The following is a 1,118,975-nucleotide window of genomic DNA, read 5'->3' as shown; positions in this document are numbered from 1 at the left end:
CCTGATGAATGCAAGCTAAGTACCCAGCCCAGTGTCTGGAGAAGAAAAGTGACTCAAAATTTGCAGCTATTAATATCATTCTTGGATAATTCTTTGTCGTATAGGGCCATCCTGTGCATTGTAAGATGTTTGGCAGCATCCCTGGCCTCTATGCACTAGATGTCAGTAGCAACCCCCTTCCCCAAGTTGTGACAACCAAGAATGCAAGAATGTCTCCAGACTCTGCCACGTGTCCTCCTGGATGAGAACCGCCGCCCGCGAGCGACTCTAAGTTCCACAGGCGGGAATGGTGTGTTTATTTGCAGAGTAAACGGCATGTTTCCTGGGGTGGAAGAGGAATGCAGCAGACAGCTACCCGCCCCAGAGGTACCTGATGAGGTGTCCGGGTGCAGGGGCGTGGCCTCGGGCCACAGTCACTGCAGGCCGCGGCCTTTGTAACTCATAGGGGTTTGGCCGCAGGCCCTTAGAGAAAGGAATGAGAGGGCTTGTGAGGCACCGGTGGCCTTGAGCAATGCTTTGACATTACTTGGGTCTCAGGTGCTCCACCTGAAAAACGGGCCAGGATCTCCTGTTGCATCCCTGAACTAAGCGAGGTGTAGTGCCAGGGTGGGGCGGCGGCCGCAGACCCGGATGGCCCCACAGGGCAGCCAGGTGTGCCCTCTCCAACAGGCCCGCTGGCAGCTGGTGGGCTGGAAATATCAACAGGAGGTGGCAGGAACCTCTCCTGGGGAGGTGCTCCATGAAGAGAATAGGCTGTTGCCCTGTGAATGAGGGAGAGGCAGTGGGCAGGGGGGTGGAGGTGAGGAAGGTATTTTCCTCAAGAATCTTGACCAAGTTGCTCTCAAATTGTGAATCAACTTTATTACTTCATAAGAAACAAATATATAATCATCATCATTATGATAACAATGACAGTCTTTTTATTTGAGATGCTTTACATTTTACAAACAGCTTCCACCATCTGATCCTCAAATCAATCCTACTCTCTGTTTAGGGATGTGGCAAGAGGCTCAGAGACGGGACCAATCTGCCCGAGGCCACACGGCAGGCCAACGGCAGAGGGTGTTTGGAAGCTAAATTCTGCTTCCTCCCTCCCCTCGGCCCCCTTCCCCCCTCCTAGATTTTAAATTCGGAGGTGCCCCTTTCCCCTCTGCTAGAGGAAGAAAGGCTGTTTCAGGACTGATGGTTTCCAGACTGATTCCTCCCCAAGCCAACCAACAGCCTCCTTTGCCCCAGAAGCCAGGTGGGGACAAGCAGTCAGACGCCCCCCCCGCCACCCGCCCCAAACGCCCCCCGGCCACCCGCTGCTTCCTGGCAGAGAACTCAGTCTGCACGGGCCTGGTCACAGGGAACTGGGCCAGACACCCATACTCTTGGGAGGGGTCTTGGGTCTGCTGAAACTTTCCAGGAAGGACGGCTGTGGCCCAGCCAGGCCCTGAGAGTGGAGGCACAGCCGGAGGCACAGGTGCTGGCCTGCCTCTGCACCGCCAGAGCGGTCCTGCCTCTCTGAACCTCTCCTCGCTGAACCTCCCGTTCCTCAACCTCAGAGGGCGGTGGTGGACAGCGCCGGACAAGGGAAGGCGTCTCAGAGCACTGCTGGCCATGCAGAGAAGCACAAGTCATTCCTTCCACAGTCAGCAAACACCCGCCTGCAATGGCTGTCCCCTTACAGAGCGTGGGGTTAAATACTGGCCCGGTTCAGTTCCTAGAGAGCTGTAGTTGTCCACCCATGGGGCAACGTGCAGCAGGATGTCCCCAAGTCTGGCCTATCCAAGGTTCCAACCCCTCACCTTTCTGGGGTTAGGGCGCCTGGGGGTGTTTATGGGAACTCTGGGGGGTAGTAACTGCTGGGGACCACTTCAGGGAGACCAGCTGCCCCCTCAGGGCTGGAGATAGCCTTTGCCCTGCCTCTCCTCTTCCCCACAGAGTAATGGATCGTGGGGCCTTTAGTGTCCCTCCCTGTCCCTGGACTTTGGCCAGGGCCACCTGAGTTCGCCCCATGGCACTCCCTACCTCCAACTCTCTGGAAGGAGGGCAGGGCAGCGTGGACCCTGCCCCTGCCAGCAGTGCCCCAGGCTCTTCCCCAGGAAGAGCTCCACACAGCTGGGCGATGGGGCCTGGTCCACCCAGTCCTGGGGCCCTGATGGTCGAGGGACTCTTCCCAGGGCAAAGAGGGCAGTTTATCTGGCATAACCCATGCTGCCTCTGTCGTCAAGCTGCAATAAAAGGGACCACCTATCAAGGCCGACCAGGGACCAGGCAAGGCGCACAGGTCCTCACGGCTGTTTAGAAACTGAACTCTCACGAGAGTCCTGCATGGTTCCCTCTCTTTCATTTCATTTCAACTTAATTTTATAGTTTTGAATAGGTAATACACTTACACGGTCCAACAGTGGAAAGGAAACAACGTGAAGAGGTTTCGTTTCTGTCTGTGCCCCATCCACGCCTGACTTCCAAGGCAGCCCTTTCTATTAGCTTCTTGTTTTCCCCCCAGTCTTCCTTTTGTAGATTCAGACAAGCACGAATCCATGTTTTCCTCTCCCTCCCCTCCTCCCTAAAGGCAGCACATCACACAACCAGTGCTGCTCTTTGCTCACACATTTACAACATACCCCGGAAGTCTTCATGTCCAAGTACGGGGATCTTCTGCATCCCTGTCTTTACAGCTGCGTGGTACTCCATCGTGTGATGTCCCCCAGTTTGGTTAGCCTGTCCCTTAACGATGACAACTTGGTGGTTTTCCACCTTTTGCTCTTACAGCTGATGCCACAGTGACGAGCCTCGTATACTCTGAGAACAAGTAGGGTCCAAGGTAAGTGTGGAAGAGGCTGCTCCACGCCCCTCCTGCATCCCCACCAGCAGCATGAGAGGGCCCGTTCCCACATCCCCATCAGAGGATGTGGTCTGATTTTTGGATTCTGAGAGATGAGAAATGGAATCGCAATGTCATTTTAACGTGCTTTTCTCTTATTATGAGCATCTTTTCCTCTGTCACTTAGATTTCTTTTTTTGGGAATGATCTATTCATATCTTTCACTCCTTTTTCGTCTTTTCCTTCCATATTTCTAGGAGCCCTTTGTAAATTAGGGAGATGGTCCTTCGTGACGTGGGTTGCAACTGCTTATGGTGATTTTTGCCTTAAGTCTTTTTCTGGATTTTTAATCATGATTAGAAAAACCTTTTCCCATTCCAAAGTTTTAAAGGAAGTCACCCATATTTTCTGCAAATATTTTAATGTTTTTTTAAATTTATTTTTTTTTATTGTGGTGAAACATACAAGACATGGAACTTACCATTTTAACCAATTTAAGTGTACAGCTCAGTGGCATTAAGTAAATTCACATTGCTGTGCAGCCGTCACTGCCATCCATCTCCAGAACTTTCTCATCATCTAATGGTTTCTTTCACAAAATGTTAAATCTTTGATCCATTTGAAACATATAATGCTGGTGTACAGTGTGGACAGACTGTGGACCCAACTTTATTTTTTTCTAAACGGTTATCACGTTGTCCCAGCACCATTTATTAAAAAGCCCATCTTCATTCTATTTTATTAAGCCCATTTTAAAGTTGAGGAAACTAAGACTAGAGGGGTGAAATGAAGAGAACCCCCCACAAGGTCACACCATAAGTGTGACCCGCGTCTCTCACTTCTGCCTAATTCCAACCTCTCAATGCCCTTCTTTCAAGAAGTTAAGGAGAGTAATTAGACAGTGCTCTCTGTAACCCAATATTAACGTGAAAAGACTGCAATCAAGTTTGGGAAATGAGGACACTCACGGGAAACTCAATTATCCCCGACCACGGTGGCGGAGTCCTGCAGAGAGGGGCCACAAAGTGGGCGGCTGCAGCTCTGCACCCAAGGCCAGAGAGTGTTGGCTAGGAAAAAGGGGAAACACCTTTGAAATCCCGGGGGGAAATCACTCTGAAAACATCCTGGAGAGATGGGACAGCTTGCAACTGCCGCTGCTGATCTGTGTATTGGCGGCTGTTCCTGTCGAGGCCATCAGCAAACACCAGCACGCCTGGTTGTCCCACAAGGCAAGTGCGCCCGACAGAGGCAGGTCGCTTGGAAGGAAGCCCACGTTCTCCGCAGAGAGAAGCCACAGCCGCTTGCTAAACACAGAGCCATGCTGTGCTGCTAACTGCCAAAGGAAGACCCACAAGCTTCTTGGCACTTTTTCCTGTTTGTTTCCCAGGATACACCCAAAGGCGCCTGAGACCCGCAAACACCCCTCAGCAGATGCAGTGTGCGCCCGTGGGAGGCCTGCCGTCACTCCCAGAGCCTTGGCGGATTTCCCTCGCTCCTTATTCAGAACTGAGACGTGCAGCCCCATTGAGGCAGCTCATTATTTCCCAGAGAGGGATGCAGACACGGTCAAGGGGCTCAGCCTCCCGTCCAAGTGCTGGCAGAAGGGGAGTGAGGTGCTGGGCCCAGCTGCAGGCCCGGCGGTGTGACTTTGGACGGGTCACCTCTCCAGCTTCGTCCTCCACCTGCGCAGGAGGAGGCTGCTCCCCTGCCGAGGCGCCGGGCCCTGAACTGAGACCAGGGCGTCGTATCCCCGTTCTGGGCCCCGTTTGCTGGGCCTGTTTCCACAGGGCGACCATCAGCTGGGGTTTCCGTTGGGCACTGTTCCTCAGGGTCCTGGGGCGCTGAGGCTGTGGGTCAATGCCATTTATCACCATCTTACACTGTTTGCTGTCCTACAGAAATCATTCTCTTTACTCTTTCTTGATCAAAAATGGGAACTCAAAAGACAGATGGGGGTGTCCGTCAGGAGGGGACGCCAGGTGCCCTTTCCTCGTGTGTGGGGCTGGCCTGCCCCGCAGACGGTGGTGTGTCTTGGACGCGTGCAGCCAGGTGGTCTCCTCTTGTGATTAAACCACGCCACTCTGAGACTTGGATATAATGTCCGGAGCACTGTCCCCAGAAAGCAACCTCCAGCCCCACTCACCCTGCGGAGGCCGCTCCCCACTGCGAAGACCCCTCCCCGCGAAGACCCCTCCCCGGGAGCCCTTCCCCAACGCGGGCTTCGGCTGCGACCACCGCTGGGGACGGCGGGGTCTCCCGAAGGCTCCGGTGAGGCTGAGGGGATACGCAAGGGCCTGCCTGGGAATTTGGGGTGCAGACAAGAGCGCGCCCCGCCCCGAGCCCCGAGAGGGCGCGCTCCAGGGGGAAATGGGGGTGCTCCTGGATCGGTGCGATGAACGAGGATGACTGCCGCCACTTGCGAGTCTCAGTGTGCGCCGAGGCTGCCACCACGCGGGCGGGCTACACCTGGGAGCACAGGTACAACCTTACAGCCCTGCCCAGGTGGGCACGGGGACTGCTTCCCCGCCGCCGGAGGGGCAGACGGGAGGCGCTCGGTGCGCCTGCGCCGGCGGGGGCCGGGCCTGTGAGGGAGGGGCGGTGAGCGGTGGGCGGGGCCTCTGGTGGGCGGGGCGAAAGCTCACGGGGGTGGTGGGGCCCCGCGTGGGCGGGGCGGTGGCGGCACGCGGTGGGCGGGGCGGCGTGACGTGCGCCGACGCCGATCCCGGAAGCGGTGTCAGATGCTGGGAGCCGGCGGGCGGGCTGGCGGCGGACGGCGGGGGGACTTGTTGTTCTTCGCGAAGTCCGAACCCGAGCGCGCGGCGGAGGCGGCGGCCCAGGGGGAGCGCGAGTGAGCGCGAGGAGAGCGCGTGCCCGCGAGGAGCCGCCGCGCGCCCGCGCCCCCGTGCGACGTCAGGTGAGAAGCGGCCGGCGGGGTGGGGCCGGGGGCGCGGTGGGGGCCTGGGGTGCGCGGCCCGCCGGCCGCTGAGTCATGGCTCCTCGGACCCGCGCGGAGTTGGGTTGGACCCCGAGACTGCGGGACACTTGCCGTCAGGTGTCTGCCTCGAGCGGCTGCGGGCTGGGGGTCTTGTCCCGCCCTTAGACGGGTCGCCTTCTTCTGGGAACGGGAGCGCCCCTGACTCCCGACCCCCGCTCAGGGCCCGAGCCTGGAGGCGGTGGACTCTCCAGGGCAAGGCAGGTGGGGAGCCCGGCGCCCGCCCCCCCCCCCACCTGCTCAGCCTTTACCCCGGGGATCCGCTCGAAGCGGGAAGGCGGGGGCGAAAATAAATGCCACGTGCAGGAGAGCGCGGGGAGCGCGTGGTCGCGCTAGGCCAACTCGGCCTCGGTCACCTGGACGCTTCCGCTGGCCCGGCGTGCGGTCCTGCCCGGCCCTGCGGCCACTTTCCACCCGTGACTGCGCGCGACATGGGCCACACCGCTCGGAGGTGGGCAGGGGAAGCAGCAGGGGACTCCCTGCCCGAGGTCACATTCTGAGCAGCTGATCTGCCCGGGGGTTCCCGGAGGGAGCCCTGATGTGGAGGCTTTGGGTGGGATGAGGTGCAGGGCAAACGTGTCGCTTCCCCCGTGGCCCGCGTCTCGTTTTTCTCATCTATGAATGGGGCATCTCCATGTCTTCTAATTTTAAATGCGGGTTCTTCTGTGATTCTGCTGAGTTCAGGAAACAGATAATGTCTCGGGCTGCCTCTTCCACGCACCTTCCCCGGAGCCTCGGAGGGGACGGGAGTATTTGGATCTGGACCCAGGTTTGTCCTAGGAAAAGCAGACCGCTTTGCCCTCTGTCTCCCACAGTAGTTGTGGGGTCTTCTCACCAACGCAGAACACATGCTGGAGCAGTCCGTGTTGGAGTTTGCTGAAGTCCAGCGCTCTCTGTCTTGTGTTAATGATTACGCTCTTGTTGACTTTTCACACAGCTCTTGTAGCTCAGGCAGAAGTGGGATGTCCCACCCAACAATTCCTTCAGCAGTTGACCAACACTCAGCCACCTCCTCTTGCCAGGTGTCTGACCTTGGGAAGCTCCCGAGATGTACACCCATGCCTAACACAGAATCACTGGGTGCCCACGAGTGTGCCTTGGGTGCCCACCTGCCCTCCCTTGACCCCTTTATTGGTGAGGTTTTGCTGTCACAGCGATCACTGAGCAGGTATCTTGAGAAAGTGTAGCTGTGTGTCCTGTGTGGCACCTCTGGAGCCCAGTCTCCAAGCCTGATGTCTGTAGGGGGGGATGGTGCTTTTTAAAAAAATGTTAGTCTAAGCAGGTGGGAGGGGTCTGGGAAGTTGGTGGGCTGTGCAGGTGGGTGGGGCGCACCTGCAACCTGTTGCATTGTGGGTAGCTGACAGGCTTCCTGAGCACTTCCCTCCCTCCGCGACCCAGGAGGAATGTTGAAGTTTGAGGGGGGGGGGGTCTGCTTTCAAAACTTAAAACTGGATCTCTCCTTATTCCAAAATAAAATGTTTATTAACTCAAAAACACAAAGCAAGGCTTCTCCCTGGAGCGCATTTGCTTTTTGTGCTTGAACCGAGCTGGACTTTAAGGGACTGGGTCCAAGTTCAGCGTCGCTTACTTTCAAGGTGGTTGCTAAAAATGGGAGTTGAGTTGAGGCTACTGGGGGAGTCGCTCTTCCTGAGTGTGGGGCTTGCTGCGTTCCAGTCCTTTCTCTGGCACCCAGGCTGCCGCTGAGCGAGGTCGTGTTCCGGACTGTTCTTTGTCCACCGTGCTTGCTTTCACTCCGGCGAGTTTGTTTATAATCACAGGCGACCTAGAAGAAGTACTGCCTGAGTCTAAAGGTTTCTGGCGTGGACTTTCTGGATTCAGGGTCCAGTCCACACGGGAAATGGCTGGGAGCGTTCTCTGTGTAGCTGCTCCTCAGAGCAGTAAACAGTGACTCACCCTCCTCTCGGCCCCCCCCCCCCCGCCCGCCGGTCTCTGCAATGGGAGATGCATTGCTCCGCTATTTACTTTTGCTTTTTATAAGTCACAGGCTTGTCATGTTTCCTCTTTCTTACAGTTTCAGGAAATTGAAAGTGTCATCTTAAAATCGTAGAATTTTAGAGCAGGTAGAAGTGAACCTGAGTTGCCACATGGTCCACACACACGCAGACCCCATTTTAAATGAGGAAACCAAGCCCCAAGGGTTCCTTGCCTGGCCTGCCACGGCAGAGCCCCATGTCCAGGGGCCAGTGCCGTGCCCTGCCTGCTGTCTGGGTGTCCTGGGCAAGGCGGAGGCAGAAGGTGTTGGGGTAGAAGCCATCCCCCGGCCCCCCTCCCTTCAGTGCAGTGCTGACACATCTGCTTATGCGGCCCCTTTCACCTGCCAGGAATTGAGAGGAGCGGGTGTAGGTGAGAGCATCCCCTCCTCTCCATCCAGTGAGGGAGGCAGGCCTCAGACAGAAAGACCAGGACCAGGTCTTGGGCTCAGCCCTTGATATGTTCTCAGGAGAGGGTGCCCGCCCGCCACAGGGAGGGCAGGAGGGGGGCTTTCTGATGAAGCGAGGGTTGGGCAGGGGATGACAGAAGAGTGGGAGCCCAGCACAGATTGGGGGGGTGGCTGTAAGAAGCCAGAGGTAGAGGCCTGGAGTGGCGACAGGCGACCAAGGGAATGGGGAGATTGGGAGGGACTCTGAGCCGGTGGGTCCCTCTGCCTGCCTGGGGGGTTGCATGTGAGGGACTGAGATGGGAGTCCTGATGAGAAGCCAGGGGCCTGAGCAGGGCGGTGCTGCAGGGCCAGAGCATCTGCAGGGAGACTCGGGCCGAGGTCAGCAGGCTGGGCTCAGCGAGTGGACGTGGAGGGAGAGGTGAGGCCTGTGTGAATGCGGTGGGGGGTCATCACCTAGCTAGAGACACAGGTGGGCAGGTGTGGCCAGAGGCCTGTGTCTCTGGGGCCTGTCGGATGGGCAGGTTGTCGGGTTTTCCGGGGAGCGTCCTGGCTGCACGTGGAGGGTGAGGCTGGTTGGAGCCCTGGGCAGCATGAGCCGCTAGGGAGAGAACAGGGCCCTGAAGGGGAGCCTGGAGGCAGAAGGACCACCCAGAGGGGTGCACAGGGAGCAGGGGCCTGGCCTGTAGCTGGGGGGGTGGGAGCCAGGGGCTGGCAGCACACGGCGGGGGGGTGTGGCGTTCAGCCTGCTGTCAGCCCAGCAGCTGCCTGAGTCACCTCTGGATGTAGCCAGGATGACACAGCTTCCTCGAACCGCAAATACAAGGTGACCAGGCGTCCTCCAAGTCGGGCAGACAGTCATGTCTTGCCTGAGGGTGGCCAGCCAGGGCCAGCCTGCAGGCTGGGTGTGGGCCGGGCCAGTGGGGTGCCCAGTGAGGCACTGTGGGCCACACCCCACGTTGAGGGGAGCTGGGGTGGGGACATCAGCGGAAGTCCTTTGTCCGGAGGCAGGCAGGGTGGTGGAGAGCTCTCCTGGTTCCGGGGTCTGTCTTCAATTGGCGAGGCAACAGCTCATTGTGGGACGACGACTCAGCACGTGCTTGTCAGGTGCCTGCTGTGTCTGCCCCCTATGTGGTGGGCAGCTGGAGGGGCGCTCAGCTTTGGGTCACCTGTGAAAGGCTCCCAGCCCCCCAGAGAAGAGGCAGCCCCATCAAGGTGCTTCTGGCTTTGGGGTTTGCATCTGTCAGGGTGAGGCGGTTGCTGCTCTTCGGCCTGGAGTGGGAACCTGCTCCTCTAGGACAGAATCCCTCCTACCCCTGCCTGTTCCCAACTCTGGCATCCTTGGGGACCTGGGAGAACGGGAATGGAAGGGGTGCCCCATCCTTATCAGTTGCTGGAAGGCTGAGTGGGGCAGGCCCAGGAGTGGCAGCCGCCCTCACCCACACCCAACGGGAACAGGTGCCAGAGATTCAGCTTCCTGCCCGCATGCAGCTCACAGTCAAGACAAGCGGGCTAGTCGAGATAGTTGTTTAAGTCAGAATTGGAGCCCTTTGAAACACACAAACCTCCTTTTCTCTGAGATAATCTCAACCTAGGGCCCCTGGGGTGGGGCCATTGCTCCCATCAGCCACCTGGCTTTATTGATGGAGAAACCCCCCTCCCCCAGGCCCTGATCCTGGGCCCAGCCCAGCGAGGGCAGGAGCATGCAGGGGGACAACTAGGGCTGTGAGTCTCCCAGACCAGCTAAGGCCAAGCAGTGGCCAAGCAGTAGATGTTTGCTGGGAGGTGGAAAGTAAAAAGTGACCCAGAAGGGATCCGAGATCCTGGCCTCGGGCGCACCTGCCTTCTGGAAGGGCAGTCCCAGACTGTAGAAGCTGGGCTACCTGCCCTGCCCTCCAGGATGCTCAGGGATGCAATGCCAGCTCCCCTGGGCGGAGTCGCCCTGCCCTGTTCTTTATGGGGCCCGGAAGGGGAGGGGTGCCCCTAGCTCCCTAATTTATTCCAAACTATGCAGTCACCGGAGCTGACTCCATCTAGGCTGCTCGGGTGTTTCCTTTTCTTTCAGAGGAAATGATCTTTCCTGTTAAGCTTGTTTAGACGTACATCAGAATGAAGTTTCTGGGTTGAAAACCAACCTCTTCAGTTAGAAAACCAGTCGCCTAAGGTGTTCCATGTTCTAAGTGCTGACTGCGCACGCTTGACCAGCAGCTCCTCCGGGCTGAGGGAGACAAGCATGGTTACTCTCAGATGGGGGAGCGGGCACACGCAGCGGACGTGCAGACCCGCCGTTCCGGATGCTGGGCTGGCACGGGCCGCCGAACTTCTCAGGTGACTTCAGTAGAATTCAGAAAGCCCCGGGGAGCGCGGGCTCGCTGTGCCTGGTGTTGCTAAGTCTTGTCAGCCTGAGGACGTGGGACAGCTCGCCGGGAGCATCCTCGTGTGAAGCTATTGGAGAAGCGTTTTTGGTGGTGACAGTTGCTGATGCAATAATGCTGGCGTTAGACCCTTGATAGCAGGGGAAGCTGGCTTCTCCGGGGCCTTCCTGCAGCCGACGGGTGCCCGCCTGGCCTGACCGCTCCAGGCTGCAGTCTAACCCCAGCTGGGTTCCGGCCCGTCTCAGAAAACAGTTCTTCCTGTGTGCGCTCTGGTGGCCGTTGAGGTTGCCTGAGGTTCCACGGTTTACAAATACCCATTTTAGGACAGTTGTTTTAAAATCACTTGGTTTACCCACTCTTTTTTCACACATCCAAAACTGTCCTCTGAACCTCATTCCAAAAGCAAGTTCATTTTTCTAATGGTTGAAGTGACTTTAGGTCAATACTACGTGTTTTGTGGGTAGAGATAAGTGACAGTGCTGTTCCGGTCCCGGACCTGAGTTCACAAAGAAGGGCTCTCTGCCCCCGGTGCCAGGCCCACTTGGACCCCATCACTGATGGGTCTCCGATGAGTCTCTTGCGAGGCGGGCAGCCAGTGCCTCTTCCAGCAGTTGGTGGAGACTTCCCAGCAGAGCGGGTCCCTGAAGGGGCAGAAGCCAGATCTGGTCTGCCCAAGGCGGTGGGGGTCGTGGTTATAAGCACAGAGCTGTGTGATGGTGTCCTGCCTGGGCTTTCCCTGCCTTTCCCGGTCTCTGGTTCCTCAGGGGGCCCCTGGTGAAGACCCCAAAGCCTGGGCATTGAGAGCGGAGCCCCAAGTCAGGGACTCTGTCCTGGCATCACCCACTCGGCCCAGCTGAGAACCTTTGGGAGCTGGACAGGACCGTGGGCACCCTTGGTTCCGATCCCCTCATTTTTCAGAAGAGGAGCTTAAGACCCACAGCAATTACTGTGGGTAATTGCTCCCCAACTTTGCCTCAAGACGATGGCAGCCATCACCTCTGCATCTGCGTGCATTCGCTCCTCTAGTCCTCACATCACTCTCGTTGGACAGAAGGTCTGAGAACTAGAGACGATTCCTTGAGGTCAGGCCCCACCATGGTGACCTCTCATAGAGAGAGATATCTTTCTTGCTCAGACCCCAGGTGGGACCCCAGGGCTGCTCTTCTCCCATCTCTGCTAAGGCTCTTTGCCCATGGTCCTGGGCCCCCAGAAGTCTAGGGGGGCCAGCAAGATGGGCTCAGAGCCTGTGGACATGGGGCTGTTCTGGGCAACCTTGACCTTGCTGATGTGGGCGATAGACCCTCATGTGCAGGGGAGGGGGCCAAGCCTACAGAGTGCTGAGGCCCAGGCCTGTGTGCATCCTGGTTATCTTAGTGTGCTACCATGCGATTCATGGCAGGCAGGTCCCCAGAGGAGGTGTCCCTGCTCTGAACACAGCCCAGGACCCGGTTGAGCTGGCACGTCACTATGCGGGAGGCACAGCAGCCCCTGTCGGGTCTGGTTGGGGGTCTGAGCAGGCCCCTCCTTCGCTGGGGCCTTCCCTTTCCCATCGGGACTGGACGGGCAGGCAGGCGGGCGCAGCGGGTCCTTGCAGGGTGGGAGGGGCCTGGGGCTGTGGGAATGTGAGCTCCCAGCTCTGTAAACAGCTGGTGACTCACCGCACAGCTATGCCCTGGCGGCTCCAGGCCCTGTGCGCTGACGTGCTTGGGAGTGCGAGCTGGAACTGTCCCGCCGCCCCGCCTCACCCGACGTGGAAAAGTTTCTCATGGTTCTCCCAGCCGCCTGGCTCCTGCCGGCCCTCCTGGTGGCTTCTCCAGCCTGACTTTGACCCCAGCACCTGGAGGGAGGGGCGGCCCTGTGGGGTGCTCGTTTGGTCCCCCGCCAGATGCCAGGGGGTCAAGCCACTGTCAGGAAGCAGCTCTTACACTGAGATTGCCCCTCATTGCTGCGTGTCTGTCTCGGGCACTCGTGTGTAACCTTCTGAGGGGTGCAGAGGAGCCCAGGGCCCCTGGAGGCCACACCAGCTTGGCCCCACTGCCATCTTGCTCTCCATCATCCATCGTTAGTGTTTGAGAGAGCAGCCACGATGTGAGGGGCAGTCGGGGGTCTGCAGGCCTAGGTGCTGAGACCTCTGTCATGTTGGCAGCCTCTGGTAGTGAGGGGCAGGGCCAGCGGGGGGAGTTCCAGGCGGTGCTAAGGCGAGGGTCCCCCCGGGCTTCGGGCGGGGTGGAGACCACCCACCTGAGTCTCACTCACTCCCCAGATGAAGGCTTTGGTGCAGCTCTGTCTCTGGGGCCAGTTTCTCTGACGTTCTCTCTGCTCAGTTCACCTCATGTGGCATTTGGAACGTGGGGAGTGGCCCCCAATCCCAGAAGCTGGTGACAGTGTACTGGCAAGTCTGGTGCCAGTTCCCCTCCTGCCGCTCGGGCCACTGGGCATGAAGGGTTTGTTTACTGTCCCACAACCTGTGATGTCTGCACCGCCAGCCCGAAGCCATTGTTGCTGTGGGCTTCTCTGTTTCCATGACGACCATCAGGGGTTGGCTACTTCCCAGGGTCGCCATGGCAACTATCAGAGGGGAATCATGCTTGGGATGCTTTGGCTGGCTTTTTCATGAATGATTAGAATGTGTGACACAATGCAGACGCGAAAATGAGAAGGGCGGGCGTGGGGGGGCTGGCGGGCTGTGGGGACAACTCCCGCCAGACAGTCGATGAGCTCGTGAGGCGGCGGCTCCCACCTCTGTGGCGGCTCCCACCTCTGTGGTCCGGGCTGGCTGGCGTAGGGAGCCCCTGCCCACCCTCTGGGCCTCAGGGCATGGCTGTGGGGCAGCCTAGGTGGCGGCGGTGATGTCACAGCTGCAGTGCCCTTTGCGGAGGTGGGTTTGCCGGGAGGGCGGGGCCGGGCCAGGGTGGGCGCGGGACTCTACCCGTCCCTCGTTGGAGTGAGCTCGGCAAGGGCAGGGGCTCCCCAAAGGGGCCCTTCTTCTCGGGATGCAGCCTGGCTCGGGTGACGGGCCCTTGCCAGGGCAGGGTGCTGTCCCGGGGCCGGCGCACTCCTCAGGTGCTGGGCACAGCTGTTCTTGGGTGGGGGCTTGGCCGCTGCGCGCTTTGGCCTTAAATGTGGCCTCCTGTGCCTCACAGGTGCAGACGTCTGAGCTCAGAGGGAGAGTCAGAACAGGAAGCAACAGCTGCTCACACCCGGCGTCACCCCAAGGCGCTGGCGCTTGCAGCACAGGCCCGGCGGGCAGCGTGGGACAGCCGTGTGGCTGCCGGGCACTGGGACAAGGTGGGTCCGGGCCGCTCCCTGGGCTGATGCTGAAGTGGGGGGTACGGCCAAGCAGAGGCCCGGTCCTGGCCAGGGTGCCCCCATGGGCATCCCCTCTTGATGGGCTGAGCCCCTCCTTGCTTTTGGGGTGCTGACTGGATGGCACAGAGAGGCGAGCTGAGCCTCCTTGGAGCATCTCTGCAGTGGGACATCCCTGCTTTGGGTCACTTGTCACAATAGCACAGCCCGTCCCCAATGTGGCTGGGACCTAACCACGTGTATTTCTGTGTTCTGTGATCTTCCAGTGACGATTTCCAAGCAGTTCTGTCTGGGTGCCTGTTCCAGGTTATGACGACTAACCCCAAACCAAACAAGGCGTTAAAGGTAAGGGGGCCAACCTCATCTCTGCTCCTGCAGCCTCTCTGTCCCAGAACCACCCTGAGCGTGAAGGAGGAAGCCCTGTCACCTGGAAGCGAGTGGGAGCTGTTAGCTGAAGGAAGTGTCCCAGAGAAGTGGTGACAGAATCGGGGGTTGTGGCCTCAGGAGACGCTGGCTCTGACGTCCAGGGAGATGACTCCAGGGTGGAGGTGGGGGGGATGGATGCCCGCTGGCCGGTATGTGCTTAGCACCCTGGCACCCAGGCATGGGGAGTGTGGCTTCTGGTCCTGCAGAGCCACGGGCTGGGCGCATGTGAACGGTGGTGCTCCAGCTCCCGGGCCTGGCTCTGACTGTCTGCCTCCCAGGGCGCCTTGGGCTTCTGAGGCCAGTGTGTGCCCTCGGGCCGTCTCCTGTCTCCCAGAGCTGGGTATGGCCAGAGAGGGGACTCGGTGCGTTTATGGGCTGTGCGTCTCTAAGCCTCCCCTGAGGTCCTGCAGGTCAGTGTAGCCCGGCCCTGCCAGGCCCTGGCTGGGCCCCACCAGGTCCAAGGGGTGCGGAAGGATAGGCTGCTATGCCTCCCCGTCACTCCCCTGCCTGCGTCAGTCCTGCACCGGGCGCTAGAGATCCGCAGAGGGCAGCACACAGGCAGGCTGTGGCCTCGCAGAGTTTGGGCTGCTAATAGTAGCTGGGTGATGGTGGGTGGAGCCAATGGCCCCCATCAGGGAACTTCCTGCATTACATCATGTGCACAATGTCCATTGACCCCACAGTGACCGTCCCCATTCCCTGGTGGAGGAGTGAAGGCCAGCCTGGGATGCAGAGGGGGCACTGCCAGGAGCCAGGCTTGTCCACGGCAGTGTTCCGAGTGGTCTCCTGGGGTCCCTGCAGCCAGTCCTCCCCGCCCGCCGCCCCCCTTGCACTCCTGGTACTAACCCCGTGCTGTGGCCCCACAGGTCAAGAAGGAGGCGGGCGAGAACGCCCCGGTGCTCAGCGATGATGAGCTGGTATCCATGTCGGTGCGGGAGCTGAACCAGCACCTGCGGGGCCTCACCAAGGAGGAAGTGGTCCGTCTGAAGCAGCGCCGGCGCACGCTCAAGAACCGCGGCTACGCCGCCAGCTGCCGCATCAAGCGGGTGACGCAGAAGGAGGAGCTGGAGCGGCAGCGCGTGGAGCTGCAGCAGGAGGTGGAGAAGCTGGCGCGTGAGAACAGCAGCATGAAGCTGGAGCTGGACGCCCTGCGTTCCAAGTACGAGGCTCTGCAGACCTTCGCCCGCACCGTGGCCCGCGGGCCCATTGCACCCACCAAGGTCGCCACCACCAGTGTCATCACCATCGTCAAGTCTGCTGAGATCTCCAACTCCGTACCCTTCTCGGCTGCCTCCTAGTGCCCGGCCGAGGGTTGGGCGAGGGGGCCAGTGGGGGGGAGGGGAGGGATGTCCCTTGTGCTCGTCACAGGGTCCCATGGGGAACACACCCCTGATCCCCTGAGTCAAAGTGCAGACTCCACGGGGCTCCCAGTGGGGCGAGGTCATGGGGGCCTGATGAAGAGTTAGGGGCTTGTGAACCCGTGTGCCACACGCCTGCCCACACATGCACGCACACACATGCACACACATGCACCCGGCCTTCCTCTGGGCCCTGCCAGCTCTCTCCAGACTGTCTGTTTTCAGGGGCCTGTGTCTTTTGGGGGAGTTGGGACGTAGGCAAGGAAGGTCCTCAGAAAGTTCCCGGCCCTGTGGCTCAGATGGCAGGGGCTCCGTCTTCCATTCCTCCCGCCAGCAGCCTGTCAATACATCTGTCCCCCTGCCGTGGCCCCCCAGCTGGCGCAGGAACCCTCTCACCACCCTGACTGAGTCCTGGGGTCGACATGCACCGTGACCCTGCTTTAGCCTTAGCCCGAGACCTGTACCCTATGAGGCGGATGGAGGGTGGGCCGCTTGAGTGGGTGTGTGGGTGCACATGTGCAAAGGGGCCTGCCTGCTGTCACACCAGAGCACCTGCAGCACCGGGGGCCTTGGAGGAGCAGCTCGTTGCGGGTGGTCACGGGGGGCCTGTGGGTACAGGTGGCAGAGAGTCACACGAGTGTTGTGAGTTTTCGCTCTGTGTTGGGGTGACCGGAGGGAGGTCCCCAGTGAGGAACCGCCGGGCTGGGGGAGCCAGCCCACCCTGCTCCTGCCCCACAGAGCCAGGGAAGGTGGCGCCCCAGCGTGGGAAGGGGGCGATGGGTCCTGGGGGCTGGGAGGTGGAAGGGGAGCAGGTTCTTCGTGGAACAGGGGGAGTTGGGAAGGCCTCAGGAGCGGCCGTGGAGCTGGATGGGGCCTGGCTGCTGGTGGTTCCCACTGCTGGAGGAGTTGGGAGAGCAGGGAGACAGGTGGGTCAGAAGACGAGGGGGTCGTGATGGTGGTGGGCGGCAGGGGTGGGGGGAAGGTGGCAGGCACTGGGCCAGGAAGTCCACGTGGACCAGCCCCCTGGAAGCACCTGGATGGTGTGTCGGCACAGAGAAGACGAGGGGGCTCTGCGACATTGGTGCTTAATTGTTGCCTGGAACCTTCACCTGCCCTTTCTGGGGCTTGGAGCCACTGATGACCTCAGTGACCTTTCCTGTGCTTCCGTTCCCTGAGAGCTACCACAGGGGCTCCCCACGTGGGCCGGGCACGGACTGCCCCTCCTGGAAGATGCGGGGGCCACGGCCCTGAGCCCCGAGTCCTATCGCAGGCCGGAAGCCACTGGGCTCCAGCTCCTGGTTTCCTCTTGGCCTGCCCCCCACCACCCAGGGAGACCCCCAGCAAGCAGGTGTCAGCCGTGCCAGGATCAGGGGAGGACAGACGGCCCCAGGGGCTGTGTCCAGCTTCTGTCTCCTGCAAGGAGTGGACAGAAAGCGTCTGGGGCTCTCCAGCAGCATTGCCACACGGCCTTGTCCCTGTCCTGCGAGGAGGCACAGGGTCTGGGGCGCTGGATCCTTACACAGCCCAGTGTGTAACAAAAAGCCCCAGTGTGTAACAAAAAGCTGTTGATCCCATAGCCATGGTAGGTAATCCACATTGGATGTCAATAAGGACCATGGGGAAATATTTAAAAGAGAGAGAAAAGTATATATATATATATATATATATATAAAATTATATACACATTTTATCGTACAGACCTTTCGTAACTTCCTGTTTGATACTGTCAGTCTCTGAGAGCAGAGCAGCATTGAGGGTGGGTGGAGTGGGAGCCCGTCGCCCTGCCTGGCTTCTCAGGCAGCCAGCTCGCAGCCCCCGCTCCCCTTGGTCTTCCCTCGTGCCCTTCCAAGCAGGGTCCCGTGGACGAGCTGGGCACCTGGGCCATGCCCCCACCCACCCCGGCCAAGTGTCCTGTTCTGCGGCGGCCCCAGGTTCGCAGAGCGCCCCATCCCATGGGGTGCAGGTGAGCGAGCGGGCAAGCGCTGGCCGGGGCCGTCAGGCTCCAGGTTGGAGGAGCTGTCACCGAGGCCGCACCTCCCCCTCCTGGGACCAGGGACCGGGGAAGGAAGACTGGCTTGCTCCTTTCTGCTTTTCCTTTTGGATCATTGAGGTTTCATTGTCACAATTTTAATATATGAGTTTTTTATTTAAGACAAAAGGCAAGGACGTCTTTGTCGTGTGGGTTTGTTTTCCTGTCCCCTGTGCTTCAGACTCGCGCGTCCCCGACGCCGGCAGGGCTTGGCCTCCCGGGGGACCAGGCCGCCACCTCGTCATTTCGCACCGATTTTCCTCGCCTTTGCCTGCTCAGCAGTTTCATTTCAATATTTATTTTTATGCTGCTTTTATCATGATATAAATTATTGAGAAGAGACCCTGTGTCGTGGCCTGCGCCTTCCCTGTCCCCTCACGGCCACCACCTAATTTATTGCTGTACATCTCTGCTGTGATGCTTTTGTACCTTTGCAATAAAGAGTTCTGGTTTCAGATCTGTCTCGCTGCGTAGTTGGTGCTTTGGGCCGTGCCCCCAGTCCAGGGGCCATCCTGTTTGCTGGGTGTGCTGGGCTGCTAGAGGCCCCCAAATCCTGCCTCCCCTGCAACTGAGAGTGGGGTCAGCCTCGAGCGCCACTTGTGGGTGGGTCTCCCAGGCTTCAGAGTCCTGTCAGGACAGCCCCAGGGTGGGGACGGGGTCGGGTAGATGGAGGCAGCCAGGCTCACTTTCTGGACGGTGGGCAGAGTTCCCAGGATCCCATCTGTCCTGACCAGGAGCCCCCAGTCCGGGGACATGGCTGCTCCTTTCCAGCTGGGAGTGGCCCCTTCCCCTGGGCGGTGTGCCCCGGGTCACTGGGCCAGGACTCTTACCTTGTTTTGTCGGCCTGGGGCCCTGAAATGAGCTTGCAGGAGGCTAAGAAAGAGAGGGGTCTGCCTGGGGCAGAAAAGCCAGAGCCAAGGGCAGGCCCTGTCCTCTCGGATGCTGACCCCTCCTCGCCGGGCCTTCCGTGGTGGGCAACCCTTGCCCTACCAGTCCCCCAGGGCAGAGGGGTCAGAACGTGGCCTCAGCCTCTGAAGGAGGGCCAAGCTTCCAGTGAGATCTTCTCAGGGCTTCTGAAACCTGCCGTCCCTCCTGCCTGTCCTGTGCCTGAGCTGACCAGGACAGCGTCTCATCGTAACCGGAGAGATGGGCTTCGGTGCCCTAACTCTGAGAGACCTGGGCCAGTTCCTTGCCCGCTCCAAGTCTCATGTTCCCTTCTGTGAAATCGGGGTGTGGATGAATGTGCTCAGCACAGTGGGGTCACTAGCCCCGCGCTGGTCAATGGCAACTGTAGATGTTTTCCCCCAGCTGAGCCAGACCCTGCAGCCAACTCTGGGGGGACCCCCGGTACCCCCCTGCTCCTCCTCGGGGAGCCCCGGGGCTGCAGTGCCGTGACCAGAATTGGCAGCCAGCCTGTGGGTGTGAGTGGGGGAGGCACGGACCCTGGCCCAGCGCTGGGCTCCAGGAAAGTTGTTAAAGGACACCCTGCCCCCCAGGCTGCCCACCTGCTCTCTGGGCTGCCACCCTCTGGTCTGGATTGCTGGGGTCATGTCACAGATGAGGACACTAAGGCCATGTTGGATAACCTGGCCGGAGCACTGGGACCTGCTTGCCTCGGCCACTCCTGGCCGCACACAGTGGAGCCCGGGGCTGGGGAACCCGCTTTTTCATCAGAGATGGTGAGATGTCCCTCCTTCCCCTCCTCCTCGTGAGCGCCCACACTTCCCCTTGGTGGGGCGAGGCCAGGGCAGCGCTGTTGACTTGCCCCGTGGCTCTGCTCCACCCGCAGGCAGCAGGCCCACGGGCACCGTGTTTTGTCCTCATGATTTACTTCATCATGTTAGAAGGAAAAGCTCTGTCCACAGGTCGAGATGTCTGGGGCGGGGGCGGGTGGAGAGCTCCACCTCTTCCCCGCTCTGTGACCTCGGGCAAGCGGCTCAACCTCTCTGGGCCTCAGCCACCTTCCCCGGGGCTGTCGTGAGGATTAAGTGTGTGTGAGATTCCCGGTCCAGTCCTTGGCACGCAGCAAGTGCTCGGTCAAGGCCGACTTCCTCCCCCTCCCAAAGCACCAGGCCCAACAAGGCTGTCCCCAGTGCACAGGCCTGGCCCCAGGGCCCCCTGCAGCCAGGAGCCCAGCCGTGTCCGAGTCTCCGGGAGGGAGTCCTGGACCACTTTCCCTCTGTGCACACAGCTTTGGGCAACTCAGGCCCCCAAGGGGTGGCCCTCTCTGAAAGAGGGCCTGCGGGCAGCACCACCTCCCCGCGCTCACCGCGGAGCTGGGCGTCTTGCGTCTGTCCTGCAGCCTCCAGGAAACCTCCCTCCTGGGTCGCCTGCTCTCTGGGGAGCGCCGTGCCCTGTCCCAAACCTGCTGACTGAGTTGTGTGGGGGCCCGGCCGTGGGAGCCCTGTGGGGCCTGAGCTGGGCCGCCTGGGGGTCAGCCAGCTGCAGGAGGGATGATAAGGCAGGTAGGGGACGTTCAGGCCGGGCAGCAGCGGGAGGGAGACTTGGCATATCTTATCAGGCAGCCCAGCTGGGCCTGGGAGAGCCGGCTGGCCTTGAATCCCGTGTCCCCAGGCCCCGGGGGTAGGGGTGACACCTGGCCTTGACACCGTAGGCCAGTTCTCGCTCTGCTGAGTCCCTCTGAGACCCTCGGCGCCTTTCCCTTTTTCTCTCGTGACGTGGGAGCAGGTAGCCAGGAGGTATGGGCGGGGGGTGGTTGCTGGGTGGTGCCCCCGAGCCTTCCTGCGTACTGCGCTGGCCTGGTCAGCCCGCCCTGGCTCCCCGTGCCTGCGGGCTCTCGGACACCCAGGCCCCTGCCCGCCTCTCCTCCCCCAGCCAGGTCCTCTAGGAGGCTCCCTCTCCTCAGCTGCTTCTGTTTCCTTCCCGTGTTTCTAAACCTGTTTGGGGGCCCTTTGCAGCTTCCGGGGGGGTAGGGCCTGTGTCCCAGGCTCAGCTGTCCCAGCTCTCCGGGCACCGGCCTAGCAGATGGAGGGAGGGAGAGGATGCAGGGCGAGGTGGGGGGGATGGCAAGCTCCAGGTATGAGCCTCATGACGCCCTGCCCTCTCTGGCCTTTGCCTATGTGGCCTCATCTACCTGCCATGGGCGGAGCTAGCAGGAGGCCCAGTTTATGGAGGAAACTGAGGCTCCGAGGGGGAGGTGAGTGCCCCGGGTCTCATGGTGGCGCAGGGCAGGGCACTCCGTCTCGAGTGTGAGCCCTTTGCCCCACCCTGCTCTGAGCAGTGACCATGGCTGGCAGCCCCAGGGTGGACTGGGATGACCCGCCCCCCCGTGACTCCCAGACTTAGCCAATGGGCCTCCTTTGACCACCTCACTCGGTCCATTCGTCAGGGCACTGACCCTGCAAGAACAGAAGCCACTAGAGTCACTAGAAAACGCAGTGTTTATGTATAAATAAGCACAATTCACCAGGAAGCCCGCAGGCTCTGCTGGTGGCCAGGGCAAAGGTTCTGTGCAGGAAGCCCGGGCACCTTCCACACCCACATTGGGCATACCCTCCCGGGGGGGGCTGCTTTCCAGGGCTCCCCATGGCTGGGGGTGTGTGGAGCCGTGGTGGCCCTTCTCCTTCGGGCCCAATGGGCCACAGCAAGGCCCAGCTGAGTCACCCACCCCCACCAGCCCATGTGGACCCCACCCACTGGTGGTGCCCAGAGCTCCAGTCCTCTCGGGTCCAGGCTGCCCAACTCTGTCCTGGCTGTCGTTCCCTGCAGCTGCCCAGCCTGGGATCTGTCCATCCGGGGAGGCCATGCTGGCTCCCTGCCCCCTGGTGGCCACCTGAGCTGATGGCCAGGGGAGCCCAGCAGGTCGTCAGGGGGCCCACCGGCCAGAGGGAGGATGGGAGGTGGGCTCCATGGGCCTGGCAGGAGGGCTCCCAAGAGAGGCTTGACCTTTGGTAAGAGGGTTGGGGAGTGACGGGCCCTGTCCTCTCCCAGAGGCCTGAGCTGCCTGTCCCCAGCCAGGCAGCTGGTGACCCTGAGGCCCTCCCTCCTACAGCTCCTCCTCAGGGATCAGCATCCTCTTCTCCACATTGCGGCTCTTCCTGCCTCCACTAGAGCCACCTGCCATGCCGGGGTGGGTGCCAGGCGAGGGGTGACCGCCCTGGCCGTGCCCCGGGGCCTCGTGTGTGGCCTGCTGCGTATAGTGCTGGTAGGCGGGGGAGAAGTTGTGGATTGCATCCTGCACGATGTCCTGGGGGCTCATGGTCTCCTTGAGGCCGCTGGAGATGCTCTGCATGGGTGCTGTGGGGGCTGGGGGCAGGCAGCACGTGGGCAGGGGCAGGGGCCTCCCTGGACCTGTCATCTCCCCCTCGTACCCCCAGCCCCGGGGACATGGCCCTGCTCCCCGCCGGTCTCGGGGCTGCCCAGGGCTGGGCTTCTGCATCTTCAGGTCCTGGCCTCTACCAGCAAAGGGTGACTCCCAGGACCCCCGAATCTTAGCCCCAGCTCCTCCACCCTGGGCTGTCCCAGCCCAGACCCCCTGCCAGGGGGCACAGGAGGGGAATGCCTTGGCTAGTTTCCACCTTCTCTCTGGCCTGGGGTGAACCCTTCACACCCATGGCCATGCCAGGCTGGCTGGAGCAGCCACAGACCGTCCCTGCCCAAACGGGCCGTTCACTAGTGATGCCAGCCCCAGGCCCCTCCGTCAGGCTGGGCCAGGCACCTGGGTGTGGTGGCCGGGACACCCCAGGCTCGGGTGGCACCAAACCCCATCACCACAGAGTCCTTGGGGCCCAAATGTCTGGTCCTGGTATCTCCCCTGGACTAGATGCAGACGAGGCACCTGTCTGGGGCTCGGGGCCTCCAGTGGGGATGTCTCCCTCTCCATTGAGGTGACATTCCCCAGGCCCGTGTGCAGGACAGGGACAGAGACATGGTGCTGAGGAGGCCCAGAGGAGGCAGAGCTGGCCATGCCCCAGCACAGACCCATGGCTGCGATGCCCCTGGTGCAGCCCCTCCTCACCCCTCGGCTGGCAGGGCCCGGCATACCTGGAGAGTTCTCTTTCTTCTCTGCGTACACCTGGCAGGTGAAGGCATAGCGCAGGGTGATGGAGGCAAAGAGCATCTCGATGCAGATGATGAAGTTCTGGTAGCCAGCGGCCAGCGTGCCGGCCCCCACTTTGCTCCCATCGATGACCTGGACCTCAGGGATGACCCCACACCTCTCCAGGATGGCCAGCAGCATCCCTGGGGGATGGTGACCGCCACTCAGGCACCCAGCCTGGACAGGAGGCTGGACTGGAGCTGACCCCAGCCAAGAGTCCCTCCGAGGCTGGCCTCGTAGGCTTGACGGGGGTCTGCAGGGGAGGACAAGGTTCAGGCCCCCACAGAGACTCTTCCGGCTGGCCCTGGGACAACCCGTCCACATGGTCCCGTTCCGTGGAGGGGGAGGCTGAGGTTCAGAGCGGTCGGGCACCTCCAGAGCTGGGGTCTTGGTACAGAAGTTCCCTGAGCGCCCGCCCTGACCTCTCCACCCCCAGACCTGGGACACACCCTTCGCTGTCTGGTGACCATCCTCCTCTGCAAAGTGGGGGCTGGGAGTGCCCACAGCCAGGTCCAGGGCCTGGTGGGGACAGGGCTCCATGGTCCATCTGTGTGTCCACTCCACCCACAACGGGCCGGACCTACTGGGTGGAGGACTCACCATTTCCAACCACCCCCCGCCCCTGCACCCAGGAGCTTTATGGCTTCCAGCTGAGAGGGCTGCGTTACTGACCCATGCTACAGCTGGGGAAACTGAGGCGGGGCCTGAGGGTGCCCGAGAAACTGGGAGTGGGGTTTGAACCACGCTCTTTGGGCTCCAGCCCCTGCCTCACAGCCCCACCTACCCTGCCAGAAAGACAGGAAGATGACAGCCTTGATGGTGAAGAACTTGAGGACAGGCTCAAAGGGCTGCAGGAGCTCCCTGGTGGCGAAGTAGAAAAGGAACAGGGCGTAGAGGGCCAGGCTGACGGAGACATTGTAGATGAGGGTGACATAGAGGTAGCCGCTGCGGATACTGGGGCAAGAGCAGGTGCGAGGGGTCAGGGCGCTCCCCGTGCCCCCTAGTGCCCTCCCCACCCATATCAGCTGTGCCATTGGCCTGTCTCCCCCACCCCACCCAGAGCCTGGGCACCAGCAGCGACCCAGACCTGGACTCTCCTTCCAGGGCAGGCAGATGGCACCTGAGGGGAGTGGCCAAAGAGCTGGGGAGGACGCCGGCAGAGGGGCCTTGCAGAGAGTCCCAACGCAGCGGTAAGGATGTGGCTCCCATGCCCGCTCCCCCTGCCCCAATCTGCCTGGGCACAGCCTGCAGGAATCGGCCTCTAGGCTGTGGACACACAGGTGGGCGTGCGCCTGTGCATGAGTGTGTGTGTGTATGTGCGTGTGACCGTGTGTGTGCACATGTGAGTGTTGTATGTGCATGAGCATGTGAGTGTGTGGGAGTGTCCGTGCGTGTGTGAGCATGTGTGCACATGCGTGTCCGCACACAGGTGAGCATGTGTGTGCATGTGCGTGTGGTGTGCGCATGTGGCCCTAGCTCCTTCTGGATCGTGCCACCTCCCCTCTGCCTCAATGGCATGTGCCTGGGCGGAGCTGGGCTCCCTCCGTGAGCATCCTTAAATCCACCCCTTGTTCTCCTCCTGGGGGGGAGCCGCTGAGGGGGGCTGGGAATCCTCAGGGCACACACGGATGAGGGCTGCTCCTCTGGATCCACTTGCCACAGCCTGGCCCTGGCAGTTTCCAGGGAGGAGGGGAGGCATGTCCCCATGCCAGGATGACTTGGGCTGCGCTGAGCCCCACCTCCCAGCCCCCTGTCTGCCTCCCCCGCCCCAACGGCGTCCCCCCCGCCTTACTTGAAGTCCCCATCATGGTATTTGCCAAACGCCTGCAGGATGATGGTGACCAAGGCCATGACAGGCTTCACGACGCAGAACTGCAGCGTGGCCTGGGAGGCGGGAGGAGGGTGAGGGGGGGTCTCCACCTCCAGGGGCCCAGGAATGGATGAATGGGGCAGCTGGCGGGAGCTGGCCCCCCAGCACACTGGGCAGTGAGGGCTGGTTGGTGGGTGGCTGGAAGGGCCAGGGCAGGGTTGGGCGAGCCCCCCACTCACCTGCTTGCAGAAGCGCAGGAACCCGATGGAGTAGGACCTGCCGCGCAGGCAGCAGGTGCCGTAGAAGCAGCTGGACCTGGGGGGCGGCAGTCCCTGAGGGGGGCTCGGGAGGAGCGTGCCCAGACCGGTAGCTGCCCTGGGCGGGGAGGGCCCCGCTGGGCTCTGGGGTGAAAGCTTACCGGATGGGCTTTCCCCGGATCTCAGCCATGATGGCACTCTCGCCCCCCAAGTACTGGAAACAGAGGCTCAGGAAGCTGTAAATGACAAAGGCTGCAAGCCGGGGTGGGGGGCAGCTGTGAGCCTGGGCGGTCCGAGGGCACCCCCGGCCTGCACAAAGGCTCCCCGACACCCCCCGTTTGACCCACACAGAACACATGGTGCCCATTTCCTGGAGTCACACAGCAGGACCCTCCCCTCTCAGGGACTCCCAGCCCCAGCTCTGGGACCACATGCATCCTCAGTGTCCCTGGTGGTGGTGAGGCCTGCAGCAGTCACTGCAGCTGTGATGCCCCCCACCTCGTCCAGGGACCCCTGTTTCCCAGCTGCAGTGCTCCCCTCCGTCAACTTGTGGGCCTGGCTCACCCTCAACATCAATAATCCTGGATATCAGGCGGCCCTCCCTACAGGGCCTCGCTAAGCTGGACTCAGGCCTGGTGTATGGGTGCCTGGGGCAGGCAGTGGGAGTGCCCCCGGGAGTCCCCTTACTCGGCTCCCCTGCGCTGCCCAGCCTCAGGACCTCCGGACCCTCTCACCCTCTAGGGACCTCCTGGAGCCTGGGGCCGGGGCGCTCACCCTCGTAGCAGTCCCGCACAGAGTCGAAGTAGATGTAGTGCTGGTGGGCCCCCAGGAGGAGGAGGCTGAGCCAGGAGTCAAAGGCGTAGACGGGCACAATGAAGAGCAGGCGGATGATGTAGCGCTGCTCGTTGGGGACGGTGTAGGAGCGCAGGTGCAGGTAGATCTGGACGAGTGGAGCAAGGGCATGCTGTGGGGATGGGCTGCCCACCACCCTGCTGGGTGGGCCAGCCCTCGAGCAGGAGGGACAGTGTGAACAGGAACTTTCCGCAGTGGAACACTCATTCACTCCTGTGCTCATTCATTCATTCATTCATTCAAGGAGAATCTCCAGAGGGGCATCCTTGGCCCCGGAGTGGGTACGGATGTTCCGGAAAGCAGTCTTGCATTTCGACTGGGGGTGTTCAAAAGGTCGATTCCCTCTGACCCCTTCTAGGGATTGGTCCCGGGGGTTGGATCTATCCAGAAATAAAGACAGAGGTTGCGTATGAGGGTGTCCTCCTGTGAGACATGGTGGGGACCTGGGCATGGTGGTGGGCTGGGCTGATCACACTGGTGCCACCATGTGGAGGGGTACCGAACAGCCAGTAAAAATGACACCCCTGAGCGGGGAAATGCTCTGATAGAGTGAGACAGGTAAACATCAGGAGGACAGACCAAGTCGGCCCCCAAGTATGTTGAAAATCATGGTGAAAACGAAAGGAAAGACATCACCCTTTAATCCCTGGATGACAGGAAAATATGAGTGATTATCAGTCGTCTGTAAACCTTTCTAGATTTTCCACGTTTTCTACCAGGACATGAAAAACAGTGACAGGGTCTTTAGGAGGAAGAGGCGCCGGGGAGCCAGGCGCACAGGTGGCTGGCTGTGGTCCCACAGCACCTCTGGAAGGCTGGAGGTGGAGAGAGGGTGGGCGAAGGGCAGGCTGAGCAGAGGCCCGCGTGCACCCAGCTTCTAGGGCAAAGCACGGGGAGTGGCGGGGGCAGGCTGGCGTCAGGCACAGGCTCCTTATCAGCTGGTGTAGTGGGAAGGGCAGGGCATGACCAGCCATCAGGAGACCTGAATTCCGCTCCCGGTGCTGGCTCTGCCTGGCTGGGCAGACTTGGCAAGCCGCTGTCCTCTCTGGCCTTTGTTTCCTGTCCTTAAAGCAAGGAGTCCTTTCTGTCCTGTTGGGCTCTGAATGGGCAGAGAGTCTGGGACGACGCTGGGCCCAGGAGCTGTAGCCCCTGGGTCTCTGTCAGCCCTGTGCAGGCTGTGGGGCCCCAGGAAGCACAGACACAGGCGCAGCCCGTCCCCAGAATTACAGAAGGTCAGGGCTAGACAGAGGGGGAACCCAGAGCCCAGACTGTGGCTGGGACAGGGACAGCCCCCACCCAGGACTCTGGGCACCAGCTCCCCTTGCTGTTCCTTGTCCTATAAATCACAGCTTATACCAGACCTAAGACTATTCCACCACCAGGGTGTAGGGCATGGCTTCAGGCAAATGAAAACCACCACCCACCTGTCCAGTCTACCTGTCCAGATGCCTGAGGGCAGCTTGGTAAGACTCAGCGCAAATACTGCCTCCTCCAGGCAGTCCTCCCTTATGGCCCCCACAGGAAGGGACCACCTCCACCTGCGGCTCTCAGCTACACCATACTCTACCTGGCCCCCCTTACACACTTGTTCACCTTCTATTCTAGTTATTCAAGGCACATGGCAGGCGGCTTTCACTGAGAGGGGCATCTACTCTTACCTCCTGCCTCAGAGGCCTCTGGCCGCCCGCCCCACTGCCTGCCAGTCTCCTGAAAGGCCCCTCCTGAATAGGCCAGTGCCAGCTGGATCACCCTGAAGGGCAGCTCTGCTCTCAGCTCCTCCCACGAACAGCCTTCCCTGGCTCCCCAGCACCCCCCAGGCTGAAGGCCAAACCTCCGCACTGATGTCCAAGGCCCCTCTTATATGTCCCTGGCCTGCACACGAGCTCCCGCCCCCACCCTTGCTCTCGCTTCTCCGGGGCAGGCGTGTCCTCCCCGCGCCTCTGGAGTATCTGAGAATTCTCAGGACCTCAGCTGTGCTTGGGCACCACCCCCTGCCGCCTGCTCCCTGACTCTTCCCCGCTGCTGGGCCTGCCCTCCTCCCTCTGGGGGGCTGCCCTGTCTCCCCATGTGACTGTTCCGGGCTTGGGCATGTTGCCTCCTTCACGAGGAGGCTGATGGGGGCGGCCCCTCCTGGAGCCCTGTCCCCTCCAGCTGAGCTCTGACCCAGCTCTCGGCTCTCAACTCCCTACAGAGCAAAGTCCTAGCCCTCACCAGGCTTCCTGGGGATGCCACGCCTCCGGAGGGAGAAGGACCTTTTCCCTCCTGGCTACATGAGCCTGGGAAAGACCCCCGGCCTCTCTCAGCCTCAGTGTTCTCATCTATGAAATGGGACATCGCTGACTTCTGTGAACAGGGTGAGAGGCTGATAGAATACTCCAGGGGAAGGGACTGGCGCCCAGCTGGCACTCTGCACTCTGCCCTGTGCCTGGAAGAGACCTCCCGTCTTCAGGTCTGGCTCCCACATGCCATGTTCTGGGGACAGCCCCCTCCCCTACCCCATCGCCCTGTCCTGATGCCGCCTCTGAGAGCCCCTGGGCACTGTTCCTCCATCCAGCCAGGCCCCTGATATCTGCCCTGAGGCCATCGCTTGAGGTTCCTCCATCCCAGCAGGGCCAGCCAGGGCATCCCACAGAGAGCAGGGCCCGAGGGAGGTGCAGAGGGGACAGCTTACCTGGTGGCAGGTAAGGACCAGGGCGGTCCACACGAAGATACCCGAGATGCCGCGGGCCAGTGCGGTGGTAAGGAAGAGCCGGGAGGTGTCCTGGGAGCCATTCGCCACGTGGTCCACCTGCGGCCCCATGGGCACGGTGGGCATGGCCGCCAGGGGGCTGGGCTGCAGCCAGGTTGCCCACACCAGGGGGGCGCCGGCTGTTCCCAGGAGCCCTGAGGCATTAGTCATCTGCAGAGGCGAAGGGAGGACAGACAAGGAGGAGTGAGGGCAAAGGTGCTCCCGGCGGCTGGAGGCAGCCCTAGTGCCAGCCAGGGGGAGGAGGGAGCGGGGCAGGGAGGCGGCTGGGCTGAGCGGGCGTGGGAGGGGCTCCTCCTCCAGGCTGGGGACATGCCCAGGGCTGCCCTGGGCATCGGTCACCATCCCCTCCATGACCACCCAGCCCACTTTCCCTGATTCAGGGCAGCCCAGGGCGCCCTCCGTGTGCAAGGACCCAGCTCCAAGGCCCCGGCCTGGGGCTCCCTCCTGCCCCAGGGCTCAGCCACCCGGGCACAGACATCAGTCACCTGACCGACCTGGGGCGGTCCCCACCTCTGGCGCCCTGGGCTGGCGGGGAACCCGCTTTTTAGAGGCCAAAGATATCCGAGGAAGTGCGGGAGCCCCTTTGCCCTGACTGCTTGGGGTGGCGTCCAGGGACCTGGCCAGACTGGCCCTGCCAGCCGCAGCAGATGGCATGGGGTGCAGCCCCCACCCACTGGCTCCCAGGACCTGCCCAGCTTTGCCACAGGGCCCTCAGCCACCCCGAGCCCACTTGCTAGCCCTGAGTGCCTGTTCTTCAGCCGCTGGCCAACCTGCTGGGGCACCGTCCCCTCCCTCCTCCCACGCTCAAGGCCCCATCCCAGCCTCCCCTACTCTCTCCAGCCTTGGTCACAGGCCCAGCGCCTACCTCTCAGGCAGGAAGCTCCTGGCCTAGCTCTGGGAGGCCCGGCCTCCAGGAAAGCCTTGCTGGTCATTCCTGTGGCCACGTGGCCCCACTGGCGGCCCCAGTGGGGGTGGGGCAAGGCCGCTATCTGGAGACTGTACCAGGCCCGGGGAGGGGTGGCCACCGCCTCACCTCTGGGGTGGCCCACCTGAGCTCCCGGCGGCAGGGAGGGGCTGAGGAGCAGGGGAGGAGCGGAGGGCTGTCGCCTCCCGCTGTGGACACTCTATCCCTCTCAGGCTGTTTGCTCAGCGGCAGCTGGCTCCCAGGAACCTGCTGGCCGCCAGGTGCCCTCGCCTGCCTGCGCCAGACGGCCAGGCAGCTGCCACCCGGGCCTGAGATAGGTGGGAGGGGTCTGCAGTGGGCCAGGGTGTGCTGGGACTGCATAGTGGGTACGGGTTTCCATTTGGGGTGATGAAAGTTCTGGAAGGAGATGGAGGTGGCGGTTGTACAACAGCGTGGGTGTATTAAATGCCACTGAGTTGTTTACTTAAAAATGAGTAAATTTATTATGAGAATTTCACCTCAATTAAAAGAGCCCAGTCCCCAAGAGGTACATTGGAAACATTTCTGGGTTTTTTTTGGTGGGGAGGGAGTAACAGACGGGTCACTGGGCCCTGCTTGGGGCCCTCCCTGACCGGTGGTCAGTGCTGTGCCAGAGGCCCCTGTACAAAGAGGCTTGGACCCTCTGTCTCCTAGAGGTGGCGGCAGGGTGGGGGCCTCAGCCCATCTCTTGGCCCCGCTCTGGGTACAAACGGGTTCTGTGCTGTGACAGGCCCACACGTTCCCGTCCTTCCTGCCACCCAGCCCTCCCTGCAGTCTTGTGCAATAGGGGTCAAGGCCCCTTTGGAGGTGGGAATGGGAGGCTCAGAGAGGCTCATCCACCTGTCCAGGGTCCCCCAGGGGTACAGGAGGGTCCGGGGTGAGGCCGTCAATCCCCGCTCCCCCACCCCTCTGGCAGCACTGACCCCCCCAGGGAACCCCCAGCCCTGAGGCTGTGCCCTGACTCTCAGACCCAGCCCTGAGGCCCTGCCTGAGCCTGCCCGCGAGTCTCCCATACCCAGCATGGGCCTCCTCTGAGCTCTGCCTCGGACCTTCTGACTCTTCTGCCAGCTGACTGCTTGTCCTGCCATCTCGGATGTCACCTCCTCTCTCCACCACTTCTTTAAATTCCACCTGGAATTCCCCATCCGCCTGGTGGCTTTGCGTGTGCCGCCTGCCCGCCCTCCACAGCAGCTTCCGGGACCTGCTGCCCCGCCCAGCCTATGCCCCGTGCACGGGAGCGAGCATCCTCTGTGGGCTCCCACTGGGCCCCCGCAGGGGCAGCGGTTGTGGTCTACACCTTCTCCAGCCAAAGTCAGTTCCTGCATGCCTAAGGTGCTCACCCCTGAGCCCCACCTGTCCACGGTGCCAGCGCCTGGCCGGCTGGCACCCCGGGACCTCCAGAAGCATCAGCTCAGTGTGCACAGGGCGCACTCTCTGGTCATGGATATCGTTACCATTTACACACAACTGTGAAGATGGCACCATGACTGCCCACAGGGATGACGGCTTGGGGACCTTGAAGGGCGAAGACTCAGATATCAGGACATGGACAGGGCCAGCAGGGTCCCAGGGGACTCACTCGTGCTTCAGGCGGGGAAACCGAGGCCTAGGTCCTTCCCAGGCTGATGCTGCGGATGACTGGGCGTACAGCAGCATGTGGTTAGATGACAGAAGGACTTCCCCAGCTGGTGGCACCAGCGCCAGGCCACTGGGAGGGCTCTGAGGGGCCCTGGACCCTGGACACAGACAGACGGACTTTGGAAGCTCTGCCCTTTCTTCAAAGGCAGACACACAGTGGGACAAGGCCTTTCTGATGAGGCCGGTCGCCAGGTGGGGAGGCCTGGTGGTCTCCCCGTCCCATGGCTCTGCCAGCGGCAAGTGGGGGCGAGGGGTCTCTGGTATCAGACTGAGCTGGTTCCCGGCCCTAGGGTCCCTGAGCTTCCATTCAAGGCCACCGCCTGCTCTGATGATGGAGGCCAGGCCACGCCACTGCTGGGGTCCTCTACAGCTGTCCTAGCCTGGCATGCTCTTGTTCAGCCCCTGCCTCCAAGAAGGCCTCCAGAGAGCCCTGGCGCTGACGCCTACTGACTCGAGGACCCCTCACACACTCTGGGGAAGGGCCCTGCCCTTCCAGCCAGTCCCGGGCCTGGCTCGCATTTTATCACCCTGGGACTCTGCAAACGGGGGGAGGCTTCCCATCGTCTCTACCCGCATCTTTCCCTGGCTTCCTGACCGGGTCCCTCCAGAGGCAGCCTCGGCCCTCAGCCTTGCCCTCCCCATGCTCTCAGCCACCTTGGCGGGCCCCTCACCTCTCTGGAGTCAAGATGAGTTTGGGGTTCTCCAGTCTCCTCCTTGGGGTACAGCATGCAGGTCCCTGCAATCCCTGGGGGGTCTGGACACCCCCCTGTGCCTTGCCCTGAGCTCAGGGGAAGGCCCCCAGCCAGGTGGCCCTCCCAGGGCCCATATCCCAGAGCAGGACCACACGCCAAGCATGGCCCGTGAGCAAGCAGGAGGCCTGTGGGTGGGGGTGGCGTCGCTCCGCCAGGCGAGGAAAGGAGCCGGGCTGTGCCAGGTAGGCATTGCCGGGAGAGGCTGAGCACCATTTGGCTGTCCGTGGGCCTCTCTGGCCAAATGAGACCCCAGCCCCGGTGGCCGGTGGCACAGCCCACGCCCACTCAGGAGAGGTGGTTGGACTGGTTGGGCCTGATTTCCCTGCCTAGGGGCTGGATGCTGACCAAGCCCAGCGCAGGACAGACCTGCGACCCAGATCCGGGCAGCTGGGGCGTCTGACCACTGTTTACTGTGACCAGGTGACTGGACTCCCGCCAGCTCCCTGCCGGGCTGTGGGGTGGCTGAGAAGCCACGCCCGTCCCCAACCTCAATGCCCTCAGGCCAGCGCCTGCCTTTCACCCTGTGACCTGATGCCCGTGGCTCCTTGGCCTTGCTATTGGCACCAAACCTCTGGCCTGCCCAGCCTCCTTCTCAGCCGGCCTGCCATCAGGGCACGTCTCTGAGGGCTCCTGGCTGCTCTCCCACAGCGACAGGCTCTCCCGTCCCTGCTTCCCTGCCCCCAGCCCCTTCCAGCTGCTGAGAGCTGCCCGTTCTGGGCCGGCAGAGATGGGGTGGGGACAGGGCGGCAGGGGCATGCTGACTCGCCGCTCCCCCAGGCTGGCCCCACCAGGTCCTGTGGCTCTGCCTGGGGCCCTCCCCTGCTGGCGCCCAGAGAGTGGCAGGGAGGACTTGCCACTGGGCTTTCCTCCCAGCCCACACAATGGCCACTGACTCAACTAATACCCACCACGGCCTGGGGCCTGGGGGTGACTGGACAGGGGCTCAACATTGGCCAAGGGGCCTGGTGCTCAGGCCTCTAAGTTACACACGTGGGAGAGGGAAGCAAGAGGGGCGGGGCAGCGGCTGGGCCACGGGGGCCTCCCCGTCCCCCCAGCACCAACCTGTAGGCCTGGATGACAAGTCCCAGCCTGGCCACCCACCGTCCTGGGGACCCCAAAGCCATTCCTTCCCTCCCTCTGGGCCCAAGAGGTGAGTGGGGGACTGAGGGTCCTTCCAGCCCTGGTTCTGGGGTCCCTCACGTGGTGGGCGAGCAGGGCAGCATTGCCTCCTGGTGGCCAAGACGCCCGCTCCTCACCTGGCACCTCACAGGGCACTGGGACCCAGAGCCAGGGGTGAGCAGGCCCTGGGTCAGACATGTGGGTTGGGACCTAGCCTGGCCACTCACTGTGTCTGTGACCTTGGGCAAACGCTGGGCCTCTCTGAGCCTCAGTTTCTACCAGCAACTGGAACCCCCATGTGCAGCTCCAGTCAGAGTGGGGACTCAGGAGGCACTGGCCTCTCTGTCACCTGCTCCTCTTAAAGGTGGCTGCAGGCTGCTGCAGCTCGAGAGAGCTCGGGCCTGGCTGTCTCAGTCGGCCCAGTGTCCCGCTGGCCAGGTGTGCCGCAGGTGGACTTCTCTCAACTTCCAAGCTGCAGGGCTGACCAGCGCTGCCAGCACTGTTGGCCCAGTGGGACCCCAGTGTGAGGTTCAGGACTTCACTCCCTCCTGGACGCTTCCGTCCTTTCTGTCCTGCCCATGCCTGGCCCGTGTCCCTCCTCCAGACCTGTTGCCTCAGTCCCCAGAGAGAATCTGCGTGTGCCGGGAGCCTGTCCATACCTGCCCGTTGCCCCAGAGTGAGCTGCCAGCCCTGGCTGTGTACCTGGGGGGGGACCCTTCCATGTGGAGCTGGGGCAAGGGCACTGACCTGGGCCTGGCCTGGTCAGGCTGGCCTGAGACCCTTTTTGGTTACTAGCTGGCATCTTGGGGCCTGGAAGGAGGCACAGCCTCTGGGGCAGAGAGGAGGTGGGGGTACAGGGGCTGTGACCCTCAGAATTCCAAAGTGGGCTTTTTTCTCCAGGACCCTCCAGCCCATGGGGGTGCATGGGGCCCCAGTTTGGACACCACACCCCTCTCGTGGGTGTGTACACAAACACTCACACAGGTACACACACACATGCACGCACACAGCTCACCTCCCTGCTGGCTCCCTCAGCCGTGTGGCCAGGCCCCTTGGCCAGGTCTGTTGAGGCCTTCAGGCCTGAGAGGGTGGTGGGGGCGTCTGCCTACAGTGGAGTCTCCAGCTTTGGTTGTCCCTCCTCACAGCGGGCTGGTCAGTCCCAGAGACTATTGCTCCTGGGAAGCCCTGGCCTCTCCCCAGACTCAGAAAACTACTCCCTCCCGCCCAGCCCACCCGCCCTGCTAGGCCGGCCCTACCTGCCTGGTGCAGCCCAGGCCACACCCTCCGCCATGCCCTGCCCAGACTCTGGGACCAGCTGTCCCTCCCATCCACCATCCAGCGGGCTGCAGAGTCTCCCTCATCTGGGCGTGGATCTTGTCTGGACCACTGACCAGGTGTGGCTTTGGGTCTCTCATCTCTTTGGCCATCTGTGTGGGCGGGGGGCCTGACGTCCACTTCATAAGGTGCAGTGAGGCTTACATGGGGTGACACAGAGTCTGCCACACCCAGATGCAGTTATCCTTCCCTCCTCTGCTCATCCTTCTTCATTTTCCCGTCTTTGGTCCCCTCATCCCTCGACTGGCATCAGGGAGCTGGAGGGAATCCCAGGAGTCCTGTCCCACTCATTAACCGGGCGACCACGTGTGGCAGACCTTCCCTGGGCGAAGAACCACAGTCCTCGGGATGCGGGGCAGGGATGAGCTCTGGCCACAAAGGAGGCTGCGGGGTGTGGACACCCTGCACGGTCCTGAGCCTCAGTCTTCCCATCTGTGAAGTGGGCTCAACGATCCTTATGCTCCTGACTGGGGTGAGCGTTGACGGCTGAGCACAGAGCGTGTGTGTCCTGTGTGCTGGCCCTGGGCCTGCGACATCCCGCTTGAGGCCTGTGTTTCTGGGTTTCTTTTGCTTGGAGATTTCCCCCGCTTTCAATCTCTCTCTTTCCACCTCCTGCCTCTCCTTCCTTCCAGCTGCCATGTTTCTCCCAAGGCCTCCCCATCCTACCTTCTGTCCAGCCAGGAACACTCGGCCTCGTCCCTTCTCAAGGCCCAGGCATGGGTGGTGGGCAGCCTGGTTCTAGCGATCCTGCCAGAGAGCAGTGCTCAGCCCTCCAGGTCTCCCTTTCTTCACTGCGGGATGGGGCGCACGGCTCCGTGCAGCCCACCTTACACGGGAGATGGAGCCCATGCAACAAGACTGTCGGCCATTGTCCTCACACACACAGGGCATCCAGCCACTCCCGCCTCTGCCCTGGGCTTTATGGGGACCCATTGGAGAGATGGTCCTCGTAAGAATGTCCCCAAACTTAGGCTTATTTCTGAAAACTTCTCCCACCTTCCCAGGGCTCCATGCCTTCCATCGCCTCACAGTCTTTCTGGAATTTACGAGCCCTCCTTTCCCACCTGAGCCGTCCTCATCCCCACACAAGACATGGTTTGTCCTCTGTTCTCTGGCTGTGATGCCAGACAATAAACCCAAGATGACAGAGCACCTCTCTGCAGCCACCCTCCACAGCACTCTGGTTTCTCTGATTTTATTCTCATCAATTGGGCCATCATTCTAGTCACTTCCCCGAGTGCCCCTCTCCTGATTTCCAATTTCACTCCAAAGCGCTGAACAGAACAGCCGACGCCAGCTTCTTCAGCTGGTCCCCATGTGCCGCTGTCTGATTCCACGGGTTCTTTGTCATAATTGGTTCAGGTGGGTCCAGGGCTCGGTGGAACCCCCAGATAAGCTGCTCAGGATGGTAACCAAGAGCAGCCGCCCTCCCTGGCTTCTCTTGACCTCCAAGGGCACCCACTCGCCCTTGGCTCTGAGCTGGAGCTGCGTGCCCACGTCCACTTAGGAAACGGAGGGAGAGGGAGGGAGGGAGGGGAGCCGGGGGGCCTCAGCTTGCAGCTCAGTGGAAAACCATGTTGAATGAATCACACCACGTGGGGCCAAGGACATGGCCTTGAAAGGGTGAATCTCATCTACCAGTGCGTGCCGCAGGGGCTGGCAAATCAGCCCATTGTTCATTATCTACATTCGGCCGTAAATTGCTGGAAGTTGTAATTACAGTCTGATCGCTGGGTAAGCGCCATATGCAGCCTTTCCATCTAAAGGAATAACAATTTCCACAGCACAGACAGCCCTGCCTGCGGAAACCACAGCTTTATAGGTCTCTTTATTGGAACATGTATCTCTCTTCCTGAATTATGGCAGCTGGGAGCAGAGCACCGCGGAAAGCAAAGGGCCCGGAGCTCTTCCACACGAGTCCTGGGTCTTGATTTATAAGGCAGAGCAGAACAGCAAGGCACTGGCTTCAGTGACGGAAGCATTTAGTCTCAGTCTGTATTTTTTAAGAGCTACCAGACAGCTTCGGGCAGCTGTAAATAAATATGACTTGGAGAGGGCGCTAGGGACCCTGATTTCAATTATATGTCAGTTACACCACCACCTTTGGGGTGGGCAGCCAAGGGACAGCACAAGTCACACGGGGCACAACTGCGTTTACATCCGGGGCCACCTCTGATCACCAGGGCATTGCTGAGCGACTCACCTTGTCTTTCTGAGCCTTAATTTTCTCCACTGCCTACCTGCCTCTTAAAGGCGGTGATGAGAACTCAATCAGATGGTATGGGCGCCACCAGTGCCTGGCTCATAGGAGGCCCCACAAAGAACCCGGGAATGAGTGTCACTGAGGGGCCCGGGGACGGGTGAGCAGCATGGACTCTGGGGACCTCCGCTAGGGTTCAAATCCCAGCTCTGCCACTCAGGGGCAGCTGTGACTCTCCATGCCTCATTTCCTCGTCTGTAACAGGGAGATGACGAGAGCCTCGACCTCACCCAGGTGTTGTGAAGATTAAACACGTTACCACACGTGAGAAAATGCTGACCGCAGAGCCGTCGTGGCCATGGGCAGCGTGAGCTGGTCCTATTGTTACGCATTTAGGACCCAATCAGAACACCACGAGCTGCACAGCTGGATTTAGGCTCAGACTGAAGCTCCATCCATGCCCCAGGTCCCCACTTGTTACATGAGAGAAGCCTCGGTTCCATGGACAAAACATCTCATGTTTAGATGACAAGGGTGAATAATTACAGGCTGACACTGAGCTAAGAGATGTCTGCATAATGCTGCTCTGAGGTATTAATCTGACGAGGCCACGCCCAGGCTCCAGGACGGGGGCTGAGTGCTCCAGCAGCTGGCTCCCCAACCCCCAGTTCCCTTTATCCCACAGTGACTTGACCCCCACACCTGTCACGACACACAGTCACCTTCAGGGTCCTCACTTGTGTGTGGACAGTCCTTTCCCTTCTTCCTTGGTCAGCTCCTTTGTGCCCTTGAAACGTGTGTTGGTCCAGGTCCTCCAAGAGGCAGACGCCACGTGGGGTTCGCCACGTAGGATCTGATCAGGGGAAATGCCGGTGTGGGAACAAGCGGAGAGGGAGCTAGAAGGTCGTGGGAGCCAGGAGGCTGCGGTTCAAGTCCACCCGAGGGGCAGAAAGAGGATGGTGAGCGGGAGCTGTGCTGTCCGGGAACGTGGGGCAAAGCTGTTGGGAGGTCTTTGAGCCAAAGCTGGCCACAAAGGAAGCCTGTGTCTCCCGGAGAGGGCCCTGCCTCAGTTTCCCCTGGTGTCCCCAAAGCACGCAGGTCATAGTAGGGGGCAGCCCAGGGACAGCCTGCGAGGCGCCTCTCCTGCTCCAGCGTCAGCATCTCCTCCAGGAAGCCTGGCGGATCCCCACCTGTGACTCCTGGCCTCCTCATGCTGAGGTTACCCAGTCACCCCGAAGCCAGTCTGTCCCTGCGGGTTTACCCAGCTGTGCCCTGGATGAGACTATGAGGTCTGCAAGGACAGGGGCCTGCAGGGCTGATGGTGGCCCTGCAGGGACACAGCACCGGGCACACCCAGATGCTCAGTTTGCTGAGGGAAGAGCCCTTGAACAGTTTTCCTGTCCCATCTTCAGCAAACTCACGCTCCACGTTATTTTTAAATTGGACCGGTGGTTGGACCAGTCTCTCCCATCACCTGTTCTGGAGGGTGAGAACAGGAACTTGCAGGATTTCAGAAGCTGTTGGTTCTGAGAAACCAGATAGATACCCCTTCTGATCTCAGGAACACACAGATGCCACTACGGTGTTTCCTCACATGAACTTAAGAAGTGATCCTAAATGCCCGGGGAGGGCGTCCGGGGGCTCCCTCCATTTCAGGGATCCCAGCTGGCTTTGCTTCTGGGTCTCGTCTCCTAACTCAGCTCTCCATTGCCCCATTTTCTCACGAGACTGAGTCCAATGGCACAAAGATTTAACCTGCTGGTTTCTGGTACCACCAGTGACCACATCCCTGCAGCTGGAGGGAGCACGAGAGAGAGCCCAGGTGGGTCCCATGCTGCTCTCTGCTGGAGGCCGGGGCAGTCACGGGCCGACTTTCGTGGCATAAACGCCATCCTGAAGCTAGTGCCTCACCCCGTGCTTCTGCAACCCATGGGAATACTCCCTGAGATTATTTCCAACGGACAAACTGACCCGATTTGAAAGCCTTTCGCCGGCTTCTTGCTGAGCTCAGCATCGAGTCCCAAGGCCTCAGTGCAGCACAGCAGGCCCTCTGCCAGCTCTCTGCCACCTCGGGCTCCACATTCAGCCAGCCCGACATCCTGCCGTCTGACTTCAGCAGCGCCCTGCCCTCGCCGTGCTTCTCCCACCACTCAGCAGTCCCTCCCTACAGAGCCTTCCCGGGCAGTCAGTGGCTGCCTAGTCTGCCCTGGCCGGCCCTCCCCTGGCTGCCCCCATGCCCGTGGGGTGACATGCATCTGCTCCCCAGCTTTTGAAGATGTGGCTCCTGAGGCTGGGTCTCTGCTCCCTGGTTACTAGCACAGTAACCAGCACACAGCAGGACAGTAAGAAATGTCTCTGGAATGGAAGCTGACAGCCCTCCAGCTCCCCAAGCTCACTCAGAGGAATCACAGGAAGAGGAGCAAAATGAAGAGGGTGCTCACAACCAGCTGCCCGGACCCGTCTCATCCACGTGGACCACAGACTACACTTTTGCCAAAAAAGTTTTCCTCCTACCTAAGGCACGCTAACTGCACTTACACTGTGTGACTGAAATTTCTCAGCACTGTTAAGAAGAATGATGAAGTATTTGGGATATGAATTTCTTTTTAATAAAAAAAAAATTTCCTCTAACAATTGATACTTCACATCGAGGGCATGACTCAGGCCCAGTAACTCATTCTTTCAATTCCCAAATGTATGCCACTATTTGGACCCTGGTGAGAACCATTCATAACTCCCCCAAGACACATTCCACGTCCTCCATCCATTGATGATCTTAGCGACCAAGCAAAGAGTCACCTGAGACATGCATACTTCTTCTTCCTTCTGACTAAATGAAGAAAGAGTCTTCACATCATTGAGGAGGTGTCTTGAGTTTCCACTTGGCCCTGCTGCACAGCAGGTGTGGCCGATAACTCCAGGGTCACCACACCTGGCACATCTGGATCACCTCCTTCAAGGCCTTCAGCCCCTCCATGCTTCTGTCCTTCACGGCCACGGCCAGGAGAACTGCTCTGTTTCCAGCTTCTTGAGACACAAATGTCACCAGGTTCTTTGCAAAGACATGGATGAGAGGCTGGAGAAGAAAACCATTTTAACTGCAAGAAATCTGTTTTTCCCTTAATGCCTTCATTAACCATCCTCTAGGAACCCAGACTGGCTTCCCACACCACCATTAAATCCCCGCCCGATGAGCTCAATGCAACAGTGATTCCGAGTTCAGTGAGACTCAGAACACTCCATCGTAAACACACTGCTAAGGAGGCATCATTACATTCGTGTCCTCGGTGCCTCCTGACTTCTCCGTCTCTTCTGGCACTCTCTTATCTGGAAGGACTAATAAAAGACAAGTCTGCAGAGGAGAATCTGTCAAATCTCACAGGCAATCTTTCCAGAATGGAGCACGGACAGCCGCTCATTACCATACATATCATAGCAGGGTCAAACTGAGAGGGAGGCTCACATTACAAAATCAATATCTCTGCTTGTCTGCTAGATAAGATGCTGATGGGCTGGGAAAGGCATCCACCAACGGCAGACGGATGCCCTCAGACCCACGAAGGCCTCGGAAAAAGCTGTCACCATGCGGACGGGGCTTGCCTATCAGACACTCCATGTCCCTATTATAGACAAATTATAGCCACAGAAGCAGTTTCTCCTTCACTGTGGGGATCCCTTCCCAACCACTTTACCTCATCCTGCCCCAGGAGGACTTTAGTGGTGAGCACCGGCTTGCTGAAGTCATTGGCCACATTGCTGGGTTCCAGGGAGACCAGGGTACCCATCTTCCCGAACTGGGTCACCACCACGAGGATGTGACTGCTGAAGGCTGTGCAGACCACCTGGGTGGGGACTCCACACACCACTTCAGTCCTCTGTTTCGATACCACCAACGGTTTGCCTTCCATGGCTGGGCCTCTTCAAAGGCACCTTTAGTTTATGTGAAAAAGAAAAAAAAGGACTAAGTCAATCCAACCACGTCAGATCTGCCTTGGGGCTCCAAGATAAGTGCCACTAGTCTTTAAGACAGAAACACAAGGAGGCCCGTTCAGAGTGAGCGTCTGTCTGCCCATCAGGCTCCACCCAGGGCTTGGTGGATTCGCTGATCGGACACACGTGTGTGCATGGACAGCCCGGTCGGAGATGCAGACTGTGCAAACACGCTTGTCTCTGCAGGCAGGGGGGAATCTCTCTCCCCGAGAGCGGCATTTCCCGCGCGGGGCCTGCCGTCTGCCTTTCTGTACGACCCCACTGCATCCCGCGGCACCATTCGGGCCCGGGACCCTCAGTGGCGCCTGGGGAGGGAGGCAGGCGCCGCAGGCGCACCACCCGGCCGAGAGCAGGGGGTCCCGCCCCACAGCACCGCCCTCCGCTCCGCCCCCGGAGGCTTCTTTCCGTGTTTGGAGAAACCACCGGTCTCGCGGGAGAGGCAGAGCCACCCACAAGGCGGGAGCAGGGGACGGCAGGGCCAAGAAGGGTCCCCCGGAACGCCCACCCTCCCTCAGACCCTCTGCCAGCCCGCCAAAATGCCCACACTCACCGCGCCGCGCCCGGAAGTGACGCAGCGTGGGCCACTCGGGACCCCCAGCGCGCCGCAGCCCCGCCCCCGACAGGCCCCGCCCCACCTTCTCAGCGCCAGGCCCGCCCCCTCGCCGTGCTGCCCCTGCCGGAAGTGCAGTCTGCGTGATTTCCGGTCCCCAGACCGGGGCCTCAGGTTCCGGAGCAGTGGGGTTCCGTTCTCCCACGAAGGGCCTGGCCGGGCACCTTGGGTCCCGGGGTCCGCTGCTTGGGGACAGAGGCTGCAGCCCCAGGCCCTCAGCAAAGGGACCTCTGGCTTCTCCAGGAGGCGGTTCATGGAGACCCCTCACCTCTGTGGTGGGGGAAACCTCAGAAATGGGGCTCTGGCCCCTTGGCTGTGGGCTCCAGGACCCCCTCCTAGACAGGGAGCTGTCAGGGGTAACCCAGGGCCGGGCAGGAGTTCGAACCGGACACAGACTGCATTCAGGGCTATTGACGTTGGGGACGAGAGGCTCAGTGCAGAGCCGGGCTCAGTGCCAGTACTGCATGGCCGGTGGGGTTTACCGCCCAGGAGCAGATGGGGTCCGGGGCGAGTGACGACCGAGAGGGGCCCCCGGGGGTGGGAGATTCCAGCTAAACCAGGCCAGGGGGAGTCTTGCTGAAGGCAGGCCGGGTGCCCAGAACACCGGGGGTTGGTGGACGGTGAGGAATCCAGTGGGAAACAGGGCGATCAGATGTGGAGGGTGGGGTTGCTCGCTAAAACTGAAAAATGCAGAGACCACACAGGAGTCTGAAAGTCAGAGCCTCACTGAGAAGGAGTTCAGGGAGCCTGGGTAGAGTTTTCTAGGAGAGAATCTTCGCAGAGCCCTCTCTGCTGTGAAGTAACAGCCCTTTCAACCCCTCTAGAAGCCCATCTGGGATATCCTCCCGTGTCACTGGCACTTACTGTGTGCCAGGCATTGTTCCCAGTGCTTTATTTATGGTAACTTATTGAATCTTAACAACCCCATTGAGTAGAAACGTTATCATCCCCTTTTTTATAGACAGGATGTTCAGGGTTGGAGAACTTGCCCAAAGTCACAAAGCTGGTAGGGCTGGTTCTGGACTCCAAACCCTTACCCTTAATTACTGGTCTGGTGGCACACGTGCCCAGGTAAAGGGGAAGAGGAGGGACCAGTGCCGCCCCTTCAGCGGGATGATTTCTGGTTCCTCCCCGAGAACCCTGAGAGACCCCCACTGCTTATCCTCCCTTTCTCCCAGCTGGAAGTTTTATTGGCAGGTGGGGGAATCTTGTGCTGATACTGCAGTAATTTGAGCCTTCAGACTCTTCCTCGGGGGATTAATAGCCCTTCAAAACCCCACCCCCAGAAGCCTTTCTGTCCAGTTTGCTGACAGCCCTGTCCAGGTGCAGTTCTCCCTAGCCTAGTCTGTCCACACCACTTCACCCCTTAGGCAGCCCTAATGTCTTTACTCCTTTCCCATGACTTAGTGATTCTCTCTACAATCTAAGTCAGGTCAAATGAAGCATGCTCCATCCAAAATGATTTCTGGTGGCCTAAAATAAAAGGCATGTATAAAAAAACATTATCAAGATAGACGTAAAAATCAAGAGGAAACTTGTTTTTGAGCTTTCTTGCAGCCAGTTCACAGAGGGAAAGATTATGAGATTCCTGGTTCCAATACTCAAGAAGGAGGAGGCATATCAATTTCTCAGGAGAGTCTGAGTTTTGGTTGCTTCTAAATTTAAACACACATCCACCCACACACACCCCAAAGCAAATTGCCAGTGTACTGCTTTGCCATTTGAAACCTTCAAAAAGTTCTTTCACTTTTAGGCACCTGTTCATGTATTCTCTCTCTGTAGGCAAATAGACACCAGAAATCTGGCCCCCTCCTCCAAAAAAAAAAAAAAAAAACTCTGAAATAAACTTATCACTTTTGTAAAAGAGATGTTGAAGAACAAAGTGGATGATGTTTTGATGACACTGTTAAGCAAATATGGAAACGCTTGTCATTTGGCTATTTTTTGGTCTAGGTCTTTGAGTATGAAGGAAACGAGAGATGGGAAGTTTGTCCTAGGATGGGTGGTGGCATTCTGCAGAGGGGGCTTCCTGTGGCCTAAATGGACGTGTGGGCAGAACTGACACACTTAGAATAATGGAGGAGGAGCCCGTTGTCTGCTGTTGACTGCTCTCCAGTGCAGAGCAGTCATTGGACCGGAAGGAAAGATTTCTGTAGTGAATTCACTTAAAATGGGAATCAAATAGTCTCAAGAGTAGGCAAAACAGTTTGAGGATTTATCTTGAAAAGTCAAAAAAAAAGGGAAAATATCTTGAATGTGTCTTATAGTCAAGGAATTTTAGGTTATTAATGCAATTATACATTAATTTGTAGAACCAACAAAGAATTAATCGAGTGTTGATTTGGCAGGGTCATAATTCTTCCAGCAAATTGTATGATAGCTCAACACATTATCCTTCACATGGTGTGTGATTTTCCCAGCTCCGTTAGAAAGAGGATTGGTTTTGCTAAAATGTATGAGGGCACCATCAATTTTCCCAAGAGCCTCTCTTAATCCTTTGATATTCAAATCGCTTCCTGTTGAAGTACGTCCTGTCATTGGCGCTGTCAGATTCCTCCTCCTCAGCGCCTTGCCTGTCTGCGGCTGCCAGGCCCTCCCACGCTGGCCCGTGGCTTTGGGCTTGATCTGAACATGTCTCAGTGTTGCATTTATGGGCTTTCTGAAATCTTGCATCTTTCATAAGATTTACAATTTGGGTTTGCAGTTGATTTGCACTATGCTTCCGCAGCTTCACAACATGATTTCCAGGCGTTTCAACGTCGGGTGTGTGTGAGAGATTCTGGAGCCACGCCGGGAAGGGTATTTGAGTGGAGCCCGATTATGTAAACGGTCAATTCAGTAGCGAAACTCTGTGTTATGACATCTCTAGTTTCCTCTGCACGCCCACAGGCACTCAGGTAACCGGACTTCAACCATCAGGACCTCCTGGGTGTGACAGTCCTGGGGTGGATGAGTCCTTGGGCTTCAAAATCAACCTCTTTGGCCCCTTACTAACTTCGTGCTTTGCGGCAACCTGCCCTGTCGGCCTCAGTTTCTCAGCTTAAAAATGGAGGGAACGATTGTGCCTGCCTCTCGGTATTGAGTGAGGTGATCCCTGCGCAGTGAGTCGCTGGAACTTGATGAATTTAGCTACTCAATTTATCATTGACCCACTGTTCTCTCATCTTTGCATAAATAAAATCCTGCTGCTGTATACCGGATGAGGAGCAGCCTGAGTGCAAATCACCACTGGGACGCGGGGGGACTCACGTTCAAGGGTTCAAGGCGCTGTCTGTTGCCCTTGACCCTCGCGGCCTGAACGCCCGGGCCTCACAGGACGCTCTCTCCAGGCTGCCAAGAGGGTGACCGCCAGGCTCTCCGGGGGCCCCAGGGTCTGCCCGAGTAACGGTCTTGCAGACACAGCATTCTCCCTAAGGTCTTGTGTGACGTGGTGATAGGTGGCACCATTTCATTTATATGAATGATAATCACTCTCACGTCTCAGCTGGTTTGTGGAGAGGAGCTGGGTAGTAATGGGGATTACACTTGTGATGCAGGCCTGAGACATGGGCATTAGATCTGGATATTTTATTGTATTTACAGTACAGGTATTTTGGAATGAGTGGGGGAAGAGGTATCCGTTAGGATTCTTTCAAACGTAGGTGACAGACACCCGTGTGAAACCATCTAATGCCCCTAAAGGGGAACAGATGGGCTCATACAACTGGAAAACTCGAGACCCAAACAATTTCTCTCTCCGTCTCTTCTCTCTGCAATTGTGCTGGCTTCGTTCTCAGACGGGCTGTCCTGTGTTGTGGTAAAATCACCAGCCTCCGCACCCCAGTAGCTTTTCTTTCCCAGTATTCTCAGTAAAAGTTCCAGGATTGAATCTCCTTAGACCAACCTGGCTCATATGCCCTCCCTGAACCAATCACTATTTAAAAAATAAGTCAATGTAAAAGCCACTTTCCGTGCATTTGGGAGATAAAAAGTAATGTATGCCGAAGGAGAAATCATAAATGGAAATTACAAAATATTTAGAACGCTCCCCTCTCCCCTCCCCCCAGCCCTTGGAAACCACTCACTTACTTTCTGTTTCCGTGGATTCGCCTGTTCTGGACATTTCCTGTAAATGGACTCATACACTCTGTGGCTTTTGTGTCTGGCTCCTTTCTCTGGGCATGGTGTTCCCGAGGTTCATCTACATATCAGTGCTTCATTCTTTTTGGAGAAACCAATTCTTGCCTGCTGAGTAATTGGGAGGATTAAATGACATCACATTTGCCAAAGGGCCTTGTTTAGGGCCTGACACACAGAGGATATTTAATCAAGTTTCCTTCCTGTCATGAGTCACTGGAATCCGCTGGCGATGCCACATTCCTAGGCCCTCATGTGACCAATGGCTCCAGGCTCTCTGCACTCCAGGCTTTTCAAGGAGCAGGAAGGCCAGGAATGGCAGTGCGAAGTGATCTCTCTGGTCCCCTAAGTCTCCTCGATGGGTGTAGTGACCATCCAAGCCGGCTCCGATGGACTTTACAGTCATGAGGTCATAATGCCACAGTCCCCTCTCTGGAGAAAGGCTGTGACTGCAGAAGCTGGATCGTGCTATATTAGGACATACATTTATAAACAGGCACAAAAGGCTGCAGAGGCAGCAAGGCTAGGCGCAGCCACCGTGGCCCACTTCACGCTGTCTATAGATCTTTCTCTACTTGGCGACCCTGCGGCTAAGGACTGAGAGAGACTCTGTGCTCTGTGGAACCCGGTTTTGCCCCCAGCCTCACCATTGCCTTTTCTTTGCCCCAGCTGGGTTTGCCTGAACCTGCTGGCATGGCTATGTGCCTGTAAAGTTGCTTGTGTGGCACAGTGTCACCACACACAATGGTGGCAAAGACCCTTGAATAAATTTTTGTTGTTAGTGCCGTTGACTAGATTCCAACTCCCAGTGACCCTGTGGAGAGCAGAGCAGAACCTTGCCTGGTCTCTTTGGGCCATCCTCTCACCTTCTCGCGCTATGTCAGAGAATGCTCTGCTGCTATTCGTCGTAGAGTTTTCACGGCCAATTTTTGGGGAAGTGGGTGGCCGGGTCCTTCTTCCTAGTCTGTCTAGTCTGGAAGCTCCGCTGGAACCTGTCTACCATGGGTGACCCTGCTGGTATTAGAAATCCTGGTGGCATAGCTTTCAGCATCACAGCCACACGCAGCCGCCACAGTATGACAACCGCCAGACGAGTGATATGGTTCCCTGACCGGGAAATGAACCTGGGCCGCAGCAGTGAGAGCACCGAATCTTAACCACCGGACCACCAGGGCTGGCTCTTGAATAAATAGCATCACAGAAATAAAAGCAATTCCAGTTAGGGTGCTCCAAAAGACGGAAATTACCTTCAGCAACACCCAGTTATCTAGGAAAAGAAAATGAACAATTAATTTTTTCTAAACTAGGATTATCCAAGTTGAGGAAGGGGGCAGGATATAAGAAACATATTTGCTGCTGAGGATTTTGAAGAAAAAAAGATTAAAGGCAACTAATTGAAAATTACATATATTTTATTACAGAAACAAAACCCCGGGTCTATGTGAAATTCAAATTTTTCCCAAGGGAAATTAATGAATATCATTAAAACCGAGTCCAGTTCATAAGGATCCAGGGAGAGGTTCATCCAGAAAGGGAATAAATCCTCTTCCAGGGAGTGTTTAAAGGTCATTTCTGAGATGCCTGCAGCACAGGGTCAGAAGTCAAAATATCATTTTCCTGTAGAGGCCGGTGGTGTTCCCTGTTGGGTATAGTCAGCTTAGCCAGAGCTGGCGAGGGCTGTATGCCCAGGGGTGCCCTGAGCTTTGGAGTTTTATGTCAATAGGAGTATTTTTATTTAACATCACACAGTAAACAGAGAGAAAATCCTCTTTTTGGACCCAATTCCATCATGGCACAGAACTGAGTTTAGTACGTCACTTTGTTTTCTGATGAATTTTGTCAAGCTCAAACATGACAACCTTTCTGTTCCTAAAGTGAGGCTCTCTGCCCTCATTAGAACTATGAAAACTGCCTTGCACTCACATCTTGCACTATTTGTTTAGTTCTTTAATAAATGAAACCTTAATCCATGTACAATTTCTGAAAGCCTTTCTTTCAATATTTTGAAAAGTTATTTCCCCTGGCAAAGAGGCCACCTCATTGCCCCCTGTCGAGCTGAACGACAAAGCTGACCAGTCTGCACAGGGACTCGTGGCTGCTCGTACTGTTTTCTGTCACAAGGAGAGGACAGAAAACCACGTGTTGCATGTCACGATGCCTCGACCAACGTTTGTTGAATTGATGGAATTCCAGTTGGCGTGCCAAACAATGGGTGGGCGTGGTGGGGGGTGGGGCTGCGAGGGGGTTGGCCCTGGGGCTTTGGCACTAATCGCTGATGACCCTGGACAATTGCTTCCTCTCTCTGGGCCTCTGTCTCCTCATCTGTAAAATGGGCAAATTGGCCAGGTGGACTTCAGGTGCCTCTGATCCACTCCTCTGAGCTCCTGCCCTGTGATGGGGACAGGGCCACAGAGGAAGAGGTAGCTGGTGTTCCTGCCTCAGAGGAGCTGGAGATGGACCTGGAGTTGACTTTGTCCAGGCAGGGAAGGAGTGGACAGGGCTGGGAGGGCAGGAGATGGGCTCACCCTTCTGAAGGCCCGTTCTGTGTCTGTGGGCTGGGCCAGAGGTCAGTACCATGAGGATGTTCTAAGAAGGCAGACTGGGCGCAGCACGAGGACTTTATGACCACTAGAACTTTCCAGTAATGCCAAGGCCTTCCATGGGATTGAATGAGCACCCTCCCTTTGGTGGAGTCGAGACCAGTGGTCATCTGGGGCAAGGACTTGTAAGAGAAGGTTGGACTCAGAGTTTTGAAGGCTTTTCCAAATTCAAATGTCTGTAGTTCTGTAAGTCAATTTATCAGCAGACCTGATAAGCACAAGGAGATACTAAATCTTACTAGAATGTTCAAAACAAAACACAAAACTAAACTAAACAAGAGCTGGCAAAGCCAAGTGCTGGCAAGAATGCGGCAGAACTGGGACTTTCTTGTATTGTTGGTGGAAATGGAGAATGTATCAGCTCCCTGGGGGTACAGCTTAGCCGTTTTTTAGAAAGATAAACATCCACCTGCCACACGACTTGGCAATCCGTTCCAGGTATTTACCCAGGAGAAATGAAGATTTGTGTTCACAAAACACCTGTGCATGAATGTTTAGAGTGGCTTTCTTTATAGCGGCCCCAACACTGGATACAAGCCAAGTGTCTTCCACATGAGAATGGTTAAGCAAACCTGGTCTGTCCACGCACTGGAACACTACTCAGCCGATAAAAAGGAATGGACTGCTGATGCATGCAACAGTGTGGATGGACCTCACAACCTGTCTGCTAAGTGAAGAGGGCCAACATAAAAGGCTGCATATACTATACAATTCCATTCTGGAAAAGGCAAGATCATAGGATCAGAAAACAGAGCGGTGGTCACAGAGTTGGAGGTGAGGGGCAAGTGTGACTGCAGATGGGTGCCACAAACGAAGTTTTTGGGACAATGGAACTTCTGTGTGTTCACTGTGGTGGTGATTACATGACTGTATGCACTTGCCTACACTCGGAGCACTTACGTCATCAGTGAATTTTAGGGTATGTAACTAAAAAGAGTGAATAAATAATTCAAGCAAACAACAACAGATAGAAGTGATGGAAAAATCCCACTTCCAACCCAAAGCAGGCTCTCACTTTAAATTAAGGCCCATCACCCCCATTAGGATGGCTACTATATACATATGTATAGAAAAGAACAAAGGTCAGTCGAGACGTGGAGAAATTGGAAGCCTCATGTGCTGTTGGTGGGGATGTAAAATGGTGCAGCCACTATAGAAAACAGTATGGTGGTTCCTCAAAAAATTAAAAATAGAATGACCATATGACCCAGCATTTCCACTTCTGGGTATATACCCAAAAGAATTGAAAATAGAGTCTTGAACAGATATTTGCACACCCATGTTCACTGCAGCATTATGCACAATAGCCAACAGCTGGAAGCAAACTCAGCGTCCATTGATGAATGGGTCAATAAAATGTGGCCCCTCCATACAATGGAATATTATTCAGCCTTGAAAAGGAAAGAGATTCTGACACCTGCTACAGTATGGATGGACCTTGAGGACATTATGCTCAGTGAAATGTCAGACACAAAAGGACAAATACTGTATGATCCCACTTTTTTGACGCCCCTGGAGTTGTCAAATTCATAGGGACAGAAAGTAGAACGGTGGGTGCCAGGGGCTGGGGGAGGGCGATGGGGGATTGTTGTTTAACAGGGACAGTTTCTTTGGGAAGATGAAGACGTTCTGGAGATGATGGTGGTGATGGCTGCACAACAATGTGAATGTGCTTAATGCCCCTGAACTGTACACTTTAAAATGTTTAAGATCGTAAATTTTATGTGTTATGTTACCACAATTAAAAGTTAAAAAAAAGAAAATAGTTGATTTAAGAGGATCCAATTGGCCAAATGTGGGACAATTTGAGCATCAAAATAAACAATGACAGCGACAAATGGAAAAAGAAATTAAGGGCCGTCCTGGGCCCTCGCTCACCCCAAACCCAGCTGCATGGCCATCCCCTTCACACGGCCACAGATTCTCAGCCTTCTGCCTGGGCCCATAAGCTCTGAACACGCAGGGGCTCCTCAAACCTGTTTTTTATTTTCTGCCACCAAGAAAATGCACGCGTGCCCCCTCTCTTTTCTGTGGGGGCCTTCGGGAAAGGGTGAGCAGGGACAAGACACTTATTCGAGGAACTGGAAGGAACATAGCAAAGAAAGTCCTCTGTTCATTCGCTTCACAAGCCTTTGTTGAGCGCTGACCATGTGGCAGGCCCTGCATTGGTGCTGACGGTTCCCAGGTCCCTGTGCTGTGGCCCGCAGTGGGAGGCAGATACGGAACAAGGAATTACAGGTGTGCACAACCCGGGGGAGCAGCGTGGGGCTCTGGGCTCCAGTACCAGTGCTCCACGCACCTGGGTGTTGCCAAGCCATCCTTAGGAAGCTGCATCTTAGCCGGGTCCCGAGGGATGTCTGCTAGGGAGCCTGGCAGGTGAATGTTGGAAAAGATGTGCAAACATCTGGCACTAAGGAGGTTCTGGATTCACCTTTTTGAATCTGGGCCCAGGTGGATTGAGAATTCTTTTCTTTTTTCTTTAAAATTTATTGTTATTGTTGTTGTTGTTAGAATAGTTAATACATTCGCACCCTACAATATCCCAGAACACAAAGGGGTATACAGTGGGAAGTCAGCCTCTGTCTACAGCCGATGCCGCCAGTGTCCCGCCCGGACACCATCACCCTCACACCTCCGTGCACACAGGCCTGAATTCCACTGCCTGTGTCTGCATTGCGTTGCTGAGGGCTGTCTCTGAAAGTATTGAAATCATGCACCTGTGCATCCATTCATCCATGCATCCACCCATCCATCCATTCTTCCATCCATCCGCCCATCCATCCATTCATCCATCCATCCACCCATCCATCCATTGATCCATCCATCCATCCTTCCATCTACCCTTCCGTCCATCTATCCATGTATCCATCCATCTTTTCATTCTCCTATCCATATATCTATCTATGTATCCATCCACCCATTCACTCATCCATTGATCCATCCTTCCATCCATATCTCCATCCATCGTCCATTGATCCATTGATCCATCCATCTGTCTATCCATGTATCCATTCATCCATTCATCCATCTACCCATCCATCCATCCATCCTTCCATCCATTCAGGAGTGAAACATTTGCTTGATCATTCACTCAATGAGCATTTTCTGCTAGCAGCTGGTTTGAGGGGCCCTCCGCTGGTTTGAGGGGCCCTCCAGATGCCCACCGCCTCACTGCAGAGATGACAGATGATAAGCAAATAAGTGAAAGTCAAGGCAGAGTCAGGTAAAAACAGAAATAATGCACCCCCAACAAATGGAATGGGCAACAATTTCAAAGCCGCTGGAAAGGAAGGAGAAAATCTTCCCCTAAGAAAACAGCGGTGAAAAAGGATGAGATGGACCCATAAGTAAAAAGCTCCTAGAAACACAGGATCTACTGCCTGGAGAAAAGGCCAGTCGTGACACTGTGTCACAGAGATCATTTTGGGGTAGTGGGGGGTGTGGAATCTGGTAGGACTTCCAGCTTCCGTTTTTACACATTTATGTACTATTTGTATTTTATAGCTAGCATCCTTTGTTTTTATAATCAGAAAAGAAATAAAAAGGGAAAAGAAGGAAACATATTATGGTCGTTCTAGCCAGGGAATCTTGAAACCCCCAGCCCCCGAGGTGAATCCAGGCAGGGGTATTTGAGGTGGGTCTTGGCAGGGAAATGGCCAGGAGGAGGGCTACACGATGAGCTGCAGGTGGCCCCCAGCCTCAGGGTGGGGAGGGCCTGTGTTATCAGCGAACACCCCTCGGGGGCAGCAGAGGCCACAGAATGCTGTCTGCCTTACTGAGCAGGGACAGGGCTGGGCCCAGCGTGGGCGGAGGAATCCAAGTGTCCTGTTGTCCTCTCTCCCGCTGGGGAAACCTTCCCTCAGACCCTTTCCATCCCCACTGCATCCTCAGGCAGGGCTGTCTCTCGGCCCCACTGGGAGATTCTGCCTCTTTCCTGGAGGCCAGGAGCCAGTTCTTCTCTTCTGTTCTGTCTCTCTGTTTCTCTCTCCCCCTTATCTCTCTGTGTCTTTCTCTGTCTCTGTCCCCCCCTGACCCCCGTCTCTGCCTCTCTCTGTCTCTGTCTCTCTCTCCTTCCCACACCCTGTCTCTCTCTTATCTGAGTGTCTCCCTCTCTCCTCCAAACAGTCATCTAATGACAAAGCTCTTTGTCCTTCACAGGTTCCGACATCTGTAATTTACGTCACAGGCACCTGCTGAGCCCATCCTGAGGGCCAGACCCTGTGCTGTGCACTGCAGGGGTAGCAAGAAGACGCAGGCCCAGCTGCAATCCTCTGAGGAGACTGTCGGGTACACACAGGTAGCAGGATTATAAATCAGACCAATGCATGAGCATTCAGGATCAGGACGGGGAAATACAAGCTGGACTACACGGTCAAGGCCATAATGAAAACACAAAATGGGTCCCCCCTAGTCACTATTATGGAGCCTCAGGTTTAGCTTTGACCTTCCTGGTAGCCACAGAGAAAAGGGAAAGAAGATGAGGTATCCAGGTACCTCCCTCACTGTCCATGGTCAGAAAAGCAAAGCTTTCCAGAGTGGGGAGGGATAACGGTTCCCTCCCAAGGCTTTCTGGAGGGACGTGGAGGTGTCAGGGTGGTGCCCACGCGCTCTCTGGCATGTGGGGCAGCAGGCTTTCACTGCTCCTCACCTGGGATATAGCCCCAACATTGTGCTCAGACAGGACTGTAGGACCGGGGCGGGGGCCGAGAGCAAGGACCCAGCCTCGCCTGGGGCTAAGGCCTGAGGAACTTTGAGGACCCTGAGTTGTTCTCTGAGGAAATAGCAGGCCTCTTAGCCAAGCTTGGTTTTCATTTTTACAACTTAAAGAAATGGAGGCATAATTTGCATACAGTAAAATGCACGTGGTGTACTGAGAGTCTTGACAGACAGCTATGGTCATATAACCATGACCACAACCATGATACAGGACAGCGCCACCATCCCCAGAGTCCTTCCTGTCCCCTCTTTGTACTCAGCCCCTCACCCACCCTGGCCCCTGTGACCCCAATCTGCTCTCTGTCCATATAGTGTTGCCTTTTCCAGAAGGTCATCTGAATGGAACCACACGGTATATACTGGCGGGGCTTTTGAGGAGGGTGAGTGGTGTGTGTGTGTGTGTGTGCATGTGTGTGCATGTACGCATGTGTGTCTGCATGCGTGTAGGGGTGTGCATGTATGACTGTGTGCATGTAGGCAGTGGGGTCAGAGGGCTTGACAACCTGTGGCCGTGCTGCTCTCCTGCTCCCGCCTCCGGTCCCTCTGTGTCTGCGGGGGGACACCGTCCGCCCACCATCCCGCTGTCTGGCTTGCCACCACCATCAGGGATGAGCTCCCTTGGGACTTAGCGCTGTCTCTTGTCCCCCATCAGCTGACACTTTAAGGCCCCCCTTGTTTTCAGGTGGTTCCTAGTGGCCTAGCCCCTCATGAAGGGCAAAGGTGGCCCCACTCTACTCCTGGGATGCTGCTGGGCACTTTTCTAAAGACACATGCGGTGACACCAGGAGACTTGGTGGTGGCGCTGCTGGGTGTGGAGGGTAGGTAGGGAGAGCAGTGTCTGCCCCCAGCACCTCCTGTCTCCCTGGAAATCCAGAAACAGTCTGGCAACAGCCTCTGGCATCTTCTCTCCTACCCACAAAGGAGTGTCCCCTGCTCCCCCCTGTGGCCTCACCCGCTTTCCCTCCCTGCCGTGCGTCTGGTTTCCCTCTCAGCCCCCCAGGGGCTGCGGCCCCGAAAGGCTGCACTCTGGGCTCAGAGTGGCCTGAGAGCAGAGGAAGGAGCAGGGGGGATCTGGCTTAAACTTGTTAAACCCGATGAACACTCCTGCTGAATGATCCCCGTCTGCACCGGGCCTTTTAATCTCGTTCGGGCCTCGGGATAATTTGTTTAGCTGTGCTGATCAGTTAAAGGTTAATTCAATTGGACTTGGGTTATTTATTTGTGCCCGGATTTGCTAAGTGTCGTTAGAGGTACATGAGGTCTTCATTATGGCGGCGAGATGGCTTCATTAGGGTGACAGCCACTCCCGCCGTGCCCTCCTCCTCTGCCCTTCTCCGAGGGTGGAGGTTGGCAGCCTTGGGGCACCGGGGGGTGGTGGTGGGCAGAGCTTTACCGCCCCAGCTCCTCTGTGCAGCCCGACTCGGGGCTTGGGCTCTGCGCCCAGGGTCCGGAGACCTGAGTTCTATTCCCAGCTCTGACGTTGGCCGCCTGTGGTTCTGCTCGTCAAATAACCAATCCCAAATGAGTTTGGGTGACCTGCTTTCCTGCACTCGTCCCCTCGGGAGGGCCCTAAAGGCATCTACCTCCCCGAAGTACAGTTTCCTCATCCACAAACTGGGGACAAGGATCTTCCCCTAGACACATAGGCTGGGTGAGCTCCCGTGGATGCCAAGGTCACGGGGAGGGCATGCCGGGTCAGTGGGCCAGTGGGGCTCTCTGCCCGGAGCTGGGATTTCTCTCCCAGCAGCTGCAAATGATGGCTGGCACTGTGCGGCCCGCCCGGGATGAGCAGGACCTGGCAGCTGGCTGCTTTCTTGCCCTGGGATCTGACGCCCCAGCTGGTTCCTTTTCCCAGCACTATGTCCTTGCACCAGGGCTGCGCCTGGGGAGGGGGAGGGCAGGTGGCAGCCCCAGGCCGGATGACGTGTGACGGGTCATCCTCAGGCTGCTCTCCCGTCCCTGCCCATCCCAGCCAGCAAGCTCTCTGCACGTGGGCGGGTGTGCTGCGGAAGGATAGGAGAGCTCTGGGGTGGAGCTGCGGGGCCCAGGCCGGAGGCTGTAGCCACCGAGGTCAAGGGCGATGAGCGTGGGGTGGCAGGTACCCCCAAGGAGTACCCTGGGGCCCCCCCGAGATTGCCAAGAGGGCTGGGAGTGCTGAGAAGAGGGACAGAAGAAAGGCTCGTAATTATTCACCGTCTCTGAGGCAGCAGCCCAGAGCAGGGCAGGGTGGGGAGAGGCTCTAGGGGCAAAGGTCCGCACCCACATTCCTCCACCCCAGGGAGCACCCCAGAACCTGTGGGCTTGTCCTTCCATCCCTTCCGGGAGAGAAACCAGATCCGGAGTGGAGGACTCCCCCTGGGCTGTATTTCTTAAGTGAATGCCCCATGTTCTAAGAGCTCAGGGGGTCTCAGCAGTTTAGACCCACCCCTCAGCTGAAGGGTGGAGGACTCTGAGGCCCATAGAGGTGAAGTGATGCCTCCAAGGTCACACAGTATATCAGAGACAGAGCAAGGACCAGTATCAAGAGCCACAGGAGGAAGACACTGATGTGGATCTAGGAGCCACGCCCTCCATCAACAGAATCAACTTGTCAACACCTTGAAACAGCCCTATGGTGGTGGTTACAATTACCCCTTTTCAGGGGTGAGGACACGGAGGCTCAGAGAGGTTACATGACTTGTCCAAGCCCACACAGCTGTTCTGCTGTAGAACTGACTACGGAACCTGACTTCTTACCTACTGACCCATCTGCTCGTACCCCTACCCTGTACTCCCCATGAAGACAGGCACCAGGGGTGTTCTCGAGAAGACTCGGGGATTCCCCAGAAGCAGACCCTGAGAGAAGGATCTGAGGGATGCTGTCTCTGGGAGGTGATCTCCAGGAACTCCGGTGGGCAGTGGGGAGTGAGGCAGGGGAGGGGAGACAGCCGTCCGGGGCATGTCTTCCTGTATGTCACCATGTGCATGGCTGGCCATGGCTTCCTCCTGCTGGAGGACTCTGGGAGACATGGTGGAGCCTGCCTCAGAGCCATCCCTGCCCCAGCGTTGGGGGTCTTTATACACTCTGTCAGGCATTTGTGAATGTCAATGTTCCTGGATCGTCTCCTCCCATCCTCATGGTGTCGCATGGTCCTCATTTCACACATGGAGAAACTGAGGCTCAAAGAGTCTTGGTCGGGTCAGAGCCCAAAGTGCCTCTGCCAGGAAGCCTTTCCCAGTTTTCTCCGGCTGGGTCAGGGCCCCGCACTGGGCTCCTGTGCTATCCTGAGCTTCCACCATCACTGCCCCGATGGCATTCGTGATGATTGCCTCTGACCTGTCCCACTAGGCAGAGCCCCTCAGGGCAGGGCATGTTTCTGACTTCCCAGAATGTCCCCAGCCCCCAGCATGCTCTGGGTACAGGGAGAGGTCAGTCACGTCCTGGGTCAGTGTCTTGACGGTCTGTCTTACCATGTGTCCAGTTATCCATGCTGCCTAACAGACCATCCCAACAACTTTTTTATCATAGCTTGTGATTTCCTGGGTCAAGAATCTGGGCTGGGCTCAGCTGGGCGGTTCTGCTCCGCATGGCGCTGACAAGAGGCCAGTTGGTGGCACTCAACTGGAGGAGGATGGGCTGCTCTGGAGGGTCCGAGATGGCTTCACTCACATGCCTGGCACCTTGGCAGGGATGGTTGGAGGGCTAGGCTCAGCCAGGACTGTCCAGTCATCAAATTCACATTGTTGTGCAACCATCCCCACCATCCATCTCCAGAACTTGTTCATCTTCCCAAACTGAAACTCTGTCCCCATTAAATACTAACTCCCCCTCTCCCTCCCCCAGCCCCTGGCAGCCACCATCTACCTTCTATCTCTATGAATTTGACGACGCTAGGTCCCCATTTAAGTGGAATCATAGAGCATTTGTCCTTTTGTGTCTGACTTATGTCACTCAGCATAATGTCCTCAAAGTTCATCCATGCTGCAGCAGGTGTCAGAATCTCCTTCCTTTTTAGGGCTGAGTGATATTCCATTGTATGGAGGGACCACATTGTGTGTATCCAATCACCCGCTGACGGACACTTGGGTTGCTTCCACCTTTTGGCTCTTGTGAGTAATGCGGCTGTGACTGGGAGTGAACAAGTGTCTGTTTGAGTCCCCACACCCTCTTGATAAGCAGTTACTGAGCCCACAGATTCAAGGGAAGGAGGCGTAGACTCCATATCACTGGGAAGAGGGTCAAGAATTTGTAGCCATCATGAATCTACCACACCATGCTGCGCAGAGAGAGAGGTTGCTTGGAAACTTTGGGCCATGTAGCAAATCAGGAGGCAGCAGCAGAGATGGGCAGATGGTGGAGGAAAGGGGAGATGAGGGGCCCCGCGTCTGGGGATGCAGGAGAAATCAGGCTGGGTCCAGGAGTATGGATCAGAGGCAGGCGGCCAGCAGAAGTGGCCCCGAGAAGTGAAAGCCCGGGGTAGAAGCATCTGGATAGGGCTGGGCCTGTTGTCCTCAGGCCTGGAGGAGCAGGGGTGTGGCTTCAGGGGCAACTTTGTCAGGGCGAATTTGAGAGGCAGCCATGGAGGCTGAGGGCCAGGGTGTGAGTCTGGCCTTGCCACCCAGGAGCTATGAGACCTAAACTCTCAAATGTCCTCCCCCTTAAGATGGGATGACAACAGCGTGTCCTCGCAGGGCGCCAAGGGAATTCAGTGGGAAAATCTGCATAAACCTCTTTTCTGGCTCACCATTGCCTGGGAGGTTGTGGGTGATGGGACAGAAGCCCACTGTAGACTTGCTTTCTACGTGAGGCAGCGTGAGGCTGTGCCCACGTGCATCAGTTAGAAGGGCTGGGGAGGGGCTTCCCAGAAGACCAAGCAGAGAAGGATCTGGGGGGATCCCGGGCTGGGGGTTTGGTGGGTGTGAATCACAGCCATCCGGGAGGCCGGCCACCTCCGGAGCCCGCAGTCAGGAGCTCTGGGTTCCGCAGACGGTTATTGGCTGGCAGGGTGGTTCCCGCCGGTGTAGCCAGGGCCCACAGCTCAGGGGCAGTGCCCGGTGGTCGTCCTGGGGCCCACCCTCCTGAGACTGGTGGCTGGCGCTGGGCCCGTGCTCCTCCAGGGGACCCAGCCTCCCGAGGGCCAGCAGCTTCCTCCCAGGGCCAGCTCAGGGCAGCCTTCCAGGGGGCACGCTCAGAAGCCGCAGAGTTTCTTGAGGTCCAACTTGGGAAGGCTGTAACCTCACTGCATTCCACCAGTCAAAACGTGTCCTGGGCTGGCCCAGACCAAGGGAGCGGAAATAGACTCCATCTCTCAGTGGGGAAGAAGCACTGTGGCCATCTTTGAAGGCAATTTGCCCCCAGGCCAGTGTGTGACAGCGCTGGGCTCGAGGCCACTTGATGGTTGAGGCAGAGGTGGGTGGGGGCAGCAGGAGCCGCTGGCTGACTCTGCAGAAGGTGGGCAGGGACAGAAATCCAGATGACAGGCCTGAGAAAACGGGCTCCCAGAGCTGGAGCGACTTACCGGCGTTCCACAGGGAGCCCTGGGAGCATTCAGTAGGAGCTCAATGTATACTTATTGTGTGAGTTATAAACAGTGAGCGAACCAGCCAGGCTGGACGGCAGGCAGGTCCTGAATCCTGGCTCAGTGCTCACCCCCGTAGCCCGCTGGCTATTGTTCCAGGGCCAGCCGGCTGGCAGTGGGTGTCCTTTTGCAGCCCCTGCGAGGCTGGGAGGCCTTCGGGGGGCACCCTCCTGGTGTGTCTCTCCCACCCTTCCCCCTCCTTTCCCTGCAGGCCCTCCCTCCTCTCACCGCCTCCCCTCCCAGCCTGCCTCTGCCTTGCACGTCAGCCAAGATCCGATTCCCCCAAGACTGCCTCATCAGAGATTCCTTCTTTCTCATCACCATAATTTCTCATTTGTAGGTTAAGCTGCACCTGGGTTCTCAGAAATCTGCTCACTGTCTTGCAACTTGCTAAACTTCTCAAATGTCTCGTCCGTTCCACACCTCCCCCCCCCCACCGCCTTAGCGCTGGAGGAGGAAGCTAGTGGGAGTGGAGAGAGGGCGGCCGGGGAAGGGGCTGCCCAAGAACACCCTCCCTGACTGCGTCAGGGCCGCAGGATGGCGGCTCCCCAGTGGAATCCGTAGGACTGTTTACCTGGAAACGGTGGAGCTCAGGCCACGTTCCCAGCTGGAAAGGAGGCAGTGTGATCTGCTATCTGTCTGTCTGTCTGTCCACCCTTCCCAGGCACTGTGGACTAGAAAGATTCGTCAGACTCAGAGCCTTTGCTCCAGGAAGAAGGCGGCAACCACATTTCCCAGCATCTTCCATGTGCCAGGTGCTCTCTACGCACTGCGATGACGTTATCTCTGAACTCTGAAGATTCGCACCCCCCTGTAGTCCCCATTTGTCCGCAGAAAACCAAGCCTTGGGAGCATCATGACTGGCCCCAGGTCACAGGGACAGTGACGAGTGGAGATGGGTTAGAACCCAGGCCTGTGGATTGCAGTTTGGTTTGGAAGAGAAGACATGAGAAAGGACACTGTGGCACAGCGTGGACTGTGCCGTGGGGCTGGTCCCCTTGTCGGGGCACAGCACAGACAGAGGCAGGAGGTAGGGAAGCTCGGAGAAGACTGAGTCGCTCGACAGCTGTGTGGGGGGAGCAGAGGTGCGAGGCGGGCGCTGGGTCTCAGGCCTCAGCACAGCCCGTCTGGACCAGGTCATGCCTCTGGGCTCTGGCTCTGCTGGCCTGGTAGAGACCATACAGAGAGGTTATCAGGAGGGTGGCAGAATCTCTTTGCCAGAACAACTGCTGCAGAGGCAAAGGAAGGAGCCCTCGGAAGCCCGGGAGCGAAGCCGGAGCCCAGCCCAGACGGGGTACTCTGGGACCTTGGGAAGCTGTCACCAGGCAGGGCTGGTAGGAAGCCCCGCAGGAGAGAAGGCCTGATGGGCTGCAGACCCCAGAGCACTTTGCTGGTATCCCCAGGTTCCCTGCCTCTCTGAGATGGTCCCAAGGCCCATCCACCCAATGAGAGGGCCAGAGCCCCAGGCCAAGGACGCTATTCCTCCCTCCCTCCATCCTCCCTCTTCCCTCCTCCTCCCCTTTCTCCCTTTCTCCCTTCCTGCCTTCTTTCTTTCCTTCCACCCTCCCATCCATCAGGACAGCCACAGCTGCAGTGGGCACTGGGGCTACAGCGGTGAAGAAGATCACAAAGGTCCTCGCCTTCGCGGAGCTCACCATTCGGAAGGAGAGAGAGAGAACCAACAAGGTACCCACACGTCCGTATTCGTGTACGCAGGGAATGCTGAGCCTTGTGAGAGAGAATAACAGGGGGCTGATTTGGATTGGGGGGCCGAGAAGTTTCTGATGAAGAGACGTTTGGGCTGGGAGCTGACATGGGAGTGAAGCAGGCCACGGGGATGGAGGAGACGCTGAATCAGCTTGTGCCGAGATCGATGATGTGGGGCAGGGCTGGAGCAGGGGGGATGAGCTGGGGGGGGGCAATGGAGAGCAGGCTATTCACTGAGCCGCTATTTAATAAGCACCCCCGGATTCCAACGCTCCAATACTCTGGTGTCCTGGGCCGGCAGGTGGAGCAGGAAGGTGGAGGGGTCCTCACTGCATTGTCCCCCACCTGGCCCCCCACCAGCCACTGCCCCTCCCCCCAGCTCCTCCTCCAGGATGAGGAACAGCCTGACTCCCGGAAGGCAGATCAAGGCGGGGCAGGAGGATGCGAAGATAGAGACCAGCCTCTCTCTCCCCAGATGGTTTTGTCACCCTGAGCAACTTCAGCTCTTCTCTCAACAGGAAGCAGCTCCCTGGTGCCCCAGGCCCACCCTGAGGGCCCAGGCTTTACCTGAGTGTTTTTAGCCCATTATACAGATTATCATTTCATTAGCGAAGTCACACAGAGGGGACCCTGGGACTTTAATCTGTAAAAGGCCTTGCAAACACTGATCGCTAAAAGTTAATTAAGCATTTTAATCTCCAAAGGCCTCTAGGCTGCAATATTCCCTCCCCGTGTTGGCAGAGAGAAAAACAGCCCTGTGTGACGGATGTTCCTGGAGATGTGGGCCTGCTCCAAGCCTCAGATGGTATCTCTTGCACTTTGCTCACAGGGACCATTCACACTGCAGAGTGACAGAAATCAGACATTTGGGGGGAAGGAGCGATGGCCCGAGATGATTGGGGTCCAGTGTGTTCCAGGCTCGCCGCTCTGTCCCCCAGGCCCAGACGGCAGCGAGGAGCTGGGAGCCAAACGCATTTATCAGCTTCCTGGGGACTTAAAACCCAATGGTCTCTCTACCCCGTCACTAAGAGAGGGGCTGCTGAGAAAGGCAGGGGTGCACGCCAGCAGAACATGTGGCCCCAGATGTGGATGCTGCTCTTTACCGTGAAGCCCACAGATTATCCTCTCCAAGGGCCTGCTGCTTAGTTCATTTAATCCACGCTTGCTTATTGAACACGTGCTCTGTGGGGCGCTGTGTGGGCTCTGGGGTTACCTAGGGGAACAAGAGAGATGATGCGCCTGCCTTCACAGGGTTTGTCTTCTAGAGGGGCAGAAGGACAGGAGACGCCAATCGAGAAGTAAGCCCATTTCAGATGGGGATCTGTGCCAGGAAGGGGCAACACGGAGGCAGGCAATGGCATCGGGGGTGGTCTGAGGAGGAGGTGACATTTCAGTTGAGACCTGAGTGCCAAGTAGAAGTCAACCAGGCTGAGTTTGGGAAAAGCCTTCCAGGCAGAGGGAACAGCATGTGCAAAGGCTCTGAGGTGGGAAAGAATGCAGCAGTGTATTAGTTTCCTGTGGCTGCTGTAACAAATTACGACAAACTGAGGAGGCTTAAAACAACAGGTATTTACTCTCTCCCAGTTCTGGAGGCCAGAAGTCTGAGTTCAAGGTGTCGGTGGGGTCAGTTCCTTCTGGAGGCTCAGAGGGAGAGTCTGTTCCAGGCCTTTCTCCCAGCTTCTGGTGGCTGCCAGCAATCCTGGGCGTTCCTGGGCTTGTGGCTGCATCTCTCCAATCTCTGCCTCCATCTTCAAGCGGCCGTCTCCCCTCTGTCTTTCTGTGTCTCTGTGTCCTCTTCTTTTCCTCGGAGGACACCTGTCATTGGATTTAGGGCCCACTGAATCCAGGATGATCTCATCTCCCTAGCTTTCACTTAACTACATCTGCAAAGACCCCTTTTCCAGATCAGGTCCCCTCTGCAGGTTCTGGGGGTTAGGACTCAGACCTATCTTTTTTGGGGGCCACCTACAGGCAGTGTTGGCATGTCGTGAGTGAGGAGGTGCGTGGCACATGATGAATGAGTACAGGGTGGCAGGGGCCGGATGGCGTGAGGCTGTGGGCCCAGGGAAGGGGGTCACTTCCTTCTGCGTGCACCTGGCAGCTGCTGCAGGGGTTTGCAAGGGACTGACCCCATCTGATCTCTTTGGAAAAACTGACTCGGCTGTAGCGTGGGGAGCAGACTATAGGGGGAGCAGCAGCAGCAGGGTGACAGGGACGAGGCTGGGGGCCCAGGGCAGCAGTCGCGACAGCTCAGACTGGGGAGAAGAGGCTGGAGGCTGGCCTCCGATTGGAGATAGAGCAAGAAGGATTTGCCAAACGAGCGGACGTGGCCCTGGGAGAGAGGATTGTATTTGTTCTTAAGTCTTCCTGGGGACTGAGGAAGGGCCAGGGCCTCTCCCCATTTTATTGATGGGAAAACGGAGGAAGCAGAACTCCTGTGGCTTCAGAAACAGAGCAGTGCTGAAGAGAACCCAGCATCGAGACCAGCCCCAGCTGGCAGGGGCAGGAACAAGATGAGGCCTGCAGAAGCTTCAGGAGAAGGAGCAAGGGCCGTCCTGAGGTCCATGGCTGGACGGGATGTCACACTGCTTCAAAAATACATTCATACACAAAGTAAAACCATCCGCTGACCTTGAGGGCTGTGTCACTTTGATTCTGCCATATCCCCGTGGGGTGAGGAGGCAGAGGCTGGCGCAGGGACACTCACCGTATGACTCTGGTGGGTGCCTGCTTCCCCTGGGCCTCCCTTTCTCATCAATTACATGGTCTCCAGGACTCCTTCCCACCCTCACACCCCATGGTTCCAAGTCTGAAAGAAGCTTCCGGCACTCTGCTGCCTTGCCAGGTTTGCTCTCTCATGTAAACTATGCTTCAGCTAAAAGGTTGAACTAATAATGAAGATTCATTCTGTTCTCCGGGTTTCTGTGCCCAGTGGGAGCGTTGATGTCAGAGATGCAGCCTCCGGAAAGCAGGGTGGCAAGGCCACAGGCCTTCCTTGGGGCTGGCTAGGGCAGGCTCAGTGGGCATCAGACGCAAAGAGAAGATGTGTTGGGGGAGGCAGGGGCCTCCTGGCTGGGGCCACGCACATGGTGCATCGACGTGTGTGTCCACGGGTGTGTGCGGCCTCCACAACCCCAGGTTCAGAAAGCCAGTGTTGTCCAGACCTCTAGGGCCTGGCAGGTGCTTGGGGATGGGCATACACTGACCGCACACCTGGAACACAGGGGTACCTTCAGGAGGACTCCTCAGTAACCTACGAGGAGAAGTAGCGGGTGCCCGGTCTGTGGGATGATTGCAAGAACGCTTATGAAGCACTTTTTTTTGTGTGCACCACAGGGGTTGAGGGGCTGATGGGAGGGTCAGGGAATATTCCACCAGGCTTCAAGTTGGTCCAACATCTGCGCTGGTGGCAAGACCGGAGTGGACTCCTGGTGAGCAGAAGTCCAAGGCTGAGAGTCTCCCATGGGAGACCACCCTGGCAGTGACCAGCGCTGTCTGTGTGCAGGTTTGTGGGTGCATGTGGGGGGTGCTTCTGGGGAGCAGTGATCAGAAAGGGAGGCTCTGGTGTGACGCTGGAAAGGCCATGGAAAACTAGACCCCATCAACAGGCCGTTTGGGGAGCCGGGAGTCAGAGCCACGGTGATGTGCCGCGGCGCTGAGTCTGGGGTGAGGGATGCCTGGCCTTCAATCCCGGCATGGCCTCCAAGGAGCTGTGCAATCTTGGGCAAGTCATTCACCATTTCTGAACAGCAGTTTCCTTGTTGGCAAGCGCCCTACTCTGCGGGTGCTCTAAGAGTTAGAAATTGTGTGTGTGAAACACCAGCCCAGGGCCCGCCTGGCCCAAGCAGGTGCACAGCCCATCAGGATAGCTAATGTCTAATCATTGATATGTGGTTATTTTCATGTGTACTGTGGGCTGGGTCCCCTCCTGGGGCTGGGGAACACAAGGGTGGGTAAGGTCATCTTCAAGGAGCTTACCACCTAGCTAGAGGGGCAGACACTCTGACAAGCAGCTCCAATCTAGTGTACTCAGTGCTGTGATGGGGAAAGAGGGGCTGTGATTGCTCAGAGTAGCGGTAGGTGTTCTTAAGGGAAAGCTCCATGAAGAGCTCTCCCAGCTTAGACCTAATAATTGAGTAGATCTTTTGCAGGTAAAGGTGTACAGAGAGCTCTGGAAGGAGGAGACAGCATATGCATAGGCCTAGAGGTGGGAGAGACCGTAGGCTTAGACCATGAGTTGATGATGATGACAATGATGGTGATGATGGTGATGTTGATGATGATGGTGATGATGATGGTGATGGTGATGATGGTGATGGTGATGGAGATATTGACAGTGATGTTGATGATGACAATGGTGATGATGATGATGATGGTGATGGGGATAATGATGGCAGTGATGAAAATAGTGATGGAGATGGTGATGAGGATAATGAAGGTGATGATGATGGTGATAGTAATAATGTCAACAACAATAATGATGGTGATGAAGATGATAGTGATGGAGATAATGATGATGGTGATGGTGATGATGATGATAATGGTGATGGTGATAATGATGACAAGTGATGACAGTGATGATAATAGTGATGGAGATGGTGATGGGGATAATATTGGTGATGACGATGGTGATGGTGATGTTGATGTTGATGGTGATGGTGATGATGATCACGATGATGGTGGTGATGATGATGATGATGATGATGGTGATGGTGATAATGATGATGATGATGATGATGGTGATGGTGATGGTGATGATCATGGTGATGATGATGATGATGATGTTGATGGTGATGGTGATGATGATGACGATGACGATGATGATGATGATGGTGATGTGATGATGATGGTGATGATGATGATGATGATGGTGATGGTGATGGTGATGATGGTGATGATGATGATGATGATGATGGTGACGGCGATGGTGATGTCAGTGGTAATGAAAATGATGATGGTGATGGTAAAGATGATAATGATGGTGACGATGATGATCGTGATGATAATAGTGATGGTGATGATGATGATGATAATGGTTATAGCAGTGATGATGATGGAGAAGCTGCTGCTGCTGACAATGAGTGTGGTGGAGACAATGGTGATTTAGCAACAGCAGCTTCCTCCACCTTGGTCCAGGTCAGCTGAGTGAACTAGAACGAGAGTGCTGGCTAGTCAGGGACTTGGATGACTTCTCCTAGGTCTGAGTTTTGCTCTCTGGATCCCTCTGCCTTTCCCCCGGTTCCATGCAGACTACATACCTGGGTTACTCCTGTCTGTCTTCAGCAGGGCTTTGGTCTGTGCTATGTCCCATCCTAGGGACAAGGACCATCCAGGCTTCGATGCCCCTCGGCTGTATCCCAAGTCTGATGGGTTCCTTCACTGATGGCTACTCCAAGTCTGGTCAGTTGAGGGAGGTGAGTTTCCATCTTGGAGGAATTCGCCACCTCTCCCCGGTCCCCTCCCCTGTACAGCCCCTGCAATGAGGTGACAGTTGGCAGCTGCTGGACCACTGTCTCCAAGGCTCGCTGCAACAATGGGGCAGAGCTGACCCCATTGACCGTACCCTAAACTCATCTTCCTGGACCAGCTATGTTTTCCTAACTTCTCCTTTAAGAGCAAGTGAGTGGGATTTGAAATTAAGATCAACTTGGAAGAGCTAGAAATCCTGCAGGTACCCCATGCAGCTGTGGCATGGTTTCTACTGGAAACGAACCGGTCTTTGAGCCTCTGCTTCTAAGTGGCCCCCTAGCCCACATGGGCACTGGCTGGGGATGCCACACTCCACTTTCAGCTGTGACACAGTGCCACTGATGTTCCAGCCATGCTGAGCATCAGCTCATTCCCATTCACGTGTAATGGCATAATATTCTGACACTATCGAAATAATTACATTTTCATGTTCACTTGACTAGGAAACAATCATATTTCGTGTTCCCTTGATATCTCCCATCTCCAGAGCTGAGTCCTGAGCCTGGTGGCCCCAGGGTGGGAAGGAGGGAGGGTCTCATCAGAACAGAGAGGTGAGTGGTCTGCCTGGGGCTGCAGAGCCAGCTCATAGCAAGGGAAAAAGATGGGACAACCAGAGTCTGTGAGAGAGAAAAAGATTTTCTCAATTCCTTTAGCTCCCATTTAACATTTCAGGGGCCAGACCCAGCCAATTATGTCCTAGAGTCTTGCTGAATGTGTGGGGCTGAGAGAATTCTGGATGTGATGCAGCAAAGGGGAGTTCTGTCCTGGTGATGGGGGAAAGGCAGAGAGGTGAGGAAGAGGGACCTCTCCCCCTTTCAAAGCTGGGGTCCAGGGGACTTCAGAAGCATCCATCTGGGTGCGGGGACCTGTGAGAACATGGGAAGGTCAGGGGCCTCTCCCTGGTGCAGCATGGGGAGACTGGAGGCCCCTCTTCCAACACGACATGAGATGAGGGGCCTGTGGGAAGAAGCCAGGAAGATGGGCCAGAGGGTCCTAGCCCCGCGTGACCTGTGGGGGTGTTCAGTGCATCCAGAAGTCCTGCGACCCCTGCACAGAGGACAGAAGTTCCCCAAGAGGCTGGCAGATCAGCAGAAACGAGCTCTCAGGGATGAAGAGGCCACAGCCTGGGAGGACGTTGTGACCGGGGCAAATGGCCTTGAGAGAGGACGATGTGGAGCCATCCTCGTGAATGTGGCAGCAGGATGGACGCCTGGCCCTCCCCGCTGATGTCCCCCGTGGAACTTGATATGCTCATGAGCTTGGCAAGCGTCTCCTAGCTTTTAATTTGTGGGAGAAGCGACCTTTTATATTTCAGATCACATGAAGTTAATTTGCACTCCAAGTTCAAGAGAGCTCCTGAGAAGGTACAAATGTGATTTCTTAACAGCTGTTACTGTAGGACTCAACATGACAGAAATGATGAGAAGCAAGGATTCATTTTTAGACAGAAAGAAATGCACGCTCTCTCTCTAGAGCCTGCCCAGGACGGCAGCAATCAGAAGGCAAGAACCCGAGGGAGCGTGAGGGCCAACCGCTCACCTTGTACGATGTCCCTGACCCGTAGCTGTCCTGGTTCTGTTTGAATACCGCCAATGACGGAGAGCTCACTACCTCAGGAGCAGCCAAATCTAATGCTGGTCAGGTCTGGCTGTGAGAGGGTCTCTCCAGTGTTGGGTAAAATCTACTTTTGTTGGTTATGTTCAGCCCTCTGAGATGCACAAAATCATCCCTCTTCCTCCTCTCATGCCAGCCTTTCCAAGATTTGAAGGCAGCTAGCTCATCTTCCTCTTCTGCTGACCACCTCCGATTCCTTAACCATGATGTCCAGGTCCTACCATCCTGTCCCTGGAGATGTCCTGGTCTGCCAATGTCCCTACAGCGAGGCACATGGGATCAAACACAACGTTCCTTTTTCCAACTGACCAGCCAAGAATCCTATCACTTTCCATCTTCTGGACACCACACCTCTAGCAAGACAGCCAAAGACCACATCCATCGTGAGCCTCCGAGGTACTGCTGGCCCACATGGTCGGTATCCACAGAGAAGCCCCTAGGTGCCAGGTCCTGTGTCAGTCACTGTTGGGGGGCAGGGCGGGAGAGGCAGTCTGCAGGAGGGTGAATCGAGTCCAGTGATGGAGATGACGCTAATGGCGGCTGTGGGTTTTAGGTGGAACCTACCAGCCCATGGTGGTCCAGCTGTACTGTTTTCCCTGGGGTCCCGCCCCATGCCCACCCGGGGCCCTGATGATTGGGCCAGGGCTGGTCATCTGACTCAAGCTAGACCAATCAGATCAGGAGCTGGGGATAGCGGGTCAGTCCCTGCAGGTGGCTGTGGGGCAGTTTTATCCCCACTGGCTCTGGGAAATCTGAAGCCTGTTTGCAGAGGAAGAGGAGACATGCAGAGGGGGGTGGCTGTGGGGAGAGAAGAGTAAAGTGTGAAGCAAACGCAGAGAGAAGTGGGGGTGGGCACACACTCAGAGCCTGCTTGCATCCCTGTCCTCCCAGCCACATAGACCCAGAAGGTCCCATGGGGGTGGGAGGGGGTGCTGGGGGTCCGGCCCTGAGGCCTGGCTCTGCATCCGACTTCAGCCCACCCAGCGCCAGGATTCTCCAACGTCCCTGGGACCCACCTCCACCTTGTGGGCAGATCCCAGCCAATCCAGAGGCCCAGTCTCCCAGGGTCCCACCCTCCTCACTGCTCAGGGTGAGGCAAGTCAGGGGCCAATGAGGGGCCACAGCCCACTGCCTGGGGCTCCTCCTGCCTGTGTGGTTTTGCGCCTTTAGTAATTTGTTTCCAGCCACTCTTTGGGGATGTTTATTGGCTACTGGCTCAGTATCTGCCCAGGTGTGGGGCCAGCCAGGTGGGGCCAGGTGAGGCCTTGAATCAGGGGATGACTGACCAGGCCGAGACAGTGTGATTAAGCACTTGGCCAAGACTGGGTAAGACAGGTGGGCTCCATCCTGCCTGTGCCCTTCATTAACACGCGCAAGTGGCCTGCCCTCTCTGAGCCTCTGTTCCCTCCTCTGTAGGATGGGGACAATAACATCCCCCACTTCACAGACCTGCTGCGACTGTTCCAGGAGCCAGCGTAGGTCGAGCGCCTGGCACAGAACTAGTCCCATGGAAGGCACAGGCCACCACATGAGTGTGCCTTTCAAGATAGCACTCTCACATGGCTGGCAAGGTGATGCTGGTTGAGGGCTGGGAGCTCAGGTGAACCAGAGGCCTCGGTTCCTCTCCACCTGGGCCTCTCCATGGCCCCAGGGCTCCCTCGCAGCCTGGCCGCTGGGCTCCAAGGACAAATGTCTCACCTTTTATGACCCTAGCCTTGGAAGTTGGATAGCATCTGTTATGGGCTGAATTGTGTCCCCTCCAAATTCCTATGTTGAAGCCCTAATCCCTAGTAACCCCGAATGTGACTGTATTTGGAGTCAGGGTCTTTAAAGAGATGGTTAAGGCAAAATGAGGTCATTGGGGTGGATTCTAATCCAACAGGGCTGGTGTCCTTATAAGGAGAGGAGATTAAGACACAGAGGGAAGGCCACGTGAGGACACGGGGCGAAGGCAGCCGTCTGCAAACCAAGGAGGGAGACCTCAGAAGGAACCAACCCTGCCGATACCTTCATCTTCTGGCCTCCAGGACTCTGAGACAATGAGCGCCTGTTGTTTAAGCGGCCCTGCCTGTGGTATTTGTTATGGTGGCCCGATCTGACCGATAGAGCATCTCTTCAACCGTACTCTGTCCATCAAGGTGATCACAAAGGCTGTCCAGGTTGAAGGAGGGGACACAGAAGACTCCACCTCTTGAAGGGGAAGTTTCTGGAAGAGTGGGATCTGGGCAGGTAGTGCAGAAGGAGTGGGTGCAGGGCAGGCGGGCTGTGAGAAGACCAGCATGGCTGACACGGGGAGACGTGAGGCCAGAGTGGGTTTTGGAGCTGGCCGGCCAGGCCACATTCATGGCAGCCTGCTGTGGAGATTATTCACAGGCCTGACCTGGGCCTGGTAGTCTGCAACACTTGAGGGCAGATCACAATTCTAAGGCTTCTAAATGCCCAAGATGCAGCGGGGCGGGGGGTTAGGGGGTGGTGTGGTGGGGAGGACACACACGACTGAAAAGAGCTTCTCACCTTCCGGAGACAGCAGCCAGCCCCGAGGGCCTGGCTGCAGTGGATTCCACCAGCCGCTCCTTGAAAGCCCCCGAGACAGCAGGAACGGGACCCCCCAGGCCACCAGCTCTCCTGGCTCTGCCGTCTCCTGCCCGGCACTCCGATGCCCCCATGAAGCCCCTATAGGCTCCAGCTTGTTGACTGCCTCTGGATTTGTGGGCCGCAGGGGCAGGAGGCCCACGTCTCAGCGGCTTTTATTCCTCCCATTACTTTGTTTAACAGGCTGTTAGTGACAGCGCCTCAGACAGCGGGGAGCGACAGGGCACTTGGTGGGAGATGTTGTTACAGAGAGGTTGGAGGAGAACAGCTCCGTGGCGGAGGCAGGAGCTCTGAGGTTCCATTTCCCAGAGCAAAGCCGAGGCCCTGGTGTGGGTGAAGGAATAGTGTCGGGAAGGCCACGGGAGCCAGCGGCCACTCCTCTGGGTCTCCTCCAGGACCACCAGGCACAGGTGGTCTTGGGGGCCCGCCCAAGCTAGAGCCCCGCTTCATGACCATTGAAAGAGGACTTCTCCCTTCTTTTCTCTGTTCCCTCTTCTCCCAGGTCCCTCAGACCGTGTCATTCGCTCACTCACTCATTTATTCACTCATTCACATACTCATTCATTCACATGCTCATTCATTCACTCAGTCATTCAGTCATTCATTCCCTCACTCATTCATCCATCACATATTCATTCATCCCTCACTCATTCAGTCATTCATTCGTTCACTCATTCATTCATTCGCATACTCATTCATTCACTCACTCATTCAGTCATCCATTCACGAAATGTCCCTTCACTGCAGAGAACATAAAAATGAATGAGAAAAAAAATCCCAGTCTCCTAGGACCAACAGACGTGGACTGTACCCTAAAGAACTGCTCTTTCGTTTCCTCTCATTTATCTTCAAAATAGATTCCTTTTAAAACAGTCTGGCAGCTCAAATGGTTAAGCACAGAATTGCCATAAGACCCAGCAATTCCACTCCTCGGTGGACACCCAGGAGAAATGGAAACCTATGTTCACACAAAAATATGTTCATGAACATTCACAGCAGCATATTCACAAGAGCCTAAAGGTGGAAGCAACCCAAGCATCCATCAGCAGATGAATGGGTAATAAAACGTGGTCTATTCATACAATGGAATATTATCCAGCAAAAAAAAAGGAATAAAGTTTTGATCTATGCTTCAGCATGGATGAATCCTAAAAATATGATGCTCAATGAAAGAAGTTGTCACAAAAGACCACATCTTGTAGGATGCCATTTACATGAAGTGTCCAGAAGATGCAGATGCACGGAGACAGAGAGCAGATTGGTGGTTATCAGGGCTGGGAGGGAGGGGCAATGAGGGGTGACAGCTCAGGAGTGCGGGGGTTCTTTTTGGGGTGATGAAAGTGTTCTAAAATTGATGGTTGGTGGCAGACACACAACTCCATGAATCAACTGAAAGCCAGTGAACTGTGCACTCGGAGTGGGGGACATGGATGGTGTGAGTTACATCTCAATAAAGCTATTAACAAACAACAGTGCCTACCTTCACAGGGTTGTTAAGGACATTAGTTATTTCCTGTAAAATATTTAAAATAGCACCTGGCACATGCTGACGCTCAATTAATGTTAGCTACTAAAAAATGATGGATTCCTTTCAAGCACGTGAACCCCACCTCCCCCCGGGAGGGCCTGGACAGGCAGGGCCTCCCCGGACAGCTCCTTGCCTCCCCCTGTCCACTGCCGCTCACCCCTTTTCTTTCTTTTAACATCTGGGTTTCAGACACAGACACCTCTGTCTGTGGTTTTAGCAGTCTCCGTTGAGGGCCCTGCAGTGGCCTCTTCTTCCTCTCCCTCCTCCCTCTCCCAACCCTCTCCCCCTGCCCGTCCCCACTGCCCCACGGGGCCCAGCACTCTCTGGTTACGCTGCCTTTTTGGGGATTGCCCCTTCTTGTCCTCCCTCCACTCACTTGTCTCGGACTCCCAGCTCCCCTGCTGCCCCCTGCCCTTCCAATCCGAGTGAGGCCAGCGGACAGTTACACACACACACACACACACACAGACTCACGCACGCACACACACACAGTCCTTCCCCCATGCTTTGCTCGCTCCTGCAAGAGGTAATGTGGACGGGGCCACCCTGGAGGCTGGGGCCGGCTCCCGGGACCCCGTCTGCGGGCTGCCTCCATGAAGCATGTGGATTCGTGACCCAGAGGACAGGCTGGCAAATCCACGGTCGAACATTTGCGGATACCATTAAACTGACAGAATGGGTAATAATTTAGACGATATTAAAACTATCCAACTTTGTCTGAGTAAATTAGAAGAATAAAATGAGATTTATTAAGGGCAAAGCCGGAGCAATCCAACAAAAGAGAACGAAATGGAAAAGGCAGAAATTTGGAACACGGCAACATGGAGGAGGCCCAGGAGGCGGGCTCTGAAGAGAAACGACATTCTAATCGTCGTAAGGAGCCCCCCAGGTCTCCCAGGGAGCCTGGGGCACGGTGCGGGGTTTAGCTGAGTCATCCTGCCCGGCTCTGGGATGGGTTCTTGGCCTCCTTCGGCAGTTGGTGGAACTGGCCATTGGCCGGGGGCTGGGCAGGGGCCGGTCACAGGGCTCCAGGTCTCAAGAGAGACCAGAGACCCAGCCAGGGAAGTAGGTGCCTGGCAGCATGTGCACCAGCAGCATCTTCACGTTTACTGAGCACCAACTACGAGGCCGGCACAGGGCTGGAGCACTTCACAGTACACCGTGGAGCACTCACTGTATGCTGGGCGCCTTCGAGGCGTCAGTGCCGCCAACAATTCTGTAAGTCAGGCACATTCACTCCTCGGCTGTGTGAGTAGCCAGGCTCAGAGAAGGTCAGCAACTTGCCCACGGTCACACAGCCAGGAAGGGGCAGAACCAGGGCTTAGACCCAGAGCTGCTGAATTCTGGAGCCAATAATTCTTCCAACTGTTCCACAACTGTGTTGGGAGCCGTTCTGCCCGGGAGCGGGGGATGCAGAGGTGAGCACAGCTCCTGCCCCGGGGTGGTGCGGCCCAAAGGGAGAGAAGGATCAACCAACAGGTTGTTATGCTCCAGCCTGATGACTCTTCTGATGGGCAAACCCAGGGACCACGGGGCTGCATGGCAGATTCCTGTGACCTATCCTGTGCTGGATAGTCAAGCACGGCCAGGCGTCAGCCAGCCACGGGCGTGTGACGTGGTGGAAATATTCCAAGCCGATGAAACAGCAAGTTCAAATGCCAGGTGGCCTCGGAGACTTGCAAGTCATTCCTTCCCAGCTGTGCCTCTGAGCCATGAAAGGGACGGTGGAGAGAAACGTGGCTGGAGAGGTGGGGACAGCTATGGCCTGGAAGCCTTGCCAGGGAGGTTGGATTGTATCTTGTGGACACTGGAAGCCTTGCGGGGGGCGGGGCAGGAGGATCAGATCTGTGCTGTGGAGGGAGCTCAGTGGCCACATGGTTCAGGGACTGGATGGAAGGGGTTCATTCTTGAGGAGGGAGGTGAGTCGGGAGGCTGTTGTAGAAGTGATGAGAGCCAATAAGATCAAGTGAAAAAGGGCATCTAGGGCTTATCGCTTACCTGGGAAATCCAGGGCTTGAGGAGTGGCTGGATCCAAGGGCACAACTGAAGTCATTCTCTCTCTCTCCCCCTCTCTGAGCCCCTGTCTTCCTGAGGATGTTTCCTCCATGTAGTGGGGGACAATGGCCACCAGAAGTTCCCACTTCACATCCTCCCAGCATCGTGACCCGAAAGGGAAGAGAAATCTTGGAAGAGGTCGGGTCCTGAGCCATCCCTGACCTGGTCACTGTGGCCAGGAGAAGGGGCTCTTCAATTGGTCCACTTGTCACTTGTGCGAGAAGCGCTGAGCACCACCACTGCCAGCCCCCACGGGCCTGGGGAGGGCTGGAGGCCCACGGGCGCCCGGCTGCCCAGCCCACTGTGGTCGAGGGAGCAGGCGGGAGAGGCTGGGCCAGCATGGGGCAGTGGGGAGAGAGTGCAGTGAACAGCTTCCAGGGACGTTCAGAAGGTCAGATGGGCAGGATCTGATAGGATGGGCGGAGGTAGGAGGAGGATGGGATCTAGAAATGATTTCTAGGGTTCTGGTTTGAGCAACTGATTAGACGGTGGTGTCATTCACTGAAGTAGGGAGATCAAGTAAGAGGAGAAGGTTTTCAGGGAAAGGTGGTGAGTTCCGTTTCAGGCACATTGAGTCTGAGGTGCCTGCAGGACGTCTGGGGGGCTGGTATCCACAGAGAGGCCCAGGGCAGGGAGCCATTTGGGGATCAGAGTTGGCTGTCAGAGATGAGGTCGTGGGCTCCTGGTGGGAGGGGGCGAGGGAGAGGGTAAGAGGGCCTCGGAGCGGGTCCTGAGGAGCACAGCATCTGCTGGCTGGGTCCGTGGGTGTGGAGAGAGGGGAGGAAAGGGGCAGGAGAAGTGGAGTGCAGTGGGGGTGCTGATGTCACAGAGCCAAGGCAAGATAGAGTTTCCAGATGGAGAAGGCAGTCAACCAGGTGTCTCAGATGCCAGAGCAGTGTCCATGCCTGGGCTGGGGATCCTGTGCCCGCTCGTCCCCCTGTCTCAGGATGTCCTTGGAGGAGCTGGTAGCAGAGGATAATGGGCCCCAGGGGAGAAGAGAGAGGTCTGGACTAAGATGGGCATTCCGCCCAGCAGAACCAGTTAGGTTCAGGGCAGGGTGCCAGGCAGGCTCAGGGGGACCCCAGGCTGGAGTCCACTGGATGGTGCTAGTTGCCTCCCGTGGGCTCCCAGCATGCCTTGCAGCACTTTTCTGGAGGGCCTGGTCCCAACACACACACAGAGCCCTGGGCTTCCTCATGGATCCCTCGTGCTGGGCTGTCACCGGGCTTCAGCTGCCCCAGTTGGTCACCCAGAGCTTGCTGTGCCTGCGTGGTCAGCCTGGACACCCCAAAGGAGGTGAACGGCAGGGCCCAGACCCTCACACACTGCTTTGTCTTTCTGTGGGCCTGGCCACACAGTGAGTGTTGCATGGGGGAAAGGCTGAGCCAGCAATCTTATCCCCATTTTGCATATGAGGAAAGTGAGGCTCAGCACAGGGTCTGGAGTGTGAGAAGAACTGACTTGGGGGAGCCGCTGCATCTCGGATGAAGGCAGGTGCCAACGCTCTGGTTGGCCTTTCCCCTCATGCTTAATGAGACCCCCACAGAACGGCTGAGGCTGGCCCAGCGAGGCAAACGCTGGTAATGAGGGAGGGGAGAGAGCCCTCAGCATCCAAGAACTTGGCTAGCCTCCCAGATTGGGGGATCTACGTGGGGACAGGCTGGGACCCCCAGGAGCCAGATGGAAAGTGCTGCCATGGGCCCAGCTGAGGGACAGAAGTCTGGGGAGGTGAGGTGGAGCAGGGTGTGCTGGGATGACAGCTCTGAGATGGGGGGTGGGGAGGAGCGGCCCCCCTCATGGCAGAGTGCTGCCTGAGGAGCACTAATGATGGCCCTGTGTCAGGGCTGGCCCCACGGCTCCTGCCACACAGGCATCTCCGGCGGCACCACTCCAATTAAAGATGAGTTGAGCATATCGTTAGTTTCCGAATCGTCAGGAATCCAATTAGCAGCGTCTTAGATCCACTCAAGCAGTTCCGACAACTGTCCACACTGGAGAAGTTGGGGCAGGGGCCGGGGGCGGTTGCTATACGTTGACAAGCTGGACTGGGGCTTCGCCAGGCAGTCACTGGGTTAAATGGGCACAGCCAGGGAGGATTTGTGGCACGGCCAGCCGTGCTGAGGCCTCAATGGAGGGGTAGGCCCTGCAAGGCAGGAAGAACCCCTCGAGGTGGACCTCACCCAACCCTACAGCAGACTGGAATCCCCTCGGGGTCATCGCAACCAAGGGACCATTCAGCTTAGGCCTCTTTTATGACAAAGAAGGCGCCACTCCTCCCACCGAAACTTGTGTGGATCTGGGTTCTGTGTTGACCAGGGTTCATTATTTGCAAATAACAGAGACCTGGCTCAAATTTGCTGAGGCCAGAAAGGAATTTACCAGAAGGCAGGATTCTGGGGTTTTGCACATAAAAGGATGGGTCGGATGCCACCACGACGGCTCTCCATCTCTCGTCCCTGCTGCTCTCAGCACATTCCTCTTCTCCAGAGCAGCCTCTTCCACCTGGGAGGGGGTGGGCACTGGGTGACTGGGGGGCACGGCCCTAGAGCCTTACGTCCCACACCATCTGCCCCCAGACAGGATCTGCTTGGCTTCCTCTAGCTCTCATGGGGAAAAATCCCAGGGAAGGACTATGCTTGGTCAGGTGCTCACCCTGAGCTAACTGATGGTGGCCTGTTGTTACGGGCTGAGTTGGAGGTGGAGCCTATTGGACTTGCTCCTGGATTGGGGGAAGGTTAGAAAGAGGGAGTAGTCAAAGGTTTTGGCCTGAGCCGCTGGGAGGTTGATGCCATTGCTGAGATGGAGAGGACGTCGAGTTCTGTTTGGGACACGCTTGGTTTGAGCTGATCTAAGGAAGGGACAGTTGAATCTGAGGCTCTGGGGCGAGGTTGCGGCTGGACTTGAGGAAGGAGTGGGGGTGTTACCCTCACTGAGGAGCGTGCGTGTTTGAGCCTGGGAGACCTGGCTGGTGGTGGAGAGAATAGAGGGCCCAGTTTGAACCCGAGCTCAGTTCTTCCTCATCTGAGTGTGGCCTCGTGTGAGCCCTGTATCCTCACGGAGCGTCAGTTCTCTCCTCTGTGAAATGGGAACACATCTCCCACTCTGCAGAGTGGTGGTGACAAACACATCCAGACTTCCCTGGCCACTGGTGGGGCCCCCGTCTTCGCTGGCTAGCTCCACCTGCCCGTGGGTGGCTTCTGTGGGGCAGGTACCAGAGACCCCTCCCCATTGCAAACTCCAATGCCCTGAATGCTGGGCATGTGGGTGCCCCACCAGCTCCCTCTCTCTCCTCCTGCCAACTGCCTGCCGTTCCCTCCTCCCCTGCTCAGACAAGCCCAGGGTGGGCTGTGTCTCCAGGGCCTGCACTGACATCCAGCCTGCCCAGTCACTCTCCTCGGCCCACCGCTCTCCTTTGACTCACTTTGAGTGACAAGTTTCCCCTTGAGCATCCCTCACGGCCTGTGACCTGGGACTTCTCTCCCCGGGTCTGACCCTCCCCAGACCTCAGTGGGGCCTCGGGGTTGCCACTGATCTGCAGCCTCCACAGGTCAGGAGGGTCTCGATAAGGTAGGGGTGCTGCTCCCCCCCCAACAGGGGTCTCCAAGGACAAGTGAAGAAGACAGACACCAAGTGGGATTTAAAGCAGGTCTGATGGAGGCACGTGTGTCCTGCAGAGGCAGGGGGCACGGCTCATCCCATGAGAGCCCCTCTCCTCACTAGGCCTTGCCCAGGCAGGGCCGAGGGTGTCAGCGCTGCAGAGGGGGCAGTGGCGGGGATGAGAGGAAGGGGAGGAGGCCCTGCTGTGGGCAGAAACACTCAGGGGCTTTGGAGCAGAGGTTGGCCTAGAGTTGACTGAGGAGTGGAGGGCCAAACCGCTCTTGGAACAATTAGGAACATTCTCCAGCAGGCTGAGAAGTCCAGACATTGACACCCCAATAAACACCTGTGTTCCCACCACCCAGACAGCAAATGCTAACATTCTGATATACTCCCTTCCAATCTCTTTTTGACGTAACTCAGTCCCACCATGTTTTTATATACTTACAACACGTGCTTATATCCAAACCACCCACGGAAGTAATTTTCCACTTTGTATAAATGGTATCTTGCTGTCTTTGACATTCAGCAACCTGATTATTCGCTCAATACTAACCTTCCGAGATTTATCCGTGTGGGTGCGGTTCATTGATTGTCTGTTACGTTGACCATGGATCGGTGTTCCTATGTACACAGAGTCAGTCATTCACGTCCCTTGAAATGAACGTGGACGCTCTTCCCGCTTCACTCTCACAGACGAGGCTGCAGCGGGCTGGCTCCTCACGTGTTCCAAGACGCGTGTGCGAGGGCTCCTGTGCATGGCCAGGAGTAGAATAGCTGGGTCCTGGAGGTGGCGCACACAACTGTAGGAGAAGCTACCCAACCGTTTTCCAAAACGATTGCGCTAATTTGCACCCTGGCGGGTGGGAGAGTTCCAGGGGCTCCAGACCCTCACCAACACTCCGCTCCGTCAGCCTCTGATCTTGGCCACCTGGTGCTTCTGAAATGGCATCTCATTGAGGTCTTCATTTGCACTTCCCCGATGGTGACCGCGGTGGAGCCTGCCACCAGGCGTCCTTTTCTGGAACGTAGTGTTCCATCCATTTTCAGCTCCCCGGTTGCGCTGTTCATCTTTTTTTATTGATTCGGAGGAGTCCTCCATATATCCTGGGTATTAATCCTGGACTGGTTGTGTGTGTTGCAAATATCTTCTCGTGGCTGTGGCTATCTTATTGCCGTGTTTATGTTGTGCTTTGTCATACAGACTGTTCCCATTTTGCTCTAGTTGGATTTATCAACTTTCCCGGCATGATTTGTGCTTTTTATGTGCGTTTAAGGAATCTTTCCTTGCCCAGAGATGGTAAAAAGTTGGCTTTACCCGTGCAGGTCTCTACCCCTCCGGGATGAATTTGTAACGGGCTGAGGCAGGAATCTCATGGGGTGTTTTCTATCCCCTTAGTCGGTTCCCAGACCCACTGATCGCAGATCCATCCTTCCCTCGGATTAGCACAGCAGCCCCCATCTGGATCTTGGTCTGCGCAACGCCTCCTTGTGATACGTGGGGTGACTTGAGTTCTGGAAGCCCTAGGGGAGGAGCCTGGGAAACGTGGAAGCTGCGAGAGGTGAGGAGGGCCTGAGGGAGCAGGGAGGCCACACAGCGTGCAGGTGGCTGGGACATGGGGAAGAGGTGGCGGGTGGGAGGCTTCTGCGGGGAGGGTGTGTGGGAATACCAAACGGTTACATGGAGAAAGGAGACTTAGAAGGGATGGGCAACACTCGGGTTCCATTGTCTGTTCTGTGATAGAAGCTTGCTGGGCCCCCAAAACCTTCTGGTGTGCCCACTGTGCACGCAGAGGCCTCGTGTGAGGGTCGGGCCTGGGGGTGGGTGGAGCACAGGCCCCTGAGTCGGGACGCCCAGCACCCTGCCAGCTCAGCCTGCCCTGTCCATGTGACCTGAGGCTGGCACTGACCCCGGCCTCCTGCAGGCTCCCCACCTATGGAGTGAGATGCGTGTGAGGTGGGGGTGGAAGGCTCGGTGCTCTGGGTGTTGGCCCCAGCCTCACCGTCCACCTGCTGGTGAGGGTCACCCAGCCCCAGGGCTGAGGCCTACCGAGGTGCTGGGCTTGTTCAAGGCCATAAGGTGAGTTAGAAGAGTAAAGGCCGGACCCAGGACTCCGGGCACCCGGGGCTGCTCCTGTGCCCCCTGTAGGGCAGCCATCCAATCTGCCCAGCAATGCTGCCTCCCTCATCCCCTGTGGTCCCCACTCCTCACTCAGCCACCAGCTCCGGGTCCTCACACCAAGGGGCATGGGGCTGCTGGCCCAACTCGGATGAGGAAATCAGGGGGTTGCCCCAGCAGGCTAGGAAGCCAGGACACCTGGGCCCTGGGATGGGGGTGTTAGCTTCCTGGGGCCACCATAACAAAGCCCCACAGATGGGGCGGCCTCAACAACAGAGGTTTGTTTTCTCACAGTCCTGGAGACTGGATGTCAGATATCCAGGTGTCGGCAGGGCTGGGTTCCCCTGAGGCCTCGCCCCTTGGCATGCAGACGGCCACCTTCTCCCTGTGTCCTCACATGTCTTCCCTCTGTGCGTGTCTGTGTCCTCATTTCCTCTTCAGTCCTGATGGAGTAGGGCCACCCTAGTGACCTCTTTTTTTTTTTTTTTTTGTGAGGAAGACTAGCCCTGAGCTAACATCCAATGCCAATCTTCCCCTTTTTTCTGGAGGAAGACTGGCCCTGGGCTGACATCCGTGCCCATCCTCCTCTACTTTATATGGGACGCCACCACAGCATGGCTTAGCAAGCGGTGTGTTGGTGCGCGCCTGGGCTAGAGCCCTCTTTTTGCCTAATTCCCTCTTTAAAGGCCCGTCTCCAAATACGGTCACAAGCTGAGGTGCTGGGGGGTTCAGGACTGCAACATGTGAACTGGGGGGGCACAGTTCCGCCCATATTGGGGGGGCAGGGAGGAGCAATGTGAGGGGTGTTGGAGTGTGGGAGTGGTAGGTTCATGAGCAGAGGGGACCTGGCCCTCATGACCTGCACTGAGCCTTGTGGAGGTGCACTGGTGTGCAGGGGGTGACACACAGGACATGGGATGTGCTGTGCGGGGTGTTGGGGGGTGTCGGCGGGGTGGTAGGTCCAGTCCTCTGGGGTCTTGACAGCACCTGGGGGTCCCTCCTGCGGGCAGGGTGGAAGTGGGCGTGCTGTCCTCAGGCTTCACAGTGGAGCAGAAGGAGCAGAGAGAGCCCTGGGGACAGGTGACCTCAGGGACGAGCTGCCTTGGGGAACTTTGAGGACTGGAGACCACACCCAAGGGCTGTGGGTGCAATGCCCCTGTGGCAGGCAGCATCGAGAACCAGCCCGCCAACACGCACAGGCCGCCCTTTGTAAGGAGAAGGGAGGGGAGCCCAGACTGACTGGGGCCGCGTCCCCACCACCGGCAGAAGGTGCCCAAGGCTGGCCTTCAGTTGAGTCACAGGGAGCTGTAAATCGTTCTTTCTCTGTAGACCTCGGCTGGGGCCCGGAGGTGGCCCTGCACAGCCTCTGTATCTGACTGCTTCTCTCAGGGTCCACGCATTCCCCCAGAGCTGGAGTTAGGGACCAAAAAGATCAGTCCCCTCCAAGCCAGGAAAAGAAAGGCCTACGACACAGTAGGTCGGAGTCCCCTCGAGAAGGGACCCCAGGCGGGCGGCAGGGCTGGGGTCCAGCCATGTGGTGCCCAGGAAGGGGAGGGGTCCCTGATGGGGGGCCCATGTGCCCCCCTGCTCTCTCCTGGGCCTGTAATTGGATCTGGAGCCTGAGAGCTTTGGCCTGGGGGAGGTGGCGGGACGGCAGGGGGCATAATGGGATCTCCGGGGCTCAGGGCTCCTGGGTTAAGCCTCAGGTGGGGAGAGGGGGCGACAGCCCCTCCGCAGAGGTCCACAGAGGCACAGCAGGCCCCCGTGTGGCCTGCGCCGCGGTCCTCACAGGCCCGCCCTTGGCTCCCGGCCTCCTCCAGCTCCCTGTGCGCCCGGGGGCCCCTCCCGTGGTCAGCGGAGATTGGGTGTGAGAAGCCAGACAGTCCGCCTTCTAAGGCCGCTGAGCCCCTGGGTATTAGGCAGCTCCTCCTCACCTCGAGGGGATTTGACGCAGGCGTCTGGGTGGGGGAGATGGGGGACAAGGGGCCGCTTTGCCCCGGGGCATGGGCGGGGCCGAGCCAGTCAGGGGGCCGGCTGCAGGCTCATGCACCCTTTCATCAGAGGTCCCAAATGGTGGCCCAGACATGGGCTTTGTTTGAAAAGCACAATATTTTTTAAAAAATTAGAATCAGCAGCCAAGATTTCAAATGGAGAGATTTTACATTAAAATCTTATTTCTAGCGTTTTTTAAGGAAACAAAAGGCCGGGTGACACTGGCCTCCAATTCGGGTTCTGCTCAGACCCTCCAGGTCCCAGCTCACTCAGAGGACAAGCCCTTCAAAGTCCCCACACTATCTGGCCCCTGCTCCCCTGTCTCCCACTCGCTGGCCCTCCCCACACACACACCATCATCTCCCATCCTCTGATCTGGTCTTCCCTCATCTCCCCACCCCCTGCCCTCTCCCACCCCTCACCTCATCTCCTGCCTCCCTCCCCTTTGCTTACTGGGCTTCAGCCACACCGACCTCCTTGATTCCTCCAACTTCCAGGCCTTCTGCTGCCCTGGGGCCTTTGTACTTGCCTCTCCTTCTACTCCCCCCATTTTCCCACACCCTGCTTCATTCAGGTCTTTACTTTCACATCACCATGGCTGTGAGGCCGTCCCTGAACACCTGGTTTGAAACTGCAGCCCCCTGCTTTCCATCTCCCTCCTCCCTGCTCTGCCTTCCTTCCCACCACTGATCACCATAAGTGACTCTATCGTGTGTACTACAGAACACAAGGTGAGGCTGACACGGGCTGAGACTGCTGCTGTCGACTTCTCTGGAGCCGGGACCCTGGCTTCCTCACATGTGGGGGCCAGGCGAGCATCTGGAGGGGGCCCCTGATACAGAAAGTACATGGGATCAATTCCCTTCATGCTGGGGAGACACAGGCCCCCCCACCCAGATCCAAGAGGAGGGAACATGACACCCTTCTCAGAGGGAGGAGCACAGTCCTGAAGACCACGTGGGACCAGAGATATTGCTGGGGCCATTTTTAGAAAGTACAGTCTGCCTTAGAATCCGTGATGCTCGGAGTCCATGGCATGTGGACGGCTGGCCACCTGCTGGGGCCCAGATGGACATGAGCCCACCTGACCTGCCAGGTGTCTGAGCTGAGCTGCCCACCTTTACAGAGCCTGCATCCCTCTGTCACTTCTCAGGGGATCTCTGTATGCTAGGTCCTGGGATACAGACCTGACCTTGACCGTGACCTTGACCTCAAGAGGCTTTTTAAAAGATATAATTTGCATACTGTAGACTTCACCTTCTCAGTGTTCAGTTCAGTGAGCTTGACAAACGCCGTTGCATCACACAGACCATTTCAACACACCAAAAAGGTCCCGCACGCTGCCCCCTTGTAGCCAGCCCCACCTCCCCAACCCCCAGCCCCTGCAACCATGGATCTGTTTTCTGTACTAATAGTTTTGTCTTTTCTAGAACGTCATATAAATGGCATCATATAGCATGTAGCCTTTTGAGCTAGTATTTCCCTATTCTGGATATTTCATATAAACAGAGTCATAGACTATGTGGTCCTTTCGTATCTCACTTTTTTCCCACACAGCATAATGTTTCCAAGGGTCATCCACGTTGTAGCAGGTGTCAGTGCTTCATTCCTTTTTATGGCTGAATAGTACTGCATTGTATGGATATATCACATTTTGTTTATCTGTTCATCCATCGATGGACAGTTGGGTTATTTCCACCTTTTGACTAGTGTGAATAGTGCTGCTATGAATGTTTGTGTACAAGTTTTTGTTTGAACAACTATTTTCAATTCTTTTGGGTCTATACCTAGGAATGGAATAGCTGGGCCTACAGTAATTCTGCGTTGAACATTTTGGAACTGCCAAACTGTTTTCCACAGCAGCTGCACTGTTTTGTATCCGACCAGCTTGTATGAGGGTTCCAATTCTCTCCATCCTTAACAACATCTGTTCTTTTCCTTTCCTTTTTTTATTATGGCCAAACTGGTGGGTGTGAAGTGGTGTCTCATTCTGGTTTTGATTTGCATTTCCCTGATGACTAATGATGTTGACCATCGTTTCATTTCTCATTGGCCATTTGTGTATCTTCTTTGGAGCAATCAATGTCTACTCAGATCCTTTGCTCTTTTTAAAAATTGCGTTGTTTGCCTTTTTGTTCTTGAGTGGTAAGAGTTCTTTGTACATTCTGGATACTAGACTCTTACCAGATTTATGTTTTACAAATATTTTCTCTCCCCTTCTGTGGGTTGTCTTCTCATGTTCTTGGTGGTGTTCTTTGACTCACAAAAGTTTTAAATTTTGATGAAGTCCAATTCATCTATTTTTCTTTTGTTGCTTGTGTTTTGGTGTCATATCTAAGAAACCATTGCTAAATCCAAGGCCATAAAGACTGGTATCTATGTTTTCTTCTAAGAGTTTTACAGTTTTAGCTGTTATATTCAGGTTTTTTATTTATTTTGAGTGAATTCTTGTATATGGTTTCAGGCAGGGGTCCAACCTCATTCTTTTGCATGTGGAAGTGCCATTGTCCCAGCTCCATTTGTTGAAGAGACTATTTATCCGCCATTGAGTGGTCCTGGCCCACCTGTCAGAGACCAAGTGACCACAGATGTATGGGTTTTTCTGGACTGTCACTGATCATTACGTCTACCCTGATATTAGCATCATGCTGTTTGGTTATTGTAGCTGTAGTAAGTTTTCAAATGGGAAATTGAGAGTTGAATCCTCCACATTTGCTCTACTTCCTCAAGATTATCTTGACCATTTGGGGCCCCCTTTGCAATTCCATATGAATTTTAGGTTAGCTTGCCCATTTCTGCAAAAAAACGCAGTGGGAATTTTGATAGGAACTGCATTGAATCTATAGATCAATGTGGAGAGTATTGTCATCTTAACATTGTTAAGTCTTCCAATCCATGAACACGGGATGTATTTCCATTTATTTAGGTTTTCTTTAGTTTCTTTCAGTAATTTTTTATAGATTTCCGTGTACCACTTTGTACTACTTTGGTTAAATTTATTCCTTTTTTGCTTGTGTGTGAGGAAGATGAGCCCTGAGCTAACATCCATGCTAATCCTCCTCTTTTTGCTGAGGAAGACCGGCTCTGAGCTAACATCTATTGCCAATCCTCCTCCTTTTTTCTCCCCAAAGCCCCAGTAGATAGTTGTATGTCATAGTTGCACATCCTTCTAGTTGCTGTATGTGGGACGCGGCCTCAGCATGGCCGGAGAAGCCGTGCGTCGGTGCGCACCCGGGATCGAACCCGGGCTGCCAGTAGCGGAGCGCACGCACTTAACCACTAAGCCACGGGGCCAGCCCCTAAATTTATTCTTAAATACTTTTCTCTTTTTGATGCTGTTGTAAGAGGAATTGGTTTCTTCATTTCCTTTTCAGATTGTTCATTGTTAGTCTGTAGAAATACAACTGATTTTTGTGTGTTGGTCTTGTATCCTACAACTTTGCTGCATTTGTTTATTAGCTCTAACATCTTTTTTGTGTGTATGGATTCTTTAGGGTTTTCTATATATGAGATCATATCATCTGTGAATAGAGAGAGTTTTACTTAGCATTATTTTTTTTGAGGTTCATCCATGATGTGTGTACCGATAGTTTATTCCTTTTTATTGCTGAGTAGTATTCCACTGAATAGATATGTCACAATTTGTTTATCCATTCATCTGTTAATGGACACTTGGGCTGTCTCCAGTTTAGGCTACTGCAAATAAAACTGCTATGAAGATTATTATACGAGTTTTTGTATGGACATATGCTTTTATTTCTCTTGGGTAAATACCTGGGAGTGGAATGGCTGGGTCATGTGGCAGGTATATATTTAACTTCCAACTTTTAAGAAACTGCCAAACTATTTTCCAAAGTAGTTGTAAGTTTTGTATTTTCATCAGCCGTGTAGAAGAGTTCCAGTTCCTCTAAATCATCACCAACACTTGATATGGTCAGCCTTTTCAATTATAGCCATTCTAATAGGTGCTTAGATGTATCTCATTGTGGTTGTCATTTATATTTCCCTGATGACTATTAACCTTGAAGGTGCTCCTTTGCCATTTGTATATCTTCTTTAGTGAAGTATCTGTTCATATCTTTTGCCCATTTTTTAATTGAGTTGCTTGTTTTCTTATTGTTGAATTTTGAGAATTTAAATATATTCTGTATATAAATCATTTATCGGATACATGGTTTGCAAATATTTTTTCCCAGTCTGTGAGTTGTCCTTTTACTCTCTTTACAGTGACTTTTAAAGAGCAGAAAGTTTTTAATTTTGATGATGTCGATTTATTTAGTTTTTATTTTATTGATTGTGCTTTTGACGTTATAACTAAACAATGCTTATCTAAGTGAGGGTCACAAAAATTCTCTCCTATGTTTTCTGCTGGAAGTTTTATAATTCTAAGTTTTACATTTAGATGTATGATCCATTTTGAATAAAATGTTGTGTGTAGTGCAAGGTATGGATCAAAGCTCATTCTTCTTGTGTACAGGTATCCAAATGCCCCAGCACAATTTGATGAAAAGACTATCTTTTCTCCTTTAAATTGCCTTTTCATCTTTGTCAACAATCAGATGTCCGTATATGTGTGTATCTATTTCTGGACTCTCTGTTCTGCCCCATTGATCTATTTGTCTATATTTATACCAATACCACCCTGTCTTGATTACTTTAGTTTTATAATCTGTCTTGAAATCCGATTGTGTTAGTGCTTCAACTTTGTTCTTTTCGATCGTTTTGGCTCTTCCGGGTCCTTTGCATGTGAATTTTACAAATGGCCTGTCAATTTCTAAAAACAAAACAAAACAGAACCTGGCACAGGCCTGCGCTGATCTACGATAGTTGGCAGTTGTTGTGGTTTGTATTCTTCTCTCTCCTGCAGGCTGACCTTTCTAGGAGCTTCTCCTGCTTTTCCCTGACGTGGTCCCTCTGCTGCTGTGTCCACTCTCTGAACCTACTACCCCACATTCGCCTTTCCCCCATACAGAGACACCAGGCCCCTTGCATTACCCACTGAATGTCTTGGGGCCAGGGCTCATCACTTTTTCTCTGCAGCCCACAAAGAGGGTCGGGTGCGTGGAAGAGTTTGCCCTAAGGCTCTGGTCATGTTTCCAGATAAGTCCTTTATATTGTGGACTAAAATCAGGATGCTAGTGGGATGTCTAATGCTGCAGGTTCCTACTCATCCATCCATCCATTTACACATCCATCCATCCACTCCTCCATCCATCCAGCCTTCACCCATTCATCTATCCATCCATCCATCCTTCAGCTATTCACTCATCCATCGACCCTTCTCCTATCCATCCTTCACCGATTCATCTGTCCATCATCCATCCACCTTCCATCCTCCATCCATCCATTCACCTTTCACCTATTCACTCATCCATCCTCCCATCCATCCACCCCCTCATGCTTCACCCACGTCCTTCCATTTTCTACCCATCTTCCCATCCACTCACCCATCCCTTCCTGATCACCAACCGTGCTGGACACCGAGGTACAGAAATGCCTTCCAGGACCTAAGTTTCCCTGTCCATAAATGAAAGAGTTGAATGAACTGACTTCCTAGGGCCCTTCACACTCTGGTTTTCTTTGATTTCTGTGCTAGGACAACTGATACCTGAGGCTGACAGGGTTATACCAGTTCCCTAAGAAGGACAAGGAGCTGGGCCAAGTCAGAGAGAGAGTCTCATGCCCACTGACTCTGGGGCAGACACAGATTACCATTTGCCCCTATTTGAGCCAAGATCCCAGGAACTGAGGTCCCCATCACAGGAGAGCCAGAGATGGCCCCTGTTGGCTACAGGCAGCATTAACTGGGCACCTAGAGGGAGTCCCTAGCTGTCCATGTCCAGTGGGAGCCTCCCGCTGACCTCTGTAGCCACAGCACCCTGAGGAAGCAGTGACTGAGCACAGGGGACTGAGAGACAAGTGGTGGGGGCCGCTCAGGCCCCAGGGCAGGGCCGGGGCCTCAGGAAGCCTCAGGCTTATCTTACACCAGGGCGGGGCCCAGGTCCTTGGTGTCTGAAGCCTCTGAGCTGACATCATCATTGGACCTGGAGCCCTGCTCTGGCTGCTGCTGCCATGCTCTGCATGTCCCCACCTCGTCTGTGCACAGCAATGGCTGTTTGCTGTTGCCCGCTGTGCTCCCGGCCAGGCTGTGTGCACAGTGTGCTGGACGGGCGGGGCTGACATCCCAGGGGGTGGTGTTCAAGGTGGAGGGAAGGCGGGGGCGGGGGAGGTGGAAGCAGCCCACTCCCTTCCCATCTGCCCAGCTCCACCGCCATCAGGATTCCTGGGGCTTGCCCTGACCTCCCAAGTAGCTTGGGTCCAGTTGTGACACCATCCAGTGTGGAGTTAATAACAGAGGTTTTTATCTTTTCCGCAGTTTTCTTGTTGCTCTGTGGCCTCTGCTCATTGAATCGGGGCCCCGGCTGCCTCGGGGGGGAGGCAGACACAGCTAAGAACAAAGAAATCAATTGACTTTCTGGATGAATTTTTAAAAACTCGCAGCAGAGGCAATATTCTGAAAGTGCAGAGGATTTCTTTTGCAAGAGCAAGGCTTTTTGAGAAAGAGAGGGTTTTGGGTGAGAACATAGATTTTATTGGCATAAGCCATTGAGTGAGGGAAGGTGGGTGAGGGCCTTTTTCCTGCCCAAAAGGGGGCAATAATTGGACTGAAGGGAGGCAGAGAAGGCGCTTCCTGGCCCCTCATGTGGCCCCTGCCTGGGCGAAGCCGCGTGGAGGTGGCTGATGGGAAATCCGGGCACGTTTAGGGGCCATCAGTGCAGGAGGCCTGGGCTTGCTCCGCATCCTGCATCTTGCATCCGCATGATGCCTGACGCCATCACGGTGGCCCCCAGGGGAGGAGCCTCCAACCACGGGTCCTGCAAAGATATTTTATTGTTATTATTATTATTTTTTTGGTTCACAAAGCAAATGGTTTGTGTACTAGTTGTCTATTGCTGCATAATAAGTCGCCCCAAGCTTTAGTGAAGTAACACGTATCTCACGTAACTCCTGGGTGAGGAATTTGGTCGTGGCTTAGCTGGAGGGCTCTGGCTCAGGGTCTCTCCAGTCAGGAGTCAGCTGGGGCTGCATCATCTGAAGGCTCAACTGAGGCCGGAGGATCCCTTCCAGGGTGGCTCCTGAGTGAGTCCCGGCTGGTGGCCGGGGCCTCAGTTCCCCATGTGTGGGCCTCCACAGAGTGTCCTCGTGACGTGGTGACTGGCTTCCCAGAGCAAGTGACCCATGAGAGCAAGGAGGAAGCGCAGTGTTCTTGTGGTCTAGCCTCGGAAGCTGCACTCTGCCTTTTCCACAATATCCCATTGCTGCACGTTCAACGTGGGACGAGACTACACAGGGCGTAAATACAGGGATGGGGGCCGTTGTAGGCCATCTTGGAGGTTGGCTGCACAGTTAGTGAAGTGCTTTCTAGATTTCAAAGCAGTTTGGAGGTTTTAAAGAACTCTACCGTCTACAGCAGACTTTTGCACGCATTGGCTCATCGACCGTGAGATGTTCCCATTTTACCTGTGAAGGGACTGAAGTGGGGGCTTTGTGAGCCGTGTGGCCACTGTTATGCCCTGAGCTGGGCCTCCAGGGTTTGTGGGGCCCAGGAAGGTCTCCTGGAGGGGAGGTCCAACCCCAGCCCTAAGAGTAAGGCCAGAGCCAAGAATGATAGGGGTCAACTCTCAGCCAGCGAGGAGCAGAGCAGGCAAAGGTCCTGAAAACGCAGCAGAAGTCCGTTATGGTGGGCCTGGGACGCCTGGCTGGGATGTTCGCCAGCAGAGACTGCGTCTCTGTGTGTCCCCTCCTCTGAGTCCCCAGCACCCAGCACAGGGCTCAGGCCCCAGAGGGTCTGTGCAATCCGGGGCCATCCCAGGTTGCAGAGTAGAAGGCAGGGGCAGGGCTGTGGCCACTGACCTCTCATGCTGCCGTGTAGTCAGCTCCTGTAGGGGAGGCCTGGAGGCGGGGAGGCCTGATGGAGGCTGAGGCCCTGAGGGCCAGGCTGGGGGAGGCCTGAGATGCCCCCTGGCATGGAGGTAGTGCTGGTGCTGGGCCTAGCTCCGTCACAGCCCCCCTGTGTGATTTGAGGGGAGGCCTTCCCCTCTGGGGCCATCCATAAACCAAAGGATCTGACCAGCCTGGAGGACCCATGCCCTGGTCTGACCTTGGGGCTGAGGCAGGGGCCTGTTGAGGTTCTATGAGGGGCCTGGTGGCAGCATGGAGCCTGTGATGAGTGCCACCACCCAGGCCCCCGGCTGGCTCCAAGATGAGCCAGGACCTGTAGTTTCTGGGCCAGTCTCCACTCCTAAGGCCTCCTCCTGCTGCTCTGTGGACTCTGCCAGTTTCCCCTTCCCAGCCTTCCTGGGACCACCTCTTCAAACTGCCCCTGTGGGGCCTGGTGCCCTCCTGCGTAGACGCTGCCCCCCAGGGTGCCTCCCATAGCCAGCTGTGCAGCCATGGGCACATTCCATCTCTGAACCTCAGAGCCTCCCAGGGGCTGGACCCCTAGCTGCAAGACGGGCTCCACCACCCAGCAGCAGGTGTGCATCCCAGGGCCAGGGGTGTGGCCTCCCAGCCCCTCAGTACAATAGGGGCTAGAACACTTATGTGAAAACGACACTGCCGGGACAGAGCTGAGCTGGGAGCCTGGGGCACCTCCATAAAGGCGGTCCCTCCCCCAGGACTCATCCAGGAAGGGCAGGATGCTTTAGCCCTCGGAGTTTCATTTTGAAGGGCAAGCATTTTAAATTTTGATCAAGTCCACTTTATCGAATTTTCTTATACAATCTGTGCTTTCCGTGTCCCATTTAAGAAATGTTTGCCAAACCCAAGGTCACCAAGATTTCCTCCTATGAAAAGGCGGGCCACAGCTGGGAGAAAATATTCACACAACATATTTGACAAAGGACTTGTATTCAGACTGTATAAAGATCTTTATAACTCAATGATAAGAAGACTAGCAACCCAGTTTTAAAAATAGGCCAAGTATTTAAACAGATATTTCTCTAAAGAAGATATGGCCAATAAGCACGTGAAAAGATGCGCAACATCATTAATCCTTAGGAAAATGCAAAGTAAAACCACAGTGAGACACCACCTCACACCTATTAGGATGGCTGAAATGAAAAAGACTGACCACAGCAAGTGTTGGCAAGGATGTGGAGCAACCAGCACCCTCCTGTGCTGACGGCCGACAGAGGGACGTGAAGTGGTACAGCCCCTTCAGGGAAGTTGGGTAGTTTCTGAAAGAGTTAAACATACACCTGCCATAAGACCTAGCCTCTCCACCGAAGAGAGAGGAAGGCCTCTGTCCATACACAGACTGGTGCACGAATAGGAGCTCTGTTTGTACATGGGCTAAAACACGAGGACCCTCCATCTGGATTGCCAGGGGGATTAATTTCATTGCTGGTGGCACATGGGAAGCACTGAATCACTGATGCCATATAATTACGTCTTGCTGTGTTGCTTTCATCTCACCCAACTTCTTCAGTGTGCACGTGGGGAAACTGAGGTCAGGAGAGGGGCAGGGTGTTGACCAGGATCAGCGTCCAAGCTGGACCCAGCTGCAGGCCTCTTACTGCCCACCTCTGGCCCAGCTTGTGGACGCCAAGGTCCCTTTTCTTCCTCTGTCTTGATGGAGCTGACACCCTGCTGCTGAACTTCTATCTGGGAGGACGGGGGTGCCTTCAAGATGCCCCCATGGCTGGATTGGGGCAGCAGAAACTGGATAGACTGGGAGCAGACACCCCTCCCTGGACGCCTGGCTGATAAGCTCGCCACTGAAATAACGTAACTAGGAGCACCCAGCCCAGAGCCCTGGCTGGTCTGGGCGAAACTAATCCGAGAAGAGTCATCTGAGGCTGAGACCTGCTCTTCGCCCTTCCGGGCAGCTTGACAGCGGCAAAGAGGGAGGAAGGGAGCATCCGCTCTGAAAACTGGAGCCCCGAGTTCCCGGCTGAGGACAGGAACACCCTCCGGCTGTGACACAGGAGGCGGAGGCTGTCCTGGTCCCGCTTCAGCCCCAAACCGCTCAGGCCTGGGGACAGGGGGTGGGCAGAGCTGGGCAGCTGGGGTAGAGCTTGGACCTCTGTGAGCCAAGCGCTGCCTTGTTCCCCATTGTCCTGATGATTCTGTCTATTGCTACATAGCAAAGCATGCCAAACTCAGTGGCTCAAAACAGCACTCCCTTATTCTGCTCACACATCAGCAACTTGGGCTGGCCGGCCGGCACAGGCCTGGAGGCTGTCACTGCTCCATGAGGCACTGGACGGGGCAGCCTGATGGTGGGGCTTGAGTGACCGTGTTCAAGATGACACACTCAAGTGGGGGCTGGTGGTGGGCCTCTCCTGTGGCCTGGGCTTCCTCAGAACAGGGTGTCTGGGTTCCCAGCGCGGGATCCCCAGGAGAGAGCCAGGTGGCAATCGTATCTCTGTTTGTGACCTGCCCTCAGAAGTCACAGAGCATCCCTTGGCCGTGCTACATCATGGGAAACGGAGTAACACGCAGCAGCAACCAAGCGACTGCTCTCGAGCAGAGTCGCTGAACGTCGCTGTGAGCTGGCTTTGCCAGGGTGCCCTCACCCCTGCCCGGGGGCATTCCCGAACATCAGGATCTACTGGGGTCCTGCCATACCCGGGAGATTGCGAGGAGGCTCAGCATGGGAAACGGCCTTGCCCACAGCATGCAGCTGCTACCCGCGCACTGGGGCCTCGGACGCGTCACTTTTCACCTGCCGTCCAGCACAGCTTTCCCTGTCGTCGCAAGCCGTGAAGGCTTGCCCAAAGAACAGTCCTGGCCTGGGCCTTAAACCCCAAGCACGGGTCTCCTTGACCATCTAGGGGGATGCACAGCCTGGGCAAAGGCCCGGTGGTGGGCCTGCATGTGTAGGCTGTGGAGGGGACAGGAGTGGCTCCTGGTCCTGGGCCCCTGGGTGGAGCAGGGAGGGGCTGGGCAGGGCCTGGTGGATCTGATGGCCAAGAGCCCGCCTCAGCCTCCACACAGAGGGTCAGCCCCGGGACTGAAGCCTGGATGGGGAGCCGCCTCCCGTGTGGCCTCGGACCCCTCGGGGCTCCTCCTTCCTCTTTTCTTACCTACAGCAAGGGCGTGCCATCGACCTTGCCCCGGGGGAGAAAGAAGACGACAGCAACACCCCCCCAAGCTGCCAGGTGAGCCCCAAGAGGCACATAGTGGTGGAGAGGCCAGCTTTCTTCCTGGGGGTTGAGAGGGGTCCCCGTGTCCCTCGTCTGAGCCCCTAGCCTCAGACCAGCTCTGCTCCCCAAAGTCTCCAAGTTAACAAGTTCAGGGCTGATGATTAACTAGATTCACAAAGTTGATGAAAAAAATCGAGATATAAATAAATATTCCTGGAGATTTTCCACCCCCTGCAGGCATGAACTTTGAATAATTGGAGAGAATTATGCTGAGGACTAATCAGAACTTTTTTTTTCTTTTGCTAATTACCTCTGGGTTTCATCAGTGTCAGAGTCTAATCAACTCCAGACATCTTAATCGACCCTCGGGACATGCGAGGGCTCTGGTGTCATACCAGGGGAGGACGGGAGCTGAGGGGAGCACCAGTCCTGGGTCCAGAGCTGCCCTGGTCTGGGGTGGGGGCTGGCGCTGGGCAGGGCTCAGGGAGCTGGCTTGCAGGCCGTGGCAGCCTCTGAGCAAGACGAATGAAGCCCTTCCAGGACCACAGGCCAGCCTCCCTCCCCTCCTGTCCTCATCCTCGCCTTGTCTGGAGTTTATCCGGTTAGATGGATGGGGCCCAGGTAGCGGCTGACTTCCCTGAGGCAGGTGGGTGGCCGTGGCAGGGCCTGGGGGACCATTCAGGATTCTCGGCCAGGGATTCTCGCATCTCCAGGTAGAAGGAGGCTTTGCTCCCCTTCCTGAAGGAAATCATTTGCATCTGATGAAAAATTCCTCTATGGAGAGCACGGATCCAGTGCCAGGGAGGAGAGGCCGGGCCTCGGAGCTGCTGATGGCTGGATCACAGTTTTCTCCTGGCATCCTGAACGCAGGGGACTCGCTGGAGCTGTGACCGCCGAGGGGCTGTCTCTCAGCCCCTCGGAGCCGGGCGCCCACCCCCTCGGCCTCTCTCACAGGCTTCGAGCTGGGCTGTGTCCCCGGGGGCTGGCTTTGATCCCCTCCCTCCTTCCCTTTGGTTTCGCAGCCCAGGGAAGCCAATTTCAGAGGAAAAACTCTGTAGGGAAATCCGCCTTGACATCCTCTGTTCAAGAAACCAAACCCCACTCTGAGCCCCTCAGCCACTCAGGCACCCCCTTTCCTGCCCCCTTCCTCGCAAAGCTCCTGGGAGATACTGGTGAGCCGGGTCTGGTCCCAACTCCCCTGGAGGCCCACGTTGCAGCCTCTGTTCAGGATGAATGGGCCCTCCCAGGTTCTTTGCAGCCAGCATCCTGCAGACCCCTTGGAGCCATGAGCAAGCCCCCGCCCTGATGGGGGATGGGAATAGCCTCAGGGGGTCGAAGAAGATGATGTGCCTCATGAACCCCCAAGCTCCCCAAGGACCCTGGATTTGGGGTCCCAAGACCTGGCTGGGGGAGTTGAGGTGCTACCCCGCACTCCCCTGTCTGGGGTCTGCATACACCCAGGATGGCTGAAGTGGGTGTCTGGGACACATCTCTCCAGGCAGTCACAACTGCCCCCAGCAGGCAGGTCCCAGCTGTGATTGGCCGACAGTACCATCTTGTGCTCAAGACCCCCTGAGAGGCTGGTTCTCCCCCCATTTCCCTGTGGGAGCCCGAGGCTGTGGCTCTAGTGAAGCCTTGAGCCAGGCCTCCTATACCCTCTGCTCCACGGCGGTTGGCACCGGGACCCCAGACCCTTTCTCCTGCAGCAGATCGAGGGGCCCAGGATGGGGCCGTGCCTGCGTTCCCGGAGCATCAGAGCAGCCGCTGCTGCCTCCCTCCTGTGCGGAAAGCACCCGTCTCCCCTGCTCTGATCAAAGTGAGGGCGGGCCAGTCGGGGTTTGCTTCCAAACTCTCCTACAAGGGGGTTGAGATCTCCTTTAATTACAGAGCAGGGGGAGGCAGGAGGCCCAGGGGCTTTGCAGGGAAAGTGCCCCCCACAGGTCCAGCCCTTGCAGGTGGGGGTGGGGGGCAGGGGGTGTGGGGAGGGTGCACTGAGGAGGCCTCCAGGGAGGCAGGGACCCCGGGGAAGTGGGGTTAGGAGCTCCACGGTGGGAAGACAGAAGTGCATGAAGGGGTCCTGGGGGAGCAGGGGCCCTGGGTGGGGGAGGGCCAGGGAGGTGGTATCTCGGGAGGTGGGTGGTCCCAGGGAGGCAGAGGGCGGAGTCTTGACAAGGCAAAGGTCTAGGGAAGTGGGGTCCTGGGAGAAGGGAGTCTTGGGGAGGTACGGGATGGGGGTCCCTGGGCACGTGAGGCTTTTTGGGGGTTAGGGATGAAAGTCCTTGGGGGGTGAGGGCCCTATGTAAGTGTGGGGTCCCAAGCAGGCAAGGGGAAGGAGCCCCGGAAGATGGGGTCCTGGGGAAGCCGGGATACCAGGGGTCTCTCTCTTTGTCTTTCGGTCTCTCTCCTGCTTTTCCATCTCTCTCGCTGTCCCCCCTTCCTGTCTTCCTGTCTCTCTCCACCTGTTTCCCATGGGATCTCAGAGGCGCTGCTGAGCGGGGTGGCCCAGGGCCCCTGTGGGTACAGATGGGGACTGCAGGGAGCTGGCCAGGGCTTCAGTGGCCACGTCAGGTCATTCAGGCCGGGTTGCCCCAGCTGGCTGCCCCTCTAGGTGCTGGCCGGCCAGATGCCACCTGCAGTCCCCCATCGGGGAGGGAGGTGAGGTTCCAGCCATGGCCTCGCACCTCCAGAGAGGGTGTGGATAGGCCCAGATGCCCCTGAGTCCCGGCTACCTCGGTCTTTTCTGCCACCCCTGCAACCTCAGCCAGAATTTGGAAGTCCTTTATTTCTGCTTCCCGGCCAGACAGGGCAGGCCAGCACTGATCTGAGAGGTGGAAGGGACCTCAAGATCCTTGAGTTCTTTTCTTCTGCTTCATACAGTCAGGGGTCAGCACTCCATGTGACACAGGAGGGTACCTCAGTTAGAGTCCCCCCTGGTGACGTGGCACTGGAAGCTCCACGGCCAGCCATGGACGTCCTGGGGGCCCCCCTCTGTGCCTGGCACTCCACGCACGCTGACCCTTCAACTTTCAGCAGGAGCTGTGAGGTGAGGGGACTTCCCTGGGGTCATGTGGCTGGCGAATGGCAGACTCGGGATCCAACCTAGCCTGGATCCCCAGCCCCCACCCCGGAGGAGTGGGGGTGCTGCTTCACGCGGGCGCAAGGAGGAAACAGGAGGCAGCAAGGCCTCCCTCCTCCTCTCCAGGGGAGGCCGGATCCAGGGAGTCCGTGCGCTGCTTCTCCACCACCATCCCTGCCCCAGAGACACCTATGTTCCTTCCTCACAACGACACTGCCCGCTGTGTGCCTTTGGGCGTGGGCCTTCCCCTCTCTGGGCCTCAGTTTCCCTTCTCTCACCCCGATTGGATTCCATGTGCCCTGAGGGCCCTGCTGGCACAGACACCGTATAACTCCAGCTGGGCAGCAGCCTCCGGCCAGGGCCACCAGAGGCAGCCCCGCCCTCACGGGTACCCAGGCCCCGGCCGGCGGGCACCTGGCCTCCTTGGCCGCAGCAGGAGCATCCATCATCGCTCCTGATAGATTATCTGTCCCTCCTCCTGCACTGCTCTTGCAGAATAATGTTTATCGCTTCACACGACAGTGACACGCCTCCCTCCTTCTCCTCCTCCTCCTTCCCCTCCTCCTCGGTTTTTCCCTCCCAGGCTGCGGGCTCCCAGCAGATATCAGGAGATTTTCTTGGGCTACTTTTGTGATCTTAATTTTCCCTTCCCCATCTCTTCACCTCCCCTTATTACATTTTGGGCTCTTTTTGGGCTTCTGGAATGAGCATACATTTTCCTGGTGATATTTTTTAATAAAAACCATCATTTATGATTATTTTTCTTCCCCACTGTCAGCCTTCTCATTTGATTTCTTATCAAGGCTGTTCCCCGCCCGCTTTGTCACCCACACAGACGGGGCCTCTCAGGTTTGCTCCAGAGCCGCAGGCCTCCCTCTGGCCTCGGGACCCTCCTGTCTGTGCCCTGCCCCGTTTCAGCTCAGTCTTGCTTCCCTCTCTTCACCATGGCCCCTGGTCTCCCGGGCTTTCCATTTTCTCCTTCAGGTGAGGGCCACCTGCACACCTTCCTCAGCTCCGTGTCCTTGAAGGGACTGAGGTCACAGAGGAGTGGGACTGCTCTGCAGGCACAGGGCTGAGGAAGGCTGAGCACACACTCAGCCTGTGGAGTCTGCCGGGCTCCCAACAGGCCCTCAGCATCATCAGGGCGGTGGTTTTCCCACCCCACAAAGGTCCCTGCCTAACTTGCAGAGGTCACCCAATAAAACAGAAGCTGGCCCACCATGCCCTGCCAGCAAGAAGGGGGGGGGAGCCCTTCACCTCTGAGACTCAGCTCCCCCATGTTTAAACAGAGACAAACTTAGGGTTGTGGATCATTCATTCGTTCAACAAATATTAACTGAGGGCCTATGTGCTGGTAAGAGCCACACGTCTGTCCTAGGGTAGGAACCAGCTCCGAGGTCTCCTTCCTGCATATCAGAGCCCACACCCACACTTGCACAGTCAGAGAATGGAGCCCCCAGCTGCCCATGGTTTTACTGTGTGACCTTGGGCAAGTTACTGACCCTCTCTGAGCCTTCCTTGCTTTCCTTCTCTGGCCTCCCTCCGCGCTTGGCTGGACATTATCCCTTCCCAATCAGCCCCCAGGGGATCCTGTCAAGCAGCTGCAGCTTCTCGCTGCTAGCTCCCTCGTGGCTGCTTGCCAGTTACCTTGAGAAGCCAGACCCGTCTCGAGGCACCTGGGTCCTGACTGCTCTTCTCCAGCCTGCCACGCCCAGGCGTCTGTGACCAGCTGGGCTCTGGAGCGCACATCCACGGCAGGGAGAGGCCACATGGTCCTCCCACTCTTGACCTGGCCCCTGCTCCTTGGGGATCTTTGGAGAGGCGACTCTGCTGGGTCTGCTGGTGGACGAGCTCCAAGGCCCAGGGCCACTGTCCCGGGTCCTGGCCCAAGGTTGGCAGAGGAGTGAGTGATGGGGTCTCCCTCAAAGCCCAGCTTCTCCCTTATGAGAGGTAGGAGAGATTTCATGAATATTCATATTCTCTCATGAATATTCACGGTGACAATGATGCACTCCTCTCCATCCCCTTGCCCTTGGGCACCTCCAGAGCTCATCAAACTCCAGCACCCTCTTCTGTCCAGTGAGCCCTGCCTGCCCTCGGCATTCACAGCCATCACCCAGCTGCCCCCCACCCCCGGCACCCAGAAAGGGGTGGGGACCTGAATGGACCTGCTCCAGGGAGACCCCTGGAGGTGGAAAGATCCCCACCGCGGTGCTCAGGAGGGCCAGGCTCCCATCTCGGCTCTGACCCACTCCCTATGTAAGGGCTAGCTCTTCCCTGGGCCTCAGTTTCCCTTCCGACCTCCCCGGGCCCTTCTGGCCCCAAGAGGGTTCATCCAGGCTGACGGCCCAGGAACAAACACGTCCTCTCTGATCCCGATTTCTGAGCACTCCATGGTGCTGGGACAAAGCTGGGAGGCTTGGGTTTCCTGAGGGTGTGCCAGGCTAGACTTCGGTTACCCAGGACAGGTAACCAGAGAGGCCTGGGGTCAGGTGTCGCTGCTGCCCTCTGTGCCCACGGCCAGGGACTGCTCAGCTGGCCGTCCCTTGGGACAGGCAAGAGAGGGGGGCCGAGGGCATTCACCGGGATGGGAGCGGGGGCTGCACGTGCGGCAGAGGGAGGATTCTGATCTGGGAAGCTGGGGGGTGGGGGAAAGGGGGCTGGAAGACCTTCTCCTTCAGGGTCAGGCTGAGCCGGGACCTTTGCTCTCTGGGGCTGGACTGCCCGGAGGGAATCAGACTCTACTGCTGACACTACATGACCTTGGGCAGGTCTCTCAGCTCTATCTGTGTCCCTCTCCGTGCATGCCTTCCCCCGGCTGTATTCAAGGCTGAGAGCCCCACTCTGAAGATATTTGGCCTTTTGTCCAGAGGGGGCCCAGCTCTGGGAGCTGTGACACAACCGCAGAGCCCAAACCTTTGAGATTTCAGGAGGCCAGACTCTGTCGCTGCTTGACCCCAGGCCCTTGCCATGCTCCCACACTGCTCAGGAGCAAGCAGGGTGTCTGCTGGTTCCTCCTCTGCCCATGCTGACCCCTGATACCCCGTCTCCTCTTGGCTTATCTGACTCTCACTGGGCTGCAAGCCATAGGTATTCAGGTCCCCACCCCTTTCTGGGTGCCCAGCTCTGTCTCCTACCCATGGACCCTCCTTCAGGGTAAGAGGTAGCCCTTGGCCTGCACGCCTTGTCCAGGGGGCTCCGGCAGGAGGAGAGGGGTTGGCTGGAATCATCAAGGAGAATAAGCCCTGCCCAGCACCTTCCAGAGAGTTCCAAGACACTAGGCCCCCCTGGCATGCGCCCCCCCATCTCTGCTGTCCAGCTGAGTGCCCACTGTGTGCTGGGAGCTTTGCCTGGTTCTCTGGCTCCAGGGGCTCATGACCAGGGCCCCTGTGCACTGCCCGAGTCCTCGCCTGTGAACTAATCGAAGGCTATGGGGGTCCTGATCCCTGGGGGTCTTGATCCCTGTGCGTCCAAACGCACACTCTGACGGCGGTCCTGGGGACTCTGCCCTGACCTCAGTGCAGTGTGGAAGTGGAGGTTCTGAGCTGTTTAGTGCTAGCCCAAGGTCACACAGGGGGCAAGTGGAGCCAGGCCCCACTCATCCACAGTCTGTGCTTCGTGCCACCTTCCCGGGTGGAGGACAGATGGAGGTCCCTCGTCTGTGGGTCTCGCTTAGGCTGACCCTGTGTGAGCTCCGTAGCTGAGACCCAGCCTGCTCTGTGCTGTTTGCCTAAATTTGCTCAACCCCATCTTCCCGTGGGACCCACGCAGCCACCGCCAACATCTGTGGGGACACGGTAGAGGAATGCCTAATGAAGGCTCGGCGTGGCCCCACCACTGAGTGCAGGCTGGGACAGATGGTCTATCATTACCCATTTTTATTAATTACTGGCTCCGCGTGCCGCCACTGGCTCCAAAGCCCCAGGCTTGTTGGACGTGCTGCAGCCCCAGCTATTCTGGAAGGAAGAAACGGCCCTTCATTTAGCTCAACGTGCATTGCCTCCCAGCTTCCTTTGAGGCCACGGACGTTTCTGGCTCAGCAAGGTCCCTGGGGTACCGGGCCAGGGGAGGAGATGCGACTGTGCAGCTGCCACCTGCCCGAGGAGACCGGGAGAGGGGGTGGTACAGGAACAGGCACAGGGGGCCCCTTGGTACCCAGGTCTGGGGCATGGGTAGGCAGCAAGACGCTGGACCCCCAGGGACCCAGCTCAGGGCTGAGGCCGCCTGCAAGCCCCTCCTGATGGCTCTCTCTGCTGGGCATGACCGGCCTCTAGGAACAAGTGTGTCCTCCTCCTCCAGCCCCCAGACTCAGGCCCTTGGCCTTGGAAGGGCCTTGGGGCCCACAGACCCCCTGAGGCTGCAGCCAGCTTGTGTCCCTGGGCATATGTCTGGGTCGAGGTCCACAACCCTCTCACATTTGAGGATGGGCAGGGACCCAGCCTGATCCAGCCTCCCTGGGGCTCTATGGTCCCGCAGACCCGGGTCCCAGGTCCAGCACTGCCTCCGACTTGCAGGGACGCTGGGTAAGTCCCTTCCCATCCCCGGGCTTCACACGTCCACCTGCAAAAGGGGGTACAGCAACACCTCCTCACTGAGTGCCCGGTGGCCTCCATAAGCGGCTGCCCAGGGCCTGCCTGTGGTGGACGGTCTCAGAACATCGATGCTGCTGCTCCTGGTTCGGCTTTTGGCAAGTCCCTCACTGCCTGTGGCCTCCGTGAGGGGTAACTGCGTCCTGCTGGGCTCCCAACAAGAAGGGACTAGAAAGTGCATGTGGGGACAGGGACTTACAAGTCCTGGGGGGCACTGATGTTGGGGGAGCCCCCAGGCCGGGCTGGGCCCTGCAAAAGCCTGTGTCTCCCCCCTGGCCAGGACACGAGTTCCCTCTGGCTCCGGTGTGCAGCCTGTTAGCCCAGGAGATAATGGGACGTGAAGCACAAGATTTCTAGTCAATAAAAAGGCGCCTCGGAGACTTTTTATATCTTGCTTCTGTCACACCAGGTAGGCGTTTTATCTGCTGCCCACTTGACAGTCTGTCATAAAGCTGGGTCCCTGCCCTGCTGGAGTCCATCACAGCCTGTCCCGGGCTGCTTCCCGCGGAGCCCTCGGAGCGGAGACACCGAGAGATCAGCTCCAGGAGTGGCGCTGCTCGCTGCGTGACCAGGAGAGTGGGAGGGGACCTTTGCAGAGACCCAGGGGAGGTGATGAGGTTGGGGCTGGGGCCACGTGGGAGGGGGGCGGGCAGGGACGTGGAGGTGGACTCACTACAGGCTGCCCTGAGACAGGCCGAAGGCAAGGAGGGGCTGGCTGAGGGGCCACCTTGTCTGGGGTGGGAGGAGGTGTTCAGCCCTTCCCGAGACAGAGCCTGGTATGACATAGTGGGGTGCAAAAGCCAGCAGCCACCTGGGTTGGGCGGTAGTGAGCTCCCTGACATTGGAGGAAATCAAGCACACCCTGATGCCCCACTGGGTGAGGAGGCTTGAGTGGGAGAAGCAAAGGGCCAGCATCACAAGTGTAGGGGTATTTTTACCAAAAGTAATTGGGGGCGTACAATGTTCTGGAAAGAAGTAGCAGAGGAGATGATCTTTGGGGTCCCGGATTGACCCCTCCCAATAGCCGTCCTGCTTCCCACGTTAATTGGTGCTTTAATGGAGGCCCATGGGCTGGACAGCACTGCAGGCCAGGCTGTAGGCTTGGGTCCACCAGCAGCCCCACAGGAAATGATTTCTCCAGAACAGGATCCTGGTGGGGTTTGATGTTTATAGCTGTAAATTCCAGTCCCAGAGCCAGAACCCTGCTTGCAGAGGCATTGAACGCCAACCCAGAGGCTGCTCTCAGGGCCACGTGTCCTGCGCCAGGGCGGAGCCGGGTGGCTGTGAGGGAGACTGCCGCCTGGACTTGCGTTTACAGCCTCTGACCCGCGGGATCAGGCCAGATGGAGGGAGCTCAGCCAGGGAGAAGGGAGGCGCTGGCCTCCTTCCCGGAGGAAACCCTGTCGGTCGCTCCCTGCAGCAGAGTGCCGCCTGGCCCGGATTTCCTCCTTCTGCCTGGTTTTCCATCAGGACAGGGGCTCTGAGTAAGTGGCCTTCCCGTGGGGCAGGGGAGGGGCGGTCTGGGAAAGAGCAGCTGATGCGGAGCAGGAGGTGGGACAGTCCCGTCAGCATGGATGCTGCAAGGGTGGTGGTGGTGGGAGGGGTTGGTCCCCTCTCTGCAAAAGCCTCCTGCTCCCTGGACCCTGCCTGCCCACCCCAATCCTGGGCTCCCAGGCTCCTCCTGCCCAGGTGACTTCAAAGTCCTCTGCCAGGCACTGGCATGAGCAAAGGCCTGGAGGTGAGAACAGGCACACGCCTTCAGGAGCCTGGTCTACAGGGGCAGGGGCAGGGGCAGGGGCAAGGCTGTGGTCTGCTCTGATCAGGAGGCCCTGGACAACCGCCCTGCCTCAGGGGATAGAAGGAAGGCTGAAGGGGGTGCCCCAAGGTCAGGGCAAGACTTTGCCCTGTAACTTAGCTCTCAGCGCTTTTGCCCAAGTCAAATGCTACCTCCTGCAGAAAGCCAGCCTGGTTGCCTGGGACAGAGTTAATCTCCTCCTTGGCATTTGCAGCACCGGGTTGCCTCAGGGAATATTAGTGCCCCGGCTGTGCGATCCTGGGCAAAGGGCTTGACATCTCTGAGTCTCCCTTATAAAATGGGACTAACAAGGTTGAATTTCAGGGCTGCTGAAGCAACCTGCATAGGATTGTTGTGGTTAAATTGTGTCCCTAAGAAAGACAAACTGGAGTCCTAACCCCCACTATCTCAGAATACGACCTCATTTGGAAATAGGGTCTTTGCAGATCATTAAGTGAAGATGAGGTCATTAGGGTCATAACCCAATATGACCGTGTCCTTATAAAAAGGGGAAATTTGGACACAGAGACAGACATGCACAGAGGGAAGACGAGATAAAGACACACAGGGAGAAGGTGGCCACGTGACTGGAGTGGCGCATCTACAAGCAGGGAACGCCAAGGATTGATGGCAGAGACCAGGAGCTAGAAGAGACAGGAAGAGTCCTCCCTGGAGCTGTCAGAGAGAGCGGGGCCTGCGACACCTTGATTTCAGACTTCCGGCCTCCAGAGTTGGGAGACAATGCATCTCTGTTGTTAGCCCCCCAGTTTGTGGCACTTTGTTACCGCAGCCCAGGGACACTGCTATAGGGACAGGTGTGGGTTTGTTGGGGACACACTCCGAGGGCCATGAGCTCCTGCAGGGTCACGCCAGCATGCCTGGCCTGCGTCGGCCCCTCCGTGGATCCCGTGTGCCTGGAATGCAGAGAAGTGTGGCTCCTCGCCCCGTAGCCCGGGCACTACATGTAGGCGCTAACGGATGACGGTGGGATGAGCAGGCGCACGTGGACGGGGTGCTCACACCCACACGGAGCACATATGCACCTGCACACACATGCTTGCACTCAGGCCCAGATGAGCACCACAGCAGAGACGGGGTGCCAGCTCTCACCCAGACCCGCCCTCCTGCCCACTGGCCTCCTACAGCGGCGGACACCTGTGGCCCAGCGCTCAGCTGCAGTGAGCCACCCTGGGAGAAGGCTGGGGCATCGGGGGTCCCTCCCTGAGCAGAGCAGCAGCACCACTGGCTGAGGGCGTACCTTTGTGGAAGGGCATGCCTGAGGCTCAGTTCCAAAGCACCTACTGTGAGCACCCACTACGTGCAAAGGTGACAGTGGTGATCAGACCAGTCCAGACCCTGAGGGGCTCACGTGAGAAGTCGGAGAAAGGACATGCTGCGGCCTCTTTCAACGTGATGGCAGGAGGGGTGCGCACGGGCTCAAGGTCACGTCCATGTGTGGCCTCTGACAGCCGCCTCCATCTTGGAGCCTCTGGAAGGACCGGGGGACCCCCACAGGGCCACAAGGCAGAAAGCATTCTACCATTCGCTCGCCACCCCGATATCCTTGATCTTTCCCTCTAAGAAGGAAATCCTGGTGGTTGAAATTATTTTTAAGAAATAAAATACCTCTTGGTCTACTTAAAAGCTTGCAAAATGTCATTTTTATTTTCTAGTTAAGGCCGGTTTTATTCCTTCACTTAACAGGGTGAACATATGGGGGCCACGTGAAGGGCGCCTGGAGCTCCCTAGCCTTTAACACGCAGGAGAGCAACCCGGCCTTCAAAACCTGAGGGCGGCGAGCCCCTTTGGGACGTTGAGGAGGCTGCTTTCCCAGCCCTGCCCTGCCCACCCCACCTCTGCAGCCCTGGGAGAGGCGGCCCCTCGGCTCCCAGAACATGGAGACGCAACGGGGCCAACATAGGTGTGAGACCCCATCCGTCCATCTGTCCCTTCTGCCTTCAATCCAGTCTGCAAACATTGGTTGGTCATTGACAGTGCCCCTGTGCCGGGCCCCAGGGGTCTGTCAGGGACACAGACCTGATGGCTCAGCGTCTCTGGGGGCAGGGTGCCCACGGAGGAAGGCCCGCGCTCAGCCATTCTCTCCTGTGGGCCTCAATGTGCCACAACACCCTCACCCACTGTCTTCTATATTCCTGATAGTAAATGTGGACAATTCAGAAAAACAAAATAAGAGAGAGTGAGAGAATAAAAAGCAGCTATCATGCTGCCAGGTCTTTCTTCTATGCACATATACATTTTTCTTTACAAAACTGCGATTATACTTACTGTGTGATTTATAATCCATTGATTTCTCCACCTAACATTACATCATGTGACTTACCCCAGACACAAGACGCCAACAAAGGCACACATTTCTGCAACCTCCGGCTTCCAAGGACGCGACATCACCCCAGTTTCCTCTCATCATCACACAGCTAAAAAGAGCCCCAGGGAGCAGGTGGGGAAGCCGGTGCAAACAGAGGTACAGCCACGTTCGTGGGGTCACACGGGGAGCAAGTGCAGAGGCCAGAGCTGAAGCCACGGGGGAGCAACATGAGTGTCCAAAGGCTTCTCTTTGCCTTCCTCAGACTGAGAAATGATACAGCGGGTGGTGCAGAGTGAGTGCTCCATGTGCCCACCCTCAGGAGGACATGAGCAGGCTGTGGGGCCCCCATACGACAAAGTACCCTCAGCAAAACAGAGCGACAGATGGACACATGCAGCAATATGCAGGAAGCTCAGAAACACCTCACTGAGTGTAAGAAAGCAGCCGCGGAGAGGGAATACTCCATGATCCCGTGTTCATGAACTCTAGAACAGACTATACCTACCTGTGGGGGAAAAAGTTGGAACCAGGGGTGCCTCCGGGGGCAGGGGGTGTGGGAACTTTTTGGGGTGGATGCTGTGTATCTCGATGGGGGTTTGGGCAGCAGGGAAGTATACAGTAGTCAGAGCATTCGACGGTCCCCCGAGGTGTGTACATTTTGTTATGTATAAACTTCACCCAAAAGAATTTGAAAATCCTTAACAATATTGAACTCTAGTTTCATGCTTTGCCCGCTGCCTGTTTAGGGGGGAAGCACACTGTCTGCATCTCACCTGGAAAGTGACTGACTGATGGAGAGAGAGAGGGATGGAGGGAGAGGTCGCAAAGCGAGTGCCCCCAGATGTCAACTGTGGAGTCCAGGTGGTAGGTATTTGGGGGTTACCTCTTTGTTATTTCAACTTTTCTGTATGTCTGAAAAATTTCCAAATTAAATGTGAAAAACAATTAAAAAGAGTCTGAGCTCTGTGGACAGACTGCTGGACGGTGGCAGCAGTTCACTGGCCGCGTGACTTTGGGCTGGTTTCTCAGCATCCTGGTGCCTCAGTGTCCTCACTGTAAAGTGGGGATGGTGATGGTACCGACCCTCGTGACATGGAAGAATGAATGCACATCAGGTCCCAGCACACAGCAGGTGCTCGAGAAGCGTGCACTTTGTTGGCAGTACCCCTCAACCTGTGAGTTCGCGGGGCTGCCACGTGTGCTGTGGCTGCTCGGGGAGCTGAGGGACAGGCTGGGGTTTGCCTTGGTTCCAAGAGCAAGAGACCCTGATCAGCCAAAACGATCTTGAAAAAGAAGAACAAAGTCAGAAGACTTGTACATCCTGCTGTCAAAACTTCCTGTAGTAATCAAGATGGGGTGTCCGGCAGAAGGATAGTACATCAGTGGGATGGAACTGAGGGTACAGAAGTAAAGCCTGTGTTTATGGTTACTTTGTTTTCTACAAGGCTTTCAAGACAGTCAATGGAGAAAGAACAGTCTTCTCAACAAATGGTGCTGGGACAACGGGACATCCACATGCAAAATGAAATTGGACCCCTACCTCACACCATATACAAAATTAACTCAATGGATCAAAGACCTAAATGTAAGAGCTCAGACTGTGAAACTCTTAGAAGAAAACACAGGAGTAAATCTTCACCTTAGGCAAAGGCTTCTTAGATGTGACACCAAAAGCACAAGCAATACAAGAAAAAAATTGGACTTCATCAAAATTAAAAACTTTTGTGCTACAAACAATTCCAACAAGAAAGTGAAAAAACAATCCATAGAAAGAGAGAAAATATTTGCAAATTATATATCTAATTAGGGACTTGTGTCTAGAATATATAAAGAACACTTACAACTCAATAATAAAAAGATAAAAACCCCAATTTAAAAGCGGGAAAAAGATGTGAATAGACATTTTTCCTAAGAAGACATACAATTAGCCAAGAAGCACATGAAAAGATGCTCAACATCATTAGCCACCAGAGAAACACAAATCAAAACCACAATGAAATACCACTTCCCACCCACCAGGAGGGCTATCATCAAAAAGACAGAGAATAACAAGTGTTGGTGAGGAGACAGAGACATTGAAACTCTCATGCGCTGCTGGTAGGAATGTGAAATGTTGCAGTGACTTTGGCAAACAGTTTAGGAGTTCTTCAAAATGTTAAATACAGTTACCATATGACCCAACAGTTTCACTCCTCAGTACATACCTGAGAGAAATGAAAACACGCATTCACATAAAATCTTTATGTGAATGTTCATAGCAGCATGATTCCTAACATCCCCACAGTGGAAACAACTCAAGTGTCCAACAACTGATGAATGGATAATAAAATGTGGTATCCCCACACAATGGAATATTATCAGGCAATTAAAAGGAATGAAGGGGCCAGCCCGGTGGTGTAGCAGTTAAGTTCGAGCGCTCCGCTTCGGTGGCCCGGTGTTTGCTGGTTTGGATCCTGGGCGCGGACCTACGCACCACTCATCATGCCATGCTGAGGTGGCGTCCCACATAGAGCAACTAGAAGGATGTACAACTGTGACATACGATTATCTACTGGGGAGAAAAAAAGGAAAAAAGGAAGAAGATTGGCAATAGATGTTAGCTCAGTACCAATCATCCTCAAAAAAAAAAATTAATTAATTAATTAATTAAAAAAAACAACACAACCCTACGATATTCCTTAAAAAAAAAAAGGAATGAAATAGTGACACATGCTACAACATAGATGAATCTCAAAAACGTTACGCTGAGTGAAGTAAGCCCGTCACAAAAGACCACCTAGTGTATGATCCCATGGGTACGAAATATTTGGAATAGTCAAATCCATAGAGACAGAAAGTAGATTAGTGGTTGTCTGGGCTAGGGGGTGGCGGTGGGGGAGGGGAAGTGACTGCTAATGGGTACAGGGGTTTCCTTTTGGGGTGAAAAAATGTTCTAAAATTAGACTGTGGTGATGGTTGCACAGCTCCTCGAATATACTAAAAACCATCGAACTGTACACTTTAAAAGGGTGAATTGTATGGTATGTAAATTATACCTCAAGAAAGCTTTTTTTTAAAAAAAGATAGCCTTGAGTTCAAGTCCTACCCTGCCCCTCTGGGGCCTCCTTGGTCAAGTTCCTGTCACCCCACGCAGTTCAGTCTTTTTTTTTTTTTTTTTTTTTGGTGAGGAAGATCAGCCCTGAGCTAACATCCATGCTAATCCTTCTCTTTTTGCTGAGGAAGACCGGCTCTGAGCTAAATCTATTGCCAATCCTCCTCCTTCCCCCACCCCCAAAGCCCCAGTAGACAGTTGTATGTCATAGCTGCACATCCTTCTAGTTGCTGTATGTGGGCCACGGCCTCAGCATGGCCGGAGAAGCGGTGCGTGGATGCGCGCCCGGGATCCGAACCCCGGGCCACCAGTAGCGGAGCGTGCACACTTAACCCCTAAGCCATGGGGCCGCCCCGAAGTTCAGTCTTATCACCTGTAAAATGGGGCTGGAAAGATTGGCCTCCCGGTTATCACAGGGACCAGCTGAGAGGACAGATATGAAACAATTTTTCACTTTAACTTTTGTATTTAAATTTATTACAAAAGGAAACATAAACACATTGTACACAATCAAATGGGCGACATGGGGACACACTAAAGAGTAGGTCTCATTTTCTGGGGTGATGAGAATGTCAGTAACTTGATTGGGGTGGTGATGACACAGATGTATACATGTGTCAAACGCATAGAACTGTAGGCTTAAGAACGGTGAATTTCACTGCCAATAAATAATATGTTAAAAATATTTTTAATAAATCGCTCCCCTCCCCTCTCTCCCTGCCTCTCAGCAGTCCATTTCCTACCAGAGGCACTGTTTCTTCTAGTCCTGGGTCTCCTCCCACAGTTCCGTCTGTGCACACACAAGCAAATAACATGTTATTTTGTTATACCTTTTTGCACACAAATGTTTAAAAACACACACTGTTCTACCCCGTTTTTTTGCCCTAAAGGACATATCTCAGAGATGGACTCCAATCAGCCTGTGTTTACACGGCTGCATGCGGATCTGTGCAGATGAGCCAGGATGCATCTGAGTGCTCCATCATCCACGGGCACTGGGGATGGCTCCAATCTGCTGCTATTACAGAGTGCTTGGTGAATAACCTTGCACGCGGTAATACATCATTTTTCACATTTGGGAGTAGTATCTGGAGGACAGATTCCTAGAAGGAAGTGCTGGACCAAAGGGTATATGTATTTGGAATTTTGACATTGTTTCAGTGTTTCCAAGAGTGTCTGCATCCCCACACTATTGCACCCGGGTGTGCCATTAAACTTTTTACTCTTCGCCCATCTGATGAATGAAAAGTCATCTCTCAGGGTAGTTTTAATTTGCAATTTTGTTGTTAAGTGTGAGACCAGGCACTTTTTGTATGTTTAAGCATCCTTTTTAATTTCCTTTTCTGTTCATAACCTCTGCCCACATTTTTCCCCACTTGGGTGTTTTTCTTATTGATTTGTAAGAGCTCTTTACATATGGGGACATTGGCTCTTTGCTTGGAATGTAAGTTGGACATACTGTTTCTTTTATGTATTCTTTTATTTATGGCTTTTGAGTTTTATGGGTGTTTGTTGTTGTTACTGTGAAGTTCCGTGCACAGGAAGAGACTGTCATCATTTTACTCTGGGTACCATTTCTCAAGATGGGTGAGGGGAGGGCTCTTCTCCACATTAATCCCAGCCACTCGTGTCCCTCCCTCCTTTCCAGGCACACCCTCAGATGACTGACCTGCTTGGGTCAGTTACTCACAACCCATGCTTAGAGGAGAGAGGAGCCGACCTCAGTGGTGCAGAGACACATGCGGAGTCCTCATTTGCTCTGAAAGCGTGCTCAGTCACCCCTCTGTGCTGGTTCAGTGTGCAGCACCAGGACTCAGAGGTGAGTCAGACTGTCCTGCTCCCCTGAGCTCACGGTCTGGTGGAAGACAGATGTGACGAATACCCGGCCAGGGAATCCCGGGGCCTCTGAGGGCACAGGCACCGATGGGGGCCAGTAACAGCCCGGGAAGGTGGCAGCCCCATAGCCCCAGGCCTTGGGGGCCCTCACTGCCCAGCTTGCCTCTCCCCAAAGAGCGCTGGGGTGGGTCCTGACATGGTAGTTGGTTTGTTCAAATAAAAACAAGAATGTTGCTGCCCCAGTTCCTGGTCTCCCTGTGGAAAGGGACATGTTAACAGTACTCACTGCTAGGGTGGCCGTGAGGACTAACCGAACTGATGCAAGCAGCAGGTACATGCTCCACACACGGAGGTGAATTTTACAATTCCATATGGGTGTACACGTGTGTGAGGGTTAGGTGTGGACTTGGGGTGTATTTGATTTGGGGGTATATGGACCAGGATGCCATTACAACTGGCTACACCAGCTACAATTTAAGCTCGGCTTCTGCCAGGGTGGGGGAATCGGGGGTGGTCCTGTCCTTTGTCCAGATAACTGCACGTGGGGGGATGGGCCCCCCGGGGTGAGATCAGGGCTGTGTGTAGACTTGCCGAGTGTGGGCGTAATGTGTGTGTCTACAACAGAGGCTGCCTGGGGGTTTTCAGGAGGAGATGAGTGTCTGAGAGAGAGAGAGAGAGAGAGAGAGAGAGGGAGAGAGAGAGGGAGAGAGAGAGGGAGAGAGAGAGGGAGAGAGAGAGGGAGATCTTGCCTCACAACAGACACAGGGAAGGAAGGAGGGAGGGCTCCGGCTTTATTTAGCCCAGAGAAGGATGCGCCTCCCTTCACCTTCTCCCTCCAGGTCTGCCCTGGGGTCTCTCATTCCCCACCTTTTAGGGTCAGCAGCGCTGCTCTGCTCTCTCAGAGAAAACAAGAGTATATTTCAACATCTCAAGGAGCTGGAGAGGGAGTTAGGGTGTGAAAGGCAGGAGAGCCCCCTCCGCAGGAGAGCCCTCCCTGGAACCAGGTCAGGGACTCTGAAGGAGAGAGGAAGTGGGAAAACGGGGCTGCATGCCGGCCTAGGCTAAGGAAGGCAACGCACCTCCATCAGGGACCTAGGCAAGAGAGACCCCGGGCCAGCCTCTGCCCCCGCCTTCCCAGGAGGTCTGAGCGCCCCTGCGCCCGGACTCAAGAACCGGACAGCCCGAAGACAGTGGCTTCGTCCTTGACTATCATCCGTCATCCTCCGGGTCCAGGAGTCCAGGGGAAAGTGGTGGCCTATCCTCCCCAACCCCGGGCCCCTTTGGGGTCTCGGTTCCCCGCTCTCCTGCAGGGACGTCGAGCCTGGTGGAGGCACGGGGTGGGGTGGGAGGTGCGCGGAGGGCAGGCGGCGACACCGCAGGCTGGATGGAGTTTATGGGCTGCGGAGAGGCCGCTGGACCGGATCCCGAACCCGAGCCCCGCACGCCCATCTTCGGCCGGGCCAGCCTTTGGCCCCGCTGCTCGCGGCCTCACGCGCCACTCCACGCCTGTCCCGGGGCCTCCTCCAGGACGGGCACCCCCAAGGCACCATCCTCACCCCCCAGCAGCCCCCTTCCCTTTGCCACTCGAGCTCCCGGGAGCGCCGGCCGGCCCCACCGTCTCCGCCTCCCTTGACCTGCGGGACAGGAGAGCGGGGCGGGGGCGGCGTCCGGAGGGTCGCGCCCGGCAGCCGCCGGGTCCCCGCCAGCAGCTTCGACCCCGCGGCTCGGAAGCTGCGCGCAGGCGGTGCCGGGCGGGGGCGCTCTTGAGCCTGGTTTGGAATTTTCACCCTACGCTCAGGCGCAGGGCGGGCAGGGGCGGTGGGCGGTGGGAGCCGCCCCAGGAGGCCGCGTGGCCGCTCGGCGCCGGCTCGGGGCGACAAGGGGGCAGCGGGTTCAGAACCCAGTTTAGAGCCCGACTGAGCGATTTCGGACCCACGGGAATCCGAGAGGCGAACGAGGGGGAGGGGGCCGGCAGGAGGGAAATCCGATAAACGGAACCTTCCGAGAATCGGAAGGAACCTGGCTGCTCCCACGCCCCCTCCCTACCCCTAGCCTAAGTGGGGGCGAGCAATGGGAGGGTAGTGGGGGTGGGTCAGCGATCTGGGGGAGGGCAAGTCTGTGAGGCCCGACCACCCTCTCGCCCCCACTCCCGCACACGCCCGGCCCTCCGCAGACCCTGGAACGCGCGCCCCTGCGGGCTGTGCCTTTGCACTGGCGGACGCGCGCCCACGCAGGGTCTGACTTCGGGTCAACTTTCACCGGGTTCCCGGGGGCGTGTGCACATCTCCGGCCCAGGGGCCCACACCCATCGCCACCAAGTGTGCCTGCTCCTAGACCTTCGGGGGCTGTTGCTCCACACGGTGGCCTGGGCGGGGGCAGGGGCGCGCGGGGCGGGCCGGAGGAGGGGGCGAGGCGGCCTCAGGCTCACCACGCCGGCCCCACGCCTGCTCCACCTTCCCCTCCCGCGTCACCCTCCGGACAGCCCCAGCCCACCGACCTGCGGGAGTGACCCCGCCGCCCGCCCCTCCGGTCGCCCCCGCCCGCGTCCCCCGCCCCTCCTCCAGCCCTCCCCGCTCGGCTCCTGCATGAAACCTTCGATCACGCTCAGAAAGAATGTGCTACAACCTCGGCGCTGCCGCGGCCGCCACCAACGCTCCCGCGCCCGCGCCGGAGCCGGAGCCGGAGCCGGAGCCGGAGCCGGAGCAGCCCGGCCCCTCGGCGTCGCCGGCGCCGCCGCTCTCCCGCCTGCCCGGCCGGCCCCGGGCTCGGAGCGCGCGGTCCCCGCCGCCGCCCCGCGCTCGCCCCGCGCTTGACGCAGTGAGCGCCGCAGCCCGGCTCCCGCCGGCTCCGCTCCGCTCCCCGTCGCAGGCTGAGCCCAGCCCCGCGGGCTCCGGGAGGGGCGGGCAGGGCGCGAGGGGGAGGAGATCTGTCTGGAGCCAGCGAGCCGGAGGAGGAAGAGGAGGAGGAAGGAGGGGAAGCTGCCGCCGCCGCCGCCGCGCTCCGGGGACCTGGGCGCGCGCGCTCCGCTCGCCCGAGACCGTGCCTCCAGCCCCGGGTCCGCACCCGGCCCAGGTAGGAAGGGGCTTGTGGGGGAGGGGGCTGCGAAGGCTGGGATCCCCTTTGCGGCAGCTGCCGGGCCAGCGGGTCCCCGCCCCTGGGGGAGGCGGGGAAGATGCTCTCCCCGGAGGCGGTGGGGGCGGGCGCGGGGTCCCCAGCGGCTCCCTAAGCCCCGGCCGCCCGGCCCCTGCGTCCTGCCCGGAGCGTCCGCGCCGGGGCCGAGTTGCCCCGCCGGTGGGGCTTTGGTTGCGGGGCTTTGCGTCCGCGGTTCCTGGGCGTCCCCCGGATTCCGAGGCGGGAGCACCCGAAGTTAGCGGTCGCCGAGCCCCGGCCGGACAAACTTCCCTCTCCGACGCCGCGGCCCGAAGGGCCAGGACTCCGGACCCCTCGGGCTAGGAGACGCCGCGGGGACCCCGAAACTTTCCTGAGTGCTATGAGAGGGAAGGGCGGGCTGGGCAGGGAGCGAGGGGGTGGTCTTGCCTGCGAGTGCACGGTGGTAGCCGCGGCGCCCCAAGTTGTCCCGGAGACTGCCCCCCCCAATCTGGAACCCCATCCTGTAGTCGAGGGCGGACAGGCAGTGGACTCTGGGTGCCCAGCCTTCCCACAGCCGGCGTGGGGGAGCAGGCTCCACGCCACTGGAGCCTTTGGAGGGGGTGTTATAGGACCCCCCCCAACCCCCCTAGTCTGGTCGCCTGGCTCTGCCTGCCACTGCCGAGCTCCCAGGAAGGACCTGGCTCGCGGTTATTAATAGGCGCCTGTGACCCGAAGCTCTCCCGGCCCGGGAAGCCAAGAAGCTGGGCTTGGCTACGGGCTGGGGCTGGACCCCAGGTCCAGAGCTGGCCCCCTCCCCAGCTCTGGTGGTCTCCATCCTGTCGCTCTTCCCTCCACGCCCCCTGCTGTCCTCCCACTCTTTCCTCCCCGGTCTTGAGGTGTCGCCCCCCCAACTTTTTCTCTCCCGAAACTGCACGGTGTGGCTTGTGGCCGCCCCATCAGTCAGGCGCCCGGGCCAGACTGGCGCGATCTGAGCCCAGTTCCCAACCGAGTCCTTCTCTGCTGAATGAGTGTGGGGTCCCTGGGGCCAGACTGCTAGGGATGAGCGGGAATTCCTCCCATCAGCGTTTCTTCCTCCCAATCGACACCGATGCACGACACATTCACCCGCCTCTGCGGGCTGGTTGCCACCCCATCCGAGGGGCAGTGGGGAGTGCGGTGGTCGCCGCGGACAGCCTGGGGGGCTGTAGAGAGTAGAGCGGACCTGCGAAGCTCCTGAGAGGATTTTAGGATGTACCTACAGCTGCATGTGCAGGGAGGAGGCAATGTCTTGGGGGCTCTCCTTCCAGCGTTGCCTCCACACGCCCCGAATGCCCAGGAGGATTCCGTTCCCTTCCCCACCCCACCCCAAGCTTGAGTGAATTTGAGGATTTAGGGACCAGGGAATAGGGGGTACTTTTTCCCACCTGCCGGTCTGCAGAGCCCAGCCCCCAAGCAGCTTGGGGGTCTTTGTCCCCAGGGCTGGCCGCCGGCCCCGCCCCCTCCTTTAACTCTGGGACCCCAACGCTCTCCAGCGCTGCATGCCGCTCTCCATTGGTCTCAGAGCCTTGATAAGTGAGCTGTCGCATCTTTTCCCCTGCTCTGGGTCTGGGGGTGGGGTAGGGGGCGTGGAGCACAGTATTGGGTCCCTGACAGATGTCCTCGTGGCGGTGGCGCCGGCGTCTCTGTAACAGCATTAATGACTTACACGCAGGCCGCCAACCGGCTTGGCCACGGGGGAGGGGCGACTCGGCCGAGACTCAGGGGACGAGGTCGCAGCCTGGGCGCAGCCTCCGCCCGGGTTGGGGGGCGCAGCGGCGAGGACCCCAACGCCCAGCCCCGCCACCAATCCTCTGCGCCCCCAACTGTGCGCTTGGCTCTCTGCGCCGGCTCGCGGGTCCTTTGGTTATGGGGCCCCTCCCGCAGGGACCTCTATCTCGCCCCTCCAGTTGACCTCTGAGCCCCTGAAGCCCTGACTCTGAGCGGCCACATACTTGCCTGGGTGAGGGAAGGTCGGGCAGTGTGGGTCAAGGGCGCTCGGAGGCCTCTGGCCTTGGCTTGCACGTGGCAGAAATGGGCTCATAGCCTTTGCACCAGGGGAGTAGCTGGGAGGTGGTGATGTAACTCTGGGTAGGCACCTTGCACAGTCCTGGCACCCAGATCCTTCCACAGCCTGGAGCTGCTTGGCCTGTGTCGGGCTGGGGAACCAGCCGGAAAGGGAAGTCATCCCCTCTGGCAGGGGTTTGTCTGGGAAAGGCTGCACTGGGGCCTCGGCTCCCTTCCCTCCTGACGTTCCCTGCACAGGGCTGGTGAGGCCAGAAGCTGGAAGGTTGCTTCTCCCTTCTCGGACCTTCCAAGAGTGACCAGGGTGGCCTCTAGGGGAGGACCAGTTTCTCTCCAGTCACAGCCAGCTGGGGAGGCCTCTTAGCAGAGAGGAAAGGGGAGCCCACACACCACTCACACCATTCGGTGTGCCCAGGCCAGGCACATCTGAGGTCGCAGTGTCCATCTGGTGATAAACAAGGGCCTGCCCTTGGCCTGTGGCCTGCTGGGACAAGGGTTCCTAGGGGCTGCCCAAGGAGATGGATGTCCCCCCAAGGAGATGGATGTCCCAACTGCCTGCTTCCCTGTGTCTCACCCCTGACCCTGGAGCTGTGATGTGTTTCCGGGCCACACTGCCCCCCAGTACTTGTGTGTAGCCAGGGGAACACACTGGCTTTTGTCCTAGTACCCCCTCATGGCTCTGCACCCATCCTCAAAGGAGCCCCACCCGGCAGGCAAGAGCGGACCATGAAGCATGAAATTCCTAAATTCCGGGCTGGCAGGGGGTGGGCAGCTCAGAGCCCACGTCCCCCTTCCTGGCCAACGTTCTGTGCCCAGGTGGTGCTGGGGGTGGGGGGCTTGCCCCTCCGTATAGGACTCGCTTGTGCTGTGGGCGTTCATTCCCATTCCCTTCCCGGTCCCCACACACTATAGGATTTATCTTGATTTGCTGCCTTTGAATTGAGTCAACTCTTTTGTATGCTCGGTGAATTGCCCAGCTGCTGGCGGGGAGCGGAGAGCGTGCCGGGGGTACTGAGGCCGGGAATCATAGGCGGGCGGGGGACAGGAAGCGGGGAGGGGGCGCGGGCGCCGGCAGGGACGGGCCGGGCTGCGCGGGGACACGAGCGGGCCCTAGGCGCCACCCGGCCAGGCCGCCCACTGGGCTAGCCGAGGGCACTGCGGGAGCCTGCCCGGCTAGAGCGGGGAGACCGAAGGGGTCAGGAGGCTCCGTCCTGGTGGTGGAGGCTGCCCCTCGGGCTCTGCTTCCGACGGGCTGTGCGGCGTGGGGCAAGCCCCTGCGCCTCTCTTGACTCAGTTTCCTCGCCCGTAACCTGCGGCAAAGGGGGCTTCCGCACACGCAGGTGGGGAGGGTCAAAGTAAGCGGGAAGAGTGCGCGAGAGACCCCCAGGGTCCTCCCAGAGGTTGGGGTGAGTGAGGGAAGGAAGGGGAGCCGGGAGTGCGGGGTGGGGGGGGCCGGCCCTACCTGTCCCCCCGCACCCCCCCCTACCCCGCGTTTTCTGCCCCTGGGTCCCTGCCTTCTCCCATGTGGGCCAGACCGACGGCCGACCCGGGTCCGGAGAACGCCGGGGCTTTGCCTAATATGGTGGGGGTCGCGGTGGCTCATCCTGCCAGCGGCTGTGGCGCGCTCCCCCACCCTGAGTGCCGCCCCCGCCCCCATTTGGATGTGGGTGGCAGGGCAGGGGAGGGACGGCGAGGAAACCCTTCTGTGCTTTCTAGTACCTCCCCCTCCCTCTGCCCCTGCCCTCCCTCTCCCCTCCCCCTGCGCTCGGCGGCCGCGGAGGGAAGGAGCGAGGCGGCGCGGAGGCCGGGCGCGCAGAGGGGGTTCGGGAGGGAGGGGGGACAGGGGAGGGCGAGCACTCGGCGCCGGACTCGAGCGGGAGGAAGAGGGGGTGGGAGGGAGCGAGCGGGGGGAGGGGGAGGGGGAGGCGCGCGAGCACGGGCCCCCCCTGCCCGCGAGGCGAGGGGCGGGGCGGCGCGCGGATCGATGGGCGAAGCTGGGGAGGAATTTCAATCCCCGGAGCGAAGTTAGAGCTGGGAGGACGGCGGCGGCAGGCGCAGCCCCGGAACGGCGGCGGGCGGCAGGTAAGCGTGGCGCCCGCGGAACCCGAGTCCGAGCGCGGCCAGGGCCGAGGCTGGGGGCGCGGGACTCGGCCACTCCCGGGACGGCGCGGCCGGACCCCGCACCTCGTGTCCCCCGCGCGCTCGCCGTGCGCCCCCCGCCCCTGGTGCGCCCCGGGCCCGGCGCGCCCTCCGAGCGCAGCGGGCAAAGTTGCAGGAACTTGGCGGCGGAGGAGCGGGCGCCCGGCTCAGCCCAGCAAAGCGGGGGTCCCGGGTCGGGGTCCCGCTGCCGCCCCCGGGTCGCTGCTGCACCTGGCACCACTGCTCCCTCGCTGGGACCCGCGGCTTCCCCAGCACCTCTTTCCGCTCGTCGGCCCCCTTCACCGTCCGCACCCCGCCCTACGCACCCCGAACCCAGTCCAGAGCTGCTGCCGCCTGCGGTCGACCCTCCGCGGCCCCTGCCCTTCCCTGAAACCTCGGCCCTGGTCCCTGACTCCATCCGTGCTCGCATCACCGTCCCAGCCCTGTCTGCCCGTCCTCCTGACGTTGCGCGCTTCCCCACCCGGCACCGGGGACGGTCCAGCCACACTCGGGGGAGGGGCCGCATTCCGCGGTCGCGGCCAGGGACCCGAACCCTTGTCTTGGGTGTGAGGGCCTTTGCTCTGAACTTGGTGGATGTTTTCCACCCCTCCCCCCACCTTGGACCCGTTCTCATCGTCATCTCTTGGGGGGGGGGGAGGTGCTGAGCCTGCTTGCCCCGACCTGCCTCTAAGGCAAGGGTCCCCCTTCCATCCTTTAAAATCCGCAGGTCACTTGCTTGCTGGTCAGGGTGGGGCCCCCTGTAGGTGTTTCCCCTCAAACACAGACTGACAACCTCTGGCATCAAAATCGGACTTTTCTAGGTCTTAGCTGTGTGACCTTGGGGCAGGTGACCTCTCAGAGCCTCACTTTCCACATCTGTAAAATGGGAGTATGATGATAATGTGTATTTCATGGAAGGGACGGGGCAGTGAAGCTCAGCATCTGGAGGGTCCCTGGAGGCCTCTCCTTCAGGCTCGGGGGCCATGCCAGGTGTGCACATCCCAGCAGAGCCTCAGGTGTGAGCCTCTTCTCTCCCACATGTGCATTGTGCATCCCTTGCTGGGGTGCAGTGGTGTCTGCCTCTCACCCTCTATACTGGTCGGGGGGGGCTGTGCAGAAAGCATCCCCAGGATCCAAGATCCTGGGAGCCTTGGGGACAGGAGCTTTCTGGGGGTGCAGAGAGAGAAGGGAGATATGAAGGGCAAACCTCCCCACTCGATCTCTCTCAGGGGCATCTCCAAAGAGGCCCCAGTCTCTGCCCAGCCATGAGAGGGGATGAGCAGATGGCTTTACGTTGCTTCAGAGCCGCACATACTCCCGTCTTTCCCACCTCGCCAGCCCCCAGCCTCTGCCCTGGGCCCTTGGACTTTCACCTTTTAATTGAACAAGCAGTGATGGGACAGACTCAGACACCCCATTCCAGGTTTGTGTCCCACTTCATCAGACAAGGAGATGCACCTGGAGACAGAGGGACAAACTCCAGGCAGCCAGTGCATCAGAGGGGACACCCTCCTTCACTCTGGGTTCAGGAGGTCAGAGCTGGCCGGGACCCCAGCACTTCGGCCCTGCCTTTTCTAGGCACGTGGTGAGGGAGTGCTGAACACCCCCTGGGGGACAGAAGACCTCTGGGTCAGAGAGGTGGGAGCCATGCCCTCCCCCCAGAGGCTGGACCCTCTCCCTCCGGCCACTGTGCAGCCCCTCGGCCGTGGCAGCAGGTCTGCCGTCTGTGCGTGGTTCAGGATGATACAGCAGGCCTGAGAGCAGGCAGGTCCTGCCTCTAGGAAAAGCCAGCATGGGCACCTTATCTTGAGGCATGGCAAACCTGGGGAGCGGGGGCAAGGGGTGTGGTGGGTACCTGCGCCTGCGGCTGCAGGAGGCAAGGAAGGACCACGTCCCTTCCCCATTGCCCCCATACAAAAGCTCTGGAAAGCTCAGCAGTTCTTCCAAGTGCCTTTGGAAGTGGGTGCCCCACATCTGGGCTGAGGAGAGGCTGCTGCCCCCCCACCTCGCTACCCACCCCCCCGAAGAAATAGGTGGATAGCGCCCCCAGGAGAGCCTGGGGCCAGAGCTCGCATCCTGTGGCCCCTCTCTTAGACCCTGGGATTTGAATCTTTGAACCCGAAATGTCTCCTTGTCAGCGTCACCGGCCCCAAGAGAGAAAAATTAGTGGGACCAAAATTATGACAGTGACTTGAATGATGGAGTAAAATGGGGGCGTCTGCCAGGGTCCTCCATCTGTGTGTGTCTCTAACACACACACATGCACACAAGCACACACACACCAGCTCTAGATTTCAGTGGGATTTGCTAAACACTCAGGAAACCCCCCTCTTCAGATCCCCTGGGTCAGAGCCCCCACCCCACGTGGCCGTCCCTACCCCGTTAGGAGCCCAGTTCCCTTTAGCAGAGGACCCTGTTTCTGAGGATGCTGTAGCAGCAGGAGAAATTTACGAGCAGAGGTTGGTAGACTTGGGTGTTCATATATCTCTGAGGAAACAAACAGGCAGACCCTGTGGGCGCCCGGGTAGGTGGCGTAAAATACATCTGGAGGGAGGGCGCAGGATGAAAAATGCCGGTGAGTGACAGGCGGCAGATAGATCTCCAGGGCCGAGTGGCAGGGCCGTAAATTTCCGGGCGTGAACCTGGAGCAGGTGGTGCGTTGCCGCGGACACTGGATACATTTGTCATCTCTCCAGCCCCCCCACGCCCCTCACGTGGCCCTTCCTGTTTGGTCTTCTGTCATGGATTCTGGTTTCTTCCAACAGAAGCTTGGGTGTCTGCTGGCCCTGGCCGGGTCTCTGTTGGGGTGGCTGATGGTGGGGCTCAGGCAGGGGACTGGAGCCCTGATGTGGAAGGGACTTTGGTGTGATCCATCCCAGCGCCCACTGCACAGATGGGGAGACTGAGGTCCAGAGTGGGGCAGGGTATCATCCCGGGTTGCACAGTGAGTAGGGGCAGAGAGGAGGTGGAAGGGCCCTGTGCCCCTGCTGTGCTGGTTTGAGTCTGGTCATTTGAGCAGGGTAGGCGCAGCCTCGGCTGCTGGGGACTCTTGCTTCCCGTGCCCCCCCCCGTGCCCCCTGTGCCAGTCGGCAGCCCTGGAGGTGAGCAAGAAGTGGGGTGGCAGCTGTGGGCACTCAGCTCCTCTCTCTGGGCCTGCCTGTCCATCACCCTCCACCTGCCCTGCCCGAGTGTGGCCAGCCAGGACCTGGCTTTGCCAAGCTCTCCTGGGGACCAGAGTGGGTGGAGAGACCACTCTGGGACCCAACAGCCATCTGGGGGCAGGAACCGAGACTCCTGGCCATGTGAGCTTGAAGAATTCCTGAAGGTTTATTCAGCAAACGTATGCCTGGAGCCTGGGGACAAGACCGTTACGAGGCCCTGGCATTGGTGGAGCTTGTGTCCAGGGTGGGGAGACAGACGATAAACATGCACACACAAAAACATGTACCCAGTCCTTTCCAGTGGAGGTCAGCCCATCTGGCCTCATCTTCCAGAAGGGTCCAGCATCGTCCTAGGTCACATGACAAGAGAGTCTTGGAGCCCCGGCTGGAATCCTCCTGGGAGCCAGGACCAGGCTGGCCTCGGGCTTGGAGAGAAAGCTAGAACAGGGGCTGAGGGCAGCAGGGGCCCCAGCAGAGCTTGACGGCCTTCTTAGGAGTTGATGGTCAAGAACAGGCCGCCCCTCGGCTCCCTGCTCTGGGCCCTGGGGGATGAGGAGGAGCAGTGGGGAAACTGAGTCCTGGAGGCTGGCCCAGGGTTTGAGCACTGGGCCACGCCTGCACCCAGGTCTCTCAGTGGCAGCGCTGCCCCCGGCCACCCCTCCAGCGGGGACTCCGGTGGGAGACTCCGTTAGGGACGCCTCCCTTCCTGCCCAACAATGAACCTTAGTTGCTCAGGATTTATGGCCAGTCTCGCCCTCAGGGTTCCCTCCCCTGTGAGCTGGCCCCAAGCTCCTCCTTGGGGATTCCCTCTGTCCCAAGCATGGGGGCTTCCAGGGGAGGGGTCTGGCTGGCCCTAAAGGGGTGGGCAGCATTTGGATGACCCGGGAGGAAGGGGTGGGCATTCAGACTAGGAGCAGCAAGAACAAAAGTATGAGGCCTTTTGAGGAGCAGTGAGCGGGGCTGGGGAGAGGGGCCCTGGAAGAGAGCTGCGGCGGGCAGGGCGTGGACCTCGCCTGGTGGCCTGCGTTTTCTGTTTGAGGCACCTCCCTCTGCTGGCTCCTAGGATGGACTCCCACAGCTGTAGGGCTTGGACTTCCCCTCTTTGGTGCCTCAGCACCCAAAAACAAGGCTAGGTTTAGGGAGAGACCACACGCTGGGCATCTGTGGGAAGGGATGAGGACCAGGGGGCGTAGCCTGGGGGAGCATCCAGCAGCCCAGCGTCCCCTCCCGGCTGTCCGTGTGGGTCCACTGTCCTTGTCAGAGCCTCCGATTCAGTCCCTTCATTTAGCAGGTGGGGAGACAGAAGCCCAGATAGGACGATGGCAGCAAGCCAGTGCCAGAGCTGGCAGGAGTGTCCGGGCTCAGCCCTGCTCCCACGCTCCGTTCCCTGCACCACACCTCCCACCCCACCTTGGAAAGAGCAGGGGGTCTTTTCAGGGTTCCCCCTGCCTTACAGATGGGGCCATGGAGGTCCTGCCCACAGCTCTCCAGCCTGGAAGCAAGGGGGCTCTCTGAGGGCCACGCTCCACCCCGGCCCCTCCAGGCCCACTTTAGATGCCCCCAAGCACATGTCTCTGCTGTCTGCCCCTCCAAGGGCTGCTTCTCTAAAGGGCTGATGGAATAATGAGTGTTTACGAAGTCCTGGCCGTGTTCAGAGCCGTCACCAGTGCTGGGGACGTGGATGGCAGGATAGAAGGCCGAGGCTGCCCCTGTGCAGTGTGCCAGGAGCCTGGCCCTGCCACCCCCTGTCCACGCCACCCCCACTGTGGGAAGGGGTTAGGTCCAGTGGAGTCTTGCCTCCTGCAGGGTGGGAACCCTGGGAGATGACTGACAGCCCGGAGGCTCCCGTGTGTTTACCGACAGATCCCGGTTTTATTTTCAACAGGATCAAACTCTGACACCTCTTAGTCATTAGCTCCCTTTAGTTTAATAAACACAGACACACAAACACAGGCAGCCACGCGCCACCCCATGCGCGGGGACGAGGACGGCTCGGGCCGGCTTTGGGGGCCGAGCACCGTGTCTGGCAAGGGAGTTCGTGGACCCTCCCCGTACACAGTAGGCACTGTGGAGAGAAGGCCATGCAGAGGGCGCAGTGAGCAAGCACCACTGCACCAGGCACTGTATCGATCCTGTGTTGTCAGAGCCTCGAGGAGTGGCTGGGAAGGGCATCAGCCACCAGCACCCTGGACACGCTCGCAGCGCGGACACCACCTCTGCTCCTCCCCAAGGCCTCTCCACTGTCCCAGCCCTCCACAGCTGCCCTGGAAGCCGGAGGGGCTGGGGAACTCAGGATGTGCTCCCTGACCTGTACCAGGGCCTTTGCCATCCCCCCGGAGGGGTCTCCCCTACGTCTCATAGCCCTACAGAAGCTTCTGGAAGGGCCAGCTGCAGGTCAGTGGTGGCCCAAGGTCTGCTCTGCCTCTAGCTGGCCATGTGAGCTGGGGGCTGGCCACCTTTCCACCCTGTGCCTCTGTGCTTTCATCTGTCCACTGGGAGCAGAGCCCAGAGGCTGGGGCGCTGTGGTCCCAGGTCAGGAGGCCCAGGTTGTGGGACGGGTCCCTTGCCCTTGCTGAGTCTGGTCTCCCCTCTGTGAGGGGAGGGCTGGTGTAGATGGTCAGCCGTGGTGAGTCTGATTGTTGATACCAGTTCTGTAAAAGACAAAGTGACCGCTGATGCTAGTGGAGTCCCTGGGGCTTTTGGCTTTGTCCCGTAGGGCCCTCACTCAGCCCCCGAACCTCGGCTTCCTCGGGCAGCACGGGCTCAGCCCTTGTGTCCCTCTGTACCCTGCTGTGCAAAGAGGCAGAGAAAGAGGATGCTGGGGAGAGGAACAGCAAGTGCAAAGGCCCTGAGGTAGCCACAAGCTTGGCGTGTTGGAGGAAGGGCAAGGCCTGCGTGGCCGACCACCAGGGGCAGAAGGTCAGTGGGAGAGGTTGCAGTGCCCAGTTCTTGGGAAGAGTTGGGGCTCGCTCTCTTTGCCTTGGGAAGCTTTTGGGGAGTTTGAGCAGCTAAGGGATGAGATTGGCTTATACGGTTACAAGATCCCTCTGGCTGGAGGGGAGGAAAGGATTTCTAGGGGCACGAGTGGGAAGGACCGCTTGGTGAGGGGTCTCTGCTGATCCCTGAGAGAGACGGGCGCAGCCTGGCCAGGCTGACGACGCCGGTGTTGGAGAGACAGAGAGGCATACAGCATCTGTTTTGACGTTGCTTAAAAGATGGGAGCTGCGTTCCTGTAGAGAAAGATATTCTGTAAAGCAAAACCCATTTTCTCATTTATATCCTGTACGAAATGAGGGATGCGTTCATGTAGTTAGATTGTTAAAGCAAATCCTGTGTTCCCTGTGACATTCGTTAACATTTCAGAGATGTCTTTCTGGAGGAGAGGAAACCCCCCCAAAACAGATGGGGTTGAAACCCCGGTGTTGATCTAGCAGGGAGCCCTGGGGGTGAACGTGGGGCTCAGGGCCACATCCTCAGGCAGCCTGCCCGAGCGCTTCGTTTTGGAGACGCACTTGTCTGATCTTAGTTGGCAGGTGACTGTGTGTGTAGGAGCGTGCACTGTGTGTGCATGTGTGCGCGCGTGCATATGTTCACACATGTGTGTGCATGCGTACACCCTCCCGGGGGCACTGCCCCCTTCCACCCTTCGGATACCAGAGCAGGCAGTGGATGCAGGTCCCACGAGTTATGTTGCCCCATGAAGGGCATATTCCGGCCTCTGATTCCTCAGCCTGAGGGTTTAGGTTCTGTAAAATGAATTTGTTGTCTGAGGTATTTTTTGCAATTCGGTAGGGTGGGAGGAGGTTCTAAAATGAAGGGTGCATGGAGAGCTCCCAGGGGCTCCTGCTGGCCCCCCCCGGTGGTCCCCACTTGGGCTGCCTGTGCCCTTGGGTCTGGAGCTGGCTGGCACTCGTGTCTGGAGGAGGCCAGGGCAGGGACGAGACTCAGGCCTCAGAGACCGTTGCCGTCTGACAGATATCCAGGCTTGTTTTGGTCTCCTCATTACGGTGTCCCCACAGAGCAAGAACATGCTAGCTCTGAAGGCTGTGATGCGCCAGAGATGGCTGTGTAGAAAAACAACTCACCAGCAATCCAGTATTGCCACCTGGCCTTAATCCACCCGAGTCAGGGGCTGAAACAGGACGTCCCAGCCCAGGCAGCTGCACACGAAACGCCAAGACGTGTGACCATCACACCCTCACTCTGATGGGCAAAAATGCATACACCAACACACGTGACCACAAGGGCTTGTGCACACACAGCCCCACTCCGGGATGCACACGAGACCTCTGACGTGCACACGTGTGCACGCACTCTGCACGCTCTAGTCTTTCAGGTGTGTGTTCAGACATGCCGATCGGCATTCACTTGGGCAAAGGTGTGCCCACCTGCTCTAAGGTGACATGTGATTGGCACGTGCCCCAGAGTGTTCTTGTAGACGTGCCCTCATACATGACCGTATAATCTGGCATGCACACGTGTGTAGTTGAACGCGGTGCCTGTGTTCTGACATGTCCACTCAGTGGCCTCTGCACAGCTGCTCCAGCAGACACCCGTGTCCGGGTGTGTCCCCGTGTGCACTGACACGCAGGGCAGCCGGGAGGCTATTTCCTTCTGGCAGATTGAAAGGAGGGCCCCGGGGGGTGGTGTGTGCGGGTAAGACACCCCCTCCCAGAGCCCCACCTCAGCTTGCCTGCCGGCTGGGGTGGGGGACTTGCTCCATCGTGGGTTCACCTTTGCTGTGCCGGGGCTGCACAGAGCCTGTGGCCACGGGTCAAGGGTCACGCTGTGCCCCCGTGGGGCCCTTAGGAAGCATGGGTAAGGCAGAAGGGAGGGGCAGCTGACTGTCTGGGGAGTGGGGGGAGCAGACCCCTTCCCGGCTGTGCAGGGGTCTCTGGGGTGGGCAGGTGGAAGGTGTGCAGGCAGAGGGCCTGGCCCTTCTGGAGGGGATGCACGGTCCATGGAGGGAGCCATGAGTCTAGATGGTGGAACCGCTGTGGCCCCGGCCAGGACTGGAGCCAGAAGTCAAGGGCCACGTCACAGAGGGCCCGAGTGCCCCGCTGAGGGGCCCCAGGTGTCCTCTGGCGTTGACCTCTGCAGAAGGTAGTGGACTGTGAGGAAGCCTGGATCCTTGGTGGTGTCCGTGCCTCCCCAGAGGTGGTGGGATCAAAATTCAGGTCCTTTGAGGCTGGAACCACTCCGCCCCACCGGCAGCTCCTCTGCCCGTTTTACAGATGGGAGAGCTGAGCCTCAGTGGGGGAGAGGATGGAGCCGGCTTTGGCCCCTTGATTGTGGCCTGCCCCGAGCCAGGGGTCGGGAGGGAGGAGCCCACCTGGCTTGGGTGCAGGGGGAGGGCTCGTGGGGTCCAGGCTGCCCAGCGGGGTTGGCCTCCAACCGCCTGCTCCCTCTCCACTCCTGCCTGGGGTTCCATGTGCACAGGACCACCCGGCCACCCTGGGTGACAAGCCCAGGTCCTGCTGAAAGTGCTGCCCGACCCGCCCACCCCGCAGCCTGGGCCTCCACCTCCCACGCCCTCTCCGTCAGCAAATCCCGCTCCACTCTGTATCCCACGTCCCATGCCCCTCCCTGGCTCTTTCGTTAATAACAGTCATTGAGGCCTGGACCTTCAGAGCAGACGTGTCCAGTGGCTGAAGCAGGCTTGGTCATGTTGCCCATTTTACAGGTTAGGACACTGAGGACCCCTGTGATGCTGTGTGACTGACAGGTCCCCATGGGAACCGCTGGGGGTGGGAGGGGCTTCTGTTTGCTGTGGACCCCCGGGGGAGCCTAGGCTGGGTCCACAAGGGCGGGGGCACTGCTGTCCCTGGGACCCCGTCCGCAGGCTGTCCGAGAGACGGCGCTCTGTCCTCCCTCAGCACCCTCACACCTGACCCTGTCCCCACGCCCAGGTGCAGGACCTGCGGCCCACTGGTCCTCATCCTGCCGCTTTACCGCAGGTGGAGCCAGGCAGGGGACTCGCGGGGCGCCTCCGCCAGGTCTGTGGCTTTGCTTCTGCTCATCGTGCATTGGGCAGGGCGGCCCCTGGCATTGGCAAGGTGTGCCCTCCCCCTCCCTCCCCGCCTCCCTCCCTTTCCCCTTCGGGGAGGGATCTGGGCAGGGAGTGGGAGCCCTGGGTGGGTGAAGAGCAGGGTGTCCCCCTTCCCCATGTGCCTCTGACCCGGAAACAACTGTTCACCTCAGGCCGGTGGTGTGACATTCCCAGACCAGCAGCCTCCCCACTGGCCTCCCTGCTCCGGTGCCCCAGCAGCCCCCGTGCTGTTAGACACCGTCCCTAAGATACTGACCCTCGGCTGCCTGCCTCCTCGGCTCAGTCACCTCCCTTTATTCCCCGGGGGAGGACCCATCTTAAGGCCTCCGCACCTGCCCCAGCCCCCACGTGGCGGGGCCTCAGCCCCTCCCTGTTGGGCGGCCTCTGGGCTGGTGCTTGTGCCGTGCCCTCAACCAGCATCCTGCACAGTCCCCTGCGATGCCGGCTCAGCCCCGGAACCCTGGGCACACGAGGGCACCCCTGTCTTTTCCCGCTTGTCTCTGCGAGTGCCCCTATGAGCAGGCGAGGGGGTGGGGGACACAGCAAGCAGGAGCGAGGGAGTGAGCCAGTGTGGAGTTAGGTTCTGGGGAAGGTACTGAGGCCATAGCAGGGTGTCCTTCTGTTTTTGAGTGAAATCCTGAGTGTGACAGGATGGCAGAGGCCGAGGGCCTCAGGGCTGCTAGGTTATCCTGAAGGCAGCTCTCGCCGTTGGAACAAGACTCTGGCCGTCCAGGGAGGCGGCGTCAAGCGGAGACCCCGGCGGGTTGTGTGGAATGTGCTGGCATGCTTATCCTTTCTCCGTTAACAGCTTTATGGAGGTACAGTTTACCTACCGTGACATGGTAAGCATGCGTACCCATCGCACATTTACACACCCATTGTGAAGTGCTGTTCATTGGTTTTCGTACATTTATAGAGTTTTGCAACCATGGCTACGAGCCAGTTTTAGAACACTCCTGTCGCCCCAGAAGGTTCCCTCACCTCGTTCCTTCACCATTGGCATTCAGTCCCACCCCACCCTGACGCTGATCTCAGTAGAGTTACATTTTCTGGACATTTCACATCAATGGGATCACACAACTCGGGGTCTTTTGTGTCTGGCTTCTTTCACTTAGCGTGGTGTTTTTAAAGTTCCTTCACCTTATAGTGTGTGTCACTCCTTATTTATTTTTATTGCTGTATAGTACTCCATTTTCCGCTCTACCAAGTTTTGTTTATCCATATACCAGTTATGGGCATTTGGGTGGTGTCCAGTTTGGGGCTGTTCTGAATACTGCTGTGAACACTGGTGTGGAGTCTGCGTGGGGACGTATGTTTTCATGTCTCTTGGGGAGAGTCCGTGGAGTGGAATTGCTGGGTCATATGGAGAGTGTGTGTTTAAATTTTTTACAAAGTGCCAGACAGTTTTCCAAAGAGGCTTCAAGGTTACATCCCACCAGCGATATGTGAGGGTTCCGGTTCCCCCACATTCCCACAGCACTTGGTAATGTTGGTCTTTTTTATTGTAGATAGTCAAGTGGGTGTGCGTGGTTTCTCACTGTGGTTTTAATTCGCATTTTCCTAACCAATGAGGTGGAACATTTCTTCATGTGTTCATTAGGCATTCATATTTCTTCTTTGATAAAAATGTCTATTCAAATCTTTTGCCCATTTTAATGAGTTTGTCTTATTTTGAGTTTCAAAATTATTCCAAGTTATTGTGAGTTCTTTATACATTTTGGATATGAGTCTTTTATCAGAAATATGATTTGCAAAGATCTTATCCCAGTCTATAGCTTGTCTTTCATTTTCTTTTTTTTTTTTTTTTTTTGTGAGGAAGATCAGCCCTGAGCTAACATTCATGCTAATCCTCCTCTTTTCACTGAGGAAGACCGGCTCTGAGCTAACATCTATTGCCAATCCTCCTCCTTTTTTTCCCCAAAGCCCCAGTAGATAGTTGTATGTCATAGTTGCACAGCCTTCTAGTTGCTGTATGTGGGACGCAGCCTCAGCGTGGCCGGAGAAGTGGTGCATCGGTGCACGCCCGGGATCCGAACCCGGGCCGCCAGTAGCGGAGTGCATGCACTTAACCGCTAAGCCAGGGGGCTGGCCCCTCATTTTCTTAATAGTGTCTTTTAGAGCACAAAAGTTTTTATTTATAATATAGTCCAGTTTATCCATTTTTTTCTTTTATGGGCTATATTTTTGGTGTTTAAGAATTCTTTGCCTAATCCAAGGTAATGAAGATTTTCCTTTGTGTTTTCTTCTAGAAGTTTTATAGTTTTGGCTCTTGCATTTTGGTCTATCATCCATTTTAAGTTTTATAAAAAGGTGTGTAAGGGTCTGAGTTCATTTTTTGATATACTGATACCTAATTGTCCCAGCACCATTTTTTGAAAAAAGACTATCTTGGGACCATAAATGTAAGGATTTATTTCTGGACTCTCAGTTCTCTCTCTCTCTTTTTTTTTTTTTTGCTGAGGAAGGTTTGCCCTGAACTAACATCTGTTGCCAATCTTCCTCTTTTTGCTTGAGGAAGTTTGTCCCTGAGCTAACATCTGTGCCAGTCTTCTTCTATTTTGTATGTGGGTCGCCACCACAGCATGGCCCCTGATGAGTGGTGTAGGTCCACGCCCAGGAACCAAATCCGGGCTGCTGAGGCAGAGCACGCCAAACTTAACCACTAGGCCATGGGGCCGGCCTCCTCTGAACTCTCAATTCTGTTCCACTGATGTGTGTGTCTTTTCTTATGCCAGGACCACACTGTCTTGATTACTCTAACTTTGTGGTAGATCTTGAAAGTAGGTAATGTAAGTGCCTCCACATTTGTTTTTCTTCCTGAAATTGTTTTGGCTATTCCAGCTCTTTTGCATTTCTATGTAAATTTTAGGATCAGCTTGTCAATTTCTTTAAAAAAATGCCTGCTGGAATTTTGATGGGCTTGTGTTTAATTTGTAGATCAATTTGGGAATATTAAGCCTTCCAATCCATGAACATGGAATGTCTCTGCATGAATTTTAATCTTTATTTTCTTTTAGCAGTTTTTCTGTTGTTTTCAGTGTATAAGTCCTGCTAATTAAATTTCTTTTGTTATGTTTATTCCTAAGTATTTTGTGATGCTATCGTGAATGGAATTATTTTCCTAATTTCATTTTCAGGTTGTTTGTGGCTAGAACGTAGAAATAAAATTGAGTTTTGAATATTGGTCTTTTATCCTATGATCTTGCCAAATTTAATTGTTAGCTGGTTCCAGTTGGACTTTCATGGATTCCTTGGGACTTTCTACATGCAAGATCTTGTCGTCTGCAAATAGGAGAGTTCTACAGTTTCCTTTTCAAACTGGATGCCTTTTATTTCTTTTTCTTGCCTTATCTCATTGACTAGCACCTCCAGAATAATACTGAGTGGGAGAGGTGCTTTGTTCCTGGTCTTAGGAAACACTTTCAGTCTTTCACCGTTAAGTATGATGTTAGCTGTGGGTTTCATAGATGGTCTCTGTCAAATTGAGAAGTTCCCTTGTATTCTTGGTTTGTTGCGTGTTTTTATCATGAATAGGTGTTGGATTTGGTCAAATGCTTTTTCTGCATCTATTGAGATGATCATTTGGCTTTTATTGTTTTACCTATTAGTATGCTAAATGACTTGAGTTATTTTCAGATGCTATCCTAGCCTTGTATTCTTGAGATAAATGACACCTGTATAATCCTTTTTCTATGTTGCTGGATTTGGTTTGCTAATATTTTGCAGAGGATTTTTGCACCTATGTTCATGAGGTGTATTGGTTTGTTATCTTCTTATGTCTTCGTCTGGTTTTAGTATCGGGGAAAATACTGGTCTCATAGAATGAGTGGGAAGTTTTTCTCTTCTCTTTTTCTGAAAGAATTTGTGAAGGTTCAGTAATTATTTCTTTAAATATTTGACAGAATTTACCACTAAAACCATCTGAGCCTGGGCTTTTCTTTGGGGGGATATTTTAAATTAATCATTCATCTAAAAAAATGGTTATAAGTCTATCCAGATTTTCTGTTTCTTCTTCAATCAGTTTTGGTAATTTTTGTCTTTCTAGGAATTTGTCCACTTCATCTAAATTGTCTAATTTGTTGGCGTAAAGTTGTTTGTAATATTCCTTTAACTCCCTTTAATTTCCATGGGATTGGTAGTGATGTTTCTTCTTTAATAACTGATATTGGTAATTTGAATCTTCTCTATTTTTTTTCCTTGGTCAGGCTAGCTAAAGTTTTGTCAATTTTGTTGATACTTTCAAATAACTGAATTTTGGTTTCGTTGATTTTCTCTTTTTTTTTTTTTTTTTCTGTCTGATCTTATTGTTCCCTTTATTCTGCTTGCTTTGGGTTTAGTTTGCTCTTTTTTTGCTAGTTTCTTAAGGTGGAAACTTAGGTTATTGAGATTTTTTTTCTTTTCTGTTGTGCATTGAAAGCTATAAATTTCAATATAAGCCCTGCTTTAGCTGCCTCTCGTAAATTTCAGTATGTTTTGGTTTTATTTTCATTTAATTAAAGACATTTTGTAATATCCTTTGTGATTTCTTTGACTCATGGGTTGTTTCAAACTCTGTTGTTTACTTTCTAAATATTTGGGGATTTCTCCAGATTTATTTCTCTTGTTGACTTCTAGTTCATTTCCTTTGTGGTTTGAGATATACTTTCTATGATTTCATTTATTTTAAATTTACTGAGGTTTGTCTTATAGCCTAGCATGTGTCTCTCCTGGAGAAGGGAAGGTCCCTTGTGCGTTTGCAAGAATGTGTATTCTGCTGGGTGGAATGTTCTATAAATGTTGGGTCACATTGGTGAAAGTGTTGTTCAAGTCTTCTGTATCTTTGCTAATTTTTTGTCTAGTTGTTCTATCAGTTATTGAGAGTCAAGTATTGATATCTCCACCTAGTCTTGTCAAATTGTCTATTTCTCCTTTCAATTCTGTCAGTTTTTGCTTAATGTATTTTGGGGCCCTGTTGTTATAGGAATATTCATTTATAATTGTCATATCTTGTGGAGGCATTGCCTTGCTTATCATTATGAAATGTCCTTCTTTGCCTTTGGTAAATTTCTTTTCTTAAAGTCTATTTTGTCTGATGTTAACTTACCCACTCCAGCTCTGTTATGATTGCTGTTTGCATGTGTTTTGCCATCCTTTTACTTTCAACATGGTTGTACATTTGACCTTGAAGTGTATCACTTTTAGACGATATATATTTGGATCTTGTTCTTGTAACTCAGTGTGACAATCTCTGCCTTTTGGTTGAAATGTTTAGTCCATTCACATTTAATGTAATTTTTGATTTGATATGGTTGCCATTTTCTTAGTTGTTTTGTACATCTCATCTTTTTTACCCTCTGTTTCTCCTTTGCTGTTAGGTAAATACTTTTAATGTACCATTTTAATCCTCTGTTGTTTTAAACTGTATTTCTTTGAGTTGTTTTCTTAGTGGTTGCTCTGGGGATTCCAGTGTGCATCTTAACTCATTACAAGTGATTTCAGATTAATAGTAACTTAATTATGGTAAAATATGGAAACTTTACTCCAATATAGTCCCATTTTATTTTTTCTCCTTTGTGCTATTATTGTCATAAATATTACATCAATAATGCTAAAAACCCAACAATGTGGTGTTATAATTATTGCTTTATATAATCTTATATTTTCAAAAGAAGCTAAGGAAAGCAAAGAGAAAATAATACATTTATAGAGTCTTTTATATCCATCCACACATTTACCATTTCTGGTGTTCTTTGTTCTTTCTATGGATTTGAATTACCCTCAGACAGGATTTCCTTCTAGCCTGAAGGACTTCCTTTAGTATTTCTTCTAAAACAGGTCTGCCAGCACCAAATTCTTTCAGTCTTTGTCTGTCTATGACTGCCCTTAGTTTGCCTTCCTTTTTGAAGGATAGTTTTTTGGGGTATGGAATTCTTGGTTGACATTTCTGTCAGCGCTTTGACTATGCCATTCCACTGCCGTCTCGCTTCCATGGTTTCTGATGAGAAATCAGCCGTTGATCATGTGTCGTTTACTCTACATGTGATGAATCACTTCTCTTGCTGTTTTCTCTTTCTTTCAACAGTTTGACTATGATGTGTCTAGGTGTGGATTTTTTGTTTTCATCCTACTTGGGGGTTTGTTGATCTTGCATCTGTTAGATTAATATTTTTCATCAAATTTGGAAAGTTTTCAACTATTATTTCCTCAAGTATTTTTCCTGCCTCTTTCTCTCTCCCTTTTCTCCTGGGACTTCCATCACATGTATGTTGGTCCCTCGGTGTTGTCCCACAGATGTCTGAGGTGTGGTTCATTTTTCTTCTCTATTTTTTCTCTCTGTTCTTCAGATTGGATAATTTCTTTTGATCTATCTTCAGGTTCACTAGTTCTTTCTTCTTCCATCTTAAATCTACTGTTGAGCTCCTCTTATGAATCTTTCACTTCAGTTATTTTACTTCTGAATTCCAAAATTTCCATTTTCGAAAATAATTTCTGTCTCTTTATTGAGGTTCTCTATTTTTGAGTCATTGCATCACACTTTCTTATAGTTCTTTAAGCATGATTGTCTTTTATTCTTTTTAACAGATGTATCATCGCTGCTTTGAAGTCTTTGTCTGCTATATGCAACATCTGGTGATATCCAGTGACAGTTTTTATCAACTACTTTTTATTCTAAGTATGAGTTACCCTTTCCTGTTTCTTTGCATGTCTTGTAATTTTGTATTGAAAATGGACATTTTAGATTATATATTGTAGCAGCTCTGTATTCTGATTTTTTTCCCTCTGAGACTTGTTACCGTTGCTGTTTTTTTCCTTTGTTTATTGAATAACTTGCCTGGACTTTGAAATCCATTTTCCCCTGATGTGTGACCATTAATGTCTCTGCTCTGTCCCCCCAACCACATTTCTTTAAAATTCTTTCTTTTATTTTAAGTTCTGGCTTCCTAGGAATTATCTCTGTGTTTGCTTAACTTAGTGGTCAGTCAATGATTGGTCAGAGGTTGTGTGCGAACACCTCCAGCTAGTCAGGCTTCCACTCTCTGCTGATGGATCTGTGTGTGGTTTAGGAGCACATTCAAAGACCAGGCAGTTTTCAAATCTGCCCTGGCTTTTACTTTCTGCCAGACCCTATTGTGTCTCCTCTGTGTATGTCCGCACATTCACAGTAGGCCAGGGATTTGTGAATTTCTTGGGCCCTCTCTGCTCTCCCCGTGCATGCATGCTACTCATCAGCTGGGTGTATGTGGAAAGCTTATTGAGCACTGCTGTGACTGTCACATTTCATGTCTCTCTCTGTCAAATTTCTGGCGAGTCCACTGGTGTATTGCTGCCCCAGCTAGGATCACAGTCTCAGCCTGTTAGAACTGCTGGCTTTCCCCATTCACTTGCCACTGAGATTGCTCCTTATTACTGACATCACTGCTGCTGAGTGTGAGTTTTGTACCTTCGGCTCTAAATCAAATCAGCCTCTGGCAGTGAAGCTTTTATTTTCACGGCCTGCCCTGTGCTGTCCTGTTAGGATGATGCACCAACTGAGCTGGGAGTTGGGGGATGGGAGCAGTTCCAGGTAAAAACACCATAGATTTTCTCTGTCTTATTCAAAGTTCAGTAGTTTTCCATGAATAAATGCCTTTGGTTCATTTCTAGGATGCCGAAATGGTTATTTTTTATAATTTTGACTAGCTTTATAGTTGTTTTAGAGCGAGGATTTGGCGACTTTCTCACTGCACCGTGCTGGAAGTCCCACCTCTGCGGTATTATCTTCTAAAAACAAAACTTTTAAAAACTTAACATATGCAGGGCCATGAATTATCACAAAGTGAAATTTATCTAAGAACCATTTAGGTTAAGAAGTAAGACATTAATGGCATCTCAGAAGTCCCTCATGTCCCCTCAGGATCGCGATCGCTCTTTCCTCCTCAAAGGGAAACGCTTCCTGATTTTTAACCCCACAGATTAGTTCTCCTGTTTTTATGCTTTATATGAATGGAACCACACAATATGTGTTCTTCTGAGGTTGCCTTCTTTGCTCAACACAATATATGTGAGATGCATAAATGTTGGTGTTGCAGTTATAGTTTGTTTATGGTGAGTGTTATATAGTATCGCATTTATCTTTTCTACTGTGGATGGACGTGTGGATTGTTTCCAGTCTTCAGCACTGTGGATAGTACTGCTGTGAGCATTCTTGTACTGCCTTCGGTGGGCATCTGTACTCCTTTATGTTGGACAGGTACCTAGCACTGGGGTTACAGGTTGTGCTTATGCTCAATTTTAGTAGATATTGCGAGTTTTCAAAAGTGGCTGAACCAGTTTACACTCCCATGAGCATGCCCCACCTGGCAGCACCAATTCAGTGCTGGTTGTTTCACATCCTTGCCAACACTTAATATTGTCAGTCCTATTAATTTTAGCCCTACTGGTGAGCACCTTTTCATAAGTTTATTGGCTGTTTGGATAATCTCTTTTGTGAAGTATCTGTTCAAAGCTTTTACCCATTTTTCTGTTGACGTATCTCCTTTTATCTTATACATTTGTGGGAATTCTTTATATATCTATAAACTCTTCCATTCTTGATTATGTAGGTTGCAAATATCTTCTCCCATTCTACGTCTTGACTTTTCACTCTTCCAATCACGTCTTTTAATGAGAAGACGTTCTTCATTTTAATGTAGTCCAAGTTATCCTTCATGGTTAGTGCTTTTGGTTAGCTTATAACAAAACCTTTTTTCACCTCAAGTTCTTGAAGATGCTCTTCTGTGTCATCTTCTAGAAGCTTTATTGTCTTACATTTGACATTTAGACTTTTGGTCCACCAGGAATTAATTTTTAATCTATGATGTGAAGTAGGGATCAAGTTCCAGTCCTGTATATTAATCCAGTTGATCGTACACTTTTTATTAAAAATATCATCCATTTTTAATAACCTTAATTAATGTATTTAAAATTAAGTTTTTTATTTTGAGATCATTGTAGAGTCCCATGCAGTTGGGAGAAATAATTCAAACAGATCTCATGTACCCTTTATTCACTTCCCCCCCGGTGGTACCATCTTGCACAACTATAGTATGGGATACTGACAGTCCAGATACAGAATGTTTGCTTCAGCACAAAGATCCCTCTGTTGCGCTTTTATAGCCACACTCAGCTCCCTCCCCCCAACCCCATCTCTACCCTGGTAACCACTAATCTGTTCTCCATTTCTATGATTTTGTCTTTTTAAATATGCTAGGTAAATGGAATCATATAGTATGTAACTTTTGGGGATTGGGTTTGTTTTCACTCAGCATAATTCCCTGGAGAGTCATTGAAGTTGTTGTGTTTGTCAATAGTTCATTTTTTTAAACTGAGTAGTAACATTATTTTTTAACCTAGCCTCTCCACATGGCACACTGTATATAGAGTGTATGCATGTATGTGTGCACACACATATGTGTGTGTCCTTGAAAGTGTGAGTGTGTAAGTACAGTTTCAGGGCTCTGTGGGACCTTAGTCACGATTCCAGTCATATAATGTGTCTGGGGGCTGAGAGTACAAATGGACAAGTGAGGGGACCAAAGGGTGGAGGGACACCTGGGGGAGAACACAGATTCCCAGCTCAGTCCCCACAGCCGTGGGTTGCTAAGGTACCACCTGTATTTCTGGGTGTTTGGTATAATTTGGGGATTACAGATGGACCCTTTTGCCCTGGGGTCTTCAGAGGGCTCATCTGGGCAGGCATGGTCCCACCTTAGCTGATGGCTGGAACTGGTGCAGCACAGACCCTGGAGAAGCTATGGAATTGTTGGCAAGGGCAAAATGTATCTTGTACCTTTATTTTTAATCATTTTGTTGAAGCCCTAACCACAGTGTTCATTTACAGTCCTCTGAGCCAGCCAGTTTCCCTGGTGTGGCCCATCTTGAAGCCTCTGCAGTCATGTGCCTGTTACAGGTGGAGAGTATGAGGTTCTTGACCAGGTTCACATACTCCTGAAGCAGAGTGCCTGGTGGAGGGGGGTGCTTCTCTGCTCCCTTAGCTTTTGGTTGTCTCTGAAAGACCTAGAGTAGGGGATAGGAGCTCTTCCCTGAGCAGGCAGGGATCAGAGCCAATGCCAGTGACAGAATGGGTACTTCTTGAGCTCTGTGAGTACTTGGCATCCTGAAAAGGGCACTGGGTCAGGATTTGGGGACCTGGCCACTAGCCCTGGCCCAGGACTGGCACATCGCTTGCTTGATATATTCTTCATAAATAAATGGACAGGTAGATGGGTGAGGTGGTGGAGATGGATGGATGGCTAAGATGGGTGGATAAGATGGATGGACAGATGATAGAAGGGTAGATGGATAATGGATGAATAAATAAATGGGTGGCTGAAAGACGGATGGATGGATGATGGATGGATGATGGATGGATGGATGGGTAAAATGGATGGGGATGGATGGATGGATAAATGGATGGAGGATGGATGGATGGATAAAATGGATGGATGATGGATGGATGGATGGATAAAATGGATGGAGGATGAATGGATGGATAAATGGATCGCTGAAAGGTGGATGAATGAATGATGCTAGATGAGATGATGGGTGAATGGATGATGATGGATGATGGATAGATGGATGGATGGATAAATGGATGGCTGAAAGGTGGATAAATGAATGATGATAGATGATGGATGACTGGATGATGGATAGATATACCTACAGGGACTAGAAAAGGACAATGTCAGTATGGACAGGGGCTTGGAAGAAATGGAAGTGTAGAAGGCCCCAGCTCAAGAGACTAATGTCACCAAGTGGCAGATGGAGACATTTGAGGCACAGAGAAGTGGCTTGCTCAAGTTCACAGAGCCAGGTAGTGGCAGAATTGAGGCTTGAACCTAGCTCTGCCTGAGAGCAAATTCAGGCTTCCTTCCACACATCGCCCCTGGAGAGGTGAGATAGGTCACCTCCCATGGAAGCTGTCAGTAGTCCTGGCAGACAGAAGGTCACTTCGAACCCTCCAAGCCCAGTGCAGTGGATTGAGGGGTCAGGGGTCTGGGGTTTCCATCCATGGCTGCCACTAACTGCTCGGCAGTCTTGGGTGAGTTACTCCTGGCAGCAAACGTTTATTGAGCACCTACTGTGTGCCTGGCCCTGTGCAAGACCCCGAGAGAACCGGGTTGGATAAGACCCCATGGTCCCTGACTTTGGGGGCTCGCAGCCCCCCCTTGGTTTTCTCATCTGTGAAGGGGAGCAGGAGGTTAGGATCGACACATCTGAAGGCTGCGTTGGGTTGGGGTTTGCAGCTCCCCTGCCTGTTCCCGCTGCCCCGGTCTTGTCCACCCCACTCTGAGCCCCACAGGTTGGCCGCTGAGGTGGGTTTTCCGTTGGTATCCGGTGGAGCTGTGAGAGCTGAGGGCGTCGTGGAAATCCGCGTGGACGACGCGTCTGTGAGTGGCTGTCTGGGCCCCACACCCAGGGTGTTACCAGGCTGCATCGAAAGGCTGGGCCAGGGAGCCCGGGAAATGTTTAACTTTGAAAAATGGACCTTCACAGCCCATTAGGCCTCAGCGGCGCAGCGCGGCGCCTCAGGCGGCTGGGAAGAGGGAGACGGCACGGCACGGCATGAAATCGCTGAAGTATTTACAGGCCAATTCTGCATTCCTGACCAGCGACGTCTGCCTGCCGAGCACAGCAGCACCGGCCCCGGGCTGGGCTGTCACGGGTGCACAGCACTCAGGACGGCCGGGGTGGCTGGCGGAGGTGGTGCCGGCACCAGGGACTCCTGTTGTCCCCCTCTGTGTGCGGCACCCCAATCCCAGGTCAGACCCTCCTGGCGTCTGCCATTTCCTCACTCTGTGACCTTGGACAAGCCACTTCTGCCCCTGGGCCTCAGTTCCTCCACCTGCGCTGTGACTGTGTGCCAGTGGAATACAGAATGGGAGTGGCAGCTGCCATGAGGGCCGGGTGAGGGGCCCTGCAGCCTCTTGAGGGTGTAGAAGCCTTTCTCATGGGGCGAGGCAGAGGGGCTGCCAGCACCCACCTCCCCACGTGCTGCAGCCACACCCCAACCCCCAAGGCTGGTCACTGGGGCCCGGGCAGCTCCGTCCAGCCTGCCTGGCTAAGACTGGGCAATGGAGGACCCCAATAGCCCCGTTAGTGGCTGCAGGGACAGGCCAGGCTGCCGTGTGTGCCCGGCTGAGGCCCCTTCCCTCTGGCCTCATGTCCACTCAGCGTCTGTCCTCCAGTGGTGCTTCTGTCTCCCCGGCTGGGCCTGGAGGACAGAGAGTGAGGAGGGAGCTGATGTGGGGGAGCAGGGGTAGGAGGTGGGTCTGAGTGGAGCTGGGGAAGAGGCAGCCAAGAAAAATCGGAGCTAATCAGCAGAGGCGGCCGCTGCCATGATGCTCTAACGTGGAAAATTGCATTACATTAGCTCCCTGCTCCTCACTGTATGTATTAGATGCAGAGTCACAAACAGGAAGCCCACGGGGCCAGTGACCTGCTCGCCTGGGCTGCAGCTGCCTCTGGCTGAGTGGAGGGTGGAGGGACAGGCCTGGGCCGGGCCAGGAAGTTTTCTGGATTCTTGGGGCCCTTGCGAGGACCCCTCCCCTCAACCCTCACCAGCTCCGCAACTTTCCCAGGGCTCGGTGACCTTGGGCAAGTTACCTCTTTCTTTAATTGGAAACTGGGGAAGCCTCCTTAATTCCTCCCTCACAGAGTTGTGAGATTAAAGAAGAGAAAGTGAAAGGAGGCATCGGCTTCCTTCCGACTCACGCTGGAGGGGACAGTGGTCATGGCCCTCGGGAGGCGTGGCCGAGCCACACCTGCCCCTGGATGGGTGTGTGCTTGTACATGCCTGCGTGCTCACTGGTGTGCAGGGCCCACTTCCCCGTGTGAGAGCACATAGCTGTGTGTGGATCAGCAACTGCGTGTGCATGCGTGCACACGTGTGGACTTGGACGCCGTGCATGGCAGGGGCACGCCTGCAGACCTCAGCCGTGCCATGGCCCCACGTGAACACAGACAGACAGGTGTGCCTACACTCGCCCCTTCGGCTTGTCCCCATGGCAACCTCAGGTGCAGAGCAGGTGTCTGAGAGACTTGAATTGGTGCTGACAGGTGGGGCACACGTGATGGACTCCCTGAGGTGGCCGGGCCACTCAGGGCCCCTGGGCAGAGGCTCCAGGAGGATGTCCAAGTACTTCCCTCTCCCCAGTAAATGCTGCCAGTCCCCTGCAAGCAGGATTAGGTGGGAAGTGTTCTGGAAGTCCTCATCTGGCTGTGGTTCATGCAGGGTGAGCAGCGCACCCCTTGTGTGCCAGGGTATTTGTCACGCGAGGCCCCTGTGGGCCTGGCCGTATGCCCTCCATTTGGAGCTGAACAGCCACCAGGGGTGACAGGCACGGCCGGGAGCCCGCAGTTTGTGGTCTTGATCCCACTTTCTGGAGAGGGAAACTGAGGCTTAAGTCAGCTTCAGCCGTAGGGTCCCCTTGGCCAGCCCAGGCAGATATGGGCCCTGCCCACCTCTATCTAGAAGAAGTAGACTCGGCCCACACCCCCCTCCAGCTCCCAGCCTCGGGATGCCCTCGCCTTAAACCCGAGTTCTGCTGCTCTGCCAAGTGGCTTCCCTGCTGCCTTCGCCATTTGGCTAATTCTCCAAGACCTTTGCTGCAAGACCAGGCAGGCCCAGTCCGATCCTCCCCATCCGCCCGCCCGTGAAGTCATCAGCTCAGTTGGCAGGGTTCCCATGGCAACAGTGCTGACATCACGCGGCCTGGGAGGATGGAGGACGGGGTGGGTGAGCCCTAGAAGGGGATTCCTGGCTTCTCGGTCGCCCACAGGCATGAGCTGCGACACTGCAGAGGGGTCTTCGGTGCTCTCCAGCTGCCCTGAGACAGGAAATCGCTTCTTTGAGGAGGTGGTCCTGGCACCCAGACACCCACCTACCCAGGTGCAGAAACCTTGCAGGAAGAACATGAGACGTGAGGCTCAGACACTAAGATGTCACGGTCACCATGCCTGGCCGGCTCAACTGCTCTTTGCCAAACTGAGACTGGCTTTGAGAGCCGCTGGCCACACACCTCACCAGGAGCCCATCTGGGTCCCTGAGACCACTGGCAGCTGGCCTGCGGCGGTGGGGGCGCTGGAACCTACACGCGAGTGTCTTGGCCTCTTTGGAACTAGCCTAAGATTAATTCTAGAAAAAGGCAAATCCTTTCTGTCAAATGAAGGTGGGGACTCTGAGAGACTCTTGTCTTCTGTGGCTGCCAGCAAGCCAGGGGTGGGCTGCTGCCCAGTGCGTGACCACCAGGTGCTTGGGGCCTCCTGCCCAATGAGCACAAATGCAGCCTTCCTGCTCCGCACAGGAGAGTCAGGACCCCTCACTGTTCACGAGAGTTTAGCATCACGAAATGTTACAGATGCACCTTGCTGTCAAGGCCGGCAGAGCCCTGTATGTGCACTTGATGTGCGAGGGGGTGGGGGATTGGCCTCCTGACTTTGGAATCCCCCACCCCCTCCCAGCCGAGCCAGGGCTGAGACGATTCTGCTCCTGCTCCTGAAATCGCTCAGACGCTCCTGCTGACTCGGGTGCTGGGAACCTTCGCTCCCTCTCTGCCTGAGAACCAGCTCTGGCAGCCCTGGTCCAGAGTGACGAGGACCCCACTGGCCTCCTCCCAGCGCCAGCCCAATCCTCTCCCCTTAGCCACACCCTCAGATCAGGTGCCTAAGTGGAGGGCAGGAGCAAGCCCACTGACACAGGCCTGGGCCGAATCCTGCCGGAGGCAGAGTGGACGCAGCCCCCTGCCTGAGGCCCCCACTCTTAAAACCTGGCTGGTTTTGGCTTAACTGAGTCCCATTCATTCATTCACAAACATTTGCTCTGCAAATCTTGTTGAATCTACCCTGTGCCAGGCTCTGGGGTTGCAAGACAAAGTCTGTGCCCTTGTGAAGCGTGCATTTATTAAACACCTACTGTGTGCTAAGCCCTGTGCTGGTGTAGACACCAGGGCCCAGCAGCGGAGACAGACATGGTTCCTGTCCATAATCAGTTAACAGTCAGTGAGGGTGACGAGAGCAAGCAAAAAAGTGGGGAAAATGCGAGTGACAGGGTTCTGCAGAAATGGCCCGGGGCCATCTGCTGGTGGCCACAGGGTGGCTCCTTTAGGTGGGGCAGGCTGGAGTGGCTTCTCGGAGGAGGTGGCACTGGGCTGCCTTGTCCAGGCCGTGGTCCACGGCCTAGTCCTCTACCACTTGCTTTGAGACCTTGGAGAAGCCATTGCCATCTCTGATCTGGGCTTCCTGGCAGAGGGGGAGCACCCTGAGAGGCTGTGTCAGAGAGTTTGCTGTAAGCAAGGGCGAGTGGACAGGATGGCGTTCCCCCTGGGGAACAGAAAGGAGCCCTCACTCTCTGGGCGGGAGAGAAGCCGAGTGAGGTTCCAGAGGGGGCAGGGGAGGGTCTCATGTCCACGTTTCTACACGGGGACACAGGTGGGCCTGAGACCTTGGTCCGGCTCTGGCAGGACAATCCTAGGCTGGCTGCCCGTTCTGCTGCCACCTCCCCCATTGTGGGTATCTGGGCTGTTGGGGGAGTGTGTACAGGAAGGAGGCCAATCCCCGGCCTCTCTGAACCTCTGCTGTCCCCTCTGTAAGGCGGAGCTGAGCACCTGGGGGTCCACCCGCCTGCTCCGAGGAGGGCTTGGGGGTGGGCGAGTGTTTGAGGTCTGGGTTCCTGTGCTTGCCGCCCTCCCACCGGCCTTGGGGCCTCTGACGCTGTTTCGTCATCCGTCAAAAGGGCTTTCAGTGGGAGGAAGATAGTGGCACATTTGTGAAAATCCGTACCTGTCAGGTTTGCGCTATTTCCTCTATGATTTCAGGCCCTTTTCAAGGCTGTTCTCCAGCTCCCGCCCGGCCCCATGCTCCTGGGAACGTCTCTTTTTTTTTCCTCTTTTATCAACGTTGCCTACTCGTGAACGTGGTAAGGCACTTATCATCATTCAGCAAGCTCACCTGAACAGACATTTACTGGGCTGGGAGCAGGGACGCCAAGAGGAACGCATGGGCCTCCCCGCCAGGCGCCAGGGTCCCGTGGGGAGGCAGCCCGCCGAGTGGGGACTGCTGAGCAGGGTGATAAGGATTGTGGCAGGTCACTCTCTGCTCCTCAGTTTCCCCACCTGTAGAATGGTCCGAGGCTTCACCCCCCAGGGTCGCGGTGAAGAGATGTGAGAAACAAGGCCTGGAATGTGGTCATTGCTCGGTGAACGCTCGTCGCTGTCATCGTCATCATCGCTAGCCTAGCGGTCAGCTGGTCAGCTCGGGTGTGGGAAGAGAGAAGAGACGGGTCCAGGCCCTGCTGGAGGAGGGGCTGGGGTCTAGGTTCTGCAAGAGCTGGCCTGGACCGCCTTGACAGAGGAACAGGAGTCGCTGGATGACGGCAGGAAGGTGCGAGGGGTACAGATGACTTTCTGTCACATTCCTAACCAGTCTTTCCCAGGGAGGCCCTTCTGGATATTTCGCATCTGTTTAGCATCACGCCTTTTTTTCTGTTGCGCCTACAATGGAGCATCTCACCAAATTTCTAGCCAGTTAGAGTCTGAGGGAACCTCAGCCTTCATTTCAGGCAAACAAGCAAATTTCAAGCCTCATTTTCATATTTCTAATAAGCACTTATCAAATTTGCGGCTCTTACGTACAACTCGTCAGGCTAATGCCTTCTGAATACTCCTGCCGCCCTGTGCCGCAGTTCTCTTCCCCGCACCCTCCGAGCTCTCTCTGACTCTGCTCAGCAGATTGACACGTCAGCTTCCTGTCAGGTGAGCGATGACTGGGCTGCAGCCGCGAGAAGGTGGGCTGAGGGTCCGAGCCTCTGTTGGCATCGGCGGGGAGTTCTCCCACAACACCGAGAGCATCGGCCGTCCTGGATCGAAAAACACTAATTAGCACAAGCACTTTGTTTTTTGGCCTGGCATCTAAATATATGTATTAGCATACTCTTTCTCTTTTAATTTCGAAAGCTATATATATGTTCCTTCACTAAACAAAATTAGGAAAGTGCTGGAAGGTGGAGAAATAATCTGTATGGTTCCACCATCCAAAGGTGAGCATGTCAGCACTTTAGAGAATTTCCTTTGGTCTTTCCTTCTTTTGAGAGTTGGTTATAGAGTTATTATCAATCACCCTAAAAAAAAGCACATAAAAAATGGAAATGTGACTTACATACAGAAAAGTTCACAAACCCCCAGTTACTGCTCAGGGAATTTTTCACAAGGTTTAATCAGCACCTAAGTCAAGAGATGGAACGAACCGTCCTCCGGAAGACTCCTCCCGGCCTTCGTGGGTCGTGGCCCTCCCGAGGTAACACAGTCTTGGCTTCCAGCAGCATATTGCTGTCTGTTTTTGCATGTTGTGTACCTGGAGTCACACGTTATGTACTCTCTGTGTCTGGCTTCTTTTGCTGGGTGTTTCACTTGTGAGATTCACTCAGCTTTGTTGTTGAATGGGGTGGTTCCTCCATCTTCAGCGCTGTATAGTATTCCGGGATATGGAGATACCCCCATCTATTGATCCCTTCTCCCACTGATGGACATTTAGGTTGTTTCCAGTTTGGGCTGCTCTGAAGAGTGTGGCTAAGAACAGCCTTGAACAGGTGTTTTGTGGATATATGTTTGTATCTCTATCCATTTGGGAATGGACTTGTTGGGTCTGATCATTCACTGATCTTGAGCAATTTCCAAGTTGCAAAATATTCATCAACATTATTAAAATGATGGTGCAATATTCAGTAAGGGGGTGCCATAATTTAGTTATTCTCCTGGTATTGAACACTTAGGTTGTTTCCAGTTTTTTTCTGTGGTGTTGGAAATCTTGGGCCATACATTTTTTTTTTTTCTCTCTTTGGGATTATTTTCTTGGTTCTTAAGACTCTTGGCTCAAGGGCGTGGGCATTCCAACCACACCCTTGTGATTTTTAAAAATTGTGAGATGTAATGTCCAGTATGTAGAAAAGAGTGCAGAAAACATATGGACAATGGAAAGAATAATTGTTGTGTGGACATCTGTGTCACCACGATCACGGTTGACACAGAACATCACCAGCCCCAGGGAGCCCTCCTGATTGCGCCTCCCTGATCACAGCCCTCTCTTTCCATTTCTGAACACAGCAACCAGCATCCCCAACAATATATTCTGGGTCGGCCTGTTTTCGAGCTTACATAAATGTACTCATTGCACACATAGTCTTTTCTGCCCTCATTCTTTGGGTCAACATTATTAGGGGGAGGTTTATCTATTCGTCGTGGGTGGTGGTGCTAGTTCATTTTCATTGCTGTAGAGTATTCCATTCTCGGACTGGGTCAGGGTTGTTTCCAGTTTGGGGCTGTGGTGAACCTTCTTGCATCTCTTCTGTTGTGTGTGTGCAAGAGTGTGAGGTTTATACCCGAGAGAGGGATCGCTGTGCTTGGTATCTGCAACTTCCCACCACCCTGCTTTCCAGTGTGGTGTAAAACATGTGCGCCAGAGCAGAGGATGAGAGTCCTGCTGTTTCACATCTTACCCAACACGAGAAGTCACTGGACTTTTGAAGCTTTTCTGTCTTTGTGAGTAATGAAGTTGAGCATCTTTTATGGTTTGGTTTTTGGCCATTTGGACGTCCTCGTCTGTGAACTGCCTTTTCAAGACTTCACCCCATTTTATTATTGAGGTGTCTGCAGTTTCCTCATTAATTGTAGGAGTTGTCCATAGATTCTGAATATTTTTATAGTGTATTTTTAAGAGCAGAAATTCTTCATTTTCATGTAGTAAAGTTTATCAATATATTCTTGTATGAGTGGGTGGATAGAAATGCTTCCCTGCCCCCAAGTCATCAATATATTTTTCTATGTTGTCTTCTAAGATGTATAGTTATTCTTTTCCCATTTATGTCTATAATCAACCTGGAATTGGTTTGTTGTGTGGTGTTAGGTAGGGGTTCAACTTCATTTTTCTCCCATGTAGGTGTCTAACTTATCAACAAGTCTCTTGTTTCCCCGTTGGTTTACTATGCCTCCTTTGTCATGTCAAGGCTGATTCCTAGGTCAGGTTCTGAATTTTCTATTTTGATCCGTGTGTTCATTTGTCTGATCTTGTTCCAAACCATACTGTCTCAATTACTGTAGCTATATAATAAATTATGATTATCTTACAGAGTAAAACCCCCACTCAACCTTGTCAACCTTGTTCTTCTTCATACTTAGGGCCATTCTTGGCCCTTTGCTCTTCCGTGTAAAGTTTAGAATCAGCTTGTCAAGTTCCACAAAAAGAAGGATCTGGGATTTTGATTCTGATGGCATTGGATCTATAGTCACTGTTGACTTTTTAGTAGATGTTCATTCTCTGCTCACTGCAGATGTTTAGAAATCCACTCCACATCTGCATATGGATTCTAAATGCAGCACTCTAACTAAGCTCTCTTATCCATTACTGTCTTTATACATTCTTTGGGATTTTTTATGGACATGGTTATAACACCTTTGAATAACTAGAGTTTTGTTTGTTCTTCTCTTTATTTTAATTTCTTTTTCTTGCCTTATTGCAATGGCTGAGACCACTAGTACAGTGTTGAGTAGCAGTGGTGGGAGCAGGCATCCTTGGGTTGTTCTTCATCTCAAAGGAAAAGTTTTAGTTTCACCATTAAGCATGTTGTCTGCTCTAAGCTATGCACATCTTAAGAGCTTTTGATCTGTGTTGCCAAATGACTTTCCAAAGGAGTTGGGTCAATTTCACCATAACCTTGCCAGCACTGAGTATTATCTTTAGGGGATTTGGTGGTTGTTTTTAGATCATTGTTTATTTGATGAGCCTAAATGGTGTCTCACTGTGTTTTTTAAAAATTTGCATTTCCCTGATTATGCAGGAGATTGAACATTGTCCCATATATTTGTTAACCACCTGTATTTTCTCCTGAGTCTATTCCTTTACCCACTTGTTTATACATTGTTGGTGTTTCCCTGATCAATTTGAATTAGTTCTTTACATAATGAAGAGAATTATCATTTCTCTGTCACAGTTGCCACAAATATTTTTCTCTGTATGTTGTGTATCTTTTAGTTTTTATGTTCCTTTCCTTATTTTTGTGTGGTCAAATCCGCCTCTCTCTTCTTTTACAATTTATTCTGTTCCTCCAAAGCTTGGAAAGCCTGTCTCCCTCCTGAGGACTGATAAGTATTGAATTCTGTTTTCATCTCGCTTCTTTTTTTTATGGCTTAATATTTCATATTTAACTGTTTACTCCATCTGGAATTGGTGGAGCTGTGGGGTGTGAAGCGAGGAGTTAATTGCTGCTCACAGTTTACCAGGGGACAGGGCCTCATTTGCACTCCCGAGTCTCAGGGCTCTGGCTTCCCTGCGTCTGGGTGGAGTGGGCAGAGATTAAAGGGAGGAGGAGTTGTATGCAGCCAGCGCCGCGATGGCGGAGCTGTAATTACCATCGGGACAGTCCTGTCGCTGCCTCTGCCTGACTTGAAGTCAAAAGCAAAGAGCTGTTAGCCCAGCTCAGCAGGGTCCTGGGTGTTCTCCGGCAAGTCTCTTGATGTGTTTGGGACTCAGCCTCCTCCCCTGCAGAAGAGGGAACTAAGGACACCTGTCCTGGGAAGCACTATCGCTGGGAGTGCTTGCATCAGGGCGTGTCCTGCAAGGAGCAAGGGGTCCTCGTTGTCTGTGTGACCTTGGGCAAGTGGCGTCCCTTCTCTGAGCCTCAGTGTGTCCATCTGGAAACCGGGGATAATAACACCATAGTTCCCACCTCGTGGGGCTCTGGGGCAGTGCTTCTGGTATTTGGTGAGTCCTCCTATGATGCACTGTTGTGGTCTTTGCTGTTATGACCCTTCTTCAGGAGAAGGGGGTGGCTCTGTGGGGAGGGGTTCCTGTGTGGTCTCTAGGTAGGGCCATGGCCTAGCTGTGATGGGGGGGTGGGGAGGGGAGAGCAGTGGGATGGCGTGTGGGGTCTTGCCATCCGACTGGCAGGGCTGTGTGCCGAGCCACAGCTGGGTTTCAGCTCTCCCACCCCCACCATGTCGAGGCCTCACCCTGCAGACCAGTCCCCTCCTGGCCCGTCTGAGCTGCCACACCTGTCAGCCTCATCTGTCCCATGGCCACCTGCAGGCCTGTTGGGGGCCTGGCTTCCTAGGCTCTGCCACAGTAATTCCTGAAGCGCTGCCAGGGGCCCCCTCCCCTCCATCCTCACCCCTGGGCGTCTACTCTTCTTTGAGACAGGCGCAGGAATGGTGGGACCCGAGCAGGGCAAGGCCGGCAGAGCCTGTGGGACGAGGGGTGGGGGGGAGGCCGACTCTATACCATGTGTACCACAGAGGCAGTAAGAAGCCATCTGGCCCCTCCGTGTGGGTCAGCGCACACTCACGTGTGTCACCCGGGCCTGGGACAAGTGCGGGACCTGCCCCCCTGCGCCTGACCCCCTAGGGGCGAGAAGGGGCCCAGCCTGGAGCAGAGTTGGAGGAAGAAGGTGGGGGTGGGAGGAATGGAGACCTGCCCAAGGTCACCCAGGGGCAGAAGGGGGCTCAGAAGCCCACGTGGGGCCCCCCTCCCAGGATGCCCCAGGAAGGCTCCACCCATGGCAGCACTTGGGGAGGGCCCGGCTTGGGATTCTGAGCATGACCTGGGCCTGGGGCAGGTCAGCTCGGCAGCCCCTTCCGGCAGTCCTAACCCCCTTGCCCCACGATTCTCCTCTGAGTTGAAGGTTCCTCTCCATTATGCCACCTCCGTGGGGTCAGTGCAAGGACCAGGCACCCGTCCCCCAGCCCCTAGTAGGTGCCTGACAAATGCTGCCAAAAGGAATGCAGGGAACTTGAGTCAGAGCATCCCGATTGCTGAGGGCCTACTGTGTGTCAGGCAGTGGTCTGTGCCCACAGGGAGGCCAGCTCAGGGCCTGGCAGAGTCCTTGGCCCCAGAGAGGGCCACCCTGGCTGTCCCATCAGTGTGGTGAGGAGGTGACATTGGATCTGGGCAGTGAGTGATGAGAGGAGCCAGCTGTGGCTAGATCTGGGAGGGAGCCTTCTGGGCAGGGGGCACTGGTGTGTGCAAAAGTCCTGAGGTCCCCACATGCGGCAGAGGGGGAGGGACGTGTTGGAGGAATAGACAGGCTGTGGAGTGGTGGGAGGAGCTGCATGAGGAGCCCAGCGTGAGGTTGGCAGGTCATTGGGGGGGCACACCTGCAGAGCCTCAGAGTGGCCAGTAGTGCCCGCACTTCACAGATGGGGGTCCTGGCTCCTTACACGCGAGGCCGTGCCCAGGTAGTGGGGGAGGTCACCCAGACAGAGGGCCGGAGTCTTCCAGCTCCTTGGGGTCCCCCACTGCCCCTGGCCTCGATGGGGGTGGGATGGAGACTCAGGACCACAGGAGGGAGGGGTGGGTGCAGCTGCGGGGAGGCCGGGCTGCTGGCATCAGCAGGAGCCCCTCCCCCCACCTCGGGAACAATCATTGCACAAAATATGCAAATGGTATAATTACTGTTATTTGTTTTGCTGATATAAGTGTTTGAAATGCAAATGTCAAGTTTGGGCGCTTTCGTTTGCGCCCCCCCCCCCCCCCGCCCGGACGTTTGGAGTTTGCAGGAGGAGGAGGATTTGAGGCACCCCCCCCACCTCCTCCACCTGTGGACGCCACGGGGGCGAGTCTGGGCGTTACTCCCCCCAAACCTGCTGCCTCCGCGGGAGGGGCCCCCGACTGTGCACGCCATGCACCTCAGAAGGGAGGCCTCACATCTCCCCCGACCTCCGCTCTGTGACCTGGGCCAGTTACTTGTCCTCTCGGAGCCTCAGTTTACCTATCTGTGTAATGGGACCCTCTGGGGCTGTTGTGTGTCCGGGCCCCAGTGCTCTCTGGCCCCTGCAATTCAATTGATGGGCTTGGGCCTCAGTTTCCTACCTGCAGAATTCCTGCACAGGTGTGTTCCTATCTGTAAAATGGGGACTTAGAGTCCCTGGATGGTCTTTGGGGGCCCTGGCATACCCCCAAATATTGTAGACCGGCTGTGTGTGTGCATTTTCCATAGTGGGTCCTCACCTTTGACCCTGCCAGCCCAGGGGTTCTCTGAGGCTTTCAGGGCTCCCAGCCTGTGGGTTCAGACGAGCCTGGGCTGTGACCCAGTGAGAGGTGGTCACCATCCTGCCCATTCTATGGAGGGGAAACTGAGGCACGGCATTCCATGGCTGGTCGAGGTCACACCGGCGAGCGTGTTGCTCAGATGCCGTTTCCTACCTGGGCCTCCCCATGCCCCGTGGGCAGAGCAGGTCGGCTCCCTTCTCTCAAGCCAGCTCCTGCCAGTCCCCCTGCAAGCTGCTCCGGAACCTCCACAAATCCGCTGGCACAGCGCAGTCCTCAGGGCCGGGGGCTTCATTCAGATCCCCAGCTTTAATCTGTTATCGACGCGGCTGTTGAGACCCATGGATTTCCAGCAGCAGTGCAAGTGCCATCCTCAAGCTGTGTGATCAACTTGAGTCCTCGAAGGAACACAGCCCCAGAGAGGCCTTGTGCCAGGCCTGCGGGCGGTGGGAGCTGGTGGCTCGCACCAGGGGTGCTCCTGAGCGCCGTGCTGGGCTGCGCCGACTGGGGAAAGAAAAGGTGTTGTCCAGAGGCAGGTGGGTTGAAGTGGGCCCCAGGGTTGCGCACGGCCTGGCAGCCCTCTCTGTGGTCAGCCCCTCCAGGGCCGTGCGCTGGCGGCTGCAGGCCAGAACGCCGGCTGCTGGCGTGAAGCTCAGGGTGCTCCCGCCCGGCTCTCTGAGTGGGCCTGTGTGGAGGACGGTGAGTGTGTGTGCATAGATGTGTGTGCACGTGGCTGTGCACATGTGGAGGTGTGTGCAGGACATATGTGTACACGTGTGCACGCGTGTGTGATCTGCGGGTCTGTAAGTGATGCTCATGGGGAGTGAAAAGCTTGGGCAGGCGCCCAGCACACAGGTGTGGGAACACAGAACCCACACGCAGACCGGCAGGGAGACAGAGCTCCCAGGGTTGGCCTGGCTTCTGCTCACGTGCATGGTGGCACGGGGCTTGCTGTGCTGCCTTTGGACAGCTTTGCTACAAAGTCTGAGAGGAGCTAGAATCCCGTATCCTGGCCCTGCCCACCGCCGGCCGCAACTCTAGGTGTGCCACGAGGCTCCTGAGCTGTGTTGCCTCGTCTGTGATGGAGACTCGTTGAAGTGGGGCTGGGTATACAGTGGATGCTCAGTAAGCACGCATTCCTGCTTCTCCTGGGTATACAGTGGGCACTCAATAAGCATGCGTTCCTGCTTCTCAGAACTCTGGAGGTTTTCTCAGCGAGGCATCTGTCCTTGGAGCGCTGGGTGCCGGGCAGCTGGCGAGGCCGTGCTCGGGTTGTCAGGGTTCCCAGGACCCGGAGGAGGAGAGCAGGCATCGGCTGGACAGACCTCCAGTGCCCTGGAGGTAGGAAGGGATGTGGCATCCTGGTCCCCAGGCTGCATCCTCAGCCTGGCAGCCTCCTCCAGGGCCAGGCTGGGGGAGCTTCTGAGCTCCCCACATTCTCTCTCTTTTTATTCCAATTACCTTTTCCAAGACAGGTTTGGCTTCATTAGCATATTCAAATACCATCCATTATTATTCCAATTAGCTGTTGAGTAATTAACTCTAATTGACGAGCCCTCCCCCCACTTCCCCACATATTTTTTGGTTATTTACATCCGCTGCTAACCAGCAATTTTAGGTAATTCCATGCCTCTCACTCATCTATTTGCACACATGCACGTACTTCCTCGCACGACAGCTTCCTTCTTGCCTTTCAATTCCCACTCCCAGCCCAGAGCCTGGGGCGGCTTCTGCGGGAGATGGGAGATGGGGGCGTGCAGGCAGACAGAGCTGGGGACCCATCCCCACTCTGCCCAGGCCCCCCTGAGGGGGCCAAGGTGCACCAGAGCCCCTCCTACCCCCCGTCACCACCATCCTTGCTCCCAGAATCCTCTTTGTCCCAAAGATGCCGCCTAATCTGGGCTCCCCCACTCCCCACCCAATGGTGCCACCATCGAGTTGGTGGAATCCGTACCTTCAGTCTTGACTGCAGAGCGCGGTGGCATCGTAGCTCCAGGCTTCGTCCAGACCTGCCTCCGTACTGCATCTCAGCTATGTGTCCTGGGAAGAGGATGCCCCCTCAGCCTCAGTTTCCCTGTCTGCAAAATGGGGATCAAGTGAATAAAGAGTGAGGGGGAAAGTCCTTAGCACAGACACGATGCTCAGTGTGTTGGGGTTGATGCTGTGATGAATGAGTGAGTGAATGGCCCAACCTTGTGGGCAGATCAGGAGATCGGGGTTGTAAACTGACTTGCTGAGTCATGCGCTCGTTGTATGAGCCATGGAGCCGGGCCTCGGGCCTCAGGCTTCTGTGTCCTGACTTGGTTCCCTCCTGAGTTGTTGGCCGGCCTGGTATACAGTCCGGTGCCCCCCGCTCCCACGCAGGGGTGCTCCTGGGGTGGTGGAGGGGGCTGCAGGGAGAGGGCTGTTCTGGGAGGGAGTCTTTGCTTAGCTGGCCCTGCCTCAGTTGTTCTATCTGCCTCCATCAAGGGAATGGAGGTGGGGGGGATTTGGACACATGGGGCCTTGGGCGCACCTGCCCGTCCCAGAGCTTCTGGGGCCACCACCCCCACCCCAACACCCAGGCCCCAGCAGAGTGGAGCCAGCTGGTATTGGCAGCAGGGACCCCAGGCCTGGCAGATCTGGACTCAGCAGTTCTGTAGGTGTCTTCCCTCTGCGTCAGCTCCTCTCCCTGCCCTCTGCCCTCACTGTGCCTCCTTGGCGTTGGGCAGTCCCAGCCTCTCTGTGTGTTTACGGGGTCCAGCTTTCATGCACTCGGTGCACACAGCACCCGTATCCCCGTGGCTCAGGCTGACGGGATGTTCTGAAAGCTGAGATGGTGGCAGGCTGCACTGCCTCGTTCCCCCCTCACCTCCTTCCCTCTCTGCCTCCATGCAGTGGGAGCTGCCTTGGTGACCATTTGTCCTGCGCTTCATCTGGACCCGTACTCTTCCTCTGTGTCCTGAAGTGAGGAGAAGATGTCCATGACCCCCCTCGAGGAAGAATCCACTAGCCTGTACCCCTCAGCCATGCCGGGTCATCAGCGGGCCCTAACCCAAAGGTAAGGGATGCGCTTGCTCATTGGATTCTCTCGGAAGGTGGGGGCAGACAAGGCCAGTTCACCCTGACCTGTGAGACAGGTGTGTGGGGGTCATGGGACAGGCTTTGAAGGAGACCGTGTCAGATCCGGCTGTACTGCAGAAACAGTTGTCTCTTGGGGCTTGACTCCTGTAGAGGTGCTTGCCCATCTGACGGAGAGACTGGGCAGAGGATGAAGGGGCTGCCTCAAGATTTGACGAGAGGAGCTTATGGGATTGGGGGCTCAGGGCCAGTCCATATCATCCCCTGCTGAGTCAGGGTGGCCTAGTGGGTTAGAAGTGGTTTCATCTTCTACCACTTTACAGGAATAGATGCAGGACCATGTGTCTGAGTGTCAAACCACCATGTGTACAACATGACATCTGTTAATATTGACTTACATGGTATATTTGAAAAACAGGTTCTTATATGGAAAAAATTATCCACAATACCGAATTGAATACCTAGATGAGTAAGGAGGGGTTGCAGGCTACCACCTCGATGGCACGCCCCATGTTCCAGTGACCCCGGCTGTGCTGTCTGCTGGGAGGTGGAAGGTAGCTGGACATGTTCTTTTCCTTCACCACTTTCAGAAATGGCAGATACGCCCTATTTAGTCAGCTGTAGCGTGGATTTCTCCAGGCCGTAGGTACTCTGCGCAGTTCTGGGATTCTGACGGCAGTTTTCCACCTTGGTTGGAACACAGGGGCCGTTACCTGGGAGTCTCCTTGTCTGGTAGAGCTGGGTTGTAATCTCTCACTTGACCAGCAGGAGGTGCTGTTGAAAATGGAACAGTACATGAAAGAGTGGATGCTAGGCTTCCCATTTTTGCAGTAGGTTGCTTGGCTGCTGTATTCAGGTGCTAAAGGACCCTGTAGACTGAGTTTATGTATGGTGATTGTGGTAGTTACGCTGCCTGTTGTAACGGACCGTGAGAAGGAGGCGTTTGGGAATTCGCAGGGCTCTCTCCTGCATCACATGGGGGCACAGAGACTTTTTCCAGAACCTCCAGAGGCATGCCCTTTGGAGGTGGTCAGAGGGCTCCGCAGACTTCTCCACAGCTTTAGAGTGAGACTTCTAGGAGATGACCATGGCGGGGAGGATGGAGAGGAGCCCGCCACGAGAAGACGAGGCGGCAAGGTTCTGGGCAGAGGGATGAGCGGGAGCAGAAGCCCTGGGGGGGGCAGGCTTAGCATGTGTGAGGACAGGAGCCCAGGCCAGTGTAGCTGGGACCGGTGGGCAGGGGCAGGGGGAGGTGAGTCGGACAGCTGAGCAGGGGCCAGGTCACAGGGCGAGTTAAGCTGCTTGGTCACTGCTCCCCCGGTTGTTCTTCAGACGTCCATTGAGCGCCTGCCGTTCGCCAGATCCTGGCCGTGGCGGTGCTGGAGACCCCGTCCCTCCAGGAGCTCTGAGTCTAGAAAGAGGGAGGGTGTGAGGACGTACCGTTCATTCTGCGCCATGGTTCCCTCCCTTCAGCTTACCTCGTCAAGGAAGTCTGGGGGCTGGGTTCTGACCTCATCACTACCACCCATTCCCCGTGACAATGACCAGCACCTGCCCATCTGTAGGCCTCAGTTTCCCTCTCTGAAACATGAGGGTGTCCCCAAGGGCCTTCCTGATGGATGTTTCCTGAAGCTGGGAGTTGTTGAGAAAACAGGGCAGTCTGGGGTAGGGGTCAACTCTGACCATACCAGTAGCCAAAGACCCCTGTGGGTGCCCAGACTGTGAACCACACAGTGGTGGGGCATGACACCCTGATAGACAGGACACCTCAGAGACCCAGGGCTGCAGTGGAGCATGGACAATTAGGGCCAGGCTGGATGTACTCGGCACTGCTGACCTCCGGCCATTGGCACGGCCACAAGGGTGCATGACAGCCCAGGCAAGCCAGAGCTGGGCTTGGCTGGGACTCCTGCAACAGCCCTGTGCTTTCCCACCTCGATGCCTTTGCTCGTGGTGGTGCCGTTGCCCAGGACACCCTCTGTCCCACGTCCGTCTGTCTCTGGAATGACTTTGGTGTGGGACAGACCCCATTCTGCTGATTTTTGGACAGAGAACGCTGGGCAAGTCATTTACCACCTGACATCCTGTAAAATGGAGATAATAGCCTCTCCCATAGGCGACCATTCAGTGGGATGTATGAATTGCCTGCATACAGTAGGTGCAAGAAACAGTGGTGGGTATTGCCCCCTCCTAAGTATGAAACAGGTGCCTGGCAGAGTTGCTGGGACGTCACCTTAGATAAACGTCAGTTCTTTTCTACCTTCCAGAGGTTCCCTCCCAGCCCACGTCGGGCTCGGGCTCAGCTGCGCTAGTCTGCGATGGCCACAGCCTGGCGGGACCCCCACCCCCGGGCCTCGGCCCCGAGCCCTCACTAGGCCCGTACGTCTCCATCTTCTCCCTCACTCGCCCCGGGCCGCGTGTTCCGCTGCGTCAGCCTCCTGAGCCTGGCAGGTGGCAGACACTGGATGAGTGTTTGTTGGATGAATAGAGGGGATGTTTCCCAGCCCAGCCTACCTAAGAAGGCAGGTGGCAAAGCAGATGGCCCGCGGCTCCTGCGGGGTCTGGCGGAGGAGCGTGTACTTCGCACGAGGTCTCCTTCAGGAACTTGGGGGTGGGGCGCGTTGCTTCCAAGATCCTTTCCGGATAGAACGTTTTGTCATCCAGCGAGTCGAACTTTCTCCGTTCTGTTCCTGCCTCCCTCCTCCTCCGGTTCCTGGTCCTAAGGCCTTGTCCCTAGAAGTTGCTTTTATGGAAGCAATGACTAAGAGTCCAGAAGGAACCGTGTGTGTGTTCTGATGACCTCAGGTGACCTGCTGGACACGGCCCAGCCCTGGGTGTGCACTGTGTTCAGCACTGGGGACAGAGCCACCAGAGCCACCCTGGGCCTGTGGGCGCAGTGGGAGGGAGGCGTGTTGGCGAGAGAGGGATCCGGCCGTCAGCAGAGCCGGTGCCCAGCCCCCTCTGTAAGACCCCTCCCCTCCTCAGGCTTCAGTTTTCTTCTCTGGGAAATGGGGGTGATGCTTTCCCCAGTAGAGGTGGCATGACATACCGGTGACTTGGCCAAGGCCACCCTGCAGATGGAAACCACCCACCCTCCCCTCCCTCGCCCCTGGCCCTCTGCCAGCGCTCTGCACCCCGGCTCCCCGCCCCCGCCTCTCCGAGGAGCAGGGTTATTTGTCTGCCGGATGGTGACAGGCGCAGTGGCTGGAGTTCGAGCTGCTGTCCAGAGATCAGCTGGCGGCTGCAGAGCAAACAGCCCGAGCTAATTAGCAAAAGGTCACGTCAGCTCCTGGAGCCCCCGCGTTTGAAGTCGGGCCCCACACAGGCAGGCGGGAAGGAACCCAGGACTTTGAGTTAGTGGCGTGGTTACCAGGACAGCTTCCAACCGCTGCCGACGGCACATCGGCTGCTTGCCAGCCCACGACTCGGAGGCTTCACTTTCTGGAGATTTCTGTAGCCAGGGGTCCAGCCATCCCCCCGCTGCCCCAGGCTGGACAGAGATAGAGACTCAGCCCCCGGCGTGCATGGGAGGGCTGGTCCTCACCGTCGCTGGCCTCCCTCCCCATGCCCAGGGCCAGGCTGTTCCGAGCAGCAGAGGTGCAGGGCTGGGCAGTAGCCGCCCACGTGCCCCCACGTTCCCTCTGACCGTTTTTCTCTAAGTAAATTTACTTAAAAAAAACTTAAATACATTTATTTAAAATGGAAGTTTTATAGCGCTACTACAAATGGAAAACAAGCCTCCTTTGCCATAAATAGAATTCATAATCATAAAAATAAATTCGGTGGAAACAAAACAATGTTATTAAATTCTACTTGGATGCTGTAGCCCAGGGGAGGCTCGGGGCCCAAGGCCTGCTACCACTTTATTAAAAAGGAGAACAGTGAGTGTACAGAGGTGTTCAAGACTTACCGGCCCCGACTGGAGACTTTCTTTTTGATGTAATCAGAAGCACTGAAAAGAATTAAATTGAGAGTAACTTTCTAATAAAATTATTCAGCATTGTTTTATGCTGTGTTGGCTAGAGATTGAATTTGGCTGCACAAGGCAGAAACCTGACCATGACGTGGTTGAACTGCACATGGGGATTCATTTTCCTTATGTAAAAAAGGGGGCAGTGGGAGTGGTGCATAGTCCAAGGAAGTTGTCAGCAATCCAGGTTCCATATAGCTTCCTCCTATACCATCATTAGCATTTGTCCTCATGGCCTCAAGATGGCTGCTGCACCTCCAGCCATTGTACCTGCATCTCAGGAAGGAAAAGGGAGTTGGGTTTGAAGGGAAAGGAGTTTAAGTCTGTTCCTGGTTATGGGGAAGATAACAGCAAGCACCTGAGCCTGTTCTTGTGCCCACTGTGGTCTGCTACTGCCTCATGATTGGTTCTCACTAAAGAGTTTCTGTATTTGCCACATATTTACTCATTTCCGGGCAGTAGACCCCCGCCCTTGTGGAGGTCATGAGGTCAGATGCTGGCATTTGTGAGATGAGTCACGGCTGGATCCCATGGTATCCTCCAGGGGCTTCCTTCCCCCTTCTACCCCCACCTGGCTCCTCTGTCCACAGTGGCCAGCTCAAGGGTGGCCCCTGTCTCACCCCCTGTTTCCTCTCCCTGCAGACCCAGGCTGCCCTCGCCCCGTGGGTGTCCGGGTTCAAGTGCCTGGTCAGCCTATACGAGCTGCCCACCTCTGGGCTGCCCTGAACGGGGGAGCTGCCCTGCCCCCCCGACAGGCCTTGGGGGCCCTGGGCCCCGTCCTCCCCCTTCGGCCTCCCGCAAAGCCCCCCCTTGGCTTTTCTGTCCCTCCAGCTGGGGGCAGGCCAGGCTCCCGGGGCCCCGTTTCTGCTCCTAAATCTTCCTTTGTCTTTCTTGTTCTCCTGGACTGTGCATCCCCGGGGGCCTGGACTCAGTAGTGGGAGGAGGGGCGGGGCCTCGGGAGGCCCCCTCCTCTGGCCTATCTCTGGCTGGGCAGCCCCGGGGACCCCTCCTCCCTCAGGCCAGCGCTCCTGGCCCACTGCACCCACCTCTGCCACAGGCTTTGCCCTTCAGCCACGCTCCTCACCTCCTCCCTTCGTAGACCTTACCCCTGCCTCTGACCTCTGGCCTCTGACCCTTCTCCTTGGCATCAGTGCAGGGGACCCACTAGAGACCCCAGGTTTAAATATGGGTTCCGTTGCTGACCAGCTGTGCAGTCAGGGGCAAGTCACTTAACCTCTCTGTGTTCTTTGTACCATTGGGGTGACGGCAGCTACTTGTGGGGCTCTTTGATTAAGTGAATGAGAGGGACCAAGGGGGTACCTCGCCTGTACCTTCTCCCCTCTCCCACCTCCTGCTTCATGGATGTCCACATTCTACACACGCGAGCATAAGCATCTCCGTGTGTGCATGTCCACATGACCCCGCGGGGCCCCTGTGCGTGTTGTCGCCCTGCACCCCCGCCCCCCGCCCTCTGCACGCTCAGCCCCAGTGACTCACAGCCAAGGCCACAGCCTCGCTCCCCAGCCCCATTGATGAACTGTGAATGCAGCAGCCGAAGCGTTTAGGGGGTGTGCGGGGGGCGGGGCCGGGTGGACGGCAGCCGTGGGGGAGTGAGAGGAAGAGCAGGATTGGGAGCAGGCCGGGGAAGGCGGCAGGCACGGGGCACGGGAGCCAGCAGGGAAGCCGGCAGGCAGAGCTGTTGTTTCCTTAGTAATGATTTGATGCGGAGGGACGGAGGGACGTGGCCCAGAGCCCCAGAGACCTCTGCCAACACGTGCAGGAGGGAGGAAAGAGGGAGGCAGGGAGGATGCACTTACTGAGCACCTACTGTGTGCGGGCCCTTCCCGTGCCTGAGCCCGTTGAATACAGTGACCGTGAGTGACCATGCGCCTGCCCCCAGGAAATGGAGGAGGAGGGAGGTTGAGCGTCTTGCCCGAAGCCCGCGCCCGGGGGATCCGACTTGCCGATCGTGCAGGCTTGCGCTCTCTGAATGGAGATTGAAGGTACTTGGAGCCACCTCTCTGCCTGTCCCGGCCCAGGCTGCTGGGGGCTGGCCCTCGCCCTGGACACGTGCATGTCCTCGGCCTGCCTGCTCGCAGCTTGGCCCTGAAAAGCTGTGTGCACATCTGCAGGCGCAGTTCCAAGCTCACCAGCAGATGCTCTGAGACTCTGGGAGGGGCGGGTGGAGGCAGGGCGGTGCGCCAGGTCTGTGAGCACAGCTGCGGTCCCACCGTGTGCTCCTGACAGGGGGAGCTGGAGAACCAGCCCCAGACCCCAGGCCTGGCTGGACATATGGCTCCTGTGGCCCTGACCCTTCCAGATGGGAACTGTGAGTGCACGAGAGGAGGAGCCAGGTCAGCACAAGGCTTGTGCACAGGAGAGGAAGCGGCTGGGGCTGCAGCCGTGTGGGAGGGTGGAAAGAGGAAAGGTGGGCTGGCAGGGACGAGCTTGCTGGAGATGGGGTGTTCCTGCCTCTCCTCCATTCCCCATTCTCCAGAGCATCTCCAGATCTTGCTGATCTCCCTCCCTAGTAATCTAGAGATGAGAAGCCCCTCATCTCTATTAGTTATGGCAAGCTGTTGAAACAAAGTCCTCCAAAAATATGGTAATTTAAATGATAGAAGTTTATTTCTTGTTCAAAAAACAGCCCAGAGGTCAGTGGCTCAGGGCTGGTTAGGGCAGCTCTGTCACCATCACCTGTGGCTTCTGTGTCTGGGACCAAAGTGGCTGCTGCAGCTCCCACCATCATATCTGCATCCGAACTGGGCAAGGAACGTGCATGCCCATTTCTTTTGAGGGAGTGATCAGCAGCAGTGCACTTCAACTCCACTCACATCCCATGGGCTAGCACGTGGCCATAGGCCATGCCTAGCTGCAAGGGAGGCTGGGAATGGTAATCTTTATGTGGATCCAGCTCAAACTTTGGAGTTTAAGTAGTAAAAGAAGAAGAGGAGACTAGAAACTGGTGGCCAACAAGAGATCTTGGCCACACATTCTTCTTGGACGTCCTGTGGCCTCAGGACCTTCTGGGAAGAAGAGGGTGCCAGGGACATCCTCAGCCTGGCTGGCTAGTGCAGGCCAATGGGGCTGGGGGCCACTGGCCCCCTCCCAGGGCCTCACCGTGGTCTGGGCAGAAGCCTGCTGTGCTAAAGGTTATGCAGCAACAGGAAATCATTAGCACAGTTTGAAGGGCCCCTAGAGAGAAGGTGACTGCATAATGAAGTGTCCAAACCAGAGCACTTGGCGAGGAGGAAGAAGGTGGTGTTAGTAATTACCCTAAACACAGGGAGAACCATGGTGTGTGGTCGTCATCTCCATCGCCTAGAGATCATCCTGTCCGTGTCCTGGTTGGGGACACTTGAGGCCCTGGGCCTCATTAAAGTTAACGACACAGCCGCTCCTGTGACAGCAGGGTCTCGGCTGTGTCCTTGTGTCCTCGTTTCTGTTCCTGAGCATTTCAGCCTCTCTGAGCCTGGGTCTCAGCGGTTCTGAGGGTGGGATGGCCCACAACCTGGGAGGGGAACATTTTCCAAGAGCGGCTGGGGCCAGCCTGGAGCTGTCCAGGGTCCTGCCCACCTGCGCAGAGTCAGGGTGCTGACTGCTGCCCCCTCCCCACCTCTTCACACCCCAGGACCACCCTGCCCACCAACAGGGCCAGGTCTGGGTCAGGCAGCCCCGACCGCCTCCAGGGCCCAGCCTGGGCACAACCATCCATATGCCCATCTCTCAGAGATGGCTCCCGTCCCCAAGCCCCGTCAGCCCCTGCTCTGTCCACCCTCGGCTTGTGGTGTGGACACCTGGTCTCTCTGCACACGCCTAGCTTGTCCCCCACCCACACACACACACAGTCCATCCCTCTCTAGTGTATCCTGAGCCCTTGCAGCCCGGGGCTGTGCGTGTTACAGCTGGTTCTAGCCCAGGGGATACCCGTCTGATACACACTGAGAAGACCTCTGGAACTCATCATGATCCCAAACCACCTATAAAATAGTGACCACAATAATTACAGCTCCCCTGTTATTTCAGAGGGTTCCCATACACACAGGATTCAATGCCGTGGATCATGCCTTCTGTCTTGAAACACCCTCTTCTCTGCTCTCGGCATCTGAGTTCCTCCTACCTCTGGATACTCTTCCTTCTCAGGTGCCTCCTTAAATGTTGGTCCTCCTAGAGTCCCTGCCCCCACTTTCTTCCAGCCTCCATGTTAGCCACGTCTTCGTGCAGGCAGGCCTGGTCTCTCTACCTCCTGCCCGGCCCTCTCTGCCCAGCACAGGCCTTGGGGCATCCCCCCTTGTCCTGTGTCGTGGGCACCCCAAATTCAGCATGGTTCTGACTGCACTGACCGTCATATCCCCGCCCTCGTGTTCTCCGGACCTGCCTCTCTGCTGTTCCCGACCTCGGTTGAGGGTGGAACCAGCCCACCAGTTGCTCCATCAGTGTTTACTCCTTTCTCTCCCTATCATCTGATAAATCACCAAGTCACATTGATCTGACCTCCCAGGTACCTCCTGTCTCTCTTTTTTGAATCTTTTATTGGAGTATAACACACAGACAGAAAAGTGCACATATCATAAATGTCTCTAGCTCAGTTAAGTTTCACACACTGGACACACCTGTGTCCCCAGTACCCAGACCTAGACACAGCATCGCCAGCCCTCTCCCCATGTCCCCTTCCAGTCACTCCCCACGAGGGACCACTAGCCACCTTCTGACCACACTGTTGTGCCCATTCTGGAACGTTGTGTAAATGGTTCTCTCAACACTGTATGCGACACTTGTGCGCATTGTTGCGTCCTCACGGTCTGCTCATCTCAGTCGCTGGATTACAGTATCCCATCGCGTGGCTGTACCGTGCTGTGTTATCTTGCTGGTGGGCATTTGGGTGATGTCCAGTTTGGGGCTATTATGGATAGTGCTGCTACGAACATTCTAGTCTTCCTGTGCACGTTTGTGCACATTTCCATTGGATATGGTCTGTGTCCCTTGGCTCCGTCCGTATCTTTCCCTTTCCCTTCACCACCCGGTCCAGAACACCGTCATCTCCCCTTCAGGGACTGCGGGAGCTCCCTCTCTTCTCTCACACCCGCTGTTGTCCCACAGCGGTCCATTCTCCAACAACGGCCGGGGGGATCATCCTTCCTCCTCTAAACCTTCAGTGGCTCCCCACTGCCCTTGAGATAAGAGCCTGTGTCCTCAGCAGGGCCTCTGGGGTGAGAGCAGAGCTCAGACCCAGCAGGTCTGCCCCTGCAGCTCCTTTCACCCCATCCACCCTCCACCCTCCAGGTTCCAGCTCTCCTGGCCGCCGTAGTCCCTCACGTGCCCTGTCCCCACCCTCCCTTCCCTCTCACCAACTGCCTTTGTTTGCATGGCTAAGTTCTCTCTTTCTTTAAGTCTCTGCAGAAATGTGGCCTCTCTGGGGAACTTCAGACTAGACTGTAAAGTCCCCGGCTCACCCTCCCTCCACCAGCTCTCCTCAGCTGCTCTTTTGTAATCGTATCCCACCGGTGTAGTGGAGTTCTGTCTTTCCCACCAGACTGGAAGTTCCAAGGGGGTGGGATCACGTCAGCCTTGCTCTCCTCGGCATCCGGGTTAGTTCAGCCTCTGGCACATGGTGGGGCTCAGTGGCCATTTGTTTATTTGACGTGGGTATTAGGGGTGGGAGGGAGGTACGGTCCCCGTTTTGCGAGTGAGAAATCAGGAGCTCCAGGAGTGACGTGCCCGGAGTCATCAGCAGGCCCACAGAAGGAGGATCAGAGTTCAGATGGGGCTACGGACACCGAGTCCGGGAGGAAGCTGCCCTTCCCACAGCCATCGGCAGAGCTGTGGAGTCTTCTTGAAAACCAAAGACACGACAGGGCCCGGAGGCCTCTTCTGAAGTGGTGGGGTGACAAGCATGTGATCTGGCAAGGAGCAGACCCCTGGGGAGGCAGGTGGCTCCTGCACCCTCATCTCCGCAGGTGCCAGCCACCCCACACGCCCGCCCTGGGCCCCTCTTTCTCAGCCCAGCCGACAGCATCCGGCACGGTTTTCCTCGTGAGCCCAGGCTGCCTGGAGCTGTCCCAGGCAGACCCTCTCCTTTTCAAACCTGAGCCCACTTCCGTTTCCTAGCCATGAGGAAGCCCACGTCCTCGCACCCAGGCCCAGCCTGGACAGAGCCTAGGACCCTCCCCGTCATCTCTGTTGGGAAGAGGAAGGTGGGACCCACCGGCGGGGGCCAAAGTCTCCAACGTGGGCTACAGGCTTCCTCTTCCCACCTGATTTCCCCAGAGGCCGTCCAGCTCACCTCCACTCCCCCGCTCTGTGCCTGCTGGGAGGCCGTCCAGCCTCCAGAAAGGGGCAGCAGGCCATACCCCAACCAGCTTCAGCCTCTGAGGCTGTGTGCAGGGACCACGCACTCAGGTCTGGGGCCTGAAGGAACGGGAAGCCGGCTTCCCCACCCAGTGGGGCAGGGCAGGTGGTAGACCAGATGGCCCTCTGCCCCGGCATTGGGTGTCAGGAATGTGGTGGTCGTGGCTGCCGTCCTGAGATCTGTAAAGGCTTTTCCTGCTCCAGGGCCTTGAGGAGACTGCTCCTCCCTTCCTGGGGCTGGATCCCCTCCTCCCCTGAGCCTCACTCCCATCTTTGTCCTTGGTTCTCTCTTCCACAGAGTCTGCTGTTATGATTACTTTTTATTATATAACGTAGGACATCATTTCGTTATTATTGAAAGTCACAACTGCTCGTTGCTGACAGCCTGCTCAGACTGATGGTCCCAAGGGCGGCCCCACTGCCGTCCTGCCCTGGGCCAGGGCCCAGCCAAGCCCCTTACCAAGGCGCTCCCTGCTCACACGGCCCCTCAGCTTCCTCGTCTACAAAATGAGAACCAGCCTATGATTATCCACTTCGCTGTCTTGCTGTGTGTTTAATAACATTTCAATAAACGCATGTCGGCGCTAGTAAAATCAAACATTTTACAACAGTTAGCTGGCGTTATTATAACTAATTCTGTCAGCCCCGCAGGGTAGCTGCTGGCTCTCCGGTGAGGAAGCAGCGACACAGGGAGATTTAGCGACTTGCCCAGGGCCCTCAGCTGGCAAGTGGCAGCCCTGTCTGCAGAGCCCGAGCCCTCGACCCCTCTGCTCCAGCGCCCTGTCCGGTAGTGGAGTGAGAGGGGCAGAAGGGAACTGGCCACAGGGCCAGTCACTCGCTCAACCTCCTCCAGGGCTACAGCACGGGCCAACGTCCTCAGGGCTACAGGGGAGCCCCCTGGAGAGGGGTCAGGAGAGCTTGCTGTGTGCCACAGGGAAAATTCCTTTCGCTCTCTGGGCCTAGGAGTGCAAGCCCTTAGAGGGCAGAGGCCAAAGTTGAGAGATTCTCTTCTGATTCCTGGGGCACACCGATGCCATAGGCACCTGCCGGATAGTCACCTCTGCTTGTCCCTGCGTCATCCTGGCACGGCACCTGGCACATAGTAGGCACTTTAAACTTGCTGTCGACTGGATGGAGAGAGGCTGGAGCATCAGAGCCATCGGCCTGTGAGGTGAGGGTTCAGCCTCTCTCGGGGACGATTTGTAGGGCACCAAGTTCAATCCGTCAGACGTTCCTTTGGTGTCTGGTGGGAGCCTGGGTCTGGCTGGAGAGGCTTGGGGTCAGAGGGGCACTCTGAGGGCGGACTACCCCCAGACGCGGTCGGTCACCATCAGGGACCAGGAGCTGTGAGGCCTGCGACTCAGGGAAAGGAAGCGAGAAGCTCAGGTTCAAGTGTCCCCTCCATCCTAGACTCCCCTGTGACCCCAAGACCGTCCCTTCCCTCATCTGGTCCTTGGTGTGTCCATCTGTGCGGTGGGGGCCTCTGTGTCACTTGCTGTCCACGGCCCTTGGCCCACAGCTGCGGGGTCGGGTTCCGGGGCTGGTGCATTTCGTCCCTTCCTCAGTGGCTGGCAAACCGACAGCCTCTTGCCCGCAGCCCTGGGATCGCCTGAGCTGGTCAGGGGCCCGAGTAGCCTGGGCCTGGTCCTCGGGGCCAGAGAAGACAAAGCATGGACTAGAACCGTGCCCCAGCGAGGGGAGCGGGCACTTTAAACACCCACGGATGCCGGCTCCCACCCCCTCCCCGAGACCTCTTGAATCGGGACTAGAATTGGGTCCTGGGAGCCTGTGTTCTTTAAAAGCACACAAGCGGTTCTGACCTGACCGTCTTCCCAGTTTGGGAAGCACAGCTTTAGTCCACCCCCTCCAGTGAGCGCCCCCTCTGACATCCTGCCTCTCCTTGCCCACCTCTGGCGACGGGCAGCTCAGTCTTACACGGCAGCCCATTCCTTTTCAAAACATTTTAACATTTGTTATAAAATATTTAAGACATCTCAAAGATTTAAGAAATCTCTAATAAATATTTCACTAATTATAAAATATTGAATACAGCCAAAGGTATGAAGAGTAATATCACGAATACCTGAATGCTCCCCACTCCACCCAGGACGTGGGGAAGCCTGGGAGGGTGAGAAGGCCCGAGTTCAAATCCCCTACCCCGCCAGCCTCCTGTGTGCCCCCTCAGAGCCTGTCCCCCCCACCTCTCTTTCTAAGTTTTTAATTGTGGCAGACAGAATACACGTTGCATGAAATTTACCATCTTCCCCGTTTTAAGGGTGCACTTTGCACTGTCGTGCAGCCGTCACCACCGTCCATCTCCAGGCCTTCTCCCTCTCCCTCCCCCTCCATCCCCCTCCCTCCGGGTAAGCCCTTTGCTAGATGTCGTGGTGATGATTTTCACTCTCTCTGTACGGACCCCTGGGTGATACACTGGTGGGCGTGTTTTCAAGCTTTAGATCTGTGGCAGGCATGGCGGGTCCTCTGGACAGCTGGCTCTGTCATCCCCATGGCACCTTTGTGAGTGGCATCATGCCGAGCACGTGGCTGGGTGGCTCACTCTTTTTCTCTGCTGTATAGTGCTCTGCTCTGCACACCCCCCAGGATGCTTTAATCTATTCTCTGGGTGGACATCCCAGGTCCAGTTGTGCACGTCCTTGGACAGCTGTCACGGCCTCTCCAGGGACACACCCAACACTGGAATTTTGGCTCACGGGCTACGTGCCTCTTCACCTTTATGCTATGTTGCTCTGTTGTTTTCCACTGAGGCTGTCTGGTTTACGCTCTCATCAGCAGGCTCTGAGAATCCTCCGGGAGGATGAAAGGGGTCACACGCAGTGTCCGGGCCTGGGCCCCCCTGCCTTATGCACGCTCTGCAGGCACGGATGTGCCCGAGGCCCCTTCCCTTGGCCAGACATTCTCGTTTCCTCCTGCCTGCCCTCAGACGACCTGGCTTTATGTCGGCTCTCCATCAGGGTCACTCACTCACCTTCAAACACGCCCATGTCCACCTGTTGGCCACATGACGTGTGGTCATGCCCAGGGGCTCTGGGGCCACAGTGCCTGCGTTTGAATCCTGCCTCACCACTAGAATGCTGTGGAAACTCAGGCAACTTAAATAACATCTCTGTGCCTCTTCTGTAAAATGGGTAATAATAGTTCTGACCTCACAGGTTTAGTATAACTATATAATACATTAATAGATGTAAAGGTCTTAGGAGACTGACTGGTGCATAGTAGGTGCTATATGAGTATGAGCTTTATTGTCTCCCTTGAGATCTGGAACCAAACCCTCTGGATGTGGGCTGAGCGGTGCTGGACAGAGCTGGATCATCACCTCCTCTATTCTACCTAATGTATCTCTATTAAGTCAGCCTAAATTGCCCTCTCAGGCGCCACATTTACCTGTTGAACCAGCTCTTGCCTCTTTCTTTTCCCTGTGGGTGATGTGGAGCCACACTTCTCCGCTGACCCCTTCCTGGAGTGGTTTTTGTCATAATTCATCCAGCTGGAGGCAATGCTTGGATCCTTGTCCTGACCTCCAGCATCTGTCCCCTTGTTGCAGGCTCTCAGAGTTTCTCCACGCTGCTGCTCACAATGAGAACCGAATAACGACAGAGCCCACAGACCCCCCCAGACTGCATGTGGGTGCCCCTGGCCCTTTGAGCTATACGTTGTGTCTCCCTCCACTCCCACCGTCACTCTCTTGCCCGGGCGCTGCCCCGTCTTGCACATGCATGATAACTGGACAGAGCTGGATCATCACCTCCCCTGTTCTGATATATCTCTAGTAAGTCTCCTTTGCTGGAGGCTCAGGCCCCACGAATGTCAGTCAGACCCTCCTCCAGGAGCCCTCCAGGATTGGGGGGGCGAGCGCCCCTGGCACCCCAACACCAGCAGGCAGCAGGGGCCGGGCCTGCATTCAGGGTGAGAATGAGCCCAGGGAACCGGCTGGTGACCCGCGGCAGCCTGGGGTCATGACCCTGCGTCCCAGAGGGAGGCTGCCGTGCCTGCAGTTCCCCCTGCAGCCAGCCTGGGGTCCCAGCACTGACAGGGGGCCTGGCCGAGAGGAGACGAGACGAGAGCTGGGAGGGCAGCAAAGGGTAGCAGCTCCCCCTGCACGCAGCAGGCGCGGCGGGTGAGCGGGGCGCAGTCTGAGACGACAGACAGACAGACAGACGGAGACCCAGGGAGCCGTGGGCGGGTGGCGCGGGGGAGTTGGTGTGAACCACAACACAAGCTCCCTCCCTGTTTCGTTCACTCGGGTGCTGATGACAGAGCGCGTCCTGAAAGAGAGCGCGTCCTCGCACCCCACTTGGGTGCTTTCCAGCCTCGTCAATTACACCCGAAATTGAATGTCCTCCAGCTGCTCCGCTGTCGGACGCCGGCCCGCTGGGAAGCAATAATTAGACACTCGTGTGTGCGATGTGTGTGTGTGTGAGCGTGTGCGTGTCCAGTGCTGAGCGGGGAGGGACAGGTGGTAGACCCACGGCCGAGGGGTCAGCGTCTGGGGACACTCAGTCGCATACACGTGGAGTCACACACACGGTCACACACACACTACCCCCAGTGGGTCTCAGGCCCCCTTCAACCCTGTGCGCGCCCCCCCCACCCTGAAGCTGTCCCACCCACAGCCCTGCGATGGGGACCCAGGGGCACCAGTGGTCTCTGGGCGCCCAGCCCCCTGCCCATGTTGCTCCCCCCCAGTTTTTACTCACTTTGGCCCTTTGAAGCCTGCAGGAGCAGCTCTATTTATAGCAGCCAGCATATGGACCACGCTGAATTTTTCCTGCTCAGACACGTGTTGGAAGGAACAGCACAGCACAGCCAAGTGCAGCCTCAGGCCCCTCCTCAAAAGGCAGGAGCTCTCCCCCCACACACAGTGGTCTCCAGCACCCTGGATCTCGGGCATTGGGGCGGGGGCTGCTGCAGAGGGCGCCCTGGCATGCAAGGGGATCTTCTAGCCCAGGCAGGGTCCCCTGAGCCCCCTCTTCTCCCTCCCCCTCCTGAATACAGTCCACTGGGTGGATGGGGGAGGACGTCGAGGGGAGCAGACTGTCCCACACCAAGGAGAGGGGCAGCCCCGTCACGGCTCAGGTAGGGCGTGAGCCCTGCCACACCCATGAGCAGCAGTGGGCCCTCAGGGCCTGCTGGATGCCTGCTTCTCAGGGGGAGGGCCCTCTGACCCACGAGATTCATTCTGCACATTCTTACAATACATCTCGTGACCCTCTGTGGGTGACACACGTTTGTTGAGCCAGGAACTGTGGTTGGTTCTTTCCATGAGTCATTGTTCTTAGTCCTCCCGGGGGCATTTTATGGAGGAGGAGACTAAAGCTCAGAGTGCGTGAGCCACTTGCCCGAGGGCACACAGCAGCAAGTGATAGAATCCGGGTGCAAGGTCAGGTTAGGGTTGTGCGATTCCATAGTTCATGTTCCCTTCTGAGACTCTGTAACCCATGGAGACAGCGATCTTGTCCTCTGCTCGTAAGACAGACACGCAGTGAATACTGAGTGAGCACATGAATGAGTGAAAGCATGAATGAACAGATGGCTATGGGAAGAGGGCTGGGGCCACAGCTTTCAGGGCTGAGATGGAAGGGGTGAGTCTCCAGGGCTGCCAGCCAGTATCTTCCCATCTGCTGAGTGGCCAAAGCCTGCAGCCGCCTTGATCTTCCTCCCCGGGGTACCTGGACTTGGAAACAAGGCCTTTTATTCTGGTGGGGGTGTCTCCTGAGGCTCAGACTTGCCAAGGGCCAAGTAACTGGGGCTGAATCCTCCCTTTGCTCTTCTCCATGAGAGGAGCAGGGAGGGGAACTGACAGGCTCGGGACCTCCAGCAGTGGCCAGGGGACCTCCTCAGCCATCTCGGGCTGCCCCAGGCTGACGGGGTCTTCCGTTCATTTCCTCGTTCAGCTCCTGACTCTGGGCCCTTCCCAGATGCCTGGAGGCTCCGACCATGTCCACAGTATTTATTCTCAACCCTGCCGATGGGCCTTCTCTCTGCCTTGTTTGCAGGGGAAGGAGATGAGAGGGGCTAAAACCCAGGGTCCAGGCTGAGTCTCTCCACCCTTGACTGTCAGGAGAAAGCACCCCCCTGTGTGGGCCATGGACCTGGCTCACCCCAGACCCCCAGGCCAGCCCTCCCAGTGACCTTCACTTTCTACCTGCCCAGCCCCACGTTGGGGAGACAGGCTCTCCTTGGAGCACCAAGCAGGGCCGAGAACCGGAGACCCCTGATCCCCCACCTCTGGTCGGCTCGGTGGCCTCTGCCCCCTGGCCACCACCCTAGCCTCCTCCTGTCCCCCTCCCAGAGCATCTCAGTAACAAGCAGGAGAGCAGCCTCTTCCAGATCAACCTCGTTCTGGGTCTTTCAGCTGTAATTAATGTTTGCTGAGTTATTAGATTGATTTTTTATAGACTCAGCGACCAGGAGGATTTACACAGCTGCCAGGGTGAGCAGAGGGGCACTCGGGCCTTCTCGATCTGAGTCCAGCTCTCGTCCCCCCAGGAAAAATGCCTACCAACTCTCGGGCCCCCCCAGGCCTGGTCACACCTCCCGGACTTTGCTCAAACCCTCCCCCCAAATCCTTGCAACCCCAGAACTCCAACAGCCTGTGTTGAGCACGTGTGCTGGTGACACGTCACGTTTTCTCACATAGACCTGCAGTGTCCGTGGTGAGGTGTTCCCACTTTATAGAAGAGGGGAAATGCAGACTGAGAGGGTAAATGACTGGCCAGCAGAAGCCGAGATCAAGGATCCGTCGTTTGCACCTGCCAAGTCCCCGTCCTATGAAGGGAAAGGGCGCATGCTCCCTGGGGTTCCCGACCAGCCCAGCATGTTCAGACACCATCACATTTCACTCTCATGACGGCCCCGGGAGTGTGTATCAACGGCCCCAGGTGTCAGAGGGTAAACTGAGTCTCAGGGAAGTTAAGACAGCTCCACAAAGCCGCCCTCCTGGTGAGCAGCAGGGCCCAGAGACGCGTGCAGTTCACAGCCAGCTCTTCAGGGCTGCCGCCCTCTGACGCTGGTGCTGACTGGCTTTCCCTGAGCCCCACAACCATAGACACTGCTCTTCTGAATCCCCAGTCTCATTGCCAGCAGCGCTCATGGGTCCTGCCCCCGGGTTCTTAGGGGGCAGGAGCTGGGCTCCCCCAGCAGATGGGAAGTGAGGCTCAGAGAGGGTGCAGGGCTCCCCCATCCTGCTCCCTCTCGTTTGACGCTTTCGTCGTGTTGGTCATCTGCAGCTGCGTGACAGACTGCCCCAAACCTCAGGGCTTAAAGCAGCCGATATCTTGCTCCTGGGCCTGTGGAGCAGGCATCCGGGAAGGGCTCAGCCAGGCGGTTCGCCTCCATTCCATGTGGCTCCTCCACTCCCAAGCCGGGCGCTCTTTCTAGTGACACCTCATCCTCCGGATCCTCCACATACCTCGAGCTTCTCCAGCAGGCCTTGTCAGGGAAGTTGCTTTCCTTACGTGGCAGCTGCTTCCAAGAGGCAGGAAGTGGAACCACCAGACGGTCATGCTTCACTCCTGCCGGTGCTGTTGGCCCCAGCGGTCTCAGGGCTGGCGGTTTCAGGGGCGCAGAGACAGGCCCACCTCCTGGTCGGGGGGCAGGGCAGGTCCCGTCGCACACAGACAGTGGAGGGTGCAGTTGCAGCCATCTTTCCAGAATACCATCAGCTGTAAGAGCTGCTGCCTCAAGTTTCCTTACTTCCTGTGTGAACTATGTTTTTCTCCTCAGACATTCTGAGAGCGCCTGTGCCTTTTCTCGTTTTGTTTCTCTGTGCCCCCCCAAGGCCTAATGTGACGTCCATCTGTCCACATGTGGACGACCTGGAACATAGATCAGAAGGTCCTAGGAGGGTGGTGAGTCCTAACCTCACCGAGGGAGTGGGGTGTCCCTCTAAGACCCCAGCAGCCACACCCTGGGGCCAGCCCCTCCTGTGTCGCCCCATTCTCCTGGAGGCCAACACGGAATTCACCAAATAAGACGCCTTCCGAGTCGTCGTGAGCTTTCCCGTGGAGATTTCCCTGTTCTTTACCCTACACTGAGCCAGCCCTGAATCATGAAAATCAGGAATGCACAGAAGACAGATCAGAGGTGACGTTTCACTTGATAAAATGACAGTTCATTCTTTACAAAGTGGTGCACAGTATTCGCCTACACGGCCTTCCGGAGCACATCCGCTATGGAGGGGCCCCAAGCTCGTAAACCAGGAGGCTCCATCAAAAGCATTCCCTGCCTGAGCTGTAGCCACTGTCTGGAGGAAGTCACCTCCTGTGGAGGTGAGAACAACTCCAAACCCCAGACTGCAGAGACGACGTGAGAAACGAATGCCCCCCCACATCTGGCCCAGGAGTAGTGGATCAAAAATCCTCAATAAGACACACGCAGATCCAATTCCACAGAATATTCGAGAGATAATCTGCCATGATTATGTAGGATTTATCCAAAGAATTCAAAGATGGCTTAATATTAAAGAAATCTATTAATATAATACATGGTATCAGCAGGTCAGGCATAATGCCATGTTAATCAGTGACGAAAGGCATATAATAAAATCCAATGCCAGTTTCTGATTTTAAAGTAACTGCTAAAAATAGGACTAAAATTAAAGAATCTATGTCTCAGCTCACCAGCCAGTGGCATTCTAAATGATGAGATTTTTAATGATTCCGATTCAAAAACTTTTATTAAAAAACCCAACAGTGCCCTTTATCGTTGTCCAGGAATTCTGGACATAGCAATAAGACATGAAACAGAATTAAATGGGATGTCTACAGGAAAGAATTGTAATTATTTGCAGACAATATGATTTGAGACCTTAGAAACCCAAGAGAACCAACTGAAAAATTAATTTAATATGAGAACTCAGTGAGGTCCTGGGCCGGATATAAAACAAACATATACAGCACAAATCAATAACTTTCATCTGTACCAGCAACAACTCTTTGGAAATACACGGTTCTCTCACAATGGCAGCAACGAGAACCCCATGGGATTCCCAGGAATAAATTTACAAGAAAAATTTAGGATCGTTGTAAAGAACTCTATAAAGTTTTCCTGAGAGAGAGAAAAGAAAACAAGAATAGTGAGATATGGGCCATGTTGGATATTACAAACCTGAAGGTTCTTCCGAAATTAATTTGCGATTCAGTGCAATTTTGTCTGCGCCTTGGCAGCGTGTTTTGAAGAGCTGGATAAAATCATTCTGAAAGTTCGCCTGGAAGAAAATGCAAACAGTGAAGAAGACTGGAAAATGAGGAAAGACAGAGGGTGTCTTTCCTACTAGATCTGGAAGCTTATTATGGAGTTAGGGTGATTTAAATGGTGCTGATTTAGTGTTGGAAGGGAGGGAAGGGTTATCAATGGAACAGAATAGTCCCCACACCGCGGCCTCCCTAGGAGGTGACCATACAATTGATCACCCAAACTGGGATACTCTGTGAGCGAAACGGGACCTATTAATAGATACACTGGGATGGCAGGCATAAATGGAGACCACGCCAGGAAAACCATGATGCGTGGTTGCCTCCCTTTATAGGCGATCGGGGATTTAATATTTTTACAAATTCAGTCAGCGTACATTTCCTACTCTGCTTCTGGAAAGGACAGATGAGACCCAGCCCTGCTTGCCAAGAGCTTTCAGTCTCGACTTGGACTCTAGAGGGAGAGAGACAGGGAGTCAGATCTTTGCAGTGTGGCGTCATAGTGGGACGAGCACGGGCAGCTTTGGGATTACAGAGGGGAGACTGCAGCCCCATCAGTAGTATGAATGGAGAACACTTCTCCGTGTACAGGGGAGTGGTTGGGGTGGTGGGAGGGGTTAGCGTTCCAGGTGGAGGAAACAGCATCTTAGAGAAAATGCAAGAAATGCAGGTTGATCATCGCCTTATAGAGCAAGGTGAGGGATGGTGAGGGACAGGCAGGGACCATTACCCAGGCCTGATTGGACTCTCCCAAGGGCACTGGGGAGCCACTGGGGTTGGAGCACTCTCCGTGTGCAGGGAGAGGAGGGGGACAGGCTTGACCAGCTGTGCCCTGTGGAAGGCACGCTCCAGCTGGAGTGGGGGAGGGAGCCTCACAAATCAACTGGAAGGAATAGATTATTCAATATACGGTGTCAGGACAATTTGTTGCCTCTTGGGCGGGGGGGGGGTGGGGAATCTATTTTGATCCTTCTTTACACCAGTGAAATACTTTCCAGGTTGATGGTCAGACTGTAAGGATGCTCACGGTTAGAGGCGGGTGTCTGGTCTCAGAATGGCCCAGAGTTGCCCAAGCTACACAGCAGTGGGAGCCATGCGGGGTAGAGGAGGGACTGTGTTGATTTGATGACGTGAATTAACCACAAGAGCCTGTGGGCCCAGACCTGGCCATGGTGCTGGCCTCCCCTCCAGGAGCCTCCTTCCCGAGAGGCGAGCTTGAGGCCACAGCGGGGCAGGTGCTGGACGGTGCTGCAGGAAGGGCCTGTGATGAGGTCCAGGGGTACTGTGCTTTTGTTCTCAAGGCTGAGACGGACCCTTGAGGCTCCTTTGCTTCTGGAACCCCAGTGCCCCGGGGGCAGCAGCCCCCCGACAGGTGTCCGGGGGATTACTTGGTGCGTGAGGGGGCCGGTGATGGAGGGCAGCCTCCTGAAGGGATGGGGCCTCTTGGCATCTGATGGTACGGGCCGTGGTAGCGGTAATAACCAATACCCCGAATGTCTCGAGGCACTAGAGGACCCTGGCGGTCGGAAGATAATTGTGGGGCGGAGCTTTGTCAGAATCCCGGTGTCGTGACGGCACTCTGGTAACACGCGGAGAGAGCCCCGTTTGCGACGTGGAAACGCCCCAGCTGTGAGGGGACTGTGCTGGGCTGTTCTCTGCGTTGTCTTTGCGCCATCCCCCCTTCGCCAGAGCGGCACCGTTTTCCCCACCTGGCGTAGCAGCCACCAAGGCCCACCCAGAGCACCGTCAGCCAGGCATCGCGGACGTGTCCTGACTGCGTCCCAGCCCATTGGCATCGCTGATAACTTCTCAGATTGGACTTCGCTTGGTATTTTATTTCCCTTATTAATTTAGCATTTGAGGACTAATTGCTAATTTATAATCTCTGCTCAAAAACCATGCCCAAAATCTTTAGCACAATTAATAGCGGCCAGGAAATATGCTCTGATTAAATGATCACGGCAATGGTGATGTGAGGTGGGACCTGTGTGCGCAGAGGCCTGACCGGGTGAGCAGGGTGGGCGACGGTCACCGTGTCTGTGGGAGGACCCCGGGGTGGCGGAGTACAGAGAGTGGAGTAGCATCCCCAAAGGGCCTTTCCAACTTCCTAGGACGAGGTCCTGCCCTCCCACTAGTCTAGGGTCAGAGCTTAGAACAGGGACAGAATCCCTGGGCTCGGGGGTGATCAGGAAGGTCTTCCCAGAGTTCGGGGCTCTCGGAGGTCAGGGTTCTACTAGGAAGAGCAGAGCCGGCAAGTCTCCACCTTCAGTCTCAAACCGGCCATCCCTCAAAACAACTGGAGAGATTCAGGTCAGACTAAAGATAGAACTTCCTGGCTGCCAGGGTTACAAGGGTGTGATGGGGAACAGTGCCAGGCGTCCTCTGGACACCTAGACCCTTGTCTGGCGTCAGTGACACGCTTCTCGACGGTAGGGGGTAGACTGCTTTCCTGGAGAGGGTCACACGTCCTTCCTCATCCCGGGAGACAGGCAGCCACCCACATCCCTGCATCCCTGCCAGCGCCTGAGCAGGAAACCATTGCAAAGTGATTTCTCCCTCCAACGATGCCATATGTCATGTTTTTTAATTTAAAAGGATGCCCAGTGGAAGCATAACAGACCTTTAAATGTTTGGGTCCCTAATTAACTCCGGAGCAGCCTGGGGCTGCGGGCTGGAGGGGGGAGGGATGGAGTGAGCCCGGCGTCATCCCGGGAGGCAGGACTCCAGCCCCAGGCCCTGCCCAGAGCTCTTCCCGCTGCAACTCCTGGACCCAGCAGCCCAGCCCCCGTTCCGGGGCCAGCACTCTGTGCTGCACAGCTCTGGGCTCCAGCTCCAGGGGCCCTCAGGAAACTTGGGGCTGAGGCTGGAAGGTGCATTTTTAACACCATCAGCATGGTGGATGCTGATGCTGTGTGCCACTGACCTCACTCTGGGAAAATCTTGACTTTCTGCCTCTGCAAAACCGTTTTCCTTTCTGAGTCTCTGTTTCCCCATCCATCTAACTGGGGGGACACTGACACCTGCCTCCCTGGACATTAGAGAAGGGGCTCAGTGTACAGTAGGCACTCAATACGTGCAGGGTCCTGGAGGAAATAAGAGGTCACCTCCATTTGCACACTTCCTGCTCCTCACAGACTCTGGATAGGAGGGTGAAGCCCGTGAGGCTCAGAGGGGTCGCGTGGGCCACCCAAAGTCACCTGGCAGGTGCTTCAGGCACTCGCCACCCTTCCCAGGCCATCGTTCGACCTTCCCTAGTGCCCTCTGCATCCCTGTGGGGTGGGGGGCGCGATGCAGGCGATGGTCACACTGCCTTACGCCTCCCGGAGGACAAGGCCAGGGCCAGCTGAGGTCGGGGCTTGCCAGACCCTACCCTGTGGCCAAGTCCCGTGGATCCAGCCCTGCTGAGTCAGCACTGCTGGACCGCCTGCTGCGGGAGCCCCGCCAGCCTCCGTGGATAAACGGGGAGGGAGAAGAAGGGGGGAGGGCAGGTTCTAGGTGGGCGACGAGCCGGGGACAGCCCTCACTGGGCCCCCCTTATGTGGGCACCAGAGTGGTGGCTCACCGAAGTAAAACTCACAAGGTGGGTCCAGCTGGCCTGCTTGGTCTGCCCACACTGCCTGGAATTGTGCGTCCCCTCCTCCGTCTACCTGGGGCCAAGGAGCAGCTGGAGAAGGACGAGAGTGTTTATAGAGCAGCCATGTACCAGGCAGCGTGCTGGAGGCCTCGAATAATCTGGTCATGTCTTCCTCACCGTAACCCTGGGAAGGAGCGATGATCACCATTGACAGAGGAGGAAATGGGCTCAGAGAGCTTAAGTGACTTGCCCGAGGTCACACAGCCAGAGCACGGCAGAGCCGACATTCACGTCCTCGCCTAGGAATCTGAAGCCCAAGGTGGTCCCGTGCCCCCTTCAGGCGAGCAGGTCCGCCCCACACCTGCCCTGGCTGGTCCAGGTCATATAGCAGCCCTTACGTGCCCATCGCAGCCCCGCGGGCTCTGCGGCAGAGCCAGGCCGCAGAGGCAGGCAAAGATTAGCAGTAAACATGATCTATCGGCACAACATTGGAAGGGTAAAAAGTTATCGATCTATAACTTTCCACTTGTCCCCCCACCTCCCCGTGTGCCTGGCCCTCCGCCCAAGTTTCCCTCTGGAGGCGGAGAGTCCGCACCATCAGCAAAATCCTCAAACCAGCCTGGCCCGGCCCCAGACTGCCCTGGCCTCTGGTCTGGGCTCCAAATCGAGGAGAGGAACAGTGTTTGTAGACGGATCGCTCCCGTCCCAGCCCAGCGGCGGCGATTATGCAAATCCGGTCATAAGAAGTTTAAAAGCCTGGAACCACCATATTTCTTTATTTCATTAGCGGCGACACAGGCAGCAGAGTTGACGTGACAGAACGAACTCAGTGCCAGCTTCACGCTGGCATCGTCCCTGGGCGACGGAGGTGCTCTCTGCAGTGGGCAACGCGTGTGAGTGTGTGTGTGTGGTCAGGAGACGTCACGGGGGGCTCCGGCCAGGGAGACACTAGGCTCTGGACATCTCACAATCGAAAGGGCCCTTGGAGGCATCTGGCTCAGCTCTTTGATGCTACAGGTGGGGAAACTGAGGCCTGGAGGCGGGTTGGGGAAGCCCTCGGGCTCGGGCTCACATCCCTGGCCCCTCGCCCTCTCCGCTGTGGCTGGTTCTCTCCACGCCCCAGTGTTAAGAGGAAGGAGAGGATCCCCCATGGGGGAGGGTTCCCACAGTGCCTGGAAGGTAAGGGCGAGGAAAAGGGTGGATCAAAGACCAGGCTTCTCTCCCGGCACGCAGGGCCCTGCGCCCCACCTCCCGCCACGGCATTGCCCATCACTGCCTGCTTCCTGGACACCCCACACGCCCTGGAGCGGCGCCCTTCTCTGAATGCATGTGCTTCCTGCCTCCACACTTCTGCACACACCCTCTCTGCCTGGGATACCCATCACCCCTCTTCTTTGCCTAACAAACTCCTGTTCATCTGCTAGGACCCATCAAATGGAGGCCCAGTGATCGCCCACCCCTCCCTGTAGGGCTGGGCAGGGCCTGACGCCCCAAGGCAGCCAGGGTGTCCACGTGCCCACCCCCTCCCCCGGCACCAAGCAGCAGCTCCATGACCACTGGGCATGTCCCTTCGCTCGTGGGGCCTCTGGCTTCTCCCCGGGCCACAGAGGGCATGGTGGCTGTCCATGTCCCACGTCCCTCTCACCTTGTAGAACTGTGGTGAGACTTAGTGATGGGATGGCTCTGAGAGTGTCTTGTTTGTCACACTGTCACGGTCCTGAGGGCCAGGAACATAGCCCCCTTTCCTGGGGCCCTCCCATCTCTCTTCTTCCCTCCCAGGTCCCAGTGCCCTCCTTCAAGTGACCCATAGACACAAAGGCACTGTCAGACCCACACAGACACATGTGCATATGCACGTGTAGACACATGCAGGGCAAACACGTGTGTGCCCACAGACACATGGATGGACACGCACACACAAAGGCTGGCCTCGGGTATGTGCAAACGAACCCCAACCACTTGGGGCACCACCTGGGTCTGGGGGCTCCATCTATGCTGGGCACCCTCGGCCCCACCAGCTGCAGCCAGAGGGGCCCCCGAGCTGTCCCCACGGCCCACGCCCGCTGACTGAAGGCAGAAGGGAGCTGAGCAGGGACTGGCCCCAAATTCAACCTGCCTGTTGGGGAAATGACCCCATTTTAAAGACGAGCAAACCGAGGCCACACAGCTGGTTCCTGTCAGAGCCAGAAATCAAGTCCAGGTTCCCCTGTGATGTGGCCAGGCTGGGCCCCGGGCCTTGGTTTCTCCCTCTAAGAATTGGGGTCATCGTCATGTGTCCCTCGGGGCTGTCGTGAGGAATTGGTGAGAGGGCGCGGGCAGAGATGTTGGCACCAGCCTGGTGTCCAGCAAGCCCTGGACGGCGTGGCCTTTCCCGGCCCAGCTCCCCGGGCTCTCCATCGTCTGGGTGAGGAGGCGCGTGGGGTATTGTGCAGAGTGAGGACGTGAACAGATGTGTGTTTCCAGTCCCATCGATGTGTTAGGATTTACAGACCCGAGGAGGCTCAGGCGGGGTGTGCCCAACCTGAGCTGTGCCAGTGGCCACGTGGGCATTTTGTGTCCCCTCAGAGAGCAGTGACAGTTCCCACCGGCTTGACAGCATGTGGAAAGAAGCTAATGTTTGTGACAAACCCCCAGCCCTCGGGGAGGAGGCGTTTTTACTCCCACTTTACAGCTGAGAACACTGAGAGCGGACGCGTCCCAGCCGGCGCCCAGCATGGTGTGACTCTGAGCCAGGGTCCCGCGCTCCCTGAACTGCTCCCGTGTGCTGGGTGCCAGTGAGCGGGACACGAGGCCCCTGCTCTGGAGTGTACACCCCAGTGGGGGGAGGATCTTCATTCCAAGAGTGAATAAAGAAGTAACTGGGGCCGGCCTGGTGGCGCGAGGGGTTAAATGCGCACGCTCCGCTGCGGCAGCCCGGGGTTCACCTGTTCGGATCCCCTTGACGCACCGCTTGTCAAGCCATGCTGTGACGGCGTCCCGTATAAAGTGGAGGAAGATGGGCACGGATGTTAGCCCAGGGCCAATCTTCCTCAGCAAAAAGAGGAGGATTGGCAGATGTTAGCACAGGGCTGATCTTCCTCACACACACACACAAAAAAAGTAACTAAGCGAGAAACACCTCAGGGAGATAGTGTGAGGCAGACACGTCAGATGGGGTGATGGGCCGAGGGTGCTGCTTCAGAGCTGGAGCAGGGACGGCTGTGGGGGAGGCTGTGACTCTAGGACTTGAATGAGAGGAAGGGGCATGAGAAGGAAGAGCTTTCCAGAAGAGGGAGCAGGGCCCTGCAGCGGGAGGAGGAGAGTGGTGTGTGCGGGAAGGTGAGCGGGGAGGTGGAGGCCTGACCATGTGGGGCTGTGGGACCCGGTGTGGACCTTCATGTGGGAGGATGGATGTCCTCAAGGGCTCTTGGCAAGGTGGCAGGATCCCATGATGGCGCTCCAGGCCCCTCTGGCTGCGAGACAGAGAATGGATTATGGGGGACCAGGACATGAGGTGGAGCCACCAGAGGACATGGTGGTGGCTCGGACCAGGGCGGCATGGTGGGAGTGGCGGGAGGTGGTGATTCCGGATATATTTGGAGATGGAGTCGACCCCGTTGCTTCTGGACCTGGTTTTGGGGGTGAGGAGAGAGAGGAATTGAGGATGACACGTCGATTTTTGGTTTGAAGGACGTGGTGGGGGGTGAGGCATGAAGAGCTCCCCGTGGGGAGTATGGACTTTGAGAGGGGAGCAGCGACGTCTCTGAGTCTAGGATCTGGGGGCTGTCAAGGTTGGCGAGATGGACTGGGGGCCCAGTGCATGGAGAGAGCATTGATGCCACGGGAGGGGTGGGACCACCTTGGGGAGGTGAGGAGAAGCAGTGTGGCCCGAGGACGGAGCCTGGCCAGGCGGACGGTTAGAGGTCAGGGTGAGGAAGAGGGTCCAGCAGAGGGGACGGCAGCCAGTGGAGGAGACCGGGATGGGAGAGGGTGGCGGCTCAGAGACCCGGAGCAGAAAGCACTTCAGGGAGGAGCAGCGGTTACGTGGGCCAAATGCTGCCGAGAGGCGGAGAGAGATAAAAATAGGAGTGTGCCCTTTGGAGCTGGCAAGACAGAGGTCACTGGTGACCTTGATGGCTTAGAGGGCATGGGGGATGGACGCTGCACTGGAGGGGCTGAGAAGAGAAGATAAAGTGAGGCGGTGGAGATAGAAACCGCTGGCAACCTCTTCAAGAAAATCTGCCACGAAGGGGAAGGGAGACAGGGCAGTGGCTCGAGGGTATTCAGTTCAAGTTGGTTTTTTTATGGAAGGTTCTAGAACTGTGCTGTCCAGTACAACAGCCACTAGCCACATTTCTAGCGCTTAGTAGCCACATGTGACCAGTGGCTGCCCTGTTGGACTGCGCAAGTATAGACGATCTGCACCATCGCAGAAAGTTCCATGGGTGCCGTGTGGGGGGAGGCGGTCCCGGGCTAATGATGCAGGAGAGGGGAGGAAACCGGCTAATGATGCAGGAGCGGGGAGGGGTCTGAGGGCTGCAGAGGGGACACAGGGGGTACATTTGAAGGTGGCCACTGCCTCTGAGTGTCTCTGAAGCATGGGGGCCGGGGGACCAGTGGGGGCAGGTGCAGGCAGGATGAGGGGACCATGACTGCCCCATGCCTCCCAGGGCCCTGCGGCCTCTACCTGTGGCAGGATCTGAGTTTGGGGTGGGGGAACTGGTGTGATGCAGGTCTGCACCCCGCCGGCCCCACACATGCGCTCTGTAGGTGTCCTGGGAACAGTTGTTTAGAGTGACTTACCGCTCACAAGGGACCAGGTGTGTGTGTGTGTGTGTGTGTGTGTGTGTGAACAAAGGAGGGAGCGAGGGTGGGGGGCTCGTGGTGGAGTGAGTGAGTGAATACATGAGCCCTGAGAGGAAAGGGCTGGCTTGGGGACGGTCGTGATCTGTTCAGAACCTTTCTAGGTGGTTCAGCCAGTTCCCTGGACAGCTATTTCCTGAGGCCCTACCTCTGTCGGGCGTCACAGGGCTCCCAGACCCCCGGGGCGGCGACCTGTCCCCCACCCGGTGACTCTGACGCAACATGCAGTGGCTCTGAGGGGGCCTTGAGGAGCTCAGCCTCTGCAACTGAGGGGCCTCCTGGAGTGATGAGGTGCCCACTGGACCTGCTGCCCAGCCCCCACCCCCGACAGGAGGACAGGCTCACTCCCTGTGTGACCTTGGACAAGGCCTTCTCTTCTCCGGGCCTCAGTTTCTCCTCTGTAAAGTGAGGTGTGGAACTCTGGGGTCCCTCCAAGGCTGAGGTCATGGGGGCTATCGAAGGGGCAGAGGCAACTCTTCCTGGGCCTGGGGGACAGCCACCAGGGTCACACCCACTCTCCTAGCTGATCCCTCCACCTGAGGCCAGGCTGGATGGGGAGGACTTCTCGTCCCCAGCAGCCTGGCTCCCACTCAGCCCAGGCTCTGAGGGCAGGTGTGAAGCACAAAGGTGAGAACGGGGCACCAGGTCTGCCCAGAGGGAGCCCAGGGTGGGGACACGCCCAGTCCTCAGGGCCAAGACCCAGCCCTGCCTCCCTCATCACGCAGGCCAGCGTGATGGAGGAGGCTCCAGAGTGTGGGGGGTGCACGGGGGAGGCGAAACTGGTCCCCGGACCCGCTTGCCACTCACAAGGTGCCGAGTCAGAAGCACAGATTCCTAGACTGTCACATTGGGGGTAGGGGTGCCCATGGTGGCAGTGGGAAGAGCAGGGAGCAGAAGAGGCTGGGGCAGGGCCCGGCTGGATCTCAGAGGGGCCGGCACCCCCGTGCACGCTTGGATGGGGCCACTTTCACGGGCACACATGCACACGCACACGCTCATCAGATGGTCCTGATGCACGTCCCAGTAAATGTGTGTCGAAATATATTCACCCCTTACAAACCCGGCCTGTGCCTTCATGCATGCAGACCTGTGTGTACACACAGGCACAGAGCCCAGCACACGTGTGTAAGCACATGTGTATGCATGCAGCTCTCCAGCCCCCAGAGCCCCCGTGGTGCTGAGGGGCCCTGGGAGAGGCAGGGAGAGGCTGGGCTGCCCTGGGCCCGGCCCTCCTCCTCCAGCGCCGCCTGTGATGAGGGCTCTTTAGGGCCTGTAATCCTCCTTAACTTGACTTTGGGTTATTTTGAGCAAGAGATTAAAGGTGATTACGATCAGCATTGCCGAGGCGCCACACTGGCTCGAGGGCCTGCTGCTCCGCACACCCCCGTCCCGAGGCTGGAGCCAGACTCCATCAGCCCCAGGCTGGTCACCACCCCTGCTCCCACCTCCCACTGCCAGCCTCTGTCTAGGATGCTCTTGCACGTCAGGGAGCGGGGCCTGTCGGCTGCCCGTGAGCCTGCCCAGCCAGGGGCTCTCAGCCTCTCAGGAGCCCCAGGCGACATAAATCACAGCATCGGCACAGGTCGTCTGGGCATCTGATAGATGGGGCAGGCGCCCGGTGGGGAGGGAGGGAGGTCCCCACAGGTGCTGTGAGGTGGTGGAGATGATGGTGATGTTGGAGACGAGCTCCCCCTGGGATTGTAGGTTTTATATCACCAGCCAGTCCATGCAAGGATCCCAGCTTCTCTCTAGCAGGCTCCCTCCTTCGGGGAGGGAGACTCAGGCATAGCCCACCTGCACCCAGAGCCATTTCCGATCCCGCCCAGAGAGGCCCAGTGCACAAAGTCGCAAAGCAACTCCAGGCTAAGCCCTGGGTGGGTTCCCCATGGCCCACTAGGATGTCACCCAAGCCCCCACCCCTACCCTTTCTGATCTCTCCCCCTCTTTAAATCAGAAATAGACTTCCCCAGGAGCCAGATCAAAACTATTCTTTATGAAGTTTCCAAAAGGAGAAAGAAATCTATTTCACATCATTATGTTTTTTTCTCCTAATTTAACCGCCTCAGTGCAGACTAGTTGCAAACGTCAATATCAGTGAAATACATTCAGCTGGCCGCCCGCCAGGCCACAGAGCGGTTACAGAGGCCGCTGTAAATCCACATCTTAACAAGAAAACGCACGCGCATTCGTCTGTCCTGCGGGAGAAATACGAGGGGCAGAGGTGTGAGGCCCGCGGGCCAGCGGTCCTCCTGTCAGGCAGGGCGGGGGTCTGCGAGGGAGTGGAAACCCCATGCAGCATCCAGCCACGTCTCCCCACACGCACCCCGGCCCCTGCCTGGAGTGCTCTCCCCGTGGTCCAACAGTCACGTCCTGGGCATCCGTGCCAGCACTGGGGGTTGGAGACGGGAGGGACAGGCCTGTCCCGGAGAAGCTCAGGGTCTGGTGGGGATGGAGGGGCACAGAGCAAGATGCTCTGGCGCCGGCACATCACGTCTGAGGGCCCAGAGTGGTCGGGTCCTCATCTGGGCCTGAGGAGGCCATGGGGAGCCTGAAAGCCACTCCCTCCTTCCAGGCCTTGCTGCCAGGATCCACCAACGTGGGATGGTGACAGCCCCAGGTCCCCCGAGCCAGGTGGAAAGCTGCAGAGGCCATCCAGCTGGCTCCTGGGGGAAACTGAGGACCAGAGGGGCATGATGCTCCTGGGCCAGACCACAGGAGAGCTCAGACCCAGAATGTTGCTGTCCTGGGTGCCTGGACAGTGCCTCCCTGGAGGGGAGCCCAGGAACTCTGGAAGATTCTCTGCTGGCCAGGGGAGGACCCTTCAGCCAGGGGCTCAGAGCACCCCCTGCAGGTGGCTGCGAGTGCCTGGCCGGGCCCTGCTGGGAGCAGCAGGCATCACCGAGTCTTCAGGTGGTAAAGCAGAGCATCTGTCACATGAATGTCCCAGGCTAGAGCCAGCCAGAGCAGCCCTGACACTCGTCAGCCGTGAGACTTTAGGTCACGTTTCTGGGCCTCAGTTTCCTCATCTGACAAATGGGGACTCTGATGAAATGGCACCGGGCCAGGCACATGGTTCTTGATTCTCTGTGGTCACCACGTGGCCAAGCAGGTGGTGTCATTTCCACTTTGCAGAGGAGGAAACTGAGGCAGGGCTGGAGCCAGGGCTCACCCTTCCCTCCCACCCCCAGGACACACAGACGATCCTGGTGAGTACGTAGTGTGCACTTCCTGTCACCCTGCCTTACCCTGCGTCATTGCAGGCCTCCCGGAATGTGGCTCAGCTGAGCTGGATGCAGGTCCCCGCTTGACCACTCGACTGGTGGGACGCCCAGCCCCTCCTGACCTGCTCTCTCCTCTTTTGTTTTGCAGCAAGACCAGCTGAGCTGGAGGCGCAGGGTGGAGCTGTCCGGACACCCAGGTCAATGGGGAAGGAGGCCACAGCCATGGCGGGATGCGGGTGGACGACGAGAGGTGGCTGGCAGTGAGGGAGGCACATCCCTCCCAGCACTTGTGCCGTGCGACCATGCAGTCTGGGACAGGACGCCCCTGAGAGTACAGGCACCCTCCCCTCCCGCCCCTCTGTCCCTTCGGGGGCTACAGCCCAGCCCCCCACCCAGTCCCCCCGGGCAGGCTGAGCGGGGTCTCCCGCGAGGGCGTTCCCGATGGCCGGGTGCCGGTGGGGCACGCTGTGGATGTGCGTGGCGGCCGCCACCCTGCTGCATGCCGGGGGGCTGGCCCGCGGCGACTGCTGGCTGATCGAGGGCGACAAGGGCTTCGTGTGGCTGGCCATCTGCAGCCAGAACCAGCCGCCGTACGAGGCCATCCCGCAGCAGATCAACAACACCATCGTGGACCTGCGGCTCAACGAGAACCGCATCCGCAGCGTGCAGTACGCCTCGCTGAGCCGCTTTGGCAACCTCACATACCTCAACCTCACCAAGAACGAGATCGGCTACATCGAGGACGGTGCCTTCTCGGGCCAGTTCAACCTGCAGGTGCTGCAGCTCGGCTACAACAGGCTGCGCAACCTGACGGAGGGCGTGCTGCGCGGCCTGAGCAAGCTGGAGTACCTGTACCTGCAGGCCAACCTCATCGAGGTGGTCACGCCCAGCGCCTTCTGGGAGTGCCCCAACATCGTCAATATCGACCTGTCCATGAACCGCATCCAGCGGCTGCACAGCTCCACCTTCGCCGGCCTGGCCAAGCTCTCCGTGTGCGAGCTCTACAGCAACCCCTTCTACTGCTCCTGCGAGCTCCTGGGCTTCCTGCGCTGGCTGGCGGCCTTCACCAACGCCACGCAGACCTACGACCGCATGCAGTGCGAGTCACCGCCACTCTACTCTGGCTACTTCCTCCTGGGCCAGGGCCGCCACGGCCAGCGCAGCATCCTCAGCAAGCTGCAGTCCGTGTGCACCGACGGCTCCTACGCGGCTGAGCCCCACCCAGTGCCAGGACGTTTGCCGCCCGGCCGCTCGCCGCCCGGCCGCTCGCCGCCGCCGCCACTGCCCCCAGAGCCCAGCGAGGCCCCCTGCGCCGACGACGAGTGCTTCTCTGGCGACGGCACCACGCCGCTGGTGGCCCTGCCCACGCTGGCCACCCAGGCCGAGGCCCGGCCGCTCATTAAGGTCAAGCATCTGACGCAGAACTCGGCCACCATCACGGTCCAGCTACCTAGCCCATTCAACCGCATGTACACACTGGAGCATTTCAACAACAGTAAGTCGTCCACCGTCTCCAGGCTGACCAAGGCCCAGGAGGAGATCCGCCTGACCAACCTCTACACGCTCACCAACTACACCTACTGCGTGGTCTCCACTAGCTCGGGGCTGCACCACAACCACACCTGCCTCACCATCTGCCTGCCCAAGCCACCCAGCCCACCGGGCCCCGTGCCCAGCCCCTCCACGGCCACCCACTACATCATGACCATCCTCGGCTGTCTCTTCGGCATGGTGCTGGTGCTCGGCGCCGTCTACTACTGCCTGCGCAAGCGGAGGCGCCAGGAGGAGAAGCACAAGAAGGCGGCCTCGGCCGCCGCAGCCAGCAGCCTCAAGAAGACCATCATCGAACTCAAGTATGGGCCCGAGATGGAAGCGCCTGGCCTGGCCCCGCTGTCCCAGGGCCCGCTGCTGGGCCCCGAGGCCGTGACCCGCATCCCCTACCTGCCGGCGGCCGCCAGCGAGGTGGAGCAGTACAAGCTGGTGGAGAGCGGCGAGACGCCCAAGGCCGGCAAGGGCAACTACATGGAGGTGCGCACCGGGGAGCCGGCGGAGCACAGGGACTGCGAGCTGGGCCGGCCGGGCCCCGACAGCCAGAGCTCGGTGGCCGAGATCTCCACCATCGCCAAGGAGGTGGACAAGGTCAACCAGATCATCAACAACTGCATCGACGCGCTCAAGTCCGAGTCCACCTCCTTCCAGGGTGGCAAGTCCGGAGCCGTGTCCACGGCCGAGCCACAGCTTGTGCTGCTATCCGAGCCGCTGGCCGGCAAGCATGGCTTCCTGTCACCAGTGTACAAGGACACCTTCAGCCACGGCCTGCAGCGGCACCACAGCGTGGAGGCGGCCGCCGGGCCGCCGCGCGCCAGCACCCCGTCCGGCGGCTCCGTGCGCAGCCCGCGGGCCTTCCGCGCCGAGGCCACCGGCGCACACAAGGCAGCGGCCACCGAAGCCAAGTACATCGAGAAGAGCTCACCCTCGGCTGACGCCATCCTCACTGTGACGCCCGCGGCCGCAGTGCTGCGGGCCGAGGCCGAGAAGGGCCGCCAGTACGGCGAGCACCGGCACTCGTACCCCGGCTCCCACCCCGCCGAGCCGCCCGCACCCCCCCGCGCCCCCACCCCATGACAGCCTGGGCAGCCGCAAGGCGTCCATCCTGGAGCCGCTGACCCGGCCGCGACCCCGAGACCTGGCCTACTCGCAGCTGTCCCCGCAGTACCACAACCTGAGCTACTCCTCCAGCCCCGAGTACACCTGCCGGGCCTCCCAGAGCATCTGGGAGCGCTTCAGACTGAGCCGCCGGCGCCACAAGGACGACGAGGAGTTCATGGCGGCCGGCCACGCCCTGCGCAAAAAGGTCCAGTTCGCCAAAGACGAGGATCTGCACGACATCCTGGACTACTGGAAGGGCGTGTCGGCCCAGCACAAGTCCTGAGCCCGCCATGCGCCCACTGCTGCGCCCAGCCCCGCCCCGCCCGAAACTCGTGATGCCCACTGGACCAAAAAGGACACAAGACTCTGCAGCTATTTGTAACCCAGAGACTCTCACACGAACCCAACACACACGCACACACACGCACACGCACACCCGTGTGACAGTAGCCGCTGAAGCCCGGGCCCTGCAGAGAAGGTGGAGACCGGGTGCTGATGGTGCCCACAGAATTGAACTGCGGCCGGGCGCGTGTTCCTGCCCCGAGCTGGTCTCCTGGAGTAAGCGACCTGTACACACACACACACACACACACACACACACACACAAGGGACTTCGGAAAACTGTGTCTTAGGGATGGGGGGTGGGTATGGGGAATTTTTTTTCATTGTCTTTCCTCTTGATTCTTCTCTGCCTTCTTTCTTTTTCTCTCTCTTTCTCTATTTTCTTCCTTTTTTTAAAAAAAATAATAAAAGTAAAGTTATCTTAACAAGACATAAAACACGAGACATGGGGGCATGGCCGGCACGGCCTCTCGACTCCTCACGTGATCTCCTCCGTCCGTGGTTTGCTGTGGACTCTGTTCAGTGTGTCTCTTCGTTGCCACCTCCGGAGGCCACCAAGGAAGGCAGAGCAAATGCAGGCGGCCAGGTGGCCTCCTGGAGCCCTGCGGGAGGGGAGGGCTGTGCCTGTGGACGGTTCACGGGTGGCTGGAAGGGGCACGGGCTGGGTGTGTGTGCTCCAACCCAGTCCCCACTGTACACTGTCGTCGTTCTATTGTACAGAAAAATATTTCTATATTTGCAATGTTTGCTGTAAAATGAGAAAGAAAACAAAGACTATGTCTACTAAAAAAAAATTCTGCAAAGGAAAAAACCCAAATACTTGTTTGTGCTGGGTTTTTACTGTGGGGTTTAGGGAAAGAGTTGGGGTTTCTTTTATGTCCGGTGTAGGGGTGGTTTTATTGATCTGGACCTTGGGTGGGGCTGGGGTTACGGGTGGGCCACCACTGAGCTCTCTTCCTGAGAGAGCGAGAGTGACCCCGAGTGACCACGGGTGAGGGGCACGCGAGAGCCGGTGGGAGAAGTGAGCAGCCGACACACGGCTGGAGAAGGTCCAGCAGCTTTGAGAATGAGAGGAGGTGTGGACTGGACAGGAAGGAGCTGAGGAGGCAGGTGCGGGGCCCTGGGCGTGTGTGGGTGTGCGAGAGGGTGTGGGTGTATGGAGGTAGTTCTCGTGCTGTGTGTATCTGACTGTGTGTGTGAGCAGGAGTTCGTGCACAGAGCCCGGAAGCTGAGTGGGTGTGCGTGGCCTGTGGGCGGCCAGAGGTGACGGGTGAGTGTGGATGGCGTGGGTTTGCGTGTCTGTGGGGATGAGAGGTTGGAGGTGTGTCGGGTGGGCACCCTGCAATGGCTGGAACCCCACCTACAGGGAAAGGGCCCTGAGCCCCTGATACTGCAGGCCCCGGGGAGGCTGGAGCCCTGAGCCAGCCTCTCAGACCCGCAGCCCCCTCCACAGGTGTCTTGCCATCCCCCGCCCGCCTTGGTGTGGCCCCAAATTCGGAGACAATGGTTTGAGTGCACGTGTGAACAGCACCCAATGGTTCAAAATCTCCAGAGAAGACCGGCTCCCAACACTCTGCCCAGAGGAGTTCCCTCTCCGTGGCTAGCTCCAGTGCTTCTTGCTGCCAAGGCCATAGGTTCCCTCTCGTCCCGCCCTCAGGGGCCAGAGCAAGGCTTTGAGGGGGAGAGGCCATTTCTGGGCCCTCACGTCTACCTGCCAGCAGAGTGGAGGCCTTGTGCCCACCCCCAGCCCTGGGTCCCACAGAACCACCTTCTCCCAGGGGGAGGGGGAGACCAGGGCCCTGCAGGGAAGGGGTGTCCCACCCTGGCTTCTCCTTCCCACTGACGGCCCTGGGGCTGCTCTCCTGCCGGGTGCCAAGTCTTCTAACCACTGCTCTCTACCTGGCTGGGGTGAGCTGTCTCCTCTTCCTAAGGCCCCCACCCCCACCCCTCCATCCAGGGCAAACCCATTCCTAGTCTCAGTTTCCAATAAAGACCCAGTGAGGCATGAGTGGGGGCTGGAACTGGATCAGTTGCCCCCCAGAGGCAAGGGGGAGCCCTGGGAGATGCTGGAGCAGGGAGCAGAGGGTGGAAGCAGGTTCTCAGGGTCTGGTGGGTCACCAGGAAAGGACTTGGGCCTCCAGCCTGACTCAGCAGGGGGCTGGGGAGGGAGGAATGGGTGGGGCGTGGGGGGTGAGGGCTGGGAGCAGCCCTAAGATCAGCAGCCTCTGCTTGCACATCGCTGGTGACAGGACGCTCACCCCTTTCTTCAGTAGCTGTTTCAAGTTTGGGGATCATTTCCGAGGCTGAGTGGAAACCAGTGGTTTCTCAGAGGGCCCAGCTCTGACTCTGCAGCCCCAGCGGCCACGCAGCGCTGCGGACCGGGCCAGTCTGCCCTCCTCCAGGCTGGCCCGCCCAGTCCTGGCCTCTGTGCTCAGGTGATCCCACTAAGGTCCTACATAGGAGGCCTCCACGTGGGCTGCACGATCTGGGTGGGCTCTGACTGGCTCCCTTGACTGAGCCCCTCCAAAGTCATTTCCGAGGACACCACACGCCCTGCCCCGCCCTTCTTGACCTGCCAGACCCCAGGTTCCCCCAGCTCTGGGCAGCCCCTCACCTTCTGCCATGGGGTCCAAGGGAGATAGCACAAGGGGAGCCTTACACATGAGTGGGCCAAAGATGACGAGGCCACACCCAGGACGGCAGGGGCAAGGAGAGGAGGCAGGACCCAGGGCTGGTGGGAGGAGGCCCAGAGAGGGGCCTGCCTCACCCAAGGTCACACAGGAATGTGGTGAGTCCTGGCCATGGGACAGAAGCGGGGTCAGGCCAGCCAGCCTGCTGCTCCCTGTCACTGAGGAGATAAAATTGGCTATTTATAGGGAATCGGAGGACGACGGGCACAGAATAGAGCTGCCTGCACCGGGTAGGCAGGGCAACAGGCCAGACGGGCCAGGTGTGTGAGAGGGACATGTCACCACTGAGAGCACTGCCACCAAGCAGAGGTCGCAGGGGGCAGGCAAGAAGAGGGGGAGGGTGTGGGGCTTGAGAGCAAGAATGCCCGTTCCAGAAGCTCAGCCCACCCCAGACACCTGGGTCAGACAGAGGCCGCCCCGAGTGCCCAATGCCTGGCCAGTCCTGGGGACGCAGACCCGTATGTCTCCATGCCCTTCCTCGAAGGAGGTCATAGTGGAGCTGACAAGAGTGGCCACACAGAGGAAGAAGTACACACTTATTAAGCACCTACTATGTGCAGGGCTCTGTGCCAAACACTGTTGGAACCCAGAGAGGGATCCACTCCCCCCCTACCCTCGAGTACCCAGGCCAGCAGGGCATCGACGCAGAGGGAGGGGACCTGGCTCAGGATGGGTCACAGGAGGCTGGAGGAGAGGGATCTCCTGCCTGAGAAGAGCCTAGAAGGCCTCCCGGAAGGGGTGGCGTTTGGTCTGGATACGGGAAACCACGGTGAGGAAGGAGGATGGAGGCTACAAAGTTGGGAGAGGTTGGAGGCCTTGTGGGCTCAGAACTGAGTTCAGAGCACAGCATGGAGGAGATCTGGGAGGGTGAGCCCTACCCTGTGGCTGGGATCGGGGCCCAGCTTCCTGGGTGGGGGTAGGGGCAGCCCCGGAAGGCGGCTCATGTTGGTTTGTGAGATGTGGGGTCTGGAAGCCAAAAGCATGGGCTCAAACCCAGACTCTGCCACTTGCGACTGTGTGACCACAGCAAGTCACTGACCTCTCTGCGTCTCAGTGGAGTTGCTGACACCTGCCCCGTCCTCTGCACTGGGTCACCAAGAGGATCAGGTGTTGTGTTGGGCGGAGGCTGCATGATCCATAGTGGTGTATCAGTTACCCACTGGCCTGATGACACCACATAACAGCCACGGTACACGTTATGGCTCACATGCCAGCCCACCCACGTATCTGGGGGTGGCAGGTGGGGACAGGGGGCACTGGGAGGCCCAAGCTTTGCTTCACATGTCTCTCGTGCTCCAGCAAGCCAGGCCACAGCGATGGCTGGGGAGCAAGCCCCCGTGGTCACATCTGCTAATGTTCCATTGGCCAGAGAGTCATGTGGCTGAGCTCAACGACTGGGCATGGGAGGTTCACCCCATCCACAGTGGCATGTGGCAACAGGCATGGACACAGGAAGGGGAGGTGTTAGGGCCACCTGAGAGCAGAGGCCAAATGCATGGCTGAGCCCTGCGTGTCCTCCCTCACCAGGGTGGACCACGGAGAACAGAGGGCAGAAAATCCAAGACGGATGTTCCTGATGTTTCATTCATTCAGCATACAATTACAGAGCACCTACTGTGTACCAGACGTCCTGGAGACATCAGCGAAAACTGTCCCCCTCCCTTGAGAGTGGATCAGTCACAGTCCCAACAGGAAAGAGGTGACACCCAAAATAGAGTAATTCAAGGGCGGTTGCCTCCAAAGGACCATTTCCTGAGAGAGGGTGTAGGGGACCCACAGGGATAGCAGCACCAAGCTGGCAGCAGACCTTGGACCCCTGGGATGAGAGGAGAAGCTCGAGGGAGGGGTAACTGTGCAGAGAGCCTACCAGGGCCTGGAATGGGGCCTCCAGTGGAGGACCGCGATCCAGAGGCAACCCCACTCTCCTCCCTTCCTCCCTCCCTTCCCCCGCGGGGCTCCCCCTTGGCTTAATGGCCAGAAAACCAGGAGGCAGGGAGCCCAGTGATGGAGTCCATGCATGAGAGACCATGGAGAGAGCCGAGGCAAGAAGAGTGCCGCAAAGACAGTGGGGGGGTGGGTGGCGAACGGGAGAGGCGTGGGGGCCGTTTGGAAGAGGCAGCCACTGAGCCAGCCGTCCAGTGCGCACTGGTGAGGTGCTAGGGGAGCAGGAGGAGGAGGCCATCGCTTCCCATGCAGAGCAAGGAGACTTCTCCAGAGGTCATTGCTCAAGACCTTGAAGGACAAACAGGAGTGGGCACGGTAGAGACGGGGGGTGGGAGGAGAGAAAGGACTTCCACCTGGAGGGAAGGGCAGGAACCAAGGCACCCACCCCACCCCACCCCCAGCCCAAGGGACAGGTAGGTGCAGCTGGAGGCCAGAAGTGGGGCAGTGGTGGGGCCAGGGGCTGCAGGACCAGGCAGGTGGGTGAGCCACGCTTGGATGGCCTGCCTCGCAAGCGTAAAGAAATTAGAGCAGGGCTGTGGGCAGTAGGGGGCCATCAATGGCATTTTATAGAATAATAACTTGTATTGATTTTTTTCCTATCTCAGAAGTAATCTTTTTATTACATAAACTTTAGAAAACAGTTAGATACAAAGAAGAAAATAGAAATCAATTCATCTCACCACCAAGATAATCGTGGTTAACATTCTGGTTTCTGTCCCTCCAGTCTTTTCTCTCTATAAATGCAGCAGGCTTGGAATTTACATGCTTCCGCAGACGTGCACAGAAGCATCTCTTTCTGTGACAGCACATCTTACTCTGGAGTCTCTGTTCCCTTGGTGGGGTGTGGGGTGTGGTGCATAGAGATGGGACAGTGTGTTTGTAGGATCCAGGAGGGACGATAACATGAAGATGCATGGGAGAGAGAGAGAGAGAACGTCTGGAACATGTTTGAGTAAGAAGAGATGGGAGTTATTGCTTAATGGAATGGCTGGTCTTGGCCAGTACCACGGACAGTTCCCCCACCTCCTGGGAGAGAGGACTGTTCATGGGAATTGAGGCAGGTGTAGGGGTGCAGGTGGGCCTTGAGGGACTTCTCCTTTGGTCACGGCAACCGTCTCAGCACCTTTTCTCACTCCAGTGCATTGCTTTTGGGTTCTACTTTCGGGGAGCTATTTTTTTTAATTTTTAAATTTGAAATAATTACAGAGTCACAGGAAGTTGTAAAAATAGTACAGAGTCGCCCAGCTTCCCTCAGTGGTAAATCTTATATACCTGTAGTTCAGAATCAAAACCAGCAAGTTGTCTTGTCCATTGCAATTATATAATTATCTAGTTACAATTATGTAAACCAGACTACAGATATTATTCAGTTTTCACCAGATTTCACATGCACTCGTGTGTGTGTATGTAGGTCTTTGCACACTTATCCCATGTACAGAGATCTGTGTAACCACCACCACAATCAAGACACAGAACTGCTCCATTCACAAAGACCTCCTTCGTGCTCCTCTATAGTCACCCCCCCCCCCCAGCTCCATCCCTTCCCCCTGGTACCACTAATCGGTCCTCCATCTCATTTTGAGAATGTTACATAAATGGAACCAGACACTACGTAATCTTTTGATATTGGTTTTTTATTACTAAGCATAAGGCCCTTGAGACCCATCCAAGTTGTCGTGTGCACCAGTAGTTTTTTCCTTTTTATTGTTGAGTGGTATTCTGGTGTACAGATGATATAGAGTTTGACCATTCACCTATGGAAGGACATCTGTATTGTTTCCAGTTTGGGACTTTTACAAATAAAGCTTCTGTGAAAATCCATGCACAGGTTTTTGTGTGAACTTCAGTTTTCATTTCTCTAGGATGAACGCTCAGGAGTGCAATTGCTGGGCTGTGTGATAAGTGCGTGGTTAGAATTGTAAGGAACTGCTCTACTGTTTCCCAGAGTGGCTGGACCCTCTTACATTCCCACCAGCAGTGGATGTGAGATATAATTTCTCCACACCCTCACCAATATTTGGTGGTTTTGCTATTTTTTTTGCTGCAGTTGTTCTAATGGTGTGTCATGACATCTGCCTGTGGTTTTAGTTTATATTTCCCTCATGTCTAATGTTGTTGAACATCTTCTCAGATGCTTATTTGCCATTAGTATCTCTTCTTTGATAAGATATTTCCTCATCTTTTACCCATTTTCTGAATGCTTTGTTTGTTTTTAACTGCTGAGTTTTGAAATATCTTTACATTTTCTAGATACAAGGTCTTTGTAGGATGGGTGGTTTGCAAACATTTTCTCCCAGTCTGTAGCTGGTCTTTTTCTCCTCTTAACAGAGTCTTTCACAAAGCAAAAGTTTTAAGTTTTGTTGAAGTCTAGTTTATTAATTTTTTATTATAGATTATGCTTTTTGTGTCCTACGTAAGAACTCTTTGCCTGGCCCTAGGTCCTGGAGAGGTTCTGCTATGTTTTCTTTTAGAAGACTTATAGTTTTACTTTTACATTTAAACCCATAGCCTATTTTGAATGAGTTTTTGTATAAGATGTGAAGTTTTTGGTTTTGTTTTTTTGCTGATGGATGGCCAATTGCTCTCATACTATTTGTTGAAAAGACTGTCATGCCTGCATTGAACGGCTTTTGCCCCTTGGTAAACATTCAGCTAGGTGTGCTTGTGTGGGTCTCTTTCCGGGTTCTCTGCTCTATCCTGTCAAGCTACATGTTTATCCCTCCACCGGCACCACACTGTCTTAATTACTGCAGCTACATAGTAAATCTAAACATTGAGTATAGTGACTCCTCCCACTTTATTCTCCTTTTTCAAAATTGTTTTAGCTATTCTAGTTCCTTTGCCTTTCCATATAAATTTTGGAATAAGCTTGTCTATAACTACAAAACATCTTATTGGGATTTTAATAGGAATTGTGATAAACTGATAGATAAACTCAGGGAGAATTGATGTCTTTACTACGTTGAGTCTTCCAATCCATGAACATGGTATGTCTCTACAATTATTTGAATATTCTATAATTTTTTTATCAGCATTTTGTAATTTTTAGCATAATTTTCAGATTTATACCTAAGTATTTTTTTTTTGAAATTATAAATGGTGCTATGTTTGAAATTTCGGTTTCCACAAGTTTGTTGCTAGTATATAGAAATGTGATTGATTTTTGTGTGTTGATCTTGTTCACTGCAACCTTGCTGAACTTACTGTTAGTAATGTCTCTTTTTGAACCTGATAATTTTCTTTTCTCTGAAGTTTACATTATCTGGTATTAATATATCCATGCTTGTCTTCTAGAAATTAATGGTTGCATAGTATGTCTTTTATCATTGTTTTACTTTCAACCTATATATACAGTTATATTTGAAGTGAGTTTCCTGTAGGCAGCACATAGTTGGGTAGTGTGGTTTTTCTTTAATCCACTCTGGCAATCTCTGTCTTTTAATTGATGTATTTAGGCCATTTACATTTAAAGTAATTATTTATTAGTATTCAACTTAAGGCTGACATTTTATTATATGTCTTTTGTTTGTTCCCTCTGTTTCTTGTTCCTGTTTCCTGTTTCTTGCCTTCCTGTGGGCTACTTGAACATTTTTAATAGTTTCATTTTGATTGATCTATAGTCTTTTTGAGTATATCTCACTGTATAGTTTTTTAGTGGTAGTTAGCTCTAGATATTACAATATGCATATGTAACTTATCACAGTCTACTGGTACCAACATTTTATCACTTCGAGGGAAGTGTAGAAAACTTACTTCCATTAGGCCCTTTACCTTCTCCCCTCTTTTAAAATATAATTGTCTTAAGTATTTCCTCTACATACATTGAGCACTATATCTGATGATGGTTATAATTTTTGCATCAACTATCAAATATAATTTTAAAAACTCATTGGGTGAAGGACAGTCTATTATATTTACCTCCACTTTTACCCATTATATTATTCTTTCTTCCTTCCTGAAGTTGCAAGCCTTCTTGTGTTATAAATTTCTTTCTGTTTTGGAGCACTTCCTTCAGCAGTTATTTAAAGGTAAGTCTGCTGGTGATAAATTCTCTTAGTTTTCCTTCATCTGAGCATGTCTTTATTTCCTCTTAACTCTTGAAGGATTTTTTTGCTGGACATAGAATTCAGGGTTGACACTTATTTTCTTTAAGCATTTGAAAAATGCTACCTTCTGGCCTCCATGATTTCAGATGAGAAATCTGATGATATTCAAAGAGTTGTTCTTCTGTAGGTAACGCATCATTTCTCTCTAACTGTTTTCAAGATTTTTTCTTTGTGTTTAGTTTTCAGAAGTTTAATTATGATATATCTTGACGTGGATTTTTTGTTTTCTGTTTGGAGATTGCTTAGCTTCTTGAACCTGCATGTTTAGGCCTTTCACCAAATTTGGGACATTTTTAGCAATTCAAAATAGTTTTGGGGGCCGGCCCCGTGGCCTAGTGGTTAAGTTTGGCATGATCCGCTTTGGTGGCCCAGGTTTGGTTCCTGGGCATGGACCTACATCATTCATCGGTGGCCATGCTGTGGCAGCGACCCACATACAAAATAGAGGAAGATTGGCACAGATGTTAGCTCAGGGCAAATCTTCCTCAGCAAAAAAAATATTATATATTTTTTCAAGCCACTAAAAATAAAGTAGGCTGCTTGGATAAACACAAAGGTTTGAGAGACAATCAAGAGGTAGGGCACAGTTGAATGATAAGGTTCATCTCCTACACAAAGTCACTCCTTCAAGACTGGGAGAGGCGGCTGTTTTATCTAATGCATAGAAACCAACACAGAGTCAAAGAAAATGAAGAAACAGAGGAATATGTTCTGAAGGAAAGAAAAACCTCAGAAAAAGACTTTCATGAAACAGAGATAAGTGATTTACCTGATAAAGAGTTCAAAATAATGGTCATAAAGATGCTCACTGAACTCAGGAGAAGAATGGATGAACAAAGTGAGAACTTCAACAAAGAGATAGAAAGTACTAAATAGAAGACACAGCTGAAGACTATAATAACTGAACTGGAAAATATACTAGAGGGGTTCAACAGCAGACTAGATGAAGCAGAAGAAAGGATCATTGAAACTGAAGACACGACACTGGAACTCAGTCAGAGCAGAAAAGGAAAAAAGAATGAAAAAGAGTGAAGATAGCTTGGGGGACTTATGGGACATCAAGCAGAACAACATTTGCATTTCAGGGGTCCCAGAAGGAGAAGAGAGAGAGAAAGGGGCAGAAAACTTATTTGGAGAAATAATGGCCGAAAACTTCCCTAACTTGGGGAAGGAAACAGACATTCAGATCCAGGAAGCCCAGAGAGTTCCAAACAAGATGAACCCAAAGAGACCCACACCAAAACACATTATAATTAAAGAGTCAAAAGTTAAAGACAGGGAGAGACTCTTAAGAACAGCAAGAGAAAAACAACTTGTTATGTACAAGGGAACCCCCATAAGACTATCATCAGATTTTTCAGCAGAAACATTATAGGCCAGAAAGGAGTAGCACAATATGTTCAAAATGCTGAAAGAAAAACCTTGCAACCAAGAATACTCTACCTGGCAAACTTGTCATTCGAAATTGAAGGAGAAATAAAGAGTTTTCCAGATAAGCAAAAGCTAAAGGAGTTCATCACCACTAGACCATCCTTACAAGAAATGCTAAAGGGAATTCTTTAAGCTGAAACAAAAGGGTACTAATTGGTAACAGGAAAACATATGAAAGCATAAATCTCAGTGGTAAAGGTAAATATATAATAAAATTCAGAATAATCTAATGTTGCAAAGGCAGTGGGTTGATTGCTTAAAGATAGTACAAAGGTTAAAAGACAAAAGTAGTAAAAATAACTATAACTACAATAATTTGTTCAGGGATACACAAGATAAAAATATGTAAATTGTAACATCAAAAACAAAACTTGGAGGTGAATAAAAATATAGAGCTTTAGAATGCATTCAGACTTAAGTTGTTATCAACTTAAAATAGACTGTTATAACCCCAAGATTTTTAATGTAAGCCTCATTGTACCCACAAAGCAAAAACCTAGTAAATATACAAAAGATAAAGAGACAGGAATCTAAGCATACCACTACAGAAAATCATCAAATCACAAAGAGGGCAAGAGAAGAAGAAAGGAATAAAGGAACTACCGAACAGCCAGAAAATAATTAACAAAATGGCAATAAGTACATATCTATCAATAATCACTTTAAATGTAAATGGACTAAATTCTCCAATAAAAAGACATAGAGTGGCTGAATGGATTTTAAAAAAAATCTATATGCTGCCTACAAAAGACTCACTTCAGATGTAAGGACACACACAAACTGAAAGTGAAGAGAAGGAAAATGATATTCCAAATAAATGGAAACCAAAAGAAAGCTGGGGTAGCTATACTTATATCAGACAAAATAGACTTTAAGACAAAGACTGTAATAAGAGACAAAGAAGGTCATTACATAATGATAAAGGGGTCAATCTAACAAGAAGACATAATTTTTGTAAATATTTGTGCACCCAACATAGGAGGATCTAAATATATATATAAAAAAATAGTAACAGATCTGCAGGAAGAAATAGACAGCCATACAATAATAGTAGGGAATTTTCATACCTCACTTTCATCAACGAATAGATCATCCAGACAGATAATCAATAAGAAAATGTTGGCCCTAAATGGCACATCAGACCAGATGGACTTAGCAAACATATACAGAACATTCCATCCAAAAGCAACAGAATACATTCTTTTCAAGTGCACATAGAACATTCTCCAGGATAGATCATATTTTAGGCCATAAAACATGTCTTAATAAACTTAAGATGATTTAAATCATAGCAAGCATCTTTTCTGACCACAGTGGTATGAAACCAGAAATCAATTATGAGAATAATACTGGAAAATTCACAAATATGTGGAAATTAAACAACATGCTACTGAACAAGCAGTGGGTCAAAGAAGAGATGCAAATAGAAATAAAAAAAAATACTTTGAGACAAATGAAAATGAAATTATAACATACCAAATCTTATGGGCTGCAGCAAAAGCAGTTCTAAGAAGGAAGTTCATAGCAATAAATGCCTACATCAAGAAATAAGAAAAATCTCAAATAAACAACCTAACTTTACACCTCGAGGAACTAGAAAAAGTAGAATAAATGAAGTTCAAAGTCAGTATAAGAAAGGAAATCACAAAGATCAGAGTGGAAATAAATGAAATAGACACTAAAAAGATAATAAAAAAGATAAATGAAACTAAGAGCTGATTTTTTTAAAAGATGAACAAAATTGACAAGCTTTTAGCTAGACCCACCAAGAAAAAAAGAGAGGACTCAAATAAAATCAGAATTGAAAGAGGAAGTGTTACTACTGATCCCATAGAAATACAAAGGATCATAAGAGACTACTATGAACAATTATATGCCAATGAATTGGACAACCTAGAAAAAATGGATAAATTCCTAGAAACATACAACTTATCAAAACTTGAATCATGAAGAACTGAAAAATCTGAATAGACCAATTATCAGTAAGGAGATTGAATTAGTAATCAAAAATCTCCCAACAAACAAAAGTCCAGACAGCTTCACTGGTGAATTCTACCAAACATTTAAAGAAGAATTAATACCAATCCTTCTTAAACTCTTCCAAAAAATAGAAGAGGAGAGAACACTTCTAAACCCATTTTACAAGGCCAGCATTACTCTGATACCAAACCAGACAAGGACACCATAAGAAAAGAAAATTACAGGCCGGTATCCCTGATGAACATAGATACAAAAATCCTCAACAAAATATTAGCAAAACTGAATTCAACAATACGTTAAAAGGATCATACACCATGATCAAGTGGGATTTATTCCAGAGATGCAAGGATGGTTCAACATCTCAAAATCAATGTGATATACCACATAAACAAAATGAAGGATAAAAACCAGGTGATTATCTCAGTAGATGAGGAAAAAGCATTTGACAAAATTGAACATCCATTTATGATAAAAACTTGCAATAAAGTGGGTATAGAGGGAACAGACCTCAACATAATAAAGGCCATATATGACAAACCCACAGCTAACATCATACTCAATGGTGAAAATCTGAAAACTTTTCCTCTAAAATCAGAAACAAGGCAAGAATTCCCGCTCTCACCACTTGCATTTAACATAGTACTGGAAGTCCTAGCCAGGGCAATTAAAGAAGAAAAAGAAATAAAAGGTATTCAAATTGGAAAGAAAAAAGTAAAACTGTCACTATTTGCAGATGACTTGATATTATATATAGAGAACCCTAAAAACACCACCAAAAAAAACCATTAGAACTAATCAACGAATTCAGTAAAGTTGCGGGATACAAAATCAATATACAAAAATGTCTTGCATTTCTATACACTAATAATGAACTATCAGAGAAATTAAGAAAACAATCTCACTTGAAATTGCGTCAAAAAGAATAAAATACCTAGGAATATATTTTTTTTTTTTTCTTAGGAGATCAGCCCTGTGCTAACATCCGCCAATCCTCCTCTTTTTTTTTTTTTTTTTTTGCTGAGGAAGACGGCCCTGGGCTAACATCTGTGCCCATCTTCCTCCACTTTATATGGGACGCCGCCACAGCATGGCTTGCCAAGCAGTGCGTCGGTGCGCGCCCGGGATCCGAACCAGCGAACCCCGGGCCGCCGCAGCGGAGCGCGCGCACTTAACTGCCTGTGCCACCGGGCCGGCCCCCTAGGAATACATTTAAACAAGGAAATGAAAGACTTGTACACTGAAAACTATAAGACATTGATGAAAGAAATTGAAGACACAAATACAGTCATATGTTACTTAACAACGGGGATACGTTCTGAGAAATGTATTGTTAGGTGATTTCATCATTGTGTGAACATCATAGAGTGTATTTACACAAAGCTAGATGGTACAGCCTACTACACACCTAGGCTATTTGGTACTAATCTTATGGGACCACCATCGTATATGTGGTCCATCATTGATTGAAACGTTGTTATGTGGTGCATGACCATAAATGGAAAGATATTTCATGCTTATGGATTGGAAGAATTAATATTATTAAAATGTCCATACTACCCAAAGCAATCTACAGATTCAATGCAATCTCTATGAAAATTCCAATGACATTTTCCACAGAAAGAGAACAAATAATACTAAAATGTGTATGGAACCACAGAAGACCCACACAGCCAAAGCAATCTCGAGAAACGGGAACAAAGCTGCAGAATAGAAAGCCCAGAAATACACCCGTGTGTATATGGTCAGTGAACTTAACGACAAAGGAGCCAAGAATATACAGTGGGGAAAGGACAGTATCTTCAACAAATAGTGTTGGCAAAACTGGAAAGCCACATACAAAAGAATGAAACTGGACCACTGTCTTACTCCATACACAAAAAACAACTCACAACGGATCAAAGACTTGACTATAAGGCCTGAAAGCATAACACTTCTAGAAGAAAACATAGGTGGTAAGCTCCTTGACATCGGTCTTGGTATGATTTTTTGAATCTGACACCAAAAGCAAAAGCAACAAAAGCAAAAACAAACAAGTGGGACTACATCAAACTAAAAGGCTTCTGCACAGCAAAGGAAACCACCAACAAAATGAAAAGGCAAACTACCAAATGGAGAAAATATTTGCAAATCATATATCTGATAATGAGTTAATATCCAAAAAATATGAAGAACTCATACAATTCAATAACAAGAAAACAAACAATTTGATTTAAAAGTGGGCAGAGGATCTGAGTAGACATTTTTCAAAGGAGACATACAGATAGCCAACAGGTACATGGAGTGTTCAACATCTCTAATCATCAGGAAAATATAAATCAAAACCATAATGAGATATTACCTCACACCTGTTAGAATGGCTATTATCAAAGAGACAAGAGACAACAAGTGTTGGCAAGGATGTGGAGCAAAGGGAACACTTGTGCACTGTTGGTGGGAATGTAAATTGGTGCAGCCACTATGGAAAACAGTATGGAGGTTCCTCAAAAAAATTAAAATTAGAACTACCATATGATCTAGCAACTCCAAAGACTCTATTTATCCAAAGAAAATGAAAACACTTGTAAAGACATATGCACCCCCACGTTCATTGCAGCATTATTTACAATAACTAAGACATGGAAGCAACCTAAGTGTCCATCAATGGATGAATGGATAAAGAAAATGTGGTATATATACACAATGAAATATTATTCAGTCATAAAAAAAGGAGGAAATCTTGCCATTTGCAACAACATGGATGGACCTTGAGGGCATTATGCTAAGTGAAATAAGTCAGACAGAGACAGACAAATACTATATGATCTCACTTATATGTGGAATAACAAAAACTGAATTCATAGATACAGAGAACAGATTGGTGGTTGCCAGAGGTGGGAGGTGGGGGGGTGGGTTAAATGGATGAAGGGGGTCAAAAGGCACAAACTTCCAGTTATAAGATACATGAGTCACAGGGGTGTAATGTACAGCATGGTGACTATAGTTAATAACACTGTGTTGCATATTCAAGAGTTGCTAAGAGAGTAGATCTTAAAAGTTCTCTATCCCACTACTGGGTATTTATCCAAAGAACTTGAAATCAACAATCCAAAGAGATTTATGCATCCCTATGGTTATTGCAGCGTTATTCACAATAGCCAAGATGTGGAAGCAACCCAAGTGCCCTGCTATGGATGAATGGGTAAAGAAGATGTGGTGTATATATACAATGGAATACTAGTCAGCCATAAAAAAAGACAAAATCATCCCATTTGCAACAACATGGATGGACCTTGAGGGAATGATGTTAAGTGAAATAAGCCAGACAAAGACAAATACTGCATGATTTCACTCATATGTGGAAGGTAAACAAACACATGGATAAAGAGAACAGATTAGTGATTACCAGAGGAGAAGGGGGTGGGGGGTGGGCAAAAGGGGTAAAGGGGCACGTATGTATGGTGACAGATAAAAATTAGACTACTGGTGGTGAGCACGATGCGGTCTATATGGAAACTCATATATAATAATGAACACCGAAAATTACACAATGTTATAAACCTTTATGATTTCAATAAAATAATTGAAAAAAAAAGTTCTCATCACAAGAAAAGAAATTTTTGTAACTATGTGTGGTGATGGACGCTAACTAGACTTATTGTGGTGATCATTTCGCAATGTATACAAATATCAAATCATTATGTTGTACACCCAAAATTAATATAATGTTATATGTCAATTATATCTCATTAAAAAAAAGAAATAGATTTTTTTCAGCCCCACACTCTTTCTTCTCTTTTTCTGGGACTCAGCTGACACAAATGTGAGATCTTTTGTTATTGTTCCACAGATTCCTAAGGGTCTGTTCATTTATTCCTAGTCTATTTTCTCTCAGTTGTTCAGATTGGGTAATTTCTATAATATGTCTTCAAGTTTACTGATTCTTTCTTCTGTTGTGTCCGATCTACTATTAAGCTTGCCCAGTGAATTTTTAATTTCGGTTTTTGTATTTTTCAATTCTACAATTTCCATTGTATACTTTTTTATATCTTCTATTTCTTAGCTGAGATTTTCTTTTTCATTTGTTTCTAGGCTATTCATAATTGTTTGTTGAAGCATTCTTTATGATTGCTACTCTGAACTGTCACTTAATTCCGCCATCTGGGTCATCTCGGTGTTGGGTCTGTTCTCATCCAAGTTGTGATTATTCTGCTTCTTGGGACGATGAATGGTTTTTTATTGTGTGCATCATTTTTGTCCTTTGAAAGTTTTTTTTTTTTTTTTTGGCATACAAACAGCAGTGATACTCAGAATCCTTATTGACTGGAATAGCATGGAATTGGCCAATCAAAAAAATTACAGCCCACTCAGCATAGATGTTGAGTGTAAACAGCCAGGCTGTCCATAACACTTCATAGAGCCTAACTAGCTGCGTTGAAAACAATATCTTTCTGAACTCTCTGAAAATATTAATTATATATATATATGTGTGTGTGTGTGAGGAAGATCAGCCCTGAGCTAACATCTGCCAATCCTCCTCTTTTTGCTGAGGAAGATTGGCCCTGAGCTAACATCCGTGTCCATCCTCCTCTACTTTATGCGGGTCGCCGCCACAGCATGGCTTGACAAGCGGTGCGTGGGTGCGCGCCTGGGATCCTAGACGCGCCCGGGATCCGAGCCAGCAAACCCCAGGCCGCCGCAGCAGAGTGTGCGCACTTAACCGCTACTCCATCAGGCCGGCCCTATAATTTTGATTTTAAATGAGTCCTTTTACCCATTTGTCTTAGTGTTTGCCACTAGAAACATTCCTTGGATAGCTGGTGGGTCTTGGCTCTCCATTTATACTTAAGAATGATGTCTTAACAAGCTCATTGGAATCTTTTGTGCCTCAGCAGCGTTTGCCAACTGGTGGGCCTTGTAGGATGATGTGGCGGGGCATTTTGTCGGGAGACACCAACGGTCAGTGCATAAGTCTTTTGTCTTGGGCCACTTTCTCCAAAACTTACTCCTCTAATCTCCTGAGTGCCCACACCTGGGAGATGAGTGAAAGAAGGGGAGCAGGAGTCTGTGCTTCTTAGGGGAACTTTCACTTAACCTGTTTGTCACATACTCTCTCTGTTTGCACCCTTTACCTGCAGCTGAGCCAGGTGTCCCTAAGTCCGAAGTCTTTGTGGTTCATCCTCTCCTGGGACTAAATTTCTGAACAAGAAAGACAGTCACCCAGTGGCTTTGCTTCTTAAAGTAATATAATGAATGAATCCTCTGATCTTTAGCCCGGAGATTTGCCCTGTGTGTAATGAATTATCTTCTCCCCCACACATCTAGAATGGTACTATCCATGAACCATCCTTGAGAGACTTGAGGAAACAGTCACTCAAACAATTTCCTGTAGGACTTAATTCTTTCCAGAACTTCCATTGAGAAAGGCTGCCATAGAGTTTGCCCTGTCTTGGGGCAAGGGAGTGAGGCTTTTGTACCCCTGCATCCGTCAGTCATGAGCCACAAGCGGCCCCAGGGGCACAATTTCCAAGCACCTCCATGAGAGGTGGTGCAGATCCCCCCGGGGCCATCCTCCAGAGGAGGCTGCAGGTGAGGGCATTAGCAGTAGCGCTGGCAGCAGCTGGAGGACGGGCACAACAGGTGGGTACAACAGAGCCCGAGCATCTGGGTGGGCACCAACAGTGTCTGGTACAGTTTACCCCTTGCACCATTCACGTGCATCACCCTCTCACATTTGATTTCTTCTATCTCATCACAGCTTCTCCTGGATTGGAGTGAGTCATAACTGCTGGGAACACTTACAAGAGGAGGGTGATTGGGGTGAACTTTGGCCCCTTTGTGCAGTAGGTTCCTAGCCCCTAACTGATGCTCATCATCTCCCTCCTCTGCCACCTGTTCTGGCTTCCCCTCGGCCCCCTCCTGCACTGATGCTCGTCCAGATGTCTCACCTGATGTGTGATCAGAGCCCCCGCACTGAGAGGTCTGAGTCCCTGTTTACAATACTTTACCGGGTCAATGTTGCCTACTTTTCTCATTTACGTTAAAACTGGACATGGCCATAGTAAGAGATGCCGCAGAAGCCACCTGAGTGTAAGTCACATTCCTCCCTGCACCACTACGTAGCAGGAGCCTTACTTCCTCCCGCTGGTCGCGTCCACCCCTCTTGCCAGTGTGGTGACCGCTTCCTCTGCCTGCTCCTTTCTTGCTAAAAGGAGTCCGAAGTGAACAGGCAGCGGCCATAGCTTTAAGTTTAGCGGGACTCTTGTCGTGCCCCCGGTGGAAGCATCTTGCCTCTGGAACCAGATCTCTGGACCCACAGAGCTGAAAGTTGTGGGGGTGGGAAGCAAACGCTCCCCCAATGGGTCACTAGCTGTGACGTGGAGCAGGACCACCCCTACTTGCTCCACCTGGGTTCTCGGAGACACGTCTTCTACTTATTGGAAAACAGCACCATAGAAGGGCCACTGTGTGAAGGTAGGTACCACACGCTGAGGAGGGCTCCCAGCCTCACGGGGTGTCATCTCCAACCAGGCCCCTCAGATGTGTCTTTACAAGCTCTTCCATTGCTCCTTCAGGCTGGCAGTTTGGGGATGGTGTGATATGTGGTAGGACCAGCGGATAGCGTGGTCATGTGCTCACCAGCATGTCTTATTTGCCATCAAGTAGATCCTTTGATGCGAAGTGATGTTAAGTGGGCTCCTGTGTCAGAGACTCAGACGCTCCATGAGCCCCTGATTTGGTACTGGCTGAATAGCTGCTGGAAGAAAGGCGCACCCATGCCTGGAATATGGATGGATCCCAGTTGGGATGCGTCCAGGGTGGAAGGGTCCAACGCAATCCACTTGCCCTCCGCTGGTTGGTCAGTCTCCTTGAGAGATGGGACCATATCGGTGGTCTGGGTATTAGCAGTGACAAAAGCTAGCTAAGCTTTGGGGACAGGGAAGCCCTTGCACTGGGCCCAGGCATGGCCTCCACCCTGCCACCCTGGCTATTCTGAATACAGACCCATCGTCCCAGCATGGGAATGGCCGAGGAGAGAGGCTAGCCGATACCTCCTGGCTGAGGTCTCTTCCTCCTTGGTTGTCTGTGCCTCCTCTGCAGCGGCTGCTCTGTGGTGCGTGTTAACATGTGATATGAAGACCCTCACACTCTGTGCCACACCCACAGCTCCGTCCTGCCTCTTCCGCAGATTTCCTTGTCCCTCATCTTCCAATCTCGTTCCTTCTACCTCGCCAACTAACCAGCCAAGCCATGCGCCACCGCCCAGGAGTCCACAGATGTCCTTACCTCAGGTCCCTTACAGATATCCTTACCTCAGGTCCCTTCTCTGCACACAAAGTGGATGACAAAGGGCACTGCCTGATGCACTGCCCACTGGGGGACTTCCCACACTCCTGCCCCCCAACCAGCTCTAACCTGGGCTCTGGTGCAGCAATAGTTCATTTTCAGCTTACAAAACGTAACAGAATCGACCCATCCAGAACCAAGCTCAGGCTTCCTCTTTCTCCATGAGCTAGTCTTTGAGGAGCCCCCATGAGCCCAGAAGCGTGAACGGATGGAGAGGCATCAGTAGAACGATAGTGGTGACATGCGGTCTGAGCCTCCTTTCTGTGGATCTTTCCTTTTCCCTGTGGACCCGCTCAAACCCAACCCTAGACAGACTGCTGAGGGGCCAGTGTGATCTCACGACTTGGGTTGCTCGTCACCCGGCTCGTGGTGGGAGTTTTGGGAGCATAATCCCTCGAGGTCCCATGGTTAGAAGCCCAGTCTCCACCAGGCAAAGTGGCATGCCAGGCGCTGCTTCTTTGGATTCGTGTGTGGTTCCCTGCTGCACGCAGCGTGCCCTTGCTCCAGAACCCGGCTCCTGCTCTGTCTGCAGCTCCGCACTGGGGCTGGGCTGGCTGACGTTCTCCAGAGCACGTTCATCTACCACAGATGCCGTTAGCACATGGGGTCTGCCAGGTCCTATGATATGGCCCAAGTGACGGGACTTCTTGCACCGCAGCCTGGAGCTCTCAGTCCTCACATCAAGCCCCACTGAAAACCAGCAGCCTTGCGTGTCAACTCCTCGCTGTGTCGGATCAGCGTTCCCAAGTGCAGAGCGCGCTGCCTCTACAGGCAGTGAAACCAGCCAAGCCGTGTGCTGCTTCCTTCGTGGTGGAAGGTACGAGGTGCAATAACTTGTCTTTATCTTGGAGGGAACATCCTAGCATGTCCAGTCCACTGGACCTCTAAAACCTTCACTGTGATGTGGCAGCCCCCTGAATCTTTGCGGGGCTCATCTCCACCTTCCGGAACACGTGTATTCCACCACGGCATTCAGAATACTTGCCACTTCTTGCTTCTCAGGTCCAATTAATGTGACGTCATCAAGGTGATTTCTGTAGAATGTCCAGGTCACGCAAGTTTCTTCCCACTATATCGTGGCCGAGAGCAGGAGATATCATTATCCAGGGGCAAAACCATGAGCGTCTACTGTCGTCATCCCAGGCAAATGTGAGCTGCTTCTGACGCACCCTCCTGCGGGGCATTTAAAAGAACGTATTGACCAAACCAAGAGCTGCGTGCTGTGAACCCGAGGCTGTGCTCCTCTGTCCTGGTGAAGGTAGCAAATACATCAGAGCAGCTACAACTGGGGTTTCTGCTTGATTAATTTGTGGTGGCCATTGTCACCTGTCGCAGTCCATCTGGTGTTGCAGAGGCTAGATTAGTGAAGTAAATGGAACCATCATGAGAACGCTGCCCCTGATCCTTCAAGTTTGTAGGGGTAGCATGAACTTCTTCCACCCCAGCCTGAGATGGGATACCCTTTTTGACTTAGCATCTTGGCAGAGGGATCCAGTTTCAGGGAGTTCCACTTGGCCTCTCTTCCTCTAACAACTCTTATTCCACAGGTCGAGGAACCCACTGTGTGTCCTTCCAGCTGCTGTGTATGTTTATTCCAACTACACTTTCAGAAACCTTGGAAGTGGGGCTGACCTGGTGGTGCAAACGGTTAAGTGCACGTGCTCTGCCGCGGAGGCCCGGAGTTCACCGGTTCGGATCCTGGGCGCGCACCGATGCACCGCTTAGCAAGCCATGCTGTGGCGGCGTCCCATATAAAGTGGAGGAAGATGGGCATGGATGTTAGCCCAGGGCCAGTCTTCCTCAGCACAAAAAAAAAAGAGGAGTATTGGCAGATGTTAGCTCAGGGCTGATCTCCTCACAAAAAAAAAAAAAAGAAACCTTGGAAGTGACCCACTGGATCCATTAGGAGACAAACCTGGGGTTCAGCATGATGGGCTGAACTGTGTCTCCTCCCCAAATTCACATGTTGCAGTCGTAACCCCCAGGACCTCAGCATGTGACCGTATTTGGAGATGGGGTCCTTTTTTTTTTTGTTAACTTGTTGGAGCAGATTTGTTTATTTATTTTTATTGAGGTTATATGGCTTACAACATTGTGTAAATTTCAGGTGTACATTATTATATTTCAGTTTCTGTATAGACTACATCGTGTTTACCACCAATCATCTAGTTTTTATCCGTCACCAGAAATATGTGCCCCTTTATCCCTTTCACCCTCCTCCCACCCCCTCCTCCACTGGTAGCCAGTAATCTGTTTGGAAATGGGGGGTTTAAGGAAGGAATTAAGATAAAATGAAGTCACTAGGATGGGCCCTAATCCAATAGGACTGGTGTCCTATGACAGGAGGAGATGAGGACACAGACACACACAGAGGGAAGACATGTGAGGACACAGGGAGAAGACGGCCTCTGCAAGCCCAGGAGAGAGGCCTCGGGAGACGCCAGCCCTGCCGACTCCTTGATCTTGGACTTCCAGCCTCCAGAACTGTGAGGAAACGGACTTTTATTGTCTGTCACCCAGTCTGTGTGTTTGTCATGGCAGCCCCAGCAGACTAACACAGCCAGGACTGCACTTACTCCCGCCCCGTCTGCCCCTACTCTAACAGAGCCCACGGGTTCCCTGGGTTCCTCGGTGATGGATGTCAGCTTGGACTCTGCATCCAAAAGCTCTCGAAAGATCTGTATATTCTCCAGTGGACTATCCCCTGGGTAAAGGGCCTTAGGCACCTTTGGGGAAGGACTGAGGAAGTGACACCGCATGGCTTGCTCTGGTCCTGTGGGGTCCTGTTGTCACACTTGATGGGTTCTGGGTCTGGGAACGGTTCAGGTCTGGAACCTGGGCAAGTGACCCTTCCTTTCTATCAGGACAGCTGACACCAGCTTTTTGCTTATCCTCTTTCACCTATTTCCATTATCGACATGAAGCGAGACACTTGTTGGCTGCCCACCTCTCTTGCCCGTAGGAGCAGCGTGCCCGTCAGCCACAGAGTCCGTGGCTAGGCTCCCTGGCTGCCATTCTGACTCTGCTGCTCATTAGCGTAATTGCCTCCACGTTGCCGTGGGTAGTTGAGAGCTGCCGCGCGGCCTCTGCCTTTCCCGGATCCCATCATCTCAATGGATACCCGCGAGCCTGCTTCCATCACATCACCTCCTACCAAAAGCCCAGGCCGGCAAAGGACAGCTACTCCTGAGCTTCTCCCCATGGTGGCCCCGCTCCATCCATGCCTGTGGCCTTGCTTCATGGCGCATCTTCCAGGCTTCCTAAGGAGCGCAGACAGCTGGCGCATCTCCAGATCTTATATAATATATCCATTCTGGCATGCCCCCTTCTAGAAGACTTTTAATCCCTTCCCCCCACTCTGTCATATCACTTCTGGCATTTACTTACGTGGACCATTAGTTCTTCCAAGCTTCCAGGAGCCATACCTGCTCATGAGGCCAGCGCTCGAGGTCCTTGCCTGGGCATTGAATCCTGTGACACATGAGAATGTCCCCATATTGCAACAATCTCCTTTATATAGATTTATATTCCGTTCCCCCTTAGTCTAGCATCCTCGAGATCCTCTCCCAGGCAGACTCTCCAAGTTCCTGCAAGGATATATCAGCTGGATCCTGTGGCTCCTCCGGCGTGCGGTCCATCTCTTGACTTAGGAGACGCAGCGCTTCCCCAGACAGGTCACGTGATGACTTGACCCTAGTTACTGGTCGGGAGGCGAGGCAGGGGCAGGCCTGGGGGGACTGCATCGTTCTGCAAGGCACCTGCTTCATCTGGAACTTCTGTGTGGTCTTCAAGCAGGGGAGCTGTGATCCTCCAACATGGAGGGGTCACTTCCACAGGCCCAGAGGGTCCCAGGAAATCTGAAGGCTCAACGTTCTCAAGGGCATCTGCCCAGACACCTCCGCTCAGGCCTCAGGGTCTCAATCCCTCCTTGTCAAAGCTCTGACTTCCATACCGGAGACCCGATAAGGCTGCAAAGAGAAGTTCCTCTGTGCTTGCACAGAAGTCCCTTGCCCGCTCCTCACCACTACTGGCCCTCTGGTCTGCCATCCTCTGTCCACAACCCTTATAATCCTATGTCCTCTGTGCTTCTCCGACATAAAAGACACTGCCCAGGCCAGGCATCTCTCCCCTTGTATCCCACCCACTCCACTGCAGATGGAAGCCTTAGAGCTGCACTTCTGAAGATTCTGGAGACCACCAACACTCCACTTGCTACCAGGAGGGGGGTCTCTTTGTCATTGGCCCAGTGGGTGACATCACCTTAGCGCCTCATCCTTAGAGTCTGCAGGGCCACCTCTAGTCCCAACGGTTTTAGGTCGGCTTCTCCAGAAGCACAGCCCGAAACAGGAATGCTTGGCCAGTAATGAAGGGTCCTCCCAGGAGAAACCTGAGGGCGGGAGGAGAGGAGGAGAAGGGAAGAGTGGAGGAAGTTAAATGAGGGCGTGCTTTCACATGAAGTGCAGCCTCAGCCAGATTCCACGGAAGCTGAAGGCTAAGTTGTTAAGTTGTATCGTCGGATCTGTCCTGCCTTGTGACGAGGGAGGAATCTGTCAGGAATTGGCCACAAGCCGCTCCAGGGGGGTGGGGAGTGCAACTCCCAGCAACCTCAACCGCCCAGGGCGATCCTCGGAGAAACCGCAGATGTGAGGTTCAGCATCATTACCTGCACAGCTGCGGAACAACACACCTGGAGATCTGGGTGGGGCACCTACAGCCACCTGCCCCATCCGTCAAAAAGCTGCACCAATTTACACAACCATGTGTGTATGTTCATGTTGACTTAAAGAAGTTTTGAATGTTTATTTAGCAAAATACATCAATCTTTCTTCTCTGTAGATTCTATCATTTTTACAAGAATATTCACAATAGCCCAAAGTGGAAACGACTCAAATATCCATCGTCAGATGAAGGGACAAATTGTGAAATTACCATAGAACTAAATACTGCTCAGCAACGAAGAGGAACAGTGAGAGGCACCAGAACAACGTGAGCGAAGCTCGTAACCCCCAGGCCGCACGAAAGAAGCTGCCACAAAGAGCACACGCCACATGATTCCCGTGGATTCTATTTCTAACGTGCTGAGAATACCAGCCCACTCCCAATATAAAACAGTAAGATATTTTCTTTTGGTTTTTAATATATCTTCTTATCTTAAATATTTAATACTCTGGAATTTATTTTTGTCTGTCATATGAAGAAGGGATTTTAGAAAATTTCTTCCAAATGGTTGACCAGATGTTCAACACCATCATTGAACGATCCATCACGCATCCACTGACTCGGATGCCACCCCCACCAGCGCTAAACCCTCATCCATGCTGGCGTCTGCTCCTGGAGCCTGAGTTCTCCCTCGTTGATCTCTCTGTCTGCTCCCCTCTGGATTCCCGCTGTTTTAGTTGGTTTAGTTAGTGATGCGTTGTGATATCTGGTAGGGTAAGCCCCTTCCATTATTCTTTCACATTTTCAAATGTTTCTTGGCTGTTCTCACACATACATTCTTCTAGATGAACGTTAGAATCACTATGTCATATTCCAGAAGTCATGCTGGGCTTTTGTATGGAATTGCTTTAAATTTATAGACTAACTTGGAGGAAAATTACATCTTTACAATATTAGGTCTTCGGGTGCAGCAACATCATAACTCTCTCCTTTTATTCAAAGTCTTTTTTTATACACCCTGGTGTAGAAGACATTTCTGTGTGTGTGTGATCTGCCCAGCAACCATTCCCCACGCCCTCTCCTTCTGCTCTGAGAGCCCCTCCTTCCTGAGAGAGAGAGATGCCCAGGGGTACTATCCTCACCATGGGGTGGGGGGTATGTCAACTAATCAGAGCTCATCAAAAACCTCCATCCTCCGCCAGAGTGATTGGTTCATGGCTCAAGCAAGACCTGTTGGTCCCTCCATGAGATCTGATATACGGATGCTGGGAAAGCGAGGGTCTCCTTTTCCCTGGAATTACCAGCTGCAAGGATGAGTTGGGTCTGGGGAGAGTCTGCCCGGGTGAGAAATGCAACAACAAAATAACTGACACTTACTGAGCAGTTTCTCTGTGCCAGGCACTGTTCTCTGAGTTTTACAAGAACTGAGCCAGTAACTGACCCTCACCATAACCCTATGTGATAGACAGGGGTGAGAGTCAAGGCATCTAATAACAGGTAGGACCCCAGCGCTGACCAATCAAAGGGACGTCCAGGCTGGTGAGTACCAGCTACATTTCAGCTCTGAAGGCAGAATCATCATCACCCCATTTTGTAGATGAGTAAATGGAAACACAGAGAAGCTTAGGAACTTGCCCAAGATCACACAGCTGGTCAGTGGTGAAGCCTGGAAAGTAGCCTGAGAGTGGGCTGTTACAAAGGGCTGACCTTAACCTTGGGCTGGCCTGAAGGGTGGCAGCGTATGCCGTGGTGATGAGCCCCCATGCCCAGCTGGAAAGACAGAGATCCTCATTCTGTGGGAGCAAGTTGTGTAAATTTCCCTTGTTGCTATTGGGACGCAGCATTTGCCGACAGAGCCTGGCCTTCTGGGTGGGACTGTCCACTGCGTTTGGAGGAAGGGGGTGTCTGCTCTCCTCTACCGCGCTGCAGTCTGCTCCACCCACCTTTCTGGCTTCTGCTGACCGCTCCAGCGCAGAGACCAAGATGCGAATAGGCTGAGGGCAGGGGGAAGGCAGAGGGGCCAAGGCTCATGGCTGAGAACAGAAAATTCAAGACCCATGACCTAGATCGCTCCTCTCCCAGGCGCACGGCCTCAGCAGAAATTGCATGCAATTGCAGCTGCCCAGGAGAAACTGGGTCCTTAGGTGACACCACCCAAGTGTCCTAGAGCAGACATGGTCGCATTGTTACCAGACAGGGGCTTTCTGAGGTTGAATTGAGTGACAAGGGGACAGGTGACGTTTGCCTTCTAATCTCCTCTCCTGTTACTTTTCTATGTGAACCTCTCCTTGTGTTTCAGGGCTCATGACCAAGGCTGGGCCTGCTGGAACATTCCATCCCTCTGGCCAGGGGGTGCCCAGCATATATGATACCCAAAAGAATCATTTCTATCACCTCTCTCCTCTATAATCCTGAAAAGAAATGAATAATAAAAATGACAAGAAAAGAAATGCAGCTGTGAACTTTTTGGGGGAGTTGAACTTCATATATATAAGCACACCTATAAAAGACAATAATTGATTTCTGTGAAACCAAAATATCTTGAAAAGGTACAATTTAGCCAACTCCTTTATTTTCTTGACTCATTCTTCAATTTTAAAACAAAAATTAGAATTAAAGAATACATTTCAATTTTTAAAAACTAGTCATATTCAGTAAAATATTTCATTTATGAAATAAAATTTGCACTTACCAAACCAAAAGACTATGCACTGCAATTCACGCTCTGTGACACTTTTAAACACAAATAAAATCTCTCAGTGGTTGCACAGGACGAAGGTTTGAAGTCACTGAAGCTGTTTCTTTTCTTTTACAGTCACTGTATGGTGGTAGAATAATCTCCAAAGACGTCCACGACCTAGTCCCGGGGACCTACGTTCCTTCACGTGGCAAAGGGGACTTTGCAGCCGTGAAGTGGGGAGATGATTCTGGATTATCCAAGTGGGCCTAGTGCGATCACAGAGACCCTTTCCCGGCTGTGATCAGAGAAAGAGCTGGGACAATGGAAGATAGTCAGACACAGACAGAGGACCAACCCACTGTCACTGGCTTTGAAGTTGGAGGAAGGAGCCACCAGCCAAGGAAGGTAGGTGGCCTCTAGAAGCTGGAAAGGCCAGGAAATGGATTTTCTCCTGGAGCCTCCAGAAGAAACCAGCCTTGCCAACTCCTGGATTTCAGCCCAGTAAGACCCAGTTCAGATTTCTGACCTAACCTGTACCAAATATATGCGATTTTAAGCCACTAAGTTTGTAGAAATTTGTTACAGCCGCCAAAGAAAACTAATACATGGTGCCGCCATCGCTTATGGTGAGTCTACTGTCGAAACAGGGAGAATATAACACCACAAGTCAGAGGCACTAAGTGCTAGTCCAGATGACTCCGGACCTTTATGAATTTGCTCTCAACTACACGTGTGTGGCCACCCTGGGCTGTGTTGGGGCCAAGGGTGTAACCAGGAGTTCGTTCTCCAAATTGACTTCAGGAAGAAGACAATACCTATTATACCGTAAGTGATGAAAACGTGCTCATTGGGAGCTCACATCCTGGATGAGTTTGCTTGGCGCCATAACAAAGGACCACCCACTGGGGGGTTAACAACAGACATATACTCCCTCCCAGTTCTGGAGGCAGAAGTCTGAGATTCAGGTGTCGCAGGGCTGGTTCCTTTCCGGGACTCAGGGAGAGTCTGCTCCACACCTCTCTCAGCTTTTGGTGGTCTGCCGTCAATCCTCGGCACTCCTGGGCTTGTAGACACATCGCTCTGATCTCTGCCTCTGTCTTCACGTGGCCTCCTCCCTGTGAGTCTGTGTCCACGTGACCCCCCCTTATAAGGACACCAGCCATACCAGATTAGGGACCCCCCCCAAGGACCTCATCTTAACTTGATTATGTCTGCAAAGACCCTATTTCTAAATCAGGTCATGTTCACAGGCCCTGGGAGTCAGGACTTCGACATCTTTTGGGGGGACACAATTCAACCCATAACATATATATGTTATTAAAATTCAACAGTGATGGCAGCATTGCTTAGAACTTAGACCAGCGAGAAGACTTTTTCTGGGGAGGAGTGTGTGTCAGTGGTGCTGTTGAGAGTGGCCAGCGCACGGTGATAAGAAAACCAGATGGACCTTAATCAGCTTGTTATTGATTTTAAATCCTCCACGGCTCACACCTCCTCCCCACCCCGCCGCTGCACCTGGCGGGCCCCCGCTTCCTGCCACAGTGATAGAAACAGGGATGAGCCACTGTCCCTAGAAGGACCACCTGGCTTTCCTGAGAGGCTCTGGGAGAGTGGGGGTCTGTCCGCCCCGGGGGCCATGGCTCCAACCTTCTCCTGCTGCTCCGTGGAGAGCGCTGGCCAGCAAACGATGTCACACGGAGGCGAGAGCAGCAGAGCCATGCGACCTGCGTCCTCCCCGGACCTCGGCGTGTGCAATCTGGTTCGTCTGCTCTTGCGTCTGCTGCCTGGGATTGGCATTCTGTTAATTCCAACAAGAGCAGCAGAGAAGTGCTCATGAATATTTCCTCTCAAGTTGTATCATTTTCCCCAAGCCCTTATGCATTTCTAATTTCGTGTTGTCATTATTTTGAATGGGCTCTTATTCCAAACGCTATTCTAATGGTTATTGCTGATACACAGAAACGTGATTCATTCTGGAATACATTTGTTCTTTTTTAAATGGATGTTTTAGTTTACATACAGTAAAATTCCGTTTTCTGGCATACAATTCTAAGAATTTGGCAAATCCAGAGAGTCGTGTAACCACTCCCCAAATCAAGATACGGTTCCAGCGCCTGGCAAATACCTCTCTGGAGTGGCCCCTTGTAGCAAACCTTCCTGGGCCCTCCACTCTGGCTCCCGGGCTTCTCCATCCCAAGTCTGCCTCTTCCAGCTGACCTCACAGGATCCTTCCACGTCATGGGATCATGCCGTGTGCAGCCGTCAGTCTGCCTGCTTCCATCAGCATGATGCACTGGAGGTCAACCCGTGGTGTTGGGTGCGGCCTTTTTATGGCCGAGTGGGTTCCATTGCACGATGTTCCACGGCTCGTTCATCCGTTCACCAGCTGAAGGACATCGGGTTGCTTTCTGTAGGGGCGATTAAGAATAAAGCCACTACAAACTTTCAGGCACAGATTTTTGTGTGAACAGAATTTTTCCTTTTTCTAGAGTGGATATCTGTGATGGATTGCTAGTTTACAAGGTCGCTGTATGTTTAAGAAACTGTGAAACTGTTTTCCAATGTGGCGGTGCCATTTTGCCTTCCCTCTGGGAACGCAGGAGCCTTCCGTTGGCTCCAATCCTCACCGGGACTTGGTCGGCCAGCTTCATTGTAGCCATTTTAGTAAACGCGTCGTGTTATCTCAGCATCATTTTAATTTGCATGTCCCTAACGGCTGATGTTTTTATTTTTCATATGCTCATTTGCTAGCCGCAGGCCCTCTTCGGAAACACGTACATTGAGACATTTAACCCATTGTAAAATCTGGTTTATTGTTTTCTTATAGTTGAGTTTTGAAGGTTCTTCGTATAGTCTGGATGTAAGTCCTTTGTTAGATACGTGATTTGCAAATGTTGTCTCCTGTGTGTGAGATATCCGTCCATTCTCTTCATAGTTGCTTTCACAGAGCAAAAGTTTTTAATTTTGATTTAGTCCAATTCACCAACATTTTCCTGTGTGGACTGTGGTTTTTGTGCCATAGCAAAGAACTCTGCCTAGTTCTGAGGTCATGAAGATTTTTCTCATTTTCTCCTAAAAGTTTCATGCTTTTAGGTTTGACGTTTGGGTCTATGATCCATTTTGATATAACTTTTGTATAGGATGGGAGAATAGATCAAAGCTGTGTAAACTTACATTTTTCACCAAATTTGGGGAGTTTGGGCCATGATTTCTTCAAACATTATTTAATGCACCAATTTCTCCCCTCCTTTTGGGACCCCGGGCACAGGGACGTTAGACCTTTGGGCATCGCCCCGGAGGTTCTCGGGACTCTGTTCGTTTCCCCACTCTTTCCTTTCTTCTGTCCTCAGAGGGGACCAAAGCGATTGCTCCATCTGCCAGGTGCCTGACTCCTCCCTTTCAGCTCCTGTTGAGCCCATCCCACGGACTTTTTATTTCAGGTGTCACATTTTTTCAATTAGGAAATTTCCATTTGGTTGTATTTTCTAGTTTCTCTTCCTCCACAGAGAAATCCCATCCTTCCATTCGTTTCAAGACTGTTCATCGTAACTACACGAGGGGTGGTTGGGACAGCTGCTTTAGAACCTTCATCCCATCGTCACCGCATCCGGCTTACCTTGGATTGGCGTCTGTTGATGGTCTTTTCCTGCATGTTGTTCAGATATTCCTCTTCCTTTGAGAGTCGAGTAGTTTTGGGTTGTGTCCTGGACATTCTGAATACTGTGTTGTGAGACTCAGGCTCCTGTTGACCCAGCCAACACGGGAGAGGCTCTGGAGAATGTTGCTTTGTTGTTGTTGTCGTTGTCGTTGCTTTAGCGCGCAGTCAACCCGGTTAGGTCCAGACCATGGGTTCTGGCTTCCTTCTGTAGGCGGTGGTTCCCGTATCAGCTCAGTTTCAGAGCCTCTCCTGTGTTGGCTGGGTCCATTGGCACAGGTGCCACTGAAGGATTGGTTTGGGATTTGCGAGCTGGTCCAGTTCCTGAAGCCTCTGATGTGCTTCTGCAGGAATGTGCTTGAGTGCTCGGGCATGAGGGCCTGTGCTGGTCACACAGAACTAGGCAGTGCCCTCCCCAGCTCTCTCCTTGGGGATTCCTTCACCCCGCCAGCTCCCAGGGGCCCCCTTTCCTGGTCTTCTGGCTACATACATATCTCCCCTGTGGCTTCCCTGTCAGTGCTGCCACGTAGGACGGAAAGGTGGCCCACTCTCGGGTCAAAACTGGGCCTCAAAGGAGGAAAAAAACTGCAAGACTCACCCTTGTTTCAGGTTGTTACTCAAGTTTTGACTTCAGTTCCCAATTGGCCCGCCCTTCACAATCCTCAGATTGCTTTTTATATTCTGTCTGGAATTTTCCATTGTAATCAGGGGGTGAGACAGACTATAGTTGGTTTACTCCATCTCGGCTGGCACCAGAATTCAGGATACACATTTTGTTTTTGGTGAGGAAGATTGGCCTTGAGCTAACATCTGCACCCATCCTCCTCCATTTTGTATATGGCATGCTGCCACAGCATGGCTTGATGAGTGGTGTGTAGGTCCACACCTGGGATCTGAACCCACAAACCCCAGGCTGCTGAAGTGGAGTGTGAGAACTTAAGCACTATGCACTAGGCCGGCCCCAGGATACACATTTTTTAATTGGCCGCCTATTGGGCTCTTATGAGTTCCAATATCTTTTTTCTTTTTCAATTAAAACTGTTTGATACATACACAACAACATATGAAAATATATGTAAATCATGACGTTTAATAACAGAGCAAACCCTCAGGAACCTATGCTGCTCCCGTGTCCATTCTCTGATGCTGTCCCATGGCCACCAGAGGGGACTACTAATCTTTATTGTCATTACAACCCTCCTTCCTTAGAGTTGTGTTATATGTGTGTATCCAGCATTTATTTTAAAATTATTTTTAGACACAAAAATGGTGTCACAATGCAAGTACTTTTTTGCAACTTGCTTTTTTATCCAAAATTATCTGAAGATTCATCTACTGATGTGTGCGGCCTCAGTTCATTTACCTTCACTTTTGTGTCACAGGCCACCGTATGAATACACATCAATATAATTATTTGTTCATCTGTTAATGGAAATCGAGGCATTGCTAGTGCTTTGCTCTTGTGAACAGTGATGCCGTGGCCCTTCCTGTCCCCGTTTCCTGGAGCACATATGAGACTTTCTCTCAGGTTGGTACCTATGAGAGGAATTGCTGGGCCAAAGGCTATCACGGCGTCCACATGGCTAAATGATTGAAGTTAATCTTCAGAACAGCCAAACCGATTTATACTCCTGTTGGTGCACGAGTTTCTGCTGACCCACATCCTCGTGAACACTTGGTAGTGTCAAGCTTTCATTTTTGTCAACTAGTGTGTACAAAACAGTCCCCCGAGGAATTTCCGTTTTCCTGACTGCTAACGAGATGGAGCATCATTGGCCATCCGTGTTTTCTTTTCTGTGGAAGCCTATTCATGCTTTTTGCCCACTTCTCCATTGGGTTGCCAATTCTTTCGTCTGGATTTTAGAAATTCTTCACTCTAGTTGCTAATCCCTCGTTGGTCATGTTGTTGCAAATGTCTTCTCTGTGTGTGTGACCTCTCTTTTCACCTTCTCTCTCTTGTCTCTGGACGGCAGGCATTTCCACTGTTATTACGGTTGGACGCATGAATTCACTTCTTCATGGTGCTGCCTTTAGTGTTTTTTGTGTGTTGATTTCTGTTTAGGGTGTGAGGAAAGGATGGAATACTGTTCCCACCCTCACCCTATAGGGATAACCAGTAGTCCCAGCGCCGTTCACTGAACAGGCCATTCCCCCCACCGATTCTTAGAACCACCTCTGTCACATATCAGGTCCACACAGGCGTGAGTCTGTTGCTCAGCTCACTGTCCATCCTGTTCCTGTGGTTTGGAATGACACCTAACCCCACACAGGTGATGACAATTGATTTACAACATGTTCTATTAACTGGGAAGCTAAGTGCCCCCACCCAATTCTTCTCCAAGGCTGTTTTAGCCATTCTTTTTTTTTTTTTTTAATTTTATTTATTTTTTCCCCCAAAGCCCCAGTAGATAGCTGTATGTCACAGCTGCACATCCTTCTAGTTGCTGTATGTGGGACACGGCCTCAGCATGGCTGGAGAAGCAGTGTGTCGGTGCGCGCCCGGGATCCGAACCCGGGCCGCCAGCAGCGGAGTGCACACACTTAACCGCTAAGCCACAGGGCAGGTCCAGGAAATTTTCTTATGCTCCCCTTTTCTAGGCATTTTTATCATGGATGGATGTTTCTTTTTCTTTCAAATGCTATTCCTTTGCTTATGAGATGGCCAAAGATTTTTCTGCTTTATTCATAATGCAGAAATGCAGAAATACATCTTCTAATGTTAAAGCACCTTTTCAATCCAGGATAAACCAGATTTGGTGATAATGTGGTATATATTTTTTAATGCTACTAAATGGTTTGCTAAAATTTTTTTTTAGGATTTTGCATGTCTGTTTATCAGAGATTGCCATGAATTTCCCTTTTTCTTATCGCCCATGCCTATTTGGGCAGAGAGATTTCCTAATCCTCATAGAACACTCTTTTGGTCTCTTTTCTGGAGACTTGGAATAAGATTGGAATCACTTGTACCTTGAAAGCTTTGCTAGAACTTGTTCAGGAAACAGGCTGAGCCTGGTTTTTACATTATGGGAAGATTTCAAAATACTGATTAGATTTTTGTTGTTATTATAGTACAGTTCAGGTTGTAGCTTTTGAATCTGTCTTGGTAATAATTTGTATTTTCCTGGGAAGTTGTCTATTTCATCTATAGTTTCAAATTTATTGGCAAAAAGATGTTCATAATATTCCCTTATTAACTTTTAAATGTCTACCGTTGTCTGCAGTAATGTCCCTATTTCAGTGCTAATAGTTCTATTCGTGTTTCTATCTTTTTTTAAATTGATTTGTCTTGCTAGAGGTTTGTCAGCTACACTAGTCTTTTCAAAAAACCAACTTTATTTGTCATTCCTTCCCCTTGTGTATTTTTTAGTTCATTAATTTCCAGTTTTATCTGTATTATTTTTCCTCCATTTTCTTTGGATTTATTTTGTTGTTGTTCTTCTAACATTTTAGGTTAGACACTTAACTCATTAATTTTTCCTTTTCTCATATATGCATTTAAGATTATAAATCACTCTCTAAGTACCGCATAGTACTACAGTCATTATCATTTTTTGGTGTTTTCATTATTGTTTAGTCTTGAGTATTTTTAAATTTGCATTATGAGACTTTTTACCCATGAGTAATTAGAAGTATGTTTTTGAATTTCCAGATTAAGATTTTTAGGTTTTAGGGTTTCTTTCATTGTTGTTGATTTCTAAGCTACTTGTGCTGTGATCAGAGAATGTTCTTTCTATGCTGCCAATTCTTCTGTCCACTGAGATCTGATTTATGGCAAACATGCAGTCAATTTTATAATGTTCTCTGTGCACTTGAAAGCATATTCTCCAATTAATGCATGCAGAGTGCTATAAATATCTCAGATCAAGTTTGTGACTTTTGTTGTTCAAATCTTCTAAATCCTCGCTGATTTTTATCTGCTTGTTCTGTCTTTACCAAGAGGTGTGGGGAAATCCCCAGTGTGCTGGTGGATCTGTCAGTCGTTTTCTGTAGTTCTGTAACTCATTTTCTTTACAAAATTTAAAGTTGGGGCTGGCCCTGTGGCATAGGGTTGAGTTCGTGCACTCCGCTTAGGCAGCCCAGGGTTTGCAGGTTCGGATCCCAGGCAGTGACCGACGCACTGCTCATCAAGCCATGCTGTGGCGGTGTCCCATATACAAAATGGAGGAAGATGGGCACAGATGCTAGCTCAGGGACAATCTTCCTCAAGCAAAAAGAGGAAGATTGGCAACAGATGTTAGCTCAGGGCCAGTCTTCCTCACCAAAAAAAAAAAAATTAAAGTTAAGCTAATGCAAGTTCAGAGTTATTTTATACTTGTACTAAACTGAACCGTTATCATGAAGTAGTGACTCTTTTTATCCCCAATATTCTTCCTGCACGTTGATTAGAATCTTCACCTCCTTCCTTTCAACGCGTCTTTGTACTAAAGACTTAGGTGTGTCTCTTAAACAGTATGTAACTAGACTGTGTGTGTGCAAGTGTGTATCTAGTCCAGCAATGTCTAATTGGAAGATTACCTTTATTGTGAATATTTTGATTAATCTTTTCCATTTTATTTCGCATCATGCTTTCTCTCTGTACACTTTTCTGTAGTTTTTCTCCTTTCTTTGCCTTCTTTAAGAGAGTTTATTCATTCTCATTCCTCTTTTTTAAAAAACTCTACTGGTTTGCCCATTAAATATGTATTCTTTCAGCGGTTATTCTTGAAAACGCACACCTAGTTTAACAAAATATAAAATGAATCAGTATTTTTCCCCTTCTCCAGAAACTATTTGGGGATATTGGAAGGCATTAACTTGAATTCTGCCCCACCAACTCTCACGCTGTTGTTGCCTAAGGTGTCAGGTCTTTCTGTTTTTTTCAACCCTACAAAGTAGACATGACCATTAAAGTTTGTCTAGACATATCTGTACTTCTGTGCATTTAGCTGTACCTGCACTTGTTTCCAGAGGTGTCTACAGGTGGACTATTGTCTTTCCTCATCATTCCTTCCGAATCTCAGACCTCTTTCTGGCACCATGTTTCTCTCCCATTTTGAAGGATGGTTTTGTTGCATCTACAATTATACCACTTTTCTGTAAGTTATTTTCTCTCCATCCTTGGAAGCTGGTTTCCTTTCGCTTTGCTGCATGTTTTCCTCACTTTCTCTTCGGAGTCAGACTTGGGCCACTCGCTGGACCGTGGAGGTGGTCGGTCTCTTCTCTTGGGCCTCTTTTAAGATCTCTGTCTGGGAGGCCCGCAGTCTCGCCGTGATCAGTCTGAGAGTGGATTTCTATGTCTCCTGCTTTGGGTTCGTCTGGGCTTCTGTATTCTGAGAACTGGTGTCTCCAGTCAGTTCTGGGAAATCCCCAGCCCTTGTCCCTTCCCACGGCGCCTCACTCCCGTCCTCCCAGGACTTCTCTCTGCAGCACTGACCACACGTGTGTCGGACCCTCTCACTCGATCGTCCACGTCTCATGACCTGTCTTTTTACCTCTTCTCTCTCTGCTACGTCCTTGGAACTCTTTGGGTCAACGTCCAGTCCCCCAATTCTTTCTTCAGTGGCCCTTCTGTGGCACTGAGTTCCGTGGATCCCTTCAGGTCTATTTTCTAGTCCACTCATGTTCTAATTCTGTGTTCAATGGTGTTTATCTGCTGCTTAATCTTTCCAACAATTTAACATTTTTCTCATGATCATCTTTGTTCTATTTTCCTTCTTTCCTAGTCAGCTGTTATGTTCTCTTACTTAAGTTTTCCTTCCCTGTTTTGTGTCTGTAAACACATTGACCATGTTTGTGTGTCTCTTGCTTTGCAAAGTCCGACATCCACAGTCTTTAGGGGCCAAGTCTTGTTTGTTATTTGGGTTTTTTTTTTTTTTTTGCATGTTGCTTTGCTTTCTTGAATGTTGTTATTTTAAAACCCATGGCATTATATATTTATGTCTTTGATATAAACGTATAAATAACTGTTTGACCTTGACCGTGGAGATTCCCTGAAGCCTGGGTTGAAGTGTGTACCTTCAGAGAAAATTAGTGTCTGCTCCGGGCAGATACCTGAGCACCCGGTCCACTTCGGATTATAGTCCTTACTTGCCATTTTGGGGATCGTGCAACGAGTGTAAAATTCAGGTTCCAAACCCACACCAGGGCTGGCCAGTGCCCCAGATCCCCAGAGGACTGAAAGAAAGAAACTTTCCCCAGGACTAGGGTTGAGACGGTGTCCTCGCTGGCTAAAGATCAGGATGTTTCTACCTCATTCTGTCATGACAGACGTGTCCTTTCTGAGTCCTGGCGTCAGGCTGGGGTCTGATCACTGTGGCCTGTGTGCCCGGCCCAGTCCCTCTGGGTGCGGGAGCTGAGTCAGAGCCACACGTAGCCCTGGGGTATGTGCAGTGTCAGCCTCTCCCCCTACGTCTGGGACTCACGCTCCTACTTCATTCACAGACTCCCAGAATTTCCCTACTTACTTGCAGTTTCGTCCTGGCTACTTAACTTACTTTGCAGGAAGCAATCTCGGGGTCTTTGGTCCAGCTTCTCAATTTTAGCTCACATCAGAATCTCCTGGAATGCTTGTTAAACGAGATTGTTGGGCCCCCTCACCATAGTTTCTGATTCAGACCATCTGGAGTGGGGCCTGAGAATTTGCATTTCTAACGAGTTCTAGGGTGATGCTGCTGCCGCTGGTGTGGGGACCACACGTGGAGGGCCTTCACCTTTCAATGTTCTGAAGACCTGAAGGACACAGCGCTCCTGTTGGGGGAAGAATCACCACACCAGGAGTTTTCAATTAAGCTAATGTACCTGCCCAAAAAGACACTATCACGGTGATTTGCAAACTTCACGCATCAGAATCATCTGGATGGCTGATTGAAACATGTATTATACTTGCCATCAATGTGTTAATATTGGTTTCAAAGAATCAGCTTCAGAGTTTATACATTTCACTGATAATCTGTTTTTTAATAAAAATTCTGTTTTTCATTTATTCCTTCTTCCTGTTTTCTTTTTAGGTGTGTTTTAATGTCTTTTTAAGTTCTTGGCTTTTATTATTTCTTGTTAAATAATGAAAACATTTAATCCTATACGCTTTCCTTTTTGCAGTCTTAGCTGAATCCTGTATGTTTAAGTATCTAACCTTCTCACCATCATTATAGTTTAAGTGCAGTTTTTAATTTCCTCTTTGAGTCAAGACTTATTTAGGAGAATATTTTTAAAGACTAATTTAATTATAAGAATGCTTATTAATTACAAGTTATATTGCAGTGCCACTTGAGAATATAGTCTATATCATAAATATTGATGTTTTTGCATTGTGTTTCAATATATTGTCAATCGCTCTAAATGTTACAGAGGACTGAGTCAGATGGTATGTTGTCTGCTTGAATGAAAAATAATTAGAATATATTTGTCTCTCAAGTAAGTCCTATTAATTACAGGGTTCAGATTTTCTCTATCTTTTCTTATTTTTTACCTCCTGAGGGAGTCCTGTGATTCCCCAGCTTACTGCCCTGAGCGAGTTTCCAGACCATGATGCAGGCAGGGGCAGCGGAGGCTGAGCCCGGTGGGCGGTCAGAGGGGGACAGGCACACACAGAAGGTCACCAGGCTGCCGCACGGAAGCCTCCACAGCTCCCAGATCCAGCAGAGCCTGCACGGGCGCCTGACTCTGTTCACCTGACTCCCCAGCATCTGTGGCTCTCCCGAATTTCCTGAAGCCGGCCCAATACAGACCCCACGTGCTCTAGGCCTCCTGCCCCCAGCCCCTGCACTTGCTGCCCGGTTTGAGCCGCCTGTACCGCAGGGCTCTCCTGCTCTCCCGGTGGCCGTGGACCAGCTCTTGCCCGGGACACCCAGCCGACTTCTGACACAGTGGAGAACCACAGCTTCTTCAGTGAGGCCCTCTCGAGTTCTCTTTCCTGCCCTAGCTTGATAACTCTTTACATTCTTTATATTGTCTCCCTGCTTAAATTACTGTGTGGTTTCTGTCTGACTGGATCCAGATCAAAACTTGAAAAATCAGAGCAAATTAACCCTAAAGCAGGCAGTGGGAAGGAAAATATAAAAAAGAGCAGAAATGAGTGAAGTTGTAAAGAGAAAAACAACAGAAAAATGAAACCAAAACCTGGTTCTTTGAAAAGGTCAATAAAATTAATAAATCTTTGGAGGAGAGAGAAGAGGAAGCAGGAGGAGGAGGAGAAGGAGGAGGGGGAGACGTGGCGGGGGGGGGGGAGGGGGAGAAACAATGAATTACAGGGTCATAAATGGAAACAAGAACACCATTCCAGTCTACAGACCACATTACACGTTACAGTCCCTGCAGACCTCGAAGGGAACATCACAACCAACGCTGTACTCATAAATCCCAGAACTGAGAAGACCATATTCTTTGAAAGATATGGACCACCAAAAAGCTCAAGTCAAGAAAAAAGTAGAGAAACTGGATAGTCCTATGTCTATTAAAGAAATGAAATTCGTACCTAAAAACATTGCAAAAATAAAACTCCAAGCCTAGACGACTTCCCTGGCAAATCCTACCAACTATTTAAGGAAGAGAGAACACCAAGTCTGCACACGTTCTCAGACGTTGAAGGGGAGTCGTCACTTCATCCTCAGTCTGTGAGGCCGTCATTACTCTGACACCAAAACCAGACCAAGACATTACGAGAAAAGAACATCTCAGAACGTGCCTCATTAACATAGACCCAACAATCCTCTAAAAAAACCAGCAAACTGAATCCAGCGATGTCTAAAAAGGATAGTCTATCATGACCAAGTGGGGTTACTCCCAGGAATGAAAGGTTGGTTCAGCATGTTAGGAATCAATGTAATTCACCATATCAACAGAGCAAAGTAGAAAAACCATGTGATTACCTCGATAGATGCAGAAAAAGCATACGCTGCAACACCACAGCTATTCATAATCAAAATGCCCTGAAAATTATGAACGGAACAGGACTTGAAGTCAAACAAGGGTATCAAAGTAACTCACAGAGAACATCACATCAATGGGGAGACGTTGCACACTTGCCTCTTGTCGGTCAACAAAACGAGAAGACCCACAACCACCACTTCTACATAACATGGTGCAGGAGGTGCCAGCTGACGCCATCAGGCAGGCAGAAGAAAAGTGAAAAAATTGGATTTGAGGAGGTAAATTATCTTTATTCACAGACGTGACTGTCAGCGTGGTAAATCCAAAAGAATCTACAAACTATTAGAATTAATAATGAATTTTGCAAAATTCACTAGAGACCTTATTTCAAGCCTTTATATAAAGCCACAGTAATTAAGAGAGTGTGGAATTAGTGATCAATGGAACAGAATGTAGAGCCTAGAAATAGACCACCACATATATAGCCCCTGGTTTACAACACAGACACAACTATACGTCAGATGAGAAGGGTAAATTTTTCCGTCAATGGTTCTGGAGTAATTGGATGTTCATGAGGAGAAGAAATGAACCTGGACCTCGCACCATACATAAGATTAATTTGCGATGGAGCCTATGTCTAAACATGAAAAGTAAACTACAAAGCTTCTGGAATAAAATATGGGAGAATACCCTCATGATCTTGGGCTAGACAAAGATGTCTTAAATAATATGCAAAAAGTGCTAACCATTAGAAAGTGATAAACTGGGCTTAACTGAAGTTAGAAACTTTTGTCATCAAGGGACATGATTAAGAAAATAAATAGGTGAGGCCACAATCGGGGAGAAGTTATTTGTAACACACATGTCTGACAAAGAAGTCATATCCAGAGTATCTAAAGAATTCCTACAAATCAATAAGAAAAAGGAAAACAACCCAATTTAAAAATAGGCAAAAACACAACTTCTGATGTCTGCCCTACATAGAAGGAGCTTGGAGTCGTCGCTCTGTCCTGACAACCAGTAAAAAGCTGAACAAACTGGAAACCAATGACTCAGATTCATTAGAGAAATGGGGTCAGAGGATAAACGCTGAGTCAGAGGGCCAGGCGGGTCCTGGGCATCACAGCTCACCAGAGCCGCATCCACCAGCAGACAGCTCCCTGGATGGCGCCACCGCAGGAAAACCCGAACCGTAACCCAGGACAGGCCGGCGGCTCGCGTGGACAAGGCTGAGCCCAAAACTCCAGGCCCAGTCGGAGGGGGCCCCACGGTTTGTGAGTTTTGTCTCCACCAGTTCTCCCAGGTTCTCCCAGTGAAGATCAGAGAAACGTCCTCTCCTGCTTCCTGGAGGGCGAGGGCAAGGGACTGTTTGCAAATACGCCAGAGCGCTCTGCTCTTTTTAAAGAGGCCACCCCAGGAGAAACTAGTTAAATTAACCAGAGCCTAACCTGCCCGACTGATCCAGGGAGAAACAGCAAAAGATTTAAGGAAGCCCTGAACAGAAAAGGACAGCCAAATGGCCAACTCACATCGGAAGAGGCGTCACCTCGTTACTCACCAGGAACCACAGTTAAAACAGCAGTAAGACAGCGCTCGCCTCACCGGGATGGGGAAATGGACTAGCAGAAAACCCCCAGTGTCAGCTGGGATGCAGTAACTGGAATTCGCCTGTCCCTGGGACTGGCGTTAGCTCAGCTGCCCGGGACAGTGCTTGGCAGCATCTAAGGAAGCCCAATGCGTGCTCCACCCCCGTGTGTGTGCCCCACAGACGTGCACACGTGTATTCTCCAGCAGGCATGAACATGAGTGTCCACAGGGTTCTATTCTTGAAGCCGAACTGGAAACTGCCCAAATGTCCATCAACAACAGAAGGATAAACCACGACATGCTCATACTGGGGAATTCTGCACAATTATGACGATGGATGAGAAGATCTCCCCGAAACTTAAATGTCCTCTCCATCACAGCAACGACAAAACGGTAACCCTGTGAGGTGAAGGATGTGCTAACTACCCTACTGTGGCAATCATTTCACAGTATGTATGTGCATGCAATCATCCCATTGTACCCCAAGCTTACACAGTGTCATGTGTCAATTCTATCTGAATAAAGCTGGGAGAACCAGAAGAGCCATTGCCTCCTGGAGGAAGAGGTGAGGATTGACTCCGAAGGGGAAGGAGGGAACTTTCTGGAGCGATGGCAGTGTCCTGTACGTGGTTGGGGGTTTGGGTGACACAAGTGTATGCATTTGTCACTTCAGATTTTTTTACATTTCACTTGTAAATTTTACTTCACAAGGAAGAAACTGTAAACATCTAGTGAACTCTAGTTAATCTTACAGATGCTGAAGGATCTGGCGAGAAGGGTGTGGATGTCAGTAATTTACTCTGAAATGCATTGAGAAAGAAGATGGATTGATGGAGTGATAGACGGATAGATGGGCGAGAAACCAAACATAGTAAAATATTAATGGTAGAATCGAGGTGATGGGTAAGTGTGTTCACTGTAAAATTCTTTCATCTTTGCTAAATGTTCTCCGTAATAAAAAGCTGGGAAAAAGTAGCTACTCCCAGCAACCAATCACAAACTTAATGTTGGTCGGAAGAAGTCAGACCCAGAAGAACGCACACCGTCTGATTTCGTTCATATAAAGTTCAAAAATGGGTAAACCTCCAAGGGTGAGAGGTCACCTTCAGTGGGTGTCGTGCCTGGAAGAGGGCACGTGACAGTTTCTGACGTTCTGATGATGTTTTGAGTTGGGTGCTGAAAACTGGAGAGTCTATTGAGCTGAGACTTATGATGTGTGCGTCTTTGTTCATATCTGTTATGTCTCAATAAAAATTTACATATAAAAACTCTTAGGAAAACAAGGATAGACTGGAACTTCCCTACGCTGAAGAAAGGCTCCACCGATAATCTCCCTACAATCTATGGTAGTGAGACACGAGGAGGATTCTCTTTAACAAAACAACAGAAACATCATTGCAAGAACATAGAAGCCCCCCACCCTGTCCCCTTACGGCCACTGTCCTTGCCGAGCGTGTAGTTCTGTAATTAAGATGGTTTGGCCTCGACACTGGGGTAGACTTAGTGACCATGGAAAGGAACAAAAGCCCGGAGCAGACCTCCTTGCTCATGGAAACCTGATTTATGACCGGGCAGGCGGTGGAGACCACGCGGGAGAGAGTTGACTACTTAACAAATGCTGCCCAGACAATTAGTTATTCGTGTGGAAAAAATGAAATTGGATTTCTGTCTCACCCCATAAATAAAAATCCCTCGTGGAAGACAGTGTGGGAGACTATGGTGACGACCTCGCTGGGCTGGGAAGGTTTGCTTAAACAAGACATAGAATGTGCCAAGCTTTAAAGAAAAGTTTGATAAATTTAACGACATTAACATTGAGAACTTTGTTTATCAAAAAAAAAAAATGAGGAAAAAAAAGCAAGTCACAAAGTGGGAGGAGATATTTCCACATGTGAACCAGCAGAGTGGTCTCAGAGCGTATAAAGAACTGCAAAAAATCAAGAAGAAAATGACCCACAACCCAGAGGAAAACGGACAATAGACAGAAACAAGCATCTCACAAAAGAGGGGACACGATGGCGAATAAACACGAAACGATGCGCGACTTGCTTGGCCTTCAAGGAAACACATGTGAAGACCCATGAGTCACCAGCCACGCTGGGACAGTCTGACAGCGCTGTGTGGCTGGCGACGGGTGCGCTGCTGGTGGAAATGCAAACAGGTCTGGGCACTTTGCAAAATAATTAGGCTTCATCTTGTAAAGCTGAACGTTTGCAGATGCGATGACCCAGCAATTCTGCTCCTCATTAAATCCTAAAGAAATGTTTGTTTATGGGCCCAGGGAGACATGTAGCAGGATGTTCACAGCACATCACTTTTAGTAGCAAACACTGGAGCGGGTCCAAATGTTCATCTGATGGGTGAATGGGTGAATACATATCTGGGATATTCATACAATGGAATTTTACACAGAGGTGAAAACGAATGAATGATGAAAATGCGCAGACCATACAGACGAACCTTAGAAATACCACGTTGAGTGGGAAAGAGTATGTTGCATAGACTGCATATAGTAAGCTCGAAGGCAAGCAAAACCCAACCACAGGTTGTTTAGCATTATAAGTGTGTGACAGCTAGGAACCGAGTGAAAGGATGAATAAGCCCACAGCTCAGGGTAGTGGTTAGCTCTGGGTTGGACCAGGAGCAGGGACAGAGTCAGAAAGGCTCCGGCTCAACGTAATGGCATTGGGAAGGGAGGTGGGGGGTCCAGGTGTTCACTGCCTCATCACGCCCCAGAATGCACACTAGATGACACCTTCTCTAGCATGTGTCATATACTACAAGACCAAATTAATTAAACAGAAATGGAACATTTCGTATACTCAAGCGTCGTGGTACTACTCACGCCTGATACACACATTTTCTCTTTCAAGAGTAATGATTCATGTTTCATTCCACTTCACAGACAGGCTTACAAAAATATTTAGACTCAGTCCTTGGAAGACGTGCTGGCCCCACCGTCCCCAGACGAGTTGTCTCGGGCAAACCAGTGTCCCCTGTGTCTCGGGATCTTTAATCTCCAAGGGGCTTGGCTGGTGGGGAGGAATCTCGCTGCTCTTGTGCCTTGTCTGATAATCAATTCGCTAGTCTTCCGAATCTATTAAGCATATTTCCCTAAATATTTAAACACTCGCACAATTAATGAATCCCAACTAAGAAAAATAAACCAACAAAATTTCCCAGATATTTAGATATTGATTATAAACTTTAATCAAATGCTTTTAAATGTTTAATTAAAATCACAAGCTAAATATATCAGATTCGCTTAAATTGCTCCAAATGCCTTTATAACTAAGTAAAACCCACATGTTTGTGCCCCCCCTTCCTATGTTGAAGCCCCAACCACCAATGTGGCTCCCTTTGGAGGTGGGGTCTTTAGGAGGCGATTAAGGTTAAATAGGGTCACAAGGGTGGGGCCCTGATCCAATAGGGCTGTGGCCCCACGAGAGGAAGAGACACCAGCACTCTCTCTCTCTCAGCCACGTGGTGACACAGCGAGCCACAAAGCCCTCACCAGAAATCAACCCTGCCAGCACCTTGATCTTGGCCTTCCAGCCTCCAGACTGTGAGAAATCAATGTCTGTGGACTAAGCCGCCCTGCTTGCGGTATTTTGTTAGAATAGCCTGAGCCAAGACACCACATAAATTATCACAAAGACTTAAAGGTGGGGGAACTTGGGGATGGGGTGGGGGAGATGTGGTGGTGGGTACCCGATCGTATGCTTTTGTCAAAATGTGCAGAACTGTGCTAAAAGGGGTGAATTGTCCTGTCTATAAAGTGTACCTCAGCAGGAAAGTAAAACCTTACAATTTGCCTGTAAAAACAGTCCCCGGACCTGCATGTGGTTCTCCATCATCTCTTATTCTCCTATCATCCTGAGTTCCTCTCCATGGGGGCTGCCATCTTCCAGAAACAGAAGAGAAAGCGTGCGCCCTCCAGTCCGCCTCGTCTGTGAGATCTGGGTTCCTCGCAGGCCCCCACCTGCCCTGCGGCAACAGCGCCCTCCTCCAGGGAAGCCTCGCCAGGGACGCGTTGACCTACGATCAGTCTGCATGACCTGGACGGTGAGCCCCCGGGATCGGTCACGGTCACCCAATGACTAGCAGGCCCTCATCATTGGCAGGGCATTGACAAGTACCATCCCCTGGGGGTGAGACGGTCTGCAGGATGACGCTCCTCTTTGGGACCGTGGCTCCTCCATCCTCGGGCACACGCAGCAGTGTCCACTCTCTCCCCTTGGTCACTGTGGGTGAAGCCCACTGCCCACCTGTGGGCTGCCTTCCTCGCTGCTTCTTAGCTGTGATCACTGCTGTGTCCAGTCCTTCCTGTTCTGGCCGGTTCCTACTTTTTTCTGGTATCCCCCATCCCTTTGCAGTGCCCGGGGCCCCTTCCCGACTTGCACAGGCAGGACAGCCCGCCCTCCTCCCTGGAACAGAAACAGCTACAGAAGCGCCATGGCACCCACTGGGTTCGTGCGTCACCGAGTCCTAAGATCAATAAAGCAACAAACATAACCCGTTCTATTCCCCCTTCCCTGCATGCCAACTATGATTAGCTATACTTATGCTAACCTCTTCCTCCTCAGGATCCTCGCGGGTCTGTGGGTTTTCCCAGACTGGAGTTGTTCCAAGTCACTTCATTTATCTGTCATCTGTGTGTGCTTGGTGCGAACATGGTTACAGCTGCGGCCAGGAGCCCTGTTAAGTTGGCCCGTCAGTCCCGTTGGAAGGTTCCCCGACACCCCTGAAAACATCCCGGCCCCTGCAGACTCTGCAGATCTGCTTCCCCGGGACGGCGAGGAGCCAGGTGTGCTGCACGGCTCCAGCTCCGGGGGAGATTCAGGCTAGGGGAGGTCCGAGCAACGTGCGGCTCCCGGGCCCCAGACAGCGGCGCCTGAGACCCCAGCTTGATTCCGACATGGCTAACCCACGATGTTTTGCACCAAAACAAAAACTTACAGAACACCTTCTTAACATTCATTCTCTAAACTGCGGATTCTGTCTTCTCCCTGTCCGTAATTCCTCTCTACCATCTTGACCACCCATGTAAGGCCGCTTTGTTGACATTTCCGAGCCTCAGTTTCTCCTCTGCAACATGGGAGCACCCTGGGAGTGTAAGCTGGGGAAAGGCTATCTGGCTGAGTGTGCCCGGGGCCCTCTAACCATCCCTGCCATTTGACCCAGGATTGCCCAGGAGGTGCACATAAGGGATGCTCAAGGCAGCATTACAGGTGATTGCTAAGAAATCACCAGAAAGGGAGAGAAAACTATGATTTTCTCACAAAAAAGGTCAAATAAATGGAACACCCAGTGAGCCCCCTGCCCCCTTTGGAGCCGCACAGCTGAAGACATACCGCCACAGAAGGGGCTGGACGGGGGGGGGGCCTCAGAGGAGCAGAAACACCACAAACCAGCATGTGCCCATGCTGGAGGAAGCGAAACATCCGAGAGCTGCAGGCCCGGGGTAAGGAGGTCATTGCACACACATGCGCACACACAAGCACGGGCACAACATACACCCACAAAAGGCAATGCACACGTGTGTGCACACGTCACAGAAGTAACACACGGACATGCATGTGTGCACACATGTGAAACACACAACACGTGTGTACACATACACACACACATGGGGAGAAGTTCCAGAAGACAAGATGTCCAAAGTGTACAGTAAGCATCTCTGGGTGATGGAGTAATAAGCAATTTCCATCTTCTTCTTGAGACTTTCCTACATTTTCCAAATGTTTTACAACGACTGAGTGTGAACGTTACGGGAAACAGAAATCCCCAGATATGTTTGTTTTTCAGGTAGAAAACACCTTCTCTACCTCCTGGCAGGGTTGCCGCAGGAGAGAACCGATGGCCCTGAGCCCTGGGGCCGGTCCCTACGCCACCCTCTGCCGCTCTCCTGTCTTGGGGACCTGTGGGCTATCGGGATCGCGTGGCTCCCTCTGGCTGCCAGGAAGGGGTGCAGGAGCTGGAGGGCTCTGCCACTGCCCTGGGCGGTGTTTAGCCCCTCTGGCCCTCGGGCCGGCTCCGAAGAGGTTAAGACGCTCCACCGATGCAAATTAGATTTAATTAATCCTTTTCATCAGTTGCAAATATACCTTCTGAACCCTATTAAAAACATGAATATGCAAATGAAGACCTTTTTAATTCTCATTTTCAAGGACGTGGTGTTGGGGTTTATGATTAGTGAATTCCGTTAACAGCCTGTAAACCTGGCGCAAAATTTAATTTACATTTTAAGTTTAAAAAAAAGAAAGAAAAGGCATGAAGGCTGTTGGTAATTGAGCTAATTATAGTGTGACACTGAAGAGGCCACACAGGGAGCCCAGGCCAGGTGGAGGCACAGGGACCTGGGCTGCTGGCCGTGCCTGGGGCCATCCACAAAGCCCCTCCTGGCAGGTCCTGCTGTCTGTCCATTTTCCGGATGTGGAGACTGAGGCTCAAGAAGCTGGGAGATGCCCGAGAGCATCTTGCACGTGGGGGCAGAGCCAGCATTGAACCGGGCCGCCTGGCGTCCAGCTGATGTGTGCGGCTGCCTGGGAGGAGGGGGCACGCTGGAGGGAGCGGACGATGGGCTTGGAGCATTGGGCTTGGCTCTCTGGGCCTCTGTCCATGGGGGACGTCGCTCACACTTCCTGGCTCTGCCACCATGTCCACGAACTCCCGGGTACCCCGCTGGGACAGCCACTTCTCTTATTAGTCAAATAGGCAGACAATTCAAGGGCGCCTTTAACAGGCACAGCGGATTGGCAGGCAAATGCTTGGGCACTGGAGTGGCGAGGCGCCGCTGGGTGCTCGGAACCCGCATGGACAGGCCTGCCCTTTGTGGAGCTGACGTGCTGGCTCTGGCCTGTCCCACGCGGTGGCCACCGGCCACACGAGGCTTTGACACATGGCTGGTCCGAACTGAGAAGGGCAGCAAGTGTAAAATAAGACACTGGATTTCCAAGACCCAGGGCCGAAAAAGACGGTAAAATGAATGTCTCATTAATTATTTAATTGAGTACACGCTGAAATAAAATTTTGGATATATTGGGTTAAATAAAATATATTTATGAAAATTACTTTCACCCGTTTCTTGCTTTTTCGATGTGGCTGCTATAAAGTTTCAAAATACACGTGGTTCACATGTAATTTCTATAGGACAGCACTGTTCTATGGGTCCTTGAGAAGACACTAAACTGATGAAAACATATGCATATTATACATACTGTATGTAATATATGTATATTATAAATAAAATATGCATAAAGAAAATGTCAGGTGTTAAGTGCCATAAGGATGAATCAGGCAGGCTCAGGAGGTAGGGGCGGGACCCACGTGTGTGCGGAGGTGGTGGCTTCCTGGGACCGTGGTAACAAAGCATCATGGATGGGGCGGCTCAGACAACAGACATTATTCTCAGAGTCCTGGAGGCTGAAGTCCAGATCCAGGTGTTGGCAGGGCTGGTTTCCCCTGAGGCCTCTTCCCTTAGTGTGTAGACGGCCGCCTTCTCCCCATGTCCTCACATGTCTTCTCTGTGCGTGTCTGTGTCCTCATCTCCTCTTCTTAGAGGACACCAGTCCTGATGGAGTAGGGCCACCCTAGTGACCTCATTTGACCGTAATCACCTCTTTGAAGACCCATCTTCACATACGGTCACATGCTGAGGTGTGGGGTTAGGGTTGCAACATGTGAATTGGGGGGGACACATGATTTAGCCTGTAACAGAGGACAGGACAGGTGAGACTCAGGGCAAGGATGTTTCCCCCTGGGGAACAGCGAGGTGGGACCAGGCTGGCATGTTCAAGGCATGTTAATAGTTCTCAAAACTATTAACTGGGTAGGAAAAAAAACCCCAAACCTACTGCTCATTCCTGAAAAGGTACAGTTAGAAAATCTGGAACGTGAGTGGGGTGGGGACCAGAACCAGCAGAATAATGTTTACAAGCAAGACTGATTTAATTTGAATCTGGAACGTAGTTTTTTGTTTGTTTTGGCTTTCATTTGTTTTTTAAAGTAACGACCAAAATGGTTGAGAACGGTGGAATTTCTGAGAGATGCTGCCGATTTTACTTTAAAATGAGAATCTGGTGTTTCTGTAGGTTATTGTTTTCAATAAAATTTGAGTGTTTTGGAAATAACAACAAAAAACCCAATGAAATACATCAGTAGATGCTCTCATGGAAAATTTCCAAGACAATTGTGAAGTGAGAAACAAGCAGCAGAACAATCCACAGTTATTTTAAAAACCACACACAAACCCAATGAAACCAGACAATGTATTCGTGTGTGTGCCTGTGGTAGGTGTGTGAATCCACGGCAGATGGAAGAGGCTGGCGTGGGGGCCGGGGGGGCTCTTTCTTTCTACTCTACATTTCTATTTTTGGGGAGTATTTCTTTTCACATTGAAAATGCATTAAAAGTGTGCAGTTAAAGAAAAGAATGAAAAGGAATGTAAGCCACAATAAGGCAGGCAGCTGGTTGGGCCAGATGGAACCTGCACTAGGGCCCTGCTCCCACTGTTGGCCCTCTGCCTGTGTGACTTTGGGCAAGGCCCTGCCCCTCTCTGGGCCTGAAGCAGGAATTTAAGCAGTTTGCTAAAGCCACCTATCTTCACTGTGCATGCATGCATGTACACACACGTGACACAGTCATTCAAATACACAGCACACATGATACAGTACACGTGTGCAGATAGCCATGTATGTGCCAATGCAAACACGCATATATGCACACAGTGTATACATGCTTGCACACACCTATATGTACAGTCATATGTGTACACACACAGTCTCCCATTTACACAGTCCCACATGCACATATGCGCACACACACATGCACACTCCCCCATGCACACAAGTCCAACTTGTACACACATGCAGTCCCCGTGTACAACCTGCAGTCATACATGTATACCCATGTACACATGTTCAAAAGCCATACATGTACATCACCCATGTACACACGTGCAGTCATACATATACACACATGCACAGCCCTCTGCACACATGTGTACAAGTCATACATGTATACACATGTGCAGCCACACATGCATGCACACGCACCACCCTATGTACACATGTGCAGCCATACATGCACAGTCCTCTGCACACACATGTACAAGTCATACATGCACAGCCCTCTGCACACACATGTACAGGCCATACATGTACACACATGTGCAGCCCCATGTACACACATGCAGTCATATGTGTACACACAGGCACAGTTCCCCATCTACACAGTCCCACAGGCATACATGCACACTCCCCCATGCACACAAGTCATACTTGTACACACATGCAGTCCCCATGTACACACCTGCAGTCATACATGTACACCACATGCACAAGTCATACATGTACACACATGTGCAGCCCCATGTACACAGATGCAGCCATACATGTACACACTTGCACAGTCCTCTGCACACACGTGTACAAGTTGTACATGTACACACCAGTGAAGCCTCCACGTACACATATGCAGTCATACATGCACACACATGCACCGTCCCTCATGTACACATGCACACAGTCCCACATGTACACTTGTGCACAGTCCTCTGCACACACGTGTACACAGCCATGCATGTACACACAGGCGAAGCCTCCACATACACGTATGCAGTCATAAATGTGCACACATGCACCGTCCCCCATATACACGTGCACACAGCCATTCATGCACACATGTGCACTTGTGCACGCTCTCCTGCCTACATGGCCCTGGATTCAACACCCCTGGACCTCTGAATCACCCCTCCAAAGCAGCCCTGGGACAGAGGCCCAGGCCCTCACTCGGCTCTGGCGTCCTAGTGACATTTAACCAGGAGGGAAGTGGGCCAACTCTGACCCAGAAGCCGGGGTGGCAAAGGGCCGCTGATTTTGGTCAGGAGGGCTGGGTTTGGGTCCGGGCCTGACACAGACCTGCATGTGGCCTGAGGCAAGTCTCTGCCCTTCCCGGACCTTGGCCTCCAACCCTGACAAGATCCAACCTGCAGGGTCAATATGGGCTGGGGATGAGCTGCATTGGTGGGAAGGAGCTTTGCGAACGGGGCTGCTTCAGTCAGGGGAGGGCTTCGCAGCCTTGAACAGGGCATACGAACCCCTAGGGCAGTGTCAGACGCAGGTTCTGCTTCACTCGTCCGGGTGGGACCTGAGAACCTGCATTCCCACCCAGTTCCCGGGTGAGGCTGCTGCTGCTGTCCACAGTCCCCATGCTGAGTGGAGAGGAGCTGGAGAAAACCCAGTCGTTTATTCGTTTCCAGAACACGAGCTGGGCGGAAGCAGAAGGGAAAGAGACACTAGTAAGTACTGTGAGTTTCTTGTGCTGGCCGCCCCACTGCCAGCTCGGGTGGGAGGCGGGGGTCCCGTGGAGGCCCCAGCTGGCGGCGCCATCCTCCCCGGGCGCCTCGGGGAAGCTGGAAGGAGCCCTGTGGCACACCAAATCCTGTTACATCCCGGCAATTACAGTGCATCGCGCGGCACTAATCCCCTGCAATTAGTCATTAGCAGCTTAAGAGCCACTTAGCGTCGGGCGCCCACTAATGAGCTGGCAGAAGAGGGGATCTGCCGGAAGCAGAACTTTCTGTGGTCTGGGTGCCGGGAGCTGGTGGGACCACGGCCCGCGAGCTCATTCAGTCCGGGCAGGTGGCAGGAAGAGGAATGGACACACTCCAGCAGTAGGTGAGGGACTCAGCCCAGAGAATGTTCTCTGCGCCCCCATCCTGGTCAGTCACGTCTGTCCGGAGGGCGGGCTGGCTGATGCTGCCCCTGCCTGCCTCTCTTCAGGAAGGAAAATCCTGGAATCGGAGCACAGCCACTGTCAAGCTGGGGTGGTCAGGGCCTGGGGTGGGCTTTCCAGCTGGAAGGGGCCCGTGGAGGGAGGAAGGTGGGTGAGACCCAGGTCTCGCGCTCACATGAGGCTGTGCTGGGAGAGGGGACCCCCACCCTCCTAGCGCAGTGTGGGTGGGGCGGGGCAGGCAAGTGGCCCAGGCTCAGCCAGTCCAAGATGTAGGCAGACTGTGACCCTTGGGAAGGTGACACAGAGCTTTGGGAACAGTTTAGGAATCATTTGAAGGGTGGTGTTGGTGGGGCCCTGTGGCTGTGGGACCCCATGGCATGTGTTGGGCAGTGGGGCAGGTGGTGGCCAGGGGCCCCCTGGCCACAGGGCTATGCGGCCACCAGTGGGAATCAGGGCCGGGGCATGATGGAGTGTGGCTTCCCAGCTCTCTGAGTCCCAATGCCTCAGCCCCAACCCAAACCTTCCAGAACATTCATTTGCTGCCTGGGTTGGCCGGAGTTTAGTTCTGACCTTGCAACCAAGAGCACCACTTTTGGGGGTGTCCCGCCTGGCCCCTGCACTCCCTTGTGGGCCCAGTGGTGACCATTCTCTCTGCTGCCCACTGGGCAGAGGTCAAGAGCTCCTGTCCTGGCCCACGTTCCAGGACACTGTGGCCTTCCAGCCTGCATGACCCTCTTCCTGCCTCCTGAGGTCCCTCCTGCTCCCAGGGCCCAGCTGGACCCCACTACCTCAGCCGTCTCAGCGAGAACTGGCCTGCTTCCCCCTGCCCCAAGGGATGACTGTCCACATAAGCTCTGTCTGGGAACCACCACCTAGTAAGCACCACGTGCTCGCAGGGAGGGTGTGATGTACACACACGCACACACACAGGGGCCTCACGGTGCATTTTTATGGGCTAATGATTTTGTGTCAAGTTCTGACCTGAGTGTTCCATTACTTTAGCAGCATCTGGTCTCAGCCTATTTCACACACCAGAGGCATGCCGGGCCTAGGCTGGGGCCACATAGACACACCTCCACCCACACCTGGGCCTGCCCCTGCCTGGCCTCCACGGGGCACGGGAGGAGGGCAGAGCAGGAGAGGAAGGCCTGGTCGTCCGACGCCTCGCTCCCCGCCTGGGGCCCCAGAACGCTGGAGGGGCCTTTCCTCCCACGAAGGCGGCAGACAACTGCCATTGCGGGTTTGGGGCTCATGAGAGGAGGGGGCGCAGGACCAGGGGCAGATATGAGGTCTGCAGGCCTCAAAACCCCAAACCCCTATGCACTCTACCTTGAGAGTGGCAGACGGCACAGAAGGAGAGACCAGGGACTCTGTGCTGGACCCTGGCGCCTGGGACAGAGCCCTGTGCACAGGAGCGGATGGACCACAGTCTGAGTGGAGGCTGAATGAATGAAGCCTCTTTGACGCCTGCCTGAAATCCCCTGACCAGGGGGTCTCCATTCCAAATGCCGGGACCCCCGGAGCTCCCTCCTGGTTCCCCCAGAGGAGCTGTTACGCGTGGCTCCGCCAGCCTCCAGCAGAGTTATGGAATGAGTGTCGAGCTGTCCCATCGGCAACAATGATGACACAGAAAGCAGGTGAGGGGCGCCTCAGTCCTCCGCGAGTGGTGTTCAGGGCCTGAGCCCATGGCGTGGGGAGCCCGGAGCTCGTGGAGGGCTGCAAAGAGTGCAGACAGCCCCAGGCTGGACCAGTCCCAGTCTGATTAGCTTGTGGCCCTGGGAAGCCACTTCGCCACCCAAGCTTGAGGGTTCTCGTCTGTGAAGCGGGAGTGACAAAGTCCCTCAGGGCCGTACCAGTGATCGAAGGAGCCAGGGGCTCTGGAGTTCTGGCAGGAGGCCTCGTGGCCGGGCAGCTGACCTTGCTGGTGACCCCTGGGCTGGCGGGGCCGCGTCTCCATCTGAGACACGTTTGCGGTCCGAGCTCCGGAGCTGAGCGGCCCTGACCTGAACGCACAGTCGAGTCTCCTTCAGTTCTGCTGGGGTGGGGAGTGGAGGGCACAGCCCTGCCTCCCCAGGGTCAGCACCTGGAGGTGATGGACAGACGGCACGCTGGCCGCACTCTCCCAGAACTTTGGGCTCTAGGAAGCAGGTGCACCCATTCCCGGCGCCCCTGCTCCCCCCTCCCCTGCAGCGGCCTCAGGGTGACTGTGCAGCAGAGCCGGCTGGCTCAGGTGGGGCCCTGTGGCTGCTCCCACTCCTCCGCTGGGCTCAGACAGCGGGCTCACTGTGCACAACATACTGACTATGGCGCCCGTGGTGAGGCTGCAGGTCATGGGCCAGCGCGGTGATGGAGACATATGGGGTGGCTGACGTCAGCACTCGTTTTTCCCATGACTGGTGATGGGCCTGGAGTGCCAAGCCGTGCATGTGAATGGGCAGTGCTCCGGCTCCACCGCTAGGCCATCCATCTCTGTCCCCACTGTGCGAGGGGCGGGACCACCACCCAGGTCCCCTCGAGTCCCCAAGCTTCCGTCGGCTGGAACCTCCCTCGGGCCCAGAGCTATGAGCATAGAGGCCAAAGTCCCTTGGGGCCTGCAGGCTGCACCCTCGGTGTGGGCCCCTTCTCATGAAGGCAGCCCCCCATCCCTGTGCCACCTGAACCTTGACCCGCAGGAACCTCAGGTGGGGAGTGGGGAGAGGGCTGACCCGAGACTTGGCCGTGAACCCATTAGCCCTGGGCACCTTGGTGGGAGGTGTGAGCTCCTGGGACCCCGAGGTCCAAACCCTGCGTTATAGTTGGGAGGACGGTGGTCCTGAGATCACCAAATGAAGGAGAGGATGTGAGTGTGGAACCAGCGCCTCACCTGTGGGGGCTCGGGATTTGAGGAGACCCCTACCCCCGTGAGGGGCCCAGGCTGCCCCTGTTGCCAGCACCTATGAGAAGGGCTTGAAGCCGCCTCCCGGCCAGCTCCCGAGGCCACAGAGTGCGAGGGCCATTGGTCCATTTGGCAGGCAGGGAACCTGAGGCCAGGGGGCCACTGTGTCCCATCTGAGCACTAGCTGTGCGTGGGCTCTGTGCATAGACGCGCAGAGAACGCCTCAACCCTCCAGATGAGCGGGCTGCTCCCTTGGTGGCTGTTCCTGGGCTGCCCACCCCACTGTCCCCCAGACCTCTCCTGGGCTTGGACTGCACGGGGGCCATCCCCTGGTGTCCAGACTGAGTGTCAGCAGAGGGAGCCTGTCAGCTCGGGGGCTCAGACACACACACACAAGCTGGGCAGGGGTGGCTGAGGAGAAAACTTTATTTCATAAGGAGCCAGGGACCTTGGCTGGTGGCCACAGGTCCACCCACCAGGCTCCATGCACGGCCGAGTTTGAGCGGTGTGTGGGCGGGGGGGACACCGTGGTGGTGGGGGGATAGGAAGTGGGGCCACAGAGCACTGCCCCCAGGCTGTCTGCAAGAGCAGCCTCACGCTGCTTTCCAGGACGGAGGTGAGGAGGAGGGTGGGGGCCCTTTCCTGCAGAGCAGGTGTGAACTCAGGGATCCAGGGGGGTGGGGTGGGGCATCCCGGAGCAGCTTAACCCCTGCAGGCCAGCGGTGTGCCCACAGGGGTCCTGTACACGGGATGCCGACCAGTGGGGGGTGACCGGGTCGGGGCTCAGAGGGTCCCATCATGTCATGATGCTGCCCTGTCTGGGCAGAGGGTGGGACATAGGCTGAGGAGGCTGGGCTGGGCGGGGGGCGGGCACGGGTGGGATGGCACAGCTGGCCTGGGTGGGGCTGGGACCTGCTGGAGGCCGAGGGCATGGGCACCGGCGGGCCCACGGCTGCCGGCTAGGCCACGGTCTGGCGGCTGAAGAGGTCGAGGGTGAGGGCGCTGAGGAAGGCCGGGATGCTGTCCTGGCGCAGCAGGTGCAGCTCGATGAGCTCCTGCACCGTGCGCGAGAACTCCGTCTCCAGCAGCTGCATCTTGGCGCCCGAGGGTCCTGTGGCCTGCAGGGTGGGAGGGAGACACAGAGGACACGGTTAGCGCGGCAGTGGGTCTCTGGGGGTCTCCCCCTCCCTCCCCACCGGCCCCTCGAGCAACAGGACAGGGAGGAGCCGAGAGGCCCAGACGACCAGGAGGGCTGGCTGCGGGGGGCCAGTGCAGCCTGGCTCAGGCGGGTGGGAGGCCACGGCCCTGCTGTCCCAGGCTTCCCTCCACTTGTCAGAGCTGGGGCCAGACAGGGACCGGCCGGTTCCCAACCCCCCCGCCGAGAGAGGCCGGCCCGTCTGCCCAAGTCCCGGCACTTCCCAGCAGGCGATGCTATCTCTTGGGCCTCCCGGGAGTGGCCAATCAGGTCCCAGTAGGCGGGGGTCTCATGCACATTTCTGGAATCCAGAAGCCAGGAGGTGGGGTGTGGACCCCAGCTCACCAGCTCTCAGGGCCAGCCTGTCCAGCCCTCCCCACTCTCCGACCCCAGCAGTTATGAGGAAGATGGACTAAGGAGTGCTCGTGCCAGGCGCCGTCCTGAGCACGCACAGGGTTAACTCGGGTGCTCCGCGATGGTGCGGGGCTGCGAGGGCTGATGCTGCCCCATTTTACAGAGAAACAGTAGAGGGGCCAGTGTCACACAGCGAGGGGCTGCTTCGTGCCCAGGCGGGTGCCGGGTCAGGGCCTCGCCCACCTCTGCACCCGCTGCCCTGTTCTGTGCAGACCCAGCAAGGGCAGGGTCTCTGTCATCAGGGCGGGCGCAGGGCTGCCCGTGGAGGCAGCCGACCCAGGGTGAAATCCTGTGTCTTCCTGGCCACGCGGCCTCGGCTGCAGAATGAAGGGGGATTCCCATATGGCAGCCCCGCTGGGAAGTTAACTCCACTAGGCGGGGCTTGCTGTAAACGCCCTCTAGGCCGCAGTTTTCCCATTTGTGCAGCGAGGGAGCCGCGGTCCTGCACGAGGGAGCCGCGGTCCACAGCTCTGCCGGCCCACAGGTGCTGGGGACCCGCGTGAGGGGCTGAGGGCAGGAAGGGCAGCAGCAAGCAGCTGTGGGGGCCGGGAGCGGGGCGGGCAGCCCTGGAGAACCTGAGGGGGAGCTGCGTTCTCCGCCCCAGGAATCCTGGAGCCCAGGCTCTTTCCTTCCGTTGCTTCTTTATGTAAATGTCACTTGTACTTGGGAAGAGCCACAGAGGAACAGACCTGTCCCTCGGGACTGAGGAGACAAGCCTCCGAATACTGTGTGCCCAGGGCAGGCCCCCAAACTAGCTGGTCGGACCCTCGTGTGCAATGGGGAGACTGAGGCCCAGAGAGCTTGAGGCTGGCCCAGGTGACATGACAGGTCTGACAGAGCTGAGCCCAGCACAGGGGCTCCTGAGGGGGTGCAGGGCAGCCGGGGTTCGAGGCTGGGGGGCAAAGGCCGGAAGGTGCCCGAACACCTGGGCAGGGGGCTCTCAGTGCTCCCTCCCTCCCTCTTACAGACCCTCCTGCGGCCCCTGGAGACTCCCAGGGGCAAGAGAGGCTGCCTGACCCCAGACAGCGCCCTGCCCGCCCTGAGGTGGGCCTGGCCTGCCCGCAAGCCCAGGCCAGGTGAGTGAGACACCTGGGGCCACCCTGGCCCAGGCTGCAGCCTGCCTGCTGGCCTGAACGAGCGCCACCTGTGAAGGCCAGCCCATGGCAGCCGGGGATGGGAAAGTGTTCAGGGTGAGCTGGGGCCCCTGCCTGGGAAGATGGAGCCGTAGGCCAGACAGAAGCCTGTGGCCTCTGCTGCCCGGTTCAGCGAGGCAGGGCCCTGGCAGGGGCAGCTTAAGAGGTGTCGGGAGCTGTGTGGGGTGGTAGACGCTGAGGGCCAGCCCCCGCCAACGGAATGAGCACCCTCCCGCTCTGCACATCTGACCCGGTCAGCTCGGGGTGGGCTGGGACACTCCCTGCCCTGAGGACCATGGCTGTCCTCGAAACTAGAGAGTCCCCAGGCTGGAGGGGACATGCCCGCAGGGGACAACCCAGTGACACACGCACACTCCTGATGGTGGGGAGACCCCCCCTTCCCAGACAGCTCTCACCAGGAAGGGCTTCTCCTCACTGATCCCCAAACCTGCCCACTCCCCGCTCCCTGGTTCTCCCTCAGTGGGATTCTCCTAAGGGCCACCAGAAGCTGAGAAGCACCGCCTGCGGCCCGTCCATGGGGCTGGGACATGTCCTGTGTGCCCGTCAGTGCAGCCCCAGGTCAGGCTGGAGGTGGACACGCTTCTCCCGGCCCACAGAAGCCTGACAAAACACTCCCTCTCAAACCACGCATCTGATGAAGGACTCATATCCAGAATATACCTGCACCTCTCACTACTCAAAATAAAAAGACAAATGACCCAATTAAAAAGTGGAGAAACACCCTGAACAGACATTTCTCCAAAGAAGATACACAAAGGGCCAACAAGCACATGAAGCAACGCTCAACACCATGAGTCTTCAGGGAAATGCAAATCGAAACTGCAGGGAGACACCACCTCACACCACGAGGACGGCCACAGTCAAGGACAGACGAGGTGAGTGGGGGTGAGGGTGTGGAGCCCATTGGTGGGCATGAAAATGGTGTAGGTGCTGTGGAAAACAAAAGTTACACATATGACCCAGCAATTCCACTCCCATGTGCACGTCCGAGAGAAATGAAGACCTCTGTCCACACAAAAACTTGTGCGTGAACATTCATAGCAAGGGTATTCATGACAGCCACAAAGTGGGAGCAATCATCAACAGATAAACAGATAGACAACATGTGTCCAGCCACCAGTGGAATATTACTCAGCCCTGAAAAGGAGTGAGGTTCTGCTACATGCTACCCCATGGATGAACCTTGAACACATGTGCTAAGCCAGACACAGAGGGCCATGTTTGTAGGATTCTACTTATATGAAGTGTCCAGAACAGACAAATCCAAGGAGATAGAAAGTAGATTAGTGGTTGCCAGGGGCTGGAGGTTAGCTAGGGTGGGGCTGAGGGAGGGAGAAATGAGTGACTGCTAGTGGGTACAGGCTTTCTTGTGGAGTGATGGAAATGTTCTAACATTAGATTGTGGTGATGGCTGCACAAATATGAATATATGTAAAAAAAACAAAAGCTCCCTTCTGCCAGCAGCCCATTGGGTGCTCCCCACTTCCCAGGAGCCGCAGGGGGTGGCCTGGCAGTCACCAGGCAGTTTGCTCTGCTGGTGTGCACGGCTCACCCCTGCACCTGGGCAGGCCTCAGGCCCAGCCCAGCCTGAGACAGGGAGAGCCCACACCTGCTGGCAGGCGTCAGCTCCACCTGACGGCCCAGAGGGAACCCGGGAGGCCCCACGTGGTCCAGGCCGGGATGTGCCCGTCGGGGGCTCCCTCTCAGACTCCAGGGAAGGAGTCAGCGCATGTCAGCAGGAGCCCGTTCCAGCTTTGCATCCTGCCCTCTGCCACACGACCCCACGACCCCTGAGCGGCCTTCAGACTCCCGCTCACTCCGCGGGCTGCCGCCTGTCTTGTTTGCTGCATGTCCCTGCCTCTGCTGTCTCGCTCGCCCCGGCCGCTCTCTGGGCAGCGGGCCGTGTTCCCTGCCCATTAATACATGCAGCCTTGTCATAGTTCAACAAGAACCATTTCTAAACAAAAGAAAGAGAAACCACTCTGACCTTTTACCAAGAAAATCCTTTCATTTCTGCCTTCTGCTCTTGATTCTGAATTTTTTTCCCCTAAATGTCAGAGGCGCTGATTCTCCTGCAGCTGTCGCGGGAGAGGGGGGATGGCGGGGCACAGCCCAGGCTGGGGGCTCTCCTGGTTCAGTGGGTGGGGGGACCGCTGGGCCCTTCACACGGCACTGCCCCGGCCGGGCCTCCCGTCCCCCGGAGGTGCTCAGCCGCCTCTGACTCAGGACAGCCGTTGTCTGGGCACCTCCCGGACCCGTCCTAACCCTTCTTCCCCCTGCTCTCGATGAACAGCCAACACCAAGCCTGGTTTGGATCCCCCGGTCCGCCCATCCAGCATTCATAAGGCGCCTACTCTGTGCCTGGCCCTGGGCAGTGGCGGGAGAATGAGGCCACAGAGATACCCGCCGTGCCTGTGGCAGGAGCACAGGGGGCGTGTGGGAAGGAACGGTAACCAGAGCCACTTTCTCATCTCAACCCAAATCAAGGCCAATCCAGTGTCCGTGCTCTGCCAGCCCCCGTGGACCAGCGGCGCCCCCTGCAGGCCGCCAGCCCCTCCCCCAACTTGGTGCTGTGGGCCCAGGAGCCTCCTGGTGGCCGCGCTGTCCGGTTCCACTGGAAGGGTCTGGCCTCCTCAGCCGCAGCCAGAGCAGTGGGGTTATCGGGAGGTGCCACTGCATTACACCAGCTGATCAATCTGCTCCGGGCTCTCGTGTTCAAACACCACCCGGTCCCCAGGTACCTTGTAAATCACTCTAATTAGGGGCTGTTCACTTAAAATTAGAGTGCAATTTTTTAAAAAGCAAATTGCCCAGTAAGACACGTTGGCTGTGGCTAGAAATATTTATGGGCGGCTGCACTGTCTGTCTGCGTCCTCTGCCCCTGGTGTTCAGCAGTGACAGGCTGCCATGTGGCTGCAGGCGCCCCGTGGGGAGTGAGACACTCGGCCGTAATGAAGACCTCTGCTGCCCGGTGGCCGGCTGTCACGGTGCTGCAGCGGCCCAGACCTGGCCTGGCCTCGCCTCGGGGCCTCCTCCACCGGACAGCAGAGCGGGCCAGCCCAGAAGGTTTCCCAGCCAGACCTGGGATGCTGGGGCCCGGCTGCCATGGTGCATGTCCGCGGAGCAGCAGTGATGCTGGGGCATCGCAGGCAGGGGCAAGGCCCCCATTTCAGGGTCAGCTGGCCGGGGGCTCCGGCCCTAGCTCTGCCGCTGTGGGTCACTCTACAATGAAATGCACGACACAGTCCCTCTGTGGTGCTTGCACGATGCCTGGCTCCATGGGGGGTTTATTAAATGCGGTCTCACCCGCCACCCCTCAGGCTTCTTGGTGTCCCAACCAGCAGGACGGCACTTGGTGATGCTCCCGGAGCAAGAGCCCTGAGAAGGAAACTGCTCGGGGCCAAGGAAGGCCCCACAGAGCAGAGACAGGCCAGCCCTCTCCCCCAGGGGGTCTGCGTCCCCCACTGCAGGGGTGGTGAGGCTCGTGGGCAAGGGGCAGAGTGTGAGGGACTCCTGTCCAGTCAAGATCACCTTTTGCTGAGGGCACTGAAGAAGATTCCATAAATGAAGAAACACACGAAGGAGGAATCTAGAGACTAAACCCACTGCGAGGTGTGGAACCTGAATCCTGGTCCAAACACAATTCAGATAATACAACGAGATTATTCCACAGTCAGGGAACGTCAGAGCTGCTCTTCTCAGACATCGGAGCTCTGTGAACACTGCTCCTCTGTGACGTGGCACTGTAGTGTGTTAATGAAACGTCCCCACTGCTTCCTGAGGAAGTGGCTACACCAAGGCTGGAGGAGGGAGAACAAGATGAGCCTGGAGCATCTTGGGGTGCCTGAGAGGAGAACAGAAAGTGGGGGCATGTCAGAAGGACACGGGAGCCAGACCTCAGGGAGAGAGACAGCAGGGAGATCCTGAAACATGGGGAAATTAAATAGCACTCTTCTAAATAATCCACGGGCCAAAGAGGACGACGTCCCGAAGGAAAGGAAACTGTGCAGAACTGAACGAAGGCTAAACTCGTCAAGGCTGTGGGCAGACCTGGGCAGTGAGGGACACTGCAGGGCTCGAAGCTCACGTCAGAAAAGAGGGGAGACCCCACGACAGCTGGCCAAACTCCACCTCGAGAAACTAGAGAAAGAAGGGCAAAATAAACCCAGACCATGCAGAAGGAAGGAATAACAAGGAGCAGAGCCGGAATGAACAAAGTTGAAAACAGGACAAGAGAGAGTTATTGAAACTAAAGGCTGGTCCTTTGAAAAACAGCGATAATGTTGGCAAACCTCTAGCAAACTGACAGAGGAAAGAGAAAAGTTCCCAATATCAGAATGAAACAGATCCTGAAGCTATTAAAAAATAAGAAGAAAATACCACAAAAAACCCTGTATGCCCATAAACTTGACAGCTTATAGGAACTGGGTAATTCCTTGAAAAACACAAAGTACCAAAACTCAGCCAAGATGAAACAGAAAACCTGAATAGTCCTATAACCATAAAGACAATGAATCTGAAACTAAAAAGCTCCTCAAAGAGAAATCTCCAGTCCCAGGTGGTTTCACTGGAGAATTTTATCAAACATTTAAGCAAAAATTAACACCAATTTTACACAATCCCCTCCAGAAAACAAAAGAGAGGGAATACTTCCTGCTCAGTATTAATCTGCTTCCAAAATCGACAGACAGCAAACACACAGAAAGAGTAAAAGAAAAATCCAGACCACATCTCTCGTAAACTTAGATGCAAAATTCCTCAACAAATATTAACAAATGTAATCTGGCAACACATAAAAAGACGATTACACCATGACCAAGTGGAACCTATTTTTATGTAAGGCTGGTTCGATATTTGAGATTCAATCAACGTACCCACCGTCTCAATGGGGTAAAGAAGAAAAGTCACATGATCCCATCGACAGAAAAAGCATTTGACAAAATGTGACATCCATTCATGATGAAAACTCTCAGCCAACCAGGAACAGAGACGCAGCCACTGCGTCCAACAGACAGTGCGGTTCCAATGCTGGGGGGCACAGACACAGACCAACAGAAGGAACAGAGAACCATGAGAGAGAAACACACAAAAGGGTAAAAGCAATTCAGTGGAGGAGGGGTGGCCTCTTCCACAGACTGTGGTGTAGCACTTGGACATCCCCAGTTAAAAAAAAAAAGAATTCTGACTTAAACCTCACACCTCATACAAAATTTAACTCAAAACGTACCATGGACTTAAATGTAAAACACGAAACTATAAAACTTAAAAAAAAAAACACACAGAGGAAAAATATCAAGATCAAGGACCAGGCAAAGAATTCTTAGACTTGACACCAAAAGCACAATCCATACAATAAAACAAGCAAACACACTGGAGCTCATCACAGTTAACAGCGTCTGTGCTGTGACAGCCTGTGCGGAGGACGGAGGACAAGCCACAGACTGGGAGACCTTTGCAAGTCACGTGTCTTACAAGGGCGGGCACTGATGCGTCTGCTCTCCCTTCCAGAGCGTCAGGTCCACAGGTTGGTCCTGTCCAGGCGTCTCCCCACCTGGAAGGGCCGGTGCAGAGGAGGCCCAGCGAGCACTCGCCACGTCGATGGTGCTGCGCCAGCACCTCTCCTCCCAGCGCTGGCCGTGGCTGCCATGTCCCATTTATGTCTGTGCTTCAGTGATGACTGTCTATCCCCTACTTGCTCCACGAGCGCAGGCCTGCTCTGTCTTGTCTCTGCTCTGTTCCCAGGATAGACCTGACCTGGGGCTGAAGTCAGGATGGGTGGCCAGCCAACGGCCAGCACGGCCCACAGGGGTCACCTTGCCCACATGCTCTCAGACGCCCTGAGGCCAGCTCTCAGCTCAGCACTGGCTTCCCTGAGAGAAGCTTGTTCTGTTTCCAGATAGGAAGCTGGGAGCTGCAAGGCCCGGGGGAGGCAGGCTGATTGGTGGCTGTTTTCACAGTGGCATGAAAATTCCATGTTCAGATCTGGGGGCAACACATACTTAATTGCACACGGCTTGAGGCGGCCCTGCTTTCTGCGCAGCCCAACCACTCCTGTCCTGGCCTTCTCCAAGGCCTGCTCCCTGAGCCTCAGGCTGCGTTAGGAGGGAGGGGCTGGGAGGATGGGAGCCCTGGGGAAGGTCACGTGGTTCCCACCTCAGGGTGGGAGGGGGACATCAGGGCTGGTTCAGGCAGAGCCACGTCCTGCAGCTGGGACTCAGCCCGGCCTGCCTGGCCGCCTGGCCCGAGACACTTTGGGGCTGGGGGTGGCTCTGTGGGGGGCGGTGGGGCAGTCGCGACCGGCAAGTGTGCACTGAGGGCTACTGAAGTGCCAGGCCCCCATGACTGCTCAGTGCCGCTGTCTGCAGCCACCTTCTGGCCGCCACTCATGCCCACCACAGGCCTTCGGGGGGAAACATGCCATCCCCACACTCAAACGTAGTACCTACCCGACTGCTCTGCTCTGACCCCTCCACCTGGGCAGCCCCCACCCCAGTGCTGGCCTGGTGGCACAGCTGTCCAACATCCGGGCTCTGAGGTCAGTCAGAGCTAGTTTCTGACCTTGGCTTCATACTTAGAAGCTGTGTGTCCCTGGGCACACTGACAAACCTCTCTGGTCCTGCCTGTAAACTGGCATGGCTGAGAAGACTAACGACATCAGGGGCGTAAAAGCACCTGGCTCGAGGGCAATGTGCACAGCGGTGGCCAGCTTCAGCCCAGTCTAAAGGGGACGGGGGCTGTCCCTCGGCCCTGACCCCGTCAGACAGCCTCCACTGGGAAGGGAGCTGCCCCAGCCTTAGGCCCATCCCGCTGCATGGGGGACAGGTCTTCCACCAAACCCTGGGCCTCCCAGAAGCCCTCCCACCCCAGCTGTGGAGAGGACATGGGCCTCCTCCCCCCAAGGACCGGCTTGCCCCTGCTGAGGGCAGCCCCGTCGCGTGCGATCCGGGTGTATGCAGACACCTGCTCTCAGAGCTGCACGAAGGAGGTTCTGTTTTGATGAGGCTGCGAGAGAATCAAAGCACTCCCATCTTCAAAGGAGAATCTGGGTTTCTCAGCAGAGAATGTGACACATTCCGTGCCCTTCCATGCGCTCACAGGCTGACTGGGGAGAGTGGCTCAGCCCATCAGTCATGAGCTCGCCTTCGACTTCCATGCTGGAGAAAGCCCCGCGAGTCTGCACTGTGGAGATGCACACTCATACACACACACACACTCACATACAATACATCCTTGTGCAGAGAGAAGAAAAGGCCGCTAAAAAATACATCGAAATGGTAACAGCCGTCAGCTCAGAGAACTAAGACTAAAGATGGTTCATTATGGTTTTCTGCATTTTCCAGATTTTTTACTAAGACTGCACGTTATATTTGCAATCAGAAAAAATTATATCTAAATTATATCCACAAGAGCTGAAGAGCTTTGAGAACAGGCGAATAAGACATGTGCACACGTCGGGGCCTTACCCGCTGGTCGGGGCCTGGGGCCTGTGCAAGGCCCGGCTGTGGTGCGGACACCTTGTATCCGGGACTGGCACTTATGGGACATCCTGCCATGGTGCCCTGCTGCTACCTGTCAGCCTCCAGGGCTGGTGTGAGCTCGGCCCTACAGGGGCACCTGGCTAGCTTCCTCCCAGAACCACCCCACCTGTGGGCAAGCACCTTAGGGGGTGCATTGAGGCCAGCAGCTTGCTGCCCACCTGCCCCCAGGTGTTCTGGGCTGCAGGTGACACACTGGGTGTGGCAGTGGGTGATGCTGCAGATGCTGGTGTAAGTCACAGTGCTACCTGGGCCACCCATGCCCTGCAGGGAGAGAGACGCACAAACTGCCCATCTGGCTCTTCAAGAACCTCGGCCTGTGGACTCCTCCTTCAGGCTGGCCACTAGGATGTGCTTTCACAGCCCATACCCGGCTGCGCCTCTCCCTCACCTCGGCTCCAGTGGCTCCTACCGCCTTGATGACCCTGTCCCAGCCCCACGCAGGCCACCCCCACCCTCTGCTGAGCCTGCCAGTTCTTCCCGGCCACGTGCAAGCTTGGTCTCCCTCCTTCTCCATGGCCAATGCCTCCTCACTCCCCCGAGGCCCTTCCTGACGCCACCCCCAGCTCTGACGCATCGCTCCGCCCAGGATGACTGGCATCCCTCAGGGCGAGTGGGTGACACGGGGTGAGGCCATTCTTCTCTGGGTCCCTGGTGCTCGGTGCAGGTGGACCCCAAGGAGGCCTGCAGCACGAGTGAACACAGAAGGACACAGTGACAAGTGGGTCAGGACAAGTCGGACAGAACGCTGAGAACGTTGTCCCGACATGAAGTTCCAAAGAACGGAAGCATGTCCAGCACGGGGAAAATAGCTCACCCAATTATCCAGCTTAATTGTACCGAGAAAAACGTCTAAATACTGCATGTTCTAATTATACCACAGTTATTGGAATTCACCGTCCCTGGCGAGGGGTGACCTTTTCCAAGAGTGATTTGTGGGGAGGGCAAGGCCAGGCACCCCAACAGTTGCAGATCAATCTCAAACCCACAATTATTATTATTATTCTATTTATATGGCTTTCCATCTTTCCTACGGGTGCTCCATTTTAGATCCACACACAGCTGCGCCCACAGCCTCACGAGGGAGGGAGAGGAGGGCGCACGTGGGGTGGCGAGGACCTGAGTGGTCATTTCCAGTGAGCCTCGCCCATCACAGGGGGGCACCTGAGGCTACAGTTCAGTGGCGCAGGGCCAGGCCCAGTCTACTTTCTCCATTCCTGGCCCAGGCCTCCTTCCAGGTCCTCCGCAGCCAGAGAGGGCCCATGGAAGGGAGCGGAGGCCACCAGGAGTCCTGGGGCGGGCGTGGGGGGCAGGGAGAAACGCAAGTGGGGCAGGCAGGAGAGCCCAGTTGGAGCTGCCACAGAGCAGGCCGCCTCATCCCCATTCTCTCCAGGGGGGCAGAGGGCCAAGTGCAAAGAGCCCCAGAAAGGACTCTGAAGGCCCAGCTTGTCCCTGGACGTCGTACCAGCATTCTGGGAAAGCCTGGGCCAGCCCTGCCACTCAGCATCAGCTGTCTCATCCAGCAAATGGAGCCCATTTCCCCTTCCAGCCCTCAAAGGCAGTGACGAGGACAGTAAGAGAAACGTTAGGAAGCCTCTCTCTCCTCATCCCTCCATCCAGACATGTTGCACCACCTTGGAGTGATTTTCTCAGGAGCTCACGGGGGAACAGAATTGTCTGAAGAGCGATGTAGCCGGGGGAACGGCAGCGGCTGAGAGCCAGAAGACCTGCACTCCACCCCTGGCTGCCCTCCTGTTCACTGTGTGACTGTGGGCACATCGCTTCACCTCTCTGAGCTGGAATTTCCTGTAAATGGAGACACTGCATCCGTGCTCCCACCTCAGATGACAACACACGTCGAAATGCTTGGCAGGTTTCCCGCCAAGATGGAGGAACAGCGACAAGTTTACCCACCCATCCATAACAGTCAGAGAAACGAGACACAAAAACATGAAACAGCGGTTTCAAGTTCCGGGACAGGAGGGAACGAAGGGTGGTGGTCCCTGAGAGACGGGAAACCAGCTCTGTGATGGTCCTGCTACCCCCTTGAGAGATTTTCTGGGCACAGTGAGGGAGGGGCCCAGGCAGAGCCGGCGGACTCTCCGGGTTGAGGAGACAGAGCTGAGAGCTGGGGGACCATAGCGGTAAGGGGTGCAGGACAGAGTGCCCGAGAGGAGAGCCTCACACAGAGAGAGGACTGAGCAGAGGGTCCCTGAGGACTTGGCAGAGCATGGACAGCACACGAGTGTAAGAAACTATGAGACCAGGAAAACGCCCGTGAGGATTAGAGCAACACCACCACAGGGCGTGAGCCCACAGAGCTGGAATAGTGCCGCCCCCACCAGCCGCACCAGAAAACCTCCTTGTCACAGGCGCAGGGTACAGGGCCAAGAAGGCTTCCCCTCAGCGACAGCAAAATTAGCCCTCGGCTATGTGCCACTCTGGTCCTGCTCACCAGTCTTCAAGCAAGACCCGAAAGGATCACATTGCTCCCGTGATTCACTGCACCCTGAACCAAGCATTAAGAACAGTCACAGGAAAACAAAAACACCCAGCCCCCAACTGGGAGAAATGCACAGTGTCTGGCACCCATCAGAGATGAGAGGCACGCAAAACCCAGGAAGGTACAATTCACAGCGAAGAAGAAATCAATCAACTGAAACTGATCACAACCGATACTGATGTCAGAATCAGCAGATGACATTACATTAGCTATTATGACTTTATTCCACATGTTCAAAAAGCTGGGGACATAAAAGGTATAAAAAAGAGTCAAATTGAACTTCTAAAGATGAAAACTACAACATATGAGATGAAAAGTGTCCTGAGAGGGATTAATGGCAAATTAGATGTTGTGGAAAAAACATCAGTGAACTTGAAAACAGCACTAGAAACCATCCACGATGAAAAGAAAAAAGTATAAAAGAAGAAAGAAACATGCATGAGTGATGAGAAATGTGCATCAAAGGATGTACTATCCATGCCACTGGGCTCCTGAAGGGAAGGCCCAAGACGTGTGAGGCAGGCAGCTTCTGAAGCGGCTCCCAAGGATCCCTCCTGCCTGCTATTTGCACCCCAGATAAACCCCTACAGAATGTGGCTTATATAAATAAATATGGCAGAGGGATGGCACGTCACTCCTGAGGTGGCGCTACAAGACTGTGACTTCTGTCTTGCTCTCTCTCCGGTTCCTAGAGCTCTGATGAAGCATGCTGTCACATAGTGAGCTGTCCACACAACAAGGAAGTGAAGGCAGCCTCTGGCCACCAGCCCATAAGGAAATGAATGCTGTCTACAACCATGCAAGTGAGTCTGGAGCTGATCCTTCCCCAGTGAAGACCTGAGATGACTGCAGCTCCAGCCGACAGCTTGACTGCAGCCTGAGGGCCATGCTGAAGGGAGGAACCAGCTAAGTGCTCTCAGATTCCTGACGTTCAGAAATGTGAGCCACCATGTTTGGGGATAATTTGTTATTCAGTGATAGATGACAATACAGGAGGACGGAAAACAAGTACTTGAATAAATAATGGCCCAAAACTTTTGAAACATGATGAAAATTAAACTGACAGATTCAAGAAGTTCAGTGGACCTCAAACACACACACAAAATGAAGAAAACAACACTAAGGTACATCATAATCAAACTATTCAAAACCAATGATAAAAAAATCTTAAAAGCAGTCAGAGAAAAACAGACACATGACCTCAGAGATAAAGAAGACAGCAGATTTCTCACTGGAAACAATGAAAGCCAGGTGACAACTGAATAGCATCTACAAAGTACTGAAGACAATAAAAAACCAAAACCAGTCAACCAAGTCAATTCTATACCCAGTGAAGATATCTTTCAAAAAATGAAGACTTCTTCAGACATGCAAGAGCTGAAAGAATTCACTGCCAGCTGACTGGTACTACAAGAAATGTTGAAGGAAGCCCTTCAGACAGAAGGAAAATGAAGATGGAAACATCAGCCTACACAAAAAGAAGGAAGAACACCTCACTCCTTCAATGAATGAGGAAGTGGTAGCTGCATGTATAGATATATGAAAAATTTATTATTTAAATATCTGTGAAAGATAACTGACTAGTTAAACAAAAATAATAACAATGTGTTATGGGGTTTATAATATGTGTATACATAAAATGTATTTCAAGGAGAGGCCTGAGGCAGGAAGGAGAGACCTGGGAGGAGCGTAAGGTGTACGTAGAGAGTGTAAGAACTGTGAGGTTCTTATACTGTACGTGAAGTGTATTATATCACTGGAAGTGACGAGATGTACACTACAAATCCTAAAGCAACCTGTAAAATAACAACATAAAGAGTTACAGTTAATAAGTCAAGAAAGGAGATATATGAACTTGTACAACATACGCAATTAATCCAAAAGAAGGCAGAAAAAGAGGAACAAAGGAGAGGACAAATAGAAAACAAATAACGAGATAATAGGCTCAAACCTAATCACAGCAGTAATCAACTTAAATGTAAATGGTCTAAAGACGCCAGGAAAAAGGCAGAGATTGTCACACTGGATACAAACAAAAGGCTCAATTACATGCTGCTTGTCAGAAACACTTAAAATCTGAAGACACAAGTAGCTTAAAAGTCAAAAGATATACCACACTAACAGAAGCCAAAAGCCGGAGTGGCTACGTTAATAGTGGACGACGTAGACTTTAGAGCAAAGAATATTATCAGGAATAAAGGTCATTTCAAAACAATAAAGAGATTAATTTATAAATGAAATAAAAACCAATACAAATGCAAGAAGGAATAGATAAATCCATAATTATAGTCAGAGACTTCAATACCCCTCTCTCTACAATTCACAGAACAGGAAGACAGAAAATGGGCAAGGATACACAAGATTTGATAATACTGTCAAAAAAACTTCACCTAATTGACATTTATAGCACACTCCAGCAGAACACACATTATTTTCAAGTACATTTCTCTAGTTAGTCAGCATTCTGGACCTTAAAATAAATTTAAAAGGATTCACGTCATACAAAATATGTCCTCTGACCACAACGAAATTAACTTAGGAACTAATAACAGAAAGATATCTGGAAAATTTCAAAATATTTGGACACTAAATAACACACTTCTAAATAACCAATGGGTCAAAAAAGGAATCAAAAGAGAAATTAGTAAGTAATTTTAATTGAATAAAGATAAAAACAAAGTACCAGAATTTGTGGAATGCCACTAAAGTAGAACTTACTGGAAAATCTATAGCACTAAATGTCTACATTAGAAAAAAAGAAAGGTCTCAAATCAATGACTTTGCCTTCCATCTTAAGAAACTAAAAGAAAAAAGGCAAATTAGACCCAGAGTAAGCAGAAGAAAGAAAATAAAGATCAAAGCAGAAACAGAAAACAGAAAAGCAATAGAAAAAATAAGTAAAACCAAGAGAAGTTTCTTTCAGAAGATTAATAAAATTGATAAACCTCTGGTCAGACTGATCAGGAATAAAAGAGAGAAGATACAAATTGCTAGTATCAGGAATGAAGGAAGTAATAGAGCATTACAAGTTCTATATACAATAGTTTATAGACAATTCTTTCAAAGACACAAACTACCAAAGCTCACCACAAAAGAAAGAGTTAACCTGAATAGTGCTGTATCTATTAAAGAAATTGAATTTGTAGTGAAAACTTTCTCACAAAGAAATCTCCAAGGCTAGATGGCTTTCCTGGTGAATTGTATCAAGCATTTAAGAAAGAAATACTATCAACTCAACATAAACTCTTCAAGAAAATTGAAGAGGAGGAACACTTTCAAACTCATCCTATGAGACCAGCATTACTATGGTACCCAAATCAGATAATAATATTACTAGGAAAAATCAAAACCAAAGACTACAGACCAAAAAGCTTCAGGAATATAGATGTAAAAATTGTAAACAAAATGGTAAGCAACGTATGTTCAATAACATATAAAAAGGATAATACATCATGATCAAGTTGGGTAGGAGGGTCTAACCCAGGAATGCAAGGCTGGTTCAACAGTAGAACATCAATCAAAGTAATTCAATATGTTAACAAAGAGGAGAAATCAGATGATCATCTCAATAGATACAGAAAAGATCTGACCAAACCCAACACACACTCCCCAAAAATATCCTTAGCAAACTAGGATTAGCAGAGCATTTCCTCAGCCTGATAAAGCATATCTATAAATAGCCCACAGCTCACACCATATTCAGTGGTTTAAGATGGAACACTCCCCCCTCAGATCAGAAACAAGACAAGGATCTTCACTCTCACTACTTCTATTCAATGTCGTTCTGAGGTCTACCTAGGAAAATAAGGCAAGAAAAAGAAAGAAAAGCCTCACATTTGGATAGGTAGAAGTACAATGGTCTTTCCTCACAGACATCACTGTCCACGTAGAAAATCCAATAGAATGTATTAAAAAGCTACTAGAATTAATACACGAGGTTAGCAAGACTGTAAAGTAAAAGATCAATACACAAAAATGAACTGTTTTATATACTAGCAACAAAGAGAAATTAAAAGTAAAAAACAATACCTTTTATAACAGCATCAGACTATGAAATACTTAGGGATAAACCTGACAAAAGATGTGAAACACCTGTGTACCAGAAACCAGAAGCCAGTGCCAAGAGAAATCGTTGATGGGTTGGAGGACTCACGATTGTTAAGATGGCAATTCTCCCCCAAACGATGTATAGGTTCAATGTAATCCTAGCAGGCTTCTAAGGTAGAAGTTGACAAGGTGAGTCTAAAATGAATATGGAAATGCAAAGAACCTAGAATACCCCAAACAACTTTGAAGAAGAACGAAACTGAGGCTAACACTATCTGATCTGAAGACAGTATTGGAGAGAGTGTGGTCCTGGTGAACAGATGGCCTGGCCCACCCCTCCAACCCCAGCCTCTCTACTGGGACCCCTGCTCTCCTTGCTTGGCTGCTCACCCTCCTGGCCTGCCCCACACACTCATGCCCTGAACATCTGCACACATGGTCCTGCTGCTGGAAATGCTCTCCCCTCTTCCAGCTGGAAAGACTTGTGCTTCCCCTGTGAGCCCAGCTCCACACCACCTCCTCGGGGCCTCCCCGCTCCTCTGCACTCCGGTGACACTTGGGAGACACGTCTGATGGTTTTCATATCGGGTTGTACACATATCTGTTTCTATCAGCAGCATCATCATAAATCTACACCACAACAAGCCCACAGCTCAGGGTCTTCTTTTATTGACTGAGCAACCTGAGAGGGAGAGGGAGGAATTCTCTCCCTGCTTGGACCCAAGCTGCCTCCCTCCTCCACTGGTACTGGAGGCCAACTCTACGTCCTGCACTAGACAGGGGTACAAAGACAGCTGAGACCCAGGCCTGACTGTAAGGAGCGGGCAGTCCAGAGGGCACAGAGGCCAGACAAGGGAGGGCTAACGGGCCAAGAGAGCCAGGTGGTCCTGGCGTGTTTCAGAATGGTCCAGACTGTCCACATTAACATCTCTGGCCTGTGCTGCAGCCTCTTCCCTGGCCAGTGGCTGTGGGGGGCAGCTCTGACTGGTGGGGTCGGACGCTGTAGGGCCACTCCCGCAGGGGTCGCACTTCACAGGTGGCAGGCGGGACATGACCGGTGGTCTGGGTGCCCATCTGCTGCTGAAGCTGCTGGAGTGCTCCTGCCTGTCAGGCGCATTATGCTGGCTCTGAGTTAAAAATAACCCCATGACTGACTTGGACTTCCAGAAAGTTCCATCTCTGCAGTCACTCTGATGTGAAGAGCGGCCAGACGTGCTCTGCTCTGGGCTTCGCCACTCACCTAGGTGAGCAGGCCCCAACTGGCTGAGACTGCCGCTGCTTCTGTGCAAAGTGGACAGTAGTTATTCAGAGCCCAGGTGCCGTGGGAAGAGACCGTTGTTTGTCCCGAGTTCCGACACATCCAGGAGACGCCCACTCGAGCGCACGGTGGCGCAGCGCAGCTCAGCCTCTGTGTCCTGGTTAGAAGATGAAAGCTGTCTCCATCTCGCACAGCGAGAGTCCATTCTTCTCCTGAGCTTCCAGGCCAAGGGCTCTGATGGCAGCTTGATTTCTGTCTAGTTCTCAGTCCAACCAACAGGCCGAGGTTGAAAGAAGCAAATAAGGTGGCTCGGCCTTGCACCAGCCTCACAGCCCCTTGGCCCCCAAGAGAGGCTCTTCCGAGGAAAGGAGCAGGGTCCAGAGAGGGGGAGGGTGCTGGGAGCCCTCAGTTCAGAGGGACTTGAGCACCTGAGGCCAGTGTCCATCAGTCAGTGCAGCCTAGAGGCCCCTGGGCCCCCAGGACGAGGGAACACGTCTGCGTGCGAGGCTCCAGGGCACCACCCTCTCCGTGGGAAGATGCCCCCCTGGTCTGGCAATGTGACAGCCCCTGTGTGAGTTCACCTGGCCTGACTTGGGGGTCTCCATCCCTGCTGCAAACCACAGGTGTGCCCAGCTGAGACTGTGGGGAGCCGGGTGCAACGGCGTCCCCATGGCCCTCAGCCCTGGTGTTTCTGCCACCATCTTTGTGCCGACTACCCCACTCACTGCTTTGGCATCGGTATCATCTGCAAATTGCCTTGTTTTTCATCTTTGGCAGGGCTGGAAATCTGATCATGAAAGGGAATTTTCTTTTTTCTTTTTTAATTAGTACTTGGTAATATCACCAAGCTGTGAGTTTATGGCTTTGTAGATCTTGTGTTTTTGACACTAATTACTCACAAAGGCTTTTTAAACTGCATTTCAACTCTGCAACTGCCATGCCGGTAATTAAGCAAGAGAGGAAGCCGCAACAGATTTCACATTTGCACACGGCCCTTCCCACCTGGGCTCCAGGCGTCCGTGTGGCCGCAGTCCTGGTGGCCCCCACGGAGACCCAGCCATTCCCGGGGCTCCGTCCGGCCCGGGAGGCCTGAGGTGGGTTCATGCAGGATTCTAGCCCTCAGCCATCCTGGCTGGCGGCGTGGGGTCTGCTCTCCACCCAGGAGCTAAATTATAGGCCCCTGACAGCAGTAAAGGAGCCAGAACTAGACATTTCACCCAAGACTCCTGAGACTCCGCACTCGAGGTGCGTGTTCCAACAGCTGACTGTCTCCTGGAGCCCCCAAGAGGGCCAGGCCCCCGCACAGGACAGACCTGCCCGCTCTGAGGTCCTCCCTCACCCACGGGGCCCTGCAGCCAGGTGCTCACTCAGACATTTCCCGAGCATCTACTGCATGCAGCCGCAGCGCTCTGTCTCTCCCCTCCCTCCTCCTCTTCTTCTACTCCCCGTCCCCCCCACACTCCCTGCCAAGAGGACATGGAGTCAGGTCGCTGCAGGCCCGAGCAGGGTGTCCAAGTGTTAAAGGCCACGTCCACCTTCGCCCTCCCCGTGGCTGAGTGTGAAAGCCAACTTGGGGGGAGAGTGACTGTGTCTGAACCCTAAGCCGGGGGCTGGGCTCCAGCACGGCTTACTAGTGGGTCTGCAAGATAAAATGGTACCTGGGCTTCCCAGTCACTGTGCTTCCGGAGTGTTTGCAGAGTCCCCAGGAACCTCCTAGAACGGAGAGTGGCTGGAAGAGCAGGATCTGGTCACTCTCCAGCAGGATTGTACCAAATACCACCACGGACCCTCTGCAGTCAGGGTCTGGCCACCTGCCAGCTCCCACACCCCTCTAAAGCTTCACTCTGAACCCAGCAGGATAGTGCCTCGTGGTCTCTTCTCTGTCTTCCTGGGAGAACCTAGAGGCTCTTTGACAGGCGATAAACCATCCGGACAGAGTTGCACCTTTCCTCTTGTTTTTAAGACCCAGGCCAAGCCCTCCCTGCAGAGCAGGCCAAACCTGGAACAGCCTGGCCTCCAGCGCCACCGAAGGCTCTGGTTCAATGACTGGGCGACATCGGCCTGCCCACCCAACTGTGCTGAGGCTTCCTTAAACACAACTGGTTAGGCAAGGTTTAATGCTCCTTATTGCAATTCTATTTTAAGATGCAATTAAAACATCTCGTTGCCGAAGTACACAGCTCCTATTGGGGTTTTTTTCCTAATATGAGGGAGTCAGAAACAAAGATGGAGGCAGGACCTGGGCTCCAGACTCGTTTCTGAAGTGGCAGGTTTTGTCAGGACTGGTCTTCCGGGAGAGAAGGCCGGGGAGATCCGTTATAGGAAGACGCAACCCCATGGGCGAACCATGGGGGTTGCTGAGCCCTCTCCCACCAGCAGCAGGGCAGGGCCACGAAGCCGACTTCAGGACGTGAAAACCTCCTCCAGTCTCCACATTTCTGCCCATTTCAGGCACCACCATGCTGCCGCCACGGCGCGAGGGACACTTGGGAAGTTTCGTTTTTTGTAAGGGGACCAAGCACACCCACCAATGAGAGAGAGGCGCTGGACAGCGGTGAGCAGAACCTGCTTCTGGAATATTCAGGCAAGTCAGTGCAATCTCACTATGACTGAAAAGGCAATTTAAAAAAAAGCCGCCGATTTCGGAAGCATCTCAGCCAGTGTGGCTGAGCCTCGCCCACGCTGGCTCCACTCAAGTTCACAACCTGTTGTGTAACTGTGTGCATCGCCAGCCGGCCGGGTCACCCAAAAACCCAGGGAAACAGTGAGTGCACACACTTCTGTACAGGCCTTCCTCGACTGCAGGCTGACCTTGGGACAGGACAGGCTCATGCCCGAGCCTGGTGCTCCATCAGTGCTTGGGCTGGACTCTGGGAGGGAGTCTAGCAGGAGACCACGTGGGCCCCCATCAGGCAGATCCGGAGAAGAGAAGAGCTTTCATGAGGCCCTTCTGGAGGGCAGTTGGCCCAGAGGACAGGAGAGCGGAGCCTGTGGGGGGTGGGGGCGGCAGGGGCGGGCAGGGAGCTGTAGCTTGGGGTGGGGTGGGGAAAGTGCCCCCCAAAGCTGCCGCACGTGGGACCTTCTTGCTATGTTGGGGACTCTGGTCTGGCTGGGCGTCAACATCTCCCTTAACATTTACCTTCTGGAGGCAGAGGGGGGTCTGGGTAACACAGAAGCCCAGGGCCCCACCCCTCCTTCTCCAGGGCTGCCCCACAGGATGATCAGGTGTGGCTCAGCATGCACTGGGCACTTCACAAAGAGGGTCCACTGGTCTGACTCCGTCTTCCTTTTGGGGCTTCTCAGGAGACAAGCACTTGGAGATTAGGAACGCGGGATCTGGGCTCAGATAGAGTCTGCCTCTCTGCCCTGCAGCCCCTCCTCTGAACAGGGGAAAGACTACCGCCCCGCAGGCAGCTCTCAGGATGCACGGCCAGTGAGCTGTGCATTGGCAGAGAGCCACAGTCACTGTCACCTGCATCAAGCCTGTGCAGCAGGACAACAGGAGAGGGGGGGAACCACAGTGACACCCAGGGCTTGTCGTGCTCACACTGGGCACAGGGCATGGGGGAGGGACACAGGCAGCTACTGCCGTTAAGGGCACTGCCCAGGCTGGGCTTCAGGGACTGACCACAAGGAAAGACTACAGCGCGGTGGGGGTGGGGGAGCTCCTCCCCAGCGACCCCTCATGGTGGACTGCTGGCCGGATACCCACCACCTGGGCACAGCGTGCTGGGCTCGGGGTTGGGAGGCCCCACTATTTATTCCCAGCCCGTCGGTAGCTTTTCTGACGCCGAGGCCGGGACTCGCGCTCCAAAGTGCGACTTGATCCCACACAGGCCGTGCACAGAATACTAATTCAGGAGAGGCGGACGGCTGTGACCTTGGCCAATTAGACAGCCCTTGCCAACTCCCTTAGTTGTCCTGACGCTGGGAAGTCAACAACCAAAAAACGGCCCGGAACCCAGCTGAGCCCGTTTAACTCTCTGGTTCACGTCGACCAGGAGATGAGAGGCTGGGCCTTACCTCTGCCTCTCTGTCCCCAAGTTCCTGCGTGTTCCTCAGCTGGGAAACGAACCGGGAGGTTTCCCAGCCTCCAGCTCCGAGGAGAGGCTTCCGCTGCCTCGGGAAGAGGTGTGCAAGGCCAGGCTGGGCCACTGTCCCCAGATCTCTCCGAGGGCTGGGAGGAGCCCTAAGTTGGCGCCAGGATGGTGGCCATGAGCACAGAGATGTGCAAACACATTCAGCTCACCACACAAGTGACAGGCAGACAGGGAGCCTTTCACTGGGGCTGCACTCCGGGGACCTGTTCTAAGGCATCACCGTCCAGACTGTTGGAGGAGCCTAGACAGGGCCTGTGCCACTGGAGCCAGGGACAGGCAGGAGGGGGCGCCGGGCTCCATGTCCTCTGCAGACTGCACGGCGCCAGGCATTCTAGAGCATTCCCAACGCCAGGCATGTCCCCGCTGCCCTTTCCCACAGGGGCTCCATCTTCTCGCCGGCAGCACAAGCCCCCAGCCACGGCAGCCCTGGAAGTCACTGGGTGGCAGCCCCAAGCCTCGTGTGGCTGCCCCTCCCTCTAGCTCCGCAAAGACTGGCAACATTCTGGGCAAGTCGGAGCACAGCCAGGGTGGGGGTGTGGTTTGCCCTCACAGGACAGCATCTCACTGCCAGGGTGGATGATGCAAAAGCCACCTAGGGAGCACCCACGCCCAAGGGTGCCCTTCAAACAAGTCATTTGTACCCAAAGTGAACTTGAACCGAAGGGGCTGCTCAGAACCGAGGGGCGACCTGGAACCAACACACAATGAGGATGCAGGACCAGGAGGTGACTGCCTGGATCTGAGGGGTCATCTGAACCAGGGCTCTCCCCTCAGACAATGACCCAGCTCCCCCAGCCACACCTCTGGCCCTCAGGAAGGAGACACTGTGTGCACTGGCATCATTGAACAGACCTGAGCGAACCCGCCCCTCACTCTGCGAGTGGGCGTCCGAGTCGACCAGCGCACAGGTGCATGGTGCTGCCCTGCCCCCAAACTCCCGCCCTCAGACAATAGGGAGGAAGTGCCTCATTCTCTGCAAAAAATACTCCAACTGATGCAATTTGCGTGTGCAAAATGTGTGAAGTGCATTTTCCATTTCATCAGTGCCTCAACCTGTATGAAGCTGCTATTCACTTTCAGACCCGTTTCACGAGGCCTGAATTATATTATGGGATTTTCTTCATCTTGCAATAGGAGATTTCATGTCCTGCTGATAGCTCTGCATTTTCATTGACCACATTCATTTAAAGAAGAAATTTCACAACATCTGCAGCTGATTTGCTCCTTGGTCCCAAGAATGGAATACAAATCATCTCCTCACACCCGGCAGGTATCTTTCTGTGATTTAATTTCAGAAATGATTTTTTAAAGGACTCCAATGTCCCTATCTGTCCTGGGAAAGGGAAATTACTCTTCCTTCTGGGGGTGTGTGAAGACCACATATCTTCCCCAACTTGCCTGTCCTTTTCCACTGAGTAAGCACCGGTTCTCTTTCAGGACACATCCCACATGCTGGAGCTGCAGGAGCCGCTGTATTTACGGAGCAGCAAACCAGGCAGTGGCTGGCAGTACTGGCAGAGGCTGGGGACAGGACAGAGGGAGCTCAGCGGTTCAGGACAATCCTGCAGAGCTGGTAGTTTAGGAAGATTCAGGGAGCCTGGCACCTCTACCAACAAAGGGCAGGAGACCTTTAATTGTCATCTGTCCTGCACGACTCAACATGCAGGAGGGGCTGCTCTGTGCCTGGGAGAGGAAAAGTTCCACAGGCTCTCTCACGTCCCACCAGGGACCGTTGAGCACTCAGCTCCCTCCCAGCAGCTGCCATCACCCTGTCTCCCCCAGAGCAGGACATCTCCCAGGGAGCAGGATGTCTCCCCCAGAGCAGGATGTCTTCCCAAGAGCAGGTGTCTCCCCCAGAGCAGGACGTCTCCCTGAGAGCAGGATGTCTCCCCAAGAGCAAGTGTCTCTCCCAGAGCAGGGCATCTCCCTGAGAGTAGGATGGCACAGCTTTACAGGCACGCCCAGGCTGCAGAACCTGGGAAAGTCGCCCGCCCTTCAGAACCGCGGTTTCTCCTTCTGAAAATGACAGAGAGTGGGGCCACATTTGATCCCCTCTGTGTGCCTGGTGCCCAGAACAGGACACGGCCTTGCTAAACGTTCGAACGGATGAATCAGCGAGCTCTTCCAGCGCCCGTGCTGGGCGCTGGGCCGTGATCCAGCCGCTGCACCTGTTTCCCCGCCCCTCTCTGCCCTCTGCCAGCAGCCAGGCTCTGGGTCCTGCGTGACGCCGGCCCAGGCCAGGGGCAGCCTGGGGTCTCCGTGACTTGTGCTCTCTCTCTCCCTCAGGTAGCTGTTTGTCTTCCAACTGCCAGGGCCCATCAGCTTCATCAGACACTGACTGGCTCTTTCTAAACACATACTCAGTCGGTCTGAGCTCCTGACAACACTGGATCTTTAGTCCCCTGTGGGGGCTACTCTTGGGAGCAGCTGCTCATTATGAGCAGGGGAGGAGTTCTGGGAGATGCTGGCAGGGGTGGGATGGGCCTGGGGTCAGGATCCCTGCAGGAAAGGGACCCTAATAGCAACGCAGCCAAGGATGGAGGCCGTGTGCTAGATGCTCCAGGAACAACCTGTGTCACCCCCTCAACCACGTTAGCAGATGGACATTACCATCGCGCTGTCCCTCCCTCAACATTCCTCATGCCTGCAGTAGCCAGGCCAGTGTCAGGGCTCAGGGTACTGAACAACCAGACGGGACCAGCAGGTGGTCGGGGCCTGGCCAATCAGCCCTGCCCGCCCAGCGACAGGACCCCACCTGACTTGGGCCAGCCAACATGTTTCGGGCTGATGCTAACAGCCAACCGGGGCCTTGGACTGGAGGCTCATGGCCGACTGTCACTCCACATATCTTGTTTGATCCAGAGTGCTGTTTACAAATGTGAGCCAATGTTTTAAAATCAGGAAATTTAACATGAAAATTGGGAGTTTCCAGCTACTATGAAGCCTGGAAACCTGGGTCCACATGCCCCATGGCCACAGTGTGGGCTAAGCAGGATCCCCGCCCCAGCCCCCACACTGCCGGCTGCTCCCCGAAGGCTGAGGCCAGTTAAGGGTCATGGCTGGGCCTTCGTCGTGGCTTCTCTCACAGGACAGAAAGGTCTCCCTGTGCTCAGGCTACAGTGGTGGGAGATGAGAGGAGAGAAAGCTGCATGAAGTGTCGCGTGTCCACTGCACTCCCCAAAGCAGGCTGTGCACCCCAGGAACGGGGGAAAGAACGAGGCCTGGGTCCCGGGGAGGAGGAAGAGTTCACTTAATTCTGGGTCGAGGACAAGCCCGGGGCCTTGGTGGTAACCGTGCAGCCCACAGCACCCCAGGGATGCCATGTCCCCATGGCGGGAGCCTGGGCCACCTGCAGGACACCGGCCTAGGCCTCAGTGGGGCAGCCAACTGCTCACATTTATTTTGTGATATTAAATAATACTCTTTATGGACAATTTGTTACTCCAGAAAAACATGAGGACAAAAGCAATGCTCATCTGTCATCCAATCACTCGGAATCCTAGCAGCACAGCTAAAGCAGAGACAACACTCATTTCCTCGGTCCTCCTTGTAAGTGTGTGTGCTCGTGTGTGTGCAGTGGAGACACAAAGACACACTCACATGTACAGACACACTCACATTCTCACATGTACAGACACACATTCTCACACGTACACATTCTCTCACACATTCACATACATACACACATTCTCACATGTACACACACATTCTCTCACACATTCACATACACACTCACATTCTCACACGTACACACACACACACTCACACGTATCACATAGTGGAGCGACTCTGTGATGCTACGTCTGGCCCCCAGAGGCACTCAGTGTGTGTGTAAGTCACCCACAGATATCGTGTTACTGGCTGCAGGACCGTGCACATGGGATAAGCCACGTTGACTCATTAGTTCTCCCAAGGTATGTCATGTGTCTTTTCCTGCTCCTTATCCTGATGACATCTCAGTTGTGCAGAATCGCCCAGAGACCCCTAAAGGAGGCCAGGTGTCTCCTCTGGCCATGTTCTGCTGTACAAAGTGTGTCCAGGCCAGACTGTCACTTGTGTGGGGTGGCCAAGGAAGGCCTGGGGGGCTCAGGGCTGTTGGATGGGGTGGATGGGACCTCACCCTTCCCCACCCCTCCTTGCCCCTTTCTGCTTCACCAACAGAGCTGGGATGGTCACCGGGGGAGGGGCTGGAAGGCCTTGCTGAGTTTTCCCCACAGCAGAGAAGTGGGAAACTGCAGCTTCTCAGGGCGACTCCAGAAGACCCCCGAACTGGGCCTAATGGCACGCGTGGCACAAACGTGGGGTGAACCGATAAGTCAATGGGGTGTTCCCTGCCTCCGCTTGGGCAGAGCCTTGAGATGTCCTGAGGTGGCGGGGCCTGGGCAGTGTGAGCAGCAGAGGACGACACTGAGCTGGCCACCAAGGCCGCGCTCCCTGGACTCGGGTAAGAGAGGGTGTTTGCTCTAAGAGCGCACACGGGGAGTGACTGCCCTCACGATGAATGAGCTGCCAGACAGGTGGCCCCCTGCCCTCCAGAAGAAACAGCCACGCTCTGGTTAGGAAACACTGGTTAATATTCCAGCAGAGCATGTCACCTTATGGGGGTCTAATTTCCTGAAGGGCCTGGCAAGGCATTCCCTCTCAGGACTCCCACTCACCCTCATCTGAGCAACGGCCAGTCCCAAATCCCCCAGACAGGTCTCCCATCCAGGAGCGTGGGGGTGGCTGACAACCACTCAGACGAGGAGTAGAAGCTCCCCACTGGGGGGTCTGGACCCGTTCCTCAAGATTTCCAGGCTGCTGCCCTTGCTGCCAGGTGTTGGGGGGTGCAGCCAGCACAGTGGTGAGCCTGGACCTCAGGCCACACAGAGGAGGCTTTTCTTAGAGCCCACGCCCCATCTGAAAGGTGGAGGGGCATGGCCCTCACCCTGAGTTACGCGAGTACAGACCATCCTGAGGTGGATGCTCGCAGCAGGGCCACAGCGCTGTCCACCTCTGCCAGGGCTGAGAGGCCTGACTGGCACAGATGCCCCTCATCACAGGGAGACTCTCATTTAAAGATGACAAACAAAGGTGATGTCATGTGCGCTGGGTCTTCTGTCCAAAGACATTTTGGTCCTTGTCAACATTGGTCACCCTGCTCTAGAACATCTATGGACAGTGACTTTCTCCCTCCTCCCCACTTCCACCTTCCCAGGACCAGGACAGAACCCTGGTGACTCCAGGGTGACCCTTGCCTGTGTCCCTGAATAAGACGCTCCTTGGCCAGCAGGGTCAGCAGAGGGCACAGAGGACGACCTTCTACGAGGTGCCTAACGCACCTACAGGGGCACCCTGTGGGGGTGCACCCCAACTTCACCACCCACTGGTGGGGAGAGCATGGGCTGGGAGCCCTGGTTTCTCGGGTGCCTACCTCGTAAATGTGAGATGCCCTAAGTGCCAACTGTGCCATCACCACTGCCACAGCCAAACCTAACAACAAGCACGAGAGGGGAGTACGTTTGGAGTGCTCCAGAATAAGACAGCTCATCTGAAAACTTGGAGGAAATGGATGATTTCCTGGCAAATCACAAATTACCAACCCAACTGGACCAGTGAACAGAGCAGAGGCAGAAGGTGGGCAGAGATGTGCACTGAAAAAGGCACCAGGATGACATCCTTAAAGTGCAGATATTTCCAGTGTCATTAAACCTATTCTACATCCCAGAAAACACTGGAAAGAACCCGGCTGATTTCATGAAGACTGAGTGCCTCTGGGTACTTGGGAACAGAAAGGCGAGGGAGATCACGCTGATGCAGCTGGCCGCCTGGCACGGAGCTGGGGGCCAGCGGGCAGTGCAGAAGCAGCACGGGAGCCTTAAGGTGTTGGTGCAGAGGACCAGTGCCACCAGACTCGCTCTGGAAATCCCCCCGGCAGCCATGTGAAAGGTGACCTCAAGAGGCCAGACTCTGCCCACTTGTCCGTCTGTCTGTCCTCTCACTCACTCCCCAGACCAGCTCTCATCTTCAGCGAGTGGGGTGGGGTTGGTCCGGGCTGGGTGTTGAGAGAAGCTCAGAGACTCAGGAGTGTGCAGTTCAAATGCTAGTGAGGCAGGAGGAGGCCTGGCTGCTGGCCCAGGGAGGGACGCCCTTCCACGCGTGGCCTGAGCGTTGGACGTGACAGGCGCTACAGCGAGGCACTCTGATGTCCACACTGACCCTGGCAGGGTACCTTTCCAGCTATTTTCTCAAGGATGGTGACATACCTGCTCTTGTGGCGAGAAGGTGCCCTGGGGCTAGCACTGGGTGTGGGCGTCACCTCATCCACTGGACTGGGAGGGCCCAATCCGGGGTGACTCTGAGCACGCAGGCCACCTAAGAACTGTGAGGGGCTGGGCAGGAGGGTCCTGGAGCCGCAGCCCCGGGCACCCACCTCCCGAACCCTGCATGGGGGCTGAGAGCCACGTCCTCGGTTCCCTGGGCAGACGTGGGGCAGCATGCAGGGCCCCCCAGCCCGGCCCAGAGAGCTGACATCTGAGAGCAGTCCGGGCGACATTATGTGATTTAAAAGTTAATTAAACAGAGTGGTATAAAGTACAATACCCCAGGTGTTTATTTCCAAAGAGCGTCTGGAAGGAAAAGGGGGAAAATCTAATAAAAAGCTTGTGAGCTGTGGCATCAGGAAGTAATCACGTCACTAAATCACCCATGTCTGCAGCAGCCTCCTAATGACGTGGCTGCCCGGTGGGCCCCTTGGGGCTGACTCCCCTCGCGGCCCAGGCTGTGCCAGCCCAGGCTCCCAGGGACATGTGGAAGACACAGGAGCCAAACGGGGGCTCAGGACTGCACGTGCCTGGCCTGCCCGGGAAGTAGGGTCCTCCAGAGGCAGGCAGACCCCTCAGAGTCCATTCCAATGAGTGCACTCACTCATTCATTCATTCACCTACTCACCCACCCCATATACTGAGTACTAAGTACTCGCCAGACCACAGTGTGAGGCAGAGGAGAACAAAGCACACAGCAAGGGCCCCACCTTAGTGTTGTGTGGCCAGATGAGTCAACAATGCACAAGGAGACCCAGCCCCTGGAAGCAGCATTTGGGCTGAGACTACAAGGATGTGTAGGGTCAGAGGGGCAAATGGATGGGGGGATTCCAGGCACATGGGGACCCCAAGGCAGAAGGGACCTCAGATGTCGTCTTGTCCAGATTGCCACCTTCTGCTCACGGTAAGTGACCCTGCTTCAGCACTGCGCTGATGGAGAGCTCACCACCTCACAGGGCCACCTTCATGTCAAGAAAGCTCCAACAAGAACATTCTTTTGCTCACTGGGCTGAAACCTGCCTCTCTGGCCATCCTATCTGCTCACGGACAGTATAGCAACAACAGGGAGACTGGACCTCTGGGAAGGTGGGCCTGGGGCTAAGCATGGGTGCTCTCGGGGGCGGTGGGCAGTTGTGGGCAGCCCTGGGATTCTGGGGAAGGAAGGTGGGGACCCAGTGGCAAGATGCACAACAGTGGCCCATATTTGTTCAACAAATGTTCACCGAGGCCTCCTGTCTGGGCGCTGGGGTGGGTGCCCCCAGGATCTGGTGGGGACAGCCCAACAGGTGCTCCTGCACTTCCAGGAGCCCAGTCCTTCACGGCCTGCAAGGCCACCCTCCTGGCCAAGCAGGGCAGGAAGCCCATCTTCCTCCCCTGGGCACAGGTGGGGTCCCCTCCCTCCTCCGTAGTCGCTGGACACCCCACCATCCAGGCCAGCCTCCAGAGGCAGCCAGGGCTTCCTGGCTGTGAGTAGGGAGCCGAGGGACCCTGAACAGACCCTCCAGGCTGGCCTTCCTCCTACGGTGTCTGAGCAGGAGGAGGAGCACACACCCAGAGCATCCAGTGTGGCCTCTAAGAAGCTCTGCCAGGAGCTGGGCCAATGTCCCTGTCTCCATAATTTATCAGGGCAATGCATGCTTTTCCTCTGTGGCTTTCCTCACCTCGACTCTCGTGTATTGTGTTGAGGCGCCATCCACGATTAATAGCACTCACTGTCAAGTGTAATTACCAGCTCCATCCCAGAACACCAAGCGCCTTCAACCATTCCATCCACTGGCTAGCTGAAGCCCACATCACTCACCAGTGGGCCGCCCTGCAGCACCTCTGTGCCTACCCTGGCCTCCAGGTCCTCTGGGCCCTGACATCTCTGAGCTTCTCTGAAGGAGAAGGTAGGGTGGCACCTACCATGGCCCCTCCATATTGGGTTCTGGACCCAATGGACCAGGAGGTGACTGGCCACGGCAGGCTGAGGCATGTGGGCCTGTTCCAGGGCCACCATGCATCCCAGCCACGTGGCTGCCATGCCCTGACGCCCAGAGAAAGCCCAGGGGCCTCCCTGTGTGCTGTGGAGGAGCTGTGCCTGGCCCAATGGCCTAATCAAGGTTTAGCAAGGCACGGAGACAAAAGCTGGGTCCAGGGAGCTCCTGTGGCCGCCTTCAAAATCAACTTCCAGAAGGACAGTGGAAGGTCAAGGGGTGTGGGTAAGGTGGGAAGGGGCCGTGTCAGAAGTGGGTGTGAGAAACAGAGAGCAAGGACATCTCAGTCCTAGCTGAGGGTGCGCCTGGTTTCACTTCCTGGAACCCAGGCCATTGAGAAGGCGAGTGCAGGTGCCCGCGGCGGGTCTCTGCCCTGTGACCTCTGCTACACCCCTCAAGTCTTCTGCCGGGGACTGTGGCAGAAGCATTAAATGTGACCTGATGTCCTCTTAGCGCCATGGAGGTGCACGGCCCGACTAACTGTGGGGGCCGTGTCTGGGATCTCCCAGTTACTGGAGCTGCCAGAAGAACCTGTCAGTCCCCATGAATGGAGGCATACGGTGGCGGTGCGGGGGGGCGGTGGAGGGTGTCTCAGAGTGACGGGGGGAGGACAGCACCTTCCTGCAGGGCCCCAGCCGGTGCTATCTGTCGGGGTGATTTGTTAACTAATTCGTTACCCCTTGGGCAGATAATTCATCATCTCGCCTGCTTGGCCTGTTTCACTGCCTGCTGTCTGCATTCCCGTGAGAACAGAGACGAGAGCGACTAATAAAGGAAGGCTCAGGAGGCAGCTCTTGGTCTCTCCTGCTGAGGCCCCTAAACTCTTCTCAGCAAATGCCGAAGGGATAGAACCACGGGCCTACGGTGCTCCAGACAAACTCTAACTCCTCCCGATGGCACGTGCAATCAAGCCCATGGGCAGACCCTATATCCCCCAGGTTTGGACGTATAACGCCATCCTGACACGCCCCAATGTTAGGCAGTTCCAGATCACGACGGCTGGAGGGGGCTTCTCACAGGCCCCTGCACCCTGAGAGGGGCCGACCCCGCCTCTGCTCCAGCCCAGCTCCCAGGAGACAGCATCCACCAGGACGGAAATCACCAAGGAGCACCCCCAACAAACCGCGCCAGCCAGCCCACCCTCAGAGAAGGCCCACCATACCTGCCGTGGCCAGGGGACACCAGGGTCAACCAGGGAGGGGCCGAGGGTGAGACGCACCCTCTCCCGGTGCCTACAGGATGCCTTCACGGAGCGCGGCCCTCACAGGCTTGGCTGGACAAGCTGAGGGCCACTTGCCCCCCGTGGGCAGGAGGAGGCTGTGCCCCCCGACGTCATGCAGGCAGGCGGTTGGTCTCACTCCTCTCCCGTCACATCCCCGGGGTGGTGAGTGGATGGCTGAAAGTCCTCCTTCTGTCACTCAAATGTTATGACCCGTCTCCCGGGCCTCTCTGTCACACCCTCCAGTCACCCCCATCTCCCCAGCACACACGTCTCCAACGCAGGCCTGCTGAGCGCGAGCAGGGAACCTACTCTGCAGACGGGGAGGGGTCTGGATTCCAAAGCACCTGGACTCCAGGGCCTCCCTTCTCTCCCACAACGGTCCCAGCAGCCCTGGTTTCTGCAGCATCCGCTGTGCTAGGAACTGGGCCTGCTCCTCCCCAGTCACTTACTCCACAACAGCTGTCTCCACTCCCGGACAAGGTGACGGGGAGGGGGTCGGGGAAGTCAACTTACCAGTTACTCAGCTGAGCGCTCCAGCCCCTCCTGATACCCCCTTGATGGGGCAGCCTGGGATGGGCAGGCACTACACCCTGAGGGCCCTGCTGACGCCCCTAGAGGTGGCCGAGCCGCTCTTGTCCCTCCCCGTCCGCTGACCAGTGAGCACACCTGTCACTCCTCTCTTGCTCTCCCCTGACCAGTGGGTGCAGCTCTGGACTGCACAAACATGGGTTCTGGACCAGGCTGCCCAGGCACACACATATGCTGATCGTCTAAAGTGGAAAGCAAGCCATGCCTCTGGTTGCCACCCTGAGTCCCCGCCTCACTGTGGGCTGGGCAGACGTACAGCGGGGCCTGGACCTACAGTTGGAGCTCCTGACCCAGGACCCCACCAGGGAAAGAAAGAGGAGAGGCAAGGCCAATTGGCCAGGAGGAAGATGGGGAAGGGAGTGCTGGAGAGAGGATGCACTGCGGGGCTGACGACCAGGCCGTGCCTGGGGCCGGGTGAGAGATGTCTTGTCTCTGGTCACTGGAGGCCCCGTCGAGATGCCAGCTCAGCACCCCTCTAGGGGCTCTCAGACTTCCCACCAGCCCCATCTCCCACCCAGTCAGTCAGGAAACGCACGTGGTACCCGGGACCTCTGGGCCTAGGGTCAGACGAGGGCTCTGGGGCCAGGCTCCATTCCGACCACGCGGACGTGCAGAGGCTCCCTCCTGCTCTGCACCTGCCACGGCGGGACGTGTCACGGGCCTGCGCCCGTGGAGCGCACTGGAGCTGCCTGCCCCGCGGAGCCCAACTCTCCTCCCTGCATACATTAATTACGACAGAGTAAACAACAGTGTTCTGAAAAATGCATGTTTCTATGTGATTGCTTTTTTTAATTGGTTAGTTTAACATTTGAAATTTGATTTAATTTCAACTTGATTTTCCTCGCCACAGGGTCAGGCTGAGAGCCGGGGAAATCATTACCGGAGTGCCCATCATCAACGGCGGGGATCCTGGAGCATCTGCCTTCCCTGGGTGCCCCGGGCGATGTGCTGGCCCCCAAGTGGCACTGTGGCCTCGTTTTCACTGAGCGGGAGTGGGGCGGGGATCTGTCCCCAAATCTCTCCCCTCCAGATCCCAGACTCCTGGGGCAGTGCGAGGCCAGACCTGCACGCCCCTCCCCGCCTGCTCTGGAGCTGACCAGGGACGCTGACCTCTAGGGGACCTCAGCTTGGCCACTCGCTGGCTTCGAGCAACTCTGGGCACGTGGGAGCACTGATGTCCTCAGTTTCTGAGAACTTGTCACAGGCCGGGGAGGTGAGATTCGGTGAGATGCTCTCGTGGTGGGAAGGGCCTGCTAGCCCAGATGTTGCCTCCGTGAGGAGACTCACGAGACAAGGGCGGCTGCTGGCAGTCTGAGCAGGGATGAAAGGCTAGCAGTGGCACCGGCCTGCTGCTGAGGGTGACGCATGCCCTGAGGCAGGCAGGCCTGGCTCCAAACCCTCCAGAGTAAGTGACCCCCCACTGAGCCTCTGTCCCCTCAGATGCAGAACACGGACAGCATCCACTGCAGAGCCCACTGTGGAGATAGAATGAGATGCACTCAAAGAGCCTTGTGCTCTGCTGGCCAGGCCCGCGTGCTCCACGACAGGTCCATTCACAGCGTGCCGATGCCCCGTTTCCCCCCAGGCAATAAGAAGGCCCACCCGCCTTCCCCACAGCCCTCACTGGCCCCCACACACAGGCCAAAGTCACGGTGGGCCGATACGATGGGGAAGCCGAGATCAAGTGTGAGGAGGGGTCAGCTGCACTGCTTGCAGGCTCCGGGTGGGAGGAGGTCAGAGGAAGGACTCGGCACCAAGTCTACTTTCAGCAGCTGTGGGCTAGAGCCTCAGCTTTGCTGCTGACCCCAAGGCTCTCCGTGCCTCAGTTTCCCCCTTAAAACATAAGCAGAAGCACCACAGCCGGCCAGCTAACATGCGGAGACAACAGGGCAGAAAGGGCCGCTCCTGAGTCCACTGCACCTGCACAGTGCCAGGGCCTGGGGGTAGGACGAGAACACACAGGGGTCAGGTTTAGGGATGACACAGCCAACGTTCCTGGCAGTCCCAGCTCAGTGCTGGACCAGGAGCCTGGGGACCAGCTCAGTCGGACAGCTAAGTGGCCGCACCCCACCGTGTATGCCTCGGTCTCCTCAGCTGTAAAATGGGATGGCAACACTGACCAGGGACACTCCAGCTCTGCTCTTCTCAGAAAACAGGTTGTGGGACGCAATGACAATAGGGGGCGGGGTCTCCAGGAAGGAGCTGGCCATGAACAGGGCCTTTCACAGGGAGGAGAGTCCAGGAGGCGACCCTGGTACGAGGGATTGGGCCCCAGGGGAGAGCTGACGTGGGGGCAGCAACCCTACTCTGACACCATCCAGCAGCTTCTCCTTGGTGTTCCTGCCCCGGACCCCTGTTTTGAAACATGGGACACTCTACACAAGCTATCTTACGTGATAATCCATTTGTTTCCCTATTTTGCTACGAACTGATTTAGTCAGTCAAGATCCTGATGTGTCTGCAATGACCAGGTAGCTATTCCAGCTCAAAACAACGTGCTGGACACTGTCAGCGGTCAACAGCAGCCTCACAGAGAGGCTACAGGACTTTGGAGGGACATTTGAATCCTGAAAATTGCCTGTAGACCACGGCTGACCCCATGTGGGACCACTGGTTTGGGAAGCATCAGAAACCAATGTTAGGAAGGAGGGTCAGAATGAGGCCATGGCAGGTGATGCAGACACCAGCAGGGGTGTGTGTGCGGTGCACCGTGGGGGAGGGCGCAGACACCATTGCCTACATACGCAGCTGAGCCGGGGTGGGGCTCTAGACGGAAACAGTGATCCCTGACCCAGCAGTGAGTCAGCAGATGAGGCAGCAGGAGGTGAGAGCAGGTTCCACATAGCCTTCGTCATGTGCAGAGCCAACTCCTGCCCAGGACTGTACTGGGCACTGGGGGCAGGTGTGAGAAAGAAAACTGCAGGGATGAATAAGGGGTCCCGCTCCAGAGGAGACTGCGCCCAGACAATCCCTCTGGGAACTGTGTCCTTGTCCTCTCTCTCTGTGGGTCTGTGCACAGGCTCAGGCCAGGGGCCTCACCTTGGACAGAGCACATGTTGTCTGTGCTCTGGGCACGGCCTACACTCTACCCACACTGTTCTCTAAAAGCATTCTATACTTTCCTGTCTCATGTCTGCGCGTGCTGGGTCCTCTGCCTATGTGACCTGCCTCTCACCAAGATTCTTCTCATCCTTCAAGATCCACCTTAAAATCTGCTCCTCTGTGACAATCTCCAGAGCCTTCAGATAGAATTAATCACTTGCTCATTCATTCTTTCATCCACCCACCTATCTATCCACCCACCCACCCCTATAGGTTCCACCCATCCGTCCGTCTGTCCATCTACCTACCCACCCACCCACCCATCCATTCGTCCATCCATCCACCCACCCACCCATCCAATCACCCACCTATCTATCCATCCACCCATCTATCCATTCATCCACCCACCCATCCATCCATCCATCCACCCACCCACCCATCCATCTATCCATCCACCCACCCACCTATCCATCCAACTGTCCACACACCTATCCACCCATCCATCCGTCCATCCAATATTTATCAAGTACATCTTATGTGTCAGGCGCTGTTCCAGGTGCTCAGGATACAAATGGAAATGAATTAGACAAAGTTATTGCTCTCACATAGCTTATGTATTCTAGTGGGATAGACAAAAAACAAGTAAGCATGTAACACAATGTTAAGAAAATGAAGCAGAGGAGGGCCTAGACAGAGATAGTGGTTGCTCTTCCAGACAGGACAGTACTGAAAGGCCTGTCCACAGCGGACATTATAGCAGAGCACTGAATGTGGGGAGGGAATAAGCCATGTGGCTCGCAGGGGGACCCAGGAAGGAGGAGAGGCAGACGCAAGAGTCCTGAGGCAGCGCATACTTGGTGAGCCTGGGGGAGCCCAGCGGCCAGTGGGCCTTGACTGGAGCACGAGCGGAACGTGTGCGAGGAGCTGAGGCTGGAGAGGGATGGAGATATGGTAGCCTCTACCATGTCTCCCGTATCCTCCCACAGGTTTGAGACGCCCTGTTGGGCCTTGCCTCTGAGACTGAGCGCTAAGGGCAGGATCGGCCTGGACACACTTTGGCCTCCCTGCTGATCAGCACAGTGGCCAGCACACGGCATGGTGGACTTCCTCAGGGAGCCCTGCCCAGCAGTGGCCATGCCGCAGGTCGGCCGAGAGGGAGGCTGACTCTGACCCAGAGGCCACGTCGGACTCTGGAGAAGCTGAGCTGGGGCCTCAGGCTACTCAGAGTGACAGGACAGATGGATGAGGGGCTGAGGGGCGTAAAATGTCACCCACGTGAGACTGATTCCTGGGAATGGCTCCAGACGTACTTGACCACATGTGGAGAGGTGGACATGGAACAAGTGGCTCAGGCTGCCCGACGGCCAGCAGTCACATCACGCCTGCAGCCTGGGGGACAGAGCCCTCTGTACATTTTCCCGAGGCTGAAGGGAGAGCTAGGGCTGGGCACGGGCCTCGGGGCAGCCCCTGGAGCCGCCCTCCACCACGGCCCCCATTCTGGGGCCCCAGCACACACGCCTTCTGACCACAGCTTGTGGGGCAGGACACATGACAGTAAAAAGGGGACACTCTCCTTCTGCAGAGCTCCAGCGGGCCCAGACCACCGGCCGGGGTCAGTCAGAGCATGTTGCTTCTGCAGCGGGGCAGCTGGTACCCAGTCATCCCCCTGGCAGTCCTCCTGGACCCCAGCTCTCCACAGAGGATCTGCTAGGGGCCGGCAGGGACAGACAGGAGCTTTTCCAAGGACCGTCAGAGGGTCCTGGAACACAGGATTCTGCACAGCCTACTCCTGTCCCTCTTATCAGAGATGGCCTCTCGGGACAGAGATCAGAGCCCCAGCCCCCATCCTGGCCCCCCGTGCCCTGTGCCAGTCTCAGGACACCTCGCCCACTCCACCCCTACGCTGCCTTCAACCTCCTCGGGAAAAATTGCTTTAATATTATTTACAACAGCGACGCATCGGAGGTGGGGCCAGACAGGAAGAGGAGTCTCTTTACGACTCAGGGAGGAATTGAGAACCTGAGAGCAATGTTCAGTGTTAACATCATCTCCTCGGTGAGGAATCTGGTCCTCTTGGTAACCGGAGGCTGTTCACACAAGCTCCCTGAAGAACACCTTCCACAAACTTTGATGTGAACTAATTAAGTTTGCACAGTTAATCAGGACTGGCTGCCTCGGAGACCTGGCATCCACAGACACGCAGACAGGCGTGTGAGACATGAAGCAATTCATCCCTCATCTCCCGTCAGCCCTCCTGCCCTGTGCCCGTCCTGGGCCTGCTGTCTCAGGCCCTCTGGCTTCTGCTCAGATGCAGAGGCTCAGGCCCTGGCACAAGCAGGTAGTCCTGCACCTGGGGTCTTGGTGGCTCCATGAGCTGGATGATGGCTTTTAATGACCCACTAAGGTCTCGGGACCTGTGATCTAGCCAAGCAGCATGATGGCACCATTCCAACCAGTGGTCCACACGGGCTACGAGAGGTGCCTGTGTGCTGATGGGCCCTCTCCAGGCCAACAGTGCTGAGACAGGTACCCCTGTGACGGGGAATGGGGACCATCTTGGGCCTGGGGAACAAGCCAGGGACTTCTGAGCCAAGCTCTGGGTGAGGCCAGGGTGTGCTCAGGCCAGGGACGAGGGCTGCCCTCAGACGCGGACCCTAGCTGGGCAGGGAGCCAGACACCGGGGTGTGAACACCAACATCCCAGCCCGGTGCAGTGGGTCCCCGGGCTCTCCCCCTCCAGGACATGGCCGGCCAGAGTGGGTCTCCTTCCAGGGCCCACACTCGGAATCCTAAAGCTTTTCCAAGCACCCACTGCTGGTCAAGCCCTGGACCATGCTCTACGACAAACAGAAAGCAGAATCAGAGATGTGAAAGCAGGCTACACCCTCCAGAAGCTTCCAACCCGGAAGACAGTGGCCTGCACTAGAGGAGAGTTGTGCAAGGAAAGAGGAGGCAGTCGTGCAGGGGATCAGAGGGAGGGCTGCACCAGGAAGGTCCAAGAAGACTCAGGTGGTCCAAGGCCGCTGGCTGGCCCAACCCAGAGCAGTCTAGCTGGGCCCGAGTGACGGGGCCGTGAAGGGCGAAGGGCAGCAGAAGGCAGGCTGGCAGAACGGATGGGTCCATTCCATGGGCTAATGGGCCCCTGAGGGACTGTGGTGAGGGGGTGCCATGACCAGGCCTGGGCGAGGAAGCCAGGGCCAGGAGACGCAAGGCAGGAGGCACTGACCTGCTGGGAGACCATGGGGTTGGGATCAGGGGTCAGGTGAGAGGCAAGAGGCATCTGGCTGGGGGGAGAAGGAGGCTCTAGGTGTGGAGCTCCCACCCATCCTGGTTCTGGACACTCAATCTATGCCAGGAATGCCATCCAGTTCTCACAACAGCCCTCATGTAGGTGTCACCTCCAGCTACCAGAGGAGGAGACGAGGCTGTGAGAGGCAGGTGTGCTGGTCAGTGGTGAGCCAGGGCTCACTGCGGGCCTGACGGCCTCCGTGGTCAACATAGCAGCACTCGGTTGCCCAGGGCGTGGGAGGACAGGGGTGCTAAGATGACCACAGTGGTGGAAGCTCGAGGCCTGGGAGCCTTTGCCAAGCCAGAGCGGAAGGAGGAAGAGGAAGCAGGTGGAAGCCCGCAGGGTCGTCAAGAGCCTCCCCTGGCTGGGTGGTGTCGCTGGGCCATGTATGGGGCACACAAATGCAGCTGGTGCCCTGTGGGAGGTCCCAGAGGCCCTTAGGGACCACTGGGAGGGTGGGCAGGGAGACAGGCTGCCAGGGCAGCTGACGCTGCAGCCGGGGAAAGGCAGTCACCCGGGAGGTGCAAAAGGGAGAGGGGCCTGCGCCTGAGGCCTGGGGGAGGCAAGGGGCAGGGGGCCACGGATGAAGCAGCACCACCTCCTCCAGGCAGTTTGGGTGTCCCGGACAGCCCAGGAGCTGGGGAGTCCTCGGAACCTCAGCAGGACCTGGGCATGCAGCCTCCACTCTATGACTCCCCGGCAGCCAGCTCACCTCCCACAGAGGCCTGATTGTGTTTCTACCTGCCGCTCTGGGCCAGTTCTCATTCCGAGCACCAAGGCAGCGCACAGAGGGGCCAGCGAGGCCACTGTTCCTGCCCCAGGAAACAAGGTTTCTGGGCGTCTGGTAAGGGGAAGTGAAGTCCGGCCGTGGGGAGAGGCCCCCGTCAATGGGATGAGGGTTTGAGCACAGGGCAGCTATGACCTCTGGACGGGAACCAGAGCTGAGTGAGTTCCAGTAACTTATGAAAGATAGATGAGGACGCACGTAAGAAGGCTCTGCCCAGAGGAGAATCCCATAATTAAAACACTGTCTGCTGTGTCTTCCCCCTCTCGCAAAGAAGAGCGACACTTGCTCTAAGAAATCTTCTGGGTCCCCATCCCTCATGCAAATGAGGCCTGTTCTGCAGGCTCTGCTCTCAGGAGACAGGCTGACGTTTCTCTTTTGATTTTTTCAGTCAGGGTCACTGCCGTGTCTGGGGCCTGCAGTGACCCGCCCTGCAGCCAAACCCAAGGTGTGTGCTGGACCCCACGGTGACCCGAGGGGGTGGAGGGAGGCAGAACTGGGATTAAAGCCCCATCTCTTGCCGGCCTGAAGTAGCCAGAACCTTCCAGATCGGTGTTGAATCATCTGTCAGGTTCCCTCTCCAACTCCTCGCTCGCTACTCTGAAGGCAGCCTGGGCTCCCCTGGCCTCTGACCACGTGCCATACTCTCCCACATTTGTCCTTCAACAGCCAATGCTGAAGGTGGTTCTTCAGCAGGACCTCCCCATGCCACCCCCGTGTCCCTCATTGACAACCTGTACGTATGAAGTGCTCAGGACCCCTCTCCAGGCTTGGCTGGGGGCTCCCTGAGGACCCCTGAGGATCCCACTGTCAGCACAGCCTCCTCCTTGAGGCAGGGCAGTGCTTCCCAGCACTGAAGCCTGTGCCTGCAGAAATGCCCCACAGACACGCTGAGTGCTATGCACGCAGAGCCACGGCTCACCAACGCTTTACACGGGATCTGAGTGAAGACGGAAGGCGGGGCTTGTTGTGCAGAGTTCTCACAACCTATGTGACGTGGGACCTGCCAGCACCCTTGATCCCCGTACGTGCAGACGTGGCATTAATGTGGTCAGCTTGCTCCAGGATGTCCTAGTCTGCCCAGCAGGGACCACTGCACCCGAGAAGCCTAGCACTGTGACCCTGCACTGCTGACATGCTCCTCGGTGATGTCGGTGCTGCTAGTCCGTGGGCCACACATGGATAGCAGGCCCCAGACTGAAATGTCCCTAAAATGGACTGATGTCAACAGCACTAACAGCTGTCTCATGCAGTTGCTGTGAGGGTCTCATGGGTAAAAGAACATCAAATTGGTCTGTGGGTGACTGCTAAAACTGAATGTTCATATGCCCCCAAAATTCATATGCTGAAGCCTAACCCTCCAAGGTGGTGGTGTTAGGAGGTCGGGCCTTTGGGAGGTGATGAGGCCATGAGGGATTAGTGCCCGTACAAAAGGAACCCCAGGGAGGTCCCTCACCCCTTCCATCATGTGAGGACACAGTGAGAAGTCTGTGACCCGGAAGAGGGCCTCACCAGAACCCAACCATGCTGGCACCCTGATCTCGGGCTCCCAGCCTCCAGAACTGTGAGAAAGAAATGTCCGCCTAAGCCGACCAGTCTGTGGTCTTCTGTTGTAACAGCTTAATCTCTCTCCCTCCTCTCCAGCCTTCCTCATCACAGGGACCTAAAAAAACCCCTGGAAACTGTGACAAGACTAAGTGTAATCACGCTCTAACCTAGGCTGTGCCATTAATCTCCCCGCCACCGAGGGGTAATTCAATTAGAGAGAGTCTGTAATGAGTTACAATCATCAATTAGCACCAGCACAGCTACTAGGGGAGCAGGCGGCCAGGAACCAGCACAGCCCACGTGGCTAATCCAAGTGCCAGCCCCATGGCTTGCCAGGCCCCTGTGCTGAGCCCAGGCACACTGGGGCTGGCGAGATCTGTGAACCGCAGGAGCTGATGCTGCGCAGGCCCAGACTGGGCTCCACCAGGTTGCCCCTGACGAGGTGGGGAAGTTCAGGGGGAGTGGCTGACAAGGGAGCTGGAGGAGCCAGCCTAGGAACGGCCATGCTGGCCCGGCTGAGTGACCAACAGGTGGCTGGCTTGAGGGCTGGAGGCCAATAACCAAAGAGGTCGCCCTCCTCCTGCCTCCTCCCTGCCTGCAGGCAGGACTGTCCCCACCAACCTGGCAGTGCCTGGGCACCCTCCGAGCCCACACTTGGTTGGTGCAGTGTCGGAGGCCCAGCCGCTGCCCCTGAGAACAGGCCTGACCTTCAGCCGACAGTCAGAGTGAGGGAGGTTGACCGCGCACCACAGCGTCAGCAGAACAGAGGCGCTCCCCTGTCCCCGTGTACCGGCAGGTAATTCGGCCATTAACGTCAAACAGCAATAAGGCCTGAGCAGGCAGGGCCGTGTCCAGCTCACTCAGGACTGTGTCACTGACACCTGGCTACATGGCAATGCATGAACACACACTACACTGAATTCCACAGGGCAGTCTTCCTCCGCAACCTGGGACCCTGGAGTTCTGGCCATCAGAGCCATAGCCTCACCCGGACACGTGCTCCTAGATCCCACCTGGGGCAGACCAGGCACTGCCCAGTGCCCTGGCTAAGGGTTTTGGTGTGGATGGTGGGCAGCACCTGCTGCCCTGAGTGTCCCTTCACTGAGGCCCTAGAGCTACAAGTGGTTGAACGTGGAACGTCCAGCTGCATGGCCATGTCTCCAGGGTGTAAGGTGCTGTGGCTGTCCCTCCTCGCTGCCGTGAATGGGCAGGCTGGTGGGAAGGCCAGCTGCTCCTAGGGTCCTGGTGGCCCCTGCTTCCGTGTAGGCTGTTTTTCTTCTTTCCAGCCTGAAAGAGACCAATCGGGTTCCACGTCCCACCATGCCCTGAGCCTGGCCGTGGGCCTGCCTGAATCCAGCCGTGCACACATGGTCTCCCACCTTGAGGGGCTTCGATTCCTCATGTCCCCGTAAGTCCAACATCAATGCTGCCTTGCTCCTCGGAGATCCAGGGCACCTCATGTGGGATCATACGGAGGCTGGAATTTGGAGAAAGGCTGATGTGGACTTAGAAAATAACTCACTGTTTACCTGCCTCCCTGCCCAGTGGACTGGCAGCTCCTGAGAGGGGCTACATCCTGCCTGCTTCTGAATTCCTAGCACCTGGCGTAAAGGCTGGGAGCTTGTGGACATGTGGAAACTCGCCTGGGTGGAGGAAGCACGCTGGGGAGGGAGCAGACGGGACAGGTGACTCTCACCTGGAAAGGTGTCAGGTGCTGGAGAAGTGCGGTAAGCCAGCAGGGGACACCTGCAGAAGGGAAGAGCATCTGGAGGGCCTTGAGGGACAGAACCCTTGATAGGCAGCAGTGGAGAGGGCACAGGGCTCCTCTGGAGAACAGCCTGGAGCCTGTGCCTGGCATGTGTGTCGCTCAGGCGCCTGTGCTCCCTGGGGACCTGGTGCTGTGAGCGGCTTTGAGGAGGGAGGTCTGTGGAGTGGCCAGCGTGGGCTGTGGGAGGCAGATCTGTCAGTGGGACAGAATGACCTGGCTGGCGGTCCCCATGGAGTGGAGAGCCCCAGGCCTGGACCCATGAGAGTACTGGGGTGATGGGAGCATGCGAGCAGAACAGGGGAGTCAGGGAGCCAGCCAGGACCAGGCAGGCAAGGACAGAGAAGGAAGCTGGGGGACAGGCTGCCAGAGCAAGATGTCAGCCCAAAGCCAGATCCAGCCTGGAGACAGCTCGTGGGAGGAACCTGGAGGGCCAGGTGGGAGAACAGCCTGGAGGGGACACAGCCTGGGCTTCCCCACACCTGGGGTGAAGGCGACAGAGAAAAAAGAGGGAGCAGGAGCACAGCATCTCTGAGACCGAGGGTTGGCAAAGGCTGCCGGCGAGGCATGGAGAGGGGAGACTCCTTGTCCCCCAGGCCTGCCTGATAGCACAGAGGCTCCTCCCCACACCCAGTTGGTGCCGAGCCCCCTGTGCCCCGTGTCTGGGGGCTCACGACAGTGAAATGGGTGCCACCCACCAGAGCCCGCGGCCCCATGACAGGCTCTATCATGGGGAAGTTCAGGCACCCTGCAGGGAGCTGGCCTGACCACCTGGGAAAGAGGACTGTGGCCGCTGCCCCCCGCCCGCCAGGCTCACTCTGGTCTTTTGGGAAAACCTGGCGGCTTCCATCCCCACGCTGATCCCCCTACTCAGTGTCTATGAAAACCTTTGTAAGGACGCACCGAGTCCAGGAAGCCAGGAGAACAGACCAGCCAGACCCAGTGACAGGCACTGTGTCTCTAGTCAGGACAGGCCATGTCTGGTGAGGTGTTAAAAGGAGAGCTTACAGGAAATGCCATGGAAACAGCTCATCTTGTATCTTCAAACGTTTAAAGACCATTCCCTGAGAGGCTAGTAAGGAAATCTGGTTACCACGGCTGGCGGGCAAAGGCTTATGATGGGATTTCTGGTGCTAAAGAGCAGGCGGGAGGGGCATAAGGCTCGGGGGATGGGGTGGGGCCCCAGCAGTGCAGACAGCAGCACCTCCGGGAGTCCCACGCAGCTCAGGGCAGGGGCAGGGCCAGGGCCAAGATCCAGCCTCCCTGGCCTCTCCCCTGCATGCTGTGATGCCCTTCTCCCAGAGTGGGACAGCGGGCTAGTGAAGACCACTGAGAAGTCAGAGGGAAATATGCTGTCCAGAGGAAGGGACCCAGAGAACATGGCCAGGCACTTGATGGGGTCTTCAGAGAGACTCAGGAGGCATCTGCAGCTGGTATGCGTACCAGGTCACCTCTCCAAAGTGCGGGTAAACCTCAGATGGAGGATGGGCATCAGGGTCTGGAGCAGAGCCGGCTGGCACTTCCTTGTGTGTGACCCGGGGCCAGTCACCCTCCCACTGGGATGCTCCTCCCTTTCCTCCCCTGTAAAATCAGGATGACAACCCTGGCTATAGCCCACTTTGGGCCGCTGAGTGGATCAAATGAGAAAACAGGTGAGAAACTGCCAAGAATAAGAGAAATAGTATCTGTTCACTACACATTAGAGGAACGAACCATAACGGGCATGACAGTGGACGTGTCTTTAGCACGGGCCACTCCTGGAGGGCTTCCAGAGTGTTGACTTTCCTGAGCCTAGAAACTCCACATGCCTTGACCACTGCCCCTGCATGTGGCTAACATACAACTCAGTCCCCACCGTGAAGGCTGCCCCTGGGAAACCACTGGTGTAGCCCGTCCCAGAGGTAAGTCAGTGGGTTCCAGAGGCTTCACAGGCAGCACAGAATCTGCAGACCCAGCCTCACACCAGACGGAAGATGGATGCCAGCAGTTATCAGCCCTGTTCGACAGCTCGGGCTGACCACCGGCGGGCCAGGGAGGACGGTCTCGCTGTGATAGAGCAAGTGCAGGACGGGTACTGTTACAGTTCCTCCAGCAGCACCGGCATAACCAGCCCTGCGGGCAGAGCACCAGGGAGGTGGCTCCCACTGTGGACACAGACTCGCGCTGGGCCAGTACCAGGGTGCATCCTCCTTCCCCTCATCATCTCTGAGCAGAGTGATGGCTTGTTTTCAGCCTCTCCTCAAAGTGGGGGCAGACCGCCTTCCGGAGCTCTTTCTTCCTCCTGAGGAAGCCCACAGGAGAGCAATGGCCGGGAGCAAGAAGCCACGAACCTCAGGCGGTGCGTGGGTGTGTGGCCCTGGGCAAGCCAGCAGGCCGTGTGGGCAGTGGGCTGGAAAGAGGAGTACCCACGGTGGGGACCCAGCGGCCCAGGGGACCAGATGCCGCTTTTGGTAAATGAGAGAGGTGGCTGGCGGGAGGTGGCTGTTCTCCCACCGCTCACAGACAACTCTCCTGTCTTTCTGATGTGGAGAGAATGCAGGGGCGGCCACGCTTCTGAGGTCATGATGAGGAGGCAGTATTTTGTCTCTGACACACGCCCCCTGAGCAGGGCTCCCCCTCCCCTGAAGGCACGGCGTTCCACTGACAGTGCCCTGGGTGGTGACACGGGTACGACATGCTCACAGAGGTACCAAAGTGGCAGGAATCATGGCAGCAGGCCTGCTGGGGATGGAAGTGCCTGTGGGCTCATACTTTCATTGCGGCTGTGGCACTGGGGACATGCTCCCTTTCCAGGGACTCCCAGTGACATGGTGGACGTGCCATGCTAAGGCAAGCTGGGGACTTCCCATCGTCCCCCAGAGCTTCCCCGCCGCCTTCCTGTTTGCTGACTCGCCAGTTCTAGGGCCTGTCTGTCCCTCTACCTTCACCCTCTCCCCTCACAACAGGCTCAGGTAAAGCTTGCTTGTGCTCATCGCTGGGGTCCAACCCAGGCGAGGGCCTACCTTTCTCCCCTGAATCTCCAGTGCCCTGCACAGGTCCAGGCGGACACACGGCATCAACGCTGCTTCTTGAATGAACAAGAAACAACACAAGGAACAAACCAGCTCTGAGCCTTCTAGCCCCCAGATCTGGCCCGGTGCCAAGGATTATTCATCACACTGTGATGAAGTTGCTAAAACGTCAAAGCTGACAGCCAGTTCCACCAACTAGGGGTGGGGGTCACATCCAAGGAAAGAGCCAACATCTGTCACAGACAGAAAAATGGTCACATCCTCTGACTCAGCAATCCCCCTTTGGGATTCTGTCCCCAGTGAGAAGTCAGGAAAGGCAGGCCCCACCATGGAGATGACATGGCTCTGTCACATCAGGGAGGCCGAGACAGCACAGGGACAAGGACCCAGGAGAAGCACCTTGGCCTCGGCAGGTCTGGCTCCAATCCTGGTCAGCTGCCTTCTGCCTGGAGCCTCAGTTTCCCCCTTTATGAGAGAGGGGTGATAGTCCCATCCACACACAGTTTGAGGACTAAACGAGATGCCATGTCAGGGAGCGGAGGTCACCAGCCCCACACCTGGCCAGGGGTGCCCCCTCAACTCTCACAGGCTGGGAATTTGGCTCCTGTCCTGGAGCCTCAATGTGGAGAGAGCACCATCAATGCAACAGAGCGTGAGCAGGGGAGCCCAGGGGAGGGGTGAAGCGGGGGCCCTAGGGCTGCGTCCTGCCACATGGGAAAAGCTTGTCAGACAGAGAAGGGAAGGAGCGGGAGCAAGGGAGCGGGCACATGGTGAGGGATAGAGTGACGTGGCGTGATGAGGGGTGGCGTGGCGAGGCATGACGAGGCGTGATAACAGGGAGCATTTGCAGGGAACGAGGTGGGGTGATGTGGCTAGTGGGGGTGCACAGGGAACTGGCCAAGGGCTGGGTGGTGTGCTAAGGCGTTCAGACAAAGCCCCCTGGGTCATCTTCAAGGACAAGGAGGCAGCTGGCTCTGGGGCTGGGGGGCTGGTGGGCTGTTCTGGTTTGAGGGAGTCACTAAAGACCAGTGACAGGCTATGCCAGGCCCGGCGAAGGCCAAGCTGACCTCTGCTACCTCCCTCACCGTATCCCTGCCCCGCCTCGCCCGGGGAATCTACTGCTTCACTCTCCTCCAGAGCCATGGTTCTTCACTTTCTCAGGCTCAGAGCTCTCTCGAGGTCTAAAAAGAATGAAAGCCAGGAGCTTTATCCCCCGGGAGACACCTTTGTGTAACCTCCAGAGGTGGCCCTGAAGCCCCTCAGGGAGCCCATAGGGGCATACGTGGGTCAGGGGACTGGGCGCAGCACCTGTGCCAGGATCGATGCTCAGGATTCCTGGTCCCCGAACCACTCCTGGGAGCTGAGAGAACCAAGCTGAGCCCCCTAGGTGAGAGCTGGGGGGCTAGAAGGCACGTGGAACGGGGTTTAGGACAGGTCACTTCTCTGAACACCCCATGTGTGCGGCTGTGCCTGGCCAGGCACGAGAGGGGGCTGGAGGCTGTGAAGGAGGCATGGGGCCAGACTGGGAAGGGCTCTCGTGTCCAGTCCTGCCATCCAGCAGGTAGAGAGGAGAGGCTGGGGTCACACCCCTTGGCCTTCCGGGCTTGTTTGTCTGGATCCGGAACCTCTCCACTCGGAGGGAGAATGGTGCCCAGGAAAGGAAGACATGACCGATCAGCAGACAGCGGCCAGGCCCGGAGATAATGTAGCACAGCATGACTGCACAAGGGTGAGTGAGGCCCAGTGCCCCCGCGAGGCACTCTCAGCTAGGGGGGCCACACAAGCAGACGATGGCGACCACAGTGGAGGGGGATTAACTTGCCTGGGAGGGGCACGGAGGTATCGTGGGAGTGGACCTCACAGCTGGGCACTGGAGGGAGTGCAGAAGCTCCCCATGCCAAATGGTGGAACCAGAGCATGGCGGGGAGTGCTGGAAGACCCTACCACATGGCCAGGGGTCTCTGGGGTGGGCAGAGCCCTGGCAGGGAGGGAGGAGGCAGAAGGGCCAGCCCTTTGATCCTGATAATCCAACAGCATCCACACAGTGTGGGGGCTGAGCACGGTTTCCTCAAAAAAATAAAAGGGGTATTGAGTTGCTCTCACAAATCAGCATCACCCAGGGATGGCGAGCTCTTCCTCGACTGCCCAGTGGGCTCAGGAATTGACATGGGAAGGGACACCATTTTGTAACACACCACCTGCCACCTGTTCAATTGGCAGAGACAGGCCTGGGCGGGGTGAAGGGGCAGGCCGGGGGCAGTAGGGGTTGGAGCCCTCTGACCCCTCTGTAGCCAGAGAGAACAACCAAACCCTGCCGCGGAGCTCCAGGACACCGGCAACGGCACCCGGTGGGGCAGCAATGGGCCGGGCCTGGGAGCTCTGGCAGGGCACTGCGAGCCGGGGCGGCCCGAGGAGGACCTGGTCTCCTTCTCCTCTGCAGGGTCAGCTAGGCAAGCACAACTGGTGCAAGCTCCCCAAGTGTCCACTGACCCAGGCCTCTGCCCGGGAAGGTCCTTTCCTTCTGCCCCAGTCAGATATCAGACGAGCAGCTCCCTGGCCACCCCTGGGGCAGGGGCTTTCTTCCACCCTGCCCTTCCTGCCTGCCGCCCTGGCTCTGCAGCGTGTATGCCTGCCTGTCTCTGCACTGGGGGCACCCACAGAGGCCAGCTGAGCGCTTCATCAGTAACTGGGCTGAAGCTGCCGGTTCATGGGAAACAGGAGCTGAGAGACCAAGAAGAGAACACCCCTCTGCCTGGATGACAGTCTGCCCTTCCTCTGGGCTGAAAACACCACAGAGACCAGCTCAGTTTGGGCGAGACTGTGGGCAAGTCTGAGCCAGGCAGCCTTTGTGCATCCTCCCTGGCTGCTCACTGATCCCATTTAGAACGTCCCGGTAGATGGGCAGAGAAGAAAAGAATGCCCGGGCCCAGGGCAGGCACTTCCTCAGGCTGGAAGGTGGGGAGGGAAGTGAGAGAAGGTTTGTAAGTGTAAAAGAAGAGATTATTCTAGGAAACCCCCAGCAGGTATAATGTGATCCCGTGTATGTGGAATCCCATGTGCTCCGTGTAACACGTAGTTCATATACATATACAGACTTGTATGAATATCTGATACGTATCAAGTGAAACACACAAGGTGTTTGTATAACGGCTTTTATGGACTGGACTGTGCTCCCCAGAATTCATATGCTGAGGCCCTAATGCCCAACATAACTGTACGTGGAGACGGGGTCTTTAAGGAGGAGAGTAAGGTAAAATGAGGTCGTAAGGGTGGGCCTACCCCTACAGCACTGGTGTTCTTATGAGAAGAGGAAGAGACACCAGTGAGCTCTCTCTGCCCCTGCCCCTGGCGTGAGTGCCGAGGAAAGGCCATGCGGACACAGTGAGGAGGCGACTGGCTGGAGCCAGGCGGAGAGCCCTCATCTGCACCAGCCCTGATGGCACCCTGGTCTTGGAGTCACACAGCTTCAGACTGTGAGAAAACACAGTCTGCGGTGTCCTCTATGGCAGCCCAAGCTGACCAAAACAGCAGTGTCCACAGCATGGTCTTATTTTGGTAAAAACCCATCAAGCAGCCACACAACCCCTGTAACGTATTGCACACACTTGTGCTCACACACGTGCGAGGGAAGGGTATGGGGCAGGCACAGCAGCGGAAGAGTGTCGGGGGGCCAGAGGGCAATCGCGTGGCCTTTAGGCTAACTTGGATGTTGAGGTTTTCCTGAGGACGGTCACTGTGAACCAGCATAACAGCTCCCTCTCCAGAGGCGAAGAGCCCACCTCGGTCAGCTGCCGGCCAGGGCCCGAGTCCTCCATGGGACCCCGCGCGCTGGCCCGACAGCTCGCACTGTGACCCCTTCTCCTTCGCTTTGGTGGTCGTACAGCCTTCCCTCCCCACCACCTTTACCCATCCACACAGCCGTGTGTGACAACGGGCTCCAGGTAGGGCTGAGGGTCACTGAGCTTGCAGAGAGAAACACTCAAATGCTCAAGTGCTCACAGATAAAATGACATGAGGCCTGTGGTCTGCTTCAGAACCATAAGGAGGGAAGGGGCTTTAGGTGGGATTCTTGATACTGTTTTCTATACTTTCATGTATGCTTGAAATTTTCCATTGTAAAAAGTAAAAACAACAGTAATTGGAAACAAACCTAGAAACCAAAGGCCACTACTCATCCTGCCCAGTCAGTCAGTCATGCTGGGTTATCTGGGAAGCTGGCCTGTCCCTGCTCCCAGAAGGAGAGGTCCTGGGCCCAGAGCCCCACCCAGACTGCCTCTGTGCCTGGCCCTCAAGATCACGGCCACACATGGAAGAATCCCAATAGCACTTGTGGAGTTAAGGAAGCAACACGTCAGGTAAGGGCCGTTCCCACAAAGACCCCCTCCCACATCCTCCTCCCCTGGGGCCACAGTGGATTGTGGGTCTTAACCACACTGAGGGCCACAGCACTTCTGGGAAGGTGAGATCCCTCTGACCTGGATCTCTGCACACGACAGACCACATTTCCTATACGGTCTCAGAACTACTGGAGCCCCCACAGCCCACCTGAGTGCCCAGGTGCTGAGTGCTCCTCCTCACATGTAAATCCAGGACTTCTGCTGGGAAGCTGGGACCAGATATCCCTTGAGTTGTCAACAACCAGAAAAATGGACAAAACATACAGGATAACTGTTTATAGACATTGGACAAGCGCTGCAGTGACCCCTGAGGAGACAAATGAGGTGAACCCACAAGTGCCCATGTTTTGCCCACTGGCACTTCCCAGGCTGTGGTGCAGGGAGGCGCATCTCACATGCGTAGCCATCTTGCCAAGTTGAGGATAGAGGTCTGGACTTAGGGTTGAGGTGGCTGGACTCTGAAAGGCAGGGTTCTGCAGAGGATGGAGCTAAGCAGGGAAAGAGGTCCATGATCTGGACAAAGGTCCCATTGAATAGCATGCTCCACGTCCACAGGGTGTAACTCCATGAGGCTGAACACAGACCTGGGGGCCTGCCAGAGAACAACCCCGAAGCTCCCACGGACTGGGCGACACTGAGCTCTGCCAGCCAGGGAGGAGTCTTCAGTGAGCACCCGGGGCATTTACTAGGGACCCCAGCAGGGTTATGTCTTAGTACAGACTTTAACTAGCCCAGAATAAAAGCAAATCTAGACAAGCCTGGACAAAGCTTAAAAACAAGCCTTGAAAAGATTCAGCCGGCCCACGTAACTTAACTGCCTGCCAGAAAAAGTCCAACACCTTTAAAGAAAGACACTCAACGGCACCATATTCATGATGTCTATCACAGTAAAAGACTACTAAACACGTAAAAAGGGAAAATGTGACCTAGAACCACAAGAAAGATCAGTCAATAGAAACAGGTCCAGAAATGATGGAATTAGCAGACAAGGATATTAAAACAGCAATCATAAATATACTCAAGGATTTAAAAGAAAACCTGAACACAATGAGAAGTATGATAGCTTCCAAGACAGCCCTCAATGAATTGTGCCTCGTGGCAGTCACACCCTTGTGTAGTTTCCTCCCACACTGTACCACAGTTGGTTTGTGTGACAAAGAGGAGATGGCAGGAGTAGCAGTAGTCACTTCCAAAATGAGGTCATAAGAGACACTGGCGCTCCCCCTTGGGCTGGCTCTATCTCTGGTTCTCTCAACATTCACTCTGGGGAAGCCAGCTGCCATGTTATGAGGATGCTCAAGAAGCCCTATGGAGAGGCCCACGTGGTGAGGAAGTGAAGCTTTCTGCCAAGGCCACGTGAGTGAGTTTGGAGCAGATCCTGTGGACATCATCAAACCTTCAGAAGACTACAACTCAGGCCAACAGCCTAACTGCTTCCTCAGGAGAGACCCTGAGCCAGAACCACCCTGATAAACTGCTCCCAGATTCCTGACTTTCAGAAACTGTGTGAGGTAACAAATGTTTGTTGTTTTAAGATGCTAAGTTTTGGAGTAATTTGTTACATAGCAACAGATAACTAAAATGAAGGGAAAGAATAAGATATTAAAAAAAGGACCAAATGGATCTTTTAAACATGAAAAATACAATATCTGAAATGAAAAATCCATTGGATGAGATTAATAGCAGATTAGACACTCCAGAAGAAAAGGTCAGTGAATTAAAGACATGGAAACAGAAGCTCTCTAAAGTGAAGCACAGAAAGGAAGATTCACACGCACACAAACAGAGCATCAGTGATTGACAGGGTAACACCAAATGATCTTAAATATGAGTAACTGGAGTCCCAGGAAACATTAAACAATATTTAAAGAAATGATAGGCCAAATTTTCCATATTTGATTTTAAACCCACAAATCCAAGAAGCTCGATGAACCACAGGAGGAGAAACACAAAGAAAATCTTTAAATCAGCCGGAGTGAAAACGACTTTGTGTGCAAAGGACAAAGGCAAGACTGCTTGCCCTGCAGCCTCCTCCAAATCCTCGCTGCTCGTGAACTCCGACCACAGCCGAGGCCTGGGCTTTGCAGAGTGTCGGGGCCCTTGTCCTCAGCAGTCACGCTCCAGCTCCACCAGGGGCAGGCCTCCTGCTCTGCCCCTCTGTCACCAGGACCTTTCTGCCATTGGGACCCCAGCCTGACCTGTGCACTGGCGCCTCGCTGGGCTCCGGAGCTGAGGGACAGGGGGTGCGGCTCTGTGGGGAAGGAAAGGGCAGACAATGGCAAAGGGGAAGGCTGTTTTTCGGAGGGCTGCTGAGAGTTGAGAACTGGTGCAGAGGGTGAGGGGAAGCCACGTCCACCTCCAGGCCAAGTCCTCCCTCGGGACACAGAAACCAGCGTCTGCTGAAGGTGTCCCATGTGTCCCTCAGCGTTTCTAACTATGGGACCTCGGGCCCAGTTTGCTGATCTGTAAGATGGGGTAACAGTAACTGCCCCCCCGCATGACTGTGTGGTTTGATTAGGATTATTAATCATAAAGTGATTTAGTTTACTCTAAGCTCCCACAGACCTAAAGCGTTAGTATTTCTACTGGATGAGCCAAGCTTTGTTCCCTGAAGTCTCACTGGTTTAAACAGATTCAGAACAACTCAAACACGAGCTTGAGAATGGTCATACCCTTGAACTAATAATGTAATTGGATTAAACTAATAACCAATCCACTAGGAATTTAGTCTAAAGATATAATCAGGGATGCAGAGAAAGGTTTGTGCGAATGGATGATCATCACGATGCTATTTTACAATAGTAAATAAATAAATAAATAAATAAAATAGAGGAACAAGTTAAATGTCCGACCACAAGGACATATATTAAATAAATTATGGCATAACCAGAAAACAGCACATTATGTAACCATTTTACATCACCACTGTGGGGAATACGTAATTGACTGTAAAATGCTCATGACTTAGCGTCAAATGAACGAAGCAGGAAACGGAAGGATATGCTGTGGCCCCGACATTACCAGGAGGTACACCCAGGAGCACGGAAACCCCCAGGAGAACGTTGGCCGAGAACACCCTGGTGGTGGCGGTGCCAGTGTCGTCTCCAGGTGAGGGGACTATGAGTGACCTAAATTTCATTCTATGCACTTTACTATACTTGGATAGATTTTCTGCAATTGTTTTTATAATCAGGAAGTCACAAACACTAGTAAGTCTGTGTTTGGTTGACAGTGAAGTGTTGGTGGCAGCGAGGAAGGTGGTTTGAGCCAGGCTTGCTCAGAGTCCTTGGGCGTCTGGCACCAGAGCCTCTGCCTGCCTGTACCTGGCGCTCAGGACACACTCCCTACGTGTGCCCTCCTCCCAACTCCCACTGGAAAGGCCTGGAAGAGGATGTGAGCTGCAACTGCAGGCCAGGGCAAGGCGGCGGCCCAGGGCAGGCAGGGCTCCCCTTGCTGTGAGCATGAACCGTATATCCCACTCACCACTCTTCCTCCCCAGATCCACTTCCACCCAGCTCTTCCAAATGTCCACTTGAGCCCTCGACTCTTCCTTAAAAACTCGTTAATGAGGCCCCACTGCTCTCAGGATCAAGAGCCAACACTCTGCTCTGGCCTTCAAGGCCCTGCGTGCCCCAGACCCTGCCCCGTCACCAGCCTTCCCTTAGACCATGCTCCTCCGCACCCCTGCGGTTCAGCCCCACAGCCTTGTTTCAGTTCTGAGGATGCCCAGGCCTCCTTCAACACAGGACCTTTGCATAAGCTGCTGGAATTGAAACCAGCCCTTTCCACTGCTCTGTGTGCCTCACACTGTCGCAGGCCCATTCTTGGGAAGAAGCTGTCATCGAGTCCAGCCCTGCTTTCACTCTTCATCACTGCCAGGAGTCCTCTGCCTCTCCTTGGATACCTCCAGAGACTGGGAACACAGCTCTCACTGCAGGCCAGGCCAGGCAGTTCTTTACTCCTCTTTGTGAATCTTCATCCCGAGGTCAGTAAGCCTTTCCTTCTCCCGAGCTAAGGGCTGTGTCCTGGGATCCCCATTGCTGTCCATGTCCTCAGGTCCCCCAAACAGGCCAACCCTTCCTCGGAAGGGACCAGCAAACACCAGGAAGCAGCAGATCTGCCTGGGGATTCCTCTAGGTAAACACGAGCCCTGGTCTCTTTCACCCCTGTCCCAGGGGCAGGCGAGTCTGGGCAGAGGGGGACCAGGGGCCACAACACATTCTATGTGGCTACTAGAACATTCTGAGTCATTCCAATTCCAGTCCCTGCTCAGTCTGGTCAGCATGCGTTCAGAACAACTCCATTTGAAATTCAGGAGACCCAAAAAAGGCCAATTCAAATTAAAGTGTCTATCTAGATCTCACTGGTACAGCAGGAAATTGGAATGCTCCACAAGTCGGCTTCTTCCTATAGGAGCCTGTGCATGGTCCCGACTGCCTGTTGGGAGGAAGCCAAGGAGAAACAGCGCGCAGTGTGCCCTCCCCAGGCCTCCCAGGTGGAACCCTGTCAGCTTTCCACTTCCCAGCAGGGCTGCCCATGGATGCACGGGCTCGCTCACCATCCTCCCTCAGCCAGGCTCGAGCCTGAGACCACACAGCCCTCAAGAGTGGCCAACGAACGTACAGAGCAGGGATGAGGCTGGGCTGGGAGGGACGAGAGCTGGCTCCCGCTGAGCTCTGCCTGGCTCGCTGTGTGGCCTGGCACCCCTTCCCACCTCTGGGCATCCCATCCAGGCCCATCCGAGGTGGACATGCAGTCTGCTCTCTAAGGCTCGCTGCCTGCCCTGGCAGCCTGATTCAGATCCTCAGTCAGAGTGGAGGAGGGAGAGATAGCTGGTGGTCTCGTCCACTTATTAGTCTATGTGGGGAACCTCAAGACCACATCACAAATGACCATGCTTAATGGGCACTTCTTCCAGAAGGAGCAGCATTCCTGCATGCCCAGAGATCTGAGTCTGGAGGAGCTGTCCCAGTTGACAGAAGCCCCCTTTTCCCGGGAACCACTCAGCTCCTCACTGGCTGGTGGCCTGGAGGCCAAACCCCTCGCTTCGTACCCCAACCTCAGCACCACACAAGGGGACGGCTCGTGGCCCCGGGCCCCTGGCTCAGCAGGGATCTCTAGGTACAAGAAAGAAAGGTCACACAGCCTCGTTGGTTTACAGATGAGAAGGCTGACAAGGGCCAGGCTCATGCACAAAAGTCCCAGTGCCCTTAGGGCCTGTATTTCCTCTGCTTTAACAAAAGAAAGCAAAGCAAAACTCCCTTTTCTCTCTTAGTCAGCTCAAAAGCAGATCTTCACTCCAAGTATGGATTCTAGGAACTGACTCGAAGGCCTGACCCTCTGCGTGAAGTCACTGTCCTCCTGGGACCTCTGCCTCCTCATCCACAGAACAAGGCACTGGTGAAAGAGCTGAAGTCTGAGCACGGCGGTGTCACGATCGTTCCATGAAAGTCTGGATGGAACCACGGTGGGCAGGAAGGCAGAAAGGCCCGTAGCTTGACTGGACTTGTAGGTTCTGACACTCAGGGCTCAGGCAGGGTGCCTCCTGGATACTGGGGCTAGCAGGACCACACCCACTGAAGCGACGCCTGGCCAGACGGGCGGCCTGCCTTGCACCCGTACCACACTACGCCCAGCCAACCATCTACCTGCAGCAAATGGTTTGCTCCTCACAACCCCCATCGGGGGACACCAGGGCTGGGGAATAGGTGGCTGGGTCAAGGAGAGGCAGTGCTGGGATTTAAACCCAGGGTTGGCCTGATCCCACCGGCTGGTCTCCGCCCTGGGGCGGGGCCAGTGGGCCAGAGGGGGAGAGCCAAGGGACACAGCATTCCTCAACCCCCCGGATCTGCCTGCGGCTGCTGGGCACAGAAGGAGCGTCCACTTGCCTGCCTGTCCATCTGGCAGAGAAGACCTTAGGAGCCACTGTGTTCTTAACCCAAACCCTGTGCCTCAGTGCCCAAGAGGGGCAAGGGTGGGCCAGCAACCCAGCCAGCACCCCAGTGCACGGGGAGGCCCGGAAGTTGCCCTGTTGGACGTTCCCTGGGTCCACACTTGCATCTTACCTGCCTGCTTCTTGGCCCAACCACGGCAAAACTTTATTTCAATTCCAATGTCACCAGATTGAAAAGCACATCAGACAGTGGCCTGGTCCAGACCAGTAGTGAGGCTGGTCAGCAGATGAGGACGGAGCTACGAGCCTGCTCAGCCTCAGCGCAGGGTGGTCCAGGCTTCAGCCTGGCCAAAGGCCCCAACATGTGGATACAGCTTTCCAGAGGCCATGTGCCAAGGAATTGGCCCTGGGACCATCCGCTCCACACAGCTCCACGAGGGGCTGCCTCCTGCCTGCCCCCTGCCCAGACCAGCTGGTTGGCCCTACTCAGCCACCAAGAGGTCAGGCGGAGGCCACAGCGTCCCTTCTCAGGTCCTTTGCTCTCAGTTTTCCCCCTAGGAGCCTCTGTCCCGACTCTGCTGTGCAGAAAGAGGAAGAAAGCTTAATGCGGGCCTTGAAGTTCAAACCCACAGCCATGAACACCAGGCGGAGGCCAGGTGCGCTCAGACGAAGAAAAGCTCCGGGACATCCCAGCCACTGTCAGCGTCCCAGAGGCTGCGAGGGGCCGCGGGGCTTGGGGGGCCGGTCCCAGGTTAACATCTGACAAGAGGAAGAGCAGGCTTGTTTCAGGACACCTGTCCATGAGCGAGTAGTGAGGGGCCGCTGTACAGGGTGGGGCTGGGCCTTCTGAGCCCCTAATTCCTTGTCCTCCAGCCAGAGCTGTTGCCATGGCAACGCCAAGGCCCACTCCTGGCTGAGTGGCTCCGGCTCCAGCCTGTGCCACAAGATGAGGCCGCCGGACACCTGAGCCGGGCCATGCAGGCTCCTCTCCCCACAGCTCGGCTTCTCTCCTGTCTTGGCCTTGTCCACGTCCTTCCTCTTGCTCCAGCCCCATCCCTGGGGGTGGCTCCAATGAGACAGCTCTCTCCCTGGTGGCTCCCTCCCTGCATCCCCAGGGGAGGCACAGGGGGACAGAGGACGCCGCAGGAGGGCCCTCCCTGCCTCTGCTGCCCCACCCACAGCAACTCACCCTCCATGAAGCCAGCCCCGTGGTGGGCTGCCCTCTTGGCCCTCACTTGCCCTGCCCCGGCGGGCCGCAGGAGTCTGGGGCCTGTGTCCGTTAGACAGGAGTGCCTGAGGGCAGGGGTTTATCCCAGGTAGCTGGTGCCAGCGCAAGGGCCTACGATGGGGGGCAGTGAGCGAGGATGGTGGAGCAGTCTGCTCTGTGCGTGACCAGCACCGAGGAGGGGCAGGCTGGTAAGTCTGCTTATTTATGAGGCTGCTTTAAAAGGAGAGAGTGAGGAGGCTGGAAGGTCACGTCTACACCCACAGGCAGCAAAGCGGAACACTTCCTCAGGGAGCAATATGTCCTGCGCAGATCTCAGCCTGTGTCAACATGCCCCAGCTGGCCGCCAGGTCCCCTCGGCAAGGGCCACGCCACGTGAGGGGAGCATGGGACAGGCAGAAAAGTGGAGAGGCTCGGGGGGGTGGGGGGAGGAGAATGGCTGCATGAGGTGGGGGGTGCTCGCTGGTGCCCACACGCCAAGTCCCTTCCAGGGCAGGCAGGCAGGCAGGCAGCGGGGCCACGGGCAAGCTGGGCACACACGGGGGCCTCAGCCTGAGCCTCTCCCCTGAAAACCGGACGACTGAGCTGGACCCTGCTCTGCTCATCCCCAGGGCCCAACAAGCAGAGATCTGCTGGAAGAGGCAATGGAGGGAGCAGGTCTGTGGGGGTGAGGGGAGGCCGACTGGACCCCAGGCCCTCCTGGCTGCAGGCCAGCATCTCCCTGGGCCGTGTGGGGTGTGGACTGCAGACTTTCCCAGGGGAGCAAAGATTCCAGAGGTGGTGCCAGGAAATATTTATCTCACACAGTTCTGCCCAGTACGTCTGCTGGGGGAGGAAGCTCTGGGTGTGAAAGGAATTGGGGCTGTTGTGATCTCAGGGGCTATGCCTGGCTCCTCTGCGTGGCGGGAGGACAGCACAAGAATCCTCTCAGCTGCTTTTCTAGCATCTGCACTTTGCACACCGTGGGCCTTCACAGCCTCAGAAACATCCAATCAGGCTACTCTTCTTGGGGAAGAGGAGACCCTCTCGGGCTCCAGAGCACCCCACTCCACTGTCTCTCCCTGCTCTCCCAAATTTTGATTTCTCAGGAGCAGGAGCCCATGGGAAGCCCTAGGAGATGCACTGATCAGGTATGACTAGACAGAGGCAGATAGGAGTGTGTGCAAGTGTACACGTGTGTGAACATGAACATGTGTGAGCGTGGGCGTGTGCACATGTGAGCATGAACGTGGGCATGTGTATGCGTGTCTATGTGGGAGTGTGGGTGTGTGTGAGCGTGGGTGTATTGAGCGTTGGTGTGTGTGTGCATGTCTATGTGTCAGCATGGGCATGTGTGTGCATGTCTGTGTGAGCGTGGGCATGTGTGTGCGTGTCTGTGTGTGAACGTGGGCATGTGTGTGCGTGTCTGTGTGTGAGCATAGGTGTGTCTGTGTGAGCGAGAGTGTGTATGAGATCTTCGCAGGGCCAAGCATCACATACCACACCATCCACAGGGCCAGGTAACTTTACACACACCGTCCAAGTGCCCCATCCCGATGACCTAGGAGCCCACACAGCCATCCCCACAGTGCACACGGGGAGATGAGGCTCACAGAGGTGAAGCCACATGAAGATCCCGAGGCTGAGTGGAGGCAGGGTGACAGTCACACCTCAGTGGCTCTGGCCCAAGTCCAGCATCTTCCCATAACCTGACAGGGGCTGTCCTTGCAACAATGCTCCAAAAGTCACCTCCATCTAGCAGACGCTCACACGTCACCAGTTCTGGGCTCACGTGAGACACCAAGGGGGCCATGGACAGGCTGTGGGCCACTGAACCCTAGAGGTGTGAGCCCTAGAGGAGCAGACACACCACCCAGGACAACCCACAGCAAACGTGAGCTCAAGGCAACAACGGACAGGCTCTGTGGCCTCACACTCACCCTGCCCCTGGACCTCCATCTCCCCTACTCCTGGGACCCTCGTGAGCCTGCTGCCTGGGCCGGGCCCAGGCCAGGCCCCAAACGAGCAGCTCCCTGCCCAGGTGCTCGGTGGCCTGGCCCTCAGGAGGACTCTCGCCCCCGCGGAGATGGGGAGGCTGCCTTGGAGCCGGGCTGTGAGAGTCGCCTGATCTGGACACATGAAATGGAAGAAAGGACTGTCGGGGTGAGGGAGCCATGTGGGCTAGGGCTGCAGACTACGGCCCACGGGTTGAATCCAGCTCGCAGCCTGTTTCTGCACGGCCTATGGGCTAAGAATGAGTTCACATATTTAAATGGCCGGGAAAAGTTTTTAAAGCTATTTATAGCAGCTTTATTCATAATCACTAAAAACATGGAAGCAACCAAGATGCCCTTCAATAGGTGAGCAGATAAACTGTGGTCCATCCAGACGATGGAATATGATTCAGCACTAAAAAGAAATGAGCTATCGAGCCATGAAAAGACATGGAGGAACCTTAAATGCACACCACTAAGTGAAAGAAGCCAATCTGAAAAGGCTACACACTGTCTGATTCCAACTACATGACATCCTGGAAAAGACAAAACTGTGGAGACAGTAAAAGATCAGGCGTTTCCAGGGGTAGGGGGAAGGAGGGAGGGATGAACAGGTGGAGTACAGGATTTGTAGGGCAGTGGAACTGTTGTGTAGGATATGACAGTATGCTCTGTCAAACCAACAGAACTGGGCAACACAGCGTGAACCATGGCTTTCACAGTTAATAACAACATAAAAGTACTGGTCCGTCACTTCTAACAAAGGCACCACACCCTGGAGGGCTAGGGACCTGGCCGTACTCCCTCTACCTCCTCTCCACGCACACGTGTGGCCTGCTCATAGATGTGAGCCCGGTGGGCGGTACAGGCATGAGGGGACAGTGCCCCTCCTCCTCCACCCCACAGCCCCTCCTGGCTCTGCTCCTGGGCCGCACAGTGTCCCGGAGAGCAAGCAGCCTCAGCTTCTCCGGGGTTCACGTCTGTGACACTGGGGTGACAGTGCCTGCAGAAAAGTACTTGGACATTCTGGGGGGACCTCCCGACACAGTATCACGTCTGTTGATTATAAGTTTGGGCACTGGGCTGAACAAGGTCCCATCTCTGAGCACTAGAGTCAGCAGGGGGCCGGGCAGGGGCCTGAGACGACCCTTGGGAAGCTCCCCGGCAGCGCTCTGGAAGCAGGTCAGCACCAACGTACCCCCAACCCCAAGGGCAGAGCCCCCGAGGGAGGGACGCCTCACACAAGCCAGACCTCTCGCGCAGGCACTGACTCCACACAACCAATCCTGTGGGTCCAAGCGTCCTGCCCACATCCCCAAGGAGGGACACGAAGGCAGAGGGGCAGCATCCTGCCGAGACCTGCAGACACTGTGCCCCAGAGCCCTCACTGCAGCTGGAGAGGAGAAATCTAGAACCTTCTGAGGACGCTGAGGAGGCAGAAGCAAGCCCAGCCACACCGTGTGTGCTCACAGGGTGAGATTTCCACACACACACACCTTTCCTCTCACCCACACAACCACCCGCAAGTGGACATCATCACATTCCCACTGTGCACATCTAGAAACTCAGGCTCGGCAGTCAAGCCACGCAGAGTGGCCACACTGGACTCGAGCGCCGTCTGTCTGACCCCAGGATCCGTATCCGTCGTCTTGCTCGTCAGCCCCTGTCTGATCCTGCAAGGCCTGTGGGTGATGCTGGGCCCTGAGGAGGGCCCGGGCAGGGAGGGCACCGACAAAGCTGACGGTGTTCACTGGGCACCACGAGTTCATGCTTGGGTTCTGAGTTCCACTGCTGGGTGGCCTGGCATCATGATTCCATTGCCCACTTTTTTTTTTTTTTTTTTGGTGAAGAAGACTGGCCCTTAGCTAATATCTATTGCCAATCTTCCTCTTTTTTGCTGAGGAAGATTAGCCCCGAGCTCACATCTGTGCCTATCTTCCTCTATTTTGTATATGGGACGCCGTCACACATGGCTCGATGAGCAGTGCATAGGCCCACACCCGGGATCCGAACCTGCGAACCCCAGGCTGCAGAAGCAGAGTGCGCGAACTTAGCTGCTAACGCAACCAGGCTGGCCCCCCACGGCCCACTCTTATCATCAGTTTTCTTTCTCATGCAATAAGGAGGTTTCCTTCCCAACCTCCTTAAGAGGAGGAGAAGAAAATTCTTGTGCACTACAGCGAAACCAGGGCTGTGAAAACATCCTGCCCACACACGGAGCTTCTGGAAACTCCCATCCACCTGCACAGCTCAGCAGGCGCCCCTCACAGCAAGCGCATGGCAGGACAAACCTTTCCAACAGAACTTGGAAAGCTTTGGACCTGCTTCTCCTCTCGGAGGAGCAGGCCAGGAAGGAGGCCAGGACCCCACTGGGACGCCGGAGCTGAGAGTTCCTGCCTTTTCTGAGAATGGCGGCCGGCAGGCAGCTCTCCCACCCACGGCAGCAAAGGCCAGCCCGGCCAGGCGCCACGTCTTCCCCTCAAGCAGAGCTCGTGGAGCTGAGCCCAAACCCTCAATTATCCTGGCGCACATCTGCAGAGCCCGCTCAACTGCAACAGCGCTCAGCTTTTTCCAACTCTGCCTTCAGCCCCCTTCCACCTAAAACATCATCTTTGGGAAAATAAAATAAACTAAAGTGGCCAGAAGGCTGCTGTTTGCTGTGATCCTTCCCCAGCCCAGTTCAGCTGCGACCACACAAATCTGTGCACCAGCCCCTAAGCAGCAGGGCCATGACGCAGCATGGGGGGCGGTGGGTCCCCCAGTCCTCCCATCCCCCTGGTCCTCTCGGGCTCATCTCTGCTCCTGTAGTATCTCCCGCTTAGGAGCGCCAGCTCATGTCCAGATCCTTCCTTGTGGCCCTAACGAAGGCTCGGCTCTCTGGGGACGCCCTTCTGAATGTAGAAGACCAGAGTGAGAAGGACCCAGAGAGCATCTAGACCAAACTCCTCATTACGGGTGGGGAAACTGAGTCCCACAGAGTGCAGTGACCTGGCCAAGGGGCACAGCTGGGTCAGGAGCTGGCGCAGGGATGAGATGACTCCAAGGCACCTCACTTCCCGCCTGGCACTCTGGACAGCGCCAGGGGCAGAGGCTGCCTCTCCCTGCGTGCCCAGAAGGCAGTGACTACCTGTAGGTAGAGGTGTGACTCTGGCCGTGGGCCACCTCTATCCCCATGGTCAGTGTGCCGTCTGTCCTCTATTTTCTCTTTCGCTTTCTTCCTGTCAGTCCGTCTGTCCCACAAATCCTCAGCGAGCACTCTGCATGTGCCCGGCCTTGAGCAGGCGGACAGGCAGCAGTAGGGATGGTATGGTCCTCTATCACCGAGCTCAGTGTTCTTGGGGAATAGTGAGCAGGCAGACATGACAGCGGATCTGCCGTCAGGATCAGTTCCGGTCCCCTGGTTAGAGATTTCCTGCCAGAGGCCTGACAGCTCCTCCGTCGTCCTCTCGGAAGTATTCCCAGGGGCCCTCTCCGGGGCCCCCAAGCGTCTGACAGCACTCAACACGGAGCAGCTTGGAGCTTAGCATTCCAGGATTTGGGGAGGCTGAGAAGAGGAGCTGCTCGCAGAGGGGGCCTGGCTCTGAGGAGGCCTCCGACTAAGTTAACAAACACACGCACACCATCCACCAAGTCTGCAGAGACCCTGATGCTTCAGGCCAGCAGGGCCTTGTGGCAGCCATTTCCAGTAGCCCGGCTACAGAAGGCAGGGGAGGCATAGAGGAGAAAGGCGACAGGAAGGGGCAGCCAGGAGCCCCAGCGGTGGGCCAGCGCCGGCCTCCTCCTCCAGTGCCCAGCTCTGGACAGCTGCCCCGCACTCCCTGAGGTGGGGGCAGAGCTGCTGACTCCCCGCAGGACCAGGAACATTCGGGAGGACTCGAGAGCTGGGCTGGGTAGCGGATGAGGTAGGCACGGCGGGGCTCTGACGGCAGGTCAGGGAGAGGAGGGGAGGGTGTCTGTGGGCTGGAGGCTGAACCAGCTGAAGGGACGGACCTTTGCCGGGCCCCTCCTGTTATGGCGACATATGACCCTCACCAGGCCCCTCCCGTCACAGCCACACACGGACCCTCACTGGGCCCCTCCAGTTAGAGCAACACATGGACCCTCATCAGGCCCCTCCCGTCACAGTCATACATGGACCCTCACTGGGCCCCTCCCATTATGGCGACACATGACCTAAACAGGCTGAGTTCTGCCTGAGGTGCCCGTCTGACTGGAGTTACCTTCTCAGGCCCCCTCCCAGTTGGGCCACACGTGAGCTCTGGGCAGACCCCATGGATGCCCCCAGGCCTGGCCCTGCAGGCGCCCACGTGTGCTGGGTGAACGGCAAGTGATGAGCAAGTGAAGGAGCAGAGTGGGACCGGCACCGAGGCCTTCTCTCGTCCAGACAGGATCGCCCACACTCACCATCCATGTCAGGCGAGCTGGCAAAGCAGGCAGTATGGGACAGCCCCTGTGGAGGGGGGGCTACCAGCTGGGCAAGGCTGTGGTAGGCTTTACCTGCAGACCTGGAAGGCCTCTCAGAGGGACCCCCACCAAAGGGGCCAGTGCTGGGCCTGGTGTGGAGGTGGCCGGGGCTGGGTCCTCACAGGAACGCTCACTCCTGGGGCTGGCATGGGCGCACAGCCCCCACTCCAATAGGAGGACGCAGTCTGTGGGGGAAGGGTCTACCCGAGGTCCCAGAGAGTGTCAATGCTAGCTTCAAATGCAGGTCAGCTGGTTCCAAACCCTCTGCTCTCCTCCCTTTACAGCAAGTCACTCCAGTCCTTTCCAAAGAGCCAGGATAACAAGGCAAACCCCCACCCGCCCACCCACTCACACCCGCAGCATCCGACACCAAGGGGGTGACGAGCCTGAAGACAGCAAGGAAGTGGACTTTGTCCTCAGAAAAGCCAGGATCTCGGGGGAGCGGCTATGAGCAAGAAGCCCTGAGGGGCGTGAGGGCCGGGCCAGGAGATGGGAGAGATGGAGTGAGGACACTGGCGCACACAGCACTCGGAGGATGCCAGTCCAAGCACTGTCCTGCTGGTCAGCCAGGTGTTCTGGAAGGTTCCTAACTGTCAGGGGGCCTGTGAGAGGCCCGAGGAGAGAAGGCAGCACCAGGTGGGAGGTCTGGACAGAGGCAGGCCCATGCGTGCACCCATCACACGCACGTGTAAACTTATGTGCATGCACACACGCACTAACGCACACATACACTCACTCACATACACGTGCATGCATGCACACTCTTAGGCCCTTGGAGTTGAGAGGAAGCCAAGGAGGGCCACTCTGCCTGGTTCCCAGGATGGCCCCCAAGCCTGTGGGGGCAGAGCCAGGCTTCCTTCTCATCCTTCTCCTGCCCTTGACACCCTGGGGGTGGGGGCGGCATCTGATTCCCTGAGGCCTTGGAGGATCAACTTTTGCTGAAGGAAGGAGGCTGTGACTCAGTGGTCTCGGTTCTTCCACTTGTCCAGCAGCCACTCCAGCTGACCCACCTGTGGCTGGAGCAGGTCCTGCACCAGGGGCTGCCACGGCATCTGGGGGATTCCTGGGGGGCAGAGCACAGGTGGGGGCACCCGGGCCTCCATGTCATGGACCGGCCCGGCCCTGTGCTACGTCCCCCCTGCTCTTGGGAGAGGCCGGCACGCTGGGCAGGGACACAGGACTCACCTGGCCCAATTACAGGGAACCAGCCCGAGATTTCCGGGGAGAAATGAATACAAACAGCTCCTGCTTCCTGGCCTCCTCCCACCGCCCCTGCTGCTCCCAGGGCTGGCCGATGCTTCAGCTGGCGGGCGGCTGGCGCTAAGCCTGGGGTGGAGGAGGAGGGGACAGAGACCACGAGCTGCTGGCCCCACGAGAGGGCAGAGACACAGGACAGAGGAAGCAGGAGGCACTGTCTGCCCTTGCGCCAGCCACCCCAACTCAGTTCTTTCCAGGACTCAGCAAAGTCTCTCCCCTTAAAGGCTCTGTCCACTCAACCAGCATTGGCAAGCACCTTGTGTGCCAAGCCCTGGTCAGGGACCAAGGATAGGGGCCAGGTGGCCCGTCAGATCCTGGCTCCTGTGCAGTCTACTGTCTAGCGTGGAAGTCAGACCAAAAAGGGGAGGCAACAATAATGCATGCTGGAATCTGAGGGTCAGAGTCCTGACTTGGCAAAACTCATCGCCTGTTCATACCCACACAAGCATTCGAGTTTCCCCCAGGCAAGGGCAGGCGGGGCCCTCTGGGGACCCAGATGCAGGTGGTTCCTGCCCCCAGGAACAACTCATCTAACAGAACGAAAGCCACATGCATAACTATCAGGCAAATGGAAACTGACACGTGTCCTGAGGGGTGTCAGTGGAAGGTGGTCCCATCCCTGGGGAAGATGGGAAGCCTTCCTGGAGGAGGCACCTGTGAGCAGATCCGGGCCTCCATGCTGGGGTGGGACAATCTGACCAGGTGGACAATCTGGGGCAGGGCCCGACTGCAGGGTGTGTAGGGTGATGGACCCACACCAGAGAGGGCAGAGACAGGGGTCCTGGGGACAAATGTGGGCACAGAGGAACAGCTTCTGTCTGCTGAGGGTTCACTTCTCAGAAATAAAATCCTGACAGACCCTGAAACCCAGGGTGGAACCGCAGTGACTGCTGCTGCCCGCCCCCACCCCCGACCCGTTAGGCGCTGTGGTGGGTGTACGGCATGAGCTCATTTACTCCCAACATCTGACTTACAGACGAGGAGACCGAGGCTCAGAGCGGCCTCCAGCTGGGGAACTGCAGTGTGTGCCACTGACCCTCATACTCCAGCTCAAAGTCCAGCACCTTCCCTTGGCGTCAGTGTGGCTCCCAGTCCTGGGATAATGGGACACCCAGCCCACCGAATGGCTACCTCTGCCAGTTCCAGACAGGGATTCTCCGTGTCGGCTCTGAACACCCGTGAGCTCTCCACACTCAGCAAAGGCCCTCCATCGCTTCACTGAATCCTCTCGATAACCCCGTGAGGCCTGAGGAATGAGAACACGGCCGGGGAGCTGAGCACTGCCCCGTGTCACACATCGAGAACACGGTGGCTGTGAGGACACCTTGGCTCCTGAGGCTGCGCTGCGTGACTCCACTTCTCCCGAGTAGGGAGGCCCAGCCAGAACGAGCGGAGGACAGGGGTACCTGTGGGTATCCACGCCTTGCTGGACATCAGCAGACGGCTGAGCCATCACCCCTCCTCTGTTGTCCTTTGAGGGGGCTGCCTCACACCTGCGGCTGCTCACATCCATTCCTCATGGCCTCGGAGCCAGACCTGCAGCTGGAAGGCAAGGGGCTGCCAGGACCCCAAGATGGGCACTTGGAGGAGAAGCCGGGGGAGTGGGCTAAAGGTCAAACAGGAAGGGTCTGGGGAGATGCATCAGGTCGCCAGGACTGCAGGGCACGCTGGACCCTGCAGGGACCTCAGCTCCCGAGACGAGCTCTGGGTGGGAAGGTGTCAGTGTTACTGCACCAACACTGGGAATCCGGCCTGGAGTGAGCCGAGGGTGCTGATATGCTCCCAGAGCCTGAAGGCCTGGACTGAGCAAAACCAGGCCCAGGGGCGTGGGGTCCAGAGAGCCTGGAGGCCTAACGGTGCCTTCTGCCGTCGCCACTCTGCAGTGGCTCTTGAGAGAGAGATGGGTCAGCTCCCCTGGGGCGTGTGGCTTGTGGCCTCTGCCATGCCTGCTCCCCATCCTGGACCCCCTCCCTACCCTCCTGGCCTCAGGAGCCTGGGTGCGGGGCACAGAGGGCTCAAAGGTGGAGGGGAGCAGGTGCTGGATGGCCCCCCAGGAGCTGGAGCCGGCCCTACATCATCCGTTCTCAAGGACATCTTGCTATGGCCAGATCTGAGGGCAGATGAGGAGCCAGGAGGCCATAGCGTGGTCAGGGCCGGAGGAAGCGGGACTAAGATGCTGGGTCTTCCAGGAGAGCTGCTCAGCGCTCCTGTGTGATGGGGAAGACTGAGTGTCCAGCTAATCTGAGACCCCACAGGCAGAAACGGATGTGGGCTACCTGTCCATCCCTCTGTCTCCACATGGGACTGGACAGAGGGTGTAGGCCATGGATAAAGATGGACGGTAATAAGCTACTCACAGACAATGTTTCTAGGACCCACGCAACAGGATATGCAGTGTAAACCCAGCATCCCGATTTTGGAAATACAAATTAACAGATTAAATTAAGTAAATGTATAAACTTATGCAAAGACGCCTGCATGTATGAAACACTGAGAGGAAATGCATCAGAGGTGGCTGTGGCTGTCTTTTGGAGGTGGGATTATAAATAAACTGTGTTCTTCTTTTGGATTTTCAACAATCTATAAATACTAAATACTTTGGAATGTTTTCCCAAGGTTTCGTTGGGGGTAGCTTGTATAAGATTAATCACTTCAGCTAATGAATATGTGAGAATCCACTGAAAACTATGGCTCCTATTTATAAATGTTGATACAATGAGCGATAAGTTAAATAGTGACTCTTCATAACAATTGTTTTGCTCTCTTGTTAGTCCCGTTGAGTCAGTTCTGACTCCCAGTGGCCCCGTGGACAGGACAGCAGAGCGGAACCCCACCCAGTCTTTCTGCACCATCCTCTCACCTTCCGGTACTATGTCAGACAACGCTCCACTGCTATTCATAGGGTTTTCACGGCCAATTTTCTCGGAAGTGGGTAGCCAGGTCCTTCTTCCTAGTCTGTCTGAGTCCGGAAGCTCTACTGAAACCTGTCCACCATGGGTGACCCTGCTGGTACCTGAAATCCCGGTGGCATAGCTTTCAGCATCACAGCCACACGCAGCCACCATAGTATGACAACTGACAGACGGAGTGTGGTTTCCTGACCGGAAACAAACCTGGGCCCTGGCAGTGAGAGTGCCGGATCTTAACCACTAGACCACCAGGCCTGGCCATAAAAATTGTACATCTCTGTTTATTTACTTATCTTTAAAAAAAAAAAACCATGGGATTTCTGCAACGTATTACACACCTATCAGTGATCCTGAATTATTCAAAAGTATGTACAATTACGCAAAAGTGAAGAAGTACATTTCTGTGAGTTTACTTACTTAGAGACTCTGAGTATCTGAATATTCTACTTATTTGAAGGTTGAAGAGTTTCAAGAAGTGTAAAAATGGACAAACAAGACCTAAAGAGTCTGAGAAATCCAGCAGAAATGCTATGACACGTCAGAGGAGAGCAGACACCAGGCTGAGATGCAGCTCTGAAAGCAAGATGGAGAGAGACCACCAAGAAGGAAGAAGACAGGTGGGAGGAGGAGCCGCCACGGAGGCGCCGCCAGGAGCCAGACGAAAACCTTCGAGGTGCAGACTTCCTATAACGCCTAGCCCTGGAAAACTCGGGTTGGATCCCACAGGACCACCTCCTACCTCGTGAGCCCCCACTCCTCCCCCAGTCACGAGAAGCCTGCTTCCCTGTGACCCCTGTGCACCCTCCCTGTGACCTGGCAGCAGGCGCTCTGGTCACAGGCCACTCCCAGTGTCCTCAGAGCCTGGCCTCGGCCAGCACCTCAGCTGGGAGGCAGTAGGGTGGTCACAGGTTTATCATGAAATTTATGATGAAATGAGAGAGGCAATATTTCCTTTACACTCAATTCTGCTCAAAGAGTATAAGTCACACTGGTTACAGTTTTTATATAAAAAAGAAAAAGAAAAGTTTGTTCTTTGTTTCTAAATGGCCAGGAAAGGCTGATGGCCCATTCCACATCGTGGCGGTCCTGGGTGGTAACAGCCACTGCCCGCTGCACCCTTCCTGGAGCAGCCATGTGCCACACTGGGACCACGGCACCATCTTCAGGAGGGGCAGCTCAGGCCGGCGGGGCAGTGACAGGACAGCCCTCTCCACCCTACTTCCAGCTCATGCTGCCAGCCTCCCCCGGCCCTGGTGGGTGACGCAGTAAAACCCTAGCTCTGCTACTGGGACCACTTGCCCCTCACCCCACGGTGCTTCATTCCCCATGACCGACCCAGCCCAGAAACCTAGAAGGCAGCCCAAGCCTCGATGCACACAATTCCACAGGCCCAGTGCTGCCCTGACTCAGGGACCCTGCTCGTGGGGCCCCCAGCCCAGCCCAGCACTGTGCACTGGCAACACTTCCCAGAGCAAGTCAGGGCAAACATAGGCGGAGAGTTCCTGCCCTCCCACCTGCCTGTGGCTCGGGCCCTGGCCTCTCTGGCAAACTTGAAAAGCACGCGCTGGACAGAAACCCAGTGGCTTCTCTTTTCTTGTTCTGTGTGCTGTGTCTCACATTGACCTCTGGCTATGGTCCAGCTGCTCACTTTGGCAGCATCAAAGCCACCTCCCTGTCCCAACACTAACCTTCACCCCTTTACATCAGTCCCCAGTGGGTGCTGCTGATGCTGGTCACCCTCCACCTCGCTGCCCCTGCCCCTCCTAGGGATGGGCTGATGCAGCTGCAGGTGGAGGCCGACGTGGAGAGGAGGCTAGAGTGGGGCTGGGTAGCGGGTGGGCTGGCACTGTCTGTGGAGGTCCAGGACTGTGGGGTGAAGCTGGGGGTGGCTGAGGGGTGGCAGGCCCCCCTCTGCCCGGCTGACCATGCCTTCCCAAGCCCTGGCTGCTCCGGCTGTACGTGATACCTGTCAAGGCCGACGGCCCCGTCACCCACGCCGAGGTGCGTGCTGGTGGGCCTACCTTGAAGATGAGGCAGTCAGCCTTGTGCTCCGCGTACATGGAGGTCAGCCGGTACTGGCTCTCTGTGGTGATGTCTATCTGGTAGCCTGTGAGCGCATAGCAGACCTTCCGGAACTCCTGGATCTTAGTCTGGAAGACCTCCTTCAGCCGCTGGTTCTTCAGCTCTGCACTTTCCACTTGCTTCTTCAGCTCTGAGGGAGGAAAGGACGGACAGGTGAGCTCACCAGCCAGCTGGACACAAGGGGCAGTGCTGGGGCCACAAACCCAGAGGAAGGACAGGGACCCAGAGGAGCAGCAGCATGCCAGGGGCAGAGGTCACTGACTGAGGGACAAGGTTGAGGTAGGGCCCCAACGTGAGCTACTCCTGCCCTGGGAGGGACGGGCTGCACGCCACACCAGCGAGCCCTGACGCGTGCACTCAGTCACCGGATGACACGAACAAGCTGATCAACAGCCTGGCCTTCTGGTAGTAATAATGATCAAGTTATTTTAGCAAAAACAGTAACTCGCAAGACAACAGTGCCTCTGAAAGCCAGCTACCTTCTGGGCTCTGAGCTCCAGACTCAACACCTGGCCTGGTTCCTTTCAAAAGGATTGGCTCTCGGCTGGCACAATGACAACGGGGAGCACCGAAGACTGTCCCGAGTCAGGACACGATGGGCTGGCGATAACGGGGTGTGGACTTGCCCCCTTACCGGCCGACTTCAGGCAGGAATGCTCTGGAGGAGGGGGCACTGACTGGGAACCCTGATCCTGGACTGAGGTCCTGGGTCTGCACACACCACCCGGGTGATTTGACAAACAATGCCCAGTCTGCAGGCAAGTCACTGCCGGGACCAGATGCCCACTCTGAGAAGCAGCGAGGGAACAGGAACAGCGAGAGCAGAGGTTCTTTGGAGATGGCAGATCACGGTGCCCTGGGGGTTCCCCTGCCGGCCACCCGGAGACGAGACCACAGGTGAGGACAGGCTCCTGTGTGGTGGGTCTGAGCGGATCCCCCTGGGCCCACCATCCACCCACCCTGTGCTGCTCTAACTGGACTGTTCAGGGCAGAGGCCCCCTGAGCCCACCTGCCACTCCCGCCACGGTTTATAGCCACACGGGGAGAAACCAGCTGTGCAGAGTCAGCAGGAGGATACACAGCAATTACCACAAATCCTTCACTCAAGGTGCCTTCCAAGTAATTAAACCTCGATTTATCCCCCCATTAATTATCGAGGCTGGCTTTACTTAAGTGTATACGCAGTCGTCTCTGAAGTCAGCTGCTTCCTAGTGGTCCTGTCTGGAGCTGACGGCAGGGAGCCCCTCCAGGGCCTGGGGTTGCCCCCGGGCAGGACGGGAGACCAGCTGGCCAAGGGGGTTGTGGGGAAACCCCAGGTCTCGGAGGTGGTCAGCCTGGGTTTGAGTCTGGCCCTCTCTGCAGGCTGTGTGAGTCCCAGGACTGCCCCACTGTGCCAGGGACAACAGTCCCTCCTCCTCAGGCTGAATCACAGAACCCGTGGTGTGTCCTGTGCTGGTGTGGGCGCCCGTGTCCAGGCCTGGTAACCACCAGCTCCCCAACGGAGCTGAGAGCGGGCAAGGTCAAGTCAGCCAGTTTAAGATGAGAGGATGCAGTCAGGGTCACTTCCTGGAGGAGGTCGGGGGGACAGAGGAGCCTGCGGTTCAGGGACAGAAAGCCATTGAAAACCTCCCTACCCTCCTCTGCTCCTCCTGACCCTTGGCCTCGAGCCTGTCACCACACCCTCTGGCTCTTGGAGCTCGTTGGTCTCAGAGCCACCTTCAGAAGTTGTCGCAAGGATCAAGTTAGATCCTTCAGGAGGCTGGCAGCTGAGCACTGGAAAGGTTCAGGTGATGCCTACGACGGGGGGGGAGCTCAGCTACGCACCAGGCATGGACACCGCCACCAATGCGCCATGAGGTGGCCGTGGACTCTCCCCATTTTACAAACGAGGACACAAGGCCCCAAGAGATCAACCACTTGGCCACAGGTCAATGGCAGAGGTACAGCTGTCCAACCCCAGGGCCAAACTCCTGATAACCCCACCGTCTCTCACATGCTCTGGAACACACCAGGTTCTGAACAGATACCCCAGGGCTTGTCTACACCACCTGCAGCTCTGCGGGGGACTCAGCTTGGCCTAGTACTGGCCACGTTCTGTTTCCGAATGGGGCGTCCTGATACCAGGGCACTGCTCCTTCCGGCCTCTCCACAGCGCACAGAGGGGCCGCACTTGGCACCCATCCACTTGAACGTCCGTCCACCTGGCCGTGTGCCCTGCCCTCACCTGCCCTCTACCCATCACCCGGCTCCACAGCCCTGGCACACATTGTTATTCTAGAGCCAACAGCCTCTCCGCCGGGGACGCAGGCACGGAGTCCTTGATTAATTGAGTAATCAGACTGTGAAATCAAAGGGGTAATTGGCAGCTCTGACCCAAAGCTCTTCCCTGTTCCTCAGCCGGCCCACCCAGGACGGATCCGTCAGCAGGACAAAAATCTCCTCCAGAAGGAAAATTCACTGACCACGCTTCCGCAGTGATGCTTCACCCCTGCCAGAGACGCACTGCCTTTAATAGATCTCAGGTGTCCGATGGGAAAAATTAAATTTTGGTGATAAATGCAGCCTGACCTTGGAGAAGGAAGCAGCCCCTTCGCCTCAGATCTCAGCATGCTCCCTGTTACGCAGTTCACTGGCTCCGATGAGTGGCCGGAACTCAGGTCAATGAGCAGGGGTACGGGGCGGGGGAGGGGGCCTTCCCTCTCGGGTGAAACGTGCCAGCCCACCAGGAGTGGCAGGGTGTGGCCACGCTCACTTTGGGCACCTGCTACTCTGCGCCAGCTACCAGGACCTCCAGGAAAGGCACCTTGCCACCTTCCCCAGCAAGCCCTCACAACACTACGAGGCAGGTCTCCCAGTGCCCTTTGACTGGCAAGAATATGGGGGCTGGGAGAGGCGGTGACTTCCTCAAGGTCACAGCCTGTGGGGTAGAAAGGGGACCTGACCCGTCTGCCTGGTCCAGGTGGGACAGGAGGGATGCAGCTTTCAGGTAAAGCCCACCTGGGTAAAGTGTGCTCTGGGAGGGAAACCCTGAACTGTCACCTTGATTTAGGGCATGGCAGAGTCAGTGTTTTGACCTCCCCTTTATTCTTGTAGTTCAATTGCTTACATAAACGTGAATGAATAATTCACATGATGGTTTGGATTGAATAAATAAAAGATGGGCTTTCTGCCTTGGAAGCGCCACGGCTCTGACACAGCGTCTTCCAAGAGCGAGCTGAGCCTTCCTCTGGGCAGGCTGAGTGGCCTGAGCGAGTGGCACTCGAGAGACGTCCTCTGGGGTCTGTGGTGACCCCACTCCACACCCACCGGGAGGCAGCCAGAGCCGCCCTGTCAAGGCCCAGCGGCTGCTTTCAGGCCTGACCTGCTGGTGATGACCACACGTGGGCAGGCAGAGCCAGCAGAGCAGACAAGTGGCCCCGTCAGGTCTGCCCAGAGCTCCTGGGCCGCCCACCTCAGACCCGCCCTGTCGTGTGAGGCCCAGGCCACTTGGCTGTGCTGGGGATGCAGCACCAGACACTTAGGATGAAGGCCTCACACCTGGGCCCCGGCCGCTGGTGCTCTGGGGAGCCTAGCCAAGGGCCCACCAGGCCCCTCGGCCCTGAGATCAGGCCTACACTCTGTGAGAGGCTGCTGAGACCCTTCACGCCCAGTGAGACTCACTCTCACCCTCTCTTGCCTCTCCTGCCCTCCACTGCGCTGGCCAGGGGAAACTGTTCATAAACCACCATCTTACCTCCCTGCCCGAGGCCTTCCCTCCTCACCTGCTGTCACCTCGCCCCCAACACCTTGGGCCCCTCCTTCCCTCTCCAGCCCTTCACACAGGCTCTCCACACGTCCTCGGTGAGGGACAGGGGATGAGGAGGGAGGCCGGTGGACAAGCAGGCATCAGAGAAGAGAGGCACATGATCATCCCGAACCCAGGTGCAGAGGCAGGTGGAGCCTGTGTGGGCCAGGATGGACATGGAGGTCAAGGGGCAGCTGAGGCCAGGGCTTCTGAGCAGCGCCCTCTGCTCCCTGACCTGGCCTGCGGGCTGGCCCAGGCCTACCGGTGGCTTCCACGTCCACGGGAGGTCATCCGAGAGCTCTGGCCTCCACTCCTCCTCTGCCATCTATCCCCAAGCCCTGGCTCCTTCTGGACTCACAGAAGGCAGCTGTGAATCTCCGTGGGAAAGACGCAGAACAAAAATAAACTTCGCTCTGTTATATAAAGGCTGGCAGGAGGAGAGCTGCTTCACCCCGAGAGCAGAGATGTCAGGATAAAGGAGCGTTCGTGGGCACATGCCTCTGTGATCCCGTTCACAGCCTGAATGTGGAGAACGGTTTTATTCCAGAGGGGTGGGTAGATCAAGGGAGAGGCAGAGGGACGGCCGGACGCAGACACGCAGGAGAAGTCAGGCCGGAGCCCAGCCTGGCATCAGCAGGGCTCCAGCACGTGGCCTCACTGGCCAGCAGAGCCCAACTGTGCTTCTCTTTCACTGAAAGTGCACACACCACAGCGACTGCACTTCCTTCTTACCAGTCTGCAGGCGAAAGGGCAGGGAGTGGGGGTGGAAAAGGTCTCTGCTCTGTGCTCTTGCGCAGCCCCGAGGGCCGCCGGCACTTGCAGCAGTACCTCCAGCTCTCAGTCAGACCCGCGGGATGGCTGACCCACACTCTGGGAGGGAGACGGGGTCCAGGCCTTTCAGAGAAGGAAGGAGCCAGCACCTGGCACTTTCCTCTCAGGTCTTTTTATTCCTCAGAGTGTTAAGACACACACGCAGATAAGACGGCGGCAGAAACACTTTTAACGATGCAAATGGCTCTCAGGAGCGTGGTCCCCGGGGTCCGCTTGCCCATGTCCCTCCTTTTCTGTGGGCCTAAGCTGTGCCCACACCCGATCCAGGCCAGACAGCACTGGACCACAGCCAGCTGGGCTGTGGGTGATGGGTACTGCCCACCGAGGGAGCCTGGGCCTGGTCTGACCCTGCACTGATGCCCTGCTGAGAGCTGGCCAGCCCTGTCCTGCAGCTGTTCTCTGTGGACAGACAGACCTCCAGCACCACCACTCGCTCCATCCAAGTCTAGAACGATTCTGACAGTAGAGCAAGTACCGTCCCCTGCTCCCCAAGCACCGGCCCCCATCCACCGGGGCTGAGTGTGGTGGATTCAGCTACCCTGCGAGGAAGCCAGCCGGCACAGGAGACGTCAAACTCCACAGAGAGCAGACCCGGGAGCGGAACATGGGGTTGCTGGACTCCAAGGTCGAGCTGCTTTGTGGCTTGAGGCCTCCCGCCAGGGTCACCCAGGAGCTCTGCCGCTCGGCCCAGGCCAGCCTTGGCGGCAGGTCAGGCCCTCTCTTCTCTGGGCTCCCACTCCTCCCTCTGCCCTATGTCCAGCCCCAGTCCTGCAAGGGCCCAAGTCCTCTGGACAGAATTGTAAGCTCCTAAGGGAAGACGTGGTCTGAAAGAAAACTCTCTCCTGTGGCCATCAGGCCGTTGCTGAGTGACCGGCCTGCTGCCTCTGCAGTTCCATCTGCGCTGGCTTTACTCCATGCCCAGAAGGCATGCTCGGCTCCCTACCTCAGGGCCTTTGCAGTTGTCTGGAGTAGCTTCCTCCGCTTCCTCACTAACTCTCATATGTCCCAGCTTTAAACTCACGTCTCTGGAAGAGAGCTAGTCTCTGGTTATATATTCTCAGTGCCCACTGTGTTTCCCTTCATAGTATCTATCATAACATAAAGAAGCATTTTTTAAAAAGTCTTTGCTTAATGCTCATTGCCTCCAGTGACTCTGCTCCACTCAGGTGAGGACCAGGCCTTTGTGTCATTACTGTGTCCCCAGTGCATTTTGAGGATCCTGCAGTGCTACTGCCGTTTCTCCACTAACCCCAATTCACAGCCCCAGAGAAGCTTTACAGTCAGTTTACAGACGTCAACACACACACACACGGGGACTTCCCTTAAGACATGGTGAATGGAACGGATCCTCGAACTCACGTGTTTATCCTTGCTCCCTCCTGAATGACAGTAGAGGGACGAGAGGCGGCAGCAGTGGACAAGAAGGGTGGACAGAATTTTCTCTTTCTTCAGAAGAGGAAAAGCAGACAGACGAGAGGACAGGGACTCGGCAGACCAGGGATAGCAGGAACTATCTCGAGGCCGCTGGAGCAGGAACAGGGCCCAGGAGGCACAAGTGCGGGTGGAGCCAGTGGGAAGGTCACTCCTCCGTCCCCCAGGTGACGGCAACGCCCCTCTCGCAGAGGAGACAAGTTTCCCCTGCAGGGACACTGAGCCCAACAGGCTCGGTCGGACGTTAGGTTGAGCTGAAGGAAAGGGTGACCCGGGAGAACTAAGAGACTGCTAAGAACCGCCCCCACCATCCTGGGCAGCCAGGCTCACGCCCACAGGGAAAGGATGAGGACTTAGGGCAGCCAGCCAGCTGTGGCACAGCCCCATCTCAGCAGCTTGCTTCCTGAGAAGCCAACCTGCGAGATGCTGACACGGATCCACACCTGTGCAGGGAAGGAGGCGGCAGCAGAGGCTCAGCAGGAGGAAGTCAGCCTCAGCCCCCAGCCCAGCTGACCCAGTGGGGGTGGCAGGAAGCTCTGCAGGACAGCAAGGCCTTGCACGGGCCTCCTCAGTCACCCACAGGCCACCCCATCTGCACCCCGGGGGCTGGCAGCCGAGCTCCCCGCTGACCCCATCGCCCCACCCGCAGCTGGGTGGCCGCGCATCTCTGTGTCCAGTGGACCAGCCCGAGGTGGGGGCCCCTGCCAACCAGCCCATCCAGAGAACAGGCAAGCAGAGGGCAGCGCCTGCCTCTGACACAGAGACAGATGTGGGGGGCCGCCAGACTGAGTTGCAGGAAGCTCCTAACGTGAAAATGGCTGGAAGAGAAGAGAGCAGTAGGCACAGCCACAACCGAGACCTCCAGCCTCACTGAAGAAGTCTGTCCGAAGCACAACAGGGCTGCTGGGAGGTACAAATATCATCACAGACACACACACCCACGCAAGGGTTAAAAGATAAGCAGAGACATTTCCCAGAAAGTGCCCTTTTTAAGAAAAAAAATCCAGAGATGGAAAATAACAAAGAAAAGATAAAACAAGAGCTCCTGGGAGCTCTGACTTCGAACCCACAGGAATTACACATAAAGAGATTACAGCCCTGGGAAGAGAGAGATTATCAAGGAAACCACATGAGGAAAACATCCAGAAGCGAAGGATGTGTGTCTCCAGGCTGCACAGGCAGAACCCGATGACGGTCAGAACGCCACGGAGAAAACCCACAGAATGCCCCAAGAATGGGTATCCCACTGGGCAGTGATTATCAGTTAACACCACCCAGGGCAGGTGACAGGACTGGTCAGTGGAGGGTGCGCACAGCTTGGAGGAAACTGAGCCCCCACCTAGAAGGTTACACTTGGCCACACGCCGATCTGAGTGGACCAGGGACACTCTCATCCACACAGGGTCTCAAAGATGACCCTGCCCATTCTCAGCTCCTGAAGGACACGCCCTACCAAACAGAGACACAGCAGAGAGAGAAAGATGGGATTCAGGGAACACCCAGCAGAGGGAGACAGGAAGGCAACTGCTCTGAGGGCGAGGGGGGGGCTGGGCGAGTGCTGGGCAAGCAGCCAAGGGGCATGAAGTCCCCATCAGAACAGGGAGACAGGGTGCAGGGGGACGGGAGGGACACAGACAAGGACAAGAAAGCAATCCCAGAGCTAATGGAGGGCCAGCTGTGTCTCCAAGTCCTGGGAAGAGGGTGACAGCTCCACCAGAAGATTCAAGAGCATCAGACCCATCAAGCAGAAAACCTTGACATGAGAGAATGAGGCACACGGTGAGTCTGGGGCAAAAAGACAGAGGCACCTCCCAGATGGGAGAAGCAGCCCACGCAACCAGCTGACACTGTGTGCTCCAGCCATCAAAAATACGCACAAAGTCACGAGACTGCAAGGTACTGAATATGGATTCAGTACTTGTGAGGGGGGCAGGAAGACAAGTGTGCATGTGTGTGCACACTCACGGGGCATAAGAAAGTTAAGCCTCACTTCCACTGAAAACCCAAGAATCTGTGTGAGCACGGGCCATCCAGAAATGGAGGGGGGCGCAGAAGAGCAGGTGTGGGGGTGCTGCATTTTGGGGGTGCAGTAGCATTTGGCTTTTTTTGTGTATGTGTGTGAGGAAGATCAGCCCTGAGCTAACATCCACGCCAATCCTCCTATTTTTGCTGAGGAAGACTGGCCCTGGGCTAACATCCGTGCCCATCTTCCTCCACTTTACATGGGACGCCGCGACAGCATGGCCTGACAAGCAGTGCGTCGGTGTGCGCCCGGGATCCGAACCCAGGCTGCCAACAGCGGAGCGCGCGTACTTAAGCACTATGCCACAGGGCCTGCCCCCACATTTGGCTTTTTATTACATGACAACGTGGGAGACAAAGCTCGAACTATAAGTGGGACCACCCCACACCCCTCTGTTGGGTATGGAGTAAAGACCCCCACAGGATGAGCTTCCTAGTGGCCTCACGAGGAAACTCCTGGACTTGAGGCAGGCAGGAAGGGGCTGCCCGCTCTGCCTCCCTCCTGCTCATGCCCATTCTCGCTGTGGCCAACAATGGTCACTAGGAGAGCATGTGCTGACCGCAGGGGCTTGGAAAGGGCTTTCGTCCCTGAGAATGATGGGTATGAGAGCCCAGGACAGGTGGTGGGGACCGACGTCACCAGGGGTGGCTGGTGCTGAAACTGGACTCCCCCACCACCCTCCCTACCCCCACCCAACGAATGGGTCCCCCACTATCCTCCTAACCCTCCCACTGTGGCAGATCCCACAGTGAGGGAAGTGGGAAGAGGGGGTGCAAGACCCAGCCCTGGTCACGGGCACAGAGAAGAGAAGCCCTGCGCCTGCTGGGGACCGGGCCTCTGCCGGCTGAGCCATCAAAGGCCTTTGGCAGTTGCGGCTCCTGCAGCAGCTCTTTGTTTAGGAACTGGAAACAGCTTGTGAAATTTTCCTTTGGGGACTCAGGACAGAGTCATTTTTCTTTCTGAAAAGTGAATAAAAAACACTTAGCAAATGCTGCGATTTTCGGGCTTTAAAAAAACAACAGAAAGGACTAATATTTCACTGTTAGAAAGAGCAGCCCTCGGAGCCCAGGCTGAAGCAGGCAGCTGTTTCTAAACCTGGCACATGTGGGTCTGCTCCAAGGACACCAGTGTGCAAGGCAAGGAAGAAGGGCTCGGAGACTGTCTGGCCGGGAAGGAGGCTGCCAGGTGAGGTCCAGGCTGCTAGGGCGGGTGGTGCATTTTCCACTTTTCCAAGAGCCTGGACAACTAGCGCCCAGCTCTGCTCCAGGCCAGGAAGGCGGTCTGTGTGCCCCTGATCCTGGACCCTCTGCCCTCTTGTCTCTGGGCGTCCCCGGCTCCTGTGCACCTCACCTCTGTAGCCCAGAGGGGTCTTCGGGGCAGAGACGATGGCTCACCATCCCTGGGGTCCACACCACACACATGCACAGGGGGAGCGATGACCACCCATCTCTCTAACGCTCACCAGACTTATTCTCCACGGCCTCTGTTTTCTCAGCATGTCCGTAAGGAGGCTGAGGGAGCACCCCGAGTCCACAATGGGGACACGGAGGCTCACAAAAGGGATGGGACCAACTCTCCACCACCCACCGTTGGCCTGTGGTTCAGACTGAGGCTTCTCTACCTTTAGGAACAGGGGTTCCTGTGGCCTCTGTCAGAGCTGAACAGTCAGGCGACGTCAGCTGGATCTGGGCCCCAAGGCCAAGGTTCTGCTGGTGATGAGGGTCAAGGGTGACAGAGGAGGGCTGCCTCAGCATCAACAGCCGCCTCTCGGCCGCAGGACTAAACTCTCCAAAGCCAAGCCAGCTGCTAACTTTGGGCCACCCTCATCCCACAGATCTTGTGTATCTTCCCTAGGTCCAGAAGGGCAAGACTGGAACCAAACTTGAGACTGGACATGGGGATGAGTGAGAAGGCAGGATGGCGCCAGGCTCCTGGCCAAGCTCCGGAGGACAGCGCCATCTGTTGTGAACAGGCCTGAAGGAGCAGCGGGTTTGGGGTTCTAGGTTCTGAGTTGGGTTTTGGCCTCCTTGGCTTCAAGGTGCCTGTGACAGGCCAAGGGAGGCGCCCGCTCGGTGTCTAGAGGGTCTGGAAGAAGGACACACAGTGGGGACAGTGGTCGAGTAGGTGGGAAGCCATTCCATGGTACCAGACAGCAAGGGCACATGGGAGCAGTGATCCACATGAAGCGTTGGGTCTGGAGAAGGTTGGGGAGGAAGGAAGGGTGCCTGGGGGAACGAACGCCAACATGCTCTCAGTGGTCCCTGACTGAACAAAGACCAGGGAGGGAACCCGCGTCTGCAAGGGGCACATCCTCAGGTGACAGAGAGTCCTTTACATGGAGCTCAGGCTTGACCTCAGACAAAAGACTCACTGCGCTGGCAGTGAGAGACTGAAGCCCGCCCGAGGGCATTGTTGCAGGAGTCCCGTCCACCCTCTTCTCCACAGACCAGGCCGCGGCTGAGGAGCAGGCTGGGCCTCAAGGGTCCCCGTGGGACGTACTCCTGGGCCTCCTGGGCAGGTGGTGGGGAGCACTGGCTCTGCTCAGGCCCAAAGCCGGGCCTCGCTTCCAGGGATAAATTATTCATGTCTTGTAACTTCTAAACTATTTCAGTTTTACATTTTTAAATATTTAATAATTAGGTATCAAATATTTATGCAATTTTATTAGCAACCATGGGAGCCAGCACTGCAGGGCTGTGACTGTGGGTTTGCATCCTGGTCCTGGCTGGCCATTTGGAGGGAGGAGGAGACGTGCCTATGGGCTGGACCGACGCCCCCAGGTGGGCCTCTGTGGGCGCCAAGCCTCTGGGACACCACGCACAGAACGGGTTCTTGCCCCAATGCAGCATGGGTGTCCTGCCAGGTTCCTCTTGGAGGCTGTCTTCCTGTCCCAAATCCAAAATCCAGGAGAGTGGGTGGGTGGGTGCTGATAGGTGCTGAGAGGCATGTAGTCAGTCTGCCGAGGTCCACGCGTACCCAAGCCAGCCGGGCAGCTGCAAGGTCCCAAGTCCCCTCCCTGCACTGTGCTCAGGCAGGGAGGCCTTCCCAAGAAAGAATGCGGCAGGGCACCACGGTCCCCAATGCTGGCCTCAGTGACAGGTGGACAGGACCCCACTGCCCACCAGCCAGAGCCGCCTGCTGGCCCTCAGGGGACGGCTTCGCCTGAGCTGCCTGGAGCCAGAGGGCCCCTGGGACATGGTCTCCATTATGAGCTGCCTTCTCCTGCTGGGCCGGAAATTGCACGTTTTACACCAGAAAGAAGACACTCGCCCTGGAATTATATGCAGATGAGCAGCACATGTGCCCACAGCCAGGCTGCTGGCAGACACCCGCCCTGGGTACGCTCGGGGCTGGCTTTCACACAGGGCATCTCTGTGTGATTAATGGCTCACTCCGGCAAGCAGCTTGTCACCTTGCACAAAAATGATCTGAAAAGACACCAGCAATTACAGCCCACCAGATTATGGGGTGGGAGAGTCCTGGGGGTGACAGGCGGGTGCTGATGTGATATCATATTCCCAGGAAGACGCCCTCCCCCACCACTGAGAACAGAGAGCGGGTGAAGCCCCAGAGGACGCTGGTCCCCCAGCCTCACCAGGCGCCAGGCTCCCCAGCCTCCTGGCTCTTTCGGGAGTGGAGGACCAGCTGAGCCTCAGGGGAAGGCCACAGCCTGCCCCTTATCCAATTCTCAGAATGGCCCTGTGCAGGGGCACAGGGCAGCCATCTGACAGACGTGGGGTCAGGCCCAGGGAAGGTCAGTGCCCTGCTTGACAGTGCCAGCCAGGGAGCAGAGAAGTCGACACTCAGGCCAGGCCTTCAGGGTGGGACGGGTCCCCCAAAGGCCACCAGGCAGTGCCAGCACTGCTGGGAGGACCACCCCTGAACACCGAGCGCCGCCTTGGGCCAGAACGGCTGCCCTCAGCGGGTTGTTCAGGCCGTCCTGACCACCCCACCTACAGGGGCCCCTCCAGGAATCCTGCGTTTGGTAGCTTCATAGATCTCACTACCCTCTGACTTCATTTTACTTATTCACCTGTTTGGTTGTTTACCACCCATTTCTTCCAACTAAAGCTCAAACTCCATGAGTGTGGGGACCTGGGCTACGCTGCTTATGGCTGGTGCACATAGCAGGATTGAGAACGCTCGTCCAGTGAACGCCTGACTCACTCTGAGTGCATGGGCTCGTCTTAGCTTTGTGACCATCCTATGAAGTGTCACTACATTCGTCTCCATTTCACGGATGGGGAAACTAAGGATCACACAGTTGGAAACTGCCTGAGGGACATGCTCACTCACGCACACACACACTCACACACGCACACACTCACACACGCCACCAGAGCCAGAAGCGGTCCCAAGGAGAGAAGCACACAGCAGCCACATCACATTACAAGACCCCTGAGACGTGAACCAGAGCATACCACTGCTTCATGCAAGTTTCTGGCAGCTTCCTTTCACACGTGCCCCAGCAGGGGCCTGTCAGGGGCTGACTGTGCAGTGGGGGAAGCCTGCGGCCACTGGGCATAACAGGTGTTTCCTGGGAGCAGAAGAGTGACGTGGGGCCCCTGGCTCGCTGGCGCGGGGCGGGGGACGCACCACGGAGACGCAGGCAGTGAGATGCTGGCAGTTGTGGCACAGTCCTCTGAGTGTGTCTGTGGAAGGCTGTGGCGCTCTCGAGCCATTCGTGTGCACATGTATTACTAATTTCTGACAGTGGGCTTTCAGAACCCTAATTCCCTGGAAGGTGAGCTCCCTTTCAGAAGAGGGAAGCCTTTTCAGAGCTCATCTTTTATTGACTGAGTCATTTTCAAGTCAATCTGTCTGCTTTTGGCAAGACAAGAGTTTTAAATCCCCTCTCCCTTTCCCTCCTTTGGAGACGCAGCAGTCTATTAAAACCCACTAACGTATGCACCAAGGCCTCGGATCTGAAATGTAATGACTTCTTCAGATAGAAGCAGATGAAAGAGGAGGACCCTGAATTGGTTCAGCAGCTGGAGCAGCCAAAGACAGAAGGCTCTGGAAGGAGGCCAAGGAATGACAGAGGGGTGTGGTGGGCAGCGGGTTAGCTCTTTGGGGACAGGGAAGGCAGCCCTGAGGGATCAGAGGGGTAAGGACGGAGGCTTCCTGGCAGAGCCAGGCCTGGGCCTCCCTGGAAGATCAAGATGGAGTCTGGGGTGAGGAGCGAATAAATGAAAAGCACACTGACTCTGCCTGTGAAAAGGAATGCGCCAGGCGCACATGCACCCAGACTGGGGAGTGGGGAAGACTGTTCTGTGTGGAGGCTCTCTGGGGTGGTCAGCACTTCACTGTCGAGGACAAACAGCGGTGAGGCCTTCCGGGCCCCTCTCTGGCCTAGACAGTGGCTCTGGTGTCCCAGGAGTCTGCTTGGGGTCAGCGGCCTGGGGGCTCCATTCCAGAACCACACGCTAGTCACAGCACACACGACCCCATTTTGTAATTCCCCAGTGCCCAGCGCAGCAGGCAGTGCAGCTGTGACAGCCTCTGCCTGAGGATGAAGCCAAGGCTCAGAGGCGAAGGACTTGTCTGAGGACACACAGCAGGTGGTGACGGAGCCAGGGCCAGCATCCAGGTTGTCTGAATTCTGCTACGTGGAGCAGGGAGTGGGGCTTTCCCTGACAGCCAATGAAGTGCGCAGCTGGTGGCTCCCACCATCAGAATTCAGAAGAAAATGCCATTGATGCAGCCGTGCCCCACCCCCTCTACCCCAAGTCTGGTCACGGGACTCCCTCCTCCTTCCAGTCTGTGCTCAGCTCTCACCTCTCCAACGAGGCCACGCTGACCACGCTAGAACTGCAACATGTGCCACCACCGCCAACGTCATGGCGGAGCAAGAAAGGGAGGAGACTATGCTTCTAGGGGTGTCCCGCCTGAGGCTGGCACAGCTTCTGGAGCCCCTGGCCCCTTCCTCATAGCTGGCCCACGGCGCTGCCCGTCCAGGACCTGTGGCCTTTATCTCAGGACTGGGAGTCCAGCTCTCATGCTCTGCAACTGCAGGCTTTGCCCAGAGCGGCAGGGCTGCACTGCTTCTTCTCCCCCAAGTCCTAATGATCTTGTGAAAGTCAGAGGGAGGAAATTATTATTCCAATCGAGGGATGAGTGACCAAGACATACACAAGTGGTGTCACCTCCTGAGGCCCAAGACCTGGGACTGTTCCCTCACCCAGAAAAGGACTTTGCAGGTGTGAGCAAATTAAGGAGATTGAGATTATCCAGGTGGCCTAATGTCACCACGAGGGTCCTTATGAGAGGGAGGCAGGAGGGTCAGCAGGAGACCTGAAGGTGCTACACTGCTGGCTGAGAGGATGGAGGACAGGGCCACGAGCCAAGGAATGTGGCCGCTTCTAGAAGCTGGAAACAGCAATGAAACGATTCTCCCAAGAGCCACCAAGATGAATGCAGCGCTACTGACCAACTGATTCCCAGAAGCCCGGTGAGACTTCTGACCCCAGAGCTGTCAGATAATACGTGTGCTGTTGCAAGCCATTAAGTTTGTGGTGATTTGTCACAGCAGCCATAGGGAGCTTACATGGGTGGCTGTCCAAGGATAGAGAGAGACCTCTGGATTTCCAGAGCTGAGCTCTGCTGCCAGTTAGCAACAGCAGCCTGAACTGGGCCCTCACCATGAGCAGCCCCGTGCCAAGCACTTCAGAAACACTGGTCGGCTATTGAGAGTGTGCTGTGTGCCGGTCATCACTCTAGGTTTGGAAGACACAGTGTGGTCAAAGAGATAAAAATCCCAGCCTAATGGAAGTCACATTCCAACTAGAGAACACAGATAAAGAACAACATAAATAAGTAAGACAGGTGGTGTTCCAGAAGGTGGTGAGAAAGCAGGGGAGGAAGGAGACGGCGGTCAGGGTGCACGGCAGGTGGTAAGCACTACGGAGAATGAGAAAGCAGGGGAGGGGACAGCAGTTGGGGGCACCTCACTGAGAGGGTGAGGCCTCAGTAGACCTCCAGGAGGCCAGGAGCTGGGCGGCTCCCTAGGGAGAGCACGTCGCAGGCAGAGCAAACAGCAGGTGCAAAGGTCCTGAGGAGGAGAGAGCTTGGACTGCTCAAGAGAAGCAAGGAGACTGGAAGCCAATTTGGAAAGCAAACAAGCTTTAAAAAGAACGACAAGGTTGGAGGACTCATGTTACCAAGACTGTAGGGTATAGTGTAGACACCAGCAAACAGGTCAAAAGAAGAGACCAGTGGGCCGGCCCTGTGGCTTAGCAGTTAAGTGCACACGCTCTGCTATTGGTGGCCCGGGTTCAGATCCCAGGCACACACCGACGCACCACTTCTCCGGCCATGTTGAGGCCGCATCCCACATACAGCAACTAGAAGGATGTGCAACTATGACATACAACTATCTACTGGGGCTTTGGGGAAAAAAAAAGGAGGAGGATTGGCAATAGATGTTAGCTCAGAGCTGGTCTTCCTCAGCAAAAAGAGGAGGATTGGCATGGATGTTAGCTCAGGGCTGATCTTCCTCACAAAACAAAACAAAACAAAAAAAAAAAAAAAGGAAGAGACCAGAGACCTTAGACCAAAACACACACCATCAGCAGATTCTCAAAGCACCAGTAACAGCAATTCCACAGGGGAGCCTTTCAACAAATGGGCCTGGAACAACTGAATATCTAAATGGAAACAAATGAACTTGACTCCTTCTTTACACCATATACAAAGTGAACTTGATATGCACCATAGGTCTACATGTAAAAGCTTCCAGAAGAAAACACAGGAGATTGCAACTTTGGGGTAAGCAAAGGTTTCTTAGGACAAGCGAAGCACTAGGCGTAGAAGAAAAAATGGATAAACTAGAATTCATCAAAATTAAAAACTTTTGCCTATCAAATGATGGCATTAAGAAAAGGAGTAGAAGAAAACAATCCAATTAAAAAATGGGTGAAAGATTCACCGAAGAAGATGTATGAATGGCTAATAAGCAGGTGAAAAGTGACATCAGTCATCAGGGAAATGTGACCGCAGTGAGCCGCCCCTTCACACCTGTCAGGAAGGCTGTCATCGAGGAGTCGGGTCATAACCAGGGTTAGGAAGAACGTGGACCCTCATATGGGGAATGTGAGGCAGTACAGCCACTTCGGAAAACAATTTGGCAGCTTTTCAAAAGCTTAAAACACAAATTCACCACACAACCCAGCAATTCTACTCCTGCCCAAGAAAAATGTAAACCTGTGTTCACACAGAGACTTGAATTCAAATGTTCCCAGGAGCATATTCACAATAGACGAAAAGTGGAAACAACCCAAGTGTCCATCAACTAATGAAAGATATACAGAATGTGGTGTATCCATGTTATCAAGGGAATATGATCTAGTAATAGAAAGACACAAAGTACTGACACGTGCTAAACACAGGGGAAGTTCAAAACATTACGCTGAATGGCAGAAGCCAGACACAAAGGCCCATATACTGTACGATCCACTCATATGAGATGTCCAGAAGAGACAGATCAATAGGGACAGAATGCAGATTAGTGGCTGCTTGGGGCTGTGAGTGGGCACACTGACTGCAAGTGGGCAGGAGGGTCCTTTTGGGGTGATGGAGATGTTCTAAAATTAGACTGTAGTGATGGCTGCACAACACCGCACGTTTATGAAAAATCACTGTACACCTGCAACAGGTGAAGACTAGGAGTTTAGTTGTTTTGTTAAAGGCTATTACAGCAGTTTTAGGTTCATAGCAAAATTGGGCAGAAGGTCAAGAGATTTCCCATCTACCCCTGCCCCTGCACATACAGCCTCCCCCACTGTCAACAACCCCATCAGATGGTACATTTGTTACCACTGATGACCTACAATGACACGTCATCATTACCCAAAGTCCACAGTTTGCATTAGGGTTCACTCTCGGCGTTGTGCATTTTATGGGTTTGGACAAATGTATAATGATGTGTATTCACCATTATGGTCCCATACAGAGTAGTTTCAATGCCCTAAACATCCTCTGTGCTTCATCTGTTCCCGTCTCCTTCTCCCCAACCCCTGGCAACCACCAATCTTTCACTGTCTCATAGCTGTGCCTTTTCCAGAATGTCATATAGTTGGAATCTTACAGTGTGTAGCCTTTTCAGATTGGCTTCTTTCACTTAGTGGTGTGCATTTAAGGTTCCTCCATGTCTTTTCATGGCTTGATAGCTCATTTCTTTTTAGCACTGAATATAATATTCCATTGTCTGGATAGACCAGTTTGTTTATCTACTCACCTACTGAAGGACGTCTGAGTAGCTTCCAAGTTTTTGGCAATTATGAACAAAGATGGGAAACACATCCATGTGCAGGTTTTTGTGTGGACATAGTTTTCAACTCATTTGAGTAAACACCAAGGAGCATGACGGCTGGGTTGTATGTTAAGAGTATGTTTAGTCTTGTAAGAAACTGCCAAAGTGTCTTCCAAAGTGGCTGCACCATTGTGCATTCCCAGCAGCAATGGATGAGAGTTCCTGTTGCTCCACATCCTCGCCGGCATTTGGTGGCGTCAGCGCTCCGGATTTTGCCCATGTTGATAGGTGTATAGTGGGATCTCGTTGTTGTTTTGGGACTTCAGTTTTGAATGTGCTAGTTCTGCAGTGCCTCAGAGACACCCACGTGGAGGTGTCAGGTGGAGAGCTGGGAGCCGGGGGAGTGAAGCACAGAGACCCACAGACCCTGCAGACCAGCTCTTCCCTGGATGGATCCCAGCCGGGGCTCCTGCCAGCTGTTGGGTGCTGAGGCACCCTGATTTCCCCAAGAACGCTCCCCCCACTGCTGGTTCCTGAGCAGTAAGCCTTACCCAGGTGGGCTGACACTCCATTGCACGGCCCAGAGCTGTCCGCCAAGCAGTGGAGAGAAGGGTTAGGGAAGTGAATGAAGGTGGGCTGCTGACCATCCCTGGACTGCATCAGGCCCTACCCTGCAGACAGAGCCAATGCCCAGGTGGGCCCAGGCCCCGGTGTGTGCCAAGTCCTAGTGGCAGGGCCACCTGGGGGAACTTATTTACAGGGAACGGGTGAGGCAGGGCTGGGTCTCTGGCAGCCAAGACTGATGGGCAGCTATGCCCCTTCGTCTGCCCTGTCTGCCTGCAAATCCAGTGATGAAATTATACGACTTCTTTACAACTCCAATTAAACACCCAATTGATGGTGTTGCCCTTTATTACCTGACATTGAGAATAAACAAACAGTGAGGAAGGGAACAGACCAGGACACGCAGTAATTAAAGTGCCAGTCAGTTTCCAACGAAGCCCACTGTCTGGAAGCGGGAAGGGGGTGGGCTGGGGCCTCAGGCTGTTCTCCCACCTGGATAGTACGTGCCTGCCTGAGACCTATCAGAGAAGACGTGCCCAGCATCTTGGTCCAGGGTCGACCCTGAGGCCGCCCTCCTTGTCCCTGTCTTGTTCCCTCTCCCGCACTACAGGGACTCTGCTGACCTTGGGGCACTGCGAGGCCTGGAGCAGTTGAGAACATGAGGCCACCACCACTCCTGCCCTGGGTCATCGCAGGCTCTGCAGAAGCCACAGCCAGTGACAGGGACGTCTGTTCCGGTAGCTCTGGGCAGCAGCACTCCCTCGTGCCATGTGCCCCTGCTCTGACTCTCCCCGCCAGCAAGGACAGTGACCTCCCACCGTCCATCTTCAGGACTGTCTGCGCAGACACTGTCTGCCCACCACCCTCTCTCTTGGTGCCTCCCGTGGCCCTCACGACTGCCTCATGGGCCTGGCTTAATGCCCCATTTCACAGACAGGGAAGCTGAGGTTCAGAGAAGAGACGAGCCCTGCCCAGGCCACTCAGCTGTTAGGTGGTGAAGCATGACTTGTACTCAAGTTCTGACCATCAGGCCACCCGGCAACTTCCATCAAAGCCAAAAGTGACCTCAGCTTCCAGGGTCTTCTCTGCCCGCTTTGCCTTTCCTAGGGCCTGGAGCTCCTGCCTTTGAAGGTGGATGCCCTAACCCAAGCCGGCAGGTCACCATTTATGGAACTGAGTTGGGAGTGGAGTTATCAGGCAATAGGAGTTGTAGAGCCACTTCCGCTTCTCCACGCAGAGAAGGTTCTGCCTTGGCAGACAGGCTCCTGGAGGCCCAGGTCAATGCGGCTGATGACAATGGCAGTCATCATCGTCACTGGCACACAAGCGCACATCACGGCCCAGCGCGCATTGCACCAGGGCTCAGAGGCAGCCATCACGAAGGCCCCGGGACGGGGATTAGCCTTGTCTCAGAGCTGAGGGACTGAGGCCCGGTGGGCACAGAAACCAGAACAAGGTCACACAGCTAGGCCACAGTGGGGATTCCCAGGAGCCAGCGCTGCCCCATTCCAAAACTCACAAAGTCACAGACGCACAAGGTTTCTCGTCAAGGCCGTGGCGAGAAAGCACCACAGCTCGTCATTCACCGGCTCAAGAGGCCCTTCCCTCTGGGACCCAAGATCACCTTGACCTGGACCCCAGTCCAGCAGCAGATGGCGGCCCAGGGGGGCCCACGCTCCCGGGGTCAAGCATCTGCAGAGGGCGCTCTGTGTATACAGGCGGTGGCCCCCTGCGGCCGAGAAGGGGGTGCTACCACACAAGTCTGCATCCAGGATCCCTCTTTGTCCCAAGGGCCCGGCACTCCCCTTCCCCTCCAGAGACACTAATGCGGTGAAGTTGAAAATTGGCCTATACCAAAGTAATTTATATCTTTAATGCAATTTCAATAAAAAACAAAACCTCAGTGGTGTTTCCGCCTGCCCCAAAGCCCCAGTAGATAGTTGTATGTCATAGTTACACATCCTTTTAGTTGCTGTGTGTGGGACGCAGCCTCAGCATGGCTGTCAAGCGGTGTGTCGGTGCGCGCCCGGGATCCGAACCCGGGCCGCCAGTAGCGGAGCGTGCGCACTTAACTGCTAAGCCACGGGGCCGGCCCTCAATGGTGTTTTCTTGAACTTGACATAGTAATTCTAAAATTCATTTAGAATGATAAACAGGTAAGAAAATCTTTAAGTGAAAAAAACAGTAATGGCTTGCTCTGTGACAAATATTAAAACATATTTTGAAGTTATAATTACTAAAAATACTGTAAAGATAAATGAAATAAAAAACATGAATACAGATCCTATTATGCATAAGAATTTAATAAAGACATGGACACATTATAAATCCATGGGGCAAGGAAGGATTATCTGATAAATGGTACAGGGGAACTGTTTAGTGATCTGGGAAAAGATCAATTTAGATCTTGACCCTATACCATACACCAAAATAAGTTTCAAGTAGATTAAATTTTTAAATATAAAAAAGAAGCAAAACAATCCCAGAAGAAAATAGAATTATTTATCAAATCACTAAAGAACTTTCTAAGCTTAAAATTAGTGGAATTAATAGGTGAGACTCCAAAAAAAAGTTAAAATTTTCCATACAAAGTAATCATACAGAAAAATTAAAAGTTAAGCTTCTACACAAACTTAATAGAAAAAGAGATAAAGGAGTACTGGTCATGAAGAGACCATTCTGAAGAGAAGAAATACAGGGGCCGGCCCCATTGCTTAGCAGTTAAGTGCGCGCGCTCCGCTACTGGCAGCCCGGGATCGGATCCCGGGTGCGCACTGACGCATCGCTTGTCTGGCCATGCTGAGGCCACGTCCCACATACAGCAACTAGGATGTGCAACTATGACATACAACTATCTACTGGGGCTTTGGGGAGAAAAAGGGGAAAAAAAGAGGAGGATTGGTGACAGATGTTAGCTCAGGGCCCATATTCCTCAGCAAAAAGAGGAAGATTGGCAATGTATATTAGCTCAGGGCTGATCTTCCTCACAAAAAAATAAAATAAAATAAATAAATAAATGAAAGAAAAAATAAATAAATAAAGAGAAGAAATAAAATATTCTTCCTTATTAGTAATTAAAATGAGATACCATTTTTACCTAAAATTAAAAAAAATTATGCAGTAAAATTGACATTTTTGGTGTATGGTTCTGTAAGGTTTAACAGTACAGATTTGTGTGCCGGCCACCCCACCAAGATTCAGCTCAGCTCTGAACAGTTCTCTGCCACACACTTGGTGGCACTCCCTGGCCCACAACACCTGTGGACACCCGCCTGCTCTCTGACTTGCACTTCTGCCCCTTCCAGAACGTCCTCTCAACAGAACCCTGCAACACGGACCCTGAGGACTGGCTCCTTCTCCCAACACAGAGCCTCTGAGATCCCTCCACGCTGTTGAGCACACCAGCGGTGGTTATTTTAATGCTGAGAAGTATTCCAGTGGCCGATGTACCAGGTTGTTTATCCATTCATCCATTAAAGGACGTTTGGGTTGTTAACTGTTTTTGTGACTATGAGCGACACCGCTATAAAAATTCATGAGTTCCAGTTCTGGGAAAGATGAAGAAGGTAAATTCAACCCTGTCTTTCACTGAAGGCGTCGATTAACACTGGAGAGAATGCATGGAACAGCCAACTGCAGACCCAGAAAAGTAAAAGGCTGCAAGCAGACTGAGAAAGGAACTGGAATTCTGAGCATCACCAAGCCCGAGGTGAGCTTCCTGTTTTAAGTCTACGGATCAACTTGGGCAGACTGGACATCTTCACGATGATGCATCTTCTCACCCACGAACTTGGTATGTCTCGGTTTATTTCGATCTCTTTTGACTTCTTGCCTCAATGCTTTGTAGTTTTCAGTATACAGATCTTTTACCTGTTTTGTTAGATTTATTTTGTTAGATCTAGGAATTTCATACTGGGGAGAGTGAATAGAAATGGTTTTATGTTTTTAATTTCAGCTTCCACATGTTAGTTGCTAGCATATAATACATATTATATACACACGCACACATACATATCATATCAAACGAGTTCAGCAAGGTTGCAGAATACAAACTCACTACACAAAATCACTGCTGAACTCACTTTGTTAGTTTTTTAACTTCTTGGGATTTTCTATATAGACAATCATGTCATCCGCAAGGAGGAAAAGTTTGTTCCCTTCTTTCCAGTCTGAATGTCTTTTCTTTCCGAATCAGGGTGAGAGTGAACATCTTCGCCATATTTCTGATCTTAGGGGAAAAGCACTGAGTCTTTCACTACTAGGTATGATGGTGGATGACGTTCGATGGAGCGTTTTTGTAGATGCTCTTTATCAAGTGAGGAAGTTCTCCTCTTTTCCTAGTTTGCTGAGAGTTTGTATGGGTGTTGCATTTTGTCAAATGCTTTTACTTCAACAACTGATTTGATCATGTTGATATCTGAATGCTGAACCAGCCTTGCATTCCTGGAATAAATAAAAAAATAAATTCCTGTAGGTTTCGGTTTTGAAATTAGGGTAATATTTGCTTCATAAAATGAGTTGAAAAGTACTCCATCTTCAATTTTCTTAAAGAGAACATATAGAACTGGTGTTAATTTTTCTTTAAATGTTAGGTAGAATTCACCAGTGAAACCATCTGGGCCCAGAGATTTCTTTTTTGGAAGCTTTTTGATTGTGGATTCAGTTGATCTAATAGTTATAGGACTATCCAGATTATCGACTTCATATGGCTGAGTTTTATAGTTTTGCGTTTCTCGAGGCTTGCTGTTGCTGTTTGTTTGGACTCTGGTACCAGCCAGGCTGGATGCATGCAGAGAGCGAGTGTTGAGAGAAGGAAATAGGAGAAATCCCGCTTTTCTTCTTTTTCCATCCTCTTCTATCCTGGCCCCCAGGCAATCCTGCGGAGGTGCAGCTGCAACTAGACAGACGCCTAGAACCTAGAGAGAGAATCTTCTCTCAGACCCGCAGAGCTGTGACCCCAAGAGAGTGGGGTGAATCCCGTTACCTTCCTCTCTGTTCCCCTGCTGGTGCTGGCCTCGAATGCTGAAGCACTTGTGGGAACGGCACGGTGGAGCAGGAAAGCAAAGCCCTGGATTTCTGGCCAGAGGTCTGTGAAGGGAGCCATCAGGGAACCGGAAAATGTCGCAGAGGTCAGGGAGAGGAAATTCCAGAGGACGTTCCCACACAGCGAGGTATGGACCCCTAAATGTACCTCTGAGCTGGGCGTGTGGGGATCTGACCCTAAACAGCACACCAAGTGAGAACTGCACTGTGGGCCAGACCACTGCCCAGGACCCAAACAGGCCAAGGGAGCACAGCAAAGGCTCTAAAACTGAGCTGATGGCAGAGGCACAGCTCTCAGAGGGCAGTGGGGACTGTGACTGAACCCACTCAGGCCGACTGCCTGCTGAAATCAACCAGCCAACAGAGATTAACATTCCCCACAGAACTTCAAAAAGACCTAGAATCTCATGACATGATTTTCAAAATGTACAGAATACAATCCAAAATTAAGCAGCACATGAAGAACCAGGAAAATATGAACCTGCTAGGAAAAACACAGCCAACAGGCACCAAACCCAAGATGACAGAGATGTAACAATTGCCAGACACTCCGAGAAGTGTGTGATTACAAAATATGTACCTAGCTTGTCACAGTCTACTTAGAAACAATATTTTACCACTGAAATTGGACACAGAAATCACATCAGCATACAGGCCCCTGCCCCTTTATGCTACTGCTGTCATCACAGTGACATACACCAAAACCCACCAGACACTATGTTTGCCTAGTACACCTTTCCCGTCCCTTCACTTTTAACTTACAGATATTGTTATACTTGATGTAGGTTTCTGACACTCTCCGCTTTTTACACAGAAGGGAAATTATCTGAATGCCTGCAGATTACTCATCAGAAACCACGGAGGCCAGAAGGTAGAGAAACAATGTCGATTATTAAAAGAAAAGAACTGCTGACCCAGAATTCCATATCCAGCAAAGATGTCCTTCAGGAATGAGGGCAACATAAAGATATTATAAGATGAAGGAAAACTACGAGGAGGATCCGTTACCACCACACTTACTCTAAAACAAATGCCAAAGGAAGTCCTTCTGGCAAAAGGAAATGATACAGAGGGAAACTTGGAATTTCAAAAACAAAGAAAGAGCAACAGGAATTCTAAAGTCTAGGCAAAAATCATGAACTATTTTTCTCCTCTTATATTCTTTAAGATATGTTTGACAATTAAAAGCAATAATTACAACATTTTATGGTGGTATTTTCTATGTTAAGAGAGTAAATACAAATGACTACTACTACATGGGGGGTGGGGGCAGTGGAACTTGACATTCCAAGATCTTATCATCCTCAAGTGGTAAAATATTAATTATAAGTGCACTGTGAAAAGTTAAGTATGTACACTGTAATCCCTAGAAGTCACTTTAAAAAGTATCCAAAGAGATAAAAGTTTAAAAACTAAGATAAATCAAAATGAAATACTAAAAAATGTTCAAACAATCTGAAAATAGGTGGAAAAGGGAGAATAGGAATAAAATACAGAGGGCAAACAAAATGAATCATAAAACGTTAGGTCTAAAACCAAACGTGTTTTAAAAATTACATTAAATATAAATGGTCTAAATATGAATGGTGTGGTATCAGCAAATGTACAGACACTCAGATCAATGCAACAGAAGAGAGGGGGGCCGAAATGGACCCACATAAACCAGCCAACTGATTTGACGCAGGGGCAAAGGAAATTCAATGAAGACATGATATTCAACAAATGATGTTGGAACAATCAGACATTCATATTAAAAAACCCCAAAACCAAGAAAGGACCTTGACCTAAATCTCACATTGTATGCAAAATGGATCATAGATTTAAAGGTAAACTTAAAAACTTTTAGTAGAAGACATAAGAAAAAAAGTTTCTTAACCTTGGGGTAGGCAGAGTTCTTAGATCTGACTCCTACAAAAGAAAAACTGATTGCTAGAGTGCATCAAAATTAAAAAGGTTTGCTCTGAGAAAGACACTGCTAGAAAATGAAACTCCCCAAACTCAATACTAAGAAAACAATCCAGTCAAAAAATGGGCCAAAACTTGCACAGAGAATCCACCCAAGGATACAGGCGTGGCTGATGTGGAACAAAAGATGCTCCACGACTTTAGACACCAGGGAAATGCGAACTGAAACATGCCGAAAGCCCACTACACACACACTAGAATGACTAAAAGACAAACCATACACCACGTGCTGGCGAGGACATGAACCACGGGACGCACATGCGGCTGCTGGGAGTGCAGACGTGCACAGCACTCTAGAACAGTGTGGCAGTTTCCCACAAAGTGAACTGTCCACTTACTACACAATCCGGCAATCCCACTCCCAGGTCTTTTCCCTAAAGAAAGGTACTAACATTCATGCAGGAACCTGCACAGTCATTTCTTGTCTTCAGTGCTCCTCAGTTTGATAGCGGCCTCCCTGGCTGTGTCTGACCCAGCTCCGTGGGCCTGGGTTCCAATGTCAGCTCGGTCTCCGAGCCTCTGCCGGGCTTGCCAGACCTGCCCTGCGGGTGCGCATCTGGTCCCCTGGCCCCCGCCTGTGAGAGTCTGCCTACCTGGTCTCCATGCCTCCTCTGGCTGCCACCATCTTGGAGCTTCCTCTGCCTCTCGAGGAAGACACTGGGGCCCAGGCCACCTCAGCTCGGGGTCCAGAAATTTCTACCTCCCCTTCAAGGCTCCTCAGTTGCTCAGCCCCCCAGGGACAGAGACATCTGGTGGAGTGTGAGGGCTCTGGGGCGGCACATGAGTTCCCACTGCCCCGTCTGGGGCATCACAGAGCTCTGGGAGCCAAGCTGGCCAGCTGCACCACCAAACAACCGCCTCTTCAAAGACCCAAGCGGTCCCTCCCTCCCCACGTGCTGCAAGGCCCAGGCGGGCAGGTAAGGAAAGCCGCAGACAGAGACACAGGTGCTCCTGCTGCTCCCAGTGCCAGTGGGGAAGCGGGAGAAGTCCTCTGGGGAGGGCAGAGGAGCGGCTGGGGGAGGCCAGGGAGTCGGAATCCTGTTTCTCCCTCTGCACTTCCCCGTAATCCTTATGCCTGTTCGTTCAGAGGCACCCCCTCTAGCTGAGAGGAGCAAGCCGAGCCAGTGCAAGTGCAGGGCAGGACTCTTCCTACTGCGGGCCGGGGAGTACGACAGGTGGGTGGCTCTCACCTGTTCCCCAAAGGCTCTAAGTTGTCAGAGGCAGCTCCTGAGCCAAGCACGGCCTCTGGATCTCAGTGTTACAACCGTTTGTAGACCATGTGCAGCCAGACCAGGTGGCCACAGCAAACACTAGCTCTGTCACCTTGTGCCAGGTGCCAAGCCCCATGGAACCTCCGTGTCCTCATGCGTGAGCCATGGCTAGCCGGGGCCTCCTTACTCACCGCAACGTCTTCCCAAAGGAGTGCCAACTCTAGGACTGCCGCCAAGGCGCTCCTGCCCCTCTGGCCTCTGTCCTCCCAGCTCCCTCCCAGCTCAGCCATCCTGAAGCACTCACTTCCCACACAGAGGAAAGCAGCTGGCTGGTCACCGTGGCTCCTCCAGGCTGCCTTTTCCCTCTGTCTGTCCCACCCTGATGCCACGATTTACCCTCGGCCACGCCCTGCGTCGCCCCCTAGGATCACCTGAGCAGGATGGTCTTCTTTCCCCACCAGGTTCATGCATTCCTTGCTGGTGGGACCCAAGGCCTGGCACAGGGCCGGGCACACACAGGGGGTGGGTAGGGCAAACTTGCATGATCCCTTACCTGGAATACCTGCCCTTCTCCTTGGCTCCTACTCGGCCTGCAAAGCTCAGCTGAAGCCCCCTGCCCTGGCCCGAGGAAGCTGCCCAACCCCCTCCCCCCCAATCCCCTCCCTGTGCCCCTCTGCACACACCACCCCCACCCCCAGGGCTGCTCTGAAGCCACCTGATTCCTGTGGCTTCTCCCTCACTGATGTCCTGAGGGCATAGAACAGGTTCTACAGACACCCGTGAGTCCAGAACACAGTACAAGTCCAGTGGTTGCTGACCAATAAAGTACGTGTCGCAGCTTTGGGAGCGATAGCAGGCCTACTCGATCTCCTCAACTGCCATCACTGCACCCTCACACACGAGGAGACGGAGGCCTGGGGTGGCTGCCTGGCCCGGGGGCACAGGGAGACAGCACGGACTCAGACAGGCCTGCGTCAAGTTGGAGCCCATGTGCAATTTCCGCCACCCACTGCACCCTGCACCTAGGGCACCCAGCTGGCTCGGCACTGTCAGGCACTTCTCTGGCCCATGACCGTCGCCTGTCCCTCTTGCCCTGGCCAGGCCAGCACTGGCTGAAGTAGGAAGGAGGCTGAGTCATAAGTCTGGAGAGAGAAGTGGGAATGGAAGAGGACAGGCAGCAGACCTGCTCTCAGCCCAGGTGGCACGAATGCCCGAGTCGGCCTCGTCCCAGGGCCTCGCGGGGGTGTCCACTTCCCCAGGCAGAGCAAGTGGGCTCCAGAGAGGACCCCTGATGCCCCACCACCCTCCTCCGCTTCTTCCTCCTCCTCCAGAGACACCTTGAGATCAGCTGTGCCCACACAGTCAGGCAGTGACAAATTTGATCACCTTCAACGTGTTGCTCTGACAAGATTAGGTTATTTTAATATTAATGCATTACTTAATTAAACTGCAATTAATAATCTCTCTGGCCCAGCCTTGATAAGACGTGGGGCCACACGGGGAGTCAAGAGCCAGCTGGGATGGCTGAGGTTTAGGCTCCTACCAACCTAGGGGTCTGTGCCCTTGGTGTGGATGTTTAGCAATTCCTTTGTCAAGATCCAGAAAAATCTCAAGCTTGTCCAGCCTAACCGTCAGTCAGAGCTCAGTTACCAGAGGGTGGGCAGCCGCCTCTCATCTCTCCATCCCCAGAGTGGCTCCCAGCGTGTTAACACTGAGCCTGGATGTGTCCTTCTCCTATTTAGCAAAGCTGCTTTCCTCAGAAGACGGGGCTGCCCTGCCGCTGGTCCAGCCTCCATCTCCGCCCACCCCACCCGGCTCCGTGCCCCCATGATCGTGCTGGTCGCAGCTCGTGCCACTGTGTACCTGCTCTATCTGATGGCCTTGCTCGCTCACAACGACCTCCTGGATGAAGGCCAGCAAGGCCAGTGAAAAGGCCACATCCTGTGCACAGCAGACAGGGACCCCCTGGGAGTGTTCTGTCAGGGAACTGGCCACATTTTACATGATCTGTCCATGCTAACTCCAGGATGCCTGAGGGCAGGGGCTGCTGTACCTGCTTCCGCATTGTCTCTGCCCCTTGGCAGGGGGCCCAGACCAGAACAAGCCTGGCTGCTCCCAGCAACACCTGTTCTCACAGCGATGGGCCTGGGTAGGAGAGCTGCCCACTCAGAGATGGTGGGGCAGACTGGCCTGAGAGGTCCGGGGTGGATGGTGGACGGTGTCTGGGGGGTGGGGGTATTTGCTGGTGGCTAGAAGGCCCCCAAAGCCCTACTCTCCAGGACGTGTCTTTGGGGTACCCAGAGGCTCTGGTCAAAAGCCTCCAAGCGCTGAGGCTTCTCCAACTGGGTGGGGAGGTCACAGATCACAGCCCGGGAGCCTGGTCCCCGAACTCCTAGGGCCCTGTGCACTGACGACCGATGCAGGAGGCCCAGGGGAGGGAGGGTTTGCTGAGTCACGACTGCTGACGACTCTGAGCCTTGCAAGGCAGAAACAAACAAACTCAGCCTCCGCAGAGGCCAGCATCTAATCACCGTACTCAGCCTGTAAGCCAGTGATCCATTCAGCAACAGCAGCGCCACTGCCATCTGTCTACCTGGGTGCTTAAGAGCCATCAACAAGGCGCCTGGCTATTCTAACATGCTCCCTCTGGGGACGAGGCTGCTGCCCGGGCAAGGGGACCAGCTTTTGGTGCCAGTGGGCAGCAGACACGCCTGGCCTGGGGGCAGACACCCAGCTCAGCCACGGGGCTTCAACTCTCTGAGCCTCAGCCGCTTCACTTGCAAACAGAAGTAGCACGTAGTGGGGCTGAGAGAACAGAGGGTCACAGGATTTCTGTGAAGAGCAAGACAAACGCTGGAACGAGGTTGTGGGTAACCTCAGGCCGCAAACTCAAGGCGGTTCTCAGAGCTCCCTCGCCCACATGGAAGCACATCCTCGCCCACAAGGGGGCACGTCCTCGCCCACAAGGCAGCACGTCCTCGGCCACATGGGAGCACGTCCTCGGCCACATGGGAGCACGTCCTCACCCACATGGGAGCACATCCTTGCCCACAAGGCAGCACGTCCTCGCCCACACAGGAGCACATCCTCAGTTTCAGCAGGGACACTCCCCCGGAGTACCCCTGAGACCTGACCCTGCCCAAGCAACTCCTCACGTGCCCTGGACCTCCTCCTCTCAGTGCCCACCCTACCATGGCAATGGCTTGGTCACCCTGTGCCCCCGAGGGAACCGAGGTGACCCAACTCCTCTTTACCCACGCACACTTCCGGTCGGCCACAGCCCACTAGGTCTAGCCCAGGACGTCTCAGCATTGGGCTCCCAACCTCCCACTGCCCAGGCCCCACTCCTAAATGAGCCTCCTAAATGAGGCTTCGGCCTCCCTCCTCAGCCTCTGTTGTCCTTCCTCACAGGGCCTGTGCTGGCCCCGTGTCCCAGGGCAGGCAGAGCACCTCCATGGGCTGTCACTAGCCTAACTTGGGTTTTTTGTTTTAAACTTTAGGCTTTTTTTTTTTGCAAAGAAGGATTCGCCCTGAGCTAACATCTTTTGCCAATCTTCCTCTTTTTTTTGCCCTCTCCAAAGCCCCAATACATGGTTGTATGTCCTAGCTGTAAGGCCTTCTAGTTCTTCCACGTGAGTCACCACCACAGCATGGCTACTGACAGATGGGTGGTGTGGTTCTGTGCCCAGGAAACGAACCCTGGCTGCCGAAGCGGTGAGGGCTGAACTTGAACCACTAGGCCATCAAGGCTGGCTCTCTTAGGTTTTATTTTTATGCAAAACTTACATGGAACATGTTTCAGAGAGCCCAGTCATGGGACAACAGCATCTCCCGCACCCCTCCGGGCCCTTCCTTCTCCCCAAGGGCAATAACTCCACCTCTGCTTCTTAAAGAAATACACTTGCATTGCGACTTCTGGGTCTGAGAGCTGAGGCCTTACATACCAACTCCCCCCACTCTGCACACGCCTCTCCTCTCCAGTGACCTCCTCCCAGTACTGCATGCCCAGAATCTCACTCCCATCAGGATCCAGTACCGTTGTGACTGTGTCAATGCTTTGCAGAGCTGGGCTGGGCAGCAAACAATGATTACTTGTTTCTTGCACAATTTTTGGTTTTCCCTGGAGCTAGCCCCTGCATGGTTTTCCACCTGTTTAGGTTGCTATGCGCTCGTTACTAACTCAGCCATACCTCTTTGCTAACTGTCCACGCCTGAGCCTCCTAACTGAGGAGGAGCTTCCTTTTTGGTGGCGGCAGACATAAAACACGAGGTGTGAGTTCGGCACATGGGGCAGAGGTGACGGCTGCGTGCAGCCACGCATCTATGTCTATATCTACAGCAGGCCACGCATGGCACACAGGTGTGGAAAGCTCTGCTCCACATCGCCTCTCAAGACCCTGGACGCATTACGTCCTGTTAACTCTATCTGTCTGCAGAAGTTCCAGAACCTCCTGACCAAAACCAACCTGCGCCAGCTGCTGCCAAGGCCACTGCCCTGGGTTTTCCTTCATCCCTCTCCCGGGCTGGCACTTGGCTCTCTGAATTTCACATCTTCTTTCCTAGTTTCTTTCTTCATTTTACTGGAGTGCACCCTCTACTAGCCTCCTGAGAAAGGGGATATGGGAGGTAAACGTTTTCAGACCTTGAACATCAGAAAATGTACTTAGTTCTTCCTTCCGACATGACTGAGAGTTTGGGCGGCCAGGCTGTGAGGGGCAGTCAGGCTCCTCAGGAGATCTGGAGGCACCGCCTGTGGCTTTCTCCCTTCCAGGGTTGCTGTTGAGAAGACGGAAGCTGTTCTGATTCCCGATCTTTTGACAAATGACCCATTTTTCTCCTTACTGGAAGTTTACAGGGTCTTCTCTTTGTCCTCAATGTTCAGAGTTTTCAGGATGATGGACCCTGGCATGGGAGCACTTTCATCCACTGGCAGGCCCTTCTGAGTGCCCACCAGCACAGGGAGGTCACCTCCTTTCTCTCAGGGAAACGATTCCACACTCTACCTCCTCCTTTCCCTGTTCTCTGCTTCCAAGTTCCCATTATTCAGGTACTGGACCTTGTGGGCTGTTACTTTAATTCTTTTACCTTTTTCCTCCTGTTTTCCATCACTTGTTCTACTTTTGAGATCAACTCTCTCAATTTTATCTTAGAAATCTTACGATTTTCACTTTTGATACATACATATATATTTTTCTTTTTTGGTGAGGAAGATCAGCCCTGAGCTAACATTTGTTACCAATTCTCCTCTTTTTTGCTGAGGAAGATTGGCCCTGGGTTAACATCTGTGCCCATCTTTCTCTACTTTATATGTAGGATGCCTGCCACAGCATGGCTTGATAAGCAATGCGTAGGTCTGTGCCTGGGATCTGAACCTGTGAGCCCTGGGCTGCTGAAGTGGAGTGTACGAACTTAATCACTACGCCACTGGGCTGGCCCCAACTGTTGATATTTTTAACTTATAAAAGTTTAATTTTCTCTTTGAAAAAAATTTTAAAGTATCTTGTTCTTGTTTTGTTGTTGAAACGTCCTTCCTTCTCTCTGAGGATAATCCAGGCTACAGTTTTATAGAGGTTTCTTCACTCTGATGGTCTGCTCCCTCCAAGCAGCATTTTTTTCCTCCTTGTTTACTCGCTCTATCTCTGAGATGTCTGGGAATCATCAGTGATCTACTGGTAATTAGGAGTGGGTTCTACAGGCACAGGGTCCTCTGAGCAGGACAGCAAAGTATGTCACCTGTACGTCACTGTGGAATGATCTGGCCGAGCTGTCCAGCTGGTGCCTCCACTGTCAGTGCCTTTAGGTCTTCTTCACTGGTCAGATCTCCCCAAGACAAGCCTGCCCTAGCGGCTTACAGCTAGCAGCTGGTGTTCCCGAAGGGAATGCAGCAGAGAGAGGGTGTAGGGTGGGCTGGCGCCTCGGTGTCCATCTGTACTATCCACTTCATCCCTGTGTCCAGCTCAGTGCTTGTCCTGAACCGTGTCCTGTCCAGGGGTCCTCTCCATCCCCCTCCAGAGCAGTGTTCACAAATGTGAGCGAGCATCTGGACGGCTGCAGATTGCTGCCCATCCCCAGGACTTCTGACCCGGCAGGTCTGAGACGGAGGCTGAGAATCTACATTTCTAACAAGTTCTCGGGGAGGCTGCTGCTAGCCTGGGGACCACCCTTTGGGAATCACTGCTCCAAGAGAATGAACCTGTTTTTTGTCTTCCGGTTTTCATTTTTGCTGGGGGAGAGGAGAGGCAGGTGCCCAGTGCGTGGAGTTGGGTGGGAGATCTGGGGATCTGACTGCCTCTTCATACACTCCCCAAGCAAGCCTGCCTACCCTCCTTATCGCAGCCAGGCACTGCCCCTCCCCCATGCCACTTGCTGCCAATTCCGGGCCTTTTGGGAGTGTGGCGGCAGAACTAGCTGGTTCCTGGCTCTACTGTTGCCAGCTTAGAGTTCCGTTTTCCTGAGTCTGCTCATCATTTTACCACCCACCCACCAACCTTCCACGTTCCAAAGGTTTGCTGTTGAATTCTCCCTTTGTGGGTTTAAGCCTTAAGAAAAAGAAAAACAAAACCCCCAAACCACCCTTACTATGATTTATGGGGCCTCGAGAGGGAGCAGAGCAGAGGCATGTGTTCAATTGGCATCTTTGCCTGGACGCCCGTGGCCCCGAGTCTGCCTCCTCCATCCTCACTCCAAGCAAGCTGGCTGGGCCACAGGGCTGCCCCGGGAGGCCTGGGCCCTTGTCTTCCAGGCAGCCTGGGGCCTGACTTATGCTCCAAGGTCCGTTAGGGAAGCCGATGGATACCCTTCCCCGCAGTGTAACACAGAAGCAACTTCTAAGCCCCGTCCGCCAAGGCCTTGGGCACCTGTCACAGTGCCCTCACCAGACTCCAAGCAACCCTGTCCCCCCGACTGAGCACAGAGCTGGCTCGACGGGAGAAGCGTGACAAACCTTCCTGGATAAAGGATCCATCCTATCAGGTGATGGTAAGGGACCCCTTCTATGAATCCTTTCACAAAGTAAGGAGCCACCTAAAAGCACTCTGAGTTCGCATTTTCAGCTCTTGAATTTGTCAAGAACACACAGATAGCTCGAGGCAGGAGAGGAGCCATGGCTGGAAAAACGCTGGGAGGAAACGAGAATTCAGACCTTGAAAACCACAGCATGGCCACCCACTTGCTGAGTAATCTTGCAAGAGGCCGTCCCCTCTCCCGGCTCTCACAGGGGAGGACAGGACATTTGGCGAGCTGGCCATGAGGCCACTTCCAGGCTGAAGAACCCCTGAGCAGGCACTCAGGCAGCCAGCACGGGCAGTTTGCCTGGCAAGAGGGGGCTCTGTCTGCTGCCCCAGAATGGAGGCTCTGGGGAGGCCTGTATCTCTGCGTGCCCGGATTCCAGGATCCTCTCTTGAGATCTGGCTGCTGCCCAGTGGCCTCAAGCAGCTGCTGCTGCTGAGAACTGAACAGTGAGGAGGTGAGGAGAATGTAGAAGCACAGGGACTGGCTGCCCGGCAGGAGAGCAGGGCAGCACCCTGGAGGGTGGCACGCCGGGGTTCTGAGCTCTGGCGGGGCCTCATGCTGCCTTAGTGACAATCTCTACTCCGCCCAGGAGAAAGGGAACAGTCTAGGAATTCAGACATGCTTCTGTCACACTCCTTACTGTATCCTGATGCTCTGATTTACAGAAAAAGGGACAGAATTTAATAAGGGTCCCTATGGTCCTGCACAGAGGTTAGAGATCCAGACTACCTCTGGAAAATGAGATGAGAAAGGTTGTGCGTGAGGCATGAAAGGGTCTGTGTGTGCAGAGGTGTGAAAGGGTGCGTGTGTGCATATGTACACAAGAGGGCGTGCACTTCGTGCACACACGTCCTGCGCTCGCTGTTCATAAGCCCAATATGAGATCACGGGAAAGTCGCTGTAGAGCAAATGTAACCTTATGAAACACCCAGAGGCAGAGTTCAGGTGAGGCTGGCAGATTGCTGCTCAGCTCCATCCTGCTAGAGTCACAGCTGAACCCCACAATGGTGCATGAACCCCAGTCTCACAGAGGACAGTGGCCGAGGGTCCTGGGGATAGGTCACAGGAACCGGGACAAGACTAAGAACCAGAGGCATCCGATGAGGAGCAGTTATTGAGCACCCCCTGTGTACCAGGCACTGTGTTAGGGGCTCTGAGGCCTGTCGTCTACAGGACTGTCAGTCTCAGTTGTACAGCAAGACCCTGCAGCTTCAAGAGGGTGACAGTGTGAGGAGGGGCAGACCTGGGAACCCACCCAGGGCTGGCTGACCCCAGGGCCCTCGACCTCACAAACCAGGCCAGCCCCTAGTCCTGTGTGTGCCAGACACTGTGCCGAGGGCCTGCTACCATCATGATCTCACAAGGCTGTGACCACTGTCCCCAGGCCCTTTGAGAAAGGCTACTTCCATGTCAGGTTGACAGTGAAACACACAGAGGGAGAGGGGACTGCATCTGAGACCCCAGACCGAGAAGCAATGTTGAGAGCAGCCCAGTCCAGACTGGGCTCGTCACAGCCAAGGGAGGAAGACAAAATGACGGCTACACACCCTTTCTGACTCTGACTAACGGACAACTGCCTGGCCGCCTTCACAGGGGTGAGATGACAGATGCATGAACAGGAAACAGGGAGGGCTTCAGGGAGGAAGAACAACTTAGAAACACGAGAAGCAAAAGTCAGGAAAACAGCAGCCTGACCCCCAATGCGCCGTCCCTGCAAATATCCCCAAAGCGGGGCAAAAAGAGCTGTCAGCAGACGTGAGAGCTGAGGGGCGTCGGTGCTGCTCTGACCAAGCGGGGAGCCCTCCTCCCAGGCCAGCTGAGGCCCTGAGTGGGCAGCAGCGCCAGGCACCCTCCAACAGCAGAGCAAGGCTGCGGGCGTCCCTCTGGCCCCCAGCCCTCCCCACGGGGCTGCACTGTGTATGGTGACCCTGGGAATACTGGGCCCCAAAGGGTACCCCCCTTTGCGCTGATGGACCTGCTTTTCTCCACCCTTGCAGTGTGGATGTTCCTGGGGCAGGGGTTGGCGACCGTAAAACCCTCCAAGGCGTGGAGTGACCAGGCTCCAGTGGTCACTTTCCTAGACTGGAGGTGACGAGCCGCGCTTTCAGAGGCGGTTACCCTGACTGACAGCTGCAGAGCGAGGGGAAGATGTGTGTCGTAGGGAAAGCAGCTTCCCCTGGCCTTGCATGCTCTGCACTGGCGCAGGCCTCGGCTGCAGAGGGCTCCCCACGTCCTGCGAAAGGTACTCTGACCAGTGAAAGATGGTCTCTATTTCCACGGAGTACTGGATTTACTCATGATTAACTGGGCACTTGTAAACTGATAAGTGATTTTTGTCTTAGGGGATCTGAAAAGGTTTTAGCCCCTTGTGTCTCCACTGCTGCTTGAGTCACTTCCTGCTGTGATTTGCAGGCCCAGGCTGACTAACCCTTCAGCACTGCCCCCCAGTAAGCCCCGCCCCATCCAGGGTCTCCCGTGGCCTAGCTCCCTGCACAGGACGGACAGACGCTTGAGTTGCCCCAGCAGGCCGTCTGGGTCGGCTTGCCCACTGACCGTCAAGGACAGGGAAGGTACCTACCTGTCACCTCCTTGGATGAGGGCAGACCGGCGGCGGCTTCCAGGTCTGCGGGGACGGGGCCGCCTCTCTCCAGGGCGCGCACGAGCTCCCGCAGCCGCTCACACTCCTCCTGCAGCTGGGCCCGGTCCTGGCGGAGGCGCTGCTTTGCCACGCTGGCCGGGTTCATGCTCAGGTGCAGCACCTTGGTCCTGCTCTGGTCGTAGTCGCCCTGCAGGACCACATGGCAGGAGATCAGCTCACCTCGGACCGAAGCCGAGGCTTCTGCGATGAAGACAGAGGAGACGACGCGTTCATAGAGCAGGGGCGCCTCCAACACTGAACACTGAGCACGAGAATCGGCAAAGTCTCATAGGAGACACAGCGCCAGGGGAGTCAGGCCGCCCAGGGTGACCCAGCCCTCCCCCAGCAGGTGCCACTCAGCTGGTCTGTTCCCCCAGGCTCCTGTGCCCTCAGCAGTAAGGCAACAGTGCCATTACTTACGTCAGGGAGTTGTAAGGAACGAGTGGGGGAGAAAACAAGAAAACCCCACCCAATGCACCTCTGGACATGGTAGGCCCTCAGCACACCACTCTCTCCTCTTAGTCTTCTTAGGTGCCAACCGTAAAACAGACTGTGACGGGCAGCTCTTTAAAAGTGCTACACTGCTTAAACACTCTATTGGCAAATACTCTAGTGAGCTGGGGCTCTCGCGGGCCTGCAATGCCGCCCTGGGCAGGACTCTCGTCCACCCTTCTGTCCCAGGGTCTTTAAGAGTGGGGCCCATAGGTTAACAAAACAAACTTACAGAAAATTGTGAAGACAGTTCAGAGGGCTCCCATCCACCCTGTGCCCGGTGGCCCTGTCACCATGCTTCATGTCACGTGGTACGTTTGTTATCATTCATGAACCAACACTGACACGTTCTCGTGAACTAAAGTCTCCGCTTTCTTCCTGTTTCCTGAGTTTTCCCTAATGCCCTTGTCTGTTCCAGGGTTCCAGGTGGGATCCTACAAGACTTTCAGTCCTCAGGTTTCCTTCGGCTCCTCTGGGCTGTGACAGTTTCTCCGACTTGCCTCATTTCTGATGACCCTGACAGTGTTGGGAGTGCTGCTCAGGGGTTGTGTAGACTGTCCCTCTACTGGATCTGTCTGATGTTCTGCTCGTGATTACTGGGGTTATGGGTCCAGGAAGGAAGACTCAGAGGTATGGTGTCCTTCTCAGCATGTGCCATGAAGGCTGCACACCGTCAGGGTGACCTTGATCACCTGGCTGAGGTGTGTGCGCCTGGTCTCTCCACCGTCTGCTCCCGTCTGCCCATCCACACTGCGCTCTCTGGAAGGAAGTCACCGTGCACGGCCCACACCTCAGGCTGGGGGGCTGTGCTCCCCTTCTTGAGGGCAGAGTGGCTGCTATTTGGGATTCTTCTCTACAGGAGATTTGTCTCTTCCCCCCAATTATTTATTCAGTCACTTAGTGATGTTAGTATGGACTCGTGGATATTAACGTTATGCTCTGGCTCATAATCCAGTACGACTTCATCTTGCCACTTTGGCCACTGGGAGCTCTTTCACTCGGCCCCTGTGTCCCTCTGACGTGCCCCCTCAGTGTCTTACGTGTTTTGAGCACTTCCTTACTCTCTGGCACTAGAAGGTGGTCCAGGCTCACCCCGTGTGTCTCCTGCCCCAGTCCTAGAGCCAGCCCTTGCTCCAGAGTCTCGGGTTCCTTTCACTGGAGATGGTAGAATCCACGACACCTGGGCACTGGGTGTGCTTGTTGCTACTGGGGTGGTGTTGCCTCTAGGCTCTCGCAGCCGACAGAGCCAGGAAATGTGTGTGTGTTGTGTGTGTATACCATGTGTATACACTCGTCTGTAAACATTTCCACATGTAGCCCCCTGGATCTCTAGTAACTGAACACACGTCTACACTGACGTCTCCCCCTCTGATCTGCCATTACGTGGTCATTCCAGCCCCCTCCCCTTGCTGACCTAACCTCCCACCTCACAGGGAGGGCCTGGCTCCCACCGTCCACCATCCACCTACCTACTTGTTTGATCCAGTGCACCACGTAGCAGTAGAGAAATGGTACCCCATCTCCACGGAAACACTTTATCAGCTAGAGCACAATGCTCAGTGCACTTTCTCCTGCCTTTAGTTTACAAACTCACTCATTTCCAGAGTTACTGAGGTCAGCACCTTTCCCACCACCCCCTTCAGTAAGACTGTTTCATTTAATCTAAGTTGGGTTGTTTTGCCACATTCTAGATTCCATCCTAGGAATTGCCCATCCTCCTGAACAATTTTTAAAGTTTTGCGTACATTAAGGTTCACTCTTCATGCTGTCAAGTTCAATGGCTTTGACAAATGTGTCGTGTCATGTGTGCACCATACAGTGTCACACAGTGTAGCCTCACCACCTAAGACATCCCCTGTGTGTCACCACTCACCCCTCACCCCACCCCAACTCCTGGCAAGCACTCATCTTTTTACTGCCTCCATAGCTGTGCCTTTTCCAGAATGTCACAGAGCTGAAATCACACAGGGTGGAGCCTTTTCAGACTGGCCTCTCTCACTTAGCACTATGCATTTAAGGTTCCTCCATGTCTTTTTGGTGGCTTGCTAGCTCGTTTCTTTAATCGCTAGATAGTATTCCATGCTCTGGAGGGACCACGGTTTGCTGACCTGCCCACCACTGTAGGACACCTTGGCTGCTTCTAGTTTTGGGCAATTATGAATAAAGTGGCTACAAACAGCCATGTGCAGGACTTTGTGTGGACATAAGTTTTCAAGTCATCATGTTTAGCTTGTCTCCTACCACAGCACAAATACGGGCTGCACTTTCAGCCCTCTGCGTCTCTGCTGGGGCCCTCTGCTCCTGGGACGTCTCACTGAAGAACTCGTGCTCAGCCATCAGAGCCAGTTCAAAGACCCCTCTCTATTAATTTTGCTGTTATTTTCCAGTCGGCCTGGCAGCCACTTCTCTGTGAAGGAGCGGCTCCTTCTCCACTCCACAGGAATGGGCACCTGCCTGAGTCTAGTCAATGTTGAATCCCCTTCTTTCTGACCATGGCAATCAGTGTAAGAGTGGAGATGTGACCCAGGCTAGGCCAACCATGGTTTTTTCCTGAAATTTCATATTCTGTAGCTGGGAGAGAAGTTTTCTCTTTCCTCGGAGGTTGCTAGCTGGGACGATGAAACCCTGAACTGTCTGTGACATGTTCCCATCTCTTTCCCTCCCGGCTTGGAAGAAGCCCACTTGCTACAGGGAAAAACAAGGTCAACTACACAGAAACTGCGAGTGGAGGAGGCCCGACATCAGTGTGGGTGTTAACAAGCATGTGCCGAGTGACCTACAGTTCACCTACAAGACCCAGGGCCCAGCTGGCCGTGGCGACCTTGTGGGAGAGGAACCAGGCTGGAAGACCTCCCCGGCAGACATCACGGCATGCTGTAAATCGACAGTAACTGAGACAGTGTGCTAACGACACAAGGACAGACAAATTGACCAGTGGGGAGAGGATGGTCTCCCCAGTGAACGGTGCAGGGTCAACGGGATGCCCAAACGACCACACCTTACAGCACACGCAAACATTGATTCCCGAGGGATTGCAAATCTACACATACAAAGTAAACAGTAAAGTCCTAGAGAGAACATCTTCCTGACCTTCGAGTAGACAAAGATTTCTGAAATAATGTTCAAAAAGTGCTAACCACACATGAAAAAAAGTAACAAACAGGACTTATAAAAATGAAGACCTTCTACTCACCAAAAGAGTAAAAAGGCAATGACAGAGTAGGGGATTCCATGAGACACATGAATCTGACAGGACTCGCACCCAGAACACAGAGGACTCACACACACCAGTCAGAAAAAGCCAGACAATCCAACTTGTAAAATGGGCAAAAAACGTGAACAGAGGCTTCACAAAGAAGATATCCAAAGAGCCAGTAACATATGAAAAGGAGCTCAAATTAATCATCAGAGAAATGTAAACTGAAACCACAGTGAGGTCCCTACGTTCCTCCCAGAACGCCCAGTAGGCACTGAACGGATTCAAGGACCAGGGTGCAGAGCCACCAGCCCTCAGTGGCGAGAACACAGGCTACGACGGCCACTCGGCAGTGTCGACTAGAGGCGAACGTGCACACATCCTACAACCAACACCTCAGACTACGTACGAACATTCACAAGAGTCAGGCACCAAAGGTCACCGTCCCACTCTCCTAACAGCCCAAACAGGAAACGGCTCACGTGCCCATTACACAAAGTGCAGCGGATTCAACAACGGAAGACTGACATCAGCGGGAACAAAGATCTATGGGCACAAATAATATGGACAAACATCACAAACACAACGTTGAATGAAACAAGTCAGACACGGAGGAGTGGGGGCTGTGTGGTTCCACTGATACATCCTACAAAAACGGGCAAAACCGCTCTGTGCTGTTTGAGGGCAGGGAGGGGCTACCCAAGGACAGCGTCTGGGAGGAGCCGGGGGGGGCCCCCATGATGTCTGTCATGTTCTGTTTCCTGGTCTGGATGCTGGTTCCCTAAGTGTGGTCACTTAGCGAAAATTCATTCCTGATATCTGCACTTTCTGTACGTATATTATTATTTAATAAAAAAGTTTTAAAAAATGTGTATTGAATGAGTCCATGGGTCCTTTTTTTTTTTTAATAATTTTATTTATTTATTTTTTTCCCCCAAAGCCCCAGTAGATAGTTGTATGTCATAGCTGCACATCCTTCTAGTTGCTGTATGTGGGACACGGCCTCAGCATGGCCGGAGAAGCAGTGTGTCGGTGCACATCCGGGATCCGAACCCGGGCCGCCAGCAGCGGAGCACCAGCACTTAACCGCTAAGTCACAGGGCCGGCCCCACCGGTCCTTTTATGCCCATGCCAGTTCTGCCTCGACCTCCCCACTAGGTAAATCAATTAATCCTGCCTTTCTTTGTGAAGTTCATTTGCACCGGGTTTTGCCACCAAGAGTCAGGTCAATAGATGAGGGATAGGTACGGACTACATGCCCACTAAGTAGATGATCGATCAATAAACTGAGAAGAAAGCACACCCTGTTCTCCATCCTTTATGACAGGGACGCCCACAAGGTAGATGCTAAACAGCCACATTTGAATGACGGAACCCCAAACCCTCAGCCGGCTGTCAGGCTGTCCGTCTGTCAGCCAGCACTTCAGAGACGGGCAGAGCTGACCACGCCACACCAAGGGGCAGCTGCCATGTTTGCAGTTCTCATGACCCTTAAGAGTTATTCGATGGTCACTGGCCTCTTATTACTGCTCTTAATTCCAGCTCATCCATTTTTAATCTGTTATCTCTAATCCGCCTCCCCTCTGAGAAAGAACAACAACAAAATCTTAAATCAAGAATCCTACCCTACATATAATTTCTAAGTAGGAAAGATCCCAGTCACTCTTCAAGTTGGCACTGAAATGCGTGCACTTTATGACGCTGTTCCCTCGGGGCTACGGTCCCCTTCCTGTGTTTGCTAAATCCCTCCCATCCCTCAAGGGTCAGTGCAGATTCCGTGGCAACAGTGGCAGCCTTCCCATGATGTTCCATTTCCCCTGGAGGACATAATAGATGCATTGATGTCTACTGAGGACTTAAGGCCCCAGGACCCATGAGGAAAGATACTGTCAGCTGAGACAGTATGCACCCTGTGCACACTCACGGCAAAGGCCCGATCCTCTGCAGGGCTCACTAGCCAGGAACGACCTCCTCCTCCCATCGTTCCATTGGGCTGACTGTCTCCACTTCCAGGGCCCAGTGCAGGCTCTGGCATACAGTAGGTGCTCAGAGAGAGTTGCTGAATGGAGCAGAGTTCTCTGACTCACATCACTTGCTAAGAAGGCTCGAGGGGCCTTGGTCCTCACAAGTGGTCACATCAGAGGCCACTTGTGGGGTCTTAGCCTCCTGCAGGCATGAGTGGACCATGGCTGCCCCCACAGCACCATGAGGCAGAGCTGGTCACTTCCACAGGCCAACAAGACTCGTAGAGCCAGGACGTGTGGTTGCTGGGGAGCCAGTCAGTCCCTTCCCCCCCGGAAAGTGGTTTCTACACAGATCTAACAAAAAGTCAAACTCTGACAAGGCAGTATAGACACTCTCTAATAAAAATTTAAAAAGAAAAGATCAGCTTCTAAGAATGGCCCAATGTCTTCCACATAACAAAGCACTTTCCCATTTGCTACTCTCTCTGGTTTCCATAGGACCCCAATGAGGTGGAAGGATGGGCTTCATCATACTCCTCTAGCATGAACTCAAGACAGGCGGCTTGCTGGGGCACACCGCTGGCATGGCAGGACCCTGGTCTCAGCCCACCACAGAGCTCTGGGGCCTCAGAGATGCCTGCAAACCCAAGGCCCGCTCCCTGTTCAGCAGCCGTGATAAGCTGATGTGCTCAGACACCAAGAACCATCCAGACACTTCAGAGGGAGCAAAGACGGGGCTAAATGCATGACTCTACCAGAGTCTGTTTATGATCAGTAACAAAGACGTATACATATGCACACACATACACGCGTGTACACACACACACATTTACAAAGATCAGAGAACCCCAGGGGGGGACTCGACGCCCTGGCCCTGGTGCTGCTGGGCCTTCTCTTCCACCGATGAGGTCTAACTCGGAGGCCCTGATGACTTCATGCCAGCCTGCAGGTCTCTCTTCTTCCCCTGAGTTCTCCTAGACCTGCTGAGAACAGCCCTACTCTATCAGCCGGCACAGAGGCTGTGTCTAAATGACTTGCCCTGTGTCTCCAGAGAGTGGAGGCAGAGCGTGACCTGGGTCAGAGGCCCCTCCCTTGGGAAGCTCTCCCCTGCAACAACCCCCCTCCCTTCTGTCTGGAAGCCTCACCTCGGAAGGACAGGGAGGCTGCTGCCTCCTCATGCGCTAAACACTGCATCCTCAGCCAAGAGGGACATTTGTGGGGTCCGAGGCCCTCAGGAAGTCACGGCAAGACACACGCCTCTCTGGCCATCAGCTGCCAGGGCCTCCATCAGCTGCCAGGGCCTCCCTGACAAGGAAAGATGCCACCGCAGGACCTGGGAGAAGGCCAGTGTCAAAGGCCTTAAAGTCTCCCAGTGCAAGGAGTCCACCACAGAGAACTGCCATCTATGCTGAGGAAGGCCCTGTACCCTGTTCCAGCGGGAGGCCAGGGCCGGCAACAAGACCGGCGGTGCACACTCGTGTGGCTCAGGGGTCTCCCTCCCACCAGGTGCTCTAAGATTCCAGGGTCCTCTGAGATGACAGGCAGCGTGCCACTGGCCCCGGGACCCCGCCCACCTCTGTAAATGTGGGGCTGTGCGCCATCCCGACAATCGCCTGCCTGCCTTTCAGCTCCAACAGGCAGAGACTCTCCTCCTCCTCTGACAGTCCAGTCTCCCGCCGCCTCTGTGACTTCTGCCCACACACGTCTCCTCTCTCCTCCAGGGGAACCGGGAAACGGCGTCCTTTATTCAGATCGTCAAGTTCTCCCGAGAAAGAGGCTGGGTGTGGACACAGTGATTAAGGGAACAGTCTCAGCACAGGAGCACAAGCTGCTGTGGGCACTGTCCCTCCAAGTCACTGAAGGACAGTGCGGCCGCCGCAGGACAGCTGATGAGGGGCCAGCGCCTGCCAGCCCTCAGCCAGCCACCAGCCTAGAACCCCTCGAGTGTGCCTCCAAAATGGAGGAGAGAGGGGCTGGGGGAAGGAGCAGCAAGATCCTACCTCTCCTGCATGCCACCCCCTGGAAAGTGAAACATCTTCCTGACGTCACTTTGCACCGGCAAAGGGCAGGTCCTGAAGTCCCCTTGCAGAAGAGGAGAGGGGAGATGCTGACTTCAGCCAGAGACCCACGGGCAATGCGTGTGAGGCCCCCAAGCCACCAGCAGAGAGCAGCAGGGTCCGCACGTGTGGCCCCCTCAGCCCTTTTCCTTCCGTGCATCACCTCGGAGAGAGGGCGGGAAAGTCCACCCACCAAGCCCAGCAGAAGACTGGAGGCCTGGGGCCGGGCCGCCCTGTGGATGCCTGGTGGGGAGAGAAGGTGCTGCACAGGGAGGATGCGCAGGGAGGATATGTGAGGCTCTTCACGGGTTTCTGAGAACCTTGCAAAAACCTCCAAGGATAAACAGACATCCTGTAACTCTGGGTGAATCACAGATTTTCCAGGTTGAAAGGGATCACAACTTCACCCAATGTTAACAGTCTGGGAAAGAGAACCAAGCGTGTGAAACCCATCACCCTATGCGCTCTGGCACAGGCCCTCCCACAGCAGACGGACCGGCAGCTTGTTCTCTGGGGCCTCTGTGAGCTGGAGGTGGAATGGGCGTCCATGTGGGACTCCTGTCTCCCCCACTGGTCCGTGGGGCCAGGACGGATGCAGGGAGAGGACAAGGACAAATGTTTTCTGCAAAGGGCCAGAGAGCACATGCGTCAGGCTCTGACGGCCACACCATCTCTGCTCTGCGTCTGGTGAGAAAGCAGCCTCAGCCGACAGAACGAGTGAGCGCTGTGTGCTGCGGAAACAAATCTGAATTTCTTAATAGTTCTCATATATCCCAAAATACTGTTCTTCTTTGATTTTTCTTCAACCCTTTAAAAATGTAAAAACAAAAGCAGGCTGGCAGGCCGATGTGGCCTGGGTCCACCCCTTTTCCTAAGGCAGAGAGTCAAGGGTCCTTCTTTCCTTTGGGCCATGAAGCAGATGCTCTCCTGGGTCCAAGGGCTCAGACACTGGCCATACTGCCTACTGGCTTCATCCCCCTGCCCCACAGGAGGGGCCTGTGTGGGGAGGTGGGCTCAGTGGCTGACCAGAGGTTACCTGACACGCCTTGGCCAAGGCGCTGGACCTTGCCAGGCCTGGGCCTCCTCCCACTAAGCAGGTATGGGAGGATCAGGCGAGATGGCGCCTGGACATTAAGGTCCCGGGGCAGGATGCTGTGGAAACATCAAACAGCCCATGGGCAGGAAGGAGAGCCACCAGCTGCCACCCAAGACCACGGCTTCTGACAACTGTCCTGTCGTTCTGGGGTGAGGTGTTCCCCTCAATGGGAAACTGAAGGTAGAGAAAACGCTTCGGTTCTTTGAGGATATAAGGATCCAACTGAGAACCAGCAGGGCTTAACCAAACCAAATCAACCAGAGAGGGGAGTCAAAACAAATTCTTACAGATTTCAGATGAGCTGGGAGAAATGACAAGCCTGTGAAATCTGCAGGTATCAAAATGAGGGGCCGGACACTGAAGGCCTCAAACATCGCACATCTATGTAAGAACGTCTCTGTGGGGGTGGCGGCAAACACTGATTCGGTTACAGCAGAACAAGTCACTTCCCCAGTTTGGGGAGGAAGCTGCAAAAGCTTGTGCTCCCCATGGCTCCGGCTCTGGCCACGGAGGAGTTGGGTCACCACCCCACCCCAAATGGTGCAGCCGGGACAACAGAAGTTTGGTCAGTGTACAGCCCTGCGTCTGAGCTGGGATGACCTCTGACCTGGTCCTCATTAGCACCAAGCATGAGGCAGGACTTGGCCCTCCCTGGGGAGGCCTGACAGGTTGATTGAAAAGTCCAGAGAGCAACGCTAACACTGGCTCAGAACCTGGATTCCCTGCCGCCAGGCCTCCGCTTGAGCGGGAAGGCACCCTGGGTCATGGAGACAGCACCAGTTGGGGGCCTGCGGCCAGGATCAGAGTGAGTTCTGCTGCTGACCACAACCCTGACCTTGGCCTTGAGCCCCTCCCCTGGGAAACGTGAGGACTGATGGGATGACGTCTGCTGAAGCAGTTCGTAGACCGTGACGTTTTGCACTGATGTTAACCATTTCTATTTACGAAACAGACTTCATACCTGATGTCCAGAGACGGCAGAGCCCTCTGGAGACAACATGGGGAGGGGCCTGGGCACCAGGGTTCTGTCTCTGCCTCAACTCACTCACCCACCCTCTCACTCACTGAACCACCCCTCCCGCACCCTCTATTTCTCCCTCACTCACCCACCTACCTCCTTACTGTCATTTTGAGCCAAGTTCTTGACCTCCTTGGGTTCCTTCTACTCTTCCTTTCTCTCACTTATCCACCCACCCACCTTTCTAATCATTCAACCTTTCTTCCTTCCTCCCTCCCTCCCTTCCCTCTTTCTCTCCTTCCTTCCACCCACCCTTCTGACCATCCATTCTTTTATCCATCTATCCATCCATCCATCTAGCAGGTAGATTACTAGGCCCTGGGCTCCCCTGCAGAAGCACAGGTGTGTACAGGGCGGTGGAGCCCACCATTCATGAGAGGAGGAGACCTGACAGCAGGTCAGGGGCAGCCCAACACCTCCTGCTGGGCAGGACTGTCTGGGTCAGAGCTCAGGGAGCACAGAAGTCACTCCTGACCCTTCTAGGAAGGCCATGCATGTGGCCCCAGGCTGTACCAGTCCTTTGCTCCAGATGGAACAGTTCCTAAGGTGGAGGGCTGGGCCATGCCTGATGGCAACAGCTAAACTTCTAGGACGTGCTGCTGTAACCAAAAGCCGGAGGGCTGTGCAGGAGAATGAGCCACCTCCGTCCTATGCATCAGCAGCCCATGTGCCAGGCACTCTGCTGGGCACTATGAATACAGAGGTGAAAGGGGCAAGGTCAGTCTCTACCCTTGTGGGGCTTACACTTCAGGGAGACATCTGTCTGCCTCTCTCCTTGGAATCACACGCTTGTAGCTGTCCATAACCCTCAAGTTTCAAATGCTCTGGCTTAGCCCCCAAGGCCCCAGCCTTTCAGTGATCTGGTCCTCCCTCTCTGCCATCTCAGTGGCCCATTAGCTCCCATGGAGCAGCAGGCGCACCACACAACACCCGGCTTCCCGCCCACGCAGGTCCCGTTCCCACTGTCTCCCAGCTTCCACACCTCACCCAGCTGACGGCCACTGCCCTCCAAACCTCCTCTGAGCTGCCCTCTCTCCAGGTACCCACCACAACCACCCCTCTGAGCTGCTGTCCCCTGTGATGTCCTCCCGGCGCCCAGGCACCCTCTCGTAGCACTCACTACGTGATGCTGGTATTACCTGCGTGTACGGCCATCTCCCCATGAGGCAGTGAGCTCCTTAGGTTAGAGACACGTCCTACCCCATGGGGACATGGGCAATGTGATCCTGGTCCCTCCTTTAGCACCTGAGCAGTGTCTGAGACATATGGGCCCTCGGTAAAGGAGAGAGGGATGGAGAGAGAAGGTCTCTGAGGCTTCTCAGTGGAGAGCCGTTCCATCAAGTGATTCGGCAGCCACAGCCGGATTCCTTGCAAATGGAATGAGCCTCTGCTCATTCTCTCTGTCCTGTGTGATGCTGTAAGGACCCAGGGGAGCAGGCAGGGGCCAGAATCCTGTTCCCATTGTAAACATGAAGAAATGAAGGCCAAGGGGGCTAGGAAGCCTTGCTGAGATGGGGGTTGGTGGGGAGTGATCGGTGGGGCTGGGGTCCACCCCCAGGCTCGCTCTCCTGAACCGTACGATGGGCCTGCAGGTTGGGGTTTGGGATGGCCGAGCACAGTCTCCAGGCTGAGTCTCCAGGCTGCTCTGAACGTTTCTCAGCCTGGCATGAAGCAAGTGCGCCAAGTCTGCCAGCCCCAGGCCTAGGGCAGGGAACTTCCCAACTAGGCCAGCCATGCAGAATCAGGCCATAAGGATGTCACATGGCCTGTGAGCGCAGCCTGTGGCAAATCAGTTCTGGGCACCTGAGCCCACCTTGCTTTTTCCTGTTTTACATTCAAATGGAAGAGTGCACCTGAGGCAGAACCTGCCGAGGCCATTCTCTGACTGCTCTGCTTCCACCTGAGGACCAGCATCCACAGCCGGTGCCCCACTTCCAGGACCCACCCAAGGACAGCAATGAAGCTGTCACTGGTCAGTCGGCCGACAGGGGTTGACCCACGTGACAGGACTGTGTGGCCGGGCAGTGCATCCATCGGGGGTCTGCTCACTACACCACCCACTCCCTGGAGCAAGGAGGCCTGTCCTCCTGCTCTGTGTGGGCACACAGTGTGGCAAACACCACAGGAGACCTGGGAGAGGAGGGAGACGCAGGCACCCACAACCAGCTCGCCTGCCGGCCACCCAGAGTGGGCGTTCCACAGACACTCCCAGCAGGCGGGAGCTCCGTGAGGACAGGGCGTCCTCCCATCCCCCCTGAATAGTGAAGGGAATCCAGCTCCTTGGTGTCTCGTCCAAAATGAGCGCCTATGAGGACCACTGAGGAACCAGTGATGACACAACCTGGCGCCCCCCACTCCGGCTTTGTTTCTGTCTGTAGCACCGATCTCCTTGGGACACGTCATGTCATCTTTAAACTATATTTCATCACCTGCCTCCCCCAATGGGAGGAGAAGGGCAGGCACATGAGTAATAAACGTTTGTTGAATGAATGGATAATGATCATTAACGTTTACTAAGCCAAGATTTGTTCCCAGGGAGGCTTACACACCAGAGCACCCAATTGGTGAAAACAATGTGAGAAGTAGGAGCCAATGGTCCGAGAAAGGCCCAGGGCCGGTGATCCTCCTGCGGCCTCAAGAGGCCTGGCCGGGCTGCCCGGCACCTCCCCGTCCTTCCCAGTTCCAGGCTTTGCCCTGAGAGTGGCCTCAAGAGGCCTGGCCGGGCTGTCCGGCACCTCCCCGTCCTTCCCAGTTCCAGGCTTTGCCCTGAGAGTGATGTGCCTGGGCACTGTCACTCTGGTAATGAGGGAGGGGTGCTGGCCGGTCCCTCTGAGCCTGCCCCTATCTGCCATGGGGTGCAGGGAGGAGCTCATGCCCCCGTGAAGGAGCGCCGTCCGGGGGGCTGGTGCCGGTGAAGCCGAGCAGATGGAGAGATCGAACAACTTTGCTGAAATCTGCTGCTAGATGACAGCTTTGAGGAAGAAAGGGAAAAATGGCTATAATCTTCTGCTAAAAATTTGTTGCCTTGTTTGATTCACAGCTGAGAAAACTGTTGAGAAACTGACAAGAATCTCGAAAGGAGAAGTTTTCAACCTTCCTTTGATCTGCTGGTGCAATTATTGACTAAACAGAACTATTTCACTTGCCGAGGAAGCGGGAGAGCTGACGCTTCTGTTAATGACTGCCGTTAACAGAGGAGACCACAGTTGGGGGCCTGGGGGCGGGCTGCAGAGAAACACCAGGGTGGACGGGACAGGGGAGCGTCCGCCCGTCTGTCCAGCTTCCTCTGCACCTGCTCCAAGCAGGCCGGGGTCCTGTGGGGCAGGTGCAGGGCATGAGCGGTCATGAAGGGGTTGGCGCAGAGCATGAGGGGGCTCGGGGGCTCAGGGAGCATCAACCAAACATTTCTGAGGAAACAAGGTGGAGCCTGAAGTCCAGAGAGGGTAAGAGGCTCGCCCGAAACCACCAGCAAACCCAGGGCAGGGCTGGGACCCAGGACGGCTCTTCCATGGGCCTGGGCAGATGCTCGCTTCCTGGGGCTCATGTGGCTCGCCTGTCCCCCAGAGCCTTGAGGCTCCCCGCCTCCTCTCCATGGCATGGATTTCTTTCTTTTGCTCAGATTCTGTGCAAGCTCAGATGAATGGCCATTTCCCTCGCATCCAGGACCACTATGCTAGCGTCCTGGTCCTGTGGGCACGTGGGTGTGGGGGGGTATCTGCTTCACTTCTGTTTGTGTTCAAGCTCTGTCCCCAACTTGCTGGTGGCCCTGAGCCTCCTGTCCTCGCTGGGCCTCAGTTTCCCATCTGCAGACAACTGAGGGTGGTAAACTTGATCTTGAAGGACCTTCCAGGCCTAATGCTCCTGAGACCTAGACAGAGGACAAACCCCTCCAGAGCTACCGCCCTGCCTGTGGATGGACCTGCAACAGAGAGCGGGCCGTGGCTGCCCGCAGGCAAAGGAAACTGCTGCCCCAGGCCCGCGGCCCCAGGGAGGGAGGGCGCCTGCCACCCTGGGCCTGACGTGCATACTAAGAGATCCTGCTGGAAAGACACAGACATGAAGAGAATTAAAAAGCACAGTTAAATAACCTCCGATGCTCATGCATATTTACGAACCACCTGGCCTCAAAACTCAATCGATCTCTCCCCCGGCTGAAGGAAGCACAGCTCTGGGAGGAGAGCAGGGGAGCTCTGGGGATGTCCGCTGGGTCTGAGGGCAGGGCCAGGGCTGGACCTGCTGGATAGGGAGAGCGCAGCCCTCCCCAGGGCCCACCGTGGTGACCTCATGCCCCGCCTGGCCGGCTGCCCTCTGCTGCCTGCCGCAGCCCTGGCCTGCAGACCTGCCTCCGCCAGGCTCAGGGCTGGTGCCCCTGCTGCTCAGGAGCTATGTGACCTTGGGCAGGTCCCTCAGGCGCTGGCCTTGTGTCCTACACGCCTCACGGCTGGAGTGAGCGTGCATGGTTCTCACTTGGTGTTTTGTGGGCTCCCAGGGACACTCCCTGGCTCTGAAGCCTTGGGCACACGGCAGATCTGGGGGGACGGTGTGCTGGCACAGGAGGAGAGCGTGGGGATCGGTGGGAGGTCACGTGGAGCAGCACAAGCTGGATTCCCCCCAGATCTCCAGCACCATGAGTGCTGGCCCTCCTCCTCGCTCAGAGACCGAGAAACTAGCCCCGAGAGGATAGGAGGCCCATGCAGCCGCCAAGGACTCATCACTGGAGGGTGAAGAGAGGAGCAGTCCAGGGCTGGAGACAGGACAGCTGGACAGGGGAGGGAAAATAAGGGCTCGTGGAACCAGCTGCCGGCCCCTGGGGACCTGTCGCTCATTACAGACACTCCACTGAGGGGGAAACCAGCTCCACAAGCCCATCTGCTCCGGGACCCATGGCCGTGGGCAGGAGAAGCCCCTGCAGCCCCCACCCTCTCCGTTTCTGCTCGGCCCCCAGACAGAGGCTTCCTTCAGAAGCTGGGCACAGGGCATTCCCACGGCCCAGGCACCCTCCCAAAACACCTGTGTGCAGGGCCCGCCACCTCTCTGTGGGCTGTCAGGGCCGAAAAATGACTTATGACCAACAGTTTGTGTGACACTGTGAGCCCAGCACCCTGCAGCAGGCCCCAAAGGGACCAGTTCACTGCAGCAGCCAAGGGGGCTGGGCCTGGAGGAGGGACCACCCCCATGTTTCAGGGGGTCACCAAACCAGCAGCAGGAGCTGGGGGGCCAAGCGACTCCTGCAGGGGCCTGGGTCTCCGGGTCAAAGATCCATCTGGTGGGTCCAGGGGCGTGGCAGAGGGAGTCCAGAGCCTGGGGTGAGCAGTGCCTGCCTGGGCCAGAACATGTGGGGAGGGCCCTTCTCACACCACCCTCCTGACAACTGTCTCTTCCAACTAGCGCCCAAGAATGTGGAGGGCATGTTTATCCACCACCGGCTTCGTGGCCCTGTGTGGGCCCTGGGCACAGAGGTGAGCACAGCAGAGTGTGCCCTGTGGCTGGCACCAGCCATTCCAGAGGAAGATCACTAGGGCCAGTAGGGCCCAGAAGGGGCCCTCACCCAGCCAGGCCTTCTGCTGGCCCTCCTGCTGCCAGTAGCCTCCTCAGGAGGAACACCCAGAGGGAGGCCACCCTGTGCCAAATCTTGGGGCCTGTTCCAGGCTCTTAGGCCATTCTGTGGTCCTTGTCTGAGAGCTCTGGTGGCGAGGTGTGACGTTTCCAAAGATGGAGGGCAGGGACAGGCAATGAAAGCGCTGGTGGCCTTGGAAGCTGGAGCAGGCTGCCCACATGACACTCCTAGTCACCAGGAGGGACAGCACAGGATCTGAGACTGGGGGCTGCTCTTGGGCTAAATCTCAGAGCACCCAGCTTGCTCCAGATGGGCATCGCCAGCATGACCATCACCAGCGAATGCCTCCCTGGAGATGAAGAAACACAGCTGAGGGGTGAGACGAGCTGCCTCAGTCACACTGCCAAGCGGGAGTGGACATCCCTCCTCCGCTCCTGCACAACCTGGGGGGCTTTACCAGACACCCCCACAGGACCCAGAGGAAGGCTAGACGCTGCCATCCCAGGACGCCATGTAGTGCCACGGAGGGCCAGGGATGCAGCTTCCTTAGCCCCAACAGCAGAGGCCTGGCCCAGCAACCCCTCAGTCTCTCCTTGAGGTTCCAGGAACAGTCCCCCAGAAAGTGGCCCAGTGTGTGGTCCTTGGGGCTGGCATTCTGTTGCCCCAAACGTGACTTCCCTGCACCAGTTCTGAGACTTGACCACTCTCTCTGAGCCTCGATCTGCTCATCTATAAAATGGGGATACTACTGTTGACCTGCCCAAGGCCTGGGAAGATCAAATGCCCAATGGATGTGTAAAGTCTTCAACCACAAGCGGCTTTGCTGGGTATGCAAGTACCCATGAGGACCACTGGAGTAAAACCCCGAGTTACTCCTGACAGCAGCCTCTCACATCTGCCAGATGGACCCCATACTGCCATGTCTCCACAAAAGCCTTTGGGCCACTGGAATGCCACACGTGTCCGAGGACCCAAGCCTTTCTGGAGACATTGGCAAATGCAGCCGCAGTGCAAACCTGACCCCTGTGAGGAAGGAGGAGGTGGCAGAGACAGGACGCCCCTTCCCAGGACCACAGCTCAAGGGTCGGGGAACAGAACAGCTGTGGCACAGGACACGGGCCTCTCCCCACCCCAAGAGTACTGCAGCTGGAGCCTGTCCAGGCAACGTGCTCACCCCACCGGCGGGCCACCAGAACCCCGCTGGTTTCAAGGAGTCCATTCATTGACTCTGCACTTCTTGTCTCAAACCCCATGAGTACCTGCAGGTCCCTTCCCTTTCTCACTCATTGAGCAAAAAGGCAGGTCTCGTCCATTTTCCCTCCAAACAGGCTCAGAAGCCAAAAGAATGTCAGAGCTGGAGGATGCCTGCACAGTGCTACACGTGGGCTAGGAGCTGCCCAGATGGTCACCGCAGCATGCCTACAGAGCAGATGCTGCCCTGTCCTCACTTTCCAGGGGGACCTGGGTCTCTGCAGGCTGCTGATCAGCTCAGGGCCGGCCAGCTGGGGCAGAACTGGGGGAACGGTCAGGCCTGCCTTTGTGTTCCTGCTCAGGCGCCTGTTCTCTGGCACAGCATGTGCAAGCAAATGCTGAGAAAACTAAAGAGCCTTTTTTCACCTCCTCTGAATTCCCATCTCTACCCAAGTGCCCCCCAGCTTTACACAGCCCGAGTAGCGGCAGAAGGCACGGGTCGACGGAAGATAGAGATGCCCAGCGGCTGGTCTCCAGGCACGTCTCCATCTTGGGAGAAGACGGCAGAGACCGCTGGGTGATTCTTGCACCAATGTGCCCTGCCAGCCTGACCCGGGCCTGGGCTCTGCCAGCTACAAGCTGCGTGACCAGGCAAGTTCCCTAGACCCCTGAGCCCAGACTGTACTGCCAGAGCCGAGGAAAACCATCTCACTGGGCAGGCGGGAAAATGCAGAGAGAACGCAGAGCCCCATCACACAGTCTGTCTATTCTCTGTCTGCCGTCCTCTTCCATGCCAGGCGAGGCCCAGGCTGCCCCGCCACACACGTCTCCTTCCCCTGTGCCACCCTGCTGTCCCACACAATCTCATTTAAAGCTCCCCTGACCTTGAGCTCTAATCAGCAGACAGAGAACAGTGTGCACAGCCAATTACAGGACACGGTCATCACCCACTGACTTCCACCCAGAGTCCTTCAGAAGGTGATCTGCTGGGAGAGGCTTGTAAACAGTATGGAGGGAAGGCATGGAAGACAACTCCATTAGGAGGGCTGGATAGTGGCCATTTGGGCTGAGGACCAGCTTTCATGGCCTTGGTCCCTGCCCCCGCCCTGCCCCAGGCCCTGGACCTATGGAGCCCACCTGCTGCTGCCCTACATGGGGCTGCCCTGCAGGCCCCACAAGCGGGCGCTGCTCCAGTGGCGGCTTTGGCAAAAAGGGGTGTGGGGGGGCAGCAGATGTAGTTGAGTGGGGAGGAGTGGCCATTGACAGCTGTGCTGTACTCGGGCTCAGCTGCCCAAGCTCCTCACCCAGTTACCAAGCCCGCCTACTGCTCCTGTCCACAGGCAGGGCCCCTCCCTGGCCTTCCACCACATCAGAGCAGTGCACGTGGAAGGGCCCATGGGACACCAGCTGCCACTGGGGCACGCAGGGCCCTGTATCTCGGGAGAAGGAGGAAGAGGAGGGGCACGGCTTCGCCTATGTGTGCTCCTCCTGCTGCGGTCTGGAGGCTGCTGTTTCTGGCAGCCCCCCACCTGCCATTCCACAACAATGTCACTGGGCCTGCCAACCCACTGAGCCATGGCCCTGCTTGGTTGGGTGGATGAGCAGAAGCTCTTGAAGTCAGGCACCCTCGGCTGCCATGATCTCCCTATTACAGGGAGCAAACAACAGCCGGCACCTGAAATCCATGCTGTCTAAGCCGGGAAGCGCTGGCAGGAGGACTCCGTGGTTCCAGCCGGCAGCTGCAGGATCAGCTGGCAGAGGACGAGCGCCTGGCCGGCCACAGTCAGCAAGAGGGCTGAGCAGGAGATAGAGCAGCCCCCAGGCCTCGCCGCCCTGCGTACTCACCACAGACACCAGGCGCTTTGCTTCTCCCGCCCAAGCTCTCTGAGTTGTACCAGAAGGTGCTAAAAAAAAGCCGCTTAAAAATTTTTCTTTGAATTGTGGTAAAATATACATAAAATAAAATTTACCATGTTAACCATTTTTATGTGTACAGTTCAGTGGCATTAAGCACATTCACACTGTCGTGCAACCATCACCACCACCCATCTCCAGAACTTTTCATCTTCCCAAACCAAAACTCTGTCCCCATTAAACACTAACTACCCACCCCCCCCCCAGCCCCTGGCACCCACCATCTACTTTCTGTCTCTATGAACTTGACTCATCTAGGACCTCATACAAGTGGGGTCATATATTTGCCCTTTTCTGTCTGGCTTATTTCACTTAGCAGAATGTCCTCAAGGATCATCCATGTTGTAGCAGGTGTCAGAATTTCCTTCCTTTTTAAGGCTGAGTAATATTCCATTCTATGGATAGACCACACTTTATTTATGCATTCAACAACTGATTGGCACTTGCATTACTTCCACTTGTTGGCTGTTGTGGATAGTGCTGTTGTGAACATGGGTGTGCAAATATCTGTTTGAGACCCTGCTTTCAATTCTTTTGGGTGTATACCCAGGAGTGGAATTGTTGGGTCATGTGGTTAAACAAAGCAGCTTTTTAAAATCAGTTACAGCATCTGTGGTGAGGCATCATGAAGTCTCCACATGAGACAGTCCTTTCAGAATTTCTGTCCACAAACCTCCTCCACAAAACCTCCTTTCTACAAGAGGAATTACATAATTGGTCAGTATTTCCTTTCTCATTGGGCTGCCAGGAGCCCCACTTCACCAACAATGTCAGCCTTGATGGTTAGAACATTGGTGATAGGTTTCTTACAGGTACCATGACATCACCTGCCAGGAATTCTATGCGGAACAGTGGGAACTTATCTAAAGGAAATAGATGTGATCACAGAAGATAGTCAGATGACCCTCACAGATTGATGGAACCCAAGTTCCCTGGGCAACTCTGGCTATTCTAGAACCTGTGGTGAAGATCCCCAAGCGCTCAAGGAGGCTGATTCCACCTTGACTATTCTAGAACTTACAGTGGAGAGCCCCAAGTGCTCAGGGAGGCTGACTCCACCTTGACCATTCTAGAACTTGTGGTGGAGAGCCCTGAGTGCTCAGGGAGGCTGACTCCTCCTGTCCTTCTCTGAGCCACAAGAGGAGATCAGGAGCACACGGTCCGGCCAGGTCCTCACGTGGCTGCTCCGAGCGCATTCCAATGGCCTGCTTCCTTTTCTTCGCATCACTGCCTCATTGATTTACTTGTCTATATAATCAGTCCCTTGTTTGTCTCTCCCCACAGCACACAAGCTCATGGAAGTCAGGGCCCTGGCTGCCTCATCCTCCACTGTACCCCAAGTTAGAGCAGTATCCACACTGTGGTACCCAGTAATGGTGGGCTCGTTTACAGGAGGGGCAGGGCTGGTTAGCGCCAGCACTCCTGCAGGGCCCAAAAGTGCCACACTCCCAGGATCCTGCCTCCTGAGAAATGGTGGCTCATCATGAGTAACAGAGGTCCACTCCTTTGCTTCACAAATGAGGCCGGTGGGGTCCCGAGAGAAGCACTTTCCCAAGGCCACCTGATAACTCAGGACAAGCCATGTTGGTCTCGAGGCTCTGGGGCCATGCTCTGTACAACATGGCAGAACACTCAGACAAAGAACCAAACTCGGGAAAGGAAGGTCATGCCAGGAAGCCGACCAATCCGTAGTGGGGCTTCTAGAGAACAGGAGTGAGGTGCAGTCCACCAGGACCTCTGCTGGCGTGGGCTTCGAGGTCAGCACCAAGTGGCCGCAGGCGTCCCCAGCCCCACCACAGTGGGCACAGACACCAGCACAAAGCGGAAGCTGCAGGAAGAACTGGAGATTTGGAAATGCCCAAGGACACACTTCCAATTCGCTCCCACAACACTGTTCACTTCTGGATCTTACGGTCAGTCTCACTGTGGGAAGGTGGACAGTGGCTGTCGCCTCTCCAGCACCCACGCCTGCCCCTCCCAGCACCCCAATTCTACTTGGGGCCCTTCTGGTTCTATATTCCCCATCCACAGCACTGGGGTGGTGAAACAACCTCGGCTCAGCCTCAGATCCTCCTTCTTTCAGGCCAAGGCAGTTGGTACAGGGAGGGCATAGGGCCCAGTGACACGCTCAGAATGAGTCTTGGGCCTTGAGCCCTGGATCACTGGACCACAGAGGCTCTTCCCTACTCCCAGGTAAACAGGTAACATCACCCCTGGAACAAAACCACCTGATTCTGAGGGAGGCCAGCCTAGGGATGGACCTGACAAGGTAGAAGGAAGAAGACAGACAGAGCAGGAAACCAGCACTCAGGCCTGGATCAAGCCTAGCTTGCAACTTTCTTATTTGAGCCACTTTGCATTGGGCTTTCTGATAATTGCAGTCAAAAGCACCCTAATTTGTAAAATGGTAGATTCTTCTTAAGCATAACCCACTGGAGGCTGCCATTGTCTTCCAGAGCAGCCAAGTCTTCTGTCACCACCATCATTCCCAAAAGAAGCTGGCAGGGAGAGAGAGAATCCTTGACACAGAGCAAGGGAATCTGAGGACAAAGCAGCCTTCTGCACCACGTGACGAGAAGTCTCTTTGCCCTCAAGACCATCCTCTTTTCTAAGTGCCAGTGCAAGCTGCCCACTGAACAGAGAAGGCTGTGTGGGCAAAGACGAGGCTTGGAGCCGCCAAGGGAGGGCCTCTGCCACCACACAGCTCCAGACGGTGCGACACTTCAGCTCCCTGTTCCACCCAAGGCCCTCTCTGCAGCACCCCTACCTCTCCCCTCATGGGGCAGGGCAGGTGAGATGGGCATGCACATGAAAGTTCCTCTGCCACCCCCTCCCATTCTGTCCCCGGAACCCCTGATTTCTGCCGTGAGGGGCAGGGCAGTCTGGCTCCAACACGGACAGCACCTCTGTGGTGCGTGTCCCAGGCTCGACTGTGACCCCTCGCATCACAGGACTGCGAGGAGCTTCCTGGAGGAGAGGCCCAGTCACTGCGGGAGCAATGCGAGCCTGGCTGCAGGGGAAGGTCCCGCAGGTGAGGAAGCAGGGAGTCGGCGGGCTGTGCCAGGGCTGTCGGGATGAGACCTGGACTCCACAGCAGGGCAGAGGTGCCGCGTGTCCTCCACCCAGCTGGGCCTGTGCCACATGGTCTGGTCTCACCTGACACAGGAGGGGCAGACAAATCCCAGGAGAAGGGGCCGGGTGATGGTCCCCCACCCAGGCTGACATCTAGCATGTCTATACAAAGGACCAGTGACACAGCCCCTCTGAGGGGTGGGGCAAAGCCGGCAGGAACAGGAGAGCAGGCTCCCCCATGGCAGCAGGACGTGGGTCAGAGGCGAGTCAAGGCCAGACTTCAGATCCCCTACCCAGTGGGTGAGGGCACGACCCTGGCCAGGGTCGAGGGGACAGGAGCAGGCTGGGACACAAATCCAGGGTGCCAGTGGGGTCATACTGGGTGCCAGCTGTACGGGGAGAGAGGTAACAGGCAATTAAAGGGGCACATGCAGGCACCACCCACCAGGGGCTGAAACCCGGCTGTGCAGGGCAGAGCGAGGTGTCCTCCAAGTCCTAAGACAATCACGAGGACTAAGCACCCGGGGCCCCCTGAGCTGGTTTCACTTCTGCTAGTCCTGAATTCTCTGGTCACGGAAACTCCTTGACTTGAAGGGAACCTGTGAGGACAGCTGGCTGTAGCAGAAAGAGTCCTGGATCTGGAGTCTGCCTCTGGCTCTGTCCTGAGAGGCTCTGGGCCTCTGTTCCCGGCTCGGACAAGTGTCACTTGCCCGAGTCACTGGGCAGAGCTGCCCTGATGCTGGGGATGCCCCACTGGCCTGCCTGGACTGCCCTGTTGGACACCTGAGGCTGCACCTGGCTGAGCGGGCCCCTGGAGCGCGGGGCTGTCCTCTCTGCAGAGACGGGTCCCATGTGGACCGCCCTCGCCACATTCAGCCGTCCCTGCCTCCACCCCATTGGTGTCCTATGACAGGCCACTCGGAGCGAGGGCACGACCTCCCTTCCCCAAGGAGGACGAGACTCAGAAGATAAAGCATTTGCCCAGGGCACATATTATTGAGCAGAGGCTCAGAGGAAGCCGGTGTGCCCCACCCTCTGCCTGCCCGCCTCACTCCGTGGCTGAAACACTCTGTGATCAGAAAAATGCCACTTGCCTAAAAATGATGATTACATGTTATTTCTTAACATGCCTAATTGCTAGGTTTGTAAAGTGTTGGGTCCCTAACTTTTTTGTCTAAAAGCTTTGCAAGGACCATATGCAGATAAAGAGAGGTGTCAGAGCCACAGTCTGAGAACACCAAGACTTAAGCGACCTCAGACGGCACTGAGTGCCAGTGCAGACACCAAGGCCGCGAGGGGCAGCAGCCTGTGGCTGGAAATGGCACCGTTCACTGTACTATGTGCTTTTTGGGTCTTGAGCAGGGCCAGCGGCAGAGCGGGGCTGGATCAGACTCCTGAGGGTCACAAGGTAAAAAGACCCCAAGACAGCTGCTCAATGGGACCCTTGGGGTCACCACGTGGCCTCGTCTGCAAATGTGGGCTAGCCAGCAGTGTGGGGGTCTAAGGTCCCATGATACCCGCTGGCACCAGCTCCGGGTCCCAGGGCCCATGGGGCGAGAAGGGGCTTAACATTCACAATGTGTCATTCTTTCTCATAAAAAATCAAAAGAGATCAGTGCCTGTGGAAATTTCTCCACACAAATGCACATCAGCCAGCTGGCTTTTTTCAGTCCTCAGTGTTAATAAACATGAGCAGTCTGGTGCCACCTCGGTGGGGGTTTGGGCTTTTTCCTCATTAAGTGTCTTGTTTTACATAGAACATTCAGGAAAGCAGGGGCAGATCAGCAAGGCCCTGGGACTAGATGCAGAGCCCCTGCTCTGCTTGTGGCCACAGGGGCATCAATGCCCAGCCCTGAGCTCCAGCCCCAGCAGAGCTGGGACGCAGGCCGTCCAAGATGGGCAGACGCAGCCACCACAGGGTAGGTTACAGACCTCACAGACAGAACCCACGGTCTGCATATGTGGACAGTACTAGGTAAGGGGATGAAACTGAAGAAAAGACCCACCCACAATGAAAACAAAAAAAGAAGACACAATACCAAGAAGTAAATTCAACAAGAAATGTGCAAGATAAATATATATCCATAAAACATTCCAATGGGATACAAAGAGGACCCCAACTGATGAAAAGAAACAGCAACGTTCTTGTGTAAGAGAAGTAACATTCTGAAGAAGTGCCATCTCCAGAGGTTCATGTTTCATGAAATCTAGCAAAATTCTAGACTGATAGGGGAAGACAGTAGCTAGACATGTTGATTTTGAAGTTCATATAAAAATAAACAGGGATAGGGCTGGCCCCGTGGCTTAGCGGTTGAGTGTGCGTGCTCCACTGCTGGAGGCCCGGGTTCAGATCCCGGGCGCGCACCGACGCACTGCTTCTCTGGCCATGCTGAGGCCACGTCCCACATACAGCAACTAGAAGGATGTGCAGCTATGACATACAATTATCTACTGGGGCTTTGGGGGGGAAAATAAATAAATAAATAAATAAATAGAAATAAAAATAAACAAGGACTGCTCGGAAAATTCTGGTAAAGAAGAGCTGTCAGGGCGGGCAGGACAAGATGTATCAGATGCTGAAACACTGAAGAGCCATAATTAGAACAATCCAGAACTAGCCCTTGATCTGACACATGAACTAACAAGGGACAAGACAAAGAACAAAAACAGACCCAAAGACACATGGGAATCTAGGACACGAGGAAGGTGGCATCTCAAACCAGGGAGGAAAAGACAAGCTTTTCAACAAGCGGTTCTGGGACTACTAGGGAGAGGCTCTTTTAAAAAACAGGTTGAGGGGGCTGGCCTGGTGGTGTAGTGGTTAAGTTCAGTGTGCTCCACTTTGGTGGCCTGGGGCTCACAGGTTCAGATCCCAGGCACAGACCTACACTGCTCATCAAGTTCAGATCCCAGGCACGGACCTACACCGCTCACCAAGTTCAGATCCCAGGCACGGACCTACACGGCTCATCAAGTTCAGATCCCAGGCACGGACCTACACGGCTCATCAAGTTCAGATCCCAGGCACGGACCTACACCGCTCATCAAGTTCAGATCCCAGGCACGGACCTACACGGCTCATCAAGTTCAGATCCCAGGCACCACCCACTAGACCAGAAAAATCTAAAAGTCTAACAGCGCACTCTGTTGTCAAGGCTGCTGGGACAACACGGTCCTGCGCTGTTAGTGGCATACACTGACACACCTGCTGTGAAGAGCCACTCGGCAGTGCCCGTCGAGATGAACGCAGGTACCCTGTGATCCTGTTCTCTCTCACCTGGAAGTTCATCCTACACACAGACGTGCACACACAGGAAACGCCATATACAGAAGGACACCTGCCACAGCCTTGCTTGGGATCACAGAAAGGGAAGACCACTCACATTTCCGTTAACAGGCTACTGGTTAAATAAACGACAGCACATCCGCCAGTGAGGCTCCACGTAACCGTGTAAAAATAACCAAGACACCACGTACTGAGAGGAGAGAGCTCTCAAATGCAACAGGCTATCTTGTGAGCTAAAAGGGGGGGGTGGCAGGAAGAACATGTATTAGGAATAAAAATAACCCCAGTTCAAAAGAAGTTACTACATGAGAGGAACTACCCGAAATGCCTCATGTGCATGATTCACTTAATCCTTGCCACCACCCAAGGAACAGGCCATTTCATCCTCATTTTCCAAAGGCGGGAGCTGGGACTCAGGAGGTGACGTGGCTCGCCCAGGCCGTGTCTGAGAAGTGACGGGCGGGAATCCACATCTAGACGCCCTCCCTCCAGAGCCACATCTTGGGCACTCTGCCCGCTGCCTGCACCCGCCCACGTGGGCCCACTCCATTTATGCCCTGAGAATGCTGGCTGGGGGCCAGGCCTGAGGCTGGTGCTGTCCGGGTGACCCAGGCAAGGCCACTGCCCTCAGAGGACCAGAGTGACCCACACACAGGTCCTGGGACGTGGGCGTGCAGGCTCAGAGAGGGGTGACGCCGGAGCTGGGCCGTGAAGGACAGGCAGGGGGGACCGGCAGATGGAGAGGGCGCTCCAGACAGAGCAGGTCGTGAGAGCCTAGGGGTGCTGCCACACCAGGGGCCGGGTAGGAGAGGGGAGGGGAGCCAAGAGGAAGCCAGCTGGGGGGCAGCAGGGCCAGCTTGTGGTCTGCCGGCCCAGTGGTGCTTGGCCTGGATCCCTACAGCCCTGGTTCCACCATGATGGCAGGTGGGGAGATGGGAGGCAGCCAGCCCTGCAGTCTTCACACAGACATCCCAGGATTTCAGGGCAGAAACGGGAGCCAATGGGGCAGGGGAGGGCCTGGACTCAACTAGGAGAGATGGAAGCGCAGCTCATGGCAGTGGGCTGGGATCTTTGGAGTTGGAGGACATGACTGTGTCCCCTCTCTGCCGTGTGGCCGATCACTGGCTTCTGTGACCCTGGGCTTCTTCGTCTGCCCAGTGGGAATGACAACACCCCTTTCTCAGTGCCCGTGAGCATTACATGAAACCGCCCAGCAGGGTCAGGCCCAGACAGTGCCCAATGCACGTGGCCAAGAGGGAGCCGTGCCTGGTGTTACAGCAAGCGGGGTGAGTGCAGTGGAGATCCATCCTGTGGCCACAGACACATCAGTCCAGCATCCCTGTGCTCTGGCTGCTCGGCCCACACTGAGGAAGCAGACCGTCAGAGCAATATCAGTCTCTGGGCGCAAGCCTTCCTCACCTGAGGGAACACAATCTCCCAACCCTGGGACAATCTCTGGGGCCCACCTCATGCCCAGGTGCTCCCCAGTACCATGGCCTGCACGGTTCTCATGGCTGCGTGGTTCTACCCCTCCAGGGAGCATTCCTACCCCCTCAGAGAACATTCCAGAAGTGTGGGCATCAAAAAACAACCTGTCCAGTAGCGGGTAGGATGCGCCCAGGGGCCTGGTCAGCAGCCAGAAGATCCACAGAACAATCAGAAGCAAGATGGGTTCTGAGAAGCAGAGGCTGGGCCTGCTTTGGGTTCAGGACTCCCCGGCAGGTAGGAATAGGTGGGAACAAGTGGGAACAGGTCGGGCAGGGGAGGGCGCTACGGGTCAAGGACTGGCAAATTTGTTCCTGGGGCGGCAGGCTAGACAGGAGCCTGCAGGCAAGAGGGAACCAGTGGGGGCTCAAGGTGGATCTGCTGTGTGGAAAGTAGATGGGGGGCCCAGGGGCTGTCCCAGCATCGATGGGGAGAGGGCAAAGAGGTGTGAACAGTGATGGACGCCCTCCCTGCCCCCCGGATTTGGGAAAGGGAAGGAGGCGGGGGCCGGAGAGTCTATGATTAGACAGCATTGCTTGCCTGGTGGCACAGGGACAGGAGTGGGGACGGTCTCCACGGGCACTGTGAGCTTTCCGTTCACAGGGAACCCAGCAATTTTCTACCCACTCCATTTCCAAAAGAGATACACTTATTTTAAATGTCATAGTCTGCAGGCTGGTGGTGGGGTAGCCCCATCCAGCCACAGAGGGGGAGCAGGCAGGGCTCTGGGGCACAGGGAGGGTAAGCGGGACCTCTCGGGGGACGGCTGCAACACAGGGGGCTCCATCCTCCCCAACCATCAACCTGCCTGAATAAGCAACACTGAGGCACTGTGGACGTGGGCTCAAACCCCAAGGATGAATTCTGCTTAATTACGTGCATGCTGGAGCACTGAGAGGGAAGGGTACAGATGTTTGCAATTTGCTTTAAAAAATATCCAAAAAAAAAAAAAACCACATGACTGATGGATGGAAGAGGGGTGGGTAGGGACATCATAAAGCCATCACAGAAAACACACACGGCAGAATCTGGGTGGTGGATATGGGTGTTCACTGTAAAATTCTGTCAACGTTGCTGCATGTTGCAGAATGTTCCTAAAATGAGGAATATTCAGCAGGGCTGAGCTTGCATGCTGGCCCCTCATCACCACCCGAGACTTGGGGTGAGCCAGGGTGGTGCCAACAGAGCATGAGTGTGTGGCCAGGCCACGCTCTCCACACACGAAGCTGCTCCTCACAGAGGGGTGACTGCAGGAGGCGGCATCCAGCCCGGGTCGGGGCTCCTGACGGACACATGTCCGCTGGGCCCGAGCTGCCCGCCATGAGTCTGGCCCCAGACTGCACTCTCCAGAGTGCCACACAGCACACTGCCCCAGTAAACCCCGAGTTTGGCCCGTCAGAACACAGATGTGGAAAACCACGTGTGTCATGGTCAAGGTAAGCAGAGGATGGGGTGGTATTAACAACCCGAACTAGCAGCAGCAGAGGCGCCCTGCCTAGGCACCGTCACTGTGTTACCAAAGATGGCCTGCAGCGGAGTAGTGTCAGCTCCACGTCCAGGGCCACAGTCAGTGCAGTACAGCGCCACCACCCACGCCCAGTGCCCACTCCTAAGAAGGGGGTCACAGGAGGTCTGTCAGGACAAATGACACACATGCCCCTGCTGCCATTCCTCAACCATTTTCTTGGTTCTGGGAAACCTAGGCCAGTGGAGAAGTGCGTGGGCCAGGGGTAGGTAGGGATGGGAGGTTGGAAAGGACCCAGGGCAGGAGGGAGGTGGGGGCTACCCAGAGACGCCAGGCTGGGAGGACCAGGACAGCTGGGAAAGGTGGGGTGAGGGTGAGGGCCGTGGGCTGCAGACCTGGGGCACCACGGATGCGTTTCCTGTTCTGTCTCCCCTAGTTCACTCCCAGAGCCCTGACTCCTGCAGCTACTTCCAGAGCCAGAGTTCCAGGCGGTTTGCTCATTTTCAGTCTTTGAGAACACTGTGACATGTTCAAACCCCATTCTGCCTCTACAATAAGGCATGTCTGAGTTAGTCATTCATGTGCTGGCTGACTGTGGGCCTCAGTTTCCCCATCTCTGAATGGGGCCTTGCATGAGCCAGCAGTAGTCAGGGGCCTCCCAGCTACCTGTGTCCCTGACGGCTGGGGGGAGGTGCGGCCTCCTTGAGCTACATTAGAAACACACACGGTCGCCCCAGGTGAGTGTGGGAAGTGCCAAGAAGCCCAGACAGGCCGAGCACCCCAGGAGAAGCCTGTCTCCCAGCCCTGTCCAGGCAGTGCGTGGGCAGAGACCAGCAGGCACACTCCCCGCTCTGAGCGGTAACTGCAGTTCTGTAGCTTCACCAACCAGCTGTGGACTAATTACAAAAAGTTCTAACTAGTCGAGCGCCCTCTCCAAGCATATGTTCCCAATTAAGTCAAACTGCAGCTGATTTTAATCAATCTTCCTTGAAGTGGCCTGACTTGAAGACTCTCCTCCAGAGGGAGAGAGGAGAGAGGAGAGAGGGGAGAGGGGAGAGGGGAGGGGAGAGGGGAGGGGAGAGGGGAGAGAGGAGAGGAGAGGGTATTTGCATAAGGAACACTCGGGATAAACACATGGCCGGCCAGGCGGGGCTGACTGCTAACTGAGCCCTCTTCAGTGCTGCCTCCTCCCGCTGCCCGGCCACTGACCTGCAGTGCTGGGGGGCACAGAGGAGCGTGGGGGCTCCGGGCAGGAAGGAGAAGCACCTGAGCCAGCACACTGCAGCCAGGCCCCTTGGAGGGGTGTCACGTGCTCTCCTGCTGCTTCCAAGACCAGGGGACAGAGGCGAGGGGGAGAGGTCTGTGCCCTCAAGATGGAGAAATCAGGGAGCAGCCACAGATGGATATCAGCATCTACTGAGCACCTACTGTGTACCAGGTGTGGCAGTCAGACATGGCATTTGATTGCCCCAGTAGCCCCCCATGTGGGCATCATTATTTCCAATTTTATAGAGGACATATTGGGGGCTCAGATGACAAAGCCCAGCATGCCTAAGACCATGCAGGCAAGGGACAGGACAGGATTCCTGTCTGCCAAGGACAGCCAGGTCTGCCGACTCAGAAGCCAGTGCCCCCATGGCACCCCTCAGGGCTCCTCACCCCCCGTTTCCACATGTCCAAGTCACCTTCAGACCCATTTTGATGCTGCCTGGACTGGCTCCCTGGGCTGGACACAAGTTCTACCTTGTCCATTCTGTCGTGACCAGAATGACTGGTCTTCCCACCCTGAGCCGCGGCCTTTGTTCCTGTCTGCCCAGGGGGGAGGGGCGGTTTTGGTGGCCGCCCTCAGTCCAGGGCACAGCCTGCCCCATTTCCTGCATCCTCAGAGGTCCTGTGCACACAGGTGCTCCTCACATGCTGGATGAGTGGATGGCGGTGGAACAAACTCTCCCTCCCTGGCATCAGGGTCAGACTGAAACTGCTGCCATGAAGAGGGTGACCAACACCCCTGAAATGATCAGCTCAGCCTTTAGGATATAAACCCCTCCTTGCCCCAGTGCATCATACAACGGACCCAGGTCAGGGTAGCCAGCATGGGCAGGTGGGGGCAGTGCTAAGGGTAGGGGAGCAGACCAGGGTCCCCAAGCTGAGGCTGGGGGACAGTAGGGCCATCAGGGACGCAGCCCCGAGACTGTAGGGAAGCAGGCGTGGGCAGGGTGCAGTGGGGTGGGCAGACGAGAAGTGCAGAGGGGGAGCCCAGGCTCTGGAGGCGACGGGCCTGGGTTCAAAGCCCAGCTCTGCTCCTTCTGGCTGGGTGCCTGCAATCACATACGGAACCTCTCCCAGGAGAGGTTTCCTCATCAGGGAAACGGAAGTAGAGCGCACTCTCTCTGAGGACCACAGACACAGGAGACTTAATGAGAATACGAGGCCACAGGGCCCGGTGACAGCACACAGCAGAGGCTCGAGGCAGTTATGACTACTCAGACGACGGGTTAGGAAATGGGGATGCAGACCGCCTGCCAACACACTGACCCTTCTGAAACGAGCCCCATTTGAGGTACAAGGATGGTCCTTGGATTCAAGCTGAACTGGAAACGTAGAGAAAGGGGCTGTAACATGGGACAGAGACGGGCAGGAACGGCTTTTTGCTGTTGTCTCAGGATCTGGGTGAACAGTAGAGCTGCAAGAATCAGCAAAAAGTCCCCAGGCTCGAAGCTGGTGGGAAACAATCAGAGCAGTCACAGGTGAGAGCCAAGTGCCAGGGCCCCCGAGCACCCATGGGGAGGGGCCTGTGGCCTCACCTCCCAGGCTTTGCTCTGGATATCCACTTCCGGGAGCAGAGGAGAGGTGGATGTGTGGCTATCTAGAAGCCTCCACCACTCCAGTCCCCTTGGCTTCAGCCCCACCATCCTGCCCCAGGGCCGTGGTGGAGGCTCAGGGAAAATACCAGCCTGGGCTCCAGTCATCACAACTTCACAGGGGCCTCTGTTCCCCCAGGATGACGGAAACAGGCCCCACATGCCATGCCATCTCCGCCACGCTGTGGGCACTGCTCACACACACTCGGCTGCATGTGAACTCAGTGCTCCACACGGCTGCCATCAGCCAGTTCCCCTCTCCCCGCCCACAACCAAGGATGAGAAACCTGGGCACTGAGAGCCAGGCCACACCAACACCAAGGTAAGGACACTGACCTGTGCCCTCCCCATGCTGACGTGGACACCACCTGCCTCCTTGGCTGTGAGCGGCACCAGGAGGCACAGCAAGGCCCCCACTGTACTCGAGAGCACACACGGAGCTCAGGAGGAAGTATATGGTCAACAAGGCTAATCCCGCTGGTGGAGCGCAGACAAAACTAGACCCTGCCCACCCTTGTCTCCTACACAGAAATTCTCGAGAGGGGCACAAACATTCCATCTTCCCAGGATCTGGTGCTGGTGGCAAACATCCATTGGGCATGGTGCTCCCCTGCACCTCTCACCTCATGTGACCCTCAACAACCACTGCAGGCTCCTTGTGAAGGGCCTGGAAGCCCAGAAGCAGGAAGAAAAGGAAACGAACACTTTTGGCAGGACGCACTGAACCCCAATCACCAGGGAGGCCTGGAAGCCATCAGCCATGATCTCAGGCTGTGCTCAGCTGAATACCCAGCAAGAGATTCACGAAGCCTACTCTGACATGGCACCGCTGATGGGCGGCCGGGGATTCACCTGCCAACAGCCCAGCTCCCCGCCTGAGGACTGCAGCCCAATTAAAACGGTACGAGATGACAGGTCCTAGAGCTGAACACGGTCCAGCCGTGGCTCACAGTACCTCATGTTATCAAAGTTGTCACTTCCCCCATCTCCAAGAATTGGTAATAAAAAAGAGACTTGATTCACCTCTAATAGGTGTCAAGATAAAATCAATGGTCTGTCCAAAATCTGGGTAATCGCAAACCTGCGGGTTGCTTGCCATGGAACAGTTTAGACAGGAGGATAAAAATGAAAAACAAACTAAAATAAAACCAGTGTAAACAGCGTCCAGCTCCACAACTGCAGGTGCAGGGTTCAGGCTTGGGTATAAACCCAGAACCCAACAGAGGTGGCCCCCCTGGGTTCCTCCCCCAATAAAAGCATAGATAATGCGGACACCAGACAGGCTCGGGGCCAGCAGCAGGGAGAAGGGGAGGAAATCAACAGAGTGAGGAGACTGGAGGGCCGGGGCTGGGGACAGGCAGCCGGTGGGCAGGACATCCTCCCTGCTGGGCTCCGGGACACACACTCTCGGCCAGCTAGAGGTGTGTGCGTGAGAGGACGTCCCCGGGATGTCTGTCGGTGCAGGAACCACGGACATACATCCAGGAAGAAAGCAGCAGGGCAGGGTATGCCTGATGGAACACTAGTTCTAGGACCGGCTTCTCCCAGGTGGCTGCCCGCCAGCACGTACCTGCAGGGTAAGCCGCTCAAGCTGCATTTCCAGCATCTTCTTGTCTTCTTCCAGACGACTCCGCTCCCCTTCCAGCTCCTCAATCTTCGACCTGCAAGGAGAGTGAGACCATGACAGGACACCCACTGCAGCCCATGCTGGAGAAGGCCTCCCCTCTGGGTGAAGAAAAGATGAAAGGTTATGAGACAAGGTCATGAAGTTTTGTTCCCAAATATATATACATGAAACTATGATTTTGAAGGGATGACATTAAGAAAAAAAGGGTAAAATACCCAAGCTCAGGATGGGAGGGTGCAACCAATGGCCTCTATTCCGGTGGGAAGGTTCTGCGGGGGAGGAGTTTTCATGGACCACAACTGGACAGGAGCAGGGAGGAAAACCAGCCAGAGGTGGGATAGGTGGGGCCTACATGTGTCCTGGGCCCAGTGGTCCACTCCCAGAAGGTGTGACTGCGTTTTGGAGAGGACACTGAGAACTGAGAAAACAACCTAAAGCATCTCCAAAAATGAGGAACGGATGGAAGGATCTCCAATGTGGGCCGTGGAGACGGCTGATGACGGGAGGCTCAGGAGGAAAATCCAGGACGAGGAGCAGAAGCAAGTGCTGGGGTGACCGTGTTGAGTCCCTGAGCCCTCTGGGCCGAGGAAAGGCCAATGGCCGAGACACGGAGGGGGGCAGGTATCAGCTCACTGTAAGACAGCACCTATTTTCGTCTTCATTTTTAAACTTAATTTTTGGAATAGGTACCATATTCACATGATTTAAAAATCAAAAAGCATATCACAGAGGCAGTGCCCAGCACTTACACAGCGTCAGGAACAGAGCCTTCCCCACCAGCCGGAATGGTCAACTCACTTCATAGAGTGTTCAGGAAAGTCTTGGCTTGGGAGGGGGAGATGATTATCTCTAGACTGAGAACTGCTCCAGGATAGCCTAGCAAATCAAAGCAAGACCTGAAAGGACCAAATGCTTTCCAACAAACCCAATCACATTTCTGAAAAAGGCTCAAGAAGATTTACATGAGTACAAAAATGTTCAGAATTCAACAAGCCAAAATTCACAATGTCTGACATCCAACCAAAGATTACCAGGCATTAAAAGTAGGCAAACAGGGGCTGGCCTGGTGGCGTAGTGGTTAAGTTCACACGCTCTGCTTCAGCAGCCTGGGGTTTGCAGGTTCGGATCCCAGGCATGGACCTACACATACTTATCAAGCCATACTGTGGCGGCATCCCACATACAAAATTACAGAAAGATTGGCACAGATGTTAGCTCAGGGCCAATCTTTCTCACCAAAAAAAAAGAAAGAAAGTAAGAAAACATGACCTATAATGAGGAACATAATCAATCAACTGAAACCTACCAAGAACTGCACAGACATTAAATGAGCATCAAGGACATTAAAACAGTTATTGAAACTGTTGGAACAAGGGAACATTACTGCATCGCTCAGTACTTAAGTACAGATAATGGAAGATATAAACAAGACTAAATCGAATTCCTAGAGGTGGAAACTATAATGTCTGAGATGCAAACTATACTAGGTGGGATTCCTGATGGATTAGACTCTGCAGGAGAAAGGTTTAGTGCACTTGAAGACATAGTAATAGACACTATCCAAAGTAAAACACAGAGAGAAAATGAATCTTTAAAAATGGAAACAGCATCAATGAGCTGTGGGCACCTTCATGAAGCAGAATACTTGTGTAACTGGGGTCCAAGAAGGAGAGAAGAGAGGGAGGAACAGAAAAAACACTGCAAGAAAGTTCTAAATTTGATGAAAAGGATAAAGCCACAGATCCAAGAAGCTCAACAAACCCTGAGCTCAAGAAACATGACGAAAACAGCCCCAATGCAAAAAATAATCCAACTGCTCAAAACCAGTGATAAAGAAAAAATCTTACAAGCAGCCAGAGAAGGGAAGAGATGTTACACGCAGAGGAACAAAGCAGATTTCTCAGCAGAAATGGTGCAAGTGAAAAGCTGGAGGAGGAAAATCTTTAAAATACTGAAAGAAAGGAAAAATACAAACCTAGGATTCTACGCCCAGTGAAAATATCTTCGAAAGCAAAAGTAAAATAAAGATGTTCCCACACACACAAAAACTGAAAGAATTCATCACCAGCAGACTTGCTCTGAAGAAATGTCACGGGAAGTCCTTCAAGCAGAAGGAAGCTGACACCACATGGAAATAGAGACCCACACAAAGGAGGGAGGAGCAACGGAAATCATAACTACATGGGCAAATACAGTATTAAAATCTTTTACAAATATTCAAATTACTAACTATTTTTAAAGAGATTGTTTAAACAAAACTAATAAAAATATATTGGGGGCTTAAGACCTAAGTATAAATAAAATGTATGACAATAATAGCATGAAGGCTCAAAGGGAAAAAACAGACAAGTGCAGTTGTAAGGTTTTATGCTATATGTGAAAAGATCTAACATCACTTGAAAGTAGACTGTGATAAATGAAAGATATACACTATAAACCTTAAAGCAACCCTTAAAATAACAAAACAGAGAGTTACAGTTAATAAGCCAAAAAAGGAAATAATATAGAATCATAAAAAACACCAGAAAGAAGCCAGAAAAACAGGAAAAAGGGAATGAAGAAGAGATTGGACAAGTAGAAAAGAAAATAGTAAGATGACAGTCAAACCTAATCACACCAACAATCACATTAAATGTAAAGGGTCTAAACGCCCCAATTAAAAGGTAGAGAAACTATCAAAACGGATGAAAAAGCAGCACACAATTATATGCTGCCAACAAAAAAGCACTTTTGATATGAAGATGCAAGCAGACATAACATGCTAACACTAAGAAAACAAACAGAGAAAGTTGGAGAAGCTGCTAATATGAGAAAAAGTAAATTTTAGAGCCAAGAATAGTACCAAGAAGATAATTTTGTAATGATAAAGAGGCCAATTGACCAAGAAAGCATAACAATCCTAAACATTTATGCACTTATAAAAGAGCTTCAAAAGAGAGCTTCAAAAACTGATAGAAATGCAAGGAGAAATAGACAAGTCTACAAGTATCATCAGAGATTTCAATATCACTCTCTCAATAATTGACAGAATATTTTGCAAAACATCGGGCAGGATAAAGTAGATCTGAACACCACTATTAACCAACTTGACCAAATTGACATTTATAAACAACCCAACTACAACATCAGAATACACAGTCTTTTCAAGGGTACACAGAATATTTACCAGGACAGACATATTCTGGGCCACAGAAAGAGACTCAATATATCAAAAAGAATTTTAGTAATTCAAAATATGTGACCATAACGGAATTAAACTAGAAATCAGTAACAGATAGATATTGGGAAATATCATTTACAATGATGTTTAAATACATTCACCCAAAATATGAACTATGCAGTTCATCAACTGTGCAGAGATAAATCTGGAAAAGTGATGCAAGGCCCGCACACTGAGAACTACAAGGCTCTCAGTTAAGCTGACAGAAATTAAAGACAAGCTGAACACATGGAGAGAGACGCTGTCTGCATTCACGGGTGAGAGACTCAATACTGTTAAGATTTCACTTCTCCTCAAATTGTTCCACAGAATCAGAGCAAATCTCAATCAAAATCCCACGAGTTTCTTTGTACAAGGTGACAGGCTTATTCTAAAAATCACACGGAAATGTAATGGACCTAGAATAGTCAAAACAACATTGAAAAAGAAAAAGTTGGAGGGTAAATAGTACCTAATTTCAAGAATTATTATAAAGCTACAGTAATCAAAACAGTCCTGGCCTGAACACAGATAGACCAATGAAACAGAACAGAGTCTAGAAATAGATATACATGTACACACGGACAGCTGTTTTTGGTAAATATACTAAGGCATATGAGGGTAGAAAGGATGGTCTTTTTCAACAAATGGTGCTGGAACAATTGGGTATTCCTAGGAAAAAACCCCTAAAACCCATATTTTGTACAATATAAAAAACTAACTCAAAATGGAAATAAACCTATATGTAAAATGAAAAATTATAAAATTGCTAAAAAATATGAGAAAATCTTTGTGAATTGGGGATAGATAAAGGTTTTGTAAGTACGGTATCTAAATCATCATATATAAAAGAAAAAAACTGATAAAAACTTCTCTTTAAACGATTTCATGAAGAGAATGAAAAGACAAGCTGTATAATGGGAGGAAGTATTTGCAAAGCAAGTATCTGATAAAGGACTTGTATCCCGAATAATAAAGAACTCTCCAAATTCAACAATAAGAAAACAAATAGTCAAATAAAAAAAGGACAAAAGACGTGAACACTTTGCCAAAGAAGACATATGATGACAAATAAGCACATGAAAAGATGCTCAATGCCATAAGTCACTGGAAACATAAAAGCTCAAACCACAAGGAGACACCACTACGCATCTCTCAGAAGGATTCAAAGAAAAAGACTGGCCACACCAAGTGCTGGTGAGGAGGAACCAGAACTCTACCCCGCAGGTAGTGGGGTGTAAAATGGTACCGCCACTTGGCAGTTTCTTGGAAAGTTAAACATACAACTACCAGCCATTCCACAATTAGGTGTTTACCCAAGAGAAGAGAAAGCATTTCTACACAAGGACTTTATTCATAATACAAAGCCAAAAACTGGGGAAAACCAAATGTCCACCAACAAGTGTGCGCATAAACAAACTGTGGTACATCCATACAAGGGAATACCACTCAGCAGTGAAAAAGAACAAAGCACTGATGTGTGCACACAGTCACGTCTCACAACAACTGTGCTGAGAAAGACGCCGGACAAAGAAGAGCACGTACTGCACGACTCCATTTCCGTACAACTTTGTAAACCGCCCACTAGGCTGTGGAGACTTGAGAGCAGCTCCCTGGGGGTGGGGGAGGGAAGGTTACGATCCAGCAAGAGAAAGTGTTGGGGGTGATGGACAGGGTCGCTATCTTGAGTGTGGTGATGGTTCCACAGGCGTGTGTGTGTGTAAACCTATCAAACTGTACACGACGTATGTGCAGTTTACTGTACGTCACTTACCCTCAACAGAGCTGTAAGAGCACACACTGCAATAACAACCTCTGACCTTTAGTGCTTCACCCTGCACAGGCGCCACTACAGGTCCACCCCAAGGTGGCCTCACCGGGCAGAGGAGCGTCTGCACGCCATCCTGGCAGACGCTGCACCCCGCCCTCCCTCGGGGTGCGCCCATACCCCCTCGCAGGAGCACTCTGCGCATGCGCCTAAAGAAGGTGCTTCTGCGACTCGGGAACGCGCTGCCTCCTGAGGCGAGGTGCTCCGGTACTGGAGACGTCTGCCCATGCCCGGGTACCCGTCTCTCCTAGGGGCCACAGACGAGCACTGAGCTGGCAGGTGTGGGAGGTCTGCTGTGCAGCCCAGGGAACAGGGACGTTTACTAGAAAAGACTCTGGCCCCCGGCGGGGGCCGGGTGCTCTGCAGACAGCGCATATCCAATCCAGCAGGTAAGTCCTACTAACCCTGTTTTTTTAAAGGGGAAACCAAGGCTCACAGAGGTTGAGTGACAGCTGGGAAGTGGCCCATCAGGACAGGGACCCTGGCAGGCGGGCTCCAGTGTTGATGGCCTTACTGGCTAGGTCAGTGCTTCTCAGAGGTGTGAACCGACGCGCTCAGTGAGGCGTCCCAGAGAGTGTGTCCTGGGGTCAGGGTCCGAGGCCACCTCCAGGAAGCCCCCTTCTGCAGGAAGGACTTCTGCATCTTAGGAACAGGCTGGATGAGAAGCCCCAACAGGGCATTACGGATTCTGAAGGCTTGTGAGCAAATGTTCTTGAGGGCTAAATTCAAATAAGCATATGTACGTAGCTGCAGATGTATTAATAAGGCCTGCTATAATCCATCCTGGCTGTCAGAGAACAAGCCCACATAAATAACACTTGTTTATGCATTTTAAAACCGAGTACTTTCTTTCCTTTGTCCTCCTTTTCAGGCAAACTGTTACCTTGCCGGGAGAGAGGGAGAGAGGGAGAGAGGGAGAGAGGGAGAGAGGGAGAGAGAGGGAGCGCGAGCGCGCGCATTCAAAGCTCTGAATGCTGGTTTGCCTTCAAATGGTTCAAAGCAATCAGTTCTGGTATGAGTTTCTTGAAATTGACTTACTGCAAGTTTTTCAGACATTGAGGGTACTCTATGAATTGGCTGATATTCCAGATTATTTCTTGAGAGCACTCAGCCAGTCAAAGCAGGTGTGTGTGTGCGTGCGTGCGTGCGTGTGTGTGTGTGTGTGTGTGTGTAGAAATCAGCAAGAAAGGGGTAGTTGTTATCTTGCCATCATCTATAATGAATATACCACATACTCGGGACCACTTCTGAAAGAACGATTGTTTTTGCTGAACTAAAAGACAGGGTAATGGATGTGGGGGGCCACTGGCAAGACTCCAAAATGGCCTGGGGACAGGACAGCCAGTGGAACTGGAGGCACAGCTGGAAAAAGAGCATGTGGGCCACGACGTCACTTGTCCAGCTGATCACTCACTGGTTCCAGACCCCACGCCCTGCCCTGTCGGCCCCCGCCTGGCAGGTCGAGACTGCCTGCTCAGGACCATGCTGCCACACTGTCACTGCTGGCTTCTCTGTCCCCTTCATCAGAAGACCACCTCTGCATTTCTAGTGCTGAGCAAAGTGTTGGGCACACCATAGGCATCGACAACCACGTCCTTGAACAACGACCATGGCAATCTTACAGTAGAGGCTGGAGCACAGAGAGGCCGACAGCACCAGCTCTGGAGTTGTTCATACACAGAAGGGGGTGTCCTGCTATAGACAATGTCTGTGTCTCCCCAAAATTTGTATGTTGCAGCCCTAACCCCCAATACAATGATGGTATTTGGAAGTGGGGCTTTGGGAGGTACCTAAGGTTAGATGAGGTCATGAGGGTGGGGCCCTCATGATGGGATTAGTGCCCTTTATAAGAGAGACACCAGAGAGCTTGCTCGCTCTCTCTCTCTGTCCACCTCTCGAGGACACAGCGAGAAGGCGGCTGTCTACAACCCAGGAAGAGAGTCATCAGCAGAAACAACCCTGCTGGCACCCTGATCTCAGACTTCCAGCCTCCAGACTGTGAGGAAATAAATATCTGTTGTTTAAGCCACCCCGTTTGTGGCATTTGTTATGGCGGCCTGAGCTAAGACGGGCTTTGCTACTGAGAGGTGAGGTGCTGCTGTAACAAATACCTCAGTGTTTGGAAGTGGCTGGAAGAGTTCTGAGGTGCATGCTAGAAATACGGATGTTGTGGGCAATGCTGGTGAGGGCTCAGATGGAAATGAAGAAGATGCTGAAAGAGTGGCTTGATTTCTCCTGACTGTTGACAACAAAATGTGAAATGAAAGCAATGCATTGAGGAAGGAATTGTTAACGTTGTCTACTCCCTGATCTGATGTGAGGAGAAAGCACTTCACCTCTGTGGTCCTCTTCCAAAAAACCCAGAACCCCATTTCATCATGAAACACATCAGACAAACACGGAGTAGGGACACTCCATGGGCTCCCTGGCCAGTACTGCTGAGGTCGTGAAAAACAGACTGAGAAACTGTCAAAATACATGAAGCAAAAAATGCCAGAACTGGAAGGATAAATAGACAAATCGACAAGTACAGTTTGAGACTTTAAAATTCCTTTCTAAGTAACAAATAGAAATTGTGGACAGAAGATTAGCAAGGACACAGAAGGACTGAACAATACCATGAACCAAACAGATCTAATTGAAATTTTTAGAACACATCACCCAATTATATTGAATTCTTGAATTCTTCTCAAGCACAGATAAAACATTCCCCAAGATAGATCATATTCCTGGGGCATTTAACAAACCTTAACAAATTCTTTAAAATTGAAATTATACAAACTACATTCACAGACCACAACTGCATTAAACCAGATATCAATAACAGAAAGATAACAGGAAAATCTCCAAATATTTGAAAACGTAACAACACACATCACAATAACACACTGTTTAAAGAAGATGACTAATGAAATTAGAAGTGTTTTTAACTGAACAAAAATGAGAATACGCTATTATCAAAATCGTGGGATGCAGTTGAAGCAGTGCTTAGAGAAAAATTTGTAGCCTTAAAAGCTTATATTAGAAAACAAGAAAGATCTCAAACCACTAATCTAAGCTTCTACCTTAAGAAACTAGAAAAAAAGGGAAAAAATGTACGCAAAGCAAGCAGAAGGAAGAATATAAAAAGAACAGAAATCAATGAAATTGAAAACGGAAAAAAATAAGAAAAATAGAAGAAACCAAACACTGGTTCTTTGAAGAGAACAATTAAAATGCAAACCTCCAGGGCCGGCCCCGTGGCTTAGCGGTTAAGTGCGTGTGCTCTGCTACTGGTGGCCCGGGTTCATATCCTGGGCGCGCACCGACACACCGCTTCTCCGGCCGTGCTGAGGCCGAGTCCCATATACAGCAACTAGAAAGATGTGCAACTACGACATACAACTATATACTGGGGCTTTGGGGGAAAAAAAAAAGGAGGAGGATTGGCAATAGATGTTAGCTCAGAGCCGGTCTTCCTCAGCAAAAAGAGGAGGATTAGCATGGATGTTAGCTCAGGGCTGATCTTCCTCAAAAAAAAAAAAAAAAAAAGTTTAAAAAAAAAAGTTTAAAAAAAAAATGCAAACCTCCAGCAAGACTGGCAAAGAAAAAAAGAGAGAAACACAAAGAAACAATATCAGGAATGAGTTTTCCACATCACCAACTCCACACACACAAACCTGACAACTTACATGTAACACTCCAACTCTACAAAACCCAAAATCTACTCAAATTCACCCAAGATAAAATACATAACCTGAATATTTCTATGACTACTAAAGAAATTAAATTGTTAGTTAAAAACCTTCCACAACAGAAATATCCAGGCCTAGGTGGTTTTACTGGGTGCAAACATTTGAAGAAGAAATAATGCCAATTCTACACAATCTCTTTCAAAAAACAGAATAGAAAGGAACACCTCCCAACTCATTTTATGAGGCCAGCATTATGCTGATACAGAACCAGACAAGGACAGTACAATAGAAGAAAACTATAGACCAGTATCCCTCATGAATACAGACTCAAAAATCATCCACAAAACATTAGCAAGTTGAATCCAGTAATATATAAAAAGAACAATACATTACAACCAAAGAGGGTTTATCTTGCGATGGCAGGCTGGTTCAACACTGAAAAATAAATCAATGCAATCTACCACATGGACAGTCTAAAGTAGAAAACCCACATGATCATATCAGTTGATTCAAGGAAAAAGAAGAGATCTGATAAAATTCAACATCCATTCATGATAAATCAAGAATAGAAGGGAACTTCTACATCCTAATAAAAGACACCTACAAAAAACCTATAGCTAAACACCACTCTTAATGGTGAGAGCCTGAATTCTCCCCTCCAGACCAGGAACAAGGCAAGGATGTCCACCTTCGTCCCTCCACCTCAACATTGTACTAGTCTTGACGAGTGCAAAACACAAGTAAAAGAGACCAAAGGCATACCACTTGGAGGAGAAGACATAAAACTGACCAAATTTATAGATAACAGAATATTGTAGAAAATCCCAAGGAATCAATCAAAAATAAAGACCAAAAAACCCTCATAGAACTGATATTTTAATAAGGTTGTAGGATACAAGATGAACAACTCAAAAATCATTTATTTCTGTATAATAGTAATACTGTACAATAGAAAACCAAAATAAAATTTCCAACTGATATAAAAAGACAATTTGGGTATAAATCTAATAAAACACGCAGAATCTGTATACTTAAAAGTACAAAATGCTGATAAGAGAAATCAAAGACTTAAATAGAGATACATACCATGTTCATGGAATGGAAGACCCAGACCCAATGTAATGAGAATGTCAGTTCTGCCCACATTGAAGTATAGATTTAACACAACACCAATCAAAATCCCAGCAGAATTTCTTTTGTAGACATAGACAAACTGATTCTAAAATTTATATGTAAAGTCAAAGGAACTAAAATAACTAAAACAATTTTGAAAAAGAAGAGTGAAATCGGAGGAATCTCACTACTAGATTTTAAAATGTACCACAAGGCTACAGTAATCAAGACAGTGGTGATGGGATAAATGCTTAGATCAGTACAGCAAAATGGAGGGTCCAGAAACAGAAACACAGAAGTATGCCCAGTTGATTTTTGCAAAGGCACAAAGGCAATTCAGTGAAGGAAGGACAGCCTTTATTATAAATGTTGCTGGAGCAATTGAGCATCTTTAGGTAAAAAATAAAATAAAAATAAATTCTGTGTAAGATATTAGGCCTAAACCTCACATCTTACACAAAATTTAACTGAACATAGATCAGAGACTTAAATGTAAAATGTGAAACTATAAAACTTTTAGAAAAAAACACAGGAGAAAATCTTTGATACTCAGGGCAAGGATCATTTTCAGACTTAACATCTAAAAAGAAGTTCCATGAAAGGAAAAATTGATAAATAGGACTTCATCAAAATTAAAGACTTTTGTTCTGTTAAAGACATTGGTAAGAGAATGAAAAAAAAAAAGCTATAGACTAAGAAAATATTTGCAAATCATGAATTTGACAAATGTATATCCAAAATACATAAAGCACTTGCAAAATTCAAAAGTAAGTTAAAAAAAAAACTGGGTAAAATATTTCAACAGACACTTCACTAAGGAGGATACACAGATGGCAACTAAGCACATGAAAAGATGTTCCACATGAGCAGCCATTTGGGAAACACAAGTGAGAGCCATGATGAGACACCTCACAGCTAGCAGTAGGGCTAAGACAGAAATGTGACAACACCAAGTGCTGACAAGGACGGGGAGGCTCTCAAACTATCAGATGTCTCTGTTCTGATGCTCAGTTCTTCTGCATCTCTGCTGCTTTTCCTCTAGTGGTTCTGCCAATGGCTGAGAGTGTTGTATGAAGTCCTGACTATCCCTATACACAATGTTTGTTTCTTTCTCCTTTCAGTTCTATCATTTTTGGCTTCATGTGTTTTTTTTTCTTTGGTGAGGAAGATTAGCCCTGAGCTAACATCTGTTGCCAATCCTCCTCTTTTTGCTGAGGAAGATTGGCCCTGGGCTAACATCTGTGCCCATCTTCCTCTACTTTACATGTGGGATGCCTGCCACAGTGTGGCTTAATGAGCAGTGTGTCGGTTCACACCTGGGATCTGAACCTGCAAACCCTGGGCCACCAAAACGGAGCATGTGAACCTAACCACTATACCACCAGGCCAGCCCCTGGCTTCATGTTTTGAAGTTCTGTTGTTTGGCACATATACATTTAGGATCGTATGTCTTCTTGGTAGACTGATCCTTATGTAATGTCCCTTTTTGTCCACAGTAATTTTCTTTGCTCTGACATGTATTTTATCTAATATTAATTAATTAGTTAATTAATGTAGCCATACCTATTTTGGAAAAAAATTAGTGTTTGCATGCTACATAATTTTTCATCCTTGTATTTTCAATCTACTTATGGTTGAAGTGAGCCTCTTGTAGATAAAATATAATTGGGTCATGCGTTTTTATCCACTCTGCCAATCTCTATCTTGTCATTGGTACATTTAGATCATTTACATTAAAAGATATTACTGATTTCTTATGCTTAAATCTGCCATTTTATGTTTATTCTGTTTGCTCTTTTTCTCTTTCCTTGCCTCCCAGTGGATTACTTGGACATTTTTTAGCATTCCATTTTAATTTATTTGTAGTGGCTTTAAGTCTGTTGCACTGTATAGCTTTTGTAGTGTCTGCTCTAGGTACTAAAATACACATTTGTAGCTCAGCCTCGTGGTACTGGCACTTTACCACCTTGAGTGAAGAGTGGAAACTACCTCCACGCAGGTCCATCTGCCCTCCCCACTTTAAAATGGGAACGGGCATACGTGTTTCATCTGTGGACACTGAGCACCATGACATGATGTCACTGGTCTTCAACCATCGAGTGTCATTCAAAAAAAATGCAAAGAGGACAGTCTGTTATACGTATCTCTATTTTGATCCATTCCATTGATCTTTCCATGTGGCAAGTCCAAGCTTTCCTCTGTCAACTTGTCCCTTCTGTTTGGAAAGCTTCCTCAGCCGTTCGTTTAGAGCAAGACTGTGAGTGACAAATTCTCTTAGTTTTACTTTATCTCAGAACGTCTTCATTTTCCCTTCATCCCTGAAGGATATTTTCACTGGTTGACAATTCTTTTCTCTCAGCAGTTGAAAAATGTTGTGCACTTCATTCCGGCTTTTGCGGTTTCAGATGAGAAATTCACTGTCACTCAAATTGGTGCTCCCTGTAGATAATACAGTGTTTCTCTCTAGCTTCTTTCAAGAATTTTTCTTTGTGTTTATTTTCAGAAGAGTAATTAGCATGTGTCAAGGTGTGGATTTTTGTAGTTTTATACTGTGTGGAGTTCACTCAGCTTCTTAAATCTGTAGGTTTATGCCCTTCACCAAATTTGGGAAATTTTCAGTCATTATTTCTTCCGATATTTTTCTAGCCCCCATCTTTCTCTTCCCTTCTGGGCCTCTAATTAGATGAACACTGTGTCTTATGTTCTCATCCTGCCAATCTCTGAGGCTCTGTTCTCCTTTGTCTGTTTTCCCAGTGAGGTGATTTCTATTGATCTGTCTTTGGTTTCACGCTTTTTTCCTCTCATCTCCAATCGACTGTCGAGCCTGTCCAGCAAGTTCGTTATTTTGGTTATTGTATTTTCCTGGTCTATCATTTCTGCTCGGTGTTTTGTTGTTGTTTGTTTTTTTAATAATTTCTATTTCTTTACTGAGGTTTACCACTTTTTAATTTATTTAAAGAGAATTCGTAACTGTTCAATGAAGCATTTTTATGATTGCTGCTTTAAAATCATCGTCAGGCAACTCGAGCATCTGAGTCCCTGAAGTGTTGTGTCTGTTGTCTTCTCATTCAAACTATGGCTGCCCTGGTTCTGGGTATGATACGAGGTTTCTTCATTGTATCCTGGACACACTGAGCATTACGCTGTGAGATCTGCATCCTAGTCAATCTTCTCTTGGCAGGAAGCTACCCTATTTAGGTGCCAGGTCCAGGGCCCAGCTGGAAGTCCTGCTACCCTTGGGCCCTACTGACACGATGCTGCCCAAGTGGATCCTGCAGACAGTGGAGGTGTAAGCTGGACTCCCCAATGGTCCCACCAACACCAGGGATGGGGAACGAGAGCCACCTCACTACTATGGGGTAGGAGCAGGAGCTTTCTGCTGAGCCTTCTGACCCTGGCTCAGTGCGGGGAGGGAGTGACCAGCCCCCTACCATCTTGCTCTGGCTCTTTGATGTCACCGAGTGGGGGTGCGGCTCAGTGCCCCACTCACCCACTCATACCTCTGCAACGAGTGCCTCCTCCCGTTGATAGGGGCATGGAAGGTCAGCTCCCGTCTAGCCCTGCTGACGCTCCCTGGGCACTGTCAGCTGTGAGGGCTGGAGGTGGATAGTGAGCCCCTGCTGGCCTAGCTGGCACTGCTGGGCAGGGGCTAAATGCTGCTGCTTGCTGCCGTGGGGCAGGGGTGGCAAGGAGACAGGTTTTTCCTGGGCATTTGGCTGGAGTGGGGTGGGTGTTGTCAGAAAGGTTTCCCCTGTGGCCAGGGGCACAGGCCTTTCTTCGAGCTTATGTGTGTGTTGTATGTGTGTATCTGTGGCTGGTCCGCATCAGTCTCTGCAGCTCCTTGTCCAGGTACACGGGCATCAGTAAGGAAACTTGGAACTCACCTCCACACCATTCCTCAAGTCCTGGGTCCCGATGCAGGCCACCCTCTCTCCACCTTGCAGGGTCCTCCTCGCTTGTTGTGTCATGTCAGGGTTTTGAGTTGTAAGGAGGAGGACCTGGGAGGAATGGGGCTACTCCATTTGACCAGAACCGTAAGTTGAAGATCTTTAAAAACCAGCATCTCCACATCCTCTTCTGCAGTTTATTTTATACCGTCTCTCCCTGTCTTTGAAGAATACCTGAGGTTTCTTTTCTTGAGAGAGAAAACATCAGGTCTCTGGGCTGAGGGATAACAGATAAAGGGCAAAGTTACCTCCAGTACACAGGGTTACAGAAACATTTCCAGTGATGCTGAGCTTCCTACACTCTCCAGACAGGAGTGTCCCCCCAAGATGTGATCAGGCCAAGAGAAAAGACCAAAGACGGCAGTGTTGAGGGCTCCCCAGTGAGACAGCCCAGCCACGTTCCACTAAAGTGAAGCCACAGGAGCCAAGGCACAGGGCCTCTCCAAGGAGCTGCTCGGGGCCCTGCTCCTAACATGAGCAGACAGCCGGGACCACCGCACACCTGATAGCATCCAGCACAAAAGACCAAGGTCCAAACCACCAAGTGACGGAAAAAAGCAGCTTAGAGGAAACGGAGTGCACAAAGAGAAGAAACTTCAGAAAGTCCCTCAAACATCAAAGAGACAGTGGACACACTGCATTCATTAACATCAACAAAATGTTTTATATGTAAACGAATATTCAAAGAACAATAAGGAAACAACAAAAGAATATCAGGAAACAAAGTATGATAGAAGAAATAAAGGACAGGATGATAAATTTGAGAAAATTTTACAGAAAGTAAAAGATGGAAGATAGGGTCAAAAATGTTTTTAAAACAGAACTAATTCAGGAAGTTCAACATTCAAATAATACTCTCAGGAAGAAGAAATAGAGAAAATGGAAGGGAAGTAATAATCAGTGAATAATTCAAGAGAATTCCCAAGAACTGAAGGATATGAGAGACCAGATTGAAAGGCCACTGTCTCCCCAGCACAACACGTAAAAACAGACCACGCCAAAGGACCTTTGTGACATTTCAGAATACTGGGGCAAGGAAAAGATTCTTTGGGCCTTTGGAGAGAAGAGACGCAGGCACATGCAGAGGATCCGGATCTGAAGGCTCTGCTCTAGGGCATGACCGCCTGTACCGCCCACCGCAGGGTCAATGCAAGGAGTAGAGAGACATGATAATTCAACTGTGGGCACAGGTCCTGTGACGTGGTCACCAGCCCCACACTGCAGAACCCAGGGGTGGATGCCCCTGTTGTTACTGGCTGCCGGGCAGTGGGTCAGCAGAGAGGGCCCAGCTTTGGTTGTCAGGGGACTGCTCATGGTGGTGCCTGCAGCCCAGTGGGAGGAGTCTCCCTGACCATGGGCTTCCCCAACTCCAGCCTCCAGATAGAGCTGCGGGGGCTAGGGGGCAGTGTGAGGCCACAAAGGCTCCCAAGGGTTCGCCCTGGCCTCCCTGATCAAGACTGGGACCCTCGCTGCTGGCTGGAAAGCTCATGACCAGCACCCTCTGGACAAAGCCCTCAGCCCAGAGCACCAGCGTTTGAGGGCTGCCTCATCCTGGCTGCAGCTACCTTTCAAATGGCATCACTTGCTGAAGCCATAGACCCAGGCCCAAGGCAGCAGCAGGTCTGAAACAAATGGAGGCTGGTTCTGATTTCGAGGCCCGGGTTGGGGGTGGTGACTGCGCGGCCTTGCCCCTCTCCAGCTGAGCTGCGTCTCAGCTCAGCCAGCCACTCTGGAGGCTCAGAGGGCAGGGGCTGTGCTTCCTGATTGCAGGCTCAAGGGTGGACAGAAAGCAGGGGTGTTGAACAAGGATTTGTTCAATAAAAGGTATTTTTTTATTGATGTTTTAATGGTTTCTAACATTGTAAAATTTTGGGTTGTACATTATTGTTTGTCCATCACCATATATATGACTCCCTTCACCCCTTGTGCCCACCCCCCACCCCCAATGCCCCTGGTAACCACAGTCCAGTTTTCTCTGTCCATGTGTTGGTTTATATTCCACATATGAGTGAGATAATACAGTGTTTGTCTTTCTCTTTCTGGCTTATTTCACTTAACATAATACGCTCCAGGCCCATCCGTGTTGTTGCAAATGGGACGATTTTGTCTTTTTTTATGGCTGAGTAGTATTCCATTGTATATATATACCACATTTTCTTAATCCAGTCGTCAGTCGAGGGACACTTAGGTTGCTTCCACTTCTTGGCTATGGTGAATAACGCTGCAATGAACATAGGGGTGCATAAGCCTCTTTGGATTGTTGATTTCAGGTTCATTGCATAGATTCCCAGTAGTGGGATGGCTGGATCATAGGGCATCTCTATTTTTAATTCTTTGAGGAATCTCCATACCGTTTTCCATAGAGGCGGCACCAATTTGCATTCCCACCAGCTGTGTATGAGGGTTCCTGTTTCTCCACATCCTCTCCAACATTTGTTGTTTTTTGTCTTGGTGATTATAGCCATTCTAACGGGCGTGAGGTGGTATCTTAGTGTTGTCTTGATTTGCATTTCCCTGATGATTAGTGATGTTGAGCATCTTTTCATGTGCCTATTGGTCATCTGTGTATCTTCCTTGGACAAGTGTCTCTTCATTTCCTCTGCCCATTTTTTGATAGGGTTGTTTGTTTTTTTGTTGTTCAGTTGTGTGAGTTCTTTATATATTATGGAGATCAACCCCTTGTCAGATGTATGTTTTGCAAATATTCTCTCCCAGCTGGTTGGTTGTCTGTTCATCTTGATTCTGGTTTCATTTGTCTTATAAAAGCTCTTTAATCTGATAAAGTCCCACTTGTTTATTTTTTCTTTAGTTTCCCTAGTCTGGGTAGGCATGTCATCCGAAAAGATTCCTTTAAAACCAATGTCAAATAGTGTGTTGCCTATATTTTCTTCTATGAGTTTTATAGTTTCAGGTCTCACCTTCAGGTCTTTGATCCATTTTGAGTTAATTTTTGTGAATGGCCATAGCACATGGTCCACATTCATTCTTTTGCATGTGGCTGTCCAGTTTTCCCAACACCATTTATTGAAGAGACTTTCCTTTCTCCATTGCATGTTCTTAGCACCTTTGTCGAAAATTAGCTGTCCGTATATGTGTGGTTTTATTTCTGGGCTTTCAATTCTGTTCCATTGATCTGTGTGTCTGTTTTTGTACCAGTACCATGCTGTTTTGATTACTATTGCTTTGTAGTATGTTTTGAAGTCAGGGATTGTGATGCCTCCTGCTTTGTTCTTTTTTCTTAGGATTTCTTTAGCTATTCGGGGTCTTTTGTTGCCCCATATAAATTTTAGTATTCTTTTTTCTATTTCTGTGAAGAATGTCATTGGGATTCTGATTGGGATTGCATTGAACCTGTAGATTGCTTTAGGTAATACAGACATTTTAACTATGTTTATTCTTCCAATCCACGTGCATGGGATATCTTTCCATTTCTTTATGTCATCATGGATTTCTTTCAATAATGTCTTGTAGTTCTCATTGTATAGGTCCTTCACCTCCTTGGTAAGATTTATTCCTAGGTATTTTATTCTTTTTGATGCAATTGTACATGGTATTATCTTTTTGAGCTCTCTTTCTGTTAGTTCATTATTAGCATACAGAAATGCAACTGATTTTTGTAGATTGATTTTGTACCCTGCAACTTTGCTGTAGTTGTTGATTGTTTCTAATAGTTTTCCAACAGATTCTTTAGGGTTTTCTATATATACAATCATGTCATCTGCAAATAGTGAGAGTTTCACTTCTTCGTTACCTATTTAGATTCCTTTTATTCCTTTTTCTTGAATAAAAGGTATTTTTTAAAAAAGAGTAATAAGAGCCTAGCACCTTGCAGTTTGGAAAGGGTGTGGGTGGGACCACGGGGCATCGTGCCATCCTCTGAGGGCCCCCAACAGCCAAGGGCCCCTCAGCCCCCAGAACCAGGGGTCTCCATGTGGCTGGAAACAGGCCTGGGGCTGGGCGGGTACGTCAGCAGGACCCGGACAGCAGTGAGTGCGCCATGGAGCGGGGACTAAATCCAGAGTCACTAAATCCAGACAACATTCAGGATTTGCTAGAGCTGCTCTCTGACAGCAGAAAAGAAAGAACCCAGATTTGTTCCAGTTGAAAGGGTCCTTTGGCTATTGCCACTTAAATATATATACATATAATTTCTCACGTACACATTTAATATATCACATGTACTTAATATATTGTATATACTGAACATATACATAATTCATACATAACAAATCTGTCTGCGTGCGTGTGTGTGAATGACAGAGGCACAGCCTGCGCCATCCCTGTCCTCTGGGAAGAAGGGGTCCCCAGGTCCCCTGTGTGAGCAATGCCGGCCCCGGGCCCTGGGCCCCCATGCCCGGCCGTGCTCACAGTGAAGGGCGCTGGCTGTGTGGAGGCTGTGGGGTGGGGTGACAGATGACAGGCCATCAGCAGTCCGCTTTGTCTTCCTCTGAACCGACCACTTCAGTCAACGCTGCTTGGTGAATTTTAGAGATTTGCAGCAAAAGCACTTCACGCTCCAGAGGAGGAGAGAGATTAAGAAGACACCTCGGTTTTCATTCAGAGGGAAGCCTTTCTGAAGCCTCTCTTGCCCATGAAGGATGGTGGCTACAGGGACGGGGTGACAGTGAAGGCCTGTGTGCATGCGCCCCCCCGCCCCGAGCCCCTCACTTGCCCCCAGAGAAGCTGAGGGGGCAGCACGGGCCCCACCAGGCCTTGTTTTCCACCCGCTGGGCTGGGTTCTGGGGCTCCCCGAGCCTGCTGACAGCTGCGTTACGCCAGCACCCTGTCCCCACTGCGAGGGCTAAGGGGGAACCCCAAACGGGGCCGTGAGGCCGGGAAGGGTGTGCAGTGCCCAGAGCAGAAGCCTGGACGTCCGTGTGCACTGTCAGCCCCAGGTCAGCCCCATCTGCTTGGCTCTGCCACCCGCCCCCCATGAGCAGCTGGACACGGGGAGCACGAGGCGCAGCACCTCCCAGCAAAGCGCTGTATGCAAGTGCTGCCCGATTCTAGTCATCAGCCACAGAGGCTCTTCTCTCCACAGCTGCGTCCTCCAAACGAGTTGGTTGGGACAAGAAGCTTGGATCTTGATGTAGAAGATACCATTGATAAAGTCTTTTATTTAGATTTTTATAAATAAATAAAAAGGAATAAATCCAAAGCATGCCAGCCTACACAAGTCTGATAGATGCCTGGCCGAGCTCACGTCAACAGCAGATGAGAGCCTGTCTGAGAGAGGAGAGCGCCGTGCGGCAGCAGGACGGCCCCACCTGGTGGCTCAGGGACCGCAGGCTCCCCAGGTGGGGCAGGCCGCTTCTCCTCTCCTGCCACAGAGGAAGGATGCCACGCAAGGCTGGTGAGAACTAAGGCAAACACCCCAAATCTCATCACTCTCCTCCATCCATCACTAAAGAGCCCAGCCATGGCTCCCAGGGACAGAGGGACCACGGCTCCACCTGCCTCATGGGGCATTCGAGGCCCTTTAGGATTTGGTACCAATCACGCCAGCCCTGTCCCCCAGGACTTCTCGCCGCCCCATGAAGGTGCCCCTGCGGCCACCTGGGACAGCCCCACTCTGCCTCTCCTTCTTGTCCAATTATTAAGACCCACTCAACTGCCACCAGCTCTCTGAGGCCCTCGAGCCCATCCCTGTGATTGCAGGAAGTACCTCATCAATAGATTGGGGCTGCTCCCCAAAGTCAGGTTATTGGAGGGGTGTTTTATTCATCTCTGCACACAGACGGCTGACTGCAGCTGGAAAGGGGTGTTCCCACAGCAAAGGCTCGGCCGGCACATGGCTGGAGAGACAGCTGATCCACCCCTGCCAAGGGCCCCTTCCATCTCCGCACCCTGGGCAGCCAAGGATGCTTTCCAGCTATAAATGTGGTTGTGTCACTCATCTGCTGTGAAACCTTTGATGGCTCCTCTTTGCTCTTGGGAACAAGGCCACAATCCGTACAAGGCCTGGAGTATCTGGCCCTAGCCTGGGCCCCATCCGCCCTGCTGGTCTCTCTCCTTCATTACAGTGCCTTCCCTCCCACATCACGTCCTCACAACCTGCCTCCTCTCCCACCTCGACTAACCCTCCTGGCCCCCAGCCCCACCCGGCTTCAGCCTTCACTCACACACATCCCTGGGAGCTGCCCCATGCCTCCACACAAGGGCAGACCCCACAGACGCCTCCTCACGAGGGCAGACCCCAGAGACGCCTCCTCACGAGGGCAGACCCCACAGACGCATGCTCCTATGGCACCTCTGCCGCACTTCCCACCATCTGTCATTACACAGGCACGATTCTATATGAATAATATCCCCCTAAATCCCCACTGAATGGTAAAATTCAGGAAGACAAAAAGATGTGTCCTTGCTCACCATTATTCATCCTCAGGCTCAGCCGTGAGGAAGCGCATGGCACACACTCAGTCTCTGAACAAGTGAATGACTGAACAAATGAATAGCAAGCAAGCAACTTCAGAATCTGGTGGGTCCCCAGAGACAGCTCTTCATGAGACCAAGGTCCATACATGAGAGATGCTTTGGAAATGATAGAGAAAACCTGGAATCCAGAAGAGGCCATGACTACCACTTAGCCCTAACTGTGGGCCAGGACATACAACCTGCAAAGTAGGCAATCCCACCACTTCTGACTAGAAACAGAACCTCGGGGAGAGGGTGTGCCACTGTCAAGGCCATTCAGCCACAGGGGAGAGCCAGACTTCTCCAGGTGGGCTGGGCCGAGGCTGCAGCTCTCCCTAACTCCCCACTGTCTCACTGAGTGACCAGCGTCTTCATCCATCTGGTGGACACCGGAGCCATCTGGGTCCCAGGTCTGTCTCCTGTGACCCACAGAAGCAGCTCATGGGGGAGGAAACTGGACACACCATGCCTGGCCTGTGGCAGATGTTCGGAGCAGAGGAGTTGGCTGATGGCACCGGAGCACCCCAAAGCCGAGGGCCGCTCGGACTGCGCTCCCCCTGCACCCAGAGATTCTAGAGGGACATTGTCAACTTGCCCATTAGCCACTTTCCAATTACAAATGGCAACAGCAGGGCCAACATAGGGACCCAAGAAGAGCCAGGAGCAGGCTTCTCAGCGAGTTCTGCCTATGTCTCCCTGTGTCCAGGGTAAGCGAGAGGAAGAGAGCTCTAGGAAAGGAATCCAGCCACGCCTCTCCTAAGAAGTGCTGCTGTGCCGGAACGGGGTCAGGAGAAACAGCGAAAGTGCTCCCCGGGAGTCGCGGGGGCTGTTCGCGTGCTCGCCTGGAACGGAGCCTGAAGATGGCCTGCTAACACACTGGAGCACGGCTAGCTGGGCTGCTGCTTTGTGAGTAATTCTCTTCTGGAACCGGGTTGGTTCTGCATTGGCTCTGAACAAGCCAGTGCTCCCAGTCCCCGAAGCCCCTGGAAGCAGTGTGGAAGGCAGAGGGGCTGCTCCTGTCGGCTCTGTTTTGCTGGCAACAAAGACAGGCCCCATCAGAGAGTGCTGTGACACGAGCCTCTGTTCTCCTCTGTCCTGAGCCTGGGAACAGCCTGAAAAGGGATGTGAAAAAAGCCCAAACCAGCGGAGACCAGTTCCTCTGCAGAGAGGACACTAAGTGGATGGAACGTGATTTAAGAAGACGACATCCTCCAGGAAGACGACAGAGGAGAGAGGCGCAAACAGACTCCTGGTGCTGCCGCGGAGTGAGGCACGTACCTGAGTGAGCTCACCTCCTCCCTGGAGAACAGGAAGGTCTGCTCAGCGGGGTCTGACTGAGACTTCAGCATCTTCAGCTCCATCTCCAGCTAGGAGAAAACACAGGACGAGGGTCAGCTGGGACGGGTGCTGCTGGAGCCCCTTCACCAGGGGGCTTCCAAGAACCCTCGGCCAGGCACCTGAAATCCAGAAGGCGGCATCCAGTTTCCCTCGGCAGTGGGGCAGGATCCCCACCTCGTGTGGGGAAGCTGGTGGGAGACACCATTCTCCTGGCTCCCTCATCTCCTAGGAACCCAGAGACCTGAAGGTGCCAGACCTTAAAGTATTCTAGCTTGTGCAAACACAACTTCTTTCTCTTTTTTAGCACTTGTCTCCAGAATAGCAACAGAGACACACAGTCATTCTGGAGTATGTTGAGGGGAAATATGAAAATCTGAGGAAAATGAGGATGCAGCAGTTGGAAAGAACATATTCTAAATTTACCGATGCTTTGATCTGTGTTAACAGTCACGGGATTTTATTTATTTGCTACTTCAAATTCCTCTATAGAATGACAGGTGATGCAGATTGCCCGGAAGGGAACATGGATTTTCACACACCTGGGGGAAGGGAGGCGGGTAGGGAGCCAGATGCACTGAAGGCTCCAGAAAGAGCAGGAAGTAGACTCCCACCCAGTGGTCCTGGGCAGAGGAACAAGAAGGGGCAGGATGGGCCCGGTGCAAAGCAGTCAGACTCCGGGCTGGGACCTTCCCATGAGTGAGCCCCTGGCTCCGGCGGGGCAGCACTCGGCTGCCTTGGGCTTCAAAGGCCCCTCTGACCAGACAGCTTCTCTAAGGGACTTGAGGCCTCTGATGGCCTCAAACACTGCCAACAGCCTGGAAGCACACACTCAAGCCTTGTCAGCTGGTTGCAGGCTCAGTGTCGCTGTCCTCTGACTGGGCTCTGGCCATTCCTCAGGGCCTCCCCCACCCACAAGGCAGCTTAGTCCTCAGGGCATGTGAATCAGTAAGAGAGGAGGGCCAAGCGCAGGGGCTAGAGGGAGGGAGGGAAGCCCTGGTGTCATTCCAGCTCTGCCACTTACTGGCTCTGCACCCAGGCCACTTGGCCTCCTTCCCACCTTCACTGTCAGTACCAGGTAACTCTTGCTCTTCCCGCTGGTCCCACAAAATGGACCTCCTTCCCTGACCCCAGCTCCCTGCTGAGAGCGCTCCTGCACCCAGTGCTGTTGGTCAGGGCACTGAGCTGGATCTGATCAGGGTCTGCGTGTCTGACTGCTGTACGCCCAGTTCCTGGACCAGAACAGGAGCTCAGTAACTACTGGTAGAACAAGAGTCTCCATGTGAGAGGGAGGCAGGCACCGTGCTGAGCCAGAGATGCAAGAACCCAGATCCAAACCACCAGCCTGTACTCAGGCCCCTCAGCGTGCACCCAGGATGATCTCCATACTCTCGCACAGACGCGGGTTCTGAGGCTCCTTCATACGATTCTCACACTCTGGTGGTTTTGTGGCTGTCTCAGACCGTGTGCTCAGTGCCCCCCAATTTCTCAGGTGTTTAGCTTGCCCACAAGGAAATGAGCAGGTGAGGAGAGGAGGCAGTTGCCCCTCATTTTTTTACAGGGCTTTCCAGGAAGGCACAGTCCACGTGGCGGGTGCAGCACCAAGAACTGGGGGCGGCCGAGAGCTCCCAGCTCCTGCACCAGCACGTGAACGATGCTATATCCTGTGCTGAGATGGACAGGATGGGATCAGCAAGGAAGGCACTGTGACAGATTAGCAAGGACGGACTGACGGGAGGAGAGCAGGGCACATTTCCACTTATCTGCCTTCCGGGCCTAAATGAACAGCCCAACGTCTGCTGTGCTTGCTTCTTGAAAACATTCTCTCCAGGCCATTTCTAGAAAGGTCCTCCTTGGGCAACCTGATTTAGGAATTCTTGGGCCCAAGGCATCCAGTCTATGAAGCCCCAATATTAACTATCAAGGTCCCTGGAAGAAACCTTGCTCCTAAATGGGACCAATGTATAAGTGGGTGACCCCAGTCCTGCCCCCAAATAGGACCAATGCACAACCAGGTGACCTCAATCCTGTGCCCAAACAGGACCAATGCACAACCAAGTGACCCCAGTCCTGCCCCTCAAAATGGACCAATGCACAACTGGGTGACCCCAATCCTGCCCCCAAACAGGACCAACACACAACTGGTGACCCAATCTTGCTGAACAAGCATGAGCACCCTCTGGACCATGTTTCTAGAATGGCCTCGGCAAAGTTCGCAAAGGCAGAGGAGAAGGGTCAGAACCCAGTGACATGTGGCCCACACCTGACCTCCCTGAACTCTGGTGCCGCCAGCACCTACTGAGCTAGCCACTTGCACTGACAGATGACAGGTGCCTCTCACAGCATGCCTTCTGTCATTAGGGTGATGTCTCACTTTACAAAGTAAGCACTAAGTGACCACTTAGTGGTATCACAAGATGGTGTCGCAATGTGGAACAAAACCTGTTCATATTCCAGAAGAAGCAACATTCACCGTGTCCTGTGGCCCTCTCCCATTATTCCCACCTCCCCCAGAAAGCTGGCACTCAGATGAAGTTTCCTCCTAGGAACCAAGTTATCTTGATGCACGGAACACTCTCTGTCACTTTTCTCTGAACTGTCTGGGTTCAGTCACTCCTTTCTGATGCCACCCAGACTGCTGACCTAGCAGCTGGTGGTCCCTGCCTTTTGCGGTGAGGTTCAGCTCACAATGGTCTTTGCTGGGTGGGCTCCCAGAAAGCCCTTGTCCTAACTGTGCCCATCCTCATGGCCACAGCCGAACAGACTAGTAGACACACTGGACCAAGAAGATTCTCTCCTGGAGGGACACAGGACAGGGCCTGAGAGTCCAGTCTGGGCTGATCCATCTCTCTCTGTTTGTTGGGTGGTGGGGCTGATCTCTTGAGCAGAGGAGATGCACATCTTAAGCACGTCTCCATTCTTCCCCTTCTTGTTACAAAAATGGGAAGATATCCTACACGTTGCTTTATACCTTTCTTTTTTCACTTAATATATTGTGGAGATGTTTCCAAACCAGTGCATAGAGAGCTTCCTGGTTCATTTCTGTGGCTTAATAGAACTCCACCATGTGGGTACCCATCTCTTATTTAACAGTCTCCTACCGACAAACTGCTTCCCATATGACAGTGTTATAGTCAATGCAGAGGTGACCCAGCTCTTAGACACTCTGGTTCCCATGTGTGCAAGTTCATCTCAGGATGACCTCTCACGAGCCATTCTGCAGGGTCAAAGGGCATGTCCATTTGTAGTTTCGTCAGACACTGGCAGGCTGCCCTTAGGAGACGAACTACATGCCCCAATACTATGTATCAAAAGGCTCGATCGCTTCCCACGATTTAATACTCCACTTTATCACTCACTAAAGTTCTGTTTGTAACCGGGTCTGCTTCTGACATCCTATTCTGTTCCACTATTCTGTCCACAAGAATCTTACAATCTTGGGATCCTTTCTCTCCCCATCCTATCCCACCCCTCTACCATCAAAAAAAAAAAAAAAAAAAAAAAAACATCAAAAGTCTTTAAAAAACTGTTTTAAACGTACAAGGTAACTTGGGAGAACTCACGTCTCAGGGTACTGGCTTCCTGCTAAAAGCACACAGCCCCCCTTCTCACGGACACAAGTCGTCTTTCAGAACTCGCAAGAGCTTGTGGAAGGTCCCCCATTCAGGTCCTACAAATTCCCTGTAGGCCCTTAGTCTTGGGTATTTTTTCTTTTTGCCTTTTTTTGTTGTTGGTGTTGTAAATGGGGGCATTTCTTCTACTCTCTCTGTAACTTGTTTTTGTATATATATATGACTTTTTAAATTTCTGCATGTGGTTTCCCATCCTTTACTAAATTCTCTGGCTGACTACAGTCATTTTCAGCTGACTGTCTCGGCACACAATCATGTAGCTGCAAAGAATGATCACTTCCCTCCTCCCTCCCAACATTTTATACCTTTGATTTCTTCCTCATCTCTAATTTTGATGACTAGTATCTCCAGAATAGTAAATTATAGCTGTAATACTGGCCGTCCTTGTTTGTGGCTTCACTGAAACTGAATCTAGGATCTTCTTATTTATAGCATGTCAGTTTTTGGTTGAAAAAGATATATTTTATCATGTTGAGAAATTACCCACATATTCATATTTTAAGAGTTTTTAATCAAGACCGAATGTTACATTTTGCCAAATGTCTCTTCAGCAAACATGGAGAAGATACCCTATGAACTGATATCCTAAAATCAAACCAGCAGTGCAGCCCTGGAGAAGCCTACCTGACATGGTGGATCCTAGCGTGCTGACTTCACTTCCTGACATGGGAACACGGGCTTTCACCCGTGTGACTGGTCTGCAGTCTGTACACACGTGTGTATGTGTGCATGCACACAACACAGGTGGGAACTGTTACAGTTGTGTCAATAGAACACTCACTTCAAGAAGCTCTGCTCCTCCTCCCTGCTCTAGTACAGTCTATACAGTGTGGATGGTACTGGTATTTTGAAGATCTAGTAGAATTTCCCTATGAAACTGACTCAACTTGATGCATTTTCTGTTTCTTTTTGTTGGGGAGGCAGGGGCGGCTTTTCTGTGACAACTTTATAAATCAGTCTGTTTAGAATGTCTCTCTCTTCTGGAGTCTATATTGATAGGTTATATTATCCTACAAAATTATTCATTCCATTCAGATTTTTATTTAAATAGAGTTGGGATATAATTCATAATTCTTTTTAAAGAATTCATGTAGAACTCCTGATTCTTTTTAGGTTTATTTTCATTTTTATTTATTTTCTTTACTACTGAGGTAAAGCTTACACATGGTAAGGTGCATAAATCTTATGTGTACAGCTCAGTGACTTTGTACACACGTCTACACCTGTGGCACCACTGTCCAGATCAAGATACAGAACTCTCAGTACCCAGGTCGCTCTTCCAGGCCCCTCCCAGTCAGGAAGTCCAAGGTAATTACTCCTATTCCTTATTTTGAGTGGTGATGCTTTCTATTAATTTTTTACTAGGATTGTGAATAATTTATGTTTTACTGGTATTATTTCAAAGCACAGGCATTTGGATTTATTTATTATTTCTACCATTTTTCACTTTCTTATTAACTTCTGCTTTGATCTTTACAAATTCCTCCCTTTTGCTTTATTTTGTTTTCTGGGCTTATTTTGTTTTCCTTTCTGAGTTCTTGAGCTGGGTGTTTAGCCCACACATATTCCTTCTTTCTTGTTCAATAATACAACATTTACACCAGTGATTTCTCCGCAGAGCATGCTCCAGTGTTCTCAACAGGCTCTGAGGAGCAGTGTTTTCATTATGATTATTTTCTAGATTTTATGCACTTTTGAACTGCATTTCTTCTTTGACCGAAGAATTATTTAAGACAGAGGCTTTTGTTCCTTTTTAATTTCCAAGTGTTCCAAGAGCTTTTTCTTTTTGGTTTTGTTCTTAATTTTAAATTCATCACACTGTGACCAGAGAAAGTTGGCTGAATTAGCTCTACCTATTTGAATTTATAAAGGTTCTGTATTACCTGAAATATGGTTAGTTTGCATCAATGTTTTCTATGAGCACTTTTTAAAAAGAGTGTTCTTTAGTTTCAGGGTTAAGAGTTATATATATATATACTAAACGGATGTTATCTTTTCTGTTACTTATTCTTGACCACTTGATATATCGGGGATTACAAAATACAATAAGTTCTCCTACTACCGCCGTCCCTGATCATTCCCCTCAAATGGCCCCTCATTTTGGCTTTTTTGGACCTCGATCCTGCTGGTTGTGGCCTTTTCGTCTGGTTTGCTTTTTTGTGTGAAATTCTCTCGATACTTAGACAAGTTTGTGTTTTTGCTTTAGTGGCTGCTTTCATAACTCAACTTTACACAATACCTGTACTTTTCTGTTTCCAACAGTTCCTATTTATTTCCTCTACTAAGTATCTGATTATCAAATACATCATCCTTATTGTTCCCTTTCTCACTTGAATATGCTTTTACTATGTGATGTTCTCCTTAAATGGTATGTTTTAATCTTCAGCTACTGATGATGAGAAAAACAGCATTCTTATGTTTTCTCCCATCATCTTCCTTCCCAAGAGTTTTTACTAAATATATAAATTCTACATTGCCAGAACATGTAGCATTTACATCTGGCCGCTGGTCCTCTCCATCACTGCATCCTCCTGCATCCCGATGCGTTTTCTGCTCTGACTTCTGTCTTGAGGTCGACTGGCTCCTGGTTCACCTGCTCCTCTGGTCTCACCACCTCTCCTCTGAGCGCTTGCATTTTGTTCTAGCTTCATGGATTCTGTTGGATTGCTAAGGTTTATTTCTTGGCAAAAAGTTCAGATACCATTTTCATCTGCTCAATGTCAGTTTTTTTCTGTGAAATTCTTTTCTGTTATTTGTTTTTTTACAAAATATTTTGGTTTTACAAAATTGTGTGATGTTGCCTTTATTACTCATCATTTGAAAATGAGTTTTATTCAATCCAGCTTTGTGGAAAAGGCTCACATTGCAGAAAGGATGGGGCGTTTGTTTGGCTTTTACATCTGATCAGATGGTTCTGTGTGAGTTCCATTTGCCTTCACTCCTTCCCTCTGGTAACAGAGGCCGCTGTGAGCCTTCCCGTGGGAGCAAACATCTCCTATCCTCTCCATCAAGGAGACACTAACACTTGTGTGTACGAGTCCTCAGTCAGCTCCACGTCTCCTGCTCCTGTGAACCGAAACGGAGCCAGGAAGCTCCCACTCCAGCTGCTGCGCCCCGTCCACGCTGCTGCAAATAGGAGGGCCCCTCGCTGGTGAGAGGTGTTTCATTAGCTGGCCCCTTCCCACCTCGGCACTGAGCTCTTTCCCTGCAGCACCGTATCCTGGCTCCTTCCTGCACACACCTCTACTGATTCCACACTGAGGGCCTCTTCCTCCCATTCAGGGGCTTGGATTTTAGCTGTATTTCTGTTTTGCCCAAATTTAAGTTCGCCTTTTTGGTTTTCATGCTTCTTGGTACTTTTGGACGATTTCCAGGTTCTAAAGAAGGGAGAAATGCTGACGGATGCCACAGTGTTCAAAGCAAAAATCAGGCCCTTTATTTTAGCTTGTAACCTCAGACTCATAACTAGCACACTTCCAACTTTATTCCACTCCCCTTTGAGCCTTCCACCCCAACTGTGCTGCACCCCCAGCCTCCAGAGGGCTGCAGCCCACACACGCTGACCTTACGGGGCCACGAGGACTGCTGGGCCTGCCCGCATCCTGCTCTGCAGATAGCCGAGCCTCCCCAAGTGCCCCGCACCCCTCAGTCCAGTGCCTAGGACGGTGGCTGGCAAACAGAACACACGACACTTGTCCACAATTCAGTTTTCCGTCTGCACCCTGACTCCTGTCCACCTCTCACTCTGCCTCAGATGCCACCATCTCCATCAATCCTCCTCCATCAATCCTCCTCGAGCTGGAAGTCAGCTCCCATGTGCTTTATTCGACCATGTAATCTGACTTATGTACGTGACTCCAGTGGCCTGGATCCTGGAGGCTGACATGCCACCACTCAACCTTTAACCCCTATTCCCAGCTCAGGTCTTGGTTCGCAGGAGGTGCTGCAGGCACGCAGGCAGGGGTACTAGAGTGTGGGGGTGACGTGAATGCAAGCAAATGCCCAGCGCTTCCTGGCGGGTGCAGCCGAGTGGGGCACAGCCTGGGGATGGTGAGCAGGTCCAGCCCCCACTGGGATTGCAGCAAGGGGCCCGTGAGCAGAGCCATGTGTGGGGTGGTTTCTAAATGTTTCTAAGGTAAATACACAGGGAATTAAGTCAATCCAGAAAGAAAGAAGATCTGGAGTCTGTTTACCTACAAGTCACCCAATTTAAGAAACTATTTAAAGATATCAACATTCAAAAGGAGGAAGACCCAATCAGGCTTAGAAAGAGGCTGGCAGGAGATGAGAATGAGTGAGGTTCCCGTGGATGACCTTGGTGACAGCTGGGAACACTGACCCACCTGCCGGGCCCAGGGTGCCACAGCCATCCCGAAGAAGCCTCTGCACGGTCCAGGAACTCTCCTTTTCTACCACTCCTCTCACAGTAACAGGCTTGCGGGATGCAGGGGTCCAAAGGGGAGGATTAGTGAGAAGATGCTGTTCCCATGCTGGCTGGATGGGAGCCAGGATGAGGGACGGGGGTAAAAACAGTCTCCGTGATCATTCACACGCAGGCTGGACCTCAAATCTCTCCTCTTGAAAGTGAGATGACACCTCTGTTCCTGGAGATGTGAGCATTAAGTGGGAAAACCTGAATTCAAGTGCCCAGCCTGGGACATGGCGCAGAACGGGGGCTTAGTACATGCTGGATCCCCTGCCCCTCACCCACCACCCCAGAGCCCCAGAGCCCCTGCCCCAGTGCTCCCTTACACACCCCAACACAGACGCACACTCATATACACGCTCACCCACACACACTCTCACCAACACTCATACCACCATACACTAACACACACTCATACTAACCACACACACACACTCATGCACACTTGCACTCACTCTCACACACACACACTTGCTGAGTGTGACTGAGTCCCTTCCCCTCTCCCGTGTCCCCCATGCATCATGGGGGGCTGGACGGGTGCCCCAGGGGACTTCCCTTCTCCATACCCTCAGGCCAGTCCTGGCTGGGAGCCAGAAGGCACAAGTGTCTGTCACCAGCTCTTTTCAGCCAACATAAGCTAATCCACATTGCTATTAGCTGGCACAGGAAGAAGTGAAGGGAAAGTGGAAAGGCATTAATATTGCAGTCTGCAACTACCTATTTCATACTTCACTGAGAAAAATCTGTATTTAGAGTTGGTTTTAAAAAAAGGAACACAAGGACTAATTGGATTGCATCTTCTGAGAGACCCTGCTAAATGACTTAAAACCATGAAGTCTCCGTTCTTTAACCCATTCTGAAGCAAATTTCCCTCCCAGCAGAAAGGATTCCAAAGACAAGTGTTTTCTGAGAGGGCTGGCTACAACTGCGCATGCCAGCCTGAGGCACGGCCCGTGAAGGGACCGTGGACAGTGTCCCCGGGGCCCACACGCGCCCAGACGAGGTCCTCTGCCTGCTGCAGCTCAAGACAGCTGTTTCTCAAAGTTACCCTGAACGTCTCCCTGTTTCATTTCCAAATTTAATCTCCCAGAGAGAGGGCTCGCTCTGCCCATTTCCAATCTCTGAAGTTAATATACAGATTTATATTCCTTTCTTAGGCTTGCTCTCCTAAATTAAGGGGCATAATTACCAGCAGTGCCTGCTCCCAACGAATCAAGCACCCAGGGAGACAGGCTGGCAGCTCTGGACCTGCGGCTGCTGCCCTGGGGGAGCCGCCAGGCACACAGAGCCCTGAGCTGCTGGCAGGCTGTGCTCACACACCAGACCTGGAGGTGGGGCGCTCCACGGCCCCCCAGGGGAAGCCAGATAAGTAAAGCCCGCAGTGACTGCAGGCCCTGGGTCAGCCGGCTCGTCTTCACGGCCCCTTCTGAGGCCTCTGCTTCTCGTTCTGCAGGTGAGAAAGGGAGGCCAAGGGAAGTGAAACATTCTTCCAGAGCTATGTGCAGGTCCCAGACGCCCCACCTCCGAGGGGTCCCAACTCGCTGCTACTTCCATGCCATCTCCCGGAGCCACACAAGCTGTGGGGACCGGGCATCAGGGTCCAGGTCATCTCAGGCATGGCTGAAGGTCCTGCCCACCCCAGCTGTGCGGGAGGAGGGTGTGGGAAGAACAGACCCCGTCCCAGGGGCCTGGCCAGCCTGGCCCACCTTGCTCTGGGGGCCACAAAAGAGTGCAAGGTGCTCTGGCTACAAAGTCACAGATCGGGATGGAGTCCCAGCCCCACCACTGACCCTGACACACCCAACATACAACTCTGGGACCATTTGTTTCCTTTACTTGGAAACAGGCGTAGTGATACTGGTGTCACAAGGTCGCACGAGGGAGGAGTCAGATGGCGTATTAATGAAACCAGCAAGAGAACACACCTGCCTGCCCCAAACAACAGATGACCCCGCTGCCTCCAGGAAAGAGCAGTCAGGGCAGGGAGGCAGCTTATTTGTACCATTTTGCCCCTTTATTTATGTTCTTCACTTGGCTCCATGTATGTGTGTTGCTTACTCAAACAGTGAGAAAACTCTAAAAATACCCACTTATTGGCCCAGAGCCCAGGCCAGTATCCACCAAATGGCAGACCACCCAGTGGAGCCTTTGTTTTCAATAGCAAACCACAGCTCGTGGCGCACACGGTCAGGCCCCCGTGCACACCAGACCGCAGATCCTGACCCCTCCTCTGCAGCAAGAACAACCCCGTGGACAGACCCCTCCTCTGCAGCACGAACAACCCCGTGGACAGACCCCTTCTCTGCAGCACGAACAATCCCGTGGACAGACCCCTCCTCTGCAGCATGAAAGACCCCCATGGACAGACCCCTCCTCTGCAGCATGAATGACTCCCATGGACAGACCCCTCCTCTGCAGCATGAACGACCCCCGTGGACTGACCCCTCCTCTGCAGCATGAAAGACCCCCGTGGACTGACCCCTCCTCTGCAGCATGAACGACCCCCGTGGACTGACCCCTCCTCTGCAGCATGAACGACCCCCGTGGACAGACTCCCCCTGTGCAGCATGAACGACCCCCGTGGACTGAGCCCTCCTGTGCAGCATGAACGGCCCCCGTGGACTGACCCCTCCTGTGCAGCATGAACGACCCCCGTGGACTGACCCCTCCTCTGCAGCATGAATGACCCCCGTGGACTGACCCCTCCTCTGCAGCATGAAAGACCCCCGTGGACAGACCCCTCCTCTGCAGCATGAAAGACCCCCGTGGACAGACCCCTCCTCTGCAGCATGAAAGACCCCCGTGGACAGATCCCTCCTCTGCAGCATGAAAGACCCCCGTGGACAGACCCCTCCTCTGCAGCATGCAAGACCCCCGTGGACAGACCCCTCCTCTGCAGCATGAACGACTCCCGTGGACAGACCCCTCCTCTGCAGCATGAACGACCCCCGTGGACTGACCCCTCCTCTGCAGCATGATGACCCCCATGGACCGACCCCTCCTCTGCAGCATGAACGACCCCCATGGACTGACTCCTGCAGCACGAACGAACCCCGTGGGCTGACCCTTTGTCTGTCGGCCCCAGCAATGGTGAGCTCCGGAGAGGCCAGACTGGCTGAGCCCACCCTCCACCTCCAGGCTCTAGCAGGTGCTGACAGAGCTAAATTAGCACTGGCTGAACTGCTGAATGAACTTGGGTGTCCCGTGGTTCTGCTCTAGGACCCTGGGGCTTGCATCCCCTGGCAGGGCAGAGCTCTCAGCCTCCTCACCAGACTGCAGGGAGGGCGCCTGTTCAAGGGGCCGCTAGCAGGGTCCCGTTCGCCTGGGCATCTGCTCCAACAACTGGGATGAAGCCAAGGTGTCCGTCAGCGTCTCTGCTTGGACCAGGCTCGCCTGGCTTTGGCAGATGCCAGCAGAAAGCAGCAGGGAACGTGGTCCTTGGGGTCTCTGCTGGTTTACTCGCAGCCAGGGTTCTGGGAGCCTGTATCTGGGAGGCAGGCAGTACATCCTCAGGGCCTGAAGCCCACACGTCAAGGAGCCTTCGCAAGGGTGCAGAACTCTGGTTCTAGTTATAGACACTGGAAGCCCAAGAATAAGAGGTGACGCCGCCTATAAGTATCTCCTACACCAGGGGCCCTTCCTATGTGAAGGGCAGTAAACGTTCCACTCTATAGGACCCATGACCCCGCTGCTGTCGTACAAAAGCAGCTGTAGGCAACACGCAGCCGAACAGCACAGCAGCTTTGTTGCAAGAACACTACTTACTCACAGAACCTGCGGAGGGCAGGATGGGCCTGTGGGCTGGTCCGCTCACCCCGACCTGGACCAACCTTAGCCTGTTGATGAGGAAACACATCAGCCGGCACAAAGGCCAGAAAGCTGAAGAGGGCACCGTCTATGGAAACACCTGCCTAACAGCCCAGCAGGGTTTGCAGGCCTGCCCTCTGTCACTACAGCCTTCTCCACCCACTTGTCTCTGTTCCCACTACAGGGGTCCACTGGGACCACCGAGATGGGGAGACGCCCAGGAGATGAGCTACCAACAGGTCTGGGCTGCTCCCTACCCTGAAGGCACAGGGGTGAAGAACTTACTCACAAGGCCAGCACCCTGATTTTTCTTGCTGAAGAGATGGGGCTCTCCTGGGTGCTTCCAGCAGCCTGGGAGGGTGGGGGGAAGGCAGCCAAAAGGGCCTGGGGGTGGTGGGCTCCTCGAGGGCCCCCGTGCTGCCTGTCAGCCCCTGGTGGCAGCCACCTGGGCCAGTCCCTGGTGTTCAGAGGACTGTTGACGCCCTGGACTACTATCAGGGGGTGCTCTCTCCCCCAGGGTGGGACTGAGCCCAGCTCAACCATGCTCCCAGCCCAGTCCAGCACACCCTGCTACCCGAGCCCGGCTTGGGTGTTCACACGAGCTTCCAGGCAAGCTTCTCACTGAAGAACAGTGCTAACACACAGTCAGGGCCCTGGTTCCCAGGGCATGGCAGCCCCCACGCTTGGGCACTTTTTGTTGTCCACAGCAAGGGGGCTCTATGGCACTTCGTGAGTGGGGCGTGACATCCTGCAATGTGCAGGATGCGCCTACAGATGGAAGAACTATCGTGCATTTGCACAACTTTCAAATGTCCTGCCATCATCGACACAGGTGCAAAGGCTGTTTATCATCATCTGAGCCTAGCCCTAGAGCCTCACTCCTCGGACAAAGAAGCACAAAATGCTTTTTGCACACTTTCAGTATCAGTGAATTCTTCAGGAAGGCAGCTGCAGTTTTAGAGGGAAGATATACTTTGTTTTGCTTAAAACTCAAAAACTGTTCATCATCGAAGAAGCCTGCACTGCCGTGGCATGCTATGGGCCTCAGAATTCCAGCGCGACCCCACCCTCCCTCCAACCCCTCAGTGCCAGTCGGGATTCAGCGGCCACGTTCACAGCGTGTCCCTGGAGAGGCAGCATCTCTTCTACTGCAACTTTCAGGGTTGTCACACCCACAGACCGACTTAACGAAATACATATTATTATAAATTACTCTCCTTCTGTTTCCCCTTTATCTTACACTCAAGACGCTACTGAATATTGATATCGTGTGTGGCCAGGTGAGGAAGGGGACTTTACAAACCATTTGCTATCAAGGGTCCTGGGTCTGACAGGCTAAATTGCCCTGGGGGCCAGGTCATGAAGAGGGGGCACAACTGTCATGAAGGCCCACAAACCCACCATGAGCCTGAATTTCCCCTCCACCTCAACTCCACTCCCCTGGGGGGAGCTCAGGGACAATACCTGCAGGCTGCCTGCAGTTGGGGGTCAACATCCTGCTATTTGGGACACTTGCCCAGAGCACCTCCTGCCCAGCCTGCTGGAAGTCTCGATGGCCTTTGAGAACCGAAGGATCCCCAAGAGAAGGTTCTCATCAGAGAGATGCCCTGGGTCAGCCCTAACCCTCCATCTCTGGCAGGGCCAGGTCACAGGGCAGTCTCTGAGACTGAAAATTAACCAAGTCTATGCCCAGCAGGGAGACTGGCCCGCTGAGAAACCACACTACCACCTTGGACACCGCTGGATGCAGACACGCACAGGAGGTCGACCTGGAGTACAGAGGGGCAGGTTCCAGGAGAGGTGATAGGCAGGCACGAAGTGAGGGAGTGAGGAAGGAGTTTTCCAGATGGAAAAGGAGGACCATGCAGCGGAACAGCACATGTAAAGGCATGGTGGTATAAAATACACAGAAATGGAGGAAATTTGGGAATCCCCGGAGGAGTGCACTAGGAGACAAGGGGAGAGAGGGCCTGCGATCAGTCACGAAGATCCTCATCTCAGAGGTTCCATATAGATGAGAGCCATGGTGCGAGAGCTCAGGGGGGCTGGAGCTGTCCAGGCGTCTGCTCAGATCCTCCGTAGTCAGACCAGCTGGCCACCAAACCCCATCAGAATCAGGCATGGGAAGGCAGCGAGAAACAGGGTGGCTTTACAGAGGGGCTGGGAGAGAGGTGGAGGGGGAGAGGACACGACAGGGGTCTCTGGAGCTGGTCGCAGCCCAGGAGGCAACACTATTTCTAAAAGCTACTGTTCTTAGGACCAGTAGTCTGCAGAGGTCAGTGGAATACTTAGAGAAAACTCCCTCAATGAACCAGAGACTAATACAATGAAGGTTGGCCAGCCTCCCAAAGGGACCAGAAAACCTATTGATTATTTACCCAAAGGCCACAGACCAAGACTACGTCCTAAACCTTCTGAGGGTGAAATCTGCTCAGGCTGCCTTGGGCAAAGTGCACACCATCGATCCCCTGTCCCCATCTGGCAGAGACCACAGGCCAGGTCCATGGGATGGTCAGCTGTGGTGCAGCCAGGACGAGACCTGGGACCACAGACAGGAGATTGGGGTCCCATCAGTGCAGCAGTAAGGTGGGGAGGAGCCTCCTGGCCAGGCCTGGGGGAAAAGGCATTTACCTGGACACAGCCCCAGACAACCAGACGCCTCCCAGAGGCCCTGGCATCAAGCAAGCACTTGGTATGTGAACTTTGGTTTTATTCATTTATTCCTGCAAATCTGTGTGTCGTGGGTGACCCTAAAGCAACAGCATACCCCCCGACACCTTCTGGAAGAAATGCCTGGGGCTCCTTGGAGGGCCAGGTGCACAGCGGGACAGGGAGAGAAGCAGCCCTGCCTGGAAGAGCACTGCAGAAGGGACAGGACTCCCAGCGGCTGGGCTGCCTGCCAGTGGCCGCATGCATGCCTTAGGCATTCCCAGCACCAAGCCTGCTCTGGAAAACTATTCTCCTGCCTGAGCCCCGCACCCCACACCAGGCACAGGGAGACAGGGCCATTGTCTGTGCAGACTGCGGGCGTGTCTGGGCCCTCTGTGGCACAGCACGTCCCCTGTGAGGCCCAGAGCCACGGCCACGTCCTCCACAACATGACCGTGATGCCCGGGGCCCAGCACCCCCTCTCTCACACCAGAGCCAAGCGATGGTGCTTGTGGCTGAGACGGAGGAACAGGGATGGGACTGAACCTCCCACCTGAAACAAACAAAATACATAAGACAGTGCTTCCTAAGACACTGAACAACAGGCAGCAAAGAACAGGATCTTGGAAAGACAGCAACCACGAGGTGAGCTTGCCGCCCAGCTTGCCGTCTTGAGAGGGTCCAGGACAGAGTACAACCTGGATTGAAGAGGCAAAGCCCAGAGTGCAGGGAGAGTGAGGCAGCCAGAATCCACAGTGCAGGGGTGTGCAGGGGGTCCCCTCGAGTACGCACACAACTCTGCCTGGCACATGTGGGAGAGGAAAGACCCCCAGGCTGAGGACTGAATCCCGAGGAAGCACGAGAGGGAATAGTGCCTGCTCCCTCCGCCAGACTGGAAACCTCCTAATTCACAGGGCAGGGCACTCAGGAGGCCAGGACCCAGAAGTGGGCAATCATCAGCCCTTCCACACTGCTCCAGGACAGCCCAGCACATCGTAAAAATGCCATAAGAAAGGTCAAGACGTTTCCAAGTACTGATAACGTTTCACTGAGTCCCTGAATGGAGGTCAAGAACCTTCACAGGAATACTAGAGCACCCGGCATCCAACCAACACAGGTGTCAGAAATAGCGGAGAAGGACTTGAAACAGTCAATATACCCGGATTCCATATTGTGAAAAGTTAAGTAGAGACATGGAAGAAAAAAAAAAAGACCAAAATAAAATATAGAGGTGAAAACTACAATGCCTGAAATAAAAAATACATGGATCATCTTAATAGAAGATTAGATATTAACTAAAGAGAAAATCAGAAAACTTGAAGACACAGCAATAGAAATGACTCAAAATGAAAAACAGAGAGAAGAATAATCTTAAAAAATGAAAAGAACCCAAGAGAGCCATGGGACAAGCATCCTTGAAGGAGGCCTTTCCAAAAGGATGAGCACAGAAAGTCCAGAGCTAAGAAACACAAAAACCCCAGGCATATGAAACACGAAGAAAAACACAACGAGGCACATCATCATCAAATTGCTCAGAACAGCGATAAAGAGACTATCTCAAAGGCCATCAGAGAACACAGACATGTCACCCGGAGGGACGACGATGTGAGCTGGAGTCAACATATCAGCATCTTTAAAGTCCTGAAAGGAAAAAAGGCCGTCAACTAAGAAAATTAACAAAACTGACAAACTTTCAGCTAGACTGATTAAGGAAAATAGAGAAGAATTAATTCACTCAAGTCAGAAGTGAGAGAGGGAACATTACTACCGACCTTAAAGAAGGAAGGATCATAGGAGAATACTATGAACAACTGTCCATCAACAAACCAGACAACCTAGATGAAATGGACAAATTCCTAGAAACACACAAACCGCCAAAATGGACTCAAGAAGAAATAGAAAATCTGAACAGACCAGTAACAAGGAAGGAGACTCAGTAACTGAAAATCTCCCAACAGAGAAATGTCGGGACTAGACGGCTTCACTGGTGAATGCTACCAAACATGCAAAGGAGAATCAACACCAATCCTTATCCAAATTCTCCCAGAGTGTTGAAGAGGAGAGAACACTTCTTAACTCATTCTATGAGGCCAGCATTACCCTGATACCAAAGCCAGACAAAGACACTACAAAAAAAGAAAACTAAGACCAATAACCCTTTTGGATACAGGTGTAAAAATCTTCAACAAGATAGAAGCAAACCGCATCCAGCACAGAGTAGAAGGATTACACATCATGTGGGATTTATACCAGGTATGCAACACACAAAATCAATTAGTATAACACACCACATTAGCAGAGTAAAGAAAAAGAATTACATGATCATCTCGATTGAGGCAGAAAAAGCATTTGGCAAAAATCCAACGCCCTTTCATGATAAAAACACTCAGTAAACTAGGAACACTCAATGGTGAGAGACTGAAACGTCTCCTCTAAGATCAGAACAAGACAAGGATGCCCACGCTCACCACCACTATTCAAGATTATATGGAATTCTAGCCAGGGCAGTTAGGCAAGAACAAGAAATAAAAGGCATCCACACTGGAAAGGAAGAAATAAAGCTACCTCGTTTCACCTATGACATGATCTCACATGCAGAAAATCCTGAAGAATAAAAAAAAAAACTCTTAGAGTTAAACGAATTCGGCAAAGTTACAGGAGACTAAAATACTTATGAATAAGTTTAACCAAGGAGGTGAAAGACGTGAACACTGAAAACTACAAAACATTGCTAAAAGAAATTAAAGAAAACCTAAATAAATGGAAAGACATTCTGTGTTCATGGGCTGAAAGACTTAATACTGTTAAGAAACAAAACTCTTCAAAGTGATCTATAGATTCAATGAATCCCTGTCAAAATCCTAAGAGCCTTTTTTGCAGAAATGGAAAAGCTGATCCAAAATTCAAATGGAATTGCAAAAGACCCCAATTGCCAAGATGATCTTGAAACAGGAGGAGAAAGTTGGAGGAGTCACACTTACCAATTTCAAAACTTACTACAAAGCGACAGCAATCAGAACAGTGTGCTACTGACATAGGGACAGACATAGATCAATGGAACAGAACTGGAGTCCAGAAATGCACCCATATGTCTATGGTCAATTGACTATCAACAGGGGAGCCAGGACATTCAATGGAGAAAGAATAGTCTTTTCCACAACTGGTGCTGAGACAACTGGACATCCACATGCAAAAGAATGAAGGTGGACCTCCACCTCACACCATCTTCAAAATTTACCTCAATTGGATCAAAACCTACATGTAAGAGCTAAAACTATAAAACTCCTAGAAGGAAACATAGGAGTAAATCTTCTTGACCTTGGATTTGGCAACAGTTTCTTCGGTATGACACCAAAAGCACAAACGACAAAAGAAAAAATTGATAAAATGGACTTCATCAGAGCTAAAAACTTTCATGCACCAAGGGACATCATCAAGCGAGTGAACAGACAACCCAAAGAATGGGAGGAAATATTTGCAAATCATATATCTGATAAGGATCTCGTATTCAGAATATATAAGAACTCTTACAGAACATAACTCTTACAGAACTCTTACAACTCAACAACAAAAAGACAAACAGCCCAATTTAAAAATGAGTAAAGAGGGTCTAGCCCGTGTCATAGTGGTTAAGTTCGGCACACTCTGCTTTGGCAGCCCGGGTTTGTCGGTTCAGATCCTGGGCGTGGACCTACATCACTTGTCAGCTATGCTGTGGCAGCGACCCACATACAAAAAATAGAGGAAGACTGGCACAGATCTTAGTTCAGGGTGCATCTTCCTCAGCAAAAAACAAGAAAAGAAAAGAAAAAATAAGGGTAAAGGACCTGAACAGACATTTTTCCAAAGAAGACATACAAATGGCCAACAAGCACATTGTTGAGAAGAGAAGCTCAACATCACTACCATCGGGGAAAAGCAAACCAAACCGCATGAGACACCACTTCACTCACACCCACTAGGTAGCTCTAGTTAAAAAAAACAAAACAGAAAATAACAAGTGTTACTGTCACCTCTCTCATTCCCGATACTGGTAATTTGTGTTTTCTCTCCTTTTTTTCTGATTAGTTGATCTCAAAGAACAAGAGTTTGGTCTCATCTATAGAAGTGAACCCTAAATGTGACTGAGATGAAAACAACTTCTTCATTTCAACGGCCACAGGCATTTTCCCAAGATGGAACAAGAAGCAGAGGTGCAAGAGGCCAGGAGGGTCCAGAGACCCCTGGGGGTGGGGAACCCCACACGTAAAGACTGAGCTCTCTAATGGGCTCGTGGACTGAGCGGGAGCCCAGCCCGGGCAGGACCCAGCAGACGTGGCTCCCCAGAGAGCTGCCCAAGCGCCGGGCATGGACCTCCCTGCCAGCAGCGCCTGGCTCAGTGTGACCAGCCTTCTGAACTGCCCTGCATCCCTCTGGTGACAAAGTCCCTCCCTCTTCGTGAGGCAGCCTGGCCTGCCAGACTCCCTCACAGCTCCAAAGCGTCATAAACCTTTAATGCTAATGGTACTCGAGGACAGCTCGCCAGTACGGCATAACCTCTAAATAGACACTGTGTATTTCAGTGTAGCTCAAGAGGATCCATGGCTCGATCCCACGGGCCTTACCCAGCTCCACAGAGCAGTAACAAGCAGGAGAGGGAGCAGGGCAACATGCTCTCCCCTCCCCCATGGCAATACTAATTAATGTGACCACTTCTGAGCGCAGAGTGAGGATGCTCACACACCCAAGCCGCTTCATCACCCATTCACTCAACACACGAGGCCAGTCTGTGCCAAGTACCACAATGGTACTGATGGAGCTGAGGCTGGGCCTGCAAGAGCTCTCAACACAGGGGCCCACGTCCCAGGGATCAGGCCACTACCTTCTCCCCAGAGCCCCATCTTGGCAGATGTTTCAGGCCTCTTGGAGGAGAGATGATGCTGAGATTAGCAGTGGGAATCCTGGTCAAAGGCTACCTTTCTGCTCAGCTTTGGACCCATCAAGTACCTAGGACGGTCTTGAGTGGCTGTTGCTTCCTGGTGAGGGGTGAGAAGGATCTGAAATTGACTCCCCTTCCCCTGTCCACTCCAGCCTGGAGGGACACACCAGAAGTGACAGGCCATGGGCAGCCATGATGGCTCACCAGCTATTTGCTACTGAGCACAGCCAGTCACCTGAGCTGGGACATACCCTCACCTCAGAAAAGGAAGCCCAGCTGGAGAGTAGGTCCAAGCCAAACTTTCATCCTAGAAGGCCAGCTTATCATTTCTTAAGTCAGCACATTTGCCAAGAAAGAGAACTTTAATGAAATCCCCAGCTTGCCCACCCCTGGGAACAGGCAGCTGGAGAGCTCTGGGAGCCATTATCCTTAGGGCTGGAGAGACTGTCTGGGGCAGCCCAAGGCAAGTGACGGATAAATTGTGAGCAAACTGTGCCTTAGTTCTAAAGCAGCAGAGGGCAGGATGGCCCCAAGAGGCAGACTTATAGAAATCTAGCATTTCAGCTGAAAAAAATAGAAACAAAGCCAAAAGTTGTCCACATCTGGAGGCAGTATAGGCAACTCAGCCCCCACCTGTGTGCCTGGAGGGGCGCCAACCGACCCAATCATGGTTTCTGCTGCCCCAAACCCAGCTCTGCAGAGATGGGAGCCCATCCCCATTTACACGTGAGAGGAGACTTGTCTGGGCCCCAATGGGGGTTGTCTGGGTACGGCGCTTCTAACAGGGTCTGGAGGTTTAACTGAATCGATAAGGCCGCCTCCTCTATAAGAGCAGCTGTTAACATGGTGGAGGCGTCACAAATTCTATGAATATCCAATGAAAGTGGGAAACTCCCTTCCAGAAAATACATGCACCTAACAGAAACTTTTCTACAACTCCAAGGGCTTTCTGGACCCCTTGATGTCTCCATGGATGCTGATGCTGGATGAAGACTTGTGCTGAGAAGAAACGACTGAATTTGAAAGGTCTGGCTATGGAAATGGCCCTCCTCTGAGGTTATCTCTGCCAGATGGGGCTCTTTACTGTATCACGACAAACACAAGTTTCCATGTTTCCCAGTCACGGAAGGCACAGGGAAGTCCATCTACAGAAGAGCGGGGCAGACATGGTGGCCATGAGAGCTTCCACCACAGGGCAGCAGAGCACTGCCCGGCAGTGGGCCTGGGGTCCACAGGAAAGGAAGCACCAGAGCAGGTCCTGGTTGTCAGAGAACTGAGGACGCTCTGAGCCCCTGCAATGAACCGTGGGCACCGAGGCAGGACCACGTCTGACCAAGCTCCATCTGAACACACCTGCAAGGGAAACGCACGGGAGAGGAATGCTCCCGGTGGCTGGTGAAGATGCTGCAAACCTAATAATACAGGAAGTAGTGAAATCACTCAGTGCGGACACAGTAAGAACTAGTAGCTGAGAAAGAGCTGACCCAGAGAGGGTCACTGTAGAGACATGAGAAAAAACAAGCTGTACTTAGCACTGGGATGAGGGCGAGGTCTGCTGTATAGGACTTTCCCCTGTCTGGAATCATTCCCATAATTTTTAAACATAAATTAACCAATTTCTATTTTGTGGCTGTGATACACTAACTCTCACTCTATACCAGTTCTGCCGGGGGGCGGGGGACATGACCCACGAGGGTTTTCACTTTCCAAGTCGGACGTGCCCACCTTCTCCCCGTCTCCCTCCCCTGACCCCAGAAAGGGGTCCCAGGAGTCACATGGGAAAAATGGAGCTAGCAGCTGGATAAAAAAGCCATGTGCAAGTAACAGAAAGGATGAAACACCCAGGAATAAACCTAACAAGAAACATGCAAGACTTACTAGAAGAAAACAACCCAACTCAGGTCAAAGACGTGAGCGAAGACCTAAACAGGCAGAGACGTACGACATTCCGAATGGGAAGCATCAACACTGCAGATCCCACGCGTCCACGTTAATTTATAAACAAAGGCAACTCCAACAGGACTGCTACATGAAACCTGACAAGCCCACTCCACACTCTACCTAGGAGAGAAAACATGAGAACACCTAAGAAAATGCTCAAAAAGGAAACAATAAGAAGGCCATGCCCTATCAGGCATCAAACACTCTCTAAGGTTCTGGTAACAAACAGCGTGTCGCCGAGTCCAAAGACAGATGTCAATGGTCCCCTCGCATTAGGAGCCTTCTTCTCCTGTTTGGAAGGGGATCCAAGTATCTTCTGCAATCAAGGGCTAGGAATTTATTTTATAGGCAAAGAAACCATCTTCTCAGGCTACTGTCTCTAAAATGCAGATAGATCCTCGCAAGGTAACAAACTAAATCATCAGCCTCTTCTTATTAGATCTTTGCAAACAGGGCAAAACCAAAATGACTGGGGCCCAGACTGAGGGAGGGGCAGAGGGAGGATGGACTGCTTCCTCCTGGGTCCACACCCAGCTGCTCAACAAGTACTTTAAAATCGCCCCTGGCCTGCAACATGGGGCCCGCAGGCCCAACCCAGGTCTGGAGAGAGGCGGCCATTTGAACCCCGCCCGCTATCTGCCCGCTCGCTGGACCTCCTTCCTGGTCTGAGTAACTGTGCGGACCAACTTGAGGGTGTGCTGTGAGGAAGTGAGACCATCACAACCACGCCTGTGCCAAGGGCCACGGCTATGGCATGTGTGACATGCACGTGTCTGCTAGAAGGAACGTTCAGTTCAATGCTGAGGGAGAACTGGGCTCTGTGAGACCGAAGACTTTCCAGGAGGTGGGAACAGCATGAGGAATAACACGGAAGGGGAAGATGATGATGTGCTCAGGACTGACAAGGGGCCAGATGGGCCAGCTGGCGGGGCTGTGGAGAGGACGTGCAGACGTGCAGACAGGGAGTGAGGGAGGACATCTGGGTGGGGCGCGGCAACCACACAGTGGGAAGAGGACAGGCACACACAGAGCCTCTCGGTCCCTCACAATGGCTGCCCAGAAAACACTCGCTGAATCTGCCAAATTTACCCCAAATGTGAGAGGCATTTAACACCGCCTGGTCCACTGTGTGTGATCCCTCCCCTCCCCGGGGAGCCTCATCCTAAGACACAGGGACCTCCAGGGGTGAGGACAGAGAGCCCAAGCCAGCCTCCATTGGGGCTGGGGGGAAGAGGGGCCTGTGGCAGAGAACCAGCAGTGTTGGCTCCATCAACATGTCCCTGCAGAGCCTGGGTGTGCTCAAACACATGAACTCACTTCTCTTCACAAGGCTTCCGAGACGCTGGCATCTCTCTCTGCCTGCAGAGAAGTCCAGGGCGAGGGCACCCGAGCCTGTCTGGGGTGGAGAGCAGGCAAAGAAGCTCCTAGGCAGGGGCCAGGGCTGGGGGAGGCCATGTCTCAGACCCTGGACACATGCTCGCTCAGGACCCCCCCACTGGGGCTCAGGGGACAGACATGCAATGCCGTAAGAGCAGCAGGCACCATGGCCATGGGAACCCAGCCTCAGGGCAGCCCTCAAGGGGCAGAGGCTAGAAACCAGCTCTGTATCCTGGTCGCCTGGAGCCCTCTGCCCTGAAGCACTTGCTCTGTGAGGTGGCCAGTTGCCAACCCAGGCCTATACATCCCAGGGCAACTTGACACTGAATTCTAAATATACCTCACTGAGCCATCCTCTCTACATCCCTGAAAATGGGCCCTCAGCAGCCTGCAGAGCTGCCCCAGCACTTGCCTCTGGGGAGCCAGCACTCAGCAGTGGATCTAGGCAGTTGGGAACAGAGGAGGGGACAAGGACCGTTGGGAGGCGAGCTGGCTGCGGAGTCCTGGGTGCGAGTCCTGCCAGCGTCTTTTCCCAGAAACACACAACTCTGGACACGTGACTCCCCTTCAGTCTGCTGTCCTCAGCTGTAAGGTGGGGACAGTTGTAACCCTGCCTGTGTTAACATACGAGTCAGCGTGGTGATGAACATGATGTTCAGGAGTCCTGAAGGCCCAGGCAGAGTCATGTAGTGGTGAACAGCAAAGCCTCTGGGGCTGGAGCCCACTAGAACGCTGGCCATGACTGGATGGATGTGACCTCCGCCTCCTGATGTGTCAGGAGGAGGACACAACCACCTCACAGGGTTACAAGAGTTACGTCTGAAGCTCTCACAACAGCGCCTGGCTGTCAGGGCCAGGTAAGCAGGTGTTAATAAACTGGTATCGTCACCATCACCTAGGGGCTCACAAACTAACCCAACCTGCATAAGTCCACCTGAAATCAACTTTACTGTTCACTGGCTCATTTCATTCGGGCCAGGCACTCGACACCTAGATGGCGAGGACACTGTTTTGACCTAGAGGAGCTAGCACTGCCACTCAGCACTGCCAGCGACCACTGGACTTGCTCTCCTGCAGCGAAGGCCACCTCCTTTACTGGCTACCCTTGAGGAAGCAGGATGGCCAGGGTCACGGCTGGCAGCTGGCACAAAGGTACAGAAGCAGCAGACCAAGGAAGACATCTGGGAGTGAGCAGATGCGGCAGAAAGGCTGAGACAGGGAGGAGGACAGGACCAGGCCCTGGGACACACACAGTGCAGTCCAGACCAACTAGGTCAGCCTCAGAGCAGACCTCCGGGCAAGTGCCAGAGGGAGAGAGCCCAGGCTAGCTGGGGTCGCTGCTGCCTCTGAGGCTGAAACACCCAGATTCTGACTCAGATAGTGCTGCTCGGGGAGAAGAGCACCATCACAGCATGCAGGGCCATGTCTGCCCCCCAACCTCCCACTTCAGCAGCAGTCACTGGGGCCCAGCCACTCTGCCAGCTCTGGTGTCAGGGCCAGGGGACAAGGCACTCTGTCCCCTGCCCAGCACCCGGGGCCCCACTGGATCAGACTCAGATACCAGACTGTGGGCTGCAGAGCCCCACATGTGGTCCCAGTGATTACCTCCCGCAAGCCTTACTGACACGTCTACTAAGGACAAAGTTCTCCTGTCGTGGCAGAGGGTCTTTCAGTCTGGCGCTTGCTCCCACGGCAGGATGGATCCAGAAGGTGAAATGAGTCACTATCAGTCATAGAACCAGGAGGTTCTTTTAATAATTTACCAGAAGGCAGCTGGCCACGCTGGCGGACTGTGATAAGGCCAGATTCACAGGCAGAAGGCGCATATGGATGATGACTGCAAGCAGTGAACAATGGAAGCTCACACAACTCCCTCCTGATAATTTACTGGCCCTTGACACTGGCTTTAACAAGGAAGCATCAGCAGGCCCACTTGGCTTTGCACGGCCCCTGTAGAGTTTACAAATGACTCTCACCAGCATCCCGTGATCTGTGCACGAGCCCCTCAGAGCCAGAGTGAGCACTGCTGGTGCTTTTGGATGAAACCCCGAGGCTGGGAGAGGCCAAGTGGAAGGCCCAGGAGGGCTGCACGCTCCCAGATGAGATAGGACAAGAAAGAACCTGGTCCTTCCTACACCGGGACGACGAGACCTGCCTTGCTGGACTGCTGTCTCGTTGTAGAATCCATCTGTAAAGCGCTTGTCATCGGGCTAGTACAGAGCAGGCTCAACACGTGTAGCCACTGTCACACTGCCCACTGAGAGCTGGAACAACGAAGGAAGAGCCCCAGGACATGGCCTGCCAGACCCTGCCTTTCCACTTCTCCCTGGTCCAGCCACAGCCTTTCCAGGCAGACCCTCTGCAGGGTTCCCCGGGAGGCAAGGAGCAGAAGCCAGCAGGCACCATTAAGGGAAAACGTGACTCAAGGAAGGCGACTGTTTAATAACACGGACTTATGAGGGGTGTAATTCCTCTTAAGAAATAAATCTTCAATTCTCACTCCCTGAAGTATATAAAATATTAGAGGAATTTTCATAGTTATAATCAAAAAACTCATTTCTCCAGACACCGCTGGCCATATCTAATTAGGTTGAGGTATGTTAATGATACAACTATGGCCCAAGACATCTTTCTTTGTGATATTAATTGCATTTAAAGAAAAAAAGCATGAATTATGCTTACTAATTTGCATGGGATTGCTAATTAATAACAGAAAGTCAAACTGTCTTTGTCCTGTCACCTGCAATTAGCTAAAGATGTTTAAATTTTTCTTTTTTCTCTCTCTCCTTTCCTAAATAGTGAACCGACTTTGGGCCAGAAAACAGCAGGTGAGGGAGCTGCAGGCTGGGAGAGATGGGGCAGTAACCAGGCCCCATCCCCAACCGTCCTGGACAGAGGGAAGGGGGACACAGTCAGTGGTCCCTTAGATGTGGATCTCTCACAATCCAGGTCAGAAGGAGAAGGCCACCCAGAGCCCCCCGCTTTCCTAGGACCAGAGACACCCCTGGCAGCAGCCATCACCAAGGCTGCCACTGGAATGGGTGGGAGGGCGGCAGAGCCAGACCCAGGGTTGACTCTGGCTCCCCCAGCCTCATAGTGAGCTCAGGGCCACTGTTGCCCTCTTCAGTCTCCAACACCCCCACCGCCTCAGGGGATTACAGCAGAGCAGAAACCTGCTCCTAACCAATTTGTGGGCATTTTACGGGTAATCCCACTCCCTGAGGATTTGAACACAGATCTCTCGGGCTCCAGACCCCCACCCCCAGCACCACCCTGCCTGGCCTTTACCTCCTTGGGGGCCACAGAAGACACCCCTGGACCCAGGGAAGATTTAGAGGGAGAACAGAGGCTCACAGGCTCCCCAAGTAAGCGCAACATGACTGCATTCCTGGCCCCCAGGCACTGTCATTTCTCATTTTCCCTTTAACTGGGAAGGAGAAGAGAGAAGTGAAATAAACAACATGAAATCAGCTCAAGATTAGACAATCAAAGGCAGAGATTAAAAACCTGGCTGAGGAGACAGGTACAGCCCAGATCCAAAAACAAGCTTGAAGGAACCAGCGCAAGGAGCCCATGGCATCCCGTCCATGTGCACTAGGGCCTCCAGCATCTTGGGGTGCGGGCATCCCGCCCGCGTGCATTAGGGCCTCCAGCATCTCAGGGCGTGGCCAAGAATCGACTTAGGGAAGAGCCAGGCCCCTGCATTCCTGCCTCTCTCTGCAGGGCCAGTGCCACAGGGACAAGGCATACTTCACCCAAAGCTCCCTGTGGAGCCACATCCCCAAAGGTGCCCCAGGGGCCTGGGGGAGGGGCTCCTGCACCTGGGTTAGGGCGCCAGGTCTACAGGCAGCTCCACCCTAGCTGACATCAGAATCACCTGGGGAGAAGTAAAATAATACCGCCGCCTGGCCTGCCCTCCACAGATTCTAATCTAACTGGTCTAGAGTAGGGACCAGGTGTCCATATTTTAACTGACTCTTGGGAGCTTTACACAGGGAACCGAAACTATATGGGCCAAAAATTAAAAAAGACACAGGCCAGAAAGCAGACCACCTTCCAGCCCCATGCCCCTGTGGCGCCCTCATGAGGAGATGTAGCAGTGAAGGGCTAGGGTAGGGGCCGAGGCGTCTTCCCTTCTGGGGCGAAGTGGATGGCTGTGGGGCGATGTGCAAACGCTCAGCCTCGATGCCGCGGGCTTGGCACGTGCTCGGCACAGCTTCATCTCTGATTCCCCCTGCCTGTGTACATCAGGAACAAGGTCCTCGGGCATGCTGCAGTTCAGGTCAGCACCGAGGAAGCGATGCATGTTGACACAGAACATGGGGGTCTCCCCAGGGTTTCTTCACATGGATGCATCCGTGTTCAAAGAACCCCACCCAGTCCGGGCTTCCCTTAGTCACCAAGGAGCAGGCGCCATATTGAAGGGACCTGACATGCCAGTGGCCGAGGAGGAAGCACTGACCCCCGTGATCTGGAAACCAGGCAGGCCAAGCTGCCCCACCTGGGCTTGTCCCCTGCCTCCCCAAAGCTGCTGCAGGCTGACAACAGCCATGGCTGTTGATGACCCACTAATGACCTTCCCACTTGTGCACTCAATGTCACAGGTTACAGAGCTCTTTCCTATCCACAGGCCCACTGAAGCAAGCATGCCTGTCAGGCCCCACCCTCAACGTGGGGCTGACCACCCCCAGCTGGCTTTCTGACCCTGCCCAGGTGACAGCAGAGGGTGTTAAGCAGAGTCCCAGGCCTCCCAGTGAACAACAGGTCCAACAGATCCCTCCAGATCCACCAGTAACAAACGCTCACTGAAAAGAACTCTGACACACAGCCCACAGGCCTCCCCACAGCCTGAAAAGAGGATGGCTGATGTACCAGTTTAAAAAACACACGCACGTAAACTGGATTGTGCTGTCACACTGTTTTAGAGCCTGCTGTTTTCCTCCATTTAGCAAAGTATCGCAGCATCACCACCCTCCCTCCATCATCCTCACCTGGCAAGCCCTGGCCCTGGGGAGACCCAATTAACCACCTGTCTGGCCTACGGGAGGCACCTGAGCGTTGGAGACAAAACCTACCGACCAGCCTTGCCTGAAATTCACAGCCATAAATCTCAAACAGCGCCAGGTGAGCATACCTCCCTCCCCTAATAGATCTCTCCCCGACTCCCCAGGATGAGGGGCACACCTCCCCTCTCTCTAATGTCCCAGCCCGCCTACACAACCTCACAGCCCACCTCCCTCCCCTCCACCTGGAGCCCCCTTTCCATCCCGCTCCCTCCAGCACCATCACTCTTCCTGCTCTACTGTTCAAGCCCTCCCTTATGCAACACCGTGTGCAGCTACAGGCCACTTTCTGGGCCCTTCAGAGCTCACACCTCAGTGCAGTCTAACTCCGCGTATTGAGAACGTCTGTGGGTCAGTACGCTTTCCATGCCCCTGAGGAAGCAGCTCTCACTAGGAGCATTGATGAAATCCTGTCCCCAGGACCACAGGCCACTCTGCTCCTCTCACAGCTCTGTTACAGCATGTGACCCAGCCAGTCCCTAGCTAGACACTTCCTTCTCTGGCTCTGTGGGTGCAGCTGCCCTCCCCAGGTCCCCTGACTCCTGGATGCCCCTCTCAGGCCAGATGTCCAGATGCTGGAGCAGCCTGTCAGGGCTCCAACCTCAGGCTCTACCTTCTCGGCTACCTGCGCTCACTCCAAGAACATGAGTACACCCAGAGGCTTCGCTGGCCTCGACTCAAGGCTCCAGATCCCCAGACCCAGGCACCCAATGTCCAACAGCATCTCAGACCTCCAAGTTTCCCTCCAAACCCCTGCTCCCCAATCTTGCCATTCCCACCCATGACCCCCGACCCACCACCCAGGCCAGAAGCCCCAGTGCCATGCCCGAACCCTGCCCTCACGCTCTCTACCTAATCTGTGTCTCCCTTCGGCACAGCCGAGTCTGACTACGCCTCACCAGGACACCCCTGCTACCCTTGCTCATCTCTCACCGGTCAGGGGCTCTGAGCACAGCCAAGCCTGGGCTCCCAGGTGCTGGTGACTGGGCCTTATCCCTGGTCTCATTCCTCATCCCCATCCCGTGCCTATCCCCCTAGGTCCCCTGCCTCATGAGTGGGCTGATTTCAGGTCCATCCAGCCCCTCCCTACAGTAAGGGCCAACAGTGACAGCAAGGACCACAACCACGATGACCACCTTGGCTGTGGGGAGAGCTGCCCAATCGAAAAGCAAATTCAAGGACATATCGTTTCAACTTGGAGGTCATTCCCATTTTCAGGCTAAGGCCAGATGATCTTCTCAAGGTCAGGGGGTTGACAAGCGATGAGACCAAAACAGGAACTCCAATCTGTGATACAAGTCCCAGAGCTCTCCCAACACTGACGGCAGCCGTGCCCTGTACCCCAAAACCGGCTGGGGCAGGGCAACCCCAACACATACAAACATTCCCTGTGGCCTTTGTGTGTCCCTGCGAGGCTTAGTCCTCACAGAGACCAGACCAAGGGCCAGAGCAGCGTGGAGGGACTCAAGGCTTATATAGGACAAAGATGCTTTGAAGGCAAAGCCCGTTTGTCCCCTAGAATGGTGGTGACGAGCCTCTTAATACTGGAGCACCTAGGCCAGGGTCACGGGCCTCACCTGCAGGTGCCCACACCAAGGCTCGGCAGGCAGCAGCTGGGGCGGGCAGGGCTGATGGGGTGTGGGGAGAAAGCATGTCAAAAGTCAACCCACACAAACAACAGAGAAATAAATCTGTTGTGCAGCAAATCAAAATTGCAGGCTGGAGAATCCTGCATCTCAGGCTGGACACACTGTGTGGCAGAGCCCCAGCCAAGGCTGGGTGACAATCTAATGACAACACGGGGCACGTGGGGCAGGATAGGGATCCATGTGCCATATGGCTCTTCATTGCTCACGCGGGTTTCACATCTGTTTTATCATCGCACAAGCCATGACCTTGGGCAGTAAGCACATGGCTGTCCCCACCTTACCGCTAGGCAGCGGAAGCTCCGCACGGTCTGCTGCTGGGAAGCCAGCACGCGGCTTCCAAACCCCACGTCCTCTCCATTCCCACCTGCGTTTCTGACGCCAGAAGGACCATGGCTATCAGGGACCCACACGCTTGAACCTGCAGGATAAGCCCTGATGGGAACAAGCACTTCTGCCTGGGGCCCAGGATCTAAGGCACTGCAAACCCCAGGCTTCCCTTCGGCCACAAAGGCCACCAAGAGCCTCAGGGACTTACCATGTCTGCTCTTTGTTTCTGGCCTCCCAGCTCCTCCAAGGCCTGTGACAGCTGAGCCTTCAAAACAAAGAAAGTGGGGTCAGTGGGCCATCTCCTCCCAGGGCAGAGGGACCACACCTCCCCCATGTCTGCTGTCCTCCCAACCTGCTGGGCAGGTGGCCCCCAGGAGCTAGAAAGCAGGAGCTGGCACAGTCAGGGGCTCAACTGCCCCCTGGGGGAGGCCCCATGTTCCCACTGTTTGGAGAGGGGAACTGAGAGGGCAGTCGGAAAGCATAACAGAATGCCAAGTCCACCTTAAAACCTGCCACTTGAAAGCGACTAAGGAGTTATGGGTGGGGAGAGAGAGAGAGATTCGGGCAGGAAAACAATTCACCTCTGCTTGGCAGGCTCACGTCTGGAAGAAGTAATTAAGGCAACTTTCCTGATGGGGCCAACATCCAGGGAAACCCCAGATGCCCCTCAACCATGGCCCACCCAACAGGACTCTGGAATCCAGGCAGAGCAGTCCCCACGCCAGGATGCCTGGCTCACCCCAGGGCAGAGGTGCAAGGGAGATTCCTGACGATGGTGCCAGCCTGGTAAGAGCTGTGGCTGGTGTCATCAAGCTCAGCTCCTGCTTGTCACATTCTCCCACAGAGACCAGGCAGAGCCCAGGGGCTGCCATGCTCCAGCCTGGGCAAGTCCGGCTGGCATGTTATATATCTGTCTCCACAGAAGCCACCCTGGGAGAGGCAGCAGACCAACTGCAGAGCAGGAACACCAGTACTAAAAAGTCGAGGTCAACTGGGCCCAGGCCCCGATCGCACACATATGCCCTGCCCCCCAGCCTCAAAGCCCACGAGGTTTGTGGTTTGTGTGGCTTGCCTCAGGTCAAGGATTCCTCCTCGTGGGTCCTCAGTACCATTAAGCCAGGACATGCTCACAAAATGAGAACCGGTCACACACTTTTCTCCAGAGAACAGTGAAAATGAATGTATCAAGTGAGTTTCGGGCCACTATTTGAAACACTGCTTGGTAAGGGCCGCTAGCAGCCTCTGTGCAGAAGCACTGTGCACTCAGTACCCAGGCAGCGATCCACGGGGTCTGTGCACCACCACGCGGAAGGGACTGACTCTGAGAGGAGACAGCTCTTGTGCAGACAAGCAGAGCTGGGACCAAACACAGCCGGTCAGACTGGAAACCCTGTCTTTCCCCAGAGCGGCAGGATGGCAGACACACAGACATCACACCAAAGGCCGCTTCTCTTGCGGCCCCTCTGTAAGGTCACGAGGTCCAGCCCCTGAAGGCATGAAGGGAGTGAGACTCGCATGCGCTGCCGGGCAAAGGCAACATGCTGTCAGAGAGCTGGGGCATCCCCGTGGTCTTGTCTGTCTACAGTCCGAGTGCACCCCAAACAGCCGAGGGCGGGTGCTTCCTCCACGCGAACCCTTTCTACGAGGGCAGGATGCTCTTTAAAAGCTCATCGTGACTCTGCAAGCCCATCTGAGCTGATGCTCCCAGGAAAGTAATGCCAAGCCAGGGAGAGAGGAGGATCGTTACTGCAACAGCCGAGCCTTCTGAAGTAACACCTCCAAAGCCAGCCAACCACCAAAATCACCCCCAAGGACCGAGCGCTGAGCCTGATGCCCAGTCCTGCGGGCCAGTGAGGCGGGTTCTCCATCCCTCTGCCTCTGCCTCACCTCAGGCCAAGCACCAAGGAACGGGTGCAGCTGCCAGGGGGGCAGGCAAGGGGCAGGTGGGCAGAGTGGCCTCACAGGCACCACAGAGGCCACCCCTTGTGGGCGGGAGGTGGTCTGGAGAGGAGGCAAAGGGAACATCTGCACGGCCTGAGGTGGCCACTGTGGTCTGCCTGTAAATTCACCACCACCGAGAGCTGACGGTGCACAAACATTTACACAGAGAAAACAATCAACTTTACAGAGCAGGGAACAGCCATGCCTGGAAGCGGAGTGGTGTGCTCTCTTTCTGGCTGGCAGGTCCACGAGAGACTGCTCTGAGAGATGGAGCAGCCCTGGGTATGTGAGACGGAGAGGACACACCTCTCTGCTCTGTCCTCGTGCTCGGAGCAGACCTTCCAGAGCCTGGTCCCATGGACAGACACTGGTGTTGGAGGTCAGACCCCAAGGGAAGAACCCTGGGTTGCCCTCTGCCCCTCGCTGCCGCCATGCTCGGCCTCCGCCTGTGCACTCACTCCTGGGAGGTGGGTCTTCTTACTGGTCCTAGTTCAGGAAGGAAGAAACTGAGGCCCAGAAGCTAAGCTGTACCCACCTCCACCCAGGGTGGGTAACGAGGCAGGAGGTGACCCAGGGCTCATGCTCCCCTTCCCACACCCCAAGCAGCAAGGAGCCCCTCAGAGCCCCATAGCTGCCACTGCCTCCTTTGAGAGAAGTCCTCTCTGCATGCCCCACAAAGGACACTCCAGCCTCCATGCCTGCCTCATGGCCAAGGGGGTGTGGGGCAGGAACCCACAACCTCTTCCCCTTGGTCAGTGCTGGGGTACACAGAGAACACCCACAAAGCAGTAAGAAAACAAAAGGTGTGACAGAAAAATGGACAAGAGATACAGACAGACATCTCCCAGCAGAGGAAACATATGTGGCCAATGACCGTATGAAAAGGGAATCGACGTCATTAATCAGGAAAATATACATGGAGACCCAGCAGAAACTACTACCACTTTGCATCCATCCATGTGATGGGCAGAAATCCAGGATTCTGGCCATACTGAGCACTGGGGAGGATCTATCTACACCAACGGTGGGAAGCACACGAGTAACGCACTTCAGAAAATACTGTGGTGTTGCCCTGAAGTCTCACACTCACAGCTCCTCTGACTCAGTAATTCCACTCAGGTATACCTTCAAAGAAACTGTGAAACGTGCACAGCCAACCTGGACAAAACCAGTCCTCGCTGCACTGCAGCAGTAAAATCAGAGCCAACCGAGATGCCCATCAGCAGGGGAATGAATCAACACGCTGCGGTACATTTATGTGGACACAGAGGCCGGCAGGGAAAGGCGGGTGACCTGCTCACAGGGAAAGTCAGCCTGGGGCAGGGCTGAGTCTGCCCATGGCCGTGCCCAGGCGACAGCTCCATGCTCACACACCTCTGTACTTGGACCCTGTTGAGTGAGTGAGGAAGCGACGAGCAAGCCACAGACATCGAGGGGTGACCACTGGGAGCCAGTCCAGACCCGCCGTGAGAGCAGGTGAAGCTTCAATGACCTCAGTGTTACAGCCAGGACGCCGCCACCAAAGTTTGTAGAACACTTTACCACGGTTTCTGCAAGGACACGACTAAGCAACGGGGCGCAACGACGGGCAGATTTACAACTGGCCAGTCGACTTAGAGCAGAGACTTTGACTACTGGGCAGATGCTGATCCAAGACGCTCATTCCTGTGCCTCACCCGCTCCGTCCAACATTCCCAGCAATGACTTGAAAGAAATGTAGAAAGCATGCTTCTCAAACCCTCATGTGACTGGGGATGGGAAATATTGCAAATACAATGGAGACCAACAAGATTTAGAGAGATCTCAAGAAGCCAGAATAATTAGCAGAAACCTGACTTGGAGAAAAGTCAACACTGCATTTGGAATCGAGCATTTGCCTGCATTTACCTAAGGGAGACGTGCCCTGGAGCAACTCTTATGAAAAACGCAACCCAGGGAATCGGGAGTTTCCCCATTCCCGACACTTCCCGAGGAAGTGTCTGCCTCGGCAGCCAGGGCGGCAGGGGGCTTGGCTAGCTCCCACCAGCCAGGAAGCTGAAGCTCTGTAGGATTCTATGTCTCCTGGGGGACTGGGCCAAGTTCATCAAGGCGGACACTGACCAACTAAAGTGTTTCCAAAGAGGTGACCAAGATAGCGGAGGGCATCATACCGAGTCGTTTAGCCATGAAGAAAGAAAATTTCTCGAGATGCAGGAGCTATCTTTATCCAAAGGACAGAAGTCACATCCACTAGGCAAAGAAGGACCACAAGGGGCTGACAACGCTGTGTCTCCATCTGGGTGGTGGCTGCAGAGACGTGTTCACTGGGTGATAATTCATTAAGCTTGTACACTTAGAACATGTGCATTTGTGTGTGTGTGTTATATTTCAATGAAAAGACAGACCTAAAATATATATATACTTCAGCACTCTGGAGGACAAATGAGGGAGAAAGAGAGGGACAGCTCTGCTACATAACAGGAAGATGTCTCTAAGAGCAGGAAGCTCACCATCACTGAAAATGATCAAACAACCTGTCACACTATCCACATGGGAGGGCAGAATGGGACGTCACCCAATGGCCTTCCGTGTCTAAGATCCTAGGAGCACAGGAGGGCTCTAGGCTGGGGATGCAGCAGGGTGGCCTCCCAACAAGCCCAGCAGGCAGAGGGGTAGGATTCCAGGAGGGTGGATGCACAACCAAGAGGATGAGACAGGGCAGGCAGCGGAAGACAGAGCCTCTTGGCTGGGTTTGCAGACCCTCCCGAGGGCAAAATCCACAGGTGTGGGATGAGCGTCTGTCTCCTTGGCTCATGCCTGAGAAGGGTGGGAAGTGGGAGCTCCTGAGAACAGGAGCACAGGACCCCGGGCACCATTCAAGGAGATGCACTGCTGCTGGCGCATTGACCACAAGGGGCTGTGCAGAGCAGAAAAGCCTGTTTTTCAAAATGCAGCAGACAGAGCAAGCCACAGTGGAGTGGGGGGAGGCTGTGGATGGGGGGTACTGAATACCTGGCCTGACCTCCAGCCTGTGAGGCAGATCCACAGAGGTAGAGCCTAGAAGCTTCCAGCAGAGTGCCTGCACAGAGTAGACATCCTATAAATCCCTCCCTCGCTCGTCATTCAGTAAAAATGTCCTGGGGATAGAAAAACAAAGGGAATAGCCACACACCCACAGCCCGCCATCAGGAAAGGCGAGACGAGGCAGGACCAGGGACAACAAGGCTGCAGATACCAGGGCCCCAGGGAGGGCTTCCAGGGGACAGAGTAGCTCCCAGATGGGGCGTCAGGAAGACCTCTTGAGGGGAGGAATTCTGCTTCTGGACAAGATGGAGCAACAGGCACTAGATTTATCCTCCCGCCTCAATCAGCCAGAAGACTAGACAAAACCACAAGACTGTGGTTTTCTGGCATCAGAGGAGGGCAGCACAGAACTCAGATCCTGAGAGGAGGAGACACCTGGGCTACCACTGACCAGCTCACTGCCCACCATGCAGCGCCTCGGGACACAGGCAGGGAGGGGACAGGCAGGAGCCGGCTGGACACCGCAGGGCAGAGTTCCCAGAAGGAGGAGGAGGAGGGGCAGGTCTGAACAGACACTTCACCAGGGAAGATGCACAGACGGCCAAGCAGCATGTGAGAAGCTCCACCACGTTCTCAGTCACCAGGGAAATCAGACTGACAGGACCCAGAGTGGGACGGAGGAGGGCTGCTGGAGCTCTCACACGTGCTGCAGGGAGACTTCTAGAAGGCGGAACACAAAACAGTGCAGCCGCTTTGGAAGACAGGTTGGCAGTTCCTGATACAAGTTAAGCATACGTTTACCCTGTGACCCTACAATCGCTCTCCTCGGTATATACCCCAGAGAAACGAAAGTGTCCACACAAGGACTTGTATTCGGAGAGTCGTAGCAGCTTTATCCATAATGGGCAGGAACCAAAAACACCCTAATGTCCACCACTTGGTGAACGGATACACAAATTTGGGTACAGCCCTACAAAATGCAATCCCATTTAGCAATAAAAAGAAATGAACTGTTGATGCAACAAGTGGATGAATCTAAATAGCACTGGGCCAAGTCAAAGGAGGCAGACACAGACCAACTGTGGGATTCCATCGACATGCGTGCCGAGGAAAGGCAAAGCCACGCTGACGAGAAACAGGGTCTCCAGGGCCTGGCGGAGGGGGCTAATTGCAAGGGGCAGAAAGGAAGCTCTGGGGGGATAAAATTGCTCCATACCATGACTGCAGTGGTGGTTACACAACTACATACATTTGTCAAAATCCACCAAACTGTACATATAAAGCTGAGGAATTTTACTGCATATAAACTATATTTCAACAAAGTTGACTGTAAAAAATTAAAGTTTCCAAAATAAGAAGGAATAATGCACTGAGGGTTGATCCCCTCTCCTATGCCCCCGAGTTAGTTAACCTGCCACCAAGAACAGTGGGGAGGCTTCTAGAAGATGGGACCAGCAGGGCCGACCCCAGCAGGTGCTCATGCCCCTTCTTCCAGAGTACTGCCCTCAGTCAGTACAGCCCACTCCTCATAAAGAGAGGGATGGGGGCTCTGCCGCCAACCCCCCATAAGGAGAGGGATCACACGGCTAGGGGATCTGCTATACAGTCACATTTGGCTGACCGCTGTCCGACTGCTGTCAGCTCTGAATTGGCTTTTTTAAAAATTATATTTTGAAGTCACATTGAAGTCAGACCTATAGAAAGTAGCTTGAAAATCATGGCAGAATGGACAGGGAGGGGTCAGGTTATCACTGAGGTTTCGGGCCCACAGGGGTCCTGACAAGTCAAAGCCACTACAAGGAAGCTCCGTGAGCTCCTGACTCGGAAGCTGACCCCAGACCTCCCTGGGACCTAGAAGTCTGACGCGTGGAAGGCTTCAGTGGACAGGGAAAATGCAAAGTGCAGCCCAGAGTGAGGCAGGAGGGCCCTCAGACCCAGGCCCCAAGCAGAGAAAGAGCCGGCCCCACCTCTCCCTGGTGAAGACCAGACGCTACAGGGAGGTCTGGGCCCTGGGGCTCTGTCCTCCACAAACCCACGTCCCACACCACATCCTACCAGCAGCGCAGCCCCAACCCGTCACTCTCAGCACTGGACACTCGGTGGTCCCGCAGACCCTCCTCCATCCACAGCACCCCTCCACACTGCCAGTCTGTCTGGTCTGGTTGAGGCCACTGGAGTCTCTGGGCTCCATCCCCTCTGCACCCTGCCCTGGGGCCTAGGCTCGCACAGGATCCTGGGACAAAGCCCCAGCCCCACTGGCCAGGCCCCACACACAGCACACCAGGACGGTGCCAGACCCCAATGGAAGCCCTGCCGGGTGCTGCATCAGCCCCAGGCATCCTGCTCCCTGTGGGGGAACCACTCAGTGGGGTCGGCCCCTCCCTGCCTTCTGCAACTACAGCTGTTACTGCATGCAGTCAGGTTCCCTACTCCAGCATAAGGTCCGGTGCCTCTGATCTCTGTTCCTGGGGCACCTGTACTCTGGCTGCGGGTCACATCCAAATTAGGGCAAAGCAAGACCCTACACATGCTCACACATGCACACATGCACTCACACGTGCACACACACTCCACACACACACACGACACACACCACACAAAGGTGTATTATTAAGTTGGGAAAATCAAATCAATCTTCTGAACGCTTTGAACAACCCTCATGTAACAAGGCTTACCTCCAAGGTGGAAGGCCTTATGGACTTCAGTTTCTTCAAATATAAAATCAAGGATTCTTCACTTTTTCATCAAGTTAGAATTCCCCTTGAGAATTTATGAAAGTTATATGATCTCTACCCAGGAAACCATCCACGCTAGCAAAACCTGGCATTCACAGTAAGGCAGAGGGTTGTCTGGGATTTGCTTATCAACAATGGCCCACACACTTGATGAGCCTCCCATGTGATTGATTCGTCTGACTCTCAGCACCTCCCTCCACAGGAGAGGCACCATCACCATCACCCACCTGACACGTGAGCAGAGAGAGCCCACCGTGGCAAAGCCACGGCTGCAGCTCGGGCTACTGCTGGCAGAGCCAGGAGGATACCAGGCAGTCTGGCCTGGGTGAGTGCCAGCATTCAGTTTTGAATGAAATCCTGTTGAGGGGTTGAGAGGCATACCCGGCCCCAGAGGTGCACAGGCAGCCCAAGACGGCCCCAGGAGGGTTCTAGGAAGGTCCTGGGTGGGTTCTGGTGGGGCTCTGCCACAGGCTCAGCCCAGAAGTAATTTCATCAAAGGTCCCAGGATTCCCAGGGGCAACGGTAACTCCCCAACAGAACCAGATCTCCAGGGCTCCGCAGTCCCCTCAAACGGCACAGAGGACTTGTGGGGAAGAAAAGCAGAGATCAGTGGAGGGCCATACTGCAAGCATCACCCCATAACCCTGACGTGGGATGCAGAGGGGCCAGGAGGAGGCCGCGGCAGACACAGTACCAGCCAATCACCCCATTTACAGAATTCTGACCCACAGCTTCGTTCTTTGCACACGAACTTCGCTGGAAGACAAGGCTCCTGCTCTGAGGACATTTCTAAACCTGTCAGGCTGAAAGGTCATGGGCAGGGCCCCTGATCCCCTACAGAGCACTGGCTTCTCCTGGCCACAGTGGCCGGGCTGAAGGGTAGTATGCCAGACACCACCCTATCCCTTGGCAACCCCTTGGGGGTGGGTCTATCACAACACTGACACCAGGGAACCACACCTGCCTCCCTAGAGTGGCTGAATCTTGTCCCTAAAAGACTGGTCAAGTCCTAACCCCAGAACCCGTGAAGGGACCTTATTTGGAAACGGGGTCCTTGCAGATGAAATCGAGTGAAGGATCTTGAAAGAGATCTTCCAGGGTTTAGGGTGGGAACAAACTCCAATGGCACCTGTCTTTGTAAGAAACAGGAGAGGGAGATGTGAGACTCAGAGACACAGGGAGAAGGCCAAGTGACGACAAAGGCAGAAACGAAAGTGATACAGCCACGAGCCCAGGAACGCGCAGAACTTCTGAAGCCTCCAGAAGCTGGGAGAGAAGCCTGGACCAGACTTTCCCTCTGAGCTTCAGAAGGAAGCAACCCTGCTGACACCTTGACCTCGACCTCTGGCCTCTAGGACAGCAAAACAGTAAATTTCTGTTGTTCCGAAATTTAAATCACCTGGTTTGTGCTTATTTCTCACAGCAGCCCCAGGAAGCTAACACACCCCCCGACTCCAGGCCTCACAGCGTCAACAGGCATGGGGGTCACATAAGCCAGTGTGCAGGGTCTGTGGGCGAGAAGGCACTGTGTAAAGGCACCCAGAGCCCGCTGGGTGGGAGGGAAGGCCCTCAACACTCCCACAGCAGCATCTGAAATACACGTCCTCCATGTTCACTGCTGTCACGGAACTGAGAGAAAGGGCAGCAGAGAGCCCTCCCCACAGGGCCAGTCTGAAGTCTGGTCGCCGTCACCTGGAGTCACCCAGACCTGACTGGCCATGTCCACCCCCATTACGAGAGACAGAGGCCCAAGGAGACCTGGGAAAGGAGAGACCAGCATCGGGCAGGGACTGTGGCCCCACGTGGGCCTTAGAATCATTGTCCCTGGAGCTGACAAGACGTCTGAGTGGAAGAGCCTCCAACAGCATGTCACAGAGAAAGAAGCCCACTTGGTGACCAGGGCTCAGCCGAAGCAGCCAATCGAAACAAAACGACCTGCACTGAGTGTTGGGTGCGTCTGCCTGCACCAGCTGGTGGCCCCAGCCCGGTGACCGTGTCTCTCTGGACCTTCCAGTCCACACCTGGACAGCAAATACTGAAAGTCTCACCAGTTCTAACATGCCAGCCTTTCTCATAGAGGACTGGGAGACGGAGCACAACGTGCACCTCACCTGCTGAAGGTGCAGAGTCTGCTGGCAGCACTGAGTGACAAGAATTCTGAAGGCCAGGCCTCACACCAGAGGGATGGACCCCTACAGCGGTCGATTACCTGCCACTCCCCTTGGAGGCCACAGCCAGGCTCCAGATCAGAGCCCACCTTCCGGCTTGAGCTCCTGGACTCCTTCCCGCTGCCCCTGCAAGCATCACCCCACCCTGCAGACACGTCCAGGCACCCCCAGGAGCAGCCCCCAGCGCCCAGCCAGGGCACAGGTGGGTGTGGGTTCAGGTGTGCCAGGCATCGCCTCCCAGTGGAAAGCATCTCCTCTGTAAGCGCAGCCCCTCGTTGGGCCATTGTCTGTTCCAGCCACGTCCTGCTCGGCCCCGCAGTGATTCAGGAAGAGCAGGTGACAACGCAGCTGATTTATTCCTGCTTTTTCCCTGAGATTTTCTGCTCAAGCCAGGCTGCTGCCTAAGCAAGTAGCGTTGGGCCATGTCAGTCCCACCCATTGTTCTTCCTCAGCCACGGCTGGCCTGCTGCAGGGCATGCTGTCTACAGCACGCATTCCACTCAGGTTGTCCAGGCTCCTGGCTCTGCCCAGGATGCCGAGGCCTCAAGCAAAGCATGACAAGGACCTAACCTTGGGGCTCTCACCCCAGGAGGAGAGGAGAATGGTGTGCCTGGAGCCCTCAGACACAGCTGCACAAGGTCTGGGAGCTGGGAGCAGTGGTCACTGTTTATTTTCTGGAGGGGGTTCCAGCAGGGCTCACAGAAACTGCAGTGTCAGGTGGGACTCACAGCAGGGTACTTCTCTCCAGGAAGCTGGCATCTGTGACAGAGGGCAGCGGGGGTCAACAGAGCCATCCCTTGCAGAAACACACACGTGCCCCTTTCACTCAGCCATGACCGTGTGTGCAGCACGGGGAGGTCCTAGACGTCACTTACTCCCAGTGACCCTGCTTGACCCCTTGCCAGTCTCATCACCTGGGAGAGGAGAGCAAGTAACTAAGTGGTCGCCAAGCTGGCGCTCGCTCTGCACATCCATCAGGAGGGATCCTGAGACGAGGACGGGGGTTCCTGCGGAGGTGAGCCTTCAAGAGGGGGCTCTGCCTGACAGCAGGAGACCAGGGAGCAGCAGGCTGGGGGGTGCCGCAGGGCACATCAGAGGCTCCCCTCAGCCTCTCCTCACAGCTGCTTATGGTAAGTGAGACCAGAGGCACCTCCTGAAGGGAAGAGACACCTGGAACAGCCTCAGACTGTCACAGACCCTCCCGGTTACTTTCCAGGGGCCAGCAGGGAAGTCTGGAAGGCCGGTGGAGTGTGGCGGGGGGGTGAGCACGTGGAAGAGACACAGGAAGAAGGGAACAGCCTATCCCAGAGGAGGCAGCATACCTGGGAGCCCATGTGAGGTGGACGAGGTATGGGGAGAGGACGCCCTGCCACAGCCTGGAGCCCCCGGCCACAGTGAGTGAGCGTAGAGCTGCGTCAGGCCTGGAGCGGTGCCCAGCGGCCCACACAGCTCTTCCTGGTGGGGGCACTGGTGATCCAGCTGGGCCTCCAGGTGGCCGCATGCACTCAGACACCAGCCCCAGGCCACGCACCGCTGGTGACAGGGAGAGGCTGCTTGAGACCTCGTGTGGCTATTTTCATCTCGAAGTGAGAACTGCTGCGGAAGACCCAGCACCCCACCAGAGCACAAGCACCCAGGCACAGCAGAGAAGCAGTTCCTGTAGGTGGGGCACAGGCTGGGGACAGGCTGCTGTAAAACTTCTCGATGCCTGGGTGAGGGAGGATGCGAGAGCATTAAGCACAGTTCCCTCAGTCTTATGGGGGGGAAGCTACAGACCAGGGAAGTCTGGGGTCCCCCAAGGTCACAGGTCACATGGAGAGAAAGAGATGGAAGCCTCAGGCCTCCTGCCTTTCTGCTCCACTTTACACATGGGTTAGTGACAATGTATAAGGAAAAAGGAGGAGACGATGCCAGTGATCAGGGGCCCTTCTAGGGGAAAGCATCCAGACCCACTCACGGCTTCTGTCCAGCAGTGGGCCCCAAGTGGCAGAGAGGAGCCCTTCCCACATGGACGGCAGCCCAAAGACAGGTGTGAGTTATACTTCTCATGGCTGCAGAGCACACTGACACACAAGCAGGCAGGCAGCTCACGTGGCCAGGTGCTCAGCCCAGAGCCTGGGGCTCTGATGGGTGACCCCGGCTCCAGTGCAGCTGTCAGGACCCACTGACAATTGAAGAAGCCGATATCTCTCTCAGACCTAGAGCGTGCAGGCCCCACAAGGCGCTCAGAGGGCCACAGTGGGCACTCACGCGGTGGAGACCTGGACCTTGTCCTGGGCTCAGTCCACCCCCTTTAACAGCCCAGGTGGTTATGCTACAGGCAGTGGTTCTCACAGTGTGGGCCTGGGACCACAGCTGCAGCATCAACCGGGAACTTGCGGGAAGTGCAGCCCCCATGCCCCCTAAACTCCCCTACAGAGCTGGGAGAGGACCCAGCAGATGTGTGTCTTCACAAGTCCTCTAGGCCATTCAGACCATCAGCGCACAGTTTAATTTGAAGTCAGACAACCAGAGACCAATCCCAAAGTCTCTGCATTCCAGCAGGATGACCTGAAACAAGGGACAGATCCGAATGTCAGCAAGGTGGTGGAGCAGTTTTCAGCTGTCCTTCCCCCCACAGAACATCGACTCAGACGATCACCCCTGACAACAAGAGAAGAGATCAATGGAACTAAGAGCTGGTCTTTTAAAAAGATAAACAGGGGCCAGCCCGGTGGCATAGTGGTTGAGTTCTCGTGCTCCTGCTTCAGCAGAGCAGGGTTCACAGGTTCAGATCCCAGGAGTGGACTGATGTACCGCTTGTCAAGCCATGCTGTGGCGGCGTCCCATATAAAGTAGAGGAGGATGTGCATGGATGTTAGCCCAGGGCCAGTCTTCCTCAGCAAAAAGAGGAGGATTGGCAACGGATGTTAACTCAGGGCTAATCTTCCTCACACACACACACAAAAAAAAAGATAAACGAATTGACAAATCTTTAGCTAGATTAAGAAAAAGAGAGATAAGGCTCAAGTAAATAAAATCAGAAATGAAAGAGGTGACATTACAACTGACACCGCAGAAATACAAAGGATCATAAGAGACCACTATGAACAATTAATTATACACCAACAAATTGGACAACCTAGAAGAAATGGATAAACTCCTAGGACATAAAACCCATCAAGAATTAATCATAAAGAAACAGACAATCTGTCTTGTTTTTGTTTTTTTTTTATGTGTGAGGAAGATTAGCCATGAGCTAACACCTGTTGCCAATCCTCCTTCCATTTTGCTTGAGGAAGATTATCGCTGAGCTAACATCTGTGCCACTCTTCCTCTATTTTGTATGTGGGACCCTGCCACAGCATGGCTTGACAAGTGGTGTGTAGATCCCCGCCTGGGATCCAAACCTATTAACCCCAGGCCACCGAAGCAGACCGTGCGAATTTAACCACTACGCCACCGGGCCTGCCCCAAGAAACAGACAATCTGAACAGACCCATAACGAGTAAGGAGATTGAATCAGTAATAAAAAACCTCCCAACAGACAAAAGCCTTGGACCTCATGGCTTCCCTGGTGAATTCCACCAAACATTTAAAGAACTAAAGCCAATCCTTCTCAAACTCCTCCAAAAAGTGCAGACACACTTCCTAACTCCTTTTACAAGGTCAATGTATGACCTTTTTAATGTATTATTGTATGCAATTTGCTAGTATTTTGTTGAGAATTTTTGCATCAATGTTCATCAGTGATATTGGCCTGTAATTTTCTTTTTTTTGTGTGGTCCTTGTCTGCTTTGGTATCAGGGTAATGTTGGATTCACACAATGAGTTAGGAAGCTTCTCCTCCTCTTCAATTTTTTGGAGGAGTTTGAGAAGGATAGGTATTAAGTCTTCTTTGAATGTTTGGTAGAATTCACCAGGGAAGCCATCTGGTCCTGGACTTTTATTTTTGGGGATGTTTTTTATTACTGTTTCGATCTCCTTACTGGTGATTGGTCTATTCAAATTCTCTATTTCTCCTTGATTTAGAAGGTTGTATGATTCTAAGAATTTATCCATTTCTTCTAGATTATCCAGTTTGTTGACATATAGCTTTTCGTAGTATTTTCTTATAATCTTTTGTATTTCTGAGGTGTCTGTTGTAATTTCTCCTCTTTCATTTCTGATTTTAATTATTTGAGCCTTCTCTCTTTTTTTCTTAGTGAGTCTAGCTAAAGGTTTGTCAATTTTGTTTATCTTTTCAAAGAACCAGTTCTTGGTTTCATTACTTTTTTCTATTTTTTTTTTTTTAGTCTCTATTTCATTTATTTCTGCTCGATTTTTATTATTTCCCTCCTTCTACTGATTTGGGGCTTTGTTTGTTCTTCTTTTTCCAGTTCCTTTAGGGGCACTGTTAGATTGCTTATTTGAGATTTTTCTTATTTGTTGAGATAGGCCTGCACTGCTATAAACTTCCCTCTTAGAACCACTTTTCCCATAAATTTTGACATGTCATATTTTCATTTTCATTTGTCTCCAGGTATTTTTTGATTTCTTCTTTGATTTCTTCGTTGACCCAATCATTGTTCTGCAAACCATATATCTGATAAGGGGTTAATCTCCAAAATATATAAAGAACTCATACATCTCAACAACAAAAAAACTAACAATCCAATTAAAAAACGGGCAAAAGACCTGAACAGACATTTCTCCAAAGAAGATATACAGATGGCCAACAGACACATGAAAAGATGTTCAACATCATTAACTATCAGGGAAATGCAAATCAAAACTACAATGAGATATCACCTCACGCCCATCAGAATGGCTATAATTAACAAGACAGGAAACAAGTGTTGGAAAGGATGTGGAGAGAAGGGAACTCTCATACACTGCTGCTGGGAGTGCAAACTGGTGCAGCCACTATGGAAAACAGTACAGAGATTCCTCAAAAAATTAAGGGTAGAACTACCATATGATCCAGCTATTCCACTGCTGGGTATTTATCCAGAGAACATGAAAACACCAATGCGTAAAGATACATGCACCCCTGTGTTCACTGCAGCATTATTCACAATAGCCAAGACTTGGAAGCAACCTAAGTCCCCATCAAGGGATGAATGGATGAAGATGATGTGGTATATATACACAATGGAATACTACTCAGCCATAAGAAACGATGAAATCCAGCCATTTCTGACAACATGGATGGACATTGAGGGTATTAAGCGAAATAAGTCAGAGGGAGAAGGTCAAATACCGTATGATCTCATTCATAAGTAGAAGATAAAAACAACAAACACTCACATAGAGACAGAGATTGGATTGGTGGTTACCAGAGGGGAAGGTGGCAGGGGGCAGGGAGGAGGGCAAAAGGGATGATTAGGCACACGTGTGTGGTGATGAGTTGTAATTAGCATTTTGGTGGTGAACATGATGTAATCTATGCAGAAACAGAAGTATAATGATGTACACCTGAAATTTATACAATGTTATAAAACAATGTTATCACAACGACAACAACAACAACAAAAAAAACGCATCCTAATCAGAAAGGAAGAAGTAAAACTCTCTCTTTTTGCAGATGACATGATCTTAGATATAGAAAATCCTAACGATTCCACCAAAAGCTATTGGAATAAATGAATTCAGTAAAGTTACAAGATATAAAATCAACATACAAAAATAAGTTGCATTTCTATACACTAACAATGAACTATCTGAAAAAGAAAAGAATCCCAATTACAATAGCATCAAAAAACAATAAAAATACTTAGGAACAAATTTAACCAAAGAGATAAAAGATCTATATACTCAAAATTATAAGACATTGACAACAGAAATTGAAGATACAAATAAATGGAAAGACATTCCATGCTCATGGATTGGAAGAAGTAACATTGTTAACGTGTCCATATTACCCAAAGCAATCTACAGATTCAAAGCAATCCCTATCAAAATTCCAATGGCATTTTTTTTTGTGTGAGGAGATCAGCCCTGTGCTAATATCTGCCAATCCTCCTCTTTTTTTTGCTGAGGAAGACTGGCCCTGGGCTAACACCAGTGCCCATCTTCCTCCACTTTATATGGGATGCCGCCACAGCATGGCTTGAGAAGCAGTGTGTCGGTGTGCACCCGGGATCCGAACCGGCGAACCCTGGGCCGCCGCAGCGGAACGCAGGCGAGGTTAGTCAAAGGGGACAGACTTCAGTTATAAAGTGTATAAGATCTAGAGACCTAATGTACCATGGCTACAGTTAATAATAATTTATTATATACTAGAAACACGCTAAGAGAGCAGATCTTACATGCTCTCACACAAAAAGAACAATGTGAGGTGATGGGTGTGTTGATTAGCTGGATTGTGATAATGATTTCACTGTGTATACAAATATCAAAACACCACACTGTACACCTTAAGCATATACAACTTGTATTTTTCAATCACACCTCAGTAAAGCTGGTAGGACAATGACTGGACCTCTACAAGCTTTAACCACCTCACCTCCCAGAGAATCATCGACCCCATCTATAAAATGGGTATGTAATTCACACCTCCTGGAGCTGTTGTGAGAATTAAACCAAAAACAGCACGTAAAGAATCTGGCACAACACAACAGCTCAATAAACAGAAGCCACTGTTTTCTGCTGAAAACCAGCCTTTTGGCTCTGACCTCCTATGCAGACGCCTCTGTCCTGAGTTTGGGAGCTGGTGCTGAGAGCAGGGTAATCTGTGCCGTGTCTCTGCACGTTCAGACACCATGTTCAACCGCAGAGGATTCCCACGCCTGGGTTTCTGGAGTTGTTTTCTTCCCGTTAACTTCCTTCCTTTTTCCATTTCTCTTTAATATATTGCTTATCTTGTAACTCTGTCTCAAGACTCTTCATCTTGTTTTATCTGTGTGTTTTACAGGAGAGTCATCTCAAGTTCACTATATGAGGGGAGCAGTAAATACATACATTTGTAAGAAAGAAAGAAACTGGATCTGGTGAATGACCTACGTTTCAAAAGTTGATGTTCTTCCTGAAGCCAAGCTACCCATGCAAGGAGGCGAGAATAGAAACTGCCTTGTCTGAGCCCTCACACGTGTAACGGGGGGAGAGGGAGATGGATGCATGGTGATGCCCATTCTCCCCTGAGTTGGAAGTCGGAAATTATTTCAGATCCACTGTAACCCAAAATTGGGACTGTCCACATACCTCCATGCAGCCAGCAGCACTATAATCTGTTTTAATTAAATAAATTAGAAAAACAAATCAGATTGATATGTTCAATCAAGGTGGCATGTGCTGCATATTTATAGCTCCATCGACAGAGGAGGATTCGTGACATACGCTACCAACTTCTGCAGCCGTTTTATTAAATGGAATAAATAAAATCCATGCAAATTGCCACAAACTTCACCAGAGACAGGCTACTGGGGTTCTCCCAGTCTCAACACTTCCAGTTTGTTTTAATGAAATGTTTTTGCCAGAATCAAAACATGTTCCCCATTAGAATTGACTGATTAAGCTAAATGGGTGAAATGTAATGACTCTGAAAGAAGCCGATGAGCTTCTCAAACTACCCGTGCCCACCCCTGTGCTCCCTCCCCTTCCTGTCAGTGAACAGGGAGGTCGGGGGAGCCACCCTCTCCCCGCACCTGCACCTGTGTGAGGGCGCCTGCAGGGCAGCACACTGAGTGCTCAACAGGCCCCGTGGGGCCCAGTGCCGGTCAACCTGGTCGAGAGCTCACAGCACTGAGGGTGAGGGCAAGGCCAGGCCCTGGGCAGTCGTGATGTGGCTCTCACATCAGGCAGCAGGGTCCTGGGGGTCCCAGGAAGAGAGGGGATAGAACAGGGGTCTGACAACTACAGTCTGCATCCAAATCCAGCCCCCTACCTACTTTGCCAATTAAGTTTTATTGGCACACAGTAAACCCACCGTTTACAGATGGCCACAGCCACTTTCCAGCTACAACTGCAGAGCTGAGGGGTTGGGACCGAGACCATGTGGCCGCAAAGCCCACAGTATTGACTGTCTGGCCCTTTACAGACAAAGTCTGCTGACCCCTGAGTGAGAAGAAACAGGAGCTTGGCGAGAGGACTGGGGTGGAGACAGAGGCCAAGGTAGAGACAAGATATAAAGAGACAGACATGAAGAGAGAACAGAAAGAAAATAAGGATGCTAAGGGACAGAGACTGGAAACGAAGGAAAAGAGAAATCAGTGGAGGTGGGGAGAGGCAGAGAGAAGTACCCCCAACGCCCATCAGGCACACCCTGACCCCCCACACGGCTAATGACATCCTCTCCCTCTCAACGTCCTCCGGACCCTGCCTTCTAGACCAGCCATGATACATCAGGCGGGCGAGGGAGGCAAATGTCCTCGTTACTTGAGTTAATCCATCTCCGTAATCAGGCCCGGTGGGCTGTGGGGGCGTTTTCCCAGCATGCACCTCGCTGCCCCCCCCGTGGCTCTTTAGGAAGGCTGAACAAAACGGGCGGCCTTGGGGCTCACCAGGGAGCGACCGGTGCTCTGCTGCTCCTCCTGAGCCAGCGTGAGCCCCCCAAACGGTGCTTGCCTCTCGGCCGAATGATGGATGAGCTATCTGGCAGGTAGGAAGGAACCCTTAGCCATCGAGTTCTATGAAGTTACGTAACTCTTTACTATGTGTCAACAGATGATGCTCAGTGAACAAACTTCTGACAGGCAGCTCAAAGCTGCTTTTAAAGCTTTCCAAGTGTGGGTAGCTCTGTCTCTGATACGTAAAATGTTACTGTTTAATGAAACAAGACTAGGAAAACCTGCCCTCCCAAAGCCTGGAAAGTCCAGAGTCCAGGGTCCAGGGTCCAGCGTGGGGCTGCTGTGACCTAGAGGTTGAGGTCAAAGCCTGAGGCGTCTCCAAGCTGGTTCCCTTCCTTGGGGCCTCACAACTGAACCAGCAAGCAGCAGCACAGGCACCTGCTTCTGCCCACGTCCCGCGTGGCCCAGGAGGAGGGCCTCCCTGCCCATTAAGGGTCCCCCTTGGAGCAGGAAGGCAGAGCCGAGGTGGCAGCCCCTGGCCTGGCAGGTCTGGTGGGCCGTGCAGCAGCAGCTGAGGGGGCCAAGCCTGGTGAGTAGGGGGAACGGCAGGGCCTGGGCAGACAGGGGCTCGGGCTCCTCTCTGGAGCCCAGTCCCCACAGCTGAGAGAATCAGCAGTCCAGGATGGGCCTGGGGAAGTCGACTGAGCAGCAGGCTGTGCCACGGTCAAGTCAGAAAGACGGGTCTCAGCTCCGCCCTCCTCCATCTGGGCCTCAGTTTCCTCAACTGCAAAGTGCAGACGACAACCCATGCCCTCAAGCAGGGCGGGGCAGGGCAGGGGAGGGGAGACGCGTCCAGCACTGCAGCTCAGCGCCCGTAGCTCAGCAGCACCAGGCGAATGGCAAACATCCCCCCACTATCATTATCAGAGGATTAGCACATAGGTGCCAATCTGAGAGGGTCTGGAAGGCTGCTCAGGGCCTCAGAGGGGTGAAATGGGGTTCAGAGGCCCAGGGCGCCCAGTGTCTGAGCTGCCCCACAGTGGGCAGCATTGACCCAGAGGCCTGACCCCACAAAAGGGTCAGTCTGGAGATGGGAAGAGGGTCTGGGCCAGGGATCCCCAGGCTGCCAGAGTAGGTGCTCAGTAAACATGAATCAAGAGAACGAATACCCCTGCTCCTCCATGCACCGCCTCCCCCACCCGCACGTTCACACTCCCGCCCGCCCGCCCGCCATCAACGGATCTACTCGAGCCACTCGGATGTGCACAACAACTCCTAGCTCGACGGGGAAATTGCTGGGACTGAAGGTCAGTCAGGCCAGCATTCCAGGTTTTGGTGTTTTGCCTTAAAGCAAGGCTCTGCCACCCACTCCTGGAATCTCCATGAGGCTCCCGAACCTGGAAGAAGGGCTGGCAAACTGCAAACAGAGCAGACTTAGACCCCAGCCCCAGGCCCAGCAGAGTGGCACTTCATCCTTCTCTCCTCACCTCCCGATTCCCAAGGAACCTCCACATCAAATGACCCATCTGCCACCTTGCTGGGGGTTCCTGTCTACAGTCTTTCCCTCTGCCTTAACCAAGAACCCCGAAATGCCTCTAGGTGCTCTCCTCCTCCTGGTCTACAGAGAGAATGACAGTCCCCACGATGGCCAAACCTCCGCCCACCCACCCCCACTTTGGGGGCACAGGATGCCCACCAAGCCTGTTGTAGTAAAGAGATGGAGGCCAGTCACAGAAGGTGACAGGAGGAGAGGCGGGACTTGCCCCAGGTCCTCTGACCAGCTCCTTGCTCCTTCCACACGTGCCGACCGGGTCTCACGGCTGGCGTAACTGGCCTGGAGTGCTGTCGGCACTGCAGCTCTGGGCACGGCGGGCACTGCGACCTTTACATCCACTTCATCTGGAGCTCGTCCCAGCTCTTTCCCAAGCCCAAGACCTCCCCACTCCTCTCCAAATCCCTTCCTTTTGCTTGCTAAAGGGTTTAGTTCCTAAAGTTAGAGCCACGTTCTCCCTAACTCAGACCTCCTCCTGGGATGACGAGCATCCATGCTGAGGAGAATGGGGTGGCCCCAGGGCCACACGAGAGCAAGGAAGCGCTCCCAGGTACTTGCTGTGTGCCTGAGTGGTGTTAGGCAAGAGAGAAGGTCCTGATCGAGGCTGGACCCTTCCTTTTAAGGGCTGCACATTTTCCAAGATGCTCACGGAGCCACCTCAGAAACCAGGTGAGAATGGCCACGACGCTAAACGCGAGGTGGCCCCCTGACAACCTTGCTGGGAGCCTCCAGGGAGCTCAGTCAGCCAGTGACGCGATGCTGGGGCCGCTGGCTGTAATGCACAGGGACAAGGTGAGTACTTCATGCAAGTTCTCAATTTAAAAAGGTATCACCCTCCAGAAACTGTAGAGAAAAGTCTTCTGCTACCCATGTGCTTCCCCATACATGTCACTTCTGTCACATTTCAAGTGTTTGGGAGAAACCCCTTAGGGCCCAGCCAGCGATGCAGGCTGCCCACACTTGAGCTGTCAGAGACCTGGTCCCACTCCTCATTCAGCGACTACACAACATGTGGCAGTGTGAGTGACCTTACCTCTCTACAAGGACAATGTACATCACCGAAAAAGGGACGAGAGCTTGGAAAAGCTAAAAGCCCCCACGTGGGCCCTCAAACTCCACGCCCTGTCCTTACCCAATAACCAACCCTGAGAGCAAAGGCTCACTCTCCCCAGTGCGGCCAGCACATAACTGACTCATCGGGCACTGGGTCCTCGTGGAAGGATCACTGCGGATCCCACATGGGGCAGGCATCCACACCCAGCCCACCCAGGACCCCTCGTCCTCAGCTGTACCCGGCACTGTCCCCTCCAGGGGGTGCTCCCTGACCTCCCATGGAGGCAGCTTCTCTCCAGCCAAGCTCCTTTACTCGCTCTGGGCAAACGGCACGCACAGCCCCTGCATGTGGCCGTCCAGTCCCGCTGACTCCTTAGTGCGCTGGGAGCTCCCAGGGCCTGGGGCCTTCCTGAACATAGGGCCTACGCACAGGGGTGCCAGATATAGATCGAATCAGAGGATGACTAGGGGCGGGGGGTAGGAAGGAAGACCAGGGGAGGGTGGAGGGGAAAGGGAAGAGGAGGACAGAGGAGAGAGGAAATGACCTCCTCCCCGCACAGGTTTCGAGAGAGGGGTGGGAAGGAGACGAGAAGGGGTCTTGGGTCTTGGCAATGAGCAACAGCCCCAACCCCACCTGGCCTGGACTTGGGAGCAGGAAGGGCCAGCTTTGTCTGCTGCCACCTGGTGGAGGCCTGGAGGCATACAGCTCTCAACACCAAGTGGACCTGGGCCTATGGGCAGAACCGGGCGGGGGGGCCAGGCGTGACCCCCAGGGCACACTGAATCCAACCACTGCCTCCACCTTCCAGAGGCGGTGGGGCTGCCAACTCCCAACACCCAAAGGCTGTCAGCTTCTCTCCACCTGCCTGCTGATGCTCCCAAAAGACCAGAGAAGAGTGACCAGCTGGCCAGGCCCAGAAAGGCCTGGCTGCTACCTCCCTAGGCTTGGATCCTCCCCAAGACAGCAGCTCAGGCCCAGGTGGGGCCCTCGTGGGAGTTAAATGGGGCCTGTTGAGCAGGACAGGGTGCAGAAGGCATGCGGGAACGGACCAGACGGCCAGAAACACACAGCCCTGCTCCACAAACCCCAGAGAGCAAGAGTCACAGGCCCCTGGTCCCAGGACAGCTTTGCAGGGAGGGCCGGGGCTGGCCTCAGTTCCAGCAGCTGGGAAGATGAGCATAGCCAGAGTCTAAAGCACTGAGAGTGGGCTCCGGGGGTAACCCCCAGCCATCAGACAGAGGATTTGAGGGAGCAGGAGCTCTGGGCAGGGGTCTCTATCCCAATGAAGATCTGGGGTCATTGTCGCCTGGGTGGAGGGCAGGAAGCCAGCAAAAAGGGCTGGCCTGCTTCTGGAGGGCCCATGTCCAGGAGAAAACAGGGCAGGGACAGGAGCCCCAACGTGGATGGGGTGAAGGTGGCTACTAGGGCCGGGGAGCAGCTCCTCACCCTTCCTCTGCCCGGTACCTCCTGCCCTGTGTTGGGACCGGCCGTGTGAGCTTCCACGGCAATGATCACAACAGAGGAGCAGACAGTCATGGTGGCGAAGCTGGCTGAGCCTGTGGCATCTCCACCTCCCTGAATTCTCCCCTGACTCTAGGAGGTACACAGGAAGGCTGGGTGACCACCTGCTGCACTGCTGACCACGGAAACGGGAGAAGTCAGGGACTTTCTCTGTTGACACTGGGACAGTCTTGTGCAGGCCGGACGAGTTGGTCCCCCTGCAGGCAGGGCTCAAGAAGGGGAAGACAGGGAGGAGAGAGGAAGCTGGTGCCAGTCTGCCAGAAGCCTTTGCCTTTGCGAGGTGGGGGAGGGCTGAGCCCGTGCTGTGAGCCTCAGGGCTGTGGGCCAGATGTGCAGGCCCCACAAGATAAGGGAGGGCGACCATGCTGGTCCATCAGTTCTGAGGTCACTGACGGCCCCTCATCACCTGACATACAAGAAACCCAAACATATGGCACTGGAGGTGCCACAACTGTCAGCCTCATAATGAACTGATTAGCGTGCATATGGCACACAGACAGGAGGAATCTCTCAATGTAAAAAATGCCAGGGACGACTGAAGGTGTCAGAGAGGCTTCCCTGCAAATCTCTCTTCATTAATGCTTCATAGGGAACCAAAAGTGTTGTAATGAAATGGCTATTAGTGCACCTATATTTATGATGATTTGCTTGGTGCAGCATGGAGTTGACATCTAAGATCAGGACTGAAGGTCTGCGCGCGGCAGCACCTATCGCAGCCCCTGTGGGCCCCCTTTCCTGGCCACGGGACCGGAGCACGAAGCCGCGTGGTGAAGGCGGGCAGGCAGGTGGACAGCTGGCTGCACTCACCTCCATCTCCGAGCTGTGGGCGTGCACCTTCTGCACCATGTCCTCCGCCTCACGCATGCGCCGCGTCAGTTGGGGCGAGTACTCGGCCGGGGTCAGCTCACTATCGTAGGACCCCAGGATGGCACGCATGCCATCTCGCTCCTGTGGACACAGAGGACAGGTGGTCAGGCCCAGGGTGGTGACGTGACACCAGAGAAACGCGTGTGAGGGAAGACGCCACACAGAGACAGGAGCAGGAGTGTGGGCTTGGGATCAAGTTCAAGTGGCATGCCAGCAGGTAGGGGGTCCCTCACAAGGCTCCTCAAAGAGCTGAGGCTGAATGCTTAGCAGCGTCTGATTTACGATGTCAACAGAGCCCACTGAGACCAAGACAAGGCCTCAGCTGCTCTGGAGTAGCAGCCCGAGCACGGCCAATGCCCAGCGAGCCTGCGGCCCCATCTTTGGTCTGGGCGCTCTCCCTGACCACCGGTCTCAAGCTACAGCAGTTGTAGAGACCTGCAGTGGTCACAGAACCCACAGACCAGCGGCGTGTGCACCCCTCCCTGAGTCTGCTGTGTCCCCCATGTCCTGGGTCAATATAATTCTTGAGTTCCATCAAACAGGCCCAGGAAAACATCAATGGGATGAGGCCAGGAAGTAGGTTTGAGGAGAGATCCATCTAAGCTCCCTGAAAGGTCCCAGGATCCCCATTGAAACAGCTCTGGCCTCAACAAGCTCCTCGTCTTCTCACAGAGCTCATGGAACCCTGAGCCCCAACCCTAGGCTGCAGCATGTCACCCAGCACCAGCCACATCGGCACCCTTCCTCCGTGTTTTGGGCAAAAGCTGGTGCCGGGTAACAGTGCAGCTCAGGTTTTGTGGGATGACACACTGACCACACAGCGTCAGGACAAAGTCTTGGAGCCATACAGAATCACTGCTCAGGGGTGCCCTGCTAGAAAGGCTTATTAAGGCTGACAGCGTGAGCCAGGAAGTCAGGGGCCCTAGGAGAGATGGGTGGCTCCTCCTGAGCCAGGACTGGAAGATCCCTTCCTAAGATGCTCACCAAGGGAGAAAGCTCTCCACAAGGCCAGCAGGAAGAAGGTCTGCAGAGACCAAGGTGTCCCTGGGTCCAGGAACTAAGCTGCTCTGACAGGCCTGCATAAAAGGCACCCAGCACCAGGAAAGGAGCCTCTGACTCCCCAAGGGCTGCCCACCACCATTTCTCCCCACCCCAACTGTGGGCCTAAAACCACAGGACTGGACTCTTCCAGCCCCAGACCCCGAGTGTGGACGGAGGAGACCTTGTCCCTAACAGATCCCAGGAGTGAGCTGGAGGCCAGCACCTGCCCTCCTCCTGCCCCACACTCCTCCCACCTACTGTCACGGACAGACACCCACCATGAGCTGCACAGTAGAGAAGATTCACCCCCACAGAAAGCCCAGGTTTCCTAGAGCACTGCTTCTCACACCCCTGTGCATAGGAACATCCTGGGGGGCTTGTTAAATGTTGACTTGGATTCAGCAGGTCTGGGGGGGCGGGCCTGAGAGTCTGCATTTCTAAAAGGCGCCCAGAGACGTCAATGCTTCTGGTGTGTGGGCCACACTGGGGAGCAAGATACAGAGTTCAGTGACCTGTGCCTGGGGACGGCATGGCCCAGGAAGAAGAGGGTCAGCTGAGGCCAGTGCTCTCATCCCCAGAGCCTTCGTTCCCTGATGAACGAGGTGGGTAATCAGCCAATCTCAAAGGACGGCTGTGAGGATCAATACCATTATGGATGAAGCACCTGGCGCACACAATAATCCAACAACAGCAGAACGATCTTATCCACATCAGCAAACGCACCTCCAGTATTCACGGCACATCCCTTTCCAGCACACACATTCTGGGACAGCTGCTGGAGAAAGGTCAGTCCAGCCCTGGCACAGCCTCACTTTGCGACCCGGCTAGGTGCCCCCTCCCAGCTCCCAGCTCCACAGGACAGGGCATCCAGGTGAGCTGCAGGGTCAGCCCGTACCAGCACTGGCTCAAAGGCAAATTCATGGACCTGAAACAGACAGGGGGAGCGAGACCCCAGGGAACGCCCCTCAGGTGTTGGGGACAAGGTCCTCCTCCACTTGGCATTCTTTTGCTTGGTGCTTCCATGGGCTGAGGCCTAACTATGCCACGGGGAGAGACCGTCCCAACTGCCCTGCTACCCGAGCATCGACACCATCCACCCACCCCCACCCAGGCCCTTCCTTCTCAGGTGAGACTGAAGGAAGACCGGGGAGGGTGGGCTTCCATGACCCTCTGCGTCCTCCGTAGAGAGCCGATCGGGCCCTCGGCCGCTGTGCTCGGTACTTCCCGTGCTCACAAGCCTGACTCGGCCATCGCCCCAGCATGGACTTCATAATTAGCTGATGACAAAAAATTCAATAACTGAGAAATTAAAGTTACAAATCCAACTGGAACTGGTCACATATCCGTGGAAAAATTTGTTTCCACAGGAAGGTTTATCGAGTGTCATAATTTTATTGAAATCCTATATCTTCCCATTGACTTTTATGGTTCCAAGCTGGTTACCAGAGTTATCATTACCAGAGCACCGATGCCACACAAGGGCCGGGGAGGGGGACTTCCTTTCGCAAACAAGCTGTAATTGTTTCCTTTATTGACCAATAAATCTCCAAAATGCTGCCTTTCACCACGGTTCTCTTCCATCACATCTCCAGGCTAGCAACACTGGCAAAGAGGAAAATGCAAAATTGAAAGTTTGTTGTTTGTACCTTTTAAAGAAATTGTTTTGTCATTAGTAGTAAAACAGCGAGGACTGTGCTGGTTTGATTTGAAAACGACTTTTTAATGACTGATTCCACTTGCAGTAAAGTTTGTTTCATTTCCACTTGAGCAAATGCCGGCGATTAATCGCTGCGTGAACAGGCGCCCAGCCTGTGCACAGAAGCCCCACACAAGGCGAGTGTCCAGAGAGCGCCTCTCCTCGGTGCAGAACAGTCCTCTCCAGAGGCAATCACACTTGCTTGTCACGTAATTAACGGCAACAGGAAGAGCATGGAAACAATGTCTCACGTACGAATAAGTGAACCAAGGACTGTGGGGCAGGGGCAGGGGCAGGGGCGGCCGACAGAAGGGCCCCCCGACCACAGGCCTGGCCACGTGGGGCTGTGCACCCAGAGGAGTGCAAAAGATCCGAGGGCCACACTCAGACCCTGCTCCACATGCACCAGCCCCAGCCTCGGTCTGCAAATGAGCCAGCCCCACTTTCCCCACAGCTGAAGCATTTAGGGTAACATTTACTGACCCTCCGGCACACAGGCCTCAAGGAGATGGACCAGATGGAGAAAGTCCCACTCAGCCCTGCAGACGGAGCCTCCTGGCTGGCGCTGGACAGGCCCAGTTGGGCGGCAGAGCATCTGTACACATCCTACGGACCAGCGCCCAGTGTACCCATCGCTCCTGGTCCCCGGGCCACCAGCTGCACACAGGGGGTTCAAGACAACGCCCGACTTGGGGACGAGGGTAGGGCCACTCCCTGGAGTAGGCAGCAGGGAGTCCAGCCTTGGGCCTCTCCGGATGGGCCGACAGGATGCCAAGACACACAGTTCAACACACTCTCTCTTCCTGTCACAGTCCTCCTGCCCCACCTCCTGAGCAGCTCTAAGCTCTGCAGGCTTGTAGGTGCGACCGGGTCAGTACCAAGGACAGGATAGGCTCTTCTGGAAGCTTGAATATACTCTGTAAGAGCCCAGAACCTGAGGATGGCAGAGAAGAAAGAGATTTTGGCAAATAAATGCTTTCTTCTTTTATGGAAATCAGGGAGTGGAGTGCCTCAGTGGTGCTGGGAAGTGGTGGGGAAAGAGACAACATAAAAAGCTGGGAAAGAGTCAAGATCAAGTCCAGGCCACAGCTTTCTGGAAAGGCAACTAAGGTGCAGAGGTGCACAGTCGCTTGTCTGAAGCCCCATAGGGAGGATGGGTACTGGCCGGCCAATGACCAGGAAGAGGGCAAACCCTGCAGCCCCAGGCCCACCTGGGCAGCACGAGCATGGACTCCGTGAGCAGGCGGATGACTGTCCCTGAACACACACATGCACAGCAACAAACAGGACGAGGCAGGAATCGTGCCCACTCCAGCTCCCCCAGATCCAGGGGGCGTGTGGGTGCTGAGTCCTGGCAGGGAGAAGGCTGGGCTCAGGGAGTCGGGGGAGGCCAGAAGCGGGCACCCAGGCTGATGACAGCCCAGGGACACAGAGGCGGTGCGGTGCAGTCTGATCAAGGACCCCCTCACATCTAACCCATCAGCAAACACTGCCAATTACATCCACAGGGAACATGCCTCGCCCCAACTCCCCACGCAGCAATCACTTGGGTGGGACTGGTCAGAAGCACAGGCTCCGGGGCCCACCCAGGCCTGCAGCTCCCATGGTGATTGATTTGGGAAGCCCTGTCCTCAATAACAGCAAAGGACCCCCTGCCTCCCGTCTGTCCCTCAAAGATGCTGAGCCCACCCTGGCCTCAGAGCCTCAGTTTGACTGACCCCTTGGTGTGGAAACTTCTTCCCCGGAACAGGTCTGGTTCTTCTCCGCCTTCAGGTCCAGCCCCACCAGCCATACTACCCAGCACACCTCACTGCACACACCCCTGCTTGTCTGCATCTTGGTCTTCTCTTCCGCAACTCCAGCCCCAGGAGGGAGGAACCTGGACGTCTTACTCACGACTCGTCTCCCAGGCCTGACATAGCTCTAGGTTGACAGGGGGACTCAGTGATGGGGGCAGGGGGATTTTCTCCTGTATCAGGTTATAAGCTCTTGAAAGGCTGTGACTTATAGGCAGGGAGGGAGGATCCTCCTGCACATGTGGTTTGATGTCAGCCCTTTCTGCAGCCATGGGAAAAGGTTCGTGTAACTCCAGAATCCGATGGCTCTGGGTGAAGAGGCAAAGCTGTGGACAGGGAGAACAATATTCTAGAACTATAAAGAGGATGAGAAAACCCAGATGGGTAACAGAATAAATTGAAGAGGCAAGAACACAGAAAGATGGAGGCTTCTAGCTAAGAGTGTGTATGTGTGTGTGTGAATGTGGATGTGCATGAGTATGTGCATGTGTGCACGTGTGTGTAATAACTTCACCACACCAAGTTCTCGATATTCCTGCTCACTAGAAGGTGGCAGGCACAGGGCGGGGTGTTTCTCGATGCTTCTGACCCTAACAGGCCCGATCCTCCTGCCACTGGCAGAAGAGACCCTCTGGGGAGCCCCTGCTGGTGTGAGGGGTCTCCCAGGAGCACTCAGTGCATCCACACAGGCTGCCAGAACCTCCAGCTACCCTGGAACCTGCTTCATTCATTCATCGGTTCATACTCTCACTAACCCTCTGCTCTAGTAATGCTAGGCTTGGGAGGGGGTGGGGCTGCAGGGAAGATGGGCAGAGGTGAAATGCAGGCTCCACACGGGGGCCCACAGACCAGGCCTGTAGGCTCCTGAGCGCTGGGGAAGGCATGCAGACACCGAAGGTCCTCAGAGGGAAGGCTGTGGGCACCACAGGTCCCAGAGGCTTTAGGAAGGCCTGGGCTTCCTGGCTGGGCGCAGTTGGGGAAGGGCCCTGGGCACTCCAGTCAGAGGGCACAGCATGAGCAGCCCCCAGAGAGCCTTGCAGGAGAGGAAGAGATGATGAGCATGTTCACAATCAGCAGGTCCTCCAAGGGCGGGTAATTAACCCTGAGCTTTGAAGTGCAGCCCCAAAGATGCTGATAAATACCACAGGACAGAGACACGCATCCCATGCAGAGGCTGAAGAGGCACACATGGGGACAGGGGTGTCCCCTGGGCAGTGGGGGTACTTCTGCACACGCCACTATGACAGCAGAGGAGCAGGCCTGGCCCCCCTCTGGCCTGCCCTCCTGCTGGGTATATATGAGGTACCACCTCATGGCACAGCGTCCTTCTCCAGGAAAAATCTGAAGCCTCAAGCCTCAGGCGTTGGCGTGGGAGGGGGCCGTGGAGAGAAGAGCAGGGAGGCCACGAAGACAAGGATGCAGAGCCACAGACCCCAGGGCCAGCGCAGGGAGGGCCACAGCCTAGAGAAGATGTAGAGCCCACAAGGAGAGCGCCCGGATGAGAGCTTGGACCCTGAAGGAGGCCAGCCCCCCAAAGGAGCACAAATGAGGGAGGAGGACCAGCCCTGCAGCCTCTAGCCCTACCTGGCCCAAATCCTTGCTTCACACTGACTAGCTGTGTGACCTCAGGAAAAATAACTGGCCTCTCTGAGCCTCAGGATGCTCAACTGTGAAAATGGAGAGAGCAAAGGAACCCTGGGGTCACTGCGAAGTTTGAACACAGCACTGCACATAGAGCGCGTCAGTGCAGAGGTTGGTGCTCGCCGGCTGTTCCGTGGATATTAGTGTCCATGGCTGTCACTGTGGTTCTCACGACCATTCTGTTATTTCTTCTACTATGACAACTACGACAACCACGCCTGCTTGGGACAATGGCCAGGACAGTCAGCAAGCAGGACAGGGAAAGGCCAGCCCCTCCTGCTGCCCAGCACACCCCCATTTCGGAACCCTCCTGCCCAGTGAGGCAGGTGGGCACGCAGGGATCCACAAGCCCACTCCTGGGGGAAGAAGTGCGCGAGAGAGACGAAGGGTCTGCCCAAGGTCCCAGAGCTTGGCAGGGGCCCTCGCCTGCCTCGTGCCTCCCCAACCCAGGAGGTGGGCGGCACACGCAGTGCAAGGTGCCCCCTCCTAACAAACTCTCCACCCGCCTCCATTTTCGAGAAGAGCTGCAGGTGAACCCAGCTTCCGCGCATCCTCAGCTCCTCCAGAATGAAGCAGCAACCCTCACTTACCTTCATTTTCATGATGCCCACCTCCCAGCCTCCACTGCCAGAGCCGCTGGCTGGATTCAATCTCCTGGCCGCCCACTCAAACCTGGTGTCCATTCTGGAAGGACTCTGCGGGGGCCACTCAGCACGAGGGGAACATTCTCCGTGGGCACCTCCTCCCCGGCTCCTTCCACCCCACCATCCAGCTCAACAAGTCTGTTACCTCCACTCAACTCAGTCACTCCGCGAAATTTTTTTTTTTTTTTTAAGAAAATGAAATTTATGACTCTAAATAGCTACAAAGCCCTGTTCTAATGACCTCTCCCACCACACAGAGTCACCAAAAGAAATGGAAAGGGGGAACAGCCCAGTGGTGTAGTGCTTAAGTTCACGCACTCCGCTTCGGCAGCCCGGGGTTTGTGGGTTCAGATTCCAGGCGTGAACCTACACACCACTCATCAAGCCATGCTGTGGTGCCATCCCAGGTACAAAAATAGAGGAAGACTGGCACAGATGCTAGCTCAGGAACAATCTTCCTCAACAAAAAAAAAAAAAAAAAAGAAATGGAAAGAGATACAAGCAGAAATATGAAATCGCAGTCCCTGCTCCCACCTGTGGTCTCAGCATCTTTGTTTTCTCTTGGCCGACCTTCCCCAGAGCCCTGCACCCATTCTTTCCTACATACCCACTCATCGGCCCAAGGGGTCATCTGCAGAGGTTCTGGCAGAGACAATCGGCCAAAACCAGCACCCTGCTCTAGAAGGAAGCAGCTCCACGAGGCAGGAGGCCAGCGGCGAGTGCCAGGGCGAAAGCTGGCCTCCATCTGAGCCTGGCCAGGTACTCGAGCCTGCTTCTGGGCCCAAATCCTGGCCAGTCACTTCCCAAATGAGTGGGGGCAATGCAGAGATGTGCTGCGACTCCAGTGTCCCTGGGCTCCACTGAGAATGAGGTCTGACAGTAAAAGGACAATGATGAGCACTGAGAAGGTGTGGCTCTGGAGTCTGACAAACGACTCAAATCCTGACTCTGCCACAAACCAGCCGTGCAGTTCTCGGCAAGTGACTTAACCTCTCTGAACTCAACCTTCTCATGCAAAATGGGGGCATGACCACCCCAAAGGTGGGTTAAAAGATGCACAAAGATTACTTAATAAACATGAGACAGCGCCTGAGGACAGGAGGCTGGGAAAATGGTCATTTGCAGTCGTGAGGGACACAGAGGCAGAGGGAGGACAGGGCCCTGCCCATGAGCTCTGCCTGTGCCTCCTCTCACGGGAGCACCTCCACCTCCCAAACGCTTGCTTTTCTCCTGGTCTATCCCTCTCTCCTCCTCCCCAGGCTCACTGGCCCTAAACACGTTAGTTATTTCCTCTCTGACACTGTCTCAGCCAAGGCTCACCAAGGTAAATGTGAACAGGTCACTCACACGGCATGGCGTTCTACACGTCACAGATCACTACTACGTGTCATCTCGTCTGCTCTTCAGGACTCCATCAGGCAGGCACAGAGCTGAGGAAAGCAGCTCACAGTGGTGGGACATGGAGCATGGCACGAGGGCAGGGCTCCCCGCCAGCGGCCAGCAGTCCCATTGTTTGCACGACGAGCCAAGGGACCGGGCATGGCTCCCCCCATCAGCTCTGCGACGGAATGGCCAGAGTGGCCAAGGCCTCCTCACCCCTCCTCACCAGGGCAATACTGACACCTACCTCTCTGAGTGGCCTGAAGATGACACCATGAGAGCACTGAGCCAACAGGCCAAGGCCAGCAGTTGCTGGTCCAAGGCCCCAACACAACCTGTGCTCCTGCCACCCAGCAGACCACCCATGCCAAGACCGTGGGGCCTCCTCCCTCGTCCCTCTGTCAATTCTAACCGCCCGTCCCTGTTGACATGACCAGACAGCTTCAAAAGACCAGCACGTGGCCAGCACAGAGGCGTGAGGGGGATCCGCTGAGCTGACTGCCGAAGCCGCCCCCGGGATCAAGAGAGCCAGCAGGACGGCACAGGGACCCTCCCGGCCATGAGAGCGGCGCTGAGCTGACGAGAGGGCATAGTGGGTTCTCGGCGTCCTCCGCCCACCCTCGGCTGCCCAGGACTGGGAGTCTGGGCCCCATGGGAAGGAGGCCAACCCCAGAGGCTGTGGGCGCAGAGACTAAGGAAGGAGGCAGGCAACTTCAAGCTCCTTTAAAATAACAAGAAGCAGGAGAAACAGTTGCTGTCTGAGGACAGAGATAAAGTGAAAAAATGGTCTCATCACCTGGCATGTTCTGGAAAACTAACAGCATTTTAGAAAAATGAAATTGACTTTCTTTGGCTTGTATTTACTGATGCAGAAGCAACTCCAGAAGGAGAGACAATAGTGAAGGGAAGCGGCAGATGTGAGAAGTATAGCAACTCTGAGGGCAGCTCAGAGCCGCAAAACCACAGCTGGGCAGGCTCCTGGGGGCAGGCCCTCCATGGGGACCCGGGTGGTCTGCACCTCGGCCCTTGCCCCTCCCACCACCCTCTCCACCAGGAGCCCCGATTCCATCTCCCCAGGGGCAGGCTGACAGGTCTGGCTGGGCAGATGATGTCCACACTCCTTCCCGCTATCCAGGCCCACGATGGCCTGCCACTGCCCATGCTCCACAGCATCCTTGACTGCTCTCGCCGCCTCTGGTCACAGCCTCCAGTCGTGCCACCCTCTCAAGAACAGCTCTGCTCACGGGACAGCCCTGCAAGGAAACGTGCAAAGGCTCCCTGCTGCCTCTTACCCTGTCTGGCCCTGGGGATCCACACCCACCTCCGTATCCTGCAGGTCAAGGACAAGAACATGACACCCAGGGACACTAGCACTTCTGCCCTCGACATAGACCAGGACGTGGCCCTTGTAGCTTCCCCGATGGGTGCTCTGAACATTGGATGTCAGGAGAGAAGAGGACACAGAAAGGAGGAAGGACATGGGAAAACACGCAAAGTCTGAAAAACTGCGAGGGGCACACAGCCTACATAGCTGGCAGGGCCATGGGCTGGCATTCGAGATGTTTCTCTTCTACCTGACTCTGTTTCCTCCCTCTGCCTCCAGCCTGTACACTTTCTACTCCAATGCCAGGGAGACGGACCTGACCCAAAGTCCCCACATCACAGACAAAAGCACGCAACATGAGACCCTGAACGGGGCGAGAACACCGGGCTGGGAGGGTTTCCTGGGCCACCTCCATCCGGGCCTTTTCCTTCTGCGCGCACTGGGAGGTGTAAGCAAACAACGCCAAGGACTGCAGGCACAAGGAGTTTGGCTCACAGGGTCACAGGCTCTGCCTCTCCAGGTGCTGCCAAACTCCAACAGGGCACGGAGGTCAAAGGTGCTGTGCCGCGCTAGGCGACATCACCCTGACTCTAGCGCCAGGACTCTAGCGCTGGGCACTCCCGAGCTCCCAAAGAACAGGTCTGTCCTACTCCATGGGCTCCACCATGCAAGGCCCCGCAGACTGTCCCAACAACGGCCGCACCTCACAAGTGCCCCACCTCATGTTAACTGACCCAAAACCTCCCGGGCTTCCTGAGTCCAGGGGGAGAGACCAGCCCCGGAGCCCAAGGCAGGAGCTTCCCGCGGTGGACTGGAATCTGGTTTCCGATGCGTGCCTCACACAGGGTAGAAGACAAAAAAATCTGATCTTTGCTGGAAAAGCAGAACTTCAATGCAGGCATGAAATAAATTCCAAAGATAAAATGTGAAAGACCATAAGCTCATGGTAAAAAATCACAAAAAACAAATGAAAACAGACCAGCAAATACAAGAATTCAGAGAATTAAACCCACAGTATTTGGGTAAAGGAATAACCAGAAGCAGAATAGAAAATAAGTGTGCATGATATGTTTAGAACAGTAAATAATGGGATTTAAATTATTAGTAAGAAACAATGTACCAAAGAAACAACAAGCATATTAAAAACAAACAAAAACAAAACAAGATACAAACTAAATAAAGTTAAACACGGTAAAAATAGAATAATTTAAAAATAAATTTTATAAGTAAAACAGCAGGTGTGGCTAAAGAGAGATTTAGTAAACTGAAAGATAAATCTAAAGAATAAACCAGAACCAAGAACATGAAACCACTAAAAGAAGAGAAACAGAGAAAAAATGAGAGAAAAAAAGAAACAACATGAGAAAAAGTTCCAAAAAATCCAAAAGAAGGCAAGAAAAGGAGAAAGTAACAAAAAAATGAGGCTATAAAAAGTATTAAATAAGATGGAAGAAATTAAATGAAATAAATCAGAAGAATAAACAATATAAAACTAAACTTTCCAATTACAAAACAAGGATGATCACACTGTACAAGAAAATACAAGCATCAGCTACAGTCTATTTACAGGAAACACAACCACAGAGAGATTCAAAGCAACAAATATGGAAAAATAGTAACAAAAGAAAGCTGCAGGGCGCCGGCCCAGAGGCAAAGTGGTTAAGTTCACATGCTCCGCTTCAGCAGCCTGGGGTTCGCAGGTTGGGATCCCAGGCACAGACCGACACGCTGCTTGTCAAATCATGCTATGGCAGTGTCCCATATAAAGTAGAGGAAGATGGGCATGGATGTTAGCTCAGGGCTAATCTTCCTCACAAAAAAAAAAAAAAGGAAAAAAAGAAAGCTGCAGCTACAGTAATATCAGAGAACCCACAAGGCACAAAGTTTTCACCACAGTTAAAGAGGCTTACCATAGAACAATAAAAGGTTCAATTAGTGCATCAGGACTACATATGAGTTTATACTTATAAGAACACAAAATAGATAAAGCAAATACTGATAAAATGGCAAGATTCTAATATATCTCTAATAGTAATTGATAGATTGAGCAGATAAACAAGAGTAAGAAATAACAGCACTGTTAAAATTTCTGATCTAAAAGACATTTATAAAACATTGTCCCAAATTACATGGGGTGACACATTGTTTTAGGCACATAAAGAACACATAAAAATTTAGCAAGTTCTGTAACATAAAACATGTCTCAACAAATTTCAAATGCAATATCATCCAGATCTAATTCTTAACTAAAAAGTGATTAGGTTAGATATCAATTCTAAAAATATTACCAAGAAAACCCAATACATTTCTGAATTTGAAAAGGTACTTCAATTAATAATAGAATAAATAAACACCATAGAGGAAACTTGATAATACGTAGAGCTGCATAATGAAAATAGACACTAAAGTTAGTGTGATCGTTGTGAAAATTCCTTGACCTTTTCTGCATTTTCACAACAAAAAGGTTTCTATAAGAAATGGCCAAGCCACACACCTCTGTACTATCAAAATGCCATACAGACGCCCACGCCCCCTAGACACATGCACCGGGACACAATGCAGACACGTGCCCCCACAGACACACGCTCCCTTGCACACATAAACAAACACCTAAACAACTACTGGGATGCAAGGAAAAGAATTTAGCAGGAAATTTATAAATTTATAGTTTATATTAGAAAACCTAAAAGCTGAAAATGAGCTAACAAACCAACTTAAAAATAAGAAAAAGAATAAAACAACACATGCAAAGAGTATAAGAATAAAAATAATAAAGAGCATAAATGAATAAAGGGAAAACAAAGACATAAAGATATGTCAATAGAAACTTTCCAAACTAAAATGTGTGGACCCGGAATAACAAAAGAATAAGCAAAATGGATTCACTACGGCTAAGGCCCAAATTACAAAATGGGGTCAGGCAGCCACGATAGGAACAAGGCCAACCATGTATTCTGCTTGTAAACTGGGGGACTTTCCCCAGCACCAGGCATTCTGAGGAAAACCACAGATCATTGTCTCTCTGCACCTAAACCAGCAATTGACTGTGGTGAACTTTATGGCCTTGCCTCAGAGATTTCTTTGTTCCAGCTGAACCACCTTTCCCCTCCTCTGTTGTGGTTTTCAAATTTAAAAGCTTGCCTTTCTCTCTTCTTCGGTGGAACATACCTTCAGTTCTGCTGGCAGCTATGTCTCCCCAGTTTGCAAACTGTTCTAGTAATAAAGCCTGCCTTTGTTGATTCCAACGGACTCCTTGTTTCCAGTAACTTTCAGTCAACATTTCTTGGTGTCAGAAGTGGGTTCCAAAGTGACCACCTAGACCCTTCTCCACTCAGCCTTGGACCAACACATCGGCACCTGCAGGTGCCCACTGAGCTCAGTGGCTCCCCAACGGTGTTGAGAATATCTGGGCAAGTCCTCTTGGATCCAAGACCTCCCTACTCCTTGGTTGAGGTCTCAGAGGCTTTACTGCTTTAGGCGGGCTTCCCTCATTCGAGTCTGGCAGAGAATCCCACATTACAGGCAGGTAAGGAATTTATTTACTTGTAAGATATTAACACGGGTAATCCACCTTCTAAGTCTGCCACAGCTGACCAACTGCCATCAGGCACCCCAGCCGGCTTCATGTTTAAAAAAGCATGGTCCAGATTCTTGTAGATTTCTTAATCTCTGGACTAAAATCACCAGAGATGATCTAAAATTACATTGGCAAACCTGGGTCTCCTTTGCGATACCTAAATTAGTCTATCTTCGTGTGCGATTAGAACAGAGAAAATATAAGACTAGGAAATCACAATGGGAAGCTTATTTCAATTGGTATTTTAAGGAATCAAAACGAAACCAAGAATCTCTTGTTGCCTCTCTAAAAGAGACAAATTCCGAATTGAGTGAACAAATAACAAAATTGGAAGAAAATGCCGGCAAACACACAAGCGAAGCTGCTACGGCACCTCCGCTGCCCCTTCCTCCTCCTCCCCTCTATCCCTCGCTCGCAGAACTTCCTTTCTTGTCCTTGTCTGAAATCTCTCCCCCACCTTCCTTCCCGGAAGCAGTTCCCGCTGCCCCCTCCTTAACAGCCCCTTTAACCTTCAAACTGGAGCGAATGGAGGATGCCAAGTCACCTTTGCTTCTTGGACAAAACCAGAATTACTAGCCCTAGTTAACGATTTCCCAGACGCTAAAGATAACTCTCTTGAATTCCAACAACACTTTGCCCTCCTTGTCAGTGCCTATCAGCCTGGATTTTCAGAACTCTATCAATTAACACACACGTTAGTGGGAAATGTCCTTGCCAGAGAATGGATGTTAATGGCTGAATGCGAAACTCCCCTTGATGATTTGAAACTTACAGGGGCCCAAAGCATTGAAAAGGCCCAAAAATAGCAACCAAATTAATTCAAGCTATCCCTACTATTTTCCTCCCCAAGTAAACTGGAAAACAATCCAGCGTTGTATTCAACACAAGGATGAATCTGTTTTAAACTATTTCAACTGGTTTGAAAAGAGCTTCCAACAAAACTCCAGCTAGAGAAATAAGTGAGGAAACTTTAAATTTATTCAACTCACTTTTCATTGTGGGGCTTCAAGAAACCTAGTCACCCTCCTTAAACAACATGACCACGTCACTTTGGCAACCATATGGGACCTATCCGCTAGACTGATTATCAACACTGCTTGACGGCAAGTTTCAATCAAAAAGGGGAAATGCGGACCCCGAATAACAAAAGAATAAGCAAAATGGATTCACTATGGCTAAGGCCCATATTACAAAATGGAGTCAGGCAGCCATGACAGGAATAAGGCCAACCACGTATTCTGCTTATAGATGGGGGACTTTCCCTGGCACTAGGCCTTCTGAGGAAAACCATAAGATCAGTATCAGCAGCACGTGGCTGTGGTGAACTTTATGGCCTTGCCTCAGAGACCTCTTTGTTCCAGCTGAACCACCTTTCCCCTCCTCCTTTGAGGTTTTCAAGTTTAAAAGCTTGCCTTTCTCCCCTCTTCAGAGGAGCATATTTTCTGTTCTGTCGGAGGCTATATCTCCCCAGTTTGCAAACTGTTCTAGTAATAAAGCCTGCCTTTGTTGATTCCGGTGAGTCCTTGTTTCCAGTACTTTTTGGTCAACAAATGTAAAGGAAAAAGTGAAAAAAATAGAATATCTAAGAACAGTGGGACAATTACAAAATGTGTAAGACATGCTTAACAAGAATACAGAAGGAGAAGAAAGTGAGAAAGGAGCAAAAGAGCAAAAGAAATATTTGATGTAATAATGGCTGAGATTTTTCAAAATTAATGACAGTCACCCAACCACAGATCCAGGAAGCTCAGAGAATATCAAGCAAGGTAAATACCAAAAAAATCTACACTTAGACATATCATAGTCAACCTTCAGAAAATCAAAGACAGAGAAATTCCAAAAGAAGCCTAAGGGTGAGAAAAACACCTTACTTATCAAGGAATAAGAATAAGAAATACATTTAGCTCCTTGTCAGACCCATACAAGTGAGATGAGAATGGAGAGAAATATTTAACTCTTGAAGCAAAAACCCACCAACCTAGAATTCCATATCCAGTGAAATTACCCTTCAAAAGGAAAGGAGAAATAAAGACTTTCTCAGACAATAAAAATTGAGGGGCTTTGTTATCAGTACACCTGCCCCACAAGAAATATTAAAAGGTGCTCTCCAGAGAGAAGCAAAATGATGTAGGTCAGAAAGTCACACGTCCATAAAGAAAGGAAGAGCTTCAGAAAAAGACAGGTGAAGGTAAAATAAAACCTTTTACTTTTCTCAGTCTTAACTGATGTAACAGATAACTGCTCAAAGTAATAACAGCAATAATGCAGTGGGAGATGACAGCACACGGGTAAGCGCAATGAATGACAGCAGTGTTAAAGGACAGGAGGGAGGAATGGAGAATACTCTGCTGTAAGGTAACTGTGCCACCTGTGAAATGGTATAGTGTTATTTGAAAGTGGACTTAGATTACTTTTAAATGTATATTGCAAACTCTAGGGTAATCATTAACAAAAATTCTTGAGAAGTCTACTTCATGAGCTAAGAGTGGAGAAGAAATGGAATCATATAAAATGTTCAATTAAAACTAAACAAGGCATGTCAAAAGAGGAAGATAAAAAAGAAACTAAGAACAAGTGCCCAAATAGAAGAAAATAACAAACGTCATAGATACAAAACAAACTATATCAATAATCATTTTAAATGTGAATGTTCTAAACATGCCAATTAAAAGAGAATGCTAAAGTAGATTAAAAAAGACCCAATTGTATGCTGTCTATAAGAAACCCACTTTAAAAATAAAAAAAGACAGACTTAAATGTTAAGGGATGGAGAAAGATACACCATTCTAACCTCCATCAAAAGAAAGCTAGGGTAGCTTTACTAATGTCAGGCAAAGCAGACTTCAGGACAAAGAAAGCTATCAGGATAAAGAGGGTCATTACACAATGACAAAGGGGTCAATACTCCCAAGAAGACATAATTCTTAACATGTATGCACCTAACAACAGAGGGTCAAATACATGAGGCAAAACTGATAGAACTGCAGGGAGAAATGGATGTATCCCCTAGTATAGTGGGAGATTTCCACACCCCTCTATCAGTAATTGACAGATGCAGCAGGCAGAAAATCAGTAAGGATATACTTGAACCAAACGGCACCATCAATCAACTGGATCTAATTGACATTGATAAAATACTTCATCCAACAACAGCAGGATACACATTCCTCTCAAGCTCACATGGAACATTCACCAAGATAGACCACATTCTGGGCCATAAACATACCTAAACACATTTAAGAGAACAGAAATCACATAAAGTAAGCTCTCAAGAGCACACTGGAATTAAACTGGGAATCAGTAACAGAAAGATAGCTGGAAAATCCCAAAATATTTGGAGATTAAACAACACTTCTAAGTAACCCATGGATCACAAAAAACTTTTAAGAGAAATTTAACAATTTTTTTTTTTGAGGAAGATTGGCCCTGCATTAACATCTGTTGCCAATCTTCCTCCTGTTCTTTTTGTCTCCCCAAAGCCCCAGTACCTATTTTTCTTTTTTTCTCCCCAAAGCCCCAGTATATAGTTGTGCACCATAGTTATAGAGTTGTAGCTCTTCTATGTGGGACACCGCCTCAGCATGGCCTGATGAGCAGTGAGTAGGTCCGCGCCCAGGACCCGAACCGGTGAACCCCGGGCCACCAAAGCGGAACACACAAACTTAACCGCTATGCCACCGGGCTGGCCCCAAACAATATTTTTAACAAAATGAAAATATGACCTACCAAAATTTGTGGGATATAGCAAAAGCAGAGCTTAAAGGGAAATTTATAGCATTGAATTCATATTTTAGGAAAGAAGAGAGATCTGAAATCAACCACTTAAGCTTCCATCTTAGGAAACTAAAGAAAGAAGAGCAATGTAAGCCTAAAGCAAACAGAAGAAAAGAAATAATAAAAATTAGAGCAGAAATCAATGAAACTGTAAAGAGGAAATCAACTGAGAAAACCAACAAAACCAAAACTTGGTTCTTTGAAAAGATCAACAAAACTGATAAACCTCCAGCAGGCTAACTAAGATAAAAAGAGAGAGAAGACACAAATTACTAGTATCAGAAGTCAGAGAGGGTCACCACTACAAACACCATGGACATAAAAAAGAATGAAAGAGTATTACGAAAAACTTACTTGATAACTTAAATGAAGTGAACAAATTCCTTGAAAGACACAAACTATCAAAATTCACAAGAGGAGAAATATGAAATCTGAGTAGGCCTATATCTTGAATAATTAATAACCTTCCTAAAATGAAAGCATCTGACTCAAATGGTTTCATTGGTGAATTTTACCAAAAATTTAAGTAAAAAAAAAAAAAGATAGCAATTCTCTAAAATCTCTTCCAGAAAATAGAAGCAGTCATACATACATTTTTGCATATGATACATAATATTATGAATTTACCATTACAGTATTTATCAAAACCCATGGAACTGTACAAGAGTAAACCTTAATGTAAGTGATGGATGTTAGTTAATGATAATGTACCAATATTGGTTCATTAACTGCAATGTATGTAGCACAATAATGCAGGATGTTAACATTAGGCAAAACTGTGGGGTGGGGGAGATAATAAGGGAGCTCTATACCACCTTCTCAATTTTTCAGTAAGTGTAAAACTGTTCCAAAAGCAAAGTTTATTAATTAAAAAAATAATTCTAGGTATAAAAGAACATTCAAATAATCCTCCTCAAAAAACAAAAACAAAACAATAAAAAGCACTGGAGGAGAGGGAAGATGATGAAGGAGCTCTAAGGAACCACAGTGAGACTGAGCTCATCTCTGAAGAGAGTCAATGGAAGTCACGAGACACCGGACTCATCTCAAAGAGCATGCATGAGGGACAGACTAGAGTTTGCAGGTTGGGATCCCGGGCACGGACCTATACATTGCTAATCAAGCCATGCTGTGGCAGGCGTCCCATATATACTTCAAAAGTAAGAGTTTAATAAATACATTTTCACACCAAGAAAAACTAAGATGACTCCTCAGCATCAGATCCACACCAAAGGGTATACTAAAGGGTATTCTACAGGGAAAGAAAAATGATCCCAGAAGGCCATTTAGAGAGGCAGGTACTAAGAACAGAACAGAAAGGTGAACAAATATGTATGAATATAAATGAACTTATAAAAACAACAGTTGAATGATATAACAGCTCTTCAAATACATAAATGTGTATGTAAATGACTTAACAATAACTGCCTATAAATTGAGCAAAAGGTGAGTAGATGCTAGTGTTCGAAGGCTGTTGCATTGCCTGGAAGAGAAAGAAGTATTAATTTTTATTAGACTTTGATAAAGAGTCTACGTTATAATCACCAAAATAGCTGCTAAAAAATTACATAAAAGCAAATGTAACGACAAGATAATGAGGATGCAGGAAATGGCTTATTCTACAACAAAGTATAAAAAGAAAGAAAAAAGAACAGAGGCAGAAGGCAAATATTAAGATGGTTACTTTAAATGAAAATTTATCATTAAATGCAACTAAATTAAATTTTTCAACTAAAAAACATTTTCAGACTGAATAAAAATATAAACTCTGTTTCTAACCTGTATATGAGACACATCTATAATAAAATAATAAAAGGTTCAAAATGAAATGCAAAAAAGTAAAGGGTACAAATGCTGTAAAAAAGGATGCTGATGTATCTATATTGACATCACACAAAGGAGATTTAAAGATCAAAATAATTCAAAGAGATAAAGAATATTTCATAATAATAAAAGGCTATATTGACCAGGAAGATGATAATTCTCAATTTATATGGGCCTAATAAAATAGCATCCAAAGATATACTGCAATAATTGACAAAATTAAAAGGAGAACAGACGAACCCACAACCAATCTGGGAAATTTCAATACAACTCCCTCAGGATCTGAAAGAAACAGAGATAAACATCACCAAGGATACAGAAAATGTCAACAGGATGATTAACCACTGATAAACAGATATTCAGACAACACTGCCTCTGACACTGCAGAGCACACATTCCTTTCAAGTGTGCATGGGCCATGGACAAACACTGACTTTCTGTGGGGTCATAAAGCAAGTCTCTACATTTCAAAGGATTGATATCATTCAGAGGATCTCTGAACACAACGACATTAAGCTGGAAATCAGTAACTGGATAGAAAATCACAAAATGCTTGGAAATTAAGAAACTTCTTTCTGAATAACCTATTGGTCAAAATAAAAATCACAATGGGAATCGATACATATTTTGAACCAAATGATAAGAAAAATACAATATATCAAAACCACACTATGCATCTAAATTTACAGCCTTAACTACATACCTTAGAAGAAGGGATAAAAACCAACCATCTACATACACAATTCAAAAAGTGAGAACAAAGTAAACCTAAAGAAAGAAGGAAACAATAAATAGAAAACAGATAGTCAGGAAACAGAATACATACAATACAGAATCGATAATGCCAAAAGTTGGTTCACTCAAATGACTAATAAAATTGATAAACCCTTGATGAGACAGATCAAGAGAGAGAGTAAACAACTAACCAAATAATACTGAAAAAGACGACGTAACTACAGACCATAAAAATATTAAAAAATAACAGGATATACTGAACAACTTTACACAAATTTACAAGTTTAGATAAAATGGACAGTCTTTAAAAAACAAAACTTACCATAACTGAATCAAAAAGAAAAAGATAATCTGACTAGTTTCAAAGCTATTAAGAGAAATCAAAGCCCCAACTTAAAACCTTCCCAACAGAAAACTCCAGGCCCAAATGCCTTCACTGGTGAATTCTAGCAAACCTTTAAGGAAGAAATACCACCAGTCTTATACAAACCGTTCCAGAGAACAGTTAAAAGAGAATTTCCTAACTCGTTTTATAAAGTGAGAAAAACCATGACACCAAAACCTGTTAAGGACATTATAAGAAATGAAAATTAATTGTCAAAATCTCTTATAAACATAGATGCAAAATCCCTAAACTACTTATTAGCAAACCAAATAAAGCATTACTTGCAAAGGATAATCCACAGACAAGTTTGTTTATTCTTGAAATGCAAGTTTCGTTTAACATTTGAAAATCAATTAATGCAATTCTCCACATTAACAAAATAAAGAAGAAAAAATCATATGACCATCTCAATATAGCAGAAAAAGCATTTGATTAAAATTCAACATCCATTCATGACTAAAACAAAACAAAATAAAACAAAAAAACCCTCTTAGCAAACTCGAAATAGAAGAGAACTTCTTAATCTGATTAAGATTCTTTTACTACAGTCCACATTATCTTTAAGAGAGAAATGTTGAAAGCTTTCCCTGAGATTGAGAAGTTAACAAAAAGACCAGCTATTAACACTTCTGTTCAAAGCAGTATTGGAGATCCTAAGCATAAGAATAAGGCAGGAAAGGACATAAAGGGATAAAAATCAGGAAGAAAAACTACTATTAGTAGGTGACACAGATGTGAACCCAGAAAATCCAACAGAACCTACAAATAAACTATTAAAGTAAGTTTAGTAATGTCACTGGATCAAAGTCAATAATCAAAATTATCAAATTATATTTCTCCATGCCAGCAAAAATACTTAGAAAAAAATTTTTGGAAAAGATACCATTTATAATATCATAAAAACAAAAAAACCCTATGGGATGTCCTTATAAAGAAAACTTTATGAAAATTATTGAGAGAAAATAAAGACGACCTAAAAACATGGGAGCCTGTAACATGTTCATGGATTAGAAATTTAATATTACAAAGATGTTATTTAATCAATGCATTCCCAATAAAAATCTCAGCAGGTTTATTGGTGGAAACTGACAGGCTGAGCTCTAAACTTCACATGAAAATGCAAAGGGTCGTGATGTGCCAAGGCAATGGGGAAGAAAATGAGGGCGGCTCCTCCACCAGGTAACAAGACCTTCGAAAGTCTCAGTAATTAAGGCAGTGTGGTTTCAGCTAAAAGAGAGAGAAAGAGCCAGTGAAACAATACAGAGTCCAGAAACAGACCAATACATATAGAGACAATTAGTTTGGTGACGTAAGCAGCACTGCAGAGCAGTGGGAAGGGACCATCTTTTCAATAAGTGGTGTCAAGTCAATTGGATATCCACACAGGGGAAAAACAGAGCTTGCCACAATACAATAAAGCTTCACTTTGAGAGATTAAGTGTGAAAAAGCAGAACAATAAAGAGGATGATATTGAAACATACATCAGTGACCTCGGGTAGGCAAAGGGTTCTTACACAGGACACAGAAAATAACAACCATAAAGGAATTTAAAATGGACAAATTAGATCTCATTAAAATTCAGAACTTCTATTAAGTTAAAGAGAGTGAAAAACTGCTACACACTGGGAGGAGATATTTGCAATACAAATACCTGACACAAAGCTAGTATCCAGAATATATACAGAATTCTTACAGATCAGAAAGAAAAACAGGCAGTGGATTTGAAAGGAGCTTCACCAAAGTGGTCTCCAAATGGCCAATAAACATATGAAGAGTGTTCACCCTCATTAATACTCTGGGAAATGCAAACTGAGAACACCCTGAGATCCACTACCCACCCTGGAATGGCACGAATTTAAAAACGACAAGATTAAGTGTGAACAAGGTTCTGAAGCACCAGGAACACTCCTTCCCTGCCAGTGCCATTCCCCACACCCTGTGTGAATTGTCACTAGCAGGGTGACAAACTGACACCAAATCTAAGGTGAACACATTACATACCCGATGACCGAGCAGTTACACACCCAGGTACACGCAGACAGAAATTCACATACGTGTGCACCAAGACAAGTCAAAGAATGTTCAGAGCAGCGACATTCACAATCGCCAAGAAATGAAGAAACACAAATGCCCATCAACAGAAGAATGAAAAGATATGCTGTGATATACTCATAAAATAGAAATGAATTCACAGCAAACATCAACATGATTTTGAGCAAAAGAAATCTAATACAAAACATTACACACTGTATGATTCCATTTATATAAAGTTCAAAAGCAGGTAAAACTAGTGTGCGGTGTCAGAAGGTTGGTAACTGTGTGAGAGTGGTGGGGGGCATCCCTGAGGGAGGGGAGTGGGGGCAGACACACTTGAGAGAGGGTCGTGGGGGGGGCACTAGAGGGAGGGGGTGCCTGTGATGGTCCAGCCTGATCTTATAGGTAATCACACAAATGGTTGACTATTATAACTCGCTGAGCTGTACTCTTAGGACAGAATACTTTCCGTATGTATGTCATACTCCAATAAAAAGTTGGAAAAAATATTTTTAAAAAAGATACTCTGGGTGCTGGCCTGGTGGCATAGCAGTTAAGTTTGCGCATTCCGCTTCGGTGGCCCAGAGTTCACTGGTTCAGATCCTGGGCATGGACCTACACACCGCTCACCAAGCCATGCTGAGGCAGCATCCCATATAGAACGCTACAACTCTACAACTATGATACACAACTACGTACTGGGGCTTTGGGGAGAAAAAAGAAAAAAGAGGAAGACTGGCAACAGATGTTAGCGCAGGGCCAATCTTCCTAAAAACAAAAAAAAGATACTCTGCAGTTTCAGAAGCACAGCTACGGCTGTGCAGTCACACTACAAACAGCTTATCGGAAAAAACATTCAGACAGAAGACCAACTTGGTATTCCACCACTGATCCTGAGCACAGACCGGACTCAAATGGGAGATGCCGAAGGGCGGACCGCACATGATACTGACTTCTAGCACACAGATTCAAAGGAGTCAGAGCATTTAGTGAAAGAGGAACAGGAGGTGGAAAGGGGTGGGGGGACCCGGTCCCAGGGAGCTCTGACACACTACATGGTCTGGAAAATGAGGAGCCCTAGGAGTTTGTGAGCAAAGAGTGACATGCATGGAGACACAAGAAGATTAATCTGGGAGTTGTAATGACAACGAAATGAGAGAGGGGAAAAGAGGAGAGATGGAGCAGCAAAGAATATAAACATCCATGGAACGGAAACAAGGTCACGGACCAGAAGAGAAACACAGCCCAGATTGAGCACCAGGGAAAGGCTGTGACTTATTGCCCAAGTCTCCAGTTCTTCTTCCTGAGAAAATTCAGCTCTATAGGCCTGAGGTCTTCCACACCGTTGGCCCTGGAATTCTCCTAGGGACACACCAGGAACAAAAGGAACAAATGGCTCACTGGAGGTGTCAATGTATGATCTCAATCCTGACTCTCCAGGCCACCCGGCCAGGGGGGAGAGATCCAGAAAGTGACTGCAGCAGAGAGAAAGCAGCTCATCTGCGCATTCTCACCCCGCCCTCCACTGTAGTAAAAGTTACACGTCAAAGGAGACGTGGAAGAGGCTCCCTGATAAAGCCGTTCAAACCCAGGTTTGAGAAAAGAAGGCTCCTGCGATAAAAGTTTTCAGAGTAGTCAAAACTCATTAACTCTAGTTAATTGGGTAAGAAGGCCAGTTCAATTGATGATGAGTGAATTAGAGGGTAATTTTAACAGAATGCAATTCTATTAACTTCCTTTTAGTAACTTGAATGAGCGTTAACGGTGTCAACAAATCATTTCTTGCTTGGCTTCTTTCGTAAGTAGATAAGGCTAATTTAGAATGCACACACCACTTGCTTACGACAATTAGATCCTGTTGGACACCCGTCTCCGGTACAGTCTTGTGCGGTTCTGGAGGGGCTGAAGCTTTAACACAAGATAATGTAACCCTTTTAAAAGTGGCAGAAACTATTATTCTGTGCTTGATGAAAATGCTTCCAAAATTAATCAGACATCGCCCTGGTCAGAGTAAACTGAGGACAGTGAGGAACTGCTAACCTTTCCTAATGAGCTGGTTCACTGTAACAGTGCCAGTGGTCCTGTTTGCAGCAGGCTATTCTCAGAGGTTAGGGAGGAATGAGGTCCCTGGGCCGGTGGAAATGCCCACAATCGCTCTGCTCTTGGCCTTCCTCGGGCCTCCAGTCCTTCCATCCACAACCAGCACACTGCCTCTGGCCGTCCGGGCTAACCTGTTCAATACGGCCTTCCTCCCCGTTTTCCAAGACTACCTTCTTCTCTGCTTTTCTTCATCTTTCACTCCCTTGGTTTCCCTCAGCCTCATTAAAAGATAATCTTACCTGACCAATAAAGCAAGTCTATTGTTTCCTGAGCTCTATTTCTGCTGGGTTCCCAAGTTCAGAGCAGCCTCGTAGAGGACAGGGCCACCTGTCTCGGATTTGTCCTCCTCTAAGGACCTACCCAGCCCTCCCCTCCAGGCAGCAGGAGGCGAAAGGCCAGCCCCTCACCAAGAAGGGCCGTGGTCCCTGTTTCATTCCTTCACCTGCCCTCGATCTGCACCAGGTGCAAAGAACGAGTTTCGCTCCTCTCCCCAACACGGCACTGTCTGAGTCAGTGCCAAGACCCAGGCTCTGTCTCTGATTTCTCTGTCAGCTCCCCACCCCCACCCCTCCACCACCAAAACTTAGACAGAGGGCTAGAGGGATGCGCTGCTGCTCTGTCTTTCTCACCAGCAAGCCATGTTCTTGCAATTTCAACCTCCTGATAAAAAGCTCTACAACACCTATTGTAGGAAGGAGTGGGAATCAATTGAGATTTCCCGAAGCAATTTGACTTAGATTTCACACTGCTCTATTACAAATTCCATTTCATTTATGTTCGTTGTATAATGCATCCCAGCATTCACCCTGAACCAGCAGTGAGCTTTCTAACAGCAGGTCCTCACACGCGTGCTGACAGCGTGGGTGCCGTCTTAGAGAGCTGGTGTTCCTGGGGTGACGTGCGAGCACAGTGCCAGGGCTTCCTGCACTGTCTCCTCTGTCAGGTCTATACCAGGGAGGGGGAGGTGAGCCCCTCAAGGTGTGTCTATACCACACAAATGTTGTGGGGCCACAGGCTGAGGGAGCGACCACAGTGTGGCCTGGCTCTGTGTTAAGCACGACTTCTCGGACGGGACACAGAGGAAGAAGAGCTGAGAAATGTAGGGACAGACGGTGAATGGGGTCCAAGCCAGCTCTAGCACAGTCAGAGAAGCCCCTGCCCCTCTCTGGGCCTCAGTTCCCCCATCTGCAAAACAGCGATTGAAGTCGATGGACTTGGTATTCTGCAGTTCAAAAGCTATAACATTACAAAATCTAAGCAGCTTTCTTCACTGGAAGGTAAGGACACAGGCTGCTGATGTCTGCGTGTACTCACCACGTGTAAGGCATCATACCAGGCGACTTCCACGCGTCGGCTCGCCCAGAGTTTCCTTCACTACTGCAGACCCAGCCCCTAGCACAGCGCCTGGAACCTAACAGGCTTCATGAAATACTTTCATCTGAAGGATGAATGAATGAAACAATCAACCTTCAGAACAACCACAGGAGGCAGGCGCTGGCACACTCTCTCTTTCAGAGGAGGAAATAGGCCTGCTGAGTTCAATGACTTGCCCAAGGTCCTCAGATACTAGTGACAGAGCTCAAATCTGAACCCAGCTCTGCAGGAGGCGAGAGCCTGAGCTCTCAGTCATTACACGAACAGTGGGATGGACAGTCAGATGGAAACACGTTTTATAAATCAAAGCCCCAGCGCAGCTCTCGGCTCAAGCACTCACTGATCGCAGACAGCAAAAAGATCATGGGACAACAGAGATCCAGTGATCCCAAAATCTTCAACATTCACCCGACTCTGAGTCCCAGGGGACACATGACATGACCCAAGTAGCTCTCGCTGATTTAAAAGGTCCCTCCTCAACTCAGAAGGCCAAGCCCCAGACGGGGAGCTGACCATAGAGCTCAGGGACGGTGCTCCCTTTGCCAGATCCTCCTGCAGGGCACTGCTCTGCCACCCAGGGCCAGAGACCCAGATGAGAAGGACCCAAAGCACAATGACCCACCAGCTGGGGAGCATCCTCCACGAGGCCAAAGGAGAGCCGCGTGCTGCTTCACGTCCCAGACTGAGAGTCAAGCGCAACGTCGCTTTCAGTTCATGTCCAGTGTCACGGGCACCATCCAGAGTCAGCCCAGTTCTGCAGGGAGTGCCAGAGGAGGGACCACCCTGCTCTCCAGGAACTCAGCCTGGGAGGGAGTCAGATGTGAACATCAAAAAAGAAGAGGGGGCCAGCCCAGTGGCACAGCGGTTGAGTTCATGCGCTCCACTTTGGTGGTCCACGGTTCACAGATTCGGATCCTGGGCGCAGACCTACGCCTTGCTCATCAAGCTATGTTGTGGCAGGTGTCCCACATATAAAGTAGAGGAAAATGAGCACGGATGTTAGCCCAGGGTCAATCTTCCTCAGCAAAAAGAGGAGGATTGGCAACAGATGTTAGCTCAGGGCTAATATTCCTCACAAAAAACAAAAAAGAATAAGAAGAAAGAGAGCAAAGGAGAGAACATGGTGGAGATGGGGGTGGGCCTGGCAGGGACGGGGTGTCTTAACTGAGCCTCAGAGGATGGAGAGTGCCCCGCTGTGCACCAGGAGGGGACTGCTCCAGCAGCGGGAACAGCATGGATGGGCAGGGCTGTAAAGGCACCTCTCCAGAAGGACATCAAATGGGCATCTGCTCAGAGGACTTTCCAAGCCCCACTTTCTACCTGCTAACACCATTTACGTGCATGTGTGCACACAGATCCTATGCCCCTCCGGGACCTGGGCTCCCGGGCAGACCACTATCACTTGGCTATGCTCTCTCCGAGCTCAGCCAAGTGGTCTCACACACGTCAGAGTCCCAGGACTCACTTCTGATGCCACCACAAGATACAGAACACCAAATATTTCACACCCCCGGCTCAACCAATGTCATTCATTCAAAAAATGTCATCAGCTCCCAGTCATGTGCCAGGCCCTGTGCTGGGGCCCGGGGTGAAGAGCAACAGGCAAAACACAACCCTTCACGCGTGTCATGTCACAAGGCTGGAGCCACATTGACGTCAGACCCCAGACCCTGACCTGGCACCAGTGTGGGCGTGAGTAAATGACTCAGTCTCTCTGAGCCTCAGTTTTCTCAATATAAATGAGGAGAAATCGCATAACATAGGGTGATTTTTAGGACCAAATAGGATCAGGTAAAACTCATAATACCTAGTTCTAAATTTCAGTTATTGTTGATTATTATTATTAGTCCTACCTTCTTGGAATGTCCTCCCCCCTATTAAAAAACAAAACAAACACCTGCTTATTCTGACTTACCCGCCCATCTCAGATTAACTACAGCTGCCTCAAGATGCCTTTCCCAAGCTGATGACTGGATGGGAGCCCACCCAGGGGGTGTCCCAGGGCAGGGGCCCGCCCAGGGGGGTCTCTCAACACACTCTGTGCCCCACTCTCTGGCCATTATCACAGCTTCATATTTCACGATTCTCTGTCTGCCTCCCCAACCAAATGGCAAGCTCCCGCAGGGCAGGTGAGACATTCTCTTTCACTGTTGTATTCTCAACACCCAAGAAAAAGATGTTAAAAATGTATTTGCTGGGCCGGCCCCGTGGCTTAGAGGTTAAGTGCACGCGCTCCACGGCTGGCGGTCCGGGTTCGGATCCCGGGAGCGCACCAATGCACTGCTCCTCGGGCCATGCTGAGGCCGCATCCCACATACAGCAACTAGAAGGATGTGCAGCTATGACATACAACTATCTACTGGGGCTTTGGGGGAAAAAATAAATAAATAAATGAAATTATTAAAAAAAAAAAAATGTATTTGCTAAACGCATCACAGTACTTGGTCGGAGGACTCCGTCTGTGCCTCATCTCCTAGTTCCTGACCCTCAGGGTCAAGAGAGCACAGGCTGGCTTCTCTGGCTGGGCCGCCTCCCTCGACACCGACGGCTCTAAGTGTGGCTGGCAGCCTGCAGGGCCCTGAGAAGCCAGTCCTGCCCTGCCTCCTCCAGGCGCCCCCAGCTCCGGAGGGAAGGAGGGGAGTGCAGCGGCATCCTGTCTGGCTGTGCCAGGCCCTCCAACTGCTGCAGTGACAGGCTCTCTGCTGGAGCCCCACAACCACTCAGGACGGGGGGTGCAGTTAGACCCTGCAGGTGCCCACAGCCACGGGCGCTCCAGCCCTCTGACTTCATACATCACACATGGTTGCTTCTAGGACATCAGCCTCGTGCAGAATTGAATGAGGCACTATCTCCACTCTCAATATCCCCTATGCCAAGAGCTCCTGGTCACTCAGGGAGACGCTGCACGTGTCGACAATCAAGAGCAGGAAGAGGAGCCCAGCACCTCCATGAGGATTCAAGGCTCACAAACCTGACACCCGCTCCCAGCTTCAGCGCTGTCCATGGAGCAGGGCTCCGACAGCCACTGCCATCCACACTTGGCACAGAACATTTCTTCCCCGGCAAAGCAGCTCCCATTCCTGAGGTGATGGCTGGTGCCAAGGCCTCTGTGTAAGACTGCCCGGGGGATGGGGACCCCAGGGGATGGGGAGACCCCAGATGCCATCTCTCACCCTCCAGTCCCACCTCACACTGAATGGGGCAGCAGGACCAGAGGGCTCAGGGACAAAAGCAGCTCTAACCCCAACTCCACTGAGGCTTGATCTGAAGAACAAATCTGTCGCAGACAGAGAAGCTCTAGAAGGATAGAGAAAACGGACTCATGCTGTCCTCAAGGAGAAACGCAGAGGATCTCTGCTGAGTTGGTTCTGCAAGCCGCAGCAGGATCGCCGGTCAGTGGTCAGGGAAGAGGAGGGAGAGGCCTCCTGCTCCACATGCAGGAGAGCCGCTGCTCGGACGGTCCCATTTCCTGGGGCTGCCAAGAAGCGGTGGGAGAAGTGCCCGTCTCACCCGCCCCTGCAGACTAGGCCGGGAATATCCCAGAGCAGCAGCCCCTAACGCTCAAGGCCCCCCTCCTCAATTCTCCCCTTGCTGAAGACAGACGGCAGGACAGGTGTGAGGTGGCCATCCCCAAGTCACTGACCATTGACCATTGTCGGGAGAAGGGCTCATGCCTCAGACACGTGCTCCCAGGACCTCAGAGGGATCTGACAACGCTCCTTATGATCTGTTTCCTGACACGAGGTGAGAAAGCAAAGCAGCACCACAAACGTCAGCACGGGGCTCCTCCAGGGGCGACAGGCCGCACAGGCGTGCACACGCTGAGCAGCCATGAACTCAGACTGCGACAAACAAACGATGTGGCGCTGTTGTCTAAAGTGATCAACCGAATCCTTTCATAACGTGAGGTGCAGCCCCTAGAGTAACCTCGGGGCAACTCTGACTTCAGAAATATTTGATTGGCTTTACCTCCCCTGCTTTTAGACTTCCCTCCTTCTGGGGGAACTGGACTCCGGAGCTGGATTCCAGCTCTCTCATGTCCCAGCAATGCTTCCTGGGCAAACTACTCAGTCCTGGGAAACCTCGCTTCCTTCTCCATAGAACACATCAGGTGAGACGAGTGGAGTGAATGAGGAGATCTCCAGCACATACCAAGCTCTCCGGTGTTCGCGCTGTGACTGGCGCATTGTGACGTACAGCTGCAGTGTTCACAGAGGGGACAGGGGACTCCTCCATGGACCACCCAGGGAGTCACAGGGCAAGGAAGCAGCTAGAGCCACACTCACCATCAAGAAGCCTTTGCTCCCCTTAACGGTGACGTGGCACTGAGCCCTGTCCCGGCCGGACCTTGTAGTGCACACCAGATATAAGAGGACAATGAGCTGCTGCAGGAGCACAAGACTGGCCATGGCGCCACAGAGTGGTCACTCAGGAACAGCCCGGGCAAGAAACAGTCCATCGCGGATCAGCAGGGGAAGGGCAGAGGGCAGGGAAGGGAGAGACGGAAGGGAGGGAGGGAGTAGTCCCCACAGGGCCAGGACGGCTGAGTAACTCCCAGGAAGGTTCTGTCTTTCCGCACACCTTCCGCCCCGTGGCTTAGCGGTTAAGTGCACGCGCTCCGCTACTGGCGGTCCAGGTTCGGATCCCAGGCGCGCACCCACGCACCGCTGCTCCGGCCATGCTAAGGCCGCATCCCACATACAGCAACTAGAAGGATGTACAACTATGACATACAACTATCTACTGGGGCTTTGGGGGGAAAAAAAGGAGGAGGATTGGCAACAGATGTTAGCTCAGAGCCGGTCTTCCTCAGCAAAAAGAGGAGGATTAGCATGGATGTTCGCTCAGGGCTGATCTTCCTCACAAAAAAAAAAAAAAAAAAAAGAAGAGACGCAGGCGAGTGGGAAGGAATCAGTGTGCAAACAAAACCCCTGACAGCCTCCAGGTCTCTGATGACCCCTCCGCTCCTCACATCCACCCAGAGGGAGGTGCAAAGAGGACAACCAGGATGCCGTGGTGAAATCACGCCCCAAGGGCGCACAGCCAGGAGAGCAGGCCACAAACCCAGGCCCCAGGGCGCCCCGGCCTCCGCCCCTGCTTCTGCAGAACTAAAGAAGACATACACAGGGGCCGGCCCCGTGGTGTAGCGGTTAAGTGCGCACGCTCTGCTGCTGGCGGCCCGGGTTCGGATCCCGGGCGCGCACCGACACACCGCTTGTCAGGCCATGCTGTGGCGGCGTCCCATATAAAGTGGAGGAAGATCGGCAGGGATGTTAGCTCAGGGCCAGTCTTTCCTCAGCAAAAAGAGGAGGATTGGCGTGGATGTTAGCTCAGGGCTGATCTTCCTCACACACACACACACACACACACACACACACACACACTAAATAAATAAATAAATATTTAAAAAAAAAAAAAAGAAGACATACACAATACGAAGTCAGTGCATCTCAAGACAAAGAGAGGCTTTATCCATAAAGCAGTGGGAGGAATGAGAAAGCAAAAGATCGCACTTTTCGACCTAAAACACCTCTGTGTGTCCTGAAACATTGTTAAAAAAACAAAAGGTAAAAGACACCCTGGGGAAAACCTACTGTGTACAAGTCAGTGAGAAGGCCCCCCCACACCTAACAGAAAGCTGAGCAGAGCAAGCAGACGGTCAACAGAGAAATGTAACTGCCAATCAACACAGGGAAAAATCCACAAAGACCCATTTCTCACCCAAAGCGGCAAGAAATAAAACGCATGGGGCGTTCACTCAGTGAGTGGGGCTGCAAACGGCACACCCCACACCTGCTGGAGAGGACGGCGCCGAGTCAGCCACATTGACCACGCCTCCGACAAGTGTTCTTGCCCTTTACCCAGGAATCCCAGGTCCAGACAGATGTCCCAAAAGATGAGCTAGAGATACCGTTCAAGAGCTGTGTCCAAGGATGCTGCTCACATTAGCAAAAATAATGAAAAATTAGAAGCAATCTAAATTTCCAATAAAGAAAAGAGTTTAACTTTGGCACATCTATACATTATACAGCCACTAAGGGTTTTATTTTCAAAGACTGTTTAATGACACAGGCATTTGTCACAATAAGTGTGAAGTGACAAACAGGTCTTGTCTGTCCTCTTTATGGCTGGTCTCCTAATATCTGGAACAGCTGTGGGAACACCCACAGCACCTGGCACACATGGATGTCAACCAATAATTACTAATAAATGATGCATGCATGGACGGATGGATGAGGGGGAAAGGAGGGAAGGAGGGAGAAATGAAGGAAATACACAAACACGATTTTAGTGCTATCTCTCGGTGAAGGGATCAAGGTCTTTGTACATGTCTTCTTTATACTTTCCAGCAGTTTCCAAACTCTCCACAACGCCCACGATTATAATGAGAGAAAGAAAGAGGCGCTGTACGTTAAAGGAGTCAGGGCTTACACCTAAGGCACCTTAGGATGCATTAGCCAACCCACCACCCATCACTCTGCAGACACCAAACCCGAGGCCCAGCGAGGTGAGGGGCCTTCCCCTGACTTACCTGCAAAACTGCGGCCGCTCCCCAAGGGCCCAGGGCTCATGGAAGGGAGAGAAATCCCCCAGGTAAGCCAACAACCCTGCCAGTACCCTGAGGGTAGAAACGCCCAGGTACAGCGTGGGAGAGAAGGAAACTCGGCAGCTTGAGGAGCTGGTGGGCGAAGGCCCGCTGGGTCCAGCCAATTCCAGCCCACTGGCTGTACCACCAAGTTGAACCACCCAGCACTGGAGGGCTGGAGTTCTCTCCAGTTTCGGCTATTACATACCAAATAGCTAGGAACAGTCTCACACAGATTTTCCTATAGACATAAATCTTACTTCTTTGGGATAAACGCCCAGAGTGCAATTGCTGGTTCATATGGTCACTGCAGTTTAGTTTTTAACAAACTGTCAAACCGTTTTCTAGTTTACACTCCCAGTAGCGACGGAGGAGAGACACCATCCCCCTGCATCCTCGCCAGCCCCGGTGGAGTTGCCACTGTTTGTTCCGGCATCCTGATGGGCACGCGGGACTATCTCACGCCAGTTCTACCCACCTTTCCCCGCTGGCTGGTGAGGTTGAACCATTTACTGCTCATCCACCATCTTGCATGACCTCTGCACATGTCTTTGTCCGTTTTCTAATCACATTTTTTTTTTACTACTGAGTGTTGAGAGTTCTTTTTTTTTTTTTTTTTCGGCTTGAGGAAGATTGTCCCTGAGCTAACATCTGTGCCAATCTTCCTCTATTTTGTATGTGGGATGCCGTGACAGCATGGCTTGAAGAGCGGTGTGTAGGTCCACACCCGGGATCCGAACCTGCGAACCCCGGGCCGTCGAAGCAGAGCATGCGAACTTAACCACTACCCCACCAGGCCGGCCCCCAAGAGTTCTTTCTGTATTCCAGGGCACGGCCTCTCATCAGATATGTGGTTTGCAGGTAGCTTCTTTCTCAGTCTGAACCTTGACTTTTCATCTCTTAACAGGATCTTTCACAGAGTAAAAGTTTCTATTTTTTATAAAGTCCAATTTATCAATTTTTCCCTTTATGGAATGAATCATACTTTTGGCGTCAAGTCTAAAAACTCTTTGCCTAGATCTGGAAGATTTTCTCTTATTTTTGAATAAAAGTTTTATACTTTTATGTTCTACATTTAAGTTCATGATTAATTTTGAGTTAATTTTTGTATAAAGTGTGAGGCTTAGATCAAGATTCACTTTCTGCCTGCAGATGTCCAATTGCTCCAGCACAATTTATTGAACAGGTTATCTTTCTTCCATTGAATTGCTTTTGCATGTTTCTCAAATATCAGCTGACCCAGAGCAAGCAGAAGAAAGGAAATAAAGATTAGAGCAGAAATAAATTGAATAGAGAATAGAAAAACAATACAGAAAACCAGCTGAGGGAAAAATTGGTTCTTTGAAAAGATCAATAAAATCGATAAACCTTCAGCTAGACTGACCCAGAAAAAAAGAGAAAAGATTCAGATTACTGAAACCGGAATGAAAGAGGAGACAGTATCACCAACCTTACAGAAACAAGAAAGGTTACAAAGGAATAAAGGAATACTATTAACAACTGTATGTCAAAATGAAATAATCTAGGTGAAATGAACAAATTCCTAGAAAGACACAGACAACCCAAAACTGATGCAAGAGGAAACAGAAAACCTGAACAGACCTGTGGTAAGTAGTGGTGAACCAGCCCCCCACACCCTCCTGCTGTCTCTGGGGCTTCTTTGGTCCAGCCCTCCCTGCTCTCCTGGGACTACACAGGGTACTGTTATCTCTTCTGTTAGGGCCCCAGGGCCCCAAGGCTCTGTCGTTTTTCTCTCTGTCCTCATTGGGTCATTCCTACGGTTCCATCTCCACATTCACTGATTCTTTCCTCTGTTCCCTCCATTCTCCTGCTGAGCTCATCCAGTACATTTTTATTCCATTTCTGTATTTCCAGTTATTGTCTAAAACGTCCTGTTTCCCTAGGACACCGCATTCCTGGCCCTTTCGCATTTCTGGGCTGCCATCCTCTTCAGCTCCAAGTACAGGATAAGAAGACAACCACCAAGCCCAGGGCTCACCATGTGCTGCTCCTTGGGTCCCAAGGTCCCCAGCCTCCACTCTCCTGAGTCTTTTAATGTTTGTGTTACACGTAATGTCCAGGGTTTTTACTTGTATTCAGCAAAAGGAAAAGGGAAAAATACGTCTACTCCATTTTCTTGGAAACAAAAGTCTTAGTTGCTCTTTAAAATTGTTCATTCAGCAAATAATTAGCCCTGCCTAGGTGCTGGGCACTATAGTAAATGCTACCCTAAGAAGCTTGCTGGAAGCTGGTGTCTAGCACTGCTCCTGGCTCACAGGTGACACTCAAAGTAGGTGAATATAACCAGATGATGAAGGGCTTTGAAAGCATCTAATTAAATGATGGGTCACTAAACCCTCTCTGCCTGAGGAAGGGAGGACTCCATCAAAATAGTATTACTTCCAAGTTGCAAAGGCGCCGGCTATCACCATGGTGGCCCCCCCCGGGGGCGGGGGATGCTGAAAGAGAAACTCACGCAGATGCCACCTTCTGGCCGATCTGCCACCAAAGCTCCCTAAGTACATCCAGCTCTGCTCCAGTGAGACCAGGGTAAGCCTGCCTTCCCACCCAACAGAAGCAGGGAGAACAATCCCCTGGAAAAGTTGCTGGCGGTTGTTTCTATCCCCAGACAGAAAGAGATACACAACCCCCTAACACCCACAGCTTCTGGACTACTGCAGCTCAAGCACCTCCCACGCTGGTATCAGCCGTCCTGCATTTATCCAATAAACACTTTAATAGGCCCACTTTGTGCACCATGCCTGTTCTTCCTTCAGAGTGGTATTCAGAGCCAGAGGCCACAGCCACCAGCTGACCCTCTGAAGCTGAAAGTTACCTTCATGGAGGAAGACAGGCCTGCACTTAGAAAGTTTTGTCCCTACTTTCTGCATTCTCTTTATTTATAAAATTGTTCATGCAAAGATATTACCATGCATAATGCATTCAATTATGCAGTGTAAGATGTAGCCTTAATGGAGAAAATTCGAGTCAGCCACATAGACACTTCAGGAAATATTAAAAAAAAAAAAAAAAAAAGACCTTGCCACTAACTTTCAAATGTGTTTGAATCCGCACACCTCTCACTATCCATAGGGACACAATATAAACATATAAACTACTGCTCATCTCATTTTCCCACTGATTTCTTGCATGATAATGTGCCTGGAGCTGACACCTCTCTCCTTCTCAGTGCCGGGCCCGCATTAGCATGTAAATAGCTGGCAGACAGAAGGAAATGAAAGCAGGGAAGAGCTCCTTAATTAACTTTAATCCTCTGAAAACCCAGGCAGCAATCTGCTCTGACAGTTCTCCCAGGTCCTCCTCAGGAGGCCCTCACCCCGGCCTGGGGAGTCCTGCCAGGCCAGTACTGAGAGGGTGGCTGGAAAGGGCCAGCTGGGGAAAGTGACATTTGGGTACTTGGCCCACAGAAAGCTGTGCCATGACTGTCATCGGAACTTTGGGATGCTCTGCTGAGCCAAGCCTGGGTGGATACACAGGGGGACCTGCCAGCTGGGGGCCGGGTTGCTGGTTGGGTTCACACTTGCTGAGCACCATTCCTAGTCTTAGCTAATCCTCACCAACAGCCCTGCAGGTAGGTCCGGCCTTTCTCTTGAAGGTAAAGGGTCAGCACTGCCCCAGGCCTCTTGCCAGGCCCCAAGGAGCTCTAGGGTCAGGTGTATCTGACTCTCCAACACCCACCCTGCCCATCCAGAAACAGTACTGAGTCCATGGTTGTTGAACCACTGAATGAACGAGGCCAAGGAGGAGGACCTGGCCACCGGAAGATGCCACACACCTTATTCTGCAGGCAACAGGGATCTGGGGTGGCTCTGGGGCTGAGAAGTGACTTGGGTGCAGCCAGGCTTCCAGCACGTCACTCTGAGAACACACAGGACCCACAGGGCGATCCCCGGCCACAGTCAGGCAGTGGGTGCAGGGGAAGAAGGACAAGTGCGAGAGCAGCGCGGGAGGAGGCAGCGTCGAAGCCACCAGATGCGATGGGCTGAGCAGAAAGGGCAAGTGGGAACAGGCCTGAAATAACCCACATCGTAGCAATGCTCACAGAGCAAGTACTGCAGCTGTGGCTCTCGAAGAAGGTGCTTCTGCAAGCTCACTGTAACTCATGCCACCTGCCAACAACCTGACGAGGAGGTGCCACGGCAATGCCCATTTTCCACGATGACAAGAGGAAACCGTAGACCGACTAAGCGTGGCCAGGCTGCCCACAGCAATACCTGGTGGAACAGGACTAGAACACACACGCTCTGGCTCTGAGGGATCATCACTCAGACCACTGCAGGACCTCAGGTTTGGCCACATGGGGTTGAGATGCCAAAGAGAAGTCTTCTGGGCATGTGCTGGGAGGAGGGGAAGTACCCACAAACACACTGGAAACAGTACTTTGGAAACACAAGCACTAGATCCCAGAAGAGACTGGCGTACAGATTCGATTATAACTCACAAAGATTTACAAATATGGTTTAGCAGTAAAGACAGCCTGGACAAGGAGTCTGGAGGTTGGGGCCGAGGCACAGCACTAGCTCACCCAGCGACGTGGGCCAGTTTCTCCCTCTGCTCTGGGCCGCAACTGTCCTTCCTGTGCCCCACGGTAGTGGGGGCTAGGGGAGGGTGTCTAAGCAGTGCCCACTTCTTCTCCTGCTCGATCTCTCTGGATTCTGTCAGAATAAGAAGAGGCGACATGGGAATGGAAGTGGCCTGCTTTAGTGAAACGGGGGAGCACCAGGTAAGGGGGCCTACAGACATTTCTCTCCCGCATGAAGGGCACATACATTATTTCCAAAGCCACCATACGTGATATAGATAAGGACAGTTAAGGGGAAGGAGGGGATATGAACGTGAATAGAGCAGGCACCGTGCTGGGCCTGTTCCCCGTTTTCCCTGCATTTCACAGAGGAAGCAGAAGCTCTGAGGGGAAAGTCAAGCCCCAAGCCACACAGCTGGTAGAGTTAGAATTTGAACCCAGGCCTTCCTGACTGCACCCCACTGCACCATCGGCTCCAGGGGCAGAGTGATCAGGAGCCAGCAATCTCAGGAAGGTCGCTGACCCCCTAGCCCTTTGCAGTCTGCAGTGTTCTCCAGCACAGAGCTCATCCCCCCTTGAGTAGATCTGGCATCTGTGAGGGACGGGTCTTGCCAGGGACAGCCACCGTTTGCCCATCGGCAGGCCAAGGAATCACGGCAGCAGGCGGCCTTAGCAGAGCTCTTGAGCTCCTGACGTGTGATGCAGACAGATTGCTCTCCAGTCCACTGTCACTTCGTGCCAAAGGGAAAGCCCCAACGAAGACAGAGTCACAGGCCCCCTGCCACCCAGCATTCCCCTTATACATGCTTCTCATTATCTACCCAGCACTTTGCATTTATATAGCACCATTCCTCTCCGGCTTACAGGTGGTAAACGAGGCTGGCTTATACAGGAATAAATCATGCTTCTGTAACGACCAATATTTCTTAACCGAAGGTTAATAAAAATCACTAGCAAAGGCTGGCCAGTGGATCTAATTTATTTAGAGACTTTCATAAAGCTGTGGATAAAGCCCTTTATAAAAGCTTATTAGAGAGCCCCAAGGAAGTCCCAGAAAAAAGACCGTCACTGACTGGGATTTGCAGGCCCAAGAGTGAAGTGAAAAGTCTAACAGAATCCCTCAAAGGAAGAAGAGGGGAGAGCGAGGTGGCAGCCAATCTGTCACCTAGAGAGCTTCCTTAGGCAGACACCACCTCAAGGCCGGTTGCAGGGAGACATCCGGACAGCCCCAGGAGCTCCTCAGGAGAAGGCCTGTCCCCGGGGCTGCGTGCCCTCAGCTCTGGGGAACATGTGAGGGACATAAGAGCAATTAAGTCCACAGTATTCTCCTGGGGTCCCAAAAGGAGGCCAAATACCCACCCCTAGAAGAGAGGACGTGGCACCACCCCGAGGCATGGAGTCCACCCACACCCAAGTCCCTGGCGGCCACGCTGGGCTGGCTGTTCCTGCTTCATGGGGAGGAGCTGGGGGCACCAGCTGCGAACAGACAGGCTCAGGGCTGGACCGGCTTCCCTCCTGCTGGTTGCCCCCAGCACCGGCTGTTTGCCATGCCAACTCCCAAGCCCCCAGCCTAGGATCAGTGTCTCTGAAAGCCCCCAGGCCACTCGGACACAGGTGGTCCATGGGCAGACATTGTCCTGCTGAAATCCCCCCTGCCACCAACCCCTGCAGAGCGGAGGCATGCTCCCTCTGAAGGACAGCACTCAGCACAGAGACCTGGCTTCTCTCACATATTCACCTGCTGATCTCAACTGGACAGCTACGTAGACCAGAAAGGTCGTCTTCCACTGTGCATAAAAATGCTGGACAGGGGGCCGCCCGGTGGCATAGCGGTTAAGTTCGTGTGCTCTGCTGCAGTGGCCCAGGGTGTGCAGGTTCGGATCCCAGGCATGTATTGACGCACCACTTGTCAAGCCATGCTGTGGCGGTGTCCCACATGTAAAGTAGAGGAAGATAGGCACGGATGTTAGCCCAGGGCCAGTCTTCCTCAGCAAAAAGAGGAGGATTTGCAACGGACGTTAGCCCAAGGCTAATCTTCTCATACACAGAAAATAATGCCGGACAACCTCTCCCACCCACGGACTGGCCTCTGCAAACTCAGGGCTGGCAGGCTTGCTAGGAAACCCAGCCAACAATCCCATTTTCTTCTTCTCCTCAGAGGCACCTATCACACCAGAGCCGCTCTGCCATGGCACAGCCCCTGCCCGCTGGACACCTGAAGCTAGTGAGGAGAGAAACCTTTAAACACAGTAAACTGACTGGGACCTTCCAGTCTAGAAGAATTAAAAGAACTTTGGAAGTGGCAAGTTCAGGAACTGTCCAAGCGCTCTCACATTTTTCTAGAAACCAGGCCCTGTGCATGGACAGTGCAGCTACACAAGCTGTGGGAATACCTTCCAGAGCTGATGCCCCCTTACAGGGCTGTTGGTACAGCACAAATGACATTAAACCTTGCTTTCCACGTCTGCCCCACACTAAACTCTGACTTCATAAAAAGTAACGTCATGATGCCTTGGTCAGCCAAGGGGCAGGCAACACTGACCACCACCAAGGAGCCAACATCTGACCTCGGGCCAAAGAAGGCAGAGCCCCCTTGGAAACCCACTGTGGCTCCCTCGCAAGTCCCACAAGCACACAGAAGACAGGCCGGTACTGGCCCAGTGCCACCTGAATTACCTGAGAAGCCACGCACGTGCTGGGTGTGATGCACGGTCACAGGAGCTACCTGACATGACCCTCACATGCACTCGGTTTACAGATGGAGAACATGAGGCTCCGAGACTCAGGAAAGGAGTGGGCTGTCAGTGAGAGGGTCCCTGTTCCGCCGCAGACACCCCAGGGTACCCTCCACAGTTTTTTTTACTGCAACCCGCTCTCTTGGGCAGACAGTCTGCAACCAACCTCCCCCTTCCCAAGCCCTCAGGTTCTGCAGGCAAATGCTACTTCTACGTTGTCCCCCATTCTCTAGACCCAGTCGAAGCTGGAAATGAGCTATGGCAAAAACAAGCAACCAGAACTCTGGAAGGGGGCCCATGGCCATAGCATAAAGTGCAGCACAGACAGAGTCGCCTCGAACGATGCTGTAAACCACGGCGACAAGGAACACCGTGATCTTGACTCTAGAGATGGTGCTGGGGACTGCTCCGGTCTGGAAGAACTTCCTCCCCTCCTCTTTGGCATTTTATTGGGGGCAATTTGGATCTTTATGGGTGAAGTTAACCAAGAGAATATTGACTCCAAACAGCACTCCCTGCACTTGACTGTTTTCCATTGGTTGATGGATGTTATTTAATACTTTCCAGTCTGAGCACACTCCGGGTCGGTAAATACAGATCCCAGTTTATTGCTATTTAATAACTATTACAATGGCAGGGCCAGTCCTCGTCTACTGGGCCTAATGTTCCTTGAGGGTCTCATGAGAAAAGTAGTCAAACTCCATAAACAACTGGCTTTCCAGATTGGAAACACACATGCACACGTGCACACTCATACAAGCACACACGCACACGCATACTCACATATACAGACTCACACACGTGTACCTTCACATGCAGACTCATACACACGTGCGTGCACAATCATATACACATATGTGCACATATGTGCACGCTAACATACGCACACTTGTGCATGTAAATATATATGCACTCACATGCCCAAGCACACATATGCACTCACACATGCACATGCACACACACGCACTCGCAGACGCCCCACTCCCTAACGCAAGGGGGCAGGGATCGGGACAGATGGGACAGGAGCTCAGGTCGGAGTCAGGCGCACCTGAGCTGGACATGGTCGCTTGTCTCCACCTCTTCTCCTGGGCACACTCAATCTTCCCCAGCTATAGACTTCTCCCAAAAAACGGGATTCTGCCCATTTTCAAAATGACTTCTAAATGGATTAGAAAAATGCTAATGAAAATGAGGTAATCTGATGGATGTTAGTAGTCACTACTATTCATGGAATGCCTACTTGTTCCGGGTTCCACTCCAGGGATTTGACATACATTTACCAGAAAATAACTTTTATTAACAACAATCAACATCAACCATGCCGCGTAAGATGCAGCCCAGAATACGCGGATGAGCTGTCCATCAGCCAGCTCGGCTGCATCTCTCCTCTTGGAAAAGCAGACTTGTCCTGACACTGTGGATAAATCGTGAGGGGCTGGCCTGGGGGATGCTGAGTGATGACAAATCCCCCCCCAGGTAATTTGGTGAACCACACTAAGCAAGCACAGAAAGCTGCACTCAGCTGAACGGGACCGTGCAGGAACACACAGGAACACACACACCTCCGATACCCAGAAGATCCTCAGGTACAGCACGTGGTAGGGGCCGCACCCAGGCACACCTGGTGTCACACCTTCCCTCCGATTTCAGGTAGCCCTCCTTCCTCCTTCCACAAGAACTTGCAAGCTGCAACCTTTCCCATAGCCCCCCTCCCCACTTCCACATACAACTTCAGTCTTATCACAGTAAAGTGCTGTATTGATTGTAGTATTTGTATGCTTCTTAACCAGTGAACACACTAAAACTGTGCTACCATTTTTATTAGGTTTCTTTCTTTCTTTTTTTTTTTTGGTGAGGAAGATTGGCTCCGAGCTAGCATCGTTGCCAATCTTCCTCTTTTTGCCGAGGAAGATTAGACCTGAGCTAACATCTGTGCCCATCTTCCTCTGTTTTATATGTGGGACACTGCCACACATGGCTTGATGAGTGGTGTGTAGGTCTGCACCCAGGATTCGAACCTGCGAACCTCGGGCCGCCGAAGCGGAGTGCGCGAACTGAACCACTACACCACTGGGTCAGCCCTGGTTCCTATCTTATTTTTAATGTGTCATTGATGAAGTTTTTGAGTGATTGTTTTCTGAGTCTTAGTCCCAGGCTCTTTCTCCCCAGAACAGAGAAACTGGAGCGGAGCTTGCCCCAAGAAGGCCACCTCCTCTCCACCTCCCCAGCCAGGTGCTGACTCCCTTCCTTGCACAGTAAGGCCCATGCCGACCTTGGAGTGCCAGCCCACCTGGGCCGCCAAAAGGCCCAGAGTTGGTCACAGATCCAGAAGGCCTCTACGTCCCTCGAGAAATGAAATGGAAAAACAGGTTTCCAGAGAGGAAGAGGAGAAAAGACAGCCTGCCGGCCATGGGCTTCCTACAGAAGGAGAATGGCTGCTCCACACTCCCAGCCAGACTGGAGGGCACCAGGCACTCCCTAGCGTGGGTTGCCAGGGACGTCGCCATCCCTTTGAGGACACGTCAGCCTCTGCAGGTTACGCAGCACCTCATGGAGCACCCCAGAGCGCGAATGCCGCCTTCGGTCATGCTCAGCTCTCGGGGGAGCTGAGTGAGCCAGCAATTATGCCTGTGTCAGAAGTGAATCTAGAGAAGCTGAGGGGCCCGCCTTCTCGGCCCACTGGAGGCAGTGAGTTCTCACTGACCGGCTGCCTCAGACACATTTCCACACCCGGAGAGGAAAAGGAACAGCAGAGCTGAGGAGGTGCAGCTGAGGAGAAGGTCTGGGCGGGTCCCTGTGTGCCTCAGCCTTGGTTGGGGTCCTAGCAAGTGGCTTGACCTATCAGGAATCAGCCTCGTCACTGGAAACAAGTGGCCATTCCAACAGAACCGCAATGACTAAAGGCCCCCATGAGCCTGCTGGGTGTCCTAGAACAGCACTCCAAACTCCCTGCTCCCTGCCTAGAGGCCTGGAGGCACTCCAGAGCCTTTTCTCAGCTTCTGACCCTGAGGTAAGCCCCAGACTGAGGACAGGGTGACCCTCCCTCAGACTGTGAGCACAGGGACCCTTCCCCAGACTGAGGACACAGTGACCCTCCCTCAGACTGTGGGCACAGGGCTCCTTCCCAAGACCAATGGCACAGGGCCACCCTCCCCCAGAGGGAGGGCACAGGGACTCTCCCATATTCCTTCTTTAGGCAGTGAAACCAAGGACAAGGCCCTGGGGGCAGAGGCGACTGAAAGAAGAGCTGCCCAATAAACTAAAACGCTGACATGGCCCTCCGCAGGCATACTGGGCCATGCCACCCCAGGCCAAGGGCAGACACACTTGAGCCAGGACTGGCCAGAGCAGCCCAGCAGCCTCTCGAAAACCTCTGAAATAATCACCAGGAGTGGCCTGGAGACAATCCAAACCAGAGCAGCAAGATGCTGAGGCTATTTTTAGCAGTAACACTCAAGAGGTTGCCTGGCAGGGAACCACGTCTTTGAGCCTGACCATCAATTTTCACCTGCAGCCAACTTCCTTTCCCTTCAGGATGAAGGTTATTCAAAGATTTGGATTTCTTCGAAATTGAGTTAAAAAGGGAACAGGTCTCTACAAAGATGAGAGGGGATTTCAAAGTGTAAACAAGGACAATCCTGGCTAACAAAGCCCAGTCTTCCCAGGGCTGCCAGACGCCCTCCAGACTCAGAGGCCCACTCCAGGGCCCCCACATCCACTTGCGGGCGGGGCAAGGCCACCCGTGCTGGGGTGGAAAGGTCTAGCCCAAGTGCTGGAGGCCCCCTCCCCCTGCACCCTGCCAGGCCTTGCTCCTCCCTAAGCCTCAGTCTCTTGTGTGTAAAGTCAGTCCTGGACCTGGGGCCTGTAGCCTCTTCTCTAGTTAAGACCCTCAGCTTTCCCTGCTGCGGATGCCTCGGGCTGTGGGGCCCGGGAGTGACAGGCCTTGGGTGGATGCTGGTGGGGAGAGGGAGGCACTCACCTCAGGATCAAATTTAAGGAAGCACCAAACATCTCAGCAAACGAGATGGACAGTATTTTAATACAGTACTTTAGAAACTCAAAATTAATGCAGAAAACCCATAAACAAAATACCAAAAGTGTAAAATGAAGACAGGATCCACCCAGCATCTGCACACGTACCTTGCTGGTCCCCATCCCCTTCCCATGGGATCCCCCATGCCATGGGATTTCTCAGAGCCATGGACAAGCTAACTGGCATGACGACATGGCAAGCTACAGTATGCAGGGTTTCACAAACAAATTTCACTGAAGAGACCTTTTTCTAGGAGGCTCTCAAAGGACTAGCATCCCCTGGGAATACACGTTGAACACGCTGGTGTAGCAACATCTAAGGAATGAAGCCGAGGGTGGAGAGCACACCATTCCTGCCCGACCGAGCAACACCAGGCCTCCGCGTGCCACACATGAGCCAGGGCTGTGACCATACCGCACCAGGGCGGACCCCAGAGAAGGAAGAGCCAAAGCGAGATGAACAGGGACAGGATGGGGATCAGGGGACGGTCGAAAGCACACTCAGCGGCTCGGCCGTCTGCTTCCCCTCCCGTGAGCAGCACAGACGGGCGGCCACTGGCCTGTATGACAGCCAAGGCCCAGCCCCTCCCCCGCGGTCTGTCAGGAGCACCCCCAGGCGTGACCTAGCATCCCTCTACGCAGGGAGCCCGCGACCCAGGGGTGCACAGGACAATTCAGGGGGGCGCAGGAAACAGTGGAAATCCTACTCATACTAATTTCTATTAATAACTTTATTTTTTTAAAAATCTTTTTTTTTTTTTTTTTTTTTTTTTTTTTGTGAGGAGATCAGCCCTGTGCTAACATCCGCCAATCCTCCTCTTTTTTTGCTGAGGAAGACGGCCCTGGGCTAACATCTGTGCCCATCTTCCTCCACTTTATATGGGACGCCGCCACAGCATGGCTTGCCAAGCAGTGCGTTGGTGCGCGCCCGGGATCCGAACCAGCGAACCCCGGGCCGCCGCAGCGGAGCGCGCGCACTTAACCGCTTGCGCCACCGGGCCGGCCCCTTTTTTAAAAATCTTTTAAAAAATGTACTCAATATTTAATTATTTAATATTCATCACTGACCACAGGTCACATATGTGCTTATAAAATGAGTGTGCACATATTGGCAAGCACAAGAGAAACTGTTTACAAAGGGCACACAATCAGGCCGGTCTGGAGAAAACACGGGAGAGAGCTGAGGGGGAGTCCGGGGTGCCGTGCACCTCAGGTTTATCCAGTGGGGATGAGGTGACAGCACCCCAGGTGGGGGATAAGGTGACAGTACCCTAGGTTTGTCCAGTGGGAATGAAGTGAAAGCACCCAGTTTTATCCAGTGGGATGAGGCAATGGCACCCCAGCTTTATCCGGTGGGGGAGGTGACAGGACGGGAGGGAGGCACAGCCTGCATGCTGGTCTCCGGAAGACGGGCTATGGGCCTTCTGGAACCAAGCTTAGAGGCTGTCTGAGGGGCCAAGAAAATCAGGAGCTGCCAGAGGCACCGAGACCCCTTGCACCAAGCACAGGCAACTCCAAAGACCTGAAGAAGGACGGGGGGCGTCTCCAACCCCTACAACCCTAGGGCAGAGCTCCAGCCCCACCCCAGCACCTGCTCCCACCACCACACCTTCCTGCCCTCTGCAGCTGAGAGCTGCAATTCTTTTCACTTTCATTGTTGGGGAGAAAAGGCAATTAACACCATTTTCCAAGTTGCTAATTTTAAGTCACAGCATCAAAAATAGACACATCTGTATCAGCTTTCTTGCCGCAAGCACTTCTGAAGTCCCCACAGACCCACTCTAGGCAGGCTGCCTGGGAGGGGGAGCCAGGAGGGAGGGAGCCCAGGGTCAGGGTAGGGAAGAGAGTGGAATGCGGCTCCTCACCCACTAGGGGCTCCAGCAAGCCGTCCTCTCTGGGCCACATTTCCTCAGGGTCAAATGAACACTAACAGACATTTCCTGAGTACCTACTACACCAAAGTGCCTACTGTGTGCAACTGCTGGTGAGTGAGACAGAAAAGGTCCCTGCCCATCAGGTGAGACAAGAAAAGATGACAGGTGTGCCAGAAGGAATCAGGACAGAGGACAGGCATATGCAAAGGCCCGGGGGCATGAAGGTCCCCTTCCCTGTCCCTCCCATACCACCCGGCCCGCACTTTCCGGTTGGGCATGAGGAGTAGACTCTCGGGCTGTGCCAGGAAGGCAGGGAGCAGGCCCAGGCAGCCCCTGGGGGTGGAGGCAACATTTTCAAGCCCCAACAGCACGAATAAGCCAGGGGCCAGTACCATGCAACAGGCCTAAGTTAGTTAGCTCCTGTGACTAAAGCTAGGCGTTACCAGCTATGTGCTTTTTAAGCTCTCAGATTTAATTCACTATTATGGAGTGCGGACACAGGTCATCACTCCTAGCAAAAGAAAACAGGTCCAGTTCAAACAGCACCTCAGAGGGCACGTCACTGGAGCTGCTGTCTCCAAAGTCGAGACACAGCAGGGATGCTTTATCTCAGCCATGTCATCTAGGAAGCCCACTGGGATGGGGTGGAGAGCACCGGCTTCTGATCACACATACACCACCAGGACCACTGCAGAGGAGCCACACATGCCCACTGGCCAGGGTGCCCTGGGACTGTGAGCACCTCCACCCCTGCCTCCCCCAAACTCCCGTCCTCCATGAAGGCACTGTTAGGTCCACACAGCACCCCACTTCCCTCCGCTGGCATATCCCTAAGGCTTCTGGAGCCCAGGAAGCCCTGGCACGGACAGCGTGGGTGCCAGGGGCTGTGGTTTCTTCCAAGAGTATATAAAAGTTAACAAAGAATAAAGACATTATCTGAACCCAGCAGAAGGCAAACCGAGGGCCCAGAGAGGAAGGCCCTTGGGTGGCGGGAGCCCACCGAGTGCGGCTGAGACCTGGGGACGCCAGGCAGCTCTGCTCCAGTAGTGACGACAAGCAGGCGGGCCGCCCTCACCTCCCTGCCCCTCCGGATCCGAGCCCCGCTCAGCCAGAGGCGGTCCACGAGCATCTCTCTCCACCCTCCCACAGACTCTATCTTAATAAACATCTCAAACTGGAGAGGGATAAAAAGCATTTTGTTTTGATTTCATTACATTTCCTAAAATTGCTTTTCTCTCAGGAATTTTTTTCTGCCGCAACCCAGTACCAGCTGCCCCCATGGTGGGATAATGCAATAATATTGGTGACAAGACTGGCTTTCTAATAACTTTGCAAATGGCACTTTCCCATAACAAAACAGGTGGGCTTTTTTACTTAAATGGATGTAATAGAAAGGTCAGCCTAGAAAAGCAACCTGAAAGGACAATATATTAACACCTGAAAATTAAATTTTAAAGCTGAGAGGATCCTGCTTATCTGTGGAAGGAGGAGGGCCGCACACTAAGCAGAACAAATGCTCAATTAGAAACCCTAGGCTGGGGGTGTCTCACTCGCCCCCCTCTAGGCTTCTCTGGAGGATCGGGCAAAAGTGGAGGGAAGCATTTAAGTGGAAAAAGAGCAGGGTCTGAATCTGAATTCGAGTTTCAAGAATGCGAATGCCACGGCCCCTGTGTGCCACCCCCCCTCCACACACACACACACCGTGGCGAGAGAGCGTGAATCTCGCACGGCCAGGAGAGGGGGGCTGCTCCTCGGGACACCTCGAAGCGCCCAGGCTCCAAGATCCCAACACCAGGTCCGCAGTACAGACGCCACCAAGTAGCAGAGCCGCGTTAAAATCCAGGGAGGAGAGCAGAACCCAGCTCCTGCGAGCCCTGTTAACTGGGCGTGATGCTCGGTCACAAAGGTGGGGAGAAGGATGGGGAAGGGACCCTGCCCTTGAAGAGACAGCAACTGAGGCAGGACAGCAGGTGGAGGCGCGAGAATGCCAGGCCTGCACCACGAGGGCACTCGATGAGTATTTATAGACACAGGACATGAATGAACCCCAGAATGCATGATCCTCTGGGGGTGGAGAGAAGCTGAGGTGACAGGGCTGCGGCTGTAAGAGGAGGGTGGGGACCAGGGCTGGAAGTGGACGAGTAGGAAGGCCCAGGCCTGCAAACATCCTCACAGACTTAACCAACAACACAGCCGACTAGTCATCTGCACCAGACACCACGAGGATAAGAACACGCTTCCACAGTGTGCTATCTCAGCTCAGCATAACCATGGGACTAGTCAATCACAGGTCCCTGTTTCCCATCTCTGAAATGGACTGGGCTCTGCTATTTGACACTATCCACAGATGGGCAGCAAGGACATCACCTGGGAGCTGGTCAGGTAGGTAGGAGCTCAGCACCCCCAAACTACTGACTCAAACTGCAACTTCACAAGATCCCACATGATTCATCCGAACATTAATGACCTATGCCCTAGAAGATCTCCTCAGGCTTCTCCCAGGGGGCACTGTAAAGTCAGACCAGGACCACAGTCCTGGATCCATCACTCCTAAACGTTACTTAACCGCTCTGGCCTGCAGTGTTCCCATTTCTAACATGGAGAAGATAAAGATAACAATGCGCACACTAAGCACACTGCCTGGCCATGTCGTGCGTCTCAAACATCAGCTCCCATCTTATTACCACTCCTCCTGGCTTACTGAGAAATCACCAAGGCCCTCTGCAAAGCCCCGGCCCAGGCTGCAAAATTCGCTTCCCTCAAACACCCAGGGCTTCAGGGGACCTGGCGGGAGCCACCTTGTCACACCAGGCTGGAGTGAGAGGAAGGGCTAGGCACCAGGACAGAGAGAAGGGGAGTACAGTAAAGGCCAAGGCCCCCCAGGAAGGACAGGCCTCAGGGTCAGCAGAACAGCCTGGTCACGGTCAGGCCTGAGATGAGGCCAGCCAGAGGAAGCTCCTCAGCCCATTTCAAGTTGGAGGGACCGAGGGCTTTGGTCAAATTCAGCTCAATACATCTTGGCAAGGGCCCCCAAGACCAGGCGCCAGGCCGGTGGGCCCAGGACATCACGAAGGGCGTTTGTCTGCAGAAGAAACCCTGATGACGTGGGTCCCGAGGAGGAGCATAACGCTGACAGCCCGTGGGTAAGTAACCTCCCCTTCTCAGAAAGGGGCTGTGACTTCAGCAGCTGCTTCAGCCCCACAAGGACGTGGGGACTGTCGGACAGGAAGACTGAAAACTGACCTGTACCTAAAGGCACCAAATACCTGCACAAACCACATGCACCTGCCCACCTCCAAGGGCCCCAACAGGATGGCTTTCAAACTGAAACTCGTGGTCAAGAGGAAATATCGTTGCACTGTCCACAGATGGAGTGCACATCAAGGTGCAGAATAAACCATGCATGGGGGCTGGTTTCAGGTGCAGGGGGTGGGAGGCGGTGAGGGGACACAGCATGATAAGAAATCAGAGATAAAAATCCAGCCTCTGTTCCCGCCCCACCCTGACTAGCTGTGTGGCCCAAGCCAGTCTCCAAGCTGCCCTCCAGCCTTAGTTTGCTGAGCTGGAGCCAGGCCCACAGGTCCCATCCTCCACGCCTTGGTGGGTGGCAGAGGGAACATGTGTGAAAAATTGCTCTGAGACAGAGCAAGCCAGACACTCCCAAAGGACTGCTGTTCTTCAGAAGGTAGAACATGTACTGAGTATTTTAAGTATTTCCTTCTGTGCTACCTAAGACCAAGAATTGTCAGCACTAAAAAAGAAGGCGTACAGGAGAAATCCTTTTAATAAGATTAGGAAACTCACAGACTCTAAAGGATGTGGGAAGAGGATGAAGATGGGTAATCAAAAGCAGCTGGGGGCGTTTCTGTTCTCTTGCAAGAGAAAAGGACATAATCTGCTTTTCTCTAAGAGAAGGCCTAATGTTGGAGCTGTCAGCGACGTGCCTGTGCTCAGGCCCTAGGAGGGAGGAGCACGCTGCCAGGTGCAGGTTCACACCGCAGTGGATGCAGGGTCAACAGAAACGCTGCTGCTGAGAGGAAGGGACCAGACTGCAGGGTGACCCCAGGTTATACCCAGTGAACTGGGGCGATGCTTATGCAGAATCTACTCACACCACAGAGCTCCTCCCAGCACGGGGCTCCTCCTCTGCATGGCCCTAGTCCCTGCTGTCCGTGCCACCACACTTAACACTCACTGTCACTCAGGGAAAGCAGAAAGGTCCCTCTGAACACCACATTCAGGCTCCCAGAGGTTCCATAAGTCACCCAATTATGCTCAGAGATGTAACGAAAACAAAAAACAGAGATGTTTAAGATGCCAGCAGCCACAGATGAGATGTTGCTATGAGGGAGGCCTGATGGCAGGATGAAACTAGCAGGAGGCCAGGGTGGAAAACTGGAACCCCGTTATCTGAGTTCCAACTTCAACATCACTCCTCCCCTGCTCTGAGTCTCAGTGTCTCACGGGAAAAACACAAACACTCCCATCTCAAAGAGTTTCTATAAGAAGGAAAGAAAATATAGTGTGTGAAAAGCTTCATGAGCAGAGAGTACAGCTTACCACAGGATGTGCTGGTGTTGGAAGCATTCAAAGCTAAACACACTCTCATCATGCGATCCAGATATTTAGGTTGAAAACATATGTCCACACAAAAACCTGCACAAGGATGTTTATAGCAGCTTTGTTCAAAACTGCCAAGACCTGGAAGCAACCAAGATGTCCTTCAGCGGGAGAATGGATAAACAAAGTGTGGTCTCTCCAGACAATGGAATATGATTCAGCACTAAAAAGAAATGAGCCATCAAGCCATGAAAAGATATGGAGGAACCTTGAAAACACACTGCTAAGGGAAAGAACCCAATCTGAAAAGGCTGCATGCTGTATGACTCCAACTATACGATACTCTGGAAAAGGCGAAACTATGGAGACAGTAAAAGATCAGGGGTTGTCAGGGCCTAGGGGGAGGGAAGGTGGGAGGGATATGTGGAGCACAGAGGATTTTTAGAGCAGTGGAAGTATTCTGTGTGATTCTGTAATGGCAGACACATGAAATTATGCATTATAGGTCAAAACCTACAGAAGGTACAACCTAAAGTGAACTCTAAACTATGGGCTTTAATAATAATGTAGCAATAATGATTCATCAGTTGTAATAAACGTACCAAACTAATGCCAGATGGTAATAATAGGGGAATTGTGGGGCGGGGGAAGAGATATATGGGAACTCTCTACTTTCTTTTTTGTAAACCTAAAACTGCTCTAAAAAATTAAAGTAAAAACAACCACTTTTTTAATGTCACATACTATATGACTCCATTGATGTAATATTCTTGAAATGCCAAAATTACCAGAGATGGAAAACAGATTAGGGCGCAAGGAGGCCAGTGTGGCTTCAGGGGCAGCATGCAGGAGGTCTCTGGTGTGGTGGACAGTTCTGTGTCTTGGCTGAGTGGTGCTTCCATGAATCTACGTATGTGATAACATGACACAGAACCACACACACTATTCCAACGTCAAAGGCCTGGTTTTGATACTGCACTGTCGTTTCCTAATATGTCAGCACAGTGGAAGCCGGGTGAAAGGTACATGGGACCTCCCTACCATCTTCACAACTTCCTGTGGATCTATAGTTATTTTTTACCTATTTATTTATTTGGTGAGGAGGATTGGCCCTGAGCTAACATCTGTCGCCAATTTTCCTCTTTTCGCTTGAGGAAGATGGTCCCTCTTTTGCTTGTGGAAGCTAACATCTGTGCTAATCTTCCTCTATTTTGTATGTGGGACTCTGCCACAGCATGGCCTGATGGGCTGTACAGAGGTCCACACCTAGGATCCGAACCTGTGAACGCCAGGTTCACCCCTGTGAAGCGGAGCACACGAACTTAACTACTATGCCACTGGGCCAGCCCCTATAGCTATTTTTTAAAAAACAGAAAACAAAACCCACCCACAGGCCCCAGCATGGAAGATTTACGTGTGTCCCTCCTTTCCTGGGTGCTGGTCTCCTACTTCCCCCCAGGGCTCTGCAGTCTCCTGCTGAAGGCCTAATGCATTCCTCCCTCCCTGACACACTCCTCTGTTGCTTTCCTTCACAGCACGAACTCCCTCACCGTCCTCTATCTTCATTTGTTCATCCTCTCCCACCTAGAGGGAGACCCCTGAGTTCAGAGGCTGCCTGTTTGGCTTCCTGCTCTTTCAACAGTGCCCAGAACAGAGCTTGGCTCCCAGGAGACGTTCCGTAAGAATCTGCCAAATGAGAAAATAACGGAGCGAGTGAGTGAGTTTGGGTTCTTTCGAGTCCTTTCAGCTTTCCCATCTGTCCACATTATGTGCTTTGAACACGTAAACTTTGCTTGAAGGTCAGCCTTTACAAATCCAGATAGAATATGAGAAAATATTTTGACAGAACAATAATAAAAGTAACCCACATCAAAATGTATGGGGTAGGCATTTATGATAAAACCTCTTAGAAAATAACAAACAGAAGGGGATTTCATTAATCCAATAAAGAGTATCTACAGAAACCAAACAGCTTACATCATACCTCGTGGTGAATTACTGAAGCTTCTCAAGATCTGCACGAGACAAGGACGCCCACTGGCATCACCTCTCCCGATGCTCTCCTAGAGGCTCCAGCAATAGGACGAGGAAGAAAAGCAGTAAGGCCCGAGGGCTGGCAAGGGAGCAGGACCGGGCGTCATGCACAGCTCCACGCGGGTCGGTGTCAAAGCCATCGTGACAATAAGCAAATTCAGCCAGGCTGTTGGGTCCAGGGTCAACAGACAACACTTAATTATATTTCTGTATTCCATTAACAAGCACATAGAAGACAGAATCCTAAAAGATACTACTAAAACTGCATCAAAAATAGAAAATACTTAGAAAATAATGTGCAAGATTTCTACCCTAAAAACTATAAAATATTGCTGATAGAAATTAAAGAAGATCTAAATAAACAGAAGAAATGATGTAACATTCTGGTTTAGAAGATAAACTAATGTTAAGATGTCCTTTCTCCCCAAACTGATTTATAAATTCATTGCAATCCTGATCATATTCCAGCAGTTTTTTGTGTACACTGACAAACTGATTTCAAAATGTACAAGGATATGCCACGAACCAAAATTAGCCAAAGACTCTTAAAGAACAGTAACAAATCTGGAGGATTTCACTACCAGATATCAAAATACTACACAGACACAGGAGCAGGCACTTCACTAAGCACCAGATGCCTCCAACCAGAGCCACAGGTTCGGTGCAGAGCCCAGCGTCCAGAAGTCACACACCTGCTGGGGGTGCAAACCGGGCAGTCACTGGGAAACAGTGAGCAGTCCCCAGTGAGACTGAACGTGGACATGCTCTGTGAACCAGCACTCCACACCTCAATGTGACTGACAGAAACGAGGCCACCGCCCACCCTGCCCCCCATGAGAACCACCACCCCACCTTTCCCCCCTCAGTGGACCACCCACCCACCCCCCAGGAGGACCACCACCCGCCTCTGCCCTCACCAGGGGCACAAAGCCATTAGGACACAGCACCTATTACCTGCCTACATTCCTTCCAGAAAGCCCATCATCTCCTGTCCAGGACAGCATCTAAGGACAGAAGGGGCCACTTTAACCCAGAACAACCTCGGGTCTCCCCACTCCTGACCTGACCCAGGCCCGGACTTCTCCACGTACAGGTGGGAACCATCACCATCCCTGCGGCAGCTGAGTTACTTGAAATCAGGAAGGAATGGGAAGGATCTCAGAGCTAACAGCCTATCCTCCTTGTATCAAGGGTGAAAAATGGGGCCCAGAATACCTCCCGCCTGCTGGCAGGCTCTGGAAGGTGCTGGAGTTCAGCAGAGAACCAGAGGGATGCGCCTTGCCCTTGGCCGGAGCCTAGACCTCCCTGCTGCTGAGATGCTGACCTCAGAAAAGCTGGGCGAGCAGCTGGATGAGCCAGCACTGAAGGAACAACGTGGAGAGCCCCACCCTTACACACCTTCTACATAATTACAGGTGATTTTTTAAAGCTTCCACGTAAATATGAGGAATATAAAGACCTACATTTAGCTCAAAATAAATCATATGAATACCAATACCCAACCCGAGCCCCTCAGCCAGAAAAGGACTGGGCAGCGTCGTGGGCAAGAGGCCAACCCTGGGCAGGAGGAAGTCCTGGCAGAGTCGAGGGAGAACACGCTCAGGGACCCCTGAGCCAACACCTGCTCCCCTGGTCCAGGGAGGGCTCCCAGGCTTGGCTCACGGGGCGCCTGTGGATCATGAGCAGACCAGGTGGAGAGCAGCCTTCTTCTGGGACAACCTCTTCTGGACACGAGGCAGGAGGAGCTCTGAACTCCTCTGAGAGACACCCCTTGTACTTCCATCTCCATTTCCCAAAGGCTCGCCTCCTGCCACGTATCTGATTGCTCCTTAAGTAGCAGCAGCTACCTGTGCTGACGGGTCTCTACCTGCTCCTCAGCTCTCCTCCGAGATCTGAATTCATCTAAACTGCACATTGCAGACGAAGTCACCAGTCTCCCTGTGTCCCTGCATCATCTCCAAGGGTGGAAGTAACATCGGGACCCCAGCCATCTTATCCTTTCCGAGCTCATCTGGGAGTCAGGCAAAGCACCAGCAGGGCTTGTCCTCCGTGAACATCCCAGAGCAGTGCTCTTCAGACTGTAGACAATCACTTGGCCTGGTGAGGGGCTTTCTAACCTACAAGGACATCTCAGGGGTATGAGAATATCTGATCCTCCCAGCAAGCCACAAAGCCAGGGGGATGGGAATGATAATTAGGATGCCTCTACTCTCCAGAGAAGGGACTTGGGGTTAATCTGCTCCTGGTAACAGAGGAGCCAGCACAGATCCAGCACATTCCAGGAACTCAGAATCTAGACGTCCTCCCGATGCTCCGGCGTGTGCAACCTCTCACCTCCGGACTCAGGGACCCATCAAGGGGAGGCGTCATCACCAGCAAAACATGCGCTCTGACCCTCGGGGTAAAGAGAACACCAACGACCTGCGTCTTTCTCCAAAGGCGGCTTCACTCTGAACTTTGAGGGGAGGGAGGGCGCAGAAAAAAGGGGAGGAGAAGCTTTTACTTACATTAAAAAATTTTTTTTCGTGCTGAAAGTTAGCCTTCACTGCTTAGGTTCTATAAATAAGACTCTGTAACCATATTGTAGAATATTAGGGGCACACTGGAAATAGCTCATTTCAAATAGGAAAATGGTTTGTGTTCACCCAGTTCTGGAAGCCAATTTTCAATTGCTTAAAATAGTCATGGTATTTTACCAAGGTAATTATGCTCTTAGCTATCAGAAACAATTAAACCGTTAGACGAGAGCCGCTTAATAAGGTCTCAAAATAAAATCGCACATTCCAAGCAGTGTACACTGAAATGTCAAGCACACAAATAGGACCCTGATGGGACACAGGCACTGAGAGCCCAATCAACTGGCCTGCTGCGGGCCTGGCCCAGGCCTCAGGGGAGGGCGGGGGCGCCGCACTGGCCACACTCCGCCCCAGGGCACCGGGCTGGGGTCTCTCCCCAGGAGGGACAGACCAGCAACCAGAACATCCTCAAGGCCTGACAGCTGCCATCCTAGAGGTGCCTGCAGAGGAAGCACCTCTCAACCACGAGCGAGCGGCGCTGTGGAGCTCACAGGGTTCCTGAGAAGGCGAGTGGCAGTGGACATCACCAGGCACTCCTATCACAAAGCAGCAGGCTCGCTGCATCCCTCCACATCCCTCCACGGCCTGACGAAAGGCTTAATCACGCCGCTGGCCAACTGGATCCCCGCGTGCCAGACCTGGGGGCTGCGCCAGCAACTGGTATCAACCCATCGCAAACAGACCTTCGAGCAACGGTCAGTATAAATAACCAGCAGTGCCGGGCAATCAATACCCACCCTCTCCCTCACTCAGCACAGTGCGTGGGAGCGCAGTGGGTTAGGGTGAGGACTAAATCAGGCCAGAAAGTGCCACCCACTTCCAACCGGCTGAACTGGGGGAGAGAAAGGGAAAATTTCCTGCCTTGGGAGCCCCAGGCAGTGGACTTCAAGGACAGAAAATCTCCAAGAAGGAAGCCAAGCAAAACCCTCATAAATGCCGAGGGATGTGGTCTGGGCAACAAGGCGCAGACTCCACAGGTGGAGGCCACACCACCAGCCCCAGTTGGGAGGCTTCCCTGTTCCAATGGGGGATCCAGTGGGGGCCTGAACATCCATAGAACCGATGTCATCTTGGTGAAACAGAGCAGGGGGCACAGCCCACAGGCTGCAGGCTCACTTCAGCCCCCAAGAACACTTCGTTTGGTGCTCGCGCGGCAGCACATACACTAAAATTGGAACACAGAGAAGATGAGTGTGGGCTTGTGCAAGGATGACACGCAAATTCCTGAGGCATTCCACATTTTTTCTTACCTGTTGATAGTCAATGGTCAAATCTTCCCAAAGGTGCTTACTCATCGTAAATATAAGGATGGACTTAAATTCTGTATAATAATTGCTTTTCTGAGTCCTATACTTAAGTAAAACTAAACTATTGCCATCTCCAAAATAAAAAGTAAGAACTCTTTGTTTGACCCACAAGATGATTTGTGAATGGGAACACTTCATATAAATATCTAAATTGCTGTCTTCTCTTAAAAACTCAGAATATTCCTATGGGACCACAGTGGCCAAGCCTGAGATGGGCGGCCCATCTTGGGTGGCACACACTCTCCAATTCACCCAGCCCTGCCGAGGGCAGGCATACCCCGCATTTGTGCTGTCTGCCTGGCACTTGTGGGCAGCCAAGTTTTCAGATCTTGGCATCTACATCATTACCCATCTTTGACCACACGTGTGGTGGGCCAATAATGTGACCAGATTACCTGACAAGGCAAAGGGGTTTTTGCAGAGGAAACTAAGGTTATAGACCTTAAAATAAGATTACCCTAGACTGTCTGGGTAGGCCAATCCAGTCACACCAGCTTTTAAAAGCAGACAACTTCCTCCAGCGCAGCAAGAGAGATGGAAGAGAAAGAGAAAGTGGAGAGATTTGAAGTGTAAGAGGGGTTCGACCCACCACTGCTGGAGGGGCCACATGCAAAGCATGAGAAAGAACACGGGCAGATTCCAGGAATAAGGACTGCCAGCAAGAACAGGGCCCTCTGTCCTACAAACACAGGAACCGAATTACACAATGACCCGAAGGAGCTTGGAGGCAAACTTCCCCCAGGAGCCTCAGGACAAGAGCCCACCATGGGCTGAGCTACCCCTGATGGGGTCTTGTGGGAGCCAGTGCCCAGGAACCCACCGGGCTTACCCAGACTTCTGACCCACAGAACTGTGAGTTAGCACACTTGTGCTGTTCCCAGCTGTCACCCTGTGGCACTACCACAGCAGCAACAGAAAACTAGCACACGTGGGGCCTAAGGAAGAATTGTCTCGTGCCTCAACGAACTGGAGCCTCAGCCCCAGCCGCTCTATCCAACCACCACACCTCTGCTCAACGAGGAAGAGCTTGTCCCTGAAGGCAGAGGCCAAATGGGGTAAGAAAAACAGTCGCCCAGGCTTCCTGGGAGCCTTTCCCCAACAACCAGGGGTCCCCTGCTGATGCAGGACTTCAGCAATCAAGTTCAAAAAGCCACTGCCTGAGAGCCAGCAATCGCATTCCTGGGCATTCGTCCCAGAGAAATAAAAAGCCCATGTCCACACAAAACCCGTGCACCATTGTAGAAGCAGCTTTATTTGCAATAGCAAGACCTGGAAACAGTGAAAACGCCCTCCAGTGGGTGCACGACTAGCCCAATTGTGGTGCAGCAATACCAAGGAGTACTGCCCGCCAACAAAGAGGGACAAGTGCTGACACGCAGCAGTCTGGTGCAGCGGGGCACTCGGCTGAGTGAAGAAGCCAGTCTCAAAAGGCCACAGACGGTATGCTTCCATGTATATAACATCCTGCAAAGGACACGATTTTAGGAAGGAAAATAGATTACAGTGGCCATGCTCGGGCTGTTGCGGGGAAGGGGTGATGTGACTATGAGGGTGACACAGCAGATCACCCTGCACCTTGACAGCAGCAGTGGTCACAGGAATCTCCTCATGTGGTAACATGACACAGAACCACACACACATTGTGCCAATACCAGATTTCTGTGCCATAATTATGTAAAATGTAACCACTGGGGAAACTGGGTGAAGGGTACCAGAGGGCCCTCTGCATTGTCTTTGCAACTTCCTATGATCTATATTATTTCAAAACAAAAAGTTAAATAAATCATCACCTGGAGTTAACACTTCTCACACTGCTACATGGTGCACTGGATCAAACAAGTAGGTAGATGGACGGTGGATGGTGGGAGCCAGGCCCTTCCTGTGGGGTGGGAGGTTAGCTCAGCAAGGGGAGGGGGCTGGAATGACCACGTAATGGCAGATCAGAGGGGGAGACGTCAGTGTGGACGTGTGTTCAGTTACTAGAGATCCAGGGGGCTACATGTAGAAATGTTTACAGACGAGTGTATACACATAGTACACACACACACACCCCAAAGCAGGCAGTAGATGAGGCTGCCCGCTGCTCACCCAGGGGCTCCAAGGGCCACCATTCTGTCCCATGGCTGAGGCCATCAATGGCCCATCGTTCACTACTAAGACCTGGATGAGGACAAAACGAGATTCTACCAGCCCACAGAGCCTCCCACCAGCGTGACTTCCAACCTGTTTAACTAGCCTCACTCTGGACTCACTCGACGAACTTTCCCAAAGCCTCCTTTCCTCCTAAGAGGGCCAAATGCCCACTCCCTCCATGCAAACAGCCCAAGAGGTCATCAGCCTCCACCTCAGGGTGCACTCTTGCAGCATTCGCGAATTCGTCACAGGCTGGGGACACGACTGGTCCAGGACAGGGAAGCTGCATCCCCTCAACACGGGGCAACCCAGAGCCTCTCACAAGGAGGGGGACGGACCAAGTCTTCTGTGGTTTGTACTTTTTCCTGTTTCTTCAATTTATCTTACAACTGCAAGTTTGTACCTTTTGACCACCCTCACCCATTTCCTCCACCCCGCAACCCCGCCCCTGGCAACCATCAGTCTGCTCTGTTTCTAAGAGTTCGGTTTTTTCAGATTCCACATCTAAGTAAGATCATGCGGTATTTTTTTTTCTCTGACATACTTCACTTAGCATATTGCTAGCATAATGCCTTCAAGGTCCATCCATGTTGTCGCAAATGGCAGGATTTTCTTTTTTAAGGTTAAATAATATTCCATTGTGTATATAAAGCACATCTTTCTTATCCATTCATCCATCGATGGACACAGGTTGTTTCCATGTCTTGGCTATCGTGATTAATGCCGCAATGAACACGGGGGTGCAGATATCTCTTCAAGATAGTGATTTCACTTCCTTCAGATAAACACCCAGAAGTGGGATTGCTGGATCACACAGCAGTTCTATTTTTAATTTTTGGAGGAGCCTCCGTCCTGTTTTCCTCTTCTGTGGCTGTCACAGTACCTCGTGAGCACTGTTTGAATGAGAGCCCACCAGGCTGATGCACTAAGCATCAGTGCACTAAGCTACTTCAGTGTCAGACATGGCCGGCATGCTCAGAAGAGACCCTGGGGTCATCCAGCCTGAGCTGTTGGCTCTGCAGACAGGAAAATGGAGACCCAGAGAGACTGAGCGACTTTCCTGAGGTCACTCATATTCCCAGGAAAGCTCTGTGCTTCCCCCATCAGAGACCACAGCCCACCCTCTGTCTCTCCTTCACAGGATGTCAAGTCCAGATGCCCCACCGCCCCAGCCGCAGGGAGCCATGCCCCGTCTGACCCCTGCCCTGAGCACAGACATCCTTGAGCCCACCCGTGCCCTCAGGGGAGGGTCTTGAACCACCTACAAGCCAGGCCCCCAGAACTGAAGTCATCGCATTCTTTCCTGTTTCCACGTATCTGGTCTGACCCTGGCAGCACCCCTAATTGTGGCTGTCTACCAACAAGGCCAGATTCTCCACACACCCCTTCATAAACAGCGACCCCTCAGGTCTCAGCTCAGCCATCAGCTACTCCAAAAACTGCTGTGTGATGAGCTCCACGTGCTTCTGTCACAGGTGGCAAGTGTGTGTGTCTGCCGCGCCTGTGCCACTAGACTGTAAGTTCCAGGAGGTCCGTGACTGCACATCCGCATCACAGCCCTTCACGCAGAGCCGACACCGGCAGACACACAACACATTTGGAGAAAGAAGGGAAGAAGGGATGCAGTCATAACAGGTTGGCTCCATATAACCGACCATAACTGACCAGGCAACAGGACCGTGCCCTCTGCTTTGTGGAAAGGCAACTGACAGCTCTGGGTGGCAGCGTGTGAGAACATTTGGGGGATGTCTCCCTGTGGGGCCACCTGCAAAGCCAGGGCTTCAGAGGCAGCACCTGGGGCCTGTCTGGAGAAGTAGGCTGAGCCCCACTCGGGAAGCCCCTGAACCCATGGCCCTGAGTGACATGGCAGGCTTTTAGTAACTGAAATATGACTTGTTTTCTAAAAGCTTCATAACCAGGAGGTCCTAGTGACTAACAGCCTACATTTTCATAAAAAACGACCAAGAACAGGCAAATATTTGTCAGACACAACTCCTGATATTTCCCTCGTGGACCATCTTCCCCTGAGGTCAAGAGTGGCCCGCACAGCCCCCGCACCATGGGCTTGGGGGCAGGCGGAGGAGTCTCTGCCAGCACACTAGACACCCCCACCCTTGCCTAGAGTCGGGCTTTTTCCTTCCACATCTGAAATTTCAGTGTCTAAGGCAACATTTTAAATAACACTCTCTCACACAAAAACTTTAATTCATGCTCCAGCGACCTCTGCTTATCAAGCCAGACATCAGGAACAGAACAATTAGAGAGAATCCGGCCCCACAGAAGAGGCTAGGAACAAGAATGTATTCCACCTAGTGCATCTGGACACAGGTGCGTTTTCATCACAAACCCTGGGCCGCAGACCCACTGTGATTTACCGCGCGCTTGCCGGGTGCCGAAGGAGGAAAGGCTGCCCCCATCCACCAAGTCTAAGGGAGGGCTGACCCCACTGGGAGAGACACAAGGGCTCAGGGATGACTCAGATACCCCAGGTCAGTGCGGAAGGCCCGCAGGCTCTGCCCCCCAACCAGGAGGGGACAACGAACTACTGGAGACGTGTCTGGAAATGAGGACCACATCAGGGCCCTCAGTCCCAGTAGGGAACACCAGGGTTGGGGGAACTCTTTTTTGCATTTCAGAACCCTCTCGGCAATCCAGGATAAACCACGCAGCCTGACTAAACCTCCAGACTCTCCTTTTGGCGAGGGGAGAGCTCACGCTGAACTGAGCCGTGACTCACAGGCGGCTCCGTGCAAGTCTGACTGATCCAGAAGTGGGGACGCAAATCACTGTGGTTGAAAGGGAATCTTGACACACATGGGGCCTAGAGAGAAAAGACTAAGAATGGACATGGGGGGGGTGGGTTGGCAGGGACTGGGAGCTGCTGACCTGGAAGACAAGCCCTCTGAGACCAGGGCCAGCCCGGCCACCCTCCGCCAAGCCCTGTACCTTGGTCAGCAACAGGACTCGCTTCTGAAGTCTCCGGGCCAGGGCCTCGTGCGTCTCCCGCTTCTTCCTCTCCTCCAGCAGCTGACCGTTGACCTGGCGGACCTCCTCCTGGAGCTGCTGCCTGACCTTCTCCAGCCCCCGGGCACTACACGGAAAAGGCAAAAGGCAGAGCGATGAGGCCTGACCCACAGGACAGCACCCCAGCGACAGGCCCCCCAGGACCAGGACGGCACTCTCACTCCGGTCCCAAAATAGAGCTGCACGTGCAGCCAGCTCACTGTCATTTCCTCACTTCTGAATAGCTACTTAAAGCCTTTCAGGAGTTTCTGGATTTCAAATAGACACCAGGGTGATCCCAGAACATGGCAGGCAGTGGGGGAGGGGACACAACTCCACACACAATGGGAAAAATTGTCAGCCACGGGGTGCTTCGGGAGACGGCAGTTCTGAATGAGCTCAATCACCAGCGCCAGCACTTCCCTCTGAATCGTAGGCGGCGGCAGATGTGCAGCTTAGGGCGGGAGCCGTTCTACAAACACTTTGCAAAGGCGAACAACGGCCAGACCTTCCACACGGGCCCAGATGCCTCCTGCAGGGCTCCTCCCGAGAGGCCAGGCGCAGACAGGCCCGCTCCCGCCGGACCCTCAGCAGGCTGACCCTTCCTGGCCATTCTGCTTTACACACCTCCTGCCCCTCCAGGCTCCCAGCACCTCTGCCTCAGCTCATGCACGTGTCCTTTCCCAGCTGCATTACTGCTGTTGTAAGAACTGCCTCTCGACAGCCCCCACTGACAGCCTCCGCCCCTACCAGGCCATCCTTTCACACCCCAGATAAGGACAGGGCCCCGATGCAGAGGCTTCTTGCACTCCCAACCACCCACAGGCTGACATCCCCACCTCTTGGCACAGTAGCCAAGCGCCTTCAGAGTTCGGTCTTTGCCTGGCTTTCTCTCACAATGCCATCAGTCCTTCACAGTGCTGCCCCAGGGCCGCCCTCTGCACCTGGCTTTTCCCTACACATTCCTTGGAAGCCGGCCCAGGAGCCACAGTGAACAGCAGCCAGTGCCCAAAACTAGCGGGAAGACCCCATGACTCCCGTGATCATGCACCCTCAATGCTGCCTCCCCAAACGAGGGCCCACACACAGACACCTCCACATACGTGCATGAGGGGATGATAATCAGGATGGCTCCCAGGAAGGGATCTCTGCAGAGGGGCCAAAAGGGAAGTCATCCTGAGAAAGGAGTGATCCTGCTGCGGGTGTGGAGCCAGATACATTACCAAGCGTGGGTGGGAAACTCAGTATTCGTGCTATTTCTTTAAGGAGAGGAAACCTCTGCCCAAAGGAAATCTTTAAAATCTCAAAAAAATAAAACAGAAATAGAACATTATTAGGATTATAAGGTGACAACTGTAAAGTTTACCTGAGGTGACGATCAATAAGAACAATGACACTGCTTTGAAAATACAAAAATTGAGATGAGGGGCTACAGATGACACCTGCAGTCTTGCATCCTTCCTGGCATCTAATTATTTCCTTTTTGCTTTGATTACACGATTCCAAGAAAACTTGAATTCACCGGGATGGCAGAAGACGCTTTCTCTGGAGTAGTCTCCACTGTGCTCATTTGTTCTATTCCATGTCTGAGTGAGTACTGGGTTTTTTATTATAATTTAGTATAATTCTTTAAGTAGCTAAGTATAATTTGAAAACAGAACCTTACAAGAGAATTGGCAGAGAGCCCCTCTCTGGGCCACCCGAGATGGCCCACAGCACATGCCTTGGACCCACAGGAGCTGGGACCAACGCTCTCACTGCAAGGGCCCTGGCATTTCATTTTGATGGAGCCATCTCAAAGTCTTACACTAGTATTTAACCCAAGTGCACAGCTGGCCACCTGCATCTGCCACCTCTAGGTGCTTCATAACCAAAAACATAAAATAAAAAATAAGTACAAACATTCATTTGAAACAGACATATTAAGAGGCTACTTTGAGTTCTAGTTCAATTTGAAACTATTCATAGGTCAATTTAATAATCAAGGACTGTGAAATCGACCCTGGAATCATTGAGTTCAGGTGGGGAAGTTCAAGACCACTTTAAATCACCGTTCCACCATGGTGACTTAATTAGAAGGGTGGCACTGCTCCCCCACTCACGCATGCAAAGGCGAGAATATGGCCAATGCCATCTTTTGGGTGACTTGGCTTAGGGGGGAGGGGCTGCTCTGAGAAGCTGTCCTCAGCACACGCTTGTTAGGTACAGCCTCGGGGGAGGCTGACAAATCCTAAGACCCTCAGTTTTAGGAGCATGATGCCCACGTATCGTGCAGGGGTCTAACTGGAGACCTCCTCACCACAAGCAGGTGCAAGCACACTGTGAAAAGGGTGACTACTATCCACCTGTGGAGAGCCAAGAGCCCACCCTCTGGTGCCTGGGGGCCTGGGCCCAATGCAATAGAGCTGTAGGCAGGCCTGCACAGGATACCTGCATCTGAGTCTGTCGGCTGCCAGCTCCCTGTGCACGTCCCTAAAATGCAGGTGGGCCTCAGCCCCTTGGGAGAGGGGACGGGGAGCCCCTAGCCCAGTCCTAAGATGGCATAAACACCAATATGTCAACTGCAGGACACAGCACCAGTCATGTGTCCAGCAGCACCACAGGAAGATGACTGAGCCTTTCAGGGCTTTGGGCTGGGCCCAGGGTGGCAAAGCTCCTGTGCCCAGTTAGAAAGAAAACCTGTCTCTCCCAATGATAAAATGCTTTTCATGCAATCAGGATGGGAAGGAATGAAGCCAGAGGACGCTCAACCCTGAAGGAGACCGGACACTAGCAGGGTCAGCACTGGGAGGGCAGGCCCATTGCAGACTCGGCCTGAGTGTCTCTCGGCCTGCCCAGGCCCACAGGGTGAGCCCCATCCTCAGGTTTGTCAGCCCTGCATCGCCCCGTGTTCCTACGGCCTGGCACAAGGCCTGATACTCAATTTTTTAAAAGACAGAACTAGATCTGAAAATCCAACTTCAGCGTATTACAGGAGACGATGCTACTGAACACTCTCTGCAGAGCCTCGCTCAGGACCATCAGCAGCTTAGATCTACTCATTCATTCATTCACTAGGCATTCACTGAGTCCCAGCGACAAGCTTCCCCAGGCCCTGGAGAAGCAGCAGGGATCCACCACCACCATACACCAGACCTCATGGGCTCTCATTCTAGGAGTATGCATCTCAGGCAAAGAAACCACACAGATATGTGAACAGAGGGAATGTAACATCAAGCACCATTAACCAGGCATAAAGCCATAAGGGGGTAACTGCAAGGGAAAGAAAGAGACCCCTAAGATATCAAGGAGGCAGCAACGTCAGGAAGCAGCTGTGATTCCTTGGGCTGTGGGAACCAAGGCAAGAGGCTGAAATCATTAAATCTAGAACCTTAGAGAATCGGAACTTAGAACTTTGGGGAGGCACCACCAGTGTCAGACCCAGGCCTCAGAAGAGCACCAGCCTGCTGAGCTGGTGCCCTGAGCGCCAGGAAAACCGCGAATGGGCATCAGCTGCTGCTGGCAGTGACAGGCACTGCTCAGAGAAGCGACGGGAGGCCCGCAGGCCCGTTCTAGGAAAAGGAAGGAGTGCGTCCCTTCCTCCTGCCAGCCCTGCGGCCTCTCCCCAGCGTCCCCACTGGACAGGCTGCAGGATGCCAGCAGGAAAGCCAAGCGTGGGAAAGGGAGGCTACAGTCCACAGAGACAGCGCAGTAACTGCAATGGGCAGAAGACGGACAGGAAGCAAAGCGATGAATGCTTGATCACCTCGAAAGAGGAGGTGCAGGGGAAGAAAGCAGGAAGGACCCAGAGGCGAGGACATGCTGGGTCATCAAGGGGCAGGGGGGCCTCTGACTCACGGACCCTCAGGAACCACAGGGAGAAGAGCAGCCCTGCAGAGGCGACAGCAGGCAAAGGGGCAGGAGATCCCCGAGGGCCTGGAGCCCCCTGGGAGGGGCATGGAGAGGGTCTGAGCAGGCGCAGAAGGGCAGCGGATGAGGAGCAGACCGAGAAAGGCTACATGGAAGGACGCAAGAGAAAATGAGAACTAAGACAGTACTGACCGCCTTCTCAAGATGTCCATTCAGCTACAAAAGAAAGTAGACACGGGGGCCGGCCCCGTGGCTTAGAGGTTAAGTGCGTGCGCTCCGGTGCTGGCAGCCTGGGTTCGGATCCCGGGCGCGCACCAACGCACCGCTTCTCCGGCCATGCTGAGGCCGTGTCCCACATACAGCAACTAGAAGGATGTGCAGCTATGACATACAACTATCTACTGGGCTTTGGGGGAAAAAATAAATAAATAAAATTAAAAAAAAAAAAAGAAAGTAGACACGGGTTGGCAGATGGGGGTAAGAAGTCAGAAGCTGTCTATGTTTTGTACAAAAATCCCATGGGAAGCAGAGTAACAGCACACAGCACGCTCAGGGAAGGGCCCCACAGAGTGGGGAGTCTCATTCACACATGAGATAAGGAAGACAGAGAGCAAGGCCCTCAGGTAACAAGAATCGCTGGACCATCCGGCACAGGCAGGGGCTGGCTTTCCACAGGGAATCCAGTCAAAATGCCCCAAATTAGTTTTTCAAACCACCTGCAAAGAGATGGCCTCTCTGATCCTCGCATGCCAATGGGGGAGAAAGCACTAGACGTGGGGCCAGAAAGGGACGTCTGCAGCTCTGCCCACAACCTCGAGGGATCTCTCTACAGCGCGGAAGCATCTGGGTCGCCAAACCCCAGAGCCCCGTTCTACACCACCAGCACTCCAGACGGCCAGCTCCTCTCTGTCAGGGATGTTCTCTCTGTTCAAACTCAGCCTTTCTTGTGAAGCAAAGAAGAGAAAACTCATAAAAAATTAAACCTCTAGTTCCATGCTTAAGCTGAACTCTGAGGTCACTGGCATTTCCGAGAACCTTTGGGAGTTCAAAATGAAGTTCTTAGTTCTTAAAGGAGAATTCGGGCATGTTTATTGATCAATGCTGTTTTGAGCTAGCATCTGCTGAAGGAAACAAGATCTGAGCTTTTGAGAACCCATCTTTGTACTCTGACGGGCCACTGCAGTCCACTTTAATGTAATCTTCATCAGAAAGCTCCCAGCCTAAGAATATCTACTTCCAAGGAACAATGAAAGGACACAACACACTCTGAAGCGGCAGGAGACATTTTAATGACTTTCTTCGAGACAGCGCTGATTCCGGCTCTGCCCCCGCACGACCCGGGCAGTCCCACTGTCTCTTTGCCTACCTTCTCCCAACTCCAGCCCACCACCCCGAGCCATCCTCGATGCCTAGGAACGAGTGTCAGGACCAAAAGCTGTCACAGACGCTCCCCTGTGACAAAAGGCCCGAAGGCCTGGGCCATCGCCTCTGGGAAGGACCAGGACAGGGTGGTGCTGTCCATCCCAGGAAGGACAGTCAGCGCCTGTGGAACTCTGGCTCGATGCTTGGTGTGGGGCAAGAGCTTCACACTAACTCTTGCCTGGCACGTCTACATGGAGGGTGTAAACACGGCCACAGTCAGACCCAAATTCAAAACAAGAACAACTCTAAGGCGAGTAAACCCTGTAATCCATAACACTTGGACGAGATGTTCACATGTAAGCGTGGGATTAGGCAGAGAGCTGTACTTCTTTTTTGTGTGTGTGAGGAGATCAGCCCTGTGCTAACATCTGCCAATCCTCCTCTTTTTTTGCTGAGGAAGACCGGCCCTGGGCTAACAACCGTGCTCATCTTCCTCCACTTTATATGGGATGCCGCCACAGCATGGCCTGACAAGCGGTGCATTGGTGCGCGCCTGGGATCCGAACCGGCAAACCCTGGGCCGCCACAGTGGAGCGCACACACTTAACCGCTTGTGCCACCGGGCCGGCCCCAAGAGAGCTGTACTTCTGATGACTGCCCAGAAGTATTAACCGGACAGCACAGGTTAACCCTCCGCAGGTCTCCAACGGGTTAAGATGTAAATACAATTCAGGAGCACACTGATTCTTAGTCATTACACTGTTGTATGAAACTAGGAAAACATTAATAAAATTTTATTCACACTTTTGCAAAACCCCTAAAGCATCTTGACTCTTAGGGCTCTGAGGAACACACACGATCTCGAAGCTTCTCTACTTTACTGACAAGTAAATTCAGTCGCTCACTTGAGGCCACTCTGCTCCAACCAGGACATGGGAATGCCTGATTCCAGGTTCTCCAGCACTATGCCCCAGGCACCCCACGGGGCCACCAGTCAGGCCAAGACAAGCCACCATCAAATAAGTGACTCATTGTCTGTCTCTGTCTGGGGCATAAAGGGCCCACTATGCTATGTCAGGAAGGAAAGGACACACACAGGCCTGGCCCCAGCACCAAGGACCTGCTCTGCGCCTGTCTCGTGCTCAGACGTCACCTCCCCAGCCCCACCCCAGACTGCACAGAGCCACCCGGAGGGGGAGGCAGGAGAGGTCTTGGCTCCATCACAGATCATCAGGGAATCTTCAGAAGCGGAAAACTCAGCAGAGAGAAGTCTGCTTGTCAAGCGAATGGCAGGGAAGGGCTGTGAAAAAGCCAGGGCAGAGCTAAGGTCCCAGGAGGGGACAGTGGGCAAGAGCTGGCTGGTCCGACAGGGTGAGTGTGACTGGCGCGTAGGTCAGGTGCTACTCCCAGGCCCAGGACCCCCACCCTGCGTGCCGTCAGGCCTCAGGGACACGACTGAGCTGCCGCATATACCGGACGGATGTCAGGGTTTCTGCTGACAACAAGGTCACCACCAGCCCGATGGGACAGGGCTGCCAAGATGCCCTGGAGCAGCAGGGAAGGTGGGGAGAAGCCGGCAGGAGATGAGACCCAGCCAGAGGGAGGCTCTGAGGCGTAGGGCACTCTGTGTGCAGAGCCCTGACAGGGACAACCTGGAGGGATCCAAGAGCAGAGTGGGGGGGAGGCCAAGGGTGCTCAAGGCCTCACCATCTGGGGAGTGCCTGGGTGGGAGAGAGGGGAGGATGCGGCAGCTGGCTCCCATGCTGGCTTCAGGTGGTCTGAAAGCGACAGGGAGACAGCAGTTAGATCCTAGAGACAAGAAATCTCTCTCAGACCCAGGGACAGAAAGCGCTGCTTGGTGAGTGGTCAACCTCCACCCCGAGGGGCTTTAGTTACAGGTGGCCTACTATTCAGGAGGGAACCTGCAGAGGGGCTGCGGCGCTGGGGGCCGGATCCCACACAACGAAGATTTCCTCGTGGTCTTAGGGTTTATTCTGGAAGCTACGGCCTGGAGGATGAACAGTGGATGGACTGAATGACTACAAGTTCAATAAAACACCAGCGGCAGCAGATCACACGCTAACCGGGTGTGCCCATACCCTAGAGTACTCACTCATGTCCAGGTCGGCAGGGAGGAGCTCGGGCCACACTGCCTCCTTCGCACTCATCCTATGGAACTTAGCCACAGGTCCACTCCCTTTCCTCCAGTTTCCTCCAAGCAAGGCTTCAGTTTCCAAAATATTCTTCAGCAGCACCCTGAGCACAGAGCAGCACCTGGAGTGAGGAGCTGGGCAGTACTCTCTAAGAAAGGCCCCTCTGGGCGGGAGGTGGGTGCTACCAGCAGTAGGAGCAGAGTCCCCACGCTCGCCCCTTCAGGAGGGGCCAGGGCAGTCCTGAGACACTGCCGAACTGCCCTCACTGCACAAGGCCACAGGCCCGCTGGTGGGTTTGCCACGCCCTGTCCTAAAGGCAACCACGGGAAGTTGTGCTATACGGCAGCAGAGACAGTTCACACCCAAGATCCTCATGCACCCTCAGCTATGCCCTCAGCCTGGGCAGTTTGCAAGAACATTTCTGCAGGAAAGACGAGAGAGGCCATGGTGGTCGTGGGCTACAGACCAAGGAAGGGCAGGGCCACCATTCATGTAAGAGCATTTCTGGAGGAAAGACGTTCTGAGGGAGGTGCTGGAGATGCAGACAAGGAAAGACCAATATCTGAATGGGGATTTGGAGACAATGAAAACCAGCCTGGGTCAGTGCATGGAACAGGTGGATAGCAAGAGAAGGAGCCAGCCATGCCCAGGACACAAGGCTCCCAGGCAGGGAGCCACCCACGAGGGAGGGCTGCACTCTGCCACTGACCCCGAGGATCTGCTCTCGCTCAAAGCTTCCCATCCCTGTGAAGGGCGTCACCACTTACCAGCTGTGCAAGCTGGAACCCTGGCACCACCCTCTAACCTCCCTTCCCTTCCCCACCATGCCAGGCCTCAGCAGACCTGACAACCCCACCTCCACACATCCTGAGCCCAGGCTCCCCCATCTGTACCGCCAGACCTGGTCCAAGCCGTCCCTCCTCATTGGCCCCCCACTGCTGCCTGCCCATCCCATCATCCCTCCTTTTTGCATGGCCAAACACGCAAATCCACCTTAAAATGCGAATGCCAACACGCCAAGCCTCCTTTTACAGAGCCACAGCCTCCAGTTACACTCAAAGAACAGCCAAGTCCAAGGCCAGACCCAGTTGAACTCATCCTCACCTCTCCCTCCCTGCCTCAGCCACTTCCTCCTCAGGCAGATACGTTTTCCAGTCAGAGCCCTGCTGCCTGCGCACGGCCCAGCCCTGCCACCCGAGTCGTGGCTCATGCTGAGCACACAGGCTGGGAGGCTCTGCCATCCATCTATTCACAGGCATCCTGTAGCCTCAGGTGATGCCCACCTCAGGCCACCTTCCCTCCCGCCACCTTACTCCAAACCTTCTCTGTCTCGCTCATGGCCCGGACTTCTCCTCACATCACCATCTGCCTCACTGACGTATGTTTATCTGTCAGGGCCTTTCTCCCTTCTGTGTCCTACCAAGGCAGAGATGGCGTGTACTCACCACTGCACACCCATGGTCTTCAACAAACCCTCATCCACAGTTCACACTAAGTCTAAGTGTGAAGCCCGAGTTCACAGAAAGCTCAGGGGCTCCTGGACTGGTCAAGGAAGAGAGGAGACAGGATAGTAGAGGAATGGCAGCAGGGCCAACTGGGTAATAGGGAATTCACAATCCCAAAGGGAGGGGCTCAGGCAGGTGTCAGGGAGGCTTCTGGGAGCAGAAAGCAAGGGACACCGATGGGGCTTAGGATGTATGAAGAGGCAGGCAAGGGCGGGAAGCTGCGTGAAGATCCCCTTGAGGCCAGGCTGAGGAGACAGTCTGCCCTGCCCTGCTCTGGAAGAATCCGCCAATGAAATGCAGAACTGTCTGCCAGGATAATGTGCCAAGCCCTGTGTACATGTGCTGCAGCCACAGGAAATGCGTGCCTGGCCACATGTACAGGGGACCTGGCCGGGAGTCACATGGCAGCTCCACAAGTACTGGTTTCAGAAATGCTCTCCCAGAGGGCAAGGGTCCTCGAAGAAGAGAGGCAACACTCCCAGCGAGTGGGTGTGCCCTGGAGGCCAGCACGGCCACGATGCAGCTCACTGCCAATCCCAGGGCACTCACAACAGGGGAAACTAACAGCGGCTTCTCAAAGGAGAGAAACAAGGAAACGGGGCCCTGGGTCCAACAACCACGTCTGACTGTCCACTCCTTGCCGATAAGGGAGCCTTTGATCTCTGCCCTGCCCAACGAGACACATATGCAAAGTGCAAAGCCCAAGTGAGAATTCAGGAGTATAAACTCCCCTCTCTCTGTGTCCCTGCCTTAACGGGGGGCGGAGCGAGCTGGCAAACCCACCATCTGCATTCATTAGAATGGGGTGGAGAGGCAGCGGTTCGGCCATTTTTTGCTTTTGGTGAGAAAGATTAGCTCTGAGCTAACATCGGATGCCAACCCTCTTCTTTTTGCTGAGGAAGATGGGCCCTGGGCTAACATCCGTGCCCATGTTCCTCTACTTTATATGTGGGATGTCTGCCACAGCGTGACTTGATAAGCAGTGCGTAGGTCTGTGCCCAGGATCCAAACCTGCAAACCCTGGGCTGCCAAAGTGCAGCGTGCAAACTTAACCACTACGCCACTGGGCTGGCCCTGAGGTTTGGCCTTTTTGAGTGCCTGAGAGGACCACCTTGACAAAGAGCTGGTTGAGATTCACATCATGATTTACTTCTCTGAAACTTCCCATGGGACTAAAGAAACAAGTGGAAGAGGTCAGTAGCCAGGAGTCTGGTAAAAGTTGGAACTCAAAGAACGCTCTCACAACCTGATCTTGCTGAACACCCATGAGAATCCGGGAGAATGGGTATTGCCACCATTGTGTCCCAATTCCCCTGAGGAGGGAGCAGGCCTAGCTGGAGTCACGCAGCTGGGCGGTGGCGAGCCAGGCTCCTATTCAGACCCGGAGCACCATCTACACACGTGGGTGCCCTCTCACCACATGGCCAGCCTCGACCAACACAGCTGAGATAAGGTCTCAGGGGCAGCAATGGGACCACAGGCTCCGTTGGTCTTGCCAAGCGGCAGCTTTGGCATGTGGGGGGAAGGAAGGGGACCAGAGGCAAGAGGTGGGCAGCCCGCCTCTCTGGGTCCCACTCCTTGGAGAGGGAGCAGCGAGCCTCGCCCCACAATGCCTGGGCCTAGTATGGCACGCAGCTGTCTTTATTTACACCATCTAATTCCAATCTTAAATGCCTCTAAGTGTCATTGCACATTTCTCTGAAAAAAAAAAAAAAAATCCAAACAGCAGAAACAAAACCAGAGGATGAGAAACACAAAGGCTGTAATAATTACCAATCAGAGGAACGGCCAAGGGAGCAGGCCATGAAGCTGCAGTCTGGCCTCCCGGTCATTTCTGCGGAGCCACCTCTGATGAGCTCTCTATTCCTAACATCTCATCAATTCGAATCACCAAATTCAATTTGCATTCCCAGATAAACAGAGGCCACACAGTAAATACTCTCATCTGACCTTGAAATGTGAGAAGGAAAATTACCCTTTGCAGTTTCAATTCAATCCCAACCGTAATGAATAATCCAATTTAGCCCATCCGTTACCAACCTGTAATCACAGGGGTGGGGCTGCCTCCAAATTGCAGGGGTGGGGAGCCCAAGCAAGGCAAGCTCAGTGCACCCCAGTGCACCCCAGGCACACAGTGGAAGCCCCCAGGCCACTGAGACTCAGGAAATGAGGACACGGTAGAGGCCAGGAGGCAAGTTGGCCCCTCAAGTCCTACTGAGCAACTGCCCATACCCTACAGCTCCAGCCTTCAGGAGGCAGCAGTCTCACGTGAAAACGACGGTAGACAGATAATTAAGGTAACCATTACTCCCAGGGCGACACAGAGATGCACACCAAGTGTCACGCAGACGGTCAGTCCTGACCTCTCAGGATGAGGGAGAAGGGCTTGCCTGTGTATCATTTCACTTAAGCCTCACAGCATCCCTGAGGATGAGGGTCTGGCACACTGTCCCATGTCAGAAAGCAGAGAATGCAGACCTAGGGAGAGTCACACAGCCAGCAGGCAGCAGGGTCAGGCCAGGAGCCCAACGAAGGGTGCTGTGTTCCTTCTCCTGTACCTGTAGTCAGCAAACAGTCCACTGCCTGTCTCCGTAAATGAAGTTTTACTGGAACGCAGCCACACCCGCTCATTTATGTGGCATCTGTGGCTGCTTTCCTGTGACAGAGATTCTGAAGCTTGAAAAGGCAAAACCATGTACTATGTGGCCCTTCACAGAGACAGGCTGCCAGTCACTGAGCCACCAGAGCTGCCTGATTTAAGGTTTAGAAAGGCGGGCAGTGGTCAGTGGGATAAAGACAGACTCCCACCACACTGACTTCCCACCACCCCGCCCCGGGGCGCTCGCCCACTGGGGAGCTAACAGCTACAGAAGCTCCTGCCAGCCTGAAGGGCCACGGGCACCGCGAATGCATGCACTCCTTACCAGAAAGATGACTCACATCCATGCCTTCTTGTAAGGACTCCCAGACTCCAGGGACTCTCTTTGTCTCGTCTGAATAGGACTCAAGCAGCTCCACCATGTCTCACGTGGCGGTGACCACCATGGATTTGCCCCAGGACGTTCTGAGGTTGGCCATGCGGGCTTGAGGACACCAAGAGGAGCTTAGAGCAGCAGACGTGGGTGTTCTTCCCAGTTTTCTCAGTTACACTGTGGCTCCTGCCTCCTCCTCCAGTTGAGGACACTGAAGTTCAGGGGGAATGGCCTTCCCAAAGTCATAGTGCTCCAAGCGGCAGGCAGGATGTAAACCACCCCACCGTCCTCCTACCCTCAGGCAGCCCGGAGCGCCTGGTGCAGGCCGGGTGACAAGCTCCAAGCAAGGGAGAGAAAGGGGCAAGCGGGGAGCATTCTTGTGCACACCCTCGCTGAGAAGAAATCAGAGGGGGTAGAAAGAGGACTAAGATGGATGAGGTTGAGATGTGAAAAATAAACAAGCTTCAAATACTCAAAGCAGCCCCGTGATGGTGACAGGTAAACACATGCTTAAAACAGCTCTGGAAAGATGTACAATGTCCTTGTCCAAGCACCATCACTGAGTACTGATCCTCAGGTACTAAGCACTGGGCCTCAGGTACTAAGCATTAGAGCCTCAGGAACTAAGTATTATACCTCAAGTACAAAGCATTACACCTCAGGTACTAAGTCCCAAGTCTCAGGTACTAAGCACTTAGCCTCAGGTATCAAGCACTGAGCCTGGAGTACTAAGCAATGAACCTCGGGTACTAAGCACTGAGCTTCTGGTACTAAGCACTAAGCCTCAGGTACAAAGCACTCAGCCTCAGGTACTAAGCACTAAGCCAAAATGTGGTCTGTGCTCCAAGGCAGGGAGGGTAAAAAGATAAGAGCGTAGGGAGTTTGGGGGCTACAGAAGCACCTGCCTTCACACACCTGGACAATCTTGGTCTTGATAAGAAACATTCATGAAAAATCGGCAGACTAGGCAATGAGGAAACGTCACCCTCAGGCCCAGTTCTCAGAGCCCTGAATCTCTAGAGACCTCGACTTCCACATCTACGAAGCCTGGACAACCCACATGAGAGACGTACAAGGGGAAGTTGTGGTGAGAGCACGGACGTCTGATCTGGCATATCTGGACACAATGCTGGCCCTGCTATGACATGCTCCATGGCCTGGCATGCTCACCTTTCAGAGCTCCAGCTGCAGAAGCATAAGGCAGGACAACAGTGCCTTCCCTGGGGGCATGGATGCAGATGTAAAGGGCCTTGACCCAACAGCTCTCAGTGCCAACAAGATGCACCCCAAGTGTGGTGGGGAGGGGAGAGAGGGAGGCAGGGTACATGCAGAAGGGCCTCCTGCCAACACTCACACTTGCCCACCTTGGGGCATGTCAGTGACTTCTGCTGGACCCAGCTCCAGGTGGGGTCCCGAGAAGAGACCTCAGGTCAGGACCTTCCAGCACTCCATCTCCCCAAGAGACCATGGAAGGCCATGCTGCTGGGACACACAGTGGGAAGCAGCCCTGACGACTCCCAGAGATCAGTCCCCCCATGCCAAGGCAGGGTGATGCTGATGCATGTGTCGTCTGGAGGGCGCTTGGTAAATGCTGACATGTCACTGTTTACTCACTAGAATGTTATGTCCACCTCCTACCAGCGGCACAAAACCAAACCTGAAATTCAAATGAGGCCACTTAAATAGATATGGAATGATCATCAAAAATTAGACACTACGGGATAAGAAAAATAAACAAACTACCCCCAAATTATCTCTGTGTCTCCTCTATCTACTGGAGTAGAGAGAGAGTACATGCCCAAGAGCGTAGTTAGGAAGCTAAGATATTTACTGTTCACACATCCAATATATCGAGCACCCCTGTGTATCCAGCCTTGGGCTTTGCTTCAGAAATACACACAAATAAGACAATAAAAAAAAATTTAATGTCACAGCTCCTGTCCTCAAGGAGTTCACCATCTAGTGCAGGAGACAGACCAAAATCAGCAGTAGAGACAATCAGGGATGTGGCGGATGTAAGAAGCTGAGAGGGAAGAGAGAATTAGGCCCAGAAAGAGACTCAGGCCTTCGAAGGAGACTCAGGCCCAGAAGGAGAATCAGGCCCTCAAAAGAGTAGGAGGTCCTTGAAGGAGAATCAGGCCCAGAAGGAGAATCAGGCCATACCAGCAGAGAGCTGGGCTCCAGCCCAACATCTCCAAAGCTTTCCAAGCCAGGGCAGAAGGTCAACAGAAGGACCAGGCCAAGGAGGGAAGAGCTCCAGCAGACACGTGGGAAGTGGGGACTGTGAGAGAACTCAGATGAGAGGGTAAAAGAGATGGCAGGGGCCAGCCCCGTGGCATAGTTGTTAAGTTCGGCGTGCTCCACTTCGGCGGCCCGGGTTTCGTTCCTGGGTGTGGACCTATATCACTCGTGGGCAGCCATGCTATGGCGGCAACCCACATACAAAATAGAGCGAGACTGGCACAGATGTTAGCTCAGCGTGAATCTTCCTCAAGCAAAGAGGAAGACTGGCGGCAGATGTTAGCTCAGGGTGAATCTTCCTCAGTGAAAAAAAAAAAAAGGAGACAGCATAATCTCACCACATCTCTGCAGAGTCGCCCAATAGCCCAATTAGCACCTCTGATGCTGAGGTTCCCAACATGCTCGACAATCGATTGCAGCGCATCGGCAAGCAGAGGTGGACTGCCTGCACTCAATCGACACCTGTGCTCCATTATAGTACCTCCAGCTGCCTTGGCGGTACCTGATTAGCAAAGCCCATTCTGCCCGTTTATTTTCCCATCGATTTTGCTGTCCTCAACCCAAAGCACAAGAAGTCAATACTCAGTTAGGTGTGGCACCTTCGTGGGCAAGCTGACGTCAACTATCTCCTGGAGTATCACTGTCTCCCCACTGAAGAGGAGCCCCCATCAGGCATGCAGAACATGGAGGCTACATGGGGGTCTCCCCTAGGGAAGGAGCAATCCCTCCGTGCATGTGACACTGGGGAACCATGGCCGACAAGTCCTCTAAATGCTGTCACTCCACTAATAACCATCTCTAAAGCATTTCCCAGGCTAGAACAACAGAAATGAAAGGAGAAAACGAGATTTAAAAAAATTACTAGTTTCTCTTTTATCCTTTTTAGTGAGAGGTGAGAGTAAGGGGAGCATCATCTGCTCACCCATCACTATGTCAACACAGCAACTCACTTATTAATCTCACTTCCTCCTCACCCCAGGCTTGGGGGCTTGGAGAGTTGACACTTGACTTGAGAAATGCCAGCTCTAAGTAGTTTATTTCCTCTTGAACTTTAAGAACTGACTAAGACAGAAATGACCTTTAAAAGGCAGGGTTAGTGCTTGTCGGAATTGCTGGAGTGCTCCTCTGCTTACACTTCGGGAGGGGGTGCTAGATAAACTCTCCCACGCTTGGAGGGCTGGCTGGCGCTCACGGGGAGGCAACTGCACTGCCAACCGCACCTCTGCAGGTTCCAAGGCAGGGGTGGGTGGAGGAGGCCGCGTGGGGGCAACTGTCAGGAGACTCCAAGTATAACAAGACGACCACCTGGACGGTGTTCCCTGTGGCCAGGGCTGAGGAGGCAGGAGCATCGTACGGCAGCAAGATCTGGGTCAGACGTGGGTTCCAACCTGGCCTCCCCCACTCACCAGCGCAGGACTATGAACTGAGGAGACCAACATTTACCTCTCAAGACTCTTCAGATCTGAACAGCTTTTTGTAAAGAAACTCACAGACTCCTTGACATACTGCAGACACTCCTTTTCCAATCTTCCAAATAATTTTTGTTGATCACCTCTCGAGTATCTATGGGGTATCTTCTTATGGACTGGCTGCCGCACGTCCTAGGTGACAATCAAGTGAAAATGGGAGGTCTCTACCCTAGGAGTTCCGCAGTTTATTCAGTGACAAGGCGAAGCTGTGGCCCAGGAGCCAAGAAAAGAAGTCAGACAGGAAAGGCAGTGAGTCTCAGGAAAGGCACGGTGAGCTCAAGCAGGGTAGGGAAGGCTCCCCGGAAGAGGTGTCACTCAGAGGCTCTGGTCATGAGCCAAGAGTGAGTATCACGTCTGAAGAGGGGGATGGCACAAGTGAGGAGGCAATGCTGGACAGAGCCGGCCTCCCGGCTGAGATGGCAAGTTTACGTTATGGAGCAAACACCACATGGGGTTCAAGAAAAGGTAATAAAAAGAAACTGGAGACTCCTGCCCGGGGCGAAACCCAACCACAACAACATGCACTGAGACCAAAGGGCCTGGAAAGACAAGCCCACCCACACCCACCTTCAAGTCAGGCCAGTCAGGCAAGGACTGCAAAGGGACTGCCAAGAGCAAGGGACCTGCACCCCGGAGTGCAAGGGGTGAGGGTCAAGAACAGAAAAGTCATTTTAGGGGGCAGGGAGGAGTCACCTCATCACCAGCTTACTGACTCCATACAGACTGTCCTCTGGCTAAGGTCTGGTTTTCCACACAGACCCAACCTTGGGGAAAGAACACTTCAGGGACACTGACATCCATGCAGTGATTCTATTTCTCGTTGGAAGTCAATAAAAGGACATCTTATCTGTACACCGGCAGAGTGTTTTGAAGGCACAGCGCTGGGCAGGGGCAGAAGGGGAGCAATGGAGCAGCCACGGATATTCAACAACGGTCAGTAGACTCTAGTCAATGTATTTCAGAGGGAAAGTTTAGAAGTGTCTGAACAGAGAGTGTAGAAAAATAGAAGTTTGGTGCGATTATGAATACTCATCTAATTTTCTGAAATTCCAGGAGGAGAGGAGCCTGACCAACCGTGTGGACAAACACAGCAGTGCCAGGAGTGTCACATGGCCCCACGACCAGGTGTGGAGGAGCCGGTGACCTTCAGGTCCTGGGAGTGGCCTCAGGTCCCCATGCAAGCCAGGCGTGCAGGGGGACAATGCGGCAGGAAGCGGGAGACGTTTCCAGAGAGGCCTCGGGCGGTGAAAGCATCGTGCATCTGTATCTCCCACGCACACCACCCACGACTGCTCGTCTCCCACAGATGCCGGGCAGGGAGGGCCATGCTTGGCGGCTGCACTGTGCTTATGCCGAAGCCAGGCCCATCTGCTAGAGCAGATTAGAGACGAGACGAGCGCCCAAGAGAAGCAGACTTTCAAGCCACTATCGCGGATGCCTACTGCCACTCACCCGCACCATTCAGGGGGAAATTCACCACCAGTGTAATCACTTTCTGAGTTTACCTCACACCATCCAATAGCTGCGCCTTGACTTCCTGCTGCCAGCCCCAGGGAGCTCTGGGAGCCTCGGGAGCCACCGTGGGACTCGGAGCAGGAGCAGAAAGAGGAAGGAGCAGAAACAAACAGAGGGCCTAGGAGAGGCGTGACCGCCAAAGAGGGGACCTGCATGCTGGGACCCTCGGGAGCCACGTGCTGCGTCGGACATGAGAGATCTTCAACAGCACCGCCACCTCCTGCACGGCAGCACCCAGCAAGTGCCCTGAGCATCACTCAGCAGTGTGTATGGTCTATTTAACGTCACCTACTTGGCCAAGCCAAGTCCCATCATCAGCCCCGGCGGAGATGGGGGCGCCCAGGCACTGGAGAGGTAGTCAGTGATGCAGTGAGAGTGCCAGCTCAGGTCTATCTCAGTCCTGACCCTACACGAGTCGTGACTGCTAGCTCACATAGGGAACCACGGATTCACTGTTTATTGACCAATAAATTGATGCAAACTGAGCACCTACTGTGTGTCAGGCACCACGCCAGGCAAAGGAGACACAACAGTGAATGCCTTCAAGGAGCTCATGGCAGAAAAGACACACGTCCTGGAACATGCAAGGAGTGCGTGCACCACCAGGGCCTCGTTCTCACCTCACGGCTCTCCCCAAACCTCTCCCCAGCCAGCAGCCGGCCCTGAACCAGTGCCCACAGGAGTGGACGCGCGGCCCGTCCTTCCCAAGATTCCTTGAGGCCTTCTAACCACCCTGGGTTTCTCCCAGGGCGATGTCCACCCTGGATGTTCTCACCCACAGGGCTCAGTCGTGACAGCACACGCCACAGTGAGCCTCGAGCATCTCTGCCCAGCTGTTACAGAGCTGCCAGAGAAAAACACCAATCCGTATCCACAGGCTGGTGTTCGATCTGAATTGAGATGTCTCACCAGCAGAGGCCAAGAGGACAGGCAAAAGGATTTAAATTCCATGAAACGCTCAAAGGTCCAGCCTTGCCTTGCCCACAGACATAAGGCTCCAGCAACCACAGAAACACGGAGACCTGCTACCGAAGCACAGATATCGACCACCAGACAGGATAATCCTCCTGTTTGTTTCCCACGTGGCTCTGAGTTCACCCTGAACATGACTTCACACATCAGATACTAAGAGCTTGTGACTAAAAGACGGTTTTCTCTGAAATGACCCCTTTACAGCAAATTACACAACTGGGAATTTCAAGGGAGAAATGGCGATTGAGAGTACACACTGCAATGCCCACTTTTACACGTGAGGGAACGAGCCTCCAGGTGCCCAAGTGGAGGGCCGTGTTCCCCCTGAGGAGCTCTCAGCAGTGAGTTCAGACTCTGCTCATCTTCATTCCACTCCAGCACGGAGCTCACACCAGGAGGACCCTCCACTCGCCTCCATCTTGTCCCCAAACGGCCAGGGGCCAGAGGACCAGCCACACACCAAGGCTTCCCCCATCCACCTGATTTACACAAAAGGAAATGAGGTTACTTTGGGGGGCATCTTCTCAATGAGCCTCACTTGGTTCTCAGGCATTAACTAACATTACAAAATCACTTATTGAATAATTGACTCTTTTTTTAGTGAGACACAATTGACATAAAATAAAATTCACCATTTTAACCATTCTAAAGTAAACAATCGAGTGGGTTTTAGTATATTCACAATGCTGTCCAAACATGAACACTAATTTAAGAAGATTTTCATCACCCCAAAAAGAAACTCCATACCCATGAGCAGTCACTGCCCATTGTCCCTCTCCCCTGGCCACCACTAATCTACTTTCTGGGTCTATGGATTTGTCTACTTTGGACATTTCATATTAATGGAATCACACACACGTGGCCCTCTCTGACTGGCATCTTTCACTGAGGATCATGTTTTCAAGGTTCATCCTTAGTGTTCCCTGCATCAGTGCTTCAGTTCTTTCATGGATGAGTAATATTCCCTGGGATAGATGTACCACAATTTGTCTATCTATCCATCAGTTGATGGGCATTTGAGTTCTTTCCATCTTTTGGCTATTGTGAATAATGCGGCTATGGACACTCAAATGCAGGTTTTTGTGTGAACATGTTTTCAATTCTCTTGGATATACAAACAGGAGTGGTATTGCTGGGTAATATGGTAACTCTAGGTTTAACATTTTGAGGAGCTGCCAGACTATTTCAAACCCACAGTGGCTGCACCGTTTCACATTCCTACCAGTAATCTATGAGGGTTCCCACTTCTCCACATCCTCACCAATACTCATTATTTTCCGCTTTTTAAATTATTATTAAAAGTACTATGTAGTAACATATAATTATTTATGTAACTTTATTGTTATGTATGATATATAATCATCATCATTCTAGCCACCCTAGTGGGGGTGAAGTGCTAGCCCATTGTAGTTTTAATGCTTTTTGTGTGCTTGTTGGCCATTTGTAGAAATGTCTACTTAAGTCCTTTGCTCTTTGTTTTTGTGGTAAAATATACAAAACAAAATTTTAACCATTTCTTGGTATACAATTCAGGGGCATTAGTACATTCACATTGTTGTGCAACCATCCCCACCATACATCTCCAGAACGTTTCATCTTTCCAAACTGAAACTCTGTCCCTATTAAACACTAACTCCTATCCCCCTACCCCGCCAGCCCCTGGAACCCACCCTTCTACTTTCTGTCTCTGTGAATTTGATGACTCTAGGGACTTCATATAAGTGGAATCATACAATATTTGTCTACTTGTGACTGGCTTATTTCACTTAGTACAACATACTCAAGGTTCATCTATGATGTAGCATGAGTCAGAATGTCATTCCTCTGTAAGGATGAATAACATTCCATCGTACGGATATACCACATTTTATTTATCCATTCACCCACTGATGGACACTTGGGCTGCTTCCAGCTTTTAACTATTGTGAATAATGCTGCTGCTTTTGAACATGGGTGTACAAGTATCCGTTCAAGTCATACTGTCTTCCATAGCACCTGCACCATGTCACGTCCCACCAGCAGAGCACAAGGGTTGCAATTTCTCTGCATCCTCACGGATACTTGTTTTCTGTTGTTTTGATAGTAGGCATCCTAGTGGATGGGAAGTGGTGTCTCACTGTGATTTTGATCCCCATTTCCCTAATGATTAGTGACGTTGAGCATCTTCTCATGTCCTTATTCATCATTTATATATCTTCTTTAGAGAAATGTCCATTCAAGTCCTTTGTCCTTTTTTTTTTGGTGAGGAAAACTGGCTCTGAGCTAACATCTGTTGCCAATGCTCCTCTTTTTGCTGAGGAAGAGTAGCCCTGAGCTAACATCTGTGCCCATCTTCCCCTATTTTGTATGTAGGATGCCGTCACACATGGCTTAATGAGCAGCACATAGGTCCATGCCCGGGATCCCAACCTGCAAACCCCGGGCCACCAAAGCAGAGCGCACAAACTTAACCACTACGCCACGGGCCGGTCATGCTTTTGTCCATTTTTATTTATTTATTTTTGTGTGTGTGAGGAAGATTAGCCCTGAGCTAACATCCGATGCCAATCTTCCTCTTTTTGCTGAGGAAGACTGGCCCTGGGCTAATATCCGTGCCCATCTTCCTCTACTTTATATGGCATGCCTGCCACAGCATGGCTTGATAAGCGGTGCATTGGTCTGTGCCCGGGATCCGAACTCGTGAACCCCAGGCTGCCGAAGTGGAGCACACACACCTAATCACTACACCACCAGGCTGGCCCCTGTCCGTTTTTAAATTGTGTTGTCCTTTTGATGTTGACTTGTGAGAATTCTTTATATATTCTGGATACTAGATCCTTATCAGATATATGATTTGCAAATATTTTCTCTCATTCTGCAGACTAACTTTTTACTTTCTTGATAAGTGTCCTTTGACACATTTAAGTTTTTAATTTTGATGAAGCCCATTTTATTTCTTTTCTTTTGTTGCTTGTGCTTTTGGTATCATATTTAAGAAACCATTGCCCAGGGGCTGGCCCGGTGGCGCAGTGGTTAAGTGCGCGCGCTCCGCTGCGGCAACCCAGGGTTCGCCGGTTCGGATCCTGGGCGCGCACTGACGCACTGCTTGGCAAGCCATGCTGTGGCGGCATCCCATATAAAGGAGAGGAAGATGGGCACAGATGTTAGCCCAGGGCCAGTCTTCCTCAGCAAAAAGAGGAGGATTGGCAGATGTTAGCTCAGGGCTGATCTCCTCACAAAAAAAAAAAAAGAAAAGAAAGAAACCATTGCCCAATCTTAAGTTCACAAAGATTTACAACACCATCATTTCTTCTAAGAGTTTTATAGTTTTAGTTCTTGCACGTAGGTCTTTGATCCATTCGAGTTATGTATATGGTTTTTTGTATATGGTTTAAGACAGGGGTCCAAATCTTTTCTTCTGAAGTTGTCTTAGCACCCTCAAATGAGTTGGGTGTTAATTTCTTCTTTAAATGTAAGGCAGAATTCACCAGTGAAGCCATCTGATCCTGGGCTTTTCTTTGTTGGAAATATTTTGGTTGCTGATTACTTATTATAAGTCTTTTCAGATTTTCTATTTCTTTTGAGTCAGTTTTGGTACTTTGTGTATTTCTAGGAACTTGTCCATTTCATATAGATTATCTAATTTGGTGGCATACAATAGTTCATAGTGTTCTCTTATGATCCTTTATATTTCTGCAAAGTCAATAATAATGTCCCACTTCCATTCTTGATTTCATTAATATGAGACTTCTTTTGTGTTTGCTCGGTCAGTTGAGCTAAAGGTTTGTCAATTTTATTCATCTTTTCAAAGAACTAACTTTTTGTTTGTTGTTTTTCTCTATTGTTTCTCTATTCTCTCTTTTGTTCATCTGTAATCTTTATTATGTTCTTCCTTCTGCTGCTTTTTCTAGCTTGTTAAGGTGGAAAGTTAAGTTTTGAATTGAGATCTTTCTTCTTTTTCAAGGTAGGCACGTACAGCTATCAATTTCCCTCAGAGCACTGCTTTGGCTGAATCCCATAAGCTTTACATGTTATGTTTTCATTCTCATTCATCACAAAGTATTTTCTAACTTCCTCTGTGATTTCTTCTTTGAGTCATGAAAGGAGTATGTTAATTTCCACCTATTTGTGAATTTCCCAAATTTCCTTTTGTTATTGATTTCTAATTTCATTCTATGTGGCAGGAGAACATACTTTATGTGATTATGAATCTTTTAAATAAGACATGTTTTGTGGCCTAACATGTGGTCTATCCTGGACACACTGTTCCACGTGCACTGGAGAAGAATGTGTATTCTGCTGTGGAGTGGATGTCCCCATGCCTAAATTTCCTCGCCTACAGATGGAGATCAACATCCCCATCTCATGAGCTTCTTACACAAATTCAAGGAGATGAGGTGCATCAAGAGTCCACTGTAGCCCTGTGTGCACAGTCAGTGAATCTGAATCCACATCTGTGGGCATGGCAGAAATAAGGCAGTACTCGAGATAAACTCAAGAGGCACCAGTGCTGAGTCCTTCCTAAACTGCACGCTGGCTCACCTCTGAATCAGACTGATGCCAGGACTACTCTGATTTACCAGAAAAGTCTGACACAGAAAGGGGATCCACCTTGTGGCAGGAAGGAATCAGAAGTCCCAGAAGCACAGGCAGGTACAGGGGTTTACAAGCACATGCCCTCAGGGACACAGTCCACAGGAGCAGAGGCGCAGGCCCCACAAAGACAACAAAGGGCAGGGCTTCCGGTGCCTCTGGGATGACACTGCCGGGCACCTTCCTCACTATCCTGTGGGTGTCCCACTAACACTGAAGAAGAGCCACCATGTGGAAAGCTGTGGGCTTGTCTCAGTGAGTCACCCTCCTCCCCCTTCTCGTGCACACATCACCACTTCCTTTCAAGAGAAGCCGCCCTGCTCAGCAATCCCAAAGGCATACAGCACCCAGCAATAGGAAGAAAAAGCCTGGTGACAAAGAAAAGTGCTTCTCTTTACACAAATTCTTCATAGGAAATGGATTTGAAAGTGGCCATCTGTCGATGAGATTAGCATCCCAAAGCTACACAACCACACAAGCAAGGAGCTGAGCCCAAACTTCATCACAGTCACAGAAAAAGCCCCATTTAAATGATAATCATGTTAAGTGCTTAGGAGGCATCTTACAGAAGAAGACCCCCACTGCACTCAAGCTTCCAGGCAGAGCAGTGACTCATGGTCAAGCTGAGGAGAGCTGGACCACACTGCTCCTCTCTTTGCAGGCTGTCTTCTGGCCCACTGGGAGGCATGGTGAGCTGGAAGCCTGGACCTTCTAAGCTGAGTCACTGAGGAGAACAGGAAAGTAAGCTCGGGGCAGTGACCAAGTGACTACTTCCTAAGACGGGGCCAAGGTTCCACTTCGGGCACACCTCCCTCAAAAAGAGACTGACCACCTGCAGCCCCTCGTCCAGGGTCTCTCCTTTCCCCTAGTCTCCACTCAAGCCATCCACTCATTTAGATGCCCCTTCTGTTCCCTACTGGTCTCTTCCACTGTCTCTTCAGGCTTCCTCTTCAAGATGCCTCGCAGAACGACTCTGCCAACTGCCCAGCCCCTCCCCAGCCTGGGTTAATCCAGCTCCAGATGATTCCACAGCACCTCAGCTTCCTTCCATCACAGCACCCCCTGCAGCGTGTCACTCACTCCCTGTCCCCATCAGACGGCATGCTGCAGGAGGGCAATGGCCACACAAAGTCCCAACAAAGTGTCCAAAATCTAGGAGGGGTCAGCAAAAACATTTTAAATGAAAGAACAAATGAAATGAATGGCAGACAAAGAGGCCAGAGCACCCGAGGACAGGGAGACACACAGGATGCAGTGTGCTGCAGCAGGAGAGCACGATGTGCCTGCTGTGCCTCTGCCAGCCCAGGCCCAGCAAGTGGCTGAGGCCAAGACTACTGCAGAGGAACCCCCGGGCCCAGACCACTCAGATCTGCAGACAAGTGAGGGGGGCCCTCAGCACTGGAAAGACAGAAGAGTTCAGAAACGAGGGACCCCCGCTTAAAACATACACTGAAAGCAATGGCCATCATTAGGCTTCCCACGGTATGGATGAGTGCTCCTAGGAGGGGCATCGAGACGGCAGGACAATGTGCTCCTCATCCAGCATGCTTATGAAGCCCTGCTGAGTTCGGCCCAGCACCTCTGTCATATCCAATAAAGGAAATAAGGCTTAGAAAGGCTACGAAAGTGGACTCAGTAAGGATCAGAACCAAGAATAGGGCCAGCCCGGTGGCGCAAATAGTTAAGTGCACAGGCTCTGCTGTGGTGGCCCAGGTTTCGCAGGTTCGGATCCCGGGCGCACACCAACGCATCGCTTGTCAAGTCATGCAGTGGCAGTGGCCCATATAAAGTACAGGAAGATGGGCATGGATGTTAGCCCAGGGCCAATCTTCCTCAGCAAAAAAAGAGGAGGATTGGCATCGGATGTTAGCTCAGGGCTGATCTTCCTCACACACACAAACACACACACACACACAAAAAAAGGATCAGAACCAAGAATAGAAATCAGATCTGATTCGGAGCCCACGCTCTCAATCGTGATTTTGAACAAGGACTTATCCTCCTGTTTCATGGATTAGATGTGACTATTATTGTGGTGTACCAAATGAAATGTTAGAAGATATAATGGAAGAAAAGATCCCAATAAAAACAACAAAAAAGATAAAAATGAATTTAAAAAATGGTGTAAAATCTATATGAAGATAATTTTAAATACTAACGACTGCAAAAGAAAAACCAACAAACAGGCACATTCTGGGAGAGTTTCTGGGAGACGACATCATAAAGAACCAACGCTCCCCTGAATGAGCCCTGTGGTTAAGGCACTGCCAACTAAAATCCCAGTTATTTGGAACTAGATAAACTGAACTTGAAGTTCACGTGAAAAAAATAAAGAAGCAAGATGTCAGAAAATATGCTAAAAATGTAACGAGAAAGACCTGGCCGCCTGGGTATTTAAACCACAGCACATAGCTCCAACAACTAAAGCAAGGTAGTGTTATTACCATCAAAACAATGAAACAGAATCTAAAAATCCTAATGTAGACTCAAATTTATATAGGAAATTGGCTTAGAGAAAAGACTGGTTATTCATAAAATCATGTTAGGACAACTGGGAAACTCTCTGGCATAAACATAAAGTGAAATCCTACTTCATAGCTCCTATCAAAAGACAATCTCAGTGGATCAAAGGTGTTAGACATAAAACATAAAATCATGACAGAGGAAAATATGGGAGAATGTTTTAATGACTTAGGAAAGAGAAAGTCCTTTCCACGTCCACACAAAAACAAAAACAACATAGGGGCCCATGCAGTGGTGTAGCAGTTAAGAGCGCCCGCTCTGCTTCGGCGGCCTGGGGTTCACAGGTTTGGATCCCGGCGCGCACCAATGCACCGCTTGTCAAGCCATGCTGTGGCGGCCTCCCATATATACTAAAGGAAGATGGGCATGGATGTTAGCCCAGTGCCAATCTTCCTCAGCAAAAAGAGGAGGATTGGCATTGGATGTTAGCTCAGGGCTAATCTTCTCACACACACACACAAAACCAACAACATAGAAGCACCAAAAGAAAAGGTTGATGTATTCAACTAGATAAAAATTAGAAATTAATGTCTGGAAGAAAACTTTATAACCAAATAGAGGGAAAATGTCAAACTGGGAAACCGTGTTTTCAGACAAAGGGTTCATTTCCTTAAGCTATTAAAAACTCCTCTGAAAAGACAAAAAAAAGAATAAAGATAATGAACAGACAGAAAACTATGTAATTAATGGCTACACTGAGAGCCCTTCACAAGAACAGTCCAGAGCTCACAAGAAGGTGCTCAGCATGGTAAGTTATTAGGGGAACTCATGGAAAGCACAAGGAGACACCCAGACACCACTCCGGTGGCTGAACAACTGACAATAGCAGTGCTGGCAGGGAGACCAGCACCTGGCATTCTCACGCCGGGCTGGCAAGCAGGGCAACCGGCAGCTTCTCATCAAGCTCACCATGCAGCGACTCCGCTCCTAGGATGTGCACAAGGGATGTAAGCACGTGTGTCCCCCAACAGACTTATACAAGAACAATCTACCAGCTATATTCCCGGGGCTTGAAAATGGGACACCCCTCAGACCTGTGCCATGGCCGAACCATCAGGCTCCTGCTCGGCAACAGCAGAGGAGAGCGGAGGCTGCAGCAGCAGCAGACGGGTGTCTCTTCTGTTTGGCACCTGTGGCTTGACATGTTCAAGATCCACCTATGCTGCTGTGGGATCAGTAGTTTGTTCCTCTTTTTTACGACATGATTAAGTTCTAGAATCGGCAAGACTCACCTACGGTAAAAGAGGTCTGAAGCGTGGCTCCCTCTGGTGGAGTGGGAACTGACAGGGAGGGGCACAGGGAAACTTCACTTCTGGTGACACGCAGTGTACTTAGGAAAAGCGTCCATGAGCTGTACACTAAGGTTTTTGCATTTTACTATTAGTAAATGACACCTCAATAAGGTTCTAGTTAAAAAAAAACACTGACATAACCATTCTCACCTAACAGGTTCTCACCTGACAGAATCAGAAGGTCAGACTGCTCTGAGCAGGCCGTAGGAAGTGGGCGTCCTCCCACCACGGCGACGGGCTCCTCCCCTAGAGCTCTGCTGAGATATATGCAGGAGGACTTGGCACGACTAAGGAGCATGGCACCGCCTACTGCTTGCTTCCTTCAGATCCTATTGCCAGGAGTTTGGCAGATGAACCCACCAAGATCAGTCCAGCCCCACAGAGCTGTGTCAGTGTCTAATAGGGAGGGAGTCAGGCCCCACAATGCATCAAACCCAAAGACAAGACGAAGGAGACTCAGCCTTGGGAAAGGGTCAGAAAGCGGTCTATTGACAATGCCTCACTCGGGCCTCAGCCACAGAACTAACAAGGTCCCAATAACATGGTAATTAAAGACAAGAGCTGCCAGCATCCCTCTAATTAGAGATTCCAGACAAATGGCTCAGTCAGTGATGAGGAGCAGGACAAAGACAGAGCGGGGGACAGCCAAAGACAAATCTCCACAGTTGCTGGCACTGCCTACGCGTCCCTCTGTGGGACCTGGGAAATGCTACAAACAGGTGATGGACTGGACTCCCCTTAATTGCTCTGCTCTTCTCAGACTGAAAGTGAAGGTGGCAGGGGAATGGGGTACCCAAAGAGACAGGAAGGTGCAGCCACGAATCCTGAGGGTCACAAGCCGAGCTAAAGCATAGAGCTTTAAGACAACAAGGTCGCAGGGAAGAGATGGTGGCCACCTATTTGAAAATCTGACTTCAAAGTTCACTGAAGTTCTTCCCTTTAAAAACCACAGTGGGGGCCAGCCCGGTGGTGTAGTGGTTGGGTTCATGCACTCCGCTTCAGTGGCCCGGGATTCGCTGGTTCAGATCCCAGACTGGGACCTGTGCTGTGGCAGGCATTCCACATATAAAGTAGAGGAAGATGGGCATGGATGTTAGCCCAGGGCCAATCTTCCTCAGCAAAAAGAGGAGGATTGGCAACAGATATTAGCACAGGGCTAATCTTCCTCATCAAAAAAAAAAAAAAAAAAAAAAGAACCACAGGGGCAGAGGCAGAGATGGGAGTGGGCTGCCCACAGAGGGCTGTGCAGGGCATCTTTAGGGTGATGGGACTGCTCTGTATCGTGGCTACGGTGGTAGATGCTCCATGATTGGTCAAAACCCAGAGCACTGTCCACAAAAGAGGAGTTTACTGTCAGCAAATTAAAACTAATCCAGATGTGGGGACCCAAACAGAATAACAACTGTTAAAAAACCACTACAAACAGCACTCTGCAAAGTTCTGTTGACAGTAAGGTCCAGCAGCGCTCACATCTTTGGCCTGCACCCATCACAGAGATGGGCTGGGGCATCTCGGCTGAGAGAGAACACTGTTGCACAGGCCTGGGGAGGGAGCTGAAATGAGGTCAGGACTAAGTGTACATTTACAGAGAGTTTTCCCGTTCAAGAATAGTTAGATCAAAAAGATTCAAGCACCCCTTAGTATCCAAAACAGCATGGTACAAACAAGCTAATCTTTGGTCAGCAAGTTGGCTGCCACTAGGAGCTGTGGGCCATGCAATGACGGCTCATGAGGGGCAGGCTGCAGCGGGCAGGCACTGCCCCATGGAGCACAACCGTGTTAACTCATTTCTACCTCCCCTTCCCCTTCACAGGGAGCCCCTGCTGTTATTCCCATCAGGGAACCTGAAGTACACAGATATTAGTGAGCTCCTCTGACCAGCGGTTCAGATCCAGGCAGTCTGGCTCCATGCCCATCCCAGGAACCCTGTCTTACTGACTCTAACATGGCAAATCCCCTCACCTCTTCAACCCTTACATTTATTAGTTCTTGCTGCTCCACATCCTCACTAGCATTTGGTGCTGTGAGTTGCTTTAGATTTTAGCCATCCTAATAGGTGTGTAGTGGTATCTCGTTTTAATTTGCATTTCCCTGATGACAAATGATGTGGAGCACCCTTTTTTATGCTTATTGCCCTCTACATATCTTCTTTAGTGAAGTGTCTGTTCAGATCTTTTACTCATTTTTTTCCTTTTTTTTTTTTTTTTTTGGTGAGGAAGATTGGCCCTGAGCTAACATCTGTGCCAATCTTCCTCTATTTTCTATATGGGATGCCGCCACGGCGTGGCTTGATGAGCGTTGTGTAGGTCTGCACCCAGCATCCGAACTCATAAACCCCAGGCCACCAAAGCATAGAGCGCGAACTTCAGCACCACGCCACCGGGCCAGCCCCTTTTTACTCATTTTTAAACCAGGCTGTTTCTTATTGTTGAGTTTTAAGCGTTCCTTATATATACTGGATACAAGTTCTTTATCAAATATGTGATTTGCAAATATTTTCTCCCTGTCTGTCTTCTCTTTTCATTCTCTTAACAGGATCTTTCACAGAGCAAAGTTTTCTATTTTAATGAAGGCAAATATATCAATTTTTTCTTTTATGGATTTTGCTTTTAGTGTTATCTCTAGATACTTAGTGTCAAACCCAAGATTATACAGATTTTCTCCTAGAAGATCTAAGGGTCGTTTTAAGCGTTAAACAAGATAATGTGCATATAAAAGCACTTGGCCCAGTGTTTAGCACTTGGCTAAACATTCAAAAATTGTTGGCTTCTTTAAAAACATGCATACTTTTTGAACAACAATTCCACTTCCAAGAATTTCTCCAAAGGAAATAATCAGTGATGCAAACAAATATTTCGGGACATGTGTATTAACCAGAGTATTATTTAGAATAATGAAAAAAACTGAAAGCAATTAAATGTCTAACAATAAGAGTTTGGCTAAATAAAGTATGCAGAAAGAAAGTAGTTTTACAGCCAAAAAGTTATGTTTTAAAAGAGTATTTAATACGGAAAATATTCACCAAAGATTAAACAAAATAAGAAGACCCAAGCCAACTAGGCATGTAGTATTCCAGTTTCCTAAAAACTCCCTCAGGAAAACACATATTTTATACACATGTATAAATGTCAGGAAGAATCTAAGCCAGCACATTTACAGTGGCTTTCACTGGGCAGAAGGATTATGGGAAACCTTTATTCTCATCTGTTCTGTTTCTTTTCTCCCACATTGTCAAATGTTCTAAATGAAAATGTATTCCTTTTGTAATCAGAATTTAAAAAGTTATTCAAATAAAATGCTGACATTTCTTTCGCCTCCTTCTTCCTTCCTTCCTTCCAGGTGTGGAAACAAAACTTCCAGCACATGAAGAAAGCAGATACAGCAAACCTGGAGGAAGAAAACCTCCTCAGTCAGCTCCTCTGCCTCCTCCCCGCCTGTGACCACAGACGCTGGCCCCGCGACACACAGGACAGTAAGGAAATGCTCTTTACTGACTAATCAAAGGGAAACAGAGGGAGGCTGCCAAGAGAAGTTCAAGAATGCTGACCACAGCACAGTGGGGGCTAGGGGTGGGGGGCCCAAGAAGAACTCAATCAGCTGGAAGGCACAGGATGAAAATGTCAGGTCGCCAGCTTGAACATCCAGAAACTGCTCCCAAAGACATGAAAACAATTTGGAGAGACAAACAGTACACGTGGAACCACAGAAACTATCACAAATGGGAAGTGCCACCTTGGAAAAGATGACCCCTAAATGTGTGGGGCTCAAGGAAAGTCTGAAACCAGGGGTGCAGCACAGAGTAGGGCCAAGCTGCCAGGAGGTTGCAGATACGCCGATGCAGGAGCAAATTCACAGTCATTTGCTGGTCACTGTTCTGAGGTGTGTGAGTGCAGCACCAGATACAATGGACAGCCACCACAGGGGACCCAGGAGAGCACGACCCATGGTCAGTGAGGGTGAAGGCCATCCTTGAGGCCCCAGGACCCCATTCCGACACTGAATCAGCAGCTCTCACTGTGCACCTGAACCATGCCCTCAACAGATGACGGCCGACCACACAGATGACATGTCTGGCAGTATGTCAGGCACTGTTCACAGCACTTCTGCCTGTGCTCCTTCCACTCAAGCGAGAGGAGAGAGATGATAAGCAAGGCAAACAAACAGAATCTTTGAGAACCAACAAGATTTGGCCTAATTCCCTACAATTTTAGCTCCTGGTTCATTGCCAATCCCCAAAGTGCACCTACCTCATCACCTTGCTGACCTCAGTGGTCATAAAGATAACCCCCTAATATCTGCCTTCTCAGCTCCTGCCCTGCTCCCTCCCTGGTGCCCACCCTCTGACCTCAGCTCTCCCACCCAACAAGGTCTGACTGTGTCCTTCCAGCAACCACAACTCTGCTATGATCCCAACTAGTGACCCTCCCTTCCCATCCTTCAGTTACTTCTGTCCCTGCAACCCACAGACGGTTCACTCTACTTTCTCCTCGCCATCTCTCACCCCTATCCTCGCTTTCCTCCTCATTCAGGGGAAAATTCTAGTATCAATCATAATAATTACTCCTTTGCACACATCTTCACTCCCACTGCCCTCTCAATTTCACTGTAGTCAGCTGACAAAGCCCAAGGCTGGTCAACCCCAAACCTGCTGCAGCCCCTGCACCAGCACAGGTGCTATCACTGAAGAAGCCACACACCAATGTCCTGGCTGGGCCCCCTCGAAATTCAGGACAGCCATCCTCCAGTGGCAATCACACTACATCCCCTGGTCCTCATCATCTCTGACAACTATTTCATGTCATTCTGTCTTCACCAACCTCAGGCTTAGCTGCTAAGTCTTGCTTTGTATTTCCTTGAGAAAACAGAAACAAATGAGAGACCTTCCTCTGTGTATCCCCTCCTGCTGCCGTGGATGACTGTCCACGTACCAGGCTCAGGCAGACCCCTGCCTCCACCTCCTCTCATTAATGACGCACACCCCTCCAGCACCTCTCCCCTCCCCTGGACCATTCCCAACAACATGCAATACACCAGGGCACCTCCCATCCACAAACAAAACCTGTCTCATCTGCACATCTCCCCTCCAGATGCCATCCCAAGCCTCTCATTCCCTTTACAGAAATGAAGCAACCAACCAACCCGCCCTGCTATCCCTCTGTTCATTCTCTCTCAAACCCATTCCAATCAGGCTTTCCCCTACACCACTCCACAGAACCCACTATTGTCTCAGCCACCACAAACTCCACTCTGTGAAACCGCAAATCCTCATCTGACCAGGTCAAGCTGCAGCATTCACACAGTTGGTCACTCCCTGCTCCATGAAACACCCTCAGTACACAGCTTCCAGAACCCCCACAATCCTGGTTTCTTTCCTCTTCAAACACTCCACCTCAGTCTCTTTGGCGTGTTCCTCCTCATTCCCCCGTCTCACAAAGGTGGAGTCTTCCAGGGTCAGTCTTCTGACCTCTTTTTTTCCCTGTCTACACTCATCAGAAGGAAATGGGGGTAGAAAGATTAACTAATAACCTCAGGAAGTAGAGAAGAGAAACAGACTACATGTGTATAGTTGATTGGTTACACAGTCCAGTAGGGAAAGGTGGTCTTTTCAAAAAATGGCCAGGTCATCTGGTCATCCATTTGGAAAAGCATTATTCTTGAACCCTGCGCTTCACACCATTCCACAAATTTCAGATGGACGGTGGACCTAAACACGAAGGGCCAGACAATAAAGGTTTTTGAAAAAAGCCTTGTAGAACATTTGTCTGATATAAGTAACCAAAAATTTAAAGAGGACACAAAAAGAGGTAATCATATAGGAAAAAGTTGATAAATCGGACTCAAAATTAAGAACTTCTATTCACCAAAAGACACTGGTGGGAGCATTAAAAATTAAGCCACACACAGAGAGAAGATATTTGCCGTATAACACACGTAGATTATATAAAGAACTCCCACGAATCAGTAAGCATACATCAAACCACTAAAGAGAAAAACAGGCAAAAGACTTGACTACGCCCATCACAGAACAAGACATCCAAAGGGCCAGGAACACACAAAAGGGACTTGCTTGCCTCAATCTTTAGAGAAATGCAAAGTAAAACCCAATGAGATACCATTACCTGCCCATCAGAATGGTTTTAAAAAAGTCTGAAAATACCGAGTGTTAGTGAGAAAGTAGAGCAACCGAACCCTCACACACTGCTATCAGGACAATAAACTGATACTCTGGTTTGGAGAACTCCTCCACAAATGCATATCTGACGACCCAGAGATTCCACCCCTCGGTTTTTATCCACCACAAACACGACATGTTCACTGAAAGACACGGACAACAATGTTCACAGCAACACTACCCATAAACGGCCCCAGCCTGAAAACTACCCAACCGGCCACCAACAGCCGAATGATCTAAAAACGATGGTAAATTCACAACATGGGATATCACAGAGCAATGACAAGTACACACAACACACATGACGCTCACAAACTAGATGTGAGCAGAGAACACCAGGCACAGCCATTCTGTACTATTCTATACGAACGAAAGCATGATTCCACTTATTATACAAAGATGAAAAACAGGCAAGACTCGTCTCTGGTGCTGGCTGCCAGGCTGGTATCTCCCAGGAACAGGGTGGGCCCCTGGAGAGGGGCAGGAGGAGGCTTCAGGGGCTGGGGACCCTGATCTGGGAGCTTGTTACACTGCTCACCAACAATGTGTGTTTCTCTTCTATATGTTACACTTCGATAAAAAGTGACAGAAAAGTTAATGCCTCAAACTGAAAAGTCATTAAACAGCAAAAGTTACTAAATAAATGTAAAGTAAAATAAATGTCTTTTACAAGAGTTTTTTAAAAGGAAAAGCACATGTTCCTTCCACATCTGCCCTTCCTTTAATTTCAAAGAACAGAGAGAAGCAAAGCCCATCACGTGGGTGAGCAGTGAGTGCACTCCCAGAGATAAACAGAGAGGTCAGCTGCGGCCTCAGGCTGCTTCGCTTGGAAAAGCGAAGGCCACACATGATAATTTATTGACAGGATAGAGACCTGACCACAGGGAGGGAAGCTGAGGGATACGGCAGCAATGCCTGACGGGGTGAGGAGGCAGATCTCTCGTAAACTGCTTCCGTAATCTGCCTCCTGCTGCAGATTGAAGGCCCAGAGACGCACACGCACGCACACACACTCACACAAGCTGGGCGGGTATGGCCAGGACACCAGGAAGCACTCAGGAGAAGGTGCAAGGACGAGCCATGCGGGAGCCGCAGCACCCGCAGATGGTCACCGCAGGGCTATTTACAGCACGTTCAGGGGCAGCGCCGAGTATGGATCCAAGCGGCTAGAGAAAGAGGTGAGGGGGCGAGGGTCCCCCCAGGGGAGGCTGTGGCTCTATAAGGCGGAGAGCACATCAGTGGGAAGGCTCTGGAAGGGGTGGCAGTGCTGTGGCAGGTGAGATGGGGTCCCCCCTGAGGGTCTCAGAGCCACTTAAATCTAATTCCTCCGAGATCAGTTAGGATCTGATTGTGTAACGCTGTCTTGGAGATAACAAAAAAGTGTAAAGCTGGCACATGGATAAAGCTAGGCATCACGGACAGCCAGGCAGGCCTGCAGGTCCTGCTCACGAGAAGAGGGCAGTCCAGACCCAGAAGGGAAGGGCCCCAAGGAACAGCCTCCCCGATACTCACCAATCCAAAGGCTGTCCTAGTCAGACAAAACAGGGATTCCCAGAAAGAAAAGGACGTGTCCAACTTGTGCGGTCAGATACAAACCCAGTCCCTCTTGAGCACGTGAGCTGTGGGCATCAACTCCCCAGTGCCCGGCCGCCTGGGGACTAACAGATGAAATCCGGTTCCAGGCATGCAAACCCTGTGGCTGAACGGGAACTGGAACTCTGGTTCTCTCTCTCTGGAGCACATGTCTTTTTCTCTGCTGCTTCTTCACGAGGTTTTGCATCTTGCATTTTTCTGCTGCCCTCTTGGGATTCCAATAGCGCTAACCAGCACACCCACGTTCTGCTTCACTTGCTGAGTTCAGAAGGTGAGGGGGTTGGGGGACATATAAACAGCTCTAGAAGGGTAGCCCCGATTGATGATGGTTTCCAGGGCAGCCTCACAAATCATGGAGTTCCTCGGCAGACAACAGAAGGACCCAGGCCAGGGTCACTTAGATCCAAACTCAGCTGGAGAGGGCTGTGGCTGCTGGGAGAAGCTTCTTGTAGACATGTCAGGCAGGCTAGTCAACTGGGCTCCTCCAAGGAGCCCAACAATGGATGCAAGGGGACGGGCTGGCTCAGGTTGCACCCGCCTACCGCCACTGCGCCCAGGGCTGGGGCTGAGAGCACAGACCTGCGGCGCAGGCCACTGGTCAGAACACAGGCTCCAAGCCCATCCCCAACCTTGACCAGCTATGCAACTCTGGACAAGGGGCTTTACTTCTGAGCCTCCATTTCCTTATCTACAATATGGGACTTTCTCTATCGCTCTGGGGATTAAGACAAGTTACACGTGAAGTGTGCTAGGCAAGGAAAGGACCCGATCAACTATGGCAGCGATCATGGGTATGATAAACCTATCAGTAAACCCCCACTCTACACCGGCTACAAGGGAAAGGACTGGACAGGAGCCCAGCTGGGGTTCCACACCATCCCAGGCAGCTGCTCCCCTCACTCTGCAGCCCAGTCTCCTCATTTCTATGATACAGGGTATCAGACGACCTCTGACATCTCCTTCAGCTGCCACAGGTTCTGTTGACAGGCAGCACAAACCAACAGAAGGTCATGCTCAGCATGTAACGCCTTTTTGGATGAAGTCCAGCTAGAACTGAACGAAAGTCTCATCTCTGACAAGAGGAACCAAGTCGAATCACTTGTCGAGTCGGCCTCACTGTACATAGCTCACCGTCTTGGGGTCCAGAATGCAAGTCAGCAATGCTTCCCCCTTAGTCTGAAGACACACTTAAGACAGCTTCAACTCAGAAGACTTTAGAATGACCTCGTTTGGTTTGGGGTAACCATCTGATGTCTGTGGCGTTGGTCTTTGTAAGAAGTCCCACAGCATGACCTCATCAGTCAGGATCTACACACAGAAGGTGCCCAGTAAATGCTGGCCCATTCCATGGAGAGGCCGTGATGACCCACTGCTGCTCCGGCCTGATGTCTCAGTCCAGTGAAGAACCAGAGCTCTCAGAGCCTCCTAAACCCGTGCAACAAACTAGGCTGAAGACAGGGAAAAGACACCATGACAGGGCTGCACAGGGGGGAGACCGACACCACAGCACAGCATTGTGCCAGGGAGTCACCTGCTCTGCTTCTTGGGGCCCAACAGAAGAAGGTCATGTACATCAGTATGGTGACCCAAGCACAGAATGAGAAGGCTGGGTCATGCGGCAGCGTGTGTGCGTTCATCCACGTGTGTGCGTTCATCCATGTGTGTGCATACGTGTGTGCCCAAGTGTATATGGGTGTGCCCGTGTGTGTGTGTGTAGTCTTGTCTGGTTAACAAGTTAGGAAAGTGAGTTACACTAAAGGGGACCTCCCTTAAAAGAATGCACAAGAATCACATTGCAGACTTCTGTGCACCCGGCACAGCTCCGGGCACTGGGAACAAAGGATGACTGAGTCCACCCATCAAGGAGCTGTCACTGCAGTTGAAAGACTGATGGGACAACAAAGCCAGGCTGCCTGACATGCGGCTACACAGGACAGAGAGAGAGAACGGGCTCAGGGGCCAGGCAGGAGGGAAGGGAGATACAAGACCAAACAGGTCATATGTGTTACCTTCGAGGTGGTCACCTCGGCTCAGTGTCCCGGTGTCACCCCTGAGGCAGGCCAAGAGGGCCAAATAAAGCCATCAGAGGAGACTTCATTTGCACTGGACCTCAAGGGCCAAGGTGGATTCCTTAAACTAAGCAAGTGGGCAAGGGACTTCCAGGGAGGGAAACAGCAGGAAGGGAACGGAATGTTTTGGGAAAGGTGTGCAGCCTAGCGGGGCAAGAAGGAGGATCTGGATGGGACAGCGATGAGGGGTGAGACAGAACGTGTGCTGCGGGGCGCTGGAGGCCTGCAAAGAAGCCTGAGCTTCACCTTTCAGGCACTAGGAAGCCCTCACATTTCTATGTTCAGCTGTCATATGCCCACCTGGGCTCTCTACTGAGCACTGGCCATGGCACTACGGAAGCCGGAGACTTGGAATCCAGCAAGTTCAAGGACAGCAGCCGGGGTCACTTTCTCACTAGACTGAGACGCCCGCCCTCCACACTTCACTCCACAGAACCTGACCACGGAGCCAGTCAAGCTCTCACGCAGCTCCTGAACACGGGCAAGCTCCCCATGGCAGTTCATGTCGCCTCTAAGCGTCAGCGTTGGGCAGCAACTTATTCCTCTCCTTTGCCTTCTTTTGTGCTACAGAGATAAGTAACACTGCTAATCTCCACTATTTCCCAGCAGCAAATGTTCATTTTTTTCTTTTTATTTAAAAAATAAAACCTCATTTTAGATTTGCAAGGGAGAGAACTACCCATCTTTACTGTACTAACAATCCGCCACCCAGAGGCCAGGCAGGTACTGCAGAAGGAAGATCACACGTCAGGCTGGGAGACATCGAAGCCCCAGAAACCTGAACTAGAAGGTCCACGTCCCCTCAAACATCCGCCAGACACAGTTCAGAGGCCTCTTGCCCACAATACGGAAACCCGCCCAACCCTCACTTCCTGCTAACTGTCCTGAGGTGAGAGCTACAGGCTCTGTGGGGAACGGCCAGCCATACTGGCCACGTAACCATCCCAACAAAAGTGGCTGCTAACTGCGAGGAATGCCCTCTGAGAGCCAACCCAGCTGTGGGAACCAAGAGCGCTGATGCTCCTGGTGTTGTGTGGAGTGAACGAGGCGAACAGGGGTCAAGGGCTGTTCACTCTCCACAGTTCTTACTCCTAGCTGGCAGTGGCTCCCTGTAGGGCGGGGTTATCTCGCACTTCACTTCCAGCCACACAACGCCTGGAGCAGTTCGGGAACAGAGGTGGTCAAAGGTAGTCAATGTTACTCGCTGATAGACTGGGGTGAGGAGTCGAGCCAACCCCATGCAACTGTCGAGGCTATAGAGCCAGACGCACACTGCTGCCCCAAGGCTACAGCGGGAGACCCAGAGCGCCTGCAGGTCAAGGCTGGTGGGGAACAGGGGGCAGAGCTGACAGATCCCACCTGACTGATGTCTGAGTTCTTGTTTACTCCTGAAACCCTGGGAGAGAAAGATGCAACTTTTTGGATTCCAGCTTTTTGGCAGGAATAAGAGATTTAAAAGAATGCCACAGCCAGGCACTTCCAAGAATGAAAAACCTGTTTCCTGGAAGGTGGTGATAAATGTCACCTGGCCTTTACAGTGCTAGAGGAGGTCTTGCTCTGACCTACCCAGCAGAGAGCATGGCTTGGCTGCTCCCTCTTGCCCTCCCCGCCCACGTCTGACATCGCTCTCTGCCTCCCCCTCCAGCTCAGAGCCTCAACCCCACCACCACTCCTGCAAGTGCACAGCCAGAGCCCAGGTGCTGTCCGCAGTCCTGGACTCTGGCTGCGCACCAAGGAAAGTCCTTAGAAACCGTGGGTCCTGACCAGCACCCAGAAAGCAGGTGAAAAACTGAGAGGGAAGTTTGCCTGAGCCTCCGGTCCCGGCTGCATATCATAACTTCATCTTGGCAACTCCTTCTGTTTTTATTATCATCTTAAATAATTATTCTGGTCCTAGAGGGGTTTGGAGGGCAGAAATGAATGGCTCCCGCCCACAGCAAAGCCCCAGGGATCTGAGGAGGGACCTCTGCCCCGTCTGGACTGAGGTGCAGGAGCCACAGGCACCTCTCCCTCAAGCTCACCTCTTTCTCCAGACACACTTGACAAGTTGACATTGGTGTTAAAATTTTATCATTTATGTAACAGCTCAGTTATTAACGGAGTCTCATTTGCACGTGTCAGAAGAAGAGAAAAATCACCTAATTAACCACTTTCCCCATCAGCAAAAAGAAGGGGGGCTGTGCTGCCAATTTGTTTTCAAGTCCTTTCTTCCTACTCTCTGAAATTCGTTCCTCTTTAATCGGAAAAGATTTATAATCCTTTGTCATAAGGGACTAGAAAAATTCTCCTTCCAATTACGGGAATTTTAAATAGACCATACTGTCCTTCCCATACTGTCCTTCCCACTCTGGGAGCCAACCACCAAGGGGAGACCCTACGTCCACTGTGTCCAGACACGAGGCAGACAGCTCTGCTCCTAAAAAAGTCTCCATCCTGGAGGCTGTTCAGATGCAAAATAACACCCAGTCCAATCACTGAAAGACCAGAAGGAACAAAGATACTCGTTCCCATCACCTTACCAAAGCGAATGGCTGCTGCCGTGCTTGTTCACCAGGCTATCTGCTCTGTGCACCCAGGCACCATCGTAGCCCCAAGCCAGCACAGTGCCCGACACATGCTCGATGAATATTTATCAGTTGGTCGGAGGAAGGAGGAGCAAGCTGCGTGGCACAGTGCAGAGAGCAGAGGCCTGGGAGCTAGGAAGGCCTCGCTCACCTGGAGCCTTGAACCTACTACTGGGTGTGGCTCACGTCACCTCTCTGAGCCCCTGATCCCTCTTCTTCTGTAACATGAGAACAAGAGTCTACCCTCCAGAAAAGGCTGCAATGAGGTCACATGAGAGAACTCTAGGTTCTGGCACCGGTCGGCACGTGGCAGGTTCTCCACAGATACCAAGCCTGTTGTTGCACCCACCACCAGCACCAAATACTTTCAAACCAGACGCAACCCCCAGGGCTACTACCCAAAGATGGTGTTCTCCCCTGCTCCTAGGGCATGTCAGTCAGGTCAATGTCTGGAACAGGCTCTGCAGATAGGGCACTGCTCCCTCTTGGGACATCAGCCCCACAGCCAAAAGGAGAGAGACTGGTGTTTCCTTTAAGGCTTCACCACTCTGGGATCAGGTTCCAGGACCCGATCACACAGCCTGCCCCTTGGCTATGCCACCTTCTCTCCTGCCGTGTGTTCCCCCTGCCTACAGACCCCTACAAACGAATAACTCCCACTGTGCTTCAGGTCTCAACTTCAATATCCCCCATTTCCTCGGGGAGCTGTCCCCTGATTCCAGCCTGCGTCACATTCTGGGCTAGTCCCCCACAGCCACGCAGTCCTCGCCCACACTGGCTCAGTGTACAGCTCCTTGCTGGATTACAAACTCAGCGAGGATAGGGGCCACGTCGGCTCTGTTACCTGAGTAGAGGCATATGGTATGCGGTAATGCTCAATGAACACACTCCTGTTTGAAAGAATAAATGGATGAGGAAATGAGAGGAGGGAGGGCAGGAAGAAATGAAGCTGCACTGAAAGACTGCCTTCCCTAGACACATTCACAGAGGGGAACGTGCAATCAGACAACAGACACTGGAGTGGCACCAGACAGGGCACACCACCCGGAGCGTCTGAGTTCAGCGGCTCCAGTACCTCAGGAGCTGTGAACCACAGATGGAAGAAAACTCAGACTAGGTCCCAAAGGGGACAACTAGGGGAAAGGGGATGACAGTGGGGGCAGGCAAGGAGCACACTCCCCACCAACGGCACTCCACAGTATGGCAGTGGCACGACAGACTGAAGCACAGACGAGGAGCCCTGGGCATCCCCAGACAGACTGACAGTCATGGATGGCACCCTGGACTCCAGGGATATGGTGGGGAGAGCGTGGGATGGGGAGGACCATCATGCACTCCTGAATCCTGATCACAAGCTGTAAAACGCCCCTCCCAGGTGTGAGAGAAAGGGGTCCCCCAAGAACCGAGCAGAGAATTAAATATGCAGCCAGCATCTGAAAACCACCAATGGAGATAAGAAGTGTGCTCTTTAGCTGCCTTGAGCAAAACCGTCTCCAGCCAGATAAGTAATGACCACGGCTCTCCAGCCAACCGCTCAACAGGCAGTATCTGTTATTCCAGTTGCTGTGGTCTGATTACCAACACCCGGCAGGAAGCCAACGCTGGCCAGGACAGGTGGAGCGGGGACAGAAGGCTCCCAGGCACACACTCTCAGCCCGCCTGGCCCTCTATAACGGAGAGCCCATCAGAGACAACTGAGGACAGACCAGGGCTGTGCTGTGGCCCACAGAGGCATTCAATTCTGGATCTACACGTCAAACACACCACTGCCAACGGCAGTGGCCAGTGCTGGCCCCGCAGACATGGTGCTCTCTCCCAGGAACTCGTGTGAGAAAGGATGAAATGTCAGCAGCAAGGAGAGTCCCACCACATACTTTTATGGAAGAAGTTCCCCTTAAGCTAGTTCTTTGCTTTAAGTGAATTTAGTCCTCGTTAAATTCTTTTTTTTGTGTGTGTGTGTGTGAGGAGATCAGCCCTGAGCTAACATCCGCCAATCCTCCTCTTTTTTTTTTTTTTGCTGAGGAAGACGGCCCTGGGCTAACATCCGTGCCCATCTTCCTCCACTTTATATGGGACGCCGCCACAGCATGGCTTACCAAGCAGTGCATCGGTGCGCGCCCGGGATCCGAACCAGCGAACCCCGGGCCGCCGCAGCGGAGCGCGCGCACTTAACCGCTTGCGCCACCGGGCCAGCCCCCCTCGTTAAATTCTTAACCTGCAAACATAACTGTTTTGTACTTACATGCCTCATTTTGACATCCCTAATGCCTTTTCTGTGGAAGACGGTGCTGCCAAATCCCTTTAATTATGCCAGCACAGGTGAGTCCAATTTGCACCCGGCACATAAATCAGCCTGGTCCCTGCTCTGGGGCCTGTGCAGCCGGGAGGGCCAGGTCCAGTCTGAGGCTCCCCCCTTCCCATGTGTGGTACAAATGGCAAGAGCCTATTTCCCCCAGGTCCTGATGGCTTTGTGGCCATAACGTCCCAACCCGGGGCCTCTTCCTGGGACACAGGGAGAAGGACTAGGCCCCTCCTAAATATTGTAACAACAATGAGAATGACACACAGTCGGTTCTGAGCCCAAGATGGGGCTCCTGCCCAGCCACCTGAAGACAGAGTCCTGCCTCTCTCGACGTGCTGGACGCTGGAGCCAGGCAGGGACTTCACATCCGGTTTTCCGAAAGCTGTCCAGTGGTGAGAAACTCGTGTGGCCACCACCACCTAGGACAGCCTCCCGTCTCTCCGAGACCACAACACAGGCACAGCGCCTGTGGGGGTTTGTCGTGAACAAACAGGGAAGGAAGGGCCCTGCTGCCGGGTGCTCATCTTTGAATGAGAAGTTAGTAACGACCAGGTAAACAGACAGACGAGGCCATTCCAAGTGGTGAATGCCGTGAGGAGGATACAGTGCTGAGCGCCGGCCTAACAGTGTCGTTACACAAGGCCTCGCCCTGACCCAACGGTGCCAAGGAGCCAAGCAGGCACGGGAAGGCGCATGTCGCCTGGTGGAGGGCAGAGGGTCTTGGCGAGCTCTGGGAGCGGCCTGAGAGGAGAGGCGCAGGCTCAGAGAGTGAGGGGCCGCCCTGCAGGCTCCACAGAGCAGCGACAAAGTCAAACGCACGCTTTCTCAAGTCCACGTGGTGCCCTGTGGAGAAGGGATGAGGAGCCAAGAGAAGCAGCAGGGGCCAGTCCAGGCGCAACAGGACGGAGGTTTAGGCCAAGCTGGCGGTGGAGGGGGAGGGAAGCCTGCACAGCTGAAAGCAGGAAGTCCCTGAGCAGGAGATCTTTGTCAAAGAAAGTCCCAGGCAATCCCAAGACAGCGCAGGCCACGTTCCGAGCCACACGCTGGGAAGGCCGTCCTGGAGATGGGGAGAGACAGGCTCCTGCAGGTGACTGCCCCCCTGACCAGGAGGACTTCGGACAAACTGAGGCCCCTTCTCCTCTCTCACCATCACCCCCCAAGGCTCACCCTGTGGGCGTTGGCCTGTCCCTCTCATGAAGTCTTCGCAGGCCCTGTACCTCCCACTCATGGTCCCATAATAAACCATCCTCCAGACACCGTCTTGAGAATAGTCTCCCAGCCAGCATTGCAATACAAGCCCACACTCCTGTCCCACTGGACTCCCGGCCCCCAGCTCGAGCCTGCCTCGGGGTCAGAGGCCTGCAGTGCAGCAGGCTATGGCTGGCCCTCTCTTTCTTCACCTCACTCTTTCGTGCCTTCTCTCTGCCCTGCACCTCTGCTCCAGGCTCCCCTGGAACCCTCGGAGCAGAACAGGAGGAGAGGAGAGACATGCAGGAAAGGCCTTGCCTGATCACCATGAATGTGTCTAGCTGTTGGGGCCTTCCCGGTGGGCAGATTCCCAAGGCTGGCCCTGGCCTCTCAGGGGTGCTCACATGGGCTCCTGGGGGGAAGCTGCACTGGGCCACCAACTCACAGCTCTGCCAACATGGTGCCACTTCCCCTCTGCCTGGCACTGGGGACCCCACCCTTGAGTCTTGAACGCCCAGCAGCAGTTCGCTTCTCTGCTGGATCAGTATCCCTGGGTGGAATGCAAGAAAACCCCAGGCCTCTCCCTCTATGGGGTCTACAACTGGTTCCTAGAAAAAACATGTCACTTTGGCCCCCATCCATCCGTCCGTCTGTCCATCCATTTATCCTTCCACTCCTAGAGGGACTGGTTCCCCCAGCTGCTCCCAACATGGCAGCATTCATGTTCCCTCTCACCGTCTCTCAGGCTGACACACTCACAGCTCACACCCCTGACTTTAACCCTCGTCTGCATGCTCCTGGGAACACCCGCCAAGCCTTAGGTAGTTCTCCTGAGGTCCCCACTCCGACCTAGTATAAGCACTGAGGACGAAACACTTGGTCCCTCTCTGTGGGGGAGGAGGAAGGAGAGGCAGATGCACAGCACATGACTCTCTCTCCTGAGAGACCCCTCTCTCCTCCTCCCCAGCCTCTGCCCTCTCACAGCCTCCAACAATGGCTGACGGCTAAGGACGCCAGCTGGCGTTCAGGCACACCCTTGGCAAGGCCTACACAGGAGGTCTGTCCTCTTGTCTGGAATGTGGACGTACTTGTTCACAAAGAGCCTCATTTTAACCCCGTTTTGCAGTTGATGCTGTGGATGACCTTCCCACACTGTCACAACGTCCTTAGACCATGAGTCCTCTGATTCAGCTAGGGAGGGAGTCACCCCTGTAGCCCAAGAGGGTTGCTGTGGCTCTCCCTCATCACCAACGGGGCTCTTGAGGGAGATCCTCTCAGGCCTGACCCGGCACCAGCTGTGTATCAGACCCTGGGGATGCCAGGATGCACCTGCCCCATCTCCCCTTGAGGAGTTTCATGGATTGAAGAGAGCCAGCCGGTGACCGAGGGAGTTCTCACTGGGGTCTGCAGGGGCAGCATGGCAGAGGGGGGCACCGTGGCCTGGCTCCTGGAGGGTGGGCACAGGCACTCCACGTGAGACCATCACTGCCCAGCGCCTGGCAGCCAGGAAGAAGGTACGAGAGAGAAGGGCACCAGGAACCTGGCCCTGCGATGCAGCCACGTTTGTCCCCCACAGGTGGCACCAACGGGGACAGGATGCTCCGAGTTCGTGAGACCTTGCTGCACAGTGAGTGGAGGTGGGAAGGCCAGATGAGAGGCAGCCAGGAGTCCAGAAGGGACAGGAGGCCTGGGCAGCGGCAGCAGAAACAAAACAAACTAGAGAGGTCCTGGGGCAGAGTGGGCGTGACTCCCGAGGGGTGCTGGTCACTGCAGGGGGTCTTCATGACCCCAACAGCCCCTCACCTATAACCATGCACACTCCTGCCAACAAGTGTCCTGCTCCCCATACCCAGAAACCGGGTCTCCAGGTTGATTTGAATACGTAAATTAGTCACAGTGCTCTGCACTTTTAATCTTTAAAAGGCCAGCCAACAGCTGCCACTGACAATCCCAACCCTTCACTGGGGCCAACCACGCGCCGCCGGGCCCTGGCGACCTCCCCAGTGCTGGGACATCACCCCCACCTCCCTGCGAGTCGCTCTCACCTCCTCAGCTCCCGGCCCTGGTGCTGACTGTCCTCTCACCCCAACTGGCCCAGCCACATGGCGCTCCTTTCCCCCTTCCAGGCTTCTCTCCAACCTGCCGCTCAGAGAGGCCCTTCTCTGGCTACCTCTGTGGGTGCCCACCCCCGAGCCTACTGTGCTCCCGACTATGCCTCATCCTTCCCACAGGTGAAATGCATTCGCTCACGGCTTTTTCTCTCCCTCAGAACACCAGTCCCAAGGGCAGGCGCCAGGCCCACTGCTCACTGACATGTCCACAGCAGGTGCAGGAGCCCCTGCCTCTCAATAAATGTTTAAGACAACTGAAAAATCAACCAACTCATCCTCAGTGTGAATTTAAACAGAGTTTATTTGGGATCTGACTCAGGATAAAAAAACAGATTTCACAAGGCCCAGATTTCAACATTGGAAAGTGCATCAACATCTAGGTCTTGTTTTACTCCCACTTAAAACCACCGGAGAAGGTACTGTCATCCATGCTCAACAGAGGAGCAAACTGAGGCACAGAGCTGCCAAGTGGTTTGTCCAAGGACACTGGGAGTCTACCAGAACCACCCCAGCGTGCTGCCCTTCCAAGGTTCTCAACCCTGGACGTGCATCATGGTCGCCTACCAGCAGAGGGTAACAAACGGATGGAAGCAAGGCCAGTTAGGAACGGCAACTTCTCAGCTGCCACCCAGACCTGGTGCCAGCAGCCTGGGGATGGTGCATGGGTGCCTGCTGCTGCTAACTGCTGCCTTTGGGCTGCGTCTACCTGGCAACACCTGAGCCCCACGCCACAGAGCACCCAGGCCCGCAGCGAGCAGGGGGTACCAGCAACCTCCGAGATGCCCCATCCGACTCACCTGGTGCAAAGGGGACAAGGCGCCATTCAGGTGCTCAGAAATACCTATTTTAAAACTTGCTGACCAAAACACCCCAAAATGGATCATTTTAAAATAAAAGCGAACGCTGGAGATGTTCATGATATAGGATAACGTTTCTATTAAGACAGAACAAACTCAGGGTTATATCACACCAGTTCCGGTGGGATTGGTGTCCGCTGTATCCACTATTCAGGCTCCATCTCATTAACATAGCAGGCTTAATTGGCATTTCATGCCTACATTGTGTCGCAGAAACGAGCAAGGTGTAATTATGGTAAAAAGAGTGCTCCGACAGTTCCAGTTTAATTCATGTCATTCATCGCGTCAGAATAAGCACAGATGTTCCATTGGAGGACAGAGAGGAAGATGAGCGGCTTTCAAATGACACTTTTTTAGTTTAAAACTTTATTTAAAATAAAAAGTTATTTAAGTGAAATTTACAACACAGTGTTTTCTCCTTTTGTTTTACTTGCTATAGGGCATTAACTTTCAAAGGCTGGTTCCGCGTAATTTGATTTTTCATTTTCAAATGAACATCTGTGTTTAGGTCTAAAAAGCTCTTTGTTTGAACATACAGAGCCCCAGAAAGGGTCTGAACAAAGCCTGCCTCTGTAAACACTTGATTACAGGAAGGCCCGCTTTTCAGAGGAGCCAGGGGTTGGCAGGTCGGGGAGGTTTGCTCTGGCTCTCTCTTTCGAGTTGGTGAGCAACTTTCCTCTTTTCAGAGTGGAAACAACAAAGTACCCCCATGGGATAATTGCTTAGGCTCAGTGCTTCCACCCGAGGTGGGGACATGGGCAGGAATGGCTGCCAGCAGTGGATCCACGTGGTCTCAGGGAAGGCAGCCCAATCTAATTCCATTCTCCCTTCAATGGCTTGTGTCCGTGCGAGCTGCTGGGGAGGTACAGGGCCCCCAGGACCAGTAGGCAGGCGCCCTCGAGTGGGGGCTTCAGCCAGGCCATCCCTGGGCTCCCTGGACCCACCACGCACTCCTCACGCCCGCCCCTTGGCTCAGAGACCCCCTACGCAGCTGTACCACTCTGAGTCCCACAGAGGACAGGCCTGCCTCTGGGGCCCCCATCACCTCACATGCCACCCTGATGGAACGCCTGAAGGTGGTACCCCAGCTCTGCTCCTGAAGTGGCACAGGCCCTCAGATGTCCAAGAAATGGGCAACTTTCCCATGCCTCAGCTTCCCTCTCTGCCAATGTGGATTAATATCTGAGCTAAGCTGCCCACAAGGCCAGTGGAGGCACACCCAGAATCAGGTGCAGAAAAATGATTTTATAAGCACACAACATGAATAAAACAAGAACTTAGCCCACATCAGTCAACCCCAGCAAGGACACTCAGCAATGGGGGTCCCAGGGGCTGCCGGTGTCAGAAGTCATGAGCCCGGGAGGCATGGGGGCCATGGACCCCAGGGACAGCCTGACAGTCTCAACTGTGCTTTTCCTTGTTGTCCGCGTACAGAAGTAAGCCCAGCCTTCTCTACAATCATCCTCCTGGTTAACATAGGAAGTTCAGCCCAGAGCTTGTGGCAGCAGTGTGGGTCTAAATAGTTTGAAACACTTCTATGTTTTTATAGTGCTATATTTAGAAACCTCTAAATAAAACCCATGGAGAGTGTTGCAATAATATACATTTTTTAAACTCACTAATTGAATGTTGCCATTACAAGTGCTATTTTGGACCATCTGCTAAATATGTAATTTAGGAATTAAGATTCATATCTTACAGGATACGCTAATTATTCCTTTGAATCCATTTGGGTACTTTCTGAACACGCACAAGAAGTCCTACAGTTAGCAACAATCGCCCTCATTTCCATGGCAGGGGTCAGGGCCATGACAAAGGGCACGGTCAGGGGCTCAGCACAGCCACAAGGCCATCGAAGCCCAGGGATGGAAGGACAGCGAGGGTCATGAGGCCACTCCTTCCCAGTCTGAGAGGGGGTCTATTCCTGCAACAGGAATTCTGTACGTTAAAGCAAAGCCTTTCTTCTAAGGCTTCTACTTGTTGTTCGCGGACAATTTGTCCAAGTCCGATGCGCACCACTATCCCCAGAACACAGTGCCTCAGACAGTCTGAAAACGTCCTTTAGCCACCACACTGCAAGTTGGCGACCGTGCTGCACCCGTGCCCCGTACCCGTGCATACAGTGGGCACGCCTCTGATAAACAACCAAAGCTGTCCCCATCCCATGGTTCAGTGTCCTGATGTCCTTCTCAGAAGCCAGGCCCCAAATATCGGGCAGAGCCCAGAGGGCTCTGTGAGGCAGGGAACAGCAGTCCTATCACCTCCTTTCATGGGATACTCTACTTCTATTAACACAGTCCAAGAAAGAGCTCACTCGTGGCATCACAACGCAGCACCAATTCACTCTGAATTTGACTGGTGCAAAGCCCCAGAGTCATGCAGCCACGCAGCAGACGCAGCCTCTTCTCCAGCTTCAGTGTAGGCTGTGGGTTTTGGTCTCACATGTGTCTCTTTTGTCCCAAATAAAATTCACCTTGCTGAAGGATCCATGGTTTCAGACTATTAAGATGCGCTACGGTTCCTCCATGGGTCTCACTGATCAATAAATACCGTTTCCGTATCAAGACTCACCACCTGCCGCGACGCCAGCCTGGGCAGAGTCCAGGATACACGCCCACGAGAAAAATGCCTCATGCATTTCACAACAGCTCCCCAGAAGAACAAGTAAACACTTTTTATCCAAACAAAGCTCATTAAGTCCTTGAGCTTCTCTTCTCTCTCCCCATTCCCTTAGGTCCTGTATATAACTGAAGGGAAAGAAGACTGATCAGGAAAAAGTAAAATGTAAAATGCAGAGAAGAATTTCAATATGAAGTCCCCAGGGCGCACTGAGGCTAAGTCCTTGGAGCAAGACTAAATTAAAAACAAAGAGGAACAGAGAAGGAACATTAACCGGAAGGGACCTCACCCCAAGGGTCCACCACTGGCACCTCACCCCCAAGTGTCCACAGAGAGGGAGGTGTGGTCATCGTAAAGATGAAGAGGGGCTCAGACAGATCCAGTCACTCGCTCATGGTCAAGACAACTAGTCAGAGGTAGACCCGGTCAACGTGGGCAGATGCCAGATTCCACCCGCTGCCCCCTCCTCTGCACGCTGGCCCGTTCCCTGTCTCAGCCGTCAACCCAAACTGAACAAGGACAAACTTCCAAGACCATGACGCTTAGTGATCAGTGCTGCTCCAGGCAAGGAACAGCGCCCCAGATGGACGGGGTACAGTATCTCCCTCCGGTCATAAGCAAATTGAAATCAATGCAAAAGCAGGCTAAGGAAGGGAAGAAAGATAAACGACCTTGGGGCTTTCTAAGTGTATTAAAAGACAGAGGAAAACCAACCAAAGGCGCTGAACTGTGACCCTGACGCGGGAAGTCAGGGAGGACAGGCTCTATTTAATGTGTTCAGGAAGGCTCAACTGCATGACCAGAGAAACAAGCATCTGGACAGGAAGTGTGAGCCATGCGCCCGCAGGGCTGGGAGGGGAGGTGCCGAGCACACAGGAGCAAGTGTCTGAGCCAGGTGGGGGCTCGGAGGTCATGCTCTTCAAAACCCCACATGCACCACCCACACCCCTATGACAACGGCTGAGATGCAAGACCAAGCGTGAGCAAGATGTATGTGACTGGAGCACACGCATGCAGCCCGGCAGGTACATACGAGGGCGTATCCACTCTGGAGGACAGTTGGGACATTTCTCATGGTTAAACATAGTTATGACCCAGCCATCCCACCCCTAGGTATCCAGTCAAGAAGAATGGAAACTGTTGTTCACAAAGCCAATGTTTACAGTAGCTTTATCCAATTTCATCAAAACCCAAACAACTCAGATGTCCTTCAACAACCACACAATGGAACACTACTCAGCCACAAAAAGGAGCAAGCTATGGTTCATGTAACAGCACGGATGAATCTTAAATGCATGTGGCAAGTGAAAGAAGCCACACCTAAGACCACACGTTACATGAGTCCCTTTCCATGGCATTCGGCAAAAGGCAAAACTGGAGGGACAAAGAACACTGTGGTGGTGTCCAGGGCAAGGGATGCAGGAGGGCCTGACCACAAGCGGAATTTGGGGTGCCGGACGTACTGCGTGTCACCTCTGCGGAGGTGGATGCACACCCAGCGTGGTGACCGTACACCACAAAGAGTGGACACTCCTGTGCGTCAGTGACTTAGAACCAACCAGAACAGGGAGACTGGAATGAAACACAGATGGTAACTGGTGAGCCCAAGAGTACCGCAAACAAGGGACGACACTGGGGAGAAAGCAGGGCCCAGCTCTGGGGACAACAGCACTCTGACTACATGCTGCCCGCTACAGACAGGAAGGCCTAGGTACAAATACGGTGCCCTGGTGTTTCTCACAGTTACGGGCTAGCGATTCTGGAAAGACTTTATGTATACACTAGGACTGGACACGTAAGTACACAGACAGGGTGTAATGACAGCCAGGTTTCTCAACATCAAAGAAAGAAATTACAAACAAGGAGATTAGGATGATCCTGGCGGTGCTGGGTTGGAAATGGAGGTATCAGGGGCACTCCAGGTTTTTCAATGTCCACGCGGACAGGCAGACACAGAAATAAAGACAGACACGTGTGCATGGATTAGGACACACACACACCAGCTCTGTCCACTGAGAGGCCGAGAAGCATGAGCAGAGCCAGCACCCAGATCTTGGCTCTTCATCAAAAGGAGCCAGGGCTCCTGGAAAAGTGGTCGATTCCAAGAAAGGGGCAGGGAAAATATAAGTTCAGAGTATCTCATGGTGCTAAAAAGAAAGAAAATGCTCAAAAAAACCCAGAAGGACAACGCGAAAACGCATAAAAGCCAACCCAAAAGAGCTCCCAATGGCCGAGGCCAAACCATCTGAGTAACAGCCCACAGAGTGAGATGAATGCCCCCAAGTCAGACCCATATAAATGACTGATTAGATGGACAAGCAGGGAGAAGAGACAAGTCCTTACCTAAGAATTCTGATTAGTGACTGTAGAAGAAACAAGGGAAAGAGAAAGTCACCGTGATGACACCACAGTAATAAGTGTTGCCAGTGAGATCCTCCAGTGAATGTAAAACCAGTGGGTGAAAGTGTGAGAGGAAACAGGACATTTGCAAAGTCTCAAAGCATCTCCCCCAAGGTATTTATTAATCACAAAGGAAACATCCCAGACTAACGGTGGAGAAACCAGCAGTCAAGGCTGATGGCATGGTGTCAACACGTCAACGTCACATAACCCCGACACAATGCACCAAGAAGGCAAAGCATCGTTTTTATGGTTTTCTGTCCAAAAATGCATGCTCTCAATCTAATCACAATGAAAAGTCAGGCGTGCCCCAATATCAGGGCAGTCTACAAAATACCGGGCCAGTGCTCTTCAGAAGGTCAAGGTCGTGAAAGACATGGAAAGACCAATAACCCATCCCAGATGGAAGAAATTAAGGAGACGTGACCAGTAGACGTAATGTGGGATTCTGGCCTGGATCCCAGAGCAGAAAAAGGACATGAGTGGGAAAATTGGCAAAATCTGAACCAAGTCTGTAGTTACTGGTGCTGTCTCAATGTTTAATTGTTCAGTTTTTGATAACTGTACTATGGTTACACAGGATGTGGAATTAGGGGAAGCTGAAGGGTGTACTGGAACTCTCTGAACTATTTTTACAACTTTTCTGTCAGTCTAACACTATTTCAAAATAAAAAGTTTTTAAAAGAACAAGCAAAAGACATTCAAAAAGACAAAAAGGTGCGTGGCCCAACCACACTGCCATCCTAAACCCCAGGCCAACAGGCCTTCAGGCTGGGAGAGCCCCGGTCAGAGTGCAGTGTGGGCAGAGAGTCCCAGGGACCTTCCCCCAATAGCACACAGCTCCTGCCCTTCAGCCCGGTCAAGGCTGGGAAGCGCTGGCCCAGGCCCACAACCAGTGCATACTGTTCCCACCAGGAGCACAGGATGTGCACACACAGGGCACCTCTCTGGGAAGAGTCAACTGTGAGAGCTGAAAGTACATCTTAGCATTCACCATCCTACAGGGCTGCCTCCCACACAGCCAAGTCTAAACTGATGTCACCTGATGGGCAGACACATCACAGAGATGGGTGCTTCTATGACGTGGATGGTGGTTTTTAATGGGGACCAGCAAACTACAGTCTGCAGGACAAATTCGGTCCCAAGCCTGATTTTGTAGATATAGTTTTACGGGAGCACAGCCAGGCAGGTTTGAATACATGTCTCTCTCTGCTTCCATGCCCCAATGGCAGAGCTGAGTATTGGCAACACAGACCACCTGCCTCACAAAACCCACGAGGTTTCACCTCTGGCCCTTTACAAAGAAGGTCTGCCGACCTGTCTTACAAGGCCAACAGGGGGCACTGGGCTTACAATCATAACGGGGCCAACGATAGGCTGTTGGGGGGAGCACTACTGCACTATTAGGGGTCCTTTACAGAACCATTTGTCCCAGGACAGGGGTGGCAAGGATTTTGGAGCTGCCCTGTAATAAGAGCTCAGAACCACAGCGGCAGCAGCAAACAGCAGAGCCCATGGAAAACTTGGATGAGAATCCAGAAACTGAGGGCAGCCCTCAGGCGTCTTTTCTGAGCACCCGTTTTCTCATCTGTCATTACTCCTCCTCCCAGCCCTGCCAATACCAGAGCTCTCCCAGGACAACACACAGAGACATCAGATGGTGCTCAAATAGCATGGCGCTGGCTTGGGACATTTCTTAATGATCCTGGGACATACTCCATCTACAGGGTCAGAGGGGACGATCCCCATCAGGCCACACGGTGGGGCTGCAAACCTACGACCGTGTGCCCAGCCTCATCTGGGAGGAGCCAGGACCCCACCTCTGAGGACAGGAAAGAATCAGTGGCCAGTCAGAGGACACACAAGATGAGAAGAGGGAATGCAGGGGGCCCAGACTAGGAAAGGCGCCTGCAGGGGCAGGACGTGTACTAGGCCTGGGAGGAGAAGCGCTTAGGGAAGTAAATGCCCCCACTCCAAGCACAAGCCTCTCAGCCGCCCCCACCACCTGAAGGCAGAAGGGGAGGCCCCCCTGCAGAGGTGGCAGGCGGCTTTGGTCCCGGCCCACTCCTTGCCTCTTAACCCCATGTTCCTCGGTTTCTCCACATGTAAACCACAAGTGTAGGGAGCACGGGAAGAGCTCAGTAGGATACTAACAGAGCACAGCTAGCCCTTGGACGTCAGCTGCTACTGCCGATACACTCGCCCCCGCGGGCCGTGACCTCTGGACAAATGTGCCTCTCTCACCTCTGTCTTCTCTGGCACTGCAACCTCAAGAGCCAGTGAGGAGGAGTTGAGCATGTGGATGAAACAAGTGAGGAGGTGGCTCCACTTGAATCAAAGCTGAAGGACAAATAAGACAACTTGATTCATCGTCATGTTTGCTGAAGCACCTAAAACACACGACACAGAGCAGGTGTTTAATGAATGTTTCCTAAACGAGAGGGATGAGGCACCTCTGTCTCCCCCTTGGGAGAAGGGAGAATCTAGCCGGGAGGATGACTGACCACAGCAGGCATGGGCCAGCCCTGGGGGACAAGGGGCAGGGGCACCCAGTCGAGACGGCAGGAGGGGTGCAGAAGAGAAGGACTGGGGGCAGGCAGGGCATGGGTGGGCGCTGGGAGGCAGTGCTCAGTGAAGTGCAGGGCAGGCCACGTGCCACACTGGTGCAAGGTGACTGGTGCAGGGCTGTGGCAGACAAGGCAGGACAGGTCAGCAGATTCTACGGGGAGCAAGACGTTCCAGAATCAGTCAGAGGGCCTTAATGCAAGAGGCTGCACATCACCATTGCACATAGAGCTTTCCTGCCAGGGCCCCACCTGGACCTTAGGATCCTGACTCCGGTCTGGGTGGTGTCCCAGGCTCGGTACATCCATCAAGTCGGCCTCTGGTAGAGAGGACTGCTGTCAGCAATGAAGAAGTATTTGTAGTAAAAGGTCCCTGCCAGAGGAACAGGCGAAGGTACACAGGCAAGCACTCCTGGCTGGAACAGCACTGGCACCACCTGAAGAGGAAGCTCAACCCTCATGGAGCTCAGGCCAGTGGGAGACAGGCCCTGGGGCTCTGGTCCCTGCAATGCAACCTTTCCTGGAGATCAGTCTGCGGCATGAGCAGAGGCTTCTCCCATCAGCCCTATCAGCCCCCATCAGCCTGAGCTGGGCCTCTCCTTCCCAATAAGCCGGACTTGTCCAGGAGGAGCCGAGGGTCTGAGGAAAGCTACTGCTGCCTCCACACAACTCCCTGGGGGCCCTCACCCCCACCACCCCCAGGTGCCTCCCCAATCCAGGGGAACCCTTGGCCAAAACTCACACACAGGTGTGGCCCTGCCCTCCAGGAGTTATGACCATCCCAGACAGGCAGCTGCCATGTCGGGTGATGGTGGGGGGAGGGGAGAAACTCCGGCCAAGAGGGGAAGCACATGCGGAGGACCCAAGCATGACGTGTCTGCTCATCAACAAGGCGCAGTGATTCCTTTAGATGCACAAGAGCCCCAAGAACTGAGGACGTTCAGCATTATGCAGAACAAAGAGTCCCTCAAGTCTCTCCCTAAACATCTCCCAGTGCCCTTGGAAGGCAGCTCCAAGGAGCCAGGAGAAGACCACACCACCCGACTCCGGGGCACTGAGTGGCTCTCAGACTTCCGTCCTGCCTGGGGTCCTGGCACAGTCCTACATCGGACAGCCTGTCACTCCTGCACACCCGCCTCAGGCCTGCCCACCCCTGCCTGGAATGAACTGGACAATGCCCAGAGGACAGAGCCAGCCTCAACTCTCTGTGGCCCCTTCCCAGAACTTGGCCTGCACCAATACCCAGGGCACTATCACAGCCCCTGGTATGACCTGCACACAGAGGAGGAACCCCCCCTCCCCACCCCTGCCACCGACAAGCGTGGCTTCTCACTGTGGACAAGTAGACTATCAGCCCCAAGTCACATGTGCGGATAATCACAGGGGCCAAGTGTCGGCCCTCAAAGCCCAGGCTTCCTGGAACAAGTGATACAGAGCAAAGACCTAGGAGAAGCTTGCCTCTCAGCCCCGCTCAGACTCTCCCTCCCCTCCACAGGTTTGTGCTCTGGAAGGTGCATCTAGTCACCCCTGCTGCTCGCCAGCCTCTATCTTTTGTGACACCAGTGGACCTCTGGGAGGAGGCTCCGCCCGAACCTTCCTCCTGGAGGCAGTGCTGTCACAGGCTGAGCAGGTCCTTTCCAAAATAAATGTTGGACCTAACAGGTTAAATGAAGGGCCGCAGATGTGTCGTCTGGTGTTCCACTGCGGTGTGGATCAGATCTTATTTTTAGAAAAGAAAGCTTCCCTTTCATGCATGTGCCATCTCTTTCCCCTACCCTCTGTGCAGACTGGGGCTGAAAAGTCCTTGTTCAAGACCCCAGACCCTGGCGCACTCACTTGAGCAACCAGCCACCAGGAAACGTCGTCAGCATCAAGGGCTGCTTTATAAACTCCTGCACTGACAACTCAGAGGTCGGCAAGGAAAAGCCACACGTCTGCGGGGCTGCAAGGGGAGGCTTCCCGTGACTCCTGGCAGGTGGTGCTCCTACAACAGACGGGAGTTCACACCTGGGTCCAAGTTCCACTTCTGTTGTGTTGAATTTGCTCTGACATTTCTCCTGTCCAAACCTCCCTCCTTTCCCTCTCCATTCTCCCCCTACTGGAAAAATCGAAACAAGCAGCCCCAACAAGTGCCCTCCCTCCCCAGTTCTTCAACGGGAGAAGCTCCCGGCTAGAAACTACGTGCCCTTGGACCACCGGGGCCCATCTCCCATCCTTCCTGACAAAAGTCCACGTGGCACCAGGCATGCGGCGAGAGCTCTCCTCCTCCCACCTGGACGCTGCAGGCAGGGTGTCACAGAGCATACATATTTTAATTGGGACGAAGCCGGAAGATGCCACTGCAAGTGGCCCTTTGATTCACCACCCTGGGCCCTGTGGTGGGTGGCCCCGGTCTAAAGCTCCCTCAGGCCTCTGAGCTCCTGGGAAGGGTGCAAACTCAAACTTGGGCCCGTATGCAGAAGTCAGCTGTGGGAGAGGTCAACGCAAGGACAAGGGTAGGAGATTCGGGAGGTGATCTGGGCTGAACGACAATGCACCCTGAAATCCAGGGTGCTGCATTGGGGAAGTGCTGCATGCCCCACGTCGGCAGCCCAGACAACAGCCTCTCTGCTCCAGCCCATTCTCAGCAGCATACATAGCTCTGTGCTCTCCTCCTCCTCCTCCTTCCGAGCACCCTGACCAAGGGTCCCTCGTCTCCCTCTAAAGGAGTGTGCTCCCCGAGTACTGCGCTCAGCGCCCCTCTCCTCACTCCACCTCCTCCCATGACCGTCCCAAGGTGGCACTGTCAATGCCCTGGGCAGAGGAGTCCCGAAGTGCTCTCCATCCCAAGGTCTGATGCCAGCCCGAGTCCTCCTATTCCCACTGGGCCTCTGTCCTGGAAGCTCACAGAGGCACCTCAAATCTCCACACACCCAAACGAAGCCCTAGGCCTTTGGCAGCCCTGCTTCTCCTCCCCAGCTCTCTAGATTAAAGGCACCTCCAACCACACGGGTTTGATAGATGTCCAGACATCCAAGAGCCTCCCGGGCTCTCAGCCCGCTCCCCGCAGTGGCTGCCATGGCCTGCCCACCGCCCCCAGTGCCGCACGTCCGGCCCAGCCCCATCACTGGACCTCCAGGACTGTTTCCTTACAGCCCATGTGGTCCCCAAAACCACCACCTCTCTCCTACTGATTTCCCACTGGCTAGCTCTCACCCCAGAAAGTCATCCTGTATGTTATACCAACTAATGCCTTGGAATAGAGTTCTGATCACATCACTCCCACACACACACATCGAAAAACCCTCCATAACTTCCTCCTAGGCTGAAAATAAAGTCAGAACTCCCAGGGGGCAGCCCTCCTCATTCTAGCCACAAACTATCTCCACAAATAACATCCTCTGAAATAGGACAAGACTGTGGTCCACCAGTGTTGCACATCGACGCTAGTCGACAAAGCACCAAGAGGGCTTGGAGCTAACACCTCCAGGTGTCTAAGTCATCACTGAGATGTGGACAGGCCACGTGTGGGGCCCTCATGCCTCTGAGACTGGGAGGAGATGCCTGCAGTACAGGCCAGGCTTTCAGACACCACGGCAAAGTCCTCTGTGTCGCGAGAGCCTGTCACCTTTCCCCACCTCCACCTGGCTTTCCGTGCCATTTATGAGAATGGTTCTCAGAAGCCGCCTCAACGCCAGGAGCTGTGTCTTCCACAACTGTGTTTCCCCAACAACACAAAGCAAAGGCTTTTTTAAAACACAAAACATTATAATTATCTTGGCGCATCATCCCAAGAGAGATTTGTAAACAGGAGCACATACCAGGAAAGGCAAGGATGGAGGAGGGACAGAGGTGGCAAACAGCCTCAACACCACACTGCACAAACGCACCAAGGTGTTTAACCTGAAGAGAGGAATTGTGGGTCTCAGAGAAGCTGCCTTCCAGCTTGTCCAGGGCTGGAGTGTGGACAAGGGTCACCCTGGTTTGTGTGGCCTCTGGGGGCAGAGCAAGGAAGGGGTCTTCCTTCGTTCACCCAATGCTGTGGCACATGGACCATGTGCCGAACACAGAGACCAGTGATGGGGGCTCAGTGAAGAGAAGAGAACAGCCACTGAGGTGGAACGCATGGTCTAGTGGGGAGATGGGCATGAAGTGGAGCCCTCATTGGGACATGCTCACAGAAACATGCAGCTACACAACACGGTACTGAGACTGGCACGAACATTCCACATCTGGGGGGCTTTACAGGGAGACTGGACAAGTGGTGACCACAAGGTTCTTGCAAGGAGCATCGACACCCAGCCAAACGGGACACTCCAGACTGCAGGCTCCCTGAGGGCAGGGACCATATCACAGCATGTACAAGACCAGAACTGGACCAGACAGCTCGGAAGGTCCTTCCAGCTCGGAGATCTCGTGGCGAGTTTGTCCCACACAACTGATTAGCAACCTCTGTTTTCATGTTAAGTGCGGGTGCTGGGAGCAGGTACGAGGATGAGCCCTGGTGCACAGTTAACCACCCTGGCTCCTCAACCAAGGTGTGCAGCCTCGCATCCCCAAACCCTGCACTCTGCAGCCCCACTGGCAGCTCTAAGGGAGAGTGGGGATGAGATGAGGCTATAAACAGGCCACGTGTGGGACCCTCATGCTTCTGAGACTGAGAGGAGATGCCTGCAGTACAAGCTGGGTTTCCAGACACCAAGGCAAAGTCCACGTTTAGTCCGGCAGAGCCAAGGAGCACATGCCCTCCTGCCTGGCGCTCCCAACGTGGGGCTGGCAGTTTCACAGCGTCCTGAGGGAAGCTCATGAGCATCTTCTTGCTTTCAGGGTAAGCATCTCTGAGTGCAACGTGGAGGAACCAGGCAAGGATCATGCTGCGGATCAGAACCATGGCCTGCGGGAGGTGCCACAGCCAGGCGGGCCCGACAACACTGGCTACTGGCACCAGAGCCTGCTCAACCACCTGCAGGAGACGCCTGTCGGGGAGAAGCATCTTCTTGAAGCATGACCACTGTCTCCATCGTGCCTCCCTTGCTGGTCTGTGAGCTCCATGACCCTCTTGCTCTCTCCTAAGAATTGAGCCAACTGCCTGCCAACAGTCAGCACCACAGGGACAAACAGATCTGTGCAAACAGACAGACAGAAATGGATGAAGCAGAGACAGGCAAGCAGAGTCACAGATATATACACAGGTAAAAACTGAGGGAAAAGTCTGGGAAAAAAAACCTTAGTTGTTAAAAGTGATGGCCCTAGTGGGTGAAACTAGAGGGACACAACTGTCGTCGGCTTACATTACGCATCAAGTAAAATGGTGGGATAAAGAGTAATTTCTACTGTTTTAATTTTTAATTAAATACTTAAATGGAAAACAGAAAATATACAAATATTTCATTGCAGTTGAATAGCCTTGGTTCAGACAGAGGGAAGCTAGGGAATCTCAAAGGGGCCGGTCCCAGGTGACCACAGGCAAACTCTTTGCCTCCTGGGCCTCAGGACACTCATGTCTCCTCCTGCTCTGAACCGTCAGGATAACGTCAAAGTTCCAGCCCAAACATGGGGTCTCCTCAATGCGCCTCATCCACAAAAGAGTAATCACCAAGAGCAGGCAGAGCAGTGGTTCTCTCTGCACGTGGCAGAGGCATGGGCCACGAGGGAAGCTTCAGGGGCTGGGAATGTTCTAAAGCTTGACAGAAGTGCAGGTTACACAGGTGACCACCCAGGTAAACATTCAGAACTGTCTAGGTGTGCTGTCCACTTTATGCAATTCCCTGTACCTTACAGCTCAAAACAGTTTAAGTAATATTTTCCAACTATTTGATAATTGTCACTTAAGAATTTAATCACTGAATCCTGGAACTACAAATCAGGGCACTGACTCATGCCTGCTCCAGTCAGCTGAGAGCCAGCAGTGATGCCACCCCGGCATGTGAGGGTGAGCCCCTGCAGGAGGCTCACCCCCAGGGCAGTGAGAGCAGCCCTCGTCCATAAGCCTCCAGGGGAGGCCTGGATGGTCAGGGCTGGCATCGTGAGTCCCACTTGCACAGATAAAGAAACTAAAAGTCACTCAGCAGTCACAGCTGGTACAGGGTGAGACAGAATTTACACTCAGATATGCAGAATCTGGAGTCTCGTGTCTATCAACCAAAAGGCTGCTGTGGTCAATAGTCACTTTTGTCTCCAGCACCCCTGTCTCATGGAGAACTGGCCATCTGCTGTTCCCTCCAGCTCCTGTGGGACTGTCTGTCCATCATGCCCTGACCACAGGGGCAAGCACATAAAACAAGACAGATCATCTGGACGTCCCATCCGGTCTGCTCAAACTGGCCCCAGGGGCAGCATGAGACTGCACTAGCTCGGGGACTGGAATGAAATTTAGTAACCAACACCAGGACAGAGGCTCCGGGCCACCAGCAGCCCACTGACCAGCACAGGAAAAGCCTGACAGCAAGTGAACCCAGGCAGGGGACACAGTATAGAGGTGGAGGGGGCACGGTTCCACCCAGGGTCTGTCTGTGACTGAGGCCGACACCCATTTCCTAGCCACTGGCAGAGGTGACACATTCAGCGTTTGCCTACCTTGGATATAGTTGGGCTTCCTTCTCTTACAACCAGGAGACACTACCTAACCCACCTGCCAGTCCTGGCAGTTTGCGGGGCCAGAGATGAAGCCGTGGCCAGCAGGAGCCTGGCTCCTTCAAGGATACACACTGGGGAGAGAATTCATTCCCAGGGGAGGCCACAGCCTGAGCTGAGCGACAACGGCAAGCAAAGATTTATGGGGACGCTTGGTGCTGGGAAGCTGGTCTTGAGGCAATTAAGCCTATTTCAGAGTAGGTTTGGCAGGAGGTGCCAAATCGATCGACTCCCTCCAGTCGCCATCCCCGCAGGTGAGGAATCAATCAGGCGAACGCTCCCAGTCTGTTCCTGCTGAGCCAAGAAGCAAAGCTGTTTACCATTCATGCCCAGAAATGAATAAATAAAGCCACCAATTAGTCAGCACCCTTTGTTTCTCTGGCAAAAGCTTTTTAGCTACTTCAAGAAAGCCAGTGCCCTGCATGGCCCTCCATTAAGGCACAGATGGACGCAGAGAGTCTCAGTGCCGCGCCTATGCCTCAGGGAGGGGGGCAGCCCGGCCCAGCTTGGGGACCAGAGAACTCAGCCTTGAGAGCCAGGACCTCAGGAGGCAACCTGTGGCCAGGCTGGGCCACCTGCTCTGAGCCGGGAACACAGGCACTTACCGCCGGGAGCCAAGGTGCTCCAGATACAGACGCTGTATACACCTGGTGGGTGTATCTGGAGGGCCCCAGTCCTCCACAGGTCACCCCAGAGCTTGGGATGAATTCGCCACCAGCTGGGCTGGTTCTGGGACCAGGCTCCTCACTTCTAGGTGCTCAGTGTCCACCCCACTCACTGCTGGTGCCTATGGCTGCCAGCTGGACAGAGTCCTGTCCCTCAATGCACGCTCAGCTGCCCTCTCCTGCAGCCTAGTCCAGCCCATCCCTTGTCTAAGTGGGGAGCCAGCTCTCAGTCAAAAAGGCAGGACGTGGCCACCAGCCACACACACACCCAACCCCACCAGGGTAGTCACTCAGAGGGGACCCTGTGCCAGTCCACCTCACGCAAAAGGGCATCAGAAAACAGACAAAACCCCTCTACTGGGGCCAATGAGCACCTGACAGGGCAGCAGGTGGATGACCCAGTGCCAGGGTAGATGACCCTGGACCACTCCCACACAGGCTCATGGTAACGATACCCTATGACGTCCTGCTGTAAGGCAGCCATGAAGGCCAGGCTGTGGCCCCTGCTCACATAGTCCACCCAGCAGCAATGCAGCGGAGGACAGCTTGGTGTAGACTGGGGGCTCTGGACCCACGGACAGTGCATGCAAGGCAGGCCATCGAGGCAGAAGCACCAGGACCCCCTCCTGGAACCCTTTCAAAACTCTACAGGGTACAAGTGCTCTGAAGACCCTCTTTCTTAAACAAAATGTACACAGAGAACTAAGGAGGTAGAGCTGCACTGTATGCACAGGGCCTCAACTCCAAGAGACCACACCTGCCGCATTAGGAGGCTCCCCAAGGCTGACAGCTCCAAGGCCAAGGAGGCTGACAGGGCATGAGGGGCCTGGGAGAAGGGCCAGTGGGAAGGTCTGCCTGCCCTGAGGGGTAGACAAGCAGGAGCACCCCGAGTGCCTGTGGAGGCCAAGTCCAGGCAGACCAAGGAGAGCAGACTCTCTGGGAGAGGAGAGGGGAACCAAGGAGCCCTGGCAGAGATCAGTTTATGAAAATCCCCAGCTCCACTGGGCCTAGAAGGGTCTGGAATCTCCACACTTCCCCTGAGAGCTGGCAGAACTGGGGGTCCCCTCCCTGGTACACACACGCTAGGTCCTCACACACCACACTGCCTGACAGCACACTAGAGGTTGCAGTTTATCCAGACCCTGCCTGGGAAGAGGTAGGAAAATCACTGGGCAGCAGCATCACTCACACACACTATCAGCGGCCCCGCCCCAACCCTCCACTCACTCACAAATCACTTCTTCATTCTGGATGCTAGGTGCTACACTGGGTACTGTGCAGGGTGCTATGTGCTGTGCAGGGTGCTGGCTGCTGTGCTGGGTATTGTGCAGGATGCTGGGTGCTGTGCTGAGTACTATGCAGGGTGCTGGACGAGATGCTATGCAGGGTGCTAGGTGCTGGGTGCTGAGCAGGGGGGCGTGGCATGCACACAAGAATAGGGGCCAGTGTCTCTGAATCCAGGAACCGCAGTCTGAAAGGAAGGCAGCCTGCCTTCATTCAATATGGTGACAGTGAACAACAGAGGTGCCTCCCCTTGAGGTGTGTCACCAGGACTCTGCCTGGCCGAGACGGGGGCCTCCCGTGGAGGGGACATTTCAGGGGGACTTGAAGACGGAAGAGGGGCTGAAGTTTGCCAAAGAGCGAAGAGAAGCAGAGGGAGGAGCAACTAGCATTGTAGGTGAAGAACAAGGGCACCGCCTGCCCCAACCACAAGCTGGACATGCGAGGGCAAGGCTGGCGACAAAGTGGACCGCAGCTACGGAGGCCCCGAGCAGAGAACTGTGACCATGACAGTGACAGTGACCATGAGGATGAAGCAAGCCAGGCAGCCTGCTGAGTGCTTCACACGAACTGACACGTGAACCCTCCGACAACCCTAGGAGGTGCAACAAGTGTCCGCCTCTCACAGGTGAGCGGCCTGTCAACAACAAGTCCAACACTGAGGTCTCATGGGCAACAGATAGCAAGGTCGGGCTACAGACCCAGGTCTCAGACCCCAGAGGCTCCTTAACTCCTAAGGGGGCAGCCACGGAGAGCTAGAGCAAACCCACCTTCAGAAATCCACCTGGAGGCTAGACGCAGAGCCAACCGGGGTAGGGCCCCCAGGGCAGAAATGCGGAGGCTGGGACATAGGCAGGGCAAGATGTGATGAGAAGGGACAGGGCAAGGCTGAGAGGAACACAAAGCAGCCACACCCTGGAAAAACACTGCAGGCTGTGTCCCAGGTAACGAGGCAGCAAGGTCACCAGCACAGATGTCTCAGTGCCTCTCAGTGCTTAGGGGAGCCCCTGGACGTGCAGGGCTTGTGGGAGGCCAGAAGAGCCAGTGACAGGCAGATGTCAACACGGACCCAACATGGCAGAAACGGGCTCAGTGTTCCTCACAATCACTCACAGATAACAGGGCAGATCTGGGTGGGCAGACCCCATTAGCGAGAGCCACACCTGGGCCACCCTGTAAGAAGCCTTCACTCCGACCACTGGCACCAGGTGTCTACCTGGTGACATTGCACAAAACCAGGTGATGATGCCTTCCCCAAGTCACTTAACTGAGAGCTCCTGTATTTTCAGGACGAGATTTCTGACATGAAGTTCAAAACACCCTCTGCATATTTATGAGTTCTCCGTCCAGGTGAGCCGAGGGACTGCTCTGGCTAACAACCCGGCAGCAAATTCCCACCAAGGTAAGCAGCTCCTAATTGGTAAGGAGATGGTTTGAGGTTTGTGAAAGTTTCCACACAGGAAATGATGATTAACCGCCAACCCTCTTACCCAAATAGAAAGAAAGCACGTTCCGAAGCCCCAATGCTGCACGATGCAAGTCCTCCAGACACTGTTTTAAGACTGGGTTGATATCTATCCAATGGTTTCCTGGGGTCTTTCAACGGCAGCTCTTAAAATAAACTAAGGAGAGGATATCGAGAAAGAGCCCTGACATTTGTCCAGCCTTAAAATCTGAGGAAAACAGACTCCCTGAAAAGTCAGCTCAAAGCATCTATTTAAAAATAAAGTGAGCCAGCACTCAGCTTCTAAGAAGCGGCCAATTAGCACCCAGCCTGCTGTCCCTCTGCCTGCTGACATTTGTGGTTCCGTAGATGAGAAAAGCCAGTGGCGGTCAGCCAGTCCCTTGGAGAAGGAATGATGTCCCTGTGCGGTTTCCCCAAAAATGAAGCTCCTGCCTGGGCAGGAGGTACAGTGACGGGGGACAGAAGACTGGGTGCAGTCCTACAGCCATGTTGTGTGCGTGGTGGGCTCCTCATCCATGAGGTGGGGGGACAGCAGCCTCTCTGCCAGTGGCCAGCGTGGCTGCCAAAATCTAGTGATAGAATTAAAGTAAGGGCTTACAGGATGGTCCACTGAACAAAAACTCCTACAGAAAGCAACTCCATCAGGCTCCCAGTTCACTGATGCAAAAATAAGAGACTGGACCTAAACGAGGACACAAAATGGGCAGCTTCAAATTTCATTCTCGAATAAATAAAGAGCCAGGCCCCCAGAGACACACACGCAGAGGGGAGGAAAGACACAGGATGGGGCAGGAATCCCATCCCACTGAGCACACACACTGGGACCCTGGAGGGTCCTGGGACAGCCGGAGCACCTGCTCCCTCACAAGTTGGGTGAGGAACAGGGTGAGGGGAAGCTCTGACCTGACAGGAGGCCACAGTAAGTGTGCCCTGAACAGTCACTCAAAACAAAGATGTAAAGCTGTCCATGGCCTCCTCCCGTGCATGTGGACCCTTCAGGGCTCTGCTGTGTGAGGCCCACACCAGGCACAGCTCTGCTCTGGAACCCCACGTGAGAAGACCCAGGGCCATTTCTGAGGACTGCCTGCTACTGTCACTTACAGAGTTTTTAAACACGCAGGTTCAGTAACTTACTGCTGCAAGGAAGTCTTGAGATCACCACTTGGGCATGGCGTTCAGCCCCACACTGAACAAGTCGCCTTGGCAACTGCACTGTCCGCCTCTGGTACAGGCTTCATTAGAAACCACAGACCTCAGAATAAATAACCCAGCTTCCCACTGCCAGGAGAATCAGCTGATAAACTGTGTTACTGTGCATCTAACAGGGCATTGCAGACAAATGGTGAATTAAAACTGAGGACTTGTAATAAAGCCGTCGATGTGAGTAATGATGCTCGCATTGCAAAGGCACACCCAACTGCCTGTCTCCAGGGAAGAGGAAACACAACTGGGCACAAAACATCTGAATCTCTGCTCAAGGGGTCTCTCATTGACCTTCCCTTGGGGACAGGCATCACCTGTGCTGCCACTAACCATCTGTCAGAGCGCAGGCCACAGGCTGGTTCCGTTATTCCAGCAGATGTCTGCTCAGTGCCAACGTGAGTGGGGTCCTTGGCGCCCCCACCTTGGTCCATCATAGGAAGACCAAGGAGAAGACAGTCCCCGCCTTCTCCATGCTGACAACAGGGTGGGAGACAGACAAAGGCAACAAATGGTTTCTGAAGGTGTCACAGGACACACAGAGGGAGCTCTGGGAGCATGGAGAGTCGGGGCTGGGACAAGGCCAAGGGGGCAGGAAGTAAGAGCCCACAGGAGGCAGGCCTGGGCTCTATCCTAGAGCAACGCAGAGATTACAGTGAGTTGCAGGCCGGGGTGACGACATCACATGCCTTTCAGACAGATCCCTCCAGCTACGATATAGAGGCAAAGAGCTTCAGGAGGAGAGAGAAGGGAAGCTAGGCCAGGGTGGTGCACAGACCAGGAGGGCAGATGGAGGACAGAGGTGTTCAGGAACCAGTACTACTGGAGTAAGAGGGGCGGAGGTGACAGAACTGGCCCTGCAGGGGTCTAGCTGAAGGAGGGAGATTGCAGCAGCACTGCCTGCCAAAGAGGAGCTTGGGAAGAGAACAGGGTACGGGAGAGGAGTCTGGGAGAGGAGCTCTGCAGCCCTCAATTACAAGGGACACCACTGTGTCTACAATGGCACAGCCACCAAGCCCGCTCCATTCAGGAGAGATGCTGGACAATGCCCAGGCCAGTAACTGTGGGTCTGGGTGCCACATTCCCGTGGAGGTGGGCCGAGAAAAAGGCCCACCGGGGACAGTGCAATCTGGAGGGTGCTGGTCCCCATGAACCCACTGCCCTCAAGGACGCTGCTGGCACTGGGAGCGGGGGTCAAGACCTCAGGACAGAGTGAGAACGGAGAGCCTTGGAACCGGCCTGGACAGGGTCAAAGTACCGGCTACATGACCTTGAGAGAGAGCCTTTAGCTCTCTGACTCGCACCTGAAGAGTAAGGCGGTTAGGCTCCCCACCTCCAGCACTGTGAGGAAAATTACAACCAATGCCTGTCAATTCCTGACAAACAACGGGCACTGGATACATAAGATGCACTTTTAATCATATTTACCTGTTACAAGAACGGACAGAGGCCACTGCAATTCACAGTCAATTCAATCTCTGGTCTGGTCCAAAGAGCTGGCCTGGCTTATCCACCATCAGTGCTCCAGAAGCTGCTGGAATGCTCCCGAGTTGTTCCCAAATCAATTTGGTTTGCATGAAGCCAGATGATTATTCCACTCTGCATATATTCTTTATAGTTCTCTGGTCCCAGACTAATTATTCGACATTTCTGCAACCGAACTGCATTTGTCATCAGCTAGCTCAGCCACCCCCTGGAGCCAGTAGCCCTGCTCATCTCATCACAAGGCTCTGCTTAAAAACTGGCAGAGACGTCAGCCGAGTCCCAGAGGCCAGGTTACTGTCTGGAATGCAACACTGGTCACTCTCAGGGCCGGCGGCTGGAGGTGGAGGAGGCCAGGCCAGCATCCAGACCAAGGCAGTTCAACTCTCATAAACAATCTGCTCATCAGGAAAGGACACATGAAAAGCAAAAGCTATGAGGGCTGTTTGGAGAAAATGACGGTTCAGTGTGACTTCGGAGGACCCGCATCCACGTCACAGAAACCTCTCTGATAGGAGCCATTTAATCAACAGTCCTTAACAGAGAGCACTGTGTGGAGGCCACTCAGGTCGCGCCTGATACGCAGACTAGCTGAAAACAATAAAACCCAATTAACCTCTGTCAGAGAGAAGGCTGAGAGTTTAGTTTAGTCTGGAACCTTGGCCATCACGGGATATTGGCCGATGGGAGCCCCAGCACTGTCACTCCAAACAACTCCCTGTGCTACCAGCTGGGCTGCCTGCCTGGCACTAAAGCCCCTCTTGTCCTCTGAACTCGGGAAGCAGCACAGGCAGCTGCTGGGATCGGCCTCCAGCCAGCTCCACTTGGACCTGCCCGCATCCTCAAGCCAGTCTGGAAACATGCCGCTCTCCCAGCCGGAGCAGGAGGACCATCCACCGTCACCCTAGAAGGAGGCAACTGCTTAGCCCTCAAACGTGCTGAAACTCACTCTCGTTTCCCCAGCTGCACTCCGTCCACGGCCAGTCACAGGTAAATTTACTATGGGAAGCAAGGAGGGAAACCAGAGGATGCCAACAGGAGGGGCGCCTCATCTCCAAAGGGAGTGTTGATCAGAGGTGTCTAGGATCACAGGGAGAGAGAAAAGTGCTGCCTGGTACTGATCAATTGGCCAGAGCAGAGGCGACATATTAACCCCACCCCTGCCAGCTTTCAGAAGAGGCCAGCGATGGAGATGGAGGAGAAGCCCCTCCAGAGGGTGAAATTGAATTTCTGGGCAGGCAGGGCTTTGATCTTCTTTCTAGGCCCAGAGCCAGTGGGAACTCCCCTAGACAGCTGAGGAGAGCAGGGACTCAGCGGCATCACGTCCGTGACAGGCCTGGCAGGACACCTTGCAGAAGCAGTGAGCTCCAGGGTACGGCTGGGGCTAACAAATGTGGGGGTGGGGGAGGCGGAAAGGGGGGGAAACAAGAGGCCCAAAAGGAGGAGCCTGCCACAGGAGGGCCAGGTCTAACTGTGTTTTTAACAGGTACGGAAAAACAAAAGGTTTATCTCCACAGGACATTTGTGTGTTCTGTTTCCAAAGGGCTCCAAGAGGCTCCCGTCGACACCCACTCCTGTCTTGTGACAGCCCTTCCACGGCTGCTGGCCTCACTACCTGCCAATGACAAGGATGCTGAAGAAATCTTGTTTCTCAAGGTCAGGTAAACAAAACTCCAGAACATGAAACCCTAGGTATTTCCTCTCACACGGGTAGAAAACACACACAGTAATCCCGTGCCTCCAGAGGTCACAGTCTGCACAGAGACGGTCAGGCAGACACACTTGTCTCCCTGACGAGAGGAAGACAAGCAAACCGGACACTCAGCGGGACTTGCTGCTCGCTCTGCCTGCGATCAGAGAAACAAACAGAGTTATTTCTGCACACATGGATGAGGGGTCCACGGAAAGGCTGCAGGGGTAAGGGGGGAGCTCACGCTGCAGCCCCCAGCCCAGGCTGACAGCCTCCCCTGGGGCCTGTCTGCAGCCACCACAGACAGAGGGGCAGAGAGGCAGGCAGCAGGGTCAGCAGGCACAGGGGGCTCACAGAACTCCCCTGTCTCCAACCTGACCTCTTAGAGAATCAGGGCCCAGGAGGGGAATGAAGAAACCTTCACCACAGGAGGATGAGCCCAAGGCTGACAGAAGAGCAGGCACCACAAGGGTAGAGGACACTGCCGCCTTATAATGACCCTCTGTATCAAGGCAGTCTCCCGTGTCAGCACGTGGGCCTCCATGGGGCAAGACCCATGGTCCTGTGCCCAAGGTCCAGGGACAGCATGTCAGTCCTGCCAATGCTCTCCCCCAACACTGCTCAGCCTCCAAGGTGCAGATCCAGCACAGGCCCCCTCAGTGAGGTCCCAACAGTGTGCCCCTTGCCCACCCGACCCGATTCACTCACTCTTGCTGACTCCTGCTGTTGCTGGGGGCTCTGGCCCTCTCCCCATAACAGGTACCTGGGGACGTCAGACTAGACTGCAAGCTCCACAGCGCTGACCATATCGACAGCCTGCTGGTGTCCACACGGCCAACAGAGGCTAGCACAAGATGGGCTGCAGTGGGCACCAACAAGCTCAATAAGCATCAGGCTGGCTGCTTCCTGTTCCTCCTCTGGGTCCTGGAAGACTTGGACTCCCAACTCTGCCTACAAAGCCCAGGACCTTGATAGGGAGGGCATGGACACAGCAAGGAAAGCTGAGCCGTCAGGACAAGGAGAAAATGAAAAACACCTGCAAGACTGCCCCATCCAGCGGTGTGGCTGCCGTGGCTTCAGGGCACCACGAGGGGCGCTCACATATTAAACGAGCACTGTCCTGGACAGCCATAGTTACTCACTTGAAACTAATTTTTGAAGGTGTTTTTTAATTAACACTAAGATACATTATGGAGTAAATTACACAAAAGTCATGGGTATTTAAAGAGATCACGAAACTGCCACAAAACGTCCTCGTTGGGGCAGCTCTCCTGGATGACGTGCCCGGCCATCAGAGCTCACCTGAGGAGAAGCCCACAAGCCCTGAACTTTGCCGCACAGGCAGCATCCAGTTGCTTCCCACACTAAAGCTACCACGTTCTGGGGCCAGAGAGGGTGTGGGACCTGCCGATATACATCCAGGGAATCAGGCTGTCTCCAAGCCAGAGCTCTCTCCTCTCTCTTCCAGCCTCACGCAGGAATGGCCTCTCCCAAGACAGAGGCCACCAAGGGGTAACTGAGCAAACAGAGCAGAGAAATAATGGCATCTAACCAAGAGGCATCTGTAACTAAGAAGCAATTCTCTATACGTGAACGAGACATCTGAGAAAGCAGCCTGGGAATCCCTAGACCTTGGTCCTTAAGACATCAGCGGAGCGAGCCACTCCTCCCCTGACACTCCCCATCTTTGCAAACATGAGCTTGCACAGGTGTGTCTTGTCTGCCTGCTGCACTATGAGCTTCTGAAATGGAAAACAGGTTATGGGCTTCTGCTGGGTCCCCATAGCTGGCCAAGTACACACAGCAGAAGCTCTTGGGGCCAATGCATGAGGGGCATCGCAGGAAGGCTCCAAAGCAGTCCTGGCCCAAATGCTTAAAAGGGAAGAGACAAGTGTTCTGAGGGCTGGCAAGGCATAATGCCCCTCGTTCTCTGGCTTTTTATGAGAGGCTATATTAAAAATGGCTTAAACATAATAAAATCTGTTACATTTATGGCAAGAAAATATGGAAAGACAATAAAATTAGCAGAGCATAGAAATGAGAGAATACTAAACATTTTTGGCTCTCCAACAGGAGCAGACAAGGAACAGTCGAGATTGTTAAATCGAAAGGAATTTAAACCAATTTGAAATTCAAAGTTCCATTTCTCCTTCCCTGCTGAGCCCTGTCCCCAGGGACACTGTGCAGAGCTGAGGGCAGTGCTGCTGGAGGCTCCCAGCTCATCTCACAAATGCGCTCACAGACATGGCCTGGAATAGCCATGACTGCTCTGGCTGGGACCCCAGGTTCTGATCTGGGGTGCCTGCAGAGCAGCCCAAGAACGTCCCCTCCCACACACCTCACTCCTCACTCCTCCAGGGGCTTCCTTTACTGAACGATTCCAGTGCTCCACCCTGGTTCCTGGAGCTGAGGTCATACCAGGGCTGGGAAGCACACCAAGACGTGACAGTGGTTCTCTCCTTAGGTCTCCCTGGTCAAGAAATGGATCTGCTTCCACCAAAATGGAAATCGGCAGTCACAAAAGTCCTATGATCCCCACCAGCACAGGCCTGAGAGAAAGACCATGCACACCTGGAACCCCACCTGGAAGGAGCGCCAGACACCAGGGTGAGCCAGGTGTCTTTAATAGAGTCTGGTGAAGGGATGTGCCTACGTGAAAACAGCTGGAACTCACGGCCCCTCACTCAGCGCAGCCCTTTTCTCACGTCTCTGTGCTGCCAGGAAAATCAGACTCGGGAGAAAGGACAAATCTATTTGCATTTATCTCAAGATTCTGACTGCTGGGATAGCTCTTTCTCTAGGCCCATCTTACTTGGTTTCTGTTTGTTGTAAATTAATAGACATTATTTTTTAGAGCAGTTTTAGGTTTACAGAAAACTGAGCTGAAATTACAGAGTCCCATGTACCTGCCACCCAGTTTCCCGTTGTTAACATCCCGCATTAATGTGGCACATTTGTTACAACTGATGAACCAATGTTGACACATTATTATTAACGAAAGTCCATAGTTTACATTAGGATCAGTCTTTGTGTTGTGCATTCTGTGGGTTTTGAGAAATGTACAATGTTATGTATCCACCATTACTGTGCCATACAGAATAGTTTCACTGCCCGAAAAATCCTCTAGGCTCCACCTCCTCATCCCTCCGTCTTCCCTAACCCCTGGAACCAACTATCTTTCTACTATTGCCATAATTTTGCCTTTTTCAGAATGTCATACAGTTGGAATCATACAGTATGTAGCTTTTTCAGATTGGCTTCTGCTACTTAGCAATATGCATTTCAGGTTCTTCCATGTCTTTTCATGGCTTCACAGCTCATTTCTTTTGAGCGCTGAATAATATCCCATTGTCTGGATGGACCACAGTTTATTCATTCACCTACTGAAGGTCATCTTGGTTGTTTCCAAGTTTGGGCAATCATCAATAACGCTGATAGAAAAACATCCATGTACAGGTTTTTGTGTGGACATAAGTTTTCACATCTTTTGAGTAAATACCAAGGAACATGATTACTGGATCATATGATAAGAGTATGTTTAGTTTTATAAGAAATCACCAAACTATCTTCCAAAGTGGCTGTACCATTTTGCATTCCCACCAGCAATGACTGAGAGTTCCTGCTGCTCCACATCCTTGTCAGCATTTGATGTTGTCAGTGTTCTGGATTTTGGCCATTCTAATAGCTGTGTGGTAGTATCTCGTTGTTTTAACTTGCATTTTCCTGATGACAGATGATGTGAAGCACCTTCTCATATGCTTATTTGCCACCTGTATCTTCTCTGGTGAGACATCTGTTCAGACCTTTTGCTCATCTTTTCAATTGGGTTGTTTTCTTACTAAAGTTTTAAGAGTTCTTTGTATATTTTGGAGACCAGTCATTTATCAGATACATGTCTTGCAAATATTTTCTCCCAGTCCATGGTCTATCTTTTCATTCTCTTAACAGTGTCTTTCACAGAGCCCAAAGTTTATAATTTTAATAAAGTCCAGCTTATCCACATCTTCTTTCACAGATTGTGCTTTTGATGTTGTATCTAAAAAGTCACTGTCAAACCAAAGGTCAGCTAGATTTGCTCCTGTTACATCCTAGGACTTTTATAGTTTTGCATTTTACATTTAGGTCTATGATGCATTTTGAATTAATTTTTGTGAAAAGTGTAAGGTCTGTGTCTACATTCATTTTTTTAGTTTAGCATATGGATGTCCAGTTGTTCCAATACCGTCTGTTAAAAAGACTGTCTTTGTTCTATTATATCACCTTTGATTTTGTGTCAAAGGTTAGTTGACTACATTTATGAGGGTCTGTTTCTGGGCTCTCTATTCTGTTCCACTGACCTTTTGTATATTCCTTTACTGCACTGTCTTGATTACTGTAGCTTTCTGCTAAGTCTTGAAGTCGGGTAGTATAAGTCCTCCAACTTCGTTCTTCTCCTTCAATACTGTGTTGGCTATTCTGGGTCTCTTGCTGCTACATATAAACTTTAGAATCAGTCTGTCAATATCCACAAAATAACTTGCTGGGATTTTGATTGGGATTGCATTGAATCAACAGATCAAGTTAAGAACTGACATGTTGACAATATTGAGTCTTCCTATCCATGAACATGGAATGTCACCATATTTATTTAGCTCTTCTTTAACTTCTTTCATGAGAGTTCTGTAATTTTCCTCATATAGATCTTGTAATATATTTTGTTAGATTTATACTTAAGTATTTCTTTTTGTTTTGTCTGTTTATTTTTGCTGCTAATGTAAATGGCATTATGTTTTTAATTTCAAATTCTAATTATTCATTTCTGGTACACAGGAAAGTAACTGAATCATATATATTAACTTTGTATCCTGCAACCTTGCTATAATCACTTATTAGTTCTAAGAGTTTTTTGGTTGATTCTCTGGGATTTTCAACACAGACAATCATGTCATTTGCAAAGAAGGACAGTTTTATTTCTTCCTTCCCACTGTATATGTTTTATTTCATTTTTTTGTCTGACTGCATTGACTTCCTTGACTTGCTCCTGATCTTGGCGGGAAAGCATCCTGTTTCATGTTTGAATGAAAGATGGAAATATGTGATAACAAGAAATCAGCTTTTCTACCACAATAAAAACAAAAACCTAAGGTGACATCAGCTACACGGCGAAGTGAGCTGTTCCCTTTATCTCTCCCCCTTCGAGCTACAACTAAATGGATATTCATTGATCAGCGGAGGATACCCACACAGCACATAAGGATGTCTGAGAGACCCGTGCAGTTACACATCTGAAGGTGGATGGACTACCCCTGGGGAGGTGGTGGAGATAGGTGAGCACTCTTCAGGGAGGTGGTGGAGATAGATGAGCACTCTCTGGCCCCCTAGCAGCCCTGTACATGCGTGCAACTGCTCTCCCGGCTGGAGCGCCCATAGCACCACTATGGCCCCAAGGGTGGGAGCGCACCTTGGCACAACTGCAGGAAAGGTGACGGCAGCCCTGAGCCCCAGCATGATTGCTCTCTCATCTGGTGGGAGAACCCACAGTGCTGCCACAGTCCCAGGGAGTGGCCCAGGCTTGGAGTCAGTGAGGAGGCCCCGCCCACCAAGCACAACAGCTGGTGCAACCTAGGAGGAGACAGCAGCAGATCTGCACGCCCAGGCAAATGAGCTCCCAGCTACCACGAATTCCCACAGTACCACTGCGGCCCCAAAGTCATGTCTCAGCGGGACTGTGGGAGCAGGTGGCAGCAGCCCTGAGACCCCGCGTGATCACCTTCCCATTCGGTGAGAGAGCCCACAAGGCCGCTGCAGCCCCAAGGAGTGACCAAGGCTCAGACTGGCAAAGTTGACAGGGATCGCAGTGGGCTCAGAATACACAACTCTTGTCCCCCATCCCAGTGGCGGCAGGTGGAATCTGCGACCAGACACTATCACTATGTGAAGGCACAAATCTACCCCATCAAATAGTATGAAGAAATAGATTAATACTCCAGACCAGAAGGAAAAAGACAAAAACCCAGTAATCAATCCTGAAGGCACAGAAATCTACAACCTGAATGACAGAGAATTCAAAATAGCTATCATAAGAAAACTCTACAATGGGGCCGGCCCAGTGGCATAGCCATTAAGTTCACACGTTCTGCTTTGGCAGCCTGGGGTTTCCCGGTTTGGATCCCGGGTGCGGACCTACTCACTGCTCATCAAGCCATGCTGAGACAGCATCACATGCAGAGGAACCAGAAGGACCTACAACTAGGATAGGCAACTATGTACTGGGGCTTTGGAGAGAAAAAAGAACAAAGAGGAAGATTGGCAACAGATGTTAGCTCAGGGCCAATCTTCCTCAAAAAAAAAAAAAGAGGAATGTCTCACTTTACATATATTAAAAAAAAAGAAAACCCGCAATTGTAAATTCTCTGCCCTTTGAAATATAAATCTTCTACAAACCAGGAATGTCTTTATAATTTTATTTATTTATTTATTTTTCCCCCAAAGCCCCAGTAGATAGTTGTATGTCATTGCTGCACATCCTTCTAGTTGCTGTGTGTGGGACGCGGCCTCAACATGGCCGGAGAAGCGGTGCATCAGTGCGCGCCGGGGATCCAAACCCGGGCTGCCAGCAGCGGAGTGCGCGCACTCAATCACTAAGCCACAGGGATGTCTTTAAAAAAAAAAAAACTCTACAAGTTACAAGGGAACTCAGAAAGACAGTTCAATGAAATCAGGAACAAAATTAATGAAAAGAGGGAATTCTTCACAAAAGAGATTGAAACTATAAAGAAAAACCAATCAGAAATGTTGGAGATGAAAAACACAATGAATGAGATAAAGAAAAACCTGGAGTCCCAAAATCACAGAGCTGATATTATGGAGGACAGAATTAGCAAGCTAGAGCATAGGAATACAGGAATGCTTCAGATGGAGGAAGACAGAGAACTAAGACCAAAAAGAAATGAAGAAATTCTCCGAGAAATATCTGACTCAATTAGGAAATGCAACATAAGGATTATAGATATTCTGGAGGGAGAAGAGAGGGAGAAAGGAGCACAGAGCTTGTTCAAAGAAATAATAGCTGAGAACTTCTCAAACCTGGGGAAGGAGCTGGAATTACAAATAAAAGAAGCTAATAGAACGCCCAGTTACATCAATGTAAAAAGACCTTCTGCAAGGCACATATTTGTAAAACTGGCAAAACTCAATGACAAAGAAAAAATATTAAGGGGAGCAAGGCAGAAGAAAATAACCTACAAAGGAATCCCTATCAGGCTTCCAGCAGATTTCTCAGCAGAAACCTTAAAAGGCTAGGAGAGTGGAATGATATATTCAAAATTCTGAAACACAAAAACTTTCAGCCAAGAATACTATATCCAGTGAAAATATCCTTCAGATATGATGGAGAAATAATAACTTTCCCAGATAAGCAAAATCTGAGGGAGTTCATCACCCCAAGACCCCAATATGATCAAGAGGGCCCTCATACCTGAAAAAACAAAAAAGAAAGGGTTTACAAAGCCTTGAGCAAGGAGATAAATAGGCAGAAAAAAATCAGAAAATTGCAGCTCTCTATCGGAACAGGTTACCAAACAATTATAACATTAAAGATAAAGGGAAGAAAACATCAAAAATAAATATAATCACTTCATTTTAACCACAAACTCACAACACAAAACAAAATAAGTTGTGACAACAATAACTTAGAAGGGAAAGAGGAGGGAGCTGGAACCTGCTTAGACTAAGGGAATAAGAGGCTATCAGAAAAATGGACTATCTCATCTACGAGATCTTTTATACAAACCTCATGGTAACCACTACACAAAAAATCAGAATAGAGATACAAATTAAACATAATGAGAAAACCATCATAGAGAGCCACCAAACTGAACTGGCAGTCCAAAATACATGGGACGAGAAACAAGGGAAATAAAGAACAACCAGAAAACAAGTGATAAAATGGCAGTATTAAGCCTTCACATATCAATAATCACTCTAAATGTAAGTCGATTGAATCAAAAGACACAGAGTGGCTGCATGAATTAAAACACAAAACCCAACAATATTCTGCTTCCCAACTTCAACTCCCCCGGAATTCCTCATCTAAAATTAAGCAAGTAAAAATAAGTAAACTTTTGAAGTAATTTAAAATTATAATGGCTATTCTGGAAAACCTCTGTTTCAGACAATCTCACCTTAAGAGTCACCCTTAAAAGAGAGGACTCAAAACCTCTCACAATGAGATGCAATCTTTAATTAATACACAGAAACTTCTAAAAGACAAAGTTATTTCAAAAACAGCTTCCAAAATCTTTTGGAGCTTGAAAGCTTTAGAGTTTCAAGCTTTAGAGTTTTGCTAAATTAAGTTGATAAAAATTTACTGAGTCTCTGGGTCATTTCCACATAAGATAAAACACTAAAAATTGGTTACTAAGCATAGATTTGTCTGCCTTTGGTTTCTTATCTCAGAGAAACTAAAAGATGCTTGGGTTTATTGATAAACATGTTCTGTGCATGTTGAGGAATTTTCTATGAGAAAATACACATTTTTAAAAAGTCTGTATATTGGGCCGGCCCTGTGGCTTGGCGGTTGAGTGCACGCGCTCCGCTATGGGCGGCCCGGGGTTCGGATCCCGGGCACACACCGACGCATCGCTTGTCGGGCCATGCTGAGGCCGCGTCCCACATACAGCAACTAGAAGGATTTGCAACGATGACACACAACTATCTACTGGGGCTTTGCGGGAAAAAAAAAAAAGGAGGAGGATTGGCAATAGATGTTAGCTCAGAGCCGGTCTTCCTCAGCAAAAAGAGGAGGATTGGCACAGATGTTAGCTCAGGGCTGATCTTCCTCACCAAAAAAAAAAATAAAAAAAAAAATAAAAAGTCTGTATACAAAAAAAAGCAAAATGTATGTTGTCCGTAAAGAAGGTACAAAAAATAGAGATATTTTTTGTTGGTTTTATTAAAAAAGATAAAGTTGTCCTAAAATACTAAAAAAAAACAAAAGGGACACGAGACAAATTCTAAATGTACAAAGTAAGTGACAAAAGGTTTGTGAAAGTAAAACCCTGAGGAGTTTTGTACATGGTCAAGTTGGCTAAAGTAAGCTGGTGAAAAATTAACATTTGGCTTTCTCTCTTATAAAGGTAATTTTCCTAAACTTTTGGTCTGCTCTTTATATAGAGATTAAAAGGTGTTCCTTTGAGTAAGTCTATATAAAAGACAAAACATCTATGTTTTGTTAAAATAATTTCCTATGTTCAGAAGGACTGAGGTCTCTCTATTAAGGTTTTTGTTTTTGTTTTTTGACTGTTTTAACTCTCTGTTTGCCTTTGACTGTTTCTGTTGTCAACTTGATTAAATTAATAACTAGGCATTGTTTCCTATTTGACCAAGTGTTTTAAAATCTTTTGATATTTTTGATAAACTTCTGCCAAAATTAAAGTCTTTTTTTTAACTTAAAAAGATAATTATGGTGCCAAAACACAATTGTTACTGTATTTCATGTTGATGCTCACAGTTCTTTAATTTCTCTGATCAATTGGTGCAAATTCGTGCAGCGCACAACCCAGGCTTAGCATGATGGGTCCACAAAAAGAGTGGACCTATTCGGATCTGTTTGCGGACTATCGCCTTTACTCTCCTCTATATAATAAAATATACCTTCAGTCCATTTGTTTGGAGTGAAAAGTTTCTTTTATGTCTCTGATCGAATCTCCCAAACCTCTCATAACAATATATACTACAAAGCTATAGTAATCAAAACAGCATGGTACTGGTACAGAAACAGATACGCAGATCAATGGAACAGAATTGAAAGCCCAGAAATAAAACCACACATCTACGGACAGCTCATCTTCGACAAAGGAGCCAAGAACATACAATGGAGAAAGGAAAGTCTCTTCAATAAATGGTGCTGGGAAAACTGGACAGCTACATGCAAAAGAATGAAAGTAAACCACTATCTTTCACCATACACAAAAATTAACTCAAACTGGATTAAAGACTTGAAGGTAAGACGTGAAACCATAAAACTCCTAGAAGAAAATTTAGGCAGTACATTCTTTGACATCGGTCTAGGAAGAATCTTTTCCAATACCATGTCTAGTCAGGCAAGGGAAACAAAAGAAAAAATAAACAAATGGGACTTCATCAGACTAAAGACCTTCTGTAAGGCAAAAGAAACCAGGAACAAAACGAAAAGACAACTCACCAACTGGGAGAAAATATTTGCAAACCATATATCTGACCAGGGGTTAATCTCCAAAATATATAAAGAACTCACACAACTCAACAACAACAAAAAAAACAACCCGGTCAAAAAATGGGCAGAGGATATGAAAAGACATTTTTTCAAAGAAGATAAACAGATGGCAAATGAAACAGGCAAATGAAAAGATGTTCATCGTCACTAATTATTAGGGAAATGCAAATCAAAACTACAATGAGATATCACCTTATACCTGTCAGAATGGCTATAATTACCAAGACAAAAAACAACAAATGTTGGAGAGGATGTGGAGAAAAGGGAACCCTCATACACTGCCGGTGGCAATGCAAACTGGTGCAGCCACTATGGAAAACAGTATTGAGATTTCTTAAAAAATTAAAAACAGAAATACTATATGACCCAGTTATTCCACTACTGGGTATCTGTCCAAAGAACTTGAAATCAACAATTCAAAGAGACTTATGCACCCCTATGTTCATTGCAGCATTATTCACAATCGCCAAGATGGAGAAGCAATCCAAGTGCCCATCAACTGATGACTGGATAAAGAAGTTGTGGTATATATATACAATGAAATACTACTCAGCCATAAAAAAGACAAAATCGTCCCGTTTGCAACAACATGGATGGACCTTGAGGGTATTACGTTAAGTGAAATAAGCCAAAAAGAGAAAGACAAACACCATCTGATTTTACTCATAGGTGGAAGATAAACAAATATATGGACAAAGGAAACAGATTAGTGGTTACCAGAGGGGAAGGGAGTTGGGGGGGTGGGTATAAGGGGTGAGGGGTCACATATATATGGTGACTGACAAATAATAATGTACAACCGAAATTTCACAATGTTATAAACTATTATGACCTCAATAAAATTAAAATTAAAAAAAAAGAACAATCTGCCCCCTTAAACAGCACCATCACCACCGAGCCCAAGTGAGTTCAGCAGTTGTCAATGTCTCTGGGAGGCCCCCTCCTCTCTCATAAGGACTGTTCTTGGACCTCAGAGGCTTTATCCTCTCAGGGCACATGGTGGCCCCCCTGCACTCCAGAGAGTATTGTAAGGCTGCCCAAGTTCTTAATGTTACCACAAATCAGGTGGGAAGCAATCTCAAGCCAGTGGGCCTCCCACGCTGATCATCTAGAATGAGAACGCCTCAAAGGAAAGCTTCCTCAAGGAAACCTGCTGCTGCTGAAAATCAGAGACATCCTCCTTCAACCACCCGCAATGTGTGGCAAAACGGCCTTTTCTCTGAGACACGAATAACACATTCCCCCGAAAAACCAAAACTGGGGCAGTCTTCCCAGATGTGTAATGAAATGGAGGAACATTATAGACGCCCTCTAAACTCAAATCAGGATCTCAGAGAGACACCACAGAGAAAGGCAGTACCAGCGACAGAAGGTGTCAAAGGAGAGCCAGCACTGGCTCCTCCAGCCCTCCATCCACACGAGGAACAGTGCTGGGCACCCACCGTGTCAGGAGGAGCTATCTGGTGCTGCAGGGCAAGCGGGCTCTCTGGGGATCTGCCAGGCCCTCCTCATTCCAACTACAGATCTGTGTGAGGCCAGACTTCCTTCATGTACTTCAACTAAAGCAGGCATCCCAACAGACTGAACGCAGAAGCAGACATGAGAATCCAACCACCTCCTATTCGACAGACGTTAAAGAAGATTTGCAAAAGTGTAAAACAATGTCATCCTTCTCACTAAATCTTGTTGTTTCAGAAAATGTTTTTCATAAATACATTTTATATTAAGAGGTAATAAGTTGTTTTTAATGAAACTATAATACAAATATAGTTGTAAATAATTTTTAAAATTTCTTTTAATTTCCAAAAATGATGAATATTGATAGATATGACCCCTACAAACAAAAGCTCTTTGTTTTCAATAACTTTTTAGAGTAAAGGGTCCTGAGACTGAAACGTCAGAGCTGTGCTGGGGTAGGAACGAGAGTGTGCAGCACGTTCAGGTGGCGAGGAGTCCAGTCTCTGGAAGACCATGTGCTGAATTCTCACCCATCAGGTCATAACAACAACGTGTGTGTGCTTATGAACACGAGTGAAAAGCGTGGTAATAAAGAGGCAACACAACTATATACAACTACGTACTGTGGCTTTGGTGGGGAGAAGGAAGAAAAAAAGAAAAAGGAGGAAGACTGGCAACAGATTTTAGCTTAGGGTGAATCTTCCCCTGCAAAAAAAAAAAAAAAAAAAAAGGAGGCAACACGTATTTAGCAGATCCCTAAGTCCAGATCTGTGGAAGTGAGTCCAAGAATCTGCACTTTCAGGATCTTTCCCTCCACATAATTCTCAAGCAGCCGCCTGGGAACCTGTAAAATTCTGGCCTCTGGGAACCAAGGACAAGCATGTACCAGACAAGCCAACCCTTCCCAGTCCCGGGCAGAAGGAAGCTCCTCAGGTGGAAATCACACTCGTCACTCCTTCCGGCCGTCTGTGCACCAGGCACAGGGAGGTGTACGCAGGTGTTCAGTGCTGGCCTACGGACTGACCAGTACTGCTTGGTCGTGGCTAAACCCACAGTGCTCTTCTGACCAAGTCTGTTCAGCTGTGTGGCCTGCCTCCGTATCAGGAAAGGGTCAGGATGAGCGGCCTCATGAACTAAGGAGCAATCAGGCTAACCAAGCATGAGAAACAGCCCTGATAAGAGGGCTGCAACAAGAGAGTGCGGGTGCTGGAGACAGACACACCTGAGTTCATGTCCAGACTCCAGCACCGTGTACACACGTGACCTTGGGGAAACTGGGGTGAAAGGAGGAGCACGGTACCTAGTGTGCAGGGGGAGTGCTAGGATCAAGGAGGAGGATGTGCATAAAGTTTCTGGTACCCATAGGTGCCTAATAAATGCATGTTTCTTTGTACCTACTCTGTCTTATCCAGTTTGAACAGGACCTAGAGAGAGCTCTCAGAGGTACAACCAAACCTGCAGGCCAAATGAGCCTTCCAGAGGCCCCTGTTCCCAAACCAGCCGACCTGAGCTAAGTGCACTCAACAGACACTGAGGCCTCCAGGCCGTGTCCTCAGAGAGAAGAGGCTCGTGCCCGCTCTGCCACCTCATCCCTGTCCCATCTCCCTATACCTCCTCAGGGCCAGGTTATTGGACTGAGGCCACTGAGGGTCTCTCCAGACTGTTTTAACACTCTGCCAAACAAGGCAGGAAAGTGTACTGAGATTGCCTTACGACATTAGAGCATTGCTCTCCTACACTTGTACATGGAGAATCAATATGTGTGTTTTCCTGGGCTTGTTCCTTAAAATGAGCCAGCGGCAGTTGGGCTTCACAGCTGAGTAGGAACGTCTTTGGCTCAGAGCCTATCAAGTTCACACAAGTTACCAGGGAACTTGAGAGAAGCGTCAGTAAGAAGCCTTGACTCTTCTCATATGGGAGCCCTGAGCATGAGCTCAGGGGCTCAAGAAATTCGGACCCTTATGTACCTGGGACCCCTCTTCAGTCTCAGCAGACAGTGGATCAAGGAGCCCTAACCATCTGCTCCAGCTCTTGCTGCAAGGGTGGGGCTGCTTTCTCTGGGCTGGGCCTCCATGAATCTCTTCCAAATAGGCAAGGAAGCAGAACCAAGAGATACGGAGACCAACCAAAGGATTCTCTCACTATCTCCTTCATTCAACAACAAACAACATTCAGATATTATTCACTTCTGGTTTTGTCCAAATGTTTGAGGAAATCTAGATTCTAACACCATCTTTGGGGGGAACGGGGGGTGGGTAATAAGGATTTTGCCTGCTTCCAAAGGATGGAGGTGACTCAGGCACCTTCTTCAACCTAAATGGCTCTCCAGATGGTATTTTCTTACTTGGGGTGCTGAGCTCAGGCATTCTCTGCTCTCTAACAGACACATCACAAAGTAGGTTAAGGATGTGACATAACTCTACATACTTCGTTTTCCTTCTCTTTCTGCCACTTGCACACATCATCTCTTGCCCTACGCAGCTCCAGAAACCAGAAACAGCTTATCAATACCATCTCTTCCCCAGGTGGAGGAAGATCTGTGACACAGTAATGTCTAAAAACCTCAGCCAGAGAAGACAAGCTTTTCCAGCCGTCTCTGGGTCACATGTGATGTGCCATCGCGGCTCCAACATACAAGGCTGACCCCTGCAATATGAAACAGGAACTTCCTCTAGCCCCTGGAGGTTCCCCCCAGGGAAAGCCTGGCAGGCCTCACACTGGGGCACCATGTGGTTTCAGGCAGCAACAGTCGCAACGGCAGCAATCATTACTGAGCCTCCACATGTGCTCCTGGTCCACCATCACACGCAGAGACAGGGCAGGGCAGCAACGTTCCGCCGTCACACCGCTCACGAGTGAGAGCCGGGACTTGGCCTGGGCCTGCACCCCACTCTGTGCTCTAACCACCACACACGCCGCCTCCTGAAGCAGCTCCCTGTGACCACTGTTACGTGCGAGTCTATGCGGGTGAGAGGGAAATGTGCCACAGCCTAATTTTTTTTAAAACCCTGCCACAGAGGGTTGAGAGAACGTGGCAGAGTTTCACACAGGTTCCAGAGGAAGCAAAGGGAATGGAAATACGTTAGCCAGCACAGAGGGAAGCTCTCCTCTTCCACACACTTTTCACAAATTGTCCTGCTCACTGTCTCTGTCCACACCTGACCCTTTCAGCTCCTGCTCTGCCGGCAGCATCTTCAGCAGACTCAAGGCAGAGACTGTCTCCTGCATAGGCACACACTTATTCCAGAACCCACTCGGCCTAATGAAGGGGGGGGGGCAGCTGCAACCAAGTGGCCAGAGGAGATACGTATTTCAGTGTGGAGAGGTTAAAAAAAAATTTTTTTATTGACAAAACAGAAGGAAAACTATACTGAGAGGTGGGGATTTGGGGCATAAATACCAACTCCCGTTTCCAGCTTGTTAAGATAAAGACAAGTTCGAGGTGAGGAAGCCAGTGAGGACTAGCTTCCAGTGCCCCCTTCACGATGCCACAATGTCACCTCGTGCTGGCTCCATCGCTGAAATCGCCTGAGCCCCCAGGGGCTGAGTCAGGGCTGAAATGACAGCAAGGACAGCACGCTACTACTTATTCAGCGCCTACTACATGCAGGGCTGCACCAGACCTTTAAAGACACCCTAGTAACGTTGGAATTAAACCTTTGTTACAGATCAGCAAACTGGGCTGAGAGACAAGTGACCAGCAGAGCCAACATGGGGACCCAGAGACCACAAACCCACACCTGGGATGGCAACGGCTGCCATTCACTGAGCACTCACGCGGTGTCAAAACTTCCACCATCTTCAATTCTCCAAGAATCTTGCAAAGCAGGTAGCATGAGCCTGACTTTCTAGATGGAAAAGCAGGAGAGGTTCTGAGAACCTGAGGAAATGGAAGTGCCTATAATCTTGGGTTTGACATTCAATAAGAGGCCCCAGAGCCCGGCCCTGGACGAGACAGACAGGCTCTCCTCTCACCAAGCTGACATTCCAGCACAGAGGGTGGACGGCGAGTGAGCATATGGGAGATCCTGCCTCAGTCTCACCTCCCCACGCGCATGGTCCGACCTCCGTAGGCAGGGAGAGGACTGAGGGTGAGGGTCGAGCATGATCTGAGGCAATGTGCTGCTCAATGCCTCAACAGCACCCCACATGGTGGCCATGGGCCTGAGCTCTGGCACGGACAGTGCAGCACTCCACGAGCTGCTGTTCCCACCCACTGAGCAAGCACGATTTAACAGGACACCCTGGTCTAAGCTAAGGGCTGTCATCTCACTCCACTACAGTCACAGCTCCCAACTGCCTCAGCCAGGGGGTGCACTCATAACCAGCCAGCCCACAGGGGCACAGCCCTTCCTCCTCCAAGTTCACAGGTCTACAGCCCAAGGCTTGCCAAGGAAGGTGTGCCCGGATGTCCCCTCTGCTCTCAGCCAATGTAGCTGATGCTCCTTGGCCCTGGCCCACAGGATTCATGGCCCTGGCAGCCTAACCTGGCCCCCAGTCTCTGTGCCCACCTCTGGTCTCTGGAGGAATCAGCTGATAGACCAGAGCCCTGAGCATGTGGGAAAAACAGCAGAAGTGCTGGGAGAAGCTGTCATTCAAACAGTGCCAGAGGCTGGGCTGGGGCAAAGGACACATCCTGAGAATCCCCACCAGCCACAAGAAGAAATCAGACATGGCCTTCAAGGCCATGATGCAAGAGGCTTCGAGAGACGCAACCCAAGCATGTTCCAGTATGGGCCGGTGTGAGGGTCTCCATGTGGAGAGATCAAACACACTCTGACACTCATGTCTGTGGCATCGTGGCACCTGAAGAAGGCCAACCCTCCACCTGATCACTCCAATGAAAGCTGATGGTACCCATCGCCTTTTAGGGACAACAGGAAAAGTACTCACTCTGGGGGTTGCTGGCAGAGTCCTCACTAGGGCACCCTTCTGTCGGACCATCTCCAAGAAAGCAAAGCAGTGCAGGCAAGGACTAGGGGTTTGTGACGATGGAAGGTGGCCTTGTGTGCTTAGATCTTGTGTCACAAGTTCATAGAAATATTTAAAGAGCTTTTAAAAATTAAACAGATTACATCATTTGATTTTTTACTTTGTTTATAGTGTTTTCTGCCATGTAAACTTTTAAAATTTTTATATAGTCAAATTTATCATTTTGTCTTCTATGGATTCTAAGGCTTTGTGTGCTACTTAGAAAGGCCTCTCTGAGATGATAAAAAATTTAATGTTAAAAAAATAAATAGCCTAGAGACCTGGAAGCTCTGTATTCTAGGTCTCACTACATCTAGGACCCAGGGTGGGGTCTTGAACAAAGCCCCTCCCTTCTCGGCCTCAGTCTCCCTGGCTTCTCCAAGGATCTTCCAGTTTGGTGTTCTATTATGTGGACTCTAAAGAGCCCTCGATCTCCTCTGCAACACACCAAACCACATGGCAGGCCATCATGGCTACATTTCTGTGGGTTCAAAAGCCCTGAACTGCCCTGCAGCACCTGGTCACCTCCATGAGCTATGCCTGGCTTAAGACCAGGCCCACACAAGATCCCCAAGTTGGTTGGCAACCCACAGATGCCCATTCCAGAACCTCCCACACTTTGTCAGTCCTCAGTGTCTCCGCTCAGCTCCCCGCCACCCAAACATCCCAGAAGCAAAGGCTTGGCCAAACTCATTGGTACTCAAACATAAAGAAATAGGAATACTGGTAGCTCTCTGACCAGCCCCAGGCCAGCACCTCACATATCCTTGAAGTGCCCCTGATAATACCCCTCAGGAAAAGAGGGCAGGTGCCTCTCCTCCCCACAGACAGGACCACAGCATGGAGAGGGTGACCAGCTCTGTCCAAGTCCCTCGCTGGCATCAGCAGAGCCGGGAACACAGCGGCTGTTTCACTGGAGCTAGGTTCTTTTCCTGTACCAAGCTGCCTCGAATGCAGGGCCGAAGCTGGTGCAGCCCTGTGGTGACAGGGGCACTTCTGATACTAGCAAATGAAGAGGAAAAGGGAGGCAAGGGAGTCCAGTGCACTCTTGAAACCAGCCTGGATTTGTCCCACAAAAGGCTGACTGGCAGACCTCAAGGAAAGGCTCAGCCACATCCCAAACCAAGCATCTTGTCTACCTTATATCCCCCCCACAAAAGGAAGATGGGAGACATGGGCCCCAGCGCTCCCCAGATGGAAGGCAAGGTCCCAGCCAGCAGAAATCCAAAAGAGAGACGAGTCCTCAGGGCCTGATTGCAGATGGGGAAATAAGGCCGCAGGCCACCCAGCCTGGTCTCTGCACGCTGAGGGGACAACAAGATGAACCCTGGGACATGTGGCTTCCAGAGTAATTTTCCTACAGCAACTGCTACAGAACTAACCACTCAGAAATTGATTCCATTTAGGGGATGAAAATTTTTTCCAGTGCTTGAATAAAAGGGAGAGCTTCACATTTTATCCATTTCCACACCCCTTAACAATAAAACTTATTTAAAAGGCCCATGAATATGTAAATGTTGTTTTAAATACGGAAATGCAAAACATGCAAGAAAACAGTCTGGGTGTGAAATATTAATGGCATTTCATCTTGCTGAAAAAAGACAACACAAGCTGGCTGAAGTGGCAGGTTGAGGAACCCCCGGCTGGCAATGCCAGGTCAGCTGGACGCCGGGCCCTGCTCAGTCAAGAGGACCAGCGCCTGTGCCCAGAGAGCTCCCCTGAGGAGGAAGCGCCGTCAGTCCTGCCGCGGGCATGCAGAGCCTGGCCTCAGCCCACATCCGCCTTTGCCCTACGGAGGCCTGCCGAGGCTCACCTTTGCTCCTAGAACTCTGCTATTCCTGACCCGCCGCTGGCCAACACTGCCTGCCACCACTTCTTGGCCATCTCTGCTCCGTCACACTCCCCTCCAGAGCCACAGGGACCAAATCTTGTGTCCTTGCCAGCACAACCTCAGACTGCACAAGCTCCACCAGCACGTGTCTGCCCCTTGCCTCCTCCTGGGCAGAGCGTGCTGAAGGAGCACCAGAATGAGAGCTGAATCCTTCCCCACCCAAGCCAGGGTCAGGAGATCCCCGTGAGGACGGCATTCTCTCCCCAGGTGACAGAGCAGGTGAATCTCACAGACTCGGGAAAATCGAGCACAGGGTAACCTCCTGGCACAGCACAGGTGTTGCTGGGTTCTCTTGTTCCTGCTAAGTCCCAAGCAAGAAGGGAAGAGGTTTGAGAACCAAAGTGATGGGCAGACTTAAGCAGATGGCCAGGAGTCCCTGGGCAGATCCCAGGGGCTGTGCCCACACTGCAGTGTCCCAGATAGCAGCAGGGGAGCAGTTCTGGCGCCGGCCCCCAGGCACAACAACACAGGCCCACTTGCTCAGCCCCGACCACCCCAGGTAGACCTCACGCAGAAAGGCTTGCTCCTAACGTCCCCTCGAGTGACACGGCTTTGAGGCACCAGCCATAACTCCTCCCACACGTCACCAGTGAGGGAAGGAGACAGACTCTGATTTCCTGAGAGGCACGTGTCAGCATGCGTGTGCCAGACACTAGACATGGGGCAGGAGCCCACTGGGCAGTCACCAGCCTCCTGAAAGGGCCTGTTCCACAGCTGGTAACCAATATAGGCTGCCTTTTACTGAGCGCTCACAGCTGGGCCAGGTGCTCGGACCTTGCGTGACAACCACCACCCAAGGAAGGAGGCACTGTTGTCACCCACATTCCGGAGATAAAGAAAACAAAGCCCTTGTAGCAAGCCCAGCCTCACACAGAGGCTAGCACCATGGCCAGAGACGTGCATCCTGTCTCCCCAGTTCTCTATCTTCTCGGGCAGCAAGGCGCCCCCTGCAACGGTGCAGACACCGTCCACCCCTGCCCAGGGGGACTGCTGGCAGTCAGCCCAGGTGCAAAGACAAGGGGCAGTCGGGGACAGGGCAGGACCCAGGTCCTCCTGGGACGGGCCCTCAGAGCCTCACAGGAGGCCCTCCATCTGCACGCACCTCAGGGCCTGCTGCAGTTTGTGCCCTGGCGGTTCTGAGGAGACCACAGCCAAGGTCTGAGGGCCCACGAAGCACATCCCTCCTGGGACAGCCCCGAGCTGGCCCGCATGGCAGGGTAAGACTATGGAAGGCAGGGCAGGCACTCAGATGCAAACGCTCGCCCTCTTTGTCAATGTCCCACCTCTGGGTCATCACTTATGCTATTTTGTGGTTTTATTTTTACAGTTTTTCACAATTCTAGCCAGATCTAACTCAAAAGCTACTTCTTCCAAGAAATGTTCCCTGATCTACTTTGTAACCAGAAAATAAATACATGTCTCCCCCTGAACAAACATCTGAGACATTTCAGTGCTTCCACTGTTAGTGTGCGTGAGGACACGTGCGCATGCACTCACAAGTGTGCACACACCCAGGCCCTCCGCACGGGTCATCTGTCTGTTCTCCTCCACAGCCCGCCCCACCCCGTGCACAGTGCACAGTCCACCCACGTGTATGTCACACTTGGTAAAGCGGCCGAGCGCTTGTCAGAGCCGTGATCTCGATGACACCACCCACCCGCTCAGAAGGATGCTGTCATAGCCGTGCTGAGCAGAACATGGGCAGTCTCCACCTGGGCTCCAGGCACAAGCCTGGGGCAAGAACCACCTGCCTGGGTGCCATCGGAAGGACAGTCAGATCACTCATCACTGGGGTACGAAGCCAGACAGCAGTTTCCTCACTAGCGGGACTCTGCACAAACCTTTCTCAGCAAGGCTTCTGCCGCAGTGGGAGGCCGAGCAGACACACGTGAGAGCCGACAGGCGCCGCGGCCAGGACAGGGTGTCAGCAGCCAAGGGGACCAGTGCCAGGCCAGCCGGAGGAGTCAACTCAGCCACCTCAACTGCTGCCGCACTGGGTCAAACAGGAGACCAAATCTGGTGGGGGGAGCCATGATGAACTGAAAGAGAAGACATGAAAGCGCCAGTCCACCCTCCACAGGCACTCCAGAACAACACTCCATCCGCCTGTCTCCAGTCCCGGCCGGGCTGTGGTGAGGACACAGGCACTCCAGAACGACACTCCATCCGCCTGTCCCCAGTGCCGGCCGGGCTGTGGTGAGGACACAGGCACTCCAGAACGACACTCCATCCGCCTGTCCCCAGTCCCGGCCGGGCTGTGGTGAGGACACAGGCACTCCAGAACAACACTCCATCCGCCTGCCCCCAGTCCCGGCCGGGCTGTGGCGAGGACACACGCACTCCAGAACAACACTCCATCTGCCTGCCCCCAGTCCCGGCCGGGCTGTGGCGAGGACACACGCACTCCAGAACAACACTCCATCCACCTGTCCCCAGTCCCAGCTGGGCTGCGGTGAGGACACAGGCACCCACAGAGCCATCACACTGCCTCCCCTCATCCCCTGCTCAGGGAGTGAATAGCACATCTTGGGGGAGAGAGAAGACATTTACCATTCACTCAACAAATACTACCGGGCATCGATTTTGTGCCAAGCATGCAATGCCCAAAGCCCCTGCACTCTTACAGAGTTTACATTTTAATAGGGAGAAATACACAATAAACATCTCAATCAGCCAATCAATAAACAAATGTGTCAGATTAGTGCTATGAAGAACATGGAAGCAAAATCAGGAGGAAAAGGAGCAGCTGACAGCACGGGGAAAGACGGCCTCTCCCGCAAGGTGACACCTGGACAGAGACAAGCTGAGGGAAGGACACACACCGGTGTCTCAACAGGACCAAGTGCAGAAGCCCTACATCAGGGACCATGCTTGGAATGTTCCAGAACCGAAAACAGTCATCTGACCTAGCAGATGAGGTGAGCAGAAGACTGAGGGAGGTGAAGCCCCAGTCACAGGGTGGGGTGACAAAGGGGGTGAGAGTGGCAGGGCCCCACAGCATCAACAGACCACAGCTTTCCTTGCAAGTCAAACGGAATGCCCTGGAAGGTTCTGTGCATCCAAGTGACATGAGCTGACAAAAAGGCCCCTCTTGCCACTGTGGGGCCCTGGTGCAGACAGACAATGCTAAGAAGAGGGCCGACCATGGGGATAGATCAGAAGCAGACAAAGTGGTCAGGGGCTAGCCTCAGAATCAGGCAGATGATGCTGGCTAGCGGTGGGGCAGGAGCAGTGATTGGATTCTGGGTGTACTTTACAGGCAAAGCCAAAATAACCTCCTTGTGGTTTAAATGAGATACGAGCAAGACGAGAGGGTGGGAAGGCCCGCGTGCCCAGAACACTGGTGGCATCCTTCACTTCTAGCACCTTCCTCCCGCGTGCACCCACTCACTCCATACTGAGTGTCTCCTTCATGCCATGAACCGTGCTCTGGCCAGAATCACAGTGGGGAAAACAGTAGCCCAAATATAGTGCCCACTCTGATGGAGACAACTAAACTAAGAAGTGTATGATGAAGATAAACTTAACTACACAATACATAATCCAAAGGGAAGCCTAATTTAAATGGGAGTCAGCAAAGGCCACCTGAGAAATTAAAATTCAGCCAAGAGCTGAACTCAGTGCTGGTGCTAACAGGGAGACAGGAGAGGAGGGCGCAGGCCAAGTCGAGATGGGGTTGGGGTCCGGAAGCTGAAGGAGGACTGACACGGCAGAGGCAGGGAAACAGGAGATGGTGAAACGAGATGAGGCTGGAGAAGTCAGGGGGCCGGGACCCGAGGGAGGAGTCAGCTTTTATTCCACGGGAAATGGGGAGTCACAAAAGGGCCTGGGGTGGGGTGCAGTACGATCTGATTTCCATTTTACAAGATTCCCACAGACAGCTTTGTGGAAGTGGATGGCAGAGCGTGCAAGAGTGGAAAATAGTGACACGAATTCTTGTCATCTGGAGGAAAAATGGTAAGTGACGGAAGAGAGGTACAGATTCACGAACACACGTGGAGCAAAGAGCTAGACCGCGTCAAGAAGAGCGAGCACCCGCTTGCAGGTAAGGCCTAAGACAGAGGATCACTGGCCCTGGGCCCTGAAGGACGCGTGCTGGGACCCGAGGCACACACACAGGTCTGCAGCGGAGAAGCAGGGGATGGTAACAGCAGGCATTCGGAGCATGGGGGCCTCAGTCTGACTCTTCATTCATTAAACACTTACCGAATCAGCACCAAGCCCGTGCTGGACATCAGAAGTACAATCTTGAATGTACAGAGTCCAGACCTCAAGCAGCTCCCAGTGTAGCTGAGGAGAGGGACAAGGGTGGACAGGGACAAGGGCATGAGCGCTACGGCAGAAGAGAACCCCACGTCGGAGGAGATCACTCCTACCCACATTCAGGGCAGCTGGGGGGCTTCACACCAAAAGGCTTCCTTCCGGCTCCAGCCAGGGCTGCCAGAAAGTGTCACCTTCCTCTCCACAGTGGGGGCAAGGCGAGCAGCACAAGCCCATGAAACAGCTCTGGCGGTCCGCTCAGTAGAAGACAGGCAGACCAGGAGGACCCCTATGCCCAGGAGGCTGATGGGGCTCTCCCCCTAGGGAGCTCACATACAGCAGCTGCTGGCACAAACCTTGAAAAGCTTTCAGCAGGCGCCAGGCTGAAACGCCAACACAGGTGGAGGGCAGGGTCGCAGATAGCCCAAAGTCCTGCCAGGAAATGGGCAGACCCAGAGCTGCCATCCACTGCGCTGACCAGACAGGGCAGGGGACTGAGTGGAAGAGCAGAGGAAGGGTGTTAAGGAATGGGAACCGGATTGGCACCTAGAAGGCGGTGAGTTCTGATGTTCCAAGATCTTCATTACCACAACAGGATGACAAAGTTGTCGATGATGCTGCTAACAAACAATAGCAGCAGCTACCATGTACTGAGAGCCGACTACTGGTCAGGCACTGTAATATGCGACTTATGTATGTGATCTCAGTTAACAGAGACAGAGACAGAGACAGAGTGAAGAGAGATGCTCAAGAATTGTTCACTATGGTATGCGGCAGAGCTAAACTTTGGACACTGGTCTAAGGCCACGGTGCCCAATATGGAAGCCACTAACCAATGTGACTGTTTAAATTACAGAGGCAGTTCTTCACTCACACTAGCCACATTTCAAGTGCTCAGTAGCTACACGTGGCCAGTGGCTACTGCACGGAACAGCACAGACACAGAACACTGCCAACATCACAGGAAGTCCTGCCAGACAGTGCGATCTATGCCAGACAGATGGCCCACCTACCCCAGACAGACCGCGTGGTCTAAAGCGGAAGCCTGGGCTCTGGCCTCTGCACTGAAGCAACCAGCCAAGGAAGGCGGCCACGAGTGCTACCTCTCAGAGAGACTCCACAGGGCCCTGGGAGACAGTGAGGGTACGAGTAAAATTGAGGCTCCAGAAAGGCTGGGGCTTCCTCAAGCCACCACAGCCATAAACGGAAGGAAGGTGCAGGGATGCAGCTACAAATGTGAGCCCCTGACGCTCCAAAGATGTGTGTGCCTGCTGGGGGTCATTTCTTCCCCTCTCCTGGAGAGAGACATACACGCTTCTCAGTGCTCCTCCCATGGCCAGGACATAGCGCTCGCACCAGGACTGCAGAGCCACATGCCGTGCAAGCCGTTGTGACCAGCACCAGCTGGGGGAGCTCAGCCTGGCCTGAAGAAGAGGCTTTGTGGTCTGGACCCACCAAGCTCACAACCAGCGTGTTCCACCGTGTCCTTGGAACTTATGCACTGCAGCAGACTGCCACTAAGGAATGCGTGGAGACAACCCATTGGACACAGGCTGATTCGACACCTGCCAAAGCCCATTTACATCGAGTGGCGCTAAGAGCCAAATGGATAGGCAAGGCCTCGGCTCTCACCACTGAAAACCCCTGGGGCCCACTCTTGCAGGGACAGTAACTGGCTAAGAATGAGGCCTGGCGGAGGGACTGCCCAGCTCAGGGGCAGGGTGTGCCATGGTCATCGCCCACTCACAGGCCACTCCTCTCCAGGACAGAAGGAGACAACTCTCCACAATGGATTCTCTGCAACAGGCAACCACAGTCCATGGCCTCCATGCTCTCCCTGCAAAACACAAGCTTCTTCCAGGGAAGACAAAGGGACAAATGGATGTGGCAGGGTCCCCCCAGGATGCACGAGTCATCTTGGCAAGAACCTGAGGCAGAACTCAGCTGTGGCCCAAGGTCAACACCACAGTGCAGACCCCCCCTAGGGTCTCTGACTCCCAATCAAGACCACCCAGGTGATCACTGAGCCCCTGGGAGCCTGCAGAGGTGGAGCACCACGAACGGTAGACATAGCACAGAAGGATGAGCTCCAGCCAGCCCAGCGGGCGGTGAGGGTCAGAGCGGCACCACTCCTGCCCTTCAGCAAGCCTGTCCAGAGCCCTGACGACCTGCGCCTCTGCCAAACCTGACTTTCACTCGTGCTCCAGCACTTTCAAGCTGGTGGCCCTGTGACCAGCACAGCACAGGCAGCATCCCCACAGGCCTCACACCATCCACCTGTCTCAGTCACTGTGTGTATTCAACCTCCGATGGTTCTTTCCTTAGTTCTTTCATTCCACACTCACTCACTGAGCAGCATATTGGACCAGCCTTCTTCTAGGTCCAGGAGCTTACACGCAGGGAGAGAGAGCACAGAAGGAGCACAGCGAAGGCAGGAATGTGCAGGGCCACTGTAGACAGGGCAGTCCAGGATGGCCTCACTGACCAAGAAACGTCTGAGCACAAATCCCAAGGAAGGAGAGGCCAGGCTGCACAGGTACACCTGAGAGAGGAACGTTCCAGGCAAGGAGAACAGATGCCCAAGTTCTAAGGGCAGGACGCCAGGTGGACTAGAGCCAGCTCTCGCTCCCACTGCCCCAGAATCATCTGTGTCAAGGTCCTGGACTTCCACACTGCTGTAGCATCCCCACTTGCCTTGTCAGCATGGGCCATGGGCAGAGTCTGCAGACTCCAGCTACACCCTTCCCTGTCTTGAAGGAGACGTCTTCCTCATTTAATCTCCGGTCCAGATCTCTAACCCGATTGCAGACTCGATGGCCAACGACCAAGATTCACTTGGTAGTCTGACGGGCTTCATAATATCATCACATCCAAAACTGAATTCCAGGTTCCCTCTGCCTTCACCTGCTCTTCTGCTATGTTCTCCATCCACATAAGAGGCAAACCCATCATTTCATATGCTCTCCCCAAAACCTCACCCATGTCTTTTTCTCTTACCTGTCGTACCTGATCCAGAGCAAACTCTGCCATGTCTACCCTTCACACATACCCACAGCTTCAACCCCTTCTGGTCTTCTCTGGCCAGACACAGGAGACACACTTTCTCACCCCTAATGAGCCCACTGGGAAACTCACCACCGCCATGCCCTGAACTGTCCCAGAACTCACACTTTCCCAGGTACCTTGAAAATGATGACAATGACAACAACGATGACGACTGTAATAAGCAGATAATGATTTGCTCACTGTGCCAGGCACCAGTTGGAACGCCTTACAGAGGTTATTTTACTTAACTCTCACGGCAGTCCTACAAAGTTATCACCATCATCATCACCTTGACAGGCGAGGCAGAGGAAGGCCAATTAAACTGTCCAGGGACACAGAGCTCCTTGGCAGTGAGACCAAGATCCCAACACAGGCAGCCTGTGCTTACACCAGTCAGAGCTTCCAAACCCTCACCTCATGTCAGGCACAGTATGAGATCCACGAGATGCAGAGAATAGGTCCCTCGTCATCATGAATCTTCCACACCCGCCGCTGGCCTTGCTGGACAGCTTGAGAGCACTATAACTCACACAGACACAGGGTGACAAGGCCTACTTACATTCCAAGATGGTTTGAGAGGACAACCCAAATGCTTTGGACAAACAGCGGGTAAAGAGCCACATTAAAAATTATGACTGTCATGCTGACCTTAACTCACCCTTGGGAGGCGACAGGAAAACCCATCAACTGGGTAGATGCCAGGAAAACACACCAGCCAAGGGCATACCTCCTCTGAGATGGGGAATGAGGGTGAAGATGCTCATTCCACCCACTTATGCCTGAGTCCCCTTCACTAAACAACAACTCTCTCTTCCCAACATCGCCCATAGCCCCAGGCATCTGAGGAGGGTAGCAGCGGCCCAGGCCGAGGCACCAGGAAGCTGGCAGGGGCGTCCAGGAAAAGACCTGCTGGCCTTCTACAGCAAGACCACGATGCCAGGTGCTTCGGGGCTTTTCAACCTCTGATGACTTGAGGCCAAGGGCTCTTCTGAGACATCTACAGCCAAGAGGAGGCAAAATGTGATCTTTAAAACAAATTGCAGGGCCGGCCCCGTGGCTTAGTGGTTAAGTGCATGCGCTCCGCTGCCAGCAGCCCGGGTTCGGATCCCGGGCGCGCACCGACGCACCGCTTCTCCGGCCATGCTGAGGCCACGTCCCACATACAGCAACTAGAAGGATGTGCAGCTGTGACATATAACTATCTACTGGGGCTTTGGGGGGAAAAATAAATAAATAAAATTATTAAAAAAAAAAAAACAAATTGCAGTGATTAGGGCAGCCCAGAGCTAGAGTGTGCTTCTGGGTGTGAACAGGCAGCACTTGAAGGCTGACTGTACAAAGGGACTCATCAGCCCAAGAGCCGGGCCCAGCCAGCGGGAGCGCACAGTGCACAGCAGCCCCAGCCAGGCTGATTCTTCTAGTGGCCACGGCAGAGACTCGATGAGCTCCGCCGTATCCACGTCAGTCAGTGGCTTCTTTTCACTCACTTCTACAGGGTGTTCTACCTTAAATCTGCATGCACGAAGGGGGCCTGAGGCTTCACACAAGCGGGCTGCCCCTTAGCAATGCAGCGGGCCCTGACCCAGTCTCCACTGCAGCAGAGAAACAGTGAGAAAGGGCCCTCTCCACAGCCACGTCGAATGCTTCTCAGGGACGTGGGCGCCATCTCAAGTAACCATGTGCAGCACTGAAGACGACAGAGATGGATTCAAATCCTGTGTCTACAACTTCTTAGCTGTCTATCCTAGCGCCCAGGTTTCTCTGCTGCACAACAGAGGAGAACAGCAGCACCCACCCTGGAGCTCTCAGGGGAGGCCCCATGGGAGGCACTCAGCACTGAGCCTGGTACAGGCAAGTACTTGATAAACACACATTGCTCCCGCCATCACCACCATCGCCACCACCATCACCGTGCTTACAGGGGAGAAACCTGGGTCCTACAACCTGGCAGGGTCCTGAGAAGCCCCAGCTCACTCCAGCACCTACTCTCCAAAGTGAGGCCTTTATTTCCAGCAAAGCAGAGAACCTGGACGTCACAGCCCCACATGTCCCTGCACAAGATTCCCAGTCCTGGTGCTTCAGCACTCCTCAGAGCACGTCAGCCCCTTACCCATCAGACCCTGGAAGACAACAGTGTGGCCGTGGTCTGAGCTACAAGGCAAGGCAGCCTCCCCCATGGCCTGGCCCTCAGAGTCCCCTGGCTCTACCAACGGCAGGGCTGTGAGCAGTGCACGGGGTGTGTGGTGGGGTGTGGGGGTCCCAGAGACCCCAGGTTGCTCATGAGGGCCCAGCAAGGGCAGATGGGCTGCACACCAGCATCATATGAGCGCTGTATGGAGAACAGGACACACCCGGATCTGCCCCCAAATCCTGAATGCTCATGTGTCCTAGGCACGCAACCACAACGAAGAGTATGAGCCTTAAGGAACCGAAACCGAAGCCAGGGCAGCAACAAAGGAAAGAAGCTTCCCTGTGCTGTAAGTAGACTCTTGTCCAGAGGCACTGACAGGCCGGTTCACACCAGTGATCAATGGGGCCCCTGGTGCTGCCCAAGGATGGCGACCAAAGAGAAACACACAGAGAGAACTTGGCCCAACAGCTTATGACACCCCTCCACCGGAAGGGCATGCCGACACTCAGCTGCCCTGAAGATGCCCTACAAGCTGCCAACCAGAACTCTGCCCGACCCCTGGCTCCACGAGGGCAGAGGACTCGCCATATCACACCATCACATCATCCGGCGCTCCCTGGGTCCTACTGGATGCCAGGCACTTTATCACCACCTCACTTCATCCACAAAATGCCCTACAAGACACTAGCCCCATTCTGACATACGAAAAAGTTACGGAAATGTACTTAAAGCAACCAAGTCCATCACTACCTGCTGGAAGGAGGAGACACCACTGCCTCCTGCAATTTGGAGGGCTTAGGAAAGTTCATGCCTCTGAAAGCTCCAGCCCCAGTTTGAGGATGAGGCACAGGCCCACCACAAGGCTCCCAGCCCACTGTCAGAAGGCACAAACATTAAGGAAGGCAAAAATCCCAGCCAAACAAATGGTAGAGTGTAGAACCAGGACTCTCCAGTAACAAGGTAGGGAAACACTCTCCTCTGCTCCAGGCACACAGCTGGAAGTATGTCATCTTATCTCCCCAGTGAGGCAGGTGATGGCTTGTCCACTCAGCTTCTGTGCATGCAGGGCACTTTTTCCTTCGCCTTGTTTCCCACAAAGTTTGTACGAGACCCTCCCTTGGCTGCTACCCCTCGTTCAGTACTTGGTAGGGAAGAGGGTCAGATTCTGTCCTGAGATGAACTGGAACGCAATGATGGCCGTAATGATGGAGAGAGGCCGATGCAAACCTAAGCTAAGGCAGCAACAGTGCGACTTCAGTGGAGGAGACAGACGCCAATAAGACACGCTTGGGAGACAAAACCCACAGCACCTGCTCTCAGGCGTGGGCTTTGTGGGGTGCTGGGAACAGGAACGCCCTGTGAACTCGCAGGCCCCATCCCCCACCTACCTGGGCACTAGCTGCACCCCTTGTTCTCACCTCTTGCCAAGGTGCCTCTTCCCATCTAACCTGAATTTCTGCTTAACTGCCTTTAAAGAAGTGCAGAAATGAAGTCAGTTGTTCCAACCTCACAAGGTCTCCCAGCCCTCCACAAAGAAGGTCACTATCAACGGCGTTGTCATTTTGCTGCCTGTGACAACAGCAGCTGCCCACACCCCTGCCAGCTCGAATGACACTGTACACACATCTCCTCTCTGTTCTGGTCAGCAAGGGCCTTGAGGGCCCAGGATCCCAGCTCCCCGCCACCTCCCCATAGGGGCTTACACATAAATCTATTATAGATGAACAAGGCAGGAACTGCCCAACAGCTCCTTATTGTCTGACGCCTCAAGAACATTCCTGGACTTCTCTGAGCCCATTCTCTCATCTGGAAGAGGGAGACCACAGTAACGGTCTCCTCCATGGGGTGCTGTGAGACGAAATGAGACAATGCATGTAAGCACTGAGCTCGATGCCTGCAGGCACCCGTCCCACAGCAGAGGGGAAGACAGAGCTCTTTCGTGGGTGCTCGAGACTCACCCTTGTTCCGAGAGATGGCTGCATCAGCTCTCAGAAGGAACCCAAGGGTCCCGAGAGGTGGACGATTGCCATGAGTCACGCAGACCACCTGCCCACCGCAGAGGGCTTCTCCCTGAGGCAGAGTCCATTTCTCAGCCAATCCCGAAAAAGAGATGAGATGGCTGAAGCCACATTTATGACTACAAGAAAAGCCGCCATCGGGCACCTGCAGATGGGAGTTATTTCTTCCTCATGGTTCTCCAGATATGGGGGCTGATCTTCCTGCTGCTGGTCAAAGCAGGTAATTTTACAAAGAACCTCACAGTTTGGCGGGAGAAAAATGCAAACAAGTTCCCTTTTCCGTAATAGTTCATTCTGTTTCATATTCAAAGTAAAATGAAGAGGATTGCCTGGAAAAATGTTAAAGCTTTAATTTCAATCACTTTTAATGCCCGTTTCATCTAACAGTAGCTCTGAAAGCAAAAGGCAATCTTTATCATTTGAGGTTTTTAAACTAAATTGATGTGATTATGTCCAACATTACCAGATGCTTTTAAAAGCCAATTTTTAAAGCAACATCAGCCCCCAAAATAAGAAAACCTTCCTTCTGGCTACTAATAAATTATTAAAACGGTATCTCCACAAGTGGATGAGGCTGTGGCAGATAATCAATGGCCAACAGGCTGGCTCCTCACAGACCCGTCCAAACCACCAATCGGTCAGTTCATGCGGGGCACCCAAGGGCTCCCATTGTGGTCGCCTGCCTCTCAGCCTGTCCCTGAGCCCCTTGCTCACTGGAAGAGCCCGACCTCACTCAGCTGTCCAGCTTCCTCAAGTGGGAACTGGACTAGTTGAAGCTCGTCATGGAATCCCATCCTCTGTGGGTAACTCGTCTGGAACAGGCATCTGACCCCATTTGGGCCACCAAGGCCTGAGAGGGAATCTGCTGGCAGTGGGGGACCCACGAAAGGTTTCCTTGTTCCAAAAAGGAGACCCAAGAAAGAGGCCCCTCCTTTCTGCCTGTGGATGTGACACCCAGAACTTGGGCAGCCCCCCTGCCTGGGCACCAGAGAATGGCGATGACAGCCTCCTCGAAGAGCCCAGGTGTAGTTTCATAAGAAATAAATATTTGGTCTGTGTCCCCATTCTTGGCACAGACCTCCTAACCCTTGGGATTTCCAAGGTGAGAGGAGCATCTTTCGTTATTCATAACAAGCCCTGAGTTGATGCTAATGAGGTGACTCCTGGGGGCCCCCGACAGCTCCAGATGGGGGCTGGACACCAGAAGAACCAAAAAGAGAAGCCTGGAACTTCCAACTCCACCCCCATCTCCAGGGAAGGGAGAGGGGCTAGGGATTGAGTTATTCACCAACAGGCAATGACTTACTCTAGCGTGGAAACTCCGTAAAAACCCCTGAACCACTGGGCTCAGAGAGCTTCCCAGTGGGTGGGGTGCCCAGAGAGAGCATGGAAGCTCTGCACCACCCCATATCTCACCCATGCATCTCTTCCATCTAGCCATTCTGACTGCACCCTTTATAATAAACCAGTAACCATAAGTAAAGCGCTTTCCTGAGTTCTGTGCATTGTTCTAGCCAATTATTGAACCTGTTGGGGGTGATGGAAGGAAACCTCTGAATTTGTAGTCAGACAGAAATGGGGAGGGCAGCCTTGTGGGACTGAGCCCTTCACCTGTGGGATCTTTGCCGACTCTGGGAGTTGGTGTCAGAATGGAACTGAACTGTTGGACACCCAGCTGGTGTCAGAGAGCTGGAGAAGCAGTGTTGGAACACATACCACGCATTTGGCATCAAGAGGAAAAACCTAACACCAGGCCCTGGAAGGAGCCATGCAGCTGGACTTCCTGCCAGGGAAGGAAACACATTCCCTCCCTGCTAAATCGGGGGGTAAGGTTTTCCTGTTATTTGTAGCAAAGGCGTCCTGGCTGCTCTGTTACTCTCTGTAGACCTTGCCTGAGTGCACAAGTCTATACACACAAACATCAGACACTTTTCCCCGGGGTCCAGGTTTCCACACCATCAAGGGTTCACTGGGAGCCCACGCCACAGCAAAGATGAAAAATCCTTTCTCACAGACCCACACAGCAGGAAGCTAGCCGACCAGGGATCCAGCGGTGATCTGGCACACCGTTGGGATGACAGCATCATGCCGCCTCAGCTGAGTCTCACTGCCACACGGCAGGAACGTGGGGCACCCTGCAGTCCTAGTACCTGCCCACTCAGGCTAAGGCCGACAGAACAGCGAAGCACAGCTGTTCCCAAGCCAGGGGCACACACTCACCAGCCCCCAGCTTTCCAAAACAGAGTTGTCCCTGTGAACACAGGCCGCCAGGCCTACCTGCTGGTGATGGAGTTGTTCCTGTCCTTCAGGGCAAGCTCTCGCTGCTGCAGCTCAACAATGAATCTGGAAAGGTCTTCAGGGGTCCTGTGGGATCAAGAACACACACTCAGCATCAGTTGTTTCCTGGAGGGGGACCTGGTTCTGCACACTAGATGGCCGCCAAAAGCCATGCCAGCAGCTGCTGATTCACAGACCCGGGATAAGTCAAGTCCTGTGCCCTGTTCCCAGGGCAGTATCTGCGGCACCATGCACTCACCACCTCCTGGGTTCAACCCTCAGCCCACCCCTAAGCTATGGCAGAACGAGAAAGTTATTTTTATAAGCCTTGATTTTATTTCACCTGTGGAAATAGGGTCAATACGTAACAAACAGCGTCACTATGCAGAGGACATGAAACGTTTAAAAAGCACCTACCAAGACCCTGGCTCAGACGAGGTGCTCCGTACACTTCAGTTTCCTTTCCTCCCTTCTCCTTCCAACCCACACGTAACAGCAGCAGCAATACTAACAGTGAGAATAACAGATGCCCATAGGTACAATGGTGCTTTATAATTTTCAAAACTATTCCAGATTAATTACCTCAGTTAATGCTCAGAGCAACCCTGTAGTTTATTGTTTCCACTTTACAAATGAGAAAACTGAGACTCAAATGGCTGGTTCACAGGCCACTCTGCTTTGAACAGCACTGAACCTCAATCTGAACCCCATCCTCTAACTCAGCACCGTATCTTAGGAGAACACACACCAAGAATGTCTCTGAGAGACTGAAAGAAATATTCAGTGGGGTGTGCACACTCCCCAACACACACATACGGCATGCACGCTGAATGCTCCCCGCATGAAGGGGCCAAGAGGTGGGTGAGCTCAAGGCCTGAGGACTAAGCACAGAGCCGCATGGGGCACTATATGAGGCCCGCAGCCTCACCCTACTCCCATTTAGGGAACAACCACTCCATCACAGTGGTCAGAGGTCCACCTTCCGTCCACTAGCCCAGGGGGCCGTGACCCAAGCTACACCAACCAGATGCACACTCTGTGGAACAAGAGTCCTACATAAAGCTACAAAGCAGGTGGGTCCTGGTCACCGTGGTGCTCGAAGGCCCTCTTCCTGGCCTCCAAAGTCACCACAGTGCTGGCTTCCAGGGGTGCTCTCAGGCCTCAGGTGCATCCTGGGAGCACCACCCCACACCCAGCAATAAACCTCTTCTACTGAAGTCAGCAGTGGGCACCTGGAGGCACATTGTAACCAAGGACCCCGCAAAGAAACCTGCTTAAAACCCAACCTCAAGTCCACGCTCCACAAACCCTGCAGGAGCAGACCCCTGGGGCCTCTCTGCCTCCCGCTGGCCTTCCCTCCACCCCATTTGCTCCCCAAAACTCTGTGTCAGGTAACCCTGTGCTTGCAAAGCTCTTCCCTTGGTTTTCCCAGGGCTAGCTCTTCTCAAAAGAGAGGGCTTAGGAAAAACATCCCTTCCTTGAAGAGGATTTCTCCATCAAGCCCCCAAGACACTCCCTACCCCATCACGCCACTGCCGAGGCCCACCTCGCTGGTGATTAGTATAGGGGTCTCAGCGTCTGCCATCACTAGAAGGTGAGCTCCCATGACCTCGGCTCATTGGCAGTACGTCCTGAGAGCCCAGCACAGCCCCGAGACAGAGCAGGGCCCCGCACAACTCCTCACACCTGGGCCTCTGCCGTCACACTCTTCCGTCGGGTAAGTCCGTGCTCTCTCCCTTTCAGATCACCACACAGACGCCTTTCCTGACCACCAAGGAAAGGCCCCTCTACTGGACATCTGTGAGGATGTGGCCTCAGTGTGGAAGGAACCGGGAGGCACCGTGCAGAGATTTCCACCCACACTCCTCCCTAAATACAAGCGGGCTCTGCGGATGAGAAAATGGTTCCGTTGAAAAAATGCTTCTCAGTAAAAGGCCTCTGAGAAGCTGACATCTGGGAAGTGTGAGCCAGCCTTCAGCACCACTTCCCACTCTTCTCAGAGCTTCCTGTGGCTTTCCAACCTCAGGGAGTGAAAAATACCAGTAGGAAGATAAGTAAGCAAAATAAATAAATCCTTTCGAGCCAAGAGAGATTGTTTTCTGTAACGTTGTAAAGAGATACTTAAGCTGTTTTGTATTTTTCTGTTACTTAGTCAAAGGGGTATGCAAACTGTTACTAATCAATGAGAAGATGTCTTTAAAACAATAAACAAAACATCTTGCATGTCCACATGTGCAAGGTCCCCCAGCCCCTGTGGGCCAGCACCAGCCGACGCCATGTGGGAGAAGCAGACGGATGCTGCAGAGGGTGAGAGAGGAAGCACGACCCTGACCGCCCTCTTCCTCACTTCCCTGCCGGGCTGGGCCGTGTCTACTCAGACCTGAAACAGTGGGAAGGGCCCATGGAGAGGCAGCTGCCAGGCAGACAGCCACCAAAGTCTCGGGGGGTTCATCTAACTGAGATGCGGCTCTCTCTCAACAAGGGCAAGTTGCCCACAATACCCTCCAAGTAGAAGCCTTCCTGGAATCTGGAGAGCAATCAGCTTGTGACACCAATTTAAAAACAAGACTCTTGCCCTGAGGTACAAATCAGCCCCACAAAGCCCGAGAGCCAGACTCACTGTTAGCCAAGGCTCTCCAACCTCCTTTGAAGTGAAGATAATTTGAAATATAACAATTTAATAATGAGAAAATTGGGAACAGTTCAAATGAAGAGAAAAATGAACTTATTATGCTATCCTTCTGAAATGCTCTACTCCCACTGATGCCTCGGGGCATCGGCATCTTCTTGTGACACCTGCCCAGACCAAGGCACACATAAGGTGCCACAGAGCCGCCCACAGCACACGTGCCACACCCAGGATGGCCTGAGTCTCATACATCCTTCCGTTTAACGCTTCACAGAGGCCATCAGACACTCGAACAGTTTGGAACTTTTCAGCAGCCATTTCAACTTAGCATCAAGGGCCTGGCTCCATGTTCGCATAAACCAAGCAGGAACTGTCTTGCCTACATTCTCCTATACTCCTCCTTTCCCACGAAAGAAGACCAGCCATGCAAACACATGTCCACATACCTGAGGAGCAAGACCTCAAGGCATGTGCCCTCTGAGTTTGTGCCACCCCTTCCGGAGAGGGTGGAGAGAGCTGCTTTCCCTGAGACAGAAGGGGGTGGGACAGCTGGGGTGGGTCACCCCCACACAACCAAAGAGCAAGTCTACACGCCTTTGGACGGCCACAGCAAGTCTGGCTCGCACACCACTGAAGGCGGGCTCTCCAGCTGGCTGGTTCACGGCCACACCCTGGACCCAGATCCCATGTGCCATCATTCAGATACACCACCCTCTCTGGCAGAGTGAGGACTCGAAGCTGTACAGCTTGCCTTTCTTGTGGGCCCAATTCCAGAAGGCTAAACTGCACAGGCCAGGACGCCCACTTCCATTCTCACTTCAGTCCTGTCCCAGCAGCTGCTGGAGGGCACACAGCAACTGGACAACCTTTCCCCTCATGGCCTCTTGGGCTGAAAAACCTGAGGCAACTACTTCGGCTGAATGAAGACTCAGGTGTCCAGTCATTCTTGCTAGCCATGACGTTTCAACTTCTCCTAAAAAACACAAAGCCCAGTAAGCTAGATGACAACACTCAAGAATTTCACATCAGACCAGTTTATTCCACCCACAGAGAAGAGAAAGGGCAGGAAATCTTCAAAGGAAAAACAGACGAACTAACTGCAGAAGACTGGAGTCAAGTCACAGCTCAGACAGCTCCAGGCTGACCCGCCAGCTCGACGAGGCTTCCTTACGCTCATTTCCACAACCCCAGACCTAGGTGCAGCGCAGCACTGCCACCTGACGACCCCTTGCACACCCATTCATTTCACGGAGCAGAAAAAGACAGATATCCAGGTACACAACTCAATCCCGTTTTCACACTGAGAATGGGAAACAAGGACAAAACATAGGTGACAGTGAAACTGATGTAAATGAGGAACACAAGTGTCAATGAGAAATAATTATTAATCAATACACTGTATGGCGTGGAATTCTGTTCACCCTTAGTGCTGCAGTGTTGACCAGAAAGAAAACATTCTGTTGGAGGAGTGAAGTACACGACTTTAGTTAGAATGGTTTCAGAATGTCCCACATGAGAAAAAGACAAGACAGTACAGTGGTTTTTGCCAAGTGTGGACACTCCTGAGGCCACAAGAGGGGGTGAGCCAAGGGTGCGGTGGAGTTTGATCAAGCGGGGTGGGGGCCTGGCAGTCCCTGCACCTCTGCGGACATTAACAGCATTATCATGCCTGCAAAGGAAGTGGGCGAGTACTGGGGACCACAGGACTCACACGTTAACCTGGTCCCCCTAGGGCACGGATGAGGAGGAATTCAGGAGGTGTCTGGCCCACCAGCGGACTCGACCGCAGGTGGACGCGCATGTCCCCAAGGCCCCGGCCAGTCAGCACCTCGGGGCCTCCAAGCCAGGAGGAAACCCAGGTGCTGGGAGATGGAAGAGCTTACTCGTCTGGTGCGGTGGTTCCCGTGACCTGGCAAGTCAAGTTGCTGTCCTGCCCCAACGGCCCAAGGATGGCCGGGCCGCCCAGGAGGACGAGGTAAGAAAAGCCACCAAAGTGGGAATCCACACCTGTCGACCAGCAACTGTACTTCCAGGAACACACGTCAAGGAAGCGACCAGGGACGAGCACCACAGATGGTTAAGGAGGCATCGTGGCACTGTTTGCTTTTAATGGTGGTAAAATACATGTAACATAAAATTTACCATCTTAATCATTTTTAAGTGTCCAATTCAGCAGCATTAAACACATTCACATTGTTGTGCAGCCATCACCACCACCCATCTCCAGGACTTTTTCATCTTCCCAAACTGAAACTCTGTCCCCATTAAACACTAACTCCTCATTCCCCTCCCCCAGCCCCTGGCACCCACCCTTCTACTTTCTGTCTCTCTGAATCTGGCTCCTGTAGGGACCTCATATAAGTGGAATCATCTAGTATTTGTCTTTTTGTGACTGGCTTATTTCACCGAGCATAATGCCCTCAAGGTTCACCCATGTGTGGTATGTGTCAGAATCTCTTTTTATGGCTGAAGAATAACCCATTGTACGGACAGACCCCATTTTCTTTACCCATTCATCCATCAGTGGACACCTGGGCTGCTTTCACCTTTTGGCCATTGTGAATAACTGCTATGAATATTGGTTTACAAATACGTGTTCGAGTCTCTGCTTTCAACTCTTTTGGATATATACCCAGAAGCAGAATTGCTGGATCATTCCATTTTCAATTTTTTGAGGAACTGCCATACTATTTTCCATAGCAGCTGCACCATTTTACAGTCCTCATGTCACTGTTTTTAACATTAAAAAAAAAAAAAAGCTCAACAACAGAAAACCAGTGAGTAAGTTCTCACAGCCATAACATGGGATACTATACACCCATTAAATCTGATGCTAGGCAAAAAGAGGGGCTACATGGTTGCTACAGACAGCAGAAAGCACAGAACATGGGAGGGCACACTCACTTCTGGTCAGGGTAGTGGGATCCATGTGGTTTTGCGGGGTGCGGCATCGTAAGGGGGTGGAGAGCGTCTAGAATAGTAAGAGTGGTCTGTGGACCATCTGCATCAGAATCATCTGGAATAATCTGAGACCATCCACTTCCACCGCTCAATCCACTGACCCGAAACCCCTGGAGCTGGGGCTCAGGATCTGCCAGCAAGTTCCCCGGTGGTTCTTACGCACAACTTAGAACCACCAACCATCTGCAGAAACAGAGGAGGAATCCAAGCGCTAAAAAAATCCTATGACTCTGCAGGTCAAGTTCAAAAAACTCCCTGTGCCGTTAAGAAAACCACTCACTGGACATCTGACAAGGAAACATTCTCTGACGTTCTCTGTCAACTGGATGGACAGATATTAGGTTCCAGAATCTAGCCCAAATCTAAAAGAACCCAGAGGACAAGACAGAGTCACTCAGCTACAAATATCATTGCAAGAACTCTGGACACAAACACCTGAAATCAAGTGACTGCTTTGGCTACTCTCTCATAAAAGACTACCAGAATTCTTGGCAATTTGATACATAATCAAACATCTCCTTCGAAATAATATAAGGTTGCTATAAACAGGGCAGCTCCCCTGCACAGCTCCAGGGAGAGCCACTTCCACAGTTCGTGGAAATACTGTTTCTGAGACGAAGTCATAACACGGCAAAGTCACTGCACACTCCCAGACAGGGGCTACTCCAAGCACTTACACACATTAAGCCTTCAATCCTTCCAGCTGCCTTACAAGGCAGGTACTATTATTACGCCCATTTTATAGACGGGGAAGCTGAGGCACAGAAGAGCCAGGCAGCCAGGCTTGGAGACCACGCTACTGCGTCCAACAACTTCAAACTAGGTTTATAAAACAGGCCATACACACAATACCACTAAAACAGTCAGTGTAAGTGACAAGAGAAAGTATTTTAAAATGCTAACGTTTGTCTCTTTTTAACAGCAAATATACATATACATCGAAAAAAACAAAACCAGAAAATAAAGTTAAGTGCATTAGATTAAAAATATATCTGTGCTGGGCCGGCCCCGTGGCTTAGTGGTTGAGTGCGCGCGCTCCGCTGCTGGCGGCCCGGGTTCGGATCCCGGGCGCGCACCGACGCACCGCTTCTCCGGCCATGCTGAAGCCACGTCCCACATACAGTAACTAGAAGGATGTGCAGCTATGACACACAACTATCTACTGGGGCTTTGGGGGGAAAAAATAAATAAATAAAATTTTAAAAAATAAAAAAATAAAAAATAAAAATATATCTGTGTGGAGACAAGAATTGGAAGAAAATTTTTAGAACAAGCAAGAGTTGTATTACAGTCGCAGGATTCCTAATGTTTTCCATTTTTCAAAAAATTTCTATAATTTTGTTGTGAGAACTTTCTACAACAACCGTTTTTTTTTTTAACTGTAAGGTCTAGCTGTGGAAACTGGGGGCCACAGGGACCAGTTCTGACAAGGTGAGACCGCACATCACGCTCTATGGCTCACAAGTGGCTTTGTGGGCTATTCCCAAGAGGAGCTCCCAACCGTTGTAGTCCAGCAACCACAGGGAAACCACCGTGAGGACACCCTGAGACTGATGCCTGTCCACTGGCCTCGTACTGTCACAGACGCCAAGTGTGGGAAGCTACCCACGGCTCCCCTGGCTTGATAATATCAGAAGGTCAGTCAGCATCCCCAGGGCCAGCTCTGCACAGTGCATGGGGACCTGAAAGACCACCCGTGCCATTCCAGAGGCCCAGGCCTCCTTCTCTTGTGCCCTGACCTACGGCAGAGAACAAGAGGCAGATGTATAAACATGTGTATACAGTATGTTATACATCATATGTGCACGTGCGTTTTCCCACCCACGCTCTCCAGGTTACACAGGTCTGAGAGCTGAGCACAAAGTCAGAGATGCGAGAGCATCCTCCCAAGGTACAGCCAAGACACCTGGCGTGCTTTCACACTATCACCCCTCAAGTAAACGGTCAGTGCAGGAGGTACCAAGGAGGGACAGACAACCACGTGCCAAGCAAGAAGAAGGCACACAGGAGCGGGGACGCTGATTTCTGGGCCCTGAGGAGGGAGTTCATTTATTCAGAACTTAAAGACCACCCGGCCCTCGGGCAGGGCCCTGGCCAGCACTGCACACAGCAACAAGTGCACAAATAGTATTCTGCAGAAGCATGCCCTCCTCCTCCTGGAAGAGCCGGGTGAGCCGGGCTCACACAGGTGCTCAAGTGCAGTGTCTGCCTCCGTTCAGGCACCCAAAGCTGCACCTACAATGTATTTCTAGGCACAAAGAGAATCAATCAATGATATGTAGGTATATTTATAAAACAATTTAGAAGGATTCACCCCAAACGGATAGCGACGATACCTCCAGGTCAGGGCTGAGACTGGTGGTGGAATCAAAGGGATCTTTAACTTCCTGTGCATTATTGAATTTCTTATGATGGGGATTCGTATGTTACATGTATAAGTACAAATGAAAACTAAGGAGCCCCTGCCCCTCCCAGCATGCTAACTATGAAAATGCCGCTGGAAACGCCCAGCTGGAGAAGCAAGGGAGCTGACAGAAGTTGGTGTTTCTCCAATGTGTGCTCAGCATGGGCCCAGGGCACTGGGGACCAAGGGAGAAGGGCATCTGGAAAAACAAGAGGGGACACACCAGGAGATGTCCTGGAGTTCAGGCACTGGGACTGCATCCTGCAGGAAGAGAGAGCCGCAGCCATGCACCACTCACCTGCCAGGAGCTCCAAGTGTGAGTGGAGGAACGTTCCTAAAGAGCTGTTGAATCATGAAGGATTATTAGACAACTGCAGCCTTCATCACACATCGAATCAAGGACCCGAGGCCTAAGTGCCTGCAACTGGTAGGAAGACTGTTTATTTTCCAGAAACCTCCTGACCTGCTGTGTGGCTGGAGCTACTCAGGGATGTTTACCAAAGGCACTCTGGGGATTAGGTAAACGCTTGTGACTAGCAGGAGTCGGGCCAAGTATCATCACAGCCCAAAAATAGCCCAAGCGCACTCCAACAGGAAGATCAATCCACCCTCAAACTTCACTTCACACACTGAAGTGGGGGAGGCCTTCAGAGGGCCTCAGGATCCTCCAACTGGAGATGACAGGAAAGTGACAGTTCCAACTGCAGCCCAAGCTGTGACAGCTGCTGTTTAAAACCCTGGCTTCAGCTGCAAAGCCTTTTAACTCTAACTGGTAGGCTCTAAAGGGGGAAAAAAGTCTTTTTGTTCAATCCACAGCTGAAGTTTGATTCCAACTCAGCTGTGAGCAGAACAGCAAGGCCTGGGGAGTTGAGCCCAGTGGTTTATTTTCAAGGTGAAGGCATTCCAGCCCAGAAGCAGCTATTCTGAGGCTCCTAATAGCAGATGCCAGGACTCATGAAGCCCAAAGTGCCAGTTTCAGTGGGTCTGAAAGACATGAGATCCAGAGGACGCCAATTTCTAAAGCGAATGAGATAGCAACAACCACAAACTAATTAACAAAGAGGAAACCTCAAGCTCTCTTCCAAGGAGCTACAGCTACTTTCCCGAGAACAGAAGCCCACAGGGTGCAGGCCACAGTCCAGAGGATGACTTCAGCTGGAGGGCCCTACAAGAGGGGACGAAACCCAAGCGAGATGGGCATCTTCCCAGGGCTCATGTCTGCAGGAAGTATGCAGAACTGGGAACAGAAACCATTAGAAGCAAAACTTAGTGCTAAAACCCGAGAGGAGGACAAGCATTCACGGCTGCAAAGTCATGGGTGGCAGGATGTCCTGTAAAGCCAGGTTCTTCCTGAGAACGTGACACAGCTATGTGGGGAGTGCAGCTGTGGTCAGGAGGGATTCCTGTCACCAAGGTGAGTTAAAACAAAACCTCGTAAGCATCCCAGGATGGGGAGAAGGAAGCAGCTACTGTAGAAGAAGAGGGACGAGCTCCAGGCGGCCCAGACCTGGGCCAGGTTCTGAAGGGTCGCCTTCTGGTGGCTGTTCCTGCTGTGCACAGCCCTGAGGCCACTGAGTTGGAGGTCGGACAGTCCAGCGAAAGGAAGGCTGTGACCAGTGGTCCTGAGACCACAGGCACCCAAGCTTCAGAGGACTGGGAAGGTCACCAGTCCCTCTCGCCACCCGGGCCAGGGCTATTCCATGACATCTTGGCCATAGAGTGGACAGTGGCCATTCATATATCTTCTAAAGCTTCCCATTTCCCAGATGGACAGAGAACAAGTCACTCTTTCCCCACAGAAAGGTGGCCAGTAACAGATGAGGTCTCAGGCTCCAGCAGCCCTCCCACACCTCTCTCTAGCCCCTGCACGCGTCCTAAGGCCCCCCCAGCAGCACACGACACAGCAGACCCTCATCACACTGCAACTCTCCCCTGTGATCAATGATGGTTTTCATACGGAAACAAAGGTCTACCTCCTCACCAGTCATACTGACTCCCTAACGAGAAGAGAGGCACAAAAAGGCATATGCTTCTCTAATTTACTGCCCCAGAAAAATAAATTACTGCACATCAACGGACCCTCACTTTACTCTGAGACATATGCTTGTTCTCCATACTTCCCCACTGACCACAGGGGAGCCACACGGGTGTCCACCCCCAAGAGGTCTGCTGACAGCATCACTGCAGATGCATGTCCCGTACTCTCCAGCACTCTGGACCCCCTACCCCGGAGCTTCTGCCTCCTCCTCAGATCTCCTCTACCAAAAGCACTCCCTGAAAAAACTGCTCACTGCCTCCAACTCCACTCCACCCATTCCTCTCCAACTCTCTCCAGACAGGACTCGGCTCCGAACCTCTCCACCGAGACCACTCGGGAAGGTCAGCTCTCACGCCCAATCTTAGCCGTCAGCTTACCAGCCTTTTTGTAGCATCTGACACAGTGATGGCTCCCTCCTCCCTCACACACTTTCCTGTTCTCTCCTAGGACGCTACCCCGTCCCAGTCTTCTTCCCACCTCACTGCTGCTCCTTCTCAATTTCCTTCACTGGCCTCTTAACACTGGAAGGCCTCCCGTCTCAGTTCTTAACCAACCTGCTCTCCTTCCTACCCATCTCCTCCCCTGGGGCTGTACTCATGACCATGACATTCCATGGCTTAAATACAAGCTAAATGCACTCACAACTCCAGATACTGAATTCTACAGTCATCCATTTGCCTGCTCAACATCTCCTCTATTCCAAGAAGTACCTCGAACTTAGCATGCCCAAAACCATATTCCTGACCTTCCTCCTTCTCCAAATCTTGTTCCTCCCATGTCTTCTCCACCTCATAAAATGGAATCTCTGTCCTGCCAGCTACCCAGGCCAAAAACTGTTAATCCCCAGAGCTTTCCCACACCCTACCTCTAATCTGTCAGCAAATCCTATCAGATCTATCCTCAAATAGATCACACTTCAACTACTTTGCACCAGCTCTACCACAACCGCCATGATCCAGGCTGCCATCCTTCCCCAGACCATCACAATGCCTCATAATTGGTGCCCTTGACATCGTACTTGCCCTTCAAGCATCTATTTTGCAACATGGCAACCACAGTGATTACTTTACAATGTAAGTCAGAAAACATGCCTCTTTTGTCAAAACTCTCCAGCGTGTTCCCACCACAACACCAAGTAAAAGCCAAGTCACCACCAGAGCCTATGAGGCCCAATGTGGCCTGGCTACAGCTGCCTTCCTGACTCCAATCACTGGATTCGAGCCACACTCCCACCTCAGGGCTGGCACTTCCCTCTTCTAGAAGACTCTTCCCTGGGTGTCTACATGGCCTGCTCCCTCATCAACTCTTTCAAGCCTCTGCTCAAATGTCACTGAGTTCTCATTTGGGCCTCCCCAGCCAACCTGTATAAAACAGTAAGCCCCCTCTCTCCTTCCAGAAAACCCTCTGCCACTCTTCCCTGCACTACTGTCCTTCATAGACTTAAGATGCTATATATTTTACCTATTTATTTATTTGCTGTCTTTCTGCTTCAACTGGAATGCAAAGCTCCATAAATCAAGGAACTACTTTTATTTTGTTGTTTTTTCACCAGCTGTGAATGGAGAATAATGCCTGGCACAATAGCAGGCTTTCAAGAAATATTAGTTGAATGAGTCAAAATCAGGATACCTTTCCAGAACGATAACTACCAAACTAAATTCTACCACAGTTTGAACTCAGACTACTGGATTAGAAGTTTAGTTATTACTGGCTAAATAAATTACAGTCCATCCATTTAATGGAATCTGTTTAAAATAAAAAGAATGAAGAATCTTTTTATATGTTTATATAGGAAGGTCTCCAAAATGCATTGCTAAATAAAAATACAAGAAGTAGAACATGAGTATACTATGCCACCATTTGTATAAAAGAAATAGATAATAAATAAGCATAGCTGTATTGGTTTATATATACATAAAAAAGGTCTCGAAGGATAAGCAAGACAAAAACAGTGGCTTCCTGTTGGAGCAGACAAAAACTGGGCAGATTTATCACTATTATCTTTTGAAGAAGTTTTAATATTTTTACCAAGGAAATATAACACCTATTCAGAAAATAATTGTCTAAAGCTTAGTGTTATAAACTTACATTGTGGAATAAGATATTCAAAAATTTTCTAAAAAGAAAACAATTATTCTATGATGAATTAATGCATAAAAATCTAATCATAACCACTTATAATAAAATCATATGTTATTCCTAAATGACGTTTAGCTATGTGTAACACTAAGAATAATTTGCATTATAAGTGGGGCAAAAATATATTAGTAAAAAGCTTCCTACTTTTTACTTTTTACCTATCTAAAATAATCAAGACTGGTAATTGATCCCAAAAGTTAGCTAAAGTGGAGAAATCAAATGTTTTATATATATATATCTCAAACATTTTAACTTAAAATATTACAAATATACAATCATTCCCCAAGCTGCAAACTTTTTCTTCAAATATGGGTCCACTAACTTAAGTTTCATCTTACATTTTTTGCATAAACCACAAAACATAATCCATGATTTTAGCTTTGTTTCTCTAAAATGGACACCTGCAACCTTCCTAAATTTTACTTTTTCTCTTAATCTTTTATAGTCAATTCACTTTATCCAAGAATTTAGCAACTTTCCTTTAAGACTTTCCAACGCATCTGACTTTGTTTTCACAGAAACATTGCTTCCTTCACACATTTATTTTTCATCGGCCTCTACAATATTTAATTAAATTATGTAATTACAATAACGTGCAATTGGCAGAAACAGGCACGTCTCGGATGGACCAACACCGCCTCCTGGGAGCGGGACTGGGTAAGCAAGCGCTCACAACTATCAGCAAATTCTGGAATGATCCACACAAAATGCCAGCAAGTGCCCTACTGGGCAGTGACCCCCCACCCCTGAGAAGGGAGATGACAGGCAATGGGCAGGCTGCTGGAGGCCCTCTGTGGGTAGGCAAGGACCTGCAGTAACAGGGCCATGGCTCACTGGCGAGCACACATGCCCACAAGTACACTGATAAAGACAAGCCTGTGACCAGAATTCCACGTCTGAGGTCCAGTCTCCAATCAGTGAGTCCTGTGGCTGGAGAACTCCATATTTCTCTGTGGAAGAGGAAGACCTGGAGTCCACACTGACCACCTCAGTCAGGACTGTGGAGGTCACAGGCTCCCTCACATGCGGAATCTCCACAGTCCTGGCTGTGGTCAGCAGCGCTGGCCACCTGACTGTGCCCATCCAGGCACTCGAATGCTGCTGCAGCCCTGACTCGAGCCATGGTTTGTGGCTCTTCTGCCAGGACTGGCTTCCCACTCCAACCTAATGAAGTCTAGATTGCACCCAGCTGTCCACCAGCCAGCACCTCAGCTTAACTGCTTCAGGGAAATAAATTACATGGGTCCCCAGACATGTAAATAAAACGAAGAAATTTCAAATTTATAGTTGCTGCCTTCAAATTCTTTCTCCCAGCTCAGGAAGGATTAAACGGACTTCAAAGCAGCCTGGGTTCCAATTAAGCCAGTGTGACCACCCCAGGGATGCTAGAATATTCCTGTGATTAACAAGAGGCGCTCTTTGAACTGCTCGAGCTAAAAAAAGCTCTCAGAACCTTTCAAACAAATGCTGTAATTCTCTCTCCCTGCTCCCTCACTCTTTGGCGAAGTTGATCTTTTGAATGCTGGAAATATTCAAAAAGGCAGCTGGATAATGGCCCCAAACACAACTTCAGCTAGAAGCTTGGAACAGGGGTAGTGAGCGGAGGGCTAGGCCACAGCTGGGCACAAGCAGGCTGGCCACCATCCACACCACGAGTCAGACCGAAGCAGCTGAGCGGGGGGAGGGTCTGAGCAGAACCATGCCTGGCAGGAGCAGAGGGGCCCTCTGCCAGACTCCCACGTCCATCATGAAGCCCCAGGGCCCCGGTGATGAGGACCTCCAGCAGAAAGAGGCACTGCGCAGAGCATCCATGGGCAGATTTCCTGGCCCACAAGAACAGTCGTCATCTCGACACCTGAACAGTGCACGTCACAGAGCATGCTTCCAGAAACAGGCCGACGGTGGTGGGAGACTGAGCTGGAATCCGTGGAACAGGCAGTGCCCTCATTTTACCGAGGAGCCACTGCAGCTCCTGCAGCCAAGGTGACCAAGAAAGACCCACGTGAGCTCAGAACATGAAACGACCCCAGAGGGGCAGGTGGCACCCCAGTACCACAAGGTGGCAGGTAAGCAAGGAGGCAAAGGCAGGTTGTCTCAATGTGGGCAATAGATATGTTGGAAGGGCACATGTGACCCATGGGGAAATCAAGCCTCATTTCCACTGTGTGACTACACTATGACTTCAGAGATGCCAGGTCACCACCTCTGACTGATCTGCTCCTGGCCATGACTCAGTGTTCGAGAACTAGAAAAACCTTCCCCTCTCCCCAACACACGCAGCCTACCTACAGGGATTTCTCCCGGCAGAGAGGCACGAGACTGCAGAGCAGGGAACAGTGAATTACAAATCAAGTTGGCTGGCTTCTAGGGTGACAATCAAAGGCAGCTTGGGAACAAAGGACTGCTTCAATACAGACACACAGAGAAGGAGGCCCGCAATAGTGAGATGCTCTCCAAACCTGCTGAGCAACACAGGGGAGAAAGGTCTCAGAACCTTGGAAAAGCAACAGGCATGTTGGAGACCTGGGCTATGGTCCCAGGAGGGACCCAGCTGCTATGTGGCCCTGGGAAGGTTATTGTACCTTTCTGAACTTTGGTTTATCCATCCTGCAGTGAGAGGAAGGGAAGAGGGGAAGAGGAGCTCTCATTCTGACCTGGAATTCTGTTTCTAAAAACAAAAGTCCCCTAAGAACCTGCTCCCTGATCACGTGAACAATGGGGGAGAACAAGTCAAGCGAAGGAAAACTTCCGGGCAGAGGGCACAGTGAGGGCTAAGTCCTGAGACACAAACGATCCTGAGGGGGATCTAGGAATGTCAGGACAGACCACAGGTCCAGAGCGCAGAGGGGAGAGGGCAGAGGGCCAGAGCTGGGGGTGCCTGGCAGCCAGGGTAAAGCCTTTGAGTTTTATTCTAAGCCTGATAACAAGCTACTTGAGGAGGAGAAAGACATGGTCATATTTGGTGATTTGTTTTTAAAATGTGTTTTAAAAAGAGATGTGCAGGGCCGGCCCGGTGACGTAGTGGTTAAGTTCGTGTGCTCCGCTTCAGCAGCCTGGGGTTCACAGGTTTGGACCCTGGGTGGGAATCTACGCACCGCTCATCAAGCTATGCTGTGGTGGTGTCCCACATATAAAGTAGGGGAAGATGGGCATGGATTAGCCCAGCGCTAATCCTCCTCAGCAAAAAGAGGAGGATTGGCAACAGACGTTAGCTCAGGGCTAATCTTCCTCACCAAAAAAAAAAAATGAGAGAGAGAGATGTGTAGCAATGTTAATAGAACTGGAAACAACCTCAATATCCCCACAGTGGGGCAATGATCACAGGACCCCATAGGGTGGCCTAGCAGGTGGCCACAACAAAGGACACCATGCAAGTGTTTTCAGGAAAGTACTAAGATTTAGGACACAAAGGAGATGCATGCAGCATTTCTGAAGTCCATGTATTGACCCTGACCCTGGAGAGACCCACAAGAACCTCTTCAGAGAGGTCACCTCTCCGTGGTGGGAGTGTAAGGTGTGGTTTCCTCGTCTCTCTTTATCTGCATTTTACTGCTTTGTGGAGAACATGACTTGTGAGATAAAATTAAGAACAAAGTTCCACAGCCACCCTGCTCCACTCTTTTGTCAAGAAAAACAAATATTTAGGAACACAAATTGTTATTTACATGGAAAAATCTCTTAGCCCCGTCCCCAGAGGCCCAGAGTAAAAGTATGCATCTGTGCTCCAGGCGCCCCCATGCACTCACAGGCCAGGCATGGCTGGGCACCATGACCCCACACCCTGGACAGGTGGTGCGTCCGTACCACATCGAGTTACAGGAACACAGAACAACCGGCAGTTGGTACCAGTGCCATATTGGGGGTGCTGACAGCCGAGGCAGGTAAGGGTGGGGAGGGGCCCACGGAAGGTTTCATGAGAGAAGAAACCTAAACGATGAACGAGGGTCCTCTAAGAGAATAAGGGGGGGTGGCTTCTCATTCAGGCAGTGCTGACCCTGGGCCTAGCCTGAGCTCTGGCCACAGCTCCTGCAACCATGAGGCAGGTACAGTGTCTTGATAAGCGCTGTCCCCGGGGCCCATCCTCATGGGATCCAGCCACACAGAAAGGCCACAGGAAGGAGAGTGGCGCAGCCTCCCGGGCGTCCATGAAGGCATCACATGGTGAACAAGCCAGCCCGGATGTCCCACCCCGAACAGCACCTGACTGCAGCCACTAGATTAGCCCCAGGCCACCTAAGAACCATGCAAAGCTATCCAGCACTGTTTGAGGCCACGAAGGGTTGGCATGGCTTGTGTGCAGAACTACATCACCGACACCGTGAGCCACAGAGGGAAAGAAGGTGGAGAAGCAATGCTCACTGCAGCTGTGTGCAGATGGCCGAGGAGGTGATGCAAGAGGAGGCCGAGAGAGGGGCTGGGGCCAGGCCAAGGGGCATCTTGTCAGCCACATTACAAAACGAAACGACGACTTTATCACAAGAGCAACAGGCAGAGTTAGGTGTTCAGAGCTTCATTTTACAGAGCGCCCTCTGAATGCTGGAGTGAAGAAGGGCTTGGAAGAGGCAAAAGTAGAGACAGGAGCAGTGAGGCGGCCACTGACAAGGTTTTAACACAATGTGACAGCAGTGACGATAGGCCAGAGCTAGAGGGAACTGAGGAAGCCTCCAGAGAGGGAAACAGGAGGCAGCCATACACTGGCTGACAAGGGAGCCCAGGATGAGACCGGGGTGTCCGGTACGGGCGCGGAGTAGATGGGGTGCCGTTCCAAATGACGGGGAACAGAGAGGCAAGCTGCTCATGGCTGTGACAGGCAGGAACACGGGAGGTGGGCTGGCCGGCACAGGGATCAAGAGCAGAACAGCTTCTTTCTCTCAACAATTCAAAGGTCTCAGCTGGAATACAGACAACCTGCCAACACAGCCAGGATTTAATACTGCCTCAAGAGGGCTCAATTTTACCTCTTGCTACACTTTGGGTGGCTCCAGTTAAAGAATGGGTAGAAAAGAGACAGGGGAGAAAATTTGGAAAACCTCAACATTCAGTTGAAGAGAAGCACATCAGAGCAGCAGCTAGGAACATCTACTGAGCACCATGCCAACTGACCCCCACCCACTGCCCCTACTGTCCAGGTCATGCGCCTCGACCGAGAGGCCTAAACCATTTGCCTGAGGTCACACAGCTCCAAGAGGCAGCACCAGGACTCAAGCCAGCTTCATAACCGAAAAGCTAGAAAGACTCTCTGCATTCTGTGGAGTCAGAACCAAAATGTGTGGAAAAGCGCACGTGTGCACACATCCCCTGCAAAGATAGTCTAACTTTATGCCTGAAAGGACCCGGCAACTTACATCTGATCTGCCCTTTGCCATATAAAGAATCGCAGAAAGCACTGCAGACGGAGTGAGGTGCTGGATTCACTCAAGTCCAGGCCCAGCTGCCAGGTCCCTTCTCTGAGCCTCTAACCAGAGAGTCCCACCTACCTTATCAGGCTCTGGACAGGTGAGACCGCCTCGCCCAAGACAGGCCCATAAAAGAGGTAATAAATGAGCTAAACCAGAACAAGAGTCCTTTAGGATGCCACTCAAAGCTAACTATTTAGAGACCGCATCTGTTACAAAGGGCACATGTAACAGTGGAACCTTCTGGTAGGCAGATTCCTGCAGCAGTGCCCCTACAAACCAAACCAGTCTTTTTCAAAACAAAAATATAATTCTTTCTCCAAGGAACTTCTTCCTTCAAATGCAAGTGGGACTCCAATACAAAAGGAGATAAAGCTGAAGTGAGAGGACAAGAACGCCACTCTCCCCCGACCCCAACCTCCCCCACCACAGATGCCTGCGAGTGCAGGATCCAAGGAACCGTCAGAGTACAAAACCGAACCACTACACGCCGAAGGACATCCTGAGAGCACAGACCTCACATAACAAAGCACTAGTCACACAGGCGCCTCACAACGCTGCTCAGGCAGGAGAGATGGGCAACGTTACAACCACTTTTGTGTGTGTGTGTGAGGAAGACTGGCCCTGGGCTAACATCCGTGCTCATCCTCCTCTACTTTATATGAGATGCTGCCACAGCACGGCTTGACAAGTGCGTCGGTGCGCGCCCAGGATCCAAACCTGCGAACTCTCAGGCCGCCAAAGCAGAGCGCGCACACTTAACCGCTGCGCCACTGGGCTGGCCCCCGTTACAGCCACTTTACACACGAGAAAACAGAGTCTCTGGGCAGCCCTATAAGTAGGGTCCTACTTCCGAGTTGTGAACGCTTCTCTCACCACACCCTCCTCAGCCCAGCTGTCCCCTGAAGCAGGAACAGACACGGAGGAGCCATCTCTTACCAAGTTCTTCCAAGACAATCCCACAACACCAGTCAGCCCCTACACCGCCAGTCAGCCCTGCCAGCTTGGATAAGGAGGGATGGACGAAAGAGACCACAGGAAGGTGCATCCTGGGCCCTTGTCTACTTCTCTCCACGTGCCTGGATGTCCCAGTGGGTGACATCGTTCTCTTTTCCTTGTGAGAGTGACAAGATGTAAGTCACAGAGCATGCACAGCTCAGAGTCGGAAGCAGGGCTGGCACAGAAAGGACGTGCTGCTCGATTTGCCTGGAGTGAACAGGTGAATGAGGGCATGGCTAGGTCCCCAGACCCCGAACCCAAGGACACCCATGCAGGCCCAGCAATCCCAGCCAGCTGACCCTGGGGGTGCAGCTGTGTTTCACCACAGTGTTCTGACACGCTGGTCCTTGGCCTGGCTTCATGTTCTTATCTCCCACACACCCATCCACCTGCAAACAAACCAGTCAGGCCTCCAGAAGCTTCCACATAGCAGATCTTGATGACTTTCCCAGGCCACCTGAATCGATACTGTCTTCTTTCTGCACTACGCAGCTTGGTCCAACTCAGGAGCCACATGTTCCACAGGATCCTCTTGTGTCTCCTCAAGACACAGAAGTAAAAAAGAGGCTACATACAGCATTTTTATGACTCCATTTACTAAGCAGCCACACAGTGCCAAGTACTAGGTACCTTGTAAGCATTATCTTTTTCAGTTCATGCAGCCTGTGACAGGCATTCTAAGTTACCAAGAATGTAGCAAAAGCACCATGAGAATGAAAACTCGCAACTACAAATCACTGCTAACTTTTACCCTGGGACAGGCACTGGAGCAAGCGGGCTGCAAAGCCAAGCAGCCTCGGATGGAATCCTGCCACAGCCACTCGCCAGCTGCGCGTCCTCATGACGGCTGTGAACCTCTCCTGCTTCCACTCCTTGCTCATAAAATGGGTTTGACAAGGGCACTCACCACCTCGAAGCCTGCAGGATCCAATGAGTTAATGCAAATGAAGTGCTTACAACAGCGGCTAGCACGTAGAAGGGGCTCAGCGAGTGTCCACTGTTGTCCTTACTTCCACGCAGCCTTAAATCCCAACAACCCTATAAGCAAATAGAGGCTCAGGGGAGTGACATGACTGGCCCAAGGACATACTGCTAGGAAGCTGCAGAATCACATCAGAACTCTGGACACACATGGGCTCTCAGACCAATTCCCATCGCCCCCCACCCCTACCTCCAACCTCCTCATGACACTCTAACTCTGCAAAGGGCCCCAGAGGTCTCAGCTGGAAGCTCCTGTTTCGGTGCTGAAGGCCCCGAGTCTCCCAAGAACACTCATGTCTCCTTGGGGAAAAGGATTTCCCTGGGAAAAGCCACAAACACTGCGTGAATCATGTGCTTCCCAACAGAGAAAATGAGATGACACAGCCACCCCAACAGGCAGAGCGAGTGCAGTTGTGGGCACCAGCATGGGGCAGCTGCTCCCCACCTGGGTCGGCTCCATCTCCCAGCCATATCCAGCACAGCGATGAGCAGTCTTCCTCCTGCCGTCTAACAGGGCCTCATGGGAGGGAACTAAAGAATAAGTAGGACTGAGAGCCTGAAGAGCTGACACGCACCTGGCTGTTCACAATACCATCTCAGCCCTGTCCACTGCACAGACGAGTCTGGAACCCTGCACGTGCTTCCTGGGCCCTGCTGTGGACATATGGGAGGTCCGGAGTCAGCCGTGCACAAGGCCGTCCCGTTAGACACTATGGTCTGTGTGTGTGGAACACCTCCACAAGCTGGGCTGGTACACACACCTCCGGCTGAAGCTACAGCACCTGCCAGCAGGCCGTGACATTCTCAGGAGAATCTCCTTTTCTCCCATTTATAAAGAACTTTTATCAAAATTATACAAACAAAGTGTAAATAGTCAAACTACAAGGTTTGCTATGGAAATCAACAGCCCTCTGCCCTAAACTCTGTCTCCTGCACCACTTCCCTTGGCCCAGAAGCAAATGCTCTAAGGTAGCGGAGCCAATTATTTTGAAATTTACCTCCATTTCTCTAGATAACCTGCTTGTACTACCATCCTTCCTGACTTCTTCCTTTAGGGCATTATCGATGACTTTCCACTCCAGACGATGAGGATTCAGTCCTTTCCTCTCACCCCTTCCAGCCTCGAACATACACTCCGGCCACCAATATAACTGAGTCCTAAGTCTGGCTGGATCAAGCCAGCAGTTCCATTCACGTGACAAGTAAACACCATCCACACCAAGGCCACGGGAAACCACCTATTTCCATTTCCTGCACTATCTGTGTTTTCCCGGAGGCTAATGATAGGATCGTTCTTTTGTTTGCTTAGTCCTCAGTGTACTTACCACTAATTCCACCCTGAGCTCTTAAAACTACCCAAATCTCAAGGAGTCCAGAGGGATGAGGTTGCCCATCAATTCATCTTCAGGAAGAACTCTTTCCCAGAGCCTTCCTCCTTGCTCCAGAAGGTCTGAAGACCCTCCTCCCCGGTGCACAACTGTCACCAGGCTCTCATTCCCTCCTGTTCCCAATATTCCTGTCCCCTGCATCCAAATTCTCCCTCTTTCATCAGTTACTCTTTGTTTTTTTTTTCTTTTGAGGAAGATTGGCCCTTTGCTAACATCTGTTGCCAATCTTCCTCTGTTTTTTCTTTTTTCTCCCCAAAGCCCCGGTACATAGTTGTGTATCATAGTCATAAAGTTGTAGCTCTTCTATATGGGACACCACCTCAGCATGGCTTGACGAGCGATGAGTACGTCCACGCCCAGGATCTGAACCCCGGGCCGCCAAAGCAGAACACCTGAATCCAACCGCTTAACCACTGGGCCAGCCCCAGTTACTCTTTTTTTAATAGAATGCATCCTCCAGTAGCATTCTGGAAAAGGATAGGAGGGAGACACGTTTTTTGAGACTTTGCAAATCCCAAAATAGCTTTAGTCTGCCCTCTCACTGGACTGTCAGTTTGACTGGGTATAGAATTCTAGGTTGTAAATCATTTTCCTGCAAACTCTGGAATGCACTGCTCTCTGCTCGATTCTTATGCTGCTGTTAAGAGGTCCAAAGCCATTCTGATTCCCCACTTGTATGTAATCTATTTTCATCCTTCTGGAAGCTTACAGGATCATGTCTTTGCCCTAACATTCTAAAATTTCACAGAAGGTGCCTTAGTGAGGGTACACCTTCATCCACTAGACTGGGCACTTTCAGTCTAGGATATCTTCAGTTCTAGGAAAATTTTTTTGAATTATTTCATTTTATAGTCATCCCTCGGTATCCCTGGGGGATTGGTTCCAGGAGCCCCACAGATACCAAATTCCGCAGATGCTCAAGACCCTCATATAAAATCGCCTAGTATTTGCATATAACCTACGCACATCCTCCCGTGTACTTTATTTATTTATTTTTAATAATGTGGTTTTTATTCTTTTGTCTGTTAATACAGTAGATTACATTGATTGTTTTTCTTTTTTTTTTAATAATTTTATTTATTTATTTTTGCCCCAAAGCCCCAGTAGATAGTTGTATGTCATAGCTGCACATCCTTCTAGTTGCTGTATGTGGGACGCGGCTTCAGCATGGCCGGAGAAGCGGTGCGTCAGTGTGTGCCCAGGATCCGAACCCTGGCCGCCAGCAGCGGAGCGCACGCACTTAACCACTAAGCCACGGGGCTGGCCCCTCCCGTGTACTTTAAATCATCTCTAGATTACTTGTAATAACTAAAACAATGTAAATGCTATGCAAATAGCATATATCCTGTATTGTTTCGGGAATAATGACAAGAAAAGTCTACGTGTTCAGTATAGATGCAACCATCATAGGTCTTTTGATTGCAGCTGGTTGAATCCATGGATGCAGAACCCGCAGACGTGGGGGGCCAACTGTAATCTCCTTCCCTTCATTTTTTGCTGTTTTCTTGACAATTCCTTCTATCAAATGTGGTCCACATGGACCAATCCTCTGATTTTGTTTTTTGTGTTTGTTCTTTTTCTCTCTTTGTTCTTCTTTCTAGGAGATTTCCTCAACCTTTCCAACCCTTGCATTGCTGTTTTTTCTACATCCACTAACGTAGTTTTACTCTTCCGGAGCTCTTCTTGTTCACTGCATGTTCTTCTCACAGAATTCTTTTCTTGTTCCAGGTTAAAATATCTACTCTCATCTGAGGATATGTATGAGAGGTTTTCTTCTTGAAGTTTTATTCCTGCATATAGTCACATGCCACATCACGACGTTTCGCTCAACGACAGATTGCAGAGACAATGGTGGTGCCATAAGATTAGTACCACGTAGCCTAGGTTTGTAGTGGGCTGTACCACCTAGGTTTGTGGAAGTACACTCTGATGTTCGCACAATGACACATTTCTCAGAACATGTCCCCATCATGACTGTAACTTGCATTTCCTCTAAGTTGCTTTCATTCCTTTGTTAGTTTTGGTCTCTATCTTTTAGCCTAACAACTTTCCTCAGATATCTCATGCGCTCTAAAGGAATGACCGGGGCTTGTCCACCATGAGCTCCCCGCAGGAGGAGCCAGGGAGCACAGATCGCAGTGCCTTTGGTCTCTTCCTGATCTGGTCAGGGCCCCAGGGGAGGAGTTCTAACCCTTTCTTAGTGGACAATGGTCAGACTGCCAGGACTCAGAGAGCCAAGTGGGGTACAAAGGCCAGTAATCTCGGCAGCGGCTATGCGCAAGTTCACTTAATCACTAATATTTCCTGTAAGGTACCCCACCCTCTAAAGCAGGCCATTGGCTTGCTTTACCCTCTGCTCAGTAAACGTCAGTCTTCTGCTGGGCAGAGGACAGGGAAGCTGCCCCAGCCGCACTGAACGAGTAGGGACCTGGGCTCTGCCTGCCTCAAAAGCTGACTTCCAACCGATTCTTCTTCTCTGCCCACTGGTTGCCACTCTACAGGTGGATGATGCTGCAGAGCCTGTGCCTTCTGCAATCTCCACAGCACAAATCAAGCTGGTCCTCAGCTTTCACCTCTCCCAGTCAGCACTTGGTTCTCTCAGGTCAGAAAGTCCATCAGCAACTCTGCAATCCATGCCCAGCTTCCAAATGTGATGCTGGTGCTTCCTTTCACACCCTCCCTGTTCACAGGAGCTTTTACCTTCACTGTGGTTGTACTACGTCTCAGGAAGAAAAAAGTAGACACAGCTATTCAATCCAACTTCTTTACCCGGTAAGCTTTATTTCACTTTTACTATTCTCCACACCCTCCAACTGGTTCTGGAAAAAAATCTAGCAACACAAGGTCTCGTTTTACCAGTCAGCCATGTGCCTTAGGCTTGTTTACTGACGGCCCAAGGAAGGGCCCACACTGACCTGCATGAAGCTCAGGATGCCAACCAACAAGGACCATCTTCAGTCCCACCTGTGCCCCACAACCACCAAGAGGGCTTGCTAAGCATGCAAAATACACCCAAAGAAAGGAAAATATATGAAATAAAGACAAAGGGAAAAATAGGTGCAACAAAACACATAAAATGGAATCAACCAAGTCAAAAATCACTTATTTGACAAGTCTAATAAAGCTGATAGACATCTGGAGACGCTGATTAAAAGAAATGAGAGGAGGCGTAAATCACCAAGACCAAGAAGGAACCAAGGGTGATCAGTGCAGGCCCCACACTCAGTGTAATTCTGAACATTCGAACAAGTCTGAAGAGAAAAGAGATGCTGCTAAGACCAGTTACTTCTGGCTAGAAGGACTGAAAGCTGGTTTCAGAAAAGAAATTTTACTGTCTATGTTATACCTTCCTGTAATGTTTGAGAAAAATGTTAACTGCCTGCAGGTATTATATTTTAGATGTGTAGGGAGATTCCCTGCATATTGGAATACTGGGCCATCTTTATTTTCTGCTTTATCCTAAAAATCTATTATCTTCTTTAAACTTTCTACATTTAAAAAATTAGCATTTATAAAGAAGCTACAACTAAAATTATACTTAACAGTGAAATAGTGAATGTTTTCCCCTAAGAGCATGAACAAAATGAGCTGTCTGTTATCACCACTGCTATTCAACACTGTACGGGAGGTCCTAGCCAGTTCACAATGCAAGAGAAGAAATAAAGGGCCTTAAGATTGAAAGGAAGACGTAAAACTATCTTTATTTGCAAACAGCACTATTATTTACATAGAAAATCCAAAAGAATCTAAAAAAAGTTCACTGGCACTAAAAGTAAATTTAGCATTTTAGTGCAAGATACAAAGTCAATATACAAAAAATATTACACTTCTCATATACTGACTAGCAGCAAATATTGGAAAGTGAAATTTTTTAAACTTTTACTCAAAATAGCATCAAAAATACAATATTTAAGATTAAATTTATCAAAAGATATGCAAGATGTCTTTAATAAAAAGATATGCTAGAAATAATTGTTGTTTGGTGAGGTGCGTGGCAAGAGCTGTGAAGCCCAGAGGAGCTGCCCAGAATTCTCTAGGATGAAATCTGTGTAAGTAAAATGTTGTTAGTAAGTATTTCAGAAACTGTATGCTTCAATGGAAGTCCCTGGAGATCTGTCAATGCCTCTACATTCCATAATAGGTTTCTATCTCGGGATCAAAACTCTTATTTCAAGGTTCTGCCAAGTTTTTCCGTATCAGAGTCCTACAGGTACTCTGCCTGATGGTGTCAGGTAACAACCACATAGTGTTCACAGTCATGATTTCAGCTGTTATTTAAAATGCTGATTAGCCACAACAGTGCTTCTTTAATTGGCATCCAGCATCTTCTGGGCCAGTGGTTCTCAGCTGGGAATGCGTATCAGACCTACCCATGGAGTTTTATAAAAATAACGATGGCTAGGCTCTATTCCAGACTTACTAAGTCTCTTCATTTGATATTCTTTGGTACATTCCTGGGATATTTTGTCTTAGGATTATTATATGTTATATCTTAAGATTGTTTTCTCTGTAAAAGTTATGTTCATCCATTTTGATAAATCTGATGTCAACATCCACTGACTTCTTTGAAAACAGGCTTAATCATTATCCTCATAGATATTCTAATTTTTTAATTGCCTTTTTATCTTTGTTCTGGATGCCACAGAAACAACCCAATTTCCTTGTCAGCTGCATTATTCTTATTTATAATAACCTCATCAGACATTTCACATTTGAAATTTATCAGTAATAAATCAACCAAAGCCATTAAGTGTCTGTCATCTGTGGGTAGTTTTGTTTTACTCGGATGCCTGCCTAGAGGCTGTGTACAAACTACAGGCCAACGTTTGCATCTTCCCCAGAGAAGGACAGTCTCAGAGGCTCATGGAGAAGAACTAGACCAGACATCCCAAACTACTAGCCTCTCAGTGCACAGACTCGGAGTACAGGCCTCTGAGGTGACATCATTCAGACACACCAGCAGACTGAATCAGGACTTCCTCATTCTTTTCAGTCAAGAAGCAGATGGTCTCAGACTTCTGCTAACCCCAGATCTCACAGGGTAAGAATTAATTACATAGAACTAATGAACTAAAGAGGGACATTTTATCAAGGTTCTTTGTGGATGCTGGTTGTAAGCTGTCTTTTCTGGATACTTAAGAAAGTTATTACTCTTTCTTCATAAGCTATCTAACATACAACAATGTGACGAAAAGGAAACATTTTTAAATGAAATCTGACCCTCACTGACATCCCAGAATTCAGAAACTCTTACTGAGTCTCCTTACTTTTCAAGGCACTATGATTACTTGCAAAGGTTCAACAAGAATCTCTGCCGTTTTAAGAGGATAGAACTGGACAAATTGTACAACAAAAGCCTTACCTGGAGTGTCATATTTGAGAACAATGCTCAGTCAATAAAGCAACGCAAACCATTTTTAAGGGTCAAAGGATGCAGGCAATGCCAACAAACCCCTAGGAAAGCAGCTTGGTTACCCGATTTACAGGGTCCAGCCTCACAGGTGGTAAGACAACTTCCAAGAAAGCCAGGAAACTTAGGGTATCTGGGAGAACCTCACCCAAATTTATGGGTATGGCACGTGAAACTAGTGGAGAGAATTTATTGGGCTTGGTTTCCTAGCCTTGAGATGGCAAATAATAGACGTTTTATAATTCCAATCTGAGCTCCCTTACGTAAATTTCCAGAGAGAAGTTAATTTTGTAACTGATCACAACTGTATGGTTCTAGGATTTTGCAAAGCCAAAGAGAAGGCCTGTAAGGTACATCAATACTTCTAGTGCAACTGCATCAATAATCTGGTCAAACCTGTTGAGACCAGCCTTATTTTGTGATCAAGAATAATCTTTCTAGGGCCGGCCCTGTGGCTTAGTGGTTAAGTGCGTGCGCTCCGCTGCTGGCTGCCCAGGTTCGGATCCCAGGCGCGCACCGACGCACGGTTTCTCCGGCCATGCTGAGGCCGTGTCCCACATACAGCAACTAGAAGGATGTGCAGCTATTACATACAACTATCTACTGGGGCTTTGGGGGAAAAAAAATAAAAAGAATAATCTTTCTTTGAGATTGTTATAATCACAAAGAGGGAGGCAACCTGAGAAACTTAAGTGGGCAAAAAAAGATGACCTGTGTCCTGTCTAGCTTACTCATTAAGGTTATTTCTAACTTTCATCATCTTTAAGCTACTTTACAAGTTGGTAAGTAGAAGAAAACTGACAGCAACACGAGTGATTCGTGTCACAGAAACATCAATTCTATCCTGTGGAACGCAGCTGATTCCTGCCCGCTGGATAGTGATGGTTTCCTCAGTTTGGCATCTATCTGTAAATTAATTCCAGGGGTCCCTCTTTGACGATAAACACATGATACTTTGAATTCTCCTTTGGACCACTTTTAGACCCTAGTTCCTTCATTAATTAATGAGTTAAATAACATACTTGACATCTCTAGGAAAACATTAAATACAACCTACAAGATCACTATATTTAAAATTATAAAATATTGCTGCAAAAAATGAAACAAAGAGATATACCACAATTAGAAGGGTCAATAGTGCTAAGATATCAATTCTCTCCAAATTGATCTAAAAATTCAACGCAAAATCAATAAAAACACAACACAGGTTTTCTGCTTGTTTTTTTGTTTTTTTTCTGTGAGGAGGACCAGCCCTGAGGTAACATCCAATGCCAATCCTCCTCTTTTCTTTTTGCTGAGGAAGACTGGCCCTGGGCTAACATCCGTGCCCATCTTCCTCTACTTTATATGGGACACCACCACAGCATGGCTTGACAAGTGGTGTGTCGGTGTGCGCCCGGGATCCGAACCGGCGAACCCCGGGCCGCTGCAGCAGAGCGCACGCACTTAACTGCTTGCGCCACTGGGCCGGGCCCTACAACACAGTTTTTTGTAGAAACTGACGATCTATTTCTAAAATGTATATAGAAAAGCAAGAGAATTACTAACAGCTAAACAATCTTAAGAAAGGAAAACAAATTTAGAAGACTTGCAATACCAGATTTCAAGACTTACTATGAAGCTACAGTGCTGAAGAAAGTAGAGTATTTGCCTAAGGATAGATAGGTATCAGAGGAATAAAACCGAGTCCAGAAATGGACCACCACATTTATACCAGATTTATTTGACAATAGTGACAAAGCTGTTCAAAGAGAAAGGAGTAACTTTTCCAAAAATGCACTAAAACTTGATAATAGGGGTACAAAAGTGAACTGTCATTGACTCAAGCATCACACCAAACATGCGATGGATCATAAACCTGTACATAAAAAGTTAAAACAGAAAGCTCCTAGAAGAAAACAGGAAAATTAATTTGCAGCCATGAAATGGAAGAAGATTCTTTAAAGCACAGAAACCACTAACCATAGAAGAAAAAACTGATAAATTGTATTTCATCAAAATCAAGAAACACCATTAAGACATCAGAGACTGGGGGCCAGCCCAGCAGCATACTGGCTAAGTTCACGTGCTCCGCTTCAGTGGCCCAGGGTTTGCAGGTTCAGATCCCGGACCTACACACCGCTAATCAAGCCATGCTGTGGCTGCGTCCCACATACAAAATAGAGGAAGACTGGCATACATGTTAGCTCAGGGCCAATCTTCCTCACCAAAAATAAGAAAGACACCAGAGACTGAATGGCTATGGTTAATTTATTACTGATAATTTTCAAATGTGAAAGGTCTGGTGAGGTTTTACAATAAGAATAATGCAACTGACAAGGAAATTGGGTTGTTTCTGTGGCATCCAAATCAAAGATATAAAGGCAATTAAAAAATTAGACAAAGCATCTCTAAGGATAATCATTTGTATTAGACTGTTTACAGCTAGTGTGAAGAAATACAACTGATCTTTTAAATACTGATCTCGTATCCTGCAACTCTGCTGATCTCGGTTATGAGCTCTAAGAACTGTGTGTGTGTGTGTGCGCACGTGTGTGTGTGTGTGTGTGTGTCCATTAGGTTTTTCTACATACAAAATCATGTCATCTGTAGACAGGGAGAGTTCTTCTTCTTCCATTCCAATCTGGATGTCTTCTATTTCCTTTACTGGGTTACTGCCCTGGTAGAACCTCCAGGACAATATTGAAGAGAAGTGGCAAAAGCATCTATCCCCTCTTCGTTTTCCTTCATGTTCCTCATAGTGGATAATCTCCACCAACAACCTTCACGTTGCTGAGGCTTCTGACGGCTCAGGTCTGCAGCTGAGCTTACCTGTGCATTTTCATTTCAGTTACTATGCTTTTCAAATGTACAATTTCTGTTTGGTTCTTTTTTATAATTTCTTTTTATTGATATTTTCTATTTCTATTGATTGCTTTTTCCCCTGCATATGAGTTATACTTTGTTTTTTTGCTCATCTCATAAGTTTGGTTGAAAAATGAACGTTTCAACTCTGGAAACCAGACTTTCTACCCTCCCCAGGGTTTGCTGCTATTGCTGCTAGTTGTAGTTATTGTTTATTTGTTTAGTGACATTTCTAAATTAATTCAGTCATGTCTCTATCTTTGTTGTATGTAGCCCCTGAAGTCTACTCAGCTAGTTTAGCCAAAGGAAATATAATTTCAATCACAGTGAAATTCCACTTTATATCCACTAAGATGGCTATAATTAAAAAGGCAGACAATAACAAGTGTTGGTGAGGATGTGAAAAAACTGGAACCCTCATACACTGCTGGTGGAAATGTAAAATAGTGCAGCCACTATGGAAAAGAGTTTGGCAATTCCTCAAAAAGTTAAATAAAGAGTTACCATATGACCCAGCAATTGAAATTGAATCTACTCTAGGTATCCAAGAGAATTGAAAACATATGTCCACACAAAAACCTGTACATGAATGCTCATGGCAGTCCTCTTCATAATAGCCAAAACTGGCAACAACCCAAATGTCTATCAACTGATGAATGGATAAACAAAACATAGTATATCCACCCAATGGAATATTATTCACTCCTAAAAAGGATAAAGGACAGAGACATGCTATGACATGGATGAACCTTGAAAAGATTATGCTAAGTGAAAAAAGCCAGACAGAAAGGCTACATGTGGTATGATTCCATTTATATGAAATATCCAGAGTAGGCAAATACATGCAGAAATAAAGTAGATTAGTGGTTGCAGAGACGGGGGGAAAGGAGAATGGGGAGTGTCTGCTAACAGGTACAGGGTTTCTTCTGGGGGTCGTGAAAATGTTCTGGAATCAGATAGTGGCAACAGTTGCACAATCTTGGGAACACACTAAGAAGCACTGAATTATACACTTTAAAACAGTCAATTTTATGGAATGTGAATCATATTTCAACAATTAAAAAAACATTAAGAAAATGAACAGCCAAGCCACAGACTAGATGAAAATACTGGCAAGAAATATACTTGATAAAGGACACATATACAGAATATATAAAGAACTCATAAAAATCAATAAGAAGAAGAAAACAACCCAATAAAACTCTGCAAAAGACTTAGAACAGACACTTCCCAAATAACATATACAAAGCCAGTAAGCACACGAAAAGGAGTTCAACATAGTCACTAGAGAATTAGTCACTAGGGAAATGTGCACAAAAACCAAAAATAAATACTATTTCACATCCACTGGAATAATTAAATAATTTTTTTAAAACAGTACATCAAATATTGGTGAAGGTCTGGTGTAACAGGAACTCTCAGACACTGCAGATGGGAATGTAAAATCGTATAATCATGTTGGAAAAGTTTGGCAACCTAAATGGCCCAGCAACTGTACTCCTACGTATTGACCCAAGAGAAATAAAAACACAAGTAGACACCAAATTTGGACATGAATGTCTATACCAGCTGTATGCACAATAGCCAGCAACTAGAAACAACCCAAATGCCCACAAACAGGAGAATGGATAAACAAACTGAGGTATATTTGTAGAGTGGACTACTGCTCAACAATAAAAAAGAATGAACTACTGATAAATCCAAAAACATGGTTGAATCTCAAAAGTAAGATGTTGGGAACAGGTAGGGCTGGGAACAGGGTGAAGCAAGAGAGATGCCGGGGCACCAACCATAACAAGGTGTTCACTCCGAGAACCTCACTCTCAGGTTGTACAGTCATGCACCACATAACGACATTTCAGTCAACTACGGATCACACAGATGACAGTGAGTGGTCCCATAAGATTAGTACCACATAGCCTAGGTGTGTAGTGGGCTGTACCATCTAGGTTTGTTTAAGGACACCCTATGATGTTCGCACAATGAAATCGCCCAGTGACGTGCATTTCTCAGAACATATCCCCGTCGTTAGGTGACGCACGACTCTACAAGGCAGGTCCCAGCTTCTCTCGCCTCATCCTAATGTCAGCCCTGGGCAAAAGAAGACAGCAATTAAAGAGTAAACACACAGTACAATTCCATTTAGTCACAACTGAAGAACAGACAAAACCAATCCGTGGTAATAGAAAGCAGAACAGTGGTTGCCTCCTGGGGGGAAGAATTGATTGAAAGAGAAAGAAAGAACTTTCTGAGGTAATGGAAACTTTCTACAACTTGATTGAGGTGCTGATTAACAGGTGGTACTTTTTCAAAACTTAAGGTCTGTCCATTTCACTGTATATAGGTTATCTCAATTAAAAATTTTAAAAGAAATTGAAAATAGTTTTTTTTAAAAAAAAAAGACCAGACTGAATGCCATTGTCAAAGCAAGTGAACTAGATCTAGCAACATAAAAGTATTCTTTGAAGTCATCTGGCATGCTTTTGGATCTCTGAAATAGGTTTCTTGAAAGCAGAGACAAACCTTTAGTCCCAGGAAGTTAGTGGGACCAAGGATTCATGCCCTAAACGTGATAAAGGCAAGAATGTGTCCTCTGCCTTCACTTACAGGGGACTTCCATTATTGTCTAAAAGACCAGATATGCCTCCACCCCCCCACCCCACCCTAGCCTTCCTGCTGAACAGTTCAGTGGGCCCTGGGGCAGGTGGGCAGCACCTTGGAGCCCCAGATTCTTGTTGGGGGGATGGCTGAGAGCCTGAAAGCTACCAGGGCAGCAAGAAGGATGTGAGGACAGGAAGCACTGTCATCTAAAATAGTCTGTCCTGAAAAGCACCGTGATTTAAGAATATAGTAGCTTAGGGGGCCGGCCCAGTGGCACAAGTGGTTAAGTGCGCGCGCTCTGTGAGATTCGGGGATTCACCGGTTTGGATCCCGGGTGTGCACCGAGGCACCGCTTGTCAGGCCATGCTGTGGCACCGTGCCATATAAAGTAGAGGAAGATGGGCACAGATGTTAGCCCAGGGCCAGTCTTCCTCAGCAAAAAGAAGATTGGCAGATGTTAGCTCAGGGCTGATCTTCCTCAAAAAAAAACCAGAATATAGCAGCTTACTTTTTTTAAGTTCATAGGGCAAAATTTAAAAACACTGATAACATCAGTGGAGCTGGAAACAACTGAAGTGTACACTAATAGGGAAGCAGTTAAATAAAATATGTGTATTCCTATGGTGAAATAACAGACAGCTACTAAAAAGTAAACACCAGAAATTCCACATAGGTTAATCCAAGGGAAAATCAATCGTATAATAAGGCCATTTGTTATGCGTGTCCACACACACAAAAATTATCTAAGAGGACTTACACCCAACTGTTAACATCAACTACTTCTGGAATTGAATGGAATTTGAAAAAGCAGAGAGATATGAAGAACTTTCACTTTAATTTCCTACTGTCTGTATTTTTTTTTTTACAGGGAGCATGTTTTGATATGATACTTGTACAATATTTTGAAAAGCCTGCCACAGAACTACATATATGATCACATTTGAGTTTAAATTCCATTTGTGGCCTTGAAGGACTAACTGCAGGGACAGCAGTTTTCCAGTGCAGCCTGCAGAGACCCTCTCAGGCCATCTTGTAAGATCAAAGCTGTTTTCATAATAATACTAAGCTATTCTTTGCCTTTTTTCTTTGTTTTTCCTTCACTGTGCTGACACGTGCGCTGAAGATACAAAGCAAAGATGGGTAAACACATTAGTGAGCCAAACCCCCAGCACCAGCTTTATTAGCAGTCATTTTCTTCTCATGGCCACACATTCAAAACTCAAAAACAAGGACAATTTCACTTAAGAATGTACTTGACGCAGCAGTAAAAAATATTAATTTTATTAAATCTTGACCCCTCGTAACATAACCTCAACATGCTGTGTGAAGAAATAGGTAGCACACATAAAACACTTCTGCTGCAGACCAAAGGTGTGAGCCGTCATGAAGAAAAGCACTTCTGTATTTAAGCTGTAAGCTGAATTAGCCACTTTTTTTTTTATTGATGTTTTAATAGTTTTTAACATGGTGAAATTTTGGGTTGTACATTTTTGTTTGTCCATCACCATATATACATCTCCCTTCACCCCTTGTGCCCACCCCCCACCCCCATTGCCCCTGGTAACCACAGTCCAGTTTTCTCTGTCCATGTGTTGGTTTATATTCCACATATGAGTGAGATCACACAGTGTTTGTCTTTCTCTTTCTGGCTTATTTCACTTAACATAATACCCTTCAGGCCCATCCATGTTGTTGCAAATGGGACGATTTTGTCTTTTTTTATGGCTGAGTAGTATTCCATTGTATATATATACCACATTTTCTTGATCCAGTCATCAGTCGAGGGACACTTAGGTTGCTTCCACTTCTTAGCTATAGTGAATAATGCTGCAATGAACATAGGGGTGCATAAGCCTCTTTGGATTGTTGATTTCAGGTTCGTTGGATAGACTCCCAGTAATGGGATGGCTGGATCATAGGGCATCTCTATTTTTAATTCTTTCAGGAATCTCCATATCGTTTTCCATAGGGGCTACACCAGTTTGCATTCCCACCAGCTGTGTATGAGGGTTCCTGTTTCTCCACATCCTCTCCAACATTTGTTGTTTTTTTGTCTTTGTGATTATAGCCATTCTAACGGGCGTGAGGTGATATCTTAGTTGTTTTGATTTGCATTTCCCTGATGATTAATGATGTTCAACATCTTTTCATGTGCCTATTGGTCATCTGTATATCTTCTTTGGAAAAGTGTCTGTTCGTTTCCTCTACCCATTTTTTGATCAGGTTGTTTGTTTTTTTGTTGTTCAGTTGTGTGAGATCTTTATATATTATGGAGATCAACCCCTTGTCAGATGTATGTTTTGCAAATACTCTCTCCCAGCTGGTGGGTTGTCTTGAACTAGCCACTTTTTATGGAAAACCATTTTACTTGAAAAAATGACTGACAAACAATAGTTACGCAAACTTGGGTGTTTGGTAGACATTTTCTCAAAAATGAGTTAAATAAGCTTCTCACTTCAAAGAAAACAACCAAGAATATTTGTTGCCAATGACAATCTCAAGCTTTCAAATATAAGTAAGAATTTTTTTTTAATTTTTATCAGCCACCATAAGCTTGACAGATTCCTAATATTTAAAGACTTTTCAATAACTGGTGGTGATGTTGGCTCATGTGATTTTCTTATGATGTAAAATAAAATATGATAACATTTAGAAGATCTACATAACTCAGTGAACCAGTATTTTTGAAATGACCAATGTATGATGTTACATAACCATGCATGGATAAAATGTCCACTCAAAGAGCAAGCTAGACCAATGAATGTTAATGCAACAGTTTGAAAAGATAATTGATGGTTTTCAGATCCTCATTACTACTAACCTATAACAAACTCTCACTTGTAGAAGACTTAATATTATTATGATGCCAATGCTAACCAAAGCGATCTACAGATTCAGTGCAATCGCTATCAAAATCCCAATGACGTTTTTTGCAGTAATAGAAAAATCCATCCTAAAGCTCATATGAAATCTCAAGGGACCCGCAATAGCCAAAACAATCTTGGAAAAAAAGATCAAAGTTCGAGGGCTCACACTTTGATTTTAAAACTTACTACAAAGCCACAGTAATCAAAACAAAGTGGTCCTGGCATAAAGACAAATAGACCAGTGGAAGAGAACAGAGAGCCCAGAAATAAACACTCGCACACATGGTCAAATGATTTTCAACAAGAATGCCAAGACCATTCAATGGGGAAAGGACAGTCTTTCCAAAACATGGTGTTGGGAAAACTGGATATCCACACAAAAAGAAGGAATTTGGACCCTTACCTATGACCATATACAAAAACAAACTCAAAATGGATCAAAGAGCTAAATGTGGGGCCGGCCCCGTGGCTTAGCGGTTAAGTGCGCACGCTCCGCTACTGGCGCCCCAGGTTCGGATCCCGGGCGCACACCGACGCACCGCTTCTCCGGCCATGCTGAGGCAGTGTCGCACATACAGCAACTAGAAGGATGTACAACTATGACATACAACTATCTACTGGGTCTTTGGGGAGAAAAAGGGAAAAAAAAAAAGGAGGAGGAGGATTGGCAATAGATGTTAGTTCAGGGCCAGTCTTCCTCAGCAAAAAGAGGAGGATTGGCATAGATGTTAGCTCAGGGCTGATCTTCCTCACAAAAAAAAAAAAAAAAGAGCTAAATGTACAAGTTAAAACTATAAAACTCTCAGAAGGAAAGATAGAGAAAAAGCTTCCTAACATTGGATTTGGCAACGACTTCTTGGCTAAGACACCAAAAGCACAGGCAACAAAAGAAAAAATAGATTAAGTTGGACTTCATCAAAATTTAAAACTTCTGTGCGAAGGACACTATCAGGAGAGTGAACAGACAACCCACAGAATGGGAGAAAATATCTGTAGATCACATATCTGATAAGGGTTTAGTACCCAGAATATATACAGAATCCTCAACTCAGCATCAAGAAAACAAATAACCCGATTAAAAAATGGCAAAGGACTTGAATAGACATTTCTTCAAAGAAGAATTACAAATACCCAATAGGCACACGAAAAGATGCTCAACGTCACTAATCACTAAGGAAATGGGGGTCAAAACCACAATGAGACCATCTCCCACCTATTAGGATAGCTACTATCAAAACAAACAAACAACAACAACAAAAAGCAGAAAATCAGTGCTGGTGAGGATGTGGAGAAATGGGAACCCTTGTGCTCTGCTGGTAGGATGTAAAAGGGTGCAGCCACTGAGGAACACAGTTTGATGATTCATCAAATAATTAAACATAGAATGACCATACGATCCAGCAATTCCACTTCTAGGTATATACCCAAAAGGATTAAAAGTAGAGTCTGGAAGACATTTTTGCACACCCATGTTCAAAGTAGCATTATTTACTATAGCCAAAAGGTGGAAGCACCCAAGTGTCCGTTGTTGGATGAATAAACAAACTGTAGTACATATGTACAATGGAACATTCTTCAGCCTTAAAAAGGAAGGAGATTCTGACACATGCTACCACATGGATGAACCTTGAGTATATTACACTAAGTGAAATAAGCCAGTCATAAAAGTACATATACCATATGATTCCACTCGTATGAGGTCCCTGGAGTAGTCAAGTTCACAGAGACAGAAAGCAGGATGGTGGGTGCCAGGGGCTGGAGGAGGGGGATGGGGAGTTAGTGGTCAATGGGGACAGAGTTTTAGTTTAGGAAGATGAAAAAGTTCTGGAGATGGATGGTGGTGATGGCTACACAACAATGTGAAGGTACTTAATGCCACTAAACTGTACACTTAAAAATGGCAAAAACGGTAAATTGTATGTTATGCATATTTTAACACAATAAAAAAAAAGAAGAAAGAAACTACAATTTGTTTTTGGAATAGTACCAAAGAATAATACCCACAATTATCTGAAAAGCCTATTAAAATATTTCTCCCTCGGCTATGGGGAAATAAGCACTTGCATCTACTGCTGGTGGGAATGCAACATGGTACAGCCCCTGTTGAGAACTGTCCAACAGCTAACAAAAGTACATATATAAAAGTGTGTGTATAGATATATATACACATACAATAACACACACATACTATATATATGTGTATATATATACACACTATATATATACACACACATATACTATATATGTATATATAAACATATACAAAAGTGTGTGTGTGTGTATATATATATATATATACCCTTCCATCCAGCAATCCCAAGTCTAAGAATTTACCCAGAATACCACACCAACATAGGTAAATGCATATGCACAAGGTTATTCATCACAACATTATTTGTAATTGCAAAATATCAGAAACTATCTAAATATCTAAGCACAAGAGATTGGCTGAATAAATTATGATACATACACACAATGGAATACTCAAAAATAGAAAGAGGAATATCTATATAAACTTATCACGCAGTGATTTTCAAGAGATATTATTAAGTGAAAAAAGTAATGTGTCAAAGAGTATATACAATATGTTACCTTTTATGTGAGAAAGAAGGGGGTAAAAGAAAATATACATATTTCTGTTTATATTTACAAAAAGAAACACAGGAAGGATAAACCAGAAAAAAAATAATATCGGTTACTTCTCAAGAAGGGAAGGGAGGAGGAGAGTAGAGAGAAACAGGATGGAGAGACACTTCTTCGGATACGCGTTCTCATAGAGTTCTGACCGTGTAAAACACACTGACGTTCTACATATTCAAAAAATTAAATGCAATAAGTAAGAATGGGAGTGAAAAAAATAAAAGTAAAGAGTAAAGTGAGAAAGTAACCCTAATCGTTACTTCAAATGAGGATCATAACCACTCAAGAGTAAAAAGAAAGAGAGGGAAGAGAAAGAAGGGAAGAGAGAGAGAGAGAGAGAGAGAGAGAGAGAGGGAGGGAGAGAGGGAGGGAGGGAGGCTGGCTCACTCAAGAAGAAACAGATACCAGGAGAGCCCTCTCTCTATTAAAGCAACAGCATTTGTAAGACAAACCTTCCTACAAAGAAAACTACAGGCCCGATGGCTTCACTGGTGAATTCTACAAACATTTAAGTATGAAATAATGCCTATTCTATACAAACTCTTCCAAGAAAACAGAAATAGAGGCAACACTTCCCAACTCATTTATGAAGTCTAAATTACCCTGATACCAAAACCAGATCAAGATATTACAAGAAAAGAAAACCACAAAGCAATATTCCTCATGAACAGAGAAGCAAAAAACTTTTAAAAATATTAGCAAATCAAATCTACTGTAAATAAAAGGATAATAATATCATGATTAAGTGGGGTTTATCCCAAGAATGCAAGGCTGGTTTAGCACTGGAAAAAAAAAATCCATTAACATACTAACTATATTAACAGAATACAGAGTAAAAACCTTATCATCATCACAAAAGATGTAGACAAAGCATCTGATAATATTTAAAGCTCATTCATGATTAAAAAAAAGAAAAAATAACTCTCAGTAAACAAGGAATAAAGGGAACATCCTCCACCTGAGAAACAGCATCTCCCAAGAACCTAAAGCTAACGTCACACTTGATGGAAACCTGAAGGCTTTCTCTCTAAGACTGGCAACAAGCCAAGGATGGATTCTCACCAATTCTACTTAGAATTCTACTGGAGGTCTCAGTGAGTGCAATAAGGCAAGAAAAAAGAAATGAAATAGATGAATAAGTGAGTGATGAAATAGTAAGCATACGGAAAGAAAAAAAACCTGAAAGCTGATTCTAAAATTTATGAAAATATGAAGTAACTAGAACAGCTAAAAGAATTTTTAAAAAGAAGAAAAAAGTTGGAGGGCTTCCTACCCTACTTTAAAAGTTATCATAAGGTTACAGTAATTATGATACTATTGTACTAGCGAAAGGATAGACATATGGATCAAGGGAAAAGAATAGCCTAGAAACAGATCCATGCATATAAGGTCAACTGATTTTTGTCAAAAGTGCTAAGGTAATTCTAAGGAAAAAAGATAGTATTTTCAACAAATAGACATCTGTATTGAACAAAAAAAAGGGACCTTCAACTATGACCACACCACACATAAAAACTAACTCTAAATTAACATAAAAGCTAAACCTAGAAAGTTTCTAGAAGCTTGAGCTAGGCAGACACAAAAAGCACAAACCATAAAAGAACAGAACTGACAAATCAGACTTAAAATTAAAACCTTTTACTTTTCAAAAGACTACTAAGAAAATGAGAAGGCAAGCCACATACTGGGAGAATATATTCATTCACCAAACATCTGACAAACTCCACCAAGAATATAAACAGAACTCTTATAACTCAATAATAAGCCGAGAAACAACAATCCCATTAAAAAGTGGGCAAAAACCTTTGAAAAGACACTTCACAAAAGAAGACACATGGATATCGTATAAGTGCACACATGGGAAAATGTTCAACATCATTAATCACCAGAGAAATGGGAATAAAGACCAGTGCAGTACTGATATACACCCACTGGAATGGCTAATATTAGACTGACAAAGTGCTGCCCAGGACGAGGAACAACCAGAATCCTCATACCTTGGTGATGGGATGGGCAAAACAGTGCAGCCAGTTTGGAAAAGAGCTCAGAAGCTTCTCACCAAGTTAAAATATGCTTACACATCACCCAGAAACCCCTCTCCTAGGTATTTACCCAAGAGACCTGAAAACATGTACAAAGACTTGTACACAAGAGTTCTCAGAAGCTTTACTTGCAAGAGCCAGACAGTGCATAAAAATTACGGTATATTGGGGCCGGCCTGGTGGCGCAAGCGCTTAAGTGCGTGCGCTCCGCTGCAGCAGCCCAGGGTTCGCCGGTTAGGATACCAGGCGCGCACCGACGCACCGCTTGTCAAGCCATGCTGTGGCAGTGTCCCATATAAAGTAGAGGAAGATGGGCATGGATGTTAGCCCAGGGCCAGTCTTCCTCAGCAAAAAGAGGAGGATTGGCAGATGTTAGCTCTGGGCCGATCTTCCTCAAAAAAAAAAAAATTACGGTATATCCATTCAACGTAAAAAGGAGCAAGCTACTGATGCAGACACCAACATGGATGAAGGTTTTTGAAAAGACATTTGCTAAGTGAAAGCAGCCAGACACAGAAGACTACACGCTGTACAGTTCTGTTTACATGTCACTCTAGACAAGGCAAAGCTACAGTGATGGGAAGCAGATTGCTGTGGCCAGGGGTCAGGGAATCGATGGCAAAGTGTATGGGGACTTGCAGGGGCCGCAGAAATGTTCTGTACTTTGACTTTGGTGGTTACACGACTGTTACACATTTGTCTAACTGCATAGAATCGTACACATTTTAAGGGCTAATTTTATTATATGTAAATCATACCTCAATAAACCTGCTTTTTAAAAAATAACAATTGTGCAAAAGTGTCTGTACAAGCACACCCAGAAGGCCTCATGTCACACTATTAGCACTGATTATTTCAGGAAGGCAAGATCAGAAGGGGAAGGGAGCAGGGAGGCAAGGAATTGGTGTAACTCAAGTCCTCTCCAGGTCAGGTTCTTTGCATACGGGATTGGAGTCAATATAACTTTCTTAGGAGAACACAGCACAAAAATTCAATCACGAGCCACAATAAGACTCATTTCCAAACTTCAAAGTTAACACATTAAATACTATAATTCGAAATTTTAGGTTAAAACATTTCTAAAATCAGTTTCTATAAACATGTTAATTTTTCTGTGCTATTGCAACTAAAATTGTTCTTTTTAACCATTAGAATAATTCCTTTTTATTTCTAATTTTGTCCATCAAATAAATATACTGTAGTAGGTAGCTTCTGACATGGCTCCCAATGACCCCGGCTCCTGGAATTTACCTTCTGCAATCCTCTTCCCTCCAGTGTGGACTGACTTATGACTTGCTTCTAACAAAGAGCATCCAAGAGTACAGCAAAAGTGATGGGACAGTCCCTCCGTGACCCTGCTACCAAGACTGGCTTCCACCCTGCTAGCATTCACTTGCCCTCTCGCTCACAAACCCTGAAAAAGCCAGCTGCCATGTTGCACAATGCTCTAGAGAGGCCATGTGACAAGGAACAGAGGGATGCCTCCATCCAACGTCTGATGAGGAACCCAGGCCTACCTGCATGTGAGTGAGCTAGGAGGCAGAGCCTTCTCAGAGGAGCCCTGAGATGCCTGTGGCCTTGTGAGAGAGGCCCAGGGCCCAGGGCCAGAGGACCTGACTAAGCCGTGCCCGATTTACGACCCACAGAAACTTGAGATAACAAACACTGTTGTTGTAAGCCACTAAGTTTTGGGGTAACCTGTTATACAGCAATAAGTAACTAATATAATATCCCTAATCTCCTCCAAGAACCCAGGCGGTTGGTGCTATTGGCTCCATCCTACAGACGAGAACCTCAGCAAAGGAAGTGACTTCATCAGAGGCAACCTGCCATCCACCATCAGGCCTACAAGTCCTGGCTCCTCCCCCCATACTGCCTCACTCTCCAGGATGGCCTAAAGTGGTTTCCAAGAGGTCAAGTCAGAACAAACCAGCAAACGTGATCCTCACTGGTATTTATCAGGCTCCACTGCAGCCCCATATCAAAGCCTTCAACTTCTATGCCCTCACCAAGACAGAGCGCAAAGCCCTAGCCCTCTGTTCCTGATAGATCCATTCATAAAATGCATATAAGACAAGTTTTTCCACTACAAGCTAAAGCAAAAATGAAAAAAGAGAAAAAAAAAAAAAAAGCTTGGACCTTGGCAGGTGGGTCCAGCTTGAGCCTCCTTCTCAACTCTGAAACAGCGAGAGAAGCGCCATCCACGCCCTGGTGTTTTCCTGTAATTCACACACAGAGAGACGAGGAAACCGCATGGGGTAACAGTTTGGGGACAGGAGAGCTTAGGACACATACGAGGCCCAGAGAGGTGAGTGTGGCTAGAATGCGGGCCCGTGGGAGGGTGATAGATGACGTGGCTGAAACACAGGCCACACCCACGCTACCTGACAAAGCTGCAAACTGGTGATCTTCAAAATATGGCTTACTGGGCCCAGGCAGTGTTTTTTAAATCAAAAAATTTATATAAAAATCCATACTCTTAAATCCTGGTGAAGCAATTGTCAGGTGGGGCTCAGGAGGACCAACCCCATTAGACAGCACAGGCACTCTGGTTCACCTCCCCCAGCCCGTCACCAGGACCTTCTGCAGACATCATCTGCTTGGCCCGGTATCCACTGGGCGAGAGGACCCAGGCAGCAGTGATTGTTCACGTAAACGGATCACAGAGGGAAGGTCTAGACTGTGGGGAGGCATCAGTGATGATCTACCTTGCAGAGGAACCGCCTGAAGATAAGGCAGGCTCAGGCATTTGTTACCTACACTACAGTTAGAAGTCGGGCAGGCAGTGTGAGTTCCAATACTACACAGGAAACAATCCTTTCTGGAACAGCGGAGTTTCTCAAAGAAAAAGGAGGAGGCCCAATGAAAATCCCTTGTTTATTTCCACGTGGATATAAACAGTGAGTTTGTTTTTACCTTATTTTTAATAACACCAATGTAATCCAGAATTAGGATGGAGGTAGCTTACGAATTAGAAAACCATATTTTGGGCCGGAAACGGAGGCCCCCCAGAGGCTGTAATCATTATCCCCTCCCCCACAGCCCCCTCAATGATATGACCTTTGAATTTAGGGAGACAGTCAGGAATTCCCGTGCGCCCTCAGAAAGGCCATCAGCTACTAAACTGGTAGAGCAGCAAAGGACAGAGGAGGACTGAGCTCAGACTCCCTGGGGACCAACTCTCCAAGGGGTAAAGCTTGAAACAATTCCTTCTGGGGAAGGGGGGAGCAGGGTAGCTTCTCTCTCCCACCTGCCTCTGTTCCAGGCTAACGTCACGCCCCGAGGAAATCACAGAAAAGGATGTCATTAATAAATTTATTTCAACTTTCTTTTCAATGGTGCTGAAAAGTATATGCAAATCCACCCATAATTAGGTTTAAAAATTCCATTTCATGGGATAATCAGACTTCAAAAAACTCAATTTTAGTTTTAATCAGATTTTAACAAGGATATTAAGTCCATTTCGTTTAGAAAAGGGAAAAACTGTGAATTTAACACAAAATGTATTCAAGCTTAGCCCTGGGAGATAATTAAATAAAATTAATTTGGCAAGGGTTGTCAGTAAATGGAAGCACTCCAATCCGTGGTTGTTTCTGATGGAAACAAAAGCAACTCCTTCCTGTACAAACAGACACAAGGCTTGCTGCTCACTGAAGAGGGAGTGGTAGCGTGTTCATGTAGCACGAAGACGGGAACCCCTAACCAACCCACCAAGACAGAAAGTCCTGGGTAGCCTCCAGAGGAGGTGCTGGGAAGGGATAAGGCTCACACCCTCTCCAGGAGGGGCCTGGAGACCACCAGGGAACGGGCCTGAGGGTGATAGGGGTGCAGGGAGGAGAGCTTGGGGGTCTGTGTCTGTGCTTTTCCACTCCAGCTCCCTCACCCATCCAGCCATCAAGGGGATGAGATAAGGTGCCCCCAGCCCAGCTCTGGTAGCCCCCCACCTCTCGGAGAGTCCACCTTCCCTAGCCCTGGAACAGGCGAGGCCCTCCTGCTCTGGTCCCCCGGCCCCATCCCCCTTGGCACCCTGTAACATAACAGTGCTCTGTCAGTGTCAGTGCGGGGACCATGCTTATCTTGTTTTCTGTGGCATCTCCAACCTGGCATCTGCCAAGCTGCAATCGCTCAACAAATATCTGCCGACTGAACAGATATGATCGCAACCCCTGTTCCTGGGAACTCTTGGCTGCCAGAAAGAAGGCGAGACAGAAACGAGCATTTCTCAGCCCTGGGAGCCACTGTATAAGGGCTTCCCCTTCAGAGTTCTTAACTAAAGGGTAATGTATCCTTCAGATAACTCCTGGCCCCTCAATAAGACCTTGTTGTACAAGGTTGATACTAGTGGAGCAGGCGCTGAACCCATGACTGAGGCGCCCCGATCCCGCACTAGGTGCACTTCCAATAACTACCCTCAAATAGGGTCACATCCCACAACCAGATTCTCCCAAACCAGAGAACAAGAAAGAAAGCAATCACCATGATCCTGCATGTGCAGAAGCTATAGGGAAAGGAGAGAGCAAGGCTCTGAGCTGGGTAACCAGCCCTATACTCTAATGCAGGGGTCAGCAAACTATGGCTTTCAGGCCAAATCAACACACCACCTGTTTTTAAAAAAATAAAGTGTTACTGGAACATGGCCATACATTCATTTACTTAGCGTCTGTGGCAGCTTTCCCACAGGATAACCAATGGTCCTGTTTTGTCCTGGGTCATGCCAGTGTTAGCATGAAAAGCCCACGTCCCAGGACAAAAGGGAGAATTGGTTGCCCTATTCTGTGCCACCAAGGCAGAGCTGAGGACTTGCCACAGAGACCTTAGGGGCCACAGAGTCCTAAATACTTACTACCTGGTCCTTTATACAAAAAACTTGCCAAGCTCTGCCCTAAATCAATCCCATCATAGGTCCTAATTGTTTAGTTATGAAAACTCAAAAAGAAAATCTAGCCTACTGAATGGATGAAACGAGAGAAAGCACATTTCTGTTACTGAAAGTCTTTGTAGCCAAAGAATCAAGGTTAGCTGACCTGTTAGTGGCCCCTACTGGGAAGTCTATGACACTGCAGCTAAGCTCTAGTAAACAATAAAAACCCCCAAACCAAAAGAAATACCAGTAATAGCTGCCTGTGACTCTTCTCCACTCGGTCTAGTAAAAACCAAATCTAATTTCCCTATAAGAGCCAATAAGAAAATGAGCTTTGATTTAAAGGAGCCTACTCTAAAACCAGCATGCTACAACTTACCTATTCTAAACAATGAGTGACACCTGCATTTTGTAAATGCAATCCTAACAAAAGGCAAAATACTCCTGAAACCTAACTGCAGTAAACTCTCGCAACACAGAACAAGCAGAAGCCAGAAAGAGCAGATGGGAACACAGAGAACTGGTGTCTGAATGTCCTCCACACAGACTCAGAAACCACCCCTATCAGCTCAAAAGCAGACAAACAGCAGTGCTCTGAAAGATTAAATGAGGTAGGAGCCTGCCCCCCTTGCTGTGGGAGGACTGTTTGGTTCCATGAAACTGAAGAGTAGTTTGCATGTAATAAAAAATTAATTGCTAATCTTCTAACTCAGCCGCCTCCGCGAACTAGATAGTATTGTGTTGCCGCCTCAGAAGTTAAATCTTCCTCTCTCTCAAGTAATTACCGTCTTACTCCACCTCGCAGAGCCTCCCCCAGCTGAAGAGCAAATCCCAGAGCCTGCCAGAAGGTGTTCAGCTCTGAGCAAAGGCAGGGAGGTCAGCTCTCTGGCAGGCTGGCAGGCCGTCCTTGCCAAAGCTGGGCTGGGAGCCATCGGGTGTAAAAGAGCTGCTATCAGCTGATGGGATTCATGCCCATGGACGTGCTGAGTGCTACTCAGGCTAAATGGATGGGCAGCAAATCAACAGGAGCCTGTAAGTGCCAGCAGCAGGCTGATCAGCTCACAAAGACACAGGATCCAGCTGTATGGCACCATGTGGCCAGCCAGATGGACAGAGGTTAGGAAGGGAAGAGTCCACCATGCACCGGGACCAGCCAAGCAGTCCACCAAGGGTGGCATAAACCCACTGGGTGACCTTGGCCAGTGAGCCCCTCTCGGAACCTCTGGTCCCTCCTCTACCAAGTGGAGGTAACACCTCGCCTCATCCACGGAGTTGGGAGGAAGAGCAAATAAGACACTAAGTCAAATGGCCTTTGCGAGCCCTCAGCAGCTCTCCAAGGTGACCCCAGCCTCAAATGGAGCCATCCTGTCAGCAAGTTGAAGACCCTAGAGGGTCTGACTGTCTGTAAACAAACAAGCCCTGGAGCCTCTTGTTGGCCACCGATTTCCAGGCCAGAGAAACCATCTGGCCTTCTGTCCCCCAACACTATTCAAACCCAGCAAAGACACAACAACCAAGACTTGTCTCAAACTAAATCAGATACTCCTGCAAAATGCTGCGGTAGCATTTTCAACTCACCAAGCCTAAGAGGCTCCCCCTTTACTTTCACTGATCAAAACTGTCTGTCCGTGTCCTGTGAGGGCAGAAGCTGTGAGGCGTGACTCTCTATTCCCAGAGCCAGCCCGATGTCTGGCAAATGGCAGGTCCTCAAATAAATGTGCAAAGGATGAATACAGGAATGATCTTCCTAACATCACAGTTCTATCAACAGATGATGGGGTCAGAAAGAAACAGGCAGTTGCCTAAAGAGGAAACAGCACAGACTAGAAAGAGCCTGGCCTTGAACACAAGACCCCTTCAGAAGTCAGAAGTCCTCCAGGCAGGGAGGGCCACCACCTCAACTCTGATTGTCCCTACAACTCAACTACACTTTGCTCATGGGCACACTGTCCCACTGAACCTGATGGGGCACCCTCATCTCCTGGAGAAGACCACTGTCCTCCCCCATGCTACAGGGCTGGTAAACCTGCACGGAGTCAGAGAGCCCCAGGGACTCCCACCAGGCAGGGTGGAGCCAAGGACCAAAGCCCTGTCTCAGTGAATTCAGGGAAGGAAAGAGGCCCACGGAGAGGAAGTGCTTTCTACCACAAACAGTGTCTATTACCCACCTGTCACCTGCAGGATTAAGTCTAAACTCCTCAGCATGACCCAAAACACCTTCAGGATCTGATCCCTGCCACTGCTGTCACCTCCCTTACCCCCTCACCACGGGCTCTGGCTAGAACCATTTGCAACTACGTGACATCTAAGCACGCCAGTCCCTCTGGCTTGTGTGCATTTGCACAAGCCACTTCCCTTGCCTAGAACATGCTCCCAGCCTCTCAGCCTAAGGTCAAGCATTACCTCTTCCAGAAGCCTTGCCTGACACATCCGTGTACTGGCTCTACTAGATCTGACAGTTCCACTCAAAAACTGCCTCCCCTAGAGCTGCCTTCCAGCACCCGGCACAGGGCCTGACACATTGTAAGTGCTTAGGAAATGTCCACATATGAACACAAGGAAGAAAGGAACATCAGTAAGAGGCCGCAGGAGGCAATGGGAAGAAGACAGGCCAGCCATCAGACACGAGGGCAAACCTCACGCCCCTCTGAAGAGACCCCAGCCTCTACCCTCCTCTCACCGCTTCCTAGCAGGAAGGCCCAGGACTTCAATCAAATAAGGCGCGTCAAGACCCGTCTTGCCAGCTGCCACATAAGGAAGTAAATGATTAGGACGTACTGGCTCCCTGACCCCTTTGGAGACTAGCAGCCAACGTTCATCTCTACCACCATCCATTTTGAGAAGTTATTCCTGATGAAACAACTGCCCCAGCCATAAGACCCTCGTTCAGCACCACTCCCAGACCACAGGGCACAGAGCCTGCTGAGCAGTGACTGTGTCTTCAGCATTTCATCCAGCTAGGCCGAGTTCCCAGGAGCCTCAAAGGAAAGGAGAGTTTTCAGTCCTGCTCACCTCAGGGGCCTGACGGTTGCAGCTGGCTCTTCACTCACTGCACAGCTGCCCACAGCTGGCCTGTGTCCTAAAGGCTTCCGCTGGATCTTCTCAGGCTCAGAAGCCCTCAGGCATGTGGAGAGGGCTCCACTCACTCATAGGGGAAGGGGAATTGTGGCAGAGAGAGGATCCATGCCCAGCAATTCTGCACGTCCCTGGGGGATGCCATGTGTCTCTCGGAAGGCCCTGCCTCCCCTCTCGGGTGGCCATGTTGGCCGCCTCCTGCTGGTGAAGCTGGCCAGGCTATCCCCCAGGCCTCAAAGATACACGTACAAACACGCACATGCCAGTCCCTTGGAAATTCTCCTCACTTAATAAAGAGCCTGGAGGGGCTGGCCCAGTGGCGTAGTGGTTAAGTCTGTGTGCTCTGCTTTGGCGGCCCAGGGTTCACAGGGTTGGATCCTGGGCGTGGACATACGCACCGCTCATCAAGCCATGCTGAGGCGGCATCCCACAGAGAGCAACTAGAAGGATGTACCACTATGACATACAACTATCTACTGGGGCTTTGGGGAGAGAAAAGGAAAAAAGGAAGAAGATTGGCAACAGATGTTAGCTCAGGGCCAATCTTCCTCAAAAAAAAAAAAGAGCCTGGCGAGAGCTGCATGCTAAGAGTTGAGGTCAGCACTTTCAAAATCATTGTAGGAAAAAAACCGATTCCAGGTGTTTGATAGAAATGCAGAAATGTCACCACCTTTCCTCTCAAGTTTCAAAGCCTCAGACTTCACAAATGTTACAGCCACAGCCCCCACACCCGTGCATGGGCTCAGCACCCTCCTCCTGGGACAGGGGCTCACTCGCTCTACATGGCCCACCCTGACCCCTTCTGGCACCTCTAACCTTCAAAGATACAGGTAAGCAGCAAGTAAGGGGCAGAACAGGCAAGAAGGTTTCTACCCAGACTGAACACAGCTAGACCCAAAGAAAGGCAATGTCCTATCTCCCAGGAAGTGCAGGCCCGGGGTGTGTCCCAAGGTCTCCTTGCTCCAAGGGCATCGTCCCCCTACCAGGGAACAGGGACTGACAAGCACTGCCGGCCACCACACACCAATCAGTCTGCCTATGCGTGGAGCACATGATGGGTAGAGGGTGCCACCCTCTTTCTGTGGATGAGCAAGCCACCTTCTCTGCAAAGCCTCCTGACCTGGGAAAGGCCCTGGTCCCCAGGCCCTGAGGCCGAGTCCCCCATTGCCTGCTCATCCCACTCCACCTTTGCTCCCTAGGCCAGCTCGGCCCTGCCTGTTGTGATCATACGAAAGAGACTCAGATTTAAACCTCACTGCCAGGGGCGAGTCCGGTGGCGTAGCAGTTAAGTTCATGCATTCCACTTCGGCGGCCCAGGGTTCGCCGGTTCACCTCCTGGGCATGGACCTACTCACCGGTCATCAAGCCATGCTGAGGCAGTGTCCCACATCCAAGAACTAGAAGGACCTACAACTAGGATATACAACTATGTATTGGGGCTTTGGGGAGAAAAAAAGAAAAAGAGAAAGATTGGCAACAGGTGTTAGCTCAGGGCCAATCTTCCTCAAAAAAAAAGACCACTATGAGATATCAAACAAACAAAAAAAAAGCTCACTGCCAGACCTGTATACATCTGAAAATGCCTTCTGACTATTTCAATGATGCTTCAAATGCAAGTGTCCCAAAAAGAGGCGACAAGCTCTCCCTTCCTAAGAGCAAACCTGTCCCTGCTGCTGTCCCTTCTACCTGCACCCTCTCGGAGCCCCCACCGTCCCCAGCTCCCCCCATGTAACCCAGATCACCTCTTCTCTCGTCTCCCAGCTCCAATTGTCCCTGCGCCACTCCTGCTCCAAACTGGAGCCAAGCGGTCATCTCAAAGTTTACCGTGTCATGGCTAGTAAACTGTTTCAAAGGTCATCAATGAAGACGAACATCTCAGTGTGGCTCCCCGGCCACTTGGGCTGACGGAACATAGCCGTCTGCCATCTCTTGGACCGTCTCTCAGCCCACCCAGGCCCCCTCTGTCCTGTCCTGTGTACTCATCCTCTTCTCTCGCCCCACAGGCCTTCGGCAGAAGCCCTCCACTCTCCACCAGTTACCGCTACCCTTCAGATTTAGCTCTACCATGTCCCACAGCAGCCCCTCCCCTAGGTCATGCCCCCCTGAAAGCTCCCAGAGCACAAGACACCTCTCTCTTGGTGCTGGCTGCCCCTTCATACAGTCTGTGTGATGCTTTCAAGAGCATGTACCTCCCATGAGGGCCAGGACCACATGCCAGGGCTGCCTGAGCCCTGCACACCACGACTGCCCTTTGAGGCCCAGGCTCAGCCAGGCTGCCCCAGACCCAACGTGTATCTCCCCACGAGCTCCCCAACACAAGTGTGATGGGAAAGACATCAAGGACCCTTGGCAGCCTGTGACCTAGGAGTCCCACTACCAGTGAACATAGACTGACATGACACAGGAGTATAACTTCCAGCAAAAGGTTCTAGGGCCCTTCCTCAGGCAGGAGATTAAGAAAATATGCTGCCAATAAAGCAGATGGAATTATCAATCAAGAAAAAACAGGCTTCCTGAGAAAAGGCCTCATTCCATCGGCACTAATGAACAAGTCACTAAAGCAAGCTGGCTGGAACAAGGCTTATTTCCTCAGAAGTGAGGCTGATTGTACCAAATTAAGGATGGGGAACAAGACAATTTATCCTATCACCTCACCTGAGCTTGCTCTGTTCCAAGTTCAACATGATTATTTCCTCTCCTGTAATAAACCATAACTGTGAGTGCAAAGCTTTCAGGGAGCTCTGCGAGCCCTTCCAGTGAACCACTGAACCTACAGGTGGTCCTGGGGACCTCCCAACCTCAGAAGTGAGGGCAGTCTCCTGCATTGGCCCCTAACTCCAAGATATCGATACAATGAAATATGAAGTACCTTTTAAAAAGTGATCTCTCTGTGCATGCCATGGGAAGAGTGTCAGGGCGATGTTAAGCAGGAGGAGGGAGCTGCAGGACAGTGCATTTAATACACTACAACTGGAGTTAAAGGGGAAATGCACTGGCATATGCATTAGCTTGTACATGTATAAAGTATTTGTGGAAAAATGCACAAAAACCAGGAATGCTATTGTCTACGGGGAGACTAGTGGCTGGAGTGGCAAGAGGAGACCTCGTCCCTGTCAATCTGTCGTGTCATTTGAATACCGAGCCACGTGAACGCGTCACCTGTTCAAACCAGTTGCTCCAGCCCCTTACAGATCTGAAATGATAAAAGTCTCTCCATGACTCTTCCCCAAAGGCCAGAGAAAACACCCAGTCAACTTCCTTATCCCCTGAGGCATCAGCACTTGTGCCCGAAGATGCCTGGCATCCAGACCATGTTAGTGCCTGTCACCGTCAACAGGTGTGCCCTCAAATAAAGACCCCATTCATGGCAACAGGGGAAGCTCAAGACACAACCATTAGAAATAAAATGAAAATGCAGTACGCAAATACACGTGAAAAATTAATAGTCTCAAGGTATTAATCTGATACCACCTCCTGACCAAGAATGACACCAGTTACACAAAACCAGGCTGGAGAGCTCAGGAGGAAAAAGCTCATTCTCCTGCCCCCAAATTAGTACAGGCTTCTCAGTGCCTGCTCAGCAAAACCCATGCAAGGCCCCTGCCCTCCAGAACCACTCACACAAAGGGTCCGGCCACACAGGACTGCTCAGTCCTCCGGAGAGGCTGTGCACCTGCCCCTCGTGGAGCTTTGCTCTCCCGGTTTTCCAGGATGATCTCCCCTCTACCCTTCACCTCTCAACACTCGCCGACAACCTACCTGTCCTTTAACACCTCCACATCTCTTCCAGAGTCCTCCTACATACCACCTCCCTGCCTCCCACCCAAGCTCGAGCGTCCCTGACTGTCACTCCACTGGGGCCACCCTGCCCCCATCACTCAGTGCTGGGCTTCCTCTCCTTACTAGACCGCAGGTTCCAGGGTACAGGGATGACCGACTCAGATCTGTCACCCACGAGCTCCACTCAGCCTTGCACAGAACCTCACCCAAAGCAGGGACGAGTCCAAGTCTGCTTTGGAATTACCAGTGAACTCTCTTCATGCAAAGTGTCACAAACTTGTATGTATAGACAAGTGGTGGCATCCAAATTGATAAATCAGGAAGACCCACTCATACCATCTCCGGCCCAGCTACTTTCATGCTAAGAGTAAATAAGACTTCTTTGTTTAAAAAAAAAAAAAAAAAAAAAAAGCAAGTACTCAGCTATTTCTGAAAGCTATTTTTTAACTTGTTACAAAAGCTCTTCAGTTAATAAAAACGGTAGTTTAATAACTCTAATCTGTAGCCCCTATTGGTCATCTTTTAAAATATCCATGTAACTGAAAAAGCTTCCCCACTCTCTCTACCACGTGAGTTCAAGTTTAAAACTCTCCAATGGCAAAAGGTTGGGGATGTTAGAATTCACACCAAGTCCTTTGGAGCCAACGAAAATTAAGATCATACAACGCACTACTTTCCTCGGACAGCTAAATCTTCTCATCTTTCATGAGAGCAAGAAGGCAATCTGTGCCTTAGTGAACTGGCCACTGAGACAGGGGTGAAGGTGGTCCCACGTCTTGGTCAACAGCCCAGGGAAAGGCTGGAGCTGGAACGGGAGCATTCTGCCCAGTTAGTTCTGAAGAGCATCACAAACGTCTGACACGTCAACATGTTATTACAGCCCTTCCCATATGCACTCTATTTGAAACCTGGCAACCCGGGGAGAGCACCCAATGTGGTCCTCAGAGGTCATCTTGCTTATGAGCTGCCCAGGCCAGAAAGAGCAGGGACGAGAGCCAAAGCCAAGGTTTGGTCCCCACCATCAGCCCCAGGGTCTGGGAGTCTCAGAAGCAGCAGCAGTGTCTGAACAAGCTAAAGACAGAGATGCCCTCTCTAGCCCCCGCTACTGGCAGGTCCCGGGAGCTTAGGTTCTTCTGAACTCTCCCCAGGGAAATCCAAACAGCCGATTTTCCACCCAAAGGAGCATACAAAAAGCAACCTGAAAGAGCATCCGCTGGTGCGAGGCCAGCAGCGCCTCTGGCACCACCTCCCGGCCCTTCATCTTGAGGCTCCCGAGCACTGGACTTGAGAAGGGGCGGCCAAACCAAACAACAGCTTTTAGTGCATCCACCACCTGAAGGGGCAGCTGGCTGCTTCCAGGACAGAGGCCGGTCCTTCGTGCCACTCAATGTGCTGGGCCCTCTCCAGGTGGGCCCAGAAACGCAGGGATGAACCAGACTCGGCCGAGAGCTCACAGGCGAGGGGCTGACGAATGGTGGAGCCTGGATCCCCAGCACCCTTAAGAGGCTGAGAAGTAACATGAGGGTGAAAGGAAGAAGCCTATTAGAGAAAATTCCAAACATGTACAGAGCAACATTACAGTGTAATCAACTTCCTGTGCGACACAGGTTCAAAATTATCAAGATTCTGCCACTCTTGTTTCATCTAATCCTGTACCCACTCTCCACTCCCAACTGATTTTTTTTTTTTTTTTACCTATTTTATAATGTAAATTTTACCTCAAAAAAACTTGACCTGAGATCCTCCTCTCAGGACTCTGACAAGGGGAGACATATGTAACCCACTTCCCTATCAAGACACAGCAGAGCTCCAGACCCCTGAAGAGTGCGGCCAGGCCCCTCCCAACCCACCCTCGACGCTTACTTCAGGCATCACCATGCCGCGGTTTGGGTGCGGTTTTTTGGCCTTAGATTCTATTCTAAAACGATTTTTTTAAATTTCAACAGCTTTCTCTCTTCCAGTCTGCCTGGATTTGTGTGTATTTCAAATGAAATACTATTTATGGAAGATTGTCCGAAAGCCAATCTTGCCATTTACTTAAGCGGGACCCCAAAAACTCACTCTTTCAGAGTGTACTTCCGAGCAGTGTCCCAGCCTGCACTGCAGTCAGGACGAGCAGAGGCCCAGGAGACACAACGCGTTATCAAAGCTGTCGCAAGGCCAGGCATCACCACACAAGGAGGGTGCTCCGTGAGGACCCACAGAGTGGAAATAAGGACATTTCCTCAAGTCTCAGTGCCAGTAACAGCAACACTACTGACTCACTGGGTGGTTCTCATCCTACAGACACTGGCTCATGTGAGGAACTGGGTTTCTCTATTTCCACGGACTGCCAGGAGGCTCCAGGCCAAATATGCAGCCACCTAGAGCTGGGTGGACAGGCCCCATAGCAGGAATCCCAGGCCACATCTCACACTTGGCTTCATCTCAGATGCTTCCCACCTTGTGCTCCTTCTCCCTCACTCTGTCCACACACACCTGTGTTTGTATGCATGTACATACACGTGTAGATACATCTTTGTACTTTCATTAAGCCAACCCAAATTCTTTCTGAATGAGAAGGGAAAAAATAATACAGAAGAATGAGATGCTCTCCAGGTAGTTTTCTCTACAAAGGAAAGTGAGGGGGGATAATGTTTACCAAGCATCTATCCAGCATCTTCTGCTTTATGGGCCAGAGTGGGAAAAGAATAGGAGGGGGATCTGCCAGGAACATCTGCACCGTTTCTCCCCACAAGCTCTTCTTCCCCGCCCCAGGGTGCGACGAGGGTCTGTGCCACAGCAGCAGTAGCAGGGAGCTGACGGTCCATGGAGGAGCCCTCCTGGCAGGCATCTTGGTTTCTTCTCCTCAGAGCCCTCCTCCACCTCTGCCAGCCAGCCACTCTCTCCACAGGTCAGGGCCAAGACCGCCCCGCCAGCAAGCCAAATCGCTGCTTAAGCAACCAGCCTGCTCTTGAGCCCCAAGGCCTAGATCAACGAGAGCTGCCCATCCAGAGTGCCAGATACCCCGGTATGACATGAGAATGCAACATGTAAATGCCTTCCATCCGGGCCACCAAAGTTGAGCTCTGAAGCACTTGGTCCTCATCAGAGGCAAATGCTCACTGAGGGCCGGGAATCCTGAACATGAACTGCCGGCCACATCTCCCAGGACCACAATGATGGTCCATGAGATAAACACCCCTCTGCCACAGGGGCTTCTCCTCCTGCCACCGCGTGACTCACCGAGAGGTGCAGAGCCACTTGCTTGCAGGGGCCACCTGTGCACTGGGTCCTAGAGCACAGCCCGCACACAGTCAACAGGCATCGGCCATCTGACGGGGCAAGGAAACCAGGTTCTGCCCTTCAGGGGCTCACCAACTCAAGCTACAGAACAGGTGTTTCAAGGCCCAGCCACCTGGAGGAGGCCATGCCCACAGTCTGCAGACAGATAGACCGCAGTGCCCCGACAAGCCAAGGAGAGGCAACAGGTCTCCCCTCACGGTTCCCCCAAGCGGTGGGGGGTGTGCTGCCCACCCTTCCCACCTGGGACTGTTTCATTTTTGACTCTCAGCAGCCAAGAAGGGAAAGAAGGGCACATCCGTTCCTTCTCAGGTGCCTCTGTCATGGTGCCTTAAAAAGGAAGCCTTTGTCTCCCCTCTACAGATACAAGCCCCGTGTACCAGAACAAATGATGATCCAGGAGGACTGAGCCAGGCTGCTTTCCCATCCCCAACCAACATTCCCAGTTCCTTGTGACAGAAAGCATGAGGATGGGCGTTCTGCACAAGGAAACGCCAAGGCCATGAGAGGGGCCCAATACAGACAGGAGGATGGACATGCTGCACAATGAAACGCCCAAGCGGTGAGAGGGGCCTGATACAGGATATGCTTGACATGCTCAGGAATGCAAAGTACTTTAAAAGAGTTTTAAAGTCCCCCAGCTTTAGGGCACAAAATGACACCAAAATAAAGGGGACAGAGAGCTCTCCTAGGCCACTGGCAACACATCCTCCATGAAACCAAACCCTCACGAAGACATAAGGGCAAGAGGAGCCAGGGACCATGGCCCTGCATGAGGCGGAGGGTCTGTAAAGAGAGCTATTCAACTCATGTCTCCCACCACCCACCCTCACAGGGCACACACCGAGACAGGCCGAGAGAAGAAAGAACAAGAGATCCAGGGCGATGCCTCCTGGTCCCGCCTCTGCCACAGCCAGACTGACACAGCAGCACCAAACTCTGAGGGGTGGCTGCCATCCCCTATCTCCACCCAAATCGCCTCCCCAGTCCCACTCATGCTGGTTCTCCCCTCCCCCTGCACCTAGGACAGTTTCTTCTCATCCTCAGGACTCCCTCCTGCAAAGGCACGGTTCCCATTAGACAAGAGCCCGTCCGTGGCCACAGCCAGAGCCTGTGCATTGCTGGGGCCACACTCAGTAGGCCTGAGGAGGTGTTTGCCAAACGGGTCCAGACACCATCCCCACAACCGTCAGGGCCTGAAAGAAGCCTGAGCTGGGTCAGAACCACAGCACGTGTGGCACGGAGGTGGCAATGACTGCCTCAGCACTCTGCTCCCAAGACGCTCAAACGCAAACACTCTGACTACAGGGAGGTCAAGGCTTCGCACCGGGGCGACACGGGAGCATCACAGAAGAAGAGCTGCAGTGAATCAAGATCACGGAGTCCATCAGCAGCCCCCAACAGCCCTGTGTTGATTGGCCTCTGTTATTTAAATGATCACTTCACTTCGCTCCATTAGTAAGGACCTGTTCTCCTGGATGGAGCTCAGGCACACAGCTCCCCAGTCTCAGTCACTCAGTGCTAACAAAGGCCAGCCCATCCTTCAGGGCCTCACCCCTGGTCTCCCGCTTGTCTCAGCAGAATCAGAGCCTGTGTCCCCAGGTGGCCAGCCACCCGGGAGAAGAGGGCACCAGGGCCTTGGGAGGAGTGGGATATGGGCCTGACTGACGCTGGACTCTGGGACATTCAAAATGAGGGGACATCTGCTCTGCCCTCGAGAGAACTGAAGCCAAGCTGGACAGAAGGAAGAGGACCTCTAGTTTCTGACACAAATGATGCTGGCCATGAGAAAGGACAACAGTGCTCTGGCCACGTGCAGTTAACCCCAGGATGACCCTGGGTGATGCTGTACAGGCCACCACTCCTCATTGCCTCATAGCTGACACTCAAGGCTGTCAGGTCGGGAAGCCTAGGCTAAATGCCCACTGAAATACCTCCCAACTGTTCCTGCAGCCTGCCTGAGATACTGGCTCTCCAAAGGCCACGGTAGTTGCTGAAAAAAATCTCCCAGGCAGGGCAGGCCCTGGGGTGCTGATCCGGAGGAGGGCTTCAGCTCTCCAGCTCACACTGGGTTCACTCCGCCATCCAAGTCCTCCTCACACAAATCCTTTGCCAGCAGCCACGCAGCCCCCTCCTCCCTTTCGGCTCTCTCTTAAGACACACCCCACTCTGCCCGGGGACTGGGGGACCTGGGCACCGACAAGGGAGAAGCCTGGCTCTTCCCACACCCCCAGGAGGTCTGGTACCAAACAGGACTTTAGGAAGCATCTGCCAAGTCTGAATCAATTGGGACACCAGAGATGCCTCCTCATTCTCTAAAATAATCCCCTGGGAATCCAGCATAGCCTAATTTGTCTAAATCCTTTTACTACCTGGCTTTAGATTTTTTAAATCAATTTAAAAGGCAGTACAGAAGTAAAAGAGTCATATCTACAAAGCTGGGAGAAAAGCCCCCAAAAAGTGCTTCGAGAGCAAAATGAGAAGCACAGAATTACAGACATGCTGACATCGGGACCTGCTTCTCTGAGTGCCTTGCTGTCTGCAGTGCCCAGGACAAGCACACGTCAGGGACACAGCCCTGAGGAGTCTGGAGAGTTTTGTCTGGAGAGCATTTCTCTCTTATATTCCTGACAGTGCTGTAAAGCCCACAGCCACATGGCCAGCCCTGAGCATGCAGAGTCAGAGCGGGTGGGACTGTGCCAGACTGGGGTCTCCGTCAGAGCTACCAGCAGAGTAGCCATTTCCCCTCCGGCTCGCTCGCGCAGCTGCAGCTGGGCCCGCAGGGGCAGTGAGCCTGTCAGGGCTCCTGCTCCCTCCACACCTGGCTGCACAAATCCAGTCCTGCCAGCAGGCAGAAGCCGGTCAACATTGCTGCAAACTCACATTGGAAACCCCACCAGGGAGTGGGCGGGAGAAGGGCAGGGGCTGCTCTCGAGCCCAGGCGGGGCTGTAACAGAAAGAATGACAGTTGTTAGGAAGCTCTCCGCTACACTTTTTTTCTAATCCCCACTGGGACACAACAGCGTGAATAACACAAGGGGCTTGTCACAGCAGCCAAGTAAGCCAAAAGAGGCCCCACCCTAAGTCACACCTAACCACAGACACAAATGCACAAAAACAAAGCAGTCATGCGCCGTGACTCACCCACTCACCGATTAAATGCCCCCTGGATAGCAGGCACGGAGGCTCTGAAGACGAGCCCCTGCTCTTAAATCAGTCTTAAGACTAAGGATAACCAGTAAAGACAACAACCACAGCTTCCAAGGCAGAAAAAAGCTGGGACTCAGCCACCAGGAGAATGAGCTGCTATTTAAAGGCCAAGAGTCAATGCAGGGGAACAACTGCTTTCGTCGCTGGCCTCCACAAGGACGCGAAGAGAAGTCCCCGGCCTCTGCCCCCACACTCCTCTGTGCAGAGGACACTCACGCTCTGGGAGCCAACACATCACAGATGCGCAGGCCTGAGGAAGAGCCAGATGTGGCTAAAGGCCCCTGTCCAGAGCCTAGGCTCCAAGAGATCAGCTCATGGTGAACAAATGAGAGAGTGAATGAATGAACAATAAATAGGAACACGGCCAAGACCACTGAGGCATGAGCATGCAAGACGAGAAGAAAGGGCCATGCTCACAAGTACCCAGAGGGTAAACCACTTCTCCTTCCTCCTCCTCTCACACCTCCAAAGAAAACCAAACCAAGACCAATTAAAAAGGACCAAGATGCTTGACAGCTCACCCACCTTCCCCAGCACCGACAGTGCTTCTTGTATTGATCGACCCAATACCTAGGTAATTAGAAATCACGAACACAGTAACGAGGGTAATAAAAGTGTCCAGTTTGGTCAATATGATCCTTTCTTAGAAGAAAATCATGCACTCCCCCTCACAGTCCTCCTAATTGGCCTCGCACATCAGGGGAAACTAGTCCCCAAGACTTGTCATCTGGCCAGCCTACAAGTGTTTTTGGGAAATGTCCAGGTCAGCACTTGTCAGTTCCCAATTTTCACTCCAGGTGATGGGTCAACAGTTTCAGGGGGTGCAGCTGCCAGGCTTCAGAGCCAGCAAACCCGCCTGCCTTTCTGTCTCCCCAGCACCAGCATCCTCCGCAACCCCTCAACTCCATCAAACCTGCAGTCTGAATGACAAGTATTACGCCCGACCCCCACCTGGCTGAAACAGGCCAGACTCAGGCACAAAGGGACGAGGAAGGAGCCAAATCACAGAGGCATTCCTGCCATGAGCCAACTATTTCCTCTATAAAATGGGAGGCTGACTACAGAGGGGCTCAACGTGCATTCCATGCCTATTTAATAAGGTCCAATATGCATTGCTAAATAAACTTTTTAAAAGCCAAACCACTGGAGAGTCCTGCCCTCCTCATTTCACTTTGAATCTCTGCTAAAGCCTTTGAAAGCGTACTGCTCAAAGTAAGTGATAATGCACGTATACTATGATGAAAAGGTAAAGAAGGACAACATTTTTGGAAGACAATTTAGCAACATCTATCAATTTCAAAGGCATTTATCTTTCGAGGTAAAAAATCTACTTCTAAGAATTTATCCAGGGGGCCGGCCCCGTGGCATAGCGGTTAAGTGCACGCACTCCACTGCTGGCGGCCCGGGTCCGGATTCCGGGGGCGCAGCGATGCACCGCTTGTCAGGCCATGCTGTGGTGGTGTCCCACATAAAGTGGAGGAAGATAGGCACGGATGTTAGCCCAGAGCCAGTCTTTCTCAGCAAAAAGAGGAGGACTGGCATGCATGTTAGCTCAGGGCTGATCTTCCTCACAAAAAAAAAAAAGAATTTATTCAACCAATACAGCACTGCTTATTGGGAAAGAAAGAAAAAAAAAAACACTCCATGGAAACAACCTAAATGTCCATCAAGAGGGGACTGAAGTAAACCACAGACCATCCACACTGCAGAACACTGTAGCTCTTTAAAGTAACTCAGTAGAACTATCTTTGCTGGTGCAGAACTACTGTTGGAAATTCAGTGAAAACAGCAAGGTTGCAAGGTGGAATTACAGAATGAGCACCACCTAAGAGCTTGTATGTTCACATGACATCTCTCGAAAGGCACAGGCCTTTAGCAGGCATTGCCTACACAGACAGACTGGGGGTGGGAGCAGTATCCCCCCTTGCCCACCTCTGAGAACATCACCCCCTGAGAATAGCCAGAGCGCCAGGAGATGGTGGCCAGGCAGTTGCGGCCCAGGGTAACCCCAGAGGAGGCCCCCCGCAGATGGGGAGGGATCAGGCCCACTTTCACTTTCCGTCTCCTCCTCTTCCGCAGGGCTTGGGTCTGAACCCACAAACCCCAGGCCACCGAAGTGGAGCACACAGACCCAATGGCTACATCACTGGGCCAGCCCCTCTTGTGTCTTTTGAGAGCAAAAGTTTTTAATTTTGATTAAGTCTAACTTATCAATTTTTTTCACTTATGATTCATACTTTTTGAGTCCTAAGAACTCTTTGCCAAACCCAAGCTTCCAGAAGTTTTAGTTTTTACATTTAGATCTATGCCCCATTGAGTAAAATTTTGCATACAGTATGAGGTATCTGTTATTTGTCCACATGGATATCCCATTGTTTCAGCACCATTCGTTGAAAAGACCTCTCTCTCCCATTGAATTATCTTGTCACCTTTGACGAAAATCAATTGAGTCTATATTCTTGGATTGTTCCTGAACTTTCTATTCTGTCCCATTGATTTCTATGTCTACCCTCACACTGTTACCTCTGTCTTGATTAATGCGGTTTATAGTGTGTCTTGAAATCAGCCATTGTAAGCCCTCTAACTTGCTCTTCTTCAAAGTTATTACAGCTATTCTAGGTCTCTTCCATTTCTACAGAAATTTTTGAATCAGTTTGTCAACTTCTACAAAAAAAAAACCTGCTGGTAAATTGGTGCAGCCTCTATGGAAAACGGTATGGAGATTCCTCAAAGAATTAAAAATAGAGATGCCCTATGATCCAGCCATCCCATTACTGGGAATCTATCCAACGCACCTGAAATCAACAATCCAAAGAGGCTTATGCACCCCTATGTTCATTGCAGCGTTATTCACCATAGCCAAGAAGTGGAAGCAACCTAAGTGTCCCTCGACTGACGATTGGATTAAGAAAATGTGGTATATATATACAATGGAATACTACTCAGCCATAAAAAAAGACAAAATCGTCCCATTTGCAACAACATGGATGGGCCTGGAGTGTATTATGTTAAGTGAAATAAGCCAGAAAGAGAAAGACAAACACTGTATGATCTCACTCATATGTGGAATATAAACCAACACATGGACAGAGAAAACTGGACTGTGGTTACCCGGGAAGTGGGGGTGGGGGGTGGGCACAAGGGGTGAAGGGAGTCATATATGGGGTGATGGACAAACAAAAATGTACAACCCAAAATTTCACAATGTTAGAAACCATTAAAACATCAATAAAAAAAAAAAAAAAAAAAAAAAACCTGCTGGGACTTTGACTGGAATTGCATTGAATGTATAGATCAATTTTAGCAAACCAACATCTTACCAATAGTGAGTCTTCCAATCCATGAACACAGTATCTCTCTCCATTTATTTATATTATTACTTTGTTGTTAGTGCAGTCGAGTTGATTCCAACTCCTAGCAGAGCAGAACCCTGCCCGATCTTTTTGCATCATCCTGTCACCTTCTGTTGCTATATAAAACAATGCTCCACTGCTATTCATGGGGTTTTCATGGCCAATTTTTTCAGAAGTGGACGGCCAGGTTCCTCTTCCTAGTCTGTCTTAGTCAGGAAGCTCCACTGAAACCTGCCCACCATGAGTGACCCTGCTGGTATTTGAAATAACAGTGGCATAGCTTTCAGCATCACAGCAATACGAGCCACCACAGTATGACAACCAACAGACAGGTGGTACGGTTCCCTGACCAGGAAATGAGCCTGGGCTGTGGCGGTGAGAGCGCCAGATCTTAACCTCTAGACCACCAATATTGTTAGGTTACCTTTAATTTCTCTCAGCAACACTTTGTCGTTTTCAGTGTACAGATCTTAACATATTTCGTTAAATTTATCCCCAAGTATTTCATGTTTTCTGATGTTATTGTAAATGGCACGTACTTCCAATTGTTTGTTGCTAGTATATACAAATTCAATCTATTTTTGCATATTTTCATTGCATCCTGTTAAACTCACTTATTAGTTCTAGTAGCTTTTTGCAGATTCCCTGGGATTTTCTACATAATTATGTCATCTCCAGATAGAGTTTTTGTTCTTCCTCTCCAGTCTGCATACCTTTTATTTCCCTCGTCTCCCTGCACTGGCTAGGACCTCCAATACTGTGGACTAGGAGCAGTGAATGCAGACAGCCTCGCCTAACCCCCAGTGCTGGGGGAAGCCTTCATCTTTCACCAGAGCTTCATACTAGCTGTAGGGGTTTGCAGATGGCCTTCATGTGGTGGAGGAAGTTTCCCTTCTTTTCCTAGTTTGCTGCGAGTTTTTCATCAGGAATGGGTGTGGGTTTTTTACAAATGCTTCTTCTGCATCTATTGAGATAATCGTAAAATTTTCTCTTTTATTCTATTGAAATAGTAGGTTACATTAATTAATTTTCTGAAGATAAGCATCCTGTATTCCTGGGATGAACTCGCTTCCACTCCATTTTTCCATCTTGCCTCCCTCATTTCTTCCTTCTCCAGTGCCCCATACAGTCCTGCCTAGGTCACAGTCACCTCCAAGGGTGTCTCCCGGTGCCCACCTTCAGTACCCTCAAACCACTCCCCCAGACAGACCACACTCCTAAGGGATGAAGTTCAGCGCATTGCAATTCTCCATACACCACACCCACTCTGTACTGCTGCTAAATCCCTCAGTCCAACTTTCAAAGACCTGTGATAAGGATGTCCAAACACCAAGTTCGCCTACCCTGCTCCCCATACCAGCGTCCACCCCGAGCGCACAGGGCCCCCCCTCCTCTGCCAGCACGATGACGCTCAAAGTCGTGAGGCCCCAGCCTGCCTCTAACCCACATGACCTATGCGCTGGAGACGAGGTATCAAGCAACACCAAGGATGGACAAGCTTGTCTGGCAAATAAGGAAACACAGCCCAGGAGGCTTCCCTGTAGGTTCACACTGGCTGACTCACCCAGCCAACTTGCCCTCCCACCTCTCATAGTATCTCTGGGCTCCTCAGGATGTAAGAAATCCCAAACCGGGAAGAGGGTGATCACTGTCATGCCATGTAGAGTCTTCAGGGGTTTGGTCTCTCCAGGTGTTAGAACTGATCTCTGTTCCTAACCTTTGAGGTCACAGAGCCCTCTGAGAACCTGAGAGCAGCCACATCCCCTGTCCACAGAGGAGAGCCCACGCAGGGAATACTTGGTCTAAAACACCAGAAGCTTACAGACCCCAGGGGTTTAAGGATCTTAAAGAGACTGGTCAAGAACAGAGTAGGTGTGGGACAGTCAACAGTGGCCACTGGCTGCCCAAAGGCAGGCAGGAACTGTAAGACCACAGGCTCCTCATAGCCGTGCTCACCAAAACCTGGTTCTGGCAAGAAGTCCCACGGTAGAATGGCAGGGGGCCTAAAGCCAGGAGTCCAAACAGACTGGTGCAGCTCCATGGAACCCGGCGGCTCCTGAGGCCACAGGGAGCCAGGATCACCAAGGGGGGTGTGCCACCTAGTGGTGGCAGCTCTCAGAAACCCACAGAGACACTGGACACAGGCCAGAGGCTGGGGTCATGACATGCCCCAGTTGCGTGGCCTCAGTCCCAAAATTATGTCAATGCCTTGCCCTAAAGGCCCAATAGACTCAAGCCCACCAGGCCAGGCCAAAACGCCCTCCAGCCCCTTGAACTTCTGCTTCCAGGACACTTACTGGACTCTGACTTACTGCCATCTGTTGGAGCCGGCCGACCACACTTTGAGGGGGTAGGACCTGAACCAGCACACAAAAGCATGTGTCTACACGCACCCACACACAAACGTGCATTTTCATGAGGAGAAAGTTGGTGATTTGCATCAGATTCTCAGAGAGATCATGAACCCATGGTGAGAAATCAATGTTCTAGAAGAGGCCTTCCATTGACAGATGTGGAAACTGAGGCGTAAAAGAGACCCCACAGCACAAGGGGGCCAAGCTGGGGCCAGACGGATGTCCAGTCGTAGTTTAACAGGGTCTGAGACTGCCCATCCTCACCCGGTTGCACTGACACCATGAAGAGGTGAAGGGCGTCTATCCTAGAGCCACTCCTGGCAGACCCCGCTCTGACCACCCAGACAGCAGCTCCCAGACAGTGGCTCCCAGAGCTCCCTCCTTGTCTACCCGCCTCCCAGAACAGTGCCTGTGTCTCCTGCTCAGGCCCTCCTGCAGGGACCCCACGTGCAGCATGGATCCCAACATTTCCCTGCGTCCTAAGTCCCCCTGTCTGCTTCCCACCCCCATATTCAACTTAATTAAATGGGGACTCTGCCGAGTCACGCTCCTACTCAGAAATCTCTAATAACTGCCCAAAACCTGGCAAAAAAAGATAGCCAAACTCCTCACAGTATTCAAGGCCATCCCAAGACTCAAGTCCAGTGCCTGGAGGGGCTAACCCACCGGGCCTGGCTTCAGCCCAGGCGTCCACATCCATACCAAGCTCTCCAGGTGATTCCAAGACTGGGGCATACTCACACTACAAGTCTGCGACTCACGCCTGTTATACGAGACAGGTACCCACTTAAGCGGAGCACAAGTCGCTGGAGGTAAAGGCCTGCCCCAAGTGCCTAATGAGGCCAGCAAAGGTGAGGGGCAGGAGCTGAGGTTTCTAAGGTGCCCCTGGAAGTGGCCCAGACACAACCAGCCACAAAGCCCATGAAGGAAAACCTTCCCTTTACAGGAGGCCCTCACCAAGGGGGCCACAGGAGACAGGGCAACGAGGCCGTCCCACCTGCCTCTCTAGAAGGCAGCCACTGGCTGCTCAGAAGGGACACCGTCACCACCACTCTGCAGTCTGTAAGGCAGTTGTGAAGCACACGGTGATGTTGCTCTCCACAAGCACAGCGAAGGAAGGTAGTGCACCCCCTTTCCAACAACCAGAAAGCTGGCCCAGAGCCGTGCAGAGACTTGAAAATGGCACGTTCGCTGGTGGGAGAATGAGGCAAGACCCTAGTCTCTGCTACACTGTCTGTTTCCCCACCACAAAGGCATGCCCCTCCTCTCCTGCCCGACCCCAAGATGGCCGTGGGCACAGGCATCCCCTGCCTCTGTCAGCCCTCGGGACCACCCCTCCTCTCCCTCATCCAGGGCCTGGTCACGAAGGGCAGGCTGAGTGAGCACCCCAGAACTCCACCTGGGCAGAGGCCCAACCCCGTCTGGCAGTCAGCCTGCGAAAGTCCGCTTACCCGCATGCCAGCCATGCTCAGGGGAGGGCCCTCAAGCGTGGAAGTGGGATCAAAAGAGCTCAAGGAGCTTTCCAGCCTGGCCAGAGACAGAGCTGGCTGGCCTGACAAACACCAACTGCTTTGTGGCATGCACTGGGTGCTCCAACAGTCCAGCAGCCAGACCGATCAGGCACCAGTGGGCCTCTGATCTCATGCACAAGAAGGAAGTCACGGAGGCTCTCTTCTGACAGGAATCTCCCTGGAAGCAGGAGGGAAGCTTTCCAGTGAGTTAATAAGTCCAGAGAACAGGAGGAAGCACAAAACATTTAGTTCCCGCTGGGGCCAGCCCTACGTGAGTCTGGGTTCTGCAAGTGGAGTTTCAGATGAAACAGCAGCCTCGTCTGTCCTCTGTGACTCAGGGAGGCGAAAGGAAAATGAAGACAGACAACTGGAGTCAATAATGCCAATCGGAACAGTCACTGGTTCCAGAACCAGCAGTGGGACGGACAGTGTAATGACAGGACAGCTCTTTAAAGAAGGTTCTCAATCTTGGCCCAGTTTCCAAGAGCAGCAGGAAAGACAACCAAGAAGCTACAGTCTTAGAATCACATGAGCAGATAAAACAAAAGGCTCTTAAACACCACAGGCCTCGTGCCCCAGGCTCCAAGGACTAATCCAGAATGACCAGTCTTCCACCGTCTCCCCCAGGCTGGAGCAACCAGGCAACGACAAAGCTGCTGGGGCATAGTCGGTCTGCAAGGGGTCCCAGGGGTCCCAGCTGAGGGGCAGGCAGTAGCAGAGCAACGCTCGAGAAAGACGGGCAGCGGCAGAACAGACGGGATGGGTAGCAGGGGGCAGGGGCAAGATGCCCGCCCTGCCTGCCCTGCCCAGAGACAGCAGCCCCGCCTGCTGCCCCACTCTGCATCCTGCCACTCCTCACTGGCAGTAGCTCAACACAGATGAGGTGAGGAGGCTGCTGCAGGGGCCAGACTGGGGCAACAATCCTCCGTTTATGGTGTTTTCTGTTTTCACCACTAAAAATTCAGTTCATCTCCACTCCTTACAACCACCTAAAAGGAATGACTTCCCCCAAAAGCAATTATTTCCTCAGTATATAAAAAAAAGAGTCCTTTAACAAAGTTAAACAATGCAGGGCAATTAAATACCTGGCACCACTTGGCTGCGAATGCTCCGACCTTAAACGAAGATGTCATTGCGACTTCGGCAGGGAGAGTCACTGAGTTCCGTTTCCCACTCACTGTGAATGTACCTCATTACACCTGAGCAGCATCCAGCAGAAGCTTCCCCAGCAGCCGCTGATAGGGCTCTGATGGAGGGAACTGGGGAGGCAGGGTGCCATCGTGTGCAGGAGAAGATGGGGACACTGAGAGGCACCGGCGCCTCCGCCTACCTGATGCTCAAGCCCGTGGTCTGGTCCAGTCTCTCCCAGCTCTGCAGCTTCGCCAGCAGCCTCTGAAAAGACATGGATGTAGAAACTTAGAGCACCACGCCCCATCGCCTCCTGTCTGAGGACCCCATGACACTCCGGTTGTCCTTCACACCAAATCACTACCTACCATCTCTCACCCACCACGTGCACATCGATCCCCAGACCGGTATCCTCACACGAAACTGACAGTGATGATGAGGACAGTAAGCCTCTCTGATCCTTTAGAGGAGCCTGCACTTATCTCTGAGCTGAAATGCAGAAATGCTCCAAGTCTGCTCCAAAGCAGACAGGTTACTTCCCAGTTGCTGAAGCTACACTGCACACTTAATGCCTCATTCGTTCCTGCTCCCATAAATCCTGTGAGAATGCCAGCAGGCTAAAAGGAATGTAGGTGGGGGAGCAAACAGTCTCACGGATGGTCCTGCAGGAGTCTGTGCCCAGAGAGCAGACGCTGGGCCCTGAACCACAAGAACCCACTGCCTCCCCTCATTTTTCAGGTGCTCTTGAGGACACCGGGCCCCAGGGCAGGCGGACTCAGCAGCCTAGAGCCAAATTCCCCCATCCGACATAGCCAACTAAGACCCGTGGCCCCGGATAGGAGGAAGCCAGCTCTGAAAAACGGAGAAGGTGGTAACACCCCCACCTGGCACTGCCCACAGGCTTGCCCTTGTACCTCACAGCTGCTCCACGCTGACCCACATCCCCTAGAGCCCTTTGAGTCTCATCCCCTTCCAGAATGTAAGCAATGTGAGGGAAGGGACCACGTGCCTTTGGCCTTCCGTCCCCTCTGCCCAGAGCCAAGTGCAGTGCTGTGAACACCTTCATTCAGTCACTCAAATATCTCCCGAGCCCATTATGTGCCAGACACTTGCTTGGTTAACAACTTCATCACTACAGCCGATGCTGTTACTCATTACAAAGATGAACAAACCGAGAGGTTAAGTAACTTGCCCAGGGTCATACAGTCAGGAAGCATCCACAGCAGGATTTAAAACTAGGCAGTGTGATTCCAGAGCCAAAATCTTAACCAGTGTCAAAATAAACTACATCCACAGAAAAAACTGCTCAGCTCCAGAGTTGTCTTTCCAGGCTAAGTTCCTACAGAAGCCGGCATCCGAGAGTGGAACTCTGCTCTCGCCCTGTGACATCTCAGGCTGGCAGTGAACCTAACGGGTGGCGCAGCTGACAGCACTGAAGACAGTGGAGTAACTTCTAGTCTCCTACTAGACTGTGGAAACGATCAGGAAGTGGTGACAGTTTACACCAGGCAAACCAGAGAGGTGAGGTGAAACAGTGCAGAAGGACAGAAAGACTCTGGGCCAGGAGCCAGGAGGCCTAAGTTCTTCTGGTCCCACCTTGCGTGCACTAGGTAAGACAGAGAGCTTCTCTGAATCTCAGTCTCCTCATCCGCCCAGAAGAGGACTGTGCGATGCTTTCAGCACTGACGTCCTATGACCATCTCTACAACAGCGTCCCTCGAAAGGCTACCTGCCGAGTCTCAACAGCAGACATCGGGGGAAGAAACATAGCACAGGTGCCCCTTCACGTCTGGGTGGTAACATTTGTTCAGGTACCACATGCCATCTCCTCTCTCTGACGCACCATCTCTATCAGTTTTCCTATTGCTATTGAGTGGCTTAGAACCACAAATTCACTATCTTACAGCTCCACAGGTCAGAAGTCCGACCACCCGGGTCGCAATGGGCTAAGATCAACGTGGCGGCAGGGCTGCGGTCATTCTGGAGACTCTGAGGGAAGAATCTGTTCCCTTTTCCAGCCTCTAGAGGTGCCCACATTCCCAGGCTCGCAATCCCTTCCTCCGTCTTCAACGCCACCAGCAGCAGCGGGTCAAGCCCTCCTCATAATGTCGTTCTGACCTCCTCCACCGCCTCTTGCTCCTGTGAGGACCTGTGCTCACGCTGGCTGACCCAGATAACCCAGGGGCATCTCCCTGCCACCAGCCAGCTGACCAGCACCCTCACTTACCCTCTGCCATGTAAGACAGCAGATTCACAGTTCTGGGGATCAGGACATGGCCATCTCGGGAGGCCACTATTCTGCCCACCACACCAGCACAGCGGCTTCCGTATCTTAGGTGACCAGCCAGAACACTGGACTGAAACATCCAGGGTCTAGACACACAGAGGACATCCCACAGGGAACAGCTAACTGGGTCAGGCCCTCACCTCCTTCTCCAGCTCCAGGTCAACCAGGTTCTCCTGCATCTTCTCCTGACGCCCCAGCCTCCGCCGCAGACCCTCCAGTTCCTCCCTGAGCAGCCCGTTGGAGTCTCGCATCTCCCTGGCAGGACCAGAAATAGTCACTCAAACAGCCACACATCCCGAGGCAAGTCCAGGAGCCCCAGGAGCACAGACACAGCCCCCAGGGGGCTGCACACCCACGGTTCTGAGCCCTAACCCAGGAAGGCTCCAGTCCCACGGCCCACACCCGCCTCACCGCAGGTAGACGTTCTCCTCCCTCAGCTGCTTCAGCTCCCTCTCCATCTTGGGCACCCGCACCAGCTCAGACTTCATGTTCTTCACAATCACAGCATCCTGCTCCTGCAGGGACAGCTTCTGCTCCAAATCCTAATTGAGGCCAGGGACAAAGAGGAGAAAGTGACAGATACCACAAAGTTCTCTGATACAAGCCAAACTGTCCCAGGTCCTCAGCGACCTCCATGGCCCTGCCCCCTCCTCTGGGAAGACTGCCCTGGCTGCACCAGGTGTGCCTCTGTGCTTGAACTCAGTATACGCTTCTAGGGAAGCCCCCCACAGTGGACCGCAGGCTGGCGTCACACCACTGCACTGTGCTGCCCTCAGAGGCAGGAAACTAGTGCACATCTGGTGCAAAGACAGTCAGCAGAGGCTCCCTGAATAGACGGGTCGGTAAATATCCCACTCCTCCCGTGCTAAGTCTGTTTCTTTCACTCTAGCAACACACATGTAATGACTGAATCTTTTCCATAGTGAAGACAGCCTTTCCTTTACAATCTCTAGTCCCCTTAGGACACAATGGAGACAGCTGGCATCCATTAGTGACAAGTCAAAGAACAGGTTAAGAGTATGAGACTGGAACCAAATCAGTCAGTCATTTGACAAACACTAATGGGGCCCATCTCTGTGCCAGGTACTGCATCAAGTAGCAGGAAAAGGGTGATGCAGAAGACAGATGAGGTCTCTGCAGGGAAGAGCCTAGAGTCTGGTGGGAAAACAGACATCAGGCCATGCAGGCAAATACTGAGAAGAGGGCCAAGGGCTGAAGACGGGAGGATGAGGGGCAGAGCAGACATAATGGGGGTGTGTCAAGTGGGGCTTGGGGAAAGGGGGACAGGGAAGCACTGTAGCCACAGAGAACAGCATGTGAAAGACCAGAAGCAAGAGGGAGCAGGGAGATGTCTGAGACCTGACAAGGCGAGCACAGCTGGAGAGGGAAGCAGACAAGACGGAGCCGGGAGGGCAAGAAGGAGCCCCCGGATCATACAGGCAGGGGCCCAGAGTTGAGATATTACTCTACAGGCAATGGGCAGCCATGCCAGGGACCTGGAGTCACCGTCCTCCTGGCAGCATTCCTCCACAGTGAAGTCAGGCCAACCCGCTTTGAGAGCCAGCTTAGTCCACACTAGCTATACAGTGTGGGGCAGGTGTTTCGACCTCGCGAAGCTAGCATACCACCTTCACAGCACTCATCAGTGCTCGAAGCCATCATATGTTGACTTTTCCTTTGTGTATTTGCTGTCCATCTTCATCCACTAGAATGCGAGCTCCCTGGGAGCAGAAACTGTCTCTTACTCACAGCAGCATCCCCAGCCCTCGACAATCAATCAGCGTAAACGGCTACAGCGGGCACAGGCAGCTGAGTGTCCCCAGAGGCCACTCAGCACACCCCCAGCTCAGAAACAACTAGGTGGGCAGGAGGGCTGAGCCCACCACTGGGATGTCTCCCTGACTCAGGCCAGGGACTGACCCGGAGTAGCTCACCTTAATCCTCTGCTCCTGGTCTGCCCTCATCTCCTGGCTGGCCTGGAGTTCCTGAATCTTCTGATTCGCTTCCTGCCATTTTCTATGAAGAGAAAGGTACATCATGTGCAGAAACAGGTATGTGGTGAGACCAACGATTCCCTCATCCTAAAAGCTCTTCAGTGTCGACACATGCACACACACACACCCCTGTACACTCCCTGCAGGGACACCCCAGGATACCAGACTGTAGTCCCTGCCAGTGGCTCCGTGGCCTCAGTTGCCTCACGGGAACAGGGCAGGCAAGTCCAGAATACCTGCAAGGTCCTTTACAGCCTTGGTGCCCAATAGCTCTCCTCCCTCCCAAGAGCTGCTCACAACTGCAGCTTCCACTGGCCCTGGTACAGCCACAGCCAAGAACACACTCACAACTGACCCCCAACTCCACCAAGTGGCCGGAACTCTCCTAAGACAACAGCTACTACGGTAAAGTCCAAATTCTTAGGGAGAGTATTCAGTCTTCTGCCCTCATCTCCAGGCAAGTTTTTTCACACTTCGGTGCCCTTGCTCAGAATGTTCCTCTACCTAAAATGCCCTTTCCCAACCACATCCCACCCGCCCCAGGGGATGTCCTACACAGCCTTTAAAATCTAGCTCAAACAGAGTATCTTCACCAGAAGCTCTCTCTGAGCAGGAGTCCCACCCCCTGCGGAGGGAAGAAATGACCGCTCCCTCTTCTTGTGCTCAGAACATTTCAATCACTGCTCTGTTCTGGCACTTATCATCCTGGTTTCAGAGGCCCCGGCCTCTGTCGCCCCAGTGTCTGTCCCCCAGACAGTCTGTGGACTGGGAGGAGAGCATCTGAAGGGACACGTGCAGATTCTCAGAGCTTCAGTGCACACAACGTTCGTGAACACTGGGTGCCCAGACCAGAGGGCACAGGATGACAAACCTGGGACTTCCTATTTGTGGCTTCCACATGGTTAACAACTGGACATCCAACAACTGGACATCCAGCTTAGCACACAGCCCTTCAGGCTGACTAAATCCAGGGCGACAGGGGGGCAGGCTCCCCTGGCAAAGGGGCCCTGCCCACTCCACACTCACTCACTTGTGCTGCAAGTCCAGCTGCTCCTTCAGCTCCTGCTTCTCCGACTCCAGGCTCTTCACCTGCATCTCCTGGTTCATCACACTCCACTGCAATTCGGAGATCCTCCCCTTGAGTGCACTGATGGTCTGAAAGCAGAGAAGGGCAGACAAGAGCTGCTCACTGAGGCTCCTGATGCACAAACGCAAGTGAGCATCTCATACAGAAACGGACGGGACAAACACCCTCACAAGAGCCTGTCCCCTCCCAAGGACAGGACAGAGCCATCTTCTCCTGCAGAACACATGACCGGGGCAGACCAGACACCACCCTTCAACCCAACCTCAGAGCACACCAGCCCGAGCCCTGCCTTGCATTTCCCACAAGCCAACAGGAAGACACTGGGTCACAGTGACAGGTGGTCTCAGGAGCAAGACCTGCTGCTGGCCAAGACAGGCCTGGCCTCACACTTGGGCCTCCATACCCATGCCCCCATGACGTCCCTTCCCACAAAGCGTCTACACGTGCCCCATGTCCTGTCACCTTGGACCCTCACCAGTCCTGGCATGCTCTGCATAGTTCTCCCTCCACACCCTGTTCTCATCTGTCAGCCTGGAATTCCTTCTCTAACCCCCCACATGCCACCATTCCAGCAACTTACCAAAGACACTACCTATGCCCCACAGCCAAGTACCTGCCAAGAAGTTGGAAATGAGGGATTAAGGCTGTCCTCAGAATGACGCTACAAGAGCCACACAGAATGGAGAGGAGTTGCAAGAACGCTGTGGAGACTGAGGCGCTCCCAGGCCACAAGTGGTCAGAAAGGGAAGCAGAGGCCTGGGGAGGCCGCCCCTGAACAGAGCCCAAAGGACAGCAAGCCCAGGGGACATTCGGGGGCAGAACAGCCACCCTTAGCTCGGACTGCACCCTCACCAGGCAACTTTCTGGTGACCGCACTACCCTTGTGGCTTCCCCAGAGGAAGAGAGCATGACAGTCAAGCCAACAAGAAAACCCACACCTCTCAGGAGCGTCACTGTAAGTTAAGCGGAAACGTGGCCACACAGCCTCTGAGAGCTGAGGAGAGCCAAGGATGAGAACCAGACCTGCAGACTCAGTATAGTACACAACACCTGGCAGTCCCTGGGGGGCTGCCTCTGCAAACAGGGCCACGGCACTCGTTCACCTGGCCACGAGAATCTGCACCAACCCAGGACCTGTTTAAATGCATCAGCACTGTCTGCCCACATGCCCCCAGGGAGGCTAACACGGTGCGTCTGAGTCCCGCACTGTCGATCTACACGGTTTATTACAACAGTGAGTATCAATGTGGGAATCAAAAAAGAATGAAGGCACTGAAAACGTCTTTAACAATGAACATCTCCTTTGAGAAGTCTTCCTGAATTCAATAAACACACACTGGGCACCAGGCTGTGCTGGCCACAGGGGTCAGACAGCCAACCCTATGGAGGACAAAGCTATGGGGAAGCCAGGTCATCAACAAGACAACTTCATAGTGACAAGCGTACGAACCAGGGCACTGTGATAAGAGAACGCAGTTGGGTGGGGGGTGTTACAACCTTAGACTGAGTGACCATTCGGGGTCCTCTGCCCAACTGGCATGACCTTTCCCAGGTTGGCTCCATTCAGCATCCAGCTGTGACTTCTGTGGAAGTGTCTCCCTATCTTGCTCCTCAGTGGACAGTGTGCAAGACTTGCCCTCCCCCACGAGTCCCCATGCCCCCACCAGAACACAGCACAGGGAAGCACACCAAGGACGAGCAGGGACTTGTCTTCAGGCCGATCACAGCTCCTCTCCTGCCAACATCCACATCAGAAGACAGATGTAGGAACAACCTTAACATGCTCTCCAGCGTTGCCAAGGCAAAAATAACCTGGAGCCTGCTTCCAAAGATCTATCAAGTGGAGAAAACCAGGCAGAGACAGAATACCAATGATCCCACACCCTCGACTCCTCCCTTGGCAGCATTTCATCTTTTTCCTTGCAGCTCCTGTGATCTCGAGCAGCACAGCAAAGGGACAGGAAAGGTCAGAAGAGTCCAATTTCCCTCAGCATCAATGTTTGGGCTCTGTTTCTAAAATTTATACAACCTTGGTAGAAACAGTAAGGACTACAGTTGGTATATGCTCTGGTTTCAAAGATACTCTCAGATGCTAACAGACCTTGCTAATAATCAAAGAAATGCAAATCCAGAGGCACCTAATTACATCTTCTGAAGAAAAAAACCACAAGTATTTCCAGAAAATATCACCATCCACGACAGGTAAGACTACAGGGAAACTCGAATGCTCAACAACGCTGTTAGCACAACACGGCACCTCGTGGCAAGCCATAGAGCGAGCTACAACTGGTGATCTTATGACCCACTCCTAGGCACTTGTCCAAATAAAATAATTCAACAGAGGCAAAAAGGCTACATACGTGAAGCTAGCTGCCACATATATACGCACGTACATTAGCATGTGTGTATAAAAAACAAAATATTTAGAAATGATAAAATACAGATTAGTCAACTATTAAAAATCATAATTACAAAGACTAAAAAAGTGCTCAACTTATTAACTGAAAACCATAGAATGGAAAATTAATATTTTTACTATGATTACAAGTATGTAAAAAATGAAGGCACCCGTGTGGGAAGGAGAATTATGAAATGAAAATATCAGGGAGCTACAGGGGGAGTCTGGAGTGCATTCACTCTTCTCACTGGAAAAATGGCTAGGGGAGAGAGTGCGGCCCCTGCAGGGCCCCTCACCTCGCCAGCTTCCGCCAGGCCGTCCTCCTTCTCCCGCAGCTTCTTGCCGGCCGCATCCAGGCTCTGCTTACACAGCCTGTTGCGCTCTAGCTGCTCCTTCATCTTTTCCTCCACCTCGGCCTCCCGCTCCTGAAGCTGCCGAATGCGTGTCAGGAGCTCCTGGTTGCGGTCCACCTCACGCTGCCAAGAGGGGAGGAAGTGGTGAGAGTGGGTCAGAGCAGGGACACCCCACTCCACTCCTCCCTCAGGACAGGACTGAGACCCAGAGAAGAGCCACCGAGGAGCCAGGAGCAGACCCAGGGCAAGAGCCAGGACCCCATCCAACGCAAGTGCTCCAGCCACGGCAGCAGACGCGTAAGAGGCCAGGCCCCTCTGGGAGGGCACTCGGCATGCATCACCCCCCACTGTCATTAACTGGCTGCTCACAGTGACCATCTGCAGGGAGGAGATGGAGCATGGAAACCTCGAACTCAGACTCGACCTTGGAAAGCAGCCTCAGAGCTTGGCAGCACCAGCAGCTTTCATTTAACTGCACTCAGGCTACCGTTACAATGACCCGGCACCCCCTCAATGAGCAGACGACTGGGCAGGGACAGGCGGCGTGGACATGAGTCTGCAGACAGGAACAGCTGACCCGGGCCCCAATCTGCCGTGAGGGCACATTATCTCCCGCAAATCTTCACAGCCACCCTGTACTCATACCCTCGGGGGCTGTGTGGCTCGTGCTGGTAAGGAAGGCACAGAACTAAGACTCCCCTCTCTGATGATCTCTGGGGGTCTTAAGGTTCAACTGTCAGCCACTGAGGAGGTTACCCTCAGCCCGAGAGGCAAAGGGACCACCAACTGGGAGCCAGAATCCCAGGAGCAAAGGTAGTGAGAGCTGGTTACATGGGGCCTAACACTGCACACCTCTGACCTCTCATCAGGAGGCAGAGTGGAGAAGCTCCCTCCAAGGACCACAAGGTACTTTCAAGGCCCACCTTACTCAGAGTATATGCTTACACCTGGACCCGCCAGCCCAGCACCAAGGAGGGGCTTAATAAAAGCAGAGACAGGGTCTCGGCCTCCTCGAGGGAAGCTGATCCAAGACTCAAAGGAACTCAGGGGGATGAGGAGCCGCAAATACAGCCTCCAAACAGCCAAGGGACCCTTCTGCAAGGCAGGAGCTAGGGTGCCTTGGCTGTGCAGGGACCTGGTAGGCACATCCCAGGCCAGGATGTGGCACCTCTACTTGGGCTGCCAGTCCCAAGTGCACATGGGGCAGTCCAGGCAGGTCCCAAGACCTCAGACACCAAAGTCTCACCATCTAATAGGTATTTCCAGGTGGGAGGGCTGAGATTCCCACTCACCTGTCCTCCCCATCCACTGCCAAACTGGCAGGCCCTGAAAAACCACTGCAGACGCCCAAGATTCAAAGGAACAATTTAAAATCCACTGGCTCAGATGGTTCCGGGGTCGCCTTCAGCTGTGTCTGTGGGCAGGGAAGGAAAGGCCTCTCAGAGGGAGGCCCCAGTTCAGCGAGGGCCCCAGGATTAGGTTTGGTCAGCCCTGCACCCTTGCATTTCCCCAAGAAAGACTTTCAGGGACCCTACAACAATCCCTCCCTCATTCAAATGTTTTCTGAGCACCTGTAAGGAGCCAGCACCCACTGGAGATCCAGGGCAGTCAGGACAGGCCCTGTCCTCAAGGACTCATGACCCAGAGAGACTCCAATAGCCCCACATCCCGTGCCTTCTACCTGAGAGCCAGGGAAGCACACCAACACCGCACTCCTACAGTCTGATGGCCCTGGTGCCACCTGCCCAGCCTAATAAGGGCACTTCAATACTTACGAGATTCCCATGGCCTCTCCCTCCCCCTTCCCACCAGTTCCCGCAGGACTGACCCTCCTAGGATGACGCAGAACATCAGCATCAGCGAAAGCCCTACCTCGCAGAAAAACACCACTTAGAGCAGCCCCAAGGCCAATGCCAAACCAGCGCTACCCCACCCACAGACCATGTCTCTGAGCTACTGAGCCACACTACACACCACAGCCGGGAGTCTGCATATTAGGTCCGAATACATCCAATTAGCATCACACCCTGGAAGACATCAGCTATCTTTATAGGGACTAGGATAGCATGCGAATACACCACATAAGGCAAGAATGAGGCCAGACATCCATCCTTGGGGAATGCAGAGAGGCCAGAGACTTTCTGGTCCAACGCTCTGCCTGAATCTTGGCAGTATTTCCACAACCCATCAGCACTTATTGAAAAACCCTGGCAAAGTGCTGTTAATCAAAACACAGGGCGCGAGGGATTTATGCACCAAGTAAAAACCTAGCACCTTCTCTGGGTAATAGGGGGGCACACTTTCCCAGCCTGCCCTGGGTAAGCCAGGGGCAATAGGAAGCAGCCCTGAGATTGGGGCTCTTTGCTCTGAGGCCCGATAACCCATGTGAGCAAGACCCAGCCTGGATCTGAGACCCTTACACAACCCAGTGACTTTCTAAGCCTGTCACTCTCATGCCACCTGGTATTTCTGCCAGATCTGCATCCCAATTCTTCCAGAGGGAGGGGGAAACCAGGAGACCCAGCAGAGAAGAATGCCTACCAGCACCTCACCGGGTAGACACGGCAGGGCAGCTGTCCCTTCACTGGTGTCCCCTGCATAGTGCCCTCCTCGAGGATGTAGAGCACAGTTGATATCTATGGCCTAATAAGGAAGGCCCTGGCAACACAGAGGTAGAGCGCCTGGACTCCCAGCTAGAGAGGCTCTTATTTCGTACGGTCTGGCAGGTATCGTGCACAACCCCCTTGCTCCAGGGGCTGGCCGGCCTGAACCCACCTCGTAGCTCCTGGCACTGGTGCTGGCCACTCGCTCCAACTCCACTCTAGCCCTCTTGTGACTCAGCTCCATCTGCATCTTCTCTCGCTCCATCTGGATGAGATGCGACTTCGAACGGATCTGCTCTGCCCGTTCCTCCAACTGACCAGGTCACACCCAAAGGAAAGAGAGAATCCTTAGTAGCTGCATCAAACAGACGAGTGGCTCATTTATCACTCACTGAGCTCGCAATAAGGCTCTGTGCTCAGCCTTAGGGAAGAAGGAAGAACACTGGGTCTCTAGTTGGGAAATAGGTGCAGGGAGGCAGCAAAGAGAAGGAAAGGAATGAGAAACGGAAGGCATGCTTTAAGATGACAGTGTGTAGGCTTGTTACAGAAAAGACGGTATATTAGTTTCCTACTGCTGTGTAACAAATTACCATGAACTTAGCAGCACATAATACCCGTATATTAGCTGTCAGTTCTCTGGGTCAGAAGGCACACAGGGCCGCGTTCTCTGATCAGGGTCTAACAGGCTACAACAACAGTCAGCCAGGCTGCGTTCTCATCTGGAACTCAGGATCCTCGTCCAAGCTCACGTGGCTATAGGCCTGAGGTCCCATTTCCTTGCTGCCTGTTAGCCCAGGGCTGCTGTCAGCTCCTAGAAGCCACCCGTATTCCTTGCCATGTGGCCCTCTCCCATCCAATGCCAATAAGGGAGAATCTCCATGCGGAAGCCCTCTCTCACTCTGCTCTGCATCTAACTTCTGTCTGATCTCTCTACCCAGATTCAAAAGGTTCACCTGATTAGGTCAGCTCACACAGGTACTCTCCCTATCTTAAGGTCGACTGATTTGAGATCTTAATTATATCTGCAAAATCCCATTGCCACAACACCTAGTCAGCGTTTGATTAAGTGGGAGAAAGTGCGGTCCACCAGGGGTGGGGAATTTGGGGGCCATTTAGAAGCCAGCCTCCCACAGAGGGTAGGTAAATAAAGGCGAGTTCAAGCCTTGAAGGGCCTCAGAAGACACGCCAAACAGTTTCCCAGAATCACTGATTGTAAGGGTCTCTTCTCCACGTGGGCTAGAGGCTGGCCACTCCAAGAACGGCCTGCAGTCCAGCAGCACAGCATCTCCCGGGCACTCAAAGAAATGCAAACTCTCGGGCTGCATCCCAGAGATATCGAATCAGAATCTTCCTTTTAAACATATTCTCAGAGGACTCACATGCACATTAAAGTTCGGGAAGCATGGGCTAAAGCATGTGGCTCTCAATTCAATCAAGGAGACCTGTCAGTGTCTAGAGACACTGGTGACTCTCACAAGAGGGGGTGGTAGTATGCATTTGCTACTGGCATCTACTGGGTAGAGACCAGGGACGCCGCTAACCTTCCTACAAGGCACAGCCAAGTCCTGCAAAACAAAGACTTACCCAGCCCAAAATGTCAACAGTGCCGAGGGTGAGCAATCCTGGGCCAAAGAAAAGGCATCCTCTCCACCTCCCCCCAACTCTTTGGGGGCCCAAGTCCACCCTTTTTGACCCCTCTGATATTTTCTCATTTCAATCCCCACCTCTTGACATTTGGGGGTTCCTAACTCTACCTATCAAACTCACTAGCCTTCCTAGTCTCACTGTGTCTGCAGCCAGGGCCCAGCCTCTCCAAAGCACGGCGGGACCCCAGTTCCGGGGGCACCACTGCACAGGGACCAGGAGTTCTAGAAACATGGGTCCATGGGCCATATCTTGCTGGAACATTGACTGTATCTGAAGGAAAATAACTGAAACATTATTGTTATATTTAAGCCAACACTGATGTGTAACAGAGCAGACTATAAACACTTTCAAACGGAAACAGGAACTTTAATTAAAAAGGGGGGGTGCGGGGCCGGCCCGGTGGCATAGTGGTTAAGTTCATGTGCTCAGCTTCAGCGGCCCAGGGTTTGCAGGTTCAAATCCTGGGCATGGACCGATACACCGCTCACCAAGCCATGCTGCAACAACATCCCCCATACAAAACAAAGGAAGATTGGCACAGACGTTAGCTTAGAGCCAATCTTCCTCAGCAAAAAGAGAAAGATTGGCAACAGATGTTAGCTCAGGGCCAATCCTCCTCAGCAAAAAAAAAAAAAAAAAAATGGAGGGGGGAGGGGACTGGCAAGTAAGACATACTGATCTCTCCTCCAGGCTCCCCAGACCTGTCGGGTCTCAGTTCCCTCACTGCCATTTGGTGGAGGCATGGTAGGAAAGAGGGCACCCCTGACTGAAGTCTTGGGACAGGACAGGGCCAAGTTCAGGGCCAGAGGCAGATCTTGTAGCCACATGACTCTAACAGCTTGCTCTGACTACACCACTCATTTACTGATCCCCCAACTGGGGAAGCCTGAACAGCACTGAGTGAAAACTGGGGACCTCTGGAATTCTAGATTCTACAGCTCTGACAGACAGGCAATTCTAACACTTTCTTAGACCAAAGTTGCCAACTTCTTATTTTGCCAGTGAGTAAGGATCAAAAAAACTACAATCTATTATCATCTTTATTTCAAAAAATGTGTTTTAACACCAAAGACAAATATAAAAGACCTAATTTCAGAATAAAGAACAATCCTTGCCAAAAAAGGGCAGTGAGCAAGTCAGCCCACCAACAAGCATACGGTAAATCAATCACTCAGCAAATGAAGGCACACAAACATACCGCGTGTGTTTTCCCAAATGCTGCATGTGCCTCCTCAGGGCTCCTGGAGCGACAGGAAACCCTTTGCTCGTCTGACCCAGGATGTTATCACGGAACGGCTCCAGCAGCACATACAGGGTTGACAGGAAGGAGGAATCCAAGCAGAGAAGCCAGGGACTGCCTGATGCAGCCGTCTATGCAGAGAGGCCGGGGCCTGAGCAAGGCTGCAGACACCACATCCCCCTTCCTGTGTGGCCCCAGTGATCCCTGCCCCACTGGCACTGACCCCACAACTCTTTGGAACCTGAAGTCCTTCAGGAGACCTGACCTCCTTACAATGTGTCTTCAGTGAGCACTGCCAAGAACTTGGAATAAAGTGAAATAAGACTAGAATCAGAGTAAAACTGTAAAAATCACCCCATGACAGACTGAAGCAAAAATCTGCAAATGGCCCCCCATAGTCTGAGACCATTACACACCCGATCCGTCACCCACTGCCCTGGCTTTCCAGCTAGGCTGACCACGAGCCTGTGTTTACAACATAGCCTTCCCAGGTACTCCACTTCAAGGAAGCCAGCAGCTGGCTGGAGAATGCTGGTGGTCATGCTCCCAGGCAGTCTGGGGTTTTTCCATCAATGAAATGAATAAACTGGCTTTATCACCCTATCATTAGTGTCTGTGAGCTCACTGGTGTGAGCACTGCTGAGTACCAGACCCACTCTGGGGTGCTGATTAATCAGGCTGGAAGCCAGGACAGTTCAGGGCCAGACCGTGGCCTCCAGCTATCTTCCCAAAACTGTGAATGCCCACGTTGGAGACCTGGGAGACGGCCAGCTGGCCTCTAGGCTGCAGAAACACTGATCTGCCTCAACTCAATGGAACTTGAACAGGCCCCACCAAAGGACAGGTGTCTTCGCCTAGTGACCCCTATTCCAACACACGCTATTCATCTGAACCCTGTGGAGCTTGAACCAGCCCCACATAAGGACAAGTGTCTTTAGAGACCCCTGTCCTGAAACACCCGCTCATCTGAACTCTATGGAGCTTGAAGAGGCCCCACGTAATGGCAGATGTCCTTACCTAGAGACCCCTATCCTGACACATGCCACTCACTTGAAGTATATGGAACTTGAAGAGGCCCCACCTAAGGGCAGGCGTCTTCACCTACAGACCCCTATCCCGACACTTGGCACTCACTTGAATTATATGGAGCTTGAACAGGCCCAGAGCAGATGTCCTTATCTAGAGACCCCTATCCTGACACACGGCACTCACCTGCATGCTCTGCTGGTACTGCATCTGCAGAGAACCCTGGGCAGAGCTGGAAACATCCAATCCAGATCCTCCCTCCACTCTTTGAGAAATGAAGTTGTTCAAAGATCTCAGGGTGGATAGGACGGTGGTGTTTTCCCCCAGGTCCTCCATGGCCATTTCCCTTCTGGAGGAAGACAAGGGCAGGGTCACAGTGAACATTTCCATGTGCCATCAACTCTGACAGCGGCCCGTTGAGGGGGTACCTTTGGGCAGTCCCACTCCCTTAACGCTCTCTCAGAGACCTTAAAATATTCCAGTGTCCATAACCACATTCTTCGGGATTAAGTGGGAGCACATACTGCCAATTTATCAGAGAAGAGATGGACGCATAAAAAGACAACACACCACAAAGTCACTGACGGTCAGAGTGTTGCCAGCACACCAGCTCCCAGCAGGAGGTGGTCAGCAGGCAGGTGGCACATCTCCCACATAAACACTCACAAAAAGTCTGGCCTCTGGGAATCAGAAACAGAGCCACAACAGTGGCAATAAGGATGATGACCATAGCAATGCTAATTATAATATACGTTAACGATGACACGAATAAGATTACTACTATTTCCAACCAGGTACCAAAAAGAAAGGTATCCGACATTTACTGAGCACTGAGACTTCTTGAGCCTCAGTTTCCTCATCTGTAAACTGAGGATCATGAAACCCACTTTGCAAAGTTGTAAGGATTACAGTGTCTATAAGAAGTCTCCAGAGGGCAGATGGTGTGACTGTTGTCACACTTTTGACTATCATTCTGCTTGTAATTTTACACAGGACATATCAATCTTCACAACAGGCGGATGAATTAGGTCTTTCACGCTTATTTTAGAGACGATATAAGAGGAGGCTTCAAAAACTTACTGAACTGAGATTGGAACGCGGGTGTCTCTGGCTCCAAAGGTTGAGTGTGTTCCACAAGCACATGTATGAAGGGCCGAAGACAAGCAGCGGCAAAGAACCTGCATCTCCAAACCTGTGCTTATTACGCCTCACACCAGGCCGTCTAACAGCCAGAAGGCGTGGAGCGTCCCAGGCACAGTCAATAGCCAGAAGGTGTGAATGCCTACAGGTGCACTGTTTTTCCCCCTTAGGAAAACAGCCGGCTCTCACTGATTTCCCCTACGTATTAGACTGAAAACACCTCTCCCCACTCAAAAAGAAGGTGCAGAATCTTAGATTCTGAATTTCCCATTTAACAAGGACACTGGTCTTGTGCATGCACAGCCCTTGTCTTCTGCAGGCCATCGTTCCCATCCCTGAACATCATACCTGTTTGCCCCACCTCTCATCCCTACTATCAGTGGAAATGGGTTGGAAGAGAGAACAGAAGCACCCAAGTGCCCTGAGCCTCGCACATATAGGCCTGCATGGTGGGAGGCAGCATCACTGGACGGCAAATCCTTCCATTTGCCAAGATTAGACCAGGGCCATACTCTCCATCCCATGATGGGAAATTTAGCCAACATATCCTCTTCTCGAGAGGCATCCCGGGTAAGAACTGATGGACGTAATACACTAGAATGAAAAAGAACACATACATTTTCAACTGTCTGGAACTAAGCCGCTCCATAAGGCAGGCGATAAGGCAGCAGCTCAAACTTCATCCTCCTTATCCAAGAGACAAATCTTCCAGCCACCTAACCACTGAATCTGAACCCCTCTCAACAGAAACCTGGAGCTGGGAGTCCAGAGCACGCTGCCTCTCCCCTGCCCTTCCCGTCCTTGGCAAAACGATGGCTGCGGAAACCTAAAGAAATTACGAGGATGCTCATCACTCCGCGACACCACTTCACGCCGCCAAGAGCACCATCACGCGGGCCTGATAGTTCGCCACCCGCTTTTTCTGCTTTCTCCAAACTCATACTAGGTGTGAAACGCAAGCCCTCATTCGACGAGCTGCAGGCAGCGTGACTCTGGGCAAGTCGCCTCCCATCTTCCCGCCGGTCTCCTTAGTTGTAAAGCGAAGTGGCAGCACTACCACACTGCTCAACTGAAGAGGCGCAGGGGACAGCGCTGGTCACCGCACAGGGGCGGCACCCGAGGGAAGAGCATCTCTTCCCCTGGACAGTCTCGGGGGAGGCCGCCTGCGCCTGAGGACCAGCCGGGGAGAGCGGACAGGTGAAGAGCCCCTCCTCCGTGGGCGCCCCGGCCCTCGCGGACACTGGCCATTCCCCGCTGCCACCCCTCGGAGGGAGGGGGTCCCCCGCAGAGGCCGCCGAGAGAAGCCGGGGCTCGGAGCCCGGCCCAGGCTCAGCGGGACGGCGCCGGGAGCAGAGGGGGCGTGGAGGGGGCGCCGGTCAGGGCCCCAGGGGCGGACAGAGGGAGCGGCACCCGCGCCCATCCACGGCGGGCAGCCCTGGCCCCAGCCTGGGCAGGCAGTTGCAGCCCAGGCCCCAACGGGCCGCCCCTCCCAGCCTCCCGCCCCGGCGCCCACCCGGGACCCCGGCCGCCGCGCCCACCCAGCCGCTCACCTCCCCCCACCTCACCTGCCGTCACCTCACCACCGCCACCACCGCCACCGCCGCCCCAGCCGCCGCCGCCGCCGCTCAGATCTCCCTCCTCTCCATCCGCGCCCGCGTATCGCGAGACGTGTGGCTGCGCTCTCGCGAGACCTAGGCGGGGCCGGCGGTGGAGCTCCGGGTCTGCGCACCGGTGGGTTCTGGGGCCTCCGCGTCGCCCTTTGGAGCCCCCACCCCGGGGGACCCCGCTCGAGACCGAATGCCGGACCGCGGACTGTCCGGGTGCCCCGCCCCCGTAGGATGGGCTTCCACTGAGGCGGTTGCCTCGCACCGTACAGTGCGGAAGAGCACCGCCCGACGGTGGCCTCGGAGGGCCAAACTTTCCTGCACTCTCGACTGGTCCCCACATTTTGCTACTGTGGTATTGGCTTGAGTTAGCGCGTTCTTTTACTTTTCTCTGGGCCCACTGGGAAAAGTAAAGTACCATGCTACTAGGCCTTCCTCCCCCTGCCCTGTGGGCCGCCAGGGTCCCCCCGTCTGACCCCCTCCCACCTTGTTCTCAGGGCGCAACAGCCAACAGGCCCCTCTTGAACTAGAGCAACCCCGTCCTGTAACTTGGGTATCACTGTTTCTGGGTTCTCATCCCTCCTCCTCCCTGCACCCCCAGGCCGGGGCTGAGCGCCCCAGGGTCGTCGCTGAATACCCTTCTTCCAGACACAATACTCGTTTGTGTGCCCCGGGAATTCAATGCGATGGGGACAGGGACGATGGGGACAGGGACGATGGGGAAGAGGTGGGTCAGGGGGTTCTCTGTACTCAACTGACTACAGCCAAAAGTAAAATGAATAACTTTAAAATCCGGCCTGCAGCGTACTCCAGGGAGCTGGACCAAGCCCTGGAACTCCTGGAGATTCCTGAGCATCTAGCATTTCTTCCGCAGCTGGTCTTTGGGATGTAATCATCCTCACAGTCAATGAACTTGTCGAGGGATAAACACACCTCCACAAATGACTTTGAAGAAACCAGCAGATTTTTTTAAAAATGGAAATCCCTCAAGATGACACAATCTATATAGTTTTACAAAGCAGCACCAAGTTCCTGGAGGAGAATAAAAGGAAATAAACGAACACACCACATCGCAGCTTGCTTTGGCAATTACCTTTATGGTCTTGGGAGCCTGGAGCATTACAGCAACACACATTCGCAGGAAAAACCAAAGCGCACCCACCCTATGCATAATTCATACCAAATGTCTTCCCTCATTGCTCTGGGAACTCTCACTGCTTGAAGAATGGATGTTTCTAGATCATTCACCAAAGAAATGGAAATTAATCTCCAGTCTGAAATTTCAGATTTTTCTACATTGCACTGTATAGCCAAAATAACAACTGGAAACCTGTGTGCTGTGTTCTTGGAGCCATGGTGGAAACCTGTTTCTCTGTACATGCTAACAGTCTGTAAGATGAGAAGTGACATACAGGTGTGTGTATGTCTGTCTGTCTGTCTCAGCGTATTCGTGTTTATCCTTCTCACTGTCTTCTCATCCTTTTATCTTTGCCTGTCTCCTTCTCATAATGTCCTCTTCACAAATCATGTTAGAGAGACTGCTGTTTACCATATATCATGGACACTGGACACTGAATATAGTTTTGTCCTATCTTTTTGGTTTTTAAAAAAAAAAAAGGTCCCCCACTTGTCCTGCTTGCCGCATCTCCCAGATCAGATCAAGCTCCATCTCCCCAGCCACACTTCAGGAAAGAGCTCAGGCTACATTTGCAGTGAAAAAGGACCAGAAGAGGCAGAAGAAACTCTCAGTCCTTCACAGACCCCTTCACTCTTCGGTATTGTGTGGCCAAGAGGTACACCTCTGATGACTCTTTCCTGCTGGCTTCAGGTTTCACAGTCCTTGTGTTCTGGAACTCGTCTGTCAGTCTCTTCTGTAACCGATGGCTTTGACTTCCAGCCCAGGTTTTACAAAGGAATGTTCCTCCGGGGTGCAGGATGTCTGGAGCCAAGTCCAGAAGGGACAAGCACAGACTGATGAGCCTGTCGTGATCGAGGCCTCGGATCCCTGTGGCATTGGGTGCCATGTCACTCAGAATCACATCTGCTCTCCCACCAGGAAGCAGTTCTCGGATTCTTTGGAAGGTTCTTGGGTCAGTCACATCAGCAGGGCACAGAAAAGTTGCTCCTTCCAGGGGGAAGATGTGAAGAAGATCTACCCCAAGTACAAAGCCAACAGGAGCGCTGGGATCTAAGGAAGAAATGGTGAATGCGTTATTTATTTGCACCTTGCATCTTCCCACAAAAATACATGCAACAAAATAATGAAGTAGAAATAAAAAGTCAGGACAAAGGAAAAGAGCTACTGTGCAAATATGCAGACACAGGCTTTTTCCCACTTTCTATACATCCTATAAAAACACATGGTGGGGAGTGGTGGTCCTTCACTCTGCATCTGAGGAAACTGAGGCCAAGAGGAAAAGTGACTGTCCCAGAGTCACAGGGAGAGATAGGCAGACCTGGAGCCACACCCTGAGACTTGACTTCATGTCTGATTTCATTTCACTCCATGAGGCCTGCTCTCCATGAAAGGGTTCTTATCTCTGAGTGGTCTTTGTGATAAACTAAAATAGAAAATGACACACTCATATATCAAGTGCCTCTGGATTAAATCAACAAATCCATTCTGCAGCTTAATCCAATCTCTTTTGATATAGAAACTATTAGAAACAAGCCAGAGAAGGGGAAGATAGAGAGATGCCAAATAAGGTACCAAAAGTAATGTCTTGCCATATTTGAGTGATAGCCACTGTGAGAGAAAAGATGTCATTGTTTCACATTACCAAAAACAAGACACCGCGCCTGCACGACTGCTGTCCCCAGCCTCCCCCTCGTCCTCCTCTCGTACTGCACCCACATTCAAAGCGCTCCTCCTCACAAGCCCTGACGTCCTCTCTCTGCATCACTTCCCTCCACAGAGGGGGACCTTTGCTCTGCTGACACACATCAGGGTGGGTAAGGTAAGGGTACGGCCACAGATTTGCTAGCTCAGTCTGCTTAATAAAAGGCGGGGGGGAAATGTGTATTTTATTTCTCTCTAAATATCGGAAGTCCAGGTATTTTGCAGGTGAAAACTCTCCATTTCCGGCCGTGGAAAGTGGGACAGCTCATATCTCATGTTAGGCACTTGACCCTCTTTAACACCCATGTACCACAACCTCAGCAGCGTCCACTCAAGGCAAACGGCTTTGGTCGCATTTTTGCAACTTCTGGGAGGAAAAGAAACCAAGTCATGTTATCCACACAATCCTTGCTTCTGCCACTTCCTCCTACAAGTTCAACCTGGCCGCTTTTCCGCTTCTCCTGAAGAGCAGTTAGGGGAACAGCAGCCACTCAAACCAGCTGGTAGCAAGTCTGTGGAGGGGCCCAGCAGTGGAGAAGGAGCTGAAGTTTCTGACACAACTTCATTCACTTGGTCGATAAATAGTTAGTGAGCTAAAAAAAATTTAAACTGTTCTAGAGCCCCTTAAGGCATCCCACCCACAGTAATGCGGCTGATGAATGAACTTGGGGAGCAGCATCCCCAGGTCTATACTTTTAGCAGGTCACTCAACTCCTCTGAACCTCAATCTACTCATTAGGAAAATGGGCACAAATGTCCCCACTCAAAGATGTTTGGGCGAGATCTTTGTGACTGTCACATGTCATACAATGCCAGTGGATGCAGCACCCTCAGACTTCCCGGCAGGAAATACTAATGGTAAGGATATTCACCCCACATTGTGCATAGTAGCAGAAGACTGGAAAGCAACCTTTCCCAGACGAGGAGCCAGGATAACTGCCAACAGCACGCCATTCTCTAGAATACTAGGCAGCTAGTTACAAGGATGACACAGTTTTCTAAATTTTATGGGTGGTTGGTTTATCTGTTTATTAGTCAGGGGAACCTTTTTGATATAGAATATCTTTGACAAAACCCTAAAATATAAAACAGATAAAAGCTGAATCCCTTGGGTTGAGCCAGAGTGGAGAATCCAGAGGCCTGGCTGCGAGGGCTCCCCTGAGCAGCCCCAGCAGGACCTCCAAGAAACCCACGGCTTCCAGCAATAGGATCCAGAAACCTCTGGGGTTGCTTCAGTTGTACTGTCACAGAAAGATGGCAATATATCAGTAAGTGAAAAAAATAGCTCCATTAAGGCTCCAAATCAGCAACAAGAGTGTGGTGTAATATCACTTTCGAAAAAGAAGTTATATATGTGTAGCTATGTTTGCAAACACAAATTCCGGAAGGATGCACACCAACATATTAAAGCACATATTAATGTGGTGTGGTCTGAAGTGGTTTTAATTTTCTTTATACCTCTCTACTTTATCTTTCATTTTGAAAATGTCAGTGTCCTATCTTTACCATTATTACTACTAAACCACCAAGTCAGAAGTATGTGCCTTCACCAAGCGGCTCAGCTGCCCTGTATCCCTGGGCAGAGGGCAGCTGGCTGGCATCTACAGACTCCTGGTGGTCAGGGGCCCTAAGAGCAGCAGGAGGCCCCACCTGTGCCTGCAGCATTGACTCGCTGCACTGCCACCTGGCTCCACGCACCAGGAGCTGCCCCACAGTCCAACACCCGGAGGCCGGGCCGCAGGATCCGGTGCCTCTCGTTCACCTCCAGAAGCTTGAAGGCACTTCGACACCGGTAACTCTCCACCTTCGAAGCCTTCACAAACGGGTCTTTCAAATGCCGCGTCAGCCACAGGTGCTCAGCGCCTGTCCGACCCTTGTAGTGACTCCCAGCAGTGTGGAAGCTTTGATGCCGAAGGGAAGCACACAGCAGCTTCAAGGACCTGATGAGAGAAAAAGGGAGCAAGCAGGTTGGCATCATATAGACCCACAGGTCACGAGCTCAGTGTGGCCCTTGGTTCAACCCAAGCATTTTATAGGCCCAAAAGGGGATGCGACTTGACAAGGCTACACAGCCAGAAAGCAGGTGTTATGGGCTGAAAATTCGTATGTTGAAGTCCCAACCCCTAGTACCTCAAAGTGTGACTGGTCTTTAAAGAGGTAATTAAGTTAATATGAGGTCATATGAGTGGGCCCTAATCCAATATGACTGGTGTCCTTATTAAGGGAAAATTAGAACACACACACACAGGAAAGACCAGCAAGAAGACAGGCCTCAGAAGAAACCAACCCCACTGACACCTTGATTTTGGAAATCTAGCCTCCAGCACTGTGAGACAATACATCTCTGCCCTTTAAGCCACCCAGTCTGTGGCGCTCTGTTATGGCAGACCCAGCAAACTAACAAAGCAGGCATCCACCCTTCAGTCAAGAAGTGTTTCTTCTCTCCTGAAGTTTTCTTCAAAAGGAAAACTCAAAAATCAACAACAGTCACCTTATTTATATCAACCAAAATTTTCCCAGTACTGGTTAATAGTAATGATAAAATTAGCAAACATAATATTCTTTCTCAGCTGGTACTAATATTCATTAGGCTCTGAGACTGTGAGAAACCCCATGAGGACAGGTCCTTGCCTTAGTGACTTAGTTCCATGGCTTCAGTGGCTAGCACATGGCCTGACCTGTCACATTTCTTAATAAAATTGAAATCAACCTGTGTGAATAGTTGAAGGGCCTCTCCGTGCTCTTCACAAGCTTCACTTCTACCTGCAGAGCCCCCTCACCTAACCCCTCCTCTTCTCTCCCTGCACGGCCAGCTCACCTGCCCCTCCTCTTCTCTCCCTACAGGGCCACCTCACCTGCCCCTCCTCTTTTCTCCCTGCACGGCCCCCTCATCTGTCCCTCCTCTTCTCTACCCGCAGGGCCACCTCACCTGTCCCTCCTCTACCCATAGGGCCGCCTCACCTGTTCCTTCCTCTTCTCTACCCGCAGGGCCCCTCACCTGCCCCTCCTCTTCTGAAGCCCTCTACAGCTCTCTGCCCTCCCGTCGCTCCTGGGGAGGCTTCGCCGACTGTGGCTTCGTGTTTGCAGTCCTCCTCGAGCCACCTCGCCGGGCTGACCGTGTCGGGGCCAGGACAGAGGTGGGACCTGCGCCCCTTCGGACGAAGAAGAGTGGGGCGGCCCTGGCCACTCCCGCCTCCCGCACGCGTGCAGCAGGCGCTCCAGAAACGCCGCCTGAGCGCACGGACGCCCCGCTCTCCCCGGCCACGGCCCCTTCGCGGCTCACCTGGCCTGCTCCCCGGACCCCACTCCCCGACTCCCGCTCACCGGGCCATGGGTGCAGAGCTGCTCCGGCCCCCTGCTGCCGGAAGTGCCCGCCTCGCTTCCGGCTCGAAGCCACGCCCCCGGCGGCGGCGCGCATATTCAGAAGGCGCGCGCGGAACCCCAGCCAGCGGAGACCGGTAGTGAGCCGGGTGAGCCGGGGATAGGGGAGGGGGCGAGCGGGCCAGGGGAGCCGGGGATAGGGGAGCGCGGGTCTGGGTTGGGGGGCAGCTTAGCTGAGGCCGCAGGAGATGGATCAAGGACTGGGGTGAGGGCTTGGGGGCGCCGGGCCCCTGGGAGGGACGGCCAGGGAACCTACATTTAGGAAGTGCCCGCGCTCTAAGTTTATTGTCGCTTTCAACCCTGGTAAAGGCCTCAATTTACAGACTACTCGACTCAGAGGCCACATGGCTAACAAGTGGGGCTGCCCAGCCCTGTTGCCAGTCTCCCGGCCCCTGACATTAGGTCGGCTCTCTGAGGACCCGTCTAACCGTAGTGCCAAGCCGCCTGCTCCGGGAGATGTGGGCCAACTAGACTTCCACATCCAGTAGACCCAGGCTTGGGTACTGGCTCCACTATTTAGCCTCTCTGAGCTTCAGTTTCCTCCTCTGAAAATGAAGAAAGTAAGTGTTAGTTTTTAGAGTTGTTGGGTCTATTAAATGGGATAATTTTTGAAAAAAAATATATAGTCAGTGCTTAATAAGTGATAGCTGACATATGCAGTATCCATCCTCATCACCGCCACAGTTTACTTAGGAAGCCAGGACTTGGGGTGTGAACAGGTCAGCGTCAGGACAGAGTATGCAGGCCTAAAGGGAGACTCCGCCACAGATACCCACTTCCTCCACCACCAGGACCCAGCTATAGGTCCCTTTTCTCAAACAGGGTAACTTCCCAGGAGGATCCTGGTCCTGAATCCTGTGTCTAATCTGGTGTGGTCCCCAGAGTAGGAGACTTGTGTTCGATGAGCCCCAGGCTGGGATAGGGATGGATCAACAGAGACCTTGGTCCTGGTTCTCCAGCAGCAACCCAGATGTGACCCTCAGGGTCTCTTGCTGGACCATGCACACGCATTTGAGCAGGAGGGGCCCTTGTGGATCCAGTGCCCTCTCTGAGTGCCAGGTCCCAGAGCAGCAACGGTTGTGAGCAGAGTATGAACTCCTGTCACAGGACGGAGGACCAGCCAGGCCTGGCTGGGTGGACTTTCCACTGTCGGGAGCATTTCTTGGCAATCTGGAGGTCTGCTACTGCAGAGAGGAAGAAGCCAGATCCTAGAAGGCCACATTAATGAAAAGGCCAAAGCTAAAAGCCTGACCCAAGAACCGTTGGATAAACTGCATGGTTATCTTGGTGTCAGTGGGGCACAGAGGCTGGACTACCCTCCCACTTCTGAAGAACAGCTCTGTGCCAAGGAGTGGGGAAGGGGAGATGTGGCCATTGCCTGACCTGCTGCATCAGCCCTGGCAAATGAAGGGCCTGGGCACTGATCCCACTGGGCTCTGAGGGCCAGGCCTCTTTTTACCGCAGAAGATCATTTGTTCAATGGCAGGCTTCCACCTGCACCGGGCAAGCCACACATGGCAGAGCTTAGAAATTACCACCAAGCTTCCCCTCCCTGCCTTCCAATGCACAGTTCTGTTCCAGCTGGACCCTAGTCACTGCAGTACACATGCTTCCATCCACGCCCAAGTCAAGCTGACCCAGCCCTCTTGCCTTCCTCATAGAACCCAAGGGGACCATGGGTGCCTCCAGGCTCTACACCTTGGTACTGGTGCTACAGTCTCAGCGAATTCTCCTGGGCATGAAGAAAAGAGGCTTTGGGGTGGGCCGGTGGAATGGCTTCGGGGGCAAAGTTCAAGAAGGAGAGACCATCGAGGACGGAGCCAAGAGGTAAGGGAGGGGTAGGTCTGAGCCCAGGACCAGCTTCTGCAGGGGATAAGGATTTGAGCTGTAGAGCCAGACCCCTGATGTCACCACTTAGAGCCGTGTGACCTGAAGCATGTACTTAACCCTTGAGCCTCAGTTTCTTCATCTGCAAAATGGGAAAAATAACGGTACCTGTCGCTTAGGATTGTTGTGAAGATCAAATGAGAAAATAAAGAACTTGGAACAGTGCCTGCCACGTGGTAAGTGCTGAGTACATATTAGCTGTTGCTATGGGGGTTAGGACGTATCTGGGAAGCTGCTGTGCACATGGCCTGGGTTGAAAAGTTCTGGCTTTCTCTTTCTAGCTAACAGGCCGGTTGGTCACTTGTCACTTGGTTTCTTGGTTTGTTCAGGGGGTTGAAGATGAGGGTTTCTATCTGAACCCTTTTGCACACACAGTCTCAGTTAATCCTCAACACAGCCAGTTTCACATGAGAAGGAACTGAAACCCAGAGAGGTCGAGCAGTGTGCCCAAGATCACACAGCCCCCCAGACTTCAACCTCTTTGCCCCTCTTCACAGGCTTGTGTGGATAAAATGAGATTGTGTGTGTAAACATCGCAAAGCACTACACAAACCTTAGCTCCTGCTGATGTTCTTCTTACTCTGAAAAAGGTTGGCAACCTGAAGTCCACTCTCCCTGGAGAGGGCAACAAATCCCCAAATGCATACTACCGAGGTTTCTGGAAAGGACGGAAGCTGCCGATGCTGCAGCCCAGTAGCTTTCAAGTTTTAGGGTTTTTTCCTTAAATCACAGCCCACAGTAAGCAATGTTTATACTCTGATATAGCGATGCCCTTACTACATGAAAGCGTGCTCCAATATAATTTTTTTTAATTGCCAGTCACAATCCACTAAGTTGACCTCATGGTGCATGACTGGGTCCCAGCCCCCAACTTAAAAAGCCCTGCAGGTGGTGTCCCTGCATGCACCTCCCCTCCCTAGGCCTGGGACCCAGGGCTGCTGCCACACGGATGCGTCTGGTCGTTCATTTTGGCAAGTGCTAGGCAATGTGGCTGGAACCCGCTGAGAGGACACAGCTGGGAGGAGACCCAGTCTGGGGAGACTCGGGCATCCAGCCCTGTGAGCAGTGCTGGGGTGGGAAGGGTGCAGAAGAAACAGCATGGAAAATGGACAGCAACAGTGGGTGCCAGAGGTCTGCTTTGCCATCCATTTGAATGTCTGTGTCCTCCTGAGACCGTTCACCGGGTCACTGATTTATGTAGCACCCACCACCTAAGCACCGCTCAGTGTCGGGACACAGAGGTGCGGGTCCCAGCCCCTGCGGGGCTCCTACCTGCTCTGGCCCCCGGGTTCAGGGGGCTGTGTACAGACAGCAAGTCTAGTGAACACCCCTAGTGGTCTGGGGCATCCAGCATAGGGAGGGAGAGCAAGTAACTGGGCATGAGGGAAAACTCCCGAAGGACCTGAGTTTGGTCGGAGGGCCGGGTGGAAGGTGGGAATGCAGCACTTGCAGAAGCAGAGGCTGCAGAGGCAGGGCCCGTGCAGAGGAGTGTGGCGTGGCCAGAGGGCCGGGGAGGGAGGGGAGGCCGGATGGACAGGCTGAGACCGCACAGGAGGAGCCCCAGGTGGCTTCACTTCAGCTGTGCTGGTGACAAGCAGACTTCAGGCCCCCCAAGGCAGCCCTGATGTATTTTCTTATGAACTTTCTCAGGATCTAAGGGACTTTCCTTCCTGCCCTCTCAATATTATTCATTTCTTCAGTGAGACACAGACATAAGAAACCGTGACTCCAGACCCTCAGTACTGAGTATAATGGTGGTCTTTCCTAAGACCAGGTCTGAGATAGGGGAGGAACCTGAAGGACAGAGCAGGACACATGTAATTTCTATCCCCAGAATATAACTCGAATCCATCCGGGTCTCACTTCCTCCACTGCCGCCGCATTCAGACCACCCCTTCTCACCTGCACAGGTGCAGTAGCCTCCTACCTGGCCTCCCTGCTCCTCCGGTTCCCTCCGAGGTCCTTCACACAACTGCCTGCTGGGTGACCTTCCTGAAACTACGTCTGGGTCTCTTTGTCTCTGTCTCTGTCTGTCACTCATTCACACATTAACACCCTTTAATAGCTCCCAGCGCACTTGAATCCAACCTCCTGTGTCATCCATTGAGCCCCCCCAGGGTCGGGCCTCACCCCTCCCTCCCATTCCTGCCCTTCCCTCCCCACACTCTGCCCCTCAGACACCCCCCTTTTCCTGGCTCCTCATCCGGCGGGCCCCTCCTCAGCCTTCACATGTAAGAAGGTGCCCCCCACCCCAGCTGTTCCCCGTTAAGTCTCATCCTGTGTATATATTTCCTTCACAGTACTCTCACCCTTTCTAATCATATTTAATTATTCCCTTTCCATCTGTCTTCCCCCAGAAGCGCTCCATGAGGCCAGGTCTGAAGATGTTTTATAAGTCAAATTGGTGTTGAAATATAACATGCATATAGGAACATGCACAAATCTTCACCAGGGAATTTTTAGGACACGGGTCCACCTATTTAACTGGCACGTGGATCAAGAGATGGAAATGGAGCGGGGACCCTGCCCTCTGAAGGGCAGCCTGCACCCTGACTTCTGTCATGGTGATGATTTGGGCCTATTCAAAATAGCACATAAGTGGAATCCTGCAGGATGTACCCATTGTGTCTGACTTTTTCCCAGCATTATGCCTGCAGGTAGCAGTGGTCCATTCGTTCCCACTGCTGTATAGTATTCCAGTTATGAATATGCTGCAGCTTATCCATTCTGTGGACAGGCATTTGGGTTGTTTGTGGTTTGGAGCTGCAAGTAGTTCTGCTAAGATAGCCGTGCACAGTCTTCGGGAGCCCGTGTGAACTTCTTGCTGGTGGATATTTCCCTGGGAGGAGAATTAGAGGTGTTCAGCCTTAGTAGACACTGCCAGTTTTCCAAAGGAGTTGTGCTAATGTCAGTTCCCACCAGAGGTGTGTGAGTTCCGCTTCCCCAAGTCCTCAGTGACACTTGGTATTTTCTGCCTTTTTCATTTTAGCCACTCTGGTGGCGTGATGATACCTCAGTGAGGTTTTCATCTATTCGCCCTGATGACTCCTGAAGTTGCGCGCCTGCTCGGTCTCTGTGGCCACTTGGATATCCTTTTTTGTGAAGTGTCTGCTCAAGTCTTTAGCACATTTTTTAAATCAGGTTGCCTGTCTTTTTCTTATTGATTTGTAGTTCTCTGTACCTTTCACTCTGTCCTTCCTGATTTTCTGCCTGATAGATCTGACCCTTTGTGATAGAGGGGTATTGAAGTCTCCAACCATGACAGTGGGTTCGTCTGTTTCTCCTTTAAGTTCTATTCATTTTGGCCTCACATAGTTTGATGCTCTGTTGTTAGGCGCATACATGTTAAGTAAGGGTTGTTGTGTCTTCTTGGAGAACTGACTCCTTTATCATGATGTAATGCTCTCTTAATCTTTGGTAACTTTTGTTGCTTTGAAGTCTACTCAGTCTGAAATTAATATAGCTGCTTCTGCTTTCTTTTGATTAATGGTAGCATTTATCTTTCTCCATCCATTTACTTTTCATCTATATGTTTTAATCTTTATATTTTTTAATCTTTATACTTTATACTTTTAATCTTTATATTTAAAGTGTGCGTTTCTTGTAGACAACAGATATTTGGGTCTTGTTTTTTGATCCACTCTGAGGATCTCTGTGTTTTAATTGGTGCATTTAGACCTGTGATGTTCAGAGTGATTATTGACATAGCTGGTTCATATCTACCCCATCCATTACTGTTTTCTATTTGTTGCCCTTGTTCATTATTCCTGTTTTTATCTTCCATTCTTTTTCTGCCTTTTATGGTTTTAACTGAGCATTTTATGTGATTCCATTTTCTCTTTCTTAACATATAAGTTATCATTCTTTTTTACTTTTTTTTTAGTGGTGGCCCTAGAGTTTGCAATATACATTTACAGCTGATACAAGTCCACTTTCAAATAACACTTCACAAGTACTGTGAGTACCTTATAATAACAAAGCAATCCTGATTCTCCCTCCCACCCTTGTGTCATTGCTGTGACTCGTCTCACTCACACATCAGCATCCACAAGCATTTATATGTAAGACATACACATAAGCATCCATAATTGAACACATTGTTGCTATTATTATTTTGAACAAACTGTTATCTGTTAGATCAATTAAGAATAAGAAAAAAAGTTTTATTTTACCTTCACTTGTTCCGTCTTGGATGCTCTTCCTTTCTTTATGTAGATCCAAGTTTCTGACCTATAAATTTTCCTTCTCTCTAAGGAATTTCTTTTAAGATTTCTTGCAAGGCGGGTCTACTGGCAACAAATTCCCTCAACATTTGTTTGTCTGATAAAGTCTTTATTTCTCCTTCCCTCTTGAAGGATAATTTCACAGAGTAGAGAATTCTAGTTGCTGGTTTTTTTCTCTCAGCACTTGACATTTTCACTCCACTCTCTTCTTGCTTGCACGGTTTCTGAGGAGAAACTGGATACAATTCTTTGTTCCTCTGTAGGTAAAGTGTTTTCTTCCTCTGGCTTCTTTCAGGATGTTTTCTTTGTCTTTGATTTTCTGTAGTTTGAAGATAACATGCCTGAATGTGGGTTTTTTGGTAATTTTTCCGCTTGGTTTTCTCTGAGTTTCCTGGATCTGTGGTTTGGTGTCTGACATTAATTTGGGGGAAAGTCTCAGTGATTATTGTTTCTCATGTTTCTTCTGTTCCTTTCTCTCTCTCTCCTCCTTCTGGAATTCCCATTAAACATGTGTTACCCTTTTTGTAGTTTCCCACAGTCCTTGATGTTCTCTTCTGTGTTTTTTCAGTCTTTGTTCTCTTTGCTGTTCCGTTTTCAAGCATTCTGTTGACATATCCTCAAGCTCAGAGACTCTTTCCTCAGCCGTGTCCAGTGTACTAATGAGCCCGTCAAAGGTAGCCTTCGTTTCTGTGACAGTTTTTCGTCTCTAGCGTTTCATTTTGGGTCTTTCTTAGGATTTCCATCTCTCTGCTTACACTGCCCTCTGTTCTTGCATGCTGTCTACTTTCTCCAGTAGAGCCCTGAGCATATCCACCATAGTTGTTTAAATTCCCAGTGTGATAATTCCACGTCCCTGCCATGCCTTGTGCTTGTTCTCTCTTCAGATTGTGTTTTTTGCCTTTTGGTGTAGCTTGTAATTTGTTCTTGACAACAGACACGATGCGCCAGGTAAAAGGAGCTGCTGTAAGCAGGCCTGCAGTGATGTGGGGGTGAGTGTGGGGGGAGAGGAAGTGTTTAGAGTCCTGTGATCAGGTCTCGGTGTTTTCATGAGCCTGCGCCTCTGGACCGCGACCTTCACAAGAGTTTCTTAGGTTTCTCCTCCTCCCCACATTAGGTGGGACAGGATAGCTAGAGCCAGCTGGCATTGGGTATTTCCCTTCTCCCATTTCAGTTAGGATCTGGTTAACTAGTTCCCCCTGAGGCACCTTGTGAAGAACAGAGGGCTCCGGAGTATTTCAAAGTGGTTCCTTTCCCTTCCCCTTCCCCTTCCCCCTGCAGGAAGCATAAGGGGGTTTTTCTCCATTATTTACTATGGGCACCTGGTCGAGCTCTTGGAATTAAATCCACAATATTGTGCCCCCCACCCCTCCCAATGACTGAGTGCCTCTGGAGTTTTTAACTCGCAGACTTGGCCACGCTGAGCCTCCATCAACTACTCAATTACTGTTCAGGGTTTCCTGCCCTGGCACTGGTTCCCGCAGCGGTTTCTGCTCATGAGTCTGCACCGGGAAGCCGTGACACCCTGTATGCACCTGTCTCTCTCCAATCATGGGGGCTGCGGTTTGCGTCCCCTCTCATGGATCCAAGAAGAGTTGTTGATTTTTCAGTCAGTTCAGCTTTTTACTTGTTTAGGATGGAGTGGTGACTTCTAAGATCCTTACATGTGGAAGCAGAAACCAGAAGTCTCTTTATACATTTTAGACTTGAGTTGTCAAATATATGTACTGCAAGTATCTTCTCTGTGGCTTGTCTTTTTACTCTTAATGATATTTTGATAAACACAAGTTTATCATTTTAATGTAATCCCATATACAACTTTTTTCTTTATGGTTACCATTTTTTACATCCTTTTTAAAAACTCTTTGCCTATCCCAAGCTTAAGAACATATTCTCCTGTTTTTTTCCTGAAACTTTTAGAAGTGTTAGATCTTTAATCCACCTGGCGATAAGTTTTGTGTATGATGTAAGGCAGAAGGTCCAGATTCATTTTTTTCCATATAGATATCCAGCTGATACAGCATCATTTATTGAAAAGACCATGTTCCCCCACTGCACTGCAGTGTCACCTTTGTCATAAACACAGGACATACGTGACATAGAACCGTGATGTCGGTTTCCTTTTCCACTGTCTCCAGTGCCTGCACAGGGCAGGCCTTACGTAGGCATGACGTGGCTGGATGGATACACAAATAAATGAATAAACTCGGCATAGCTGACCAGACGCTGTGCTGGGCCCTGGGAGTCTGCCCTCCAGACACTCACTGGATAACCAGAGGCCAGAGGAGCAGCAGTCTCGTGCCCACAACCTCATTCTTCTGTCCTGACCTCACCCAGGTCACAGAACCATGGTAAAACCGATGACTTTTTCTTGTTGTTTAGACTTACAGCTTTATTATAAAGGTCTCAATATCCCCTGGAGAACACCCTCCCCATGGCCACAGGGCATTAGTGTTTCCATGCTCAGAAGCAGTGAGCCGGAGGGCCAGGCCATCACCCTGCAGATGCTCTTCATGAAGGCAGACCCAGGCCTTACCTGAGACAGAGAAGTTTAGCATCCAGGGCCACACACCGACCGCCCAATTTAGACCAGTCAGCCTTGGTGACCGCGTGGCACCATGCTGGCTCCTAGGGCCTTTGGGTCAGCTCCAAGGAGCTCTCTCCAGGACCCCTATCTCCTCTTCCCTGGGGCATTGGGGCACCAGCCCGGAGTGTCAAGTGTGTAGGATGGAGCCAAGGGTAAGGACACCCTCTGACAAAGACTGCTGTGCCCCTGCCCCTGTTGGGTGAGGGGGCAGGCCGGATGGCACATTCTGATACACGTGAGGAGCAAGCTGAGATGGGTCCCAGGACCCCAGGGACTCCAGCAGCAAATGGGGCCTTGCTAGCCTTGAGGATGACTTTGCCATTGGCCCCGGGCCACTATGGCTGCCCCTGTTTCCTTATGTGCACACGTGCATGGAGCTGCTCCCTAAGCCCCAGGCCCTGGCTGCCCCTGCTTCTGATGTGCAAGTGAATCACGGTGGCCTGGGTGGTGAATCTGGCGCACGCTTTATCCACTGCGCTGCCCAAAGTGGGCCCCAGATCAAGAGCCGGGTTAACATTCCCTCCTCGCTCACCGGCATGCAGGTGCAGGGTGGCCATGTGCACGTGGTCATCCCTTCCTCTCTGCCCGACATCCCTGTGGCGGAAACCCTCTGAGCATCAAGGATGATGCATTCTTTCACGGGGGAGGTTCCAGGCACTGGGGACCTGGAGTCCCTCAGAGAGTCAGGTTTGGGATTTTGCTGTGTGGAGTGTACCCGTCTTCCTGGCCAGCATCCCTGATGGCCCCCAAAGCAGTGAAGAGGCAGAGCGCCGTGTTCAGAGAACTCTGGAAGGTGATGGAGGAGGAGGATGACTGAAGCGGGTCCCTGAGCTGCTGCACCACAGGCCTCCCACACCCACTGCGGCACTTGGCTGCTCAGGAGTTTGTGTAACTTATTACTCATCCTGTTCTCCATCTGGCGTCTGGGGAAAGGAGCATCACAGAGATACAGTCAGACACGTTAGCAAAGCTGTAACATTGTCATCTCTGCTGTCTCATTATCCCCGCCTGTGAAATGGAGATTTAGCCCTGTCACCGAGGAGATATTGGTGTCTCATACACTGCCATGTACTCAGGGAAGATGAACCAAAATTAGTCAAAACATTAAATCAGTGGGTGAAGTTTTTAAAACGAGATCCACCAGCCGCTGCCAGAGCTGGTGAGCCCCACTGGGCACTTCTGTTACATTTAATTGGGGAGCCATTTGCACCCCCCAAGTGAAAACACACATTCGTATTTCCAGGTCAAGTCTAATTTTAATTAAGCATCTCAATGAATAGATTCCAGCTTTCAAAACATTACTCGGGCCTGCATCCAAAATGGCAGCAGACGGAGGCAGTTCCTCTCTAGGCCTGACAGGAAGTGGGGCCGGTTCCAGGCCGAGGAAGGCATCTCTTTAAATAACACCACTCAGCCCGGCATGTGCGTGCTGAATGAACACGGTGGTTCCCCGACTCCTCGGTACAGGCACAGGAAGTAGTGATGCACTGTGTTCCTCACCTCACCTGAGTTCAAAGCTAAAAACCTTTTTACATACAACTATAAATGGTCAGACGTAATTAGAACATTTTTGTAGACAGAAATAAATACAGGGCGGTGGGGAAGTAAGAATCTCTAAAGGGAGGAACAGGCTCTGAGCTTTGCGGCTGCAGTGGCTTCGGGGGTCCCCAGAGTCCTGAGCACGGCACATCTTCCAGAAAGCGCTTGCTGAGTGACTGAACAAGAGGCGGAGTGAGAGCCCACGCTGAGCAGACAGGATGCGAAGTCAGCGGTGCAGGGGCTTCATGATGAGCATGTTCACATTTTTTATTCTCTAATACACAACCGTTGAGCAACGGGTTGAATTCCTTGAGGTGCAGGATATTGCCCCACTGTTGCATGAAAAGTGCAGGTACGATGTGTGATGTGTTTGCGGTTTTTTTAAAGGGATGTACAAGAGAGAAAGACCCAAAGGAAGAACACTGAGATGGAAACAAGGGCTCCTTCTGGGTGATGAGTCCATGGGTGCTTCCCAGATTGTCTACAGTGAAAGTTTTTGAATAGGTGACAGCATTAGAATGTTTAGGGGGCATCCTGGTTCTGCTCGTGGTGAATCACACCTGTGTGCTCAGGTGGTGCGATTACCCCTCAGCCCCTCCACACACTGGTTGAGCTGGTGGGGAGAGTCCTGAGAGTGGGTGAGGAGGGAGGAGGCAGCGAGGCAGGCCCAAAGCTGTACATCCCCTATGATCAACCTCGGGTGTTGGTTTGGGGAGTTGGTTTGGGGAGTCGGGGGGGGTGTCTCCTTGGTGGAACAGAAGTGAAATCGGGCCTCCTTCAGGAAAGAAACAATAGACACCTGCGGTCTGGTCCTGCGCCCTCTGAGCATGGGTGTGAGGAAGGATGATTCTTTGGGCAGAAAGGCTTCAGTGTGGGGCCCAGGGCCGCAGAGCCTGCAGCCCACAGAGCAGCGTTCATAGGCTGCCGCAGCCCTGCAGGAAGAGAACAGGAACCAAAGGACTGGGTGGGGGTTCCCAGCTCCACCACTGGCCTCCCGTGAGGCCCCCAAGCTGCTGAGCTTGGCCAGGCCTGGGCTGCCACGTGGTACAGAGGGCGTTGAACTAACAAGGCCTGTGCGCCCTGGGCCAGCGCTCATCACAATCTGGACCCCTCCCCAGATTGTGAACCAAGTCGGAGTTTTTAAAAAGGTCCCCAGATAACTCCAAAGTTCTGCCAGGTTGGGAGCTACCGGTGCATTCCAGATGATGTCCCTGGGTTTCCAGCCCGTGCAGCTCACTCGCAGCTCCCTTGACCCCTTTGGCGCTCCTCTATCCTCCCAGCACCACTCTCGGGTTCTGCGTGGACATGGGCGCCTTGCTTTAACTGTCGTATTCTTTCCATCTGCCTGTCTCCTCGCCCGCAGGGAGCTGCAGGAGGAGAGTGGTCTGACCACAGACGCGCTGCACAAGGTGGGCCAGATCGTGTTTGAGTTCGTGGGTGACCCTGAGCTGATGGACGTGCACATCTTCTGCACACACAGTGTCCAGGGGATGCCTGTGGAGAGCGACGGTGAGTCTCAGGGCCTGTCCCTTCACCACAGCAGGTGAGAGGGAAAGCCAGGTGAGGAGCTGGCCCTGGGCAGCCCTCCCTCTCCACGAGGCAGGTGCTGCAATGCACCAGCACCCAGCTGAGCTTTCTTCCTATCGTGTAAAATAAGAGATACAGTCGCGAGGGTTAAAAACAAAAGTACATCAAGTCCCTCACACAGACTTGCTCAGTTAATGCCTCACCAAAGGTCAGTTTGAATCTCAGTTGAACATCGGGGCTCCCCCTTCTCCCCTGCTACAGAAATGCGCCCTCAGTGGTTCCAACTGGATCAGATCCCCTTCAGTGACATGTGGCCTGATGACAGATACTGGTTTCCCCTCCTGCTTCAGAAGAAGAAATTCCACGGGTACTTCAAGTTCCAGGGTCACAACACCATCCTGGAGTACATGCTGCGCGAAGTGGACGAAGTCTAGGGGCAGAACCGTGCTCGCCCTCCGGGCCCAGAGATTCGGCTGCTCACAGCTGCACCATCGATGTCCCGAGTCAGGGTTTACATTTTCCGTTTGGAACACCATTGGACAGGAAGGAAAATAAATATCTTTTACCTTTTCAACATTGTTCACCCAGCCCCACCATAGCCAGCCAGTCACATCCTCAAGAAGCCACCAGGCGTGCTGGGCTGTGCCCCATGCCACTGGACACACATGGGAGAGGAAGAGATACAAGCCCTCGGGGTGAAGAGGACAGCTTTTCTGACTGTCCCCATGGTGGACAGCTGGTGGGAAAGGGCTGGGCAGTGATTTGCTCACTGCCACAGGCTCTTGGTGGAACCACAGGGTGGGGCTAGAAGGTGTGTTCTCCTCTCTCACCACCCCCCCCCCTTAAAGGGGAAACTGAGACACAGGGCCCAGTGTTAACAGCCAGACCTAATGCATCATAGGCTAGTCACTTTCCCTTAGCCCCAGAGGACGGGGCCCTTGTCCTGGTTTCTGACCACTGGGAAGAGGGGAGTCACCACCCACTTACACAAAGAACTCACAACTTTACCCAACTCTTATAAATATATTTAATAATAGTTGTTCGTGTGAGTTTATTGATAAAAATCTCATAATGTAGATCATTTGTAAACAATTCCAGTTTACGGGGTGTAGAGTAATCGATTCCTGGAGCCTCATAAAGTGCTTCAAACATAAAGCTGACTCACAAACAAGAGGAGGGGCCTTAGACGCAGAACAATCCTGACCGCAGTCGGGCCAGAGGCCAATGCGTCCCCACGTTAGACCTTCTAGCTTACGCCTTCCCTTCCTATTCTGCGTCTCCGGCTGATGACTAGAACGTGTCTGTAGTTACCACTGAGGAAGCGGGACAGGCTGGGGGACCTGATCCAGAGGCACACTCCCGCAGGCCAGGCTGAGGCTCCAGCCTTCTGGGGAGAACGGGTTTCTCGGAATGGCAGGAATGGCTCCCATGGAGATAAGATACTCAGATGTCCTTTCACGGGCCGTGGCAAGGCTGTGGTGGTGTGTGGGCTCTCCTGGCCAGCAAGGAAAGCTCCGGCAGCAGGAAGGGCACAGAGGCGATCAGGGACTCCCCCACCATCACCCTGGGGCCTCTACCTTGGAACTGAGAGCGGCCCCTCCTTGCCCTCTCCAGGACAAAGCTGAGCAGAAGGTGTCAGGCCCCGAGGCTGGGAATCCACCAGCAGCCCAGGTTCAGGGCTGAGAGGGAAGCTTTGTGGAAAAAAGGTGGCCTCTGCTGTCCCCAGCCGATGGGCATGGGGATGATGTGACCTTCCCTACATCACTCCCAAGAAGTCCTCCCCAGCAAGTCTCCTTCTTCCCGTTGACGTCTCTGTGGTGCCTGGGGGTGGGAGGGGATGGATAGAAGACATCCCTCCAGATGAGCCTCCGAAACACGAGGCCAGGGCTTCAGCCAAGAACCTGCTCCCAGTTTCCACCGCAGGAGATGCTACCAGGAGCGAGGAGCATGTCAGTCGAGTTCCCTTCAGAAAAGTACACTTGACGTCTTTGGTGGTAGAATTCTCCCTAGTGACCTGTACAAGGATGCCTTCACCTGCTGTGGGAGATGCCCCCCGAACGGCCCTCTGCCTTCTGGGTGCCCAGCCCCCACCACCCACCACACGCAGGGCTTGGTTGGGGTCTCTTCCCAACTCTCCACTGTCCTGTGGTCGCTTGTCTCTCACCACCTGCAGACAGGCCCCAGGCAGGTGAGCAGCAGCTGCCACAGGACAGGACAGAAGCGGCCCGGCGGTCACGCTTTACCGTTCAAGTGTACCCAGCGCTGGGAGGGACCAGCCCCATGGGGCCGCAGGATCCGCTCAGAGCAGCTGAGAACCCGTTTCTACAGAGGCGGATCAAAAAGCAAACAGCCCAGAAATGGACGAGTGACCCAAACGGCCCCTGCTGGTTGGGCTGGGGTTGGCGGGGGGGGGGGGGGGGTGTCAGTGCCCTCTCTTTGGCCAGGAAGGCACATGTCAGCTGTCGCGGGGCCTCAGGCTGGGGCAGGGCACTCCCCCCTGCCCCGGCTGCTTTGCTGGCACGGCAGAACCCATGCATGGGCTGGGCCCCATATGTGGCCGGACCTAAGAGACACTCTCCCCTGGACTATGATGTGCGTCAGCTCAGCAGGGAAGCCCACCTGTCTGTGGTGAACCAAATTCCCCGAGAGCCTCGCCCTCCATTTCCAGTCCTGCAGGCTGCATGTGGATATAGGGGCAGAAAGACTCCCACATCAGACACACAGAAAACCCCCTTGAGTCAGGCTCGTATCCCCGGGAGGCAGGAATCTCAGAAATCCTACAGTCCTGGTTCGAGCCTCCTCCAACCCCACCCCCGGCCATTGGGAGCAGTGAGCTCCAGAAGGCCCGAGGGGCCAAGGGGGCCAGTTCCAGGCCTGGGAGCAAGGCTCCGTGAGGTGTGTGCATTTAAGGCCAGAGGCAGACACTCCAACCCCAAGAGCTCCGGGAATGGCCAGCCTCCTCGGAGCAGGTGGCTGGGTCAGCAAGGGTGGGAGGGAGGCTGGAGGAGGGTCCTAGTCGCCCAAATAAGTGAGGTCGGTTTAAAAGGGGTTAACCACAGCAACCCTCCTCCAGAGCCCCAGCTGCCCTCCCCTCCTCTGCCCTTTCTCAGGCCTCGAAGCTCATGGTCTCCAAAAGGGGGGCGTCTATACAGGAAGGGAACAGAGCAGTTCCTGGCACTTGGACAAACAGCAGAAGCCCCAGGCACACCACAGGGTCACAGTGTGTGCATGTGCACGGTGTGTGTGCAGGGAGTGAGGGACACGGACACTCCGCCCCGGAGGCCAGTCCCAGACCAGGGCCCTAGGGCACTCACTGGAGCATGTCCCCTGAAATGAACACTGTGCGCCCAGCGACCCTCAGGTCCCCGCCTTCCCTCCTCACTCCTGCTGCCCGCTCTGGCACTCACACTGTCGCACCACACCCGCCCTGGGCTGTCTGCCCTTTCGCTGACCAATCACGTGTCAGAGATACAGCCACCTCCTGTCCAATGGCAACATAGGGACAGTCCTGCCTTCCGTGGGGTCTCAGCCTCCCTCCCCGCTCAGCTAATCCAGACCCCTCCCGACTGTTCTAGCACATGGGGTCCCCCTGCACATGCCCCCAGGCTCCATCTGCTGTGTGAGAACCATCCTTGCTGCACTGCCTTCACTATCGGGAGAAAACCATTCCAGGGAATCTTAACACTTCTCACGGCCAGACCAACAGGCCACAGCACGGGTGTGAGGGCAGGTCGGGGGGCAGGAGTGGTCGAGGGCAACTCGGTTTCCACGGACGCTCAGAGGCCTCAGGGCGTGTCCTCGGCCCTGCTCCCCACGAGGGGAGGGGAGCCGTGGCCATGTGGACCCCGGCCCCACCCAGCCGGATGTCAGCTCTTCTGCTCCAGAGGTGTCAGCCCGCCGCCAGGGACCCCTGGGGGTGGGGGTAGCGCCGTCTGAGGGGAATTAAACAGGGACACACCGTTTGGAAAGAAGTTTTAGTGAGGCGCCAGGGGCTCGCGCCCAGGTCCTTGGCACTAGTGAGGAGACACGCCGTCCTGCGGGGACCTCGGCGGGGTCAGGGTGCTGTTTGGTCCAGCAAAGAGGCAGCTCAGCTTGGGCTTCAAGTCGTTCCACACCTTGCTCATCTGGAGGAGGAGAGGGGGCAAGACAGGGTGAGAAAGACAGGGGCACCGGCCCCACACCCTAATGCACTGGTCCTTCAGAAAACGCCAACGAGGGGCCTCAGGACAGCCCATCCTGTGGCAGGGGGCAAGAGGGGACACGCCGCTATGGCCACCACCGGGCCTGTGTGTCGCCTCCCCCAGAGCTGCCCTTCCCACTCCCTGCATCGCGGCACATTCCTCCACAGACGAGGCCCAAATAAGGAGAGCGCCCGAAAGCAGAGGTGACAACCGGCCGGACCCTCGACCCAGCACACAGGACCGAAGGGGCAGTCTGCTCAATGCGGAAACTTAAGAACCCTTGTTGAGTCATTTCCAGCATGTTCTCTAACAGCTCAGCAAGCGCTGGCCTCTGGCTCAGCAGGTCACACACCAAGACAACGTCCACCAAATGAACACAAAAATGAATGACAGGCGGGAGGAATAAGACGCTGCTGGCACTTGCCAAGCACTCTGGTATCCAGGCTGAGGAATGGATACTGTGGGTACAAGCAGCAGGGAAGCTGTGAGTGAGGCAGGTGTCCCAGATCAGTGCTGGGGGCCAAGTGGCTCATGTGATAACAGAAAAGCAGAGTGTGGCCCTGGGGACATGCAGATGAAGCAGAGTCTAGTCTAGGCACTACGAGACTGGGGACTAGTCAGCCAGCTACAACAGAGAAATCTAGAATCAGGGTGACCGGACCCAGGTGGTACACAGACTCACCCGGTGTCCCCTAGGGTCCTCTCACCCTAGACCCACCTGGTGTCCCCTAGGGATCTCTCATCTCAGACCCACCTGTGTCCCCTAGGGATCTCTCATCCCAGAGTCACCTGGTGTCCCCCAGAGATCTCTCATCCAGACTCACCTCGTGTCCCCTAGGGATCTCTCATCCCAGACCCACCTGTGTCCCCCTAGGGATCTCTCATCCCAGACCCACCTGTGTCTCCTAGGGATCTCTCATCCTAGCCTCACCTCATGTCCCCTAGGGATCTCTCATCCCAGAGTCACCTGGTGTCCCCTAGAGATCTCTCATCCAGACCCACCTTGGGTTCCCTAGGGCTCTGTCATCCCAGACTCACCTGGTGTCCCCTAGGGTTCTTTCCCCAGACTCACCCGGTGTCCCCTAGGGATCTCTCATCCCAGAGTCACCCAGCGTCCCTGCTAAAAGCACAGATTCTGACTCCCAGCCCCCCGAGATCCTGAGTTAGTAGGTCTGTGGTGGGATCTGCACCTCGTAATCCACATGTTAAACAAACACTCCAGGTTGTTCTGGCACAACTGCTTCTAGACCAGGGTCCAGACTGGCCACTGATCTGGTCAGTGACAACTGCCTCCCGACTGGATTCACAATCTCTATCCTCTACCCCACCCTTCAAGCCCTTGACAATGACCTTTCTGATCTATGGATCCAAGTTCATTCTAAGCGCTGCTCACAAAAAGCTCCCTGGCCTCCACGCAGAACTGCCAGCATCCTAGACTGTACCCCACCCTACCCCTGGGCTCTGCACAGGCCTCTGTCAGAGCATGAGAAGCCTGTTCCTCTGGCAGGCCAACCGGTCAGGATATCACACTAGTCTGTGCAGTCCCTGGTGACAGGGACAGCTGCAGTCCAGCTGTGTGCCCAGCACAGCCACAGAACCTGGCACAAAGCAGCTACTTGCAGTCCGTTACCCACCAAATCCCCAGGCCAATCTTAGAAGGCTGGGAGAGTCATATTTTATGCCATTTTTCAGGGGAAATTGGGCCACAGAGGTTAAATAACCCAAGCAAGGCCGCAAGAGCTCATAACAGTCACAGAGCTGGGATTTAGAAATTCTGAGACTGCGCCTCGGCCCCCCACGCCGGCCCCGTGCTGTATCAAGGAGCCGGAGGTGGCCATGGGCAAATGCATCCTCCATTAGGAGGTGACTGTGCTCCCACGGCTAACAAGAGGCATCGAAGGAACCCAGGACAGACAATACCAGAAAGCAGAAGGGTGCAGAAGCTACACAGAGCGAGCAAAGCAGAACTGGACAGGGATCACCTCTTAAGTGTTTCTTCAGCCCTGGCCAGACACACAGCATTCTAGGCTGTCTGGAGATGGACACACATGTTGCTGTTTGAGAGGGGTGGGCAAAGAGCCAAAAACACAAGCTGGAGTTATACGGCTGTAGACAATTCCGGCCAGGCAAGTGTCGCTGCAGCTTGCAATGTCTTGGGACAATCACAGCATTTCTCCTCAAAGGTTTGGGAGCCACCATCTGGAGGAAGCTTACCAAGGGCTTCAGGAAAATATCCCATCTCTGTATTCCCGACCTCCTCACACTGATTCCCCGCCGTCTCTGCTCTCAACATCTCTCAATTCTTGGGGATTCTATATGCTCTACCTCTGCCTTCTGGAATTCCTCCAGAAGATGAGAAACTGTTCCCTTATAGTCTCGCTCTGCTCCTCCCACCACCATCCCTCCCCCCAGAATCACGAGGACAACATCACCATTACCACTCTGGCTACACAAGACTAGGGGATTCAAACAAGAACAACGTGTTAACGGTCCCGTGCTCACCCCAACTCCACTAACTTTCCCACGTGATTCTTCGAGGTCAGCTGCAAAGGCCAACAGACTGGCAGGAGGGGCCGCTGCAGAAAGAAAGGTGCTGACCAACACAGGGGTTGGTGCAGGAGGAGACCCACCTCCTTGTGCCCCTGGATCTGTGAGTTGACGAAGGCCCCGAGGATGTGGGAGGTGAGGGGCAGGTAGACGTGGACCAGCTGCGTCTCCTGGTGCAGGCAGTACAGGGAGAAGTAGTTCCGAAGCTCCATCGTCTGGATCGCGTTCTCCTGCTGCAGAGGAAAGAGCCTCCCCTTGCACCTGGCCCAGCAGACGGCAGGGAGGAAGAGCACCCTGGCCAACACGCTGCCTCTTCCTGAGCCCTTCCTCTGTGTAACTGCCGAGGCAAAAGCCAAGCCATACATTGCAACCAGGCGTCCAGAAGGTGCCGAGGGAAGAGAGAGCACCAAGCGTCACTCTGGACACCAGGGGCGGCTTTCCCACCCCCAGGACCCCCCCACACGCTTGTTATACCAGTACATGGGCATCGACGTCCTGGAAGCTCATTGAGCCAACCAACAGTTGCCCAGAAGTACGGTTCCAGGGTCCGGCCCCACCAGGTGTGGAAAGGCTCCCCAGGAGGCCGCCCCAGGCGGCCCGCGCCCTCCGCCCCCCACGCCAGCACTACCTCCATGATGCGGGACTCCAGCTGCTCCACGGACTCGGGCTCGCGGCTCTGCACAGCGGCGCTCATCGCCGGCCGCTTCATCAGGCTGTACGTGTGCAGGGCCCGCTGGGGCTTGTGCAGCAGCCCCTTCTCGTGCCGCGCACACAGGTCCTGTGGGGACAGAGGTGGCGCGCGAGGCCCTCAGCCATTAGCCAAGAGGGACCCAGAGCCAACGAAAATGCTGGGGCCCCCTCCCGCCTGGCAGGAGGAAGCACCGAAAGGGGAGAGATGGGAGGAGGCTGGGGAAGAGACAGCACTCAGGCTCCCAGCACACGGCCTCAGAGGCAGTGCTGTTACCGTCCCGGCGAGAGGAGCCCTTTCCAAGCATGGCTTTTCCTCCTCAGAAACGGTTCACATGCACCCCCTCACTCCACACTCAGGAAGTGTTCATGGAACAGAGCAGTCAGGTGAGTAGGCCCAGGGTCGAACCACGAGGGGGGCGCAGTGCGAATCAGCACCGCAATCAAAACGTGGAACAGGCTCCCTTCAGAGAGGAAATGTACAGTGCTGGGACAGTCCTGGACCTCAGCTCTAACGCTGCCCCATGTCCAGAAAGCCAGTCCCTCCAGCAGCAGGAAGACCAGACGTCTCCAAAAGGAAGATGCACTGGCATTTCCCTGGGGCCCTAAAATATCCCCAGTCAGAAATCTTGTGGGAAATACTAGCCACAGAACCACAGGGCGGGACTTTCAAGGCCACCTGGCTACCATCCCAACTCAACAGAGAAATCCCTTCTGGAACATTCCCCAAAGCGCTGGGCCAGCTCTCCTTGAGCTCAGCACGAAGGATTCTGTGGCTTCAGAGGCGATCCATTCAGTCACCAATGCTCCAACAGTTAGAAAGCCAGCCCTACATGGAGCTGAGGTCTGACTTCCCCGAACCTCCACCTGGGATGGCTGGAAGAGGACATCTTCCTCTTTGCTGGGCCAGCCCCTCACATATTTATAGAGAGCTATGATATTCACTGACACACACACACATAACCCCTGTTCTCAGAGTGGGTGAAGCCAGAGGCCCGTCTGCACGCCTGCTGGGGCCACAGCCCAGAGACTCCACAGAGCCCGCCAAGGAAAAATAACATCGGCAAGTCTGCGTAAGGCCTGTCTTCCCTCTGCAGCCCTGGCTTCTCGGCGTTTTTTCCATTCCCCTAGAGTTACACCCCTGAAAGATCATAAGATCCTTCTCAGTGGCTCTGTCCCTGCCCAAGGAGCAGCCAAGACTCACTTTATAGGACTGGAGCAAATCCAAGAAGAGGTTCAATTTCTCCACCACATCATTCTCTTCCTGTTTGCCCTGGAAAACAAGAGGGGGTTAGCCTACACTGAGCACACGCAGCACCCAGAGACCCAGCTGGGGAACACACGCCCATCCACAGGCCTGGGCAGGCTGTGCCCAGAAGCACCAGCCAGCTCTGCAGAAGAGCCCCCTTCCCATGACAGCCCACCAAACACGAGGCAGAGGAGCCTCAGCGCCCAGCAGTCTGACGAGATCAAGGGCCTCGGTTCCCAAGGCCATCTACCCACTTGTGCTAGCCCTGCATGTCCTCCCAGCGTCCCGAAGCCAACGTCTTCCCCGACACACACACAGGGAGAGCCCAGCACCTCAAACGCCCTCCTCGCAGCTTTGCCAGCACCCCAGAAACCTCGAGCTTCTATTTGGAGCTGTGAGCGGTGTTGAAAAGGGGAAACAAATGGGAGGGATGTGGCTGGGAATGAAGAGGAGGCTTTAACAAAAGGGGAAAGGAGCACAGGCCTCGGAGGGGCGAGGGGACAGCAGCTGCAGGACCGCACTTGGGAAATCAAGGTGCGATAAGAGAACAGACGCCTTCACTCCTAGGCTGATGCAGGAGATGGAAAAAGGCCACCAACGGCCACACCGCACACAGCACATGAGGGGGGTGGGCCAGACAGGTGCTCTCGTCTGGATCCTGCGCGCGCCTCTGCTCACAGGCAACAGAGTGATGGAGTCAAACCTACAGCTGTGCGGTGAGCACGCGGTGAGCCCCACAGCTCATTTCCCAAACCACAGAGGCCACAGCAGCCTGGAGGGCAGCCCTGTTAGTGGAATGGGGTATCCTGGTAATAACAGAGGGGGTGAAGCCCTGCTCCTGGAGCCAGCCACAGCATCCTAGGGACACGAATATGACCCAGGCTGCCCCAGGCCTGCCAAGTGTGCTCCCAGTAGCGGCAGCTCAGGGAAGGACGCACAGACAAGCCATCATGCATACGGCCCACCAGCACTGATGCTCAGAGCCACTCCCAGGCAGGAAGAGTCCACGCCAAAGCCCTGGGCTCAGGCCACCTTGGGCAGAGAGCGTCCACGCTCAGCAGATGGCAAGTGACTGAGGGAAGGCAGTGGGAAGGAGCAGCGTGGTCTCTCCACTTCCTGCTCCAGCAACAGGCAAACACAAGCCCATGAGGCCACCACAGACCCTCCCTCAGTCACCACAGCTACACACTCAGGGCCAGGGTGGTTTCCTGGGAACCCCCCATGCTAACTCTGTGGTCACAGCCATGGGCCCTGCAGGGCTCTAGCACAGCTCATGTCTCTCAGCCACCAACGTTCACCGAGCGCCTCTCCCAGGTGTTTGCTGAGCCCCCTCTCACAAAACACTAGCTCCTTGGGGAAACTGAGCCCCTTCTACAACCTCTAGAGCTCCAGGCGTGGCAGAAAGTGAAAAGCTCATCCCATAAACTGCACATGCGACTTGGTGCAGGGAGGGTGCAGGCAGAAGAAAAGAAGAGGACGAGTCGATGGGAATATAAGCACCAGACTGGGAGCAGGGGACTCCCACCCAGGCTGTGGTACCAACTCAGGTCAGGACCCTGGGACTCGCAAGCTCACTGAGCTCAGAGGTTCCAAGTCACTCAATTCCATACCCACAGCTGAGATACTAGCCAATAAGGTTATAGGAAAATAACAGGCATGTTACAGGTTTTTAAAACTCAGAAAAGAAAATACCAGATGGCCACAGGTGCCCTGATCCCTCCTGACTAGGCAGAGGGCATGGGAGAATGGAGGTGCCTCCTCTGGTCTAGTATCAGTGGGGCCTCAGGTCCTTCCTGCTCGTGTCATTTGCCACCAAGTCCCGTTTCTGGTCTGATGCCACACACCACCCTAAACCACCAACACGAGTGCCTTTACCAACACACACATCCCATCAGCACAGGAACAGCAGCCCACTCTGAGTCTCACTTGTCTTGCTGGGATAGAGTTATCTAGGTCTCCCAACAGGTCTGGGGAGAATAAAACCAGGATTCGTAAAAACAGACTTAGGAAAACTAGCCCTCAGATGTCTTCACTTGCACAGCAAGAGTGAAATGGAACTCACTGTACTGGATGAAAATTCTGATGGGTGGTTTGTCTGATCCAGTTTCATGTTAAAACTATATTAATTTCACTTCAACGTGAAAACCACAAAGGAGGGTGAGGAATATTCGAGAAACAGCACCTCTCAGACGTTAAATTCCAAAGCACCATTCGTGAGATATCAGAGGATCTCGGAGTGGGGAAGCACTTCAAACAACAAACTTGGCCACGTCAGAAGCCTGACCCAGCTCTCCCTCTTCAAGGCAGACAACCGGCATCAAAGTTTGAATCAGAAAAGACTGGAGGGGGCCGGCCTCGTGACGTAGCGGTTAAGTGCGCACGCTCCGCTGCTGGCAGCCCAGGTTCGGATCCCGGATGCACACTGATGCACTGCTTGTCAGGCCATACTGTGGCGGTGTCCCATATAACGCAGAGGAAGATAGGCCCAGATGTTAGCCCAGGGCCAGTCTTCCTCAGCAAAAAGAGGAGGATTGGCAGATGTTAGCTCAGGGCTGATCTTCCTCACAAAAAAAAAAGAAAGAAAAGACTGGAAATCACTGCGTTAGGAATTCCCATCCTGTATTCTGCATAACGCTGGGGATTCCTGCCCCGCCCCCCCCCACCAGGAGGCTACCTGTTGAAGAGGGAGCTTTGTGGGCCAAGGGCCGAGGTCCCTGCAACCAGAATAGCTTCACTTTTATGTTTTACAGACTGAGCTTTGAGGAAAGGTTCAACGGGCTAAAAAGAGTTTTTTAATCATCTGTCCACCCTTCTCGTTTTTAATTGACGGGGAAACAGGCCCAGGGACCAAAGTAACCAGAACAAGGTCCCAGCACGAGACACCAGCCAAGCGCAGAGCAGGCTGCCGAGCTCGCCCCCTTCTCTATCTGGCCAAACCTCCCACATCACTGATGTTCTTGGTCCTCCCGCCGTGGAAACATGGGCACCTCTGGGACCTGGAGATGGATCGGGCCCAGTGCCAATTGTGAGACGCCCACACCGCCCTACACTCAGTTTCTAAAGGGAACACCCAGGCCCTGGAATCACAGAGGAAGAAACCCCAGGACTTTCCACACCAGCAAGGAGATCAAGTTCCCTCTTCAGCACTTAGAGACATCCTGGCACCTGAGCGCCCCCCTCAAGCCTGAAAATCCCCCAATTCCACAGTCACAGATCTGACTTACTGCTAATGAGCTTCAAGTCTCAGACAGGCAGCAAGGTTTCACAATTACATTGTTTTAATTTACTTAAAACCATCTACTAGGGGCCGGCCCAGTGGCATAGTGGTTAACTCCACGTGCTCCGCTTTGGTGGCCCAGGGTTTGCCAGTTCAGATCCTGGACATGGACCTACACACTGCTTTTCAAGCCACACTGAGGTGGCGTCCCACAGAGAGCAACTAGAAGGATGTACAACTATGAGATACAACGATCTACTGGGGCTTTGGGGAGAAAAAAGGAAAAAAGGAGGAAGATTGGCAACAGATGTTAGCTCAGGGCCAATTTCTCTCAAAAAAAAAAAAAAATGCTATAAAAAAAAAAAACATCTACTAGCAGCCTAAAGACCATTTCCCCAAAAACTAGGCAGCAAACTCTCACCCTCAAAATTATGTAACAGTTTTATAGCATAAAAGCACCAGATGAACCCTTCGGTCTGACGGGAAACACTATATCTCAAATTAATCTCCAACCACTACAAGAGTCTTTGCAGATCTCTACAAAGAGCAGCTGCCCGTACAGCAGAAGCGCTTCCTTAGTTAACTGGGTATCTAGTGTGAAAGAAGGAGGGAGTCTCCCAGGGTGCTGGGAGCTTAGTCATTGTTCTAATGAGTTATCGAGTGACCAAATACTGGGACAGCAAAACGGGAACTATCTGGGCCACCCAGAAATATCCTGGGAAATCCAAGATTACATCTTCAAGGACAGATTATATCTTCTAATCTCAGCAAAGTCAACTCTCAACAGACCCAATTTGTTTTTATCATTGGCAACTCTCTTAAGAGCATAATTGGGTCACGGGGAGCCACCTGGAACAGATGGGGACATGCAGTTCTGAGCTGAGAACAGCTGTCCACTCACTCGAGACTCAGAACTTTGAAGTCCACCTAAGAAGGAGACGCTCACGCCCGCCAAGGCACAAAACGTTCTTTGGAAAAGGTGCCGCAGAGAACAGACTCACTCACCTGCTGTGCGGCCTTGTCAGCGAGCAGTGCAAATTCAACAGACAGGCCTTTCAGCGCCTGCTTAAGGAACCCCCATGTGCTACTGTTCAGAGTGGCCCAGGAAGGGAGCGGGGTCGTGTCAGACCCTAAAGCACTAAGGGAAAATGAAACACAGGAGAGGAGACACTCACGACCTGGAAGCTGACCAGGCAGTCCAACCTGACCCCTCCCTCTGCCTGAACACGTCTCCCAACCTAGACTCTCGCCACTCAAAGAGTGGTCCACGGGGAAACCGGGAGTCTGTTAGAAAGGCAGGGTCTCAGCCTCCCTCCCCCAGACATGCTCAACCAATTCTTCTCAAGACCCCCAGGTGATATGTGTGCATCGGCAGATTTGAGAAGCATGGTTCTGGAGGCTGCTGAGCGGGGCACAGTCCTGGCCAAAGGTCTTGCCTCTCCTCCCGAGTGGAGGAGGCATGACCAGCCCACAGTGTCCTTTACCAAGTCAAACAAATCTTTTTTTAAGTCTAATCCTAACAATAGGGAAAACGCCCTATGAGAAACTGGCAAGCATTCATGTGTTTAGGAATCCACATTTCTCTGCCTAAATTTCCCACCTTTTTTCTTCTAAATGTGATCTCCCATTTCTCCAACCCCCTTCTTCCCCTTTTGAGTGAACCAGAGGTCAGAATGAGGGTTATTAAGTAAATGCACCTTCGGTTCCAAACCATCCCCAAAGTCTAAAGACCCCCTCCCCACCTAACCAGCCCCTGCAGAACCCAACAGGGTCACCTGCCTCAATTCCTTCCCGAATATGAGAAGGTCAGCAGCATTGTCGATGGCCCGCGACGCAATCCGCTCAGCCCGATCGCGAAGCTTGTAAAAGCTGTTGTAGATATTTCGAATCAGCTCCCGACTAATGGCAAACTGAGTCTGGATGTCAGCTGGGAGGAAGTCCTGACAGGGCGAGGAGAGAGAAAAAATGGGTAATACTAGACATGAGACCCTTTCAGAAAAGATGGCCCACAGGAAAAGAGACAACTCCATCCGACAGAACAGGTCAGTGAGCCCCGATGCCCAAACCCGGGCCAGGCAGAGACCGGCCCTGAGCCCACTTCTTCTCCAGTGCCTGCCCCGGACCTCCCTCCTTGTCCAATCACGGATACACCACCAACACTATGGATCCCGGGACATACGACTCTAGTGTCCACTGAAACTGGATCAAACTGGAGGGCCTGCCAAAAAACACTCAAATAATAATCTTCAAGTCTAAAACGATGAATGTAAAGTGTTGACTCTCCACGTGAGGGGAAGGCCTCCTGTAGTCTTCATTTATTCCGAAAGAATAACTTTCTACTAGTTTTAATATTAACTACCTATTAATATTAACTAATATTATTTAAAATAATATTAACTAATATTAACTATGTAACACTTAGAAAACAGAAAGCTTAAGGAATAAAATGAAGGTAAAAGAGTCTGTATTTTTGTATGGAGAAGCACATAAAGAAAGAAAAAAAAAGCTACCAAATAGCTACCTTCCTCCTTTTTAGAAAAAGACCAGATTAACTAAATTTTAAAATAAACCAATGCAACAATCAATCCTGTGAAATCCGAAAAGCTGGAGACCAGGCATATGTCTATCTGAATCATAGATGCCTCAGGACATGGTGCGAGAGCCTGGTGGGCCCTGGGGTCAGACAGCCCAGTCCCGTCTGGGCTCTGCTGCTTAGAAGGTTGAGACTTCAGCAAATGGCAGCCTCTCCAAGCGTGTTTCCCCACCTGTGACATGGGCATGACACCCACTATATTTTAGAGCAGCTGAAAGGAGGGTTAAAAGAGAAAAACATGCAATGCATCTTAGCATGATCCCTGGCACATGGTGGAGGCAACTTGTAAACAATATCAATTGTTAAAATTATCATTGCTCCAGTTAAGAAGGGAAGCCATAATCAAAATGAGAAAAATACCTTGGCCCGAGTAGCCAGCTTACAATTCACGAATTCATCTCCCACAAGCTGCGCCGATTCCTTTAACTTGTTCTGCACATCCTACAAAAGGAAAAGAGAAGCAACTTCACCCTCATCAGCTGCAAAGAAGTCAGTCTGAGACAAATGAAGTCAATAAAAGGCAGGACGCAGGCCTTCCTCAAGAGAAATGTGTTTCCACATGTCGCTTTTACATAAGTGTTCCAAAATCTCTTCACTGTCTCCTCTCTGTTTTTTTTCCATTGACCTTCAACTTTAGGTGGTCTTCCACAGACAGGAGAGCCTGACTTACTAACAGTACTGCAAAACCGCCAGCTCAGGAGTGGAGATCTCTCTCCAGAAAAACATTAACTCATCTACAGACCACAGACATCAGACAGACGTCGGATTCATTAGATCCGTTAGGTCCACGTGGGGCACAGAGACAAAAGCTGAAGTCTTTTCCTTCCTGTGAATCAATTCACAGGACCGGGGCCCCCAGAGCCCGGGGAGCTGATGGACAGCACTCGGGCTCCCGAGCCCTGCTCTCCAAAAGCAGGCCCTTGGCAAAGCCAAGCGTTAAGATAAGGCCCCCACAAAGAGCCACAGGAAGTACAGGCAGAGAGGCTAACATGTGAATGGGCAACTGTGTATGGGTCACAGAATTCTAAAATTTCAGAGATGCCTTAACAATCATCTGTCCCAATTCTCTCATTTTACCAAAAAGGAAAATGGAGTCAGAGAGGTTCTGGGGACACCCTATCTGTGTAAAAGCAAGGGTCAGCAGAGCCTAAGGCCTCCAGAACGGGGACGGCACCCAGCTCTGCGCCCAGCTGCACCCTCCCCACTTCCCCTTGCTCTGTCCTGAGCCGTGCACAGCTCCCATGTCCCACCACATTCCTCTTCTGGAATAAAGATCCCTGTTCTAAGGGAATCTGTCCACCCCCAGGGTTCAAAAGACCCCCATTCCCAGCTCAAGGGCAGAAGGTCACAGCAAGCATTCACTAATGTCTAGCATGGCTCCCATAAGAGGGGCAGCACTGATGGGTACCCCCGGGGTATCACGGAGGGAAAGCATGCAGCCTTCCCTAGGGGTAAAAGGCCCCTTCCACCTCTAGGAAGTGAGAGGATAAGGCAGGCAGGCTTGCGCTGTCCCTGCCTTGGCTGCTGGAGTCCAGCATCTTTATGCAGCAGCAGTGAGGGTGGGGGCTGAGCCCCTTCCCAGGTCCCTGCTCAAGAAGGGGTTTCCTCCAATTGAGGAGACGGGAACACACATATTCCGCCAGCCAAGCGTCCTTGCTGGAGCCCCCCACCCCCCCACCCCCCACCCCCCCGCAATGAGAAGGTCCCTCGGGCAAAACCTCTCTTCCTACAGAAGAGCTAGAGGCCCCCGGGGCAGGAGGCCTGCCAAGGCAGTCTTCCTCCTCAACTGGGAACAAGGGCTTTGCCTCAGCTTCCTGACTGAAGTTTGGAGAAAGAAGCTGCCACTCTGCTTTCTACCTGGAATCAATGGACGCACAGAGATAATTTCCAGGACACAAGTCTACCCTGCAGGTCTGCTAAGGAGACTCGGCTTGTTCTTATGGCACTTAGTCAACGTGGCCTTTTTTTTAAGTGAACGCTTATTCACATCTGGAGTCTAGCACTTCTGTAAACCCTCCAAACCATACAGCCTTCTGTGTATTCGCTTCAAATCCCACAGTGACCGCACCGAGAACCCACCACTTCCACCTGGATACCCTGAATCCTGCAAAGTCAAAGCCAAAGACGCCTCCTAAAATCATACTCAACCTGCTATTTGGGAAGAAAATAAGTCCTATTTATGGCGGTCGGGTGTGAAACAGATTCTGTCAGGGCACCCAGACAAGGGAAATGAGACAAGAGGGGAGCAAGAGAACAAAAGCGAACTTAAGAATGAAGAAAGAGCACAGGGACCGGCGGGACCCACCACGCGGACTGCATGGACACAGTCCCTAATGTACTCACAGGACCACTGAAGGACAGGAACAACTTGAGGACCACGTCCTCAGAGAAGGGGGGGTGCCGGGCTACCAGGTTGATGAAGCGCTTCAGCGCTCTCCTCCGGGCCTCGATGAACTCCCTGTCAGCTGAAGACAGAGGACATGGCATCACCAAGCAGGGCCTGGGGCACCACCCTCTCCCGGGGGAGACCGCACTCTCAGGGCCCAGCCTCCACGCCCAGAGTCCTCAGAGCATCTTAGGAGAGAAGCCCAGAGCAGGCCACACAGCCAGCGAGGGCCCTGGACAAGGAGTGACAGAGCCATCCCCTCCCCACCCCACCCTCGCCCTGCCCCCCACAAACACACTCGGGTGCAGGAACCGCCAAGGAAAACCACAGATCCCATTTGTTTCAATTAACCGTATTTGACCCCCACTTCAATCATCTAAATTAAAGACTTCTATAATCCCTTTCTGGAGCTTCTCTCTATGAACAAATAGGTTTTACTATACTTGTACATTAACTCAACCCCGTGTTCCTATGGACATCACTTATAACTCACTCTGTAATGGATACAATTACTAATTGCTTTCATTTGGGTTAAATATTTTCACTTCAAGGAGAAAAAAAAGTAAAAGGGTACCTTGATGCATTAAGGGTATTTAAATCCGATCACAAATAGAAATAGTATTTAAAATATTTTTTTATGATACTGAAAAGTACAGTTGGATGAGGTTCCCTCCCCACTCAAGACCACCAGGCACCCTTCTAGAAGGCTGTGCTTTCATAATGCTGAGCCACACAACTAAGCATCCACATGCACATTTCCAGGTCCCCAACAGTAACTACACTGAGTGGACTGTGATGTGTGGATTTCAGTGAGCATTCGCCTGACTTCCAAAGCACTTCTGGCCTCGCTGCCCTTAGCACCCTCCCCCCTTCAACGTGACATAAATGATTTGTTCTATGGTGCTCTCGTGGGGCAGGAAGAAAGTTGCATTATCAGATGCTGAGCTGGTCAGTGACCAGTGAGAAGCAAGAGTACTTATGTGCAATGTTAAGAGATTTCAGAATGTTGAAAACTGGACGACTGTATTAAATCCCAAGCTATTTCCCCATTCGAGTACAGAGTTACTTTAGGATCATTGGGAAAATGGGAGAAAATAATCTGGTCAGCTTTGGGCACTCACTTTCTCATTGAGTTTTATTTAGAATTTGAGAAAAGCACTGTGGGAGGATCGGTGAGATCCCAGAGAAGGCACCACCATCTCCCTGTGCTCTGGAACCTGGAAGAAACAGGCCAGCCCAGATGGGGCTGGAGCCACCTGTGACCTCTCACCTGGCCCCATGTAACTGCAGGTGACGCAATGAAGATGAGGCAGCTACTTATGGCTATTTTTATCTCCTTTAAGATGCAGATTAGATTGCCTACCTTACATTTACTTCTGCTCTCTTCCGGGGGACCACCTAGTGCTGTAGTGGGACCCACTGCTCAGTTCACATCACTTTGTGAGAGCAGGCAAAACCAACAGTGCTCCTGGTCCCCCACCCGGGAGCTCTAGGATGTCCTGGCGACTGCCCTCTGGAAAGGAGAACTGGGTCACGTGCTTTCTCTCCTGCACAATGGGGCACCTCCCCACATGTCAGTCACCAAGCAGAAGACTCACATAGGCCAAGGGTACGAGGTGACGTCCCCCTCCACGTGCCACACCTGGGCTCTAAGCCACAGCAGCGACCCAGGACTCCCAAGGGGCTGGTACTGCTCTGCAGCCCTGCTGCCATCCCCTTCTATGGGGCAGAGGGCCCCGAGGAGGAAGGAAGACCCCCCACCCCCAGCAGAGAGTGGCATCCATCACCAAGGCAAGACCTCAGGGCCCTGGGGGCGGGCCCACTCCCCTCTGCCCCCCACCCCCCAGCAAACCAGCTTTACCTCCCAGCATTCTCTTGGGTGGCAGGGCTGGCACCATGCGGTACGGGAACTTCTGCAGCAGCATCTCGTGGAAGACCACAAAGTCATTGTACCGTCTGTACACAGAGGACTGGAAGCGCTACAAGACAAAGGGGTCGGCGCTCAGACCTGACATCAGAAACATCACCTCTCACTCTTTCCCCTTAACTTCTCTTTCTGCCACTGAACAGAACCAACAGAAATAATTTAACTAAATTCTTCGTCTCCTCTCACCAGGCCTTTACTAAAATGAGAAATCCTGTACCTCCTTAATGTATGGTAATACAGCTTTTAAACACTGCATAGCTCTAATTTCATTTTTAACTATCTATTATTCTGGATCTTCTGACAGACACAGATTTCCACTGCAAAGGTGGGCATCCATCCCAGCCTTAAAAGATAGCACAGAACAAGGATGCATCCTTTACTTCATCTTAGGGTGTGTCCTCCAGGTGCACCTTCAAATAATGCTGACACACATAGCTCTGCTGCCTCCTGACAGAGACCCAGCTGTCTACAAGCAGAACAAATGTTGAAGATGGAGACTGACACTGGACTCAATGAAACTGCCCATAAATCCCACCATAAACCTGATCAGTGACAAACCTGCAGGCTCCCCCAGGTTAGCATCATATTCAAGAGCAACCTCATCTGGTTAGAAGATAAGAGCTTACACAAGAAACATGCATGAGCAGCCACCTTTAAAGTTAAATGTGCTATACTAATTTCTAATTAAGATTACTAAGTGAAAGAAGCCAATCTGAGAAGGCTACTTACTACGTGATTCCAACTCTATGACATTCTGGAAAAGGCAAAACTACGGAGACAATAAAAGATCAGGGGTTGCCAGGAGTTAGGGGGAGGAAGTGATGAACAGGTAGAGCACAGAGGATTTTCAGGGCAGTGAAACTACTTTGTATGATGCTATGATGGTGGATGTGCATCATTGTACATTTGTCTAAACCCACAGAAATTACACCACCAAGGGTGAACCCCAATGTAGACTACGGGCTTTGGGTGATTATGATGTGTCCATGTGGGTTCATCAATCCTAATAAATGCACCCCCCTGGTGCGGGGTGTTGACAGTGGGGGAGGCTGTGCCAGTGTAGGAGGCAGGGGGATTATGGGAAATTTCTGTTCCTTTGGCCAATATTGCTGTGAAACTACCCAAAAAAATACAGTCTATAAAAAACATTAATTATGCCATATGAAGAAAAACTATGAAATCAGGTGTGTTCACCTCTATTCGGGACCCTGCGCATCATGCCACGGTTGCATTTACTCTAGACTCCAGCAAGAACGGTGAGCAGGGTGCACATCGAGAGAACACACGTGGCCCAGAAGGCTTCCCCCACTGTTTAAACATTCACAGGCTGACCCCTTCACAGACATTTCAGGAGGTAACCCGGGCAAAATTACCTCCTTCTAAAAATGCTCACTATGAGGCAATCAATTTACTTAAGGAACGAGCAGTTTGATGAGACTAAAAAAAAGGCCAGCTCCAGAGCACTTGAAGAACAGCAGCTTCTCAAACGCTCGGAGCCACCCGACCTCCGGGATGAGGCCCCAGAAGGAGAGCTGGTGCCTCCTCCACTGCGGCTAGTTCTCACTGCCGACTGCGGCCGAGGCCGAGAACCACGGTGACGCCAGACAGCAATGCTGCCCTAGAAATAATCCGAGGAAATAATCCCAGGAAGGGGCTCCTTGCCTCGCTGACCTCTGGAGCAGCACCAACAAGTGTCACCGGCTTTTGTCACTGCGGCTTTAAAACACAATGAAACTCCATCCTGTGATTCCTGATTCTCACAGAACACAGTGAACAGCGTGAGGGGAACTGCTCGTTAGATTCTGAAAACACGTCTTTTGACCTGGGGTGACAACTGTGACAATTTTCCACCCAAAGCCCTGGCCATGCTGCCTGCGACCGGGGCGGCTCTCTCGCTGGCATGGGGTGCCGCTCCATCTTGACGAATCCCCCACAAACACAGCCCAAGGATGTTCTTAGTTCATCAATTACTTAATCCCCAGGATAAAGAATACAAACTCCCATCAAAGTTTATTCTAACTGAACCAAGAGATGGAAAGATAATGGACGAAAGGACAGAAAGGTCAAAGCTGCTGATGCCACACAGCTCTACACGCACACGGGCCAACCCTGGAGCCAGGCGTCTAGCATCTGATTACCTCGGATAAGAGGGGTGCCCCTGACGGAGAGGCAGCATTATTAAAGGGATTCGGAGTCCATATTCTACGGGATCCACATTCCAATCCTCAGGGATTTCCTGATATTGCAAAACTGGCTGGCCTGTGTCCGGGGTGTGTGCTCTGCAGACCACCTGTCTGAGCTTCCTGGGCAGCGGCGTCCCAGAGCACAGGGATGGACATGGCGGGTTGAGCTGGGGGTGTGGCTGAGCAGAACATGACACAGGGACACACACGCTATGGAAAGTCTGGTGGGCAGCATGGCTCCCTGCCACCCGGTTTGGGGTCCTACCTTTAAGCCGGGCACACTGACTGTCTCCAGCCCTTCTCCCCTCACACAGCTCCTGCCCCAGACCTGTCCCGTCTTCCCCCACGATGTGCCCATTACCTGGCTGGAAACCTCATACTCCACATGCTTCAGGAAGAGGCCCTTCTTCTCAGGAATGAGCTCCACCTGCACGGTGTCCCTGGCCAGCAGCTCCTGCAGGGTGTGAGAGAGCAGCAGCGGGTTCCCCTGTGGCATCTGCATTCGACTGGGGTCTGGGTCCCTGCGCTCGCTGACCTGGGGCGTGGGCAAGTCTGGAGGAGAGAAGGCGAACGCCCAATGAAAACTGCTGCTCACAAAGCGCAGGCTCCCTCCAGCTCTCCTCCCTCTGCTCTGTGCTGGCTCAGCACGTGGACTCTGGCCACGTCCCCCAGCAGCCAAATCCCATCTCGCCAGGTCACACTCATTCATTCACGCTGTGGAGCTGATTGCGGGGTGCGTCCTTCTGCTCACACCAATCACCACACCGTGAGGCAGCCACCTGCCTGTGAATCAGCAAAGACGCCCACATTTCTAGGACCAGCCAAATCTAGTTTTCAACTTGGGGAAAGAAAAAGAAGTGAAATATTTATAAGTCGTGCAAAAAAGAGTCCTTCTTTTCTCTAGAGTCGAGAAAAGAGGTTAAAACAAAAGAAACTAGCCATATAATTGTCTATATGTCCCAGTGTTTCTAGAATTAATGCATACTGCTTTCATAGGCCAAAGCAATCATTCTAATATGCAAAAAAACCTATATGCTTGCTTAGAGCTAGGACTCCTGACCACACAAATCAAAGAATTAAGCCTAAAACTTCAGCTTCCTTATAGACAAGAGTCACCATGTGTCATTCACAGAGCAGCAAAAACAGAGGATTTTATGCCTAACAACCTGCAAACAAACAAAGAAATCACGTTAAAAAGTCGTTTGGTTTTGAGTACCGAGCAAGTTTTAGAACTTCAGAGAGAAAAAAGAAGTTCTTTTCAAAATAAAAAAAAAACAATAAAGTTAAGGTATCCTACAGGGGAAAAAAAGGTCTTATTCCAATTAACATTGCTATACATAAGTACAACAAACTGTAGATTTCTTTCCTTTATTTTCCAAATTTTCTACAATGTGGTTGTATCGCTTTTTATGATTTACTTCTTAAAGTAATTCTTCAGTGCAAGATTTGGTCTACATTCTAAAACAAAATTAATGACTAGATTATTTTCATCAGTGAAATCACTCAGCATTTTAGGATTTAAAATGAAGCTGCCTTTAACTGACCTTAAAGCTTAAGAAAAAAAATAAACCAAGGCCTTAATGTTTATTTGGGAACCCCTAAGAGCCTCATAAAAACTCCACCCAAAAACTAAGTATTATATGCTCTAGAGCAGTGAGCTCCCAGGTGAGGGCACTCGTCCCAGGTCAAACAATCCACGGGGTGCAGGAGGAAAATACTAGCAATTCTAGGTGTATTTCTTCTCTCTTCCTTTTTACTTTATATTCATGTTATTATATGTACACAATACAGTATATTTTATTGTTCTTATAATGTACATAATTATGTTATTATAATGTACATAATACAGTAGGAAAGCACATGCATATAACATTAAAATATGTACGTGTAGGGGCCGGCCTGCTGGTGTAGTGGTTAAGTTCGCGCACTCCACTTTGGCGGCCCAGGTTTGGATCCCAGGCACAGACCTACGCAGCACTGATCAAGCCATGCTACAACAGTGTCTCATATATAAAGTGGAGGAAGATTGGCACAGATGTTAGCTCAGTGACAGTCTTCCTCAAGCAAAAAGAGGAGGGTTTGAGGAGGATTGGCAACAGATGTTAGCTCAGGGCCAAGCTTCCTCACACACAAAAAAATGTATGTGTATAGATGTGCGTGCATAAGTGTACATGTGTGTGTGCATGAGTGTGTGTGTACGTGTTTATGTGTACAAATGTATATGTACATGAGTGTGTATATGTGTATGAATGTGTGTGTATGAGTATATGTGTATATGAGAGGTTATGAGGGGTATGTGTATGTATATATGTGTGTATAAGTGTGTGTGTATGTGTGTGTATGAGTGTATATGTACATGAGTGTGTACCTATGTGTATGACTGTGTGTGTATATGAGTAATATGTGTATATGGGGGGGTGTGTATATGCGTGTATGTGTTTATGTGTGTATGTGCGAGGGTATGAGCATGTATGTACATGAGTGTTTACATCTGTGTATGACTGTGTGTGTATATGAGTATATGTGTATGGAGGGGGTGTGTATGTCGGTGTGTATTAGGAGTCCCCAATACTTAATGGCCAAAAAGGCATGGAGACCACAGCTCTAAAAGGTACCTGTTCTCCGAAGTCATCCCAAGAACCAAGCCCCTTTCCGTGTAGAAATATTCTGATGGCCCTAAAACTGTATTTACAGTCTCCTTAGGGACCACACGTATCCTCAATGAGCCAACAGGCGTCTCTTAAACACCCCCTCCAAGGAATACAGTGATGAGTGAGAGCACTGAGCTCACTGATTCATCCATCCACTCAGCAAACAGCCAAGCACAATCTATAAATATCTGAGCTCCAGGAAGATGAGAATCACGCCGTGATAGCTTTAACAGCACCCTGAGAGTCAGAGAAGGAGGCCAAGACACAGCACCAGCACGCAAACTCCAAGAGGACAGGTTATTTGGCTCTGTCCTCGGATGCATCCCGGCTGCTCAGGGAGCCCGGCACACAGGAGGGGCTTGAGGAACACTTGCTGAATGAATGTTTACTGACACATTGTATTTTCAGAAGTGAAAAATAGAGCATCTCTGGGGAAAAGCAAAGTCTTATTTAACCAGACCACTGAATATGTGGAAAAACAGGAAATACGAAAGCTAAAAAGGTAATGGGGGAAGAATACTTTTATCAGAAAAAATATTTGCAAATTGTATATATGGTAAGAGACTTGGAGTTGGAAAATATAAGAACTCTTCAAACTCAGTAAAAAAAAGAGACAACCCAATTTAAAAATGGGCAAAGGATTTGCATAGAATTTCTCCAAAGACACACAAATAGCCAGTAGGCACACAACAAGATGCTCAGCATCATTAACCATCATGGAAATGCAAATCACAGCCACAGTAAGATACTGCCCACCATGACGGCTCTAATTTATTTATTTATTTTTTTCCCCCAAAGCCCCAGTAGATAGTTGTATGTCACAGCTGCACATCCTTCTAGTTGCTGTATGTGGGACGCAGCCTCAGCGTGGCCGGAGAAGCGGTGCATCGGTGCGCGCCCGGGATCCGCCAGCAGCGGAGCGCGCACACTTAACCGCTAAGCCACAGGGCCGGCCCTGACGGCTCTAATTTAAAAAAAAAAAAAAGACTGCAATGAGTGTTGGCGAGGATGTGGAAAACCCTCACATGTGCTGATAGATAGGTCGACAGTGCAGCTGCCTTCAAAAACGGTCTGGCAGTTCCTCAGAATGTTAGAAATAGTTACTATACAACCCAGCAATTCCACTCCTAGGTATATATGCAAGAGAAATGAAAATGCGTGTCCACACAAAGACCTGTACAAATGTCCACAGCAGCGTTATTCATAAGAGCCAAAGAGAGGGAAAACCCAAATGTCCCTCAACTGATGAATGGATAAATAAAAGCGGTCCATCCATACAATGGAGTATTATTCAGCCATATAAAGGAATGAAGTACAGATTCAGGCTACAACATGGATGAACCCTGAAAACATGATGGTAAGTGAAAGAGGCCAGTCATAACAGCCCACGTGTGGGATGATCCCATCTACATGAAATATCCAGAAGAGGCAAATTTACAGAAACAGAGAGTAGATTAGCACTTGCCTAAGGCTGGGAGAGAATGGGGAGGGACTGTTGAAGAATAAGGGGTTTCTTTTGGGGGTGATAAAATGCTCTAAAATTGACTATGGTGACGGTTGCACAACTCTGTAAATATACTAAAAACCATTGTATTTTACACTTTAAATGAGTGACTTGAATGGTATGTAAATGATATCTTTATAAACCCTTTAAATATAAAAGGTAGGTGGCATCAGTAAGAATGGCAGAGTACGGGGCTGGCCCCATGGCTTAGCGGTTAAGCGCGCACTCCGCTGCTGGCGGCCCGGGTTCGGATCCCAGGCGCGCACCGACGCACCGCTTCTCCGGCCATGCTGAGGCCGCGTCCCACATACAGCAACTAGAAGGATGTGCAACTATGACATACAACTATCTACTGGAGCTTTGGGGGGAAAATAAAGAAAGAAAGAAAGAATGGCAGAGTAAGGACCGCCAAAAATCCTCTCCTCCACAAAAGCAATGAGAACACTGGCAAAAATCGCCAGAATCAGCTTTTTGAGAACACTGGAAACTGACTAAAGGTTGGTGGCACTCCAGGGTACATGTATTGATGTAATAATAAGTTAAAATGAGGTCATCCTGGAGTAGGGTAGGCCCTTAATCCAATGTGACTAGAGTTCTTTTTGGTGTGTGTGAGGAAGATTAGCCCTGAGCTAACATCTGATGCCAATCCTCCTCTTTTTTGCTGAGGAAGACTGACCCTGGGCTAACATCCATACCCATCTTCCTCTAGTTTATGTGGGACGCCACCACAGCATGGCTTGACAAGCGGTGTGTCGGTGCATGCCCGGGATCCAAACCCTGGGCCGCCACAGTGGAGCACGCACACTTAACTGCTATGCCACCGGGCCGGCCCTGTGACTAGAGTTCTTATAAGAAGAGAAGACCACATGAAGATGCAGACACACTGGGAGACCATGTGACAACAGAGGCAGAGATTGAAGTGCTGTGAGTGCAAGCCAGGAACACCAAGGACTGCCAGCCACTCCCCGAAGCCAGAAGAGGCAAGGAAGGATCCTCCGCTATAGGTTTCAGAGGGAGCATGGCCCTGCTGACACCTTGATTTCAGACTCCTGGCCTCCAGAACCACGAGACAATAAGTTTCTGTTGTTTTAAGCCCCCCAGTTTGTGGTTCTTTGTTATGGAAACCACAGGAAACTCATACAAGAGACTTTACAGAATTAGTTCAGAAAAGTCATTAAATAAACAAACAGCAACAACACCTGGGGGAATCTGATTTCCCGAGTTGCAACATGATATTATTTAAATTGCCCAGTTTTCAACAAAAGTTTATAAGACATGCAAAGAAACAAGAAAGTATGGCCAAAGATGGGGGCAAAAATAATCAATAGAACTGTCCTTGAGGAAGCCCAGAATTGAACTTATTAGACAAAGACCTTAAATCAACTATTTTAAATATGTTCAAAGAACTGAAAGGAACCATCTCTAAAGAACTAAGGAAAAGTATGAGAACATTCAGGGAGTATCTCACCATCAGGGAGTATCAATAAACAGAAATTATAAAAAAGAACTAGATAAACTCCAGAGTTGAAAAGTTCAATAACTGAAATGAAAAAGACCAGAGAGGCTCAACAGCAGATATAAGTGAGCAGAAGGAAAAATCAGCAAATTTGAAGACAGGTCAATTGAGATTTTTCAGTCTGAGGGACAGAAAGAAAAAAGAATGAAAAAAAAAGAAGAGATCCTCAGAGACCTGTGGGACACCATCATATGCCCCAACATAATCATAATGAAAGTCCCAAAATAAGAAAGGGTTAGAAAGAATATCTGAATAAACAATGGCCAAAATTTTCCCAAATTTGATTTAAATAATCCAAGAACTCAAAAAACTCCAACCACAGGCCCAGCCCCACGGCATAGTGGTTAAGTCTGGCGTGCTCCACTTCAGTGGCCCAGGGTTCACAGGTTTGGATCCTGGGCTCAGACCTACACCACTCATCAGCTATGCTGTGGCGGCAACCCACATACAAAATAGAGGAAGACTGGCACAGGTGTTAGCTCAGGGACAATCTTCCTCAAGAAAAAAAAAAAGGAAGATTGGCAACAGATGTTGACTCAGAGTGAATATTCCTCACGCACTCACACACAAAAAAACAACTCCAACTAGGATAAACTCAAAGAGATTCACGCTTAGACACATCATAATTCAACTGTTCAAACTGTACAAAGACAAAGAGGAAAATCTTGAAAGCACGAGGAGAGAAGTAACTCATCAAGTACAAAGGATCCTCAATAGGATTAACAGCTGACTGTAGGCAGTAGGATTACCTATTCAAAGTGCTGAAAGCCAAAACAGTCAACCAAGAGTTCTACACCCAGCAAAACTATCCTTCAAAAAATGAAGGAGAAATTAAGATAGTCCCAGATTCCCCAAAACTGAAAGAATTCCTCACTAGCAGGCCTTCCCTACAAGAAATGAATCCACATGAAGAAATAGAGAGCACCAGTAAAGATGACCACCTTAGCAAATATAAAAGACAGCATAAATGTACTTCTTATTTTTCACTTCTTTTTCTAGCTGATCTAAAAGACAACTGTGTAAAGCAATAATTATAAATCTGTTTTGATGGGCATACAATTTATACAGATGTAATTTGTATGATGATAACAGCACAGAAAGGGGAGAAGGAATGGAGCTATACAGGTACAGGAGCAAAGTTTTTATACACTACTGAAATTAAACTGGTATAAACCCAAGCTAGATCATTATAAATGTTCATTGTAATGCCCATCGCAATCACTAAGAAAATAACAAAAAAATACAGGAACTGAAACAACAAGGGAATTAAAATAGTACACTAGAAAATACCTATTTAATGGAAAGAAAGCAGTAATGGAAAGATAGAGGAAAAACAAAAGTTCTGGGGGAAAGATCCTTGGGGAGCACCAAGAGGGCTCTATTAAAACTTTTAAATAAGATAAAGTTTTCTCTATTAAGCATGTACTAATTTTTATGATTTTCCTGATGATTCAAATAAGATAATCTTCCAAGACAGTATATAAACTCGGTAATGATCACCAAATGATGACAGGCTGCGGAAGAATGTGAACTCTGATTGCTGGAGAATTTATTTACAAGACAGAACCCAAAAGGCAGATTTTAAATCAAAGACACTATTCTCACTCTTGATCCGTCTCAACCACCTTAAGAATAACCCCTCTGTAGAAGTTTCAATCCTAAGAAAGCTACGATTCCAAATATCGATTTACTAAACTAGGACAGCCATGTTTTCAAAAAAAAAAATTGAAATGGAAAGAAGATCATTTCAGACAGGCTACACTGTCACGTGATGGACCACACACTGCAGAAAGGGCAGAAATGCCAGGAAGAAGATTCCGGTTTGCTGGAGTAAACGTTAAGTTCACTGACAAGACTTGGATACTCTTATCAAATGGACACCCTCTTAAACCAACTTAAGCAGCCCCACAAGGCCAGTGCCTGGAAGATGCACTGGACACCAACCCAGCCCCTACACAGTTAAAACAGATTAGACAAGAGGCCAGCCAGGCCCTGTGCTGAAAGGCTGTGGACAAAGCATGGGTTTTGACCTCAGATAGATGCAGGTTAAAATCCAGTCTCTGTCATTTCCTAGCTGTGGCCTAGAGAGTGTCCACCTCTGAGCTCACTGTTTATAATGAGTAAAATGGGGGTCAGGATGCCTGCCCCTGGGCCTGGCCATCACGTCTGCACCTTGATGATGGCAACAACCCTGTCTAGGCCTCTCTAATAGCGTTCCCTACCTGCTCCTACCCTTCTGGCACAAAACTGCTCAAGTTCACCTGGATTTGGAAGCCCTGGCCTTGAAATGCCACTCACTATCCATGAGACACTGGGCAAGGAAGCAGCTCTCAGAGCTGCAGGCTAAGCGCCTTGGGCTAACACCGCCTTGCACAAATGGCCATTGTGGGAAGTGAAGGAGACAGCAGAGCTGAAAATAACCGGCAACTAGAAAACGTTCAGTAACCCCCCTCACCTCCCTTCAAGATTTATTACATTCCAATCCAAACAGATTTTGTAAATCTGCAGCCTAAAACTCAGAACCTACTCCCCATGACAATATGTGTTTGGGGCCACGAGTTCCAGGCAGCGGACAGATCAAGGCCTTACATGCGACACGGATGAGGCTTATGCTCAGCTCCTCTTTGGGTATCTAGCTACCCTGACAGAGATGCACTCTGGAGCAGAGATGCTCCAGAGTGACTGTAAGACAGGCCTGGCAGGTGTCACAGAAACCAGCATACTGATGGGAGCTGTGTCACTTCCAGGCCAGCCACCAACACACTGTGTGACCCTAAGCAAATGACTTTGCCTCTCTGCAGCACGTAGAGGGAAATAGCCAATGGGCAGTATTTAATATCCATTCAGCTCCAAAATTCTGCGATTCTCCAAGTCGGTTATCCACAAATCAAAAGTAATGAAACTTCAAGCGCACGTGCGTGCACACACACACACACCCCACTATCCTTCCCAACATACTTCCATCAGAACCTCCAGGCAGTAATCCTGCCACTGGGATGCATCCAGAGAGGTCCAGCCCCACACATTCTGTTAGCAGCTAACATCTGGGGCCCTGACTCACCAGAGTCCAAAGCTTTGGGAAACAAACTGGATTTGCCCAAAAAACCTGCTGCCACACATGCCCTGGCTTCACCTGAGCAAACCTTAGCAAATGCTGACCAGTGCAGAAGGCAGAGGTTGGGAGACCCTCTGCACGGTGAACACAATCCAGCCACTCACAGGAGGCCATGCCTAGCCCAGCCTGGCTGGCCAGCTCCCCAGGATTCATGCTGACCCAAGTGGAGGGGCTGCACGAAGACTGGGAGATAACACTAACTCCACTCGGCCCAGGCACTCCCTGGGGTTCTCCCCGCTGGCGGAGAGCCTCTCACGGTGGAAAGTGCTTTTTAAGCCATGATAGGCCATTTGGCCTCCAAAGGCAGCCAAAGAGGAAGTTTCCTTTTGTCCCCATTTAGTGGCAGGTGAACACAAACATGTCTTCTGATGGACTGCAAGTTCAGTGTTCTACCGCCACACAGATTCACCAGTACGCCATCTTCGGCTGCTGGTTCCCCAGAATGTGGGGATGACAAGGACCGGCGAAAGATGACACAGTCACAGGGCTAAAGTCTCCAAACTGAGCATGCATCAGAATCACCCAGCGGGCTCGACTGAACACTGATGGTTAAGAGAGCTATTATCATAAAAAAGAAAGAAAACACCGTTGGCAAGGATGTAGAGGGACTGGAATCCTTTTGTGTGCGGCTGGTGGGACTGTAAAAAATGGTGCAGATACTGTGGAAAACAGTATGGCAGTTCCTCAAAAAATTAAACATAGACTCACCATCTTATCAAGCAATTCCACTTCTGGGTCTATACGCAAAAGAATTGAAAGCAGGGTCTCAAAGAGATATCCGCACACCCATGTTCATAGCAGCACTACTCACAGTAACCAAAAGGTGGAAGCAACCCAGGTGTCCATCAACAGATGAATGGATAAACAAAATGTGGTCCATCCATACAAGGGAATATTATCCAGCCACACAAAAAAAGGAAACTGTGACACAAGCTACCACATGGATGAATAGGTGAAGACATTATGCTAAGTGAAATAAGCCAGACACAAAAGGACAAATAATGTATGATTCCACTTATACAAGGTACCTAGAATAGGCAAATTCAGAGACAGAAGTAGAATGGTGGGCGCCAGGGGCTGGGAGAAGGGGAATGGGAGTGAGTGTTTAATGGGGATAGCTTCAGTTTAGGAAGATGAGAAAGTTCTGGAGATGGATGGTGGTGATGGTTGAACAACGTGAACATACTTACTGCCCCTGACCTGTACACCAAAAAATGTTTAAAATTTTATGCTATGTATATTTTATAGTTAAAAAAAAAAAACACAGATTGCCAAGCCCCAACCGCAGAGTCTAGGGTGAGGCCTAAGAATCTGAATTTCTAACAAGTTCCCAGGTGCTGGTGCTGCTGCTGGTGCAGGGGCCACAGTCTGAGAAGCACTGTCATAGGGCGTGCAGAAGGAAGGAACCCAGTGCCTTGCCCAGATCCACACCCCAAGATCTAGCAAAGATCGGGTGTTTCTTAACGCTGCCGCCTTGCTTGTATTTATTCATCAGATGGGGGAATGGACAATGACATTCCAGACTACAACTTTTCCACCAAAATAACATGAAATGGGGTCAGTAGGTGTCCTCAATTCTCAATATGAATGTTCCTTCTCAGGCTCATGAAACTGTTTCTACCTTTGATTAAAAACTTTTCTAAGCTACTCTGTTATCCTGAAACTAACAAATTGTTCTCTGGAAATGGAAGCAGAAGTTTCCTCATCCTTATTACGGCCACGGCCTCAGAAATGAGAATTCAGCAGCTCTGAGGCCAGGGAACGCCAGGACCTCCCAGCCATCAGAAAGCAGAGCAGCCTCCGTCTACAGGCAGCACTCCTCAAAAGGGACCCATCCCCGTCAGTTCTTTGATTATCCCTTACTCGGGAGCTCAAACAGAAACTTGTCATGGCCTCAACTTCATTAACTTTAAGGTTTATTTTTCTTTTAATAACTTGTTTTATGTAACATGACAATATTTTGAAATAAAGAAAATCACTCCAACCCTACAATCTGTATACGCCCATATTCATTTTGCGTATTACTCTCCACGTGCACAGGGCTATAACATGACACAGAGACGATTTTTTAAATATCAAGCATGTTCCCATGTTTCTACATGACCACATTTCTCCTTCAAATTTTCTGTAAAAGCAAAAACCTCCTAAATTCCTAGCCACTCAAATAATCACTATGAACACTGTCTCATTTCCATTCACTCTTTCTTCTTATATACCCTTTAAATACACTTACACCTGTTTCAGTGTGAAATATTCCAAATATACATGAAAATACAGAAAATATCAGAACCCATGTATCCACTACTGAGATTTCATTGAAGATGACATTATGCCATTTTTCTGAAAAAAATGTTAATAAAATATTACAGATGCACACCATCCTCCCGTCCTTTCCTCTTCAAAAGTAACCACTATCCAGAGTTGATGAGTATCATTTCCAGGCAGGTCTTTGCATTTTTCCCAAATAAGTGTCCATAAAGTACAAATATTATATTTAATTAAACATAATAAACGTGTATAATTATTTTCTTTTCCCATTGGTTTTTTAAACTTTTTTATATTGAAATAGAGCATGTGTATGGAAAAGTGTACATATCAAAACTGAGCAGCTCAATGAATTTACACACGAGTGTAACAACACTCTGCAGATAGAGAAATGCAACCTACGGAGCTCCCCACATCCCTCAAGTTCCCTGTCAGCCACTTCCTCCCCAAGGGAGACTGCTGACTTCTAACACCACAGGTTATTTTTGTCTGTTTCTATATTATATAAATGGAATCAAGCGGTAAGTTCCTCTGTTTCTGACTCCTTCCACGGAACATGGTGTGTGGGACCCACCCACGTCACTGGCACGGAGCTACGGACAGTCCATTTCCACTGCCCTGGGTTCCACTGTGGATCAGGCCACATCTAGCTATTCGTTCTGCTGTTGCTGGGCATCAGCATCGTTTCCAGCGTCTTCCTATGCTGCTATGAACATGCCAGCACACGTCTTTTGGCAGACACACGTACGCACTTCTGTTGGACACATTCCTAAGAGCGAAACCGCTGGATCCTGGGATTTCATACATTCAGCTTAGTAAGTATTTCTAGTTTTCCAAAGTGACTGAGCCAACTTACACTCCCATCAGCAGGAGTTCCAGCTGCCTCCCACACCGGCCAGCACAGTATTTTCTGTCTATCTTTCCCTCACCATTCTGGTAAGCCCATGCCTCTTTAACGTAACTGGAATAAATTCACCATTTTATCTTGATTTTTCTTCCTTTTATATTATAAACACTGTTCCATATTTCTAAGAAGTTAAGACTATTACCTGTACTGATTGCACAATATCTTAGGCATGGAACTAAAAATCATTTAGCCATTCTCCTATTAACTGTCTTCTGCTATTATAAATAGCATGAAGAACATCCTCCTTCACAAAATATTTTGCTAAGAATTCCACAGTTTTTCCTGCTAATGGACACTTGCCCGAACGGATTTTATATGTCCCTATGGACAATAAATACCACATCACTAACAGACACATATCGAGTAAGACTTTCTTCAGAAAACCTCTTTGGAGAGTTACTCAAGTGGAGGGCTGCACAAAGACCTGGAGATACCCTTAACTCCACTTGGCCTTGGTAATCTGTGGATGTATCCTAGTGGTATTAAAAAAAGAAAACTAAAATTTTAGCTTTCTGAGGATCAGAATGGCAACTGTTCTCTAAGGAGAACAGATCTTAATGCAAGGTTTCCTCAAATCCACTGCCATCCTCAAAAATGTTCTTTTATCCTTTTTCAGCCAGCAAGCACTCCTGTCCTCCCGCCCCCTTCACTCACCTCTCTTCAGCCACACCGGCTGCCTCGCTGCTCCCTGAGCACAACACACATCTGCCGGCCTTAGAGCCTTCGCACTGTGGTCTCTTCTGCCCGGGACGCTCTTTCCCCAGATATGCGCCAGACCAACTCCTTCATCTTGGTGGGAACATCACTCTCTGAATGACAGTTACTCAGTGACAACCGCAACCTGCGTCCTCACTGCCCCCCACGGCGCTCTAACATATATCATTTACTTATTATGTCTACTGAATATTGTCTGTCTCCACTACAAGAACATAAACTCCAGGACAGCAGGCTTTTTTGTTAATTTTGTTCACAATTAATATCCCAGTGATCAAGAACAGTGCCCAGAACAAAGTAATAAACATTTGTGGACCGAACAAAAGAAATCTAATTCACACGAGCAAGGAAGCCACATAAATTAATCAACGTCTGGTCTGTTTCCCAGGCAGGGTAACAACCTCCTGCCCTCCACACACCAACCTCATTAAGGTCTCACTGGTGACAGGAACCGTGCCTCAGTGAGCCACCGCGAGAAGCCAAAGCTGCTAACGCAGAGGACAGCTGTCAACGGATACTGCCACGGTGAGCCCTGAGCAGCATCCTCACACTGGCAGTATCTTCCCACCTCCCCATGGCGCCTCTGCCAATTGTCAGCTATATCCATGTCTTCCCAAAAGAATATATGGCAAAACCCTGATTATATAAAGTTGTAATGTGCCATATGGATAACCAACCTACACAGCCAGAGAAGAAAGTTTTTCATCTTCCTGCAACAGTTTAAGTGTTTTTACCTTGAAGCAAAGTCTCAAGAAACAATCTCTTAAGGTCCCTCCAAGCCCTCTGGCACTTATTAGCTGAGAATTTCTCAACTGAATCCTCTCCAGCCTCCAAAGCTCAGTTCAAAGACCACTTCAACAGCCAAGTGTTTCCTGAGCCCCAGGGAGAGATGATTATCCTTCCGACTCTCATGATTGGCTGGGATCTCCTTGTGGAGCTTTCCTCAGTCTGTCTCGTTCGTGGGTTTCTCCCACACTAGGACATACGCCCCTCAGGAAGCTTTGATCTCCCAATACTGTCTTGCACAGGGGAGGCACAGAGCATGTGCACCCAAGAAGTGTTTTATGATGGACAACTGGGTTTCCACACGCAAAAGAATGACACTGGACCCCTTCCTCACACCATACACAAAAACCAATTCTAAATGGATCACAGACCTAAATGTTAGTGCTAAAACTACAGAGCTCTTAGTAGAAAATATGGAAGTAAATCTTCATGACCTTGGGTTACGCAAAGCCTTCTTAGATATGACACCAACAACTAACACAAACAACAAAAGAACAAAACAGATCAACTGCACTTCATCAAAATTAAAAAGTCTTGTACTGCAAAAGGCACTATCAAGAAAGTAAAAAGACAGCCCATAGAATGGGAGAAAATATTTGTAAATCATGTATCTGATAAGTGACTTGTGTCTAGAATATATAAAGAATTCTTATAGTTCAAGTTTTTTATAAAAAAGACAAATTACTTAATTTTAAACATGAGCAAAGGATCTGAATAGACATTTCTACAAAGATGTACAAAAGGCCAAGAAGCACATAAAAAGATGCCCAGCCACAACAGAATTCCACTTCACACCCACTAAGATGTTTATAATCAAAAAGACAGGCAATAACAAGTGTTGCTGAGGACATGGAGAAATTGGAATCCTCATACTTTGCTGGAAAACAGTCTGGCAGTTCCTCAAAAGGTTAAACATAGGTTACCATATAACCCAGCAATTCCACTCCTAGTTATATATCCAAGAGAAATGAAAACCTATGTCCACACAAAAAATTGTACATGAATGTTCATAGTAGCATGATTCATAATAGCCAAAGCATGGAAACAGCCCAAATGTCCATCAATTGATGTAAACTGATAAGTAAACTGATAAGTAAAATGTGGATGATCCATACAATGGAATATTGTTCAGCAATAAAAAGAAATGCAGTATTGATCCATGCTACAACATGGATGAACCTTGAAAACATTACGCAAAGTGAAAGAGGCCAGACACATAAGACCACGTATTATATGGTTCTATTTATATGAAATTCCCAGAAGAGGCAAATCTATAGAAACAGAAAGATCAGTGGTTGCCCAGGCTGGGGGGAGAAGGGGACGGGGGGAATGGGGAGTGACTACTAACGGGTACAAGGGCTCTTTCAGAGGGATGAGAATGCTCTAGAATTAACTGTAGTCAACATTACATACTTCTGTGAATACACTAAAAACCACTGAATTGTATACATGAAAGGGGTGAATTATATGGTATGTGAATTATATCTCAATAAAGGTATTAAAAAAGTTTCAGGAGTTCCCTCTCTTCTCTCATTCTTGTGAATACACACTAATTACTTTTCTACCCCAGCACTGTGCCCAGGACACAGACGGCTTGCCATCATGAATGAAGGGAAAGTATCATCCACCTAGGAAAGGCTTTGGCTCTTTCAGGCACAGGTAGAAAAGTCTAGCTGGTGACGCTGCCACAAAAACTTCGAGTGGCTGTGCTCAGTACCTGGGAACCTCCCTGCAGTCCGTGTGGCCTTGAAGCTGCAAGTCAGTAGAGCTGGAAGCAGCCACAAATTCTAAGGAACTAGCCAAGTTCCCCTTAATAAAGTGCTCCCCACCTTCTTACCCTTCCCATGAATTCAAAGGCAGGGATGAAGATGGTCGTCTGGGCAGCTGGGTGTAATACTGACCACCATTAACCCAAGAGCCATGACCAGTGAAACTTCTCTGGGACTGGAACCTTACTGGATGCTTATATACCATCTCTATGTAGGTGCTGTGATCCCATTTTACGGATGAGAAAACAGGACCCAGCTGGCCGCACAGCCCGCCCGAGGTCACAGAACAAGCCAGGTGACTTGTGGGGCCAGTACTCGCACCAGGTTACCCAATGACACCAAATCCTGTGTTCCCTCGTGTGCTGACTCATGCGGCCTCACTGGACACCCAAAACACGGGAGAGGAGCAGAGGCAAGCACACCCCAGACCTGGGGCCGGATTCCAGACTCCTCTGTGACTGTGAACAAGCAGCTCACCTCCCTGCACTCAGCTCTCCCATCTCTAAAATGGGGACAACGCCATCTACATTACTGTTCAGGTGCAAGAACCTTTTTAAAAAGAAAATACATGAAAGCATCTAGCACAGCGCCTGGTGCCTGAGCTCTTCTTTTTCAGACGACGTGGACACCAGGCAGGAGATTCCCAGATCAAACCACAGACCAAATGAACTGCTGGCCAGGGCATGTCGCTGCCTCCAGCGCTGGGTTCTACGACGCTATGTAACAACAGCACCTTGTTCTCATCAAGAACCGAGCAGCTCCCCAAGTTCCACTGGCAATCACAAACAGGTCATGGATGGTCCCTGGGACCTCAGGATACGTGTGAACCACATGCACACACTCACACACACAGATGTGCTCAAGCTGTGAGTGGCTACTCCTCTCCAAAGGAGACGCAAGAGACCAGACCACGAAGGGGAAAAAAATCACCGGTTTGTTTCCTAAAGACGTCACAAAACTGGAGCCGAGGGCCGAAACAGTCACCTCTCAGAGGACTTCCTCTGACTCTAGTCGGAGCAGGAGGAACCAGCAGAGGGGTCATCAGACTCTGCTTCTCCGTGAATCTCACCAAACCTGCTCCTCAAAGGGCCCATTCAAGCCGAGGCTATTCCTCAAAACACCTCTTGGGTCTCTCACTTGGAGAACATTTCTATGTGGGGAGGCCCAATGACTTTTTCCAGAGTTTATAAAGAAAACTATTTTAGCGAATTTGGGGAATCTTGGAATGATTTACGAAGTAGGGAGTTCAAAGTTCAAAAAGAATCCTCGTCTCTCTCAGTTTAACTAAATTCAATCCATCTGGGGGCTTTGTTCTTTTTTTAAACCCTCCTCCCGGGTCTAGTTGGTTCAGGCTGAAAGTGACTCAGGTTTTCTAGGATCTCTTGACATGAAAGTGAATAGTCCAAAACATCTGACAGGACAAAGTGCATCTCAATCCCAGTAAAGGCTGAAGGGAGAAACCGCATTCACAACCAAATGAGGTCCCTCTAATGAAATTCCAAGCAGTCACCCGATATTATAAGCCAAGTGAGATACAATGAAACCCACTTAAACAAACATGTATTGATCTATGGAAGAAACTACAGGAGTAAGACAAGGTCCCTCCCTTCCAGCTGCCTGTGGGGTAGACAACCAGGAATGCAATTAATCAACCATAAAATGACACGCCTCGGAAACTGGCATGAACAAATTCGGAACTGTGAAAAATGTCACAGTAAGGGAAATATTTAGTCAGTTTTCCCCCGCAACTAAATTTCTTCTAAATCTAGAGACCTAGTTTTCCACGCAAAGAAGGTTAGACTCTCATCTAGTGTCTGTATACCCCAAAACTCCAAAATCGATTACCTAGGATAATCTGAATATCTTCATCAGATGAGGGGAACCCAGCCCGCACCTCACAAAATTTGTGACGTGATTTGTTGTTTGAGAGCTATTACAGTCAACTCAATAGGAAACAAACTCCGTTGGACACCCAGGGCCCAGATGAACGAAATATTTTCAGTAGATGTGGTGCAGAGCTTAAACCCAAACTCGAACCACGCAAGGAACAGCTCTCCTGGGAAACTGCTGGGCACGTACACACACATCCTGAACTGACACGCGCTTTCATTACATCCATTTCATTGTTTTAAAGTGCACTCCGTTCTGAAAATAGAATGACAATGTCGTACAATGGTCTTAGGTGGTATTTCTGAGAACAGTCTCACTGTAAGAAAAAGCATCGAGAGAGGGAAAGTCCTGTGTCTGGGAAGGGCTGGTTATGCAAATCCTGAAGGGAGATTCATCAGTGGTGGGTACCCGATGCCAGCCTCCACCAACCATAGCAAGTAGACAACACCTGCCACTGGGTGCCGCTTCCCAGCCGAAGCTGGACATCTGGCGTGGGTACCAGCTGCACCCTTTACTAGCTGTATGGCCCTGGGCAAGTTATGGGACCGCTGTGTGCCTCAGTTTCCCCATCTGTAAAGTAGGGGTGATAAGACTACTTACTTCACAGGATTGCCATGAGGGTTAAGTTATTTTATACACGAGGCACGAAGAGAGCACCTGGCACACAGTCCGTGCACCACCACACTACTCCTTCTCTGCAAAGAGCCCTAAACAGAAATCTCTCCCACAGAGGAGGCAGAAGATGGGAATACCTTCCACTCATGACACAGGCTATCTTAGGGGGAAACATGCCCCCTGCCACATGACACAGTTAAACTCTGAACTCTTGCAGAGACTTCCAGAGACTCCCTCCTTCACCCTCCAGCCTGGAAGGAAGGTCAGCGGTGCACACGTCCTCCCAAGATAAAGAAGTGCACACACACAGACCTTCCTCAGATTCTGAAGAGCTGAAAATGCACTTTTAAATCTCCCTTTGGTGCAAAACAGCAGCAGCGAGTGGCCAATTCCTGGAAGGCCGATCCACCCCCAGCCTGGACTAGAATTTCTCAGGAGTTGGGAGGGGAAATGACAGTTCTAAAGATAATTAACTGTGCTAAGTCACGAATGTCACCTGACTCTCCTTCACGGCAGATGGCCTTTGCCAAGAAGGTGCTTTTAACAGTAGAGGAGGTTCCCAGATGTCCCTCCTGCTGCTACACAGACACCAGTCGCCCCGGGGTCTGGGTCCTCCGTCCCGCTGGTCCCAGGGGCCACGGAAACAGCCAGACTCACCAGTACTCTGGGCCGGCGCCAACAATACTCAGACCCAGACAGCAGAAACAGCAGCAGCCGGGGGGTCTCCTGCTGATTAACCTTAGGATTCTCCATTAGGAGTGGATGTTGATACAATATGGTATTTCACTATAAACTCGCCTCCCTCTAAGCAAATCCAATATTGACTAGAGAGTGGAAACAAAGGGAATCCAAAATTCCTACAAAACTAGATGAAAACAAGATCCCTTGCCTCCACCTTTACTTGCCAAATCGTGTGTTGTTGGCAAGTCCACCTAATGTCCCAGGATCTCGGGTTTCCCCCCAACATTTTCTACTGTGAAACACACTTACAGAAAGGGGTACAGAATGTCTATGCACAGTGTAACAAAATTATATATCAAACACACATGGAACCACCCTCCAGGTCAAAAATCACCAGACTACCAGCATCCTGGAAGCCCCCCGTCTCGTATCCCTTGTAGATGGGAAGCGCCTTTCTCCTACCGGAGGGGACCTCAGCCTAATTGTCACGGTATTTCCCTTGCTCTTCATTTATAGTTTTATCACCTGAGGAAGCACCCTACACAACAGAGTCCAATTCTGCATGTTTCTGAACTTTATGTAAGTTGGAGTCACACAGTACATATTCTCTCTCTCTGGCTTCTTTCAACATCCGCAGCGGAGAGTGAAGGAACTCAGTTCTTGTATTTGCAAAAGGCCATTGAACACAACATCGCAAAGGTCATCAAAAGACATCTTCCTAGCTGTAAAAGCCTAATAACTGAGTTTCCTAAAACTCGGATTCAACACGCACAGCTGACACAACATAACAGTGGTACCTCTAGGGTGGAGAACTAGTTTTAGTGGGAGGGAGACTTTGTTTAACAAGTGCAAGCATTAGGACAAGCGTTAATACTGATTCAATTTAAAGAATCATTGTCTGAAAAACATGTGACAACATGTATCTTTAACCCAAATTTTATGACATTAGCACTTTAGAAGCACAAATAGCACATCTTTGATGCATTATTTTGCAGACATTAAATAGAAAATTATGAAAACTATTTTTAGTGGTGTAGAAAAATGTTAAGTGAAAAGAATAGGCTATAAAATGTATACACACTCCAAGGATAACTATGTAAAAAGCAGATGCATAGGAAAAAGGAAATACACCAGAACGCAGTGGTTGTGTTAAGGTGGTGGAATTATGGATGATTTCTCTGTTTACAAAATGTTTGTACTCGCGGTTATATTACTCGTATAACAACATTCTCCTCAAAGTGCCAATTCACATATGACAATGAAATCTGACTGGTCTCATCACCACTCATTCGTAAGACTTCTTGTAGACAACTTTACCAGCACAAATCAGGTTACGACTGATTGTTGGGAAATAATGTAAATATGCTTCTCAGAGACATTATGTAATCACAACTTTCTCCAGTCCATATCAAGCTTCCCTGGACTTAATCAAACATCTTGTAATTTCACATTACATTTGCTTAGCATACAAACTCCAAATTGGTTGAGTTATAAAAGTCCCCCCCAAAACACGTCCTACACACACACACAGCAAACGTGCTCTCCTGCAGCCCAGCCAACAGAACACAGCATCAAGTACGGCCTCAGATTCTCCTAGCGCTCCACTAGCAGAACACACCTCAGACCCTCCTGAGTCCACCCAAAAGGGGTCCCACGTGATACTTTAATACTGACATTTTCCCAAAGGACATCTATCCCTTCAGTCTGGTTATGATTTTTTAACGATTCAGTAATAAAAACATGCAGAGGGTGAACACTTCTTCAGACGGTACTGTGATCAGGAGGAGTCACACTCTTCGCATACCTGTGGGGTGGAGGCCTCCTACCGCATGCTCCGAGGCTGTGATCACTGAGTCGGCTCCTCCTAACAAACACAGCAGGGCCCAATGCTGTACACACCGATCCTGCAACTCACTGCTCCAGTCTCTCCCCGTCCTCCCAGCAAACACGATGGGTAAAACATCTCTTTTTGTGCTGCGTTTTTCTTAGGAAGGGAAAAATAATAGCAAAACAGAATTCCCCCACCCGGGACGCATCACTATCTTGCAAACCACAAATTCTGGCAAAATCGGTTCTACGTACTAGTGATTCAGTTAGTTCCTCTTTCTTCAAATTGACGCAATTTACCTCGCAAATTGTGTATGTCTGTGTGTGTGTAACAGAGAGGGAGAGAGAAAGAGAGTTTAAAGACCAATAACTAAAATACTATACACATTGCTACCATTGTTAATCAAATTAAAATGTGATACCATCCTAAAAAAAACATGATAAAAATGTAAATCAAATGAAACATTTGAGCCTTTTTTTCATAGCAGATATTATTCTAGATATGGGATGTAAAGAAAAATAATAGCTTCTGCCTGTCAGGAGTTGACAATGGAAATGTGTGTAATGGAGGGAGACGGACGGACAGCAAGATTTTTTGCCTGAACGCAAACAGTACTTTGAGGTACAACTTACAGTCAAATGCATACATCTTAAGTGACAGCTCAATGAATTCGGACAAATGTGTACACGCAAAGAAGCAGGCAAGGTGCTGGTCGGAGCACAGAGGGCATAGAAATCACACAGGCGTGCAGAAAGGGTGGCAGCCGGTTGTGGCAGAGCGGAGATGTCGAGCAGAGTTCAGACCTGACCCCAGAGAAAACCAGGAGGCATCCAGAGGCTTTGCGAAGGCAAATGGCCGGGAGCTTCCTAACCAAATGGAATGTACGGAATGCCATCAAATGAGCCACTCAAACAGAAGTGAAGCCATTCTCCCTTGTTCTGAAGACCAAGTTTAAGTCCGTAGGATTGTAGGAAGCAGGGCTGTGATACACAGTGGTCGTCTGTATATATTTGCATGAGTGTATGATGCAATCCCAAAAAACCAGATTAGACAATCAAGCACACATCACACATTCTTTGCTGTTCTTATTCTAAGTCACAATCATTGAGCTTTATAACCTCAGAACAGGCCCTGAAATAAACTCTCATCCTGCACAGTCAGGGAACGGAATGTTCCAATCAATCAGATATTTTGATAGTTATAATTTTAATATAAAATCCACAAAGAGTTAATGTCCAAAATACAAAAAGAACTACGACAAATCAGTAAGAAAAAAGATAATCCCTTAAGGAAATGGGCAGTCAAAAGACCTGAAGAGTCAGTTCAGAGAAGCCATACAAGGTGAAAATTATACAAGAAACTAAACTTCACTAATAAATGAGGAAATGGAAATTAAAACAAAAATGAAACATTTTCATAATTTTTCTAAGTCTGAAGGGAGTTTAAAAAAATGGTATTTAGTGTTGACGGGATGATGGGGAAAGGATGCTTTAATATATTGCTGTTATAAGTATAAATTGGTATGGTAATAGACACCATAGAGGATAATGTTAGTAGCTGTTAACACAAAAAAGTGCAAACCCTATGACCCAGCAATTCCACTCCTGGGGTGTCTACTTGTGGGAAGCAGAATAATGGGCCCCCACAGGTGTCCACATCCTAACCCCCAGAACCTGCGAATCTGTTAGGTTACGTAGCAAGGGGGGATTAAGGCTGCAGATGAAATTCAAGTTGCTAATCAACTGACCTTAAAATAGGGCAAGGGCTGTGGATTATCCAGGTGGGCCCAATGTAATCCCAGGGGTCCTTAAAAGTGGAACAAGTACACAAGAGGGAACAAACCAGAAAGATGACAGCAGGAGAAGGGTGTGCCCAGGGTTGCTGGAGAAAGGAGGACCACCAGCAAAGGAATGAACGAGGCATCTGGAAGCTGGAAAAGGCCAGGAAGCGGACTCCCTCCAGGGCCTCCAGAAGGAATGCAGCCCCGCCCACACCTGGATTTTAGCCCAGGGAAACCTAATTTGGACTACTGACTCCAGAGCAGTAGATGGAGTCTACTGTCTACCGTGAGATGATAAATTTGTGTTGTTTAAGCCACTACACTTGTGCTAATTTGTTACAGCAGCCACAGGACACTAACACACCGCCCCAGGGAAACAAGGGCAGGTATGCACAAGGAGGTGCATGTTTTCTGAGTACACACGTGTAAAATATAAAAACAGAACTGAGAGGATCTATCCCAAACTGATAACAGTGGTCACCTCTGGTAAAAAGGGGGTGACTGCAATTGCGGTGAGACTTTAACTTAATCTATAATGTTCTATTTTTTTTTAAAGAAAATATGTTTGTCCATGTATTGCATAATTGAAAATTAAATTTTTAGGAAGGGAGTTACCGTGCACAACTTAAGCTTCAAAGAATAGAATATAATAAGACTCGACGCTGAAAACCACAGCGAACACAATAATTTTTTCTGACAATCCCAAAGGTACTACAAAGACCTAGACCTCACACAATTAATTCTAATGGTAAGATGTGGCCGTGTGGATAGAACACCAGAGAACAGGAAATTCCTTCTAGGTCCATAAGCCACAACCCCTCCTTCAACAAAATCAGCCTTTGCTAAAGTGTGAGATATATACATATCATCCTTGGGCAAAATTCACTCTCAAAGGCGTAGGTTTTCTGACTCCAGCCCAACCTCGGTCACCCCCACCACACACCCTCTAACACTGCCCACTTTGGGCAAGTCACTTGCCTCTGGGTTTTAGCTCTCCCAGTGTAAAAAAGGTTTGCTCTACCCCTTCACCTGCCTCACGGGAAGGTTGAAAGGTTTTAAACAGAATGAAATGACAGGCTTCCTCCGGACAGTCCGTGAACCCCACTTTGAGACTCACCTGGCTGTAGGAAAGCGTCCGTAAACTGAACTGCTACACTGTCTATACCATGAGCATGCCTAATAAAACCATCACTGCCCCAAGGAAGGGAGACTAGGGTGGGAATTCCAGGTGAAGTCACAGGGCGGGCAGCCTCAAGAGCTCGTCCCAAATGACACCATAATGGCAGCCAGTGGATGAGGCCTGTATGAAACATTTAGTGCAGTCCCTCTATGTGCAAAGATCCTTGAGCCACCATCACCATCCAGCAACTCTGAACTGCTTTACAATCTGCGGGGGAACAAGCATTCCTAGCCAATCACAGCCTCCCATTTTCAAGTGTGACCCAGCCAAGGGGGCCAGTCTGGGGCTCCAGTGAAGGTGGGGCCAAGCTGTCCACGCTGGGCTCCAACGTGTGACCACATGAACACAATGTTCTAACCAACAGCAAGAGCCATTACCTGTTTCTCCTTACACAGCTACAGATTAAGAGGAAAAACATCAAGACCGATTGGGGGAGGGGGCTGCCATGCCCCACCCCCTGCCCCAGCGCAGCTTCCTTGCCACTCGGGCCTCCCGTTTCTCCCTAATGAATAAGCTGTCTAGGAGCCCTCCAGAACTCACTCTAAGTACGGCCTCCTCAGGGACACCTTGCCAGACCCCCTAGGCAAAGTCCCCCAACGTTGTGCCCCCCAAAAAGAAAGAGTAACTCGCACCAACATCCACCTACATCTATTCTCCAGTTAGAGGACTGGAGAAGAGAATATTTAAATAGGAGCTGCCTAGAAAAGCCAAGGCTCGCGCAAGCTTTTAGTATTTACGCTCACCCATCAAGAAAAGCGCTGATAGAGAAATAAGCCCGGTTTACAGATGGGAACACCCAAGTCCTGAGCGGCCAAATGACTCGTCCGCGGGCCCGCGGTCCAGGGCTGGGCCCCACGAGGCTGGGCGGGGAGTCCCCGCAGGAAGCGCGCGGCCGGCGGGCCCCGCCGCCCCGAGGGATCGGGACAGTCCCAGGAGGCGCGAGAGGGAGCGCGGCGAGGGGCAAACCTAGACAGGTGCGCGGGCTCCAGGACCCGCGGCGGCACACCGAGCCCCCCGCCGCGGAGCCACGCGCCCCCCAGAGCGTGAGGACTGGAGAAGGGACACGGGCGGGCGCGGGGGTAGGAAGTGAGCCGAAGGCGCGCGGGCGCGGGGCGCGGGGCCCGGGCCGCGCGCGCGCGCGGGGGCAAGTGGGCGCCGGCCGCCAGCGCAGTGTACCTGTCGCTGCCGGACCCGCCTCCTCTGTCTCCGCCTCAGCTGCCGCAGCGACCGCCGCCGCGGGCAGCGGGTCCATCACGCCGCCAGTCATGTGAGCGCGCGCCACGTGACTTCCTCCGCGCCCGCCTGGCCGCAGGCCCCGCCCACCAGTGCGTCGCCCCGCCCAATCCCCGCCCACACCCGGCCTCACCGCGCCCCTTGCCCGGCCTAGCCACGCCCGTGCCCGGCCTCGTCACGCCCACTCCCAGTCTCGCCCCGCCCCAGCCACGCGGCCACCGGGAGGACAGGCCCGCGCTCCCGCCCTGCGTCCGCCGCTCCTCCCCGCGGGCGCGCTGCCATCGCCACCGCCCCCTCGTTCACTCCCACCTGCCCTCGCTCGGGCACCCGCTCAGTCATTCATTCACTGAGCCGCTCACCCCTCGCCCGCTTACTCACCACTTCCTCATTCGTCTGCCCACTCACGCACCACGTCCTGCGGTCGCTCATTCGTTCACCCGCTCATCCACCACCCTATTCATGCACTCACGCACTCACTCATTCATTCCTTCACTTACCCAAGCACCCACTATTCACCCACCCACTCATTCACTCGGCCCTGCATTAGCTTATTCACCCCTTCATTCATTCATCCACTCACCCACTCATTCATTTACCCACCCCGTTCCTTCATTCACGGCCCGGTTTATTCACGTCCCCCTCTACTCATTCATTCACCCATTCCATCCTACATTAGCTTACTCATTCACCCCCCATTCATTCATCCACTCACCCTATTCATTCATTCTCTCACCCATTCAATCATTCATTCATTCGTTCACCCACTTCATCCTGCATAAGCTTAGGCATTCATTCATTCATTTGTTCACTTCCGCACCCACGCAGTCACTCGCTCACTCTCTAACTCACTCAAGTCTACTGGCTGCAGCCTGGAGGTCAGGCAGGCCCTGCGCTGGACGCTGAGGATACAAAGATGCCTTAGGTACCTCCTGATCCGGAGGACCGACAGGTGCCCAGAGTGGAGCAAGTGTCCTGACTGTTCCAAAACAAGACTGTGAGAGCAACGCAGAAGAGGGTCACCTGGATGGGGTAGAGCCTGAGCTGATGCTGGAAGAATGAGGAGATAAGCAGGAGGAGGAGAGAGTGGGTTCCAGCAGGCGCAAAGGCTTTGAGGCATCTAACAGCAGCAAATGCTGTGGTCTTCCTGCAGCTAAAGGGGGAGCGACGGGGGCAGAAATGGCAGCAGAGGAAGCTGGAGCAATTGGTAGAGTTCATCAGGGAGAGCCTTGTTTCCAAAGTAAAGATCTGGGACCTCCTAATACTGATGCCTACCAATGCCCAGGGAGTGGGTTACAATAACCAAGAGCCCAGACCCCCTGCCAGGGTCCTAGGAAGGGTCCCCCAAGTAGTTAGTTCCCTTGCCGTAGCTGCTAGACCCTGCCTCCGTTACAGACCACCGCACTTAGGACATTCTTGTCCCAGCACACCACAACGTCCATGTGAGCTGGCACAATCAACGATGCTCCCCTCCACTATAACCTAGGAAGCGCTGTCGCCCTTCTACAGATGGGCTAGGAGCAGCTTCCCAAGTCACAGTGGGACCGCAGGATCCTGTGGCAAACACACCTCCCATCTGATGCAGCTTCCTTCCGCCACCCTGGGCTTCCTTTCAGCACCTATGGCATCAAATGACGTGCTCAGCACTTTACCCGACTCCACGTCTCTCCCCTCCCCAAACAGACACACACACACAAACTCTGCTAACTTGCTAACTTCCTGGAATTATTTGTTTCGTATCTCCACTAGATTATAAGATCTTTATCAAATTTTTAAAAGTTCATTGCACTTTGAAAACTGTGAAGCATTAAACGAGTATAAAATTAGACATTATTCAAGAATAATAGCATATTAACTTTATTATTTGACTTTATTTTAACACCCCTGACATATGGTTACACAGCCTTTAGTTCAGTGGTTCTGGATCTTGGCTGCACTTGCTAACCACCTATGGAGCGTTCAAATGTGCTCTGCCTGGAGCCCATGCCCAGAAGTTCTGACTTAATTGGTCTGGGGTGTGGCCTGGACATGGGATTTTTTTAAAAAGCTCCCCAGATAATTCTAATGTGCAGCCCAAGTGGAAGACCGCTGCTCTATTTATTGATTGATTGATTGATTGATTGATTTAGTGAGGAAGATGAGCCCTGAGCTAACATTCATGCTAATCCTCCTCTTTTTGCTGAGGAAGACCAGCTCTGAGCTAACATCTATTGCCAATCCTCCTCCTTTTTTTTTCCCCCCCAAAGCCCCAGTAGATAGTTGTATGTCATAGTTGCACATCCTTCTAGTTGCTGTATGTGGGACGCGGCCTCAGCATGGCCGAAGAAGCGGCGCATCGGTGCGCGCCTGAGATCCGAACCCGGGCCGCCAGTAGTGGAGCGCGCACACTTACCCGCTAAGCCACGGGTCTGGCCCCAAGACCGCTGCTCTAAATTGAACAGTTTGCTTTATTCCCACAAACCTTTCCTGAACATTTACTAGGTACCGAATTGTGTGTGGCTGGTGGGAGAAGAGGGTGGGAGAGGAACACACAGATAATCAGGTGAGGTCCCCCGCCTCCAAAGTTCCTGATGGACTTGAACGGAGGAGCAGAACACAACAGGATTCTCCCACCATGAGTGAAGCGAGTGTTAGGACTGGAAACATGGGTGTTCGGGAAGGAAAGGTGAACGAGCCGTGGGTCCTGAGGTGACCAGCTCTGAAGGCCTCCAGAAGCGGAAATTCAGTCGTTGCAAGTTGTGGGCTCCGTTGCCAGATATCTCTAACAGTTAGAAAGTTCTTGGGAAACGTGCCCTGAAATAGGTCTGCCTGTAACTTCTTTAAATCCTCACCAAAGAAGCCCAGTCCTTATACTATTTCTGTTTCATTCAAGGGACATTCAATTAAAAATTTCTGATTTTTAAAACTTTTTGATTCATGGGAAGAATCCAATTATATTAAGACTGTTAATCTGTTTTTTGAGTCACATTTACTGCTTTTCATTTAGGAAAGTGAGAACTATATAGACAAACTGCCAGTACTCAGAATGCAGGACACTGAAGTGGGGACTTCACTGCACAGGTGCACATGCAGAAAGGGGCTGTTATCAGTCATCTTGCTAAAATACAAGGATTTCCAAGTCCTGCTAAGGACCTTGCAAAAGAGTTACTAAAATGCTTTGAGGAGTACATCCTAGAAATATTAACAACAGTCCATATACTAGTCGGGATAGGCTATGTCATGCTGCAGTAACAATCTCAGATCTCAGAGGCCTGAGATAACAAAGAGGTTATGCTCGTCACAGTCCCTCAGAGACCCAGGAGAACGGAGCAGCCACCAGCTTGAATTCTGCCACCGTGACAAATGGAAAGTGCTCTGGAGGGTCTGGCATGAGCAATTAAACGCTCTGGCTCAGAAGTGACATACAGAGCCAGCCCCCGGGCTTAGCGGGTAAGTGCGCGCGCTGCTACTGGCGGCCCGGGTTCAGATCCCGGGCACGCACCGACGCACCGCTTCTCGGGCCATGCTGAGGCCGCGTCCCACATACAGCAACTAGAAGGGTATGCAACTATGACATACAACTATCTACTGGGGCTTTGGGGGGGAAAAAAAAGGAGGAGGGTTGGCAATAGACGTTAGCTCAGAGTCGGTCTTCCTCAGGAAAAAGAGGAGGATTATCATGGATGTTAGCTCAGGGCTGATCTTCCTCACAAAAAAATAAATAAATAAATAAAAATAGACGTGATATACAACACTTCTACTCACAACTCATTAGCCGGAACTAGTGACATGGCTCCACCCAACCACAAGAGAACCACAGGTATACCACTACCATGTGCCAGAAAGACAGAAAGCCAGAAATATTTGGTAAACAGCACTAAATACTAACCACCCTAACCAAACTAACATTTATTGAATGCCTACTGTGTACTGAGCACTATTCTTAGTGCTTTTTATTTACAAACTCATCTACTCCTCACAATAAATCTGTGAAATAGTAGCATGATCGTCTCCATTTTGCAGGCAGGTAAGGCCAGAAAATTCAACACATGAAGATCACAAAGCTAGTCAATAGAAGAGCTGGGATTCAAACTCAGACTGCCTGGTGCCAGAGAGTATGCTCGTAGCCCCTGTGACATTACCTCTGTGCTCTAAAGCTAGCAATTCCCCTCCAACACTCTTAACCAGGAGATTCTGGTCCACCCACAACCTCTTGTTTTAGGAGGCTTAGTATGGAAGCTGCCTACAGCTCTGTAAATCATATTGGGGGGAGGGAGGGAGAGGGATTCTAAAAGCAGAGAAAATTATAATAATTTTATTAATAATATTAATGGCCCCAAACATTTGTTAAACACTTACTATGTGACAGGCACTGTGCTAAGTGCTGGACCAGTATCATCTCACTTAATACTGTGAAGGTCATGAAACCAAATCCTCCTGTGTCACTATAAGATACCTTCCCAGGCAGTGCTGCTCAAGTATCCATTCTAAAATTCCTGTCTGGAGTAAAGAGATTTGCTCACATCCTCCATCAGCCCCAGGAAAGTTTAAATATCTCAAAAGTGTTGGCTCTCCTAATTAGACTTTGGACAAACTACTTAAGTTCCCTCAGGTTCAGTTTGCTCTTGTGTAAAATGGATACATCAATATTGCTGACTCCACAGGGTTGTTCCTCAAAGGTTAAGGTTTAAATAAGAGACTTCAGATGGTGGTCTGAACTAATGCAGAAGTCCATTCACCCTCCTTCCGCAAACATACAGAAATTCTAGCTAAAATTTTACCCCCAAAACTGTTTTCATTTTTTTTGTTTTTTTATTTTTTGGAAGATGGGCCCTGAGCTAACATCTGTTGCCAATCATCCTCCTTTTTCCCTTTTTTCTCCCCAAAGCCCCAGTAGATAGTTGTGTGTCATAGTTATACATACTTCTAGTTGCTCTGTGTGGGACGCCACCTCAGCATGGCTTGATGAGCAGTAAGTAGGTCCACGTCCAGGATCTGAACCGGTGAACCCCGGGCCACCGAAGCAGAACGCGCAAACTTAACCGCTCCAACACCGGGCCAGCCCCAGCCAGTGAACCCCGGGCCACCGAAGCAGAACGCGCAAACTTAACCGCTCCAACACCGGGCCAGCCCCAGCCAAACTGTTTTTAATACATTGCTGGAGTCAAAAGCAAGAAAGGGTGCCAGATATAGGGAGAACTTCAAGTTACAGGGATGAACAAAAGCTGAAGCCAAACAACTCACCAAGCTTTCAGAAATAATAAAGGTCTTAGGAACTTGGGTTAAGGCAACAGGAGAGGAAGGCTTAGGACCACAAGGATGGGAAATGGACATGAACTTCCTAATAAAATCAGGATTAACGAAGGGATGACCTACCAACCTTTAGAATCAGCATGAAATCTGGCTGTCCACACAGGACCAAGAATGGAAAAAAGAATAACCCTTGAGGCAATCCCACTCCTCGATATTTACCCAAGAGAAATAAAAGCATATGTCCACAAAAAAAGGCTCATTCCTAGAAGCCTCATTCAAATAGCTTAAAACTGGAAATAACCCAAATGTCTATTAACAACAGACTGGATGAGCATGTTGCTGTAGAGTCACAGAATGGAATGCCACATTGCAATGAAAAAGTACAAAATACTAATACTGGTACCTGGAAATAGGGTATTGTTATAGAAAATACCTAAAAATATAGAACTGGCTTTGAAATTAGGTAATGGGTAGAGATTGTAAGAATTTTGAGAAGCCTAATAGAAAGTCTGGATTGCCTTGAATAGATTGTTAGTAGACATATGAATATTAACAACTTTGCTAGTGAGGACTCAAGGAAATGAGGACTCTGGTATAGAAAACCTATATCCTCTTAGATGATGATGCTTAAATGGTCATAAACAGACTGTTGGTAGAAATATAGACATTAAAGGCACTTCTGGGGAGGGCTCAGAAGGAAATAAGGAACATGTTATTGGAAAGTGGAGGAAAAGGGATCCTGTCATACAGTGGCAGAAAGCTTAGTTGAATTGTGTCCTACAGTTACACGGAAAGGAGCCCATCCAGATTGCAAGAAACAATAAAATTAGGAGACTCACTGTCAGGAAAGGGTACTTTGGAGAGAAAACCAAGAGTGTGTCTGAACAACCTTTTTCTAGTGCCCAGAGAGGAACAAAAGGTCACAATATTTGGTCACACAGAGGGCTCTTTGAAGAGATTAGATGTGTGCCATCTCAGCAGAAGCAAAAAAATAGAGATAGAATTATTCAGGAAAGACCTGTGGATGAACTTCTTTTCTAAAGACATTCATAGGAGACCCACAAGGTTTTTGAGCATGTTATATTAGCAGAAACACTGCCAGCTTTGACTGAAAGAGACAGAGAAGATGAAATGAAAGAAGGCTGTCTGACCCCCAAAATTCTACAGGCAGAAAACAGTCTGATAATACTACTCAGTTGCAGACATGTGCTACCCTTTATGAAAAAGGAAGGAAGACTCTTAGGGTGGAGCCATGGGCCCAGAGGGCAGAACCTCGAGCCACAGAGGATAATCCCCAGGCCTTGAAATCTAATTGAGTTTACTCCATTGGATTGCAAAATTGCTGGGGACTGCAATTCCTTTCTCCTTCCATTTTTTTCCCTTTTTGAATGGGAATGTTCCTAACTGTTCTCCTATGCCTATCACACCATTGTATTTTGGGGTTACAGAATTTTTCTTGGGTGCAGAGATGGAGAGGAATTTTGTCTCAGGATGAAGTGTACACAGAGTCTCACCCATACCTGATCTACACTATTTAGATGATGAGATTTGGGACTTTTTGAGGTAATGAGTTTTTTTTTTTTATTTACTTATTTATTTATTTATTTATTTTGTGAGGAAGATCAGCCTTGAGCTAACATCCATGCCAATCCTCCTCTTTTTGCTGAGGAAGACCAGCCCTGAGCTAACATCTATTGTCAATCCTCCTCCTTTTTTTCTCTTTTTCTCCCCAAGGCCCCAGTAGATAGCTGTATGTCATAGCTGCACATCCTTCTAGTTGCTGTATGTGGGATGCCGCCTCAGCATGGCTGGAGAAGCGGTGCGTCAGTGTGCACCCAGGATCCAAACCCGGGATGCCAGTAGCAGAGCGTGTGCACTTAACCACTAAGCCAAGGGGCCAGCCCTGAGCTAATGAGATTTAGATGAGATTTTGGACTTAGTTGATGCTGCAATGGGTTGAGACTTGGAGGGATGTTGGGATTGGATGAATGTATTTTGCATATTGGATGGATGTGAATCTTTGGGGGCCAGAGGGTGGGCTGTGGTAGACAGAATAATGCCTCCTCAAAGAGGTTCTAATCCCCAGAACTTGTGAATATGTTACCTTAAATGGAAAAAGGGACTTTGCAGATGTGTAAAGTTAAGGATCTTGAGATGGGAAGATTATCCCGAATTATCTGGGTGGGTCCAATGTAATTACAAGGGTGAATATAAGAGGCTGACAAGAGAGCCAAAGTTAGGGAGAAGGCCGTGTGATGATGGAGGCTGACTAGAGTCATGCAGTCATGAGCCAAGGAACGCCAACGTCCTCTAGAAGCTAAAAGAAGCAAGGAAAGGATTCTCTACTGGAGCCTCCAAAAGGAACTAGTTCTACTAGCCCCTAGATTTTAACTTGTAAGGCTCCTTGCAGACTTCTGACCTCCAGATCCTTTTGTTGTTGTTGTTTTGAGCCACTAAATTTGCAGTACTTAATGCCATCGAACTGCAAACTTAAAAAAAAATGGTTAAGGTGGTAAATTTTATGTTATGTGTATTTTACCACATTCAAAAGAAAATTAAAACTTTCTCACAAAGAAAACTCCTGGTCCAGATGGCTTCACTAGTGAGTTCTATTGAACTTCTAAAGAAAAAATAATAGCAATCTTATGCAAGTGGAGCTTATGCCAAGAATGTAATGTTGGTTTAATTATGTGAAAAATCAAAGTAACTCACTGTATTAACAGAAGAACTATATGATCACTTCATATGCAGAAAATATAAACTGCAAGAAAAAATAATGCAAAAAATGCAGAATAAAATTGACAAAATTCAACACCCATTCATGATTATAACTCTCTGCAAACTAGGACTAGATGGAAATTTCTTCAACCTGATAAAGGGCATCTATGAAAATCTAAAGGTGACTTCATACCTAACGCTGAAAGACAAAACATTTTCCCCCTGTTATTAGCAATAAGGCAAGATGTTTACTCTCACTTCTTCTCAATATTGACTGGAGGCCTAGCCTGTGAAGTAAGCAAGAAAAAAAAAGGCATAAAGACTGGAAAAGAAGGTGTATATGGAAGGATATAGAAAATTTTAAGGAATCTAAAAAAAAAGAACTCAACTAGAACTAGAATAAGTGAATTTACCGAGGTTGCAGGATACAACACCAATATCCAAAAATCAACTGTATTTCTATACAGTGGCAACAAACAAATGGAAAATGAAATTAAAAAACAAACTATTTCCCCAATTTTTCCAAACCCTATAGAATGTATAACATCAAGAGTGAACCCTAAGGTAAACTATAGACTTTGAGTGATTATGATGTGTCAATGCAGGTTCATCCTAGGTAACAAATGCACCATTCTGGTGAGTGAGACTGATAAAATGAGGGCGGCTATGCATGTATGGGGGCAGGGAGTATATGGGAAATCTCTGTACCTCCCTCTCAATTTTGTTGGGAACCTTAAACTGCTCTAAAAAAGAGAAAAAGTCTTTTTGAAAAAAACTATTTCCCCAAACTCTTTCCGTAAAAGTCTGATGCCAAAATAAAACAAAGATATTAGAAGAAAATTACCTTGATAGGAAAATCAGACAAATATATTACAAGAAAACTACAGATAATATTCCTTATGAACATAGACACAAAAATCTTCAACAAAATATGAGCAAATCCAATCCAGCAATACACCTAAAATGGATAAAATATTGTGACCAAGTGGAATGGAAGTCTGGTTTAACATTTCAAAATCAACCAAGGTAATTTCACCACATGCATTAGTTTCCTACGGCTACCATAACAAAGTATCACAACCTGGGTGGCTTAAAAAACAGAAATTTATTTTCTCACAGTTCTGCAGGCTAGAGATCTGAAATCACGTTGTTGGCTATTCTCCTTCTGAAACTTGTTGGGGAGAATCCTTCCTGGGCTTTCTAGCTTCTGTTTGCCAACATTTCTTGGTGCTCATTGGCTTGTAGACATATCACTCCAAGCCCTGCCTCTGTCGTCACACGGCTGTCTTCTCCTCGTGTGTCTCTGTCTTCACAGGCATTTTCGTTCTCTTATAGGGACACTAGCCATATTGGATTAGTGCCCACCCTAACGACCTCATCTTAACTTGATTACATCTGCAAAGACCCTATTTCCAAAGAAGGTCACATTCCTAGGTACTGAGGGTTAGGACTTCAACATATCTTTTTGGGGGACACAGTTCAACCCACGACATCATGTTCATAGAACAAAGGAGAAAATCCATACGATCATTTCAATAGATGTATAAAAAGCATTTGAAAAACCTCAGCATGGGGCCGGCCCCATGGCTTAGCGGTTAAGTGCACGCGCTCCGCTGCTGGCGGCCCGGGTTCGGATCCTGGGCGCGCACCGACGCACCGCTTCTCCGGCCATGCTGAGGCCGCGTCCCACATACAGCAACTAGAAGGCTGTGCAACTATGACATGCAATTATCTACTGGGGCTTTGGGGGGAAAAAAAAATTTAAAAAGAAACCTCAGCATCCATTCATGATAAAACTCTCACCAAACTAGCAATAGAAGGGAGCTTTCTCAACCTCACAAAGGCGTCCGCAAAAAAACAAGAGCTAGCCATCTGGACCAGGATGATAAAATATTGAATGTTTTCAATATTTGAATTGAAACGTTAAAATGCTTGGGAAGAAGGCCAACATGCACAGTCTCATTGCTCATATCAACATTGCCCTGGAGGTCTAGCCAGTGCACAGAGAAGCAAGAAACAGGAAAAAATGCACATAGGTAGGAAAGAAAATCTGTTCATAAAAAATATGATAATGTGCATGGTAAATTCTGTAGAATCTAGAATCACTACTAGAACTAGTAAGAAAATTTAGCAAGTTTGCAAGATACAATATCAAATATAAATATATATTTCTATACATTAGCAATGTACAGTTGGAAAATAAACTTAAATATAAATCAACAACATAAAAAAAGGAAATATTTAGGGATAAATTTTTAAAGATATGAGCAAAACTTCAATGAAAACTATAATACATTGCTGAGAGTAATTAAAGATCTAAATATTCATGGGGGCCGGCCCCGTGGCTTAGCGGTTAAGTGCACGCGCTCCACTGCTGGCGGCCCTGGTTCAGATCCCGGGCGCGCACTGACGCACCGCTTGTCCAGCCATGCTGAGGCCGCGTCCCACGTACAGCAAGTAGAAGGATGTGCAACTATGACATACAACTATCTACTGGGGCTTTGGGGGAAAAATAAATAAATAAATAAAATTATAAAAAAAAAGATCTAAATATTCATATTGACATACTGTTAGGATGTCAATTCTTCCCAAATTGATCTAGAACCTCAATGCAGTTCTAATCATAGTCCTAGTATGCCTTTTTCATAGAAATGTATATGCTAATTATAAAATTTATACGGAACAGCAAAGTATCTAGGATAATCAATACAATCTTGAAAAAGAGGAACAAAGTTGGAGGACTCTTCAAGATTTCCATAAAGCTACAGTAATCAAGATAACTGGTGGTATGGTTATAAGGAAATACAAATAGGTCAATGGAACAGCATAGAGAGCCCAGAAATTAACCCACTCATATATGGTCAATTGATTTTCTTTTTTTTTTTTTAAGATTTTATTTATTTATTTTCCCCCCAAAGCCCCAGTAGATAATTGTATGTCATAGCTGCACGTCCTTCTAGTTGCTGTATGTGGGACGCGGCCTCAGCATGGCCAGAGAAGCGGTGCGTTGGTGCGCGCCGGGGATCTGAACCCGGGCCGCCAGCAGCGGAGCGCGTGCACTTAACCGCTAAGCCACGGGGCCGGCCCTCAATTGATTTTCAATAAAGCTGTCAAAGTAACCCAGTGAGGGAAAGGATAGTGTTGTCAACTAATCTTGTTGAACAACTGAATGTCCATTTGGAAACATGAATGAACCTCATCTCTTACCTCATATTATAGAAAAAAATTAACTCAAAATGGATCATGGATCTAAATGCAAAACTTAAATTCAGCCTCTAGCAGAAAAAATCTTTGCCACCTTGGGATAGGCACAGATTTCTCAGAAGGGGACAAAAAGCAGGATCCAGAAAAGAAAAAATTGATACATTGCACTTCATAGAATTCAAAACTTCAAAAATTCAAAACTTCTGGATTTCCAAAGACCCCGAAAAGAAAATGACAACACAAGCCCCAGACGATGGAGAAAATCTGTGCCATACACATACCTAACAGAAGACTCACATCCAGGAAACATAAAGAATTCTCAAGTTCAATGTTAAGAAGATAACCTAATAAAAAAATGGGCAAAAGACTTAAACAGAAACTTCACAAAAGAAGATATAAAAATCATCAATAAGCACATGAAAAATGTGTTTAACACCACTATTAGGGAGATGTAAATTAAAATCTCAGTGAGATACTACGACATGCTCACCAGAATCATTAAAATCAAAGACTGACAAAACAAATGTTCACAGGGATGTGGACCAATCAGAATTTGGAGGAACGCAACGTGGTATGATGGGTTTGGGAAAATGTTTGGCCATGCTTAATAAAGGTAAATATATACTTAACTCTATGAACCAGCAATTCTACTCTTACATATTTGATATCCAAGAGAAATGAAAATATATTTGCACAAAGACTTATATAAGTATTTACATAGCAACCTCATTTACAATAACCAGAGACTGGAAACAACTCAAATGTTCATTAAGAGTAAAATGAACGGCCTGCCCCGTGGCTTAGCGGTTAAGTGCGCACGCTCCACTACTGGCGGCACCGGTTCGGAACCCCGGGGCGTGCACTGACGCACTGCTTCTCCAGCCATGCTGAGGCCGCGTCCCACCTACAGCAACTAGAAGGATGTGCAACTATGACATACAACTATCTACTGGGGCTTTGGGGGGAAAAAAAAAGAGTAAAATGAATAAACAAATTGTCATCTATTCATCCAGTGGAATATTACTCAGCAATAAAAAGGAACAAAGCACCAATACATGCAGCAACAAAGATGAATCTCAGTAACATTGTGGTGAGTGAAAGAAGTCAGACATAAAGTAAATCTATTTTTCCTTTTGTATAAAATTCTGGAACAGGCAAAACTACAGGACGATCCAGAAAAAGGAAAGTGAATTCGTAATAAAAAAATCAGGATGGTGGTTGCCTATCATTGCCAAGGGCACGGGAGAGTTTTAGGGGATGACAGAAATACTCTATCTCTTGATAAGGGTATCACTTACACTGGTATACACATTTGTCAAAATTCTTTGATCTCTAATACATAAGACATACCCATTCCTTTTATGTAAATTACACCTCAATAAAAATTATTAATGAACTGCTAGCCAAAAATCTCCTACATATGTGGAAATGTAAAAGAATTCATAATGAAATACAGATGATTTGGAATTGACAATGAAAGTACTACATAGAACTCAAGAGAAGCAGACAAAGCAATGTTTCAAGGGAAATGTATAATCTTAAACGCACATACGAGAAAACATGAAAGACTGAAAATTAATTAGCTAAGGGGTCACCTCTGGATGTCAGAAGAACAGGGTAAATCTCTTTATTACTTAAAAAAAATAAGAATTTACATTGGCTCGTCCTAGGTGCTTAGGCAAACTACCAGCCTGAGACCACTTTGCTTTTGAAACAAGGTTTTGGGGATCCCCAGTTTGGGCTACAGATCCATGTGAGGGCTTATTTATGGTCACAGCTTCTCAAAGATAAGCCTCCCCCACTCTGGCTCCTTTCTGTATCAAGTCAACTTTCCTTATAATTTCCTGCTTTGGTGAGGAAGGGCAAATTTAATTTTGCTTCCCTCTTACCCTGAGGATATATATACATAGCCTTTGGAGTCTCAGTTTTAAGGGACAATGGCTTTCTATCATACTCCCAACATTGTACAGACCCTGGTCTTTAACGCCTTCCATATTCTATGAGGCCATCTGCTGAAGCTCAAGTTCACTCAGGCTGGCAGATGCATTAGTGCTCTCCTTACTTTCCCTCGGATTTTAATTCTTTATTTATGATAATCATAATTCTTTATTTATAGTAATTCTTTATTATCTTCTCAGGCCTTCAATGATTTTAATAAGGTGGTGTTTACATTTTATCCAGCATTTTAGTTGTTTTCAGCAGAAGAGTTGATCCAACTAGCCCATCTAACCACATTCGCAAACCAGGGAGGCGCACAGAACACAAGCAATAAAGAAAAATATGGATCATCTTAAGTGCCAGCAAGACAAAACTGTGTGATGAAAGACACCATGAACGAGGCGAAAAGATAAGGCACAGACTGGAAGAATATACTTTAACATAATTAAAATTTAAAGATTACAATCCAGAATATGTGAAGGACACATCCACTTTGATATGAAAAAGACGAACCACCCCGCAGAGGAAAAAGATGTGTATGGGTAATTCACTCAAAAGGAAATCTGAGAGGACAACAAGCATATAAAAAGATGTTCAACTTACTATTAATTAGGTATAGTGAACATCTGTCATTATCTCTGGGCCACTCGGCATCTGAACCTTTCTTTCTACGTTTGAGGAATTCCCTCCTTTGAGCATCTCTTCCCACCGTAGAAGGCAAAATGTCAAATACTCATTTCCCAGCTGCACCCACCTGGGCTCACATTGGAAGCTGGGGTCACGAAGCAGAGCGGCCTCCGCGACAGTGGTAACTCACGGCAGCTGCAGCGCGTGCCACCCTCCTCCCAGGGGAGCAGAGGCTGTGGGCTGCCACCAGCATCCAGGGTCCACCGTCAGCGGTGTCAGGCTGAGCGCGGACACCGGGGACTCAGCAGCAGACTGGCCGGCTCTTGGCACGATCGGCACATTCCTGGCTGCTTAGCTTCCAGCCTGATTACCAGCCCTCCTGGAGAGCTCAGCTGCTTGTAAGAGTTTCCTTTTCTGCTTAAATCAGAAACCTACTTACATCAGGGAAATGCAAATTCAAACAACAATGAGACAGATATCCTTTCATGTATACGAGATGACGAGAAACAAATATTCCTACTCTGCTGGAGAGGCTATAAATTGGTATGGATTCCTTCGAGGACAATTTGGTAATGTGTAAAAAATTGGAATGCGGAGAACTTATGACCCAGTATCTTATGCCTGCTTCTAGTCATATTCTCTAAACTATAGCTCACGGAGACAAATACAAGACTGTCCACTGTGGCACTATTTATAACACCAAAAAAACAAAACAACCTACTTTAATGTCAGTGTGAGATGAATAATAAATTGCAGTATATTCAAACAATATATGAACCAGAACAGCATGTACCAAGATGGATAGATCTTGAAAACATCATTTTGGGTGAAAAAGGACATTGCAGAAGGATATGCATAGTATACTACTGATGTACATTTAAAGACATAACATGCAAACACAGGGGGCCGGCCTGGTGGCGCAAGCACTTAAGTGCGCATGCTCCGCTGCAGCAGCCTGGGGGGTTCGCCGGTTCAGATCCCGGGCACGCACCGAAGCACCGCTTGGCAAGCCATGCTGTGGTGGCATCCCATATAAAGTGGAGGAAGATGGGCATGGATGTTAACCCAGGGCCAGTCTTCCTCAGCAAAAAAAAGAGGAGGATTGGCAGATGTTAGCACAGGGCTGATCTTCCTCACACACACACACAAAAAAACATGCAAACACAAATGAGGAGGGGTAAACTGAGATAAGGTACATCCACGTCAATATCCTGGTTGTGATGTTACATTATAGCTTTGAATCCCTAGGGGAAACTGGACAAGGAGTATCATTTCATACAACTGCATGTGAATCTGCAGCTCAATCAATTAAAACTTCATTAAAAGATACTAAGCAATGTATATATTATTTATAGATACATGATGGCTTCTTCTTCTGAGGAGGGAGAAAATGGAATTTAGGAAAGAGAAAGGGGACTTTGAATCTTTTTTTCTTTCTTTAGAAGAGAGATCTTGAGGCAAATATGGCGAAATGTTAACATTTAAAAATCTGGATGTAGCTGAATAGGTGTTTATATACTTCCCTTTGTGTTCAAAAATGCCCAAAAGATTAAATGAGATACTGTTCATAAAGTATTTAAGGCGGTGCCTGGCTCATAGCAGGTGCTTTGTAAATCTCAGCACTCTTGATGATTGCGGAGCCTATTAGCCAAGAAGGTAAGGTTTGCAGTATTTGGCATAGCTCCAGAGAAGTATATTTTTCTTCAACTCATCCCCCAATTTCTCCCTTCTGCTGAGGGATACATCATCACAAACTTCACTTTCCAATTCTCATCACCCGTCTTCACGAAGGACCACAGCGAAGGCATTAGTCCCTAGAAGAGAGAGGCAGCCCAGCACGATGGTGTGGAGGGGAGTGGGGCGCAGCCTCTGAGGCCAAGCCGGCGGCTGGATGCCTCCGCCGTACACAGGGAGATGGGCAGTCCTGCCTCATAGGGATGCCCTGAGGACAAAGTGGGCAAAACGTGTGGCGTCTCAGAACAGAGCCTGGCAGCTTGGTTCTGGTTCCCACAGGGCACAGCTGGGACCAGGGTGTAAATGCTCCCCACCCTGTGGACCTCACGATCCTGTTTCCAAGTCAGTATTTTTGACCCATGTTACAGCTGAAGAAGGAGGCTCAGAGATCAGTAACTTGCCCCAGGTCCCTTGGAGTTAAACAAGGACTGTCTGATTCCTGACCCGGCCCCGCATTTGAAGAAGGTGAACATCTGAGGAGAGAGGGTCAAGCTGGCCATTGGCTGAGGCAGCAGATGGGCTTGGCGGAGTGAGAAGAGGGGAAGTTTCGTTGATTTGGGCCATATTTGACCCTTTGGGCCCATCTACCCCTCTCCCCACCTCTCCCTGCTCTGCGAGCTTAGAGACAGCCCCGTCCAGATAAAATATCCTGGAGAAATGTCTGAGAAACTCATCTGAGATAAAATTGCTTCCCAGGATTCCCACTATGTGAGGAATTTTAAAACAAAAGGAGTGAAAAAGCAACCTCACGTCACTACTGAAAAGAGTGGGCCGAGATCGCCATCTGTAGGTGAGTCGTTTCTTCTGCGGCCTCTTCAATTCTTTTCATGATCCCTAAACCTAAAGGGGCCCCCGGAAATCACCTCCTCCAGCCTGCACATTTCACCCAAGAAAAGACCAAGGCCCTGTCAATTCAGCATCCCACTCAAGGTTACCCACTCAAGGCAGGAGAACTACTTCCAGAAATGATGGCTTTCAATAATTGTTTTTCTTTTAAAAACATTTTATTGTGGTAAAGTATACACAAGATAAAATTTATCATTTTAACCATTTTTAAGCGTTCAGTTCAGGGTATTAAGCACATTCACATTGTTGTGCAACCATCCCCACCATCTATCTCCAGAACTTTTTCATCTTCCCAAACTGAAACTCTGTCCCCATTAAACACTAACTCCTCAGTCCCCCTCCCTCAGCCCCTGGTAACGACCATTCTACTTTCTGTGTCTATGAACTTGACTACTCTAGGTCCCTCATATAAGTGGAATCATATAACATTTGTTCCTCTGTGATTGGCTTATGTCACTCAGCATAATGTCCTCAAGGTCCATCCATGTTGGAGCACGGGTCGGAATCTCTTTCCTTTTTAAGGCTGAATAATATTCTATTGAATGGATGCACTACATTTTGTTTACCCATTCATCCATCAATGAACACCTGGGTTACTTTCACTTTTTGGGTATTATGAATAACGCTGCTATGAAAATGGGTGTGCAAATATCTGTTTGTCTCAAGAATTTTTTTTTTTTTTTTTTGGTAAGGAAGATCAGCCCTGAGCTAACATCCATTGCCAATCTTCCTCTTTTTGCTGAGGAAGATTAGCCTTGAGCTAACATCTGTGCCCATCTTCCTCCACTTTGTATATGGGACGCTGCCACCGGATGGCTTGATGAGTGGTGTGTAGGTCCACACCCGGGATCTGAACCCACGAACCCTGGGCCACTGAAGTGGAGCGCACGAACTTAACCACTATGACACCAGGCTGGCCCCTCAATAATGTTTAATGAACTATTTGGGGGGAATAATTTCAGATTTACAAAAATGTTGCAAAGATAACTCAGAGAATTCTCATAAGCCCTAAGGTTAACATCTTATATGACCATGGCACATTTGTCACAACTATGAAGTTAACATTAGTACATTGCTAGTAACGAAATTCCAGACATTATTTTGATTTCACCTGCTTTTCCACTAATGTCCCATTTCTGTTCCAGGATCCAATCCAGACTACCACAGTTTACTCAGTCAACGATTTTTTTAAATGATAATTACGAACACTACATAGCAATGTGGACAAAAACACGGATGACACAATGTTACAGGAAAAAAAAGTAAATTGTAAGATCATATCTGCACAAAGCTGGCATTATTGAAACTATTTGTATAGAACGTGTCACAACAATCTTGTGAGGCACAGAGCATCATTCTTGCATTTTACAGATGGAGGTGAAGCTGATGTCACCCCACTCAGGCCCCCAGGTCCCCAGTGCATCCCAGCTGCTGCGGCTGCTGGTGGCTCTCAGCTGTACCTTTCTGTGGAAAACTGTTCCCGGTCCACATCCTCAGCCCAGAGCTGACCAATACGGGGCACAATCGGGCCCCTTGCCTCCAGGTTCCATTCGTACTCCAGAGCTCCGAGGACCAGGTGAGGCTAGACCTCAGCTTCACTCCTTCCCCCACCTCCTCTGCCTGCCTCACTCCTTACTGTTTCTCCCAAGAACACTCTCTCATCAAGGACCCCCGGCCCAGGCTCGGCTTTTGAGGAAGCTGGTCTAAGAAATTCAGAGAGGCGAAGTAAATGGCTCCCTGTTGCACAGCTGGAGGGTGAGAACCTTGCTCTCTCTTCAATGTTGAATTCCAAAGCGGCACTCAGACGCCCTCTGCTCCAGCTTCTCATAGGGCAAAACTCATCCCAAGGGGTCAGGGACATGAGTATGAGAAGTGACCTTACGCAGGGGCTCCCCAACGCTGTACAATCACCCCAATTCCACCAGCACTGCTGAACGTCGCAGGAGCCTGGACTCAGGGGTATGGCAGCCTCAGGATGACGGACCAAGCACAGGGCAGTAACCCAGCTGAGTTTTCCCACAGATCCATTCCTTCCAACACAATCTTAGGAAGAAGCTTGTAAAGAAAACAGAAGCAGGAGGAGCCACTCCAGATGACATGGGACTGGCAGCCCTGATGGCCCATCCACTAGACTTCTAGAAAGTTCTGAAGCCCCATGACAGAAGTCAGAAAATGCAATAGTACCTCAAGCAGTCTGAAAAAAAAACACAGCTCTTGACTGTCCATTTTCAAATGTGCTTTTGCTGAGTTTGAAAGGAATCCATGCTTGGTGTAAAAAAATTCAAACACTGCAAAAAAATATGACTTCTCCCTAATTCTTCGGCCAACAGCAAACCTCACCAGGGTTTATAAGGCCCCACGCCATCCAGCTCCTGCCCATCCCTGGCGTCAGTTCCTACTATTCTCCGGCCACTCACCATGCTGGACAGAGGCCTTTCATCTTCCCCACAACTGCCACATTTGTCCCCCTACTGCCTCAGGGCCTTTACGCTTCCCAGTCCTCTTCCAGAAAGCCCTCCCTCACTGCTGTTCTGTTCTCTCCACCCCTCCCCATGCAGCCCCCACTTCTGGCTTCTTAGGACTCAGCTCAAATGTGTCCTCCTCAGGGAGGCCTCTCTGATCCCAGATCTAGTGATGCCTTCACTGCCCCCCAGTGATTGTCATAACTTGTCTTCACATTTAGCTAGCGTGACTGAGGAACTGAATTTTTCACTTTATTTCATTTTAACTAATTTAACTTTAAAAAGTGATACTCGATTCAGCTATTGGAAAACTTTTAAGTATGTTTGGAACAATTTAGGTATATGAATCTACTTTATCAACCGTAAATTTTATGAAATCTAAATACAGATCACGCGTTTCTGATGAAACTTTAGTGTCTGAATTGAGATGTGCTGTACGTGAGATACACATTGGGCTGCCAGGACATTGTATGAAAAAAAGAATGTAAAATATCTCATTAATAATTTTAATATTAATTATATGATAGAGTGATAATATTAGAATACATTGGGTTAAATTAAATATATAATTAACATTGATTTTACCTGTTCTTTTCACACTTTTCAGGTGGTGACTAGATAATTCTAAATTACACATGGGGCTCACATTCTTTTTTTATTGGACGACACTGATCTACTCCGTGCTGGGGATGAGCCAGGCTATCACTCTGTATCAAAGTTTGTAAAAAGGTCAATATCGACACAAGGAATTCTCGACAACTGTGGTCCAGCCAAGACATCACATCCTTTATTTATTAATTTGTTCTTTCATTCACTTACTCAATCATTCATTCAGTCAACAAACATCTCCAAACACTTGTTCTCTACTGGGCACTCTGTCAAGCTCTGGTGCTCCTAGAAAAAGAAATCACAGTTCTTGCTCCCAATCTTCCCCGAGTTTAGGAGGATCTCCTATCTCTTTTGTTCACTGGCATTAACATTTTACTCTACATGCTTCAGCACTTGCAATCTTAATCTACACATTTGAGAGTAAGTTGCATGCGTCATGGAGTTTTACCCTGAAATACTTCAGGGTGTATTTCCTTAGATTGGGGAAGTTCTCTTACATCACCCTAGTACACTTATCAACGTCAGTAAATTTACCCTTGGCGATATATTTTATCCAACCTACTGTTCGTCTTCCAATTCTGTCGGTTTCATCAGCTGACTCAATAATATGCCTCAAAGCCGTTTCCCTCCAGTACAGGACCCCGCCGCGGTCAGGCCCTGGAATTACTGTCATGTGTCTCCAGGTCCCAAGTCCCACTGAAGCAGAGTTTTCTCTCCCATTCTACAGGTGAGTAAACTGTGGTCTACAGAAGCATAAAGATCCACCCGAGGCCGTTCGCTGGGTCAGTGGCACAGCTGCTGTAACTTGTCCTGGTCAGCCAGGGACTCTAAATTCTTACAAACACCCAGGACTGAGCTGCAGCCTCTTGAGGATGATATCACTTTAAGAATTTCAAATTTATGCACAGCCATGGGAGAAGCTTTCTTTCGATGTCTCCACAGAGGGAAGCCAACCTGGCTACACAATTACTTTGGAAAAAATTTGACCTCATCTTGCAAAGTTGAAGACGCCCTACCCTGGAACCATCCATTCCAGCCCTAGGTTTTACGTTCCTCAGATAAACTCTTGCACACATGTCAGAACGTTCTTCGTTTGCACCATTGTTTGCAACGTCAAAAAACTGAAACAACTTGAACTTCCATCGACCAGATAACAGATACAGAAACTAGAATGTAGTCTAGTGGAATGCTATTCAGCAGTGAAAATGAATGGATGTAGCTTTGCACGTGAAAATGAATTAATCTCATAAACATAGTGGAAAAAAGTGCAAAATCCAGAATAATACATACAGATAAGGTTCACAAACATGCATTATGTTGTTTGGTGACATATATATTTCTCTCTCTCTCTATATATATATATACATACACACACACTAAATATATATTTTCATACTATATATACTAAATATTTACATTTATCATGCTCTTGTCTGTCTTTATAGATATAATTTTATAATAATAGTATCTTATGCTATGTATAGTTATACTAGTTTGTATAGTTTATTTACATATTTATAATACTATTTTATACTACATATAGTATATATAATGTATATATAAATATATTATAATACATAAATATATATGTTTACTATATATAGTATTTTGTCTATATATATCTACTCTATATTTTACCCTATATAACTATATATTTACTATATATAGTATTTTATCTATACATAGTATTTTATCTCTACACATTTTAAAAATACATTTTAAATACTATAAATACTATAATAAATATATAAAATAATTTTCTTATTTATATAATACTATATAAATATAGATAAAATACTACATATAGATAAAATACTATATATAATAAAATTATAAATCTATAAAGAAAGACAAGGGCAGGATAAACATAAAATGTATTGCTGTTTCTAGACAGTTTTAAACGTTTTAAAACTTAGAGTCGCACGTGTGTGGAATCCCCTGCAGCTGGGCTGCCGTGGAATTCCAGCACTCTGAGGATCACAGTCTGAGAACCATGGGGCTGGCAGCTGTCTAGATTCTGCCCACTGAGGTTCAGTTCCTTCCTACTTGATAGAAAAATCACAAAGAAAATGCAAATCTGTTCTAACAACCCAGCCTCTCTTCAAAACGTATACACACAGCAATTTTGCAAATAGAAACTTGGATGGGACACTGCTGTTTCTCGATTTTCCCTCATAAATCATTTGTTTTGTTTTTGTTTATTTTCTTTTCCCACCATTTAGATTCCTCCTCCCCCAAATCAATGGTGTGTGGACCGGTTGCAGAGGGAGGATGAGATGCCCAGGGGCCTGGGGAATCTTTCAGGAGGGGTGGAATGCTCTGTATCCTGAGTGAGGCCACGGTTTCCTGGATATACATATTTATCTGTCAAAACTCATCTGCTGTTCACTCTGAAGTTTGTTTGCAAATGCGAAGGTCAGCGTCCGGCACATGTATGTGCTCGGTCATCCAAGGGTTCCCACATCGTCCAGCACTTCAAACAAAACAGTGGAGCTGCCGTCCACAGAGGACCATCGACAGAGGAGCAATGGGAAGCTCTCCCAGCTTTGCTTTCCTTCTTTGTTTCCTCTGGCACAGATGTTTCCTTTCCTCTTTATATTAGAAGAACAAGGCATCGTCTCCCACACGGACACATCGACTAGAATGAGCGCTGATGGGTGCCATGGTGCATTTCTGTAATCTCTAGAGGGCTCTCGGGTCAGCCCTCCAGGGACATGGCCCAGAACAGGCGTGTCTCCACCCACACCCCACAATCACATAGGTCCAGGTCAGCTCGATAAGTATATCCCAAATCAGGCCATCAGAGCTAATGACGGCACCATTTACTGAGCACTTATCATGTGCCAGGCACCATACTCCACATATGTAAGAGGGTGAATTAGATGTGCAAATGTCTTCATTTTTCTAAATCACAATAGATCTGATAACAAGCCTACACTCATCTGGGTAAGATGAAATTCAATTTCACTCTTTGTTTTGTTTTAGGGGAGGTCCTTCAGGCCACTGAGTTTGGGCCACAATGCTGACAAAGCAGCCCGGGCTGGCCCAAGGCTGGGAGGTGAGGCGGGAAGTCAGGCCTCTGCTCACACTAGCACCGGTCAGGCCCCTCCAACCCAGCAGGATTTCCAAGACTCTGCTGAGGCTCCAAGGTACCCATGAGCCATGTCACTATGGATCCTGGGACCCCCTAGGGCCAGCGTGGATCTCCGCCACCCTGTCCATTGCCCCCCAGGCTCAGGGACTGGGTACTTTCCAGCTTTGAGCCTCCTTCTGAAAACAGAGAGTCATCTCCACCCTTCAGAACCTGGTCAGCCCTCTTGAAAATACTTCTCATTCTTTTAAGGCCCCAGGAGGAGCCGGCCCGGTGGCGCAAGCGGTTAAGTGCGTGCGCTCTGCTGCGGCGGCCCGGGGTTCGCTGGTTCGGATCCCGGGCGCGCACCGATGCACCGCTTGGTTAAGCCATGCTGTAGCGGCGTCCCACATAAAGTGGAGGAAGATGGGCACCGATGTTAGCCCAGGGCCGTCTTCCTCAGCAAAAAAAAGAGGAGGATTGGCGGATGTTAGCTCAGGGCTGATCTCCTCACAAAAAAAAAAAAAAAGGCTTCAGGAAAATAAAGGCACAAATTATCCACATTATCTTATTGGAACCTCTCCCAAGCCTATGAGGTAAGTACTATTATTGTTCTCATTTTCAAGATAGGGAAACCGAAGCTTAGAGATATGACATAAACTGCCCTAGGTTATCTAGTAAGCAAGGGAGGCGGCTTAGAGTCATCCCACCTCTCTCTCCCCTCAGCCCTAGGCCCCCCCAAGGGGGGACATGGCAGAACATTTTTCATTTTAATAATTACATATTCGTGTTAAGGTGAATTAAAAGACAACTATCCCATCAAACTCATGATTTCATGGGAACTCCAAATTTGGCCTTAAATGAATTTAAGTTTAAAGATAGAGTTTTGACGTGTTGAAATTAATTTCTAGGCCTAAGATGCAGCCACTCCTGGCCTCGGTGCCAGGTCAGCAAACTGAAACTGAGATGACTTCCACGTCTGTACCGACTTTGCTTGACTAGAAACGTGGAATATCCAGGCAGCCTGTCCCCAAAAGCCAAACCAACTCCGGGCCCTATACTTATTTGCTTGTTCCTTCTCACCCCAAACAAGTTGACTATGTGGCCCCAGCCAATCAGATACGTTCTATTTTTCTCTTCTTTATTCTTTATCCTGTAAAAGCTTCCTGCCTTCCATTCCATTTTACTGTTCTCTGAATGGAGACTGTCCCTTCATGAAGTTTAAACAAAGTTTGTTTGCATCACCTAAATTGTCTTCTTTAATCATTTTTTAACAGATGGAAATGAAAGTACTACCTCTGGAAGCACGGCAATGGGCCGTACTGCCTCTCAGCCGAGTAAGCTCAGAGATGGAGCCTTGTCCCACACTCTGGCCACTGGGCAGTGATTCTGACCCCAAGGGGCTCCATAATTGGCTGCAGGGTCCAAATCTTGGGAGTGGGTCTAATCGAGGAACTGGGCTTGATTAAAGGCCCTAGCAGCAACTTGCCAACTCATTTTACCCACCAAAGTCTATTTCTGATCCTCTGCAAGAGCAGGAGGGGCAGAGACAGGCCACCACCACAGGGGACAGCAGGCAGGATGCTTCCTCCTCTCCCATGTGTCTCACACTAGCATGTGACGCCCCCATGCAGATCTCCTCTCCCAGGGCAGGAAGCCTCTCCTGAATGTTGGTGGTGCAACACACACGAGAGACAGCCATCGAACTCTTATGTGGTGGAATGAATTGGGCTACTTATTACAAATGGGGGCAAACCCCAAATAAAGCATATTCACACGTGTGTGAATGGACCTATCCACAAGGATACTCGCTTTGGCAAAGGATGGGCAACAATTCAAATGTCTCCCACTAGGGCTAAATAATTGTGGTGCATCCTGAGACATTTTGACTGAGGGAAGTGGTGCACACCTGCCAGGTAACGAGGAGGTGCTGAAGGAAGGACAATGGAGATACCGCACAGAGACGGCCTGTCGTGGGAGCTTTACGGCTAAATTCTGGAGGCTTCTAGAGAATCAGCAAACTGGTGAGATTGTTTTCTCTGACTCTCCTCATCAGTCTGCTCAAGGGCAGACGACTTGGGCAGTTAACCAGTTTATTCAAAATGTGTAAAGCAAGATTTCCTTTCCTAGACTGCAGTTTTTTCTCCCCCCCTCTCAAGTAGATATTGTTTTTGCCTTGGTTTATTGAACAGTCTTTTGGCTGTCTCCCTCAAATCAGCACATTTAATTTGCATGTGGATAACACCCATATGACCAAGCCATTCTTTGGCGACCCACACCCTGTGGAAAAGAACGAGGCGGGTAAATATGTACTGACGTGGAAAGATCTGATGATAAATAGGGTGCAAAAAACAAGGTGCATTTCAGTGCGCTTAGCACGCTGCCACTTGCATAAGACATATCTACATACACACACATGTGTGTGTGCGTGCTTGAACATGTATGGAATGTCTCTGGAAGCACACATGAGAAACAAGTAACTGTGGTTGATTCCAGGATGGCAAATGGGCTAACAGAATGGCTAACAGAAAGTCTGCACTATAACCTTTTCCTTATGAATTTTGTACCCCGTGCATGTGTTACCTATTCAAAATTTTTCAATTATTTTTTTACAAATGGACTTCTGCTCTTTTGGTTTGTTTGTTTGTTTTGCTGAGGAAGTTTCACCCTGGGCTAACATCTGTGCCAATTTTCCTCTACTTTGTATGTGGGTCACTGCCACAGCACGGCCGCCAAGGAGTGGTGTAGGTCAGTGCCCAGGAACTGATCCTGGGCCGCTGAAGCAGAGCATGCCAAACTTAACCATTAGGCCATGGGGCCAGCCACTGTGCTGTTTTAAAGGTTGTGGTTTTTCAGTCTTAGGACCCTCCAGGTGGAACATTGGGTTTAGAGGAGGAATCAGAGAAGGTGGTGGAAATGGGCTCTCAGGCTGACTTGGTACTTGGAATTTTTTGCCTTAGGTCAACCAAGCCTTCTGATATCACTGATATAATAATTTATCCGTGGGGTTAAACTTGATTCATAAGGTTGTGGCATTTTTTAGTATATTCAGAGTGGAGCTTGGTCTACAGTAAAGAATCTGACCTTGGGGACAGACAGAAGATCCTAATACTGATGGAGGATTTTGATCAGGTTTTGTAGTTCCCAAACTGAAACTCTGTCCCCATTAAACACTAACTCCCCATCCCCCTCCGCCAGCCCCTGGCACTGACCATCTACTTTCTGTCTCCATGAATTTTACTTCAGGGCCCTCATATAAGTGGAACTCTACAGTATTTGTCCTTTCGTGACTGGCTCATTTCAATAGCACAATGTCTTCAAGGTTCATCTGTGTCATAGCAGGTGTCAGATTTCTTCTTTTTTTTTTTTTAAAGATTTTATTTATTTATTTTCCCCCCAAAACCCCAGTAGATAGCTGTATGTCATAGCTGCACATCCTTCTAGTTGCTGTATGTGGGACGCGGCCCCAGCACGGCCGGAGAAGCGGTGCATCTGTGCGCGCCCGGGATTGGAACCCGGGCCGCCAGCACCTGAGCTTGCGCACTTAACTGCCAAGCCACGGGGCCGGCCCAGATTTCTTCTTTTTTAAGGTTGCATCATATTCCACTGTACGGATACACCACATTTTGTTTATCTTCACCCACTGATGGACATGTTGCTTGCTTCCACCTTTTGGCTATTGTAAATAATAGCCAAGCTGCTGTGAATATGGATCAACAAATATCTGATTGAGTCCTTGCTGTCAATTCCTTTGGGTAAATGCCCAGAAATGGAATTGCTGGATCACATGGTAAATCTATGTAAAATTTTTTGAGGAACCGCCATACTGTTTTCCACAGCAGCTGCTCCTTTTACATTCCCACCAACAATGCACATGGGTTCCAATATCTTCACAACGTCACTAATACTTCTTTATTTTTCTTTTTTATTAATAGTCATCCTAGTGGCTTCTCATTGTGGTCTTGATTTACAGTTCCTTAATAATTAGTGATGCTGAGCATCTTTTCATGTGCTTATTGGCCATTTGTATACCTTCTTGGAGAAATGTCTATTCAAGTCCTTTGCCTATTTTTAAACTGGGTTGTTTGGTTATCTATCTGTATCTTTATATTAAAAATGTGTGCCTGTTTCACTTTGACAGTCTATGTCTTTTAATTGATATATTTTGACCGTTCACGTTTAAAGCGATTATTGAGAGAGCTGGATGAATATCTACCATGCTTGTAACAGTTTTTTGTTCTTTGTATTTTGTTCTTTCTCTCCTTTTCTGCCTTCTCTGGTTAACTGAGTATTTTTTATGGTTCCATTTTCTCTCTCTTTTCAGTATATTGTACTCTTAAAAAATTACTTTAGTGGTTGCCCTAGAATTTGTAGTATACACTTACAAATAACTTTCAAATAACACTATGCTGCTTCAGGGGTAGTGCAGGTACCATACAACAGAGTGTGCCCAATTCCTCTCTCCTGTCCCTTATAACAATGCTGCCGTTCTTTTCACTTACCCACATGCTATAATCAGCCAATATACTGCTGCTATTATCAGAACATCGTTCTGATCTACGTGCTTTCCCTTCTCTCTGAAGCACTTCCAATATTTCTTGCAAGGCTGATCTAACGGTGACAAATTCTCTCACTTTTTGTTTTCCTGAGAAAATCTTTATTCTGTCTTCACTTCTGAAGGATAATTTTGCCACACACAAAATTCTAGGTGGGTGGGTTTTTTCTTTCCACATTTTAAATATTTCACTCCACTCTCCTCTTGCTGGCATGGTTCCTGACAATTCTGATATAAGTCTTATCCTTGTTTCTCTACAGGCTTTTTCCCTCTGGGTTCTTTCAAGATTTTCTCTTTGTCTTTGGTTTTCTGCAGTTTGAATATGAATTTCTGGTACTTCTCCTGCTTGGTGTTCTCTGAGCCTCTTGGCTTTGTGTCTTGGTTTCTGTTATTAACTTTGGAAATTTCTCAGCTATAATTACTTCAAATATTTCTTCTGCTCCTTTCTCTTTCTTCTCCTGGTATTCTTATTATGTGTGTGTTACAATTTTTATTTTCCTTCAGTTCTTGGACCCTTGATTTTTTTCCTCATTCTTTCTTTTCTTTGTATTTCAGTTTGGGAAGTTTCTAGTGACATGTCATCAAGCTCACTGGTTCTTTCTTCTGTTGTGTCCCGTCTACTGATGAGCCCATTAAAGGCATTCATTTGTTATGGTATTTTTGATCACTAGCATTTTCATTTGATTCTTTCTCACAGTGTTCATCTCTCTGCTTACATTGCCCACTTGGTTTTGCGTGTTGTCCACTGTTTTCATTAAAGACTTAGCATGTTACTCATAGTTATTTTAAATTTCTGGTCTGATAATGAGAAAACCTCTGTCATATCTGAGTCTGGTTCTTGCTCTTGCTGTCTCTTCAGATTGTGTTTTTTCTTGCCTTTTAGCATGCCTTGTAATTTTTTGCTAAGAACTAGACACAATGTTTCATATAATAGAAACTCTGGTAGACCAGCCTTAGTATAAGGTTTTATGTTTATCTAGCTAGGAGTTAGGCTGTTTGCTATTTGCAGAATGCACTACAGAAATGTTAAAGGAAATTTGTCAGGGTAAAGGGAAAAGGTAACAGATGGAAATTTGGATACCCACAAAGGAATGAAAGCACCAGAAGTGGCAAATGGGTTGGTAAATATAAAAGACATTTTTGTGTCATTTAATGTCTTTAAAATGTATCATTTAAACCAAATATAACAATATATTGTGGGGTTTATAGAACAGAATTACAATGTATGGCAACAATAGTATAAAAGACAGGAGGGAGTAGAAGGAAATAGGTAAAGGGGAGTAATACTATTTAAAGGGAGACTATGATAAGTCAAAGATAAAACACTGTAAACCCTAGAGTAATGAGTATAAAAAATAAAAGTGGTATAACTAATAAGCTAATAGTTCAGATAAAATATAATAAAAATAGTCAATTAATAAAAGAAAGGCCAGGAAAAGAAGAAGGAACAAAGGACACATAGAACAAAAACAAAATAAATACTAAAATGGTAAATTTAATCCCAACCAGAATTATAATTATACTGAATATAAATAATGTAAACATTCCCTTTAAAAGACAGACATTATCAGATTGGATTAAAACAGTAAGATCCTACTATATGCTATCTATAAAATCCACATTAAATATCAAGCTATTTATAGGTTAAAAATAAAAGAATAAAAAATTTATACCATATATATTAGTTTCCCAGTGTTGCTGTAATTTGTACCACAAACTGGGTGGTTTATAATAACAGAAATGTATTCTCTCGCAGTTCTGGAAGCTAGACATCTGAAATCAAGGTGTCAGCAGGCTTGTTTCTTCTTGATATTCTGAAGGAGACTCCATTTCATGCCTCTCTCCTAGCTTCTGGTGGTTGCCAGCAATCCCCGATATTTCTTGGCTTGTAGATCCATCGCCCCCATCTCTGTCTCCATCTTCACAGGGCATTCTCCTCTTTGTGTTTTTGTGTGTCCAAATTTCCCTCCTCTCACAGGACATTAGTCATTGGATTAGAGCCCACTCTAATCTGATATCATCTCATTTCAACTTGATCACATCTGCAAAGACCCTATTTCCAAATAAGGACACATTCACAGGTGCCAGGGCTTAGGACTTGGACTTGTCTTTCTAGTGGACACAATTCAACCACAACACCAGGCAAATACTAATTAAAAGAAAGCTGGAGGTTAGCTGTACTAGCAGTAGACACTAGAACAGGGGACATCACCAGGAATAAAAAGGAATATTTAAAATGCTAAGGCAGCCGATTCATCAAAAAGACAAAGCAACCCTAAATGTGTATGCACCTGTTATAGAACTTCAAAGAACATGAAAAAAGTGATAAAACTGAAAGTAGAAATACACAAATCCATCATCAGAACCGGCGATTCCAACATTGCTCTCTCAGCCAACTGACAGAACAAGTGGACAGAAAATCAGTAAGGTTTCAGAAGACTTGAACAAAGCTCTCAATCCACTTGACCCAAGTGACATTTATTGAACACTTCACCCAACAGCAGCAGCACATTTGTCAAGTGTACAAGGAACGTGCACCCAGGTAGATCACACTCTTAGCCATGAAACAAATCTCAATACATTTTAAAAAGGATTGAAATCATACAAAGGTATGTTTCAGTCACAACAGACTTCAACTAGAAAGCAATTTTGGAAACATGTCTGGAAAATCCTCAAACATCTGGAAATTAATAACACATTTCTAAATAATCCATGGGTCTGAGAAAAAATCATAATGGAAGTTAGAAAACACTTGCAACAGAAAATACAACGTATTATAATTTGTGGGATGTAACTAAAGTAGCATGTAGAGGGAAATTTACAGCCTTAATCTCAGGTGGTGTCATTCTGCTCCCTCCATCACACGGTTCCCTATCAACCTCTCATCCACCGGTTGCAGGACCATTGCTTAGATCTTTATTTCACAAGGGTTGCAGAATGCTGCCTCTCCAATTTTATTGATCCTTCTGCATGTATTAGCTAGAATTCTTCAATAAAGAAGGACAATCCCTAATCAACTATTTGGTTACCTTAAAATATAAGGTAAAATAAGAGAGGCAAGATTACTTATTTTTTGCTAGAGTCTTTTGTCTTTACAACAATGAGATAATGTCCCAGCAAGAGTCACCAGTGATGAATGTTTTTTTTTTAACAGCATTATGAACTAATGGATTTAAACATACTTTATTTATGTCAATCATATGCAGTTTTTTATTCTTTTTGAGGCTCAAATTGTTGCAGTGGGGGGCCTCTTAAAGCTGGCTCCTGAGTCCTTCCCCCTCAACAATTTATTATAAAAATTTTCAAACATACACAAAAGTTGAGAGAATTTTACAGTGAAGAGTAAATCTACCACCTAGAATCTATAATTAACATTTTTTTTGACCAACACTACCAATACTACTTACCTTCATCAAACACTTTTTTCAGTTCAGCGTGTATCCTTCTAGGCCTTTTTCTATGTATTTTACTTACGCTATTAGTTAGCTCAGGCTGCTGTAAAAAAAATACCACAGACCGGGCAGCTTAAACAACAGAAATTTCTCTCTCACAGTTCTGGAGGCTGGGAGTTTGAGATCAAGGTGTTGGCAGGTTTGGTTTCTCCTGAGGCCTCTCTCAAGACACGGGCTGGCACTGCCTCCATCTGAAGGCTTGACTGGGGCTGGAGGATCCATTTCCATTTCATATGTCTGGCAGCTCGGTGCTGATGCTGTCTGGGGAGCTCAGTTCCTCCACACTGGGGCGCCTCCACACACTGCATGAGTGTCCTCAGGACAAGGTGGCCAGCTTCTTTCAGACCCAGTGATTCGAGAGAGAGTGAACCGGGAGCAAGCATATCATTTTTATTTTTTATTTTATTTTATTTTATTTTTTGTGAGGAAGATCAGCCCTGAGCTAACATCTGATGCCAATCCTCCTCTTTTTTCTGAGGAAGACTGGCCCTGAGCTAACATCTGTGCCCATGTTCCTCTACTTTATATGGGATGCCGCCACAGCATGGCTCAACAAGCAGTGCGTCGGTGCACGCCTGGGATCCGAGCCGGCGAACCCCGGGCCGCCGCAGCGGAGCACGCGCACCGAACTGCTTGCGCCACCGGGCCGGCCCCAAGCATATCATTTTTAGGACCTGGACTTGGAAGGTACACAGCATCACTTCTGCCACAAGCTATTCATGAGAAGCCAGTGACTAAGTCCACCCACACTTCAGAGGAGCAGGGTTTGGCTTCCCCTTTTGAAAGAAAGCGTGTCAAAGAATTTATGAACCTATCACAGATGCACTTTTACACTCACATCTGTGATGCTTTGATTCCTGAATGTTGCCCCTGCTACACTGCAATTCTAAGACGGCAACAATCATACATGCTGTACTCACCACTGTATCCCCAATGCAGAGCACCTCCCACTTAGGCACTTATAATTTGAGTATCAATTACAGTGCTTCTCAGGCATTTGAGGATAGCGGAACTGCTGATCTTGGTCCTCTCCCTAGAACACTATGAAATATATTTTGAAAATGTACGTTTCTTTTTTTTGCATCATGAGCACAACACAATTTCACCTGCATTAAAGGATACAATTTTCCCCTCACTGGGAAATAGTAATGAGTGGCTACTCTATGCAACACATGCATGCCACAAAAGTCTTTCCTAAGAAACATGCAGCTGGCCAATGAAGGTCAACTATTTTCCAGCTTTTTTTTTTTTTGTGAGGAAGATTGGCCCTGCTCTAACATCTGTGCCCATCTTCCTCTATTTTGTATATGGGACGCTGCCACAGCATGGGGCTTCATGAGAAGTGTGCAGGTCTGCACTCAGGATCTGAACCTGCAAACCCCAGGCTGCCGCAGGGAAGCGCCCGAACTTAACTACTATGCCACCAGGCCAGCCCCTGTTTTCCAGCTTTTCTGTGAATATTTGCTTCTTGTTCATTGATTTGTCACCTTTAGCACCTTCTAGAAGAGAAGGGGTAGCATAGCCCAATGATCTATGAAAACTGCAGATACAACTAGAAATCAAGAGCATAACTTTGACTTCTAGGAGAAATCAGTTTGCCTTGGTGAAGGCGGTCCACAGGCCACGCACACAAAATGAGTTACCCCTCATTTTACAGATGGGATAACTGAGGCAGAGATGCCAGGAGACTTGCCCAAAGTTACACGGCTGAAAAGTAAGATGAGGAGGATTCACACCTAGTATTAGGCAACCTAAGAACCCTAGTTCTTTTTTTTTTTCTCTCTTTCAATTGTGGTAAAATATACATGACATTAAACTTACCATGTTAGCCATTTTTCAGTGTGCAGTGCAGCAGCATTAAGCACATCCACACTGTTGTGCACCATCTCCACCATCCATCTCCAGAATTCGTTCATCTTCCCAAACTGAAACTCTGCACTCATTAAACACTAATTCCCCATTCCCCTCCCCCAGAACCACAACCACCGGCTGCCACCAAAATAGGAGCTACAAACACAGAACACCCTTTTCAGAGCGAAACCCACCCTCCAGCGCCGGCCCCGCCCCCGCGGCTGGCTCCGCCCCGCCCCCACGTGACCCGCGCTCGCTCCAGCGGAGGCCTCCGTGGGCCGAACCACGGCGACCATGAGAACGGGGAGAGGTGGAATTACAGCCGCCACGGTGGGCTTGGGCGTAAGTGATTAAAGCAGCTCTCATTCATTTTCGTATCGTGCCAGGCAATCGTCTTCCTAGTCGTGTTGTCCATCTCCGGCTCAACGGCCGAGAATTCCTTTTATGTTTTGGAAGCGTCCATCCATGTGCCCACTCAGTGGACGAGTCTAAACACCGACACGTGAAGGGGGGACCTAGTAATGTAAGCTAAACTGATGAGAGGCTAAAGATATCACAATAAAAATAGTTGGTTGAACTTACAGTTTCTTGTAGTATTACTTTTTGAGTTACATATTTTCCTGCAGTTCCGTATACCAAGATACCTTCTGCTCCTTCCCTGCGGCGTCACCAATAGTTAAGTCCTTCGCCGCAGCGCCCGACGGGAGAAGGAGGTGCCTGGCTGCCATGTTGGACGGAACCACCCGCTCCCACAAATGGGGGAGCTCGAGCTCCCCATGAGTTTGTAGTTACACCAGAGGCGCTTTGGTGATTGGAGTTTCGCACGTGCTTCTCACACGAGCGTTATCGTAATCATCAGTGGACACAATGCTGCCCTTTTGTTCCTCTGGCCACGCTGTCAGGAGTCAGGGCGTGGGCGGCCCACCCCCGCTCCGAGTCTGATGGAACGCCCCGCGCACGCACATGGCCCGCGGTCGGCGCGCAGTGCGACCTGGGAGAGTCGGAAGCGCGGCGCGGCGGGGCGAGGTGAGGTGGTAGCGGCGGGCCATGCAGGACGCGGAGAACGTGGCCGCGACCGAGGCGGGCGAGCAGCGGGCCGAGCCCGGGCAGCAGCAGCAGCAGCAGCAGCAGCAGCAGCAGCAGCAGCAGCCGGCCTCCGAGCCGCCGCCGGGGGAGGACTCGCCGCGGCCCGCGGGGGCCGGCGCGCAGGAGGCGGCGGGCGGCGAGGACGCAGCGGCGGAGGTTGAGACTGGGCTGGGGCCTGACGTGCGAGCCGAGCCCGCAGCCGACGGGGAGGAAGCGGCCGGCGCGGCTCTCGGGTCGTCTGCGGCGCCGCTCGAGGAGCCCCCCGCCCCCGTCCCGGCCGCGGGCGAGGCGCCGGGGGAGCAGGCCCAGGACGCGGCGGCCGAGGCCGGGTCCGAGGGGGCGGGCGGGGAGCAGGGCGGGGCGGCGGAGGACGCCGGCGCGGACGAGCCTTCCTTCAGCGACCCCGAGGACTTTGTGGACGACGTGAGCGAGGAAGGTGAGGCGGTGTGGCTGTCTGCGCGGAGCTTCCCGAGGCCCCGAACGCGGAACGGGTCACCGCGCATCTTGGAGCCCACCAGGGGCTTTGCCCCGTGGAACTCAGCATGGAGGTCCCCATTCTCCACTCGTCGTCCCTCACGTAGGAAAGGTGTCCTGTGACAGCCTGGGTGCTTTCATTTCTCTCCAAAAAGAAAAGAGGGGACAGGATGGAGACTGCTTGGGGAGCCAGTTATTTGCACTCTAACCGGGAATTCGGGGAGTGGCGACGGCGGACGGCGTGCACGCAGGAGCTGTGGCCGTGTGGGCAGTGGTGTGGCTATTAGGGTCGAGCAAACAGGACACTCCAGTGCTGCACAGTCTCGGGTGACAGTTTTCCCTCAACAGGCCTGGATGCCTCGAATGACAGCCACACCTGTCAAATGTCTGAAAGTGACTTAGTGCCGGCTTCTTAGGGGCAGATGGGACGCTATCCTCAGAATAGGTTATGGCAGAGCTGGTTCCTTTGCCGCTGCCCCACGGAAGCGTTTTCTTCCAGAGAGTTCTTAGTAGGACAGTGCCAGGCCGACTCTGCCAGCCACCTGTTTGGTTATCCCTTTTCCTCAGTGTAGGCAGACGCCATTCTTGTGTTGGCAGATCTCAGGGTTTAGTGTTGTCGACTGTAGCTTGCTTTGCCTTCCTTTCTACATTGATTCAATTTATAGGCAGTACCTCTGCTTCCTGCCTGAGAAAGCCTGTCTTCTAAAGTGACTTTTGGTGATAGCTAATCTCATTTGTTTTTACTCGTGTATGTTTTTTTTTTAGCTATTTGAATTCTGCAAGCTGGGAGCACATCAGTGGGTTCCTTTGTGTATTGACTGTTGTAGTAAAATAGGAAAAATAAATAAAACATCAATGAAATAGCCAGTAATACACCAAGAAAATAAGATGTTACAATATCGAGATGTAGATGTGTTTTTGAGATATTGTGTCTGATCACAGTGAAGTTGAGTCTGAATTATAAAGAATCTCAAGTAAAATGAGAAAGAAAACTTAGGGAACCAACACAGAGTTGTCAACTTTTAATTTAAACATAATTTTAAAGAGCTACCTGTTACTGTCGCTGTTAGCGTACATTATTTCGTAAGACAAAAGATATTTTAGCATGAAAAGCAGGAAAGGCTCCACAAGCTAGTGAAGACTTGAGAGCCACGGACTGGAAGCCCCTCAGCCAAGAGGAAATGTGTTCCTTATGGCGAGGTAGGTTGCTGAGAACTCACAGGGAGGCGGTGTCGCTGGGACACCCCCTCCCCATCCTGCTGCCCAGACCAGCATTCTTTTTTACCGCAGCAATTTATATTGTATTGTAAAATCGAAGTTTTGATGTTAAAGCCTATTTTGAGCTCTTCAGTATTTACTCTGTGATTGATTTTTTTAAAGCATTATTTGAGCACATCTAATTCATACAAGATTTCTAGCATGTGAATTATTTCCAGAATTGGAGTGTGTGGCAGTCAGAGGATGCTGCAATGAGCATAGGCCAGCCAGGCTAGGTGACTGCTGGGAGGGCCTTTGGGAGCCTTTGTGATCCTCATATTTTTACCAGAGTGAGCTGTGAAGCTCCTGGTCCTAAGGAACTAAAACTGAGCAGGCCAGCTGTCAGTTTTCTTGAGGCTACTTGGTTATGGTCAGTAGCTCAAGTACAAATTGTGGGGTGAGAATTGCCCAGTAGGGGGTCAGAGAGCACTGCAGAAGGCAGTAAGGGTTCTTTTGAAAATGGACTGAGTCTCCTGAAAAGCCCTCTCGTGGGTGCAATATAAGCACCACAAAGTCATCTTGCCTCATTCTTTGAGACAGATCAGCACTGATACCAGCTCAACACGAGGTTGACATAAGGGAAGCCATATTGTAACTTTGAATGATCTCTGACTAACTCTGGATTTTATGGCCCCTCCCAGCTGCTATAAATTGATAACTTTGTTCTTTTGAGTTCCTTAGAAATGTGGTGATCCCTGGGCAGAGACTCTGCTGATAGCCATCATCAGTGACAGCTGAAAGATTAGGGTACAGGGCGTTGCTCCAGTCTCTGATGCATATCCAGTAAAACAAAAGACTGCCAGGGACTAAGACCAGATGGATGCCCCCACCCTGAGACCAGATGCCCCGCCTAGAGATCAGAGGGATGTCCCTACCATGAGACCAGATGCCTCCCACACCTGGAGACCAGCCCTCTCTATAACTGGCCTGTAGTCTTTGTTCTGTAAGATGGTGCTTTGAGACATTAGTCAGCCATCTTTTCCCTTGCTAGCAAGCTCTTATAAACTACCCTTTCTCTGCCACCATCTTGCCTCTTGACGATTGGCTTTTGTCTCTCAGTGAGCAGATCGTGCCCTGTGTACAGTAACAAGCACTGTCGCGCAGTTGCATCTCAATTAGTCATCCTTTCAGTTTTTCAACTGCCTTTGGTGCTCCGTCAAACTGATATATGATAAAAGTTTTAACTAAATGTCTTCTGTTTTGGCTCATTAAACATTATTTATATTTGCTATTTAGTTTTGAGAGTTGCTTTCTTTCTCTCCTGGAGCCAGATTGGGAATCCATGAGTTAAGGGTGACCAGGTGCGAATGCTGGTAATGGTGAAGGAAATGTGTTTCTTCATTGTGTAGTTACTACGTTTATTCACCTTGGTGTGTTTGGGGAGATTCTTATAAACTAGAGAAGGTTGTGGGAAGAGTCCACAGTTTGTATAAAGGCTGAATTTGTTATTGGAAACCTTGTAAACTCATATCAGGCTTAACAGGCCATTTAATTGTATGGTAAGTGAGCTTTAAAAATAACCCAAGGATTTCACTCCAGTCTCTCTAGGGAGGATGTCTTGCATTGCTATGACTCTAATCTGCCTCTTTCCTTCTTTTTTCTCTTCTTGGTCTCAGTTTTATCTTCTTTGAAATTTAAGTGGCAATTCTTTTTTTAAGGTAATATTTTCAATATCATTCATAAAAGCGTTGAGTTTAATTAGATATAGTTGATAACAAAGCTTACCTCTTGAAATTAAAGGACTTGTTTCCCTTTTTGTGGACTTTTTTAACTTTTTATGATGGAAGATTTCAAACAAAAGTGGAAAAAATTCATCTTAACTTTTGAAAATGAAATGCAACAGAGAATATTTCCTGACGTGTCTTATTTAGCACGTTGAAATTCTTTAAGAGCGTGATACAAAAATTAGAGTGATAATTAGGTTCCGGAACACATAGATACGTGAGTAACAAGCCATTATCTTCAGCTGTTGTTTAAAAATTACCTTGTACTCTCATTCTGGCTGTATTTACTGATGCAGTTTCATCTCATGAGTGTGCTTTGATGGCAGCTTTGAAAGGTGTCTTTCTGTTCCAGCTCTTAACCCACTGCCTGGTAATTTTACAGCTTTCTAGATTAGCTAATTGAGTTTAGGATTTGTACAGAATTTATATTAAAATGGTAGGGTTTGCTTTATGTGATCTGATACTCCACTTGACCTCCGAATGTGCATCTCCAGAGCCTGTCAGGCATTTCTGTGGGTGCTGGAGGGTTATGGTCAGCAGGACTGAAGGCCTGAGACAGGCTCAGGTAAGACTGCAGAGGGCAGCGCTCAGATGGCATTGGACTGCCCAGAAAGACCAGTGGGCCTCCAGTCTGCTTCCCAGACCTGTTCGTGTTGGTTCCTCCCAAGTTTCTATTTTTCTAGTCCTTTTTATACCTGTCTTTCCTTCTTTTCTTATGGAAACTGGCCATTTTGTGGAAATGAAGCAATCCTAAGAAGTTTGAGTACTTAAGATTTGGGTTCTATGATCCTAATTTTACAAGCAGGTGATGTGAACGTAATACATTTTGGGTTTTTTGAGTGTAGTTATGAAAATATTAGTTAACATATTGTTTGCTATGTTCCAAGCACTGTCCTAAGCATTTCTGGATTGAATGTCTATAAATGGCTGGTGTCAGCAACAGCCCTGTGAGGTATTTCATGGACTTGGAGACAGTGTCAATCGTGAAGCCGTAATGCGTCAATCGTGAAGCCGTAATGCGTCATTATTTGTGCGCTCTCATGAGCTTGAGTGTTCTCTAGTCTCCTGGTTTAGATGCTGGTCTCAGCCCCGTGTTGTCTTCTGACAAGGCTTGTTTTAGGAATATTGGGTAACGGTTGTTTTGTTTTAAACCAAAGACAGTGCCTGGTGGTGGGTTGCATTGGAGGTGGGTTGGGGAGGGCTCACCACAGGCATCCCCCAGCTCACTTTGGGTTTTTCTGATTCCCAGTGAAAGGCTTTCCTCTTTGTTTGCATTCTGCAACAGTAAAGTCTTTTTTAAAAAATTCATTTAAAATATTCCATTATTGCCAGAAATCGATTGACGTATCTTGACTATCAAAACAGAGTGTGAACAGGGCCGGCCCTGTGGCTTAGCGGTTAAATGCTCGAGCTCCGCTGCTGGCGGCCTGGGTTCGGATCCCGGGCGCGCACACGCCGCTTCTCCGGCCATGCTGAGGCCGTGTCCCACATACAGCAACTAGAAGGATGTGCAGCTGTGACATACAACTACCTACTGGGGCTTTGGGGGAAAAAAATAAATAAATAAAATTATTAAAAAAAAAAAAACAGTGTGAAGAATTGAGGTATCTTGACTATCGAAACGGAGTGTGAAGAATTAAAATCTTCCTAATTCTTTCAAATGTAAATTTTGAGGCAAGCCAGGGCCATGATTTCTTTTGTTCACAGTGGAAGCATTTAGGTCAGTTATTCATTTTTTGCTTCTTGGAAATGTGTTCAATATCCTAAGCTAATAGATTGTTTTGGTTGGTCAAAAAGTCATTTGACAGATCTTTTACTTATACAGAATTACTGGGAGATATACTCAAAGATCGGCCCCAGGAAGCAGATGGCATTGATTCGGTGATCGTGGTGGACAATGTTCCTCAGGTGGGACCTGACCGTCTGGAAAAACTCAAAAATGTCATCCATAAGATCTTTTCCAAGTTTGGGAAAATCACAAATGATTTCTATCCAGAGGAGGATGGAAAGACGAAAGGGTGAGTGATGTTCCCCCTCACTGAAGAGTATTTTCTTGGTATCTGATGCCTCACCATGGCCGTTTGACCTCATTCGTTTCTTCACGCTGCCCTCAGCTGGCAGCTGTGCGGACAGAGTGGTGAACTGGTCCTGGGGTCATCAGGCAGGGAGAAGGAAAAGAAGGGGGATGGCTCTGAATTAGGGTATTGTAGGTTGGCTGCTAAATTCTTAAGAAATCACAATATTTAAATCTTCTGCTGTCAGAACACTAATCGACACAAGATACATCCTGGGTAAAGGGCCCGACAGATCTGGAAGCTGGCAGAATTTCAGGAACGTTTTACATATGGTATTTTATTAATTTAAGTTGTGCTTTTTTTTTCTCATTTTAACATCTCTGAAATGGGGATACTTCTTACAGTCTAGGTGAAAGCGTTGTGTCGTTGCTTAATTAGCAGCTTTTTTTCCTAGTGTTACCTGAAACAGTGCATCTTTTAAAAATGGTAGTGTGAGGTGTGTGTCCTGGAGTTTGCTTTTTTTTTTTTTTTTTTTTTTTTTGTGAGGAGATCAGCCCTGTGCTAACATCCGCCAATCCTCCTCTTTTTTTTTTTTGCTGAGGAAGACGGCCCTGGGCTAACATCTGTGCCCATCTTCCTCCACTTTATATGGGACGCCGCCACAGCATGGCTTGCCAAGCAGTGCGTCGGTGCGCGCCCGGGGTCCGAACCAGCGAACCCCGGGCCGCCGCAGCGGAGCGCGCGCACTTAACCGCTTGCGCCACCGGGCCGGCCCCCTGGAGTTTGCTTTTTAAATTCAATATTAGGTTTTCTGTGTTGGTGAATGTGATTCTAGTTCCTTCATTTTAAATGCTGTGTATCCTCTTGTATCATACAATAGTTTGTCTGTTTTCCTAACAGTTGACATTTAGTGTTTTGCAATGATAAACAGTCTTGTACTTATCCCCTTTTGAACAGGTGTAAGTTTCTTTGTTACATACCTAGTAGATGAATTGTGAGGTTATGTAAAATGTCCCTAGACAATGTCTGCAGTGCTGCTAGACAGTGTCAAATTATGCTCGAGTGGTTGTTACCAGTTTACGCTCGACCGGCAGTAACAAAAGTTCTGTTTGTGGCTCCACAAGCTTGTCAGACTTTCTCCATTAAAATTTCGTGTAAATATCAACCTTAGAGAGTACAGGCAAAATTGTCTTTTATAGGATAGGAGTGAGAAAATGGTGAAGTTTAATTTTTTTTTAGTACAGATTTTGGAAACTACCTCGAATAGTTTTAGGTTCTAAAAAAATTATCCAATACAAGTAACACGTCTAATATTTTCTATTTCGGGAACTAGGTGGAAGGGTAACCTCTGCTTTGACCAGCAGTGTGTTATACTTTTAGTTATGAGAGCTTTTGTAATTTTACCTGTAATACACAATGTTAGACTATCCATGTTTTTTAGATTTGCTAACAGCTTTATCAAAATAATTGACGTACAGGAAACTTGGCATAGTTTTAAAGTGTTCAATTTCATAAGTTTTGACGTACATATGTCTGTGCAGCCATTACTACAGTCAAGATAATGAACATTTTTATTAATTAGCTTTTCTGTAATTTATAGTTGTGGAGTCAGAGACTTTGGATATTCTGGTAGGATTTTGTTTGTGTTTAGGGAACTACTCTGCTAGTGATGTGACTGCCTCGGGGGCGTAGAGTAAGACGCTCACAGATGCTTACAGTGCTTAATGACGCCTGTGCAGGGGTCTGTGTGTATGGTGCATGACCTGTCTGATCTGAAAGTCCACACTTGTGCATGTTGCCCTACTTCTCCCTTCAGGTACATATTCCTGGAGTATGCGTCTCCTGCCCATGCCGTGGATGCCGTGAAAAATGCCGATGGCTACAAGCTCGACAAGCAGCACACGTTCAGAGTCAACCTCTTCACTGACTTTGACAAGTGAGTTCTGACTCCGGCCCTGAGAACCTGGACAGTCACCTGTGCCTGAACGGCTCGGCGTGTCTCGGGGGATTGCTGGTTCCATTCTCCAGTCACACCACTGCAGGACCATTTCACATGCGTGGCCCCCTCACTCCTGCCAGTAGCTCCCTCACCACCAGCAGCCCCTCACCTCATGGCTCTTAGTCATCCTTTCCCTGCTCTAGGGGAGACAGGGGAGGAGTGCAGAGCTGCCTGTGGTTGAGAGGCACCAGCCTCTGGTCACTCACCCCTTGTTCTGATCGTTACTGTGTGGTACTAAACAGTCTTTTCTCTTCCAGGTATATGACGATCAGTGATGAGTGGGATATTCCAGAGAAACAACCTTTCAAAGACTTGGTATGTTGTATAAATCTGTAAGTAGTTGAGAGAAATGCTGGCTAACCTCTGGGCTTGAGGTGGTGAATTCCTGAGGAGTTAAAGATGCTGACTGAATTAGTCACATCTCTAAGACCAATAGTTATGAATACATTTTCTTTGATTAAAATTAATGAAATATATTACATTCCTTGCCTTTGGTTCTTTTTCTAGGGAAATTTACGTTATTGGCTTGAAGAGGCAGAATGCAGGGATCAATACAGTGTGATTTTTGAGAGTGGAGATCGTACTTCCATATTCTGGAATGATGTGAAGGATCCTGTCTCCATTGAAGAGCGAGCGGTGGGTATTTGCTGACACGTGGAGACTTACCTCTGAATTTCCTTAACAGAGGGGAACTTGGGTACAAGAGCAGGTCAAGTGAGGATAACTCTTTTCTTCCAGCTTTGAAATAAGTCATGAGAAGTGAATAAGCTTCTTCTGTTTTTCAGTTAAGAGATTGAGCAGTAAATTCATGTGAAAGGAGGGGTCTTTGCATTTGGCTTTTGTTGTCGTGTTAATGTTGGCTCTGACTTTTTCCACAGAGGTGGACAGAGACATATGTGCGCTGGTCTCCAAAGGGCACCTACCTGGCAACCTTCCATCAGCGAGGCATTGCTCTCTGGGGGGGAGAGAAATTCAAACAGATTCAGAGGTTCAGCCACCAGGGGGTGCAGCTGATTGATTTCTCACCTTGTGAAAGGTAAGCTGTTAGAAAGTGCAGATGGAGTCTATTCTTTTCACCTCATGCCACCCTTCTACAGATGATTTAAAACTTTTTTATTTTACAGTAATTTCAAACTTAATAGGAAAAGTGCAAGAAGAGTACAGAGAACTCCCATACACTGGTTACCAAGAATCTCCAGTTAACAGTTTGTTGCATTTGCTTTGTCAATTTCTTCAGATACACTTACCATACTTTTTTCATCAGCTATTTGGGAGTGAGTTGAAGTGTTATGTCCCTTTACTCCAAGTGTGCATTTCCTAGAAACAGGAAATTCTCATACATACCCACAGTACAGTTACTAACTTTAGGGAACTTAACATAGACTTAATACTTTCATTTAAACACTAGCATTTTCCAGTTTTGTCTCTTGATCCAGTAATATTCTGTGCAAAATATTTTTTCTTCAGGATCCAGTCCAACATCATGTATTTTGAAGATAATTTTCTTGTGAATGAATTTTTCTCATGTATGAAATAATCCATGTAGTAAAGCTTTGTGTGAGAAGGTGTGACATGAGGAGCTTGAAGGAGCCCTGCCCACGGCCCTGTAGCATTCTCCTTGCTGTCTGCTCACGGCTTCACTGCCCAGAACGCTCTCTCCCCCGAGTTCTCTGAGCCCCATGAACAGGGCTTGTCTCTGAAGCCTTCCCTGGGTTGCTGGTGCACTCACTGTCCCATCCTCTGTCTCTGTCGATGCTGTGCAGCGATGTCTGTGCAACATTTCAGCATCTTACTACGTAGTCTGAGCTCACGTGGGACTGATGGGAGCACCTTGTGTTGCAGGGCTACTGAGACATCGTGTTGCACCTGCTTTTTAAATTTTTTATTCAATTTTATTTTATTGAGGTCATATTGGTTTATAACATTGTGTAATTTTAGGTGTTCTATTATATATCAGTTTCCATATAGACTGCATCGTGCTCACCACCAATAGTATAGTTTTTATCTGTCACCATACATATGTGCCCCTTTACCCCTTTCGCCCACCCCCCACCCCCTTCCCCTCTGGTAACCACTAATCTGTTGTCTTTATCCATGTGTTTCTTTATCTTCCACATATGAGTGAAATCGTGTGATGTTTGTCTTTTCTCGGTCTGGCTTATTTAGCTTAACTTAATACCCTCCAGGTCCATCCATGTTGTTGCAAATGGGACTCTTGTCTTTTTTTATGGCCGAGTAGTATACCACTGTATATATAGACCACATCTTTATCCGTTCATCAGTTCATGGGCACTTGGGTTGCTTCTACGTCTTGGCTATTGTGAATAATGCTTCAGTGAACATAAGGATGCATAAATCTCTTTGAATTATTGATTTCATGTTCTTTGGATAAATACCCAGTAGTGGGATAGCTGGGTCGTATGGTATTTCTATTTTTAATTATTTGAGAAATCTCCATACTGTTTTTCATAGTGGCTGCAGCAGTTTGCTTTCCCACCAGCAGTGTTTGAGGGTTCCTTTTTCTTCACATCCTCTCCAACACTTATTATCTCTCACCTTGTTAATTATAGCCATTCTGACGGTGTGAGGTGATATCTCCTTGGTCTTTCAATTTGCATTTTCCTGGTAATTAGGGACGTTGAACATCTTTTCATGTGCCTTTTGGCCATCTGTATATCTTCTTTGGAAGAATGTCTGTTCATATCTTCTGCCCATTTCTTTTGGGGTGAGGAAGATCAGCCCTGAGCTAACATCCGTTGCCAGTCTTCCTCTTTTTGCTGAGGAAGGTTAACCCTGAGCTACAATCTGTGCCCATCTGCCTCCATTTTATACATGGGATGCCGCCACAGCATGGCTTGATGAGTGGTGCATAGGTCCGCACCTGGGATCTGAACTTGTGAACCCCTGGGCCTCTGAAGCAGAGCGTGTGAACCTAACCATTACACCACTGGGCCAGGCCCCCCCCCCACACCATTTTTTGATTGGGTTGTCTGTCTTTGTGTTGTTGAGTTGCATAAGTTGTTTATATATTTTGAAAATTAACCACTTGTGAGATATATGATTTGCAAACATTTTCTCGCAGTTGGTGGGTTGTCTTTTCGTTTTGTTCATAGTTTCCTTTGCCTTGCAGAAGCTCTTTAGTTTGATGAAGTCCCATTTGTTTCTTTTTTCTTTTGTTTCCCTTGCCTGAAAGATGCTGCTGAGACCGATGTCCAAGAGTGTACTGCCTATATTTTCTTCTAGGAGTTTTATGGTTTCAGGTCTTACATTCAAGTCTTTAATCCATTTGAGTTAATTTTTCGTGCGTGGTGCAAGATAATGGTCTACTTTCATTCTTTTGCATGTGGCTGTCCAGTTTTCCCAAATACCGTTTTATTGAAGAGACTTTCCTTTCTCCATTGTATGTTCTTGGCTCCTTTGTTGACGATTAGCTGTTCGTAGATGTGTAGTTTTATTTCAGGGCTTTCAATTCTGTTCCATTGATCTGTGTCTGTTTTTGTGCCAGTACCGTGCTGTTTTGATTACTGTAGCTTTGTCGTATACTTTGAGGTCAGGGATTGTGATACCTCCAGCTTTGTTCTTTTTTCTCAGGATTGCTTTAGCTATTCAGGGTCTTTTGCTGCCCCATGTGAATTTTACGATTCTCTGTTCTATTTCTGTGAAGAATGTCATTGAGATTCTGATTGGAATTGCATTGAATCTATAGATTGCTTTAGGTAATATGGACATTCTAACTTCTTTCAATCCGTGTGCATGGAGTATCATTCCATTTCTTTGTGTTGTCACTGATTTCTTTTAATAATGTCTTACAGTTTTCAACCTATAGGTCTTTCACCTTTTACTCCTAGACATTTTTTTTCTTTTTGTTGCAATTGTAAATGGGATTGTATTCTTGAGTTCTCTTTCTGATAGTTTGTTGTTAGAGTATAGAAATGCAACTGATTTTTGTAAGTTGATTTTCTATCCTGCAGCTTTGCTGTGGTTGTTGATTATTTCAAATAGCTTTCTGGTGGATTCTTTAGGGTTTTCTATATGTGAAATCATGTCATTCGCAAACAGCAAAGGTTTTACTTCTTGCCTTCCAATTTGGATACCTTTTATTTCTTTTTCTTGCCTAATGGCTCTGACAAAAACCTCCAGTACTATGTTGAATAGGAGTGGCGAGAGTGGGCACCCTTGTCTTGTTCCTGTTCTCAGAGGGATGACTTTCAGTTTTTCACCGTTAAGTGTGATGTTGGCTGTGGGTTTGTTGGCTGTGGGTTTGTCATATATGGCCTTTATTATGTTGAGGTACTTTCCTTCTATATCCATTTTATTGAGAGTTTTTGTCATAAATGGATGTTGGATCTTGTCAGATGTCTTCTCTGTATCTATTGAGATGATCATGTGATTTTTATTCCTCATTTTATTAATGTGGTGTATCACATTGATTGATTTGCCATCAGTGGCATCCCTGTGAACCATCCCTGGGTCCCTGGTATAAATCCTCCTTGATTATGATGTATGATCCTTTTAATGTATTACTGTATTCAGTTTGCCAATATTTCGTTGAGGATTGTTGCATCTATGTTCATCAGTGATATTGGCCTGTAATTTTCCTTCTTTGTGTTGTCCGTGTCTGGCTTTGGGATCAGAAGGATGTTGACTTCTTAGAATGAGTTAGGAAGCGTTCTGTCTTCTTGAATTTTTTGGAATAGTTTGAGAAGGATAGGTGTTAAATCTTGTTTGAATGTTTGGTAGACTTCTCCTGAGAAGCCATCTTGGTACTGGACTTTAATTTTGGGGGAGGCTTTTGATTACTGTTTCAATCTCTACTTGTGGTTGGGCTCTTCAGATTCTCTATTTCTTCTTGATTCAGTTTTGGGAGGTTGTATGAGTCTAAGAATTTATCCATTGCTTCTAGTTTGTCCAATTTGTTGGCATATAGTTTTTCATAGTATTATCTTATAATCCTTTGTATTTCTGTGGTATCTGTTGTAATTTTTTCTCATTCATTTCTAATTTTATTTATTTGAGCCTTCTCTTTTTCTTAGTGAGTCTGGCTGAGGGTTTGTCAATTTTGTTCATCTTCATATTTTCATAAATGTTATGTCCTCTTGGTGGAGTGTCCTTTTTATCATTATATACTGTCTCTCATTGCCTTTTTTATATTGAAGTCTGCTTTGTCTAAGTATGGCAACATCTGCTTTCTTTTGTTTGCCATTAGCTTGGAGGGTTGTCTTCCATCCCTTCACTCTGAGCCTGTTTGTCTTTACAGCTGAGGTATGTTTCCTGGAGGCAGCATATTGTTGGGTCTTGTGTTTTAATCTATCCAGCCACTGTGTGTCTTTTGATTGGAGAATTCAGTCCACTTACATTTAGAGTGATTATTGATATATGAGGGCTTAATACTGCCATTTTATCACTTGTTTTCTGGTTGTTTTCTATTTCCCTTGCTTCTCAGCCTGTGTATTTCTGAACTGCCAGTTCAGTTTGGTGTTTCTCTATGATGGTTTTCTCATTTTTCTCTTTATTTATCATTTGTGTTTCTGCTCTTATTTTCTGTTTAGTGGTTACTGTGAGGTTTGTATAAAAGATCTCGTAGGTGAGATAGTCTATTTTCTGATAGTCTCCTATTTGCTTAGTCTAAGCAGATTCCATCCCTTTCCTCTTCCCCATCTAAGTTATTGTTGTCACTACTTATTCCGTTTTTTGTTGTGAGTTTGTGATTAAAATGAAGTGAGGATAGTTATTTTTGATGCTTTCCTTCCCTTTATCTTTAATGTTATAATTGAGTGTTTGCTAACCTGTTCTGATTGAGAGCTGCAATTTTCTGGTTTTGTCTATCTATCTCTTTGCTCAAGGCTTTGTAACCCCTTTTTTTTTTTTCTTCAGGTATGAAGGCTTTCTTGGTCATTTCTTGTAGGGTGGGTCTTGTGGTGATGAACTCCCTCAGCTTTTGTTTATCTGGGAAAGCTTTTATTTCTCCATCGTATCTGAAGGATAATTTTGCTAGATAGAGTATTCTTGGCTGAACATTTTTATCTTTCACAATTTTGAATATATCATTCCACTGTCTCCCAGCCTGTAATGTTTCTGCTGAGAAATCCACTGAAAGCCTGATAGGGGTTCCTTTGTAGGTTATTTTCTTCTGCCTTACTGCCCTTAGTATTTTTTCTTTGTCATTGGCTTTTGCCAGTTTTACTAATACACGCCTTGTAGAAGGTCTTTTTACATTGATATAATTTGGAGTTCTATTAACTTCAGTTAAATGTAATTCCAGGTCTTTTCCCAGGTTTGGGAAGTTCTCAGCTGTTATTTCTTTGAACAAGCTCTGCTCATTTCTCCCTCTCTTCTTCTGCTGGAATGCCTGTAATCCTTATGTTGCATTTCTTAATTGAGTCAGATATTTCTTGGAGAATTTCTTCATTTCTTTTTAGTCTTAGTTCTCTCTGCTCCTCCATCTGCAGCATTTCTATATTTCTGTCCTCTAAATTACTGATTCTGTCTTCCATAATATCAGCTCTATTTTTTAAGGACTCCAGATTTTCCTTTATCTCATTCATTGTTTCATCTCCAACTTTTCTGATTTTTTTTTTTATATTTTCCATCTTTTTTGTGAAGAATTCCCTCTCCATTAATTTTATTCCTGAGATCATTGAACTTTCTGAGTTTTCTTGTAACTTGTTGAATTTTTTTATGGTAGCTATTTTCAATTCTCTGTCATTTGGATTATAAGTTTCTGTGATTTCAGGATTGATTTCTGGATACTTGTCATTTTTCTTCTGGTCTGGAGTGTTAGTATACCTCTTCACGCTGTTTGATGGGGTGGACTTGTGCCGTTGCATAGTGGTAGTATCTGGTCGCAGATTCTGCCTGCCGCTACTGTAGGGGCAGGAGCTGTCTTCTGAGCCTGCTGCCACCCCCGGTAGCTGTGCCTGTCTGTTGGAAGCTGTGCCGACAGGGCCCGGCTGCTTTACACATGTACGTGCAGGCGTTCTGGCGAGGATCTTCTGTTTTGGGTGACCAGCTGAGCTGGTGTGCCAGATGGGAGGGGAGAGAGGCGCTTTCCTTCATGTGCATGATCCTGCTCTGCATGCACTGTCTGCTGGCTTGGGCTGCTTGGCTTGGTGTGGATGCCCCCACGATTGCTTATCCACCTTGGTGTCAAGCCTTCCCAGAGGCTGGGAGGCACCTCTGAGAATGCAAGCGTTTCCATGGGGTGCTGTCTTTTTTCCCTTTCTCCTCTCAGTATCGCACACCAGCAGCCCCGGGAGGTCCTGCTCCCTAGATTGCTACTGCTCGGCAAGGGAGAGGAGATCTCTTTGCCTCTTTCCACTGCCTCCCAGGGAGTTCCGTACCCCCACTTTCAGACATATGGCTGTGTGGATCTCTGAGACGTCTGTTGTCTTGTGTGTGTGTGTCCTCCGTGGTTAATGAATGTCCTTTTCGTTGTATCTTGGTTGGGAGAGACTAAGGGAAGAGTTCACTCCGCCATGATGCTGACGTCACTATTCTTCATTTTTTAAAATCTTAGTTCTCTCTCCTCCACCTGAAGCATTTCTGTATTTCTATCTAAATCACTAATTCTGTCTTCCATATCATCAGCTCTATTTTTTATGGATTCTAGATTATTTTTTATCTTATTAATTGTTCTTCGTATCTAGAATTTCTGTTTTGGGGCTGGCCCCGTGGCTTGGTGGTTAAGTGGGCGTGCTCCACTACTGGCGGCCCAGGTTTGGATCCTGGGCGTGCACCGACGCACCGCTTGTCCAGCCATGCTGAGGTGACGTCCCACATACAGCAGCTAGAAGAATGTGCAACTATAACATACAACTATCTACTGGGGCTTTGGGGATAAAAAGGGAAAAAAAGAGGAGAATTGGCAATAGACGTTAGCTAAGGGCCGGTCTTCCCTCAGCAAAAAGAGGAGGATTGACATGGACGTTAGCTCAGGGCCGATCTTCCTCACAAAAAAAAAAACGGCATAGAATTTCTGTTTGGTTTGTGTTTTTTAGAGTTTCAACTGCTTTGGTGAAGTATTGCTTCTACTCATTAATTTTATTTCTGAGCTCATTGAACTGTCTTTCTGAGTTTCTTGTAACTCATTGAGTTTCTTTATGATGACTGTTTTGAATTCTCTGTCATTTAGATTGTAAATTTCTGTGACTTCAGGATTGATTTCTGCAGACTTGTCATTTTTCTTCTGCTCTGAAGTGTTACTGTACTTCTTCATGGTGTTTGATGAAGTGATCCTTTGCTGGTGCATTTGTGGTAGTATCAGGTCGCAGATTCTGCCTCCCACCACTGGTGGGGTAGGAACTATGTTTTCTGATCCTGCTTGTCTGCTGGAAGTTGTGCGCGTGGGGCTGCTCTACATTTGTGCGCTGGCGGCAGCCACTTGGCAGGTTACGCATGCACACACACACACGTGGGGCCTCTGTGTTCCACTGGTGGGTTGCTCTGGTGTGGCACCACTGCACTTGGCAGGGCACTGGCCAAGCTGGTGCACTAGGTGGGAGGCAAGGAGCACTTTCTTTTGCCACAAGCTCTGTGCTTTTGGGCTCTGCGCTCACTGGTGGGTTGGCTGAGCTTCTGTGCTTGGTGGCAGCTCCTTTGCAGGGGCTGAGTTGCACCATTCAGCGGGGTGTCTTCCCTTGGGCAGGGCCATTGTGGCACTGTGGGTGCTCCCACGGGCTGGGCTGTAACTTGAAAAGCATTTGCGTGGGCTGGGCTGCCCCCGCCGCCTGTTACAGTCATACTGGCTACTGTGTGAGGACCCACAACCTAGATCGCTGCTGCTGGAGACGAGGAGGGGTGCGCTCACCTATTTCCACTGCCTCCTGGGGACCCACTCCCTCCACCTTCAGATGACTGGCTGCATGGATCTCTCAGATTTACTCTTGTGCTGTGCAGGGAATCCTTTGTGGGTTAATGAATGTCCGTTTAGTTGTAACTTAGAGGGGAGAGACAAAGGGAAAAACTTAACCCTGCCATGATGCTGACATCACTCCTGCTTTATTTTGTTTTAGCTTTTTAGCATGAAACTTTTGTAACATGGAAAACTAAAAGAGAGTACTTACAGTAACATCCATATATTAATTACCTAGATTTAATGATTTTTTTATTTTGCCATACTTGCTTCAAAAATTTTTTGTGTCTTTTATAGTGGTAGGCATGTGTACAAAAGTATGCATCACTTCAGAATAAAGATGTCCTGTGTAATAACAATTCTGTTAGCACACCTAACAATGCTGGTAATGATTCCTTAATATCATCTCATATTGATAAATGTTCAGGTTCCCCATTTGTCTGCAAATAGCTTTTATTTACAGCTAGTTTGTTCAAACCTGGATCCAGTCTGGTGTGCACATTGTGTTTAGTCCTTTTTTCTCTTAATCCTCTTGCATCTTGAGCTGTACGTCCTTCCCTGCCTTTTTTGATATTGACTTGTTACGACAGGACCAGATGGGTTGTAAATTGTCACCTTGGGATCAGTCTGATTCCTTCCTTGAGGCGATGTTTAACTTGTCCCTGTTATCCTTGTATTTCTTGTAAACTGTAAGTTCTGTTTGATGGATGTTGGTTAATTTTGATAAAATAGTTTTTATGTAGTGTATTCTTGCATGTGTTCGCAACCACTTTTCCTGTGTTTGGTACAGAATAATTGATATTTCTCATTCCAGCAGCAATATGTGGAAATCGGATCCACATAGAGACTCTTGGTCTCTGTGCTAAGATGACAGGCAGGTTAGAAGGCTTCCTCCATCTGTTCATCTCATGTGAACCTGCCTCAGTCCTTCAGGCAGTTACTTCTACCTGCATTCTCATAGACATTGTGTTGCTAGACTTATCACATTAAGTTGTGATTTGTCTGTTTACACATCTGTCTGTCACTCAAGGATAGAGATTGGCCCATCTCTTACTCATAATTATATTCCCGGTGCTCTGCAAAGTCCCCAACCTGTGAAATACTTGATTGAGTGAGTGAATGCCTGCTTTGGTCATACAGATCACAATGTGAAAAATCTGTTTTTCAGTCAAGCACTTAGTTTCTGTAGTTCAAGGATAGTCTTGTAGTGTGTCCTTTCCAGGTGTGTAGGATAGGTCTGAGGAGGGAATTTAACAACTTGTCGGGGGAAGTGACTCCAGCCACTATTACTAATCTAGTGAATTAGGATGACACAGAGCCTTACGAGGAGAAGGTGCAGTCATTAGAAGTATTACTGAGAAACCAGCAAGGGGGCTGGCTCTGTTCTCTCTTGCGTCTGTTTCTGCCTTTCCTACCTCGCACTGTTCTGAGAGAGTGGTGTGATTTAGATAGTTACACTTTGTGTAAGCTACGTGCATGGGTGCCATGGGTGTCGACAAGGCAGCAGTTGGGTGAATAATTACCGGGAGAAGCCCTGGGCACCAAACGCCCCATCAGATGTAGACTTGCTTTTGAACCGCACGTGACCAGCTGTTCGGTTCACCTGTTGTCTTCATTAAATTTCAGTGAAGATAAAGTCTGAGGATTCCATATCACTCCTCCCACTAGAGCACACGAGCAGACTTGTTTGGAATCTGTTGGATCTTTCCTTACCCTCATTTTAGTGGAGAAACATTTTAAGATGACCCTTGGAGTGCCCTGGTGTCAAGAGTGACCCAGTGCTTAGTGGCGTGGAGATGGTTCCACTCCATGTTTCCAGTAGGGTCTCCTGATGGGAGAGCATTGTCAGGGAAGCCTGGGGTTTTGGAGGAAGTGCATGAGCCTTGACTGCTTGTTCTGGCAGCCTCTCCCATGCCTGGAGTGACCTTCTGGAGTGGCAGCTCACCCCTCCACTGTAGCGTGGGTGCAGGTGTACTCACCACATCTGCACATAGTTGTGACCTCCAGTGAGAAGATGGAGAGTGCAGGAGATGATAAAGTCTTTGCTCTGTTACAGGTACCTGGTGACTTTCAGCCCCCTGATGGACACTCAGGATGACCCTCAGGCCATCATCATCTGGGACATCCTTACTGGCCAGAAGAAGAGAGGGTTTCACTGTGAAAGCTCAGCCCACTGGCCTATTTTTAAGTAAGTAGACCACTGGTAGCCAGTGATGACCTCTTTGTAGCCTTTGCTTTTCAATGACAGAGCCTGGCACTTCTTTTCTTCTTGTTCTTTGTAGATGGAGCCATGATGGTAAATTCTTTGCCAGAATGACAGTTGATACTCTCAGTATCTATGAAACTCCTGTAAGTGACTCAGTTATCTGAGAAAAATGAGCAGCCCTGTCAGTTGCTTGTCGGCTTCACTAGCTGCTCGCAGACGAGTGCTTTCCCTTAGCTTTTGGTGGAGGAGCTGTATGCGTGCAGAGTGAAAGCAGGGTCCGCCTGTGTTGTTACTCTCTCCTGTCCTGGATTCTGGTCTTGAATCTGCCAGCCCCTACTTCTGCTGCTGCAGGGAATTAAGGATGGGAGTTAATGAAATGGCTTGGGGATGTGAATTGTTTCATTGTTTGTATGTCACCCTCTGTGCTGACACTGCTCGCTTAGCAAGCTCACATCAGAACCTCTTGTAGCCTTTTTGTAAAAAATTGTGTATATTATCAAGACATTGGCGTGATTTGACTGAATCATAACCCTCGTTTTTTCCGGCAGTCCATGGGTCTTTTGGACAAGAAGAGCCTGAAGATCTCTGGCATAAAGTAAGTGACTGTCTCACCCAGTCAGGTTGGTTTGCTCTCTCATGTAGGCGCTGGGCTCTTACACGGTAGAGAAAACACTGTGTACTTGTTCTAGGCACAAGGATGGCACAGCAGGTTTGAGGCTGCTACCACCTGGGCTGCTGGTTAGTGGGCCCCCACTCAGCCCTCCTGTTAGCCTTCGCCTTTCTGCACAGAGGTGCATCTTGAGGGCCGCGGAGTCTTGGGTCCGCTTCCTTTCATGTTCCCTGCCTTGGAGCCAGAGGCTTGGGGGTGCAGTCTGAGGAAGAGGGGGACTGCTCTTAGTTGAAAGGTCGTCTTGTTGCTCTGGTGATCCGTGCAGTGGGGTTTGGATGGCCTTCACCAAATTGCAACTCTTATTCCTTTTATTTTTACATTCTTGGCAAAATTATGGCTATCTAGGAACTGATTCTCAATAAATGCAGAAGTGAAGATAGTCTCCACAGAGGGAAACTCATGAATTGTTCATCCCAGCACCTGCCCTCTAGGGTAGTTACATAGTGGAGAGAATTGCCCTCATTCTTCCTTAATCCTCTTAGACTTTTGATTTGGGGTTTTTCCCCTTCAGCACCTTAATGAATCTTCAGAAATCATATAGCTGGGCCCAACAGCCTAAAACTCATTTTGCTTGCCGTGTAGCAGCAGGCTCTGTGGTGGTGAAGAGTAGGGGTGGTTGCAGAGCCTGCATTGTGCATCCTTACTGATCCACTGTGTGGCAGTATTAGCATCTCTATCTTTCCTCACTGGCAAAGTCAGCGTCCTCATGTCCCAGAGTTGTTAGGAGGATGAGGTGAGCTGCACATACAGTTCCTGGAGCAGTGCTCACGGTGGGCAGCTCCCAGGTAAGTATGAGCTGTGGCTCTCGGTGGTGGTAAATGTGCCAGTGCCAAGTTTTAATACAGGAGATGAGCGCTTAAGTTCTCTGCTGCTTTTCGTTTTTATCATCACTCAGCCGGTCCTTATATAATGTTTTATTTTCTTTGTTCCACAGAGACTTTTCTTGGTCTCCTGGTGGTAACATAATAGCCTTTTGGGTGCCTGAAGACAAAGATATTCCCGCCAGGGTGACCCTGATGCAGCTTCCTACCAGACAAGAGATCAGAGTTAGGAATCTGTTTAATGTCGTGGATTGCAAGCTACATTGGCAGAAAAATGGAGATTACTTGTGTGTTAAAGTAGATAGGACTCCAAAAGGCACCCAGGTAAGCAGATGCCAGTAGGCAGAGGTCACTCCCTCTCTCTGTGCAGCACCAAACTGGCCTGTTCTGTCTACAGGATGTTAATGGGTTTTGGAGTTCACACATTTGTGAGTTATTCTCAGACCCGCCTAATAGCAAAAGTAGTTAGCTGGCATGTCATGGCTAGAGCTCTTGTCACATTCCAGCAAGGAGTGTCGTTTTTTCTGTAAAACTCTGAGTGGGTGATATGTTCATGTAGTTGAGAGTTCACAAGGGGATTCGGTGATGTCTCCTCCAGGCATCCGTCTTCCTTCTCTGGGGGAGTCAAAATCAATGTGTTTTCTTTTTAACACAAAGAGTAGCATGCTTGACACAGTTCTGCACCCAGGTTTTGTTTGTTTGTTTGTTTTTGCTGAGGAAGATTTGCCCTGAGCTAACATCTGTGCCAGTCTTCCTCCATTTTGTGTGTGGATTGCTGCCACAGCATGGCTTGACGAGTGGTGTAGGTCTGCATCTGGGATCTGAACCCATGAATCTCGGCTGCTGAAGCAGAGTGCACAGAACTTTAACCACTTGGTCATGGGGCCGGCCCTAACACCTAGATTTTTTTGTTTGCATTATTTAGTATTTAACTTATCAAAAAAACTGCCTGATTTTTCCCTTTAATGAAAGTATTCCTCTTCCTTTTAGGAAAAGAATTTTTTATTGAGGTGTAATTTGCATACCATAAAGCCCACCCTTTTAGAGTGTACAGTTCGTGGTTTTTATTACATTCACGAAGTTGTGCAACCGTCACCACTATTTTTTTGTGTGTGAAGATTAGCCCTGAGCTAACATCTGTTGCCAGTCTTCCTCTTTTTGCTGAGGAAGATTGGCCCTGGCCTAACATCCGTGCCCATCTTCCTCTACTTTATATGGGACTCTGCCACAGCATGGCTTGACAGGTGGTGCATAGGTCCATGCCCAGGATCTGAACCTGTGAACCCTGGGCTGCTGAAGCAGAGTGTGCAAACTTAACCACTATGCCACCAGGCCAGCGCCTTTCACCACTATCTTAATTCCAGAACACTTGCATCACCTCAGAAAGATATTACACTCCCGTTAGTCACCCCCGTTACCACATTGCCTACTCCCTACCTCCTGACATCAGCTAATCTACTTTCTTGCTTTCTGTCTCTGTGGATTTCTCCATTCTGGACATCTCATGTGAATGGCATCGTAGACTGTGTGGCCTTTTGTATCTGGCTTCCTTCAGTAGCATGTTTTCAAGGCTTCTCCAGGTTGTGGCATATATCAGTATCTCATTCCTTTTGATGGCCAAGTCATTTCCCATTGTACAGCTGTACTACCTCATGTTTGTTCATTCATCTGTTGATGGACATTGGCTTGTTTCCACCTTGGCTATTATGAATAATGCGGCACCCTGCTTTTTATAGAAGAGTATTTCTTGAAGATCATGCTGCAGGATATTCCAGTGTTTTGAAATAGTTTAATCAGTCCCCATTGGTGGACCTTGAGGGCATTTCAGAAGTTTTGCAGACAAGCTGCCATGAGTATCCTTTTTTTTTTTTTAATAATTTTATTTATTTATTTATTTTCCCCCCTAAAGCCCCAGTAGATAGTTGTATGTCATAGCTGCACATCCTTCTAGTTGCTGTATGTGGGACGCGGCCTCAGCATGGCCGGAGAAGTGGTGCGTCAGTGCGCACCCGGGGTCCGAACCTGGGCCGCCAGCAGCGGAGCACACGCACTTAACCGCTAAGCCACGGGGCCAGCCCTGCCATGAGTATCCTTGAACCTACATGTGCATGAGTCTGACCTTTAAGGCAGTTCTTTGAAGTAGAATCTGGGCCAGAGAGAGAGAAAGTGTATCCAGTTGTTCTCCATGAGACTACCAATTTGTACGTCCATCAGCATTTGAGAGTTCTGGTTGCATCACGAAGGGTGTAATTTTAATCACTTCAAGTACTCACATCTTTACCAGGTGTATAAATTTAATCTTTCATTAAATTCTTAAGTTGTCCTTTGATTTAAATCTTATGCTTTCAGTTTCCAGAATGTAACCCCTTCCTTTTTTTTTTTCTTTTTAACAGGGTGTTGTCACAAATTTTGAAATTTTCCGAATGAGGGAGAAACAGGTACCTGTTGATGTGGTCGAAATGAAAGGCAAGTCCCCCTGTGGTTATGTGTAGTTGAAGGGTCCTTATGTGCTGCTTTATACTTATACTTTGACATTTCAGTGTGAATTCACTGCCAAAGCAAAAATGGTCCAGACTCTGGACTGTAACTCACAGTGAACAGCGTCTGTCCCTCTTACAGATCATGCGTTCGTGAGTTTAGGTTTTTCTTTTGTCCTTTCCAACTTCAGTCTCTTAACTTTTCTAGTTGCCAGGCAGAGATGCCCCTCTCTCTCTTCACATCGGTTACACAGAGAGGGACAAGGACTCCAGCCGTTTTTCACACTGAGGAGAGAATGTGTGAGGACTAGGTTTTCCTTACACGTTCAGCGACAGCAGAAGAGCTCTTCTTACATGCGAAAGTTCTCCGTTTAATAGAGCTTTTCTTTGGACTCGTGAAAACTGTTCAAATGCTGTGTTTCTGCCTTTAGGTGGAAAATTTAACCTATGTCTTTTGTTTGGTTGGTTTTCTGTGTTAGTTTTGTTTTCTGTTTTGGTCGGGAGGGAAGGAGGGAGGGAAGAGGAAAGTACATAGATGGGAAAGTGTGAAACCAGGCCACCCTGCCTACGTAGAAAGACATTGGTAACCCTCCTGAGGCTGTAGAATTCTACTGTGAGTTCAGCAGCGACGGTAAGAACGGTGACGTCCACAGGCTACACCCGACATCAGGCTCCTCACAGCCCAGCTGCGGGCGTGATTGTCAGGAAAGGCCAAGTTTCACATAGGTCACCTTGCACGAATTAAATGCACTGCTTTTGAAACTCCATAGGAGCCAGAGCCTCTGTTCCTGTGCCTGCTCTGTGGTCCTTTCAATGAATTCAAGAATTTGGGGCATTTCTCTGGTTCAGTAGTGAAAACTTTTAACTAATCAGGAATGTTGTTTTTTTAAATGACCAAAGAGGAACTAACCCTTTTTCTTGGTTGTAGAAACCATCATAGCCTTTGCCTGGGAGCCAAACGGGAGCAAGTTTGCTGTGCTGCACGGGGAGGCTCCTAGGATATCAGTTTCTTTCTACCATGTGAAAAGCAACGGGAAGATCGAGCTCATCAGTGAGTAGTCTCGGCCCGTGCGGGAGTGGGCGGACAGGTCAGTGCATACAGGATAGGACTTAAGTCGTTGCTCCACAGAGGGTGTGCGGCTGGCCCCGGAGCAGCTGCTCAGGCCTAAACCTGCAGCTGGATGAGTCCATGTGATTTCCCATTGTTCGTGAGTGGTGCTGAGGATGGTGGCGATGACTCACGTGGAGTGCTTTATATCCACGAAGAATCGGCCTTCTGTGAGCTCCCGTGGAGGCCCTTGTACATTCGTGTTTCTAGACTTCAGCTCCCACCCTTGTTTTGGGTGGATGAAGTCTCGTCTTTTCAGCCGCAGCTGCTGTCTCTGGGCTTGGGGGGTCACATGGCCCACCACCCTTCAGTCTGGATGCCCTGGTTCCCACTCTTGCTCTACTCTGCCTGCAAGGGGCCTCGTTCATTCCCCCGTTTGTGCTGTAGAGGTAAGGAGGGCCCTTCTTCCTTAGCAGTGTTGGCACTGTCAGACTGGGACTCTGACTGCTGGCTGGCTTCTTGCACAAACTGGGCTCCTCCAAGGCCTCCTGTTCCTTCCTCTCATCCTGCCTCCTCAGTGCTCAGCGTGGAGCTCACACGGCAGGGCCTTAGTGCTGTGGGGTTGAGCTAATGCCGGCCTGTTGCTTCATAGCACTTTCTTCGTGTGGTGACTGAGGAAATGGAAGATCTCTCGATCCCCACCCTGGAGAGGGGGCTCCCGGGTGCATCACACAGGGCTTCCTCAGTGTGTTTATCCCAGTACCTGACTGGGATTCATGTGACCCAGCAATAGCTTTTCCTGGGAGAATTCTGTAATGAATTTAGTTTTCATTTCCTAAAGCTTAGTGGTGTTTGTGATGGAATCATTTTGTGATAGGATCTTGGGCTGTCTCACAAGATTGATTGAATTATTAATTCCCTTGATATAAAAGGAAATGGGGACAGTCATAGGCTATCAGAAGATTTCTCTCGTCTCGTTATAAAACAGACACAAGTATAAAAGGCCTTCTACCCCCTGAATACTCTGCGTCCTCCTTTCCTTGAATGCTCAGGGTCGGTGTTGGAGCTTCTCCCCTCTCCCCACTCTGCCCGTGTTTCTTGGATCTACTGCAGGCTGAGATAAAGATACCCCAGATGTTAACTTTGTGTCCACTCTAAGTGAAGAGACCCCCAGGGTGCACGCTGAACTCCCCCCTCCAGTGGCTCTGCCCGGGTCCTTGCAGGACATAAGTGGTATTTAGAGTATTAGGATATTGGAGAGATGATGGATTTAAAAAGTTTTTAGGAGCATGCCATTTAAAAAGATGTTTGAGTCACTGGAAGAATGATTTTAGGCTCTTTTGGGTCCCATATCTCTTTGAGCATCTGCTGGAAACTGGATTCCTCGCCGTGGTGTAGAGTCCCTGTGCTAATGAGTATTTACTCTAAATGGAGTTCTTTGTCCCATTACCTTGTGAAGTAAATTGTTTTGAATATAGAATGTTATTAAAAACAGTATTGCAGCTCCAAAATACCCCCGCCCCCTTTTTTTTTACGTGTAGGTCATAATTTAAGGTGTATTTAAATGATGGGTTTTCTTGTTCTCACAGGTAGCAAATAGGCATGGTACATAGAGAGAGAGTTCTGGCTAAAAGTCGGCTTTACGAGACGTACCCCTAGGGGGCAGCGTGAACCCACTGCCCATCTTTCGGTCTTGACTGCATGTCCTCTCTAGAACCTTTACAAAGACTTCATATTTTCTTTCCTTGCAGAAATGTTTGATAAACAGCAGGCAAATACGATCTTCTGGAGTCCCCAAGGACAGTTTGTGGTGTTGGCTGGTCTGAGGAGGTGGGTTTCTGCTGTCTGTCGTCTGCTCCCAGAGCGGTGCTCTGTGGGCTGCTGTGGAGACCCTGACCCTGGGGCCCACATCTTGTGCTCTGGGCTCTAAATGGTAATGACGGTGCTGTCATTCCTTGAGAACTTGTCAGAGAGGGTGTTCTTGCAGAAAAGGATCATCCCAGTGTCGGTAGGTGGCACCTCATTGTTCCACGGTGTCTCTGTCGTGCTCCCCAGACTTAGGCCAAGACCAGGCAGAGGAAAACAGTCACTTGCAAATGCTTTCAATTACTGGCCCTGGAAGACATGTCTGCATGTTGTTGTTCCGTCGTGGTTAAACAGGAACTCTTTCTGGCAGTCCAGTTACCCTAACGTAAAATCCACGTCATCTTGTAGGAAGAATATTTACTTAGACAGCTGTAAGCCTGTCTTCACTTCACCATGAGAGCGGAAACATTGTCTTCCCTTGCTCTGTACTTAGTTGCTGTTCCAACAGAACGTATAGAAACAGTGAGGAGCTTGCAGTGTTCCTCCTGTGTGTTAGCAGAATACCCTTAGTTGGTTATTTTCCTCCTTCATTGTAGACGCTTCCTATTGTGTTTTTGGAGGCTTGGCCTCAGATAATCTTCTAGAAATAATACTAGCAGACATATACAGTGCTTATCACATGCACTTTATGTGTCTTCATTCACAGCATCCTCAGGACGTCCTTACTGTTATTATTTCTACATTCACAGTGAGACAGTGGTTAGGGAGTGCCCGAGGTGCTGCATCCATGCTCTGTATCCTCACCATAGAGCCTCTCCAGGAGGGGGAATGCGAGAACAGGGTGTAGTACATAAGCCAGGTTCTTCTTGAAGGCTGACCGTGCTGTCTGTCTCCCCAGTATGAATGGCGCCTTGGCATTTGTTGACACTTCGGACTGTACGGTCATGAACATTGCAGAACACTATATGGCCTCCGACGTGGAGTGGGATCCTACTGGGCGTTATGTTGTCACCTCTGTGTCCTGGTGGAGCCATAAGGTATGCGGACCTGTGTAGCCTTTGTGCAGTATGAAACCAGGCTGTGCTGGGCTTGTGGCTGACTCTCCTCACCTTGGGAAGGGTACCAAGCACGGCATCACCTTCTCCCTTCCTGTGTCTCAGCAGGGGTGGGCCTTGCTGATGATCCGTTAATTAGTCGATCTTTCATGCCCAGCCCAGGCTGTCTCAGAATACTCTCAGCAGAGCACCTAAGGCAGCCAGCCTTTTCCATAAATAGGTTGGCGTTCCTTGGTTTCTCTTTTTCCTAAGTTAGATCACGTCTATGCCTGCTACAGCCCAAGTCCAGGCTGCCATCATCTGGTGCAGTAACCAGAGAGCTCTTTAACATGGGAATCAGAGTGTACAATTTCCCAGTTTATAACCCTCCCACTAACGTTTAGAATTCAACCAAGCTGCTTACCGTGGCTCATGGTTGGAGGGAGAATTATTTCCCTCCAGTTATTTCCCTCTCAAGGTTCCTGGTTTGAACCATCATTATCTGGTCGCCCAGCCTGTTAGGTCCTCTGTGCTGTTGCTTCTGCTGGCCTCTGGTGTATGCCCCACGAGTGTGCCTGCTCCCTGAGTGGAGGCCGCACTGACCCCAAGCACCCATGCTTCTTCCTACTTCATGGCCTTTGCACCCCTCCCCTGCCTGGAATGTACTTCCTGTGGGTTTGGTGCTTCCTACTGTTCGGGTGTCCTCAAGCGCATGACCGCAGAGGCCCACCTCTCCTGCCCGATCACTGCGTCCTCTCACCCTACTCTGTTTTCATAGTGCTCGAAACGGTCTGAATTCGTCCTAGTTGATTTAGGAGTTCATTATCTCTTTTCCTGCTAGAATGGATCATCGTGAGGGCAAGAGCCTTTTTTCTTCTGTTCTCAGCCGTGTCCCAGCATCTGCAACTGCGTGGCACATAGTGTTTGCTGACTGACTGAATTGGCATGCAAGAAAACCTTTACCATTCCCGTTTTTAATTTCTTGAAAAGAGCATCATCTTTGTCTAGCAAAAAGTTGAGAGTCTGTCAGTGGAAGTAGAAGTAGGGTTCTGTGAATGCAGAAGGAGGTTGAGTTGTGGCGGGAGCAGGGTGTGGCCACTGGTGAGAGGGCTTCCTATCCTGGGGCCTGGAAACTCCCTGGAGGGCATGAAAATGTGCGTATACACAAGTGGCTTTTGGGGGAGAGGATCCAATTCCTTTAGAGTCTCAAAAAAGACACATAACCTGAAGAATTTAACAAAGTCTGTGCTCTGCCTCGCCCTGTCCCCGGGGGTGGGGGGCAGAGTTTGTGTCTGTACAGTGTCTGAATGCTGCTGTCTTTTTTCAGCACTGTTCCCCAGCTCATTACTCCCCAGCTGATGGTCAAGTTGGCTGAGGATTTCTTTTTGTATTGGATTGCTGTTTTTTAATTGGTTGGGGTATTGACGGTTGAACCAGCTCATGCACATACACGGAGCCTGTGAGATCAAGTAAGGGTAATTCTGTTTAATGACCTAATGAACTTTTAGGAACACAGACTTAGCAGACATCATCTTTCCATTCAGATCAGGATATATTGACCATACCTATGTCCTGATTTGTTCAAATGTCGCCCCATGAGGCCTACCTTGACACTTAAAAACCTTTCAGATTGTTCACCACTCTGTGTTAAATTTCGACATGGTCCAAAGTGCTGGTCTGGACCAAGATTACACTGGAGAATAAACTAAGGCTCTGCTTTCTTCATCAAGAAAGTCTTCTACAAAAAAAATGTCAGCTGAACTAAACAGTCTGTCTGGTGTGTAGTCACTTTACTTTCTGGCACAAGTTCCTTGTCGCAGACCAGTAATAAAGCCTGTGCTTTATTAGCACTGTTCTAGCTGCTATGTATACTGCACTCCGTAATTTAGAACATAAGTTTTTGTCTCTCTTATTTATCAACTGTGTTCCCCCTGCTGAATGTCAGCTCAGTGGAGGGAGTGGAGGGAGAGATCTTTGTTTTGTTCACCAGTGTCTCTCAAATACCAACAACATCATTTGGCAAGTTATTGGTTCTCAAACATCTGTTGAATGAAGTGGTTAATTTTGTTGGTTCTGTTGGCAGTAAAGATCTCAGGATCTCACGTGTTGGTGTAACTCAGTGGAGTGAGCAGCTCTGTTTGGCCTCTTTTCTCTCCTAGGTGGACAATGCTTACTGGCTGTGGACTTTCCAAGGACGCCTTCTGCAGAAGAACAACAAGGATCGCTTCTGCCAGCTGCTGTGGAGACCTCGGCCCCCAACACTCCTGAGCCAGGAGCAGATTAAGGTCTTGGGTCCCCACCAGGTTAAGGGACGTGGAAGTGATTGTGAAAGAGAAAATGCAGTTCTTTTTTCCTGTTACTGTTGGGGTGGTGATGAGTGGGAGTGGAAACGTGACGTTTATGGGGCCCCTTTGAAGGGATGCAAGAACAATAGGAAGCAAACAGAACAGGATAATGAACTTAGGTTTTCAGGGTAAGGCCATGTCAGCACCGTGCTAGGAAGTTTGCATGAACTGAGGGGCGATGAAAAGGTGCCAGGGGCTGTGAAAACATCCTCTTGCGGGTAGGAGGGACCTGCCTGTGGGGTTTACGTAATTATGGTAAGAGGTGCTGATGGCATTAGGGCAAAGCTAAGAGGAGAGTATAGCCCCTAGGAAAGGGAGCAGCCTCAAGGATGGGAACCTCAGAGAGCAGACGCTGAGTGCTCCTGGGAGGCCGTGTTCTGTTCATCTGGGAGGGTGTCATTTCCTGTTGGCAACTTCGAAGATTACATTTTTGGTTCTTGCTTTGAATGTTTAAATCCTGAGTGACTTGTCTCTGTTTTCAGCAAATTAAAAAGGATTTGAAGAAATACTCCAAGATCTTTGAACAGAAGGATCGTTTGAGCCAATCCAAAGCCTCCAAGGTTAGCCTGGTTCTAGGACTGAGGAGACGCAAAGAGCCCCCGGCCCTCCCTGGGGAGTGGGGCCAGCAGAGGGCCAGTGTCAGGCTCTGGGAGGAGGGTAGTGTCTGCTCAGGGAGAGTCGTTTCTCCAGGCGGGGAGAGTCTGGTGGGGGCAGCTGTGGGCCTTGGGGCCTGACTGTAGCCCTCTTGGTGGCTGGCTTCTCAGATACAGTGGGGGTATGTGGGGGGCAGTGTTAGAGGAAGAAGATGAGACCAAACAAACCCTACCATTCCTGTCCCGAGTCTCTTTAAATAAAGTAGGCCTTACGTTAGGTGGGGTTACTGCTGACCACGTGTCATTTTCATTTGTTCTGTAACTTCCCCCCAACTCTGTACATAGGAATTGGTGGAGAGAAGACGAACCATGATGGAAGATTTCCGGAAATACCGGAAAATGGCCCAAGAACTCTATATGGAGCAGAAAAATGAACGTCTCCAGTTGCGAGGAGGTAATTTTATTAGCCAAAGATACATTTTTAAAGCATATATTTGCTAAAATATTTTTCTTCTCTGCATCTAATTTCCCAAGTTTTTCAGTAGAGTGTTGTCTGAAGATTCTTAAATTATCAAAGAATCGAGAGTTTCCTGCTGCCTACAGTTTCAAGTCCATAGTCCATTGCTGTGTTCACACTGGCTTCTTGGCTGGTGTGTGTGTGCATGTGCATGTGTGAGATCCAGGAGGTTGAATCCACCAGCACTGGTGTGGCTCCTGCATGTCTGCACGCCCTTATAGCCCCTCCTCCTGCTTCTCCTCTTAGGCGTGGACACGGACGAGCTGGACAGCAACGTGGATGACTGGGAGGAGGAGACCATTGAGTTTTTCGTCAGAGAAGAAATTATTCCTCTTGAAAATCAGGAGTGATCCGAGAGCACTGTGGTAAGACTTCTTTAGACAGGAACAATTAATATCTTCTTGGTTATTTTTTCTTTCCTTTCTGTTATCCCACAAGTTAGAAAATATCTTGTTTAAGGTAATGTGTGAAATTTCATGAATTCAAGGTTAGTAAAATCCTTGCATGTGAACTGGCGAGAGTAACACGCAAACCCTGGATGTCCGGAGCTGGGGCTCCTCATCTGAAAGCTCCGGGCCTCCAGCTCCGGTTTCGGGAATGGCGCCTTTCAAGCAGGGTTTTGTTGTGGATGAGAAGGAGGGCCGGGGCAGACACTGGGCGGGTGATGTGACATGCCTGGAGAAGAGGAGGACCATCCCCAGGCAGCTTTGTTAGAAGGCCTCGGTGTGTCCAGCAGGGAGGAAAGATGGGCGTTCCCGGCCATGGTGCCCAGTTCTGGTCGGTCCCAGTCGGTGCTAAGACCAGAGCCTTCAGAATCCGCTCAGGTGTGGCAGGGAACCAGAAGCTTCTCCATAATGGAGAAAGGATCCAGAGGTTCTGCACCTCGAGCTGACGTGAAGCGGGGGAGGTCTGGGGTTTTGTGTGCTTTGGGGCGTCCACGCAGTGCTGTGCTCAGGGCAGGGAGAGGCTCACAGCCCACCAGAGTAAATGTGGTAGTTCCTCAGGCGTGGTCTCCTCATCAAGGCTGCTCCCCACGACGTCCATTCATCTCACAAGCATCAGACTAAAGCAGGTCTTCGGTGTCCCTTCCACCTTTTCTTTTAAGGTGTGGTGTCTGCGTGCTGTACCTGCTCATCGGGGGATGACGGTGGTGGTGACTGTTCCTCATGTTCACTTGTCATGAAGGTGCAGGACGAAGAGTAATGGTTGTTCCCTTGTTGCAGCGTCACCGTGTCTCGTGCTGGACCCGAGGTCATCCTTTTGCAGACAGCCTGCACAATTCCTGAAACTTCCCCTGTGCTTTCTCCTGCTCTGGACTGTGACTGCACCTGGATTCTTCCACCTCCACACATTGTTGTGCCTTTTAACCCCTGGTGTCTGCACTGGGGGAGGTTTTAAGGCACTGCTTTAAATTTTTTCTTCTTTGGGTTTTTTTTAGTCACACCACCAGTGTTTGCTACTTAGGCTCTTTGATGCAGTGCTCCAGCAGGTGCTTTTCCTCCTGCCGTGGGTGGTACTTCTGAGGTGCACCATCCACAGCTGAGCGGTTTCCCTGCAAGGACCCTTACTGTCCCGTGTGTGAGGGGCAGTGTTGGTGTGTCCTGGACGCCAGCAGGGAAGCAGGGCACTGCTGTGTCCCCGAGTGCTCGGAGGGCAGTGCAGCAGGGGCTCCCCCGCCATTCAGGGTGTGGCAGGTTCTCTCAACAGGCTGAACGTGGAAATAAAAGCAAACCTGGATGAAAAAGCTGTCTTTCTCCTCTTTAAACGTAGATAGCGGCCTTGAATTTGGTGCCTCTCCCCCTCCCTGCCGGCAGTAACGGCTGCTGCTGGGCTGGTTACGTCCATCTGCCACGTGCATACGTGGCGAGGAGGGAGACACCCACCCTCATGGTCTTGTCTGCATTTTCCTCTGAGCCCTGTAAAGTGACTCCTCAGTCAGTCCAGGAAACAGTGTCTTCATGTTCTTGTCTACGCTCGTCATTTCACCTGGTGAGAAAAAGGACCCTTTAGACTTCTGCGGGGAGTTATACAAGTTTGCAGACTTACGTTGAGAGCTGTCATGGTAGCCACTATTATACGGCTTTGAATATTTAACTTTTTTCCCCCTGCCGAAAAGGGAGTGAACAAATCCATGTAATTTCAGCCCATTTTTGTTTGCAGTGTCTTGCTACCCATCAGTGCCTTGTGAAATTGCAGGTTTTTCCACCTCTTTCTTTTTCTTTCCTGGAACCTGGAGCTTAGTTTAAAAAGCAGCGAAGCACGGAAAGGCACACTCGAAAGTCACCACTGTGACATGTCCAAACCTCAGTGTTTTGGGATTGGAGGAGGATCTGTCATCCGTGGGGCAGAAGACAGGTGGACGCCTGCAGCCTGGTCAGCTAGTGCTGAAGCGGTGCTTGTCCTGTGGGCTTCCAGCAACCGTGTTTGCAGGCTGCCTACCGCAGGCTCGTCCTCACTAAGGCCCCGGGTCCCCCGGGTGAGGCAGGCGCTCTGTGCTTCTCCTTTCTCGTGAGCCTTAAAATTTCTCTGCGTCTGTGCTTTCTCCACAGTCCTTAATTGTTGGGTCCTGCCGGTTAGCACATCTGCAGGCCTTGTCAGTGCACATTCTACAGTGATTCTTGTTTGCTCTCGTCTGTAAGCTTGAGTGTGCCAAGACCTAGTTTTTCTAATTTCATGGCAGTAAGAAGAAAAAGGCACACGGTTATATCATATTAACAGATTATTAACAGAGCTTTCAAAATTTTTTCACTGTTTTAAACTTGCTAGTTGTAATCGTTTTACATAACTTGTGAATAAAAGAATTTCTGAAACACTTTGGCCTTCTGTAACTTATCCGCTCCCGTTTCCCAGGGCCGCCTTGGAGAGAATTTCTTGACCCAGCCTGTGGATGGGAAGAGGTGGGCAGAGTGTCCCCCAGCACTCTGGCTCGGGGCATCTGGGTGGGTGCTGGCCTGGTCTTGGTCGTTTATCCAGGAGGTCAGGATGAGGGGATTTGCCTTCACGTTGTAACCTGTAGCTCTGGCTTCTCCAACAAGTTCTTGGGTGGGTCGGAGGCTGGAGCCTTCGTGGAAGGGGGCATGGAGGTTCAAGGGATGCTCCTCCCTCTCTCCTCGCCTCATTCACGTGGCATGGAAATCTTGGGCCGCATCGTTGACCTGGATGCCAAAGAGGAGGGTGTGGCCACGCGCAAACACGTCCTGAGCATGCTGCCACGTACGTGGTTGGTCAGTGCTGCTGGGCCGGGCAGACTTGAGAGCTACAGTGACCTTGAGCAAGCAATTTACCCCGAGGCCCAACCCCCGCTGCTGTGCTGGGTATCTGCGCCCCTTTCCGCTCTAGTGGTTGGATTACTCAGTTTAACTTCGTGGATCCAGTCTCTCTGATTGTATCAAAATGCAGGAGTGAATACTGACCCCAGCTCTCAGCAGGGACGGTGCTGTCATCTGGCACTGGTTGGCTGCACGACCGGGCAGGTGCAGCCGGCGTTGGTTGGTTCATGGTGACTTACCTGGGGACTGCAGTGGAAAAGTTGAGCGCAGCATTTAAGCAGTAAGTGCACCTGGTGGTTAATCTGAGTAAGGCCTTGGGTGCGGTACGGACTGACAGCATGGGAAAGGGGCTAAAACCGTTTAAGGATGTGTCTTTGGGAAAAAGCCCTGACAGCTGAGATGATTTCATTAGCTGTTAGCTGGTGGCGTTTGACCCCCTCTGGGGGGGAAGCTCCAAGGCTGACCTTGGCCTGCTCTGTGAGGGCTCCTGGGGTGGAGGGGCAGCACCTCTTAGGCCTTTTCTGTGGCTGCCCCCTCTCCTGGGCTGGGCGGGAGAGGAGGACCCCACCCTGCAAAACTGTCTCCTCTGTCTTCTCTCCCAGTGTAGCTCTCAGGCAGGCTCACCTGTAGACCAGGTGAGGCAGCAGAGGAACCCTGGGTTGCCATGGTGTTAGGTGAGCACGTAGATGTGAAGGCTGGACTGGTGCCTGGTGCTCGTCCCCGTGTGCCCAATGTGCAGCCGGCCTGTGCCCACTGGGGCCTGGGCCACCCAGCTGCTCGGGGCCTGCCTGAGCCATGTGGGCAGTCCCGGTGTCACGTAGACAGTTAAGGACCAGCTGGGCTCCCGGGGGACCTGCTGATGTCACTTGGGCGGGGTGGGTGGGGCAGAGCTGACTCGCAGACAGGTCTGTCGCAGCCAGGGTAGCAGGGAGCGCATCCTTGGCTGGCCACATGCCCTCCTGCCCTGCCACTGGCCCCTCCCCAGCCCGGTGCAGCCCGGCCCTGAGGGAGATGGAGCCGAAGGACCAGCAGCTCATGGTGAGCGCCCTTCCTTGCCTCCCCTGATGGCCCCAGGGATGCGCATCCCTGAGGCTGCCTCCTCCCTGCTCCCAACCCGCTGCCTGCAGCACCAACTTGGCACAGTTGAGGTCTCTGCCCTCAGCTCCCCCAACCCAGGGGTCCCCAGCCTTCCCTCACGGAGACCTAGTGACCCCCTGCTCACCTACCTCCTCACCCCAAGCCCCTAGATACCCCCTTCATTCCCTGCTGTCTGAATCTCATGCCCCAGGGAGCTAAGGGCCTGGACCAGGACCCCCAGGTGGGGTGGGCACCGCGTACTTTGGCCCAATCCAGGCCCTGTGAGGCCTGATCAATCCGTCTGCTGGCCGACTTGGAACTGCAGGCCATTTGATAGTTGGTTGCTGAGGCCAGGGACTTGCCCCCAAACTGTCAGTTGGTTACAGAGAGACCTCAGTCCTGACTGCCCCTCGAGAGAGCCATGGCTACTGTTTCTGCCAGGAGGAACTTGCGCATCCCACGGATGAGAGAGCAGAGGCCCACAGGGTTGCACTGGCTTGCTGGGGCCCACAGCTCATATGTGGTCGAGGTGGATTTGAGGCCTGGGGTTAGTGTGATCCCAGAGGGCCTCCTGTGGAACTCCCTAAGAATGGGGGCAGGGCAGAGAATGATGGCAAGCAAAGCCCATGGAATTCCTACTTGCGAAACCAACTTTCCCTCTGAAAGTGCTCACGTCCTGGGTGAAGGTTTGGGTCCCTTCTGGTGGTGGGTAAAACAGAAGTGACTGAGTGAGGGGTTAAGACCCCTTAGCAGCTGTGTGGCCTTGGGCAAGTTACTTCACCTCTCGGTGCCTCAGTCTCCCCATCTGAGACTCAATGAGGGTAACAGGAAGGACAGTGCTCCTCTCAACTGTTATTGTGAGGCGTGAACATGTGCTGCGTGTTAGGAGGTTAGCGCCTGGCGGGGCACTTGGGGTTCGGTGGCCTTGACTGCTTCACTAAGAGCGTGGAGCTCACGAGGTGCGGGGGGAGGGGAAGGAGGAGCAGGAGAGAGCATGGGCCGGGGGGGTCTCTGGTGTGCTGGGAGAATCAGCAGCTGCCGCGGTGTCCTGCCCACAGGTAGTGCTGCGGATCCGCCCACTCAGTGACACAGAACTGGAGGAAGGAGCCACCGTCATCGCCCACAAAGTGGGGAACCAGGTGAGGCTGTGGGGGTGTGGGGAGTGTGTCCACGGGGTCGCAGAGCTCACCCTTCCCGTGCATACTTCACCTGTGTCACTCACTCACTCACTCATTCAGTCATTCCTTCAACAAATGTTAATGTCGAGTGCTCACCATGGTTGGGGCTGTTGCAGACATGAGTAGAGCCAGGAGGCAGACAAGGACCTGCCCCACCCAGCTCACTTTCTAGTCGGGGGTTCGGGGCAGACAGATGTTGGGGGAGTTCAGTGCCACAGAGAAGAAGAAAGCATGGCAGAGGTGGTCCCGAAGGCCTCTCTGATGAGACATGTAAGCAGCACCTAGAAGAGGGGAGGCCAGTGGTCTTTGGGAGAGAGGGATGCTCCAGGCCCTGTTGCAGGAACCGGCTGGGCTCGGGGCGGGCGAGCCATGGGAGCAGGAGACGGCAGGGAGGCCAGCGCAGTTTTAGCAGGTCCAGGTCCAGGTCCAGGTCTCGACCTGTAGTTTTGAGAAGGGCGGCAGGAGTGGGATGGCGCGCTGCCACCTTGCCGAGGATCCCTGCTCCTCGGAAACAGGCTCAGCTTAGACAGGTTGATGCCCGTCATAGTCGCCTGCCAGAATAAATGCCAAATCTGGGGGAAAACAAAATTTTTTCAAGTGAATTGGATTTTCGCATTTGTTGTTAGGCAGCTTTAGTGAGTAATTGAGTGTTGTTCCTAGGAGCATGTCTGCACTTCAAAGACAAAGGGCCCCGGTGTTGGGGAGCCCTGGCTGACACTGCACACCGGGATTGGGGCACCCAGTGCTGACCCGGCAGGTGAGGAGCTGGGGGGCAACGCAGCGGGAAGATGAAATGGACGGAATGTCTGGGGTGGGGGTCAGAGAGACTGGGGTGAACCAGTGCTGAGTTCATATATAACTAAGCAATAAAACAGGACAGAGCTGTTGTAAAATCGAGGGAAACGAGTTTTGCAGGAAAGGGTCTGGCTTAGCCATGAAGAGTGCTATGTAGTTTTAGTAGGGAAACAGCATTGATCTAACTAAATTCTCGCTGTAAGTGCTCCGGGAGGCGGGGCACGGGAGCTAACCCCTCGGGATGCTGCAGAGAACTGACACGCGGATTCAGGACACAGCGTGTGCCCGTGTTATTACATAGAGACAGGGTATTGAGTGTGTAATGTTGGGGCAGCAGGGCTGCACCCGCTCACAAGTCTTCATGCTCAAACTGTGTGCCCCTCACTGATTAAAATAACAAAAGTTAGAGGAAGAAGGGAGGACACTTTAAATAACTTTTAAGACCCATAATTTGCTGGAATCGATGGTGGCTCTTAAAGTAGTCTCACCACTAGTCCCCAGACCTTGACTGACTGACCTCCTCCCAGGGGGCTGCCCCGCCGTCCCTGGGTCAGGACCTCCAGTCCCATCTGGTAACGGAGGCCTCAGGTGCACCCACGTGTGGGTCAGAATGCCCCTTTCGTCTTGCCTCCTGCTGTTTGCCAGCCACACCCCTGGGAGATGACCTACCACACCTGAAGACAGCGTCCCCTGCTGGCCCCAGTCCTGGCAGGTCCGTGGACACCCAAGGCTGTCTCCTCAAGTTGAGGATACCTTTCTCCTTAGAGGGAGAATGTCTCCCAATGCCCTGGCTTTGGGGATTGTGTGAATCTAGGCAATTAGGACACTTCTGGATTTCATGGGGGAGGGGCTTGGGCTGGGGGGATTGAAATGAGACGAGTGCATTGTGAGAAAGGAAAACTGTGTTAGCAAGTTGACCTCAGGTTTTCTGGTGCCACAGCCCCCTCAAAATCTCGAGGAATGTTGGGATTTGGTCACTAGGCTCCGCAGAAGAGTGTTTCAAAACGACGTGGGGATGTGCATGTGGGTGACAGTGTGCGGTCACAGGTCCCCCTGGATCCCTCTCCACCTGCGCACCCCCCCGCCGCCATGTCCTGTCTGGTCTGCCCTTCTGGGCATGTGGGCAGGAATGTCTTGGGGCCATTTCAGAGCCCATCTCAGGCCTGGCTCCCAAAGGCTGCCTTGCTGTGTGCTGTACAAAAGACGCGGCCCACTTTTTAAAAATTGAGGTGAAATTCACATAATATAAAATTCGCTGTTTTAAAGTGAAGAATTCAGTGGCATTTAGCACATGCACAGTGTTGTGCAACCACCACCTCTATCTAGTTCCAGAACATTTCCATCACCCCGAAAGGGGACCCCGCACCCATTAAGCAGTTGCTCCCCATTTCCCCCTCAGCCCCTGGCAATACCCACCTGCTTCCTGTCTCTGTGGGTTTGCCTCTTCTGGAGGATTCACGTGAATGGGATCCTACAGTGTGTGGATTTTGCCTCTGGCTTCTTTCACCAGCGTGACGTTTCTGAGGTTCGTCCATGTTGTGCATGGTCACTTTCTCTCTTAGCTTTTGATTTTGAAGTAACTTCAGAAGACTAAGCAAAATGCTGCAAGAACCCTACAAAGAGCTCCCCTCTTTCCTGTACCCGGGTTCCCAGATGTGAACACTTTACCACGTTTGCTTCGTCCTCCTCTCCCTCTGTATACACGCTTCTTTTTACTGGCCCGGTTCAGCATGAGTTGTGGACATAACTCCACACCCGAATATTTCAGTGTGCATTTCCTAAGAACAGGAACGTTCTGTGACCCCAGTACAGTGAGAAAAATCAGGAAATTGACATTGATACAGTCTCACCTAATCTACAGATGTATTCACATTTTGCTGATTTCTCTCCATAATATTTATAGCCAAAGGAAAAAAAATTTTTCTCTAGTCCAAGACCCAATGCAGCTGGTATGTTTTGAACACACAGTGCTCAGTGCTGTGCTCATGATCTCATTTACCCCTCATAGCTGTGGGTTCTGGTATTACGTCCACCTTACAGATGAGAAAACCGAGGCCCAGAGAGGTGAGGGAATGTGTCCAAGGCCTCCCAGCTGGTGATGGGTGGAGCCAGGGTTGGAAACCAGGCTTCGGGCTCTGGAGCCTCAGGCCCCAGGACTGGGCTGAGAGCCCCCGATTCCTTCTCCAGCTCAGGGTTGGCCCACGGCACCACACAGGGGAAACTGTGTAGAAAGGGCCGCCCCTGAGTCCTCCTTTCTTCAGATCCTCTCCATCACTGGAAGGAGAAGAAAAGCATAAAGGAAAAGAGAGTTAGCTTATGTCATGGAGAAGGTCCTGGCTAGAAGCTGGGCCAGGCCTCAGGGGGCTGCTCCCAGCCCTGCCTGACTCCCCAGGAACCTCTGGGCAGCCCTCACCTCTTGGGACCTTGGTTTCCAAAGCTGTGGACCAAGGGAGGGGTCGGGTGGGTGGCCAGGTCAGGGGGCTCTTGGTCAGCCCAGTCATGCCCCCTAGGACTCCATGGCTCCTCCCTGGAGCCTGGCCCTGCAGGCCTGGATGGGCAGCTGAACCCTCCAAGCCCCTCAGCAGACAGGAGCTCCTTGCAGAGTAAACAGAGCTGACTGGTCTCTAGCAGCCTGCCCCCCTCCCCTGGGAAAGGCTTTTTTGAACCTGCCTGTCCCCGGAGGCCCTGGAACACCGCGCTTCATAATCACATATTTATGTGAGATGGAGGCCCCGGGAGGAGCGACCCGGGCGCTCAGAGAAACGAAGGCGGGGCTGGAAAGGTTGGGTGGGTCCTTTCCTTCTCCAGGTGCCCGTGGGCCCCCACTCCTCCGTTCTCCCCTTTCCTTTGGGTGATGCAGCCCCCTGAGCAGGAGGTAAAGAGGTGGGGCATGGACATACGTACTCAGGGTTGTGGGGAGAGTGCAGCAGCAAGGCTGCCCACTCAGCAGTTGACAGTTTACACTGCCCCTTCCTGTCCCTCGGTCCATTACTTCATCAAAGGCCCGTTCCTGTAGTCACTGGCCAGCCAAGGGTGTTGTGGTGGGCGGGGCTGTTCACTAGGACCTCAGCCCCCAGGGCCCGACTGCTGGCAGGAGTGCTGGGTGCTGTGCTGGGGCGGCTGTGGATTCAACGTTGACTGGGCGCCAGTGCGTGAGTGCTGGGGGGTCTGGGGGGGCTTACAGTCAGGGCTGTGGGGTGCAGTAGTCAGGAGACGCTGCCCCCTCAGATAGAAAGCAGAGAGGCTGCCTGGGGCTGAGTCCCCCCAGTCCCTCTCCTGGCTGAGCATAGAGGCCTGTGGCCCTTCTCGGACCCAGACCAGGCCCCTGGATGTCGTCGAGGGCGGGCGCCAGGCCTGGGGTCCTTCTGGGGGCGTGGAGCCTGTCCTGCTTCTGTGAGCAGCCCCTTCTCTGACCCCTCCCTCTCACTGTCTGTAGATGGTGGTGCTTATGGACCCCGGCGAGGACCCCGAGGACACACTGCGCACACACCGGTCCCGGGAGAAGACCTTCATCTTTGACACTGTTTTCGACCAGCATGCATCACAGGTGCCCGCCCCACCCCACCTACGGCTCCCCTGGGCTGGCCATGGGCGTCTCACCAAACCCTGAGCCCCCTTGGGAGGACTTGGTGGCCAGGTAGTCTTGTCCATGATTTCTCACAAGGGTCTCCCTGATGAACGAGGAGATGGCGCTTTGGGTGATCCCAGGGGCAAGGAGCAGGAGTCCCTGTCCATGGGTGCAGTGGGCCACCAGGTGCCCTGGCTTTACAAATGTTCTCACTCATCCATCCATCTGTCCACCTGTCCGTCCGCCCACCCATCCCTCCATCCAACAAAGCACTGTCCTGTCCACCCTGTGGCTGGAACACACTTCCTGCCCACAGGGCTCCCATCCCAGCAAGGGAGACAGACAGTGAGCAGGTAGATACAAACAGATTGCTAATAAGTGCTGTCGTGGGGACCAGCGAGGCACGCGGTGGTGAGTGGAGCCTTTCTGAGGAGGCGCGTCTCAGCTGAGACTTGAGGGAGGAAGGAGCCGGCTGAACAGAGGAGGGAAGAGGTCCAGGTGGATGCTTTGGCATACCTACTTCCTGAATGAAGAGCCTGCGGCTCCGCAAGGTCACACAGAGGCCAGAGTCAGGTCTTACTCCTCCTCCCCACCTTTTACTGAGGACAGAAGGCTGTCCGGCATGTCACCTGACCCTGGCCTGTGAGAGGGGCCTTGTCACCTCACGTTGCAGAGGGAATCCCAGGGCTGAGGGCAGACTACGCTGAGTGAAGGACACTCACTCCTGAGCCCGGTGGAGCAGGATTTGAACCCAGGCCTGCTGAAGTGGGAGTGTCACACCACCAGGGCGATGAAGTCTGGGGGATACTGGGCCCCGAGACAAAGCCAGGGAGGGACGCAGGGCTCCATGCTGACTCAACCCTGTGCCCAAGTGACTTTCCCTTCCCACGAGGCGTGGGAGCCCAGGGATTCCCCTTGCACTCTGCACCACGTGCAACTGCCAAGACGCTCTCCTTGTTCTCGACTGCAGCAGAACCAGTCTCCCCAAAGCTAGGTGACTTAGATCCACCACTTACTGCCTCTCTCATGGTTGTGTGGGCCAAGGAGGATCAGCTGGGCAGACCCTCACAGGGTTTTAGTCATATATGGGGGGCAGCAGTCATCCAAAGGCCTGACTGGGCTGATGTCCAAATGGACCCCTTGCTCGGCTCTCAGAGGACTTGCTGTTGGCCTGGAGCTGGCTGGGCTGTCACCTGGAGCCCCCACATAAGGCTTCCCTGTGTGGCTTGTGCTGCCTCATAGTGGGATGACCTCAAAGCTCTGAGAGGGTGAGCTGGAGGCTGCCAGAGCTCTGGCGGCTCAGCCCACAGCTGGCATGGCACCACTTCTGTCATGCTCTACTGGCCAAGCAGGTCACCAAGGCTGGCCCAGCCTCAAGGGAGGGAGTTGGACTCGAGTGGCGGGAATCTGCAGCCTCTTTAATCTACCGTGCCTTCTTTTCCTTCATGCCTGGCAGCTGAGTTAACACGGAGAGCATCTCAGGGAGGGCCTGCTCAGAACACACCGGCCACCCGTTGGCACTAGGAATGTCCCCCTCCATTCAGGGCTGTAATTATAAGGACGGATGGGCTTGGCACGGGCAGGCCCAGCTGCTGTCTGGGCACACACGCTTCTTTCACTCCTGAGATCTCAATGGTAGCGGAGGTGGAAGGGACCTGGGCATTAACACTTATGAGCAGGTACTGTATGCCACGTGCTGAGCTTAGCTGTTTGACAAGCATTGTCTGACAAGCCTCACAGCAACCCTAGAAAATATACAATAATATTGTCCCCATTTTACAGATGGGGAAACTGAGGCTTCAGGAGGTCAACAGCTTGCTCGAGGTCACACAGCTAGAGAGTTGCAGAACCAGGACTTGGGCCCAGACTGTGTAAGTCCAAAGCTGGGGGAAAGCAGGACCAGCTTTGGAGTCTGTCCAGCCCAGGCTCAGATGCTGCCTCTCCCTTCTCTGAGCTGTGCAACCAGCCGGGGCTGTTGGCACAGTGAAATGAGATGAGGAGCAGGGCACAGAGTGGGGACCCAGGAAGGGCAGAGGAAGTGGGGACTGTCCTTTCTATCCTGTCCAGCCAAACCTACACACCCTCCGACACCAGCTCTGGAGGTGTTTCTTGAATACCCCTGTGGACAGGGAGCTCACTACCCACACACTCTTATTGCTATGTACTACTGCCTTAAATGAAATTATGCCAGCCCGAAACTTTCACTCCCTGGTCTTAGTTTTGTCCTGTAAAGGGGAGTCATAATGCTCTTCACAGATTTCCAAACCCTGTCGCTGCCTTCCAGTGCTTTGCAGTCTTTTTGATTTCTCTCAGTTCTCGCAGCAGCCCTTGAAAGGACTCACGAGCGTTTAGTACCAAACACGTGTCAGGCCTCGTGGCGGGAGCTGCCGCACACCTTCTCATGTAATCCTCCCTCGCACCGCCCTGTGTGGTTGGCCTTGTCTGGCCCATGAGGCCGGGCACGGCTGAGGCGACGTGCCTGAGGCGCACGCGGCGCTGACACTGCCTCCTCCTTGTCGGTCCCTGTCCATGTTCAAAGGGAACAGGACATTTGCAGGCACCGCACAGTTGTCCTCCTCAAACAGCCAGGGGCCCCGACTCTGGCCGAGCTGTCCGTTTCACCGTCTGTCCTTCTGTCTGTCCACAGGAAGACGTGTACTGTGCCACCACCCAGCACTTAGTGGAAGGTGTCATTTCTGGGTACAACGCGACGGTGTTTGCCTATGGCCCCTCAGGTACCGCCAAGGGCAGGGTCCCGAGGAGGGAGTGGGTTGGGGGCCCCGGAGCACCTACTGTGTGCCGGCGCTGCACTGTTTTCTCTGCATCCTTGGCTCCTTTCATCCATGCAGCAGCTCTGAATGGCAGCTAGAATGATCTCCTTTTTACATGTGAGAAAACTGAGCCTCACAGAGGTAGAGTGACTTCCTCAAGGCCACACAGCTGGTAGGAGTGAATCAGGAATTCAGTCCAAGCCGACACTTTGCTGCCCATGAGAACTCAGATTTCTTCTCTGTAATGACTAGTTGGGCTCGACGCACGCTCACAAAGCTAAGCTCCCTCTCTCTCCCTGAGAACCGGAACCACAGAGGGTCAGAGCTGCGTGGGCCCTACCCCCTCACTGTGCAGAGTGGGAAACTGAGGCCCTGAGAAGCGCCTTGTCCAAAGTCATAGCTTGTTTAGTGCTTTCTTTCTTTCATTCATTCATTCAACAAGCGTTAGCGAGTACCTCCCATGTGCCAGGCTCTAGGGAAGGAAGAGCAGTCTGGTCCTTGCCTGTAGGGCGGACAGATGGGGGGAAGGTAAGGCCTCCCATGAAGAGGCGCGCCTTGAAAAGCATAAGACACCAATCCTCTTCTTATAAAAGCAACACAGACATCAGAGGGAACTGGGGAGAAGAGCAGCCGTCTCGCACATCTCTGTCCTCTGACACGGGCTGCATCCTGCCTTATGTCTGCCCCCTCTCCCTGCACCCGGGTTTCTCCGCAGAGTAGCCATCAGGCTGTTCAGACAGCTTTTTTTCCTTGTTTCCAAAATGGAAAACAAGCGTGTCAGAGCAGCCAGGACGGTTTCACGACAAAGGAGGCCGGTGTGGATGGTCTCTTGGTGGCACAGCGTCCACGTGGGGTCAAGCCCGCCTCAGGAGTCCCCACCTTGCGGGGGGGTCCCGCTCCTCCCGCAGGTGCAGGAAAGACCTACACCATGCTGGGCACGGACACAGAGCCTGGCATCTACCTCCAGACCCTCACCGACCTCTTCTGGGCCATCGAGGAGACCCGGGACAACATGGACTACAGCGTGTCCATGTCTTACCTCGAGGTGAGTCTGCTGCCCGCCTCAGTTGCCTTGTCTGCAAAGCGGGCATGTTCCTGTGTGTGTAAAGCCTTTTGTGTGTTACCCCCAAATGCCTGGTGGGGCTCCAAGCCCCAGGACATGTAAGTCCCTGCACTTCTTTTGCACAAAGCTGCTTCATTTCCAGTTGTTCTGTCTCATCCCAGGTTTATAACGAAGTGATCCGGGATCTCCTGAACCCCTCCTCGGGATTTCTGGACCTGAGGGAAGATTCCAGGGGCGGCATCCAGATAGCAGGCATCACAGAGGTCTCCACCTCCCATGCTGAGGAGGTGAGTGTCATGGGGCCCACGGAGGGAGATGTGGCTCAGCAACAGTGGCCATGCTTGCCAGAGCTCATGAGGTCCTCCTCATTCACGTTCATAGAACAGACCAGACACAGAGCTCCACAGTTGTTTCTGAGCTAAGGGAAGGAATGGCAGACATCTGCGCCCACATCCCCGCTCTCCCAGCCTGTGCTCAGGGCAGACGTCAGTAATAGGTCACATGCTCTTCCCTCTGTGTCCAGAGGCAGCTCAGAATCCTTTCCTACACGGCACCCCAGGCAGTCACGACCAATCAGAGTTGGCCTCAAGCCTGAAATCCACTTGCCATCCCCGATCCTAAGTTTGTTCCTGTAGGGAGGGCCAGTTGTACACATTTCTACAGCTCTCTGTCTCTTCTGTGTACCTCCCCTCTCTCTGTGCCAGCCCATACTCGACACCGCCCTCAGGTGGGCTCCCGGGCAGTGAAGGGGAACCTTCTGGCCTATTCTTGAACAACGACTGTATCAGTCTTCCTCCACACGTGCTCTGTAGTCCTAGCAGGGCCTGGCACACAGTAGGTGCTCAGCAGAGGCTCGTTGGCCTGATTTCCACAGCTGCTTACACAGCAAATGAGTTTCAGCCCAATTGCCAGCTCCAGTGAATCCATGCGGCTGCCTGCAGTTCTGTATGGAAAAGGGTTCTGGGGCTGCACTTGGTTCCGTGGGAAGAGGTGGGTAATCCGTTGGTGATGTCTGCCATGGGTAGAGGACGGGCAGAGGCAGTACAAGTGTCAGCAACCTGCCACTCCTGCTGGATTAGTTGACTTGATTAATTAATCACTTCCTGCCGCAAACCGGAAATTGCTTCCACTGGGTGAGGTTCCGCCGTTGGTGTCCCAGCCATGGGGGCTGGTGAAGAGTTGCCCAAAGGAGCTCGGGGGCCACCCCTCCTTGTCTTGCCTGGGTGGCTCTGGAGGGAGCGCGTGGCCACTCAGAGGCCCTTCACCGCCAGCCCGCCTCTGCCTCTGTCCTCAGATCATGCAGCTCCTCACCAAAGGCAACCGGCAGCGCACCCAGGAGCCGACGGCCACCAACAAGACGTCGTCGCGCTCCCACGCCGTGCTGCAGGTCACCGTGCGCCAGCGGAGCCACGGCGCAGACTTGGAGGAAGTGCACGTCGGGAGGCTCTTCATGGTGGACCTGGCAGGCTCGGAGCGGGCGTCCCAGGTTCCCGGCCCCCGACAGACCTCCCTGCCCCTTCACCCCCCATCACAGCCTCTCCCCTGTGTCCATCTGTACTTTAGTCTGTGGGAAGGAGGCTGGCCAGCCTTGTCCGACAGTGTCTCCCACACCTCCCACCCAGGAGGGGCGCCGCTGGATGTTTGTTGAGTGAATGGATTCTCAGCAAGTGCTGGGTGACCAAGCCCACTGAGCCAGTATTTGTGGGGGGCTCTCTGCGTGCAGAGCTCTCCTGGGCACCAGAGGCATGAAGACGAATGACACCCAGACCCGCCTGCAGGGAGCTCAGAGCCTCAGGGGGCGGGGGGAGACAGATGTGGGAACAGATAATTACCGCACCGGGAGATTTGGGGTCTGCACAGAGGCAGTGGGAGCCCAGAGGAGGGTGGGGTCTCAGGGCAGAGCCTGAAAGGGTCATTAGGAGTTTGGTGGGGTACAAGGAAGAGCATGTCAGGTGGAGGGAATAGTGTGTGCAAACTGTGGCTGTTGGGAGGACGATGCACAGTTTACTAGAGCTCGGCAGTCCCTCTGAGGGTCCCGCCCGCCTGCCACCAAGCCCTTGGCTCACCTTCCTTTGCAGCACCTGTTGCCAGGAGTGAGGGCCATGCTCACTTTCTGCAGTGGCCTGAGCGTCCCTTGAGGGCAGTACACAGCCCAGGGCAGAGACGGAGAAGGAGCTGTTCCTCCAGGCACGGGAGGCGGTATCAGAACAACAATAATATGATCAACAAACGACATTTTCACATCCTTCTACTGCACCAGGCACTTAGCATTCATAACCCCCAACCTCCCGGCGCAGTGTCAGGTGGGCAGCATCAAGCTGGTTTCACATGCGCAGAGCTGAGACCTGGGCGATGGTGTGACCTGGCTGTGCACGAGGGTATCAGGTGGGGGGTCTCGCTGGGGACCAGGAGGAGTCTGACCTAAACCCCTGCCTTTCGCTGCCGTGGTGTTTGTCCTCCGGTCGCGCCATGTGCTCTGTGTCTTTGGGGTTGATCATTGGGTTGCTTCACTCATTCATTTGTTCACCTGCCCTGCACCTGGCCCTGCCCTTGGTGCATCGGCTGCTGGAATGAGCAGGGCCTGGCCGGCAGGCCTAGACTCAGACTGGTTTAAAATATAGTGTTTTAATAGAAAATTGGAGGTACGGTAACGCCAGCAGATCAGGAGACGACTGCCATTGAAAAGATAGTTTCTTTCTCACTGATCCCAAGAGGAGGGGGCATGCAGTGCCATGCAGGGCCACACAGGGAGCACCAGGGTCGGTCAGGTGGCAGAGGGATGGGGGAGTTGTGGACAGGAGCCTTTATTGTGGTTTCTGTGGGAAGGCAGGCTTAGGGTTGGCTGATTTGGATAATTCCACCAGGCTCTGGGGCAGACGGGCTGTCCCTAGTTGTCTGGAACCTGGCCCTGTGATGAGGGCCTGAGTGTGAGAGCCCTGTGGAGGAGGGGTTGAGGTGTGGGCTCTGCGTTGGCTGGTTTACATTTGAAAGATGTGCTCGTGGGTGAGTTGTTTGCTACCTCTTAACTTAGCTAACTCTGGGAGGGGCAACAAAGCCCCAGATGTCAGAGCATCAGAACACAGAATATGAAAGACACGGTTGACAGACAGATGTGGGTGCAGACAGTTTCATATCGATGAAGCCGAGTGTGATGGAGGACCGGACTCTTGCCTGTCCCAGCTGGGCTTGGCTGTGTCCTCGGGGGGCAGGGTGGGAACAAGCCTCCCCAGGACTTGGCTCTGGGAGAGGCCACCGGACAGGGGGTCCAGGCCCTGGGTCCTTGCTCTCGCTCCTCCAACTTGCTGTGTGCATTTGGGCAGGCCACTGCCCTCTCTGGGCCTTGGTGGCCTAATGGGCTGTCTTTAGGATCTGCTTGGCTTTCACGGCCCATCATTTCCTCATAAACAATCACTCACAAAAGTGTTTGTTCCCAGCATGAGGGAATAAGGCACAAGGGCACGAGGTCTCTGAGAAAGCCCCTAACTCTGTGCCACAGACACGTGACATGCGAGTAGCTGCCCTGGCTCCAGCCACGCCGGCCGGCAGCTTCACTCCTGCCCTGAGGGGACTCCCACCTAATGAAGGAACGTTTAGTGCTGGCTTCTGTGGGCCCCGTCCTGAGTGGGCCTGTCCACATGTGACCCGTCCAGTCCTCACCGTAACCCTGGGAAGTCGGGGCATTTGCCCGAGATGAGTCGTTTAGGCCATTCTCAACCCACCCTCCAAATTGGCTCTAAAACCTGTGCCCTTAAAGAGAACGTGTTATTTTCCGCTCTGATTTCAAGTATAATAAATGCAGTGCAGAGAAGAGGGGCAAGCACAAGGGAGAGAGCACCAGTCCCTGCACCGGAGTCTCCCTGGCGGCCGTCTGGGTCCCCCGGCTCCTCCATGCGTCTCCGTTCATTCTTCCAGCACACGGCCATCGAGCCCCCACTGTGGCCAGGCGCCTGTGGTGTGCTGGGCTCTGGGGACACTGGCCAACCAGAGTGACAGCCCCCTCATGTTCTGGTGGGGGAGCAGGTAGGAAATATCGAACCCATAAAAGAGCAAGGTAATTGCCAGGAGAGTTCAGTGATTTGAAGGAAATATACAGGATGGTGTGGCTAAAGGCAACAGGTAGGCTGCTGCAGTGTCCCCGGGGGAGTGTGGTTGAGGGTGCTCGCACAGGAGGGGATGCTAAGCTGAGACTGGCAGAATGAGAGAGTTTCCCTCTCCCTAGGGGTCTCCCTAGATAAAACATACACATTCATATTTTTATTATAAAAATGGGATTGTTCTGCAGACTTCCCTCTAACCCATTTTTCTCTCATTTAATAATGAGTGTCTTTCAACATTAGTAAATAGCGCTACATCATCCCTTTTCATGGCTGCGTAGTACTCCAACATAGAATCCTGTGTCATTTGTGTCACTGGTCCCAGGCTTTCAGGAGTATAATCAGTGCATGCGGAGCCTGAGCATCTGCAGGGTGGGGTGGGGTTACTGTACCCCTCCAGACCTCAGGCTCCTCCCCTGGGGACCAGGATGGGAGAGATGGCATGTAGAAAAAGACCGCCTTGCCACCAGCCTGGCCTCTCCCTGCTCAGACCCAGAACCGAGGCAAAAGGATGAAGGAGGGTGCGCACATCAACCGTTCCCTGCTGGCACTGGGCAACTGCATCAACGCGCTCAGCGAGAAGGGTGGCAGTCGGGCGCAGTACGTGAACTTCCGGGACAGCAAACTCACGCGCCTGCTGAAGGTACGAGCTGCAGGCTGGGGGCAGGGGGCTGCAGCAGCTGATGGCATCCTCCAGGACTTATCTGCTGGGGGAGAGGCCCAGACCTGGGTCTAAGGGCCCTTCCAGGAACCCCTGAAGGCAGGAAAACACCATAGTAACCATCTCTAGTGACTGCCCGACCCTGCCTGCCGTCCCTCTGAGTGTGGTCCAGCCTGTGCTTCATACTCCCAGGGGCAGGGAGCTCACTACCTTATCGAGGCTGCCTGTCCCATCACGGACAGTCTGACTGAGAAAATTCCTCTTTATACTGAGCTGAATGCTGTTACCTCTACTCTACAGCAAGGTGGGGTATAAATAAACAAATAGGCAAAGCAATAAATAAATGTCCCTGTAAATTCAGCCTCTTGGTCTAATCTGCTCTCATCAGAGTGGAAATCAGATGCGATGGGCCTGGGATGGGGGGGTGCCACCGGGCAGGTGGGGACCCCGGTTCCCATCACCCCCAGCTCGTGCCTTCCCCCGAGCAGGATGCCCTGGGAGGGAACAGCCAGACAGTGATGATCGCCCACATCAGCCCAGCCAGCACATATTTTGAGGAGTCGCGGAGCACGCTGCTCTACGCCTACAGAGCAAAGAACATCAAGACCAGGGTGAGCCGCCCGCTCCTTTCCTGCCTCCCTCTCTCCCTCACTTGTTCCCTCACCTGCTCACTGAATTCTCAGACAGCGCTATATCAGGAGGCTCTAGAGGAGGGCCCTTCCTTGTCCCTGCCAGCTTCTGGTGGCTCCTGGCGTTCCTTGGCTTGTGGCCGCCTTGCTCCATCTCTGCCGCTGTCTTTACAGGGCCTTCTCTTCTCTTCTCTTCTAAGGACCTTGGATTTAGGGCCTCCCTAATCCAGGACCACTGCATCTCGAGATCCTTCATTACATCTGCAAAGACCCTTTTTCCAAATAAGGCCACACTTGGGCTGGCCTGGTGGTGTAGTGGTTAAGATCGTGCACGCTGCTTTGGTGGCCCGGGGTTCACAATTTCGGGTCCCGGGCATGGACCTACAAACCGCTCATAAGCCATGCTGTGGCGGCGTCCCATATACAAAATAGAGGAAGAGGGGCACAGATGTTAGCTCATGGCCAATCTTCCTCACCAGAAAACGAAAAAAAAATCAGGAAAAAACCCAAAAACCAAGTAAGGCCACATTCACAGGGTTGAGGGGGTTTGGGAGGTGGGCTCATCTCTGTGCCTGGCAGCACTATAAGCTCTCCATGTGATTTAATTAATTCTCAACAACTCTCTCCCTAGGAGGTAGGTCCTATTACCACCCCATTTTACAGACTGGACAGCTGCAGAGAGGTAAAGCAACTTCTCTAACCTGCCACAGCTAGTGCAGAGCTTGCTCCAGAATCCATGCCTTAAGCTGCTGTGCTAGTCTGTCTACACTGCTGTGCTGGTCTGTCTACACTGCTGAAATCAGTCTAGAGGATTCCTCTCTTCAGGCTGTATGAGAATTCAGTGAGATAATGCAGGTTGGCCACTTAGTGCATGAATGACTTGTAGTCAACACGTGATAGGTGTCATTTTATATTATCATTTGTCCACAAACACGTGACGAGCCCTCCCAATGCCCAGCCCTGAGCTAGGCACCATGATACAAAAACCCCATAGGAGGGAGTTTCTGCTCCCATGAACTCTGGGCTCAGCAGTGGGAGCAGGGAGATATTAGACCTGAACTCACACAGATAAATACATGGTCTCCAACTGTGGCACGTGCGCTAAATGAGAGCCGCAGGTGCTACGAGAAAGAAGGCGAGAGGAATAACAGAGAGGCCCCAGTTAAGAGGGCTCGTCCGCAAAGGGAGCGTGAGTCAGGCAGGGTCCTTCTGAGAAGCTGACGCTGGAGCTGAGGCCTGACTGAGAGAGTGCGTGTGATGTGTGACTTAGAACAATTGAGCGTGTGCCCCGCAAACAGGAATTGTACCCTCCATGTCTAGCAAAGAGAAACATAGACCCGTGTGCTCAAGGAGCCTGCATCACTGAAAAGCCCCACAGTTCCCATCGAAGGGGACGGGACAAGCAAACTGGCACGTCCCTCCCACGGGCCGCTCTGCAGCTGTTGGAGAGAGCGGGGTGGACCCGTCTATGCAGATGGACGGCCTCCAGACACATGGTTGGATGAGAAAAGCAAATTAAAGAATAATAGCCGTAGTCTGATAAAATTTACATAAAACCCCGAAGCCATACCTACACCAAAAGAAATCCCCGAATGTATCTCCCTAGATACACACATGTACAAAACTGCACAGAGAAAGATCTGGAAGGGCACGTTGCAAAATGATAGCAGTGGTGACCCAAGGGGAGGATTTTTTAAAAAAACTCTTGATGGATTGAATTTTTTATTGTGGCCAAATATACATAACATAAAATTTATCGTTTTAACCAGTTTTAAGTGTACAGTTCAGTGGCATTAAGGACATTCACATTGTTGTGTAGCCATCACCACCACCCATCTCCAGAACTTGTCATCTTCCCAAACGGAAACTCTGTCCCCACTAAACACTAACTCCCATCCCCCTCCCCAGCCCCTAGCACCCACCATCTACTTTCTGTGTGTGACTCTGACTCCTCCAGGACCCTCTTGTAAGTGGGATCATAGAGTATTTGTCCATTTTGTGTCTGGCTTGTTTCACTCAGCATAACGTCCTCCAGGTTCGCCCGTGTTGTAGCGGGTGTCCGAGTTTCCTTCCTTTTTAAGGCTGAATAGTACTGACTTGAATTTTCATAACAAAAACGTGTTTGCATGTTTCTGGTGTAAATATATCGCTGCTAAAACGTTTCCTTCGTGGGGCTGTCGGCCTGCCCCAACCTTGGCCGGGTGTCCTGCCGCACCAGGTCAAGCGCAACCTGCTGGATGTGTCCTACCGCATCGCGCAGTACACGGACGTCATCTCCAACCTGCGCAGGGAGATTGGACGCCTCAAAGCCAAGCTCGAGAGGCAGGAGAAGGAGAAGCGGAGCGGCCCTGCCGTCAGGGAAGTACAAGGTAGAGCCGAGAGCAGCCCTGGGGCCGCGGACGACTTTGCCCCCCGCCCGGCAGGCCAGAGTCCCTGTCCCGGGCCCATCACCTCCTCCCGCCCTGGTGCTTGGTGCTGGGTCCACTCTGAACGTCTACACCCAGGCATCCGGTTACCCTGCCGTGGGCTTCAGTCCCAACTCCACCAAGGCTTACTGTCTCGGCAAGACCCCGGTTTTAATTTCCTGCCTATAAAATATGGGGACTGGGCTGTTTTCTCTTTCTTCTAATTTCTTCCCTTTTTACGTTTCTTCTCACTCTCCTTCTTTTTTGTTTTTTCTTCTCTAATTAGTTTTTTTAATAATTATTTATTTATTTTCTCCCCCAAAGCCCCAGTAGATAGTTGCATGTCATAGTTGCACATCCTTCTAGTTGCTGTATGTGAGACGCAGCCTCAGCATGGCCGGAGAAGCAGTGCGCCGGTGTGCGCCCGGGATCCGAACCCCGGGCTGCCAGTAGCGGAGCGCGCGCACTTAACTGCTAAGCCACGGGGCCAGCCCAAATTAGTTTTTTTTAAAATAACCTTTTTATTTTGGAGTAATTTTAGATTGACGAAAAACGTTGCAAAGATAGGACAGAGAGAGCCTAACTTCCCCTAATGTTAGCATCCAGTGCCTTTAAAAAAATTACTGAGGGGGAACTCGTGTAACATAAAACTCATCACTTTAAAGTGAACACTTCATCCAGTGGTATCTGGTGCATTTGGTGCATCCATGATGTTGTGTAACCACCACCTCTGTCTAGTTCCAGAACATTCCATCACCCCAGAGTGAAACCCATACCCATTAGTTTCTCTCCGTTCCTCCCTTCTCCCCAGATCAGTTTTGTTTAGGCCTGCTTTTGGGGTTAGAGGCCACCATAGTTTTACCATAAAATCATAAAATTAATCAGTAAGTTAAAAAGGTACCTGTAAAAATACCTATAACGAAGTCAAGTTCAGTAGACATGAGTCAGGAATACACACACGTACATGCTCTTTTGGCTTATTAAGATAAGTTTTACCATATTTAAAAAGGACTTTTGAAAATCATAAGAAAGAGCCAACAGCCCAATTTAAAAAAATGGGTGCAAAAATGAATAGGCAATTCACAGAAGAATTCCTGGTGGCCAATAAACCTGTGAAAAGATTCTCAGTTGCATTAGGAAATGGAGATACAAATTTAAACAATTTTCATTTATTGGATGGCTAAAATTAAAATGTCAGATAGTATTAAGTGGATAATATAAAAAAATATAAAATTAAGCGTGGAAATGGCAGCCTTAAACACTAGTATTGGGAGTGTAAGTTAATGTGTCTCTTTGGAGGTTGGTTTAGCAGAATCTGTTAAAACTTGAAGTATGTGTTCCGTGCCCCAGTAATTTCACTCCTGCAAATCTACCACAAGGCACATGCCCTCGTGCGCCCGAGGAGCTGTGTGACCAGAAAGTGCCCATCGAAGGGGGCAGGACAGTTAAACTGGCGCATCCCTCCTGTGGACCACTTGCTCTGCAGCTGTTAGAGAGAATGGGGTGGACCCGTCTGTGCAGACGGATGGCCTCCAGACACATGGGTGGACGAGAAAAGCAAATTAAAGAATAACAGCCATAGGCCCATAGAATTTACCACCAAAACCCCCATACATCTGCTTAGAAAACTGTGCAGAAAAAGACCCAGAAGGGCACATGTTAACATGACAGCAATGGCTTCCTGCGGGTGGGGAACTGGGATCGGCCGATGGGCGAGCAGACGATGGAGAGGGTCTTGATGTCTTGACGTAGTATTCCAATTTTTGTAATAAAAAGATGTTCCCGTATTAGTTGTGTAAATACCTCATCTTTATTGTAATAGCGAGCTGTGTTTATTGTTCAAAACTTGCAGAATCCTACAAAGTATAAGAAGAAAACAGAACTCGCTTACTTAGAGTCCCACAACTTGGAGTAACCACTGTTAGCATCTAGCTATTTCTGTCCACTCTTTTAAGTAAGTACCCACCCACCACCCATCACACACACACCCCCCCAAAACTGGGAGTCAGGACCATCTATTTCACATGCTTATTGAGAGCCTACCATGTACCAGGCGCAGTTCTCAGTGATAGGGGTGCATGAGAAGGGAGGTCTAGAGGGCCCTGCTCTCAAGAAGTACGCATTCTCATGGGAGAGAGAGACAATGAATGAGGAGGGTAAAAATCTGAGGAAAATAAAGCCAGGCAGGGGACAGAGGTGCAGGAGGAGGGGAAGGGGTGCTATACCAGCTGAGTGATGTGGAAGGTCCTCTCTGAGGAGGCAAAATTTCAATGTGGGCAGGAACGAGCCTTGCAAAGAGCCGAGTTCAGAGTCCTCTGGCAGAGGGAACTGCACGTGCAAAGGCCCTGGGGTGGGAACAGATTTGGTGAGTTCAAGGAGCAGAAAGAGGCCCATGTGGCTGGTGCACGAAGAGAGGGGGTGCAGTGGGAGATGAGACTGGAGGACAGGCAGGGCTGGAGGGTGGACAGGGGTTTATCCTGAGCGTAACGGGAGGCCAAGGAGGGTCTGAATAGGAGGGCGATGTGCTGAGCTGCCTTGAGACGTGTAGTCATGAAGTGGAAGAGAGACCACTCAGCAGAGCTGTGATTTCCCTCAGCTCGTGGATGGGGCAGGTGGAGGATTCTCCGTGGTTGGAGCCTTGCCTGGCGAGCGTTACAGGAGTACAGGAGTTGAGGGAGGAGGCCAGGGTGACTACAGGGTCAACTGTGAATGCCAAGTAGAGGAGGGAATTAGAAAATGCTGACACTTTTTGTTATGGGGCACTTCCAATACTTTGGAAGGAGAAAGAATAGCACAGCAAGCCCTCACAGGTAACACCACTCAGTTTTGCTCCCTCTGTCCTCTCACGCTTTTCCCCCATCATGTTATCTAGACACAAATTCCAGATATCACATTGTCTTATTCCTAGACATGTCAGGATAATCTCTAAAAAATAAAGACTCTTTACAAAAACATAAATACAATATCATTTCCATACCTAAAAAAATATGAACAATGGGGCCGGCTCGGTGGCGTAGTGGTTAAGTTCGCACGCTGCACTTCAGCAGCCCGGGGTTCACAGGTTTGGATCCCGGTTGCAGACCTGACCACCACTTCTCAGGCCATGCTGTGGTGGTGGCCCATATAAAGTGGAGGAAGATGGGCATGGATGTTAGCCCAGGGCCAATCTTCCTCAGCAAAAAGAGGAGGATTGGCATGGATGTTAGCTCAGGGCTGGTCTTCCTCACACACACACAAAAATGAACAATAATTCATTCATATCATCAGATAGCCAATTGGTGTTCAAATTTCCAACAATCTTGTCAACATCATAAATCTCTCTTGTTTTTGAACCAGGATCCCAGCAAAGTCCACACATTGAATTGGGTTGATAAATCTTTTCAGTTTCTCTTATTCCCTGGGCTTCCTCTCCCTCTTTTTTTTTCTAGTTTTCCTTTTGATTCTTTTTGAAGACACTGGGTCCTCTGTCCTGTGGAGTTTCTTACCGTCTGGTTTTGCCGACCACACATTCCTCTGCCCTCTCTATTCCTATAAATTGGTAGTTGTGTCTAAAGGCTTAGGAGGGGGTTTAAAAACTTTTTTAAAAAACAAACTTGAGAGCGTGTCGTATTTGGCGGGGGAGAGCTCAAACGCGGTCGTGGAATCGAGGGACTAGAGGGGCCCTGGGCCAAGGGAGTGACGAGCCTGGAGGCTGCGGCCGGGCCAACGACCGGCCTCTGGAAGCCCGTGGAGGGGGAGGCGAGGGTCAGTGGAGGTTGGGATCTCCAAGGACAGAAGATCAAGGGACAAAGGTTCTTGGTGGTGGCTGGATTGTCTGTGAGGATTTTAGAGTCACCCAGAACGATGACGAGAGCAGGGATAGGAGAAACTGAGAGAGAGCCTGTGTGAAAATCGTCCAGGGGTGCGGGACAGTGGCCACTGTTTTGAGGAGGAGCTGGTGATAGAGTCTGTAACTGGCTCCTCAGAGGAGTTGGGAGACAAGCGTTGAGAGAGACAACATGTCCAGAAGGATCCCCAAGGAGCCAGGAGGACAGCCACCCCAGCTCAGGCCCGACAATTGGGTGGTGGGAGACAAAACAGCCACCTGGGGAGGGCTGCATTGAGACGACCACAGCCTTCATTTCTTCCTTGATTGCGATCTAGTTGACACATCACACTGCATGAGTTTAAGGTGTACAAAAGGATGATTTGATACATGTATATATTTGAAATGATTACCACATAAGGTTAGCTAACACATCCTCCTCCTCACATAAGCACCATTTTGTTTTGGTGGCGAGAGCATTTAAGATTTCTTCTCTTAGCAACTTTCAAGTATACAATACAGTATTGTTAACTACAGTCACTACTAGATTCCCAGAACTGACTCATCTTCTTACTGGAAGTTTGTACCCTTTGACGGACACCTCCACATTTCCCCCCATCCCCAGCCCCTGGCAACCACCATTCTACTCTCTGTTTCTACGGGTTCTGCTTTTTAGATTCCACATGTAAGTGAGATCATACAGTATTTGTTTCTCTCTGTCCAACTTACTTCACTTAGCAAAATGCCCACAGGGTCCGTCCACATTGTTGCAAATGGCAGGATTTCCTTCTTTATTGTGGCTGAATAGTTTTCCATTGTATATATATATACCACATCTTCTTTGTCCATTTATCCATCACTGGGCACTTGGGTTGCTTCCGTGTCTTGGCTTTGTGAATAATGCTGCAGTGAACATGGGGTGCAGATATCTCTTCAAGATAGTGATTTCATTTCCTTTGACTATATTCCCAGAAGTGGGATTGCTGGATCATATGGTAGTTCTATTTTTAATTTTTTGAGGAGCGGAGCATACTGTTTTCCATAGTGGAAACAATTGAGTTCTTTATGTTCCCACCAACAGTGCACAAGGTTCCCTTTTCTCCACATCCTCGCCAACACTTGTTAGTGCTTGTCTCTTTGATGAAAGCCATCCTAACAGGCGTGAGGTGATATCTCACTGTGGATTTGATTGGCATTTTCCTAATGATTAGTGATGTTAAGCATCTTTTCATATACTTGTTGGCTATTTGTGTGTCGTCTTTGAATAAACGTCTAATCAGGTCCTTGGCCCATTTTAAAAATCAGATTATTTGTTTTTTGCTGTTGAGTTGTATTAGTTTCTTATATGTTTTGGATATTAACCCCTTAGCAGATATATGGTTTGCAAATATTTTCCCCCATTCCATAGGTTGCCTTTTCATTTTGTTGGTGGTTTCCTTTGCTGTGCAGAAGCCTTTTAGTTTGATATAGTCCCACTTGTTCATTTTTGCTTTTGTTGCTTGTGCTTTTGTTGTCAAATCCAATAAACCATCACCAAGATCTATGTCAATGAGCTTTTTTTCCTATATTTTCTTCTAAGAGTTTTACAGTTTCAGGTCTTACATTTAAGTCTTTAATCCACTTCGAGTTAATTTTTGGGAGTGGCATAAGATAGGGGTCCAATTTCATTCTTTTGCATTTGAACATTCAGTTTTCACAGCACCTTTTATTGAAGAGACTATTCTTTCCCCATTGAGTATTCTTGGCACCTTTATCAAAATTAATTGACCATATATGCATGAGTTTATTTCTGGGCTCTTGACTCTGTTTCATTGGTCTTTGTATCTGTTTTTAAGCCAGTACCATGCTGTTTTGATTACTATAGCTTTGTAGTATAGTTTGAAATCAGAACCTGTGATGCTTTGAGCTTTGTTCTTCTTCCTCCAAGACTCTTTCTTCTCACTACAAAGACAATGTCTTTCGTAGTGCCACATGGATTTTAGAATTATTTTTTCTACTTCTGTGAAAAATGCCATTGGGATTTTGATAAGGATTGTATTGAATCTATAGATGGCTTTGGGTAGTATGGACATTTTAACTATATTAACTCTTCTGATCCATGAACATGGGAAATCTTTCCATTTTATTTGTGTCTTTAATTTCTCTCGTCAATGTCTCATAGTTTTCAGTGTATAGGTCTTTCACCTCCTTGGTGAAATTTATCCCTAAGTGTTTTATTTTTTTTTGATGCTTTTGTAAATGGGATTGTTTTCTTTATTTCTTTTTCAGGTAGTTCATTATTAATGTACAGAAACACAACTTATGTTTGTATGTTGATTTTATATCCTGCAACTTTAATGAGTTGTTGATTCGTTCTAACAGTTTTTTGGTGGAGTCTTTAGGATTTTCTATACATAAGATCATGTCATCTATAGACAGAGACAGTTTTATTTCTTCCTTTCCAGTTCTGATGCCTTTTATTTCTTTTCCTTGCCTGACTGCTCTGGTTAAGGCTTCCAGTACTATGTTGAATATGAGTGGTGAGAGTGGGCACCTTTGTCTTGTTCCTGATCTTAGAGAAAAGCTTTCAACCTTTTACCATTGAGTGTGATGTTGGCTGTGGGTTTGTCATATATGGCCTTTATTATGTTGAGGTATGTTCCTTCTATACTCATTTAGTTGATAGTATTTTATATGAAAGGATGTTGAATTTTGTCAAGTGGCATTTTCTGTATCTATTGAGATGATCATATGATTTATTTTTATTTTTTAAATTTATTTTATTGAGGTTGTATTGGTTTATAACATTATGTAATTTCAGGTGTACGTTATTATATATCAGTTTCTGTATAGACTGAATCGTGTTCACCACCAATAGTCTAGTTTTTATCCATCACCATACATATGTGCCCCTTTACCCTTTTCACCCTCCCCTTCCGCTCTAGTAACCACTAGGCTGTTCTCTTTATCCGTGTGTTTATCTTACATGTATGAATGAAATCATATGGTATTTGTCCTTCTCTGACTGGCTTCTTTTGCTTAACATAATACCCTCAAGGTCCATCCATGTTGTTGCAAATGGGATGATTTTGTCTTTTTTTATGGCTGAGTAGTATGTCATTGTATGTATATACCACATCTTCTTTATCCAATCAACAGTTGTTGGGCACTTGGGTTGCTTCCACATCTTGGCTATTGTGAATAGTGCTGCAGTGAACATAGGGGTGCATAGATCTCTTTGTATTATTGATTTCATGTTCTTTGGATAAATACCCAGGAGTGGGATAGCTGGATCATATGATATTTCTATTTTTAATTTTTTGAGAAATCTCCATACTGTTTTCCATAGTGGCTGCACCAGTTTGCATTCCCACCAGCAGTGTATGAGGGTTCCCTTTTCTCCGTGTCCTCTCCAACACTTATTATTTCTCGTCTTGTTAATTATAGCCATTCTGACGGATGTGAGGTGATATCTCATTGTAGTTTTGATTTGCATTTCCCTAATAATTAGGGACGTTGAACATCTTTACATGTGTCTGTTGGCCATCTGTATATCTTTGGAAAAATGTCTGTTCATATCCTCTGCCCATTTTTTTGATGATCACGTGATTTTTATCTTTCATTCTAAATGTGGTATATCACATTTATTTGATTTGTATGTGTTGAACCATCCTTGTGTTCCAGGGATAAATCCCACTTGATCATGTTGTATGCTCTCTCTCTTTTTTTTTTTTTGTGAGGAAGATCAGCCCTGAGCTAACATCCATGCTAATCCTCCTCTTTTTGCTGAGGAAGACCAGCTCTGAGCTAACATTTATTGCCAATCCTCCTCTTTTTTTTTTTTTCCCCAAAGCCCCAGTAGATAGTTGTATGTCATAGTTGCACATCCTTCTAGTTGCTGTATGTGGGACGTGGTCTCAGCATGGCCGGAGAAGCAGTGCGTCGGTGCACGTCCGGGATCCGAACCCGGGTCGCCAGTAGCAGAGTGCACACACTTAACTGCTAAGCCACGGGGCTGGCCCTGTATGCTCTTTTAATGAGAATTTTTGCACCTATATTTAGCAGGGATATTGGTCTGTAGTTTTCTTTTCTTGTAGTGTCTTTATCTGGCTTTAGTATCAGGGTAATGCGGGCCTTGTAAAATGAGTTTGGGAATGTTCCCTCCTCTTCAATTTTTTGGAAGAGTTTCAGATGGATTGGCATTAATTCTTCTTTGAATGTTTGGTAGAATTTACCCACGAAGCCACCTGGTCCTGGGCTTTTCTTCATCGGGAGGTTTTTGATTACTGATTCAATCACATTACTCATTGTTTGTTCATTTTCTATTTCTTCATGATTCAGGTTTTGCAGGTCATATGTTTCTAGGAATTTATCCATTTCTTCTAGATTACCCAATTTGTTGGCATGTAATTGATCCTAGTTCTCTCTTATGATCCTTTGTATTTCTGTGGTATCAGTTGTCATGTCTCCTCTTTCATTTACAATTCTATTTATTTCAGTCCTCTCTCTTTTTTTCCTGGTAAGTCTAGCTAAAGATTTGTTAATTTTGTTTACCTTTTCAAGAACCCAACTCTTAGTTTTGTTGATCTTCTCTATTGTTTTCCTATTCCCTATTTCATTTATTTCTCCTCTTATCTTTGTTTTCTCCTTCCTTCTTTTGGGTTTAGTTTTTTATTATTTTTCTAGTTCCTTGAAGTCACTGCTATCGTTTTGATGTGTACCTTCCTGGATCTTTTCCTGTGCAGTTTTGTACACATAAACGCATCCAGCGAGATGGTTTGTGTGTATGTATATGGGGGGTAGTTGGCTTTGGGTTTTTATATAAATGATATCAGACTATAGCTATTATTCTTTAACTTGCTTTTCTTATCCAATGATGTGTCTTGGAGGCCATCTGTCTGCAAAATTGGGTCAACTTCATTCTCTGTGGCAGCTGCAGAGCGTTACATAGGGTGGACGTGCTGGGTTTGCTTATCCCATCCCCTTTGATGGGCACCATGGGGCTTTCTAGTCACACAGCCTCCTTAAGCATGTGGGTGCCTGTTTCTCTTTGGTAGATTTAGGGGGCTCAGGTTTCTGTTGGAGCAAGAGGGTGAAGGAAGATTTCAAAGAAGAGGGGCTGTGGTTGATGGCAGACTGAGTCTCATGGGGCCAGCAGAGGTCTTGGGGGACTGGTGGGGGTGGAAGATGGGGTCATTGTGGAGAATTTACAAAGCTAGGTGATAACAGAGAAGCTTGGGCTTCTTTGGGGTCGGGGGTCAACAGGGATGCATGCCACAATGGCTTTCACCCTGATGGCCTCTTAGTTGTTGGGACTGGTCTTAGGTGGTCTGTAGTGACAGGATGGACAGTGTTATGGAGGGGATGGTGGTCTCATGGTGAGCCCTGAGGGGATGATGGGCTTCCCTTGGGTCCTGCTATGGCATGCCTAGGGTGGTGGTGGGATGCTGGTGTGCCTGGCTCTGTCAGGAACATCACTTTATGAGCATTTCCCAGGATACTAAGTACTCCCCAAAAGCCTTTTTTTAATGACTGCAATGATTCTGTCATCTGGATGCACCATAATCCAATCCCAGACTGCTTGACATTTAGGGAAAAGGTACCCCTTGACCACTGCCCTCAAGGTCAGAGGAACACAGTGTGGACAAACTGTGTATAGAGCTATCTATTGGAGCAGGCAAGGAAAACCATCGATTAATTACAGGGCAACTATTAGGTCAGAACTTACCAGGGGAAATAAAAAGACAAAAATAGTTTTGTTCTGTGGAACTTACATTCTAGCAGGAATGGCATATGTTAAACATTTATCACAAAACGTTACCTAATTACTGATATACAGAGGACTGTGAAGGAGAAGGCAGGGTGTTATCAGAGCAGGTGGCAGAGGGACCCAGGTTGAGGGTCTTGGACGGTTTCCCTGAGGAAATGAGGTCTGAGCTGAGATAGCTTAGCCAAGCCCCACCCCTCCTTGGATTCCTGAGCCTCCAAACCAGGTAACCTGACCCCAAACCAGGCAAAGAGAGGGTCTAAATTCATCTAAATTATCCATCCATTGATCCACCCATCCAAACACCCATCCATCCATGCGTCCATCATCCATCCTTCACCCATCCATCCGTCCATCTATCCATCCGTCTATCCATCTGTCCATCCTCCACTCATCCATCCTCCACATATCCGTCCTCTGCCCACCCACCCATCCACCCACTCATCCATCATCCATCCATCCATCCATCCGTCCATCTACCCATCTATCATCCATCCTTCATCCATCCATCCATCCTTCACCCATCCATCCATCCATCCAACTATCCATTCTTCCTTCCTTGCTTCCTTCCTTCTTTCCATCCATCCACCCGTCCCACTATCCATCCATCCATCCATCCATCCATCAATCATCCGCCCATCTGTCCATCCATCCAACCATCCATCCATCCATCCATCCATCCACCCACCCACCCACCCACCCATCTATCCGTCCACCCATCCATCCATCCAGCCAGCCAACCATCCACCCACCCATCCATCCATCAATCCCTCCATCCATCATCCACCTACCCACCCTTCCAGCCACCCACTCACCCATCCATCCATCGTCCATCCATCCATCATCCATCCACACATCTGTATAGAGCTCCTCCTTGGGCCAGACCCTATTTTGGTTGGCAAGCATGGAGTTCAACCCTGGCTTAGGCAGCACCACTCCTGGTACAGCCGGCGTTCTTCCTGCTCCCAGCCATGATCCCCGCCAACGACACAGAGGAGGATAGCCACCTGCAGATGAACAAGATTCAGGCACAGCTCATTGGGGCCTTCAAGGAGCAGTTGGAGATGAGGCGCAGCCTGGTGGAGCTGGAGAATACCAACATTGAGCTGCACATCGACACGTCCCGCCACCTGCTGACCATTACAGAGTGAGTGTGCCACCCATGGACACCACCCAGGGCCCCAGTGCCGTACCTCCCAATGGGACAGGGAGGCCAGCAAGGAGCAGAGGGGGCCACTGGTGGGAGCTCCTTTTTTTGCTACTGTCCAGCCTCCCCCTACTGCCTGCAGGTCCCCAAGGGGGACTTTAGCCAAGGGCATCCTCTTTTCCCAGGCAGGACCTGGCTTGATCCCTCGCCTGCTCTCTGCCCCTGTAGTTAGGCTGGACCAGGTGGGAGGAGGCTTCCCGGTCCTTTGATCTCTTTGTCACAGGCTGGAGTCCAGAGCCAGCCCGGGCAGGTCAGCTAGGAGCAAGCCCATTTTACAGAAGAGGCTTTGGAGGCTCAGAGGGGATGTGGGTGTGCACCAGGTTGTGCATCCATTGGCCGAGGCTCTTTCATCCATTCCACACCTACTCCCTGTTCATTCCTACTGGGAGTGGACTGACCATGTGTAGAGGGACTGACCAGACAATTTATCATCCAGACCAAAGTGTGTGTGAGGGTGAGAGGGGCCGCTATTAGCAGTCACACGGGGACAGCGGGTGTCACCTGGGACTGCCCTGGACAAACTAGAACACATGGCTGCCCCGCTACGGGTAACTTAAGCAGCGCTGTGATTTAAGTCCGTTTCTTCTCCAATCCTCCCCACATTTCTCCCCTTCCTCCTACTTCATCCTTGCTGCTTATTTTCTTAATTATACAAACAGCATGATCCCTGCATTCAAGGAATTCTAAATAAAAGGAAATGCGCTCTCCATCCTGTCCATTGCTCCCAGCCCTGGCTCCCTTTGGTCCTCCTTTCTCGCAGTTTCCACATGATCCTCGTGGTGTAGATTCCGTCTGGCACCCTAACGTGCACCTTTGGGGGTTTTGCCCTGAGCCGGGGTTATCGCAGTTAATCCTCGCAGAGCCCCAGGATGTCCTCTGTCATCCAAGTTTTACAGCCCAGGGAACCAGGCTCAGAGGGCACGTTCACGCAGCAGGTGGCCCAGGGTCACCCAGACGGCCTTGGTGGATCTGGGGTTGGGGGCGAGCTGGGCCCGCTGCAGAGTCCGGTACTCTTCATCACTTGGCGATCCTGCTGCAAATGTTTACTGCTTCTTTATTCCCTACCAGTTTTTGTTTAGACCTTTCTGTTTTTCACAAATATAGAAGAGATCATGTAGCAGACCCAAATCTGCCCCATTTTTGTGCCCATGCCTGTGAGTAGACCAGCCAGGGCCAACAGGGACTCGGGGACAGGAGGTGCCAGGCCTCCCAGCCCGGGTGTGGCTTACACTCTGACCCCTGACCCCTCTGTCTGGCTGCAGCTGGGAGCGGGAGAAGACCCAGCACCAGACGCACAGGGACAGGACGCCCGAGAGAGACGAGGAGCCAGTGGAGCCCGACGCGGATGGGGGCGAGGGCGAGTCCGCAGAGCCACACGAGGTGGCTCTGGCCAGAGAGGAGGTCAACATGCTATTAGCCGAGCAGCGGAAAACTGCGGCCCTCAAGGTGGGGGAGAGGGACCGGGCGCATCCATGTCACAACGGTGGTGACGAGGGTTGCTAACACTTGTTGATTGCTGCCGCTGCACCGGCCCTCTTAAGGCAGTCCCATGGAGCAGGGCCAATCACGACCACGTTATAGTTGGGAAAACCGAGGCTCAGAGAGATGAGATAAGTTGTCCCTAATCCCCAGGGAGCAGGAGGAGCGGAGATGGGACCTGACTGGGGTCTGACTCCGAAGTCTGTGCCCCTTTGTGTTAGACTTAGGGCTACATTGGGGGGCTGCAGGGGCCAGTGCACAGGGCAGGAGGCCCCTGAGGGACAGAGGAGCCAGTGGCCGTGAGAGTGAGGCAGGAGTGGCAGCATGGGGGTCCACCAAGACCCCCTACCTGCCTGGGACGGCCGGCTCTTCCACCTGGACCAGCAGAGCCTCCAGCCCCCAGGGATCCTTGCAGTCACCCGCCACGCGGCGAGCCCCTTACCCTCTGCAACGTGTGGTCTGTCGGCATCTCACTCAGTCCTCCCCCGAGTCTGGTCTCGGGCATGTGGTAGGAGGACAGGGACGTGGCCAGAGGACGCCCAGACCCCAGGTGCCTCCCTGGGGAAAGAAGTCTTCTCACGTTCTTGTCTTCTGAGAAGACCTAGCTGTTTATACGAGCTATTTATGGAATAGCTAATTGTCAATAGTCTCCCTTCAGAGAAATGACAGAACTGGCGCTTGAGGGAGACGCTGGGGAAAGTGCCAGGGAGGCTGGCTACGCTTTCAGCCCGTTAGTTAGCTGTTTGCTGGTGGGTTTTCGGGCAAGTGGAGAAAGCGTCTTATGACATCATGTTGCTAAAGGCGCGTGGCCTTTATTTCACTTAAAAGCTATGAAGCCAAATCAAGACCCTCTTAATATTATCACCTCTGCCCACAGCAATCTGGAGATTACGTGATCTCACTTCCCAAGTCCTCCAACAGTTAAAAATAAGAAAATGCCTTTTGCTCAAACCAATAATGTGCATTGGCAGAGAGCATGCATGATCTTCAAGAGCCAAATATAGAAATTGAGATGCAATGTAGCATATAAATGTGAGTCACTTAATTAGTTAATCAATCAATCAAAAACAATTCAATGTTTTAAGTGTCCGGCTCAATGCCAGGCCCCAGGGACGTAAAGACGAACGAGATACTCTCTGTAACTTAAGCTCACAACCTATTGGGAAGAGACACAAACACAGCTGTCCACAATTCAGTGTGGTGGCACAATGACACACGTAGGAACAGGTGCTGGGAGCCAGCGGAGGGGGCTGTTAATCCAGCCAGGGGGTCGGGAAGACTTCAGGGAGAACAGGAGGATCATGCTAGGGGAGCTGGGCCAGCTCCTCCCGGAGTGGTCCCCTCTCAATCCCAGAGGGTGGAAAAGTAAAAGGCTGGAGCACGTCCTCTTCAGCTGCACAGGAAGTTGTCACCCGACCTGTTCCTGGGACCCTGATTCTGGGGTGGGCATGCACGGCAGCTTTGGCCCGAGCGTTCCTTTCTGGGGCCTATGTGGAGTTACATGGTGTGGTGGGTAGATTTGTGTGTCAGCGTAGCCGGGCTATAGTGCCCCGTGAGTCAATCAAACACAAATCTGGGTGCTGCCCTGAAGGGGTTCCGTAGTGTGACCAACATCTGCAGTGGGTTGGCTGAAGTCAAGATTATCCTGGATAATGTGGGTGGGCCTCATCCAATCAGTTGAAAGCCCTTACCAGCACAAACAGGTTTCTCAGAGAAGAAAAAATTCTGCTTCTAGACTGCAGCATCAGCTCCTGCCTGAGTTTCCAGCCTGCCAGCCTGCCCTAAAAATTTTGGATTTGCCAGGCCCACAATCACATGAGCCGGTTCTTTAAAATAAATCTCTTTGTGTGTGTATATATATATATATATGTATACACACACACAAACATAAATATATATATGTGTGGCCCTCTCCTATTGGTTCTGTTTCTCTGGAGCCCTGACTGACCCACAGAGTAAGGTTTCCGGTCACTGGTGGGTCTCCTGGGGTTCCCAGCTGAGTGTCCGCAGGTGGGGAGCGGTTCCCGGTGGCTGTAGTGGATGACCTGGTCCTCACGTCTCCCTGCTCCCGCACACGCCCAGCTTTGGTTTGAGAGAACCAGGACCTCAGTCCTAGACAGGATGTCTGTAAAGTGGTGGGTGTAGAAGGCATCCCTCAGAGAATACTCTGTGAGGACCAGAGACAGCTTGTGAAGGCTTCCTAGTGTAAATGGGCAGCACTGGTTTCCTGTGGCAGACACAGTAGGGAGGGGTGAGCCCTGGGTGCGTTCTACAATACAGTGTATTAACAGAACATTTGAGGTACAGTAAGCACAGTAGATCGGAGATGACTCATTGAAAAGATAGTTTCTTTCTCACAGATCCCAAGAGGAGGGGGCACGCAATGTCACCAGGGCTTCATGGGGAGCACCAGAGTCAGTCAGGAGGCAGAGGGAGGGGGAACTGTGGGCAGGAGCCTCTGTTGTGGTTTCCATGGAAGGAACGTGCGAGGCGGGGTGAGCAGACTTAGGACTGGCTGGTTTGGATAATTCCAGTGGGCTCTGGGGCAGAGAGACTGTCCCCAGTTGTCCGGTACCCAGCACTGGGGTGATGAGGGCCTGAGTGTGAGAGCCCCGTGGAGGAGGGGTTGGGGTGCGGGCTCTGGGTTGGCTGGTTTGCACATGAAAGGTACGTTTGTGGACGAGTGGTTTGCCATCTCTAGGACTCGGCTAACCCTGGGAGGGGAAGTTCCTGCAGGGTCAGCGGGGCCCCAGATGTGAAAGCGTCCGCACACAGACAATAGAGGACGAGGTTACCGCAGGGTGACGGCCACACGTCCTCAGAGCTGCTCACCCGCGTGTTTGTGAGTACGATTTGCAAACCCAAGTGCATGAGAATGAGCAGACCCCGGGCACCTGCCCTGAACTCTTGGTCTCTCCGCCAGGCCGGGCTGGAGCAGCGGCTGGCCAACGCCAAGAAGAAGGCCTCGCAGATGGAGAAGCTGCTGCCCCGGCAGGCCATCAGTGAGGACCAGAGGGAGGTGCTGCGGCTGCTGTGCAGGGCCCACGAGCTGGAGGTGGAGAACACGGAGCTGCAGGCCCACAGCCTGCGCAGGAAGAACCTGCTGTGCCAGAAGGACTTCGTGATCCAGCGCTACCACCAGCACCGGCGGCTCTGCGAGCAGATCATCCAGGACCAGCAGCAGCTGATTCGGGGTGAGCCCACCCCGCCACCCCTGCCCGGCGCCTCTGCGTTTTATTATTGTGTTCTGGAGAGACTAGGCGGTGCATGTGCGGAGACGCTGGTCTCCCTGCCGTCCCCACCCTGCCCCGGCCCACTGCTCCCACTCACTGGCACGTCCGCCGTAGATGGTCTGTGCAATGCGTGTGCGGGTAAAGGGATTTTTTACATAAATAGGAGCACACCGTGCACACTGCTCGGTGCTCTCCTTTTTCTCACTTACTTGGATGTCCTGGAAATCACTTTGTAAGAGCATGGTGACCTGCCCTGTCTGCAGAAATGCACCGTGGTTTATTTCACCATCTCTGCGGGTGGATGCTTGGGGTCTTGCAGCCTCGCGTTCTTACGACTGGCCCGGCTTTCCCTCCTCTGAGTCTCCGTGGGCAGCAGCTCCGGGTCAGCTCCTGTGCCGGCTGTACCCCTCCTTCCTGGTGTCTCTTAGCTCCTGCTTCGGACTTTCTCTTCTTTTTTAACTTTCTATTTCGACAGAATTTGAGACTTACAGAAAAATTGCAATACTACAAAGAATTCCTCCAGTTTCCAAGGATTAACATTTTTCACTTTTATTTTACATTTTCTCTCTCTCTCTCTGTGTCTCTCCCTCCTAAACCATTTTTGGATACCCTTAAATATCACAGGGTATATTTTCTAAAACAAGGACAGTGTCTTCCATGACCCCAGGATATTGACATAGGTATATTACTAATCAACAGGCCTCTTTCGAATCTTGCCTGGTGCCCCCACAATGTCCTCCATGCTGACAGAAAACCCTGGACTGCCCTTGCTCTCAGTTGTCATGTCCTGTGTTTTCTTAATTCACTGGTGACCCAACAGCTGCTCACCGGGACAACAGGGCGGCTGTGTCAGACTGAGGTTACCACTGTCATCAGAAGACAAAGAAACTTCTGGAAACCAAGTGCTGTCTTCTGGGCTCCATTTAGGATTGGGTGTGGGGTGGGGGAGCCCCCTGATATTCCTCTACCTTCCACACCGCGGAGTTGCCGCAGAGCATGGAGCAGGATGCAGGGCCTTTCCTGGATTTCTTTGTGTGTTTGTAGCGGGTGGTGTCTTCCAGAAGCACACGGGGCGGGGCGGGAAGGGAGCTAGGATTCATCCTCTGCTCCCGGCTCCCGTTCCCTCCTCCAAGGTCAGTTTTCTCTGGGCTGAGGCCAGGCTCTCTCCTTGTCTGCCAGATGCAGTGGGAAGGGGGAAGGAACTAATTCCTGTTCGTTTGCTCATTTGTTCACACATTCAGTCATTTGATAAACCTTTTCGGAATGCAGGCTTTGAGCAGCAGGCAGGACCTGTCCTCATGGAGTTGACGGTCTCCTTTGCGGGGGCAGACACACATAGTTAATCACATAAGTAGTTTTGTAATTGCAAACTGGGACGAGAGCTGTAAAGGAGACACGCAGAGAACTGTGGGAGCAGAAGATAGGGGCTGGCCCAACCTCGTCCGAGGGTGGTGGTCAGAGAAGGTTCTGGGAAGAAATGATACCTGAGCTGTGACCTGAAGGATGAGGATGCCTCACCTAGGGAGAGCAGAGCACACCTGAGGCCTTAGTGCACGTGTGTCCATGTGTCTATATGCACACGAGTGTGCACGTGTCTGTGCTCGTGTGTGTAGTGTTCGGGGCTCGAAGGAGCTTGGTGTGTTCAGACATCCTCATCATCTTCATCGTATTTTTATGGTCAGCACTTGTTTAGGCTGAGTAGCGAGCTTCCCTTTGGGGAGGCATCTCCTAGGGCCTTTTATAGTGGGGAAAAGACACTTTATTTTAAAAAACTGTAAGAGCATTAAAGAATGTTTTAGAAAAGAAAACAGGTTACCTATAACTGAACTCCCCTTCTCGTCCCTGCCTATAAGCAGTGAAATTTTGTCAGAGCTGTAATTATGCCATCTTTCAATTTCTTACTTTAACTTTTTTTATGGAGGTAAAACTCACCATTTTAACCATTTTTAAGTGTACAACTCAGTGGCATTTAGCACATTCAGAATGCTGTGCAGCCATCACCTTTGTCCAGTTCCAAAACATTCTCACTAGTCCATAAAGAAACCTGTACCCATGAAGCCCTCACCCCCCGTTCCTCTTCCCCAGGCCCTGGCATCCGTGAATCCACTTTCTGTCTCCATGGGTTTGCCTCTTCTGGACATTTCATATAAATGGGATTATTCACTATGTGGTCTTTTGTGTCTAGCTTCCTTTGCCCTGTTGTAGCATGCATCAGAACTCCGTTCCTTTTCCATCGATATATCACATTTTGTTTCTCCTTCACCAGTTGGTGCACATTTGGGTTGTTTCTGCCCTCTGGCCATTGTGAATATGCTGCGGTGAACATGGGTCTGCAAGTTTTGTCTGAACACCTGTTTTCAATTCTTTTGGGTATACACCTAGGAGTGGTTCTTTACCTTTTAAATTAAATTTTATTTATGCTTTAAAATTGTTAATAATATTATTCTACGATTAAAAGGCAGTACATGAACATAATAAGAAAATTTTTACAATAGAGAGACACATAAAGAAGACAATATACAGAAATCTCACTCTCTGGAAAAACCTCTTTTATCATTTGAAGAATTTTGCCTTCAAACTTCAAAAACAACATACTGTCTTTTTAACAAGTGACTGCGTTTTGCCTGACCTCTGCTCCCCTTGCTCCTGCAGACGGTGGCGTCCCGGTGCCGGAGCCCCTGGCCCAGCGGTACCGCCTGTACTCCCGGGAGCTGGGCGAGGGTGCGCTGAACCGCCTGCTGCTGCTGCACTCGGTGATGTCCAGCTCCCTGCGGGTGAGTCCGCCTCCTCCTGGTCAGTGCCGTCCCCTCCTGCCCAGCTCTGAGCCCCTGGCCTGCGTACCAGGCCCCTGGGGGGGACCGGCCCTTGAAATGGACAGGGGAAACTTGGAACTGCCACGAACCAGGCTGCCTGGAGCCAGAAGCACCTGGAGTGCTGGGCAAGCCATGTCCTGGGGTCAGGGCTCAGGGAGTTTCGGGAGAGGTGAGCACTCCCTGGGCCCCGAAGATTTGCGCTAGGGAGGAATCCCTGGGGTGGGCCAGTGAGCTGTTCACCCACCGTCTCTAACCCTTGGCTGTTGCTCAAGATTCTGCATGGGAGACAAGAGGCCAGTGAGAAGGAAACCTGAGCCTGGGGTGGACCTTGTTACCTCGGTGACCCCGGAGAGGCATCTTCTGGGAACCTCAGCAAGACACTCCTAGTGTTAGGTCTTTCCTCTTGGGCTCGTTGGTTCTCCAGGGGGCGCCTCCAGGCTCTTGCATGAGGACAGCGTCTGGTGCTGATCCTGGGGTCTCCCTAGGGAAGAAGGCCCAGGGGAAGGCGCTGCCTTCATTATTTAGACAAATGCTGTTGTCACAAGCTCCACCTGTGCCCTCGGCCAGGCCTGGTGTCTCCCAGCCCACAGACCCTCTGCTTTACCTTCTCGAGAGAAGAAAGGAGAAACTTCCAGGCTTTAGCCAGAGTGGTTGAGGGGCAGTTGCCCAGAGCATGGCGTGAGGGAGGGGGTCCAGGGATCCGACTGCATCTAAAGCCACTTCCCCACCCCCAGTCACAGAGGTACCAGGCACCAACATTGTCTATACCTTTGGAGGTGATGCTGTGTGGATCTAGATAGTTCTCAGCTTCTGCTGCTGCCAGCGAGGTCTGCTGGCTCAGTTACCACTCAGACATCTGGCTTCCCGCTCATAGAATGTTACTGCTGTGTGCTGGCCTCTCCCGCTCTTCCCACACACATGACTAGAACAGTCCCTTCCGTCTGGAATGTGTCGGGGTCCCCGAGACCATTCTCAGGTTCAGTTCACTAGAAGGACTCACAGAACTCAGAAAAGCTGTTGTACCAAACTGAAACTCCATCCCCATTAAACACTGACTCCCAACACCCTCCCCCAGCCCCTGGCACCCACCATCTACTTTCTGTCTCCATGAATTTGACTCCTCTAGGGGCCTCATATAAATGGGATCATACAGTATTTGTGCTTTTGTGTCTGGCTAATTTGTTAAGCACAATGTCCTCATGGTAGCAGGTGTCAGAATCTCCTTCCTTTTTAAGGCTGAGTAATATTCCATCGTATGGATGGACCACATTGTGTGTATCCGTTCACCTGTCAGTGGATGTTTGGGTTACTTCCACCTTTTGCTGATTGTGAATAGTGCTGCTGTCAACATGGGTGTGCAAATATCTGTTTGAGTGCCTCTTTCAATTCTTTGGGTATAGACCAAGGAGTGGGATTGCTTGGTCCTATGGCGATTCTATGTTTGACTTTTCGAGGACCTGCAGGCTTTTGAGGGTGCTCTGACAACATCTCATTTGTGCACCGTTTTTGCTCAAGGATCAAGGCCACACCCTGGCCCCCTTCCTTGCACAGAGCCTCCTTTCAGTCTGGGATGGGAGGTGCAGCGGGAAATGAACTAATGGGGTGGCTTGTGGCCTTACTGCTAGGTGGTTTCCTCCATGTGCTGGTGGCCAGGAAGAAAGGGATGTTCCCATGGCCCCTCAGGGACCCCCGCTTGACAAGGACACTGCTTGCCTGTGTCCATGGTCCGAGCTGCCTCCCTCAGCTCCTCTGTCTGGTCCCAGGATGGCTCTGTTCTGAGCATCTCTCCCCCACCGGAGGAGTCCAGCCGAGACCAGCCGGACGACAGGAAGGACCTCCCGTGGGGCGCCCAGTTTGAGCTGCCACCGATGCTGCTGGAGACGGACAGGTAACAGCTTCCCCTGTCCTGGCCCCGGGACTCGTGCCCCTGGGCGCGTGGCAGAGCCCCTGTTTTGTCCCGTGAAGTGCGGCTAGCGTCCCCTTCCTCGTGGGTTGTTTTAAGCAGAACAAGTACATCCTAGAAGGTGCGCGCTACCCGGAGCAATTCTAAGGTCGTGGAGTTGGATGCTAAAAGACCTTTTTCACTTTCTATGTATTTTTGTTCACTGCTAGCCACTTCCTCCCACCCTCGATGCTTTTTTCCCTTTTTCTCTTCTTTTTACTTTTTGTTTTGATATTTCCCTATACACCAAAACTTAGGCCAGTAAATTGAACACCCGTAGACTTGTCACCTAGTTTCAATAGTTAACATTTGCCAGTTTTTGTCACTGTCTCAGTCAGCTCAGGCTGCTGTAACAAAATACTCAGATGGGGCAGCTTAGGCAACAGACATTCCTTCTCTCACAGTCCTGGAGGCTGGAAGTCAGATTGAGGTGTCGGCAGGCTGAATTCTGCTGAGGGCCCACTTCCTGGTTGGCAGACGGCTGCCTTCTTGCTGTGTCCTCATGTGGGGAAGAGATCTCTCTTCCGCTCTTCATAAGGCCACAGTCCTATCAGATCAGGGCCCCACCCTTGTGACCTCATTTAACCTCACTTACCTCCTGCAGACCCCGTCTCCAGATACAGTCACGGGGGGGTTGGGGCTTTAGTGTAGGAATTTGTGGGGACACAATTCAGGCCATGGCGGTCACGTATTTCTTGGTTACATGTTTAAAGTAAAACACAAACATGGTGACATTTCACCCCTCCCTATGTTAGAGTGCAGTTCTAAAAATGAGGTGTTTCCCTCCAGAACCACAAGGCAGTTATCAGCCCTAACAAAATGAGTGATACTTCTTCAACATCATCTCATATCCTACCTGTAGTCAAATTTCCCCAGTGTTGCCCCAAATGCTTTTGCAGCTGGTTTGTTCCAACCAGGATGTGGTGAAGGCCAGACATTGCTGCAACGCCCACGTCTAACCCGGGTCCTTTGGGGTGATGAGGACACCAGGGCTCCGGCAGAGGAGGGGTGATTCCCACAGTGTATTTGTGCATGTATGTGCATGCACACGTGTATTTGTGTGTGCGTGTGTTTGCATGCATATGCGTGCACGGACGCATGTGTTTTATATGGGTGCGTGTCTGTGTGTGTTTGTGTGTATGCACGTGTGTGTATAAAAACAAAGTGCCCCGTCCCCCTAGATCAAGACCAGACGCCTGTCCCACCGGCTCCTGGCCCGAGCTGCCTTCCACCCTTGGCCCACACCTGTGTGAACTTGCCGCTTGACCCGCTGATCAGAGGGCAGGTGTCAACCCCACTCTGCACCGGGCTGCTTGGAGGTCGGTTGTGAGTGAGCCCGGGGCCCTCCACCTCCGTCCTCAGTCTAGAGAGGAGGTGGGCTCGGCCTCGCCTCTGCCAGAGCCGTACCTGCAGTAGCAGCCTGGGCTGTGGTGAGACAGCAAGGAGCCCCTCAAGCTGTGAGCTGGGACAGTACTCCGTGTTCTAGACAGCAGGAGAGGAGCTGTGTCTCCAGGCTGATGAGTTAGGCTGATGCCACCCACGGCCCAACCTGCAGGGCCCACACCAGGTTCCCATGGCAACGACAGAGGCCCAGCACACCTGCTTTAGCAGGGTTGAGTCCCTGGGACCCTGTCTGTGGGCGATTGGCAGCCAGCCGGTGAGCCAGGCTGACCAGGGCTGGACTCCTGCGTGTGCCAGCGCCCCACAGCTGATCTGGTCAAGTGAGTGGTGCCTGAGCCTCAGGCGCCTCATCTCTAGGTGGGTCAACACTGCCTCCCCCGCAGGGCTCTAAGTGCCTGATGTGGTGGGGACACAATAAATAGAGCTCCCATTATGATGACGACCCAAACGCAAGGGGGTGGAGGAGGGAAGCTGACCAGCCTGCCTCGTTCAAGTAGGAGTCTGGTACGGGAGTGGTGCTTCTTTCTCCATTTCTCATCTAACTTTCCAATTGCTGTTGCCTCTGAGTCAGTTAGAATGCTTTTGGCTGTGAGTAACAGAATTCATAATGAGAGTGATCTAATCAAAACAGATGTGTATTGTCTGATGAGAATGTGGGAGGTGGGTGGACCTCCCTGGTCCTGGGATGTTTAATTCAATGACTTGGTGATGCCCATGAGGCCCTAGGCATCCCCCATCTCTGTTCTGCTGTCCCTGGCACGTAAATAATGTCTCCTCTTATGGTCAGAGAGGCTGCCGCAGCTCCATAGATCACACCTTCATATAACCACATCTAAAAGAGGAAGGGAGCCCCTTTCCAGAAGTTCCCCCAGTAGATGTCTCCTAACAACTCATTGGCTGAAACTCGATCACAGGCTCACTCCTAGGCCAATTCTCTAGGGAGAAGGGGAAAGAGGACCACAACAGGCTTGGGCCAACTATGACGCATTTCTTGGGGCTAGGCACGTTGTCACACCGAAAAACGCTGGGGCTTGTTATCAAGGAAGTGGGGACTGGCTGCTGGGGAGGCAAACAGCAGTATCTGCTAAACCTCACGACATGTTTATTGAGCACCGACTGTATGCCAGGCACCAAGAAGTGAACAAGATGGACACAGTCCCTGTTCTCTAGGAGCTGCCCCTGTGGGTGCGAGGGGCAGGTGAGGAGAGGGTAAAGATTGCTCTCTGACCCCGAGGGAGATTCTCATGTAATGTCCTAATTCTGGGGCCGGTGTAAGAAACATTGTTGCCCTCGGTGGCCATCTCTAATCCCTCTGTGTTGGCTGGCTGGGGCCTCTCCAGCCACCGTGGCACGTTCGTGGAGACTGGGTGTGTGCACGGTCTCGTTCCACGTGCGCATGGGTTTGGAGGGGCTCAGGGTCTTGTGCGGGGTTCACCGTGGGCGTCTGTCCCCAGTCCCTGCTCCTGGCCATGGTGTTGCACTGCCCTGTGCTCTGCTGGTGGCACCCAGAGGCTTTGCCAGTTCACGTGGGCTTCAGCACCATGGTGTTGGTGAGCCCCTGACAGCCTTCTCAGTAGTGCAGGTCATTACTGCCCGACTTTGTGGATGAGAAGGCAAAGGTGAGGAGCCCACGGCCACTCGTCAGTGCTTGGGTTCAGTGCTTGGTGTCTTGTTCTTACACGGTCACTGGTGACCTGACTTCACAGAGAGCTGCTAGAAATGCTCTGTTCTTTTTACAGTGGAAGAGTAGAACCATGGAAATTTCCAGCTGAAAGGCTGTCAAAGGTCCTTGTCCCCTCCAATGGCCAAAGTCTTCCACACAGTCCTATAGGGAATCACATGGCTCTGTCCCATCCTCATCTCCTTGCTGTGCCTTGCATGTGCCAAGCTGGTCCCTGCCCCAGTGCCTTTGCCCATGTTGTGCCCCCTGCCTGGAATGTTCTTCCTCCAGCACTTGGCATGGCTTTCATTCTCATTCTTTGGGTCTCAGCTTATGTATTCCCTCTTGTTCTGTTTCTACACCAACTGGTCTAACACTGACAGGGTGTACGGCCGTTCAGTTCTGGCAGTGACTGCCCAGAGTCAATGCCAGATCCCACCAGTGACAGGCTCCCTTCTCCACAAGACTGTTCCCACATCAGATGCTAGCTGCAAGAGAAATCCCCAGGCCACCTGCACTTCTGTCCATCTGGGTTCCCATGACCCCCTTGGGTTTGATAATTCAGAACTCACCAAAAACACGATACTTAGGATTCTAGTTTTGCTATAAAGCACACACATTGGACAAGGTCTGGAGGGGTCCAGGATGCAAAGCTTCCATGTCTACACTTCCTGTGGAGTCAGGCTACATCAGCCTCCCGGCACATTGATGTGTTCACCGGCAGGAAACTCCCTCGAGCTTGGTGTCCAGAGTTTTTATTGGAGTTTCATTGCATAGGCATCATTGATGACATCATTGGCCACAGAATTGACCTCGGTCTCCGGCCCCTCCCCTCCTGGGGGTTCAGCTGGCCCAGAGTTCCCGCCTCTAGCCACCTGGTGGGTCTTTGTGGTGAGCAGCCTGCATCCTGATGCTGTCTGGGGGCCACCAGGAGTCACCTCATTAGCATACAAAGACATTCCTGTCACTCAGGATGCTCCAAGGGCTTTTGGAGTCGGTGCCAGGACCTGGGACAAAGACCAGATCGATTCTTTATTCTGCCAGCCTCCCCACTGAGGTCTGTCCTGACTGCCTGCCTGAGGAAGTCTGACAGCTCATCTCTCCTTCAGAGCAGTGTCACAACTGGCACTGCTGTCCACAGTCATCCTCTTGTTGATGTGTGTCTCCCCCCTTAGCACGCAGCGTGCTCAGGGCAAGGCCATGCCTTCTGGGAGCCAGTGCACACTTGGCTGCAGGTACAGGCTCTCCCAGGGTGGGTGACCAGCTCCTAGATGCCTGAGGGAGGGGGCGAATGAGCCCGCTTGGCCCCAGACCACAGCAGCGTGGCAGAGGCCCCTCGCCCTGACCCGACACCTGGGCTGCAGCGGCCGGAGGTTCAGGCTCTGGTTTTCCCCTGCCCACAATGGAGGACAGAGGGGCCCTGGCGGCTGGCTCTGCTGATGCCTCTGTGTTTCGTCCACAGTGATGGTTACAAGTCATCGAAAGCCACACCATCGAAAAAACCTGGAAAGCAAGATTCGCTTCTCCCTCCATCTTCCCTCCGCATCCTGCTAACCCCTCCAATTCACGAGGTCGGTGTGTGCGGCGCTAACCAGGATCCTGGGCCCTGGGGAGGCCTCCCTTTCCCCAACAGGGTCGTCGGGGCCCCATGAGAGTTGCGCTGGGCCAGGGGCAAGCGGGAGAGAAGCTTCCAGAAGGACTCTTCTTAAGCAGCCCTCACAATGGTAGTGACCGCTCACTGGGCCTGGCAACTAGTGGAGTGTTTCAGTCACTGAGTTAGTGTCCTGGGGCCACTGTAACAAAGCACAGCAGATGGGGTGGCCTGAACCTGTACAGACATGTATCCTCTCCCAGCTCTGGAGGCCAGAAGGCCGGGATCCAGGTGTCGCAGGGCCGCGCTCCCCCAAAGGCTCTAGGAGAGGCTCCTTTCTGGCTCTCCCAGCTCCTGGTGGCCCCAGGTGTTCCTCGGCTCGTGGCTGCATGCTCCATCTCTGCCTGCGTCTTCTCGTGGCCTCTCCTCTCTGTGTGTCTCTGTTCTCTCTTCCTGTAGGACACTGGTCGTTGGGCTTAGAGCCCACCCTCCACCCAGGATGATCTCGTCTCGAGATTGTTAACTCAATTACATCTGCAAAGTCCCTATTTCCAAATAAGGTCTCATTCTGAGGTCCTGGGTGGACATGGGTTTGGAGGACACCATTCACCACTACGGACACTCCACCAGCCCTGTATGAGCCTGGGGTGGTCATTACCCTCAATTCGTAGACAAGAAGTGAGACTTGGAGAGCTCAGGCAGTCGCCCTGTGATGACTACTGCTGGCTCCTGGTGGCTCTGCGGAGCCTCACTTTGCTCGCCTGGGAGTTGGGGATGATCACTTCCCTCCGTGGGATTAAATGAGCAAAGGAATCAGAAAGCTCTGTAGGGGCTCCTGTGGAATCCCACTGGGTTTCCCCTCCTCCAGAGTGTGGGTGCTTTTGGGGCTCGGTATCGTTTAATTGCTAAGAGGTTGGGCTCAGGAAGCAGCCAGGCCTGGGTTCAAATCCCCACTCTGTCCCTTGCTAGCTGTGTGACCTTGGGAAAGTTACTTCATGTCTCTGAGCCTCCATTTCTCCACCTGTAAAGTGATGGATCCAGGAGCCTCAGAGTGGTGCCAAATTCAAGGAAACAAGGTGTAACAACCCAAAGGAAATTTCTTCCTCTAGAATAACAGCAAAGGGGCCTTTTCCCATCCCCTGAGATACTCTTCTCATTCCCCATCTCACTCAGTCTCCAGCCCCAAACTGCCTCTCACACCGAGCAAACCTGAACTTCCTATCTCCCTCCACTTCCTTCCATCCCTCTTTGGTGTGATCAGCCTGGCCTCTCTCCCAGCCAAGCCAGCGAGAAGTCTCCCCTTCCTTGGGGGTGGGGCCAGGCGGTGGGAAACCAAATGGCAAATGTCAGAATCTCTTTGGCAGATGGGCGGGCTTGGGGGAGCGGAGAGTAAGCTGGGAATCTTCACAAATTGGTAATTTTGCTCCTTTCTTATGAACCATTATTCAGAAGCTATTAGTACTCAGTATCACTCCTAATAGTACAAGGGCGTGGTTTCTGGACACTTCTGGCCGCCAGCCTCTGGGTCACTGTGCTGAGGGCGCCCTCCTGCCCTTGCCGGGGTGCTGGGGAGTTAGGGTCCCGTAGGGGAAGCCCCCTGTCAGTGACTCTGGGAGCAGCCCTTGGGTGGGGTGACCCTGAGGCCTGAGTGTGGCACTGTCTCTAGGGCGTCCCAGGCCAGGGACTGGCTTCATCACATGACTTCATTGGCCCTTGTTCTACCCCCAACGGTGTTCCCCCCAAGCAAACTACTTTCCTTGAGTCACTGTCTCCAGGTCTACTTCTGGGGGCCCAACCTGGGGCCACAGTGACAGCCCGGTGACATCTGACCCCCCTGGCATTGCTGGTTTCCTGCAGAAGCCGAGCTCCCTGAGCGTGAAGAATTTGGTGTCCAAGCTGTGCTCCCCGGCCGGCCTGGAGCTGGGACCCGTGCAGACGGCGGCGGAGGCTGGGCTGAGCGCGCAGGCCCTCAAGGAGATGGCCGTGAGCACCAAGAGCATCGCCCTCATCGCGGCCACCCGGCGCTCCAAGGCGCAGGACCGCGAGGGCGGCAGCGGCCGCTCCTCCCTCCACCTGCCAGAGGAGGTGGCCCCGGACCCCAGCCCGGCAGACGGGAGGTGGCCCCACGTCAGCCCGTGCAGGGACCGCTCTGTGGAGAGGAAGGCCAGGAGGCGGCGGTCACCCTCGTTCACCTGGAGCGTGCAGCTGGTGGGTGGACAGCAGCCCGGGCGCCCCGGTCCCAGGGGTCCAGCCAGAGCAGCAGAGAGGGAGGGTCAGGGACTGACCCCATCAGAGTCACAGTGGATGCAGGAGGGCCCTGACAAAGGAGATAGAGGAAGAAACAGAGCCCCCACAGCACACCCCCCTTACCATGTCCCTGCTCCGTTCTGATCTGAGGCCACATGTGCACGTATTTTATGTGGTTATAATCCCAGTGGGAATACAGCTTTGTGAGCTATTTATTTTTTCTTAACATTATTTCATAAATATTCGTGTGCCTACATAGCATAGTATTTTAACTTAAAAAAAGGGCCATGACTTGGTTCTAGAACATATCACTCAACAGTGCTTGTGTGGGAGGTGAGTTGTGAAGTGCTAACAGCCATGAGATGATTCTTTCCCCCGGTGTCTGGCGCCGGCCTGGCCCACACGGGCCCTCCATCTGTGTCTGCAGAGGAGTGACTCCACACACGAGCCCATCTCGTGGCCACTCTGTGGTTCTCGGTCCCCTTTAAAGGGCCACTTAGCTTGTCTTTCATTTTTGACTGTTACACAGAATGCCTCAGCATCCCCACCAAACAGTGCTTTTCATTTCGCATGACTTTCTTGGGATATTGGACAATGAAAGGCAGAAGAATCCCAACAGAATAGGATTAAGCAAAAATCCGAGAGCACACTGCATTGTCAGACTGACCGCAGTGGGTAAAATGGTGTTCGCATGGAGGAGGGCGGGTTCCACACGGGCTCATAGGGAAACAGCTTTTACTTTGTGGGGTTTCTTCCCCACTGGCCACTTGGGTACGTTCAAGGGGGAGGGGGAGTCAGTGAGCAGCTCCTCCCCGGGCGAGGGGGCTAGTGGCCGGGGGTCTGATGGATCCCCGTTCTGCCTGTGCTGGCCAGCACCCAAGCCCTGCCAGACACACAGTGGGTGCTGGCTGACTCAGACTGAAATTCCTCTGGCAGTTACTCAGCAGACCTAAAGGTAGGACAGGAGCAGGGATCAGAAGGTATATTAGTCAGGGTTCTCCAGAGGAACAGAACCAGTAGAATGTAGATCGATCTATCTATCTATCTGTCTGTCTGTCTGTCTGTCTGTCTGTCTGTCTATCTAGAGAGAGATTTATTATCAGGAATTGGCTCATGCAATTATGGAGGCCAACAAATCTCAGATCTGCAGTCAGCAAGCTGGAGGCCCAGGAGAGCCAATGTTTCAGTTTAAGTCCAAAGGCAGGAAAAAGCCAATGTCCCATCTTAAGGCAGTCAGGCAGGAGGAGTCTCTCTTACTCACAGGAGGGTCAGCCGTTTTGTTCTATTCAGGCCTTCAGCTGATTGGGTGAGGCCCACTCCTGGGCAATCTGCTTTACTCGGTCTATTGATTTAAATGTTAACCATCACTGTGGGTTTGGATGAGAACCCCCTCCATGGGGGTGGGGAGGTTGAGCAGGGAAAATGGGAGGGATAAACAGCCAGAAGAGCATCATTCATGCATTCATTCATTCTTCTTTGGGGGTTGAAGGAGAATGTTAGTGGTGATTCTGCCCATGATGTTCACTGAGGCACCCCATGTGCCTACAGCAGTCTACTGGCACACAGTAGGCGCTTAATCAGTGCGTGGCTTCAGCTCAGAATGACCTTGACATTTCATTCCTCCCTACCTGCTCCCCTGCCCTGCTATGTGACTTTTCCCTGCAGGCAACAGAGAAACTTCAGCCCCTCTCCGTGGACCGTGTGGCTGAGACCCAGCACCCCTCTGCACTCCCTCAGCTGTCAAAGTCGTCAGGAAAGAGCTTTTTCCCTGCTGTCCCTGCAGCCTCCAAGATAAAACCCAGCCTCAGTTTCCATGCAGGTACAGGATCAAAGAAAGAAAATAGCATGTTTTTTTTTTTTCCTGTATCTTTGTTTGTTTTGTCTTTTTCAGTTATTTTATTGAGGTCGTATTGGTTTATAACATTGTATAATTTCAGGTGTACATTGTTGTATAACAGTTTCTGTATGGACTGCATTGTGCTCACCACCAACAGTCTAGTTTATATCTGTCACCATACATATGTGCCCCTTTACCCCTTTCACCCCACCCCCACCCCCTTCCCCTCTGGTAACCACTAATGTGTTCTCCTTCTCCATGTATTTGTTTATCTTCCACACATGAGTGAAATCACACAGTGTTTGTCTTTCTCTGTCTGGCTTATTTCGCTTAACATCATACCCTCAAGGTCCATCCACGTTGTTGACAATGGGACAATTTTGTCTTTTTTTTATTGCTGAGTAATATTCCATTGTATATATACACCACATCTTCTTTATCCATTCATCAGTTGAAGGACACGGGTTGCTTCTACGTCTTGGCTATTGTGAATAATGCCTCAGTGATCTTGGGGGTGCATAAGTCTCTTTAAATTGTTGATTTCAAGATTTTTGGATAAATACTCAGTGGTGGGATAGCTGGATTGTATGGTATTTCTATTTTTAATTTTTTGAGGCATCTCCATACTGGTTTCCATAGAGGCTGCACCAGTTTGCACTCCCACCAGCAGTGTATGAAGATTCCCTTTTCTCCACAGCCTCTCCAACATTTGTTATTTTTTGTCTTGCTAAAAATGGCCATTCTGACAGGTGTAAGGTGGTATCTCATTGTAGTTTTGATTTGCATTTCCCTAATAATTAGTGATGTTGAACATCTTTTCATGTGCCTGTTGGCCATCTGTATATCTTTTTTGGAAAAATGTCTGTTCATATCTGCTGCCCATTTTTTGATCGGGTTGTTTGTTTTTGTTATTGTTGAGTTGTATGAGTTCTTTATATATTTTGGAGATTAACCACTTGTCGGCAGGAGCTGTGTTTTCTGATTTGCAAATATTTTCTCTCAGTTAGTGGGTTGTCTTTTCATTTTGTTCCTGGTTTCCTTTGCCTTGCAGATGCTCTGTAGTCTGATGAAATCCCATTTGTTTATTTTTTCTTTTGTTTCCCTTGCCTGAGTACACGTAGTATTCGAAAAGATCCTTCTAAGACCGGTGTCAAAGAGCGTGCTGCTTGTATTTTCTTCTGGGAGTTTTATGGTTTCACGTCTGACCTTCAAGTCTTTAATCCAGTTTGAGTTAATTTTTGTGTATGGCAAAAGATAATGGTCTACTTTCATTCTTTTGCATGTGGCTGTCCAGTTTTCCCAGCACCATTTATTGAAGAGACTTTCCTTTCTCTGTTGTGTGTTCTTGGCTCCTTAGCTGTCTGTAGATGTGTGGTTTTATTTCTGGGCTTTCAATTCTGTTGCATTGATCTGTGTGTCTGTTTTGATTACTATAGCTTTGTAGTATATTTTGAAATCAGGAATTGTGGTGCCTCCAGCTTTGTTCTTTTTTCTCCGGATTGCTTTAGCTATTCAGGGTCTTTTGTTGCCCCATATGCATTTTATATTCGTTTTTTTTTTAGAGTTTAATCTCTTTGGTGAAGTATTCCTTATGCTCATTAATTTTATTCCTGAGCTCATTGAACTGTCTGTCTGAGTTTTCTTGTAACTCATTGAGTTTCTTTATGACAACTATTTTGAATTCTCTGTCATTTAGATTGTAAGTTTCTGTGACTTTAGGATTGGTTTCTGGAGACTTGTCATTTTCCTTCTGCTCTGAAGTGTTACTGTACTTCTTCATGGTGTTTGATGAAGTGATCCTTTGCCAGCGCATAGTGGTAGCATCAAGTCGCAGATTCCACCTGCCACCTCTGGGGGGGCAGGAGCTGTGTTTTCTGAACCTGCCATGTCTGCTGGAAGTCGTGTTGGTAGGGCTTGTCTGCTTTTGCCCGCTGGCTGCAGCTGCTTGGTGGGTCACACATGCAGGGACTCTGGTGTGGAACTGCTGCCTTGGCCGGGGACCATCTGAGCTGGTGTGCTGGGCGGGATGGGAGGATTACCTTGTTTTACACGTGGGCCCACTCTGCACTCACAGGTGGTTCACCTGGGCTGCTGGTCTTGTTGGGGGCGCCCACGCAATGTCTGAGTGGCGCCACTCAGTGTAGAGCATTCCCACGGGCTGGGCTGCAACTCCGAAAGCAAAAGCATTCCCACGCAGGCCTGCCTGCCCCACCCCGCCCCCTTATAGTGGCGTGCCGGCTGCTGCATGAGGACCTGCGACCTAGATCGCTGCTGTTGGGGAGGGGGAGGGGATCCACTCACCTCCTTCCACTGCTGCCCAGGGATCCAGTCCCTCCACCTTCAGATGCTTGGCTGCGTGGGTCTCTCAGATGTCCTGTTGTGCTTTGTAGGGACTTCTCTGTTGGTTAATGAATGTCCATTTGGTTGTAACTTAGTGGGGAGAGACTAAGGAAACAACTCACTCTGCCATGATGCTGATGTCACTCCTTTTTTCTGTTTAAGACTCTGTCCCTCCTCTCAAATGTAAATCTTTGGGAAGTGTGACAGTTTGGGCTGTTATCAGTTGTCTGCTCCTTGGTGTGAGTGGGCTTCAGGTTTTTAGGGTAAGGAATGGGCCAAGGCCACTGACTTCACGAAAAGAAATGTTTACACAGGCACCCAGTTTTGCTTCTGGCCTGCCTGACACCCCAGTAGAATTTAAAAAAATGATTAAAATTGTGCACATACAGTTGGCTGCCTTTATTCAGTCTGTCCCCTTGGCCCCTGTGGCTTCTTTCAGTGCATATAGGTTTGCATCCTGGCCCCTGTGGTTGTTGTTATTACAAAAATAATATATGCTTATTGTGAAAGCTTTGGGATATAGATAAAATTATAAATAAGAAAAACTCACTTGTACACCCTCCCATCCAGAAATAGACACAATAAGATGACTTCCTCACTATGGATGGACGGTAACGTGAACATCTCTCCCCTGTTATAGGATATTGGACTTGTTTCCAATTTGTCACAATTGCAAAAGCAGATTGGTGGACCTCAGTGCTCCTCAAAGGGTGCCCACAAACTGTCACCGACCTGCAACAGGAGAGTACAGAAGTTGACACAGAGCATTTAGAAAGGCATGTGGCAATTTGACGGAACCACGACTTGTGATCAGTGGCCTGGATTCTGCCTTTTCTACAATTTTCATTTATTCTTTCTAGTGATCCATTCTTATGATATTTACAAAAGCATCAGTCCAATAGAGAGCGGAAAAAACAGACAAGCGAGCTAGTCCTCTCCATGGATGGTTGAGATAGCCTATATCGCTGGTTCCATAATAACAGCTCACATTTATTTAGTACTTACTCCGTGCCAGGCACATCACGGTGTCAATCCATTTGTCCTCACGCTATTTCTATGGGGTAAGGAACGACTGTTATCCCATGGTACAGATGAGTATGGGTACAGATGAGTAAACAGAGGCACAGAGAGCTTAAGGAACTTGCCCAAGGTCACACAGCTGGGAGTGGCAGAGTTGGGATTCAAAGCCAGGTAGGCTGGCTCCAGATCCCTAGTTCTTACCCACGCCTCCAGAGGCCCTTTCATGTCCCGCTTTATTCGAGTCCATTCTTAGTGGGTCAGAGGGTGAGCGCATTTAGGGCTCTGATGTACACTTCAAGGACAAGGGAAGCACTGGACACACCCACGCTCTGGCTTGCTGGTGGGTGTGCACAACCAGATTCACAGCCACGCTTTCAAAGGCTTTTCAGAAGTCTTTCATCTTGAGGATGAGATTCAGATTTGTCTGTGATTTCTCAGTTCGGCCACTGTAATTACTGAGAACAACACAGGCCTGCAGGAACACTTAAGAGACTTAGAACACTTTAAAAAACACTTCAAGTGTTTTTCATTCTTATGGGATTTGCTACCTTCAAATGTTTTATTTTTTTTCTGTTTATGTGTTCATAAAACAATAAAAAATCACAATGAATGCAGAGCAGTTAGGAGCGGGGATTTTAAGAGCGGGGAGCGGGCGCCCCGTGGCTTAGTGGTTAAGTGCACGCGCTCCACTGCTGGCGCCCGGGGTTCGGATCCCGGGTGCGCACCGACGCACCGCTTCTCCAGCCATGCTGAGGCCGCGTCCCACATACAGCAGCTAGAAGGATGTGCAGCTATGACATACAACTATCTACTGGGGCTTTGGGGGAAAAAATAAATAAAAATAAATAAAGAGCGGGGGGCTGGGGTGGCTCTCAGCCCCTTTCCTCCCAGCCGGCCTCCAGGAGGGGCCAATGGCAGCACCCACCTGGGGGAGGGGAGCCGTGAGTGCCCGTGAAATAATAGGTGTGGGGGCCACAGCCAGGCTCTGCAGGTGACTCGTCATTACTGCTTAACCAGAAGGTTCAAGTCTCCTGCAATCCCCTCCTGCCCAACCCCAACCGCTGAAACTGATGTTTCTGTCTCCTCTAGAGATGAGCTCCTTGGAACGTGTTTGTATAGGTGATTGCAAAAGGAGTTTGCTTCCCCAGTGGTTTATTATGAAATTCCCAACACATGCAGAAGGAGAGAGACCAGCATAATGACCTCCTACATAGCCCTCACCTGGCTTTGACAACGGTCAATGCTCTACCAGTTTTGTTCTATGTATTTCTTTGTTCGTTTGTTATTTTCTTTCCTGGAGATGTTCCAAGAAAATCCCAGATCATGTCATTTCACCCATAAATATTTCAAGAGCCCTCTCAAACTGGTAACAGAGTATTACACGTCATAGTTGGAAGAACTGAGAGCAATTCCCTCATATCATCTAATGCACAGTCTGTGTATAAAAGAAATCAGGCTTTTGCAAATAAAAATGAGTGGACTGTAACTGGCCCTCTCAGCTGGCAAGAAAGGGCACACTGGAGCTGGGCTGAGCCCCCAGCCCGCAGAGGGGTGCTAAGCCCTCCTTTGTGGGCTCTCCAAGGAAAGGCTGGCACCTCTTCTCTCAGCTGTGTCTACAGAGCGTCCCTGTAGGGGGCAGAGATTCTCTCCACAACTGTGTGTTCCTGTGGTGGAAAAGTCAGAGCATATTGGAATCGATGGTCCAGGATCTGTAGCCCAACTGGTTCAGATGGGTAAACTGAGGCCAGGGGAGTGGCAGTGACGTCTCCAGGATCACATTGCACATTGATGGCACAGCCAGGATTGGCACCCCCATGTCCCTCCCGCTGAGCCTGGCTGCCTCTGCTTGGAGGAAGAACATTTGTACTTGGCAAGTGTACAATGAGGCCTCCACGTATCCCATTTCTCCAGCCGGGGGCCATGCAGGTCTGTGCTGAAAACGGACCTTCCCAGGGAGCCTGAGGATCATGCACTTACAATGTTTGCAGAGGCCTGGGCTCCCCAGGGCAGGGCCCTGGGCCGAGAGATCCCGGGGCTTGCAATCTGATTGCTCGTTCACAGTTTAGGGCAGTGGTGTTGCTGGTCCTACATTTGTGCCCTGATGTGTATCGCGTCTGGGTGTGCAGTTCTGAGCCACGGCCCTGGGTGCATCTGAGGGGAGGGCAGAGCAGCCATCACTTACAAGCCAGTGGGTACCAGGAAGGAGTGGACGTGTCGCCTCATTCATCATCCACAACAACCCTATCTGGTAGGGGCCCGTTTCCCAGAATGAGAAACAGGGAGCAGAGGGGCGAAAGGAGCTGGCCAGGGCCACAAAGAAACCTGTGGGTGGCGGCCCAGGTCTGCTGACCCCCAAGTCTCCACAGGTGTCCCTACACCTGTTCTCATTCCCATCCTGGGGCCAAGCCTGAGACAGGTCTTCCTTGATGCAATCTACCAAGCTCATGTGGGGAGAGTGAAACCCGTTCCAAAACCTTTCTAAACAATGGTTAAATTCCTCTAAATGAGGATCTCTTTTCCCCCTTAATTAACGACTAGAGCAGCTTAGAATGTTCCTACCTAAAGCAGAGACTGCACACTGGCAGTCCACAGACCAAACCCAGCCCTGAGCTTGGAGGAGTCTGGTTGACCAGCACTACGTTTTAAAATAACGTGAAAAGTTAGCTTGCACATAGAATGCAAAAGTCCAACTTCTCTTACAAGAGGAAGGTCTGGAGACAAATGGCTCCCTCCCTCCCCGCCTTCAGAGCCTGACTTGGCTGTCAGCTTCTCTCGGCGAGGTCTTCCCTGAACTCAACCATAGCATGTGTCCCCGCCGGAGGGACGACACATTGGACTTATGTCCTTGTTCATTGTCTTCCTCCCCTACCGGTCTACAGGCCCCGTGAGTGCAGGGATGTTAGTCTTGTTCACTGCTGTGTGCCCAGGGCTCTGAGCAGTGCCTGCATGGAGTAGATGCTCAATGAGTGACAGTCGAATGGACGGATGGATGAATGAAGGAATGGTCTCCCTATCGCTGAGGCCAAGGGGTCCGTTGCTGTTGACCGTTGAGCATGCCATGTCTCTGCCTCCTTCCCTCAATTGTGTTTCCTGACTGGACCTTGTGTGCATCTGACTTTGCTGGCCCTGGAGTTCTTCAAGTCCAACCCTCACACTCTTTTAAAATTGAGGTAAAATTCACATAACAAAACTCACCGTTTTAAAGTGTGCAACACAGTGGCATTTAGTACATTTACAGTGGTGTGCATCCACCACCTCTGTCTAGTTCTGGAACATTTCATCACCCCACAAGGAACGCTGAGCCTGGTAAGCAGTAACTCCCATCACCTCTTCCCCTGGCCCCTGGCAACCACGAAGCGACGTTTGGTCTCTGTGGGTTTCCCTAATCTGGCCATTTCATGCAATGTAAAATCATACAACATGTGGCTTGGTGTCTGGCTTCTCTCACCGAGCATCGTATTTTCAAGGTTCATCTAGGTTGTAGCAGGTGTCAGCAATTCCTTCCCTTTTAAGGCTGAACAATATTCCATTGTGTGGACATACTGCATTTTGTGTATCCGTTCATCTGTTGGTGGACGCCTCTGTGGTTTCCACCTCTTGGCTACTGTGAATAGTGCTGCTATGAATATCTGTGTACAGGTTTTTGCTTAACTATCTGTTTTCACTTCTTTGAGGTGTATACCTGAGAGTAGAATCTCTGGGTTGTGAGGTCATTCTTGTCTAACTTTTTGAAAAACCGCCGAACTGTCTCTAATAGTGGCTGCACCATTTCCCATTCCCAGCAGCGGTGTACGAGGCTCCAGTCCTCGCTAGCACTTGTTAACTTCTGTACCCTTCTCATTTGAGAGAAGGGGAAACTGAGGCTCAGAGAGAGGAAGTGCCCTGCCAAGGGCCAGGTAAAGAGTCAGCTGCAAACGTAAGACTAAAGCCCAGACCTCTCGACTCCCTGTTCAGTCACTTATTCATTCAGCAAGAATTTATCACGCACCCATCAAGTGTCAAGCTCTCGTCTAGGCCCTTGGGAGATGGCAGGACACAAAATGGGGCCCTTCTTCTTGTGGAGCTGACTTTTAACTACGGGGAGACAGAAAGACAGATCAGCACAAAACGTGCCAGGCAGTGAAAGTGTTGGGAAGAGGATAAAGCCAGGGAAAAGGATAGAGTGTAGAGACAGTGTGATTGTAGCTCAAGCGGTCAGGGGGCTTCTCCGCAAGGTGACCTGAGGAGGGGGGTCCCCAACCCGTTTCTGGGGGGGAGACCCACTTCTCCCCCCACCACACTGCCTGTACTTCCTTTTCTGTTTGATGATGTTTCTGATTAAACTTTGTTCAATAAACCCAGAAAGTCCTCTTCGTTGGCATGTAATGGCCAGCTCAGGGCATGGAGGGAACAGAAGAAAGATGGAAAGGAAGAGCGTAGGTGCTGGAGAAGGGGAAAGGAACCAAAGCCAGAGGAGGGGGAAAGTTCCAGAAAGGACAGAGCTCAGGAGTTCCTGTAAAAAGTAACCCCCTCACAGGGCTGTGGGGAGTACAAATGAGGTAACCTCGGTAAAGAGCCAGCAGGTAGTGGGTACTCAATGTATTGCATCTAGTGTTCACTGTTTCGTTTTATTCCCAGGATTCCCTGGGTGGTCCCTAAAAATACTGTTCTCTTCTCTCTGGTTCACTGTTTAGATGAGAACACTGTCCACGTGCCTGAGGTCAGCTTCACCTTCCCCAGCGCCATGTGGCAGAGCAGCACAAGCCCGAGCAGGGTGCCCCTCCTGCCCCGGGACATCCGAGGTCAGTGCCTGCCTCCTCCCCTCCCTGTGCCAGCCTGAAGCTCCCACTCCACTGGCTTCCAGGATTCTCAGGCCAGTCTCCATGGGGAGAAGTTGGGGGGTGACAGCAGTACACATACCCTCAGACATGACCACTCACCAAGCGCCCCCTCATCTGTCAGGGAGTGACAGCAGTACATGTACCCTGAGACAAGACCACTCACCAAGTGCCCCCTCATCTGTCGGGGAGTGACAGCAGTACATGTACCCTCAGACATGACCACCCACCCAGTGCCCCCTTGTCTGTCGGGCAGTGACAACAGTACATGTACCCTCAGGTTCCAGCAGTCACCAAGCGCCCCTTCACCCCTTCATCTGCACTCAGAAGCCATACTTGGTCAGTGGCTACTTAACTGGACAGCACAGGTCTAGAACACGACCAAAACCATGCCACCCTGGTTCTTTCGTTCAAAAACATTTGCTTGTTTTATTTGCTTGACTACAACCTCTGGCCAAACTACATCCCAGAAAAGCTGTAGTAATTTTACACAGTCACCAGCAGTCTCCTGAAGGTGCAAGTTTCACCATAACATCGTGGTCCTGGGTGTTAACCTTAAAACAAAAGACACAGTTTTTTCTGCGTGCCTATTACCCCTCGTCTTCTCCCTCTTCCCTCTCCTTTTCTTCTTCTGTTTCTATATCTTGAAGCAAGAAGGACAGCGATGTTTCCTGGGTGTCTGCTAAATCCCAGTGACGGTTTAAGTCATGTTAACATCCATGTTCATGTCATCCTCACTCCAGCCCATGAGGCTTGTCTGGATCCTTTCTGGAGATGGGAAACGCCCTCTGCGTCATTGGCACCATTTTCTCACTCCCTGAACCAATGCACAACCACCTGTCCAGAAGGATGGGTGTAAATCAACAATGGGATTAAGGACCACCAGAGAGGGCTGGTCCCCTGCAGGAAGTTCTTCCTTATGTCTAACCTCAGTCCTTCTTGCTGAACCTTTAACCCTCCTCATGTTAGTGTTTCAGAAAAGGTTAAGAACTTCTCATTATTATGCCTTTCTTTTTAAAGTTCCTTGTGAAAAGGGTCTCAGAGGTGTTTACTGGCTGTGACCTTGGGGCCAGCAGCTCGTAGACCAGAACAGGCTGAGTAACAGCCAACAGTTCACGGCCTGTTTAAACAACTTGTCTTTAAATGTGAGGGGCGGGAAATGTTGTGCAGAGTTTCCCCCATCCTCACTGCGTGTCCACCACAGTGGAGAGGTGGCTGAGGGGAGTCCTGTGGACAGGCCTGCTGTTACTAGAGGAGCAGAGGCCAGGACAGACTCAGAAGTGAGGCCCCTGTTTGGGGAGCGAGAGTCTCACAGGGTCCAGAAGGTGGCCCCGGGCATGGGCAGGCTGGCAGAGGGAGAAGAGCCCATGTAGGCCTTGAACTGAGTCTAGCAGGCGGTTTAGGCCAAGGCCAGGGCGTCCACACTGGGAGGGACCCAGGCAGCGACTCCAGCTGGGACTCTGGCTTCACTGGGGTTTGCCTTGACCACAGACTGAAGTCTCCCCACCCCCCCAGGGTCTACAGACTGCGGAGGCCGACGCCACAGCCCACTGCACCCCAGCAACCTCCGCAGGCACCAGGGCAGCAGCGCCAAGAGGCCAAGAAGACCAAAATAAAGATGGCAGCAGGCAGAGCCGGGGGAAGGCCAGAGAGGCTGATCTCGGGCGCTGGGGTCTCTTGCCCCAGAGTTGGATTTGAGAGATGGGGGCCCTGGCAGGGACACTTTGCGGGGGCAGCCCGCCCTAGGTTTCCACGGCCATTTGCACAGTGTTCACCTCTCCAACCGCCTGCAGAAGCGGGGCTGTCCCTGGAGCATCAGAGCCTTCCCCAGGACCCCTCACAGGGGAGCTAAGGGCCTTGTATGGGTTGTTCCCAATCACAGGTGCTCTTCCCAGGATCACTCCACAGTGCGGTTTCTGCTTCGGGAGAATGCTCTCTGGGGGCTGGGATACCAGGCCATCGCTCTCCAGGTCAGAATCAGGCTGAGGAAGCCTCTGGGGACACCCGAGTAGCTGCCAGCAAGAGGAAGAGAAGAATTTGTCCCCAAACTCCATGTATTAGTTGAGGTTCTCCAGAGAAACAGAACCAGTGTGTGTGTCTGTGTGTACACAGAAGAGGGAGAGGGAGAAAGGGATTGAGATTTACTTTAAGCAATTCATTCACGTGATTGTGGGGACTGGCAAGTCCGAAATCTGCAGGGCAGACTGGAGACCCAGGGAAGAGCTGATGCTGCAGCCTTGAGTCTGGAGGCAAAATTCACTCTTCCTCAGGGACCTCAGTCTTTTTTCCTTTCAGCCTTCGACTGATATGATGAGGCCCACCCACACTGTGAGGGGTAATCTGCTTTCCTCAAAGTCTACTAACTGATTTCAAAGTTAATCTCATCTAAAAAATACCTTCACAGCAACATCTAGATTGCCATTTGACCACGTATCTGGGTCCTGTGGCCTGGCCAAGTTGATGCATAAAATTAACCCTCATGCCCCACAAGCCTTGGGCAGCCTGCAGAGTGACACTGGTCCCCTCCTCATGTGTACACAGGCTCCTGGACAAGCCAGCATCAGGGAAAGATGAGAATGTTCTCCCATTCCTATGACCTACCCATCCCCCACTGTGTTCTAATGTCCCTCTCAACACCCCAGTTACGCAGAGAGGAAAATGCTGCCAGCTGTTAGAAACAAGATAGAACTGTCAAGGTGCATGAAACCAGCCATGTTAACCGGGAACACAAAAGTCCCGGTTCTAATTGCATTAGGATTGTATGAGCTTCAGTCATTTTTTCCTCAAGATAGGACAAAACCCAGAAAATCTCTGCACGCTGGCCCGTGGGAGCTGGACCATCACCTTGTCTGGCTATGCTTTTGGCACTTGCTGTGGTTATCAAACCCGCACCCTCATCCCTTGCTCTCGGGTCACCTTGTTTGGAGGCCATGGGGACCAGCGCCACCTCCCCTGTGGCAGGAGCCACGCTGGGCAGAGCACCTGGCAGGACCAAGATGGGGAACAGAGACGAGCCCTGTGGATTTTGGGAATCGGCCTGTAGCACGTCAGGGCAGGGAGGTGGCGGTGGTGTTGTGGTCTCGTCCCTGAGTGGGAAGCGGGTCGTATTGGACTATGCGTGCCTGGCACGTGGTGGGGTCCCCATAAGTGCTCTGCGAACTGCCCAGCTGGACGCCACGGCCTGGCCTCCCCCTTGCTGTAACCCCTGCTGTCAAGGAAGATGTGCTAGGGGCTTCGTCAGAGCCGTGTTTTCCTTTCTGGTCTTCTTGAGGAGAGTGTGGAGGTAGGCAGGTGGGTCCTATGAACCTTTGGGGGCTCTGCTGCCTGCTGTGCGGCAGACCTGCCATGGCGCTGTCAGAGGCCCATTTCCCTCGCTTGGAGGGAGGTGCAGAGCCCGGGGTGGGGGGCAGAGTGGGAGGACTTCTGCTTTCCTGCCCAGCTCCAGATCCTGGGTGGGGCAGAAGTTGCTGGTTGCCTCTCTATGTCTGCTCTCTTTCTTCCGTGATAATAGAACCCCCAATTTTAGCTGGCCACATGGCTCCCAAAAGAAAGACTATATTTCCCAGCCTCCTTCGCAGCTGTGTATGGCCACGTGACAAAGTTCTGACAAATGGGGTATAGGCCAGAAGCAGCTGCTTCCAGGAATCTTTATCATAAAGGATAATCAGCATGTTCCTCACGCCTCTTTTCTTCTTCACTTCTTCAATCCTGGAATTTGAATGTGATGGCTGGAACTCTAGCCACCATCTTGGGGCCATGAGGGCAAAGGCCATGCTCTAGGTAGGATGGAGGGGGGAGCCGGAAGGAGCCTGGGTCTGTGAGGAGCAGAGATGCCTCTCAGCACTGTGACATCCTGCCTCCAGACTTTAACTTGAGAGAGAATGTCTACCCGAAGACATTGTGGTTTGGTGAACCTCATCCTAGCTGATAGATGAGGGGAGACCCAGGCAGTTGGCAAGTCGTGGCTGGAGACGTCTCTGGTACTTTTGTGGAGTGACAGCAGAGGAGTAGAAATGGCAGCACTGGGGGACGAGGCATGGGGGTCAGGCATGGCCCCTGAGTTGTTCCTGGGGTGGTGTGAGAGTACAGCAGAAACTTCTGGTCTTTCTACACCTCGTCTTGAGTCAGGTATAAAAGTTGGCCAAGAGAGAGAGCTGTTGGATCTCGGGAGTGGGGGTCTTCACTGTGAGGCTGTGGGGTGGCCCATGCCTCTGAAAATGAGCTAAAGAGGCACTTACATCTCAGGGGGTCCCAGCCTCGTGAGGGGAGTGTATTAGTCAGAGTTCCCAGCAAAACAGAACGAATACAATGTGTATATATAGAGAAAGAGATTTATTTTAAGGAATGGGCTCATGCAATTATGGAGGCTGGCAAGGCCCAAATCTGCAGGGTGGGCTGGCAGGCTGGAGACCGAGGGAAGGGCTGATGCTGCAGTCCAAGTTCAAATCTGAGTCTGGAGGCTGCCTGCTGCAGAACTCCCTCTTGCTGAGGGGGAGGTCAGCCTTCTATCCTATTCAGGCCTTCAACTGATTGGACAAGGCCCACCTATGTTATGGAGGGCAATTCACTTCACTCAAAGTCCACCAATTTAAATGTTAATCTCATCCAAAAACACCCTCACAGAATGATCCAGAGTAATATTTGACCACATATCTGGGCACTGAGGCCCAGCCAATGGACACATAAAGTTAACCATCCCAGAGGGGGCACACCCAAGGGCCAGACAGGAGGCCAGCAGAGGACCAGGAAGAGCCAGGATGGAGAAATACACACCCCCTCTGTGCCAGCCACCGTCACAGCTGAGGAGGCCCTTGAGCTCGGGATCAACCCGGGTGACAGCAGCCGAGGGAGGATCTTGAATTTGGCCCAGTGTGAACCCAAAATGACTGAGGAAGATTACACAAGCATCGGAGTGTACACAGGGGTTCTATTTGAGGACTGAGTTCATGTGACCGTCGAATTTGTGTCTGTGACATAAAGATCATCCTGTGATCTCACCACTTAACAAAAGAGAGAAAGTTATATAAAGTGAGAAATAAAAATGCCCTCCCTCATCTCACGCCATCTTGGAGGTAACTTCTCTTTAACAATTGGGTGCGTGTTCTTCCCAATTTTCCCTCAAAATAATCCAAGTTAGAAGGGTCTCAGTTTAGGTTCCCACAAATGTGGAGACTGCGACAAGACCAAGGTGCAGGTGGTTGACCCTGAGGGCCAGGAGGCACTTGCAGCCCCTGGCAGTGGAGGGGGCCGTGGGGGCATTAACCCTGCAGGGTGGGAGTCCAGGCAGTGGAGGGACCCAGGGCAGAGGATGAACACTCAGGGGTGAACCTCAGAGCAAAGAGCACTGCAGCCAATCAGAGCCGTCCACGCCTGCAGCGGGACTCAGAGGCCAGGCCCCGGGCTGTGAGCGCGGACCAGAGGCATCTGGGACGAGAAAGTCCTGTACACACTCACTCACACTCTCACGCACACTGACACTCTCTCACCCTCACACACTCACACCCTCCCCCTCCCCCACACCCATGCACCTGTCTCCAGCCCCCCTGCTGTCGCTCCCTCTGCCCCCTCTGCTCGGAGTGCCCTTCCCCACCCTCTCTCACAGCTCTGGGTCCTTCCCAAGCTCAGCACAGAATCTCACCTCCCTAGAGGCCTCCTTTCCTTACCTGCTAGCCCCATGCGCTCAGAGCCTTCCTGCTCACTGCACTTCCCCACCAGGTGACGACTGCCTTTCTGCAAGTGTCCCCACCTCTGCACCCCCAGCTCCTTGGACCAGGCCCTGCATCATCCCTGGCCCAGGGCAGGTGCTCAGGAATGGCTGTGGAATGAACGAATGAATGAATGAGTGCAGACGCTGTGCTGAGAGCTGGAGCGACAGGGCTGGGGTGCTGGCCTGGGACATCGTGGTGCTGTGGGAGATCGGTCCCTCAGCAGACAGCGTGCAGCATTATGGGCTGTGCAGATGTGTCCACACACCACGGTGGCCCTCCAGGGGCCTCGCTGTGTGTGTCCTGGGATCCAACGGAGACAAGAGGAAGCAGGTGCTGAAACTAACAAGATGTCAGAGATGTGTCCAGATGTGTGCCCAGCACGTTATTCATGGCCTCGTCACAAGCCTCAGATGCCGCCCTCAGCCTGCGGCCCAGGAGGCGGGACCCTTGCTTGGTTACTTGGTGAACAGGTGGTGAGCCGGGATTTGAACCCAGGTGCATGGCCTTTTCCCTTGTCACCTCCAGCAGCCAGGCAGGATGTGCTGGGCAATAAGGAGTCACAGCATATTCCTGAGCAGGGGAGAAACCTGAGTGTGTGTCGTCGTTGCATGGTGCGTGGCGGCTCGTAGCTGCTTAGCGAACATGGGCTGAGAGCTGGGGGACGAGGAAGGAGGATGTTAGAGAAACAGGGTCCTTAAATGTGTGTGTGGAAGGAGGGGCAGGTTATGAAACCTGGTGAGAATTTGTGTTATATACGCGTATGCATATGCACACATTTGTGTATCTGGAGGTGCAGGTGTGTGTGTGTGTCTACACCGACCCATATGTGCTGCACAGAACAGCTTTGGCAGGAAATCCAAGAGACTGGTCACAGTGAGGGATTCGGTGGCGGGCGAGGAGTGGGTAGGAGATTCCCTTCACCTTGTACACGGTTTTGAACTATTGGATTTTTACCATGTTCACATACGACCTAGTGCAAAAAAATTATTTTTAAAACAGCCATGGTTCTATTATATGCGGGTGTGGGCAGCTCTCTGAGATAAACCAACTGAAAAAAATAAAGGTTCAGAACAGTAGGTATGACATGATTTTATGTCTGTATGACGACGCTTATATAGATGTATACAAATGTGGTTGACATAGATGTTTCTGGAAGAATTCCTACGATGCAAAGACGAAAACTGGTGCTGTGTTTGCAAAGTGAAAGCCACTGATGAGCGGTAGGATGGGGCTGTGAGGGAGGGTGGGAAATTCCCCTTCAAAAAGGATTCTTTGTTCTGCAGACGGAGTCTCCCCAAGTTTCTAGAGCTGGTGAGGTCCCAGTTAAGCTTATGGGGTTTCAGAGTCCTTTGTCAGGGCTGTGTGTGTGTGTGTGTGTGTGTGTGCATCTGTGCCCATATCTGTGTACCTCTGCATGTGTATGAGTGTGTGTGTCTGTGCATATGTGTGAGCATCTGTGTCCGTATCTGTGTGAGTACGAGTGAGTGTGTGTGGTGTGAGTGCACTCGTGTGTATCTGTGTATGCGTGAGTGTGAGCCTCTGTGTGAATGTGTGTGTGTGCTGGGCAAGGAGCAGGCCATCCCATGGGGCCCCTCCCAGGAAGGGAGAGCTTTGTCAAGGGGACCTTTTTGCTAAGAGCTTCACACGCATTCTGAGACATCGGGCTGCGTGCAAGAATTGACACAAGAACTTGACACTCTGGGCAGAAATACAACTTGTGACTTTTTTTCACAAGTTTAGAATTAGCTCAAGTACTACTCAGCAGGATACTTACCGCTAGGAAGGATCAGGTGGAATGTCCGTGTAGTTTCCCAGATGGAAAAGGAAGATGAGCCCATGGCACAATATTTGGATTTCATAAAGCTTCAGCGATTGTTTCGTATTGTCCTAAGAAGAACTACGTAGTCACTTTTCTCAGCTCAGTGCATTCCCAGACTTCCATAGACTAAAACCCCTGCACAGGCAGCTGGGGGTCTTGTACTAACCAGACTAAGGAGGGTGGCCACGTGGGAGAGGGGGTCAGAGCCTCTGCCTGCAGAGAGTGGCCAAGGGGCGGCCTGTGGCGACATCCCTCGGTGGGTGGTTGGGGTGGGTTTCCCTGTGTGGGAGAAGCTTCACTGACAAGTTGTAAATTCACGAGAACACAATTCCTCATGCAGCCAGGACGGAACTTGCAGGAACAGACCTGGAAGGAGGAGGAGATGCCCCGCCCTCTCTACCGTAATGGTCTTTCGCCGCAGGTGTCAGAGAGCAGGAAGAAAGGAAGATGTTCTCTGTGTGCTGGCTTAGCGTCCTGTGGCTGCTCTAACAAAGCTCGACAAGCCCAGTGGCTTAGAATCACAGACATTTATTGTCTCGCAGGCCTGCAAGCCAGAAGTCTGTGGTCAAGGTTTCGCCTGGGCCGCGCTCCCCCTGAAGGCGCTAGGGGGAGGATCTGGTCTCGCAGCCTCTGCTGGTTCCTTGGCTGTGGCAGCGTAATCCAGTCTTCCCATGGCGTTTTCCCTGCGTGCCTGTGTCTCTTTTCATAAGGACACCAGTTTCATCGGATCAGGGGCCCACCCTCTTCCAGTCTGATGTCATCTGAGCTAATTACATCTGCCACAACCGATAAGGTCACATTCTGAGGTGCCGGGGGTTAGGACTCCAACAGATGCACTGGGGGGCAAGGGGGACACAATCCAGCACATAACAAATGGAGAGAAAAGAAGTAGAAAAAGGCGACCCGTGGGCCGCAGGTGTGTAAGGACGTTTGCCAAGGGCCCTCAGCTGGGTGCTGGGCCCACCGCAGGCCTGATGTTTCATTGGTTGCATGAAATGTGTCATTTGCTTTTCATTTTTCATATACAACGAGATTTGCTATGTTTATTTGCTATGTTTAAATTCTTATTAGGATGTCTAACAAAGTTTTTTCCACTATCCCTTTAACTATGCTTCTGTAAACTATTTATAAAATGACTTCAAATACACATATTTAAATGGATCCACTGGACCCAAGTGGTAAATAGTGACTGTGATTTTTCCTGGTATTCGAGGGTTAAAGCTGAATTAAAAGTTGCAAACTTGTCTTTCCCACACCCAAATGACCAACACATGCAAAACCTGGGCTGACCAAATGTGTGGCATCAAATTGCCTTTTTTTGGTGTGTGTGAGGAAGATTAGCCCTGAGCTAACATCTGTTGCCAATCCTCCTCTTTTTGCTGAGGAAGATTGGCCCTCAGCTGACATCTGTGCCCATCTTCCTCTACTTTATATGGGATGCCGCCACAGCATGGCCTGACAAGTGGTGCAGCAGGTTGGCACCCAGGATCTGAACCCGTGAACCCTGGGCCGCTGCAGTGGAGCGTGAGAACTTAACTACTACGCCACTGGGCCAGCCCCTCAAGTTGCCTTTAATGGCTCCATGTGGAGCCTCCTCCACCCTCGGCCAGCGCAGGAGGGGTTCCAGGATGGGCTGCCTCCCGGGCCTGGCTGCCTCGTTCTGCCCTGGTGATGGTGGGGGTGCCATGGCTGCACCCCTGGAGCCCCACTTGTCTCCATTTGCATTTCTCTCCACGTTTCTGCTTTTCCATCTGTACCCTGGGGCCAGTGGCACCTACCTGCCTCCCTCCAAGGGCTACGCTGAGGGTGGACACGATTGAAACTCTGGTGGAAATGCTTTCTCTGCTGGCCTTACACGTGGGGCAGAATCAGGTAAGCTCACCATCACCCTTGAAAATCTCCTGCATCAACTACACAGAGCAGCATCCGTTTTAAGGCCAGCCCTTTAAGGTTACACAGTCAACGCAAGAAGCCCCGAGCTCGACTCAGGAGGGCAGCAAAGGGGGCTCCGGGCAGACACATGGCTATTCTGGCAACTTTAAGAGAACCGGCAGGTGTCATTGGGGACTGGTGCATTGATAGAGGACGTGTGACGACTTCTGAACAGCCCTCACCCATCTGCAGGCAGCGTGGAGCCTGTCCTGTGACCTCACTGGGGGTCCTGGTATCTTGTACAGGACAGAGGCCGAACGTGCAAACGAGGTGACTCCACCGGGAATGTCCTGTGTTTATTTCTGTGGTTGTGGTTGTTCCGAGGCTTCTTTGCAAGAGCAGAGGGACGTGAGGGAGCCGATTCAAGAGTGTGACCGAGAGAGAGATGGGCAAGGAAGAAAAGCCCTTTGGAAAATGGTGGAGAGAATTAGTGGGGTTTTCCTGAGGAGAAGATGCATAAAGTCTGAGTGGCCCAATGGTAGGGAGTGAGCTCCACAACTTGGAGGTGTGCAAGTGGGGGAGAGCCCCCTTGTAAAGAGCATGATGTTGGTGACTAAGCCATCAGGTGAGAGGAGGTTTAACCATCTTGGGCTCCTTCCTGAGAGTCATCCTATTTCCGAGGAGGCTGGAGACTCGTTCCCCCAGCTGGCTTGTCCTTTCTGACTTTGCATGGATTCACTTGTGGGGGTCATCTTAGCCAGTGGCTCCCTCCTCAGGGGTCCCCAGGCTCCTGTCCATACCCCACAGTAGCCTTTAGGATGAGGAATTGGGAGGCTGGGTCTCACTCTTCCAATGTTCTTGTAGCTCCTCCAGCCAGGGCCCGGGCCCATCTGACCTTGGCCCCTCCAGGGTCCTCCCCATTCCCTCCCTTTGGGGGCTCCCACTGCTTCCAGAATGAAATGCAGCCTCTGTGGCATCTGGCCCCTACCGGCCATTCCAGCAACCAGGAGGGGAAAGCAGAAGGCGGTGGGGAGGGTTTGCCAGGACCGGGATGTGGAGTGAGGTGCCAGGATTTGGCTTGTGGACCTCTGGGTGATGGCACCCATTTACATCACTTCCTATGCACCCCCTTTCCCTGAGTTAAAGACGCAGTCATCCAACTGTCTCCCTGACAGCTGTGATATCCAGAAGGTGGCTCCCTCTCTACATGTACAACATCACATTCATAAAGTTTGCTCCCCCAAACTGTTGTCCTCCAGGCACTCCTCTCTCTCATGGTGGCACCACCATCCACCCAACCGCCCATGCAGACATCGGGGCCTCACCCTTGACTTCTCTCTCCTCTCTCCCCCCATCAGCCAATCCCTAAGCCTACTCTCTCCTCTATGCGCCTTTCTCCAAATCTCTCTCCATCGTCCTCTTCCCCCCATCTCCTCTCCTGCCCCCACCCAAGCCTAAGACACCATCCTCCCCATCAGGACCACCGCGGTGCCTCCTAGCTGGTCTCCCCCAGAAATGCTGTCAGGGGCCAGGACTTTGCGCACCCCATCTCTCTCAATAATGCATAACCACGGTAGGAGGGAGGAGGGAGGGGCTGTTATTTCAAGCATGAAACAGGTAAGGAACTGACGCTCGGAGAGGCTGGAGGACCTGCCAATAGCCCCAGCGTCAGGGGCTGGGTTCCTACCACTCCTGTATTACCCCACACCACTCCCAAAAGGTCTGAAACAGAAACACAGCAGTGAGCCTGGGGTGGGGCTGAGGCAGGAGCTCAGTCTTAATCAGGAGGGTTCATCTGTTCGTTCTCCTGGGTTTTCACATCACCTGCAAAGAAGGAGAGTGGACCTTGCAAGTCTCACACCTCCTCTTCGTGTTTTTCCTTATTCTGTTGGTGCTCACACCCATCAAGCACCCAGAAGTGATCAGAAGCTGCCGCTATCAGGCACGGCTGGTATTTCCTGCCCAAGCCACAGTTACTTCTTTTTCCTGTTGCAACGCTGGTTAGGAAACCAGAAATAGTTGTAGCCGGTAGGGGACATCGCGACAACTCGCACTAAAACTGCGGGGCTGAGCCAGGCTGTGGTCAGCCCCAGGGAGGCCGCAGCCTTTGCACAGTGGTCCAGGGGCCCTAAAGGTGGGACGCAGCCAGCAAAGTCGCTGTGGGCAAAGACAGCCGGTGGGGTCCACCAGCTTGAAGGAGCTTGGGGAATGGAAGACCGGGAGATGAAAGTCACCACGGGGGGCATCTCCAGGCAGAGCTGGCTTGCTCACAGAGCCCCCATGGCAGGTGCCCTCCCAGTCAGGGAGGCCACTGGAGTGCAGTGGAGCTTTGGCTCCAGAGCCCCAAATTTGGCTTCTGATCCCCACTCTTCACTTACACAGCTGTGCATCTTGGGCTAGTTGGTTAACTTCTCTGAGCCTCTGCTACCTTTTCTGTAAATGAGGAGATAATATGCAGCTATTTCAGAGAGGGTAAGTAAAAATGTGGGTGCGTTGCTAATGTAAGAACTAGGTTTTTTTTTTTTTTTTAAATCAAGGTGTAATTGACAAGATAAAATCAACCATTTTAAAGTGAACAATCTGTCACATTTAGCACATTCACAGTGCTGTGCATCGGTCACCTCTGTCTTGTTTCAAAGCATTTCATCACCCCAAAAGGGGACCTGGTCCCATCGTGCAGCTTCCCCCCATCCTGTCCCCCTAGGGAAGGGTGGTCTTTATCTTAGCTCCAAGTCCCATCAGCTGAGACCCTCGCCCTGTGTCAGAAGCCCGAGTCCTGGCACTCACCCAACGGCCTTGGAGCTTTGTTCAAATTCCCAAAAAGCCTTTTGCAGTGTGAGAGTCTGGCTCCTGGGTACTTGAATCTCTATTTAATTCAAACCAACCTTCACCAACCTTCCCAGGGGCTGGGATCTCATGGGAAGCTCTTCAAAATCCACCACATGCTTTATCCTGGCAACGGGTCTGAGAAGTCTGGCTGGAACTCAACATTAGAGTTTTATTTCCTGTGTCCCACTCTCATTTGACCAGGGAACCCTCTATCTTATCAAGGGGCACCCATAACCCTCTGCATGCCACCATTTCAGGGGACAGTTGGGAATTGCTGGCCTAGTGGAAACTTTGAGTGCCTCTGAATGCAGGTCCTCTGGGTACTGATTTCATTTCATCTTCATCATGTACCACTTCTTCGTAATTAGCAAAATCTTGGCTGGGGAGGTTTTTTAATGGAAGTATAATTTATGTATGACAAAATTTATCCTTTTGAGGGTACAATTTTACGAGTTTTGACAAACGCATATAGTCATGTGACCACCCCCACTACAATCAAGATACACAACTATTCCATCACCCCTAAATTTCCTCCTGCCCCTTCCTAGTCAACGCCTCCTCAAACCCCAATCCCCAGAAAGCCCCTGTCCCTATTGATTTGCCTTTTCCAGAATGTCACTTAAATGGAACCACACAGTATGTACTATTTTGTGATCGGGTTCTTTTACTCAGGGGCATGCATCTGAGGCTCATCTGTGTTGGTGTGTGGATCGGCAGTTTGTTCTTTCTCATTGTTGAGATGTATTCCAACGTACGGATGGGCCACAGTACATCTACTCATTTGTCAGTTGAAGGATTTGGGGCTGTTTCCAGTTTGGGGCAATTGTGAATAAAGCCACTAAAAACACTCCTGTACAGTTTTTGTGCCAATACGAGTCTTCATTTCTCTTAGGTTAATACCTAGCAGCAGGTTGGCTGGGCTGTAGGATGGATTTATGTTTAACTTGTCAAGAAACTGCTGACCTGTTTTCCAGAGGCTGTGCCATGCTGCATTCCTGCCAGCAGTGGAGGAGAGTTCCAGCTGCAACTTCACCAGCACTTGGTATTGTCAGTTTTTTAAAATTTATTTTAACCATTCTAATAAATATTTAATAGGAAATAACACTTAAAAACGGTTTATTATGTAATTTTTGATAAATATTATTATGGGCTACTTGTGTCCCCCCCACCCCAAAAGGGTATGTTGGAGGCCTAAACCCCAGGACTTCAGAATGTGACCTTATTTGGAAAGAGAATCTTTACAGAGGAAATCAAGTTAAAATTAGGTCATTAGGATGGGCCCTAATCCAATATGACTGTGTCCTTATAAAAAGAGGAAATTTGACACAGAGACAGATGCACACAGAGGGAAGTTAATGTGAAGAGACACAGAGAAGACAGCCATTAACAAGCCAAGGACAGAGGCCTGGACCACTCTCCCCCTCACACCCTCAGAAGGAACCAACCCTGCCAACACCTTGATCTTGGACTTTCAGCCTCCAGAACTGCGAGAATAAATTTCTATTGTTTAAGCCACCCAGTCTGTTACTGCAGCCCTAGCAAACTAATACACATACAAAACAACATAGGTGATACATCTCTAAGCTTTGAATCTATTAATAAAATGACATATCTACCACCACCCAACTTAAGAACTAGAAAGTAACCAAGAGCTTTGCATCTCCTGCCAAGTGCTCCTTCCCCTGACATCCCGGTGCCTGCCTAGTGGAGGAAACCTCTTTCCAGGGAGTGGAGTGAGTGGACTTAGGGAAACCGAGGCCGTGGAGGGAGGCCACTGCTTTGGGAGGTTAGCTGAGAAGGTGACAGCCGAAAGTGGGTAAAGGGTATCCATTTGGTTTTTGCTTTTAAAACGGGAGAGGCGGGATTGTGTCTAATGCTAAACGAAGGATCCAGCGGAAATGAGAGGCTGGAGTACTTGTTTGTTGTCTCCCCCGCTAGAACAGAAGATCCGAGAGGACAGAGCCTTCCTGTCTCCTTCTTCACTCGACGTCTCCAGGTCCCAGCAGGCGGGGACTCCTCGGTGACAACAGTCAGGGAAGGAGTGAATGAAGAGATGGCTTTCCATCAGAAGGCAGCCCGCTGTCCACTGGGAGGAACCACGTAAAACACCACCGGCTGAAAAAGTTCTGTGGTGCACAACAATGTGAATGGACTTAATGCTACTGAACTCTACACTTAAAAATGGTTAAGACGGCAAATTTCGTTATGTGCATCTTACCACAATTTCAAAAAGTCATTGCTACTAAGAACAACGTTCGAGTGCTCACTACGCATTAGGCGTCTTGCTAAGCGCTTTACATGCACCATCTTATTTGGGTCTCACTAAATCCCGCAGGGTGACGTCACTACCCTATTTGATGGACAACCTCAGAGAGGTTCTGTCACTTGCCCAACGACACATAGCGAATCCAAGGCCCTGGCTGGGGAGCATCACAATCCTCTGCAACCAGTCGGTGCTCGCGAACCGGTCTGGTAGACAGTAGCCGCTGCATAAGTGTTGGTTGAGACTGTATCGGCTACCACACCGCGCTGCGCTCGCACAGTAGCGCCCCGCGCCGGGCGGCTGCCCGCGCTCGCCCCACTGGAGGCGGAGCCAACGCCGCGCCCCGCTGAACAGGATTGGCTGCTGGGGAAGGGGGCGGGGCTCTCGGCCAGGGGGGCGGGGCCTATCTTGGGTCGTAAATACGGCGCCACATGGCACTGGCTGGGGAGGGCGGAGGTGGAATGCGGAGGGCGCAGGCGCGTGGAGGGCGCCCCTCGGCCTCCGTGGCCCCTCCGGCGGTCGCGACTTCTCGCGAGAAGAGGAGCGGGAGGCGGGGCTCCGGTGCCGGGGGCGGGGCCGGCGGAGGGGCGCCCTCGGGAGGGTCCGCAGGTCGCGAGGCGGCGGCGGCGGCGGCGGCAGAGGCGGGAGGTGAGGTGAGGTCAGGGGTGCCGGGCGAGGCGAGGGGCGCGCGGTGAAGTGAGGGGCGAGAGGCGCGGGAGAGGGTCGCGGGCGGGGGTCCCGGGCCGGGCGGTCCCTGCTCCTCCAGCTGCCCGGGCCGGTCCGGCGCGGCGGCCCCGGCCCAGCCCCCGCGCCGCCGCTGTGTGACCTTGGCCTGGCTCACACCTTCTCTGATCCCGGCCCTCGCGGGGAGGGGGAGACTGGGGACGGTGCGCGGGGCGCCCATCCTCAGGGAGGCTCCGCGCTCGGTCAGCTCCCGCCGTGGGCCGGTCCCCGCCCGGCTGCTGTCGCCCTGCGCGGGGGCCAGGCGGTCTGGCCCTGCTGGGGGACGGCGGCGGTGGGGGCATCCTCCTTCACGCTCATCCGCTTCCTTTCTGGGCTCCTCGGGAGTCTGGAAGGAAAATCAATAACTGTTCAGAGCCGGCAGAGATGCCGCAGTGTCCCGGAAGCCCTTCACCGGAGTGTCCCCGTGTGGGGACCCGCGGCGTGGCCGAGGTCCCGGGCTGACCCCTCCACCAGCTCCTCGGAGAGCTGGAGAGTTTCTCGGCATCCTCAAGCTGTGGGCATTTCCCTGTCGCCTGAGCTTGGCTTCCCGCGGTCTGCTGACCACTGACCACTGACAGCCACTGCAGACCCCGGGGATCCCGGCGGGTCTCGGAACACTGTCACTTAGATAACCCTTTGCTCCAGAAACAGCAGTTCTTCCCGGTCGAGGAGAGGAAACCATGTATTAGTCGCCAACAGTAGGACTTACATCCTCTCTTTGGGCTCCTGGCCACCAAGTCATTACTGACAAACCGTTGGCCAGAGCTGAGGTTCTGTCTGGCGCCCAGCACAACAAGCCATAGTGTTCCCTTGATCATTAAATTATTTGTTTTATAAATCGACGCCGGAGGGACTCCGGGCACTGGGGAGAAGGAGAATGTGAATTGCAAGCAGAGCGAGTGCAAGTGCATCTTTCAGGGTGGTGTCCCCTGGAGTGTGGGTCCAGGCCGAGGGCGGCTGGGAGGTGGCTCAGCTGGTCATCACCTGCCCCCACACCAGGACACAGGCAGCCCTTCTCTGTGAATGTCTGGAGTGGGCAGTGTGAGTCAGGGCTGGTGTCTGGGTAGAAAAGGAGAGAACACCGGGATGTTAGGAGATCGCTTATGTGAAGGTGGCACTGCTGTGAATGGGGAGCGTGCTACGTGGAATTGCACAGGTGGTTCATTTTCTCGCAAATTAGTTGATAGGACTTTGGGCTGGCTTTTTCAGGCCAGCGGTCCTGGTCATTGTTACTCAGTGTGCGGCTGTGCCATCAGTTCAGCAAACACAGAGCTTCTGATCATCTGCAGGATGCCAGGTGGGACTGGCTACTGGTGTGCAGTTAGCCTGACTCTAACATGGTGTGGCTGGTGCTGTCACCCAGGCACTTACAAAAAGGTGAAGAAAGAGGAAGCAGCCAAGCTTATTTCTCGGTGTTGGAGAAGTTTTCCACGGCGGAGACGACTTGTGACTGGGGCTTTGAAGGCTGAGTGAAGGTTGGGGAGAACATTCCAGGAGGAGGCAGCAGGGCATGCAGAGACGTGGAAGCGAATAGGACATTTGGGGGGCAGTGAGTCCCTGTATTCATTGTGGGAGGGGTTTGAGGATGAGGGTGGAGGCCGAGAATGGAAAGAGGTTTCTGACAGAAGGGTTTTGCATGCTGTTCTAGAGAGTTTGGATTTTTATCCCTTCAGTGAGGAGTAGTCGAGATTTTGGGTGGGATATGATAGAGCTGTGGTTCAGAAAAGTAACACTAGTGAGTCCGGAGGTGGGGAGATGGAGACCGAGTTGGGCAGAGTCGTGGAGGCGTGGGTCCAGGACAGCGGCCAAGACGGCGCTGGCACCTGTACTGAGGAGTGCTGGAGCGAGTTTGGAGAGGGGAGGGGCGAAACCGCATTTGATGTTTAGACTTGGAGAATTTGTGGTGTTTCTGGGCCATCCCACATGAGATGTGCTCTCATAGAGAAAGAGTGTGTCCCAGGATGGAACCTGGGAAATACCAGCTTGGAAGGGAAGAGTGGGGAGGAGAAGCCTGTCGGATGGCTGACATTGGATGTGCAGTTTATTGCCATTACTGCACATTCATCAAGGCTGGTGGGGATTCTCTTCTGGAAAGGTCTCAAGGCTGAGGTGCCATTTGTGGAAGAGAGACTAGTTATTGATCCTACTGAAACAAATGTAGCTAGTCTCTCATTTTTAAGAAAACTGGTATCTTATTTTTGATTTTCAAATTGTTTCTTTCTGCTTCTCTTAAGAAAGTAGTGGTTGGTTTCACACCTACTTAGTGTGTCTGTGGCTGCAGCCGGGGCTGATGTCCCCAGTCTCTTGCCAACAGACGTACCTAATGATAACTGAGTCAGTAACTCAGTACTTCCTGCAGTTAACCAAGGTGGTGGTTTCTGTGACTGTTGAGAGAACTTTAAAAATATTTCAGAGAGGAATGGGGAACACCGGGCAGAGTTGAATAGGGGGAGAGGGGAGCACAGCCACACACAACACAAGAGGATGAAGCGAATGCAGCCTGTTCGGCTCCAGAACACGACCAGCTGGTGCTTTCCCTTCCAGGCAGGAGAATGGAAGGGTCTTTGGGGAGTGTGTGTAGCCCAGAAGAAAGGACCTAAAAATAGTGACATCAGGGGTCCCCAGTCAGGAGGCCCTGCTGGATCACTTGCTAATGAAGCTCATAATTAATAACCCCCTCCCAGGTTCAGAGCTTCCAAGTTCTTTTAATCCCCCGCCCCTTAAACAGGAACAGATAGCCAGGACACATGAGGAGACCTCTGATTTGGAAGATGGAGTCCATGGAACACATTGGAGGCGGTGGAGAGTGTGGAGGAAGAAGACTTGAAAACAGACTGTCACTGATACACACTTGGAGATAAGAGACCATGTTGCATGCATGAGGCAAGAACAGGATGCTCTAAAAAAAGGAGTGTTCAAAGAACCAAAAAGAAGACTCTTGGATATAAAAAACACAATGGCAGAAATAAAAAATTCAGTTGGTGGGTAAAATATAAAGTGGAGGGACTTAGAGAGATGAATTGAAAAGCACAGAGATGGAAAATAAGAGAAAAAAGGAAATTAAAGGAGCAGATCAGGAGGCCGACAGCTGAAGAATAAGAGTTTCAGTAAGAAGGAACGTGGGAGGAAATCATCCACAGAATGGTACACGATAACTTCCTAGAACCAGAACTCTCTGCATTGAAGGGGCCCCTGAGGGACCAGCACCACGGATGAACATGCAGGTAGCCTTCTCTCTCCCAGTCTGGTCGGTTCCTGATTGGGGTATTCAGCAAGTGGGAAGCAAGTGTGGATGGTGAGGGGTGCCAAGTTTCCAACAGCGACTAGTGAGGGTTTGGGAAGCAAGAGAGCTATTTGGAAGTGCGTCTGAAGCTGTCGGTTCCGGAATTTAGGGAATGAGAGTTCAGATAGAGAGAGAGTGGAGGCATGCTGTTGTGAAATTTCAGAACTCTGGGACAAAGAGGATTGTGCCAGCTTCTAGAGAAACAGTAAAAACAGGCCACCAATAGGTCATCACAGAAGGAAGCAGAATGGCTTGAGGACCCATCTACAGCAACACTGGAAACTGGAAGACAAGAGAGCCTGGCTTTCAGAATGCTGAAGGAAAATATTTTCCACCTTGAACTTCATACTCAGGCAAAGGAGGATAGAATAAAGATATTTTCAGACATGCTCCAAAAGTTCCCCTCTCCTGGACTTTAGTGAAGTGACTGGCAGGCATGCTCTCCCAGAATGAGGTGGTGAATCTGGAAAGGCAGAGCTAGAGGACACAAGATTTTCCTCAGAAGAGAGGTGAAAAGAATCCGGTAGATGAGCTGGAGAGATGAGGATGCCAGCCAGGCACCGGGCCTGGAGAGCAGGCGTCTCGTGACCCGAGCCGGTCAGAGGCTCCTCAAAGAGAGTTTTGGGGGAGGATGAAATTGATAGGGCACCTGATGCGCTGGAACATCTGGAGAGGAGATTTAGACGGTTGGCGGAGTTGGGGCTGGATTAGTGATAAGTACATAGAAAACAAAGCAAACGAGAACACAAGACTGTTATTAGTTGCAGGGAAAATAAACAGTTGTGCGGGAAAAGAAAAATAATTATGGTGTACTGAAGGCTCAGCTGTGAATAGCCTTTGCACAATGATAATCATTTATGTAAACATCGAATATTGCTCTAATTGAAATGATGATATGCCTGTCTGGAGAAGGTGCGGGGATGAGCAGGGCGTGGCTGTGGAACAGGTCAAGGGGAAGGAAGGGCGGCTGGGTTTCCACCTGCCATCGTGGGAGGTGAATAGATGATGCCCACATGGAGCAATCTGGTCAGGTTACCTCCTAGAGGAAGGAGGTAACACCAAAGGATTCAGCTAGAAGAATGAGGGAGAAGGATGGAGGTGGGTAATGGGAAAGGGACAGGGGCTGCTGTGTTTTGTAGTAAAGTCCTGAGAACGATTTAATCTTTAATGTGTGTGCATCACATTGCTCAAGATAAAGACAGAGTTGCAGGAGGCATCTGACTCTGGAGGGAGAGACCCTGATCTTGCCTCTGTCTTGTGCAGGGAGATCGCTCACCAGGCCCTTTTCTTATCAGGCGAGTTTGCTTGTTCTTATTTCCTCTTCCTTATTGTAATTGTTCTCTGTATCCTGTCTCCTGGCTATGGTTACATATCAGAGATTTGCCCCCTTGTTTAGCTTTTTTTTTCTTTTAACTTGTTAAAAGGATTTTTAGACATATCCAAAAGTAGAGAGAATACTATTATGAACTCTTCCTTACCTGTCCCCCAGTTTCAGAGATTATGAAATCAGGGCCCCTCGTGTTTATCTGGTTATTGTTAGCATAACAACTCTTTGTTGAGTCCCTACTGTGTGCCGGGCACTGGTCTGAGCCCTGAGGCTGCAGCTGTGATGAACGGGCCAGGACCTGCCCTCTAAAGTGTATATTCTGTGCTGAGAGACAGACAGTGAGCACATAACCAGTGACTAGGTAGTGCTGGAGGTGACGACAAAGCCCTGGGGAAACAGCAGGGCTGGGGCTGGGGGTGGTCAGGGAGGCCTTCCCTGATGATGTGAGCTCTGAGCAGAGATCAGAAGGAAGGGGGGATTGAGCCGCAGGAAACCCCGGTGTAGGCCAGTGAATGCAGGTCAGGCAGGGGAGCCTGGTCAGAGTAGTTGATGAACAGCAAGGGGGCCGTTGTGGCTGCAGTGGGGCCAGTGGGGCAGGGGGGGCAGTGGGAGAGATGAGAGTGTGGGATCCCAGTCATATAGGACTTGTCATGGGCCATTGTAAGGATGGGAAATGGGAAGCCATTAAACTCCAGTGATTGGAGAGTTTTGAGCAGAGACGGGACATGACCTGACTTTTAACAGTGTAACCGTGACCACTGGGTTGAAAATGGATTGTTTGGGCTCGAGAGCAGAAGCAGGGAGACTGTCGAGGCGGTTGCAGTAATGCAGGTGAGAGAGGATGGTGGCTTGGACAGGGCAGGGGGAGAGTTGGTGCGGTGGAGGGGCTGGGAGAGGTTAGAGTCTGCATCTGTTTCGAAGGTAAAGCCCCAAGCAGGTTCTTAAACTAATCATGGTAAATTTCTTATCATTATTTTCCCTTGAAATAATTTCTTTGACTTAACTCTGAGAAATGAGTTATTTGGATTCCATAGTCAAATACCATGCAACAAACATCTGAGTCTTGTGAGGAATATGGAAATGTAGTAGACATGATCTGTGTCTTCTAAGAACTTGAACTCTAGTTTGGGAATATGGGACTGGTACATGGGCACTAGTATCCTGTCTATTTGTGAGATACGGACGGGGCTTGGAGACCAGGGATGGAGAGACCAGTGTGAGCAGAGACCTGTCTGTGCTGGGCCCGGCTCTGTGGGGAAGTTACTTCCCTTCAGAGGCCTAGTTCAGGCTCCATTTTCATTCAGGTCTTCTGGGATGTACATCAACCTTCCGTTTCCATCAATGTGACCATTTATTACTTATTTTTATGTGGATACAGTGTCAGATTTACTTCACAGGGTTAACTGAATACAAATGAAGTAATTTTATAAGCAAATAAACCCTAGGGAGGTACCTAGGTGGTACCTAGGGAAAGTCTGTCTTACAAAGGGGGTTTTAATCCAGCGCCGGAGCGTCAGTTCCAGGGCTGGATGGCACAGGGTGCAGAGAGTAAATGTTGACACCACTAACAGAAACTGTCCGAATTTCTGTTGACTACAGTGGTGGGAACCACAGTGAATTATTTGCCTTATATAGTGTTTGCAAAGCTGGAAGAGAAGTAGGTAGTTTCTGGTCTTTTTGCCAGTAGCATAAATAAATAAAACTTGAAACATTCTTGGACTTCTTAATGAAGGTCATGTCAGTTGATTTAATGCTCAGAAGTTGGTTATTTGGACAAGAAGAAGCAAATTCTCTCAGAGATAAAGGTACTAAAAGTCTGAGTGTCTAGTAAAAACCAACCAATTCTGCATTAACTATATCCTGCAGAGGCTTGGTGGAGTGGAGTGGGTAGGAAGGTAGGCTTTCAAATCAATGGCCTGGGTTCAAATGCCCGCTCTGAACAGTTGCTAGCTTTGTAGACTTGGGCAAGTTGCCTGTTTTGCCCCAATTTCATCACAGTTAATGTGAGCATTAAATAAATTAATATATGCAAGGCCTTGTGACAACACTTTTGAAACATTAGCTATTGTTATTGTTATAGAATCAATTGAAAACATGCCGTTTTCTTTGACTGCTGGTAACTGGCTATTGGTAGAAAGCATGAGTCATAATAAAAATAACATGTTATATTTATATAATACAAATATTTGAGGGCCCGATGAAGATGGAAAGATAAATCAGGCCAGTGGTATGGTCTAAAGAGGGTGTTATACTATTTTACGAAACACTCAGCTGCTATTTTCTCGTTTTCATACTCTCAGTAGCTCTGGTTAGCAGAAAGGCCCCTATTAGTCTTGTTTTATAGATGAAGAATTGAACCTCAGACTTAAAGTGATGTCCCAGGCCACCCTGGAAGACTGGAGTTGGCCTCAGAACTCCTGCCCTCTTCTCCTGGTCTCTAAATGTCTCTGTAGGACTTGGGTGCTGTGTTTTTATTCTGTATTGTGGAAATCAGAGCTAGTTCATGGCATTCATGTTGAAGAGAAAAGTTTTAGCTTCTGGAGATTGACTTAGGAAGACCACTAACATTTTTTTTCCTTGAAATCAAATGTATTGAGGTATAATATACACGTAGTAAAATGCACACATTTTAACTATATAGTTCAATGAATGTGGACGCATGTATCCACCTGTGTAAGTATCACCAAAATCATATCAGAACATTTCCATTACTCAGAGTTTCCTCCTGTTCCTTTGCAGTCTATGATTTCTGTCACTATTTTTGCCTGCTTCAGACTCCCTATAATTGGAATCCTGTGGTGTGTACTCTTGTGTCTGGGTTCTTTTGTTCAGCATAGTATCTGTAGATTCATCCATGGTGTTCCCTCTGTTGATGGGTGACTCAGTGGTTTGTTCTTTTTATTGCTAAGTAGTTTTCCACTGAATGAGTACACCACAGTGTGTTTATTCCTGTGCTTGTTGGTGGACCTCTGGATTGTTTTCAGTTTATAGCTGTTTTGAATAAAGCTGCAATGAGCATTCTTGTACAGGTCTTTGTGTGGACAATGATTTCATTCATGAATAGTATCTTTGGTGTTGTATCTAAAAGGCATCACCTTACCAAAGGTCATCTAGGTTTTCTCCTATGTTGTCTTCTAGGAGTTTTATAGTTTTGCATTTTACATTTAGATCTGTGATCTATTTTGAGTTAATTTTTGTGAAGCGAGTAAGGTCTGTATCTAGATTCTTTTTTTTTTCCCCATGTGGATGTCCAGTTGTTCCAGCACCATTTGTTGAAGAGACAGACTATCTTTGCATCATTGTGCCTTTGCTCCTTTGTTAAAGATCAGTTGATTGTATTTCTGGGCTCTCTGTTCTGTTCCATTGATCTATTTGTCTATTCTTTTGCCAGTACCACACTGTATTGATGACTGTAGCTTTATGGTGAGTCCTTTTTTCTTTTTTTGTGAGGAAGATCAGCCCTGAGCTAACATCTGTACTAATCCTCCTCTTTTTGCTGAGGAAGACTGGCTCTGAGCTAACACCTATTGCCAATCCTCCTCCTTTTTTTTTTCCCCCCCAAGCCCCGGTAGATAGTTGCATGTCATAGTTGCACATCCTTCTAGTTGCTGTATGTGGGACACGGCCTCAGCATGACCGGAGAAGCGGTGCATCGGTGTGCGCCTGGGATCCAAACCCGGGCCACCAGTAGCAGAGCGCGCGCACTTAACCGCTAAGCCACGGGGCCGGCCCTATGGTGAGTCTTGATGTCAGGTAGCATCAGTCTAACAACTTTGCTCTTCTCCTTCAATATTGTGTTGGCTATTCTGGGTCTTTTGCCTCTCCGTGTAAACTTTAGAATCAGTTTGTTGATATCCGCAAAATAACTTGCTAGGATTTTGATTGAGATTTCCTTGAATCTATAGATTAAGTTGGGAAGAATTGACACCTTGACAATATTGAGTCTTCCTATCCTTAGTCCTTTGAACATGGGATATCGCTCTGTTTATTTAGTTCTTCTTTGATTTCATTCACCAGAATTTTGTAGTTTTCCTCATACAGATCTTGTACATATTTTGTTAGATTTATACCTAAGTATTTCATTGTGGGGTGTGCTTATGTAAATGGGATTGTGTTTTTAATTTCATATTTCCATTGTTCATTGCTGGTATATAGGAAAGCAGCTGACTTTTACATAGTAACCTTGTATCTTGCAACCTTGCTATAATCGCTTGAGCCCTTAAAATTTCATAGTTGGAAAATCATTGATAATCTAAGATTTGTATATCATGTTTTGATGGTCAGTTTGATTGCTCTTTAAATAGAGTCCCTAAGCATTATTATAGAATATCTACTTTTATGGATCTTGTAGAACCTTCGAGGAGCTGAAAAATCTGCTTGGTATTTTTTAATACCATTTTTTCTGACTTTTTCTTTTTTTTGAGGAAGATTGGCCCTGCACTAACTTCTGTTGCCAGTCTTCCTCTTTTTCTTTTTTTTTTCAGTCCCCAAAGCCCCAGTACATAGTTGTGTATCATAATTGTAGAGTTGTAGCTCTTCCCTGTGGGATGCTGCCTCAGCATGGCTTGATGAGTGGTGAGTAGGGCCGCACCCAGGATCCGAACCAGCGAACCCTGGGCCGCTGAAGCAGAACGCGCGAACTTAACTGCTATGCCACTGGGCTGGCCCCTTTTCTGACTTTTTAAAAGTCTCAGCATAAAAAAAAATTTTGATCTCTATGCAAAAAAGGTTGATATCAGCTTTATTCGTAATAGCCAAAAAAAGGGAACTAACCCAAAAGTCCATCAATTGGTACATAGATAAACAAATAGTGGTGTAGCCATACAGTGGAATACTACTCAGCAGTAAAAAAAGAACTTACCACAGACACAAGCAACAACTTGGAAGAATCTCAAAAGCATCTTGCTAAGTGAAGGAAGCCATATAAGAGCCTACATCCTGTATAATTGTTTGTGTGACATTCTAGAAAAGGCAAAACTATAGGACAGAAAACAGATTGGCAGTTGCCTGGGGCTGAGTGTTGGGGGAGGATGAGGGAACTTTTGGGGTTGATGGAAATGTTCTGTATGTTAATTGTAGTGCATCTTAATTGTAGTGTACATTTGCCAAAACTCATCAAACTGTACAGTTAGAGAGAGTGAGTTTTATCGTGTGTAAATCAGACCTCAATAAACCTGATTGAAAAGCAGAGGTGCCAAAGTGATTTAATCAGGAAAAGATGTTTGTTTTTTTTTAAAACAAATCGTGCTGGAACAACTGGGTATCTATATGGGAAGAAACGAATCGCAACCCCTCCCTCTGGAATACCTGTGTTGGATAGTGGCCAGAGTAGTTAACATTCCTTTCCACGGTGGCAAATACATTAGTTTCCATTTCTTAACACTTACAGTTCAGTTCTCACTGGCTTGATCACTTCTATCTATAATACGTAGTAAACGCACACACACACACAACCAACCCCAGTCCAAATGACAAAGCAAATATATATGTTAGTCCGGGTTCCCAGAGAAACAGAACCAATAGGACGTGTGCATATGTGTGTGTACAAAGAGATTTGTTATAAGGAATTGGCTCACGTGATTGTGGAGGCTGAGAAGTTCAGAGCCAGGAGAGCCGATGGATGTTCCATCCGAAGTCTGAAGGCCTGAGAACCAGGAGAGCTGATGGTGTAAGTTCCAGTACAGTCCGAGTCTGAAGGCAGGAAACCGATGTCCCAGCTCGAAAACAGTTAGGCGGAGAGAGGGAATTCTCTCTTCCTCCTCCTTTTTTTTTATTCAGGCCTTCAACAGATGGGATGAGGCGCACCCACACTGGGGAGGGCCATCTGCTTTCCTCAGTCTACTGATTCAAGTGTTCATCTCATCCAGAAACACGCTCACCTCACAGACATGCCCAGAATAATGTGTGACAACTATCTGGGCAACCCGTGGCTCAGTCGAGTTGACACATACAATTAACCAGCATATAACGCTTGACCTTTTGGACTAGTTCTGCCGTAAATGTGTGCAAAATGCCCTTCTATAGGTCTTAATGTGGGTCTGGCTATGTGCCCCTCTCTTCCAGATCAGGATGACACGCACCTGGATGTGAGGGAGCTCAGCCCCCAGCTGTCTGCTGCAGACCACCCTCTCTTTCCTCTCATTTTTGCCTGCTCTTGGGGTGAGGGCTGCTTCGGACCAGTGGCCTTACGTGGGCAGCCAGTGTGGGGAGCTTGCTTCCTGGGGCTACCAAGTGTGCCCCTGGCATCATACCCTGCCATGTTGTGTGCATGAAAAGAAATGCTTAACCAGCTCACCCTCAGCTAAGAAACAGTGCTGTCTGCCTAGCCACAGTGTTTGGGGTTAAACCTGACCTGATTCTTGATCGGTAGCGTTTCTGAGGCCTTTGACAAAGCCGTTATAGAAAACCAGCCCCTGGAAGGTGAGGCTTTGGGATGAGACTCTGCCATCAGTTCTCTTGCAGGAGACAGAAGCTGGGAACTGACACACAGCAGGCCAGCTGTAAATCATGTCCTCTGTGAAGCCTCTCCAGGCTCCGCTTCTTCAAAACTTGTGGGGCTGTTTGTTGACTGCTTTCTGAAATAGTGGGAGATTTACGTTTGGAAATAATGCCCTTATTGTTAGAATGAAAAATTACTTTATGAGGTCAGTGTTGTCCCCTGACACGCTTTTGAAGAGGTCAGGACCACGACCTCAGCTGGCTTTCCCCACCGTACTTCTCTCATCCCAGAAGGCACTGAAGTGCTATCCGGAGCATCTGGCTTGAGCTGCCTGGGTACCTGGGCCAGAAATTCCTAGATGTCCCATTCCCTTTTAAAAAGTAAAACTCGTTGTTGGCTGTGCTCTCTGGTAGTCTTTTTCTCTTTCTCTTTGCAGTTCTAAGAAACTGTGAACTGATGGTCCATGCGTGTTTTAAAGTAGCCACAGCCCTTTCCTTCACAGGACTGCCCCCACAGGCCGTTTAATGCACTCAGCCCGTCCTGTTTCCACAACTGCTGTTTATGTGGCTTGTTTGAGGTTAGAAATGACAACACAAAGGACCGCCCTTGTTCCTTGATGTTAAAAATGAGCCGTGGCCTCAGCCTCATCCGTCACTGCTGTCTCAGCGTGGTGTTTAGGTGGTCGTCACCTTGATTTGGAAAGGCCTGGAAAGGGCTGCAGCCGAAGCAAACCTAGTTCTATGGAGGACTGCAGGGTGAGACAAGGCTCGCGGGACCAGCCTCGCCGTTGACTAACTAGACACATGGGGTTTGGGCTGCCTCCGAGGCAAGACCTGTCTTGTTTTCATGCGCCCACCTGCCCATTATCAATTTTTAAGACTGATGTTTGTCTCATAAACAGAAGTCAGCCTGTTGAGCTTTGGTGCAAGGTTGTGAGGGCGAGTTGTGGTTTCAGTAGCAGGCTCTGAGTTCAGCCTCTGTTACAATTCTCAACCAGATTTAAAGCCTTTTTTTTTTTTGACATACTGTCCTGCATTTTGCTTTATTCATTCAACAATACCTCTTGGAAGTTCGCCCAAGTCCACTGTTACAGCTCTAACTCATTCTTTTTTTTCCAATTTTTTTATAGCAGTAAAATACACATAAAATTTATCATCTTAACCACTTTTAAGTGTTCAGTTCAGTGGTGTTCACGTTGTTGTGCAGCCATCACCACCATCCGTCTCCAGAACTTGTTCATCTTCCAAAACTGAAACTCTGTGCCCATTAAACACTCACTCCCCATCGCCCTCCCCTAGCCCCTGGCACCCACTCTTCTACTTTCTGTCTCTCTGAATCTGACTCCTCTGGGGACCTCATATAAGTAGAATCATGCAGTATTTGTCTTTTTGTGACTGGCTTATTTTACTTAGCATAATGTCTTCAAAGTTCATCCACGTTGTGGCAGGTGTCAGAATTTCCTTCCTTTTTAAAGCTGACTGATATTACATTGTATGGATGGAGCACGTTTTATTTATCCATTTCTTCTTCAGTGGACAGTTGGGTGCTTCCATCTTTTAGCTATTGTGAACAGTGCTGCTATGAACATGGGTGTGCGGATATCTCTTTGAGACCCTGCTTTCAATTCTTTTGAGTATAGACCCAGAAGTGGAATTGCTGGATTAAATTATATCATAATTTTATATGGTAATTCTATTTTTAATTTTTTGAGGAACCTCTCTACACTATTTTCCATAGTGGCTGCATCATTTTACAATTCCACCAACAGTACACCAGGGTTCAAATTTCTTTACATCCTCACTAATACCTGCTATTTTCTGGGTTTTTTTTTTTTTTTTTTGGTAGCCATCCTAATAGGTGTAAGGTGATATCTCATTGTGGTCTTGATTTGCATTTCCCTAATAGTTAGTGATGTTGAGCGTCTTTTCGTGTGCTTATTGGCCATTTGTATGTCTATTCAAGTCCTTTGCCCGTTCTTGAATCAGGTTGTTTGATTTTTTTTTTCTTGTTGAGTTTTATGAGTTCTCTAAATATTCTGGATGTTAATCCCTTATTGTATATATGATTTACAAACATTTTCTCCTGTGCTGTGGGAGCCTTTTTACTCTGTGGATAGTGTCTTTTGATGCACAAAAGTTTTTAATTTGCATGAAGTCCAATTTGTCTATTTTTGTTGTTGTTAATGCTTTAATTTCTTATTGTTGTGTATCTTTTTTAAAAGGAAAATTGTTTTTTCTGATAGTAAAGAACAATAAATGCTCAATATTAACAAAAGCATATTTAAATACAGAAAGCCATAAAGAAGTAAGTCAGAATCACCCACTCACTCACTCTCCAGGGGTATTCACTGACACTATCTCGGAGCTGGGCGGTGGTCGTGGTGCCCTTGACCCCTGTGTGGAGGCCATGCTCACCACATGACTGGATCGTACCTGGTAATTTTCCCTGCAGCTGCCTGCAGGGAGAGGCTGTGCTGTTCACGGGAGTGATCTAATCTGCGTGATGTAAGTTACAAGTCTCATTATAAATCAATCAATTCAGTCGCTATTCAAAAAAAGCTGCAGATCTGCTGTGCTGATGAGGAAGGAGCCCTGGGATGATGTTGCGTGACCTGCTGCTGGCCCAGGCAAGACAGAGATAAATCAGCTGGGCTCCTCATTCCTCCTCTGGAGTCAGTGCCAATCATACTTCAGTAGGTTATTGATTGACTGAGAACAAGACTTTAGACAGGAAATGTATTAAAGACTAAAAGATTGTTACGTTTGGTGCTAATACAACAAATGAGGAAAGCATTAGAGTGACTTTAATCTCATCAAACATCTTCATGTTAAAAGAAGACACGCTTTCTTTGAACTTGAGAAGCACACTCTGGACGGTTAACAAAGAACCATCAAGGGAGTCCGTTCCGCCTCTGCCGGCTTCGATGAGCCTAACGGGAGCGGGTGGGGCCGGTTCCAGGCTGACGTCCCTTCTGCGCAGGGACTCCTTCCCACTGGAACCCTGGCTCTGGGAGGTGCTCTTTGCCTCAAGGACTAGTGCCTTCGTTGGGTCAGAAAAGCCAGGATACCCCTGCTTGTTTGTGGCAGAGACACAAGAGTCAGCGGCTGAACTCCTAAGGAAGCGTGAGCCTTCCAGACCCGCTCTGTCAACCAGATCTAACTTGGAATAAGAAGAAACTGGTATGTGTGACTTCAGTCCCTGGGGAGAGCTGGGAAAGCATGGGCGGGTGTGCACGTGTGCGTGTGTGAGTGTGTGAAGTCTAACCATGACTGCTGCATAAATACTTGTTAAGTGGAATACCTCGGCTGCGGAAGGGAAGGAACTGTTGATGTATGCACCCATGTGGATGAATCTCAGCGTACATACTGTGTGATTCCATGTATATAACACTCTAGAAAGTACAGCCTGATTTGTAGTGACAGAAAACAGATCAGCACTTGTGGGAGGGGAGGGGCGGGGGGGAGAAGATTATGAGGGGCTTGAGTAAGCTTTTGGGGTGATGGAGATGTTCACTGTCTGCTGTAGCGATGGTGTCCAGGTGCAGACATACCTCACATCATCAGGTTGTACATTTTAAATAGGTGCCTTGTGTGCCGGTTATACCTTGCTAAAGCTGTTTGGAAGAAAGAGGACTTTCAACAGTAAGAGAGCTGAGGGCGTGTGTGTGGAGCTTGACTTTTAGAGTCAGACTTGAATTCAGAAGTTGCTTTGACATCTCTGAGCCTCAGTTTCCTCAGCTGGAAGACGGTTCACTGCCCTCCCTGAGATTGTGTGCAGAGAGTGTGAAGTGACGTGCAGTGTACACTTCTCTTCTCAGTGCCTGGCACATTGGAAGAGCTCATCAAATGGCAGTTGCTATTACCAAGACATTATCACTATATATATTGTTATTATCCTAAGAATATTTTGACCATGTCCTTTCCTTGCAATTAAACTGAAACTTTATTAAATTATCAATAAAGAGAGAGTTTTTACAAAAGGTTGTAGGCACTGACATTGGTTAATGTGCGTATACTACTTCTCGGCTGAAAAGTAAGCCAAGGTGCGTGGGTGTCAGGCCTGGTAGAACCAGAACTTGTCTGGTTCTCAGCGTTCCGTATACGTGGAGGACGGCACGGTCCTTAGTCTGTGGCTCATGCCTGTGTCCTCGGTGGGGACTCTGTGTGACTCGACTCATCATCACACTGCTTGTGGGTCTTGATCTTAAAATTGGAAACTGATCTCTCAAATCACTTGACATTTTAAGTCACTTTTTCTCTTTGCTGCTTTCTCAGCCTTGGGTAAACCTTTTGTTTTGATGCGGTTTCACCTTTGTCTCTAGAAACTGTTCACCTTTTTACATCCTTGATGACGTGGGTTCTTAGAATCTAACTTTAAAAATAGGCTGTAGGGGCCCGCTCGGTGGCTCAGCGGTAAAAGTTCGTGCGCTTCACTTCGGCAGCCCAGGGTTCACGGGTTCGGATCCTTTGCACAGACCTGCGCACTGCTTGTCAAGCCATGCTGTGGCAGTGTCCCATATAAAGTAGAGGAAGATGGGCACAGATGTTAGCCCAGGGCCAGTCTTCCTCAGCAAAAAGAGGAGGATTGGCAACAGATGTTAGCTCAGGGCTACTCTTCCTCAAAAAAAAAAAAAAAAAGGCTGTAACCTTGTGTGGTCATAGCTATTGAAAGGCTATTTGAAGCTGGTGTAGTGCTGCTTGCTCTTATTCCCTGATGCCCACGACGTACTCAGAGGGGACCAGCTAAATGGCCAGCAACAGTTGTGTAAGAGACAAGCAGGATATTTCACTTCCAATCCCAATAGTTTCCACGAGTATGATGCAGTTATTACCATCACAGTGTGTAATAATTATATAATAAATGTATAATGTATAATAAATACGAAGCTGTGCGTCACCCTGGCACATGGGTGAGGGGAGATGTGACTACCACCCCCCAGGGTAGTGGTCGGCCAGGTTTCTCTGTACTCTCGGCTGGGTGTCCTTTTCTGGGGGGCTCAGAATTGAGAGCTCTGGGGGCTCAGGAAATACTAGGTGAGAGTGACAATGACCAGAGAATGACCATCTCAGCAGCTTTCTTGCAAAAGCCCACACCTCCCTTTGTGCGCTCACACACACACGTCTTCTGTGAGTAGTGTTACTTTTCTCCATTAGAAAAAGACGAATGAAGAGTAAACAAAAGCTTCAGAGGTGGATGGGGATTGCATCCAGATCTCAGCCTCATGAACTTCTAGGTTCAGTTCATGAGGTTGTATTAGGTGCCAGGTACACAGCCGAATGTGCACAAGAACTATAGACACAGAGAAGTGCACGCTGGGAGAGGCCGCGAGAGGGTGCGTGGTGCGGGCCTCTCCCCTAGAACGCCCCCCAGACGTGATCCGTCTGTGCTCTGATGGTGCAGTGACAGTGGGCCCAGTATGTCTTAAAAACAGCCCGTTCTGGGTTTGGGCCATTTGTAATTGTGAGTATGTTCCTTCTTTCGTTGGGCAAATTCGGTTTCTGGGTTTGTCTTCTGCAGCTGCACGGGAGAAGCCTGCTCCCTCTCCCACTTGACAGCACTCCAGGTAGCTGAAGCCCCGACACGCGTGTCCTCTGGCCTAACAGGCCCCGCCCTTGCAGCTGCTCCTCTTTCGCAGGTGCCGGGAGGGAGGAGAATCCGAGACTTGTCAGCAGCCCCCTGTGATCAAATGCCGGAGGAGAGGCAGGGACCCACCCAGCAGACACCCGCGTAACCTTAACAGCTACCCAGAGTACAAGGAGGGGGTACATGCCAGAGCATAGGGGTGCAGATCTAGAACTTTTCCAGAAACCTCAGATGATCAGGTCACACTCACTATTTGTCTTTACCCTCCATTCCTGAAAGGGCCATAAGATGGACCAGTCACAAATATGGGAGAGAGAGATGAATTTGACCACTGGAAAAGTTTAGTGCCTTCTGGGGACCGGTGAGGGTGACCAGCATTGTTTCCTAGGGCGTGGCTGATGTGACAGGACTGCCGTGAGCGCAGGTGGCTGGTTTCCTGTAAGAACCACACAGAGGCCAGGTACAGTGGGTCTGCACCTGCAGGTTTGTGTGTGTGAATGTGAAACGGCACTGCATTCACTTTTTTTGTCTACCTCATCCCTTTTGCCTTGTATCCAATTCATATGTGTCTCTCTCCCATCCTGTGTGGTTGCTTATTTTTGACCTACGTGGATAGCTGAACGTTTATCCCAGTTTCAGTGTCCATCTCTGTATTTTCAACTCATCTTTCCAGCCTGTCTGCTCATCTTTCTGAATCCAGATTCTGGGAGAACCTGGACTCGGTGGCAGAGTGGGCCAGATATGGTGCCGGTAGCTTGGGGGATTGGACCCTATGGGGAAAAGAGTCTAGCAGAAGATATTAGGTAAGCTGGGTGACACACTGGCTGAGGGATCTGGCAGGGGACTACGGGCATGTTGGCCCTGCGGGTGACCTCTTTTTTTTTTTTAATTTATTTTATTTATTTATTTTTTTTGTGAGGAGGATCAGCCCTGAGCTAACGTCCATGCCAATCCACCTCTTTTTGCTGAGGAAGATTGGCCCTGAGCTAACGTCTGTGCCTATCTTCCTCCACTTTATGTGGGACGCCGCCACAGCATGGCCTGACAAGTGGTGCGTCGGCGTGCGCCCAGGATCCGAACCCGGGCCACCAGCAGCAGAGCACGCACACTTAACCACTACGCCACGGGGCCGCCCCCGATGATTAATGTTTGCATGACTGGTGTTTCCCATCCTTGGGGAGGGGAGGAAGCAGAATGCCAACTGGCCCCGACTCCTGCCACCTCAGTCCATCCCAGTGGTACCAGGCGGGAGTGGGGGCAGCTCCCTCTGGTCCTTGCTGTCTGCAGGGGAGGGAAGTCAGAGTGTGACTGCCCTACCTTGTACTGTCGCCTTCTGCCTGTTGGTGCCAGGTGGGGTCAAGGCTCAGTTCCCCACTAGACCACACTGAGACCACCCTGGAGGGGGAGTCGGAGCACCCACCACCTGCATCCATGGGCAGGGTGGGAGGTCAGCTCCCTGCTCAGCCCCGCAGACACTGCCCGTTGGGGTGGAGCACTGCCTGTGTCTGCCAGGGAGGGATGAGAGATCAGCTCCTAGCTCAGCTCTGCCAACAGACATGGTGCCTGGTGAGGGGACAGGAGAGTGCCGCCTGCCTTTGCGGGGCAGGGGGTAGGATGGAAGATCAGCTCTCTGCTTGGCCCTGCTGAAATTGTAGGGGTGGGTGTGGGTTTTCCACTGGTGTTTGGCTTAAGTAGAGTGGGTATTGCCAAAAAGATTTTTCTGCTCTTAGGTTACTGCAAAGTTAGGAACAGTTTCCAAGACTCCTTTCTGACACCAGTAGAAAGTGTGGGACAGGTCCCCAAGACCACCCTCAGGTTAGAGAATTAAGTAAAAGAACTCACAGAACCCACTGAAAGATGTTGTACTCACAGTTATGGTTTATTACAGCAAAGGAGTCAGATTCAAGTCAGCCAAGTGAAGAGACGCAGGGGGCAGAGTCCAGGAGGGTCCCCACGCGGAGCTTGCAGTTGTCACCTCCCAGCAGAGGCCTGGACAGTGCTGACTTCCCGGCATCGATGTGTGATGACACGCACAGAGTACTGCCTGCCAGGGAAGCCCCCTGAGCCTTGGTGTCCCGAGTCTTTACTAGGGCTTTGTCATGTAGACGTGTTGACTCCCAACGTGGCTGACCTCAGTCTCCAGCCCCTGGAGGTCAGAGGTTGAGCTGATACCAAGTGGCCCACAGCCCTCACCTGAAATCACATTCTTAGGCTATCTAGTGTGGCCCAAGGCCCCCAGGTAAACAAAGACGCTGCTGTCAGGCAGGACCTTCCAAGGGCCCAGAGATCCCCTCCCAGGAGCCAAGGGCAGGGCAGAGCTCTCTGGGCGAGGTTAAATCCTTTACAACACAGCCACCCTTTCCCATCCTTGGGCTGGACTCTTGGGAGCAGACTCTTCTTGGAGCTTTTTCTCCTGTGCCTGTTGGCTGTTCAGGGTCTGTGGCTTCTGCAGCGCCCTGTCTGGGATGTGTGGGAGACAGTGAGGAACCTGGCAAACTCACCCCCTTGTCGCTCCTCACGTCCGCACGTCCCTAGACTGTCCGCCTCTTCTTCCCTCCTGTCAGCGTCTTCCTGTGCTTGTTGGTTGTGTAATGTCCATAGTTCTTTAGTTACAAGGGACAGATCTGGGAGGAGTGGGGCTGCTCCATCTGGGTGGAACCAGACGTGTCACCAGGCAAGGCGTCATAGATGTGGGATGTGGCCTGCACTATGCTTTACCTTCTTGTTACCATTTTTTGTTTCGCCGTCCTGCCTCTCCTTTTGTCCTCGGCGCCCCACCATAGGGGTCTGCGTTCCACACAGTGACTGCTCTGTCAGGCCTCCCCCTCTTTGGTGCAGGGGTACAGGATCTCCAGTCTCCTCGTCAGTCACACTCGTCTCTTAGGCCTGTCTAAGCAGCGTGAGTCACGATACACGGAGAAGTTGAAGCTCCTGATCAGGCAGCTTAACAAAATCCAACTTGTGGAGGGTGGAGGTGGGAGGGGGAGAAGCAGGGCGGATGACGGCGGAGTGGGAAGAGGATCTGAGACACCAGCCAGCACCTGTCCCCTCAGGATCTAAGACGGCAGGAGGAAGCCTCAGCTGGACTTTCATCTTTAACGTAGTTTTTCATTGCCTTTCCAGGTGCCCGAGAGTGCAGTGTCCAGTCTCTACATGAAGCTCAAGTGAAAGGATACGGGTGCCAGGGCCCCACATCCACGGACAGAATGACCAAGACCCGGCTCTTCCGCCTGTGGCTGGTCCTGGGCTCTGTCTTCATGATCCTCCTGATCATCGTGTACTGGGACAACGTGGGCACCGCCCACTTCTACCTGCACACTTCCTTTTCCAGGCCGCATGCCCTGGAGCCCCTCCCGACCCCCGGGCAGGGGGAAGAGAAGGAGTTCACGTCAGACGTGGACGAGTTTTTGGAGAAGCTGTTCAGTGCCGGCATGAAGCAGAACGTCCTTTCCGGTAGAAAGACAGAGCAGCCCTCCCAGCTGGCCTCCAGCAGGCCTGTGCTGAGCAACATGGAGGAGAGGGTGAGGGGCTACGACTGGTCCACCCACGACGCCCAGCAGAGCCCAGACCTGGACAGGCGGCAGGCCGAGAGGAGGAGCGTGCTGCGGGAATTCTGCGCCAACGCGAGCTTCGTGTTCCCCACCAAGGAGCGCTCCTTCGACGACATCCCCAACTACGAGCTGAATCACCTCATCGTGGACGACCGCCATGGGGTCATCTACTGCTACGTGCCCAAGGTGGCCTGCACCAACTGGAAGCGCGTAATGATTGTCCTGAGCGAGAGCCTCTTGGACCAGGGCGCCCCCTATCGCGACCCCCTGGACATCCCCCGGGAGTACGTCCACAACTCCAGCACCCATCTCACTTTCAACAAGTTTTGGCGTCGCTACGGGAAGTTCTCCCGCCACCTCATGAAGATCAAGCTGAAAAAGTACACCAAGTTCCTCTTTGTGCGGGACCCCTTTGTCCGCCTCATTTCGGCCTTCCGCAGCAAGTTTGAGCTGGAGAACGAGGAGTTCTACCGGAAGTTCGCCATCCCCATGCTCAAGATGTACTCCAACCACACCAGCCTGCCCGCGTCAGTCAGCGAGGCCTTCAGCGCAGGCCTCAAGGTGTCCTTCGCCAACTTCATCCAGTACCTGCTGGACCCCCACACCGAGAAGCTGGCGCCCTTCAACGAGCACTGGAGGCAGGTGCACCGCCTCTGCCACCCCTGCCAGATCGACTACGACTTTGTGGGCAAGCTGGAGACCCTGGACCAGGACGCGGCCCAGCTCCTCCGGCTCCTCAAGGTGGACAAGCTTCTCCACTTCCCCCCGAGTTACCGGAACAGGACTGCCAGCAGCTGGGAGGAGGACTGGTTTGCCAAAATCCCCCTGGCCTGGAGGCAGCAGCTTTACAAACTCTATGAAGCAGATTTTGTTCTCTTTGGCTACCCCAAGCCTGAAAACCTGCTTAGAGACTGAAGGCATTAGGGGAAAATCCCCAACACCAAAAAAAAACCCTGCTCGTGTTGTTACTTTAAAACCGAACGAAGGGTCTGCTGTACCACGACCATCTTCTGAGGATGGTGATGGGTCGCCACATGTATTTTTTTATGGCTTCTTTTCCCTCCCCGTTTGACACATTGCAGAATTCCACAATGCTCCTGTTGACGAGGCAGCTGGGAACTCCCCACAACCACACCCACACTCCAGTTTTTAAACTAACGTACAATTTTGCAATCTAGACTGTTTACTCCACTGCCTATCATTCATTGAGTACTGTGTTAATATTGTTTTTTAAGATTAATATATTTCAGATATTTAATATGAAAAGTGGAGAAGGAAATGATGGAGTAAAATGTTACGTCTGCTCGTTCTGCCTGCTCTCATGGTTATTCTGGTAGAGTGACAAACGCACAGAATAAGGGGCTCTGAGCGACCTAATGCTGATGTTCTGACCTCAGAAGCTTGGTTAAAGGAAGGGACCTGTCATCTTCAGCAAAAAGGAGGAATGTAAATTTGAAATCAGGCCTTAACTGTATTTGTAAAAGCAGAGCAGACAAATCCTTCAACAGGGAAAGCTCTCTTAGGTGATGTGTCAGAAGAGGGAAAGTGGTTCTATATGGGTTTTATATTTGAGATCAAGTCGGAGGTACCTGACTTCCAGGTCACAGTCACAGAGGGAGGAGTTGAACCCAGCTGCTCCCTTTAATGTATAGGTCATGGACGTGAGGATTTGCACGTTTGGCGTGGGTAGGAGTTTGTCCCTAGAATACGTTTCCTGATGTCGACAAGGCGAGGCTCGGGTGTGATTTTCATCGCAGACCTGCCTGGTTGGGTTCAGCTCCAGTGTCATCCACTCTGGAGGATGTGACAGACACGGGATCGTCATGTTTGATGGTCCTGACTTGGTAAAGTTGTCTGTGCTAGTTCAGGAAGGCTCTCTCTAAACGTCTGGTTCAAATTCCTTTGCGGTCTTTGCTGTGAACCTGTAATTGGTGAGGAGTCCGCAGTCAGCTCATGGTTTGGGCATCACCCTTGATCTCGTCTTCTTCATCTGGAGCACTTGGTCCTCAATGCCCAGTTCCTGAAGGGCTGGCAGTACACGAGGAGGGCTCCCCCGGGTCTCCTTGCTTTTCTCGGCTGCCAGATGGCACGGAGGCCCGTTTGAGCTGGTGGCCTCTGGGTGCTCACCTTACAGACTCGGGGCTCCACGGTGCTGGAAACCACCACTCTCCTTATTGAAGCTTCCTTTCTTTTTATGAAACAGTCAGCAGCAAAGATAATGAAGCTTGAGTTGTCCAGTTTTAGGATAATTGTCTGAAGAGCCATCGTCACTTTGGGTATCTGTTGGGACACCTGTTCATTCAGTAGTTGTCTGTGGTCCCTCGTGTTCTGGGCTTCAGGTCACCAAGCAGACAAGATGGCTCTGTCTTCGGGGGACTTTGTGGTCCTACGGTGTGGGACGAGAGCAGGGCCCCCCGATCCCAGTCCAGTGGGCTGAGTGTCTTCAAGAACAAAGCCTCAGAGAGTCAGAGATGAAGGTGGGCTTCCTGAGGAGGTGCTGTTTGAACTCGACCTGAAGTAGGGGGTCAGGTCTTGATGTTCAGGATAGAGTGTGTGACATCAGCAAAGGCGCAGGGTGTGTTTGGAGACAGTAGGTACCAACCGCTGGCTTTCATTGCTCAGTGCATCCGTTGTGTCATTTCACTCTGCTCTGATGTCGATGTGTTATCAGTGTCCGTCCTCTAGCGAGGACACCGATGTGTTGTCAGTGTCCTGTCCTCTAGCGAGGACAGCGATGTGTTGTCAGTGTCCTGTCCTCTAGCGAGGACACCGATGTGTTGTCAGTGTCCTGTCCTCTAGCGAGGACACCGATGTGTTGTCAGTGTCCTGTCGTCTAGCGAGGACAGCGATGTGTTGTCAGTGTCCTGTCCTCTAGCGAGGACAGCGATGTGTTGTCAGTGTCCTGTCCTCTAGTGAGGACAGCAATGTGTTGTCAGTGTCCTGTCCTCTAGAGAGGACAGTGAGTGGCAGGGGTGAGGTGGCGCCAGGATGTGGACCCAGGTCTACTCCAGAGCCAGTGCACTTCCCTGCCACCCCACAGGGAGGGGGATGGGGCCGCAGGTGCTCAGAGGAGGCTCAGAGGGGAGGGACTCGAGAGTGGAGCCTGGTTGCCTTGACCTTCAGTCCCAGGAATGGAGATTTCACTGAGGCAGCAGTGAGCCGTGGGGGTTTGGACAGAGGAATTTGAGTGCTTTGGGGTCAGTCTGATGTTGGCGTGTGGAGTGGAGGGGCCAGGGGTTCAGTCAGCAGGCGATTACAGCCGCCCTGTAGAGCAGGGGCCACACCCGGGATGATGGGACAAAGGAGAGACAGGAGACACCTGTTGACGGAGGAACTTGGAGCTGTTGAAGGGAAGAGGTGCTGCCTTTTTCCGTGGTCTTTTGGGGTGAGGAACGGGGCTGGAGGTGTTGGGAGAGATCCCCCCACTCCGTTCCAGTTTCCTGGGGCAGAGTCAGCGAAGGGATTATGTTGGAGTTTCTTCAGATGCTTACAGGGCATGATCCCCCCGAGCACACTGCTGTCACTCAGATATGCGAGGAAAGGGAAGAAGTCAGGAGAGTGTGAAAAAGACCTTCCTTCTGACCTTTTTTTGTTGTGGTTAAATACACAAAATATAAAATTTATCATCTCAACCATTTTTGAGTGTACCGTTCAGGGGCAGAAAGTACATTCACATTGTTGTGCAACCATCACCCCCATCCATCTCCAGAACTTTCTCATCTTCCCAAACTGAAACTCTGTCCCCATTAAACACTAACTCCCCAGTCCCTGCCACCCCCACCCTTCTACCTTGCGTCTCCATGAATTTGACTATTCCAGGGACCTCATTGAAGTGGGATCATATAGTATCTGTCCTTTTGTAACTGGCTTATTTTACTCGGCATGATGTTCTCAAGGTTCATCCATGTTGTAGCAGGTGTCAAAATGTCCTTCCTTTTTATGGCTGAATCATGTTCCGTTGTATGGATGGACCATATTCTCTTTATCCATTCATCCGTTGATGGGCACTTGGGTTGCTTCCACCTTTTGGCCGTTGTGAATAGTGCTCTATGAACACAAGTGTACAAATATCTGTTTGAGTCACTGCTTTCAGTTTTTGGGTACAGACCCAGGGGTGGAATTGCTGGGTCATATCTGACCTGGTAACGTTTTATAAACTGAGTCATTGTGGGGAAACACGCAGACTTTACTGGACCTTTGTCTTGCAAATAATACCTCACAATGTCAGAGATGAGTTGAGGGAATGTCCTGGGAAAACAAGATTGTATTTGGGATAGTTTCAAATCTCCTTTACATGGATTAAATACTGTGGATTTCAGTCCTGAGCTTTAATTTTGAGTAACTGGTATTCTTCAAAACAAGCCATAATGTTTCAAGTAAATAATGTTATGATTCTGAAATACCTCTCTGCCGTCATTGGCGTGGCTCTTGGCATCTGCCTCGGTTGGTAGGTGCTCACTGAAATGTGGTCATTTAGAGAATGTTCAGACAAATGTCAAAACTTACTGGGCTGTGGGCTCCTTAAGGGCAGAATGCGCACCTCCCTGGTTTCTCTAGTCCTGGTTCTTCGTGTACTCACAGCAGGTAGGTTTCTTTGAGCATCGGAGCATGTTGGCAGGGATGTCGAGGCCCAGGGACTGTTGGAGCAGGTGCCAGCCGTGTCCACACAACCAACCAAGTTCTAGTGCCAGGGTGCCAGCCGCCACCTGGGCCCAAGGGGTGACTCAGGATGTGATGGCAAAGTCCCCCGGGCCAAGGCGACGGGTTCGAGGAACAAAGGGGAAGCCCCCACCTCGGCCCCTTTCTGGGGCCTGTGCCTAAAAACTCATTTCCTCTTATTCTTTGCATTTCCCTGACCCACAGAATAATATCTTATAGAGAAATTTGGCTTCATTTTTTTTCTGCTAAGACACCATAAAATTTTTTAACTTGATATTGTACAGTTAGATAATTTAACCAAACAATTCCGTAAACTTAAAATTCTTTAACTCTGTTTGCCTCTGTCCTCCAGCACTCATCAACACGTTTACCCATAACCCTAATAACACCATGGTTTGTGGTACACAATCCTCACGTGTCATCACTGAGCCCCAGCATGGCCCCCAGGGCACTGTACCTGTTTACAGTTGGGGAGGGATGAGGGGAGACTCGCCCGACACTCAAAGCTGTGGGCGGCTGAACCTGCCCTGGACCGGGCCGCCCGACCTCCGGGCTGTGCCTTTTCCACCTCCCTCAGCTATTTAGCACGGGTGTGTGTGTGTGGACACTGTCAGTGTCCTCTTTCCTCTTAAAATGTTCCATACACTTCTTTTTTTTTTTTATAATTTTATTTATTTTTTCCCCCCAAAGCCCCAGTAGATAGTTGTACGTCATAGCTGCACATCCTTCTAGTTGTTGTATGTGGGACGCGGCCTCAGCATGGCCAGAGGAGCGGTGCGTCGGTGCACGCCCGGGATCTGAACACGGGCTGCCAGCAGTGGAGCGCGCGCACTTAACCGCTAAGCCACGGGGCCGGCCCTCCATACACTTCTTCATGCATCGATACAGCGTATCCACTTATGACTTCTAATGAATATTTAGGTGGCATTCTGCTGTGTTGCTTTCGCCGTCTATTTTAAAGGAATTTCCACGACTTGAAGACTTTTGAGCTTGTTTTTCGGCAAAGGCTGGGGTCTTGTTTTCTCTCCCCAGTGCTGTTAGTGGGTATCCATCGTTTGACAGAAGGTGGTGCTTTAACCCGGCTCTGCCACTTAAGGGGCAGTCAGAGGGGCTGCCCCAGCATGGGGGCTGGCCCACCCTGCATGGCCCTGCTCTCCCCAGGGCGGGGGCTGCCCTCTGATCGGCAGGGAGCACGTGGCTGGGAGGGCAGGGAGCACGTGGCTGGGAGGGCAGGGAGCATGTGGCTGGGAGGGCAGGGGAGACATTCCCTCCCTTGGGATGTGACAGAAGCTGGAGAGGAGAAGGCAGGCATTTGCGGGACAGAGTAAGGCAGAAACCTGAGAAGCGTGGCCATCTAACCTGTCTGCCCCGGGAAGCTCCGTGTTAAAGCACTCGCAGACCCCGCCCGGTGTTTCCAGGACTAGAGTTCCCACGGGTTTCATTGTAGCTGGATCTCTGCCCTCAGACGTGAGCAACGACAGCCCCTCTTGCAGTGTGAGTCTCCCTCCCATTCATCCGTGCCTAGAGCAGGGCCTGGTGTGCCCAGGGCACCCAGTAACTGTTATTGAGTGAGTGAATGCAGGAATGAAAGAACAATGCCGTTTAGCCTCCTTCTGGCCCCTGAGCCAGGAGGGCTGTCATCATTCTCCCCATGTGTTTAATAAGGGGACCGCGGCTGGTGGAGCTTCAGTGACTGGCCCGAAGTGGGCGCGGAGCTCACTCCCTCTGATATCTGGCGCTTTCTAAGCCCCAGGTTGTCTGCGGGGCTCATGAGGGCAACTTGCACTATTCCTGGGGCGGTGAACTGTTCGCATCTGTTTCAGAGAATCATAATGTGTCTTTTTAGTCCCTTCCTGTGTTGTCTCTTCCCTTTGAAAGATGCTGGCACTCCCCCTTTCCTCCTCCAGAGAGAGCGAGGATTGCTATCTTCCACGCTCGTCTCTCGCAGCCCACTGCTGAGGGAGGCCACGGTCATCAGGAGCCAGCCGGGCTGCCCTCTCCCTCCCCTGCCCTTGTCCCCTGCCCCTCGTCTGGAGAGGCCTCAAGGGTTGGAGATGGGAGTGGAGGACGCAGGCAGGCTGGTCTGGCCCTGGCGGATGGCTAGGAGCTCATGGACGTCTCCCTCCTGTGGGTGCAGGCCCCACAGTGAGGTGTGCATTGTGTGAGCGTGCTGGTCCTCGTCCCCAAATAGCCTTTCAGAGCTGCCCAGGCACGCAACCCCGGACATCAGCCGCCTCAGCTGCACCTCTGTGAGGGGACCTAGCTCTGCACCAGCTGTGCCGGCTGTTTGTTAAATGTGGCGCCATATGGGTTTTCGGTGGCAGGACGTCGGAAACTCCATTTCTGGTGGGGTTTTCTCCTCAGCATGTGCTCTCCCCGCTCGGATGAGAGGGCTGCCCAGAGGGACGTGTGACGCTCTTGGCAGACGGCTTCGGGGCAGTCTGTTCTGCTTGGGGCCCCCCCCTGCCGAGTAATAGGCTCCCAGACCACACAGACTCCAGGGGGTCTGCTCACCCAAGCAAATTATCCAAGAGTAATTATTGCTCATTTATTTGTAAACTACATGTCTTTTTCTGCCCACTCCACACTCCAAAACCTAAAAATATGAAAAGGTAAAACTTGGATAGCATAGACGTAATTGATCTAAAAATGTTTAAATGTTTCTCCCAAAAGGGAAATTTGGAGTGACTATTATGGTAGATGTCTGTTGTCTTTTGCCAACACACATTCCTCCTTCTGGTCACAGAGCCTGTCTCTCTCCCTCACTCTTAGCCCAGGAGGGTTGAGCAGGGCCATCCCCACCCAACACCTGAGCACTGGCCAGGCGGGTGGTCACCTGCTTGCTGTATACAGGCTGCACTCACAACCCAATCTGGACCCATCAGACCCCGGCCCTCAGCTGGAAATCTTTGGGAAGGGGCTTTGTGACCAGCTCTGCCACTCCTAGAAGAGCCACACGGAGACTAAGACCACACAGTGAGGGCACGGGGCCGAGGGACGGAGCACGGGACCGCCTAGAGGACGTGTAGACGTGAGGCTGGGTCCACCTGCACTTTGCAGGTGTGGGGCCAATATGTTTCCACTTGCTTGAGCTCATTGGAGCTGGATTTCTGGCACTCAACATACAGGATCCTGACTCGTGCACTGCTTAATCGCTACACTGGCATCTGATAAACTAGGTTAAAGATGCTCCACTAATGACGAGAAACCATGTGACCTGAGCGTATAGCTTATTGTTCATGTCAGTATGAACAATTTATCAGCATTAGGAAACCTTATAAATATTTTCTTACTCTGCCAAGACCCAGTGACAGGGGCAAAGGTCCCCTGTCGGGATACCAGTTCCAACCAGCAGAGATTAATTAGGGGCTGTGGGATTCTTTTTCCCTTGGGAATTGTTTCTCCATGCATTGTCCAGAGGGAAGCCAACGAGGACTGACACCTGGTTAGCACGCATCTCCACACTTGCCCTTGGGTGCTCCTGATGCGGGTCGAATGTTGTTCCTCAGGCCTGCCTGAAATGATTCAACTTGGCTGTCCTGGTCGCCATCTGGATCGCATTTGCTCACGGCGATGGCACCGTCACGCTGGTGCGACAGGGATCTGTTGGGTGACTGTGGGTGATGAATGAACACAGCCTGTCTACTGCCTTCTGCACTTTTTGCGTTTTTAGTGTTGGAGCTGGAAGTCCTGGTTGGAGGCTGGCCTGCTGGTGGGACCATGAGCGTGTGTGTGGTGTGTCTGAGAGGTGGGTCTGAAAAGTGCAGCGAGGTCTTTGCGAGGGTGTTTGACTTGAACTCAGAGTTAAAGCCTGGGCCTCCAACACTTTGGAGACTGGGCACGCTTGTGCTGGGTGTGCATTTGAGTGGGACAGCTGAACTTTGAAGAGAAGAAAGCTTCCTCGGAGGGGTAAGGAGAGGGTGCCAGCCCGGTGGTTAGCAGAGGTGCCCAGAGCGAAGGGATCTGCACACTGGTCTGTGAGTCAGCTTTCTTTTCTGTATGGTAATACATTGTCCCACGAGTGGAAAGGTTTTTGTACACTCAGAACTCCAAAGAACAGCACCACCACTTAGGTGAATCCAGTAGAACGAGCCACTCGGTGAAGCCTGGAGACGGTGCTACGTTCTGCATCTCTGCATTTGTCCTGGGCTGGGGGAACCAACAATATCTCTTGTGATTTCGTTTCTGCAGTCATGTGGAATGACCACCTCGGGAGTGGTCATAAGTCATGTGCCTAAACACTTTGAATTCCTTGCGTGAAAAAAGGTCGGGCACCGTCTCTCTTCCCTCTCTAAGCACCATCCAGACTGTGGGGTTGGTTAGCGGAGACATGGCTGCCCCTTCCGGTTTCTGGGGCAATGTTCTGCTTATAATGTTTCAGGAGCTTCAAAGCGCAAGGGCCTGTGCTTGGTGCACGTGCCCCGGCCGGGGTCGGCAGAGGCCACTGTGCTCATCTCAGGAATTCCCGCAGGTGTGAAGGGAAGACCAGAACGAGAGGGGAAGAGTGCAGAGCCTAATTTAGCGCATGATGGCTGGGCCAGCGTCCAGACCTTCCAGACGCGAGGGGCAGGACAGCAGCCGCGTCCAGCATGCTCACTCTGGCGGACCGAGCTCGAATCTCAGCTCTGCAGGACCCAGGAAGCCCCAGCCAGGGAGCGGGTGAGGGGCCAGGCAGTGACCTTCAGCCTCAGGGCTTCTGTCCTAGAGTTCACTTTTAAGCAAATTTGGGTAGGAACCTTTAAAATGCTTTTTTCACCCAGTAAAATAATAATGGTAATAATAAAGCTATTTATTTTCTCATTAGATGGCTGACCATCCTGTTTAAGAGAATGGGTTTCTCAGAAGAAAAAAAAAGTTGACCTTGTGAATAGATTTTCTTGGATGAATTGGGGATGGTGGTGACGGTTTCAATTGGTGTTAATTTCAATTCTTTTTAAAATTGTGGTAAAATATGCATAACATAACATTTACCATCTTAACCATTTTTAGATGTACAGTTCAAGGGCATTAAGCACATTCACATTGTTGTGCAACCATCACCACCATCTGTCTCCAGAACTTACTCATCTTCCCAAACTGAAACTCTGTCCCCATTCAACACTAACTCCCTCACTCTCCCCCAGCCCCTGACACCCACCATCTACTTTCTATCTCTATGAATTTGATGACTCCAGGGACCTCACAGGGAATCAGACAGGATTTTCCCTTCTCTGACTGGCTTATTTCATTTATCATGATGTCTTCAAGGTCCATCCATGTTGTAGCATGTGTCAGAATTTGCTTTGTTTTTCAGCCTGCATAATATTCCATTGTGTGGATATCCACATTTTCTTTATCCGTTCATCCATTGATGGACACTTGGGTTGCTTCCACCTGTAGGCTATTGTGAATAGTGCTCTGTGACATGAGTGTACAAATATCTGTTTGAGTCCATGTTTTCAGTTCTTTTGAGTATAGACCCAGGAGCAGAATTGCCAGATCATATGGTAATTCTATATTTAGTTTTTTCAGAACTGAATTTCAATTCTTTTTATTGCCAGAAGTGTTTGCAGAGGATGGCACATGATAGTAGCACATAGCAGTACTCCACAGTTGAGTTTGCTTCCTTAAATCCACGTAGAGTTACACTCATTAAGGCAGAGCTGCTACCGCCGTCCTTACATTAGCTGTGATGGGGTGGCCCCCATGTTCGCTGCCTCTGGCAGGTGGGCAGGTGCTGTGAGCGAAACTCCAGTCTCAAGGCCCAGATCAGGGCAGTTTCCAGCAGGTCGTGCAGAGGTCTCATCTATTACCCATCAAACCGCAAGCTGTGTGTCCACTCTGAAGGAGATGGCACCTTCACGCCCTCACTGGGGAGAAGCCACTCCTGATGTGCCCAGCTTGGGAGACCCGTGCTGGGTGGTGCTACCACCAGGCTGGGAGCACCTGGCACCTCAGCGGTCTCATGGCAAAATGGGGAGGTCCTTCTGCCCTGAGAGAAAGCAGGCCCTCGGTGAAAACTGAGCGTAAACTCCAGGCACGTGAGAAACGGTCAGAGAAGCAGTGTAATTCCAAACTCAGTACGGTGATGACCCTTGAACCACACACCCTGCCCCCACTAGCCCAGGGCTTCCATGTGACCCCTGCGTATCTCTGTCCGTCTTTCATAGCTCCTCACTCTCCATCTGCCTCTGCGCCAGGAGCTGGGGGCAGTGGTGGCAGAGAAGGGAGAATCACTCACCCCAGACTGGGCCCTCAGAGGTGCTTACTGAGGCTTGTGGGAGGAATGAAAGCAGAAAGACGAGAAATCAAAAGAGGACAGTGCTCATCTCTGTCGTCCCCGCCTTGCCCAGCGCGTCCCTGGGTCACCGAGGTCTGTCACTTCATGCCTTCATCCAGCCCGCTCAGCCTCCAGAAAGGAATCGCGAGGCTTGTCGAGAGAGTCTGATGCGTGGTTCTGGGATGGGTTTTTCCACCCTGCTCACTGGAGGATCACAGAATGGGGCAGAAGAATCCAGAGAGGTTGCTGGGCAGAGTTTGAGAGAGGTGTGTGAAGCAGAAGATCAAGGACTTCTCCCAAGATGGGGACGCAGCCCCTGTGTACAGCCTGATGTGTGTCCTTATGGAACGAGCACGCACTTCCAGACATCCGAGCTTCTTCCCAGGGAAATTCTAGTGGAAATTCTGGCTTTGACGAAACCACTTTACTTCAAGGCAGTTTGCAAAAATCGGGGGCTTAAAAACTGGATGAAACCGTTCTGCCATTTTCAATTGGTTTTCTTCCAGAGTATCTTGCTTCCAGTAGGTTTCCAGAATATTTTGGTTTCAAAACTTTGGGACACAGATTCGCAAAGTGGGTTTTAAAGTGTCAAGTTTCCAAGTAGTTTTGAAAGTGGTCTGGGTCTCTAAAAGGTTTGGTGGAAAAATGTCTGGATTCTAAAATGTTTCCCAGAGCACAGAGCTCCCGCGGCGCTGTGGGAAGGAGGCCGGGGCAGGAGCGTGAACTGAGGAGGCTGCAGAGGGGCGTTGCTGGGGGTGGACCAGGCCATCCCCACTTGGGAGGGCCTGTTTGCCCAGCCCTCAGCCAGGAGGTGGAAGGGGCTCGGCACGCCGTCTTCTGTCTGGCTCAGGTGAAGGTGTTTGTGTCTTCAGAAATCCATTCCCGTGTGTCATTTCTCCTCCAGCCGTCCCCTGGCAGGGCATTCTGCTGATGGGTCCTGGTCTCTTTGTGAGGAGGCCCTCTTTCTTCCTGACCTCGGCCTGCATGGCCGCTTCCCAGATCCCTGTCCCCGGGCATCCCACTCGAAGGAGGAAGCTGACTTGAGACCAGACTTTCCAAGGAAGGAGGGCTCATTTGGGAAAAGGCATATTGATGGAAATTCCAGGCTTCGTGGAAGGTTCTTGTAAAGTCATGGGCCGAGCCAGACTCTATAATCATATGGATTATGGGTCCCATTTTCCAGATGGAGAAAATGAGACCCAGAGAGGCCGTGATGACCTGCTCAGGTCCCACCAGCACTCAAGAATCCAAGTGTTCTGACCCGAAAACCTGCTTCCCGCACCTTTTATGAGCTACCCGGCAGCACTGAGCACTGCCTCCCGGCAAGGTGTTTCACCCAGGCCCTCCCCGCCCCGTCCATCCGTGTCTGCACAGGCTGTGTGTCCTCCGAGCAGAACCCGGACCTTTACAAGAGCCAACCTGGGACTAGACAATGGCTGGACAGAAGACGACAGGCCTGGCCTCGGGATGCCTCAGCCTCAGACTGGTGACGGTGGAAAAGCAGGGATTTGGCGGAAAGGGCACATAGCTGAGAGCCGGCCGCCCGTCCTGGGGGCGGAGTGATGTGGGTGACTCCGAGTGTTGGCAGAGAGGCCCAGAGCAGAGGGGAGGAGAGAGGAAAAATCCAGCACTTAGGAAAAGCATCGCTAGGCCAGCCGAGGGAGTGGCCGGGGCATTAACCCCGTCCCACCTGGGAAGCGGCCCCACCATGGGCAGCCACGCCCGTCCAGGGAGCCAAGAAAGTCTTGCCTGAAATGTGTGAATTAATTTCGGGGCCCCTTCCCGTCCAGCAGAGCTCACGCCACTTGGGCAACAGCCAGGGAGGGCTGGGCGTGCCTGCACTCGGCGCTGCTGGTTCCTTATCTGCCAAGAGGACGAGGATGTCCGAGGCCTCGGCTCTAACAGTGGCTGTGCGCTCCTTACAGAAGCCAGTCCTGATGCCCCTTGAGGGGCAGATCTCAAGGGCATAATCCAAAGGAAACCGTCCTGGTACAAAGATATTCAGGCAGCATCAACCCAGGGGGTGGTGGGTGCCCAGCAGCATCCCCACATCCTTATATCCTCCTGGGAAGTGGGAACCCCATGCCCACAGCGAATAGGAAACCAGGCAGCCCTGGCTCTCTGTCCCCAGCCCTCCCCTCTCCCGGCTGGAACTGCTCCCTGCCTGGCTGGTGGACCCACGCGGTGGGGTAGTTACCTGGCCGGGAGATGGGACCAGGTGCCAGGGAAAGGTGAGATGGAAGCCTTAGTCATCCTGCTAAGAAGGCCCAGAAACACGGACTCTCTGAGTTCCTCGAGGCTTCCTGTCATGGAGTTCTAGGTTGAGAGCGGGTTGGGATGTCCCCACGTAGCTTCCCAGCCCTGGCCCCACACGCTGTGGGATTCGGGGTTCAGGGCTGTGTCCCACCTCCCAGAGACCGACGGGCTCCTCTCTGCCTTTGCTCTCTGCTGGCTGCTTGGGCATGCTGTGCAGAGGAGCTGGAAGGACCTGCACGTCGTCGGGGTAGCTGCTGGGCGGCAGGTAGGCCGGCGGACGTGGAGTTGGTGCCGAGCCTTCCCGGGGAATTGGACCTGGGCGCCTGTGGGCAGGGCTGCATGCTGCGGGTCCCTTCCTTCCTGCTGGTGCTGGACCCACCTGGCCAGCCCCACGCCTCTCTGTTGCCTGTCCGGCCCCTGAAGGCATTTGGGTTGGCCCCCCCGACAGCCGAGGACCCCCATCTTGGGGGCACAGAACTTGCTGAGGTCACAGAGAGGGAGGGCTGATGGGGAGCCCTCGCGCCAACTGCCCGCCCAGGCTTGTTTTGCTCGCTCCTGCCGGCAAGGCACAGTGACCACATAGCCCTCTGGTGGCCGCTGTGGCTCTTGTTCATGGGTGCCCCCATGTTGAGAGCACATGAGGGTCCCAGAGGGCTAGAGGCAGAGGAAGGAGAACGGCAGGCAGCCCCTCACGCCCCACCGCACCGCTCCGTCAATCCAGGCCCTCGTGAATCTGCTCCTACCTCCGTCCAGGGCTGCCAGGGCCCGCCATCCTGGCTGGCAGAGGCCAGGCCCAGGCGGCATCGCCTCCACTGGGCAAGGATGGCAGCCTGCTCACAGCCTCCCCTTGGCCACTTCTAACCCATTCTTCCCCCTAGACGACTCCTTTGGGCCATAGAGGCCTGCGAGTCCTGACCACAGGCTTTCTCCAGAGCCCCTCCGTCTTGTGTCTTCCCACTCATATTCTGTGCTCCCCACTGGACCCTCTGTGCTTCCACATGGAACCATATGGGGAGCACAGAGCTTCCATGTGGGGAGCACCAAGGGTCGACGTGGGGAGCACGGAGGTTATTCTGCAGGACTCTTCAGAGGTTGCTCCTTGGTGCACCCCCACCCCATGAAGTCATCCTGTTGAGTGAGTGTAAAATCTGTACAAGTGAAGGAGTTGGAGCCAGAAAATGTTTGAGTGGGAGGAGATCTTGGTGTCACCCTGGAGCCCAGGGCCACCTCCCTGGCAGGTTGGGTCAGCCTCGCCTTGCACACCTGCCATGGCAGGGGGCTCACTACCTCACTGCCCCAGGGGGCTAGATACCTCTTGTGTTTACCATCTCTTCCTGATATTGAGCCAACTCTGCCCCCCTTGAACTTGGGAGCGGCACAAATCCGTGGCCTCTTCCACATTAGATGCCTTTAGATCTCAGAAGACAGCTGCTAGATCCTGTCTCCTCCAGGTTAAAGGAAAACTCGTATGAAAGCTGCCATGAGTGGAGGTCAGAGCCTGGCTCTCTGACCCAGCCTGGCCACCATCCCGTCACTGCTCTGGGGGACTCAGAGACGCCACCCCTCAGCTTCTGCCTCCACTTCCTGAAGAACCTTTCAGCGGGTGAACAAAAGCTGCTGCAACCATTCTGTAGGGGTTGTGAGTGATTCCGAACCTCTCAGCTGGTGAGACGCTGAAATCTGCTCTGCTCCGCAGACTGTCACGCCTTGAATGGAAATGTGTTCTGTCTTATGCAAACACCTCGTGTATTATGTAAGAATTGGCCGCCAGCTGCATCCACTTTCCCCTGCTTTCTCTGAACCCTGTGCACTAGGAGGGTGTGAAGACAGCAGCTGGGCGTGTAGCCTGGCCACGAAACTCGGGTGTGCCTGTGTGTGCACACATACGCATGTGTGTGTGTTTGCGTGCATGTGTGTGTGCATGCGTGTGTGCGTGTGTGTGTGTGCATGCATGTGCCGGCTCCAGGCAGAGGGAGGGAGGAGTAGTCTGAGGACCAGCTAGAAGTGCAGGAAAACGCAGCCCCAGCCGGCAGCCGTGCCTCACGCTAGTTGCGGTCAGGGAAGCAGGGAGCAAGCAAGCAGATCCTCCCTCAGGTGCACAGACAGAGGCTGGGGGCAGTCCACGTGCAAAGAGGAGTGTGGAGCATCAGAAGACACTATCAACAGAGTGAAGAGGCTGCCACAGAAGGGGAGAAATTATGTGCAAATCATATATCTGATAAAGGATTCATATCCAGCATATATAGAAAACTAAAATTCAACACCATAAAACCAAACGACCCCATTCAAAAACAGGCAAAGGACTTGAATGGACAGTTGTCCAAAGAAGGTCTAGGAATGGCCAAGAAGCACGTGACAAGCTGCTCAACATCGCTGGTCATCAGCTAAATGCAAGTCCAGACCACAGTGGGATTCCACCTCACCCCGCAGGAAGGCTGTCATCAAAGCAACCGTGCTGGCAGGATGTGGGAAGTCAGACCCCGTGCACCGTGGCTGGGACCGGAAGATGGGCCCTGCGGGTCCGCGGTGCTGAGCCCAGCGGCCTGGCGCCCAGGGCTCGGGGGAGGTGGGCGTCCTCTGAGGCTCTCCCGCCCCCCGCAGCTCAGCCCCTCAGTGGTCCAGGGAGGAGGTTCCTCTGGGCTTCCTCTGTGCTCAGCTCTCCTCAAAGTGAGGGGCCGGCTGGGAGGAACCGGGCATGGGTGCCCCAGGAGGGCTCGTCCCACGGGCCTATCTCCTGGGGGCGCCCAGTGCTGCCTGCATTCTCCAGGACGTTCCCCCAGGCTAGCTGTGCTCACATTGCCGTGCGCAACGAGGCTGAGCGTGTGCCCAGCGGGGTTGGGGTGAGCGCTGCCCTGGAACCCACGCATCTTCTCTAGCACTGGCTGGGCCTCCAGCGGCCCTGTGCGCTCTGCGAGGAGACCAGCTGCTCCACCGGCGAGCTGGCAATGACAGCACTGCCCAGATACTAGCGGGATGGCGGAGGAGAGGAGCTCTGCCTGCAGAGGAGGGATCATGGCTCTAACGTCTTCTGGGAGGGGACACTCCGAGCACAGGGTCTTGTCCACCTAGAGCGCTCTGTCCCCCTGAGGCAGCCAAACTCTCCCCTCAGCTGGCATCAGCTCCCAAGAGTTTGAATGACAGAGCTGGGAGGTTGGAGGCCACACTGAAACCTGCCGCAGGGAAGGGGTCTGGGGGCTGCCCTGGCCTTCTCTCAATCCCAGCCTTCAAGGTGGCACCACCTCCTCCAGGAAGCCTCTTTTGGTTTCTCTCCCCATCTCCTGACAGCTGGGACTTCGCTTTTCCCCAGATCTTGGCTGCGCTTGACCTCTGCTCCTCTTCTGACTTGGGCCTCCACCTGTGGCTTGACTGTTCCTCTGGTGGACAGTTCCAGAATTCCCCAGGCCCGACTTCACGTGGGGCTCCATCACTTACTAGCTGTCTCTGAGGAAGGTCACTCCCTGCTCTGGACCCCTCTGGGGGATTCCAGGAGATGTGTCACTCGGCCTCTCCCAGCCCCTCCTGAGGGATGAAAGCAGCACAGACAGTTTTTTCTCCTGTTGTTCAGAGCACGGGGCTGTGGACAGGGCTCGAGCCGGGCCAGTGGGATGGGGCTGGATGCGGTGGGCTGTGAAAGGGTGGGACTGGGACTCTCTGGACCTCGGGACCGTGAGGTGTGCCCAGCCCTCTCTGCTTCCCTGGGGAAGACCCCTGCCGCTGGGCCTGGGTGGGAGGGGCGTGCTATCCACAGGTTAAAAGGAGGCCCGTCTCCCTCAACTGGTGACTTTGATCCAAGTTTTGTTAAAAAAAATTTTTTTTTCATGAAAAGAAGTATAGATAGGTTATGGACTAGAGTGCAAAATTACTATGAATTTTTCAGATAAAACACAAGGTTTTGGAGAAATTCCTCCTTTTAGTGGCAGCTCTGTGCTAGTAAAGACAGGCTGGCCGCCATTGATCGGGGTTTGCTGATCACCGGGTGCTGGCCTGCTGAATCTTCCCAACAACGCTGTGAGCCACATGTTCATTTTAAATTTTCTGGTAACCTCCTTAAAAAGTAAAAAGCAAGAGGTTAAATTAATTTTAATAATACGTTTGACCCAATATATCCAAAATATTGTCATTTCACCTTGTAAAACATATAAATTTATTTGTAAGATATGTTACATTCTGGGTTTTGGGCGTTTTATTTTTGTACTAGGTTTTCAAAATCCAGTGTGTATTTTATACTAACAGCTCATCCCAACTCAGACTAGTCACGTTTCAAATGCTCAGATAGCCACGCATGGCCAGTGGCCACCAAGTGGACACCGTAACTTTGTGGAGTGGGTTCCGTGGCTTCTCCAATTTTACAGATGAGAAAACTGAGGCTCAGAGAGGCTGTGGCTTGCCCAGGGTCTCACGTCTCTTGAGGCCCTGCCCAGCGCCTGCTGCAGGGTTTTGGCTCTGTCCTGGGCAGGGGGCCTCCCCAGGGCATTGTCCTGGCCCCTTTGATTCAGGGCTGGACGCTGAGCCTGCCCTGTAGCCCTGGGGGTGGCCCCCAGCAGTTCCCCCACCCCAGGGGTGGGACGTGGCGATGCCCTTCTCCCGCTGACCCATGGGGATACTGCAGCCCCCACTGCCGGTGCGCAAGGGGACGTGAAGAACAGGCCCTTAGAGATGCTCCCTGTGGGGAGGGGACCAGCTCTGAATCTGGCCAGCAGCCCAGGTGGTGTGTGTCCTGGAGGGGCCGTGCGGGGCTGGGCTCACCTGGTCCCAGCACTTCCCACCAGGGGGCAGCCTCTGCTCAGGCTTGGGCCGGCCCAGGGCTCTGCTAGGGTTCTCCAGGGCAGGCGGGCACGCTTCCACAAGGGCGGCTGTGCCCGGGGCTTGCTGGTCAAAGTGCGTGGGCAATTCTACGGCCGGTGAATCTTCCTGGAGTGGTGGGCCCAGGACCTTAACCCGGGACGATCTTGAAGCCCTCTGAATGTCAGGGTCTCTGTTGGGGGTGGGCGGGACGTGCCCAGCACAGAAGTCAGGTTCTGAACAGGCCACTGGGAGGCACAGGGAGATCAGACCCCTGCACAGCTGAGCCAGGATGGCCTCCAGGGGTCCGGCGGCCTCAAGGAGGGCAGGGGCTGGTCACCCAGGCCTCTGATGCCCTCACATCCCCATTTTCACGGTGAATGTCCCTGGGCCTCCCACACCCACAACAGGAAGTTGACCAGAGCTGGCCTCCCCCAGGCCAACCCAGCTTTGAGGGGGTCTCCTCAGCCTGGCATGGCTGGACCCACTCTGCAGGCCCGAGTTTACACTCAGCTCTATCACTCCCTTGCCATCTCTGAGAAGGGTTGCTCTCTGCCAGGCCCCTCTTGGGGGATTCCAGGATACATGTGGCTTGGCCTCCCCAGGCCCTGAAGCCCCACGATGTGTGCCCAGGACCACTGGGCCCAAGCCTCTCCTTGGGCCCCTCTATTCTGGGGGTGGCCAAAGGTCGACCTGGAGGCACGTGGATACAGACATGTGCACACGCGTGCACGATGCTGCCTGGGTGTGCCAAGACCTGGCCCCCAGCCCACCCTGGGTAGGGGGGCTCGTGCCCCACCCTCCAGCGCACACTTGTCCACTTGTGGTGGCCCCGAGGGGAAGGATGGTGGTGTCTCTTCCCATGAGTTGCCACCTCTGCCTGGACCTCTGACCCCAAAATCCCATTTTCATGCCCTGCAGAGCCAACTGCTAGAAGCCCCCTTTGGGAGACCCCTTTGGTGAATGAAGAGTGCTTGTGTTGGGGAACAAGGGCTTGTCCCAGCTTCCTGGGACAGGGTCCCACTGTATTTCAAAACCATGGTCCTGGTATGGATCCGTCTGTTGCACTCAAGACATGTCTTGCTCCTGAAATGTTCTGTCCTTCTCTTTCCTGAGGCTTCAGCCTACTAATACCTCCCAGCCTGCAGGCTTTGCCTTCTCTCAGCCATAGCTCCTCTCCAGGTCCCAAATCCTTCATAGCATTAGGCCTCCTCCTCCAGGCAGCCTTCCCTGACTACCTCCCTGGCTTCTTCTAAACATCTGCTATATTTGAACTTGGAATGGTGGCTCTCCCCACCCCCACTGGAGTTTATGTTCTAATCACCTCTTACCTGGGCCATTGGAAATTATCATTATTTACCTTCTAATTGAGGGATCCCCTACATACAATTAGGTGCAGAAATCTTACATGCACAGCTGGATAAATTTTCACATGAGTCCACCATGTAACCACCACCCAGACCAAGATGCAGCACATTTCCAGCCCCTGGGTGGTGGGACGGCCCCACAGGGGTCTCCTGCCTCCGGTTCCCTCTCCCTCTGCCCAATTCATTCTGCTCTGCTGTCAGAACCTTCTTCCTCTAGCCCGGCTCCGACCAGAACACTTCCTGTGCTCAAACTTTCCGAGACTCCCCAGTGCCTGCAGAGCCTCTGAAATCCTCAGCCTGATACCGCAGGCAGGCCACCCAGATAGCGCTCGCTCCCCTTTCCAGCCCCTCGCACTCCCCTCCATGCACCTCCCTTTCCCGCCTCCACGCCTTTGTCCGTGCGGTTTGCCTGGCCAGAGTGCCGGCCCCACCATTCCCTTACATCCCAGTCCAGCCTGTCACTCTGGGGCAGCTCCCAGAACCAGGGGCCAGTGTCTCCCTGTGTGACCTGCCCTAGCCCACCCTCTGGACCTTCTCCCGTTCTCCTGTGACATCCTTATTTATGTCCAGGTTGAAGCCAGGGACCAGCCCACCCCACACGCCTGGCCCTGGGCCTCCCTTGGAGTAAGTGCTCCATGAACACCTTTTGGAAGAACAGATGTGGGAGTTTTGCCTGGATCAGTCAAGGTTACAAACAACCAAAAGTGACTTTAACAAAATTAAATGAAAAGAAAAAAAGAAACAATTCTGATGTCTGGCACAAAGATGGTGGATTGAACGCACGCATCAGCTTTCACTCCCTTCTGAAGCGTCACTAAAATGACAGTAATGAGATATTTTTACAGGCACGGATCTGCAAGGACGAGAACGGGCGAGGATGTGACAGCAGCCAAGGGTTAGTAGCTGGAAGCAGATGACAAGTGGTAAATGACACAGCCGTCCCAAGATGAGAGAATCCTGAACAGCTGTGGGGAAGCCAACACCAGCCTGACTTGCACCCGGAGTCCCCAGAGGGCCTGGGAAGAGGTGGAACCAGGGAGTGGGGTCAGGGTGTGAGAGACAGTCAGACTCTAGATTCCCCCACGGACTCCATGCAGCCCGTCCCCAGCCCCACTCTGAGAGGGTAAAATGCTGGGTGCCCAGCCTAGGCAACCTAGGCGCCACGGAGAGCAGGGGTCCTGTACTGACGGCACATGGAAACAGACGTCCACTCCACTCAGGAAACGGGAGTCTTCTCTGGGAACTCTGACCAGCCTAGTGGAGAGACCCAGTGACGGTACTAACATCAGAGCTCCCTGGCCAGCCAGTCCGTCCAGTCAGCAAGCCCCATCCATGTGCTCAGAGCTTCCGGCAGCCTCCTAGCCCCCAGACAATGGCTTCCTCCTTGCTGTCTTTCTTGGGGGGTCCACTGGTCGAGGAACTGAGACCCCCATCAATAGCCAGCACCAACTTGCCAGGCATGTGAGGGATCGGCCCACCCCAGTCGGGCCTTCAGATGACAGCCTCAACCAACATTTTGACGGCAGTGTCATGAGCAACTCCGAGTCAGGACTACCCAGCTACGTTCCTCTCAAATTCCTGACCCACAGAAACTGAGACAAGAAGTGCTCGTTTTTGTTGTTGTTGTTCTAACTTTTTATTTTGACATAATCATTGGTTCACGGGAAGTTGCAAAGATAGTGCAGAGAGGTCCTGTGTTTCCCCCAGTGGTCGCATCTTGTATAATTACAGTACAATATTGAAACCAGGAGATCGACATTGGAACAACGTGTGTGTATAGTTCTACGTCATTTTATCGCATGTGTAAATTTGTGGAAACACGACTGTGCCCGGAACAGAACTGCTCCAGCACCACAGAGATCTCCCTGTCTGCCCCGTTACAGTCACATCTGCCCCCAGCCCCACCACCCCTCATCCCGGCAACCATTAATCTATTCTCCATCTCTATAACTGTGTCATTTCAAGAATGTTTTATAAATGGAATCATACGGCTTGTGGCCCTTTGAGATGGGCTTTTCTCACTCAGCATAATGCCTGGAGACCCATCAAGTCGTTGCATGGGTCAATAGTTCACCCTTTTTATTGCTGAGCCATAGTCCACGGTGTGCCTAATTGTGGATGGACCAGAGTCTGTCACTATTTTTATTTCAGCTCCTCTAACAGGTGTGCAGTGGTGTGTCATATCATAAACGCTTTTCATTTGCATTTCCCTAACGGCTAGTGACGCTAAACACCTTCTCATGTGCTCATTTGCCATCCATATATCCTCTTCCGTGAAATGTCTTTTGCCCACTTTCTAATTGGATTTGTTTAAATGTTAAGTTTTGAGAGTTCTCTACGTATTCTAGGTATGAGTCCTTTGTCAGACGTGTGGTTTGCAAATATTTGTTCCCGATCAGCATCTTGTCTTTTCGTTCTTTCAGAGGGTCTTTTGGAATGCAGAAGTGTTTGATTTTGATGAGATTCAATTTACTGATTTTTTTCATCTAAAGATCGTGACTTTGGTGTCAGTTCTAAGAACTCTTCACCAAGCCCTGGGTCCTGAAGATTTTCTCCTATGTTATCTTCTACAGGTTTTATATTTTACATTTGAATGCATGATCCATTTTGAGTTGCCCTTTTAATAAGGTGTGATGTTGAGATGGAGGTTGACTGTTTCACCTGTGGATATTCAGTTGCTCTAGCATCGTTTATTGAAAAGGCTCTCTTTCCTCTGCTGAATTGCTTTTGCACTTTTATCAAAAATCAGTTGGCTGTACCTGTGCAGGTCTTCTTCTGAGTCCTCTATTCTGTTCCATTGATCCATGTGTCTGCCCTTCTGGCAATACCACATAGTATCTGTTACTGTCACTATCTAATACGGCTTGAAATTGGGTAGAGTAATTCTTCTCACTTTATTCTTCTTCAAAATTGTCAAAACTATTCGAGTTCCTTTGCCTTTCCACATAAATCTTAGCATAATCTTGTCTATATCTACAAAAAATATTGCTGGGATTTTTGGGAATTGTGTTGAATCTGTGTATCAATTTGGGGAGAATTGACATCTTTACCATGTTGAGCCTTCTAATCCAGAATGTGGAATATTTCTCCGTTTATTTAGATCTTCTTTGATTTCTTTCTTCAGTGTTTTGTAGTTTTCAGCATAAAAGTCCTGTACATGTTTTGTTAGATTTACACCTACATATTTCTAGAATTTTTTTGAGTGATTGTAAATGGTATTGTATTTTTAACACAATAAAATAATACAACAGAGATACAGTACAATAATACCACAAAAATAATCAATGTTTGTTTCTTTAAAAACGGCTTTGGTGAGGTAATGTTAACATAACATATAATTTACCCATGTAAGTGATTTCTAGTAAATTTACAGTGTTGTGCAACCATCACCACAATCCAATTTTAGAACATTTCCATCACGCCAGAAGTTTCTTCAAGCCCATTTACGGCCAATCCCTCCTTCCACCCAAGCCCCAGGCAACCACTAACCTGCTTTCTGTCTTTAGAAACCTGCCTCTTCTGGACATTCACATAGATGGAATCATGAAATATGTAGCCTTTTGTGTCTGGCTTCACTTAGCATCATGTTTTTGAGGTTCATCCGTGTCGCAGGTATCAGCACGTCATCCCTTTTATTGCTGGATAGTTTTCCATTGTATGGATGGACCACATCTCATTTATCCCACTCCCCAGTTGATGGACATTTAGATTGCTTCCAGTTTGGGGCTGTTATGGAGACACCACTGGGAACATTCATCTACATCTGTGTGTGGACACGTGGTTTCATTTATCTGGGGTAGATTCCTGAGAGTGGAATTGCTGGGTCATATGGTAAATTTATGTTTAACTTTTTAAAGAAACTTCCAGACTGTTTTACGAAGTTACTGTACCATTTTACATTCTCACCAGCAATGCACGAGGGTTCCAATTTCCCCCACATCCTCACCTACACTTCTCATTGTCTCTGTGATTATAGCCATCCCAGGAGGTATATAATGGTATCTCATTGTGGCTTTCATTTCCCTAATGACTAATGATGTTGAGAATCTTTTTATGTGCTTATTATCAATTCACATATCTTCTTTGATGAACTGTCAATTCAAGTCTTTTGCCCATTTTTAAATTAGGTTGTCTTCTTATTGAACTGCATTTGTTACATATTCTGGATACAAGTCCTTTATCAGATATATGCTCTGCAAATATTTTTTTCTCAGTCTATGGCTTGTCTTTTCGTTTTCTTAATGGTGTCTTTTGACGAGAAGTTTTTATTTATGATGAAGTCCAAATTATCGATTTTTCTTTTATGGATTTTTTTTTGTGTCACGTCTAACCCAAGATCACAGAGATTTTCTCTTATGTTTTCTTATAGAAGTTTCATAGTTTTGGCTCTTACATGCAGTTCTCTGATGCATTTTGAGTTAATTTTTGTGTATTATGTGAGGTTTTACTGTTTGTTTGTTTTTGCAATACCCAATTGTCCCAGCACCATTTATTGAAAAGCTTTCCTTTCTCCATTGAATTGTCTTCCTACTTTCATTGAAAATCAATTGACCATAAATACAAGGCTAATTTCTGGATTCTCCATTCTATTCCATTGATCTGTATGCTTATCCTGGCACCAATATGACACAGTCTTCTTTACTGTGGCTTTATAGTAAGTTTTTAAATTGGGTACTGTTAAGTCCTCCAACTTTATTCTTCTCTTTCAAAATTGTTTTGGCTATTTTAGGTCCTTTTCATTTCCATATAAATTTTGGGGCCAGCCTGTCAATTCCTACCCAAAAAGGCCAGTTGGGATTTTGATAGGCATTGTGTTGAATACAGTCGGTTCCTCCATATTTGCAGGTTCCATATCCACGGATTCAACCAACCACGCATCAAGAGGCCTACAATGGTTGTGTCTGTATTGAACATGTTCAGACTTTTTTTTCTTGTCATTATTCCCTACACAATACGGTATAACAACTGTTTACATAACACTTACATTGTATTAGGTATTGTAAGTAATCTAGAGATGACTTAAAGTATACGGGAGGATGTGTGTATGTTATATGCAAATACTACACTATTTTATATAAGGGACTTGAGCATTCATGGATTTGGGTATCCAAGGGGGTCCTGGAACCAATCCCCACCCCTCCCGACTACCAAGGGATGACTGTATGTAGATCAGTTGGGTAGAGCTCAACGTGCAATATCTCTCCCTTTATTTAAATCTTCTTTAATTTGTCTCAACAATGTTTTTTCATTTTCAGTAGACAAGTCTTGCACTTCTTTTGTTACATTTAGTCTTAGGCATTTTGTTATTCTTTATGCTATTGTTAATGGAATTGTTTTCTTAATTTCCTTTTCAGAATGTTTGTTGCTGGTATATAGAAATACAATTGATTTTTGTATATTGATCTAATATCCTGCCACCTTGCTAAACTTGTGTATTAGTTCTAGTAGCTTTTGGGGGAGATTCCTTAGGATTTTCTACATACAAGACTTTGTCATCTGTGAGTAACAGTAGTTATATTTCTTCCTTTGCAATCTGGATGCCTTTAATGTGTTTCTTTGTTTTATTTCATTTTATTTTTGCCTTATTCCACTGGCTAGAGCCTTCAGTATAATGTTGAGTAACAGTGGCAAGAGCAGATATCCTTGTTTTGTTTTTTATGTTAGAGGGGAAAAATTCAGTCTTTCATCATTAAGTATATTAGCGTAGCTTTTCATAGATGCCTTTATCAATTTGAGGAAATTCCCTTCTATTTCTCGTCTGTTGTGAGTTTTTATCTTGAATGGGTGTTAGACTTTGTCAAATGCTTTTCCTGCATCTATTGAGATGATCTTCTGGTTTTTGTCTTTTATTCTATTGATGTGGTATATTACATTTATTGATTCGTGTGTGTTAAACCAACTTTGCATCCCTGGAATAAATCCCACTTGGTCACGGTGTATGATCCTTTTTACATGGCACTGTATTTGGTTTGTAATATTTTGTTAAGGATTTTTGCTTCTGTGTTCATTAGAATATTGGTCTGTAGTTTTCTTGTGATGTCTTTGTCCAGTTTTGGTATCAAGGTAATGCCGTCATCACAGAATGAGTGGGGAAATGTTCCCTCCTCCTTTATTTTGTGAAAGATTTGGTATTAGTTCTTCTTTAAATATTTGCTAGAATTTACCAGTAAGACCATCTGGGCTGGACTTTCATTTGTGGCAAGAGTCCACATTACTAATTCAATTTCTTTACTTGCTACAGGTCTTTTCCAATTTTCAATTTCTTCTTAAGTCAGTTTTTAAAATTTGTGCCTTTATAGGAATTTGTCCATTTTGTCTCAGTTGTTTACTTTGTTGACATAAAAGTTTTTTCATAATATTCTCTTATAAGCCCATATTTCTGTGGGGTCAATGATGTCCCCTCTTTCCTGAATTCGATAATTTGTATCTTCTCTCTCTTTTTCTTGGTCAGTCTAGCTAAGGGTTTATAATTTTTGTTGATGTTTTCAAAGAACCAATTTTTGATTTCGTTTATTTTCTCTCTTGTTTTTCTGTTCTCGGTCATTGATTTCCACCCAGTCTTTTATTATTTCCTTTCTCATGCTGGCTTTGTGTTTAATTTACTCCTCTTTTTCTATTTTTTAAGGTGGAAACTTATGTTATCGATTTCAGACTTTTCTTTTCTGACGTAGGTGTTCAAAGCTATAATTTCCCTCTAAGCACTGCTTTATTGCAATGCTTGATATGTTGTGTTTTTGTTCCTATTCAGTTCAAACTATTCTCTGTTTTCTCTTGTGATTTCTTCTTTAACTTGTGTTTTTTTGAAATGTGTTGTTTATCTTCCAAATATTTGAGGATTTCCCAGATTATTTTCTGTTGTTGGTTTCTCATTTAATTCCATTGTGCTTGGAGAACATATTTTTTTTGGTGAGGAAGATTGGCCCTGAGCTAACATCTGTGCCCATCTTCCCCTATTTTGCATGTGGGACACAACTACAGCATGGCTTTATGAGTGGTGTGTAGGCCCACGCTTGGGATCTGAACCTGCAAACCCTGGGCTGCCAAAGTGGAATACAAGAACTTAACCACTACGCCACCGGCCCCTCCCCGGAGAACCTACTTTGTATGATTTTAGTCCTCTTAAGTATATTGAGACTTGATTTATGACCTAGCATATGGTCTATCCTGAGAATGTTCCAGGGGCACTTGAGAAGAATGTATGTTCTGCCACTGTTGGGTGGAGTGTCTACAACACTCCAACTAGTATAGCTCTAGTTGGTTGATACTATTGTTCAAGTTTTCTCTACACTTGCTGATTTTCTGACTAGTTGTTCTATCAGTTAATTAGCGTAAGGTATTGAAATATCCAACTAATATTGTTTAATTTTTTCCTTTTGATTCTGTCAGCTTTTGCTTTATGTATTCTGAGACTCTGTTGTTGGAGGCTTGTGCATTTACAGTTGTTGTATCATTATGCACTGTGTCTCTGTCTCCAGTAGTATTTCTTGTGTTAATGTCTATTTTGTCTGATATTAGTGTAGCCACCCCGGCTCTCTTATGGCTCTTGTTTGCATGTATATCTTTTTCAGTCCATTTACTTTCATGTATTTGTGTCTTTGAATCTAAGGTTGACACAGCATAGAGCTGGATCTTGATTTTTAAAATTTTTAAAAAATACCTCTGCCTTTTGATTGGGGTGCTTAGAACCCAATTCATATTTAATGTAATTATTGACATAAGTAATATATATCAACCTAATTCTCCAATTCTCTGATGCCAGCTGGGTGCCCTACAATTCGATTCAATTCTGACACCAACTACCAGGAGTCAGCACAGACCCCACAGGGGAAGGGCTCAGTTCCATAAGACTGCCCCCAGTTCAGATGCCGGTTGCAAGTCTGGGGTCCCCGGGTTATCTGCACTTCTGTCTGACTTGGCTACACATTCAGAGGGTCCCACACACGACCCCCTCTCAGATTCAGTAATTCTCTAGAATGACTCACAGAACTCAGGAAAGCACAGTATTTAGGATTACAGTTGTATTACAAAGGGTACCACTCAGGAACAGCCAGATGGAGGAGATGCTCAGGGCAAAATACAGAGAGTGGGGGGCGCAGACCTTTCGTGCCCTCCCCAGGGCACCACCCTTCCAGCACACTGGAAGGTGTGTTCGCCAACCTGGAAGCTCCCTGATCTTGTTGTTTAGGGTTTTATGTGGGGTTTCATTGCACAGGCATGATCTATTGAATCATGGCCATCAGTGATTGAACTCAATCTGCAGCCCTTTCCCTTCACTGGAGGTTGGAGGGAGGGGCCGGAAGTTCCAACCCTGGAATTCCATGGTTGTTCCTCCGGCAGCCAGCCCCCCTCCTGGAGCTGTCTAGGCTCTCTCCCATCAAGTCACCTCGTTAGCATGAACTCAGGTATGGCCCAGAGGGCTTATTATGAATAAGAAAAGCCACTCCCATCACCCAGGAAATTTCAAGGGTTTTAGGAGCTCTTGCCAGGAACCAGGGACAGAGAAAAAATACATATCTTTTATTATTCCACAGTTAGGTTTACATTTTTCAATTTTGCTATTTATTTTCTGTATGTCTCCTGTGTTTTTTCTTCCTCAATTCCTCCTTTACTGACTTCTTTTTTGTTAAATAAATATTTTTGTAATGTACCATTTCAATTTCTCTGTTGATTTTTTTAAACTATATTTTTTTAGTTATTTTCTTAGTGGTTGCTCTGGGTATTACATATGCATCTTATCACAGTCTCCTTCTGATTAGTGCTGACTTAATTCCAGTAAAACAGAGAAACTTTGCTCCTTATAATTCCATCTCTCCCCATGCTTCTGTGCTATTATTGTCATATATGTTATATCTATGTATGTTATAAATACAGTGGTAAAATTATTTCTTATATAATTAAATATATATAGTGTTATTTATTTATGCAATCTTATGTCTTTTAAAGAAGTTAAGAAATCATCAAAATATGTTTATGTGGCCTTTTACATTAATGTACATAGTCACCATTCCCAACACTTTTCATTTATTTCTGTGGATTCGAGTTACTGTCTTGTATCATTTGTTTTCAGCCTGAAGGAATTCTTTTAGAATTCATTGTAAGACAGATCTGCTAGCAACAAATTCCCTTAGATTTTTTGAACCTGGAAGTGTTTTTATTTCACCTTCATTTTTGAATCATAGTTTTGCTGGATATAGGATTCTGGATTGACTGTTTTTTTAAAGCACTTTGAACATGTCATTCCACTGTCTTCTGCTGGCTTCCCTTGTTTCTGATAAGCAGGGAGCCACTAACCCTATTACTGTTCCCATATGTATGAGAGTTGTTTTTCTCTTGCTGTTTCCTAATTTTCTCTGTGTTTGACTATAACCTGTGGCGGCCATGGGCTGGCAGGTGCAAGCAATAGACCCGTCCTTGCATCCTTTGTTCAAGACCCAAGTCTCAGCAGACGGCGCCATTTGGCCTGTCCCTGGCTGATCCGGGCAGTGAGAAGAAGGTCCAGCCAGAAGACCCTGCAGGTACCTTCAGCCTCCAAGATGGGAGGGCAGACCCCAGGATTGCCTGCACCCCAAGACCATGCTGTGCCGGGGATGGGCAAGTCACCAGAGAGAAGTTGCTGTGTGCTTAGAAAGGGGCAAGAGCAACAGTGTCCCTTCCTGTTGGACGGGAGGAGTTAAGGAAGGTGACAATTTATAGGGAAGATTCCTGCCCCAGGAGAGAATTGAGAGGAGGGCATTTGAGGAGAGAAGTCAGTGGGGGCAGAGGTTTGGAGGCTCAAGGCTGTCTGAGTAACACATGCTCCTGTCTGCCTGGGGACAGGAACACGAAGGGCAAGAAGGACCTGGTGAAGCCGCCGTGTCGGCCTAGACGTGATCATGATCCAACCACAGTGACACTGCCGTGTGAGCTTGGCCGTGTCCACCATCTGTCACAGTGACACTGTTGTGTCAACTTGGACGTGTCCACCATCAGTCACAGTGACACTGTTGTGTCGGCTTGGACGTGTCCACCATCCATCACAGTGACACTGCCGTGTGAGCTTGGACGTGTCCACCATCCGTCACAGTGACACTGTTATGTTGGCTTGGACGTGTCCACCATCAGTCACAGTGACACTGTTGTGTTGGCTTGGACGTGTCCACCATCAGTCACAGTGACACTGTTGTGTCGGCTTGGACGTGTCCACCATCCATCACAGTGACACTGCCGTGTGAGCTTGGACATGTCCACCATCTGTCACAGTGACACTGTTGTGTCGGCTTGGTCGTGTCCACCATCAGTCACAGTGACACTGTTGTGTCGGCTTGGACGTGTCCACCATCCATCACAGTGACACTGTCGTGTGGGCTTGGATGTGTCCACCATCCATCACAGTGACACTGTTGTGTCGGCTTGGCCATGTCCACCATCTGTCACAGTGACACTGTTGTGTCAACTTGGACGTGTCCCTCATCAGTCACAGTGACACTGTTGTCTGGGCTTGGATGTGTTCACCATCAGTCACAGTGACACTGTCATGTCGGCTTGGACGTGTCCACCATCAGTCACAGTGACACTGTCGTGTCGGTTTGGACATGTCCACCGTCCAATCAGAGTAACGCTGCTGTCCTGCCGATACCCCCTTGCAGAGACTGGGCATCCCACCCAGGGTCTGACTGCCTCGGAGCCTTATCCCAAGGCTGGCCCTGCTTCCCTAATGCACTTCTTCTCCAGGCCTCAGTTTCCCCGTCTACCAAAACCAGGGCCTGCTCACCTTCTCGGGGCTTCGGAGAGCCTGGAGCGTGGGAAAGCGCTTGGCTCCATGTCCTCCCCAAAGGCGCACCAGGCCGTTGTGCCAGCCCTGGCTCCTGGGCGGGCGCCACACTCTGGCACCCCAACAATGGCCGCCTCTGAGCAGAGCTGTGGGTGGGCCGTAACCATGGTGAGGGGCCCGCAAGGCAGCCGAGCCAACTCGCCGTCCAGGGTCAGCAGGGCCTGTGGCCCTGGTTACAGCTTTGTCCCGAGGGCTGGAACTGGTCCCGTGGAGCAGGCTCTAAATGGCTGGCTGTAAGGGAGGGCAGTGCTGACCGTAAAGGAATGGGGCTCTTGGCTGCAGAGAGGGTTGGGGTTGAGGTGACGGCGGCAGAGCTGTTTCCCGGGTCCCCAAACCACCGCCAGGTTCGGGTCGGAGCGTGGCCTGAGTCACTGTGCTGGCAGTGCCCTCCCCACAGGGCCACACGGAGCACCTCCACCCCTGCCACACCCCGTCCGTCTCTGCTGCTGCCTCCACAAGGCTCAGGGCCTGGTGCTCCGGAAGTAGGCTGCCCCCTTCTCCAAGTTCCGGGATGTTCCAGGCAGCTGGCCAGAGTACGCAGGGTCCCCCCCAGGCTTCCCCCGGGCTCCCTCACAGCCTGCACGCGGCACGGCCACTGGCTCTGCCCGCTTCCCGCTCCCTGCCTGTCCCCATGGCCCCCCTCAAACGAGCAGGGACTGGGCATGAGCATGGGGCCTCTGTCAGGGCCCAGAGTGACTAACCTCTCTCCAGCATGGGCATCCGATTACCCCCCAAAATCACGTTCACAAAATCCATGTTTGCAAACTCAAGACCTCTTTAAAAAAAAAGTAAGGAGAAAAGCAATAAAAATGGCACTAAATATATATCCAACCACAGCCATTTAAACACCTAGAAGACTCGGGAATCAGATTGCCTGGGTTCATATCGCAGCTCCGGTCATGAAGACCCCAGGTGGGGCAGGAGAGTGAGCGGAGAGGGAAGTGGGGGGAGGTGGCCCCGACTCTGGAGGAGGGCAGCCCGTCCCCCAGGGAACAGAACCAAGTATCAAAGGTTCTACCACCGACCCCCCCACTGGGAATGGGACCCTGCCCCACCACAGGGGCCTCCAGAGGAGGTGGGGGTGGGAGGGCTTCGGGGGAGTGGTGTGGGAGGGAGGGGTCTCTTCCCTGTCCACATTTATCCCCCCCGGCCATCCTCTCCCATACTTGAAGCCTACTCAGCCCCCTACCACAGGTGTTCTGGGCTGCTCTGCCCCTTCTGGCGGTGGGGCTGGGATCCAGGCCCTGCTGGGGGGCCAGGGAAGCCTGGGGAGTGGACTTTCCTGCTATCTGCTCTCCCCACCCATGGGGACCTCAGATACAGCTGGGGAAGGCTACAGCACAGGGAGGCCAGCCAGACCCCATCCCACCTGCTTCTGCAAGCAGAGGCACTGCCCCCCAATAAAAAACCAAGACCCCCAACCCAGAGAGGAGGCTGAGCCCACCTCCCTATAGGACCCTGTCCCCCATGGGCCTCCCCAGCCTGGATGAGTCGTGCCCCCAGGACCTGCCAGGGCACCTGCCAGAGTGGATGGCCCCCCAGGGTCAGGCCCCCACACCAACACCGCTTCAACCTCCTGGAGGAGAGCCAGCGGGCTGGGAAGACCCAGGGCTGGGGGCTCAATGCCAACTTGAGGAGCCCCCCCAGCCCTACCCAGTGCTGGGGGCTAGCACACTGGGTTCCTCCTGGTGACATCCATGATGCACCGGGGCTGCCCAGGGGGCCTGGGGCACTCTGCGGGGAAGGGGTGTAGGCATGGGGCGCTGAGCCTCCCTTTTTGCGCCCCCACCCCTGCTTGGCGATCTTGGGGCTGAGGAGGGGGGCAGAGAGGGGAAGCCTTCGGGCCTTATCCAGGAGGCATGCTTCCAAGAGAAGAGGACCCCCGCTTCCCAGGCTGCAGAGAGGACACGGCCTCTGGCAAGTGCCCTCAAGAGGAGAACAACCCTCCCGGGCACCCTCCCTCGTCCCAGCTGCCCTGCTTGGCCCACTTTGAGCCCCTCAGGCCCTTCCTGCCCAGGCGCTGGGTGGAGGCCACCCCCCACCCCCAAGTCCCCGGTTCTAGGGGATCCCTCTTGCCTGGGGTTCCTCCCCCAGCGCTGCCCAACACCTGCCCACAGTGCCCCAGTGTCCTGTCCTCCATCCCCTGGGGCCGCTTATCACCTTGTGCCCTGGGGTCTCTGCAGCCACCACTGATGGGGCTCGGGGGGCGTACCGCGCCCGGGACGCTCACCCACCCGGCTGGAGAGAAGGGCCACTTGGTGCTGAAAAGACAGCTCCGGCCGGTGGAACTGGGAGGAGGAACCTCAGGAGGAATGCACGCGCGCCTGCCGCCAGCGATGCAGAATGACCTGCAGAATGACCGAGGGGGTGAGGGGCACCAGCGGGGTGGGAAGTGGGAGGTGGGACAAAGGTCCGGGTCTGACGACTGACCGCCCCTCGCTATTAACACCTTGCCCCATGCCCCCGCTCCATGTGCCACCACCTGCAGCCCTGGGGCCCCCGCAGCCCCCAGGCTTATAGAGACGGTTGATACCCCATTTTGCAGAAGGGGAAACTGAGGCTTCAAAAAAGAAGAAGAACCGTAAAGAAGTATTGAACTTTAGTTGACGATATGCCTGTTGAGCATCCAGGGCACAGCGTGCCGGTGTCCACGCTTACTCTGAGACAAAACCCAGGATGGACAATCCGTGATAAGGGAGCAAACGTTCTTTGTGGAATCCAGGCAGTGGGTATACGGGTGTTCACTGAACATCGGTTCAACTTTTCCGTGTGTTTGAATTTTTCATAATAAAATGTTGGGGGTGAATTAAAAATGCAAATTTAAGAAGGACACTCCAGCCACCACAGCCCCCAGGTCCTGGTGGCCTGCTCAGAGGCAGCCCTTGTACCGGGTTTTCTGAATCCCTCCAGGGATGGTCGGTGGAGGGTCAAGCGTCTGCACATCTGTTCTTTATGTTCCAATGATGTAGGGGCCTCGCCACCCCCACTGCCACAGCAAGCATCCCTGTGGGACCTCCAAGCTGGAGGCGATTCCCTGCGTGGGACTCTGGCCGGGCATGCCTGCAGGGCCCCCCGTGACAGGCAGCACTCACACCACTGGGACCCGGGAGTCACTTCCCCCCTTGTGGGAGCTGCCTTGGGGGTCCAAGGGGGGTAACAGTTTTGCCACTCAAGCCCACCTTCTGCCCTAAGCAGAGAGGAACCTCACAGAGAGGAGGCGTCATGGCAGCCCCCCACCACATTGCTGTGGTGGCCCCGGCCCTCCTGGGTCACGCTGAGACCTGGTCAGAGCTCAGTGGCGGCCTCCCTTTGCAGCCCCTGCAGGCGTGGTGGCCATCGAGGAACCGTGGCAGCCGTTACTCAACCTGAAGCAGGAAGCCGTGAGCCGAGGCTTAGGAATCCCGGCTGGGCCCTGGTGTGGGGACCTCAGCTGTGCCAGGCCAGGCTGGAGACATCCCTCAGGGCCTGGCATGGAGCGGCCATGGCCTGACCCAGTGCCGTCTGGGTGGACGGCATCCTGCTGCACTCGCCGGGCGCTATCCACCCCTCACAGCCACCCCATTTTACAGAATAGGAAACTGAGGCTCGGAGAAGTTGTAATTTCCTCAAGTCCACATGGCGTTTATTCATTCCATCCTTCGGGCCAGTGTCAGGCCCTGGGTTCTGCAGTAAATAAGACAGGTAGGGCCTGGCCCTTCCTGATTCTCCCTGTCTCAGCCTCGGCCTTGGGCCCAGGCTGTCATTCTGTGGGGACAAAACCCTAGGGCCCAGGTGTGCAGACCCCACCCTGTCCGGGTGCTGGAAGTGGGTCTTTGCAACCTGAAGTTGGGGTTGTGGAAAACCCGTGTCTGGAGTGCCCTCTGCTGGTTGGTCTGTTCCTCACGGGCCCAAGAGGCTTTAGGAAGGGGCTGGAATATGGGGGCCAGGAAGGCACCTCCCACCCTGGGATGACCAGTAACCTCTGTCCTGGTGGGGAGGAGTGGACAGAGCAGAGGCCAAAACAGGGCAAAAGTTGGTTATGGAGCAGAGGTCTCAAAGTAGTGGCCCCTGGGACAGCTTGCTTAGAGAGACCTGGTTTAAGTCTTATCAGAGTGGCCAGTATCTAAAAACAGAGATATTGGACAAAAAATATAACGTCAGATTTTTTTTTTAAATGAGAAGATCTGCCCACTTTGAACCCACATTTCCCTGTACATAGTTGGAGGGACCTGAGAATGATGGCGGTATGTGCTGTCCTGTTAGCCACAGACCCCACCAGTCCCTATTGCCTGCACCACCTGTCTCATTTAGTCATGTGGCCCCATGGGCATTTGAACTCTCTCCTCGAAGAGAGTGGTTGGCAGCCTGTAGACATAACCCTCCAAGGTCTGCAGCCTCTTTGCCAAGACAGCTGTGTTTCCCCAGGCAGTCCCAGCCCAATGGATCTGCCCTCTCCCACCAACACCAGACAGAGAACTGAGGGAAGACAAGTCCGAGAGATTTGGCTTAGCTTGCCAGGAGCAGGGGGCTGCCCCGGTTGACCTCGTACGGCTCCTTCAGCTGGAGCACAGCACCCTGCTGAGGCCTCTGGGTCTCTGGAGGAAGATGTGGGCTCCTTCCAAAGGGCCCTTGTTATGGCACAGGAGAGGGACGGGAATGCATGGGGGGAGGAGCAGATTGAAGTCGACTCTGGAATTTGCTTCCAGTCAGCAGGGAAATGGGCTATGGGAGGTGGTGAGGTGCCTGGCCCTAGAAGGGTTCAAGCGGGGTCTGGTTGCATTTACTCATTAATTTAACAGATATCGGTGCCTGTGCTGTGCCAGGCCCTGTTCCAGGTATGGGAATCCAGTGGTGAGCACACAGGCCAGCTGGCCCATGTCCGGGAGCTGACTCCAGTGGGGGAGAGAGCCAGCCAGCCTGTAAGCAGGAGAATCCATGAGCCATAACTTGCTACTTGGGACAAAGGGGACGAATGCAACGGTGACAGAGACTAGACCATGGCTGGGGATGCGGGTGGTCTTTCTGAGGAGGCAGCAGCTAGGAGAGAGGCCTGAACCATGAGAAGAGCCGGCCAGCCTGAGTGCTGGGGAAGAGTGTACAGGGAGGTGCCGGTGCCAAGGCCCTGAGGCAGGGATGGCTCAGTGTGCTCCAGGACTGGAAAGGAGGAGGATGAGCGAGGGGAGAGATGAAGCCAAGATGCAGGGCCTTTGGGCCGCGGTGGGAGGGGTTGGGTCTGTTCTCATGTCTCAAGTGCAGGGACCCGGTTATCCAGGGAGCAGGAGGCTACAGTAGACCCCTCAATGGTTCCACGGCCTCTATTGGGAGGGGGTGTCTCTAGCTTGTTCAAGGCTCTAAGTGATTTTCCCCAAGTCAGTCATTCATTTATTCGCTTAGTCATTCAGCAAACATTTCCAGAGCTAGACATGCCCTAGGGCAGCTGAGCTGGGGACTGGGGTAAGACCTGGTCCTGACGTCCAGAAGAGGCAGTGTGATGGGGGTTGGGGGCTGGAGGAAAGCAGAGGACGTCAGAGCCCAGCTGGAGGTCAGGGACGGCTTCCCAGAGGAGGTGTCATCTGAGCTGAAGGAGCAGCCAGCATTTCTGGCCACGGGGCTGCAGCGCTGAGCTGGGGCGCGGTTGCAGACAGGCCAGACAGGCACCGCACTGTGTGCTGAGGGTGGTAGGAGTCACGGAAGGGTTACAACACGGCTGCAACTCTTGCAGCAGGACGCTCTGAGATCACAGCCTCCTGCGCCCCATTTCATAGATGGGGAGACTGAGGCCCAAGGATGCAGTGGGTCTGGGGCCCCGGCAGCCTGATTTGCCCCATGGCAGCTTGTAACCTGGAGTGGACAGAAGGGCTGATTCGAAGCTGACTCAGCTCAAGGCCAACAGTAGAGGTATGGGGTGTGCGTGTGTGGGCCCGTGTGTGCCTGCGTGTGTATGTGCGAGCACGCACGTGAAATCTGTCAGACTCGGACCTTTTGGCTCCATCCCTCATTTGCTGAGCAACCCTAGGCAAGTCACTTAACCTCTCTGAGCCCAGTTCACATTGTAAAATGGGTGTTGCCTTCCACACCTTGCCAAGTTCTCGGCCCTTGGCTAGAGGCCAGCCTCCCCACCCCCAGCCTCCCCACCCCCCACAAGAAAAGAAAGCCTGGCGTCCTCTTGTACTTCACCTCCCACCTTGCATTGCACTGCTACTGGAGAGGCAGCCCATCACCTGGAGGGGCGCCTTTTGTCTACAGGGAAACAGGCCCAGAGGGGGTGAGTAGCCAGCTCAGGTCACAAAGCAGGGCCCTGGCACCATGAGCAGGGACGCCCCCATCAGGAGGCTTAGAGCCCCCAGGGGTAGGAGCAGCCTGGTTTCATCACAGAGCCAGGCCGGGGTCCCCGCTGTGTGGGCTAACCCCTTGCCCGCCACCCCAGGGCTCCCCGGCCCCTCCCAGTGGACGCAAAAGCCAGGCCTCCCGCAGGAGGGGCGGGGAGGGGCTCTTGGACCAGCTGGGCCGGGACAGGCAGGGAAGTGAGCGGAGACAGGAAGGAAGCTGCACTGTTGGAGTCTGGGGCCGCCATTGTCTCACCTGGGGGCGGGGGTGCCGGCTCTCCCCTCTGTGCCGCTCAGCCCAGAGATGGCTCCTCAGCTCTGCAGGGCAGCGGGGGCGCTGGGCCCTCCCCTGTCCGGGCCCCACCCTGCTGCCCACTCCTTCCCTGCCCCCAGCCTCAATTTCCCCATCTGTAAAACCTTAGAGGGCAAGACGTTTGCGGCAGATCCGTGTAGTGCCTGGAATCCCACGGCAGGCGACATCATGACAAGTGCCAGCCAGCGCTCTAGTGCTTTGCCTGAATCAGCTCGTTTGAGCTGCACCATTCCTGTGAGGCTCCAAGTGTCCCCAGAAGCTCAGGAACGTACCCAAGGTCACACGTAGGGCTGGGACTCAGACCAAGCAGCAGATTCCAGGGTCCGGGGCCTTGACCACCGCGCCCTCCTGTCTGTGCTGTCCTGACCTGCCGCTCGTCTTTAAATAACTCACTTGTAAAGGTCGCAGACCTGGTCAGCCTCATCCAGAGCTGCACAGCACCAGTTTAATTAAGATAGATGGACAGATGGTAGATAGATGCTAGATTGATACATGATAGATAGGTCGATAGAAATAGATTGATAGATGATAGATAATGATAGTAGACAGATGATTGATAGATAAAGAATAGATTGATAGTTATGACAGATAGGTACGCAGATAACAGAGAGATGTGATAGATGAGCTGGGGTCCGACACCAGGGCTGAATGACCCCCAGCCGTGCTCCCTTCCCCCACATGGCCCTCCAGGGCTCCCTCCCGCCCTCCCCCCACCCCCCCCACAGGAGGGGGCAGGGACAGCAGCACGTCTCACTTCCAGGTGGAAAGAGGAGAAACAGGAAAGACCCCTTCCCTCCACTCGAACGGAAGTAGGAGGAGAAGGAAGCTTCGGGACCTCCCAGCAGACTCTCTTGGCCTGGGCAGGATGCACCCCTGAGGGCTGAGCCGGAGGGGTGCGAGCCCAGTGGTTCTGGGCGGGGACCAGCTGGGATCTTCTGACCCACGGAGGGGGCTCCCCACAAGCCTGTGTCCCCCTCAGCCCCACCCCACCGCCGCTCACAGCAGCCAAGTCCTACAGCCTGCTCAGACTTTATTGAAAGTGGAGCTGGAGCGGGGCCCAGAACCACAGACCCCTCCCTGCAGCTTCCCCAGGGTGGGCTCCACTGGACGTGGGATGGCCGAGGCTCGCTCCTGGGACTCCGGGCACAGCTCAGTAGCCCCCCTCCCTGCAAGCATCCGAGACGCCAGCCTCAGCTCCAGCCCCACCCGTGGCACAGACTCGGGGGCGGGTGTGGACAGCGGAACCTGCTCCCGGTGGCCGGGTGGCAGAGGAGCTGGGCGGAGGGACCAAGCCGACAGCACCCCTCCCAGGCTGACGGGGTCCTGGGGATGAGGATGCACAGCAACGTCCCGGCTGCTGTCGGGGGGCGGGCGGGGCTGGGCGGCAGGGGCAGGAACGTTACCCCCAGCTCAGGCTCCTCCTGGCCAGCTCCACCTGGGCCAGGCGGTGGTCGCTCAGCACCTGCACGCGGGTGATGGCCGCCAGCGGCCTGTGGCGGTGCGCGAACTGCAGCACCTTGTGCTCCTGGGCGTGGACGTGGAAGTGCTCCGCGTCCGAGCTCACCTCCATCTGGGGGCCAGAGGCCAGTGACCCGCGGCCCCGCCACGGAGCCGGGCCCTGGTCCCCTGTCTTGTTCCGACGTGCTCTTGGAGTCCCAGAAGCACGGCTGGGTGGGCCCGGGGGTCCTCCCACCACGTGGAGCCCCCCATCACGCAGGACCGCCCCAGATGGGAGCTCTGAGCTCCTCTCTCCTCGGAGGCAGCCAGGGTGGTGGGCACCCCGTCGCACACCCCCGACCCAGCAGTGAGGCTCTGCTCTGGCCTATTTACCTGTGACCATCCAACAAGCCCCACCCCCATGGGCCCTGGGAGGGGACAGCTGTGCCCCTGGAAGCCAGGGACACAGGAAGCCCAGCTGCCTCGCAGCAGCCTTTGCATACAGCAGCGGGGCGGCACCGATGCTTCCATAGGCACCCAACCCCCAGGCCTGCCCTGTCCCCCATGGGCCTCCCCTCTCCACGGGCCTCGCCTCTGGTCCCATCACCTCAAAGGGCTCCCCCAGCACAAGCGGGAAGACGCTGGACACCTCCTCCTGGCCCCAGCGGCCGCCCTGGAAGGCGTTGCCCACCATGGTGGCGCTGGAGAACCGGGGCTTGATGTGGAAGACAATGTCCCCCTTCTCAGACAAGAAGTTGATCTCAAACCTGGGAGGTCATCGGGGGGATAGTGAGAGCAGCAGACGGCAGTCATGACCCCCTCCCCAGGCCAAGGAGGGGACCCCTGGGGAGGGCGGTGTCCCTTACTTGTCCTCTCCAGAGTCAGAGTGTCCCTGGACCAGCAGGTTCCAGCCCGGGACCAGGCCCGCAGCACAGAAGGCTTCAAACTGCAGGCAAAAGAAGAGGACAGAAGCCTCTGCATCCGTGGCCTCCTCCTCGTGTGCACCCCACTTGTCCAGGAGGCTCCACCAGCTCGCGCCACCCCCAGTGTGTGCTCACAGCACTCCCTCTGCAGCGTTCCCTCCGTGATAGGCTGGCAGTCCTTCACCCCGTGCCCTCTGCCTGGGCACGAGGAGAAGACAGCTGTGTGGGGACGAGAACAGAGTCCACCCACCTGCAGCGCCATCTCTCCAGCTTCTGTTGTGGCGGAGCGAGCCCAGGATATAGGCGGGTGTGCTGGGCGGGGGCGTAGAGCCCCACCCCGCGATGGCCTGACCCGTCACTCTGCCCTCCCTGCCCCCACTCCTCCCTCCACGCTTGGCCTCTCCCTCAGCAGGTCCTCCATTCGAGCATCAGGGACAGGGTGCCCCCCGGGCCCATCCAATTCCTCAGGGGCTGGTATGGTTCTCAACTTCCCCTCGCACACAGGCTCCTTCAGACACCTAGGGGAGGAGCTTCTCTCTCATTCTGGAAGGAGGGACGCAGCCCCCTCATCTGGGGTCCCAGTGACCCAAACCCTCCTGTCTGGTCAGGTGAGGCAAGGGAGGGGAGGCAGGCCTACCTGCCCTGACCTTCAGAGGTCCACTCTGACCACCTGGGGCCTCCAGCCGGTGTCCCCCAGCCCGGCCCCGCCCGGCCCAGCCTCCCTTGCTGCCCTGCTCCGGCCAGCCCCGCTGGCCCCACGGGGCACCGAGTGGGGATTAGGCTGGCCGCTGTGGTCAGCGCATTCCAGGGCTCTGGCAGCTGGGACTGGCTGGGGGAGGGCCTTTCCCACAGCCCAACGCCCCCCTGGCCTGGTGCCTCAGTCCCTCGCAGCTGGGCCAGGAGGGGGTTGGGCGGGGCCCCTCACGGAGCTGGAAGGGCGGAGGGGCAGGCCCGCCAGGCTCTCAGGGCCTCCTGGCTTGACGGTCCGGGCAGCCGGCCGGCAGAGGAGCCAGGCTGGGCGCACGGAGCACTAGGGCTGCACTGTGCGGTGAGTGTGCACGTGAGGGTGCAAGTGAGTGTGAGCGTGTGGTGAACCTGGGACCATGTGGCTGTGTAAATGCAAGTGAGTGTGTGTGGACACATAAGCCCATGCGTGTGCAAGTTGTGTGCAAGTGCCACACTCTGGCTCTGGGTGTCCCCTGCTGTTTCCCTGCTGGTGTCTCAGGAGAACGGGCACTTCTCTGGCCTCCCAGGCCCCCAGATGCCCCCAGGCCCTGAGGGGTGATTGGCCAGGATTGCAAGCCCTATGCGACCCCTTGCCCCCCTCAGGCCCCTGCCTTCCCCTGGACCCCTGTGGGTCCCAGTGGCCTCTGCCTGTGTGCTGCTGGCTGGCGTGTGCCTATTCAGTTTTGGGGGGGTGCTAAGGCCAAGAGGGGCCACGGAGATGGCCCTGACTGCCCACTGGTGGGCAGCAGTGCAGAGGCCGGGCCCTCGGTGCTGTCCTCCCCTGCAGGGCACGAGCAGGGCTGGCAGGGCCTGCAGAGGGCAGTGCTGGGCAGTGGAGGTGCTGCGGGATGAGTCCGCCTGCTGTGCTGTCCTGGCTCAGACACCTGGCCTGCCCTGCACTCCATGGCCTGGCAGGGCTGTCCTGGCCACAGGCTGCAGACCCCGGGCACCTACCTCCCCGCAAGCAGCACAAAGAGGGGAGCCCCCACCACAGTGGCCCAGCAGGAGGGTGGAGCCCAGTCCTGCCTCCCTCCTCCCTGTCCTGTCCCCTGTCCAGGCGGTGCTGGGACTGGGCAGTCCTGGCGTCAGCTTCCGGGTGGGGACACGGAGCCTGGACTCTGGGTACAGTGCTGGCCAGTGCAGTCCTGCTCCGCAAGGCTGACCTCTGCTCCCCATGCCTATCCCCTCGGCGGGGGAGGGTGGCCCTGGGCGGCCACAGCCCTTGCTGAACACAGGAACCTGGGCTATTGTCTCCTCACTTTGGGGTCAGCAGGGGCACCGGGAACGGACCGCGGGAGTCAGCTGCCTGCAGCCCCAGCAGGGCCTCAGGGGCCTGTGGGTGGGGCCTGGCCCCAGACTCTGGACGGGAGGCCTGGGTGCCTCTGCCTAGGTTGGGGAGGCCTGAGGGATCCCTGATTCGGGCAGGCCCGTCCCTCTCTGAGCCTCAGCCTCCCCAGCTGGGCAACGGGGGTTGGTTTCAGGGAGGCCAGGGGACCTCGAGGGGGCAGGGTGTGAGCCTGGCCCTTCCACGCCAGCCTGGAGAGCTCAGGAAGCCCCGCCCAGGATGGAGCAGGCTCTGGGCCTCGGCCCGCAAGGTGTAGCTTGTACTGGCGGGAGCACACACCTGGCCAGGCCTGTGGCACTGGCTCCTCTCCCACGAGGGTGGGGGCAAGGAGCCGCTGGAGCTCTCAGTGACCAGGACGGCCAAGGGCGCAGAAGGCCCAAACGGGGCTGGGGGACGGCCAGAGGGACGCCGAGGCCCCATGTGGCCAGCCAGCCCTGCAGGCCCACCCCGACGGCATGGAGTCTAGGTGAGACCCCAGCTAGGCCTCAGGAGTGGGGCCACAGCGGGTGGTGCCCCCGCCCTGAGTTGCTGGCCAGCCGGGGCGGGCGCTGTGGCTCAGGGCCCAGGAGCACACAGACCTGCTGGGCCAGGCGTGCCCTCCTCCCCTCCCGGATGTGCGGTTTTGCCCCTGGCTGTTGACTCTCACTGGCTCCCGAGGAGGCAGCAGGATCTCCACCCAGCTCGGCTCAGGATCTTCACCAGGATGGCCGTCTGGGCTCCACAGCCCATCCTCAGCCCCGGGGCTCCCATCGCCAGGCGTCGCCCAGCACAGGGCTGGTGCTCAGAGATGCCTGGTAGATAAATCCTGCCCATGGCACGGTACTAACCCCTGTCTCCCCAGGGCTCACTCTGTGCCAGGCACTCAGCTAAGCTCTCCACGTGCATCGTCACGTGTACTGCACCCGACAACACCGGGAGGGTGGCACTGTGATCACCGTTTCACGGAGAAGGATAGCAGGGCACAGAGAAGTCAAGCGACTTGCCCAAAGTCACAGAGCTAGGGAGTAACAAAGCCGAGATTTGAACCCAGCAGTCTGCCCCCTAGACATGGAATGCTTCACCCGGCCAGGATAGGGGGTTATCAGGGGCAGCTTCCTGGAGGAGGAGGCACCTAAAGCAGGTCTTGAAGAATGAGTAGGAGTTAGAAGGTGACAGGGAAGGGTGCCTTTGGGACAAGAGAACAGCAAGAGCAGGGTGGCTGGGCCCAGCACTGGGAGGCAGGGCTGTGCTGGAGGCAGGCCCGGCCACCGGGGTGCTGATGTCAGGCAGGGTCTGATGCACCTCAGTGGCCCCAGGGATGTCGGGCACAAGTCCCCTGGGACAACTTGACCAGGACTGCTTCATCTTTTGGGGAGGCCAGCCCAGCTTTCATGGGCTTCCTGGAGTCAGGCATCATGGGCCAACTTGTGCGATGAGGAAACTGAGGTTCAGACAGAAAAAAGCACCCCCAGAGCCACGAAGAGGGATGGTGGCATCAGGACGGGAGTGCAGCCTCTGGACTCCCAGTCTAGTGCTCTTTTCAGCACCCCACCGCAGTGCGAGCCCCAAGCCTGGCCCACTGGTGGGAGATTCCGGGTGCCAGGCCCTGGCTGTCGGTGGTCTCTGGCTGGGCCAGGCTGCCTTCAGAGCCCCCTCAGGCTCCAGAACATTCCTAGGACCCCCCCCACCCTGCCCCCAGCCCACATCTGGAACCACTTGGTGATGGTGAGGTCAGCACGGAAATTCTCAGCCCCCACTTGGCAAGGAGGCACGGGCAGCTTGTGCCGGGCGGGGCGGCGCAGCCCTGGACACACAGCCTCAGGCCGGCTCTGCCCTGGTGGGGTGCGTGGTGGCCTTGGGACACAGCGGGCACTCTTTTCCCCCTGCCAGGGCCGTGGCGTGAGTGTGCCCTCCAGGTCAGCAGGGCGAGCAAGGGCAATTTGAAAGCGCCGTGGCACCATTGCACAGATGGGGAAACTGAGGCCCGGGAGGTGAGGGGCTTGCTGAGAGCCAGCACAAGCAGCAGCAGAGGGCACCGAGCTCTGGCTTCCGCTGCCCCTTTGAGGACCTTGGCCGTGAGGCCTGTTAAAGGCTGGAGCTGCCCGGGGCTGGGGAGGGTGGTCCGGGGTTCACAAGGACCCCAGGGCTCTGGGGAGGGGATGGCACTGTCCCCCACTCCCTGAGGCTTCCTCTCCTGTCCCTTCCAAATCCTCTGACAGCTGTCGCAGCCACCACCTGCCCCGTAGAGTCCCGTTCTCTCAAAGCTTGGTTCAGTCTCTCCTCACGCCTTCCTGAGCTCTCCCTCGGAATAGCACTCTTCCCTTAGGACCAAGGTCACGTTCAATCCAAGCCATTCACTGAGGCCCTACTGCATGCAGGAGCCGCCTCGGACCCTCAGAGGGCTGTGGAGGAGCAGGCGGGGCAGAGCCTGATGCGTGGGGGCCTCTCCTCTCCGCCTCCTCCAACCTGCCAGCGGGCACCCGTGCAGCTCCTGGCACACAGTAGGTGCTCAAGAAAATGCAATGACCCTGCCACTCAGGGCAGACGGAGGCCCCCAGGCTCAGGGAAGGGAGGCGTGGGATGACCCAGGGATGGTCTCTTGGCCGTACTCGCTGTCGCTGACCAGCTGACCGACTGTGCGCTCTGTGCTGTGCTGGGGGCTGTCACTCATTCCTGGGCCGGGGAGGGTACCATCCCCACGTCGCTGATGGCGAAGGCAACTGGCTGCCTGTTCACTTACTCAGCAATTATCCTGCCTACCATGTGGCAGGCCCTGAGCTGTGGTTCACAAGACAGACAGACAGAGAGACAGACACAGTCCTTGCCCTCCTAGAGCTCCCAGTGTCTGAGGGACGGGGACAGATGTTAAACGACAAATTCAGCATCACACCATTGAATTATCATTATGATAAAAGCTCTGAAGGGAAGGTATGGGGCGTGACAATTGTGGACAGGAGGGACCTGGCCTGATACTGCAGTCAGGGGAGACTTCCCGGAGGAGGTGACATTCAAGCTGAGCCCAGAAAAGGAGGGCCTAGCCAGAAGAAGGGGTGGGGGGAAGAGTGTTACCAGCAAAAGGAACAGCATGTGCAAAGGCCCTGAGGAGCAAAGAGCCGTGGACGAGTGAACAGCCAGGATGGGGATGGAAGACGGCTCTCTACCCCACCTCTGCTGCCTGGCTGGGCCCAGCCCTTCCTGGCCTCCTCTGCCAGGCAACCCCTCCCCCTCCCCAATTTGGCCCGGCATTGTTCCTGACCCAGCCGCCCACCCAGTGCCTGGCCATTGTCTGGGTCTCATGCTTCCCGCCCTGGAGTCTCTTATCGCCCAGAGAATCTGGTCACTTGGGGGCATTTGAGGGCTGATAAGGTTTTACTGGAGCCAACAACGAGCTGGGGCTGCCAGTTCCGATGCCGCCCCTCTCTCTGGCATGGGTGGGCCGGCGGTGGCCTGAGGGACACTCAATGTCGGCCTGGCCTCCCTCCTGCGGGGACCCTGATGCCCTCCTGCTCCGCACCTTTCCCTCCAGGCCCCGCAAACCAAAGCAGGCCCATCTGCCTCGGACAGACAGAGAGCCCGGGCCCCTCTCTGGGCCTCAGTTTCTCCATCTGAGGTCTCCAAGGGTGCAGTGAGCAGTGCCTGTGTGCTCAGCCCAGGACAGAAGCAAGGCTGAGGGGACACGAGGGTGGGGCTCCGGGAGGGCCAGGCCACTGAGACGCCACGCCGGGCAGCTGAGGCCAGTGCTTCTCCCTCTGTGGCCGGGAGCCTCGGGCAGCAGATGGAACCCCACCCAGACAGGGGCTCCCCCAGAAGGAGGGCGGAACCCACGTCTACCGAGAGCCCACCTCGTGCCAGGCCTTAGCCCCCTAGTTCTCACGAGCCCCCTGGGAGGGGGCATTGTTACGCCATCCCGTTTCATCTCCCATGTTACAGATGCAGCAACTGAGGCCCAAAGGGGCGATGGAACTGCCCAGGCTCACGGAGCTGGGCACTGGCCGGGCTGGTATTCATCACCACTGCCCTGCAGAGGTGGGGCTGGGATGTGGGGGCAGGACAGAGCCTCCCCAGTTCCCCCGCCCCCATTTTCCCAGCTCCCACAGCTCTGCTCCTTGGCCCAGTGTGTTAACAAGGGCCCCTCCTTTTGCAGTCCTCAAAGTGGGTTTACGTCCATTCACACCCTGCTGGGTGAGGGCTTCTGTTCCCATTTTACAGATGGAGACGCTGAGGCCACTTTGGGCAGTGTGTGTGTCTCCTTGGTGAGTCATTGCTGTGAATGACCCTAAGGGTCACTAGGGAGCCTGGTCAAAAGGATGTGCCTGAGAGACTCCCAAAGCCCTTGGTGGTGCTGCTTTGGGGGGACCAGGGCTGTAGGAGAGGGCTCCCTAATGGCCCTGGATGAGGTGCGTCGGGGCCTGGCAGGGGCTGTGGGAACCTGTTGGGCCTTGACCCAATACCAGCTATGAGTAACCCATGATGGCAGCCATCTTTGAGGAAGCTCAAGTAGCCTGGACAGGCCAACAAGAAAGGCTGTCAGGGCTCTAGGGCCATCGGCCAGGAACAATGGCCAATGGGAGGCCTCTGTGGCAGGCCAGGGGCTGGGGGCCAGCTGGGCTGGGCAGGGCGGGGCAGGATGAGCGGCCAGCTGACATCTGGCCTGGAGGGGGGACCATAATGATTTCTCCAGATGTGCACTATGCTCCGACAGCCTCCAGGGATGCAGGCTGTGCAGGTCTATAAACGGTCTCAGCAGCAGCCTGGATTTGAGGAAGGAAGAGCTGGGAATCCAATTCGATGAGAAAGTGGCTGGGGGATCCCGGAGCTGAACTGAAGACGGCCTGGTGATGGGGGTGCTGGGGCCTCAAGGACCCCAGGAGCCCCTCCCCCACCTCCAGGCCAGGGTCAGGGATGACCAGAGGGGACACAGGACACCGGGAGTGGGTTCAGACCCCAGTTGGTAGAGAGTGGACCTCCACGTGCTGGTTTGTGACCTGGCGGCCGTGACCCCCCCAGGTGGGGTTAAGGCGAGGGGAACCAGACGCATGCAGCCTTCCTTTGCTCACTCCCAAGCATTTGCAGAGCTCCTACTGCATGGCGTTGTGAGGAGCAAGACAGAGCACGTACTGCAGTGCAAGATTCAGATAATAGCCCGACAAATACATGGAGTATTCTAGATGGTGACTCGCGCTAGGAAGAAAGTAAGAGGATGGTAGCATGGAGCTGTGCAGTCCAGTTCAGTAGCCGCTGACCACACGTGGACGTGGAGCCCCTGCAATGTCCAGATTGAGATGCGAGTGTAAAAAAGCACTGGATTTACAAGACTTAGTGCAAAAAAAAATATATAAAATAGCTCATTCATAATTTTTATATTGATTACATGTTAAAATGATAATGTTTTGGGTTAAATAAAATATATTATTAAAATTAATTCCACCTTTTTAAAAACTTTTTTTTTAACCCGGCCACTAGGAAATTTAAAATTGCATCTGTGCTTGTGTTCTCTTTCTACTGGATGGTGCAGGATGGAGATGGCAGGAGGGGAAGGGGGGCTATTTCAGCAGGAGCAGGGAGAGGGCTCTCAAGGAGGTGACTGCTGCCTTGAGATCTCATGTGGAGAAAGACCCAGCCCAGGAAACCCGGGAAGAATGACCCAGGCAGAGGGAACTGTAGGTGCAAATGTCCTGAGGTGGGAGCAGCAAAGGGGCCAGGTGGCTGGAGTGTGGGAGTGTGGGGAGCGGTGTGATGCAAGGTTGTGGAGGTGAGCTGAGGCCACACTCATGAAAGGTACAGGCTGGGGCTTCCATTGTCCTCCTAAAGGCTGGGGGCAGCAGCATGGGGAATGAGCTGGTCTCCAGGCAGGCTCTGGCCCAGCACAGCCACAGAGCCCCTGGCCCTGCCTCCACCTTGGACACCAGAGGTCAGTGCTGTGCGCTGTGTCCCCACGCCGGGGCCAGCCACTACATGTCCCCCGCCTGCTCGGGCTGCCCCTGCTGGCTTCGAACGCTCCCGCCAAGACTGTTGGGAAAGGCTCAGGGGAGCCGCCAGCTCCCAAAATAACTTCACACCAGTTCCAGGACATCTGTGAAGAGGCGGGGTGCCGGATCCCGGAGCTATGAGCACGCTGAGCCCTGTGTGGATGGGGGTGGGTGGGTGGGGGCGGGGCTGGGAATGGGACAAGGGGGGGACAGGGAAGGGGAGAGAGGGACAGGGGGAGAAGATGATGGCTAGAAAAACCAAGAGATGGGCGGAGACTGTAGAGGCCCATGGAGAAACAGTCAGGGAAAGGGGCAGGGGGCAGAGGGCAGCGAGTGCAGACCCCAGACGGGGCAGCCCCAGCCCCTTTGGAAGGGAGCCTCCCTCCAGCCCCCTGCCCAGGTGAGGCCGGCCTCCAGGAGAGGGAGAGGTCTGCACCCCTGAACAGAAGGTGAGGTTGGATGGATGATCAGCGCCAGGGCTGGGGCCCCCACAGCAGCCAGAGCCCCATGAGTCCCTCTGACCAGGCTGGGCCCCACAGGGCCTCAGAGGGTCTGAAGGACTCATCTCCTAGCCTCCCTATTTTCCCAGAGGGGAAACTGAGGCTCAGAGAGGCCGAGTAACTTGTCTGAGGACCACAGCACATGAGTGGCAGGCAAGGACACGGCTGGCCGGGTACGATTCCCTCTGCGTCCTTCACACGCTCGGTCATCACTCCCCCGGCTGGCAGGCAGGCTCTGACAGAATGTTCTTCCCCTGCCCTGGGGACCCAGGGATTTGGGAACTGTCCTCTGAGCAGCGTGGCCAGCACTGGCTGAGCCTGTGGAATTTCCCCAGCCTGAGGAGCAGCAGGGCAGAGGAGAGCCGTAGTGGGCTGGAATCTAAAGGGTAGGGGTGGGGAAACTGAGGCAGAAAGGGGCTGCCTGGGGGCCTGGCCCTCCCTGCCCCAGGACCCAGCCTGAGATTCTGGAAGTGGGGACTGAGGGCTGGTCTTTTGAGATTAAAGGGTCTTTAGTGCAAGATCCTCATCTGGTCCACATGATCCATCCATCCATCCATCCATTCATCCAGCCATCCATTCAACAAACACTGAACGTGTGCTGGGAGCTGGGAGGCCACGATGAACAAGGTAAACAATGGCAAGGCGGGAGGGGCAGAGGCCGCGGGAAGGCGGGCAGCCGTGGACTGTCTGGAGTCTGCAGGGTCGGGGTGCCCCCAGCCCACGCCTCCCGGAGAAAAGAGGCACTTCCTACTGAAAACACGTCTGTGAAATGACCCCAGCAGTCGCCCCACCCCACCACACTGCCTCCCAGGTTCTGTTTTGTGACATGGAAATTTCACAACATGTTTCTCAGGAGAGAAAATAAAAGCAGAGAAAACCTACTTGCATGTATGACTCCAGGGGTGACGGAGGGCCTTCTAGGGGCCGGGGAGGCCCGGATGAGGGCCAAGTTCAAGAAGTGAGTGCCCACGAGGTGCCCGAGGGAGCACTGGAACATGGGAGGGGCAGGTGGACTCGAGCGGGGCGCCCACCTGGCTGGAGGGTGCCTGTCCTTCGGGCCACAGCAAGATGTCCCGGAGGAGGGCCCGGGTGTGTGCAGGACTCGGGGCCCAGGACAGAGCCCTGGGCACCTTCAGGGGACAGGAGAGGGCCAGGTCGAGAGGCAAAGACCATGGTGCACGGCCAGCAGAGAGCCAGGTTTGGCTCTCTGGTGGACGGTTTCCCGGAGAAGCTGATCTACCTGATGAAATGGAGCAAGAGGTCCCCGAGAGGGACCTGGGCTTAGCCATGGGGGGCCGGGGGAGGTGGAGGGCAAAGTGTGAGTGGGCAGGGAGGAAGTGGAGACTGTCGCTCCCCCTCGCCTTCCCTCCTCCTTCTCTCCACTCCAGATAGAGGCTCAGGGCCTGGGTCCAGCATGGCAGCTCACCCCGGCCAGCAGGGTCACCAGGGTCCCCCATCCCCCGTCCCCATCTGACTGCTGATCCCACTTCCCTAGGCTGGGACAGGACACGAGATTCTTTCAAAAACATTTCCTTTGCAAAATAATCCTTCGAAATATGTTTTTGGAAACGGACTCCTGATCTGAACAGGAAGAAGTTAATTACAGTCCCTCCCCAGAGGGGCGTGGGGGAGGAAGCCTGGTGGTCAGAAACATGAGTGAGGGCCAGGGCAGCCAGCTCCGACACCCCACCCACGCCCGGCCTCACCCTCCCTTCCCCATGACCCTGCTGGGCCCGCCCATCCCCCCAGCACCCCCCTACCCCCCCCCCATCATTGGCTCCCAAGGAAGGGGCCAGGCCCCTCAGCCTGTAGACAAGGAGACAGAGACCCACCGAGGGTCAGGGACTTGGCCAAGGTCACAGGTTTGAGGCAGAGCAGAGCAGAGCCCCCTCCCCCTGCTGCCACGCGTTGTCCATGGGAGAGTGTGTGCATGTCTGTGTGCATGTGTGTGCATGTAGGTGCGTGTGTGAAGGTAAGTGAGCACGTGCCACGTGGAGGTGGGCTGAGGAAGGCACATGGGGTCTGTGGTGTTGGCTCGGCTGGAGGTGGGCCTCTGCAGGCCTGACTTCCTCGCCCTGCCAGGCCACACTTCCCAGGTACAGAGGTGCTGGCTGGACTAGGGCCACAGGAGGAAGGGGACAGGGGCTCCTATCTGCTCCTGCCCTTAAACCCCAACCACCCTCCAAACAAGGGCCATCTGGGTTCCCCTTGGGCCTAGATGAGGGCCCATGATAGACTGTCTTCTGGATGTCTCTATGTCCATCTCAGTAAGCTCTGATGTTCACGTTCTGGGTCATATCTTACAGGTACTAGGGCTTGTGGTTCTACTGGAAGTTTGGGGAATCTAAACTCTGATCTTTGCTTAGTGATTCAGCCAGCGGTCTTACAACCCAACCTATAGAACCAGGGTTCATCTAAGTGTAAATCTAAGGAATAAGCCCTATGGGCCATCCTTCCACTCGTCTATCCTTCTGACCACCCACCTACCCATCCACCATCCATCCATCCATCCATCCATCCATCCATCCATCCATCCACCCACCCACCCATCCATCCATCCATTTATCCACCCATCCACCTATCCATCCATCCATCCACCCACCCATCCATCCACACACCCATCCATCCATCCAGTCATCCACCTATCCACTCATCCACCTATCCACTCATCCACCTATCCATCTCCCCGCCCATCCACCCACCCACCCATCCACACACCCATCCATCCACCCACCCGCCCACCCCTCCACCCATCCATCCATCCACCCACTCACCCACTCACCCACACACCCACACACCCATCCACACACCCATCCATCCACCCACCCACCCATCCATCCATCCACCCACTCACCCACCCACTCATCCATCCATCCATTCGTCCATCCAACCAATGTCCTTCTATCCATCTGTATTAATTTCCTATTGCGCTCATAAATTACTATAAACTTAGTGGCTTAAAACAACACAACTTTATCATTTTACAGTTCTGGGGTCAGAGATGGGTCTTAGAGGCTAAAATCAAGGTTTTAGCAGGGCTGCACTCCTTCTGGAGGTTCTAGGGGAGAATCTGTTTCCTTGCCTTTTCCAGCTTCTAGAAGCCAACTGCCTTCCTTGGCTTGTGGCCCTAGCCTCCATCTTCAAAGCCAGAAATGATGTCACTCAACCTCTGCTTCGGTCATCACATCTCCTTCTTTGACTCTACTTTTTCACTTATAAAGACCTTGTGATTGCACTGGGCCCACCCAGACGATCCAGGATAATCTCTCCATCTCAAGATTCTTCACTTAATCACATCTTCAGAGTCTCTTTTGCCAGGTAAGGTAGCATATTCACAGGTTCCAGGAATTAGAATGTGGACATGTGGGGGGCACTATTCTGCCTGCCACATCATCCTTCCATGTATCTGTCCATCTGCTCATTCATCCATTCATTTTTCTGACCATCTATCCACCTATACATTATTTAGCCATCTGTCCAGTCAACCAGCCAGCCAGCCAGCATTTATCCATCGGTCTTTCTATCCATCTTTCCATCCACCTATCTATCCTTTTGTCTACCCACCTACCCACTCATCCATTTATCTGACCATTCATCCACTATCCATCTCTCCATCCATCAGTCCTAACTTCCATCTTTCCTCTCCATCATCCGTCCATCATCTATCCATCCATCCATCCACTCAGATGCCCATCTGTCCATCTGTCTGTCCATATGGGGCAGCAGGCTAAATGGGGGGGGATCAGAGAATCACAGAGGATGTGGTGGGGGCACAGGGTGGAGCCCCAATGCCTCCCTGACTCTGCCTGGCTGAGTTTTCCTCTTCCTCACAGCTCCTTCCTGGAACCATCAGTTGTCACCACACCCCCCATAGACAAATGGCTTCCTCTGCCACACCCAGCTGCCCAGATGGGGGATCTCCGAAGACGGAGGCCACAGCTGACCCTCTCGGTCTCTGGTCCAGGCCCCCGAGGAGCCAGCAGGCACCCTCTAATTCAGGCAGAGCGCCAGCGGCTGCAGAGGGGACCCCCGCTGCCCAAATGGACGGATGAGGCAGGGATGAGTGGGCGCTCCCTGACCCCCACGGCTCCCTGCTGCCCCTCCTGGCTCTGTGCAGGGGCGAGCCCTGGGTTCCGGGAGAGGCTGTGGGAAAGGCCCCTTGCAGACCCTTTGCTGGCTTCAGGGCGTCTCGTGGGGGAGTGTTGGTCACCCCAGGGCTCAGGGAGAGGACCCTGGACCAAGTCCAGGATGATTTGATGGAGAAAAAATGCCCCCAAGAGGAGTATTGCGCCTCAACTGCCAAGACAGCCCTGCTTATCACGTTCTCATCCTCCTAATCTCCCCGCCGGGACGAGCGAGGGGGCTCCGGGCTCTCCGGCCACTAGTGGGGCCCGAATCACAGGGTCGGACCCTGGGCATGTGCACACTCCCTTTCCGTTGAATCCCACTGTGTCTGTCCCTCACTGTCTCTGTCCCTCACTCTCTTTGTCTCTCCCTCTCACTGTCTCTGTCTCTCATTGTCTCTGTCTCACTGTCTCTGTCTCTCACTATCTCTGTTCCTCACTCTCATTGTGTCTCTCGTTGTCTCTGTCCCTCACCGTCTCTGTCTCTGTCTCTTCATCTGTGACTCCTTCCCTCCCCAACCATATCTTCCCTCTCTGGGCCTCACTGTGCAAAGGAGCCCCTGCCCTGTGGTCCAACAGCCCAGGATTCTGCCCTTGTGCCCACCCCACCCCCTGGCCTGAGGGACCTCGTCCTCAGGAAGGCCTCCTAGTGGCCATTAGGAGTGACCTCGGCCCAGGCAGCAACCCCCTTGCACGCCCCCCAGGACCTGCATTCCCTTGTCTGCCTGCCCAGGTGCCGAGGTGTGGCCAGTCTGGGTCCTGGACCAGGACAGGGTGTCGTCAGGGCCTGTGACCCAGCATTGCCGGGGTCAGTAGCTGGCGCTCAGGAAGGAGTGCGGAGTGAGCAGGTGGGCGGGCAGGGGGGCGTGTGGGTGGATGGGTCGGTGGATGTGTGAGTAGTTGGCTGGGTTGAAGCAAAATGGATGACAGATGTCTTGGTCCCCACTGGGCAATGGTGTCATGTGTGCCCAAAGCTGGTCCCACACCCACTGGCCAACTCCGTGCCCCATGAGCTCCCACGTGTCCTCCCGCACGCGGGCCAGAGAGGCTGCCACAGGACCCTGGCACGTGCCCTCCAGAGAGGCAGACAGGAACAGGCGTGTCTGCCTCATGGGCCAGGGTCCCTGAGGAGGGGACAGGAAGGGAGGCGGGTATGCCGGCGGGCATCCCCGAGGTCAACCAGGAGGCAGGCTGGGCCGGGCCGACGGTAGCTCTAGAACACTAGGTCACCCCAGCCTGCTGGGGCATCTTTCAGGGCCTCGAGGTGCCCTCCCGCAGAGCCCTCCACCCCGAGTCTGGGACCCAGCCAGGTCTGCACTGGTCACATCCTGAGGGGTCCTGCGGCAGGGGACACCTACTGCATTACAGAGCCAGTGGGGGAAGGAGTGGGGCTGTGGGAAGAACACATGGCGTCAGGATCTGAACCCCAACTCCGAGCCCCCCATCTGCGTGACCCCGGGCCAGAGGATGAACCTCCGGGGCCTCAGCATCTCGATCTGTAGCACGGGCCCAGTGGCCGCCCTCCCTTCAAGCCGGCCAGGTCTCTCATTTCCGTCCCCACCACCGGCGCCCGGCACAGCTCTGGGCCCAGACAGAAGGCTCTGTGCATTTGCTGATGAGGCCTGAGAGCTCCAGCCCCCAGGATGGCGCAGGGCCTGAAGTCCCATCATTGTCACCTCTGCTCACCCTGTTTCCTGAGACCCCTCAGCAGGGGCCCCCAGGCCCAGAACCCCGGGGAGACCAGACGGGCAGTTGTCTAATGAGGAAGGGGAGTGACAGGGCTGTGCTGTGTCTGAGGCCACCCCTAGGGCCCATGTCCCAGCACCCCTGCATCTCCCAGGGGAGCAGTGTGGGCCCCTTCCTCTTGCTCCCTGATGCCACAGCTGCCCCCCACATCCCACTGCCCCTGTGAGGCTGGGGCGCCATGAGGCTAGTGAACCGGGTGGAGTTGGTCTCTGAGACGCATTTGGGTCATTCTCCAAGGGGGGTGGTGGACGGGGCTGGGGTCCAGAGAAGGAGAGAGGCTGGTGGGTGGGGACGGGGGTCTGGCAGGGAGGGTTGCAGGCCCCTCCTCTCTCCCCAGGCTGCTCCTTCTCAGCCCCCCTCCCGTCATGCACACACACACCTGGGCACACTCGTGCATGTCCTCCGGCAGCTCACCTCGCACTGTGAGTATTGGTGCTGGGCTGGGAGGGGCACGTTGGGGGTAAACTGGGGCAGCAGACCCCCACCCACTCCTTCCTCCACCAAGCACCAGCCCCCTGCTGCCCTGCTGGTGGCCTGCGATGTGCCATGGGCCCACCCTGACCTCAGCCTTTCCATCTAGGCAGTGGGTTGTGGTCCTGAACCCTGAAGGACGGCCCCCACATCCACCGGGGAGTCTGGTTTATGGTCGGATGCCCCCAACCCCAATCCCAATGCTCTTTGTAGTGGGGGGCGGGGTAGGGGGCAGTCAAGGCCAGAGGGCCACGCCAGCCGCCCTGGGGACTCATGGCCGGCAGGCAGGACTGGAGCACAGGGCAGGCCTCCCCCTCATCAACTCAGGCTCTGCCCAGGGTGGGGGCTGTGTCCTGTCCTGTCTGTCTGTCCATTGTTCCCAGGCCACCAGGGCCCGACAACCCCACCGCACTGCAGAGAGGAGGAGCTGGGGGAGGGGGTGTGGGAGCAGTGGTGGGGAGGGGAGGGCGGGACCTGTTAACAAGCTCTTCCCAACCCCCACCCCCCTTTACCCCCCAGGCCCTTCCCAGGCGGAAAATTCAATTAGTTTCGAGCAACTGCTTTGCTGAAGAGCCAGAGAAAGGGGCAGGGGAGAAAGAAGACCCGCCCAGCGGCTGGTGTGCGCTGGGGGCTGGGGTGGCGCGGATGCAGGAGCCAACCGCCAGCTTATGTCCGTGTCTTTCTGCCGAGCCCCCGGCTCTGTGTGTCTCTCAACATGTCTCTGCGTGTGACTGTGTGTCCCTGGGTCCCTGTGTGCCCATGTCTGTTCCCTGCACAAACATGGCCCTCACAGCCCTCAGCACCCCCAACATGTGCCCCCCGCCTCAGCCATAATTGCATCCCCCATCATGAGTCACTCCAGGCTGTGGTTCTCATGGGTAGACGCCAGGTTGTGTGTTCTGGGGTGAATGCAGAAGGGTAAGACCACCCCCTGCAAACTGCATCATGCCATCTCCTACTCACAGGAGTCCCTCTGCTCCCAGACTAGGTGCCCCCTGCCCTGGTTCCACACTGGCCTCTTGTCCAGTCCTCAAACGCTCCAACCTTCTGGTCACAGGACCTTTGCACGTACTGTCCCCCCATGCCTGGCAAGCCAGCCCTTCAAGAACCTTGCGCTAGAGTGGGTAGGTCCTTCTTTTCACTCTCCCATCATCCCTGGGTGTCACAGCAAGCAGCCAAAAGTCTCCCTCTGCGAGGGAGTGGGGGCAGTCCTGTCTGGATCACTCTGTCCCTGTGCCCAGCGTGGGGCCTAGCACACAGCAGGTGCTCAATAAATGTTGGCTGAGTGGATGAAGTGCCAGGCCCACACAGAAGCTTAGAAAACAACAATGAATCCTGCAGCAGACACACCCTTCTCTGCCTGGTAAACTCCTATGCACCCTGCTATGGCCTGGCTTCCAGTATCGCCTCCTCCAGGATGTCCGGAGTGCTCTGAGGACCAAAAAGAAGGAGCCCTGCAACTTGGCCCTCAGCCCTGGGGTGTCTGCACTTTCCTCTGGGACCCATTCTCCCTTATCTCTGGCCCAAGGTCTCCCTTCACCCACCCAGGCACCCCTGATTGAGTGCCAACCCTCTTCTTCCTGCTGTGATCACACTCAGGGCCCATAGGAGAAGATCTGATCAGTCTGCCTCTTCATGGAAGGCCTCCATGCCACCCTGAGTGCAGGATGGGACAGGGGTGCCCACCTGACCCAGCCCCTCATCCTGGCACCCTGTCCCCATGGCTCAGCTGGTCTTCCTCCTTCGGCCCTCCTCTTCCTCCCCTCCCCAGTTGCAGGGCCTCCCTGAGCCCCGCGTGGGGAGTGGGGGGCGCCCACCTGAGCCAGGGGCACAGCGGGTGTTCAGGACACAGAGCTGTGGGGGGACAAGGGGTGGACGTACTCACACACCCACTGGAAGAACAGGTCGGGGAAGGGGGGCGGCTGCCTCTCTGCTCAATTCTTTATTGGGGTTCCCAGACACTGCTGGGGAGGGGCTGCTGCCTTCTAGGCCCCTGCAGCAGGTCCAGGGTGGAGAGGGGGTCCCAGGGCCTGCTAGGAAGGAAGGAGATTTGGGAAAACCAGATGTGGGGAGGGGCCGTGTGCAGAGGAATGTGGGCTGGCCCCTCCTTCCCTACCCTTGAGGAAGGACAGAGGCAGATGGCAGCTAGGGGGCTGAGGACAAGGGGGAGGCCCAGCCAGCCCGGCCCAAGGCTCCTATGGGCGCCTATGGCCCCTCCTCGGGGGCGACGGGGGACACAGCCTTCTCAAGTTCCTGGCCCCTCACCCTCTGCCAGCTGTGTGCAGCTGGGGCCTCGCCCTGAGGAAACCCAACACCGGTGGCAGGGGGGCCGAGAGGCCCCAGCCAACTCCCTGACCTGGGCGGGGGGCCATTTGTGCCCGGCTATACCACTCTTTGTTAAAAGGGACGACATGGGTGAGCGCCCGAGCCTGGAGCCTGGCAGATGACATCATCCCGCAGAAGGCTGGAGAGCACAGTGTTGAGGCGTGGGGTCCCTGTGCTGGGCAGGAGCAAGGAGTTGCCCAGCCCGTCCCCTACCCCCAGCCTCAGTCTCCCCGGGTCACACCTCCGCCTGCCCAAGCTCTGGCAGCTCCTTTCTCCCGCAGGAGCCTCGCCACCTCCCAGAAGGGACAGGGCCGAGCCCACGACTCTGCCTACGTTCAGGATGAGGGACGAGGCTTGGAGATGTGGGCACTTGCCCAGTGCCCCTCATGCCACGTGGAGCAGGCTTGGACCTGGAAGCCCACTGTAGAGCCCGCCTTCTCCCCACCCCGCCCTGGGCTCTTTGTGCCCTCCAGCGCCCAGCCCGCCACCACCCCACTTTGCAGAAGAGGAGACTGAGGTCCAGCCCAGGGTGCCAGCCCCCCGAGCCACCCCTGCCCCGGCTCCCTGGGTCCTGCCCAGAGCCTGGAGGGAGGGGGCCATGCGGGGAGGGGCTGCCAGATGGCTGTAATCCCATGTCAACAGGGGCTTAAACACCTGCCCGGTCTCCTCCCACCCACCTCGGGCCTGCCCCAGCATTTCTGCACATCTCAGCTTGCAAGGGGCTTTCCCGCTCCGCCAGAGTCTGGGGGGCCTCCGCCCACTCCTCCTCGGACAACGCGGCCTCCAGCCACAGCGCGCATCTGCCAGTCTCCCCAGAGGGCCCACCCTGACTCTCCCTCCCCAGGCCCCCAACAGACCCCGTCCAGTGGGTGCCTGGCCGGGTGACTTTCAGGCCCTCTCAAGCCTGGGGGTCCCAGCCAGGACCGCGCCCACGCGAGCCGAGGATGAAGACACCAGGCAGCTCCGGAGGTCCGTTCCATGGGCCCAGCCTGCGCCGGCTGGGGGGGAACGCAGGGCAGGAAGGTGGGAGCTCATCCTCACCCCGGCCCTGCACCTGCCCCCTGCCCATCCCACCACCCCCCCCCCCGCACCCCACCGCCCAAAGGGCCCTCCTCCTCCTCCTCCTCCTCCTCCTCCTCCTCCTCGGCCGCCTCCTTTCAGGGTCCCACAGGCCTTTCAGGGCTGACGATGGCAGGTCTGGATTTCCATGTCAATGGGCCGGCAGGGCTGCCTGGCAAGCTGGTTAACAAGCCCGCAGCCCCACTGGGGAGGCTGTGCTGGGCGTTAACACCAGCTCCATTCTCCCGGGGGCTCCGTGGCCTCGCGGTTGCCATGGCGCCCTGCGTGGCCTTTGGGGCCACGGCTAATCCTTTCTCTGGGCCTTTCATACTGGCCGCCCCACCCCCGGGCTGGTCGCTGGTGACTCGGGCATGCCCAACAAGGCTGGTTTCTCTGCCGGGGTCAGAGGAGGCCATAAATCCAGCCCCGTGGCCCCCAGGCCCCTGGACCCAGCCCTTGGTCCCTGGCATTGTCCCCACCTTCCCCCTCTGGGAACTCCGGTGGCGGGAAGGAGGCTTTGCCAAGTAGTCAGCTCCTGTCCAGTTGAGCGGAGGGCCCCAGGCCCGTCCTCTGCCCCGTCCTCTGCTCATCTGTCCACCCTCTCTCCTGGGTCCTCATCTCCATTCGCTGTCCCGCGCTCCCTCAGCTTCGGCCAGGGCCTCTGTGCTGTTCCTGGAACGTGCCAGGCCTGGTCCTGCCTCAGGGCCTTTGCTCCAGCTGTTTGTTCTCTCACCTGGAATGTTCTTCCCCATGCTCCCCTACTCACAGCCTTGAGTCTTCACTAGAATGTCATCTTCTCCATGAGGCCACAGGCCCAGCCCCTCCCAGCTCCCTGCACCCGCCTCAATTTTTCCCGCAGCCTTGTCCCTCCCAACGCGCCACGAGGAGCATTGTGTGCTGTCCTTCCTTCCAGAACACCAGCTCCACAAGGCAGGGACACAGCAGCAAGGAGGTGGCTGGCCTCTGCGTGAGAGAATGGGAAGCTATCAGCTCAGAGAGGGGGAGCCTGAGTCCTGAGGACACACAGCAATCGAGAAGCAGATGAGGTCCCAAGTCTGGGCTGGTCTGACTTCCCACTAGAGGTCTTCACTGTCCCATCTGCCTCCTGGGCCCAGAATCTCACCACGGGAACCACCTCTCCCTGCTCCAGCATGGTCTGTCCCCAGAAGACGGAATCCTGGGGTCCTGCAATTCCAGGATTCAATTAGCCTGGCCTCCAGGCCCAGGCTTGGCTCCTCACTGCTCCTCCCCTGCCTAGCTTCTGCTTGCATGCCTCCAGCGAAGGGGAGCTCACCACCTGGGCAGTGCAGACAGGGAGAGTACCTCCTTGCATGGGCGTGTTCCCAGTTCTGGGCTCCAGCTCAAAGGGACCTTGCCGGGGCCTCCTGGTCTTACAATACATGGGTAATTGCTCCCTAGCTGGACCGTGGGCGACTGGCTGTTACCAAGGATTCAGGCCTGATGTGCCCTGAGTATCTCCTGAAATTAGCACCCAGGGAGGCTGGGCCTGTCTGTCCTCCCACAGCCAGGCACCTGCTGGCTCTCACCACCCTCTCTGGAGTCTCGAGGCAGTTGCACGAGGCGGGAAGGACAGGAAATGGCTCCATTTTACAGCTGAGAAAACTGAGTCTTAGGAAGAAAAGCCAGAGCCTCCTGGAGGAAGCAAAGCCTGATTTCTGACCCCTAGGCCTCCGCCCAGGCCATCTGGCAAGGGGGCAACAGCCCAGGGTCACTGCTTCTCCCTGAGGGACCTCACACCACCACCATGACAGCTTTCTGAGCCTTAGTGTACCCAGTGAGATGGGCGCGACAGGCACCCACGTGGGCCTTGTGGCCGGGGCCCGGGCCCTCCTCCCACCCCCACCCCCAGGGATCTCCGCTCCCAGGGGCCATGGAGACCGACAAGGGGCTGGTGGCCCAGATCCCTGCCCTGCGGCGGCCTGGCCAGGGGCAGCCCTGAAGGTGGGAGCCATCCAGACAGGCCTGAGCCATCTGGGGGTGAGGGGACAGCAGCACAAAGATGGGGGTGAGGGTGCCGGCTGGGCAGGGCCCCTGAGAAGGCGGCCCCAGAGGGAGGCAGAGGCCGGGAGGGCATGGAGGGTGGTCGGGGGTGTGGTGAGAGAGGCCAGCAACGGAAGGGCCATGGAGGCCTGCAAAGCCTCCGGGCGGGGTGACAGAAGCCCTGCCAGCCTCGGTTTCCTCATCTGGTACAGGGAATGAGGAAGGGAGACCCCTCCTCCCGGAACAGCAAGGGCCCCGCACACCGCCAGCGTGGAAGGGATTGTCAGGGGCCCTGAGAGACGGAAGGGAAGCCGAGTGGGGAGGCCAGGCCGGGAGCCTCTCTCCGCAGAGCGTGGGCGAGGGTGAGATTCCAGAACTCCCCAAGGAGACCGTGGAAGATCCAACCTTGCAGCTGCCATTGGCTGTGCTGTCGAAGCCTGTGGCTGTCCCCACCCTGTACTTCCTGCCTTCCCACTCTTCCCGGAGGCCATCCGCTGACAAGTTGTGAGGGTCGGGCACCTCTCACTGTATGGGAGACATCACAGCCCAGAGAGGACAAGGGACTTGCCCGAGGCCACACAGTGGGAACCTTGACTGTGAGCAGAATGAATGAATGAGTGGATGAATGAATGAAGGTCCCTGTGCCATGGGCTGCCTCCTCTGAGCAGGAGAGCCCTGGAGGAGGGCAGGGCACGGGCATGAGCAGGCCTTCTTGCTGCCCTGGCCACTGCACTTGGGGGCAAACACCAGCTTCCATGGCCTCCCCCTCCCCAAGTCCAGTCTTGGGTGGAGGTAGCAGAGACAACAGCCCTCACCTGCAGCCACCCCGCCCGCTGTGGGGACACCGGGCCACTCACGGAGGCTGGCACAGTCCCCTCGGGGGAGCGCACGGATCTGCCGCTGTGTGGGCGCCCGCAGCCTGGAGCCCTGCCGGGCGGCGAGTCAGAGCAGGCTGGCCCACCTGGGAGCAGGCCGGGCTTCGCGCCTGCGGGGCCCCGAGGCCCCCACCCACTAGCTCTTCCTCTCCCCCTAACCCCAGCCTCAGCCCCCCTGCCCAGCCCACTCAACTGCTTCTTGGCACCAACCAAAACCAGGGTGCCTTTGTGCAGAGGGTTTACCCTCTCTGGCCTCAGTTTCCTGACTTGCACCATGCAGATAAAGGCACGCCCTTACGGCGTGGCTGTGTGGACCCAAGAGAAGCCCCCCCAGGAGTGAGGAGCTCGGGCTTGTGGAGGGGGGCTCAGCGGAGACTTGGCCATGGGAGGCAGCGGGCTCTGGAGGGAGGCAGATCTGGGCTCAGCTCCTGCTAGTGGGTTAGAAACCTCCCCTGAGCATAGAGCCTGCGCTGGGGACGCGATCCACAGTGAACAGACAAGATGGGGGCTCTGGATTCCGGGGAGGCCGGACGACGACAGCGACACAACAATGGCAATAATGATAAACAACCGCCACGGCATCTCAGCGCACTCAGTGTGCACCAGGCCTGGGGGCATTCGCTCCTCAGATCCTCACGACTCTCTCCAAGGCCAGCCTTCTCATGACTCCTGTTGTACAGTGGAAGAAACTGAGGCACAGAGAGGTCCTGTGACTCCCCTGAGGTCACCCAGCTAACAATCAGCAGAGCCAAGACTTAAACCCCGGGGGTGTGGCTCCAAGAGGCAGATAAACACGCCCAGTGACCCTGAGCAAAGCGTCTAGACCTCCTCGGCCTCGCTTTCCCCAGACTCCCCCGCCTGAGGTGAGGCCCCCAGGGCAGGCTTCGCGCAGTCAGAAGAGGGACGTGGGAGACGGGAGTCCTGGGCGCAGGCTCGACAGCTTGCAGGCTGTGGGGCCCCCACCGCACTTGCCCCCTTTTCAGTCCCTGTAAAATGGGGGTAGTAATCCAGATCCCCAAGAAGGACCCACAGCTGAGGAGGGCAGGCCCCTCATCAGGGGAGTCTTCCAGCACTCGCTCAGCTGGCTGCAGGCAGTAGCCCCCCGCTCGCCTGAGCCTGTGGACTCCAGACGGGCCCACACCCCCAACCAAAGCCGGCTGGGGCTGCAGAGACAGCTGCAGGCGTGGACCACCCCCTGGGGGGCGGGAACAGGGGTCGTGGGAAGGGGCCGCGGGGGAGGGCCCTGTGGACACACCTGGGAGGCCCAGCCTCCCAAGGGACGCGGGAGATGGCATCAGAGCCAGCCCGGCCTGCCTGCAGCCAGACGGCCACCCCCACCCGCCCGCCATCCTCACTGGCGGCCTCTGGGGAGTGACCCTCCCTCTGGCTCCACGGAGGCGAGGAGGGGAAGAGGCAGAGGAACCGGCTGTGCGGGACACCTGAGCCCGCTGACCAGGCCTCCCAGGGGGCGGCCGCCCGGGGGCTGGGAGGCAGAGACGGGGCCCGTTCCCACCGTCTGCCCCCAGAGGGCCCGGGAGGAGGCAGGTCAGCAGGTGGCAGGCCAGCTGGGGCCCGGGCCTGCCGCCACCCGCTTCTGCAGGCCAGGGGAGACAGGCTGGGTGCCTCTCGGCCTCAGATTCTGTATCTGTGATCAGGGACACTGTCCCTCCCCTCCCAGGTCTCCTGGGAGCAAGACAGGCGGGCAGGCCATTACCCCACTTCACACAGTGAGGGCCGAGACTCCGAGCAGGGCTCACGGGAGACACAGTGGGGCTCCCAGCTCTGCTGCTGTGGGGCTGGTGATCAGGGCCAAGGAAGCCACCCTCAGCGTGGGGCGTCCCCAGACCCGGCCTCAGTCCTGTCTCTACCACCCCCGCTGGGTGAGCTCAGAGCCAGGCTTCCACAAATTGTAAAAGGCACTCGGGCAAATCAGCTGAGCCCGTGTCTTGGCATGGGTGATGACGGGGCGGAAGGCGCCTTCCGGCCGGTGGGGCAATCACAGTGGGACCTCGCTGGCCCAGAGCCTGATGGCTACTCGCCCGGCAGTCATGCCCAGACCTGAGGGCTGAGAGAGACACGTCCCACGAGCGAGAGGGCCCAGCAGAGCACCGGGTGGTATGGGGTAGTTGGCTCATCTGCACAGACCCCTCTATCCTTGGGCTGCGCAGGTGCCTGGGGCGCCTAGACCCAGCTGGGTGCACAGGGGCAGGGCGCCTGTCTGTCCATCCATCCTGTGTGGAGGTGGGGACCGTAGGCCGCATTCTCGCTGAGCAGGCCTGGCGCTCCCCACTCTCCGAGCCGCCACCCCTGCCTCCACCAACCACCGGGCCCTGTGCCCTTCCTGACTCACACATGTCAAGGGGTGCCCCCTACAGCCCTGAGGTCAAGGGCGGGGGCACTGGCATGGCAGTGAGGGGTGATGCGGCCTCCCAGGTCCGTGGCACGTAGGGGTGTACTGGGTTGAATGGTGGCCCCCCAGAAAGAGTGGTCCAAGTCTTAACCCCCAGAACCTGCACAGGGGACCTTATTTGGAAAAAGGGACATTGCAGATGGCATGAAGTGAAGGCTCAAGATGAGATCATCCTGGATTTAAGGTGGGCCCCAAATCCAATGACAGGTGTACTTCTAAGAATAGGAGAGGACACAGAGACACAGAGGGAAGACGGCCGGGTGAAGGTGAAGGCAGAGATGGGGTGATGCATCTACAAGCCCAGGAACACCAGGATTGCCAGAGGCGCCAGAAGCTGGGAGAGGGGCCTGGAACACACTCTCCCTCTGAGCCCCCAGAGGGAACCAACCCTGCCGACACCCTGATCCCAGACTTCTGGCCTCCAGAACTGGGAGACAATAAATATCTGTTGTTTTCAGCCGAGTTTGTGGTCATTTGTTACTGCGGCCCTAGGACAGGAATATGGGGGACAGTGGATCTAAAAAGATCCCCCAGGACTTGGCTGGTGGGGGAGGGGCGAGGGCCTGGGAGAGGGGCCCCCGCTGGGGGAACGCTTGGGCGGCCCTCCCCCAGCACCTTTCACAGACATGAGGGGCCGCTCCACAGACCCCTGACCCCCACTTGGGCCTTCAGCTCACTGGTCCAGGTGAGTGTGGGGGTGGGATCACAGCAGACTGGGCCACCTGGGCCAACGGGACCAGAACAGACTCAGGTCTGCCTGGACGTCCTCCTGCAGCCCAGCCATGGGATCCCTCCCAATACCCACCTTCCCGTAGGCTGGTACCCTCCGCCAGGCGGGGCCTTCTTCTCACTCCTGTCTCCTCCAGTTCCAGCTCCTCGAGGAAGGACATCTCCCCATGGCCTGGCCCAGCCCTCGCCCCATCCACCCCAGACAGGCCCTACCTAAGTTGAGTTGCCTCTGCAGTCTGATCCATCGTCCAACACAGCTCTGGCTCACAGGAGGTGCTGCATAAATGTTCCAAGAGGGGGCAAGCAGTGGGTAGGGAGCCTCAGTCAGCCCCAGTGACTTTGCACCTGCTGTTTTCTACCCTGGGATGATGTCCCACGTGCTTTGTGACACCCTCTGGGTCTCAGCCCACATGTCACCTTGTCCATTCTCTCCTTGACCATCCAGCCAAAGCGTGTTCCCTCGTCAGCTCAATCTCCATTCCCTTCTTTTCTTTTATCATGGTGACCCCTACATGAGCTGTATCTGTTTGCTTACACACTCTTGGCTGGCCCCCAAAACAGTGTGAGCTCCAGACAGCAGGGCTGAGTCTGTCTTGCTCATATTCTATCTCCAGGGTCCAGCACAGGGTCTGGCATCTTTTTTTTTTTTTTTTTGTGAAGAAGATCAGCCCTGAGCTAACATCCATGCTAATCCTCCTCTTTTTGCTAAGGAAGGCCAGCTCTGAGCTAACATCTATTGCCAATCTTCCTCCTTTTTTTTTCCCCAAAGCCCCAGGAGATAGTTGTATATCATAGTTGCACATCCTTCTAGTTGCTGTATGTGGGATGCGGCCTCAGCGTGGCCGGAGAAGCGGTGCGTCAGTGTGCACCTGGGATCCGAACCCGGGTCGCCAGTAGCGGAGTGCACGCACTTAACCACTAGGCCACAGGGCCGGCAGGGCCTGGCATCTTGATGACTCTTCCAGCCACACTGGGTGGCTGCTCAGGACTGGGCAGGGTGACCCTGAGATTCCCAGCAGGAGCCCCCCAGTGGTCTGCCCAATACCCACCTATTGAAGGCCTCAGGATGAGCTGCCCCTCAGCCCCTGACCTCTCCTGTGTCTGGAGGGGCCACCAGGCCTGGCCCTGGGAAGAAACACCCAGCCCCAAAGGCCACCCGCTCCCAAAGCCAAGCTCAGTGGTGTCCAGAGTAGCCGCCCAGCCAGAAGAAGGTTCTGGAGTCAGCAGTCCAGGGGGAGTTTGTGGCTCCAGCCACCAAGGGCCCTGAACTGGGAGGTGGGCTCCCCAGGGTCCAGCCGTGTCCTTCCAGAGCTGGCTGTGTGCCCCTAAGCAAACCCTGCCCGTCTCGGGGCTGACGGCTCCTTAGGGCAATGAGGACTCGGGGAGTATGTCTGCTAGGGCCTGGGCTCTCGGGGAAGCAGCAGCTCAGCCTGGAGGGGTACAGGAGGCGCCGAAAGAGCCACGTCTCCACCTGCCCCCAAAGTTCCACAGCCAGGCCCACGGGCCAGAGGGAAGGAGGCTCCACGCTCAACTCGCTCTGGGGACAGAGGCAGCTGCGGCCACAACAGAGGTCAGGGACGGCTCCTGGACGAAGAGATGGGAGAGGAGCAGCCTCCAGAAGTCCCACCTCTCCAGGCAGTGCCTTCCTGACGGGGGCCAACCTCCCGTCCAAAGTTGCTGCCACCCGCCGGACAGGAAGCACGTGGTGGGGGCCACACCCCGGCCCTGGCCCCGACCTCCGCCCAGCACTCTGGCTTGGCCTCGGCCTCCCACCTTGGCCCGGCCACCTCTCTGGGGAACCAGGCTGAGGCCAGCCTCATCCGCCTCCCCCTTCCCGAGTCTGCAGCTGTGCTGGAGGGAAGGCGCCGGCTGGGGCTGCCGGGGCCAGCTCTGGGTGTGTACACGTGGACACAGGCATCCTCTGCACACGGCCACGCGCTCGTCAGCTTGCACGTGCAGCCCCGCAGTCACCATGCTCTTGCCGCCCCCAGTGCACACACGGGCTCATCCACATGCGTGAAGGTATGCACACATCTGCACACATGTGCCGACACACATGTGTCTGGGGCACCAAGAGGAACACAGCTGGGCCTCTCTCTGCCCAGCTGGGCACAACGGCCCTGCAAAGCAGATCCTCAGGACTGCAGGGGGAGAGATGGTGCTAGAGGTGGGGCGTGTCCAGGCCCAGCAGCTGAGGCATCTCGGCCACTTCCCACCGACAGCTCCACTCATTCCCACACTTGATTCTTCAGGGAGGAAATGCGAGGCCTTGCCGTTAGGACCTGAAATCATCAGCCTGTCCTCCCCTTCTTCCTCATCTCCACTGGCAGGGACTGGCCTGCGGCTTCATCAGCCAAGGATGAGCCTTGCAACCTGAGCAGGGGCTGGGGAGGACATTGTCAAGAGGAGCACAAGAGCTGAAGAAAGCCTGGAGAGAGGCAGGGAGGGGCTGGGGGCAGTGCCAAGGCTGCTGTGCACATGTGTGCAGGTTGTGCACCAACCAAGGATAAATGCTTGAAATCCAGCCCATGCTCTGCTCACCAAGCTGCAAAGAAGGAGCGCCTTTTCCCAAGCAGTGGCCCTGGGCAGTGGGCACGGTGCCTGGCAGGGTTCTGAGGACCCAGTGTGTACACGTCCCCGCCTGCGTGGCCGGGGTCCCTGCTTCCTCAAGATCCCGTGTTGACATGCGCCTGTGTGTGCTCCTACCCCGGAGGATGCCCATCAGCCCCCAGAGCAGGGCTCCTGTGGGCAGGGAGGCGCATCCCTGTCTAGCCGGGGATGCAGCGGTTCCCACGCCATCACAATGGCCACACAACAGGGGCCCCTGGGGACGGAACCTAATCGCGGGCTGTTGAAGACCTGAAAGCCGCGGCCCCTGCCCTGAGCCAGCAGACGGCCCCGCCCGGGACATCTGATCCACCGCCGCCCTCGCCTCAAAGGGGGACACTGTCCCCCCAGGGGCCCCCACCCCACCGGCAGAGACAAGGAGGGAAACTGGGTCGCTGGGATAGAGTGACAGCAACGGCAGGCGGGGATGAGACAGGAGTGCGGGCGGCTGCCACCAGGCACGGCCAGCCCCTGAGGATGCTCCAGGCCTGAAAGAGATATGCCCCAGGAGCACCCAGCCCTGGGGGGGCAGGGGACTGGCCTCGGAGCCCCAAGGAAGGCCGCAAGACAGGGGAGGCAGCTGAGGAGAGGGAAACCATCTGCAGAAGACCCCCACATCGTGTTGGGGACAGAGCCAAGACTGGGATCCCTCCCTTCCCCACCTAGAGAGGTACCCCAGGTCATGCTGCGGGCTGGGGTGTGGGGACTGGCCACCCCGTCCCCTCCCCTCTTGGAGCAGGCCAGCCAGCCACCCGCTCCTCGGCCTGGTATGCAGCTTCTGCTTGGTTTCCTGGCCGGGGCAGAGCTGTCCAGGGGCAGCCTGGGAGAGTCAGGCGTGCCCAGGAGCTCCTTGTGGGAGCAGTGACCAGCCCGTCTCTGTCCGAAGGGCATTCAGCATCACCACCCTGCCCCTGCGCCACGTACGCATGCTCCCATAGACCCTGCGCAGGGGCCCTCGAGCCTGGGCCCCGCAGGACAACGGGATTCCCAGGGTGTGGGAGACACACAGGAGGTACGAGCCCACAGATGCCCGCTCTCAGGGGGCTGAAGATGCCTGCTAACTACGGTGTGACCGTGGGCAGGGCCCTGCCCTCTCGCCTTGGGTCTTCCCATCTGTGAGACGGGACTCAGCTCTTTCGGAATCTTCGCACGCCCAGCAACCTCTTAGCTCCATTTGGTTGCCACCATAGTCGAGCATGTTCTGGGTGCCAGAATGTGTGCTGGGGGCTGGAGGGGACCCAGGGATAGACCAGAAGGGAGTGAGCCTGGACGACTTCCCCAAGGAGGTGGCAGCCGGGAGTGAAGGCTGGGACAGAGGTGCTGAGACCCAGGGAGAGGGGGCAGCGGAGGCAGAGGCGCCAGCTGGGAAGGTGAGAAGAAGGCCGGTTGGCTGAGCCCGGGGTTGTGTGGGAGCTGGCGGAGGAAGTTGGGAGGTTGGCAGGCAGCAAACGCCAGGGACAGGGCCAGCCCTCCCAAGTGGGTAGTGAGGAGCCAAGGAGGATGTCAGACCAGAACCCCACTTCCAGGATTCGGGGGTTGGCCCTTGTGTCTCATCCGAGACCTGCTCCAGCTCTGGGCAAGGAATCAGCATCTTGGCCATGGAAATGGCCTGGAGTTCTGACCCACCACCCACCCCAGGCAGCCAGGGAAAGTGTGCAAAACTCACCCAGAGAGGTGTGTGGGCTCCCTAAGATGGTCCAGGGGGTGGGCTGACTTCGGCCCTGCCCCGCTGCACCTTGGTCCCACCGAATCAGCTACTTGGGAGGAGAAAGGGGCCCTTGGGCCCTGCCTGGGCTGACATCGCTGTCAGGTGAAGTGGCTGCCCAGAATGACCCAGAGGTTGCCCGGGGCATGCCCTCCCTGCCCGGTCCTGCAGCTTCCTCTGGCAGCAAGGAGATTTATGGCCTGGGCAGCAGATGCTCAGCAAACACTCGTGGTCACTGAGGCTGTGCTGAGCACAGAGCCGGGTCCTCCCTCCTGGGGGCGCCAGAGAGGGGGCACTCCGGGAGTCGACTTGGGCCCCCCTTCTCTGCTCATTCAGATGGCGGTGGTGGACAGCACCACACCCAAGCGTGTTTCAGAACTGGGGTGGGGGCACCTGGGCAGACCCTCCCCACCCCAGCTATGTTACCCAGGCCAGCTCACTTCCCTCTCTGAATCTCTGCTTCCTCATTTGCAAAATGAGACGGACACGCCCTGCTGAGCCTGTGACCCGGGAGCCCCCGCATCCCCCTCCACTTTCCTGCCCCCCCTCGCCCTCTGGCTCCAACCCTCCTTGCAGTTGGCACAGCGGGCTGACATGCCCTCTCTCCACGGCCTGGTTGGCATCGCCGGGCACAGCCTAGGGGCTGTGGGGGAGGGTGGGAGCACTTGTACTCAAGGGCGGGGTCTGTGGGGAGCCCCCCGGCGTGGAGGCAGGCGGAGGGGGGCTGGGGAGCTTAACCTGGCAGGCGCATCGGCAGTTCCGTCTGCTGCTTCTGTCAATATGAGCCTTCCTGTTTTGGAGATTAAACCTCGGCTAAGCAAACAGCTTTCAAGGAGGCCTCTCCCTGCCACCTCCCCATCCCTGGCCCCTCCTGAGGCTGGAACCACCTGGAGGCTGTGGGGGGTGGCAGGGCGGGGAGCCCAGCTCTGCTGCCCCTGCCCTTGCCAACCCCAGGACCACAGCCCAGGCAGCCCGGCCTTGGCCCCAGCCCCCACTGACCCCCGCCAAGGCCACCGCCGGAAGCCCCCTGTGTAATCCTTCCGCTCCTGGGCGGGCACACTGTCCCAGTGGCCCTGCCCGCTGCATCCTCTGCCCTCATGTAACCTCCTGCAGGACGAGGGGAGCAAGCTGCTCCTTGGGGCCTCACTGCCAAGTCCATGCCCACCTGGTGCAGACCCCGGGCGTGGCAAGAGAGCCACCCTGAGCACCCCCCCGAGGGCCGTGTCTGGGGAGAGACCTGTCATCTTGTTGGTGATTTTTCCTCCTGGGCCTCCCAGCACTGTGGGTTGGAAAGTTCTTTGGGGCCTGTCTTGTACATAGTATAGGATGGTTAGCAGCATCCCTGGCTTCTATCAACTGGATGTCCTGGTACTGCCTGACCCCCAGGGCGACAACCAAAAATGTCTCCATTCATTGTCAAATATTCCCCCAGGGACCAAAATCGCCCCTGGGTTGAGAACCCTGGGCTGGTTCCTGCAGACCGTGTGTGTACAAGAGACCGGGGCTGCAGAGAGAGGGCAGAGCCTCAGACGCTTGGTCCTCCCCCTGAGGCTGGCCTCAGCCCAGCCTCTGTCCTGTTCCCCCTGCCTCCCCCACCCCTTCCCAGCAGGGTCCACCCACCTCTGAGCAACCTGGCCCTGCCCTCCTCTGAAAATACTCCCCAGACTAAGCTTTACTATTGGCAGAGCCTCCCAAGGAAGGGAGGAGGGCGAACAAAGGCTGAGATGGCCCCCAGCACCTCCCAGCTTCTTCCCTCCCTGGCCACAAGGACACAAGGCCTGGAGGGACACACAGACAGATAGGGAGGTCCAGGGTGGACTCCTGTTGTCTGAGCTGGACCGCAGAGTCACTTCTCCTCCCTGTATAATGCAACTTAGACCACATCCTTCTTGCTCACAGACCTTCTGTGGCTCCCCAGTGCCTCCCAAGCCTGACCCTGAGGCTCCTGCTCACTCTCCAGCCTCATCTCCCATCACTCCTCTACCCACACCCCCCGCCCAAAATGGCAACCTCTCCAGACACTCCCAGGTGGCTCCCTCTCTCTGCCTTCCCATCCACCTCCGCCTGCCCAAACCTTCGAGCTACAGGGCCACAGTCACCATCTTTTCCTAGAAGCCTCTCCTGAACCCCCTACCCTTCGCCCCGGCGCACAATGGATTTTCCCTTACCCAGGCCTTCAGCACACTTGAATTTGAACCTCTTCCAGCCCCCCTCCACCCTCTGTTTGGGGACATCTGGGTGCCTAACGAATCTGCCCCATGAGACTGTGAGCTCCCTGGGGTCTGAGTCACCTCTTAAACTCCCCCGGGGCCAAGCAGAGCCAGGAATGGAGAAAGTGCCCAAGGATGCTGTTGAACGGGTGGGTGAATGGACAGGTGGACAGGTGGATGGATGGGTCCCACGGCAGTGGCTTATCTCTTTGTGGGTGTGACTGCCACTCCTGGGTACCCATCACTGCCAGGGCAGTCTGGAATATCCATCGTTGCCACATCCACCCCCACCTCCGTGAGTGAGGGAGAAGGCTGCAACATCAGCCCGGGTGACAGAGGAGGAGCCTAGGCTCAGGGAGACACAGAGACAAGCCCAGGATCACGCAGTAAGCAGAGTCCGCTTTGAGCCAAGCCTCTGACCCTGCTACTTCCATCCATCCCAGAGCCCCTCCTCCCAACGCCCCCCCGGGGCCTAGTCCCATTGACATGGGCATGGGTCATGACTGGGGCGGGGGGTCATGCCTGGGGCCTGGCAGGCACCAGCACTGCCATGTCCCACCCCCTACCCGCCTGTGGCCGCAGCACAAGCTAGCCATTCTTGGCAAGACAAAGGCCGGCTGGGGCAGAGTAGCTCTGGTGTCTCCCCGGTGGGTGTCTGGCCTCTGCAGGATGTCAGTAATGGGTTCTGGTGGCCAGGGCTCTGCTCCTGGGGGCTGCAAATCAGATTAGCCCAGTCCAGCTCTGGCCCAGGCAGCCCCAGCCCGGAGCCACCAGGAAGAGATGCAGCTGCCAGGCCCAAGCCTGCCGCCCTCTTGGTGTGCATAAACCCTGGCCCCGAGAGACCCCCCCGACCTTGCTGTGGGGTCAAGGCCATGCCTCTTCTCCTCTCTGGACTCCCATGTCCAATCTGCAAGACCAAAAGGTTGACTGAGACCTTCTGAGGCCTTCCTGAGACAGTGTTTGGAAATGCTGCCAGTGCGAGGCAGGCACACAGAGTATGGTCACCAAGAACTTCCACAGGCGTCAGCCCCTGCCGGTCACCACAGCCCTGCACTCAGGCCCCATCTCCCATGCCAGCTCAGAATTCAATAGGCAGTGTTGCTGGGCCTCCTTACCCTGAGACCTATGTTCCCCGTGGCTGGGTGCTTGGGAGAGGGAGGCAGTGGAGCACTAGCTCCCTTGAGCCTCTGTATGTCACATATCTACATCTATCCATCCATCCACCCTATCTGTCCATCCATCCCTCCATCCCTCCATCCCTGCACCCCATCCATCCATCCATCCATCCATCCCTCCATCCCTGCACCCCATCCATCCATCCATCCATCCATCCCTGCACCCCATCCATCCCTCCATCCATCCCTCCATCCCTCTACCCCATCCATCCATCCATCCATCCATCCATCCACCCATCTATTCATCCATCCATCCCTCCTTTCACCCACCCCATCCATCCATCCATCCACCACATCCATCCATCCATCCATCCACCCATCTATTCATCCATCCATCCCTCCTTTCACCCACCCCATCCATCCATCCCTCCATCCCTCCATCCATCCATCTACCACATCCATCCATCCATCCATCCATCCATCCATCCATCCACCACATCCATCCATCCATCCATCCACCACATCCATCCATCCATCCATCCATCTACTACATCCATCCATCCATCTATCCATCCATCCATCCATCCATCTATCCATCCATCCATCCATCCATCCACCCACCCCATCCATCCATCCATCCATCCATCCATCCATCCATTTATCCATCCCTCCCTCCATCCATTCACCCACCCATCCACCCCATCCATCCATCTACCCCATCCATTCACCCACCCCATCCATCCATCCATGCATCCATCCATCCACCTACCCAACCAACAAATATTTCTCAAGTACCTAATATATGCCAGGCACTGGTCTGGGGACTGGGGCACAGCCGTGAACAACACAGTGTTTCTGCCCTTAGGTAACTGACATCTGGCACCACCAATCCACACATCATCTCTCTGTTTGTCCATCCATCCATCCATCCATCTGTCCATTCCCTTACTCATCTGTTCAACCAACGTTAATTGAGCACTGATTTTGTGCCAGGCTCCGATGAGGAACAAGCTGTGGCCCCTGCCCTCATGGAGCCCCAGGCTAGTTGGGGAGTCAGGCAGTTATAATCTCATGTGGTCAGTACCAGGATGGGGGGTACCCTAGGAGGTTGGGGAGGACTTCCTGGAAGAGGTAGCACTTGGCTGGCCTTGAAGGGTGTCTCCCAAAGCTTTACTCAGTCACCTAGGCCAAGTCGGCCTGGCCACTCTGACCACGACAGGCCCCAGGGTTCAGGCAAAAGGGCCAGGCCATCAGTGCTCACTGGTGCTGTCTGCCTGCAGAGTACCAACGTCCAGCCAGCCCGGGGCGGGCAGGGCAGGGAAGGCGCCAGCCACAACCCTATTATCGAGTCGAGTCAAATCCTGAGACCCACAGAGAGAAGGGAACTGGCCCAAGACCACACAGAGTGCAGGCCAGGGGTGAGGGGTTCCGGGCGGAGCAGGCGGGCAGGCGGGACCGGGCTGTGCTGGGGGCTCGATTCACAGCTGTAGACTGTCTACTCTTCTCATGGGGGCAGCGCCCACCCCAGCTGCAGTAATGGGAATCAGCTGCTGCCGCCTGCTGTGCCCCACTCCTGCTGTGGAGCCGGCTGCTCTGAGCTGCTAAGCCAACCCCTCTCCATTACCTCCCCTCCTGCCAGCAATGACTCTTCATCCAGAAGCTTCTGGGCTGGGGCCCTCACTGGGCCACCGTGGCCCTTAGGAAGCTCCAGGTACCCTGGCATCTAGGAGGCCCCCCACATCACTCTCCTCCCACAGCCTCCCAGCAGCCTTGAGGGCAGGCATTCTCACCTCTGCCTGTGAGGCCCCACTGCCCAGCTCCACCTTCCTGCCCCACCTCGCAGTGGAGCTGGGGACCGTGCCTTCCGTCTCTCTCTGGGCTCTGCCGCTGGTTTGGAGAAGGCCTGTTCCCGGGACACTGAGCAGGACCGCCTCGGATGACTTCCTGCGAGTTAATGGGTCACTCATTACGTCTCCTGGATCTTCCCAGGAAAGAGACAACCCAGGGGAGGCCAGCCCCAAGGCCCCCAGGAGCCCATGGAGAAGGGGCTTCCAGAACCCGGTGGGACTGACTCCATCCACAGGAGGCCCCAGGCCAAGCCCCAGCAGGGAAAGGGGCCTGAGCTCAGATGGGGACACAGCACTGCCTCGGAGCCTGACAGGGAGGCAGAGTAGGGCCCCACGGGCAGCAGGCTGGCCCACTGTGGCCTCCCTGGTCATGTGGGTCCCATTTCCTCTGCCACTTCTCCACCCAGCCTCAGTGGGCAGGTCTCAAGCCATTCAGCCACCCGGCTGCCCAGGAGCCCCACACTGGGGCTGGTGGAGGGACCGTGCTGGGCGGAGGTCAGCTGCCCAGGAGGCTAGAGGGCCAGGCTACCTGCTTGTCTGACCTACTGCCCATGAGCTCCTTATCAAATGGACGGTAACGTCATCCTCCTGTTATGGGTGGGGAAGCTGAGGCTCAAAGGAGGAACCTCCCAGGTCCAAGGTCTTAAAGCTGAGAAGTGGCCCCTCCGGAAGGCAAACAGTATGGTCCCTGGTACAGCCTCCACCCCCTCAGCCCCCTTTCCGAGGACCCTAAGGCCCCAAGGGGCTTCCTGGCAACTAGGTCAGCCATCCCCATCCCCTCCCCAGCTCCCCATTTCCTGTCCTGGGCCCAACATCTCCCCCTACCCCCGACGCTGTTTGGCCCAGTGGGTCCCTGGAGGCAGCCTTTGGGCCTAGGATGAGGGCAGGGGAGGGGAGTGCCTCAGGCTGGAGCTGAGCCTGGGGAAGGGGGTGGGGGAGGTCGGCCACCCCTCTAGAGTTTTCAGACCTCAAGGAGTCACCACGAAATTCCATTCTCCTGACAGCAAAGAGATTGAATCACTCTCGCCAAAGCTCATGGCCCCCACAAGAATGCTGTAAGGCTTCGTCCTGCTGTTCCCAGACGGGCAGCTGCTCCTGGGCCCCCCACTCCCACCCAGCCTGGCCGCACAGAGGTGCAGGAAACCCCTGCCGGGCTCCATGCCATGCCCCTGCCAGGCTGGGCAGTCCCTCTCTGGACAGCTGCTCCCACAGAGGGGTACAACCCAACAGTCATTCTCCTCTGAGTCTCACCTTGCTTTCTGTACAATGGGCACATTGTTCCCACTGTCTAGTGTGTCGAAGGGCCACGTAGCCAGGGCTTTGTAGCACAAGTCAGAGAAAGCAAAGGTGCTCTGGAGCTCAGGGCAGGGAGTCCCACCCCCAGGGCTGGGGGCCACCGAAGGGCTGGCTCATGGGATCTTGTCAGGTGGTGGCAGAGGGTGCCATGGCTGTATGCCACCCTCCCTCCTGCCTCTTGCAGAATGCACCGCACCTCGTGAGTACCACTAACAATGGATGCCACCAACCTGAATCCCAGGCTTCGGGCACAGCCCATGCAAAGATTTGGGGGCTCAACAGTGCTTGGGCTGTGGGAGAATGGGGAGGGATTGCAGGGAGCAGCCAGAAAGAGGCTGGGACTAAGTCATGAGGTGCATGGACACCAGGCCAGGACTTGAACTCAGAAGCCAGGCGGAGCCCCGGAAGATTTTGATGTGTGTGCGCATGTGAGTGGGGTATGAGGAGAGCTGTCTGGTTGTGGAGTGGAGAATAAATAGAGCGAGTAGATTGGAGACAAGAAGACTAGGGCGGAGGCTGCCCAAGAGGTCCAGGGGAGAGATGAAGGCGGTGGAGGAGGCTCTGGCTCAAAATAGCCCAGATATGGGATAGATAGGAGTTGGTGGTTGCGTGAGGGACATGGGAGCACAGAGACCCTTCAGACCTGAGCTGGGGCTGGGCTGGGGCTCAGCTGACTGTTTGGGGGTGACCTACCCAGCTATCGGATCCTTGTCTCTCCTGCCCACCCCCTCCTCTCCAGCTGCCTGGAGGCTCCAAGGCTGGGCTCTGGCTGATGGGGGAGGGGTTTATGGCAGGAGGTGACACCACGGGAGACTTGTCACTTGGGCACAGCCAGCACCATCTGCTCAGGCATCTGCCCGCCTGAGGTGGCGCCTGCTAATTACCTGAGAGGGGGGTGGGACAGGAAGAGGCCTGGGAACCCCCATCCCCTACCCCACCCATCACAGAGGGGCTAGGGGTAGGGTCCCAGGGCCCAAAGAGCAAATGGGCCACAGCCCCCTGGGCCGGAGTCTGGTGTGTGTGGGGGGGTGTCCATAAATCTTTGTAGAGCACCTACCATGTTCCAGGCCCTGTTCTCCTGCAGGTGACATTCAGGTGGAGGGAGAGGGACCATGAAGGGGAGTGTGAACAGCTAAAAGTGTCATTGCAGGCAGAGTGGTAAGCGCTGTGAAGATAACTGGCCAGTGGGCAGAGTGAAGCGCTATGGGGGGCCCAGAGGAGCGGTGGTGGTGGCAGAGGGCCTCCTAGGAGGGGATACCGGCAGAGCCCGACGGGAAGGCGGCCCAGCCAAGCGGAGAGCCACCCCCGGCTGCGCTTCCGGAAGATGTTGCGGGCAGGGGACCCTGATCCCGCGCCAGGAGGAGGGTGGTCCTTGGCCACTTCCGGGCCTCTCGCCCTTACCCTCGACCCGAGCTGCAGGCGCGCATTCCTGCCTTCCCTGCTCGTGCGGTGGGCCGGGCCGGCCCGTGGGAAGGGCCGGGGGTGGGGGCCGCCGTGTGCCGGGGAGGCGGGGCCGGGCACAGCTGGGCCACATCTGGCCCGAGCGCAGAGGGACCAAATGGGACAGAAGGCAGCCTTTCATCACGCGCGAGGGGAGGGGCGACCTCAGTTTCTTCTCGCTACGGGGCGCCTGGAGGATTTCGGGGGACCAACCCCGCGACGTTGGGCCTGGACTTGAGGAAATTAGCTCGGGGCTGGAGGTGGAATTTGATACAGGTGCTTTCTCGCTGGAACCTCGTGTCCCTATCTGTGGCTCCTCCTTGATGTTAAGAACCGCTGCCCTTGACCGCGCTCATGTCCACCCAGGCGCCGTCCCAGTTGCTTGGCCAGCACCATCGCAAGGGGAGGAAGCCGGGCTCGGGGAGGGGAAGTGCACAGCGAGGAAGTAAGGACGTCCCCTGTGGGACGACTGAGCCTGAAGCCCCTGTCCCAGAATCCCGGTCACCGCCCCGAGGGCGCGCCCCTCCGCGTGCCAGACGCCGCAGTGCAGCCCCCGCCGGCGCTAGCCAGCCTGGGTTTCCCCTTCAGGGCCACCAGGGCGGGCCGGGCCCAAAGCCCCACGCCCCTCGACTGCCTGCTGGGGGCGACAGGGGCGGGGCGTGCACGTGCGCAAAGGGGGCGGAGGCCGCGGCGCCCGCGGGGCAGTTCCCAGACCCCCGCCGCGGCCCCACGTGGGCGCTGCCGGGCCTGAGGGGCGACCCGCGCGAGACCCCGCCCCAGGGCCCGGGAGCCAGTCAGCGCGCGGCGAGGGCGGAGCCTCGCGAAGGGCCTCGCCTCCTGGGGGGGGGGCGGAACCTGGGCAGGGAGGTATAAGAGCTCGGGGCACAGGCGGGACACAGCTGCACTCGCCGCCGGACCTGGGGTCCTTGGCGCGGGTGTGCGGGGCAGGGCGCACCGCGCGGCCGCCACACCGCCATGCTCAAGCGCTGCGGCAGACGCCTGCTGCTGGCGCTGGCGGGCGCACTGCTCGCCTGCCTCCTGGTGCTCACCGCCGACCCACCGCCGCCCCCGGTGCCCGCCGAGCGCGGCCGGCGCGCGCTGCGCAGCCTGGCGGGCCCCGCGGGGGCGGCCCCGGTGCCGGGGCTGGAGGCGGCGGCGGCGGCGCCCGGAGCGCTCGCCCGCGAGGTGCACAGTCTGTCCGAGTACTTCAGCCTACTGACCCGCGCGCGCAGAGACGCGGGCCCACCGCCCGGGGGCGCACCCCGCCCCGCCGAAGGTCACCCGCGGCCCCCGGCCGAGCCGCTGGCACCCCACGACGTCTTCATCGCCGTCAAGACCACCAAAAAGTTTCATCGCGCGCGCCTCGACCTGCTGCTGGAGACCTGGATCTCGCGCCACAAGGAGATGGTGAGCCCCCGCGGCCTGGGCGGGCGGGTTAAGGGGTGCCGTCTTGTCCAGCTGGTGGCAGTATCCGATGGGCGCCAGACTGCATCTCTGGCCAGCCACTGGGAATATCTGGGGGCTGGTGACGTCAGTCCATCCCCTTCCAGGCCACTTTGCCTGGTGGAGCCACTCTCCCCATACAGTTTTAGAAGTGTCCAGTGGGGACCCATCCCCAGCCAACTTCCAGAGTCCTGGATGGCGTGCACTGACCCTACACCAGCCACCAGTGCTTGGGGTTGGTGCCCTGTGATGCTTCTTGCCCAAACATTGGAGCACATTAATAGGGTGTTATTGTCCCTAAACCTCCCCAAGGCAGATTCTGTATGGGGCATCCACACTGGGCTCAGACCCTTCCCTGGGAGGAAGACTTTCCTTAGAGGTGGAGTGCGGGATTAGGACTCCTGGCTCAGGGGCCATCCTCTCCCCATCCCAGTCATTGCTGAAGATATTCTGGAGTTGGGGTGGGTGTTGGTGAGCCCTGGAGAGTATATCTCAAAAGAAACAGCACTGAGTTTCGGGGTCTGTGCAGGGGACCCTCTCCCCACAGTGCAGGAGTCTCTGGAGCCTGGAACCTTGTGCTTGATATGCCTTAGTTGCGCATCGACTTCCTACACACACATAATAAAGACACACCCCACTTTGAAAATCTCCCTTGAGGCTGCGGCAGGACGGTTGGGTTGGGGCAGGCGGGATGGGGACAGAGGGTGGGCCCTGCAGAGGGAAGGGCAGCAGGGGAACATCCTTGGGCTGGGAGATTCAAGGAACTAACTGGGCATTTGGGGTGAGAGTGAGGGACTCTTGACTGGGGCGGGAGGTCAGAGAAGACCTTGCACCTCTTCCTCCCCGTTTAAACCCTCGAGGCCTGGGGCCTTCTGGCCTGGCAGAGCCTTTTTGCGGGCAGGGTCCTGGTGAGGTCATGATAGGGGCTGGGGAGTCAGGGTCCTATCTGGTCCCAGGGTGGGGAGGGGGCCCTGGGAACCCCATGGCAGCCTCCTGGGAACACAGCGTCCCTTTCCCAGGGGCTCAGCGGGCCGGTGGGAGGGGGTGGCGGGGGCCGTGGGTTTTGTTTGGCGGCCGGGCCGTTAGGATTCCCAGCGCTGGGCGGCTCTCACGCCGGCCGCTTGGGCAAGGTAACAAAGCCCCTTTCTCCAGCGGAGAAAGGCGTCCGGCCTCTTGTGTGCAGCTATGCGCTCCATGGGAACCGCCGCCGGCGCGCTGGCCACTCAGGTTGCCTGGCGATGAGGGGGCCTATGGGGCCCCCCCACATCCCTGACTGACAGCGCTTGTGGGGCACCATCCCTGAGCCAGGCACCCCCACCCCCAGGACTCTGCCTCCCTGCTATGTGACATTTGGCAGCATTCAGCCCACTCTGGGCTGACACCAGCTCCGAGCATCTCTCATCTTGGACTTGGGGGGCTTTCTCTAGCACAAGGGATGTGGTCGGGGGTCTCAGATACAAGTCCCAGCCGAGCTAGGTGATCTTGGGCAAGTGACCTAGGGCCTTTCTGACCCTCACTCTCCTCATCTCTGAAATGGGGAAAGCATTGCCTTTCCAATAGAGTGTTGTAAAAGGACTAGACAACTTGGAGATGCAGGGCATGAGCCCAGAGGGCACTCAGAATCAGTTGGGGGCCATCACTCCCCTGGGTGCTGAGCTCCCCGTTGAAGGGCCTCTCAAGTTTCCTTCTCGCCAGCTGACCCCACCCAGAAGAGGCTGAATCTGCCCCTAGCAATCAGTTCACGTGTCACAGCAAGCAAGAGCCCCTCTTACAGTGTATTGTGGGGCAGGGGTCCTTGAAACTGTCACAGCAGAGGGTCCTCCTTTCCCAGCCCTGTGCAGGGTGATTCAGACCCAGTCTGCTGGGGGAGACTCAAGGAAGAAGGGCTGGGTGGGGGAAACCCAGAGAGGCTGTGTGAGCTGAGAGGGGGCATCTGACCCACAAGGGGGTGGGGAGGAAGACTTCCTGGAGGAGGGGCCATTTGAGCTAGACTGAGAGTAGAAAATACCCAGAAAGGGCACCCTGGGCATCATGAACACAAGTGTGAGGGATGTGCAAGAAACTTCCAGCAACTGGAGTGACCCGGGGAGGGGCAGGGGGAGGTCAGCGGGGCCACAGTGGCAGGCCTTCACGTCCAGGATGAGGGGCTGGGCCTTTGGCCCACACGGTCCTCCCCCACCCCTCCCAGGAGTGGGCCAGGCTGCAGCGGCTGCCACCGCAGCGGCCACAATTGTTGGGGGAGAGCTTGGCATCCTGTGTTTCTTTGAATCGCAGCTCCAGGAACAATGCCGCTTCCTGTGGGTGTCCCCCGGCCTGCCCCCAGCCAGCCCTGCTGCCCTGGCTGCCCTGCTCTTCCTCCTCCAGCCTCGTCGTCAGGGAAGTGGGGAGGGGGCCTGGGGGGGTCTCTGTCCCTGGAAGGCAGGGCCAGGCTGGACTAGCATCCCCTCTGCCCCAGGGTATGACCACAGGCAGGGGGCTGCCCTTCTCTGGGCCTCAATTTCCCGACTCTGGTAGTACCGGTGCCTGCCTCCCAGGGCCGTTAGGGAGATGAAAGAAGAGAGTCAGTGTCTGCGCTTTGCTCTGGGCACCCGTGAGCTCTTGTCATGCCCATTGTACAGAGAGGGAAGCTGAGGCTCTGAGCGGCAGGCGAGGCCCACCCGGGCAGCCTGTCCCTTCCTCCCCCGGTTGCTCTGATGTGGGGAGGCGGGAGGCCCGGCACCCTCACACCCCCACAGCCCCACCCTCCACAGCACTCCCTCTGGGCGGTCGGCCTTGCTCCCCCCAGCCGAACAAAGGTGACTTTAATCTCCGTAGCCTTGGGCTGGGTTTTTAGGGCACCACCAAAGCGCGGGAGAACAGGCCTCGCTTGATCTCATTAAGAAAGCATTTTCCTTTTAATCCAGCGGCAGCAGCGGCGCGTCTGCACCGGCCGGCCTCAGCCTCCCACGGCATTCCTGGGCTGCGATGCTGGGGAGCGGGCTGGAGGCTGGGTGCGAGTCTGTGCGTGCGGGCTGCCCTGGGGTGTCCACTGGGCTCCGGAAGGAGGGCCTCCTGTGTGGAACCTGCCACCCTCCTTAGCTCTAAGTCTGTGACCCACAGCTCGTGGCCTCACCTGAGTCTGTGCCCGGGTCTGGGGTCAGGCTGGGCAAGGAGCTGAGGCCGCCCAGGTGAGGGTGGGCACCCCATGTGGGTCTCCCAGGTCCTTGGGTGCCAGGCCTGCACATGCTAGATCCTCCCTTGGACCCGTTTGTACACAGAAGGAAACTGAGGCCTGGTGGGCATGGAGGCGGGGGTCTCCTGCTGCCTGTGCTCAGAGCACCCCCCACCCCCATCCACCCCCGCTCAGGCTTTGCACTCAGCCGTGCCTGGGTGCGCCCGGCGGCACGCGCTGGGCGGGCGGCAGAGGAAGGAACATTCCTCCCCATGTGCAGACGGGCCCGGGCGGGCGCCGGCAGCTCCTGGCCCCGCCCTGTGGCCCCCCTTCCTCGGGGGGATCCTGGCAGGGGTGGCCCCATGCCGGCAAGGTGGAGCCTTGATGTGGCCTTGGGCAAGGCCTGTCTGTGAGGAGCCCGGGTTTCCTCGCCCACCCGCCCCAGCAGCAGGAGGTGGGTACTGGGCCGCATGGCTGCTAGGGGCACCGATCTCTGGGCTGGGCCATGTCAGACTTCCTGCCTCAACCCTGCTGACCGTGGGCATCTCCATAGAACAGCAGTGTGGCTTTGGCTCAGAGAAGGTGACCTGCCCGGCTGGTCACACAGCCGGGGGTGCGGGGACCCAGCGTGAAGGCCTGGCCCGGAGGACCGCAGTGCTGTGGCTGCACCCCTGCCCGCCGGACCTCGCGCCCAGCCTGGCCCAGTTAACCAGGCCAGCTGTATGGTAATGGGCAGCGCGGCCACTCCCGCTTAAGGCAGCCGAGTTAAGGCCGGCCCGGCGCCCCTCGCGGCGCGCGCGGCCCGGACAAAGCTGGCGGACAATGCCTGGTGATTCATCCTCCCTCCGGGCCCTTTGTCCGCCAGGGCTTGGCAGCCGCCCAGCAGAAGCCTTTGTCCCCGGCTGATTGAGACTTGGCTTCCCAGAGCCGACCTCCTCTGCCTGTCCCCGCTCCGCCCTCTGCCCCCTCCCGCAGGCCGGGCGCTGTGTCAATAAGGGTGTGTGCCCCACCAGGTGCGCGGGGCAGGCGGGCGCCGGTTACCTGGCGGGTGGGCGGGGCGCCCCACCTGGCTCGTGCCGGCACAGCTGCCAGGTGACCTTGGGCGCAGCTGTCGACATGGGGGGTGGGGTCTGCATGAGCCCCAGCCCTGCTTCCACTCGGGCTCAGCACTTGAGCCTCACTCTGTGCACAGGGGGAAACTGAGGCCCAGAGAAGGGAGGGGAGTGGGCAGGACTGAGCTGTAGCTGCTGAAACCGCAGGATGCCCAGCCCTGGACCCCCGCTGTGGCCTGGGGGTGGGGGACACAGGGCTGCCAGCTCAAGGCCGTGTTTCTCCTTCCAGACATTCATTTTCACCGACGGGGAAGATGAGGCCCTGGCCAGGCGCACGGGTGAGCCCTGGACTTGGGGAGGCGAAGGGGCTCCACTCCCAGGAGGAAACCCTCCTCTCCACCCTCCCACCCCCGCCCCTCCGGAGAGGTCACGGAGGCCACGGGCCTGGGAGGGCAGTTTACTCAACGGGTTTGCTCAAGGCCCCGCCCCACCACTCGGCCCCCCCCAATTCTCATGCAAATGAGGCCCTTTCAGCTCCCCGGGCCCTTTGAGCTGATGTGGCGGCAACAGGTGGCCGGTGCTGGGAAAAAGCTGCCTGAATGGGCCGGGGCGGGGCGGGGCCACCCGGGGAAGGGGTTGGGATGGGGTGGCAGTCACCAGGCCTTGTGTCCTGCTCTGGGGAGGGGGCTGAGGGGAGAGGCCGCTGCAGGGCACAGCCTGAACCCAGGGCGCCTTGGGACAGACAGCCACCCACTCTATGCTGCTCTGTCTCACAGGGCCTGCTGGGTAACTCCAGGCCAGGCTGCCCTCTCTGAGCCAGCTCGGACCCACTTACAGCCCCCTCCCCTTGTTCACAGGCAACGTGGTCAATACCAACTGCTCGGCTGCCCACAGCCGCCAGGCCCTGTCCTGCAAGATGGCCGTGGAGTACGACCGTTTCATCGACTCGGGGAGGAAGTGAGTGTTGGCCTCTGGCTGGGGCCCAAGGAACGTCCCCAGCTCCAGGCACCTGCCCCGGCAGTACCCACCCCTGGCACGCCCTCCTGATGGCCCTGCCTCGCCCCCAGGTGGTTCTGCCACGTGGACGATGACAACTACGTGAACGTGCGGGCCTTGCTGCGGCTGCTGGCCAGCTACCCGCACACGCAGGACGTTTACATCGGCAAGCCCAGCCTGGACAGGCCCATCCAGGCCACGGAGAGGGTCAGCGAGAACAAGATGGTGAGCGTTCCACCCACACATACCTGAGCTGAGTGGGGAGGAAGCTGAAGGTGTCCTTGCAGCTTGGGGCGGGGGTCTCAAGATGTTCCCCTCTCCTGCAGCGTCCTGTCCATTTCTGGTTTGCCACCGGTGGGGCTGGCTTCTGCATCAGCCGTGGGCTGGCCCTGAAGATGAGCCCGTGGGCCAGGTGAGTGTTCTGGGGCACAGGTGAGGCTGCCCCACCAGCTAGGTTGCCCTAGGTCCCAAGGTCCCCCTGAGTGAGGCCTGGCTGGGTTCATCTTCCCAGCAGCGGGTATGCGCAATCTCATATGCCTGGACCGGTCGAGTCGTGCCCCACCACCAGCCATTTCTGCCTACCGGGCACCAGGTGTGGTTAGCACCCAGGCCCGGGCACCATTGGGCAGGACCCCTTTCTTGCCTTCGGCCCTCCCCACTCAGAGAATCCTCAAGCTAGGAGAGTGGAGGGTGCTGTGCTGGGGCTCGGGGAGGGAGGGAGCTGCGGGCAGGAGAACTTGTTAGGGACACAGACGTGGTCTGCACCCTGCTCCATGGGGGCACATCCACCTTCTCTCTGAGCCTGGCTTCTTTGCTCTGTGCAACACTCTGCCTGGCAGGGTCCTGCCCAGCTCCCAGTGGGCAGCCAGCTCCCACCTCTGCTCATCCATCCATCCCTTCCCTCCCGCAGCGGGGGCCACTTTATGAGCACAGCCGAGCGGATCCGGCTGCCGGACGACTGCACCATCGGCTACATCGTGGAGGCCCTGCTGGGCGTGCCCCTCATCCGCAGCGGGCTCTTCCACTCCCACCTGGAGAACCTGCAGCAGGTGCCTGCCTCGGAGCTCCACGAGCAGGTGCGCCTCCCCTGGGGGCCCGGAAGGGAGTGTGGACAGAGGAGAGCCCAGAGGAGAGCTGCTGGGAGAGGAAGGCAGGGGCAGATCCTAGAGAGGAATGGAGTGGGTTGGGGGGAGGAGGGAGTGGAGGGTAGGGTCACTCTTTTAAACAGGGAGGTCAGGAAGGGCCCTGCTGTTGGCTGCCACCCAGACCCCAAGTCCCCCCACCAGCACGGACCCCGCTCAAATCCTGTTGTCCATCCTTCCCGTCTTTGTCTTCAGTGCAACACACCTGCTCTGTCTGTTTCGAGTCTTGTCCTGCCTCAGTAGATATTCTCTCATCTGCGGCTGGTAATGCTACCGGCCCAGCTGAAGCCCCCACTTTGGACTTTGTTCCTGGGGTGTGCAGCGCAGGTGGGGGGAGGTACAGCGTGGCCAATGGACCTTCCTTCTTGGTTTGAGGGAGGGCCGAAGGCAAGGCTGTTCCCTCATTCAGAGCCACATGGGCAGCCTTGGGCAGAGCCGGGGGCATTGGGGCCCCTCCTAGCATCACTGGGCCCCTCTCCCTGCAGGTGACCCTGAGCTACGGCATGTTTGAAAACAAGCGGAATGCCGTCCACGTGAAGGGGCCCTTCTCAGTGGAGGCTGACCCATCCAGGTGAGGAAACTGAGGCCCAGGTAGGGGCGGGGCTGGCAGAGCTAGAGCTGGGGGTCACTATAGACAGTCCCCAGGAGCCCTGCTCAGGGTGGCGTGGGGCCCCTCCGGTGCTGTGGGTCTGAAGATGGGTGCTCAGCACCCCCACCCCACATGGACCAGCCCCCCCTCTGTCCTCACAGGTTCCGCTCCATCCACTGCCACTTGTACCCGGACACACCCTGGTGTCCCCGCACCGCCATCTTCTAGCAGCCACGGCTAAGACCCCGTCCCCGGGTGCCCCTGGTATCCAAAGGGCCTGGGGACCCTGTTGTGTGGCCCTGGCCTTGGCATTCGAGGCTCCCCCAGGGCTGTGCCTGCATGTGTGTGTGTACTGTGCACCCAACCGTGTAGCAGACTGCTGGGCAGTTCTGCTCTGCTGAGGAGCCAGCAAAGTGCCACTCGTCTGTCTTTCTGTGTTCCGTGGGGTAGTGTGCTCTGGAGCCCAGGCCCCGGCAGGATTTGTATGTCAGAGGTCACTCTGAGGGCAGTTTCATTATTGCTTTTATTTGGGGGTCTTTGGGCAGCATGGGGATCAGAGGCTGCTCTGCAGGGATGTGCAGGGCCTTTTCCTTTCTGCTGAGCGCAGGACCCGTGCTGGGGGCACCTGCACCCTGGGATCCTGGCACCCCTGCCTCAGAGCCCCCAGGACGACTGAGCTGTGCTTCCCACACTGAGCTCAGCGGGCCACCGTGGCTCAGAGGAACAGTGGCCCCTGCCCAGGGCCAGCGGCCCCATTAAGCCCCAGGGGCTCTGTGGCTGGGTGCCCAGTGGCCCCACTCCCAGCCCTCCTGGGCCCTCTCCCACGTCTTCCCTTTGTCTCCCCGTGAGAGGGAGTCAGAGCTGAGCGTTTTATCTCCTCTCCAAAGTAGAGAGAAAGTCGCCCATAGTGGGCGTGTCTGTAAATATCGTGACAGTATTTTTTTACTGTGCTTGTTTTTCGAGAGGGGGTGGGTAAAAAGTAGGATGTTTTTGTCTTTGTTTTCAGGGGGGTGGGGGAGGGTGTTATTTTATCTTTTCTGTGGATCAGAAAAAGCAGAAGCCAAACTCGGGATAACCTTTGTTGCTAAAGCCGATGGAAGCGTCTAACACTCTGTGTATTTATGTCGCCGTGGCACCTGCACTCTCGGCCGCCCTCCTGCCTCGTACCTGTCTCCCGCCGGCCCAGCTGGCACACCTGGCCCGTGGGGTGTGTTTTGTCTTCTGTTTTTCTTTCTGCAAAGACATAGCTAGGAAAGCAAATGTAAGGGAAAAGTTCTCAGGGAATTGGAGTGTGGTTGCTATGGTGACGTCTTTTGCTGTGAATAAAGGTGCTCTTTGGGGCAACCCGGGGATCCTGGTCTCTGCTAGAAGTTGGGCCTGAGCTGGGGGTCCGTCAGAGGTGCTGCAGGGGGGGCTGGGGACTTGTTTGCATTCACATGGGGGAGGTAGGTAGAGGACACCCCAAGCCAACTCTCATGGAAGGGAACCTGGGATGAAAATAGCTACTTAGGTGCCTGAGAGACGTGGCCAGCCCAGGGCGCCCAAGATTGCAGTCAGGGGGTCCCAGCCAGGGGAGCAGCCCTGAGGCTCTGGAGCCCCAGCCTGTGCCAGCCTGGCCCAGAAACCTCCTTATCTGGCTTCATCCCCATCACAAGCCCACGGAGGCCATATCCTTGTTCCATTTTGCAGATGGAGAAACTGAGGCTTGGAGTGGGTGACGCTCAAGCTCAGGCAGCTGGGCTGGTGAGGTGGTGAGGAGCTCAAACTGAGGCCAGGCAGGATCCTGGCCGCCCCTCTTTAGTGCTGGTGATGCTGCCGTTGACCCCTCCTCTGTGAAAGGGCTTGATGGCCACATCAACCTCGGGCTGGGCCCCCACCCCACCTGGCCAGGTCCTGGGAGGTGGGGCGAGGAGTCACACTGCCCTTGTTTTCTAAAGAAAGCAGCTCCTCAGTGCCCTTTCTTCCTCAAACAAGCCTTTGCGGGTAAGCTGGAGTAGGGGGGGCTCCAGCCCAGCCGGGGAACCCCCCACCACTGCCCTGGCAGCCGCGAGGCAGCCCTCACTTCCTCTTCCTCCAACTGAGCCTCCACCGCCCTGGGGCTGGCTCTGCTGGGCTCCTGGGCCCCAGCTGCCCCTGCAGGTACCTGCTCCGTGGGCCGGGCCTCCAGGTTCCCCGTGACCTCCACGCCCCCCACTCTGCTCTGAAATTAGCCTTAGCAACACACCAGAAAGCCAAGTCATTTGAAAGGTGCCTCCCTTCCCCACTGCTGACCTGCTGGGGGCAGAGTGCCAGCTCCACCCCCACTAGACACATGCTCACACTCAGCACCCCCAAACAGGGCTGGCTGGGGAGGGTCCCCTTCCTCACAGCCCTTGCTGGTGGCTGCCCTGGCCTGGGGGCCGACTGGCCAGGGCCTGACCCCACCTCGGCCTTGCACAGCCCTGAGTCAGCAGAGTGGTTTCCAGAAGGCCTCAGAGCAGCTGCCCGGGGGGGGGGTGTGGGCAGTGACTGGGACAGTGGGAGGGAAGGGGGGCCCCTCACCATCACCCAGCCTGGCCCCCTTCTGGGGGGCGCCCCCAGACTCGGCTGCCGTCACCCCTGGCACCCACCGTGTGCCAGGCTGGGCAGAGGCGGCGACCACACCTCATCGGATGGCGAAGGGCCCATCCTACGGACGAGGAAGCCGAAAATGAGCGGGGAGGAGCCAGAGCGGAACTGCGGCCGCGTGCGGGCAGAGGCGGTGGGCCTCCTTCCTGCCCGGGTGAGTCAGAGGAGCCTTCTGCCCTGGCCTGAGGGTAGACCCAGGGCCCCAGTGCCGCCTCAGGCAGCTGGCACGGCCTCAGCACAGAGCTGGTGGGCCCCGGGGCACAGGTGTGGCTGTGCTGCCCCACAGGTGGAGTCGCATCAGAGTTGGGGCCGTCCCCGACTGTCCCAGCGTGGGGTGGGGGCACTGAGCGGGGACAGCAGAGCAGAGGAGCCCGGGGCTGGGTGGGGAGGAAGCCCTGCCCCTCCCCCAGCCTTGACCTCCGTCTAAGAAATGGGGATAAATGTCAGGGCCTGGGAGGGGTCACTGAGAAGCAGGGGCCATCAGCCTGGGGCCCTTTCCTCTTCTAAATAAGCACTGAGGGAGGCAGGGAAGTTCTCCCTCCTCAGAAGGGGAAGCAGGTCCAGGAGGGATTTTAGGGGAACTGGGCAGCCTGGTTTCTTCCATCTGCTGCCCTCAGGGCTGTGATGAAGGGGGCCTTCCCTGGGAGGATGAGTCATGGAGCAGAAGGGGGACCTCACTTCTCCCTGAGGCATGTCTGGGGCAGCTGTGCCCCACCCTCTGGTGGCATCGTCACCCCCAACCCATATCCTGGGCTTTCAGAAATAAGAAGTAAAACCATAACCATAGGGCTGCTGGGTGCTCAGCGAGGGTGGCAGTGCTCCCCCAACCTCCCGCTTCCGTGCTGCCAGGCCGGCGAGGGGGTCTGGGAGGAGCTGAGAGGGGTCGGGGGGGGGGTGGCCCCCTGCTCAGTTGAAACAAACTTCCTTCAACTGAGGCCATCACGGCTGACTTCCTGGAAGAGGCGCATTGGAGCTGGAGTAGGAAGGCTCTGTGGAGGTGGAGTGGGGAGAGGAGGGTGCCCCAGGACCTAGCACAACCTGGGCAAAGGTGCGCAGGTGGGGCCGGTCAGGGAGCCTGGAAGGCTGGAGGGCTGGAGGTAGGATGGCGATGCTGGATCTCCACGGCCCTCCCCCGACTTGGCCCACCCACCAGCAGGAGACCAGGGCTTTCCATGAGCTCTGAGGTGCCGGAGGCCAGACTCTGGTGGTGGCTTCAGCCAGTGCTGCCCTCTCTGGGCTTGAGGTCAGAAGGGAGGGGGGTGGCCAGAGCTAGCCTCATCTTTTTGTCTGTCAGACCAACTGTCCAGTCCTGCTGCCACCCCAGGCCTCTGCCCCCCCAGCCTCACCAGGTGTTCTTGGAGGTGACCCTTCCCCAAGCCCCTTCTGAGCCCAGAGCCAGACACACCAAAGGCTCTTGGTACCTTGCTGGAGGGGCCCAGGGACCTGGGGGCTTGTCGTCTCGGCCCTGGAGGGTGCCCAGATTATGTCGCCGTGCTGAGTTTGGGGGCTCAGACACGCCCCTACTGCCCCCGCCCACACCTCGGAACCCCCCTCCGCATACAACCCACCGTGGTCCTTGGGCGCCAGCTGGTGGCCAGAGCTGGTGATTTCTCTCCCAGCCAGATCGACCTTTCCCAGGACCCCCGCCGGGATCTAGGGGCGCAGCCCCCGCGGGGCAGGGAGGAGACGTCTCTGCAGCCCCGGGCTTGCTCTTAAAAGTTCACATCATGAATCTGCACCTTATTACCAGTATTTGGTCCATGCAATATGCATCCTGTCAAGAGGCAATAGGCCACCCCTGCTGCCCTTCTGTGCCCTGGCTCTTGTGCGGGGCTGGCCGCTGCATTTCCTCACGGCCCATCCCGGCGGAATCCCTGGACCCTCCACCTCTGCTGAGTGACCGCTCACTTCCTGCACTAACGCTGTGGTCACAGCTGAGCCTCAGGCCAGCAGCATGAGGTCACCGGGAACTAGCTGGGAATGCAGATTCTCAGGCCTCCCCAGCCCATCGGGAGCTCCGGAGTGGGTCCCTGGACAGTGTCCACCAGCCCTGCCCTGAGTCTCTCGTCCTCCGAGGACCCAGCACCCCCTGCTGGGCATTTCCCTCACTCCTGGAGATGCTCTTGTGGCCCCTTGCAGACCCTTCTCCTCCTTCCCTCCCTCCGGAGCCCCCAGTTGGAGGAACACAACACCTGCTGTCTCACACACACACCCCCCCATTGTGGGTATCCACGGGCCCCCTCGCTCCGGGGAGATTTTGGTTCCTGGGTCACAGCCACTCTCTCCCACACTGCTCCTGTGTCCATGCCTGGTGACTCTGGGGTCCGTGATCCTTCCCACACCCTTGGCCTCCCCTCCTCCAACATCCTGCCCCGCTTCGTCCCCACTCCATGGTCACTCCCCAGACCTTGCAGCATCCCACTCGGCCTCCACCTCCTGTCTGTCCAGCTCACTCCCTCCGATTTCCTGACCCCCATCCCTCACTTCACCATCCCTCACCACCACCCCCCCCTACATCCCTCACCTCACCCCTCGCAGGCTTGTCCTCCTCTGGCCTTAATCCCAGGTCCAGTCATGCCCTTGAACTCACCTTCACCTCCCTTGGTTCTCTTGCTTCCATATCTTCTCTTGGCCAAGCCTGTAGTCTCTGACCTGTCGCGCCCACACCTGGGCAGCTGGAGGAAAACGCTCCCCCCAGCGAGTCTCACCCTGAGTTCCAGACCAGGAGCCCCAGGAGCCCTTGGGGAATCCCACGTCCCTGCTCCGTGGCTCTGCCACAGCCCCAGGTGACAGCTTGCACCTTCTCCTCTCTCCCTACTTCCTCTTCAGCCTCCCTCTCTGTTTCATGAGACCCTCTGCCACCCCCTGACCCCACCCCGCTTCTCCCCCTACCCCCCCACCCCCTCAGGCTGCCCAGATGCTCTAATCACGGGGCCAGTAGGAGGGGGCACGCTCTTGTCTATGGCCAGCCCCTCCACTGTGACCTAGGTCCCAGCCCTTCTTGGCAACTCAGGAGCATCACTCCACCGTTAATCGTCCCCTCTTCCCTCCTGCGTCCATTCCCTCTGTCTACCAGATCATTCCCAGCAGCCTGTCCCCCATGCTGCTGTTTTCCTGTCTTAGCGCGCACGCCGCAGGACGGACACACACACACGCACAGCCTTCTCTGGGCCTGCCCCTCCAGCGCTCGCTCTATTTTTCTGCTTCTTGCTGTCCCCAGGTTCTCCTCTCCCATGCTCTCCTGAGCCACTGCCGGGCTTCATCAGACCTGTTCTTGTCCAAGACACCAAGGGCGTCCCGGCTGCGGAATCCGCCAGTCACTCCCCAGTGCTCGTGGGACCTGGCCATCAGCAGCATTTGACGTGGCCCCCATCCCTCATTGACGCTGTCTTCACGTGGCTCCCCGGACACCCATGTCCCGGACTTCCTCCTGCCTCACTGGTCACCCCTTCCCCCTACCAGACCCGGTCCTTGGTCCTAGTGTCTCCTCAGCACTCACTCCTTGGGGGATGTCACCCGGCCTCGTGGCTTTAAACAGAGTATCTATACCAAAGACTCCAGTCGACCAGCTCCACCCTGAGCTCTCCCCCGAGGCCCAGGCTTGTCCATTCCACCACCTCTGCACACCTGTCCTAGACTAACACATGCCTTAGGCTCAACATGTCCGAAACTGGACCTCTGACCTCCCCCGATCCCATCTCAGTTTATGACAATACATCCCCCCAACAGCTCAACCCAAACCCCACACCCACACAGCCTGCCAGGAAGTCCTGTGCGTTACTTTCCAGAAGCCAATCCCTGCCACCACCCTGGCCCCAGCCGCCCTCAGCTGTTGCCTGCATTGCTATCTCCAGCTTCTGCCCTTGTTCCCTTCCCAACTCTGCAGCCAGGGCGATCCTGTTATAATGAATGTGAGGCCATGTCATTCTGCTCAGACCCTCCATGGCTCCCACCTCCCTCAGAGTCAATGTCAAAGTCCTTACAAGGCCCACAGGCCCTTTTGCCATCCCCCTACCTTTGCTTCATCTCCAGCCACTCTCCCCTTCACTCTCTCCACTCTGATCACCCTCACCTCCTTGCTTGAACACACCAGGCATGTATCTGTCTCAGGGCCTTTGCACTGGCAGTTCTCTCTGCCTGGAACTCTTTCCTCAGATATTCTCAAGACTAGCTTCGTATGGCAGGCAGAATAATGGCCCCCAAAGATATCCACATCCTAATCACCAGAACCTGTGAATATATTACCTTACATGGCAAAAGGGACTTTGTAGGTGTGAACAAATTAAGGATCTTGAGATGGGGAGATGATCCTGGATTATTCAGGTGGGCTCAAGGCAATCACAAGACTCCTTACGAGAGGGAGGCAGGAGGGTCAGGGTCAGAGCGAGAGATATGAAGGTGCCACACAGCTGGCTCTGATGATGGAAGAAGGGGCCAGGAGCCAAGGAATGTGGCAGCCTCTAGAACCAGGATGTCATTGTACCCTCCGTGATATACAGACAGGGAAACTAAGGTCAGGGAGGGCAGCATGTGCCTGGGGTCTTTCCTCCGTGGCCCCTGGCTCTCACTCCAAGCCTGGGCTCTCTTGCGTAGGCCCAGAGGTCCCCCGTTCACTCTTCTTGCCACATGGCACCCTGGAAACCCAAGAGCCTCAACCGTTTCCACCCCTGGGGACTCAGTGTCCCCCCTTCAGAGCTTACCTATCCTGGGCCCCCCTTGCCAGAAGCTGGTCAAATCGGAGACGGCTGGGCTGGAGGCAGAGGCTCTGCCCAGCACCCCCGCTCACCCGGGTGCCCATGGTGCCCTAAGAGCCAGGAGCCTGGATGCCAGCAACACCACGAGAGCCTGGCATCCTCCTCGGGGCCTGGCAGCTCGCTCACTCACCTGTGCCTGGGCCTGTGTGCACTGCCTGGGACACAAACGCTCGCCTGGTCTAAAGGTGCCTCCCCCAATTGCAGGGGGTCCTAAGGGCCTCCCTGTGAGGTGGCTGGCATTACCCTTGGGTGGGAAAGTGAGCCCACCGCCCTGCAGGACTATGTGCTGGATTATATGCACCTTCCCAGCCCATTTCTCAGACGAGAGCAAGAATGGTTACGCCCACCTAGGCGAGTGAGGGAGGGTTCCCGTGCAGATCTCTAGGAAGGACTCCAGGGAGGCCAGTGCTAGGGAGCCGCCCCGGCAATCCCGCCTCGGGGGTGGCGTCTGGAAGGACTACGAGTTACCACAGCGGGGGCTGAGGTAGCGCTCCTCCTGGGGCCCACCGTTCTCCCACCCGGCCCTCTCCAACACCCGCCCTGGGCCAGGCCTATTACCTCTCCTGGTAGCGGGAGGGACCTCCGCACAGGCATTCCCGTCCCCTCGGGCCCCTCCAGTGCATGTCCAGACTGCAGAGTGAGGCTTTACAACCTCAACGAGACCACAGCTCCCCGCCCAAGACCCTGCGACGGCTGCTCTGCAGGCCAGACGCTCCCCCGTGCCATCCCGTGGGACTCGCCCACCCCGCCAAGCCCCGCCCCGGCCGGCCACATCCTCCGAGGCCCTGCCCCACACCGCCTGTGAATCCCCGCCCTCCCCGCCAGGCCCCACCTTGCCCTGTGAGACCTCCCCTTCGGTGAGGCCCCGCCCCATCCCACGAGGCCCATCCCTCCCCCTCTGCCGCCCTGACCTCGCCCTCTCCCCGCCAGGCCCCGCCCCTCCCACGAGGCCCCGCCCCCCGCTCCTGGGTCCGCTCCCCACCCCGGCTCCCCCAGCCCGCGTGGCTCCCCTGGCCCGGCACGCGGCCGCCCTGCCCACAGACTTGGGGGGGAGCCAAAACCACTCAGGAAAAGAGGCCTGTTTTTTTTAAAATTTGTTTATTTTAAAACATGAAACCCAAGCTGAATAGAAACCACAGAAATTACATTAACGAGATTTTTAGTATTTGCCAAGAAAAATAAAGCCCCCAAAGAAATAAAAATCAAACCCCAAACCCAGTTTAAAAAAAAAAAAAACACACGGCGACAGCACATACAGCCATGGCCCTGCGGAGGAGGGAGGAAAATGGAGAGGCTCAGGCCTCCGTTCCCGCTCAGGAGGCTAAATGACACGGCGGTGGAAGGGGGGGAGTGCAAGGGCCAGGAAGGGAACCGGGAGGGTGGGAGTCTTAACAAAACTATATCCAGAGATATGTTATATGTGACAAACATAAAGTGGTGTGGCACACAACCATTATGGTTCAACAAAAAAACCCCACAGAGGCCCTGGTCCCCACCCGCCCCACCCACCCCTCCTGGGGCTGGCAGGGGTTCTGGGCAGGGAGCAGACTGGTGCTTGGACTGGACTTGCATAGTGACATGGGGTGGGCATGGCAGGGGAAGAGTCAGGGGCTGCCACCAGGCCCTCCCCCTACCCAACCCCGCCCCACCAGGCCAGGGGAGGGGGGGAGCGGACACCTGCACAGGGAGCCCTGCCACCAGCTGGCCCAGCCTGTCAGGGCGGGGGTGGGGGTGGGGGGGGCAGCCGGCGGTGCAGCTGGACCCTGTGGGTTTGATGGGGCCCCTCCCTCCGACCCCTGCAGCACCCCTACCGCTCACATGGTTAAGGACCACCCCCCAAGATGCTGCAAGGCCTGAGGGGAGCAAGGCCCACTGGTGCAGGGTGGGAGTGGATGTGCAGAGGTCACTGGGATGGGGATGGTTAGAAGGACCCCAAAAACCCAGAAAAAAAGAGAACCAATGGCAGGATGTGCCCCACCTCCACGGACTGAGGCTTGGGTTTGAACCCCTTTTGATTTTCCCCTTTTCCTTTACCCAACCCCGGCGAGTAGAAGGAACTCGGGTGGAGTCACAGGCGGGGCGGCACACGCACACGACGCACGGGGGACGCCGAGACGGCAGCGCCCGCCTCTCATGCTATGTACATTCACATTGCGGCGGCCTCCCTGGGCCGCGGGCAGCCGTTTGTGCTTCTGAGCGGTGGCAGAACGCACTGCGGGCACCTGGCCAGGACTGCTGGCGCCCCCTCCTGACCCAGGTGGAGCCCAGAGGAGAGACTGGGCAGGCCGCCTGTGGCCCCGTAGGGTCCCAGAACAAGGGCCAGCCAGGGCTTGGAGCAAAGGTCCCTGCAGTGAGGTTTGGCCATGCCCAGGGGCTCAGATTCGAGGCTTGGGCCTCCAGGCCCACCTGGGGCACCCCCATGTTTGCCCACTCACTCCTCCCAGGGCAGAGGCTGTCCCAGGGGTGGGGCAGCTGCAGCCCGGCCCCCACTCCACCCACACTTTTGGTCCCAGACACCAGCACAAAGAAAGAGGGATCACAGAGGAAGGGAAGGCAGCCTCCCCCAGCCCATCCCAGGGAGGGGGTGCTGCTCCACTGCTCTGGGAGGAAGAGCCCACGTGTCTGTAAACTGCTAGGCCAGCCGCCTGTCTCCCACTGCAGGCCTTCACATGTGGCTGTGAGTGGCCCTGTGCTGCCCCTGGCCTGACACAAAGGCCAGGGCCCACATCCGGCCTCTCCATGTCAGGCTGGCTGGGCCAGGGCTGGCAGGGGCTGGCAGGGGAGTCCCCATCCTGATTTGGGGGCAGCCCCACCGTCCTTGGCAGGAAACAGCAAACATTGTACACTAAAGCCAAAAGCACCTTAGGGAAGCCTTGTTCCCACTTCACAGGTAGGGAGACCAAGGCCGCAGGGACCTCAGTCCTACAGCCCAAGGGATTTGTCCCTGAGGACACGGTCCTCCTGGGGCAGCACCTGCCCTGGAGAGGGGTCTCCAGGCCCTCGGGCTGCCTATCGGTCTACACCCCCCCCCAGCAGCACCCCAAGAAAAAACGGCTATTCCAGCCTGACTCCCAGCCGGCTGTCCTGGGCCTCGTCTCCGGCCTGGACTCGGGGTCACGCTCGCCGGCTCTGGGTCAGCCGGGGTGCCCGCGGAGGCTGGGGTAAGGTTAGTGGTTAGTCCCAAGAAGGGCGGCAGGGGCCGAGGGCACGTTCTTGGGCAGCTCGGGTCCAGCCCCCGAGGCCGGGCTCCGGGACGCTGCGCCTATCCTGGATGGAAAGGGAACCGAGAAGGCAGTGCCACTTGGCCCGCAGCTCCCTGCCCTAGAGATGACAAACGTGGTTAGTGCAAAAAATGACCCAGACGGAGCTGCCAAGTCTCTGGGGTAGGGGAGAGGGTTTGGCACCAAGAAGGCGGCCAGCACTGGGTGAGCGGCCTGGGCTGGCGTGGCACCTGCTGTCCTCCTGCCGCCGCAGAGGGCGGGGTGCCACGGGCAGGGCGGGTGCTGAGGGAGAGAGCGATGCTGGGCAGGAGGCAGAGAAAGTGGGCCTCCCTGAGGAGGCTTCTGGCAGCTGGCGGGAGGGGGCTTGGGGTCGGGGGTGGCGAAAGAAGGAAGGAGCTCCAGATACTGCAGAGAGAGGCGCGTGGACAAGCCGCAGGAGTCTCCATGCTGGGGAGGCAAGCAGGCGGGCACACACCGCCGTCCCCTAGATGCCGACACGGACAGGCTCTGTGATGCCTGCGAATAAGAAGTGATGCCCAGAAGCATCGAGGGTGCAGGAAAAGCGTCACAGCTGCAGGAGAGAAGGAGTGGGCTGGGGGGCGAGGCGATGAGACTGCAGGGGTCCGGAGGGTCAGGGTGCTGCAGAGGGAGCGGAGCAGACACAGCACCGTCGTGTCTGGCCCAGAGCAGGGCTCTGCGAACCCAAATCCTCAGAGGCAGAGGGGCATGAGGGGTGAGGGCCAGGAGGGCCCAGGTTTTGGTGGTGGCGCTGCCACGTGTCCAGGCATGTGACCCAAGGAGAGGGTGCAGGCCCAGAGCCCCCATGTCTCCACTGACCTGGGGTTCATGCCAGGTAACTCCATACCCCTGCAGGAAGGGGAGAGGAGGGGCAAGTGGCTGCAGAGGTGCCCGTAGCGGGCCTGGCATACGTGCAGAGGGTCCGGTGGGCGGCCACGGGTGTAAGCGGCAGTGCTGGCACGGGGAGGAGCAGGGCGATTGGCACGTGGGACGGTGGCTGGCCGGGGCAGTCTAGTGCCCGCTGCTGCTGGAGTCGGGGCGAGGCTGGCTCGTGGCGAGGTATTTGGCTCTCATGCTGGAGGTGTACTGGAGGGAGACAGTGGGGGCAGGCAGTCAGCAGGGCACTGGATGTGGCCGGGCATGGGCCTTGGTGGGGTGAGCCAGAAGCACCCCTGGGGGCAGGACAGGCAGCACAGCTGACAGAGCCCTGGGGGTGGGGGCTCCAGGAGGGGCCCGCGGGCCCAGACCCTAGACACCAAGGCCCAGCTGGCGGCACCAGGCAGCAGAGGTCTGGCCCCTCTTGCCAGGCTCAGGATGGGGAGCAGTCTCCCCTCCTGCTGAAATGAGCATACTCAGCCCCGTCCCCAGATGTTGCAGGCATCTGGGCGCTAGGCCAGGCACAGCTCTGCCTCTACCAGGAGCTGGAGCTCAGAGGCTCCCCAACTGCACCCCACACACCCAGGACCTGAAGGCCACACACAGGCTGCTTCCTCCCGCTGCAGGATCCCAGCTGGGGGCCAGGAGGAGGGCGTCATGCAAAGGTGGGATAGGGCTGTGTCCGAGGATGGGCCAGATGGTCCCCGAGGGTCCGGTTGGGCAGGGCCTCGGGCCACAAGAGTGAGGAGGCCCCACGGCCACTCTGCCCTGTCACCCCGGGGAAGGAGGGCCCCAAAAGCTGCCCCTCAGGCTGGGTGAGAACCAAACTGTGGGCTCCTCCTGGGTCACAGAGGTAGCGACAGCTGGGGGGAGGGGATGGCCTGCACGTCTTGGCCACCCTCGTCCAACCTGAAGCACGAAGGCCTCGCTTAGAGCACATGCGTGTGAGTGTGTGCTCACACATGGAGGAGGTGTGCGCGACAGCCAGGCAGTGTGCAAAGGGCCACATGCCCATAAGGAGATGGGGACAAAGGCCAAAGCATATGCCAAGTGTTGGCAGTGGTAAGGAGCCTGGCAGGCTGACCCCACAGCCACACGCTAACCCCACTGACCCCTGGGAGCTCCAGCAACTGGAGTCCCCACACCACAGTCCCCAGATCAGGAGGGACAATGTCCCCTAGTCCCCAAGAGCGCTCCTGGAACTCCTGGTCAGGAAGAAGGTTGCAAGTGCCTGTTGGGTGGCCTGAAGGAAGAGCGGCAGGGACCAGGGAGCCATGTCATTCCATGGACATGCAGCAGGGGCAAGGGGGACAGTGGGCAGCAGCCCAGACCCCTGAAGGAGCCCAAGCAGGCGTGCACGGTGCTGTTTGGGGCTGGCTGGGAGCAGCCTGCACACACCCGCGTGCACTTCCGGACATGCAGGGCGTCACCTTGAGGGCTGGGCCTGCTGGCCGCACGCCAGGGCCCTAGCTCACCCGTGCTCTGCCTCCCTGAGCCAGGTGCCAGGGGCAGGCATGCACGGGGTCTGGGTGGACAGTCTCCTCGCTGGGAGGTGACAAGAGGGGCTGGGGCCACCTGCAGCTGGGCCAGGGGTGGGGAGGGGCATCTGTGGAGGGGCTCACTGCCACTGACATGAGGGTGACAGGCCCAGGGCCAGCACCAGAGGTCTCTGTGGCTGGGCTGGGGCCGCAAAGCCCACGGGCCTGAACCAGCCCAGAGCTGGCCCCACGGGTGCTGAGCTGAGATGGCTCTGGGGCACGTCAGATGGTGAGGGGGCAGCAGGGAGGATGAGGCACGGAGGCACAGGTGGGTGGGCAGTGCAGGGCAGAGGACGCGGGGTGGATCAGTACCTGTCACTCTGAGGACACGGCCACCACAGCGTTCGGGCACTGTCCATGGGCTTAAACTGCCAGCCCGCGTGGCTGCCAGAGTCCAGGGCAGCCAGATAGCACTAGGAGGGCCCAGGGTGGGAGGGGTGCAGGGGAGAGAGAGAGAGGGCAGCCTCAACACCAGGGCGAGGGCCCGGCCCGGAGCAGGCCGTGGGGTGGCTGGAGCAGAGTGCCGATGAGGAGGGCAGCCTGAGCCTGATGGCATGGGCTGGGAGCCCGCACAGCCCCTGGTCCAGGTCCAGGGCACCCCAGGCCAGCTCTGTGCTGCACAATGGGCATCTCTGAAGCAAAGTGGCCTGCAGCCTCTCTGGGTCTGTCCTTTGTGGACCACCACCGCCAGGAAGCCTGCCAGGCCCCCACCTCTCTGCAACTCCTTCTCTTTGGCACCACACCACCGTGTCCTCTTTTCCGTGTCTCACCCTTAAGGCCAGAGGGAACCCCAGGCCACGCTAGAAGACCCAGGGGCCGAGGCCCAGGTCAAGCTCAGGAAGTGAAGGAAGAAGAGGAAGCAGGGCCAGGCTGGGAAGAGAGAAGTCAGGCTCCCTCAGAGCTGAGCTGATCCACCGACAGCTGGCCCCTGGCTGCCCACTCTGGCCCCAGGGTACCTCAAGGCCAGCTTGTGAGGCCACCCAGCCCCATCTACGCGGCTGGATGACCGCCCAAGAGCCCCGGCTGGGAGCCCCCTCGGCCCTGGTGCTGGAGGCTCGCGGCCGCCTGCAGGGCCTGCACTGCTCGTGGGGGCCACACTGAGCTGCAGGGCGGTGCCCCCACCCAGGCCTTGGTTCCCCCACCCACCCTCCTGCCCCAAGACTTACTGAGGGCGGCGGGGACTCGCGCCCGATGAGGGGGGTGTTCTCACAGCGAGGGTTCTGGAAATTGGCATTCTGGCTCCTGAGACATGAGGAGACAGGGGCTGTGAGTGACCCCTGGCCCGTTCTGGAGCCAGGCAGACCCTGTGCAGTCTCATCACCACCCTGTCTGTGGCCCGCTAAGCAAGAGCCTGGGGGTCCCGTGAACCCAGCACAGCAACAAAGGGCTCAGAGCGGAGCCAAGGCTGCCGCCTGCCTGCCTCAGCCCAGCCAGAGCCCGTGCCCCCCCGGCTGCCTGCCCACCACGTGCCGGGCCGTGCCCTGGACACAGATGCTCTGTCTGGCCAAGTGGCCTCGACCCAGGTTTGCCTGGGAGCAGCAACACTCAATGCCAGGCCAACCCCCCTCCCCCACACACAGCCCGGGCAGCCCCCACAGTGCCGAGGCCTTTCTCCGGCCCACTGCGTGGCCCCTGGCCGGCCTCTGCCCCGACTCCGCTGCTGCAGCACCAGTCCTCACTCCTGCCTCCCCCTTTCCTGCTCGCTAGTCCCAGGCTGGACCCACACTCTGAGCCACAGCTGACATGCCTGCCGCCACACTGAGCTCCACGCAGCCTGCCCCAGAGTGTGGCTCTGCCTGTCCCTGCCTGGACTGCCCCACCTGCTCCTTGCACGACTCACATGTACTCGGTGACCGGGGCGTTGCTGACAGTGTGGGCCGCGGCCGGGATGCTGGTCTCGCTGCCGTAGCTGCTGCCGCAGCTGTATAGACTGGGCATGTGCACGCGGTAGAGACTGTCGTGCACCTGCCGTGGCCCCGGGGCAGCCTCCTCCTCCCCATCCTCGTCGGGGCCTCTGCAGGAAGGGACAGCCAGCATAGGCTCAGGCCCTGACGTGAGGAAGCCAGCCACAGGACCTGCAGGGGGTCAGCTCTGGTGCAGACACAGCTGGTGCTCACCCTGGCTCGGCCACGTACACGCTATGGGACTGTGGGCAAGTCACCTCACTTCATCCTCTGTGAGATGGGGACACCAAGGAACCTGCACCTCAGCCTGCACACAGCGACACTGACTGTCTGCCTATTGAAAGGAGGGAACAGGGCCCCTCCTGGGGGAGCACAGAGGACTGGGTGTCAGGAAGCAGGGGCACCCTCCTTTGACTCTTTGACCTGAGCCCAGTCCTCCCCACTCTGCTGCCCTCTGGATTCCCAGCCTCCACTCCACCCAAGCCGCTGCAGGGCGAGGCGAAGGAGCCGCGGGCCAGGCCTCTGGCGCTCTCAGGCGTCATCACATCCTGCCTGGTCCCAGACGGGACTTGGGGCTGGGCTGCCTGGTGGTGAGAGCATAGGTCAGCCAGGCCTGGGCTTACATCCCACCTCACCACCACCAGCTGGGTGACCTCGAGCAGAGGGTCTTCTTGCCACATTCCTCGTAGTGAGATAAGCAGGACGGCAGCAGCAATTGGCTAAGCACCGATTCCAGCCAAGCCCAGGGCGGAGCTCTCACACATAGAGGCTCATCTAGTGCTCACTGACACTGGGGGATGTATTCTTACACCCCCATTCTACAGGTAGGGAAGTTGAAGCCCAGCGTGGTTACATGACTTGCCCACAGTCACCCAATAAGCAAGGGTAGAACCAGGATCTGAATCCAGGCCATGTGGTTCCAGGGCTGTGCTCTTAGCCACTCCCCTATAGCTGCCACCTTAATTACCACCAGCATCATCACTGCCACCATCACTACCATCACCACCCCCATCAGCACCATCACCATCATGACCATTATCATCATCACCACCATGACCATCACCATTGCCGCCGCCACCATCACCACCGTCACTGCCACCACCATCATCACCATTGCCACTATCACCATCAGCACCATCACCACTACCACCACCACCATCATCATCGGCACCATCACCACCATTATCATCATCACCACCACGATCAGCACCACATCATCATCAGCACCAGCACCACCATCATCACCGTTATCACCACCACCACCACCATCACCATCACTGCCACCAGCACCATCACCATCATCACCATCAACACCATCATCCCCATCGCTATCACCATCATTATCACCACTGCCACCACTGGCAGCATCACCATCACAACAGAAAATAATAGAGTAGAAATCCAGACAAAGGAAAGAGATCTGAGCTGAGCTACGTGCACCCAAGCTGTGCCCACAAGAAGCAGCCATAGCCCAAATGGGACAGGAGATAATGGGTCCATGATGTGCACCATGGGGGCCCAAGCAAGGGAAAGGGGCCTGGCCCCCTCATACACCACTCAACCCAGTACTGACTGGGGGAACTTGAAGCAGGGGCCACCAGGACCCCTACTTCAAAGATAAAGACACAGTGGCCCCATGGGAAGTAGCTGCTATCCTGGTCACCCACCTGAGTGGGACATGGAGGCCATGGTGACCTGGAGCACTCCCTGCAGAAGCTGTAATTCCCCACAGCCAGCCAGCTGGTCTTTCCACCCACAGCCCCGCACACTTGCAACCAGGGGTCAGGGGACAGATGAGACATTCTGAGCCCTGCCAGTCAGAGGCATGGAAGGGTGTGGGGCACAGGGCCAGCACTAGGCAGCAGGAGACCCCGGTTCTCCCTGCTTGCTCTGGACTGGCGCGTCACCTGAGCTGGGAGCTCCTCTAGGCTCCGTTTCCATCTGTGAAATGGGGATGCTACGGAGACCTGCCAGCCTCAGAGTCGCTGCAGGGGCTTAGAGAGTGTTCAGAGGTGAGGAGGCATCTGCCCCTGTCTCTTCGGACCAGGATGTGGAGGGGTCCAGAAGGCACATCCCTGGGTGCTGTAGGGCCTGGGGCAAGCTCCAGGACCTCTCTGAGCTCCTCACCTCTTCTGCTGCCAGGTGTGAGGGACGCTGCAGACGACAGAGCTGAACATGAGGGCTGTGACGAAGGAGAAGAGGGCCAGGTAGATGAGGCCCTCGACGCCATCATAGCAGAAGCCTGTCAGGGCCTGCACATAGTCCTGAGGCCGGGCAGGGACAGGAGAGAGACGAGGAAGGCAGGGTGAGACGGAACATGCTGACAGCCATGCCCGCCCCAGCTGTTCCCCCTGCCCCCCGCCCCCCAGCTGTTCCCCGCTCTGGGCTCCGGGAGGCCAGTACTCACCAGATGCAGGCTGCGGCAGTCCACCAGGGCAGTGAGGTGCTGCAGGTTCACCTCCGTACCGTTCAGCACCTCCTGGACGCGGAGCAGGGGGTCCTGGGGGCACACACCATGCAAAGTCAGCACCATGCTCGGGAGAGGGACCCAAGGCAGCCACACGCCCCCTGGGAGCCCCCAGGTCTCCCTCCACCCCAGCCCCTGCCATCCAGACCACCCTCAACCCCGTGGTCGGTGCAGGTCCTAAGGACCCTGGGCTTTCAGAAATGGCGACCCCAGAGTCGGTGCCTGGCCTCAAGGGACTGCTGAGGATGTGAGGACAGGGGACCCAAAGACATCTGCCCAGTGCGGCCACCACTGTGTGTCCCTTTATTGTAACAGGAAGAACAGCAAACCTTCACATGTCTCCTGACACGGGCCTAGTTCTTTTAAACATCACATTTTAAGGAACAAAGACAAGGGAAAATTTTTCACGATATCTTAAGAGACAAAACATTATCCAAAACGTTCTGTGTAGAGTGAGCCCGATCCTTGTGTGTGTGTGTGTGAGTCTGCTGTGTGTACACAGACACCTCTGTCTACATCTTCTCCATGGAAAGATGGCTGCACGGAACACCTCAGGGTTGACAGTGGCTCTCTAGACGCTGCCTTTTATAACATATTTTCTAGGGACCCTCTGCGATCCTGAAATGGATATATAACTTACTGTTACAGGCTGAATCACGTGTACCCCCCAATTCACATGTTGCAGTCCTAACCCCACACCTCAGCATGTGACCGTATGTGAAGATGGGCTTTTAAAGAGGTGATTAAGGTCAAATGAGGTCACTAGGGTGGCCCTACTCCATCAGGACTGGTGTCCTCTAAGAAGAGGAGATGAGGACACAGACATGCACAGAGAAGACATGTGAGGACATAGCAAGAAGACGGCCGTCTATACACCAAGGGGAGAGGCCTCAGGAGAAACGAGCCCTGCTAACACCTGGATCTGGACTTCAGTCTCCAGGACTCTGAGAGAATAATGTCTGTTGTCTGAGCCGCCCAGCAGGGGCACTCTGTTATGGCAGTCCTGGGAAACGAACCCACCTGCCTATCCACTCAATTGCAAAAAATCAAGAGGATGCCCTGACTGTAACAGAAATAAGAAATACAAGGAAGTAACTTGAAAGTGATGTGTGTGTGCATGTATATATATTGTTTTAATTTAAATTTTGTGAAGTCTATTAGAGAAGGACTGGCTGCTCACAAAAGAAGCATGGAGCCCCATGGTCCCCAAAGATGCATTCCTCTCCCGTCCAGCTCTGGGGCGCTGCACACACGGGCTGGGTTCCCCCAGGCCCCCCAACACCTGCAAGGAGGCTGTCTTCTGTCAGGAGCACAGTGACACGTGTGACATGGAAGTGCTCAGGCCCCAGACACCACAGGGAAAAACAAGCCCCCTCAAATTCCCAGAACGCCCCCAGGGGGCGCACCTCGCCCTCAGAATTGAGGCAGGCAGAGGATCTTACTTGCAACTGTTTCCATTTTCCCCATTTTTTAAAAACAGAGCTTGTATTACTTTTAAAATAAAGAACAGAATGATTTGTAAAAAAAAACCCCAAAACCCCCAGGGAAGTGAAAGGCAGGATCCTGAGTGGTGTCCACAGCACACCTCCCTTCCATGGGGACAAAGGTGCCTGCGCTGCATGGGGTCCCGCCACGCCCCTGCCCGCCCTGAAGCCCCTCACCTTGGTGGCGGGGTGGTCCCGCGGAACAGTCTTCAGGAGCTCGGCCACGATGTCCTGCATCTCCACAAGCGCCTTGTGGCTGGCCGACAGCTTCTGCTCCACAGAGAGGCTGGCTGATTCCAGCGGGGTCTGGGGACAGCACATCTCCCCCAGGAGGCCCCCACCCACACATGGGGCAGGCAAGAACTGGTGCCCCAGGCTTCTGCCAGCCCAAGGGGCATCCAGAGGCTACCAAGCTCCCAGGTCGGGTGGGCTGCGCCAGGACCAGTGGGGGCGGCTGGCACTCCGCTCTGTGGGCCCAGGGACCCTCCTCCCTGGCTCCCCCCAGGCTGCCCAAGTACCAGGAGATGATACAGATCACCAAGAGTAGGGCGTCTTTAAAGCAGGCCAACAGTCGTCGGGCCCCCAGAGAGCCATGCAGTCACACAAGTGACGGGCAGGGGCTAAAGGATTTCCCTTCCCATTCCACCATGACCACACCCGTCCAGCTCCTCCACAGGGCGGGCACAGGACCCCTCCCACACTGGAGCACCCCTGGCCCCTCCACGCCTGCTGGACAATCGGCTTTGTCCTGCAGGGATGGCCAAGGGCAACTCAAGAAATGAAAGGAGTCCCAGGAATTTGGGGGGCATTAAGCAGGCCACCCCAAAAGGCTTGCACCAAGGGCATCAGGGCGGTAACCCCCGGAGCAGGTATGATATCAACACAGTGTTCGCCCAGCTGCCTCCCAATGGCGCCCCGGGTCCCAGGGGTCTGAGGAGGCATGAGTGGGCCTGGTGGGCTGCAGAGGTGTAGGCTTTGGGGGCCACGGCCTGTCTGGCCACTTTCATGCACATGTAAACATGGCATTTCTGACTCTGCCCTCGGCCCTGGCCTCCCAGGGGCAGGAGAAGCCCGAGCTCTCACCTGCTGGAAGGGGTTGGAGGCACGGGGCGAGCAGGCCAGGTAGTACTGCAGGATGTCTGCGGAGAGAGGTCAGGGCGGCTGAGCGGCTCCGGCCATCTGCATGTGTCTGTGCGTGCGTCTGTGTGTGCTGTATGTGTGCCTACGTGTGCACTCACACAGGTACATGTATGCATGCACATGTGTGTGCATGCATGCCTGTGTGCACATGCATCTGCATGTATGCTGTGCATGTGTGTCTGTGTGTGCTTGCTGTTAGTTTGTGTGTGCACATACATATGTGCACGTTTGTATGTATGTGTGTGTGCATAGCTGTGCGCAGCTGTGTGGGTGTGTGCACACATGTGGGTGTCTACATGTGCAAATCTGCATGTACATGTGCATATATGTGTGTGTCTCCGTGCATGTATATACATCTGCATGTGTGTGCAAATGGAAATGTGGCCTCCAGGGAGCCCAGGGCTGGGGACCCAGACCCTTGTGCTCTGAGCAGTGTCCCCACAGTGTGCACAATCCTCTCTTGGAGGGGAGTCTCATATCTCCACTCCCTCTGGAGCAGCAGACAGGGTACTGGGGATGGGCAAGGGGTCAGAAGACCCCCAGGGAAGAGTCACTTGGGCAGAACAACAGTTTTTAGGCCAGAGCGTCCTTCCAAAGAGGAGGGGACACAGCCCAGAGGTCGCAGCCTCAAGGGCCCAGGACGCAGGTGGCCAGTCTGTCTCATCCCCACTAAAACAGGTGCCAATTCAGCGTCCAACGTTGAAAGATGGAGATTCACTTAGAATTCTGATTCGGAAAACCCGAGGAGACCTGAGCCCAGCTGGAGCCGAGGGAGGAGCCCTGGACCCTGACTGCCTCCCGCGCTCCCCGTGCTCTCTGGCCCCACAGGTTCCCCGGGTGGGGTCAGGGCCCTACCCTTGAACAGTGACACTGGCTTTGAAGCTCTAGGCACCTCCCTCATCGGGGGCCCTCTGGGGCTCAGCACAGGATGAGGGCCAGCCACAGCCCAAGGCAGCCTCTTGTGCCACACTGCATTCGGCCCCTCGGATCTGGGCTCTCATCAAGCTTAGGGTGGAATGTAAGCAAGCCCCCACTTCACTTCAGCCACCTGTGAACGGAGCCAGCACGCTGGCCTTGGGGGGACTGCCTGGCCCTGTGAGGGCAGCCTGCGGCCCACAGGCAGGAGCTCGCGCTCCCGTGCGACTGGGGCTGCTCATGCCGGCTAAGAACCCAAAGGCCCCCGGCAGTGAGGACCTGGAGAGGCCAGGCTGATGGCACTGAGGCCAGGGACAGCTGTCACCAGCCCTGCCAGCCCCCAGTAGAGAGGTCCAGCCCTCCCCCGGGGGGCAGACAACTCTCCCTTCTGGGGGCTCCTCGGGCTTTGGTGGAAAGGGTTCCTTCAACAAAATCAGCTAAAAACCAGCCCACACGTTCCTCGCTGAGGCTTTCCAGGCAAATGGGAGAGGACAGTTCCACAAGGGCCAGCATCTCAAGGGCACTCAGCACCCCAGTCCCTGTCAGGGGGCCCTTCTATCTTTCTCTTGTGGAACACGCAGCACTCGCATCAGGGGAAACCAAGGAGCTGAGCCCTCCAGCTCTGACCACACCCTGAGCCCCAGAGTCCACACCCGCCTGCCTCCCCGCATGTCCAACACGCACACACTGGGCCCCAACCCCAGACCTTTCTGCCCCCACTCATTCCATGGCTCCTGGACGACAGCTGCTCAGACCAGAGTCTGGCAGCCTCACTTCTCTCTCCCCTATAGCCCACTTCTCGGGAAGTCCCATCAGCACCGCCCTCACAGGCACTCCCCGTCCACTTCCCGCCCCGGGGCTCAAGGCACCCTGTCTCCTGCCTGCAGAGATGCAGCAGCCTCCGCCTCCCTCCTTGACCCCCCTCATCACCCAACAGCCCGAAAAAGCTTTGAAAAGGAATTTCAATCATGGACCCTGTCTCTCTCCTGCTCCCCACCCTCCAACGGCCCTCCTAGAATAAAACCGAAATTCCTGACCTCAACCTGGCCCTACTGGCCTCCCCACCCTCTCCTCTCCCAACTGCTCTATGTCCTGCCTCACAAACATATCAAGTTTGTCTCTGCCTCAGGGCCTTTGCACAAGACACACAGCCTTCTCTGGCTCCATTTCAATGCCACCTCTTTGGCAGGCCACCTTGACCACCTGCTCTGACGCAGCCCATCATCATGCCCCCACCCCCACCCCACTGGCCTCACACAGTGCCTGTCCTCATTCCCTCCAGAGCCTTCCACTGGTGGAAGGTGTTCCTGTCCACTCACTAGCTTCCTGATCTGGGTGGGTCCTGCCTCTCCCAGACCAAGGGACTTGGCCTTGCTAAGTCGGGTCTTCCCAGCCCAGCCACAGGGGTGCCAGGTCAGACATGGCCGCAGACTCACCCCCACTCAGCACGGAGTGCTCCTCCACCATCCTGGTCACATAGGTGTCAGGGTCCACACAGAAGTCACTGGAGCCCTGGGGTGAGTGTGGGCAAGGAAGATGGGTGACCAAACTAGGCCCCCCAACCCTCAGCTCTCAGGGTAGAGCCTGGGCCCCAGAGTCTGCTTTCAGCCCAGGAAGGTGGAGTATGAATCTGGGGGGCACTAACTTGCTGTGTGCCCATGGACAGGTTCCCACCCCTCCCAGTGTCCCAGGGGAGGGTGGGAAGGGAGAGGAGTGTGGCTTCCCCCCACCGCCTGCCCCCATGCCGAGGCCCAGCAGACAGGGCTTGCCCTGCCCCTCCACCACTCACCACAGACACGGCCAGCTCCAAGCCCAGTGAGGCCCAGCTGATGACCAGGGCCAGGACCCCCAGCAGGCAGACCCTTGGGGCAAAGAAAGCCAATCAGCAGCCCCCCGGCCAGAGGGTGGGGGCCATGCCACCTGCCGGGCTGCAGGCCAGAGGCCCAGGTCCCAGGCCACATCTGGGGGTCTGCCCACCTAGAGGCTGCAGCTTCCCAGTGGTCTGGCCTTAGCTAGAGCCGCCCGAGATCCAGGCCCAGATGAATCCCTCTGGGGCAGGCGAGGGAAGCTCAGAGAGCTCAGAGTGGGGGCAGGGAGGGCGGGTTTCGGCTTGGCGGGCCAGGTGGCTTCCTAGCCCCCGACCCGGGCCCCTCTCCACAGCAGACGCCGGGTCTCGGCTTTCACCCTGGCCCGCAGCCTGCTCTCCACCCAGGGCCAGCAGGGCTATCAGCCAGGGCCAGACCACGCCTTCCTGTGCTCAAACCCACACGCGGCACCTCAGACCGCCAGGCCGGGCTCTTGCCTGCGACACTGGCCCCCCCCCCCCCACCTGAGGCCTGACCTCGCCTGCCTCCCTGCACCCGTCGGTCCAGCCACTCGGGCCTCGCGCTGCTCCTCGCACATCCCACTGCAGGCCATGCACTAGCCTTCAAATGCCCTTCCTCCTATGTCCAAACATCCCTGCTCCCTCGGGCCTCCCTCCAGGGTCCCCTCCCCACTGGGTCTCCTCACGGAGCCTGCACACTGCAGACTGTCCTGCCACCAGCATGTCCCCCCCATCTGCTTCTTTTCTCCACAGCGCCCTCTCCCCTAACACAAGACACGTTACCGCCTGTGAGCGCAATGCGGGCAGGGGCCTGCGAGTTCCCTGGTCTCTCCCAGTGCCTGGCCCAGGTAGGAGCCAGGACATGGCTGGTCAATTGTCTAGTGAGAAGCAATGACAATCCCTCACAACCACCCTACAGACGAACTGTCACTCTCTCTCTCAGATGGGGAGATGGAGGCTGAGTGCTAAGGAGCCACCTGCCCCAGGTGGCCAGCTGAGGAAGTCCCAGAGGCAGGGTTTGAGCCCAGACTGCCTTCAGGCCAAGGACAGAGGGGGCGGAGGAAGGCGCCCCCCCAGCCTGACCTCCGGGTGTCCCCATGCACTTGGTGACCTGGGCAGGTGTGACCAGACGCTGACCACAGGGGCAAAAGCCCAGGACGAGGGAGAAGCTCAGAGCAGGGCCTTGCCATGGGAAGCCCCACCCTTGGGCAGACTCTGTGGCTGGACCCACAGATGGGGGAAGTGAGGACAGGGCTGACTCAGGGGAGATGGTGCTTTGGGTGCCTCACCCCATCCCTTGGCCCCGCGGACCCACAGACTCACCCAACCAGGATGCCCTTGGAGCTGCGGATGAGGCCGACCAGCACCAGCAGGCAGATGGCGACGTCGAGCAGCAGCAGGCCCAAGTAGCCCAGCCACCTGTGGGCACACGGTGGTATGGGCCAGACACAGGTAACATGGGAGGGGGAGGAGGGCGAGGGCGCTGAGGTCCAGCATTTCTGCAATATGGGGATTGGCGTCTGTTCTTATAAAGGATGTCCCCATGGGGGACTCCTGCCATAGTGGCCAGGGAAGGCTCGGCCCCTCCCACCCATAAGACCTCAGGCACCAGGTACTGGGAGCTAACTAGCCCACGAAGAGTGATGCTTAACCCAAGGGCAGTAGGGGCCTGGTGGGGCCGCACCTGTACCAGTCGTAGAGATCCACCTGCTCAGCCAGGGCCTCCAGTGACACAGATGGGTTCCTCCAAAACGGGATAGCAGCTGTGTAGCCCAGCAGCATCTTGAGCAGACCCTGCAGCCGCTGGACCGCCCGCAGGGGCTCTGGCCGCGTGGCCAGCTGCCGCTCCAGGCTCTGCAGGCTGGGCTCCACTGTGCGGTTCAGGGCAGCCGCCGTGTCCCACACCTGCCAGGCCAGGGGCAGCATGAGCCAAGACACCAACCCGCTCCCTGCACACGCCCACCCCTCAGCTGCCCTACCCGGGCCTCCTCCCACATGCTTGGGCACACACTCGGGCACACTCGAGATACACGATTTAGGAGCAGGAAGCGAGTCCCCCATCCCATCGGGCGGCCACTCACGCGGTCCTGGACCCCCGCCACCGTGCGGTTGGCGTGGCGGAGAGAGTAGGTGGCCCGATGGATGCCGTCACTGGTCTCCCCGTTGCCGTAGAAGCCCACGGCGATGCCGGCGCTGGGACAGGGGGGCTGCATGAGGGCGCAGCCGGGCCACACCTCCAGGCTGGGAGCCCAAGCAGGGGACCCAGCCTGCCCCGCCCCATTTGGCCTGGCCCCGCCCCGCCCCGCCCCGCACTCACCTGCAGACCAGCGTGGCGATGATGACGCACCAGGCGGTGCAGCAGCAGTCAGCGTCCAGGTGCTCCTCGGTCTTGCGGCGCCGGCAGCACAGCCAGAAGGAGTAGAAGAGCAGAAAGAGGAGGTCCAGGGCGAGGCAGACCAGCGGGGCAGCCCCCAGCAGCAGCATCGCCTGCAGGGCGGTTGGGAATCGGTGCTGGATTCCCAGCCTCGGCTCTCCACTTAACACCAGTACCAGCAAATCCCACTAGCATCCCGGGCCAAGGGACTAGGGACACGCTCCCACGGAACCCTCCCCCAGCCTGGGGACGAGGCTCCCAAGACCTGAGTGACGCACCTATGGTCACCCAGACCTGAGACCCCAGGCTCACATCCTCAACCCTGCACACACCAGGACTTGACCCAAGCCCCACTCGGAGAAGCCAGGTGGGCCAGGCCATGGGGTCCCCTCTTCTAACCCCTCCCAGGCCCTGTGCCCCTCCCCATGGAAGCCTGTTACCTCGTGGGCCCCAGAGCCCAAGGCAGGATAAGTTAAACAGGCATCCCCGACCAGCCCCCATGAGGAGGTGCTGGCCAGAGAACAGAGACCCAGAAGGTGAGCGGGGGCCCCTGGGCAGGGCCAGCACAGCTGACTGACCACGTGACTGAGGGAGGCCTGTGTCTCCCTGAACCTCAGTATTCTGTTTTGTAAACAGGGGGTGATGGCGCCTCCCCATAAGAGGTGGGCACAGTCTTGGGAAAGACCACACACACAGCACAGCCCTCGGGAGGGGATAGTCAACATCCCGTCCCCATGCTCTCCTCTGGATCTGGCCGCCTTTGTGAGCCCCTAAGCCCCGGGCAGCCTGAGGGGCCCAGAACTCTCCGACCACGTCCTGGGAGGCACCAGGGGAGGAAGAAGCGCTGCTCCCCCCAGCACCCTCCTGTCACTGAGGCTGGTGTTCCCCATGGGAAGCAGTTGGCTCAGCTCTGGGCGGGGCCCTCAGGTGGGGAGGGTAAGAGGGACACAGCGCACAGCCTGGGGACAGGTGCCAGCCCCACCTCCCCTGGCCCAGTGCTTCACCCCATTTCACTGATAAAGAAACTGGCTTCTGAGAAGATGGAGGAAGGACCTATGTGCCCACATCACGGCCCCTCTGGGCATCTCAGCACACGCCCTTTGTCAGGGTGGGAGTAGGGGCTGACCCAGGGCTGCAGGGCTGCAGGCTGAGCTCGACCATGAGCACCTCATTGCGGGGGCAAGTAAGTACCACCCAAAAGGTCTGACACTTGGAGGCACCCACCCCACAGAGGCCATCGGAGTTGTGGGGTGACCACTGGGCACCCCTCAGCTGCCCTCACTGACACTGCTGCAGAGACGCCTGGACCTCAGGGGGACCTGGAAACACCCTTCCTCCCCACTTCTGAACACTCAGCTCTGTGGCCATCCCTGGAGCCTGAGCCTGGGGAGCCGTTAGGGGTGGAATGCCCCAGGCCCACCTGCCCGCTGCAGGGCCGCTGTGGGTCAAGAGGCTCAGCCACAGAGGCACTGGGACCGCTGGATGGCAGCCATGGTGCCCAGAGGCTGTCTCCCAGGAGATGGTTGCCAGGCAGCCGAAGGGGATGGCACTCGCTGCCCTCCCAAGAGCCGGCGGGCCCCCAAGGCCTCCCGCCCGGCCCACCATCCCTGGCTGACCCCCACACCTCAGGCAGGGCTCTCTCACCTTCCACCTGACCAGGGAGGCACCCACCAGGGCCTGCACCTCCAGCCATGGTCCAAAGCCACCCTGGGGGCTGAGGTCCTATTTGGAGACTGGGCCTCTGCCCCCTCCACGAGGCACAGGGTGGTGGTCCCCTCTTGGGGAAGGCCAGGGTGCCACCAAGAGGTTGTAGTCACAGGCCACAGCCCTTGCCTGGCTGGCTGCCCCGTGCTGCCCAGCAAGGAGCAATCTGGGTGCAGTGGGTGTTGGGGGCTGGCGCCCTCCACTCCTTCCTTCAGGCTGGGGTGCAGCTGCCCACCACCCCTGCACTGGCAGCTGGGCCTGACAGTCCCTGACCACCCCTGGTCACTAGCTGGGGAGGGGAGGGGAGCAGGCCCAGGCGGGCTGGCACCAGAGCCACCTCGCCAGCACAAGCCTCCCTCGAGGTCCAGGGCCCTCGCGTCACAGAGGCAACTCCACAGCCCAGAGGGGGCCTTGCCCAAGGTCACATGGGAGACGGGCCAACAGCAGTGGGGAGTCTCCAAGTGGGAATCAAGGGCCTGCCAGAGGGCCAGGGGCCAGTCATGGGGAGCGCTCACCTTAAGGGGGCTGGTATCCAGCACGACCCTCACCCCACCCCACCCCGCCCAGCGCCGGTGACAATGAACATTAGGGTGTTTGGAGCAGCACCGTCTGTGTGTCCCCTGGGTCTGCCCTCATGTGCACAGGCTGGACACCAAGCAGAGGTGCCACAGGCCCTGTCGGTTCCTTCCTCCCAGGTCAGAGGCAAGGGGCAGAAAAGACCACTGCCTCCAGGGCCATGCTCACAAGGGATGTCTGTACTTCCATAACCAAGGCCACCCTCCAGCATCCCCCCCAACCCCCGTCAGTCACCAGGTCCTGTCACTGCTGCCTGCCTCTACTCTGCCCTGACCACAGGCTCCTTCCTGAGAGCCCCTCCCCCACACCCTCAATCAGACCACACCACACCTCCGCCTAGAAGCCGCCCCCAAAGCCCTGCCTGCCCTGGCTCCCACACTTCTGCGGGCCATGTCGACCAGCCCCACCTCCGCCCTGAGCTGGCAGCCCCCGCTGGAGGCTGTCCTCTGCTCTCAGAGGCCTCCCGGGGCCCCTGGCTGAGTAGCCAGCCCTCCTATCTCACCCCCACCCACCCCCCCACCTCCTCTCCTGCCTGACCCCCTCCCCCACCCCCACTCACTGTGGGACACAATCCGAGAGAGCAGGGCCCACCTCTCTGGCCTGTTTGGGCCCCACCCCCATGTCCAGAACACAGCTGGCCTGGGGCTGATGCTTAAGTGAATGCATCTACATGTGTCCTCTCAAGGAAATCCTTCCTGGCGTGAGGCAGCCGGAGATCAGGGCACAACCCAAACAGGCCCCCAAGTGGGGGCCCCGAGCCCTCCTGGCCCAGCACAGGGCGGGAGCTCAGCCTGGTGACGAGCGAGCCGAGTGCTCACACAGTTGTCAGGACTCATCAAAGAGCTCGCAGGCCCACATCACTGGCTCGGTGGCACCAGGACCACCCACTCCCACTTGCCAGATAAGAAAACTGAGGCAAGATAAGCATCGCTGGCCCAGCGAGATCCCAGCACATGGGCAAGGCTGTGGAGAGGCGAGGGTGGAGCTGGGCTGGGGCCCGAGCCTGGAGCAGGGGGCGGAGCTAGGAGGGGGCGGGGGCCGCACAGCTGGGCTCCCGCTCGTTTGGGAAACGTGTCAGTGTCAGGGCCCGGTGGGGCCCCAAGAGATATTGCTCCGGAGCTGCCAGGCTGGTGGAGGGAGCAAGGGGTGAGACCCGCTGGACATGAGACAGGCCAGGAACAACAGAAAACACAGAACAGACGGGGGCACTGGGCAGCTCTGAGTTTGCACAGTGGCCGCGCGCCCTCCTGAGCAGACCCGTCCTCGTCCAGGGGCCGGTCGGGGGAGGAGGCTCCGGGGAGAGGTCTGGGGGTGTTTAAGGAGCCGGGCCACCGCTGGCTGACAGTGAGCGCGCGGGAAGCGGGTGGGTGGGAGGTGTGCTTGGATCGTCTACAGCTTTGATTTGGTTTGGTTTGGTTTTAGTTGTTGGGGTTTTTTTGGTTTTCCTTCTTTTTTTTTGAAACCATGAACACGTACCACCTTTGTAATTAAAACATAAACCCAGAAACCTGCTAGTAGCTCTTTCAGCCAGGCGTGGGAGGCCCCTGGTCTGAGCCCAGCTCTGCCACGTGGGTTTCTGCACATCTGGCCAGGCCCTGCTGCTCTCGCCAGCTTCCTCCTCTCCCGGGCTGTCACATGGTAGAAGGGTGCTGGCAGCCATTAGGGCTGAATTTGGGCCCCTCTCAGTTTACAGCAGCGTCACACATTTCCCTGCTGGTGCCCAAAATCAAGGGGAGGGACACCCTGGGTCTCACCACCAGAAAACTGAGAACTGCCTGCTGTGAGACAGAGGCCCTGGGGAGGAGCCTCCTGCCCGGCCCCCACAGCCACCCCAGAACACTAAAGGCCAAGAGGGGCACACCAGCTTGTGGGGAACCAGACTGCCGAGGTTCAAATGCTGTTGCCTGTTTCTAGAATGTGACCTTGAGTCAATGAGTTTAACCTCTGTGCCTCAGTTTCCCCACATATAAAACGGAGACAGTAACGTCTCTCTCCTAGTAGGTTACCACGAAGGTTAAATGAGATAATACGTATAAAGGCTTAGACCAGAGCCTCGTGGGGAGCCCCCAGGTGGTCAGTGCCCTGGGGGGTGCTGCTCCCAGGGCCAGCTCTGCCTCCACGCAGCTGGTGGGCTGGGGACAAGAAGTGGGCACCGTCGCTGCTGGAGGGGAGGGAGCCCCGGGCCGCTCACAGACAAGTGTGTGCATGGCCACACCCACACGTGCACTTTCATGCCCACACGTGCACACATTCATCGCCATACAGTCAGGCCCATGCATGCACATACGTTCATGCCCCCCCACACACATACTCACACACACACACGTGCACATTCACACCTACAGAAGCACGCCCACATGGACGTTCACAAACACATTCATGCCCACACACGTACACATGCACACATGAATGTCCACATATTCACACGTACATCTACACCCATACATTCACACACGTTTACACCCACATGCATACACACACATTCACACCCACACGCGCATGTATGTTCCCACACGCACATATTCATGCCCACACATGCACGTTCACACCCACACATTCACACTCACATACACGCATGTGAAGGTGTCGCCCCAAGACCCCTTAGCAGCAGCAACAACAGGTGCCCGTGGCTGGAAGCTCCTGATGGCTGTGGGCAGGTGGGGGGGGGGGTCCCAGGCACCTGTGCATTGGACACTTGCCAGAGGCTGTGAGGGGGCCTCAGGCACTGGACAGCCTCTTGCCCGGGGGGAGAGGACACTCCCGTCCCATCCCTGCTTCCGGAGCAAAGTCAGTGGGGGAACAAGTGTACGACCAGAGCCCAAGGAACCCCAGGGCCAGGCCCGTGAGGGTGAGAATGTGTCCTGGGGCTCAGAGAGGGGTACCCAAGGGCAAGAGAGGTATGTCCAGAGGCTTCCCTGGAGGCAGTGACAAGCAGAGGCCCAGGTGCCCCCAGGTGACCCCTGTAGCCCTGCACACAGGAAGCCAGGCATCCAGGCATCTGAGGTTCCATCCCCTCCCCTCCTGGTCTGTCTGCCCAGCTCCAGGAAGCCCCTCCTGACTGTGAGGAGGGACACCATTTCCACCATCTCTGCGCTGCGTCTGTCTGCCCACACCTCCCCCAGTGGGGGCTAAAAAGGCCTCCCTACGCTCATCAATTTGCAGAGCTGGAGCCCCCACGGCTCTGAGGCCTGGCACACAATGGGCGCTCAGAAATAAGGGACCTCCCTGCTCCCCACCCCAAGCTCGAAGAGGCTGGGGCAGCTTCCTCTCTGGCAGGATGGCTTCCTCCCTGGACGGGGCCAGCCTTAAACAGCGACCCCACTGAGTAGCTTATGGGGCCCCCTGGTACCACCCCAGAAGGCAGACTGCAGGGCCTCTACCAGGACAGCCTCACTCAGCCCCCATGGGACGGCACCCTCCAGTTTACACAAGAAGGCTCCGGGGCCCGGGGGAGGTCGGCACCAGGAGCCCAGGGTCCCAGACCACCACTGCGAACAAGCGGAGCCTGTCCTCGGCTGGGTGCGCAAGCCAGGCATCGGGGCGCCCAGCACCAACAGCTGCTGCCTCCTGCCTCGGCGCCCAACATGACCTTCGCCCCCCTCTCCTGAGGCCAGATTCCCAGAGAACAGCCTTCCGCTGGCATTTCCCATGGGGGCCCCGCCTGCCCTGTCCACAGGCTGGCATTCCCTTTGCTTCTCCCAGGCCCATTCAGAAAGAGAATGGGAAATGTCTGATCAGCATCTGGGCTCTGACCAAATGGAATTTTCCGTCGGTGATGGAAGTGATGTCAGCACTTGGTCAGCGAGGCGAGATGCTCGGCCCATATCCCGACCACCAGCCACAGCGCTGGCTGCCTGCCACCTGAAGTTCCAGGACCGCGCTGGACTCTGGAGGGCACAGGCAGTGAGCACTCAGCGTGGCCACGTGGCCCACCCACCCCTGCCGGCCCTACAGCTCACTTCTCAGCCCTGATCACCCCTATTCTTCTTAAGGCCCCTGCAGCCCCTGCCACGAAGTGTATCTACTGAGGATGCCCCCACCCTGCCCTGGGCCCACATACTCTCCCCCATGCCCTGAGGCCCCCCAAAGCCCCCAGCCACTCTGGAAACACCAGTGAGCCAGAGCTCAGGGTCTGAAGCCTCACCTGTCCCAATTCAGGACCAGGCCCAGGTCTGAGGCCTGCTGGAGGACCCAACAAGCCCCTGGCCCCCAGCAGGTCCTCCAAGCCCCGGCAGGGGACAGGGGCAAGCGGGGGCCCAGGGCAATGGCTGTCCTCTGTGTGAGCCTAGGCTGCCTCCCTGCACAGGTGGCTGGCCCCCAGGATGGGGGGATCCCTGGCTCAGCCCCAGGCTTGTTGGCAGTCTGGTGCAAGGTGGCCCTAAGCCAGTCCTGTGAGGGGAGGGCCCTCTGTGTGCCACCAAATCTTACTAAAGTTTGGCAGTGGGAGGCTCAGCACATCCCACAGAGGAGATACCATGGCGTGACAGCACGAGGCTGCAAGCCTGTCCCTTCCACGCCTACCGCGGCCCTGCTCCCGCCAGCTCCACTCCCTCGGCCCGGCCTGGACACGGCCTGTCAGCAACAGAGGCGTGTGCACCCCACCTGTGCGCAGTGCCAGGCTCAGGGCTAGCACAGGCCACACCGAGATGTCCCAGGCTACCAGGCCGGGAGAGCCCCGCATGACCCAGGGCAGCACATCCATGTGCCACCAGCTGGGTGTCCTCGAAGCTCCTAGCAGCACCTGGCATGAAAGCTGCAGGCGAGCATGCCACACTCAGAACACACACCGGAACCACAGACAAACGGCCTGCTGAACATGCACCTCCCCCCCCGGGAGAGCAGCCTCTGTGCCCTTAGCAACTGATCCTGAGAGCTGCCCCATCCACACAACCCCTCTGTGGGCCACCACAGCCCACGGCCAGCCTGGGGAGCCCGCTGCCCCACTGGGAGATCCTCACAGGGGTTCTGATGGAAAGTGTGGGCCTATAGCTGCCCCTCGACCCCAGCCCCAGAAGCCATGTTCCCACCACCCTGCCGTTCTGGCCATAGCAGTGCCCCTCCTTGGCCAGCCTAGCTGTGGGAAGTCACGTGCATCCAGGCGCCGGCGCTCCGCAGGCAGGGAAGACTTGGGGACCAGCAGTCCACGAGTAACTCTGGTATGCTCCAAGAGGTCAGGGGACTTCCTCAAGGTTACACGGCTGGTGGAGCGGAGCCAGGATGCCAGCCCAGGCTAGTGTGACCACAGCCCAAGGTCCCATCACTACCCGTGGTGTGAGAGGGACCAGCAAGGCCTGCGAGCCTGCAAAAGTGGGAGCCCCTGGAGAAGGCAATGGCCAGCAGGCCTGCCCCACCTCGGCTCGGCCCCCACCCCTCCTGGCGACACCCCTCCCTGAGGGGCAGCTCGGCCAGGCGCTAAAGGGCAAGGCTCCAAAGAGGAAGCAAGTCCACATTCCGTCAGGGGCCTGGGACCTCACCACCCTGCGCCCTGATGTCCTGGTGCTGGTCACTGCCTCACTGGAGGGGGTAGCCTGAGTTACCACACACAGGGCCTCAGCCCAGGGCCAGCCCTGAGACCGAGGGACATCAGCACACGTGGTGTCTGTACCCTGCACCGGCCCTGGCACTGGGGGGCATGGGACACAACAGAAACAGCCCCTGCTGGGCTGGGCCAGCGCCTCCCAAGACCCCAGCAGAACATGCCTGGAGGCTCCACAGCTGTGGAAACCAGGCAGAGGACCTGGGAGGTGCAGAAGCTTCAGGAGCGTCCCCTAAGCTGCCATCATGGAATCAGCAGGTACCAGCAGAGCACCATGAGAGGTGGGGCGAGCAGTCCCAGAGCGGGACAGCATGAGCAAAGGCCCAGCACAAGGTCCAGGCCGCAAACTTGCGTCCTGAGGGGCCACTGGCAGCTGAGACCAGGGGGTCAGGCCTGAGCCTGCAGCGCCAGGCGGCAGAGTGAGGGCTCCAGTGAACAGGGCAGGGACAGAAGAGGAAGGGGGGACCTCCACTGCCTCCGGGGGTGTCCCACTCCAGCCCCAGAACTGCCAAGGGCCCTTCTCCAGAGGAAGAGACCAGGCGGGGGCAACTAGGAGGCTGGCAGGGTGCCAAACCCGGGGGCACCACCTAGAAATCCACACGTGTCCTGCCTGGACCTGGGTGAGCAAAGGGGAGGGGGGCTGGGCCGAGCCACGGCCAGAGCTCCTCGGCGTCTGGGGTCCCCTGCTGGGAAGGGCCCACACCACACAGTGTTGCCCGCTCCCTCAGGCTGGCTCTTGGCCTCAGCACCCACTGTGGCCCAGCTTCACACAGCCTCGCTGGTCCCAGGCCACCAGGGGCAGGGGTGGCACCCACCTTCCACGCTAGAGGCCTGAAGCCGGAAGGAACACCCCAGGCCCACACACTTAACTGAAGGAGGCAGGGTCTGAGCGGGCACAGGCCTCCAGAGGAAAGCTCCAGAAAAGGCCCCCCTCACCTCCTGGCCCAGGCTGAGTGGGTGCCGAAGGGCTGGGCCACGGAGCCGATCGGGGCGCCGAGCTGGCTGCACAGCCCGCAGCCCCCCACCCCTCCAACACACTTGGCTGAGGCTCCCAGATGCCGGCCAGAAATTAAAAACAGATTTTCCACTGAGCAGGCTTGGGTTTCATGAATTCCATGATGGTGAGCTCGTGATGCTGCCTGGAGAAAGCACAGCCAGTGGCCAGCCATGCGGGAGCCCGGGAGGGGCCCCACTTTCCATCCAAGGCCCCTCACCCTGAGGTCCGAGGTCCAGGCCACCGGGCTGCACACGGACACGCACAAGCTGCGCCCTTGCATCCTCGTGGGGCGGACACCACGCTCGCCTTGACCCTCCAGGAATCATGGGACAGAGGCCTGGTGATGGGGGACCTGGGCCGTCACCGCCTCAGGCCCAGCCCCCGCCATGCTGCCCTCAGGCCTGGGGGCCCCGCTCTCCCGCTGCCCACGCCCGCCCACTCGGGAGTGAGCAGACACCAAAGGACACACACAGGAGCTGCCCTCGCTGTGGCCAGTGTATCTATTTCCGGCCTGGTGCTGTCACACACCTCCTAGCGTGACACCCAGAAAATTCCTCTGCTCTTCAACAGGCTAGTCTGCAAGCGCCTCTCCAGTGGCCACCCCTGGGGACCCAGGCCATAGGCCTCAGACGCAGCCAGGAGCCACCAGCCAGGCCCGGTCACATAATCGGGCCAGATGGGAGCACAGGCCCAGGGCTTGCCTCTGTCAGGGAGACGCGGCCCAGGGGCGCAGCCCAACCCCAGACTCCGCGGCCAGGGCTGGACCAGATGTGGGAGCTTCTGGAGGGCCCCCTACAATGGTCAGGAACCCAGCCCGGAGTGCACAGGGCCAGAGCAGACAGAGCCGAGCGGGTGGCACCGTGGCTGGCACCTTCTCAGAGGCAGAAGGAGGTGGTCACTCAGGCTTTGGCAGGCTGGCCTCACCCCACACCCTCAGCCAACACAGGACAGGCTTGGCCACAGCAGGTGCCTGCGGGATGGAACACAGCTCCCCTCGGCACACCTACCCCTCAGAGCCCACCTGCCCCTCCTGTGGGGACACAGGCCTCGGCCAGCCTCCTCGGGGAGGGGGTGGCCAACTAAGGGCTGAGGGTAGCACATGTATGCAGGCCTGTGTGTGCATGAGCCCACCTGGCACATAGGGAGCCCAGGCCTTGGGCAGGGAGTGGTGGAAAGGAGGCTCATGAGGGGCCTACGCAGCCCCCGTCCTGCAGCCTGCCCAGCCCCCCTGCGGACCCTGGCACGCCTCGGCTCCACCTGGCCAAGCCCAGGGAGCTGCTCATCCCCCACCTGGCCCCGCTCCCTGAGGGGACAGCCCATAACCAGCCACCTTCCCCTGGCTCTGGTCAAGAACGAGAGTGGCCTCGTGGCCAGCTGGCACCAAGTGCAGCCCCATTCCTGCCCCTAGCATTGGGCTAGAGGCCTGGCCTTAACCAAGGCCCACACAGCCCTCACAGCCCCGTCCACGGCGCAAAGGCCACCCACTGCCTCAGCAGATGTCCACTGTGCCGTGAAGCCCTCGAGAGTCCTGCTGGGCAGGCACCAGACCCAATTCTGGGGGCACCTGCCATCCTGTGTCCAGCAGGGACCCCATGGCAGACCCAGGCACTTGCGGGCCCCTCCTTAGCACCTCAGCTTGGAGGCATCCTGTGGAAAGCGGCCCCCGCCTCTGGCAGCATGAGTGGTTCCCTGCTCTGAGCGACCTAGTGCCCAGTGTGTGGCCATCAGAGCCTGGCCACACTGAGCTACCCATGGCCCATCTGTGGGTCTGGGTTCTCACCCTCCTCAAGAGTATAGGAAGCCCCTAAGAGCCACCTAAGGGCCATGTGTGTGTCCTGGGCCAGGCTCCCTGCAGACCCCAGGAGGCAGGCACGGCATGGCCAGGCACTTCTGGGGTCCTGGCACACCCACTGCCCACCCTCTGTCACATGCGCCAACCTCAGGGGCCACGTGGGGCACTTCTCATATGTGACCCAGCCCCTGGGCTGCAGATTCAGTTCCTCTTCCCCAGCCGAGGACCCAGCAGAGCCGCCTGCTGGGCAAGAGGGTCCGGTCCCAACACCCACTGAGGTCCCCTGACCCAGCACCTGCTCGGGGGGACCAGGGAGCCTCTCCCCCGGACCCAGAAACTGCATGGGGGCTATTGTCCATGGGGAAGGAGAGCGGGGCTAGAGCAAGAGCCTGCCCACATCTTCCGGCCCACCATGCTGGCTGGCCAGTGGCTTCAGTTTCACTTCTGTAGGGGTGATGGCGCCCACCCCCAAGGCACACTGTGTGGCTCCCCAGAAACACACTCATGAAGCAAACAGCATGAGGCTCTTCAGCAGAGCGGCTGCGGCCTGAGGGTCAGAGTCACAGAGCGCCCCGCCCAGAGCCTGACTAAGAGCCTCTGGCCAGGGCCAAAACAGCTGACGTCCCTTCCCCCACGTCCCTAGGCAAAGCAGTAAAGTGTTGGGGAGAGAGCCTGTCACTGCATCCTCCGACCCTCGAAAACCAGGTGCCACCAAAGGCCCAGCAACGGGGCCTGGTGACTCAGACACCACACCAACACAGGCGGAGGACGTGCCGTGCCGAGTTTGGCCCTAACACTTCCCCCACAGCAGGTGTAGACTTGGTGGCAAAGGCAACCAACAGCCTCGTCCTCCCCTGGCCAAAGGGAGGCATGTGACCTTGGCTTGGCCAATCGGATTCTCACCTGGGACTTTGACACTGGCAAAGAGGGAAACACCCGGAGTCAATCTGGCCCAGCTGGGGCTCCCTGCCCACCCACCAATGCCTGGCCCCTGCACGCCCAAAGTCCAGCTTGTCAGCTGCTGTCCACACAGAGGGTACCCTAGAAGCTTCCATGCAGCTCCTGTGTGCGCTCTGTCATGTTTGGTACGTCTCTGTCATGTGCAGCCTCAGAATCCTGACTGGTACTGTGAGATGCTGGCCAAGCATCAAGAACCAAGGACCATGGACATGGTCCAAATACACGATGTTTAAAAGCAGGTGACAAAAGAGCACCTGATTCTCGTTTTAAGCAACACCCGCCCCACAAGAGTAAGTGCATGGACACACTCCAGCTGGAGGGACTTTTTTTTTTGTCTTCACGCTTTCTTATTTCCCAAATGTTCCATGAATGTGTATTACTTTTGTAAACTGGAAGAGAGGTGATAAATGCTGTTTTTTAACTAGAGAGAACTTCTTTCTGATTAGTGGGGAAGACGACAACAGGGCCAGCCCCACCCATGGGATGTGGCTGCGGTACCGCCAGCCTGCAATCAGCACACGGCTGATCTTGCTTGTGTAGCAGCATTAAACCAAGGTGCTGCAGTCTCTCCTAGGAGACCACTGGCCCCTGAGGGCCCTACAACCCAGAGTTCCAATCCCCCCTGAGTGGCCATCCAGTCTGGGCTGGAGCACTCACCACATTCTGAGGCAGCACGTCCAGACCAGAGGGACTCCCTTATTCTGGACCAAGTGTTAGGCTTCGCTCTGCCTCACGGCCTTTGCAAATGCTGTTCCTGCTGCCTGGGACCCTCTTCCCAAAGGTCTCTGTGTGGCTACTTCAGTCTTCAGGGTCTCGACGGAAACAATGAGCACTCAGGGCTCTAATGGGAAAGGGGTCCCACATGCTGGGCAAACCTGAGGCGAGGGCTACCATCTGACCTGGGAGGTGCCTTCTGGGCGTTCACCGCCTGGCTAGCAGCCTCCATGGCAGGCCAGGAGGTACCTCTTCCAGGCAGCCTTCCCTGATCACTGGGCTCCTGCAGGCCCTGTCCTGACCCACCACACCAGCCGTAACTGCTCTCTACCATCGACTTGCAGCTTCTAGCCCCCCAAACTGGCGGAGACAGTGAGCAAGAATGAGAGCGACTGAGGGCCGAGAGTGGGTGTGACCTTTGTCTCAGGACACCGGGGTTGTGGGGAGGCTTGGGAGCAGGAAGCTGGGAAGGGCTGGTAGGCACAGATGAGTGAGGCAGACCTCCCCAAGTGAAGCCCAGAGAGGTGGATGGACCCACCTAAGGTAACACAGAACTGCGGCCCAGGCCTGGCACTCCTCCCCCGGGGACCCACTCTCCAGCCTGAAGAGAAGACTCTGGGACCCCTGCCTGCAGCCAGGGCAGGCCTGACCATCACCACAGAGCACAGACTGGCCTTAGCCACATCAGGTCCCCAGACACCAGGCCCAGCCTGCCAGCTCGGCTGTGTGACCACCAGGGTGTCTCTTCCCTCCTCTGGGCCTGCAATCCCTCCCCCGTAAAACACAAGCCTCTCCGACTCAGCTGCCCCATGTTCAGTGGTACTGTGGCCCGGCAGCACCCCCTGGCAGGCAGGCAGGGGGTGGAGCAGCACAGAGCAGACCCCAGCAGCCCCTCTGCCTCCTTCCAGCACCTGCCCACCCACAGATCGCATCAGCCCCCACAGAACCCACAGCAGCACCCTCCGCAGTCTGTCCATTCAGCAAACGACATGGGCCCCCAAGAGACGGATATAACGGCCAGGAGCCCCTTCTCTCCAGGATGGAGGCCTTTGGAATACAGGAGCCTGAGACCCTCAGCCCCAACAGAAATCGCACACCTCTGGATGCAAAATCCCATCCCCACTCTTGCAGAGGCTCCAAAGCCCCCAGCGCAGGGCTAGCCAGGGCTCTGGGAGCCCTCAGAACAGGCCCCCACCAGCTCCTAACCCCTGTAGTCAAACTTCCTGCAGGGGGCTGGCCGAGGGGCAGGAGGCCCCAGCGCCCAGGGCTGGCTCTGCTCCTAGAGGGGCAGGGGCAAGATGCCTGAGGCAGGATCCTGGCCCTATCACTTCCTCACTACGTGATTCTGAGCCAGTCTCCTCTCTCAGCCTCAGTTTGCAAATCTGTACCATGGAGACAACTGTCCTCATCTCCCAGGCTTGTGTGAGAAGGGGCTAGTGACAGATAGCCCCACACCGCACCCCGAAACAGGGCCTGGCCCACGGGGGTTTCCAGTGGGTTTCACCAGGGCTCCCAACAGTGGATGGTGAAGGCAGGAAACAGCAAAGAAGGATAAAGCCTGGTCTCTCCATGCCACAGCACCCCCACTCCCGCAGCGGGCCCCATCTTTCCCCTGGACAGCCCAGGAGGCAGAACATGGCAGGAGCGGACTGCCAGACCTCCGCAGTCCTGGTAGGGGCCAGACACAGACAGGCTCCCAGGCCAAAGGGGTGCCCTAGGTCAGGAGGATGCGGGGCCCACCACCCACCCGTGGGCCTGGGCAGCTGCCTCCCCACACCTAGGAATGCTCTGCTAGGGGAGGCAAGAAGGGCCCTAGGCCACGGCCCACACTGACCCATTGCCCACCCACTCAGAAAGGGAGCTTCGTCTCCTGCACACCCAACATGGAGCAGGAGCATGGGCCCTCGTATCCCCACAGCAACCCTGCAAAGAAGGCCTGCCAGCCCAGATTTCAGGGTGAGGCAATGAAGGCTCAGAGAGGTCGAGCGCTTGCCCAAAAGCACCAGCACAGGAGCGCAGAGGCGGGACGCAAGCCCAGGTCTGGCTCACTCCACAGCCCCCAGCCAGGAGCGGAGGCGGTGGGGGATGGAGACAGGCTGGTTTCCACACCGTGAATTATTTAGTGGCTAATTCTGCTCCTCAGAGAGGAGGCAGGAGAGTGAGTCAGAGCCCTCCCACAGCGGAGGAGGGAAGAGTGCTCACAGAGGTCCAGAGCAGAAAGCAGGGTCCTCTCAGGGGCAAGGGCCCCTGTAGGAGGCGGGGCCTCCACAGGCTTCAGGTGTCTGCTCCTCGCTCACTAGCCACCATGTGTCCTGGAATCCCAGCTGGGAGGCACCTGTGAGGCCAGGCCCCCCCGGAGGGCAGGAGGGGCGGCAGCCAGTCCAACCGTGGTTGGCAGCATGGGCAGGTGGCAGCCCACGGGCCAGCAGGAAAGCTCTGCATGGGTCACAGACACCCTGGGGGGGCCCAGGGGCTGCCCTGGAGCTTCAGAAGTGACAAGTGGCAGAGATCTTCCTAAAGTACAGCACAGCCTCCTGGCCTGCTGAAGCAGAGGCCCCGGGGACAGACGTGAAAGCCAGCACATGTGAAGTTCCTGGGGAGCACAGAGAGGTGTTGCCCCTAAACCAGTCAGTCCCCCAGGGCTGGGCTTCTAGAAATGTGGGTGTTGGGTTTTATAAAAATCCTCCTGTCTCTGGGCATGCCTGGGCCAAACCCTTCCCCCTTTCTAATCTGGTTAGACAGACCAGTGGGCTGGGGAGCGGACACCAGGTGAGCACTGAAGCTGGGAGCGGCAGGCTCCCCTGCAGAGCTGTGGTGCCAATGGGGCCCTCACCCTCTGCTCCTGGTTCTCCTCTGGGTCAGGGAGGCCACAGAGGACAGAGTTCGGAATAGGAGAGGTGTGACACAGTCCACGGAATACTGGATTTCCAGGCCATCTTGCCAAGCAAAGCTGTTCCCACCCCAGCCTGGGGCTCTGCAAGGATCACTGGAGAGAAACCCAGAGGTGTTCCGGGTGATCAAGCATGGGGCTTCTGGAACCCAGATCCCCAGGCAGGAAGGAAATGCCCACAGCCCAGTTCCCTGACCTGAACTCGAATGGCAGTGGCTCAGCAACAGGGGTGGCGCTGGGGCTCGGGATGAGCCCGGGCCTAGGGCTCCACTGGGATAGCGTGATCCCTTGGGGAGAGGGCTGCAAAGGGCCCCCGCTCCCCACTAGCTCTGCCCAGGCTCAGCTCCTTTCCTGCCTTCCAGACTGGGGCCCCCCTTGTGTCCCTGTGACCAGGCCTCCCTCCCATAGGGACCACCGGCAGCCAGGTCTCTGGGCAGGCTGGGAGTCACCACAGCGCACACGGCACTGCATGTACATCCCACTGCCTGGCTGCCCAGCAAGGGGTCATTACCCACCAGGGAGGGCTGGCATCTGCCCAGGCCACTCATCCACCAAAAGCTTGGCAGTGAGTGGGATTCCCCAGCTGGGGGTGAAGGGGTGAGGAATGCCTTCCTGGCTGCACCCAGTGCTCTTAGGCATCGACTTGCTCTCAGCCCTGGGTCCTCTGGGTAGGGAGGGGGCTCTGGCCCAGTGATGGACAGGGGCCTGGGCAGGATCTGACAGCTGGCAGAGGGAGATCCATGGAGGGGAAGGCGGCGGCTACACGTAACCCCAGAAAGGAAGGCCTTAGCGACACCAGACAAGAAGGCTAGAATCTGCAGGAGGGCCGCGGACCCTCGATGGGGGCTGAGTGGGTTCTGAGACTCTCGAGGAGGGGAGACTCGTGACCCAGGAGGAGACTCTCGAGAAGAAAGGGGGCTGTGACCCTCGATGGGGGATGGGGAGTCTTTCGACCTTCGAAAGGAGGGGGCCGTGCCCCTCAGAAGGGAAGGGCCGTAACCCGGGGCCCTGACCCCCGACCCGGGGGGCGCGCGTCACCTGCTGGTAGTCGGTGTCCTCGGGCCGGAACTGGCTGCTGGTGATCTCCCAGCGCAGGTCGAAGTGGGGCAGCCGGTGCAGGAGGTTCACCCACCAGGGCGGCGCGTAGCTGACCCCGGCCATGGCGGGCCGGCCGCTGGAGCGCGCGGCCGCGCGAGGCTCCCTCGCTGGCCCGAGGCGCGGGGTTCAGGGGCCGGCCGACCCCGGCCTGGCAGCCCGCATCGCCCGCGCGCTCCTGGGCCCGGCCCGGCCCGGTTCGGCCCGGGTCGGCGCGGCTCGACTGCGCTCGGCTCCACTCGGCCGTCCTCGCCCGCCGCCTCTTTGTTCGCTGCCGCCACCACCTCCGCCGCGCGCGCCCCCGCCCGCCGCCCCGCCCCGCTCCCTGGCTCCGCCCCCCTCCGCCATTGGCCCGTCCCCCCCGTGGCCACGCCCTCTGCCCGCCCTCCCGCCGGCTGCTGCGCTCTGGCCACGCCCCTCCGCGCTCCCACCCGCCGGCCCCGCCCCTGCGTTGCCATTGGCAGGCTGCACGAGGCTCCGCCTACTAGGGCCCCTCCCCCCGGCCGAGGGGCGCCGGGCCGGGCGGGGAGGACCAGCCAGCCGCGGCGTCGTGGGCGGGTTCTTTCTCCCGCCCGGCCGCGGTCTCTCCAACCGCAGATGGGGTTGGAGCGGGAGCCTGGCTGGACGTCTAGCTGCGCTTCAGCCAGGCGCTCGTTCGTTGGTTCGACCACTGCACGTTCATTGAGCCTCAGCAGGGTCGGCCTGGAGGGGCTGGGCTGGCCTCCTCTCCATGACCCCGCGGCTCGCACGCCGCCTGAGGTGCCCAGCGAGGGACTGAGTGGCCTGTCTGTAGAATAAGGATGATCTAGATTCAGAGCCTGGCTTGGTCACTTAGAACTGTGTGTTCTTGGGCAACTTACGTAACCTCTCTGTGCATCAATGTCCACGTCTGTAAAAGGGAAGTACAATGAGTGTACATTGCTCAGAACATCACAGTGTGACCCAGTAAGAGTGTGTAAGGGGACGAGCGAGTAGATTCAATCCCTACCTGGTCTTCCCTTTGGGGAAAGTTGTGTCCTTTGTCAAGACCTAAGAGAAAGACGGTGCCCTGTCCTGGCATCCTGGGGCCTGGAAATTCAGGCAACTGCCAGGGAGGGCCTAGCGTGGACTTTGGAGCCACACAACCACACTTCCTGAAGGGGCATCTTGGTGCCTTTAAAGTGGACATTGGAACCCCAAGAACGGAGAAGGCTGTAAATGCTGTAGGTGCTTGGTGCCAGTGTGCCCCTCTCTCTGCACCCCAGGGGCAGTAGGTGCATCCTCTTGGCTCTGGCTCATCACCACCCTGGGTCATTATTTCTGGACCTCCTGCATTCTGAGAAACAGGTTTCCACGCCTGGGGCTCTGCTGCCTGCTGTGCTCCCACTCCGCCAGCTCTGTGGGCAGACAAGCCCATCCTGGAGGGCTGGACAGGGCCCTTGCAGGCAGGGACAGCTCTGGGCAATGTCTTCCCAGGAAGCCTGTCCTTCTGCTCATCTGACTGCCCTGACTCGCTTAGTTTCCTGTGGTAAGGCCGGGTGGCCTCACTGGGCCTCCTACAAAGGCCAGCGGGCACGGGCGGGGTGCGGTAAGAGGCTTTGCAAAACTGGTTTCCACCCTCAGTGTCATTTACAGACACCACTGGGCTGGGGAGTAACCCAGGCGGGAGGAGGAAGGTCCCATTCTCCATCCCTACAGGGCACAGTTTCTGGATCAGATCTGAGATCTGATCAGCAGATCACACAGCCACACACCTCCTGCTTTGTCCCAACTCCCAGGCCCCCAACACCAGTGTGGGGGCCTACCTGGGGCCCCGTGTGGAGGCATGAGATCCATGAGCTCCCTTCCATATTTCCAGAAGCCTCACAAAACTGTGCACTTTCCTCTGATAAGGCCAGAAAGCCTGACCCAAACACTATGTGAAATGATAACTTGGGTGTACTGGGTTGAATTGAGTCCCCCAAAAAAGGTATGCCCAAGTGTTAACTCCTGGTGCCTGAGCCTGTGATCCTCCCTGGAAATAGGGTCATTGCAGAGGTGACCAAGTTAAGATGAGGTCATAGTGGACTATGGAGGGCCCCAATCCAAAGATGGTGTCCTTACAAGAAGAGGGAAATTTGGACACATTGAGGCAGAGATACAGAGACACAAGGAGAATGCCATATGAAGACGGAGACAGAGATCGGGGTGATGCATCTACAAGCCAAGGAACCCCAAGGATTGTCAGAGCCACCAGGAGCTGGGAGAGAGGCCTGGAGCAGATTCTCCCTCACAGCCTCAGAAACCTGCTGACACCTTGATCTCAGACTTCAGCCTCCAAAACTGAGCGACAATAAATTCCTGCTGCTGAAGCCACCCAGTGTGTGGGACTTTGTTACAGCAGCCACAGGAAACTCGTACGTCGGGTTCAGAGCCTCCGGTTGGCAGGAGTTCTGTGTCTCTGATTGGCATGAAATGGCAAAGGAGCTCATCGCCGACGAATCCCTGCCATGTGTTTGGTTATGAAACCTTTTCCTAAGGGGGTCCATGGACGAAGAATGATAAATGGGGTCCAAGGTGGAAAAAACAAAGGACCCACAACATGTGGTTCTGGAAAAGCACCACCAGAGCCTCTACTGCTGGAGCCTGAGCCCCGGAACCTGCTGCTGCTTGAGGTCTGGGTGTTGGTGAGAAAATCCCCCTGGGACTGAAAAGCCCCCAAGAAACCCAGTAGGACCTGGGGGCTCTGGTGTCTGATGCTGGCAGCTGTGTGATCTCAGGGAAGCATCCTTACTCCTGTGTCTGATCTGCAAAATGAGGTTCCCACGGCCCAGCGCCCAGGATGGCGAGGGTTAAAGAGAATGCCGGGTATGGAAGGCAGAGTGAGGAAGGCCTGCCCCCACCCCGTCCTCCTTTTGCCTGGTCACTGGCTGGAGCGGTGGGGGTTCCTCCTGCCCCTGAACGACTGTGGCTAGAGGCTGGATTTTAGCTCCACTCTACAGATGGAACAACTGAGGCCCAGGTCCCACTGTTGCTTGGGAGGCTTTAGAATCACCACCCAGTCAGGGAACTAGGATTCAGCCTATTGTTGGCCACAGACTAGACGACCTAAATAGGGCACCATGGCCCGAGAAGTCAGAGTGGTCTGCAATGCTGGCCACAGACCAGGGTGCCTTTGGGGACTCAGCGGTGATTCAGGATGAGGTGGCCAATGGGGAAACCGCTAGTCCTCCTGAAGCTAAGGAGTTGAAGAAGCAGCCCCAGGTGGCGATAAGGAGCCGCAGCATCCCCTCCTCCTACCATGGGGACCCAGAACTTCACAGCCAGGCCGCCAGCCAGAAGAGACAACAACCCCACTGTCAGCAGCCGAGCAGCCCTGAACCAGGCACCCCCCTGAGCACCCACACCCACCATCTCCTCCAGCCCCTATCCAGGTTCCCACACTTCACAGAGAGGGTGGCAAGGGGGTTCTGGAGGCTCAGAAATGGAGAAACTTGCCCCCAAGCCACGCATTCAAGTAGCAGACAGATGGACCTCAGTTTCCTCTATTTGAAATGGGACTATAAATAGTGCCACCTCCCGGGGAGGTTGAGTGGTCGGGGCTGTGTGTGGAAGCCCAGGGCGCAAGCTTGGCTCCCGGACGCCCTCTGTCTGTGGGCACGTCCTTGCTCTCACCCAGCTCTTCTCTGCTCCAGAGCCCAGATCTTTTTCCTTCTTTTCTTTTACAGTTAACCATCCCAGACTCCAAGTCACAGGTCCTCTGTGAGCCTTTTCACAGCTAAAATGGGTAGAGTCATACAGCTCATATGAATGTGAGAAGTGTGTAAAATAACACGATACACCCGCACTCGTCACAACTTCCAAAAGGTGGAAACAACCTAAATGTCTGTCAGTGAAGAACAGAAAAGCAAAATGTGGTATAGCCACACAGTGGCATATCATCCGGCCATAAAAAGGAATGAAGTGCTGATTCATGCTACAACGTGGATGAACCTCACAAACACGATGCTGAGTGAGAGAAGCCAGACACAAAAGGACTTGTAGTGTTTGATGCCAGATATGAAATGTCCAGAACAGGCAAATCCACAGACAGAAAGTGGATTAGTGGAGGCCAGGGGCTGGGGGAGAGGAGATGGGGAGTGACTGCTTATGGGGATGGGGTTTCTTCTCAGGGTGATGAGAAGGCTTTGGAACTAGATGGTGGTGATGGTAGTACAACATTGTGAATGTACGAAATGCCACTGGATTGTTCACTTAAAAATGGTTAAAATCGTGATGTATATTTTACCACACACACAAAATATGATTACACGTGGAAGTGCCTCACTCAGTGTCCCCCTCCCTCCCTCCCAGTGAAGTAGAGTTGGGAGTGAAGGGCAGGGATGAGAAAGTCTGTAAGGAGAAGCACCGAGAGCTGAGTGGCTTAGAAGCATCTGGAACGGAGTGGGAGGGCATGCCAGGCCAGGCACTCCCCAGGGTCTGTCTCCAGGACGGGAAGGTGGCTGAGTTGAGGCTCCTGAATGGTTGTCCCAAGACCTGTGGGCACGGGGGGAAGGGCCAGGTGGGGGCCCAGTCCCCAGACGCTGCGGCAGAAGCCAGAACAATGGAATCCCCTGCGTTGGGGATCTTCCAAAGAGGTTCACATTTTCCGTGGAGCCAGAGCTCATGAGGACTGGCAGGCAGAAGAGAAAGCTGGCGCCTGCTGCGATGTGGCTGGGTGGTGTTCTAGCTGCACAGCCAGCCCAATGCCCGGCTCGCCACAGACACCTGGCTCGAGGATCCTCGCCACAGGAAAGCCACAGGAGCACTGCTTTCAAGCCTGCCCACGATGGTACTGGCTCCGTGGCTCTGGGGGCTGGGAGAGATGCCAGCCAGCATGGTCCCCAAGAGTCCTCATAGTGAGCCAAACACAGACCCAGCAGAACGAGGATGTGAGCACCCCTCACTTGTCTGGAGTCATCTAGCCATGTTTGTGCAAATCCAGAGAGCCCCCGGGAACCAGCAGGGATGGCCTCTGAGTGGCCAAGGATACTGTCTCATGTCCCAGCGCACAAGAGTGGTCTCTCCCAGGGTCTCTTTACTCTTACCTGACTCACGATACTGACAAGGCTGGTCTCCGGGTCCAAGCCCAATGCAGATCAAAACCAGCACCCTGAGGGAGGTAGCCCCAGGGCTGATAGTAAAAGGAATCACAGAGACAGTCTCCCGCCATGTGGGGCAGTTTCCCCACAGCCCCTCTGGCATTCCTGCCAGTCTGGCAAGCCAACCAAGCCGCTAGGTTTTGCTGTGATGAGTATTGTGCTGAGAGTCATGGGACCTGCGGCTTGGTTCAGGCTCTACCCACCAACTACGAGCCCTTTGGGGACCCACGTCACCTTATGGGGCCTTCGTGCTCACTAAGCCCAGCTTCCCCATTTCACAGCTGGAGAAACTGACACTCCAAACCACAACCCTAACTCATCAGGAAAGCAGGAAGCTCTTCTATCTCAAGGACAGAGGGGGACTGTGCATGACCACAAACATTTGCACAAACACACCAGACCTGGGGCCCGATGGCTGATCTTTACAGCCCACGAGGGACCCGTCACGACCCTCATTTTATAGATGAGGAAACTAAAACCCAGAGGGCGAAGCAGCTTGCCCAGGGTCCCCAGTCAGGAAGCTGGAGACAGTGTCACCCTTCAGCAGGCACCACAGGGCTACTGTGTAGAGATGAATATGGCCTGCTGCAGACTGAGGTCTGACCTTTCCCCTCACTTCAGGGTGTGATCTATGTCATGTCTTTGTTTAGGGCAGGGGCTGGCGACACCAGAGGGACTAGCCGAGTGATTTAGGATGTGGCTTTGGGTCACCAGCCTTAGTTGGCCTGGTAGTCACGTGGGCAATCAATGAATCAATCCATCGTGCCTATGTAATGGAGCCCCAATAAAAACCCTGGGCACCAGAGCTGGGGTGAGTGTCCCTGGGTGGCAACACTGTATGTTTTGTCACACATCAATGCCAGAGGGTCACACAGCCTGTGGACAATGGAAGCTTCTCGTATGAAACCCTCCCAGACTCTGCCCCGTGCATCTCTTCGTTGGACTGATTTCAATGTGTATCCTCTGCTCTAATAAACCATAACCATGAGTATATCAGCTTTCAGGGAGTTCCATGAGTCCTTCTAGCAAATTATCGAATCTCAAGGTGGTTTGGGGACGTCTCCAGATCTGCGATGGGTGTCAGAGGTGAGGCGGTCTTGGGGACTGTTCCCTCAGACTTCTGGCCAATTCCGAGTAGCCGTGGTGCCTTTCACAGCCAGAGTCTCAATCCCCGCATGAGACAGATAACAACCATCCTCATTTTACGAGGAGGAAACAAAAACTCAGAGAATTAGGCGCAGAGACAAGATGGAAACCCCAGTCTTTTAAAATTCCTGGTCTAATTCTCTCTCCAGCACTGCCCACTGAGTGATATATTTTAAAAGGCTGATGTATGAGTTATCTATTGGTGCATAAAGAACCACCCCCAAAACTTAGTGGTTTAAAGTAACTGCCACCGTATTTGATGGCTTGGGCTCAGCTGGGCGGTTCCTTTACTGCTGTTGCCCAGAGTAGTGCACGCACCTGCAGTCGTGTGGCGGCTCCGCTGGGGCCGGTGGTCTCAGATGGCCTCATTCACGGCTGGTGGTTTGTGCTGACCCAACGGGCCACATGACTCCAGTGGGCTACATCAGGCTCCTTCACCCAGCGTCTCGGGGAGGCAAGAGAGCCAGCCCCAAAGCATGAGCGCTTGTCTGCTTGTGTCCCATCTAATAATGCTCCCCTGGCCAAAGCCAGTCGCAGCCAAGCCCAGAGACAATGGGCGGGACTGGACAAGGCACAGACAGGGAGGCGTGGACACAGGGCCATGGCTGTGACAATTTGATTCCATGGACTTCCAAAATGGGGGAAGATTTCTTAAAGTTCTGGTGCTCTCAAGGGATGTTCTTTGGTCACAGCCAATAAATTCCCTTTGCTGGTGGGCGCAGGGGAAGGGCGATGTAGGCAGCTGCAAGAGGAGGGTCATGGAGGCTGAGGAAATGTGGCCTCCTCCTGGCAGCCTCACGAACTTCACCTTCATCTCCAGGAGCAGCGGGAGGGCGTCTCCAGCCCTCCGTGGGCTGGGATCCACGTTGGTGAGAGAGGCTGGCTGGGCAGCTGTTGGAAGGATAGACTGCCAATTGCACTGCCCCTGTGCTAGGGGAGAGAAGACACCTTTCTTGGACCTTCAGAAGTAGGCCAGCAGTGCAGGGCAGGCATCCACTTCCCCCTTCCCCGCCTGGGGCCCTGGGAGGGACAGACTCTCACTTCCCTCTCTGGAGCCCTGCCAGCTGCTCTCAGGCTTGAGCTGCCTGGTGCCATTGTTCCCCTTCCAAGAGGGGAGACCCTTCGACCAGGCAGCTTTCCAAGCCTTACTCTCCCCATCTGCAAAAGGAGGACGGTCGTGCTTCCCTCCCTGGGTGGGTGCCAGGATTACACTGGAAAGAGGATGTTCATAGCTGTAACCCAGCTTCCGTCCCTCCCTGTGACCTGTCTCCCACATGATCTGCCCAAGTCCTGTCAGGGGCTTGTCACTCACCCCACAGCCACTGCGTCTCTGCCTCACTGGGTGGAGGCCAGCCACTGCCTCCCCACGTCGGGGGCCTGGCTCCCCAGATTCAGAGCCGGGCTCTGACAAACCTTGTTCCCTCATGCACGGGGCCTGTTTCACTGGTCAGGTGGGGTCCAGGGAGTCAGGGTCAGCCAGGCCTCCCTCCCCAGCATAGGCTGCCTCTCCTGGGAAGCCCTGGAGACCTCCTGAGGGAAATGTCATCCCAATCTGGGCTCAGAAAAGGAAGTACCCCCTCAAGGTCACCCAGAGCTCAGGGCAGCAAGGCTGTGCCCTTTGCCCTGAGCTTCTCATTACCTTCTCCATCTCTGGGAAGAAATCTGACCTCGCCTCCCCTGCATGCCCCTCCCTGGCTCCCAGGGCCTCAGGACCAAGTCCAAGGACACCCACATCTGCCCCTGCCCCTGCCACATCTCTCCTGGGGGATCAGGACAGGAGCAAGGTGGAAGCTTCTGGAAGCAAGGCCATGGTGACGAAGTTATCAGGGCGGGTCCCTTGACGGGTGCTCCGTGCGTGTTTCTGGAACAGATGTCACCATGCTCTCAGAGAGCTCCCCTGGCTGGCACAAGCCTGCTCTGGCCACCAGCTCACAGCCACCCAGAGACACGCTGTCGTCACTCCCTTGTTTACAGATGGGGAAACTGAGGCTCACCCCAAGTCACTGGCCAGGATGGACTGGCTGGGACCCTCGGCCAGCCTGGATTCTTCTGCCTGAGGGCCCAGGGACCCTTTCCTCCCCAGACATCCCAGCTAGCTCTCCAGCATGGGCGAGGGGTTTGGGGGGACAGAAGACCCCACTGGTTCACCTCCCCCTTGGCCTGGGGCTGAGGCCTCGGCTCTGCGGCACCCTCAGCCCTGCAGACCCCACTCCCCACCCCTCCCTGCCCGGCCAGGGAAGCTGAAATGTGCTCACCATCTGAGGCTGCTCCCCGCTTGCCAGGCCTCTTCCCCCTCTCTTGGCCTGGAGCCGGCCTGCCCCTCCCTCGGGGGGCCCGGGACGCCTGGAGCACTCTTGTCTCCGTGGGGGTGGCTGGGAGGGGGCTGGCTTCATTGGGGTCCAGTGGGCACTGGGGGGTGGGCGGTGTTCACGGGGTTCCTCGCCAGCCTGCGAGCCATCGTGTGCCCTCCCAGCTGCTGGCAGGTCCTTCCACCTTCTGAAATGCAAATCCGACCCTGTCATTCTCCTGCCAACAGCCCTTCCCTGTTCCCACGGCTCCCAGGGCAAGGGCTGAGCTCCCTGGCAGAACGTGCACACCCCTCCACTAGGCCTCTGCTTTCCTCCTGAGCCCCACAGCCCCCACCGCCCTGCCTGCGGCCGCAGTTGCCTTAGCACCATTTCATCTCCAGGGGTGGGGCCAGTGGTTCCCGTGGCAGGAAGACCCCCCTCCCCACCCCCTCAGCCCCAGCCCCTCATTCTCTCTTCTAGGGGAGGAGACAGCATGTTCCTGACCCTCTGGCTGCTGCCCCCGCCCCACTCCGTGCCCCTGGGCCTCTCCACCTCTCTCCTTGCCACCCTGGCCGGGAGCGCCCAGCCACAGGTCTGCCCGCTGGGGACCCCGCACCTGGGCAGGTGGATACTGGGTGGGTGAAGGGATTTACTCCAGTCGTCTCGGAGCTCAGCCTGGTTGAGAGACAGACTTGCAAACAGATGAAACGCACCTCGATAACATGCTCACATGCCTCCCTCTCTCCGGGCCTGCTACATTGCAAACGTGCAGCAAATATTAAAACAGAGGAAATGAGCTCGGTGTGTGAGAACACAAAGAAAGGAGGGGCTGATCCCAAAGAGCGTCTCAGCAGCAGGCCGTGTGGGCTGGCTCGGTGGAGAGGACATTCCTGGCAGGGAAACAGCTTGTGCAAGGGGGCCAGCGGGAGGTGGGGAAGGGCCTCGTGTGTTCTGGAAAGGGCTGCGGTTAGTGGGGCCGCGCATGGCTGGAGGGGAGGGCAGGGGTCAGGGCCCAATGGGGGAAGGTGTGCCAAGCTGGGGTGTGGAGGGAATCCAGGGTGCCACGTGGACCCTAAATCAGTCTGTTGGGCGAGAGGAGAAGGTGTGCGTACATTGATTCTTGACCAAGGACCACCAAGGCAGTGTGGGCAGGAAGGACCAAAGGGCCTGACCCTAGAATCAGGGTAGCCAGGAGGGAGATGAGGAACAGGGAGGAGAGTGCTTGTCATCTCACTGGATCTATCCTTCTCTTCTTCCTCAGTAATAGAACCTCCCATTTTTATTGAGTCTGTGGCCACCTAGAATAAAGACAACATTTTCCAGGCTCCCTTGCAGCTGGATGTACAAGTGACTACGTTCTAACCAATGAGATGTGAGTAGAAGTGTCTTTAAGTGAGGGGATGCCCCCTTCTTCCTTCCTTCCTGCTGGCTGGAATGCATACATTATGGCTGGAGTTCAAGCAGCCATTTTGGACCATGAAGCCTTGTGTTCAGGAGAGTGAACCAACAATAAGAGCATGGGTCTTTGAAACTCACGCATCCACCATACCTTTTCCACACTGTTTCCCTCGGGACTTTGGAAACCTCTAACTTGTTTGGGTTACCGTTATTTTGGGTGTTCTCCTACTCCAGCCAGACCTAAACCTAACAAATGGAAGGATGGGGAGGGCGGCTCAGATGCTGAGGACTCTACTGATAGAACTTGGTTCCTAATTTGATGAAGGACAGGGGAGTGCGAAGGGAGAGCCAAGGCTGCCTGTGAGACCCCATCTTCAGAGGCTGATCAAATCCTTCACTCGGTATGCATTAAGCACTTTCTGTGTGCCAAGTGTGTACTGTGTTTGCTGCAAGAGTATGTAGGTGAATTGTATGACCACTTTCTTCAAGGAGCTCGTGGTCCAATGGGGGACAAACGAGACAGTGGAAGAGCTCTGAGGGAGGGAGGGAAGCACCTCACCCAAGAGCTGCTAAGCCCTTCATGTGCTCATTCTGCACAGTTATTGAGCACCGACTGTGTACCAGGTGCTGTGGTAGATCTCGGGAACAGCAGTGAGCATCACAAATTCAGCGTTGAGCTTATCTCAGGGAGTCTGATGGGGGAGTCAGACAGAATCAAATCATCTCCCCACTGAATGGCGAAGCGTAACTGCCAAGTGCTACAAAGGAGGGTCCCGGTGCATGAGCAACTATGCCAGGGGGCACAGGAGGCCCTTAGGGGGTTTGTGACACTCTAGCCACATCTAGGGTGGGTGTCTCCAGGGCCTGAGGACTGCTGGCTCTTATAGACCAAGACAACTACCCCAGGGCATCTCGCACACGTTCCTGGCTGTCCCCTAACCTCGGCTGCAGTGGACAGCTGATGGGGCCTGGCAAAAGGGGTGTGGCCATGGGGGCATGGCTGAGATGGTGGTTTGGCTGTCGTGGGCAGGGATGGACCTGGAGAGGAGTGGACAGACTTGGGCCGTATATAGGAGGTTAAATCAACAGGATTTTTTGTTGATGGACTGGAGATGGTGATGAGAGAGGGAGAGGGTCATGAATGACACCCCCTCCAGGCTTCTGGGCCATGTACATGATGATGGGGTGGATGAGGGGGCCCCAAGGGTGCGCCTGCTTGGGAAGAGAGAACTGTCAGTGTCATTTAAAAAAATTTTTAGTTGCAATAAAATATATATAACATAAAATTTACCGTCTTAACCATTTTAAATGGTACAGTTCTGTGGCATTAGGTGCATTCATATTGTGCAGCCATCCCCGCCATCCATCTCCAGAACTTTTTCATCTTCCCAAACTGAAACTGTCTCCATTAAACACTAACCCTCCCCCAGCCCCTGGTGCCCACCATCTACTTTCTGTTTGTATGAACTCGACTACTCTAGCACCTCACACAAGTAGAATCATACAGGATTTGTCCTCTTGTGACTGGCTTATTTCACTCATCATGATGGTTTCAAGATCCGTCCATGTTGTAGCAGGTGTCAGAATTTCCTTCCTTTTTAAGGCAGAAGAATATTGCATTGTCTGGATGGACCACATGTTTTTTTTTTTGTGTGTGTGTGTGAGGAAGATCAGCCTTGTGCTAACATCTGCCAATCCTCCTCTTTTTTTGCTGAGGAAGACTGGCCCTGGGCTAACATCCGTGCCCATCTTCCTCCACTTTATATGGGATGCTGCCACAGCATGGCCTGACAAGCCGGGATCTGAACCGGCGAACCCCAGGCTGCCGCAGCGGAGCACGTGCACTTAACCACTTGCACCACCCGGCCGGCCCCTGGACCACATTTTCTTTATGCACTCATCTGTCCATGGACACTTGGTCTGCTCCCACCGTCTGACTATTGTGAATAGTGCTGCTATGAGGTGGGTATACAACTGTCTCTTCGAGTCCCTGATTTGAATTCTTTGGGCTTTATACCCAGAAGTGGAACTGCTGGATCATATGGTCATTCTATGTTCAATCTTTTGAGGAACTGCCAGACTGTTTTCCACAGCGGCTGTACCATCTTACATTCCCAAAAACAGTGCACGATAGTTCCAGTTTCTCCACATCCTCACCAACACTTGTGATTTTTTTTTTTATAATTTTATTTATTTATTTTTCCCCCCCAAAGCCCCACTAGATAGTTGTATGTCATAGTTGCACATCCTTCTAGTTGCTGTATGTGGGACACGGCCTCAGCGTGGCCGGAGAAGCGGTGCGTCGGTGCGCGCCCGGGATCCAAACCCGGGCCGCCAGCAGAGGAGCACGCGCACTTAACCGCTAAGCCACAGGGTCGGCCCTGTGATTTTGTTTTTATTTTTTATTTTTATAGTAGCCATCCTAATGGGTGTGAGCTTGGTGAGTGTAATTTTGGACAAATTGAGGTGGATGTCTTTGAGACGTCCAAAAGGAGATGATAAGGAGGCTGGCCTGGAGATAGATTTGCAATCATCCGCGTGGTAGAAATAACCGAAGCCAGGGGTGTGCGTGAGCATGTCTGAGAGGAGGACAGGGCTTCAAGGACAAGCTTAGAGGAACTCCACACACAACAGCCAGTCAAATAGCAGTGGTCCACAATGTAGAAGGAGAGTGGGGTTTCATGTGGCCAAGGGAAGGGAGTGTTACCGCAAAGAGAGGTGGTCAGCAGTGTCACATGTCGCTAAGAGGTCAGGTGACCTTTGCCAGGGCTGGGGCAGTGGGAGGGAACCAGAGGCCAGATGTGGGCTGAGCAGCCAGTGGGAAGTGAGAAGATGGAGCCTCGCAGACAACCTTGAGGCGTCTGAAAGCCAAGGGCAGCGTGGACCGGGCTTTCAATGGGAGACCAAGCATGTTTCAAGACCCGTTGGGGGTGGGGAGAAGATGAAGGCGGCTGGAACAGAGAATGTCCTCTCAGTCCCAACAGAAGAAGGAAGGATCAGCCGCAGGAATAAAGAGTCAAAATTCCACCAGCAGTAACCAAATAAGGAACAAGGTGCAATCTCAGGTCACAGATGTTGAAAAGTAGTGTCCAAGGGAAAAATGAGAAGATTCCAGAAGGACATGGTCCCCAGTCCTCCAGAAGCAATGAGGAGGAAAGAAGCAAAATCCACAGAATTCTGACACTTTTTGCCAGGACATCTCCTGAGTTGCAAAGAAGTCACTGCAGGGGTGAGTAGGTAGGCTAGAGAAATGTTCCAGAATGTTCCAGAATGCCCCTAGACCCTCCACAGCTGCAGGCTGCAGTTTTCTGAAGCTCCTGTTGGGGGACAATCAGGAGCCCTCAGAGAGGCTCGTGGCAGAGCAACAGCTCAGGATGCACCCAGGAGACCATGGAGTCTTTGCACCCCCACCCCCGTCCTCAGGCTACAAGAAATGTCCTGAGGGCAGCCTCAGCCCTAAACTCCAGCTCGATGGAAACCCAACTGGGCCCAGAGAAGGTGTGCAGTAGAACTCACCCTATATCAGAGGAAATAAGAGAAAGAGCTGCTTTATGAAGTATAAACAATATGAAAACATGATACATGAGATGGAGAATATAAGATACACAGCTTACGAGAGACAGACAAATAACTCAGATTGTCAGAAAATATTACGAAGGACAGAAGAAATCTCGGCACAGGTGCCCTGTGCTATAGAGTGTAATAAGAGCATGAATACATAATGCAGACCTTGGAGACATAAGGCCCGTGTGAGCTCAGCAGTTCAGAAATTCCTTCAGCTTCCCTTTTCTTCTGTTGAATTCAAGTAAATCAAATGTAACATTTAAAAGCCAAAATAGCATATGTCTGTCTCTTTTCATACTATCGTAAAATTATTTCTGTGTAATATTTATCTACCTGTCCCTCCTTCCATCCTTTCATATATACATGCAGAGAGAATGGTCTGCACTGATATTCACCAGATCTCAACAGTGGTTACTTCTAGGTAGAAGGATTGTGGACAATGTGCGGCTGCTCTATACTTTCCTATTTTTTAAAGTAACGTGTTAGATGTGAAGGAAGTGGTCTGAGTGGGGAGGGTCCCGGTGAGATGGAAAGGGATGGAGGTATTGGCCTCAGGTGGGAGGGAGGCCGGGGCAAGAGGCAGGGGTCGGAGGCAGCAAAGTTTGCTATGGGAGTGGGATTCCAGGAGGCTGAGGTTGGGGTGTTTCAGGGAACAGAATCAGCAGAGGGTGAGCAAGGCCTTTGTTTCATTCCAGGACGGTTCAGATATAAGAGGAGGATTTCCACCCCAAATTACACTTTGGAAAAGAGGGAGCTGCCTTCTACTTACATCCTTAGAAAGCACCTCATACCACAGCTCTCAATTCCTTTATTTGGACAGCCACATACTGTTTGGGAAAGCAGCCTGAAAGCCAGAAGCAATGCTTATCAAGGCCGCCTGACAGAATCAGCTGAAAACTGTAAGAAAGAAATATAACCAGATTTAGTCATTATTCCAGGAGTAGAGCCTCACATTTGCAAGCATTGGGTGCCGCTATGAATCAGCCTTTAGAAAATCACTTAAAAAATACAGCTGGTGGTTACACTGTGGAAATATGAACATACACACCCAGGGCAGAAACCACCACCATCTTGACACGTGGTCTTTGGAGCTGGGGAAGAAAATTTCCAAAGACAGCACATCCTATGTGGATTTTTAAACCTCTGTGTGAATCTCAAACAACTCAGATGGAAGTCAGGATGATGTGCGTGGGAAAACTGCATTAAATGATTCAAAATGGGACAACATAGATACTGACATGAGTTCACAAAGCCGATGAATGTCTTACTTTATATGTGATTTTAAATATGTATGTATGACCAAATTAATGAAGTTAATTAACAAGTTGGCATTTGACAATTTCACCCACAATAAAAAGTTCATATTTTCTAGTTAGTCACGTTTTCTTTTTTGTGGTCTTGTCTTTGAAAAACTGGAGGCGCCCTATATAACTCAAGATGGCTTGAGTTTAGAGTTTGTGTGTGTTTATGTTTTTGTGTTTGTGTGTGTGCATGTGCGTTGATATTGTGTATATGTTTGTATATGTTTGTGTAAACATATATGTGCTTGGTGTATGTGTTTTCATGTTTTGTGTGTGCACGTGTATGAGAGTATGTGTATGTGCATGCATGTTTGCGTGTTTTGTGTATGTGTGCTTTTGTGTTTGTGTATTTGTGTGCATATTCGTGTTTGTATGTGTGTTTGCCTGTGTGCGTATGTGTGTTTGCATATATGTGTGTCAACTTAAAAGGCATATTTGCCTGTTATTTTATCTCAAAATGAGTTTATTGGGCAATAGACAAAAGAATTGCAATTTGGGACATGCATGCTGTGGCAAACTTTAGGCAACTCCAGAGAACAAAGGAAGGAGCTGCTTTTATAGAGAAAAAGGGAGAGTAGGGAGGGGCTGTTCTAAAGGAAAGTCCATTTGGGGAAAACTAAGTTCAAGGCGGCAATGGCTTCTCATTGGCTGAGCTGTAGGGTTTCTCATTGGCTGGGACTTTGCCAGGTGGGAGAAAAATCTTCCTTCAGTAGTGAAGTAGTTTTACTTCCTGTGGGAGATGCAGGCATCTCTCTCTTCCTGATTGGTGTAATTGACGATGTGTAATGGGGCATGAGAGCTCCCCCTACAGGCCTTCCTGACTCCAATTTAGTTAACGTCTCTTTTATTAATTTCCACGTGTATACATATGTGTTTGTGTGTGCGTGTGTGTGCACGTGTGTGTGTTGTGTGTGCATGTTTGTGTGCTTTGTGTGTGTTTGCCTGTGCATATTTGTGTGTGTGCATGGATGGCACGGCAGGTTCAGAAGTTGGGTTTTGTCCTGGAGTTCATGGGGACGGTGGGTTGGGTCACTCAGCCTCACTGCAGATGTGTCAGCAGAGCTGGGGGCTCTGAGTGGTAGCCCCTGGGGCCTGGGGATTGACTGAGGAGGGTCGGGAGGATGGAGGGAGACTGGATGATGCTCAGGTTTCCGGCTTGGACAACTGAGTGGCTTGTGACATTGTTCACTGAATCAGGACTGCTGGGGCGGGGGCGGGGGGCAGGTGAGGCCAAAGCGGAGCTGCGCGTGTGTGCAGACATCCATACTGACATTTAGAGTCCAGGCAAGGCGGACAGAACCCTGGGGACACCCACACCTAACAGACAAGCGGAGGAAGGGCTGGCACAGAGCAGAGGGCAGGATAAAAATCCGGTAAGTGGGGAGGTGAGAGATGGAGGGGGGAAGGCGCCGGCACATCATATGCTGCAGAGCGAGTGGTGGACTGAGGTGAGAGCAACAGCAGTCATCTCCGAGCTGGGGGGAGGCGGTCTGAGATGGGATGGTAGGGGATAAGGCCACCACTAGCAGGGACAGCTGCCTTGGAGCACACATGCCCTCCTTCTATGAGCTGCGCCCCTACCCCACCCGCTCCACCCTTCCTGGCTTTCCTTCCTTCAAAGCCGGCCCAGGAAGGGAAGAGGTGGGAGGAAGAAAGCGCCCAGACTGGGCCTCCTGAACGGCAGCCCCAGGAGCCTTGGCACACGGCAGGCCCTCTCCTTTGAATCCCAGGCTGTTCTGGGACTTAATTAACGAATAGCTCAGGGGCACCCCCTCTGCCTATTCAGGAAGGACACAGCACCATGGAGACTTCCCCCAGATTCCTTAGGCAGGCACCGGCTAATGGGGCCGCCCCCTGGGCTATAACGGGCAGCTGGGTTCCCAGGATGTTAATGGAAGGTGCTGGCGACAGGCCATTAGCTGGCGCCCGAGCAAAGAAACTTGGACCTGTTCCTCATCCCCATCATTCGTATTCTGAACCCAACAGCAGTGCTGAAAGGAACCAGGGATTCGGATTCCGACTATTTTTTTCCTATATTCCTCAGCGACTTTGAGGAATCTCATATTTAAAGTCATCTTGGCAAGGACCTGGGGGTAACTCTCAGTCACCTGTCTTTAAGGAGTCTCACGTGCTCCTTGCTCTCCATTGTCAGACTCCTCAAGGCCCAACCAGCTCCTGTGCAGAGCATGAAGTCTTCCATGCAAACCGTTTGCCAACAAGACGCACGGCGATGGGTGCGGGGGTGTGAAGATGGGCTCGGGGAAACGCGGGGGCCAACCAACAAATCACAGTGGTGGCTTCAGACAGATTCCACCCAGGATAAGGGCCCGAGCCAACAGCTGCATGCAGACAAAGCCACGGACGCACCTTGTTCTGTGCAACAAAATATTGGAAAACAGGATTTTCCCAGAAATCAACTTTTTTTTTTTGTCACTGGCATCTGTTTGATTCCTAAGTAAATTATTCCTTTCCTGCTCCTAAAACAAAAATTAAACAGAATTTGAGGAAATACCTCCCCCCTCTACGCACATTTTTGTTTCTTGATGCTCAAGTCCTCACTCACGAAAAGAGAAATTCGAAGAGGGACAGAGCGTCAACAGAAGCATCAGAATTCACACGTGGCACGGAGCTGGCTGTGGGGTCCCTTCCCTTCAGCTGGCTCTAAACTCCCGAGCCTTTGGTAGGACCCAGAAAAATGCCATAAGCCCAGAAAAGTGGGGTTTCTGGAGCAGATCCACTGAAGTGTTTGTGCAGCCTGAGCCGCAGCAATCGCACACCTGGAGGTAATGAAAAGCGACAGGTTGACAGGGCCGTCAAGACAAATACCCTGGAAAACAACGTTTACTTACGGAGGCCGATAATGAATAGCACGGAGTGAAAACCTCAGCCCTTCCACAAGATTCATGGATGAACTATGTGTAAGGCTAGAATAATTCTAAATAAAAATGCCCGGGACCAGGCGTCTTCCTCTCCTGAGCTGCCTGGTGGTTTCCCATTGCAACTTCCAGACGTGATTTCTCGCACTTTCATGGATGCTTACCAGCCGGGATCAGCTGCCAACAGGCCCTTGGGAACTTGGCGAGGTGGAGCCTGAAGTACCCAGCACGACCCCCGCAGGTTTGTGTGTCCACTCTCTGGTCCTCAGAGCATCTCTGAGCCACACGAGAGCAACGGTGCTTCCAAAACCAAAGGAGGGTTTTGGATTTGGGTTATGAGAGAATTTGCATCATATTCAGATCTTGAAAGCTAGTGGTGCTTCCCGCAGAGGGCACTTATTTCTTAAATCGAAGCAGAGCTCTGCTGTGCTCATCTGGGTGGATCTGAGCTGGGTTGGTCTATCTTTTCCTAATGCAATTGGTCTTTTTGCCAGGATGAAGGTTTCCGGTCTGTCTGAAGGGCCGAGAGCACAGCCCTCACTTCCCTTGTCAGGAGACAAAACAGACATCAGAGGACAGCCAGTGAGTGCCATCAAGTCCATTCATTCATCTATTTTCCAGGGTCCCTCCTTAATACACAGATGAACGAGCAAACCAACCCCCCTAATGCATCAAGCTGCTGTGTCTGGTCAGCTGAGCACTGGTCCCCGGGCATGCCACCCATCAGGAGGCCTGGTGCACTGTGGCCCTGGCTGTCCTCCTCTCTGGGCCCTCTGCCCCTCCTCCCTGGTGGGGACGTCTCCCAGTCACGCACCCCTCTCTCCGGGATCACACTCCCCACAGAAACCCACAGCAGAGCTCCCTGAAATCACCATCACCTGGTCCACCCCATGCACACACCCCCTCACATCTGCCTAGGGCTTCGGCCCCAGCCTCTTTTTGCGAGTGTCTGGGCAGCTTTCTGGTCCCAGCCCCGTGGTGTGCCGCCAGCACCTGCCCCCTCCTGCACTTCTTCCTCAGCCCGCGTCTGGTGGACAGACGTGAACTGAAGGCTGCAGAGATGGCCTGGCACCTTTGGACAGGCGGTAGAACGGTCTGCCCCTGGCTCCCAAGCCTGGGGTCTCTCTCCCCCGTCCTGGGTGGCAGGAACAGTATCCCATGGAGGCCTGATGGCCAGGCCAGGTCAGCCTCCCTTGCGCCCCGGGGGGGGCCCCGGAGCCTGCTGGACAGCACCTCCTCTGGAGGGGCAGTGGGCGGCAGCAGCCCAGACCATCCGCCTGGTCCAGAGCACCTGCAGCTCACAAGCTCTGCCTCACAGAGGCCACTCCAGCAGCACCAGGTCAACAGGCGTGCTGCCGAGCCACAGCTCAGCCCAGCGTGGCCGGGACATTTCACGACTCTGTTGCTGCTAGTTCAAGGGTATTTGGGATGGAGACAGGGTGTGCTCTTTGGGAGCTGGACTACCCACACAGCCTCTAAGAGCAAGTCGTTCTGCTACTGTGAAGTTCCAAGTGTGTGCAAGTGCTGCAGTGAGGGTCGCGACCTGTGCCTTTGAGGCACCTGACGCCTGAGGTCACGGTCCCTTTCTCCTGGATCACTTTTCCCTTCCCAGCTCCCCAGGGACATCAGTCTTGCTACCTCTCGATGCCCCACCCATACCTGACCCCACCCATCGCCCACCACCCCGACCCACTGGCCCACCTGCCTCCACCTGGCCCCGCCCTTACTCCCCACGGCCTGACTCTGTGTGGGGACGCACACCAGGGTGACCAGTCTGGCAAGGTGGCACCACACAGACAGGCGGGCCCTCCAGGCCCCAGGCCCCAGGCCCCCCTGCACTGCTCCTGAGGCCCTAGAACCCCAGTCCAGAGTGCTGGGCCCTGCATGCACGCCTGGCCGCCCGGCCTTCTCCAGGGAACAAATCTGCCGTGTCCCAGGAGTCACGGAGCCACAGCGCGGGGTGCTGCACACCGGACATCAGCTGAAGCCAGGGCTTGTTTACTGAGGTAGCTTAAGACTGTTTGCTTTTAATAGGCCAACAACCCAAGGAGCACAGGCAGACAAATGTACATATTTACAATTCTCAGGGCATTTTCTTGGGAAAGTCAAGTCCACGGGCTGATCTTGCCCTTCTCAGCTCTGTTGCTGGCCAGGCCCCTACAGGTCAGGGTGCACAGGCCTGGTGGACAGCACACAGAGCCTCCTCCAGCCAGGCAGGGGCGTCCTGGTGGTGGTCTGTCCGCCCTCCGCACTGTGACGCTGAGCTCCTGGGCTCCTGCTCCTCTGAGGGAAGAGTAGTGCAGAAAGGCCGTGTTCTGAATGGGGGGCGGGAGGGGCACCCCTGGGAAAGCGCAGGCCTGCGGGCGTGGCCTCCTGCACCCTCTGGGGCTTCACGGGTAGACGGGCACCTGCAGACCTCCAGCTCTGAGCCCGGCACCCAGGGAAGGATGGGTCTGGTCACCAGGGAGCTGACCCAGTGGATGCAACAAGGCGGGGGTCAGCAACAGGTCCAGTCAAGTTACAATCAGTCCAGTGGAGAAGACAAAAAAGAAAACTGATCTGGCAGCCCACAGACCAAGTAAAAAAGAAACTCAACAAGCCAGGGCCCCTGTATGAACAGAGCCCAAGTGGAGGAAGGGGCAGGCGGGTCCCAGTGACTCTGGTGGACGAGGCTGGGCTGGGGAGACCCCTTACCCTCCAACGGGTGGCCACTACAGAGCCTCTCCCTGCCACACGCCTCGCCGGTGCTGCAGCCAGAAGTCTGACCACTGTGAGGAGGGCCCGGGCTTCCTGAAGACAAACAAGTCTTAGTGGAATCTCCCTGCAGTTCGACATCAGCAGGGCCAGCACACTGCAGGGGTTTTTGGGTGTTCTGTTGGGCTGGGTGGGGACAGTCTAATCCCTAGATTCTAGGGGTAAACCCTCAGCTCAGGCTAAGAAAGCGCTCTCTAACGCCAGCTCTCTCCTGAGACGCACTGTCTGTCTTGACAGGGTGCGTGGAGGAGAGTCAGACGCCTGACCTGGGGTCCACGGGGTCTAGGAGCCCTTGAAATTCCACCCTAGCCCAAGGCTCGTTGTTACCCACCAGCAATGGCTGATCCCACAACAAACAAAGCTCTAGGACTGAGCCTCTGAAAGGGACTCTATGCCAAACAAATGGGGCCACGGGCTCTGCTGGGCCCCACGTCCTGTGGAGCTGTGGCCTGCAGAGGGGCCTGCACACAGATGGGTTGGGGACTGCCCTGAGACCCTGTTCTCTCTGCTCTCCTCCCTCTCCTGCCCTGGAGGGACCCCCAGCTGGGCTGGGGGAACAGCCTGCCCTGCTGCACTTTCCGAAAGCAAACTTGGTGCCGCTTCTGTGACTATATAATTCGGTATTTTTTTTAACACTTAATCCACCCAGTGACAAACTTCCACCAGACTCCTTCCCAGGAATGGCAGCTCTTGGGGACAGCACCTGGGGGGTAGAGAAGATGACAGAGGAAAGGTCTGTGTGGTGAGGGGCAGGAGGGAGGAGCCTGAGGAACACCAACTCATTTTGGGACCCTGATGTCTTCAGCGACTCATTAGCTTTTGAAACGGCTGCACTTGTCATGGGGATGAGGGAGATGGCCTGCTCCATTGCAGGCCTGTCTCATCTCACACTCTTCCAAAAGGTACAGCATGGCGTTCTAGCTTGACCTACTGGGCTGAGATTAGAGCAAATCCTGGTTGGAGAAGCTGTCGACAAGGACTTGGAGGGAGGTGGTGATGTCAGTGCTGGCCCCTGATACGCAGCTCGCCCCAGGCCAGGGCCGAAGGCAGGCCCATAAGTTGCTATAAGAGAACGTGTCTCTGCAGGGCTCCCGGGCGGCCCCTCAATGCCCGGCAGCTGTGTCTCTCTGGCACTGAAAACCACCGCGTGAAATGCAGCAGAGAAGAGGGAACGATGTGACCACTGGCCCTTCCCAAAGATAAAATAAAGGCATTCAGGATTCCTGAAACAAACAAACTCAGAAAACCAAAGAGAAAACTGGTGAAGACGTTGAGGTGCTGAGTAGGTACTGCTCTTTTCCTAACAGGATAAATTACTTTCCATTTTAGTTAGTATATCCTCTTCACCCGAACCTCCCTCGGGCAGAGCATCACCACCAAGTGAGGGCAGATCAGGGGCCTAGGGTGGGGGGGCGCTTTTCCTCGTCGGCAGAGATGGAGCGACGACAATCTCGTCGGAGTCGTCAGAGTTGACGTCATCCAACGGTGGAGGCTCTGTGGGCTGCAGCCCCGAGAGAGAGGACTCGGCTGAAAGGAACCAGAGAGAGGGAGGTCGGTCACTCCTGCTCAGGGCTGGGGCCCGCTTCTCACACATCACCTCTTCCCCAGCAGGCAAGCCCAAGGTCACACTCAAAAGGAGTGAGGGACGGGACAGACCTCCAGAATCACCCATGCCACAAAGCCACTCTCAGTATTTCCTAGGTACACCCACCTCAGTCTCCCAGCTCAGCTTGGAGCATTTTGGCCATTTCCAAAAAGCATAACACCTGCAAAAGGTGAAGATTTGCCAGCACCGAGGCAGCTCAAGTCCGAGGTAGGAATTCCCTGAGTCACCCTCACAGCGGTGTCCCAGGAGTCTGGGGCCGGGCGGGTGTGAGTTTGGGGCCGGGCGGGTGTGCAGATGAGGCTGGCGGCCACCTGCGTGCGCAAGGGCCGGCTTCCTCGTGAGAACACGCCGGCTTTGGGACTGCAGGCCCGCCCCGGGTGGGGGAGGCAGCACAGGACAGGGCAGTACCCAGTGACACTGCCCCGTTTACCCTCCTTTCTTCACACACATCTACGTTTCTCAAATCCCGTCATCCACACTAGAACGGGCGCCACCTACAGACCACCCACACCCTCAATGGCCACCTTGGACGGAGCGGCAGGTTCCCACCACCCACCCCAGCAGCCCCTGCTCCCCAGCTCCAGAAAAAGGCCTTACTTATATTGCTTCAAAAGGATAAAAGTAAAAAAGTAACCAATCAGCGATTTGAGACAAAAGGGAAGGAATTACGACTCAGCTACACTGAAGACACCGTAACTGCGTCAGCTTTTTTTCTGTAACTTTCAAGAAAATTAATATTAGAGTGGAAACTTAAGAAATTAAAAACATCAGTTTTCAAGGTTATCTTGAGTTTTTTCTTTCTTTAAAAACACTTTCACAATCAGATCAAACAAGGGTTTGATTTACACCTTTCACACAGACCCGCTTCCTTGGGTAAATACAAGCTGAAGGCCAGCCTGTGTCCTGTGATAACGCTCTTTAAAGGAGGACGAAGCGGCTGCTCTGAAGTCACACACATTAACAGGAGAAGGAGGGCAGCTGAAACAAACACTGCAGCCCTGAGCAAAGAATCTAAAGGTCACCAAACACAGGGCTTGGTGAAATCAGCAGGAGAGGGGTTTTTGGAGAACCATTTGAAGCCTTTGGGGAGCCCGAAGGTTCCAGGGCGGCCCCTCTGGCTTTCCAGGCTTTGCACATCTGCACATCTTTCCTTAAAATCCCAGTGCTGGTCATCTTTGTTCGCTGAGCTTTACAAATGGAGGTTTTGGAGAGAATCAAAGTTCAAGGTTTGCCAGCTCCAACACAGCCAGAAAAAATGACTGACATGGATAAAACGTGATTGCGAACGTGGTGACTTCCAGGTTGGACATGGTGTAAAATCCTTAGCTCGTGCAGGAGACGCTCTGGGAGACAGCCCTCAGCAGGCCAGGCCCTGGACGGGCAGGGGTCACCAGGCCGAGGGACTCAGCCAGTGGGCCTGATGAGAGCAGAGTCGTGCCTCTCCTTCTTCCTGCATCGTGCCTCCTCGCTGTGGCCCGGGCATGGCCTCCCACACTCACCAGAGCAGGGCTGCAGGGCTGCTGGCTCTTCTGGCCCCCACAGTCTCAGTGCTTCATCCTCAGTAGCTGGTCCCTCCACGGTCTCCCCACTGCTCGCTTCACTATCTTCCTGACCTGCAATGACACGCACACTAGAAGCACCCAATCTGCAGAGAGATGGCATCAGATATGGGCAGGACTTGTCACATCCACCCGTCTTTCTACCCTAATGTGTTCTGATTCAGAAAAACTGCTTCCTTTTGTAATTCTTCCTTGATATGAAGCACATTCCTACCTGCACTCTCTCTGATTCCATCTTTTCGACCTAAGAACTCAGTACAGAATAGTCCTTCACTGGAAACACTCCCACACGAGCTGAGTGCACCCTGCGTGCCACGTTCATAAATATCACCTCAAGACTACACTTCTTAGTCCAGTGACAGTCTCAAATCTCAGAACACTACCCTCTGGCTCATCTTCAGCATGACAGTAATAGTCAGAATAAGCATCTGCACATAAAAGTTCCTTACTTCCTGCAGTTCCTACAGTAGAAGGTACAGAGGATCTGAAGTACAGTCATAGAATCACAGATTTGGGGACTGAAAGAAACCTTCAAGCTGTCTCGCCCAATTCTCCATCTCCTCCACATGAGGAGGCCCAGAGACGGCTGGGCCCTGCCCGGGACCCCATGTCAGGAGTCAGGCAGAGCAGGGACCAGGCCTCACAACTGGGGTGTGGCACCCCTGCCAGTTCCAAGGATTTCTCCACTGACTGCTTTTGGACCTTAATGAAGCAGAAAAGGAAATACAAGCCAAGTTTTACTTAAAACCAACAAACAGGAGAAATACTGGCCCAAGGGAGGGAAACCACCTAGCTCCAGTTAGAGCTGAGAATAAAAATCAGACACAGAAGCCATGAAGCTCCAACTGTGTGGCCTGCAGGTAACTGTGGAAATACCCTGATGTCACTGACACTGGAAGTGTCCCCAGCCTGTCGAGCTGCAGGGAGCCCCTTGGGACTTGTCTCTCTCCCCTACAACCCAAGGGGCGAGGGAAGCTGTGACAGGGAGGCTTGGTCGAAGTGCCTCCCGGCTGAAGGCATTACTTAGTTTACAGGTGGCCACAGGTGGCACAAGCCCCCCTTACACGTGCTCACATATCCTATGCTTCCGGGGCGATGGCAGCTCTTTTGGCTTAAACCTCAGAGAACCAGCTGCCCCTTGCCTCAAAATTTGAAATGCAGTGAAATTACCCAGAGAAGCTGCAGAGCAGGGTGGAGAGGAAGGTTCACGGTGTGCAGCCAAAGCAGATCTCCTCTTAGTCAACGCTGCAGTGGGAGCTCTTTGACTGGTAGCACTGGAAGAAAGAGAGAGACCAGCTGATTCTGACTTTCAAGAATGCAGACATGTCTGAGGCCTATAGCTGGCTCACTGTGTGTTAGAGGCAGCTGCTCAGATAGAAGCAACCAGCATGGCCAGCCCGCACCAGGCGAGCCCAGGTCCTGAGACAGGCTGATAGAGAAGGGGCCTCAGGTGTGTGTTCTGCCAGTCTCTGCGGGGCACACGGCCTCAGCGGCCTTCCTCTCCCCACTGTCTCTCGGGGCCCCATGCCTGGTGGTCACAAGCCGTGCAGCTCTCCACTTTCTGGCTGGGCTGACTGCACCAGGGGTGGACCCTCGACCTATGCTGAGCACCGGGCCCATCCCAGGTCATACGGAATCAGGACCCCGAGATTCTGACTCGGTTTGGCTCTCGTTTTGCAGAGAGAAATTGAAGACTTAAAAGCAATGGGCGGCTGCTCTTTTCTGCCATGTAGACTGAGAAACAGAGCAGTTTGTGGTGAGAGAGCAGAATGAGCCTGGCGTGCAGAGCAAAGCAAGTGGGGAGACAGAGAAGGGAAGCCTGAGCTTCCGAGAGCAGCAGGCCCTGGCTCCGGTCCACTCCCGGCCCCAAGCTGCCCCAGGCCCTAGGGGCATCCTCTGAGTCTCACTGTCAATTCCTCTCTGCCCAATTTGACTTAAATGGAGAGCCCTGACCAACACCCCAGCCGATCTAGTAGGAACGGCGCTATTTAGAGTGAGTGTGTATTGCTGCAGGAAGGCTTCTGACAACAGCCACATCTTCCTGAACACTGGGGTCACGTCACATTTTTCTTTAAAAAGGAGTACCGCATAAGGACAAGCCAGCAGCTGTCTATAAACTGACGGTTTCCAGGACCTCACAGTGTCCAACCCCGTTTGTTTTCTCCCAGGAAGAGGAAACAGTTCTAGACAGCCCTGTTCCTGAGGACCAGAACTCGTGGCCCACTCTACCCACACAGTTTTTCAGAGGAGTAACTTTCGCTCTGGAACACGCCAAGGTCCTGGCTCCCACAGCCATCAGCTGGGCGCTATGGGCTGACGTTCTGGATGGGCAGCCTCCTGCAGTGTGTGTCCAGCATTTCCTGTGATACAGAGCAGGGGTGGGCCTGCCAGTCGGACTTACCTGAGCCTGGCCCGTGCCAGGTGTGCCCGGAAAACAGACTGGATGACAGTAATGGCCTCCTCTTGCCCTGGGTCGCCCTCGGCCTGGACGATGGGGCTCAGAACACAGGGTAATGGAGAGTTCTGCGGCATAATGACAGCGAGGAAGAGAACCGAGGTACAGAACCTTTTGAGAACCTCTGCCCACCTTCCAGGCAAGGGCCACACCTGGACATCAGAGAGCCAGGGAAGAGCACAATTCCCTTTCATGTAGCTCAGATCATTACTAACTATTTAGTCAGCCATTTCCTAATTGAAGACTCTTAATTCTTAGACTCTAGAGATTCTTAAAATGAATGTCTGGTCATTCTCAGAGGAGGGGGCTGATATAGAAAGCTTGTGTCTTTATTAGATTTTTAAGCTTATGTCCTCATTGCAAGATGGACATGCTACCTGAGGTCCCAGCACCTCAAAGCAATGTGGCCCCTGAAGCTACATCCGTCTGGAGCTGCACAGAAGCACCACGGCTTGGTCTGAAGGTGCCACGGGCTGGAGAGGAAGGGGCCACAGGGAAAAGTGTACACGAGACTGAAAGATGCCCCGCGCTCTTCTCGGCTGATGAAGTACGGGAAGAAGAAATGGAGAGGGAACTGTTAGAGCTTTGGGTCTGTGCCCCGCTCCCTTGAGGGTTACCTGGCTGGGAAGGCTTGGCACGCTGGGAGATTCAGAACCACGTGGTTTGCTTGACAAGAGCTTTGCCCGCGCTAGATGTCCCCTGAATGCTGCCTGAAGCACAACAGCCGCCTAGTAGGGGAAGAGAGAGAGAAAAACGGGTGTTAATTTCCTGGACCATGGCAGGTACAGATGAAGGGAGATTCCAGAGGGACCAGCCAGCACGTGCTGTCAACCACGTGCACCTTCAGACCAAGCAGTGGTGCTTCTGTGCAGCTCCAGACGGATGTAGCTTCAGGGGCCACATTGCTTTGAGGTGCTGGGACCTCAGGTAGCATGTCCATCTTGCAATGAGGACATAAGCTTAAAAATCTAATAAAGACACAAGCTTTCTATATCAGCCCCCTCCTCTGAGAATGACCAGACATTCATTTTAAGACTCTCTAGAGCTCTAACAGTAGAGACAATAACTACCCATACAACTGCATAATCACGAGTATCTAAAAGAACCTCTCTCTCTCTCACTCGCTCAGAATCTCCTACAGCAAGAAATAAACCAATCCTCTCGGAAGAAAAAGGCACAGATGCTCGATCCCACAGTAAACTGTGTGGGAATATAAACGAATCGTCTGTTAAGTGCTATTAAGTTTAGCTGCTAATATTAGTCCATAATTTACACACAGTTGTGTGAATTAATGTTGGGATACTTTATTCCATTTCATACACTTTCCATATACATCTTCTAAAAATCAAGTAGGGGAGAGCATGATCTCAAACCATTGAAGAGGAATTATTTATCCTTTGACCTTAATCTTAAATGACTTTCCTAAGGAATATGCATGGATGCTCTATAAGTTCTGAAATCAATGTTCTGGATTTGAGGGGTAGCACTTCTATTTGAACGATCCTGCCTCTGGCCCGGGTTACAAATACCACAGCTCTTGTAACTTTAGGAGAAGGGCACGTGAGCACATTGAGTCTTGATATGACATGCGTTTAGAAGTCTACAGGCTTCCACAATCACAGTCATATCTTTGTTTTTTCTTGAAGGTAAGGTGAAGGAAATGTCACGAATGAGGGGTTAAGAAACAAGTACAACAAACCAAGGTGCGTGAAGATCCGTTATCAAGGGCACTTAATCACCACTAAAAGCAGGTGGCTATTAGACTAACCCAGAAGGTTCATGACGCTCAGATGACAGTAAAACTGCTATATCAGCTGGAGGGGTGATGGCTGCTGACATTACACCAACTGCAGCATGACAGAGAGGGACGGAGCATCCTTCGTGCCACACACTGCCCACACTGTCACACTTACCCTCACAGCAGCCCTGCACAGTAGGTCTTTCATCATCATGACTTTAGAGATGAGGAAAGCAAGGACTAGGGAGGGAGTCCCGGGAGAGAGAAGGCAGACCGTGGTTGACAGCACGTGCTGGCTGGTCTATAAACACACTGTGAGTCCTCCGAGAAGTCTCAAAGTTGTTCATTCACTTACTTACTAAATATTTACTGAATGCCTGCCACCCGCCAGGACAATCTAAGAACCAGAGATGGAGCAGCAAAAAGACAGAGCTGGCCCCTGCTGGACTTACATTCTGATAGAAGAGACAAGTAATTAAAAAAATGAAAAGGAAAATACCAGGTAGAGCTAAATGCTATGAAGAGGGCCGGCCCCCTGGGTTAGCGGTTAAGTTCACACGCTCCGCTGCTGGCGGCCCGGGTTCGGATCCCGGGCGCGCACTGATGCACGGCTTCTCCGGCCATGCTGAGGCCACGTCCCACATACAGCAACTAGAAGGATGTGCAGCTATGACATACAACTATCTACTGGAGCTTTGGGGAAAAAAAATAAATAAATAAAATTATTAAAAAAAAAAACAAATAAATGCTATGAAGAAAATAAAGCAGGATATGGGGCTGGAGAGAGATAGGTGGTAAGGGGTGCTCAGAGAAGGGGATTCTGAGGACGAACTGTTCCAGCAGAGACCTGAGTACAGTGAGGGGCAGATATGAAATATCGGGACGAAGAGCCTCTCAGCAGAGGCAGGAATAGACTTGACACTTCTAGGAGTGCAGAGGGGCCTTCGCATTGGGCAGACCTGCAGGGGAGCCAGGGAGCATGGCATGTCCCGTCTTTGGGGAACAACTTTGGGTTTGTTCCTAGTGTGAGAGGAAGTCACCTGGTGGCTGCGTGGGGAAGAGGCCATGCGAGGGAGCAGAAGCAAGAGGATCAGCGAGGAGGTTACTGCTATAGTCTAGCAGCTTCCATCTGCACTGTTCCAAACGCCACTAGCTCTTTGCCATTTCCAACACGTCCTGCTGTCCACTCTGACTCCATTTCCGGTCTCGCTCCCACATTCTTCCCAAGCAAGCCATACTCTTTTGCAGGCCCCAGGCTCTACTTTCTGCCTAGAATGCCCTTTCTCTCACTTCTCGGTCCAGTGAGTTCCTACTCATTCTCAAGGCCCAGCTTGAACGTCACCCCCTGTAGGGACCTTCCAGGCCTTCACAAAAGCAGAGCTGGACTGGCAGCCCCACAGCGCCAGGGCTGCAGCCCCAAATCACACCATCCACCCTGAACTGTGATGACTTGTCTCCATGTCTCTCTGTGTCCCGAGAGCTCACCTGGTTGCCTGACACAGAACCGATGATCAGTAAGCACGCTGAAAGAATGAATGAATGATTGAATGAATTTTGAAAGTGTGAAATTTACCCAAATATTTATTTTATGTTAATATCACTTATGTATTTTAAACTTAATGTTGGGGTCTGGTCTGATTTCATGAATACAAGTACTTAATGACATTTCTTGAAATATCTACACAGTCACTTCTCTCCAAAGTAAAAATACATATTTTGAAATTGTTGAAATAAACCTTGCTTACCTCATCCAGAACAGCCTTTTTTTTCTGAAATAAAGAGATAAATGATGAATTAATGTGAGGATGAATTTTTCACAATACGGCATTCATTTGTTAATCCCACCCCTGCCACAGTCAACAGGATAGAAAAGCAGAGTCGGGGTACCAGGACACTCCCCTCACTGAGAGCACCCTCCCCACTGCCACACCCCAGGAGGCGCTGAGTCCTCCAGTCCTGGCCAAGGCGAGGGAGCCAGACACATCTGCAATATAAGGAGGCAAGCAGCCATAATTAGGACGGCAAACGTTCCCAGGGCAAAGCACGGTTAGAGATGAGGGCATGTTGGAGTTGGCGGCGGCTCTTGGCCAGCTGTGCTGCAAAGAAGTGACTCACGAGGACCAACTCTGAAGAGAAAGCCCCTTCTCCCAGCTAGAGCTGTCCTGACACAGGTGCCTCTATGGATGATCACAGAATGGCTGGACACGGCCTGCTGGCGATGTTACAAAGGGGACCCCGTTCAGAGGTCTGGGTCACTGGCTCCCAAATCTGACCAGTCATCAAAATCACCAGGGGACTTGAGTCAGCTGCACCCAAGATATGATGAATCAGAATCATTGCAGATGCGCCCCAAGAATCTGTATTTCTTTAGATGTAAGTGAAGCCCAGGTCCCTCCAATGTGCAAACTCCAAGAATATACACATGCACTGAGTGGCTAATGACCACCACTAGACGGCATGTACATCAGCCAGCTGATTTCCAGTAGTAATCAGAGAGCAAGGCCCAAAGCTGTCAGAGGAAAAGGACTTGTCCCTTGACAGATTAAGGAAAAACCGAGTACAAGGACCAGCAGGATATAAAAAAGAAGCAAAAGAAATATAGGTTTAATGAAAGTAATGATAAAGGCTGTGGCAAAGACAGTCTGAGACAGCAGACGAGGACAAGACGGGCCAGGACTTGGCGTGGGCTGGGGAATGGCAAGTCCAACTACAGAACCTGAAGAGCCAAGCTGAGAGTGGAGATGTGTGGTGACCTGAGAAAGATGGAGAAGATGGAGCGTGTCACTCAGAGAATCGACTTTCGGAATCACTGCGTGCTGGGCATCAGCTCACTGAAGGGCTAGTGTCAAGGGCAGCCTGCAGCTCAGGTCAAGCTTCAGCTGTGCTGTGGAATGACTGTAACAGATAGAGGGAACTCCAGGAGAGTTCAGTCTTCCTCCCCGTGGTTCCAGGCATCCTCCTTGACCCCCGCTGTGAATCCGAGAGGAGCAGACGGAGGAAACCAACAGACCCCAGACTCAAGCCCAAGGATCCTGATTTCTAATCAAGTGCCCTTTCAAATGCTTTATTCTCAGATATCTTCCTAGAGGTCTATGTATTTGATTTTTTTGAGTTCTTTGAAAGCAGAATCCAGAAACGAACTTAGAAGGGACTCAATTCACAAGAGCCAAGAAGCCAGCATGCTACAGCTCCTGAAGGGGAGAGAGCAGCAGAAGCCAGTGGGGGAAAGGCCCTGACGACTGGATGGGGAGATTGGGCTAGCACAGGGCTCTCACAGCACCTGTTTCACGTATTATCTTTGTAACTAAGCAAAGGACTGATCAGAAGAAAGGGGAGAGGAGAAAGAAGTGTATAAAAAGATAAGCTGCTTCTCAAGAAACCACTGGCTCACGATGGTGAGTTCCAGCACTGGCGTGAGGACAGCACAGGGGAGGGGACACCTTGTGCCAGAACATCAAGGCGCCAACAAGGCGGAAGGCACAGGAGCCACACCCAAGGGCTCCCACTGGCCAAATTCGGGACAAGCTGAACATTAAAAAGAATAATGACAGTACTTAATTTTAAAATATTGAATAAGTAAAAAATTTTAGGGGCCGGCCCCGTGGCTTAGGGGTTAAGTGCGTGCGCTCCGCTGCTGGCGGCCCGGGGTTCGGATCCCAGGCGCGCACCGACGCACCACTTCTCCGGCCACGCTGAGGCCGCGTCCCACATACAGCAACTAGAAGGATGTGCAACTATGACATACTACTATTTACTGGGGCTTTGGGGGCGGGGGGAAGGAGGAGGATTGGCAATAGATGTTAGCTCAGAGCTGGTCTTCCTCAGCAAAAAAAGAGGAGGATTAGCATGGATGTTAGCTCAGGGCTGATCTTCCTCACAAAAAAAAAAAAATTTTAAGTCCACAGTAACACTCCTACCCCTGAGAGAGAAACTCGCTTGTCTCCACTGGAGTGACTACCAGAAAAATTCCTTACTCTGAAATAGTGTTCACCTAGTACTGGAAAGAAAATAACTAAGCATTTAACCTGCCTTTTTAGGAGGACCTGGAGCTTATGTCCAGCTGACCAGCTGATAAAGAAGAGTGCCAGCTATTAAGTAGAGGGATGGAATTTGAAAAAATTCACCCTTCCACAATCATCTGGAATGACCAACTGGGGTAAGATGAGTAAAGGATGCTAACGCCATTAGGTGATAAGTGGTGGGGACCAGACATTCACAGAGGGCCAAACTCTCACTCTGGAGATGACTGGTTAATTATCAAGGGAAAATGTTTCTTTACAATGGCAAAAGCCAGCAGTCACAAAATTAACCAGTGACCAAAATCAGAAACACAAATGGAGGACTACCTGGTCTTCCTTGCATCTTGAAGTGAGTGAGGTGACACACACGGCATTACCTATGAGATATTCATGCCAAAAACGTTGAACCTGAATCTAATTAAGGCTGTAGCCCTAACTTCCCACTTACAGGAAATAAAGGGGACAGAGGAACAAGTTAAAGGACACCACGAGGAAACAATCAGACAGATCCAGGATGTGAGACATTCTGTAAAACACTGGCCTGCACTCTTCAAAAGATGTCTTTTGAAAGAAAAAAACGTGGGGGACTGAAGTAAACCATACTAAGAAGACTTAAACAACCAAATACGATGCTTTGATTGGATTTGAATCAAAATCCAACCTTGGATGGATCCTAGCTTGAAAAACACAGCTGTAAATGGCATCTTGGGACATTTGGAGGAATCTGAATATGAAGGGGATATTAGATGATATTATGAAATTATTGTTAAACTTCTAGGTGTGATAATGGTACTGAGGTTAAGTAGGAGAATACCCTTATTCTTAGAAGATATGCATTGAAGTTCCATAATGTCTAAAACTTACTTTCAAATGGTTCTGGAAAAAATTATACGTATAGAAAAGAAATACGGCTAAATGTTAACTATTGTTGAATCAAGGTGGTAGGCAAGAATTAGTATAGTGTATTGTTGAATAGACTAAATTCTTCCAACTTTTCTAAAAGTTTTGTAAGTTTTCATAATAAAAGTTGGGAAGAAGCAATGATAAAGAAATTCCACTGGCAACCTTTGGAGCTAAGATCTTATAACACTCAGGCAAGCAGAGAATACCACAGTTTTTGTTTGTTTGTTCAGCTGGGGAAAAAAGGGCTGTGCTGTGTTTTATAAAACTGGCAGCTCTTTTTTTTTCTGCTGAGGAAGATTCGCCCTGAGCTAACATCTATACCCATCTTCCTCTATTTTTTTTTTTTAATATGTGGGCTGACAGCACAGCATGGTTGCTAACAGAGTGGTGTAGATCTGCACCCGGGAACCAAACCCAGGCCGCCGAGGCGGAGTGCCCTGAACTTAACTGTTAGGCCACCGGGGCTGGCCCTAAATCTGGGAGCTCTAGTAGAGCATTTAGCTCCTCTAAGGAAACCACTGTCCTTTAAGGACTGAATTTCAGTGAGCCACCCCAGGAGCTTAAGAAAGGAACCCCATTCCTCCCTTCACGAGAGAACATTGGGAACGTCCCCTGGCTCCTGGCCTGTCACCCCACTTCACCCAGTCCCCCAGCTCCTTACCTCACTTCACTCCCCGGGCTCCTCATCCATCACCCCACTTCAACCCCTGGGCTCCTCATCTGCCACCCCACTTCGCCCCCCGGGCTCCTCATCTGTCACCCCACTTCACCCCCGGGGCTCCTCATCTGTCACCCCACTTCACGTCCCAAGCTCCTCATCCGTCACCGCACTTCACCTCAAGCACAAGGAACCTGGCACAGTCACAGCTCCTCTGTCCCCCTGGGTGTGAGACAGGCATGCCCACCTCAGGGGGCAGCCTTCCTGTCCCATTACCTACAGTTGGTGTCCTCTGAGGAGCAGTCCATCAAGGCAGGTTTTTCAAATTCTAATAAAATAGACTGCACCCCAAGCTGCTTCCTCCCGGGGAGCCCCAGAAAAGGGGCTGCTCTGGGGGCATGAATTTGCACAGTGGTTTCAAGCTATTCACTCCGCCTCACGGAAGACTCCTAAGCTCGACCCCATGCTCAGGGCGGACAGGTGAGTGTTCTGAGGGTACAGTCAGGGCTGCACCCCGTCAGTCTCCCTGGGACCCAGCACCCCGCTGCTGTGTGCAATGGATCAGTGAGCTAACAAAGGCTTCTGGAAAAACCACTGCCTTCCTCCATCTGACACTGGAACCTGCTCCTCCTTCAAGGGCGAGCTGAAAGGTGAACCTTCCCTTTCCTTCCCAGCAGGACCCAGCCTTCCCTCCGCTGTGGTTCCCAGAGAGGGTATTTCTCTCTCCCCCTTATCCCCACATTACGTGATTTTCAGCTGTGTCTATTGGGGCCTACATTTTCCTACATGTCAGCTGCATCTAGCACGGAGCCTGCACATCAGAGGGACTGAATAACTGCCTGCCAGATGAGTATATGAACCACAAAGTGGCTTCTGCAGTTGGAACAACGACTGCGTCTGTGCCCCTCGGTGGTGCCGACCAGCAGCAGGGTCTTCTCAGGCCCCTCACCTGGTGTCTGCACACCTTCCACCGGGTCTGCAGGATCCTGGCGGCTGCATCTCTTCTCCCCTCAGATCCGGTGGAGGGGGGCCGGGAGGAGCCCTCCTCACTTGCATCGGGCTCAGAGTCCTGCTGAGAGGGACTGCTGGTGGCATGGCAAGGTCGGGGCTCTTCTCGGGTCTGCAGGAAATTTGAGGCGTAAAGGACGACTGAGTCGGCCAGGGAAGATGGTATCAGGTAAGGCGGCAGGATATTACTCGTGATTCGGGCTATGCTTATCAGACTAGCCTTTTCATTTAGAGGGTCAATCTGCACCCACATGGTTCAGTATGTCACACGACAGAAAGCTCTGGAGAAACCACATACACGCTGGTCCACAGAACGACCCCCAATCTTCAGGAACCGCCCTAGACTGTCTGGGCAGCACTGTCCCGGAAGGAGAGGGGACATCGGCTGCACAGTCCAAGAGGCAGCTTGCTCGAGTGACTGTCACACCCTTCCTAAGCTCATGACATCTGTACATTATTGCAAGAATTACCTGCTCTCCGGGGGTCCTTTTGTTGTCCTTCTTTTAGTCTAACACTGTATCACAAAAACAGGACTTCCGGGATAAAGACGACAGATGTCTAGCTTGGTTTTTAAGGTAGAAAGAAGCAAGAATTGCTATTGTGACCATCAAAATAACACTGATTTCTACCACTTAAGGGACCAAATTTATTATCTATAAGTACCTCTCAATAAAAATCAAAATATTTGACTATTTTTCTCAGAAATGCAAGCTCAGAAGAGACACATGTTGCTGGAAAAAGCCCTCACGGAGAGACATGAGACTGTTAGAAGTCCACACCCTATTCAACTCTGAAACTATCACAAGCCCAAGACACCTGGCCCAGGCGGCCTGCCCACCCACGAGGCTACAATGTCCCCGAGCGGATCAGTTGCTGTCACCAATCCCATCAGGGTGCTCACAGAGTTACTTCCCGCCAAGATTCCTGGCATCAGCCTCGACGTTCCGACCCTGTTACCCTAAGAAGGGCCTTGTCTCCTTCCCCCAATCCTGACAAATCTCCAGACCTGCCCACTGCAGCCAGGTAACCCGTCACCATGTGGCCTGTGCCACTGGGAGCAAAGAGGTAAAATCCGTTACTTAGCAGATAAAGGAACGTTGACTCAAACCACTCATGGCAGATAGCTGACAGCATTTTAAATTTTGATATACATATAAATTCCTTGAAGCAACTGTTAAAAAACCGACTCAGATCACTCCATTTAAACCTATACTTAATCATTCACATCCGAATGCTAAGCGCCGACTCCCCTATTTAGAAGAACACCAACTCTTCCCAATTAATCCCATTCTTCTTTTTCTTTAAAATGGAAATGCTTTTCAAGCAGGAAAAAACTCAAAGCTAATACACGCTTATTAAAAAAAATTCAGACAATACTAAACAAAAGTACAAAAGCACTCAGGATCCCACCACACAGAAACAGCCACATTTTGGTAATCCTTCCAGACATTTTTCCACATAAGTTTTTTTCTGATAAAAGGGGATCAACGCTATAAACTTCCTGGGGGGAAGAGGGATTTGTTTCCATCAAACAATCGGTCATGGGCATCTTTCCCAGTCAGTCAGTAGAGATCCATTTTACCCTCTGTAGTGGCTGTAATGTTCCAGTGACAACGCACCACCACGAACTCATCAGTCTCCTATCTATGGCCCCCATGGCAGCCACGTCTTCCCTGCCATGAGCAAGGCTGCAGTGAAGGCCCCTGTACTGAGAGCCTTGCAGAGAGCACGGCTTACTTCCTTTGGCCCACTCTTTGAACGAACAGTCGGAAACCTGGGTTCCAAGATTTGTTCCTGTCATCTACAGGGACACAAAATCTCAAGGTTGTATAATAAGATACCAAAATAAACACTAAGTATAATTTTGACACCAAGCAAATCTCCTAATGCCTCCCTCAGGAGAAATGGAGGAACTGATAAGGATGTAACTCCTTGAAGAAAAAATTCTTATCAGGGGTCTCTATGGACATGCCACTTTGCCTTGCACTGAGTCAGTGGAGGATTTAAATCCCAAATTTCTGAAATTAACAGAGAAAGCGGCAAACCCCGTGGTAATGGTGCTCAAAGAAAGGAGGTGCCCCCGCAGCACCATGCTGGGTCCTTTCTAGACAGTCAGCGTGTGGGACTGGAGGGGACGAGGAGCCGACACCCAGGTCATCTTCCTGATTTGATTTGTGCCCAGTTAATGCACAAGGTGGAAATTAGTGCTAAGATGACCTTTTCCCTGTCTCCAACTCACCACGCTGATAAGACAATGGGACAAACTTGTTTTTCTTCCATTTTGAGGGTCTGCAGAAAACCTGAGCAGGCCAAAGAGACGGCGGAGTCTTCAAGAACCAGATGAATTCCATACACAAAGCCATTATTTCCAATTCTGTTGGATGTGGAAGATATTTTTTCTCCCTAAGGGATATATGACTTTGAGTGGAAAGCTTTAAAAATCAGCAGAAACATATGCCTGTACTTGTGTCGAGTGCCTCCCAGGGGTCACCTGAAGTAGACAAGTCACAGCCAGTGAGCCCTGCCATTCCCGTGCCACGTGAGCGCCCCCTTGGAAGGGAGACTATACACCCGCGAAAGGGATGTGGCCCCTAGAGCAGACACACAGCACAGCTCTGCCACGGGACACGCCCATGCAGTCAGTGGGGCAGGAACACCACCCTGGTGTCGTGTCCACCTGGGGCAGACAGCACAAGCACTCTGGTAAGCAGGGGGTCTCCTGAAAAGTGACTGTCATGCAGACACTGGGACAGTGACTCTGCAGGACTCAGGACATTATCCACAACACCGGAAAAACCGCCACGGAAATGTAGCTGATTGGATAACACAAAAAGTATACTTTACTGAACAACAAAAGTAGTTTTCCGAGGGGACTGAGATGGACTCACATTGTCCAGTCCTCACACTTGGCCAGCAGGACACGTTGGGATCAGGGCCACTGTACAACCTCCGGGGCTCCAGCGAGCACGCACCACGAAAACCCCCTTCCTTTTGCCTAGTCGGTAGCACTGTGGTTTGTCTCGATTTGTGACTAGAGATGTGCTCCTCAGCTTCTCCAAATTCCCTTTTAGCTCTTTTCTTTTTCCCACTTGTACTACAGCTGAAGGACATGTGGTGTCACGCTAAAAGAACAGGCCTTAAAATTAAGACTCCAGCTGAACAAGCCCGTCCTGGAAGAGGGAAGCCAGTCCAGAGTTAAAAAACACAAAACACTTTTACTTTCAACCATCAGCAGACACCTCAACCCTTCAGCCTGTAAGCTCCCTCCTCCTGGTGGCCGGGAACAGTCTCTGTCATGCCACTTGCTACAGCAAGAAACAGCAGAAACTGTAAGTTGCTTTCTGAAGCAACAGGACTTCTCGGCTAAAACACGTGGCAGGTAAAGACCCGCCATCCTGGTGGATTCCCCAGGTACGACTCCAATCTTTATCGACAGAAAGAGGGCCATAGAAAAGGGATCGCAAAGAGGCTGCTGTATAAACTCCACTCACCTCTCACACGTGCTCATTTCAGACACATCCCAGACCAAGCTGGTTTTATCTATGACACATCTACAGATGGGCTCCTCTTGGAGCAAACTGCAGCCAGGGGATTTTAAAACTTCTGTTGTTTTTTTGTGTTAACAGATATCAATTATCTCTGCCATCTGAAGAATCCATTAAAGGAAAAAAGGACTAGTGAGGAGGCGCATTCCAGCCACTAGAAATCCAAGTGCAGATAGCACTGGGCCAACGGGCATCAGAGCGCTCCCCTGGCTCCAAGAAGGTGCCAGAGGAACCCCTGCCGGCTACAAAGACCACCTTCACGTCCACATAAACGGAGAGAGCAAGGGAACAGGGACAGGAGGACGGTCTGCCTAGACTCACTTCTTACCTGCCGACAGGTCCTGCAGAGGGAACCTGCCGTTCACCAAATTGTCATTCAACACCTAAACTCGTGTGAAGCCCAGTGGCAGATGCGGAGGGCACAAGGAGAAGATGTGCCCTGCCACAGCGAGCACTACCGTACCAGGCCTGTGTCAGCGTCATACTCTCCCAACACACAGGGCTGGGTACAGGAGGTCCTTGCTGAGTGTTCATTCCTTCCCTCCAAAGCCTTCTCAAACTCTTTCTCACCTTCTAATGGACAACCCCTTGGTGGATAAACTTTTTGCATACTTGAAGTTTTAGAAAGATCTTCACTCAACAGCTTAAATATCCAAGATGTGAATACTAGTTCGAAGTCAATTAACTGACAATCAATTAGTCCAGAACTCTGGGATTCAATACACACAATTCATAGAAACCAACTGTGATGATAAAAGGAAACTGGACTGTCAATGCTGGAGTCAGGAAAAGCTCCGGGTATGTAAACCATCAGCACCCTCACGTCTAGGCTGACTCCCACCACGCCTGAACAGATCGAAAACACCCCAACCATACCTCAGGAGTCCTTTCCATGGGGTCACTTGTCTCTTCTTTCTTAAGTTCTTCCAGTTCTTGAAACTTCTTGGTAAGTGTCTGAACTTCCTCTCTAAAGTGGGAAGGGAAAGATGACACCTTACTTGTCAAGCAGTATGAGACGTCAGTATGTGACAGCGGGGATGGCAGCCTACAGAGCCACCAGGACACCTCTCCCAGAGCAGTGTGGGCACCCGGCTCCCACCCAACTGCACCTAGGGACAGCAGCAGAGACCACATTGCAGGACGGTGCAGTCTCTTGTCCCCTTGCCTGGCCTGGGAGCTCCCTGAGGGCAGGGACGGAGGATTCCCAGGGCCTAGCGCCACTCTGGCACCTGGTAAGAACAGAAAATAGACTGAGCGCATGAGTGATAAGCAGGGAGGTATCATTTGGGGCTTTCAATAAACAATGTAAATGGAAGGAAACAACTTATGTCCTTGCTACAGATTTTAAAGCCAAAGTAAAAAGAATTCTTCACTGTGTACTTGCCTTTCTGATTTACTTTAATTCTAGCCTTCTGACAAAATCTAGTCACATTTTTCCTGAAAATAACATTCATTTTAGTAACGTGTTTCTTACTAATTATCCTGAGTGCTAAATATTTCTGCTCAGATTTCTGATCTACTATTTTGGGCACTTTTTTATTGACAGAAAATTCATATAACATAAAATTCACTATTTTAAAGTAAACGATTAAGTGGTTTTTAGTATATCCACAACATGTGCAACCATCACCACCATCTAATACCAGAATATTTCTATCACCCCAAAAAGAAGCTCATATCTGTCAGTCACTCCCCAATTCCCCTCCCCTAGCCCCTGGCAGCCACTAATCTACTTTCTTTCTCTATTCTGGACATCTCAGTATCACATACTGGGTGGCCTTTGCTGTCTGCTTCTTTCACTGAGCATAATGTTTTTGAGGTTCCCCCACATTCCTTTGTATGACTATACTTCAGTGTTTTTATCTATTCATTAGCTGATGGACATTTGGGTTGTTTCCACTTTTTGGCTATCGTCAACGATGACATTACGAAGGAGCGTGGGAGACAACCACCCCGAGGAGGGAATGGACACCTGGGTTGAATCTGGACCAGAGGTGTGGAATCACGGCACACTCTGAGACTGCCGACGGTGGACATGGCTGGCGTGGAGGATGCATGCAGGGGAGTTGGCCATAATGGCAAAGAGACAAACACTGGCCTAATTATGAAGAACATTCTTCTAGAGTTTGGATTTTTACTCTGTAGGAAACAGAAAACCACTGAAAGACTTCAGGAAGAGGAGTGACTTAATCAGGCTGGAGTTTTATAAAAACCACTCTGGAGGCTGTGCTGAGAACAGATGGGGGAGGGGTCGCACGTGGCAGTGGGAAGAGCTGGGAATTGCACGTATTCTCTTGAAAAACTCTGACTCTTAGTTCACTTACCTCAAAGCCTCCTCTCTTTCTCTTCTCTCCTTCTCACCTTCCTTCACATTTTCCAGCTCCTTCTGCAAGTCAGCCTTTGTCTGAAGTAGCTGCTTCACTTCCAAACTGAACACACAGAAGCAGAGACATTTCGCGTTCATTAAAACAAAGGATCACAGTTACACTGATCGTCACAGAGCAGGAAGAGCTTTCGGAAAAATAACACAGTCCAACGTCCTCACTTATGACAGTGCACGGACGGTAGAGGGCAGAGGATAAAGAAAAGCACTTCTTGGTAATTACACAGAGCCAGGAATGGACCCGGGAGTCCCAGTGCCCAGGCGGGCCTTCACTCAGGTATATACCGAGCCCCTGCTGGGGGCCAGTGATTGTCCGGTGCAAGGGATGCGGTGGTGAGTAAATCAGAGGAGATGTGCCTGAGCTGAGGCCTGGAGGGATGAGGGTGGGGGTGGGGGTGACCCAGGCACCTCCAACCCAACTCCTTCCAGATGGGATTTCCCATGTCCCACAGGTGACACATGGCTAAGAACGTAGCTTTATTTATTTATTTTTTTTGTGAGGAAGATCAGCCCTGAGCTAACATCCATGCCAATCCTCCTCTTTTTGCTGAGGAAGACTGGCTCTGGGCTAACATCCGTGCCCATCTTCCTCCACTTTATATGGGATGCCGCCACAGCACGGCCTGACACGTGGTGTGTTGGTGCGCGCCCGGGATCCAAACCCGGGCTGCCAGATGCCACTGCTTACTGTGTGGTGACCTAACTTTTCAGTCATGTTAATCTCCATGTGAAGGAGATAAAACACTGTGAGTGTTGAAGAGAGCGCCTGTCACATAGTAAGGGCTCAATAAACGGAAACTATTACCATGCCATCTGATAGCTTGAGAGATAATCAGACCTTATTTGCCTTTCAAAACGATTAGCCTAATTTTTAAAACTTTCCATAAAGTACTAATTTTTACGAAGAACCTATCAATTCACATAGACGCACTATTAGACTTCGACTGGAGGTGAAAGAACAACAGGTGGAGTGTGTAGGGACTTGCCTTGCGCTGTAAACACAAGGCAGCAGAACTTAGGAGGCCAGGAGTCAGCTAGTGAGCCCTTCTCAGACCCAAATGTGCACTGAATCACCAGGGGGTCTCATTACCCGCAAAGTGGGATTCAGAAAGTCTGGGCTGGGCTGAGGCTCTGCATCTCTAACCAGCTCCCAGGTGGGCGGGGCCTGAGGCTCTGCATCTCTAACCAGCTCCCAGGTGGGTGGGGCCTGAGGCTCTGCATCTCTAACCAGCTCCCAGGTGGGCGGGGCCTGAGGCTCTGCATCTCTAACCAGCTCCCAGGTGGGTGGGGCCTGAGGTTCTGCAGCTCTAACCAGCTCCCAGGTGGGCGGGGCCTGAGGCTCTGCATCTCTAACCAGCTCCCAGGTGGGTGGGGCCTGAGGTTCTGCAGCTCTAACCAGCTCCCAGGTGGGTGGGGCCTGAGGTTCTGCAGCTCTAACCAGCACTTAGGTGGGTGGGGCCTAGGGTTCTGTAGCTCTAACCAGCTCCCAGGTGATGCTCAGGCTGGTGGCTCCCCAGGCCACATTTTGAGTAGCAAGTCTGAGAGATAAACACCATCTCAAGAATGCATGGGTTTAGTTTACCCTTGACAGAACTGCAACTAGAGAAGCCACAAGTAAACAGCGAGAGAAGACAGGCACATTTTATGCGGGCTACAGATCAAGACACTAGAGAACAAACAGTGGATAAGCAAAATCTTGAGGCTTTGTCTTTCAAACTCTTAGGGTCACAATGAATACTTCACAGCATTTATGTCTTATTTGTATACAGATGTGGTATCATAAGCATATTACTGAAGCTTTAAACCACTCTGCATAAGGTCTAATTGATGGCCTATTTTACACAAATCAGTGAAAGAAAATTCTTCGCTAAAAAAGCATTTGGAAATCTCTCTGGAATTCAATATAAAGAGATTTAAATGGCAGCCTCCCACACTCTTTTAATGATGTATCGTGGCCAATTAATGTCTCCTTTTTACCACTCAAGCTGCCTTTATTTCACAACCAAAATATAGAAGTTTTAGAATCATATAAAAATATATATGCAATTACTACTCTGAGCTGAGCATTTTCCCCCAATTCACAATGGCAATACATTTCACAACAGAACGCAAGCCCTCCTCAGGGGACGCCTCGGGACCACGTACTCTTTCTCCTGCAGCTGGGTTTGCAGGGCATTCCGCTCGCCTTTCAGGCTTTTCACGGTCCCCCGAAGACGCTCGCTCTCCTCGCGGCGGTTGGATCGCGGCTGCCGGTGCACGGAGGAGCTGGACGAGGAGTCGGCCAGGGGGCTCGCCTGGACCACTTCTGAAGTGGGTGAGTGTGGGCTTTCCATTGAACTCATTTTCTGGGGGCAACACAGGCATTTGTCAGATGTTACTTCTTATTACACTTTCCATATATGGAACCCAGAAAAGAGACCCTGACCAACAGGAAACTCATCCCAAGCAAGGGGACGGGAAAGGCTCTGTGTGTGACCTGAGAAACCCAGGGATGCCTCCTGGGGACAATTCCCCCACCCCAGGGTCCTGCAGGCAGTGGAAGAGCACCCTGCCCGGCACCCTTCTCTCCCACCCGTGCGGGAGAGACCCCAGCTGGGGTGGGGAAGGGCCACAGGAGACGACTTCATCGACAACTTTACTGTGTGCTCATGGACCCTATTCTTTCCCCAGGATTTCTGGAATTTTCAACCTCACATAACAACCCAGTCTGCTGGCTAGGAGGTACTGGGCACCTCCAGATTCCCACTGGGGCCAGCACCTCTCAGCCCAGAAAAGCACTGCCCTTCGGGATGTCTGAACCTCCTCTGGGTGCCTTTCCCTTCTAACAGGCTTTATTCTTAAAAGACCCACAATTTATAAAACCTTCTTGAGTTTTCTGCTTTGTAAAGATGTGAAATTAATTTTTTAAAAACGTTCCCCTCTAGGTTTACTCTGCTCAGCCGAACAACACGACAGACCTGACTTAGTATTTCACCAGGCTACTCAAAAGGCATCGACACATTCGACCAACTTCAATAGAATCAGATTGATTCCTAGTTTGCAAATTCACATGGGGGACGTGAAGAAATGTTAATTTCCCAAATTTTCTGGTTGGCAAAGCATGGATGAACATGCTTTGAGTTTGTGAGTTTTGGTGAGAAGAAGAGTCTGGTAAGTGACTGGCAGTAAAAAGCCCAGGTGTATACGTCCGGCTGCATTTCTGAGAGGCTCTACGATCACCCTCCTACATCTGCATCCACCTACGGCTACACATGAAAGTCCAAAACCGTGTCGTGTGACCGTGTGGCTTTGCGTCTGTAACACGAGGGACAGGAATGACGTGACTCTCGGGCCTCGTTGGACTGTGAGGTGTCCCCTCTCTCAGCCTTGCTGTGTGCTGTCTGCTAGACGGCCATGCTTACACGTTCAGTGTGACCTAGTTCACTCTGTAAGTCCTACGAGCAAAGCTACTGTTTCTGTCGCCACTTTACGAGACCCAGCTACTCCTCAAGTGTGGGCATGTCCCGAATGAGGACAGTGACGCTGAGAGGCACACCACTCACTTTTTCCAGCTCTGCAATCCGTCGAAGCAGCCGGGGCTTACTCCACTCCATGTAACCTAACGGAAGCAACAGTTTTTAAAAGACACACCGTACAACCATCTCGATGGACCCCTCCAGCCTGGACCACCCGTCTCAAGTACGGCCTGAGAGCTTCCCCTTCCACAGGCTGGCGCAGCTTGTGGAGCCACCAGCAAGGCCGGAAGACCCACACTCGGCAGATTCCTGCGATCCAGAGGGCCTCTCACAGTGGAGGACCCTCTGTTCCCTCTCTGTGGAGTCAACACTGATGGTCTCCTGAGGCCTTACTGTGACACGCTGTCCTGATTCCACCCCAGGCACGCTCTGGCCCCCGCAGCCCACTAAGATGGCTCTTCTCAAGGTCACTGATGACTTCACTCTGCCAATTCCAAAGCTCAGTTCCAGTTTCCATCCTCCTGGACCCACCAGCATTATCTGCCTGCCCTCCTCCTTCCTTCCAACGCTTCCTTCCTCGGGACCTCAGGACCCCACATGCCCCTGGCTTTACTGGCCACCTCGTGGGTCCCTCTCATCATCTCCTAACCCTCCGGTCCCCTCCCCTTCTCTTCTCTCCTCACTCACTAGGTGGCCTGAATCTCACCTGGGTCCTGTGCTCACTGCTGACCACCGTGTCTAGTTCTCCCACCAGGGGCCTCCGCCCTGAACTCACTGATACGTCCGGCCTTCCCTGGACGTCTATCACCCACCACAGACTTGACCTGGCCCCTCTGTCCACAACTCTGCCCCTGCTCCTCTCTCCGTCTTCCCTCTGGCCTTGCAGCTGCTCACATAAAAGCCTTGAAACCTGACTCCTCCCTCCTCTCACAGGCTACATCAGGTCTTCAAGACACACCTGGAACCTGGCCACCTCTCACCACCGCGGTACCACCCTGGTCCCGGCCACCAGCAGCCCCTTGAGGACACTGCAAAAGCTTTCGTCTTCCAATCCCCTTTTCTGCACAGTCCACTCAGGAGCAAGGGTCCTCAGGAGACAAGACAGACACTTCTCACCCTTGCTCAAACCCCCACACTCCACCTGGCCCCACCACCTCTCTGTCTCCACCACTCCCACTGCTTCCCCATGCTGGGCACACCGGCCACCTCACTGGTCCTCAAACGCGCCAGGCACACGCAGGGCCCTTCCCCCAGCATTGCATGCTGTCCCTCAGCTCTCTCAGGTCTGTGCTCGGTTGTCACTGTCTCTGTGGGGCCTTCCCTCATGACCCACTCACAGGTGTACCCCACTGCCCCCACCTGCTGCCGCCCCGCCTCCTTTAATTTGCTCCATAGCACAGATTACCCCCGACCCACCCTGGACCTGCTGGCCTCCCTTCTCCCGCCCTGCTACTATGTCACCTCCACGAGGGAGTCTGCACGCTTTCCTTCACTCCTCTGCCTCCAGTACCTAAAACAGCAGGTGCTCATAACATTTCGAGTAGCGTTGCCCAGCGGGATGTATCCGCATTTGTGGCCAAGGAAATAGGGCCTCGGTGGCTGGGAGGGAGGAAGGGCCATGACCCCCCATGGCCGCCGCCCCTCGTCTTCCCTCAAAGAACCAGAGACGCGACCTCTCTCCTCGAGCTCTCTCCTGGGGCAGCTCTCGGGAAGGTACCCTGTATTTTGGAGATGGTGGGGGAGCTGCTCAGCACACGGTCCAGGTCCTCCTTCAGGCTCTGGTTCTCCTCCGTGAGCTCCTGGACGCTCCGGGACAAGCTCAGGAGGGCACTGCTCATTTTCTTCTGCCTTTTAAGGCCACTTTTCTTCTCCACCGGAGGCCTAGGAACAACAAAACCAAGCAGCTGAGGTTTGGGTTTCTAAACCAGTTGGACAATCATCTTCAAAGAGGGGTAGGAACACGATGGCGTGGGGTGCCTGTCTACAGTTCAGAGCGGTTTCTGCAGATGAGTGTTTGCAATTGAATAGGGAATACTAACTCTGAACCCCAAATAAGCAAACTGTTATCCTCCAAAATAGAATTCCATTCTTCTCATTAGTAAACCTGTATAAACAAATATTGCATTCAATTATTAGTAATATATTTTAAACTGTATCACTAAAAAATTTGGGGAAATTTATTTTCTCTTGTTACTTAAGTGCCTATATAATAGTCGTGATTTTGCTGCTTATCCCACAATGCCTGAAATACAGTCCATTCTCATTATTCCCTGATTCTATATTTGCAAATTTGCCTACTTACTAAAGTTTATCAGTGACCCCCAGATCAATACTTGTGGTGCTCTCGTGGTCACTTATGAACATGGGTGGAGTGGCAAAAAATTTGAGTCACTCGTTGGGCACATTCCCAGCTGAGGCTGAGCGAGGCGCCACTCTGCCTTCTTACTCCAGCTCTTGTAACATCAACAGGTGTCATTTTCATGGTCTATTTAGTGCATGCTTTTCACTTTTTTGTGCTTTTTTTGGTAATTTCACTCTTCAAAATGGGCCCCGAACATATATATGGTGACAGATAAAAACTAGACTATTGGTGGTGAGCACGACACAGCCTACGCAGAAACTGATATATAACAGTGTAATCTGAAATTACACAATGCTGTAAGCCAATATGACCTCAATAAAATAAATAAAAAATAAACAAATAAAATGGCCCCCAAGCGTGGTGCAGAAGTGCTGGCTCGTGTTCCCGAGCGTGAGAAGGCTGTGACGGGCCTCAGGGAGGAAACACGTGTGTTAGACGAGCCTTGCTCAGGCCGAGTCACAGCACTGCTGGGGTGAGCTCAATGTCAATGGATCAACAATATAAATGAAATAAGGTGTCTAACAGAAACACACATACAAACAGGTTACATATTGACCGCTGACGAGAGTGTGGTGACCAAGGCTCGCAGGAACCTAACTCTGTACTCCCAGGGAGCAGTGGGTCAGTATTCGCCAGTTCAGGGTTCGCAGACACTTTATAGAACACAACTGCTGCGAATAACGAGAATCAACTGCAGTTGCTACCGGCCCTTCACAGGAACAGTTAGCCAACGCATTTTATTTATTTATTTATTTTTTTGAGGAAGATCAGCCCTGAGGTAACATTCATGCCAATCCTCCTCTTTTTGCTGAGTAAGACTGGCCCTGAGCTAACATCTATTGCCAATCCTCCTCCTTTTTTTTTCCCTTTTTCTCCCCAAAGCCCCTGTAGATAGTTGTATGTCATAGCTGCACATCCTTCTAGTTGCTGTATGTGGGACGCCGCCTCAGCATGGCCGGACAAGCGGTGCGTCAGTGTGCGCCCAGGATCTGAACCTGGGTCGCCAGCAGTGGAGCGCACGCACTTAACTGCCAAGCCAGGGGGCCAGCCCCGCGCCAACACGTTTTATACTACTGGGGGAAAGGGAAGATGGTGCCTGACACAGTGTAAATGCTTGACAAATGCAGTAATTTACTGCAGAGCCAGTGACACGACCAAATTCATGACGGGAGATCCTTCCTTCCATGATCTGTTGAAAGCCTGATATTGTCCGGGAAAGGGATAAGGGAAATCTATGAGATAAGGAAACCTGGATGTCTCTCCTAATAAACTTATTTGGCAAAATGAACTTGTACTTGCTATTAAATGTCTTCCTAGAAGGAAGATCTGCTTTGAAAAACAGTGTTCTCTAATGCTAAGCTGGAGGCTGTGAAGTAGTGTGAACACTTAAGCTCGGAGCACTGAACATGCCGTTAGGAGCCAGCACGTGGCAATTATGCGGGCACATGTGTGACCATTCCAAACAGAAACACGTCCACTCTAACTGTTAATGAAACAGGCGCAGTGCAGGCCCAGCTCCGGAGTTAAGGGCAGTGGCTGCAGCCTCTGTGGAATGACTAGCTACGTCTAGAGCAGTTTAACACGAGGACAACACGTGAAACAGGGCTCCCAAAGAGAAAATCGTACTTCTTTCCTGTAGTTTCAGAACTTGCCAACAGAGTCTGGAGACGGTGAATCTGTAAGTAAGAAATGAAAATGCATTAAAATACAAAATGACCACGAAGTAGACCTTCCTCTGAAAAAACTGCAATCAGATTCCTGACTTCTGCCCAGCATTGGGAAGCAAGCACTAAGTTGCTGTGATTCACGTTTAAGTTAAGATGCAACAGGAGCGCAGGGTCCCCACAGTGCAGCCGGGCCATCACCCAGGTCCACAGCTGCCCCCTTCCACTCTCCGACCCCGCACCCGCGCACCGGGCAGAAGGGCACGCACCTCCTCGTAATACGTCTCCATGGCAATCCTCATCTCTTCCAAGTTAGTGGTCTTGATATCAGTCTGTAGTTTGCTGAAAACCCAAGCTCAGAGTTAACGTGGCAGCACCAGCACTCCCAGGGGCAGAACAAGAGGAAGAGTGTTTCCAGAAATATCCGAGGAGGAAGGGCTTTGCAGCAGAACTGGGCTGGGAAGGGAAGCCTGACTCAGCCCTCAGTGGGCTAGTGGCCTTGCAAAAGACTCATTCTGAGACTGACGAGAGAATTCCTCACACCCACAGGACACCTTCCATGTTAGACCAGCTACTTTCCAGGTGAAATAACAGCCTCCCTAAAGATATTCTTTTCTAAGTAAGAGCCTGTCTTTAAAAAAGTGGGGTAATTGTGAAGAAAGACCTCAGAGGTAGAGAGGACAAGCCATCTCTGGGGGTAGGTGGGAAGGATAGTTTTATAAAGGAAAGAGTAGTACTTTTTCTCCTTGTCCTGTCTGTATAATTCAGCTTGTTTCACATTTAACAGACTTTAGATAAATGGCTGTAACAGAGAAATGAAAGTAAAGTACAGAGTTCAGGATTCGGAAGCACAGAAGAAATTAGCAAATAACAAAAAATTTTTGACAATTTCAGCAAGAAACAAAAGAGGGGGAAACCTTGTGTAAAGAGGAGATGTCGGGCAATGGAAAGGAGAACCTCAGATTACCTTAAATAAACTCAGTCACAGCCAGGTAAGACTCTCCTTTTGCACTAAAACAACAGGAAAGAAATACGTGCAGCTGTGCCAAAACCAGCCCGAGGCAAGTGCAAGGCAGAGAAGCAGCTGGGGAGATGTTGGAGCACTAGGGCTGTTTCGAGACCCACACATTTCCTCCTGTAGAGGAAAGGGATCCACAGAAGACCAAGGAGAGAAAGCATTTCTTGAATGTAACAGGAACAAGAAAAGGTTAAACGAGAATTCCGTTCCTTAGTGACATCTGGAAGAGGTGGCTATTTACTTTCATTTTTTTGGTAGGAAGATGAAGCCGGGACTAGGGACACGGAACAGAGGAGTGTGGGTGGGAACTAAAGCCGTGGTCTGAGAAAACAGCGCAGATACTGATACTGAAATCAGAGGCGGGACAGGGGCATGCGTGTCAGCCCAGCTGGTCTAGCATGGGCGAGGTGTGGGTGCCCTCCGGAGCCCACGGCCCACAGCCAGCCCGCCGTCTCCGTACTTGATAGCATTGTCCTTCTCCTTGCACTGCTGCTCCAGCTTGAGAATCCTCTGCTTTAGCCCGTTAATGACCTGCCAACAGAACACCACCACTTCAGGTTGACCGTTTCCACGTCTGTGGCCTCCCTCACCCTCTGGAGACTCAGACTGTCCTGGCCCCAGGCTGGGTTAGGTGCCCCCTGCCAGCTGATCTGGTGGCACCCGCACATCCTCCCGTCAGAGCGCGTTCGTACTGAACTGTCCTCCCTACTTAATCACTGGCTTCTCTTCTAGACTACAGGCGCAGTGGAGAGAGAAAGGGGCCACTGTCCTGCCCACTCAGTGCGCAGTGCAGGGATGGGAGATGCGCCTGGGGAGCAGCCAAGATCGGCATGCCCGAAAGGTGCAGAGCCTTTCCCCATCACTTCCACACTCAGCAGAATGGACAGGACGCTTCACTAGTTATTTTCAAGCAAGACGCCCCAGTCACCAGATACAAAAATCACCAACCCTCACCCACCCCACAACAACTCAGTCCACGGTACTCCCTTGGGAGTGTGTAGGGCTGAGGGAGGCAGAGTACAGCTGGACGGAGGCCCGGCGAGGCACTGCACCTCTGCCTGGGGAATGAATGACTGCTCACCCGCCTCATTTCTTCCTTCTGTCTGTTAATGTGTTACTGTGGGAGATAACACACTTATGTTGCTGAAAGAATATCCTTTTCTTTCTTTTTGAATAGCCAAACAACTTTTTAATTGGGTTTTAAGGTAACTTTAAATTAGCAATACATGAATACATTTTCTTGTAAAAAAATATTAAAACATTATAGATGAAATTATACCCTCCGACCTTACCCCTCTCCACTAATACTGCTGTCCACTCTAGACCTTCTTCTGGCGTGCACGTGGGCACGTGTGCCCACTGAAAGGACAGCGTTTGTTGTTTACACAAACGGTATCCTACCACACATATCATTCTGCAACTTGTCTTTTCCACTCAACAAGCCATCTTGATCCATCCCTGCTAGTTCCTGTACACCTATGTTCTTCCTCCATGGTACCAACACACGGTGTAGTGACCCGCTCTTCTATGACAGACATTTAAGTCGTGACCAGTCTCTGCTGTCACAAACCCTCCTTCAATAGAAACCCTCAGCCAGTCCTCCTCGTGCACATGCGCTGAAGCTTCCTGAGCACAGACGGTGACAAGGAGACATGTTCAGTCCCACGCCACTGTGAAGGGCGGTTTGGCAGTGGGCATTAGAGTAAAAACTGCACATACCCTGCGATCTGGAATTTCTACTTTCAATCAACTTTGATTAAAAAAACACGCACACAGAATCAGAACAACAAAAATACAAAGAGCCCATTATTTACAGAATTCTACCTCCTCACCCAAATTAATCATGTAGATATTTCTGAATATAACTGTACTGTTTTATATTCTTTAAAGAAACTTTTTCTAAAGATGTTTTGATGTAGTGGTATTCCAATTTGAAAGGCTTCTCAATTTCCCCCCCAAATTGGGCAGCTATAAATATCCTTGTGCCAAAGGCTTTTTGTATAGGATTTTTTCCTTGAGACAGTCCTAAAAGGAGCAGTGCTAGACGAATGGTGGGCACAGTCTTACAGACCAGTGCTGGGCACAGTCAGACCAACTTACAAGGCAATGACTACATCCTGAGGATGCCCGTGTTGTCTCAGTCCTGACAATCCTGGTTTCCGTCCTTTGTGTCTATTTCGCTGCTGTAGGGTGTGAGGTCTGACTCACAGGAGTTGAGGATGGTGCCTTTCCTCAAGTATTTACTGCTGGTGAAATGACGGGACAGAGACAGACACCACCCCGGCCTTCAGAGCTATGGTCATTCACATGAACCCAATCTGGGCGAATCTCTTAGCCTCAGTTTCCTGATTTTAAAAATGGCGAGTAAAGTCCCTTTATGAGAAATCAAATGAGACTATGCACATGTGCAAACTGTACAACTCTACAACGTTTAAGAGTTGCTATTATCTAAAAACTGTTTTCTTGTGGAAACATAATGGTTCGTTCTCAAGCACTAAAGTATTTACTTTGTGCTGTCCTGGGCACAGAACCAGGCTTTAATCATTGATTCTGAGCAGACTGCTTTCATTTTGATGGACTGGTAGTCTCTGTGTATTCTGGAGAGAAAACCCTGTTGTATTGATCAAAATGTACTCCGCCTTCCCCATTATATGATCCAGTATCCATCGTAGTCTTAAGGGTTTTTATTATAAATTTTAATTTTATGTTATCAAATCTATTGATCACATTATTAATGTTATTTTATTCTTTGTGTTCAATAATCTCAAAATTGTATCCTTTCCAGTTTTCTTTTAGCATTTTACATTTTTTTTAAAAATATACTTCCTTGACTCATATGAGGTTTATTGTGATACATTTTTCTCCAGCTGCTATAGTTTATTCCCACAGCATTAATCACACAAGAGCTCCGTTTTCCATCATTTTGTTTCATTCAATCTGTTACGTGTTATTAAATAATATAGGAGAGGTGTCTGTATGTGTTTTAAGGTCTTTATTCTGCTCCCGCTTTGTCTCTCTCTTTTAAGCCAGGACCACTTGTTAAAGATGATGTGTCTTTAGGGATGATGGGGAAGTCCCCGCTGTGACTATTTTTTCTGCAACGCATTCTTGCCTTTGGGGTAAGCCTGCTCAGCCTTCCTCTCACTCTCCTAACAGCCCTGCAGCATCTTCTGTAGTCCCCGTGGCTCTGTGGAGAGTGGTTTGGGAAGTTTTGAGCCCTCCTCTACATCTGCTCCTCCTCCTGAAAGAGTGCCGTGGAGAAGAGGCCTCCCTCCCGCAGGCTGTTTCTAAAGTCAGGTTTCAGTGGAAAGCTTGTCTAGCTCACTGGAGATTGTACTCACCCAGCTGGTATCAGGCCTTTTCTCTGCCAGAGTCCGAAGAAAATCCGGGCCCTGTGGTGAGTACATTGAGACATGAAGACAACATGCGGTTAAGCCTCCCCTGCCCCACGTCCCCACCCTTAGTCGGAGGAGTAGAGCCTGTGGTTCCCACGCTTACTGTCAGGGGCACCAGCACCGCACAGCCAGCAACTTACTCGGGATGGATCCAAAAGCTGCTCTATCTGCCGGTCCTTTCTGCTGTTTTCCTCTTCTAAGCGCCGAAGCTTTGTTCTCATTAGGTCCACATCACTTTTCTGCATGTGTAATGACTGAAGGAAAAAAGGACCACACATACACACACACACACAAAATGTACACACAAACATCCAGGTGAAACAGAGTTGGAGAAGAATTTCAAAAGCTGCCTGGGCCCCAGTCAGGGCACTGTGTGTGTGGTGGGGTGAGGGAGGTCTGGATGTCACAGTAAGGGGCACCGAAGGGCACTACTGGCATTTAGCGGGTGGGGACCAGGGGCGTAAATGCCCTGTTAGGTGCAGGACCATCCCATGCAACTAAGAACTCTCCCACCCAAGATGCCAACAGTACCCCCATGGAGAAGCACTGCTCGACAAATGGACACTGTTAACAGCAATTCTGGAAGGTGCCAATGTCACACGTTCTTCACGTCCACACGAGAAAGCCCATTTTTGCCACACCACGTATAACTAAAACTCATCAAAGGCTAATGTCCATTTAAAATTCTTATCCTCTAAGAATTTTATCAACTAAGGCCTAGTTGGTCAGAGCAGTGGTTCCCAAATATTTATCTGCCGATCAGTTTTTCAACAATCTGTGGTGAATTAAGAAGAAAAAGACCATGTAGTTAATTTTTCACAAAACTAAGTTTATTCAATTTCTACAACTATCCTATATTTTGAAATTATATCCTTCGTACTATCTTGGACTTACATAGTCCTTTTATGAAATGGTGACGGTAGAGCATTTTTAATTATTGTTTGCAATGTGTTCACTTGAAAAAGCTTTTTCCTCGTCTGTGAAGCTCCACAGTGAAAAGGGTGAGGTTCAGACAGTGCTCACAAGCCTCAGGTGGGCACTGCCAAACACAGGTCTGCTGGTGTCCTAGTTAATGAGCTCCCAGCATCAGCCTGCATCCAAACTAGCCACTTATCTTGGAAACATCCTTCTCCTTTCAAGGGACTCCTGATGCTCAGAAGAGAGACAGGGTCTGAACAAAACCAGCTACCACCACTGGAAAGATGATTCAAAGTACACATCCCACCAAGGGAGGCCTGGCATGTCAGCCACACGTCCACACTTGGCAAGACTGCCAGTGTCGCTATGGGCAGGAGAGACACCTGGCACTCAATGAGTATTTAATGAATGTCAGTTAATGCACAGTCATTGGGAAATAAAAGTCTAATCATGGGAATTCTGCTTCTGGAAATATGGGGTACATTCACTTTTCCCAATTCCTCCTGCTTAGGACAGCTACAATCTTGGACACTGTACATAAAACAAACATAAGAAGACTCATAAAGGTGGAGAGAAGAAGGCAGGCCAGCAAGGGACCTCAGGATTCGAGGAACAATGAGCAGAGAGTTCCTCCAAGTTTCTTTTGCCACATACATCCTGGACTGGGTGCTGGACAAACCAACAGCTTGGATAAGCCAATGGGCACAGACAAGAAAAGCATCCTCTCTCTAGCAGAAAAGGGGAGCCTAACTAGGCAGAAAACTTACTGACAACTGCTCCACTCCACACAAACACCACAGGAAACACCATGGCCCCACCCCTGCCAGCGAAGGCTGAGTGGGGAACCTGGACCTCTACCCCTGCCAGGCTGCAGCAAGGTGCCCTGCCTCCTCCTCACTGGGAATGTGGGGGGTTGCAAGAGGAGGCCTACTGGAGGGTCAGGACTTTCATTGTCCGGTGGTAATGAGGCCACACACACACAAATGAGAGACATATCCTAACTTATCAGCAATTACATTAAATGTAAATGATCTAAACAAACCAATTAGAAGAGAGATGGGCAAATTAGATTAAAAAACATGACCCAACCATATGCTGTCTACAAGAAAATCATTTTAAACATAATGAGATAGGTAAGTCAAAGATAAAAGGATGGAAAAAGAGATGTCATCAAAACACTAATCAAAAGAAAGCAGGAGTGGCTATACTAATATCAGATAAAGCAGACTTAGAGAACAGGAAATTATCAGAACAAAGAGGGACATTATATAAAGATTATAAAGGTCAATCCACCAAGAAGACAGCAATCTTAAATGTTTACCCACCAAATAACAGCTGTAAAATATGTGAAGCAAAAATTGATAAAACTGCAAGGGGAAATGGAAAAATCCACCATTATAGTTGGAGACTTCTACATCCTTCTGTCAATAACTGATGAAACAGCTAGACAGAAAGTCAGCAAGGATACAGAACTCAACACCACCATCAACCAACAGGGTCTAACTGACATTACAGAACATGCCACCCACCAACAGAATAGCCATTCTTCTCAAACGCCCATGGAACATACACAAATATATACCCAGGGCCATACAGCAAAACTCAACAAATTTAAAAGAAATGAAATTATACAGAGTGTGTTCTGCAGCCACAATGGACTCATAATAGAAGTCAACAACAAAAATAACATGAAAATCTTTAAACTCTTAGACATTAAACAACACAATTCCAAATAGTCATGAGTCAAAGAGTCTTAAAGGGAAGAATACATCAAAAAAATACAACATATCAAAATTTGTAGGACACAGCTAAAGCAGTGCTGAGAAGGGAGAACTACTGAAACATGTAACAATCCGGATGCATCTCAGGGCATGTGATGAGTGGGAAAAGCCAATCTCAAAAAGTTGCATACTATAGGATTCCATTTATATAATATTATCAAGATGCCAAAATTATGGAGATGGAGGGAAAAAATCAGTGGTTGCCAGGATTTAGGGATGTTATAGGGGAGGGAGGTGAGTCATGAAGGAGCAGCATGAGGGAGATCTTTGTGGTGATGGAGCAGTTCTGTGTCTTGATAGCAGTGGTGGTTACATGAATCTACACAGGGGATGACATGACACAGAACCATACACGTACATGTGATCAATGTCAATCTCCTGGTTTTGATATCGTGCTGTAGTTATGTAAGAGGTAACCATTGGGGGAGACTGGGTGAAGGGTACAAGGGAACTCTCTGTACTATCTTTGCAACTTCCTGGGAATCTATAATTATTTCAAAATAAGTTTTTTACAAATGGTCTACACTTATTGATCTCTTACTGTATGTTAGGCACTGTACTAAAGCACTTTCATGGATTATTGAATCCTCACAACAACCCTATGAAATTGTACTATTATTATCCCCATTTTTCTTTTTTTTTTTTTTTTTAAAGATTTTATTTATTTATTTTTTCCCCCCAAAGCCCCAGTAGATAGTTGTGTGTCATAGCTGCACATCCTTCTAGTTGCTGCATGTGGGATGCGGCCTCAGCATGGCCAGAGAAGCAGCGCGTCGGTGCGAGCCCGGGATCCGAACCCGGGTCGCCAGCAGCGGAGCGCACTCACTTAACCACCAAGCCACGGGGCCGGCCCCCCCATTTTTCAATAGGAAATTGAGGCATCACTTGCCATAAAAAACTACTCTGATGCTCAAGATCCCAGAGCAACAGAGTATTGAAAATAAAATTCTTTTCTCTTTGAATTTGGAAGCCTAGGCTGATTTATCCAGAAATCCATGATGGTATGTTTGAATAAAGTTAGTATAATTTTACCCAGAGACTCATTTCTAGCCCCAAGAAGATTCCTTGCAAGAGTGCTACTGTGGCGATTATTCAGTTTCAGGGACTCTCAGAGCTTATTTAGTACAGTCTCCCAACCAAAATAAGAATTCTCTCTACAATATCCCAGATAGTCATCCAACATTTCTTTAAAATCTCTAAGGACAGGGTGTGTACTGATTCATCAGGTGGCACTCTCATTGCTAGATAGCTCCTATGGGTGACCATTCTTTTGATCCTACCTAAAATCTGAACATCCTCTCTGGACCACGAGAGAAGGACTGTGTCTTGTACACAGGGGTGTACCCGGTGCTCCTAGTTTCTTCCTGTGACCTCAGGTGAGATGGCTTCCAGACTCCTCACCATGCTCTGGGTACGCTGGCTGCCGATGCCCTGCTTAACCTCTGGTGCCCAGATTGATCACAGTCCTCCAAACACAGCTCAACTGGCAGGAACAGTACATCTATAAACAGTCTAACATTACGGAAGGTAATGAGCCCTGGTCATCTCTCCAGGGGCACAAGAATGTGTGCGGATACTAAAGATCAGTGTGATGACAGTCATGATGGTGAAGGTGATGATGATGATGATGATTCATGTCAATGCAACTTACACTCTAGGCAATAGGAGACAGTATGGGGCAGTAAAAAGAGCCTTGGCCTTGGGAGGCAGATGACCTTGATGGAAATCCTGGTCCTGCTACTGGTTAACCTTAGACAGACTACTAACCTCTCTGAGTCTCAAGGGCATCACCAGATAATAGTTGTAACCTATCTTACAGAGCTTCTGTAGAGATCAACTGAGACAGCGTATGTGAAATGTCTTGTTAACACCAACAAATTACACAAATGGGAGGTATTGATAATAACAACACCAAATGACCCTTTCCTAAAGTCAAATCTCAGGGTGCAAAGGGACTCTGAAGTTAATCTAGTCCTTCCCAGTGTTCTCCGCCGTGCTGGAAAGGTAGAGCACAGACGGAGTCTAGGCCTTGCTGAGGCCTCTCTTACAGCTGGTCCAGGCCTCTCTTTCACCAGGCTCACCCAGCTCTTAAGGCCCCTGCCAGGGTTTCAACTCAGGTGTCTCTTTAAAGCTTATGTTCTTCCCATACGGACACATCCCAGCAAAGATACTGACTTTTCCACCCGTTGTTATAGAAGGCCTTCACTATCTAAAATCAACAAAGCGCAGACAGAAATACTACCTTCTTCAACTCGATGATCTCATCATACATGTCTTCTTTCTCTCGGTAGACAGGGGTCCCGGGAACATGACCTGGAAGAAGACACACAAACCCCTCAGAAGATCATCTGAAAAGTAGAAAAAATTCTTCACTACACCTCAAGGAACACCTGGAAATTAATAATATTATCCTTTTAAAAGGGAGAACAAAAGTATTTCATTTTTAGCTTGACCACAATACTTTTCCAAAAAGTGAGGAAACCAAAAATGGTAGTGATGTAGAAAGAAGAAGCAGGAGAAAACTAAAAGATGTGAACACAGGGCTGCATTACAGTAAAAGGATTAAAGAAGGGAGTCCAAAGGAGAAGTGAAACGTTAGACTTTAAATAGCAAAGAGAACAAAAAGACAAACAGTGCTCACGACAGGTGACAACACCCATTCCCAGGCCGGAATAGTGCAGTGTGCTCTGGTTTCAATACGATATCTAAGATATTGAGACTCTAAAAATTTAAGCCTAAAATAGAGCTCCAAGCCTGTGAGCGCAGTAAGGTGATCAACTCAGGGCGACAGCGACAAGGTCTCACCACGCTTCCGATGGAGGGCTACGCGAAGAGCAGTGAAAGCCTGGGGCGAAGACCAGACAGTAGACAGGAACATGAAACCAAACCCATTCTTTTTGGTGAGATTATTTGCAATTTTCATTTCATTTATAATATAGTTTATACAATGAATTTCAATAAGACTCTAAGTTTAGGGAGGTAGGCATGATTGAAGCCTGGGAACATGTCACTGTCCCCGTTAGGAAAGCCACTTTCTAGGAGGGCAGAATGGACTTGCAGAGTCACTGTCCTCAGGACACCCCATGATCTCCACTGATGCAGCTAGTACAGGAAGCCCAAAATCTCACTTTCCCAAAGGACGCCCTTGAATCTCAAAGCTTTTCCTTTCTGCTTTTCCTTAGTCAAGCCTTTGTCACCATCAACGTGCTCACCATTGCTGGCAGAACGCCTGAGATTGGACCTCTTCATTCTTAAAGCTTCCGTCAGATAGTCGGGAGTGCTGCTGGGGGGGTTGGTCCATGCATGCTCCAAGGTGAGGTCTGACTTCAGGGGTTGGGTCAGACTTCCTGGTTTGAATGTGCATGGATTTAATATGACAGGTACAAGTAAATACAACAGCAAGTTTTGTCTCTAACATCAATCTTCCTGGGTTGAAGACAGCTTCAGTCAACCAGTAGATAGCGGCCATCAGCAGTGTGCTGACAAATGTTCAACCACGGGCTCTCAGAAATAAATAAAACCCAGATCTACAGCATTTGCCCACTTCCATGGTATAAACAGTTCCCACCACGTCCAATTTCAAGCTACCAGTGTGATATCGACCAGTTCACAAAATTCCTAAAAATTTAACAATTGGCTCTTGCAAGCTGGTAGGGCCTGGCTCCAACACACCACTGCCAGCAGTGCTAAGACAACAGAAGACCCAAAAGCATAAAATGTCACACACACAAACCGTCAGAAACCACACTGACATGTCACTGTAAAAGCTATGAGGCTCAATGTCTGTGAAAAGATTAAAAACAATGTCACTCAGACAACATGTATTAAAAACTCTATCTCAGGGCTGGCCCCGTGACATAGTGGTTAAGCGCTCGAGCTCCGCTGCTTGTGGCCCAGGTCTGGATCCTGGGCGCAAACCGATGCACCACTTGTCAGGCCATGCTGTGGCGGCATCCCATATAAAGTGGAGGAAGACAGGCATGGATGTTAGCCCAGGGCCAGTCTTCCTCAGCAAAAAGAGGAGGACTGGCATAGATGTTAGCTTAGGGCTGATCTTCCTCACACACAAAAAAAACTCTATCTCAAATCACCACCCACAATTTCTAAAACCCTCCTCTCGAGCAGGAAAGGTTTCTACCAGAGCAGGCACATACCTTGCTTTGAGCTTCCCAGCCACAGCTTCTGCGGGGTCAAGGACATTCTGTTGCTAAGAGGTATGCTCGTTGCTGTCCTCAGAGATCTCCAGGATGCCACTTTTCTTGGCTTAGAGTGATAAGGTGACTCTAAAAAGCCAATACATGGTTTTAGAGGTGCAAAATATCAATGCCCCCTCGACATATGTGCTTTGGAAAGGCAAAAACAACAAAACAAAATATTCACAAGGGCATAACGACTCCAGATAAAAACATTCTGACAAGAATAAAAAATATAGTTATGATTTATACTATATCTATATATACTATGATATATATATACTTACATCTTTTAAAATTTTATTATAAAGTAATAACAATGGGAAATTTATTTAAAAACATGAATCTATAATTCTACCACTATTACAATATTTAATTTCCCATTTGATTTTTTCAATTACATATATATTTTTACATAGTCCCAGTCATAATGAACACAATTTTGTATCCTTTATACTTAACATTGTAAATATTTTTCATGTTGCTACATAGTGACGTAAGTAATAATATTTAGAACTTAATATGTAAAATATCTAGAAGAAATGAGAAAACATTATATCTTTCCAGGGCATTTTTGAGGTTGTCATCAAAATGAGGGAAATGTTTTAAAATTATTTTTCAATCTGGGATTTCAGCCCTTTAATTAGGTAAAATATGACAAATTTATGCAAAAACTAAGTTATTCATAAAACATGCTTATATTTCTTAAATAGCAAAGAAATTTACATCTGTGGAAGGTCTTCAAAATCTAAGTCTAATTAATTTTTTTAATTCCTAAGTTGTTTCCATGGCTTCAAAATTTATGGAAAATTTCCCATCATAATTTAGGAGGAGGGAATAAAGACACATCAGACCCTGGAGCATTCTCACTCCCCTAGGACCAGAGTACCCACTCCCAGGACATTCTGAAGGCCTTCCAAACTTTAAAGACCCATGTAAGTGCTCATTTATAAAAGTAAATTTGTGATCAGAAAAAAGACCCACAAATGACATCTTCCTCCTAAACGTATGTGATTTACCAATGAATAGTAAGAATGCTTCAGGAAACACGCATGCATGTGGATACAAGCTGGGAAGGAAGAAGGAAGAATGAATTATGTTAGCGACTGACACTACCTTGGAAATAATAAACCCTGAAACATCACCACCTGCCTCGTCTTCCCCCGAGTGCTGGGAGGATTAAAAATCTTTGGAAACTGCAAACCCATATGGAACTTGATTAGGCACTAAAGAAAAACATTTATCAAGTGAACAGGACAGCCATGGTCCCTGCTCTTATGGCACAGAAACCATAAGAACACCTCCTGAACGGTGTTATGAAGGATGAGATGGGAGCGGATGACGGGGTGCGACCCGAGGAAGTGATATCTGAGCCGAGGTCTGGCGAGTCTGAGAGGGCTGAGCGAGCTATGTGAAAAGAGGCACCAGAGTGCTAGGAAGGGACATGGCATGTCTGCAGGGAGCAAGGTGCTGAGAACCAGGACTGGTGCAGGGGCCAGAGCCGTCTGGAGAGAGCACAGCCACTGAGCTACAGCACACCTCTCCAGTTTGTAATGCTTCTGGGGTTTGGGCCATTCTAAATCACATCAAACACAATTCTGACATTTACAGAAATCAGGATAAAAAGAATTTGATTATTACTCTTCTTAATACTTGAAATGCTTGACTTAAAATAAGAGCAATGAAAGATGGTCTAATAGTTACCTTAGGTACCTTCTGGTCAAGAAGGACTTAAACAAAATGGTTCTAAAATGAGAAGGTTTACAACACAAACACTCACACTTTTACTTTACATCAATTCTCAATTTTCTCCCTGGAAGGAGAGGAAGGACACCAAAAATTCAAATTCTAGATGACTTCTTTCTAATGTTTATATTTATTTGTAATATAAAACACGCTTCCTTTGCTTTGCAGGAATTTAATTATGTTCTACTTGGGCTAATATGAAAGTTCATTTGTATTCTCTGAGTGTGTCATATATATGACACAATAGGTTTGAAATATATATGTAAATAAAAAACATACATATATGATAAAGTCAAGGAAGGCTTTAGAGTAGCAAAAGGCAACAAATCTAGGATTTAAAATTTGTCACACAGACATTTGTCAGCATGAAATTCACATATGGATCACTGTGCACTAGAGCAACGTTAGAACAGAGACAGAGAGGCCTGGGCGGCCGTCTGGATCCTGTTAAGGACTGAATGGGTGTGTCCTCCAAAATCCGTATGCTGAAACCTAAGCCCCAATGTGATAGTATTAGGAGGTGAGTCTTTGGGAGGTGATTAGGTTATGGAGTGGGGACCTCATGATGGGATCAGTGCCCCTATAGAAGTGACCCACAGAGCTGTCTCGCCCCTTCCACCATGTGAGATACTATGAGGAGGCCGCCGTCTGCAACCCAAAAGAGGGACGTCGCCAGAACCCAACCATGCTGGCATCCTGGTCTTGGACTTCCGGCCTCCAGAACTGTGAGAAGTAAATGCCTGTTGTCTAGAAGTCGCCCTGTCTGTGTTACCACAGCCCAAACTGAGGAAGACCCATTCCTGCCACGTCCTCCCTGACAGGCAGCTCCTGCCTGACCAGGGCCATGGACAGCGCTGCCCTCCTCCTGCCGAGGACGGGCAACAGAAGAATCCTGCCGGCAAAATAAGCCCAGGGCGATCCCAAAAGGAAATAAACCGCCAACTTTCCACCAGGTCTTGGAATGTCTCCACCTTCTCACTACAGCACCCAGATGAGCAGCGTTGAGTCTTAAGCAACAATCCTGAGGTTAAAAAAGGTCCTCCCACTGTGGAGCACTCTGAAGAGTGAGGCGACGCGAGAAAGCAGGAGAAAGGGAACACTAAAGGCCAGAGGCACCGCGCCCGCGGGCGGCTCAGCAGGACAGGGACTGCTCAGCAGCCTTAGCCCTTGGCCGGGCCTCCTCCCACTGGGACCACTGGGACCTGTGGGATGACTGGGGACGGCGGTGAGCCCAGGAGTGCACACTCCCAAGATCCCAAGACACAACACGACGCTGACCAAGTGTTGTGTCTCAATGATCCTAAGTATTCAAAGGAGAAAACATGCTTGATCTTTCTCCCAGGACACTAGAAAAGGAGGGCTTCTAGAAACCATTTTCCGAGTTAAACTGTGGGAATTGGAGGGACGGCAGGGCCTGGTCATACTTACTTGGTGATGGGGGTGGAGGTTTGTGGAAACTTTTCCTTTTTGCTTTCTGAAAGAAAGAAGAAATGATATAAAGTATGCTGAGCCATCTCCAGCAGCCAAACTGGCCCCAATCAAGAAGCAAGGCGTGTTCAGAACTGGTTGGAGGGGGTAGAAAGGCAACGAGAGGAGATGAGTTCAGCGGAGACGCAAGCAAAGTCTGAGCAAAGGAAGAAACACAGGGCACGGGAGGCGCCACGAGGAACTGTGGTCAGTGCCGCGCTGAGGCTGCGCTGGGCTCCCGAGGGCCCTCGTGGCACCAGTCTAATCACAGAAACGGAGGGCCTGGTGATCTTCACTCCAGACTGAAGAGACCACCCAACTGTCCTCCCGCAAGTGCCCGGAGTACCAGGCTGTGACTGTCCCCGAGGGCGGATTCAGCAAGATGAAACCTGTGAATAAGGCCACCGCGAGTCCCACTGTGGAGGGAGGGTCCAGCAGAGGAAGGACCTTGGCTGGAATACCGCCTCCCTCGACAACCATGATGCCAAATGCAGAACTTGGCACCCACTAGGTTCTCCTACTAGTAGCTATGTGGTCTGGGAAATGGCAGAGCTCTCCATGTCTTATTTTCCTCTCCTACTTCCCACAGACAGAGAATTCCCCTTACTTCCCTTCCAGCGGAAACAATGAACTCCACATTCCGTGCAGGCTGAATTTTCCCTGGGAGATTGGTTTGGATGACCTCCTCCCACCCAAGCATCTTGGGCCCACGTCCGCAGTGGCGTCAAGGGAGAATTCTTAACTCCGTAGAGGTCCCTCAGCAGACAGTGGACCCATGCTGCTCCCCGAGTCCACAGAGTGGAGGTGGAACGAGGTCTGCTGGGGCCGGATTCCCCAGAGCTCCGTGCTGTGGTCTGACTAGAACCCCATCTGCTGGGACACATGCTTCTGTTGCTCTTCCTTCACCACAAGCGCAGGTAGTGGCTTCATTTTCTACCCAGCCCAGCTTTCCAAACAAACCCAGAGCAGCCGGGCTGGGGGCCACAGTCTGCCTCTGGACTCCTTGATCTGCCCATTCCTGCTGTCCACTCTCCCTTCAGGCCAGTTCCCAGCACCCTGGGGACGGGGCAGCCAAGCCAGGACATCGTGCACCTCCAGAGCCACAGCTGCTCGAGGGTCTCCTTTCTCCCACCACAGTCACTTCTGACTACCTCGATCTGAGCTCTTCTCCCGCCCCTGACGTGTCAGGATTGGGGGGCTAGTGGGGAGTGTGGGCCAAAACCAGATGCAGGAGAGGAACTTGTCATCTGCCCAGGACTAACTTCTGGATAAAGGTTTTAAGATTATAATCACAGTTACACAAATCCAACTAAGGGCTTGAAACTTCACAAACCCTGAGCAGCATGTGGAACTTCTGTTCCAGCTCTAAACACAGCACGTGTGGGGAACGACCTACTGTACGTGTGTGAGTCAAAGTGCAGGGAACAGTAACCAGCCCCGGGACAAGCCACAGGTAGTGGCTTCATTTTCTACCCAGCCCAGCTTTCCAGCTTTCCGACACTGCCTCGCCGTCACACTCACCGTCTCAAAGTCAGAGTCAAAGGTAATTGCGGACAGACTGTCATCCCCCTGGAAGAAGAGATGCAAACAGTGAAACTTTCAGAAATGTGCTTGGCTTCCAACAGTCCCGCTTACAAAGTGAAACCAGCCCATGCACAGCTGCTGAGGCAGAAACACAAAAAAACCAGCTCAGAGTAAACTCAGAACGTGCAGCTCAGGCAGCAGCCAGTCTGTCCAGTCGCATCAGAAGGAATGGGTGGTGGACACAAAATAAAAACTCCTCCTAGTAGGGCCGCTCCACTTCTGTCAATCTAGTGACACCATTTCCACAGAATTGTTGTGAACTTTCAATAAAGAAACAGTTCTTGATAAAAGTATTTCATTTTTCACATTGTTTAAATGTCCTCTTATTCATCTTCACATCAAAGCACAAGGAATCTGTGACTGTATCCCGGCAAGAACAAGTCAAAGTCATTTAAAAAAACATTCATTAATTCACATGTGATTTGGGCTTATAAAGCTTCCTGCCTTCCTACTGCAGTGATGTGCCCTGGCCCAGGGAGGGAAATAAAATTTCTACCATCTAACGTCAGTATCAGGACATCAAGGAGAAAAGGGAACTTCCCCAAGAGATGAAGGTTTTTGTGTTAATCTACCTACTCAAGTTTAAATCCTAAAAAAAGAGAAAGCAGAAAAATTTTAAAAATTGCTTCAAAATACTATATTGTTGATTTATAATGTTGATCCTGGAAGTTAGGACTGAATGCCTCTATTCTGAACCCATTATGCTATGTCTGGGTGGGGGAGGTAATCATGCTTCAGCAAGCTGCTGTGGTATAGTTGAATCCACGCAGCACCATAGTGGGATTTTACTGCATTCTGAAAAGCACACACATCATCCACAAGGTTAACTATCAGCATGTTAAGCAACAACTCTGTTAGCAGTCTGAAATTTTACTAGAAATGTACAGCTGCACCATAACGCGGATAAGGTGCAACTCTAATGATTGGGCACCCTTCAGTTGCATGCCTCTTAAACACAGAGTGTTTACAGATAACAAATGCAGTGTGACTTGACTTGAGGAACAAGGGGAAGGTAGTGTATTCCAAATAAACAGAATCTTTAAAAAAATCAGCCAGTCTCAGATTTCTGATGTCACTAAACAGGTGACATTTTAAGGTATAAGCAGCTATATGACAATTATAGAGAGAAGTTTTCATTTAACAAAGTATATGAAAATGATGTGCAAATTTTCAGAAGAGAAGGCAGGGAATTAGCTATACACATCACGCAGAAGACCAGAAAAGCCATCAATAACCATGTCTGAGTCCCTCAGCGTCACAAAGGACGCGCCTCCAAAGACGAAGGTGAACTGTTGAAACTGTACAGAAAAAGTCACAACTTTCTTTTGTGAATACTTGTCATTATTACTTGTTCTGAATAAAATCTTGAAAACTTTTTAATGACCTAAACCTTCAACAAGGGACTGAGATGCTATGTTTCATGAACATCTTCAATAGGTGTGCTCGCCCACAACCATCAGGTTCTCCCTCAGTCAGTCCTCCACAACTTTGCTAGTTTCCATCCTGCCAGTCAGAAGGAACTGAGGAAGTAAATACAGTGAGTATAATAGCCCAAGACCCACCCCTTCAGTCAGCAGAATGAAGGAGACATTTACAGTATTAAAAAAAAACCAGGAGTGACATCAGCATCATGGTGGAGTGAGCTTTCCCCGTAGACTCTCCCCTGTGAAGATACAACTAAAAGAACATTCACATACCAACAGAGGACATTCATACAACACAAAGTACGTCTGAGAGACCCACATAGCTGTACATCTGAAGGTGAAGGTGCTGGAACCCGTGGAGGAAGTGGGGACAGGTAAGGAGAAATCCTCCCCCTCCCCATTCAATCGGCAGTCTCCAGGTCTGCGGGGCTCCCAGAGAGAGAGGGGAGAGGAGGTGGCCCTCTGCGGGAAAACGGTCGCTCTCCAAGTTCTCTCACAGCCTGTGGGAAATTCCCATATGGAGGACACGGAACTGTTGTGGGGGTGCAGTCAACATCTGAGCACCACAGGAGAGCAGATAGTGAGGGAAGAACGAGAAGCCTCCGGGATCTGGCAGGTGAAAGAGAGAGCCCCTCCCCCCACACGACCGGCACCCCCACACGACCGGCACCCCCACACGACCGGTTGTGCCCCAGCACAACCAGTCGGCCAGAGTGCCCATGGACTGCAGCGGGCTCAGAATACACAGCCCTCGGCCCCACCCAGTGGCGGCAGGTGGAAACTGCGACCACATATTTTTAGGATGAGGAAAAATAAGCCAACATCAGCAGGCACGATGCAAAAATATATTAAATCTCCAACCAAAAGGAAAATGACAAGCACTCAGAAATCAACCCTGAAGGCACAGAAATTTATAACCTAAATGACAGAGAATTCAAAATAGTGATGATAAAAAAGCTCAACGAATTACAAGAAAATACAGACAGGCAATTCAATGAAATCAGGAATTTGTTCACAAAAGAGATTAAAACCATAAAGAAAAACCAATCAGAAATGTTCGAGATGAAAAACACAATGGAGGAGATAAAGGAAAACCTGGAATCTTTAAAGAACAGAGCTGACAATATGAAGAAAAGAAATAGCATTATTGAGGATAGGAATGCAGAAATGCTCCAGATAGAGGAGGAGAGAGAACTAAGACTAAAAAGAAATGAAGAAATTCTCCGAGAGATATCCGATTCAATTAGGAAATGCAGCATAAGGATTATAGGTATTCCTGAGGGAGAAGAGAAGGAAAAAGGAGCAGAGAGCTTGTTCAAGGAAATCATAGCTGAGAACTTCCCGAATCTGGAGAAGGAGCTGGAAATACTAGTGAACGAAGTCAAGAGATCTAAATATATCAACATGAAAAGACCCTCGCCAAGGCATATAGTAGTAAAGCTGGCAAAAGTGACTGACAAAGAAGCAATATCAAGCGCAGCTAGACAAAAAAAAAAAAAAACAAACAAACATACAAAGGAATTCCCATTAGGCTTTCAGCAAATTTCTTGACAGAAACTTTACAAGCTAGGAAAGACTGGAATGATATATTCAAAACTCTGAAAGACAAAAACTTTCAGCCAAGAATATTCTATCCAGTGAAAATATCCTTCAGATATGATAGAGAAATAATAACTTTCCCAGATAAACAAAAGCTAAGGGAGTTCATTGCCACGAGACCCCCACTACAAGAAATGCTCAAGAAGGCCCTCATACCTGAGGAAAAAAAAGAGAAAGGGAATACAAAGCTGTGAGCAAGGAGAAAAATAGGTAGACAAAATCAGAAAAATTGCAGTTCTCTATCAGAATAGGTTAGCAAACAATTATAAAAATCAAAGACTAAGGGAAGGAAAATACTAAAAATAAATATAACCTCATCACTTTAAATACACATTCACAACACAAGATGGAATAAGTTGTGACAATAATAACTTAGAAGGGGAAGAGGAAAGGGATCGAATCGACTTAGTCTAAGGAAATAAGGTCATCAGATAATGGACTATCTCATCCACGAGATTTTTTATACAAACTTCAAGGTAACCACTAAACAAATAATCAGAACACAGTCACATATGATAAATAAAGAGAAAACTGAAAGAATCATCATACAGAACTACCAAACTGAATTGATAGTCCAAAACACACGGGACAAGAAACAAAGGAAATGCAAAAGAACCAGCAAATGAGCAAGAAAATAGCAACATTAAGCCCTCATATAACAATAATCACTCTATTTTTTTGTTTGTTTATGGCAGTAACATTGGTTTATAACATTGTATAATATCAATAATTACCCTAAATGTAAATGGATTGAATTCTCTAATCAAAAGACACAGAGTGGCGGGATGGATTAAAAAGCAAGACCCAACAATATGCTGCCTCCAGGAAACACATCTCAGCTCTAAAGACAAACACAGGCTCAGAGTGAAAGGATGGAAGACAATACTCCAAGCTAATGGCAAATAAAAGAAAGCAGGTGTTGCCATACTTAGACAAAGTAGACTTCAAGATAAAAAAAGGTAATCAGAGACAAAGAGGGGCAATATATAATGATAAAAGGGACACCCCACCAAGAAGATACATCAATTATAAATATATATGCACCCAACACAGGAGCACCAAAGCACATAAAGTAACTATTAACAAACCTAAAAGGAGATATTAACAACAACACAATAGTAGTAGGGGACCTCAACACCCCACTTACATCAATGGATAGATCATCCAGACAATAAGGAAATAGTGGACTTAAACGAAAAACTAGACGAGATGGACCTAATAGACACATACAGAGCACTCCATCCAAAAACAGCAGACTACACATTCTTCTCAAACATGTGTGGAACATTATCAAGGATAGACTGTATGTTGGGAAAAAAGGCAAGCCTCTACAAATTTAAGAAGATTGAAATCATAACAAGCATCTTTTCCGACCATAATGCTATGAAACTAGAAATCAACTACAAGAAAATAACTGGGAAAGTGAGAAAGATGTGGAGACTAAACCACATGATACTGAACAACCAACTGATCATTGATGAAATTAAAGGAGAAATAAAAAAATATCTGGAGACTAATGAAAATGAAAATACACCATATCAACTCACATGGGATGCAGCAAAAGCAGTCCTGAGAGGGAAAGTCATAGCAATACAAGCCCACCTTAACAAACAAGAAAAATCCCAAATAAGCAACCTTAAACTATACCTAACAGAACTAGAGAAAGAAAAACAAAGCCTAAAGTCAGCAGGAAGGAAATAATAAAAATTAGAGCAGAAATAAATGAAATTGAAACCAAAAAAACATTAGACAGGATCAATGAAACAAAGAGTTGTTTCTTTGAGAAGATAAACAAAATTGACAAACCCTTAGCCAGACTCACTAAGAAAAAAAGAGAGAAGGCTCAAATAAATAAAACTAGAAATGAAAGAGGAGAAATTACAACAGATACCACAGAAATACAAAGGATTATAAGAGAATACTATAAAAAACTATATGCCAACAAATTGGACAATCTAGAAGAAATTGATAAATTCTTAGACTCATACAACCTCCCAAAACTGAGCCAAGAAGAAATAGAGAATCTGAATAGACCAATCACAAGTAAAGAAATTGAAACAGTAATCAAAAACCTCCCAAAAAACAAAAGTCCAGTACCAGATGGCTACCCTGGAGAATTTTACCAAACATTCAGAGAAGATTTAATACCTATCCTTCTCAAACTATTCCAAAAAATAGAGGAAGATGGAATACTTCCTAACACATTCTACGAGGCCAACATCACCCTGATACCAAAGCCAGGCAAAGACAACACAAAGAAGGAAAATTACAGGCCAATATCGCTGATGAACATAGATGCAACAATCCTCAACAAAATATTGGCAAACCGAATACACCAATATGTTAAAAAGATCATACACCATGACCAAGTGGGATTTATACCAGGGACACAGGGATGATTCCACATCCACAAATCAATCAATGTGATACACCACATTAACAAAACAAGGAATAAAAACCACATGATCATCTCAATAGATGCAGAGAAGGCATTTGACAAGCTCCAACATCGATTTATGAGAAATGCTCTCAACAAAATGGGTACAGAACGAAAGTCCTCAACATAATAATGGCCATATATGACAAATCCACAGCCAACATCATACTCAAAGGGGAAAAACTGAAAGCCATTCCTCTGAGAACAGGAACAAGACAAGGGTGCCCACTCTCGCCACTCTTATTCAACATAGTACTGGAGGTTTTGGCCAGAGCAATTAGGCAAGAAAAGGGAATAAAAGGAATCCAAATAGGCAACAAAGAAGTGAAACTCTCATTATTTGCAGATGACATGATTTTATACATAGAAAACCCAAAAGATGGGGCCGGCCCGGTGGCACAAGCGGCTAAGTGTGTGCTGCGGTGGCCCAGGGTTCACCAGTTCGGATCCCGGGTGCGCACCAATGCACCGCTTGTCAGGCCATGCTGTGGTGGCGTCCCATATAAAGTGGAGGAAGATGGGCATGGATGTTAGCCCAGGGCCAGTCTTCTTCAGCAAAAAAAGAGAAGGGTTGGCAGATGTTAGCGCAGTGCTGATCGTCCTCACAAAAAAAAAAAAAAAGAAAGAAAACCCAAAAGAATCCATTAGAAAACTATTAGAAATAATCAACAACTATAGCAAAATTGCAGGGTACAAAATCAACTGACAAAAATCAGTTGCATTTCTATATGCTAATAACAAACTAACAGAAAGAGAACTCAAAAAGATAATCCCATTTACAATCACAACAAAAAGAACAAAATATCTAGGAATAAATTTAACCAAGGAGGTGAAAGACCTATACAATGAAAACTATAAGACATTATTGAAAGAAATCGATGGTGACATAAAGAAATGGAAAAATATCCCATGCACATGGATTGGAAGAATAAATATAGTTAAAATGTCCATATTACCTAAAGCAATCTACAGATTCAATGCAATCCCAATCAGAATCCCAATGACATTCTTCACGGAAATAGAACAAGGAATCCTAAAATTGATCTGGGGCAACAAAAGACCCCGAATAGCTATAGCAATCCTGAGAAAAAAGAACAAAGCTACAGGTATCCCAATCCCTGACTTCAAAACATACTGCAAAGCGATAGTAATCAAAACAGCATAGTACTGGTATAAAAAACAGACACATAGATCAATGGAACAGAATCGAAAGCCCAGAAATAAAACCTCACATCTACGGGCAGCTAATCTTTGACAAAGGAGCTAAGAACATACAATGGAGAAAGGAAAGTCTCTTCAACAAATGGTGCTGGGAAAACTGGATAGCCACTTGCAAAAGAAGGAAAGTAGACCATCTTCTTTCGCCATACACAAAAATTAACTCAAAATGGATCAAAGACCTGAAAGTGAGACCTGAAACTATAAAAATCTTGGAAGAAAATGTAGGCAGTACACTATTTGTCACCAGTGATAAAGGGATCTTTTCGAATTCCACGTCTACGCGGACAAGGGACACAAAAGAAAAAATAAACAAGTGGGACTTCATCAGATTAAAGAGCTTCTACAATGCAAATGAAACCAGAATCAAAATGAATAGACAACCCACCAGCTGGGAAAAAATATTTACAAATCATATATCCCACAAGGGGTTAATCTCTATAATATATAAAAACTCACACAGCTGAACAACAAAAAAAACAACCAACCTGATCAAGAAATGGGCAGAGGGGGCCGGCCTGGTGGTGTAGCCGTTAAGTTCGTGTGCTCCGCTTTGGCGGCCCGGGGTTTGCAGGTTTGGATCCTGGGCACAGATCAACGCACAGCTTGTCAAGCCATGCTGTGGCAGCGTCCCATGTAAAGTAAAGGAAGATGGGCGCAGATGTTAGCCCAGGGCCAATCTTCCTCAGCAAAAAGAGGAGGACTGGCAACGGATGTTAGCTCAGGGCTAACCTTCCTCACCAAAAAAAAAAAAGGACAGAGGATATGAACAGATACTTTCCCAAGGAAGATATACAGATGGCCAACAGGCATATGAAAAGATGTTCAACATCACTAATCATCACGGAAATGCAAATAAAAACTACATTAAGATATCACCTTACACCTGTTAGAATGGCTATAATCACCAAGACAAAAAAACAACAAATGTTGGAGACATTGTGGAGAAAAAGGGACCCTCATTCACTGCTGGTGGGAATGCAAACTGGTGCAGCCTCTACGGCAAACAGTATGGAGATTCTTCAAAAAATTAAAAATAGAAATATCTTATGATCCAGCTATCCCACCACTGGGTATCTATCCAATGAACCTGAAATCAACAATCCAAAGAGGCTTATGCACCCCTATGTTCATCACAGCATTATGCACTATAGTCAAGAAGTGGAAGCAACCCAAGTGTCCATTGACCGATGAGTGGATAAAGAAGATTTGGTAGGGGCTGGCCCCGTGGCGTAGCGGTTAAGTGCGTGCTCTCTGCTGCTGGTGGCCCGGGTTTGGATCCCGGGTGCGCACCGATGCACCGCTTGTCAGGCCATGCTGTGGCGGCGTCCCATATAAAGTGGAGGAAGATGGGCACAGATGTTAGCCTGGGGCCAGTCTTCCTCAGCAAAAAGAGGAGGATTGGCATGCATGTTAGCCCAGGGCTGATCTTCCTCACACACACACAAAAATAATAAATAAATAAATACAGAAGATGTGGTATATATATACAATGGAATACTACTCAGCCATAAAAAAGACAAAATTGTCCCATTTGCAACAACATGGATGGACCTGGAGGGTATGTTAAGTGAAACAAACCAGAAAAAGACAAACCCCACGTGATTTCACTCATATGTGGAAGATAAACACACGGAGAGAGAGAACGGTTTGGTGGTTACCAGGGGCAAGGGGGTTGGCGGTTGGGAATAAGGGGTGAAGGGATGCATGTATATGGTGAATGACAGACAATAATGTACAACTAAAATTTCACAATGTTATAAACTATTAAGACATCAGTTAAAAAAAAGCAGTAATGGCCCATTCATTCTTCCTTCTCTAAGTACTATCTGAGCTGCCCCCTATTTCTTTTCTTTTTTTTTTTTGCGAGGAAGATCAGCCCTGAGCTAACATCCATGCCAATTCTCCTCTTTTTGCTGAGGAAGACCGGTTCTGAGCTAACATCTATTGCCAGTCCTCCTCCTTTTTTTCCCCAAAGCCCCAGTAGATAGTTGTATGTCATAGCTGCACATCCTTCTAGTTGCTGTATGTGGGACGCGGCCTCAGCATGGCCAGAGAAGCGGTGCGTCGGTGCGCGCCCGGGATCCGAACCTGGGCCGCCAGTAGCGGAGCTCACGCACTTAACCGCTAAGCCAGAGGGCTGGCCCCCCTGCCCCCTATTTCTAAACTAGATCGCATCCATTCATCATGTGTCAGGAACAGGCAGGGCTCTAGCTGGCCAGCAGTCGCTGAGGGGAGTCTGAGAAGGCCTGGAATAGCTCCACGACAGCTGTGTGATGCTGGTCACACCACTGCCTCTCTGAATCTCAGCTTCCTCATCGACAAAGGAGGACACGTCCTCCTACCAGATTTTTAAAAGCGTTAAATACATATACAATCTAACTAAAACACTGGGAAAAAAGACAGAGTGTCCAGAAAGAGATGCAGGAACATATGAGAATCTAGCACACGGTACAAGTGGGGAAGGACTGCATTGCTCTAGGAGGCCTCGCCCAGAATGGTGGGTGAGGAGCTTGGAAGACTCGCTCCTCAGCAAACAACCATTTAACAGAGAAAGTTATACAACAATCAATCATTGGAAGTTTCTGGAAATTGACCTAAGGGCATACAGCAATGGAGAAAGATTAATTCAAGAAAATCTACTAAATCCAGGGAAGAACAGTGAAAGTCAGGGCTCCAGAGAGCTCTACGCCAGGTGGGGGCAGTCAAGATAATGGGGGTGCTGGTGGGGTGGTGGTCCGCCTACCCTGGCTCCCAGAAGTTCCCAGACGTGGCAGGTTAAGAATTCTGGGTCCCCAACGACCCTGCCCCAGCTTGCTTGTAGGACAGAGGTTCCACGCAGGGAGGAGCAGGCCCAGGAGTGTCACTCCAAGAGAAGCCCAGCGCTGTCCCTGCTGCCAGTTCTTGTGCAGTGGCACAGAGGTCCTTCCCAGGGCGAGAGGCAGGCCAACAGTTGTGCCCGAGGGGACTGACTTTATTTGTAGTAGAGAATGGAGAATTCCATACGTCCCCAATTCCAGCCCCAACTAAAAGACAGCGGTGACATGACGGGGAGCACTGAAAAGGATCAGAGCAGCAGAAAGTGAACTGGTAGGGCAACCGGAAGTTAAACAGGGCCCAGGAGAGCCTTCCTGCGGTCGTGGTCACCCGTGAGGGTCAAGGAGGCTGCCTGCAAGCGCTAGACTGCACCCACTCAGGAGCAGGCCTGGGGCGGACCCGCAACCCCCACACCGCGCCCTGACCAACCAAAGGGCGAGTCCCACTGGCACTAGGAGCCTTGGCACAACCTCTGACCAAACACTGGCTCAACAATCAACTACTCTGCCCCAAGAGCAGCTCCGAGCAAGCCAGGCCGAAAGATAAAATCACACACATCCTTGGAGGCCCGGAGGACAACGTGCATGTCCAAGGATGCCCTCTCAGGAGAGATGGCAGACAGAAAACCCAAGCGACTAGTCCCTGGCTGCACGGTGGGCAGAACCATGAACTCCTGAACTGTGACAACAGCCTCCAAGCCACACACACACACAACGGGAAAGGGCACCAATCTGACTGGCTGAGGGGCTTAAACGCAACTTCTGACTAACAAGTGGCTTCTGCTGACCCAGGTGTGACCGCTAGGTAGTCAGGCTAAAAGACTTAAACAGGAAACAATCTGGGCGGGGAATCAGAGGCTGCACAGTGCAGGGAAATCGACTTCACAGAGTCAGATCAGCCAAGCCACTCACCAAACAGACAGAACAGCAGGCAAAGCACATCAATCCCTTGGGCAGAGGGATCAATACCCTGAGTTGCTGTAATATATTATCTAAACGTCTAGTTTCCAACAGAAAATGATGAGACACACAGAAACAGGAAAGTGTGACCAATATACGGGGACAAAGTAGGCACCGGAAACTACTGTTGAAGGGGCCCAGACGATGGCCTTAGCAGACTAAGATCCCAGAGCATCCATGATCCTGATCAATATATTCAAAGCAGTGTTGTTGTGAGGTTCCAACACGGAGAGGAGGACCCACCAGGCAGGACAGCACGGCGGTCACGAGCAAGAGATCTAGAAGGGAGAACTGAGCACTAAAAGCACGTGACACGGAACCTCACAGACAGTAAACGCCCAACAAATGCTCTTCTTACCTTGTTCTAGAAACTGTGAGCCCTGTTACAAGTGCTGGCTCTTCAATCACTGGCGACCCGCCCAGGCTCCATTTCACCCCTGTGGCTCTGTCAGCGGGGCCTGCAGCCTGTGTACAGCCGCGGCACAGGGAGCCCCCGGCACATGGCAAGTGCTCTGGGAAGTTCACAGGCAAGTCCAGAGGCAGCACCATTCCAAGCAACGGGGGGGACTGCACAGTGCCTACCCTCAAGAGACTCCTGTCTGGTTTAGAAGAGATCCCAGCGCAGCAGAGAAAGCACCAGGGAGCCTGGGCCAGGGCTGAGTCTCCTATATGCCGGGAGAGCTTTGCCCCAGTTCTCTCACGAGACTGAAGGCCAAGGCACTGGGGCTAGCTTCTTTCTGTGTCCTCAGAGCCTGACATGTGTAAGGGGCTTAACAAATGCTTATGTGTGTAAGAACGTTTACAGCAGCATTGTTTCTAACAGCAAAAAAGTGAAACAAAGGGGTAAATGCGGGGAAATGGGTCAGTGAAATAGGGGTACCCCCAGGTTAGTTTTTAAAATCATGTTCTTGAAAATGTGTGGATATGGGAAAATGCTAACAACAAATTAAATGGCAAAGGTTACTAAAACTAAACAATATAAATATGATCTCAACCTTTTAAAGTGTATGGAAAAAAGATGCATTGAAAAAAAGATTGGAAGGAAATACATTAAACATTAACTGTGGTTTTCTGTAGGCAGTTAGATTATGGATAATTAAGTTTCCAAATTTTCTTTAATGGGGATGGATTATTTTTACAATCACAACATAAGAAGTCACTTTTTAAAGATGAAGGAGCAGTAACTGAGGCCCGTGGAGATGGCAGGCCTCCCAGGTGAGCAACACTCCGGGCCTTGAGGAACAAGCAGGAAACTTCATCTGCTCCTAGAGAACAGCAGCACGAGCCCCTACTCTGGGTGAACTGTGCAAGCCCTGCTCAGCACTGCGCCCTCAGTGAGAAGGAAGCAAAGTCCCCTCAGTCTGCAACCCTCCAACGGCTTCCTACTGTGCCCTGAATAAATTCAAACTCCTTGCATGGCCTGCAAGGCTCTCCATGGTCAGGCCCATGCCCATGTTCCATCCACGCCCCCTGCCCCTAATGAGATCCCAGCAAGCTCTCTCTGGGGCCCTGGAACACACTGCAGTTTCTCACCTCAGGGCCTTTGCACTTGCTGGTCTCTCTGCTCTCCAATTTTTACCAGACTGCCTGCTTCTTGTAAAAGAGATCAAGGCACGTGTGAGCTCCTCAGAGCTGCTGTTCCTGGCACCCAATGTAAGGCAGCCCTCCCCAGCCCACCTCCCTCACATGGGCCTGTTTTATTTTCTCCATAGCACTTTTCTGACATCTTAATGATCTGCTTATCGCCTTGTTCTCCCCTCGCTCCACGGGAACGCGGCTTATGCATCCACATTGGTATCTCCAGTAGACAGTGCACCCAAAGCACTTGGTAAAGGAACGAGCTGAGAGCCCGCTCGGCCTGACCGGAGGGTTACAGTAACCTTAGGGTTACTTGGGGCACCTCCTCCGGGAAACTTTCTCTGATCACTGCCGGGCACAGCCCTGTTCCCGGAGCCTGGGGCTTCCTCCCTCACTCTTGGGATGGCTCGGGCCGGTCGCCCCGTCCGTTGCCCCCGGCCTCGACTCGGGGTCGTCCCCGGCCCTGGAGGCACGGGGTGGGCGGGCACTTACGCAGTAAGCTCCGTCACCCCGCGGGCCACGGTCGCAGGCCCGGCCTCTCAGGCGCCGAGGCGAGGGCGCAGCGTCCGGGAGGGCTTCCTGGAAGCGGCGGCCTGTGCAACGGCGGGCGAGACCTAGAGGCAGCTGGAGGCTGGCCGAGGGGCGGCGACGCCCGGCCGGCCGCACGCTGGCGGGGGCCCGAGGTCCGCTCTTATGCGGTAACAATATTGGCAGCTGTCACCCGGCGGCCGCCGGCCCTGCGCCCCTTCCTCCGGCCCGCAGACCCGGCGAGCCGGAGGGAGCGACGAGGCCCGCCCGCCCGCGCTTACCGTCTCCGATGCCGACTCCCCGGCGCCCAGCGACATGGCGGTGGCGCTGCCCGGCCGCCCCTCGGCGCCGCGGGCGAGGCTGTCGAGCTCCGGGGCTCCGCAGGCCTCCCGGCCGCCCGCCGCCTCCGGGAATGCCCGCGCGCCGGCCGCGACCCCGCTGCCATAGCAACCGCGCCGGCCCCCACCCCCCACCCCGAGCCCCGGATGTGGCGGACGCCCGGTGAGCCGGGCCGACCTTGCGCCTGTGCTGCGACACCCGCGGGCCGACCGGCAGCGCGCCCGGAGGTGCGGGAGGAGCTGAAACAGCGCAGCAGCCGCGGAGTGGGCCGCGCTCAACCGTTTACAGAGGGCGTCCAGGCCCTTC

The 1,118,975-nt window shown here is 52.4% G+C and overlaps 15 protein-coding genes and 1 non-coding gene across 29 annotated transcripts; 8 read left to right on the top strand and 8 right to left on the bottom strand.

The window, feature by feature from the left end:
- Positions 1-5,556: 5,556 nt before the first annotated feature.
- On the top strand, positions 5,557-16,632 carry MAFK (MAF bZIP transcription factor K). Of its 2 annotated transcripts, XM_058569428.1 has the most exons (4): positions 5,558-5,726; positions 13,721-13,865; positions 14,150-14,228; positions 15,176-16,632. In XM_058569428.1, exons 3-4 carry the CDS (start codon positions 14,193-14,195, stop codon positions 15,605-15,607), a joined length of 468 nt encoding a protein of 155 aa, XP_058425411.1. In that variant the 5' UTR covers positions 5,558-5,726; positions 13,721-13,865; positions 14,150-14,192; the 3' UTR covers positions 15,608-16,632. The 2 variants fall into 2 exon arrangements, with proteins under 2 accessions (XP_058425412.1, XP_058425411.1); XM_058569429.1 differs by lacking the exon at positions 13,721-13,865 and having other exon boundaries at positions 5,557-5,726.
- A 4,447-nt stretch (positions 16,633-21,079) lies between these two features.
- On the bottom strand, positions 21,080-34,073 carry TMEM184A (transmembrane protein 184A). Of its 3 annotated transcripts, XM_058569427.1 has the most exons (9): positions 33,891-34,073; positions 30,946-31,102; positions 28,346-28,573; positions 25,597-25,762; positions 24,984-25,074; positions 24,805-24,880; positions 24,548-24,639; positions 23,540-23,709; positions 21,969-22,898 (listed from the first exon to the last, which is right to left on the bottom strand). In XM_058569427.1, the coding sequence occupies exons 3-9, from the start codon at positions 28,571-28,573 to the stop codon at positions 22,357-22,359; spliced, it is 1,365 nt and encodes a 454-aa protein (XP_058425410.1). In that variant the 5' UTR covers positions 30,946-31,102; positions 33,891-34,073; the 3' UTR covers positions 21,969-22,356. The 3 variants fall into 3 exon arrangements, with proteins under 3 accessions (XP_058425409.1, XP_058425410.1, XP_058425408.1); XM_058569426.1 differs by lacking the exons at positions 30,946-31,102; positions 33,891-34,073 and adding an exon at positions 21,080-21,962 and having other exon boundaries at positions 22,701-22,898; positions 28,346-30,214; XM_058569425.1 differs by lacking the exons at positions 30,946-31,102; positions 33,891-34,073 and having other exon boundaries at positions 28,346-30,214.
- Positions 34,074-38,993: 4,920 nt separating this feature from the next.
- Positions 38,994-45,171, bottom strand: PSMG3 (proteasome assembly chaperone 3). Of its 3 annotated transcripts, none has more exons than XM_058569421.1 (3): positions 45,079-45,171; positions 40,103-40,340; positions 38,994-39,486 (listed from the first exon to the last, which is right to left on the bottom strand). In XM_058569421.1, exons 2-3 carry the CDS (start codon positions 40,316-40,318, stop codon positions 39,334-39,336), a joined length of 369 nt encoding a protein of 122 aa, XP_058425404.1. In that variant the 5' UTR covers positions 40,319-40,340; positions 45,079-45,171; the 3' UTR covers positions 38,994-39,333. The 3 variants fall into 3 exon arrangements, with proteins under 3 accessions (XP_058425404.1, XP_058425407.1, XP_058425406.1); XM_058569424.1 differs by lacking the exon at positions 45,079-45,171 and adding an exon at positions 40,951-40,969; XM_058569423.1 differs by lacking the exon at positions 45,079-45,171 and having other exon boundaries at positions 40,103-40,797.
- A 70,490-nt stretch (positions 45,172-115,661) lies between these two features.
- ELFN1 (extracellular leucine rich repeat and fibronectin type III domain containing 1) lies at positions 115,662-186,099 on the top strand. The gene is given in 4 exon segments (XM_058569420.1): positions 115,662-115,769; positions 150,942-151,104; positions 182,440-184,891; positions 184,893-186,099. Coding segments are annotated over 2 exon segments (2,490 nt in total). The 5' UTR covers positions 115,662-115,769; positions 150,942-151,104; positions 182,440-182,732; the 3' UTR covers positions 185,224-186,099.
- Positions 186,100-240,178: 54,079 nt separating this feature from the next.
- MAD1L1 (mitotic arrest deficient 1 like 1) lies at positions 240,179-694,747 on the bottom strand. 2 transcript variants are annotated; one of them, XM_058569409.1, is made up of 18 exons: positions 694,227-694,747; positions 693,333-693,495; positions 689,406-689,546; positions 686,574-686,753; positions 683,823-683,947; positions 682,733-682,814; positions 681,210-681,340; positions 680,939-681,053; positions 678,714-678,775; positions 612,619-612,705; positions 513,018-513,162; positions 452,306-452,446; positions 429,268-429,324; positions 399,214-399,302; positions 377,704-377,794; positions 345,420-345,627; positions 309,668-309,858; positions 240,180-240,914 (listed from the first exon to the last, which is right to left on the bottom strand). In XM_058569409.1, exons 1-18 carry the CDS (start codon positions 694,328-694,330, stop codon positions 240,756-240,758), a joined length of 2,271 nt encoding a protein of 756 aa, XP_058425392.1. In that variant the 5' UTR covers positions 694,331-694,747; the 3' UTR covers positions 240,180-240,755. The 2 variants fall into 2 exon arrangements, with proteins under 2 accessions (XP_058425393.1, XP_058425392.1); XM_058569410.1 differs by lacking the exon at positions 429,268-429,324 and having other exon boundaries at positions 240,179-240,914.
- On the top strand, positions 507,774-507,875 carry LOC131422994 (U6 spliceosomal RNA). The gene has a single exon (XR_009224169.1). It is a non-coding gene; the product is annotated as a U6 spliceosomal RNA (small nuclear RNA).
- A 2,220-nt stretch (positions 694,748-696,967) lies between the features above and the next one.
- MRM2 (mitochondrial rRNA methyltransferase 2) lies at positions 696,968-702,096 on the bottom strand. The gene is made up of 3 exons (XM_058569417.1): positions 702,054-702,096; positions 700,380-700,669; positions 696,968-698,078 (listed from the first exon to the last, which is right to left on the bottom strand). Exons 1-3 carry the CDS (start codon positions 702,059-702,061, stop codon positions 697,636-697,638), a joined length of 741 nt encoding a protein of 246 aa, XP_058425400.1. The 5' UTR covers positions 702,062-702,096; the 3' UTR covers positions 696,968-697,635.
- NUDT1 (nudix hydrolase 1) lies at positions 702,018-714,906 on the top strand. Its single transcript, XM_058569418.1, has 4 exons — positions 702,018-702,199; positions 703,772-703,937; positions 713,707-713,852; positions 714,132-714,906. Exons 2-4 carry the CDS (start codon positions 703,786-703,788, stop codon positions 714,302-714,304), a joined length of 471 nt encoding a protein of 156 aa, XP_058425401.1. The 5' UTR covers positions 702,018-702,199; positions 703,772-703,785; the 3' UTR covers positions 714,305-714,906.
- Positions 714,907-716,950: 2,044 nt separating this feature from the next.
- Positions 716,951-759,308, bottom strand: SNX8 (sorting nexin 8). Of its 6 annotated transcripts, none has more exons than XM_058569413.1 (11): positions 759,218-759,308; positions 735,202-735,392; positions 732,592-732,709; positions 730,688-730,809; positions 728,705-728,785; positions 727,531-727,691; positions 726,757-726,889; positions 722,490-722,558; positions 721,227-721,376; positions 720,682-720,831; positions 716,951-717,994 (listed from the first exon to the last, which is right to left on the bottom strand). In XM_058569413.1, the coding sequence occupies exons 1-11, from the start codon at positions 759,306-759,308 to the stop codon at positions 717,884-717,886; spliced, it is 1,377 nt and encodes a 458-aa protein (XP_058425396.1). In that variant the 3' UTR covers positions 716,951-717,883. The 6 variants fall into 6 exon arrangements, with proteins under 6 accessions (XP_058425396.1, XP_058425398.1, XP_058425395.1 ...); XM_058569415.1 differs by lacking the exon at positions 759,218-759,308 and adding an exon at positions 758,785-758,998; XM_058569412.1 differs by lacking the exon at positions 759,218-759,308 and adding an exon at positions 757,979-758,464 and having other exon boundaries at positions 720,682-720,828.
- A 33,292-nt stretch (positions 759,309-792,600) lies between these two features.
- On the top strand, positions 792,601-825,304 carry EIF3B (eukaryotic translation initiation factor 3 subunit B). Its single transcript, XM_058569419.1, has 19 exons — positions 792,601-793,091; positions 797,936-798,128; positions 799,942-800,061; positions 800,382-800,439; positions 800,632-800,760; positions 801,003-801,160; positions 811,032-811,163; positions 811,258-811,324; positions 811,730-811,776; positions 812,786-812,996; positions 815,066-815,138; positions 816,078-816,200; positions 817,949-818,027; positions 818,902-819,040; positions 821,197-821,322; positions 821,865-821,942; positions 822,321-822,429; positions 822,739-822,857; positions 823,716-825,304. Exons 1-18 carry the CDS (start codon positions 792,617-792,619, stop codon positions 822,840-822,842), a joined length of 2,421 nt encoding a protein of 806 aa, XP_058425402.1. The 5' UTR covers positions 792,601-792,616; the 3' UTR covers positions 822,843-822,857; positions 823,716-825,304.
- A 316-nt stretch (positions 825,305-825,620) lies between these two features.
- LOC131422914 (kinesin-like protein KIF19) lies at positions 825,621-888,074 on the top strand. Its single transcript, XM_058570540.1, has 21 exons — positions 825,621-825,705; positions 826,747-826,799; positions 827,783-827,977; positions 832,248-832,358; positions 835,027-835,114; positions 836,059-836,195; positions 836,375-836,500; positions 837,508-837,699; positions 840,798-840,950; positions 841,457-841,579; positions 843,816-843,966; positions 854,523-854,700; positions 856,023-856,206; positions 859,163-859,433; positions 862,125-862,246; positions 864,049-864,173; positions 868,751-868,859; positions 870,737-871,087; positions 872,792-872,945; positions 880,997-881,104; positions 882,656-888,074. The coding sequence occupies exons 1-21, from the start codon at positions 825,621-825,623 to the stop codon at positions 882,754-882,756; spliced, it is 3,117 nt and encodes a 1,038-aa protein (XP_058426523.1). The 3' UTR covers positions 882,757-888,074.
- An 8,148-nt stretch (positions 888,075-896,222) lies between these two features.
- On the top strand, positions 896,223-917,842 carry CHST12 (carbohydrate sulfotransferase 12). 3 transcript variants are annotated; one of them, XM_058569408.1, is made up of 2 exons: positions 896,223-896,279; positions 916,110-917,842. In XM_058569408.1, exon 2 carries the CDS (start codon positions 916,193-916,195, stop codon positions 917,450-917,452), a length of 1,260 nt encoding a protein of 419 aa, XP_058425391.1. In that variant the 5' UTR covers positions 896,223-896,279; positions 916,110-916,192; the 3' UTR covers positions 917,453-917,842. The 3 variants fall into 3 exon arrangements, with proteins under 3 accessions (XP_058425391.1, XP_058425389.1, XP_058425390.1); XM_058569406.1 differs by having other exon boundaries at positions 896,244-896,284; XM_058569407.1 differs by lacking the exon at positions 896,223-896,279 and adding an exon at positions 909,649-910,582.
- Positions 917,843-954,020: 36,178 nt separating this feature from the next.
- Positions 954,021-955,910, bottom strand: GRIFIN (galectin-related inter-fiber protein). Its single transcript, XM_058570539.1, has 5 exons — positions 955,899-955,910; positions 955,592-955,671; positions 955,333-955,492; positions 954,692-954,858; positions 954,021-954,454 (listed from the first exon to the last, which is right to left on the bottom strand). Exons 1-5 carry the CDS (start codon positions 955,908-955,910, stop codon positions 954,439-954,441), a joined length of 435 nt encoding a protein of 144 aa, XP_058426522.1. The 3' UTR covers positions 954,021-954,438.
- A 37,137-nt stretch (positions 955,911-993,047) lies between these two features.
- Positions 993,048-1,001,852, top strand: LFNG (LFNG O-fucosylpeptide 3-beta-N-acetylglucosaminyltransferase). The gene is made up of 8 exons (XM_058569405.1): positions 993,048-993,534; positions 998,063-998,111; positions 998,631-998,730; positions 998,841-998,994; positions 999,096-999,181; positions 999,680-999,845; positions 1,000,397-1,000,482; positions 1,000,662-1,001,852. Exons 1-8 carry the CDS (start codon positions 993,103-993,105, stop codon positions 1,000,726-1,000,728), a joined length of 1,140 nt encoding a protein of 379 aa, XP_058425388.1. The 5' UTR covers positions 993,048-993,102; the 3' UTR covers positions 1,000,729-1,001,852.
- Positions 1,001,853-1,009,566: 7,714 nt separating this feature from the next.
- TTYH3 (tweety family member 3) lies at positions 1,009,567-1,042,132 on the bottom strand. Its single transcript, XM_058569404.1, has 14 exons — positions 1,041,831-1,042,132; positions 1,025,567-1,025,736; positions 1,025,331-1,025,442; positions 1,024,934-1,025,154; positions 1,024,573-1,024,668; positions 1,023,214-1,023,286; positions 1,022,861-1,022,936; positions 1,020,453-1,020,508; positions 1,019,547-1,019,639; positions 1,017,826-1,017,918; positions 1,017,546-1,017,682; positions 1,015,355-1,015,528; positions 1,014,681-1,014,756; positions 1,009,567-1,012,186 (listed from the first exon to the last, which is right to left on the bottom strand). Exons 1-14 carry the CDS (start codon positions 1,041,951-1,041,953, stop codon positions 1,012,112-1,012,114), a joined length of 1,575 nt encoding a protein of 524 aa, XP_058425387.1. The 5' UTR covers positions 1,041,954-1,042,132; the 3' UTR covers positions 1,009,567-1,012,111.
- Positions 1,042,133-1,061,563: 19,431 nt separating this feature from the next.
- On the bottom strand, positions 1,061,564-1,118,775 carry IQCE (IQ motif containing E). Its single transcript, XM_058569403.1, is given in 24 exon segments — positions 1,061,564-1,063,840; positions 1,065,419-1,065,532; positions 1,066,649-1,066,752; positions 1,067,880-1,068,001; positions 1,068,551-1,068,661; positions 1,071,417-1,071,440; positions 1,076,201-1,076,371; positions 1,080,681-1,080,771; positions 1,082,129-1,082,233; positions 1,084,333-1,084,532; positions 1,085,730-1,085,785; positions 1,087,360-1,087,523; positions 1,089,631-1,089,680; positions 1,089,938-1,090,010; positions 1,091,147-1,091,217; positions 1,094,028-1,094,078; positions 1,094,222-1,094,335; positions 1,099,023-1,099,093; positions 1,099,993-1,100,127; positions 1,100,935-1,101,063; positions 1,104,148-1,104,193; positions 1,105,708-1,105,755; positions 1,118,612-1,118,673; positions 1,118,676-1,118,775. Coding segments are annotated over 24 exon segments (2,340 nt in total). The 3' UTR covers positions 1,061,564-1,063,712.
- Between the last annotated feature and the right edge of the window lie 200 nt (positions 1,118,776-1,118,975).

Source organism: Diceros bicornis, chromosome 26, assembly GCF_020826845.1.
Source record: "Diceros bicornis minor isolate mBicDic1 chromosome 26, mDicBic1.mat.cur, whole genome shotgun sequence".
NCBI classification, from domain to species: Eukaryota; Metazoa; Chordata; class Mammalia; order Perissodactyla; family Rhinocerotidae; genus Diceros; species Diceros bicornis.
This window is presented reverse-complemented; position numbering and strand designations above follow the sequence as displayed.

Excerpts from the sequence above, each read along its gene's own strand:
- MAFK (XM_058569429.1), top strand. The coding sequence starts at position 14,193 with ATGACGACTAACCCCAAACCAAACAAGGCGTTAAAG. Across the intron at positions 14,229-15,175 it reads AACCAAACAAGGCGTTAAAG|GTCAAGAAGGAGGCGGGCGA; the intron begins GTAAGGGGGCCA and ends GTGGCCCCACAG.
- TMEM184A (XM_058569425.1), bottom strand. The coding sequence starts at position 28,774 with ATGGAGGGGATGGTGACCGATGCCCAGGGCAGCCCTGGGCATGTCCCC. Across the intron at positions 24,640-24,804 it reads TCCTGCGCTTCTGCAAGCAG|GCCACGCTGCAGTTCTGCGT; the intron begins GTGAGTGGGGGG and ends CCCGCCTCCCAG. Across the intron at positions 23,710-24,547 it reads TACCATGATGGGGACTTCAA|TATCCGCAGCGGCTACCTCT; the intron begins GTAAGGCGGGGG and ends CTCTTGCCCCAG.
- PSMG3 (XM_058569421.1), bottom strand. The coding sequence starts at position 40,318 with ATGGAAGGCAAACCGTTGGTGGTATCGAAACAGAGGACTGAAGTGGTG. Across the intron at positions 39,487-40,102 it reads TCCTCCTGGGGCAGGATGAG|CCTCTCATCCATGTCTTTGC; the intron begins GTAAAGTGGTTG and ends TTTCTTCTCCAG.
- MAD1L1 (XM_058569409.1), bottom strand. The coding sequence starts at position 694,330 with ATGCAGGTTCTTTGCCGCTGCTTGTCTTCGGCCCTTCATACATGTGCT. Across the intron at positions 681,054-681,209 it reads GAGGAGAACGTCTACCTGCG|GGAGATGCGAGACTCCAACG; the intron begins GTGAGGCGGGTG and ends TGGTCCTGCCAG. Across the intron at positions 240,915-309,667 it reads CTGACTGCCTCATCTTCAAG|GCCACAGGACCCTCGGGCGC; the intron begins GTAGGCCCACCA and ends CCCACCCTGCAG.
- MRM2 (XM_058569417.1), bottom strand. Across the intron at positions 698,079-700,379 it reads AGTCAATGCTGCAGGCACAG|ATCCCAGCGCTCCTGTTGGC; the intron begins GTGGGGCCTCCT and ends TTTCTTCCTTAG.
- NUDT1 (XM_058569418.1), top strand. The coding sequence starts at position 703,786 with ATGGGTGCCTCCAGGCTCTACACCTTGGTACTGGTGCTACAGTCTCAG. Across the intron at positions 703,938-713,706 it reads ATCGAGGACGGAGCCAAGAG|GGAGCTGCAGGAGGAGAGTG; the intron begins GTAAGGGAGGGG and ends CCTCGCCCGCAG. Across the intron at positions 713,853-714,131 it reads GATGCCTGTGGAGAGCGACG|AAATGCGCCCTCAGTGGTTC; the intron begins GTGAGTCTCAGG and ends CCCCTGCTACAG.
- SNX8 (XM_058569411.1), bottom strand. The coding sequence starts at position 758,174 with ATGTTTCATACAGGCCTCATCCACTGGCTGCCATTATGGTGTCATTTG. Across the intron at positions 730,810-732,591 it reads ACCCAAGAGAATGCTGGGAG|CTGACAGGGAGTTCATCGAG; the intron begins GTAAAGCTGGTT and ends CTCTGTCTTCAG. Across the intron at positions 722,559-726,756 it reads CTGACAAGGCCGCACAGCAG|GGCAAACAGGAAGAGAATGA; the intron begins GTGAGTGAGTCT and ends CTTGTTTTCCAG.
- EIF3B (XM_058569419.1), top strand. The coding sequence starts at position 792,617 with ATGCAGGACGCGGAGAACGTGGCCGCGACCGAGGCGGGCGAGCAGCGG. Across the intron at positions 800,062-800,381 it reads CTCTTCACTGACTTTGACAA|GTATATGACGATCAGTGATG; the intron begins GTGAGTTCTGAC and ends TTTCTCTTCCAG. Across the intron at positions 819,041-821,196 it reads TGTCCTGGTGGAGCCATAAG|GTGGACAATGCTTACTGGCT; the intron begins GTATGCGGACCT and ends TTTCTCTCCTAG.
- LOC131422914 (XM_058570540.1), top strand. The coding sequence starts at position 825,621 with ATGGAAATCTTGGGCCGCATCGTTGACCTGGATGCCAAAGAGGAGGGT. Across the intron at positions 836,501-837,507 it reads CCACCTCCCATGCTGAGGAG|ATCATGCAGCTCCTCACCAA; the intron begins GTGAGTGTCATG and ends CTCTGTCCTCAG. Across the intron at positions 868,860-870,736 it reads TAACCCCTCCAATTCACGAG|AAGCCGAGCTCCCTGAGCGT; the intron begins GTCGGTGTGTGC and ends GGTTTCCTGCAG.
- CHST12 (XM_058569408.1), top strand. The coding sequence starts at position 916,193 with ATGACCAAGACCCGGCTCTTCCGCCTGTGGCTGGTCCTGGGCTCTGTC.
- GRIFIN (XM_058570539.1), bottom strand. Across the intron at positions 955,493-955,591 it reads TCTGACTCTGGAGAGGACAA|GTTTGAGATCAACTTCTTGT; the intron begins GTAAGGGACACC and ends ATGACCTCCCAG. Across the intron at positions 954,859-955,332 it reads TGCTGGGGGAGCCCTTTGAG|ATGGAGGTGAGCTCGGACGC; the intron begins GTGATGGGACCA and ends TCTGGCCCCCAG.
- LFNG (XM_058569405.1), top strand. The coding sequence starts at position 993,103 with ATGCTCAAGCGCTGCGGCAGACGCCTGCTGCTGGCGCTGGCGGGCGCA. Across the intron at positions 998,112-998,630 it reads GGCCCTGGCCAGGCGCACGG|GCAACGTGGTCAATACCAAC; the intron begins GTGAGCCCTGGA and ends CCTTGTTCACAG. Across the intron at positions 1,000,483-1,000,661 it reads GTGGAGGCTGACCCATCCAG|GTTCCGCTCCATCCACTGCC; the intron begins GTGAGGAAACTG and ends CTGTCCTCACAG.
- TTYH3 (XM_058569404.1), bottom strand. The coding sequence starts at position 1,041,953 with ATGGCCGGGGTCAGCTACGCGCCGCCCTGGTGGGTGAACCTCCTGCAC. Across the intron at positions 1,022,937-1,023,213 it reads TGGAGCTGGCCGTGTCTGTG|GGCTCCAGTGACTTCTGTGT; the intron begins GTGAGTGGTGGA and ends CACTCACCCCAG. Across the intron at positions 1,014,757-1,015,354 it reads GCCCCGGTCACCGAGTACAT|GAGCCAGAATGCCAATTTCC; the intron begins GTGAGTCGTGCA and ends CTCATGTCTCAG.